Source organism: Rhinolophus sinicus, chromosome 8, assembly GCF_057876585.1.
Source record: "Rhinolophus sinicus isolate RSI-liver-muscle chromosome 8, RSI-T2T, whole genome shotgun sequence".
Taxonomy (NCBI): Eukaryota; Metazoa; Chordata; class Mammalia; order Chiroptera; family Rhinolophidae; genus Rhinolophus; species Rhinolophus sinicus.
Genome location: NC_142508.1, coordinates 64750436 through 65591358, shown reverse-complemented (window position 1 = coordinate 65591358; position 840923 = coordinate 64750436). Strand labels below are relative to the sequence as shown.

Here is an 840923-nt window from a genome sequence, read left to right as displayed (position 1 = left end):
CTTTGAGTGTTCATATCTCAAAACCTTATGTAACCTGACACAATTATCTGAAAAGGCTTGGAATCCAAAAGAACAGTGTTCTGAACTAGGAATGGAGGTTGGAGCTGGGAAAGAAGTGCTCTCCCCTGCCTGGGGACTGGGTCATACTTCACTTTGACAATGCCCAATTCATGGTCCAAAGAAAAATGCTAAACCCCTGGCACGGTGACCAGTGGGTACACTTGCTTCATCTCTATGAACAATGACTCACTTAATGAGGTGCTCGAGGGGCATTACAAAGCCCTCAATCTGACTGGCGGTTAAAAATATTTCCATAACCACCTTGAACAACTGGTCTTCCCAGGATGGAAACAAGAGTGGCTTGGGCCCCTTTTGGGAGATAACCCCCTCCACTGACTCAAAAATCAACCAATCTTTAGAGTTGGGGGTCTCCTGCCAGCTGTTAATGCTGCAAATGGGGTATATGTGGGGGGTCTAGAATCCATATTTTCATCGAGTGGTTGGTCCAGGTGATTCTGACTCAAGCCCCAGCCCAGGATACAAACTGTAAATACAGACCTAAAATCAGGGCTTCACCAGGAGATAACACCCCCATTTCCGAGAGCCCCTGGGCCTAGAAACTTCTTTTTCCTCTCCTTTTGTTTTCACTTTTAGAAATCCCAACCCTGCTCACTATTTGCATATCAGCAGCAAGGGACCTCCAAGGAGAATAGGAACCACTCATAGGTGGTTGGCTTTTCAAGGAATTCACTGGAGAAAATTTTAGGCCAGGCTGTGAATAAAACCCCCTTCCATCTGGTTTCAATTTATTTTAAAAAAACAACACACATAGGCCTCCCTACCAGCAATCAGAAAACAGCCGCAGCTTCCCCAGGCTGGGTATTAGCCACCAGGGGTGGGGCTGAATTATGTATATACAAATAAATTAAACCAGCCAGCCAACAGCAACTAATTTTTGTATCTTTTGCAGTTGTTCTGCCAAGAAAAGGCCTGAATCAGGGGTAATGAAAGCTGTAAGGAAGCAAGTTTTGGAATTAGATTTAACAATTTGCCTTAATTCTACCGTTGGGAGACCTGTTTCTAATTCAGAAGCAAATTTTAAAAGGTTGATGGTCTTTTGCCCGGGTATTGCCCAATGCACAATGCCAACATCCCAGGCCGAAGGTCAAGGGTCAGTGTAGCCTGATGGTTAGGAGTGTAGTGTCTGCACTGCTGTGTGACTTAGGGCATGTCACTTAACCTCTCTGAGTCTGTTTTTCTGTATACAAAGGGGATAAAGATAGTATCTGCTTCATAGCGATGGTGTGAGGACAGTAAATAAAGTAAAAGCCAGCTGAACACAAGGACTGACATACAGCAAACACAGCAACTGTAACAGGATTCGGAATAACAAAGCCACATGGCAGGATCCAAGAAGGCCAGTTTCACCTGGCATCAGCCAACCTCTCCCTGCAAGTGTTCCCAGCTGGTGCTTGCCTTTCCCCTGAGGCTGGTCCAGAAAACCCTTCACAGCACATTATCTTAGTGTTTCCCAAACTAGAGGGCCCTAATCTCCAAACGTCTGCCCTCAATCCTGGAGGCAAAAATATAAGTCGGAGGAGGGTGCCAGACACTGTTTGAAAACACAAGGGATGCTCGTGTCTCATTTTCCCCTCTCCCCAGTAACTGAAAGGCCTGATTTCCAGATGCACAGCCTAGATGAGGCACCTTGGAAAATGGGGAGGGGAGTTCACATCCTGCCCAGGGCACGAGGAGATGAACTGGCAATCTCCTGAACTCCCAGGCCACTTGAGTGATGTGTTGGGGACCACAAGCGTCCTTGTATGGTTCCACCCTTGCATGTCCACAAGCACCGTGGGCTGAGTTTGTCCAAAATAGACCTCTGCTTCTGTCCCTCGTCTGGATGCCACAGCAGGACTCCAGCCTCCACTCTTCCTCTGGTCCCAAATTCATTTCCTGGCCAACCAGGACAGGGGTCTCATGTGCTCAAAACCATCTCTTTTCCCTCAGAATGAAGTTTAAGAGGCGATATGTGGCAAACGTGGCCCTGCATTAACACAGTTCTCAAGAGCCCAGACTTTGGACTCAGGGACACCTAAGTTTGAATCTTGGGGCTGGTCCGAGATTCAAACTCAAGTGTACCTCAGTTCAAGACTTTGAACAATTTTCTTCACCTCTGGAAGCCTCAGTTTCTTTGAATGTAAAATAGTAATAATGCTACCTACTACCAAGGGCTAGTGTGAGGCCTCTGTACCCAACCCAGGGCTGACAGAGCAAGAGGTTTGGAGGCCAGTGCATGGAATGAAGAATTAGGGTGAAGTGGGAGAGGGTGGTTTTCAGAACTAGGAGAGATAAGACCAGCTTTGGACATGCTGAGTGTAAGGGGCCTATGGGTGTCCAAGGAAGGCATCCCAGGCCAGCTGGACATGTGGGCCTGGAGTCAAGAGCAAGGCTTTGGCTGGAAAGAAGCATGGGAGTCACCAGCTTGTAAGTAGGAAGATGAGCTCATGTTAAGGGAGGGATTCCCACAGCCAGAGTTCACCCAAAGGAAGAGAAGCTCCAGAAGGGGTGTCAGAAGGGTAGGGGGTTACCCACAGTGGTGGCTTCACAGGTGCCCAAGGGAGAAAGGGGCTAGCGCATGAGGAGTGGCCACAGGGCAGAGGCTTCAAGTTAACTGAAAGCAGAGATGTGTCTGTGGCATTTGGGGACTAAGATGTCATTCACTGGTGACCTTTGGTGAGGTCCGGAGGGGGAGCTGACTCCAAGCTAAACTGGGGGAGGGGAGACTGGCGATGGTGATTGTAGACAACTTTAGAGAAATACGGCTGAGAATGGGGGAGGAGAGCCTGAGAACAATGCTTGAGGAAAGGCATAGAGGACTGAGGTGAAATAATTGTTGTTACAGTGAGAGAGGCCAGAGCCGGTGTGCATAACTGCTGGAAGGGGCCAGCGATTAGTGTTTATATCTACAGTGCCCAGCGAGGGCCTACCTAGCATGCAGTAGGAACTCAATAAAAGTTTGCTATCTTTGAGAATGGGGAGGGATGGGGTCTGGAGCTAGGGTGGAGGGACTGGTCATTGGCAGGAAGAGGGGCCCCTCTGTCTAGGGTTCTAAGGGTGAGCAGAGTACAGGGCTGGGCCTCCCTGGAACTCTGCTGTCCCTGAGATGGACCAGAGTGGGAGGAAGAGGTGATACGGGAGTGCTTAGCTCCAGGAACTCTGGTGTGGTCAGGGGACAGAGCCTGAGCTCTTGGAGACTGCCACTTGACACCCCCTACCCTGGACATTTTTCCCCCATCCTCAAATCCAGCAGTCACCTTCATTTTATCCCCTTGAGTCACACCCTCCCTCAAAGGCCAGCAGATGGTGCCAGTGAGCTGCTGGACTCAGCTGGAGCAGACCAGAGCCAGCCTGCCAGCCCCCCAACCCATTCATGGCCCTTCAGAACTTGGGGCATGCTAAGGGTTTGGTTCAGTAGGCTTCTGACCAAGGGGGGAAGGGGATAGGATTAAGAACTAAGGGAGATTAAGGGCTGAGGATTTAGGGGTGGAGTGGCTCAGGGGTTCTGCTCCTTCTGGTTGCCCTTCATTCCTTTGCCCCTGCCAGGCCCTGCCTTATCTGCTGGGGCTCCTGCTCCCCTTCCTTTCTTTTCCCTGGAGGCCCCTGGCAGCCCAGACTCCTGGGTCTGGCAGAGGCTGGTTCTCTGCCCCTGGGCAGGCACGATCTGGCACCAAGCCTCAGACAAGGCTAGGCCAGCCACTCCCAGCTATGACTGCCCGAACCACCTTCTTCCTACTTCCAGAACATCTCTCTGTGATGAGGGGTAAGGAGTCAGCTACTGTGAAGGCCCCAGGGAGCTGGACTGTAGATCTGGGAAGGAGGCCTGGCCCCCTGGCTTAGGAAGTGGGATGAGTTGTGTCAGGGGGCATTTATATAAAAATGTGGCAGATCATCTAGTCCCGCAAGACCCAACCACACAAGACTAATAGTTCTGTCCAAGGTGGCAGTGTCCCAGGAGCTGAGCTGGAAACACCCTGTCCCCATCCTAGCTATCCTATGTTCTACAGCCAGACAATTCTCTACACTCCACCTCAGCAGGTCTTTCTCGCCATCACAGGCTTCCCAAAGAGTCAGGATCCTTCATGGTTCCTTCCCAGGATGGTGTAGGACCCTGTTTCTCAGTCTCTGTTCTCACCTTGCTTTCCTGCTTCGCTTCCAAACCCCTACCCTTCAACTCCTGCTCTGGCCACTGCTGGTACTACTTATATGGCCTTGACCTTGAAGGCTGCCTGGGACCCCCTCCTCCTCAGCCCCAGAGGGAAGCCTTTAACGGGCTGAAGCTGGAGACACTACAGCCAGACTCTCAGTAGGGTGACTAGAGCTAGGGCAGGGTCCCCCCAATCCAGGGTCTACAGCTCAGATCAGGAAGCCAGACCAAGGGTACTGTGCTTACCTTTGGGTCTGGGCCATAGATTCAGGGTAACAGGAATCAGAAGGTTTTTTTGGGGAAAAATCTTTCCCTGAGTTTCCAAAGAATTACCCAGACCAAGGAAGAGTCTCCAGAAACACTCACAACACACATGAATGTACTCACAGGCACATACAGAGTCATGGCACAGGGACAAGCCACAGAGCCCATGGACATGAGCGTATACAAATAAAGGCACACACAGGCACACAAGGTCATATACCCAAGGTCAGGCACCCCAAGCCAGTCCTGCCTCCCAGGGCCAGGGCTGGCCTGTCATTTGTACGTACAGGAGGAATAGGTGGGGGCACAGGAGTGGCTCCGGGCAGGATATGGCTCCTCCACACAGAGCTGTCCCCTTAGGTGGGTCTGGCTCCCAGGCCCCTCATTGAGACACATGGGACCATGCCTGGGTGGCAAAGAAGTCTTTGCAGGAGGCACTGCTTTGAAGTGCTGGCACAGCCTGGGCATCTGAAAATAGAGAATGGGCAACAGAGCTGGGACCTTCCAGGGCCTAGTATGGCAATGGATGAGGGAGACACTGGGCAAGGCAAGAGGCCCACAGGAAGCAAGGAGCCCCTCTGCCATGGGCTCCATCTACTGCCCTCAGCATAGGGCCTGGCAAACAGGTACTGGCACCAACCGCTAGTGCCTGCCAGAGCCCTGGCATGGATGCCAAGCATAAGGTGCCAGACACGGGGGTGGGGGGCCTCCAGGCCACACACAAACACAAACCTTCATACACACAGGCAGGGAAATGCACCCACATTCACATCACTTATTTTATCCCCTGGGGAACACATGGGAATAGAGCAGGCATCACCCAGTCCAAGAGGCTGCCCTCACTGACTCCTCAGGTGTCTCCATTGGCCTGACTCTTGGAGTCCCTGGGGTTGGAGGGTGGGCTGAAGGTAACGGGAGGCCTAGGCGCTTCCTGTGACCCCATTCTTTCCCCTCCCACGCATCCCCCCCACGCCCCTACACACACACACATAAACTTGTGTGGCAGGAGGAGGTGGCACTGGTGCATCCCCAGGGCTGGGAAGTGGGAGGTAGGGCAGAGACTCCCAAATAACCGACCCAAGAACCGGGGCGGTCAACCTGCTGCCCCCAGCCCCGCCCCAAGCTGATTTTGTGGCCGCGGGCAGCTTAGGTGTGAGGGTGCATCACGGTGTGCGTGCTAGGGCCCTGCGGCCGCGCAGGGCGTGGGTGTACGGCGCGTGTGCTGGCCGCCGCGGCCGGGTGAGGGCGGGCTGGTTTCCCGCGGTGTTCCTGCAGGCGCGGCGATAGCGGCGTGCTGTCAATGTGGGGCGCTTGGAGGGAGGATGTGCGTGTCCTCAGGTGTCCCGAGCAAGTGTAAGCTGGCTGTGTTCACCTGGGAGCGGCGGCTCAGCAGCCGGAGCGCGCGTGTGGGAGGCGCCGGGGTGAGTGGATGCGGCCCACGAGGGCTAGACCCACCGGCCCTCACCTCAGCGCGGCCCGCGGCGAGGAGGCTCCTCCTCAAGTAACTTTGGGACTTTGTTCCGGCTTCTTCGAAAGCGGATCTGGCCGCGGGGGCGGGGAGGAGGCGGGGGCACCTGCCCCGCAAGGGGTGCCAGGAGAGAAGTGGAGGAAAGCCCCACCCCCTCCCCGCCTCCGCTCCGCCCTCTCCCCGCCCCCCGGGCTCTTTATAGGCTCGGCCCGAGGGCGAACCGTAAAGGCGAGTATTTCTCCTACCCCTGGCCGTTGTCTGCTGCACCCGGCGCCCCTCATCCAGGCCCCGAGTTCCTATTCCTGCCCTCCAGCCCGGCCACCACCCCAGCCCGTCCCAGCCCCGCTGCCATGGAGCGCTGGCCTTGGCCGTCGGGCGGCGCCTGGCTGCTAGTGGCTGCCCGTGCGCTGTTGCAGCTGCTGCGCGCAGACCTGCGCCTGGGCCGCCCGCTGTTGGCGGCACTGGCACTGCTGGCCGCGCTCGACTGGCTGTGCCAGCGCCTGCTGCCCCCGCTGGCCGCACTCGCCGTGCTGGCCGCCGCCGGCTGGATCGCGTTGTCCTGCCTGGCACGCCCGCCGCGCCTGCCTGTGGCCACTCGCGCGGTGCTCATCACCGGTGAGTGCGCGGGGCGCGGAGCCGCGGGGACTCCAGGCTCAAGGGCGGGACCGGACACCCAGAGGGCTCCCATGGGCACAGTAAGGCAAGGCGGGACCCCCAGCGCAGGAGTAGGAGTCCCCCTCCTCTAGGTGCAAGGAGCGAACCAAGTAGGAAGCAAGGCACCTCCCCAAGTCCTGGTTAACTGCCTGCCGCTGTAGGGAGTGTTGGAGGGAAGAAGAGGCAGGAGTGGGCAGGTGGGCAGGGGAAAGTGGTGGCTGAGAAAGACGGAGTCTCCTGGAGTTTGGGGTTTATGCTAATACCCCTCCCCAAGAGAGCGAACTACCTGAGGAACTTCAGAGGATCGTCACCCCTTGAGCTCTGCTAAACGTCTGCATGTGGGATGCCTCATCTCTTCCCTGGGGCCAGAGGAAGGCACTTAGACAGGCAGTTGGGACGCCTACCCCTCCATCCCCCCCACGCCCCCGCAATGGGCTGGGATCCTGAGGTCACAGCTGAGCATTCAGCTGCCTCACAGATCCCTCCTCCCACCCCCAAACTGCGAGGTAGCCTCCAGATCCTGCACCCAGCACCCCACCCACAGTTCTCCTGGTCCTCTATGCCTAGGAAGGAGATCTTGGAGACCTGGGCTCAGGTGCCTCTGGCCGCCTGGCTGAGCTCCCTTTGTCTGGAGCAGGAAATAAATCTGTCAGCAGATCAAGGGAAGGGGAAGGGGGGCTGAGGCCCAGTCGGAAGTGAGGAGGGGGAGTAAGGCTGGGGGCAGTGGCTCCATTGTATGGGGGAAGGGCAGCCTAGTCTGTCCCCCAGTCACCATGGCTTTGGACAGGTGCTCTTGGCTCTGCCTTTGAATTGGGCTCGGGCTGGGGGCAGCCCCCAGACTGGCTTCTCAGAGACCTCAGTCCAGAGGGGGGCCCTACATGATCAGATGGAGCTGGGAGAATTTCCCCGAGGAGACTATCCTTGAGCTGGACCTCAGAGGATGAGTGGAGATAGGTGGAGTATGGAAGGTGTTTTGTATCAGACAGAGGGTGCAGAACAAAGACTTGAGGTAGGAATGAGCATGGCCTGGATAAGGGACAGTCAGTAACCAGTCTGGCTGCTGGGATGTGGTGGGATGTGAGGTTGTTTCCTCAGACGGGGCCTTGAATGCTGGGCATGAAGCCAGACTGTACTGAGGCGGGGTGGCACAAAGGCTTTGCGCTTCAAGCAAAGAGAGTGGAGATAGAACAGGGCTCAGACTGGATGGGAGAGACTTGAGTTCAGGGTACAGTGTGAAGCCTCAGGGGACCCCAGTTTCAGGCATTTGAGGGAGATGACAGACCCTCCTGGTATGAAGCAGGGACTAGATTGTGATCTGCCCCCAGGGATGTGGCAGCTCCCCTCTTGCCTTCTAATTTGTGAGCTGCCTCAACAGGACCCAGGACATGTGCAGGTACTCGTGTTCCCTGAGATCTCACTTCAGGCCTCGGTGCCGCTGCTTTGCTTCTCCTAGCCTTGAGCCTGAGAGGGAAGTGAGAGGAGCCTTCTGTGACTTGAGCTCTCCATCTCTGGTTCCAAAGCCCCACAATGGAGGTGGAGGGAGGCGAAGAGGACTGCCAAGCCCACCCCATCTAAGCATCAGATGTAGGCCTTCAAGTTTCTCAATGCCCCCAAACTCTGGGGGTTTCATCACCTGACTGCTAGGCAAGTAGGTGACCAGGCCCTGCCTCACCTGCCAGAACTGCCACCCACCCCTCTCTGAGAATGCCCCTGAGAACTACTGGCCAAGGCTATTCCTGGAGCTCAGCCCTGGCAGGGTTTGGGCTGAGTAGCTGGGTGCCTTGTGTGCATATCTGTGCACTGATGGGTAGCAGGGGTCTCATGGGAGTGAGCCCATGTGTTACTCACTTCTCACTGCAGGTAAGTTGGAAGTATATACGGGTATTGAGTGTGTGCAGGTGAACAAGAGGGTGTGCAAGGTGTGGGTAACTGTGCTGGGATAGCAGAAGTAAGGCTCCTGGAAGCCTCAGTTACCCTGTCTGCTCTGGGGGATAGCTTAGACAAGGGGTTCACTCCCCTCGACCAGCCAGACTTGCCCAGGAAGAACCTCTCAGACTGGACTGGCTGGCAGGCCCCCAGCCACACAAAGCCAAGCTCACAGGCCCCTGCCCAGCTTGGTCGTCTGAGCTGGGGCAGTGGGGGTGTGGGGGTGGGCGGGGAGCCATCCAGGAATGGGGAGGCGGGAGGGGGGGAGGCTAGTGAGGGAGGAGCCTCCATCCACAAAACTAGGATCAAATGGATCAAGAAAGTGGGGATTTATTAGACTCTCACTCTGGCTCTGCCTAGTGGTTCCTCTCTCTACATACCAAAGACAGGAAGTTAAGCCTTCAAGAATGGTAATTGACCTCAGGTCACACTTCCGTGAGTGTGGGAAGGGATTCAAATGCAGGTCTGTTCTCCATCCATCATTGTCCTTGTTCTGGAGGCAAGTGGTCTTGGGGCTCAGAGAATGCCCCACTGTTGCCACTGATTGGAATTCCAAGGGTGTGGGGTCACGGGGGAGGCCAGGATGGGCCTCCAGCTTGCCTAGAGCCTGGAACAACAGTAGGGGGTATTGAGGCTAGGAAGGGAAGCTGGGCTCAGGTTGGGCAGGGCCTAGAGAATGAGAGTAGAGGGCTTGGCCTTCATTCTCGAAGCTGTGGCGGGTTTGGAAAGGTTTTCAGCAGCAGAGTGATAGTCATTTTTGGAACGATCCCTCTGGCTACTTAGGTAGAAAATAGGTTCTAGGGGCGAGATGGGACAGGACTAAAGAGGGGACTGCTTCGGTGATCAGGTAAGAAGAAGAAGCCTGGGCAAGGGCAGCGAGAAAAGGGAGGCTGTGCAGTTAATACTGAACATTCCAGCTGAGGCCTGATATCATAGGCAGAAACACATCGGGGCTGGATCTGAGTCTCCCGCAGACCTGGGATACAGTCCCGACCTTACTCTTTGCTGGCTGAGTGACTTGGGAAGCCACTTAACAATACTAAGTCTCAGTTTCCTCACCTGTAAGCCATCTTTGATGGGGTCACTATGGGGAGTCAGGGAGATCACAGCTGTGAGAGTTGACACTCAGGTGCTTAGCCAGAGGAGCAAAGCCTGCCAGAGATGGGCCCAGGAAAGGAGTGAGGGCTGCTGACTGCTGGTAGGTTGGGTGTCCAGGGGCCTGGATCCAATCCGGACCCTGGTGATCTTGGGGTTGTCTCAGGCTGGATTGGGCCACAGTGGAAGTTCACTGGCTGCCCTGCCCTGGCCAGGCTGTGACTCTGGTTTTGGCAAGGAGGCGGCCAAGAAGCTAGATGCCATGGGCTTCACGGTGCTGGCCACTGTGTTGGACTTGGAGAGCCCCGGTGCCCTGGAGCTACGTGCCTGCTGCTCCCCTAACCTAAGGCTGCTGCAGATGGACCTGACCAAGCCAGCTGACATTAGCCATGCACTGGAGTTCACCAAAGCCCATACCACCAGCACGGGTCAGTAGGCACGGCTCCCCCAGGAGAGAGGTGGCTGGGTGGGTGTGGAGGGGCAGGGATTAGAGGGTTGCTGTCGGGCTGACCCCCGTTTCCCTCCTTGTTCCATGCCCTCAGGTTTGTGGGGCCTGGTCAACAATGCAGGCTTCAATGATGTGGTGGCTGACGCAGAGCTGTCCCCAGTGGCCACGTTCCGCAGCTGCATGGAGGTGAATTTCTTCGGCGCACTGCAGCTGACCAAGGGCCTCTTGCCACTTTTGCGCCGTTCGAGGGGTCGCATAGTGACTGTGGGCAGCCCAGCAGGTGAGTGTACCCGCACACTGCAGCGGAAAAGGAGCTGCTCGGGATGCTGGAGCCTGTGGCCCAGGCTCAGCTGCCCACCCTCAATCCACCCCCAGGAGACATGCCATATCCCTGCTTGGGTGCCTACGGGACCTCCAAAGCGGCCCTGGTGCTGCTCATGGACACATTCAACTGTGAACTTCTGCCCTGGGGGGTCAAGGTCAGCGTCATCCAGCCTGGCTGTTTCAAGACAGGTGAAGGTCAGGGTTTGGGGTAAAAGCCTGGGGCTGGGAAGAGGGGTGTGGTGGTGGTCTTATCTGGGGCGGGCACCAGTCTGAAGAATGGGCATGACTTTGGCAGAAGGCAGGTCTCTGGTGGGATAGGTAGGCCTGAGTCTGGCTTTGGCTGACCTTTCCACTCCTTCCCCAGAGTCAGTACGAAAACTGGACCACTGGGAGCGGCGCAAGCAACTGCTACTCGCTAACCTGCCCCAAGAGTTGCTGCAGGCCTATGGCGAGGACTACATTGAGCATTTGTATGGACAGTTCCTGCATTCGCTGCGCCTGGCGATGCCCGACCTCAGCCCGGTTGTAGATGCCATCATTGATGCGCTGTTGGCAGCTCAGCCCCGCCGTCGCTATTACCCCGGCCGTGGCCTGGGGCTCATGTACTTCATCCACTACTACCTGCCCGAGAGCCTGCGGCGCCGCTTCCTGCAAGCCTTCTTCATCAGTCCTTGTCTGCCAAGAGCTCTGCAGCCTGGCCAGCCCAGCCCTACCCAGGGTGCAGTCCAGGGCCCAGACTCAAACCTGGGCCTTTCCCCCACGGGAGCCCACTGAGCAGTGTACACATATGGCCTAGCTGCTCCAGCAGAGGCGGTCCCATGAACCCTTGACCCTCCCCTGGGCATTGTGACCCCCAAGTCTGCCCTAGAGCCTACCCACTGCCAATGCCCCAGGCCAGGCCTGGTGAGGCTGAGGCTTCTCTACTGCTTCAAGAGCCTAAACAGACCCTCTGGGGCACAAGGCTCCACCCTGCACCTTGGAAAACCCAGGTGGATGGGGAGTTTAGTGCAAGACGTAGTTGTAGCATTTGACAGCATCCCGCAGACAGTGCCTCTGCAAACTAAGGAGTGATGGGGTAGGTTGGGGACCCCCCTCAGAATTACTTCTCAGCACAGTACCTCAGTGCTGCAATTCAAAGGATGACTCCCAACTGTTTCTTGACTGGATCAAGAATTAGGGCCCCAATCACCCACTCCAAGCCCCACAAGCCACAGGGAGGCTGCACATCCTACTTGCCTGATTGCCATTTTTTAAATAAAGATATATTTTTATTTCTCCTAGAATGGGGGAGATACTCTTTGGAGGGGGTGACAGACTGTGGCTGTATGACATTGGGAACTGCATGGGGAACCCCTGGAGCTCAGTCTGGGCACAGACTGTGGTTCCCACCTACACCCTTCATTGACCTTGGGCAGGTCATTTATCCCTAGGTTGGTGTTTCCTCCTAGTGGAAGGGGGTGATGACCCTGGCCACGGGGGTGGTGGGGCTCAGTGAAGCAAACAGGGAGGCCGGGTCTCTCCAGGGCCAGGACCCAAGCCTCTAGCAGAGGCTCCAGTGACTCCCCGGCCCTGGGGAATCTGGCGGCACAGGAGCAGGTCAGGGTCAGCCTGGGGCCGCCAACTGAGACTGACCAAAGAGGTAGAAGGCTGAGGCACGGTGGGAATGAGCCCAGTAAGGGTGCACCGAGCGAAGCTGGGGGTCTGGGACAGGAACTAGGGAGGGCCCAAAGCAGACAGCAGACAGCTGGGCTTAGAGAGGGCAGTTTATTGTTTAGACAGGCAGAGCTGAAGGAGGGGGACGCACAGCTCCTTCCCCCATGCCCCGACGACACACACACTATCCTTCCCCTGGGCCATGGCTCTGGGGGTGACCCACAGGGGAGAGGAGGCTCATATTGCCCCAGGGGTTCTCAAGTTAGGGAAGGGCACAGAAGTGAACACATGCTTCTCAGACATGTCAACGGCTGTAAACAGGGCTGAGGGGGACTTCCTTGATCTGGAGGGGGGCCTTGGTCCATCCTTGGTGGGGGGAGCATGTACCCAGTCCCTTTGTAAGCCCAAGAACAGAGGGTCAGGGAAGCTGGGCAGCCGCTAGGACAATGTGCTCCCCGCAGGGGAGGCAGGGGAGCTGTGGTCTTGGTCACAGCACACAAAGACACACACACACTTGTCGGGAGCCGGGGCCAGGCCACTAGAAGATGGGGATATAATTGTCAATCTTGGCGCGGTGGCGCTGGGCGATGCACTCGGCGATCCACACGATGTTGCGACACTCCTGCTCCTTGAGCTTCACAAAGGCGTAGAAGACACCAAAGTGGAACTGGTTCAGGAAGGCCAACTTGTTCAGTTTCACCTGTGGACAGAGGCAGGCATGGTGTGCAGCTGGCTGTGACTGCAGTCGGGCCTGAGCCACCAACCCCAACCTGGGACGGGAAGGCCCGCACGCACCTCATGCTCGAAGAATCGGTCCTCCAGGGTCTTGTCTCCAGGGTTGCTCCCTGCACCCTCGAAGAGCAGCTTGTACTCCTGGCCCAGGGGAGTAGCGGGAAGCATGAGGGCACTGTTGGGTGTGGGCTTGCGGGTACCTATATGCCCACCCCCCGCCTGTAGGCAGGGCACTCACCGGGTAGTAGTCAGCCACGTTCTTGACCTGTTCGTAGTCATCAGCCCGAGCCAGCTGGGCCAGGCCCTCTGGGTAAAGCCGCCCGCAGTGCGGAAAGAGCTTAGCACGGTCCTCCTTGGACAGCTCTGTGCCAAAGGAGTTGATGGTGATGATGAAGGCGCGGCGGTCTGCTTCAAACTGTGGGGCCAGTGCACATGCAAGGAGAGAGGGTGCAAGGAAGGCAGTAGCCAGTCAGTTGGCAGGGCTTCCCCCGGGGACCAGCCGGCAGGAGGGTGGGCAGGTACTCACCTCTAGGATGGGGCACATGGCATCAGCCGTTGTCCCGCCCAGTAGGGTACAGAACTTGTAGAAGGACTCCAGGTAGGCCTGTGCAGAGCATGGGGATTGTTCAGCCCAGGCAGGGAGCCTGGCGGGCCTGCCAGGCCTCCTACTCACCGTCCCCACCCTCCCACCCCAGCCCTTTCATGGGGAGTCCAAACATCACACCCATGCACTGGCCAGGGTAGCCCCATGTCAGAGCTTCTGAAACAGCCACAAACTCCAGCTATTAAACAGCCAAGCATCAGTAGCTTGCTGCCCTTTCCCTCACCCAGAAACAATTTCTGGCCAACTGTCTGCTGCATGGTGCAGTGCCCCCCACACCCTCATCCCATGGAAGGCCAGACTCAGAGAGGGTCTCTGTCTTCCCCATGCTGCTCTGCCTGCCTTTCCCCCCAGATCTCACCTCTTCAACCTCCGAAAACCACATGTCGATGGGCTAGTGAGGGAAGGTTACTCCTGAGAGTTCATGGAGATGGTCTGGTCTGGGTGCCCTGGTCCCTCTCGGCACCCCACCTTCCAGAACACCTCCTCCTCCCCCCATCCCCCAGGCACTATGCAGCAGGAACCAAATTGTCAGCCCAGTTCCTGCTGAAGGATGGTTATTGACTACACGGACGGAGGTCAGCCCATGTAGAGCAACGGCCGGACATACGGGCTGCCGACAGGAATGAACACTTCCTGCCCAAATTGGATCTGCTGGGCATGAGGAGAAGACACGTCAGCCCAGGCCCCAGGTCCTTCCCAGACCTAATAAAACCAGCCAGACACAAGCTTCCTTCCTTGCACCTCTCCATGTCAACGAAGGGGGGATTGTCTTATGGCCTCCCTGGGCAGCTCCCTTTACTCAGACCCTCCTGGGTCCCATCTGGTGGCATGGTCACAGGGACTCTGGCTTCACAGGCTAGATATAGGGACTATTCTTCTGAGTTGGGGGTAAGAGCTGGGAGGCATGGAAAGCCTTCTGTGCCACAATCTGCCCTCCAAGGTGTAGATCCAAGGTGTACCCACTACCCGCTGACTTGGGCCACTCGCTCTGCTGCCCCAACGGAGGAGGTGAGATGAGACCTAGTTGTCAACAAGCCCAGGCCCAGCCCGGCCAGCAGCACTGGGCAAGCTGGTCTCAGAGGAAGGCCTGAGGTGACCACTGGGCTCACAGGAAAGAAAAATCTAGGACAGGTCGGGGAGTAAGAAGCCTGGAGGGGAGAGTGGACCACGGCACAGAGGATCCCCAGGAATCAGAGGGCTTGGGTGGCAGAAACTGCTGCCAACCCTACCATAGCTTGGGGATACTGTTTAATCCTTCTGGTACTACCCCTAGCGCCCTCCTTCCCTGTGGCCAGCCAAGCTGGCGATGCCCAAATCCCTAGGCCTGCCCCTGTGGGGTCTGCAGTTCCTATGGGGAAGCCACCAGCCTTTGCCGAGAGGCTGACCCCAGGGTGGGGAGGCTAATGGGACAGGCCCAGAATCTCTTCTGGACGCTAGGGCAGCTGAAGAAACTGGCAAGACCCCAAAGGCCCAGGTACCAAGGTCACCTCCCCACCCCCACTCTGTGCCCTGGAGGAGTCTGCCAGCCCATGGCTGTGGCGCCAGCTGCCTACAGTTCCCACCCAGCAGGCGGCTGAGGGTCCGCCTAATCTCCCATCTGTGGCCACTGGGCTGGTACATCGCCTACTGGGCGGGTGGTCCTGGCACAGTGCCTACAGCATTAGATCGGTGTTTATGAGCTGGTGCCCCAGCAGCCCTCACCAGTGACTCCAGCTAGAACCAGTTAGGCCCGGTGTGTGGGTGAGGCTGGGGGGACAGCCGCACCCCTCACCCTGTCTCAGGGCAGGGAACCCGGCAACAGGCCAGCTGGGCAGGAGGGAACACACACACACACACACACACCCGCTGACTGGCTAGCCTGCCTCCCTACTAGCGAAGTGGAGGAGAAGACTTGCTCTGCAAACAGGCTGAGCCAGGTGTGATCCCCTGGGCGGCCAGTGTCTCACAAGTGGCTTCAGGCAACCTACCCTACTTCTCTGAGTCCTGTTTCCTCACCTTACACATGGGAATTCTGACACCTACCCAGCTCCTAGGGCAGTGCTAAGGATTGAAGGAGTTGATAGTCTCCCTCCCTCTGGCCTCCTCCCCTCTACCTGTCTCCCACATTGCAGCCAGGGGGCTTCCTGATGATACTCTGACCTTTTGGAAATCTTTGTTTGCTGGCCCTCTCCACAGGACAAAGTTCTAACTCCTGGTCTGGCATTCAAGGCCCTGGGTGACGTGATCCTATGCCTGCTTCTTTCTCTAGCCCTATCTCTTACTGTCCTTCTGGAACATGCCCTTCCACAGCAAACCGCCTGCCACTTGGCCCATGCTCCATGCTTGCTTCTGCATGTGCTGTTCCACTGCCTACACCACTGCTACCTCCAGGCAGGCCTTTTACCACCACCACACCCTCCCTGCTCTCTGGCCCAGAACTCTGCAGGGAGATGGGAGGGCCTGGGGCCTGGGCCCAGGCTGCAGCCGAGAATCAGCCCCCTACCACCAACTGGGGCAGGGGACCCTCACTGTAAAGCTCCACTAGACAGATGTTCTCAGGGTTAGGTCAGCAGGGCCCTGGGCCAGGGCTCTCCTCAGCCCTCCTTCGGGGCCTGCCCCCTGTTGACCCATGTTCCTGGCGGCAGTCCATCGGGGTCCTAGCACCAAAGCTCAGTACCCCACCACAACTAGAGCTCAGCCTATCCCAAATGTCCCTCACGGATGGGTCCCTGGCCAGCCCCCTTTCTCGGCTCCCAGCTCTGCTCCTAACTTCTAGGCCAGGGCAGTGCTGATAAAGCCCACTCTGTCTCCAGGGGTCACCGGCATGTGCCACAGCCTGGTGGGAAGCAGAAGGTAGGGGGGCTAAGAATGGTGGGACATGGCACTGGCTCTAGGTCTTGGAACCTGAGAGGGACACAGGGACCTGACTCCACCTGGCTGAGTCCCTCCCCTCACCATAGCTAAGCACACTGTTGTCTCTGCTCAATGCCTGTTCTTGCTGGCAACAGTCCAGGAGGGGTGAGCCTGAGAGCTATGGCCTGGGTGGTGGCCCATGACCCACCGGGATGCAGGGAGAGCAGCCATCCAGGAGCCAGCTCTGACAAGCCAAGCTGTGGAGCACCCGCCACTCCTGCTGATCTTATCTGGGCCCCCCGCGGGCACCACGGGATGGAGAACCTGTTCTATGCAGCCTTGTGTCCGTCACGGGAGCCAGAAAGCGAGTGGGAAAGCCCCTGGGGCTGGAGCCTGGTGCAGCTGCACCCTGCCCCGGCACCCCACGTCAGTCCCAGGCCCACCCACCTGCAGGCCAGCCCCCCACTGCTACCTTGTAGAGCGTGTTCCGGATGATCTCAATATTCATCTCATCGAGGTCCTGCTCTGAGATGCAGTCCTGGAAAAAAGCCGCTGGGATGGGGAGGAAAGGCTGGGCGTGAGGGTGGGTGAGTGCACTTAGCTTAGGTAAGAAGCCTGCTAATGTTCACCTGCCCCTGCTGGCACACAGGGCCCCTGCCACATGACCAGTCTGGCTGGGTATTGGGGGACCCCCACCCAATCTGGGCTATTGCCTTGGAAGTGGCAGGAGCAATACTCTGGGCTACGTGCACTGACCTGAGCTTCTCTTGCCTTCTTGCTCCTAAAACTGATTTATAAAGGAGGCAGCCAGCCACAACATGATCTAATCACCACTGGGGCAGACCCAAGCTCGGACTATGCCAGAGACAGCCTTGCAGGAGAGGCCATGACATCCTCGCTTCTGGAGGGGCAGCTGTGGATTTGGGGTCTGACGCCTACTTCTCTGCACCCCCACCCCCAAGAAAGCCTGAGGCCCACGTTTGGAAAAGCAGCCTTTTTCTCCTTAGGACAAGGAACGAGTTCGACAGCTGGGTGGGCATGGGCGAGAGACCCAAGGGGTCACTGTCTGGCCGGATGTAGAGGCCAGAGCAGGATACAGCCCCTCACCTCCAGGGGAGCCTGTGGACTCATTCATCTGTCTCGTTTTTCAAAGATGGAAACACTGAAGAAGCCCCCAACACCCCACAATTAGCTCAGTTACTGGGAGATTCTATGACAGATAAGGTCAGCAGGTAGGGCTCAGGCCTCTTTGTGTTGGATGAAGTGCAGCGTAGAGCCCAGTGATTCAACCCCGGTGGCTTCCTGGAGGTGATGCCGTGAGGACTAGGACACTGGCTATGAGGGCACTAGCTGATGATGGCCTCAGTGCCTTCTCCCCAGCCTCCACAGCAGGCAGGGGCCAGCACTGCCTAGGCGGAGTCCTGCAGGAAGCTCCCAGTTCCCCTTCCTTGGCCTCTAACATGAACCCTACATCCTGCCAGACACTGCCTGACCTGGCCCCTGGGACCTGCTTCATAGATGCAAATGAAGCTATTTGCTTCCCTCCTCTGCTCACGGGCAACCAACCACTCCCACCCTGCTTGGGGCCCCAGTGTGTAAGTGCTCCCAAGACTCTGAGGGAAACAGGTCTCTCTCCACTCTCCTTGAACTCAGCCCTCCTGTGCATTCTGAGAAATCATCCATTTCACAAAGATAGATGGTCTGAGTCAAGCCCTGAGGGTAGCCTGCCTGGCCCAGCAAAAGCAACAGCAAAGGAGAAGGCAGAGTGAGGAGGAGGCAATAGGAGGGGAAGTTGAGGTGAACACAGTGGTAAGCAGCAGCGGGCAGGGCTTGTACTCAGCTCAGGGTCATCCCTGGGGTTCCACACACCACACACTGAGGTGCTGGCACTGATGCCCACCTCCTCCCTCCTCCACCACAGCGGCTCACCCAGGGGCGTGTCCACCAGAATGGCATTGTAGAGCTCGGCAGGTGTCTGTGCAATGTTCACGGCCTCCATCTGCTCAAAGCTGCCCAGTGGGTGGCACTTGGGCACAAGCTCGGCGATCGAGCGCTGGTGCAGCGTGCCCGTGATGAGGAGGATCACGTTGTCAATCATGTAGCTGTAACTACAGGAGGCAGACAACAGCAGGCAGCCCGTTGGCGGGGCTGGAAGTCCGGACACCACGCCCCTGCCCGCACCCTGCACAGGCCACCAGCCCCTTGACAATGAATGCTACCTCGAGGCTGCTGCAGGTAAATGCCACTAGCTCATCTCCCTGCCCAAGAGTGCCCCCTACTCAAGTACCAGGAGCACAGGGCAGTCATGGCCCTTCCCTTGGTTGGCAGGAGGGAGTGGAATTCATGCCTCCCGAGTGATTGGGAAACAGATAACTACCCCACAGTGTGAGCGGTGTTCTGGACGGACATAGGAACCATGAGCATATGGAGGTGAGGCGCACTGGCCAGCCTGGGGGGTGCAAGAACTGGGAACAGGGAACAATGTGTGCAAAGGCCTGGAGGCGTTCACTAAGTGGTGGCCGCATTCGAGGAACTGAGCACAGTCAGCGTTGGCAGAGGGAAAGGAACCAGGGCAGTGCTGCCAGGAGGCTGGGGCCTGGTCCTGCAGGCTGGGCTGAGGGTCCTGCCTTCATTTTGAGCACAAGGGATCCGTGAGCAGGATGTAAGCAGGGAGTATCCAGTCCAGTTAGGGTCATTCAGAGGAGGAGGGGAAGATGGCAAAGGGAGGAAAGGCTGAGGGGTGGGGTGGAGACAAACTTCTCTAGGGAAGGCCAGAGGGGAGCCAGTGGGAGGGCCCGTCTGGAGTAAGGCCCCAGGTTAGGCAGAGACGGAGCAGGCAGACAGCTGCCCTGTGCAGCCCACTCAAAAGACAGAGCACCGCCTCCATCTTTATGGACTAAGGCCAGGGCCAGGCATCCACCCAGGACAGCCTGGAGGAGAACCAGAGACCTGGACAGGAGGCTGGTCAGTCCAGGCGGAGGCTCCCCCAGGCTCTGTGCTCTGGACAGTGCATGGGCAGCAGTGGGGGCTGTGGAGCTGGGGAGGGGTCGGGATGCCAATTCAGACTTGGCAAGGAGCATGTTCTGCCTCCAGCCATTGAGACAATGCCACAAAGGGACTAGAGTAATGAGGTCTGTGCAGTCACCTATGTGGGGATGGGGTGAAAAGGCCCCAGGCCACAGGCAGGCTGTGTAGCCACAACATTCCTCCAGCTTGTCACCAGTGATGAATTCAGGGCACAAAGGAGTTGGGTAAGGCCTGGGGGGAGGACATCCTCCAAGACCAGAGTAGGGCTCCCACTGAAGGGTGAGAGCTGGGGTGGAGGCTGCTGCCCTGAATCGGGCACTGAGCACAGGCCCTACCCAGCCAGGCCCCTGTGCTGTGACAGGGTCTTGAGCACCAGTGCTGAGGCTGTCCAAGGAAGACCCCTGGGAGGAGTGGCCCCCTTACCAAGGAAAGAAGGGAAGGTGGTTGATGCCCAGGCTGCAGCTCAGAGAGCTGGCCACTGGGGGAGCTCCCACAGGGTCCTCCAGGAAGGCGGCAGGAGGAAGAAACCACAGCTCCTGGCCCGGCCTGACCTCTACTCCCCCTGTTTGCTGCTCTCCCAGCTCCCACCCAGCCCAGCACCCTGCTACGACCTCTGCTCTCCTGGGCTTGGGGCCAGGCAGCTGCCCTCCCTCCACCCCTAGTATGGCTGGGTCAGTCAGCTACAGGATGTGTGCTAAGAAGACATAGCTCCCCCCCCCAACCCCCTTCTCAAACTGAGGGCTTCAGGCAGGGCCCACTGGCAGCTGTAAGCCAAGAAGCCCACAGGGCGAGCCTTCTGACCTTGACCTGACAGAGCTGGCAGAGTATAGAGACCTCAGAGAGGTCCGGAGATTTGTGCCTTAGTCTCTGGCCCCAGCCTGCATCTTCTCTGCCCTGGACAGCACATTCCTCCTGCCCCTGATGCCTCCAGAATCCCATGTTCCCCAGGACCATGGTTCATACCACTTCCTGCACCCCATCCAGCCCTACTCTAGCCATCATGTTCCCTGAGACAGCCACAAAGACCTCACCCCCGAGCCTAAGGATGCTTTTTTACACTCACAACCCTCTGTACAGAGAGGGAGAGAACAGGGTACCTCTTAGACCTGTACTATCCAACTGATCCCACAACCACCTGCACCAGCAGCCAGCAGCGGAAATAAGGCACAGAGAGGTCAGGCACCAGGTCATACATACCATAAGGGAGAGCTCTCTGTCCCCATGGCCAGTGTCTACACACCTCTACCCATGTCCGAGGTTCCCATGCCCTGGGGCTCCATACTCTCCCCATTTAGCCTTGTCTTCTTAGAGGGATCCCCACAAGCCAGTCTCCCTTTTCTAAACCTACCCACTCCTTATGCCTGCAACTCAGGGTGTCAGTTTATGTTGGGAGTGGGGCTGGGGTCAGGGCCCACGGGATGTGCCTCAGGGTACTGGCCCCGCCTCAGAGGAGAGCCCTGTGGGAAGACTCCACCGTTTGGCTTTGCTGCTGTCCTTCCAGTGATGCGGAACAGGCCAGCTATGACTCACTTTTCAGCCCTGCCAGCAGATGTGGGGGCCAGTAGTTGTAGCCCCTGGCTGCTCCCTGCCTCTCCTGCTAGAAGTCCTATGTGGGCAGCAAGGAAAAGGCTGAACCGAGTAATGGTCACTTGCGATCACGCGCCCTGAGCCCCTTCCAAGGCCCTCTTCTAACCCAGGCTAGGCCAGGCTTGGATGACCCTGCGCCAGGCCCAGCACTTCCCTTCCCCCAGGTCAACTACAAGTTTGCTGCAGCAGCAGCCCCTGCTTTCTCCCCTGGCCAATGAGAGCCAGAATCCTCTTTTCTGGAAGAAAGGAGGTAGGGCAGACCTGGCAGAGATGACGCTGGACCAGCTGTCTGCTTGCTTCTCTCCCAAGGCCAAGGCCTTCAACAGGCAGGGAAATCCTCCTCCTCCTTGTCTGGCTGCAGCAGCTGCCTCCCGGCGCCCAGAAAGCCACTCCACCAGTCCTCCCCTCATTTGGCCTCAACAGGAGAGAATGAGGTTCCAGCTGGTCAGCGTCTCCCTCCAGAGTAAGACAGCTGGGGAGTGGACAGGCGGCTGTCCGCCAGACCAAAGAGGCCCTCATGGGGTGGGAGTGGGGCAGTGTGTATTCTTCTGCCCAGAGGCCCTCCCTCGCCCTGTGTCTTGAAGATTTAACTTGGGTTGGAGTTTAGGAAGTCATTTCCTCCTCCAAGAAGTTTTCAGAGTCCCTTGTCAACCCTGTCCCTCTGTTATGCCCTTTGGCGCCACCTGCTGGAGCAGCATGGCCTACCTTCCATCTTCTCACCATCCCAGCCCTGGAGGCCAGCCTGGCGCTGGTGAGGAGGCCATGATAACCAGGTACCCCTGCCAGTCTATCCATCTACAGCTCCCAGCAGGGGCTGCTAGTAACAGTATCTGTGCTCTGTCACATCTGAGTCCTTCAGAGCCCTGCCCAGGGTGGAAAGTGAAGAGATATTAACCTACGGTCTCAGCATACCAGCTGTCAAGCCTGTTTCCCTTCTGCAATCAGGATGACTGAAGTGTGGCCCATAGAAGAACTACTGAGGCCCTGACCTCCTCATTAAAGTCCTGTCCCACCCCAGAGGCCCAGTTAGATCCTCCCACTTGATCTGAGCCTTCCGGGCCTTGAGAGCCCCTGTGTGCTCTCCCCCACGCTCAGGAGAACAGTGTGGGGACCAGTTCTCCCTCCAGGCAGGAGCCAGGTCTAGCCCAGGACTCAAACCACAGCAGGTCTAGAGTCCTAGCCTGTGGAGATCCAGAAACACTAGTTGTGAACAGCGAGGGCTGGAGAGCCAGGATAGGGAGGCCTAAGGAAACCCGATCCAGGGCCTACGTAAGGTTGGAGCGATATGTCCTGGGGAGAACGGCAAGTATGCTAACAGGCCCACTGGGCACCTGAGGCCATTGTCCTTGGACAAAGCCTCCTTCTAGCTGCCCACTCCGGGTTGCTAGCACTGAAGCCGCTGGTACAGGAGACAGTTGGGACCTTACCTCTCCCAGGTGGTGTAGTTTACCCTGCCCAGGCTCTACCAATGGGCACCTGAGCTGCAGGCAGGTGCTGAGCACTGGGGATGGCCCCCTTCAAGGAGGCTCACTCATCAAAGGACAAAGGTCTTTGGGGCCCATCTGGAAATCCCCAGAGAATAGACACTTCTCCCACAAACAGCTCTCCCAGCTTCCCTTCCGGGTCCATGAAGGGAAACCATCAAGGAATGGGCCAGACCAAGACACCCTCCAAAGCCAAAAAACGCTAAGAGACTCTATCACAAGTCACATAGCAAGTTAACAGCTGGGCTAGGAAGGAGCCCTTGGTACAGTGACACATTACATGTTACTCACGAGATTGAGCTGAATCATCTCAAGACCATATGACTAACGACAGTCTACTTCAAGGGGACCTCTCTCACTCAAGGTCTGTCTGCCCTACGCCAGGCAGCTGCCTCTGCTCTGGCCACTCACTCTCCCACGTGGTCTCTCTAACCCCATCTGATCCTGCAGCCCTCTTAATGCTGGGACTCCTGTGACCCCTGGCTCCATTTGTGGCAGCTGCTCGCAGGCCTCTCCAGGGTCTGCCTACACCACCACTGGCACCCATCCCTTTGCATCCATACATCTCCCTCCCTCCTGGCACTGGGCCTGGCCCAGAGCTGATACTGGTAATGTGTGTTGGCTGAAGGCTGGCTGGGATCTACAAAACCACTGGGCACTGTCTTTCACCATGGGAGGGCACAGGAGGTCTTAATCAGCTTTTCCTTGCATACTTTCAGTGACAAGGCACTCATGCAAAAGCCCGTTCCAGCCACACTGGGGCAGCTCTGAAGGCAACTAAGATTCTGAGAGATGCAGCTAAGATGAGCTCTGTGGTAGCCCCAACCTCTGCCCTGGCTGGGCCAGCTTTGTCTGTGGGCAATGATGACATTATTCCCTCAAGTCTTCACACCCAGGATGGAATCTCTAGCTGACACTTCCACCACTTGGGGGACTGCAGTCTTCTTTGGACATCTCCAGGGTATGGGGCTCCATGCTTCATCTGCTCAGGACATGTACGGCCCCTCAGTCTAGAGTCCCCCACCCCCAACTTTTCCTTTAAACACCCTTCCCCTCAGTCAAATAGCCACGTCCTCAGGGCAGTCAGTTCTGAGTCCCCAGCCTGGGGAGGTCCCCTAGACAAGCACCTCTTCGTAACACCACTCCTCACTCCTGGGACGAGCCAGAGCAGAGGCGGTGGAAGAGGTGGAGTGGAGGAAGAAGAGCAGCCAGGCACAATGAGAGGAAGGAGACTGACTGCTGGAGCGCGCTGAGAGACGTGTGGCTTCTGATTAGGCCTGGAGACCTTGGCCACATGAAGGTTAGCGGTCACCACTAGCCAGGGCCTTGTGGTGGAGTGACGGGACTGCTGGAGGCTGATGGGAGGCTCGAAGGGTGAGGGGACGTGAAAGAACTGACAGTGAATGCACACGTTTTTAATGGTGTGAGAGATTTCAGTTTTTTTAGATGCTGCTGGGAAGAATCTGAAGAGAAGGTGGCTGCACAGACAGAAATGCAGATGAGTGGCCACTCAGGGTCCACAGGACATTGGCAGAAGGACCCAAGGAAAGAGGAGGGTGCCTCTGCCACTGGATCGGGGTTGAGGGGTACAGATGCAGTGCTGGGATGATTGGCCTTTATTGTCTTTGTGGAGAAGGTGGTGGGTCATCAGCCCAGAGAGAAGATTTGGGGGTGGGAGAGGGATAGTGTTTAAGATGGAGAGGTGATCTTTCCACCTTTGGGGGCGGGGGGCTGCAGGGTGCTGAGCAGGGAAAGCAAGTGTCCGGCTGGGCAGGGACAAGCCAAGGCCAGCTGAGCTGGTCTGCATGCGCGTCTGGCAGCAGGGATCACCCAATGCCGGCTTTCCCAGCTTTGCTCCCAGCAGTGGAGGTGGGGGAGGGTGCCTCCAGGCTGGAGGCTGCTGGAATTCCTCCAGGGCTGGGGGGCTGCCAGCTGGGCGGAACCACGAGATGGGCAGCCAAGAGAGCTGTGGATGTTGGCAGAAGAGCGCTCGAATGATGGACCAGGGAACCTCAGCTGGAGAGGGAGGAAAATGAAGACAGAAGGGGCAGCAAGGGAGGAAGCAACTCCCAGTGTCCTGCCGAGCCCGGAACCCACTTCCCACAAGGGACTGAGAGGGGGCTGGAGGGCCTGAAGGCTGAGGGTAGAGAAGGAGTGCCTGACTCAGATGTCAAAGGTGGAGCAGTTCCAGCGTGACATGGCCTTAGGTAGCCATGGGTGGGGGTGGCTGGAGCGGAGAGCAGAGGAGCAGGTCACTGGAAATGACGAGGTCATGGACTGAGCAACCACAGTTTCAGAAAGGCTGACGTGTGGCTGCTGAGCTCTTCCTGAGTGAGACCAGGAGTAAGGCGATGGGAAGACTATAAGCCACAATCACCCGTGAATGGAAGGGGCAGGAAGTGACCGCCTGCCAGTGACAGCCTGCCACAGGATAGCACTTGGCTGCTTTAAGCATACTTGGTGCTTGAAGCCAATCTCCAGCAAAGAGCTGGCAGCTGTGCGGCCTCAGTCACTCTCAGAGCTCTCTCAGGTTTCATGGCCTGGCAGACTGAGACCAAGCCTCTGAGGGCACAAAGACAGGCCAGGGGCTAGCTACACAGGCAGGTAGCCAAGCAGGCAGAAGGATGGAGGACATCTGCTCTCTGACCACTGGCATGGGGTTGGGTCAGGCCTCCTGGCTGGCAAGACCAGAACATTCACCAGGAAACCAAAGGAACCTTGTGCAAACAAGATGAGGCTGGGCTCTGGCAATAAATGCATTGTTTCCTTGTATGTCCTCAGCTCTGGCCTTGGAGCAAGGGACACACAGACCCAGAGTGGGGGTTGATTGACAGATGGGGTGCTATGGTGTGATCCGCAATGCAGCAGCACAAGACACACCCCATCTCTGGCCTCCTGTTCCAGTAGGACCATGTCAGCTGTACCTTGACCGGGGTTAGGGCAGTGATTACAGGCCCAGCCGGGACAGTAGGGAGGCCCCTGGGAAGGCAGCCTGTGGCCAGGAGAGAGCCTGCTTCCCAGCCCGCGCAGGTTCCCTGAGCCCTTCATGTGTCCCAGACTGTGGCCCTTGCCCGAGGATGGAGCCCTTCTGGCTGCAGTGGATCTTGAGTAAGAGGCTGTTCTTGGTGGGAAAGTGATGGGGGGATCAGGCCAGTTAGCAGGAATGTTGCCCTGTCTGTCCAGGGACAAGCAGGGCAGGTATGCCAGGTGCTGAGGAGGAGGGTGGGCACACCGCAATCAGGAAATGAGAAAGGCTACATGGTACCCAGGAGAGTGCCTGGGACACTTCCCCACAACACACACGCACACTCCACCGACTCAGAGCACACTCTCAAGCCAGCTACCGACCATACCTCTGCTCACCGCTGTGTGAGGCAGCCACCTGCACAGGCCCTAGCTCATGGCTCCTGGGCCATACTGCAGAGGGGGCCTCCTACCTCCTTTTCCACAGGTATACCTGGCAAGCAGTGAAGTGGCTGGTGACCCCACTCTATGGGTGGTGGCTTGGAGGGCCAGGGTTGTTGAATGACCTGTGCAGCCATACAGCCCAGGAGGACTCTACAGGCAGCTGGCCTAAGCCCATGCTGGGCCAGGTCCATCATGTACAGCTGTTCTGCCCTGTGTGTGTGAGTGTGTGTGTGTGTGAGTGTGTGTGTGTGAGTGTGTGTGTGTGCGCGCGCGTGCACGTGTGTTGAGGGTGGGGCACTACAGGGCGCACTCACGTAATGAAGTCCAAGAAGCTGGCGAGTGGCTCATAGGCATGGTTCCTCATGTGGCGGAACTCAACCACCATCTTTTCCTTGAGCCGATCATCGATGACTGACACTGTCAGTGGTGACGCCTCATTGGCCAGGAAGTTACCATAGTCAGTGCTCTGCAGGTGCAGCTTGAGGTCTGAAACAAGGATGGAGGTGAGGACTGGCCGTGCTGAGCCTCCCGGGGGTCCCAAGTCCCACACCTACCCCAATTCTGGGCCTCAGCCTCTTCCCGGGAGTTGTGTCCCGCTGCTACCCCACCTCCCCCTCCCTGTTGGCTCAGTGTCCACTCCAAAGTGGTCAGCCAAGGCCCTGGGGATGCCCCAGACCCTCGGGCCATATCCAGTGTACGGTCCAAGCACAGGCAGAACTATTGTTCCTCCAAATGATAAGAAGGTCTGGGAAACTCCAACCCAACGTGCCACTCACAAGCCTTGGAGGCCCTTCTGCACGGTGGGCTCTAGAATGGCCCAAACCTAGAGCAGAATAAGACCTGGGCCCTGCTTTCCAGGGTCTCAGGGCTAGCAGAGCCAGCCAACATACCCCTAGGCAGAAATGATGCATATGAGAACGAGGAGATACCATAGCCCTGGGAGTAGAGCGGAGAGGACACAAAATGGGACTGAGAGGATCAGAGGGCATGCGAGGCTGGGCCGTCACAGAGGGCAGGGACAGAAAAATACAAGGTAAACAGCCAAGAGGATGGCAAAAATGAGAAGTGGTCTAGAGGGCAAATGAACAGTGTGATGGGGCGAAAACAGGCAGGCCAAGCCTACAGGCTCGTAGGGACAGGGTGAGGGAGACGGGAGGAGAAGACAGAGCGGAAGGCCCTGGAGAGGCAGGACAGGAAAGACTCGGTGGGATCACGGCAACCACCTGCCAGTCTCCCAGCTTTGCACTTGCCTCCCATGCCCATCCATTTCCACACTCAGCCAGTGATCTTAAAACACAAAGCAGACCACGTCACTCGTCTGTGCATCTTCAGCTCAGGGTCTTTCCCTGTCCCCTTGCCTGGAAAGTGATGATCTTGCCTCAAACGCTGCCTCTTCAGAGGCCTCTCCAAAGCCCCGTCACCCTGTCCTTTCACTTGAGCTCCTTTTCTTTGTAACATATATCCCACCTGGCACAGGATATGTAAGCTCTGTTACTGGGACTTTTGGTCACTCTGGTATCCTGGAGTCTGGAACAGAGTACGTTCTGGTGTGTTTTCATACTCAGTAAATAACTGTGGACTGAATGAAAGACTAGGGAGAGGATGGATGAAGACAGCAGGAGGGTCTCCTCCTGGATTTTGAAACGGGGAACACCTTGTTAGTGATGGCATGCCAAGGACAGTGGCTGAGAAGGGACCATGGGTGCATGTGTGTATGAAGGCCCAACAGCCAGGGTTGGCTTCTGCTGTAGGGGACTGCATTCTTTCCGTCTCCTGGGGAAGTGACCCGGAGGATGACAGGAAAGGTCACACTTGTGAGCATTTCCACAAGCCTCCCTGTGTGTCTGTGGGCCGACAAGGCCACGCTATCCTGTGCTGCTCAAAGAGGAAGAGAGAATGGGGCCCATAATCCTTCTACAGGTTTAGGGGATCCCTGTAATACGCCTTCTCCTGTCCTCCATCAAGAGAAGAATGCTCCCAGCTTGCAGTCAGGTGTGCTACAGGAGAGATGGAAGAGTTTGTGGGGGCAACAGAGGGGACGGAGGCAGGACTGTGCGGGCTGCACGCTGGAGCCGACGCCTTCCAGCTGCATCTCTAGGTGGCAACTAGGTGGCAGGCAGCATTCATGTCCTCTGTGGCTCCTGGGCACTCACAGAGTGGACTGGAACCTCCTGAGGCCTGCAAGAGGCCTTACCATCTGTTACCTTCACCAAAACTCGACCATTCACACCGACTTTTCTACCATGGCCACCCAAAAGGGGGACGGAACTAAGGGTAAGGCAGATCAGGGAGAAGCCACCAGCTCCCTGCTCTACCACAGGGACACTGTTGTCTTTTTGCCCAAAAGATGAACACACTTTATGTCCTCACCCTAGGCCATATGCCATGAGCCCCTGCCCTGGGCAATATTTTTTCCCCATCCTCACCACAATCTGGCCAAGGCCCACTTATACCTTGAGTGGCAGAAGGCGCTTTGCTCAGTAATACTGGAGTGGTTGCAATATTTGATTACCATTCTTAACTATAACTGATGGTCATTGAGGTAATAGAGTATGGCCTGTATTTCTACCTCTACTAATGGGCTTTAGGTGGTAGATGTTAATATCCTTGACCCTGGGCAAGGCACAAATCTTTTTGAAAGAAACATGGTTTCCTTGCATAAAACTAATCAGTTTTGAGAGATCGTTAATGCCCTTGAAGTGGTTTTTGTGGATATGAAAAAAATGGTGAGAAAATGAATTGTTGCCTCTTATTGCAGCACTGAAATTAAATCTACTTATCAAGTCATATTCATGCCCTGATTTCATATATTTTTATCTATCAATAAACATTGTGATACTTGAAACAAAAAGGTGGGCAGGGGGTTCTGGTCTAGGGAATAACAGGTGCGCAGATCCCTACGAGGGGAAGCTGTGGCTGGACAGCCCCTGGAAGCCGGGCTGGAATGTGGTGCTCTGGGTCAGACCATCTGGTGCAGTAGCTGCCAACCTAAACCTGTCCATTTATCCACCCATACCCTCAGCCAGCCGAGAGCCCTTCTCAGGCCATGAGACTCCTTCCTCTCGGGCTCAAGTTGGACCTGGAGGTCAGGCCAGAGGTTCCGGGCAAAACCCAGGGCAAAGGCCTCTCGGCAAGGTGCTCATATCAATGGCCCCACTACTCTCTGCAACGGCGAGTCCAGGCCCGGCCTCCTGATTCCTACTCTCCGAAGGATCCAGGGTCTGGGCCTCTCCCAGGCATCCTTGCACACGCAGGCAGGCTTCCTGAGTGCCGTCATTGTCACCCCCCACTAGCCTGCCTAGCTCTCCAGCAGTGTGCCTCAGCCTCTGCCTTTGCTCCACATGGCTTCTCTCCCCAGGAAGGTTTGCTCAATAACTTCCCCACTGCCAAGTACCCTCTCCCCTTCTCCAGCCCCCCCCCCCCCCAACGACTCCATCCAATACCTGGCACTGGTCAGGTGGGAGTCAGCACCCCAGTGTAAGGGGGGAACCAAGAGCCACTCTAACTGGAAACAGATGTGCCCTTGCTGAGTACTCCGCTCCCTGCCAGGAGCAACCTGCGTGCTGGACCTACTAGGCACGCCCATTTCACAGACTCAAAAAAGGAAAATCAGAGGGAACATGAAACTTGTCCAGAGCCCCACAGTTAGGTGTAGAGGGGCCAGGATGTGGATCAGGCCTGGTAGATTCTGTCCATCCCCAAGTCTGGTCTCCTCTCCTCCCCTACCCTTCACATCCTTGACCACGTTCTCCCATAACCCCTGGCCTAGGACAGGCCTTTCAAATCCATTACTAGATCTAGCTGCGCAGACAGACTTTAGTCCCAGCAGAGCTGGCAGGTGGCAGGGCCCGCTCCCTCCATGACCTTGGACGCAGCCTGGACACCCAGAAGTCTTAGGCTGCCATGACTCATGCATGAGCCCCTCTGGCATCACTTGTGGCATCAGCCATTCCTTGAGAAGCTAGGAATGTGTGCATTTGAACAAGAGGGGCAAAGCTGTGGTGTGGGCTCTCTTTTGCATACCCCCTGCCCCTGGGACTTAGCACAGGCTTTAAAGCAAACATCCCTGTGCTTTGGCTGCTGCTTTCTGCTGACGCTGCATCTGGGGAAGCCACGGGCTCCCGGCACCGCTGGAACACAGACAGCCGGGTGGTTTCTGCTGGCGTTTGTCAGATCAGAGCAAACCCAAGAGACTCTACCGAGAATCCTGCCCAAGGCCGGAGAGTCTTCCTTACCAGGAAACTCATTTTTAAAAGCCCCCAGGGACGATCTCAAAGGGCCATTCCAGACCACTTTCCCTGGCCAAGCCCATTTCTCCCTGTGACCCAGGGAGAGGGGACAGCCTGCCAGCCAGGAAGGCGACTTGAATCCCTCAGGTCGGCCCACACAGGGCTTCTGAACCAGCTTTGACCCTGTTTGAGAAACCTGGCGCCCAGGCCCAGTGGCTGGCAGCAGCAAGCCCTTTAGACAGTCCTCAGGGCTGGGACAAGGCCCATTAGAAACCCCTCTGCCCCCCCCCCCCCAGCTTCCTCCTCTCTCTGAGGGATGCAAGGAGGAGGGGGTGTGACTGGGGGTAGGATCTGAGCACAGGAGGAGAGGCCTGGAACTTGTTGAGAGCTTTGTGGGAGACCTGGCCACCCAGTCCTGGCCCAACACCCGAGGGCAGCCGAGGACGCCAGAGGTTCTGGAAGGTAGGGGCTAGTTCTGCTCTGTGCTCTGAGCTCAGCAGCTTGACAGTCTCGGTGACAGCCCCAGACGTGCCTGGGCTGAGGCATGAGCAGTGTTCTGGTTAGCACAGACTCGGGGGACTGCTCTGGTCTACCCACAAGCCCAGCTGTCTACCCCGAATCCTCCCGCCCGTGGCCCGGCACCAGGAATGTCTGATCAGCTTGGGCTCTCTCACAGCAGCAGACTTCCTCAGAGGCTGATTGCTCATGTCCAAGAAGATGCCGCTGCTCTCAGGAAGTTTGCTCTGCAGTCTGACTTACATCCCTCCACAAAGGAAGCCAACCGACAGCTTCTCAGCGCTTCCCGCCTCCCCTGGGGGTCCCGGGCCTGCTCCTCAGCAGCCTCACCCTACCCAAGACCTTCCTGTACCTCTTCTGACCGGGTTGCCTGTCCGGATGTTCTGGGGGCTCTCCCCACAACTCCCATCTCCAGTGCCACCCAGGTCTCCTCACCACAGTGCTCTTTTGCTGGCCTCCTGCCCCACATCGTGGCTCCCTGCTCCGAAGTCCACTCTCCAAAGCATCACCAGAGTAAAGTTCTCCAACATGTCACTGTCACCTTTCCCCAGCGGTCCCTGGGGTCCCAGAGCTCGAGCCCTGCCTCCTCCCCACAGCCTGTGAGGTCCCATGCCCTCCAGCTTAGCACTGCCTCAGCCTCAGCCCTTGGCTCTTGGGCCCAGCAGTGCTAGTCTTCACCTAGGATGACCTGCCTGTGACCTACCCCAAGCACGTGTCCCAGGGAAGTCCACAGGATGCGTGCCCTAAAGAGAAGCCCTTGAAGTGCAGGAAACAGGGCTGTTTCCTCAGGCCCAGCCAGAGGGACAGAGTTGGAGGGCACACCCCCAGCCTGGAAAGGGAGAGAGCCCCAGCCCTCCTTCCTCTACAAAGCCCACTGTCCACCTTAAGGTTGCTGTGTAGAGATCATTGCCCTGGTTCCAGCAGGATCAAGCTGAGCTCTCTGAAGGAGCCTGGGTAGGCTGCAGCCCAACACCCACCTGGCATGGCTGTTCCTCCCAGGGCTCGTAGGTAGGGCCACACCAGACTCAAGCTGGCCTCAGAGCTTCCATCTGTCCCTTCATCTCCTGCTTGCTCCTTAACCCAGGTCTTCTAGGCCAAGACCCCTCAGCAGCAGAGCCCGGGCCCCAGCTGGCATGTCTGATTACCATCCCAGCCCCTGATTAGCAGGAGGGCATGGGCACCCCCTAGCCTGATCTGCCCTCTCTGCAGGACAAAGTGTGGGCTTGGCAGCCAGCCCCAGCCAGGCCTTAAGAGGTGGCAGTTGGGCAGCCCTGCCTCTCATCCGAGACCTTTCTCAGATCCTGCCAGCACTGAAAGTGATCTTTCAGCCCCTCCAGGGAACCTAAGGGCAGGAGGCACGTGGCCTCCCTAGCCCCCAAGCTTCTGCAGTCCCCCGCAAGCGCCCCAGGGAGGCAGGAAGGGAGGGTCTTGGCCCCAAGCCACCCAGGGGCCCAACAGGCATAGAGGCAGCCCCTGGCACAGTACACTAGGCGGGGCAGCCCCCTTCTCTAGACTCACCCATGGCCTCATGGCCCATGGAGGGGTCCTGCGGGCCAGCTGGCCACGGCAGAGCGTGAGAGGACAGTGTGTTCCCAGATTTCACTTCTGCTTTTCCAGAGGTCATTCAACGACACTCTCCTGGGGAGCTCAGGGGTTTTCAGGAATTAAGGCCTGCTGAGTGAAACCAGATGTGCAAACATGCTCCCTGGAGTTCGTGTGCCCATCCTGCCACTCTCGGAGGTTGGCAGGGCCTTGGAGCCTGTTATATCTCTCCCCCGGACCTAGGTGAGGGGTCTGCTTTGCAGGGACTGGGCCTGGGCTCTAGCTCTAGTACTCAATCTGCCCCAGAGGCTCTCTGATGCTGCAGCTTCCAGGGACTCAAGCAGGGAAACAAACAGATGGACAGATGTGGACAGATGGCCAGGCTGGTGGCCCAATGGAGCCAGAGTGACCCCTCAGTGAATGTGCTGTGCCTGAGTCTCCTCCCCAGGCTTTGGGGGTGGGTGAGACCTCTTTTTCATATCATCTCCAAAGCAGATGTGTACACTGGCTGCCTGGCTCTGCAGGGTCAGTGTCACATCTGGAACGCCGTGTGGAAGCCACAGAATGGAAATCACTAACCCTGGGTTTACCTGGGGGCTGCTGCACAGACTAAGCATCCTCGTTGCCTCTAGCCTCTGCCAGGGCCCATCACGGGCTTCCTGCAAACCTCATGCAACACCAACTAACCCTGGATTCCAACTCTTCCTATCAATTGTCAGTTCTTCCTCTCCTCTCTCAGGTGCCAATGTGCCATTCCCCATCCAGAGTCCTGGCACTGCCTCTGCCCCCCAACTGAGGTGGCCATGGCCTCTTGGCCCGGCCAGTGCGGCTGCTCCACGCCACAGCCCCAAGACCCTATTCAGCCCCATTTTGCTGGATCACTGGTTTCAGGACATTGATCCTTAAGTGGCTGAGTGGGGCAGGGGAGAGCTTTGTGTTCTGTCCCACAGCTTGGCCCTGGGCAGCTTGTGAAATCTCGCTAGACCCAGGCTCATGGCCAGTCATCTATTGAAAGTCTCTCTAGTGCCAGCCTCCCAGGGCACCCACCATAGACCCTGAACAGAGGCAGTGTTATGTAGAGAAAACTGAGCACGACCCTCAACCGTCCATTTCTTCTGGCAGAGAGGATCCCACCCAGAACGTCCCAACTAACACCCTTAGGCCCAGTCAGGTGGTTTCTGTTCTTGACTCCAGGCTGTCGCTCAGGATGTCCCACTGGAGGCTCCACAGAATGCACTTGCCCTTCCTTCCCATATTCTGTCCTCACCCTTCCCCTGGGGCTCGGGCATGTTCTCCTCCCTGTCATAAAGCCTGTAGGGGGCCTAGTGCAGCTGGGGCATGCAAACACTCAGGCCCCACTCTGCTAGCTCCTAGTGAAGGAGGAACAGAGCTGGCTCAAAATTTGGGACTCCTGTCCCCAAGCCCACATCTCCCTTCATCGACCAGCAAGATCATACAGAGCTTTGTGCAACCCCAGGAACCTGGGCAGAGGCTGGGACACAACTTTGCACCACCTGCCACACCCTGAGCTACTACCCGGGGGGCCTCAGGAGCAGGCAGAGGTGGTGCAGCCAAGGGCAGCTCTTGCTCCATGGGAAGCCCCGAGGCCGGCGGCCCAGAAGTCTTGGGAAGAACCTGGAGTCTGCTGCTGGCATGGCCACATGCAAGTTCCTGGGTTTCAGCTGGTGCGAGGCAGCGCTCCTACAGGGAAAGGACAGCAAGTTCTCCTTTCTCCGTCCCTGAACCAGCATCCTGTTTCACGCTGGAAGTCTTTCAGTGAGGTGAGGCATTCAGAGAGGGGATGGGACTGACTCACAGAGGTGGCTCAGCGACCACCCACCAGCGTATCAGACGCAGGGATCAAATGGGAGCATCACTCCCCACATCCAGGAGGCAGCAGGATGTCTGACCCAGGTTCACCACCCTTCTCCCTGCTCTGAGACAGGTGGCAGGTGGTGGCAGAGCAACATTTAATTACTGTCATGCTCTCAAGAACACCTCGTCCCTGCAGCTGGAAGAATTAAAGCATCTTGTACATCCCATGAGGAAGTCAACCCATCCAACAGTCAAGAGAGTGCCAGGCAGGCGATGGTCACATGTGCCAAAGGGAGGGGCAGAACTAGTTACTGCTGCACCCAGGGCAAGTTCCAAGAAGCTCTCTCTGACTGAGCAGAGATCTCCCTGGATAGCCCCTCACCAGAACACCCCACCCAGGCCCTAGAGCGCCATGGGACTGACACGGGGCTTGGAGGGCAGCTTCCCTATGTGTTTGTTACTGCACCACAGCCCAGTCTGGGAATCAAGCGACCCAGCCTCACCCTGGGAGGCAGGGGCCACACCTCTGCTGCAGTCTTGCACTTTGACCTTAAACAAGCTCTTTCTTCTCCAGCTTGCCACTGCAGTTACAGAACCTGAAGGTTGGAGTGGATCTGGGGCTTCAAGGAAGGGCTTCTTTTCAAATTCCCAGAGATGTAAGTTTGCCTGGGTGTGAGTAAGAGAGGTAAAACGGTCAAGTGGTCCAGAGTGGTCCAGTATGGCCAGGTGCCAGGCAGTCCAGGGAAGGCTAACTATGGCAGCCCGTGCCATATCTGGCTCCTGGGTCTGCTGGCCCCCACTGCCTGAGCGATTCTGTCAGCCCTTGATGCTGGGCTTCTGTTCTAATGCACAGACCTCTGGAGGAAGGAACTAAGGAAAGCTGGAGCTCACTTGGATGGGGGGAGGGCAGTTTTAAGGCCCCGAGGCTGCTGTTCACAGTGAGATTACCCTGGGTCAGGCTAGGGCATCCTGTCAGCACACGGTGCCTAGAACCAAAGTTACAGAAATACAAATTTTGCTTAGACTTGGGCCTTAGGGATGGGCTCTCAAGCTCAAGCCTCATTTGGGGCTGTGAGCCATGCTGCTCTCAGCACAAAGCCTCACAGAAACTTGTCTGAGCAGCTCAGGCCAGGAGCAGAGTTGACCCAGTCCATACCCACGCCCAGCAGAGCCAAGAGACTTGAGCCCTGGAGGAAGTGGCAGGAGCTGTAAGCGTCCAGGCTGGTCCTGTATAGCACCCCAGACCCCCTCACCCACCCTGTTCAGGGCCTGGCAGAACGTGTGCAGGGGAAGCAGCAACATGCCAGACTGAGCACGATCAGCACCGTGGACCTGAACCAGCCCCTGGGAGAGAGGTGGTCACCGGCTCCGGGAACCCCATAGAAGCCAGGTCTAAACGATGGAAGCAATGGAGGAATGGCAGTGAATGGGGTCTGGACCAGGCCTGAAGGGAAATACTTCAGGACCTCCATTTCCCCCAGGCTTAAAGGGTTGAGGGCAGGGAAACCTGGTGAGCCACAACCCAGGACCTGGCAGCCTTAGGGCCCTGTGTGCTGGGTCATAAGTGGTGGTTCTCACCCATATTCCTCAACTCCCCACCCTTTAATCTCCAACCTAGGGGAACAGCGAGGTCCCCAGAAGCAGAGCCTCTTTCACCTGACCACCCTTTTCTGAGTTGGGGGCCAGGTACACAGAGGCATAGTCCAGGCATCCTTCAGTGAACAAACGAAGGAATAAATTAGAAAATGGAGAGTGATTGCACAGGAGGAGTCAAGACAGGTACCAGAAGACCGTAAGCAAGCCCCTAGGCCTCAGCTGGACCCAATTTCACAAGTAAAAGAGGGTTGCACAAGGTTACCTGCAGGAGCCTGGCCTGCTCTGACACTCTCTACCTGGTCACGCCTGGGACACACTGACTCTCTGCAACCCTCAGGGGCTTGAGGTGAGCCCAGAGGCCTGGACACCCGTGGGGGCAGCCCTGGAAAAACTGCCTGGGGCTCGGGAGCTGCTGAGCAGCCATCAGAGCATCAAGGGCAGGGAAGAAAGGCCGAAACGCAGCAGCAACGACAGCACAGATGACTCCTCAGAGGGAAAAGCCCCATCTGTCAGCCAAACACAAAGCCTCAGCTGAGGTCAAGGCCTGAAACCACTGCCTGCATGGACAAGGTCTGGGCAAGTGCCCAGGGCCAGGTCAGAGGTGGCCAGGAAAGCAGTGCCCAGCACCCAGTCGGGGCTGTTCCTCCATACACCCCTTTCCCCTGCCACTCCTCAGGCCCACCCACACTCACAAGGGGGCAGCCCCGGCCCAGCCCCTCGAGGCGCAGGCTGAGCTGCATGGTACTGGACGCAGACAAAGTAGGCGTCAGGCTCTGCGACAGTAGCCGCCTACTAAGCGGTCCTTCCGGGCCTTGATTTTCATGCATCTAAAAGAGGAAGAAGGACAATATTTCAGTGCAGGACAGACTTTTTTTCTAAAAAAAAAAAAAGCAGCCAAGCATTAAGTGTTGGATGAGGTAGAAGCCAGGGAAGACAACAGACAGGCCCCCCCCCAAATTGGGGTGCAGAAGAGTCATCAATTACCTGCTAACAACCTCATTCCCAGCATGACCGTGTATACCTACAGTGCTTATGAAGAATTTGGGGTGCCTAGTTTGGACCTCTTCCAGAGTCACCTACACGCACGTACCACATACACTCCTACATGTCCCCAAAGTGCTGAAGGAGGTTGGAGAGGAGTCTGTCCTGAGGATGAATTTTCCCTCTCCTGCAGGGACGAGGGAGGCAGGACAAGAGAGGCCACTTGGGGAATAGTGGCGCTTCTGGGAGCCTGGGAAGCATGGCCCTGACCTCTGGGCAGCCTCAAGCTCCGATTTGGAAGCCCCAAGACCTCTGGTTCGTGGCTAGAACATTGTGCTGAAGCTCCTGCTCTGACTTTGAGAGCTGCCAGCATGACCCAGGTGGAGGTAATGACAGCTTGATGGTTGAGGCTGGAGCAGCCTGCACTGGACACCAAGGCACAAAGCATCAGGGAACCATCCCTTGGCCTTCTCTTTCCCAACCCAGAAAGCTGGGGCCAGGGAAATGAGGGCAGGAAGAGATGGACAGACAGAAGACACCAAGCCATGAGCCCTACTTAATCTGAGAAGGTTAACTGGAATTTGGGTGAGGCAAGTAGGGCCCAGGGAAGAGACCCAGGGGACAGCAGCCATAGGCAGGTGCTGTCCAGAAAAGCAGAGGAGACCCAGCTTGGCTGATTTACGGGTCCAGCCATACCCCTTTCCCCAGCTCTCTGGCAGCCGAGTGGTCTTGCTGTGCCCCCTTGTGGCCAAAGTGAGGATGGCATTGTCAACAGCGTGGGGCTCAGTTCCCACTCCCTCAAGACACCCCTCCAATTTAATCACTGCCGTAGACTCCCAGCCATCAATCCCTGGGAGAGTAGGCTGCAAGCACCCACAGAGTCACACAGGGACGTGTCATAAAGTACAAGGACTAGGCCTGAGGTGGACATGAGTTTGGGAAAGCCCGGATGCAGACTAATCACGAGGGCCTGCTCTGTCTCGCATTGGGGAGGACAGAGTCTTCTGGGGGATGAGACTGAAGAGGAGGTAGGAGAAGCGTGGCATCCTCAGCCTTCTACACTCTTGTGCTCCAGCTCAGCCAGACCCTCCCAACTGTGCAAGTCCCTTTATTTGACTCTCTACCTCATCTCTACTGTCCAATGCTGCGTCTAAAAAAAGCAGGTGCTTAATAACCCAGAAACAGGACAATCGAGGATTGCCCCTCTAGGATGGGGGCTTCAGCTTCTCATTCTCCGTACCCCAAAGCCTAGTATCCTACCAGTGCCAATAAAGAGTTGTCACTATGGCGGCCAGGTGGCTCAGGCGGTTGGAGCTCCATGCTCCTAACTCCGAAGGCTGCCGGTTCGATTCCCACATGGGCCAGTGGGCTCTCAACCACAACGTTGCCAGTTCAATTCCTTGAGTCCCACAAGGGATGGTGGGCTCTGCCCCCTGCTACTAAGATTGAATATGGCACCTTTAGCTGAGCTGCCGCTGAGCTCCCGATGGCTCAGTTGGTTGGAGCGCGTCCTCTCAACCACAAGGTTGCCAGTTCGATTCCTCAACTCCCGCAAGGGATGGTAGGCAGCGCCTCCTGCAACTAAGATTGAACATGGCACCTTGAGCCGAGCTGCTGCTGAGCTCCCAGATGGCTCAGTTGGTTGGAGTGCATCCTCTCAACCACAAGGTTGCTGGTTTGACTCCCGCAAGGGATGGTGGGCTGCGCCCCCTGCAACTAGCAACGGCAACTGGCCCTGGAGCTGAGCTGCGCCCTCCACAACTAAGATTGAAAGGACAACAACTTGACTTGGAAAAAAAAAAGTCCTGGAAGTATACACTGTTCCCCAATAAAGTCCTGTTCCCCTTACCCAACAAAATCTTAAAAAAAAAAAAAAGAGTTGTCACTCATCCAATCATACAAATACCTCCTGAGCATTCACTCTGGGTAGGCAGTGTGCTGTTGAATCCTAACAACCTGTGAGTGATTTCTGTTTCATTTTACAGGTGGGCAAATAAGCTTCAATGTGTTAAATCATATTTAATGTGCTTATCATCACAATGCTGGTCAGAAAGGGAGCCATGGTCTGCCCGATGCCTGGCTTCACACAGAACTCAAGAAAGGTGACCCAGAGATTCTCATATGGTGTCCTCACATCTGTTCGTTCTTGATATGGATCCTCCAAACAAGTGTGTCTGGCAGCTAAGCCCAAGCATGAGAACAGCTACAAGTTAGAAAAGAGGTCTGGGGTTCTGCAGCAGGCACTCTGCCCACAGAGGGAAAGGGGAGTGGGTACCCTGCAGGGGAGCAGGTGTAAAACTATTGCAGGCAAACCTGGGCCCTCAGGAACAGCAGTTCTGTTCCATCTCAAGTCTAATAAGCCTAATACGGGAGGCGTTCTGCTATGTTCAGTGTGGGCCACTAAGAAAGTGGGAAAGTGATACTCATACATTTTAGAAGGGTTTTAAGCGAAGTGTTTAAAATGAGGTATTGGGGCCTTCCCCTCTCTGCCTTCCAGAAACCCTGGTTATCCAGAAAGCATTACCTTCCAAGGTCCCACATGGCTGACATTTGCCTATGCTGAGGCCACCCCAACCATGGGTCAGACACTGGCTCTCCCTAAGAAACTAGGCCCAAGAAATCACTGAGTAAATCCAACAAAAAAGTATGTTGTAACCCACCAGAGCAAGTTCTGACACAACCTCCTGGGGCACGACTTATGAAATGGGGGTTATCAGCTCCTCTGTGGACTGTTATTGTCTTGACCATAAATAGCTTCCCAGATAACATCAGGCTAAATTACACACCAGTGCAAGATGTCATCAGTAAAGGGAATGCAAGAGGTGGGGGCTGGGGAGGAGGAGACAAAGGAAAGAGAAAAATCGCCAGGTGAGAGGTGAGAAAGGGAGCTGCACCTGGACAAGGGCCCTGGGGCTCTGGCCTGGACGACAAAGTATCACCCAGCCCTGGCCTGGGCCATCAAGTACCACCTCCAGGGCTCTGAGTCTTAGAGTGTCAAGAGAAGGGGCTTGATGGGGGTTCCCGAAGACTCAGACCAGCCCTACAATGCTCCCAACCCAAATATGGAAGTCAAATGCCCAGGGTCACCAGCAGGGGTCTCAGCTTGGATAGCTGTTTGCTACGAATACCTTCTCTTTGCTTACCTGTATGTTCTAATTTTCCTTATTTTAGATATCTGTATCCGATGTTTTTAATTATAAAGTAGTTGTCCACTGCAATACATTCAAACAATGGAAGGGTACATAAAATAGAAATTGAAATGTTCCCCCTTCAGCCTCCCCAGAAGCTGCCACTCTAAACAACTTGGTATCTATGCTTCCAAACACTTTTCATGTGCATTTACCTGGTATTCTACTAAGATGGAAACATATTATACATAACGCTTTGCAACTTCTCACTTGACAATATATTTCTAAATCAGTCCTTATGGAACTTCTTGCTTTTGAGTACTTACATATTTCATCGTAAGCATAGACATGGTTTATTTCACCACACCCTTGTCAACGGATATGCTATTGGTTCTACAAGGTTGCTGGTACCAACAAAGCTGGCATGAACACCTCTGTACATGCCATCCAGTGCTAATCTAGGGGATACAACTCTATCAGTGGGGCTAGAGTCACACAGTATATATATATATATATATATATATATATATATATATATGCAAAGTTTTATTTAACAAGATGGTGAAAATTTGTCCCCCAAAGGGTCCACACTGACTCACCTTTCCACCAACTTAACATTTGGAACTAAACAAAAAGTTATGTTCTGTTAACGAAAAACAAAACCACCACGCCCAGTCATGCAGGAGGAGGCATGGCAGGAATCGGGAGGGGAAACCCCTGGTTTGTTTCTCTTCCTGCTCTGCCTGCCAAATTAGGCTCCATGCCAGGTGTCCTCATCAGGCACTCTTGTGTCACTTGGCCCACCGTTAAGGCTGCTCTCCAGCCTCTCTGGCAGGACTCGCAGGCCTGACTAGGTTTCTAAGGGAGGCTTGCCCTGGCTGCAAGCCAACAGATGGCCCGGCATGGGTGGAACTGTCACCAGCCAGCATAATGACTTCCAGATTGGTATCTTGAGCGCTACTTCCCCTGAGCTCCAGACCAAACAGCCACTGCCCTCCTATACTCCAACTCGGCACATCTGAGACAGAACACCTCTTCTACCAGCCCGTCCACATCCCAGAACTTCTCCTCCTCTGGTGGTCCCCATCTCAGAAACAGCTCCAGTACCCACCCAGGCATTTATGAGTCAGAAGCCTGACTTCTAACCCTCACACCCTCATATTTAATAAAAACTTGCCTAATCCTGTGGGTTTCATCCCTTAAGCTGGGCCGTGACCCAGTCCTTCAGCTCCCCTCATGGCACTCCTGCCCTGGTTCAGCTCCCATTCTCTCACCTGGAGACCTGGAATAGCTGTCTGCTTCTAGCCTGGCTCCTTCTAAATGCAGCCTCCAGAGTAAATGTCTAATTGCATCACATCACCAACCTCCACCCCCGTCACAATTTTCCCCTTCTTCATCCACTGAGGATCAAGCCCCAGCTGGCTCATGGCAGCAAGCCCTCCGTCCTGCCTGGCCCTAGCCTCTACCCCCGCTCTGGGGCCACGTCCTCTTACAGCGACAAGCTGGAGGGGAACAGACAAGGCAGCAGGCTGCCACGGTCACCACCAATGATCCAGGCCAGACCACGGGGACATCGGGCATCTCTTCGTGCAGTGACGCCACGGCCCAGGGCAGTTGAGACCACGTGGATCCTCAAACACCGAGGGAAAAGCTTCATGTATGCGTGGGGCGCAGGCTCTCACCGCTCGGAGACTCGGTGTGCTCGTTCCCTTCGTTGCACGGTGCCCCCCTTTCGCACATCCTTCTCCCCGTGCTCCCTGAGCTCCTCCCTCTTGCTTGTGGTCACTGCTTTGTCAGGAGTGTGTTAGCCTTCCTTTGGATCAGACCTGATTCTGAGGGATTCTAGATTGAGCTAAATTCGTTGCTGTCCAAGCTGCCATCACCTAATTTCACTAATTCAATATAGTCTCCCTTGACAAACAAAACAGAATATGCAAAATGTTTCCAGGCAAGACCATAACAGAAACTCTTAAGCAAAACATTTCCCACACATTAACCTTAACCTAACAGGAATCTGTCTCTCTTTGTTTAAATCGTAACACTCACCCCTCCTGAGCAGTGTATCTTTCCAAGACACCCACGCCCTTCCATGAACCAGCCCAAGGCACCTATCCACCCTCAGCCCTGATATGTGCTCCACTCTCTCTTTGCAGTTTCCGAAGATCCTCTGACACTTTATGCGGTTCCATGTTTCTGAGAGTACCAATGCCATTCCCTCTTCCCACCTCCTTGGCCTGGCTAATTTTTTTGGTAACAGTTTTGCTGAGGTGTAATTCATATACCATAAAAGTTGCCCATTTTAGTGTACAATTCAATGGTTTTTAGTATGTTTACGGAGTTGTGCAAATATCACGACAAGCAATTTTAGAACATTTCATCACCCCCAAAAGAAACCATGTACCCTTTAACTGTCACTCCTCACAGGCTCTCACTGCCCCAAAATGTACCCTGTGCCTACTGTACAGTCCATGCTCTTCTGATGCCCACTAATCAAGGCCTGTGTGACATGTTTTCAGTATCCACTCCAGGCCTAGCATGGCACCTGCCTCCAAGGAGTGACAGGAAACAATGACCACAGTGGGAGCAGCTGGCTTCTCTGCTCACTCAGCACCAGGCCCTGTGTTTACACTTCACTAACATCTCAGAGAGAGCCTATTAACATTCCCATTGCACAGCTAAGGATAAACGACTTGCCCAAGGTCACAAAACCAGTAAGTGGCTGAGGTGGGATTAGTTTATCAGTGAGCTCGGCTTTAACTGTCTTCACTTCGTCTCTGCCCATCCATGCACAGCCATCAGCTTCTACCCCTCTCTCCTCTGTTCTCATTAAGGTCACCAATGACCTCTGAATGGCAAAACCAAATGGAAGGCTATCTGACTTTATTTCAATCTCTTGGCCACGTTTGGCATTCACCACCCCCTTCTTTTTCAGGCTGTCCCCAGGGGCTCCTCTCAGGGAATGCCTATCTTTTTCCCCATCTTTGCTTAACTGAAGCCCTTCCTGGGGGAGGGGCTCATCTTGGGCCTCTGCTCTTCTGACTCTCTGCTGTCTCTTGGGGTCAGTGGCCACACTTCTACCCCAAGTCCTCCAGCTCAAAACTCACACGGGAGCCCCAAAAATCGCCTCCCTAGCTCCACTCAGATGACTCATGGATCCCTCATTCCATCTTTCTCCAACCTGTTCCTTCTACATTCCACCATAGTTTCACTCTGCCACCTACAGTTACCTAAGCCAAAGATGAGGACACGAGCCTTGATTCATTCTCCCTTAGCCTCCTTATCCAACCGTCAAGTCCTATCCATTCCTTTTCCAAAAATCCCCCCCCAGCCCCCCAGGGCTCCCTGCCCAGGCCTAAGGACAGGTGTCATCATCTCTGGCCCAGATAACTATCAGATCCTGCAATCTTCTCACCTCCAGTGTGGCCCTTACCTCCAATCCACTTTCCCACTTTCTCTCCTTCCCTTTTTAAGTAGACAAGCTTCCATATGTTTATTGCCAAGACCTTCTGCTTAGAGTGAAAATAAAATCCAAACAAATGCCATGTTCCTCTCCCACATCTGCCATCTCGACCGGAAGTCTCTCTCCGATCCACTTTCCAAATGGCAGATATATTCTAAAGTACAAGTCCAATAGTTTTATGCCCCCCACCCTTGCCGGCTCTCAGAACAAAGCACTTCCTATGGCTTTTGCAATCCTTCGAGGCCTGCTCGCTGGGACTGCCCAGTCACACTCCCAGCCACACCACTCCTGCAAGGCTCCAACGGCCTTTGCATCTGCAGTTTCATGTGACTGGTGACTGCGAGCCCGCCTGGAGTCTCCCTTTCTTCTTCCCATATGAGACTGTCTCTTGTGAAATAATATTGACATGCAGGAGATGTTGTAATGAACAGAAGACAAGTGACTCAGAACAGAGAGGGATAAACAGGGTTCTGAACGACAGCATATCACACATGTGAGCTCTTCAACCACGGTCCCTAAACATCAAACTCACTGGCTGCACTCCTCCTGTTAATTCTATTTTTTTACATCAGGAAGGTGATGTCCTGACTGGCCCAAATGTCAGGCAGAGCCTCCATTCCAAATCAGGAAACTGGCATCTGATACCATCCACGGAATTGTGGCGGCATAATCCAGCAAGCCGTATGTTTTTGTGTATTTCCCAAATTTCTGAGTAATATGGGAACTAATTCACAGAAAGCCCTAGAAACAATGACCAACCCAACAGCTATGAGAACCTCTTGGACTCGGATTATGGTTTCTAAATATCATTTTTCAATAAAAAGAACCAGGTCCCCTAATAGAAATGAAGAGTAGGTCTGGGTCAGGAAATGTACAAAATAAGATTAAAAAATATTGTGACCCCAGAAGTAAAGGTGCTCTCAAAATCTACAGAGTTCTTGGCAGTCGATTTAATAAGCTCTCACTGGCCAAGGGACAATATGAACATCAATAAAGTTAAAAGACTGAAGCACAACAAATATATTAAAATCCATATGTGCGTTATGACACTAAACAAACAAAAAGAAGAACAAACCTCATTAGTCATCTTTGGAGGATGTTAGAAAACCAACTCGTTATTCTGAAAGCTGGTAAATATGTGAAAGAATCAAGCATCTATCCTGCCTCTCCTAGAGAGACTGTATTTCAGGGTAACCAAGTAGTTGATTACTGGAAGTTTCCAGATATACAAGTATTTGAGCTAGCAACTGCAAAAGGAAACACAGAATTAGAATATCACCATTTGGCAACCCCTATTGAAATAATGATTCTAGGCAATAAATATCAATGATTCCTTAAATCACATAAAGAGAAACAACTAGATATTCATGACTCCCAATGGAAGTACAAATACCACCTTAAATATTCTTTTTAAAAAATCTAATCTACTCAAGCCTCTAGATCTAACTACAAATTTACAGGAAAAACAAGAGACACCTTCTAGGTGCAGCTCCCCTGCTTACCTCTCACCTGGCCATTTTTCTTTCCTTTGTCTCCTCCTCCCCAGCCCCCACCTCTTGCATTCCCTTTACTGATGACATCTTGCACTGGTGTGTAATTTAGCCTGATGTTATCTGGGAAGCTATTTATGGTCAAGACAATAACAGTCCACAGAGGAGCTGATAACCCCCATTTCACAAGTCGTGCCCCAGGAGGTTGTGTCAGAACTTGCTCTGGTGGGTTACAAAATGCTTTTTGTTGGATTTACTCAGTGATTTCTTGGGCCTAGTTTCTGAGGCAGAGCCAGTGTCTGAACCCATGGAAGCATATACCGTGCTCATGGATAGGAAGAATTAACATCATTAAAATGTATATATCACCCAAAGCAATCTATAGATTCAGTGCAATCCCCATCAAAATACCAATGGCATTTTTCACAGAACTAGAATAAATAATCCTAAAATTTATATGGAACCACAAAAGACCCTGAATAGCCAAAGCAATCTTGAGATAGAAGAACAAAGTTGGAGGTGTCACACTGCCTGGTCTCTAACTATACTACAAGGCTATAGTAATCAAAACTGGACAGATACATGAGAAAAAAAAATGAAACCAGACCACTTTCTTACACCATATGGAAGAATAAACTCAAAATGGATTAAACACTTAAATGTAAGACCTGAAACTATAAAACTCCTAGAAGAAAACAAAGGCAGTAAACTCTTTGTAATAGCTCTTAGTAATATACATATATACATATACATATGTTTTATTTGACATGTCTCCTCGGCAAGAGAAACAAAAGAAAAAATAAACAAATGAGACTACATCAAACTAAAAAGTTTTTTGCACAGCAAAAGAAACCAACAACAAAACGAAAAGACAACCTACTGAGTGGGAGAAGATATCGCCTATGATACGTCTGATAAGGGGTTAATGTCCAAAATATATAAGGAACTCATACAGCTTAACACCAAAAAGAAAAAACATTTGATTAAAAAATTGGCAGAGGACCTGAATAGACATTTCTCCAAAGAGGACATACAGATCGCCAATAGACATATGAAACATCATTAATCATCAGAGAAATACAAATTAAAACCACAATGAGATATCACCTCACACCTGTCAGAATGACTATCATCAATAAATCATCAAACAAGTGTTGGCAAGGATGTGGCAAAAAGGAAACCCTCGTGCACTACTGGTGGGATTGCAAATTGGTGCAGCCACTGTGAAAAAAGGTATGGAGGTTCCTCAAAAAATTAAAAATAGAATTACTAGGGGCAGCCAGATGGCTCAGTTAGTTAGAGTGCAAGCTCTTAACAGCGAGGTTGCCGGTTCAATTCCCACATGGGCCAGTGAGCTGCACCCTCCACAACTAGAATGAAGTCAATGAGCTGCCACTCAGCTCCCGGGTGCTCAGATGGTTTGTAGCGCGTCCTCTCAACCACAAGGATGCCGGTTCGACTCCTCGACTCCCACAAGGGATGGTGGGCTGCGCTCCTGGCAACTAGCAACGGCAACTGGACCTAGAGCTGAGCTGCGCCCTCCACAACTAAGACTGAAAGGACAACTTGAAGCTGAACAGCACCCTCCACAACCAAGTTTGAAAGGACAACAACTTGACTTGGAAAAGTCCTGGAAGTGCACACTGTTCCCCAATAAAGTCCTGTTCCCCTTCCCCAGTAAAATCTTAAAAAAAACAAAACAAAACGAATTACTAGATGACCCAGCTAGAATTACTAGAATACCCATTTCTGCGTATTTATCCGAAGAAATCCAAAACACTAATTTGCAAAAATATATGCATCCCTATGTTCATTGCAGCATATTTACATTAGCCAATGTGGAATCAACCTAAATGTCCTCAATAGATGACTGAATAAAGAAGACGTGGTATACGTATTCAATGGAATACTACTTGGCCATAAGAAAGAATGAAATTTTACCATTTGTGACAACATGGATGGACCTAGAGGATATTATGCTAAGTGAAATAATCAGACAGAGAAATACAAATATCATATGATTTAACTTATATTTGGAATCTAAAAAAAATATATAAAAACAAAACAAATCCAAACTCGTAGCTACAGAGAACAAACTGACAGTTACCAGGTGGGAGAGAGGTTCGGGGCTGGGTGAAAAAGGTGAAGGGATTAAGAAGTACAAATTAGTAGTTATAAAACAGTCATGGGGATATAAAGTACAGCATAGGGAAGATAGTCAATAATGTAATAACTATGTGTGGTGCCAGGTGGGTACCAGACCTACGGGGAGGGCGGTGGGGGATCACTTTGTAAATTACATAAATGTCTAATCACTATGCTGTACATCTGAAACCAATATAATACTGAATGTCAACTACAATTGAAAAAAAATTATACGTCTTTTATCTATATTTTGTTTCTTTACATAGCAAACAGCATTTTACGTGCTAATAAAAAACTAAAATAATATTTTAATTACTGTACTAATTATATGGCTTCACCATAATCTACTTAATCGATTTTTTACCACTATGCATTATTTAGATCGTTTCTAATATTTAGTTGTATAAATAGCTTTTTACCTTAAAAAAAGAGAATATCATTCAACAAATTATCTCGGCTTTTATGGCATACAATAGGTGCTCTGTAAGTTTATGTTGGATGAATGAAAACATTCAAAGTAAGTAATACTGTATGTTTTCTCTTTGTGCATCTCTGACCCACCTCTTCTTCCCCACAAGTCCCTAACACAGGGCCCAGCTTCCAGAAGGTAATCAACGCATCCAGAAATACTCAGAGCTGCAAAGAACTTTTGTGACCATCCAGTTTTTCTGTCCCTGCAGCTCACAAAAGGGGGTAGGACGTCTCCAGGTTCTTTCTCCTATCTCTGAGAAGAGACAATCCAGCAAGACAGACAATGGAAGGCACATGGGCTTCAGAGGTGCTAAGAGACCAAGTTCTAGCAGAAGAGGTCAGTAGCACTTGCCCTTTGGGAGTGGAATCCAGGGGGGAAGGCTAGGGTGTGGTGGAGGGTCTATACTTGCCCGACCTCACAGAACAAATAAACACCCCTCTGACCAAGACGATGCACCTTCTGAGAAATGTCACAACACCTGAAACATATTCTTTCAGGTGAAACCTCATCACCTCGGGACACATCTACAGATCTCACTAGGCACCACAGGCTTCCTTGGTGTCCCCTTCCCCCCCGGGGAAGGGGGAGGCAAAAACATTCAGCAACAAAGGCCTGGAGAGTAGGCCTCTGGTGTCACCTTTAGAAGCAGAGAAAGCCTTTCTGTAGAGGACAAATGGGGTTTCTGATCACTTATGTGACCTGACAATTAAATGTGCAAACTTGCCACCGTGCGCTTACATGGGCACCACGGTACAAACAGCTCGGTAAGGTTTCATAACCTCGGTATATCAGTGTCTCACAGCTGTGTTCGTGTTGATGTGCAGTGCTGTCTTGCTGAGTGGCGTTCATTATTGTTGTTGCTTGTTTTTATGTGCTGTCAAGAGAATGTCTGAGCTTGAACCAGAGCAACGAACAAACATTAAATTTCTTGTTAAACTTGGCAAGAGTGGAAGTGAAATCAGGGACATGTTAGTCCAAGTTTATGGAGATAATGCCATGAAGAAAATGGCAGTTTACAAATGGATTAAACATTTTTCTGAGTGGAGAGAACGTGTCACTGATGAAGAGAGGTCAGGATGGCCAGTAGCAAGCAGAACTGACGAAAACATTGCAAAAATTCGTCGAATTGTGCGTCAAAATTGTTGGCTGACTGTGAGAAGCATAGCAGACCAAGTAAACATCAACAGAGAAACAGTTAGGAAAAGCTTAACTGAAAATCTTGGCATGAGAAAGGTGGTTGCAAAAATGGTCCTGAAGGAGCTCACCGATGAACAAAAGCAAAGGAGAGTCGAAGTTTGCCAAGACCGTTTGGAGAGGCAAGACGATGTTTTGAGCGGTGCTATCACTGGTTATGAAACGTGGGTATACCAATACGACCCTGAAACAAAGCGTCAAAGCGTGCAATGGAAGTCAGACAGTTCTCGACAAACAAGTTCTGTCAGTCCAAATCAAGAGTCAAAACGATGGTGCTAACCTTTTTAGATATCAAAGGGATTATTCATTATGAATTTGTACCAACTGGACAGTTAACCAAGTTTACTATTTGGAAGTGATGAAAAGGCTGCCTGAAAAAGTTAGACGAAAATGACCTGAACTTTTTGCCAACAATTCACGGCTCTTGCATCATGACAATACACCAGCTCACATGGCACTGTCTGTGAGGGATTTTTTAGCCACTAAACAAATAACTATTGTAACACCCTCCTTACTCACCTGATCTGGCACCCAATGACCTCTTTCTTTACCCGAAGATAAAGGAAATATTGAAAGGAAGACATTTTGATGACATTCAGGACATCAAGGATAATACAATGACAGCTCTGATGGACATTCCAGAAAAAGAGTTGCAAAATTGCTTTGAAGGGTGGACTATGTGCTAGTATCAGTGCATAGCTTCCCAAGGGGAGTACTTCGAAGGTGAACGTACTGATATTCAGCAATGAGGTGTGCAGCACTTTTTCTAGGATGAGTTTGCAAACTTAATTGTTAGACATCATACTTCCTCCTGCTTCTGGTTATCCCCAGGCCCTGGAAGTCCTGAGCATCTCTGGCATATAGAGTCCCCAAAATCCAAAACCCTATGTCAAGAAACTTCTAGGAAAGCAGCACAAACAAACACTATAAGAGTTGTAACTGGATAGAGGGGACAACATTCTAGCCTAGTATGGCCACAAAAAGGTTCTAAGATGGGGTGCTCCTGGGGCTGGGCCTTGAAGGGTATAAATCACTGGGCTTTATGAGAAGAAAGAAGCAGAGGGAATGGCAGGGTCAAAAAATATTAAAAAGAAGAGCTAAGGGGCCAGCCCGGTGGCTCAGGCGGTTGGAGCTCTGTGCTCTTAACTCCAAAGGCTGCTGGTTCGATTCCCACGTGGGCCAGTGGGCTCTCAACCACAAGGTTGCCGGTTCGACTCCCGCAAGGGATGGTGGGCTGTGCCCCCTGCAACTAGCAATGGCAACTGGACCAGGAGCTGAGCTGTGCCCTCCACAACTAAGACTGAAAGGACAACAACCTGAAGCTGAATGACACCCTCCACAACTAAGATTGAAAAGACAACAACTAGACTTGGAAAAAAGTCCTGGAAGTACACACTGTTCCCCGATAAAGTCCTGTTCCCCTTCCCCAATAAAATCTTTTGTTTAAAAAAAAAAAGCTAACATTTACTCAGTGCTTACTCGGTGCTTGGTGCTGGGCTAAGTGTCTTACACATAATATAGCTTGCTAACATCTCACAACATTCTGAGATAGGTACTGTTAATATACTAGATGAACGACCCAAGGTTCAAAGGTATTAAATAATTTGTCTGAGGTAATCTAGTAATTGGCAGGGCTGGGATTTAAACCCAGATTTGTCTAGCTCTGAAGTCCTATGTGCACCAGAGGTGGGGGGCGTGGCCTGTGTGAGGGAAAGGAATATGTATGAAAGAGCAAGGGAATCCCTGAATGTCATGCTAACGGTCTGCATGGTGATGTACAAGGGGGCCATGTCCCCAGCAGTGTTGTAGGAAGAGTGGCCTAACCTATTTATGGAGGATGATGGAGGGTCGACTAGGAAGATGAGAACCCTGTGGCCCCAGAAGCTCAGTTTGGGGGAGGAGGGTGATGAGGAGGAGGCAGCAGCAGGAATAAGGCAAGCCTAGAAGAGAAACAAGTTCACCAAATGCCAGTTGGTAATAATGAAATTCACCTTCAGATTTAAGCAAACAAAGCTCTTTCTCCAGTCCCAGTCAGTCCACAAAACTCATACTAAATTGCCAAATGTTTGCCAGGCCCTGCCTCAGACAGCCTCCCTGTTTCTCCTCCCTTTCCCACAGTCAGTGAGGATACTTAGGTTACTGGTAGGCTCCTACAACCCAGACCCTAAGTGCTCTCCATTCTTTCCACACCTCCACTTCCATAAAGGAGGTGAACCTTTTTTGCGTGTTTATGTTAAAACCATAAAGTCCACAATTGTATTTTAACTTCAGTAAGTTTTAAAATGAAAAGGTATGTATTTTTAAGACCTTATTGGTTTAGTGTGCAAGGTAAACAACAATTAATTTTTTAAATTGAGCTCTTAACCTCAATAAATTTTTGATTTGAAACATTTCTCCAGGTGAATCACCTGGTCATCTTCCCCCTCTAGCTACCAACCATGAGGTTAGCTCAAGAGTATCACTGGGGGGTCAGGACTCAGGTACCAGCCACTTAGCCCTTTGCTATCACCTGGGGTGGGGGGGTGAGGCTAAGACTGGAATCAGGGACATCTCTAATTCAGCAAAAATTGATGTGAATGTGTCTCAAGGGGGTCCATCCCATTTTGAAGCTGTGTGTGCTTGAGAAGAAAGGGGGAACTCAGCTGCTCACAATTCTTGTTCTAAGTTAAGACTCCCTGTCCCAACAGACATCCTTCTTGCTGAGGGGGTGGGACTTATTGGCCAAATACATGTGTATGAACATCCAGACTTGTAGGGCCACACCTTGCTCCCCCAAACACTGCCTTCATAAGACTCTGCTGGGCCAGTGGTCCTGCGATGGGAGAAAATTCTAAAAAGCAGGCTCAGCAATTCCCCAGGAAGGCTCACCCCGCGGCCAACGCGAAGACACAATGATCCCGAATGCCTTGGTGTATGTGTTAGGAAGGAAGTGGGGGACTCTTCCTCTTAGTTTCCCTAAGTGTTGCCACCGGACAGCTTCCTCTGGCGACGTCAGGGTAAAGAAACTTGTATGGGCACATGTCACAACAACCAACCATTCCCGAGAGACCCTCTCTTCCAAACTACACGGCAGATACAATGAAGGAAGAGGCGGCCCCAGCAGAGGCGAAACCACTGCGGTTCTTAAAGCCTTGTTTGCGTTTGGGCCTGAGCTGAGCCGTGGCTGGAAGTAGATCACCTTCCCACGCACACGCCATCATCCCCAGATTCCCCGTGAGGTCTCTCAGGCCCTTCGAGAACCCCGCCTTCGGCTTCCCAGCCCAGACCTCGGAACCCTCAGGCCCGGGCCAGCCTCCTTTCCGGCCTTTCAAGGCCCGGCATCCCGGCCCCTGGGCTCACCCTCGAGCGTCTCGCACTGCACCAGGTTGAGGTAGTCGGCCTGGCTGAGCACCCCAGCCTTCAGGCCGCGAACCAGTCCCTCCAAGTAGCCATTGTCCACGTTGAAATAAAGCTCCGGGAAGAACGACATGGCTGCGCAGGGGGCGGCAGAACCGGAGAACCCGGACCCGCAGGCAAGCAGCGCAACTCCAAGATCAGCTGACTCCGCGCCCGCTGAGGCCTGTCAAGTGCGTCAGATGACGCGCAAGCGCATCACGTGTTACAACGGGAAGCGGCTCTGAGTCGCGCCCGGCTGCGGGGTGGTTTCGAACAGAAGCGCTGCGCAGGTGTGGGCTAGGACCGCCCTCTGGCGCCGGCGCGCTGAGGGAGGGAGGGCCTCCGGCTCCCCGGCAGGAGCGGCTTGAAGTGTCCGAGGCCGGCCGCGTGGTGGCGCCCGTGGCCGCCGGAATTGGATTGGGCCACCTGGCTTTCCCGGGTGGTGCATCTGGCACTGTGCGAGCGTGCGGAGTAAAGATGAGAGCGGGCAGTGCTATTTCTGCTTGGAAATACTCCAGACTGTTGAGTCAGCCTTCCCCCGAGGGCAACTGAGGTACGGTAAGGGGCGGGCTTCGCTGGGGGTCACACGTCGAGTTAGCTGCAGGCAGGCCCCGGAGCCTAATGCTTGTTTGCCAGCCAGGAGTTACAGCCCGGATAACCGCGCTGTGTCCCCCTTCCCCACATTTACTGCACATGATACTCGAGGGCTGGAGTGCAGCTCTCCTTTGCTTCCTCCAACGGTGCCTGGCGCCCTAAGAACTTGCGTGTAACTCAAATGATGGGATAACACAGGCCCTGAGGTAGAGGTGTGTGTGGTTTCTAGGCTTGGAGACATCCCCATCCCTGCCTTGACCCCCATCCCCACCCCCCACCCCGATCCGACGTCCAAGTTCGAAATAATGCCACAGCCTTGGGGTTGGTCCCAGACTTTATTCATGCCCCCCATCCCAGCCCTGGCTCAGACTTCGGCCAACTAGGTGCGGCTGCAGGGGTTCATGGTAGTACCCAGCTTGCGGCAGTAGCAGAAGGCGTTGAAGAATCGGCAGTAGCACGTGGCGCATGGGTCACAGCATGGTACCTGGTGTCCCAGACAGGACTCGTGCAGCCGTACACATCGACGAGGGGAGCGTGGTTCACGTTCTTCAGGATCTAGCACCTGCAGGGATGCAGAAGCGTGGGCCTCCGAAGACAGGTCCAGGGACCTTACCTGCCCTGATCCAAGTGGGATGGCAGTGGAGAAGGGGGAGGGATGGTCTGCAGTGTGGCCCCAGGTGAGGGGGTCACTAAGTGGAGGGTGGGGATGATGTCTGATGTCCCCTCCCAAGGCCTGTGGCCTCACCCCTTTCCCTGAGCAGTTACCTCTGCTACGTCCTTGGCCTCTTGCAGCAGAGCCTCTTCCGCCTGTTCTGCAGGTGTCTTCTTCAGCCCAGGCCTCAGGCCCAGGCCTGGGACAGATGATATGAGGGCAGAACCCTCCATGGCCAAAACACCCACCTCCCAGGTCTGGGATTGGGAAAGGGGAAGGAGAGTGCAAACCAGGCAGAATCGTTTGTGGCCAGAGGGTGTCTAGACCCCACCCAGACCAACCCCTGCCCACACTGACCTTGCAGCTCTGGGAACAAGCCCTGGTCAGGCCTTCCGATGCCCTCCAGGGGGGCCAAGCCCATCTGGGCCCCCTGCAGGGCAGGCAGCGCCAGCAGCAGGGCACCACTCAGCAGCACTGCAGTCAGCATGGCCTGGCCCAATAGGAAGACCTACTAATTAGTCCCTCCTCATCCTTGGAGTAACCTCGAGGTGCCTTACCCCAGAGAGAGGCCCCCCTCCCCCCACAGAGAGTAGGAGTCTCTGCCCAACCTGAGGACTAACCTCTGCTTGCTGGATCCTTGCCCCGAGAGTTCCTGGCCACCCCGTGCCCTCAGCTTATATGGCAGGGTCTAATGAAGGGCCCACACGTGACTGCTCCCTGCAGCCAGGACATGAGGGGCCCACCCCGGAGGAGTGAGTGTTGCCATTCAGGCCTTTCCCTGGAACCTCAGCTTTTGGGTGCTCTACAAGAGGGTGCCCATCTCCAATTGTGGGTGAGGTCTCCAGGAGTCAATCACAGTTTAGGAACAAGAGAGGGTGCCCAAGACCCCCAAATTTCTGTAGGACAGGGACCTGGTTGGGGGGGTGGACAGGCTGGAGCCATTAGCAGTAATAAGGTAGGCAGCCCTGAGAGCTTAATTTAATTTGTGGCCCCGGAGATGCTCACTTAGACACTATGTGGCTTGTTGTTTGCTTTGCTTCCAGGAACTTGGGTCAAGGGCATTGAAGGGGGTGATGGGCCAGTGGCCAGAGTGGGGTGGGGGTGAGGTGTAGATCCAGACTCTGAGTGTTTTGGGGGGGAAAGGGAAGGGAGAAGGCTAATCGAGCCCAAACCAGGCCCTCTTGCTTCCATCCCTGGCCCTAACTCCCTTCCCCCTTCTCCCTCCAGGCTTCATTAAGACCCCCACCCCTTCTCCTGCCCCCAAACCCCTTTCTGCCTGGGGTTCCTGGAAGCCAAGGAAGCAGAACAGACTGTTCCCTGGGTGGGCAAACAGCCTCAAAGTAAAAAGCTTTCAGGCCGCCTGCCTCATTAGTGCTAATGGCTGCTCCCTTCCTCCCTGTGTTGTCCGGACTCTGCCCACGCTTGGTCTCATCAGCAGAAGGCTGGGATGAAGACTGCCATTTTGTGGAGATGCTGGGACACACAGGATCCCTGCCTTCCCTCACCACTCTGAAGGGCAATTTATCTATCACATTTGCCCATCAGGAAAAGGGATGCAGGCGGAATCAGCTTCAAGGCGTCTGTGTACAAACTAGGCTGGCCCAAGGCAGCAGGAGGAGGAAGGGGCTATTTGCAGCCTAGGTTCACACAGGCTATTCTGGAGAAGTCCTCCCAGCAGTGGGTGGAAGCCATAGGTTGTCATCTGGCAGCCTTTGACCTGGTGTCAGCACCAACAATTGGTGTTGGGGTGCAGGTTGCATGGGGAGGAAGCACTCTGCAGAGGGTGAGCCCTATGGCAGCTTCTTCCACAGATGGGCACTGATATCTGTTCTGGGATCAGGCTGGCGTTGGATTCAGGCACTTGTGGTTGGCTCAGGGAAACAGTCCTAGGAGCTCAGAGGTCACGTGCTATTGCTGGGAGGAGGAGGCCAGGGAATCAGGGAAAGCCTCTCTGAGGAGGTGGTTCCTGAATAATCCAGTAAAGACCCAGTCCCCATTTCTCCCCCAAGAGTGGTGCTGGCTGTTTTGGTGACTCTGTTAACAAAGCCAACCTGGTGTCAAGGCCTTCCTCACAGCTGACATTGTCCTTTCTCTTCTAAAGGCTATAGCTGGGCCTAGTGGCCCACACAGGACTTCCTCTTCTCAGAGTGAAGGTATCAGGCACCGAGGTGCGCCGCCATCCTGGGGAGGGCAATAGATAGGGCAATACATCAAATACGCCTGAGACACATTCCCCAAATCCTCATACCCTGGCCACATCCTTGGAGATTCTGGCTGAAGCGATGGTGATGGGGAGCAGGGACTGCGTGTGGCTTTGGCAAGAGTCCATTGAGGTGGGGCTCTGGGTACCTGGCAGGGCCTGGTCAGCACCCATGCTAAGGACAGCTCTTCCTATTCTGGGGCGGAGCCTCCTCCCAGCAGGCACTCAGTGTCTTTGCTCACCTACAGCATAGTGGCTGTCTTCACCTGCGTGTGTATACACAGGTGTATCAGCCCCATGAACAGTGATGGACAGGAGCTGGGCACTCATGGGCAGCCCAGGTCCCTGGTCAGGTCTAATGGGGGAGACAGTTAAGAACACCAACCATCAAAACACGGTGAGGTGATCAGAGAAATATAAACATTACATATTTGATGACACTAAGGAATAATTGTTAATCTTTTAGTGGTGATAATGGTGATGCTTTTTTTTAAACGGACTCCTCTTTTAGAGAAACATAATGAAGTATTTACTGATAAAATGATAGGAAGTCTTGGATTTGCTTCAAAATAATCTGAGGTGGGGGGAGTAGTGGGAGGTGATATAGATGAAACAAAATTGTTCATGAGTTGGTAATTGTTGAAACTGGGTGGTGGGTATGTGGGATTCATTATCTTATTACTGCTACTTTTGTGTATGTTAGAAATGTTGAAAACTTAAAACAAAAGAAATTTTTTAAAACGCGGTGAGATGAGTGCTTTGGTAAAAGAATGCCCGAGGGCCATGTGGGACCAGGATGGACACCTACCCCAGCTGAGGGAAGGGGCAGGAAGTTGGCTAGGGAAGGCTTCATCGGGGAGGGTTTGTCCTGAAGCTTGAGTAAGAGTTGCAGAGATGCCAGGCAGGGGACAGGGTAAGTTTCCTGGTCCCATAACCGGCACACGGTTTATCAAACTGCCTAATTATACAGCTTAACACTGGCACAGGCTCTGCCCCAAGCCTGACGGGCCCCAGCCTGGTAAACAGTCAGTAGACTCTTTTCTGTCATCTGGGATTGGGGAGTCAGCTACCTCCAGAGTTGATTCAGTCCATGAGTCAGTCAGCAAACATCTGTAGCTACCTTCACATTGCCCAGCCTCTATGAGTGTACATAAGCTCAGACCTCATAGCAGCACTCATGCAACCCATAAACCTAAGTGGAGTCCAGAAGAGGAAATCAACATTTGTTTATGCCCTTTCCCACTCCACCCTCCTTCTGCCCTCCAGCAGGTGTCACCCACCTCCCACTCCACTGAACTCACCCAAAACATGGCCCACGGATTTCTTGTTATAGCTCTCTATATATCTATTTATATCTAGACATGTACATGAATTTTCCATTGGCTTATCAAATTGTATTAGATTTTGCAAATAACCAATTGTTGGCTTAATTTATCAAATTTTGTTACAATTTTCTTTCATTTTCCATTTTCCGTGGGTTTGTCTATCCTTACATTTGTCTTTCCTCCTGATGAACACAGTTGCCTACCTCCACTCATCTGTACAAGGCCCCTCCTCTTTTAGAGCCCATTTCATCTGCTAGTGAGTACAAACACTGTGTGGGTGATTTCACTGGTCCGGAACTGGCCTGATGTTTCTAGGGCAACGCTGTTAGCAAAAGGACCATCGGAAATATGTGGTATGTTCTGGGTGGAGAATTCAGGAGACCTGGGGGGATGCAGAGCCTGCTTCATGAGGCTGGGGACCCCAAACATTGGGGACCCTGGCTTCAGGGAAGAGAAAGGGGAGAGTGTGGATGCTCTGTGCCAGAGCCAAAGTGTGAGGCCAAGGAGGGGTGCTTGAACCCCATCCCTTCTGCTCTTTTTCTTCCTGCAAAGTAAGTCCTCACCCCAAGGGCGCTCTTCCTGATTTGTCTGGGGGCAGGCAGCAGAGCCACAAGCACCCACTAGCTCTCCCAATCCAGCTTCCTTCTGAAACCCAGGTCCCCACCCAGCACATTGTCCCTGCCCCTGTGGTTCATCTGTAGGACTTCCGAAAGACAGAGGTTACCTGGAGCGGTGCGGCCCCCTCAGTCATGGGGGAGAGGAGCAGGATGGGTGCGGGTTACTTCAGGCTGGTGTCTTGAGCCCTCAGCTGGAAGGGGTCCCCCTGTGATCAAGAGCTCCTAGATGGAGAGTCATGTTTGTTGCATGAATGACTGCAAATGTCAGCACTTGCCATTCTCCCATTCATTCAAGAACCATTTATTGAGCATGCCTCATGACTGCACTATGCCAAGGCATCTCGACTGAGGCTAGGTCAGAGGCCATGGTGACCTGAAACTCCTGATTCTGGGGCTAGCCAGACATGGCGGGCTGGCCTCTTGCCAACGAAAGTGCAGGCTGGAATGAAGTCAGGAAGAGTGGGGCAAGGTGCAGGGCCAGCTAGTGGCAGACACCCCTTCCCCAGACTCTAAGGAGGCTCAGGCCCAGAGACATCCCTTGCCTTGGGCCTTGCTCTAATTCCCTCTCCCTCTCCCCCTTCAGTGCTGGAAATGGGCCCGTTATGGGGATCCCCAGAACAGCTGAGCTGTGGCTGGAGTGCTCAGGTGAAACTTCACAAAAGGCCATGATGACAAAGAAAAATAGGCCCAGTCAATCCAACTCATAAGCTGTGGCTTGCAGTCTGGAAGCAAACTGGGAAAAGAACACTGCAATATGTATACTCAAAAAGAGGACTCATGCAGAATATATAAAGAATTCCATAATCATTAAGGAAAAAGGACTTGAATGGGCCCTTCACAAAAGAGGATTTCTAAGTGGCCAATGAGCATGTGGAAAGGTGTACAGTATCACTAGAGAAATTTAATCCATAGAGAAATGTGAATTAAAACCATAACTATAGTTACTACTATACGCTGACTAGATTGGCTAAAATTAAAAAGGTTGACAATATTAAGAGTGGGTGAGGATATGAACTAACTAGAACTGGTAAGAGGTAAATTGGAAAACGGTAGTTATTTACTGTAACTACTACACTTGGCCTTTCACTGTTTGGTACAAACCCAAGAAAAATCAGTGCAGTGTCTACTAAAAGGCACGTATAGAATGTTCTCATCAACTTTATTCATAGAAACTAATAACTAGAAGCAATTCAACTATCCATCAAATGGATAAATAATGGTATATTCATACAATTGGAAAATAAAAATAAAAGAATTCTGTGTAACTTTACTAACAATTGTCACCCCAATGAATTTTAATTAAAACATTTAAAAAAAGATAAATGAACAACATGAATGAATCTCACAGACATAATATTAAATGGAAGATTCTAGCCACAACTATTGAAATATAGTATGATTTCATTGATATAACGTTCCAAACCAGGCAAAAGTATGATAAATAGTAATAGAACTCTGAGTAGTGCTGAGTTCTGGGGCATCATTCACTGAGAGAGGGGAATGCGGGGGACTTCTGCAGTGCTGGACATATTTTATGCAGTAGTTGCCCCTTCTCCAAGGTTTCACTTTCTAAGGTTTCCATTACCTGCAGTCAGCCGTGCTCCAAAAATATTACATGGGAAAGTCCAGAAAGAAACAAATCATAAGTTTAAAATTGCCTGCTGTTCTGAGTAGCGTGATGAAATTTTGAGCCATCCCACTTCATTCTGCCCAGGATATGAATCATCCCTTTGTCCCAGGCAGCCATGCTCGTGCTGTAGAGCTCCTGCCCATTAGTTACTTAGTAGCCAGTTTAGTGTGGCAGTGGTTGTGTTCAGGTTAACCCTTACTTTACTTAATAATGGCCCCAAAGCTCAAGAGTAGTGATGTTGGAAATTTGGAGAAGCTATAAAGTGCTTCCTTTAAATGAAAACATGAGAAAGTGCAATATTTTGAGAGAGCCAGCAAAAGAGACCATATTCACATAACTTTTACTACAGTTATAATTATTCTATTTTATTATTAGTTATTGTTGTTAAACTTAATGTGCCTAATTTATAAATTAAACTTCATCATAGGTATGTATGTATAGGAAAAAAACAGTCTGTATAGGATTTGGTACTATGCATGGTTTCAGAAATCTATTGGGGGTCTTAGAACATACCCCTCACAAATAAGGAATAACTAACTATTGTATATTGATGTGGGTGGTGGTTACATGAGTTTCCTTTCCATTGTGGGTTCTTCCATAACTTTGGACTTTGGCATGACTCTTACTTATACTTGAACCTCTCTTGTTGCACCTCTCCTCAAAACAACCCTTGTACCATTTCCAAAGAGTTCTTCAGACCATAGACCAAAAATTACCCCTTTGAGGTGCTTGCAGTGGGTGCCAGGAGAAAAAGGATACCTACTGTCTGGGTCTGTGGCTTTGAAAACATTCATTTCCCCAGCTTGCTGTCTTTATATGTACTTGTCTGTCTCTTGTGACACTTGTTTTTCTTCTGTGTCCCTGGGGGTTGTCTTCAAGCTGTTGACTTCCGGGATTTGCAGATTTTGCAATTTTTTTGTCTGTAGGCCATTTCTCCAGGGGAAAAGGCAATAATTTCTTAAAATCTATATGAATGTGAAGAAAAGCAGTGTTATTGGTTGTTTTTTATAATGCATAATAAAAATAGTAAAAGGAAAAACAAAACAGAAGGTACCAGTGAGATGATGTCAGAGCTGTAGCACCCAACTTGTGACCATGAGGGAACAGCCTCGAGGATAGACTAACTTGCTAAGGATGGCAGGCAAAGAAAGTACAATGCCTTCATGGTATTGTAAAGTAGTTGCACCAACCCCTGTCTGCCCACCTCCTGATGTATTGCCTAAGACAAATATGAAACAAATATTTGTTTAAGCTACAGTTAGGTTTTCTTTTACTTGCAGCTAAATACATTCTCAACTGCTCTCTTCAGTTTCTTTACATCTCTTGTCCACATTTTTTGTGTGTGGTAAATGCTTCCTTCTGTCTTATTGCCCTTGTGGACCCAATTGGCTTCCAGCATCCTCACTCACATCCTACAGGAAGGAGTCACCTTTGTTCCAGAATTCCCTGGTCCTGGTTCTGGAAATCCTGCTGGCATCTACTGCTGAAGGCTGTGGCTAGAGAACTCATGGCGGGTTCCTTTGATCTGGGTGGGGCCTGGTGGTCGTCCCTTGACCTTAGCTGAGCCCTACAGGCCCTGAGTATCCCCAAGGTCAGCCTGCGACTTCCACAAAAGCGGTGACCTCCGCCTTGCCCCTACTGTGGCCTTGGGGGTAGAGTGGGTCACCTTCTGCCAAAGTCAGGGCCAAAAGTTTGCCCTTGGGAGCTAAGTTTAGCTTTTGTGTTGTGCAGGTGTTGACTTTGGGCAAATTTCCAGCCCAGAAAAAATGATTTTGGGTCTTGGATCTCATTCTTCCTCCAGCCTTGAATGTTACATGCTCAGGTATTTTGCTGCTAGGCTAGCAGTCGGGCTGTATTTCAGCAGTTGAGAGAGTTTACACTTCAGAGGCATCTGGGTATTGTCACAGTCTTGTCTGAAGTCACATAGCTTGTAAGTGGTGAAGCCCAGAGAGTCCACCTGAGGAGTCTGACACTCCAGTGACCCCCTCGCACCCCCACACAATAATAAGACACAATGACACTGGGGGTTATAAATATATTCTTTAAACACAGATTCACTTTGATTGTATTATAAGCATGCAGGAATAGTCTTCAATTTCACAAACGAATATGCCTTCTCCCATTTTCCTTGAAGCACATAGCCCTTTGACCTCTCTTTTATTGTCACGTTTGTTTCAGAGAAACAGGTACAGAAAATTAGTTGTCTACTTCAACATTGACAGTGGTGTAGGAGTAACACTAAAAGCCACAGACTCAGTGTTGGCGAGGTGTTAAGAGGGTGTGCTTGGTTTGAAAAGGGGAAGCCATTGACACCACGTAGAGATGTAGGTTCAGTGTTGCTAGAGCTTCCAATTTTTCAAGAAAAGCCAGAAAACTGACTTTTTATATGCTTTAAATTTTGGTTCAAAAAAAGTTCTGTGCAGGTTGTCAGGTTCCTACTTCCAGTGTAATGGGATAGAATTTCTGTCTTTGAAGTGGTTCTAGCCTGAAGTGCTTTGAGAACAGAAGTGATTTATTTTTTTCCTGCAGTCTTGGTAGGCTTCCTGGAAGAGGAGGTATTTAAGAGGGGGGTGGTTCCTAAAGGTGGAGGGAGCTTTCCAAAAAGAGAAAGGTAGGGAATTACTTTCAGTAAAGCTTTTGCACAGTTGTCCACCACAGGAATGCTAATGAGCCCTGCAGTTTCCAGCCTCACAACCCCCTAACTCCCAGTGACCCACACCCTCATCTTCCTATTTCTAGGCTCCACGGACTCAGCCCACTTCTGCCCTCGAATATCCTTCTTCCTGGGAATAAAAGAACAGCGGAAGAAGTCTCAGGAGTCCTCCCAAGTCCTCCTAGCCAACCTGGGATAGCAAAGGGTACCCCTAGCTCTTGGGGCCTTTCCTTGGTCCTTGAAGTTGAGGCAGCAAAGAGGAGAGAGGAGGCCCCGAGGATTCCCCCTGGGTCAGAGTCATTCTCTCCAGGCTACCCCTAGTTTTCAGAAAGGCTAAACCAATCAGGGCCGCTGCCTGGATGCCACACGTGGGTGGGCAGGGTGTGGGAGGCTACACCTTGCCCCTGTCTTCTGAATTACATTATCATCCAATTTCAGCATCATAAATAGCACAGCAACCTCATATTACTGTCTTCCTGATATGATGCAATAATCACCAATGTAGTATTCTTGCCAAAAATGTTTAACATGAATCTAATCTTGAGGAAGTAATCAGATAAATCCAGAATCTGATGCTATAAAACTGGCCTGAACTCAAAAAAAAAAAAAAAAAAAAAAAAAGACACAACCAAAAAGGCTAAGTGTGAGGCAGAGAATACTCTTCTATGTCAAAAGAGACTAAAGAGACATAACCAAATGCAATACATGAAACTTGCCTCCTGAATTAAAATTTAAATGCTAAAAAGACATGCTTGGGACAAGTGGGAATGATACTACTGTGTTTTCCTGGAAATAAGACTTAGCCGGACCATCAGCTCTAATGTATCTTCTGGAGCAAAAATTAATATAAGACCCAGTCTTATTTTAATATAATATAAGCCTGGGTATAATATATTACCAGCTCATATATAAGATGGGGGTCTTATATTAATTTTCGCTCCAAAAGACGCATTAGAGTTGATGGTCCAGCTAGTTCTTATTTTCGGGGAAACACGATACTGAATTCCTGTTGATTTCCTTAAATGTGATAATGGTGCTATAATTATGTAAAGCAGAGTTTGTCAACCTCAGTACTTGACATTTGGGGCCAGATAATTCTGCAATTTTAGTAGCATTTCTGGCCTCTGCCCACTAGATGTCAGGAGCACTGCACCCTTTCCATTGCAACAAGCAAAAAATGAGAAAATGTTTTAGAATTAGATAGTAATGATGGTTGCATCATGTCGTGAACATTCTAAAAAACAAAGCAAAACAAAACATTGGACTATACACTTTAAAATGGTGAATTTTATGTTATGTGAACTTTTTGTCAGTAAAAAATGTAATTAGAAAATGTCTTCATTTGACATTGTCAAATGTGCCCTGGAGGACAAAATCACCTGCAACTGAGAAACACTGGTACAGAGTACACTGCTTCTGGGGGGTGCAGGCTGAAGGATTTGGGAGGGAAATGTCTTGTTTGTAACTTACTTTCAAAGAACAAATGTGGCAAAATATTAACCATTGGTGAAACTAGGTGTCAGATGTGTGAGTTGTTTATTTTACTATTATGTCAGCTTTCAATAAATTTAATTATTTTCAAAACCAAAAGAAAAGACTTCAATTTCAAAATTTCTGTTTACAACATCTCAAGGGACCCAAGACAGGTGCCAATTGTGCAGCCTTCTTTCAGATGCTGTTATCTGAAGTGACTATATTGGTTGAGTTGCTTGGATCCTTCAGCCTTCAAGGGAGGTCTCTCTCTCCCTCCCTCCCTCCCTCCCTCCCTCCCTCCCTCCCTCCCTCCCTCCCTCCCTCCCTCTCTCCTGTCCTGTCTCACTCCAAGAATGCCCTGAACATAGGCAGTCCCATGCTACCCCCTGACCTATGGAGAGAGGCATCCTCTAGACCATCATCCACCCAGACTGGGTGCAGATGGTGAGCTATCTCAATTCCTTTGTGGTGAGTATTGTCCCCTGTGGTGGCTTTAAAACATGGTCACAAAATTCTTTAGCACTTGTCCCATTAAGAGCTGGGGTCTACATCCCCTCTCCTTGAATATGGACTCTGCAACTGCTTAACCAATAGAATGTGGTGGAAGTGACACTACCAGTTTCTGGATCCAGGCCTTAAAAAACTAGCATCTGCCATTTCCTGTCTCTTTTAAGATACTTGCCCCTGAGACCCAGCCACCATACTGTGAGGAAGCCCAAGTCACCTATGGAGGGCACCGTGGAGAGAAGCAGCACAGAGCACCAACTTGAAAGCCATGTGAGTGAGTCATCTTGGAAGTAGGTCCTCCAGCCCCAGCTCATGCTGCGTGGAGCAGAGATGGATGAGCTGTCCCCGCTGAGCTATGCCTATTTTGCAGCTTCATGAGCAAACTACATGATTGCTGTTGTCTTAAGTCACTACCTTTTGGAGTGATTTGTTTGTTGTGATAGATAACTGATGCATGCACCCCCCACCAAACTGGGGGCCCCAGCCTTGGAAGGCAGAAAGTGGGCCAGCTCTTTAACTCTGGATCTAGGACCTAGGTCAGCACTTATTCCTTCAACAAGTATTTACTGAGTAGCCACCGAGTACTAGACACTATACCGGAGGCTGAGGAGTTAGCAGTGAATGAGATAGACCCACCCTGCCTGGCAGGCACAACTCAGGCACGGAAATAGGACCGTAGCCTCAGCGTGAGAAAGCGGGAGGGAGAAGTGTCTTCCTGGGGGAGGTTATTTCTAAGCTGAGACCTGACTCAGGAAAAGGAGTTGGCCATGCAAAGAAGCAGGGAATTGACGGATGGAACACCATGTGCTAGTTCCGTGTAAGGTTGCCAGATTTGGCAAATAAAAAATGAAAATTTAACACCCAGTTAAATTTGAACTTCAGCTAAACAGTGAATACTTTTTAAATATATACATCTGTCCCATGCAATATTGGAGACATACTAAAAAGTTATTCATTATTTATCTGAAATTCAAGTTTAATCGAGAGTCCTGCATTTTTTCTGGCAACCCTAGTTCTAGGACAAAAAAGAGAAAGAGAGATTCATGATTTCAAGGGACAGTTCAGGAAGCTGGATGTAGCACAGTGGCGAATGGGGCATGGCATGAGAGGTAAAGGTGAACAGGAGCAAGGTCATAAAAGGCCAGCTTGCCAAGGTCCGTTTTGAACTTCACTTTGAAGCAGTGGGGAGCAATGGGAGGGTTTAGAGCAGGGGAGTGACACAGTCAGATTTGTGTTTCTGAATAATATTCTGGGCTACCATGTGGGGGGAGGTAGAGAGCCTGTAGGCAGGGGAACCAAGGGAAGGAGCCCCTTGCCCTGCAATGCTCACACTGCACTGTAACCACAAGGCCATGAGAATGTTGGTGGACTTAAAATTTTTCTTTTCTACAATATAAGTGTTTTATTGCATAAGCTTATATTGTAGCTCTAACCACTGCTTCCCTCTAACCACTGCTTCCCTCTAACCACTGCTTCAGTATATCCCACAAGTTTTGATGTTTGGTTTTTATTGTCATTCCATTCAGAATAGTTTCTAATTTCCCTTGAAATGTCTCCTTTGACCTATGGATTCTTTAGATGTGTGTTACATAATTTCCAAATACATGAGATTTTTCTGTAAATCTCATTGTTATTTATTGTAATTCCCTTCCATTGTGGTCAGAGAATATACTCTGCTCCTTCTTTAAATCTCATTAATATTGTTTGATGGGTGAACGTATGGTCTATCGTGGTGAAGGTGCCATGTTTGCTGGAAAAGAAGGCGAGTGCTACAGCTGTTGAGTTTAGTGTTTTGTAAATGTCAGTTACATCAGGGTACTTGACAGTGTTCTGCTGAGCAATGTATTTCCTCATGATCTATCCACTCATGGGAGTGGGATGTAAATATCTTCAGTGATTATTATAGTTAGTCTAGTGCTTCCCTTTTTTGCCAGTCCTTTTCTTCAACTATTTTGAAGCTCCATTACTAGACATTATTATGAGTTCTCCACAAATGGATCCTTTATCCGTGTGGATTTTCCTCTTTAGGTTGGGTAACACCCATTCTTCTTAAAATCTACCTTCTCTGATATTAATGAAGCTACTGTAGCTTTCTGACGCTCCCTCTTAGCTTGGTGTATCTTTATCCATCCATTTACTTGTCATTTCATTTATGTCTTTATATTTAAAGTGAGTGTAATTAGAGATAGCATAAATTGGGTCTTCCATTTTTATTCATTTGAGAATCTCTGCCCTTTACCTGGCAAGCTTAGTACATTTACATCTGATTATTACACAAATTATTGATGGTTGGTTTCGTTCTGTGATTTTACTATTTGCTTTCTGTTTTTCCCCGGTTTTGGTGCCTCTGTTCTTGTTTGGGTTTTGAAGGAAGAACATAGCATTATGGTATACTGTTCTGATCCATTTATCAGGTATATGGAACACTGCTGATTTTGATTTCTAGAACAAGAATAAACCCTGTTGCAGTTCGAGGCGGCAGCATGAGTGGTCCTGCCACTTGAGCCAAGTGATTAGGCAGATCCCCTCACAGAGAAAGACGCTCTGGGGCGCCTTGGGCAAGACCAACAGGATAGTCATAGGGAAGCCCACTAGGTCTAGGGAAGGCCCGGCCATCTGTATGAAAAAAGTCTACAGCATTAGAAGAGTAATTCCTGACCTTGGTATTGATTGAGTTCATGATCATGGGTTATCGTGGCCATGTGGCTAGAGCTGCCCATCACGAAGTGGGTACTAGCAGATCCGCAAAATCATTAGCTTGGCCAGGCCAAACTGCAAATTCATCATTACTGAGATGTTGCATATCCCAGATCAAGCTTGTAGACAGGTACAAATCGTATAAGAAACCTGTATAAACAGGTGGTTCAAACAGCAGTGTCACTACTGCTGCTGCACAGATGCCTGTCATTCAGTTCACACCTATGCATTATGGGAGGTGCCCGCGAGCTAATGGAAGGGGAGAAAGCCCAGGCTTGGTTTAAGGATGCTTTGTCTTGGTGTGAAGAAGACAAAGGAACTGCTCTTTGCTATTCCCTCAGCTATGCGGGAATCTTCCCAATTGACAAAAGTTGGAGCAATGAACCTAGTTATTCAGAGGTGAAAGCAGGGCGTGCTTCACGGGACCGAGAGCTGTGTAGTTACGTAGAGCTCCCTGTTCAAAAGTGCCCCATAAGTTGTTTAGTGACCTGCTTTCTCCATCTTTAAATTCATAATAACTTTGAACAAGGAGCTCTGCATTTTTATTTTGCACTGAGTCCCACAAGTGTCCTGGGTAAAAAGTTCCAAAAACAAGTTTAAAAACTAGAGCAGAGTAGAGGACCTACAGGAGATAAAACTGCTTTGACTTGTATTTACCACGATAGCCGTGTGTGTGTGTGTGTGTGTGTGTGTGTGTGTGTGTGTGTGTTGTGTACATCTATGGTGCATATTAAGTCCTCAAAATTGATGGCTATTGTCACTATATGTTATTGATGATGATGATGATGATGACGAGTTACTGGACTCCTCCAGCATGGTTTTTCAAACTTCATTTAAAAGGCTAGTTAATTCACTATCCACAAGCCATCCTTCTGCTTTGTTTCACTGACCCATTTGCAGAGCATTTTTAATTACCAGTGCCTGTGACAATCCTGAGGAACTTAACACAAATACACAGCTAGCCTTTCAAACACCCACTGAGATGTCACACACCATGATTCAGATGTTACCCCCATTCACACAGATGCATCAACAGTCCCTAAAACCCCCAACCCAGTTGTCACAGGTGCTCTCAAAGTTCACATGGACACACACACTCAGCTCATCTGACTGAGTGCGGGTGAGGTCTGCACAATTACCCTCCTGTTCAATGTGAAAACTTCCTGCCAGGGACAGCTGATATGAAGTCTGCTTATGTTCAGGCTGCAGACTCTATAATTTGCATTTGAAAATTTAAAAAGTTATTACAGATTAAAAAGTATAATTTCTGGGGGCTAGGAAGGATGAGAAGGCTTGGCATCTTAAAAGTGCATTAGATATACTCCCATATTTTCTAGATTTCCAGGGAGAGCCAGAGGCTGTCATTTTGTGGAAGCTTAGCAAGGAGACAAAGGTGATTTTATGTCCTTGTGTAGTCTAGGAATTGGAGATCCTGGAAACTCTGTAAACGCCCTGGGGTGAGCACGTGGGTGTACAAGCGTCCAGGTTGAATTAGGGTTGCCTGTGTCAAGGGGAAAACCAGCAATGCCCGGGCATCTCATGATACAACAAATCTGGGTTTTAGATAAGAAAAGCCAGGACCGAGAGGGAGTGGGGATGAAAGATGATGTCACCTGCTCCTCTCACGTTTCCTGCAAGCAATCACTGCGGAAAGGAGACTCCTGGCTCAGTACATGAGTCACTGGCTTTATAAGCCAAGAGAGATGGAAAGCAGATTCCAGGAAATAAGCAAGAAGGAATCTTGGGGAAAGTTCTCAGCTTTAGTGTGAAACTGTCAAGCCTCTTTGCTCTTGGGGGAACTGGAGGAGAAAAACAACAGTGAGAAAGACTAGAGAAATAGCAAAGAACCAGACAGAGCTCAAGTGAGAACCTGTGCCTTTGGGCAATGTGGGGTAACCAACTGAGATGGCACCGACTCTGAAAATTATCCAGGTTCCTTCAGAAAGGCAGAAAATATCCCAGTATTCCCAGGTCTGCAGCCATTCATAATCCCGATATTTAGATATTTATTGAGCATCCCTCGAGTTCCTGTGGGGGGCTCTGGGCATGGAGTAGTGAGTGAGGTACCACAGTCCCTGGCCCTACAGAGCTCACAGCCATTGAGCATGTCATCACACTTTGCTAAGTGATAAAGAAGAAGGTGGGGGTGTTTGGGGGAAGAGGGTGAGGCCACTGTGGGGATCCCAAAGGGCTTCTTGACACCTAAGGTAGGATTGTCCAGACACAAAGAAAGACAGGCTAAATCTTAGGCAGAGATCTGGCACAGAGAGAGCAAGGCTATTTGGAAGAAGTGAAAGGCGAGCAGTTTGGGGAACAGAGGCACAAGAAGACTGGATGGGTCCTTTCTTGTCTCCCATTTTGGGTTATTTGTTTGCTTAGCAAATTTGGAGAAGCACACCTAAGTGTCAGGCAGCCTGCTTGGCATTTTCTGTTTATTTACAGAGCAATTCAATTCACCAGTGTTTACCGAGCTCCCTGAGCAAATGACCTGGGCCCAGCCATGGAGTAGGCTGAGAGCACAAGCTAGAGCAAAGGCCCAGAGATGGGATCCCACATAGCAGTCTCAGGGGAGAGCCAGGAGTCCCTTGGGGCTGGAGTAGAGTGAGGGAGCTGAGGCCTGAAGGAACACCGAGCTGATCTTCAGACTTCAGTCTAGTGGGGAGCAGGATGAGTCCCGGAGAGATCCATGCCCTAAGAAGCTGAGGTTTGGCGGGGGAGGTCCCACCTCAGCACATTCTCTTCTATGTGACGTTGGAGATAATTAACCCAGAGACCCTAACAGCTGCCACCACCACCTTTCAGGAATTCGGGCCCTCCCTGCATGACATCTACGCCACACTCCCACTGCACAGCTCTGTGGGAGAAGGGAATCTCATTAAAACCTTTCATCAGAGTGCTGGCCTGGGCCCCTGCACACCAGTCCCCTTCCTGAGACAGCTTCTACCAGTACCCTGGGCTCTCAAGAGCCTGGACTGATGGCTGCCTTCCCCCCATGCCAAGAGCCTGCCAAGTCTCTGCCAGTCAAGCTCCTTCAGACTCTCCAGGATCCTGACTCAGCTCACAATGGCATCCGGGGGAGCAGGTGAACGCTTGCAGGGAAGGTAAGCGTGTTGGATCCCATCCCAGCCTGGTCACTGGTTCACTATGGTGACCCGCAGGCATGACCTTGCTCTCTCTGCACTCAATAACTTTTGAGATCCAGGACCTCTGAGGCTGGGAATCAGGCACAAGTGACTCAGCCTGGGTCTGGCCTTGGTGTGTGGAGCCCTGGACAGGAGCAGGTAGCTCCTTCCGAAGGGGATGCAGACAAGGGCTGTGAGGGGAGAAGCATAGGGCATTGTGAGAGTGAAGAGGTTCCTTACCTAGCTTGGGGTCCGGGGAAGGTATCCCAGAGGAAGTGGTGTCTGAGCTGAGACCTAAACAGTGGGCAGAAGTTAGCCAAGTAAAGGAAAGAGGAAAAAGATGCACAGAACAGCCTGTGCAAAGACGTGGAGGCTTGGGAAAGCAGGGTGTACTCAGGGAACTAAGAAGTTCAGTTTGGCTGGAGCTAGGACCTCTTGGGAAGGAACTGGCCAGAGATGAAGGGCCGGGGGGCGGGGGGGGGCACTGAGAAGGGACAGAGTGTGATACACAGAGGCCACCCAGCTGCCTGTGGAGAATGAGCCAGGCTGAGTGAAACTGAGGACACTGAGGCCAGACAGAAGGTGCGGATGGTCCCCTGGCCAAGGTGAGGTGGTGGGGCTGGGGAAGACGGGAAGACCTGGTGGCTACTGAGGTTTCAGGGGAAAGGCCACCCGGACTAACATGAGGACTTGGGCAGGCGGGGAGCAGAGCCGTTCTTAGGAGAGGAGAGACGAGTTTAGGGTGCACAAGCGTCATCTTAAGCAGGGGGGAATGGAGTGAGAGACGGGGGGTTGAGACTCAGGCATCACTTTGGGGACACAAACAAGGACCTGGAAGTTGTCAGGATGGACTGGAGAAAAGTATCGAGGATGAGGGAAGGCGCCTACCAAGGGGGATGAAGAGAGAGAGCTAGAGAAGCAGCTAGAATCCAAGAGGAACGATCAGAGAAGCCAGAGGGAGTTTCAGAAGAGGAGGAGGATCACTTCCCTTCCAAAATTCCTGGAACAAGTTAGAAGGAGGGAAGGACTGAGAAGTGGAGAGTCAGGGAGCATTTAGGAAGAGGCTTCGGACTGTGGAGGAGGTTTTAATGGTGGTGGTGTGCTTCCCAGGGACCGTGATCTGCCACCAGGTCTGTGTGAGCAGGGCCGCTGCATAGGGCTGAACAGGGTGTGCACTGCACACTTCTGTGGCCATCCATTAAGGGAAACAGGGCTTGGGGCCAGGGCTCACCCCCTGGAGTTGGGGCTATTTTGGGAAGCCTATAACGGCAGTGTGAACACTTCCCACACGGTGGCGCCAAAGACCAACGCTGTGCATCTTGGACTTGGATGGGGCAGCGCGGGGCTCAGTTTGGGGATCTTCTTCCCCAGGGTCATTGTCGGATGGGTGGAGGGTATTGCCAAATGCCCGTGACTAGGACCCTCCCCACCACAACACCTTCCAAATTTCTATCAGAACAGTTCTCTTAGCGATAGGAACTCAGAAATAAACGACACACCACACACTGCAGCTTTTGTCAGCCCTCTCCCTAAAGGGTCCCAGGGGAGCATCTCATCCCATGATCTGGGAGAGGCACGGACGTCCCTCCCACTTGTCCCTTAGGAGAAGGGAGTCAGGAAGGAAGGAAGGATGCCTAGCCCAGCCCTCAGGACATAGTCACCCCACTCCAGCACCGCCCTACTCACAGGCCCCCTGGAGGCCAAAGCTGGATCAGCGGGGCCAATGACACACACTGCCCAGCCTGGGGCAGAGTCCCCAGGGAAGTCACCTGTGGGGCCTGGCGACCCTGGACTAGAAACTTACACCTACCAGGTGCAGGGGCGGCCCTGGAAATGCCTCAATCAGTAATGGCCATGTTGTCTTTGAAAATGATGACATGTTCATTGCAAACTATCGTGTAAATAAATACAAAGAAAATAAAACCAGGTGAAATTACAAGCCCAGAGATGGTGGCCGCTACTGGCACCAGCATGAGCCTCCTGACAGCTCTCAGGACCAATGGATACAGATTTGAGCTGAGGAGACCCGCTACAGGAGAACAGGCGGCTGCTCTGGTGCTTTCCCCACTCTTCCGTGTCTTCTGTGATGCGCACCTTTCCCTCCTCAGAGATCTAAAACCCTCACTCCCTACCCTACCTGACCTGAGCCTGCAGCCTCTCAGACCCCCTCTCTCTACTCCAGCTCACATGACTGAACCACAGCAAGTTCACCTCCGAGCCATTGCCCCTGCTCTTCCCTTTACGCCTGCTGTCCTGTCTTTCTCTGGATCATTCGATAACTATTTCCTTCTTGTCATTCAGGTCTCGGCTCCAATGTCACTGTCTCAAAGATGCCTTCCCTGACCACCCTGACTAAAGTAGCCCGCAGTCCCATCACTCCACATCACATCACCCTGATGTGTTCTCTCCACGTCTCCTCCTCTCTGAAGTCATCTTACTAACAACTTGATTAGTATCTGTCTCCGTGGGCTGGAGTATAAACTCCTGAAGAGCAGAGACCCTGCCTGTCTTGCCTGCCTCTTTGTCGCCAGCATTCAGAACGATGCCATGCCCCTGGCAGATGCTCAGGTCATGCCTGGCATCCCTTTTAGCGGCCACAGAGCCTCTCCGGCATGTACAAGCCTCCTTCAGCCCTCGATCGCCCACTGATGGTCACAAGGAATGTGTCATCCCTGTATCCCTGATTAAACAAGCCAGTTATCCAGAGGCACACATCTTTTCTTACCTGTACCACTCTTTCTTTGGGATAAATTTCTTGAAGTGGAACTTCAGGGTGAAAGGGGAGTTTGCACTTGACATCCTGAAAAAACTACTCTGCCTGCCTAGGGAGCCCCAACAATGGCCATGCTAAGGGCTCTTTCCCTACAAAGCCCTACCCAGCATACACACACACATGTGCACACACAGACACTGGCATAATCACGCACACTCAGGTGACACAGGAGGTGCAGAGACTCAGGGATGTCCCTGCCCTGATTAACAGTGAGCCCCCACGAGTAGGGTCTGGGTGGCTGCACCTCTGTCCCCCCACTTCCGTTCCCCCCAGGGCTGAGCATACAGCAGGTTCCATGAATGCTTGCTGAATATCTGGTGAATGAATGAATACTGTACATTCTGTCTGACGCATGTGGCCATAGGCACAGGAAGGGGCAGGCTTTATTCTGTTCCCTCAGGAGGCTGGGGGGTGGGGGTGAAACTGCATACCAGAGAGTCGTAGCCACAGGGCCTGTGGGGTGGGGGTGAGGGAAACCTCCATTTTTCTGGGGCTTGAGACTTGAACTGCATTACTTCCGAAAATAGAACTAGCTGTGCCATATGTAAGGACCCATGGTTCACTATGGTTCTCACCACCCTCTGCCATCTAATAGAGAAATTTTTCTCAGGCCAGAGCCCATCCTTTCAGGAATGTGAACTGCTCGAGTTCAGAAATGGCAATGATTAGAACTCTGCCCCAGCTCCCAGCCCAGCACCAGGCAGAGCACATGCTCACAGAATGATGCCTGTCTCAGCCCAGCTGATTAGGGCTCAGTGAGCTGAGTGGGAGCTCAGATTCTACCCACAACACCATGGAAAGGCCCTGCCTTTCCTGAGCCTCAAGTGGCTCTTCTGTAAAATGGGTTTCAGCTGTGTCCTTCCTTGCCTGGCTCACTGGTTGTTGGAGAGAGGCCTGCAGCACCCTGTGGCTCTCAGATGCTGTCCCTTCCTCAAGGCCCCTGAGCAGGGGGAGTAGGCCAAGTGAAGCCTCAGGTGTCCCATTGCTCACGGCAGCCCTATCCATGCCTGGCCCTGCTGGTCACAGGATGGGGAGCCAGGCCTGGTCACAGACAAGGACAATAAGATAGTAATGGGTGCTCAGAAAGAGAGTGGGGAGCCAAAAGACACAGGTTTCTTGGAGGAGGTGACATTTGAGCTGTTTTCCATGTGAATAAGGGGGAGGACGATCCCAGGCAAAAGGGAGGCTGGGAGAAGAGGCAGAGGCCAGAGAGTGGGGACCATGCTTAAGGAGCCACAGGTAGGTTGGGGTAGTGGTACCAGAGCAGCAATGGCTGACAGGATGGGTCAGAAATGAGGAGAGGTCATCACAGGCCAAGTCTCCTGGCTCTTGCAGGCCCCACTACAGAGTCTGGACTTATCCTGAGGACACTGGACAGCCAACATGAACTGATTTATGATTTAAAAGATCACTTCAGCTGTCAGATGGAGAACAACTGTAGGGGACAACGGAGGAGGCAGAGAGCCCAGAGAAGATGATGGCCGAGGCCCCAGTACCAGTTAGGACAATACAAATACATGGCCAGACACAGGACACAGTGACTAATTGATTATGAAGAGCAAAGGAATCATCCATGAAAAGTGGGAATTTTCTGGAAGTGGGATTCCAGAATTCCAGACTGAAAATGAGTCCCTGGGACAGTGCCTTGGTGCACCACCACATCAGCTCTGACTCATCAGAGCCCTGAGCAATGGCACTGGGACAGCTCTAGGCCACTGCCACCCAGGGGCCAGCATGCTGCCCAGCCCTGAGTGCTCAGTAGGTGTTTGGGAAATGAATTAATAAACAATAGAGTACTGGTAGTGGAAGGTGAGGGGTGGGAAGGGAATGCATTTGAAACGTATTAAGGAAGCAGAATCAACAGGATTAGGAAACTGAGGGAAGGGAAGGTGGGGGGGTCGGAGAGGGGACGTTAAGGATTCATGCATTTATTTATTCAACTCACTTATTCAACAAATATTTCTTGAACTCCCCACTATGAGCCAGGGACAGTGGTGATGAGGACGTCCATGGCCCTTGCCCCCACAGAGCTTAGAGACCCAGAGTGAGGTAGATTTAGGCACGTGAACACACATGGGCATGCGTGCTGCCTGGTGGTGATGAGTGACACAAAGGCATGAGTCCACAGGATATGGGGACAGAGAGTAAGAAGGAGTGGCTATGTTCAGAAAAGGTGGTCAGAGGATGCCTTGTTGAGAAGGTGACATTAGTGATGGGCAGGGACCAACGGGTACTAGTTTTGAGAGCTCTGGAGAGGCCCAGCCTCTGACTTAGGTGGGAGCCTAGGTGAACCATGGTGCTTTGCAGAGATAAGGACAAAGGAAGAAGACTCCCTCTGGGGAAGGTCAGGGGCTCTGGAACAGGAGAGGGCTCTGGGCACACAGGAGGGCTTGGGATGGTCAGCAGTGGATGGATGGAAGCCTTGGGCCTGGATGATATCTTAGGATGGGGTGAATAAAGAGAAGAACCCAGCCCCTGTGAGCAGTCCCCGGGCTGAAGGACTACAGAGAAACGAGTGCTGCCAAGGGAGGCAAAGAGGAGAGGCTGGAGAGATAAGAGCTGGGAGACAGGTGTGTGCTGGTAAGAACTGGTGAGGGAGAGAATGTCAGTGCCCTGAGGGCCTCTGCGCTCCCTCCACCAACCTCTTGGTTGTCATAACCAACCCTCAGGAGTATATTCAGGAAAGTCCCTCCAACCACTCCTGGGTATGTCTGTGCTACCTCTAAAGGTAAAGGACAACAGAAGTGAAACCTGAAGGATAAGGGCCGAGACTCGCAGGGGTGTCCAAACTTTTTTCAACGTTTTTTACCAAGGGCCATATGCCATAAAATACACAAACAGCCGGGCCACTCACTTGAGGTGAAGTACGTATTGCCTCACCTGGTTTATTTATGTAAACTAAATATATTTTTGGAATTTGCTGCGGGCCAATTAACAATGGATTGCGGACCGCAGTTGGCCCGCAGGCCGCAGTTTTGACACCCCTGGCCTAGAGCATTAATGGGAGGGGTGGGGTAGTGCAGCTATTCCTTTGACACCAGCTCTCAGCCACACCGCAACCCACTCTAAGGGAGAATCAGTGTTCCAGACCCCTCATTGGAAAGTACTGGGTTCTGACCCCCTTAGCCAATATGTGCCCCAAACCCAGGTCACTCACCCATGCTTTGAAAAACAAGACCTGAGACTCCCCAGGAGTTGTATCCAATAAGTGGTAACTGCATGACCTGGCTAAGAGCCCAGATGGTGGCAGGAAGGGCAGCCTGCCCCCACAGCAGAGAATCTGAGGCTGGCAGAGAAGGCTGGGCTGAGAGGCAGTGTCTGGACCCAGAAGAGTTCCGATGGCTAGGATTCAGGCCTCCCTCTCGGAAAATGGCCCCATCCCTTCCTCCAACCAACCCAACCCAGCAGTGGCTGCTCCAGGACCTGTTTCAGGCAGTCACAGGTAGGGAGGTCTAAAAGGTCTCTAGAGGCCACGGAATCTGAGGAGCGGGGCAAGAGGGGCTCTCCCACTAACTGGGTTTTGGGGTCTGCGTGGGAAGGAATGGGACTGCCTTTGCGAGCCGTTCCAGGAAAGCCGCCCTGTTCCCGCAGATCCCTAGCGTTGTCGCCGCCGTCGCGTCCTCCAGGGTCCCGCCTACCCGCAAGCTGGTGTGCTCGGCCGGCCACCCGCCGCCCCGTTACCCAAGAGGGCGGAGCGAGCCTTGGGCGCCTACAGGGGTGCCTGAGCTGCGGGAGCGCAAGGGGTGGGGCTCAGCGGGCCAGGGGAGGAGCGGGGCGGCAGGGTGCAGGGAGGGGCGGGCGCGGGCGGCGGAGACAGCGGCAGCTGCGGCGCGACGGACCAGGCCGGGCAGCGACGAGCGCACCGAGAGCGCGAGGTCCGCGTAGCCCAGCGCAGCCATGTGAGTGTCCCGGGGCCGCTGGCCGGGCGGGGGACTGGAGCGTCGGTTCCAGTGCCTCCCCTGCCAGCGCCGGCCCGTAGGTCGCGGATCTGTTACCCCGGCTGCGGCCCTGTCCCACATCACCCCATCCCCGGGACCCCCGCCTCGCGGTGCCCTTTCTCCCCTCCCCCTGTGCGCGGAGGACGCAGCTTCGCCCCACAAAAGCCGCCGCCTCCGGGCCTGCCGCGCCCGGCGCTGCCTCCTTCCCACAGCAAGGCCCAAGCGGCCGGTGCCCTGAGGCTCTGGAGTGGACCAGGCCTGAGGGCGGGCCCTCGGCGGCAGACTGAGCCCTGGCACGATCGCTCTGCTGGAGCCCCCGCTGCCTTCGCCATGGGGGAGGCTGAGCTGGGAATGGGGAGGGGGCGATGAGGGGTGCCAGTCGGCCTCCAAGATGAGCTAATCTTCTCGGCCCCACTGGCTGACCTAAGCCGATTTGGGGCCCGGCCCCAGGTGGCTGAGCCTGGCCGGGGGTCGGGCTTTTCGCCCAAACCTGGCTCTGCTGAATCCCAAGAGGATCGCCCCGGCGCGGTGGGGAACAGATCCTGTCCCTGGAAATGAGAGGCTGGTGTGGTATCTCTATAAACAGCCAGGCCTGGGCACCCTGCAGAACTGATTTGAGGAAGGGGCTACTCGCCACAGCTAAGTCCGGCCTCAGCACCCTCTGTCTTTCTCTCCCGAGTGAGGCCTGAATCCAGCCTCTGGGATGGACCTTTCCCAGCCAGTTGTACTTTGTGGCCCCTAACTTGTGTCCAGGATGGGTGGCTGAGTACCTACTGTGTGCAGTCTACTATAACAATAACAGTGCCCTGGGCCTTGCCCTAGCTAGGCCTGCAGCGTTCAGCCCCGGCACAGCCTTCTTAGAAGGGTTATGACAATCTGGCAGATGCAGGCCCAGGAAGGTTAAGTAATATTCTCAAGGTCACACAGCTGGTTTGGGGAGAGGTGCAAATTAGACCCAGATCTGAATTCTTGCCACTGCACTATCCACCTCCATGGCATGGTGGGTGGAGATGAGAATTAGAGAGTGAGGTACAAAGTACTCCAGCAAGACTAGGAGGCCTGGCTTAGTTACCTCCCACTTCAACCCTTGCTCTGCGTCCTGGGTCCTGTAGGAGCAGCTGTCAGAGAGAGGGGCCTGGATTTGAGTGGGGGTAGAGGGAACACGCAGGGCTCCAGCCTGAGTCCTCCCTGGGTGGACAAGCAGGCGAGAAGGGTGCAGCTGAGTCAGGGCAACCCATTGCTGCGGCTGGAACTCATGCCCCTGCCAGGCCTGGCCCAGGGGAGGCTACCAGGCTTGGGAATGTGACCACCTGACTAGGGAGGGGACCGGCAGGAAGTGAGGCTACCTGGCTGCCTCTGCCTGGTTCGGGGGGTGGGGGGGGGGTGGGGGGGGTCTGAGGCAGCTCTGCACCTCCTCCCTCCCTGCTCTGCAGTTGCAGCATGATGTCAGCAGTCAGGTTTGGGGCAGTTGCCATGGAGACAGGAGCAGGCTCAGGAGAGACCCCACTCTTCCTTGTAACCACCCCTTGCCTGAGGTTATTTTTAGCATCTGTTTACCTCAGTCTGGGGCTGCAGGGCAGTGGGGTAGAGCTGGACCTGCGGACTCCTGGTGAGGTGACCACTGAGCTGGGATGTGCAAGTGGCGGGACTTCCTGCCTCACACAAGTAGTCTTGGCATATTGAGGGTACTGGGGGCCACAGGATCTGGAGCCATGCAGGTGGCCAGAATTACATGCCGGCTGCCCCATCACCTTTGGAACCTGGGTTCATTCCCATGTCCAGAACAGATTTCAGGGCTGCCGTGAGTCCAGAGAGGCTCTTATCAGCTAACCCCCACCAGTTCAGGTGGACCCTCTCCCTTAACTCAAGAGGTTCAGTTCTTTCTCTCCCCTACAGCAGGGGAGATCCTGCCTATCCACCCCCTGAAATGGTCACTCAGATGGTCATTTGGGAGGAGTCTGGACCAACAGTTATACATCCTGGTTTCCTGTGGGACTAGGGGGTTGGTGGCAGCAAAGCCCCAGTCAGAGAAAGAAAATTGATGGGACAGTCAGCCTGCTCTGGGTCTAGCCAACCCACTCAGTTCTAGAAGCTTAGAAGCTCAGGGGATCCCTACCTTGCCCCATCCCCAGGGAGCAGAACCCCACTTGCTGATATAATCAGAAAGTAGGGAAAAGACAGGGAAACTTATATGTGGGGTAGGGGAGTTAGGGTGGGCCAGACTTGAAATCTACCCCCCTACAGCTCAGGATCTGCTGTTTCTGGGTCTGGGCAGCCCAGTTCACTCAGCACCCCCACTCATACTCAGCTCCCCCTTCTTTGTTGCCCTGGTGCAGGCCCAGAGGGTTGAGCAGTGAGCCAAGCAAACAGGCCCTAGTCCTCAGAGTTCACAGTCTGCTTGGAAGACAGACACTAAAGGAGAACTGACAACCTAGTTATGTGGCCTCAATGATCAGAAGGAGGAAGCCATGAGACGCCTAAAAGGGGGAACCAACCCCAGACAGGCTTCCTGGAGGAAGAAGTCATAGGGTAAGACTTGAAAAAGGAGAGGGAACTGGTCAGGGTGAGAGTAGTGTCGGAAGAGTGTGTCCATCCAACTTCCCTACCCCACATACAATTCGCCCTTCCCCAAACATTCCGTATAGGGAGGGAAGTATCTCATTTCATTCCCCCAACAGACCTGCGAGATAATTGTTGGTATTATTATTATGGTTGTTGTTATTATTATTTGCATTTAACAGATGGGTATCTGAAGCCCAAAAGGGTAAAGAAATGTCTTGCCCAAGGTCACATAACCAATTAGCCTCAGGTTTCTCTGTGAAATGGGGCCAATAGGACTCACCCCATAGGGTTGTTGCCAGAATTAAATGTTTGTTAATTAAGCACAGTGTCTGATATATAGAAAGCACATGATAAAGCAGTTTTTGGCATTGTCACATGACTAGAATTTTAAGAGCAATGTTGTTATTGAATAAAGAATGGATCATTGTAGGTTAGAGACAGGGACTGTCCATTAGGAAGCTGCTGTAGGGTACTAGGTTAAGAGTTGGTGACAGCTTGGACCTGAATTCTAGCTGTGGGGGATGGAGGTGAGGGGACAGGATCTACAGATGGCAGGAGTGGGTGGCTGAGTGGATGTGGAGGATAACAGACTGGGGCATCCAGGATGGCTCCTACTTTGTCTTGAAAACCTCGGTAAATAGATGGTGGGACTGTCGTGGGGAGGTAAAGACTGCGGAGAGTCAGGTCTGAGGAGGAAAATGGTGAATTCAGTTTGGGGACTACAAACTCAGCACATCCCTAATAGCCCACTCTGCACTGTCGTTCAGCTTCTGGGGAGGCAGCAGGAAGTTAGATACACAGGCCTGGTGCTCAGAAGAACAGTTTGGGCAAGGGAGAGATAAGGAAGCTGGCAGCATTTAGATGGCATTGAACTGTGGGAGGTGTACAAAGCCCAAGGGCAAGGAGAATGAGGCCCACTCGGGGATGGAAAGAAAGACAGATCTTCTGTGGGAAAATAAGATGTGCAGCCAGAGAGATAGGTGGAAAAGCAGGGGCATGGTGCCTTTTGAAATTCAAGGGAAAGAAGGGCTCAAGGAAGAGGTAGAGAGCGACAAAGTGAAAAGCTTTACTGAGATCAAGCAGGATAAGACTCTGGATTCAGCAACAGGGAGACAGTGGTGGGTGACCTCTTCCCAACCAGTCAGGGGAGTGATGGGTGTGAAAGGTGGTCCAGGATGGGAAGAGGAGTGGGTGGGTGTGGAGAGAAAACGGAGGTAGACATCTCTTCTAGAAAGTTGGCTCTGAAAGGGCCAAATGGAGTGAAGGCCAAACGGGTACCCCAGAGGGGTCATTTCTTTTTGTAGTTATTTAAAATCAACTTTATATTGAAATATACATACAGGAAGGGTACATGTCCTCATTGATACAGCTCAATACATTTTCACAAGGGAACACATGAACTAGAACCCAGATTAGGAAATAGAACATTACCAGCACTCTGGAAGCCCCCTTATCCCCCTTCCAGTCACTATTCCCAAGGGTAACCACTCTTCTGACTTCTATCACCACAGATGTGTTTTGCCTGTTTTTGAACTTCCTATTAAGGGAATCATAAATATGTCCTCTATTGTGGTCTTGCTTCTTTCATTCAACATCATGTCTTTAAGATTCATCCATATTGTTGCCCGTAGTTATATGTTGTTCATTCTTTTTGCTATAGAGCATTCCATTATGAACTGATGGGCATTTGGGTAGTTTCCAGGGTTGTTTTCATTTTTTATGGGGGCTCGTGGAGAAAGTCTGAAACACTCATCACTTTCTATGAGAAGGGAGAGATGACTAGGGCACACATAAGGATTTCCCCCGTGGGAAATGAGAGCCTGGCTGGGGTTGAGAATTGCTCTGTCGTTCTAGCCCAGCTGCTGAGCCAAGACCTCTGGCATCTCCCGCCAGCCGATGTGCATGTGCAGAGAAGGCAGAGAGTTGGGTTGCCCAGGGCTGGTTTTTGCCAGGTATGAGACAGGTGCAGAGTGCTAGGGATATTAGCAGCAGGCAAGTGATGGAGTCATGGCTGTAGAGCCAAGCTAGGGAGAAGGCTGTGCAGGGAAGGTGGGGAAGAGAAGGTAGGAGGGAGCTGGCAGAGAGAAAGGAAGCAGAGGCGGATTGTGAGCTCTATGCAGGGTGGTGTCTGCAATTCTGGGCTGTATCTCCAGTGACTGGCACATGCTTGGCACAGGATTGTCATTCAGTGGATAGTTGAATAAATGAGCTGAGAGCCCAGGAGGTCTGAGGTAGAAAGCAGGTGAGGTGGGGGTGATGGAGACAGCCTGAGGGTTGTGGTCCATGTGGTTGTGATTTAGGGAAGGGGCATTCCAGAGCCAAGTGATAAGGCTGGGGTGTTCCCATGGGGGGTAGCTAAATGATGCAATCAGCCAATGTTGGGCAGGTGATCTACTGAATGCATAGTTGCCACTGTAGGGTGCATAGCACCCAGTTTTCAAGGAGGGAGGAGAGGATAGCATTTCTCAAACTGGGGTCCTTGGAAATCTGGCATCTAAACTGAAGGGGGCTGGTGGGCTTGTTGGAAATGCACACCGTGGGCCCACCCCAGTCTCTTGGGAAGAAAGTAAGCCCAGTGCAACAGAATTGAACATCAAGGAGCAGGAGTATTTATGGGGTCGGGGGAGCACCAAGCCCCTCTGAAGGGATGGGATGCCCAGCGGTCCCTAGATATCGTGGCCTCTATCCTGGCTGGAGGTGGACAAGGGATATTCAATGAAGAGACTGGGGGTGGGAAAGGGCTGACACCAAGGAGATTCAGCCCGTGTGAGCTGGGGACCAGAAGGATGGGCCTCCACTCTAGGATACAGCTTCTGATAGAGAGGAGGCCCTGGCTGGATAGTGAGTCTTTTTTCCCCGGGGTCTGAGGCCGGAGGGGGAATGCTGAGACCGAGCACCCTATCTGTGGGGGTAATGCATGGGGCTGTGGGACTCGGCATCCAGTTCCTTCTCTGCTTCCTTCCCTGGGCAACAACACATAATATGGGATCGATCCAATCCCACACCTTTGGACCCTTTCTCTTGATGACCTCCATCCCTCATGCTTAACACCTGACTCTGTGCCCTTCATTGGCACAGTTCCTCTACTCAGCACCCCAGCCCTTTCTTGTACTGTCTCAGGCCCCACTGTCTAGCCTTCACACTCAGAACCCCAACTCTCAGCCCTCCGTGAGTTTAGCCCTCTCTCAGCACCCTTCAACAGCCACTCCATGAGCCCCCTATGATAAGTGCACCCAATCCAGCCACCACGCGGTGACCTCATGCTATTTATCTTTCCATATTCACCGCTGCACTCAACTCCTGATCCCAGCCGAGAAGATCCCCGTCAGTCCTCTCCCCACGGGGCAACCTCAGTCACCCCTCGCAGAGGCCGGGCAGGCCGAGGCCCGGGTGCCCCCCTGGTCCGGTGGGTCCCGCCCCATCCCGGCGGGCTGAGTCAGGCGGCAGGAACTGGGCGGGGGGCGGCGCCTGGAGGAGCTGAAGCTGGAGCCACAGTCGCTAGGAGTGAGCGGGGAGCCCAGCCAGGCCGGCACCGAGTGGCCCTAGGCCGGCGGGCACACGGGGTCAAGCTCGGAGGGTGGGGGGGCTGTCCCAGACCTACCATGAGCGCCAAGAAGAAAGGTAGGACCCGGTCTGGGGCTGCGAAGGCTCCGGGACTGGCTCCAGAGGGTGCGGGCCGGATTCTGGGGGCCAGGGGAGCGTGTTTCGCGGGAGCGGGGTGGGGGTCTGCGGAGGATCTCTTCCCGCTAAGGGCACGGGCGAAGGCGTCTGTCTATGACTCAGTTTCCAGGTCCGAGCTACAGGAAAGTGGAGGGGGCGGGGCATTTCTCGCCACTGCCCCCCACTCTGGGAATCCCCCGGCTCCGGGCGCCGAGAGGACTCTGGCGTCTGGGCGCCTGGGAGCCAGTGGGGGCTGGAGGGGAGCAGCTTACCCGCGGCGGGCGGATCGCGGGAGCCTAACCCGCGCCGGCCAGGCCTGTCGGGCAGCTCCGCTGAGCTCAAAACCTGCACCCCGCCCCACCAGGTGACCTCCAGCGGCCTCGCTGGGTGCGGGCGCGGAGCTCCTGGTCCACTTTGGGGGGAAGTCAGGGGCAGGGCTAGGGAGCCCGCCCCGCCCCTGGTAAACAGGCGCTTCCGCACATTCTTCGCGCGCCCCGCCCCTTTCCTGCCCCTTCCCAGCCTGGGGAGGGTCCCTGCGCGACCCCCCCTTCCTGCCCCTTGCGGCAGGCGGAGCCTGCACCTCTGCAGGAAGTGGGGGCCGAGCTGAGGCCACGCTGAGTCCGAGGCCGAGTCACCCGCGGCCTCCCTGTCATTAGTGCCTGGGCTGGCGGGATTGTTGGACTCCCAGCGTCAGGCCGTGTCCGGCAGGACTAGATACAGAGGCCGGGCCGCGGGGAGGGGGCTTCAAGGGCCCGACTGGCGCTGGACACCCGCCCTCGCCACCCCCAGGGAGCCCCGCGCGGACTCATTCCATGATGTCCCTGTCGGTGCGGCCGCAGCGTCGCCTGCTCAGCGCCCGGGTCAATAGGAGCCAGTCCTTCGCAGGCGCCCTCTGCAGCCACGAGCGGGGGCCCAGGTACGCAGAAGAGGGGGGCTGACGGGGAAGAGATTCTGACCCAGTTGGAGCTGGGTGTGCAGTGAGAGTTTGGGGGACTCCTTCTTGCCCCTTTCTGAGTGCAGCCTCTTCTTCAGGAGCTTCCCGGCCTTCAGCCCTCCGGGACCCCCACGGAAGCCCCCAACGCTCTCCCTAGTGTCCAGGATGTTTTCTGTGGCACACCCTGCCCCCAAAGTCCCACAGCCTGAGCGGCTGGACCTTGTGTACGCTGCGCTCAAGCGGGGCCTGACGTAAGCAACTCCCTCCCAATGCCTTGTCCCAGGATCCTTCCCCAGCTCCCATCCCCTTTCTGCCAGTGGGAACCTTCCCAAGCCTCACACCCTCTCTCCTCTGTCTGTATCTCCGGCAGCTTGGAGTCTGCAGAGGTAAGTTAATTCTTGTTGTCATCCCAGGGCCTATTTGGAGGTACACCAGCAGGAGCAGGAGAAACTCCAGGGTCAGATAAGGGAATCCAAGAGGAATTCCCGCCTGGTGAGTGAAGGGTTGGCAAGGATGCCCTGGACTAATGCTCTTTACCCCTGTGGTGTGTGGGACTGGGTAGGGACAGAGGTGGGTGACATCAGGGCTGTTTTCTGGGGTGACTTAGTCCAGGTATAACTAGAAAAGAGGATATCAGGAAAGGCTGGGAGGTTTCTATCTCCACATTCCCCAGCCTGTGCGCACTCTCTGCCTGGGACCCAATACCTGCCCATGGGAGCTTCCAGTGGGGTGGGTCAGACCCCCACAGACATGAACAACAAGAAATTATATTGTACTGGTACTGAGGGAAGAGCCATGGTTCTTCCTGGGTAACAGCTCCGGGTTTCCCAGAGGAGGAAACACTTCTGCTGGGTCTTAAAGGGTGAATAGGAGTTCCCTAGTAGAGGGAACCATGCATGAAGAGGCACAGAGCTCACTTCTTGGGGTTGCTGGAAAGGAAGTGGGCCACGGGAGGGACCCCAGGGAAGAGATACAGGGAGGGATACTGGAGGGGTCTTGGGGACCAGATCTATATCACCTGCACCCACCAGAGGCCAGGCATATGGGGTGGGTCAATCCCTGCTTTGACTGGAGTGGCTGTGGACTGTGCTATGAAGGGGAGGAGCTAGATGGATCTGGATGGGCAAGTGCCCTGCTGGAATACTTCCCATAACTGCTAAGTGCCCCCTCTCATCTCCCCATGCAGGGCTTCCTGTATGACTTGGACAAGGTGAGTGTATAGAGAATGGTGTTGGAAGAGGTTGGCTCATGGGGAGGGTAAAGGGCCCTGGACCTCAGGCTTCTCCTGACACACCTCTCTCCCAGCAAGTCAAGTCCATTGAACGCTTCCTGCGACGGCTGGAGTTCCATGCCAGCAAGGTACATATGTAGAATGCATACGTGCATGTGATATGGGGTGGGAGATTGGGTATCTTAGGGGGGTGAGGGGATGCTAGACCCTGCGTGAGTCTCCCCCCACTGTCACTTCACTCACCTGCCAGATTGACGAGCTGTATGAGGCATACTGTGTCCAGCGGCGTCTCCGGGATGGTGCCTACAACATGGTCCGTGCTTACAGTACCGGGTCCCCAGGGAGCCGCGAGGCTCGGGACAGCCTGGCTGAGGCCACTCGGGGGCATCGAGAGTACACAGAGGTGAGGGATGGGTGCCCATGAGGCAGGGACACAGGGTATGGCAGAGTTGGTGAGAAGGGACTGGTTGTTGACCCCTTTCTGTCCCTGCCCATCCCTCCTAGAGCATGTGTCTGCTGGAGAGTGAGCTGGAGGCACAGCTGGGCGAGTTCCATCTCCGGATGAAAGGTACTGAGTGGTGGGGGCAGACTGATGTTGGGGAGAGGGAAGTGTGTGCTTGAGACCCCTACCTCAACATGGCTCATCTCCTTCTCCCCCATCCCCAGGGCTCGCTGGCTTCGCCAGGCTGTGTGTGGGCGATCAGTATGAGGTATGAGGATGTACAGGTAAGGGCTGGGATGTCAGGGCCATAACATCAAAAGCTGCCTCATCCTGCCTGTTCCCCTAGATCTGCATGAAATACGGTCGTCAGCGCTGGAAACTGCGGGGCCGCATTGAGGGTAGTGGAAAACAGGTGTGGGACAGTGAAGAAACCATCTTTCTTCCTCTGCTCACGGAATTCCTGTCCATCAAGGTGATGCCTCTGCCCAGGACCACAGGACACATGATCCTGTGACTCCATGACCCTAAGGACCCCTTATGACCCTGAGACCCTTACCTCTATGACCCTCGTCTGACTCCATGGCTCTGTGAATATGTGACCCCATTACCTGATGACTATTTGACCCCCTGAATTCCCAAAAGTCTGTGACCTTCACAACCTCAGTGACTCTACAAACTCAGACCTCTGTGATTCCCATGCTCCCAGGGTGCTTCAGATTTCCAATCCTTGCACCCTCCTCATGGCCCTGTGACCATCATTTAACCTCTATGCAAATTCAGACCTCTGATCTCCCATAATTCATGACCCCCACACCCTTGTGACCCCACCATGCATTCTTGACTACAGGTGACAGAGCTGAAGGGCCTGGCCAACCATGTGGTTGTTGGCAGTGTCTCCTGTGAGACCAAGGACCTATTCGCCGCCCTACCCCAGGTCGTGGCTGTGGACATCAACGACCTTGGCACCATCAAGCTCAGCCTGGAAGTCACCTGGAGGTTGGTGGGGCTGAGGGGCTTAGGGACAGGTCCTGGGGCCTGTGGCACCTGCTAACAGCATCTTCCCTCCCCAGCCCCTTCGACAAGGATGACCAGCCCTCAGCTGCTTCTACTGTCAACAAGGCCTCCACAGTCACCAAGCGCTTCTCCACCTATAGCCAGAGCCCACCAGACACACCCTCACTTCGGGAGCAGGCCTTCTATGTGAGTCACAACCCAGGCTCAGGCCATCCCATCCCTTAGGGGCTCCTTGGGGATGGTCCTGAAATGCCCTTTCCTCTCTCCCAGAATATGCTGAGGCGGCAGGAGGAGCTAGAGAATGGGACGGCATGGTCCCTGTCATCCGAATCTTCAGACGATTCATCCAGCCCACAGCTCTCGGGCACTGCCCGCCACTCCTCAGCCCCCAAGCCCCTGGTGCAGCAGCCTGAGCCTTTGCCCATCCAAGTTGCCTTTCGTAGGCCTGAGACCCTCACCTCTGGGCCCACGGATAAGGAGGGAGCCATGGGCCCAGCCCTGGCCAATGGGCATGCCCTCTGCAGCCGGACTCTGAGCCATATCAGTGAGGCCAGTGTGGATGCTGCCTTGGCTGAGGCTTCAGTAGAGGCTAAGGACCTAGAAAGCCAGGGACCTAGCCTATCTACACACCCAAGTCCCACGCATGGGGAGCACCCTGGTCCTGTCCCTCCTGCCCTGGATCTTGGCCACTCTGCCACAAACCCCACTCTCAGTACAACAGGCCCTGCCCACACATCTACAGACCCCACGCCACCTGTACATCTAGACTCACTTCACAAGGCCACAGACTCTAGCTCTCCTGAACTGCCAGGCCCCACCGACACCACTATAAGCTCCACCTGTAGTGCCATAAGCCCTACCAGCAGTGCTCCAAGCCTCACTCACACTGCCACAGGCCCTACTCACAAGCCCAAGCCCTCTACCCTCACTGCTACAGGCCCTACCCCTAGTGCCATGGGCCCAGGCGAGACTACCACAAGTCCCACCCATGAGCCAATGCTTTCAACCCTTACTACTGAAGGTCCTACCCCCAACACTACAAGCCGAGTCGAGACTACCACAAGCCCCAGCCACACTGTCACAAATCTGACAAGTACTGTCACAAGCCCCACCATCAAGCCCACGCTCTCAACCCTCACTACTACAGGCCCTACCCACAGTGCCACAGCCCCAGCCCAGCCCTCAAGCCTCACCCATACCACAAGCCCCATCCACACTACTACAAGCCCCACCCACACTACTGCAAGCCCCACCCACACTACTGCAAGCCCTGCTCACAAAGTGAGGCTGTCAACTCCTGCCACTACTAGTCCTACCCCCAGTGCTAAGGGCCCAGTCCAGACCACCAGGAGCCCCACCCATTCTGTCACAAGCCCCACCCTTATAAGTGTAAGCCCTTCCACTTCTCTAGACCTTGCTATGCTCCCCAGCTCCTCCGCACACACGGGCCCCACCCTCCCAGACACTGACACCCTGTCCTGTAGCCACCCAACTTCCACTCCCAACACTCAGGCAGACCCCATAGCCCCAAGCACGTCCTACCCAAGTTCTGCCAGTACCAGTTGGGAACCCCTCAAAAGCCCTTCCCCAGAGCCCCCAGAGCCTATCCGTCAGAGCCCAAGCCCCACTGCCTCACCCCCAGCCCCTAGGCCCCAGCAGTCAGACCTTAGCTTGGTCATGGCTGCCCAGGCCCCAGTTCTAGGGGCAGCTGGAGGGGCTGGAGACAGGAGGTTGGAGGAGGCACTGGGGGCCCTAATGGCTGCCCTAGATGATTATCGTGGCCAGTTTCCTGAGCTGCAGGGCCTGGAGCAGGAGGTGACCCGGCTGGAGAGTCTGCTCATGGTAAGGAGGGCTGGGCTGTGGCAGCACAGGGAGGGCAGCCAGGCAGCGGCAGCAGCTGACTCCCTTCGCACCCCCAGCAGAGACAAGGTCTTACCCGCAGCCGGGCCTCCAGTCTTAGCATCACTGTGGAGCATGCCCTGGAGAGCTTCAGCTTCCTCAACGAGAATGAAGACGAAGACAGTGATGGTCCTGGGGACAGGTGAGATGGGGCTGAGCGAGGCGGAAGAGGTGAGGTGAAGGCCAGGTGAAGGAGTGAGATGAGAAAGGGAAACACGTAGGGTGGGGTCAGGCTGAGCACCGAGGAAAGCAGCGAGACTGGAAGTGGACAGGAGGGGGTGGGCTTGCTTGCAGATGCGTCTGTGTTCTCCCCTCCCATGGACTTCTCTTGATGCCCATGTTTCCAAGCTCATCTGTGTCCCCAGTGCTTCTGGCCACGCTCCTCCTCCTAGTTCCAGCAATGTCTGCTTCCCCTGCCAGTCCCCATCAGCTCACAAGCCTCCAGTTCCTCCTCTCTTCCTTTGCCTCACCTTGGTCCTACCCTATGAACGAGCTCCTTCAAGGGCTTCCCCATGCACCCTGGGTGCCCCAGCATCAACCCTTTTTGTCTCGCCCCTGGCTGTCCCAGAGCCCGGCCCCTCAGCTGGCTCAGAGCAGCCTTTGCCAATTCCCAGGAGAGGGTCATGCCTGGCTCCTCCTCCCTCTACTACTACCCAGGTTATGGCCCTGTGCCCTGCTCCCCTTGGGCCACAACCCCTTGCACTCCACACACCGTAGACCATCCCACTTGCAACCCTACTCTTCCACCCATCCCAGCCCCGGAAGCCCCGGAAGCCCCAGTCCTAGCCAGACGTGGCACAGGGCAGACAGACTCTGGAGACCCCTGCTAACACCTGCTCATCTCAGCACCTTCCTCCTACTGGAAGACCTCTGTGAACTTTCCCATTGTCTGTTGTATATCCATCGTCTGTTCTGTCTGTTCTCTGCTGGGATGGGGGGACTGAATAAAAATACACTGGTGACCAGATGGTGATGCGTGCCTCTGGGGTGACTGACCCCATTTTTCTCTCAGGCCCCCAAGCAGCCTGGAGCCTGGGGCTGAGGACAACCTTGACTCCCCCATTGCTCGCCCCCTCAGCACAGAGTGTCCAGCTCTGGACACTGCCTTGGTCCAGCACCTATACCACTGCAGCCACCTCCTGCTGGTGAGGCTACTGGTATTCCCCCCACCCGCCCCTTATAGCCCCTTACCCCAGGGAGCCCTCCACGCCTCCTCTGCATTCCACTCCCCAATGCCCCAGGTCCCTAGCATCTGGCTCATACTGAATGGAACACCTCCCACAGCCTGGCTTTCCCCCAACCTCTCCTAATGCATGCTGTAGCTCCTGGGCTCCAACCTCCCCAAGCTCTACCATGAGGTCTGAGCTACTTGGCCCCCCCATTCTCCAGAAACTGGGCACATTTGGGCCCCTGCGCTGTCAGGAGGCATGGGCCCTGGAGCGACTGCTGCGAGAGGCCCGAGTGCTTGAGGCGGTATGCAAGCTTAGCAGGCGATGGGAAACCCCTGCTACTTCCGCCCAGGAAGGTAAAGGCCCTGTGGGCTGTGGCTCAGTGTCGCCCTGAAGCTCGTTCCTTGCCCCACCTGTCTGCCCACTTGTCTGCTCTGTTGCTAACAGCTTCTTACACCTCCTCACAGTGGTGCAGTTCTCAGCCTCTCGGCCCGGCTTCCTGACCTTCTGGGACCACTGCACAGAGGGACTCAGCCCCTTCATCTGCCCCGTGGAGCAGGTGCTCCTGACCTTCTGCAATCAGTATGGTGCCCGTCTCTCCCTGCGCCAGCCAGGCTTAGCTAAGGCCGGTGAGTGGGCTGCCTACCTGCCCTCCTTTCTCAGATCCCCAGTGATGGGACTGCAGGGTAAGGCAGTTCAGCCCACACAGACATACTGAGCTGAGCAAAGGGAAGAAATAGCAAAGGTTTGTGCAAGAGGACCCAGATGGGTAGGGTTTGGACAGGGGGCCCCTGGACCTGAGCTTGGGGTGGGGGAACTCTTCCCTTAAAGGGCCTGGGTCCATTTAAACCCTGAGGTCTGTGACACTGCCTCCCACAGTGTGTGTCAAGTTCCTGGAGGATGCCCTGGGGCAGAAGCTGCCCAGGAGGCCCCAGCCAGGCCCTGGAGAACAGCTAACCGTCTTCCAGTTCTGGAGTCATGTGGAAACCTTGGACAGCCCCTCGATGGAGGCCTATGTGAATGAGACTGCTGAGGAGGGTAAGGCAGTGACTCTGATCACAAAGTGGCCTGACCCTATTGGGGGGCTTGAGGGGTGCATGGGGACATGAGTGGACGACAGATCCCATCCCAGGAGGCTCCTTGCCCTGCTACCTTGTTCTAAACCCTCCTTCCTTTGTTCAGTGTTACTGGTGCGGAATCTGAACTCAGATGATCAGGCTGTTGTGCTCAAGGCTCTGAGGTTGGCACCTGAGGGGCGGCTGCGAAGGGATGGGCTTCGGGCCCTCAGCTCCCTGCTCGTCCATGGCAACAACAAGGTCATGGCTGCTGTCAGCACCCAGCTCCGGAGCCTGTCACTGGGCCCTGCCTTCCGGGAAAGGGTGAGAGTTGGGCAGGGCTCCCTTGCAGGCAAAGGCTGGGGTACCAAGCTCCCAATGTCTGGCTAAGTCTGCCTCCCACCCTTACCCAGGCCCTACTGTGCTTCCTGGACCAACTGGAGGATGACGATGTGCAGACGAGAGTAGCTGGCTGCCTGGCCCTGGGCTGCATCAAGGTGACACCTGCCAACCCACCCACCCTTTCTGTCCCCCAGCCCTGGGCCTTGGGCTATTCTCACCTGCTCCGCTGGGCCCACCTCAATGCTTCCTCCCCCCGGTAGGCTCCTGAGGGCATTGAGCCCCTGGTGTACCTGTGCCAAACAGACACAGAAGTCGTGAGGGAAGCTGCTCGGCAGAGCCTGCAGCAGTGCGGTGAGACTTTGGATGGGACAGAGGGCCAAGTAGAGTTCAGGGACATTTGGGAAGTTGGGAGTAGGGGTGAGATGGGGTCAAGGGTGGGAGGGCTGGGTGGGACTCGGGCCACTCCTTACCCCATCCTTACCCCTTACAGGGGAAGAGGGACAGTCTGCCCATCGACGGCTAGAGGAGTCACTGGATGCCCTGCCCCGAATCTTTGGGCCCGGCAGCATGGCCAGCACAGCATTCTGAACTTCCCACCCCTGGCTTCCAGTGCACCTTCCCCCCACTTTCAGGGCTCACCAGGCACTGGCAGGGAGGGTGAGGGCTGGCTCCAGACACCCCTCCCCCACAGATTCCTATCAATGAAAATCTAATATATTCTTCTGTTGCCCTTGGGGTTGGTCGTCAGTGCCTGCAGTCAAGTGCCTCCCAGCCTCAGTTCCGCACACTTGCCACACATCAGTGTCCCGGGCCTGGCCATCCTGCCTCTGCCCCACCACCTCCCTTGGTTTTGTATTTTATTTACAGAGTTTTACAGAAAATAAAAAAGCAAAAATGCCTTTCCTATGTGGCCTGATCTTGCGCACTCCTGCCCCTCGGGCTCCAGCACCCTTTGCCTGTGGCCCTTCCTGACACTCGTGGGTCCACAATCCCACTGTGACAAGGGCATGTGCTTCTGTCCTGGAAATCCAGGTGGGAGAGAGCCCAAAGGCCGGAAGTGGGCTTGGAGGGCAGAGGAAAAGGGTGGTGGGGTGTTCCTGAGGAGGCTCAGCCTGCAGGCTCGGCATCCCTGGGCCTGGAAGCTAGGGACCCGGGTGGAGTTGACCTAGAGAAGGACCAACGGTGCCAGTCCTGGGAATGGCTCCCCAGCAGCTAGCTCTCTGCTACCAGGAGGCAAAGAGAAGGAATCAGGCAGGAAAAAAAGGCGTGGTGGTGGCTGGAGCTCCTGGCCACCAGGAGGCAGCAGAACCCCATAAGAATGCCAGGCTCCTACGGTAGGTCTGCCCCTCGGCTTTGGCAGCCTCCTACACAGGGGGCGGAGTGCTAGGAGCTCCTTGAGGGCTGGGTAATAAGAGAGATCCTCGCAGAGGGTAAGAGCTAGGACCTGGGAGGCAGGAGACCTGGATGGCTGCCCTGTGACCTTAAACAGCAAGTCCCTTCTCTCTCAGAGCCGCCTCCTCTCTGTAATAACAAACCTGACTGAACTCCGTGGCCCCCCACAGCTGACTGACCTGTTCTGCTTTGGGAAGCAGGACTCCAGGGAGAGGGTTCACCTCCCCCCAGAGCTGTGTGGCATGTGAGTATGTTAACCCCAGAAAGCTAAGCATTCTATGGAAGGAACTTGAGGGTGGGGTAGATTTCAGGATGGCAGGCCTGTTCCAAGGAGGGCCTGAGGGAGGCCCACATCCAAGGATGGAGAAACAGGCCCCCCACCCTTCTCCTCTCCCTCCAGAGCTTTCATTATCCAGGGGCAAGGGAGATGGCACAGCAGGGCCTTCCCCACTCCCTCAGCCCACTCTCTGTGCCTGTGGTGGCAGCATAGCGATGTGATACATTGGGGAAAGTGTGTGTGCCTGCACTCAGGAAAAGCCAATGAGGTACCAACAGTCCCCCCGGGGGAGGGGGTGTGACCCAGATCCCCAGGGAGCCCTGCCCCCAAGTGTTTTAGAACTGTATGTGAAGACGTTTGGCTGGGCCCTTACCCACCTGCTGGGGAAGCCAAGCTGAGCAGAAAAAAAAAAAAAAAAAGAAAAAAAAAAACGGCAACAGGAAGGAGCACAGGAAACACCTGTGTGTGGATGCAGGTGGCTCATTCCAGATGGGTGGGGGTGGGGCAGGCAGACAGCCCTTAACACACAGCTCTGTGCTCCCTCTGACAGTGAAAGGCGTCATGGGAGTGATGGTGTGCAGTTCAGCTTTTGGGGTGGTAGGCGGCAGTGGCAGAGGGTGGAGAAGGCAAACGAGACAGAGACCAAGGCAGCACCCAAAGCTGGCCACAACTTGGGCTTGCCTCAAGGGCCCCTCCTGCAGGAGGGTTGCAGTCCCAGAACCAGCCCTGGGGGCCCCACAAGAGGCCCACTAGTAGGGCAGGACTGTTGTCTTGCATCCAAAGTGTAGCCTGTGGTGAGGAAAGAGGAAGTAAACACTAGCTGACCAGGTCCTGGGAAAGTGCAGACAGGGGTGTGACTGGGCCAGCACGAGCTTCTAGTTCAATCCACAGGAGACGACAGCCTGGGCAAGAAATGTAGGCTGGAAAAATATCATCCCAGCTGGGGGATCAACTGGGACTGTCACTGAAAATCTGAGTGACAGACATCCCTGCTCTCCAATGCTGGAAAGGGACAGGGACCCTAACTTTCTGTCCTCTATAAGGAGGGTCCTAGGGCCATAGCCCAGTATTCAGCCCTAGCCAAGGGTGTGTGTGGGGATCAAGGAGGACGCTGTGAGCACAGCCCGGTACAGGTGAAGGACTATCAAAGCCAAGACAAAAAGAGCCTTAGTCTTTGTCCCATCATGCCTACCTAGCTCAGAGCACTAAACGGTCACACCCCCTCGCCATCAATGACTTGAAGTCAGGTCCATGCTCAGGTCTGTGAGATGGCAGAGGGCAGGAAGAGCCCTTGTCCCTCCTCCTGTAAACCCTCCCCTCCCACAACACACACAGCCTCCTAGGTGCTTCCCACAAATTTTCCCACAGGGCAAAGCCGCTCCCAGCACCCCCCTACTTCCTATCCTGCTGTCACACAGGTTCAGGGAGACACCCATTCCTGCTGCCCTGGACTCGACAGTCAGGAGCCTGCCATCCAAGGTGATGGGAGGTTGATCATCTCAAGAGTCAAAGACAGCAGGGCAGGAAAAGCCTGTACCCAGCTGTCCTGTGTAGCCTGTGCAAGCCTCTGAGGGGACAGAAGGACGGGCCCCCAAGGCCTCTGACACTGAGGAGCGCTCCGTCAGTCAGGGCCACACCAAGCCTTGGCGATCATTGTCGGGGCTCTTCCCAAGGGGAAACTGATACGCACGTGCTAGAAAAGAGGGACCAGGCGGAGGTCGTCCAGGGCCTGATTTATTGTATTGTGTTGATGTCACTAGAGGCTCCCGACTTCCCTCTTTCCTCTTGCCTTCTTCCAACCTTACCTTGCCTCCTGTCTCCCAGTCTTCTTCGTCATGTAGTCAAAGCTGCAGAGAACCAAAAAAACAAAGAAAAAAAAGCATGTTGTAAAGGCAAAGAAGCAGATGGGGTGGCACGTGGGAGGACTGTTTCTTTGTCTCGCCCACAGAGCGGAGGTGCTTTCTTGTTTCTGTGCCTGCTGTGGGTACAATTTGCTGAACCCTAGGCATATGACATGTTCCCTCCTTTCCCTCCGTACCCCACTTGCTCCAGACAGCCCTGGAGTGTCTTATTCAGGCCCCCATCCCCCATGGACAGAAGGCCTGACTGCTGGCCCTGGGCAGTACAGGAGGGTGAGCTTGGGGAGGACTCCAGGACCTATACAAACTGCTGAGGAAGAACAATGTACCTTAGGAAATAAGACTGTTATTGGCCGGCACGCAAGGGGCCTCTGGTTTCAGAAGGTTGCATGGGGTGATGGCCACAATTGGAGTTTGATGTTAACCGTCAAGTCTCACTTGTCTCTGAATCTACCCAGGGCATGTGAACCTTCACTAAATGCTGACTTACCGCAGCTTAATAAGCAGATGAATTGCTCTGGCTTACACCTACGTTTCTCGCTATTTCCTCTGAATTGCCTTACAATCTCCTCCTCCACCTCCTCTTCAAGCATCCTCTTACAAACATCACACCACAGGATTCCATTCTAGGCCCTTTTCTCCTCGTTCTTGAAACATATTCACTGAACCACCTCATCCGTTCCTCTGGCTTCCATCTGTATGCTGAAGCGGTATGCCAGTGACTAATATCGCTCTCTCTTCACCGCCGACACCCATATTCAACTGCTGACTGACTGGACACCTCCTTTTGAAGAGCATGCTCAAAAAGCAAACACAACATCTCAGTCGGTTTCTCCTCCAGGGCTTTGGGGGTTACCAGCTACCCAGGTACCCAAGCCACTCAACTGAGTCTCATACTTGACTTTTTCCTCCGTCCCCTCATGCCAGCCATCAGAATCTCTCAATTAAATGCCCTAAATATTTCTAAATCCTGTCCACCTCTCTTTATCCCCATTGACACCAACGCAGGTTCAGGACACATTGACCAGAACCTAGACACTAAAATTGCCCCCTCACAGGCTTCCTGGCCCTGGTATTGCCCCTCTTCCACCCATTCTCCACAGTGCAGTCAGAGTGATTTCTAAAATACAAACAGGCTTTCTGTTTAATTCCAGCCCCCTCAACCTGGCTCACAAAGCCCTTGAGTCTGTTCCCCTCTCCAGCCTCACTTCTGCCACCTAACTTCTTTCTCTGCACCGGTGCCTTGCCAAGCCGCGTGCAGGGCTTGCTTGCCCCATCGTGGTACACTCTTCCCACCCCTCATCTTGCCTTGCTAATTAATGCCTGTTCTCCTGTCAGGCTTCAACCTAAACATCACAGATCACTTCAGGAAGCTGCCCCTCCATTACTCTCCTATCACAGGAGCCTGCACTTCCCCCAGTATATTACACCCCATTGCAATTGCTCATTTACTTCGTACTCTCCAACATATATGTCCATAAGTATTTGCTGACTATTCTACTGGGTAACAGGCACCACTCAAGTCTGGGGAAGATGACTTATGGAGTTTGGTCCAAAGGCTTTTTTTTGTTTGTTTGTTTACTTGTTTTTAAACAGCTTTATTGAGATTTAGTCCACATACCATGCAGGTCACCCATTTAAAGCATACTGTTCTATGGCTTTTAGTATATTCAGAGTTGTGCCATCATCACCACAATCAATTTTAGAGCGTTTTCATCAACCCAAAAGAAACTGCACCCCTTAGCTATCAGCCCTGGGCCTTCACATCCCCCGGTCTTACCCCCACCCTGAGGCAACCACTAATCTGTCTCTATGGGTTTGCCAATTCTGAATTATTTCTTATGAATGAAATCAGGTTAAGCCTTTCCAACTTACCCAGTTCTAAGATTCACCTGAGAACTTCCCTAGAGATTCAAATTCAGAGGTCTGGGGTGGGACCAAGGAATCTGCATTTTTATCACATGTTCCAGGGCAATTCTTTATTTTAATCAGGTTGCATCTGCCTTTACTATCCCCAGGTCAAATACACAGTAGGTGATCAAGATTAGCTTTGGATGAATACCTCTAACACTTGTATCCAGCTCTTGGCTCCCTATATCCAACACCCTAAGTCACGTCTTGGTCTTACCTCAAAGACAACCTGAAAACATTTTGAGTATGAAAGCACGGTATGTTCAATGCAGAAAAAGCCTGGACACTCAAAACATTCCCCATAGTCCTGTCATGCAGGGACTCTGGTCCTGCTCCCTGCACCAGAACACAGGATATGGTGAGGCCAAAAAGGAACACCAACGGAGCCATGGATAGGGGGCCCACACCACTATATTCTCGCTGGCAGCTGGGTTGGAGATACAGGAAGCAAGCTCCACACGATGCGCAATCCTCTGTCCGCTTCTCTGCCAACCAACCTACCCTCACTTGCTAGCTGCAATCCATCATCGGTTTCTCTGCCAATCAACCAACCAAATCCCTAGCGTAGCCACGGCAGTTATATTAGTGGCTAATGGCTAACCAGTAACAGCTGATGGCCAACTAGTCACGGTTGATGGCCACCTACTATCCGAGCCAGACCTTCCCACATGAGGTCGAGAGCATAGAAACTGCTCTCCTGGCTCTGTTCCCACACTCCACCCCTCCAGGGTCTCGCCTCACAATCCATGCGACAAGCATCTTCTGCAAGGGGCCCAGCGCCAGGAACCCAGCCCACAAGAAAAGATTCCAGTCCAGTTCAAACAATGTCCCAGAGGATGTACCTCGACGTCCACCTACCCTCTGGGCATAGCGAGGGTTTCTCAGGGTACCACGCTGGAACAATAGTGGCTTACAGCCAAGGTGCTTACATATTCTTCATGGTGGCCAGTTGCAAACATCCTCCTGCACCCTAAGAAGGGGTCTTTCTGCACCACAGTCTCGCTGGCAGCCAGGCAAGACACTGGAAGTAAACATCCGCCAGTTCCCTACATGGTGGTATGTTCCCAAGCAAACAGTCAAGCGCTCCATGAAATCAGGGATGGAAGGCAATTCCCCATAGTCCATAGTCATTCTCCAGGGCTGTGCGTTGCCCTCAAAATGTGTGCCCTCTTCGCAGGGTGAGGGTTCCAAGTTCTCCCCAACCTGGGGGTAAGGGACGACCTTGACCTCACCCACATCTCCCACCAAAGACTCAGCAAGCGTTTCCTCCTGGGACTACAAGTCCTGCATCTGGGCCATCCCAGCAAGCACCACCCAGCCCACACGGCCGCAGTGACCTTCGCTTTCTCTGGCCTATGCTGGTTGGAGAACCATCCACGTCTTGCCACCCTTCCATGGGGGTCCAGCTCTCCGGCAGCTGCATGGCTTTTCCCATGCTGGTCGGAATCCTGCCCACCATGCCAGGCATCCGAGTGGGCGGTGGCCCAGGCGCAAGGTGTCCACAACTCTAGGAGCCCATGGCAGCAGCAGACCACCAAAAGGTGACACCCGCCACAGCCAACAGGATGGCATGCCATCTGGAGGCTTCAGACGCCCACCACTTCACCGAGGTGTCACTTTTCCCCCAAGCAGATCGCTCCTCCTGTTCCTGGCACCGCTCCTCACGGGCTTCCCAAGACTGAGCGCTCATACGCACAAACTGCTCCGCCGCTCTTCAGAGAATTCTGGCCAACGCCATACCCTGCTGGCAAAACTGAGCTTTCAAACGTACAAATTGCTGCATTACCCCTTTGAAAATTCTGGCCGGCACCATACCCTGCTCACTGCACCATGTGTCATGCGGGGTCTCTGGTCCCGCTCCCCGCATAAGAACGTAGGCTATGGCGAGGCCACGGCAGTTATATCAGTGGCTAATGGCTAACCGGTAACAGCTGATGGCCAACTAGTTACAGCTGATGGCCATCTACTACCTGAGCCAGCACCTTTCCACGTGAGGTCAAGAGCCTGGAAACTGCTCTCCTGGCTCTGTCCCCACAGCCCCCCATGATCACCACCAGGATCCCAATTAACAAATGGACCAGAAGCCTGAGCAGGGGACGATATAGGGACAGAGAACAGTCAGACTGGTCGAGGAGGTAAGCAAGTTGAACCCACAGGAGCCAGAGGGAGCTGTTAGAAACAAGGTTGAAGAGGTGATTGAGGGGTTGGTCACAGAGGCCTTCTGCAGAGGAGTTGGAATTTACCCTCAGGGCACTGGGGAGCCATCCTTGGGCATGAAGCAGGGGAATTTTGTGATCACATCTATGCTTTAAAAAGGTCACTCGGCAGTTGTGTGGAGAGAGGAGGCAAGAAGCAGTGATAAGTCTATGATAGGGGCCTGGGCCAGGGTGGGGGCAGTGAGGATGGAGAGGTGGTTCAAGTGAAGAGATGTCCCGAAGGCAGAATAGACAGGATTTGGTGACTGATAGTATGTGGGAGATGAAAAAATGAAGCCCACCACCCTTCTGGCCTGGGTTATGGATGGATGGTGGTATCTTTCATTGAAATGGGAAAGCCCTAGAGAAGCGGGTTGGGAGAAGTGACAAGGCCCACAAGGGTGGCCTGGGAGTCATCCTGAAGGAAGTATCCAGAAAAAAGCTGGATATGGAGCTCTAGGCCAAGAAGAGAAGGCTATAAGCTGGAGGCAAAAACTTGGTAGTCATCCTTGCTTTACTGTGAAGTCTCATGACTGCTGTGATGTCCAGTGACCAATCTGTTCCCCTACACTTGCAGCCCATACCTTTTAATTGCCTCTCCACCCCTGACTTTTACCTAACGTTCATGAAGTTTAGTCTGATATAAGACTAATATAAGATATAAGGCACTGGAGAACGAGGGCCATCACCTGTCTCCAGTATTACCTAGCCTCAAGCATGGACCTAGGTCTCGAGCAGATTTTCAGGACATAATTATAGATTGTTAAGTCATCATTCCAAATACCTCTGCTATCTGCCTTCCAAAAGCCTGAAATTTCCATCATTAAAGCCCTTCCTTTGAATGAAAGCAGTAGTGTCCAACTTGTTTTAGGGGCAGAAACCATTTTTCCCTCAGAACAAATCACAATTTGGAGAAGTGGGGGAAGGTGGGGGAGCAGAGGCCCAGAGCCTGCCTGACAGACCTCTCTTCTCCTCCCCTTCCAAAGCAGCCTGAGGGGAAGACTCATCTCCAGAGGACTGCTAGAAAAATGAAAATGCATCTGGCAGTGTGAGGTCCTCTGAGCAGCCAGTGAAAGAAGAGCGAGAGAGAGGGAAGAGGCTAGGGCTGGAAGATCTGAGAGCTCATTCTGGGTTTGCCAACAAGTTAGTGGATGACTCTGAGTAAGTGTTCGTTTCTTGAGTTGGGACAAAACTATGCCTGGCTCTTCAAATAGAGCTGTGAACATCAATTAAAAGGGCAGACATGAAAAGGTCTTTTGCAAAATGAGATGGATTATTAAAGGAGGATCATGTCTGAAAAAATGCAGGTAAGACCAGAGACAACAAAAGTAACCTACTTCCCAAATGTGGGATGTAGGTCTAGGTAAAGTACTTTACATTGTAGAAAGCAGTAATTTGAGCTGAGAAGCAAAAAATAATTATGGCTTTTACAGGGGTCGGAAGAAAGCAGATATCAATTCCTGTGGTCTGGGTAGAGGTGGAAGGGCAGGTCTTTAAAATGTTAGGAGAAAGTGGTTGGCCTTAGCAGTTGACATTGAAAGCTTTCCAAAATAAGGTTTAGCATCACTAGTCTACACCCTAATCCAATGGTGTGGGATGTCTTGCACCCCCCTAATACTTCTGTGCCCTTTTCTGCCCTTGATTACGATTCTTCACCTTAATGCCTGTGCCTTGCTTGTTAACATCGAGCTGAAAAGAGATACTCCTGGGGAATGATTTGCTCTGTTATCTCTGAGTCTATTTTTCCCCATTATAACAACTATGGCATGAATTGTTTTTTGTTATTGTTGATTTCTAATCAGCCTGACCAGTTAAACTTTAAATTCAAGGACAGGAAACACATCTTGTGTCATCTTTGTATCCGCAGTGGCTAGAACAGGGCGTTGAACACAGCAGGTGCTTAGTAAATGTTTACTGAATTGGATTATATCTTACACGTATCTCCAATAAATACAGAGACAACAGGAGTGTTCAAGTGTAACTTTAGGTCTTATCCCCAAAGTGGGCAGGAAGAGTCTTGCCCACTGTTATTCAGAAAATCAACACATCTCTTCTTCATTTGTTGATTCTCTTGCTTAAAGAGTTCTAAAAAAAAACAAAACACATAAATGATCATGATTGTTGCAAGCTTCATGGGGCAACATGTGGGAGCCAAGGAAGATCTTGAAAATAGAACTGTTCTCCTGAGAATTATAGCACAAAGTACACCTTTCTCAGAAAGAATGGCTCTCAAGCCAAGGAAAGCCTAGTCAGTCTATGAATGAATCTAAAACATTTCTATCAGAAGGTGGATTTGGGAGTGAGGGTAGGTAGTAAGAAGCATAACAAATAATAATTGTTTATATTTATTGCATGATTACTGGTGCCTAGGGCTACATCAAAAGCTTTACTTGCATTTTCTCATTTAATTCTTACCACTATGTGAAGTACAATTATCATCCTATTTTTCATTGAGAAGAAACCTGCAGTTGAGTTGTTACTAATTCACTCAAGATCACACAGCTAATAAGGAGCCAATACAAAACTCAAATGCTGGACCATCTGACTCCAGCATCCAGAGAGGGCGATATTAAACATTTAAGTTATATGACTGACATCTCTTAATCTAATTAACTGCTCGCCAAAGCGTTTTAGTAATTTGGCTTCCCAAGAGGCTGTCTAGTAGGGAGAGAACATGCCTTTTGCCAACATATGCGTTAAGAGCACTGGTCCACTTGCTACTTAGTAAAACAGCACTCTACTCACCCATTAAGTTCTTGTGAACCTGACCATTCTTTAAGAAAGGAATCCACTCGCAGAATACAGACTACATTTCTATTCCTACCTGTGAGGCTGAGGTCCAGATCCTGGCACCCACGTGGTGACTTCACCAATGGCATGTGGTAAGCTGACAGCTTTCTGCTGATAATGCCCTGAACGCCTGTGGACTACAAACCTAAGAGACAGTCCATGGGAAGAACACTTCCTTAAATCACTGAGTGGTTTTAAATCACCCACGTTCTCATTGGTGAGGTAGTCTGGTGTAGTACTGCAGGGAACAAACCCGTCCTTTTTTTTATCATCCTGTTTGTCGGGCTCTTATCATGTTACTTTTCCTTCTAGCTTGTTTCTGTCCAGCCTGAAGCAGCCTATCCTTTTGGTTTGGCTTTCTATTCCTTGGTCTTTGGAGCTGATTCCATGAAGCAGAACACATCACAATTTCCTACAAGGTGGAGGAAACATTTCCTTTTGTTGCTTCCTAGTAGTGAATCTTAGCATTTTCTCAGCTGTGTCAGAGCAGCACATGGGATCTTTGCCTTCAGAAAGCAGCTTCCAAGGCCACTTGGACCCCATTCCTGGCTTCAAAGTGATGACTCAGGTCATATAGTTGTAATTATACTGGATATAGTATAAATATAGTTGTTGTTTTAGTTGCTGTAACAAAATACCACTGGGTGCCCTATAAACAGAAGACATTTATTCCTCACAGTTCTGGAGGCTGGGAAGACCCAAGTCAAGGCACCAATATGGTCACATTCTTAAAGTCCTCTCCCTGGTTCATACCCAGTACCTTCTCACTGTGCCCTCACATGGTAGAAGGGGTTAGGGATCTCTATGAAGCCTCTTTTAAAAGGCACTACTCACATTTATGAGGGTCCCACTCTCATGACTTAAGCACCTCCCAAAGGTCCCACCTGCTAGCATCATCACATCTGGCATTAGGATTTCAACATGAACTATGGAGGGAATACAAATATTCTGACCATAGCAGTTATAAATATAATTGTAAGTATAGTTGAGGTTTTTTTCCATCTCAATACATTGCTTTATATTTGCCCATGTTAAAGCCTTATAAAATGTTCTTGCACCTTACTCTTAAAGGAAGATGGTTTGAGGTAAAATCTTTGAGAAAGTGAATTAATCAGATTATTAAAAGTACTAGAAAAAGAAGCTAATGACTTAAGTGAAAGTCAGCTTTGTTGTTTCTTGTAAATAGTTCCTAAGACTACCAGGAGCTGTTTGGGGTAGAGGGCTGAGAAAATGCAAACACTCCAGAGGTATCTGTTTGGTAATTTTCCTCTAAGTTCGCCTTTTCTTTATGCTTGAGTCTTACGGTGTACTACATAAGAGACACATGGGATCATTTGGTTTCTAGAAAAGGGGTCACATGTAAAATTTCCAAATACTTCACACATTTCTAGAATAGTAGCTAATCACAAGGCAAGTGCCTGAGATGAGGAATCAGAAAATTTTGAGTCCTGGTGTTGAGAAACCAAATGATCCCTTTTCTTCATATCTGTATTCTAGCAGCTGAATGTTGCTGAAGAGAAACCACACAATGGACCAATTGGTTTAACTGTAAACTCATGATCATGAACTTCAAATGGGTACCCAATGCTGCCACGGCAGTCCTACTAGGAAAGCTGAGCTTGCTTTCCATCTCCCCTGAATCTACATCCATCTTCACCTTTGTTACCCTGTTTATCACAGTGGAAGCATCCTCTTCCTATCCAAGGTCAATCCTTTCCATTTCCTTATATCCTCCCATGGATTTCACTCCTATACAGGTCAAGTAAACCTTCTCTCTCCCATATCACTCCCAATGGCACATAAACATATTCTAGAACCCTACTATCTTTTAAAAATCTCCTCTTGACCCCATATCCTTATACAGCCATTCCTGAATTTCTTTGCTCCCTTCACAGCAAAACTTCTCATGTTGTCTATGTGTGCTGTCTCTTTCCTCACGTTCCCATTCACTCTTCAACCCATTCTGGTCATGTCCACATCTCTGATTCACCAACACGAATCAAGCCAAGGCTACTAATGATATTTTCTAGTGACCTCCAAGCCATGTTTCTGGCCCACGTATACCCCTCAGCAGCACTAGACAATTGACCACTCCCCTCCTATCTGAAATCTTCTCAGCCCTTAGATTTCACAACTCAACACTGTGGATTTCCTCTGCCTTCCTGGCTGCTCCATCTCAGTCTCCTTCTGCATTACCCTATCTCTAAATGCTGGAGTCCTAGTATTTGGCACAGGAACTTCTCGTCACTCTTTCCTCCAAGTCAGAGGTCATGACAGCCCACACGTGTGATTTAGTCAACTCATGCAGTTTAAAACATGATTTAGTTGCCAACGTCTAAATATGTGGGGATTTTACATTTTAACAAGTCCGGATTTCTGATTCCCTTTAAAAAACAAACAAACAAACAAAAAAAAAAACACAAGAAACAGACGACCTGTCAATATTGGGGCATTATCATAATGGAACAAATGGAACGCTGGATCCGTTTGTTGTCAGTGATATCTAAGGGAGTTGAGAATACAATCCTGAGTCAAATTCCCAAAAGTACCAAAGCTCTCCTCCCAGAGCCCCCAGAACATCCAGTAAGACCTCGGTCAACTTTATTGCTGGTTGGGTTGAGTCCGCAGGTGCATCCTGGGGAGGGGGAGGGGTTACCGCTCGCGGAAGGGAAACCGCACAGTGAGGGGCTGAACGACTCCGCCCACAAAAAATTTAACAGCTCTCAGGGCAAAGACAAGAAATGAACGTTTTAAAATATAGAATTACACCGCACCGAATATAGAAACTTCTTTCGGCGAAAGACGACTGCTATGGTCGTGTAAGAGCTTCTAGTCTGATCTTCCGCGGGCCATTCCGTGCTGAGGTGGCCTGGATACACCAAAAGGAAGCCCTTGTCTAGGGCAGAGAGATCCCCAAAAGCCGATGGGCAAAGACAGGTCTTCTCGCTACCGCTCGCAGGCGCTGGATTGTTTCTAAGATCAGAATGCGCGGGGACCGGACGGGTCCTACTCCGTGGCGGGCTGCGGTGCGGCGCGGCGCTCGGAGGGCGGGTCGGGCCAGGCTAGGGCGGAGACTGGGGCGGGGCCTGGCCCAAGAACCGCTTCAGCCGCACCACCTAGCCCCTCGCCTGCTTCCTCCAAACACTCTCCACCCCCTGTACGAGTTCAAGGCGGGAGACTGCGACTAGGGAACCAGGTCAAACAGGCCGGGATCCTGCACCGCCCAGAGGCGGGAGCCTCCGCCCAGGAAGCCCCACCCAGCGGGAGCCCGGACATCTCGGCGCCCGCAGAGCCCACGCGCGACGGGGCGAGAGCGCGGGAGGGCGCGTGCGGCGTGACGTGACTCGTGGCGCGTCCCGTGACGCCATCGCGCCCGCTTTTGAAAGTTGGCGCCCGGGGCCGCCTCCCATGTTGCCCTGCGCCAACCCCTCCCCTCACCTTTCCTCCCCCGCCCTCCACTCTTCGCCCGGCCAGCCCCCCCACCCGTCCCTTCCCTTATCAGCACCCGCGGCCCCGGCAGCGCCGACGCAGGCGCACTGCACCGCGCCGCCGCCATTTTGTGTCCGAGCCTGTGGAGCGATTAAACCGTGCGCGGAGCTGCTTCTTTGGCGGCAGCGGCGGCGGCGGTAGCCGGTGCGGGTGCGCGGAGCTGGCCGGGGACGCCGGGTGGCCGGAGCGGTGGAGCGGCGGCGGAGCGGGCGCTGCGGGGGGTGTGGCGCGGAGGTAAGGGGGCCCCGGGTGGAGGAGGTTTCGCGGGCCGCCTCTAGGTGTCACGATGGGGCCGCTCCGGTCGGCGCTGGCTGCAGCCCGGCGCCAGCGCCGCCGCCGGGGGGTGTTTGTCTCCCTCTACCGTCCCTGCTGCGGCGCGGCCGCCGCCATTGCCCTTCCCCGCCAGGGCCCGGCCAGCCCCCCCAACACACACCCGCCCGCTAGGCCTCCCTCTTGGCGGCGCGCTAGGCCTCCGGCAGCGACAGAGGCCCGCGCGCCGGCGACTCCATTTTCCTTCCTTTGTCTCTGCCCTCGAGGCCGGCTCTTGGCCCGACCGATCACCCTGCCACGGCCCGCCCTCTGCCCTCCGCCCCTCCCGAGGCGGGTGGCCTCAGCCGAGAAGCAATCTCCGCGGCTCGGCTTCCGCGCCCGCTTCGCTCACGAGTTCCGACCAGAGCTGCCGCCGCGCGCGCAGCCGGGCCTCCGTACAGTATGGGTATCGGGCCCTGGCCAACGCCTCTCGGGCTGCCCATCCTCCAGCTCGCCCGGTCCCCGGAACCTACCTGGCCGCCCTGCGATCTTTCTCGGCTACTCGGTGGTCGCTCCCAGTCCGCGCGTCGCCGCCGCTGGTCTCCGTCTCCACCGAGTGGCGCAGGCGGCGCTGCTGCGGCTGCGAGCAGAGGGACCCCAGAGCTGCCGAGAGCTCCCTCTGCAAGGCTGGCTGAGCTGCTCGCGCCTCGACGCCGCCTGAGCGGGCGGGGGGACGCGCGCTCGCCGCCCCCGCCGGGCCCTGCTGCGCCCCCAAACTCGCGCCCGGGCTGCTTGCTGGACTCGACCTTTGCGGCCCCCCACGGTGGGCGGAAAAGACACGAGTTCGACACCAAGTAGTTTTTCTGGAGCCAGAGTCGCACTCCCCTTGCAGTGATAGCCTGACTTTGTGCGCTAAGAGATCTCAAAGGGATCAAAACTTAATTTCACTCTGATCTCAAGTGACGTGACAAATTCCTGAATTCGGGATTATGGGCTGGCTGAGTTGGGTAGGCGACCCTTGAGTTTTCCTCGCGTTTTAAAATGTCCTTACTCTAACTTAGTACAGTACTTAGTACCTGATGCTTAGGGCTAGGCGAAGGCAGTTCTCCGGATTCTGCAACCCGATCTAAAGCGCCAGTAGGGCAGAATAAATTTATTCCTGACTCCACTGGTAATTTGCCCATACGCTGAAATCTGAGGGTTGATGTTGTAATTGAATCCTGGGTCACTAGCTGCAATTGGTTATAAATATCTTCGCCTAATGTAACTACTCTTTAGTAGCTGACTTCCTGTAGCCCTAAGTTCAGCATTAAGTAAACATTCGCATACTTAAGTCTTCATACTTTCTTTGAGTTTAGATCGACTTGTAAAATTAAAATTCCATGTAGCCTATAGGCGGCAAAAGAAGTTAAACGGCATGTATATTAAATTTACTCTGTCCTTAAGTCTTCTTGCATCACTAAAAAACTTTCTGTTGAATTGCCAGTTTTCTCTTTTAGCTCTTCCTCAGATAGTCTCGTACATTAATATACTATCGTGCACGAAGTTGATGTAACAACTCCAGTTGCTTTGGAGAGAAGAAAGTCTTGATTAACATTTTTTTGGGAAAAATGTTAAGCTTATGAGGAAATTAAACAGCCTGGTGCTAAGCAAAATTGTACAGTCCCTTGTTGTAATCTTAATCTGTAGGATTTTGCAGCAATCAGCCTCCATAGGAGGGTCTTGCAACATCTTTTTTGAAAACCCTACAAAATGTTCCTTCTCCCCCTGGACAATAAAGTTGCACTTAGTAACTAAATGCAGTAACTTGGTAGAGTGCCAGGTTTGAGAATGGAACCACACTTAATTGTCTAATATATCAGTCCATTTGTGTAATATTTTGCATTCTTGTGATTTTCAGTTTTGTTTTCCTTTTGAAATTGTGGGTGACAGGTGGCATGTTTTATTAAAATAAGCTCCACAAGGGTTAAAAATTAAAATCCAGCAGGTCTGTGAGTGAGCCAGGAGTAAAGCCTGTTTTCCCAGGTTAGCTTTGTGCTCCACAGACCATATTTTGCTGCTCGATTCAGTTGTGCCATATGCAGTCATCAACTTCCTGGTCTTATACATCATTTATGCTGTTTTAATGGTATAGACCTTGTCCACAGAGTTGCTATCCTTTGAGATTTCCTGTATGCCAGGATTCATTCTTTGTTTTTATTGGAGAACTAAATTTACAGAGAGAATAAACTGTGGCTATAAGTTTACCCAGAGGAACTTATTACTTAAATGAGTAGTATGAGGAAGATTACAACAGAAGTTTGTCCACGTAGGAAAATACTGCTTATTTAAGAGTAGTTGTAAAAGTTGTCTTAGGGATCTGTTCAACCAACAAGAAAATTTAGAACCTATAAAAGTTATCCTTAAGATGCATTCTGTTTTTAAGATCTTTAGGATTTTGCTTTAAAGAACAAATGAAAATGAAGACACCCACCTAAGACTTCTGGGTGGCTTGGGGACCTTGGGAGTGGTGGAGGCCACCTGTGGCTGACGAGGACCCTGCGGAGTCCTGCACCACAGTGTCTGCTGGCAGAAAATCACCTCTAGAAACTGGGTTTTTGCGTCAGGGCTGCTGCTGGTCTTAAATTCACTCCACATCTTAGGCTGTTTCATTTTTTTAAACCAGAAACCAGTTGACTATCTTAGTTCCAAATGACCTCAGGCCCTTTTGCCAAAAATTAGGCTCCTCTTCAAACAACAAAGATTTGTCATAATTTAGTACTTTGAGAATGAGCATACAGGTTTAGAAAGAGCAATAATGGCAAAAATGTGTAACTTCGAAGACCGTGGTTCACAATTAGATTGTGTAGATTTGACATACTGTATTTCTTTTTTTAGACATCTCTAAACTTTATTTAGTCATTATTTTCAGGTATTCCCTGGCAGTATCTTTATGTATTTTCTCAGTGATTAGTATTTGAGTGTAAAGATGTGACATTGTGTATATACTGCTGACATATACCCCAAGAATAGTGATTTCTCCACACTTGATCCTCCTTTTTAGTTACCCTTAGATTTTTCCGGGTTATAAAATCTTATTTCCTTTGAGGCATGCTAGTGATAGTATATTGAGTCCAATACAAAAGTGTTTTTTGGACTAAGTAGTCTAAGTTATAAATTGCCTCTCAACAGAGAAGACTTTTCTTCAGCTTCATCTAGAGAAGTAGTATATCAGCTTAGTTTTGTGGGCTTTAGTTAACTATGAGATGGATTTTCTCTTAGTTATACCTCATATGCCAAATTCTTTGGAAACTTAATTCAAATTTAGCTCTTTCATTTCACTTGGGAGTTATCACCCTCCCCCTCCCCACCCTCCACCCTCCCCACCCTCCCCCCAGGTAAGCTCCACTCTGCCATTGCCTGAAGCTTGGCAGTTCATTCATTTGTAATTTAGGGAGAAAATTAGTATTTTTACTGAAAAAAAGGTATTTCATTATTTGACTAAAAAAAGTATTTCAGTGCTGTGCTTCTAGGATTTTCAAATGTCACTGAAAACTCCCCCCATAGTTACCTTATTAAACTGAAAAATAATCTTTACTCGTGATGTAACTAACTTAATCAATAAAACCACTACTAGTTGAAGATAATGAAATAAATTGTTAAAGGACTGTTATACTGAATCTATTAGACTTAATTTTTTGGTAGTTTGAATATGCGAGTATATACATGAGCTGTTATATTGGTTACAAGATCGCAATGGGGTGCTATTTTGATAATCACAAATCTTTAGTCCTTTATAGAGTCCCCTTTAGACATTTAGCGCGTCTAAAAAAATAAGTGAATGTTTTATTGGCTCTAGACATTTATGGAATGGCTCAATTAGTAAGGTGACATATTAACAGGTATGTTATTTCTTTCCCAATTTTAGCAATCTAAATCTTGCCCTCAGTTTATTTTTCATACTGTATGTGCTCTTGTATGTATTTAGCGTTCATAAAATGATTTGTACTTCTATTGTAGAATGATCACAGACCTGGGGCCAAAGAACAAGATGCACTAGTGGACAGATTGCTGACCAGGGGCTTGAGAGCCAGGTTCTGTTCTCCCTCCTCAAACTGACTGCAGCCACGGAGAGGTAAATACTATTTCCATGTCTTGGTCTTGAAAATAGAAGTAATAAAACCCTCCTGGGGTTGAAGGAATCACTGGATCATTCTTGGGTATAGGAGATGCAGGAGGGTGGGTGATCGAGGGCATACAGGCTTTATAGCCAGAGTCCTGTTTGAAACTTTGCACTGCTGGGTGACACTGAGCTAGTTACTTAACCTTTCTACTCCTACAGTCCTCATTTGTGAGAGAATAACATCGATTACAGAGGCTGTTCTCAGAGTTGAGAGTGTGTGTAAAAGCATTAAGTACCAGTCTGAGCCTGTACGCAGAAAATCCCCAGGAAATGGTGGCTACCTTTCTGTAGAAACCTCTGGAACGTACATTTTGACTCTTGGCAAATGACCTCAAAAGTCCATGACCTATGGCAATTTATAATTTTGATGAGGAATAGATGGAATCCTGTTCTTGGAGAATATGGTATCTTATTAAAATTGTCTTAATTTAAGTTAGCCTCGCTGATGACCCATGTTTACATCAGAGTGTTACAGTTATCAAAAATTTAAAAACATTTGAAAAGGTCACTTAAAATTTACTTTAGCCTACGGTTTCTGCTACAAAATGAATGGACATCACAGGGAACTTGAAACCGGCCTCTCATAAATGTCAGGGTTTACTAGGCTTTGGGATCTCACAAACAACAAAGTAGGGTTCTGGGTATGAGAATTGTATCTTCTCAGGCTAACAGAAAGCACATCTCTTTTATCTCTTAGAAAATGTGAAAATCGTTTAATTGCACTTGCGTACTGGCAAAAAAGGAGTGTGTAGAGGTGGGAATTACAAATGCTTAGATAAGTTTATATGTATGAATCATCTAAATGACTACTAAGATTTTTCTTACAAGCAAATAGAGAAGGAGGAAGGGAACAGGAATGAAAGCTTTACTAATTCTTCAAATTTCTATTTTCCAAATGAGCATCTTGGTACTTCAGTAGATGAGACGGACAGGGTCTTTGTGCTGGTTTTCTGTCATTCCAGAAATAACTTGTATCTTACAGGTTCTTTTAGAAGTGTTGACATACTAATGAACTGCTGAAAAGAGAAACAATACCGATTTGAAAAGCTATTGAGAAAATTAGCATTTTAAGAGCTTAGGGAATGGGGTTGTAGGAACATGTAGGAACTTTTAAGTGTTGTGGCTAGTTTAATCCCTGTTTCTCAAACTGGGATATGAATACCCTTAGGGTACAAAGTGATATGATTCCGGGGTACTTGAAGCCACAAGATAAACATGATCCATCTTCTTGGAGCTTCAATTGTGCTCATTGAGGGGGCGGTGAGTTAAATAATTTAACTGGTAAGTAAATTTTTTTTACATTAAAACATTAATATTTTAGGAGCAGAATGTGCACTCTGTATGACTAAGATTACACAGGTCTTCAACACAATGGGGCGTGAGTGCCTGGGATTGCGAACTGTTCTTTGGATAGGTACTACAGTGGAAACACTGGAGAAGCAGTTATTTTTGAGCTACCAAACAGCTCTGTTAGCCAGCTCCTTGTTTTGTTCCCTGTAGTATCTTACTAAGGAATATAGAAGTTAAATTGTATTAAATAGTGCTTGTTTGCTTGCACATGTTCCTACACATGTCCGATGTGTGCAAAAGCTCTGCATAGATTGGTAGACAGTTCTAGATGGCTGGACCAAGTCTGAAATATTATCAAGACCATTCCAATGATACAAGAATAGTCATTTAAACGAAAAGAGGAAGCAATGAGCAAAATCACGTTTAAAACCATGAATTCTGTAAATCAAATTTGAAAACAAATGTCACATTAGTTCAAGCATAATTAGCAATTTATACTGATTTTTGTTATGCCCTGTTTGTTAAGTAGTCAGTCGTAATAAAATGGCTAAATCTGAGCTATGGCCTTGTGACTCCTAAAGATAACTATTTAAAAGCATCTGTTAACTGTTTTGTGTGTTTTACAATTAGTAAGTATTATTACTAACATGTTCCTCTTAATGTGAGTGGTACTTCAGAACAACATTTTCTATATTGATAATGTCTGCTCATTGAATACAGGTTTTATATTTGAACCTAATTGCTTTTAGATATACGGAAATGTGACTTTCTCTGAAACGATGTGAATTGGATCAGCCAAGATGTTTTAGCTCTAAATTTCTGCAGTATTTATTGAACACTCGTAATGTGCTTATTTCATCCTTTGAACACTTGCCTTTCTACTTTGCGTCAAGCACTGCATTAGATACTGGGGATTCAAAGATGAATGAGAAAAGGATCTTTTTCCTCAGGGTCTTAAATAGAGTATGGGGCAAGATATCTGTAAATAGTGTTGTTGATACTATGATAAAAGTGTGTTCATAGTGCAGGGAGGGATGGTCAGTTACAAGAGTTGGTGAAAGACGTTGGGAAGGGCTTTCTGGAGGAGAAACCCTCATCTAGGTGTATCAGGCAATACAAAAGAAGCATACATTTTTATTTTAATCTTATAAGAGCATCAAATCTGAGCTTTGTGGCCTAATAGCTATATGGCTTTGGGCAAGTCCATTAGGGGTAACTTCTTTGTACCTTCCTTTTCCTCGTTTGTAAAATGACATCTCTACCATGTTATGTAGGCTTATGGCACATAAATTTGTAACTGTAACTGTAATGTGCTATATAGAGGTAAAGCGATAATCTTTAAACTTTAGCAGTAGTTGGCCATTAAACTGAACAGTGATGACCACCAGACAATACAAAAGTTAAGTGAACTAAGTTGGGGTTATATGGATGAGGAAATTCGATTAATCGGAAAAATCTATTGGGTAGAGAAATCGGTAAGTAAACAAGATCACATCCCATGTGAGGAGTGATGTCCGACAACCACTTAGAAAAGCTGATTGGGAAGCTTAACCAGCAAAATGCTTATGGGGGCTTTTTAAAAATATAGTACAGAAATTGTTATGGAATAAAAGTAAAAAGCCTAAGCAAAAACCTGGCATGTAGCAAGAGCTCAGTAAGTAATTATACGAATGAATGAGTGCCTAGTGGAAAAAACTAAATGGATATACATCGAAACACTAGTCAAAACAAAATTAAAAACTAGTATTGATAGGTTGGTTAGGTTTGGGGTGACTTTTCTTACTTTTTTATAGTTCGTATAACTATAATGCAAAGAGACCTTCTCCTCCCCTTTTTTAATTAAAGCAGAATTACCAAAAACTGGGAATAATATTCAACAGTAAGGGACTGGTTAAATTGATACGTCTATATAATAGAATGTCATGCAACCAATATATTATGCATAGGATATTGAAATGGAGAGATATTTGAGGCATTCTTCATAAAGAAAGCAGGTTATCAAATAGTGCACACCATATGATCTCTCGTGTGAGAGTAAATACATGTGTACATATTGGGAGGAGACTATGGGTATAAACCAGAATGTTTATATAAAACCTATAGGTCTACCTATATTCTTGCTTATCTGAGTTTGTTCCTATTACCTGTATTGTATAATTTTTTCCCTTTGTTTTGGGGAGGACGATTATAGCTGAGAACCAAGAATACATTGCTACCGTACCTGAATTGATCTATAAACTTGCAGCCGAAGCAATATTATTGAAAGCCTGGATTTTAATTGGAAGAGCCAAGCTTTTGGGTTTTGTAGTTGTTGTTTTAAGGGGGGAGTACAAATTCAGGAGATTAAGTAGGAAATACTATCTGCAGAGAGAGAAGATCAAGTACAAAAACAAAAAAGTTTAGCAGAATGTGACCATATGGAAAGCTAGACCTTGTGTCCTCTTTTGTCTTTGGCACATCACTTTTTTTTTTTTTTAATTGTAACTCTTTTGCCACTGTTCATCATCTATTTGTTCTTTGCTCACTCCCAGTATACATGTATAGAGGTGTAAGGATTATTAACCGACAGTCCCACAGGAAACAACTTTATTACCTGCAGTACAGTGCTATGTACTCACATAGTTCCTTTAGTCTTACGGTCTCTTCATTTCCTAAGTTGCTTAGGTAAATTTCTCCCCACTCCCTTCAGTTAAGTCGTCACACCTGCACCAGGTAGACTTTTTTTTTCTTTAAATAAATTTATTCCCCCCTTCACCTACCTTTCCCACCCTCCACCTCTGGCAACTACCAATTTTTTCTTTTTATACAATCTATACTGTATAATTTTTAAAGGGAAAAAGGAATCCAGTACAATTGGAAGCAGTACTGAAGCTTTCTGATAAATATAATGAAGTAAAAGGAGTTTCTGCCTATACTCGGGCAGTAAAGTCTAGACTTCTTGAGTGGATTCGAGAGCCTTGCTAGAACACTGTTGCAGAAGTGCAGACATGAGGAGAACAGGAGGAGGGTACTGGCAGCCATGTGTCTCCCCAAGTGTTAGAGGGAATTGAAGTTGCAGAGGCAAGTCTTACAACTTTCCTCCACTTAAAATTTGTCTCAAGCATTTTTGTATCATCTGATTAGTTTCATTCTTTGGAAGAGTAGTAATTGTAAAATTATACTAGAACCTAAAGAACGCTTTTACTTTGTTTTCCCAGAGGTAAACACTATTAACAGTTTGGTGTTCCCTTTAGGGGTTTTTCCTGTGCTTTTATAAATGGGCATGTACATATAATACAGTTTTTAAAATAAAATGGGATTGTGCTGTACCAGTATTCCATAACTACCACGTTCAGTACAAGCTCATGGGGGGAAATATTTCAAACAGTACAAAATGGTGATGGTGAAAGAAATAACTTCCCACCTCTGATCCCTCAGTTTTCTTCCCCAGAGGCAATATGCAGAAGGTGCCAAAAAAATGTATACACATTTTAAGAAAGGAAAACTATTAAAATTGTAATACTCAATATATACCGATAACAAAAGATAAATACAAGTCACGTTTGACTGCTGCAATTACAAGAGGTGCTCAAAGTGGTTACCATCAGCGTCCAGACTCTTCTGATTATGGTGAATTACTGTTTGAGCAACGTTGACCAAAGTGTCCACATGTATACATTTGTTTGGCATCCCTGGTGTATTACCAGTTTTTCATATACCCTTCCAAAGAAAATTCTATGTATGTATAAACATGTGTTTATGTATCTTTAAAAACCACAAATGATATACTGATACACATTGTTCTGGACATTTGAGTTGTTTGCAATCTTTTGCTGTTAGAGAAAGATGGTTTAATAGATACCATTCTTGCATATAGCTCGTTGGGCACATGTACTAGTGTATCTGTAGGATAAATTTGTAGGAGTTGAATTGCTAGTGTATTCCTAGAAGAGGGAATAGCATGTACAAAGGCAGAGAAGCCTAGAATGTTCTGGCAGTTCAGTATGATTAGAACAGAGTGTAGGATGTATGAGGCTGGATGCAGATCTGCTGATAGCACCCTGTCAGCAGGGTTGAAGAACCCTGTAGACCAGGTGAAACGGTTTAGACTTCAGCCTGAGTTTTGCATGGGAAGTTTCAGAAGGGAAGTCTCCTTTCTGATCATAAATTTACATTTTAGAAATCTATGGCTACTTTGTGAAAAATGGGTGATGAAGGAGCAAGAGAGGAAGCAGGGAAACTAGTTAGGAGGCCATTACACTGGTCTAGGCAAGATGTAACGCTGGCCTGGCTTAAGGGAACTTCACCAGAATTGCTGTTTGTCTTGTTTTGTTTTGTTTTGTTAAATTAAGTTGGAATCCTATCCTACATCTTCTTTTGTAACATTTCTTCATGTTATATGTTATGAAGATATTCACTGTTAGATACCCTATTTTACTTCAAATTACTAGGAGAATTTTTGCTCCACTGTTACGTACAGCTTCACTATATGTATTTGTTAAAATTTTCTCCTTTTTTTTTTAAAGCTGGAAAGTGGTGGTACTTGTTCCCTTCTTACCTATAGAGATGAATCTAATTGATAATCTAAAAAAATGTGTAGGATGTTAAAGCCAGGAGAAATTTTCTTACTGCTGGATGTTAAGTTTTCTAACCTGTTCTTTTGAGGACAGCAGTCCCTTGTTGGCCCTAGTTTTTTGCCTCTAACACTTCACCTTTCCTCCTATTCCCCTTTGTTTGAATTATTTCTAAGAGTAAATTGACTTTTGAGAGCCAAGTTAATTTTAAATTTGAGAGCATATATTTTGAAATGTCTGTTTTATCTATTCAGAATCCTTTTTTAATCCTATTCTTGACTGTTCTCAGTAGTAGAAATTTGTTGATTTAGTGACTTCTAGATAAGTGTGCATCTTAGCTAATAGCTAAGTAGATTGTCTTATCAACTATATAGCTATAGCTCTAAGCATTTTTTACACTGAAATTAAATCTTTTGTTTTTTATTTTTAAAGAGGTAGGTGATACGCACTAGCTTTCCCAACAAGGATGGAGGAAACAGTCCTAAAATGTCCTAGATTAGTAAGGGCTTTTGAAGAAAAGAACAGATATCTTGACGTTCCTCGTGCAGTGGGGATTGAGGAGGTTTATACAAACAGTGATTATACGCTGACTTTGAGCAGCCTTTGTAGTTTAAAGCATATCCTAATGGAGAGGAAAAGAGCCCGTCTGGTAAATTGTATCTTATGTTTGTAGCATCTTTGCCTGACCCAGGGATTCCTCTTTACATTTCTTGGACTACAGAGGTAAATGCCACTCAATAGAATGCTGTGCTTTGGCCATCTTCATCTAAATATTTAGCCATCTTCGTCTAAATAGGTTTCAGGGATTTCTGCCTGATTTCTGGGTTACAGACAAGGGGACTGCACAGCTAGAGAACCACATTTTGCTCCTCTCTTATGTACAGTTTCACTATATGCATTTGTTAAAATTTTCTTTTTTTAAAAAAAAGCTGGAAAGTGGTGGTACTTGTTCCCTTCTTATCTATAGAGATGAATGTAATTGATAATCTAAAAAATGTGTAGGATGTTAAAGCCAGGAGAAATTTTTAATCATCTGGCAATCCCCTCATTTTACAGATACGACAGCTAAGCGGCAAAGTGATTTAGCCAAGGTCATGGATGTAGGACAAGTGCACCTACTGTTTTTTGTTCTTCCCCAGACTGGCTCTGATAGTCTCTGGGTTTCATAGAATATCCTGCATTTGGTTTTGTAGCTAATTTTTTTATATACGTTCGATTTTTTTTTTAGATCTTTAGACAGAGAAACATAACATCATTGTGTATCTCTAGAAAAATAATGTGGAGAATGTACATTATTGCTCTCAAGTATAGTACACCAGTGCACTGGTGTACGTAAGGTTTTCAGTATGTGTTTGTCAGAATTCTTTTTAATAGTGTCACCAAATTTAAATAAAGTTTATTCATGTGTACGATGCATTACTAGGTTCTGGCTGTCGCCAGTATTAAAGCTTGGTATATAATAACAAGGCTGTTAGGATTTTCAGCTTACTCATCTTTTTCTGGATAACTCAGGACTGTTTCAGAATCCTTCAGTAATTTCTCTGTGATAAGAACAGACCATCGTTGGAGGTCAGTGTTGGTTAGCCGCTCTATTTTTAGTATAGTTCAGTTGGAGCACTGAAATTTTTAAATTATTTCAGTCCACTACTCTTCATTTATTCAGATCAACTTGGGTATAACAAGACCCTGGCATAGCATAGTCACTGTTATTTATCGTAAAGCAGATACAAGGAGTTTTACTGTCACAGGGAAATGATACAGAACTATTCTATAATAATAAAGGATACTTGAGTTGTTTTTAGTATTTCTTGTGTTTCTGTTTTATTTGTATCGTGTAACTCTTCCTATTTAAAAATTTTGTTGTAAGTATATGTTGAGACTATAAAATAATAGTGTCTTGGTATCCTTCTGGGAACAAATTTTATGATTTTTTTTTCTTTCTGGTCCCTTGTTAGACACGGTCTTTGTTCCTTCTCTCCTTGTTATGTCTTTTGGGTAGTTACAAATACATATATAATTTCCCCACCATTTTCTTGGTTAAGCTGTTGCCTGTATTTCCTTTTTTCCTATATTTCTAAGGAGTAACCAAATTGACAGATTACTTGTTTTCATAATCTAATATTAGTTCAAAGTAACATGTTTCTTTTATTTCAACTTCTATATGTCTGTGTTCCTATACATGTGTATATATATCCTTTTTCTGTTTTTCAGATTTCTTTTGTTCTATCTGTTGAATAACGCTTTATTGTCCATATTTTATGCTACTATACTATTTACTAAGGATATCTTTTCTTAATATAACTATTTCTGAATCTTTGTTCAAAGAATATATTGCCATTTATTATTACCATTATTATGCCTTTGGTACAAGTGTGCATTGTTGAATTTAAGCTGTTAGCTTCTAATTTAACATTGACCTTATAGGGGACCCCATTTACCAAGTAAAAAAGGTCTGGTTCTGCCAAGTAGTCTTCATGAGTGAGTACAAGGTTATAGAGACACTAGGGCAGTGGTCACGTGGTCACTGATACACATTACAAACCATGAGTTCACTCTGTTGTTATGTATGTCTTGTTTTGTATGTTTCCTTTCTTCCTTCTGTCATGTGTTGAGTTTATCCCGTACCATCTAGAGAGATCTTTTAATGTTGATGGTATCCATGATAGAAGTTAAACCTTAGGATTTCCTTCTTGAATTATGCATTCCATTATTGCTTATGGGAAACATTAGTTTTGAAGTAGGCTTGGTAGATTTTTAATCTAAATAAAAACAATTCTTCGTTTTAAAGAACAAACCGAAAAAAAAGGAATGAACCAAACATTCTCATAGTCGAAACGGGGGGGGTATTTGAGCAGCTTGGATTTGTGTAGACCTGTATTTAGGATGAATATTTACTGTATTCTATGTCAGTCACTTCCAAGCCATAGTCAGCAGAAATTCTATATCAGAATCATCTGGAGACCTTTTGAAATAAGGGCTCTCCCATCCCAGACCACTGAATCAGAATCTCTGGGATGTATGTTTGTGTTTGTTTGTTTTTCAAGATTTTATTGGGGAAGAGAAACAGGACTTTATTGGGGAACAGTGTGTTTTCCCAGGGCTTTTTCCAGGTCAAGTTGTTGTCCTTTCAATCTTAGTTGTGGAGGGCACAGCTCAGCTCCAGGTCCAGTTGCCGTTGTTAGTTGCAGGGGCACAGCCCACCAAGGGATATGTGTATTTTAAAGCTTACCAGATGATTTTCATACCAGCCAGGTTTGGGAACCGCTGCTCAGGTAGAATGTGCCCCCAGATCCATAGATGTGCCTGTTAGATGTTCTGTAAATTCTACACTGTGTGTATGTGTAATTGATTCCTTTTTATAACATATTCAAGGTGATAGACTTGCCACAGATTCCCACCCTTTCTGTATTCCCAGTGATGAAAGACGGTAGGACTGCTCCAAAGACAGTGCACCTCTGAGCTGCTTTTAGGGATATGGGCAAGGAGGTATCTGGTGGTCACCCTTGGGAGAACAAAAAGAAGCAAGGCATTAGGTTGCTGTATGCCAGCAAAAGTGTCATTCAGCCTGTAGAAAACAGGGGGACAGCATGTGCTTGGGAGGCAGCTTCCAATCGGTTCTGTGGCACTAGCATGTTGACTCCCAGACAAGCTTTGTCTTCTGTTCCGTGTATAAATGTTCAATAAGTGAAATAAACAGGCTACCCTTAATGAGGGGCTAGAACATGGCCGCTGAAACCAGATTACAATATAAATTTGAGATGGTTTAGCATATCTGCACTCGGTTATGTTGAATATTTTTGCATAAAATTTATCTAATTTCTTAACATATTTAAGTTTTTCCCATGTACTGTTGTCTTTGCTAAAATGCTCCTCTCTACTGTAGTTTGCCTGGCAGGGTCCACCTCACCCTTGAAGATCCAGCTTTAGCAATTCCTCACTTAAACTATCCTTGTGTCAGGATAGTAGGAAGTATGTTAATCCCTGTTACAATGCTCATCACACTGTCTGGCTGCACTTTGTTCTGTCTGCCTCCCCGCCAGATTAGGAGCTTCCTGAGAATGCAGCCCTGTGCAGTTAGGACTTCCCCCTCCCCCTGCCCCCCTAAGTAATTAAAAAGGAAATTCATCTCTGTACCCAGCATCAAGCATCTTTTGGTGAAAGAATTATTGTTTTCTCGTTTATTATTCTTTGTAGCAAAAATAAACCTCTTTTACCTCCTTCTGGGGTAGTTGCACTGTTGCCATTACAAATATTTTATTAGTGTGTATTTCCTAGATTCAAAGCTCATTAAATATATTTTTTCAATGAATTTTTTCAAGGTGTTAGAATAATTATTTTGTTTTAACTACCTTTTAATATTAACAAATAGGGAAAGAGGTTAAAAACTGGAATGCTCTTAACATTTTTTAACTTAAAAGATAACTTTATTTCCCTTTTAATTCTTTTTTTTTTTTTTTTATGCCCCAACTGTTCTTTTTAAAGTTAATGGCACAGAACAGGGAAGAGAGAGATGTACGTGTGACTGTATAGGTGAGTGCTACTTCAGATAAAGACTGCTTCCATTTCTCATCACCCTAAAATAAATGGTCACCAATATTTTCTGCTTCTCAGACTCAGTCATCCTTTCCACCCAGCTCCTCCCTATTCTTTACCGTAGTCTGCAACTTTCCTGGTTCTCGATCACAGCTATTATTGGTCATGATACTTTGCTTTGATGTCTCTTAAGCTCTTAGATAAGATGAGGTGTATGTATTTTCAAAAATGGCAGCGTAAAGTGGTTATTTCATTACTTTTTAAACCTAACTTTTGTTCCCGAAGGGTGAATAATTTTTACTGTTTTTGACTAGTGCCTGCATTTAATAAGTCACTTAGCTTTTCCTTTCATTCTCAGAAGAAACTGATTATCTTTTGATTTCTTTTTTTCCCTTGTCGTAATGGTACTTAATGTTCTCTACAGTCATTACTGAACTAGGTTTTTCAGTCTCCTGGGTAAAAGCATTCTTCTAATTTAAAAGTCTAGAAAAGGGCTGGCCCGGTGGCTCAGGTAGTTGGGCGCTGTGCTCCTAACGCCGAGGTCGCGGGTTCGAGTACCACAGGGGCCAGTAAGCTGCGCCCTCTACAGCTAATATTGTGAATTGTGAACAACAGCTCTCCCTGGAGCTGGGCTGCCGTGTGCTGCCATGAGTGGCCGGTGGCCAACGTGAGTGGGCTGCCGTGAGCTGCTGTGAGCAGCAGACCAAGGACGGTGACCCACTGCTTCAGCCAGGTGGAACGCAAGACTCATAATACCATGGGCTAGGAAGTTGTGTCCTACACAACTAGACTGAGAAACAATGGCTGGGAAACAGTGGCTTGAACCGGAGGGGGTGGGGGGACAGAAGAAGGGGAAGAAAAAAAAAGTCTAGAAAAGAGAAAGCTATAAGGTATCTCTTCTCTGCCTTCTGATGATGTCTGATGGTTTATATTGAGCAGTCTGAATCAGGCGAGTTGTTAGGTGACCTTCATATTAGACTGTTTCAGAATGGCTGTGGCTTATGGTAGCTCCTAGGGACTTGGTGCTACTGTTTCTTGCCAAGAGTGTAGACAGATTTCTGATACGCTCCACTTGGGGTTTTTAGTAGGATATTAAACAAAAAGTTGTGGTTTTATTTATAAAATCGACTCCTGGAAATTGTCTTCCTCTACTGTCTCATTCTTGGTAGACATGTATTATTCTTAGTACATGTATATTTTATAATAATCAGTAACTATTAAAGGTTATTTTGGTTGTTTTCCTTTGGGAAATACCAGATACATTTGCTATACAGCCAAATAATGGTGATAAATTACTAAGTCTTAATATCTTCAAAAATTAGTATATTCACAATTAGCTTTAATTTTACGTGGCAGGATTTTTAAAACTCTGACATATAATTGTGTTAGGACTTTTTATTTTTGTGTTTAAGAAATGACACAAATAGCAATAAAGGAATAAACTCATATAGTTAAGCTTCCACTTAGCATATGAACAGTGTCTTGTTTTTCCAGGTTCCCTTCCTGCCCTTGTCCTGTGCAGGAACCATTTGTACATTTTCCATATGACAAATGACACTGATATTGAGTGTCTGTCGTTTACCTAACACTGTTTTATGTTCATTGCTGTAGAGGATACAGAAGTAAAAGGCATAGTTCCTGCCCTTATTTTTAAGATAATAGTCATTTTGGGGGAAAGACACAGGCATAGAACAATATACTACAGTGAAAATAAAACAAACAAACTTGAGGTGGGTCTGCACTGGTCAAGGATGAAAAGACTTGATTTAGGGGATGACTTGAGCTGGCAGAGATAAGATAGTAGGCATTTGTGGAAGATGCCCCAAAGGTGAGGTTGGATGGCTGGAAAGAAGGCGAACAAATTGTACAGAGCTCTGGGAGGGAAGCCAAAGAGTTTGGAGTTGTTTCCATAAGCCTCAACCATCATCGTTTTTTTATGCCTCGTTTCAGGAAGATTTAGTTGGGCAGCAATATGCTGGACAGACTAGTGAGAGAGACCAGCCTAGGAAGCTGTTCTGTTACTTTTTGGCTCTTATTTTTCTCTTTCATTCCTGGCTTTGGTCAGTCACCTGGTTCTGTCAACTGGTTGTTACCTTCGTCCCACAGAAATTCAGTAGTTTATCAGATAAGTCGTTTTTGTGGGGAAAATTTATTTAGGACTTGTGATTAGAGTTCTAGGAAACTGAAAGGTCGTATGTTTTTTAGCTAACATATATTCGTTGCCTTCTGAGGTGGCCTCTGGGGATTCGGAGGAACACAGGTAGCCAGGCTCTGTGCATGCATTGTTATATTTAATCTTTATGACAGCCTGCAAAGTGGATGCCACTATTATCCTTTTTTGTAGAAATATCTCACTCCAGGTCACACTAGTAGTAATTAGAAGAACCAGAATTGTAATGCAGGTGTCTGGCTGGAGAGCCTAAGCTCTTAATGTTTCCAGTCTGCTTTTCTGCCCTCCCCGCCCCTTTTTTTTACTATGTTTTTTATTCTTTGTTTTTTAAATGTGGAACAAGCATTTTTCTCATGTTAAGTATTAAAACAAAAATTTTAATGTCTGCATAATACTACATTTTGTGGCTGTATCATCATTTACCAGGTTTAGCTATTCTGCTTATGGTTATAACTTTTGGGTTGTTTATCATTATTTACTTTGATTAATAATGTTCCTATAATCTTGGTGTTCATCTCTGACTATTTCTGGGCATAAAGTCTGAAGTGGAATTACTGGATCACAATTTGAATATTTTAAAATTCTCGATTCATATCACTGCTGATTTCACTGCACCATGACCAACATTGAGGATTATTCTTTAAAACAGCTTTAGCACTTTAATAGAGGCAAAGTGCTGTCACATTATTTTAATTTGGACTTCTTTTAGTTTTGAGATTCACTTGTGTTTTTTTCTTTTAATTTATCTGCCATTTGTATTTCTTGAGTCATCTATTTTTGTCCTTTGCCCAACGTTCTCTTTTTCTTTTTAATACCAATGTTTGTTAACTTTTTTTTTATTTTTTTTTATTGGGGAATACTAGGGGACAGTGTGTTTCTCCAGGGCCCATCAGCTCCAAGTAGTTGTCCTTCAATCTGCTTGTGGAGGGCGCAGCTCAGCTCCAAGTCCAGTCGCTGTTTTCAATCTTTAGTTGCAGGGGGCACAGCCCACCATCCCAGGTGGGAATTGAACTGGCAACCTTGCTGTTGAGAACGTGCGCTCTGAGCCATCCAGCCACCCCTCCGGAAGCTCAGTGGCAGCTCGTTGTCTTCAATCTAGTGGTGGAGGGCACAGCTCACTGGCCCATGTGAGCATCGGCCACCCTGTTATTCAGAGCTCACGCTCTAACCAACTAAGCCGTCCGGCCGTGCCCCAATGTTTTCTTTTGGTGTTCACATTTTTCTTATAAATTTTTAAATTATAAAGATGTTACTCCTTATAGTCTACAAATATTTTTTTCTTGTTGACAATTTTCTTTTTAATTTTGTTCAGTATGTTTTTATAATATACCGGCGTGCCAAAAAAATGTAAACAAGTGGACACTTTGGTCAGCGTTGCTCAAGCAGTAGTTCACTGTAATCAGAAGTGTCTGAATGCTGATGGTAACCACTTTGAGTACCTCTTGTAATTGCAGAAGTCAAATGTGACTTGTATTCATTTTTTGTTATCGGTATAAAGTATTACAGTTTTCCTTTCTTAAAATGTGTGTATATATGTTTTTTGTCACCCTCTATATAAAGTTTTTGAGGGGGAGATGGGTTTTTTGCTTTTTACTTTAAAGTGATCAAAATTTCAATAATTTCCTCTGTTTTTTTCTATAATCTATGCATCTAAGCACAAAGCCTGCCTCATTCTGAGATTAGAAGGCTATTTACCTATATCTGTAAGGTTGTGTTCCTTTTTTTTTTTTTGGCTGGTTGGTAGTGTCTCTATCTCATAGACAACAAAATATATTCTTGATAGATTAAAGGTATAACTCAGTATTTTCCAAAGAGTTTTTTTGGCACCTTTTATGAAATAATCCTATTTTCCCCACTAATTTTAAAAAGACAATTTTTTATATGCTAAGGAGTTGTTTCTGGATTCTCACTTCTGTTTAAATTGTCTGTCTGATAGTGACAGCACTACACTATATTATTGTGGCTTTATAATATGTTAACATTTGAAAGTAGAAGTTTGCCTTCCTTTCTCAGAAATTTTATTGCTATCCTCAATATCTTGTTTATTTTTCAGACAGATTTTGAAAATGACTTAAATAAAGTAGAATTAACATCCTTACAATGTTTGACCTTTCTGATCATGGATATGGGTAGTAGTATTCCTATTTAATGAGGTCTTTTGTGCCTCCTGGAAGAGTTTTGTAATCTTCATACAGGTCTGCAGATTTTTGCATTGAGGTTATTTTTATTTTTTTAAAGAGTTGTATATTTCTGGGGGGTTTTGTTTGTTTGTTTTGTATTTTCTATTTATTGGATGTGTGTGTGTGTGTATAATACAATTTCATGTTTGTTTATGGCCCATCTTGTTTGAAAGAGAATTTGAAGAAATGTTTAGAAAATACAAATAGTAAATGATATAAAGTCAAAACTTCAAAAAATACCAATTAAAATAGAAAGTTATTACTACATAGTTTGAGAGGAAAAAAATTGATCGATGTGTGGCCAAGTAAAAAAATAGTAACATGAGCCTATTACATAGATCTTAACAATGAACGGAAAAAATTCTTTAGTTGAAGAAAAGCTTTCCAAGCATAGAACTCCAAATGAAATTTCTCCCACGTATCTTTTAGTGTAAGCCAAGGGCATAATGCCAAAACAAAACTTGGTGAAAGCAGTTCTATAGGGGAGATAATAAGACCATGTGACCCAAATATACCATTTTCTGATGGTCTGGCATAATTCTGGGGTAAAGCCTAGAATAGAATGCTGAATTCCACAGAAAGGTCAAGTCAGATAAGGACTGAAAAGTCTCTTGGATTTACCAGTTAAGAGCCATTGCTGGCTTCAGAGCAATTCAGTAGAGTATTGAGGAACAGAAACCAGACTGGTGAACCAAGAGATAAAGGAGTGGAGACAGCTAGTTGGTGAGTGAGCATAGAGGGGATGCAGAGATGGCAGGTGCTAAGTTAATTGTCAGGTGTAGTTAAGGGGAGTTTTAAGATGAGCAAGAGTTGAGCAACATAGAGCTGGCAGAGAAGAAGCTGAGGCAAGAGGAGAGGGCTGATCCTGCAGCCTCCCCAAGGGTGCAGGCCAGGCTAATGTCCTAGGAGCGGGAGCAACTTCAGGGTCCTTTGTGTTCGAGGCTAGGCCTCTGCATCCTCCCACCTGGCCAGTCATCACGGGGCAGGGAAGTGCTCCGGTGCCAGTTTTCCTTGCTTCCAGCCCCATTACCCCCAGGTGCCAGGATCACCCTGCCTCAGTCTGAGGGAATCTCCTTCTGCCCACCCTCTATCCAAAAGGTGATTCAAATTATTATAAAAGAAAATGTGCCTAAGCTTTACTTTTTCACCAAGATGACAGAGAATCCAGGAAGGATCTGGTCTTCAGAGTTCCATTGGATGTGTGATACCGTGGCCCAGAGGACGACCCTGCTTTGGCAAGCTGGTTTAGTTGCTTAGTGATGGATTAGGAGCTAGAGTCCAGCTTTCTTTATTCCTTATTCAGTGCCATGGAGTTGAAGGTGACAGCCAAACTCCACATAGAGAGACATCCTTTAGACGGTGCAACTGGGATTGCACATGTGGATTTGAAATGGAGTGGCTACAAAGAAAGGGACAGCATTGATGTGCTCAGAGGGAGGAGCTCTCAGAGCCAAGGAAAAGAGACCTCGGAAAGGCAGGGCCAAGGAAGAACAGAGGCTAATGACGGAGAAATACGAGTTTCATACTGTCAGATGCCAGAGAAACTGAGGTTGAGGTTGAGGATGAGGAGAAGGCCTTTGGACTGACTGGTGTGGTTCTCAGTGAGTGGTGCTTGTGGACCAAGCAGAAGGACCAGAGGTTAAGGCGGGAGTAGAGTCCTTTTTAGCAAGGACAGGTTCTTACGATAGGAGAGCAAAGCCATGTACAAGAGTTTGCAAATTGTGTGTATAGTATGATGTTACCTACATAAAACACATCCACAAGGGAGAAAAACTGAGAAGACAACACCAAAGTGCTAGGGGATTATCTCTAGGTACAGAAATTAATGAGCAACTTTAAAAAATGTTAGCTTATTTTACAGAAATCTGAAAAGTGAAACACATATTAGGTTGTTGCAAAAGTAATTGCGGTTTTTGCAATTATTTCTAACCTTTTAAACCACAATTACTTTTGCACCAACCTAATAAGTGCTTCATTTTCCAGATTTCTATAAAATAAGCTAACATACTTTGATAATCTGAAAAAAAAAGTTGTCTCAGAAGTGAATGTAGATCCCCTTTTAGTGGTCTTGATTCACAAAAAGATTTTACAAAACCTTAGAAAGTGTGGCTGACCAAGCAAGGAGAGAAACAGAATATTGAGTCAGTCTCTCTCTCTCTCTCTCTCCCCCCCTCCCTCCCTCTCCCTCTCCCTCTCCCTCTCCCTCTCCCTCTCCCTCTCCCTCCCCCCCCCCTCTCTCTCTCTCTCTCTCTCCCCCCAGGGAGTGGGGAGAGCAACCTCTTCCAGCCTATTCGATTAAGTTACTGGTTTAGAGGAGCCTGGAGGAAGGAAGGTAAAGGGATCCATCCACTGCTTGAGAGGGGTGCACTGAGATTTCTAAGCAGTATATGGGAGAGGCTGGTGACTTGCTACTTTGTGTCTGATTTTTTTCTGTAAAAATAGAACCTATTGCTTTAAGGCCCTGAGTAGATGTAGATGTTCATAGACCCTTTTTATGCCTTGTGTTTTATCCAGTGAGAGAATAATGTCAACTCAACACCCTAGCAACACTACTGGTTTCAGTTTGTACTCCTTTGTACCAATTCTTTTTCTACCTGGTTTATAATTCCCTGACCTCTTTTCAGTTGGATTTGGTTACTTACAAGCAGTTTGTAACATTTAAGTTCTTAAGCTAGAGGAGATGGATTTTTCTGTGTTCCTCAAATTGTTGTATGCTATATGCTATGCAACCCCACAGAGCTCAGAGACTACGTTTTTTCCCCACCACTTTTATTACAGAGGATATCTAAACAGTCTGGGATTATGTGATTTTTCTGGCAAGGCCAGCGTTAGCATTTATAACTTGTGAATTTTTGTTCTTGGTCCTTTGTTACTTTTCCCAAGAAGGTTGCAGAGGTTGATGAGGCTTTTTCTCTGTTCCCTAACTCCAACATTTGGAGTTACCATCTTTTCTGGGGTACTAATTTTGAGACCTTCGTGGCCTGGAAAACTCTTTTGAAAAAATATGTGAAGAGTAATAGTATAAAGTAGTACTTCTTAAACTTGAATATATGAAACCACTTGGGAATCTGTTAAATGGCAAATTCTGATTCTGCGGGTTAAGGGTGGGGCCTGAAGTTGTGTTTCTAACAAGTTCCAACGTTATGCCACTGCTGCAGGTTCTCTGAGTAATAAAGGTATAAAGCTTTCATGTCCACACCAGTAGCCCCTAGCCACATATGGCTGAGGGTCTACAGTGTGACTAATTTGAATTAAGACATACTATAAATGTAAAATACATACCAGATTTCAAAGGCTTATTATGAGAAAAGAATATAAAATGTCTAAATAATTTTTTGGATTGGTTGCATCTTGAAATAATATTATGGGCATATTGGGTTAAGTAAAAGATTACTAAAAGTAATTTTACCTGTTTCTTTTTACTTTTTCAATATGGTTACTAGAAAATTTAAAAGTAAATATGTATGTGACGCACAATAGTGGCTTCCATTATATTTCTATTGGTTAGTACAGAGCATTTCTATCCCAAGAATAATCCATCTGAACAATATTGGTTATATAAAAATAATTATAGTAGGGTCATGTTTAAAATAGTCTTTCATGATCGGAAATATAAATGAGATCTTGTAGTAAAGATACTAGCACATGGATGCTCAGACATTTTTTATTTATAGGCAAATTATAAAGCACTCTGCAATGTCCCTTGACCCTCACCTTCTGCAGTAACATTTTGTTACATTTGTCCCCACTGTTAATGGAACAGCTAGTAAGAGGCTTTTGCATTGAGCATTTTTACCTCTCCATGGTTGAGAACAAGGGACTAATGAAAGAAGGTAATGGCAGAACAAATCGGACTGACAGCTCAGCAACCCACAAGGTTTTCCATCAGCCTTGGTTTTGTTCCATGCAGATAGTCGGGTTTGCTGAATCTGTCCAAAAATGTAGGTTGCTTCAAACTGGCTTTTGCCCTAAAGAAATTTCACAAGCCAGCTGGGGAAATAGATCATTTTGAGAAAAATTTAAGTGCAAAATAGTGTGGTTATTTTATCAGCAGGCAGATTCAGAGAAAAGTAATGGCTAAAGAGCAACAAGTCATAAATCTGATTAGATTATCTGGGGTTAGATAATGAGGGGCCTTGAAAGCCAGAGGGGTCTTATATGTATCATTTTACAGATAAAGAGACACACTTTGTTGTGGAAATCAAACACTGTTCTTTGTGAACCCAGTAAATCTTAACTTCCCCTGCCCAGAAAGCATATGTGGTTTCCCAGTGCCAACCCATATGGTATATCACCTTTGTATTTTGTCACGCAAGACCATCCAATGACCACAACCAACACATCTTTCTCCTGTCTCTTTCTACCCTTTCCTCTGTCCTATGCTTTAAGCCAAATTTTATTCTTTCTTATAACCAGTTCCCTGATACATTTATTCTATGTAAGGATACAACCCCTTCCCTTGCAAAACACAGACACACCACTCTGCCTCTAAATATCCCATCCAGGTTTCAGGGTTCCATTCAAATTCTACCTTTATAAAGCATCTTTTTTTGTTTTTTTTTTTATGTTTAAAAGATATATTTAATAACTACTAAATTTAAATTTAGTACATTACACAAAGACTATTATCAAAATTTCAGTAACATAAAGTAACTCCTCCCATATAACATCAGATGCCATATCTTTATCTTTGTTTTTTGTAGAATGGACTATACTAAGAAAGACATTGGCTATTTACCATTCTGGTAAATGGTCAAAATATAAAGCATCTTGCTCTCACACCTGATTAGGTAGGGTTCCCTAAGTCTACCTACTTTTACTGTGAACCATTGTACCTATTCTGTTCCTTATGTTAGACGGTAACTCCTAGTAACTCCTTGCTCGTCGCTGTGTAGTCTTTGTACTGCCTTGTAGTTGGTCCTGTCATAAGAGCCTTCTCTGACTGTTAGCATGGATACAGTGTTAAGGTGCCCCAAACAGAGAATTAGAGAAACGTGAGTCTGATAGAAATAGCCAAAGCTTTGTTTAAGACTAGGGTAAGAATACGAAACACTTTAAATTTTAATTTTGAATTTGCCTTGTAGTCTGGATTTCACTGATTTCATCCTGCAGGTTTTAAGTCATATTATTGCTATCAATTAGATGATTTTTCAGACCCATCTTTACTCTTCAGTGTTTGGGTACTCTCGGTACTCATCAAGACCTAAGAGCCAGAAACTGAATTGGCGGATTTTTGGGGGTTTTTTTGTTTGTTTTCTGTTATATATTCAGTTAGCATTTATCGAGTACGACCAACCTGGGCAAAGTGCCGAAGAGTAAAAACTATTTATTATACGTGGTCCCAGTCCTCAAAGAGGAGAGATACACGAATATCAAGTTCATGATATGACACAGGAGATAGTGTTGTGCAGTAGCTACAAGCAGGGCCGTTGGAGTCTGGATCCAAGTTCTGATTCTGGCTCCAGAAAAACAAGGTGGGGGAAAAAAACACTGTGACAGGGCATGTTTTCTAAGGTACAGTTTAGCTAAAAACAACAAGGCCCTCTCTCGGGGTGTTTTTATAAATAGTTATAGGAAATGTATAAGATTTAAACTGGCTTTGTTAATAATTCTTTAATATTATCAAATATCCAGAGTTGATCTGTCTCCTGTCGTATTTTTTTTTAACCATTTGTTGGTTTGAATCAGGATCCAAAGAAGATCCATATGTTATGATTGATTGCTGCATCTTTTAAGTCTCTCTTGTCTGTATCAGGGTTTCTCAGCCTCGGCACTGTGGACATTTGGGACCCAACAATACTTTGTAGTGGGGGACTGACCTGTGCATAGCAGGATGTTCAGTGGCCTCTGCCACTGGCTGCCAGCTAGGAGCACGCCTGCCGCAGCTTGAGAACCCCTGATCTGTAGGTTCTCCCTCTGTCCTTGCGGTTTGTTTCTCCTGGTGATTTATTTGTTGAAGAAACTAGATAGTTAATCCTGCAGTTTCCTTCAGTCTGAATTTCACTAATTTCATCCCTGTGGTGTAGTTTAACATCCTCTGTCACCAACTTCCTGTTAATTGGTAGTGGACCTAGAGACTATATTCATTTCAGATATTTTTGTTTTTGACAAGACTGCTTTCGAAGTATTTTGTTCTTCTGTCAGGAGGTACATAATATCTGTTGTGTTTTTTTGTAATATTAGCAACCATTGATGCTTCATGCAGTCATTCATCAGGAGTCTTTTTTGTTTTAAAATGTGTTGTATATATTTTTGTTTAGACAAACTTTATTTTAAATAACAATCTTTGTTCTCCCTAAATAAAGGAAGGGGAAATGGAAGGTGAGGCAGTTGAAGCCATTGTGGAGGAGTCTGAAACTTTCATTAAAGGAAAGGAGAGAAAGACTTACCAGAGACGCCGGGAAGGAGGCCAGGAAGAGGACGCTTGTCACCTACCCCAGAACCAGACCGATGGGGGTGAGGTGGTCCAGGATGTCAATAGCAGTGTACAGATGGTAATGATGGAACAGCTGGATCCTACCCTTCTTCAGATGAAGACTGAAGTAATGGAGGGTACAGTCGCTCCAGAAGCAGAGGCTGCTGTGGACGATACCCAGATCATAACCTTACAGGTTGTAAATATGGAGGAACAGCCCATAAACATAGGAGAGCTTCAGCTTGTTCAAGTACCTGTTCCCGTGACTGTACCTGTTGCTACCACTTCGGTAGATGAACTTCAGGGGGCTTATGAGAATGAAGTATCTAAAGAGGGCCTTGCAGAAAGCGAACCCATGATATGTCACACCTTACCTTTGCCTGAAGGGTTTCAAGTGGTGAAAGTGGGGGCCAATGGAGAGGTGGAGACACTAGAGCAAGGGGAACTTCCGCCTCAGGAAGATCCTAGTTGGCAAAAAGACCCAGACTATCAGCCACCAGCCAAAAAAACAAAGAAAACCAAAAAGAGCAAACTGCGTTACACAGAGGAGGGCAAAGATGTGGATGTGTCTGTCTACGATTTTGAGGAAGAGCAGCAGGAGGGTCTGCTGTCGGAGGTGAATGCAGAGAAAGTGGTTGGTAACATGAAGCCTCCAAAACCAACAAAAATTAAAAAGAAAGGTAAAATTATTTTATTCATTGTACTCTTATAGAACCAGTATGGAATAAAGCACATAACACATTGCATACGCAGGTTATTTACATTAAATGGATTTTTTTTTTTTTAAAGATGATGTAAGTACTAGCCTTTTTAGCTAATCTAAAAGAAGGTTTTCCAGATTGAGTACTTTTTAAGTCCTGAAGATAAATAAATCTATTACTGGCATGAAATAATTATGACTTAACATGACTTCAGTTGGGTTTAGTTGTAAAAGGCTAATAAAATGTATTTGTAGAAATTTAAGATTAGGATTAATCCTAACACTTTTTAACCCTACAACAAGTATAAGTGTTTTATTTTACATATAGGTGTAAAGAAGACATTCCAGTGTGAGCTTTGCAGTTACACGTGTCCACGGCGTTCAAATTTGGATCGTCATATGAAAAGTCACACTGATGAGAGACCACACAAGTGCCATCTCTGTGGCAGGGCATTCAGAACAGTCACGCTCCTGAGGAATCACCTTAACACACACACAGGTGCTTGATAAGAATGTTGTGGACTATAGCATAGCAAAGGTTAAAACGGGTTTTGGGGGTGGCCGGTTAGCACAGTTGCTTAGAGGGTGGTGCTGATAACACCAAGGTTGCTGGTTCGATCCCCGCATGGGCCACTGTGAGCTATGCCCTCCTTGGAAGAAAAAAAAAACTTGGATTTTAAGTTTCATCCCAATTAGTTCAAGCGCAGAGTTAAGAAAGAGTTTTGTTCTTTCTTACAGTACCCTTTTTGTAGTCTTGATGTTTTAATAGGCAAGATGGACTTACTTATAGGCAAATGTAAAGAAAATTTAGGAAAAATAATCCAAATTACATAAGGATGGTGATCCAGGGAAATATTTTCATGGTAGTTAACCTGTCATATTTCCTAAAGACATCACCATTATGTTGCTAAGGTTTTAACAACAATGACAAAAAATGCCCATGCGCCCCCCCCTCCCCCAATTACCAGGGATGAGGAACATTAGAAATAGAAGTAAAATCCTATCTTTGTAAAAACCATGGTTTCTGATTGTTTCACCTCAAGGAAGATAAGTAATTCATAATCTCAGAATGGAAAGTTTAAGGCACCATTCTAGCAATTCATTTATTCATTGCCCTCCATACGTATTTTAATATTCCAGTATTAGGTTCACATTGGCTGTGGTCAGGTCTCAGGTCACACAAGTAGAAGGACTGCATTGGAGCTCTATTTAGGCTCTCTTCTGGGCTCTTTCCGCTTTCAATGTCGGCACTTGGCTCTAAATGCTAATGAAACTTTTTGCACCTGGTTCTTCATGCAGACAAGCTTTCCTTTATCCAGATTCTTCCTCATTTTAAAAGATTTGATGTTCTGATTGTCCAATGAGCATGATCGAGTGGGGCTTGACCTCTAAGCAGTATGCTGTGCACTAGTGTGTTCTTTGCTGCTGTGACTTACTAGTTACTATTCAACATCTAGTTTCTACTCAGACGCTTGGTGATATGTTTTATTTGGTAGTTTGAAGACACTATCAAAGTGGCATATGATTAGATATAAGCAGCTAGCCCCATGACAGGACTTTCCAAGATGGGAGTGTGTTGATGTGGGCACTGTGTCATCGTCTAATCCTCACCTTTGAAAATAAGTTCATCTGTCTGGTTACTCAGAGCTGATTTGGCAGGACTAATTCATGCTAACCAAACCATCAGGGGTCAGGTGCATGTCAGAAAATCAGTTTATGATGAGGAATATACTCTTTCATTTCTAGATCTAGTTGTATTGCGTTCTAGGGAATAGCCTTGCCTATGTTGAGATGCTGTAACAATTGAAGGATGACTTGTGAGAGCATGGACCTCGAGCAGAGGGACATAGGTTGTCACGTGATGCCACCCATTGAAAAGATGTGTTCCACAGCATTGTCCACTTCTTCCCTAATTGCCATGCTATGTCTAGCAGAGGCCAGCCACTTTCTCTCCCCTAGACAGTACTAGGTAAACATTGGAGATTCTTGGTTTTCAGCTTGCCTTGTCCTAAGAGAAATGGATGCTGCTTTTCTTCTCTTGTTAACTGTTGTTTCACTTATCTTTCTATACTGATAGACTATATGTTTTTCCTAGACAAGAACTCTGTCCTTCACTCCTACATCCTCAGTAGTACTAAAGAAGCAAATTGAACAAATGAACATTCCTTGGAACTTCTTAGTTATGATCAGACTCCAATCACCTTCCTTCTCCATGGTTCTCTCAGTCTATGGGAGAATCATTTCTGTATGTGGCTGCTCCCATTCAGTACATTGTAACTCTAATTCTATTCTCAGATAGCCTTTCTTTGGTTTTGATGTTTGGGATTACCTTGCTGTCACCTCTTTTGCTGCAGCCCACAATTACAGATGGTCCCTAGTTTCTGAATAATACTTTGTAAAAACAGCACTGTGTCCTGCTGTCAGCTTTATCTACTTATTATCATTACCTGGGCATGATATTTCCAGTGCAGTGTTCAAAATATAGAGTGGCTAAAAGTAATCGGTTACGGACTGTTATGTGAAGACATTAAAAACAGTAAGATTCTGTCAAAGGGGAAAAAAAAACAAGAAATATAGAGGGTTATATATATTATTAGTTCGTAAAAGTGTTCAAATATTCCATGACTTGACATTCATAGCACAGAATATTAGACATGGCTGTATGAAAATGATCTGTTTAAATCACATAAAGGCGATACTACTTTGTAAAGCCTTTGGTGAATCTCTAGAATTCTTTATCAAAACAAATTTATATAGAATTCCAGCTGTTATGTTTGTATTTTTTTAAAAAGAAAAAGCCTGTCAGAATATAGACAGCCCAGTGGCCCTGTGTGTACAGTCATAATACAGTAAGATGCAGAGGCATCTCGTGTCAAATCGCTGTGCTGTGACCCCTACTAGACACAACATTGGGGTTTAAAAGATGGTGTGTATTTTTTAGCAAGGGTTGAAAAAGAAGGATGTTTCTATTGACTTCTAATCCACGTTGACCAGAATATCCACAAAATAGGGGTAAAAAGGACTTTTTATTCAAAGGCAGGCTCAAATGGGTAATTAAGAGAAAGTAAGTATTTAGTGCATGTTTCTAATATGCTAGGGTTAGTGTTGTAAAGTGAGCCAGGCCCTCTCATAGCTTTCAGAGCAAGTGTCATGCTACTGCACAGTCAGTGAGGTGACCAGGGTTTATCTTTATTCAGCAGTTGAATTCTGTCGTTAACTGTGCCCTTGATCTTGTCTTCCTGTTACACCCCCCTTTCTTTTAGGTACACGTCCTCACAAGTGCCCAGATTGTGACATGGCCTTTGTGACGAGTGGAGAATTGGTGCGGCATCGTCGTTACAAACACACCCATGAGAAGCCATTTAAGTGTTCCATGTGCGACTATGCCAGTGTAGAAGTGAGTGTTCAGCTCCTTATTGGTTCCTCTCTTAAGAAGACCATGATTCCAGTATGAGGATATAAACTACCCAAACAGACTTAAGAGATAGAAAATCTTAAAACTAGATTGTTAACACTCCCACCCCCCCTCCCTGCCACCAAAAGAAACTGTAGTGAGTGTGAAAGATTTACCTGTTAAAAAAGAGCACTAGTTCCAAAGTGTTATTACAGGTAAGTTCTACCAGATTTCACAGAATCAAAGAGCTGTACCCAGAACATTTAAAAATGAAAGATTTTATCACCTTTGTTATTTGAGGCTACCTGTTATTAGAACCAGGTAAGGATTCTACCAAAAAGAAAACTGTATCTTATTCTCACAGAAAATAAAAAATTCTAAATACAATTCTTTTTAAAACCAAATCTAGTAATATATTTTTTTAATGGTGATTACTAAATATAGTATATCTAAAATGCAAGGATAGTTCGACATTAGGAAATTATTGGTGTGTACTACATTGAGAGATTAAAAGAAAAACCATATGATCACTTCTATAGATTATTGAAAAACTATAAAATTCAATACTCAGTTATTGTTTAAAGTCCTAACAAGTTAAGAGTAGAAGAAAATGTCTTTACTGTAAGGAGTATATACCGGAAACCAGTAGTAAACCCGTCCTAATTAACTGTACATTGGAAGTATTCCCAGTAAAATTTGGAACAAGACATCAGTCTTACTGTTGTTATTTCAGCATTGTATTAGAAATCCTAGCTAGTAGAATAAAATAATAAATAAATTATAAATAGAAAAAACAAAACTGTTATTTCTTGCAGATATATTTGCTTACGTAGAAAATCCAAGAGTATAAGCTAAAAAACTTAGAGCAGTAAGAATTCAGCTGGGTAGCCAGATACAAGGTAAATATACAGAGATCGGTGACTTATAGTAGGAAACAGGTTAAAATTCTAACAGCAGTAAAATGATTTAGAGATAAACTGAACAACAGAAAACACTGGATAACTTATGTGAAGAAAGCTTCACAAACATTTCCAAAGGCCATTAATAAATGAAGAGACGTAAAAATAAATAAGGGTGGCCGGATGACTCAGTTGGTTAGAGTGTGAGCTCTGAACAACAGGGTTGCTGTTTCGATTCCCACATGGGCCAGTGAGTGCGCTCTCCACAACTAGATTAAAGACACTGAGCTGCCGGTGGGCGGACAGATGGCTCAGTTGGTTAGAGCACGAGCTCTCAACAACAAGGTTGCCGGTTCAATTCCCACATGGAATGGTGGGCTGCGCCCGCTGCGACAAAGATTGAAAACGGCGACTGGACTTGGAGCTGAGCTGTGCCCTCCACAACTAGATTGAAGGATAACGACTGATGGGTCCTGGAAAAACGCTGTTCCCCAATATTCCCCAATTAAAAAAAAAAAAAAAATCAGAGCTCAACTGATGGCTTCGAAATAGGATTCCATTTATTAAAAAAAAAAAAATTACATTTAATAAATAAATACATAAAGAGACGTTACAAGTTGATTTTAAATTTCAGCTGGAAGAGAAAATCTGAATGTCTGTTAGCTAAGAAAAATTTGAAAAAAGAATGAATGGGCTGTGCTATTGGATGTTATAAAACCATATAGTAAAGTGAAGACAGTGTGATACTGGAGCAGGAATAAACAGATAGCTTGTTGGGACAGAAGAGATCCTTATAGGACTATAACGTGTGAGGCAAATCTTAGAGAATTCAGTAATATTTTGGAACCATTGTTTGAGCACTTAGACAGTGTGAAAATTTGCTATGTACTCCTTAAGAGTACAAGGGGTTTTTTTATTGTTGAAATTGGAATGCTTTTTAAAATTTTCAAATCGAACATTAGTGTTCAAAGCCCTTCCTAGAACCAAGTTTGAAAGTCACCATTTTGTAGGAAAGGTACCCACAGAGACGAAAAGCATAGTCAATAGTAAGGAAGGTAAATGAGAGGCTGCTCACGTCTGGCCTGTCTGGGAAATGCTGATGATGGGAAGAGGGGAATTGAAATGCGTGCTTATTTATTCAGATTCAAAATTTGGATGAAAATTATCCATAAATAAGCACCATTATTATAAACTATTACAGAAAAATTCAAACATATAGAAGTAGATGAATAGTATAATACACCCCCATGTACCTATCATCCAGCTTAAACAGTTGTTAATGACCAGTCTTGACTCATATCCCCCTATCCATTTACCCTTTTCCCTTGGATTATGACATGGATTTGAGAAAGATTACAAATAACGAAGAGGAAGAAATAACAATCATTTTGACTTTTTCTGTGTTTAGACCTTCAGTGCCCAAAAGGTAAATCGCTTGACCCACAGCACTTACATTACGTCTGTGTTAATGGAAGTGTAAGAGATGTGGTTGCTTTCGTGTTTCAGGTCAGCAAATTAAAACGTCACATTCGCTCTCATACTGGAGAGCGTCCGTTCCAGTGCAGCTTGTGCAGTTATGCCAGCAGGGACACATATAAGCTGAAAAGGCACATGAGAACCCATTCAGGTAGGACTTCTCCCCTTCTTGTCGTATCAGTGAACTGCTTTTCAGTGTATCCCATGGGACCCTGTAAACCTCCACATGTCCCTATTGCTTACCTGAATGGAAGCTGACATGAAAGTATGCAATTGATGAATACTTTTCTAGCATATCTTCTGAATTGATTGTTCTGAATTTATTGTTTTGAATATGCAATGGAGAATGGAAAGTTTTTAGTGTTAGAAGTCTGGGTATACTACTTAACCCAGCTTGTTCAGTTTTCCTAAGTACTGTCTTTTCTTAAAAGAAAAACCTATAGATTCTCCTGTCGTCCCATCTCCTCTCTCCCCCAGAGGTAAACATTGCTGTAGGAACTATTCTTTCTAATGTGTACGACTCCTTGGCAGAGCAGAGGTGGCAGTAGCCGATTGGAACATGTTTGCCATCTCTGAAGATAGGCATGAGCCAGGCAGTGGGCCTGCGCCTCGAACTTCCTGAGTAAGACTTGTAGAGCTTTGCATATCTGCCACCTGAATTACCCTCCAATTAAATGATAGTATTTAGTTATTTCCTCTAATTTATTCATTCTGTATTTACTTTTAAGGGGAAAAACCTTATGAATGTTATATTTGTCATGCTCGGTTTACCCAAAGTGGTACCATGAAGATGCACATTTTACAGAAGCACACAGAAAATGTGGCCAAATTTCACTGTCCCCACTGTGACACTGTCATAGCCCGAAAAAGTGATTTGGGTAAGTAAATTAACTAGTGGCAAATAAGAAAAATATTTTGAAGGATTTATGAAAGTATGAAGATCATAAGTAACTTTTTCTAGCTTTTATAAGTTTTGTGTATGTGAATGGCATGCCACTTAAAGGCCATTGCTTAGCTGCTATTTTTTTCTATCTCTTCTTTCTCTTACTGCAGTCAGGCCACAAGATTTTTTCCCGAATATAGCTCATCTGTAAATTAACGGGAGCTGTAATGAGAGGAAACTATACCTTTAATTAGTAGCCAGAATGTTAAAGTCCCCAAATAGGGAACTGACATAGTATGATTCAAACTAAGGTCAGTCCACTTCAGATTTTTCAGAACATTTGTACTTTCTCTAGGTAATTAGGCTGTTTTATTGGTTTAGTGATAACTACATTTCTGTGCATAATTAAGCTAGAATTTATATAGAGTCAGAGTTTAGCAGTAGAAATTTTAGTGTGACCCATACCTAAAGATTTGGTCACCTGGATTCTCCCTTGGTTTTTCTTACTTAAAAGAATATTTTTAAAAAAATATTGCTCTGATCTGTTCTCTGTCCAAAATGCATTACTCCCTGGAGATTATTCTTATAAACATTTTGACATTTAGATAAATTGCTGTACTTTACAAATTACCTTTTACTTTACAAATTGCCTAGGAGCTGTCAAATAGTAGTTTTTTACTAATTTGATCTTCACAACAACTATATGAAGTCATCAAGGCATATGTATTCTAGCTTTATAGGTGATGAACCTGGCTCAGGCAGGTGTCCTGACCAAAGCTGCACAACAACTTATGAGTAGCAAAGCTGGGCTGGAGTTCTCTTGAGTTGCTTCTCACATGGGGAATATATAAGTACAGCTCATAACAGGAATATACCAAGCCATGGCATAAATATTGCCTATCTTTCTTCAGCATTGGTTTTATTCAAAAGGTTTAAAGTTATACAATTTAGCTAGTGTCTTATAAAACTATTTTTATATTAGTATGACTATTGAGCAAAATGTAGACTGATATTTTTTTTAAGATGAAACAGTTTGATGCAGAGGACTTTCGGCTCCATATGAGACCTATTGGTCACGTGTTCATCCTACTCTGCTGCTAAGAGGCTTTTGTTAGAAAGATTTAAGAAATTCTGTCTTCTGATAAGTGAAAGGGTTTTACTGTTCTTACCGTGTAGAAACTAAAATCTAAACCAGCAATACCTCATGGCAATGTGTATGAGCTATTAGGCCACTGTCTGGATTATTCAGTTTTCTAAAAGTTAATACATTTTTCTGATGCAAATGAACACTTTGGGTGTTTTATATTTGCACGCTACGTCTTAGCCCCTACATAATGAGCTCTTTATGAGGCCTATTAATTGCCTAGGAGCTGGCAAATAATCTTCCAAAACCAATCCCAAAGAAGTTTGTGTTCCCTTTTTAAAGCACGCCAGATTTCAGTCTAATATGCAGTAATTAAAATTCGTCACTTTGTGATACAGGAAAGCATGGGCTTTGGAGACACCTACTAGAGTCAAGGTTGACCTCCAAATACTTCACTGTTCTCAGCCTCCTTTTTCTCCTTCAGCCGATACATAGGAATTATACCTACCTACCTTACAGGAATATGACAAGTACTTAATAACATGAAAGAAAGTCTTTTACTGTTAATTAGGACTCTGGCAGAGGACCAGAAGGAGAAAGTTGAGGCCTAAGAATTTGAAATATACATATGTATATGAAAGGCCTTCATATAATGAACATGTATAGTGAGTGAAAGGTGAGCCATCCCTTCCCTCATTTTTGTTCCCCAGAATTGGCCTATAAGCTTGATGAGATATCACTGTGGTCGAATCAGATTGGTAGCATCATAAATTCATAATCCCAGAGGCAACTGGGCTCTCATTGCTCCTGAGCAGTCCAACTATTTGCCCTTGTCAGGTGTGCACCCGTTCTCCTCAGAGAGTTTGCTCATTCACTGATTCCACAAATGCTGGGGTTTCTGGTATGTGGGAGGCACCATGACAGTTAGGTAAATCACTCTTCTTTTAATCCTCTACCTCCCCTTTTCTCTTTGCCTTCCTGTTCTCAGTAAGTGGCCTCTTTTCCTACTTAACAAGAAAATAAAGGCAGCAGGTTGAAACTCTAAATATCCTGTTATCGTGCCTACAAACTTAACCTGTGTCTGACTCTTGCTAACATTACTAATGACCCCACAGTGCTGGATGTAGGGAACATTCTACTTCCCATCTTCCTTGATCTCTTAGCACCATTCCTTGTAGTGGACTGGGCCCTCCTCCTTGAAACGCTTTCTTCCCTTGGCTTTTGTGGTACTACATTCTGTTGGCTTTCTTATTTCTCTGACTGTTCCTTCTCAAGCTCTTCTTGTTTAAACCCTTTTCCCTCTCATTGGCCTTAACTGTTAGATTTCTTAAAGCATGACCCATACTCTTTTCCATTCTTTACTTTTTGGTTAGTGATTTCATCAGCTCCGATGGTCTCACTCAGATTCCAACAACTCCGAAATTTATGTCTCTACTCCAAAACTTTCCTTTGAGTTAGGCTTATATAACCATCTATCCCTTGCCATTCATATACCTACTTTGATGTCATTGAAATTTCAAATTCAGCATGTCCAAACTGAAACTCTTAAAACCCCTTTGACCCCTCTCTCCCCAAAAACAATTACATAGCTTGGGCTTCCACTATTGCTTGTCTTATTAAGTGGCCCTACCATCTACTTGTTTTTCTAAGCCAGAAACCAGGAGTTTGTCCCTGACACCCACCTTCCTGCTCTTATTCTATATTCAGTCACTGAATCTTGCTGATTCAACTTCCTAGATCTCTCATCAATTTTCCCCCTTCCTTCCATATCCATCACCATCACGCTTGTCCAAACCATCTTCTGTCACCTATCCTGTTTCAACATCTTAACTGGTCTTCGCACATCTGTTGTTATTCCTCCCCTTAATTCATTTTCTGTATAGCAGCCAGAGTAATTATTTTAAGAAGCAGATGGAAATGTATTATTGTTGAAATGCTTATTTGTGTTTTCACGAGTTAGACTGAGCTTTGTATTTTACTTTCAGGTGTTCACTTGCGAAAGCAGCATTCCTATATTGAGCAAGGCAAGAAATGCCGATACTGCGATGCTGTGTTTCATGAGCGCTATGCCCTCATCCAGCATCAGAAGTCACACAAGAATGAGAAGCGCTTTAAGTGTGACCAGTGTGATTACGCATGCAGACAGGTAGAGACCTTCATAGTTGGGAAGCAGTTGATGCCTCATTGGTGGCAGGTTTCATTAGAGAGTTCTGACGTACATACTTTGTATGGTGGCTATTTTTAAGGTTAATATTTCAAACTGATTTATGAGGAACGCCACCAAAGGTCCTGTTGACTGTATCTCAGTCTCCAGCTGATGTTTTATTCAGTCACAGCTTACGCACGCCCACCCTCACCCCACCCCCTACCTCAGGCAGACTGCTGATTTCTTTCTCAGAATTGTGGCAGTTAAGTGTAGCACTTGAGAAAGGGAAGAATGGTCGTGGGGCCTGATGCTTGGGAATGATCTAGAGAAGCAGCCCAGTACGAGTAAGCATATCTGCCCTGGGATTTATAGCAGCAGTTTTGTGCCCCAGTAAAGACCAGTTGATCCTCTCGATGAGTCTTGGGAGACAAAAGCCTGTCGGCCACATGTACGGGGTGGTGGCGAGGATAGGAGCCCTGTGGCGGCTCTGAGGCCTGTTCCCACGCCCCGCTCTTCCAGGAGAGGCACATGATCATGCACAAGCGCACTCACACGGGGGAGAAGCCGTACGCGTGCAGCCACTGCGACAAGACCTTCCGCCAGAAACAGCTCCTTGACATGCACTTCAAACGCTATCATGACCCCAACTTTGTCCCTGCGGCCTTCGTGTGTTCTAAGTGTGGGAAAACATTCACACGCCGGGTAAGAGTCAGTGCTGTTCTTCCTCTCTTACGGGTCTTAATAGTGTGTTTTTGATCTTCCACTGTAAAGCAGAGCGTTGTATGCCACTGAGGTTATCAACATAGGGACACTCTGCGTTTGGGAAGGGCCAGTCATTCCCCCTCGAGGTGGTGTATCCACGTGTGAACCCCTCCATTGATGGGGCACTCCCTGTCTTTGAGAAAGTCTGTCCTGGACCCTCCTTGGGGACTGTTAGGTCTGCACAGGACCGGGGGCTGATCTAATCCTCCCTTGCTCCTGCCGACTGGGACCAACCTCCTCACCTGAGCGACTCTCTCTCTCCCTCCCCCTCCTTCCTCCGCCTCACTACCCGCTCCAGATGGAGACTGTTTCCCCTGTATGAGGAGAGCTTGTTTAGGACATGCTTTACAGACTTTAACATTCAGATTTAATATGGGTACCCCATATTTTTGTTTTATTAAACTAAAAGAGAACTTCCAATTCTGATCTTAACATTTTTAGTAACGTGAAAGAGGATTTGTCCTTTTGTTAGAATACCATGGCAAGACATGCTGATAATTGTGCTGGTCCAGATGGTGTAGAAGGGGAAAATGGAGGAGAAACGAAGAAGAGTAAACGTGGAAGAAAAAGAAAGATGCGCTCTAAAAAAGAAGACTCCTCTGACAGTGGTAAGTGACTTATTTCTTGATTTAGTGGCAGATTTTGGTGCCCAGTTTCCAGTATGTTTATATATGGATGTGCTGGGATATAGAATTAGGCCAATCACTCTTCCATTAAAACTTGTAATCTTCCTAATGTGTATAGATATTTACAACAGCAATTTGTTTGTTCCTGGGGCAATTTGTTTTTTCTCATGGCATTCCATTGCTTAATAATACCTTGTATGTTATGTTCAATTAAAGCCAAAGCAAAATGACTATCTTTACTCAGTTTACTCAGAGTAGTGATATTCTAAGGCCAGCAGAGTTTCTTTTCTATGTTCATAACTTTTACATTTAGGAAGCTGGTCTAGATTTGAGCAATGAATCTAATGGACATGAAGAAGGTTGCTTAAGCATCTTGACCAACTTCTGGTTTGACTGCCTGTCTGTGTCAGCCTAGCCTTGCGATGTGTTGATCAAATCCGTGAAGGTCAGCCTTTCTCTTCCTTAATATCCATTTATCATTTAAAGCTTTGCCTATTTTCCTACTATTGGGGTATTTTTGCCTTTCTTGTCATGAAATCCAGGCAGCAGGTATGCTTTGAGGTGTTAGACTCATGAGGAGGGAGGGAGAAGAGTGTTGGTAAGGTAGGAGTCCTGGAGTGTTAGGTTCTGTAATGCAGGACTTGGGCTACTGGCGCCCAGTTGAGAAGATAAATCTGTCACTGCAGGACTTAAGCTGTTGATGGGAAAGAATGTGGAGGGGTTTTGTTGTGGGGAATGCCTTCCCCAGCAGCTCCGTCAGACTGCCCAGGTTACAGGTGGTGCCTAGTGTTTTTCTAAGGATTCCTCGTTGAACACATTCAAGAACTTCAGTCACTTTATTGGTTTTATTGTAAAATGTGCTCATGAAAGCACTAGATTTTTTATATTTAGATCTGTAAAAAGGTCCCCTTTGGACCTTCTTGGTTTATTTTAACAAAACTTTTCGCTTTTATATTCAGAACTTTAACTTTTTCTGGGAGAATATTCATCCAGTAAGCATAAGAGTAATTCATAAGTGTAATTTATTTTTTGCCGCCTTTTTTAGTGGAAAATGTATTTTAAGCAGTATCTTCTTCAGTCTCTAGGTTTTAAGTGAATGCCTCCTTTAAAATGTCAGTGTGCCTAATTTTTATAAAAGCACACCACTCTACTAAGAATCTATCTTTGTGGGTCCCCTTTGTTTCGCTAAGAAAATGTGTGGACTGTTGGTAGGGCATGTCGGAAGGCCCCAAATATCACCAGAGATCCCCAGATTACCTTGAAGTTGAGAATCTGTAGTTGCTCTTAGTTGCGGACGCTCGTTCTGCCACAGACGTTGTCTCCATGCCCTTCTTTCTCATGGTACTGCCCTGGTCACTTCTGTGGTTCGTCCCCCAATGACACGAGCTTCACTCCCTCGTTGTACTTCCCCAGAAGCATCTTGCAGCTGAAGAGTTCCTAGTGCATTTCTGCAATTCCTCCTCCTGTCTTCTACGCTGCTAGTTGGTAGAGCACAGTTGGTTCTGGTGCTCATACTTAGTGTTTCTCCCCTCCCCGCCAGAAGCCTGGGTTCTCCATCCCACTGCTTACAAAGGCCAAGCAGTCCTTTTTGTCCCCTCTCAGAAGTTCTGCCTATTGGCCATCTGCAGAGATTGACAAGCAGAGCCGACTGCTATTTTCAAGGCTTTTTGCCAAAATCACGCCAAGTCAATAAGCCTTTGACCCTAGTAACCTTCTTTGTGTGCTTTTTCCCCTCAATTCTGACCGAATATATTTAGTTGTCTAGGCTTTGGGCCAACTCAGGCAGTAGGGGATTTGAATAAGTTCAACAGGGAGGCATCTCATTCTTGACACAGTGCCACATACCAGTATGTCCCCCACGTTTTCACTTAGGATTTCAGTCACTTGACAAATAAGCCATTTTGTCCTGAAGATCAGGCATTTACCCACAGAATTCAAAATTGAAATATTTGGTTCCAGAGAAAGAGAATGTGCTTGTAACCTGTGCTTCTTGGAGGAAGTCAGGCAGGGTACATTGTGCGCCACTGCGGTGGGGGAGGGTCACGAGCTCCTTGGCTGCCCGCAGGGTGGGCAGCAGGACAGCCCGACCTGAGGTCCAAGTTTTGTTTTCCACCTGCTGTGGCTTAGCTGTGCCTTACATACCACTTGGCTTCTCTCGTTTTTTCTGTAAAATGAGGGTAATACCTCTTATTAAATGAAGTAATGAAGCCTAAATTAAATAATGGGAAAATTATAAATTGCGATGTATAGTGTCAATACAGCTGTGTTTGCATAGTATAGTGTAAGTGGTTACATGCATTATCTCAACCCTTTTGATCCTCAGTAAGTAGGTTTGGAGCTTTAGAGATTACACAGGAAATTGAGGTCCAGTGTGGTCATTGTCTTAGGTCTCATACCTAATAAGAGATCTTGGGGCTCAAAGCCACATTATCAGGCTCCTCATCAGTATTCTTTCTACAATGGTCCCCTCTCCTTATATGTGGTTATGGCATTAGGGAGAAAGTAAAGGAGTTAAGAAGGACCCATTGGGTCTGGGACAGCTGGGAAATAAATTAGTCCAAAAACTTGGCCTTAAAAAAAAAAACACCCATCGGGGCCGGCCCGGTGGCTCAGGCGGTTAGCGCTCCATGCTCTTAACTCTGAAAGCTCCTGGTTCGATTCCCACATTGGTTGGCGCGTGTCCTCTCAACCACAAGGTTGCCAGTTTCGACTCCCAAAAGGGAAGGTGGGCTGTGCCCCCTGCAACTAGAAACGGCAACTGGACCTGGAGCTGAGCTGCGCCCTCCGCAACTAAGACTGAAAGGACAACAACTTGACTTGGAAAAAAGTCCTGGAAATACACACTGTTCCCCAATAAAGTCCTGTTCCCCTTCCCCAATAAAATCTTTTTTAAAAAAACCCATCAATAATAATCCTAAAAGAATTCTTGCTGCTTATCCTAGTAAAGAGAACCTCACAGTGCATCACGAACGTCAGTCTTGCTCCCTGACACACACACACACCCCACCCCCTCTCCCACCCACTCAGAGACGAGCAGGATCACATCTTCAAGGGTCCATCTCAGGCTTAATGTCCTGCCTTATCCTTATATAATAGGTAGAGGGAATATTTGTTTTATTTTCAATTGAAACACTTTGTTATAACTGGCATAAGGTAGAGTTACCTATGAGAATACAATCCACATAAAATATGAATAGTAGTAGTCAAGTTCATTTGCTTGTTAATTCTGCCACAATACCAGTTTACTCTGTTAAGCTGATAGCAAAAATTCCAGCAAAAGCATTTTTAAAATAGGCTTTTAACAGTGAAAATAAACACATAACTAGACTTCACAGAGTATGTGATTATTTGTGTTATTTTTCTTCCACCACTTTTCTCCTTGCCCCACACCACCTGTTCTCCCTGATTTCATGAGAAGAAAATGCTGAGCCAGACCTGGATGACAATGAAGATGAAGAGGAGCCTGCAGTGGAAATTGAACCCGAGCCAGAGCCTCAGCCTGTGACCCCAGCCCCACCCCCCGCCAAGAAGCGGAGAGGACGGCCCCCCGGCAGAACCAATCAACCCAAACAGACCCAGCGTAAGTTACTTGTCTCAGCTCAATTACTGGCTGGCATCCTCTCCCGGCATGTGGGGAGCCAGGCGGGTCCTTCTTTGAGGAGATAGGAACTAAGCCATGAGAACAAGTTAAGATCATGCCAGGAACAAACTCTTATGAAGTGATTTTTTTAGTTCTTACTGGGGAAACATCTGAGACCTTTCGTTTCAGCGAATAAAAGTCCAGCGTAGAAGGGTACTTAAGTTCTACTGTTAACATGGGAGAGTTTTATAAAACAATCAGAGTCACGGTGAGCTGGTAGAATTGGTGTGGTAATAAATGTAAAAGAGTCAAATTTTAAAATATGGAGAAGAGATAAAGCAATGTCTGTGCTGAAATTGTCCCTCCTGAGAAACCCAGGCCTGTGGATTCAGTTGTTGGCCTTCTGATTTATGAGAGGACACAGGAGGGGTTCCCATCCACCTCACACCACACAGGACAGTGGGCAGCAGTCCTGTAGTAGACAGCAGGCTCTGGGAACTCGGGTCGCTATTCGTGTGTTGCTCTAGATCTCCGGAAAGCTGGTGGTTTTTCTTTTTCTTTAACAAATGTAGGGCTTAATCCACCTTTTAGATGTTCGCCAAGCCTCATGTATAGATATCTATCACAGAGGGGTGGTTAACCTATAGATCCTAGGAATCATTTCACCTACACACACTTGAATGAACAAACTGGTGGGAGGACCCTGGGTGTCAGAGAGCTTCAGAATCAGAAATACCAGTTCTTGCATATAGTTAGGTCACCTCTAAAACAGATGGACAATACACTTTCTGGGAAGGCGTCCTAGTCACATGCTGTCTGCATCTTTGGCCTGTCTCAGACTATTATAAAGGCCAGCTTTATGATGTAAAGGAAAACAAAGGCTTTTAATATATGATTTGGGAGTCATATATGAAGATGAATGCTAGTATTTTATTCTTTGATAGTTTTATAGAGTATTGGGGCTTTATGTATGGCCACATTTTAGATCATTATGTCTTTTTTTTATTGACTTTCTCTGTATCACTACTAAGACTTTCCTATATTGCTGGTACCCATTTAGGGTAAAGTCTGAAAGGACTCTTGCAATCCTTGGGGGCTTTAATGGAGCATTTGTTTTGTTCGTGCTCTTTTTTGCCAGCAACAACTATCATTCAGGTTGAAGACCAGAATACAGGTGCAATTGAGAACATTATAGTTGAAGTCAAAAAAGAGCCAGACGCAGAGCCCATGGAGGGGGAGGAAGAGGAGGCCCAGCCAGCTGCCACAGATGCCCCCAACGGAGACCTCACCCCCGAGATGATCCTCAGCATGATGGACCGGTGATGGCAGGGCCTCGCGCTTTGCCAGGACTGCTCTGGGCTGTGTTTAAACGGCCTGCATCTTAATTTTTCTCCCTCTTTCTTCTTTTGGCTTTGGGAAAAGCATCATTTTACACCATTTTACCAAACATACTGAGAACTAAAACTTCAAGGATGATGTTAGAAAAATGTGATTTAACTAGAACTTGCTGTTTGATGTTAGCAAATCATGGAATGTTCTGAGTCCCTGAGGGTTTACTGTGAAGTGCTGAGGACAGTGTTGACGCCTCCCTGGTTTTCATAGATGGAAACAGAGACATTGAACCCTCTCTCTTGCTATGGTAAACCACTCCAGAATGGCCACCGGGTTTCCCAGAGTTCTATGGTCTTCTCCCCAGGAGAGTTTTTAATTGTAAATGCAGACTTGGGAAGGACTTAGACTTTTAAACTGGTTTTTGCTTTTGCTTTTTCCCTGACTCCCTTTGCTTGGAGTCGGCTGCACACCAATAATACGGCATGCTACGATCAGTTTTTGTCCTCAAGGCTTTGCCTCTTTCTTGGCAAAGTTTCTGGTATGGTCAAGCTTGTAAATAACTTTTTTTACATTTTAATCTTTTCCATTAATTAAGAGTTGAAAAGAAGTGCAGTGTAAGAAAACCCAGCATTTTAATTACTTGCAAATTATGTTACCACAGACTGTGTAGTGTGTAAATGTTGACCAGGAATTGGAGCCCAATCATGTAGCAGAACAGCACCCAGTCTGCTGCCCCCTAGAGGTGGACACCAACGTGGAAGGGCCTGACTTCAGCCGCGGAGCCAGCATTCACACCTCGTACAATTAACTTTCAGTTATGATTTCCCATCCATATTTTCTTTGCGCTGTTTGTAGCCGAAATTTGTGTTTTATAAATCCTCTGTTAAAGCAGAAGGGTGATTGATTATGAATGGGTCACAGCAGCCTTTAAAAGCTGGGCCGGAAAATTTCACTAGGTCAGTAATTTAAACTTCGGGTGTTCAAAAAAATAATGTGAAGCAAAACCAACAACTAAAAGTGATTCTTGCACATGAACTGTCACATGTTTAAGATGTGTTTTTTAGAGAGCCTCAGTCTTGCTGATTTCAAACACTTTTTTCTTCTGTGTATTGCTTTTGAGAGAGCCATCAGTTAGCTATCAGACTCTAGGTTGATGCATTTTGTATTTAGCTGTACTGTGTGATATTTTTCATTATTTTAGGACACCAACATGAGACCTGTAATAAAATATGTAATGGGGTTGAGAGCTGGGGAGGAGGATCTACTGCTGTACAGCTAATAAATCATAACGGATTAACAAGCGCTCTAAACACTCTGTCTTGTGTGATTCCTGCCTCGTGGTACAGGCCTCCTTGCCTTTCAGAGGCAAGCTCTGTGGACACTTCCTCTCTAGCAGATGGGAGAGGATCTTGGCAGATGATGGGATACTAAGTGCATCCTGCTGTAAGTTTTAACTCCCCGAAAGTGTGTGAGTGAGGAGGTGGACAGTTGCCAGCCTCCCGATCGACCTTCGGGAGTGGGCTCCCCTTGCAGGTGAGGTGGGCCACAGAGCTTAGAGTAGAAGGGGCTGATGGGAAGCTCTGCCCTCAGGCTCTCCGTTCAAAAAGGGCTGGGATCTGTACCTTGAGCTCTGCCACGTGCGGGGAAACAGAGAAACTGGGCCTAGTCTGCCCTAGAGAAGTTGATTTGAGAGGGGAGATACACAATCACCAGGAGAAGCATAGCTGCTTGTTAACACCACAGGATGTCGGATGGAAAGTGAGTTGTGTTAGGAAGTCTCCACATTAGTGAAATAACTCCATCTTGCTACTGCTGGCCGTTTCTGGGCAGATTGCTTTGGCAAACCCATTTTAGGTGAAAGCTTCAGCCACTAATTACAAGGTTTTTTAACCAGTTTTCAGTGAGAGTTAACAAAGGACAAGATGTATGTAGCCTTTGGCTGGCTTGCGCTGTCCATGCAGTCCAATTTCGAGGAAAACATACCATCTGGAGCCTCAAGACTAAACCAGGCAGTTCGCTCTTTGGACTGAATGTCAGTGGCCTGAGGCTGTCAGCATTCGGTCTTCCTCCCATCCTTGGGCTAGCAACACACACACACCTCACACACACACATACACACACCTCTGCAGAACACTAAGACGTTTATCTTCAGCAGAGATTTACATTTCTCATTGTGTACACTCAAATTGTAAGTTTAACAATGGATTTGTTTTGAAAAGGGAGAGGGCAAGAAAAGTCACATTCTCATGGGAGTTAAGGCCGAAAAGGGATCTCCCATTGCATAGTCCATGATATGTCCTGTGAGACTCCATTAAAAATAAAATCTTCAGGGCCGGCCCAGTGGCTCAGGCGGTTAGAGCTCCATGCTCCTAATACCGAAGGCTGCAGTTCGTTCCCACATGGGCCAGCGGGCTCAAGCACAAGGTTGCCAGTTCAATTCCTCAAGTCCCGCAAGGGATGGTGGGCTCCGCTCCCTGCAACTAAGATTGAACACGGCACCTTGAGCTGAGCTGCCTCCCAGATGGCTCAGTTGGTTGGAGCACGCGGGCTCTCAACCACAAGGTTGCCAGTTCGATTCCTCGACTCCCACAAGGGATGGTGGGCAGTGCCCCCTGCAACTAGCAACAGCAACTGAACCTGGAGCTGAGCTGCGCCCTCCACAACTAAGATTGAAAGAACAACAACTTGACTTGGAAAAAGTCCTGGAAGTACACACTTCCCCGATAAAGCCCTGTTGCCCTTCCCCAATAAAACCTTTTAAAAAATAAAATCTTCATCAGAAACCAGTTCTCACTATAACCACACCTGAGAGCTGACGGGGAAGTTCCCTGGCCTGTCTGCAGCCCTCTTCCCCAGTGTTACACCTTCCCCACTGTTAATGCAGTGAGTACTGGAGTAAAGAAATAGTCAACTCCGTTGCCACACCTAACTCATGTCGCCCAGACACTGCTGCCCAGCTTAGCAAGCACCCATCCCTCTTGCTTTTGATCAGGATCTTATCTTTTAAACCATCGCTTGGAGTGTCGATCCTGCTATTGTTGTGAGGCAATATTGAGAGAAAATGGATATCCCAGTTAAATTGTTTGGAATGAGTGTCAAATGATTTTACCATTGCAGACCCAGATGATAGAGGCATGCTGGATATGTGTGGCTTTGATACAGGAGCTCTGGATGTAATTAGAAATTTCACAAATTTAATTTTTTTTTTTTAAGATTTTATTGGGGAAGGGGAACAGGACTTTATTGGGGAACAGTGTGTACTTCCAGGCTTTTTTTCCAAATCAAGTTATTGTCCTTTCAATCTTAGTTGTGGAGGGTGCCGTTCAGCTTCACGTTGTTGTCGTTTCAGTCTTAGTTGTGGAGGGCGCAGCTCAGCTCCAGGTTCAGTTGCTGTTGCTAGTTGCAGGGGGCGCAGTCCACCATCCCTTGCAGGAGTGGAACCGGCAACCTGGTGGTTGAGAGGACGTGCTCCAACCAACTGAGCAATCCGGGAGCTCAGCGGCAGCTCAGCTCAAGGTGCCATGTTCAATTTTAGTTGCGGGGGGGCAGAGCCCACCATCCCATGAGGGAGTCGAGGAGTCAAACAGGCAACCTTGTGGTTGAGAGCCCAAGCTCCAACCAACTGAGCCATCGGCCTCCCAGGAGCTGACTTCATTCTAGTTGCAGAGGGCACAGCTCGCTGGCCCATGTGGGAATCGAACTGGCAGCCCCATTGCCCAGAGCTCGCACTCTAACCAACTGAGCCACCCGTCTGCCCCCTAGATGTGATTTAAACACAAGCACCACCATGATCTAAGAGGTCCCTCGCCGTTAGTGATCTCATTAAAAACCGGCAGCTACTTCCCAGTTAAGCTTAATCCAATGAAAGATGATAAAATGGTGGCATAGTATGTACATAGTGGAAAGTTTACCTTACAAAAAACAAAACCAAAGCTCTTTCTGTCTACTATCCTAGCTCCTGGGAAATAGCTTTATGTAGCTCCATGTAATAGGGAACTTCCTGTTGATAGACAATGTAAACTAGTCTAACAGTTTTGCTTTGGTGAATAATCATATTTGTACTTAAAAGAAGAACCAAAAGTGTAATTCCATAGCATGTCACTGATAAGTTCTTCCAGTTTCCTGAAATATTTTCCTTGCGAAGACAGCCTCCATGACGTCCATATACTCTGAAATGTACTGGACCATGTAACTGTGATGTGATAGAATATGAAACTCATCTGTAAACTTTTATATCGGCAGGTGGAAGGCGGGAGTGGGGGGTAAAACAAAAAAGACATTTCCTTTAAATGTCTTGCTTTAAATATCTAAGGGAGCCTTGTGGCAGCGCTGGCAGGTGTGGCCTGGCCCGTCTTCAGCCTATGCTACTGGAGCAGGCGGGGCTTATTCCTCATGAGCGCCCCCTGCTCCTTTTAGCATTTCCTGAGCACCCATAGGGTCTCTTGCTGTCTGGAACACAGAGACAGGCTTCAACAAGCTGAAGGTCTCTCCCCCTTTTAACTGAGTCACTGTCACTACTTGTAGACGCTGCATCCCATGTGTTCACTTAGTCTCTGCAGGCAGTTCTGTTTGTTTTGTAACTGCCACCCTGACCCCCAGCAGTCATGGGGTTGGTGTCTAGCCCAGCGCCCCTGTCCTGCTCTCCATGCTGATCCTGGTTTCCTTATCCGCAGCCCCCTGTCTGCCCTCTCAGCACTCACTGGACACAGGGACTGATGGCACTGTGGCATCAGTGGCCCCGAGAGTCCCTCCACCTGGGGAACATCGTGAGCCCTTTGACAGTCATTCCCTCTTGTATTTCTCATCTTTGTCATTCTAACAGAAAAATCCCATGGAGGTGAGTTTTTTTATGGGTCTGTTTTGGAGTCCTAGGGTTGCCATGGTAGATTTGGCAAATGAGAGTGTTCACGGAGGGCCAGGCACTGTTGTGAGCACTTCTCTTAATATTTCATCCTTATAGCAACACGATGAGTTAATAGCTCCAGCTTACAAAATGAGAACTGAAAGCTCAGAAAGGTTAAGTAACTTATTCAGTGTCAAACAGCTGGTAAGAGGTGGAGTCAGGACTTGAATTCAGCCAGTCTGCCTTCAGAATCTGCATTCTTGACCACTTGGCCATAGTTGATGAGAACTATTAGGTTCTCACCCTAAAAAGCAGTTTGTGGGTTCTACATGGTCTTAGAGTCTTACATCTTAACCCAATTTAATTCCTTTTAAATTGGGAGGCAGCAGAGCAGGACCTCCTCTTGCCTCTTGGTGGGAACCCGTAGCTCCCTCTCCGCTGAGTCCTCCCGTCAGCCCTCGGCAAATGACCATGGGCCTGTTGCTTGAAAGTAGGTGGCTGCCCCCAACTTGTTAATACTCAGTTTTTACTTTCCACTTTGTCCTGGTCCTTGGTGGACCTCAGCAAAAGGAGATGAGATTTTGTTGGGGTCTGGGGAGTGGTAGTCAGATGACTGGCGGGTATTCCCACTGTCTCTAAGCCCCAAGGTGGGGAGGGTTAGCTAGGAAGGTGAGATGGGAAAGAAACCAAGGGACCCTGTCTAGTACTTCTCACCTACTCTCATGGTTATTTCACCTCTGCCTGGCTGAGCTGTGGACTGTTCTTTAGCTCATAAGTGGAGTTTAATTAGATTGTAATGGAAAAAAAAATACCTTTTTGTTTAAATTTATTTCTTGTAACTTGGCTCTGTTTTGGTCATGTCATTTTTGCACAGTTATGAGAACAATCTTTAAAGGATGGTGGATTATTGGCTACCTTAATGGATGGAACAGGAAAATGGAAAATTTCAGGAAACATACAAGTACATTCAGAGCTAGATAAATTTGTTCATCTCAGCAAAACACGAAGATTCTACTGATACACAGGGTTCCTCATTCAAATGAAAGTAGATAGACCAACTAACATAGAAGCTAGTGGAAATACAAAGAACTCCCAATTAGAATACCCCTGTTTCAAGATAAAATGTGAATTCACATTCACTGGAATGTGGTCCATCTAGCTGAAAGTTGGCACAAGAGGGAAGGAGAAAAAAAAAGTAATCCCCACCTGAAAACCCTCTAGACGCTAGGTCCCGTGGTCTTTTTTCAGTGTGCTTCTGGCTGGCGGGCCCCCAACCGATGACCTTCTGACCCCTCCTGAGGACAGTATCTTCCCTTTCTCCTAGTGGTTTCCCCCTCACCAAACTCTCCAGGTCGGGGAGAATGCATACTCAAGGGAGGATCTTGGGGTTCAGGCTTTAGCTAGAGGCTGCCCCCTGAGGGTCCACACCCACCTTCTGACCCTGACCCAGCCTAAACCTGATTTGAAAGCTGAGGAACGTCTTCTGCAGAGAAGGGCCTTTGTGTTCATTTGGTGTTTTTCCCACCTCTTTAAGGTCACGAAGTCCAGGTTAGAAGCAACATATTAGGTCCTCCACGTTAGGACCTGGGTATTGGGAGATATCCGACGCTCTGTCCTTTTAGTCCCGGTGTCCACCTCCCCAACTGGGCTTTAGAGGGGACGAACACGGTGGGCCCTGTAGGGAATTCCCGGGCGGGTAGTGCCCCCTGGTGCTTGCGGCAGGGACTGCGGTGTGGGGTGGAAGTAGGGGGCTAGGAACCACAAGAGGCACACGACACACGAGACCCTCCTGGCCACACCACTCCCACCTCGAATCTGGCCTGACCGAGTAGTTCCTGCGCGACTGGGCGACTGTAGCTGGGACTCTGCGCCCCTCCTACACCCCGGTACGCGGGCTACACCTCCCGGCCCGCGGAGGCCGGGGCGGGGAGGAGCCGGGTGGGGGGCGGCCTGGCAGGAAGCAGCGCGTACCTTCCGCTGCAGGAGGAGCAGGTGGCTGCTGTGCGGGCCGGGGCCCCAGGCTTCCTGTGCGCGCCCGCCCGCTACTGTTTCTCGTCGGAGCCCTTTGGGTCACTTCGGCCGCCTGGCCCGGCCCCATGGCCCAGACCCCCGACGGCATATCCTGTGAGCTACGAGGTAAGCGCTGGCCCTTGCCTACTTGGCTGGAAGGAGGCAGTGCGGCCCCCAAGCCAGAGGCCGACCCAGCGCCCCCGGGAGTGCCAGGCAAGCATTACTCTCTGCTCCTCCAGAGGGCTTGGCTCCCCGCGGTCCACTCCACCCCTTCCTTGCGAGCCCATAGATGAGTCCAGGCCCCTAGCCTGGTACAGACAGTGGCACGAATTGACCTCCATGGGAGGATTAAAGTCATCCAGCAGGCCGCCCTTCTACAGGCGAGATCACCCGGTTCCTGTGGCCCAAGGAGGCAGAGCTGTTGCTGAAAACCTGGCTACCAGAGCGGGTGGCTGCTGAGCAAGGTCACGTCCTGGTATGGCAAGGGGCAGAGCCTGGGAGGGCCACTGGGGCCCAAGCAGAAAGAGCCTCTTTCCCTGTCCAGGGTGTCAGATACTCTCTCCCCCCAGGCATTGCTACGATGGAGAGCCTACCTGCTCCATACCTGCCTCCCCCTGAGGGTGAGTCCCACCACCACCACCCCTTGCTCTCCAGCAGCTTCCTTGATGAGGGTGCATCTGCAGTGCTCGCTTGTCTTTGTGGGCTCTGCCCTTCCAACAGCACTGGGCTCCCGGCAGCAGACAGGACTAGAGTGCAGGCGGCTCTAGCTCTGAGCTCCAGGCTGCAAAGGACTGGGCTCCCAGAAGGGTGGGGCTTGGGGTTTGGTTCAGGCTGATCCAGGCACTCCACAGGTGGACTGTACGTTCAGCTACCTGGAAGTTCAGGCCATGGCACTGCAGGAGACACCCCCTCAGGTGAGAACCTTACTACCCCACCAGGGCCTGCAGCCTGGCCTTCACCGTCCCCTCCACCTGCCCCCACCAATGGAGGCCAGCACAGCCCACCCACCTGCCCTCCCCAGGTCACCTTTGAGCTGGAGTCCTTGCCTGAGCTGGTCCTGGAGCTTCCTGGCGTGGCTGCCCTGGAACAGCTGGCCCAGCACATCACTGCAGCCATCAAGAAGGTCTTCCCTCGTTCGACCCTTGGGTGAGGCCCAGCAACTGCAAGGGGCTGGCAGGGAAGGAGGGCAAAGGTGGGATGCTCTTGAGACATAAGTGGGCTGCCTCACATCTCAGGGGCTAGAAGTCCCTTTCCCCTTCTTTATCCTCCTCCCCAGGAAGCTATTCCGGAGGCCCACGCCCCCCTCCATGCTGGCTCGTCTGGAGAGAAGCAGCCCCTCAGAGGCCACTTCACCCAGTAGCCCCTGTGGTAAGAGCCAAGGTGGAGCCACACGGGGCTTCAGGCAGGAAGGGGCTACCCCTTCCTGCAGCTCCAGACCCCTGGATTTGGAGGTCTCCCCAACTTAACAGAGCCACTCGAGGCACAGCTACCACCCAGCTTGGGTCTGATCTATCTCTGTCCTTTTGTCTCTCTCCTCCCCCCACTCCACCTCTTGGTACCCCCTGGCACCTCCCCAGGTGGCTTCCTGGAGACATATGAGGCTCTGTGTGACTACAATGGCTTCCCTTTCCAAGAGGAGATTCAGTGGGTAAGGGTAGAACCCCCCTCTGGAGGGTTCTGGAAACATCTGATCCCCATGTGCATTATTAAGTCCCTCCCTGCTCCTTGTGGCCCCAAGCCAGTTGGAGACATTTTCTTCCCGTCTAGGATGTGGACACCATCTACCATCGTCAGGGCTGCCGCCATTTCAGCCTAGGAGATTTCAGCCATCTGGGCAGTCGGTATGTGTCCTGCCAGGACTGAGAAGGGAGGAAGATTCCATGACCCACATTCCTGGGCCTCAGCCTCTCCATGGAGGGGGATGCTGAGCCTGGGATCTAGCTAAAGGACGCTGAGCTCTGCCCCTGCCCCTTCTCCCACCCAGGGACCTGGCCTTGAGTGTGGCTGCCCTGTCCTACAACCTGTGGTTCCGGTGCCTCTCCTGTGTGGACATGAAGCTGGTGAGAGTGTAGGGGCAGGGAGGTGCCAAGGATGTGGGGACCAGGGTGCAGCCCACTGAGCCCCCATTCTGGTTCTCAGAGTCTTGAAGTCTTGGAACAGATTCTGCACATGATGAGTCAGTCGTCCCACCTGGAGGAGCTGGTGCTAGAGACCTGTGGCCTGAAGGGGTAAGGGGGACAGGAAGGGCTTGAGGAGAGGAGTCCAGGGGTTTGGGAATGGGAGGCTAGTGGCCTGGAAGGAGACCAGAGTCTCACGCCTGGGGTCTGGTCCCCAGAGACTTTGTGCGAAGACTGGCCCAAGCGCTGTCAGGGCACTCAAGCTCCGGGCTGCGGGAGCTCAGTCTGGCAGGGAACCTACTGGATGACCGAGGTATGGCTGAGCCTGGGGAAGCCCTGAGGGCTGGCACTAGAGGAGGTGAGACCCACACGGTTGCCTCCATGTCCCAGGCGTGGCTGCACTCAGCAGACACCTAGAGCATCGTCCTGGAGCCCTGAGAAGACTCAGCCTAGCACAGACAGGGTTGACGCCTCGAGGTAGGCAGAGCCCAGGATAAGGTTGGGTAGGTGGAGCGGGAACGTGTTGTCCCCCTGATTGCTGAGCCACCCCCTCCTCCACCACCAGGAATGAGGGCTCTGGGCCGGGCACTGGCTTCCAATGCAGCCTTTGACTCTGCCCTGACCCACTTGGACCTTTCGGGGAACCAGGGGGCGCTGGGGGCCTCAGAGGACAATGGGGTGAGTGGATGTCTTTAGGGACAGGGATTGGGGGCGCTGCAGGCAGTGGGGTGTCAGGAAGCTCTGGGTGAAGCCATCCCTGACTCCCTCCCCACCTCCCTCCAGGGCCTCTATAGTTTCCTGAGCCGTCCTAACGCTCTGACGTTCCTGAATGTCGCCGGCACCGACACCGCCCTGGACACTGTGAGGGGGGTGGTCATTGGGGGGGATGATCGGTAGGGCTGCTGGTGGGGCCTGAGGCTGGAGGGTAGACTGGAGGGCAAGGCGGGCGGGGAGGGCTCTGTCCTCTGGCCCACACCCTTCTCCTGCAGCTCTTTGCGGCGCTATCCCGCGGCTGCTGCGCCAGCCTCACGCACCTGGACGCTTCGAGGAACGTCTTCTCCCGCACGTAAGGGGGCGCAGGCCGGGTCCGGGCGGGGGGTAGTGGACTGCCGGGAGCCGCCTTCCTGCACCGGGAAGCCCACGCCTCTCGCTCCTCCACCCCAGGAAGTCTCGGGCTGCGCCCGCCGCGTTGCAACTCTTCCTCAGCCGCGCGGGGACGCTTCGGCACCTGGGCCTGGCGGGCTGCAAGCTGCCCCCGGACGCGCTTAGGTCAGTGTCGCTGCCCACGGCCACGCCCCTCGCCTATGCAACCACCACCCGGCAGAGCCTCCAGCGCCTCTCCCCGTTCCTATCGTACCCACAATCTCCCCAGCATCCTGGTCCTTCCTAGTGTTCGGTTCGCGCCCTGAGCCCCCTTTCCTAGCTCCTGCTCCCCTTTTACATCCCCTTCCAGGGCCGTTTTAGAAGGTCTCGCGCTCAACACGCACTTGGCAGACCTGCACCTGGACCTCAGCGCTTGTGAGGTGAGCATCAGGTTCCCCGACGTGAGCAGGCAGTGGGCGCACACACTGGCGATGGGACTGTCGCGTGGGAGCGCGGGGCTGTTGGCTGCCTGATCCTCCCCAGCTGTGGCCTGTTGGCCTAAGCATGCTTCACCTTCCACCTTCAGCTGCGCTCAGCGGGCGCCCAGGTGATACAGGATTTAGTGTGTGACGCTGGAGCAGTGAGCTCCCTGGATCTGTCGGATAACGGTGAGGCCGCCTGAAAGCCAGTTCTCCCCATGCACCCAATTCCCACACGACCCACCTCACCGCAGCCTCGCCTGTGCTTGACCCCAACCACCCTCAGGCTTTGGCTCAGACATGGTGACTCTAGTGTTGGCCATCGAGAGAAGCAGGTCCCTGCGACATGTGGCGCTTGGAAGGAACTTCAATGTCCGGTGCAAGTGAGCCCCCATCCCACTCCTGGGCCTCCTAAACAGTACCCCATCACCCGGGTCCCTCCCCTCAACCGTGGTCCCTGCCCACAGGGAGACCCTGGACGACGTTCTGCACCGGATTGTCCAACTTATGCAGGATGACGACTGTGTGAGTTCACGGGACCATCCAGGATCCTCAATTGATGGACCCTGTAACCTCTCTGACTCCTGCTTCCTCGGACCCTGTGATCTCCCCTCCTTGCTGACCCCTGACTCCAACCATGACTGTCTCTTAACCCCAGCCCCTGCAGTCTCTGTCTGTGGCTGAGTCGAGGCTGAAGCTGGGCGCCAGCGTCCTGCTCCGGGCCCTGGCCACTAATCCTAACCTGACAGCGCTGGATATCAGTGGCAACGCCATAGGAGACGCGGGTGCCAAGATGCTGGCCAAGGCGCTTCGGGTTAACACCAGGCTCCGGTGTGCAGGGTCAAAGGGGTGGGACCAATGGGGAGGGGGGCGTGACATGGAGGGACTTACTGGGCTAAGGGGCGGGGCTGAATGAGGGCGAATGAACAAGGCCCGCGGGTTGGGTGGGGCCTTGCTGAGCTCGGTCCCCGGCTGAAGCCCCACCTGGCCTAGGTCTGTAGTCTGGGACCGGAACCAAACGTCTGCTTTGGGCCTGCTGGACGTGGCTCAGGCTCTGGAGCAGAACCGAAGCCTGAAGGCCATGCCTCTGCCACTGACCGACGTGGCTCAGGCGCAGCGCAGCCGCCCAGAACTGACAGCACGTGCAGTGAATCAGGTGGGGGCCCTTTCACCGCTGCTCTGCTGTGTTGTGGCCCAGCCCCTCACCACTTATCAATGTCCCTTGTTCCCAGATCCAAGCCTGTCTCTTGAGAAACAACCGCACGGATCACGCCTCTTCTGCTTGCACTTCCTGCCAGCAGCCACTAGGTCTGGTCTCGAACCCCTCTGAGCAGGTCAGTGGCCTCTCCCTCAACCTTAAGTACACACAGAAGTTAGGGAGATGGGGAGAGCTGTGGCACCTGGGAGCCTCCATGAATCTGAAGGTCTGACTTTCCTGGAGCCAGGGTGCCTAAATCCTGCTGTCCCAGACAATTCCCTCTCCTTGGTCTGGAGAGGAGCCTGCTCCTGAAATTGTTCTCCCAAATAACACCCCTGGCTGCCTTTTTAAAGCATTTAAATCGGCTTTCCTATTAAAGATAGGAAGTACTTTAAAATCTTCCCTCAACCCTCCCCCGCATTGTAGCCCCATCTGTGACTTCCCATTCACAGGGTTTCCCTCCCCTCTCCACTGACCTCTGTGTGGCCAACTCAGTGACCCTTTTTCTGCCTTCATCTCCCTCCTCTACCTTGCCTTTGTGAGAGATGTTTCCACTTCTCCATTCCCAAATCCCACTTTTCTCCCAAGCTCGAGAGCCCGGGTATCTTGACCCAGACATCCTGCAGGGGGTTCACATTCTATACATCTCCAAGTGATCTCTTCGTCTCCCACAGAGTCTTCTCTCTACCCTGGAGCCCAATCTTACTGGTGTCCACACCCACCAAGCGCTGTGGACAGAGATGTGGACCAGGTCTCTGCTGTCTACAACGGCGCCTGCAAGGGACAGACCTCCTTGGTCCCGTTCCTCACCCTCACCTAAACTCTCCCTTGCTCCCCCTGCTTCTTCCATGGTGCCTAACTCCCATTCCCCACCCCCACTTTCCAGGCTATCCTCTAGGTGGATGGTGAACAAACTGAGCTTCTAAAACACAGACATAACTAACAACTTCTTCCTATTCTGTACACTTAAGTATATATTAAGTCCCTACAATGAACCAAAGGAAACACGTCTCTCCATTCTTAAACAAATAAGGTTCCTAAGTGGGTGGCCTGATGGTACTGCGTTCAGGACCACATACCCTGTTGGAGACCCTGGGGAGGAGGCAGTCAGGTATTGGGGGACTGGGAGGGACCAGGCTGGGACTGATTCCTGATGCCCCTTAGGAAGTGAACGAACTGTGTCAGTCGGTGCAGGAGCATGTGGAGCTTCTGGGCTGTGGAGCTGGGCCCCAGGGTGAAGCCGCTGTGCATCAGGCCGAGGATGCCATCCAAAATGCCAATTTCTTTCTCAGCGTAAGCACCCCTCCTGCTACCAGGACCCTCCCCCTCTTAGTCAGGTGTCACTTTGCAACTCCTTTTTCTCCTTGGTCTCCAGATTCTCCCCATTCTATATGAGGCAGGAAGCTCCCCAAGTTATCAATGGCAGCTGCGGCAGAAGCTGGAGGGCCTCCTGGGACAGGTGGGCGAGGTCTGCCGCCAGGACATTCAGGTGAGATGGTACCCTTGCCTCAATCCCACTTCCATATGCAAGCTTGACCCTCATCCCAAAGGCTTCACTGTGACATCCCCTGAGTCAATATTCTGTGGGGGTCGGAGCCTCAAGACAATTGGTCTAACCACACCCTCACCATGCTCTGACCTTTGCCCAGGACTTCACTCAGGCCACACTGGACACAACAAGGAGCCTCTGCCCACAGATGCTTCAGGGACCCAGGTGGAGGGAGCAGCTAGAGGGGGTCCTGATGGGCTCCAGGGGCCTCCCAGAGCTGCTCCCAGAGCACCTGTTGCAAGATGCCTTTACTAGGCTCAGGTAGGCTGGATGGGACTGGGCTGGGCTAGGCAGAGACAGCACACTAACACTTGCCCTCTCTTTGCCCTCAGAGATATGCGGCTGTCAGTCACAGGGTCCTTGGCAGAGAGCATTGTGTCTCAAGCTCTGGCGGGTTTGAGTGCAGCCCGGGATCGGCTGGTGAGGGGAAACTGCGCTTGGGCATACATGCGCGCGCACACACACACACAGTGACCTGGCTACTGCCTTGCAAGGGTTCTGTAATGTCTTTGGGGTCATAAAGCCCAGGGATATTTCAGGGTTCCCTTAGCACTGATGGGACTATGGCTGAGGCCCTACTTCCCCATCTTTGGGGTGCCTGGTATTGCAGGTGGACAGTCTAGCTCAGCAGGCAACAGTGGCAATGCCCCCTGCCATACCAGTACTGGATGGAGGTCAGTTCAGCTCCTTTGGGCCTAGCGAATTGGAAGGCCTTTTCTTCCCTGAGGAGAAGGAAAAGGAGGCAGAAGACGAGCAGAAGGTAGGTGGTCCCAGAACTCTGGGCCTCGAAGCCTAGATCTTCCCATCTTCTTCTGAAACGTGGAAGGTGGGGAGTTATCTCCCCTGCCCCATGCCGAGTTTGTGCCCTTCAATCCAGGATGACAGTCCTTCCCAGAAATGGCCTCAATCCAACCACTGTCTTCACCTGGTACCCTCCACTCACGGTAAGTCAACTCCTGGAAGGGAGTTACTGAGTTGGGCTGAAGCTCCATTAGACCTTGGCCACATTCATTCAGTCCTGTTGTCCCGAGAACTCCCTGACACTTGCCTGGACCAGGCCAGGACTCCCTGCAGCCTGCAAGGTTGGGATCTGCTGTTGTTAGTCAGCACAGAGCAGGACCTGAGCAAACCAGGGCCCGGACACTGTCTCCACTCGCCCACCCCACCCCGCCCCTTTCCCTATCCACAGGACGCGCATGCTTGGCGGCGGTGCGGATGCACGCCGCTCGGGGCCGCGCTCAGCACCACGGACAGTGGCAGCAGGGGAGGGGCTGGTGGGGGGGAGCGGGCGGCGTAACTGGGGCCCCTCCCCGCGCCCTGGGCGGGTCCCCCGCCGCCCTAGCGCCGCCACTGCCACCACCCTGGGCTCCACGCTCTGTGCTCTTCTGGTGCTCTCCCCTCAGGTGCTGCTGAGGAACCGGAGTCCGAGCTGGCGGCTCCTGGGGAGGATGCGGAGCCGCAGGCGGGCCCATCCGCACGCGGGTCTCCGAGCCCCGCTGCTCCTGGCCCCCCGGCCGGCCCTTTGCCTCGCATGGAACTGCCACCCGCCGGGCATCCCCTGCGCCATCCGACCAGGGCAAGGCCCAGGCCACGGCGCCAGCACCACCACCGCCCGCCGCCTGGGGGCCCCCAGGTGAGCGCCCTCCCCCCACTCCAGAGCTCGTGGAATTGGGTGACCCAGGCGGCCCCTTTGCTCCTTACGGGTGATGGTGGGTAGGGAGGTGGATTATGGGTGCCGCATCCTGGCTTCTTCCTTGTCAAAGCCCTCCACCCCAGGCCATACCCATGCGGGGTCATGGGTTTGTGGGCTTCGTTGGGGGTGCACCTGGGTGTAGGACGCTGCCTCAGGTCGGCTGCTTAGTGCGTGGATGTGCAGGAGAGGGAGGCTCTTAGCTTCCACCCCTAGGGTTGCTGAAAGATACTGGGCTCCCCGTCTACTGCACATCCGGCTGGTGTGTATGTTGGGAGATGTATGTGTGGACCCGGTGGGGGGGGGCAGTGGTCACAGGATGGAAGGGGAGGAGGAGCCTACTTCAGGCCCCCCAGAGGGTCTGACGCAGCAGCCAGTACTGCTGAGCGGCAGCAGGCCGGGTGGGGTGGGGGTGGGGGATACTGCAGGGAAGTGTTTGGAGCAGAAGGGGTGGCAGGTGAAAACGTGTGACCGGGTGGTTCAGGACATGTAGGATATTCTATGGGACAAGAATAGGTGTGGGCCGAGTGTGTGTTCTGGGCCAACTACAGGTGAGGGGTATGTGAAATCAGCATCTCTGTTCACCAGCTGGATTAGGGGGGAGCTTGTGTGTCAGCAGCCCCCTAGGGTCAGCTCAGCTTCCAGGGTCCGGAGTTGCCCTGGGCAGGCTGTTGGACAAGGGAGGTGGGGAGAAGTCACACTTGCACTCAGCCCTGACCCCTGACTGTGTGGTGTCCCCCAGGTGCCCCCAGCCCTGCCGCAGGAAGGGAATGGGCTCAGTGCCCGCGTGGACGAGGGCGTGGAGGAATTCTTCTCTAAAAGGCTGATCCAGCAGGACCGCCTGTGAGTGAGGGGCAGTTGCAGGGGGTGGGAGAGGGTGGACTTCTCCATGGGCCTTCCTGCTTACTGCTGGCTGTTCCCACAGCTGGGCCCCGGAGGAGGACCCAGCCACTGAGGGAGGTACCACCCCTGTACCCCGCACACTACGAAAGAAGCTGGGCACCCTCTTTGCCTTCAAGAAGCCTCGTTCAACGCGGGGGCCACGGCCTGATCTAGAGACCAGTCCTGGGGCAGCTTCCCGCACTCGAAAAACCACACTTGGGGACCTTCTGAGGCCACCAGCCCGTCCTGGCCGTGGTGAGGAGCCTGGTGGGGCTGAGGGGGGCACCAGCAGCCCGGACCCTGCCCGCAGGAGCCGGCCTCGCTACACTCGGGAAAGCAAGGCCTACTCGATGATACTGCTGCCTGCTGAGGAGGAGGAGGCAACACTGGGTGCTAGACCTGATAAGGTGAGGTCTGGCGATGGGTGAGGGCTCTGCGGGAGCTGAGGGCAGCAGGCTCTCCCCTCACTCAGGCACGTCTGTCCCCAGCGGCGGCCCCTGGAACGGGGAGACACCGAGCTGGCCCCATCCTTTGAACAGCGGGTACAAGTAATGCTGCAGAGGATCGGCGTGAGCAGAGGCAGCGGGAGCGCAGAAAGCAAGAGGAAGCAAGTGAGTTGGGAGGGACGCAAGTGTGAAGTGAGGGGGCAGGTGACATGTGGCTTGTGGCAGTCGGTGGGTGACATGTGACCAGGAGACTCATGACACACAGGTCTGTCAGTTCCACCACCACCCCCTCAAAATAGTCATCAGATTCAACCATTCTTCCTTCTTCGCTTCTGCCCTGGCCCAGGCCACTGATATCTCCTCCTAGGAGCTGGGATGGGCCTTTCTCTGCAGATCTAACAGAAATCGACCTCGTCATCTGCATTTGAAACAGCAAGTCATCCAGGGGGCTTTCCTCTCAAGCCACTGCTCTAACTCCTAACCCAACTGCCCAAGGCCCTAGTGGCTGCTTTCCTCTCACTGCTCTCTCCCTGGTTGCATATTCCGAGCCTCTGCACACGTTCCTGTTTGGAGTGCCTCTCTGGCCCACTTCCAGCCCCTCATCAACACCCGTGGGCTGAGCAGGTTTCTCTTCATCCATCCCTGCACTTCCCTGTGGGCCTTCCCTCTCTTCCTGCTAATGCCACTGTCTGATCCCAGTCCCTAATAAGAGCCGCAGCCCTTTTACTATCTAGTTTATAATCTCTCATGAAAATAAACACATATGAAGTGAGCCTCAGCTTGAATTTAGAAACAAAGTATAGAAAGTGAATCAGATACTTAAGAAATCACATTATCTGTGTGTCTGTGCATGTTCCTGTGTGTCTATGGATGTTTCTATGTTAACTGTCCACCATCCCAGACTTGAGCCCTAAGGCCGAGACTGGGTTTGCCATGTTCTTGCCCAGCCCACAGGGGGCATTTGGTGGCAGTTATAAGAACAAGAATGAAAAAAAAGGGCAAGGCTAGGGTGAGGGCAGCACAGGACTGAGCTTGAGTTCCCTGTTTCCTACAGAGCAAAGATGGAGAGATCAAGAAGGCTGGCTCAGATGGTAAGTGGGACCCTGGGCTAGGGCAGTACATTTTCAGAGAGGGGGCTGTCCTCAAAGATACTCCCCAAGGCACTTGCTTTCCTGGGGAGAGGCCAGGTTTTTCTTCCCCTCACCCCCAAGGTCTGGTGCCTGATCCCCCAACCCTGCCTTGCAGGTGACATTATGGACAGTTCATCGGAGGCCCCTCCCATCTCGATCAAGTCCCGCACCCACTCTGTGTCTGCTGGTAAATGAGGGCCACTGTGTGTTGGGGGACGTGAAGGGATAGGCAGGAGGGGGTCTGACCATTGGTTAGGCTCACCTCCAATGCCTGGCCCAAGTCTTGGCTGATACTATTCTCCTTGCAGACCCCTCATGCAGACCTGGGCCAGGGGGTCAGGGGCCTGAGTCTGCCACCTGGAAGACGCTGGGGCAGCAGCTGAATGCAGAGCTTAGAAGCCGTGGTTGGGGCCAACAGGATGGTCCGGGCCCCCCTTCTCCTTGTCCCAGCCCCCGAAAAGCCAGCCCCTCCCCAGACAGCCTGGGCCTCCCGGAGGATCCTTGCTTGGGCCCCAGGAATGAAGGTAAGCAGGCACCCTCGCCTCCACAACACTGGGCTGGGGACTGGAGGAGTCTCTGCTGGGAACTCAGCTCCTCTGCGGACCCTGAAGGTGGGAGGCAAGGGCTGGAGTGGGGGCAGTTGCTGGGACCACACCCTGATACCCTGGCCTCCCCCAGATGGCCAGCTGAGGCCGAGGCCTCTCTCGGCAGGGCGACGAGCAGTGTCTGTGCATGAGGACCAGCTCCAGGCCCCCGTTGGTGAGGGGAGACACCTCCATGTGTGTTTGAGTGCAGGAGGAGATGGGCGAGGGTGGGCTCCAGGGCTCCCTTCATGGCTCTGGTCCTTGGAGGGGGCCAGTGGTGGTGTGAAGGGTTGAGAAATGAGAGCCAGAAGGCCAGGAGCAAGGGGCTGACAAGCCCTTCCTAGCCCTGGCTCCACCTCCAAAAGAGCAACCTCTGCCAGGGGTGGGAGGACGTAAGGAAAGGGGGAGGCTCTGAAGGCAATAGTGTGTGCATGTGTCCGGTGTGCGCATGCACACACTGGAGTTGGCAGGGTTTGGGGCAGGCAGCAATCCAACCCATGCCTTTCCTGTCCCCCAGAAAGGCCCCTGAGGCTGCAGCGCTCCCCTGTCCTCAAGCGCAGGCCAAAGCTTGAGGCACCCCCGTCTCCAAGCCTAGGTAAGAGGGGGCTGACCTGGCTGGGCAGGTGGAAGGACTGCTCAGTCCAATTCTAATCTTCCTCTCTCCCCCTCTCCCTTTGCAGGATCTGGCCTTAGAGCCGAGCCTCCACCCTCACAGCCTACAGAGCCCTCCAGCCCTGAGTGGAGTCCACCCTCCCCAGCCACAGACCAAAGAGGCGGCGGCCCCAACCCCTGACTCTCTCCTTTCTTGCCGCATGAGATTATTTTATTAAAAAACTCAAAGGAAGCAGAGTATGGAGCACTGTTTGTCCACCCTCAGGATCTGTATGCACGTATCCTCCCACGTGGTCACATGACCCCTCACAGCTGGGTTTGCTCAGATTCCAGCTGTGGCTCCATCAGAAAGTGCAAGGCCCAGACCAGGAGCTGGGGAGGGAGCCTGGGAAGAGAACCATGGCTGTAGATCAATGAAGACGGGGACTGCTGACCAAGAGAGTGGGGACAGCCCCAGGCACTCACCTGGCATTTTGGACCTGGGCACAGAGGGAAGTGCAGGGTGGCTCATACTCATATTGGAAGGCGGAACCATCACGATGCCTCTTTGGGGGCTCCTGAAGGAGATGTGTTATCTGGAGAGGGGCCAACAAGGACCCCCTAGCCCCATCCAAGGCTACCCCAACCGCACTCCCAGCGCTACCCAAGGCCTACCGAATTTTACCCTCCAGTTGTAGGGGGGCTGTGCTCACCCAGACAGGACTGGATTCCAGGACTCCCTCAGTGCTTCTTATCCTTGGAAAATGCAGCCAGTTCTTGGGGGGCAACCCTAACTCCTTGAACTCCAGGCTAGATTTCTGGGGCCTGGTCACATGGGCCTGGTGTGGACTGGGAATGTGACCAAGGGGTGACAGACTTGGGGTGCCCTTCAGGAATGCGGAGCTGGATACATGGCTGGGGTGTGAGGAACTGGAGGACAGAGGGCCAAGGGCTGAGCAGATGGCTGGTAAGGGCTGGGAGCTGCCGTTCTGCACTGGGTCTGGAGCAGCCGGGGACAGGGCAGGCAGAAGGCTGACACTGGTAGCACTTTCCTCTGACGACACATGGCTAGGTAAGGTAGGGGTTCCTGGGGAGAAAGAGACTCGCTGTGGGCACAGCCCTCTCAGCTCAGACCAGCTGAGTGGCCTGTGTGCTTAGGCTGAAGGGACTGTGTTCAGCCCCAACCCAGCTGTGTACCCTTTCATAGCATCTTGCGTGGTGCCCGCACCTGATGATAATAGTGAGTGTGGCCTCAGCACCACCTTACCTGAGGAACTGAGTAAGGAAGGAGACATTAGGCTCAGCGATAGTTCCTCAAGAGCCAGGTCTGGTGGGGGCAAGTCAGGGCCTAGGGGTCAGGAAAGGCTTATCAGCACTGTGGGCGCCAGGTCTCCAGACACTCCCCTCTGGACTGCTCCTGTCCTCCTTACCCTGTGCCCTCCGACCTCGGCCCAGAGAGTTCAGGATTTGTTGGTCATTCTCAGAGATGTGCAGCCATAGACTGGGGAGAGTATACACAGCTTCTTCCTGTGGAAGTGAACTATCATCCTGGCCCTTACCTGACTCCTTACCCTGACATTTCCCAAGGGAAGCCCCAGACTGACCAAGGCCCTGCTGCGCGAGACGGCCCAGCGGGTGAGCAGAGGTGCTGTGCAAGGGCCTGACAGCATCAGACAGCTCTCAGCCCTGCAAACCAGCGCCCCCTGATGCTCCTGTTCCTCCTGCACTTCATCCAGAAGTTGGGACAGCGACAGGCCTGAGGGCGGGGGATGGGCTGAAGCTCAGAGAGGAGGAAGGGGAGGGTGGGTGAGGAGGAGGGCTTATTAAAGAAGCAGGAGGTGATGGCTGGGAAGTCACTCTACAGGGAGTTAGGGTCACTGGTCAACGCCTGTAAGTACCTGCATTGGGAGAGGTGGACTCCGAAAGGTGCTTCCTGCAGAAACAGAGAGGACAGGCCTGAGGAACAATCCCGAGGCCTTCAACACATCTGCCATCCTCTGCCCAAGTCACACCAGGCCCTTTAGCCCAGCCCCAGACTCACTCCAGGCAGTCATTGAGCTTTCTCTGCACATCCGGGTCCTGGTTGCTAGGAAAGAGCGGGTGACAAGCAGTTAATGTTATTAGGGGCCCAGGCCCTCCGACCCAAAAGGCCTAGGCTAACGGGAGCCAGGCCTGGGTTAGAACAGCTGCAAAGTGCAGGCATCACTTACCAACCAGTCACCCAGTCTCGGGGCTGCTCCGTGGGCAGCAGGCTGAAGCGGTTCACCTGGAGGTAGAACTCCGAGGGCTAGAGGGGTGAGTTCAGGGATGCGTCTTAGGGCCTGTCACCAAGAGTCAGGCCCAGTAACCCACCCAAACCAGCCTTCCCACTCACCAGGCCACCTTCGCCCTCGGGGACGTGGACTCGGACTCCACAGTCCTGCAGCAGCAGCAGTCGGCCTTCAGTCCCTTGGAAGCCAAACTCCTTCTCTTCCCTGCAAGTGAGTGCGATCCTCACTGCCAAGCCCACGGGAGCACAGCACTACCAGCCTGGGGCCCGCCCGCCTGGAACACCCCCACCTTGGGCACATAGCCCCTCCCTCTTGGGTCCGCCCATCTCGGACTCAAGTCTAGCGCTCGCCTCTGGGCTCAAAGCACCCCGGGCCCCGCAGCGCCTTTCTCACCAGTCCGAGGCGTTCAGGGCCTCCCGCGTCACCAGGCATCGAATACTGTGGGTCCCGTCAGACACTAGCAGCGCTGCCGCGACTTCAGACTTGTCAGGGGCGCGGGACGTGCCCGGGGTTTCAGCCTCCTGCAGTACCTGACGGCGGCGACCGGCGTCAATCCCACCTCCTTCGGGCCCTGCCCTGGTCTCTGGGCCCTGAGAGGGATGGGGGGCTCACCTGGAGCAGCTGCCCCGCCCGCGGACTTGAGAGTGTCTCTGACTCCAGGACCAGTTCTCGAATCCAAGGCTGCAGGACCAAGGTCCTCGTGCCTGCCATTCCCACAGCTGCATTAGCGGAATACCGCTCACCCAGGTTTCCCGCTGGAGTCGCGGCCCCGCCTTTGGTCGGAAGAGGAAACGCACAACTGCTGGGCGGGATCTGAGGTCGAGGCCCCGCCCATGGGCATGCTCGCGCGTGCGCAGAAGCGAGTCCTGTTGGGGAAGTTGTGTACAGATGTCTTCTGGGTCCACTGGATGCTGGTCTTCTTAGTCTTATCTCTCTGAGCAGCGGCTCGGCTTTTGGGGCGTTCGTCAAGACTCCCGTGGCACCGTGCAGGAAGGAGCCAAGGGCTAGCTCGGGTGGAGAAGGAGGGATCTGGGGCCTGAGGCTGCGTTCTACGGTTGTGGGAGCGAGTTGGCTCAAAGCTCCTTCAACACTGTGACCCCAAAGGGTTCAGAAAAATCTTGACTCGGTTTCCTCATCTACTAAATGTGCAGTTTTATAAGGCCTGTGGAACTACCGTGTTTCCCTGAAAATAAGACCAGGTCTTATATTAATTTTTGCTCAAAAAGATGCATTTGGGCTTATGTTCAGGGGATGTTATCTTGAAAAATCATGATAGGGCTAATTTTCCGATGAGGTCTTATTTTCGGGGAAACACGGTAGTACACAAACAGCGCTCAATAGATAGCACATTCATGACTCTCCACTCGGATTGGTCAAACCCCTCCCCAGGCCTCGGAATGCGCAGACCATAGCGTAATGACGTAAGAACACACGAAGACGCATCCATCCCCATCACGTTTCCTAGGAAACGTGGACTCCTCGCTCCACTCTCCATAGCTGCCCCCCTGACGTCAAGGTCTGGATGGGAGGGCGGGGCGAATGCTACCGTCAGGGGCGGGGAGGCGCGGGCCGGCCCGCCGGGCTGTGCACCTGCGCCTCGGCGGGCTGCCTGGGGCACTGACCCCGGCCCGCCCGGCCCCGCCATGGCCAGGCCACAGAGGACCCCGGCGCGCAGTCCCGACAGCATCGTGGAGGTGAAGAGCAAAGTAAGGGCCTCTCCGGTTCCGGCTCCGGCTCCGGCCCTAGGAGCTTCCAATTCCCTCATTCTCCCCTTCCTGGCTTCTTGATCCCACCACCTTTTCCCCTCCTCCATCCTCCACGCCCCATTCTCCGGCTTTTCTTTTCACTGTCCCTCACCCATTCTCTTTCCTTTCACTGTTGGCCTCCAGAGTCCCTCTGTGGCCAGGGTTACCTGGAGGGCGGGGAGAAGACCTTGGACAGCGTCCCTTGTACCTGAGCTGAAGTCTGGGCTCAAGGCTACAGCGTTGCGGCAGGCCTCTTTCCCACCCTTGACACCCTCGGACTTGTGGTGAGAAAGGACTCGGGCTCCGTCCTGACCCCTCCTTTCTCCCCACTCCCTGCCTCCAGTTTGACGCCGAGTTCCGACGCTTTGCCCTGCCCCGCGCTTCGGTGAGCGACTTCCAAGAGTTCTTGAGGTTACTGCGTGCGGTGCACCAGATCCCGGGCCTGGACGTGCTGCTTGGCTATACCGATGCTCACGGCGACCTACTGCCCCTCAGCAACGACGACAGCCTGCACCGGGCCCTGGCCAGCGGGCCCCCACCGCTGCGCCTGCTAGTGCAGAAGCGGGGTGAGGAGAATGGGGTACAGTGGGCAGCCTCTGTGGGGTAGGGTGGCAGGGCAGGTCTATAGGGGTTAGTCCATGCCCAGGATGCCCAGGCTTCACCCTCTGCAGTCCCTGCCCTTGGCCTGACCTCCAAGTGGTAGATAATAGCTAGTGTCTCCTTTCCCAGGCCTGGGCCTGATGGAAAAGGGCCCAAATGGGAGGAGGGTCTCTGATCTCAGCTCCCCCCTCTCATACAGCAGAAGCTGACTCCAGCAGCCTGTCCTTTGCCTCCAACTCTCTGCAACGGCGCAAGAAAGGGCTCCTACTTCGGCCAGTGGCACCCCTGCGCACCCGGCCACCCCTGCTAATCAGCCTACCCCAAGATTTCCGCCAGGTTTCTTCAGTCATAGATGTGGACCTACTGCCTGAGACCCACCGACGGGTGCGGCTGCACAAGCATGGTTCCGACCGTCCCCTGGGTTTCTACATCCGAGATGGCATAAGCGTGCGTGTAGCTCCCCAGGGCCTGGAACGGGTCCCAGGCATCTTCATCTCCCGCCTGGTGCGAGGGGGCCTGGCTGAGAGTACAGGGCTGCTGGCAGTCAGTGATGAGATCCTCGAAGTCAATGGCATTGAGGTGGCTGGGAAGACCTTGGACCAAGTGACAGACATGATGGTCGCCAACAGCCACAACCTCATTGTCACTGTCAAACCAGCCAATCAGCGCAATAATGTGGTGCGTGGGGCATCTGGGCGTCTGACAGGGCCTCGCTCTGCTGGGCCTGGTGAGCCCGACAGTGATGATGACAGTAGTGATCTGGGTATTGAGGACCGCCAGCCTCCCTGCTCCAATGGGCTGTCTCAGAGGCCTCCATGCTGGGACCTGCACCCAGGCCGCCTAGTTCCCAGTGCCCGCAGCTCTCTGCCCTCCCTGAATGATCAGGAGCAGATCAGCTCTGGCTGGGGGAGTAGCATGCGAGGAGATGGTAGTGGTTTCAGCCTCTGACATGCAAGGAAGCAGCCCCTCGCCACTCCAGGTCCCTGCTGGAACATGGCAGGACTTTCCCAGTGGGGGTTTTAGCTTGCTCACAGGACCTTCTCAGTCTGGGGAACATTAAAGGTTTTCTACAAATGCAGTTATGGTCCTTCTGTGTCCCATCCCCAGCTGCTCCCTGATGCCACAATCTTGTTTCTGCCCTGGACATGAGGCAGGATTGATAAGGCAATAGGGAGACCTTCCTGTAGTCATGCAGCAGGAGAGCCACCAGGCTTGGCATTTCTCAGGTAAGAAAAACTCTTATGGAAACAAACCCTACTGTGCACAAAAGGTTTAATTTTGACAAAAGGGTTAAGAGGCTGGGATAGCCCTTCCGCAGCTACCAGTGGCTAGGAAGAATGCTCTGGGGATACATACAGCCCCTCTACTGCTCCTGTCTTCAGACTCTATAATGGGACCTGATCCTGTCCTTTGCAACCATGCAGCGATCCTCAGCAAGACCCCTGTCACTAACCCTATAAAAGGGCTCAAGCATCCATCTTCACGAAGACCTTGGGGCGGGAAAAGATCTTGATGGCTTCCTCCACCTGCACCAGCTTCCGGTCCAGCTCAGCACGGTGGCCCTGCGCCCTCAGTGAGTCTGCCCCAGCAGGCAGCAGTACCAGCTCACGCAGCAGCTGTCTCTGGCCTACAGTGGGCCCAGGTGGTTAGTGTTGGGCAGGGGTGCATGGTACCCAGTGAGTTCCCCATCCAGCTCACATACTCACTCTGTAGCAGATTGCTCAGTGTTTCCAGCCGCTGGTTCTCAGGCATGCGAGTATGGCCAGGCGGCATGGCAGGGTCTGGCTGGCTATGTTTGCGGGCCTCAGCCTCCTGCCGCCACAGATCCCTGCGCTCCAACAAGCTGTGGATGCACAGGCTCAGGGTTGATGATTCCAGGGCAGATGTTGGCTCCCACCTGCCACAGGTACCCCTCACCCTGGGTGTTCGGCAGTGGGACCTACTAGTGGGGCACGTGGCCCTTCTGTGTGGCATTGTAGTGCTCCTGGGCTTGCTGTTGTTGCTCCAGCACCTGTGTCAGGACCTGCAGCGAGCGGGAATGCCGCCGGGGGGCCCTCTTGGCAGTGCGGGCATTGTGGCTAATGAAGTCCACACCCAGGCCTTGCCCCTGCAGGACATGGCAGCATGATGGACAGACAGCACTGTGTTGTGCCCTTGAACCCCCGCCCCACTTTCCAGCCCCCACACATTCTCTCACCTTGGCATTGGGACCTAGTGGGGTTAGCTGGGGGCTGGGGACACGGGGTGGTGGGAGCCCAGGGCCACAGCGGGAGTGCGCCCGCAGGAAGTGGGCAGGCTCTGTTCCAGAGGCAGGGCTGGGCTCCTGGAGGGCAGAGCATAGAAGAGGGATCAGTCAGGCTGCAGTCACGGTCTCAAGACCGACCGAGCCTCTATCCCTAGGGCTATGGCCTCCTTCTTTTTGAAGGAGCACTTATCATCATCATCATCATATAAACATGAGTATCTCTCACATCCTTAAGAAAACAACAAACCGCCCATCCTACCTTAATCCTGGCTCCAGCTACCATTCTCTTTTTCTCACCTTCCTAGTCAAGCTTCCTGGCTCTGTCCCCAAGGTCATTAACAGCTAGCCTCCAAGCCCTCAAATCCAGGGTCAGTTCCCTGGTCTCATCGTCCTTAGTCTGATCCTTAATAACTCCTGATTCTCACTCCTGAGATCCAGACCTGACTCTCCATCTGGTTCCTGGACACACTTCCACCCCCTGGGAGTCCCACAAATGCTTCAGCTTCAACACATCCACAGATGACCTTATTCTTTACTCTCAATCCTGTGCCTCCTTCTGAGACCTCTGGATGGAGAAATGGTGCCACTATCTACCCAGGACAGAATCTCACCACCATACCCCTGCCCTTCGAAAAAAAAGTTGAAAAGGGGGTTATGTGGCCCTTTATGATGTGGGTCCAGCTGACTTCTTAGCCTAACCCTGTGCTCTTCTCCCCTCACAGTAAACTGTACACAGCACCCCCACTGCCCACACTGCCTCTAGTCTTAGGACTTCTATCTGTGAGGTTTCATCTTTATAGAATGTTCTTTTCCATTCTCTCCTTGCCTAATTCCTACTTGCCTCTCAGGTTCACCCGACCATCACCACTTCTGAGGACCCCCAGAGCCACCTTGCAGCAGAACCAGCTCTTTCTTAAGTCTCCTGTTACCTTAGTCCCCTGTGATTTTCCTCCCTCCCCATAACTCAGATCAGTATAACTGCCTCTTGGCCAACAAGATGGACAATACTTCTGGCTCCCTGAGGCAGGTACCTGCAGCTGGGCCTTGACCCGGGATTCCACTTTGTCATACTTGGGTGAGCGCCACAGAGCCTTCAGGGGCCTGGACTGGCCCTGTTCCCGGCTGCGCTCCTGCTCGCGAAAGCGCTTCTGGATTTCCTTGATCCGCCTCAGGTTCTCCTTCTCATGGTCTTTAGGGTCCTTCCCTGGGGAAAAGATGTTGCCAGACTCGCCCTGCATACAGCCCATGAAACCCAACTTATACAAGTTCACACACAGGCCCACACCCTGCCTCCTACAGAAAGATCTCCCTGACTTCTCCATCTAAGTTAGATACTATACAGATACTCCATCTTACCACCTTGTTTCCTTCCTGACATGGTAATTGTCTTCTATCCTTGATTATTTTATACATTTTTATTGTGAGGTACACCCTTAATCATCTTATATATAATCATCCCTTCACTTGTTCATTGTCTCCCACCTTGACTCTGTGATGGCCTGTGCTTGTCTTAAACCTTGTTGTTTTCCTAGCACCTGTTGGACCTGGCACAGAGCAAGCACTCAAGTTTCACTGATGAATGAATTCATAAAGCTGATCTATGGTTTCCTGGGGACTACCTCAGTCAGTCCTCTCCTGCAAGGAGGTAGTGTATTCTCCCCTCCTTTTATAGCTGGGGAAACACATTCAGAAAGGCAAAGCCTGAGCCGAGGTCAGGGCAGCAGCTTTTGATCTCTTTTTAACCTCGACTTGCCTTGCTGCTCCTTCTGCCCAGAACTTACTCTTGGGAGCGGCCTCTGGGCCTAGGGAGATACCCCCAAGTTGCAGCAGCATTGCCCCCACGCCGCGCCGACCACGCTCCAGAATCTCTACAGCTACAGGACGGATGCGGGGGCCGCGGGGCGGGGTGACGTCCAGGTCCGGGTCCGAGGTCAGCAGGTCCAGCTTCGGCGTGTTTCCCTCAAGGCGCCCTTGGGCTGAGGGGCCGGACAAGTCAGAGTGCCGCGTTCAGTGATGGAGAGAGATCCGAGGTTCGCTTGGGCCTCGCTCGGCCGCCGCACCCTCTACTTACCCGAGGCCGGCCGTCGGTAGTAGTCAGGACAAAGCGTAGGGTCTGGGGGGATGGGCCCCGAGATGCGGGACAGGCCCTCGCACATGCCGCCGCCGTCGCCCTGCAATGTTGCACCGAGGCCTGCCGGGCTAAACATCTCGGGCCCCCGACCACCTCTCTGGACCTGGACCTTGACCCAGGCCTTGCCTCCATTCCCGGTCCCCGGCCTGCAACTAGCCGCCTCTGCTCCTAGCCCACTTCCCTGCCCCGTTCGTGGCCCCTCCCTCTGAACACCCGGGCTGGGGGCTCACCAGAACAGCTTTAGACCGCCCGCAGCTGCCACCCGACGAGTTTGCTGTTGCCAGGCAACAGTGATTTCCGTCTGAGGTCAGGGGCTAATACCCCGACGCAAAGGTTTCTGGGGTTTGTAGTTCCAGCTGAGGGTAGGGGCTAGAGTAGTCTCCAGTCGCCCTTCCCACCCCGGCTCTCCCCTCCCGGTCGATCTCCCGCGTCAGCGAAGGGTGAACCTGTCCGGCCCCTCGGGGCCCGTCCACCCCTTCCCATCAGCAGCCGTCGAGGATGCGCTGACTGCACAGCTATGGCCTCGGCAGGGGCCGAGAGGCGACCAGAGGCCCAAAAGGGGACGACCGAGGGGCCCGCACAGCTTGCGGAGGCGCCCGGTGGCGGTGCTCAGACCTCTGAGGTGACCTACAGGCTGTCTAGCCTTCAAACTCTTGGTCGCGGCGCTCTAGGAGGCCGAACTCTGTGCATCGACCCCCTAACGGCCAAGACAGGCTCCATAGGCGGGCAGGGGCAGGGGCTGGTGCCCTTTATTCACGTTTGGTGTCTAATGTCGGGTGTCTAATGACTGATCCCTGTATCTTTTGCTTGGCCATGGTGACCAGTTACCTATGTGTCACCTCTAGTGTCCAGTGATGGAAAACCAGTGCTTGGCGCCAGTCCATGAGGCAAGTGGGACCCTCGGTGAAGACAAATGTCCAACAGGACCAGTCGCAGAGCCAGAGCTCCAGGAGGAACCATTCAAGCTGGAGGAAGAGAGGCTCAAGCCAGAGGTGGAGGCACTAGAGGAGAGAAGCCCCAGGCCTACGGCCTCCATTGTGAAGTCCAGTCATAGTCTGAAGAGGAAGCCAGTCAAGTGAGGGGTCTTTCAGAGGGAAGAAGTTGCAGGGCTGAGGGGGGTTGCGGGACTCACACCCCAGTAGGACTCCTAAATCCTGCAGTCCTGCAGTGTGCATCTTTATTCTCTGCCACCACCATCACTCCTCACTCCTTCTGTCCCTCGAGTCCTGGTGTAGGGGGCATTCAGAGTCTCAAGACCTTGCAGGGGTCTGCGCTCCTCAGCCCTGGTCCAGGCTGGGGCCTCACTGACCAGGAAAGGGACACAAATCTGGGTCCAGGGTGTGGGGAGGCAGGGCTATTCCGCAGGCTCAGGACTCAGGAGCCAAGGCTGGAATGGAGGCAGCCTCCTCAAGCCTCCTGTCCCCCAGCCTCCCAGGGCCTAGCCACCAAGCCCATCCTAGGGCTGAAGCTGAGCTGCCCCAGGGGCTGCCGCAGCAGAGGGAGGACCCGGAGGGTGGCCGAAGTGAGCCCTCACCGACTGCCAAACAGCACAAAAAAGCCAAGAAGCGCAAGAGTCCGGGGGCCTCAGTGCTCCCAGCTGTGGCCAGCATAGTATCTGCACCCTCAGAGACCTTGGGGCTAGAGCGTGAGTGGCAGTCCCTGGGCCTTCCTTTTTTCCCCTGCCTGCTGGACTCCTGACATGGCACAGCTTGGCACTCCAGCCCCTGTTCTGCCCTGGATCCTTGCAGGAAAGGTCCAGCGCCTACGGCCTCTGTACCAGTATATCAACTATTGCAATCCTGAGCTGAACCAGGCAGGGGAGGAGGACAGGAAGGCTGAAGCCAAGGTGGAACCTGAGTGGGAGCTGACCCCAGTCCCCGAGGAGGCAGGTGTGGAGCAACTGCCAGCCTTGCTGCCTGTGGCAGGTGAGCTTGGCTCAGGCCTCACTGTGCCCTGCCCCAATATGTTCGTGCCCCCTACCCATGCTATGGTTCCCCTGGGGGAGGAGGCTGGAGAGGAGCCTAGGAGTTTGCCCAGCTTGGGGGTTAGCAGCCGCCTCAAGGCTGAGGTGGATAAGTCAACTCAGGTGGACATCGACAAGATGCTAAGTGTCTGTGCAGCCCCACTTGTACCCCCCCTTTCTCCTCAGTACAAGTGACTGTCCTACCCCACTGGTGGCTCCCCTCCTAAGCCTGAACCAGAGCAGCAGCCTATGGGCTCAAGCCCTCGGAGGGAGGGGGGAATACAGCCCCTGCCCTACTTGGCACCTTGGACTTGCTGAAAATAAATGTTTTTCCTTTTCTCAGACTTTGACTCCCTAAATAAGGTGTCTGAAGAGGGACAGGCTGGGAAGAGGGGTGGAGGATTCCCCAATGCAGGGTTTGAAACTTGACAGGTCATTTGGATCGCCTAGGAACTCGATAAAAATGTAGATTCCTGGGTACTGCCTCAGACCTAACTGAATCAATCTGTGGGGGTAGGGACTTGTCCTGTGCATTTCAAGTCTTCGATGAACCTGAAGTTCGGACAGGATAATGGTGGGGATGGAGAGGGAGGTGATGAGGAACGTGGGCAAAGAAAGGAAAGGAACTGGCAGGTCATGGGAAGCCGGTGCATGGCCTTGCTGTCTGCCGGGGAAGGGTCTGCATTCGGTCGGCCCTTCAGGGTGCCAACACTTGGGATTCTCCCCTCTGAGGTGGCAGAGTTCATTCGCCTGCCCAAGAGTGGAAGCTTTGGGCTGCTTTCCACTTATTGTTAGATCACAGCTGGACCACACTTTGCCCCCAGAGTGGCCCCTGGTGCCTATTTCCTGGCAGGCAGAGAGTGGTGGTGGTGGAGAATGGTCTCCCTGGAGCCCTGAGGCCAAGCCACCAGATGACTGCTGCTTCTCACCCTGAGGGGTCTCTGGAAGAGGTGGCCAGTGCCGGCCATTTGGAAACCCTAATACCCTGCTGCCTCCTCGTCCTACTGCATGGCCCTCAGACACCTTAAAAACAGAATTTCAAATTAAACGAGTAATTCCTCCTCCCCGCAACCTGCTTTTCCTCCTGTATCTCACCTGCACAATCATTCAAGCCAAAATCCTGGTGTCACCCCAGACCCCATCCTGTTCTTTGCTTGTTGACTCCTACAAGCTAATCAAGCATCAAGGCCGGTGACCCTGCTACACACACATCCAAACCCCTGATGGTGTTGCTCCCCGTCTAGTACCCTCTCATCTTACCCCAGCTGCTTGTAACTTTTCAGTGGTTTCCTATCATTCCCTGACCAGCCACACCTTTTCTTACCTTCAGTCTCTGCGCTTGGGGCTTCCCCTGTCTAAAATGCCTTTATTCCCTCACCCCTCCACTTGGCTAGTGCGCATGGACCCGTGAAGATTCAGGACACCTTGCTTCCTGCGGAGCTGGGCAACTCCCAGTGTTGCCCTGCGTTAAAGTAGCCACATACTACTGTCCTTGTGGGTCACAGCTGTCTTCAGGATGAGACTGAACTCCCCAAGGGTCCGTGTCATTGCATCACATCCACCTAGCAGAGGACCCCCATAAAAAGCATAAAAAGATAAGGAGACCAGGTGGGGACCTGAGGAAGCTACAGAGGGATAGGTCAGGATCTGAAAAGCGGAGGCCATCCAACGTCCAGAGCCATGTGTGGTACCTGGAATAATGGCCTGGCAAGGTCATTGGAAGAGAGAAAATGGGTATCAGCACGGGATGCTCCCTCCTTTAGGGGTCGCTTGGATGCTCACCGGCGCCTTGGCAAGGCCACAGGGCAAGCTGTGTGTTCTGGACATATTTCTTCTTCCTGTTGACACTTTTCCCTGGTTAGTGATTTGACCACCCCAGGAAATACTGTCCACAGAGACCATGCAGACTGAATATTGTCCACAGGGATGAGCATGGATTCTCAGGGATTTTTCAGAGGTAGAGGGTCCTTCAAGATAACTGAGCTTGACCTCCTCTCTTTATGGCTGAGGAAGCAAGGGCCTGGAGAGAAGTGGCCTTGCATGAGGCCACACCCTGGGTGCCAGGGAGGCCCCGCCCCTTCCTGAGCCCTGCAGATCTGTGGACCTGGGGGGGGGGGGGGGGGCCCTGGTGAAGACCTGACCCAAAAAGGCCGAGCGTCTGCTTTCTCTGTGTGGTCTCCAGGGCTAGAGGTGTGGACCAGGCCAGCACTGATAAGGAAGCTCTGTCCCTACCTTCCCCAGGTGACGTAGGAAACACTCAGTAACTATAGAAGAACAAGGCTACATTTCCTGACAGAAAGGAACAAGTCACCGCTACTGCTCCTAGACACTCACTCTAAGGGAAAAATGCCGAAGCAGCATGGTGCAGAGACATGTGCCATGGAAGAGCTGAGGAGCAAGACTGTGGAACCACAGGTGGCGGAGGTGACTTGTCACTATGTCTAGGGAAGCAGTGAAGAGGCAGCCCTCTAGCTGACTCCTGAAGGAGAGCTGGGTGGTCGTCCAGGCAGAGGATATGCCAGGGACGAAGCCTTGCTAGTGTGGAAGATGGCAGCTCCATGCAGGAGGACCACTTAGCATGGCGGAAGCAGGCCATCAGGAGACCAGGTTGGGTGAATCTGGGAGTGATGGGGGAGGGGTGTAAGTAAGGAGAGACCTTGGCCTGACATTTTGGAGACGTCGCTTGGGCAGCAGTGTGCAGGACAGAGTGAGAAAGGGAGACTGGGGACAAGGAGGTGAGGAGACTGCTGCTATTGTCTGGATATGAGGCCTAGATTTGGAAAAGGGTTTCCAAAATAAGCAACAGGTATTTTGGAAGTTCTCTTCTGGTTGATATAATACAGAAGAAAAGTTAACTGCATTTTCTCTGGCTTGGAAAAACTTTATTTACTTTGACCCAAGGAAGATCCTGAGATTTGGGAAATCAGGTCCTGGGAGGTGATGCTGTCTTCCTCCAGGAGAGGGCGCTGCAGGACAAACCTGGAACCAGTTGTAGGCTCAGTCACCCCTGGGGTTCAAAACCCTGCTGGCTTCCTTGGTTACAAGCATCTGGACCCAAGAGATATATGATGGTAACAATGGCTGACAGATGGCTGTGGACCTGGACTCTGGGGTGTGCCAACAGAGGGCCATGGGTCCTAATAGCTCTGTACTAAGCCTACTGCAGGCTGCCCCAGGACTTTGGGGCAGTAAACAAGTGGTTCGCTGCAGAGCCCTATAAAACCTAAGTATGCCACTGTGGGTCAGCAACATGGCCCTTTCTTCAGTAGGAGCATGAGTCAGGCAGAATGGATGGATGTGCTTTCTTGGTCGGTTCCCAAATCTAGGAGGGATCTCAACATCCTTGGAACACATAAGGACTGACCTGGAGCTGAACTGATGGTCCCCAAGAGGAAGGAAACAGCCTCTTCAACTCTACCAGAGCCCTGCCTGGTGGGGTTCTCTCTGCAGTCCACCTCCTAGTTCAGGACAGGCTGAAATTCCTGTTGCAGGGAGGAGGCAGTAACCTGGAAGAGGGACAAGGCTTGGGCATTCAGAATCTGAGGAGCCACAAGTGCTGGCCAGAATAGTTCAGGGTTAGGCTGCATAGTCAGATGACCAGGTTCCTGACTCCATCACTTATAACTTAGAGGAGGCAAGTAACTTTGTTCCTCTCTACCTCAGTTTTCTGATCTGACTAATGGGAATATTAGTACCTCATAGAGTGGTTTGGATAGTAAATGATATGCATGAAGTGTCTACCTCAGGGGGCCCAGCATGCAAAAAGCACACTTCAACACTAGCCATTGTTATTTTATCTCACAAAGACAAGGTACAAAACCAGGACAACACTGGGAAACAGGCCTTGTGACTTCTACAAAGGGTGCCAAGAGGAAGACGGAGCCTTCCCTGAGCCTTTCTCTTTGTGGCAAGGAGCCCAGGGCAGGGCAGGGAGGGAAGGTTAGAGAAGGGAAGTTTGGACCACGCTTAATCTTGGCAGGCTGGCAGAGGAAACAAAGGGGTGCATGTGTCCTTCCTCCCCACCCCACCTCTGATTGACATGGTTAAAAGGCTATCCCTGTGTAGAACACATGCATGGCTAGTGACTGGCTGGCTGGGCCAGGCAGTGTTCAGCCACACACACTCTAAGGGGCAGTGTGTGGAGCTTTCCTCCTCAAATTCATTTTGTCCAGCCTCTCTGGGACCATTCCTCATCTCCCCTCTCCCAGGGCTCCCTTGGAGCCAACTTCATGGTTTTAAGAACAGAACCCCTCCTGACCTTCAGTTCAGGGAGGCCTCAAACTCTCCCATTACCTCCCTGAAATGGCAGCGCAACAGGTCCCCCTTAGGAAATCTTGAGTCCTTTTCTTTGGAGGGCTCCTGGCATTCAGGGACGAGGGAATAAGCTGGGAGATGGGGGCGAACAGTGACAGGAGCCTACGTGGCCCCCTAGACAGTGATGGATCTGAAGGTCAAAGTTGCTGTGGAGCCAGACACAAGGAAACAGGAAAATATCAACAATCTACAGCAATAACCAAGCCTTTCATTATTAAAAAAACCTAACCTACCAAACAGTCAATAACCACATGCTGTAGTGTTAGACTTTCTGATTTATTAACATTTATCAGATGTTCCAGAGCTCTCCCGTGTCTCTTCTGCCAAATCAGGGGACCTCTGCCCTAGGTCAACAGCTCTTGAGAACTCACCTAATGAAGAACCCCTCCTCCCTGCCAGGGATTGGAGAGCCTGGAGGCTGGAAGGGCCTGATCACATGGGGATGGGTGGCAGGTGTGGATCCCTGAGCGGATGACTTGGTGTCCTCACCATTCCTGAGATGCCCTAAGCCCAGGAAGGACACGGAAACAAGGCTTTGTGTCATTTCTCCTCAGGCCTGAGCAATCAGCCAAGCTGGCTCCATGCTCTGCTTTCTCACCCAGTTAGGACCACAAATAGACCGAAGAAGCCCCCAAATCAAGCTTTTGCTGGCCCTACTCACCAGCATTAACTACAGAGACTTGGAGGCAGCCCTGCCCCGCGCACACTGTGCTAGGCCTCTTGGCCATGGCAACAGGAACGTCACCGCCCTGCGAGTCTGAAGAGTAAACGAGTGCTAGAGGAACTGTTTTCCCGGGGCCACCTTGGCCTTCACCTGGACCCTGCCCAAGTTGACTTGTTAAATGAAAGACACTGTCTGTGCTCTAGCCAAGCCCTCCCATCATGGCTCCTGGTCCCTCCCTGGCCCCTTTGCCCCGTGACAGGAAGCCCACGTGCAGGCTCACAAGTTATTCCGCTGAAGTGCCTCGCACAGGTTCTGGTTGGCATCAGGTTCCTCTGTCAGCACCTCCACAGACTCCCACTCCCCGGATCGGCTCGACCTTTTGATGGCGTCCACCACGCTCTGCATGTACAGCCCATCCTCGAATGAGGCGGCCATGGATACAGGGGTGTGGTCCCATGTGCGACGGTCCCCCTGCCCCTGGAAGGACTGGCGCAGGGCCTGCACCATGTACACCATGCCCTTGAGGTAGAGCAGTGGCACGTCCTGGGGCCCCTGCTCGGGCAGCCCTGCACCCACAGCCAGCGAGTCCCTTAGTAGCAACTCCTCTTGTGTGGCAGAGTTCTTCTGCCCATAGAGGTCAGCTCCCCGGGCAACAAGGCGTCCCGCAGAGCCAACCACCATGACCTCGTGCACAAAGGCGCCTGGCATGTTGAAATTGAGTGTCACTGTGCTGCACACCCCCCCACCCATGAGCATCTGGAAGAAACAGAAGTCGTCGCTGGTGACGTGCCGAATACCACGGATGGCCGCATTCTGCCTCACAAAGGTCTTGAGGAGCCCATGGACCTTCTCGGCTCTCCGGCCAGTCAGGTGGGTCAGCAGGTCCACGATGTAGGTGCCCATGGTGTGCAGGCCCCCGCCGCCCATGAGCTCGTCGCAGATCCAGCCGTAGTTGGGGCTGAGCAGGCTGCCCGAGTAGATGCGGGCATCGCAGACCATCACCGCGCCCACATAGTGCTCAGCAATCAGCTGCTTCATGCGCACGAAGGCAGGCAAGAAGCGCAGCACGTTCCCCACCAGACTCATCAGCTGTGGGTAGTAGCGTGAGGCAGTCACCATGCGGAAGGCATCCACTGAGGTTGCTGCCTTCTCACAAACCACATTCTTCCCGATACCTGAAGATAAACACGAAAGGAAACCTCAGAGTTCCAAGGGGTTTACAATGGGGAAAAGACTTATTTCTTGAAGACAGATGGACTCAGGAACGTCTCCCATGAGACGAGATGGTGGCCTGGGACGAGGAATGATGACTGGGCTTGGATGACTGAGACTGGAGAGAGTTATGGGCTGGAGAAAGAGGAGTAAGTTCTTGAGGGAAAAATAAAAGGAGTAGATGCAGAAGGCACAGGAGTGGGAAGTATAGGTGGTGCTTTGGTAATTTTGTGTGTCAACTTGGCTAGGCTATAGTGCCCATCAAATATCAGTCTAAACATTACTGGGAAGGTATTTTTTACATGTGATTGACATTTAAGCAGACTTTGAGTAGAGTAGGTTACCCCATATGTGGGTGGGCCTCACCTAATTAGTTGAAGGGCCTAAGAAAAAAGACTGAGTTTCCCTGAAGAGGAAAGAATTCTGCCTCCAGACTCAAGTCTGTAACATCAACTCTTGTTGGGATTTCCATACTGTTGTTCTGCCCTGAAGATTCCAGATTTGTCAGCTCCTACAATCTTATGAGCCAATTCCTTAAAATAAATCTCTCTCTCTCTCTCTCTCTCTCTCTCTCATACAAGTGGGCTGGAGAGGTAGACATGCTTCTTGGACATGCCTATGTACTTTTTTTTTGTGTAATACATTTTATTGGGGAATATTGGGGAACAGTGTGCTTCTCCAGGGCCCATCAGTTCCAAGTCGCTGTCCTTCAATCTAGTTGTGGAGGGTGCAGCTCAGCTCCAAGTCTGGTTGCGTTTTCAATCTTTAGTTGCAGGGGGCGCAGCCCACCATCCCATGCGGGAATTGAATGGGCAACCCTGTTGTTCAGAGCTTGTGCCCTAACCACCTGAGCCATCCGGCCGCCCACCCATGCACTTTTATGCATTTATTAGATCGCCAGCTTGGGGCAAGAGAATCTATACTCCAGAAGATGGGCTTTGCACTCTCAGGTGTAACCGCAGAAAGAGCTCTAAGATTCCCTGCAGATTGCTCTCTGGAAACACTGGTCCAGTAAGTTAGTGTAGTCAAAAGGCCAGAAAATGCTTAGCTCTAAGAGGAGGGGAAAGGAGTGAAAACATCCTTCCTGCCCTCACACTTGTTCTGAGTGCACTGCAGCTAGAATGTACTCAGAGAGCAAAACAAAGCTAGGTAAAACCTGAAGAGAGAGCTCGAGGACTGAGCAGCTTCTTTCCGTGTGAGGAAACAGAAAGGATCAACATTCTTCCATATTTTAAGATGAAAGTCCATGAGGGCATGAACAGTCATAAGATACCAATACCTAGTACTCTGTGAACCTGGGGTCGTTCAAGTAGAAGGAAGTCTGATGCCAATACCTTTCAATAATAAAAACATTACAATGCCCAAGAAGTGGTATGGACAACACATACACAGGAATGAGGGCAAGCTGGGGAAGAGTGAAGACAACCAGTTATTCCATTATTCATTCTACAGAATATTGTCCCAGGTGGGTGACTCAAACCCCACTATCCCAATTCTCCCAAGAAGTCATAGGCTTCTTGAGGGAACAAGCTCAAGGTCTGGTGGGAACACAGAGCAATTCCCCACTGCAGATGGTAGGATCAGGAAAGACTTCACGGGGAGTAACACTGGGGTTATTTTAAAGGGAACAGATGTTCCAGGAAGTATAAAGGGGAGTGGGGGAAGGTATCCAGACAAAGGGAAATGCATGTGCAAAGGCACTGAGGTAGGAAAAGGCCAAGAGCTGGGATTCCTAAAGACCTGGGCGCACACCAGGAAACCGGCTGGAGGAGTTACACAGTGCCTAATAACAATGCAGGAAACCACTCACAAAGACATTCAAGGTGGAAGGGCAAGTTTGGGGATGAAATCCAAAACTGAGCTCTTGATTCTCCCCTCCCCAACTCTTCCCCATCTCAGTCAATGGCAACTCCATTCTCCCAGTTTCTCAAGCCAAAATCACTGCAGTCATTTCTTACATCCCACTCTCAATGAGTAAATTCTGTTGGCTCAGCCTTCAATCTATGTCCAGAATCTAACCAGTTCTCACTACCACCACTGCGATCTTACTCATCCAAGTCACCACTGTTTTTTGCCTGGATTACGCATATTTTAATGGTAACTTAACTGGTCTCCATCAATTTCTTCTCAACACAGCAGCCAAGGTAATTCAGTTGAAACTTAAGATGGATCAGATCATATCTCTGGTCTGCATAAAATCCTGATAGCCTCTCATCTCATTTAGAACAAAAAGCCAAAGTCCTTACAGTGGCCAACCCACAAGGCCATACGTGGTCTGTTCACCCCTTCAAATTTTCCTTTTTGATCTCTTTGCCTCCTATGGTCCCTCCCCTGCTCATTCTGCTCCGGCCACTGAATGGAAGATGGGGACTGACGTGCACAAAGGGCTGGTGGACAGGGAGAGGCAATGATCATTAAACAGAGGACAGGCAGGGCAAGGCCTTGTCAGTGTGGTTAGGTCACAGCATCTTAGGACGGACTACTCTGTATGTTTTTTCTTCTGGTTGAAGACAATCTTGAACAATGTGCACATTTAGGCTTCTACTCCAAGGCCATCCAGGCTCCACTCTCACCCTCCACGGGCACTTCATGGATGGAGGAGCAGCCACCAAGCCTGCATGCATATCTAAGGGCAACCAGGTCAAGACTGTGCCTTCTCTGGGTCTGTGTATCTCCAATAACCCCGGTGTTCATTGCCTTGGTCCCTTGAATGTTTTCTGAGTGTTTTCAGATGGGGCAATGATTGGGACACAGATCATTTGTGGTGGCCACTGCAGGGTGCCGCTTCCTGACTCTATTCATAAAGGCTCAGGAGGGGAACCCATCTGGCCACTTTGCAGCAGAAACAATGGTAATCATAGGCAATAAACCTTGCAATAAAAAATAAGAAAACTTTATACAAATGACGGCTGTCCCACACGGACAGCTGTACCCCCAGAAAGAGCCATTTATTGGTGCTGAACTTGAGCTTTGGGGTCAGACATTTCCGTTGAAATCCTGGTTCTTTCACTTCACTGCTGAATGACCCAGGGCATTTCTAAACCTCTCTGGGCTTTGGTTTACTACACTACCAAATGGAAGTCTATCTACCTCGCAGAGTAGAAGAGAAGACTAAGTCAAACGAGGTGCATATATAAAATGGCCGGCCCAGCACAGTTCTGCCAGTGGTACATTTCACTACCACCTCCATGGGAGAGACCCAGCAGATGTCCTAAATACGGAAAAAAGGGCCCACTGTGACTTAGATTTTAAGACTCACATAGAAGCTACATTTTCTAGGTCAATAATTTCGACGTTCAGTATTTTGAAAATTTGATTTTTAAAAAAGAAATTTAAAAACTCAATATGAACCTATATGAGTTTTCCTGTTATATGTACTGTTTATCAGGCTCAGCCCTTTGGAAGCTCACATCCTGAAACAGGAGATAATTTGGTGTCTTTGGCTAATCCTTCCAAGCTCCCCTTACTTCCTATCCCCCTCTCCTGCCACCCTGATCCTCAAGAGCCCCACAGAGCATGTGCCATTTGCACATATGGGATTCTCAGGCATGAACTCCCAGCATTACGAGTACCAATTGCTGTAGCTTCCTCCGGTGGAATATATGGAGATCAGTAGCCTATGACATAATTCAATCTCTTCCCTTGAAAAAACTCTTGAATCTCCCACTCTTCTCTAAATAATAACAAAAAATACAACAGGTGCATGGCTAGCCAAGTGTCACATGTCCAGGGAGCCAAGGCAAGGGGAGAGATCCTTGCACTGGGGCCTGGCAGGAGGGGGCCCTGCAGGGAGTGTAGCCTGGTTGCTATCACCATCTGCTCTTGGAAGGTCTCCAATGCTTCCCCACACTTGTGGGATTTTAGGATTAGGGACAGGAGAATCACAGTATTGGGTGAGAATGTGGGCATTTGGCTGCAGAACATACATGGCTGACCAGGAAAGTAATGAGGAACTTAGGTTCTTAGATACAAACACCCCATCTGAGAGCTGCAGTTCTGGCCAAACCAAAGGCTTCCTGCTGTAACTACTCACTGCAGGGAGTGGGGTGGACACTGCAGTGTGGGCTGGGAGGAAGAGGACTTTTGTGGCTGCTGGGAGTTAGTTGGTGATAAAACTAGGTTTAGCAATCTCCAATTCATGCCAGGATAAGTCAGGGAAGGAGGAGAGACCTCCCTTCTTGAGCCCAAACAATAAGAGAGCTTTTGAACTTAGGACCCAGCATCGCTATCAGTGTGGGAGCAAAAGGCCATATTGAGTTAAACAGGCTCCGGCCAGGCCAGCTACTCGGGGTCTTTACCTTTAGGAAGACTTGTGTTGCCTTAAAAGACATGTTTATTTAAGTTTATCTAGCTTTCCTGCTAGGAAGTCAAAGGAGAGATTAGAGAAGCTGAAAACTGCTTTTTGTCTCCAGGGAATGGGGAAAGCATGGATGCTGAGTGCTTACCAGCTCAGATCTTCTGTGGGGTAAACAAGCTTCAAGCTGCAAGCCTCGCTCCAGCTCATACTCCCCAGACTACTTAGGTGTGAAGTGCCCTTGAGCACCAGAGGCCCAGACAAGCTGCCTCTTTGTTCCACAGGTTCACAGCTCTGGGACCACGACACCCGTTTCCCTATCTAGGTTTCCCTATCTAGAGGCATGAGACTGGATAAATCATTTCAAACAGCAGGGTAGAGAAGCAGCCCAAGAAAAGCACCACTTTTGTGTTTTACGAAACTCAGGGAATATATACCTATTTAAACAAAAAGGATTCTGCTACTAGAAAAATAAGTTTGAAAGTATCAGACTGAGTCCCTCTTGCTCACAGTCCCCTTTCCTGGGTCACAGGCCCATGTTGGCTCCCTGGATCACACCAGCAGACTAGGCTTGCATGGGTAGAATTTGTGAATGCCTACATTCATCCAGTATGCCAGGCCCTGTGCCAAGCGCTGGGGATATAACATGGGGCATGATCTCTACCTTCAGACAACTTACATTTAGTGGGAGAGATAGCCATAAATCAAATTATTGTATAAATACATGCAGAACCGCACCTGTGATAAATGCAATGCAGATGATATAAATGGTAATATGAGAGGATACAGCAGAGGCCTGACCTGGACGGGGGTCAGGGAAGGCATCCCAAGGGACTGGAGTTCTTGGGATTAAATTATCTGGGTCAGGCTGCTTAAGGAATGATCTCTTGTTATCTCAAGAGCCCACGGGAAAAGGGTTGGCAAACTCAGTGTTTTTCTAACGAAGCACATAAGTGCCAAGAAATGGGCAGAAAAACTTACCTTCTCGTGACAGATTTAAGAAAACATTCAACTGTGGCAAGGATGTTAGGGCACTTTGTACATTAAAATACATATTTTTCTGAACGACTTCTGAGCTGAGAAATAAAAGATATTAGGATTCCTCCCTCTCCTTTCAGGAATTAATGGGAAATCTTTAAGGATGAAGAAAATGAAGGGGGGAAAAAAGAAAGTCAAACAAAGGCTGAAAATAAGATGTCACAGAAAGAGTTGTGATATGAAAAGCATACCTTTGGAGGATAAGTCCGAGAATTAATTTTAGGAAAAACTAATAAAAATGAGGACAAGAAATAATCTTTATGGCCTCAAAAGTGAAGTAAAAATATAATGATCCAACAAGTGGAGGAAAGCGCAATTTTGCCTATAGCATTACGGACTCAGTGAGAAGCAACCTTAATGTTCCTGGGCCTCGGTTTCTGTAACTGAAAATGAAGACACTGGATTAGATCAGTGACTCTCCATCTTAGTGTACATCAGAATTACCTGGAAGGCTTGTTCAAACACAGATGGTTACGTAGGTCTTACCCCGAGATTTAAAAGGTCTGGGAGGGGGCCTAAGAATCTGGATTTATGACAAGTTCCCAGGTGATGCTGATGCTGTTGGTTCAGGGACCACATTCTTAAGCACCACTCGTCTAGACACAGCCCCAGCAGGCTCGACATTCCTCTGATTTTATGCCCGTGAATGCTAGAAGAAAATACAGTTTTATGACTGATACGAAAAGTTTTAGAAGCACCGTCTATGCCATATCCATCCTTATAGCTGCAAATATGTCTCAGTGCTTTAGGACTCACAATACTCCTCCTTCTCAGTGTCCACAACTTCAATAACGCTTAGCACAGCACGATGCCAGAGGGGGCCCTTAACTAACTAGAGGCCATAGATGACAGATAAATTTTTCACAGGTTCAAGATCTGGAAGAGCTGATCTAGAATTAGAGTACTTCAACAACTACTGCCCTAATTGTGTTTTTGTTTTTTTTCCCCAGCTCTAAAAAAACTGAGGATCTGAAGCTTATATCCTTAATAAAAAACAAAGGGCACAGCCCCAATAACAGGAAAAAACAACTATGTGGGAAAAACGTAGAAAAATATACCCTCTGATATAATTGTACACTTGAAACCTATATAATTTTACTAGCCCATGTCATCCCAATAAATTTAATAAAAATTAAAAAAAGGAAAAAATATACTTTCATGCATATATAGATTCATACATGGGAATACATAGTTAGGTGGAATGGCAGAGAGGTCTTTTGGGATACTGACTCAGGACTTTCAAATACCTTGTACAGGAAAGCCTGGCTTTCCCGTGTAATGTTACACCAGTGTCTTTCTTGGTCAGGACTTAGAGGCAGTCATATATCATGCTGGAAAGGCTAAATAATATCCATAGTTCACCCCCATTTCACAGGGGCCCAGAGAAGTTCAGAAATAGGACCAGAAGTGCGGTCTGATGTCAAGGTCAGTTTGGTGTTCTGCATACAGCAATTCATACACTTACACCCAGTTCTCTGGGAAAACTGGAGTTCTCATGGCTTCTCCCATATATGTTAAAGTCAAGTCAGAATTCTCACTAAAAAAAAAGGAAAGTACACAGGGAGAGAACTTCACGGTCACGAGTCTCAGTGACTCCTTTGGGGCCTGAACGGGCAGTGCCTAATGATGGCAGGTCTAGCTGACATGGGCTCTCCTAGCTCCACCAACTCCTGGGATCATATGCTTCCAAGGACCCTCATTCACATCCTCCTCCTCCTGACAACAGAGATGTGGAGAGAAGGCTGATGGCCCTGCTTCACCAAAGGCTGTGACATGGGCTCTCAGAAGCCTCTGCCTATCCCTGTCCATATTAAATGGCCCGAAGTCCAGCATCTTCCCATACCAGGAACCTGAAAACAGCAGACTTGCAACCAAATAATCCTGGGGATTCCTCTTCCTACACAGCCTAGAAATGGTTTTTGTGAGGACCCTAAATTTCAGGAAGATTGAAAGCCTCTAGAACTCTGCTTCTGGACATACCTCGCCTCACCAACATGGATTCATGTCACAAGGGATGGCAAAAAGCCAAGTGACCATGGTAGCTTGATTCCCCTTGAACCACCCCTCTGTTAAAGTGTTGGCTTAGGTCTACCTCTAGACCCACTCTGGGAGCCCTTATCTGCCCTCCCAGGAATCTAGGGCCAATGAACAGCTCCAGTGTCACACATCCTCAGAGCTCTCTGGAAAAGACAAACCACCTTAATTTTTGCCCCAAACTTACATGCCCAAATCAACAACCAACCAGACTCATGTTCTGGCTCACTTCAATGAAAACTTATTTTTCCTAACCCATTGGGCCAGAGCTGACAGACACCCTCTTTCCCTGAGAACAAGGAAGGCACAAAGAGCAGAGCTGTGAACCCTCTATCATGGTAGTGGCTTGGAGGCCTGGTGGTCACCCTCACAGCATACCAGATCCTGGGCCCAGAAACCTCCAACTGCATCGGGGGGTACTCAGGTCCTATCAACTTACATGAAACAATTATTCTGTAAATCAATTATATGCTACCTGAATTGTTACTTAAGTCTTTTCTCATTACCTTATAAATGTGTGTTTATTTCTAGGCTCTTCAGTTGGACTGTGAAATCTGAAGACAGGGAGAGCTGTGATCCAACACTGCTTTGACTGTCCAGAATAACATTAGCACACAGGTGGCATTACAAAAACAAATTGCTGGATGAGTGTTTACTGGTTTGCTTTCCTATTAAATTAGATTCCGGTTTATGTAAGACAAAGAGAAGAATTTGTCTACATTTGATAAGAAAGAGAAGCCTAACAGGAACTGTAGGAAAACAGCTCAGCAAGCTAGCCCAGCCAGGAGCCGGAGGCCGCTAAGCCGACTGCTTCCCGAGGGAACAGAGATGTGAGCAGGCTGTCCCGTGGATCCTGCCAGGGAAGCCCAGCGCTGTCAGAGAGTCTTCCTGCCCTCTGGCATACAAGATCTCCAAGTCTGGCAGGAAGGGTGTGTACTCAAACTAGTGCAGGCCTGACAAAACATGGGAAATGGTAGCCTTGCTACACACCCTCCTCTCCTTTCTGTGGTGATGCATGCCACAGAAATGAAAGAACAAACGTATCAGTCACGACCAGTTTCCCAGTGCCCAGGTCTTTGAACGCTGACTCCACAGTAGCCAACACTTCACATTGCCTGAAATGTAATAATCTCTAGCCCCTATGACAGGCCAATTCTTAAGGCATTTGCTTAATTTTTGCTTGGGGATTTATGAGTACTTACAGGAGTCACTGGACATCTTCCCCAGTCACTGGAGCATTTCCTCTCACAGCTGTAAGACTCCCCAACCTGCGCTCCCCCAGGACTGCCCCAGGGGTGAGTGCTGTCCCAGAGTAATAATACGTGCACACTCAAGCCCAAGAAGGACCACCCAGAGGGAGACACAACCTGCCCTTGCTATGGCCTGACCATCCATACCTAGAGCCTTCACAGATATTTGCCGGGTGAGTGGAGGGGGAATATTGATGCACACCAGATCCACGTCTTGATGCAGCAAGACGTCATCGGTCCGGCTGGTGTAGAAGGTGATGTTCATCTCCTCAGCAAGTTGTTTCGCCTCCTCCTCAGTCTTCCCCCAGAGGGCCTCCACGGTGAACCCTTCTGCCCTCAGCAGTGGGACCAGAACGCGGGCAGAGCTGCCGGTCCCAAACACACCTACTCCTGGGAGCATCTTCATGCCAGCTTCTCTGTTCACCAACTCATCTCCTCACAAGAGCCTCCAGCATGAATACGACCATCCCACAGTCCTGGTCAAACATGGCTCCTGGAACAGCAAGCAGCACACTGGCTATTAGTGGAGGGCACACTCAGTTGAGGCTACTTTCTGGCTTACTCGGAAGCAACAAGTTCTCTGCCACAAAAGTACAAATGAAATACTGCTCCGAAATGAAAAGCTGCAGAAGCTTCTCCCACGGAGACTTAAGGATATTAGCAATATCCATCTCCCAGGAGGAAAAATGAAAAACGAATAAAGCTGGGTTCAAATCTCTGTTGTCACTTGATTTTCTGTGTGACTCTGGTTAACCCATTCAACCTTCACTGCCTTAACTGTAAAAGTTCATGATTCTATGACACATTACGGAAAGAAAAAGAAGAGCAGGAAACAAAAAACCAGTAAAAGATGAAAGAGAACTGCGTAGGTGCCATACAGATTATAATTTAAAAGTTTATGGTAGCCAGTGTAGGAAACTGCTCACTAGAAACAAAAAAGACTAAATTTTTTCAACCACCAAATTGGCAAAACAAAAACAAGTTATGTTTAAAATGGTACTTTTTTGTATAAAGATATTCACGCCAACATTGACTATGGTCGTGAAAAACTGGGAAACAATCTAGGTGTTCAATAAAAGTAATGGGTTTGATAAATAACTGCAGAGCCACTGAAAACCACGAGGTAGAAGGCCCTCGCTGACCTGAAAGACATCACTATATGTTCACTGGAAAGGGGGAAAACAAAACAATATGTGAAGCATGACATCAATTTTGTTTGAAAAAGCATGAAACACACATATACTTATGAGAACATACAAGGGTATCTATAATATACCTACAAATATATTCCACACATAGCAGAAGGCTCTTCACCTGAATACACCTGAGTTTCATACAGATTACTCAGGTTGAAGGGGGTTATAGATTTTTGGTTTTTAAACTTTGCCAAATTTTCTACAATGAATGTCTTTTTTTTTTAAGAAAATCTATATATCTTGAATATATCTTGAATAAAATCTATATATCTTTGATATATCTTGGATATCTTTGGTGAAATGTATTTATTTCAAAGATAAAGCTTTTTATTTTTATTTTTTTTTATTGGGGAATATTGGGGAACAGTGTGTTTCTCCAGGGCCCATCAGCTCCAAGTCGTTGTCCTTTAATCTAGTTGTGGAGGGCACAGCTCCGCTCCAAGTCCGTCGCCATTCTCAATCTTTAGTTGCAAGGGGCGCAGCCTACCATCCCATGTGGGAACTGAACCAGCAACCTTGTGAGAGCTCACGCTCTAACCAACTGAGCCATCAGGCCACTCAGAGGCAGCTCGTTGTCTTCAATCTAGTTGTGGAGGGCGCAGCTCACTGGCCCATGTGGGAATCAAACCGAAAACCCTGTGGTTCAGAGCTTGTGCTCTAACCAACTGAGCCAACCGGCTGCCCGTCTTATTTTTTACTTCTGATAACAAAGGTTATAAAAGTGAAATAAAGAACAAAGCCAAACAAAAGTCTGCTTGGAAACCAAGATGAGATTTAGGTGTGCTCAGGGTATCAGGTTTCCCTATATGGCACCCTCCACCCTAGCTAAACCAGTAGTACCCACTCTGGCTGTGTATTAAGGTCGCTGGTGACCCCAGTCCCACTGAATTAAACTATGGGGATGAGGCTGTCACCATCATTTTTTTGGTGGTAAAATATACGTGAAACTTACCGTCTTAATCCAGAAGTGGAACTGCTGGATCATATGGTAATTCTATTTTTAATTTTTTGAGGAACTGCCGTATTTTCCACAGGGTCTATACAATTTTAAATAATATGTATTTTAAACGCTTTACAGTCCTGTTGTTTACTTGATTATCTTTAAAACAATCTGACTACTTATGATCTCGGTCACTGCAAATCCAATTTTAAAAAAGTTTTACTCAAATGTGTGATTTTGCTGTTCTATTTTTATCCACATAACATTACTTCACTTGCATCTCCTCACAGATGAGTCAATATACGAGGTCAGACAATTAAGTTCGCGAACTCATCATAGAAAGAGTGCTACATACCTCATTGCTGAATATCACTAGGGTCACCTTCGAAATACTCCCCTTGGGAAGCTATGCACCAACCCCAGTGCCTACTCCACCCTTCAAAGTAATTTTGGAACTCTTTTTCTGGAATGGCCATCAGAGCTGTCATCGTATTACCCTTGATATCCTGAATGTCATAAAAATGTCTTCCTTTCAATATTTCCTTTATCTTTGCGTAAAGAAAGAAGTCACTGGGGGCCAGATCTGGTGAGTAGGGAGGGTGTTCCAATTCAGTTATTTGTTTAGAGGCTAAAAACTCCCTCAGAGACAGTGCCGTGTGAGCTGGTGCATTGTTGTGATGCAAGAGCCATGAATTGTTGGTGAAAAGTTCAAGTTGTTTTCGTCTAACTTTTTCACGCAGCCTTTTCAGCACTTCTAAATAGTAAACTTGGCTGTTTGTCCAGTTGGTACAAATTCATAATGAATAATCCCTCTGATACCAGAAAAGATGAGCAACATCATTGCAACAAGTTCACGAACTTAATTGTCACACCTCGTAGCTATGTGCAGAGCCACTTTCAAGGGTTATTTCCAAGAGATGAGTTTCAAAACACATAGATAATGCTCTGTGAAATTATTAGCTATAAACCAGTTGGGGGGGAACAGTTACTCAAAATTACAACAATGGCTTCAGAGTAATTGATGATGGGTGTGTTTTTCTTCCTGAGCAATTAAATCTCCGAAAAACTTGTACATGAATGTTCATAGGAGAATTATACATAATATTCAAAAAGTAGAAACAGCCCAAATGTCCATCAACTGATTAATGGATAAACAAAATGTGGTATATCGATACAATGTAGTATCATTCAGCCACAAAAAGTAATGGAAGCACCCAATACAAGCTACAACATGGATGAACCTTGAAAATATTATGTCAAGTGAAAGAAGCCAGCACAGAAGGCCATATATTGTGATTCAATTTATACAAAATGTTCAGAATAGGCAAGTCCATGGAGACAGTAAATTAGTGGCAGGTGATGGGAGAGAGAAGAATTGGGAGATATAGGGGTCCAACTTTATTCTTTTGCATGTGGTTATTCAGTAATTTCAGCACTGTTTGTTAAAGAAACTATTCTTTCCCCCAGAATGACCTCGGCCCCTTTGCTGAAAGTCAGTTAACCATAAACATATAGGTTTATTTTTGGACTCTCAATTTTACTCCATTGATCTATGTTTACTCTCATGCCAGTACCACCCTACCACCCTTACTTTAGCTTCACAGTAAGTTCTGAAATTGTAAGTGTGAATCTTCCAACTTTGTTATTTTTCAATATTCTTTTGGCTTTTCTGGGTCCCTTTGCATTCTCCTGTGAATTTTAGGATCTGGGATTTTGATAGAGATGGCTTTGAATCTGTAGATCAATTTGGGGAACACTGTCATCTTAACAATATTAAGCTTTCTGATCCATGAACATAGGATGTCTTTCCATTTATTTACGTCTTAATTTCTTTCATCAATGTGTTGGAGCTTTCAGAGTATAAGTTATACACTTGTTTTGTTAAAATTATAGTCTAAGTATTTTATTTTGTTTGATGCTATTGCAAATAGGAAATTTTTTCTTAATTTCATTTCCAGATCCAGCATCTCTTTTGCTTTTACTGTAGCTACAAGTGTACTATGCAAAGTACATGTCTATGTGAGGGGTTGGTTTGCCAGCATAGTCCTCTACAGTGTCCTGTACAGCTAGATCCTACCTGAAAGACACCTGTGCTTTTGTGAAATAAGCATGACTTGGGCTGCCTCTAACTCCAGACCCCTGTCAGCTTCCTGCCTCCTCTCTCTCTGGGGCTGTGGAGCTTGCTTGCCTCCTGCACTTTATCATTGGGTTTTATCATAACCATCTTTCTTTCTTTCTGGTGGTGAATAATGTCTGTGGCCTCTCAGCCACCCCTTTCCTCTTTACTGATAATGCTCATGCCCTTACAGGCTTCCTTTCTAATTAAGAAACAGGTCAGTCACATAGTATCTTCTATAATTTTCATGTCCTGGACTCCCTTCAGCTATTTTGGTCACTTTCTGCATTTATAGGTTCTTTTTGGTTACTTACAGGTCATGGATATGCTGAGAACTGAAGAGCATCAAATTTGTTGCTTTGGTTAGAACATATCTGTATATGCTCTAGATAAGTAAGATTCTGCTTACATTTTGTGGGTCATTAATTACCAACAGCTATAAAGGGCAGGGGAATGAGACACAGCCACAAGCAAGGATGTCCACATCCTCTAAATTCATGGCCAGGGAGCACTTCCTCTTCTCTAGCATCTCATTCCTTCATGCTCTAGTGAATTTGGGTGTATGTTTGCATTACTGGCTTAAACAACAAAATGGATTAGAAGAAATTTTAATAACCTGTCTTTTACTGACACTGACTCAAAGAGCAGCTTCATCAACACCTATAAAGGGGGTATCAGCTGCCCTCTGAGGATGCCAGATGGCATGAAGCTAGGCAGACTTGATGACTAGGTATTTCCTGCTCACGCAGGCAGAGCTGGTTTTCCTCATTTATTTCAGTGACTACTATTTCTCACCCCTAACATTCCCTACTGCATGGCCCTAATATTTTTGTACACACCTCTCACATGCCTCCAAAGATCTCCATACACCCAGGCCTAGCTCACATGTCTTCCAATCACATGCTGGTCAATAATAAAGTACCTTGACAGGACTTACTACACACCCTTTGACAAAGCTACCAATTATGGGGAAGGCAGCAGAGGTTAGAGGCATGGAATCTGCAGCCAGCCTAGCGTGGGCTCAAATCCACCACTTACTAGCCAGATATGTCAGGTATGTTTCTTAATCATTCTGTGCCTCTCTATCTTGATTTGTAAAATAGGGGAGTTAAGAATTAAAAGTGTTAATAATTTGTAAAGTATTTATAACAGGGTCTGGGCCCCAGTAAGTCACTACATAGGTCTTCTAAAAAAAGATTATCGGGCCGGCCCGGTGGCTCAGGCGGTTAGAGCTCCATGCTCCTAACTCCGAAGGCTGCCAGTTCGATTCCCACATGGTCCAGTGGGCTCTCAACCACAAGGTTGCCAGTTCAATTCCTCGAGTCCCGTAAGGGATGGTGGGCAGCGCCCCCTGCAACTAAGGTTGAACACGGCACCTTGAGCTGAGCTGCCTCCCAGATGGCTTAGTTGGTTGGAGCGCATCGTCTCAACCACAAGGTTGCCAGTTCGACTCTCGCAAGGGATGGTGGGCTGTGCCCCCTGCAACTAGAAAACGGCAACTGGACCTGGAGCTGAGCTGCGTCCTCCACAACTAAGACTGAAAGGACAACTTGACTTGGAAAAAAGGCCTAGAAGTACACACTATTCCCCGATAAAGTCCTGTTCCCCTTCACCCCCCCCAAAAAAAAGTTTAAAAAAAAAGAAAAAAAGATTATGTATGACTGACTCAGATATCTCCTCTTCAAAAGCTGTATAGGAATATGAAGATAATATTCAGAGCTAATGTACAGTGAGTGCAATAGGCCAGGCAGTGTTTAATGTAATATACAGTACATCTCTTTAAATCTGTATAACCCTGTGGTACAGATGAGAAAACAGAAGCTCCGTAAGGCTAGGTAACTTTTCCAGGGTTCCACAGCTGACTGTGTGCATGAAAAGGGGTTCTACCGAAAGTAACCCCACAGGGTGATCTGATCATAACGTCCTAACTGGGCAGGTTATGGTGGGTAGTCAGGCCCCACGCATATTAACTTATTTTGCAAAAGATTTATCTTTACCTTAAGCAAGCGCCCTATTTTATCTATGCATCTAGGTTAACACACCTTTAAAACACTTCTTTTTCAAAGTAACCACCTTCACCTCCCCCCCTGCCAAATTCCAAATACATAAAAGAGCTGCAAACTGCCATTCTCCAAAACATTTTTCTAGTCTGTTAAGAACTCGTTTCCAGGTGTATCCTGTTTGGCTCAAATAAATTTTTATAAAAATTCTCTATAGGTCTGGGCATTCTTACCTCGACAGCTGTGTATGACAGACCTGCAACAACGAGCTGTGAAACCTTGGGCAGGTAAGTTAGTTTTCTGAATCTTTGTAAAAACAGAGGCTTGTACGAAGGTCGGACAATGAAGTTCGCAAACTCATCCTAGAAAAAGTGCTGCGTACCTCACTGATGAATATCATTATGGCCACCTTCGAAGTGCTCCCCTTGGGAAGCAATGCACTGACGCCAGCACCTAGTTCACCCTTCAAAGCAATTTTGGAACTCTTTTTCTGGCGTGGCAATCAGAACTGTCATCATATTACCCTTGATGTCCTGAATGTCATCAAAATGTCTTCCTTTCCATATTTCCTTTATCTTCAGGTAAAGAAAGAAGTTATTGGGGGCCAGATCAGGTGAGTAGGGGAGGGTGTTCCAATACAGTTATTTGTTTACTGGCTACAAACTCCCTCACAGACAGGGCTGTGTGAGCTGGTGCATTGTTATGATGCAAGAGCCATGAATTGTTGGCGAAAAGTTCAGGTCGTCTCACTTTATCATGCAGCCTTTTCAGCACTTCCAAATAGTAAACTTGGTTAACTGTTTGTCCAGTTGGTACAAATTCATAATGAATAATCCCTCTGATATCAAGAAAGGTTAGCAACATCATTACAACAAGTTTGTGAACTTAATTGTCAGACTTCCTGTGTGTGGAACAACTCTTCTCTCATTCTTAATGATGAGTTTGAGCCGGAGGAGTTCATTCTGCTGTTTGGCTTGGCAACAGCTGGCTTCAGCTCCACCACACAAACCAGTACTGTTATGCTCATACATCAATCCTTTATTGGGGGCCTAACAGGGAGGTTTGGGAGATAAAAAGATGAAAAGACATAGTCCTAATTTGGGGAGCAAGAGGTCAGAAGAAAGGGAGTAGGAGCCAGAGCTGGTTCCTAATCGAAGGAGCGTGGACTTTGACAGATGGGTGTACTCTGGACTCTTGCTCTGCCCCTCAATCCTCTCTCTGCCGGGCTCTGTCTGCTCAGGAGTCAGAAGGCCAGTCTCTAAGGGCTAAATCACCCGGGCTCCAGGCCCTCTGGCTACCATTTGGATCCAGTCCATGGGAAGCACCAGGAAGAGATCAAAGAGCAGGAAGAAAAGTCAAGGTATTTATTCTCTGTCTCCCGACCAGGATGCAGTTCTGACAGGGGATGTGTTCCTTGACCAAGGTCACCATCACAGCATCCCTCCCTTCCCCCGTTGCACCTGGGGTGGTAACACAACCAGCTGTAGCCACTCCCTGGGTGATCCACCAGCACCATTCCTCTTGGGTTTCCTTTACAGCTCACAGCACTGTAAATAATCCCTTCATTAAAGGTTTTTCAATTACCCTTTCAATGTGCTGGTTGTTTCCTGCCTGGACTTTAATATGAGAGCCACTGTATTTTTTTTTATTTGATGTAGGTGGAATAGAGTTTAGAAGACACTAAACAGAGAACCAGTCAGGATATTAAGTACCATGCTTCCCCGAAAATAAGACCTAACTGCAAAATAAGCCCTAGCATGATTTTTCAGGAGGACATTCCCTGAATATAAGCCTTAATGCATCTTTTGGAGCAAAAATTAATATCAGACCCGGTCTTATTTCTGGGGAAACATGGTAAGAGATAAAGAGAGTTTGTTGGAGGGAATGAAACAGAGCAGACAGCTATCAATAGGACTTGGGATTATGAGGGGAGAGGGAAGAACCAAAAATGACACTGAACCTATAGACCAACATCCCTCACCAACATAGGCACATAATCCTCCAACAAAATACTAGCAAACTAAATAAAGCAATGTGTTCAAAGGACATGACTAAGAGGTTTTAATCCCAGGAATGTAAGGCTAGTTCAACATTCTAAAATCAATTACTATAATTCACCATATCAAGTCATTAGATTAGTTATTAGGTTGAATTAAAAATGCAAATTAAAACTTATTTATTATAACTACACACCTATTAGAACGTCAAAAATTCAGAAATTTAGAAAATCTGATGATCAAATACTGGCAAGGATATAAAGCAACTGCTCATTGTTGGTGAAAATGAAAAATAGTGCAGCCACTTTGGAAAACAGTTTGTCATCTTATAAAGTTAAATATACACTTATCATATAACCTAGCAGTCCCACTTCTAGGTATTTACCAAGAGAAATGAAAATTTATGTTCACACAGAAACCTCCATGTAAATGTCTACTTTCTAACATCTAATGTTTGCTTTACTCATAATTGTGAAAACTTGGAACCAACACAAATGTCCTTCAACTGGTGAATGGATAAACAGTAGTGTATCAACGGCAATGGAATACTACTCAGCAATAAAAAAGGCCTATCAATGCATATAATGACATGGACGCTCAAATGCGTTATGCTAAGTGAAAGACGCCAGACTTAAAAGGCTCCACAGTGTGATTCCATTTACAGGATATAATTAAAAAGGCAAACTATAGGGACAGAAAAGAGATCAGTGGATGCCAAGGGTTGGGAATGGGGGCAGGACTCGACTACAAAGGGCCACAAGAGAATTTGTGGGTGGTGGGGGTGAAGAACTATTCTATACCTTGACTACAGTGGTGGTTACATGACTACATGCATTTGTCAAAACTCACAGAACTGTACTTAAAAAGGGTAAATTTTACTAGTATGTAAATTATATTTCAGTAAATGTGACCCCCTAAAAATATGATATTGAAGTTCTCAGCTTAAGTGACTGGGAAGCTGTAATGTCATGAAGAGAAATGAGGAACCCAAAAGGCTTGACTGTTGAGACGACGGGGGAAGCTGGCATTTGTGGATTCTGTTCTTCCCAGACTGGATGAATATCATCTCACCTTCTGCATGTCTAGTCCATGGAGCTACAACTTCTGCAAAACCACAGAGACCCACTTCCCACCACAGAGGTAAGCCAAAGCCAACGTGACACCCGTTTTTGTAGGTCAAGTTTTACCGGCACACGGCCCCCATTCCGTCATCTATGGCTGCTTTTGTGCTACGACAGCAAAGTAGGTGTAACAGAGACCCTATAGCCCAGAAAGCCTAAAGTATTTACCATCTGGTCCCTTAACGAAAAGGTGTGCTGACCCCTGCCCATCTCATGGGTTACAAGGCCAGGAGCGCCAAGTGACAGAGTATAGTCATGAAGGTAACCAGGATTGTGATAAAAAGAACACCTTCCCTCCATGTGTGTGTGGAGTCGCATTTCTGGAATTCTGATGTTAGTATATAACCTCAGAGAGGCCATTCCTTCACTGGACAGCTCAAGCAGGGGTCTGACCCCGGGCAGAAGGTGCCTATGAATCCTTTCCTACCAACAGTCCCTTTATAATGTTGGGGGTACAATGCTACAGATATTGGCACTGAGCTGGTGAATCAGCTGTTATTCATGCTGTCAAGGAATTCCACTCCATCAGCAAGACTGGCAGGTAAACAATCTGTTACATGGTATGGCATGTGGAGCAACAGGGAAGGGCACCCTTAGCTACCTGGCTCACAGGTGTGTGCAAGCAGGAGGAGATGGAGGAGATGACGTTCAGGTCCAAGTTGCTCAGAAAGACAAGAGTCACACAGCGTCTCCGACAAGACCCTCCCTCACTTATTCGTGGCCAGTTTTTGCTCCTGGGGCCATTTTAGTCAGAAAGTTTTACTTTACATTGACTTGAAATCCATGTTCATTTAACTTCCCTCCTATTGTTCTTAATTCTACACTGTGGAACTACCTGTGATGTTTCTTCATGTTTCCCCTACATCTCCTGGGTTGTGGTAGGTTGTTTGCAAAATGGCCGTCATAATTCCCTTCCTTGTTTTCATGCCATTGGTAGTCAATTGCCTCCCACAATGACTCTGGTCTTAGCCATGGCACTTGCTCTAGACAATGGGATATTAGCAACATGACACAGGAGGTTTGAAAAGTACTTGTCATTAAGGCTTGCTCGCTTGTTATTCTTGGGACCATCACCCTGTGAACGAACCCAGGCCATCTTACTGGACCAAGACACCTCCAGTGCTCCAGCTGACTGACAATGAGTCAATCGCCACTATGTGAGTGAGCTCATCTCCAGCCACCCAGTTCCAGTTGAGCGGACCCACACCAGAACAACCACCCAGGGCACCCTAAGAAGCATGAGAAATAATGTATGTTTTAAGTTACTGAATTTTGAGGTTGTTGTACAGCAAAAGGTAACTGATGAAGACTCCTTTACAGAATGAATTCCCTTAATTCCCTCAGGTCTTCCTCATACTCTCACCCCACAGCCAAGGCTGCTCTGGTCTGTCTACTCTCTGGTTTGTCAACATTCCCCTGAAATGGGGCCCCGAGAACTGAACACCATATCCTGAATATAGTCTGGTCTCTTTTCTCTGTATATCACATTCCTATTAAACAGCTTACATTCATTTTAGAATTTAGACAGCTATATCTTCCTGACATAGGATTTTTCACATCCTAATAAATATACTGTACTTGTATTAGGTTTTACAAAAAGATTAATTGTGGTAAAATACACATAACATAAATTTACCATCTTAACCACTTTTAAATGTATGGTTAAGTACGTTCACATTGTTCTGCAACTGTCACCATCACCCATCTATATAACTCTTTTCACCTTGCAAAACAGAAACTCTATATCAGGGGTGTCCAAACTTTTTTCAACATTTTTCACCAAGGGCCATATGCGGTAAAATATACAAACAGCCAGGCCACTCACTCGAGGTGAAGTACGTATTGCCTCACCTAGTTTATTTAAGTAAACTAAATATATTTTTGGAATTTGCTGCGGGCCAATTAACAATGGATCATGGGCTGCAGTTGGCCCGCGGGCTGCAGTTTGGACACCCCTGCTCTATATCCAATAAACAATTAACTCCCTACTCCCACTCCCCGCAGCCCCTGGCAACCACCATTCTACTTTCTGTCTCATAGGAGTTTGATGACTCTACGTATCTCATATTAGTGGAATCACATAATACTTGTACTACTGTAACTGGCTTATATCACTTAGCATAATACCCTTAAGGCTCACCCACGTTGTAGTATGTGTCAGAATTTCCTTCCTTTTCAAAGCTGAATAATATTCTACTGTATGTATACACCACACTTTGCTTATCCATTCATCTGTTCATGGACACTGGGGTCGCTTCCACATTTTAGCTACTGTGAATAATTACTACATTTTAGCTTCTATGAACATGGGTATATAAATTATAGTTTTTTGAACCAAAGTTCAGTACTTTAATTTTTCCTCTAATAAATTTAATTTAATTTGGGCAGTTGTTCACCAGTCAAGATAGTTTTAGATATTCATTTCACTATGCCTACCAGCATTGTATCAGTTGCAAATTTCATCAGCAGGCTATGTCTTCAATTCAAGCTGATAATAACTTAGTAATTAACATTTTTTTGAGTATATACTATATGCCAAGTGCTTTACAGGCATCATTTTATTTAAGTATTAAAATATCCTGAGGCAGGTACTATTATTATTGTCCTTTACAGATAAGGAAACTAAGGGCTCCATCAGTTTTTTGGATTAAGTTATTTTAAGCAATTACAATTTCATAGAACTGTACTAGCTCTCATTTCTCCTTTTGCCCAATGGGACGAGAGACTACATAAAATGCACAGCTGATATCAAGTAAATGATATTTATATCTGGCACTCCCCTGGATCAACCAATTCAGTAAATGTATTAAAAAGATTATATTGTTGCCAAACATACACACACACAGTCAGAATTGACCAGGATCTCAAGGCCAGCAGCCAGATGTTTGTAGCTTAGGCACCTGGCATAGAGGTAGCCCTTAATAAAGGTTTGTTAGATGACACTGTCCTTTATAAACCCATATACTATTCGTGTTCACCAGGTCTCTTTCCAGGTGTTCAGAGGTTGTTTGATAAGATGTTTTAGTGTGGTCCTAAGGAATAACCAGCATCAGGCTCAAACATCTACATCTGGTATTTCTTTTCCCACCTTTTGAAAACTGGGACAAATACTGTATTGTCATCTGTTATCTGGCATCTCCCTCTGTTCCACAGCCTCACAGTTTATTGACAGGATCTGGGAGTATAGCATGGTAACCTGCTCATTTTCTTAGAACCCTTTTTCACCCTAAATACCTCTAGTATATCTTTACGAATACTTCTGATTGACTGCAGGCTTTTTTTCAAGTATCACTACTTGTTCTGGGATTGTGTCTTTCTGATCCAATTAGAAGCTTCAAGCTCTTCAGACGCTTGCAGATGGAGGGAGCCTGGGTGATTCCATCCAAGCTATTTAAAAAATGCATCTATAGTAGTTTGTCCTATAACGATACTTTTTAAAATTACAAATATGCTTTCTATTTTTCAGTGCCAGGCTTCAAAAATGAGCCATTAGGGATTTCTATCGACAAAGTTACTGCTTCGTAATACTATCTTTACCCTGCATGTCACACAACTGAGGTCAATTGATTTTTCAGCCAAAGCATTAATTCAATAGGGAGAGGAAACTCTTAAAGAAATGGTGTTGAAACAACTGGATGTCCATATGGCAAACAAAGGATCTTGACCCCTTTTCTCTCACTGCATATACAAAAATTAATTTGAGATGGATCAAAGACCTAAATGTAAAAGCCAGAAACACTAAGCTTCTAGAAAAACATATCAGAGAATATTTTCCAGATAAAGGTGAGGATTTCTTGGCCAGGACACAAAAAACACTAACCCGTTGATAAACTGGATTTCAAAATCTAAAATAATTTCTGGCTCATTAAAAGGCACCATTAAAAAAATTAATAGGAGAGCCACAGACCAAGAAAAACTATTCATCAAACATCTATGTAATAAAGGATTTATATGCAGAAAAACTCCTACCAATCAACAATAAAAAAATGAACCCGATTTTTAAAAATATCAAGACTTAGTCACTTTATACCAAAGACACAGGAATGGCCAAAAGGCACATGAGAAAAGGTGCTCCATATCATTAGTCCTCAGGGACATGTAAATTAAAACCACACTGAGATACCCACTAGAATGGCAAAAATAAAATAAAAGACTGACAATCCCAAAGTTTGGAGAGGATATGGAGCAAATGGAACTCTCATACTGTTGGTGGGAGTGTAAAACAGTACAATCACTTTGGAAAACTAACATGTTCTTATAAAGTTAAACATACATCCAACGACACAGCAACTCCACTCATAAAATGTTCATAAGCAGCCTTATCCATCATAGCCCAAAACTGCAACAAACCCAAATGTTCATGAATAGGAGATTGGATAAACAAATTATGGTGCAGTCATATAATGGAATATAGTGAAGAAGTACAAATGAGTGAACTATTAATACAGGCAATGTGTGAATCTTAAAAACATTACACTGAGTGAACGATACGAGGTGCACATACCAAAACCCCCCAAACTGTAGGATTCCATTTATTTGAAGATAGTGGCAGTCGTCAGAAGGCGGTTAAGGGTGGTGGTTGAGATGGGGTCGGGATGGGCGAGGGACTGACTAGGAAGGGACACAAGGAAACATTCTAGAGTGACAGGAATATGTTCTATATCTTGTGTTGCATTGTGGTTATGTGGTGATACAACTGTCACAACTCATCAAATGGAATAGTTCAGGTCTGTGCATTTAATTGCATATAAATTATACCTCAATTTTCAATCACCATAAGTTGTTGTGTCTAAGGGTACAGAACAACCTATTCACACCTCGAAGAGTCAGGTCTATAATCAAACTAAACGGGTACCTGGGAATTAAAAGTCTCTTTCCTTTCAAACAAACCCTAACCCTTGGAAGCTTACTTCTGGGATCACCAATGCAGAGACTGAAGCCAAGAGAACAGATTTTCTGAGGAAGTATAACAACTTCAGGCTAAGGCCCAATGATGCAGACAGTCTCGGCACTGGCTGAGGGGACCTAGGATGGCACTTTACCCTAGCCAACATCGTACTGGGCAAGCTGCAGAGACAACTCCCACTAAGGAAGGGAGGGTTCAAAAAGGAGTTTTTCTCCTGTAGAGCTACAGGCAAGCAAAGTTAATGATGCTGTAAGTGAGAAATGGTGTGCAGTGTGTGGTTGTAGCTGGACAGGTTGGGCAATGAGGCGTGGCATACCACAGGGGGGGAAGTCATTATCCACGCCCACCCCCACCCCCCGCTGCACCCCAGAACCAGCCCACAACTGGAGTGCTCCATTTAGGGGCATTCTTCAAGAGCTGTGCATCCTTAGGGCGTGACTCCCTCTCTGAGGTGCCTCCACAGACTTTGCCATGGATCTCTGTCCCCTCGGACACATTCCAAAGGGCCACTGCCAAGGGGCTTGTTTGGGAGTTAGATTTTTCTGTGGGTGAATTTAAAAAAAAGGTTTTTTTCCAGTAATTGTATCTTAATGTAAAATATGCTAAAATAAAGCACTATGGCCAGAGATATGGCCATGACCCTTGTTATTAAGTGAGATGGGCCTTCAATCTAATTTTAAAACAGATTGTGACATTAGCTGTGTTTCATAGTCTATGTTTCAGGGGCTTATGTATAAAATGACACCTTAATTTCTGAAATTAATTCATTAGTAAATACTTATTAAGTATCTGCTATGGGCCAGGCCTAGGCAAAGCACAGGATACACTGGTGAGCAAAACAGATAGAGCTTCTACCTGCATGGAGTTTATAGTCTAGCAGGAGAGATACGACAATTGAATCATTACTTAAACATGTCATTACAATTTAAGATAAGTACTATAAAGAAAAAGAACAGGGTGCTATGGGAGCATTCAGCAGGATACAAATGAACTTCTTTAAGGAAGTGTTAACTGATGTGTCTGTACTGCACTTCACGTTCCACGTGGAAAAGGCACTACCCACATTCAAGAACTGAATTATGATAAAAACACTGACATATTGGTAGTTCGGTAAAGAAAACAGCAAAAGCCAGTTTGTGAGAGGCAGACAGTCCCTTCCCCTAGAGCAGTGTTCAAGCCTCTACTCATCAGCATTTCTTTGTATAAAATGGGTCCAAAGGAAGTAGGAGGAAAGAGCAAAATGTTCAGAGCTTTAAAGCACAATTACACAATCATCTTACGATGCTCGGTGTTCAGGCATCATGGCTGACCACCCTAGAGTACTGGCATCAGTGCTTCAGTTACCTTATAAATATAATTACTTGACAAGCTTCAGCTACCTGACATCTGCCAAATACAATGAAAATGTTGCTAAATCTAACGGTCAATTCTCATCCTCATACCACTTTGATGCTGATAGCAGCAGCATCTGATATAGTAGGTTCACCCTCCTTAAAACACTCTTATCTGCCTTCCAGAACACAACTTTGTTCTGGTTTCCTCCTACCTCTCTGGCCACTTCTCAGTGCCAGCTCCTAGTTTATCCTGATGATGGCTGTGTTAACCACGGTTCCTATTCAGTCTCATGGCTTAAATACCATCTATTCTCTGACAATTCCCAAGGTCATCAGCACGTCCTCCTCCCTGTGCTCCAGACTAGTATAAACTGTCTCTGCTTGGATACTTAATAGGTGTCCCAAACTTAAAATGTTCAGAACTAAACTCCTGATGTTTCTCCGCACCAAACTTACCCTCCTTCCCACAATGGCTTCATCTCAGAAACTGGTAACACAAGTTTTCCAGCTGCTCAAATCAAAACCTTGGAGTAATCCTTGATTCTTCTTTCTCTCTCACACTTCATGCTCACCTGATCCATAAACAGGTCTTGCGAGCTCTCTACCTTCAAAATACGTCCTGAATCCAAGTACTTCCTAGGGCCACCACCTCAGTTAAAGCTACCATCATCTCTCTCCTACATTATTGCAATGGCCCCACTGGTCTCCCAGATTTTACCCTGCCCCTCCCATGCTGCACCCCCAATCTATTCTCAACGGAGCACTGAGAGCGACAGTTCAAATTAAGTCAGATCACGCCACTCTTCTACCCAAACTGTGCACAGCTCTCTTGGAATAAAAGCCAAGGTTCTTCCACTGACCTACGTGGCCCTACGTGGTCAGTCGGCACCCCCTTCCTCTTGCTGACCATATATCCTCTTTCTCTTCCCCTCACTCACTCTGCTCCAGTCACTGTGGTTTACTACTGTATGTATCTCAAACATACCAGGTATGTTCCTGTCTCAGGGCCTTTGCACTTGCAGTTCCCTCTACTGTACAGATATCCATCCACTTGGCTTACTCACTCCTTCACCTCCTTCACGTCAAAGTGTTGTCTTATCAGAAACAGGTTTATTTTCCCATTGTTTGTCTCCCCCACCACTCCTGTTAGAAGGTATGCTTTGAGAACAAAGGAATTTTTTTAATCTATTGTGTTCATTGCTGTAACCTAGAGTGCCTAGAACAATGCCTATTATATAGTGGGTGCCTGATAAATATTTGCTGAAAAGTGAAAGATTTCAGACCTTGTTCCTGTATAGTTAGCTAAATCAATAAACCAAGACATATGCTGAACTCATCAAAACTGTATCTAATTCAGTAGGGCCTGAGGCCATGCTCTCAAATTTAAGAGAGATTACTTATGTCACTAATCTAAGTAGTTTGGGGCACAATCTGGTTTAATGGTTCAGGAAAGACAACAAGCATCTATGATAACAGAATAGCTCTACCTGCCACTTGGGATTAGGAAAATGAGCTGCTGTTCTCAGTCTTAAACTACAACTTGACCTGCCGAGAGGGTGCCCTCACTCAGAAGTGTCTCTCCAACTACCGCTCCTCCTCCACATGACATGACTCATGCTTATCAGTGACTTCAGTCCCCTTGGAGTCAAGTTTCCTCCCTCTTGACAGAAACAGACTGCATGTCAAGCCTCGCAGGACCACACGATCCAGCAGCGCTCAGGGGCTATGTTAAGTCAAATGCCAGCAGACAATTGTGAAGGGAAGGCAAGTGTCGTGATTCAAACCGAACCAGTTCATAAGGAACCATTGTGGCTGCAGTGAAATCTTCCTGCTTCCACAGCCAGTCTGTCCCTACATCCCAACACCTGGACGTCGTAATGCCCCTTGAATTCATCCACTGCTCTGGTTTCCCCGACAGACACCCACGGTTCGCCTAGTTCTAACCATTTCCTTCCCCAGCCATTAAGTGTCCCTAGGATGAATCCCAAATTCTGATGGGGTTCACAAAGCATCTCCCCAGTTGACCCTTCCCCACCTTTCCAGCTCACCACTTCCCCCTTACACTGCGCTCGACATCCAGCAGCTACCAAATCTAATTCCTTCAGTCCTGTTCTGAGATGTTGGTCCAAGCCGTTACTCTGCCTGGAACAATCTCTTCTTCTCACTTCCTGAGGTTAAATGCTGGGGAGATCTGCTAGGTCTCCACTTAACAGCACTTCCTCAGAAAGGCTGAGCCTAGGCTGGGGTAAGTGCTTCTGCTCCCAGGTCCCAAGCAGCCTGGGCTTTGGCTTTCACAGTGCCATCCTACTTCACTGGGAGCACCTATTTAGCGTCTGTCACGAGGGCAGGACCTTGCCTATCCCACATCTGCTGTCACCAGGACAGAGCACGTGTGCCTGGCACCTGGTATGCACTGAGTAATAACTGAGGAATGACCATTCAGGTGAGTAAGTCCGAGAATGAATGACTCAAGAAGTCAGGTCAAAGCCCGCGCGGATGCTGCGCCGACTACAAGGCAACACCTTTTCCTGCCTAAGTCCTTCTTGCCTTTCTGATTTTAAATAAATGATATTTCCAAATCTTAAGAACATAAGCTACTCTGAATGCTGCTCCAGCACTGATACTGTGGAACATCCCCCGGGGGGCAGGGGGCTGGTCATGACTTAACATCTGGCTGCAAAGGCATCCGTAATGTGAGAGCCTAGTCTTAAGCATGGTAAAGAAGATAAAATAAAAATGTGAAGATCAATTTTAAGTCTAATCTTTATTTTGCAAAACCAGTTGGTGAACTAAGCAGGAATCCCTTCCATGTATCCTTCGCCATCAATCATGTACCAAGAATTAATTAGGAAGGCGTGTCTAATTGTCCTCCAGCCCTCCTTTTGGCCCTCCAACATCTAGAATGAAGCGAGGGTGGCAGAATTAGGATAGGCTGTCAATGCCTGGATAGCAGAGCTGGACCCAAAGAGGAAAGACAGCCACACTGCATCAACAGAGCCTGAGCAGGAGCTGGGACAAAGCATGCAGCTTGAGTTTTGAACTGCATGTTCATAGCAGAGCGACTACCTAGCGTAGTACGGTTACAGCTCCCCACTAACCAACTTAAGAGTCTGAAACAATAACATGAATGCTTTTAGCAGGACTGCTTTCAGATAGACGTGAAAGTGTTCCTTTACCTGCACTTATGTTCCCATTGAAAAATAAAAGCCAAAGTGAAGAAACAGGTGTTGAGTTTTACAAATTATTAACAATAAATGCTTTGGTCTCTGGGTTTCAAAGATCCCGAGGCTCTATGGAGGTTTAGTTTTCCTATGACTTGTTTAAGTGCCTACACTGACTCAATGCCATGGTCACAGACAGTTTGCCTTCTCACTGACAGCAGAAACACAAACAGAACAAAGGAAAGAAATGCTATTCTCCTGAATCCACAAGTTAACACAGCGGGTAAACTGTTAGGCAGCCACCACAGAAGGAGAGCATACTAGCCCTGGATAAAGACGCCAGCTCCCCATCCTCCTGTTCCCTCCACACCGTGTCCTAGGAGGGACACTAATGAAAGGCCTAATGACCTGTCCAATGAGGTGTGACCACCCAATGTACAAAAGGGTCAGCTAAATTAGGTCATAAAGGAGAAGTAAACACCCACAGAGGTATTTGGATCGCTACTCGGTCTAAAAGTTAGCTTCAGCTGATGACTACAGTGGGAAAAAGTACGTCCTCATCTACCAGCTATATTAATTATTTATTGTTTTTTAAAATATGGCAATAACCAGAAGATCTTTTTTTCTAAGGTTGCTTTAACAATGACCTCCAGATTGACAGCGACCTGAAAATGTCACCCTCAGCCCCACTCTCTCCCAGAGTCATTTTACCCTTCAACTCCACTACGACCTCCCTGCAAACATCTATAACTTACTATTTCCAGCCTTGGCCCCTTGCTGGGGCTCTGGTTCTATACTTCTAAGTGTCTACTGGATATCCCCACCCAGGTGACCTACGAGCTTTTCCCAACCTGAATTCATCTCCCCCCGCAAACATGAATCTCATCCTGTGCTCCCCCACCCCTTTTAATGGCACAATACCCAGTCACCAGAGTACTTCCTTCACTCATTCTCCAGTATTTTTAAACACTACAATGAGTTAGGCGTTATGCCAGGAGTTGGGGGACATAGCAGTTTTCAGACAAGCCAGGTCCCTGAAGGTTAGTTTCCATCTCTTGATACACTCATAGCTGAATACAAAGGACTGCTTGGACCCAGGAACATAATGAGTGTTCCAAGATCTTTCCTTGCCTTTGCATTTAAATCACTGAGGTAAAGCACATTTGGCCATGATGTATGGGAAATAGCCAATTCTAGACAGAGGTATATTACATACTTTGGTTTTATCTGTGCTCCCAAGAGGATGAGTTTTTAATTATCATGACAAACATTTTTCAATGTGCAAACCTAATTTACTTGTTTTCTTAGTGTTTTCCACCTCCTACATGGTCACAAGTATTCTCTATTCCTGTGAACACTGCTATTTCTAATGCAGCAAGAGACACTCTAGAGTCACCTGTCTGCTTTCCTTCTCGATTTCAGGTGTAGGCCATTCTTAGGGCACCCCAGAGCACAGCAACCCTGACCAGCGTTCTCTAACTGTGTTACATGACCTCAGGTCACCAGTAAGATTAAGTAGTTCTCCAGTAACTGCCCAGTGTTTTCACAAATACCTCCTACTTGTATGCAGAAAACTACTTACCAATTGGCCACAACCAGGCTCAAGTGTAATTTAACAACATTCTGGCTATTAGATGTAAAAGTCTAAGCTCAGGACAGTCTTTGCCATACCACCCCCCCTTTCTTTCTTTCTTTTTTCCTTTTCGGTTAATGTGTAATGAAGGAAGCTGGTTATAAAATACAAGATATATATGGGATACGCCCACCTGAAAATAGGCATTCATTTTAGTGTTTTAGAATTTTCTAATATTGTTTAAATGACGCACAATGCCTTATCTCACTATTGAGACTCAGCTCTTTCAGGACCAAGAATGGGTTTTATTTGGTTATGGAGTTAACAGGTCCCTGAAACTTAACACTCCTAGGTATTTTGGTAACATTCCTATAGTGATTTGGAAATTATTTAAAGGCATTTAAATATTCTCTGGACAACAATCTTAGTAATGTCAGGGACATTAAACATTGAAGTAAGGTGAAACAAAGACAATAATTTTAAAAGAATAACCAGGAGCAAGCCCAGGGCTGGGGGAACCAAAACAGCTATTTAAACACAATGATTTAATTTTGAAAATAACATCAGATAAATACCCCCATTGTTCCAAAATGCAAGCTGTGTCCCCTGAGACCCTGTCACAGGAATATGAATTCAAAAGGCTGAAAAGTAACAGAAGGGGGGGAAAAAAGGAAAGTAAGGGAGGTGCAGCTGATCTCCCTACCATTCCCCATCTCCTGGACCATCAGATGCCTGGCATGACAAACACCCAGAGCCACCCCTAGAGTCTCCTCCCAGATGATAACCATTTCCTAGTGGGAACCACCACTGGGCTACAGAAACCTATAATGTGCTTTGGGACACTGTGCTACAAAACCACCCATCAATAAGCACCCGAGAGACCCTCTGGGTCAAAACTATCCACCAACAAGCACCAAAGAAATATGAGTCTTAGGAAGCAGCACAAGGTCTGAGCAGCCACCTTGCAATGATATGCATGTAAGTCCATTATCTAGATAACTGCATTACTGTTTGGTTCACTGACACCTAAGACAGGAAATGTCACTGCTGCCCAGCCCCCGCCACTGTTCGCCCCCCCACCACTTTTAATACAGTCATAAAGTGAGATGGGGCAATGCCCGCAGACAGAAAATAAGTTCAATATCGTCCTTTACACTTGTAAAAGAAAGAAGAAACTTTTAGGAGGGATGTTTGTTTGTTTGTTTTGGAAGGTGGAAAATATACTTTGTAAAAAATTTATTGTAATTTTTTTATTGAGGTAAAAACTGATATATATTAGTTTCAGGTGTATAACATACTGCACCAATATTTGCATTTATTGCAAAATGATCGCCACAATAAACTGAGCTACCATCCCATTTTAAAAATAAATATATTTACTATAGAAAGTTACTGTTATTTATTTATTTATTTTTGTTAAAGATTTTACTGGGGAAGGGGAACAGGACTTTATTGGGGAACAGTGTGTTTTTCCCAGGACCCATCAGCTCCAAGTCAAATTGTTGTCCTTCAATCTCAGTTGTGGAGGGCGCAGCTCAGCTCCAAGTCCAGTCGCCGTTTTCAATCTAGTTGCGGCAGGGGCGCAGTCCACCATCCCTTGCAGGAGCTGAACCAGCAACCTTGTTGAGAGCATGCGCTCTAACCAACTGAGCCATCTGTTATGTTCTTTTATTTTGCTAAGTTTTTATATTTGTTCAATGTACTTGTGATCAAACTATGTATTCATGACTTTGTATCCTGATTTCTTTCATTTACTATTTAGACAGAAGAATTTTTCATGGTATCACAGTTCTTAAGGGTTACACGATATTCCACCGACTACATGAACTAGGTTTTCATTTCTCTGGTGATAGACACTTATGTCAGTTCAATTTGTTTTGTTAAAAATATAGAGGTTAAAAGCTTATGGTCCTGAAGTTATATGATTTGCCTAACATCCTAAGCACAAAATAATTGTGAAAGTAAATAATAAAGACTTTGAGGTTGTAAAGTGATATGGTAACTCTCAATGCCAAGTAGGAGTGTTCCTGATTCTATTTTGGGGCTATCTAGTCTCATGAGAAATTGAGAGCTGACAGTTTCAGAGCAGCACGGTTATCACAGGCCTGAGAGGAAGACTGTGCTCAGTACTCAGGTCCCATTCCTCACAGCCTTCATTCCTAAGCCTTCATGATAGAGGGCGGATAGAAACCCTTACAGAATAAGCTTTTGGGAATGGCTTGGAGAGGTGAGGAGAGTGAGCTATCCCCTCAGGAATTCCTGGCTATTCTGGGTCCCAAAGAGTGTGGCATTTTGTTACCGGTCACCTTGAGAAGACAGTACCTAGGAAAAAAGGACTACTTGGCCACTCCCCTTCTAAAGAGAGCAGGAAGTTGTATTTAACAAGTATTTAAGTATTTAACTTAAACCTGTCCTACTTTAGGCACATTATGAGAAGGCAGCGTTCTCTGGAAAAGACAATAATGCTGGGAAAAATAGAAGGCAATAGGGAAAGAGGAAGGCCAACTATGAGATGGGTTGACTCCACAGAAGCATGAGTTTATAGGAGTGGAGCAGGGCTGCTGACTGGGCATGGTGGGCATCACTCATTCATAGGCTTGCCAGGCGTCAGAGCCAACTCAATGGCATGTAACACACACACACACACACACACACTCTCTCTCATTCTGACTTTCATGAGTCCAAGCCTATTTCAAGTATCTTTCATTCCCCACTTTTTAAAACACCCGATACCTAAATTTTCAAGTAATTTGGACTTTTATACTCTCTTAAAGTTTTCCAATACAAAGCTGCTACTTTTGTATGTAAAAAAGTTTCCCATTAGGGGCGGCCGGATGGCTCAGTTGGTTAGAGCGTGAGCTCTTAACAAGGTTGCCAGTTCAATTCCCGCCTGGGATGGTGGGCTGTGCCCCCAGCAAATAAAGAGTGAAAACTGTGACTGGACTTGGAACTGAGCTGCGCCCTCCACAACTAGATTGAAGAATGACGACTTGGAGCTGATGGGCCCTGGAGAAACAGTTCCCCAATATTCCCCCCGCCTCCAAAAAAAAGTGTCCCATTACTATATACTGTATACAAATTCTCAAAAACAGTTAAGTCTCCAATTTCTTCCTAGATGCTGTCCAGTTCCGATGGTGTATTTATTCTAGATTTGGACCTTCTAATATAAATATGCATAAGTGACTTGTTAGACATCAAAAGGCTCTTCCACTTCTGAGTCAGTGTGGTCTCTCTGATTCCTCTATTTTCTGAACACCGGCCTGTGTATTACAACTTCTTAATCAGATGGCACTGCATTCCCATTTCATTTCTCCTCTTACTGTATAACTAGACAATCAGTTCAGTGAAAGTAAATCCTGTTAGCATTACTGGTTTATCTGGTAAGTTGGCCTATTAAATACTATTGAGTACTTTATTACAGGCCAGGTTTGATAACTGCCCTCAGCTGCCCCAGAAAATGGAGTGGTGGTTAATTATTCGTCAAAGGTTTCATTGCCACAGCAAGGAAGAAACACTTTGAGAGTCTGTAAGTCCATCTTTCTCTTCTGAAAACAAGTGTCTTTCTGATTATAGGAGCTCAAAAATGCACACAAATCCAGCGGGCACACTCACCACCATATACGCAGTATCTTCTACAACTGCTCATTCAAGGAAGTATTTACACTTAACATTCAAAGCACTCTCCCACACCCCACCCAGCTCCATAGATAGTAACTGCGCCCGTCCATCTTACCTTGATTTTGGCCTACTTGTCTTCTATCTGAGCTAATGCTAAACTAAGGAGTGTTTTCTACAAAGAATACAAGGATTTTCATAAACTTTTCTGATAGGATTTGGTTAACAGTGCCAATTTCCCGCACAGAGTACATACCCTTCTGATAATACCCCCATAATATCTCTTGAGGTTTTTATACAAAATAGTTCCACAGATGCAAGAAAAGTCAATGAAATGCAGAGCTATGTAATGTTGAATGTTATTCAACATTCAACAAATATAATATTGCATATTAACTATGTTTAATTTAAAAAGTTCACAGCCACAATATCCATTACCTGTATTCTGGCACTGATTTGCGAACCTAAAGTATTCTTCCTTAAACTAATATGACCTATTAACATTATCATACTTTCCATGTATCTTCTCTTATCACTCTGGGAAAGAAAAAAAATTGCTGCAAAGTTGAATATATATTGAAAATTAGTTTTATCAAGCTAGCAATAAATTGATTTTGATGGTTAGAATCAGTGACCATCTTTTAAAAATTGGACTTCTTTCCCCCACATTTCAAATCTTTAAATCTTTTTTTTGAGGGGAAGGGCTTTTTCCCTCCATTGCTAATACTACTACTAGTGGGTTCTGGTATTATACACCTTATATCTGATTTTCCTAGCAAATAAAAATAACTGATCAGACCCAGACCAATCATTCTACAGGAAAAATAGGGCAACCACGTGGTAAGAGAAAGCCTTTCAAAACAGAATCTTTATCTGTAAAATGGGGAGTCCATCAACAGAACCATCTGCTGAAATTTTTCACCTCTTGGCTCAGACTCTCTACACTCCTAGTCCAAAGGCAGTAATTTTTCACATTTTCTGTAAAATGGATGGCCTTAAAACTCTTGCTTTACAGAAGGAAATGAGTTTCCTTATCAAGAATGAATCTAGCTTCCCCCGACTCTTAAAGACAACCATCTTCCATATTTCTTCATATCACAATAACATGTTAAGAGTCTTTTTTAATTTAACAGTTGTTCCCTTCAACTGAAAGGTCATATACTGAGGGCTCTTCCTTCTGAGACCTTTGTGCCATTGCTTACAAAGGTCCTCTGGGCGGTGCCTGGCCCTGGCTCTGGACACTCAAAGGGCACCACTCGCTTTCTTCATTTGTCTTACCCTCAGCGTGACACTGTGGGGACAGTGAACATAAATAAGATGGTTTACAACCTTACTTAGTGTCCATCCAACGCAGCTTTAAACTTTTCTATTCCTATCCAGTTCTTCGGATTCTGCAGTAGTTTGGAAGGTAAACTCTGCGCAGGTCCACTCCCAAGCACAGATCTCCCCACCCCCCCTTCCTTCCTCACCATTCATGTGATAATATCTCCTCGATTGGAACACCTTACCACACCTTTGTCTCCGCGGGTCCATCTGCTTCCTTCCTGAGCTTCAAAGGTAGGCCAGGGCCCTCGAGACGTGGCCAGTGGGCAATCGGGGGCTGCCAGAGCCACCTGCACTCCTGGGGTGTCCCTTCTCCCACCTGCCACCTGAACACTCTTTCTTTACGTATTTACCCCTAAAAGTCCATCTCATGACTGAAAGAGGATGGACCAGCTATTCCACGAGCTCTTTGTCTGAAGCTTCCATACCGCACATTCTTATCCACAAAGCGTTGGTCATCACACAGGTGGGGGTCAGCTCTGCACAGGGAAGGGGATCCTAGGTTTCCGCGTCCCGTAAAGGGATGGGTTAGGTCCTTCTAGGAGCCAAATTTCTACAATTTTACGACCCAACTTGCAGGTACTATTTCTGAGGTGGGGAGGGCGAACTCTGGGGCGACCCCCGAACTCCGCGCTGGTGCTGGCAGTTAGAACCGCCCCCTCCAGCCCAAGTTGTGTGTATCCCCGCCTCCGACCTCGGGAGCCGGCCGTGAAGGAGGCCCGGCCGACGCCCGCTCGCAGCCACGCCATGCCCTCCTCCATCCTCACCCGCCGCCGCGGGCCGCCTCTCACCTGGTACGCTGGCATTGCCTGCCCTGCTCCGCACCGGAGACCATAAGGTCCGGACGGGTCTCGGCGGCCTCCAGCCCCCCGTGAGGGTGGCTAGCAGAGCCCCAGAGTCTAACGCGCCGCCACCGGGAACGCGCCGCCTGGTTTCTAAGGAACCGGGGTCTCTGGAAAGGGAGGGGCGGGACGGCAGAAGGTCTGCGCATGCTCCCTGATGGGGGTGGACCCCGCGCTGGGAGGGGCCGTGACCCAGAGGTGCGCATGCTCGCTCGTTGTAGGGGCGAGGTTAAGTAGCCAGGCTGGAGGCCCTGGCCATTCATTTCCGGCGGTGGAGGCGACCAAGTGAGTGGTCTTCCATCCTAGGTTTCCTTCTGGTTCGCTGCCCGGCGTCAAGAGCAAGAAGGTTCTGGGAACTGTGGTGGTTCTTGGTTGTCCTGGAATGGAGGGAGGTCTGCCAGTTCTCTCAACTCGCCAGACTTCACGGCTTTCTGAATCCTAATGACTGTCGCTTTTCTGTTCTCTGACTAGTCTGGGCTCCTCTCCCTCTCGATGTTCTTTAGTTGTTCCTTAGATGTCAGTGCTCTTCAGAACTGTGACCTCCGTCTCCCTGATCTCTTTACTGGAGCCTACCCCCCCGCCCCATATCGTTTTATAACAAGACTACCCTTTTGGTCGTCAGACTGTCCCCTAGGGTAGTGAAACCTGTAAACCTTAGTGTAAAACACTCTGTGTTGGAAGTGTGGGATTAGGGGTTATTTCTGCACGGGGAGACCCCACCCTGCTTTGCTGAGTCTCCTGGTGAATCTGGACCCCTGCTCAGCTGGCTTTAGGAGGGTGTCCCAGCCATCTTTCCAGAGCAGCCTGTAATAACAGAATGTGCCATTTGAGCTGAAGCAGTTGTTTCCACTGAGACCTGCTGACAAGCAGGACTATCTCTGCTTTGGCAGAATTTCCCGCCACTGTTGCCACCTTTGTGAGCATGGAAGGCTTCGAGAATGATTGAGAATTTGTCACCTCTAACCCCTCTTCTGATGGGGTTTTATCCCCTTACTCCCTTCCCCTGAATTGTGAATGGCCAGGCACAAAGGCAGAATCAAAGTGTGCTTATGTCTGATCTGTTTCTGTCTTAGTCCTTGTTCTGTTTCACTCTAGAGCAGGGTTTCTCAGCACTGTTGACCTTTTGGGCCTGAGAATTGTTATGGCACGCTGTCTGCATTGTAGGATGTTTAGCAGCATCCCTAGTCTCTACCCCCTCAATGCCAGTGGCACCCCAACCCCAGCTTTGACTACCAAAAATATCTCCAGACATTGCCAAATGTCCTCTTGGGGGCAAAAGTTAGTCCCAGTTGAACCACTAATCTAGTGGGAAATTAATCTACTTTAGCTTTACGTACGGAACCTAGACATTTGTGCTTATCTAATACTTCACTCTTCTCTCTACACTAGCTTTTCCCTAAGAGAATTCGGTAGAGTAATAGTCCTACACAATGCCGGAGTGAAGCATGCTATCGTAATGTAAGTTTGGAAAGTACTGGGTGAAGCTGCACATCTTAACAGGATTTAATTAGCTGGTAATGTTCACTAAGAGCATCGGTTAAGTTTTCCTTTTTTAAAAACTGGGCCACAGAACCCTTTTCCAGTTCCAGGAACCGTGTCTCTCTGAGATACGGATCCACATGTTCTCCAGCAAACCTCCCCACTTCAGTGACTTTTAGCCACCACCTGTTCCTTTTTGTTCCCTATACTATCTTGTGGCACCATTACCCATCCTCACCGCAGCCAAAAACCTACATTTGCCTTGTCTCTTGTTTCTTTCATTTCCCTCACATCCAGTTACTCATCCTGTTGTGCTCATTTATCTCCTAAATATTTCTCAAATCCTGCCCTCGTGTATCTGGCCTACTGCAGTGGCCTCCTAGCTGGTTTGCCTCCAATCTGTTTCCAGTCCCATCTTCAGGTAGACACCAGCATAAGCTACTGTATCCCTCCTCTGCATAAAACCCTGGTCCCTTGGGAACAGGGGAGGCAGGAGGAGGCAGGAGCAGGCCAGTCACATCAAAGAGCATCCTCAAGGAGGCAGGGCAGTCACATGTACTGCATCCCTATGTGCCAAGCACTACCCTATGCATGCTAGAATCTTCTACCACCACGATAGGATTGACCACATTTTAAGGATGGGAAAAACTGAAGCTGAGAAAGGTTAATTTTCCAGGGTAACCCAGTTAATAAGTAGCAGAACTAGGATTTTCAGCACAAGCTTTTTCTCAGACTGATAGGAAGCTAACCTCAATACCCCTCAGAAGAGCTTTTTACTGTCCAGTGTTTGTGGTGAATGTATTTGAAATGTATTAAAATCTTATTTTGAGGGGAGGAGGTCCTGTGGCCTATCTTTTTGAAGCTGAATTTGCTACTTTGTCATAGATGAAAGCTATTTTGGGGGAGAGGATGGAAGCTTAGGTACCTATCTTCTTTGGGATCTTGACCCAAAGTCTTGAGGGTCACTGCGGAGGCACCGGGGCCTAGGCACTGGAGAGGTGGGCTGAGAAGCGGCCAAACCTGCCCGGTATGCCACACAGGGGGTGCCAGCCCCGGTAAGACGCAAAACAGACAAGACACTCGAACTGCTCATGGATGTGTATTTTAATAAAAATAATTCTGTCAAAATACAACAGGAGTTTTTTCATCTCTCAAGTACAATTTAATAGGATGTTTTGTGTTAGAATTCTCTCTAAACCCTCCCACACCCACAAGTTTCATGCTAATGCCAAGTATCAACTTGCGAGTACAAAGGCAGAGCCAGTGTGCACAATTTGGAGGAAGTCTGTGTCAGCTGTAGTCACTGATGGAGGAAAACCCTATGCAAAGAGGCGGCACCGCAGGCAGCCAGAGTCCATACTCTGGCCACAGGTCCGGGTGCACAGGACTGGTGGTCAAGTCAGGCTCTGCCGCCCAGCTGCCACGCAGAGTGCATACCTGAGTTGTGAGCAACCATAGAACTTGCAGCTCTGACAGTTCTCTGCCTCATCTTTGTGCTTGCTTAAGGGGTAGGAAGGTGCTGGGGGGCCGGCCGGACAGTCTCCACTTTTCCATCTCTTGGTGTCCCCGTTCTGATGGCCTGCACCCAGCAACAGACCCATGTGGGTGAGGATTAGGGTTCTGGCTTTCTTTCTGTGGTCTGCCAATTTCCATCCACTCTGGAAGGAGCCATGATTTGGTGGCACAAGGGGAAAGAGTCAGGAGGCTGCTCCCCTAGGGCTGGACAACCCCACAGGGCTAGGTCTTCCTCCTGACCCCTTGAGTCAAGGCCAGCTCTCCACCAGCGCTCCTCCCAGGTGCCTTCCCCACTCTCAGCTTCCAGAAGCAGGCTGGTAGGACTGGGTGTGCATACGGGGCTCCTCTGGCTGGCAGGCCTGCCTGGACTATCAGCAAGACAGTGGGCTCAAGCAGCTTGGTTTTGGTCCTCTTCATGGCTTGTGGGGCAAAGGCTTATTTATGTCCAGAAGGTCAGCTGTCCAACTGGGACAGAGAGCCCCTCTGAAGAGGAACAGAGTAAACAACTTGGACTCAGCTGAAACAGTGAGATAAGGCACAGAAAATGGGGAGATGGCCATGGGTACTGAGTGTGAGCCAGGCGGACACCCAACCCCAAGCAGTACACAGCTGTCCTGAGCCCTCTTGGGCCCTCTCAGATGCTCCACAACCCAAACCCAGGCACCCATCCCCATCCCTGACACACCCCTGAAAGTACCAGCTGCTCAGACACTGCTAGCGGCCTCCCTAACACTGTTGAGCCTCACCCCTCACCCTCCATTCAGGTTTAGGACTAAACCCACAGGGATGAAGTTAGTCCCAGCTCTGCCATTAATCTGCTGTATGACTTTAGCCAAGTCACTTAACCTCCTGGGCCTGTTTCCTTATCTGTAAAAGGAGAGGATTGCTGGAGTGGATGTTCTCTGAACCCCATTCCAGCTGCCAAAACCTCTGGTTTTAATTCTCAATCTTGTTGGCTCCTGACCATTTTAACAGCCTGATGTTTCCAACCTCTGGGTTTGGGAGCTAGGCATCTCCAGCCTTGCACAGGATGAGTTTCCTTTACAGGACAACACCTCCCCCGACGAGCCGTGGTCTGTGGGCTGCCAGCTGGGGCCCTGGTGGGGACCAAGAAAAAGCAGCAGCCTATAGGATCATGTCTGAAGGCCGAACTCTTAAAGAGCACAGGGCCAGGGCCCTGACTCCATCACCAGCAGCTGATCCAATTCAATAATTTCTCTTGTCCAGTTGTGTGCCCAGCAAGGCCTGGTGGGCACTGAATAACATCTCAGGCCATCCCAACGATTCCTGTGTCCACTGACAGAGAGCAGGAGTTTCCCCGGGACAGATCCAGGCAGGGACTAGAAGTTCCACTTCTGACCTTGTGTGCCCTTTGCAGGAGCTGCTTGCTTATGTGCTCCCTCCCACTGTGAAGCAGTTGGGGAACCCCAGCCCGTCCTGGTGCCCCTCTGGGTAGGCCTCCCGCCTTCCCTCCTCCTGAGCAGTCAGTCCTCTCCACAGATGGCCCAACCAAGTCCTGGCAGCCATCGTGGTTCCTCCTCTCCTGATTCCCTGATGGCAGTACTGGGACAGTTTTCGTGGGGATCCATCTGACAGGGTTGGTGGGACATTTACAAAGCCCATGAGGTCCTTCCTCTGGCCAGCAAATATTCATAACAGTCTTTCCTAAGAGTGGCTAGAGCCAAGTTGCAGAGAGCTGCCTGGCACAGCTGCAGTGAGGCCTGGCCTAGGGGGTCAAGGGTTCCCTCCACTCCAGCGACCAGCAGCCCAAGAATCTGACTCCACCAGGTCCTGGCTTCTCACAGAAAGCATCGATTCCATCTGAGCTGTGCAGAGACGGTGAGGATCCAGGCAGGAAGAAGGCAGGCCTGTGTTCAGGGCCTCCGTCCTGGGAATGGAGACTTTCTCCCCACAGCCTGATACACAGCAGCTTTCGGACCAAAGGCAGGTAGTTTCCAGGCAATTAGTTTAGAGTAAATGAATTATTTGGCCATCTTAACAACAAAGGAAGGCAGGACGTTGAAAAGGGGAGAGAAAGGGGCAAGGCAGTGAGAGGAAGGGCAGAATGGTAGATCGCGTGCTGGCCAAGGACCCTCCACTCCCTTGCTTTGCTGTGTAGCACCGGGCCAGCTCCTCTCTCCTCTGGACCCATGGCCCTGCAGTTCTCTGCTCAGTCCAGCTCTCACAGGCCTAGGGACCCACACCTCTTGGATGCGGCAAACCAGCTTGGCCTGACGTACCCACTAAGTGCCCCCACACTCCCAAAGCCTACTGGGCTTCCCTAGGCTGCAGATAGGCCTGTGGCTCAACAAAGGGGAAGCCTGAAATAAAAAAATCACTTGGCTGAGGTTAGAGATGATTCTTTTTTAATGAGTTGGACTCAAATAAAAACGTACGGTGTCTGGACAGCCTCACCCAAGAGGTGCTGGACCACTAACACTACGATAAATACTGTGCCTTTTTTTAATATATATATTTATATATATAATCTCTTTTTTTTTTTTTTTTTACTTATGAAAATAATAAGCTATCACCAACTTGGATAGGCTTCATCACTAAATTAGCAGAAACCAGCTCAGCACAAACTCTCCAGAGATAAATACTGGTGGCTCAGTCCGGAGGAAAAAAAAAGATTAAAAAACCCCAACCCCTCCTCAAAACAAAACTCCCCGTTCAAAGTAAAAGGCGCTACATGAGAGTAACCAGCCAATACTGTGTCATAGGCCGCTGCACGTGAAGGGGGAGGAGAGAAAGAATGAGGGTGGGGAAAGGAAGGAAGGAAGGAAGGAAGGGAAGGGAAGGAAGGAAAGGAGGGAGGGAGGGAGAGAGGGAGGCCGGCCAGGCAGGAGGAGTAGACTCTGCCCAAGGCTTCCAGGTCCCTGTGCCAGGTGCCTATGCAGGGCCAGGCTGCTCTAGCCCTAGGGCTGAGGGAGGGCCAGGCAGGGCCAGCCAGCGTGGTCAGCTAGTGCAAGTAGTCGTCGACTCTGGCAAAGGAGCAAGATCCCAGGCCCGCTCGGGCCATTAGCCGTAGACATTCAGATGCCTGGCCCAGGGCAAGCATCAGAGGGGGCTGCTTTGGCAGGTTCTGAGACTCTGTGGAGGAGAGACAAGGCCTGGTCACTGCCCTGCCCCAGGGCTTGGGCCCAGGTCAAAGTTCCCTTGGGTGAAGAAGGTGGGGTAGTAAACAGAATCTCTTGGAAACAGAGTGTTTATGTGTCCCAGCCACCAGGCCATGGCCCTGCAGCCGTGCCAGGAACCTGAGGCCCTTGGCTTTCTTCAGAGCAGTGGGTGGGCCTGGGTCCACAGTGACAGGCTAGGGCCCATCCCGATCTCGCCAGACCACTCAGGTGGGCAGAGGGATTTAAGTTCAGCCTGTGGGCCACCAGAGAGCTCCTGGGCAGAGCTCACAGCCCTGATTTGGATAAACATCAGACATTTCTAGGGAGAGAAGGGAGGGGGGGCACCCCAGGCACTCACGGGCCAGCTTCTATTTTTGTTAGATCCACTTACCTAAAATGGCGCTGTTGAGGGCCGCGCACACAGGCTCCCTCTGGATGGGGTCAAGCTGCTGGCCAACTGGGCAGCTCCAGGGGTCTGAGTATGCCAGCAGGCTAAAGGCATCCTAAGGAACAGGGCACTCTTGAGAGGATTACGGCACACACCACGCATACTTCCATGGCTCCCAGGGGATACAGGGCCCTGTGGTGCCCAGTGAGGGTCCAACATACTCTGCAGTAGGGTCAGGCAGCGTTGTGCCCTCCCCGAGCTGAGAGAGGGTGGGGTACACGCCAGAGGTCCCGCTTCCCATTGCAGACTTGACTGGAGCCCACTCTGCCCCATTGCTGCTGTCCTGCCCCCACTACCAAACGGAGGCGCACTCTATGAGGGCCTGGCTTGTTCTGTACCTGTAGCATCTCCGTATGGGCCAAATTTTTGCCGTACTCCCGGCCCAGCTGCTCACTCAGTGCTTGCAACTCGCGGCCAAATAGGATTATCCTTTCTGTGGCAGCCTGGTTGCCCCCGCAGAGCTGTCGCCGAGGATGCCCATCATCTGCACCCAGAGACCAGCAGAGAACAACACATCAGGAGGAATGAGGAGAGAAAGACAGGGTTCAGGAGGACCCCGAAGAGAATATGGCAAGAAGGATGTGGGGTGGGGGCTCCATAACTTCTGCTAGAGATAAGTGAGGGCTGGGGGGAGCAGGACAATCTATAGCTGAGGGGCTTAGTCCACCTAGCACATGCTCTTGGAGTCGAACAGGACTCAGAAGCTTTCCTTCTTCCCACCCAGAGCATGCGTGATCATCAGTGCCCACTTTCACCAACTCCCTCTAGCTTCAAACGTAGCGGCCCTGGTCTTGGCAGCAGGCTGGGGCCTTCCCTCCTTAAGCACCTATTCATGATTAGCTGAGGAGGCAGTGGACCAGGTCTGGCTAGAGGCTCTTAAGCTGGCAAAGCCTGCCCGTCCCAACCCCCTCCTGGGGGAAGGGGCATTTGGACTGAGCGTTGCTGCTGATGGAACGCCATGCTGGGGCACGGCCCTTACCCATGCTGGACTCATCTGTCTGCAGGTCCTCGGGCTTGTAGGCTCCATTGACGATGCGTGTGGACATGCTCTCCAGCACACCATTGGGGTAATGCTCCGCATCCATCTCCATCTCACTGTCGCTGTGGAGAAGGGTTGAGGTGGGAGTTGGCCAAGGGGATATGGTTAGAGCAGCCTGGTTGGGCCTCCATTCAGGCTTTAGCCACAGGTTGCTATGGGTAAAACAAGGGCCCTTAGGCGCATGAAAGGACAGCTCAGGCTTCCCCGACTCTAACATCTGACCCCTACTGTGACACCAGCTATCCCGAAGGCCCGTCACCTGATTCCCACTTTTGTCCCAATGCTGCTTCTGGGCCCTTCCTCTCCTTGGGCCTCCTCCGAGTTGACACACTCCTAGACACCCCCCAACCCCAAATGACCAGGGTCTGTGAGCCCCAGTACACACCTCTGGGAGTCAAGCCCAGGTCAGCCCTGAGGCCTGCCTGGGGGCTGCTGAAAGCCACCTGTAGTTTATAGCCTAAAACCTCTGCCTGCCCAACCTGGCTGACCACAAGCCATGATCAGGAAAAGCACTTCGGTATAGGCCTTGGGGGTTTCTAAGGCCTGGTCTCCTTGGAAGAGACCACATTCTCGGCCTGGCAGAATCAGCGCCTCTGGAGAAAGACAGGGCTGAGGAAAGTGGCAACTGAATCATGGATAGGGCCAGAAACTGGAGCCAATGCCTGGCAGGTCTGTAGCTACTACTCTAGGCACAGACCTGGGAGGGAGGTGGGGCGGTGAAGGGCAGAGGGCAGCACTCAACAGACAGGCTACAGTGGGCCCAGCTGGTGCAGAGAAGACAGGAAGAAGCAGACCAAGACAGGCACCTGGTCTCCTGGTTACTCGTGCTGCTGTGGGGCTGGGACTTGGTGGAATCTGTTGAGTTGGACTCGGAGTAATTGACGGAGGATGGGGACGAGGAGGACGATGAGGAAGAGGAGGAGGAGGAAGAGGAGCTGGGTGCAGGGTATTTACTGTGGTTCTGTTTGCTCTTGGTGGATGCGACGCCATTGCTGCAGCTGGGACTATCTGTACCTGGAAGCCAGGGGACAGTCAGAAGAGGAAGGGAAGCTTGCCATCAAGTGGGGCCCTGGGAATGACCACAGTCATCCCATTTCCCTTCCCCCAAATTCAGCAGTGAGCCCTGAGCCCAGCCCAGGGAAGCGTATGTGGGCTGCCTTTCTTCTCCACACCAGTTCTTCCCAGAGCCCTCTGGAGAGTGGCTGACCTGTGTTGTGCATGTGGGAACTACTGGGGCCGTGTCGGGGGCTGAGGCTGGGGGAGCCAGGGTAGCTGTCCTGGGACTTGGGGCTTCGGGAGCTCAAGCTGCGGACCTCACTGTCTGTCCCATTCACCATCTCCACAAATTGTCGGCACCTGCAGAGGGAGCGGAGCGGCACTGCACTGGGCTTGGTCTTGGTTGTATGTTCCCACCACCAGCTGAGAAGGGCTGGGCTATGGGGGAGCTGGTGGGGCCCAAAACTTACTTGAGCATGAAGAGCAGGTTGGGGTTGTGCTCCAGCAGCCCTGGGTAGAAGTGCTGTGTGGTCTCAATGGCCTCACCCACACGGCCCTCCAGCACCAGCTTCTGGATCTCTGCAGAGAGCAAGAACACGGCAGTGAGTCAGGGGCAACAGACCTTCCTCATAGCTGCATGCCTTCCTCATAGCTGCATGCCTTCCTCACAGCTTCATGCCTGCACACTGCCAGACCCGGGCATGGACCAGCTGACAGTGAGGTGGGCTGGTTCAGAGTGGCATGCACAGTTGAGATGCTCACAGAAAAAGAGGCTGAAGAAAAAATCTGGCAGCCCAGCCCTACAATAGACCGTGGTTTCTGCTAAGTGTCGGGGAGTCCTCAAAGAATAAGAGGGGAAAACAGAGCAGGGACTCTCAGATCAGAGGCAGGAGGGTGAGTTTGGAGGCCTGTTCCTATGGAATACAGATTGCCACGGACCTGGGCAGGAGAAGGGGCCCTGGACGTGGGAGCATGATCTGAAGATGGGCACCCGGGCAGCTTGGTGGCCCTAGGGGCTCCTCTCTCATCAGACTTCTCTCCTTTCAAGTCTCACAGGGGAGTGGCAAAGGGAGCGCACTGTTTCTGGGCCAGAGCCCACGTCTTGGCAGTCTTCAGGGGCTGCAGTGGGCTCCCTGCCGGGAGAGGAGGTCATCCTCCTCACTGACATCTCTCACGTTGACACCTCTCAGGCCATCAGCATCTTGCTCTTGCTCTGGGGCCTGGTGCGTCTTGCTGGGAGCGACTTCTGAGTCTGAGGCTCTCTCATTCATAGATCCCAAATCTGGGATCCCTTTCCGTCTGTCTGGCTGTGTGTAGCTTCTCTGGGAGACACAGACACATGCACATACACAGAGACAACAGGCTCAGAGAGACGCAAGCAGGCACACATAGCACACACGTCCATACACACTCAGTCTCCCTCACTCCTCTCTCCTCTTCCTATCTCTTTTCTGGGCTCTGTTTCCCCTTTTCCAACACCCTCTTTCCATGAATGAGCCCCACACACAATACACAGGTCAGTATGAACACCAGGAAAGCTTCCTTTGGCTCTTTCCTTTGCTTATCTACAAAGGGCAGGAGCAGAGAGAGGTGCTACCACAGCAGCCACTGAGCATCAGCCTTCGCCCTGTCTGATGAGTCCTCTCTCTGGCCAGGAGCAGGCAAAACTACTAAAGGGGAGTGAGTGGCGTGAAAGGCAGGACAGTGGTCTAAGATGCAAACACACTCTTTGCAGAAGACCATGAACAAGAAGCGGAGTAGAATCCAGGATTCAGGGGGAAGGAAAGAAGCGCGGATGGGAGGCAGCCATTACCAGGCCCCAGCCTGTGCCGGGCCAGCAGAGTGTGCGTTAGGGAGGCTGCAGCGAGACATTCTCAGGCTGCCACACTACCCATCTGGGCAGTGTTGTCCTGAAGGAGAACAGAGCAGGGCATGGGGCGGGGGCTGGGCTGGGGCTCTGGGCTGATCTCCTGGTGTTGAAGACCAGAGCTGAAGGGACTCCTGACAGTACCCAAGCTGGTATAAACCAGAGAGCAGAGTTAGGGACAGGTGAGCGACAGGGAGAGAGGGGAGAGGAGTATCAACCTTACTTTGTCTGTTCTTTATGGACGCTTGTTCTTCCTGAATCGGGGTTTCAGTCATTCGGGCAAAAGCCGTGGCCGTGGCACAGTACCCATGATGTACCAGGTAAGATGAGACCATGCTAGAAGAAAGGAAATGCTCAAGGTGACACTCAAGAACTGTATTTCTCACTAACCACCTGATGGGACAAACTATCTCCCTTTTAGGTCTTAAACAAACACGTCTTAGAGGTGCAGCCTCCACAGAATGAGAATAAAGGGGCTATAACAAAATAAAAATTTCCCCCAGTGCTCGTGCAGTCAGGCTGGAGAGGGGCTGGTCAACACATCTGTCCTCACAGCTTGGAGGAGTGGCTGCAGTTTCTCTGGGATATGCTGCCCACAAGTGGGCAAGTATGATAACAAAAGTACACACACAGGCACATACCATCTCCTTACAGAAGCAGCTGCCTCCTGTGAACTGCAGCAAGTCCAGAGATGGCCAATAGTCTCTCTGACGGCTTCCTGGAAAGGCAGCCAGCCAAGCAGTCTGGCAGCTGCCCAGACAGAGATAATACATGCCACGTGCGTACCTTCTCCAGGCACAGGAGTTCCTCTGCAGGCTGCCCCATGTGCCTGGCAGGAGCATTGTAGCTCACCAGGCGAAACTGGCCCTCAGGAGTCCTGGCTCTAGAGGGTCATGGGGAACTAACGCGCGAACCAAGTTACTCCCGATACACCACACATCAGGGGCCCAAGAAGCCATCAGGCAACAAGTGGCCATTTAATCCACCCAAACTTGGCTGAGCGGTAGCACACACATGCAGAGCAGAAGGACGAGCTGTATAGGAGTGAGTACTTTGGTGTGTACATGTGTCTGATGTCATAGTTATAATTGCAAAACACAAATGTCTGAAGAGCTGTCATGTGGAAGGCACAGAAATTCAGCTGTGTGTCCCCTCGTGTTATAGGGAGTGAGATAATACACATAAAGTGCCTAGCACAAAGAAGGCAATAAATAAAACTCTTATGAAATTATGTATTTGTAATATTATACTCAAAGTAATCATTCTTATATTAATTATATTACTATTATAAACACAAGGGAAAACATTTTAACAACACATGGTTCAGATGAGTCTCTGTACACATACTCATAAGATGCCACTAAAATGTACAGTCTCTTTGATTCAATAATTCCACTTATTGAAAGGACACCAAGAAAATAATCTTAAATAAGAAAAACTCAGCATACAAAAGGATTACTTATACAACCAAAAGAGAAGAAACAGCCGGAAACTTCTACTATGGGAAGCCAGCCCAGGGGCTTATGGCAAATTTGTCTCTGAGGTAATAGAACAATGTTCAAAGTTATATGAAATCATAGGACACAAGTTATATGCAGTTCTTGGCAAATACTACATCTGAACACACACAGGCACACAGATACACACGTGTAAACAAATACAAACACGTGCTGAGCCCGGACCCTGTGAGTTGAGAGCGTCTGTCCCTCCCGCACAGTTGGGATAGCTCCAGCTCTCCCCTGACTGCCCCAGAAAGCCTGCTGCAGGGACTGGCACTGTGCTGGTCCCCAGAGGACAAGCTTGTCATTAGCTCTGAGGGCTGGGAAGACATAGCAGTGCTGCTCTTCCTGAGAAGGGTCCGGCCACCTTGCTTTGCCTCAGGGCTCCCTGGGGCCTGGCTCAATATCAAGTCCTCAAGAAAGGAAAGCTGCACGAGGAACTCAGGGTGCACACCAACCACACCCAAGGGACCAGGGCTAGTGGAAGCCCAGCCCTTCTCTGCCCACCCTCGGGAGCCAAGCTAGCAAGCTAATCCACCTCCTGGCAGAGTGGGTACTGGTCATTGCCTCACTCAAGCCTGCAGCTGGTAAGTGGAAGAGAGACCCAAACCTGGCCTCCCTTGGGATTTTCAACAAGACTGGCCTCCGGGACAATCAGAATTAATCAGCAAAGAGCCAACTAGGCTGGTCCTCTTCCTGCCACCACTGCCATGGATACGTGGGACTTAGCTAGATGCTAAGCTAAGAGTGACCTCAGGCCCGAGTTATGGCAAGATGGATACTTCCTATGGTAGAAAAAGTCTAGAGGAAGAGACCAGATGGCATCCTAGTATTCTTTCTGCAAAATGACCTGGAGAGGGAAAACAGCCCTGTTGGTGATATTACATACAGAGCTGTCGGATCCAGTGGGGGGGTTGGGAGTGGGGAGGAAGCAAAGGTTTAATTAGGAGCAGATCTGGAGAACTGAGCGGGAGCTGTCCATCAGATAAGAGGGAAGCAGGAGAGGAGCAGGCAGAGTCACCCTGGGAGTGCTTTCCAGAAGGAACGCCATCCACCGGAGTTCCTAAGAGCAGCTTGCAGCAGTATAGGGGCCTACAGAAGAGTGAGGCCCCTGGGATGGGGCAGGGCTGGGTAAGGGCGGGAGCAGGGCACTCACTTCTGCAGCACCGCCTGCCACTCGCCAAGCTGGGCACTGATGGGGAAGCAATGGACAGTGCCCTGGACCTTGGCACGCCACTCCCGCATGTAGTCCTCAATGTCAAACAGGAAGGGCTGCTGCCCAAAGTTGGCGTCCACAATCTCCCCGGGTGTCTGCAGGCCTACGGTGGGGTAGAGGTTGGCCTGAGGAGGAGGAGGAGAATGAAATGTCAGTCGGGCCCTGAGGGCGGTGGGGCAGCACGCCTCACCTCGCCTCCGGTGTAGAGGGGGAAGGTGCTGGCTCCTGCAGGCCATGGTTCCAGCTTTGGAAGAACTGCAGCAAGGCTGAAGGAGGCAGGGCTAAGCCACAGTCTGCCCACCTCCCTACCAGACACTATTCCCCAAAGCTTGAGGGGAGAAAGCAAAAGAAAAGCAAGCCAGGCTCAACATGGAGTCTCTTGCCCTGCAACAGAGGCTATGGTGTCCCCAAAGCCCAAGGTCCCCTTTTGGGACTCGGCCAGGGCACAGGCAGGCAGGCCAGTGCCCATGAAGATCTGCTGCAGTGGTGGGTAATGGCTCCTCTCAGAAAGATCCAGGACCAAGGAGCCCTTTGCCATAAAAAAAGAGGCATGTGGGGGGGAGGGGAGAAAGGATGGGAGGAGGCAGGAAAGGACGGGAGGAGGAAGAGAGCATGGCAAAAAGGGTAGGTGGTTTAGGCCCCCTGACGCTGGCAGAGGGTGGAAGGGGGCTGCTGCCTGTCCTGTCAGAGGCTCACTAGGAGGATCTTCCAGCCAGGAAGGTCTGGGCATGTCCCTCTGGATGTGGGACTCCGCTTTCCATCCATTCCCTGCCATGGTGAGCTTTGGCCAGGTCACTCCCTCACTCGGTGCCCCCTGGGGCTCGCCACTGCTACTGCCCTGGGCCCCCAGTCCTCTCTTCGGCCTTCCATCCTCAGGCCAGGTGTCATCCCTGAGTGTCATGTGCCTTTACTCCACCATGAGCTCTGAACCCACAAAACCTCGTTTCCTTCCTTTCCCCTCCCATCTTCCATGCCACAGGCAAAGCTCACCTCCTCCAGGAAGACTTCTCTGACCTTCACTGCATTCACTCACTTTCTAGCACTTGTTGACATACTGCCCACGTTCATGTCTGGCTGTTTCGTGTGGCATCTCTACAACTAGACTCTTCCACAGCCAGGGTCAGAATTCTCCTGTGTCTGTTCGATTTACCTAGGACCACAGCCCCTCTCTGGGGCCTGCAGGGACGGATTCTGATCCATAAACAAGAGGTTCTAACAAGATTCTGGGTGCTACAGTCTGGGCTTCAGAAGGCTCCGCAGACCACAAGGACATTTCTTTGGGCATGACAGAAGAGCCCAGGATCGCAAAGCAGCCACCAGAGTCAGCAAACCCTTCCTCCTTCCAGAACCCGGCCAGTGCACATAGCGCAGGGCCAGGCTCCCAGAATGCTGGGTGGAGGCCCTGCATATGACGAGGCCCGTGATGACTATTAATAAAGCAGGATTGGGGTGCAGGAGGTGGGGATGAGCCCTGAACTAAGCCAGCAGGAAACCGCACCCTTTTCCAAGAAGAGAAAACCCCACGAAGCTCACTTCTCCAGCCCAGAGGTACACTGCATGGTAGCAGACTCAGTCCCCTAGGGTACTGGCTTTCCTTCGGGATCTTTGATGGAGATGCACAGCGACCTAATAGTTCAGGAACAACTCTCTACACTGCATCTTGGTCCACTGGCTGTAAGCCACACATAACTGTCTCAGACCAGCTGAGCCATGGAGCTACCCTCATCTCCCCCTACACCACCCTCTCAACTGCCTTTGGAAATGCCACCAATCACTACTTGCTATGAGTCATAGAGCAAGACCGGGCCTTGCTATTGGAGAGAAAAAGACCAGTAGGTACCCCGTACTGGTACTCTCAAGCTGACAGCACAGCACATAGCCCTGGGTGGGAAAGGGCCCGACTCCACACCCTGCACTTGCAGGTACCACCCCGGTCAGTCCCCAAGAGCCCGGAATGGAGAGTCCCCATAGTAGTACTTACCGGTAGGTCTGTGAAAGCTATACCTGTAGAGGGAAAGAGACAGTCATCAGCCCACAGAGGGTCCGTCACAATAGCTGGGGAAAGGCTGGTCACCACATCTACCCTATGGCGAAGGCCAAGCACGTGTAGGGTCTGGTAGGTATAGACTCTGGCCTTCCTTAGCTAGGTGGCCTGGTCGGAAGTAAAGCTGGATCCTGAGTATTCGCCCACAGCTCTTCCACCCGTTCAGCAGGAAAAGCCTGCTAGGAAGGACTGAAACCCAAATGACCTGCCCCCGAGGCCTCTCCAGGCCAGATCCTTCTCTTGATCCAACACATATTTATGGAGACCTACTATATATGCCAGGCCCCGTTCCATTTATTACCTCACACCAACTCTGGGGAGCAGGCTTTCTTACCCCCACTTTATACATGAGGAAAGTAAATCTCAGAGGTTAAATGATTTGCCCATAATCATAAAACTAGCAGAAGTGGCGGGGCTGGACTCATTCCTAGCCTGACACTCGAGTATCATCTCCAAGCTGACAGAGCAGTGGAGACAGGAAAGGTGGCAGCTGCTCACCTCCAGCTCATACCCGTCCAGAGTCCCTAGAGATTACAAGTTGACAAAGCCCAGGTTAACACTGGCCTGTGTACCCTCTGAAGCCTCCTGCCAAGAGAAGAGGCTGTGTTTCCAGGGACCTCAGTCTGAAGTGAGGGGACAGGGGAGTGAGACTAAGTAGGAGAAAGGCCTTGGAACATCCACCAGAGCACTCATGTTCTATAGATTGAGAAACAACTCAGGGCCAAAGACGACTCTCCCAAGGATTCACAGCCTTCCCATTTTTAAGATAAATTCTTATATTTTCTAGAAACTCCTGAGCTTTTGGCCTGAAAGTTTTACAAACCACTGACTTCTAAGAGGTCCCAGTCTGCTCTCCCAACCCCACCCAGGAAAGAAACTGAAACCCCACAAGACAGAATAACAGGTGAGGGTCTAACCATAGGTCTCCCAGTAAATCTGGGGCCCAAATCCTGCCAGGCAGCCAGTGCATACCATGTGCTTCCTCCACGCTGGGCTCTGTGCTCAGTGTTTCACAAGGAATAATTTAACCCTCAGAATAACCATGGAAGGTGTCCACTGTCTCTGAAACTGTTTACAGATGAAAAAACCAAGAAGCAGAGAGACTGTTGACATTCTTTGCCAGGCTACTTTGCTCCACAGTGAGGGATGCTCAGAAACCTCATGATCTGCCTGCCTGAGGCCACTTCTGAGCCCCACATGCAGTCAGTCAGTAGTCAGAGCTGGCAGGATGGAATATGGAAGCTTCTCTGCACTCATGCGGAGACCTCAGTGTGCACCCTCCAGGACTGCGTGGGAGCTGCCCTCATGGATCTCAGTATAGCAGGCTGCTATTGCTGTACCCCCAGCTCATGGAAGAGGCCCGGAGAACCCTGGAAGAAGGGGGCGTCCAGGCTCCATCAGTTATCTGCAATGTTACCTTTGACAAGTTATACAACCTTGCTGAGCCCATCTGAAAAACTAATTCTGACACCTCAAGAGAGAAACTGAGATACTTTGTGAAAGTGGCTTTATAAACTGTGAGGTCTGGGTACAAGCTGACTGCAGTTGTGCCACAGGGTGAGGCAACGGCAACACTTCTGGGCAGGGGATGACCTACTCGGGCTTGCCCAGCTCTACCTCACCACGGCAGAAAGGATAAGACCTTGAGGTGCTTCTAGGAAGATGAGGAAAGAGGCTACTCCGCCCCCTATTGCACTGAACAAGGGTAACACTGCCCCCCACCCCCACCCCAAGCCCTGCAGGTCTCTGGGAGCCTCTGTAAGGCCACTACAAGGGCAAGATCTGGGCTGGCCCATGGGAAGAAGGTCCTGGCACAGATCCAGGATGCAAACAGGACATTCAAACTTGCTGATAAGAAGTGCTCCGAGCCAAACAGACATAGGTCAGGAGTTGCTGAGGGTACAAAGAGCCTGTGGGAGAGCACAGAGCTGGGAAAAAACGACTCTGCAAGTAATGGACCACTTGTAGATGAGCCATCAGTCTCCTGTCTAGTCACTCGCTCATTCATCTTTCCATCAAGTTATCTACTGAGACCTCCCAGGAGGAACCAACTCCAAGCCTGCCCCTCAAAGTGCTGCCAACTCCAGCAAGAGAGAGGGCATGCATCAAATAATTACACAGACAAATGACCAATGACACATAGGGTGAGTGCTGTGACAGAGGATGATGGAGTACATGAAAGGAGTGGGGAGGCCAGGAAACATCATTCTTCCATAAAGGGGGAAAGGTTCTGAGGTTAGAGAGCGGTGATTGGCTCATTGATCCTGCGTGAGACTCTGAAGCACATTATTGATAAGCTGGCTTGTGAAAAGGAAACAAGGTCATTAGAAGATTCACCAAATAGTTTATCACTCCAAGTTCACTGCCTCTCCATTAAATTTCATAATCTAGAAAATGCAGGGCACAGGTGGTATACAATTTTTAGTAAGGACTCAGCGGTATCCTTGTGGATAAAACAGAAAAACATGAGTTTCAAACTAATATAACGAAGTGATTCGTAAATGGCTAGTGTCTACCCAGATAAGCTATAGGCTAAAGGCTCAAATCTCAGCCTCATATTCTTCCAATACTTTTTTCATCAATATTTTGATGAAAACACACAAAATATGTTTATCAAATTTTAGGTTAATACAATGCTGAAAAGAACACCAAATAGTTGAGCTATAACAAACAAAATGATAGAAGATCTTGACAGGCTGGAAAAACAGGCAACATACTCCTAAATGAAGGTTAATTACAAGATGTGTGAGGTCTTGCATGGGGTCGATACAAGGCATGCTCTAGGAAGGTGAGTTTTTACAAACAGCGTGAGGGTTTGGGTTGACATTAAGGCGGCCAGGAGCTCTATGGACCAAGGGAGCCGACTGACAAAGAGCTCATGGCCCTTGGCACACAGTGAGGGCCGAGAGGGAGGTACAGATACAGAGGGGATAGCAGGGTGTGCCCTAAACTGTGGCTCCCACAGCAGGTGCCATGCTCTGAGCAAGGTGTGGGCAAGCTGGAGGGATGTGAAGGGCAGAATCCAGAGCAGAGGGGACTGGGGCTGGCTGCTGAGGGGCAGGTGAAGAGGGGCTCAGGTAAAGAGAACCCACAGCAATGACTGGCCCCTGGAATTCTGACAGCAGAAAAACCAAGAGCCAGGCAATAGGCTGGAGTCAGAGAACAAAGTGGAAAGTCATGTTGAGATGTTGGCCTTGCCCTCCAGCAACTCGCTCCTCACCAGCTGGATACCAGTAACTGCAGCCAGATGGCCATGGATTTCAGAGGAGAGTTTCTCCCATGTGCACATGGGTCAGCCCTGCAGTGTCTGTGCTATGCTCTCGCTGCCCACTCTGGACTGTTGAGGAATGAGGGCTCTTGATCATTCCACCAAGCCACCAGAAAACCTGATTTCCACTCAGGTCCCTACTTCTGCCCAGGTTCATCTCCTGGAGAAGCCACAAAGGGGCTGTGGGGAGTGGCAGCCCCCTTTTAACTGTCCCTCAAGCCGGGGGAAGTGGGTCTCCTAGGAGTTGAGTTCCAGGTAAAATGTCCAACTTCCTTTCTGGGCAAGGCTTGTGGGCAGCCTGGCTGGTAGGGTCTGCCAGATCAAAGACGTCTGCAAACACACGCAGGAAGGCCCAGTGGTTAGGTACCACATCACGACCACTCTGTCCAAGGGCTCCTCTCACTCGAGGGCCAAATATGAGGCAGTCCTAGTAGGGCCACCCATCAGAATAGCCCAAGTCTCCCTCTGTGTGAAGTTCCAGTCTTACATTTCTACCCTTGCACAGAATTGCTCTTCCAAGGGCTCCTCCAGGACCACCATCACCCTCCACAGATTGCTGCTTGTCCTGGGTCCCTGATTTCAGTTGATAGTATCACTAATCTAGCCACTCACTTCCCCTTCTTGCTAGTGCTCTCCATTTGTCACATAGCCATACTTGGCCACCCTGGGTCTTTGTCAGACCTGTTCCCCACTTCCTGTACCCATCCCCATCACCACTGTCTTGCCTTAGGCCTCCTGCCTTTTCCCTTGGCCCTTTCTCCAGTCAGTCCACTCTTTGCAGTTTCACCAAAGGGACCTTTTTAAATATAAGTCTGTCGAGGTTGCTGTCTGTTAACCACGAACAGGCCAGAGGAGACCTGGCCCCATCTGATTCCAGCCTGTCAGTTTACCTTGTACTAAAACAGTCCTCACTGTTGCTCCATAGCAACGAGCACACTGAGTGCCAGAAGCGCTGGCCAAAGCCTGGGCCCAGGCCACACGCAGGCAAACCACTACTACTCAAGTATGTACTCAGGAGCCTTAAAACTTTTCACCAACCCCAAACCCTGTTCCCACAAGTACCACACAGGCCAGGGGGCATGACCATGACAATGCTGCTCTCTCAACACTGACCCTGGGCTCAATGAATGATCCTGAAGAGATGGATTAACAAAGGCAGTGCCCCTGCTACCCTCCCTTAACCTTGCAGGGCTCCAATGTCTAGAAATGGCTGCAGTTCCCCAGAGTTCAGCGAGGCTCTGTGACAATGTTTTGGCTTCAAAGCCTGCCCTTGGGACTCTCATCAACCAAAGTGGCTTTACGGGACAGACACTCCAAGGTCCCCTATGCACCCACCAAGGCTGTGGCCATTCTTGGTGTAGAAGCAGGTGCCGTTGATGAGGTTGACGCAGCAGCCAATCACGTCTCCTGTGGTGAATGTGGGACCATAGGGCTGGCCAGTCCCCGAGGAGCAGAAGGAATGCCCATCATCGCCATGGTAACCATAGGAATGTTTATCCCAACCTGTGGGAAAGAGAGCAGCCACAGCTGAGTAGAGGTACTTGAAAGAGAAACAAAACAGCCAGCCATAGACGCTCACCCAGGTCTGAATTCTGCCCAACCTGTCACCACCTCAGTCAGCACTTCTGGCCTCTCACAGAGCCAGCTGTGGACAGGGTCTGGCTGTGCCCAAGTGAGTAGTGAGTCCAGCAGCCCAATGAATGAAGAAGGAGCCGAAGTTCTGTGTCATGGTGGGTTTAAAAAAATGTTTTTAAATTGAAGTATAATTTATATGTAATGAGCTTCTCCCTTTTTAACTGACAATTCAATGAGTTTTAACAAATTTTAACATGTTACCACCACCCCAATCAAGATAGAGAACATTTCCATCACTCCGAAAAGTTTCCTCGTGCCTGTCTGCAGCGAGCCCCCTCCATCCATCTCCAGTCCCTGGCAACACTGCTCTGATTGTTTCCGATGGTCTTGTCTTTTCCAGAATGTCAGATAAATGGCATCACAGAGTGATTGTTCTGTGTAGGGCTTCTCTCACTTCACACAATGTACCTGAGATTCATCCGTATTGTCAGGTGTCCCAGTATTTCATACCTTTTTACTGCTGAGTAAAAAGAATTACATGGATATACCACAGTTTGTCTATCTATTCACTAGTTGATGCCATTTGAGTCACTTATAATTTTGGGCCATTATGAATAAAGTCAATAAATATTTGCATACAGGTCTTTGCACACATGTTTTCATTTCTCTTGGGTAAATACTTAGAAGTGGTATTGCTGTGTTATAAAATAAGTATATGTTTAACTTGATAACAAACAGCCAAACTTTTCCAAAGTGGCTGTACTGTTTTGCATTCCCATCAGCAATGTATGAATTCCACATTCTTACCAGCACTTGGTATTATCAGTTGTCTTTGTTTTTTTCTTTTTCTTTTAGCCATTTTAGTAGGGATGTAGTAGAAGTTTTAATACTACTTTGGTTTCAATTTGCATTTCTCCAATGACCAAGTACGTTGGGCATCTTTTCATATATTTATGTACCACTGGTTTACTAGAAAATGATTGAATTGTCTGTTCAAATCTTTAACCCATTTTTTACTTGGGTTGTGTACCTTATTGAGCTATATGGGTTCTAGATATATCTTGGATATAAATTATTTTATGTGTTTTGCAAATAGTTTCTTCTAGTCTGTGGCCTGTCTTTTCACTTTCTTAACAGTATCTTTCAAAGGCCTGCTGGGATTTTGATTGGGATTGTGTTGAATCTCTACGTCAATTTGGGGAGAATAGATAGCTTAATAATATTATTTCAATCCATGAACGTAGCATATCTCTCCATTTATTTAGATCTTTAATTTCTCTTAACAATGTTTTGACAAATTTATCTCTAAGTATTTAATTTTTGATGCTATTATAAATGTTATTTTTAAATTTTATAATCGTTTCTTGCTAGTATAACAAAATATAACTGATTTGGGGGGTGGAGGAATGAGGTCAAGGTTTCTTTCTGGAGTGATGAAAATGTTCTAAAATTAGATCATGATAATAGTTGCACAACTCCATAAACATACTAAAAAACCATTGAATTGTACGCTTTAAATGGGTGCCTTTTATGGTACGTAAATTTTATCTCAATAACACTATTAAACACACACAGATATCTGATTTTTTTATATAGTCACCTGGTATCCTGCAACCATGTTAAACTCATCAATTAGTTCTGTTAGCTTTTGTGAAGATTCTTCAGAATATTTTAATATATTGTCTGAGAATAAAGACAGTTGTTATTTCTTCCTTTCTACTCTGCATGCCTTTTATTTCTTTTTCCTGCCTTACTGCACTGACGAGGACCTTCAATACAACGATGAACAGAAATGGTGAGAGCAGAAATGAGACCTCTGACGTGTTCACGGTTTTATACAGGGGAGAAAGTGAAGAAGGTCATTCCGGGAGGCAGAGTACAGATAAAGGAGGCTGTGCGCTCTGGAGGGTCTGCCTGCTTCCTTGGCTAAGGAACAGAAACGGAGCCCACAGGACCACGGCAAGCCCAGGACCCACACAAGGGAGGAGAGCTGAGGGGCTGGCAGGCAGGTCTACTCCCCAAAGCAGCCCCTCCAAGTCGCTCTCCCAGTCTCTGCTGCCTCCTTGGGGTCTGAGCAGCATGCTTATGCAATAAGCATGGGTAGGAGAAGCTCTCCCCTGGGAGGGAAAGGGCAGTGAGGCCGGGTGCGTGAGGATCTGAGCGGCTCAGAAAGGAAGGCAGGGCTCAAACATTCAGAGACAGAGAGAGGACACGCACAGTGAGCGCAGGGGGCATGGGCAGGCTCAGCAAAGGTGTGGGGGTGAGAACAGATGAATGACAAGGCTAGGGACTGGCAAGGGAGACAGAGGGCACGACTGGAGAGGTGGAGCTGACCAGACCCTAGAGCCCAAACTGTCCTGCATTGAAACCAGTGGGCTCAAGGGTAAGTTGCCCTTCATAACCAGAGCATCCAGCCCAAGCCATGTGTACCCTAAGCCTTCATGTCTTCTCAGCCCGGAACCCTCTAGTTAAACATTCCCCCCAGAACTCATAGTGGGGAACAGGCCACAGCTGAATGGCTTTCACTAATGGGTGCAGGGCCCGAAGCCCTGCTGCTCCCCTCCCATCACCACACAAGGAAACGATCATGAGACTTGCTGAGGATTGGCTTTAGAAAGGCCCAAGGCAGGACCTGGAGGCCCGGCCTGTTCTCACTTCCCAATTCCCCAGAGACACTGGGACTGCCTAGCTCAGAGGACAAGGGGCTGCTCTGGGCATCGACCCAACTTCTAAGCCCCCCATGCCCAGGAGTGGGAAGGGCCTTTCTGTAGCTGGTGGGTACACAAATAATTTGACCTCAGGAAATGGCTCTCTGGAGCACAGCGATACCCATTCCTGCATCAAGAGGCAGGCTGATGAGACCATGGCAGGCAAGGTCTCTCCTCAGGCTTCAATACAGAAGGCCCTGTGGCTCCTGGCAGCAGCAGCTGCAGTAACGGCGGCTCCCCTGGTCTACAGAAGCCCATAGATGAAAAACGGCCAGCTGCAGACGTGAGGACCAACGTCACAATCATCCTCCCAGGTTTGGCTCACACTGAGCCTGCTGGACCCCAGGCATGCCCATTCGTTTCCTGACTCAGGATCCACAGCCACGTGCCACACCTGTCACAGCAGTCCTCCCCGCCCTCCCCCCCTGAATCCCTCAGATGGAGCATGGGGACTTCTCACATGGGACACAGTAACTGACTACAATGGGGCAACCTGTTAGAAGAGCACCCCAATACCCCCCCGCGTGTCTGGCACAACAGGTACTGTCACCTCCACCTCACCAAGAGACTGGGGGACTTGCTTACCAGATCCACACAGCTGAGAGGTGCCTGAGCTGGGATTTGAACCCAAATCTTCAAGTTCCCAAACTCATAACCTTCCTGCCATAGGTCCTGTCTCATTTGGGGTAGTAACCACCCTGGCAGTGAAACCACCCCTGAGCCCCTGTGCCATCACCAGACGAGGGTGGTCAGATGTACTGATTTTAGGGCGCTGTGGCCCTGGGATCTCTGTCTGGCAGTGAGTCAGGGGGCATGCAGGACAGCAGTGAGGGAAGGCCCAGCTCCAAGCCCTAAAGGAAGACAGGCACTGGCGCTTCCTGTCTGAAGGCCACAGCTGTCCGTCTCTGCTTCCCAGGGCATACCCACCCTGCTGCCTCACCAGGCAGCCACGGCCAGCTGACCAGAACACACATGCCACCCAGGCCCAGCCTATGTCTTTCTCCCACAAAGACGATCCTGCATGACAAATCTTTTATGCAGATTTTACTGGCTAGAACCTGGAAGACATGAGTTGGCAGCTTTTCTTTTTTTAACCTTCTCAGATTGAAGCAGTAGGTACTCTAGAAAACCTAATAATAATGTGGCCATTTGATTTATCAAACTTAGTGAAATAACCTGGAAGAATCATTTCCTATTTACGCAGTGACTCAAGGATATTTGGGAGATATTTTTGTCTTACTGTATGGGAGCTCAATAACTTCTACCAAAACAACAGATGCTTACATTTTCAAAAACCTAAAATAAGAATTTAAGTATTTTGAATACTTTTCTTCAAAAATAAACTATATAATTATTTTGACAGAACTACCATAGAATTTTGAGTTTAACTCAAGCTATAAATATGGATATAAAAATTTTAAAAACTGAAAATCTTGCTCAATAAAAAAACCAAAATATTTATGTGGAGTCAATTCAGGATTCACCATCACTTCAGTTTGGCTGGAAAATAGAAACATTTTCGTTTTGTTTTGTTTTGTTCAATTCCCAAATAATTGATCAGTTATATAAGTTTGCCCAAAGGAAGAAAATTCAGTCCCTGTGGTATGCTGAATAAGGCCTCCCAAAGATGTCCACATTCCCAGAACCTACGAATATGCTACTTTACATGATAAAAAAGATTCTGCATAAGTGAGTAAATTCAAATGGGGAGATTATCCTGGATTACGTGGGGGGGGGGGGGCACAATGCCACCATAAGGTTCCTTGTGAGAAGGCGGCAAGAAGCTCAAGTCAGGAAAGGCAAGGTGATGACAGAAGCAGACAGATTGCAAGCTGGCTTTGAAGGTGGATGATGGGACCACAAGTCAAGGAATGTAGGTGGAGTCCAGAAGCTAGAAAAGGCAAGGCGACAGATTCTTCCCGAGACTTCAGAAAGACCACCACACTTTGCTGACACCGTGATTTTAGGACTTCTGTCTTCCAGAACTGTAAGATGATTGTTTGAAGCCACTACTGGTGTTACAGCAGCAATAGGATAATAACACCGTCCCCTATGGCTATAGAAATTATTGAGCACCTGGAGAGATTAGTGCAGAGAAACACCTCAGCTCCTTGTCTCCTCACAGTGACGTTAAAAGCTTTTCCAAGAAAATCAGAGCTATAATGTACCCTCAACTGAAGCTATCATTTTATAGCCAGTATTTGTCCAAACACAATTAAGAGCCTGTGTGTATATATACAGTGTATGTGTATGTGTGTGAAAGGCAGGTTGGGGTAAACAGAATGCCATCATATACCTCGTTTAGTAACAGTGGCTGTGGCAACAGCTTAGTTTAGGGTCACGGTGCTACCTTCCCATCCTCTGGAAAGGACAAGCATCATCCACTTGCCACCAATTAGTTAATAAAGACCTACTCCAGGGAGTTGACAGAAGTGGGTGGAGAGTGGTGTGAAGGGAGCAGAGAAGACACACAAGAAAACCAATAAGCAAACAAGAAAACAACTGGTAGATAAAATGTGCTTGGAAGAAAACAGAGCCAGATGATGGGATAGAAATGGGAGTGGGGAGATGGGGACTGACGGGGAGAGAGTAGTCAAGTTAGTCTTCGCTGAGTGGTGACCCCTGAGCAGAGAGGTCTGTCTGATGAAAGAATCAGAAAGAACTTTTGGAGTCAAGGAAAACAGCTCAGCATGTCTGAGGCGGCCCGTGGGGCCAGAAGTGAGTGACACTCAGGAAAAACTCGGAGCAGAGTTGACAGGACTCGCTGGATGTGGGTGCTAATGGTATGAGAGGAACAAGGATGCCTCGCAGGTTTTTGTCCTGGGCAAACAGGTGGATGGTGGTACCATTTCCGGAGAGACAGGGAAGACAGGCAGGAGGAGCGGGTCTTTTGAACAAGTTAAGATTGAGATGTCTTAGACAGCCAAGCTGGCACCCATAGGCTATCCAAGGCATGTGAGATGACTGTGGCTCATCACCACATGCACCAAGGCTGTGATGGAGAACACTCACTAAACCAACAGTGGCGTGGACAGAAAACCCGAAGTCACTGGAGGATTTTCCTACTGTGTTGTCCTGATAAATGGCTTTCTTTTTCCTCTGGGAGTAAAATTCAGGCTAGTCAAAAACTAGAAAGGGCAGAACAAACACAAGAAGTCCAAAATAGATGAGATGTTAAGGGGAATGAAGTTACTCTAAATGGATTCAGCCATCCCACCGTCGACGAACCTCCCTAGGCCGTCGGAAGCTGGTCCTACCACTGCCATTCTTAGGAATTGGGCAGGCAGGAGAAAAGCCGGAAGGCCAAGACCCAGCCTCCTTTGTACGTTTTGTAGCCAGTCTGTCATTGTTAGTCTCAGGCCAGCCTCCTACAGAGGATGGCCTCTGTTAGAAAGAGACACTATAGCCCGAGTGCCCGGGCAGCCAGTGTGGCCTGAAGGGCCGCTGCAGTCTGAGCCTGGCCACAGCACTGTCCCTCCACGATGGCAGGCCCTGGGTAGTCACTCAGCTCTTCAGAACTTGGTTCCTTTCTCTACAAAATGAGGGGGTAGCAATCAGACATCGCTGTCAAAGGGCCCAGGGTGTCTACTTGTGAGAAACATTCTGAGTCTCGGAAACAATCAGCAGGTATTGTAATCCTCATCAGAGGGGCGAGGAAACTGAGGCACTGAGAAGCTGCATGAAGCCTGTGGTCTTACAGAGAACACTATTCAGAAGCTCAGTTCTCCTTCCTTTGAGGGACACTCAGGTGAGCGCCAAGCAGGTAACCTCGGGAGTGAAGCCACCACCTCCTCCTACCTGAGGCAGACCCCAATCCAATCATAGGGAAGAAGTTGCTCTAAAAGTAGAACAGCACGAATTCCTCAAGACTGGGCTCCATCAGAGGGAACGTCAGGGACCCCTACAAGGTTTCTGGACCCCAGGCTGGGCTGACCTGAGCACTACTCCCTGTCAGGGTCTGGCTGGGTTCTGTTGACTTTGAGAAGGGACTGGGCGCAAAGCCTCCTGGTGCCCGTCCCCCAAGGCCACAAACAGCAGGACAGGGGAACGAGGAGTGCCAAGAGTGGTCTGCCAGCCCTTCTTCTTTGGGAGATAGCATTCACCTTCTCTGAAGAAGAAGTTTCTCCGGTGCCAACATTGTGGCTCCAGCAGGGAAGAGAGGCGGGGTCTCAAAGCTCTGTGCTGCCACCATTCCAACCTCATGTAGGAAGCTAGTTTAACAGACTAAAGCTAACAAGCAGAAAGCAGAGGCAAGCAACAGAGACAGAGAGAGACCTGGCTCCTCTGTTTGCCCTGCTTGAGGTCTGGCAAACCAAGCTGATTAGAGATGGGTTTCTTTCCCTTGAAGCAACGAACATTCTCTGACTCAAGGGAACACATCTAAGCATTTTTCTGTTCACCTTGTATAACACCTGGCCCCCAGTAGGTGCTCATGAAATGTTTGTTGAAATGAAAAGGGAAATGTGGCCAAGGACTGGCAGGAAACCTGAAGTACAAGATTGTCAATGGGTCAGACCACGTTGTGACACACAGTCTGTGGGCAATCCTGGGCTTGACTGTAAGTTTTGTCATCATTTTTTTTTAAAGAGAAAATAAAGAAAATTAGAGCTGTCTGCCTGCATCATTCCCCTACTTATACAGACTAATGGTGAAGCTACTTCTGGGCCCTGGAAAGAGGCCTGCAGTCAGGCTCCAGACCTGGCTCTACCCCTGGGTAAGTCGTTTAACTTCTCTGGGTCTCAGTTTCCTCATCTATGAAACAGGACAAGTGATGCAAATCTACTTGCCAGCTCTAGAAGAATCCATATTCTAAGTCCCCCATCCCGTTAAGAGGGTCCAGCAACTATGGTGACTCCCACACCTCTGCCTGGGCAAGGCTCTGCTGCAGCCCCACGACCCTCTGCTTCAGAACAGGGCCTCCCTTCTTACCTCCCACTCCTGCCCTAGAGCGAAAGCCAGCAACTTTCTAAGCATGGGTCCTGGCAGCATAAGTGCTTACCCCTCTCTGGATGGGCTTCATGTGAGGCTGGAGTGAGAATTGTCACCCTCACCACAGGGCCAGAGGCAGCTATCTCAGGGGACAGTAGGATGTGAGGTCCAGAAGAAAACAAGGGAACACAGCTGCCTGGGCCAGGCGCTGTAGGGAGTCAGGTCCAAGTGGCTCTGGCTCAGAGGATGCCTGGGGCTGCACAATGGGACAACACTGACAGACAGTGCCACCCAGCTAACCATTCTTCCCTCTCCAAAGAGACCAGAGAAGTAGCCAGCCCGGTGCCCACACAGAAAAGCCTACCCCCTGCCACACCAGGCACCTCTCAGATGCCAGGGATGCAAGGAAAAGCCACGCCACTATCAAGCCAGGAGGCAAGAGGCCCCAGGTGCCCAGTTCAGATGCTCTGGCATGACCCACTTCCCCTTCCATCATCACTCACAGGGGAACTCCCAGTCACAGAAGTGCAGGGGTGGCTGAGGAAATGGGTCATCATCTTGGCACTCCCAGATGCCATCCCCTGGTTACAGTGTCCTACAGGTGGGAGTCCCAGGGGAGTGCTAAGGACGGGTATGATGGCTCCAGGAGCCCACCCCATGCCACTCCCATCTGCCAGGGTACATCAAAGGCTTCAGTCCCAGAGCCAGGAATGAAGAGGGTTCCTGCTGCCCCGAGGAAAGATTTCTGCACCATCAGCACATTAGCACAGAACCCTGGGAGGGGGCTGGGGCTGTGTCTGACCACCGGGTTCTGGTCCCGGCCCAGGGCCGACCCAGATAGAGTCCAGCCCATGCTTTGTTCACAAAGCTGGCCTAAGCACTGACTCCCATGCCACCAAACCAGCCATCTCTTCCCAGTAAATGGGTCCCAGTCATCACTGGACTTTGAGGTCAGAGAGGCTTGGGTTTGAATCCCAATTCTGTCACTTCTGAGCCCCTCTAAGTTCACCTGGCTGAACCTCCCACAGGAGGTCCTCGCATGCGAGTTTTCTATCCCTCTCCGTCTCTAACACTAGCTCGGTGATCAAGCCGGGTGCCTCAGACTTCCTGTTCCCTTTTCACCTGAAGGAGCAGGCAGGGCTGGAGCTAGTCACCATCTACCTCTCCTAAGAGCCCATCAACAGCAGCCCCAGGCCTGTTCCACTCGTTTGTTCCCAATTTCCTGGGGAGGCCACCTGATCACCAGAGTACTTGGTAGAGCTCAAAAGCCGTGCCCAGTGGCTCTCAGATTGTCACTCTTGAGGCTGCCTATGCAGGAATGGAGCTGGGCTGGCTTGCCGAGGGTCCTTCCTGGGCCGAGAGTTGCAGTGGAGAGAGTACACGTGCCATGGAGGACCTCATGGCAGGGCTGCTTCTCAAGGGTGGTCTCAGAGCTATCCCTACCCGGAAATCCATCAGATGTCTTTGCCATAAACCCCAAGTGTCTTAAAAAATTAAAAAATCTGACAGGAGCACTCCCTGGAGCAGCTCAACAACAGATAATGGGAAAGCAAAAGTGAGTGTTTTATTCAGCAAATGCTGTGGTACGGCATCGGAGAAGGCCCATCACAGTACTCAGTGGCTATTACCGCAAATCACGGGACCAAGGAACCCAATCAACACAACCCTAAGGCAACGCTTCTGGCAGCTCTAGGCCAGAGGGGCCAGAGGTTCCCTGGGCTCATCGCTTCATGGCGCTCAGCACGGAAGCCAAAGTGAAAAGGGCAGGAGAAAAAGTCCGTCTCTGCAGGTAGCTGCTGACACCAGGTGGAGCCGGCCCCCGCAGGGGCAGCCAGGCCCTACTGAGACACAGCCAGGTATCAACTTGAAGCCTGGGCAGGGCAAGGGACTATAGAGCCAGCACCTGCATATAAAGGGACCTTCCATAAGTCATACTCCTCCGCCCCAACCCAAAAGAAACAGATGCCTGATGGACAGGAAAAGCCCAGGGGGCAGCCAGACGAGTCTAGCTGGGTCTGGCTAGGACATGGCTCATATGGCATCTGGCACATCTGGCAGCTACCCACCTACACCTCAGGCTCCCATAGGACAGGCTGGGTCTGTCATCTCTGCTGAATCAGGCTAAGGAAAAGGGTGGCGCTGTCCTGCAAAACTGAGGTGCAACCTCAGTTCCTAGACTTTGGTATGTCTTTTTTGGGGTTGGGTTTGGCTTTTCCTTGTTTATACTGAACTCCTTTTGAAAGTCTGGGGAAAATCAGTGGACGAATGACCCTTGGTAATAATGTAGGAGCCTGAGGGATGAGCATAGCAAAACCCTCCCCAAACAAGTCTCAGGTGTAGTGCCCCAGTGTTTCTGAGGCCCCTAGATACAGCTTCCCTCTGCCCAGCACTAGGGAGACAAGAGGTTGAGCAGTAACTTGTCCCTGCTCAGCTCCAGTCTGATGTGGCTCCAGCCTCAGCCACACCAGAGGACACTTGAGAAGCTGTTTTCAGAGACTGGCAAACTTGGGTTTCAGAACTGGCCCTTCTGCTGTCGATGAAACATCTTATCTCAAAAGACTTAACTTGCCCGGAAAAATACAGTCTAAAATCCCGAATTTTTACCTCTGTGCTACAGAGATGGGAGATGGTACGTACTTGGAAAAAAGCAGCATACCATAGACAAGGAATTCCCAAGTCCAGGAATAGTAATTTCCAGGTCTGACTGAATTGCCTCATTTCAAAAGGTTACCGAGCAGCCCTGTATGCTGTGCTAATACTGGTCTTCCTCCAGGCCCACGGAAAAGGAACACGGGCTCAGCTGGCCATCAGGCCAAGGGTGCTGCTGGCCCATGGAGGAGCAGCAGGGAAGCAGAGACATGAAACAAGTTCTGTAGCAGGGGCGATGACGGCTCCTGCAGCACCGGCACTGCTAACCACCATGTGAACCACCAAAGGCTCTGACCAGTTCCCTGGCCCTTGGGCCCAACTGCCAAACCACCCTCCATTCTGGACTTCCAGAGCTACAAGGCCCCTGGGTATCAACTCCCATCAGGTCTCTTCCTGTAGATATCTCAAACAGAGAAACAATGGAGTGAGAAAGGCAGCAAGGGGCTGGACAGCACCAGGCACACAAACCCCAATCTATTCTATCTTCCCACAGCCCTGGTCTTGGGCAACTACCCAGTAGCTACGGAGAATTTCCTGGCTGCTCCCTTTTCCAGGCAGGGCTGCCTCGAGGTCCCTGTAGGCTTGAACGGCAGGGCCATCACCAGTTGGCTGCGTCTCTTTGCAGTCTCAGCTGGCACTCACTTGGTAGGCTTACATGGCACCTACAGTCATGCCAAGGAAGCTGAGGCCTGTTCCCAGGTGCTCTGCCAGGGTCAGGAGGAAGTACATGCAGATGCTCGGGGGCCATCACGTCTCAACCCCCCGCCCCACACAGCTGGAGAGAAGCATGGCTTCCCTCATAGAAAGCAGGACTGAGCATCCCCATGGCAGACCCCTGCCAAGTACTGCAGATTCGGGGAAGAAAGGTGCTCCAAGAGGCAGTGGTTAATGGCAGAGTGGGGAAACAGCAGCTGTGAGCAACAAGGGTCCCCAGCCTCCACGGAGTAGGGAAGAAGCAGCACCTATTTGGCAGGTACAGACAAAAACAGCATTTCGAGACTACAGGAAACCCATTGACTGCTAGTAAGCCCTAAGACATGCACTCTGCAAAGCCACCTGCTACTGAGACCCGACACTGCATGTGCTGTATGTACTCTGACGATAGGGAGGAAGGCCGCGCAGCATAACCCTACTATTTGTCAGTGCCGGCCACACCGACAGGAGCCAGCCTCTGCCCTCCTGAACTGGGCACGGACCCCGCTGTTCTGCCCTGATCTCCACTATCTGCTGCTGCTCCCCTCTGGCACGTGCAGATGTAAAATATCAGCTGTTTGCAGAATGTGTCCCACCCAGGAGAAGCAGGGCCCAGCCAGAGCACTCCCCAGGGCATGCTCTTAACAGCCCACTCAGAGCAGGCGCAGTGAGGAAAGCTCTAGGGAGAGGAAAAGATCCTCACTTGAACATGGCCATACTGTGGAAAGAAGGCAGACAGTCCTTCTGCCCTCCCACCCCTCACCCCAAGGCGTGTTTGCCCGGTGCCATCTGCTTCAGGAGATATACTCCTCACCCCTAACCCCAAGCTGTGGTTCTTCCAGCTGCTTCTTTTCCAACAGTTCAAGGGAAGTATGCCTCAATGGACCTGGGTTCTCCTTTGAGGGGTTACCGTCAAGGTAACATATGCCACACCAAGGGAACAGCTGCCTCCTCCACAGAAACGGTGAGGAGGAGCTGATCAGCTGCCCAGCTCTGATGCTGATGGGGCCACATATCAGCCCAGCCTGAGTCTCTCTCGCTCTATCTGAGGTACAAGACCAGAAGGAAGGTCTGTCCTGCCCTCACCCCCTCAAAGCCCCCTAGCTTGGGAGAAGCTCAAACCCTACTGTCTAGCCACACCCCTGACGTTTCCTCCCTGCTTCCCCAATCCGAGGACCCCGTCGCTGCCGTTCATTGCCAGCTCACGGGTAGGTGGGTGGGGCGACTGGTGCACTCACCTGCCTGCAGAGGCTGCTGCCCTGCTTCCAAGCTGTTTAGCCAAGGGTTCTGACATTCTTACTGTGAGCCACACCTGTTCCTTGGTTTCAGGCTTAAGGAAGCCAAAAACACCTTACGAAAGGTAAACATTACAATTTCTACATCTTTCAACAGAAACCTCTGACGGTACAAGCTACCACACGCCCATATACTCCCAGGAAAGTCTGAACACCATAGCCTAATATGAGAGGTACTCTCTGTTATCATCTGCCCCGGGGCCAAGCGAGACCCCCAGAACAGCAGCCCTCTAGAGGCCCCTGCCAGCCCTAGAGGGCTCTTACTGAGCCAGTACAAGAAAACAACTTGAAACATCACCATCCTGACTTTGGCTGCTGTGCCATCCTCTTCCTCCATAATTCAACTCCAGCCAACACGTCTACTCAAATACAGAAAACATAAACCCTGGAGAGAAAAACGTAGCTTTGATTACAGCTAACTCCACTCTGATATACACACATTCATAAAAGAACCTAAGGCATATAGGTAATTCCTTCCTTAGGTAGAAAAATAGCTAACTTCCACTTTGATATACAAACATTCGTAAAAGAACCTTAAATGTACAGGTACTTCCTTCCTCACGTAGGGAAGAAATACCATTCTCAGTAACACACTAGCTAACATTTATGTACCCCTTTTTTGTGTCAGGCACTATTATAAACACTTTACAGGAATTAATTCACTTAACGCTCTTACCCATTCCATATATGCATATGAGTTAGGTCAGACTAGAGTGACTTCCATTTTACAAATGGGGAAACTGAGGTGCAAAGAAGTTAAATAACTTGCTCCAGGTCACACAGCTGCCAGGATGCCAATGCAGCGTGGCTGCAGTGTCCATGTTTTTAACGACTGAGCAATACTGCTCCACCACAGCCCTACAGGTCTGTTGACTCCCATGACCAGTCAACCAGAAGCTGGTTCATGGACAATGAGCCTAGACCTACAGAAGGTGGGGAGGGGTGGTACGGTCATTCCTCCTACAGGTAGAAAGTGGTGGCAGAGCCCTCCCACAGAATCAGCACCACAATCGTTTGGGGTGGGAGGGTGGAAGGGGAGGAGCCTGAGCTCCAAATGAAGGCTTCTAGCCAAAGGCAGGCTGCAGGCCAGTGGGGACCTGACTCAAGACTGGTTCGACCACACTTGGCTTGCTGAAGCCACTGTGTTAAGCACAGCAAAATGCATGAATGGCCTCCTCCCACAACCCAAGTGCATCTGTGCTCATTCTGGGAGAATGGTGATAAAAAAGATGTGATCCGAGACCCAAGGAGCTCACAACCCAGCGAGGACACGGCTGGGTAAATGTAAAAAAGTCACACGAGGCAGGTGACAAGTGTCATCCTAGAGATGTGATCAGAGCTAAAGGGATCAGGCAAGGTTGCACAGGGGGTCACAAGCAGGAAGGATACCCCCAGGACAAGAAGGGCATCTGCCAAGGGGAACATTTGCAGCATATTTGGGGACCCACACAGACATGCTGTTGAGTGGCACGTGGCATGTGTGGAAGGCAGAGGAGGCAGAAGAGGCTGAGCAGGGTTCACAGGGCAGAGGGATCAGAGGCCCAGAGCAGGCAAGGGGCTCAGTGTACACAGAGTGGAGAGCAGAGGCCTGAGGAAAAGCAATCAGGAGGCCGTGGAGACAGCCCAGTGGAGAGACAATGACAGTAGAGACAGAGAAGGAGGACAGATGAAAGAGACGTCTGGGGGAAAAGCAGTACCCTGGGATGAGGGACAGGGAGGGCATGAAGATTATTCTGAGGAGTCCCAGCTGGGGGCCAGGGCAGAAAGTGATTTTAGCAGAGACAGGGAACTCTTGAGGCTCTGATATTTGCAGGAAGATAACCTCATTGTGGGGCAAGCAGGTTCACTGTCTGCTGGACCTTAAGGAAAGCACTGAGGTTTCTGGAGGTATGATCTGTTCAAAGACAGAGTGGAGACAGAGGAGTGAGTTGTATGCTCTTGCCTGCAGGGCCCACCGGCTGCCCTTTAACTGACTTGCAGGGCCGGGCCATTCATAGGCCAAGCCAGAGTCCTCTGGATTCCTCAAAGAAGGTGAGAACTGCCTCCACCTCCTCCACACCCACTTCACTCAGCTACTATGAGTCCTAATCAGGAACAAGACCCAAAAAGAAACCAGAGAAACAAGTTGCCTGGAGTAGAGAAGGAAGGGGGCGGGGAGAGAAAGGTTATCTGTCCCCTATAGTTAAGAAGCACTTCAGAGAGAAAAGGGTAGAGACTCTCTCTCGGGTCAGCCCATCACCTGTTCGTATTGGTTTCACTCAACTAGATCAAGAACTGTAAGAAAAGTGGCTTCAGTTCTACACTTGGGCCTCTGCTTCCTCATAAATTTCTCTTCCGAGGACTCATAAAAGGTAGAACTAAGAGCCAAAGGCCAGGTATTCCTTGACAGTGTCAGGTGAGTAGGCCAACACTAGACTTCCTAAGTTAACCCCTTTTCTTGGACTGATTCAGACAAGGGCTGCTCAATTCAGGCTCTCCCACTTGCTCCTAATGACACTGAGACTTGGCTTCGAAAATGGTCATTACTGGGCCATTTTATTCATAAAAGCATTTTGAAACAAATTTGTCAGCAAAACTCTGGCAACACACCACCAGTATCTTGCAGTCAATCACCCACTACTGTGAAGGTCCCAAGCCCAGGGAATCACTTCCCACAGGACTCAATCCTGTCCTCTCCTCCCCATCATCCTACTCCACTGAGACAGTCTCCTTGCGAGCCTCCTTGCACCTGCTGCTGCCCCTCTTTCCTCGGCAGGTCACACCCCTGCTTAAACCCCTCCGTGGCTCCCCATAACACCCCACCGACTCCCCACCCAGCACCAGCCATGGGGCCCACAGCTGCTCATATCCTCCAACCCAAAGCCCCTGGCCCAGTACATCATTTCCAAATTCTTTTTGCCTCCCTGGTAACAAATTTATAACATATATAGATAGGTAAAGGAATAAGAAAAAAAACAAGTGTATAGAAAACTATATGATAGATCAAGAACAAACTCAATCTACATATTTCACAAAACCTGATTGTGCTAGAGTATAAACCAGTACTAAGTACCTTTTTTAAAAGGCAGCCCACATTATATTCCTGATCACGATGGAATAAAGCCAGGCTCAGCCAAATAAACATATAATTAAATAGTGCCCAATCATGGAAAAATTACAGAGCACTCTACTCTCTTGAATATAACCTGGGTCTGGAAGAAAATTAAGAATAAAGAATGTAATAAATACTTTAAAATTAAAAACTAAAACAGCATATAAAAATTTGTGAGTAGTACTTAGAAAAGAATGTCTAACAATACCTACCTTTATTAGTAAGAAAATTAAAATACAATGACATAACTATACCTAGAGTATGGAGGGAAATGAAGTAAGAAACCAAAGGAAAGAAGGACAAAGAAAATAAAAGGAGAAGCAAAAATCCTTAACAAAATACTAGCAAACTGAATCATGCAACATTCAGAAAAGATTATAATACAAGATTAATATACAAAAATCAATTATATTTTCTACACTAGCAACAAACCTAAAAACGAAATTAAGAAAACAACTCCATTCACAGTAGCATCAAAAAGAATCAAATACTTAGGAATGAATTTGACAAAAGAAATGCAAAACTTACGCTCTGAAAACTACAAAATATTGCTGAAAGAAATTAAAGAAGATTTAAACAAAGGGAAAAACATTCCATGCTTGTGGATCATTAGATTTAATATCATCAAGATGGCAACACTGGGGCGGCCAGATGGCTCAGTCGGTTAGAGAGCAAGCTCTTAACAAGGTTGCCGGTTCAATTCCCACATGGGATAGTGAGCTGCGCCTCCTGCAACTAAAGATTGAAAACAGTGACTGGACTTGGAGCTGAGCTGCACCCTCCACAACTAGACTGAAGGACAACGACCTCGATCTGATGAGCCCTGGAGAAGCACACTGTTCCCCAATATTCCCCAATAAAATTTATTTAAAAAAAAAAAAAAAAAAAAAGATGGCAATACTTCCCAAACTGATGTACAGATTCAATGCAATCCCTATGAAACTCCCAGCTGACTTCTTTATAGGAATTGACAAGCTAATTTTAAAATTCATATGGAATTGCAAGGGATCCAGAATAGCCAGAACATTCCTAAAAAAGAAGAAAAAATGTTGAAAAACTCATGCTTCCCGATTTCAAAACTTAACTACAAAATAACACCTCCCCATGCAAGTAGTTTCAGGTCCCAAGTGTTTATGAGTCATGAGACTTTCAGTTTTGGAGAATGAATGACCCTCATCAACAGCAACAAAAAAAAAAAGTGAGTCCAGAAAACAGAAAGCTTCCAAATCCAGCACTGGGATGAATAGTGGTAGGCCCACCCTCATTCCTGAGAGGGGTGCCTCCCTTCTATCCCTACATCTGTCCTGTGCTAGGTCTGTCCAGCCACTCAGCCAGCCGTGTACCCTGGGAAAGCCATAGGCAGCCATCCTTCCTAGGGAGAATCACTATCTAGATGCAATCTGACTCATGCTTTCCACCTTAAGGAATAATCGGAGAGATGATCAGATATGGCAGGAAGGAAAACCCTCAGGAACTGGCCTGCAGATTGAAAATGAAGACAAGTGCAACATCCACAGAACACCGAGGCCCCTTTCTCTTGCCAAAAAAGAGCTGCACCATTGGGGAAGTAAACAAGGTGCCAACTCTCCTGATGTGCCAGTGTGGGAACTAATGCCTCATCCACTGTCCCTTCTTCCTATGGGCAACCCTCCTCACCCCCCCGTACCTGGGCCAGATCTGACTTCCCCAGGGCCAAGTGGATTGCCCTACAATGGTACATTAACAATGCCAAAAGCACATGAGCAGCAGCAGGCCGCTAACCATCCCAGAGGGGTCAAAAGCTCCATCTTATAAATAAGACGACTAGGTTGAGTCCACATGGCTCTGTCTCAAAGAGATTCAGGTCACCCTGAATCTTGAACCACCCCCACCTCGTCTGCTTCACTCCATGGATCCCAAAGCCAATGGGTCACGCAAAAACAGTTCTCACTAAAGAATGAGCATGTGGAACTCAGAATACCAAGCTTAGCACGTGGTAAAGTCTGCGTTCCAAGACCACCTGAAAGACAGGTGTGAGGGCTTCTTGATGCAGGGGCATTTGATTGTCTATTTTGTCTTAATTTTATTTATATTTTTAAAGCAGATAATATATTCACAAGGAAAAAAATCTGAAAGCTTCATAAGAGAAAATATTTTCACTTTCCAGTCCTGTCTCCAGCTACCCTGTCCCTTCCTCAGAGACAGCTAACATTACAAATTTTCTGTAGCTTTACAAAGATATTCTATCTATGTACAAGCAGATACATATGTTTATTTTCCCTCTTTTGTTTTTTTGCACATTTGGTAGCATAGTATATACTGTTCTATGCTTTACATTTTTCACTTAACACACCCTAGGGATTACTCCAAGTCAGTATCTAAAGAACATCCTCATTTTTATGGCTGCATATATTCCTTTATGAAAATTAACAAAAATTTATTTAACTCATGTTCATGGTTGCTTAAAGTGCCACCCAATAACAGATGATTGCTATTTTTGTATAAGCCTTTAAAAGCCTCTTTCCTCCCTCACCAAAGCATGCAAAAGTTCAAAGAGCACATTTACAGCAAGAGAAAGATTAAGAATCAGTTTACCCTTGATGGGAAATTACTTTTTCAAGCTCTTTATTCACTAAGCAGCAGAGCTATGGATGCTGTAGACACATCTAGTTAGCCAAGTTCCGGGACTTGTATAACAAAGATCATAGCCACATGCTACACAGAAGCCAGACATGCCACACACACATTCTTATTAATAACAAAAAGCCAGTTTTCACTCAGATCAAAGTTTAAAAAAAAAAAAAAAAAAAAAGCTAAGTTCCTGACAATTAGTTGAATCCTGAGCAAGTAGATTTCAAGTGTTTGAAATCAGTCTATCAGAAAAAAATCTACAATTAACATGAAACAGACTGGAAAAGATGCAAGTTTTAAGAGCTGCTTCTGACAATGACAAAAACCTAGGGACTTTTCTGCCTCCATGATGGTGTCAGGGCAGCTTACACCATGTCACTTCTGCCACTCATGGGACAAATGGATTTAGGACCATCTTCTGGGACCCACCAGTTTGTGGTGGGGGCTTCTGTCCCCTCAGCTATGCTCTGTCCAGGGATGGGCATGAACCACTGGACAGAAAACGGCTGAAAGGGTGCCTGGGTGGTAGAGGTGGCCCATCTCATCTGCAGGGCCCAGAGCACTCCACAAACCTGCGGCTGCTGTCAACCCAATTCTCATGCACATCCTCCCATTTCTTAATAAATTGCCTCAATCATGTTCTCTTGGGAGGCCACATAAAGACTGCGACCTTTAACATGGTGAAGTAACAAAGGAGCCAGGGTTAGCAGCAGCCTTCCTGCCCGTATATGCCTGAGTCCCAAGCTGGTCAAACAAAGGCCAATGGGAGTGAAGGCTACTGAGGTGTGTCCCCACTGGGAGCAAGCTCAGGTCACTTGGTTTTCACTGCAAACAGTTCAAATTCCACGAATGACAATCACTTGCCAATTAACTGTTGGAATGGAAGCCCATATCGTGCCAGCCTGATGGCCACCTTTCAAGATACTCTACCCAATGGCCTGCCTTGCAGACAAAGTCCTTTCCAGCCTCCTGGCTGCCGCCATGACTCTCATCACAGAATGGATCAGGGGAGTAGAGCAAATGCTTTCTTAACCAGTCACTCACCAGGAAGTCTGTTCATGTTGACTCCTTGAGCTGAGAGTCCTATTCCCATGTACCTTCAAAAAAGCACACACACAAAAATTTTGGTTAGCAAATGATTATGCATTTCCCTTCTCAAATATTTCTTGGTAAAAGACAAAAAAACAAAAACAGGAAAAACAATGACTGGAGAGACTCTCTTAAATACTAGTAGTTCTTGGAGAAGCTTTACATTTGGATTTTCTAATGGAAATCATCTCAATGCCTTAGGCAGGCAGCGGAAGAAACCGTGGTATCTGTAATCAGGAACCACTGGCTTCAGTTTCAAAGGAAAGTTTCCTGAAAAACACTGCTTCCAGTTCCTTGATTTCTGGCTCCAGCTAAGGCAGCAGAATCCATTCCCAAGAAGTGCCCAATGTAAGGAGCTCAGTCCTAGGAAGTGCTTGGCAGAGCAAGGCACGATGAATCCACCGGACAAACTGCTCTGCAGCAAGGACCAGGACAGGGGAAAAGGACAGCCAGGTTGGAGCTACCGGATCGCAAGGCCCCTCACTCAGAGCTTCTTCTCTGGGGGTCTCAAAACTCATTACCCTCGCCCTATACATCACCACTGGACTTCCCAACACTCCAACGCTCCAGGCAGATGGTGGGGTGTGAGGCCCCTGAGACCCACCTCCTCACTCCTTCCGCCCAGGTGCCTCAACAACTAAGCCGCCCACAGCAAGGTGGGGCCCACGCTGGGCAAGTCTGCCAAAGACGTCTCAGTGTCACTCAGGAGAGGGCAGACCAAAAAGGAAATGAACAGTTTTTTTCAGTCTAAATGTTTGTAGTGCATAAAGAAATTGTGAGGTATTTCCCCAAGAACTTAGAAATAAGAGAAACAAGTCATTATCTCCTATGAGTGAAATAGTAGAAACCCACACGATGCCTGACGTTAACCACATGTGTGTGTCAACAGGTAGTTGAGGAGTTCAGAATACTGAAAACACCAACCAAACAAGGGCTGAAGCACAACTCTATGGCTGCAAGCAACGTGAATGTACTTAATACCACTGACCTATACACTTAAACATGGTTATCATGGTAAATTGTTATGTACATTTTACCACAATAAAACATGTTTTTTAAAGCAATGACACAAGGTTGCCTTATTTTGACCATTTCCAAGTGGCTGTACATTTACATTTTGACTATTTTGTGTCATAAGTAATTCTGCCAGGAACACTTCCATATACCTTTTCCCACCCCGGACTATTTCTTGCCTCTGCTGGCATACTCCATGCACCTACGTACCTGTTTCCTACCACTACCAGAGTCCCCACAACATGGCACTCCTGTCCTGGCAAGTCCCTCACCTGCAGTAAATGCCCCTTTGCCCCTCTCTGGCTGGCTGTGCCACTGGGTCTTAGGAGAGTAGCGTCTACCATCCAACTAAAGATTCAGGCTGGGATGGCAGGCGCTGACCCAAGCGCCTTCCTCTGAAACTAGCTGTCCCCATCATGGTAGGCAAGAACCAGGTAAAGGCAGACCAATACATGGCCCTGGTGACTTGGCCTGCAGGGGTTCAAGGAAAGGGCAGAGAAGGAAAAGGAACAGACTCCCATGGTGCAAAGGGCCTGGAGACTCACAAACTGCCTGCTACCTCCTGCCAGAAGGGGACAGCAGGAGCAGAAGCTGTGTAAGCCTGCTAGCCGGATTCCCATTCAATTAAAACCTGCACGTTTTCCCAGAAAAACAGCAGCCCAAATAATTACCTTCCTTACTGTTCATGGTAGAGGCTGCCAAAAGCTGGTCTCCATTCCCTCAATGCTTTGGCTGACCAAGCAGCGAACGATCCCACCTGCCCTACAGCCATCGAGCCAACATATACAAGTGCAAAAAAGCCCGGGGTTTACCTGACTTGGGTGCCAGCCCACCATCTTGCCCTGTTCAGAGGGGCCTGGGCCGCCGCCCAACACCACGTGACACCATCCCTAGCATACAGGTTTCCTGATGCTAAGGTGAGGGCTTGTGTTTGGAGCATATGTGCTCCTGGGTAACCCTTGACCACTTAAGGCTACTGCAAACAGAGGAGGTCAAGGCTCATCCAGAAAGTGTATGCTGAGCCACCAGCAACAGGGCTCTGATTCTACAACCTTCCATGGAAATGGGGAACTACTAAGGCACGAGTGCTCAAAACACAAGTTGCTTAGGCCACCCCATAGGGGAAGCTTCTTCCACCACTGGCAGCTAGCCATCAACACCTTCCTAGAGACTCTCTGCCCCATAGGTAGGACAGTATTTACTAGTGGATGGCCTGGGAGCTATACAAACCCCCGACTTAACTTGAGGATCCGAGTGCAGGAGCTAAGAGCAAAGCAGCCAGAGGATGCCGGTACCCACATTTGGGTACCATGCCACCTCCAGGTGTCAATGGCATAGGGAGCAGGCCCACAGGAGCCTCGGTTGCTTACTCATATGAGGTTAGAGCTGAGTCAATGTTCAGGTCCCAACTCTTCAAACACCAGGCTACATTATGTCTTTTCCAAAAATATGATGTTCGACAACTACAAAAAGATGCAGCCTTCTACCGTCCAGCAAGTCTTCATGACCTTGAAAACTATTATCCAACCAGACTGGGATAAGCAAAGAGGGTAAAGTAGCTGTAAGAACCCTGCGATTACACTAAAAAAACATTAGATTGTATACTTTAAATGGGTAAACTATACAGAATGTTAAATTACATCTCAATAACACTAAACACACTAGAAATAAAAGGAAACTATCTCAGTAAAAGCCATATATAAAAAACCCACAGCTAACATCATACCTAATGGTGAAAGACGGAAAGCTTTTCTTCTAAGATCAAGAACAAGACAAGGACACCTGCTTTTGCCATTTCTGTTCAACAGAGTATTGGAAGTTCTAGCCAAAGCAACTAGACAAAGAAAAAAAGGCATCCAAATCGGAAAGGAAGAAGTAAAAATATCTCTGTTCACAGATGACATGAACCTATATGTGGAAAAGATTCCACAAAAAAACTGTTGTGGAGTTTCCAGCCAAGTTGCAGGATACAAAATCAACACACAAAAAGTAGTTGTGTTTCTATACACTAACACTGAACAATCTAAAAAGAAAACAATTCCAATTAAGTAGCATCAAAACAAATAAAATACCTAGGGATAAACTTAACCAAAAAGGTGAAACACTTGTACACTGAGAACTATAAAACACTGAAAGAAATTTAAAAAGACACAAATACATGGGAAGACACCCATGTTCATGGATTGGAAAACTTAATACTGTTAAGTTGTCAGTATTACCCAAGGCAATATACAGATTCAGTGCCATTCACATGGACTCTCAAGGGACACTGAATAGCCAACAATATTGAAGAAGAAGAAAAAAGTTGGAGGACTCACAAAATGTACTACAAAGCTACAATGATCAAAACAGTGTTGGTACTGGCATAGAGATAAACATATACACCAACGTAATAGAACTGAGAGCCCTGAAATAAACCCTCTGATTTGTGGTCAACTGATTCCAAAACCATTCAATTGGAAAATGACAATCTTTTCAACAAATGGTACTGAGCAAACTGCATATCCACAAGCAAAAGAATGAAGTTGGGCCCTTACCTTACACCAAATGCAAAATTAACTCAAAATAGGCCAAAGACCTAAATGTAAAACCTATAACTATAAAACTCTTGGAAGTGTTGGTGAGGATGCATCACTTGTGCACTGCATCCCTTGTGCACTGATGGTGGAAATATAAAATGGTGTAACTGCTGTGGAAAATGGTATGGTAATTAATTATATGGTAATTCTAAGTTTTATAGCTCAAACATAGAATTACCATATGATCCAGCAATCCTACTTCTGGGCATATACCCAAAAGAATTAAAAGCAGGGACTCGAACAGATGTTTGTACACCCTACTCGTAGCAGCATTATTAATTGCCAAAAGATGGAAGCAACCCAAGTGTCCACTGGCTGAATTGATAAACAGAACATGGTCTATACACACAATGGAATATTATTCAGCCTCAAAAAGGAAGGAAATTCTGACACATGCTACAACATGGATGAATCTTGAGGGCATTACACTAAGTGAAATAAGCCAATCACAAAAAGACAAATACTGTATGATTCCATTTATAGGTTCCTAGAGCAGTCAAATTCATAGAGACAGAAGGAAAATGGTGGTTGCCAGAGATTTGGGGGAGGGGACAATAGAGAGTTAATGCTTAATGGGTACAGAGTTTCAGCTTGGGAAGATGAAGAATGTTCTGGAGATGGATGATGGTGATGGTTGCACAACAATATGAATGTTCTTAAATACCACTGAACTGTACACTGAAGAATGGTTAAAAGGATAAATTTTATGTTACATATATTTTACCACAATAAAATAAATACATATCAATACTACTGCTTTTAGAAAACAGTTTAAGTTCACTATCACCAGCTGTAACACTTATTACACACCTGCCCTGCAGCCATGCATGACACAAGGTTGGACTTATTTTGACCAAAGTCTTTTCTTCAAGCTTGGAAATTTAGGATCCAGAGACAATACCTTGACCTGCCCTGTCTTTCAAATGTGTCATCTCTGGCCAAAACCAATTGGAGCCCAGCACCTAGATATGTGCTTATTCAGTTCTTATATCCCCCAAAGATCAATCCCCAAACCTACACATCCAAGCACAAGAGACGGAACCTAAGTTTACCAGATCTAACTCTATGTCTCAGGCCACAGTGGACAGAACAGATGCAATGCCTGCCACCCCCATCAGGATGCAGAGGCTATAGGAAGGAGCCCCCGGCCCTCAGAGGAAAAGCACAGAGCCACAACAGCCCTGGGCACATAATGGACATTCAACAAACCCCTGGGGTTCATCCACTCCTGAGCTGGTGAAGAACTTTATCACCAAAGCCACAGGCTCTCCCAGACACATTTCAATGAGTTTCTAGCTGGTATGAGGTTATATCAGAGCTATGTGACAGTTAAGTGAGCCCTGAACTCAGCCACAATAGCCCCAGTACTATTCTCTCGATGCTACTGGAATCCAGGACCATGAGATCAAATGATTTACAACCACAAAGCTAGTTACACAACAGGCACAGAGAAGTTCACTTCTCCATCACTCAAGAAAAATTTCAGCAGACTGAGGTTCCCTCTCAATCACCAGTGAGTGATATATGTGGTGCTTTGCCAAGTTCAGGACTGATGTGGTGCCAGCTGTCCATCAGGCTGCCAAGAATAAGGCAAAACAAGAAAGAGAGGGCACAAAAAACCCAAGTCTATTCTTCTGGACACATACAGTAGTACCTTTGCATCTAAGGAACAGGAAGAAGGATGCTAGGAAGCCACCCTGACACCATGTCCCATCTGTTGATCACCGTGAAAATGAATGAGTTGGCAGAAGTTACTGGGTCCTTGTGAAAGTTGAGTAATTCAGTAAAAACAGGTGTGATAACTTTCTCTTTATAGAGACCCTTGCAGTCATTTACCCATTTCACCCTGTGCCTAGTATAGTGCTGGGAAGACATGGTTGGGGGGCCTAGATTCAGTCCCTGCCTTCCGACAGCTTCCAGTGTGAAGACAGGGGCGGCCAGAGAATCAGGGTGCAGTGACCCAGGGATTCCCAGAGGAAGTGACGGCTGAGCCGAGACATGGTAAAGAAGATGAGAGGAAAAAGAGAAGTGTAGCAGCAGAATATGAAGCACAGAAGCAAGAAAGCAGCCCCATAGTCAAGGAACTGAGAAAAGTTCAGTGTGGCTGGGTCACAGCTTGGGAAGACCTAAAAAAGAGCCAAAGATGGAGCAGGAAACGGGCTAGTCACAGACCGCCTACATGCTAGCTTAAGGAATTTGAACTTCATGGGAGGTCAATGGGAAGCTAAAGAAATGGCTTAGAAAGGGTGCAGCTGATCAAATAGTTGATATTTGGAAAAGGGATCGAAGAGGCAAAACTGGAGGCTACCAAAGTCATCCAGTGGAAGACGACACGACCGGACAAGGATGGGAGCAATGGGGTTGGAGAGTCATGGAGCGAGCCACGTGCTCTTTAGAACATGGTGAACTTACCAGGTGGGGGAGACGCTGCCCAGGACACTGCCAACACAACCCGTCACCAAAGAAAGGGCAATTCTCTGAGAATTTCCAGTAGGAAATTCTAGAGCCCCAGTGCTTAGCCAGTCACTACGTAGCAGTCTTTCTCCAGCTCTGCTCCAGCCCTGGCATGTACACTGCGCACAAATATCTGAACAGGAAACACACCTGCATCACAGCAAATATATCAGACAAACCCAGATTCAAACCTAACCTCTGCCTCTGAGTTCGCCATGACCCCAAGGGCACAACACATGGCTTAGCCCGAGAGCCCTCAGTGCAGCCACTGAACAGAATCAGGCCAAGGAGCAGCTGGGTGCAGAGCCGGGAGGGCTGCCGGTACATGACTGGACAACCTCACGGTCCATCGGGGCGTGCACGGGAGGTGCTACTACATAGTATTGTAATCTGGTCCAAGAGAGGAGGCCATTCTCAAAGACCTGGATCTGGGGACATCTAAAAACAAAGGCTTGTTTACTTGGGATTGCTGAGCAGAAAGGAGGTAAACATTTGCTTCCTTCTTGGTAATAGGTCAGGTAGTGCCAGGAACACTGACAGATGCCTTGGTCATCTGGGAAGGAGGCAACAAGAACCCGCACTCCCCGAGGAAGTGACTAGAATAGACAGCTTAGCTCCCCCACCCTTTACATCGCAGCCAGGGCTCTCTTTTCAAGAAGCAGGATATATCTGAGGGCTTCGAGAGAAAATCATTTACTCCCTCACAAAATGCAGCAAAATGGAGAAGAAATCCCATGTGGCGGACAGGTGAGATAGCCAGTAAGGGTAAAGAAACAGCAGACGAGCTCCTCATAGCAGTGAGACCATGAGTCGGCCTCCAACTTCTCAATTTCTGCCCTTCACTGCCAAAACCACAATACACGCTGGAGCTAGAAAAGCGACTCTGCCTTTCCTGGGCCCCAGAGAGCAGAGGGCAGCAAGTGGGTGCTGCTCGGCCACGTTCGTCTGAAATCCGCCCGACAGAGCGGGACGGAGGAGGAGCCGCAGTGGCAGCAAAGGCCCTTGGCTGAGCCAACACCCAGGCTCTCCCTACCCACTGCAGGCAGTGGGCGCCGACTGGGGCCTGGAGAAGGCCCTGCCTTAAGAATGAACTGGTGGCTTCTGGGGCCCATGCTCCCTTCCGTCTCCCTCTGCTGACTCTCCCACAAAAGCAACTACCTGTGAAAACCACTGCAGTCGCGTGGAGATGCAAGCACACGTGTCAGCTCAGATTCTTCTTTTGTTCTTTTTGTTTTTTCCAGATTTTCTACAATTAACACAAATTATTGATAGTCATAGAAAAATCACTTCAAGAGCCAGCTAATGGCCGCATACAGAGGTTAGGTTGGTGGCTCTCACCCACTTCAGAACCAAAGGGGCACACTGGGGGACTTGGCCTTCATGGTCAGCTCCTCAATGTACCAAGTCCCCGAAGCTTTGACAGGAGGATAGAAGAGCACAGCTTCAGAAGCAGCAGGAAATAGTCAAAACCCTTGCTCAGCAGAGGAGTGGGGGCTCCAGTTCACATGGTACCTGGTGTGTCCCAAGCATGACCCAAAACACACACTCAAGAGACCCTGCTACAGGGACACAGAATCAGCACAGCTCCAACTAGGGATTTTTCCATGACCCAGGCAGGCCTAGTGGTGGACGGAGGACAGGACCTCAGAAATCAGACCTTTGAACTCTTACCCCCACCACAGAGATCTACAACAGGCCTGAGGGGGGGAGACGACGCCTTCGCTTTATCCCGCTCAGTCCTGAGAGACGGCTTAGCGCACTCCACCAGGCCAACCTCTCTGGCAACAGGCTGACATTCCCCCCCTGCCTCCTGAAGAGAAGCATCTGAGGAGTTTGAAAGTGACAAGAACACTTTGCAGCAGGAGGCCAGAAACAACACCCCAGACTCTGAAGGCTGGTCTTAGGCACTGCAGCCTAATTCAGTACTGCGGGTCTTGGATTTCACGCCATCTCTCAGGTTCCCTATTAGAAGAGGGAAGATTGGACTAAAGAGCTCCTAAGCAACTTCCCAGCTCTGACATAGAGACTTCAATTCTTGGCAGAATGGTGGCTGTGTAATGTTGCAAATGTGCCATATCCTGGTGCTAGCCCAAGATGGGGTAGACCCTGCAACAGTATACAAAAAGTCACCACAAAGACTGCAAAAGAAAAGGAAATTAAAGACCAACATACCTTATGAATATAGAGGCAAAAATCCTCAACAAAATAGTAGCAAACAAAATCCAACAACATATTAAAAGGGTTAAACATCATGACCAAGTGGAATTTATCTCAGGGAGGCAAGGGTGGTTCAACATAAGAAAATCAATCAACATAACAAACCACATTAACAGAATGAGTGGACGAAATCCACATGGTCACCTCAATGGACACAGAAAAAGCACTTGACAAAATCCCACACCCCTTCGTAATAAAAACTCAGAAAACTAGGAACAAAAGGGAACTTCCTCAACATGATAAAGGGCATTTATGAAAAACCCACAGCTAACAATTTCTTTTCTTTTCTTTTTCAATTAAAGTTTATTGGGGTGACAACTGTTAGTAAAGTTACATATTTTCAGGTGTACAATTCTGTAATACATCATCTATAAATCATATTGTGTGTTCACCACCCAGAGTCAGTTCTCCTTCCATCACCATGTATTTGAAACAATTTCAATGGTGAAAGACTAAAAGCTTTCCACCTAGGATCAGGAACAAACAAAGGATGTCTACCTTTCACCACTGCTATTCAACACTGTACTGGAAGTTCTAGCCAGAGCAATCAGACAGGAAAAGAAATAAAAGGCATCCAAATTGGGAAGGAATAAGTAAAACTATCTCTATTTGCAGATGACATGATCCCATACGTAGAAAATCCCAAAGAATACACAGAAAGCTTATGAGAACTAATAAATGAATTCAGCAAAGTCACAAGATACAAAATCAACCACAAAAAGCAGTTGTGTTTCAATACACTAATACTACACACTAATCTAAAAGGGAAATTAAGAAAACAATTCCATTTACAATAGCATAAAAAATACTTAGGAATAAATTTAACCAAGGAGGCAAAAGACTTGTACACTAAAAACTATCAAACATTGCTAAAAGAAATTAAAGACACAAATAAATGGAAAGATATCCCATGTACATGGATTGGAAAACTTATATTGTTAAGATGGAGAGTATTATTAATAGTCTCCAAATTGATCTACAGCTTCAACACAAACCCTACCAAAATTCCAAAAGTCTAGTTTGCAGAAATAGAAAACTCGATTCTCAAAATCATATGGATTTGTCAAGGGACTCCCAAGTAACTAAAATAATCTTGAAAAAAAGAACAAAGTTGAAGGATTCACACTTCCTGATTTCAGAACTTACTATAAATCTACAGTAATCAAAACAGTACGATACTAGCATAGACATACAGACCAATGGAATAGAATAAAAATCCATAAATAAACCCATACATCTATAGCCAAATTACTTTTTACAAGGGTACCAAGTCCATTCAATGGAGAAAGAATAGTCTCTTCAATAACTGGTGCTGGGACAACTGGATTTCCACATGCAAAAGAATGAAGTTGGACCCCTACTTTCTACCCTATATAAAAATTAACTCAAAATGGATCAATGATCTAAACATAAAAGCTAAAAGCAAAAAACTCTTAGAAGAATACATAGAGGAAAAGCTTCATGACCTCGGATTTGGCAATGGATTCTTAGGTACGACACCAAAAACATGAACAACAAAAGAAAAAATAGATAAACTGGACTTCATAAAATTAAAATGTTTATGCATCAAAGGATATTATCAAGAAAGTGAAAACACAATCTATGAATGGGAGAAAATATGTGCAATTCATACATCTGATTAGGGTTTAATATCCAAAATATATAAAGAATCCCTACAACTCAACAAAAGATAAACAAGCCAATTATAAAATAGGCAAGGGACTCCCCCAAAAAGATACATAAATAGCCAATAAGTACATAAAAATATACTCAACATCACTAATCTTTAGGAACTGAAAACCAAAACCACAATGAGATACTACTTCACGCCCAGGATGGCTATACTAAAAACGAGAGAGAGAGACAGAGAGAGAGAGAGAGGGAGAAAGGGAAAGAGAAAGAGAGAAATGTGTTGGTGAGGATGTGGAGAAATTGGAATCTTCGTACATTGCTGGTGGGGATGTGAAACGGTACAGCTGTTAGGGAAAAGTTAGGTAGTTTCTCAAAAAGTTAAATACAGAATGACCCAGAAATTCCACTCTTAAGTGGAATTCCACTCTTAAGTGTGTACCCAAAAGAATTGAAAAGAGGGTTTCAAACAGATACTTGTATGCCAATGTTCATCAATCCATCATTCACAAGAGCCAAAAGATAGCAAAAAAAAACAAGTGTTCATCAACAGATAAATGGGTAAACAAAATGTGGTATATACATACAGCCATAAAAAGGAATGAAATTCTGTTACAGGCCACAACATAGATAAACCCTGAAAATATTAACCTAAGTGAAATAAGAAGCCAGACAAATGAAAGGACAAATATTGTATGATTCCACTTATATGAATTAGCTAGGCAAATTCATAGAGACAAAGTAGATAAGAGGTTATCAGGAGCTGAGAGGAGGGGGGAATGGGGAGTTATTGCTTAACGGGTACAGAGTTTCTGTTTGGGGTGATGGAAAAGTTTTGGAATTAGATAGTGGTGATGGTTGCACAACATGGTGAGTGTAATGAACACCACTAAATGAACCACTGAAAAATGGTTAAAATGGCGTATTTTATGTTATGTGTATTCTACCACACACACACACACACACACACACTCACCAAGAACACCCCTATGGCTCTGCACGCCAGCATGAACTTCATCTGGCTTCCCTGGACGAGACAAGTAGACCTTGACATAGCACAGTGGAAAGCATCAGAGTATTCCGACCTCCCACCACGGCCAGAAGAAAGAAGTCCCTCACTGCAAGCGTGAAGAACACAGACCTAGCTCTTTTCATTTTCTATCAATTTCTTCTTAGAGGGAAGGTGAATTTCATGAGCTGGCAAGTTCATAGCCACTTCTTTTTTTTTCTTTTTTCTTTTTTTACTTTTATTGGGGAATATTGGGGAACAGAGTGTTATTCCAGGACCCATCAGCTCCACGTCAAGTCGTTGCTTTCAATCTAGTTGTGGAGGGCGCAGCTCAGTGGCCCATGTGGGAATCGAACCAGTGACCTTGGTGTTACGAGCACTGCACTCTAACCAACTGAGCCAACCGGCCACCCCATAGCCACTTTTAATAAATGTTGCATAAGATATATGAACCAATGACGATGGGACCTGATCATTTTTAATTTAAACTCTATCAACCCGATGTGTCTAGGCCCACAGAGCTCTGGTCAGAAGTGATGAAGAGAAGAGAGGTAAGAGACAAGCTCCTTAGCCTCAGGGCTGGTGGCTTTTGGGGGCTCCAGGTAGGTACCAGCTCTACTGCCATTCTCTGGTGAAAGGGACAGTCACCACTACTCCTGCCCCCTACCCCAGACTCTGGAGGAGTTACTGGAACCTGACAGTTCATCTTGACATCTAACACCTTAGCCACAGCTCAGCAGGCTGGCAATCTTGTTCCTATCAGAACCTGCCCCAGATAAAGAAATCAACAGCCTCCACAATGGAGGCGATCTCAGGGACCATGGTTACAAAATGGTCCCTGGGAGACATCTCAGGGAAAACACCAACTGACAGTTAGATCTGAAATGAGGGCTAATATTTGGTGCTGGCGATTTTATTTCATAGTCTGATGGGCCTGGTTAAAGCCACAGTCCATAACACTGGCTACTGTGTGCAAGCTGCAACTCCAGCAACCACACCCCCACTCTAACCCTCTGCCAGGAGCCGAACTCTGTGCAGGCCCCCCAAGAGAGGAGGGGGCCTTACAGATGAATGAACCCAACATCTGCACCATTCAAGGAAGAACAGGCCTGAAGGCAAAGGGGCTTTGAGTCCGGATGTGCTTGCAGTGAGGAAGGTCATTCTGAACGTGGGTCAGAAGACCCTCAGGCATCCACTGTCACCAGCACCATCAAAACACCCACAGAGCCCACAAGACAGGAAGAGGCAGAAAAGCCCCCTTGGGTGGTGCCAGGCAAGTTACTCTCACACTCTGGGTTCTGGCTCCTTCCTCAAAGGGCAGACAGAATCTCAAGTACTAAGCCTTGACTTTCCAGACTCTTGCACATTCAAAAACCAAATATACTGCCCTTAACCAGCGGGTGTAGCCAGCTGTGCCTCAGCTTAATGTGAAAAGGTTCCCATCAGACCCTACGTCTGGCAGGCTCTGGGCCCTAACCTCTACCTCTCTGGCTCTGTGTAATCACAGAGCTGGAACACAGCTGAGTGTGGACATGGCAAATGCCCTTAGGTAATCAGACATTACCCTTATCTGTCTAGTTACAGGTGTTCATCCAAAACTGGCCTTGAGTTTGCTGGTGTGTAACTTACCATCTTTCATTATTTTCGGCAGGGGGACTTATTCAAGTAACCTATCCCACTTACATGGAAATTCTAAGTTCCAATGATTATGACAGCATCAAATTCCATGTATTAAAACCACTTTCTGCATAAAATATCTGGAATAATTTCTGTGTTTTGCACTCACCTCAAATGATACAACATTCATAATGGCGAGAACCTGTATTTGTTTAAACCTGCATCTCTCCATTCCCTGTCAGGTGTTGAAAGATCCTATGTATTCTTTCATAGTTAAAAAAAATGTATCTATAGGTAAAATAAAAACATACTTGGATTTTTTAAAAAGCAAATGTAACTACTAATAAACTCTTGGCACAACAGTTACTAAGAGAGCATTCTATTAATACAAAATAGCCCATGCCAATTTCAGACACAGGCTTTGTAAACTGGGTTATAACCAGTTCTATTCAGCAAACCATCCCCTTTGCTTCTTTTGGTTCGGCTCCGCCTCAGCCATTTCCTCAAGAAGACATGAGCTGGGCCCTCAGACCATCTGGGCACAACTGCCCTTCTCCTCGCTCCACCTCTTCTCATCTTCCAACTGCCTCCACCCTGAGGGCCAGTTGGTTTTGTCTCATGATGAAACTCTGACCAAAAAATAGCTGCTGCCTGGTGCACTGTAGTGAGAAAACTTCTGGGGCTCTGTCTGAACATGAACGTGTGCTATTATCAATCAGTAACATTTGCCATGGAAGCTGAGAGGGGCAGTAGGTGTATTTGAGCCTTATTTGCCATCCAGAACCTAAAGTAACTTTCCCCAGCATCCCAGGGCATCTCTAAGGTTGAAGAGGTAGGAGAGGAAGAGAGCCTCAGGAGGACGCAGGATACGTATCAGCCCCTCCCCCACTTCCCTACCAGTTCCGAGCATCTTTTTCTGGCTCCTTTATGACGAATGGGCTACTAGCCTCATTTCCAGCAATACAGCCACCACCTCCCATTTCAATCACAACAAAACGCTGAAGATGCTGGAGCTACAGTGATGTTTTATGTGAATTTTGAACAGGCTTTCTGGAGAGGCAGAGGGACGTCCTTGCATTTAGACACGATGTTCTCCAACTCTTCCCCAGTGACCAGTCCCTTCTTGCCAACTTGACCCCTAACCATAGAGAACCATGCTGGGCCCCTTGAGTCATTTCCAATGGCCCCGGAGTAGGATGGCACAGGGTGCTGTGCCATGCAGAGCTGCTGAGGTCATCCTCCTGTGATCCAGTCCAATTAGCACCCACTTCCCTTCTAATAGGGAATCTCCCTTACTGGTGACTCATCTAAGGAAAAGATCAAACATCCCAGAAAACAAAAAACAATGGGGGCAGAAGCGGGTGTGTGAAGTGAATTTTAGGAATTTCTCTAGAGGCTGGTCCTTGACCAAGAAGTCCCTAGTTATAAAGAAAAAAGCTACATTCCCCACTCTCTGCGTGCAGTTGGAGCCTAGGTGGTGACACACATAGAGCAGGGAGGTCCCCAGGAAGCCCACATGTGCTCAGAGCAGCAACAGGTCCTATCAAAAGAGCGGACACCACGTGGGTTCCAGACCGTTCATCCGACGCCGGAGCTACACCTCAGTAGCCCAAGGAGACCTGAGCTCTAACCCCTAACACAGGTGAGAAATACAACACTCCAAGATATTCCAGAGCCCAAATACTACATGTCTCCAGAAATAGTGCAATGTGTTACTAGGGAGAGATGGAACCCAAAGCTCAGCATCTGCCCACGAGGCCAACAGCATTGGGGGGCAGTCAGGGAGAACAGGGCACAAATGCCATCTGTACCAGCCTTGGGCAAGGAAGCACCTACTTCTCAGGGCAGGCAGAACAAGGCCTTCCCCAGGTCCACAAATGAGCGCCAAACTTCTCAATGGCACTATACAATGCATAGGAACTAACGTGGGAGGACGCAGGGAGAGGAGCCAGATACAGGCTCTCTGGGTTGGGGGGCCTGAGCTCAAGTGGCTCTCCAGACCAGAAACATGGCAGGGGAGATCTTAAATGAGTGGCTCTGGGTCACCATGGAAAATCATGGCCAGAGTCGTCTTTCACTGTTGTCTTGGCAAAACCGAAACACCAGAACACACCAGCACACACAGAGCCCTTCCACCTCCGAGAAGCCTATCTGGTACCAGTCTTCAGCAGCTCACCAGGCAGGACCAAGGCGAGCCGAGAGAGACAAGACAACTATTATGGCAAAACCGGCCCAGAGTCAAGGACCTAAAGCCACTGGCCCACACTGAGGCCAGAGGGGCCTGGCTGAACCAGACCAGCAGAGTCTCTTCTCCCCCATCCGCTCTCAAAAGCGTGGACAGATCCAAAGTCCTTACACCCAGCTACTGCCCTCAGGCTAAAGCCCAGGCTCCTCTGATCTGGCCCCGCCTACCTCATGCTCTGTGTCCACATCTTTTTATGCACTGTCCCTTCTGCCTGGAGCATCTGCTTCTCACTTTGTCCACCTGGAACCTTCTAACTCATCCTTCCAGATTCAGTGTCATCATTGCTTGTATGAAGCTTTGCCCAAACGCTCAAGTAGAGGAGGCGACCCGGGATACAGCACACACCATAACTGGACTTTTCTACACCACTCTGTGAGATCCAGTGCACAGGCATCCCTGCCTCCTCTCCAGACGGGCCTCACGCCTGCTCCCTGGGCCCAGGCTGAGGACTGAGGCTGAGCCCCCACAATGGGTGCATCATCATGGGGTGCAGAACTCATGGGTGAGCACACTGCTGCCTTGCCAAAGGAAGTCAGCTGCAAGTGCCAGCAAGGGCAGCAGGCCGGCTGTGGCCAGAGGCCCCCGCTCAGGGCCTGGGCACCAGCTGCAGAGGCGAGCCCCCCCCCACCAGCACCATGCAGTGCTCCAGTCCAGGCTTGCTGTTCTTGGGTAGAGCCACCCATCACATGTCAGGAGGCTGCCGCTGCTGGGATGATGTTACAGTCTATTTTGAGGGTCACACTGGAGCATCTGTCAGCCTGGTCAGCCACACCCTCCATGTGTCATCACGAAGTGCCGGGGACACCCACAGGTCCACGAACTCTGACTGAGAGTCATTCCCCACAGGGACCCTCAGCTTCCCCGCCTCCTTGGCTTCCTAACATCAACCCGACGCCCTTATCTCCTGGCACCACTGGCAGGGCTCTGATGTCTCCTCACCCCACCAGACTTGCTCCTGGGGTTCCTAGCTCCGGTGACTCGGCAAAATGCAGCTGAATCCCATCAGTCTGTGCCAAGCTATTAGCTCAAACATTGTCCCTCCTTCTCCAGCTCTCTCTCATATTTGAGGAGTGCCCAGACAGCCTGACAACAAGCTGGTTACTGACTAGACTCATGTTAGGTCCAACAGGTCTCACCTGCTAGGAAACTCCTACTCATTCCTCAAAACCATGCCCAGGCTCTGCTTCCTCTTACAGAGAGCCTCTCAGTCCACTCTCTACTGAGTAGGCCACAGGCTGCATGAAGACCAGGCTGGTCGGTGCTGCCTTAACCTTTGTTCTCCCTGTACCTAGTAGGGGCCTCGCACATAATAGGTATGAATGAATACTCTATGAACCCTTGAAATGAAACCTTTCTAATTCGATGAGCTTAGTGTGTTTTTCTACAAAAGACATCATCAGAACAAAGGCTTTTCTGGAAAACAATGACACTGACAACTGGGTTCATAAATACCTTTTACAAAGGAGGCTCATATTCAAATCTATAGAAAAACAAGCTTACAGATTCAATGGGATGGTAAGGCAATCCAGCCCAGTCCAGAGTATGCCACACTTCTCCTGCCCCACTCAACAGCAAGCACTTTTCAACTCTGTCCCCTAAGAACACCGTGATCCCCTAAGAATTTAACTGGACATTCCATCATTCTACCCATGAAAGGCATGCAATGAGGAAAGGCAGCAGCAGCGTGGACACACATATCTGGGATCAGGCTAGGACATGTAACAACTTAGGCTACTCTATTGCTACGCTACCCTAAGCCCTGCAGCCAGGGAAAGTCACCAAACATCCCAAGGGGCTCAGAGCTCACTCACAAAACAAGGACATCATCATCTGCTCTAGCCACTTCCAGAGATGCTGTGAGGATCAACCAGATAATATAGAAAAACTACGCAACCAGCTAACACCTGATCATGGACCAAACCCAGGTCAGAAACACACTTCCAACACCGACAAGAAACAGGAAACGAGCTGATCACTGTCTGCCCTGTAACTGCCCTTGGTCTCCTCAAAACCACACCTGGCCCACACCAACGCTTCCTAGCCACAAAAAGGCTTCCAGGGATTCCGTATAGAGGCCATGAGGGGACATTCAAACATTGGCCATCTGACAATAATCAACTGAAGCAGGCCACCAAGGTATACACGACCCGTGACCTTTTTAAAACTGACATTTCCAGGTCAGCTTGGTGGCTATATTTACCACATGTAAAAATGGTGGGAACAGAGGCTGCAAGAAGATGCCCAACTTTCTTTAGATTTGCAGGGAACACCTACAGTAAGGCAATCTAACAAGACACGGGCCTTTCCAGCAAGATCCACTTACAACTGAAATGTTAAAAGCCAGTTGAAAGAATCCAGGAGTCTACATTTAAACACTCCCTTCTGAAAAATTGTTCTCTTCTCTCACTAGCTCAACTGTTTTCTATAAGAACTATAGAAAAAAACAATCCATTTTCCTCCCTACAAGTTTAAGAAACGCCCCTCACTTTCTTTGGCAATATGAGACTCTAGCACCAACATTTCAGTCTATACTGTAACTGTTTTTGCCATGTTTGTTTTGTTTAAGAGGCCATTCTCATTCACACTAGTTCAATCACATTAAATACATGTGCTTCTATCAGAGGGTGGAAAGGGAAAATAGAAGCTTTAAAGCCCTCCAATAATATGTTTCCCATATGTAAATGCACTAGATGGAGACAAAAGTGAAAGATACAATAGCTTGCCATGATCCGAATTTCAGAATCACAGAATTCTGTGGTTAGAAGCAGCTTAGACGCTGGCCTAGCTCCCCACAGGGCAGATGAGGAGACTGAAGCCCCCCACTCTACCCACGATCACATAACACTCCCCGGCAGGGATGTTACAATGTCACTAACGAAGCCGGTAAAACTCTAACTCTGGCAGTTCTGCCTCCAGGATAGCTCCATGGCAGAGCATTCTGCATGCACCACAGGCGGACAGTTCCTAGGAGGAAGGAAGTATTCTGAATGTTCAAGAACTCATTCGCAAAGTTGGCACGGAGGTCACTGGGGGGGGCTGGCAAACTTCCCACACCTGACCTAAGGTCTGATGAGGAAAGCATTTCTAAGACAACTGCAATCATTTTATTTCATAACTTAAACACCTGGTTTGTCACAATTACTGGAAAAAGGGGAAACTGGAATAAGAAGGCAGAAGGAAAGGGAAAAAAATCTCCCTTTGATTTCCTGTGTCTGCTTAGATCACCCTAAAATAGGGATCCTCCATAACGCTGACTTTAATGAGGACCTTCCTAAAGCTGGTCCAACTGGTGTTCAACTCCCAGGACTGAAAAACAAGTTTATGAGCAGCAAGGTCACCTGATTCTGACCATGTGCATGTTGTTTACCCTGAGATGACAGGCCAGTGGCTGCCACAGCTTTGATGAATGCTGGGAAGACTCTGCTACCCCTTTGAAGGCTACTGGGGCCTCTTTATGACTAAATGCCATAAAAAGGAACCTTGAACGCAGCAAGAATGTGAAAGGAGGGAAGTCACAAATACCATTCATCAGTGGGGGAAACCCCATTCTGGGCACTGAATTGTTAATGTAAACTTGTTGTTTGTTTCCCTGACCTGCGAGGTATCTCATTATAATATCACAAAAGAGAAGTCCCCTCCTCTACCCGCAATGCACCTACTTATCATCAAGGTCTGCTGCTTAGACCAGGCCATGCTCACAGTCAGGTAACAGAGGCAGCCCACTATTCAACCCTCTGCAGTCCAGACCCATATGGCTCAGTACCTCACATCAGTCACAAGTGTCAGCCAGGAGACCTCGAACTCTGACCACAGGGAATAGCTTAGTGTTGAGGGAAAGGTGGTAAGGAAGGGCTTACCCATCTCTTCCTTTGCTGACAATCTTCACCTCAAAGTAATAAATGCCACAGGCAGCAGGTATGGGGTGGGTGGCACGCACTGAGGCCGCATCTTTGTGATTTTTGCCATGACCTAATTGGAGAGGGCAAGGAAGATATTTCAGCACAAGGAAATGCAAATGAAGGTCTCATTCTTCTCTGCTCCATGGCAACTTCACCCCTCCATAGCCAGAGGAAGCCCTTACATAGTCTAAGGCATAATCTGACAACAGCTAAGCAAAAACATAAACCTCCCACCTCTGTCTCACCTTCTAAGAATAGCAGCCCTGCCTGAGACTCTGTCTCCCATACAAACCCAATGAGGGTACAGGCAATGTGGGTGCATGTGACAGATTCCCCAGTGCTGCTAGTCTCTCCAAAATACAGGCAGCTTACCTGGGAGACCAGGGGAGGAGGAAGCCCTGGAAGACACCTGCCCCCCAACTTTAGCACAGAACCCCAGGCCCAGTCTGGCAGGAGAGCAGACCCATGGGTCTCTGGCTAATGGAGAAAATGTGATCACCCCTTTCTTCAGACACTGCTGAAACTAAGCAGTAGTGAAGAAGAGCCCAGTTGGAGTTGGAGCTATCCCAGGACGAGCAGAAAGGCCCTCGGGTGAAAGGTCCAACCCACACTGGGTCTGGACACCTGTTGCAGTTCTCTTGACATCGGGTGTCTCAGAGCAGAGCAGACCAGGCAGTCGATTCTCGGCCTGGTCAGCCCCACCACCCTGAACACCCGCAGGGGCTAAGGCCTAACTCGGAGTACACGGGCTGGGGAAGGCACGTAAAGAGGCAGGGGCTGGGCAACACAGCCACCCCGCAGACGCTCTGGCCTTTTTGCACCCGCGGCCAAACAGGCCAATACCTTTGTAGTGGACGCGGAGGTTGCCCTGGGAGAGGCCGATGTAGTTGTACTTGTCCTTGGGGCTCCAGGAGCGCGGCAGCGGCGTCTCATGCTGGTTGACTGCGGGGTACAGACGCTGCAGGCGCCGACTCAGCTCCTGCTCCCCCGGGGACGGCAGCCCGCCCCCAGCACCCCCGCCGGAGGAGTCTCCAGCCTGCGGGTTCCCAGCTCCCGGGTCTGCCGTCGCCGCCGCCATCTTGGAGGGAGCTGCTATTGTGTCACTGGGGGCGGGGAGGAGCGGGACCAGATCCGCCCGGCTCAGCCAATGACCCGCGAGCCTACCGGGACCGCAGGGAAACCGAGTCCTAGTACGGCACCACTCTTTGGACACGGCCACGCCTCGCCACATTTCGAACTCCATATCCCACTATGCAGAGCTCTCCAGAGGCGGGCCAACTCGGGGTGGCAAGGAACTTTGGGAGATGTAGTATAAACCTCCTCATCCCTAAGCCTTGCTCGGCCGAGACTTTAGAACACTGAAAACTACAATTCCCGCTGGCAACGCGACTTCGGCGTCTCAGTTCACCTCCCTCCCTTTGGCCTGTTTATCCCCCTGCCTCAGTTCTGGTAGCTAGAGTCAAATCCTCTGTAGTGACTGATTCTGAGAGGACCCCGTTATGGGGTCCGAGTCCACTTTTGCTACTTGGCTTTCCTCCCAGCTCGCGAGAGCGGGGCTCGGGGGCGTGGCAAACCCTAACCCCGCCCTCGCCTCTGGGATGCTGGGGCCTGGTCGCCATGGCGATGGGCTGTACACTATCACAGCTTTCCGGGCGGCGGGTGCTGGCTGCCCGGCTGCCAGAGGGTCATGGCCTCCCCTCAGCTGCGGTGCTCCAGATTCGCGACTACGTCGAGGTAGGCGCTGGCCGGGCTGAGGGCGGAGAAGAGGGCTTGAATACTACCAGAAAAAAAAAAAAAAAAAAAAGGTATTTGATCCGGACCTCTGCACCTCCCGTCTGTGTCCATTGGCCTGGGGCCTACAGCCCCACAGGATCGGTGGTACAAAAACAGTTTGAATCTTGAATGACTTGTCGGCCTAGCGAGGGCTTTACGTGCTAGCAAAAGGACAGACGCACTTTATCATTAGTAACAGCCAGTTTGTTTGTGTATTATGTGACAAGTGCTTTATAAACCACATTTAATCCTCACAGCAACTCTATGAGGTAGTATATCACCATTTTACAAATGAAGAAACAGAAGCCTGGAGAGATCATGTATTTTACACGTTCGTAAGTGGTGGAGCCAGGATTTAAAACCAGCCATGTGAGACTCCTGAACCTGAGCTCTTGGATAAACCGCCTCTTCACCCACTGGCTTATGACAAAAATGCTTGTCAAATTGCTGGCTGATTCTAAGCAGACCAGGCACATTCCACAGCCTCAGGGTAGCTCCTGCCTGTATTCAGAGGTGTAGCCTCTAGGCACTGCAAAATAAGCTCTGTTAGCCAGGAAAGCCACAAAATATACAGATTAAAACAAAAATTTTGGCAAATACTTTTCTAGCTTTGGCACCTCAGAGAAGGCCTTTAAAAGCTACTGCCCCTATATCTCAAACATGGGATGATACGATACAGCCCACATCACAAACATTGTTGGGAACATTTAGGCAAATATATCATGTTCACATCATAATTCTTGCATATAATAGGCATTCGGTAAATGTTGAATGAATGTACTTTCTCCCTACTACTCCTTCCCAATGCAAAAAACCTGATCTCACCCCCACTCTAACCCTTCAAGTTTTGCTGCCTTGACAGAGAAAGCCTACAAAAGCCAGGAAATTAAATTGGATTATTTGATCCAGAATTAAAATGTATCTACAAGAACCAGACAGCAGGCTTGAGAGAGTGTCGCTACCCAGCACAGGACTTATTTAGGAAATTGCAGCCATGTTTGAAAGGTACATGAAACAGACTCAGAAAGAGAATCCCCATCCATTTTAAGGAGGAAACATAATGTAATCGCTGAGGCTGAATTTGGTGGCAGCACAAAACATCATGCAACATCATTCATTCCAGTACCTATTCTTCATTCACCAGTATTTAGTGATGTACATTGGGCCAGGTTTACTGTTTGCCTTAGAGGCACATTGTGCGGAGTCCTCTTGCAGCTCTCCTTAGAGCAGTCAGGATAATGAAAGATAGGCCAGACCTTAGCACTATAGATATGTCAGCAGGACCCTCTAAAAGGGACCTTTGAATTGTGCATTTCCCTGGGACAGGTTTCTCTTCCCCATTGGCTTTCTCCTTTGACCCTCACATCCTGGGCACAGTGCCTAGATGGAATTCAAAAGCTTGAGTTCACTCATAATTACCCCCACAAACCCACTGCCTGCCATCAGTTAAACAACTCAATTTTCTCTATCCTTGAAGTAGAAATACAGGTGTCTGTCTCCTGTTCTCCCTGAGAATTGGTATAAAATATTTACTATAATACAAAGGAATATCCTAAGCTTTTTGGATAAGTCCATAGTCTCTATCAGGTATTTTTAAAATTATTATTATTTGCAAGTCTGTTTTTGACTATTGTCTCCTTTGACATTCAAAACTAACATCTGTTACCTACGGAGCTTTTCCACTTGGCAACTTCTCAGGATTTGTAGAGTTCCCCATATTTTTCTTGCTTACCTTGCCTTATGTGGTAGCTCCAATAGGAGCAAGAAAAACTGAGTTTGGAAAATTGATTAGTCTTGACAGAGAGGTATTTTTAACCTAGTGAGCAGAGAGGTTGATCTGCTGTTTCCTGTCTCAAACCCATGGGCAAAAACCCTTCCTTTTCCACATTGGCTGCTTATTCGACATGGTTTGCTCACACTTGTTCAGCTTAGAGACAATAGAGGACTGGAGTTTGGGGTCACTGGGGTCACTGCTCCATGGAGTAGGACAGAGAAACCCTGCAGGGCAGGGTTTCCCAACTGGGTTCATGTTACTGCTCTCGACTTCCCTGGAGTTTGAGTATTCTTAGTCTCACTTTCATGGACAAAGACACTGAGGTTGGAACTCAGTGGAACTGGATGGAACAGCATCCAGCTAAGGTTAAACAGCATGCCCAAGCTGACCACCTAGTAAGGATGGGAGATGTAGTATAAACCATCTAGTAAGGGTGGTGAGCTTGGGCATGCTGTTTAAGAAGATATAAGTCTATCTGGCAGCATAAATCACCCTCCCCCACCATAGATTGCTGGAATGACTTCTTTTGTTCCACCTGTATCTCCTTCCCACATGCAGCCCTCCCTGTTGACCCCCAAATGCCTTCCTCGCTTGAGCAAGGATGGCTGTCCAAGAGATCTAGATGTTAAAGACTTCCTTAGGATCCATTTTTCTCCCATTTTGCTGTAATAATTAACATCTCTGCAGCAACTTGCTGTCTACAGGCTACTTTTGCATATTTCTTTTGCTCTTATTTAAACTTCACAGCAACTTTGTGAGATAGGAAAAGCAAAAATTGTCTCCACTTCGTTTTGAGGAAAGGAGGCTTAGAGAGGTTAAATGACTTGCCTAAGGGGGTTCCTTTCGTACCTACAGATGTCAGCCTCCCGGGCTGTATAAGCCAGTAAGTGGAGGACTGAGACTCCAACTGGCTCTTTGACCCCAGACCTTGTGCTTCTTGGCCTATAGCACCTGCCCAGAGTGTGCCAGTCACGTATATGAAACTGTCTTCTCAGCCACAGCTGAAAACTGAATGGGAATGTAGGCCTGCCGGGTTCTCAGGGTGCCTGATGAGGGTGTCCTGCCACTGCAGGAGTCGGTGAGACTCTGGTGGTGAGAAAGTTTCTGGGAATGTAGGAAAATGGTTTGGGCCCAGGGCCAGGAGATTGTTGGCTGCATCTCTGGGAATCTGGAGGCAGCACTGGGAAGACACAGAGCCTAGCTCTGAAGTCAGAGGAGGCCATCATGTCTTGTGGCTCTGGGAAGGGTGGAAGTGTTCTCCCCACACAGGGCTCTGTCACCTACCACTTTCTTCCCTTCTCTGTACAGAGCATACCCGCGGCCTTCGGTAGTGACCATAGATGACCCCTTCATCACAGAAACCAATGATACCAAGAAATACAAGCTTTATCAGAAACGGAAGAGACTGGTTAGTGGCAATGTCCTGTTGGAACTCCAAATGTCAGCCCCCAGATCCTATCTGCTTCCTCTCTGCAACCCAAAGCACTACCCACTTGAAATATGCCCCACTAAATGGCTTCTCCTGTCAGGAGAGTGTGGCCAGGTCCACGAGCCTGTGGGGTGGGAATGGGCACACTTGCTACACCTCACCTGAAAAGCCTTCCCAAATTCCCTAACAGAGACTCAGCCCACGCCCCTGGACACCCTTCCCCTGCAACACAGATCTGGAGGATCTGGAATGGACCTCATTTCTTCATGGAGCCTGCCCTATGCCAGGCACTGTGCTAAGTGCTGGGATGGGCCCACCAGATCTGCCAAGGTCCTTCATGGCTGTGACTTTTTGTTTTTAAGATCTCAGTGCCTGATGGGGCACTTGAGTGGCTGGCATATGTGCTCCATCAATGCTTCCAGTAGTTATGTGAAGGCAGGAGTAAAGGGATGTGCCTCCATTGCGTTGTTGGCTCTGGGTTGGAAGTAGAGACTTTTTACCAGCCTCAGGAATGTTCCTTCCTCCATTCTTGTTCTTGAAAGTTTTTACATAACAATGAATGTTGTCTTGTTAAGTACTTTAGGATTTTTGTTGATATGATCATAAGATTGTTATTATTTAATCAGTAAATAGCCATTGTCCAAATCTCACAGATAAAAAAAAATATTTGAGATAACTCCAGCTCACAGTGGAGCACTGTGGGCTGTGTGGTGCTTTTTCTTGTTTGAGTGTGTTTTGTGTGGACAATTTGGGGACACATGGACCACATACTTTGTGAGGTTGGGGACTCCCAACATGGGGACCCTGACTCCAGGGAGGTAAAGGGGGGTAGTGTGGGCTCTGCGTACAACAAGTACAGCCATGGCTCCGCAAGACCCGATGACTTGGGGCGCCCACTCCCAATCCCCCTCACCTGCCACCTACGCGGTAGACCTGGGGTGGGTCTTTTCCCCTCTCTTCCTCCTGCGTGGCGACAGCTAAGCTGTTCTTAACCACCAGGGGGCGTTGTTCCCTCCCGCCATCCCCGCACCCCGGGCCGCCCTTCCCATTTTCACCTGTAGAGGGAAGCAGAGAGCATGAAGCACCGTGGAACGCCTCCTTCCAGCCCGCGCTTGCGGAGGCCTTCCCAGCTGTTGATAACCAGACTAAGACACCCAGGAATCAAAGCAGGGTACCCACGTTTTCTCCCAGCAGAAATAGCACACAGAGCACGAGGACTGGCCTCTGGAAGTGTGAAAAACTTATTAGCTCACTATGGTTAAGTGCTTCTTTGAGAAATGTGCCCAGGTGTCTTCCTGGGTCACTTTGCACTTTTATAAAAATCACATCAATTTTGATAGTCTTTCAAAAAAACTTTTTGACTTGATTTTTAAGTTTGGCTTCTCTTATTTTTCCAGTTTGTCTATTTCTACTTTTATTTCGTATTATTTAAAAAATTATTATTTATAGTTCTTTTCCTCTTCATGCAACCAGAGGCTTAAGGCTTTCTTTCTTAATAGAAAAAAGATTTTAAGCAATTAAAATAAATACCTGTGAGTGTTTCTCTGGTCATGTCCCAAACATTTTGAACATGTAATTTTAACATTTCTATAATATGTTGTAGTTTCATTTTAAGTAATGAATAGGTCAGGAGTTTATTTTTAGATTTTAAAATTTCTAAGTGGCCACGTTTTTTAGAGGTATATGTATATTGTCAGTTCCTATTTTCACTGCATTATATCAGCAAATGCAAGGTACAGTTGACCCTTGAACAACACGGGTTTAAACTGTACAGGTCCACTTATATGTATATAGATTTTTTTTTTAATTGGGGAATATTGGGGAACAGTGTGTTTTTCCAGGACCATCAGCTCCAAGTCAAGTCATTGTTTTCAATCTAGTTGTGGAGGGTATAGCTCACTGGTCCGTGTGGAAATCGAACTGACGACCTTGGTATTATGAGCACTGAGCTCTAACCAACTGAGCCAATCTGCCGCTCCTAGATTTTTCTCAGTAAAAATATTGGGAAATTTTTTGGAGATTTGTGACAGTTTTAAAAACCTTGCACACAAACCGTTGATTTTCTTAACATTTTCTTTCCTCTAGCTTACTTTATTGTAAGAATACAGTATATAATGTATATGACATATAGAATATGTGTTAATCGACTGTTATAGGTAAGGCTTCCAATCAACAATGGGCTATTAGTAGTTAAGTTTTTGGAGAGTCAAAAGTTATATGCGGATTTTTAACTATGTGGGGTTTGGTGCTTTTAAGCCCCACATTGCTCAAAGGTCAACTGTATGTAGTTTCTGGTTTTAAAATGTGTTCAGACCTTATCTGTGGCCTATGATTAGTTTTTTGTATATGTTAAAAGATTGTTCTTTATTTCCATTTAATGCATATTATAAATCTGTTCATCAGTCATTATCAATTATATTACTTTCAGCATTAGTGCCTTTTACCTTTTTCTATTTGATGTAGCTTATTCTGATAGGAGGGCTTTAAACTCCTACTACAATTCTGTTTCATCTCCTTTATCCCCCCATTTTCATTTATTCAACAAATGTCTGTTGATTCCCACTATGTTTCAGTCACTGGGGATATAGTGGTAAAGAAGACAGACATAGTCTCTGTTTCTGTAATGATGGGAAAGTGTGGACCCTGGGAAGAGTATTATGGAGATCTTAAGGATGAGTAGTTAAGATAAGCATTCTTGACCCAAGGAGAGCACGTGTAAAAATATACACCCAGTTAGTAATGTTTTTGTTTTATTTTGCCTTTCATCCGTGCTAAATTATTGTGCTCCCTTATGTATTTATTCCACGATATTTGTTGAGTGCTACTCAAGACTATGTAGTGTGAAGTATGATACCATCAATTCTGGAGATCCAGATGATGTATCAACCCAGACCCCATAAGAGGCTCAAGTCCTCCCTCGAACCTAGCAACAAGGGTTACTAAATACTTTCCAAAAATATTTAGGGAAAGAATGAATGATCCCAAGATTAAGATAAAACATGTAGAACTAACAGAATGCAAGGAAGAGCCCAAGGAGACAGTGGCGTCTCCACACTTAGGTGAGTCAGGAACCAGTTACCATTAGCCTGGAAGGACTCCTAGGACCTGGATACGTGGGGCATGAGAGGTAGGCCTGGCCTCTCCATCCCAGAAGAACCTAGATGCTGGGCTCAGGGCCACAGAGGGGGCTTTAATAGTAAATTCAGTATTAAATTCAATAATTCAATTTTCTTTTAAATTTGAAAGTAATTGGTGTACTTTTTAGAACATTTTGAAAAATGCATAATTATAGATGAATAAGGACGCATGGGCCTATCATTAGAGAATAATAATTGCTGATAACCTTTTGGGCTATTTGCTCCATCTTTTCTGATCTTTCGTTTTACCTGGTTGTACTTTTCCCCCAATTTCAGGCCTTACATAACCTTGAGAGCCATAGCATTAGTGTGTGGATACTAATTTCATGGCTACGTAACAATTTTATATTTTTAGGTACTTAGGAGTTTTCTAATTTTGTCACAGTCATAAGTAAGGCTTTGAGAACTGCCCTTGTACATAAAGCTGCTGCTCCATCTCTGTCCTGCTCTGCACTGGCTGCTCCAGGCCTCAGCCTCAGCCTCAGCCTCAGCCAGCCTGCCCTCCTTGGGCACTGGCCTCTGTTCGTCGCTCTTCGAAACTCCCGTGGTTTCCCTGAGGTGTTGGCACTACCCAGGCAGTTTGTGTGTCTCTTAACCCCCCCTCACCCCCACCCACACACACCCTCTGCCAGAGGGACTGCAGCTCCTCACATGCCCTCATTTACTGATCGTCACTGACACCAGCACCTCCTCTTCGAAAATGACCTGCACCCTTGGCCCCCTCCACTCAGGGCCCCCCTCCCTCCTGTAACTTGTACTGGCTTCAGTCACTACCTGCTGACTTGTGCTCATCAGTTCACTTGTCACCCTAGTCCCATCATACCCCGGTTTCCCTCATCTTCCTAGAAGCCAGCAGAGGCTGGCCTGTACTGTGGACCCAGAAATGTTTGATGAATAAATGAATGACTGAATGGATGAACTCTAGAAGTGAGCTTCACTCGTCAGAGGTCAGTTTTTTCTCCTATGTTTTGAATATTTCATGAAAAGTTTAAAAAACAAGCCCATACACACTACAGCTTCCACCCCTTACTCAAGGTTCAAAATGAGATCCCACTGCTTCAGGGCACCCTCCCCACTGCCTCTCAAACTCTCCCAGGGAGTGCAGCCCAGTCTCCTCCCAGGGTTCACAGCTCACCCTGCTGCACCTCTGCAGTCCTGTCTGTGTCAGTCCAGGCTTGAGGCTGGTCCTACCCTCCTGTCACTGTCTCTTTAGCTGGACTGTGTTGTGGGAGCAAGGGCTGGTCTGTTTTCATAGCACAGGTGTCCAGTACTCACTGACATACCTACAGAAGGGAATAGCTCACCTTTACTGAGTTCCTGGGAGGTGGCCTGACTCTGTGTGAACCCCCCTTTCTGCTTTCCCATTGCATCCTCATGTCAATATAGTGCGATGGGGATTACAGCCATTTTACAGACAGAGACTGAGGCTCAGAGAAGTTAAGCCTGTGGTCACGCAGTTAATAAGGGAGATCTGGGTCTTAACCTAAGCCCTCTCTAACTCTAGGGCCCACAGTCATAGTTATGAAATATATTAAGAGTTGGTGGTGGGGGGAAGCATGAATGAAAGGAGCAGCAGGAAGTGGAGCAATGTTGCTATGCTAACCCCATCTGTTCCTTCCTGTCAGTCCTCCATGAGCAGCCATCTTTCCCCATGGCCCACATATACCAGTGGCCAGACCATTCTACATAACCGAAAGCCCTGTTCAGATGACCACCGGAAGCAAGCAGGGTAAGCCAGGGTCAGCCTGATGGTGGATGGACTGGTATAGACCCCACACTGGGCAGCACAGGGGTGTGTCCTGCCCCAGTCCGAGGGTGCAAGGGCCCGATGGGGTGCCCATCACAACTGAGCCCACCACCCTCTGCAGTAGCTGGCAGCAGCAGCCCCCGGGCACTACCAAGCCAAGGTATCTGGAGCAGCTAGAGAACTATCTACGCAAGGAGCTCCTCCTGCTGGACCTTTGCACGGATTCGGCCCAGGAGCTGAGGCTTCAGGTAGAGCCACAGAATTTCTGTAGGGAGGGCAGAGGGAGGGGTGGAAGGAAGCCTTACTCACCAGGACTGAGCACTTCAGACCTTCAGGAGAGACCAGGCTCTCCCAGGTCTTTTGGTTTCCCCTTCCTAGTAAGAGAAACGTGTTCTATGACAAAGCCAATGAACAGGAAAGGCTGCCAGTATGGAACCAAAACTCTCCTATGCTTGAGTTTCCTCACCGGAGTCAGGGGGACTGGATGCTGTCTCCAGTCCCTTCAGCTCTGTGATCCCCGGTGCCCAGCTTGGGTCACTGGATATCGGTGAATGGAACCTGAATCCTGGCAGTTGGGCAAACAGGGGTCCTACAGTGTCCACTAGCTCAGTGACAACGGCCCCAAGTTTCAGGGACTTACCCTAGACACATAGAGAGAGAAATCTAGATTCTGGTACATATTAGGGAGGGAATCACTAAATCCCTTCTCAAACGGGGATGATGATGGAGATTCCAGCCTGGGCTCACTTCTGACTTAGTCACTGACGAAAGTCATTTGCTGACTTGAGCACTGAGTGTTAGGCCCTGCATGGGGCCTTAGACATGATCTCACAAGCTGAAGGTACCTCACCAAGGAAGAAGCTCAGAGAAGGCATACAGATATGAAGTGCTGGGGCTAGGACTCAAACTCAGGGCTGAGTCGGGAGCCAGTGCGCACTCCAGTATACAATGCTGACTCCAAAACCTTCATGTGTGTCCAAGTGTGACAGGAAACCACACCTCTACTTGAAGGTCAGAATGTAAGGCTAGAGCCTTTGATCTCCTCCTGCTCCCACAGGGCTGTAAGATGGGGGAGGGTGGGTGCTAGTAGGAGACAAACTGAAGCACAGTGCACAGAGGAGACTGGCTGCCTAGAGAGACAGAGGGGGTTGGGGTACAGAGGGGGAGGTCCTGACCTGGGTCGTCTGCCAGGCCTCAGAGACAGCACCAGGAGAGGCCTCCGGGGAGCAGTTGAGACGAAGAGTTGCCCCTCAGCTCCCTGGCATTGTGAGACCCTGGTGGTGCCTGGAGCATTTATTTGAATGTGGGTCACCTGGAAGCTCCATGCTAGAATACTCCTAAACCAAGCAAAGAGAAACTCAGGTTCCACGGAGGGTGGCAGCTAAAGGTCAGGAGGTAACAAGTTCCCTTTTCTTGCCAGCCTTATAGAGAGATCTTTGAGTTCTTCATAGAGGACTTCAAAACATACAAGCCATTGCTATCCTCCATCAAGAATGCGTATGAGGTGATGTTGGGTAAGCCCGCAGCCGCCCTGCCTGAGCCCAGAGGATTCTACTTTGACCTTCTGGTGCTCTGAAGCGGGGCTGAAACAGCTGCCAGCCTTCAAGTCACCAAGCCCTGCTTAGCTTTTGCTCACACTGTCCTATGATAGAGCACCCCGGGCACTTGACCACCTTCTGTCCTTGGGGAGCATAGTGGGGCAGTATCTGTAGGAAATAGAGCACCTTTTCTAGTGAGAGTGAGCCCAGAAGGGAGCGGGTCCTCTGGAAAGTGAGGAGCCTCCCTTCACCCAGGCTCAGGAGGTGCCTGGCATGGCAGGTACAGCTACAGGACTAAAAGATGTAGGGGGAAAGGGCCTAGGCGAGACCCAAGTTCTCATCAAGACTCTGCCCTTGGTTTAAAAGCAAGTGGAGGAAGGCCTGAAGCTGGGGCCATGCTTTGAACAAGGCATGAGTAGACTCCTGGAGTTTGCAAGGGATGTAGCCACTCCCTGTGACCTTAGGATCAACGTCTCCTAGCTGTTCCCCATGGCCCCAAAGGGACTCTCCCACCTCTCCCTGCTTAGCCCACCAGAAGGAGAAGATTCGGGCTCTGGAGCCCCTGAAGGCCAAGCTTGTCACTGTGAGTGATGACTGCAACAAGAGGATCCTGGCCATGAGGGCTGAGGAGAAAACCGAAATCTCTATGCTAAAGAAAGAGAAGATGAATTTGCTAAAGCTCATTGACAAAAAGAATGAGGAGAAGATTTCATTGCAGAGTGAGGTGAATGGGAGTAACACGGTGACCAACTCCCTGAACCCCTGCCATCCCCACCTCAGGGATGACCTGAGGCCTTGGGTACTGAGGTGACCCCCCTAACTCCCTCCACCTTTCTGCCTGGAAGGACATACGGAGCCACCACCTTCCCAGAGTCCCTGCTGCCTCCACACTCTGCCCTCTTCCTTGGCTCAGCACTGGCTCGGTGTGGCCCCAAATGCCAGCAGAGTCCTGCTCTTGACTGCCAGACTTTCTCCACAGGACACACTGGCACTTTGCTGGATTCTCAGGAATAGCCCGTCTCCTTCTTCCTCTATCTTTCTAGTTCTCAGGCCCTGATGGGGCCACCCAGCACACATCCCATCCCCTGTGGTGACTAGCTACATACAAGGATCCAAAGGCAGCCCCTGACCACGCAGCCACCTTCCCAACAGGTGACCAAGCTGAGGAAGAACTTGGCTGAGGAGTACCTGCGCTATCTCAGTGAGCGAGATGCCCGCAAGATCCTCATCGCAGACCTGAATGAGCTACGGTACCAGCGGGAAGACATGTCACTAGCCCAGTCCCCAGGTAAGCCTGAGGTGCTTTTCTCTCCCAAGGAGACGCTCTCACTACTCACCCACATTCATTCAACTCCCCTCATATCTGCTGTGCCCATTCATGATGGGAGATGTCCCTGCTGCCACCTGGGTCTATGGATCTTCTGAGCTATGGATTGACTGAGAATCAGACTCATTGTTGCTGGCAGCTGAGGCAGCCTGGACTCCCTAAGGGGCAGGACAGGTCTGGTACCCCTTGTCCTGGGCTTCTCGTAGGCTGGTAGCATTATGGGAAAGACCCAGGGGTTCCCAAGTAGGGAGAGCAGGACTTGGGACATGCCCTGAGGGACACTCTAACCCTGCCCTGGGCTACAGGCACCAGAGCCAGGGTGACGCAAGCTGATGGGGCCCCTGGCAGGCATCTGGGGGGAGGACCCCGTGAAGTTAACAGTGGCTCTGAAGATGACCCGCCAAGACCTGACCCGCACGCAGATGGAACTCAACACCATGAAGGCCAACTTTGGAGACGTGGTGCCCAGGAGGGACTTTGAAATGCAGGAGAAGACCAACAAGGGCCTGCAGGAGCAGGTGCTGGAGGGCAGGCCGGCCGGGCAGGGTAGGGCAGGGGCACGCGTGGGCAGCATGGACCAATCACCTTGCCCACAGCTGGACAGCCTGAGAGATGACTACAAAGAGGTCCGCAAGGAGCACGAGATACTGCTGCAGTTGCACATGAGCACGCTGAAAGAGCGGGACCAGTTTTATTCTGAGCTGCAGGAGATCCAGCGCACCTCCACACCACGGCCTGACTGGACCAAGTGCGAAGGTAATGATGGCCATTGGGGCCCCCGAACTGCTCAGGTGTGTGGTCCAGACTCCAGCTCCCTCTCTCCACTTGCAGATGTGGTGGCTGGGGGTCCAGGTCGTTGGCAAATACTGGCCGAGGGCAAGAACAGCGACCAGCTGGTGGATGTGCTCCTGGAGGAGATTGGCGAGGGGCTGCTCCGGGAGAAAGACTTCTTCTCTGGTCTGGTAAGGGAGTCCCTGGGCTCAGGTTTGGGGCCAGTCAGAATGGCCAGGCCTTGCTGCTGAGACTTGAGGTTCTGGGGAAATCACATGGGGCTCTGCCCTACTTGAGGGTGGGGCCACAGATGAGCCCAGCGATGAGCTGACACTCTCCCTTCCAGGGCTATGAGGAATCTGTCCCCCCTTTTCTTCGGTTTGATGGCGTTGTGGAGAATAAGAAGCCAACCAAGAAGGATGTGGTAAAGCTCCTCAGGGATGCCTGGAAAGAACGTCTCGCTGAGGAGCAGGTCAGATATCACCAGCCATTTTAGCCTGGCGTGGCCTCCAGAATCCTCCATGGGGTTTCCTCAAAGTGCTAGAGAACAGGGAGGAGGGCCAACCAACCGTGGGGTGGCTGACCAAGTAGTCTTCCCTCACCCTACAGAAAGAGAAGTTCCCAGATTTCTTCTTCAATTTCCTGGAGCGTCGCTTTGGGCCTGCTGAAGCCATGGCCTGGGCTTACACCATTTTTGAAAATATGAAGCTCTTCCGCTCCAATGAGATTATGAGTCAGTTCTATGCAATCTTGATGGGAGAGGTGAGGTTGGGTCTGGCCCTCCAAATCTTTGTCCCCAGCATAGATCAGCTCTGTCCCTACCCCTTTAAGAAGCAGCAAATTAGCCAGTGCTTCCCTCCCTGCAGAGGAGTGAAAGTGTGTACATCAAGCAGAAGGAGACAACAACAGAGCTGCTGAAGGAGATGACAAGTGTTGACAGTCAGAATGAGGGGCTACTAACCATGGAGCAGTTAAGGTGAGAGGCCAGCCAGGCCACCGCAAACTCCTGCCCGACATCTCCTCTGGCCGGGCTCCCAGGTGTTCAGGGAAAAGGAGAGCCTGGCGGGAAAGGCCACAGCCTCAGCCCTGGCTGCCCTTTTGAGCACTAGTGGGCCTGGCAAGGGTGTGCAGGAAGATGGGTGGGCAGGCCTCAGCCAGGTCCCTGTTGGCCCTTGTGTCTCCTCACAGGACTGTCCTCAAGGGCACCTTCCCCTTCAAGAAGGAAGAGAAAATCCAGGAGCTGATGGAGGCAGGGGGCTGGCATGCCAACAGCAGCAATGCAGACTTGCTCAACTACCACTCGTTGTTTATAGAGGTGTGTGTGGGGGTAGGAGGTCCAGAAACTTGCCAACCCCTGCCCTAGCCTCTGCTAGACACTAGACCTCACCCTGTCTTCTGGCCTGTCCCAGGATGAGGAGGGCCAGAGTGTGCCCTTTGTGCAAAAGCTGTGGGAACAGTACCTGGATGAAAAGGATAAGTACTTACAGGAGCTAAAGCAGCTGCTGGGCCTGGAACTGTGAGTGACCGTGGGGCCCTCAGACCCACTTCGCCATAGGCGAGTCCCACAGGCTGGGCCACAGGGTGGCATCTCAAACCCTTGGGTCTCCCTGTGTACTGAGCTTGCTGCTGGGCACTATATACTGCTCAAGTCTGGGAGAAGGCATGTTGGGGTCTGGGGTGCGGTGGAGGGGGCACGGTCAAGGCCTCTCTCTTTTCTTGTGGGGCAGCCGTGATGAGGTGACCCTACCCAAGGTTCGTGAGGCCCTGATGACCATCGATCCCAAACTGGACAAACAAACCCTGAACAGCTATTTGAGCCAGGCCTTCCAGCTCCCTGTGACAAAACTGCCAGAGGCGGGTGAACCCAAGGAAGAGGGCATTGTGACATTGCTCCAGACTGCCCTGCAACGACTTCAGGTGGCTGACATCCGGCGCGTGGGGCCTCGAGAGCAGGAGCCGGCAAGCTAGGGTCACTGTGGGCAGCTAACACTTGACTTTCAATATAAAATTATTTGTCTGAACCTGGGCTATTCTCCCAGTCATGCTGGGGAGTCAAGGGGAGGGGGCTGGTCTCTGCCTGGCTGGCCCCAGGACATGTACCAAGACACAGCATATTCTGTTTGTGACACTTTATTGATGGGGGATGGGGAGGAGACCTGGAAGAGTATGTGGGACCAAGGGCGCTCAGGTGGGGGCAGGGCAGGTGTCAAGGCCTGAGCACTACTGGGCAGGGAAGACAGAGTTGCCACTGAATGCACAAGGGATGAGCAGCTGTCGGTACTCCAGGGGCAGGTGCCGCTCCACGAGCACATGCAGGGATACTTTGTCGGTGACCAGCCCCTGCCTGCAGCAGAAGACAGAGACAGACAGAATTAGCCCAGCATTCCCGCACCCAGGACCTCCCTGCTTCCGCCCACTTACCGTCGCATCAGCAGCTCTAGGTCCTCTGGCATCACAGTCTTGCGGCCGGCATGAGCAGCAAATACCTCCAGGTCATCACAAAGATGTTGGAAATACTTGTCCAGGCTGCCAAGAATGTTGCAATAGAACAGACTAAACAGACAGTTCATGAGCTAAGGGGCTCCTTTCCCACCCATGGGTCCAGGACTCACCACTTCTCCACCATCTCCAGAGCCTTCTTCTCCATGGGCATCTTAGCATAGAAGCTGAAGAGCTTAGCATAGTGGCTCAGTCCAGTCTTGTAGGGATCTCGACGTTGTCTGGGGCCAGCAGTGCGGGCCTTGGGAGGAAGCCTGGCTGACAGAGGCTCCAGAGGCTTGGAAGATAAGCTGGGGGCAGGAATGGGCAGTTAGCTAAACCACGGCCTAAAGAGGCCCCTAATCAAAGATCAGTCTTGTTGGCTCCTGCCAAGACTGAAGCCCTTGTGCTCCTTTGCCAGCACAGACCAAGAGCTCCAGCCATCTGCTGGGGAAAATGGGGACAAGGCCATGTAGAGGCCCTAATCCTCCACAGTCTGGACCCAGTGTCCTAGTCTAGCCTCATCATACAAACTAGTATTTGCTCAGGCCCATAACCCTTAGGCCTCGGCATGGACATTCCTTCCCCTTAGCCCACTGCTGCCTGTCTGATTCTGCCAGTCCTCTTCCAGGCAGTCTTCTCTGACTACATGCTGACCTAGTCAATTCCCCCTACACAGGCTCTAAGCTCCTGGAAGCCGGCACCAGAATGACAGATGTGCTCTCAGTGAGCCCCACCCAGCCCACCTAAGGGCGCTATGCTGGGTAATGATCTGCATACCTGTAGGAAGAGGGCACCCCCTGGTGCCCAATGCCAACCTCAGTGCCTGCCCCCTTCCCAAGAAGCTCCCGTGGAACAGGGTCATGGGATCTTACACTGCTGTGCTTGCCGGTGGGGCTGGCTCAAGAGACTGAAGTTGCCTGGCCTGATGAAACTCTGGGGTGCTGGAGTCCAGCTTGGAACTTGCTGTAGAGAAAGGGCAGGATTATAGGGGGCTCAAGCCTAACCATCTCATAGAACCCTGAAGGCCTACAGCCTCCTTGTCCTGTTCACTGAGGGCCCCATCTAGCTCCAGCCAGCCAAGCAAGGGGCCCCTCAGCGTCTCCGTGGCCCAACATTACCTGTGCTGAGAAACACAACTCAGGCAAGGCCGTCCTCCAATGTCACGGACTAAACAGCGATCATTGGCCCCTCAGCTCCTGATCCCTGCAGTGGGCCCTTTACCTGTCCTACCAGAGGTGTCCTTATCCCCCGAAGATCCTTCTGGCTCCTTGGCCTCAACAGCCCTCCAGGATCCCTTTGCTTCTATCACTTCTGTGTGTGTCTCAAGCTCTTCTGCTCTGGCAGATCCCTCTGTTCCTGTGGCCTCCTTCACTTTGCTCATGCACGAGCTTTCTTCCATCATTTCCTCTACCTCCTCAGCAACTTCATCCTGTAAGGGTTCTAGTCCACCTTCTCCAGAGATACTACTGTTGTTGTTTGGGGAACCCATACCAAGGGCATCAACTTCCTCTGCCTTTCCTGCCAGATGTTGGGCTGGTTTCCTAGGACCTGAATCAAGGGGAGACAATATAGGCTAGAGAAGCAGTAGGCCAAGGCTGTAGTTCTGAGAATGGGTAAAGACAGAGGAGTAAAACCCAGCCTAGCCCATTGAGGATAGAAGGCCAGAGGCAGCTGCAGGGTACTGGTTTGGAGTCCCCTGGCTCAACACTAACTCTGCTCTTAAATGGAGGAGGGACCATCAGCCAGGGCAAGCTGGTGGGCACACATATGGACCTGGGGAAGGAAAACCACCAGTGCCAACTCTTGCCCAAGCTTGGGTTGGCTCTAGGGTCACCTGCCCCACATACTCACTGTTGTTCTGCAGCCTAGGCCCACTGCTCCGTGTCCTGAAGCTGACAGCCCTCTCAGCAGAGACAGAGGGGCAGGGCAGGGAGTGGTGCATACTGGGGGAGCGGCCAGGCAAAGGCTGGGCAAAGGGCTGGGTGTCCTCCAACACAGTGTCCACTGGCAGGGTGGCAGCAGGGGTATTGAGGCTGTCACCTGGAGATTAAGAGCCCGATGGCACTCAGTGTACTCCAGGCCTATGTGCTGCTACCCAGTCACCAGGCCCTAGCCATAGGGCCTCCTGAGTTTGCCCGGAGTGGTCCTCAGAGAGAGGAAACCACCTAGCACTCTAAGCTTCATCTCCCTCCCACAGCTCTCCTTGCTCACCCTCCGGCCCCTCAGCCTGGCATTCCCAGGCTCCACAGCTTGCCTCACCCTAACTTCTCACTTATGCCTCCTTCCTCTACTTCTCACTCTGTTCCCTCTGCCTGGAACCCTCTTCTTACCCTGGTGAACTTGACTTGTCTTCTGGAATCAGGTTCCAAGGTCAGCTTTGACTGGCCTGCTGATCCTAACACTTGGCCTCTTTGTACCTCCCAATAAGCTCCAGCTACCCCTTTCCTACCCTCAGCCTTGTAGCTCCTCAAGGACATGGGCTCCTGGAAGACCCTGAGGGACTAAGACTGGGTCCCACCAAGATAAGGGAACCTTATGGAAAGAAAGCAGGAACTCTTTATAGACTTACTGACCAAGCTTGCTCACTGTCCTTGACCCAATGGAGAGGGGAGAAACCCTGGACTCAATAGCACCTCCTATCTTTCATGGAGGAACAACTTTCTCCAGACTAGAAGACAGAAATCTCAACCTTACCTGATGGAGCCAAGGCCACAGAAGTATTTTGCAGATCCCGCAAAAATGCACCCACATCTACAGCTCGGCGTGTAGGAGGTCTGCGGGCCAAACCAGGCCTCTGCACTGATTCTGGCTGGAAAGGTGTGGCAAAGGTCAGGGTGGGGGTGCTGGTGGGAGGGAGGAGGCACAAAGGAAAGTCAGCTACTTGAAGCCCAGTCCTCCTCCCCCCACCCCCCAATTTCTCCATCTGCCTTGGTGCTCTCATTTCTTAAAACAAAGCCACCATGCTATGAGGCTAAAACTGGCAGGGAGCAGTATGCCATTCTGGTCAGCACCTCTTTCCCCAAGCCTCTCCTCCAACCCCCAGAACAGACAACAGCACCTGGAGAGGAAGGAGGCATCAGTATTCCCATGAGGCTCTGCAAGAGGACATGAAAAGAAGAAACCATGATAAGTTCCCCAGGCTCATGATAACCCTCTCTCAGGCCTCAGCCTCCACACAGGACACAAGAGAGTGGCCACAGGCATTGGCCAGGGCCTCACCTTGGGAGAGAGGCAGCCCCTGGTCCATTCCTTGCTGGAACACTGACAATCGCAGCCTCTGCTTCCTCCTGCCAGGAGCCTGCAAACCTGGAGCCAGGATTGTAGGGGGTTCGAGCTCAGGAAGTTGCAGCTCCAGGCTACAAGGATGGAGCTTATCTCAGGCCAGGAAGCCCAAATCTGGGCTTTGGGCCCCCCAAAAAGCTGCCTGACCAGAGCTGTCTAACCGCCTAGCCCCAGGGAGGAATTCACTGGTACCTGCCCCGACTGCTTTCCGGGCTGGAGGGCTGCACCACCTGCGGTGCCGGCACTGGCTTCACCACGGACGCTGGCATGACCATGGAAGATTCTGGGGCTGTAGAAATAGCAAGAGGAGGGTGGGGCTGGCAGGGCAGGCTGCTCTGAATGAGGGATACCATGGGACTGGTGGCCTAACTCTGACCAGCAGGCCAGTGCTCACTCACCAGTTAGTAGGATGTTCTCCAGCAGAGTCCGGGGTGTCTGTTCTTTCAGGCGTTCACTGGTTTGAATGTGGGCCAATCTGTCAATAGACTTTGGGCGAAAGCACTAAGCAAACAGTCTGTTCCTTTGCCTTGAGAATCCCTCAAGGTGGGCTCCAGAACAGAGCTAGACCTCAGGGACCCCTGAAGGCAACCAGAGCCCTGTAGTGTAGTCAGTGGGCTGGACACTTACCCTGGCTCTATGGGAACGCCACTTGGCTGCTGTCTTTGTTTGGCTCCTCAGCCTCATAGAGAAAGGAGTTTCAAGCAGGGCTCTCTGGGCACTGTATAAAGACCAGCACTCTGAGAATTACGGAGGGAGGGGGAAACTAGCGGATGCAGAGACACGCCTTCATCAGGATCTTGGCCTGAAGTCTTTTTCCCTCAGGGCCAACAATCCAGAAACCACTTGTCCCCACATAGCCCCCATTCCTAGCTCTATGTCACTAGGGTTGTGGATGAAAAGGAGCCCAAGAAGTATAGGAAGAGAGAGAAACTGAAGACCCAGTCAGAGAGACGGCTGAGGAAGACTTTACAAAGGTGACTTTGGCAGAAGTAGGGGTTCACTACGAGGACAAGAGGAGCAATTGTAGGAGTATCCATCCAGCCATTAAAATAACAATCCAAGAAAGACATTTAAATATTTTTAAACACTTAAGTACTTGTCAGGGTCTGACAGCAACCTCCACATGGATCACTCTAGCCCTAGTCTCTCCAGTCCAATCCTTCTCAGGTTCCAGAACCACATAAATGTTCCCGGGGTACAGCTCCCGTTTCAACAGCACAGGTCTAAAACCTGTAATGAATGGCTTCCCATTGCCTATAACGGAAGTGCACTGCCCGTCTGGCAGATGCCAATGCCCACACCCTCTGCACCATCGCTCACCACAGCCCTCATGCGCTGACACTCCCACCAAGTCAGACCAAATTCCTGATCCCTAGCAAAGCTTCTTTCCAGTTCCTGTCTCCTGACTTCCGCCCAGACTGTACTCTCCAGGTCCTTTCCCATCTTCCGGCTAGGAGCTGCAGGGACGGTAGGACAATGTGCAGGGAAAGGTGGGACCACCTGGGAGGTAGTTCAGGGCAGACGCCTTAATACGCTCTGCGCTGGTTTGGGGGAAAGTGGCCTAAAGAACAGGGCAGAAGACAGTATTCTGAGCGCCTATCCTTCACCAGAGGTGGATCCCCCAAAACGCGGGCACTGTTGAACTCGGTGGTCCCGAGACTTGGCTGCCTGGAGTCTCAGGGGTGGGGGCAAATAGCTGACCCGAGCCCAGCTTGGGGAGTGGAGCCAGTTCTCAGAGTCCTGGGCACGGCACCTCTTTGACACTGTTTTCTTCCCAAACAAGGTCAGCGCTGGATCGCAGACACCCCATGCCCCAGTCCCTCCGGTTGCTCAAGTGCTGGGGCAGCGCCCTCACATACCCAGCTGGAGTACTTCGCGGTCGCCGCGGCGTGCGCGGGTACTCTGTATCCAGCACGCGCCTTAGCAGCGTGCGCGTCGTAGGCTCGTTGTCAGGGCTGTAGCTGTCAGCCATGGCCTCAGCGATCCGCCTCCCAACTGCTGGGATAACCGCTGCAGCCGGTTTCCCGCCGCCACATTTAAGCCAAGTCTCGCGACGCTGCCGCACTGCCCCACGGGAATTGCAGTTTCAGCCCTTTCGCCCAGGGGGGGGGGGAGCCTGTACAATGGTACTGTTTCCTCGAAAATAAGACAGGGTCTTTTACTGTATTTCCCCAAAAAGAAGGCCGGGTCCCATATTAAGTTTTGCTCCAAGAGATGCATTAGGGCGTATTTTCAGGGGATGTCTTATTTTTTCATGTACAACAATCTATTTATTTAAATACAGTCATGCCATCTTCTGGAACATCGTCATAACATACAAAATGTGTCTGTCTGGCTGACGATCTTAACTGGGGCTGATTTTTGGGGTAGGTTTTATTCTCAGGGAAACACAGCAGTTGCAAACTCTGAATTTGGAGGCAGTTTTACCTGGCAGTGAGCCTAGGCAAATGTGTGCAACCAGTCAAAACTTGGTTTTCTCACCTGTAAGTTGAGGATGATAGCCACCTAATAATGGGCTTGTAATGAGTCAATGAGAAAATGTTTAACTCAGGGTCTGACACATGGTCTAAGTCAGGCCATCAATAAATAGTGGTCACTATTATTAGAATGTCTCTCATTCCTATCTCCCTCTCTCAAGACATTGTGGGCCAGGAAAAAATAATTTTACCCTCAGTGTGTTTCGGTCAAATTTGCATTTGCAAAGACCACTCTGAAGGCAATATCTAATGAGACCAGTTTGCAGGCTCAGAGGTGAGTGGAGTGGGCTGTTTGTGACCCAGCAGAGATGTTATGATCTCCAAGTATGTGCAATTTTGAGGTGAGTTCCTGGCTCTCAAAAGTTCTGTTAACGCTGGAGACTCTGTTACCAAATTTTTCACCTATGAGAGCCCTCCCCCTTTCTTAAGTTTTCATGGGAACTGAATTGGAACTTGAGTTCTGAGTCTCCCACGTTGTTCTCTTTTTTGCTCCTAGATCAGGTGTAAAGTATCAGATACTCAAACAGGCATGTGTTTGTGTTAAAAAATAAAGCAAAGAAAAAAATTAGATATTTGCTGCTTAAGAGAAATGAGGAGGAAAAGTATATCAATATTCCTCATCATGTAGCTCTGACCTCTATGTTATCTGACTGAATTTGCTAGCCCTTTGCAGGCACATTTCCATGATCACCTAAAGGAAATATTTATTTATCTATTATTTAATTTATTTATTTATTATAAAGCCTTGAACTGGATATGGAAAAAAACACAAAAATCTCTTCAAACAGTTTGAGACATGAGCTTACTTTTGCATCGTATTATTCTATGTATTTATATAATTCATTAAACTGCATATTTACTACTCGTTTAAAAAACACTAGGCTCATGAAGTTAGGGGAAGAATAAGAGATTGTCCAGGGCCAGATCCTGTGAGGGCTCGTAGGCTCTGGAAAGGAGTTTGGATATAATTCTAAATGCAATAGTCCACTGGAGGGATTTAAACAGAGGTATTACATAATCATGTTTTCTTTGGCAGCCATGTGAAGAGCAAGAATAGGGGAGGCAAGATTGGAAGTAGGGAGACGTGTGATAGGTTCTTGCCTTTTTCCAAAGGTGACAAGATAGAGGGTGGGCAGGGCAGTGGGGTGGGGAGAAAGCCATGCATTCCAGATGTTTTGAGTGTAGAAGATTTAATGTAGACGAGAAGTGATTTTATGTACTAGAGGTAGAATTTTACAAGCATAATCTTCAATGTTCTGTGCATAAGGATGTATCAGTATGACCTCTCACCAACATTTTTTGAGTAAGGTAGGTATTGAGACAGGTAGGAGTAAAACTGTATCAGTAATTGTGTGACAATGAAAATACATTAACATATATAATGATTTTTTGCTGAATTTTATTTCTACTGCACATACTTTATAAATATTTAATCATAACAAAGTATGTATTCATATTTTACCGTGGTATAAATGATTCACCCAAATGAATGTACATCTTTCACTATGAGCTATACATACCAGAGAATGCATTTCTGAATTTGAAGGGATTCAACTTGTGGACATCACTGCATGGGCCAGGAGGAGTGGGACTTTCTCCTGTTATGGGTCTGTGAAATCCACACAAATAACTAAGTATCACACTGGTTGTAAACAGAAATGCAATGGTAATATTTGGGTAATGGGACACGAAAAATAGTTGTTTTTCGCCCATTGTCCTGTATTTTTCTAAAACATTTTAAGTGTAGAGTCGTTTTATAATAAAGAACAACAAACTGAAAAAAAAGGAAGTTAACTTGGAATGTTACTTTTTTTCTTTTGCAAGGTTTTAAATAGCCCAATCTATTTTGTTTTTGTATCAAATAATTATATATAATATGTACTAGGCTTCAATTTCACACCCGTGGTTTGTAATTGGGAGAAGAAAAGGAGAAGGAAAAATCAGAAGGTGAAGAAGAGCAAGAAGCAGAAGAAAGGAGGAACTCAGCAAAGGAGTACTAGCTTTCAGGTAATTCCCCTGGACGACTGCCTGGCCTCCGTTCTCCTTTTCCACAGGCTCTCTTGCCCTTCAGAACATTCTCCCCATAGAAGTAGGGGGGATTCAGGAGGTGTCATTACGATACAAATCCTATCCATTCTCTTAACACCCTTCAACAGCTCTCAGTCGCCTGCAAAATATAATCCCAAATCTTTTAATTTGACCCAGTTTGGCCTCTTTTGCCGCTTCTGCTACTCTGGACGCCCCCTTCCAAGCTCTTTAAAGCGGAACCTAGCTCTTTCCTGCCTCAGGGCCTTACAGGTTAGTACTCGGGCAAGAACCAGCTACTCCTCCCCATGCAAGCTTTTCCTCATTTTTTCTTCCTGGGCCTCCACCTCCCATTTCCTCCTCTGACCAGTTCATTTCTGTTGAACGTTTATTTCTGTGATTACAGATACCCATTCGCGTGAATTCACATTATCCAAATGTCGGGCCCTCCTCCCTCTGGTAGTCCGGGTCGGTCTGGCTCCTGAAAAGTTCCCAACTCCCTGCAATGTGCCCAGCACATAGTAGGCGCCTATTGGTGATTATGTTTAGGTTAAAAAGTGAGTCAACGCAAGCAGCAGCTGAGTCGAGGGAGAGTCCCCATCGCAAGACAAAGGGGATCCTAAGGTCTTTAAATGATCTGAGGCCCAGGTCCTCAACCCTAGCACCGCTTGAATGCCTTCGACTCAGTCGCGGAGATTGGGGAACCACTAGCCGAAGGCAGGACAACCTCGCCCAAATCCTGGTCCCCCGTAATCCGACCTCTCCCTTAGGCGGCGCTCCAAGCCGCAGTCGCTGAGTTCAGCGCAAGGCATTGTGGGACTTGTAGTTTCCATGGGCATATGCCCATGGCGCTTGCGCAGTGGCGAAGCGCGCGCCTCCCAATCTCCATTAGGATTCCGGGTCTTTGTAAAGGGCAGTCCGGGCGACAGCGTTCCAACCAAATAGTTTTCTCTAGTCCACCCGGGATGAGCCGGATCGGGGAAAGAATCTACTCTGAGTAGGCCGTGGCGGTGCCCTGGAAAGCGGCCGGAATAAGCACGCCCCCGCCCCGGAAGTCAGCTGCCTCTGGCGCGGTGTATTGTGGGGGGCGTAGTCCCACTTCCCAGGCGGTCCTTCGCGGCGTCCCCGGGGCCGACTCCCGAGCGCAGGCAGGCGGCCTGGCGGGCGGCGCGGCGCGGGCCGGCGAGAAGCGTATTCTGGGCACGGGGCGCCGGGCCAGGCCGGCTGCGCCGGGCGGCAGTAGTGAGAGGCCGCCCAGGCCCTTGCGCGACGCCGCCCGTCGAGGGGCGGGCGGCGGTAGACCGACCGGGCCGTCGAAGGGCTCAGGAGGCCGGTGGGCCGGGGAGGGCCGCGCGTCGTAGCCATGCCTGGCTTTACGTGCTGCGTGCCGGGCTGCTACAACAACTCGCACCGGGACAAGGCACTGCACTTCTACACGTTTCCCAAGGACGCTGAGCTGCGGCGCCTCTGGCTCAAGAACGTGTCCCGTGCCGGCGTCAGTGGATGCTTCTCCACCTTCCAGCCCACTACGGGTCACCGTCTCTGCAGCGTCCACTTCCAGGGCGGCCGCAAGACCTACACCGTACGCGTCCCCACCATCTTCCCGCTGCGCGGCGTGAACGAACGCAAAGTAGCACGCAGACCCGCGGGGGCGGCAGCCGCCCGCCGCAGGCAGCAGCAGCAACAGCAGCAGCAGCAGCAGCAACAACAGCAGCAGCAGCAACAACAGCAGCAGCCGCCGCCGCCCCCGTCGCCGTCAGCCTCCACTGCCCAGACCACTCAGCTGCAGCCGAACCTGGTATCTGCCTCTGCGGCTGTGCTACTCACCCTTCAGGCCGCTGTAGACGGCAGCCAGGCTCCGGGATCAGTGCCACCGGCCCCCACCACTCCCACCGGAGAAGATGTGAAGCCCATCGATCTGACAGTGCAAGTGGAGTTCGCGGCCGCAGAGGGCGCAGCCGCCGCAGCTGCCGCGTCGGAGCTAGAGGCTGCTACCGCAGGGCTGGAGGCCGCTGAGTGTCCAGTGGGCCCCCAGTTGGTGGTAGTAGGGGAAGAGGGCTTCCCTGATACTGGCTCAGACCACTCGTACTCGTTGTCGTCAGGCACCACGGAGGAGGAGCTCCTGCGCAAGCTGAACGAGCAGCGGGACATCTTGGCGCTGATGGAGGTGAAGATGAAGGAGATGAAGGGCAGCATCCGCCACTTGCGTCTCACTGAAGCCAAGCTGCGCGAAGAACTCCGTGAGAAGGATCGGCTGCTGGCCATGGCTGTCATTCGCAAGAAGCATGGAATGTAAACCGGTCCCCCGTGGACTGCAGGATTCCCGGATGGACCCCTGCCAGCTTAGGAGGACAGCAGGCTGCTGCTGTCGAACTCCGCTGTACTCCTGGGGCACTGGTTGACACCTGGACCCCCTCTTGTTTCCTCCTGAAGTCTGGGACCTAAGACTCTGCACTGGTGACACCACCAATTATGACTTTGTCTACCCCCTCCCCCAGTTTATGTTGCAGGTTCTGGTTAAGCAGAGGCTTAAGAACTACTGAACTTGATACTTATACTCTAGGGATGCAGGTGGGATGCCCAAGGATTGTGGGTTTGGGAAGACACCACGTTGAGGTTGGCCAGCAGTCAGAGACAACTCTTCCGTGTGTAGTGATAAGAGAGCCAAGTAACATCATTTCTCTTTTTCATGCTTTTCCTTCCCAGGTGCAGCCTGTGATTCTGATGGGGACTGGCAGATCTGTGCCTCTGCCTCCTAGGACCTCCTTCACCAGGAGGCCATCTACAAGGGGATCTAGGTGACCTGCTGATGGAGAGCCAGCTTGCCAGGGACTTAGGTTTACCTTGTTATGTTTGCTACTGGTTACAAATTCTATTTTCTGTACAATTAGTCAGACTAAAGTTTTCACTGTGTTTGTTTGGCAAAACGAATTAAACAAAGTAAGGTTTTTATTTGGGTTTCGCCATTTTATTTTTATGAGGACTCAACTAAGTCCCCCGGAAACATGGGGAAATAGTTCCCCTGGTAGGCCTTGACCTTAGGTCTCAACAAGGCTGACCCTGGGAGCAGAGATGGTTTCTCCATGAAAGGGTCCTAAGCACATGGACCCTGGCCTCATAAGGTCCTCACAGATTTCCTGGCCCAGGTCGTCCCAGTTTGGAAACTACCAAATGGTCCCAGTTAGTCCAGGGGTCAGCTTCTTATGTCCTTTCAAGACAGAGAAGGAGCAACTGAAAACTAAATGGAATTGTGACAGCCCACTTCTATGAGGGTTTTGAATTCCTCATGAATTTTCAGCTGGGGTTGAATTTTGCTCACCATTATAGCCCTTTGGCCTAGTACAGGGTCTGGCACCTATGGGCATGCAGTTACTTAAGTCAGTGAAGACCAGAGCTGGAACCAGTCATGGCTCGTGCAGGCACAAGGATTGTTGTACAAATACCTTTGGTCTTGGTACTCCTTTGTTATGAAGGAGCTGGATCCATAGGAGGCTTTAAGGAGTAGGAGTTGGGATTTGTAATCCCTTGACAATACTTTTGGGTGTTTCCAGATTTCTTAAGATTGGATATTGTAGGGCTGAGATGACATTTCTATAGCTTGATATAATTTTGCTCAAATCCAATAGGGAAAGGCAAATGCCTTAAAAGCTAGCCCTGTTTATTATGGGTGTTGGGCACAAATGGACACTTCTTAGGCCCCATAAAACATCATTCCCTTGTTACTTATGGAAAAAGTCACTTACCTGGAGACTTTCCCATGGCTGCGAACTAGAATGACTCCAAAATGTTTCTCTAGTCTCTGCTCTTTTTGGCACTGACTTGAGAAACAAGTCTTTGGTGGGGAAGTGGGGTAAAGCATAGGTTGTGCAAGTGCCTGGTTGGGGAAGGGACGGGATCTCTGCCTTTCTAGGATTCTGGCTAGTCATAAGGTGGTGGAAGCACAGCAGTGCCCTTCCAGGCCAGCTGGGATTGAAACCCTTTGCCAGCAGCTATTGGGCTAGTCTCCCACATGTCCCCACTCTTCTTCACTAGGAATGAGGGCTTTCCCAGGCTCAGGCCTTACTCTTTAGTGTATTCTTTCGCTCAGGTTTGTTGAAGAGATGTAACACTGTTTCTACTTTGGCTCACTTGAACTTCTAAGCAGTGCTCCCAGAAAGTGTGAGAGCCAGGCTCTGGCCAGGACTCATGTCTGGAGGTTATGGGTGTTCAGTGTTTTTGCTTCTTGCGGGAAGGACAGCTCAGATCAAGGGAGGTCCCAGATGCACCACAAGCCGGCATTATAGAGTTCTTACTGGCTGAGTAATAAGAGGAAACATCTAGTCAGGCAAAGTAGAAGGCACAAACCTGGGATTTAATAAGCTTGGGCTGGTCTTACCAGCCATCCCTAGGAGGAATGGAGGGGAGCAGGTGTCAGTAAAGGTGCAACACTTCTGGAAGAACAGGATTACTGAGATTTCTGGCCAGGAGGGAAGCCTTGTACCTATTTCCTTTATCTGTGCCCCACGCCCCCAGAGCTGTGGGGCATTTCCCTCAACATGCCTGACCTAGAGGCAGACTTCCCTTCAAATGTTTGCGTTGCCCGGGAAACGACTAAAATGGGCGTTGAAAGGAAAGGGCAATCTGGTCATTTAAATCACAGGGAAACTTTGGGTGAGCTGGTTACTTCTCTTTCCTCGCCGATAAAAATGAAACTTAGCTCTTGTTGCAAAAAACCTTAGGACAGTTTTGGAGAATCCAACGGTAAGAGAACTCATCTCCATTGATCCTCACTTGAGGGACATTTGAATCTGCAACCCAAGGAAAGCCTCACCCGCTGGAAACCAGCTTTGGGCTCTACTGGCGGTGGGCAGGGCACATGAATGTTGGGACAGTAGAAGCCATGGGTTCCGCCCAGGCCGGTCTTTGAGCACCTCTCGGAAGAGCCGAAGGGGCGGCCCGAGCACCAAGGGGAAGGGGGTTCGCCAGCGGAAACGGCCCAGGGGCCCAGCAAGGGGCGGCTGGGCCAGCCTGAGGCTAGGCTGGGCTCTCACGGAGGCGGGGCCAACTCCAAACGGCTGTGTAGCCTGGGTGGGGCCGGACCAGCTGGGACCTGGCGACAACACAGTCCTGACCCTTGCCTGGCGCCAAACTCGGGTGTTCCAGAGGCTTCCGCTAGACCACAATTCTCAGGGGCTCGCCCCGGCGGCCTCCCTAGCTAGCTTAGCCTCACCTCCCGCGCTGCGGGCCGCGTCTGGGCCTCGGCGCATAGCACGCCGGGAACTGTAGTTTTATCTTAGAGCACCTATGCCAGAAGGGAACGAGGGGGGGACTGCGTTTCCCAGAGTGCAGCGGGGTGGCGAGGGAAGGCAGGGGGGAAGGGACAGTCGGTCGCAGACCGCGCTGGTTTGCCGTCGCCGCTGCCGCCATCGTGCCAGCCCCTCGGGTGAGTGTCGGGGGTAGCGCGCCGGGGCGGGGGCTGGGACGCAGGAGCCGCGCTCCGGGCCGCCTGGAGCCTCCGCTGCGAGTCCCTGGGCGGCCCCTCCCCTCCCCCCCCCCCCCCCCGGCGGCCCGAAGCCGTGCGGGGCCGGGGCCATGTGTCGTGCGCGGCTCCGCCTCCCGCCGGTCCTCTGAGGCGGCGGCCGGGGGGAAAACGGAGAGACAGCCAGGCGTCTTTCCAGGCTATACCGTGCACATGGCGGGTGCAGCGGACTGCGCTGGGGTCGGGCCTTTTTTTCCTGGTCCGGACCACCCAGATCGGGCTCTCCGGGCCCCGCCCCGTCTGGCCTACTTGGGCCTGCCGGGAGTCTCGCAAGCTCTGCAGGCGGGCTAGTGGGCCGACCCCATTCCCACGTCCTGCCACCTGCCTGCGAAGGATCCGGGAATGGGCAAGCGCCACCCGGCCCGCTCCGGAGTCAGCAATGGGTAAGGGCGCCCGCCTGTAGCAGCCCGAGCTTAGGCCCCTCACCCGGTTCCCGACCATAACCTGGCTGGGATGTAGGTGAATGCTCCCCTGCTTGTCTGCCCACTGGGAGTGCACGAAACCTACCCCTCAACTCTGGAACTCATGCGTAAATTCTGTGTGGAGGGGAGGGTCAAGTAATCTAGGGCGGGAGGGGATCCCACGTGGAACATCACCCCCGACCAGCCTTGGAGGATCTGGTCTGATGGTAATGAGACAGCTCCAGGCTAGTAGGCTCAGCTCCCGCTCTTTTCTCGCTCAGTGACCAGGCCCCAGCTGTGGGTGGGTTGGCCGGCCGTGTTAGTGGAGGAAGGGAGGAAGCCAAGGAGATTAGATTGAATGTGTGAGACTTCAACACATTATTAGACCTCTCCCCGCACAGCCTAATCCTCACATCAGCCCCTCCCAGAGCCATCTGCCCTTCTCACACAGGAAGATGATTCCATAAGAATAGTGGTGATGGGTGGGATTCAGCGGAGGGGGAAGTAGAATCCAGGCCTGAGATCCATGAGTCCTGTGACAAACAAGAGGCTGGGCTGGAAGTGACATTGGGGGGTGAAGTACATCTGGGCTGTGGGGCCCTTCTGAATTCCAGGTGGCAGAACAGGGGCCAAAAAGTGCAGAAAGTCAGGCTTCCCTCACTTGCTTGCTCACTTCCCAATATCTGGAATGATCTATGAACAGGCAGTAAGCTGGTTGAACCTTGGGAAATTGCTCTTAATGATGGACCCAGGGACCCCATTGAGTTCTGGGAGGAGGAGAGTATCTAGCTATAGAGTAGTCTCCTGACAGGCTTTGTTAAAGCACTTCTGATTGAGTGATGATAAATTAAGGGACCAGTCCTGAGAAGACCATGGAATTCTGGGAAGAGGCAGCTTGTCAAGCCTTGATTCCTCTCACCCAGTGTGGCTTCTGAGCCACAGTTCTTGCATGGACTAAAAAGGCAGCTAAGTCTCTGCAGTCCTGACCTCAGCAGCAAGCATGTCTCTTAAAAGAGTTGAGTTAGTTAGGCGCGTGATGCAAAAAGCCTCCACCTCTGGACTTTTTCCCCCCCTTGAGTATGTTTTTTGCGATCATTGGGCTTTAGCCTTGGGTGTTTTCCCTCAGTTGAATTGTTCTGTATAGTCATTTCTCCCTGGTTAAGGAGGACAGGCAAGGATCTGTGCAGGTCTCATCAGGGCTAGCCTTCTCTCTGAACTCAAGCCTTGTAATCCGCATCCCGGCCCATGAGCACATGGAAGTCAGGTTCATTCAGCAGGCTCAGGAGAGGCCTGATTTGCCAGTGGAGTTGGGCAACAAGGAGAGACTACTCACAGGACACACATACTGTGTTTCCCCGAAAATAAGACCTAGCCGGACCATCAGCTCTAAAGTGTCTTTTGGAGCAAAATGTAATATAAGACCTGGTCTTATTTTAATATAATGTAAGACCAGGTATGATGCAATATAATAATAATATAATATGACAATACTGGGTATAATATAATACCAGGTTTTATATTAATTTTTGTTCCAAAAGATGCATTAGAGCTGATAGTCTGGGTAGGTCTTATTTTCAGGGAAACACGGTAGGATCAGTGTGGTGGAATCTCTTAGTGCTAGCTAGAAGCAGTTGTTTCAAGACCCTCTAATTATCTGCATTGGTTTTTTTCTAAGACACAGGTTTTAGGTGAGCTAGGTTTACTTAAGGCTCTGGATTAACTTGCACATTCCAAGGCTCTGGATGGCTTGATCACAAGGTCAAAAAGATACTGTTCCTTCTCCAAGGTTACGCAGGAGTAGGAGGAATTCAGGTCCCTCCCTCTCATTCCAGTCCTAGAAATTCCTTATAACTTCTGTCTGGAGTCAGCTAGCCATTGCTAGGCATCCTGATCCCCCAGTACCTCCAATCCTTGACCTTTCTGGAACTTGGCAGGCCATCTGGATCTCAGATAAGAAAAGAACCCTGAGGTTCTCCCGAATATGTCTGTATCTTATATTTGTGAAAGGCTAACTTGGAAAGTGGGACCTGACACAGGGCATTTGGGATGTGTCTGCATAAGCATGGGGGCAGGGTGGGAGGATGAGTGGGTTCTCAACCAGCTCAAAACTAGATCCCTTAGTGACATAGAGCCCAGCTCTTCTCTCTGAGCCATAGCTCACTTTATCGTGCTATCTTTGCAGTTGGTGGGTTGGAATGGGATGAATGGTTTAAGAGATGCAGAATTTTCAAATTTTAGAATGGGAGGCATCGACTTATCAAAAAATTCTAGGATTCCCTTACTGAGGCAGTAGTATTTTAAAATTATTTTTTCTCCTTTCTCACCAATGATCAGCTTATTCAGGAACCACTCTTAGGGCCCTTTCCATTTGTCAGTCTCTGGGCTGAGGCTGGAGGTAGAAAAATGAATTATATCCAGTCCTGGTGCTGGGGAAAGGAGGTCACAGTAGTGGGGGAGACGGGTAATATTGTTCTTATATGCTGAGGGCTAAGTTGAAGGGATCTACAGGGGCTCTTGGTCCTGCACAGAAGAGGGGACTTCTGAATGGTGAGAGCACCAAAGAGGAAAGGCTGTTGGTGAGCCTACTCTCCTCTTCAGTACACAGATCAAGGGAATACTTCCAGATGATGGGCCCAGGAAGGTCTGGGGTCCCTTGAGTGAGGCTGTTACCCCCTTTAAATTGCTGTGGCTGTTGAATCTAGCTTCTGTTTCTACAGCCTGCTCACAGGTCTGCTGGATGTCTCCCAATGCCTGGGAATCACCAGCGTTTTATGGTCTGTGGCCTTCCTATTCCCTGCCTGGAGCCTGGGTCGGTGACTTCTGCCCCTTTCACTGAGACCCTCTCAGTTCGCTTTTATTCAAGTGCCCAGTGCTCCTGGAGTGGTACCTATCAAGGCACCTTCCCAGAGTGAAACACAGGCACCTTCCCCAAGATGAAGTGAGAAAGGGGTGGATCCAAAAAGATTTCCCCAGGATAGACATTGAAAGTTGGGCTGGATTTCTGTGGGTTGGGGTTGAGCTGAACTTTCTGATGAGCTTTTTGTTTTCTTTCTTTTTTTCCCCCCTAGTTTGGCCATTTGAGGATGTTTGTGTGTTTGTTGAATTTGAGTTGGCTACCCCTTCTCCAGCTTTTGAGATTCTGTAATTCTCTTTGACCGTAGTGTGGCAGGAATTCTTGACTCCCTCTGAGGGAAGTGGCAGCATGTGGGTTATCCCTGGAATGATTTCCAGGCCTGTGTGATATTCTGGTCATCACCCTGACCAGCAGCAGATCTGTGACTCCTTCCCCCTTCTCATCCTATCAGCTGTGTCTTCCTGGAGTGAATCCGTTGTTCAGGTCTGGCTGTGACTGGGGAAGTGTCTTAGTGGCCAGGGAAGAGGGACATAAGAGGGCCGGGGGTGGCCCTGCTAACTGGCCCCCGGGCTCCCATCACCTGCTGACTGAGAACTTCCTCTCGCTGCCCTGGGCTTTACTCCTTATTTGTTACTGGTACCTGTACTGTGCCAACTCCCTACTCCCCAGGCTGGAGAGGGGGGCTACTTGGAGAAGGAGAACCGCCGTCAGGAGAGGGGGGTGTCCAAGGTGCCTGGGAACTGAGGGCTGTTTGCCTCAGGAAACTGGGGGAATTCAGGAATGTTTGTTTCTTAAAGCCTCATGTAGTCTGTCGGAGCCACTGGGTCTCACCAGGGCAGAAACTGCTGCCCTTTGGAAGGATGCTTGTGTGTAGAGACATTGGTTTCCCTTGTAGAGGTGGTGTCAGGCCAAGGATGATGCAAGTTTTCAGTTGTCCCTGTGGTGTAAACCTGCTTTGACCAGCTGAGCATGCACTCAGGGGCTTTCTGTCCTGAGGGGCATGGAGCTTGCTGATTTCCAAGAAGAAAAGCCCTGGACTCCGATTCTCACCACCTCATTGTGCCACCTGTATGGTTTCTGGTACTTGACATGGGCTCTCATCTGTTCCAGTCCAGGCCGTTTTTGTGGCCCTTTTGATGCTGGCTGTCCCAGGGGCCTTGTGTAGTCTTGGATTTTTTAACCTCTTGGTGTCTTGGCTTCCTCATCTACAAAGTGATGGTAATCATACCAGCTCTACGGGGCCGTGAGGCTCAAACATGAGAGCACACACGACTGGCTCCTAGGAGACACTCCCTCCACCACCCTAGGAACTCCGCATCCATCCCTTTGTTTACTATTCTGCTCATCTAGGTCTCAGAGTGGCCCAGAGGCATGGGCCAGGCATGGTGGTAGCAGACAGTGGGGGTGGTCACTGAGGCGCTTCAGGGCCCAATGGGGGAGCCACATCCATGTGTACCTAACCAGCAAGTTCATAGATGAGAGCTGGCTAGGACAGGGGCCCCAGAGATCTCTGAGCCACCTGGGAGAGGGGAGCTACTCAGGGATTGAGTAAGTACAAAGCAGAGACCAGAATAGAAGTCGCTGGATTCAGCTTCTGGGTCAGCCAGGGCAGCCCAAAGGCTCTGGACCCCTCCCCCCTGGCAGAAGAGGAAAAGGCCCTCAGGGTGCTGGGGAAACCTAGACCTCAGGGGTCTGCCCCAGGAAAGGGTTCTGTCCTGTCCAGCCATCGGGCACCAGACCTTATCTGATTTCTCTCCAGACTTCAGGCAGGGGAGTGGTGGACTAGGCAGTTACTGGTCCCTGGTTGAGGATACTAAGGTGTGGTGTCCCTGCAGGACGCTGCGGTCCCCACTTTCTTCCTAGCTCTGGTGTTTACCTAGGACCTGACAATGACTCCTTACGGCCGCGTCCTGCTTTATACTTTTTGTTTTTTGTTGACTATATTCTCCATGCTGTACTTTACATTCCCATGACTATTTCTTTTTAACTAGGCAAAGAACTTTATTAACCTTTGTTTCAAACTATTCCCAAGCTTCTTCACCTTAATTAGCTGTAAAGAATGATTTGTGTATAAGCAGAAACTGAAAAGAGCTGCAGTGTCCAAGGGGCTTGGGCTTAAAAATGTTAGAGATTGAGAATTTATCAGATCCATGAACAAAATTTTAAAAAGCAGTCATAATATAAAATAGCAGCTCCCAGTAACTTCTTCAAGCTTTATCTTCTTCAGAAGTTGACTCAGTTCAGTTTGCTTCACTCTTGGAAGCCTCATCAACATTCTCCGCAAGATCTGGAACTTCATCCTCCTCCTCTCCAGCAGCCAGTGGTGCTTTTCCATCCCCAGGTGGTTTGGGCAGAGCTTCAGCCAGTCTCCTTGAACTAGTCAGACTGTGTGTACCAAGCTGGTATTAGATGCTGGGTAGCGTTTCCGTCAGCTGCTTAGTCTCAGCGTGGCCTGTGAGGGTGAACATGTTTGTTGCCAGACAGGCCCGAACGTTAGGGTTGTGAAAGTGGATCGCTTTCCTTGGTTTGTGAATATATGCACCTCTTCAGTGCCTGAGATAGTGTCTATCCCTAACTTCTTTAAGGAGAACTGAAGTTTTTTATCATCTGCTGTAGCTGTTCTGTGAACCACCTTCTGTCTACAAGCAGTTCCTCTCCCACCAATGCGCACTTGTGCCTGCAGTTTGGCGAGTTTCTTCGGGTTCATGATAGTTTCTTTCATCTGGAAATGGGGACGTATGGGGGACTAGGGCTGGTGCTCAGGAGGTCTTGGGCAGACCAGCTGAGAATAAACACACACACGTGGGGACGCAAGATGGCAGGAGAAAGCCCCTGTGTCTATTTTGTAACTATCAATTTGTATTTCCTAATCCCTTCACCTTTCTCACTCAGCCCCCCAATGCCCTCCTGTCTAGTAGCCATCTGCCTTCTGCCCACATTGAAATTATAGAGGACCATATACCATCCGTCTGTATGGGAGTCTCGGTTCTTCTTGCCAATGCAGTGAAGAATCAAAGGTCAGCAAGCTGATTAATGTGAAAGCAGGGTTTGTTAGTGATAGATTCTCAGGGAAGAGAACAGGCCTAGCCGAGGCGGGAGAGAGAAAGAGAGGGAGAGAAGCCTAGACCCCTGGTGTTAGTGATACATTCTCAGGGAAGCGAACGGGCCTAGCCAAGGTGGGAGAGAGAGAAAGGGGGAGATGAATGGGGAGAGAATGAGGGCAAGAGATCTCGAGGGCCCTGCTTTATACTTTCAGTTGATTACCTCTGACATCCGCACAATTACGCACAATTACTGATGAGGAGACACCAAGCGGGAGAGACGGGCAGGCTTGAGGTCATGCCTTTGAGGGTGCAGTTGTATGCCTGCTGTCCCTCGGGTGACCAACCAAGACCGTAGGAGGGGGAGAGGGATTTGGGGGCCAAGCCCCGCTTGCGACAGGCCTTGGACAGACCGATGGCTGGGTGAATGACAAAGGATTGTTTCCTGACAACTTGGACAGAACATATAGGTGGAGAGGAAGTGGGTCACTTAGCTACTTACACTGAGCAGGATTTGCTCAGAACTCACTCCTCCAGAGAAGGGCTAGCCTCTCAGCCCCAGCTCCTATGCACTCATGGGCTTTGTCAACAAATAGTTATTGGGGACCCAGCCAGACACCATGGGAACAGAGGTGCCATGGTCAGGGAGATAGACCACAAACAAATATTTAAGAGTGACAATCTCATGTAGTGACAAGTTTTGAGAAAATAATGCAGGATGGTGAAATGAGTAACTAGGCAGCCAGCTACTTTAGACTGAGTGATCAGGGAAAGGTATCTATGAGGTGACATTTGAGCTGACACACACAAGTGACAAAGAACCAGACAGTGAAGATTTAGGGAGAAGAGTGATCCAGGTAGAAGGATCGACAGTTGCAAAGCCCTGCGGTGAGACAGACTTAGCATGTTCCAGAAACAAGAAAATACCTAATGGCTGCAGAAGAAGAAGGATGTGGTGGCAGGAGATGAGGTTGGGACATCCGAGAGGGCAGGGCACCCTTGAAGGCAGGGTAAGTGGTTCAGACTTTGTTAGTGGAGAATGGGGACGCAAGTCATTGGAGGGCCAGAAGACAGGATACACAGCACCCCTGAGACCATGAAATCCCAGGGGCAGTTTGTTCCTGAGGAACAGGCACTGTGGTGTCTTCCTATCTGGTGGCCGGCAGTAGACTGCATTTTACCTCTCCCTGCAATACACGCCTGTGCCCAGAGCATAGGTGTGTATCACCGGGAGAGAGGTTTAAGCCAAGGCTGACAGTTAATCCCACCTCTTCGAGGAGTCCTTCCCAGCCTGTATACTTCAGGGCTGTTGGGGGCTTGGCAAAAAGTAGGTGTGAGAGTAACGCCATCATTGGACCCGATTTCAAGGACCCTGCTATGAGCTCAGCACATGTGCTGGCATCTGCTGGCTCAGCGTGGTGGTGGGCCCTCACATATGTGACCATTTTTCTGTGTATCAGTTTGGGGTTGGTACGTCGTTTTCCCCATCACTGTTCTGCCCCAGGTCCATCTCGCTCTGCTGAGTGGGTAGAGCAGCGTCGTGACTTCGAAGGTTTGGGAAAGCTGTGAGATCATCCCCCGTGAAAACGCCTATTGTTTGGTGCGGAGATCTGCCTGGTGCCTTTGTTTGGAGGCAGAAGTCCTGGTTCAGGCCTGTCTGAGAAGGCCAAGGTCAGAGAGTGCTGTTCGTTTTTATCTCCAGACCAATTGTCTCTGAGAGTCCTGGCTCTGGAGTCCACTGAACCTGGTTCCATCCGATTCCACCATCTATTAGGTTATTGACCTTGAGCAGCTTAGCTAACCTCCCTGAGCCTCATTTTGCTCATCTGTAACATGGGTGTTGACTTGGGGTGTTAGGAACAATGCATATAAAGCCCTTAACATATTTTTATACCTAATACACATTAGTGAAAAGGAGATGTTATCAGCCAGATGCTCCTATTTCAAGTTTTGTCCATGGAAACACTGACCCAGAATTTGAGAATAAAAATGAAGTTTTCTTCTATTGCCTAATGGGATCGCTGGGCCAGAGGTTTTAACCTGAGGTCTGTGACTGAAGCTCAGGGAGTGTAAACAACCTGAAATTCTTCACAAGGCTGGGGCATCTGCCTCTGTGCAAATTTATTGGGAGAGGGCCACAGTTTTTGAGACATTCTTAGAGGGTCTTTGCACCCACAGAGACCTAAGGGTCAGTGAAGGCTGATGCTCAGTGGGCAAGAGGTCATCGAGGTCATTTCTGCTCCTCGAGGAGCCTGGCCTCAATCAGCCTGCGGACTGTTGGGGTGAAGCAGGAGATGGCGTGGTCAGCGGCCCTTTCGGAAGAGCTGTAGGAGAAGCCGTCATGAAGGTCAGTCCCCAATCTGATGTGAGGCTGCCTCTGAGCCTTGGCATTTTGTTTCTTTCCAGGCTGTTCTTTTTCACAGTAACTATATTAGAAACAAGGTTAGGGCTTGCTGGCCATCCTGGGGAATGTTCTCCTAGCCTGACCCAGACCCCTCCTCTGTGTTGCATGGGGAAAGGACGGGGGCTCTATATCCTGCTTTTTCCCCCCTGGACTCAGGAACGCTGCCTCCCATGAGTTGAAAGTTTTGTGGAAGATTTCAAGTCAGAAACTGTAAGTCTTGTAGTTGACTGGGCCTTGCTCTGGGCTGCGAGATGGGGAGTGTGGCAGAACACACCAGAACCCTCACGGTCCAGAGCTACAGTTTAGGTGGAGGAGTGGGCCTGGGTGGGTTGATGGGTTGGAGGTCAGTGTTTGAGTCTGGGAAGGAGTCTGTCCCTGAACAGGTGGGGTCTGAACGGTGACTTGGAGGAAGAGCAGGGACTGAGCAGGCGGAGGAAGGGAGAAAGGAGAAAACGGTGGGCACGCACTTGGTGAGTTCTGGTGTGTTTGTGTGTGCAGCTGAATTGAGGTAGGAGAGAACGGCTGGGCACACAGGGACAGGAGCAGATGCCCACTGGGGGAGTTTAGGGGGTTTGGCCTTTAACCCAAAGGCAAGGGGGCTGTCAGGGAAGGACATAGCCAGCTCTGTGGTTTAGAGCCTTGGATGCTAAGGTAGCAGAAAGAAAGCACTGGCCTCAACCTGAGGACCCAGTGTCAGCACTGACGTACTAGATGAGCTTGGAGCAGGACTCCCCACATTGCTGAACCTCAGTTTTCCCGCCTGTTAAGTGGGATGACAGTGGAATCTGACCATATGGCTATTGTGATCATTACATGGAAGTAACACAAATCAAGGTCAAGCAGACCTCTAATGAGGTTGGTGTTGCCTTCAGGGGCCTCGCTTGGCATTTTGAAAGCAAAGGCCTGAATCCTCAGAGTTTGGAAAGTTCCTTCTCACTTTCTGGGATGCCTTGAGCTGTCCTATTCCTCAAGAGAGTTCCCTCTGCCCTGCCTCTCCCCATTGGACTAAAATGCTCTTCTGTCTCTTTATCCCTCTACCCTCTTCACTCTGACACTACTTCTGCCGAGTAGGTTTTGTATTAGCAACTTATCACACGACTAAGAATAATATTTAAAAAATGAAAAAACCACCCCACATTTCTTCTGCCTCACTGACCCACCACATGTCTGCACTTTTCTTTGGATCAGCGTCTAACCTTAGTTCCCCTCACCCTCCGTCTCAGGCTTCCCCGTTTCCTGCCCCTATCGCTACTCTTTTCCCCCAGACACTTGTCTTCGGATAAGCATACTCTTTCTCCGAGACCTTCCCTGAGCTGCCCAGCCTTGCTGAGAGCAGAGGGAGAGATAGCCCTCTTCTATTCCTTCAGCGCCCCCTCCCTGCCTCCGAGCTCTTGAGGATTGGGCAGGGCATCTTATCTTGCTGGTGGGGTCGGGCTGCAGTGAGTGAGCTAAGCATAGTGAATACCAGCGTGGAAGAGGCAGAGATATGCCAGGCTGTGCCCTGCCTCAAGTAAGCCAAGTTTGTGTGTAGGTACAACCACAGTCTGACCCCTTAGAAATGTGACCAAGACAGCGCAGCTGAGACTAGGTGTTGAGCCTATGCCTTTCCCGCTTGTTGATTTGTGTCTTGGCAGAGTGTGAACTGGGACATACCTTGTGTTTCTCTGTAACAGGCATGGCCCTGTCCAAGTTTTCTCCTCTGCTTATTTTAGACTTTCCTGGACATTTCTTAGTCATCCCAGCACTGAGCTGCTATTTTTAGTGCCACCACCTCCTAGGGGACCTAAAATAAAGCTGGCTAAGCTTCTTGGCTCTTCATTGGCTGAAATGTTGATCACGGGCTGGGAGATGGGCTAGGCTGAGGATAAGCCACTGTTCCCCTACACTGTCCCCCCCCCACACACACACACACTGGCTTCTCTGGCCTTGGGTGAGGCCACAGGATATGGAGTGAATTATCACTTACCTTGTTGAGCTGAGGGCTTTACTACATTCCCTTAGTGAGGCTTCACAACCACTGGCAACAGCAGGGTTTCACCTCCATTTTACGCAGGAGGAGGCGGTTGACCCTAAGAAAGGCAGTGACTTGTGTCACCTCCCACATTGCTAATGGTTGTCTGCCAGGGTCGGACCCACCTCCTCACTATTGGTTCAAAGTCCTGTTATCATGAGTGAGGGGCTGGGTTCCTCTGCAGTCAGACAACTACAGAACAACGCATGGGTCTGCTCTCATTGGATCCTGCAATGAGGTGTGGACTTCCCTACCTGGAGGGGCCTGGCAGAGCCACAGTGATTGAACTAGCACCCTTGGGGCCTTGATCTATGGGGGGGGTGTCCTCTTCCCCTCAGAGATTGGTGAGGGGCAGCTCCTCCCGGGGGAGGCAGTGCTAAGGTATGGGGGATGTGAAGAGATGAAGTGTTTCCCCCTCACAGCTTCCCTTTCCCCTCCCCACATCCCTCATCTATTATTCTGTTGTCCCCTGGACTTGTCCCTAGCTCTGAAGTAGGTAGGGGTCACCCCCATCAATAAAGAAATGCCCCAGTAAGGACCAGGCATCACCTAGCCCCAGAAATGTAAACTGCATCCTTAAGGCTGAGGGAAGTCACGTACTGTTTTTGTAGCAAGTGGCGCCTTGAGGAGCCATCCCTCCACTCTCACTGGGTCTTCCTCCACCTTCCAGTAAGGTGCTGAGGCAGTGTTGAAGCACTGAGGGCTATAGTAGAAGCCAACTCCACACACACAGACATCAGTAGTTCCTGGTCTGCAAGGTGGGAAGAATAGCAATAACTGGCCTTGCAGCTTGTTGTTGAAAAGATACAGGGATAGTGCTTAGTTCCTCCTTAAAGGTCCATCTCATTGGGCATTGAAGGGCCTGCTCTGACCTTCCTTTGTCCAGGCTCCACCCTCGGTACTCATCCTACGTGCTCCTCGAGGAGCTGAGTCTGGTCTACCTCGGCTCCTTGCTCTGGTCTATATGGGGAGAGGTCTCCTACCAGTTCTCTGGGGCTTCTTCCTGTTCCCTGTGTGAACAGACCTCAGCAAAGGACTCCCTGCTTGAAGCTAGGGAGGGGTGGGGGTCAATGAAAGGACAGCAGCTGGTGAGGTACCAACGCTTCCCTCCCTGTGTCTCTGGTCTTGCAGGTCTCAACGAGGCCAGGTGACGCTCCAGAATGGGAGACAAGCCAATTTGGGAGCAGATTGGATCCAGCTTCATTCAACATTACTACCAGTTATTTGATAATGACAGAACTCAACTAGGCGCAATTTACGTAAGTCTCCAGCTCTGGGCAGACAGGACCCCAGGCAATCAGTTCAGATGTTGGGCCACTTCTTCCCAGTTCACACATTCTGGCAGCCCTCACTGCCCTGGCTGCACCTTTCTTTCTGAGATGTCTATGGGACAGGGGGCCTGAGGCCTGGCCCAACTACCTGGTCTATATGTTCCACAAGAATGGGGATCCTGGTACCCTGGGCAGGTGTCCTGGGCTGGCCATTTCATGGTTCTGGAAAGGGCTTCTATTGCAGATTAGGCGGCAGGAGAGGCTAGGTTTCATAGTACCCTCTGGAGGCAGCAGCCATGAGCATCATTGCAAAGCTGAGCTCTCCTGGAGGCCCCAGGTCCGGCTTCCTTTTGGGGCCAAAAGCCCCGGAATGCTCATGGGAAACAAATGGGGTTAGCCTAGAGAGGCTAGTGTGTCCTTTGCGAAACCCTTCTATGTGGGCCTGTTTGCTGTATTGTAATGGTGTTCATATACACCAAGAGCTGCTTGTATTTGACCCTGCCCGAGACTCAGTCACGGAAATAGAGGGTGCCAAAAAAATGTATATACATTTTAAGAGGAAAAAACTCTTATTAAAATTGTAGCACTCCATATATACCGATAACAAAAGATGAATACAAGTCCTGTGTATACATTTTTTTGGCACCCCTGGTGTGATTGATCAGGCCGTGCCTGGCAGGGCTGCCGGGGATGAGAGTGATAGGAGTCATCCGGCATAGCCTCAGGGCCTGACCCGATTATGGGCAGACAGCTGTCTCCTTCCAGAGTGTCCGTGCCTTCAGAAATGTTGGATAAAAGGGCTATTACCAGTGGAGGGCCAAATCCAGCACAGGCACTATTAGTCATTATCATAGATTAGAGAATTCTTAAAAACTTGAACTGATCTGACTCTGGGATCCTGGTACTTCATTCCTTCTTCTTTTTTTTTTTTTATTAAGAGTTTATTTGAGCCAAACGGACAACCTGTGCTGGGGAGCAAGATCTCAAATGCTGCCTTCATTGCTTCTTAATATCAATTAAATAGGCCTGACCCAGAGGAGAGAGTTAGCAAAGTTGTTATTTCATGTAATTCTCAGCCCATGTCCCCTTTGAACATTAGGAAATTGAGACTCAGATAAATAAGTAACTTGCCTAATGTCACAGGTGATAAGTAGCAGAGGCACTTTGGAGTTCTGTGCCTGAAGGCTGTGGTAAGGAAGATCTGGGGGGAGGGGGCGAAGCTGGTGGGTTGCCTTGGGAGTCCTTGTTAGCCTGCATCTCTGCGTGACCCCAGGAATACCGCTTGGGAGCCCCCATGGAAAGGGTCTCCGTGGAACTCAGGTTGGGCTCTAGAGATGGTGATGAGCATAGAATGTTGCCAAGTTATTTCTCACAGCTTCTCTGGGACTGATACTGATTGACTACACAGCAGAATGGCTTTTGGCTGATCCTTGGCCCCATATGGCCAGTCTGGGGCTCATACGTATCAGAGGTCATATGGCTTCTTGCATAAAAACTGGGAAGTAGACTTATTTAATAAGTTTGTACTTTGTTGTTAGTATAGTCTTTCAGAGCCTGGGCTCTAAGACAATGGGGTATAATTAAAGAAGTGGTTAATAGTGTAAAGTTTGGAAGCTATCCTCAGTTCCTTTCTCTACAGACAGGGAAACTGAGGCATGAACTCATTTCCCCAAGAAAGATTCTTTTTAGGGCCTCAGTGATACTCTTTGTGCTCTGAGGCCCTGATGGTGGGTTTCCTGGTTTTCAGATTGATGCATCATGCCTTACGTGGGAAGGACAGCAATTCCAGGGGAAAGCTGCCATTGTGGAGAAGTTGTCTGTAAGTAAGGGCGAGGGCCGGGCGGCAAGTGGCTCCTTCCCTGCTCTGCCGGCCCCCGCCCACCAGCCACTCTTGCTTTTGCAGAGTCTTCCGTTCCAGAAAATCCAGCACAGCATCACGGCACAGGACCATCAGCCCACACCAGACAGCTGCATCATCAGTATGGTTGTGGGCCAGCTTAAGGTAACAGTGCTGCGAGGGAGAAGCCGGCAGGCAGAGGAGAGCCTTGCACCCCTGACTGCTTGTGATGTGACCTGCTTATCAAAGGACGCACAGACAAAGTGACTATTTAGAGCTGTGTAGCTCAATACAATAGCCACCAGCCACCTGTGGCGATTTTTAAATTACATTCATTAAAGTGAAATAAGATGTAGTTCCTCGGTTAACTCTAGCCATATTTCAAGTGCTCAGTCACTTGCGGCTGCCTACTGGACAGCACAGACACAGAACATTTCTGTTACTGCAAAAGTGTTATTGGAGAGCACTGGTCTAGAGGCTTTTTGGAAAAAGGACAAGAGGTGTAGGAGCAGATGGAGCTGTGGTGCCAAGCCACTGGGCCATCATACTGCTCCAAGGTGTGGGTGGGCCTTCTGTAAGCAGTTGGCCTTGGATGGGCAAGCTGGATGGTGAGTAGTAGTCAGTCCCCTGCTGGAGTCCATGCTACCACTCCCTTAGTTGGCTGCTGACTCCTCCACTGCTGAGCAAAGCAGATTCCTAGAACTCCTACTTCTCTGCGTTTTCCCTTCCCCTTCTCAAGACCTGTCATCTTTAAAACCTTCCTGCAGCCCCTCAACCCTCTCCACGAACTCGCCCAGGATCTCCTACCTGTTGTGCTTCAGCAGACTGAAGCCAGATTCTTGGTTTTCAAAATCCTCTCCTTCCCAAAGCAGAACAAATTCTCTGCCCCTTGACCAGGTCCCACCCTCCTGGATCTGTGTCATGGTGGGAATCAGAATAATATGCCTTCTCCATTGGCTAGGCAGCGTGGAGGGAGCGACCCCCTAGGCTCTGCAGTGGATTCAGAGGGACCTGACTTCTGGCCTGGACTTTTCCTGTCAGTTTCTCCTGCCTGTCCAAGATGGTCTGCCCAGAGTTTGTGCTCAAATAGGCCCTTTGGTTTGAGGAGGTCTTCAAGGGGCTCGGTGCCCACTTTCCCAGCCTGGGGTCAGTAAGCAGTGCCCCTTCCAACATGGCTTCAGGTTCTTTCTTGTGTTTCTGTCCAACTCTGAACCCTCAAAACACTTATTTGCCTCCTTGCTAACAATTCTCGGAAAAACTGGTGATGGTAGAGGCTGCACTGATTAGCTAGTCTTCTGCAGTTTGGCTGGAGGTCTCTTTTTCTTGTTTTTTTCAATTACAGTAGACTTTTGATATGTTAGTTTCAGGTGTACAGTATGATAGTTATACATTTATATGATTTACGAAGTGATCCCGCTGATTAGTCTAGTATCCACCTGGCGCAATATTATTGACTATATTCCTTATGCTGTACTTCACATCCCCATGACTATTTTGTAACTACCAATTTGTACTTAATCCTTTCACATTTTTCACCCAGCCCCTCCCATTGGCTGAAGGTCGCTTTCTGTTTTCAACAGATCACCTGATGGCTATGCTTTATTTTTAACTCCTGTGTAGCTATGATCACAGTGTGAACTTGGTTTTGAGCCTTTTCTCACATATTTGGCTGCAGTCAATATTAGCAGTAACTTCTGATTGGACTGTCTGGCGTAATCAGACACTTAAGTGTTTAGTTTTTAGATCCTGGTTGATCATCTGTGCCCAGAGACATGGGCTTAGAGGTAGGTGCGTTCTCTGCCCGTTAGCTGTAGTTAACTGGTGAATAGTTGTGCGGTTTAAGTGTACATAGCAGTGTGTGCTGCCCTCTATAGGCCCCTGTTTGCCCAGTGCAGTGTTTCATACATTATGTCAATTCACATTCACAAGTGTCCTTTGGCTGTAGTGGGATTTGAGTCCAAGATAGTACGGCCTGATCCCAAAGTCAGCATTTTTTGCCCTGTTTCTTACCACTGAACTCCCTTGCTGTTCCCTGGTTTCCTTACTGAATCATTTTTCTCTCCTTACAGGCTGATGAAGACCCCATCATGGGGTTCCACCAGATGTTTCTATTAAAGAACATCAACGATGCTTGGGTTTGCACCAATGACATGTTCAGGCTTGCCCTGCACAACTTCGGCTGACCTCCTCCCAGCCAGGCACTCATGCTGTTTCCTCCTCCCTCCTCTTCCTGATACTATTCACACTCCTCCAGATGCTCCAAATATCATACACAAATGAGCAGGGCCCCGGTGGGAGTGGGCGCAGTGCGCTGCTGCTACCGAGCTATTGTGCATGATGTTTGGATGCTAGACTAGTTGCATCTGACAGGAGAAGTTTGTGTTGTACCAGCGCATGCCTTGGAAAGACTTAAGTAATGCAAAAGGTTGTCTTTTTTTTTTTTTTTTAATCTACTGACAAGTTGCTCTAGTAACCCAAAGAAGTGAAGGAGAAAGCAGCTGCCTCACCGTCCAGATGTTGATTTGTTCAGATGTTTCAATGCCTCATGATACAATAAAACCAGAAAAATTTTCTTAACAGTTTAAATTGTTTTAATTAGTTTACTAGTTGGCTGGGCATCAATAACTACCTTGCCCCGTTGGTTCTCTCATGTCTCACCATCCCATTTCTACCCCAACTCAGCAATATCTATTTCAAGGAGAAAACTGCTGAAGCAGCACTCCTAGCTAGCTTCTTTCAGAAGCCCTGTAGGGTAGTGTTCCAATCCCCAGCCCACCTGGTTTTGGAAACGTGAGCTGCAGACAGGGAGAGCTCAGGTCTGGTTATGAAGCTTCCCTTGCACTGAAACCTCTGCAGTCAGTCCTGACAATTCCTGTGACCTCTACACTGGATAGGGTCAGGACCCATAGTAACAGGAGAGATGACCCAGAATCCCACTGTAGATGGCGAGGCCTTGGCAAAAATGGTCCATCAGGCCCTCTGTACTGAGGGCCCAGCAAGACCAAGATTGAAGAAAGATTTGAGGGAGAGGGGCCTATTCTATCCCCAGAAGGGTCTGGATGACATCCAGGGTACCCCACAAACCCCAACCAAGAAGACAGCAGCTCAGATCCTGTACCACCTGCTTTAGATTGCTCAAAGGCAAGTGCCCAGACCAGCCAGCTTCCAGTGCCTACAGATCCAGGCCTGGCTGGGTTGGAGTACAGATTTAGAGCTATGAAAGAAGGCCATCTGAATCTGAGGGATTCATGCTCTCGGATTTCTCACTGTTCAGACCTCTCTGCAAGGAGTCTTTAGGCCTCCTTCTATTCCGTCCCTTACCACACACCTCACTGTCTTCAAATTCCAGGAAGTCTTAGCTATCGGGGCAGTTTGTGCTCCTCAGTTCAGGGGACAGGTTGCCCAGGGCAAATCTAGCCCTTTAGCCCTGAGACCTGGTGGCAGGGTAGCAACCACAGGCTGGAACCAAACCCAGGACTTGGGATGGTGCCCCGTTAGGGTTTTAGGATTGGTTAGGGCACCACAGCTATGCTTGACCTGTACCCACTCCCTTCTCTCCTGTACTATGGATGGAGGCCAAGGACTTTCTCAGACCCCCAGAGGTTGCCTGGCTATACTGGTCGTGGGACTGGATGATGTGCATTTGAAAGGACAGCATACTCAGGACATTTCAGTGGGGCTTATTTCTAGGCTTCTGTGTATTTAGGGGGGTGGGGTAGGGGAGAGAGGTACCTGCTGCCTCTTAAACCACCCTGTGTAAAATCTGCAATGCAGCTTCTTCCATGTACCTGTGCCTGAAATGTCTGCAATAAAGAGGTGTTTGTAAACTGGTTTCTTTCTTCCTGCCTGAGGGTGCCAGGTTGGGCAAGGGGATGTTTGTGGGGGGACTATCTGTCTCTCCTGCCCTTGGAATTCCTGGGGCTTCTGACATCACTGGTCCCCTCAGGCATTGGGTTACACTGACCCATTTACTAAAGGGAAACCTAAGTTCCTGCCAATTCAGCTTGTTCCTTGGGGGGCGTGGCGGGGTGGGGTCTGACAACAGCTGGGTGGCCGAGTTGACCCAGTCCTAGGCCAATCATGAATCCATGACCTGGGAGTGGGCATGGACCAGTCGGGATAATCCTGATGCTAGCAGGGCTTTAGGAGGACCAGTACATGGACATTTGCTCTGCCTCAGTTGCACTCTCCGGACCCCGCTGGCACGGGAAAGGGAATGGAGGGAGACAGGCTCCTGAAGGGACAAGGCGTCCGCCCCCATCCCGGAACCTTTCTTCTCCAGTCCGCACAGGTTCCGGGAGCAGAGGAGCCGGCGGGCCGGAAGTGGAGGTGGTTGGTGGGGTTGGAGGGGCTCAGGGACGCGGTGCGGGCGGCGGTTTGTGGGCTGCGTGTGGACGGAGTGTAGTGACCGGTCTCCCGCTGTCTGGCCCCGGCGCGGGTGTGCTCTGCTGGACTGTGCGCGGCAGCAGCGAAAGGAACGCGGCGCGAACAGGGCGCCCGCGGCTGGGCCCATGGCCTCCTCCTGCGCGAGCATCGACATCGAGGACGCCACGCAGCACCTACGGGACATCCTCAAGCTGGACCGTCCCGCGGGGGGTGAGCCGGGACAGTGTGGGTGGGCCCTCGCAGAGCGGGCAGAGGAGCGGTTCTGGCCAGGGTCGCCCTCAGGGCCCACAGGTCCCTCAGACCGGCTCTGCATTCTCCCGGCTGGCTGGTGAGGGCAGATGAGGGTCAGAGCGGTAAAACCCTGAGATTGACGCGGAAGGGCGCAGACCCCCGGGTGCGATCCCTACCCATCCCTGCCCGGGCCGTTTTGCCTCGTCCTTCAGCGTCTCAGCTGAAGGTGAAGCCCCTTCTCTGAATCCGCAGGGCTCCCCTGGTGTCCTGGCCCCAAGGTCTGTAGTGTTCCTGGGACTGGCCTGGGTTCCCTACCCTTTTGCCATACTTCAGAGGCCTAGTCGGTGCTCCGTAGCTGAGTTCTGTGTCTAGATCTAGGTGCTGTGCTGAGGAGCCACTGATCCCCCTCTGCAACTTGTACCTCCTATAATACAGACCCCAGGCATGCTGTCCTGAAACTGATATTCAGGAGGAAAGTGGCCACTCCCAATTCCGTGTCCTTTCTGGGATTAAGGCAAATATCAGATTGGGTGGCCCTGATTGGATTAGCTTATAAACATCTGCAAGCCCTAGTTTATTTACATTCATTTAGACTTTATTTGGAATTTCAGTGATACCTCAGAACTTCTCTTGCCCTCAAAAGCCCCCAGAACACAGAGCTAAAGGAGGTTGTAATATAATTCTGTTGTTATTGAAGGAGAGAAATGTTTTGGTATTTTGATGGGGATAGGATAGGTGGGGTGGGGGCTGGAGAATGCCTGACAACGGGTCTGAGAGAGGAGACAACATTTATGCTACGTCTCGTGATATGAACAGGAGCTTGGGTGTCAGGAAAGGCATTCACAAAGAAAGAGCACGTGTGAAGGTACCAAAGTTTTCTCGCTGGTTTGGGGACCTGTGAAAAGTTGTGGTTGAAAGACTGGCTGGTAATGGTGGTGTAGGTGTGTAGTGGCAGGAGCTGAGAATTGGTGTTTCCTCAGACGCTGTTCTTAAACCTGCTGGGAGGCGCAAACTGGCTGCTATTGGAAGCAGGCACTGGTGCTCACTCTGGGTCGTTTTAACTGCCCCGTTCCCTGAGCAAATCCATCTGCCTGAAACCACTGAGCCCTTTGTCCCAGGCCCGGAGCGTTCTCCCTTTACTCATGAGCTCTGCTTGGGACTTTCATCCTCGTTAGCTGCGGTGTAGACTAGACTCCACAACGGTTTGGTGGCACCTGGCATGGCCAACCTTATGCAGCTTGTTTGTCCTCATGGTAGCCTGCCTAGGAAGGAGAGTGGTCAGCTTACCCCTGAGCAGCTAAGGTGGCTCTGATCCAACTTAAGTGGCCTGGAAGCTTTCCACTGAACTCCTTGTTTATTGATTGGTACTTGATTCTCCTGTTTGTCAAGTAGCTCTGGCTTGTCTCCTCTCACTGGAGGACCATGTCAGACCCCAGACTGTTTTGCGACTAGAAACATGCTGTGATCCCGAATGTGGAACCCTAGTCTCCTTGCCCCCTGGGACTTTTGGAGTAGTGTCACAGCCTGTGAGGGTGCTTGACACTCAGCTGATGGCAAACAACTGAAATGCTGTCTTTCCTGACTCCACACGCTACCCCATAGTTTTCCTCCCCGTTGCCCAGCTCCTTCATGTCCGTTCATCCTGAGTTTGTTTACCTGCTCAAGGTAGCTTTTTCTGAGCAATCTGGGGCAGGCCTTCTTCCTTTCTTACTCCCACATTTTATCAATGTCCCTCCATGCCCTAGGAGCCCATCCTCTCTCCTCCAATCCCTGCCACTACCTTGGTGTAGGCCCTGGTACCTCTCACCCAGCTTCTCAACTGTCCAGCATGCTACCCTAGAGCAATCAGCCCTCTGGCCAGTGCTGACCATGTCACCTTCCCTTGTAAACCCCTTTTGTGACTCTCATTGCCACAGAGAGAATCTAAGCACCCAGCCGCATACCTGAGATCTCTGCAGCCTTGTTTTCCCTCCATCCTTCCCATGTTTGTGTTCCAGCCACACTCGCTCTGACGGTGCCTCTTCTCTGAAGTCTGTCCTGACCCTTGCCCGTGCCCTCCCTCCAGTATACAGAGTCCCTGAGTTTAATTGGCTTCAGAGGATCCTTGATAGCTTGCAGCCCACTCCCAGGTAGAAGAGCCTCATGCTCATCCTTGGTCTTGGCATATATTGGCTTCACCATCAGTGTTATGGAATGAGAGATGAGCAAAGGGCCCGCCTCTCCGTGGACATGCCTCAGTTGAGTGTCCCTAGAGCACCTCACGGTTCTGAAAGGAAGCTCTGCAGGAGGAAAGGCCAATATGCAGGTGGAACAAACTCCTAATAGTGGCTCTCTCTGTCTCCAGGCTCCAGTGCAGAGAATCAGCGGCCATCTAACACCTACAATGGAGACCTCAATGGGCTCCTGGTCCCAGACCCCCTCTGCTCAGGTGATGGTACTTCAGCGAACAAGCCTGGTCTCCGGGCCATGCCACCTATTAACCTGCAGGAGAAGCAGGTCATGTGAGTGCCTGGGAGATGGTAGTGGTAATGGGGCCCTTGGGGGCATCTGCTAGCTGAAGGCATGAGATGGGGGAGAGAAGGGCCAGCAGCTTCTGCTGCTCCCGGACTAGACGCTCTGGGATGGAACATTTAACCACACTGAGCTTGTACTAGGATGAGGGGTGAGGACAAGCTCAAGAGTTGGCCTGGATCTGAAGGTTAGGCTCCTGGTTTAGCATTCCCAAGGATGGAGCAGGGCAAGAAGAGCTGTGGGTCTGGGGACTAGTGGACCAGGCAGAGCTGTACATCTGGGATTGGATACCTTCTCCACGGTGGCTATATCCTTTCCCTATCCCAACCCTACCCATTGAGACTTGGGGCGAACAGGAATAAAGCTTGTGCACCCTTCCCCCCAGCTGCCTCTCGGGAGACGACAGCTCCACCTGCATTGGGATTTTGGCCAAGGAGGTAGAGATTGTGGCCAGCAGTGACTCAAGCATCTCGAGCAAAGCACGGGGGAGCAACAAGGTGAGTACCAGGATGTTGTGGCATATATGGTGAATGGGGACACATTCAGCCTGTCCCTCTCCCCTCATGGTGCCAGTTTCTATGGGGACCACCTTAACAGACAGGTAGCATGTCTCAGTCTCAGGAAGCCAGGGTTGTTTACCAAGTGTCTGTGGGAATCTGGTTCCAGGAGTTGTGATTGGGTGACTGGGCTTGCACATGTGGCCTCTGCTGTCCCCAGGGTTGCTGGGGGCCACCTAAGCTCTGGGAAAGCTGCTCCAGCCCTCAGCTTCTACGACCTGCCTCACCCTTGGTTCTCAGGTGAAAATCCAGCCTGTTGCCAAGTATGACTGGGAGCAGAAATACTACTATGGCAACCTGATTGCTGTGTCCAACTCCTTTTTGGCCTATGCTATTCGGGGTGAGTAGGGGCAGGGGAGCGGAGGGAGGTGTTCTGCTAGAAGTCCCAGAGATGCAGATTCAGTATCAGGCCGTTCAGCCCACTCAGACCTTAGGGATACAATGGAAAGCTTGTCTGTGCTTCCCCCACCTCTGCCAGGCTTTGGGGAACCAAGTGGGAAAACCAAGCCTGAGACGGGTGGCGGCAGTGAGGCAGGCAAGGGCAGGGCTTCTCTGCCGCTGCCTAGGCCTCCATACTCCTGGCCAACTACTCTCCTGCTTCCAGCTGCCAACAATGGCTCGGCGATGGTGCGGGTGATCAGTGTCAGCACTTCGGAGCGGACCCTACTCAAGGGCTTCACAGGCAGTGTGGCCGACCTGACCTTCGCACACCTCAACTCCTCACAGCTGGCCTGCCTGGACGAGGCAGGCAACCTGTTCGTGTGGCGCTTGGCTCTGGTTAATGGCAAAATTCAGTATCCTTTCCCTGTGGTGGGATGGGGACTGAAGAAAGGTGGGTGGAGCTAGGGCTGCCAGACACATCTCATCATCCACCTGTCTTGCCCTTAACGCCCTGTTCAGAGAAGAGATTTTGGTCCATATCCGGCAGCCAGAGGGCACGCCACTGAACCACTTCCGTAGGATCATCTGGTGTCCCTTCATCCCCGAGGAGAGTGAGGACTGCTGTGAGGAGGGCAGCCCAACAGTGGCCTTGTTGCATGAGGACCGGGTGAGGGGGCTGGGAATGGGGGCCGGGGAGGGGATGGAGCAGCTATGGTGTGGGCACGGGCTGAACACTCACCTCTTTGTACCCTCCAGGCTGAGGTGTGGGACCTGGACATGCTCCGCTCCCACCACAGCACCTGGCCTGTGGATATCGGCCAAATCAAGCAGGGCTTCATCGTAGTAAGAGGCCACAGCACAGTAAGACTACAACTGACTGTCTCCCCTGCCCTCCCTCCGTATGTCCCTCATCTATTCCCGTACCCACAGCTGCCCAGACATCTTTATAGCATTCTGCCCATGGGGCCTCTGAGCACAGAGACCCTTACCTGTGGAGCTCATGCCTAACATGGCTGCACCCCGTGGGTCTGATCTTCTTTACGGCCCCCCATTCATTCAGTCTTTCACACAAATGTGCAAATTCACTGTGGGTCAATCTAGCTCGCTATCATTCTCACCTGAGACAGGCTGCTCCCACCTCTAGTCAGGTGGCAAACCAAAGCTCTTTGGGTTCTTCCCAGTACCTGAGTGAAGGGGCCCTCTCACCTGATGGGACCGTGCTGGCTACTGCAAGCCACGATGGCTTTATCAAGTTCTGGCAGATCTACATTGAGGGGCAGGATGAACCAAGGTAAAGCAGGACCTGAGGGGTTGGGAACCCCCGCGTAGGGGACCAGATCACCCACTCAGGCCCCTTATCTGCCTGCTTGCAGGTGTTTGCATGAGTGGAAGCCTCATGACGGTCGGCCCCTCTCTTGCCTCTTGTTCTGTGACAACCATAAGAAACAGGATCCTGAGTGAGTGAGTGGGCAGGAAGGTGGGTGGTGGGCTGGAGCTTGGGCTCCCAGCAGGGGGACCAGCCAGTCACTCAGTGCCTTGTTGCTTTGCAGGGTCCCTTTCTGGAGGTTCCTCATTACTGGTGCTGACCAGAATCGGGAGTTAAAGATGTGGTGCACGGTGTCCTGGACCTGCCTACAGACCATTCGGTAAGCATGGGAGGCCAGGGCTAGCAGGGCTGGGGATGTGGCTTCTTCCCATTTTCTCAGTCTCATTCATCCTGCCTCGCGGCACCTCAGCTTCTCCCCAGATATCTTCAGCTCAGTGAGTGTGCTCCCCAGCCTCAAAGTTTGCTTGGACCTCTCCGCAGAATACCTGATTCTCAGTGATGTGCAGCGGAAGGTAGACTGCAGTGGGGGCACCCTTGGGCAGGGCTGGTATCATCAGGGAGGGCAGGGGTGTATGTTACATCCACAGGCCTCACAGCCTCTGAGGTCAGCTGTGAACGCACTGCCTGTACAGGTCCTGTACGTGATGGAGCTGCTGCAGAACCAAGAGGAGGGCCGTGCCTGCTTCAGCTCCATCTCTGAGTTCCTGCTCACGCACCCTGTGCTGAGCTTTGGTATCCAGGTTGTGAGCCGCTGCCGGCTGAGGCACACTGAGGTGCTGCCTGCTGAGGAGGAGAGTGACAGCCTGGGGGCTGGTGAGCTGCTCGGGGTCAGGGGTGGGTGTGTTGGTATGTAGGGAACGCCAGGAACAGAGGGCCAGGGGCTAGTGGTCCACACTGTCCTTGCAGATGGGCCCCACGGAGCTGGTACCATGGAGTCTGCAGCCGGTGTGCTCATCAAGCTCTTTTGTGTGCATACTAAGTGAGTATGTCGGGGTCGCCGCCCTGTGCCCTCGCTGTGCCCCTCCTCACCCTACTGGCTGGCCCCTCGAGCCCGCTCCTATTCTCCTTCTCCTCCTGTAGGGCATTGCAAGACGTGCAGATCCGCTTCCAGCCACAGCTGAACCCTGATGTGGTGGCCCCGCTCCCTATCCACACTGCCCACGAGGACTTTGGTGAGTGAGGGATGAGAGGGGATCAGATTTGACTGGCCGAGGTCTGAGATCTGACTCAAGTGACAGCTTTCCTCACAGCATTTGGAGAGTCTCAGCCGGAATTGGGTTCCGAGGGCCTGGAGTCCGCTGCTCACGGCTCCCAGCCTGATCTCCGACGCATTGTGGAACTGCCTGCACCCGCTGACTTCCTCAGTCTAAGCAGTGAGACCAAGCCCAAGTTGATGACACCTGACGCTTTCATGACACCGAGTACCTCCCTGCAGCAGGTATGCTGGGGGAGGGGCTTGATGCTCAGGGCAGGGAGACCTAGGAATCCCCACCCACAGGCCACAGCGTTTCCTCTCTCATCTCCTCAGATCGCTGCATCCCCTAGTAACAGCAGCAGCAGCAGCAGCAGCGGTGGCAGCAGCAGCAGCAGCAGCAGCTCCTCTCTGACAGCTGTGTCCGCCTTGAGCAGTACCTCCGCTGTAGACCCCTCCTTGCCTAGGTGAAGTGAGGGTCAGAGTTGGGGGATGGCAGGAGATGGTACCAGGTGACGTCAAGCTCTGGTTGCTTATGCCTCAGCCTTCCTGCCACCAGGTCCCCTGAGGAACTGACCTTGAGCCACAAGCTGCAGCTGGATGGCAGTCTGACACTGAGCAGCAGCAGCAGCCTGCAGGCAAGCCCACGCGGCCTCCTGCCTGGCCTGCTCCCAGGTCCAGCCGACAAATTGACTCCCAAAGGGCCCGGACAGGTGTGTGAGTGTGCGCTTGTATGTGAAGTGTTGGGTAGTGGGTGTATAGCAGCGGGAAGGTGCTCTTCCCATTTCACCCTCTCTGCTTGTCTTATTCTGCCTCAGGTGGTCCATGTTTCCCCGAGGTCATCTTAGCCTCCCCTGTTCCCTGGAGGGCAACTCCTGAGCCTCTTCATCCCTACCACCTCTCCTCCTGGGCTGTGGCTGTTTTTGACTGCATTCCCCCTTCCCCACTGTCCCATCTCTCATTGCTACAAACACCAGTGCCTCATCTCTGCCTCTCCCCACCCCTATTTCCCACCACCTATGTCCCCTTTTTGGTTCACCTCAGGTGCCTACTGCTGCCTCTGGACTCTCCCTGGAGCTGCAGGAAGTAGAGCCTCTGGGGCTACCCCAGGCTTCCCCCAGCCGTACCCGCTCCCCGGATGTTATCTCTTCGGCTTCCACTGCCCTGTCCCAAGACATCCCTGAGATCGCCTCCGAGGCCCTGTCCCGGGGCTTTGGCTCCTCTGCTCCTGAGGGCCTTGAGCCAGACAGTATGGCCTCAGCTGCCTCAGCGCTACACCTGCTGTCCCCACGGCCCCGGCCGGGGCCCGAGCTTGGGCCCCAGGTTGGCCTGGATGGAGGCCCTGGGGACGGGGATCGGCATAGTACCCCTTCTCTCCTGGAGGTGGCCTTGACCCAAGAGGCCACAGCCCCTGACAGTCAGGTCTGGCCGACAGCACCAGACATTACTCGGGAGACCTGTAGCAGTCTGGCCGAAAGGTGAGGAGCTTGGGAGGGGAACAGTGTGCTGATGGTAGGAGCTTCAGATAGAGTCGTCCACTGATGAGTCCGGCTGTCCCCACAGCCCCCGGAATGGCCTCCAGGAAAAGCACAAGAGCCTGGCCTTTCACCGACCTCCTTATCACCTGCTGCAGCAACATGACAGCCAGGACACCAGCGCGGAACAAAGGTAGGTGGCACCCCATACCCTTCCTCTCACGAGGGAGGGTCAGCAAGTGGTAGGCGTTTATCCCTCTCTCTCCCTTTCCCATAGTGACCATGATGACGAGGTGGCCAGCCTTGCCTCTGCTGCAGGGAGCTTTGGCACCAAAGTTCCCACTCCACGGCTGCCTGCCAAGGACTGGAAGACCAAGGGATCCCCTCGGGCCTCACCCAAGCTCAAGAGGAAGGGCAAAAAGGATGACGGGTAGGAGGGGTCCTGGGTCGAGGGAGAGGGGTGGTCCCCAGGCTGTCTAGGCCTGAGGTGCTTCTCGCCTATGGCAGGGATTCAGCGGTGGGATCTCGGCTCATGGAGCACCAGGTGAGTGAGAAAACAGCCTTTCTACTTCTAAGACTCCTTGAGGGTAGGGAAGGGTTCGGGGCCATTCCCTGGTCTGGTGTGTGGTGATGGGTGGGACAGCATCATGTGACTGTCAGTGGTACTGGCAGGTGGCAGAGCCCCCTGAGGACTGGCCAGCAATAATTTGGCAACAGCAGAGAGAACTGGCGGAGCTGCAGCACAGTCAAGAAGAGCTACTGCAGCGTCTGTGCACCCAACTCGAAGGCCTGCAGAGCACTGTCGCAGGCCACGTAGAACGTGCCCTCGAGTCCCGACACGAACAGGAGCGTATCCTTGTGGGCAGTGGCCCAGCATCAAGAGGGGTTGGGGCAGCTGTAGCATTCTTGGACCAGGCCTGTTCCTTAGCTGTAACGCAGAGCGGCGGCTGGAGCGCGCACTGGCAGAAGGGCAGCAACGGGGTGGGCAGCTGCAAGAGCAGCTGACGCAACAGCTGTCCCAGGCGCTGTCTTCAGCTGTGGCTGGGCGGCTGGAGCGCAGCCTACGGGACGAGATCAAGAAGACAGTGCCTCCATGTGAGTTTTGCATAGAGATTTCTTCTGGGTGGGCCTGGTGGGAGTGGGGCCCCTACCTATCAAGCTTCCTCTCATGGCTCTACCTGTGCCTCCTCACCCTGCCCCAGGTGTGTCTAGGAGCCTGGAGCCCGTGGCAAGCCAACTGAGCAACTCAGTGGCCACCAAGCTCACGGCCGTGGAGGGTAGTATGAAAGAGAATATCTCCAAGCTGCTGAAGTCCAAGGTGCGATAGGGCCCAAGAGAGGGAGGCTGGTGCTTGGTGGGCCTGGTCAGGCCAACTTGGGCTCAGGCTTTCAACTCAGCCAAGCCCTTCCCTCTGTCCCAGAACTTGACGGATGCCATCGCCCGGGCCGCTGCAGACACCTTGCAGGGGCCAATGCAGGCCGCGTACCGTGAAGCCTTCCAGAGTGTGGTGCTGCCCGCCTTCGAGAAGAGCTGCCAGGCCATGTTCCAACAGATCAATGACAGCTTCCGACTGGGCACACAGGAATGTGAGTGGAACCATGTGCCCCACGGTGGGAGAGGCTGTCGCCTTCTGCCCTACCTTTCCTCTCACTGCCCCCACGGTCACCTCTCAGACTTGCAGCAGCTAGAGAGCCACATGAAGAGCCGGAAGGCGCGAGAGCAGGAGGCACGGGAGCCTGTGTTGGCCCAGCTGCGGGGCCTGGTCAGCACCCTGCAGGGTGCCACTGAGCAGATGGCAGCCACTGTGTCCAGCAGTGTTCGGGCTGAGGTGCAGCACCAGCTGCATGTGGCTGTGGGCAGGTGTGTGGGCAGGGCACTGGGAAAGGTGGTGGGTTTGAAAAGAGCCAGACCGGACTTCCCGTCTACCTAGTTTTTCTCCCTCCCTTTTGCAGCCTGCAGGAATCCATTTTAGCACAGGTGCAGCGCATTGTTAAGGGTGAGGTGAGTGTGGCACTCAAGGAGCAGCAGGCCGCCGTCACCTCTAGCATCATGCAGGCCATGCGCTCAGCTGCTGGCACACCTGTCCCCACTGCCCTCCTCGACTGCCAGGCCCAACAAGCCCATATCCTACAGCTGCTGCAGCAGGGCCACCTCAATCAGGCCTTCCAGCAGGTATGCCAGGCTTCATGTCCAGTAAGGGTCAGATGTCTCCTTCGGCTCTCCAAGGCCCGTCCACCATACATTCCCCTCTATCCATCAGGCTCTGGGTGTTTTGGTTCTCTTTGGCCTCCAGACCATTTCTCCCTGCTTTTCCCTCTACCTAAACCCTGGATCCCGTTCTTCCTACCTCATCCCACCTTGCTTCATGACCACACTTCTCAGGAAGTCTTTCCTGACCCCCTAGAGTAACGCAGTGTTCTCTCTGGGCCCCTGGACATCCCTTTCTGGAGCCCTCAGTGTCCCACTCTGGTCATCCTGGCTACACAGGCAGACAAGCGGGATTCCATCCTGACATTAGCTATAAACACTATTTTCTACCTAGGCCCTGACAGCTGCTGACCTGAACCTGGTGCTGTATGTGTGTGAAACTGTGGACCCAGGCCAGGTTTTTGGGCAGCCACCCTGCCCACTCTCCCAGCCCGTGCTCCTTTCCCTCATCCAGCAGCTGGCCTCTGACCTTGGCACTCGAACTGACCTCAAGCTCAGGTGAGCCGACATGGTAGGACCAGGGGATGGGCTGGGGTAGAGGTGGGGCAGAGTTCAAAGCAGAGACTCCCACTCCAGCCTCACTCCCCTCTCTATTTCTCCATCTGTCTCCCTTGCCCCCTCCCATCTCAGGCTTGGAGGCCTCCCTTGTCAGGAGTCCCTCTGGGCCTCTGGGCCACCAGGGGGCGCTCCCATCTGCGGGAGCCCACCTGTAGCCTGTCCTTTTCCTTCACTCCCAGCTACCTGGAAGAGGCTGTGATGCACCTGGACCACAGTGACCCCATCACTCGGGACCACATGGGCTCTGTCATGGCCCAGGTGCGCCAGAAGCTCTTCCAGTTCCTGCAGGTCGAGCCACACAACTCCCTTGGCAAAGTGGCCCGGCGTCTCAGCCTCATGCTTCATGGCCTTGTGACCCCCAGCCTCCCTTAGCTAAACCTGCCTTGCCCAGGGCTGGGATGGCACGGAAGGCCAGCAGACAAGACTAGGCCGAAGCAGGATCATGTCTGCCCTTGACCTGTTCAGGCTCCCACCTCTGCGGTGGTTGAGGGGGAAGTGTTTTACAAGTTATGAACACTTGGCTGTGTTCTACAAGTTATGCTAGCCAGCAGGTTTAGGCTGGGCCCAGGGTCGGTATTGTGCCTTCTTGGGTTCTGCCATGCCTGGAGCATGACCTCCCGAGATTGTAATACCACTTTTCTCTTTACCTCTGCTTTGGATCTTTTGTTGTTTTTGAGAAATTCGATTAAATGCTTTTGGAATAAAATGGAGTATGTATGTGCTTTTGGTGTGTTTTTGGTGTGCCTCTGATAACTGCCCTCTGTTCCCTGGCCCCTCTCTTCTACCTTTGTGGAGCTCTGTGGAGGCCAACCCCCTCCAGTGGTCAGTACACCTATCTTCATCAGCACAACTGCCTTCCCAGATCTCCTCTCTTGATCTCTGAAGCGAGGGTCCTGTGCCACTGGGCTATTTTCTCCCGCGTACCTCTATCCTTTGACAGTCTGTGTACTGGAGGCGGGGCCGCCTGCTGGCCTTCAAGTCCCGCCCCCGGCTGTCATCCAATCACAGTCCCTCCTTCCGGGGGTTGGGCTGAAGGGCTGCACTCCAAGCTGCTAGCTCTTGACACTAGGTTCCTAGCCCGGAATCATGCGCTGCTGCTGCTGCCGCCGCCGCCTCCACCGCCAGCAACCACCCCGTGCACTGGGGCTGTTGCTGCTGCTGCTATTACCACCACTTGGTGAGTGCAGGCATACTGGACAGGCCTGGGCTGCACACACCCTCTCACCAGACTGGGTTTAGGGTGTGTGGGAGCTAGGGCACAGCCTTTCTGAGAGCTAGGAGCCAGGGTGGTAAGTAGGCGCCAGGCTCCAGGGAGGGGATGTGTACTAGTGGCTTCAGTACCAAAAGTAAGGGATGTGAACTGAGCCCTAGTTGTGGGGGAAGGACCCAAAATTTCTCAGCCCCTATTCTGGTAAAGGGATACATGGCCTTTGGGGGAATTCCTAGGCCAGACTTGGGATCCCTGAGGTCCTCTGTTAAAGTCTGGCCTGGATCCTGACCCCCTCTATCCTGCAACCCATCCAAAAATACTTGTCTTTGGGAATAGGGTGGAAAGGTCAAGGAAAGCTTGTCTAGGTTGCAGAGAAACTGGGTGGTGTGGGAATAGGTCTGTGTGGCTCCGGACTGTGCCCCCCTTCACCATGTCCTGACTCCTTTACTTGGACCATCATTACCTGACTTGAGGCTGAAGAAGCCCAAGAAGCTCAGAGGAACAGCCGACTCCTGGGACGCAGGCACATTTACTCTGCCTCCCTTGCTTCCCCTGCATGTATCCTGCCTGGTCCCCTCTAGAAGGGAGACAAAGCAGATGATCCCCAGATATGCCCCACATTTCCCTAGGGCACCCCTTTCATGCTGAGTCACGTCCCCAGAACATACCAAGGTAAACAAGCCCCTGGGGGTTGGGAGGGGCTGGCTCATCCTATCAACCATTTTCCACCCCACCGCCAGTCCTTGTATCTCCCTTGGCAGCAGCAGCTGAGGGCCCAGGCGACTGTCACACCATATTCCGGGGCTTCGCTGAGTGTCTCATCCGCTTGGAGGGTATCATGGGCCATGGAGGCGAGCTGGAGACTATCTGCAGGTACCAGGGCAGCAGCCTGACTCCCACCAACCTGAGTGACCTCATCCCAAAGCCTCCTTGCCCTCCTAATTCCCTTCACCCCTTAACAGGTTTTGGAATGACTTTCACACCTGTGTCTCGCGAGTCCTGTTGGGCTGCCCGGAGGTAGCTGCTGTGTGGGAGTCTCAACAGCAAGAAGCTCGCCGGGCCCCACACCCGGATAACTTGCACACACTGTGCGGTGCCCCTGTGCACGTCCGGGAGCATGGTGCGGGCCCTGAGACCAACCAGGTGACACTGCGGGCGATAGCACCTGCCCCCACCCTGGCCCTCACACCCCTGCTGCTAGTGGCCACTGTTCTGGTGCTCGCTTGCCTCCTGGGGCCTCTGGCCTAGCCATTGGGGTCGGATAGCAGTGCCCTTGCTGCCACCCCTGCTCTGGTGGCTGCCCTCAAGGCTCTGCAGAGTGCACTCAGCTTTCATTAAAGGTATTAATATTTGTAGTAATCTACTTCCTTTCTTCTGGCTACACCTGGCTGCGGTTGAGGCCTCCTGAAGCTGAGATCCAAGATGGTTTGGGTGGGGTGAAGGGCGCCACAGGAGACTCAAGCTTTATCTTTACAAACACTCATTTCCCAGGGGCAGCTTAGAGCTTTCCATTGCATGCAGGTTCCAAGAGCTCTGGGGGCTCGTCCTCCCAAGTTGGCATTCCTAGCCCTGCCCAGCCCCTAGGGGCCCTGTGAGGTGGTAGAGTGTCCCGCCCCACCCCCAGTGCGTACCCCTACTCCCCAGGTTAATTCCTGCCTCCAGGCTCCTGACCATCTCACCTCCTCCTCTGCTGAACTACTACCTAGCCTTTAAGACAGCTCAGACTAAGTGCTCTGTCTTCTCCCTATCTGGGATCCTGGTATCATCAGAGAAGCCTGTTCCAGAAGGTGGGGGGCCCCTGTTGGAGTCTACATTCAGGTCCCCAAAGTGACCTGAAGCTACAGAGACTGGGGTCACATTGAGGGTTCCCCTGACCTCTGTTCTCCACAAACTTGCACTTTGAGAAGAGGTGTGCAGCGTGAAGTCAAAACAATCCCAATTCTGGAAGCATAGAATTGGTATGAGGCGCCCCTGTTCATCCTGGAAGAGAGGAAGAGCAAGAATCAGCATGGGCAGATCCTGAGGGAAGGAGGAGTCTCAGACAGGGCGAGACCCTCTCTTGATCAGTCTCTACCACCAGCACCAGGACCCTATTTCAAGCCACCACCCCAAGGTGGGCACTGCCATAACCTCCTCACTGGCTTCTACTCTCACTCCCTCCCCTTTACTCTCCATTTTCTATATTGAAAAACTGATCCTGCTGTTAAGCTCCTTCTCATTGTCTAGAATGCCCTACATAAGCCAGCTCTGCCCACAGTTTATTCAGTCCACTCCTGCAACTCCCCTCTGTAGCAGCACAGAGTGAGCTACCTGCCCAGCCCTTGGGGTAAGGGGAGGCTTCAGAGAAGAAGCATGATAGGGGCAACAGAGGTAAGATGGACTTACAAGTGGTGGCGGAGAGGTGGGGCTGAGTTGGAGAGGGCTTTACAAGGGGCCCAAAGGAATCAGTTGGGAGGGAAGGAGAAAGGGGTGGGAGCCCAGAGCTAGGCAGGCTAGATTTACACTAAAACCAATGCTGGGGGGCTGGCCCCCAGGACAGAATCAGGCCTGATAGGACCCTTGTTTAGGCTGCAGGGTGACAGGTGTCTCTAGAGACTTCCACGCACGTGTGTGGGAGCCCCACTTCATCCATGCTTCCTGAACACCCATTCCACTTAGCTCAGATGCCTCCATTAACTCCCTCTCGTCCCTGTCTTTGCTCCTGTCCTTCAGTCACCTGTTCTTTTATCCCCACTTCTCTTCACAACCAGTCATTACCTATCTTCTCACATCACCCAAAGGAGAAAGTTCAGGAAAACAGCCCTCCCAGATCTGCCCCCTTTGACCACCAGAATTTTCCAGAAGAAAAGTCCAGGCTTTTATTCTTATAGGTCTTTGTACATCTATCCTCTGTGCTCAGAATACCCTTCCCCATTTTCTCCTGGTGAACTCCTACTTCTTTTTCAGTGTCATCTCCTCCAGGAAGTATTCCCTAACCCTGACTCCAAGCTGAATCAGCAGCCTCCTGCAAATCCACACAGCTCCTGGGCTCTCTCTTCTGTCTCAGTACTGATAACACTGGGTTGTTATTGTCTGGGTCTAGGTCAGAATTCCTGTCTGTGGGCTCCCCAAGGGTCCTCTTTGTGTCTCTAGCATCTGATCTAGGGCTGGGTATAACGAGTGCACTTGTGGGACTGTGTAGAATGAAAGATAGAATCTCTAAGGCCAGCATAGGCAGTTTATAATTAGCAAGAGTTTAGACTGAGAATGACCCCTGTGTGGAGGATGTGTTATCTTGCAGCAGCTCCCTCAGTCTGGGCGTACTCTTAGGAGGGATGGTGCTGGACCTCCAAACCCCCAAATTCTTCCCAGAGCCATACTTGGTAGGTGGACAAGAGCATCCTGCTTCTAGGAGCTAGGGACTGACTGCTCTGGCCAGCCATCAGGGGGATTACCATCCTCCTGCTGTGACCTACTTTACCCTGATTTTTGCTTCCTAAATCCTTTCTCTTCCCTGGAATTGAATGACCTGGAGTATGTGCATTGAGGTGGGGGTGGGGACAGAATCTGCTCTCTGGCCAGGGGCTTAAGAGCTTTATCTATGTTATCTATGTATGTTATCCTAGAGCTGGAGGAGAGGGGTGGGTTGATAGCCAAACGGAATGGGCCCTGGACACAGCTGCCCAAGCCAGGCATCATGAGGATGGTGTGGCTCACATTTGCAGCTCTGCAGACATGGAATAGCATATTGTTCAGGGGAGAGCCTAGGGGGCCGGATGTCCTAAGCCCATTCCCCTCTGCATCAACACAGGCCTTCACCTCAGGGTCTTGTGTCTTCACCAAAGCCAAGGCCAGCACCTTCCCATAGCAAGGGAAATATCTGTTGAATTAATTTGCTGAATGTCTATAAAATGGAAGTGTCGTGTGGATTTCTAAGTCCCATTAACCCTGGAATTCTACACTGCTTTTAACCCTCAAAACAACTCTGTGGAGTTAGGATTATGATCCCCATTATACAGATTAAGAAAACTGAGGCTTAATGAGGGCAAATGTCTTGCCTAAGGTCACATAGCTGTGGAGGTATGAGAGCTGGTATATGATCCCAGGTTTGTTCAGCCCCAAAGTCCATGCCTCTAATCACACTAGACTTGGAAGCAATTTTTAAAGTTTTTCATTTTTAAATAAAATCTCTTATGATTCCCTACTAAATAAAACACATAAAATGATGTTCATTGTTAATTTATTTTTAGGTTTCAAGTATAACATTAGCTTATACAGTCAATTAAAGACAGGTCCATGTGTGAAGTAAGTGTTCAATAAAGACTTTTTGAATAAATGAACAGACTGAAATGAGGAATATAGATAGAAGGTACAATTTCTTTATTACCTGCAGTATTTATTCCCCCCTCCCCCTCCCTGCAATTTGGGTTGACTGTAAAGTAGTGAAACGATTCTGATCGTATAGAGAAGTCATTGTGAATGGTAACATTTTTTTTTTAATTTACCTGCTTTGCTGTCTTAGGATACACTCAAATTCAATAACGACAAAAATTAAAACAAACAAAACTCTGTTACTCCGAAGTTGGCCCAAGACTGACTTCACCAATCTTCAAGTTAACCATTTTTAACGCCTCTGTGATGGAGGCCAAATTTAACATATCCGAGTGCCTGAATTATTTTAACTGCAGTTTTCAAAAATGGATTTGTTAATGAAATTTAAATCATTAATCCTTCGCGGAGTTCCAGAGATACTTCCAGAAACCTCTGTTGAAACGCACAATGTCCCAAACTTCGTACGACAGAGCGCCTTCTCTCCTCATTAGAAACTTAAAACTTTCTCCCTACTTCCCGCGGTCCCTCCTTTTTCTACAACACGTTCCTCCCCCAGTTTATAAACTACTTTGAGCGACAGATAAACTTACCCTCCTCCCCCGAGAAGATTCCCGTCCCTGCCCCGAAGCCGTTGATTGGCAGGCCAAGCTCGGAGCGCCGCCAACTGCGTAGCCGGCCCTTCCGAGGGTCCACCCCGCTCCGCCCCGTAGGCGGCCCGTGTTTGTTTTGGCGTCAAGCGCGCCCTGTGATGACGCCACGACGCTAACGCCTGAGGATGGCGGCGGCGGCTGCGGCCGTGGCCTCGACCCGGAGAGGGTCAGTACAGCCGCCTAGACACCGAAGAGCCCGCCGCCCCCGTGAGGTGAGGCGGCCCTGCCCAGGGCGACGGCCCGATGGGCGGGAGGGGCTGACGAAATGTGGCCATAGTCGCTTTCTGGCACACCGGGCCTGTCCTTACCCAGCCCGGAGTCCTCGCCCCGTGCCCGGGGTGCCGGGGCCTACGGGGCAGAGAAACAGGCCAGGCGATGGCTGCTCGGGGTTCCCGGTGTCCGAGGCTGGGCTGGCTTCGAAACATGCGGCTGCGCTGGGTAGCCCGGCTCTGGGGCCGCGTGGGCCTGGTGGACGTGGTCAGCTGCCCTGCCTGCTGTTCAGCCAGCTGGCGTCGTCATGGTGAACTAACTCGGTTGTCCTCACTGCTTTCTGGAGTCCGGCACCTACTCCACACCCCTCCTTTGCGACTTAACCACAGGGGCTGGCGGGGAACTGATTGCTTCCTTGTTCAGTCTGGGTTGAAAAAGCAGGCCTGAGTACAGCCGGGTCACCTTCCCTGCAAGCCAGTCATGTCTCTGCTTGTAAGGGGTAGCCCAGCCCCTCCCCCGCCCATGCTCACTCCCCCTAAATGAAGCTGCTGAAGGAGTAATTCCCACTGAAAATCTGTATAAGTCCTTCACTGCCTAAAACTGGCTCCTTGGTGCCTACATGATAAAGGCCAGGGGAAGGCATTCAGGGCTCTTCATTATCTGGTGGAGGCCTATACCCTGAAGTCAACACCTGGCCACTTCTGCCTTCTGTTTACATATTTCGTCGTTGGGGCTTGTGAGCCTTCTGTTAGCTTTGTGGTTTAATACCTGTATGCTTTAGATATGCAGTTTTCTCATTATGTAATACTCCTTTCCGCCTTCCACTCACCAGTATGGAACATTTACATCAGTTCTTTAAAATTCACTTAGATTTAATTTCCTTGGAAAAGCCTCCCTTGCTTCATATGTAACCATTGATTCCTTTGTACTATTATTCATGAGACTGCTGTTGAGTAGATCATGTGTCACATGATGGTGGATTTGGAGATTGTATCTTATTTATTTTTATTATTATTTTTTTAAATTGGGGAATATTGGGGTATGGTGTGTTTTTCCAGGACCCAACAGCTCCAAGGCAAGTCGTTGTTTTCAATCTAGTTGTGGAGGGCGCAGCTCGCTGGCCCATGTGGGAATCAAACCAGTGACCTTGGTGATATGAGCATTGCTCTCTAACCACCTGAGCCAACCGGCTGCACGTATTGTGTCATACTTCTGTCTGCCTCTGCGTGTCTGGCTCTGTGGCTGGCATAAAGTAGAAGCTAAATCCGCTGGGATAGGTTGCTGGTTTAAGAATGGATACTGATTCAGCTGCAGTGAGTGCTTCTCAGGGCCCAGGATCTGAGATGAGCACAACACATGTGTATCTTGTGTTTGCACATGCATGTGTATGCACGTGGTATGTAGTGCAGCCTTGTCAACCTTGATGGACTAAAATCTCTTGGAGTAATTTTTCTGGATACAAATTCAAGAGTCTCGCTTGGTTCAGAAGATCTGGAATCTGGATCAATGTTTAGGAAAAACTCCAGGTGACTTTACTGTGCTCCCTGGTTGAAGATCTTTCTCACTGCCCCCAGGAGACTGTTGTGTCTTTGTTTAGTGGGAAGGGCTAGCTGTGCTTTGTGGCTTGCTGTTGCAGTCTTACACCCATCCCCTGGGGAGGTAGTACATTTGGTGGTTAGAAGTATGGATTTTGGAGTCAAAAAGACTGGGAGTCAGTTCTTGGTTTTTATGAGATCTTGAGGCTCTTTGAATCCTAGTTTGGTCATTCCAAAATAGGAATAATCATGTCTACTTTATGTGGTTGTAGAGAGAAGTGAGAGTGCCTATAAGACACTTAGCACAGTTGGAACTCAGCAGATGGAAGCCACCAATGGTTGTTCTTCCCAGAGTGTGTCCCTTGTAAAAGTAGATCTCATCTTAGCCTGTTTTCTCTTCAGACCAAGCCTCATTTAGGAAGCTGCCTTGTGCTATGTGATTTCCTCAATAGTCATTTCTGCTCATCAGGAAAACCTCTGACAAAACTGCTTCTACTCAGGGCAGTTGTAGTTGGCCATTCCCCTAGAAGAGATTCAGAATGCTGACTCACTAGTGGGTGGGTTTGCTAAATACGATAAGCAAAGTGTCCAGGTCTAATTCCCTGTTTCCCCGAAAATAAGACCTAGCCGGACAATCAGCTCTAATGTGTCCTTTGGAGCAAAAATTAATATAAGACCCGGTCTTATTATAATATAAGACCAGGTATAATATTATATTATATTATATTATATTATATTATATTATATAATTATATAATATATAATTATAATATATAATATAATATAATAATATATAATATAATAATACCAGGTCTTATATTAATTTTTGCTCCAGAAGATGCATTAGAGCCGATTGTCCAGCTAGGTCTTGTTTTCGGGCAAACACGGTTGTAGTTCCTGCACTTAAGTTATATTAATGAACTAGAGAAAGTGCAGTTTTCAGGAAACCTGTTTGCCTGTGACACTGAGCTAGAGTTGCTCCTCACCTGGAAGGTATACCACTGCGTATCTTAGTGTCTGTGGAATCTGAACTAGGCACTGGGGTTCTCTGTCAGTCACATAGTTAAATGTTCACAATTAAATGGGTGAGACTTTGGTTTGGCCTTCTGTTTTACTTTATAAAGGTAAGCATGTTATGTGGGCAACTTTGATCCCCTTCAGAGCTTCGCAACTGTATGACATGAATGGGCCATAGGTGCCATAGCATCGACCCTTAAGCCCGGAGATAGCTGAGAGCAGCTGTCTCCCTTGACCACAGGGTACATAGAAAATTTTGTGAAGTACAGCCCTGGAAGAAGGGACGCAATTCTGTTTGTTGAGAGCTGGAGAGAGACTTATTTATTTGAACTCTCTTTCCTTCCAAGAATCTTACTCAGTGAGTATTAAGCTGATTTGTGTTGTCTAGGTCATCACTGAACTAATTCTTGATACAGCCCTCTGTTGCCATGGTGCTCAAGTAGAAAAACGTGTTTTCATTTGCTGGGGGAAAATGATCTCAGAGGGACCCCTTCTAGGCTGCCAGCCTTGAAGGGCTCACAGGGCATCAAATGAGTAGTGGATTAAGGGACTCTTGGTGTGGAACCATCTGGGCTGTAAGTTTCTCGAGAGCAGAGACTATGGCTATCTTCTTTTTGTCTGTCACAATCCCTGGTAGAGTTCCCGGCCCACAGCAGGAGCTCAGTAAATGTTTGTGGGTTGAACTTCGGGATTTGAGAAGGCGAACCCCAGGTACATTGCCAGAATCTGTATTTCTGATGATGGGATAGGCAGTCAGTGGGCTATCTTAGATGGAGTTGAGGTCACAATAAAATGAGGAGGAGGAAACTTTTAAAGTTCTCTCCCTCTCTCAGCCCTAAGGCAGGAGTCTCTGCCCACCAATTATTACCATAGAGAGGAGTGGTGCCTAGCTGGAGTCCTTGCAAAGTGGGCTACCAAGTTACTATATTCTAAAAAGTCAGAATAATTTTTATTGTGAAATAATACTAAAAATTACAAGAGTGAATAATGCAGTGTCTCTAGACACAAGCACCAACAATAGGGTGTGTATTTCTCTAGCTTTTTTCCCCCCTTATGCATATACTAGTCTATCCATTTCTACAGTATATATTTTTTGTTAACTTTAAAAATGTAATATGTGGGGATGATTTAAAAATATAGCAACAGCTATATAAAGTATATAAAATGAGAAGTAAAAGTCCCTCTTCCTTCCTTCTGCCTGTTCCCCTCACATTCCCAGACCACAGCCTAGAATCAGCCAACTGTAAACAGTTTCTCTTCTACCCTTCCAGGATATTTTTTTCCATATATATGTCTATAACTTTTTTTTATCCCTCGTTGGACTTACGCTTTACATACTATTTTAAACTACTTAATACATCACAGACATGGATTCTGGCACAAAGCCACTCAATAAAATTAAGTAACTGGTATCTTTCTTTGTCACTATATTTCCATTTTTTTCATTGTTATAAAGAATGCTGCCATGAATTTTCTTGCACAAATATATCTTTGCATACTTGTGAAAATGGTTGCAAAGTATTATTTCTGAAAATGACATTGCTGGGCCTATGTCAGTTTCCTTGTTTCAGAAAGCAGAATCATATAGTTCCCCCTAAGACTGATCAGGGGTTTTCGTTTAAAGTGACAGACTTCTTTGCCTCGTAGCTCTTCTTGCGTCATGATAATTAGACAAGCAGTTTAGCAGTTACTTATTTTTGGGAGTACTGAGAGGTTACTGCCTACTTAATTTTGATAGACAGTCTTTCAAAACGTGGTAGCAGAATATAGAAATCTTTGCAGGCGAAAGGTTGTAAAGCTTTGCTGTGAAGAACAGTCTTAAGGGGGGTTATTCAAGAGGGCCGGGTGCCTGTGGGCCCTTGTCTGGGAGACACCCAATGTCCTGGCTTCCGTGTTTAGGAAATTGTTTCAGGATCTATCCTTGCTCCTAGGCCGCTGGCCTCCCACACAGGTGGGGTCAGGGCTGGCAGCTTGTGGACAAACTGCTTTGGGGTTCAGGTAACAATCTGTAAGCCCCAAACAGACGTGAGAGTTCTGGCTTCCTTTGTTGTTGAGGACATTTACACAGACACACAGAGAGCATGGCTCTGGTTTAACCACCAATGTAGCCTCTTTCTGCCACTTGAAAATGTCTGAGGTTCTGGGACTGTTGCCTTACAGCAAAGAGGAATCCAAGAGCCAGACCACCTTTCATTCATTGTTAACAAACATGCCTGCTCTGATATCAGCGCTTGGCTGGGTGCCAGAGAGTTCTAGAAGTGGCCCCTTCCCTCAAGGGGCTGAGAACTAATGATCAAAGGCAATCAAGAGTCCAGCAATGAGCAGTGTGACCTAGATTGTACTTGGAATGGAGGTTTCAGAAGGTAGGCCCTTCAGAAAAGGTTTGCTGATTCACCAGCTGAGTGGTAGGAAGGATTGAGGCCTTGACCTGGTGAGGCCCAACCGGGTACTTCTAGAGTCTCTCCTACTAGTGGAAGGAGCTCTGGATGGAGAAGCAGGGGATTTGGGTCCATGCTCAGCCATCACTATCTGAGTGGCGTGGGACAAGTTTCTACCTTTCTTAGCCTGTCATTTCTGTAGAGTGTTGCTGAGGACAGTTGTGCTGAATACTCACTTAACGCCCACTGCCACACTCTGTCCAACACGGTTGCCTTTCTTGAGGAGTACTTGGATCAGGCTAGTCGACTAGAGAGTTCAGTACTTTCTGCAGATGTGTTTGCATTGATGGTGTGAAGGGAATAGGGACTTGTGATGGCCAGCATGGTACGCCCCTCCTGGGAGGTCTCTCCTGGGGCTTTTCTCAGCCTTACCCCCCCACCCTGGTCACTGCTGGGGGCGTACACAGGAGAGCTGGGGCCGGAAAACACTTTGCCCTCCTTCCCAGAAGGAGTTTTGTCAGCCGCCGCCCCTGTCCTTTCGTCTGCCTTTTCATTTGACAACTGTGGAAAGAGAATTGAACAGATGTGACTGGGACATGGAGCAGCTGTGATCACCTGGAGGCTCTCGGGCCGTTCTCCCCTCCCAGAGCTGCCACTTCTCTCCTCCACTCTTGATGTGCAGTTGGGAAGGTGGGTCACCAGTGTCAGCCTTTCTGTGAAGAGTTTCTCATTGGAACAAATGTGAGAGCAACTATGTCCCAGGAAGGAGGAAGGAAGGTCAGGGAGGGGTGGCTAATCCTTGGCTGTCTCACTGCTGACTTGAGATTCTTGCGCAGGCTTTGTTTAAAGTGAAAAGTCAGGCCTTTTCTTTTGTAAACTTTCGTTTTTCTCATCAGGACCAAACTAGGTATGCACATTTAAACAGAAAGAGCCAGTGTTTATGCCTGGAGATGGTTATTTATTTTGTGGATCTAGGGTTCTGCCTCCTCACCAGGCAGAAGTGACATCTGAGTGGCTGTGCTGGGTCACCCGTGCAGTTTGTCTTCTCTCTGAATTGTGGTAGATGTTGCTTACCATGTAGTCTCTTGGGGACCCGGGGCCTGTATTCTGCCTCAGGAATCCTGGCCCAACAGGTAGGTGTCCTTTTCCTGAGCTGTAGCCCTTTACTACATTGAGGTCTTGAGTTTTCCCTGAAGGAAGAGATGAGTGTGTAAAATTCCATAGTCCATAGTCCTAATCTTTGGCTTTGAAAAGGAACCTTGTTTCTAAATGTCTGTGTTTAAACATTATTTCCTAAGCTGCGGTGTGGGATCTCCTGGGCATTTGGGTGAGAATTGTAGCATATCCTGAAGAGCCTCGTGTTGGTGGAGAAATCTTTTCCTCTCATTTGAGGAAAGATAAACCTCATTTGGCTGGGCTGAGAGTCATATTGATTAAAATATACTGATCTAGCATGCTGATTAAAACCGGAGCCCGCAATCTGTGGTCTCCACATTCCGCCTTTTTATCTGATGGATTGGTGATCAAGGTCTTGGGTATGTTTCAGAGATAAGCTTATTCCTGGAAAGAGTTGGCTACACTGGTCACTGTCACCATCTTGAGTTCAGGCCCTCAACTCACCGGAATCTGACGGCCTCTGTGGGTTCCCTGTGATCCTCCAAGGTGCTGCAGCAAAACCTGCCTGGGTCTGTCTCTGCTGCCTTTGATGGGATCTTTGCTGGCTTCGGAAGGGGGCGGGTGGGGTGGGTGTAGGTGTTGCCTCTTGGCCCCAAGAACTACTCTTGGGCAGCCATGGAATCTCTGATCCTGCCCAGCTCTTTTCAAACGTTAGATTCCACATCTAGTGACCTGCAGTAAACATGTGGACGTTCCACATGCACCGCAACACATCAAAACTGAACTCTTCCCGCCGCTTTCTGACCCGTCCCTCTTACCGCACTCCTGACCCTTTTGCCCAGGAGCCCAAGTGAGGTGCTGAAGGGCTGCCCTCACTCCTCTCGGTCACCCCTTATGTTCAGCTTCAGTCCCTGTCAGGTCTGCCGACATTTCTCCATTCCCCCCCACTGTCTGCGCCACTGCCCCCCTCACCGGCCCTTTTAGTCCATTTTGACTCTTCTCCAGTTTAGCCTCACACTTCTTTCTAAACACTTGAATCGCCCCTCTTTCTTTGTAAACCCTTTGGTAGCTTCTCATCACCTCCCAGGTAAGTCCTGGCTTCTAGCTGTAACCTGTGCTCCTCTCCACAGCCTGGTTCCTGCCTGCCTTCCAAAACTTCAGTGCTGTCTTCACACTACCAAACTGCTGTCGCCAGGCACGGGTGTTATTCTGGGCCTCTGGGCCTTTCAAGGTGTTATTCTCAAAGCCTGAAACACCATTTCCACCTTTCCTCACATGACTCATTCTTACTTTAAATTCAGTGTGGGGGTCACCTCCTCCAGGAAGCTTTCCCTAACCACTGCATCATTCCGCATGTATCTACCATTGTTTTCTCAAGCGGAACACTTGCCGTGCTGTATTGAAGTTACCTGTTTTTATGTTTTTCTCTTGATTTAGACTATGAGTTTATTGACCATGTTTTGTTTGTGTATTAAAAGATAACCAACATTGGATATCTTATTCATTCCCTAGTAGATGTTCAATAAATGCTTGCTCTGAACTGATCATTTTACCCCCAATTCTGTATGTCATAATTAACAGGAAATTCTCACCCTCTTCTTTCCCCCATGGGGCCCTCAGGTACTTAGCGAAGGGTGGCCGGGTAGAAGTAACCTCTGGAAAGCAGTCCTTCCGCACTTCCCCCTGTCCAGGGCCCCACCAACACGGGGTATTCAGGGTCTGAACATCTCTGGGAAGCAGAGCATCCTGATCCGCAGCCTGAGTCCATCTGCATGGAGCTGCTGGTGTCCTTGCTGAGCTTAAGCCTCCCTCTACCTCTTCAGTGATACCCGTTGGGTGGCAGCCTGGTGCCAGTGTGCTAAGGCTTATGTTCCCAAGTTCACTGGGATTGATTTCAGCCAGCTCAGGACTTGTGTGGCCTTTTAGCCATCCGAACGGTGTCTAGGGAGGTGAGAGACCGTGAAACAACATGTCAAACTGCCACGACGAAGATGGTGCATTAGCAAAGCAGAGGGAGCCGTCCAGGAAAGAGTGAGGTTAGGCAGGGTCGTGACGGTGGTGGTTGCAGGGGATCAAAGCCTGCAGGAGGCTTGAGGCCGGGAAAGCTCCACGGGGGAGGCCTTGGAGAAGCGGCTTTCGGCTTTCGGAGCCATGGTGGGTGATGGTGTTGCAGAGCAGGCCTCCAACACTTCACACCCCCATTTCAGGAAAGATGAGTCAGAGTAATAAGAGGAATGATTTTAACATTTGAAAAACAGAGGACTTCAGCTAGGAGAAGGGACCCAGGCAGAGTGGAGAGGAGGTGGGGGCAGTGACAGCTAAGCCTGGTGCATATTCTTGGCCCTCGCTTGGGTGGAAGAGCAGCATGGAAATCAGACCCAGGAAGATGGAGGTCAAGACCATGGAGTTCAGATCTAGACTTTCATCTAGACCCTCCATTAAACCTGGGCTCCGAGCACTCAGGGGCCAGAGCCACCCTTCCAGGGAACCATCTTAGTCAGGTCGTCAGGCTAGGTTTAGCAAGGGGCAAGGGGGGAGGGGGACAAGGATGGCGGGCATCCCTTCAGAGGTGTCCCCAGCTATGTTGAGTTGACCTCTCTTCTGTCTGTAGGTGTAGACGGGGCGCTGCCTGCAGAGCAGGTCCTGCCAGCCTCGCTGGAGAGGATGCCCCCGTGTCCGTGATGGGCTGTGGGACAAGCAAGGTGCTTCCCGAGCCGCCCAAGGATGTGCAGCTGGATCTGGTGAAGAAGGTGGAGCCCTTCAGCGGCACTAAGAGCGATGTGTACAAGCACTTCATCACGGAGGTGGACAGTGTCGGCCCCCTCAAAGCTGGGCTCCCGGCAGCCAGTCAGTGTGCCAACCCCTGCCCTGGTGCCCCCACTACCGGCCACACACAGCCTCCCTCAGAACCACCGCGCAGGGCCAGGGTGGCTAAGTACAGGGCCAAGTTCGACCCACGTGTGACGGCCAAGTACGACATCAAAGCCCTGATTGGCCGCGGCAGCTTCAGCCGAGTGGTACGTGTGGAGCACCGGACAACCCGGCAGCCCTATGCCATCAAGATGATCGAGACCAAGTACCGGGAGGGGCGGGAGGTGTGTGAGTCGGAGCTGCGCGTGCTGCGCCGCGTGCGCCACGCCAACATCATCCAGCTGGTCGAGGTGTTTGAGACTCAGGAGCGTGTGTACATGGTGATGGAACTGGCCACCGGCGGAGAGCTCTTCGACCGTATCATTGCCAAGGGTTCTTTCACGGAGCGGGACGCCACGCGGGTGCTGCAGATGGTACTGGATGGCGTCCGGTACCTGCACGCACTGGGCATCACGCACCGAGACCTGAAGCCGGAGAACCTGCTCTACTACCACCCAGGCACTGACTCCAAGATCATCATCACTGACTTCGGCCTGGCCAGTGCGCGCAAGAAGGGCGACGACTGCCTGATGAAGACCACCTGCGGCACGCCCGAGTACATCGCCCCCGAGGTCCTGGTCCGGAAGCCTTACACCAACTCCGTGGACATGTGGGCACTGGGCGTCATCGCCTACATCCTGCTCAGTGGCACCATGCCCTTCGAGGATGACAATCGCACCCGGCTGTACCGGCAGATCCTCAGGGGCAAGTACAGTTACTCGGGGGAGGTGAGTGCTCTGTCCCAGGGGTGTTGGGAGGCCCGGGTGTGTGTGGTGGGGTGTCCTGCAGCTTTCCATAGGAGAGGGGTGCTCTTGTGGCTGTGCTGGTGGGGCCCGGCCTGTGATGTAAAAATGCTGAAGTGACACTCATAGGGTGTCTTAGTGTGGGTTTTCCCCAAAGGGAGCCCTGCGACAAGGACGTGGGAGCAGCTCGTTTAATGGCGATGTGGTTCCAGGAAGCACAAGTGAAGGTGGAGAAAGTGAGGCCAAAAGGCAAAAAGCCAGTAAAGGGTACATTAAGGAGTGGGCTGCCACTGTGGGCCACTGGAACTCAGTCGCACTGGGGACGCTGTGAGTAATCACGTGGATTGTGTACCACTGAGGGGCAGGGAAGTGGGTGGTTTTTAATCCACTGACTCGTGTATGAGTCAGGAAGTTCTTTGGGGGCGTTAAATCCCTGGCACTTCTGGGCTGTCCTGAATGCCATCCAGTGCCGGAGAAAGTCCTCAGGCAAAGAAGCAGAGAAACGTAGGCACTGGTCGTGGGAAGCTGTCAGCATGCATTGAGCATCACAGCTGTAGGTGAGCTCAGGTGGGCTGAGAAGAGGTGGGCCAGTGTCTCCACAGTATCTGCTCTGCGGGGACTGGGGCAAGCTATAGTGACCATGCCCTGTCTAAAGGAGCAGCTGCGCCTCATCTCTGCCCAGCTTTGTCACACAGCAGTGAGGTCCCTATGTATCTAAACATTCCAATTTTTGAAAGGGAACCAGAAAAATGTTGAACTCTAATTCACATACGTATTTAAGCAGTACCTTGTGTGCCAACAAACGCTAACCTGCAGGCCAGCTTCAGTCAGCTGGCCATCAGTTTGTGTCTTTTGATCCACTGATAATTCTGATAGCTGAAAAAAATCCATTAAATACAGCAGTGCTGGGAGCTAAGGGAAGGTGCAGAAAAAGTGAAGAGCTGGTTGGTCATTAGGCAGGATGCTGGCTGGGTAGGAAACAAGGATGACCGCAGGGAACGCTGCAAGCTCGAGCGTAATGGTGCGCTCAGGGAGGCTGTGAAGAAAATGTGTTTTAGGGTTTTATGTGGGAGGTCAGGTGGGCTTTGTAGGATGACAGGATTCTGCCAAGGCAGTGACGGCCTGTCCGCAAGTCCCCTACAGAGTGCTCCCCAGAGTGTCCCTCTCAGGCCTGGACTTGCTGAGAAGGTGTCCATGCCTCAAACAACCCACATGAAGGGGAGGGAGCTTTGGGCTGAGCTCCCTTCTGCGGCTCAGGGATTTTGGATGGGACCCTCTCTGGCCCCAGCCAATTGACCGTGTGCAGCGTTTTCTGCAGGAGTCACCCAAAAGCCTCACTCCACTTTGCCTTCCGTGCTTGAGGCCCTGTGTTCCATCATCCCCCCTCAGCTTCCAGATGTAGTCTTAGGGTCAGTCCTGGACTTCTCTGCCGTGGCGAGGGGGACTGGCATTGTCTAGGGGGATGCCCAGGGCCTGTGTCTCACGGTGGTGTGAGGAAGGGAGGCGGAAGCCTTCCTCTTCAGGCCAGCTTGGTGCTGGCCACAGGTGAAGGAGAAACTGGATGTTCCCCAGCTCACCTCTAAAGTTTCCCACATTTTATTCCTTGCTCCAAACGGATTCAACAAACAAGCGCTGACCGACTGGGAAGCCCAGGTGCGGTGGTCACAGAAGACATCGCCCTACTCACCCTCTGGGTGGGTTTCATTGCGGGGCAGAGGACCCCTAATGTACCTCACAGAGGTGCTCTTGTTCCCAAGCCCTGCCTGGCTTGCTGTGCTCTGCCAGCTTCAGCCCCTGGAGCTCTGTGGGGGGCCAGGCTGTTGAAGATCCGGCTGGCAGAAGGAGTAGCAAGCTTATGGGAGAGAGGGAAGTTTCCGAAGACATGCTGACAAAGGAGAGACTAGTTAGAAACGTCTGTCATTTTGCACAAGAGTTCCTGATTCTGGTGGTCGTTGCTCAGGCAGTTTATCTAATTGGAGCTTGCAGAGTCTTGCTACCTGGCTATTGATTATCTAAGGGGGGGATGACAAATGAGTAGGGGAGGGAATGAACTCAGGCTTCCTGCTCCTGCTGTAGCCACAAACTGGGTCCTGAGGTTGTACTTCCTGCTCTGCTGGAATCACATGGCATGAGTCTGGGGCTTCCATTGTTTGGGGGGACGCTGCCCAGCCTTTGTCCCCACTACCCTTCATCAGTTCCTAGTTCCAGAGTCAAATCCCTGGCCAGCCATGACAGCAACTGTCTGTTAGCAGGAGTTTGGCTGACCTCAAAAAGATTCCACTACCTTCTACAGAGAACTCTGGATTGGGATGGATTTTATCTGGGCTTTTCCTGGGTGAGGCGTCCTCATCATTGCTAGATCAGGCGCTCTGAGCTGGAGACCAGACATCTGTCTTTCTGTTTCGCTGGTCATTGTCTACCCATAATTGCACCGGGGAAGATACAGAGAGATAAGGTGGTCTGTTTTCTATCCCTTTGGGGCTTGACATCGCTTGGGAAGAAAGACTAGAAAAAGGAATTGGCCACAGAATGAACTCTTGTTTCAGGCATATGCCAACGCAGGCCTTGCAGTAGAGCCACTGGGCCTGGGAGTCTGCAATATGGGCTGTGGGACTTGGGTCAGGTGGCGGGGCTGGGCCCTGCCCCTTTCCCTCCATCCAGCCAGCCGTCTTACACTGTGCGCCAGTCATTTGCTCTTGTGAAGCCCGTCTAAGTGAGTAAGGCCCTGCCCGGAAACCCGTGTGAGAGGCTGCCATGTTGAGGGGAACTTTCCAGGCTCACTCCTTGTATAAGTACAGGGGTGCCTGTTGTGAGCTCAGCAAGGTTTAGAGCTGTGTGTTCCTCACCTGACAGTAAGTCCCATGGGACGTGGTACCTTTCTAGGGACACTTCCTGTCCCCTTATAGTGGTCTCTAGTGTATACCATGTCCTGTCCAGTGGGCTTGTTCCTCGATGGCTCTGTCCATGCAGCCCCCTGTCAGGCTCAGGGGTTTCTGTGGACTTGAATAGAGGACTTCCTGCAGGAGGTGGGCTTTGAGCAGGCGGAGGCTCAGAGAAGGGGACTGTGCTTCAGCATGAACAGGAGGTTGTTTGGGAGTATGGAGCAGAGGTTGACAAGGGTGGGTAGGCCTGGTGTTTGGTGTCGGGAGCTTTGTAGTGCCAGCTGCTGCTCGGGGTTGGGAAGCGTTAGGTGGGAGGGAGCTCTCTGGGTTCTTGATAGGAAAGGGGGATGCAGCAGAAAGTGTTATGAGAAATTAGCAGGAGGAAGACTAACTGGGGGCCGTTGGAATAATCCCAGTGTGGGATGGGGTAGCCTGGCCCCCTGTGGATGTTTGGGGCAGACCAGGGATCCCAGAGAGTGGGTTCCATGTGGTACATGTGAGCAGTGGATTAGGAAGAGAAGAGGGCAGAGCAGGGAGCAGAACCCTCCTGCAGCTTGTGAGGGCAGATGGAGAGAGGACTCAGGCTGCCTTCTGGCCTGGAGAGTGTGCATGGTCCTGCCTTGACATCCGCAGTAGCAGAAGGAAGCACACCGAGTGGGTCCTCCTTCAGTGCCCTGCCCCACGTGATCTTGACAGTCTACGTACTTTAGCCCCAGCCCATTCCCCACACACCAGAGACCCAGGACATTTGTTTGCTCCACTCACACACTCCCACACTAAGCTTTTGCTCAGGCTTTCCCCTCTGCTCCAATGCTGGCCTTAGAAATTTGACCAGCTCTAAGAGGTCCAATTCAAACATTACTTCCTTTCGGAATACTGCTGACCACTGCCGTCACGTAGTACCTGCTGAGTACCAGGCACGGGGCTGAGGGTCCTGTACCCAACATCTCTAATCTCCACAACAGCCCATTTTACAGATGAGGAAATTGAGGACAGTGAGACTAAGTAACTTGTCTAGCTGTTACTTGACTAAGTAACAGCTAGAAGGTGGCAGGCCTGGGATTTGAATCCAGGCCATGTCAACTTCAGAGGTGCTGGCCTTCCCATCCTGCAGTCTGCTCTCCCTGACACGTGCCTCAGCATGTTGTTTCTGCACTTTTTGCGGCTGTTATCTGGGGACCTCTCTCTCCTCCCTGGACTGTGAGCTCCTTGAGGACAGTGTGTGTATCAGTACATACGCTCTCAATACTTTCGCCTGGCTTCTCCTGAGGGAAGTACCCGTGGCTGTTGGTGATACCCTCAGAAGGGACCCAAAAGTTTCTGGCTGGCAGGCAGACCGGGCTGCCCCTGCTGGCTGGAGTGCTGTCTTCTGGGGGTGGGACTCACAGGAAGACGTGAGGAGCTCGCTGGCAGTGTGCTTGGGGTGCTGCTGGCCAGCCCTGCTTAGGAGCAAACACAGGAATCTCGGAAGAGGAAGGAGGGGTGGGAAGGCACAGGCTGTGACAGATGATTTTGAGAGAAGTGTGAGTTTTCACCCGATGACTGGAGGTGCTGGAGTGGAGAAGGGCCATGCTAGGGTCACAGCAGAAGTGATGGGGAGACACAGTGGATGTGAGGATGGCCTGTGTGAGTGTGAGTGCTGCTGGAGACACAAAGAGCTACCTTGAGAGAGCGCGCTTCCTGTCGTGCAAGGCCCCGGGAGGGCAGGAGCAGCTGTTTCTAAAGGAACGACACGAGGTGAGTCATCATCTGTAGACCCACACGAGGAGACCGTGAAGGTTCCACTGGGAGATTCTGTGATTCACTTGACATGAAATATGACGTCGCTGGCCTAGTGCCGTTGCTTTTGTCAAGAGTTCTATTCCTAGAGACAGGGCAGATGAAGAGGCTCTTGAAGGATTGATGGGAGAGATATGCCATCAGCAGCTTTGCTGCCTTCCATGTTTAGCAACCTTTAATTGTCACCCTCCTCTGCTTGGGCAATCTGAGCTGTGGGTGAGCCCAGGTGACTACCCCAGAAACAGATGGGCTCGGGCGAACCTCATTCAGGAGAGTGCTGCTGGGCAGAAGACCATCCTAGTGGGAGAGGAAGCCCACGTTGTAGGGCCATCTGCCATTGACTGGGGGATAAGTGTTGGTGGGAAGTGGCTTCTCAGGAGTGGGTTTCTGGACTACGGGCTGACCATCGATCTACTGGGGGCCCAAGGGTAATGAGTTGGGCCGTCTCCTAATTCTGATAGCCCTGCAGTAGGATGAGTTCCCAGAGCGAGATAACATTTATATTCCCCTCTCAGCTCTTCCCCACTTATCAAAGTGACTCTAACACTTGCCATCTGGCCCTGAGATATTGAAAATAAAATGAAGAAGACAGGATGTGGCATGTGTGGGGCTCTGTATGTGAAGGGGTTCAGTGCGTGTGGGGGCTGGGCCACATGCTCTAACAGAGCGGTGGGTGAGCAGGTATAGGACCTTGCTCCAGAGCCATGGGGAGGACTGCCCCATGGGGGGACGTGGGAGAGCTGGAGACTGGATGTGTGTTTAGGCAGCAGACGGAATGCAGGGAGGCAGGTGGCATGTTGCCTGGCTCGTGCTTGGATTCTGCCAGATGCCTTTAATTGCCTCATGTTCCCACCTCCAGTGTGGATGGGGGCTGTGGTGGACGGACCATCGTCAGCACCCCCTTCTCCTCTCACTGCCCCCTGCTCCCAGAGTCAGAGGATTGGCTTTCCTTTGTCTGTTTCAGTAGCTGAACACACACACACACACACACACACACACACACACACACACACACAATGATTTAGAATTCTTTGCTCAGAGGCATCCCTGAGCCCTTATTCCTTGCCTGCCTGCTGGTGGCTGCTGGGTGTCAAGTGCTGGATGACGATGCTGGCTCTATTCGAGGAGCCCAAAAGGAGAAGCAGGTGCTCCTATACCTGTCCAGGAAGAACCCTCAGGAAGGGCCATCCTACCGCACCAAAGCTCCCGGTACATAGTAGCGACTGAACAGATAACTCTCCCTCCTTGACTGCAGGAGTAGATGCCTCAGTCCAGGTCCCTGGGAGGTAGCATGGTTTGGTCCCTCACTGGTCACTGTGGTTGGAGACCTCCCCCTTGGGTGCAGACCTCTCGGAAAAAGGCAGAAGTGGCCCCCTTCTTGTGGCAGCAGGAGGCAGGCTCTGAGCAGAGAGGGGAAGCATCCCCCTCATGGGCCACCCCTTGGCTCCCTGGAGCCCTGTCCTCTGGGCATCCCTCTGTCGCTGCTGCCCTGGGTGCACACTCCCCAGAGAGCAGTACATGCCTCTGGTGGCAGAAACAGGCGCCTGTCTCCCCACATCGCACATTCAGCCATTGCTACCAAAACGCCTTACTCTGACTGCCTACAGCATCTCATTAACCTCGGATCAGCCGCTTTTCAATCACGGCTGTTTCCCACCCCCGACCCTCACCAAGGCCTCTCTAACAAAGGGGTGTATCGGAGGCTGTGTTCAGAGCTGTTCCTGGTGCACCATCTGTCCCCTCCCTCTCCTGCTCTTATTGTCTGTCTCCACCTGGATAGCTCTGCCCTCTCACAGGCCCTGTCATTTCTAGGCCCTTGAGTTTCTCTGGGAACTGCTGGGACTGTTGTCTCTCCCACAGTCTGACCTTTTTAAATCTGCTGATGGCCTCCCACACTCATCCCCCTCCTGGTCCCACCCAGGCGGAAGCCACTGGTTCAGCCGCCCCCCACTGGCCGTGCTTCTTCAGGCTCTTTGTCCTTGGTCAGTTCTCCCATCACACAGAGTCACCCTTCCTGTGCGTACCTGCCTGGCCGGCTTGGACAGAAAGCTGTCACCTCCACTTCTTCATTCCTCTTGTCACCCCATGTTGACGAAGCGCCTGCTTTGAGCTGAGTCCAGTGTACCCATGGTTGAGGGACACAGACCTCTGGGGGCAGAGGCCACAGTGTGGGTGATATGTTCATAGCCATCAGGTTTCCTAACTGTTTCAATAATTAGAATTCTAAGTAAATTAGAATTAAAAAGAAAAGAAAAGCCTGGTTGGGTCCTGGCTTCAACAGAACCCATGAGTGGAGATAGAAAAAACCACTATGCAGCAGGCTCTGAAATCCAGAACCTTCCACGGCTGCTCCAGGACATTGTTAAAAGCACACATTACTGGGTTGCTGGCACAGGTTATCAACATCCCCCCGATTTCTAACTGAACACACGGCATATTCCTTGACTCTTGAGTTGTATCCTGTCCCCGTCCTTCACTTTGTAGACTATGGGCAGGGATGGCGGGGGTGGGGGGTGGGGGGGGCGCACAAGATTTCATATTCTTCTCACATTCCAAATACAGCTTTACTAACCTTGAAGTTGTCATGCCTTTTCTCATTTTATTTGTATCTTCTTGCTCTGCCTCTTTTTAAAACTCTATTATCTTCCTTCTTTTTTTCCCCTCAGGCTCTCTTCTTCAACGTCCTTCTTTTTTCTGCTGCTCGGCCCCCACCCACCCCCTGCCTGGTCCCAGGGTGGTGGATTCTGTCTGGTCTGGAAGCCCAGGCACCAGGATGGTGAGTGTCTTGACCAGAGGAGGGGATGCTGTCTCCACTGCCACAGTGTCGCATTCTGCTAGTTTTCAAAACCCTTCCTTGGGGGCAACATCAGTGTGTGCTATTCTTGTCATACTAATAGTTAGTTCTGCTCTCCTGAGTAAACCTGAAGCTTCAGTCCCCAGAATTTCCTCTGTGCCCTTTTCTCTGCTCTCATTCAGGCCCACGTTAAGTACAGGAAGGAGGCCTTTGGAATGCTGGGTCTGAAATACATCTTGAGACAAAGCTGAGGGAAGAACTGAGTCATGGGAGCAAAGCCCAGGCTTCTTGCCTCCCTTCCGTCCCCTAGCAGCTCTTGGTGGGGCTGCCTTCTCTGCCAGGGCCTTCCCCAACGTCATCATGGGCTGGGAAAGAACCCATACAAGTCAAGAGGTCAAATGAGCTTAAGTGTTAGATGCTGTGTTTCTGTTCCGTACACACGGCCAAATGAGGACAAAAGACGGGGAGCCGTCTTCTTAAAATCCAGGAGTTTAGAAACTGGAAAAGACTTAGAATTCATTGGATTCAGCTCTTCCATATTAAAAGTGAGGAGGCTGTGATTTCTCTAAGGTCACACAGAGAAGGTAGAACTAGAACTCAGGTTGCTAGGCTTGCAGCCTAACACTTTAATCTGCCACCCAGATGCCATCTAGAAGAGACACCAGACCTCTCTCTCCCTTCACTTCAGAGTAGTCAGACCTGCCTCCCAGAGGGTGTCTAGGGCAAGCCCTGTGAGCTAGGTTTGCTGCTGGAAAGAAGCAGCTTCCTCCTCTCTCTGCAGCCGAGGCCAGAGAGCTGACTCCATCCTTTATTCCTGTAGCCCTTGGGCTCTGGGTGAGATTGGTTGTGGCTTGGGTAATATTCTTGCCAGGCCCCATTAGCATTAAAGGTAGCAAGTTATGGCGCTGGGCACGGGGAGGTGCATCCCTGCGCTGGAGTGGAAAGCCCTTTGGGATTCGGTGCTTCCCTCTGAAGGAAGGTTGGACTCTGCTACTGAGGAGTGACTCGTCCCTCAGGAGCAGGAGGGTGAGGAGGGTGAGGAGGGTGAAGTTGGTAAGGAAGTGCCCACGGAGAGGTCCCTCCTCTACCCACTATTGGCTTCTCTGCTGTGACATCAGGCGCAGGTACCCTCACGACAAGGGACAAGGAGTCTGGGGGCAACGGACGAGGGAGAAGGGCAGCCAGCTTAGGTCGGAGGCCGGGTGGAGGTGAGGCCTCCTCCCATCGCCTCTCCTTGTCTTGTCTCGGAGCAGAGCCCATGCCGACCTACACAGCTCGCAAGAGACTTGTGGAAAGCAGGGCGTAGCCTGTCATCCTGGGTATTGCAGCCATCCTCTGATCCCACAGCAGGGGAGACCGGAGAGTCTGGAGATGAGGCAGCCTGACATTTTAATTTTGCTTCCATGCCCTGTGCTCCGTGTCAGCCCAGACACAGGTGGGAGCCCCGGGAGACTGGCCAGGTGGTAGCTGGGGCCTCCCCCTTGCGTCAGCCCCTGTGGCCCATGTGTGTCCCTGCTCTGGGCCCAAGTATACTGAGGGGAGAGTTCTGTTCTTTACCCAGAGCCAGTAGTTAGAGCTGTAGAAACCCAAGGGCATGGCTAGTCATCATTTTTCTTTTTTCATGCCCAGGATACTTCCTGGCGGTCAGTCATAGGCTGACACACGTGCTCATGCGGTTCCAGAGGCCCGGGTATGTTGGGCAAGGAGGTGGGCTGGTCTGCAGGTACTGACCGCTTTCTTGGGAGGTGCTGAATTGGACGTGGGGCGTGAAGTGTGGCCATGGGAGTATGTAAAGCTTTGGTTTTCCTTTCTGAGCCCGGTTGGAAGCCTCAGCAGGGCTCCTACGGGCCCTGATTCTGGAAGTCAACCTGAGCCCTGCCCCACTGTCAGGCGGCTGGGTGACGACCACCTTCGCTGTGTTTGGCTTGTCTGACTTCCTGCTTCTAGTTCCTCAGGGTGTGATGTTAGGCTGGGTGCCATTGGCACCGCCTGCTTCTCAGCCACACGGCTTGAGTCACATTGGCTTGGGGACCCACCTGGCCCAGCTGCTCACAGCTCTTCAGAGATGGGGAGCGCTAGGATCTGCCAGAGAGGGCTGAGCCGGCCCGCAGACAAATGAGTCCATTGGCATTCTGTACACATCCACACGTACACAAATAATTAGAGAGGCGAGCGTTTGGGGAGCAGGGGGGTGGATCAATCTGACTTGCTTTGGCACTAACAGGCTGGCCGCTCGACAAGCAGCAGGGGTCGATGCCTGGTGTGTGCCTGTCACTCTGGAGACGGAGATGCTTCAGCCCACAGGGTGGGTCTTGTAAAAGGCCCAGCTAAGACTGCATTGGACTAGTTTGGAACTTCAGGGGGCCTTGGTTTGTCTGGGTGTGGATGTAAAGAGGCCTCCATTTCATCCATGTTCAAGTTCCTGGCTTGTGAGTCCGGCTTTGCTATTATTTATTCTCATGGCAGAGGAGTTGCCCCTCTTCTGTCTTAGCCAGACCAAGAAACGGGCAACATCCTGTTTGGCTAGCCCAGGCTGCCAGCTTTGTCTTGGGGCTGTCGCCCCAACAAGCCAGGCTGAGCAGCAATGTGTTCCCCAGTGATTTCTCCTTTCCTTAGAGACCATAAAAGCTGCATCCCCATGACCCAACCTGTCCAGCTATGGATTTGCTGCGTCCACCAGCCGTCCCACTTTCTTCCGTATTTTAAATGAGTGATGTGGGCAGCCGTGAGTGTCTGTGGTCCAGATTGGCTGGCCCCTCACTTTGGCTCCTTGTGCTCAGGTGGCAGCAGCAAGCCATGGGCTTTCTTGAATTGTGAGCCAAAGCTGTGGCCACAACTGTCCAGGCCAGTCCGCCTGAATGTTGGCTTCTGTACTGTAGGCCCGAGCTGCACAGGCCTGCAGGGAAACATGGACCAGGCTGTCTGTGGGGGACGGCCATTGCTCCCCGCACCCCCTCACGGCTCTCCGACAGCAAGGTATTTGTGGGCCTCTCTGGGCCCTGACTGCCCGCCCTCCTCCTGAGGGCCAGTATTTGCCCAGGAAACTCAGGGAGCTGACCCACTGGTGAGGAAAACCCTGTTAGGTGTCTGTTTGGAAATGCGGTCTCTGTCACTTTCTTCCAGCTCAGCTCAGTACAAGTTGAGCTTTGCCTTCCAAAGGGCAGTTAGGGGTAGCAACTGCAGAGAGCCCTGTGCCTTCTGTAGGACTCTGGGTGAGTGTTCTCTCTGCCCCAGCCCTGCACGTTGGTGGGGAAGGGAATGGCAGTGGAGCTGGAGGTCAGGGAGTCTGATTGGGGACAGCGACAGTCACTGTGTAAGTGTGTCTCATGCATGGGCACGCAGCTGCCCCGAATGTGGGCTCTCAGCCCCCTGGAGAGTGCCTTCAGGGGTTCCCTGGGGTGAAGGGCACTGTGCAGTGGAACAGGCAGACCTCACTTGGCAGGAAAGAGGGTGATCGTCATCTGCCACAGGCTCCGCAAAGGTCCTAGCCAGCCACCCTCTGGGGAGCATCCGCGCCCAAGCCGGAGTGCCCCTGGGGCGTCCCGGGACTCGGAGCAGTGCTGTGTCTGCCCTCCTCCAGCAGAGGGGCTTCAGGGCCAAGGGCATCTGGACCCTCCCTGCTTGAGCCCCACAGCCTGGAAGCAGCTCCAGGGAAGGGCACCCATCAGGTGCCCTCCATGGGTATTTACTCACTGAGTCTGATGAGCACCAGGCACTGGCGCTCATCCCGCTTGCTCTGCTCTAACGGGAACAAACTTTAAATCGCTGAAATAATTGCTTAGCACTGGGGGCTAAGAAGGAATCTGAGCAAGTGTCCTTTACCCTGAGAACCTAAGAATTCAGCCAGGTGAAGACAGGCTGTGCAGGTTGAGGTCCTGAAATGGACAGCTGCCTGGTGTGCGGCTGAGATGCGGTAGCCATGGGAGTATGTGGCAGAGCAGGCTTTGTGCGGTTCCTCCCTGGGAACAGAATGTACTAAAATGAGGCTGGTATAGAGCATTGCCAGAGTGCTTGCGTGGCTTCGAGAGGCCATGCAGACTGGAGTGTGCCCCTGAGAAGGGTCCTGGTTCCCGTCTGGCCCGCAAGAACCTCTCTCCTCTCAGCAGATGGTGAAATCTAGTTGCCTTGAATTGTTTCCTTTTCTCTCCATGGCTGGGAGGCCAGGCTAATGCTGGGCCTGCAGTGGTTGCCCACCACCACTTGGTCAACTGAAGGAGGGTGGGCCCTCTCTTTAAGGACTAGACAGTTTACTTCTAATTGGCCTGGTGTGAACCTCCAGGGATTGGAGCTTAAGTCTGGCTTAGGATATGGTGGAAGGTTTGGGTCATTGTCTTTAAATGCCCCTGAGGTATAGTGGTCCTGGTGTAAGTTGGAGGGTCTTGACAGGGGCCACCTCCTTGGGCCAGGCTTTGAGCCCAGGCACCTTAGAAGTTTGCTTCTTGCGGGAATGGGGGGTGCCGTTTCTTCTTGTCAGACCCCTTGTCACCCAGAGAGCAGCCTCTGTTCTATGGCCTAGGCCAGTATTAGGCGGGGAAGAGAGGCCCTGAGTGCTTTACCTGGGAGGAGCCAGGCAGTGCCTTTCCCTAGGGGGAGAGTGCAGGGACGCTGGACAGGTCTGAGTGCTGTGGCGGTGGCATCGGGATGGGGAGGGCAGTGTCGAATGCTCTCGCTCTAATGCTTGTCCTTGACTTCTAGCCCTGGCCCAGCGTGTCCAACCTGGCCAAGGACTTCATTGACCGCCTGCTGACAGTGGACCCCAGTGCCCGTATGACTGCACTGCAGGCCCTGAGGCACCCGTGGGTGGTGAGCATGGCAGCTTCTTCGTCCATGAAGAATCTGCACCGCTCCATTTCCCAGAACCTCCTCAAACGTGCCTCCTCTCGCTGCCAGAGCACCAAATCTGCCCAGTCTACACGTTCCAGCCGCTCTACACGCTCCAACAAGTCACGCCGTGTGCGGGAGCGGGAGCTGCGGGAGCTCAACCTGCGTTACCAGCAGCAGTACAATGGCTGAGCTGCCTGGCAATGGTGGAGACATGGTGTGGTCCCAGCCTGGTCACACACTGCTGTGCCATCTGGGCCCAATGCCCTCTCTGGAGATAGGCCTGTATGGCCAGTGGTAGGTGAATGGCCCCAGCCCCTTCTGTGTGCCTTCAGCAGCCCCTGTCCTCACCCTGGGCCTGGGTCTAGGCCTGGTGTGACAGTGGAGGGAGCCCAGGGGGCTGGAAGCCTGGCCCGGAACTGATGCTCTTTTTGGTGAGCATGTGTTCTGGTATAAGTTGGGGAAAGGGCAGGACCTGGCCTTCAGTCTCCCTTACCTCTTGTCCTTGGTTCTTTCCCAGACCAAAGGGAAAGAACCTGCAGTGCCAGGTAGAGGGTGTCTTGTGGTTCCAGGACTCTCTGGGACAGTTACTTCTGGAGCCCCCCCCCTTCCTCCACCAACCCTTCCTCCCCGGCCCCCCACATTCCATGGCATCCTGATCCTCATGATTATGCTCCAGTGAGAGGCCCACGTAGGCACAAGGCTTGTGCCTCGCTAGACTCAGCCCCTGGCTAAGTCTAAACAGCCCCCACCTTCCAGTCAAGATCTGTCTTCCTTCATGGAGAGCACAAGGACCACTCCTGGCCCCAGGATTTGCCAGGACCTTCTGGACTGTGTGGCCACGTTGGTAACAGTCTTGCTCCAGGCTCCAACCTCTCCTCACTACCAGCCCACCACTTTCAGTGCCTCCTTTGCAGAGCCTACCATCACCTCCCTCTCCCCTTTGGATGCCCACTCTATTCCCCAGGTGCCTCCTTCCCAACTGTGGGGGATTAAAGGGGAGCCCCACTGCTGCTACCTGGGGGTTAGGGGCACCTGGGTCAAGGCAGAGGGCAGGGGCTTCCCTGGGAGAGCCCCGTCAGGATTCCGGGGTCAGTCTTGGTTCTACCCTTGGTACTCCCCATTGCCCTGCCCTTCAGGCTCTGCTGGTCCCTCCTCTGCAGCTGTATGAAGGCGCCATCTAGTGTCTGGCATGAGTATAGGCAGCCTAGTAATGACCACCGTGCCCACCTTTCATCCTCCAAGAGGAAGTGGGAAGGAAGGAGCTGCTGCATTGAGGGAGGGTCCCTGGGCTGTTCAACTCTCCCTTTCTGCTGAGCTTCTGTGCATCTCCCCCTGGAACTTAGCCATACTGTGTGATCTGCCTCTGAACCCTGAGTGCCTGGGGCACTGGCCTCCTCAAAGCTGGCCTTGCCCTGTCCAGCCTGTCCCCGCTTCCTTTCACAGCATTACCCTTCCAGTCTGAGTCCCCCTGAATCTCAGGCTAGAGGGAGCCCCTGCAGGAGGTGAGTGGAATTAGGTGGCTACTTTCCCAGATGCCTGAGCCAGACCATCCATGTCAGTTATGGTGCCTCCCCCATCACAAACTGGGCTGAAACCTAAGCCCCCTCCCTCCAGAGCTGCTTTCAGTGGAAGGAGCCAGGGCCCAGCTTTAGCCTTAGGTAGATTGCAGGGCCCCTCCAGCGGGGAGGGTTTGGCCCTCACTTCCTCCCAGTGGGTAGCCTTGGGCCAGACCCTCTTTCCCATCTCCAGTGGGAAACCAAGCCAAAGAGACCACTCTGGGCCAAGTCAGTTGTGCCTTATATACCCCTTTCTGTCCCCAGGGCCCCTGGCACAAGGCAGTGGAGAGCCCAAGCCCCATGGCTTCAGAACTCCCCCAATTTTCCCAAGTGCCTCTGGGGGCCTGAAGCTGTGCGGGGTTATTTCCTCTTGCCCAGGATAGGCCTGGTCCTGAAGGTAGGACAGAGGGAATTTGGAGACTCGGGCCTTTATGCCATGGACTGTGGGTGGAGAATGTGCAGTTATTTATTTTGTGTACTCAGTTTGTACTTGTATCCTCTGTACTCAATAAACAGGCTGCCCTCCCCAGGGAAGGCTGCCCATTCATTCCGACAGCCCGGGCTCCTTGCTGTGGACCAAGGGGTTACCCAGGAAGAGGAGGGATGGGGGCCTGGCCTGGGCATGGCTACTTTAGGAAGATCCTGGCTCCTCAACACCTGCCATGGCAGAAGACCAAATCCAAGTGGGGATCGGCCCCCCTGAGCCAGGACAGACCAGATGACACAAGAAGACAGAGCCTGGGGTCTTTATTGGACTGGGATGGGAGGGGTCTGTGGTGGGCTCAGTTGTAGGCCGTGACCTGGTTGATCCACGTGCTGTACTTGCTAACGCGAGTGTACATGGCAGGTGTGTATACATTGCAGTTGCTGTTGCCCCAGGAGACGATGCCGATAAGCACCCACACGTTCCCCTTCTGGCAGACAAGAGGGCCTCCGGAGTCACCCTGAGGGAAGAAGAGGGGAGAAGTCAGTGTGGGGGGTGCCGGAGGACAGTGCAAAGAACAGGACAGGGTGCCAGAGCTTACCTGACACGAGGAGGCCCCCGAGCCACCGGCACAGATCATGGAGTCAGTGATACGTGAGCCCCAGTACTTCTGGCATTGGCTCACAGTGACCAGGGGCAAGGCCACCTGCTGAAGGCGTGCTGGGGTCACATTGTCTGTGGGCCGAGAAGGGGTGTTTAGGCCTCAGATGACTTGTCTCCACCCCAGCCCTCCCATCGGGATCTTTGGCCCAAGTTCCTACTTGAGCCACTGATGCGGCCCCAGCCAGTGGTGACACACTTGAGGCCGGTAGGCAGCACCTCATTTGGGGTAGCCAGGCAAACTGGTGAGATTCGTGTCGTGAACCGGGCTGGGGACGCAAGCTTCAGTAGTGTCACGTCGTTGTTGAAAGTGGTGGGGTTCCAGTTCGGGTGTGTGACGGCCTGTGGAGCAAGCAAGGGGCCATGTAAGATGGGGCAAGCACAGGCCCCCAGGGTTGATGGGCGCTGAGGGGGCCAGGCCAGGGCGTGCCCTGAATTCTTCATCCCCAGAGCCCACTCTGCGCTGCCCTCTGTTCCCGTGTCTGCAACCCAGGTACTCACCCGCGAGATGGACAGAACCTGCAAAGGCTCAGAGTTGGATGATCGGTCATACTCGCCCAGGACGACAAAGTGACGGCCAGGTCTGCAGTGAGAGTGGGGTTGGGCAGCCACAGGGAGGGCAGAGCAATGAGAGGGGCATTCAGGGGAAGGAGGAGGGGAGAGGTGGGCTGGGGTGGGGCAGGTGGAATGAAAGCACTCACATGACATTGCAATGGGCAGCAGTGACCACCCAGGACTGGCTGATGAGGGAACCACCACAGAAATGGAAGCCGCTGCTGTCCTGAGGTCAGGGGTCAGAAATGGGAGGGGGATTCAGGCTATACCTAGGCATGAAGCACTTGGGACCCTGCCCTACACCCCCAGAGTGCATGTACCTGCAGGGACACCTGCCAGGGCCAGGAGCCCGGCACTGCGTTCTCCCCGTTGACAATTCTCTGGTTGAAGCTCAGCGCCGGTTTGATGGCAGGAATACCGCAGCCTGGCCATTGGGCTAGTGAGGACCTGCTTCCCGTACCCCAGCCCACCTCTCCACACCTCTCCCCAGGTGCCCCCAAGAGGGTGCAGATTGAGAGGGCTCATCGCTACTCCATTTCACTCTGAACGCCGTCTAGCCCCCTGCATATTCTCGGTCATTCCCACCCAACCAGCCCCCAAGTGTTGTCCACAGCTCTCTCCAGCCTACTTCCCGCCGTTCCCCAACTCCATCCACCCTCCAGCCCAGGCTGCTTGTCTCCCTGACCCGTGGGAGAGCCTCCTCCTGGCTTCTGTACCCCGTCCATGGCCCTTTGTGCAGCCATAGGGCTCTCCCTAAACTACACGTCTAACCTTCACTTAGCTTCCTAAACCCTCCCCGGCTCCTGGGCCTGGTCCAAGCTCCTGTCCACCACTTGCCTCCTTCCAGCCTTGGCACATCCTTTTTCCTTTACCCACTCTATCCACCTGCTTCCCTTCCAGCCCAGCCTGGCCCCCTCCTGAGCCCCTAGGCAAGAAGCCTGGGCCGGTCCTGGCCCACTCACCCCAGGAGGAGCCGAGTAGGACCAGGCTAAGGGTCAGGCTGTGCAGCAGCATTGTGGCAGGCGTGAAGCCGAGAACTGGGCTGGGCCTGGCTTTATGGGTCTCCTTGTCCTTGGGCTAAAGTCCCAGGCATGCGGCCAGGCCAGCTGTATGGGTACAGCTCCCCTCCCACGCTCGTCATGAGGGTCTCATTAGGCCAAGGTCCTCAGTCCAGGCCTGGGCTTATCAGACAGAACCCAGGTGTGAGGTTCTCACCTCCACCCCCAAAGCCTGGCTTCTGATTGACTATTTGAACCCCTTCACATTCCAAGTGCTGAGCACTGGGTCCCACAGAGTTACAGTTAAATTAGGTCTATGATGGCCACCTGGTGGCTGGGATCCGGGAAATCTCCCAGGACAATCAGGGGCACCAGACTCCCAGAGAAGCGAGCTCAGCACTCAGGGACGTTCCTGACTGGTGGAGGGAATGTCCAGCTGGACCAGCTCTGCTGTGGAGGGCCAGGGCCATGTGGCAGGACAGGGGTTCTAGCAGGTTGTGAATCCTAACAGATACTGTCTCAGTGATTCCTCAACTTTGAACAGGAGTCAGTTTGCTCAGAGATGCCAACTCTCCCACAAGCACATGGTGTGGCTGGACCCAAACCTTCATCTGTCTGGCTCCAAAGCCCACACTCTTAATGATGAGATGATGCTTGGGAAGGACCTGGCACACAGGGAGGGCAAGGTGTGAGCCCTTGGTGACTGGCTGACCCTTGATGGAGGTTGCAGGTAGAAGGATGACAGCCATCAAATCTCTGACAACCTCCAGGCCTTAGGGCTCCTGTGGGCAAGCTTCTGGTGTCTGCAGCCTGTTTGTTGCTGAGCTCCAGGCTGAGCTTGAACCGAGGGAGAGAAGAGGCCTGTGTGCAAAGTTGCAATGGGTAAGTTGCCTGGCCGTCTAGGGGTGTGAGGGTTTCGACTAATTTCAAGAACCTATCAGTCAAAAAAGTAAGATGAGTTAATGGTTGAATAGATGGATGGATAGATATGTGGTAAAGCAAATAAAATACTAATTGTAACGTTTGTGGTGGGTATGTAGGGGTTCAGTGTGTACTTCTTTCCAGTTTTATGTTTAAAACTATTCATAATTAAACGTTTAGGGGAAAAGCACAATCGGGCTCAGGGATGTCCAGCCTAGTGTAGACCCTCCCCAGAGGTTGGGCGGACTCTCAAACAGTCCCAAGGCTCCAGAGGAGCTCAGGCATTCTGAGGGCAGGACGCACCTGCCAGCACGCAGGACCTTGGCCTAGCATTCAGTGGGTGCTCAGGAAAGGTTTGTTGGATAATTGTGTCACGTCATCTGTCCCCACATAAGCATTGTGACCCGTCATCCCAGAAAACTCAGAGTCAGTCCCCCTACTCGCAACCCAGTTTTGTGTTAGCACCTCAGCCTGGTCATCAGGAGGGTTTCACGGATAAAGGTGTAGCAGGGGTGAGTAGTGCTCTGTAAGAACCTACACTTGGAAATGGGCAGCTCCTCTGTCAGCACTTTAGCCCTCAATGGGACCGATGGGGTGGGGGGGCTTGACTGAGCGGTGTGGGGTTTGTCCTGGGTCACTGATGAGCCAGGCAAAGGAACTAAGTGGGGCCTTTTGGGTTTTACAACAGTCCCCAGTGGACTACAGGGCAAGATCAAGGCGTGGCAGTGGTAGGGGGAACCTCTATGGTGTAGAGACAGGAGGTGGCTTTCCACCTTGAGCCTGCAATGCTTGCCAGGACTGAAGTTCTGGAAGGGAGTAGATGCCTAAGGTGATGGGTGAAGGGCACCTTTAAAGCCAGATACTGGAGCTGTGGGAGGGAGTAGTTGCTGCAGGGATACCTTAGCCATAGAGCCCTGCTGGCTGCTTGCCCCCTCCACCCAAGAACAACACAGCCATCTCTTCAGGTATTTTTTTTCTGCATTTATTCCCCCTTGTTCCAAGCTCTAAGGCTCAGCCTATTTCACTCCACCTCCATGGTCTGCACAGTTTCCTCCACCAGCTCCAGGGGCAGTGGCACCACTGTCTTGGACAGGACAGCTGTGGTTCCAGGGGCAAAGCGGTACTGGCCGGGCCTAGGAGGGAGGATGGATGGTATCTCAACATGGAACCAACATGTGGCCCGTCTTCTAGCAGCCCCCTAGCTCCCCTGCTACCACCCATCTTCCCATGTAGTCCCACATCTCCCTTGCTCTCACCTTTCTATCGGTTTTGTGGGTGAGCTCAGGGTTCGCAGCAGCTTGGCACCGGTCTCTGTGATCACACATGCATCCACACTGCCCCCGGAGCCCAGGTCACCCAGGATTCCTGCAGTGATGGCTTCCACCAGCAGCCTCTGTGCGGCCTCCAGCTGTGGAGATGTGTGTGTGAGGCCCAGTGGACCCTCTGGTATCACCCTTAGGCAACAGCCTGGACTGTTCATCGTGAAGCCCAGACTTACCATTTGCTCACACCTAAACTCCTCTCACCCCCTACACCCCCATCTCCACCGCAAACTCCCCTCCCCATCTCTCTGCCTCCCTCTCTCCAGAGACCCCCTGTTCCACTGCCCCCATCTTCACAAATTTCTGAGTCACTTTCACTTGAGCCTCTGCTTTCAGTGGCCTATCCACCCAACCAATATGGTCTTGGTCCCCAATTCACCGGCTCATTGTCTCTCTTTCTGGGCCTTAGGCACCTTGGAAGCAACACTTCTGTCCCACCCCAAACAAAATCCAGACTCAGACCCCACCTGCTGTTTCCTCCTCCCTCAACTCCAAACGGTCCTGAGCTTTGACTTCTTGGAGCAGTCCAAAGCTTTGGCACCGTTAGTGATCTGTTGGAACAGCATCCCTCTACCCTCACTTCACTGGCCCCTCGGTCTCCACCTAGTCGTCATCTGCTCTGAGAAGCCTTCCGCGACTTCCCGACTAGGCCACGGTCCCTCTGGGCTCCCCAACTCCGAGTGCACTTCCCACCAACAACCACGTAGGTGGTGTCGCTCACCGTCATGCTCGGCTGGAACCGGTCCTCCAGCACCGCCAGGGCCGCATCCTGGCCGGAGCCTGCAGGCAGGAGGGACACGTGAGGTCAGCTGAGGCCGTTCCAACACAAGACAAACGTGAGGCCGGGGTCGCAGGTGCGGGGTTTGTGGGGACGGGACAGAAGCGCTCACCTAGGGCCGTGAAGGGCAGGCGGCTGTAGGAGCCGTGGGGGTGCACGCTGTAGAGCTGCGGTCCTGTCACGTCTACGCCGCCCACGACCAGAGACGCACCCACGTGGCCCTGGTACCTTTACGTGGAGTGACCGTGTTCAGCTGCGAGCTCGGGACCAAGACCCCACCCCTGGCTCCGGGCCCCGCCCCTTCCAGCGGTCTGGCGCTTCAGGACTGTTGCCCGGCTCCTCTCAGGCCGGCCTCTTCCGGTCTACCCGGACCTCGCAGCCCCGCCCCCCCGTCCCACCTCCTCAGCTCCGCCCTCCCCGCAACGACCCCTCCCCAGGGTCGTTTAGCTCGGCCCCAGCACCGGAAGAGCGTCTGGCGCAGCATGCGGGTGACGGTAGCTACGCGGGGCTCGCGGCCGGTGGACAGTGCGTGTAGCTCCATGTTGGATGCCACCATCCGCGTGGTCATCTCGGCGTCTGCGGCTACTCCAGCCCCACAACAGCTGAGGGCGAAGGAAGGGTCGGTGTAGGCGGGGCTAGGATGTGTGGGGACAGGGAATGTGCACGAGGGAGCGGTTCTTGCGTGGGGGAACGGGGCTGGGGAATTCTCACTAGATTTTAGGCGCGATGAAGTGGATCTTCTCGCAGTTCTTGTCCGCAACAACCGAATCGTTAGTGGCCCGCGTATCCGCCCCCAGGATGACCCCGTCCTGGGGAGGGGGGAAAAGAGGCCGTTAGCTCAGTGCCCGCCAGATCCCCGGCCGCTCCTCTAAGCCTCCCCGTCCGAACCCCCTACTCACTCGGAACACAAGACCTGCGATGGTGGTTCCGGTCTTGAGCGCATGAGGGACCCGGAGCCCCGGGAGCGCCCGTTCCAAGGATGAGTTTCTGGAAACGAAAGGGAGTGGCCTATGTTTCGGTTCTTCTGGGACCCCCCATCACATTGCCCAACTCCATCCCGGTCTCCCTCACCTCCCAGAGTAAGTCTGGGAACCCAAATCTCCCCACACATGCTACCCCCCCCCCCCCCCCCCCAGCCCTTCGCCACCAGGAATAAAGGCCCTGCACTTCCGGAAGACCTCACCGAGATCATAGGCAGCTCGGGACCAACCATCCGCCACCTCACCTCTGGCAGTTCTCGAAGGAGAATCCCCCTTGGGTCTGTAGAGCTGTCTTCAGCATCTTGGGGTGAGCAGGGCAGTCCAGGAATTGGGGGTCGATGGTTAGAGGAGTGAGACCAGCGGGGAGCCCGAAGGGCCAAAGCCTTGTTCCCTGTGGGGCTCCACTGACGCTTCCTGCTTTCGCTTTCACTCAGGACGCTGGCGTGTTTTGCTTCTCTTTCGCTTTCACCTTCACTTCTGGTCTTAAGGAGGTTTGGTAGGGGGTGATGTCCCTTGCCTGGCTCTCCATGCTGCTCCCAGGTCCTCTGTCTGAACCGAAGGACATTCCTCTCTTCTGGCCATTGTTCAGCTCCTCCTCCCACTTCCAGTCTGAGCCCCTAGTTGTGCCACTGACACCAACTCTAACCTTAAGTACCAACATTCTAAGGCTGTCAGACCTTTTGCCAGGTCTCCGCATTATTACAGGTCTCCCAGCATTAGGCCCTTGTCACCCTCCTTTACCCAATTCCTGCCTGTCTCCTGTTGCTTTTGCCTTTTGCCAGAAACCTCAAACACAGAGGCTTAATCCTCAGCAATGTTGATGCTGGTCCTTTCATAGTCCCTATCTCAGGTGCTGTCTTCCCTCTCTCAAGAGGGGCCCCATGGCTTTCCATCTAGTGGCCTAGAGGCATGCTGGGCTCTACCCATGGCCAAGTCTTATTTCACCTCCCAAGTGACCCTTATCTATCCACGTTTTCCTCCTAACTATTGCCTTCGTCTCAGCCAGCCTCCTCTGTCCTCTGGCTACTGCACTGGCCTCACTGGCTTCCCTACACTTCCTGCCCCCCCCCCCCCCAGCTCTACCCTGCAGAGAAGGGTCTCTTTCTAGATGGGAAATATGGTCACACTCTTTCCCTGGTTAAACCCTTCAGCAGCTGCACACTGCTCTTAGGCTCAAACTCAAGTCCTTACTGTGGCCCATGTTACCCTTCTCATCTGTCTGATCTCAACGGAGGCAGCACCTCCTCTGGGAAATCTTCCCTGACCCAGTACTCAACCCCTTGTTGCTCCCTAAACTTTTTTCTCAGACTACGTAGCTCTAGTAATAATTAACCATTAGTGAAATGAATGATCTCATTAGTGGCTGTCACACCACCAGATTCTAAACTCTTGTGCTTTTGTCACTCACCTAGCACTCAACAGGCCCTGTCTAGAGGTGGCGTCTTGACTGCCCTTTTGGAGCAGGGAGAGAGCGCTCAGATCTCCCCCATCCCAAACCTTTGACTCATGTGCCCCATCCCACAGCTGTCCCCAGACCCCACGCCCAGAGCAGAGGCAGACACAAGTCAGGCTGCTTTCCCAGCTCAACTAGAGAGTGGGAAGTTGTGTATCTCAGGGTGCCCAGTTCAATCCTAGGCTTGAGCAAAGCCCATGTTGCCTATGCTCCACAAAGCACTAGGCCTGCGGCTGCTGCTGAATGAATCCTGGTGTGCAGACCCTAGTGACCCCCCTCAACCCACAATACATGTGTCAAGGCTTACAGCAGCAAAGGATGAGCTTTATTCAGGGGGGAGGGGCTCTGGGCTGGCAGCTGGGGGTGTGGAGTTGTTGCGGTAGATACCCAGCAGGATGGCATTGATGTGCTCCAGTGTCTGGTTGCTAAAGACTAGGTTGAGGTGCTCTGTCCCATGCAGAGGCAGCAGGTGCACGGGCTGTGGCTGGAGGCCCTTCCAGTGGCCACAGAGTTTACTGCTGCGCGTGGCCACAGTGTCATCACCATCCTCATAGAGAATATCCACAGGATCTGTGTAGGGGAAGCCATGGTCAAAGATGTAGGTGCGGGGCGTGGGCAGGCCCTCGCCATACAGACAGTACACTTCCACGCCTGGTGCTGGCAGTCCTTCCAGCAGGCTGCGTGACTGGAGCCACATGTACCAGCCTTCCTCAAAGTGCAGGTCTGCAAAGAAGCGCTGGAAGTCATGGCCTGTGTAGTTGAAGGTGGGTGTGGACATGAACACATGGTCCTCAGGCCACACGTGGTTGGCGGGCATCATCCAGGGCGATGTCGTCGTCATGCGTTGCTTTCCTTTCAGCCTAATGCTGGACATGATTGGGATGCCCTGGTTGTCACCTGTGGACATGGAGCAAGGTGGGCAGGGAGCCAGGCCTGGCTGCCCCTGACCCACAACTTGCTGCCCAGCCCATGCTCAGCTGCAGGCTCAGTTTTGTCCCAACTTAATCCAAACATTGGCTCCAAGCCAGACTAGAACAGGCCTAGCATTTAGTAGGTGCTCAATGTATGCTTATTAAATGAGAAGCCCTGAGGGCACCTCTGTGAGGCAGAGCTGTAGGGCCTCAAAAAGAGGGCAGGGAGGGGTTTCCTGAGGATGGATGTGTATGTGCGAAAGGTGGGGGGATGGTGCTGGCAGTTCTCCCTGAGGCAAGTGTGTGTTGGCCCTGTGATCTGTGCTGCACCGCGGTCAGAGCTGTGTTCTGGGAAGGGTGAAATGAGACCGTGTTTGTGTTTGACACTAACTGATGTAATCTGAGGGTTTCCCTCACCAGACTGTGAGCTACTAGAGGGGAGGCCGAGTCTGGCTGGGCCCAGCATCCACAGTGGGTTCTCAACAGGTAGTAACTGTGGCTCCTAGGGTCTGGTCCTGGCTTTGGCAGATCTGTCTCCAGTAGGGGAGATCCCCAGGCAAAGGAGTTCCTGGGAGCAGAAGGCAGCTGAAAGCTGGGTGGGCAGGACCTGAGGCCACAGGAACAAACCTGGGGCAGTGAGTCAGATTGCTGGAGTTCACTTCTCTCTGTTAAACTTCCCTTGTCATCACTGAGACAGACTCTGGCAGGTGCCACTCTAATGGTCCAGGCAAGGCTTACTACTCTTAGGGGGCCAACGACAGAGGCCATGCCCCAGGGGTGGTAGACAACACCCACCGTAGGGCATTGTGTGCAGAAGCAGGAGCGAGGGCAGGCCCTTGGTCAGCTTCATTCCACCCCTCAACCTCACCACAGGATGCCAGTAATCAGAGCCCGTCTCACCTGAAGCCACGACCAGCAAGGGCTTGATGGAGCCACCCCAGGGAGCCCCAAGAGAGATGAAGCCATCGATGAAGCGATCCTTCCAAGACTGGGGCTGGCGCAGCAAGAAATAGAGCAGGTGCAGGCAGCCAAGGCTGTGCCCGATGAGGAAGATGGGTTTTCCATAAGTAGCATGCATCTCCTCCACCAGCCCAGCGAGCTTCTGGTAGTATTCCTCTTGCTGGTCTGCAGGGGGTGGGAGTGGATGGGGTCAGGGCAATGGGGTTTAGGGGCCACCTGCCCTGCCCCAAGCCCGCCATCCTCAAAGACACTCACTGGGTCCCAGCCGCCAGTCATAGGGGGCAGCCCGCACCGTCTCATCCCGCACATACCCGTTGTTGACCAGATTCTGCACCAGGGTGTTCATGTAACCTGTCGGGGACGCAGCAGCATTGGGGCTCTGGGCATGGCTCCTGCAGCCCAGCACAAGCAGAGCCCTGCACTTCCCCAGTACACACACCTGCCAGCTTGTTGCTGTCCAAGTACTCAACAGAGTAGGTCTTGCCAAAGCCGGGGACACGGATCTGTACACCAGGGGCATTGGACGCACGCCCAGAGCTGCGGTTGTAGACAACCCTGGGAACAGGGGGACATTCAGCAGGCCAGCGACCAAGGGACCGGGTGAGGGAACTGGGACAGAGGGGATGGCGCATACCTGGTGTTATCGATCCAGCAGTCTACCCCAACGGGTAGGAACATATTGAGGTCCAGCCAGATGGTGAAGAAGTCCTCCGTTTTGCGGTAGCACATCCAATTCACCACATCTGGTTTATCCAGCTTGGCTTCCAGCTGATTCCCCAGGCAGCCAGGCACTGCGGGCACTAGCCTTCACTCTGGAGTCCTCGGACTTCTCACCGCCCCCACCATGGTCCCCACCCCAGCTCCACTCCCCCCCTGCAGTGACCAGCCCCACCCCTTCATCTCCCACACCTTCGACCCCCAGGGATGAAGCTCAAGATCCTCTTTCTGATCACCCCCCCAACTCCCCACCCCATCCCTCCAGCAGCACAAAGCCCAGGCTCCCACTCAGGCAAGGAAAGTCCAGAGGCCAAGGCTCTGACCTCTGCCCCCCAAAAGTAAACACCTCGTCTGTCTCCATTACTGCCAAAGTCCAAGGTGAGAATAAGCAGGTATGGGGCAGTGGGGACTGAGCCTAGGAGTAGGGGCAGGCCTTGAGGGGCCTCTCCTGCTCTCCTGGGTTGGGCATCCTATCCTTGCTGGGGTGGGGGCTGAGGAAGGAGTAGTGGGGCTTGGCCGAGGTTTCAGTGGCTGCAGCTGACCCACAGCTTGTATTGCCCTGGCCATGCTCTCAGGCACACCCGCCCCCCACTCCACCCACCTGGGGTAGATAACTCAGACACAGGAAAGTGAGGTGGGGGGAAGGGGTTAATTTCTCTGCAGGACAAGCCTTTGGCCCCACCAAACACTGAAGCAGGGATCAGGGCTAATGCAGGGGCAGAGGGCCTTGGCAGGGTCAACTACCAGGGGCTGGGGCCCAGGCTCCCCAAGGACTGGCCCGCTGCATCAGGGGCCTGGTGGGGGCTTACCGAGGATGACGGGCCTTGTGTGGTTACTGAGCTCAGCCTTGGGCGTGGTTTGCGGGGGAAACAGCACATTGAGGAGCCAGAAGGGGGCGGCAGGGGGGAGCAGCAGCCCCAGCAGCAGCAGCACCCACTGCCATGGGGAGCCGGGCAGCCCCATTCCAGCCCCACTGCCTACTGCCCAGTGAAGCGGTCTTAGGCTGGCCTTATCTGGAGTGGGGGTAGGAGGGGCCCTGGGGCCAGTGGGAGGGAAAGCCTGGCCAATGGCGGTGGCCAGGGATTGCCGGAAAGGGGCACAGCCTCAGGGAGCCGGCTCTGGGCCTAGGTTCAGGTCCGCCTTCTTCCTGTGGCGCCAGGGGAAACAGAGCCTGGGCAGCAGGAGGCCCAGAAGTACACAATGTTTTATTGAAAAAAGTCAGGCCTCAGCTGGCTGGCTCCATTAGGCTTGGCTTGGTGGGGTCCCTGCCCACAGTAGCCTGAGCCAGGTCTTCCAGCAGGCGGGCTGGGTCAGACTCCCTCCCCTCCCTAGTTGCCCTTCCCCTTCTCTCTGATGGTGACATCCAAACAATAAATATTCAATAAATAGCGTTTCTGGGCTGGCTGCCTCCAAACCCCATGTCAGCCCTGACCAGTCTTCTCCAGCCAGAGCAGGCCTCCTGGGGTGCTGGACGGGAAAGTCCCCAAACTTCTCAGGGTCCTGCAGGACCTCAGATCCATCTTCACTGCCAGGCCCAGACCCAGTCTCCAAAGAGACCTAGCAAAGCTGGGTCCAGGCATGGGCAAAGCAAGGCTGGCAGGTGGGTGCTGGGAGGGGGTGTTACCCTGAACACCTCCACTCTAGACCACAAGTCTGCATCGGCTCAGGAATAGATGGTGATGACTTCACGGCCACCCCCACGCACCAGGAGAACCCGCTCGAGGCCTTCGGTCAGCACCTCCAGGAACTCCATGTCTGAGGCACCAGGTCAAGGAGGCGGCACCAGCACCACGGGGCACTCGGGGAAGTGGGCCTGGCCTGTCAGTCAGACGTGGGGTAACCTGCCAACCCCAGGGGCATCAAGACTGACCACACGCTGTCCCCCTCCCTACTGCCTGCCTCTCCACAGAAGGATACAGTTCTCGTCACCCTCACTGTTCTTGGGTGGGCCGGGCATGTTCAGTAGAACCAGTCGGGCATCGTGGGAGCGTGTCACAATGACTTCATTGAGCTTCACGGCAGTGTGCATGCGCCGCACATTGGATTGGTCCCTGCAGGGAATGCAGCTGACCATGGGCCCCACCCCGGCCCACCCACAGAGCTGCTCTGCCCCCATCCCACCTCCACCCCCAGGCCCCAAAGTGGCTGGGTCTGCTTTCGCTGCACTCACGGCTTAATATGCACCAGTTCTCGGAAGTTGTCAGGGGCGTGGCTGGGGTCCCAGGGCTCAGCTGCCATATACTTGTCCCGTGTCCACGTCATCTGGATCTTATCAGCCCCCGCTGCAGACTCATCCTCCTCGTCCGAATACAGGCTTTCCAGCCGCAGGGATGAATGCCGGTCTTTGACCAGCTGGGCCTGCGGGAAATCAGAGGTAGCCTCAGTGTCATGAGCAAAGGGGGCCTGGCTGACCCACCATGATCACCCAACCTCAGGGACATGAGCACTGCCAGCGGGGTTGGGGTGAGTCATTCTGATGCCTGCACCTTATGGTGTCTCACAAGGCCTCAGCTAGCCACCCACCCCAGCCCTAAACCAAGGCCACTGACTTCTCGCTCCCGCTCGGTCTTGGTCAGCCTCATCTGCCGCAGCATCTGGGACCGTTGCTCCATCATCAGCGTCCGCTCGTAGGTATATGCTGAGATGTCGCTGTTGTGCTGGGGAGAGAGTGGGCCATGAGGACTGCACTGTGGGGCAGGGTATCCACAGGGCCACATGGGGCAGATGGCTCACCATCTCCACCACCTCCACCTCCGCCTCAAGGCGTAGGTGGTACAGGAAGACGGCCAGGTCCTTCTTCATCTGGATGCTGTTGTCATCCATCTGGGCCACCGTGAAGATGCGCATCCGGCACTTCCTCCAAACCTGTGGCAACAGAGCAGGTGGGTGGTTCAGTCACACCCCACCCCTCCAAGGGTCCAGCCCCTCTCCCCGGGGCCCACCCCCTGACCCACCTTGTGCTGGCGCAGCAGGAAGGGCAAAAGCATAAGCATGCCACCGTCATGCACAATCCACCACACGTCGATGTGGCCCTCCAGGTAGCGCTCATGGTTGCTGGGGTAGAAGGCGATGTTCTTGGGCACAAGCAGTGCCAGGTGGGCCGCCGTAGTGCAACGAACAGTGTCTGGGGAGGAGGGACGCTGCTGACCGCCAGCCTGCAGCCCTCCAGCTTCTGTCCTCACTTGAACCCCAGCCTGTTCCCCGTGGCTGAGCCCAGGCCCTGGCCTCTCACGCACCAATGAAGGTCTTCCAGGCACGTGGGTCCTCGCTCTGTCGCCAGCCATAGGGCCAGCCCAGCACCACCGAGTTGTGCCTCATGCCGCCCAGGCCACAAGACTGGATGAGGTGGGCCAGTCCCTCACGCACCTTGTTGGCTACCACCACCTGGCAGAAGCCCTTCACTTTCTCAATCTCCATCATGTTCTTGATGGTCTGTCGGGGACACACCAGGCTCAGAAGGCAAGACGCACACACAGAGGCCATGTTTTCAAGTTGGGACAGCCATACCCACCCTTGCTCCAGCTCTCAGGTGGCAGCAGTGCTGTCAACCTGGCTGGTCAGAATTGGGCCCCTCCCCTACATGCCAGCTGCAGACCGCAGCCTCTGGTCCAGCTCAGGTCCCCACCCCCCGCAGCAGGCACCTGCTCAGCAGCCTGGGCCTCGCCGTAGCTCTCCAAGAAGTTTCCCTGGATGACAGAACCAACTATGGTCAGGCCCTTGCCGGCCTTCAGCTGGGAGGCAAAGGTGAGGAGCCGTGGGTACTTCACGTGAAGGTCCTCATCTAGCTTTAGCAGTACCAGCAGCTGAGGCCTGCGGTGGCCAGATGGGGAGGCAGCCTGAGACCAGGGCCAAAGGTTTCCAGGGAGCCCCTCTTTTTCCCTTCTCAGCTCATAGGCCCCCACAGGTTTGGGTAGCAGAGATTCAAGGGCTCAATAAGCAGGATGGCACCCTTGGTACCCCGAGGACAGGGAACATGGACCAGGGAGGGAGAGCCAGCACCTCTTGACCCTCCCACCCTCACAGCGCCCCAAGAACCTAGAGTGGCCTTTGCCAGTCTGGGTGTGAACTCACCGCCAGTTCTTGGTGTGAGGAGGCCCCTCCTCTAGTCGCAACAGTGCATAGCGGGCAGCACTCAGAGACAGGCCTCGGATCCCATCACCCCATTCCTTCTCAGCCCTATAGAGGCCACCATAAATTGGTGAACCCCTGGTCCCTCCCAGGGAATTCCGTCCAGATGTATGTGAGATAGAGGGGGGCCAGGCCCTGCACCATAGCCCTCCAGCTCCAGCTCCTATGGTGGCTAGCCAAGGATGGCTCAGTTCTCCCCAACCCAACATACAGACCACCCAATTTTCCCCAATCAGGTGGTAGCCCCTCACTCACCCTTGGTATTCAATGTACTTGTAGATCATGCCCGCAATGAGCATGGCAACCAGGGCATAGTACCAGGAGGAGACAAACATAAGGGCCAGGCAGAGGCTCATGCCCAGGAAGGACAGCGCCCTAGGCCAGAGAGTAGCGAAGAGCCAGAATCAGGGAAAGAGCAGTAGGGCCCCAGGCCAAGCCCTCCCAGCCCCCTAACCTCTCACCAATAGCAACTGTAACCCAGGAAACGCAAACCCCATCCAGAATAGGGCTCTTGGCTATTGAGGAATAGCTCTTGTGTCAGAGGACTTGGCTCAGGGGTCCAGCTGGCGCTCACCAGTGATAGTACTTGAACCGGGGCCGCCAGTTGGGAGTCCTCAGGAGTGTCTGCACAGCACAGGCCAGGTTCACAAACAGGTAACACATCAGAAAGAACCTGCATCACAGGGGCTGGTTGGTACCGAGGAGCCTCCTTGGCAGCCAGGCACCGGATGTCCCTGCCCTGCACGGACTCAGCCAGGTCTTCCCAGCCTCACAGCAACCACTTCTAAGCCTAAGGCAGATGTGACTACTGCACAGGTGTCCTCAGAGCTAGGGCTTCGAGGATGGGCAAGTGTTTACAGGCAGAGCAAGGTGGGAAGGGGACAGCAGGCAGGGAGAACAGCGAGTGTACAGCTGTGAAAAAAGGTGGTGCTGAGGAGTGCTCAGGGTCTGGAGATGGCAGACTACATTCAGGCTCCTGGACTGGAAACCAGTTGGATTAGGGGCTGTCGTGAATGTGGCGAGGAGCAGGTAGGGAGAAGACGACAAGGCCATTTTGAATACACTGAATTAGAAAAACTTGAGGGATACTGTGTGTATATAGAAGACTGGGACACTGTGAAGCCTGCTGTGTGAACCCTCCAGGAAGGCCGCTGAGGAGCAGAGGGCTGAGGGGAGAGGCACCAACTTCTACCCTGAGCTGGCCGGAGGAAAAAGGCAGACAAGAAGGCAAGAGGACTTACCAGAGACAGAATGCCAAGGGGCAGGGGCTCCCATGGGGGTGAGTGGTCAGTCCCATCAGGGCTGCCAGGAAGAGCCAATGATAAAGGTTGAGATATACTGTCTGGCTTGGGCAGTGAGGGGTCACCACGCAAGACCACTGTGGCAAGAATAGTTTCAGGTGTGCACTATGTGTGGGTGGAGCTGGGCAACAGGAGGCGGAGGTATGTCGTGGGGAACGAGAGATTACTGTGGCCTGACTGTGGCTGGGGGCACTGCTTTAGGGGGAAAGGGAGTCTGTCAGGGCTACAGGCTGAGTGGGGCAGTGAAGGGTAGTCCTTCCATAATAAACAAGCAAGACAGAGCATCGGCAGTGCAGCAAAACGTGTGTGGCGATGGAGCGGGCCCCAACACTGGCAAAAGAGAACACAGCACCCATAGAGCTCTGCCTCAGAGACCCCCAGAAATTGCCATGTGCTGACCACTTCCTGCAAGGCACTGGTAGACTCAAATGCCAGTTGATCCTAGAACTTTAAAAGCAAACAACTTTGAAAACGGATGGGGCAGTGGTGGCTTCTTTAAGGCGCTAGGGACTGGGTACTTGCCCTGTCCGGGAGCAGAGGGCTGTTGCCTGCCTGCTCTGGGAGGCTGGACCTGTTGGCCTGTTTAACGCTTCTGCATAAGTGTCAGGCTCGCTCCTGAGTGCAGAGGTAGGATGAGCTCTGCCAGGTAAACATCTTCCCATACAGCCTGATATGTCTCCCGGCTGTACCCTCAACACCAAACAGGGTTACAGGCAGGTGCTGGGGCCCCTGGCTGAGGGGTGCTGAGAGTGCACGGAGCCTTTCCCAAGACCACCCCTCTGCCTTGCCCTGGCCTCCAGCTCACATGGATAGGATGGGGGCCACCATGTCAAGAGAGGCAATGAGGATGCCCAGCTCAGCGATGAGTGCCGTGAGGAGGAGTGCCCATGTTGGTTCACCATTTGCCTTCCCGTGGCCAAATACCTGCATGTACAAGGGTCAGTGTGGTCAGCAAGGGAAGACGCTAGTCCCATCACCCCCATTCCACACCTTGAACTCTAAGCCACATCCTGGCCTCCATCATCCCCAACTCCCTCCTCTGGGGATTAGACCGCACCCATGCCTATGCCAGTAGGTTCCACAAGTTTCTCTGCCCTCTACCTCTCCAGGTGTCTCTGCTCTGAATGAGCCATAAATAAGCCATGAGGATTCTGGGCCCAAGCAGCTCTGCCAACAGCACGGCAGGGGCAGGGCCAGGACAGCTCTCAGCAATTCCCCATGATGGCTATGTGGCCCTACGGTCACTATGGGCCCCGGCAGGATGTAATGCATCCATGTGCCCTTCTGTTCTCCCCCAGGGTGAGGGGACAGAAGCACCCAGCCTTGTGGGAACACAGAACGGCTCACCCGGAGAAAGGGGATGATGTTGTCCTTGGCGATGGCCTGCAACAGGCGTGGTGCCCCTGTGAGGCTCTGCAGACCGGCGCCACAAGTTGAGAAGAAGGAGCCGATGACAATGACCCAGGGCGAAGGCCAGGCCAGTGTGCCCACCACCAGGTTCCTGCTCACACCATCACCGTACCTGCAGGGGCCAGGTTCAGACCACATTCCGTGCAAGGAGCCCCCCAACCCCTGGATGTGAGGAGTCAGGTCGGACACTGTGGTGGGCAGAGCTCTGGCTCCTCAGCAGAGAAGGCCAGTCCGCCAGCCCTCATCCTTTCCCCTCATCCCAGCCCTGATCCTGATGTCGTCCTTCTCTCAGAAGTAAAAGTCCTGGTGGGGCCTGACCCACCTGATGGTACAGACTACCAGTGGCAAGCAGCAGCCTGAGGACATGTGGGACCACGTGAGTGAGAGGGGCTGGTGTTAGAATGGCAAACGCGGAGTCTACTGCCACAGGAAGGGGCCCAGCTCACTCACTTGTCCCGGAGCACCACACCCTCGATGCAGGCGCCAAAGAGAACCACACTGCTGAAGTCTGTGGCTGTGTCAAGGAAAGCAAGGCCTCCACTGCCACTCCATTCAGTCCCCGCACAGGACCTGCGTGCCCCTCGATCTACCCTTAACCAGAAGACTCAGCAAGGGCATCTACAGCTGAGAGTTTCACGTTGTGCACACTCCTTGAGTGTGACGTGAGTGAGGGGAAAGATATATATGAGCGGATGCACACATGCACATGTGGTATGTCTGTACATGCCTGGTGGTGACCTATGTAGGCCTGAAACAAGAGACAGATAAAGAAGGTGTGTCTGTACATGCCAGGTGGTGACCTATATATAGGCAAGTGCATCCTGCAACCTTCCCCCCCGCCCCAGGCCAGGGAAAGGATACACACGAGGGAGGTGGTAACAATGGCCAGAATGGTCCCCACTGGGATTGACTTCTGGGCGTCGCGAAGGTCTCCGGAGCGATTTGAGCCAGCCATAATGCCTCCAAAAACAACAAGACTCCCTCAGGGGGTCCCCAGGAAAGGAGGCATGACTGAGTGGCTGGGCAAGAGGGGCTCACCTGTCACAGAGGGGAAGAAGATGCCGACGAGCACAGTGAAGGATGTGGCAATGTCAGCCACCACGTACAGGGGCAGGCTCTCCTTCAGGCCAACGGCATCTGTGGAGGGCAGCCCATGCTTCTCCACAACCTCGCTCTTCTCCAGGTAGGCACTCCATAGGTTCTCTGCGGGGGCAGCAGCATCACCACTGTAGCCCCACCTACTTCCCAGGGGCAGTTTGGGCCAGCGAAGCCAGAGGCTGCAGATGGTGAGGGGCTCTAGGGAATTTCAGCCGGATGGCTGCTCTGGCCACAGGGAAGGAGCTGTCTGGCTAGAAGTCTGACAGGCAAAGGGGGCTGAAGCCAGAGCCCTGCCACTGCCTGCCTCCTATACAGAGGCCCTTTATGGCTCCTGGGAGAACAACCCCAGGCAGCATCAGGGGCTGGTGGCTGGGGAGAGAGGGGCTGCCAGAACTTTCTGGGGGCTGCTGTAGGCATGGGACAGTGGCCAAATAGGCTCTGTTCACCCGAAACCTAGCTGCCAGGAGCCAGGCTGAGAGGACACTGCTGGGCTGGGAAGGCAGCCAGCCTGCCCCCCATTCCTGAGATGGCCACACAAGGATGGCTCTGTGCTCTACTCTCCTTCCAGGCCCACTCCCTGCCTCCGGCTCAGCTCATGGGTCAGGAGCGGGAGGACAGGAGGGAGGACGCACCCTGGAGCACACCAGCAGCTGCCCCAGGGATGCCAGGGATCTCGGTCACATTGTTGAGCAGGAAGTAGGGGTCACAGGAGTCAGTGGTAAGGTTGGAGCTGTGGCAGAAGAGGCTCCATAGCTGGGTGGCCACTGTCTCATTATCCACCATGGCTGTCTTGGCACAGATGTCAAACTGGTCCCGGGACAGGGTCCTGTTGCCCAGCATGCACACTCTGTGGAGGGGCGTGGCAGTCTCAGCACCTGCTTAGCTGGAGGCCCTCACCTGTTTCCACCCTGCAGCCTCTGGGACTCAGAGACCATCTCCCTGGGAGGGATGTCAGTGCAATGCCTGGATGTATTCCCAGGTTACTTACGGAAATATGGGAGGATCAAAAATAGACTTGATGCCCCCAGCATAGATGGACAGGATGGAGATGATCACACAGGCCAGGAAGAGCGAGGCAAATTTATTCACATACTTGACACCAACAAACACCACCAGGGTCATGAAGGTCAGAAAAATGGTCCCATACACTCGCATGTTGTTCAAGGTAGCACTCGATGTGTCGTGAGCGCCTGTTGGGTAAAAAATGGCGGCTGGCGGGGCAATGTAGGTCTGAAACAAGAGACAGATAAAGAAGGTTCGATTTTCCCATTTGAGAGTAAATTCTATCATTTTAGTTTTCTTTTTAAAACTGTATCCAGAAAAAGCCAGTCACAAAAGACCACATGTTGTATGATTCCATCTATATGAAATGTCCAGAAGAGGTAAATCTGATTAAAGACAGAAAGCAGGTTATTGGTTTCCTAGGGCTGGGAGGAATAGAGTGACTACTAATGAGTATGGGTTTCTTCTTGGAGTGAGGAAAATGTTCTAAAATTGATTGTGGTGATTGTTGCACAATTCTGTGAACATACTAAATACCATTACATTTTATGCTTTAAATTGGTAGTGAATTGTATAGTAAGTGCATTACCATGTTTCCCCGAAAATAAGACCCAGCCGGACAATCAGCTCTAATGTGTCTTTTGGAGCAAAAATTAATATAAGACCCGGTATTATATATTCTATTCTATTCTATTACATTACATTATATTATATAAGACCCGGTCTTATATTATAATAAAATAAGACCGGGTCTTATATTAATTTTTGCTCCAAAAGACGCATTAGAGTCGATTGTCCAGCTAGGTCTTATTTTCAGTGAAACACGGTATATCTTAATAATGCTGTTATTTAACACGTTGCGTACGGATCACGAGAATCTTCACGAGGGATTTAAACCCCGCCGTTCGCAACATGTTAAAAAGGATTCAGACACAGGAGTCAACCTGAATAGCTAAATAGCCAAAGTAGAACAGTTTGAGCAACAAAATAAATAATGATAGTACTGGCTTATGAGCCAAGAATAAAATAAATATCCAAGAGTCCATACTTATATAAATACATGATTGAATAAATAAATAAATGGGAAAAGGACAAATTTTCCTTACAGAAGAAATCCAATAATAAATGTAGAAATGTGGGCAATATAAAAATAAAAACAACAACAAAAAACTCCCAGAAGGTCTAGGAGCTGGGTGCACGCTCCAGGCAGAGGACCTGGAGGTGGGACTAACCAGGCAGTTCCTCTGAACATCTATTGTCTGGATCCCCAGGGGTGGGCACTTGTTACCCTGTGCTCCCCATGGGCCCTCCACCTCTTCTCCCACCAGCTGGGGCAGTTCAGTGGGGAGAGGGAAGCTGAGTCAGAGCCCACATGGGGTACCCATAGGCGGCACTGACCTCCAGACAGGGTATTGCAGCTGCTCCCCGATTTCGGGACAAGGATGAGGTAGATCTGAAGGGCCTCGGATCAGAGGCCTGGGGAGACAGACCTGGCCAGAGCCCACACATGCCCAGGAAGCAGGCTCTGTGTCACCACCAAGATCTGTCACTGAGTTAGATGCAATAGTTCACAGATCACCTGCCATGGCTGACATGGATTGGGTGGATGGAACATCTAGGGCCAAGGTAAAGGCAGCCAGGCCCTTCCTTGCCTGGCCCAAACTGGCAAGGGATTGAAGGGGAGACTGGCTTGAGCAGAGATCTTTCTCTCTAGAGGAGGCCTCCCACATTATAAGCCCAAGACCCTGGCCGGAGGTGAGGGCAGCATGAGTAGTACCCTGGGCCTATGGGAAAGGGACTGTTTGGACAAGACCAGAGCTGGCCAGGGCTCAGCCTGACTCACCAGCAAGATCTCAATGGCCCCCAGGATGTACATGGCCGCTGCAAATGTTGTTCCCAGGTAGAAGCATAGGCCCACAGCACCTCCAAATTCTGGCCCCAGTGAGCGGGAGATCATGAAATAGGAGCCCCCAGCTAAAACAGAGAAAGAGTATACAGGTCAAGGCTGATTCTTCTTCAAGGGGGTCTCCTCCATGACAATCCCTCACAATGACCCAGAGGGACAAGGACAGATTTTTCTATTTACAGATGAGCAGGGTTGGGAGATTTGCCTAAGCCTGTATGGTTAATAAGTGGCCAGACTGGGGTCAGACCCCACTCCCATCTGACTCCAATGCCCAGCACAGGCCAGTGAAATTACTACTTTGCTAGAGCAGTTTTAGGGCCGCAGCAGGGCCTAAGTGGCCCACTGCCCACCAACTCCCTGCACTTAGGCTGGTCCCCACAGCCTCCTCCGGCTGGGTGCATCTGATCTCAGCACACCTCACCCCTTCCAAGGGCTGTGTCTGTTAGTCTGACTCCTCTAGACCAGGGCAGGGACTGTGTCTGGCCCAGTGTTTTTCCCTAGGGCCCAGCACAGGGCCTGACAGGTGAGTCTCCATGGCTGACCCTCCTGCCCTGAGTCTGCTTCCATCAAAGTCTAATACTCCTGGCAAGATTGACAGTCAACACTGGGCTTCAGGGCCAGCGAGGTGCAAGAGATAAGCGTGATCCCATGTTGCTGGTTGAATCTGCTCCTGATTAAACTTCTCTGATGAAAAATCTGGGACTAGGGGTTAAGAAACTTTAAAAAGGTTAATCCGTTTCATACTGTAATCCACCTCCTAACGGACCTGTCAAGGGTATGAACAGAGATCTGTGTGCAAGGCTGTTTACGACAGTAATATTTACAATAGTGAAAAAGTAGAACCCAAGAGTAGGAAAATAATGACATAAATTAGGTAATACTCTATCAATCCTGCTAAAAACATCAAATAAACTTTTTCCGACATTTGGGAAATAGACACACACACACACACACACACACAGTTTGGGAAAAACAATTATATCAATGCTTTACAAGACCATGTACCAGAAGGCTAATAGTTATGAATTCAGGATTATGGGCACTTTCAAAACCTCTTAATTTTCTTTTTAAAACCATATCCAGCTGCAGGAAGAGGATCACCCCGAAGATATTCTGTAGGCAGGGCAGATACACCCCCATGAGGGTGCCCATGCTGGGTAAGCATATGCCTCCCCGCCCCCATTACTTTTATACTAATACTAATAACACTGTTATTTAAAAAGAAAAGAAAACAAGCATCCAGATCCAGACACAGGAGCCAACCTGTAGTTAAACATCCAAAGTAGAATAGTTTGAGCGACAAAATCAATAATAAAGTACTGGATTATGATCCAAAGAATAGCATAAAGAAGTCCATACTGATATAAATACAAGGTTGAATAAATAAATAAACAGGATCTCTGAAAACCAAGTCCAATCTAATCATCCCTGATGAAAACCCTATGATAATCCATTGGGGGGGGCCCAGACTCCTTGTCTTGGGCCATGAGGTGTGTCCCATCACCTTCTTTGTCAGCCCCACACCCCTATTTAAAAACAAACACAGAAAAATAACCCAACAGCAATCTCAAACTCTGTCCAGCAAGGATATTTCTAAGTGATGGCGACTAGCATGGATTCAGGGACTACACTCTCACCAAAGAACTGCTTTGGGGAGGGGCGTGGCAACAATAGTTCCAAGGTATGTCAAGGTGGATTCTGAGCCCATCACCCCTATCAGGCCCGGGGTGATCCTCACCCACCTGGAACCACTCCATTGGTGGCGATGGCACTCATGGAGATGGCCGTCAGCAAGGTCTGTGGGAAGGCGGTCTAGGTGAGTAGCGCAGCTGGGGGGGCAGCCACGGCCCCTCCCCCAGCCAGGATACTCACACAGCAGCAGCAGATGAGTACAATGAGCAGTGCCTGCAGCACCCCGGCCGTACCCACCATCCAGGTCAGCCGCAGGAAGAGGATCACCCCGAAGATATTCTGTAGGCAGGGCAGATACACCCCCATGAGGGTGCCCATGCTGGGTGCCTATAGAGCAGGAGGGATGGGGGAAGCACAGAGCATCAGAGGGGTCCAGATGCACCATGGAAAGCCAGCTCCAGTCACTTAGCAGTCCCTAGGATTCCTACAGAGATCAGGTTGGAGAGGGGCATCCTGAGTGGAGCAGTCCAGGGAGTGCAGGGGTGGGGTGACAATTGGATTCTATGTTGACTTTCATATATGAAGACAGTTTGGGATTGGGAAGGTATACAACCTGATTCTTTTCAAAATGCCATGTGTGAGCTTTAGAGTCTCACCTCCCCCTCAAAGCACTGCCCCCTTCCCTTTCTCTCTTCTGTTAAAATTCTGGAAAGAGAGGTCTATCTTGGATCCCCACCTTCTCATCTAGCAGGCCTCACGTCACCCAAGCCAGAATCTAAGACGTTTTCCCTGGCCTCCAATCCCCGACTTCAGTACAGGTGGACACCAAGTCCTGCCCAGTCTGCCTCTCAAGCTGCCCTTAGATCAGCCTGCCTTGTCTCAGCCTTAGTCCCTTGAACCTGGGGCACTACACCTGGGGCAACTGGATGGTGCCCTCCTGTGCCTGTCAAGCTCTCCACACTCCATCCCACTCAGCTGCCCAAGCAGGTCTCTGAAAACCAAGTCTAGTCTCACCATCCCTGCTGAAAACCCTCTGCACCATCTATCCTGTAATCCCCAGTGTAGGCCGGACTTTTAGGCTTGGGCCATCAGGGGTGCCCCATCACCTTCATTATCAGCTTCATCTCTTGATGACATCCCTAAGAACCTCTGAACCAGGGCATGTGCTGGATCCTGCCTGGGAAGGTCAGCCCTGCCTCACCACTTGGCATATTGCTCTTCAGTTAAACAGGCAGGAGGCTTAACTGTGTAGCCTCTTCCAGGAAGTTCCTCTGGGTTGCCTTAGGTGGAGTTGGCACTTCCTCTTGCATCCCCTCAGTGTCTGATATACCCTTTCATCAGTGGTCACTAGAGGTCATAGTAACTGTTAACTCGAGTGTCTCATGTTCATATTGGGATTGACATGGCTTGTTCACTGTTGTATCACCATCAGGCCCTGCAGGTACCCAAAAGGTGTGCCTGAACCCAGTGATTGGTGCCTTGGAAGACCCCTAGGATAATCTGTTGGGAATATCCTCCATAGAGAATAGAGACTCAAGGTTGAAAGGAAGGTGAGGAAGGTCTAATGGGCATATCCAGGCAGGATTTTTCAACTATCTCAGGGCAGAGTAGGAGCCAGCTAGAGGCCAGGGCAGAAGCTGAAACACAGAGGCAGGGCAGGTGCCTTCCTGAAGAACTGAGGCCCTACAAGTGCAGTCCACCAGAGCTACAGCAAAACCTGCTGTCCTGGAGATGGGGTGGGAGAGAGAACTTTGTGGACAGGAATTCTTCTGAAGGCTCCAGGCCTGGGGCAGGATCTGTGTGCAGCCTAAAGGACCTCAGAAGAGCCGAAGAAAAAACGAATGGTCCCTCAAACTGTCCTGCATGGTATAAGTGACAGATATACCTCATCTGGGCTCTGTCTGAGCCATTTTCAGAGGTCGTGGACCACCCACTGGATAGTGGCAGCTCCAAGCTCCACCTCAATTCTAAGCTGAGTCACTCTGGAAAAAGGGCAGTGTGGGAAAGGGCAGGGCCGGAAATGCTTTCTGCATCTCCAAATAACCTCTGGCAGCCTCAGAAGGTCACCAGGCCAGAGCCGGAGTGGCTGCTATGGAGAGGCTGCGTTGGGCCTTGGCATGGTCTGCCTGGAGGCCCACCCTTCCTGCGTTAAGCCTTACTTTTCTGAGGCCCCACTCAGACCCGCCCTATGTGAGGACCATAGCTTAGTGGCCCCAGTTCCCTAGCTTCCTATTGACTGTGGACTTGACCAGGCACCTCCTTGTTTGATGGAAAAGCCACTGGAGCTGGGACACTCCCATATTCTTACTCTCAGGCCAGGTAAGCTGAACAGGTAAGCTAAGGCTGGACCCCAGCATCCTCACAGCCTCCTCGGAAAGCTAAGGCAACATGGCCCTTCACCAGCCCAGGCTTCCTTCCAACACTTGTTGAGATGTACACTAGCCTTTCTTAGGGACCTTTTTACTCCCAGCCACCAGCAACTTGGATTTGGCCTGAAGAGACAGGGAAGAGGCACCTACCCAAGGTTCCTAACATCCACTGCGGACAACACTCAGAGGCCGAGACTCCCTCTGCAGGGCTGAACAGCCTGGGGGACTGGGAAGCCTGAGAGAGTCAGGGTTCTCTGCTATCTGTCCAGAAAATGCCAACAAAACCACAACTAGCAGGATAGGGGGTATGTCAGGTCTGTGTGACCTCAAGATCTCAGCTGGCCCTTCTGGGCTGATTTGCCTCCCTGAGCGGCAAGGTGAGGAATGCACATCAGCCTGGTCTACCCTCTTTCCCTGGCCCACCCAGGAAGGCCCCAAACTCACGAGCAGGTCTGAGGCGGGGGACCCAGCTTATTCCAACCAACAGCTCTTTCTGCCTGTGCTGACATCCAGTAAGAATTCTATAGCCAGTGCCAGACCCAAGTACCCTCCAAATCACAGCTGCTTCCCAAAACTCAAGGAGTCAGGAGGAGGAGAGGGAGGGCTCCTCGGCCCCAGCCCTCAGTTAAACTGAGCCCCCTCACACCAGGGAGCTAAGCAGAGATGTGCACAGTCATCCTGAAGAGAGAGGAGGGCCGAAAGGCCAGAGGCCTGGACTGCGACCAGAGAGGGGACCAGGACGGCCCCCGGGGCAGTATGATGGTCCTATCACCTCCCTACCCAGGCGCTCAAGGAACCCAAGGGCTACTGGAGGGGTCTGCCAGTGGAGCCAACACAGTGAAGGGTAGAAGAGTTTGGTTACTTGCACTAGGTCACACAGCCCCAAGGGACAACCACGTTCCTGGTTCCAACGGCAACTCCCTTATTCCTCTTAATGGGATGCCGGGGATCTGGCCTTCTACGTCGTCGTATCTCACAGCAAATCCACAAACCCATCTCCAAGTGTTACGTATTGATCTTGTCTAGCTGAGTCATCACAGGCAAGTTACTTATCACCCTTGACACTCAGTTTCCTCATCTGAAAATGGGGATGATAATAGAAGCTGCCTCACAGCTTTGTTGTGAGATAACCTGCAAGAACCCAGGCTCACTGCTTAGCACTATGTCTCACACACAGAGAGGACTGAGTAAAGGCAGATGTTGCTCTCCCTGTCATGTCTGAGGGTCTCCCTCGCCCTCTGCCCCCTCTAGCCCTCTGCCCCTGAGGAAGCCTCCTTGAAGCCAAGGCAATGAGTGTCCATCCTCCATGCTCACTACACCTGGCACCCATTTCCCCTGGGATGCTCATAACCATGAGGAGAAATTGCCAATTCCATGGTGTTGAGTCTGTCTTCCCAGGGAGGGGCCCCTCTGCTGCCCTTGACTAGCTTACCTTGGCTGCTCTCCGGCGGGTGCCGTCCCCATTTTCAGCCTCCTCGTGCTCCTTGGCACCCTGTGTGAGGTTGGTGTAGCTGACGAGCTTGCCCAGAAGAGAAGATACCTTTGGGCGGATGTCCAGCTCTTCCTGTAAACAGAGCCACAAGGCAGTCTGGCAACGGGCCCAGCCAGCACCTATGTGTAGCCATTGGCCTGGCCTCTGGCCCCTTGCCAAGCCCTGAGGCAGGCCTGGGCCTGATCCCAGCTCTTGCCTGGGGAAGCCCAAGCCAGCCATCTGGGCAGGTATGGGCGCCACACCCCAGCATGCAGCACTCAAAGGCGAAGCTCCGTGACTGCTCTTCTCTCTGCCCCACCTTAGGTACAGTCATGACCAGCCCATTTGTGAAAACTACCTGCCTCAAGGGAGAGGGCAAGGCAGGGCATAGCTGGCAGACAGGCGAATGGCACACTTCACCTGTTTGTTCTGTGTGGCCACCTCCCAGCTAAGAGTGGGCCTCTGGGACTCACATCTTCCCTCAACTCTCCCACAAAAAAGCTACCGCTAGTCACCTCAGGGAACCAAGGAAGTCAAAAGAGGGTTGTCTGGGACAAGTCTCTCTTATTTGCTCAAACTCTGATCTTCCTGGATGATCTCCCGGGCCCCTTTGAATAACCCACCTCAATCCCCAAGGTGGGATCCTGGCTCTCTAGCCCATCCTCAGGTAGGGCCAGGACAAGGCTTTTGCTGCAGAAATGTGCTGCTTTTCTAAGTCAGGAGGCCTCCCAGGGTCCCAGGGCTCAGGCGCCCCCACCCCTACCGGGGTCTAGGATTTCCCTGCTCCGGTGGCTTCCCTAGCACCAGGCCTCCACCTGCGTGTTGCCCTTCTAATCCCACACGCAAGGAGAATCTGGTTTGGAGTGAGAAGTGAAGATGCGGGTCTTTGGGGGGCACATGGAGATTGAGGAACCTATGAGACTTGCATGGGGCAGCTGAATGTGTGGGGTCAGAGTTTTGGGGCCTAAACTGTGCTCTAAATCCAAATCCAACTTCTGAGCCTGAGTCTGAGAAGACTGAAATTCAAGTTCAGAGGCACAAAATTAGGAATGTTTCCAGAGGAGTGTCCACTGAGGTGCAGATGTGGAGAAAGGGGGCGTATGCAGGGAGAAGGACCAGGCCTCAGTGAACTTGAGATGGGCAGGGTTGGAAGAACCAGTCAGGAAGGACAAGGAAGAGTTCACCGGAGAGGAAAGAATAATAACGGACTGTGAGAAATCCTAGGAGTGAAGGGAAGAAAGGAAAGCCTGAGAGGTGGTCACTTTGCTGAGGATCTGCGTGGAAGTCAAAGGCAAATAACCCTAAAGGTGGTAATGGGGTGGGGTTGTGAGCGGCCTCTGGGAAAGCAGTTTTAGTTCAAACGGCCAAGGGAACCACAGCCTGACTGCCAGCGGGCCAAGACAGACAAGGGGAGACTGGAGGAGGAGCCGAGACATAAGGAGGCACAATTGTCCAGCCTGCCTGCTTAGCTAAGGCTTGGATCCTGACAGGCCCCTGCCTGCCTGCCACACCTGCAGCCCAGAACTGCGCATCAGCTACCTCAAACAGTGCCAGGTTCCGGTCATAGTATTCACTTCCTCTGGAAGCTTCCAAGGGACAAAGGAAAGGGCTGCTCTCTTTGTGGTTGCCATGTCCTGTGGAGAGAAAGGGACAGAATCCCAGTCAGGGGCTGCCTCCTGAGCCCCCAACCTGCACTGCTCCCCAGCAGGCCAGCCCACAGAACTTCATCTCTGTCGAGAACTGTGGAGGTCAGTGTTACCAGGCTGGGCCAGTCTCCCTGAAGGGTCAGAATTGGCAGAGTGGCCAATAACCAAAACCCAGCACCTCATTTAGCAGAGGGCCACAGAAACGCTAGCTCACACACGTGTTAACACCAAGGGGCGGAGCCTGCTAGGAGGGCGTGGCCCGAAGTTGGCCCGGCCTCTAACCCCCAATCCTATTTCCTGGCCCATCTGGAATACCCAGTGTGTCAGGCACCGAGGCCTCTGTGTCCTCAGGGCCTGCCCGGGTGCTGCCCTCCAGGTAGATGAAGCCACACAGGGCACCTTTTGCCGCCATCGTCACAGGCCGCCTGCAAGCTGTCCCACCATGCACCGCGCGGGGGCATCCTGGAGGGCAGCTCGAGGCATGCTGGGAGGAGCCATAAGCTGGAAGTTGCCCAAAGAGCGGAAGTGGGTGCAAGAGCTGTCTAGGGTCATCTATGAAAGCCGGGCCAGGTAGGTGTTGAACTGAGCAGGAACTGCTGGCAGGAGCTGCTTACTGGCCTCCCTGTCCCCATATCCCGGCCACTTGCCCAAATTAGGTGCGTGGCCCATACCAGTGTTAACCTACCCCAGGATGGCGAGATAGTGCCTCAGCTCCAAGGAAATCTCGCAAGATGAACTTTTTTCCTTTCTTTCTTTTTTTTTTTTTTTTTAATGCCTGCCTCACTTCTCAAAGCCTGGCTGTTTTTTCTGGCTGCCCAGCATTCACACTCTTCCCTGTTTTCCAAACTTTATCCCTTGTGAGTTTCGGTGGGCGACACTCCCATCTTTTCATCAAGCAGACAGAAAACACCAAGTACTCCTTTTCTAGTCACTAAGTGTTTTTGTTTGTTGTTTGTTTTTCCTGTGCCGACAGTCTGGCAGCTGTCAGTGGCTAGAGGCCTCGCAGCAAATGGGAAGCTGACATCTTGGTTCAAAGAAGCCAGATTGGTGTTGGATGGAATGACTGTGGCAGCAATGCTGGACTGCCTGGTGTCTGGTGATGGAGGTGGCAACAGAAGTATCATCATGGACTCAGACTAGTGAGGGTATGCACTGGCTTTGTAAGAGCTACCTGCCAACCTTCTCTGTTTAAATAGCCCATAGTTTCATTTCTCTTGTTTGTAGGTAAGGATGCTGAATGATGCATTCAACACCATCTGATACATCCTCTTGCCATCAGTATGAGACTTCACTTGCCTTCTCTGGAGCCAAGAATCACTCAGTAGATGCTGCACTGTGGATTCTTTATTACCCAAGGAGATTGACAGGTAAAGTGTGCTGATGACAATTTCTGGGGCAAAGTACGGTCTTCCTTCGTACAGCATGTGAAAGTGGTACATCACCTCAACTAGGAACCTGGACTAGCTAAGCGAGCCAAGCAGCTCACTCCCGTGTAGGTCAATGCCAGCAGCACAGTTGACAAGGGGAACAGGAGGTCAAGCCAGCCCACTGAGCCATGATAAAGCCTCGTGGGGTCACATAGCTCCTCAGACACCCTGTGACATCTGCTATGTACTTGATGCTTGTTTGGGATCAGGATAAGGAGCCATAAGAAAAGTCTGAAAACCCAGTAACACCACCCATTACAGTGACAGCCCTTCAGTGAGAAGCCCCTGAAAAGTACTCTTGGATTTTTATGAAAAAAAAGTGTCTCCCCTGAATAAATCAGATGCTTCATTTTGTCAGAAAATGGCAGCTACGGAGCTCGTATTATTTCCCTTTCTGCCTTGGCTGTCAGGAATCTTCAAGTCAAATTTTTCCTTAGATGCAGTCACCATCTACCTCATCTCAGAGTCCCTGCCCCATTCCTTTGTATGGTTCTGGTCTTTCTGATAGTAACAATCCTTGGGGGAAGTACCAAGGGGTGGAACCTGCCAGGAGGTGTGGGGCATATCTCTTCAGATCTTTTTATGAAGTAAATTGGAAATAAATTATTCTAACCTCATGCATTGCAGCCTGCCCCACCATTGCTGCCATGTCTCTCTGAGGAGACTGCACTGGTATCCAGAAAATGCAGAGCTGGGCACAGAGCAGTTCTCCCAAACTGGCTGTGGATGGTCCTCCAAGACTTAGTGGGTCCCTTGTCCCTTCAGCCATGACTCCAGAAGAGCTCAAAGCCCTTCCAAGCGTTGCCTCTAGTCCTCAGAGCAACCTTGCAGTAGATATCATTTCCCACCTTTTTGTAACAAGGAAAAGAAGGCTCAGAGAGATTCAGAGGCAAGGTTACCCAGTGAGAAGGGCAAAACCTGGGTCCCAGAATCCATTAGAGCCAGAGCCAGGCAGGAGCTGAGCTGCAGGTTCCCTACTCCTATTCTAGGTCCCAGTGCATCCCAGGTGCACCCTAGGCTGCAGTACAAACCTTTAACTAGAGAAGAGTGTCTGGGGTTTGCAATTTAGCCAGGGTGCACATACCCAAGGCTCTTGGTGCTCTGATGGTTGGCAGCCTGGCTTGGATTCCTGACCCTCCCTCTCTATGACCCAGGGCAACTTTCTTACCCTCTCTGTGCTGCCTTGATTTCCTCTTCTGTGAAGTAGAGATAGTAATATAATACCTACTCTTCTAACTGCCCAGATGCATCAGAAAAGGGACAATCTGGTGCCAGACACCCAGTAGGTATAAGGTCAGCTACCATGGGATTGTGCGAATATGGGGCTCTAAGCAGTGTCTGGGTGTACTGCCCTCAGCTATTCCAAAAATTCCAGTGCAGGTCTGGGCATGCCTGCCAGGCTGAAGCTGCTCAGATACCACCTGAAACCCCCGGTGAACCAGAGCATGGCCTGGGCCTGGGGCACTGCCTGTGAAATGCACATATATGTGTGTTCCTGGCTCCAGCTGCAGGTGGCTATCCAGGTGACACTCCTGCCTGATTCCTGTGCTCACAGGCATCTGCCAGGGGTACCCCTCTGGAACCTCTACACCCCTTAGAGCAGAGGTGGGGCCTTGAGAGATGCAGGTACCAGGCTGGAGGTATCCCATGAGGTGGACCTGAGGTCACTGATTTTGTGCCCCCAACCCTTTGCAATTCCAACCAAGAAGGATCATAATCACTCACCAGGATGCAGAGTGTCCCCCATACCGCAGACACAACCAAGGTCTAGCTGAGAAGGAGTAAGAGGAGGAGCGGAGGATAGTGGGAGGAGCTGGCCCAGGCTGGAGAGACCTGGCAAGACTCAGCCAGTGTGACTCCAGGTCCCTCCAATCACCCTGTGAGAGGCCAAGGCGTGGCCAGAGGCTAGGCTCAACTCTGCCTGCCCACTGGTCCAGGCTGCTCCTAGGGACGCAGTCCAGCCCAGACTTTGGGAGAGAAAGCCTCCCAGGGCTAATGGGAGTAGGGATGTTGGCTCCTGCTCTGACCATTGGAACAAGGCTAGGAGCAGGTCAGGGCACCAGAGGTGAGGGCTGAGGAGCACGCGTGAACATGGCTGTCAAGCCTGTAAAATCTCCATGATGTCCAGTAGCCTATGCCACTGGCCTGTGCCAACTCCCCACACAGCAGTCAGGTGACACACATACAGGCATCACCCATCAGGTATGGATCACCTCAGTCATGTCACCATCACAGACAGATCAGAACTAGGTCAAGAGGGCATCAGTTGACACATGCCACCAACACACATGTTCCCTGCATATCTCCATTATGGTCAGACACAGACACAGGCATTTGTCATCAGTTATACTACCATCCTTATCACTGACACCCCTACAGGAAAGTGGCTATGAGAATGTGCTACTCTGACCCCACCTTCACCTTGTGATACCCTAGTTACACACTTGCACAGGCACAATTACACATGCACGTGCCACTACACATACAGACGCATGTTTTCAGCAATGTTCACACTCGCAAGAGTGGGCCCTGGCAAGGACAGCGACCTGAGGGCCTCCTGGGGTAGAAGATGGAGAAAGGGGTGTGGGAAGAAGCAGGCACCTGAGAGAAGGGAAGAGGAGCTTACTTCTAGACCCAGTTCTAACACCTAGGCTAACAGTCAGGGCACTGGAGTCTCCAATCCTGGGTTTGAATCCCCTGGGCAAATTATACAACAGCTTCCTGTCTCAGTTCACTCCTTCCTAAGTGTGAGTAATAGGACCTATCTCATGGGGGAAATTAGGAGGATTAAGCAAGTTAATTCACATAAAGCCCTTAGACAAGCCTGGTTCTGTGGTAGTGCTCCCTAGATGCCCATGGTACCTAAACAGATCTCAGCAGAGATCCACACAAGTGCACTCATAGACCCCTTCAGGCAGGCACACCCTTCTCTCCTGCCAGGCAGTTACCCATAGACCTCCTCAGGCACGCACATCCTTCTCTCCTGCCAGCCCGAGTGCAGGGAGGCACAAGGATGGGGGAAGGGAGGGGATTTTCAGGGGCAGAGGCACAAATGGGTCGGCGAGACGAGAAGAGGCTGGAGGCGGTTCACAGAAGGTGAAGGGGCTGGGGATCTGGGATGCGGCTGTGCTCCCAGCCGGGAAGCGCCAGAGATGGGAGCTTGCTGCTATTCATGCGTCCGGCGGCCCCACTGGCCTGGCCTCCTTCGTCCGCCACGTCTGCAGCCCCCGCCTGTGGCCCGCAAGGGAGGAGCTGGGGCTGGGAGGGCGGCCCGACTACGGGCGCCGGGGCCCGGAAAGATCGTGTCTGCGCACGCGGGGCGAGGGAGTGGTGGCGGCGGCTCAGGCTAAGAAAAGTTGGGCCCGCATCGACGTGTGCATGCCCGGGCCAGGTGTCTGTGAGAGTGGACCCCGCGTGGCCGGCTCCCCTGTCCCCGCCAAGGCCCCCTCCAGGCGCGCCCTCACCGTCTGAGTCTTCCCGCTCGGCGCGCTCCCCGTAGTCCACCCAACTGAGCCCCTCGAGGTTGTCATAGTCGCCGCGCCGCGGTCCGTCCACCGGTACCACGGTGAAGTGAGGCATCGCACGCACCGCTGCCCCAGCCTCTGGCCCGGCTGTCTCCGCTGTCCCGGGCCGGCGCGCCCCGCCCGCCCGCATTCCTCCCCGCTGCGCTCACTTCCTCCGTTCGTCCCCCGGGCCGCCCCTCGGAGGCGGGGAGCAGGAGGGACTCGGGCCGGCTCCTCCCCGAGGGGGCTTCGGAGTGAAGCCCCTCTGGAGGGAGTACCACTAGCGACTCCAAACCCTGGGGAGGGCCAGATTCCTGTGTGACTTTGGGTGAGGGGCCACCCTCTGTGCCCCAGATGCGGTACTTGTATAATGAGGAAATGCGCTTCCACCTCTTGGGGCTGCCTGACGACTCCGTGAGGTTGGGCGTGGGGTGCACTGGCTCTGCGCCTAATAAATGCGACATTTGGGACGGAGAAGGGTCAGCAGGGCCCGGGCCAGGACCGCAGAGGCCCTCCCACTCCTGCCCAGGGCCTCCCTCTATTCCTTGGTATCCTCTCGTTCCCATCATCTGTGTCGCCCACCTCTCCCCTGCGTTTCTGGAAACCCAGTCCCAGTGAAGGTCCCTCCTTTCCCCTCGCTGCAGTCTGTCCCTGGTGGAGGTGCTGTGGATTCTGGCCTCTCCCCAGAGGCTGTTGCCTCCTGGGTGGGAAGGACATACGTCCCTCTCGTCCCGCCCCGTTGCCACTTTGGTTACACTGGATTCTTTAACCAACTTCTTTCTTCTTAATTTTATCTTTTACTGTCTCACCTCCTGGGGTTCCTTTACCTAAATCGTTTTTAGTTGTTTGCTCTTTACATTGCTTTCACTTTCTGCTTCAGTGCTTCAGATAACTTAGCCAGTTGGCTTTATTTTAACATCTTAATCTTTCTAGACTGTCTTTTCAGCTGTTTGTTTACCAGGAAACCCAAGAGCCCATTTACTTGTCTGTCTCCATTTTTCTCCCTTTTGTGGCTCACAGGGCTTTAGAATATCGGAATCAGTGGTATCTTCCCAAACAACCCAGACAGTACCTTCTCCCAGCCTCCAGCTCTGCAGTGGAATCAGGAATCAGAGTCATTGGGCCTTGCAGGAGGACGTCTGAGCTGACCAGCATTCTGGCCTCTACTCCAGTCATCCCATCCAAGGCCTGTCCACTTGACTTCCTGTCCTTCACACCGCCATTAGCTGCCCACAGTAGCAGCCTTCCAAATGCACTCCTTGCTCTCTCCCCCTGCTCATGGTAGGGCCACCTCTTTTGAAGAGAAAGCCCAAGTTCTTCTTTTGGCGCACAAGGCCCTGCTCCATCTGGCACCTCCAACCTCTCCAGCTGCGCCTCTCGCCATCCTCTTCCCAGCCTCAACCCTTTTGGCCTCTTTCACTTCCTCAAACTCCGGAATTTCTGCAAATCACCTGCTGTTCACTCTGACAGAATGCCTTTTGACCTTCTACCCCCACCCTTACTTACCAGTCTCCTCTGTATGGAGAAAGTCTCAGCCTGGAGCACCACCTCCTCTCCAGAAGACTTCTCTGACACACACCCTGCCACCCTACCTTACCCTCCCCTGGATTGGGTTCCCCTGGGGCCCTTTCCCGGCATAGTACCCACTGCAGGGAGAAATGCATTGATGAGATCTTTTACTAATGTTTTTTTGTGCCCACTAGATTGTGGACTTTACAAGGACAAAACCCTTTTTGTCTTGTCACCTTGGCATCCTTAGTCTCTGGCCCCAGGATGCACACCACGGTGCAGCACAAGCCTTTAAGTGGAGAAGTGTCTGGGTTTTGCAATTTGGCCAGACACATGTTCTCAGCAGTGTTCACACCCCTCCCACCCTGCCAACACATGTGGCTGCTCTCCGCAGGGGTGGGGTGAGGTGCTGTGTGGGGGAGATAGGCCACTACAGTCCAACGGACAACCTTAGACGCTGAGGGACTCTGTGGCTAGGATACAATGTCCCCCGTGCCATTCATTGACCGAGTAGTCGGCACCATCAGGGTACTCACAGGTGAAAATAACCTTGTAGGCAAAAAGACATTTAGGAGCATAGACATTTCAAAAGAAAACATCTATCAGGAAAATTATTAGAACACATTGATCAAAAATTCAAAATTAGCCTAATAAACATATTACAAAAGATAAGGGAGAATATTAGCAATATGAAACAAGAAAATATAAAATAAAAATCAGCAGAAACATAAAGTATGAAAAATATGATTGTTTCAGTGATCTATTGCTACATAACAAATTACCTCAAAACATAGTGGCTTAAAACAACAATCAACAAAAACATTTATTAGCTCACAAATCTGCAAGTTAAATAAAGCTTGTGTCTACTCCATATAGCATCAGTTGGGGCTGGAGCCCTTACTTCCAAGATGACTCACTCACATGACTAGCAAGTTGTTACTGGCTATAAGCAAAGAGCTAGCTCAGTGGAGATGTGGACCAGAGCACTGGGTCTTCTGCATGTGGACCTGTCCGTGGGCTGTGTAGCTTCCTCGTGGTATAGTGGCTATAGTCCGTAGGTAAACAGCCCAATAAGCAGGGAGTAGAAGCTCACAGTTTCTCTAGGCCTAGGCCTGGAAATGGGCACAGCAGCACTTCTGCTGTACTTGACTGGTCAAGCAGTTACAAAGCCCAGATTCAAGAGGGGGTGGGAAGGCATAGGACCCATCTCTGGATAGGAGAATTATGAAAGAAATATGGGACCAGGTATTAAAATGACTGTAATAATGTTTGAAACAAAGAACGTAATAGGTGATCTAATAGCAGAAAGTTATAATTGAGAATGAATTAGTAAGTTAGAAAGACCAAATTAAGGAATCCTTCCAAAAGAAGAAAGAAAAAAACAAAGAAAAGCAACAGAAAAGAGATATAGAGGATAAAAAAAGAAATTCTAATATCTGCGCAATAGGAGTCCCAGAAAAAAGAGTACAATAAAAATGGAGAAAAAGTACAACATGAATGATGAACCTTGAAAACATTATGCTAAATGTAAGAGGCCAGACACAAAAGGTTACATATTGTACGATACCATTTGTAAGAAATACCCAGAATACGTAAATCCACAGAGATAGAAAGTGGTTAGGGGCAACGAAGGGATGGGGAGCAATTGCTTAATGGATATAGAGTTTCCTTTTGGGGTGATTAATATGTTTTGGAGCTAGATAAAGGTGGTGGTTGCACAACACTGTGAATGTACTAAATGCCATTGAATTATTCACTTTAAAACAGTTAATTTTATGGTATATAAATTTCATTTCAATAAAAAGAAATTGCTAGAATTATAGGGAGAAACTGATACATACACCATAATAGTAGAAGATTTCAACACAACTGTCATGGTTACAAATAGGTCAAGAAAAAAAACAGAAGGATATAACAAATTTTAGCACAATGAATGAACTTGACCTAATGGACATGTATGCAGTATATAGTTCTATAGCCAGCAATTGGAAAATTCCACATTTTTGTCAAGTATACCTGGAACACTTACAAAAAGTGTCACTGGTTGTGAGGAATAATACCTCAACACAGCTTCTGTTTCCAGTCATAATGGCATAACGGCCCAAATTTACCTTTCTGTGTAAATTAAATAGAACTGTTGACCAACTGTATAAAACAATGGTTTTCAGACATTAGACAATATATGATACAGGACCGTGATCCCAGATGAAAGAGAAATAAATGATGTGAGCCCTACGATTGTACCAGCTTATTCCCTAGAGATATTTTCCAAGTCACGGTGTGGGAGTAGAGGAGGGTGGGGAACCTCACCTCAGAACCCAGTGGGGTTGCTGAGTTGAGGAGAAAAAGAAAAATCATCATTTGGGAAGGCCAAAACAGCTAGATTTTGCAGGGCAGAATACTATAGAGGAGAAAGCTACACAGAGAGACACTTGGAGATGTGTAGAGGGTCCCTGGGAATAAGCCAGAGGATTGATGTGCACACACATTAGAGAAAGCTATACAAGACCAGAAAAAGACCCACTGGAAAGAAGTAGGCTGAATAATTCTTGGAGCTCATGTGGTTTGTGTTCCCACCAGCTACAGTGAAAGACCTTTTAATATATGGCACATTAGCTAGACTCCTCAGAAGGGCATTGCCTTAGTAGTCAGGCTAAATTAGCTCTAGATGAAATAACAGTTATCCTGACAAAGCATTGAAATCACCCTGTAGAGGTGGGATAGACCCACCCTTCCCAAAATTTGATTCATACATCAAGACTAATAAGGCTACCTGTACACCAAGAGAGTATAGAAATGTTTATTACTCACATAAAGAGGCTTTCTGGGGAGAACAGGATGACCTCCCAAGTCAGTCTGAAAATGGCTTCAGAGAACTGGGAAAGGACACTGACTTAGAGCTTATGGATATTCAAATAAATAGCCAATAAGCACAGGAAAAGATGCTCAACATTATTAGTCATTAGATAAATGCAAGTCAAAACCACAATGTAAGCTTAGTGGGTGAGATACCATTTCACATCCTTTAGGTTAGCTATTTTTAAAAAAATAGAATATAAGTGCTGGGGCGGATGTGGAGAAATTGAAACCTTTGTACATTGCTGGGGTGGGGATGTAAAATGGTACAGCTGCTATTGAAAACAGTTTGGCGGTTTTGCAAAAAGCTAAACCTAGAATTAGCATGTGATCCAGCAATTCTATCCTAGGCATAAACTCAAAGAAATTGAAAGCAGGGACTCAAACATACCTGTATGCTAATGTTCATTGCGTAGCCAACAGGTGGCAACAACCCAAATCTTCATCAATAGGTGAATGGATAACCAATTGTGATCTATACGTACAGGGGAATATTATTCAGCCATAAAAAGGAATGAAGTCTGATATATGCTACAACATGGATGAATCTTGGAGACGTTACATTAAATGCAATAAGCTAGATGCAGAAGGGCAAATGTTGTATAATTCCCCTTATATAAGTTAGCTAGCATAGATAAATTCACAGAATTTGAAAATAGAATACAGGTTACAGGGGCCTGAGGCAAGGGGAAATGGGGAGTTACTGCTTAATGATGACAGAGTTTGTGATTGGTGTAATGAAAAACTTTGGAAACGGTAGAGATGTTTGCACATTTGTAAATGAAATTAATGCCACTGATTTGTACACTTAAAAATGGTTAAAATGGCAATTTGTTATATAGTCTTACCACAGTTTTTAAAAAATGTAATATACAATAACCATTGAACTGTATGTACACTTTGAATGGGTGAATTGTATGGTATATGAATTATATCTCCATAAAGCTGTTTAAAAACAAACAAAACACCCATTATATAATTAACCAAATAATTCTAATATTTAGAGGATGGTAGAAGGAGAAGGGATTAGCTAGAAAGTCTAAATTTTCAAATTTCTGAGTCAATAAATAATATCCAAAATTTATGACTAAAGAGCTGGCAGTTATATGTATTATTTAGAAATATAGAGGATAATGCCAGTAAATGCTAACAGTTAAAAGTGTTTAAAGTGGTTGCTGGGAGAACAGAACTGGGGAGTGGGGAGTGTGAGGATGGTGGGGGTAGGGGGTTATTCAAACTATTTGACAGTTCAATGTATTATCATAAAGTAAACATCTAAATAACCACCACCCAAGTCAAGGTATTGACATTGCCAGAACCCCAAAAGCTCCTTCATGCCTGATCCAACTGCCACCCTAAAACAACCTGAGTTTGATGATAATCACTTTCTTGTCTTCCTCTATAAAAGCACGACTGGAGCATGCATCCCTAAACATTAAGTGTAGCCTTTTCTGTTATTTTTTTTTTAAAAACTTTTTATCAAAGAAAAATATTCATACAGAAAGCTTTACATATGATAAGTGTATATAGCTTGCTGAATGTTCACAAAATGAATGCACCCAGATCAAGATACACCCCTTTACCAGCAACTGGAAGCCCTTCCTCGTGCTCTCCTTTTATTCATTACCTCCCCCAAGGATAACCCTAAACTGATTTTAACAGCAGTGATTAGTTTTGCCTGTTTTTGTACTTTTATAAATGGAATAATATGGTGTGTATTATTTTATGTCTGGTTTATTTTGCTTGATATTATTTTGTGAGATTCCTGCAAGTTGTGTGTAACCGTAGTTTGTTCTTTTTCATAGCTATGTACTATTCCATGGAGTTAATACAGCACAGTTGATTTCTCTATTGTCAGGTTATTTTCAGTTTGGAATTATTAAAAATAGTCCTTCTCTGAAAATAGTTGTTCATATCGCTTCTTGCAGGCATTTATTTCTGCTGGGTCTTTAGGGAAAAAATTTCTAAGTCCTTGGATATATCTGTCTTCAACTTTAGTAAATAATGTCAAACTGTTTTCCAAAGTAGTTTTTCTGTTTATACTGCCACCAGCCAGGTGTGAGAATGCCTGTTGCTCCACCTCCTTGGATAGTGTTCATCTGTTGAACTTTAGTTATCTTCATTATGAGTTTTATTTTGCATTTCCTTACTGATTAATAAGGTTTACTGCCTTTTCATATTCTTATTGGCCATTTGTACATCCTGTCTTGTAAGTTTCTATTCAAATGTCTCGCCCACTTTTATAGTAGGTTGTCTGTCTCTGGATAGAAGCCCTTTGTTAATTGCACATGTTAAAAGTTTTTCCCATGCTGTGGCTTGCTTTTTCACTCTTTTTAGTGGTATTTTATGATAAGCATGTTATTAACTTTAATGTAATCCAATTTATCAATCTTTTCTTTTGTCGTTAAAGCTTTTTATGTCCAGCATCCCTATGTTGAGGTCACAAATATATTTTCCTACACTACCTCCCAGGGGTTTTATTCTTTTGCCTTTTGCATTTGGATCAATAAGATATTCAGTTTAATTTAATTTTCTATGTTGTTTTCTGTGTGGTGTGACCTAGGGGTCAATAGTCTTCTTTTAAGATTTTTTAATTACAGTTCACAGTCAGTATTATTTTATATTCGTTTCAGGTGTACAGTATAGTGGTTAGCCATTTATATAATTTACAAAGTGATCCCCTGATTAGTCTAGTACCCACCTATTAATTTTTTTCCCAAATGGATATCCAGTTGTCCCACTTGGTCCTTATGGGTTCATCCTTGTTCTCCTCCATCTCACATCCAGCTCTCCTTCCTAACTTCTGGACCAGTTTACCGTACTGACTTAAGGCCCAACCCCAGATGACCACATAACAAACAGCGTTGCATAGATTTTTCCCTTGGTTCCTACTATGCACAAAGTCTAATCACTATAATAAATTTATCATTTTATATCATTTATAATGGATCTACTTATCTGATCAAACACTGACTGATACAACATTCTTACTGTGGGAAGACTCACTCTACTAGATATCAAGACTTGTTTTAAAGTTGCTGTAATTAAGACATTGCGGTATTGTTAGTACAAGAAACAATTAGCCCAAATAAATGGGACAGAATTCAAAAATAGACCCACCCATATATGGACACGATTTATAACAGAGGTGGCACTGTAGTCTCTCTCCTAATTTCAAGTTCCCACGGAAGGTACTTACATTTGGCTCTGGCCCACCTTGTAGATTGAGAGAGGAAAGTGGCCAAAGATGGAGGGTCTGTAATAAGCCAAGCAGTTAGCACTAATTTCCTGTTTTTTTCTTTTAAGATTTTTTTTTTTTGCTTTTTAAGACTTGATTTTCCTCTTCTATTAAGCAATCAGCTTAACAACAACAACAAAAATCAGAGGACCTTATCTGGAAAACCTAAAATTCTTACAAACTTTCTCTTGATATTGCTAAACAAGGTACTGTTTATTCTATAAGTGGTATCAGCTTCTTGAAAAACTAAATTTAAACCTACCAGAGAGAGACTGGGAACACACCCACTGTCAAACTCCATGATGGGGTCAGCTCTGTAACTCTATTCTTTTCTGTTTGTGGACTCAGGCTTTTAAAGGGAATATAGAGATTTTAGTAGAGACTATGTCTCTGCCTTCCTGAGATGAGACAAAGCTGGAGGCCAATGGGAAGCACTCACCTTGATCTGCTAGAGTTAGACAAGATCCTTCACCACCCAAGCGCCTACTGGGCCCCAACCCCCACTCCCCATGTGAAAAAGGAAGGACACTCACACCTAGTTCCATGCCGAAAATGTTTATTCTTAGCATATGCTGTACCTAGAGGACCAGGAGGGGGACTTTATGAGACTTTGTTAAGGTGATCTTTGGGGAACTAGCCAGGTCATCAGAGCCACTGGATGAGGATTGGGAAGGTGGCAATAGCCATGCGGCCTAGAACAAGGTATGGGGAGACTTTTGAGGTCCTCTGGAGAACATCATTGGTTGGCCACTTGGTCACCTCCAGGTATGTGGCCACGTGTTCACTCTGAGGCTGAGACACGAGGTGGGAGTGGCAGGACTTGCCCACCTGCCTGTCTAGAAATTCATCCTCCACAGGGCTATGACCACTGTTTTCATCTCTCACCTGGGAGTGGGAGTGAGCAGTCAATGGCTCCCCCAGCAACCCCTCACCTGCTCAAACCACTGAACCATCCTTTTGCCCAACCCAGCATAATACCTGTTCCACTTGTCCGAAGACCCGCAGCAGATTTCCACGAAGGACACCCTGAAGCTCTTCCTCATTCCAGCCACGCCTCAACAACTCTTCTATCAGTACCGGGTATGTAGATACATTCTCCAGCTCCTGAGGGAACCTGTGTAGCCACCAGCCAGCCAGCTGTGGGACCTCAGCGCACTGATCCTAATCTAAGGCCATTGTCCCATCAGCCCTAATCACAAATGGGAAATTGAAGGCCATGTTCTTTAGGCTACTGAATGCAACTTTGGAAACTCTTTGAAGATTGGGTTTCTACAGCATCCACCCACCGAGCAGAGAGTAGACGATTAGCCCACAACACATCTGCTGGGCTGGGAGTTGAGCTTAGGCTGGGCATATGAGCTCTCCCTGGGGGAGGGGAGCATTTAATGAGGGTGATGCCTTAAGAGTAGCAGTGCGTCCAGTGGCTTTAGAAGGGACAGGGAGAGCCAAGGAAACAGGCACTGGGAGTGGGGAGATACCAGGTGGGCTGGAAGACAAAACCCTGTGGTTGAGGTTTGAAAGATGGGAGGATCGTGGGATGGGGAACTAGAACTCCCCGCTGTACCCCAGTCCAAGAAAACACTTACCGGCCAGACCCATCATAATTTCCGCCAATCCCGATGAACTCAGATCCAATGACTGCCCTGATGTGGTCAAAATGATCTAGAGGGTGGAGGTAGGTGGTGGGCAGCACTGGGCTGAGTTAGACCCTGGCACTACCCTGGTCTGGGGAAACTCAGCCCTGGCCCATTCCCCTGCCCACAGCACTCCAGGCCATGGAGCTGACTCCACAGAGCTCCTGGCCAGTTGTGAGTTCTGAAGTGGCTCCAGGCTGGATACTGGACACAGAATGGACCTCAGAGCCTCCCCGTTGGACCTTTTTCACCCCAGGAACCACCCTGCCTCTGAATTCCTTGATAGCCTTGTCAGGGCTCTGCCTGTCCTGTCCAGAGATGTGGGAGGAAAAGTGAGACTCGAAGGCAGAGGCAGTTTCCTCCTCAGACCCATCAGAATTGACTGTGGGCTCAGATGGGTGGCAGTAAAGAGCTGCGTCTACTCCCCTGGATTGTGGGAGGTCTGCCGCTTGCCCAACAGGTGTGTTAGACTGTCCTGAAGGCACCGGCAGCCACTGGCCCAAGCCAGAACTGCGCAAGGAGTTAAAGTGGGGCTCACCTGCCACGGTGGACACATTCGCAAACAGGTTGCACTGCAATACCCCCATGGACAGCGTCACCATCACAATGCCACCATTCTGCTTCTACAGGGATAAACAAGTGGGTACTCAGTTTGGCCTTCTGGACTGATAGTCTGCCATCTGTGCCCTGGGGATGCACCCTGGTAGGACAGTGCTCAGTCCTGGCTCCAGGGGTTGGAAGATGCTTCACCTCTCTGGGTTTGTGGGTCCCTGGGTGGAACTGATTTGGCCTTGAGTTTCAGAGATGGGGGAGGGTTAATCAGCCTTGGGTCCTAGGGTAAGTGAGGCCTGGACCGGCAGCTTTGTTCAGGGTCCAGAATCTTTGTATGAAGAATGCTTAGCCCTGGGTTTGAGGGCTCGGGTGGCAGCTCACCAGAAGTTGCAGGATGTCATCGGGAACATTCAGCACATTGTCACATACAGCTCTGGCCGCTGAGTGGGAGAAGATCACAGGAGCCCTTGACACCTTCAGGGCTTGCCGCACCAAGGCATCCGATGCATGGGACAAGTCCACCATCATGCCCAGGCGGTTCATTTCCTCTACCACCTTCTACAGAGACAGGTATTTTTTGGGGGTGAGTGGGGGTGGGGGAGGTTGTCAGGGACACATGCGTGTGCACGTATCTGTAGGGAACAGGTGGGTTAGGGTAGGGAACAGGAGTCCTCACCTCACCAAAGCCTGTTAACCCGCTGACGTTGGTGTAGAAGTGGTGTTCATACTTGGTGGAACTCTCTGCCCTGCAGGACAGCCAGGGGAGTGCAGTCTAGTGGGCCATACCTTGGCCATCAGAGCCTGGAGGCTCTGTCATCCCTTTGTTTGTCCATCCATCCCACCTCCAGAACAGGGTAAGGACCTGGGCCAGCTGCTTTCTGGGAGTGTGAGGACCTGCTGGCAGTCCAGCCTCCCTCTGTGGACCCCTCTGTCCTCAGCTCTCTGGAAGTTTTCCCGCCATGCCATCTACCAGTCTACCCTGATCAGGGACTATGCTCACCAGGGTGTGCTGCAGGTGAAGGTGAGTGTCAGGTAGCGTACTCCCAGGAGGTAGAAACTGCGCAGCACAGAGAGGCTGCTGTCTAGTGAGTGGCCACCTTCCACACCAATGAGGCAGGCTAGCTTTTGAGTGCTGTTCAGACCTAGAAGAGGGTGGATAATCAAGTGATCAGGGCCCATGGCCAGAACCACCAGAGTGTGCTCCTGACTATCCCCCCATTCGCCAGCCTACCTTTGGCTGAGGTCACAAGTTCCAGTTCAGAGTAGGAGGCACACATCCGATGAATGAGGTCAATCTGCTCCAGTGTGAGGCGCACGGCATCCTGGTCCTGGCTCTGGCATGGGGTGTGGGCTGACCAAAACTAGGGGTAGACCCGGGCATCCAGGATGAGACAGGGTGGTCACCAAAGCCCTTCGCCTGCCACTCATCCTCAGCCCCGAAGGTACTCATTTGGGTCAATGGCCATGATGACTATTCAGCTTGTTGCCAGCAGCCAAACTGGACTCATAAGACATCATCATTGCCTGCTGTTTGTCCATGTGCTGTGTGAATGCCCCAAGGCCAATCCACCATGTCCTTTGTGGTTCCCGCACCTCCCACACTCACCAGGGATTGTTGTGTCACTTTCTGTGTGTCCCCGCAGAACCTAGGCACCCATGTGGTTGGCCTGTCTTGGCCTCCAACAAACCCCCCACTCCACAGCAGCCAAATGATGACAGATTCCATTTCCAATGATACCTAGTCACCCAGGGGACTGCCTACCCAGGTTTCTGTGGCGCCCCCACTCCCCAGCAGCCATGCTGTGGCACCCTGGTATATCCATGTGGTACCTGGGCACCCACAAAGCCATCCCTAAGCTTGTCCAGGCTGGTCTGGCCACGACTGAAGTTGTGCAGGTTAACATCTTGCAGCCTGTTCCGGTACAGCTGTCTCAGGAGCATGGGCAGGTGGTTGTGGCTGAGGGAGTCAAGACAAGATTAGAGTGGGAACACAGCCTCAAGTTCAGACAGGACATGTCAACGTGCCTGGGCCTGTCCTGTTCCACCCCACCTCCCCACCTCACATAGACAATAGATAGATTTCCTGATAATCACCTTGGGGGGGGGGGGGTGGTTCCACCAGGAACGGGGTAATGGAGGTAAGGGGGCCCATGGTGATGGTGGAGAGAGTGTATCTAGGGGTAGTGTGAGGGAGCCTCCTGACTAGCCCTGCATGCTCTGGACCCTCTCCCCTGCCTAGGGGTGAGCTCAGCGCCCGCTGACCCCCACACGGAACCTACGCACCCATCCACAAGTGGGAAGTTCCGCATCAGGGCCTGCACCCGCTCCGACAGACTTAGCGCGCTGGAAGCGCCTGGCGTGATCGGGGCACTAGGGATGCCCGACGTGGTCGGGGCACTGGTGGTTTCTAGTACTGTCGGTGCGCTGGGGTCGCCCGGCATGGTCTGAGCGCGGGTTACTGGCCACGGCAGCAGCGAGAGCAGAAGCAGCAAACGAAACAGAGGCCGACGGTGGCGGAGCACGCGGGGACCCTCAAGGCCTGAGGGCTGCATGCTGCGCAGAGCCAGCGGGTAGAGGCTGATCTCGAGAGCCTGAGAGGTGCGGACGAGGGGCAGAGGGAAAGAATGAGGTCCCGACCGTCGATTTAGGTGACTCAGCGGCGCGGCCTAGTCAAGACGGGATTCAGGACACTGAGACCGACGTCCGGAGATCCGCAACGCAGCCGCACTGCGTGGCCGCCAGGGGGCTGTACGGCACTCCCTCCCCCACTAGGAGTGCACACCAATGGGCCAGGCCGGCGTCTTCCGCGAGCGCCCTCTAGCGACACATCGCGGGCTACCTCCGCCCTTGCTTCTGGCCTTGCACCTACTGCCCTTCCGGCTATCTGGAAAGAACAAAGTAGGAGAGGAGGCCGGTCGGGCAACTGGGAGGGGTCCAGGAATAGTCCTAATCTCACCCCTACTTGCAGTTCCATGTGGAGTTTTAGTTGCAGGGATGTGCCCCACCCTCCAATAGGTCAACTATTTTGTGATGTTCTAGGCCCCAACTCAGAAGAGTGAATTAGATCTGTCTGTTTTGACTGAGAGAAAAAAAGGTTTCCTATATTTGTAATAAAAATGTAATTTAAGAACAACATTTATGGGAAACCATTTTGTTTTAGCATCTAGTGTTGAAATTTGTGTCTGCACATACAGTTAATATACGAAGTGTGATAAAAAATATGGTGCATTTTTAAATAAAAAAATGTATTACAGTAAAAGACACATTGCCATTAATCCCCCTCAAAATTCTTACCCTTTGCTTCAAACACATCCCATCTTTCTTGCCACTTTCTGAAGCAGTTCTGGAAGTCCTCCTTCATGAGTGTCTTTAGTTGCACTGTCGTGGCTGCCTCAATGTCCTAAATTGATTCAAAACATTTACCTTTCAGGGTCATTTTGACTTTGGGGAAGAGGCAGAAGTCGCACGGTGCCAGATCCGGTGAATAAGGTGGATGAGGACATACCGTAATGTTTTTATCTGACAGAAATTGCTGTATCAGAAGTGGTGTGTGACATGGAGCATTCTCATGATAGAGGATGAAACCGTTTGCCCATTTCTCAGGCTGTTTTCTACACACATCATTTCTTAAATACTCGTAAAGACATTCACGAAAGAGGACTTCCAGAACTGCTTCAGAAAGTGGCACGAACGATGGGATAAGTGTGTTCAAAGTGAGGGGGGTATTTTGAGGGGGATCGATGGCAATGTGTCTTTTACTGTAATAAATTTTTAAAAATTTAAACATTCATCGTATTTTTTGATCATATCTTATATGCACGAAAAAGACTCTAGAGAAGTATATACACTAAACATTAGTTAATAGTAGCCTTCTTAGGAAGGGGGTTACCTACTCCCCTATCAATTTATGTACTATCTTTTTCTGTAATATTGAGGGAATCTGTGCGCAGTGCTGGTGCAAGCTGGCCAGAGTGGTGGTAAGAGGTTAGTGGAGGCACAAGAGCACTGGCTGAGCCTTAAAAGGGTGGAGCCTAGATCAGGTTGGCTAGTAGCGCAGGCAAAGGTTTGGTTTGGGCAGGATGACTGTGCTGTGGGAGAGGAGCTGGAAGGTCCTGGAAGGCATAGAGAAGGGGTACAAGGTCAGTTTAGAGCCCTTGGTGTCAAGAGCATGGGGGGCTTGGTGTGATACATGACTTCATCTGGAGCAGTGTGGGGACAGAGCCAGGAGTGCAGTTTCCATGCTCTTGGCCTCATGTGGAAAGGTTCTGACTCGGGTAATGAATGGCCATCAACTGTGATTAGATGACCATCAGCTGTGGCTAGTTGGCCATCAGCTGTAACCAGTGAGCCATTGGCCACTAATATAACTGTTGTGGCTACGCTAGCAGAAAAATGGGGGCTAGCAAGAAGATGGTTGCTGAGCTAGCAAGAGCGGATTGCAGCTAGCAAGTGAGGTTGGATTCCAGACAGAAGTGGATGGCAGTTTGCGGATTGTGTGGCTCCTGCTTCCTGTGTCTCCAACCCAGCCTCCAGCGAGACTATAGTGGTATGACTCCCCTACCTATGGCTCCATGGGTGTTCTTTTTTGTCCTCACCATGTCCTGTGTTCTTATGTGGGGAGTGGGACCAGAGACCCCGCATGACACCCAGCATGACACCTGGGCTCCCTGATAAGTGGGCCTTCCCTCTGGGTGCCAGGAGAGGGGCCTTGGCCTCGGGAGACTACTGCCCCCATCCATCGCTGCCCCCTCCTCATGCCTTGGTACTAAGGATCAAGTTTGACCCAGTTACCTCCAACAACTTTGGCTCTCACAGGAAGTGGTTGGGGGAGAGAGAGAGAGAAAGAGAGAGAGTGAGAATGTATTTATTCTGGTCTCTTATATACCTTAGCTGATCTGCCATGGAGGTCTTCATTTAAGTAACATTAAACAACACAGCAAATAAACTTTGCTGCTAGTTTATCAAAAGTGCAAAGCATTACACATACAGCTGTTTCCTATATTAGGCTTAGGTGAAAGGAGAGGGCATAATGTTTATAGTAAACTTTAAAAATGTTATCAAATTAATACATAAAAGTTTTCAAATAGGGCACTGGTTGGCTCAGTGGTTAAGAGCACGGTGTTCATAACACCAAGGTCGCCGGTTCGAGTCTCACGTGGGCCAGTGAGCTGCATCCTCCACAACTAGACTGAAAACAACGACTTAACTTGAAGCTAATGGGTCCTGGAAAAACACACTATTCCCCAATATTCCCCAGTTTTAAAAAAAAGTTTTCAAATGTCTGGTTTTGATTGATTAACTAAATCAAAGTTACACTCCTCTTGACAACAGAATTTGGGCAAAATAGAAAGGATCTTCCCAAAGGCATCAGGGAGTTCACGAGACACTGAAAAATTACTTGTCCAGGATCCAGGGAGAGTGGAAACCCAGAGACGGACCCCGCCTTTGGGATGTTTCTTTCACCAGGGCGGGGCGTTGTGGGGCTAAGGAGAGAGATTAGTGTCCAGGGTCCACCAAGGTAAAGAAAACCCTGATGGACACTTAGTTTTGAGTTGGAACACAAAAGAATACACCCTAGGAGAAAGAGTGAATCAGGCCTGCAGCAATTCTGGTTATTAAGCAATTGTCTCTCAGCTCCAGATCCAGCCTTCTATTCTCTGCTCTGGGGCTCAAGGGAAACTGAAAAGCAGAAAGAGAAAAATGTTTTTCCTGTTCCCGTCAGTGCTGCTCCCGCAGTGGCAGTTGGCTGTAGCCTCCAACTTCTGGCTGTCACAGAGCAGCCTTGTCGTGCCCATTTCGAACACCTGCACCAGCTGAGTAAAGCCTCATCTCAGAAGTCTGAGCCCCAACAATACAGGGCCCTCCTCTAAGCCTCTATCTTCTAACTCCCACCTCTTCCCATTTTTTTCTAAATGGACCCTGAGTTGGATCAGCTCAGCCTGGAAGGATCTGAAATAGGATTAAAGTGATCTCAGAGTGCTACTCAATTGATCCAAAAGGAATCAAGAAAAGAGAGAACAGGTGAAATGAATGGAAAGCACTATTACGATTTTCTGAATTGGAGTACAGAACCCAACCAACTTGGAGCCTGAGGCAAGAAGAAAAATGTGTGCTCTGATGTACATTTTAATGTATTTTTTTTTTGACCACAAGAATTACAAATATATTTAAATCTCAGACCTGGGAAATGGACTATACACAGCCTTCTAGGGGAGAAGAGAAATGCCTTATATGTTCTGACAGCACTGCACCTTTGGCTTGTTTTCAGTGGTTGGTGGAACATGAATAGGAACCATATTGTTGCTTGGAGACATGTCATTTTCATGTCTGTCTGACATTTGCTTCTGGGAAACAATGCAGTATATCTCTGTCAGAATTGTCTGAAAAGCAGCTTCTACATTTGTAGAATCTAAAGCAGATGTCTCAATGAATGACAAACCATTCTTTTCTGCAAAAGCTCTTGCTTCATCTGTAGGAACTGCCCTGAGATGACGCAAATCACTCTTATTGCCCACAAGCATTATAACAATGTTACTATCAGCATGATCTCCCAGTTCTTTCAGCCATCGCTCTACATTTTCATGTGTGAGATGTTTAGCAATGTCATAAACCAGTAAGGCACCTACAGCGCCACGATAGTATGCTGATGTTACAGCTCGGTATCGTTCTTGCCCCGCTGTGTCCCATATCTGTGCCTTTATTGTTTTCCCATCAACCTGGATGCTTCTTGTTGCAAACTCTACTCCAATGGTGCTCTTGCTTTCGAGATTAAACTCATTTCGAGTAAATCGAGACAGGAGATTACTCTTTCCAACACCAGAATCTCCGATAAGGACAACTTTGAAGAGGTAGTCGTACTCGTCGTCGCGGGTGCCCACTGCACGGCCGAGGAGCGAAGGGGCGGGAGCAGCAGTGGTATCGGTGGGACTACGGGTCGCTCTTAATGTATTTTTTTTAAATGTATTTTTCAATGGTTAACCTTTCCAGAACATTAAAATAGTTAAAAAATAATAAAGGACTGAAAAGTAGGTGTACTAAAATTCACAACATTAATTTATGTTTCCATAGCTTTATTTATATCCAAACTAGAATTATAATTTTACTTTCCTGGCTTTAACGGAAGCAAACTCAGGAATAATATTTTCAAAACCTACTTTGTTGCTTAGCTCATTTTCTGTTGAGAGGTTGCCTATTTGACAATTTCTGTTGACCAAATAATTTTTAAATAACTGCAGCTCATTGAACCTTCTTTTACGAGATGCTACTGTGACTGGTTAAAATTTTTTTCAAAGCTAATTCCAAATTTGGATAAAATTCCACTAAACAAAATTTGTGAATCAATTTAAGAAGATCCAAACAGAGTGTTGATTTTATATTACCAGCATCAATATTGCATGTGTGGGAACAGAGCCAGGAGTGCAGTTTCCAGGCTCTCGGCTTCACATGGAAAGGTGTTGGCTCAGGTAGTAAATGGCCATCAACTGTGATTGGATGGCCATCAGATGTGGCTAGTTGGCCGTCAGCTGTAACCAGTGAGCCACTGGCCACTAATACAACTGCTGTGGCTACGCTAGCAGAAAAATGGGGGCTAGCAAGAAGATGGTGGCTGAGCTAACAAGAGTGGATTGCAGTTAGCACGGCGGATTGCAGCTAGCAAGTGAGGTTGGTTGGCAGAGAGAAGTGGACGGCAGGTTGCGGATAGTGTGGCTCCTGCTTCCTGTGTCTCCAACCCAGCCGCCAGCGAGAATATAGTGGTATGACTCCCCTATCCATGGCTCCATGGGTGTTCCTTTTTTGGCCTCACCATGTAATGCGTTCTTATGTGGGGAGCGGGACTAGAGACCCCGCATGACACCCTGCATGACACGTTTCTTAAAATAATTTCAGATGGAATTTCTACAGAACTTAAAATTTCAGAGTAAGAGCCAAATCTGTGCCTGCTTTAGCCAAATCAGGTGTATTCATAGAACATAACTTTTTTCCAGTTAAAAAAAATCTGAAGACATTTGGTTTAAATGTTCATACCTCCATTTCAAATGTAAAATTAGGGCACCTATAATCTCCTTAATTTGTTTAATATGCACTTTTTCCATAATAACTGATATTCTCATTAGATGATTTGCATATTTCCAATTTCTCTCTCTGTTTTTGTTAGTCTGAAAAATGTATTTCCCTTCATTTTTGAAGAATACTTTCATTGTGCACAAAATTCAACATTTGGTAGTTTTCATTCATCAAGTTAAAGATATTCCACTGTGTGTGGATTTTCATTATTTCTGTTGAAAATTTAGTTGTCAGTTTTATTGTTGTTCCTCAAGTTAATGTGATTTTTAAAAATATGACTCCTTTTACGATAATAGTTTTTTTTGGCTCCTTGAAGTTTGACTTTGAAATGCATAGTTTGGAGTTATTATGAACAGTGCTGCTATAAATATTATTTCATATGCCTCTTGGGGAATGTATGCATGCATTCCTCTTGGATATATACCTGGGGTGAAATTGCTCAGTCATGAGATATGCACAGACTATTAGCATTATTATTTTTATTAGCCATTATCTATTATTATCATGTTATTTATTAGCTGTCATTATTAACTCTTTATTAACTTTTAATTTTGGCTATTAGTGCAGTTGCTATTACCATTAATGGCCTGGGGTTAAGATGGAGTAGTTGTCTAAGTAGCCTGTGCCTCTCAGGAAATCGCTGTGGGCCCACATCCAGGGCAGTCCAGCATTGGAGGCCCATGGCCAATTATGTGGCCTGACATTCTGAGCTCTGTCCAAATAGGAACAAAGATATTTGTGATCCAGGCAGGTTCCCTACTTGGGAATCTGAACCATAATTCCCTGAAAGATCCCCAGGTGGTGGTCAGGGGGTCAGGATGGGGACTGAGGCGAGCTACTCAGAAGGAACTCAGAATAGGGTCCCCCTTCTTGCAGCCAGAGCCCCCCACTGTCTTCTTCCAGTGCTGAGTCCAATCATCTGAGGTTCTTCAGGCCACTGCCAACAGGTCTTTGAGTAACTGGTGGTTGAACTGCAGGATGCCTCACCAACCCCCAGCCCTGGGGAGCCTGTGCCACCAGACCACCCCACAGAGAAGGACACTCATGCCTGGTTCCAGTCTGAAATATTTATTTTCAGGAAATGTTTGTGCCTGCACAACAGGGGAACTTGGTGGGATGTCCACGGTTGCCAAAATGACATCTGGCAGGATTAACTGGGTCACAAGAGCCACAGAACGAGAACTGGGAAGGCAGCAATAACTGTGAAGCCTGGGGCTGTGTGGGGGGAGGATTTTGAGAATGGCACCTTAAGTGACAACTTGGGTGTCCAATGCATTGGAGTCTCAGTTAGTTTCTGGTCTGGAGCCATATTCTGTCTCTGATGTAGCGGCGGTAGGACAGAGCGGCAAAAGCTACTCAGCTGCTCATCCGGGAACTCGTCCTCCAAGGGCCTTTGCCCCTTGTTTTCTTCCCGTACCTGGAGGCAGCAGTTGATGGTTAGCAGCCCCCACAGCTTCCCCCAACACACCTGCTCAGACTCCTGAGTACTCCTTTGCCCTGCCCAGCATACCTGTTCAACCTGTTTGAAGACCCGCAGCAGATTTCCGCGAAGGACTCCCTGGAGCTCTTCCTCACTCCAATGACGATTCAGCAACTCCTCTATCAGGGCCGGGTATGTGGACACGTCTTCCAGCCCCTGTGGGAATCTGTGTGGCAACCAGGCAACCAGCTGTTGGGTCCCAGAACAGTTCCCTGGTCCTGACTCAGACCCACAGCCATATGTGTCCACTGAACCCCAACCCTGGTCAGATATGGGAAATGGAGACTTGGAGAGAGTAAATGATTCACCCCTATTCTTCGTCCTTCAGGAGACCCCAAAACCTCCTTGAATATTCATCAAAACTCATTTGAACTATACTATTAAGAACTATGCCTTTCACTGAATGCAAAATTTCTCTCCATACATAAAAAGAAGAAAAACTTTTTAAGAACAGGGTTGAATCCCTGCATGCACAGACCCAGCTGCAAGCAGAGAAGATGGTCAGCCCATACCAAACCTTGTTAAGAGTCTGCTCAGAGGCAGTGGGTCTGTGGCACTGGGAGTGGGTGCACATGCTGGGCAGATGAACTCTGGAGGCTTAGCCAAATATGATGACCCAGAGTGGGGCCAACGGGCCATAGATAGACAGAACAGCCCTGGAAAGAGACCCTGGGTGAGGGGACATGCCAGGTGGGGCAGCAGAACTGTGCTCAAGGCCTAAAGACCATGAAGACCATGCTGTGGTGGGCATGGTGATTGCGAAGGCCCCGCTGCTGCACAGCTAGCCCCAGACAAGCCGCAGGGAAGCACTCACCGGCTGGTCCCATCATAATCTCCGCCAATCCCGATGAATTTGGATCCAATGACAGCCTTGATGTGGTCGAAGTGATCTGGGGGATGGAGAGTGAGCAGTGTGGGGCTTCCAGGGCAGGGAGAGGGGTGGGGGAATCTGTTGATTCCCTTTCCTGCAGTCTGTAGGCCATACAGGCCAATTCCTTCAAGGCCCGGCACCGTGTGCCAACTTGAGGGCTCTGAAGTTTGACCTGAAGTGATCCCTGCTGGCTCTAGACTGGACTTCAGATTTGAAATGGACCCCAGAGCCACAAGTTTGGGTGGTTTCACATCAGGATTCACCCTGCCTCGAGTCTCCCTGAGAACCTACCAGGACTTCTTTCAATGTGTGTGGAAGATGAGAGAGGGACAAAGAATACAACTGACAAAACCCCCCAGAGACCTAAGGGGCTGCCCAGGTCCTTGGCCAGAGGCAGGGGGAGGGTGCTTTGGGAGCCCCTGCAGAGGCCAGATGGTCAGCAGCCAGGCTTTATGTCTCACTGCCTCTCTTATACCCAACAGTATTGCACTACGCACTCTGTGGGTCCAGTTCCATGTGGCACCAAAGTGCTGTGTACTGTTCATTTTTGGGTTTGGGGGAGCTGTGCCTACTGCTAAAGGGTGGGTCAAACTCCTGGGGCTGTTCTGAGGTCCAACCCCCCCCCCCCCGCCCCAAAGACTCAGGTCCAAATCAGAACTGTTCAGACAGCCCAGGCTGGGCCTTACCTGCCACAGTGGACACATTGGCTAACAGGTTGCACTCCATCACCCCCACGGACAAGGACACCATCACGATGCCACCATTCTTCTTCTGCAGGGGTGGACAAATGGACACTCAGCTTGCCCACCTCCCCACCTGCCTGTTAACCTGCTGGACCCCTGTGAGGAAGGTGTTCAGCCCTGGCTTTGAGGTCACAGACTTCACCTCTCTGGTTTGTATGAATGGAGGAGACTCAGCCCTGGTTTGGGTGGTGTCTTGGCCCTGGGTTTGAGGGTTTGGAGGAGTGTTTCCCACCTAGAACGCCACCTTGAGTTCAAGGTTCAGGGGCTGTGGCTTTTAGGGTGGGGGGAAATGTTCAGCCTGGGGTTTGAGAAAGCTGAGGGAACTGGGGCTCAGGTTCAAGGGCTCCTGGTTCAAACCTCTTGCTTTAGGTTCAAGGGCCAGGGCAGTTTCTTACCAGAAGTTGCAGGATATCATCAGGAACATTCCGTGCATTCTTGCACACCCCCCGGGCAGCTGAGTGAGAGAAGATCACAGGTGCCTGTGACACTTCCAGGGCCTGCCGTGCCACAGTGTCTGAGACATGGGACAAGTCTACCATCATTCCCAGGCGGTTCATTTCCACCACCACCTTCTGTAGGGACAGGTTGGGGAGAGGACATCAGGGGTGCACATGTATTTGCATTTATTCTTAGGGAACAGGTGGGGTGTATACATACATGTGGGGCAGGGTAATGGAATCAGGGTCCTCACCTCACCAAAGCTGGTCAGCCCACTGACATTGTTGTAGAAGGTGTGGATGTCTTTAGCTGAGCTTTCTGCCCTGCAGGATGGCCAGGAGGCAGTCAGACTGGTGGCCAAGATATGGCCACAGAGTCTAGAAGCCCTACCGAACCCTCTAACCCTACCAACCCCCTACAGCAAGAGCAGGAACCCAAGCTGGGCTGTGCCTGGGGATCCAGTCTTGCTCTGTGAACCCAGCTCCCCTCCCCACTCCAGGGTCAGTGCCACATCCCAGGGGTAAAGCATGGTCTGGGCCCCAGATCCCTGCCTCAGTGAGCCCATACCATCTGCACTGTGCTCACCAGGGCGTGTTGCAGTTGTGGGTGAGGGTCAAGTAGCGCACACCCAGCATATAGAAGGTACGCAAGACAGAGAGGCTACTGTCCAGTGAGTGGCCGCCCTCCACACCAATGAGGCAAGCCAACTTCCGGGTACTGTTCAGAGCTGGGGGCAAGTAGATCAGGTGATCACTTTCAGGACCTGGGGTACCTCAATCAAATCCCTAACACCTCCCACCAACCTACCTACCTTTAACTGAGGTCACAAGCTCCAGCTCAGAATAGGAGGCACACATACGGCGGATGAGGTCAATTTGCTCCAGGGTCAGGCGCACAGCATCCCGTTCCTGGGTCTGGCATGGGACGTAGGCTGACCAGAACTGGGGGAAGACCAGGGGTTGGTTTGGGCGGGGGCTGCTTTGAAGCTCGTCTTTTCAGTCTCCACAGTCCGCACAGCACCCAGTGGGCCCAGAGGTCACAAGTAATGCACTACTTGTTCTGTGGTACCTGGTGCCCATCAAGCTGTCTTACCGTGGCCCCTGTAGCCCCCAGTAAACATGCCATGGCACTTTTTGGGTCACTATGGTAAGAGTTCCCATGTGACTAACTTGTGGTCTCTAGAGCCCCCAGATGTCTCGACATTCCCCAGCAGCGAGTGGCACTTTGTGGATCCCTCTGATACCTGGGCACCGACGAGACCGTCTCTAAGCCTGTCCAGGCTGGTCTGGCCGTCGCTGAAATTGCGCAGATTCACATCCTGTAGCTGGTTCCGGTAATACTGCCTCAGGACCAGGGGCATGTCATTATGGCTGGAAGGTCAAGGCAGGGTTAGGTCGGGGCAAACGGGTGGACTCCTTTAGGCCTGGATCAGGCAGGACACGTTGCCAGTCCTGGGCCAGCCCCAGGAGCCCCCCACCCCACGCTGTCAGACTACACTAGGACCCTCTAGGCCTGGGCTAGGACCTGTTCCCATCAAGGAGGGGATGAAAGAGGAGGGGAAAGGGTACCCATACATGATGGGAAAGGACATCAGGGGTGGTGTGAAGGAACCTCCTTCATTAGTCCTGCATGCTCAGAACCCGCTCCCCAGCCCAGGGGTGAGCTCCGCCCCCACTGCCCTCACCCCTCAGCCCCCAGCACCTACTAACCCGTCCACGAGCGGGAAGGCCCGCATCAGGGCCTGTGCAAGCTCCCGCAGACTTGGGGTGCTGGGGACGCTGGGTATGGTCTGGGCGCGGGTTATCGGCCGCGGCAGCAACGTCAGCAGGAGGAGTAGATGCACCAGAGGCCTCCAGCAGAGCACGCTGAGACCCTGGAGGCCCACGGGCTGCATGCTGCGCAGGGCCGGACAGGCGGGCAGGATCTCGAGAGCCTGAGAGGGGCGGGCAAAGGGCAGAGGGCGACGATGGGGTCCCAACCGTCGATTCAGGAGATTTGGCTGCGGGGCCTCGCGAGAAGGGAATGGCGTCTCAGGACCTTGCGACGGGTGAACAAGGAGCTGCGACGCCGCGCAACGCGGCCGCCAGGGGGCGGCCGCCCCCTCACAGCTTCCAGGGCGCCCCCCTGGGCTGCGCTGGTCGCCACAGCATGCGCCCACTGGCCTCCCATCTCAGGCTTCCCCGCTCCTGACCGTCTCCGCACACCCACTGCTCCGAGGGGCTGACCCAGGTTGTTCTCCCCCTGTCCCTAGCCTTGCTCTCTGAGAGAGGACCTGGAGTGCTTATCCCAGAGAGTGGCACTCGGCTCTGTGACCTTTTCCCATTGCCTGCAGTCTGGCCCAGGTACCCCCAGGGCCACATACAAGCGTCTTTGTGGTCACAGTGCTCTAGGCTCCGAGTTCATCTGTGCTGGGGCTCGTGGGGTGAGTGTGGGGGAAGAGGTAGTCTCTGGAAATGAGAGGTTAACTTTATGGACTCTGGTTTCAGGAAGGGGCCCTCCTCTGCCCCTGATCTTCTCTCTCCCCACCTTATTCCCTAGTCTGCATGTCCATTCCCCCCAGGACTCCAGCGAGTAAGTGGGAACTGTCAGGAGCACCCTTCTCCCATCTTCCCCAGTTTGCTTCAGGAAAGAGCTCCATCTTCAGGAGATGCTATACCTCTCCAGGGCCTGAGTTGAGGGGCTTTGGGAATGCCAACTGAGCAACTATCTGGGGAGGGTCAGGGAATGTTTACTCAACAGAGTAGGAACCCAGATACTAGTCTATTTGAGTGGAAGGAAATGAGTCATGTCTAGGGCAGCAGAGCCCCCAATCCCAGCAACATTTCTCTCAGAGATGCTGACTGACCTGCTGGCCAGGATCCCTCCTACCTCAGTGTGGAAGCCTCGGCCTTGTTGAGGTCAGAAGTATGGATCCTAAGAAACAGGCTGGCACCTGGTTTTGTGGTTACACCCGCCTTATCTTGTGGCTCTTCTGGCTATAGCTTTCCCAGAAACCTCAAGGGCTAAGTTCTGTCTGTGCTCAGCAGGCCCCACCCTATTCCCAGCCTCAGGCCTTCAGCCTAGTTGCCTCCCTTAAGAACCCCCACCCACACACCCACACCCACAAACACGCACTTAGGGGATGTGCCTTATCACAGAAGCTGAGAGGCTTCTGGGTCTCTGCCCAGACTCCTCATTCCCAGCCTCTTAAGTTTCTACTTTGAACATTGGTACCCACTGGAGCTCCTCCACCTTTGGAACCTTTTCCAGGTGATAGGAGTGACCAGTGTAGTGACCTAATTCTGAGGACTGGAAACCCTAGAAACCTCCCCCAAAATTAAATGAGCAAAAAAACTCTTCCAGAAGGACTAGAGGTCCTAGGTTATCCAGGAGTGGAAGGGTTCCTAGCTTTGGTATATTTGAGGGATTGTGCACTTGCTGTTGCCCAGTGCCTGCTGACCAGGAGGAAGGGCCAACCAAAGGCCCTGTACTGGAGGTGGGGCTGCTCCCTGCCTCCTGTAGCTGGAGCGTTCTCTACGCAGCCCCACTACAAAGCATGAGTCCTCCAGAGCCCTGCTTCAGAGAACAGCAGGTGTGTCCCTGCCCTGAGTGTCTTGTATGCACAAACTCAGACCTCGCTCCCTTCCTGCCACTGTCCCCTACTGCTGGCCAGCAGCCCCCACACCCACTTTTGCAGCTGAGTGGGAAGAGGGAGGACAAACTCTTGGATCTGCTGTTCTCCAAACCAAAAATGTGCATTTGGGGGATAAATAGCTTGTCTCTTCCACTCTTAATAATCCCGTAAGGAACTGGGGGCTATAAAAAATGAGGAAGAGAAGGGCAGGAAGTCCAACAAATAAATAGCAACTGCTGACAGAGGAATGAGAAAGGAGAATTTAGCTTTTTGAGTTTTTTTTTTAGTTTTCCTCCAGGCCCCATGTGGGGACAGAGCCAGGAGAGCAGTTTCCAGGCTCTCGGCCTCACGTGGAAAGGTGCTGGCTTGGTTATTAGATGGCCATCTGCTGTGGCTGGGTGGCCATCAGCTGTTGCCGGTTAGCCATTAGCCACTAATATAACTGCTGTGGCTACCGTGGGTGTTCCTTTTTGGCCTCACCATGTCCTGCGTTCTTGTGCGGGGAGAGAGAGCTGAGACCCTGCATTACAATTAGCCATGCAGTAAATTTTCTGTAACATTCAACTTCAGTCCTTAAATAGGCCGGCACTGCTGGCCATGGCCTTGAGGTTACTATACAAAGCCATCACAGAAAAACAGACACATCCAGATTCTTAGACACTCAGGGGCATGTGAGTACTCACACCCAAGTAGCAAGCAGATTTTAGCCAACAGGGTTGCATATCCTCCCCTTTACCTCCCCTGACACCGTCTCTGTGCCCTGCCCTGTACAGGGGGAAACAAGCACACACTAGTTAAACCTTATCTTCTAGGAGCCTGCAGTATGAGTGAACAGACCAGGATCCAGGGACAATTTGGGGGTAGAAGCTATGCCAAAAGTTATCCAGGTGCTGGCAGTGGGCAGAAGTGGCTGGGAAGCCCAGGGCTGGCTCCAGAGCTGACCTGAAGGTGTGATGCCTCCTCCCCACTGCCCAGCCCTCCCCTTTCAGGGCCTCTCCATATCCTGCTGATTCGGCCTTCAAACATCTCCCCGGTGTGTCCTCACTCTGTTCCCACTGCCTCTTCCCCAGTGCAGACCACCTTCATCTCTCACCTCTTCCTGGTCTCCTCATCTCCAGTGCATTTTCTGCAGAGCAACCGCACCTATACTTTTTTTTTTTTTAAATCTAATGTCATCTTTCTGCCTTAAGTTCTTTTGTGGTTTCCCATTGCTCTGAGGATATACCAAATTCCTTTATTTGGCTCTGAAGTCCTGAGGAGTCTGTTCCCATTGACCTCTCCAGTCTTAGCAAATAGCACAAACCCTCTCACCCTCTGAATTCTGGCCACACCAGATATGCTGCCAACTGCCATAGGGCCTTGGCATGTGCTATCCCCTCATAGCCTCCAACTGGTGGGGCTGTTGAAGCAGGGCCAGCGCAGAAAATCTTGCTACCAGGGAGGAGTATGTGAGCAAGCAGCTTCTCTTCTAATTCTTCACCTGTGCAGTATTTACATAAATCAAGACCTACAGAGGAGGCATAGGTAGAAATAGGCTTCTCCAGGGACCACGCTGATTCCGGTGGCGGAGTCAACTCAACCCCCACTGATCTCCAGTGTATTGTAAGAATATGCAGGGAAGAAAGAAGTCAGACTGAGATAGCCACACAAGATACCTCACATGCTCAGAGTGCAAGGGTGGGGTGGAGGTGGAGGCTGCCTCAGCATCCAATGTTGTCCAGGTGATGGAGACTCATGCTGCCCCTGCTTCTTTCTGGCTGCTGCTCTGGTTCTGTTCCCATGATGACCAACATAGTTAAATTATCAAGAAGCAATAGTCTCCTCATCCAGAAGACACCCACAGACATACATCCTCCAATCACAAAGCTGATGCTATCCTTCCTGAAGTAGCAAACAGTTTACTCATTTTCCTTCCTCAAAAGGCAGCCATCGTTGATCTTGACAGAAGTGTAGTAACCACTAAGGCATCTCACTTCCGCTCAGCCTTCTCCCTAATCCTCACCTTTCTCTTTAGCATCTGTGGGGACAGAGACCCAGAAAGCAATTTCCAGGCTCTCGGCCTCACATAGAAAGGTGCTGGCTCAGGTAGTGGATGGTCATCAGCTATGACTATGACTAGTTGGCCATCAGCTGTTACTGGTTAGCCGTTAGCTACTAATATACCTGCCGTGGCTAAGGTAGCAAAGTGTGTGGCATGGTGGTGTGGCGTCCTGCCCTGGCGTGGTGTGGCGAAGTGTGGATTACGGATTGCAGAGAGGCAGATTGCAGCTAGCAAGTGAGGTTGGTTGGCAGAGACACGTGGACGGCAGGTTTTAGATAGTGTGGCTCCTGCCTCCTGTCTCTCCAGCCCAGCTGCCAGTGAGACTATATTGCCGCCAGCGAGACTATAGTGGTATGACTCCCCTATCTATGGCTCTGTGGGTGTTTCTTTTTGGCCTCACCATGTCCTGCGTTCTTATGTGGGGAGCGGGAGCTGAGAGCCCGCGTGACACCGGGCATGACAGCATCCTTGCCAGCATCTCTGTCCAACCTTCCTAGGGCTGCTTTTTGATGGAGATGAATGATGACTCAGGTCCTCTTGCAGCCAGGCTCTGCCTGATTCCAGGCAGTACAGAGGATCTAGAACACAAGGTCCCCAGAGCAGTCACAGGTGGTGTCTGACAGGTTTGACGTGTCTGACTGGGCTGCTTCTGGGGGCCAGATATTTTGGTGACTTAGGTGTGAAGTCCACAGGGCTTGGGGCTCTCGTCCTGAGGTTGTTTTGCAGGCTGTCCTACATCCTGGAGGTAGTGCCATCAATTGGGAGGAAGCTAGAAGAGTATGAGGTACAGGAGCTTGACCCAGGAAGGCCCTCCATAGAGTTCCTGAGATTCAGATGGCAACTCCTAAATTGTGATATTCAGTTTCCTGGAGGTGATGTGATGAAAGCCAAACCTCTTTGGTGACTTACCGTCTCTAAAAACATAGGTGAGCCTTCTGAATTGTTCAGGTTCAGATTTTGCTGGGACCTCTCCTTCCTCCTCCTTCTTTCCCTCCTCTTGACAGCAGTCTGTAGTGGTTGCCCTGCTGAAGTTGGCCAGTAAACTCAGTGAGGCCACGACCACCATTTTCCGGCACATGGCATCACAACTGCACACAGCAAGCACTCAACCAATATTCGTTAAAGAGAGTCAACTTGGAACTCAGGAAGCTGCCTTCCTTTTCTTCATAGAATAAGGGCATGCGACAACAGTGACAACGTACCAGAGCAGCCAACATTACCGTGTTCGGAGGTGTGATACAGGTTTGATGTGCTTTCATCTATTAAATTCTCACAATAGCCAGTTTTTTACCAGCCTCGTTTTCTAGGTGAGAAAATTGAGGCTCAGTTAGATGAACTTAACTTTCTCAACCAAGAGCTGGCAGGTGGGTCTGTAATCTGATACCAAAATTCCCTTATACCCAGATTTTTCAAACTTTGATCCCTCTAATTCTATTCTCTCTCTGTGACCACTGTAGGTACAGAGCAGTTACCTCAACTGATGGATGCCCTTTCCTGACCTCTGAACCCCTTTGTCTGCAGAACTCCCTGAATGCAAATCTGGAATGCTGGGCAGGGGAATTCCTGAATTTGGGGGCAGCTTGTGAGGACAATGGGACTTAGAGTTTGTGGAAGAGGAATGTATTTAGACTTCTGTTGTCTGGGGCTCTCTGGGATCCCACTCCAGACCCACCTAGAGTTTTTGTCTCTTTTGGTTCCTCCTCTGTGGGTGCTTCAGGCCCTGAGGGGACAGAGCATTGGAGAATGACTCCTAGCCACTTGAAAGGGCTGCTTTGCCTGCTTCTGCAAATGCTGCTTCACCACTTGTTCACCACTACTGCCAGGTTCACCAGGGTTGGGCTGGACCGAACCTGTCTTTAGTGAAGGTTCATGGGACATAAGAAAGCCAGCAGTGGTAGGGAGAGTAGCCCACTGGCCCTGGGGCATAACCCTCCTTGTACCTAGCTGACGCGGAGGACAGGTGTGGGGAGACCAGCTTCTGGATAGGCAATCATGCCCATCTGGCTAAGTCAGGCGGGGATTCCTTGGACTTCTCAACTGCTAGTTTCTGCCTCTCTCACCAGGAGAAACCTCAAATCCCTTACATTCGTTTGTCCAGATATCCTTAGTTGAGCACTCACTGGTGCTGGCCCTTTGCTGGGGTGCGGACAAGTCTTCAGTTATCTATCACACATGCTAGCATAAGCACACAGGAAGGTGGGCTGTGAGCGCACCAGCTGCCAGGAGGCAGCCATGACCAAACATTTACTCCAGGGCATACATAATTTCTCAGTTAGCCTCTAGTTCAGACTTGCTATCTCTTTGCTCACCAGAGCCTGCTCATCTCTGAGGCCTGTCAGACTTGTGTTCCACAACATGTTGTGCACAGGACACCGTGTTCTGGAGCCCTCTGAGCTTCCTGTTTTTATGCCAGAAGTGTGCTCCTCTGCCTGGCTTCTATGGCACTCACAAGTTAGTTTACCCTGTAAAGCTGACCACCTGAGCCCTCACTGAATCCAAATCTGGCTGAACATTAGGCTGCACCTGAGAAGCTTTTATTTTTATTTCTTTTAACTAATTAGGGAAACTTTCAAACATATAAAAGAGTAGAGAGAAGAGTATATTGAACTATGTACCCATCACTCAGCTTCAACAATTATCAACTAATGGCTCATCTTACTTCATTTATACCTTTCCTATCTCCTTCTACAGAATATTTTAAAGCAAATAAGACATTTATTTCATCCATATTTAAGTCTGCATCTCTAAAAGATAAGGGCTCTTTTTAAAAGTTCAATCATGGCAGGGGATCTGAATAGACATTTTCCCAAAGAAGACATACAGATGGCCAACAGGCCCATGAAAAGATGCTCAACATCACTGATCATCAGGGAAATGCAAATCAAAACCACAGAGATACCACCTCACACCTCTTAGAATATTAGATATCACCTCATATGTATTATAAAAAAAAAGAAAAAAAGAAATTAGTGTTGGCGGGGATGTGAAAAAAAGGGAACCCTTGTGCCCTGTTGGTGGGATTGTAAATTGGTGCAGCCACTGTAGAAAACAGAATGAAGGTTCCTCAAAAATTAAAAAGAGAACTACCTTATGACCCAGCAATTCCACTTCTGGGTATTTATCTGAAGAAACAAAAAAGCTAACTCGAAAAGATATACACACCCCTGTGTTCCATGCAGCATTATTTATAATAGCCAAGATACGGAAACAACCTAAGTGCCCATCGATGGATGAATGGATAAAGAAAATGTGGTACACACAATAGCATATTATTCAGCCATAAAAATAAGGAAATCTTGCCATTTGTAACAACATTAAGGAATCTTGAGGGCATTATGCTGATCTAAGTCAGGCAGAGAAAGACAAATACCACATGATACCACTTATATATGGACTCTAAAAAAGAAAAACCAAAAATGAGCTCATAGGTACAGAGAACAGATTGGTGATTGCCAGAAGGGTGGGGGTGGGTGAAATGGATGAAGGGGGTCAAAAGGTACAAGGTAAATAAGTCATGGGGATGTGATGTACAGCATGGTGACTATGTTTAATAATACCGTATTGCATAGTTGAAAGTTGCTAAAAGTAAATCCTAAAAGTTCTTATTACAAGAAAAAACTGTAACTATATATGGTGACAGATGTTAACTAGACTTATTGTGGTGATCATTTCACAATATATAAAAATAGTGAATCATTATGTTGTACACCTGAAAGTTATAGTCCATTATACCTAAATAAAATAAAAATAAATATATACACACCAGTCACTTTACTACCATTCTATTACAGCACCTAAAAAAGTCAACTATACTTAATTAATATCATAAATTATCACGTTCAAATTTCCCCGATTGCCTGATTTTTAAGTAATTGATTTGCATTATAATGTACGAATAGATAAGAACCACCAACATTGTATTTGGTTGTTATATTTCTTAATCCATGGGTTGCTCTTCCTTTTATCTTCCTCGCAACTTATTTGTTGAAAAAATCATGCCCTTTGTTCTTTAGAGTTTGTTGATTGCATCCCATGGTGTCATTTCACATGCTCCTCTGTCGCTTGTGTTTCCTGTAAATCAATTGTTATGGGAAGCTTTTAAAACTGCACATTTCCGGTCTCCACCCTAAAAATGTATTTGGTAGGACTGGTGTTCTCTAATTTTCCTAAGATCCCCAGCTGAATCTGCCTCATGTTTGGTAATTGCCAACCCATCTGATTCTGCCAGTAACCACAAATCAACCTTAGTCACACCAGATATCAGACATAAGATACCAAGGTTCTAATCTCCAGTGGTGGGCAGTGGGGGTGGGGGTGGGGGTCATTGCAGGATGAGGCAATAGCTGTCTTTTGTGAGTTAACTGAGATTCACAGTGGGAAATTTCTGGGAGCCCCAGGGCCTGTGCCTCCTTCCTCTAACCCACGTTAGGGAAACTTCTTAAATTATCAGGACCTTCCCTGATCTTGAGGGTTTGTCTCTGGGAGGCATAACAGTCTTGCTGCTGTGGCCCCCTGAGGACACACAGGGTAGGTGGCTTCCCCTGGGTCTGAGGGCTATGAGATGCTGACAATACCCCCTTCTGTTCTGGGCTGCTGAGGCAGGTGGGGCTGGGACACAGGCTCAAACCCTGTCCTCTTTCTTTTCTGCTGATATTTCCCCACCTCACTCCCCAGGACCAATTGTCCCCTTAACTGCTGAGACTTTCTAGTGGTAACAGCCAACACCGCACTGCCATGACACATAGCAGTCAGAGTGATGTATCAGCTACATCAGATCACTTCTCTACCCTAGTCTAATCCCTCCCATGACTTCCCATCACACTTAAGAGCCACACTCTTCACCATGACTGACAAGGCCCACTATGGTCAGGGCCATGCCTGCCTACTTCCATCACATCTTTCATTATTTTCTCTTTCCTCTCCAGCCACACCAGCCTTTCTGCTGGTCCTAGAACAGGTCAGCCTCATTCCTACTTCAAGGTCTTTGCACTTGCCATTTCCTGCTCCAGGAATACTTTTCTTCCAGCTCCTCACCTGACTCCCTCACATCTCCACTGAAGTGTCACCTCCTCAAAGCTTTCTCTGACTGCCTTGTATAACCTAACACGCCCCCATCACTCTAGCCTTTTATCCTATTTTCTTTATAGTAATTATAATTACTTGAAATGATATTGTTTACTTATGTATCTCTTCCTTTAGTTTGCGGGTGACTTGAGGAGAGGGGCTTTGATGATCTCATTCACCAAAATATCCCAAGCAACCAAAACATCCCAATTTATTGAGCATAGGTGCTCAATAAGTATTTGTTGAATAAATGGATAGACGGATGGGTTGATTGATAGTTGGAATGGCATCTTCTCAGTCCTGTCTCTCTTACACACACATACACACACACACACCACAGGGAAGTACTCATCAGTCTCTGCATTTCTTAAAGAACCTGACTGTGTCTTGCCCCAATTTGCACAGGTGTCATTGCAGGAGCCACATAGAAGTTGCACCCAAGGGTCCTTTTTGGAGCAGGTCTTACAGGACCAGGTACCTCATTTGGGAATGTACTTGAAGGAAACAGAAAGGTTTGGGGCCTGGCCTTGGACAACTGGATTTCAAGTCAGACAGTTACAGAAAATCATTTTATTGAGCAGTCAAGGACCCCACTAGGGTCAGAAAGGCTGGGAGTAAAGGAACATGTGAGACTCAGAAGGGGTGCTGCTCGACTCTATCCATCTTCTTCCTACTCCAGGGAGCAAGTCTTCCTGGGTCTCTCTATTCTATTTCCTGAGACCCCAGGTGGGAGGCTCCTGGGTAGCCAGGGATTGCTTCATTTAGTTTTAAGAATCCCAGCTCTTCATGGTTTGTGTTGGTGGTCGCTGGCAATGACTCCAGGCAGGAGCCCATCTGGTACACTAGGCCTTGCTAAGGCCACTCTGCACCCTCTCACTACTCCTGGGTCCTACTTGGCTCATAGAGTGCAGACTTTTCTTTCTTCTGCCCAAGAAGGGACTCCTGAGGATTGAGTAGAGGAACGTCAGGTTTTCTTCCAGGCCAGCGTCAGTCCTGGGATGTTCAGAGTAGCCTCTCATTTCAAACGTCAGTTTCTGAGGCTCCTTGACCATGGGCGTTTAGCATGGAAGGAGGCTGCTAGCTGAGGAAGGCTCAGCCAGAACAGCACAGATTGTGCCCAGTGGTGGACAGCAGGATTCACTGCCGGAAGAGGCATTAGCTGTCTTAGGCAACTAAACGTTTGCCCTCTCTACAGAGTGCGTTAGCCAGCAAGCTTCTGCGGGGTCAGCCTCCCGACACCGTGCTGCAATTTCCGAATTTTGGGGCTGGAACAACCTAAGTCTTTGTCTGCCTCTGCCAGGACTCGGCGTCTCTTGGGGGTCCGACTGGGGACTGGCTTCTTTGCTTCCACCTTTGCTGGGGTGGCCACAGGAGCATCCCCATAGACCCGGTAGCCACCAACCAGGCAGTATGTCTCCCCATGCCAGCCCATCTGGGTTTCGCCATATCCTTGGTAGAGGACATGGTAGTGACCAGGTGTAGGAGGAAAAATGGGAGCCACTGCTGCTGGAAAGAAAATCAGAACAGATGAGTCACTTCTGCTGTACACTGTCCTGCAAGGACATCCCCTCTCTCATCTTTCTCCCAGTTTCTGGCTGAAGAATTCTAATTTGCTTGGCATCCAAAACACAGCCTTGCCCTATCACCCCTCAGAGTCCCCTAGAGAAGGGATGTTGGCTGCAAAAGCAATTCTGTGGGGCCTATGGCCACAGCAGGAGACCAGAAACTCTGTTCCCCATTCCCAGAGAAAACCGAACCCGAATATAATTGCAACCAGGATCCCCTTCATCTTTCCCACAACAGAGAAAAGTTTTCTTAAGTTCTGTCACTTCTGAGGCTTTAATGGAAATGCTTTTCAAGAGTTGGAAAAAAATAATCTAATATAAATCAGTTAAGAACTATTTCTACCTTGGCAACTCTTCTTGGGCCCCATTCATATTGCCTACTTCAACCACACTGAACTCTGGCCCTCTGATACTTTTATCTAGATTAGAAAAAGGCCAAATACTGAGGCAGACTGACCAGGAGGTTAAGAGGCAGATTCTGGGTGCCAAGTCTAGGCTCACATCAACCCAACCTCCTGGGACACCATTTCCTCAGCCCTCCAGTCTCAGTATCACTTCATCACTCCCCTGGGCTCTTTTCTTCTTCCCATCGATATGACACCACCCTTTTCTCCAGTACTCAGCAGCTCAGTCTGGGATGTGTTTGAGAGGACCCAGGTGGATGTCTACGTGACAGTGCAGAGAAGGTGCCTGGGTTTGAAGGTGAGGTTCATGAGCGGCCATCAGCAGCTCTTCCTCAAACTGCTCCATTTATCATTTGCCAACAAAAATGCACTTGACTTTTGTTAAAAGGCCAATCAGTAAAGGGTCTGAATGGAAGCATCTTATAGTCTGATGGAGAAAACTACATTTATAAAGATTAGAACCTTTATGAACATTTGCCAAGGGGAATACATTGCAATGTCCTCAGCAGTAAGCAGGAACACTGTAGATCCCTGAGGGGGTCCCAGGCCACTCATATTACTTACAGCTAGGCAAGTTCTGAGGTGTGGGCAAGCCCAAAAGCAACATGTCGCAGCCAGGTGAGGTTGTCTATATACCAATGCCTCTTGTACAGATGCCTGGCTTAGGCCTACCTGCTGTGCTGTACTCCCAGGGGACAGAGGACAAGTTAGAGTGAATATAGAAGATCCGGTCAGACATCTCTCTTTCAGGCAACCAAACAGATTGGTATCTGGTAAAGAACTGGTAGGGAAGTTCCCCCTAGAGCACCATGTTTGCTTAGTTACACTGCCATGGAAACTGTGAGAAGGCCTGTGCGGTCATCACTACCAGGTGAGGTCACAGAAGGGATCTGTGACTTGAAGGATGGCTTCAGGCTCTGTGGAGAGCAGGGTGGAGGTAGAGGCACCTTGCCTGGGCCATCACACCTGGCACACCCCATCCATGCCCTAGTCAAGTAGCTACTCCCTGTGGAGCATACCTGTGGGCTGGCATAGCCCCAGGGACCATAGGAGGGCAAGAGAAACCCACATTCTGAGATTAGCGTTAGAGGCAAGATTAACCTGAGACACAGCTAGGTTGTATGGCATTGACCCTAAGAATTCAACAATTGGAGAGGCAGAGATGTATGTGGACTGGGGAATCACGGACGGCTCCTTGGTGGTGAGCCTGAAGGACAAGGGAGATTTGGACGTGTGGAGAAGAGAGGGAAGACATTTCAGCTGGGAAGAATAAAAGCAAAGTCAAGCTCTTCTCGACCTTGTCCTACCTCAAATGTAAATTCATAGAACCCTCATGTTTTTAGAACTGAGAGCTCAAAAAAACTAAGAGGTTAAGGGGCCTACCCAAGACTACGTAGGTAGTGGAGAGATATTCTGCTAAACGGTAGTAAGGACAAGCTCATCACTTTTCAAAGTCACACTGGGAGAGATGCTAAAGGTGCTCCAAGGCAAAATGAGGGTCATGAATGTTCACAAACTGGGAGTGACGGGCCCATTTTAATATGAAATTCAAAACAACTTCCTGACAAAATGATATAATACAAAATGACAACCCAACCATTATACTCCTCTCTCCTTCCAAAAGGCAAATAATGACAATCACGTGGCCACCATGAAAGGATGAGATGTGGGCGCAGCAGCAGCAGCCCAGGTGAAAAACACGGTCAATACTGTGAAGAGGTGCTACTAAAAGACGATTTGGTCCTACTCAGGGGAGGAAATAGACAACTCTGCCCTTAGCATGATCAGACCCATAGCAAGAAACCATATTTGGGGCACCCTTTGATACAGTGTGGCCAAGAACTTACTAGCAATGAGAGAGAACCTCCCTTAAGAGGGGGCTCCCTATCACTGAACTTTAATAAGCAAAGGTGGGACATTTGTTTACTGGGGCTGTTGCAGAGGGGATGCGATCAGGAGGTAGATTGCCTAGGTTACTGTTTTAGAGTTGGGCAACTCTGGTTGAGAACCACAGGACCTACTCCTAAGTTGCTTGAATTAGCATAGTGCATGTTAGGACAGATGAAACCAGGCCTAATTAGAGCCGACTACCTTTGGGAAGTGGCAGGAGATAAAATGTGAAGAAGGCTCTGGAGGAGGTTCGTACTGGCAGGTGGGCCAGCATGAGGCCACTCAGATTTCCCAAGATGCCAGAGAGATTGTCTGGGAGCATCACTCTGATCTGGGGAGGCTACTGGTATCTCCTGTAAGGAGCTGGCTGGGCCTCTGGGGAAGGCAGAATAGCATAGACAAATGGTTTATCAACTTAAGAGAGCTTGAGACCCACCTAGGAATTCCACAGAACAATTTAAAAATACTTATATGAGAATTATTGGGCCAACAAACCCTAAGAAAACATCCAGATCTGGAGTGGGGCTCAAGAATCTGCACTTTTAACAAGTTTCCTGGGCAGTTCTGCCACAGGGGCTCGTGGATAGTGACCAAATTATTGTCTAAACTGAGTCACTTTTGAGAATCAAAGTGGGCAATATTAAAAACTGTGTTAGGCATAGATGTAAATACAGAATAGTCAAGAAAAACAGAGATGTAGTTATTCTATGCATGAATCACATTTGAGAAAAGCTAACATGGTGAAGAATAAATACAACCCTTGGTGCAGACAGACCAGATTCTGTACTTACTGTGTGATTCTGAGCAAAGTTCTTTTATCCTTCGGCGCCTCAGTTTCTTCATATGGAAAAGAGCTGATTTTACATTTAGTGCAATATTCTCTTTTGGCAAAGGTTGCCTTGACCCCTTTGTTCTCGGCAACCTTATCTTTTTCAGTGTGCAAGTATTTTTAAGTTGTTTTATGGAGTATTCTATTTGACTCTCAATTATTATTTTAGGCCAAGATTATGTAATGTTGCAGAGACTGGAACCTAGGCTATAGAGAGATGCTATATGCATCTGGGAAAGAAGGCAGAGACTGGAAAACCAGCCAATACTTCTGTCAGTCTGCCTTTTATTCTTCTGCCAGTATTTCCCAGAGTGATTTCACCGAGTGCCCAAGGTTGCCCTGGGCCTTGTTGGTTGGTGAAGAAAATTTCTCTACCTTTAGTCACATCCCCTTTTCCATCTCGTGAGGGTGCTTAATTGATGTTTTAGGGGCAGGAAATAAAATCTAAATGTTTACGAATTGAAACATCAATTGAAAGAGCCTCTGTCCTAGGTGTGGTAGCTTGGAGTGTGAGATTTCTCAGAATCCGATGAGTTCTGCCCCAGTAGTAACTATTATTAGCAGAGACCCATAAAAACATTGTTAGAAATCATGACATAATACAAAGTCAAAAAATCTACTTTATTTTTCACAAGGGATGAGAAAGACTACAGAGCCATGCTCAGTAGCTCATCCTCCAATGCTGGACAGCAGCTTCCCAGACGTTCAGGGGTGACTGGGCAGTGTTCTACTGACAAGTGTGCTCACCCACCCAGCACACAGGCAAAAATCCATTAGGGCACATTTAAGCCAGCTGGGGCAAAGGCTCTCTTACTGAGGACTCTAGTCCTGGAAGGCTTCTCTTCCGGCGAGCTGCCAGCTCAATCTTCTGAACCAGGCTCACATCCCAGGGATGAGTAACAAAGCTGATGACAGTTCCTGGCACCTTACTCCCCACACGGCCCACCCTCCCTGCTCTGTGGATGTAATCTTGTAGGGTGAGGGGGAAATCATAATTGACAACTAGCTCCACATTGGTACTGTCCAGACCCCGAGAGGCTATGTCTGTGCAGAGAAGTATGTCTCGGGAGCCCTTCTGGAAGGACTGGAAGATACCTGCCCTCATTGAGGCTGGCATTTGTCCCTGCAGCCTTAGGTGCTGGATTTTGTGGTCATCCAGAATATATCCTAGCCAGTTCACAGTGCTGGAGCTATTACAGAACACCAGAACAGTTCCGGAGGGGCCAGTCCGACGTGCTCTGTCATGCTGCTTGAGGATCTGCACCAACTCAGCCACCTTCTCTGCTCCCTTCAGCCTCATAAATGTCTGTTTGACATGAGGCATGATACAGTGGAGCTTGGAGCTCGTGATGGTGGTTAGAGAGTCTGAGCTGGCAACTTTACTCAGCAGCTGGCCTACACCTTCGGGAAATGTGGCCCCCACCAGCACCAACTGAGCTTTGGGATTGAAGGGGTCTTTTAAGTCATCTGGGCCTTCTGCTATATGGCTCTTCTCCAAGATGTAGTCCACGAGTTCCAGGAAACTTGCATCCAACAGTGTGTCTGCCTCATCCAACACCAAGTAGGACAGCTGCTCCAGGCTGACCAGTTGACGTTTCAGGGCTTTCCACAGAGCCCCCGGAGTAGCCACTAGCACATCTGCTGGAGGTTGTTTGGACAGTTGCAGCCTGATCCTACTCATGCCATGGGCTCCCCCTAACTTCCGCACCTGGAATCCCAAGGAGAAGCCTAAGGGCTGGGCCACGGCCTGCACCTGTTCAGCTAATTCTCGCGAAGGCACAAGGACCAGGCCTCGGGGAGCAGGGATAGTGAAGGAGTCCAGGTGTGGCCGGCCTAAGAGCCGTTGAAGCAGAGGTAGTAGGTAGCTGAGGGTCTTGCCACTGCCTGTTTCCGCGGCGCAAAGGATGTGGCGGCCGCGAAGCAGTGGTGGGATGGTACTCGACTGCACGGTGGTAGGCCGAACGACTTCGGGAGCAACCTCCCGTAGTGCTCGCAGCACGGGGGACTCCAGACCCAGATCGGCAAAGCTGCCCTCAGACGAGAGGTTCCGTAGCGCTGGCGCCTCGTGTTGTGCGCGCTCGATGGAGAAGTGGTCCCAGCGGGCACGCCGATTCTTCCAGCCCCGCGAAGCGAGTGGCGCGGTCTCCCAACGAGCCAGCGTGAGGCGCGCCGGCTGGTTTAACTCCGGCCGCCGCGCGGAGATCAGCAGCCGGCCAGGTCGCACCAGCACCGGCCGCGGGGGGCTCCGCCGCCCGCTATGCCGTTGTTCCTGCCGCCGCAGTAGAGTCCGTGGGATGCGCACCACGGGCAGGGGATCGTCGGGACCGCTAACTGCCAGGTCCCGTCGAGGCGACAGAAGCAAACGAACCGTGAGTAATGAAAGCCGCGGCGGCAGTGCTAGAGCCATAGTCTCCTGCGTGCCGAGGCGCACGGCAGTGACGTCACGGGCGCGCCAAGCCTTGCAGATGGTGGCTGGCGCGGCTCAGTAGGGCACGCACGCGGAATTGGCGAACCGGGAGGAAGGTGCGATATCTGTAGAGTTTGGCAGCGGCGAGGTCTGTAGGTCCGAATAGGGGTTGGCGACAACCAGACCCGGGCCATCCTTGGGGAAGGTCGCGCAAAGGAGGCAGGACCGGGGTCTGGCGGTACGCGGCGACGGGGCCCTGGCCTTAGGGACCAGGAGGGCGGAGGGCTTCTGGCCATTGGGTGTCGCATCCCTGCGATTCTCCTTTATCGCCCTCACCGCCCCTGTGATGGCTGGTCCAGTGCTGGTCTCACTCTGTAAACTCCGAGGGTCCGGCGATGTTTTCCCAGATGTGTACCCCGCGCAAAGTCTGCTAATAAATGTTTATTGAGAGTGAATGAATGAGCAGGCCTGGTGGCCGAGATAAGCAAGGGCCAGATGTGGTAGATCTAGACTCACCCATCCCACCCCTCACCCCCACCCAGCTGAGATCTCAGAGGGCAAGCTGGTAGCCTTCGCTTATTCTCTCTGAAGATCTTCAAGCTTTGTTTCAAGTGGACTCATCTCCTCATGCGCTTTTCCTTTTCAGCTGAGGTTCACTCTCCACTCCATTGTCACTCGACCCAACTTCTCATCCAGAACCCACCACTTTGCTCACCTCCACTGGCTTCCCAGTCAGATACCTAAATTCCTTGAATAGTGAGGAAGGCCTTGCTACCCTACGGAGTGATCAGGTATGTGGCTTGTCTCATATAGCCCTGGTCAGGAAGGATATTGTACTTGAATTCAGAGGTTCAGGTTGCAAAAAACCCCTACACTATTCATACTTCTTGAACAGATCTGGAAAGTGAGTGTCAGATCTTTTCTGTAGTTCCAGTGCCTGGGCCCAGAGACAAAGTACATGCAGATTAACCATCTAGGAGGGTCGTAACATATGGAGAAAGTGTTTAGTTTTATCAAATACCATTAAAAAGAACTTTTAAAATTTCAGATACCATTTTGATACATGAGTAGACTTTCTGAGGAGTTACCTGTTAAACCAGCAGAGGAGAGAGTTTTGAGTAATGACAGTGAAGTCATTCATTTGGACCCCACCTTCCGCCCTGGGACATTTGACAATGGCTGGAGACATTTTTAGTTGTCACATCTAGGCAGGTGTTACTGGCATCAAGTGGGTAGAGGCCAGGGATGCTGTTTGTTAAACATCGTACAATGCACAGGGTGGCACCCCACAAAAAAGAACTATCTGGCCCAAAATGTCAGTAGTTTGCTGTTGAGAAACTCTGGATAGAGGATGAGGACTGAAGAGAGGCTGAGGTTATTACATGTATTCTCACTTCAGATAGGCTCATTTACAAAACTCTTGTTCTAGCCCTGCCCCATTGCCAGAATCTGTCACAGGCACACTGATACCATGTTTGTCATGCCCTTGGGATCAGGAACCTTGGGGACCCCTGAAAATCATATACGTAGGAAAGAGTGATTCAAGAAGGTACAGCTGCAGAACAGAAGTTTAGGGAGAACAAAACTGTTCTCATGTATTTGGGGAATGTGCCAGATGGAAAAGAGAAGGCAGAACTGGGAAAATGTGAAAGCCTGATAATGAGAGCAATTAACATTGACTAAGTCCTTAACTGTGCGCCAAGAATCATTGTGCATCGTGGCATTTACTCTTCACAGTATCCCACCCGACATAGATTCTGGTGGAGCCTCATATTCTAGAAGGAGAAGCTGAGCCTTGACTAGGTTAATTAATCCCAGTTTCGGGCAGAGTTGGGATTCCAGTGCAGGTTTGTCTGATTCCAGAGTTCAGAATCTTAACAATGATATGCTATATCACCTCTTCTTCTTACAAATATAATGGATCATTTTAGTTTTTCCCTTATTTACACATGTTTTGAGTGGGAAATAGGATAATTCTCTAAATAGTTAACCCGAATTGACTTGCATTTTCACTCTTTGTATTTTAAAGAAATTGCTTGTTAAGCGAGGTCAGTTTCTGGGAAAATTGACGTGGAGGGGACTAGTCAAGTTTTTTCCATTCATTGCTCTCCCTGAATAGTGTATATTCAATCTGAAGGCCTTATAATTAATGGGATGTTATTTTTTTTTTTTTGCCTTGTAAACACATTTATATTTAAAATTAAGATTTCTGAAACAATTATACTAAAAGTGGTATTATAGGTCTTTAGCTAAATAAGACATAGCATTAAAATAATTATGTTCATTTTAATTTTGGGGGGTTCTTTTAAAAGCACCACTTAAAACTTACATAGTCAAAAAGAATTAAGTATAGAAAAATTGTTCTAACTGAGGAATACGTCTGAGATTGCACAAGGAACAACAGAATCATTTTCAAGCTCTGCTCATTGACACAGAGCACTAACTTCCAAGCCATTTTGACAATTTCCCATATTGTTCACTGAAAGGAAAACAAAGGCAGAGTTATGAAAGAGTTCCTTGGTAGATTTCTAGCCCTTGGAAGGCTACAACTTTTCTGAAATATGATTACTGGCCAGGTGATTTCTAAATTTTAAGTTTGTCACCCAAAAAGGTAAAGTATAGGCTTTATAAGTATTTCATTTTTGGAGAAATTTTGAGAAATGACCACATGTGCAGCACATCAAAAAAATTGCAACTAGTTTTTACAATCTCTGAAAACCTTTACATTCTAGACGTATTTTGAAACCAACTTCTAAACAAGACAGAATAGAAACAATACATATGTATACCACTGCTGAAGTAGCTTAAACCTGCCAACACATCTTCAGAGCAAGTCTCTCTATACTAATTTCCCTGGAGAGTTTCTAGGTCATTTTCTGCGTGTTTCACAACAAAGGACCTACTATAAAAAAATCACTCTTAGATGTTTGCTTTGCCAACTCAAGGTCTGTCCCTGATAACCCTTTCTGCAGAGCCTCAGTCCCAGAAATAACAGCACTCGTGGCTGGGGACAGTCGTGCTCACTTTCCGTCCTGCCTCATCGCTTGTTTGACCGCTTTTCGTACTTGTCCTGGCTGCTCTGCTCCCTTGGTGGAGAATGACGGGCTGTGCTTCGGGCTCAGAAGCTGTGTTTGTAAGGGTGGGCTCTGTGCTTCTTCCGGTTTTCTTCTTTCTGGTTCTGGCTTTCCTCAGGTTCCTTATCGCCCTCTTTTTGTTCAGGGTCTTGCTCTTTATGGGAGGGCAGTATGTTCTTAATTGTGTTAATTAGAAATCTTTTATTTGTGCCAGCAAGAGGACACTTCATCCAACCCATAGCTCCCATTGTTTCTGCTCTCGTTTTCCCACGTTTTGCCTCTTTAAGCAGTTCATCTATTGCTTTCCTCTCCAGTTCCTGGTCCTCTTCCGTCTCTGGGGCAGCTTCCGGGATCCTCAGGTGGTGCTGGCGGACGAGAGGCTCTGCCCCATACCGCGAAACGTGTGAGTGAAGCAGGAAGGAAGGCTAATGGGATGTTATATCCACCTAATTGAAGTTAAGGTTACTGAGAAAAAAATTGGGAGTAATCAAAATGTCACAGAGGAAGGCGGCTGGTTAGCTCAGTTGGTTAGAGTGTGGTGCTCTTACCAACAAGGTTGCAGGTTCGATTCCCCATGGGCCCCTGTGAGCTGCACCCTCCACAACTAGATTGCAACAACTACTTGACTTGGAGCTGATGGGTTCTGGAAAAACATACTTAAGTAAATAAAAACTTAAAAAATGTCACAGAGGAGACCAGCTCTTAAAAGAATAGTATAAGAGATTAATAGTGTGCAACTAAAATGGTGACCTGGGTGTGACCTCAGGGAAGGATGAGTGGTTGTGACAGTCCCTGGGAAAGGGTGGGGGTTGCCTAGCTTCTCTGAGAGGAGCCTTCTGGGAGGCAGGGCCTGTCAGGCACTGCTGCCAGTGTGTCAGAGGGAGTTCCTAGTACAAGCACCCTATGTGAGGGTGTCCTCCCAGCCACCACACAGGTGTTCAGTCACACTTTATGAAGCAGCTGCTAAGGGCCAGGTATTGGGCTTAGCGTTAGAAACCTGGTGGTGAGCTAAGGAACCACGTTCTTATCCTTGTGGAATTTGTAGTCCTGGTGGTCTATAGTAGGAACTGGGGGTTGAAGAAGAGACCACACGAGTAAGTGTGGATACATGGATTGTAACTGAGTTTATAGGAAACACAAGGTCTTTCCCTGGTCACAGAGTGTGTGACCAGGGACCTGAAGTTAGATTGTCCTGTAGGGAAGCATATACAAAGAGGGGGCATTCAAGGTCAAGAGGATCTTAGGAAGAGCATTCCAGACAGAGGGAACTGCAAGTGTGTGGGCCCTAGGGCAGCAGAGAGCTTGTTATGGGAGACTTTAAAAGAAGGCCAGGGTGGCCAGAGCAGAGAGTGAGGGGGAGAGAGGCTCAAGGTAAGGCTGGCGAGGTGGGCAGGGACAGGTCATGCAGGGCTTCATGGGCCATTAGAAGAGTTTGGGATTTATTCTGAACTCAGAGGGAAGCCACTGAAGGGTATAAAGAGGGAGTGACATTGTCAGAATTGCCTTTTAAGATGCCATTCTGGGGGCAGCCAGATGGCTCAGTTGGTTAGAGCGTGAGCTCTGAACAGCAGGGTTGCCGGTTTGATTCCCACATGGGCTAGTGAGCTGCGCCCTCCACAACAATGAGCTGCCGCTGATCGGCTGGTGGGGCGGCCAGATGGCTCAGTTGGTTAGAGCACAAGCTCTTAACAACAAGGTTCCTGGTTCAATTCCCGCATGGGACGGTGGACTGTGCCCCCTGCAACTAAAGATTGAAAATGGCAGCTGGACTTGGAGCTGAGCTGCACCCTCCACAACTAGATTGAAGGGCAACGACTTGGAGCTAATAGGCCCTGGAGAAACACACTGTTCCCCAATGCTCCCCAATAATAATAATAATAATAATAATAATAATAATAATAAAAGATGCCATTCTGGCTATTGTGAAGAAAATGGATAGGAGCAAGAGTAGACTTGGGAAACCCATTTGGAGGCTGGCTTGGTGTGCAATGGTGGCAATGGAATGGAGCAAAGCAGATGAATGGAATTATATTTTGAAGGTTACTTCAACAGGAATTAGTCATGGATTGGATGTGGGAGATTGGTTCCAGGACCCTCCGCACCTGCATACCAAAATCTGCTGATACTCAAGTCCCTTATGTAAAATGATGTAGTATTTATATGTAACCTATATTTTCATATAGGCAGGGCATGTCTACACATCATTCTTGTAGATTTAGTGTAGTGCTCATTATGTGGCAAATTCAAGTTTTGCTTTTGAGAACTTTCTGGGATTTTTTTTCTGAATATTTTTGATCTGCAGTTGGTTTAATCCATAGATGTGAAACCCATGGATACGGAGGGCCTACTGTACCAATTTTCCAACATACTATCTAATTTATCTATTTGTTAGGCTTATTGTGTTTTGCCTGCGTTCCTCAACCAGAAGGAAAGCTCTACCAGAGCAGGAATTTGTCTCTAATGTATCCCAAAAGACTAGGACAGTAACTCACAGACTAGGCACTTAGTAAATATTTGTTGGATGAATGAATGAGCATGTGTTTTTTTTATGATCAGAGGTAAGGAAAACAAGGTGCTATGTGTTGGGAGGAGGAAGGAAAGCCTGTTGTGGGTAACAGAAGAGATTTTCTCCACTTGAATTTCTGACTCTTGTTTTCCCTTTCTTCAGGCTGTAGCAGAAGAGGAATGATTGTGAACAGCCTCTCACTGTGTTACCACAACAAACTCATCTTAGCCCCTATGGTTCGGGTCGGGACTCTTCCAATGCGGCTGCTGGCCCTGGACTATGGAGCGGACATTGTATACTGTGAGGTAAGGGGCTTCTGATTTTCCTGGAAAGCTTTTCCGTAAGCACAGTCTCCCCATCTGTGGGTGGAAGTGGTCAGGAGTGGAGGAGTGGCAGAATGGGCCCTGACTTCACAGGTGCTCACGGAAGGCAGCAGGAGACAAAGACGCATGACACTTAGGAGTTCTGTGAGCCCAGCTGAGGGCCAGGAGCTGGGGTAGTGTGGAGGCATTGTGGGATACCTGGGCCAGGTGGCTAGATGAGCCTTGTGTCAGGTCACTGCCCTGGCCTTTATAGGATTTAATACACATTCAGCACATGCGTGAATGAACTCAAAGTTAGGAAGAGAAGAAAGCGGACCAAATTCAGGCCGGGGAAGCTGGATGAGTTTGGTTTGGGGAGCCATGGGATTTTTCTGGTGGCAGTAGCTAGTGGGCCAGTTATTTGCTGACTGCTCTGGAGAATATTAGAACTTCAGACCCAGATTTAGAAAGCATGTACAAGGAAAAACAGAATTACAGGAGTAGCTGATACTAGCTAGTGAGGGAGTGTGACCAATGGTTCTCAATAGGGCATGTATCAGCATTACCTGGATAGCGTCCCCTCAACCCCCCATCTTGATATGTCCTCCTAGTGGGTGTGAGAAGTTTAAGAAAAGCTACCCAAGTGCTTTTGACATTTCCATCTTTTAAAGCCACTGGGGGTAGGGTGGGGACTGTGGCTCTAGAGGGCAATAAAAGGAATCCTTATGATGAAACTATTCTGTGTCTTAACTTGTATCAACGTCAATATCCTTGTTGTGACAATTGTACTATAGTTTTGTACGACATTACCACTGGGGGAAATTGGGCAAAGCATTCATAGCGTCTCAAATTCTTACAACTGTTCATGAACCTCTAAACATCTCAAAATAAAAAGTTTATTTAAAAAGAAAGGCACTGGTGCAGAGAGAAGGAAAGGCTAAAGAGGGGATTTGGAGAGAATATACCCTTATGCACTGGATGTGTGTTCACGTGGGGGGATAGCAATTAATGATAGAAAAGTAAAAGAGTGAGAGAAATAGGCAAATTAACAAGAGTTTAGTGTCAGGGAAGGCAAAAGTCAAGTCTATCAACTATGTCAGATGATGCAGAGAAATCCAATTGCAAAAAGACCAAGAAGGCATTTGATTTTAAAATTAGGTGATTTGAAGACGGTTGTGAAACATAGACATGAACACTTACAGGGTTAATGCGTTGAGGACTGAGCAGCAAATGAGGAAATAGAAGTCGGGTTGTTGACTATCCCCACAGGTGTTCAAGAGGTGAAGGCAGATATCTGGAAGCTGGGTGGATGGGAATCATGTTTTTTTTGTTTTGCTTTTTTGTGTGTGTTTTTTTTTTTAGGTGATTTGTATGTTTATAGCATAAGAGGAAGGAGTTAGCAGTGAGGGCAGGCATGAAGATTTGGGGGATGGGTAGGGCCAGGTCTTGAAGAGGACAGGATTCTTGATGAGGGGGTGGGACCTGCCTTCCTCCAAGACTGGTCAAGGAGGAGATGGGGAAGATGATGGTAGGGACGGAAGCTGAAGGGTTTTTCCTGAGAGACCTGTTTTATGTAGAAAGCCAGTCTTCCATTGGAAATGAGGGTGGCAGGAGTGGGGTAGGGACTTGAGGAAAGAAAGTGAAGCTGTTTTGGTTCTGTTCCCCTAGGGAAGGGTTTGCAGCTTTCTGGGAGGAGAGCTGAGAAGCCTAGCAGGGGGATGCCCATCGCTGGTGATTGGCGTGCCAGTATCTAAGCAGGGCAGGGAGGGGCAGAGGCATCCAAGGTGCTGGCAAGGGGAAATGGGAGGGAGGGAGTATGTGTTGTGCAAAGGTGGGAGTCAGAAAGGGAGGTCCCAGGGTCCAGGGTCACAGAGGCCCAAGACTTGACTCTTAAGTGGTTTGTCGATGTGGAGGCAAGGAGGTCCAAGAAATGTGAGCTGGACTGTTAGGGTACATCCAGAAGCCTTCCACGTTGCCAGTGTGCGCCCAGGGCAGGGAAGAACCTGTTCCCAGAGGCCAGTCCCGGGGGAATGTGCTAGCACACTGAGCATTATTCATCTGCTCACTCCTCCTTGAGCCAACACTCAGGCCCTTGGTCAGCCATGGATTAGGTAAAACGATTCCTGGTTAGCACCCTCTTTGCGCTCCATAAAAGCCTCTTGGGTTTGGAAGGGGATTGGGGGCAGGGACTGTAAAGAATCATGGACTCAGAGCCTGACGATTGGGGACCAAAAAGACCAGATCCCAGAAACTGAGATAGCTGTTAACTTTCTTTGCTTGTGATAACCCCCCTCCCCCCGACCCCCAGGATGATAGCAGAGGGACATGCTATCTCTTCATCCACTTAGTTCATATTTACCAGGAAGGTCCTGCAGGATGACTCAGGCTCCGGGGGAAGCCCCCTGCTCCTTCCTTGCTGCCCCAACTCTCTCTGTCCTGCTGTACCCTTCCCGTGATCACTTCCAGGCCCAGGGTGTATGGTGTCCCTCTCCTTTCTGCCTGTGCTTTGCATACAGTCTCCATCGATTATTTGCAGGCAGGTAGGCTGACCGGCAGGCTGGCTGGCCCGCCACCCTCTGGCGGGAGTAGGTGGCTGGGCCCTAAGTCCTGGACAAGGCACAGTGTGGTGCCTGGTGCCCCCTGGTGTGTCCAGAGGGGCTCTGCAAGCCAGCGTTATTGTGTTAGCTGCCTTGATGATCTTAACTGGGCTCACAGGAGATGCCTGGTTGGTAGGATTAGATAGTCAAACGACCCCACCCGCCTCAGAGGACAGACGATAGGTCCTAGGTATGCCAGGCAGGCAGGCACCTCCTTAAAGGCCCTGCAAATCCCATAGCAGCTGGAGGTGAAGAAAGCGTGAAGCAGCAAAAGTCAGGGAAGCAGTAGTCTGATTCCCTTCCAAAGTCTGCCCTATTGACAGGAGTTTTCCAGGAGTTCCTCACCTGTCACATTTCTATTCCTTTTTATAAGACCAATGAGACTTCAGTGACCCAGGCTGTGAGGGGACACTGTACCTTTTAATAAGCAGGATCAAGGGAGAAGGCACTGTTCTTAAGAGGCCCAGATTACCAGAATGAGGACTTACAATTTTTTCTTTTATTGTGGTAAAAAACACATAACATAAAGTTTAGCATGGTAACTAATTTTAAGCATACAGTTCAGTAGTGTTAAGTACATTCACATTGTTGTAAAATAAATATCCAGAATTTTTTCATCCTGCAAACTATACCAAACAACATCCCACTCCCCCTTCCTCCCACCCCTGGTAACCACCATTCTACTTTTTGTTTCTGTGCATTTGATTCCTTTAGTACCTCATATAAATGGAAATATGCAATATTTGTCTTTTTGTGACTGGCTGTTTCCTTAGCATAATGTCCTTAAGGTTCATCCATGTTGTAGTATGTGACAGGATTTCCTTCCATTTGTAGGCTGAATAATATTCTATCATATGTATATGCTACATTTTGTTTATCTGTTCATCTGTTCTTGGATCTTTGGATCGCTTCCACCTCTTAGCGATTGTGAATAGTGCTGCTGTGAACATGGGTGTACAAATATCTCTTCGAGACCCCATTTTCAATTCTTTTGGATATATACCCAGAAGTGGGATTGCTAGATCATATGGTAATTCTATTTTTAATTGTTAAAGGAACCCTATACTGTTTTACACATCCCATCAACAGTGCACAATTTCTCCACATCTTTGCTAACACTCGTTATTATTATTTTTTTTGATAGTGGCCGTCCTAATGGGTGTGAGATGATGGTTCATAGTGGTTTTGATTTACATTTCTCTGATGATTAGTGATTTTGAGCATATTTTCATATGCTTGTTGTCCATTGGTATATCACCTTGGGAGAAATTTCTGTTCAACTCCTTTGCCCAGATGGGTAATTATTATTATTATTATTATTATTATTATTAAGATTTTTATTGGGGAAGGGGAACACGACTTTTATTGGGGAACAGTGTGTATTTCCAGGACTTTTTCCAAGTCAAGTTGTTGTCCTTTCAATCTTAGTTGTGGAGAGTGCAGCTTAGCTCTAGGTCCAGTTGCCATTAGTTGCAGGGGGCATAGCCCACCATCCTCTGTGGGATTCGAACCGGCCACCTTGTGGTTGAGAGGACACGTTCCAACCAACTGAGCCATCCTGGAGCTCAGCGGCAACTCAACTCAAGGTGCCATATTCAATCTTAGTCGCAGGGGGCAGAGCCCACCATCTCTTGCGGAAGTCGAGAAACAGAACTGGCAACCTTGTGGTTGAGAGCCCACTGGCCCATGTGGGAATCGAATTGGCAGCCTTCGGAGTTAGGAACATGGAGCTCTAACCGCCTGAGCCATGGGGCTGGCCTAATTTTTTTTTTTTTTCACTTAAAAGAAAAATTCAAATTTATAGAAAAGTTGCCCGACTAGACAAATAACATCCATAAGAACATCCATATAGACTTTACTAGATTAATTGTCAATATTTTGCTTGATATGTTTTATAACTTGTGCTCTCTCTCTCTCTCTTTTTCTCTTTCTGTTTTTTTTTCCTTAACTATTTGAGAGTTTCATACCCTATGATGTCTTCCCAAATACTTCATTGATATTTCCTAAGAATAAGGTCATTCTCCTACACAACTATTATACTGGCTTTTATACTAGACCTTTATCAGATATGTTTTGCAAATATTGTCTCCCATTCTGTGGGTTGTCTTTTCACTTTATTGAACAGTATCCTTTGATGCAGAAAGTTTTTAATTTTGATGAAGTCCAATTTATTTGTTTCTTTTGTTGTTTGTGCTTTTGGTCTCACCTCTAAGAAACTATTACCTAATCCAAGTTCACAAAGGTTTATACCTCTATTTTCTTTTGTGAGTTATATAGTTTTACTCTTACAGTTAGGTCTTTGATACATTTTGAGTTAATTTTTGTACGTGATGTGAGGTAGGGATTGAATTTTTTTTTTATTTTTTTTTTGCATGTGGATATCCAATTGTCTCAGCACCATATGTTAAAAAAGACTGTTCTTAAAAAAAAAAAAAAAAAAAAAAAAAAAAAAAAAAAAGACTGTTCTTTCTCCAATAAATTGTCTTGGTGCCCTTGTCAAAACTCGATTGATCATTGATGTTTTGGTTCGTCTCTGGATTCTCAATTCTTTTCCATTGGTCTATACGTCTGTCTTTATGTCAGTACCACACAATCTTGATTATTGTAACTTGGTAGTAGGTTTTGAGATTAGGAAGTATGAATCCTCTAGCTTTGTTCTTCTGCTTCAAGATTGTTTTGGCAAATCTGGGTTCCTCATATTTCCATATGAATTTGAGGATTGGCTTGTCAATTTCTGCAAAAAAAAACACCCAAAAATGCAGGTAGGAGTTTTATAAGGTTTGTGTTGAATCTGTAAATCAGTTTGAGGAGTATTTCCATCTTAGCAATATTGACTATTTAAATCCATGAACCTGAGATGCGTTCCATTTAGTTAGGTCTTCTGTGATTTCTTTCAACACCATTTTACAATTTTCGTTGTACAACTCTTTTACCTCCTTGGTTTCTGACCTCGGGTTTCTCATGAGTTAATCTTTTTGAGGATCCTTTGCACATGGTACGTTGCTACTTCCTTGCTGCTTTCAAGATTCATTCTTTTTCTGTGACTTTCAACAGTTTGATTATGATGTGTCTAGGTGTGACTCTCTTGCAGTTTTCTGCTTGAAGTTTGTTGAACTTCTTGGCTATATAGATTAATGTGCTTTTTTTTTTTAAATCAAATTTAGGAAATTTTGTGCCATTATTTCTTCAAATGTTCTTTTTATCCCTTTGGGACTATCATTATTCATTTTGTCGGTGACATTTTTTTTTTTTTTTTAGGGGGGAATTTAGTTTCTCCATCTGGGTACGTTTGTTTTTCTGAAATCAAGGATATACCAAAGATCCTTTAACCAAACTAGAGACTAAATGAGTACCTGCATAACCAGAGGTGGGGGGTAAAAAGGTGGCATGGAGAGACACTGGTGATAAACTGTTATGATCAGCTCAGACAGAGAAAGGAAGCCAAGTGGAATGGAGGAGATGAAGGTAACAGGACATATTTCAGATACAGGAAGTAACTCATGACAGATAAGGAAGAATAAGCTCATACGTGATAAGGCGCTTTAGAATTAAATGCCATTCAGAACACTGGATAGACATATGAAGAAAAAGTGACTTATAAATGACCTTATTTTTAAATTAAAAAGCTAAATTAGTTTTAAAAAGAAGAAAAAAAACAATTAAAATTATATTCTTAACTACCTATATAATGCAGATACATTTAGGAACTACAAGGCATTGTTTGTGGCAAAGTTGGGTTGGTCTCTTCTCTAAAAATAAAATGTTATGTTTGATAAAAATTAAGGAAGTGATATTGATATAGGAAAAATACTTACAATAATTGAGACAGAAAAATTCAATATCCAATTTGACAATGAATAGGTTTTTTTTTTGGTTTTTTTTTGGTACAACTTGTATAGATATAAAAGGCAGTTTGCTGAAGATGCATGGATGGTAAACTCCACCACATGGAAAAACAATGTTTATTTTCACTAATTAAGGAAGTACAGTGGAAAAACAAAACAAAACTATGAGGTTTCATTCTATGCCTAGAGCGAACTACAATGAATAGAATTGATAAACAATAGTGTCGAGGATGTGTGGGTGAGCAGTCACACTTGTGGTTTTATTGGTGACAGTTCAAATTAATTCCTCCACTCGAACAGTTTAACCTCTGTGACGTGTGAGTATTGCAGCAGGCTTCAGCAGATGTTTAGTGAGCACTTGCAAAGTGACAGATTCTAGTGATTCAAAGATGAGTCAGTGTCCAAGCCCCAAAAGCTCTTTGGTGTAGTGGGGAGACAGAGAAGAAAATAAGATTTCAGTGGCTACTTTGCCTCAGCTCCTCCTCTGTGGGCTCTGGCTACCTGGCCAGGGTCGTCAAAGTCCACCTTTGTGTGGACACAGGACCCTCCTCAAGGTGTTCATGGTCTAATGGTAAGAGTATTACAGGTGCATCTGCAACGAGCATACAGAGAAGTGGTAAGGACTGTGAAATTGGATGTGGCAGGGGCTTTTGGGAATCCCAAGGAGGACAGATGGCAGGGCTGGGGCCCCAGCAAGGCTTGCCTTGCTTTGCCCTGCTCGTTCCCGGCCAAAGCTTAGCCTAGCAGCAGAGCTTCTTTTTATAAGCACAGCCACTCAATACTACCCACTTGGCCACTTGCCTTCTTGCCTACCCCTGCAACTGGGATCACTGGTTACAGGGGCTCTGTCTGTCCTTTGGGACACCACACTGATTCTTGGGGCTTGGATGCCAATTGTGTATCCAGACTGCTTGGTGGTGGTGATTTGTTTGTTCAGGCCTGGTGGGCATTAGATACTTGATGACCTGAATGCAACATGGAGAGAATAGCCACAGAAACACCCAGAGCATGTAGTAACCTGGATGAGGAGTGTGCTGGGGGGAGCGCCATAGATGCCATAGGGGCCTTTTGGTGTCTTGAGCCCTACATGCTCCCATGAAGGACAAAGGCCAGCATGCCCACCAGGCTAGGGTTATGACTTGCTGAGGCTCATATGATGCCAGTACGGGGATGAGTACCAGGGATGAGAGTTTCTTCATATCTTCTTCTAGACTCTTAAGACCCCTGGGCATGAGCTTCTGGGCAGTGTGAAAGGTGCCTGGCTATTCTGATTTGTCTTCCACATCTGTTGAAATGATCACTGAACAAAGCAGTACAGTCTCCCACCAAGAAGTAGAGAATCTCAATCCTTCAGGAGACATGAGCTTGCCCTTCTTTTTTATGATCCTGACTTCGAAGAAACCCCTTTTCCTTTCTTTTGTGAGTTTGAATATCTCCAGAGCTGAGGATCTCATTCCTTTCACTTCCACACAGCATGACCCATGTTGGATAGGGTTTTTAGACTTTTCTTTCGTGTGTCGATCTCAAATTTTCCTCCCTGTGCTTCGATTCACGGGTCCCACTTTATTCCTTGGACATTTCCTGGGATGAGGCGGGACGTTCTTTGAGGCGACAGACTGGAGCTGAGACTAGTAGGTGAGGAAAGTGTCCAGGTGTGCACATCCTGGGCTGTTGTCTTCTCTTTGTCTCCCTGAGTGGTTCACCCTTTCTAGACCCCAAACATCTCCAAAGTCCTTGGGAAGAGCAGCTGATGGAGGGTCGCTCGCTCAGGCCCCTGCTTGCCATGTTTGGGCAGGGAGGACAGCATTACATGTCTCAAAAACCATGATTTGTTGTTGGAACTAGGGTGACAGGCCAAGCAGCCCCCACCAGGTGCAGTGAAGGTATCCCCCCCAGCCCTGTGCCCAGGTCCTGCACTGACAAGTGCTCTCTGATTCCTCTGCAGGAGCTGATTGACCTCAAGATGCTTCAGTGCAAGAGAGTTGTCAATGGTGAGTGCAGCTCTGGTCCCAGGATTGTGCGTGTGCCGGGTCTGTACTACCATCTCACTTGCCTGGGGTGACAGTGTCCTTCCAGGGTTCTTCTAGCCTGGCTATGTCATTTGTGGATCATGTGTTCCCTTGAGAACGGTCACGGCTCTCCAGGGACCCTGACAAGAGCCAGATGTGAAACAGGCAAAGAATGTCTTCCACCCATAGGCTTGCTGGCTTAGAAATCACCAGGTTTCATAGTACAGGAAGAACCCTGGAAGCCTTGGGGTCAGGATGGCTTTGGCGCTGGTCCTGGCTCTGCCACTCGCTGGCTGTGTGACCTTGGGCAAGTCAAATGACCTCTCTGCCTCAGTTTCTTTAGCTGTAAAATGAAAATCATAATTCCCGTTTTACTTAAATCATAGGTTTGGAGTGAGGATCAAATAAGATGAGGTACATGTAAGTACTTTGCAAATGGAAGTGCTTGTGCTGAATTGTGGTTTTGCTTATATTTTATTGATGAGGCTGATTCTGCTTTGATCAGAGTTGTGGTATTTGAGGTTTTTGAAATGTATACGTGTTTGTGAAACCTTTATAAGTTCACTAGAAGTTATGACTCAATTTTGTCTTTAATTGTTTTAGATTTATATTGTCTTTGTTATGAAAAATTCAATATTACAGCCCTATATAACCGCGCGAATGAAAATCCCCTGTAATCCCTTACTTAAAGAGAGAATCACAAAGAGGAATAATGTATATTTTTTAACACATTTAGTAAAGCGTGTGTATAAAAATAGAACGTGTTTGTATATCTTCCTTCCTGCCCCCGTGGGATCAAGCTACACTTGTTTTGCCACTTTTCTGCTAGGACATTTTCCCACGTCATTACTTACAGATCACTATGTCAGAATTGATTTCACCAGTGCTTTAATATGTGTTTTAGTATTTTGCTATTATAAACAGAGCTGTGGTATAAACACACACTGTTTTGTGGTTCTTCTGAGACTTCTTGCTGCCAGTCATGAGCTGTCTCTGCTGTTGGAGATTGCTTCGATTACCTCTCCCAACATGTCACTGCCTTTACCCCAACTTTTAAATCTTCTGGTCTGTTCAGGGCTGGGATGATAATAATAGCTTCTATTTATGGAAGCGCTTTACTTGCAATAAAGATCTCATTTATTTCTCAAAAGAAATGCATGAGGTAGACATATTTTCCCATCTGCCATGTTGGATCTCTTCCATGTGCTAGTCATCTTTGAAAACTAATAATGGCAGTACCTATTGTAGAGTTTTGTTATGAAGAACATATGAGATTCTTGCTATTTGCAATTGTTAGATTCTATAAAACTGCTGTGAACACCAAATTAGTGAATACTGAACCATTGCTCCTAGAGGAAATAAAGACATACCTTGTTTTATTGCCCTTTGCAGATAATGTGTTTTTTGTAAATTGAGGGTTTGTGGCAACCCTGGTCGAGCGTCTATTGGTGCTGTTTTTCCAGGCTCAGATGATGGTTAGCATTGTTTCAGCAGCAAAGTATTTTTTAATTAAGGTGTCTACATTGTTTTTTCATACACAATGCTATTGTGCACTTAATAGACTATAGTGTAAACATAACTTTTATATACGCTGGAAAACCAAAAAATTTGTTTGACTCACATTATTGTGATATTTTCTTTTTTGTGGTGGTTTGGAACCAAACCTGCAGTATCTCTGAGGTGTGCCTGTATAGGTTTAGGTTCCTTCAAACCTCTGATTCGCATTTTCATTAACAGATCAATACATAATCTTGTTATATATGTGTTTCTGTATAAAGACATGCAATTTAATGTATTCTGTTGATTCGTTAACACTGAACTTACAACCAAGAGCACTCTAATTTCATGTCTGAACAAAGCTTGTCTAACACATGTATTTTCTCCTTCAGACACTTCACAGCCTTCCTGTGCTTAGGAACACTAGACACCGCTTCTCTGGGCTTGGGGCTTTTTAAACCAATGAGATTACCAACAAAGAGCACAAAAATGCAGAACTGTGGCATTAAGTATACCCCCATAAGGACACTTGTTTACAGTATGCGAGCTGAAACAAGAAGGCAGAGTGTTGTCTTGTTTGACCTCAGCTGGGAATGTGGTCATTGGGTGACTAAAATTTTCTGTAGTTCTGCGCATGCCCCAGAATGACAACGAAAACAGCATGAGTATTGATTCCAGGGTTATAAATAAAATTTAGTGAGCAGGCAAGTTTGCAAATACATGAGGCAAATCATGAGCATGGACTGTAAATCTCTGCTCACAGAACCTGGCACATGATAAGTCATTAAGAAATGTCACCTTTGCTGAACTTCAGAGTGACATCTGGGAAAATCTGTCAAAATCTGAAGCACAAAATTCTCTACATGCACACTTGTTTCAGTGTTTTAAAATTTGCGACATGTAACATCCATATACAGAAAGTACATAAAACACAAACATGCAGTTTAGCAAATAACTGAAACAAACAACCATGTAACTAACCATCACCCAGATCAGGAAATAGACTATCAGCAGCCCCGCAGAAGTCTTCCTTCCATGTGCACACTGATTTAAGAATACTATGCTTCTTGCGTTCCCCCTTTAAGGTGATACTTTTGCTGTGTTTTCTTGCAGGGATTAGGCTAGGTTGAACTTGCTTCTTCAGTGGGTGGGCCTGTGTGTTTGTGTTTTTTTGCAGAGGTGCTCAGCACAGTGGATTTTGTCGCCCCCGATGACCGCGTTGTCTTCCGCACCTGCAAAAGAGAACAGAGCAGAGTCGTCTTCCAGATGGTACGCGATCCCAGGGCTCACCTGTCGCCCAGATTTACCATCTCATCCCCTGTACCGGGCCATTGTTGAATGCCTGGGCTTCAGTGCACAGCGGTGGCTTCCTGAACACTCTGCTTTAACGTTTTTCAAAGATCTACTCATGAGTGATTACCCTTTCGGAGATAGTTTATGGAAATTAAGCTCTACCAGTCTGTTTCATGTCTCCAGTCTCAAGTTTAATTTCTTGAATTATAGGAATTATCTGTTTGGTGTGACTTATATAGTTTTAATCTCTAGCATTAGTTATTCAGATCATGGTCTTTGTTTTTGTGTAGTCTGTATGTATTTCCCATAGAAAGAAATTAGGTTTCCTCAAGAGTAGTTAAGATTTATGTTAGGGTTGTCATGACTCTGTACTTACTTCTCTTACTTTGGGCATTTCTTGGTGCTTTTTCAGAAATAGCTCCTGAATGTTTAGGTTTTTTAAAAATTTATAACAATGAGTAGACATATGCTAAAGCAAGTGTAGCAACATGTCAGTTACAGAATCCAAGTGGTGGGTATATGAATGTTCACTATAAACATTTAAAAAAAATTTTTGTATATTTGAAAGTAATCATATCACTGATGACATTTTCTAGGCCCTCTGGGTCCACTTTTGGCCTCTGACAGTGAGCTAGTCTAGTGGGCTGGCTGTTGAAGAGACACCAGCTGGACTCCACTCGCTGAACTCCACTCGCTGATGTGTGGTTGTGCATGGCATGTCTCGTGTGTGTGTCTGTGCCTGGGTAACTGGGTTGCAGGTGGTTGATGCAGCCTCTTGTGTTCCCAGGGGACTTCAGACGCAGAGCGAGCCCTCGCTGTGGCCAGACTTGTGTAAGTCCTTCCCTCTTTGGAACTGTCTTTGCCTCTCCTCTGGGCTGTGAGGCTTTATTGTTCCCGGTGACCTTGGAAGTGACTACCCTTCCGCCTCCTGGTCCACTACCTTCTGTTTTCAAGTTCAGAATGTCTGGTTTCCTTCTCTGTTTGTGGTGTCTGAGGGCTGTCCTGGGACTCATGTACCTACTGTGCCCAAATCCCAGATGACTTCTGTGTGGGCACCTGTTTTTCAGTGTTTATTCATGAGGCTCCCTTTCCAGGGACTCTTATGACTATAAGCCCTGAGGACTTAAATCTCATGAAGTGCTTCCTAAATGCACGAAGGCAGGAGAGTACTGTGGTTAAGGAGCTGGGCTTTGGAGTTAGACGGACCTGGGTTGGAATTCTAGCTTTGTTACTTGCTAACTGTGTGACCTTAGGTAAGTGACTTATCCTCACCGAGAACTTAGTTTCCTCATCTACAAAATGAGACCAATAGTACTACCTACCACTGGCATTATAGGGAAAGGTAAATGAAATAATGCATGTAAATATCTTTGTGGTGTATGGCACACGGTGTGTGCTTAGTCGGTGTTAGTTATTGTTACTAATTGCAGTAGGGTGAGAAGGAACTCACCATAGTTGCTGCTGCTCACAGCCTGTTAACTATGTCCATATCAGAAGATGCAGTAAGGTTCCTTTCGACGTCTGAGAACTGTTTGGAGTAAGCCAGCTGTGCAGTCCTGCCAACCAAGACAGTACTGTAACTTCTACCAGATCCGGTGCTCTGGGCAAGGGCTCTTATGCTCATGTCAGTTTTGTGCATTGACAACGGAGTAGCCATGGCTTTCGCTACCCCAGTCAGAACTGGAATTCTGGAATCGAGTTCAGTGTGGCTGTCGCTTGGTACTTGAGTTATCTGATAGAACTCCAAAATAGGAAAGCCCTCTACAACTAGCCCTCTGTAAAGGTGTGAGCACATTATGTTCTTCCTCCGAGCTCTGCTCAAGGGAGGCAGTCGCTTATTTTAGAGAGTTTTTTTTTCAGCTTCTGACACAGAGGTTTGGTGTGTTTCAGGGCTAGGGACATGGTGTGGGGCTCATGTGCAGAGACCCATGCCTTTGACTCTACCTTCTTTCCTCGAGTTGAATATTTACTACCTTTTCTACTTTATGTTTTTTCAGAGAAAATGATGTGGCTGGTATTGACGTCAACATGGGCTGTCCGAAAGAGTATTCCACCAAGGTAAACTGAGTTCTTTATACTTTTTACAAATGTAGTGTGCAGATTAAAGAGGACTAGTGAGGCAGGACACCTACATACAGTACCTGACTCTGCACTGCATCTTACGGTAAGTACAGGAAACGCTCAAGAGGATAGTATTAGATCAATTGGCAAACTTGGAATATGGACCATCGTAGATTTACTAAAAATACTGTACCAATGTCAATTTATAAAGTTGACAACTCTTCTGTGGTTTTGTAAGAATATCCCTATTAGAAATACACACCAAAATATTTAGGGGTCAAGGACTATCATATATGTAACTTTACCCTCAAATGGTTCAGGGGAAATTTTTTATACACCACATATACATATATACACTCATAAACACACACATACGTACACAGAGAGCCCTTATGCCCAAGTAATAAAACAAATGATGTAAATGTTAAAAGAAAAAATAATGTGAACAGGGCTTGCTTTGTCATTTCATGAATAAAACCAAAACATACATTTTTTAAAAAAATAGAGGGTTCAATACATGTGTCCCTATTGTCATGTCAGAAGATCAGAACAGAGTACTGGGATAGCTCAGAAAGGAGCAGAAAGGCAACCCTTAAACTTGGGATCTTATAGGGAAATGTGGTCCTTGATGAAGAGGTTTGGGACTCTGCAGGCAGAAAGTGGTGCAAGCAGGAGCCTGGAGGCCAACATGAGCTGGATCAGAGAACCTTGATTTAATCGATGGTTGGAGAGTGGGAGACGAAGAGGAAGCAGAAGAGCACAGGATCAAAAATCTTGGTTTGGACCAGAGTAGCTGGACTTGGACTTTTGATATCTCTGGCATTTTCTGAACAGAAAAGGCATGTGATCAGAAACTTAAGTTTCCTTCCCCAGGGGAAACCAGTGTTACTAGTTTCTTGTGTGACTTTCTAAATATATTCTGTGAGTAGAAATACTTAGAAATACTAATCTGGGAGCTATGTGTCTTATGGATTCAAATGGAAAGAGGCTAGAGGTGGGGACGTAGATATAGGAGATGAGTGTCCTGGGTCCACAGGAGAGACCGGGGATGGAGAGAGGAGAAGTCCAATTGCAGCAGAATTGGACAGGACTTGGCTGCCAAATGACTGGACGGGGTGTGGGGAAGTGGGATGAGTGGCGGGGGGGTAGAGGGAGGAAAGACTCGCAGTCAGGAGGATCGTTGGTCTTCAACATCATTGGGGCTGCTAGAGGAAAATCATGTTTGGAGCAGATTACAAAGACAGCTGGGTGCATGTGAGGCACCAGAGGGGCTGCCCCTGGGAACCTTGTTGCGGGGTAGGCGGTCAGGGTCTGGAGTATAGACATAGCCCACTGCCCAGAGCCAACCACTCTGCTCGCAGGAGTTGCGTGGTCTGGGGATCTTTGCTTTAGGCCAGGAGGCTGAAGACTGCCTGGGCGAAAGGCTCTTGGGATGCTTGAAACCCAGATGGCTTTGTAGACAGCTGCTTCAATGAATTACGGAGGTTTGAAATCATCTTTGATGGATTGAAAACTTCAGACTCTGTTTTGCTGTCTTCAAATTACTTTTTTGTGCTCCTGAGTTATATAAGGAGCAGAGTCGAAATTATTGGAATAATCTCCTTGAGATCGTGGAGAGAGAAAAGCAAGGAGCAGAATTGTCGTGGTGTACCACCATTTTTATATGGGGGATGGGAAGGAATATTTATATATATTTATTTTTCTCTTCATAGAATATATTTGGAAAGACACATGAGAAACTAATAACATTGGTTTCTCCAGGGAAGGAAACTAAATTTTTATTTGGTTTTGCACAGGGATTAAATTCCCATTGCAGTGGTGCTATTCAAAATAATTAACAACTGGCATGGCACTGGCACTGACCAGTGAGAACAGATACCTAGCAATATGCCATACCAGCATATACCACCTGCATATCCACTCTCTTCTCATAAACATATACATATATACACTCATAAACACACACATACGTACACAGAGAGTATATGGTTCAAAATTGAAGCCATATAAAAAGTATAAATTGAGACGTTTTCCATTCCTCAGTGAGGGAGAGTTCTTACTTTTCACCCTTTTGAACCTTTAAAAATTTTAATGTGTTACCTATTCCAAAAAGCAAATAAGTAAGTTAAATATGAAGGAAGGAAGGAAATACCAACGGAGAAAGCCATTGTTGTGGAAGGGGCAGTGCATTTTAGAATCTGATTCCACAAAGAAGGGCCAGATTGTGTGTGATCAGAAAGACAGTGGAGCCAGAGGGTGTGGCCAGGGCTTCCTTAAAACCTCTGAGGTTTGTCTCTGTGGTCAAGGGAGGCCAGGGCTCGTACTCTTCTGCCTTTCCCAGTTTTCTCTGACATGCAGGCTGGCCAAGTCTGTGATGGGTCAGTGTTCTCTATGATTCTAATCTGTCATCCTTTAAAACATGAAATTCAACTGTAATCACTGAATGTAACCCGTCTAAGCACAGACTGTGAGCTTTCATTAGTATGCAGTCTGTATACTGACAGCACATATTTATTGGATTTGTTTTTCTTCCCTTTACCTCATTCTTAATTGATTCAGATTTTCAACATTCCCCCCCTCCCCATTAAAGTAATTCACACCAGTTTCCGGAACCTAGATTATATAGATGAAAAGTACAAAAAAGAGCAGGAAAGTCACCAGTAATCCCACCATCAAGAGACAACCAGTGCTGTTAATGTCAAGATGCCCATGGCTCCACGGTTGTTAGTTTCCATTAGCTGGGGCTTTTGTTAGGGTTCGATATTGTTCTGGGTGCTCAGGACTGGGCCATTGTTACTGGCAGGGGAGAAGGGCCTGGACAAGGTTTGCAGGTTGCATGTCTCTGAGTGGCTTTGCTGGTGGTGGTGGTGGTACCAAAGCAAGTGATGGTAGGATAGGAAGAAGATGCATCTGCTCTCATTTCAAAGGAAGAATGATTCATTGTTTTTTTTGAGGGTTTGGCAAATGGTGGGGTTTAGTTTATTAAGACTGCCTGGGGTAGAATGGGCAGTTCTGAAAAAATGATTTCTGTAGAACCCACTTCTGGATAGATTTGTGCCTTTTGCTAAGGGGATCAGAGTGATGACTATTAGAACGCACCAGACTCTGATCCCTGATATTGTAGGCACAGATACTGCTGCTTTCCTACTTGCTTACCATAGAAGTCCTGATTGCCAGTGGACCTTGGTCCCTTGGAGGCAAGTGCTGGGGTGCTGCCGGGTTGCTGCACCATGTTGCTGGACCATGGGGAGGGGCCACCCTCCTCCAGCTGTAAGAAACCCCTCTGTGTGCTTTTCCTTAGGGAGGAATGGGAGCTGCTCTGCTATCAGATCCTGACAAGATTGAGAAGGTAAGTCCTGCGTGAGTGAAAGCAGAGGTGCTTAGACATGAATTAGAGTTACCTGGAACTTCTCCTACCTCTTCCCCCCAGATTTAATGAATCATTCACTCCACCTGGGGTCTGGAAAGTTTTTTAGAGGCTTTCTAGTGATTTTGATGGGTATCCAGGTTCAGGAACCCCTGAGCCAGCCTATAACAGCATGGAAGTTCATTCAAAAGCCTAGGGCTAGGGACATGTCAACTGAGAGCCGGGAATGCCTGAGGACTCGTTTAGAGTATCCTCTGTATTGCCTTTCCTCCTTCTGAGAAGATTATGAGGGCATAGGCCAGACTACCTGTGGGTTGTGGACAGGCTCAGTGGCTTTGGTTGTGGGTGGGGGAGGATTGGTATCTCCCAGGGGGCTTGATGAACACAGCAGGGGTCCCCTGCATATTGATAGAGTCCATTACCAGCCTTTGAGAGTAGGCCAGGCCTGGGTCATATGAGGGAAGCTGAAATTAGTCTTCTCTGGTCCACTTCCCTCAGTGATTCTGGTGGCTACGTTTATGAGGCCCTTGGACCAGGTTGGCATTTGCCACCCAGTCTTGTGAGCTGTCCAGGCATGTGGGCGTGACATTTTCTGCCACGCCATATACATCTTTTACTTTCCTCTCTCAGTTCATCAGCTTTCTCTTTGCTGCTCCTCTAAGCTCCTTTGACTTCCCTTTCATTCTCCATCCCTACTTCCCTGTCTGGGCTTTAAGCTTCCTAGTGCCTCCCACGGGCAACTTGGGATAAGGCACCACCAATAAGAGCTGTCACGATTTGTTCCGGCTGCTGTCTCAGCAGCTCAACCCCGTGTATTCCTCCAGCCCCCCCTTTCTCTGGGATATAGGAAGGCTAGCGTGTGTATGGGCTAGGTGCCTTCTCCTTTTCCCCATGTGCAAATAGGTGCAACGTGCCTATAATGTATTCTTACTGTTTGTAATTTTCTTTCCAAAGTATATTCCAGCATTTATTCCATTTGTTCCCCAAACTTCTTGAAGCAGAGCAGGCATTTATCTCCATTTGATTAAGAATAATAAAACTAAAGCACAAAGAGAGAAAAATAATTTGCTCAAGATCATGTAGTGAATAAGTAGCAGGCAGAGCTGAGTCTAGAGCCATGGTCTTGTGACCTCTACCCCAGCATTAGTGCCCCTTTTCTGTCATCCCAGGTTAAAGGTGCCAAGTGGAGTTTGTAAGTGTCTAGTCACAGGTCAGTAGATACCTGGACTTAGGAGCCTCCGGTCAGACATCTCTGTGCAGGATGGAGTGGATGTGGACAACTGTGATGTCAAACTCATTGCCATTCTTAGTGGAGGGTCCCTTGAGGGGGTGTTTGTTTCACAACATGTGCACACAGGCATTTTGGTCATCCTCTGGCCTTCTGGCTTCTCCCACTCATGCTGTTCGCTCTGTCCTCTCCCCTGCCCCTCTTTGGGTACATTTCATGTGTGAGGCAGCAGAGTTACACCCCACCTTAGAAGCTCAGTTGATTCTGCTCCTCTGTTTGGTGGGGTAGTCTGAGGGGCCACGGCAGACTAGTGGATGGGTTTGCCTCATGAGGGGAGGTTCCAGACTTCCCCAGTAAAGCCAGATGGGCTGGAATAGGTTTAGGCTCAAACTGTGCTGGCAAACTGAGAGACCTGGGTGAGAGACAACTTTGTGGATCCTTCTAGGCTTGATGTTTTAGGTCCATGGTCCCATCTGTGGGAATATCTCAGGACCACTGGTAGAAATTTTTTCAAAATAAGGGTGCTTTGAAGTGATGAAAAATTTTGGAAATAGTGGTGCTGATTACACAACATTGTCAATTCATGTCATTGAATTATACACTTAAAAATGGTTAAAATGTACAGTTTTATGTTATGTATATTTTACCACTCACACACAAAAATATGCTATCTGTTGAGAATTCTGTCTTCCCTTGGGGTGGATAGGGGCAGGGTAGGATATCAGTCCTTTTTTTTTTTTTTTTTTTTTTAAAGATTTTATTGGGGAAGGGGAATAGGACTTTATTGGGGAACAGTGTGTACTTCCAGGACTTTTTTCCAAGTCAAGTTGTTGTCCTTTCAATCTTAGTTGTGGAGGGCGCATCTCCAGGTCCAGTTGCCGTTGCTAGTTGCACGGAGCACAGCCCACCATCCCTTGCAGGAGTCGAACTGGCAACCTTGTGGTTGAGAGGATGCGCTCCAACCAACTGAGCCATCTGGGAGCTCAGCAGCAGCTCAGCTCAAGGTGCCGTGTTCAATCTTAGTTGCAGGGGGCGCTGCCCACCATCCCTTGCAGCACTCAAGGAATTGAACTGGCAACCTTGTGGTTGAGAGCCCACTGGTCCATGTGGGAATCGAACCGGCAGCCTTTGGAGTTAGGAGCATGGAGCTCTAACTGCCTGAGCCACTGGGCTGGTCCCAGATATTAGTCTTTTGGTAAAGCTTCCCAGGTAACTTTAGTGTACCCTCCCTGGATTAAGAACCTCAGTTTTAGACTCAATGATATCCTCTCTTTCACCCCTGCCCAGGATTCCTACCCCCTACCTCCCCTCGGCTGCCCAGGGCGACCCTCTTGTGCGTACTGCACTTGGGCCGTGGCTAACAATTGACAGGGCCAGAACTTGAACTCAGTTCTCACAATTCCCAAGCTTATGTTCTCCCAACTTCTTTCTCACTCCCTATCCAACAACCAGGGGAGCTAACCAGGTTCTGCTTTTCCTGAGTCAGCCAGCGGATCTGCTGAGAGCAGCCTGCCTGTGGGTCGAGTGCTCTTCCCTGCTCAGATATGGGCCTGTCTCAGGTCCTTTTTCTCAGCGACATTCACATCACAGAGACAGGTGCTGTGGCTTGGCTCTGGAGAGCTGGGTTCAGGATAGTTTATGCGACAGCCTGGCCAGAAGACATACTCTAGTTGCCCTTTCCCCTCAATGTGATCCTTGCAAGTAGCTAGGGTTTTTGTTTACTAATTTCCTTCTTGGTCCTGAATATGCACATGAAATAAACAAATACTGAAGAAGATGCTTAGAGCTACTTGGATAAAATACACCAAAATGAAGTTCTGCAAAATAGAGAATTGGATCGAACTAGCTGATGTTGCTTAAATCACCAAACATCAGAGGATTCTAAGTCAGCACTTGCAAAGGAACCGTCCAGAGATGGTGCTGTCAACCTGAGAGAAAGGACTAGCATGAGAATTTTTATTATGTATCTCAGTGGGTCTGGTCGTCCTCCCTTAAAGGGTAGGTGCTCCTTTAAAGCCTGCCAGAACCACTCTAGGACCTCAGCCCCAGTCAGCCTCCTGGGGCAGCACTTGGGGCCTCTTCCTTCCTGGCAGTCCTTGGCAGTTGTGCCTGGACCAGCAGGCCTTGGCTTGCCCATTATCTGTCTACCTGCTTGTCCCCCCAGCCTCTTGATCTGATGTCATCTGAGGGGCCTGCCTCAGCTTGTCCCTGATGGAAAAGCCTTCCCTACCTGTTCTTGCAGTCTGGCTCTCTGCTGCCCCCACCTGTCTAGAGCCAAGACTGGCAGCAGCTGCCAGCGTGTCTCCTCTGCTCTGCTGGGCAGCCACCCAGTTCTTGGAAGAGGGATCACCTTCCTTGCAGCTTGCCTGGCCCGATAGTTTTGATGAGGGAAGAAGATAGCAGGGCCACAGACATGCAGTGTCATCTATACTTCTCTTGATCTCTGACCCTTAGGGGTCTGGTCATCCTACCTCCCTGACACTTTTCTGTATGACTTCCTTGATCTTTCTTTGAAGTCCTTTACAATTACTATGCAAAAGAAACACTTTTAAATATGTTGACTATGTTGTCTTTTCCTTTGCCAGTTTTATTCCTGTATATCTGACTCCCCTAAAGAGAGGGATGGGTCCTTGAGGACAGGGCCCAGGACCTGTAAAGCCTTCTTGCTCCCTTGCTCTGCAGATCCTGGAACAGCACTCAGGGAGCATTGCCTTCAAGTAGGAAAGAGGCTGTGAGCCATGTGTTTTCAACCAGGGCCAGGCCTCAGAATCATATTGAGAAGGGAGTGTGTTGGGCAGAGCATTTTGAAAACATACACATATTCCTAAGCTCTGCCCCTAGAGACTCATTCAGGAAATAGAAAGTGGGATCTAAGATTCTGTATTTCTTAAGCTCTCCAGGTGATTCTGATGTTTGCTTTGGCAAAGGATCACGGTGTTCTACCCAGGCATGCGCACAGATCCATTCACGCATTCATTCATTTACCAAGTATATGTACACCCCTGTGTGCCAGGCAAGGGGCTGCTGGTGCTGGCACTCTAGCGTAGAGAAAAGGTCGACTCCTTCCCTCTGGGGCTTCCGTGTATATGTGCACAGTAGACACATTCATGTGGACATACACTTGCACACAGACCTGTCCGTGCCGCTGGGATGCACTGGTCTGTAGCAGAAGGAATTGGTACAAGCCGCTGTGCTTGTTTGTTCCCGAAGAGGCATGTATGCTTGTGTTCTCGTCTCTGCAGATCCTCAGCGCTCTTGTCAGAGGGACACACAGACCTGTGACCTGCAAGATTCGCCTCCTGCCATCGGTAAGGGTGGCGTATTACTTTTTCTTCTTAAACTTTTATTTACTTAAGTGTGTTTTTCCAGGACCCATCAGCTGCAAGTCAAGTAGTTGTTTCAGTCTAGTTGTGGAGGGCGCAGCTCACAGTGGCCCATGTGGGGATGGCACCGGCAACCTTGTTGTTAAGAGCACCGCGCTCTAACCAGCTGAGCTAACCAGCCACCCCCAGTGTATTACATTTGAAGGTCCATTTTCTCTGGGGATGTTTATTTGGGGTGCCAGTGACTTTTGAGGAGCTGAATTAGGTTTGGAGGAGGGTATAGAGCTGAGCCTACTTTAGGAGTTGGCAGCTGCTCCCTCTGTGGCTTCAATAACTACCCTGTGTGGTCCTTTCTCAGCTGGAAGATACCCTGAGCCTTGTGAAGCGGATAGAGAGGACTGGCATTGCCGCCATCACCATTCATGGGAGGTGAGTGGTCACCTTTCTAGTGACTGACTTGCAGGGAGGTCCTCAGCCATCTTAATGATCCTTCACCAGACACCAGGTGACAACCACCTTCTCTTCTACGTATGCAGCCTTCTGCGTAGCTCTTTGACATCCTGAGGGCAGCGGTCAAACCCTTCCATTTTTCTTTGTTTCATTCATTGAGTACCTACTGGTGGTAGGCACCGCACTGAGCTTTGAAGGCACAGAGAGAAGGAAAAAAAGAAGGAGAAATGCCCCTACTTTTAGGATGTATAAGTGGTGGTAGAGATGGAGTGATTTGCTCAAAATTGCATCATGCAGCCAGGAAGTAGTGGGATGAGAACTCTGACTCTGAATCTCATTTTATTTCCACTGCTTTGAGCAATGGCTTCTCCCTCGAATAACCTGAGGCAGATTGCTCACCACGGCATGCCTCTTTTGTCTGACCCCGTTGGACTGCCAGCTGTCACAGTGACTGCTTCAAACAGTTCTTGTATCTCTATCTGACATGTGTGTTCTCTGCTAAGAGCTGAGGCGTTGCTGAAGGCTACCCTGGCTTTCCCAGTCACGTGTCCAGGATGTGCTTTTGTACAGAACCGCAGGTCAGCAGACTTTGGCCAGAGTGAAGTCTCTTCTCTGAATGATGTTCCTTTTGGGTTCGGGGTCTTGTAGTAACAGCCCATTTTTTGCTGGTTGTGTCCATTATAGCATTTTTCAGAGAAGGGAACCCAGGACTCCAACATGTAAAACAGAAAAGTGGAGCTGTGTGGGTAGAAGCCAGTAGGTGGAGGTGAAAGACCACATGCATTACACACCCTGAGGCAGCAGGCTCTGGGCTCAGACTGCCTGGTTTCAAATCCCATCTCTGCTGCTTGTTGGCTGTGTATCCTTGGACAAATCATTTAACCTCTCTGAGCACCACATTCCTCGTTTGGAAATTAAGATGATTTCTGCTTTATAAGGTTGTTGTGGGGCTTTTGTGAGAATATATAGCCTTGACAGAGCACCTAGCATATCATATTCTCTGAATAGATACAGGTATTCCTTTTACCAGTAGTTGGAAAAACCAGGAAGACAGATTTCTGTGACTTTAAGGAGGGAGTTTCTGGCCATCAAAGCTGTTGAGGATGGGGTAGAACTGGCTGCTGGTGGTATGGGGAGGGGGAGGTGGAGGCTGCATTGACAGGGTCTTCTGGGGCACTGTGTTCCCTGACCCTTTTGTTGTGGAGTGTAGCGGGGGGACACACCCAGACAAGACCTGGGCAAGGGCTATCTGGTCAACGACCTCTCTTGCTTATTCCTGAGCACAGCTCAGGTCAGGGCTCACCTCAGCATCCTTAAGACTCACTTATTCACAAGAACTTCGTACAATTGACCTTGGAAGGAGGGGTCCCAGGTTGTGGTCCTGCCTCCCCTGTGGCTTGTTGTGACAGCTATGGTCTGGCCTGCCAGGTGCCTCTCCCCAGGATCAGCTGCCCAACTTGACCTCAGCGTAGGCAGCTGTGTGGGAGTGGCCAGTCAGCAGCGGCAGCTGTTCCCAGTCCTTTAGGGAGGGCAGGACCGGGACAGTAGGGGCAGCACTCTTGTGGTACTGTCCCTTATCTCTGGCAGAGGCCGTGTGACCTTGGGAGCCAGGCCACCCTCATCGGCCTCCTGCAGCCACGCGTCACCTGCAGGCCTCCAAGAGCTGGACTGCCTTCTTAGCACGGACCTCTGCTGCTCCTGCCCCTTACGACAGAGGTCACGGAGAGCCATCCACTGTACCCATACCTCTGTTCTTGATGGCCACATTACTTTTCTGAGGTCCAATAGGGAGGACAGTAGGGTTTGGCTGAGGTAACTCTGTGAATTGTGACATGGCCTTTGGCACTCAGCCCTCAGCCCCATCTTTTTTGTTTATCTCTAAGGAAGCGGGAGGAGCGACCTCAACACCCTGTCAGCTGTGAAGCCATCAAAGCCATTGCTGAAACCCTCTCCATTCCTGTCATAGCCAAGTAAGCCTCCCTTCCTCATCATTTACTTTATATGCCCCACGTCACTCAGAAGGGATTTGAGCTGACATATAAAAATGGAACGAGATAGCATAAAAAATGAAAGGAAAAAAGAAAAAGGGTGGGATGAGAAACGAAGCTGGGAATGAGGCTGACAAGCGCCTCTTGTGACTGTTGGCCTCTGCTGAGTGGCTGATGTAGGTATGCAGTAGGCAGGGGCCCAGGATGGTTGGAAGATGGGGGTGTTCAGGGGACAGGGAGAGCAAGAAGGTGGCCACTGAAGCAGGCCCTGGGAAGGTGATGTCACACCAGAGTTAGGTTTGCAGGGAGTAGGGTGAGGAGGCCCAAGCCAGAGCACAGAGCTGTGGCCCAGGGATCGTAAGGCTGCTCGGAGTCCCAAGCCCAGACAGGCGTTCTGGGCGGCCACAGGACCAGGACCGGCAGGCTCAGTATGACCATTCCAAAGGCTCAGTGGTAAGACAGTGTACAGTTGCCTCCGGGGAGCTGGCCTGTGTAGGCCAGTGGGGAGTCTAGCTCAGCCCTGCACCTTGGGATGGCACAGAGCCTGATGGCAGGATGGGAACAGGGAAGTTCCAAAGCCCTGAATCCCTGACAAAAGGCATGTATGACTGGTGGGAGGGAGGGAGCTAATGTGGGTGGGGGTTAGCCAGACCCAGCCTTCCCCAGGCCAAGGAATTTTAAGGGTGGTTTGGAGAGGGTAGGGCTACTCGAGACTCTGGATCCTCTTGCTGCTGCTGCCATCTGAGGATTCTTCCATCTCCCATCCACCCTCCCCCGCCATGCTGTCTGGACTGAGGCTGCCAGCTGGCTCCAAATGAAACAGATGAAGACAGTTTACAAGGGGGCCCTTGGGGCCACAGGGTGGCAGGAAGGGAAATTGCAACCAAACTGGGCCTCCTTCCTTCCTCTCATGATCACCACTGCGCCTGCTCCCTCTCTAGTGTTTTGACCCAGCGCTTAGTGGGCATATATGTGCCCCAACTTGGGGGGTTTCCTGTACCTCCAGAATGCACTTACAGACCCATGTCTTCAGATGTGCGCTGGCTTTAGCCACTGTTTAGGATGAGGTGTAAGGAAGGCAAAGTCTTAGGGACACCGATTAAATGCCAGGTGTAATTCAGGCTGCTTTCCTGCATCATCTCACTTGCTGCTCCTGACCCCATAGTGGGCTGTGTGTAAGAATCTCCAGTCCCCTGAAGTGCTCACAGCTGAAGGACATGGCCAAAGCCACACAGTTAAGGAGAGGCCGACCTGCCTTTTTCTGAAAATGCTGGGACAAGGTTGGTGACACCCCTCACCCACTGTTGCCTTTCAGTGGAGGATCTCACGACCACATCCAAGAGTATTTGGACATTGAGGATTTTCGACAAGCCACAGCAGCCTCTTCAGTGATGGTGGCCCGAGCAGCCATGTGGAACCCATCCATCTTCCTCAAGGAGGGTCTGCGGCCCCTGGATGAGGTCATGCAGAAGTACATCCAATACGTACGTCTCAGCACTTTTTCGAAATAAACATTTCTCCCTGTCTGCCACATTCCTGCACCAAACTCTGGGTGAGCCCCCAGCCACCAGCTACCAGCAAGCAGCCCTCGTTCCTCTCCTTTTCTTTTCAGTTCTGGTCATGTAGTATTGGGTCTCCCCAGCTGCGATGTGAAGAGAGGGTGCTGTGGAGATGTACCCTTAATGACCTCCTTCTAAAGCTTCCAAGGTTTGGGGTCATAGCAAGGGCCTCTGGATCCAGGATGGTGTTGCGGCCCCAAACACATGCCCTTCTTTCTCATCCCCCACACATACATCACATGCACGGTCACAATGGGGTCTGTGTCACTGAAGAAACCCATGCCAATAGGTTGGAGCAAGCCACAGCCATGAGCAGCCATTGTAGCTGTTGTTGAGGCCAAATTATCTCCATAGAGACTCACCTGGTCATCAGTCAATATCACTCAAAACTCTCTTCTCTTGCTAATTCCTAGGATGCTTTAACCCCTGACTTAGGGAATAGCTTTTCCTTCTTATTGGGAGCTTGATGGTAGTGCTAGGGGAATTTCCCTGTAAGGAATTTTTTTGACAAGTTCACCTGCCCTGTCCCTCTGGCACAGCCCTGGAGCTCTGTGAGACTCTGGCCAGCCAGGCAGGTCTGCAGGTAGAGACAGTGAGTGGTCCTCAGATTCTTCAGTGGCTTGGGCCTGAGCCCTTGTCCAGAGCATACTTCTACCCTCCTCTTCAATCCTGGGGCTCACACCCTCCTGGGAGGGTTGGGAGCTTCTCAGATGGCTCTTCAAGCCATGGCCATGCCTGGGCAGTTGTGGCTGCCATGGCTTGTGGGTGTCCTGAGGGCTGTGTAAGATAGGGACAGTAGGAGGCCCTGCAACTTGTGCCCAGAAGCGGGCAGCCTCTGTCCTCGAGTCTCCCTTGCTCGATGCTGCAGTCCTCATCCCTTGATTTTGGGTGTCCTGTTGGGCAGGTTGGTAGCTGCCAGGCTCTCTAGTGGCCTGGGTCAGCCAGAGGCAAGGGGGCTTGCTTCAGCCCAGGTCAGCTGTCCAGCTCTTCTGGCCAGCTGGCAAGTCTGTGGCAGAGAAGACACGTTCAATTGTGCTGAGCGTGCTCACTGGGTGAAAGGTGATGTATTCATTCCTGCTCAGCCTTGGCAGCTCCTCGAGAGTGTGTGTTGTCCTGGAGAAAGGGAGCGGTTTTCAAGCATAGGCAGGGTTGTTTCTGGTCCAGCCAGGTGCCTTCTATTCCAAATAAATTGAATGAAGGTGTTACCACCGGTCAGGGCTTACCCACATATTCCTGCTTCATCCTGAGTGTGCCATGGCACCTTCCCAGGCACTGAAGACATCGGCCTAGTGGTGATATTAGAAGAGTGTAGGGGGCAAGAGGTTGGAGCAGGTTCTAGAGGGCTGGGGCCTTTCATCCGCACTCTCCGACCTGTGCCAAGCCAGGTGGACTTCTACTGGGTACCTCAAGCAGTCAGCTGCCTTGGTTCCCTCAGCCTGTACTTCCCAGTCTGGGAAGTAGTGGGAACAGTTGCACCTCACGCTTGTATAGCTCAGTGAAGTGACAAGTAACACATGTGAACATGCTTAGTAGATGGTGCTCTGCTTTACCCAGGTAGGGGAATTTGGAAAAAGGCCATTTAAGATGTGGCAAGGGAAGGTACCCACTGTAGTAATAAGGAATAGAAGAATCTTACTCCTGTCCTGGTCTGGTTCTGCCGCACCAGTATTTGGCTTGTTCCCTCTCCCTGCCCTGGAAGATACTTAACCGCAGGTCCTCTCTGATCGCCTATGGTGGCTGAAGCAGGAGAGGCTCCCAGGTGGATATCAGGTGGGTTCATGTTGGTTCTTCTCTCAGGCTGTGCAGTATGACAACCACTACACCAACACCAAGTACTGCTTGTGCCAGATGCTACGAGAACAGCTGGAGTCGCCCCAGGGAAAGTTGCTCCACGCTGCCCAGTCTTCCCAGGAAATTTGGTGAGAGGGGCAGTAGGCTATCCATTTGTCCTTGCAGACCCTGAGCCCTAAGCTGACTCTACCAGGGGACCAGTGACACAGCTTCTGGAGATTGATGTGCAGGAGTGTGGTGGTGCTACGGCTTTGCCTCACCTCACAGAAGGGGATAGTTTCAAAGCTTTGGAACTTTCTATACCTGGAGTGAGCTCAGCAGCAGTTTCAGTAACTAGGGCACGAGTAGGATGGAAGAACGCGCGCCGGCTGGGCTTGGGAATTAATTCCTGGGGAGGAATGAGCTTTCCCAGTAACAGATCTATCACACTCTATGCCACCAAGACCCAATGTCCAGAGAGTTAGGGTTGTAGAATGGAGCCCTTGGCCTGATCCTGCACCTACACCCCATGACTGTACAGTCTGAAAGGCCTCTACTTGTTCCTCTAGACCAGGGGTGTTCAAATTGCGGCCCACGTGCCAACTGCGGCCCGCAATCCATTTTTAATTGACCCGCAGCAAATTCCAAAAATATATTTAGCTTACTTAAATAAACCAGGTGAGGCAATACGTACTTCACCTCGAGTGAGTGGCCCGGCTGTTTGTGTATTTTACCGCGTATGGCCCTTGGTGAAAAACGTTGAAAAAAGTTTGGACACCCCTGCTCTAGAGCATCTATGGCTTCAACTCAAGTGGTTGACATTTGGGGCCCCTCACAACCTGACCTAGTGCGTGCTCTCACAGGTCCCTATTTACTCTTTTTTCCTCCTCCACACCTGTGCTCATACTGGGTCTTCTCTCTAAAGGCTCTCTCCCCCTCATGTTGGTTGTCTGTATCCTCCCTCCTCCAAAGAAGCCTTTCTGAACCACTCACCCCCAGACATCCATCTTCATGAATGTCCTCCAGCCCTCAAGATGCTTCATAGAAGAGAAAGGCCTTGCCAGAACCTTCCTCCTCGTCCTGGGCTTGTGGTGTTGGTTCTATCCCTACTCCACCTAGCTTACCCAGTGTAACCCAGGTGTCTTGTGAGTTCAAGAGTATAATTCTGTAGCTCTGGGTGGTACCTCAATTTAGGTGAGGCCTAACTGCTTGTGGCCGGGGCAGGAAGTGGGGAACCACTCAGTGGTCTGGCCTCTGTCTCTTCCTCCCATGGGCCCACATGAGGATGAGGCTATGCGTACCTCCAGTGCTTGCTCAGTGTAGGTCAGCTCACTCACTGCTGGCTGGGGACACTTGCCTGTGTGCTCTTCCTTGGAAGAGAGGCTGTGCTCATGTGGTGGAGGTGACCTTTAGAACCTTTTCCACCTCGCCCTACCTGCCCTGTAGTATCCACCCTCAGGGGCCCACATTCACTGTCCATCTGCCAGTCCAGGCTGATCCCAGAGGTGGGTAGAAGTTACCTTCTGATGGCCAGGTCCCGGTGGTGTTTTGGTGTATGTATGGGGGGTGCATTTCTCAGTGGTGGGGCTCTGGGTTCCTGCAGTCGTTCCCTGGATGCTGGCTCCACTAATGGGCTTGCCCTACTCTACTTGTCTCTCCATAGTGAGGCCTTTGGCCTTGGTGCCTTCTATGAGGAGACCACACGAGAACTGGATGCCCGGCGGGCTGAGCTCTTAGCCAGAACCCCAGAGGAGGCGGGGGAGCCAGCTCAAGACACTTCTGGTGTTATTAAGATGGCTGTCAAGTTTGACCGGTAGGTCTCTGACTTGGCCTCAGCTTGGGTCAGGGCCAGTGCCCTTGGGCTGCATGGGCCAGGAGGCTGGCTGCTGTATATATTTAATGACAAGCTTAGTGACCACAAGTGTCTTTGGTTTGGACACTTGTATTCAATTTTTAGCAATCCAAAAAAGGCACTTTGGAGAAGACAGGCCCTGAAAGCCTAGGCAGTGCTGTCAGGGTTGTGCATGTTTTCCCAAGGGTAATTGAACTCTACCTTTTCCCTGACCCACCCCCTCCCACAACTCAGGTTGCAAGGATTTGTCTCCTTCTGTTCCTGAAAGTCTGTGCTTTTTTTCCCTGGCCCTGAGGAACTAGCTGCCCGCAAAGAGCTCACCCGGTCGCAGCAGGACCCTAGCCCTCACCTGACTGTGCAACCCCTGCCCACACCCACTGCCCTCACCAGCCCTGTCGTGTCCTTTCTAGCCTGAGTGGCCTCAGGCTAATTATTGCTTCAGACTGTGACACAGCTTTGATTGGGGCCTTATCCTTGTCCTCTGCAATCTGGCATCTGAGCTCTTCTCAGGTCCCCAGGCCCAGACCAGGAGCCAGACTTGTCTGGCAAGGGCTTGGAAAGAGGGGTGTGGGAACAGCTGTTGGGAAGCCATATCCAGGGAGAGCTCCTGTTGGGAAGCTGGAACACGGTGCAGACTGACTCTGAAACCAGAGTTCACTGTGTCTAATGTAGCAGTGAATCATCCTGACCCTTGGAAGACATAATTAGGGTGGGCACCGAGCTAGATCCCTGAGACGTTGTATGGCCACCTGTATTCCCCACCCTCACCCACTCCTTCCTGGTCTTGTCTTGAGAGGTAAACCAGACCTTCCTTTTGGCTGATGATGGCTGTTTTCCAGGCTGGAGCTCACAGAGCTGGGAGTTCACTTCCCACCCTAATCCCCCAAGCATGCTGAAGCCCATTTTCCCTTTGGGGAGAATGCAGGTCCTTGGTGGGATAGAAATGGGAGGTCAGGGGAATAGTACAAGAGTCTTAAGGCAGTAGCCTGATATCTCAGTCTCTGCAACTCCTGTCAGGAACTGAGTGGGGGCTCTGTTGAGGAATGGAGTGGTTATGGTGGGTGGGCCCTGACTCCTTCCCCTTCTTTCCCCAGGAGAGCATACTCACCTCAGATCACCCCCAAGATGTGCCTGCTGGAATGGTGCCGGAGGGAGAAGTTGGCACAACCCGTATATGAAACAGTGAGTTCCTGGCTGTGGCCTGCCCTGCATCTAGCCCGACAGCATTCCCACAGCTGGTGCCATCACCCCCAACATACCCACAGCTCGTACCCTGGACTCCAGGCTGCTTGGCTGGAGCCTGGCTTTGACCTCTGTGGACACACAGCAGTTACTGGCGGCTGGGCCAGTTGCTGATAGCGCCTTTCCTTTGATAGTGGGCCTGTTGTCTAATTCTGGCCACTTTCATAAAACTGAACTACAGACCTAAGGGGCAGCTTGGGTCAGTGCCTGCCAGTGGTGTTGCTTAGGCAGTGGAGATGTCTCTGGAAATAGCCAATTGGCTTAGGAAGGATGCTCAAACCTAAATGTTAGACACATTTTTGGACCAGACTTTAGCCAGTGGGGCCCCTCGTTGGAAACTTTGAGATAGTATTGCTTCACCTCCTCTGGTCTCCATGGCCATGCCTCGTTTAGGTTGCTCTGTCTCTTCCGAACGGGCCTTCTGACCTCTAAGCTTGTACCTTCTGGGCCTTGTGTCCTCCTCTGCCAGAAGGATATTTGTAAAGCGAAGCTCTCCTCTGTCTTCCTTGCTCACGTCCTCATCAGCTCTCCAGTGCCTTTGGGATCAAGTCCTAGTGCCTCATCAGCACAGAACACGAGCCCCCAACCTGCCTTTATGCTTCAGGTCTCATCCACTCAGCTCTCTGTCCTGCCACATCACCTGGTCTCACTGCCAGATGTACCTTCTTTGCCCCAGTCCTGTCCCCTCTCACCCCGTTGCCATCTGGTGAACTCCTCCTGATTTTGGGGACCTGGTCCATCCAGATGTCAGTAGGAGAAGACTCCATAGTCACACACAGACAAGGGCCCTGACGGCCCTTTGCTTAGGACCATAACAGAATGCCTGACACGCTGTTGTGTCATTGTGTATCCACCTTTCTTCCCTGGAAGGTGCACCAGACACTTCTGCTGGGGAGGAACATGTGGTATAGGTGGCCTTCCTTTGATTTTGGTGGGAAGGACTTCCTTTTCTCTGCCTTTGATGGGATCCTGGCAGGTGGGCCTCTGGGGTTTGTTCCTCTTGCCCTCATGCAGCCATCCCTGTTTCCTTCGCAATCTCTGCACCAGGTTCAACGCCCCCTGGATCGCCTCTTCTGTTCTGTTGTCACTGTTGCTGAGCAAAAGTTCCAGTCCACCTTGTGGTGAGTTTCCTGGTGGGCATGACGCTTGGGGTGGGGGGGGTCTGATCCTAGCATTGGCCTGGGAGGGTTGGGGGGGATGGTGTACTTTGGTAGTGGCATCCCTGGGCGATGACCCCTCCCTCAGTTTTGTCAGAATCTGTGCCAAGGGTGTTGTAGAGTCAGGCCTCCCAGCCTCTAGTCTTGCAACCAGTCTGCCTCCCACCTGCCTTATTGCTGCATGCCTCATCTGCCCAGGGACAAGTCCAAGAAACTGGCGGAGCAGGCTGCGGCCATCGTCTGTCTGCGGAGCCAGGGCCTCCCTGAGGGTCGGCTGGGTGAGGAGAGCCCCTCCTTGCACAAGCGCAAGCGGGAGGCTCCTGACCAAGACCCTGGGGGCCCCAGAGCTCAGGAGCCAGCAGTGTCCGGGGAGCTGTGCAAGAAGCCCTTGGTAGCCTTGGGAAGTGGTAAAGAGAGCCCCATGGAAGGCTGGTGACCACTGTCCCTACCTTGTTCACTTCTTCCATGGGCCTGGCCCTAAGGTGACTGTGGGGACAGAGCATGAACCAGATTGGACAATTTGCTGCCCTTGCCTGACAGGAGTTAAGAGGTTCTGGCCTGGGCCATCAGCCAGGAATGGGACAAGGGGTACCCAGGCTGCCCATCTCCCTTGGTAGGTCTGAGTAGCAGGGCCAAGTTCCCAGTGACCTCAGTATTTTCTTTGAAAACAGAGGCTTTTCAGGTGGCACCTCCCCAACCTGACATTGGTACAGTGCAATAAAGACATCCTCTCTACCCTTCGCCACGGCTGGCTGCTTCAGCCTTGGGCGTCACACATGGACTGATGGCCTGGCGTCATTATTCTACTCCCACCCTGTGTGTACACTGGAGCTTCCTGAAGCTTATCTCCTACCCATCCTTGTGAGGCTGGGTGGAGGTGGCGGACAGGGTATCACCTTTAATGCTCACAGGACTTGAGCTGAGCCAGCAAGGCCAAGAAGCCCATCCTTCTACTGATGGTAAACCTGAGGCAATGGCCATCAGTTGGCTTTCCTGATGAGAGGCAATGTGGTATCTGGGGGATGATTAGGGTATCTGGTACCGCAGTAAGGGACCAGCTCAGGTGAGTGGGGTGCCTGCTCTGGGCAGAAGACGCTGGAGATTGCTGATGGCAACAATTTGGGGCCCTAGCGATTGCCCGCCCACGCCACTGCCCCCCCTCCGCCCCCACCATCCCGTTTGGGCCGGAAGGAAGTGGCAGATTCTCTTTAATTTCCTCCTGGCAGTGAGAAGCAAACAAACGGCTACCACAACTTGTGGGGCCACCCCCGCTTACTGGGAGGGGCCTTCTGACCAAAGGTCCCTGCCCAGTGCCGCCCCTGCTTCCTCAGCTGTAAACATGCTGCTTCTCCTCCCCTTTTCCAAGCTCTGTGGGGAGGGGGGGATTCACCCTCTGGGCCAAGGCCATTTTCCTCCCATCTCCCCAGGGTTAGGCCCCTGTGCCAGCCAGCAGCCAGCCAGCAGCCCCTGAGCCTGCTGGCCTGTCAAGGTTTGGGTGGGTGAGGCGTGTGTCTCAGTTCTGGAGCCACTCCTTCCAGCACCCATATTGCTCTTCTGTATATATAGATAAGGATACTGCACTACCAGTGGCCTTCCAGAACCCATTGCTCTCTGACCTTGGGCAAGTCACTTCTAGTCCTCTCTGGGCCTAAGGGCCCCCCTCTGGACAGTGGGAGCACCTGTTCTCTGCCTGCTGGAGGTTGGCTGGAGGATAAAGAGGCAAGCCCTGTGATAGAGCCCTGTATGGCTAATGGGGTCACTCCATGCTGAGGCTACCTAACAAACTGCCCAAACCAGTGCTCCCAGAGAAGGGGCCCCATCCAGGAGAGGACTGAGGCTTTGTCCAATCTCAGCCATCAAGCTTTAGGCACATTTATTTCTGATTTTTCTTATAAAAAAACTGTCTCAGTGAAAATGTCCCCTTTGCCTTTTCTTATACCCTGACTGGAACAGGGCAGACAGGGAGGCCCCAGTAGACTCCCCAGGCATACTGAGTCAGTCAGAGCTTGTGGGAGAACCCTGTGTGGGCCAGGCATCCAGTCTTAAGATCCACTTCCAGGGTGGGATTGGGCTTTGTCATCTGATCTCTTTGCCCATCATTGTGGTTTCCAAAGGACACCACTTTTCTGGCAGTCAGGTTCATTTCTGGGCTATGGAGGAGAGGCAGGGGTAGAGGTCAGCTGCTAAGATAGAGGCTGGAATGTGGGGACTGAGGGCCCAGGAAAAGCATTGGGGAGAGGGTCACTCACAGGAGAGCAGGTAAGGGAGGGCTAGTGCATGTTCCATGACTAAGACCCTGGTTGAATATGTTGGTCCACAAATGGTCTTGCTTTAGCAAACCTCAGTGATGCCTGCCCTGGTCTCAGAGTGACCTGCTGAAGACCTGGCACCAACTAGGGGAGCCCAGTCAGGTCTGAAAGCTCCACCCACTGTTCTCACCATGCCTACCTTAAACTAAGGCCACTTAGACACCCAAACCCCTCTCTGGACTAGTGGCCACAGCACTTACCTTCCATTCCAACCACCTGGATTAAGGACTTCCTCTTAGCTCATCACATGTTGGGGATAAATGGTTTTGATATGAACACGAGAGGGAGGTATGAGTAACGCTAGAGAGCGTGGCAGTTCTGAAGACCACAGCAAGCAGACTGAACTTGTGCAGATAAGTGGGGGACCTCTTACCCATGCAGTCCTGCACTCTTAGTTCCTTCCAGGTGTCACTCCTGTTCAGAACTTTTCCATCGCTCTCCACTGCCCTCTGGATCAAGTCCAAACTCCTCAGCTTAGCATTTGAGGACAAAATGCTGACCCTGTCTTCTCAGCACTGTGCTGACTTCAGCAACTATTTTATTTGATTGTAGGTGGCTGGTCCCATCGCCTCTGCCAAGATTGGGAGTTGCTCAAGGGCAGCCCTGTGTTCCCTATAGGCAGTCTTGGCATGGGGGTGGGGAGTCAGCACAGAAGAAGAAACAAACAAGAGCTTGGACATGAGGGAAGTAGGGGTGTGTGTGGCATGGAGAGGAATAAGTTCTCTAAACTCTTGACTTTCCTCCAAGGCTCCTGTTTCTTCTAATGTGGAACAAAGAGGGCTGGACTGGGCTAAACTACAATCCCATGGCCCAGGCCACAGAAGAGCCTTCAACAATGGGGGCTCAGAGCCAGACTAGTGGCAGCTGATGAAATAGATGGCTTTCCCTAAATCTCAGGCCTAACTGGCATTCACACAGGAGGGAGAGGGGGTGTACAGGGACCCACACAGTTTTTTCTTTCTCTCCCACCAGCCAGCCCAGTCTGGGGTTCTATCTACTGCACAGATTCCCTGAGCTTCATGATTTCACAGGGATCTCAGAAGGCTGGAGGCGAGTCAGATGGCCTCCTGCCATCTAAAAGAGCTTTGGAGGTGTCTTGAGGATGAGCTCATCGGGGAGGTCCTGGCCCTAGCTGAGGAAAAGGACTGGAGAGAGTTCATGTGTTGGTGTGTGTGTGTGTGTATGTGTGTGTGTGTGCAGAGCTCCCAGCCATTTCTGTCTTTCTTACAAAGTTTGGGCCCACCCCTGCCCCAGCCTGCATCACTCCATGTTTGAATTCTCAGTTTTCTCCAGACCATAAACTTTCCCCAAGACCTGACCCCTTCTAAGTTTTCTCCACGTGCACAGTTGCTGGGAATACAGCTGCATCACTGAGCATTTGAAAAATAGGTGAATTTTTCAAGCCATCTTACAGCTTCTGTGGTCCCTTCCTGGCAGTGGGGCTGACAAGCCCAGGATCTCCCACTTGCCTTCCTCCTGGCCTGGCTAGTTGACCCCCTGGTTCAGGTAAAGTCATGTCCAGAGAGCAGAGAGGCTAGATAAAGGTACCTTTTCTCATCCAGTTGATAACCTGGGAGGTATGTATGTGTGGGGCCAGGGGGTCACATCCTGAAATTGCATTAAGTTTTATGGGGAGGGGGAGGTGAGCTGGCCAACCTTCTGGGACCTTTTACTCTACCAGGGTAATGTTACATGTACTAATTGGCAGACCAAGCATCTGCCTGGGGCAGAAGTCTGCAAAGTCAGTGTGGCTTTTGGCTTCTTAAGTTCCACATTCATCCCCTCAAGGTTGGAGATTCTTTGAAGGCAGGACAGCTTATTGGGAGGATGTTACACCCACTTAATGCCATTTGCTCCCTCCTCTACCACTGTTATTTTCTCTTGCCTCTAACCCCCCAGTCCAATCCAGTGATTCATCCAGAATTCTGAACATGGAAGTCCCCTGCTCTAAAGCCCTCTGTGGCTCCTTACTGCCCTCAGGATAAAGTCCGGATACCTTCCAGTGGCTTGCAGCACTGTCCATTCGTCCAGCCTTACCTTTGGCTTCTGCTCACTGCAGGTACTATCTTGGTCTCCAAATCTTTAGAAATCTGTTCTCTATCTGGAACCATCTTCCTCACCTCTTGTCCATCTCTCCAATTTGTACTTAGCCCTGTGGAGGACCTGTAGCCAGAGGGATTATGAACCTTCTCAGCTCCTGGCACAGCCCTAATCTCTGCATGGTCATTGTAGATATACTGGCCTCTTCCGCACCCCTGAAGGGAGCCTAATTTACCTCTGTGTCCCCAGGTCTAGTACAGGTATGGGTACAGAGCAACAGCTAAGAGAAATTTTCTGACCTCAGGGATGAACCAATAAAAGATAAACGTTTCACCTGCTCTGGACATTCCCTGTCCTCCTGACCTAAGGCCTAAGGCTCCTTGGTAGCTCTGGTATCATTTTTTGAGATGTCTCTGCAAGGCCCTCCATCTTGCTCCTCTTCTCCCAAGGGCTTTTTGTGGGCAGTGTGGGATGTGCCTGGGCCCTTGCACTTGCACCTAAGCCTCTGAGAAAGACAGCGTCATGGGTTCCTCCACAATGTGCTAGAAGGGATGCTGGAGCTAGAGGAGTGGGTCACTTTTGCCTCTCCCAGCTCGCAATCCACACAGCCTTGGAGCAGCCCTAAGTAAACAAGCCAGGCTCAGCGTTCCTGGGCACTGGCCTCCACCCCAAGTCCCAGGAGGAGGCGTTTTAGGTCGTCTGGTGGTGGTGGTGGGGGGGGGGGGGGGAGTACACAGGCTTGCTGAGAAGGGGCCAAGACCGAAAACGGTTCTTTAGACACTGTCACTTCCTCTCCACGAACAGCCACTCGGTTTGGGTAGCACGATCCCTCCTACTTTCATGGATGTGCACTGGGGTGCAGAGACCAGAGACCGAAAGTGGCGCGATTTCTTGACGGGCATTTCCGTTCAGTCTTCCCAACTTCTTGCAGGGGACAGACCCTGCCCGTCAGGTTTTGCTGAAGCCTTGATTCGCCGGTTGTCCTCGAGGGAGCAGCTGCTAGGCCGGCTCGTCGGAACAATGGCTCAGCCAGCGAAGTGCGGGACCCGCCCCGTAGGGGTGGGTATACAGAGGCGGGGAGCTCAGATTCCGGACTTGTAGCGCAGCCCAGGTCTTCTCTGGCTGAGCGCCATCCTAGCTGGAGGCTCGGCCCGGTCCCCACCTTATTGTGACCCCGCCATTAGGGTTGGAGTTGGGGGTGAGGATGTGAGTGTTATCCACATAACCCTTCGGGGCCCTGGTACCTTCCCTAAACCCAGCCAACCGAAGTAACACTGCAGCAGCTCGTCACCGAACCTACAACCTCAGGGCACCCGCTCCCCTTCCTCGACGTGAGCTCCTCCCAATAAGGAAAGGGACCTTCTTTGATTGGCCGGTGGTGGGCGCCTCAATCCAATTGGAAAGGGCTATCGACCCCATACCTGGGTGCGGGAGTCTGTTTTAGAAGGAGTTGAGGAGGGCATTAGAGGCCAAACTACAACTCCCAAGAAGTAGCGGGGCTATCCAGCTCTGCATATTTACGTGACTTCCTTCTCCGGGAGAGGGAGTCACGCGGTAGGCCTGTGAGAGGGCGGGGCCATCGGGCTAGTCCGCGGCGACAGTGGCCTATGGGTGGCTGGGTCCGATGGGCGCGCGGTAGGGGGCGGGGTCGGGCGCGCGGCGCGGCGCGGGAGCGCGCCGGCGGCGGCGGCGGCGGCGGCGGCGTCTGTAGCGGGGTGGGGAATGTTGGCTACATCCACTGTGGCGGCTTAGGCACCAGCGACTGGCAGTGGCGGCCGCTCCTGGTGCGGTTCGGCGCGCATCCAGCTCTTGAGTTCGGAACGGTATATTCGGCGTCGCGGTTCCCCGCCCGGAAAGTTTGTCGCGGAGCTGCGACCTCCTGGCCGGCGCGGCCCGGCATGAAGCGGCGCTGAGGAGCCGCCGCCGCCGCCGCCGCCGCCTGAGGAGGAGCCGCACCACCCTGGGCCACGCCGATGACTACTGCAAACTGTGGCGCCCACGACGAGCTCGACTTCAAACTCGTCTTTGGCGAGGACGGGGCGCTGGCGCCGCCGCCCCCGGGCTCGCGGCCTGCAGGTGGGTGCCGGGCCGGGCGGAACGAGGAGGGGCGTCCGCTCGCACGAGCTCGCCCTTTCCCTGGTCCCTTGATTGTCTGGGTTCTGGTAACACCCTGTGTGCGTGTGTGTGGTGAGTGAAGAGCGAATTTAAATAGCTGAGGAGGCGTGTGGGTCGCAGCGACGTGGAAGTGGCCGCGGGCTTGGCTGGAAGCGAACTAGTGGGGAATTCGACTCCGGGACGCCTGTGGCCAGTGGTCGCTTGGGGTTTGGAGGCCGAGGATCAGTGCCGCTGCCCAAGTGGCGTCTGTTTGTCGCTGCTCTGCCGGCGTGGTGCGGAGAAAATGTCCCTGTGAAGTGTAAGCACATTTGGTTTTTCATCTATTCTTGGTTTTTAAAAATATTTGAAAGATGTGCATTCTTGAAGTGTAGGAGCTCTCTAAGATTCGTGCACATGTCTGTTAAGTCTGCGTTGCTGGGAGAGTAATGCTATCGTATTAAGTTCCACTTGTGTAAGTTTATGGCCCACATTTAATTCGAAGTGTAACTCATAACGGGACTTTCTGAAAATTAGGTTTCTTTTCTTGAGCAAAGTGTTTGGAAAGAGTAAAAGAAAGTGGGTTGCCTTGTTCATAATTCTCCTAGAAAGTTCTGGAAATCAATTTTGATTTTAAGCAAAAGCTCACCTCGGAAGATGTTTTAAAGGAGATTGTGAATTGGGAAGCCTGGGCACCATAATGCTTGGAGGTCAGACCAATCAGGAAATAGAAACAGGATGGCTGGGGACTTAGAGCTCTCCTGTGACCTGGTTTGGAATACTGTGGTTCATTAAGTTCACTTTCCCTATTACACATGCAGGCGAACTTCAAAAGGGAGATGGATAAGACTAATCTCTGTTTATTCTTTCCGGGTATTAGGTGAATTAGTTCATGTTCATATTGATACTCAACAGACAGTTCTGTAGAGTTGCGTTGAAAAATCTGAACGTGAGGCATAAGATTCTTTGGGCAGTATTTAGTATTTGTCTTATCAATCCTTTTAGTCTTTGTTAGATGTCTTTTTCAACATAAATAATTTATAAGTTATTTGTTGGTTGTGTTTATTTCAATTCCACTGACATCATTTGAACACCTATTATGTTGAAGGTACTGTTAGGTACTTCATAGTGTTATGATAGATGCAAAAAGGGCTGAGGTCCCTCAAGAAGGTAGGAAATGGGGGGGAGGGACACATAACCCAAATAACTATGCTACTAGGCAGAGGAGTATCATATCATCAGGTAAATAGAGATTTTATATACATCCAAAACATTGAATAACATTTAAAACCTATGAAAACATCTTTTTAAGAAATGATTTTTGCCTCAAAAGCCCCCCCAAAACATTTTGCTGTTAAAATTGGTCTAGACGGAGTTAAGGTTTGAAATTTGATTTACAACTGATATTCCCAAAGTTAAACTTGGGCATTTTATTTGTGACGAAAAGTTCACTTTAAAATATTCTAGTAGCTATTTTTTTTAAGTGTTTTTTTTTTAAATTAAGGTGAACTACACATGACATGAACCATTTTAAAGTGAATGACTCAGTGGCATTTAGTGCATTCACAATGTTGTGCAACCACTGCTATATCTAGTTCCAAACCATTTTCATCACCCAAAAAAGGAAACCCCGCACCCATTAAGCAGTTGCTCCTCGTTCTCCCTGGTCCCTTCCCAGTCCCTGGCAGCCCAGTCCCCAATCTGGGATCTGTCTCTATGGATTTATTTATTCTGAATATTTCATATAAATGGAATCATATACATGTGTGACCTTTGTGTCTGGCTTCTTTCATTTAGCATAGTTTTTTTGTGTGTGGTTCAACCATATTGTAGAACATATCAGTACTTCATTACTTTTTATGGCTGAATAATATTCTATTGTCTATATTTCCCAATTTGTTTATCCATTCATCCATTGATGGACATTTGAGCTGTTTCTACCTTTTGGCTATTGTGAATAGTGCTGCTGTGAACACCTAATAGCAGCTAATTTTTAAATTCAGTTGAGAAGGATATGTTAATATATTCAAAGCCAAGGTTTCACAATTATTGGTTTACAAAACTAGTTTTCCACTTTAATAAGCATAATTATGTTTGTAGTTTGAAGGAACTAAGTGGATTAACTGACATGGTTTTAGGATAATAAGATGCAATAAAGTGGGCCATGAGAATAAAACTGCTTGGTAGAATTCAGGTCAGTATTGGGTTATATCAATGTTTTTACATGTTTTTGGCTTTTTTCCCTTATTGGAATGGAAGTTCTGTAAGAGCAGGGGTAATAGCATCTACATCTTGTTTGTACTTGTGCCTAGCACAGTACCTTTAACATAGGCACCCAATATTTGTTGAATTAATGAATAAATTCTGCTTAAGTTTTGAGTCACTGTTCACTTTTTTAAGGGTGGTAGAGGAAGTTGATGAGACTTGTTTCAGTTCTTTGGTTTTTATTGGTCAGATCCATAAGGCAACAGATCTTGGTAATTTTGGGCTGCAGTTTTTCCATCTCTAAAGATTTGAGAGTACTTGTATCACATCTAATTTCCATACAGAAGATTTTTGAAATATATTTGGGGCAGAGGGGGTTAGAGGATGGAGACCGAGGATAAGCCAAGGGGCTGATTAGTGAATGTCTTAAACAGGCTTGTTAAAGTACAGATTAGATGATTTGATGATTTGACACTTGTTAATGTCAGATATTGTGACTGACTTTTTAAAGTTATTGCTTACTGAGGTATTTTGAAATTTTTCCTACTGAGGAAAATTTAAGACCCTAGAGTCTTTACCTTTTTTATTTTTTTACTATGAGGACAATGCTAGCTTTGATTTTTCCATTTAATAATGAATCAAACTATTTTGTTTAAACTTTGTTTTACTACCTAGCTTCAAAATGAGGATATACCTGAATAGTAAATAGAGAATTTAAAATTGGCAGTTATTTAATGTAGTGTATTAACATAATTTGCCATTATAAAGGGCAAGTTCTGGTGCTCTATTTTAGTGTACTGATTGTGTATCTCTAGTAGTTTGATGTTATAATAATCTTTACTTTTCAAATTCAAAGTTTCATTCTCAGGGTTTGCTCATTACTAAATATTGACTTTTTAGTCCTGAATGAGAGTCCCTGGGAGGAGTGTGTGGTATACTGTGTGTAGTATCTTATCTACTGGCACTTTTTAAAAAGGAAGAAATAAGTTACGTACAATATGTATTTTTGTAATAAATTTACTTTATGATAAAATGTGTGTAATTTTGTCAATATCACTTTAATACCCAATTTTTTTCATACGTGAAGTTGAGGAACTTTTCCTAGATCATTGTCTAATCTTTAATTTGTAGGTTTTTACTTTGTTTAGTGCTTGGAGATCTGATTCATGTCTATTGACTGACTTAGATAATTTTATTTTCTCACTTTTCAGTTTTTATTGGTAATTTTTACTCAACATTTTTGTTTTATCTTATATTAAATGAGATAATGTATCTAAAACTCTTGGCACAGTCATTGGTCCAGTGGTGCTCGTTAGTGGTGGTAGTTTACATTTCTTAAAAAAAACCAAAAAACCGAAAAACTGATGATAGATTATTTTTCACTTCCTCCACTTTCCTAGACCCTTTCCCTATACTAAACTAAAACATACTAACGATCCAGTCATTTAAACCTTGCTTAATGATTTGGAATGTGTGTCTTCGACATTTTTATTTTATCCTCTTAATTCTATTTTTCTTTTCAATTTTACCTCATATCTTACTAAATGTAAGTACTGAAGGTCATTCACTTTTAATTGTTTTTCTGCTTTCTTGAATTAAGTTGTTACTGACTGAGAATGGTGTGAAAGATGGTTGATTTGCTAACCATATTAAGTATAATTAGATATTTAAGTCAGTATGAAAAAAGGGAAGTTGTATGGTTTTCTGTAGAAATTTAATGGTGTGCTTGTATGGCACATTAGATTAGGTACCGTAAAGGAGGATTTGGTTATTGCTGAGCCTTATTTTCATGCCACAGGTCAGCTTTTCCTTTAGACTTGAATGCAGTGAGAATATGTATTAGGTGACTGAGTCAGTGATAAACATTTCACTATTTAACTTGGAAGAATAATTTAATATTCTGTTTCTTTGACACTTTTCCAGATAGGGTAGGGAGAGGATGGTCCTACAGGTATTAGCAGAATTTTGTGATGGAGATTAATGAATAAATGTGTTTTAGTGAGTATGGGAAAAATTGAGGAAAAAAATTCCATGTTATATTGTTCTGTTAAAACTTATCGTTTTAAGAGTATTTGCTATGCCTGCATTTTCTTAGGTTTTCCCATTTGCCAATACAGAAGGGATATTATGGCATATATTCTAAACTAATAGCAGAGGTAATAGTGTAGTAGTTTTATTAGATGATATAAAAATTAAAATTTGGGTATTATGCACATGACCAAGAAATCGTGGGGGCCCAGTACTGTATCTTAAGCATTTAAAGGCATTTAAAATAGTAGTTTAGGGGACGTTGTAGAATCAATTTATTATGACTTGCTTTTTTGTGGCATCCAATGAACTTTGCCTAAAATTATACAGGTATGTATTTTTATTGAAGGCATACCTCCAAGCTCTGCATATGAGTTTTTGCTCTATATTTATTTTTTCAATGAAGTGTGATCATAAGGACATTTTTGTAGAATTTGTTTTTCTGCAGAGAAAGTGATAAATAAAATACTGATATATAAAATGGAAACCTTTTAAAAGCAGACAATGAGTTGTGATACTGATTGTGAAGTTTAATATGTCCTTTACTTTCCTTCTTAGTATTGAGTAGTTGATGATTCAATATAGTGAAGTTTTATTTTAAATAAGAGGTGGGGTTGAGGAAGCCATAATACAGTGAAGTCAATTGCAATACTCTTAAGAGATAGGAAACCTGAGTAGATTGAGCCTCATTTGATAGTAAGTGGTAGTTTGCTCACAGCAGTAACATAAATAAGGGAGGTGTTGTCTAAAGCTGTCCTGGTGGGTCAGGGGAGTAGACACAGCCGACTTGGCAGTAAGCCTGGCTTCTAAAACAAAATCCAAGTCATCAAATTTGCCCAGGCATGCCATATGAGGTTCAAGTAACAGTGGAATTTAAGAGGAGTGAGTTTGTTCAGGGAGGCTTAGGAGAGTCACAAGCAGGAGCAAGCTTTTTTAACAGCCATAATTTTAACTCAAACATAACATGGGTCTGCATATATTTCAGCATTTCTGATAATGTTTATATAATTATACTGTGTGACTCTCACCTGTTTGCCTGAATTCGGTAAACTTTAGAAGAGAGGAACAGTTGGACCTCTTCAGATTTGTAGTATGGTCTATGAATTGTCTTTGAATTAGCTGAAATTGAATCATTGGGACAGTTCTAGTTAACATACTGGTATTCCTGGGTATAAGGGAACTACGTGTCTGAAAGCCTGAAAACCCCAGGTACACTGGAGAAATAACTTGAAGGCTTCCTTTTCCTACAAAATGTACAGTTTCAATATGTCTTATATTACAGAAGCAGGTGAGAGTTTTAATATTTTAAAGTACGCTTTCAGTGTCTTAAAATAAATTTTTATGTTTCCTAATTTTGTGTTACATTTTCATCAGCTTTGGTGTTTATTTTAATGAAAAAATCGGTAGGATTATGTCAGCTTTGAAATTACAACTTTTTTTCAGTAATGTTGATTTGTGTCATATTAAAAATATTTTTAAAAGCATTTTTTTTTCCCATCAAGGTAGTCATTGGCCAGAACACTTAAATGGACAGTTTATGAGTTGTACTTAAATGTAAATATTTTTCAATATTGCTTTAAAATAAAAAAGGTTGTTAAACAAAAATGGCATTCAGAATAAAATGACATTCAAAATTGCTGAAGCTAGATAATGGGTATGTGGGAATTCATTATAGTAGTCTCTGTGCTTTTGTGTATGTTTTAAAATTTCCATAATAAAGTTTTTAAAAATGACATTCAAAAATTCGTCAAGCTCTTAAAGGTGCTGCATTAGGACAGGAAAAACGCTCACTTTAAAAAATAGCATTGTGAAGTTAATAGGATTTGCTGTTGCATATAATTTTAAACTGCTTTAACAAATAAAATAAAAATTAGTTGTGGTATGTCTGGTTTAGAAAACCGATTTCTCTTCGGGTAGGATTAGCAATAGAGTGGTGAGGTGAGTTAGCGGTGCACATAAATAGGAAGTAGACTAAACTTAATGATGTTTAGGTATTTTTTAATTTTTAAAATATTTCTAAGCAGTAATTATATAGGGTCAGAAAAATTCACTTATTGTTTAGCAATTTAAAGACTTGAAATTATTTTTAAAAATTTAAATGTTTGGTCATGTTACTTGTCTTCATCAGTCTAATATTTATTGAGAATTGTCAATTCACTTGAACTTTTAAATTTATGATGAAATGAAAGTGGAGAATCTAGTCTTAATTTTAAGACTAGATTTTTAATCTTACTATATAAGTGGTAGATATTAACTCACAAAAAAGAATAAACTCTTGATTTGTGAACGTTTCAGAGCAAACAAGTTCTGAAATTTGTATTTTATATTTTGCCATTTGTGAGATCATGTTGAATACTAAAGGCATACAAGTTTTAACTTGTCCTTTATTTAAGGAAAGTCTTTGGGGAAAATAAAGCATTTAGAAAGTTTTATCTAAATGTTACTTTTAATTTTTTATTGCAACATAAGAAATTAAGGAAACTTGATATTTCCTCTGCTAGCCACACTTATTTATAGTTTTCCTTCCAGTGAAATTTCTTCAATTAAAAATGACATTCAGAAATTATTGAAGTTAGATGATAATATATGGGGACTCATTATACTATACTTTCTGATTTTGAAAACTTTCATAATACAAAGTTTTGAAACCTTTTTACCAAGTTACAGGGCAAGAGCTAACTTAACATTTCAACCTAGCACAAGCATACATGTTTATACACATAGAACTGAGATAGAAATTTCAGATAAAACAGCATTTACCTTTACTCTATGACATTACTCTCACATTTTCTTTTTCATGATATTGAAAAATTGGTCATGACTCACTAATAGATCACTACCACCAGTTTGAAAAACAGCTCTAAGAGATGGTTTCATAGTTCTGATTATATTAAAACTGGTCATTGAGATGTTCTTGTTATTCAAACCATATTTCCCATATCTGCAGTTCTTTAATACATTTTTTAAAAAATATTTTTTTATTGAATTAGCTTATTGCTGACTTTTATTGGGTTAGGTGATTGCTACATTTTGCTGCTTCCTGAAAATGTGTTGTATCTCCGTTGCCAAAGTCCAGTCTTGGTCTCCTCCTGTTTGGATTTGTGTAATTTTCTATTCATATTTTATTCCCCCAAATTCAGTTTTGAAAGTCATAGGTAAGGTTATCTTCTGTTTCTGCTCATTTGCATCTGTAACCTGCTTCCTCATTGGTCTTCCTCATTGTACTGCACCTATTTTATACCCCTCACTCTGTACGTTAGTGTCAAGTTCATCATCTTTAATTTTATTCATTTTTTTTTTAAGTCCCAATATAAAACCGTCCCCTGCAACCATTTGTCTGGACTGCCTCTGTGATCCACATGTTGTTTCGTCGTCTTTCTCTATTGTGAGGCAATCTTGAAACGTGATTTTGAGGTAGTAATGAACTCTAGGTCTGGGTTCTAGATTTGTGTCTATTGCTGATAGTGATATTGCTAAGAAGCACGGAGGAATATTTTCAGGCTAATTCAGTCCTTTCGTTTTATCAGAGGAAATTGAGGTTCAAGTTGACTGTCCCAGGGTCATTTAACTAGTTAGTTGCAAAACAGACACCCAGGACCTCTGACTCCCCGGCCTTTGTTCTTCTCCACTAAATTGCTGAATTTATGCTTGAAAATCCTAGTTTTTCACAGCCTATAATTTCGACCATTTTTGTAGCTGTTTCTTTTTCGTTTGTATTCTGTTAGTTAAGTATTTAATTCAGTGTTACTGAGTACCTATTATGTGCAGGTATTTTAATATACATTATCTCCAAGTCTCATGATAAACTGAAGAGGTAGGTATTTCTATTTTATATCTGAGGGAACATAAATGCAGAGAGAATTGACCATCTAGAAAGTAGAAGAGTTGGTATTTGAACCTTGGTTTTCAGACTTGGGGCTCTTTCTACTAAGCCTTTTGCCTCTCTACTCACAGTAAGAGTTTAGTACAGAAATATTCAATTTTTCCTTTGGTGAAACCAATACTTACGTGTATGGCAAACACATGGAATCAAACATATCTGAGCCAGGGCTTACAAGTTACACATGCGTTCCTGTGACTAGATTTTCTGCTTTTGGCTCAAAATGGCTGTTTGAGGGATGCCTCTTACCCCTTGCCTGCTATAGAAAAATTTAAATGATAACAGTGATACAGCCAGGCCAGTGGAAGATACTGTACATCTAACTGTTTTAGGCCCACATTAGGCTCTTTGGGGCCTCTTCTCTGCTTCCTTGTGGATATGGAGGTAAAGCGGTTATGTAGTTTGAGGTTTTAAGAACTAAGGAGTTGGCCTTTCTCATTGGCAACTCCCTCCCAAGTTGTGCTGTGTAGAGTCTGATTTGTGACCTTTGCAGGTTATTTTGCACTTTAGATTTAAAATTTAAAGCATTTTTTTTAGATTTGTCATCAAAATTGCCCTAAGCCTAAATGAGGGGAAAGTTCAGAATTTTAAAAATGCTAAATTACTTGTTAGGGCAGGGTTTTTTTGTGTGTGTGTGTTTTTTTAACATTTTGCTTTCACATGCTCCAAAAGATATATGAGTACTGTTTATTTCTTGGTTGAGTTTGGAACCCAAGTAAAACTGCTCTCTACCTTCTGTAGCCACTAACACTGACACACATTTTTTTTCCTTGATATTTTGATCAATTTGCCATGAGCCACTTATTTTTATCTCCCAAGATCAGTATTACTTGTTGGGCTTCTCTTTGTCTACTACCTATTTCTTTTTACACACACCCAGTTGTCTCTGAGCTTTACCAAAACTCTCCTTTTCAGAGCAAAGGCAAGAAGTCTCTTTTGGTATGCTACTTAGTAAATGTTGACTGATCACTGTTTTGAAACTTTTGTTGATTTTTTTATCATCTGATCACTATTAGAAAGAAATAGTAATACGTACTTTAAGTTTTCTGGTTTAAATATATGCAAACAGTTACATTTGGGGTTGACATTTGGTAGGAGAAGGGAAAGAGACACAAACACTGGCTTCACGTGGCTCTTTAAAAGTGAGGAAGGATTTTTCCAGAAGCCTATAGCAAACTTAACCTCTCATTTCATTTACCAAAATTGGGTTACTTTCCCTTTCCTAAATTAGTCACTGGTAAAGACTGATGGAATTATTCTTAGCCACCCAGGCCCATCCCTTGGCTTGAGATGTGGTTGGCTTACCCTGAAGCATATGGCTACGTGGAAAAGGAGTGGATACATGGAAGAAAATCTGTTAGGGAAGAAGGAGAAAATAGATGCTGGGAGGGTGCGGTGGTGTGTGTGTGTGTAATCAGCCAACAGAATCCTTGGCACTTACCGTATTTCCCCAAAAATAAGACCTAGCCGGACAATCGGCTCTAATGTGTCTTTTGGAGCAAAAATTAAAATAAGACCCGGTCTTATTTTACTATAATATAATACCAAGTATAATATAATGTAATGTAATGTATAACATAATATAATATAATAACATCTTACATACTATAAGACCGGGTCTTATGTTAATTTTTGCTCCAAAAGACGCATTAGAGCCGATTGTCCGGCTAGGTCTCATTTTCGGGGAAACACAGTACTATCCACAGTATGCTGCCAATTGAGAGACTTTAAAATGTAAATGCTACTTATACTATGCAATTACTTTTTCTGGCACTGGCTTTTTCTCTTGCTGTGTAAAAGTTCTTGGGGGTGGAAATGGGAGTCCAAGTGCAGAGAAAGTCAGAGGATGAGGTGTGGCTAGTAGATTTCTATGAATAGTGAGCTTGCTGTCTGGTGACTGGGATGTATGGGACACCAGATTTGTGTTCCTTGTACGGTTCAAGTGGGGATCAGATGGTCATGCAGACATACAGAAGCATATAGAGTCAGCTAGTAAAGCCAATCCTGATTTTTCAAAATAGAAATAATAAAGTATTTTTAAAGTGCTTTTTAAAGTGTTTTATTTTACTCTTTCCCTTTAAGGCTAGTCCAAAAAGAACTAGTATTTGTTAAATGATAAAATAGAAAGATATGCACTGGGAGACCAGGCAGGAACATTGTATAAAATCTTAGACTAACTGAGAAGGAAGTGACCTCAAGACTGTTAGCTGAGTGAACATACTAAGCCATTCAATCTTTTAATAAAATTTATTGTGTCAGTTTATTGGAGATGACATGTAAATAATACAGGTACAGAGAAGGCACAAATGAATAAGGGCATAAATGAAAAAGAGCTTAACTTTGAGAAATCAGAAAAGAGGTCACAATTGAACTGAATCCAGTAGAATGAGTTTCCTAGGTAGACAAGGTAGGAAATAACATTTCCGATCCATTGATGACCACAACCAAAGACACAACTTACTACAGTCCTTTAATTGGAAAGGTTATAAAAATCAAATTATAGTATCCAGATGTGGCTGGAGATGGAGAGCCTATTATGCTGTAGTGAGGAGTTTGGATTTTAGACTGAAGACAGCAGGGAGCCATTGAAGGATTCCAAACTGGGCAGGAATGTCAGATTTGTGGATTAGATCACTGCTACACTGTTGATAATGGATTGAGTAAGGCAGAAATGGAGATGGGGGCAAATGTATCTGAGAAATAATAAATAAAGGCAGAGGAGTAGAGATGACAAGGTGGGAATAAAGCTGAGATAGATTTAGAGGAAAGAAATCAGTAGGACCTGGTATTGGTTGAGTAAGGAGAGGAAGGAGGCTAGGATTATCTCTATTTTTCTGGTTTGGGTCAATTGTGGCAGGAGAAGCAAGTTTGGAGGTGAGGAGAGGGAGAAGATTGAATTTAATCAAGTGCGTGTCAGGCACTATGAAAAGTCTGGGAGATGTGTATATCATTTTACTAGAATGATAAAGTATGTAGAGGAGTAGACAAAGTAAAAGGGAGGGTTTGGGCTTCTGAGGGGTGTAAATTGTGGAAAGGTGACTAGGACGTGTGTGATAAATAAGGGTTGTTTAGTAAGATTTGTTATGCAGATAAGTGTGGTTCTCCTTTTCCTAGTTCTAGAGAGGGAACACCTTTATAAATGGAAATTTATATCACCTTTATAGAGGGAAATGTATGCCCTGCTTTTAAGCAGAAAGGGAGAGAGAACAGAGTTCTTCTGTGTCTGCTATTTTTCAGTTGCCTTCAACTCAAATAATCCTTATGCCAAAGTGGCATGTTTTGATGTGGCATATTCTGATCACCTTCAAAAATAAGCTGTACTTATTTAAAGTGTACATTTTGATAAGTTTTGACACACGTATGTCTATGAAGCTTTCACCACATTCAAGATAGTGAACATATCCATCACTCCCCAAAGTTTCCATGTGATCATTCCCTCCCACTCACCTTTCCCCTTTACCCAATCACTGAAGTCACTATAGAAAACATCCAAATGGAATCATGAAGTATATACTCTTTTTTTGTCGGGCTTCTTTCATTTGGCATTATTTTGAGACTCATCCAGTAATGAGGTTATTCATTTTTATTGGAGAGTTGTTTCCATTGTATGCATATACCACAATTTGTTTATCCATTCACCTCTTGGTGGATTTTTAGATTGTTTCCAGGTTTTCACTATTACAAATAAGGCTGCTATGAGCATTCATCCATAAACGGCTGTGTGTGGACACATTTCTTTTACCCTTGGATAAGTACCTAGGAATGAAATGATTGGATTATATGGTAAGTGTAAGTTTACCTTTTTGAGAAAGGGGCAGAATTTTCCAAAGTGGATGTATCATTTTACATTCCTACTAGCAGTGGAAATATACATTTCCACATCCTCACCATTTTGTGTGGTCAGTCTTTTTAATTTTAGGCATTCTAATAGGTATGTAGTAGTATATCCTTATGGATTTATTTTATATTTCCCTAATGACTAATGCTGTTGAGCATCTTTTTTGCCATCTGTATATCTTTTTTGGCGAAGTGTCTGTTTAAATCTTTTGCCTATTTAAAAAAGCTTTCTATTTTGAAATAATTATATAGTAACAGAAAGTTAAAAAAATATATAGAAGGGAGGTTTTGGGTATCATCTTGCATAACTGTAGTATAATATACCAAGACTAGGAAAATGACATTGGTACAGTCTACCAAACTTATTCAGATGTCACACACTCGTGTGTGTGTGTGTGTGTGTGTGTAGTTCTGTGCAATTTTATTATGTGTCGATTCCTGTAACCATCGCCACAGTCATGATACAGAACTGTTCCATTACCAAAAAGTTCCATCTCACTAACCCCTTTATGGTCACATCCACTTCCCTCCCTCCTCCCTGCCCCAATCTCTAATTCCTGGCAACCACTAATCTGTTCTCCATCTCCATAATTTATTTCAAGAAACTGTCATATAAATTGAGTCACATAATATTTAACCTTTTAAGGTTGGCTTTTATCACTCAGTATAATTCCCTGGCGAGCTTTCCAAGTTGGTGCGTATAGTGAGTTTATTCCTTTTAATTACTGAATAATATTCCATGATATGGATGTATTACAATTTTGTTTAACCTTTTGCCCATTGAAGGACATTTGGTTATTTCCAAATGAATAAAGTTGCTATGAACATTTGTGTATAAGTTTTTATGTGAAGAAGTTTATTTCTTTGGTTATAAATTCCCAAAAGTGCAGTTGCCTTCCAACCTCCAATAGGTGAGTTTAGTTCTATAAGAAACTGTCAAACTTTTACATTCCCACCAGCAGTGCATAGATTGCCCAGTTTCTCCGCATCTTAGACTTATTTGATATTATCACTATTTCTTATTTTAGCCATTCTGATGGTGTTTAGTGGTATCACATTATGGTTTTAATTTAATTTCCCTAATGACTAATATTAAGCGTTTTTTAAACCACCTGTATATCAGTTTTAGTTAAGTGTTTGTTCAAGTCTTTACCTCTTTTAAATTTGGATTGTTTTCTTATTGTCGAATTTTGAGAGTTCTTTCCTTTTTTAGACACAAGTCCTTTATCAGATACATGCTTTGCATAGAGTTTCTCTCAATCTATGGCTTGTTTTTTTAGTAACAATGTCTTTTGCAGAAGTTTTTAGTTTTGATGAAGTTTGATTTATCAAATTGCTCTTTCATGGATTGTGCTTTTGATGTTGTATCTAAGAAATCTTTGCCTAAACTTAAGTTCACAAAGATTTTCTCCTCAGTTTTCTTTTGGAGATTTTAAAGTTTTCAGTTTTACATTTAGGTTTATAGTCTGTTTTGAGTTAACTTTTTTGTAAATGGTATAAGGTACGGACCCAAGTACATTGTTTTTACATGTGGATATCCAGTTCTTCCAACTAAGTTTAAAAGGCTATCCTTTCTCAACTGCATTGCCTTTGCACCTTTGTCAAAAACCAGTTGACTATATATGTGAATGTGAGTTTACTTTTGGACTCTGTTCTATTTTGAGCTATGTTTGTCCTTTACTGATACTACAGTATCATGATTACTGTACCTTTATAGTAACTCTTAAAATCAGATAGTGTCACTTTTTCAACTGTGTTCTTTATCAAATTGTTTTGGCTATTCTAAATCCTTGGATTTTTTAAATATAAATTTTAGAATCAGCTTGCCAATTTCTACAAAAAAGCCTACTGGAATTTTGATTAGGATTGTAGTGAATCTGTATACCAGTTTTGGGAGAACTGGTATCTTACCAGTATTGAGTCTTCTATGAATAAAATGTCTCTCTCCATTTACTTTATTATTCTATTATAGATCACTATTATTATTTAATTTCAGCAATATTTTGTAGTTTTCAGTGTACAGGTCTTTTAAACATCCATGTACAAAGTTTTGTATGTGGACATGTTTTCATTTCTCTTGGGTATCTAAGAGTAGAATTGTTGGATCATATGTTAATTCCATGTTTAACTTTTTGAAGAGCTGCCAAACTGTTTTCCACACTAGCTGCAGCATTTTTACATTCCCATTAGCAATGTATGAAAGTTCCAGTTTCTCCACATCCTTGCTAATGCTTGTTATTTTTCATTTTCAGTCTTTCACTGTGGTTTTGATTTGCTTTTCCCTAATGACTAATGATGTTGAGTATCTTTTCATGTGTTTACTGGCTATTTGTATATCTTCTTGGGAGAAATGTGTATTCAAGTCCTAAAAATAGTCCCATTTTAAAATTAGATTGTTTTCTTTTTGTTGTTGAGTTGTAAGATTTCTTATATATTTTGAATACTTTTTTGAGGTTATGCCATCTGCTTGTAATACAGTACATTCTTTTCACATTGTGTGCATTCCAAACTTCTGGTTGATTTTTAAAAATTTGCATACATTAAAGTTCATTTTTTGTGATGTACACTTCTGCAGGTTTTGACAAATGCAGAGTTATGTGTTCTTTACGCCAGTACCATACAGAACAGTTCCATCATTTAAAAAATTCTGCCAGGGGCTCCCTTTGTAGTCACCCATTCCTTGTTCCTTTTGTGTCCGGTTGCTTTGTTTTGGGGGTCTGAGTTGTTCATTGTAGGATGTTTAGCAGCCTCCGGGCCCCTACTTGCTGTATGCCAGCAGTACCCCTCCAGATGTGACAACCAGAAACTCCTCCAGACATTGTCAAATGTTCCCTGAGAGCAAAATTGCCCCCCTAAATTGAGAACCAGTGTTTTAGAGGAAGAAGGAGAGAGAAGACCCTAACGAAGAACTCAGATCTCAGGGAAGCTTTTTAAAGGAAGTGACAGATTGAAGGAAGTAGCCAGTGGAGAGAAGAGGAATGTTGAAGTGATTAAAGAGAAGATAACTGATGGAACTAGGGAATGGAATTTAGATGGAGTGATTAGCTTTATATGGGAGACAGGTCACTTTTTTTTTCCTGAGAAAGGAAGACATGCAAAGGATAAATGTAGATATTTATAGAGCTACATATATTTTTGAGGATGGTATAGGAGATAGTAGCTCTCTGCTTCTTTGTCAAGTGAGATCAAGATCCCTTGCTAAATGGAGTGTCACTACAGTTACTGCCAGAAAAGTAGTATCCTTAAGGGAACCAGCATTAAATTAGAGAGATAAGAATGGAGGGAGTCTCCTGTTAAGAGATTGAGAGCTAACAGGAGTTGGTGGGAGGTGTCATCCTGGTTAATACCTTAATCCCAGGGGGAAAGTGCAGAGTAGTAAGGGATTAAGCGAAGAAACTGTCTAAAAGAGAGTGCTACGTAAATTTGGGAGACATGGAGGGACTATATTATATGACATTTGTTTCTAGAAACCATGGTTCTGGTATGTGTACTCATTGGAAATATGAAGATTAGTATTCACATCACTGTGGTAAAGGACTTACTGAGGCGGTTTATTAGGGGACTACTTTAACATTTTTCAGATTATGCTTTTACTATCTGATAATATGCTGTTAGTTTTTTAAGTAATAAAACTCTGTTGTTTCATTATAGTCAGTATGCATATTATTGAGGCCCAGATTTGTTTCTGTTCTATTAAATGTTATATATAATAAACCTAACATTTATTTGATGTTTATTCCAAATATGATGCTAGGTGTTGATACAGATTATGTAGAATCCTCACAACCTTTCAGTGTAGATACAAGGTTATTGAAACTCAGATTAATTAACTTGATGAACGTAAGGCAGCTAGTAAGTGTTGTTTTTGACTCCAGAGTCAGTGTTCTCCTAGGAAGTATTGTATTTGACTCCAAAGTCAGTGTTTTTCTCCACTCGATTTTTCTCCTTTGATCCCCCCACCACTTGTATTATTCCACACTACCTTCTGAATATGACGTGTAATCTAATTTTTGTATAGTGTGATGTGACTGTATTCTGTGTTTGTGTTAGAATCATAATTAGACCACTTTGTTATTTTCTCTGCTTTTACCCTTTTTTCCCAGCTTCCCATGGCCGTTCTGAATTTTGTCTTCTATATTACCTGCCATTATATATAATTAATACAAATACAATATTTGGAAACATAAATATATGTTTGATATCCTTATATTGTTTATTCATAAGTAACTTGAAAAGGACAGGTTCTAAATGCTGATATCTATGCTTCACTTTTTTCAAAACAACAATTTACCTACCTAATTGTTACTGCAATTTCTTGCCCTGTTGGTGAGAATGTCACATAGGATGGACTCAAAGGCTTATTATAGTCTAGGTATATTTTCTCCTAATTGTTTTCTCCTTGTAGACCACTCTAATGGCTATCTAGGAGAAAATGAAGTTTTCTGGCATAGTTTTGGTTTTATAAAAGCATACTAGTACATATTCTATGTTCTCTTAGTTGACTATAAATTGACCCTTTTAATTTTTTTCCTACATGTGGTGATTGCAGCACCATTTCTGTGCTATTGACTTTGTCCCTACAATCACACATAGTGCAAAGTGCTATAAATGGCTGCCAAATGATTCTACTGTCTTTTTTTTTGTTGCTGTGAGAATTCCTTTGATCAACTAACTGTTCATTGTTATTATTTTTCAGCAATGATAAAACCTAAAAATAGTGGAATCCTTTGCTTTCTAAAACTCTTCTCAGGAAGTATTTCCCTTTTGCTTTGGTGGGCTATAGTGGAATTGAGTACCTGTGTGAAATTCTACATTCATTCCAGCACACTGCTTCTTAATACGTTCTTGAATAACGTAGATTCCCTTTGCTTAATGAACTTGGGGTATAAATTAGTTCACTTTCTTTTGCTTCATTGTTGCATTATTTTTTCCAACTCTAGCTGTGTTAATATAATCTAATTTTCAACATTTTCTTTTTTAAAATTACTCATTATTTTATTCTAATTTCCTTTATAATGTTCTAATTTTCATTTCCAGGTTTCTGAATCGTTTTGAATTTAGCCAAGCTTGTTAACTTTCATTTTTCTTGCAAAATTCTATCTCTTTTTTTCGTTATTACAAGTATTTTTGAAGTTATACATGCCCTGTTTAAAGAATCAAATTGTTCATTAAAACTTATTCTGGAACGAGTAGTTCCTTGACTCTGCCTCTACCTCACTTTCCTTTTTCCCCTGCTAGAGGCATTCATTCTTTTAGCAGTTTCTTTTGGTATTTACTTTCAAATTTCTAGATAAAATGCTCATACTGCTGTTTCTTGATTTTTCAGTTTTTGCCACGATCTGTTGACTTCCATTGTAGAAAATGAAGTTTAGCGCATTGGTCACTCCCAGTTACACACGGGCACATTTCTCATTCCCCAATATGGTTATATCATAATTTTGGTTAGATTAATATTGCTTATACTGGGGGTCCCAAAAAAATGTGTACAAGTGTACACTGCTTGACGCTGCTCAAGCAGTAGTTTGCCGTAATCAGAAGTGCCTGGACGCTGATGGTAACCACTTTGAGCACCTCTTGTCATTGCAGAAGTCAAACATGACTTGTATTCATCTTTTGTTATCAGTATATGTTATTACAATTTTAATAGTTTTTTTCTTTCTTAAAATGTGTATACATTTTTTTAGCACCCTCTGTATTATTATGACTATATATTGTGCTATTCATAGCTAAGTCATATAGTAGTACCGCCTTGTACAATTTGTTGTTGTTTCTAGAGTTAATGATTGTTGTTGTTAGTGTTCTATGTACTTACGATGATTCATTCCTAAATCTCCAGGAGCCTAAATTTCATCTCAACACTTTCAAACACATAAAGTTAGTCTGTCAGTTTTATTTTCTTACAGACTTCTCTCAGAGCCTTCTAAATTTCTGTAATCTGGATTAGGTTTGTACATCTGTCATTGTGAGATCTGCCTTCACTATCATTTTGAGGAATCCCGTTGCCTTTCTATTGTGTTGAATCATCTCTTTCTTGGATACATGTCCTCCTTTTGCTTGATTACTTTACACTCATTTTGGTGGAGTAATTCCTCTAGTAGCTGAAGGTAATGGGAGGTAAATTTTTGAGACCATACATATTTAAAAATGTCTTTATTCTTCCCTCACACTCAGTTATGCCTGGTGTAGAATTCTAGATTAGATACAAATTTTTCTCAGATTTTTGAAAGTATTGCTCTCCAGTTTCTTCTGGCTTCCAGTTTTGCTCGAGAAGTCTGGTAACATTCTAATTATCTGTTCTTCATGGGTAAACTGTTCCTTTCCTCCCAAGCTTTTAGGTTCTTCTCTGTCCTTTATGTTCTGAAGTTTCATGATGTGTGTTAGTATGGGGTATCTGTTTTCATCCATTGTGCTGGATCCTTAGTGATCTTTTATTTCTTTCTCTTCATTTTCTATTCTCTTCTTCTGGAACTTGACATTTCAACTGTGGGACTCCTGGACAAATTCTAGTATTCTCTCCCACTTCCTATTTGTCTCTTTGCTTAACTCTGGAAAATTTCTTCAACTTGATCTTTCAATTTTTCCTTTGAGCCTTCCATTTGTTATTTTTAATTTCTAGGGTCTCATATTTTATCTTTTTTAATAAGCATATGTTCTTGTTTCAGTGTTACAATATCTTTTTTCTCTGAGGTTGTTGAGAATAGGCTTTGTTTTTATTTTTGAGGTTTCCATCTTACTGCAGAGTCTTTTTCTTCCATTTTTCTTTTTGCCTCTGTCTTTAATGTTGAAGCTTTCTTAGATGTTTGATGAGCTTTGGTTCTCTGCTTATTTTTTTTAAATGGGGCACCAAAACCTTAATGCCAGTTCTGTGATCACAAGTGACATTTGCTAACTACAGCCCTCATTATAGGAGTTTTACCAGGTTACCTGTGATGTCATTAACTGTATGTCTTTTTTCTTAGGTTAGTCAGATTCCCAAGAGGAGAATTCTCCAGTCTATTACCTGCAAGGGAGGGAAAAGTGTTAGGGGTTTCGATATACAAGTTTTAGAGAGACTTTTATTCACCATTGTTTTGAGTGTGGCTCTCAGTTGTTGCTCTTCTGTTTTACCTCTTCAGAAAATCTTCAGTCTAGTAGTGCCTAGAGGAACATTCATCCAATAGTGAGTGAGGAGGTATGGGAAATTGGGAGGATTAGTGACTCATTAAACAAGCTTTATGCTCGTCTTGTTTTCAGCTTTGTCTTCACCTCCACTTCCAAAGGTACCTGGTAGTGCATTTCCTGAGTGTTTCCAGTTCTTGATTGGAAATCAGTCTTCTTTTCACTGCTGGCTTAAGTTTTAGCTTTTTCAGGTGTTAAATTAGTTACCACGCATACTGCATTCCAGCTTCTAAAAGTGTTTTTGCCATGGTTTCATCTCCTGTTCTTTTTCTTTTTATGAACTTAGACCCTTAAAATAAATCAATCCTTTTACTAGTGGAGTTTCGCATGGGAAGGGGCAAATGTATGTCTTCAGTCCACTGTCTAGAAGTTCTTTCAATTTGTTTTTGTTTTTTATTGAGGTGAAAATTACATAACATACAATTAACTATTTAAAGGTATACATTAAGTGGTATTTAATGTATTTACAATGTTGTGCAACCACAAGCTCTCTCTAGTTTCAAAACTTTTTCATCATCCCTTAAAAACACCCCACAACCATTAAGTAATTTCTCCCCATTTCCTCTTCCCTCCATCCTCTGATAACCTCTAATCTTTCTTTTTTTTCTTTTTTCCCCTTCTTCTGCCTCTCCGGCCCCCTCCGGTTCAGGCCGTTGTTTCTCAGTCTAGTTGTGTAGGACACAGCTCCCTGGCCCTGCTGGTATTAGGAGCCTTGCCCCCAGCCCCCCAGTCAGTCGGTTGTCTGTCGGCTGCTCACAGCAGCTCATGGTAGCCCCGTGGCAGCCCACAGCAGCTCCCGCCAACCTCCCGCTGCTCAGGGCCGCCCAGCTCCAGGGAGAGCTGTTGTTCACAATCTTAGCTGTAGAGGGCGCAGCTTTCTGGCCCATGTGGGAATTGAACCGGCCACCTGGGCATTAGGAGCATGGCGTTCTAACCACCTGAGCCACTGGGCCAACCCTAATCTGCTTTCTATGTCTATAATTTTGACTATTTTAGATATATCATATAAATGGCATCATACAATATGTGACTTTTTCTGTTTGGCTTCTTTCTCTTAGCATGTTTTCCAGGTTCGTCCAGGTTGTAGCATCTGTCAATATTTTGCTCCTTTTTGTGGATGAATAATATTTCATTGTATGTATGCACCATAATTTACTTCCCCATTCATCCACTGATGGACATTTGGATTGTTTCTACCTTTTAGCTATTATGAATAATGTTGCTATAAACATTTGTGTACAATTTTCTGTGAAGACGTATGTTTGTATTCTGTCTATACCTAGAGATGGAATTGCTGGGTCCTATGGTAATTCTGTGTCTAACTTTTTGAGGCACTGTCGAACTGTTTTCCATAGTGGCTGCACCATTTTACTTTGCCACTGCTAGTGTACGAGGGTTGCTCTTTCTCCACATCCTTACCAACACTTGCTATTGTGTGTGTGTGTGTGTGTGAATTAAAGCCATCCTAGTAGGTGTGAAGTGGTTATCTTTGTGGTTTTGATTTGCATTTCCTTAATGACCAGTGATTTTGAACATTATCTCATATGCTTCCTGGCAATTTATTTATGTTCTTTGGCGAATGTCTATGTAAGTCCTTTGCCCATTTTTTAAATTGGGTTGTCTTTTTGTTGTTAAGTTGTAAGAGTTCTTTATATATTCTGGATACTGCATCCTTATCAGATACATGATTTGCAAATATTTTCTCCCATTCACTTTCTTGAATAGTACCTTTCAATTCACAAAAGTTTTTCATTTTTATGAAGTCATTTTCATCCAGTTTTTCTTTCATTGCTCATGCTTTTAGTATCAAATCTAAGAATCCCATTGCCAAATCTGAGGCCATGAAGGTATGTGACTTTCATAGGTATATGACCTATGTTTTCTTCTAAGAGTTTTATGTTTTTAGCTTTTATATTTAGGATATCGGTCCATTTTGAGTTAATATTTTTTCTTTTTTTAATATTTTTTAAAAAATAAAATTACATAGATTTCAGGTGTACAATTCTGTATTACATCATCTATAAATCCCATTGTGTATTCACTACCCAGAGTCAGTTCTCCTTCCATCACCATATATTTGAATTCTTTTTCTTCTTTTTTTCCCCATCAGCTCCAAGTCGTTGTCCTTCAATCTAGTTGCGGAGGGCGCAGCTCAGCTACAAGTCCAGTAGCTGTTTTCAATCTTAGTTGCAGGGGGCACAGCCCACCACCCCATGCCAGAATTGAACCGGCAACCTTGTTGTTAAGAGCCCGTGCTCTAACCGACTGAGCCATCTGGCTGTCACTTGAGTTAATTTTTATATCTGGTGTGAGGTGGGGTTCAACTTCATTCTTTTGTATGAGGTTATCCAGTTGTCACAGCATTTTTTGTGGAAGGGATTATTCTTTCCCCATTGAATCATCTTAGCACTGTTGTCAAAAATCAGTTGGTCATAGGTGTTTTGGGTTTATTTCTGGACTCTCAGTTCTGTTCCATTAGTGTACATATCTATCCTTATGTCAGTACCGCACTGTTTTGATTACTGTTGCTTTGTAGTAAGTTTTAAATCGTGAAGTGCGAGTTGTCCTGCTTTGTTGTTTTCAATGTTATGTTGGCTGTTCCAAGCCCCTTTCAGTTCCATAAAATTTGAGAATTGGTCTTCCCATTTCTGCAGAAAAAGACATTGAAATTTTAGTAGAGATTGCATTGACTCTGTAGATTACTTTGTGGAGTGTTGCAGTGTTAACAATATTGACTTCCAATCCATGAACAGGGGAAATCTTATTAGGTCTGTGCAAAAGTAATTGCGGTTCTTGCAATTATTTTCAACCTTTTAAAATGCAGTTACTTTTGCACCAACCAAATACCATTTTTTTAGGTCTTCTTTAATTTATTTCAGCAATATTTTACAGTTTTTGGTGTACAAGGTTTTTTTGTTTGTTTGTTTTTACTTCCTTGGTTAAATTTATTCCTAAGTATTGTATTCTTTTGGAGGCTATTGTGAATAGAATTGTTTTCTTTATTTCCTTTTTGGATTGTTCATTGCTGGTGTGTAGAAGCACAACTGAATTTTATGTGTTGCTCTTCTACCCTGCAACTTTCCTGAATTCATTGATCAGCTGTGGTTGTGTTTTGTGGATTCTGACATTTTCTATATATAGAATCTTGTATCTGCAAATAGAGATAGTTTTATTTCTTCCTTAACAATTTAGGTGCTGTTTGTTTGTTTATTGTATTGCCTAATTGCTCTAGTTAGGACTTTGCAGTACAGAGTTGAATAGCAGCGATGAAAGCAGGCATCTTTGTCTTGTTCTTGATCTTAGAGGGGAAAGCTTTCAGTTTTTCATCAGTAAGTGTGATGTTCATTGTGGGTTTTTTTGTAAATGCCTTTGATCATTTTAAGAAAGTTCCCTTCTATTCCTTGTTTGCTGAGTTTCTTTTTTTTTTTTTTTTAAATCATGAAAGGGTGTTGAGTTCTGTCAGATATTTTTTCTGTGTCAATTCAGATGATCATATATATTTTTTCTTTCATTCTGGTAATTAATTTTCATATGTTGAACCATCCTTGCATTCCTGGGATAAATTCAATTTGGTCTTTTTAATGTGCTGTTGTATTTGGTTTGCTAGCATTTTGTTGAGGATTTTTGTGTCTATATTCATAAGGGATATTAGTCTGTGATTTTCTTGTGTAATCTTTGTCTTGCTTTGGTAACGGTAATAGTGGCCTCATAGAATGTGTTAGGAAGTGTTGCTTACTCTTCAATTTTTTGGGAGAATTTGAGAAGAATTGCTGTTAATTCTTCTCTAAATGTAGAATTCACCAGTGAAGCCGATCTTTCCTGGACTTATTTTGTTGGGCGATGTTTTGGCTACTGATTCAATCTCTTTACTTTGTATAGGTCTGTTAAGATTTTCTGTTTCTTGAGTCAGTTTTGGCAATTTATGTTTTTATAAGAATGCCCCTTTCTTCTAGATTGTCTAATTTGGTAGTGTACAAGTGATGGTATTCTTATTATGATAGTATTCTCATAACATTTTTATCAATATCAATTATAACACATCCTAACAGAGTCCACTTACATTGTACTAAACTTGTTTTCTCACTTCTTTGAAAATATTCATGGCTGAAGTTGTTCATGCAGACTATTCATAGAGGCTAATTTTTCAGTCTCTTTAAAGTCTGCATTGACTCTTCAAATAAATAATAATTGAGCAGAATGGGTAACATCTGGTTACACACCAGGAGCCAAGGAAAACCACTTGCCTTGTTTTGTAATTGCCTATTGACGTTGCTACCAATGTCCTCAGTTTTTCAACCACCCATTGTTGCTGCAAGGCTAAGTCTTATATAAATTTATTTTCTGTGAACAAGTTTCTTCAGTTGCTGCAATCAAACACTATTTAAATAAATCACCATTAGTAAATGGCTTTCTTTGATTGCCTAACCTATGAACCATTCAGAAACTTTCTATGGTAGCAGCCTTTTCTTTCTTTCTTTTTGAAGAAATCCTATTGTGATGAGGTATTCTGCTTTTTCTAATTTTTTCTGTGAGTTGGGAGTATTGTGATGAGTGTTTACTGTGGTAATGCTGATATATAAGGTATTCTTATAGCATAGCCATGCCATTGCACAATAAATAATGCTTTGCCATCTAATTTGATAATAAAATAAGCCACACTCCATTGTGCCTTAAAAGCGTGACATTCAGTTAGAAGTCCACTTTTCTCTTTCCTGTTTTGAATAAGAGGTATACACTAGTAAGTTAAAAAAAATGTTGCAATACCTTGATTGCACTCAGAATGCTGTCAGGTTAGAACTGTGTCACTGCAATTTGTTAGTGTACCAAGTAGCAGTGGGAAGCAGTATCTCTCACAGCTACTCAGCTCTACACTTCTGTGAAAATAACCATAGACTGTACATAAACAAATGAACACGGCTATGTGCCAATAAAACTTTATTTGTGGACACCAGAATTTGAACTTCTTATCATTTTGTGTCATGGAACAGTATTGTTTTGATCTTTTTTTCAGCTGTTTGAACCATTGTTCGCTGTGCGAAACAGGTGGTAAGCCAGGTTTGGTCCATGGGCTCTACTTGGCTATTCCTGCTTTATAGTGTAAATAAAGACATTTCCAGGCAACCCGTTGTTCAGATTACTGCATACTTGCATGGGGACCCCTGGTGGCTGAAGGAACACAGAGCAAATAATTCTTGAGATGGTCAAATTTCTGAAGCACCATGAATTTGAGATTTCTAAAGCTGGAAATCTGGATCTAGGACTGTTTATCCTAGTGAGACTGTAGTAGCCACTAATACCATTTCCAGAGGTTGAGTGTTGGTGACACTTGGGGAAAAGATAAAAAAGCAGCACTCTCCCAGATTTTGTATTAAGATCTCTGCAATGCTTTAAGACATCATTCTACTATAGAATATGTTTGCTTTATCTACAGTTTATTTGTGGGAAGGGTGTAGATTTCAGCATCAATCAAACACTAAAATGGCATTAGCACAGTAATTGTATCTGAATGAAACTATAGTCTTCCAAGGGTGACTTTCCTTCCCCCCCCCCACTTTTTCTTTGCTCAGTGTGTTGAGTTTTAATAAGTTAATAATTTTGCTACTTTATCAAATGCATTCTTAAGTAAAACTTTTTATTTTCCAACTACGAGTGTATAGCGGTGAAGAATTCAGTGACCACTAGTACGGTTGGGCACTGCTGTACTGCTTTGAACTGAGGTGCCAGCATTTTGTTTATGTTTTTTAGATTGTGATAAAATATACATAACATAAAATTTACCATCTTAACCATTTTAAGTGTACAGTGTAGTGGCATTAAGTACAGTCTCATTGTGCAGCTATAGCGGTGAGTTTTTTGTAGTCTACCATTTTCAATTCTTATTTTGTGAGTGGGATCCAGGAAATGAAACCACTTGCTCTGGCCAATCCCAGATTTATTGTCATATTTGTGAAATAATTAACCTGGACTAAATTTATAACATTTTTTAAGGAAAATTTTAATTTGTAAAGAAGTAATACAATTAGATGGAATTCTTAAAAAACAAGTTGTTCTGGATCATTCTAAGATACTATACTCTTTGGACTGTTTGCCTGTTTTTTCCTGTCTCTTTCCATTTCTTTGCAACCATCCAATATATGGATGAGATGAGTGTGTGGATCTACACTCACTCCCTAGTCATCTCTTCTGGTCTTATGGCTTAAAATATTCTCTATACATTAATGACTTCCAAATTTACATATCCTACCTGAGACTTTATATACAGCTATCTACTTGGTATCTCTACTTGAAAAGCATATTAGCGGGGTGGCCGGTTAGCTCAGTTGATTAGAGCGTGGTGCTGATAACACCAAGGTTGCCTGTTCGATCCCTGCAAAGGCTACTGTGAGGTGCGCCCTCCTTAAAAAAAAAAAGAAAAGAAAAGTGTATTAGCATCTCACATTTAATATGTTCAAAGTAGAATTTTTGATTTCATATCTCCGGACTCTTTCTCACTTTCTTCTTCGTTTCAATAATTAGAAACACTGTTCTTTTAATAGTTCAGGCCCAAACCCTTGGTGTCATCCTTGACTTCCCTTTCTCACATCCAGTCCATCAGCGAGTTGTCACCTACCTTAAAAAAAAAGCTCACTGCTTACTGCTGCTCTCCTTTTACAAACCACCACCACCCATGTGCTGTGCTCCATTATTTTGTATCTGGATTATTACAGTAGTCTTTTAAATATATCAGATTATGTATATTAGATCACAACAATCCTTTGCTTAGAACCCGCCAGTGGGTTCTCATCTTGTAATACAAACCAGGCAGTCATTCTACTAGTTTATGAGGCTTTACTTGACTAGCCATTCTCCACCCCCATCCCCATCATTTTAACCTCCTCAGTTCTATCCCCACTAGCCTTTTGGCTTTTTCTCATAAACTCCAAATATAATCCATCTTTAGGCCTTTGCACTCAACAATCTTTCCTCTCCCAGCAGTGTTCTTCCCCTAGATTCTTATAGCTCAGTTCCTTATATCCTCTTTGCTATCTCCTCAGATGTCAGAGAAAGAACCCTGTCCAGACCTCCCTATCTAAATTAATTTCCTCTCATCCTCTCACTCTGTTCTCCTTACTCTATTTTATTTTTCCTCATAACAAACATCATCACCTGCCATATGTTACTAGAATGTAAGTTCTGTGAGGATGAGGAATTTGTTTTGTATACTACTGTGTTTTCAGTGTCTAGAACTTTCCTACTATATAGTAGTGGCTACTCAAAAATATTTGTTAGGGGCGGCCAGTTAGCTCAGTTGGTTAGAGCGCAGTTGGTTAGAGCGCGGTGCTCTTAACAACAAGGTTGCCGGTTCCATCCCCCGATGGACCACTGTGAGCTGCGCCCTCCACAACTAGACTGAAACAACTACTTGACTTGGAACTGATGGGTCCTGGAAAACCACACTTAAAAAAAAACCATATGTGTGTGTGTGTGTGTGTGTGTGTGTGTGTGTGTATAATTTGTTAAATGATCACATTGCTTCTGGTTTAGGATAAAATACATATGTATGGTTGAAAAGTGAACAGCACAAAGTACCCCCAAAAATGGGAATATAGAAAGAAACTGATTTCTTCATGACCTTGTTGAACTGATGAAGTAACCAATTCTGGAGGTGTCCTACCTTTGGGCCTCTTGTTCCATTGGATAGTAAGTACCCTCCCTCCCTTTGTAGCTACTTTGAGTTGGGTTTTCTGTTCTTTGCAGCCTAGAAACATCATATTTCATACAGAGCCATTTTTTACTCCTAAATTAGGCTAAACTTAAAAATAACATCCTGGCTGGAAAGACTGAAGTGAAACTGATACTCATGTTGTTCCAATGTTACAAATTAAAACAAGTCTTTTGAAACAAATGTCTGTATAGTAAGAGTGCTAAAAATGTGTGTGCCCCATGATTTAGTGACCCCACCCTTAGGAATTTGCCCTTGGAGGCTAATTCAAGGGAAGACTAAAAGCTATGGGTATAGAGATGGTCAATGCTACATTATTTATAAAAGTAAAAGGTAGGAAATAGCTATGATAATTGACTCTTGACATTTTACATGGCCTTGAAAATTGTTTAGAAACTTTTTATAAAGCTCAATAAAATATAAAAACATTGAAAGACAAAGTTGTATGTTATACAGGCAAAACAAATCTAGGCTGTTAGAAGTCAGTATAGTGTTGTTCTTCATGGAGAGGTAATGACTTGGAAGAGAGCCAAAGGGGGGCTTTTGAGATCTTCATGTTCGTTTTTTCTTTTTTTAAGGGTGCTGTAACAGGGCATGTTTGTTGTGAAAATTTATCAAACTACATGCTTATGATATGTACACGTTTATACTTCAATAAAAGATTAGAAAAAAACCCCAAAGCAATGTTATAATCACAACTGTATAAAAATATATACTCATTTAGACTAAGACATATGAAAATGTTAACTGTTAGGTGGTAGCCTTTGTTTACAATTTTCTTTAATGATTTTATTAGTCAGATAAGAAACACTTTTTAAATTAAAAAAATTTTTTAAATTGTGATAAAATATACATAATACTGTGTTCTCTATATAACAGCTTTATTGACAAATAATTCACATACCATACACTTCATCCATTTAAACTCTACAACTCAGTGGTGTGTAGTATATTCATGGAATAGTGCAACCATTATCAAAATGAGTGTTAGAACATTTTTGTCACTCCAAAAAGAAACCCAATATCCATTAGCAATGACTGCCTATCTTCCCCAAAACCTCTTCTTTTGATTTTTTAGTAGCTTTTTACCCCCAGTCAAATATGGGTTTTCTACTTTGGAGCTTTAACTTCCTATTTCTCTTGATTTTCAGTAAGTGGAGTCACGGAGTAGAGTGGTATACTTTAAAGGCATTTCAATTTATTAGGATATATTTCAGTTAAAAAAAATAAAATATGGGCCGGCCGGGTTGCTCAGGCGGTTGGAGGTCTATGCTCCTAGCTCTGAAGGCTGCTGGTTCGATTCCCGCATGGGCCGGTGGGCTCTCAGCCGCAAGGTTGTTAGTTCAACTCCTCGAGTCCCGCAGGGGATGGTGGGCAGCACCCCTTGCGGCTGGTAGCGGCGACTAGACCTGGAGCTCCACAACTAAGACTGAAAGGACAACAATTTGAAGCTGAATGGCACCCTCCACGGCTGGGACTGAGGGGACAACAACTTGACTTGGGAGGGGTCCTGGAATTACACACTGTTCCCCAGTAAAGTCCTGTTCCCCTTCCCCAATTAAAAAAAATCTTTAAAAAATAAATTAAAAAATAAAAAATAAAATAAAATAAAATATAACACACATACCCCTCTTAAAGTTTAAAAAGGGTAAGACAAAGTAATTGACATGTATTGAGGCCTTGCTAACTATTATTTATTTTGTTGTGTTGCTTGTCTTAAAAATGGTCCTGTCTGTTTCAGGTGATACTCGACTCACATCCGGCCAGTTTTATAGAAGGAAACTGCCTCAGGAAACTGAGGTTCAAGCAGGTTAAACAACTTGTCCAATTTACACAGCTATGGAATGGCAGAGCCAAGGTTTAAACCTAGGGGATTTTGTTTTGCTGTTTAAAAATTCTTTGCTGAATATGTTCACTAACCACAGAACGCAACAGCAAGAGTCTAAAGATGTGTGTTTTAGGGGGCTGGCCCAGTGGATGAGGTGATTGGAGCGCCGTCCTCCTAAAGCCGAGGTCGCCAGGTCCGTGTGGGCTGCTGTAACTTACACAACCAGACTGAGAAACAGAGGCTTGAACTGGGGGGGGCGGGGGGGGGCGTGTGTTTTTTCTGGGGTACTAATGTAGTGAAACAAGGTAATCTTGAGTACTGTTGAGAACAGGCTAAAGGTTTGTGCTTCTCTCTGTTGTAGCTATGAACAATTTTGTCTTTGGTTTTCCCAATGATTTGGCAGAACTTGTTTAGTATTAAATACTCCGGCAAGGAGTACATTTAAAAGTTCTGTCCTTATGAGGATTACTTTAACCATCATAAGTTAAAGCCCCAATGGATTCTTTTCTAGTTGAGGTAAATCATCCAGTGGCATCGCGGGGCTTTCATAACATGGTCTGCTATGACCAAAGATAGGAATTCTTGATGATGTGACTGTGCAGGAAAAAGCTGTTACTGTTAATCATAAAAATTTCCTTAACAAAAAGAAAAGTTCTAAATTTTACTGCAAGGAAACTAAAGCCTTGGAGAAATTAAATGATATGACTAAGAGCTCACAGTTAATGGCAGGGGTAGACTAGAGTCTCGGTCTCGTGAGTTGAGTCTATAATCTCTTTCATTAATAAACTTAGCGTGTATACTTAAACTAAAAATCTTTCAAAGACTTTTGCTCACTTTTAACTTACAGACCCCAGATGAGGCTGAATTTGTATGATTATATCATTCTATAATTCTCTGAATGCTTTTTAGAACTATGGATATGATTATTTCAATAAAAGCACTTACTGTTTTCAGATAATGTTTTCTGTTTCTTATTTTAGAAAATGTGGAAATAAAAAGAGAAAAAATTACATACATAATTACATATATGTGTAATAATTGCGTGTATCTGCAGCAATAACCAGATAAATTTTGTAAAAAACATACCACTCTTTAGTGGAGCTAATGATGGACCTTTTATGTCCCACTTTTTTCTTTCAAGATTATTATTATTTACTTTTTCATCTAGTAATTTATACATTTAATTTTCTAATTTCTTGTTTGTTGATTTTTTTTTGACCCACCCCCCCAGATCTTGAGCCAGATGATTGTGCATCCATTTACATCTTTAATGTAGATCCACCTCCATCTACTTTAAACTCACCACTTTGCTTACCACATCATGGATTACCGTCTCACTCTTCTGTTTTGTCACCATCGTTTCAACTACAAGGTCACAAAAACTATGAAGGAACTTCTGAGATTCCAGAATCTAAATACAGCCCATTAGGTGGTCCCAAACCCTTTGAATGCCCAAGTATTCAAATTACATCCATCTCTCCTAACTGTCATCAAGAAATAGATGCTCATGAAGATGACCTACATATAAATGATCCAGAAAGGGAATATTTGGAAAGGCCTTCTAGAGATCATCTCTATCTTCCTCTTGAGCCGTCTTACCGGGAGTCTTCCCTTAGTCCTAGTCCTGCCAGCAGCATCTCTTCTAGGAGCTGGTTCTCAGATGCATCTTCTTGTGAATCTCTTTCACATATTTATGATGATGTGGATTCAGAATTGAATGAAGCTGCTGCCCGATTTACTCTTGGATCCCCTCTAACTTCTCCTGGTGGCTCTCCAGGAGGCTGCCCTGGAGAAGAGTCCTGGCATCAACAGTATGGACTTGGACACTCCTTGTCACCCAGGCAATCTCCTTGCCACTCTCCTAGATCTAGTGTCACTGATGAGAACTGGCTGAGCCCCAGGCCAGCCTCAGGACCCTCATCGAGGCCTACTTCCCCCTGTGGGAAACGGCGGCACTCTAGTGCTGAGGTTTGTTATGCTGGGTCCCTTTCACCCCATCACTCACCTGTTCCTTCTCCTGGTCACTCCCCCAGGGGAAGTGTAACAGAAGATACATGGCTCAATGCTTCTGTCCAGGGTGGATCAGGCCTTGGCCCTGCACTTTTTCCATTTCAGTACTATGTCGAGACTGATATCCCTTTGAAAACAAGGAAGACTTCTGAGGATCAAGCTACTGTCCTACCAGGAAAATTAGAGCTCTGTTCAGACGACCAAGGGAGTTTATCACCATCCCGGGAGACTTCAATAGATGATGGCCTTGGAGCTCAGTATTCTTTAAAGAAAGATTCATCTGGTGACCAATTTCTTTCAGTTCCTTCACCCTTTACCTGGAGCAAACCCAAGCCTGGCCACACCCCTATATTTCGGTGAGTTGATGAAATGGCTGCCAGTAATTTTTCGTGCTTATGGGTTATTGGTGGCGTGTAACAACTACATTATGTATGTAGAATGGTTTGACCATTTTTTCTCCTCCTCTATTTTTTTTTCAGTTTCTTCCAGACAACTTAAAGTCTACATTTGTTTTCCTGTGAGTCCTAAACGTATCTTTAGATAGGAAGTTCTGCTTTGAAAAGTGTATAGATAATGAATTGTAGATAACAAATTACATTTAAGAATCCCTAGAAGGAATATCATTATTTTAAAAAAGCTTCTTGTAAAAGATGGATTATAGTATGAATTAAATTGTTAATAAAACTAATTGGGAATAAGCTTTTTATAGTTTTAAGAGTTCAGGATATAAATGAAATTTACCTTTTCATATTTGTGGCGAGTTTTTTTTGTAATTTTTTGTGTTTATAAGTTTGTGATTTTTTTTTTATTGTTGTAGAGGGATTTTTAAATTTTTCTATTGTGTCTTTTATGGCTTTTGAGTTTTGTGTTACATTTGAAAGCCTTATCCCACTCTAAAATAATTTTTAAAAATAAATGAAAGTCTAACTTTCCCATGTTTCTAATAAGGTTTTTTATATATTATTTTTATAATACGTGTAACATAATATATAGTATTTGTATTTATAGTATAGATATTTATAGTGATATATATATATATATATATAAAATATGTATTTGTAAAATGTATGTGTATTTGAGTCTTGAGTCCAGCTAAGGACTGGAGTGAAGAATACTGTAATGACTTTATTTTCCAAATGGCTTATCAGTCATCACAATACTATTTATAGACTCAATCTAGTCTATAATTGATTAGAAAAGACTACTTTTATCATGTATTAAATCCCCACATGGAGTTGGGTCTGTTTACTTTTTCTTTGGTATGAATGTTTATTTACGGATCCAGATCTTTAGAAAAATACAATGTGGAATTATAGTATTGAAGATAACTTTGAGCCTATCACTCTGCTTCTGAAAATAATCTTTTTAGGGGTTTGCTTAAGTCTGCAGAACAAGTTCAGAAACTAGCTGAGAACTGATGAAGTTGAGTTGTTTCAGACTAATAAAAATTAATGCCATTGAGTATCACAGTAGCTAGTAAAGCTAGGATGAGAACATTCAAGGAATCAGTGAAATTATTTAGAAATTTACGATAGGAATGATAGCATTTTGGAAAGTGAAAGAGATCTTAAAACTCCCATTTCATCAATCATTAAGAAAATACTACTTTTTAGTATAAATCATTCTAGCTTTGGGTCCATTAATATTTGACCTATAAACATATAAGTAGTTTCTTTTCTAATTCCATATTTTCAATCTTAATATATCTAAATGAACCTGTAGCTCTTTAAACCATTTAAATTATTTATTGATCACTTAACATTTACCTGTAAAATTAGCATTTAGAGATGCTGCAGTGATAGTCCTTATGTTTTTTCAGCCAAGTATGTACTGAAATCAAAATTTTACCTCAAATTGCAATATATTACTAACTATAAGCATCATTTCAGAGAGACAGGGGAAAGAGCTACAGGGAGGAACCGGGATATGGGGGAGCAACATGTACAATAGACTAACTTCTATCGTCTCACACCATGGAGGAAGACATATATGCTGAGACACAGGTGTTTAGATCCTTGGAGAGATACTGGTGTATATACACAGAGATGTGCGTCTTTGCTTTAAAAAATCAAATTATTTCGATTGTTTTTGCAATTATGTACACATAGTTGAGAAACAGTTACACTTTTACAAATGTTGGAATTTATCCTTTCTTAAAAAATACAGAACACCAAAAAGTCAATAAATGGATTTTATTCTTCAGGTTATAGAATTATTTCTTAAGCACCCACCATATACAGTGTTATAACTTATTAAGTCAAGTTTTGTTTTGGAATGATTTGTTTCCAAGATCACAGGAAGAAGTGTTGGTGCTGGCAAAGAAGTGATTTGGATCACTGCTTGGCAATACTAGCATGGTGAATTCGTCTTTGTGTGTTTTGTTTATAGCACATCTTCATTACCTCCACTAGACTGGCCTTTACCAACTCATTTTGGACAATGTGAACTGAAAATAGAAGTGCAACCTAAAACTCATCATCGAGCCCATTATGAAACTGAAGGTAGCCGAGGAGCAGTAAAAGCATCTACCGGGGGACATCCTGTTGTGAAGGTATGAGATTTTGGGGGCGTGTTTTGCAGATACCAATCTGTTAATGATGGAGTCTGTTCGGTTAGGTACTACTGAGTCCATATAGAGAAAATTCAAAACTAGAAAGCCTCTGTTGAGGTTTTGTATCCTGTTGATAAGACAGCACTTCCATATTGAGTTATTTTTGCTAGGCTAAAAGATATTCTTCCTGGACTGACTGCAGCTGGGGAAGCTCTGGGGAAAGAGTATAGTGGTCAAACAGTTGTTTTCTGATTAAAAATAAAAATGGCTGTATTATGTTTCTAAATATGATATATGCTTGTTTAAAATCTAAGTAATACAGAAAAGTAGAAAAAAATAAAGCAATAAATCACCCCAAATCTAAACCACTCAGAAACAAGCAATTGTTAACATTTGATTAACATTCTAAATAGTTCTCTGTGTGTGTATTTAGTGGAAGACTGGATGGATGGAAAAATGAATGAAATTTTTTAAGGATAGATTATACTGAACATCTTTATAGTTAAATTTTTAACTTATTTTTATTTGACTTTATTAAAAGAAAATAAAACTAAAGTGAAATTGTAAAAATTATATTAACATTTGAGTATGTGAAATTATTTAATATGTTTTGAATCGTAACAGTTGAATATTAACTTTAATTTTACTTTAAATGAACATTTGAAAAATGAAACAAAAGTAAAACTAAGAACTACTGAATCTTAGATATTGTTCCTCACTCTTAGCGGTCTTAAAAGATCAAAAGGTCAAATAAATTATTGAGAGAGTTTGAATCATTGTTTTAGATTTAGATGGTATGAAATGGCTCCCTGCTCTGAAAAATGAGGTAACTGTCTTTCTTAAACTTTTCCCCCTTGCTTTACTTTTTGAATTTCGTTGCATTATCTTTCCTTTCAGATCTACAGCTATTCCCTGCCTTGCACCCTCTCCCATTGTTTAGCCTGAGCCCTATATCTAGTTGGATTCAGTGGTGGTTACTGCTAATTCTTTTATTTTAATTTCATTAAGTGTTTTTGTTTGTTTATTTTTTGTTTGTTTGAGGAGGGCTTTGGATTCTATATTCTTTGGGTTCTTTCATGTTTGAGAAGGTTTGTTGCCTTTATATATAACTCAAACATCAGAATGGCTATATAGTATAACCTTGAGTCACCCATTTTTTCTCTCTCAGAACTTGTCTTATAGCGTTGTGTATTGTAGTGGAGAAATTAATTATATCTGAAGTGAATTTGAACAGGTACAACTTATGAACTATCATTTCCTATACCACCCATGCTTTATGATTTATCATTATTATTTACACATGTGTCATAGTTCTTGATAAACAAAGCTTTACATTTTAGGTAGGCTTCAAAATGATTTGTGGCAAAAAATGTAAATCAGAAAAAGAGATCAGATTTGTGGTTACAGAGGCAGGAGTGGGGATGGAGTGGGTAGGAGAATTGGATAAAGGTGGTCCTAAAAGGTATAAACTTCCGTAAGATAAATAAGTACTGGGGAAGTATGGTACAACATGATGGCTGTAGTTCACACTGCTATGTAGTATATTTGAACGTTGCTAAGAGTAGATGCTGAAAGTTCTCATCACAAGGAAAAATCTCTCTCTCTCTCTCTCTCTCTCTCTCTCTCTCTCTCTCTCTCTCTCTCTCTCTCTGTTTCTCTGTCTATAACTGTATGAGTTGATAGATGTTACCTGACTTTATCATGGTAATCAATTTGCAAGATTTGTAAATCAAGGCATCATGCTGTATACCTTGTACTTTAAAACTTATACAGTACTATATGTCAGTTATATCTCAATAAAGCTGAAAGAAAAAAAGAAATATCAGGAAAATTCAACATAGGAATTCTGCCATTTATTGTTAGAGTTGTATTTTGCTTTAAATGAGAGCTTATTTCAGTTTAATTAAGGAGGAAGGATCTTTGTTTCCTGTATCTTTGAATTTTTTCACCAGGAAAGAAATCATTTACAAATTCTTCAATGAAGAAAATTCTTTTGGTAGTCCCAAGTGATTTGTTTCCACATTATTTTTTAAATTAAAAACTGATTCACTGCTTAAGAGGATACTAACACTTCTGATATCATCAGTGTTTTATATTCTCCTTGTGAATGACTTATTTTTTTCTAACTTGTTGCTTGAAGAATTATATCATCATACCTGAAATTATTGATTTAACCAGAGTATGTCTGGATGTTGATGGTTCTGTATCAGCCTTTCTCAGTACCTATGATGCTCCCTTTCAATCTGATATTCTTTCTTCCTTTGTGCAAGAATAATTTTCTGTTATATATCTACATACTTTTCCTGTTTCATTTGTTTTGTCTTTTACTTTCAGATGTTCTCAATATACTTATACATTGAGAGCTAAAAGGTTTCTGAAGTATATATTTCTTGAAATTATGAAAGAACTCAAACTATGAAGCTGTTGAAAAATACCACCGACTTTCTAGCTAATTTTTTTATTTTATTCAAAGTAAATAATCTTATTCATTAAGGTCCACAGATGGGGTGGCCAGTTAGCTCAGTTGGTTAGAGTGTGGTGCTAATAACACCAAGGTTGCTGGTTCGATCCCTGCATGGGCCACTGTGAGCTGCGCCCTCCTTAAAAATATATATATATGTATTGTCTGCAGACATTTATACTACATTCAAGGTAGTCTGTTACTGTAGGTCGTAATTCAGCAGAGGAAAAAAATTGACGTTTCCTACTCCCATTAAGTTCATAGTTTAGTGAGGTTTGCAAATGAGATAATAAAATAAAGTATGATAAAAGTTTAACGGAGGAAATTCAGATCTCTATGAGAGCAAATAGGGACCTGAAACCCATACACAGGGGTTGAATCAGGCACTATTTATTTGAAGAGAGTTCCTAGCTAATTAATAGGAACATTAGCCAGGGAAAGGGTGGATATTAAGGAAGGAAAAGTATTGAGCAGAAGGAAGGGTTTAGAGCTGCACTGTCCAATCCAGTACCCACTAAGCCACATTAAAATTAAAATTAAAGTTAAAAATTTAGTTCTTCAGTTGTTATTAATGACACTTCAAGGCTTGGTCGCCACATGTGGCTAATGGCTACATTATCTTTTCAACAAATGATGCTGGAGCAATTGGACATCCATAGGCAAGAAAATCTTAACCTAAACCTCATATTTTTCATAAGAATTGATACAACATGGATCATGGATTTTTTAAAATGGCAGATATAGAATATTTTCATCATTGAAGAAAGTTCTGTTGGGCAGTGCTCGTTTAGAAGCCTGTAAGACCAGGTATATTAATGAATTACAAGAAATATACAGCAATAGATTTTGATTTCATTTGTCCACAAAGTAGTAGCATTTTAGGAGTTATCTGAAACATTTTATTCTTCTTTTTCAAAACATAAAAATCATTTGAAATTATGTCAATTTTTAATTTAACATAAGTAATGGCAACTGTATTTACAGAAGAATATGCTGTTTATAGACCAAGATATATTCTTTAAGAGCTTTTACATTGTCTTTTTAACAAATGCTGTTGAACTAATTGGACATCTGTAAGCAAAAAAATAAATTTCACATCTTATATAAAAATTAATTCAAGATGGGTCGTAAATTTAAATGTGAATTGTAAAACTATAAAACTTTTAGGAGAAAATCTTCAGGACTTCAAGCTAAGAGAAGAGTTCTAGGACATGATACCAAAAGCACGATACCTAGAAGAAAAAAATGATAAATTAGACTTCATCAAAATTAAAAACTTTAACTATGAAAGATCCTATTAAAATCATGAAAAAGACAAGCTATAGGTAGAGAGAAAACATTTGCAAACCATGTATCTGACAAAGATCTTGTATGTAGAATATATAAAGAACTCTCAAAACCCAACATTAAAAAGCAATTAAGTTTGGGGCAGCCAGATGGCTCAGTTAGTTAGAGGGCGAGCTCTCAACAACAAGGTTGCCGGTTCAATTCCCACCTGGGATGGTGGGCTGTGCCCCCTGCAACTAAAGATTGAAAATGGCGACTAGACTTGGAACTGAGCTGCTGCCTCCACATCTAGATTGAAGGACAATGCCTTGGAGTTGATCGGTCCTGGAGAAACACACTGTTCGCCAATATTCCCCAATAAAATTTAAAAAAAAAAGCAAAAAAGATTGTTTAAAAAAAAAGCAATTAAGTTAGAAAATGGGATATAGACATGAATAGATATTTTGCCAGGGAAGAGATAAGATGGCCAATAAGCATGTGAAAAAATTTCCCACATCATTAGTCATTAGAAAAATGCAAATTAAAATCCCAATGATATATCACTACATACTTAGTAGAACAGTTAAAATAAAAAGTAGTGATAACACTAAATACTGGCAAGGATGCCAAGAGAGTGGATCCCTTGTAAACTGTTGGGAATGTAAAATGGTATAGCCACTCTGGAAAATAGTTTGTCAGGTTCTTTAAAAAGCTAAATTTGTGCCTGACCACTGCACTGTACACGTGAAGCTGAAGCTGAATAACAGTACATGTCAACTATAATTTGATATATAGTCGCAGGATGTGGAGCACAGCATAGGGAATAGAGTCATGGAATTGTAACAGCTATATATGATGTCAGAGTGGTAGTAGATTGGAGTTCTCACTTTGTGAGGGGTGTAATGTCTAACTATTACATTGTTTTGTACACCAATAAAAAAAATTAAAATATGTCAAAAGGAGGCTTAAAATAATGGATCTTGGAAAGTTAGAAATAAATTTGTAATGTCACTTCAATGAGTAGACCTATAAAAAAGCAAAAGAGGATGCAGATAATCATTTAATAAAATGTAAAAAAAAAGGAAAGAAAAAAAAGCCAAACTTGCACTGACCACAAGACCCAGCAGTCACACTCTTGGGTATTTATTACAGAAAAATAAAAACTTATGTTCATACAATAACCTTTATAGTAATACTCATAGTGGCTACAATTTTCATGGGTTAAAAACAACAACCCAAATGGATGAATAGTTAAACCAACTCCAGTATATCCATATAATCAATGCACTACCACTCAGCAATGAAAAGGAACAAACTATTGGTGCTTACAAGTTGGATGGTTGTCCATGGAATTATGCTGAGTGGGAAAAAAAGCCAATCTCAAATGGTTACATACTATATGATTCCATTTACATATATAAAACATTCTCAAAATGGCAAAGCTGTAGCAATGGAGACTAGATTAGCAGTTGCCAGGGAACAGGGACAGGTTGAAGATTGTGAATGTAAAAGGGTAGCACAAGAGAGCTCCTTTGTGGTGATGGAAGAATTCTGTAGCTTGACTGTTATGGTGATTCCTTGAATCTATGGTGTGATAAAGTTGCATAAAACTGCACACTCACAAGTGCTTTATTATACAGTGATGTTTTATTAAGGCATAAATATTTGAGTCTCATCCCAAAAGTTAATGAAATTTTTAAAATGGGTATTGTAATATTTTTTCAGCTTTAGGCTTTATTTTTCGTCGTGCACCAAGATCCATTTCCAGGTGATGGTTTTTTATGTGATGTTGTATGTACATTTTCAGTGTGAAGCAATTTATATTGTGGAAATTTAATTTCGTATTTTTAATATGTCTATAATGTGCTGTCATGTTTCTGATTTATTCAGATCCCCTATTCCCAAGTAATTTAGCAGAACTGCTCTTATTGAAGCTGCTCTATTCTGTCCTATAGTGACCTTCAGGCTTTAACCCTCCAGCTTTAGTTAAATTAAGCAGGCACAGACCTTTGCTATGGAAACGATACAGAAACATAACAAACAACTTGGCTTACTTTCTTCTACAAAGCAGAAGGTGGCCAGAAGAGAAGTATGCTGATACTAGATGAATGTTTTTATATAGTGTTAACAGTAGCAATAATTTGTTTATTGCCTGCGACATAATGCTCCTCTGGAAATGGAATGGGGTGATAGTCTAATTAATTAATTTGATGTTCCTTTAAAAATCCCCAAGATGCAAAGGAGAAACCCTGTTTTTCTATGCTATAGTATATCCGCTTGGAGCAGAAGTTGGCCGAAATATGTATTATGAAATATATTCCTTTTGAAATCTTATATGCGTGATTACCTTCCCCCATTACTGGTTCATTTTACTATCGAAGTATAAAGGACAGGTGGCTTATATCTTTGCCAAGCTGGTATTAATGTGAGTCATCTAGTGACTAGGATACTTTGGTATATAGTACTTACTGGTATGTTATATGATATTTAGGTAACTTAATAGATAGCAATAAAATTGTTTATTTGTATTTTCTATTTTAGATTTAACTACTTTATTTTGAACAGCTACTTCAGCGGCTGTAAGTCTTATTTAAATCTATTGGCTAACCTCGTTAATTATTTTGCTCCATCAAATTGTACCCTCTTGTTCTAAAATGCATTAGTTCAAAATGATTGAAAGTCTGTAACATACTAGGTACTATACTAGGCTCTGGAGATTGCAAAATGGACACTGTCCTCTTCACAGTACTTAGAGGCGAGTGGTAAAATTATTGGTATTTCTTTCTCCACTAGATGAACAGTTGCTTTCATAGAATAATTTGTTCTATTTAGGATTATACACAAAAGAGCAAAAGGTATAGCCAAAAGGAGTGACTAATCACTTATTAGCTATGAGTTTGAGATAGTTCGCTAATCTTTCTTAGATTCAGATAATTCATCTGTAAACTGGAAAAAGTGACATGTATTCCACAGGAGTTTTTGGATTAAACAAACTAATTTAGTTAAAGCAAAGTATATCACCACGCTCTACCTTCATTTTTCCACCTGTGTGCAAATATGGATGAATATCATTTTACTTTATCACTTACCCTATGTAGCTCCATACAAACCAAAAGAGGAAAATGGCTGAACTTAATTTGTATGCATATGCACACATAATGCCCATACTCTTGCCATTTTTTCTTTAGTTATTTATTTATGCTTTATTTTTTTATTGTAATCATGTTGGCATTTTATTTATGGAATATTTTCCATTTAATTAAAGTTTTAGAATTTATTAACTTGTGTATGCCAAAACATGTAAAAAGAAATCACAACTGAAAATATTGATAGATTTCTTGACTGCGTAAATATTTATGTAGTAAATACGGTAGTACTGGTAATACTCATGGCACTTGAAACACTACTGAATTTAACTTCCAGTTAAATATAGTAGATTAGACACATGTGTTTATCTTCATTAGACATTAGACAGCTGCATCTTAGGCTTATTGGGTGGAAAGAAAGAACCAATAAGGAGCACAAATCATTTTACACCAAGGAACCCGAGAAAGGCCTAGGGATTTGAGGCACTGGTGTCTCTGAAAGTGGAATATGAGGTGGGGTTGAAAACAGAAGGATTGGTTGAAAGTCTACAAAAGAAGCAGACTTCCCAGATTTTTCTCTTTTATATGGTATAGCCAGGTGATTACCATTGTCTTACCCTGGGAGAAGAGTGGAGATTTACTCTTTAGAGGGAATGGAATAGAGGTTCTAGGTTCTTAGAATAAATAACTGAAGGCAGGGCTTGAGGATCTGTACAGAAATTGGGGTGGGGGTGGAAGTGGAGTCATAATGAAAGTCTGTACTGAATAAGAAGACCTCTGATCCTCCTTTCTTAACTCCCAGAATGCTTGCAGTAGGTTTATGCTCCCTATAGATAGGGGACTAGACGGTTTGCTTTTAGGCAAAGTGGGCCAAGAGGAAATACCTATGTGCCTCTTTAACTTGGAGATCTTCTAGACTAGTCATCTCAACTCTGTTAGACCCAACCCTGCTTTCCTTTTTTTTTTCCAAACTAGTTTTTGCAATACTACTTGATTAACCTGAAATGGAAATACATATATAATGTAACTACCATATGCGTATAATTTTGAGGATATCAATATAATGCTGTAATATTAAGAGAAAATAAATTTAGAAAGCTAAATTATAACAAAATAGTTATGTTTCAAAATGGAAAGTTTGGTAATCACTGTGGAAGACGCAGTTGACAAGTAAAGTAGTTAGATACTTGTAACTGCAGTGTCACTGCAAGTGCTGCAGGTACAAAGCAAGTCTATTGATCAACAACCTAAATTCTGTGACTGAATGGCATTACTGGGCCAAGACATGAGTTTTTGAAATGATGAAACCTTGCTAAAGTTCTCCTTAATTTACATGGTAGTTGCATTTATGAAAAATTCATATGAGTTAAAACTGCACTTTGGGGGGTATTTATATATACTAAGGAGTTGGGTTCTAAGTTCATAAACTTCTCTAGATACATGAATATAAGATGGGACATTCTAAAGTTCTGTGCAGCATAGGCTAGTTCTGAACCTGAAGAACTCTGATTACCCCAGGCCTTGATAGGAATGGAAATCTCTGGCCCCTTTTCATTAAATGCCTATAGTGCACCTCACTCATCATGTTGCCATGCTTATTCATTTGTATATTGGACTTGGCTGTTTTTGTGTAATGCTGGCAGAGTAGTTAAGATAGAGAACGTATATGGCACTCTCATCACTTCACACTGCTGCTCAGGGCACTACAGATGACAGTGAGGCAGTTAAAATTTAGTAGAGTTTCAAGTGCCATGAGTATTGCTGTACTGAAACTTGTATAGCACATAATCATCATGTCAAAACAAGAAGAGGAAAGTGGATTTCAAATGTCATTCTTTCAAGGCACAGTGGACTGTATATTATTTTATTAGATAGCAAAGCATTGTATTTATTGTGCAATAATGCTATGGCGGGGCTAAAAGAATGTACGTGTTATATAGCCTCACATTTCCACTTAAATGACTTTCTCTTACCTTAAATACAGCACCACTAACATTGAAAACATTTCTTTCTCTCCCACCAAACCTATTCTAAGTCAGTGACTTCTTCACTTTCTTTATTTGCTAATGATACCACCATTCTCCTGGGTATTGAAGCTCAGAACTTCTAACTTGTTTTCTCTTCTATATGTAGTCAGTTACAAAGATCTCTTTAGGGTCTTATAGAAAAGATTTATTGCATTCATCCGTCTTCATTCCTATTTTCTATTTATGTTCTCACTTCCACCCTCGTTTAAACTTTCAATACACATGATTTTAGTGCTTCAGCCTCTTAGCTGATTTCTGTGATTCTTTTCTCTCCTTCTTAGAGCCTTGATTGCTTTTTATCATGTGCTTCCCTACAACATATATTATTAATAATAAATTTCTGCCTTTCAGGGTCTTCAGTAACTTCTTAAAGTTACTACATATCACTTTAGTGTCACCTATATAATACTGGCTGAAGCAATGACATTCAGAATAGATCTTTCCATAATCAATCCTGAATAAAAAATAAAGGGGATAGATTAGTGACCAAGACAGAGTTTCTGCCTTTTTAGAACTTACATGGTACTGAGAAAAACAGATGATCTGCAACATACTTTTGTTAGCGATCAGTACTGTAAAAAATAGTAAAATAGGATAAGGGGACAGAAATGTGGTATTTTAAATAGGGTAGTCTTCTCTGAGGAGTTGACCTTTGAGTGTAGAGCTGAAGGAGTGAGGTAATGTGAAGATCAGAGGGAAGAATATTCTCGAGGAATAAAATATTGAATGTGAAGGCCCTTAGGTTAGGAATGAGCTTGGGTTGTTCATGCAGTAAGGCCAGGATGGCCAGAGCAGAATGTAGAAGGGATAGTCGGGAGAAGGAGGGTAAGGTAACAAGTTAGCCTGGGCCTAGATCACAAGGCCTTGTAAATCATCATAGGACATTTGAATTTAGTTCTGAGTGTGGAAGGAAGCCATTAGGGAGTTTTGAGCAGGGGATTGAAATTTTCTGCTTAATGTTATGAGTTTGTTTTGGCTCTTGGACAGAGAATAGGCTATAAGGGAGCAAGAGTGAAAACAGGGAGAGCAGTTATAAGGCTATTGCAATGGCCCAGGCATTAATTGCTTCTCTATAAATGTTATAGGACTGAAACCCATCCTGGGTAAATTATATTATTTGATAATAGGCAAAAGTCTTCATGTCTTTTCCTGGGTAAAGGAAGATAATCAATAAAGTATGATGTTGCTTGGTTACAAACTCCACTGTAAAGCTAGGGATGGGCCAGCGGGGAGTGGTGGTGGGGATTGGGTGGGGACTAAAGCATTCACCTGAGGGACCACATAATAGAATAAAATTCCTTCTACACACTTGAGACTCTGACAAGATACCATACTTAGAATCGTGAATGCAGACTAATAGATAGCATCTGTTTATCACTAACTACATGCCAGACATTGCACTAAGCCCTCTATATTTGATATCACATGTCAGGATACTTTATAAACCATAGTACAAAAACAGAAAAAATTTTAAAGGTTATTGGGTAGCTCATAAAATCTCAGGCTTGGAAACTAGATGGCCTGGAACAGTGTCCAGCCACCATACCCAGTACTGCTGTAGTGAAAACATCACTGACACTGGGACTCATGACCACAGCTTGTACTGAGAGTACTTGGGGCTGGGCGTCAGAAACTCCACCAGTACTGCCTTGAAGAGCTAGATATGTCCTCCACTATGCTTACTGAAAAATGGACTTTATGCAACCTACATTATCGTGTTGTTTCCTTGCTGGTTTAGTGGATTAAAGCAGCCACAGAGCTAATCTTTCTCTCAGACGCACTTGGGGCCAAAAGTTGGAGTGGAGATTGCTGAGAGAGATCTCTCTGAGCTTCTAAGACCTCCACCAAGTGCAAGGAAGTCACGATCTCCAAGCAGAGGAATCAGACTAAAGCTGCAATAAATCCCAGCAGTTGATTTAGTCTGTGACCTTACAAAAGAAATACCACTAGCATGCCTCTTCTTGGAAGTAAATATTTTCTACCCCAGTCTTTAGAGTTCTTCTATACAAAATGTCTTGTATATGTTAAACAGTACACACAATAAAGAGAAAACAATCAACAGAAGCAGACCCAGAGATGGCCTAGATCTAACTCTACATCTATGTTGGAGCTATGAGAAAGAGACTTTACTATAACCATGATGAAAGTGCTAAATTATCTAGCAGAAAAGGTGGAATGCATATGGAGGAATTTTAGTAGAGACATGGAAATTTTTTTTTAAGTCAAAAGGATAATGAGGACAAAAATACAAAAAGAGAAAACTACAGAACAATATCCCTAATGAATATAAACAGAAAAATTCTCAACAAAAACTAGGAAACCAAACCAAATCCAATAGCATATTAAAAGGAATATACGGGGCAGCCAGTTGGCTCATTTGGTTAGAGCGCAGTGGACATAACACCAACGTCACCGATTCGATTCCCACATGGGCCAGGGAGCTGCGCCCTCCGCAACTAGATTGAAAACAGTGACTTGACTTGGAGCTGATGGGTCCTGGAAAATCATACTGTTCCCCAGTATTCCCCAATAGAAAAAAAAAGGATTATACAACATGGTAGAATGAAGGAATAGAAACTGCATAATCATCTCAATTGACACAGAAAAGGCTTTTGACAAAATTTAATAGTCTTTCATTTAAAAAAAAATTCAGCAAACTAGGATAAAGGGAAATTTCTTAACATGAGCAAAGTTATTTATGAAAAGTCCACAGCTAACATCATACTTAATGGTTAAAGACTGAAAGCTTTCTCCCTAAGATCAGGACCACTTGTGCCACAACTATTCAACATTTGTACTGGGAGTTCTAGCCAGAGCTATCAGGTAATTAAAAAAAATAAGACATCCAGATTGGAAAGGAAGAGGTAAACTTTCTATTCACAGATGACATGTTTTTATACAAAGAAAATTCCAAATAATCCACAAGAAAGCTACTAGAGCTAATAAACGAGTTCAGCAAAGTTTCAGGATTTTGAAGATCAACATATACTTATCAGTTGTATTTATATATTTCGGTGATGAACAACCCGAAGAGGAAATTAAGAAAGCAGTTTCATTTGCAGTAGCATCTAAAGTTAAATACTTAGAAATAAATTCAACCAAGGAGGTTTAAGAGTTGTATGCTGAAAATTATAAAATATTGCTAAAAGAAATAAAAATAAATGGAAATAAATAAAATAAACATATATGATCTAAATATACATAAAAATAGAAAGACATCCCATGTTCATGGTTATGAAAATTTAACATTGTTAAAATATCAATAATCTCCAAAGCAATTTGCAGATTCAATGCAGTACTACCAAATTTCTGGCATCCTTTTTTGCAGAATTCAAAAACATATCCTCAAGTTCATATGGGGATGTGGCATAGCTGAAATAATCCTGAGAAAGAAAAAATAAAGTTGGAGGACTCATTTGTTCTGACTTGTAACTTATTACAAAGCTGCAATATTTAAAACTGTATGGTACTGGCATAAAGACAGACCAGTGGAATAAAATAGAAAGTCAGCAAATAAGCCCTCACATTTATGGCCAATTCACTTTCGACAAGGAGCCAAGACCATTTAGTGAGGAAACGGACAGTCTTTTCAACAAATGGTGCTGGAAAAATTGGATATCCACATGCAAAATAACGTTGGACCTTTACCTTCCATCATATATAAAAATTAACTCAAAATGGATCAAAGACATAAATGCAAGACCTAAAACAATAAAACTCTTAGAAGAAAACATTGAGGAAAATCTTTTTGACATTGAATTTGGCAGTTTTTTAAACTATGACACCAAAAGCACAGGAAACAAAAGAAAATATATATAAATTGGACTTCATCAAAATTAAAAACTTTTGTGTATCAAAGGACACTACCTAGAAAGTGAAAAGACAGCCTACAGAATGGGAGATAATATTTGCAAATCATATATCAGCAAGGGATTAATATTCAGAATATATAAAGAACTACAATCCAACTATATCAAAACAAATATACACACACACCCATATGTACTCCCAAAGAATGTTGAATTTTTTTTGTTTAGGCAAGCACTTGGTTGAAGTCAACCTTCAAAACCTGTCTTCCTGCGGGAGGTGGCCAGTTAACTCAGTTGGTTAGAGTGTGGTGCTGATAACAACAAGGTTGCCGGTTCGATCCCTGCATGGGCCACTGTGAGCTGCGCCCTCCTTAAAAAACAAACAAACAAACAGAAAAACCTGTCTTCCGGTTGGTGGCAGCTCATAATCTCATTTCAGTTATTTTAGCCTTAGGCTGCTTGGAATCTGCCTTGTTCATAAATGGTGTACAGGTCAGCCAAAGAATTGGGCAGAGTTTATATGTATAATTTGGAACTCCTCATCTTTGGCTGTCTTCTTCCTACGGTTTCTGTTACTTTCTAGGAGCTGTGGTTGTCCCGGACTTTGTCCTTAGTTCTTCAAGCCCTTCAGGTTATAGATTTTCTATGGGACTTTCAGCCACTCTTAAGTCATGGACTGTGGCTTTCCCTCATTAAAAGCCTTAAAAACAGGAAACACACCTTTTGTTACTCTCTTTTTACATGTATCTGTTTGCTTCCAGTATCTGCTTGCTTTTGTTGCTCTCCATGCTTTCAGGTCATTCTTTATATTTGTTCCAGTTTATAGTTATCTTCATGATGATGGGTCAAATGGGTGTTACTCATCAGCTATCACGTTGGACATAGGAATCTCCCGAAGTTCTATTTGTATACTTCTTCAGGCTCTATTTTTCTTTAATTTCCTCCTTTTTTGTGGTGTGTATTTTTACCTCTAGGAAGTACCTGGTCATCCTGATTATCAATCCTGTATAGCCGTCTTAACCTCAGCAAAAGTGAAGGTTACTAAAGAAAGTCAAGGAGCTGAACTTGTTAAGTCAGTTGAAATTCTAAGTTGGTAACATATGGAATAGTCTTTTTAAGACTCTTTCTAGTAAAACAAAGGGTCTATGATTTTAATAGCCTGTTAGAGGACCATCCCACACACTCAAGTATTTAGGTCCGGTCTGGATGGTCAGTGTTGCCTGGCGTACAGAATCAGCATTTCTTTTGTATTCTCCGCAGCACTCTGAGAAAACTTTGCAAATTTTTTGTTGATCTAAATATTAATCAAAAAATAAAAAAGCGGGGTGGCTGGTTAGTTCAGTTGGTTAGAGCATGGTGCTGGTAGCACCATGGTTGCCGGTTCGATCCCTGCATGGGCCTCAGTGAGCTGCGCCCTCCTTAAAAAAAAAAAAAAAGAAGAAAAAGTTCTGTGGAAAAAAGAAAAAAGCAACACAAAAAACCTTCATCTTTTGTAATATATTCCAGCATTTTATAATTTTTAAATTACTTCCGAAATTTGAAAGGCTGTTATTCACTTACTACGTGTTTAAATTATCTTTTTTGAAATACCATTTTATATATCAATAATTTATGACACAGATATAAAGACACTGTTATAAACTTATTGTAAAATACGTGGATAATGAATTGTATTTTTCTGTGTTTATTCTTCCTAATTAGCTCCTGGGCTATAGTGAAAAGCCAATAAATCTACAGATGTTTATTGGAACAGCAGACGATCGATATTTACGACCTCATGCATTTTACCAGGTGCATCGAATCACTGGGAAGACAGTTGCTACTGCAAGCCAAGAGATAATAATTGCCAGCACAAAGGTTCTGGAAATACCACTTCTTCCTGAAAACAATATGTCAGCCAGGTATCTTGAAACATACCCCAAAATGGATAGTTCTTTCTTTTCTTAAAACAACTTTTGGAAAAAACATACATTTATTTTTATAGTACAAAAATGTTTGTTGTTCTAAATTAACTGAATAACATTATATAACTAATCACAGTTCATTTGCTAAGGTTGGTAGCATATTTTCAGAAAGAAAATTCAATTCCGCAAAAGTTTATGAACCATGTAGTACCAGCCAAGCAGTGTGCTAGGCGATAGAGATAAAAATATATGGACCTTTTTCAAGTAGCTCACAGTCTTAATAGGGTAGACAATAAATAAACAATTGCAGTACAATTACGATTGTTATGTTTCTTTAAGGAAAACTTTGACTGATTTCCAAATAAATGAGGTGGCCAACTTCTGACTGAGAATGCAATAGAGTTTTGTTCAAGTGTATTAGTTAGGGTTATATATAGTTGTCTTTTATAGAAACCTAAAATATAGTGGCTTAAACAGAGGTTTAGTTTTGTATTCCACAATAGAAATATAGAAATATATTTTCTATATATATCTGTATATAGTCATTTTAGGGCTGGCACAGTGACTCCATAATCATTGGGTTCCCAAGCTCCTTCTGTTTTTCCTTCCCTGCAATTTTTAGTAAGTGGTTTCCATCGTCAAGATTGCCTCATAATTTAAAATGGCTTCTGGAGCTCTAGCTATCGCAATCATAATCCCAGAAGGAATAAGGAAGAAGCAACGGGATGAAAGTTAAAAGAGAACTTCCATCTGAGTCAGGCCTCTTTAAAGAGCTTGTCCCAGAAACCTACCCAAACACATCTCATTCATCATTCTTGTATGTAAGGAAGACCGGGTAAATTTTTTTTTTTTTATCTGAATACATTGCTACCTCTAATAGTATGGGGCCCTGTTAGTAAGGAAAAAGGGAAGAAAGGATATTTAGTAGGCAGCTATTAATCTGCCACAACCAGGTATGTGAAATTTATAGTGAAGTTTGTTACTGCAGTTACTTCAAACTACAATGTAGACCTTTCTTAAAATGGCAGTAACATCTATCTCAGGCTATTGCAGAAACAGTCAGATGTCAGTCTCTAGCTCTCTTCTTTTAAATTTATATTTAAGGGGTGACTGGTTAGCTCAGTTGATTGGAGTGGTGCTAATAACACCAAGGTTGCCAGTTCGATCCCCACATGGACCACTGAGAGCTGCACCTTCCCTAAATTTGTATGTATGTAACTTTTTAGGTAAGCTGAATATATCCCTGAGGACAATTTATGATACAATTCTATTATTAAAAAGAGGATTATCTCAGGAAATAACTTATCCAGTTATGTAGTTATTGCCAGAAAAGACCAGTTAATGTAAATTTCAATAAAATCTTATTTTTGCCTGTTTTGTTCAAATGGACGGCACTGGAGAACCCAACCCAATAAGTCATTACACAAGGACTATGACAGAATTTTTATAATCTCAACTCTTAAAATTCCTGTGTTTTACGATTTAGAAATAACTTTGGAGTCTCAGCCAATGTTTATTTAGGCACTTGAGCAAAACTCTTAAGGACAACGTTGAGTCTGTCTCCAGGCATCCTAATTGACCCATTTTCAAATAAGGTGAGGTAGCCAACCTCTGAATGAGTATGCAAGTCAGCTTATTCCCTTTTACTCTAGGATCTTACTTTTTCATCTAGCATCAAAAGCATATAAATATACAATTAGCTGCAGAGGGGAATTTAAAACTCAGTTTTGGACCATCTTGTAAGAACTCATAAAATTGATTCCTAGGAGATACCTTGCAGGCCATGTTTCCATTTATTCCTCTGGATGTTCAAAACACTATATTTGAATCAAGTTAAATAGAAAATCACAAGAAGCTTATTATGCTTCTTAACTTTGTTTGAAAGACAGTATAAGAAATAGCCATATGAGTGAATACCTCTTCATAATTTGAAAAAACACTGTTTCGTAGGTTGGTCATTATTATACACGTGCGCAGAATCCTTTCAAATTAAATGGAAAAAGTTGGTATTTCCTGAGGACATGGTAGATTTTGCTTTACCAGAGAAGGAGAAACCTATAAAAACTTTATCACATTTATTTTTTGCTTTGGTTTCTAGAAAGTTCATGATTAAGTCAGTTTTAGTAATTATAGTAATTTGTATAATCGTAGATTTAAAATATATTTATTTTATATTCCTTCTATTTAAAATTTTTTTCTATTTCTTTTTCCTTGACCTTATTTGTATTTATGTTATAGAATGACTCATCCTTTCTAAAAATAATGTATACATTAATAAATTAAAGAAAATAGAGTACATGAGTTTTTAAGACAGATGATCAAGAAATTGGAAAAGCCTCACACACTGAGTAGTGTGGAAAAATTGAGAACAGTAGTATTTGAACATATATTACCTCCTCCGTTTCTTACCTACTAGCACATAGAACAGAGGTGGTAGTCATGGTTCATGTCCCTTCCCCAACCAGACCTGACATATACTGCCTGCCTGGATCATACCAGAAGGACAAAGCTCATAGAAATACAACTGTTACTAGTAATAAACAGCTAGCCCCTTCACGCCACTCTGCAAAAGACATACCAGAAACTTCTCTGACCATTTTATCTATTCTGGACTGTTAGATTGAGAAACAGGAATTGTATAGAAACCCAGGCTTGTGGCAACATTGTACAGGAAAGGGTTGAGTAAGGAGCAACTAGGAAGTTACCTAAACCTAAGAAACTTATTCTATGTACCTTAGATAACCGGGCAGCTAATGCTGAATGAGCTTGTTTTACCCAGGAACTAATTACTAGGATAAGCTACAGTGATTGAGTGTAATATAGTTTCAGATAGTGGTAGATAAAAATTTGTGAATGATAGATAAGACCATTCATTGTTCAAAATAATTGTGCATAAGTGAGTTGTAGGTGTATATTAAATTGCTCTACTGGTTCCTGAAAGCAATAAGGAGGGGAAAGATTGGTAGATATTCCTCTTGTTTTGCCTACTATCCCACAGGCTTGGCCATTTCAATCCTAATCTATCTTCAATCCTAAATAAAACTCTTTATTTAAAATCAGTGTACTAACTCAAAAGCCATAGAGCCACACTACAAGATACTTTAAATATAGGACACCAGTATTCATTGTCTTACCATACTCAACTCCTTCCTGTTTTAAACCTAGGTAAATATGGATGTGGCAGTGTTACATTCTGATCTAAACTACAATTTTAATTGTAAGCAGATTTAATAGTAATTTTCATTCCTAAATATGTAGTGTTTTGTTGGGGTTTTTTTGTTTTCTTTTCTTGTTTTGCATTTCTTAGCCAGAGTTTAAAGATAGTCAATTCTGATACTCTTATTCCAAATCTTCTATAAGAAACTTAGCTGTCTGCTAAAATACCTTTCCTTAAAACTCAATAAAATGTATACTCGCTGGTGTTTTCCAACCTAAAGACTCATGTTGGCATGTTAACGTGAATAATGACTACTCGATACAATTTGATCAATACTGCTTTCAGCTAAAGTGCAGTTGTTTGATATTAAATATTTATTTTCATAAGTATTTCTTTTTTAGAAACTTCTTCTCTTGTGTGTTTCTGAAGATGAAAATATTTATCCTTTTGGGATTTTTTCTTGTGCTTTACTGGTTTCTTATCTTGACAACGTAGTTCTGTAATATACTATATTGTCCTTCAAAACAACTTCTATAGCCTTTGGGCTGTGAACATTAGAATTGGAACTACTGGTAGATAAAGTAAAAGGATGGGTAACAAGGAATGCCCTGAGAGAGAGTAAACTTTAAATTAACTAGAGTGTTTGATCATTAATTACCCAAAGATTATTGTAGATACTGTTGTTCCCTATCATGATTATATGTTAAACAACCATACTGCAAAATAAATTTTGAAAATAGTGAAATGTGAGACCTTAAATGCCAAAACTTGAATCTTATAGGTGCATTCTTTAGAAATATATAATACAGTTTAGAGACTATAGAAACTTACAGTTTAGAAACTTTAGAAATATGTAATATAGTTAGAAATGCAAGAATCTTGGCCTGATGGATTTTTTTTATTAATAAGCATATTATTATAAAAATCTACATATGCTATTAATGTCTTATTTGTAGTCCTACAAATGAATCTCTTCTGGCTAGTAACATGTATAGAATTAAACAGTCTTTTTACTTTATGTTTCACTTACCTAGTTCTGTAAAGCAAACACCCCCCCCAAATTTAGTGGCTTTAAGTAGTAACTGTTTTTTCCCCCCCCATGATTGTTTGGGTTGGCTGGACTCAGCCAGTCTATTCATGTGGTATCGGCTAGGATCATTCATGCACCTGAATTCAGCTGGGAGCTCAGCTGGATTTGAAACATCCAAGATGGCTGGGGTGGCAGAAGTAGTTAAAGACTGTCTGGGCCTTTCTCTCCAGCGTGCTAACTGTACTTCTTCATGGTGGCCCAGGGCTCCAAGAGGAAGTTATGAGGCTATTGAAGTGTTAGACTCATAACTTATACAGCATCACTTGGCTACATTCAATAAGGCCAGCTCTCAAGGAGAGGGGACATAGGAGCTCTACCTCTTAATGGAAGAAGGCATTCAAGTACAGGAATGGGAAGGAATTAATCACAGCCATCTTTGCAGACAATCTACCATACTTACTATTACACTTTTGTCGTACAAAAACATTTTTAATCCCAAAATTGAAATAGCAGAAAATAATAATCAATCATGCGTATCTTTCTTTTTTGACCTGATTTTACATAGTGATAGTTTTTCTGTTCCAAATTAACAATGGCTATTTAGCTGAGTTGTTTAGAACCATTAATTATCAGTAAGCAAATAACATTTTTACATTTTTCTCCCTAGTATTGACTGTGCAGGTATTTTGAAACTCCGCAATTCAGACATAGAACTTCGAAAAGGAGAAACTGATATTGGCAGAAAGAATACTAGAGTACGACTTGTGTTTCGTGTACACATCCCACAGCCCAATGGAAAAGTCCTTTCTCTGCAGACAGCTTCTATCCCTGTTGAGTGCTGTAAGTGAGTTTGTGATGATGTTTTAAAATTATGTTTATGATAGGTCATTTTCTGTTTTGCTTATCATGTAATGTTTGGATGAAAAGTATAAACTGAGGCACAAGAGTGGCTAGCTGGTGTGATTTTCCTATATGGAAATAAAGCTACATGGTTAGGAGGGAGGAGGAATGCTGATTTTAAAGTTAGAAAATAGTTTCCCATTATATTTTGACTGTAGGTAGCTGTGTGACTAGACAAAAATTCTCTTGACCACAGTTTTCTTGTATGTAAATGAGGAAGGTGGGCTTGACACTTGAGGATCAAATCATGAAGCTATCATTCTTATACTGTCACGTGTTCACCTCTGTTTAAAAGATCAGCCTTCATGTTGGAAGATGCCTGTCTCTATAAGCTGATACCTTAGCTAAATAAGGACTTACAGGATTTTTAAAAAAAATTATATTGGGGAACAGTATGTTTCTCCAGGGCCCATCAGCTCCAAGTTGTTGTCCTTCAATATAGTTGTGGAGGGTACAGTGTAGCTCCAAGTCCAGTCGCTGTTTTCAATCTTTAGTTGCAGGAGGCGCAGTCCACCATCCTATGTGGGAATTGAACCAGCAACCTTGTTGAGAGCTCGCGCTCTAACCAACTGAGCCATCTGGCCCCTGTGTTTTGTTTTTTGACCATAAATTTAAGTGCATCATCAGATTGAGAAAAAAATGTTTTTCCCCCTGATTTACAAAGGCGAGGAATGAAAAAAGGCCTTAGACCCTGATATTTACTCAAGCCCTGAAGAACTGTGGTAGCAGGTTAGCTGGTAGGACTGAAATATTGAGACTGCTATTTGGATCTTTAGCGCATAGACTTAGAAGTCTTTTAATTCCATGTCTTAATTTTGTATAGGAGGAAACTCAGGCACAAGTATCTCAAATACTCATCTAAGGTTATTTGCTTGTAGGTGACAGAGCTGTGCCTAGAGCACAGGTTTTCATAGTACTCTTTCGGTTATATTACACCATTTTATTTCTGTTAACTACCTGCATTCTTAATTTGGAATCACACCTACTTAATTACCTTTCTGTGCCTCCTTTTGCTGTTCGCTGAATTGGAGTAATACTTTATAATTTTCCAATAGACTGTGGTAATCACTGAGTAGTAGAATTCATGTAGAAGTAATTTTTGTGTTAATTTTTAATAGATAACACAGGTACATGGTACAGAGTTCAAAAAGAATAAAAATATAGAGTGAAAGCAAATTTCCAAGTTAACTAGTTCTCTTTCTTAAAAGCAGCTGTCATTGCCAGTGTCTTTATTATTCTGCCAGAGTATTCTATGCCTCTATAAGCATATATATATATATATATATATATATATATATATATATATATATATATATATATACACACACACACACACACACACACACACACATATATATCTTATTTAGCAAAGTAATTTAAATAATTTAAGTTCGTAGAGTAGTTTGAGTTTTTGAGATGAAGTTCCTCTGAAGTGACTTCCTATTTTTTCTTTTAGTTTATTAAATTAATATGTGATTGTTGTAGAGAATATAAAAAATGCAGAATAGTAAAAGAGTAGTATCAAAATCTTTTGTAATGTCATTTCCCCAAGATAGTCATTGTTAACCATTTTTTGGATTTTCTTTTTTTTTTTTTTCTGTCTACACATATATACAATATTTTCTAGTTGGGCTTACCTGATACAGTTTTATATCTTTTTTTTGGTATTTTTGCTTAAAATGGGCATTTTCTCATATTGTTAAATATTCATCAAAAATACTGTTTTTTAATTTATACATAATTTTTTATTATGACTAATACCATTTGTTGAACACATTTTTGCTGTTATCTTGTACCTCTGATGGCTAATTTCCACCATAAATGTCGAAAATTTGAATTAGTCTACTCCCTAGGCCAGTCAGTACTTGTTTCCTGGCTTCTTCTCTGGGAGCTATTTGGGACTTAATTAAGGATATAAGTATATTTTCTGAGATCTAGATTGGTGCTCAGTACTTCCCAAGTGGTAGTTGATACTAAATCATGGGCCATCCCCGATGAAAGAATCTATTTTAACATTCTCTTTGAGGGGCAGGGATCCCAATTCACATACCTTTTGTGGCTTCGCATTAAATAGTTGGGAGAGACAAGAGTCCTAGTGAACTGGGAGTGTATGCTTCCTAAAGGCAAGTTTACATTTCTTTAAAATATTATTCTAGCCAAACAAAACACAGTTGACTTCAAAACCACCAATTTTTCCTTCCAAGTAGTAGGACTAAAAGTAGACCTGTTTTCTAAGTGTGAAGAAGAATATAATCCGCTTTTTTTTGTTTGTTTTAATCCAGAGAGAAACCTAGTTATTTTAGGCATTAGAGAACCTAAACAATCAAAAGAAGTATAATCTATAGCTTGAAGGTCAAGCAGTTAGGAAAAAAGAAAGAAAAGTGAGAAATAGGATCTCCAGAAACTTAGCAACTTGGAATCAGTCAATATCAGAGAAAGGTGGCATCAAGGTCACTGTTTATAATAAATTCGTTAATTTAAATAATTCTAAGGCATTAAGAAAAACTTGTTCATGTACCCTGGGAATGAAGAGTGCAGTGCATATAGAAACATTTATATCTATTTTTAAAAATTCATTATTGAAATGTGTACTTTATGTATGCTTCAGTTATTTATTTAGAAAATTGTCCAAAATGGAATCCTGATGTCTTAATGATAATGTAAATATTTTCTTGATGAAAGGTCAACTTGGTGTTTGTCCTTTAGAAACTTTTCTTCTTTTAATTGTATGCAACATAATTACATATCTTTGGATTTAATTTGCTTTTTATCATTACATTACATTTATCAATTTTAACACAGTTGTAGGGAAGAAATATATTAAAGACTTAAGCTAAAAAGAGAAAAGTTGGATGATGTGAATGTGTTGGAGTCAATATGAAGTTGCAGGCATTAATTAATTTCGCTTTATTAATTGGTTTCTTTACAGTTGTAGTCAAAGAAAATAATTTAGAAATCATATAAGTTGAAGAAATATTTTGTTTTCTAAATAGTGGAGTTATTTTTGTGGATATTGTTACCATTGTCTTAAATTGTAAAAGTCCAGTTTGCTTCTCTGTATTTTCATTTTCCAGCTTGAATTTGTCATTTATGTATGAAAAATTGTAAACTAATATTTTGTCTCTTCTCACCTTGTAACAAAAACAAAAACAGCCCAGCGTTCTGCTCAAGAACTTCCTCATATTGAGAAGTACAGTATCAACAGTTGTTCTGTAAATGGAGGTCATGAAATGGTTGTGACTGGATCTAATTTTCTTCCAGAATCGAAAATCATTTTTCTTGAAAAAGGACAAGGTAAATAATATGAGATTTGAGTTGATTGACCTCAATCTAAGGCACAAAAGGGTGAAATGAATTATTCAGATGTTTCACTGACATTAATCACAAAATAGATTTTCTAAAAGGTGCAGTGATTATTTATGCAGATTTTATTGTAAGCCAAACATTTATTAAGTTTTCATATAAATGTTAAGTTTTCATTAAGGATGTCTCAAAAGTAGAAGAATCCCCCAGTAGTTTTACTCCAAGAGAATTGAAAACATATGTCACACAGAAACTTGGACACAAGTGCTTACAGCAGCATTACTCCTAATAGTCAAAAAATGGAAACGACCCAGGTGCTCATCAGCTGATAAATGGATAAACAAAATGTGGTCTATCCATACAATGATGGGATATTATTTATCTATAAAAAAAGAATAAAGTACTGATTTATGCTACAACATGGATGAACCTTGAAAACATTGTGCTTAGTGAAAGAATCCAGCACAGAATATCCAGAATCAGCAATTTATAGAGACAAAGTGGATTAGTGGTTATAAGAGATTGGAGGAAGGTGTCAGTGGGGAATGACTACTAATGGCATAGGGTTTCTGGAATTAGATAGTGGTGATGGTTGTAGAGCTCTGTGAAGATGCTAAAAACCTCTGAATTGTATACTTTTAAAGGGTGAATTTTATGTATAATTATACGAATTACTTCTTAATTTTTAGAAAAGTAGAAGAAGCCTATGTCTATCAGAGTATTTTAGCCCTTCTTGAGCATATTTAAAACATTTCCCTGCCAATTATTCCCTCTCTCATATCTTTTTAAGCATTTAAAAAATGTGAAATGAAATTCTATCCTTATAAGAATAATATAACAAATACTCATATCTGCTACTCAGTTTAAGAAATAGGATATTTACCTTTGAAGGCTTCTTGGTGCCCCTTCCCAAATGGATACCTTTCCTGAATCAGTCCTTTATTTTTCTTTATAGTTTTATTTTATATATTTTCCTGTTTTTGGACTTATTATATAATATTGCATGTATTTTTCTGAAAATGGTATTTTCAGAGGTCAACATTAGTGTTTTAAGATTGATCCATGTGACTGAAGATCTTTCACTGTATGTAATTTCACTGTATGAATGTGCTACAATTTATTATCCAGTCTCTCACTGGATATTTGGGCCATGTTTTGTTTTTGGCACTGCCAAACGATAATAGCTAACAATGCTGCTATGAGCATTCTAGTTCTTAGCACCTGGTGGGCTAGGCAAGAATGTCAGTAGGTATAAAATGTTATCTTGAATTTTGGGTTTGAATTTCCCTGTTACCTATTGAGGTTGTCATGGGCCATTTACATTTCTTTTTTATGTAATACCTGTTCATGTCTTTGCCCATTTTTTTCCCATCGATTCAGTTTTTATTTATTAACTTGTAGGATTGTTTATATAGTCTGGATATCAAAATGAGCTGGGGAAGTGCCCCATTCCACTTTCCAAATGTGTTTATGTCATGTAGTCTCAACTTCCTTTGAACACACATGTCAGAGCTCACCTCTGAAACCTTCTGGGCTGGGAGCTGTCTTTGTGGGGAGCTATTAATTTCTGACATAAGTCTATTTGTGGTTATAGGACCATTTAAGTTTATTTCTTCTTGAATTAGTTTTAGTGGTTTATATTTTCCAGGTGAATAGAAAAATATTCCTCCTGTGTTTCTCCTTTACTCTTGTAATACTACCACATTCACAATACTTCTGATACCAGATGTGTGAGTTTCCCATACATCAAGCAATTCTTCAACACCAACTGGGTGTCCTCAATTCACTTCAATTCAATTCAGTTCTGAAACTAACTGGAGTTAGTGCAGACTCCACAGGTTAAGGACTTAGTCCCATAAGACTACCCCCCACTTCAGATGCCAATCTTAAGTAGTAGGTCCCCAGGTTACCCGTAACTTCTATCTGACTTGGTTCCCAAGACCCCCCTTTCCTGGATTTGATCATTTGGTAGAACAGCTCTCAGAACTCAGGGAAACTTATTTATGTTCACCACTTTATTATATAATAAAAGCTATCATAAAGAGTACAGATGAACATTTAGATGGAAGAGATACATAGAGCAAGGCATGTGGGGAGGACCAGGAGCTCTATGCCCTCTACCAGCACACCACTCTTCCAGCTCCTCCATGTGTTCAGCAACACAGAAGCTCCCTGAACCCCACAGTGTTGGAATTTTTATGGAGGCTTCATTGTATAGGCATGATGGATTATTCCATTTCCAGTCCCTCTCCCCTCTCTGGAGAATGGCCGTGGTCCTGAAAGTTCCAGGCTTCTAATTATGGCTTGGTTTTTCCAGTGACCAGCCTCCATCTAGGAGGCCACCAAGAGTCACCTCCTTAGAACAAAGACACTCCTGTTACCCAGGAAATTCCAAGGGACTTAGGACCTGTGTCAGGAACCAGGGTCAAAGACCAAATATTAGAACAAAAGATGCACCTAGTGCTCTTATTAGGAAATTACAAAGGTTTTAGGAGCTCTATGCCAGGAATTGGAGGCAGAGAGCAATATATATATTTTTCTATTATTTCACACCAGTATTTTATGTATTTTGCCTAAGTTTTTTCAAATTTATTGACATTAATTTGCTCGTAATACTCTCTTTCTGCTTCTGGAATTATATGCCTTGTAAAAAATTATCCCGGCTGTTATTTATTTGTGTAATCTCTGTTTTTTTAATCAGTATTTCCAGAGTACTTGGCTTTGTTGATCCTTTCAGTTGTGTCTTTGATTTCTGTTTCTCTAATTTCTGTATTTTTCCTTTTCACCTTTTTTGGGGCTTAATATATTATTTTTTTAAATTTAAATACTTATTCATTTTTCATCCTTTCATCCTTTTTTACTTAAGTGCTTGAGACTATACGTCACCCCATTGTCTATCTCTTGTAATTTCAGCACCTCTTTTTCCACTGAATCCTTTTTCTCGGAGTTTAAATATGTTCAAATCTTCTCATCCTAAACATTCCCTTTCCCTTGACTCTGTCATCCTCATAACTGTCATTTCATTTCTCTTTCATTTATCATCCAACCTCTCAAAAAAGTAATCTGTCATCTACCTTCATTGCCTTACCTGCTACTTTTAATCTTCTGTCGTTTACTATATTGAAATTGTAACCTGTAAATTAGATAGCTGTCTACTCTCCTTCTTAGCACACTTTTACTTCTTGGCTTTGTGTAATTGTACTTATCTGGTTCTCAGCACATCTTTAACTATTCCCACTTTTTCTGGCCCTTAAATATAGATGTTTCCCAAGGTTCTTTATTCAGTTTTCTTTTCATTATATTCCTTCGTTCTAGGAAATTTCATCAGCTACCAAATCTCTATCCATAGCCACGTTCTTTCTCCTGGACTTGTAACCTGTGCTTCAAAGTACCCACTTAATATTTCTCCAGTTAATGTCCATGGATACTTAAAATATGAAAACATGTCAGACTTCACAAAACAGTTTCGCTCACTGGGTTCCCCAACCTCATTAATAATGTCAGGGCCTTCTTCTTCTCGGGCTGGAAACCATGTTAACACCTATCTTCTCCTTAAACTCACTTCCTTGCAACCCCTTCCGCCCTGACCAATACTGCCTGTCTTAAAGAAATATCAGTTCTGTTTCACAGTTTATTAATTCATCATATATATATGAAGCAACTGCTATGTGAAAGACAGAGTGTAGGTATTAGGGCTATGATGGTGAGGAAAACCTCCAGGTTGCCTGCTTTGATGAAGCCTACATTCTACTAAGGGAGCAGACAATAAACATATAAACAAATAAGTGAACAAGGTAATTCCAGATAAAAGGGCTGTGAAGTGAGAAGGTAAAGTGATAGTGATGGAATAGTGAACTATTTATATCAGGTGGTCAAGGATTCGCTTTCTGTTGAGGTCATATTTTAAGCAAAATAGGAATTATGAGGAAGAGATAGTACCTCAAAGCTATGCCTTTCCACTGTAAAAATTCATTTATGTCTGAATATAATAAATATGTGTGTATAAGGCAGTTTCATTGTAGAATTCATTTTATTAACCTAGAGCTTCACTTTTAAGAGCTTTTGAATCCTGGTGGCAGTTTATTGGCTTCAGATGAGATTGCAGTTTTGATCACGTAATTCCCATTCTGAAAGCACTTTCAGTGATCCCTTCATTTTTTTTAAGCTGTTTAATGTGGCATTTAGGCCACAATCTGTTGCCTGTCTTTCCAGCCTCATTTCTTACTGCTCCCTGCCTCATACTTTACACTCTACCATCATGGCTGCGTGTGGTCCTTATATCATGTGGTTTCTTCTCATCTTCCCTTTGCTCATGCTATCTCTTCTGCCTAGATTACTCTTACCCCCATTGCCCACCAACATCATCTGAGTTCCCCCTTATATTTAAGCCTTAACTTCCGGAGCTCCTTGAGAAGCTTTTCTTGTCTTACATCCCCACCCCAAGACTATGTTAAGGACCCTGACCTCTGTGCTCTTGGTACTTCCAGAGTACAATTTTATTAGTTAGTGTAACTACCATACTTCTTTGTAATGAACTGTTTGTGTTTGCCTTTGATCCACAGAGTGAAGGCAGGGTATCCTGTCTCCATTATCTGAGTAACCAAAGTGCCTGGTACGTCAGGACCCAGCAAATGATTGCTGAACTGAGCTGTAATTATAAGTAGCCATCATAGGGTTTGTCTGTATCGTCTCTTGTGCATAAGGATGACCAGGAAATGATAGTCCCAATCTGGAAAGCATTTGATTGAGTCTCTCCTGATATCTTCACAGACCAGATGAAGAAATCATGCTAGCTGTGAAGATACTTGTATGGGTTAATCACTGGGTGAATGCCCATAACATAAAAAGAATGCTTCAGAATAGCTGCTCATCAGACTGGAACGAGAGCTTTAGTAGCCAGGCGGGGCTCTCCCCAGGTCAATAATTCACTTGGAATGAAGAGACAGAAAATGTGTGGGCCAGATCTTTACACAAATCTGTAAAGCCTAGAAGCCTATTTTAGAAGACTGTCATGGTATCTAAAAAGATCTTCACGAGCCAAGTGATCCAAGAAAATGAAGTCTAGTGGGGATAAATTAACGTAACAAGGGTTGGGGGTGGGGGAACCAAGCTGCATAAGTGTACAGTGTGGGAGCTTGAGCTGGGCAGTAGGAAATATGGCAGACTGAGGAACACTTGCTAGCCACACAGTAAGTGTAAGAAAGAATATGGTGCGGCTGCCCCAGAAAACTTTTAACAGAGACACAGCATCTCCATATAGGGTGGCAAGAGCCTCAGTCAGTCTCTGCCATGCTGCATCATTTCTCACCTGGACTACAGTCCTGGACCTGGAGCATTTATTTGGAGGGAGGTGGTCACACTGGAGGAGTGAAAGAAAAGTGATCAGGAAGGCTGAAATATTATGTAAGGAATAGATGCAAACTGGGATGCTAGCCAGCAGAAGAAGAGACACAGGCAGGTATAACTGCTTTTAAATACCTGAAATCTTGTCTCACAGAGAAGCACTCAAGATTTGGTTTTGGTGACTTCAAGGAGTAGTAATTAGACCAATGGTTGGATACTATAAGGATACAGTTTTCATTTATCATAAAGAGCTTTCCAGCAGCAGTTACTGTCCAAAGATGAAATGGGTTACTTGGTGAGGGAGTGTATTTCCCATTATGAAGGCATACAAGCCACAATTTGGTGGAAGGTGCTCTCAGATTTTCAAATATCACTGGGCAGAAGAAACTCTATGGGGCCTGCTAATTTAGACAGGCCATTTTTTTCTCTCCATTTTTTCCCCATAGGTACACATTTTATTGTCATAATGGAAGTCAGTGAGAAAAAGATTCCCTTTGCCAATAAATTTGTAATACTAAATACATTAGATTTTGTTTATATGCTTCATGGCTTGAATTACTTTAAATTGTCAATTGTTTCTTTCAACAGATGGACGACCTCAGTGGGAGGTAGAAGGGAAAATAATCAGGGAAAAATGTCAAGGGGTAAGAAATTTGCCTTATTTCTTTAGAAATAACTAAGAAGTTTAATGAGCAAATTGGGTAATGCTGATTATGGTGCAGAAGAGGAGCCTTTTATCTGTTGAGTAATAGAAAAATAAATTAAAATTTTTAGAAATTTGGATGTGAGATATTTTCCTGATATTAAAATTAATTGGTGTTTTCGGCCCCTCTTGTGTATAACAAAGAATAAATCAGAAATGAAAGATTTTAGAAGTTTCTTAGTGAAGTTATTGATTTATTTCTCTGAATTCAGTGAAGAAATCAAACAAATTCAATAAAGACCATATATAATAGGCAAAAAATAGGAGGAGGATTCCCAACTCCTCAGCAGTAAGCCTTCCAGGATTCAACACTGAAAGCTGTGGTCCCTTCCTGGTTGGAATAGAGACAGAATCTTCTTCTTTGGGGTAGAGAATACCACTTCCCACAGTGCTCTCCAAAGACTTTGGAGAAATTAGGTGAAGGGTTGCCGTAGGTTTGGAGCTAAAGGTTTTTACCCTGCTTTGTAAAATTATTTTTTTATATGGATACAAATTTTGTGTATTGTCAGTTTAGAACATTTTGAATATAAAATTTAAGATGAGGAATCTAAACTATAACATAACTTGGGAAATATTAAATTTGATTAGAAACCAGAATAGACTTCCAGTTAAGATGTATAGTAATGTGGTAGTCAATGGAACAGAGTATCTCACTATATGTATTTTACTCACCCAATTGGGTAACAGCAGTTTTTCCTTTAATGGTTTACTTTAAAGAACTCATCTCTGTTAAGACTAGAGTATCCATAGACGAAATCTGCAGGTGATTTACATGATCAGTTGGTGTGCATAATGATCTATGGTGGGAGGGTCTGGGGAGATAAGACTGGTGAATAGTGCTGAGTTTAGCAGGTGCATTTCATTTTTAGTTCTGAGTGTAACACAATCTTCCTTTCCATGCCTCTTAGGCTCACATTGTCCTTGAAGTTCCTCCATATCATAACCCAGCAGTTACAGCTGCAGTGCAGGTGCACTTTTATCTTTGCAATGGCAAGAGGAAAAAAAGCCAGTCTCAACGTTTTACTTACACACCAGGTACGAGAAATTGTGATGGTTTGCTACAGAGCTTTCTTTCATAATGAAAAAAAAGTTATTCAATGGATCCTATATTAGAATGTTCACGGTAGGATGCTTTATAATCAATAAAAATTCCAATATATGCCTAATCTATAAAGTTTGTGTTGACTTTAAATATTAGATGTGATATCAATTGTTATTTTGTCATTTATTATAATGAAATTAGAAAATGGAATGTAGATTTGAAGTGTGTTTTTCAGGAGCTACCAAAAATCACTAGCACTACAGGAAGGGCAAGTGTTTCTGAATGTGTGTAAACTCCCCTTGTGCCCTTAGCATTGCAAGAAGTGAGTTTTAGCAGGGAAATGACATGATCAAAAATGTATTTCAAAAATCATATTTCCTACAACATATAAATGTATCAAATTAACATGTTGTGCACCTTAAATTTATACAATGTTCTATGTCAGATATACTCAGTAAATTCAAAAGTTAAAAATAACATTACTTTCCCTATATTTCTTCTGTTTCTGTAAGATGTCAATGACCAGTTTAGTCTTTTCTCAGATTACTAACTGGAAAGTGAGATTTATATGGGAAAAAACAAAAAAGGTTAAAAAGGTGATTCAAATCACGAGGGTGTTTGGGATGTGCGGAGGGGAGAGCACAAATGAAAAAAAAATACAAGGTTTCTTAGAAAGTTGGGGGGATAGGATTTAAAATAAAGAAGTTGGAATCGGCCTTAGATGGGAGAAGGAACAGGAGGGAAGGTAAAGAAGATGAACAAGATGGATGTGCATTAAGAAGGTTTGTAGATTCGGTATTGGGGAGTTGAGCAAGTTTCGATATGATAGTGTCATTTTTTTCTGTGAAGAATGATGTGAAGTCTCCTGTTTTGAGCAGAGGAGAGTGTGGTGATTTGGCAGTTTGAAGAGTATGGAGAAGCTTGATATAATTGGAAAGACAGCTAAAGACATATAGTGCAAAAGTGTTATCAAATGCTGCTGAGATGGAAGACTGTAAAGTCTAACCTGAATAATGAGGGAGAGGGTTTCTGGGATGGGGGGAAAAGCAATAGTGTATGCAGATTAGAGGTTTTGATTACTACCCTCATAGTGGTAGTAATTGAACAGGTAAACAGAAAGGAAAAAGTATAATGCCTTTACATTATCAGCTTGTGAATTGGGAAGACAATATAAAGGCAGAATCCTAGAGGGCATTATATAGGAGAATGGAAGTCAGTGGGGCCCCAGCGCACAGAGAGAATATTGGCCTTATGGTTGTCATTACTGGCCTTATGGTTGACAGAATACAAATCAGGTGGCACAAACTAACAGAAGGAAGAGTGGACACATAGGAGTGTTTGGATAATCCTTGTTCTGGTTGATTACTGTCTTTTCTCTGCAGCATTTGGCTTTTTTTGTTTTTTTCTAAAATGAAATTTTGAACAAAATTTTTACAAAAACAAATGCATACTGTGAATTATAAAAAATCACAAGTTGAAAAATATTTTAAAACACCCAAATTCTCTTCCACTTTAAAACTGTCATTCTATCCTTGTAGATCATTTTGATCCACACATAGACACAACTTTTAAAAAATACAGATGGAACCTTACCACATATACTAATTTTAGAACATGAACATTTTTATTTTTCCTCATCAGTGGATAGTTTTATAGAATTTTTATAGCTTCTTAGTATTCTAGTGTATAACCCTATCTTTGTTATGTTAGAGTTACTTTGTTTTCCTTATTAATTTGTATGAATTCTTTTTTTTGGTATGGATTCTTTATATTAAAGATATTAGCCATTTGTTTATGTTTGTGGCAAATAATTCCTTTTAAAATCTTACTTGTAAAAATTTTAGATATTCTTAAGTTGCTTGTTTTTTATTAAAGGATTTGTCAATTTGTTACCCCTTTGGCAACCCCCTAACAATAGGGATCTGCAATGGAGAAATAATCATTAATTGCAAATGGATGATTCTTTTAAGTTTTTTAAAATTAGAAATGGTATTTAGCATTATTTGTCCCACATCAGTTTACTTTATCAAATGAAGACCATTAATAGAGCACAGAGCTCTTCCTCAGTGGTGCTGCCTGAACTTATTCTCAGCCTCTAGCTTTAGAACTTCTGATGTGAGAGCCCCCATCCCATCCCCACCCCCACCCCAGCATCCCTGAAGCTGTGGAGGGACGATACCTTCCTCTGAGGCCCAGCAGAAGTTATTTGTGCTGGAGGTACCATATGAGCTCTGGTTTTGGAATAATGTGGCTTTTAGAGATAGCTTTAGAGCCAGACTCTTGTGTGTATTATTTTGCCTGTGGGAAAATATTTGCTGTGTGCTAAGTAATTGACTGGACAGACCCAACTTTTGGATTGTGGTTGTTTCAGTTGGGAGAGAAAACTGCCTTACACTCAGGAGAGCAGGTCTCAGTTCTGCCACAGACTATACCCCACTGATTAACTAATGTCTCTATAAAACAAGGATGTAAGACCAAAGGAGTGGTTTTCAAATTGTTTAAATTCTGTTATTCTTCAAATAAAGCCTTATACAAAAAGGCTTATGCAAAAAGGACGAAAGCAAGCTTGCATGCTGTTTATACTGGAAGAAGAAACCCAGAGAGCTCCCACTTTTTGCATCCTGCTCTCCCACATCCATCACTTGGAGATGAGTGTGAGGCTTCTCATGGTTTGAAAACCACAAGACCAGTTGATTTATTTTTTTCTAGATCCTTCCGTCCATCAACATTCTAAATTTGAAAATGAGCATATATAACACAAAAGGTAGAGTTAATCTTTTTTAAACCAAATTATTCTAGGTATTGTAAGGTCTCTAAATGGTATTTCCCTTCAAACAAGAATGAATTACCCTAGGCCAACAATGAGGACTTCCTTTTGGTCAGGGTGGAGTCGGAATCCCTTATAGACCAAAGAGCGAATACTTGCTTTGGCAGAGTGGAAATACACTTGATTTAGCAAAGCAGAACTCGCAATCTAAGTACCCAGATGAGGATTAGTAACATAGAAGTAAGGACTGGATTGTGCAAAAAAGATGGATGTTATGCTGTAGTTTTCAATCCCTCTATCTCCTTTTTAGTGCATGATAACCAACCACTTACTTAACCAAGGGCCTCACCTCGTCCATTCAGAATTAAGTAATGAGAGTGGGCTTTCTTAGATATTCTCCGTCCTTACGTAGAAATGTAGCTCTGGATATAGAATTTACTGTAGCTTTTCTGGGACCAGAGTAGGAGCTAAAGTAGAAGAGGGAAAAAGAGAATCCACTGGTCCAGGGAGAAAGTTCTCGTTCTGCCAAAGTTAGAAAAAAAATAAGTACATAAACACATGAGAGAGGTCAGGAGCCAGTAGACCCATACTTGGAACACCTGAGCAAGAATCAGAAACTGGATGGAGCCCTGGGTCGGCAACATGAGCATGTGGCAGAAACAAGAAGAGTGTGGATAATACCTTTCTCTCTGTCCTTGGGGTGGTTAGCTCACTAGTTGCCAGATTTAGAGGCTAAAGTGGATGAATGATGAGCCCATTCTGTTCTTGCTAGGAAGCCAGAGTGATGTGTACAACTCAAATACATCACCAAACAAGTTCATTAATTACCACTTCTATAGTAAAATATACTATCAGGACTGTCTTAATTCATTTCCTCAGACTGAGATCATGCTTATGTGAGGAGGTTTGTTCTTGGCAAGGGTGTAGTGAATGGTCAGGTGAGATTTGACCTTGCTTTGGGTCTCATAGTTATTTTCTTTTGACATAAAATGACATACATTCGGCTCTCTGCATCGCGGACTCCCAACTACAGATTGAAAACAGTACAGGTTTATTGAAAGAAGCTCCATGTATAAGTGGACCTGCACAATTAAATCTGTGTTATTCAAGGATCAACTGTACTATTTTGTGAAGATCATGAAATATTTAATTATCTTAATAAGTAGTACGAAGGAAGAAACAATGAGATGTGAATTCAAGAAAATTATTTTTAAATAAGTTATATTATAATAGCACTTCAGTAGGAGACTAAGTAGATAATTTCTAGAAAAGTGGACTGAAATGCTTGCCAAGAGAAACAATGAAATCAGTTGTTTTGACACTTGATAAATTAACTGATCGTTCTTTTCTGTTTTGATACACATTAAACAAAATAAGTCAAATGCATTGATTCCTACTATAGGTAGTCCTTGTATCAGGTAGACTCATCCTAAATCATGAATCTGCTACTTTTTTGATGTAATAAAGGATAATGGCTGGTATTCATAGCCTCTGCTTTGCTTGATGGAATGGTGAAGTATAATCTTCCTTGGTAATATAATGTACTGCAGGCTTAAAAGCATGGACTTTGTTGTTTGTGTGGTTTTTTTTTTAACTTGAATACTTTTAGAGCAAGGAACACTCCCTGTTGTCTTACGCTTACTGACTTCCCATATTTTATATTATCTGCCTTCCCTGAAAGCATTTGAGTTTTCAACCCCCTGGCTTGGATTTGTGCTGCAGTTTTATAGCCTAGAATGAAGGCCCTTTGTAATTATTGTTTGTATTATGTAATAACATTTGCTTTAATCATTTTCTTTTCAGTTTTGATGAAGCAAGAACACAGAGAAGAAATTGACTTGTCTTCGGTTCCATCACTGTCTGTGCCTCATCCTGCCCAGACCCAGAGGCCTTCCTCAGATAAAGGACACCCACGTGACAGTGTGCTGTCAGCACAGAGAAGCTTGGTTTGTCCCATCCAGCAAACATATGCATCCATGGTAACCTCAACCCATCTGCCACAGTTGCAGTGTAGGGATGAGAGTGCTGGTAAAGAACAGCATATGCTACCTTCTTCAGTCATGCACCAGCCTTTTCAAGTCACACCAACACCTCCTGTGGGGTCTTCCTATCAGCCTATGCAAAGTAATGTTGTGTACAATGGACCAACTTGTCTTCCTATTAATGCTGCCTCTAGTCAAGAATTTGATCCAGTTTTGTTCCAGCAGGATGCAGCTCTTCCTAATTTAATGAATCTTGGCTGCCAACCACCGACATCCCTTCCTTTTCATTCTTCAAATTCAGGCTCACCCGGACATCTCTTAGCCCACACACCTCATTCTGTGCAGACCCTGCCTCATCTGCAGTCAATGGGATATCATTGTTCAAACACAGGACAAAGATCTCTTTCTTCTCCAGTGGCTGACCAGATCACAGGTCAGCCTTCCCCTCAGTTACAGTCCATTACATATGGTCCTTCACAATCGGGGTCTGCTACAGCAGTTTCCCCAGCAGCTTCTCATCCCCTGGCCAGTTCACCACTTTCTGGACCACCATCTCCTCAGCTACAGCCTATGCCTTACCAATCTCCTAGCTCAGGAACTGCCTCATCACCAACTCTAGCCACCAGAATGCATTCTGGACAGCATTCAACTCAAGCACAAAGTACAGGCCAGGGAGGTCTTTCTGCACCTTCATCCTTAATATGTCACAATTTGTGTGATCCAGCTTCATTTCCATCTGATGAGGCAACTGTGAACATTAAACCTGAACCTGAAGAGCAGGAACCTAACTTTTCAACAATTGGTCTACAGGACATCACTTTAGATGATGGTAAGTTCATCTTTATGTTCTTGAAGCAGTGAAGATTCAGGAACTTCCTTCTCTAAGAATCATAAAAAAGCTACTGTGGATAGCTTATTGGCATATGCTTGGGATTTTTAGTAAGTTGTTGTTACTAGAAATAAGCTAATATATGATTTTGAGAATAGACATGAAAATCTATGCTTTAAAATCTGTTTTACCACTAATATCTGTTGCAAAGTCTGAGACCTCAGGTGATAACCTACCACCCGATTATAATGGAACTGAACACATGAGATTTATTGGGCATCTTTTTTTTCCCCACTGAAATTGATATATTTTAATTTCTTCTTTTTTGTGTGTGCTGATTTATTTATTTATTTATTTATTTATTTATTTAAAGTTTATTGAGGTGACAATTATTAGTAAAGTTACATAGATTTCAGGTGTACAGTTCTGTAATACATCATCTATATATCACATTGTGTGTTCACGGGCATCTTTTCTTCTAAAATGTATAGTGAGGTCACTGTCTAGAAAATGGAACTCAGGGGCATTAATTCAGTAAACATTGCTGAATGCCAGCCATTTGCAGGGCACAGAGTTAGATGCTGGGAATACTAGGAATGTATTAAGATAGAGTTCCTGCCCTTGAGGAGACTCACACGAGTGAAGAACCGAGTGCTCCTCTGTGGCTCGCCATCTTGTGGAGTCAGGTAGTGGTGATAGTATGAGACCAGACTGGGTTGCTGCTGTTGGTACAGCTGTTGGCACCAGGATAAAAAGAAGCTATTTATATAAATGTAGCAAATTGGTATGTAGACCTCAGTCTTTATGAAATCAATAAATGGAGGAACAAACTCTGGACAATTAGCTATTTAAATAATTGAAAATTCCCCAAGATAGGATTTTCAGGTAATAAATAATATTAGGGCTTATTCTTGGCTTTATCATTTATATGGTAGTGAAATTTTGTCTAAATAGGGATTCAGTTAAAGCTATCTGTAAGTATTGTCCAATATGAAAATTCTAAAGATTCTGATACATGGATATAGAATATTAGTTCTTGCTCTGATTCTGTATTAGTCTATAGAAAAGTATTAGGTGGTACAAAAGTAATTGCGGTTTTTGCAATTATTTTAACCTTTTAAACCGCAATTTCTTTTGCACCAACTTAATAATTCTAGCTCAGCCATCTTCTTTACACTTCTAGGGAGGCTGAGTTTACTACTTAGTTGTAAAACTGGTATTAAATCTCAAAAGATTCAGCTGGTCTTCCTTGAGGAGATGACCTTTGAGCCCAGTCTTAGAGGATGAGTATAAGTTTTCAGTAAATGATGATCAGAGGGCAAATTAGGCGACAAAAGCAGAAGCATAGAGCTGTGTCTGGGAAAGCATGATTGTCTGTGACTGGAGGGTGAATGGTAGTAGACGATGACTTTCAAAGACACAAGGGGATGTGCCCCATCATTTGTATGCTGATAGAAGGTATTTGTATGAACTGAAGCAACACGTACAATTTACAGAACATTTTCCTGTACCTTCTCTAATTTAAACCTTACTAATCCTCTGTCTCTGAGGTGGATAGTGACATTTAAAGAATTGGACTTTCTGAAGGTCACACAACTGGTAAGTAGCAGAGCTGAGAATGGAATCAGATCTTTTCAGTCTAGTCTTTCTATTTCAGCACTACGGCTGCCTCCCAGCAACAGCAGGCTGTGGTGGTTAGAACTCTGTGCCAAAGGGGATCCCTCAAGCTTTTGAATTGCTAGAGAATAGCGGAACGTTCTCCATGAATGTGTGCAGAATTTCACTGCATGAACACATGTGCACAACTGCATCCGATCTGTTACACTTATATATTGAGGGCTCTGGCATTAAGTGATTTTTTAATGCACAGCGGGCATGTGTCACACTCCCTACTTAATAATGATGAATACCAGGTAGAGAGGGAGACTATTTGATGCAAAATGGATTTTAAGTAAATAAAGGCTTTTTCAAATATACACAGGCTTTTAAAATGTTACCTATTCATTCTTTTGGCAGTTTTAGACTAACTATTCATAATACTTTCAAGGTTTGTATGTAGAACTTTAATCCCTGAAACAAAGGGTGAGCCCTTGAGTGATAATCTACCTCCCATTTGTGATGAAACTGAAGAGATGAGATTTATTGAGCAGGCCTCAAAGGGTATCCCAGCTCATTTTCTTTCCAGATGAGGACATTTCTTTGTCTAAAAAGACACCAAAGCTGGAACCTACTCTTTCTAACTTATCACAGATTGAGAGATTTTTTGGAGTGGGGGGCAAATTGGAACTAATAGAAAGGGTTGTGAAAATTTTATTTCTGGGCTGGCCTGGTGGCTCAGGCGGTTACAGCTCCGTGTTCCTAACTCCGAAGGCTGCCTGTTCAATTCCCACATGGGCCAGTGGGCTCTCAACCACAAGGTTGCCAGTTCAATTCCTCGAGTCCTGCAAGGGATGGTGGGCAGTGCCCCCTGCAACTAAGATTGAACACGGCACCTTGAACTGAGCTGCCTCCTGGATGGCTCAGTTGGTTGGAGCGCGGGCTCTCAACCACAAGGTTGCCAGTTAATTCCTCGACTCCCGCAAGGGATGGTGGGCTGCGCCCCCTGCAACTAGCAACGGCAACTGGACCTGGAGCTGAGCTGCGCCCTCCACAACTAAGACTGAAAGGACAACAACTTGACTTGGAAAAAAGTCCTGGAAGTACACACTGTTCCCCAATAAAGTCCTGTTCCCCTTCCCCAATTAAAAAAAAAATTATTTCACCATTTGAATATGTGAAGATGTATAACAAAAACAGAGAATCTGGAAAAATGAGGTCTGTGAGAGCAAGTATAAAAGTGATTTCATTTTTGCTCCATTCATTGTATAGGGCACATGACCAAGAAAAGTTCCCATATTGTATGTAGCCCCACACAAGGATTAGCTATTGAATTTCCTCATTGCCATCTGTCAGGAGACTTGACAGAAGCTCAGTGGTGTTAGAGGTAATTAGAGGGGGGAAAAAACTAAACTGTACTCCTGAGCACCTTGGATTATTGGATGTATAATTTTTACAAATTGCATTTTTTTAAGTCTTTTTTATTTTTTTTATTGGGGAACAGTGTGTTTCTCCAGGGCCTTTCTGCTCCAAGTCGTTGTCCTTCAGTCTAGTTGTGGAGGGTGCAGCTCAGCTCCAAGTCCAGTCACCGTTTTCAATCTTCAGTTGCAGGGGGCGCAACCCACCATCCCATGTGGGCATTGAACCTGCAACCTTGTTGTTGAGAGCTCTCATTCTAACCAACTGAGCCATCCAGCGCCCCTACAAATTGCATTTTTGATACTTGGACTCTAAAATGAATTTTGGTATTTGCCAACTGACTCATTGACTATATTATTGGGTTTGCCTTTGAAGGTAAAATTCTAGATACTTAGAAAAATCCTATAGTTCTGTAAAGTTTTAATATAAATTCATCAAAAAACAATAACAACATATCTCACAGTTCTTGAACTCCATAGTACTTGAATGTCTCTTTTCTGGCTAGCTTGAAAAGCCATAAAACATGCCAAAAAAGGATTAGAAGCACTTTCAAAGTAAGAAACGCCCAAACCTGTAGAGAATTTTTATGAGTTTGTTTGAGCCAAACGGACACCATGTGCCAAGAAGCAAGATCTCAAATGCTCCCAGAGATAACAGTTTTGCAGCAGCTTTTATGCATTTGAAATTAAGGAGGGAACATACATGGAAGATTGGAGAAAACAAGGCAGGGATTGGATTACAGGATAGTTAACAAGATTATGCGCTCTCTTGAAGGTTAATACACCCTTCAAGGGGTATTAGTTTTGGTATTTCAAAGATGTGTTAACCCAGATGCACAAGAACAATGAATAGGGCTGGTTTAAAACCTTTCACTAAAGAAGTTACAGACCCGAGGCGTGGCTACCCACCATGACCTGCCCAGTTAGCAGTTTATGATCAGGTCACCCTGTGAGGTTACTTTCATAGAACCCCCTTTGTTTTCATCTACAGCACTTAAAGTGAACTCTGCAGTTAGCCTGAGCTCAAGTTTTAACTTTATTGTATTAAGTACAAAGTAGTTTCTACTCTATAACCAGAGGACACAATTTTAAAAAAATTGTGCTATACTAGTTAAATATACTTATCATCTAATACTAATAACTTTTATTAGTCCTCTTTATTTGTTTACCCACTCTTTTTAAAATTAAGATAAAGATTAAAACAAAAATAAAATATCCTTTTTATTTTTGAAGTTTTTAAGTAGGGTGGAGTTTGTCAGAAATCACTCAAGTATTACTTACGTGTTAGTTTTAGAAATGAGGACATTAACACCTTAAATTTTTATTATAAAATCAGTGAGGTTTAATAGAAAAGGTACTAGTGTACCTCAGCTCAGAAATTCAAGACTTACAGAGCTGGAAATACCCTAATGCAGCTCCCTCATTTTATAGATTAAAGAATCTGAGTTTTACCGAGCCTAAGGTATTCATCCAGGGGTAACACATGGAGTTAATAGCATAAAGACTAAAACCCAAGTCTTCTTACTCCTAATTCAGTACCCTGGGAGTTTTTCCAATATCTACAATCATGTTTCTCATCAGTTTGTATGTTGATACTGCAGGTGTAGAGCAAGTAGAATAGATGGAAAAAATGCCATTTTCTCCATAGAGCCTTGGTGTGTGAGAGGGGTCAGGGCAATGTTAAGGTGATAGATTCTCAGTATAGATGACGTTTTAAAGTCTCTATTCCTACACTTTTACACTGGGGTTCGTACTTGGGTATCCCTAGTGACGTTATATTCCTGTGTATGTCTTTCTCACCAGCGTCTTTGGAACATCCCAAGGCCTTTTAAGTTCCAGCTACCCATGTTTTGTGTGGGCTATGATGCCTCTGGATTCATGTAGAGCAAATCTAATCCTTCTTCTGTAATAGCCTTTCACGTGTGTGAAATCTTGAACTCTTGCCCAGTCTTAAAAACACTGCAACAACTGCACCCTTCTCTCACCCTCACCAGCATGGTACTTCCCCTCTGCTTAACCTTGATGTTTTGTTTTAGTTCCTTTTTATAGCGCAGTGTCCAGAAGGGAACACACTCCAGCCAGCTCAGAGTCTATTGGGACTGTCACCTTTCTTGTTCTGAAGATTTTATCAGTATGGCCTGAAGTCAGGGGATGTTCTTAGCTCAATCTTACTGTTGATTTAGTGAGTCATAAATGCTGCTAAATCACACCCTTTCTCCCCCTGCACACTCCCGTGGCTTTTTGCATATGTTGTTTTTGGAACCCAAGATTAAACTTTGCAGTTATCCTTGTTCAGTTTTGTTGAGGTGATTTTGGCCTCTCATATCAACCTCCCAAGCTTAGAAGAGTCCCAGAAATATTTTTGTGTTTCACAGTAGTGTGGCTCCCTCCTTAGGGGCATTCCGCAGAGTAATAACAACAGCAGAATACCAATCTTTATCAAGCCACGTTCTCTCTCAGGCAGTCTCCTTAGAAAGCTCTAATACACAGGGTGCCAAAAAAAATGTATACAAATATTAAGAAAGGAAAAAAACTATTGAAATTGTAACACTCAGTATATACCGATAACAAAAGATGAATACAAGTCACGTTTGACTTCTGCAATTATAAGAGGTGCTCAAAGTGGTGACCATCAGCAACCAGACACTTCTGATTACGGCGAACTACTGCTTCAGCAACGCTGACCAAAAAGTCCACTTGTATACGAAGTCGGACAGTTCATGAACTCATCCTAGAAAAAGCGCTACACACCTCATTGATGAATATCACTATGGTCACCTTTGAAGTGCTCCCCTTGGGAAGCTATGCACTGATGCCAGCGCCTACTCCACCCCTCAAAGCAATTTTGGAACTCTTGAATGGCCATGAGAGCTGTCGTCGTATTACCCTTGATGTCCTGAATGTCATCAAAATGTCTTCCTTTCCATGTTTCCTTTATCTTTGGGTAAAGAAAAAAGTCATTGGAGGCCAGATAGGTGAGTAGGGAGGGTGTTACAATACAGTTATTTGTTTACTGGCTAAAAACTCCCTCACAGACAGTGCCATGTGAGCTGGTGCATCGTCGTGATGCGAGAGCCATGAATTGTTGGCGAAAAGTTCAGGTCGTCTAACTTTATCATGCAGCCTTTTCAGCGCTTCCAAATAGTAAACTGGTTAACTATTTGTCCGGTTGGTATAAATTCATAATGAATAATCGCTCTGATAATCAAAAAAGGTTAGCAACAGCATTGAAACAAGTTCATGAACTTAATTGTCACACCTTGTGCATTTTTTTGGCACCCCCCCGTATGTACTTTTTCAATCAATGAGGGCATTATTCAAAACTATTTTGCTATTTTCTTTGCTACTTAGATGTACCATTGCCCCTGCTTGAAAAGTGTGTTCTACAGCTATAAAATTATCCATGAGTTTTTACTCATGTTACAGTTTGTATACCCGGAGCTGTAATTTTTCCTGAACATTTCTGTGCATTATAGTGTGTATGTCTCAGTTTTTGGATCAAATGATACACATTAAAACAGTACAGAAATAGAGAAATTGTCACAGCTGTGTTTTAAGCATTTTAATTAAGATTATAGTATTGGTAAACTAGACTGTCTTAGACCTTTAAATATGGGCCCATTTAATTTGTGACTGAGCTAACTGAATCCAGTTACAACTTTCCATTAGAGTCCCTCGTTTCCCACTTGTCTTCCTTTGTTCACAAACTAACAGAGCCGCAGCTGCAGCTCTTCAGCAGAGAAGAGGGTACATGTTAAATATAGCCTGACCTGCTGCTGTGGTGAAAACTGACACTGCCGCTTGCAGGCTCTGTGCAGTAACACGCGGATCCTGAATGTAGGGCAATTGCTAATTCAACTGTAAACAGGGACTCTAGATGTGACCTCAGCTGCTGCAGTTCTGTATATAGGTAACAAGCAGAAGAGCCTGCTTTCAAGTAGCAAGGGCGTAAAAAAATAAGATTTCAGGTCATTATCTTGGGGGATGCAGAAGGCTGTTACGGAGGAGGAGGAGAGAGGTAAATAATGTCGGTGTTCTAGTCCACGTGTTGAATACTCATTTCACTGGTGTTTATTGTATTTAAAAAAATAAAAACAAGAAAGCCATGTACAGCCAATGGTGAGAGTGTGTCACAAATGAGGTATAATTAATCACTTAGGGGCTCTGGGGTGGAGAGAGGTAGATAATACTGAACTTTCTCCTTTAAATGGGACTCTGGGTAACTCAAGAGTCCTCTTCTAGGAAGCATATATGTGCATCTAGCCTCAAACATATTTATGATGAATAATTCCAGACGCAGAAAAGCTCCCTGAATAATGTCATGTAGGCTTTGGATTGTGGCCCACGCAGAATGGACAGTGGTGGGGATTCAGGACCTTAGACACAACCACTCTTGGACATATTATAGTAAGAAAATTTAATTTTCAGACCCAGTCACGCAATGGCAAACATTTGAGAAGATCTTTTATTTCATATATCACGTGTGCCTGTGTATCTTCATAACACAAATAGTACCCCATTTGAACAAAAATTTTTCTTTGAATCAACTTGACATTAAAATTTATACACAAGCTGTGAAAATTCCAAGAGAGGCTACCACTACCTGGTATCACAGCATATGAAAAGTCTTCCAAACAAGTTCCCTTCAAAAGTGTATTTAAAAGTAATTAATGAATTATGGTTACTCTTGATAATAAAACTTTTTTTTTTAAGCACTGTGCTAGGTACTTTGCTAGCAGCTTACTAGTTTTTCCCTACAATCTGTGAAAAGTGAATTATTAGCCTTATTTTTAGAGCTGTGTCTCAGAGACTTTCCTAGTGTTAATATAGCCACAAACACTGGAACTGGCATTTGAATCCAGGTCTGTCTGAAATTTAGATTGTCTCACATGTGTTTAGTGGTTTCTGAAATAATTATAAGTGATTTATATAATCTTCTATAAACACAAACATGGTGTTTATGTTTGTCTGTCATGTGTAAGATACAAAGCCAGTGTCTAAAGATATATTCTATATTAAAGTTCATACCCTTTTTTTGAGTCCCTTTGAAGATGGGTCATTAAAGGGACAAAGTATTTTAAATGAGAGATAAATAATTTTAGTCTCACCACTTCAGCTTTTGTGGGGGTGGCAATTCTCTAGCTTTGCGGTATAAGCTTATATCTTGCCAGGGATCTTAGCTTTTGTAAGAACGTAAATATACTCAAACAGCTCTTCTCTGTTTGAAGATATCTGACTTTTTTTTCCTTTCTATTTCTGAAGCCTATCATTAGACTGTCTATCTGTGCAGGAGGAAAAGTATGAAACTTAATTCTGGTGAAAGATAGGGAAGGGTTGAGAGTGATGGTTACAGACATTCTAGCTTTACATCTATAAGAATGTGGAACAAATTAAGTCCTTTATAATCATCTTGTGTATTTAAAAGCATCTGTAGATGATTTTATGTAGAATGGGATTTTTTTTAAACTTTATTTTTTTTGGATTTCCTAAGATAATCATTAGTTTTTGAAAACGTCATGCATTAATATATTAAAAATACAAAGGTACAATAAAGTACACAGTGAAAAGTCTCTGTCTTAGGTACCCAGTTGTCCTCAGTATGGGCAATTTGAGTTACCAGTTTTTTGGCTGTCACTCCAGAACTATTTTATTCGTTTATATCAATTGCGTATATTTTCCTCCATTTTACTAGTATATTATGTATACTATTATGCATTTTGCTTTTTCCATATTTTGAATCTTGGTAATTTTCTGTACTATAACATAAAAGAGTTTCATGAAAGATGTTTTAATAGACTATTCCTTAAATTAGTTTATCAAATATTCCATTATATAGCTATACCTTTATTTAACAAGTAGAGGGAATATGACTTAGAGCTGATGGGTCCTGGAAAAAAACACTTAAACTAAATAAAAGTTTAAACAAATTATAAAATATGTTACGAGGTAATGAGTACTATGAAAAAAGAAAAAGCAAGGTGAAAGATACTTGGATTGTTGTGAAAGGTAACAAATGTTGTGGGGAGCAAATTGCAATTTTAAAGAGTAATCTGAATAAGCCTCATTTGATGAGGTAATACTTGATCAGAAACTTGAAGATGAGGAAATGACCAATGTGAATACCTGTGGGAGGAGTATCCAGGCAAACGCACAGCCAGAGGAACAGCATAAGCTGAGAGCATGTCTGCTTTACTGAGGAGCAGCAATGAGGCTAGTGTGGCTGAACAAGATGGAGTAAGGAGGGAGTAGGAGACGAGGTCGAGGAGGTGCTAGGGAGCCAGACATGGAGGGCAACAGGTCTCACACGTTTTGGTCTTGGGACGCCTTTATAATCTTAAAAATTATTGAGGAGCTCCAGAAACATTTATTTATGTGTCTTGTGTCTATCAGTATTTATTCTATTAGAAGTTAAAACTAAGAACTTTTAAAAATAAGAATGTCCAGGCACACATCCGTTACCTATTACAGCAGTAAAGTCATCACATACGATAGAGCTCCATTGAAAAGCTCCCTTGTAAATTCATGAGAGAATGATAGTGAAAAGGCCAAAAAAAAAAAAAATCTTGTTATTATTATAAAAATAGTTTTGGTCTCGCAGACACCCTTAAAAATTCTCAGGGTAGGGTGGCCGGTTAGCTCAGTTGGTTAGAGTGTGGTGCTGATAACACCAAAGATTGCCGGTTTGATCCCCACATGGGCCACTGTGAGCTGTGCCCTCCTTTAAAAAAAAAAAAAAATTCTCAGGGAACCCTACGTGCCCCTGTTCATACTTTAAGAACTGCTATGTAGGGTCTTGTAGGGCATTGTTACAAGGTTTTGAACAGATGAGTCATGATCTGATTTAGGTTTTAACAGGTTGCTCTGGTTGCTGGGTAGAGAAAAGACTAGAGAGGCATGGGCAAAAACAGGGAAACTAGTTAAGATGCTGTTGTAGTAATCCAAGCCAGAAATGATGGTTGGGACTAGATAGTAAGTAGTGGAGGGGCTAAGAAATGGTCTGGTTTGGGATGTATTTTAAAGGTACAGCCAGTAGCACTTCCTGACAGATTTCAGTAAGGTATGAAAAAGAAAGAAGTTAAAGATGACACCAAGGTTTTCTTGCCTGAGCAACTAGAAAGATGGAGTTGCCATCAGCTAAGATGGGGAAGGCTGTGGATGCAGCAGGTTTTGAAGAAAGAGCTAGTGTTCAGTTTCGGATCTGTTGCATTTGAGATATCTAATTGAACATTCTAGTAGAGATAATCAGTTAAATGAATGAGTCTTGAGTCTGGAAATGAGTTATAGACTGAAGATAGAAATTTGAGAATTGTTGGCATGCAGATGGTATTTAAAGCCATGAGACTAGATGAGGTCACTAAGTGATAAATTAATTGTCCTGCCTTTATCAATTTAAGTAATAATAATTGAATTTATATAAAACGTTATAGAGTGCCTACACATACATCTCAGGAGTCACTGTTCTCTTTGAGAAATAAGTAAACAGATTCACAGGGTTAAATGACTTTCCTTAGGTTACCAATCCAATAAGTGATAAAACTAGGATTCCAAAGCTTTATTTTAATATCCCCTTAGGTCATTGCCTTGTTTGTATAAAACAGAAACATCTATATATTGGTAAAGTGACATCTATATTTTGATAAAGAAAGCAGCTTGGAGAAGTAGGGAAATTTTACTCATCTTCCACAAACATACTTCAGGATTTGTAAATGTTTAACTAATTTTTTTTTTTTAACTTTCAGATAAAAGGAACAGTTTGTGTATCCCAGATTTATAAATTTTAAGAGGGATTTACAAAATTCCTCCAGGTCTTTGATTTGATTTAATGCTTAGAGCTGTGAAAACCCAATTCAGTCATTTTATACAATGTTCTTTCATGAGAAAACCCAAAGTTAGTTTGTTATTGAACTTTTTTTAAAGTAGTAAAATATATGTAACAATATCATTTTAAGTGTACAGTTCAGTGACATTAAGTACATGCACAATATTGTGTAACCTTCACCACTATCTATTTCGAGAACTTTTTCATCACTCCAAACAACTCTATACACATTAAGCAATAACTCCTCATTCTCTTCCCCCAACACTCAGCCTGTGGTAACCTCCATTCTACTTTCGGTCTCTGTGATTTTCCCTACTCAAGATACCTCATATAAGTGGAATCATACATTTGTCCTTTTGTTTCTGGCTTATTTCACTTAGCTTAATGTTTCCAAGCATGTATCAGAATTTCGTTACTTTTTATGGTTGAGCAATATTCTGTTGTAGTGTAGACCACATTTTGTTTATCCATTCATCTGTTGAAAAACATTTGGTTTATTTCCACCGTTTGGCTGTTATGAATAATGCTGCTACTTGTATGAACATTGGCCTACAAGTATCTGTTTTGAGTCTCCGTTTTCAATTCTTTTGGGTATCTTAGAAGTGGAATTGCTGGATCACATGGAAATTCTTTGTTTAGCTTTTTGAAGAATTGCAAGACTGGTGTTTTTCCCATGGTGGCAGCACTATTTTACATTTACAGTGCATAAGTGTTCCAATTTCTCCACATCCTTGCCAACACTTAATTTTCCATTTTTAAAAAATAATAGCCATTTTAAATGGGTATGAAGTGGTATCTTATTGTGGTTTTGATTTTCATTTCCCTAATGACTAATGTTAGGCATCTTTTCATGAGTTTATTGGTCATTAATATATCGTCTTTGGAGAAATGTCTAATCAGATCTTTTGTGCATTTTTTGGTTGAGTTGTTTTTGTAATTAAGTTGTAGGAGTTCTTTATATATTCTGGATAATAATCTCTTATTAGATATATTATTTGCAAGTATTTGCTCTCATTTTGTGAGTTGTCTTTTCACTCACTTGGATAGTGTCCTTTGATGTTTCTATTTTTATTTTTTTAAAGATTTTATTGGGGAAGGGGAACAGGACTTTATTGGGGAACAGTGTATACTTCCAGGACTTTTTTCCAAGTCAAGTTGTTGTCCTTTCAATCTTAGTTGTGGAGGGTGCTGTTCAGCTTCAAGTTGTTGTCCTTTCAGTCTTAGTTGTGGAGGGCGCAGCTCAGCTCCAGGTCCAGTTGGTTGCTACTTGCAGGGGGCGCAGCCCACCATCCCCTGCGGGAGTTGAACCGGCAACTTTATGGTTGAGAGGACACGCTCCAACCAACTGAGCCATCTGGGAGCTCAGCGGCAGCTCAGCTCATGGCGCCGTGTTCAATCTTAGTTGCAGGGGGCACAGCCCACCATCCCTTGCGGGAGTTGAGGAATCGAACTGGCAACCTTGTGGTTGAGAACTCGGGCTCCAACTCCAACCAACTGAGCAATTCGGGAGTCAGCTCAGCTCAAGGTGCCGCGTTCAATCTTAGTTGCAAGGGGCGCTGCCCACCATCCCTTGCAGGACTCGAGGAATTGAACTGGCAACCTTGTGGTTGAGAGCCCACTGGCCCATGTGGGAATCGAACTGGCAGCCTTCGGAGTCAGGAGCATGGAGCTCTAACCGCCTGAGCCACCGGGCCGGCCCGATGTTTTTAATTTTTATTAAATCCAGTTTGTCTGTTTTTTTTCTTTTGTTGCCTGTGCTTTTAGTGTCATACTTAAGAAATCATTGTCTAATCCAAGGTCATGAAGATTTGCCCCATGTTTTCTTCTTCTAAGAGTTTTATAATGTTAGCTCTTATGTTTAGGTCTTTGATTCATTTTGAGTTAACTTTGGTGTGAAACAGGAGTCCAACTTCCAACTTTGATGTGAGGTAGAGTCCAGCTTCCATTCTTTTGCATGTGGATATCCAGTTTTTTCCTCTACCATTTGTTGAAAAGACTGTCTTTCCCCCCACTGAATGGACTTAGAACCCTTGTTTGAAAATGAATTGACCATATATTGTGAGAGTTTGTTTCTGGGCTCTGTTTGGTCTGTTCTATTCTATGGTCTGTATGTGTGTCCTTATGCCAGTACCACACTGTTTTGATTCCTGTAGCTTTGTAGAAAGTTTTGAAATCAGAAAGTATGAGTCCTTCATCCTTGTTCTTCTTTTTCAAGACTGTTTTGGCTCTTTGAGATCCTTTAAGATTCCATGTGAATTGCAAGATTGGTTTTTCTATTTCTGCAAAAACACTGTTGGCATTGAATCTCTACATTGCTTTGGATAGTAATGTCATCTTAACAATATTAAGTCTTCCGATCCATGAACATGGAATGTTTTCCATTTATTTAGTGCTTTAATTTCTTTCAGTAATGTGTAGTTTTCAGTGTGCAAATTTTTCACCTCCTTGGTTAATTCCCCTTTTGTTGATGCTGTTATAAATGGAAATGATTTAAAATTATTTTTGGATTGTTCGTTGAAAGTATATAAAATACAACTTTATTTTGTGTGTTGATTTTATATCTTATAACTGCTGAATTAATTTATTAGCACTAATATTTTTTGTATGTGGATTCTGTAGAGCTTTCTATGTATGAGATCATGTCATTTGTGAATAAAAATCATTTCACCTCTTCCTTTCCAATTTGGATGCCTTTTATTTGTTTAGCCTAATTGCTGTGGCTAGAACTTCCAGTACTATGTTGAATACAAGAGGCAAAGTGGACATCCTTGTCATGTTCTTGATCTTAGGGCGAAAGCTTTCAGTCTTTCACCATTTGGGTTTTTCATATATGGTCTTTATCATGTTGAGGAAATTTCCCTTCTATTCCTAATTTATTGGGTGTTTTTATCTTGGTAGGGCATTGGATTTTGTCAAATGCTTCTGCATCAGTTGAGATGAACATGTGGGGTTTTTCCCCTTCATTGTAGTAATGTATAATCTATTCGTAGATTTTTCATATATTGAACCATCTTTTCATTCTGGGAATAAATCTTGCTTGGTTATGATGTGCAGTCCTTTTAATACTCGTATGTTGCTGAATTCAGTTTGTTAGTATTTTGTTGAGGATTTTTGCATCTATATTCACAGGAGATATTCTGTAGATTTCTTTTCTTGAAGTATCTTCATCTGGCTTTGTTACCAGGGTGATGCTGGCCTTAGAATTAGTTAGGAAGTATTCCCTCCTCTTTAATGTTTTGGAAGAGTTTATGCATTGGTGTTAATTCTTCTTCAGATGTTTGGTCAAAGTTTTTGTGATGGGAAAAATGAATTAGGTAGTTTTTGGAGCTGTCAATAATGTTTCAAGGAATTAAATTAGAAAGCTGTCTCAAGGACTGCAGGTTTCCTTCCATCAGCACAATCTGAAATGACTGCTGCTTCAGCCAACACGCAAAAGCCCCCAGTATCTGTTGGCCTCTTAGTGTTGTTACTGAGCTTCTTGTAATTGATGTGCTGATTTACTTGGAATCACATGTTCTGTCTGTAACACCTCAAGTCTGTTTTGGAGGATTCAGCTGTGGAGATTGGACACCCTCAGAAGAGAGACCTGACAATATATCTTTAGTCTTTAAAATGCTTCACACATACTGGAATCTTAAAATGACTCCTGAAGACTAGATGAGTGATCTCAAATTTAGTAATAAAAAAGCTTAAGGCAGAAAAATTTTGCCTCAGCACAAAGGATTTTTGGGTTTTGGGTTTTGGTTTTTGTTTGTTTGTTTACCCCTTTAATGAAGCTGCATTTTGCCCAGAATGGCTCCTCCTCTGTTTCCCTCCTTTATCTGCCTAAGACAGGGTATTAATTACTGTTGACAGAGACTACATCCAGATTCTTCTCTTCCAAGATGACAGAAAGCATTCTTCTAGAATTTATGGTTAGGGTCTTTTGTTTGAAGTTGTACAGCAAAGGCCAAAAATAATTCCTTATAGACCAAAGGAAGAGCTTTGCCTCATTGTATTTGGACTCTAACTGGGCATCTGAATGTGTCAGCCAGTATCACAAAACTGATCAACAGTGACTCTTCCTGAGTATAATGACTTCCAAACATTTGTTATGTATTATGTCATGCTATAAAACTTACAGGAAGCTACGATAAGTTTTATAACATGAAACAATCCATAAGAAAAACATATAACATTAAAATCTCACAAACCAATTCTTAACCTTTATTAAAGAAAATGCAGCCTGCTATCTTCTATTTTGTTCTTTTTTTAAATACTGATTTCAGCTTGCAGTATTGATTTTATAACCTGCTAATGGATGTGAACTATAGTTTAAAAAATATTCCTCCATGACCCAAGTTTACCTGTGCGTATAGTTTTCTAGGCTCCCACCCTTAGACATTTTGATTCTGTAGTCTGAAGTAGAGTCCAGGAGTTCATATTTTTATTAAGTGCCCAGATAATTCTGATGTAGCCATAGACAAGTATTTGGTAACTACTAATACACCTAATATAGTAAAAACTAGTTTATTTAAAACTATCCCTTAAACCGCTGAAAACCATCATTATAACTTTTCCAATTATTGCCCTTTTAACTTTAGAAAATAAATCAGTTATTACCTAAATTTTCTGGACTCCAATATTCATATTATCTTATAAAATGTGGGGATCCATTTTATGCAGTGATTGACAGATAAAGGACAATTACATTCCTCTTGATTATAGAAAAGAACAGCCAGGGCATGTAGTAGATTAAGTTACCCTCTGGTTTGTTCCATGCAGTAGTGATGTTGTCTTCTTTGACACAGACCAGTTTATGTCTGACTTGGAACACCAGCCATCAGGTTCAGCAGAGAAATGGCCTAACCACAGTGAGCTCTCATGTCCAGTTCCTTTCTGGAGACTCTAGAGGGTGAGTGTTGTTTGAAATGTGTCATTGTCTTTGTGCCCAAGTCTGATCTTTGCATGCAGTGGCCGGATTTGCATGTGCTACAGAGGAGGGGGTACACATGGGCACCTTCTTGGTAGGCCCACTCATTATCTTTGGAGCTACACTTTGACTACAAGACTCTGCTTTTACAATCTAACCATATTCAGGCTCTCACACTTGTGCTTACCATTTTAGCCTGGGTTTGAGTAAAAGGCAAGTGTTTAATTGGATTTATGAAACCAAAGCAGAGAGAGGCCATCTATATGAATTCTGTGGCTTCGGTGCTGAGTAAATGTGGTTTGTGATCAGGTGTGTAAGCTTACTCATTTCTGGTCAAGTATTCTGTTTTGATGTGAGGAATATGGAATGAAAATTAAATCAGGACATTTTATCCATTTGCTAGAAGCAACTTGGATCATCTACCCTTGAGCCTGCCCTGTAGGCAATGTTTGCACTCCTAGTAGTTTATCTGGGGCTGCATTTGGAAGGAATCCTGAGAAGTGGAGTCTGTTTGTGAGGGAGGGGGCCATGCCTCTCTACCTCAGCAGCCAACCAGGAACCACAGTCTGGACCCCCCACACACACAGTCACACAGCTCCGTTCTTCAAAGACTCAAACAACTTAAAGTATATGGTAGAAATTATAAATATACAAATTATAATTCTCAAAATGCCATTTGAATGAATTTAGATTTGGAGGGTACTTAGAAATCACATTCACTACCCCAAATCTTTATATTTAGGATACCACAGCTTTCTGACCAGAAGCTGGTCATACCCTGGCCTCACATCATGGTCTTTAATCACGAGAGAAATAAAAGTGGCAACTAATTTCCTGCATATCTGTAAAACCCTTAGGAGAGTTATAACCAGAAAGGTTTAAATGAATGTCTTCATATTATGTTTGAGAAAAGAAGTTGACAAAAAATTAATTGCCCTAGTTACATCACAGCTGAACCAAGATCAAAGCTTATTTCTTCCATTGTTTACCCCATTGCTCTTCCCGTGTGTGAAGCAACAACTTGGTCACTAGCAATCTTGGTAAGAAGTGTTTATGTGGAGTGAAGGGATCAATGGGTGACTATGAATGAACAGGAGGCAAGAAATGGAGAAACAGCAGGCAGTATACATAACTGCTTTAAGATGTTAAGCAATGGAAGAAAAAACTAGATGTAGAGGTTGACGTGGGGTCTAGAGTGGTTTTTTGTTTGCCTGCTTGCTTGCTTGCTTGCTTGAGATAGAGAGACTTACGTATATTTAAGCAATGACGAGGATCCAGGAGAGAAGGTTGGTGGATTCATTTAAGAGATGGAAGAGTGAAGAAAATTGATGGAGCAAGGTCTTGAGAGGCAAGCATATGGGATCCATAGCACAAGTAGTAAAATGAGTCATGTGGATTTATGGCTCTGGAGTTCGATATAATAGTATATCGAAATGGACAAGATTATACAGAGAAAATGTACAAAGTGGAAAAAAACAGAGAAAAATGACAGAATTTTCTGATAATCCTAATTCTTCTGGATCCCACATCTTAACCCAAACTGAAAAGTTTTTTTTTTCTTTCATATTTCAGTTTTTTCCTGATACAAAAGGGTACAGACTGATACTTGAATATACTTTCAAGTACCTGTGTACTGTTTACTCAGCTGGAGATTTAATGTTTGTCTTTGTAGAATATTGTGAGTTACAACTTTTCCTAGAAGAAAGATGTGTATGACACATGTGTATCACACAGTTTCTTAAGAAAAAGAAAGGGACCCTTAATAACAGGACTGATCTCCCCCACAGTCAATTGTGGTGAAAAAAAAAGTCATAATTTTCCTTTACTAATATTAAAGCTAATGTTAAAAGTGAAGGAGATCTTCTGATCATTGTGCATGTATTTTCAATCTGTCCTGTGGTTGGAAGCTGTCTAGAGTTCAGTGTGAAATTTAAAATAACTTTAAAAAACTTGGCATGATGGAACTCAAGCTGGATTTCTTGGTTCTTGCTTAAAATAGACAAATATTTTTTCTGTGTTACCTTTATGGTGGTGAGTTCTATTTTTGTCAATAATATAAGCTAGGTTACTATAATGGCGGTCCCAAAATATAATCACTTAACCACATTGGAAGTTTCTCTCACACATCATGGTAATTCAGAGATCAAGTTTCCTTTCACTTCTTAGGTATTGTCAAAGCAGAGAAATTGCTTTGCTATTGTAAAAGCAAGGAGTGGGGAAGGAAGGGAAAAGGCTATCAAGCCAGTGATGAAGAAGATACACATCACTTGCACTTATATTTCATTGGAGAAAACAAATTACGTGGACATGCGTAGCTACAAAGGGAAAGCCGGGAAATGTAGTCTGTGGCTCAGTGGCCATGCGACTAGCTTAACTCAATTACCACAGAAGGATGAATTAGGATAGTGAGCAGTATACCCTAGACACCTTCTAAATTTTCAGGAACTTTTTTTCTGTCTTTGGCTTACGCGGGCAAATTAATCAGATTTTGATGAATGCAAATTAATTCTTCAGCTCATGCCATAAATACTACATTTCTCATCTGTTTAAAATAATTTCTATTCCTTCCAGTTTTTTCGTTTCTTCATTTCGAGTGAAATTTAAAAAATGATTGCACCTACATACAGTCTTCATTTTATAAAATACAACATCTCCATAAAATTGTTCGCCCAGAGAATGAATTATACCTTTAATCTTAGGATGTAGGAAAGGGAAAAAAAGATGAATTTGCCAACTTTGATGAATGTTCATTGCAACTTCAAGATGAAATAACATGTATAAATGGAGTCTAATTATACCCCAAAATCCTTTATAAAAATGCTCAAGATGCTCAGATGCTAGTTATAAAGTCCCTTTGGACTTTTGTGTGTATGACTGTGTGCATCCATCTGGGTTACCCTGCTCCACTCCACCTGATGGTGACACTTCATACCATAACACACTTGGCAGCTCGTAAGTCTGAATCCTTAAGCATTGGAAATAGCTCTAAATAAGAGGCCTGTTATTACTCAGACACCTCATTCTTCTGTCTAGCAATAGCATTCCAGTGGATTGCTTATTTGAACATATCTTGGATTTTGAAAGTTGTTATTCTTACAGCAAATATTGTCGATGGCTCAGACTACTTCTGTTGTGATGGCACAAGCAATCCAGGTGTTGGGGTTAGTGGGAGTCAAGGATGGTGGCTGCCACAAGTGGGCCAATTGCCGTGACCTACATAACTTGTTAGCACGGGTGTTGAGGGCTGTTGACTCTTGTTCTAGGCATTTAATTCAGTTTGCTCTTTAAAGGGAGGTACTGTAGGGGCATAAACAACTCTTTATACTCTTATCTTAAATTGGTTTAAAAAAATAATGCCACCTCACATACTTTGTAGACTAGGGTCTAAATAAATCAATAAATTCATGCACACACACATTCAAAAGGAAGTGAAAAATGAAATTGCAAGCATTAGTATTTTTAAGAAATAAGTAATGTTTATCAAGATTGCTAATCATTTACAGTATAAATTACATCGAAAATTTGTTTTATCGGTACTAATTTTGACTGGCTTAAGTTGACACTCAAATTTTGGCCAGTCACAATAGAAAGGTGTCTCAGGAACCCAGAAGTGGTAGCCTGAGCCCGGAGACCCCAGCCTAGGGGAAAGGTGAGGGACGAAGGAGAGCAGTGGACTTGTACACCACACTGTGTTCACGTTATTGCTAAAGGACAGTGAGGGAAAGGAATGCTTTGCTGCAGTTCTGACTCCCTGTCCTGAAATTCATAGTCAGTATTCACTTGTAGTGATTATTTGAGCATAATTTTTATTATTGTTTTTCCATGTCCCCAAATTATATTGAAGATTCAATTGGCAAATAATTTTATTCAGCACTTGTTATGTGCCAAGCACTAAGGATTCAGTGGAGAAAAAAGGTAGACAGGGTCCCTTCCCTATAGGAACTTAAATCTATTAGTTATTATGTATTAATATTAAGATATATTGAGGTGTATTTGAGTATAATCAACTTGAGTGTTTCTTTGTGGGAAATCTTGGCTTTAAGATAGTCTTAAAATCCTAAACTGTTAAGAACCTCCCAGGTGTCTTCAGCTAAGTGAGGTTAGGCTCACCAGGCCAAAAGAACAACAGAACTTGGTAAGAGGGAGCAGAAACAGCTTCAATCAGGCTTTTTTTAAAATGGCACCAACTGGCTACTTCAGAAAACGATGGGTTCATCCTTATCATCAAAGAACTTGGTAAGTGGTTGGATAATGCTTGATATAGACCCTCATCCTAGAGAAAATGTAAGCATTGACTTCCTCATAGACACAGGAAAACAGTACAGCCTGTGGTTTTTGATGACGATGAAGCACCATTTTTAATCACTTTGTAGTTTTAAAACTTGAACAATGAGATAAGAATTGAAAAAGGTACGTTGCATGGCTGCCTGGAAACATCTCTGAAATTACCATCTTTGGGGAGGGATAAGTGATAGGAAAAGATGACTTGAATGTGAGCTGGGTACTTGCTTCTATATTTGGCTTTTTGCCACTGCTGTGAGACCTGTCTAAAACAGACACTGTCAAAATCAAAATCAGATGTCCTGTGTTAGTCTCACTAACACTCTCGTCCCCTTCTTACCCAACACCTAATGAACTTTCAGTATACTAGTTCCAAGTAGCTTCCAAGTGATTGTATCAAATTAGGATCCATTTATTTGGTCATCAGAAATTGCTATTTTTCTCAGCAGTAAGGTCCTTGCCCTTCAGGAGCTCACAACCTATTTGAGAGACAGCATGTTGGCTACTGATAACCTAATATGATGAGTAATGTTAGAGGCCGTGCACAGAGATCATGGACCATCTTGTGCTCCCTCTTAGCCACGAGACTAGCCCATAGACCCACACAGAGAATTCATACAGAAAACACTGTTCCCTACTTGTCATGTGTTTTGGAATAACAGGTGCCAAGCGTGCCTTATCAATTTATGTTCTCACTTTATATACTACATGAAATGCACTTTTAAAAAATCTTCATTATACTTAGAAACTGAAGAGAAAATGTCATGCAAACTATTCTCATAACTTTTCATTTACATAGAAACTATTCTATGTATAACTCCTAGTTATTTCTAGCAGTCAGAAATACGTTTAGATTAATTCCATCCTTATTTGCAAACCATCATGAATGGTCAATAAATCCTAGCCTGGAAAATTTACTTTAAAAGTATTCTCTTTCTGACAACGACCTTTATAGGCCTGTACCAATGACCTTCCGAAATTGGTCCCAATTAGTGATTATTAGCTCACCAGCACTAAACGGTCATCACCCTTTTGTAATTAGATTCCTGTAGCTTCTAGTCCCTCTTTCTTTACTGATCTACATTAAATACCACAGTCAAGCCAAATCTTTACCCTTCATTTCTTTGCCCTTCTGAGTGCTGCCCCTTAAAAATTGTCTGTTGACAAAACCACAGACTTCTACACTTGAAAGAGATTTTATTAGTTTAACACCATAATTGTATAAAGAAATGGAGTCTTAAGTATGTGAAGTAACTTGTCTAAGGATACCCATGGAGTTAGTGGAAGAACATGTATTCAAATCAATCCTAATTTCTAGGCCACTCTTCTGCTTACAAATGTGTTTTTCCAGGTCTACCTTCTCATGAGAGCACAGTGTTATTCCCACTCCTTATTTTCAGACTTCTGCTCTTCGGTGGAACTGTAAAACTTCTCCCATTCTTCCAGGTCTCTGGTATGAAGATGCCTAAATCTCTCCTTGCTCTGACCATTCACTATAGTCCCTTGCCCACAGGCTTTTTCCATTTGGATGTTCTAATTTCCATTTCCAGTTCCAGATCTAACCTACCTGCCACCTTCCTCCCCTAAATTCTTCCTCAGCTTATTTCCAACAGTGACAGCACCATTCTTTCTAGACTCACAACCTTGGTTGGTGGTGAAATCAGTCCTGTTTTTCCTCTCTCTCTTCTTACTATCACCACACTACACTAGTATCACGTTTTGTTCAGGTCCTGTGCATTTTGTCTAAATGATTTCCCTGTTTCTCTATTCTTTTGACTTTCAAAAAGTGACAGGTGTTTTGAAGCTGATTCCACCATTTACTAAGCAAATTATGTGAATTGTCAAAACTTCAGTTAACCTATCCATAAAGTGGGGTAGTAGTGATCTTAAAATGTTGTGAAGATTAATTGAAAGAAGATACAAAATTTCAGTTGTAAAGTCTAACCCATAGATGCTCAATAAATATTTGTGGAATGAATAATTAGTTCCCTTCTCTTTATAGCTATAATGAGTATGAATCTGAAGATTTTTTTTCAACTACCTAAATGATAAAAAGATTAGCTGTTAATACTTGAAGATTTTAAAAAATGATTGTGTCTCCTTTGTTCTATGATCACATCAAATTCTAAATATAGAATTTTTTTTGTCTTAGTCTATTTTTGTTTATAACAGCCCTGAAAGTATACAATTCAGTGGTTTTTAATATATTCACAAGTTGTACAACCATCACCACTATCTAATCTTAGGACATTTTCATTATTCCAAAAAGAAATGTCATACACATTAGTAGTCACGCCCCATAACTCCTGGCAACCAACTACCTATTTTCTGTCTGTATGGATTGGCCTGTTGTGGCCATTTTATACAAATGGAATCAAACAATATATAGCCTTTTGTGTGTGGCCTTTTTTACTTAGCATGTTTTCAAGGTTCATCTATGTTGTAGCATGTGTTAGAATTTCATTCCTTTTATGGCTGAATAATATTCCATTGTATGGATAGACCACACATGGTTTATCCATTCATCATTTTGTACACATTTGGGTTGTTTCCACTTTGGGGCTATTATGAACAATGCTGCTATGAACATTTGAGTACAAGTTTTTATGTGGATATGTTTTCAGTTCTCAAGTTATATGCCTATGAATGGAATTAGTATAGACTCTAGTTGATAAAGCAAACAATTTTCATTTCAAAGCAAAGTTCTCATGAACTAAAGGTTCTTATTTGGGGTGTTCCTTCCTATGTTGGTTCCTTAAGATTGAAATTCTTTGCACTGGACCTCACCGAGCACTGTGCTCCCTGAGGTGCTCGACACATCATGGAAGCCAATAGAAAAGCAAGAGCCTGCAATCAGAAACCATACAAATGCCCCCACATAATAAAGGATGCTTTCATTAGCACAGAGTAAGAAAATAACCCCTAAATCTCCATGGTTTACTCTCACCAAAGCATTCATTTCATTTATTCCCCACCCCCACCCTCCCATTTCATTTACTTTATATATGAGGTGCACTTCAGGAATCAAAGGAAAACCTCTCCTAAAGGGATGCAAATTAAGTTAGATTAAGGCGAAAGTGTCCTATCCTCTGCTCTAGAGCATGAGCCTTTAGAGTGAGGTTAAGAACGTTTCCCGTTCTCTCAGCCAACCCCCTTTCCAACCCAAACTGAACGGAAAGGGAGAGAGGAAGGCACCTAGAACAGCTTATGGAATGCTGTTTCCATTCAGCTCAGAAACAGGCTTCAAGCACTGCCTTTAGTGTTATAGAAAGCCATGGCAAGGGAAAAAGTGTCTTTGAAGTAAAGCTTGTTGTTGAGCTTCATATGATCTGTCACGCAGAGGTCACTAATCACTCTTTTCTTGTTTTGCAGTGAATGAGATAATTGGGAGAGACATGTCTCAGATTTCTGTTTCCCAAGGAACAGGGGTAAGCAGGCAGTCTCCCCTCCCCGGTCCCGATTCGCTGGACTTAGGAAGATCCGACGGGCTCTGACAGTCTTGCTGCCACCTCGCACCTACCACGTACTTCTCAGCATGTTTCTCTCCTTGGACCTTGGGATTCCAACTCTGCGGCCTTCAGGACTGGTGCCAGGAGTTGGGATCACTGTGGGGAAAGCAGCATTCCTCCACCCCAGGCCTTGGGTATATTTTGTAAAAGAACAGGAGCAGCATAGGCTGTTTGAGCTTTGGGGACACGAGCTTTGCTTTTAATTTTTCAATAGGATTCTTGTATATGATGGGTGCTTTCAGTGTGAATGCAGCAGGCTCTTCGTTAGAGGTGCTGCTTTTCCGGTGACCTGGTTGTTTAGTTAGAATTGGTGATTTGTATTGCTTTATGGTCATTTGAAGGACCTTTAGCTTTGATATTTTTAAAATAGGAACTTTTGATAAAAACCTTCCAGAGGCAAACAGAAAACTAATTCTCCCAAGCCTAGCCCTATGCCTCAGAAACTCAGCATGTGTCCTGAAGTTTTTCATAGATTCATAGGAAATAAAGCCAAATGTAGCTCATACCTCTTTATAAAACTGTTAGATAATAAGAGACCATTCCAATCATTGAAGTGTTGGAATACAAAATGACATTCCAGAGCATAGCCTTTTTGTAACTTTCTAAGTAATCTTCCTGCAATCTCTCCATACTGACTCCATGTTGAAATTGCTTTTTTTCCCTCAGGACCTTGGGTAAGATAGCTACATATAAGGTGACTTTGAAAGGTAAGGTTTTAGCTTGGTAGCTTTAATTTCCTGCCATCCTACAAACAAGTAGGCTTTGGAGTGCTCTTCCCTTTTGTGTCCTTTAGTCCCAGACCTTTTCCACATGGGATCATTTACATTTGCCTACTGTAACCTTTGAAGCCAGTCTCATCATGATGGTTTAGGCAACTTTGGTGGTTTTAACTCATCTCTAGGGGCCAGGCTGTGTCAGGAACTAAGCACAAATGAGATATGTATGCTTCAGGACAGGAGCAGAGATGCCAGACTGCAGATGGAAATCTTTGACGATTCAAAGTGGCATGGAAGGCTTATTCCTCATTCTGTTTACAGCCTAAAACGATTCTGGCCTACCCTGTTCTATCTGCATGGCCTAAAAACCAGCCTTTTCCCAAAAAGGCTTTGAGGCAAATCCAAAAATGAGGTAGCATCATAGACCTGACCCTCCAGACCAAAGATGCCCTGGTGCTGCTGTGGGTGAGGCTGGTGCCCAAGGCAGGGGCCAGCAAGAAACTCCAGCCTGCTGTCTACCAAAGGAGGTGCCCAACTTGGGTGCTTTTTTCAAGCCCTGCCCTTAACCTTCGTGTTAATGGGATGTTACTTGGCGAAGGCCTGGGCCTATTTCAAAGCCTCTGAAATTTGCAGTATGTTTTCATATGAAATGATGTACTTTCATTTATTCAGGAAGCAAATTTTTTGAGTGCCTATATGTGAGACAGTGTGCTGGGCTGGTCAAAGGCTTGATGCTGTTATCCCAGGGGAATGTGGGACTAGGCGCCAGGATTCTCTACTGAGGCCGAGTTCTGCAGAGGAAGCCAGCTCATTGCCCACCACCTGTAGTCAGCCAGGTAGGAGCTGTTGACCCAGGATGAGGAAGTGGTTTGTTTTTTTCTTTTAACCATGTTTTAGATTCCTCCCCTAAAACTAGTTAAGAAAAATGTTTTTCCTTTAACAAATCACTCTGGTCCCTCTTAGAGCTGGGTGTTTTCATATTTTCTTTGAAAGTGAGTTTTGTGTCAGTGTGGATAGTGAAATTTTTCAGTGCCTGTCGTTGGGATCCCTCAGCTTCCTTTGGAGGTTGGCCCCCGAGATGAAGTTCCAGAGAGCTAGCCAGACTTGCCTCTACCCTCTTGCCCCTGGTGTAGCTGCCTCATATGGGATTCTTGCATGAGTTCTTGCAAGATCCACAGGAAGTTGTTCTGCTGTCCTCAAGAATAAAAGCCTCTATGATCCAGAGTTGCTATGCACCAAATTTTGATGCCTTTTAAATACCTTGATGCCTGTAGCACTAGAAATGCTTTCCTATTTAAAATAAAAGTTAAATTTTAAAATAGAGCTTTGTATACTACATAAGCAGTTTTGTATCAGCTTTGTAAAAGCTTTGGTGTTAAGAGTCAATATTTTTTTGGCTTTGTAGATAAAGACTTAAATTTTTGTGCAACATAGTGGTGTTAAAGCACACATCCACTGGACTATGCAAATTGAGTTCTAGTAGCAGCACTGAGCAGCTGGGCATATGCTAGCACCCACCCCTTCTCCTTCCAGCCCATGCGAGATCTTGGGTTGAGGAATGGGATGAGTAGCCTTCTGCTTACTGGAGATGCAGAGAAATATGGCTGAAAACGGCTTTAAAAGGAACAGATGTTTCCAGGATCATGTGTGGTGCTGCCTGGGGTGCAGCCCACCCCTGCCCAGGGCTAGTCACTATCACCAGAGCTCTGCTGGGTCTGGCTGTGAAGCCCAGTTTTGATATTCAGAACAGATGGTCATCTTTAAGGCTCAGATGGGCTCAAGTTGAAACCTTGTATTTTATAAAATGAACGATGTTAAGTTAAGGAACTGGTTCTCAGTTATGTTTACAGCACTCGGGATTGTGTTTTCTTGTATGTTTTGTATTTTAAAATCTTTTATAGGAGTACAGTGCTCCTTACACAGATACAAAGGGAAGAGCCAGCAATTCAGGCTCCTCGGTTATAGTGCTGAAATAATAAATGGTGACAGGTCAACAGTCTCCTTGAAATCTGCCTGAGTTTTCCTCCGTCTGGGGCTGGTGTGGAGCCCCTCACTTTGGGGGCCAAGGCTAAGGGCACTTCGGCTTTTAAAAAGTCCACGTGGTTAGGAACCTTTGTTTATTTTATGGAGGAGAGGGTAGAGTTCCAAATTCTTTCCGAAGCTTCACTTCTGCACCCTCTAATGGATGCAAAGGACATTCCACGGTGTCTGCTGAGTTCAGGACAACTGGCCTGCCCACGGTGTGCAGGAAAAGTAGGCAGCAAGTCCCCTTTAAAAGTCAAGCCTGAGTTTTTGTGTGAGGGCCTCCTGCCCCCTAGTGTCTTCTGGGGATACTGCAGTACAGTCCATCAAAACAGCCTGTTGTTTTGCCATCTGATGTTCCGTAAGCCAAGCTGGAGGGGCTAGCACCCTTAGATGGGACCCCCCTGACATGAGGTGGCCACTGAGGTCCAAGTACCCTGGGGGCTGAGATCAGTGCTCTCTGTTCCTCTGCCCCCCACCACTGGGATCTCTCCTGAGAAGCTCCCAGGAGTCATGCATTGAAGGCCCCAGGGCTTCCATTTAAGGCAAGCCTACTGTGGACGTCAGCCCCATGGAAGCTGTGGGCATGGGCCAAAGCCAGAACAGACCAAAGGCGCTCTGGGTACTACTCAAGAGGCCTAGATCGGACCATTGGGAACAAGGTAGCACCATTGCATCCCCAGCCCTGCACGCAGGGTCCAGCCATCATCTTTGGGGTGAACAGCAGAGCAATAAGTAGGGGATGGAGCTGGGGCTTGAGCTCCTCTGGGTGCCTTCTGAGAGCTTGGACAAGCCAGAAAGAAGCCACTGGTTCTCTGGATGCAGGAGAGACATGTTAGCTGAGGATATCAGCCAGCTCTTACCTTCTGGCTCCCTCACCTATAAACACACCCACTCTTTGGGGGCCTGTACCACAGTGCGAGGTGGTTCACCAACAGGCATCAGGCTGGTGTAGTCATCAGGAGCTAGCTGCAGAAGGGACAGAGATTTAGGGCAGGGAACTCCAGGCTCAGCCAGGTCCCCAAGCCCTGCAGCCACACCTCACCTGGTAGGCCTGGAAGACGCTGAGCAGATCCTTCATACCAGCTGTGTATGGGACACCCTGCATACGAACCAGGGCTCCCGGCTGGGACAACACTGAGGTGGGAGCGGAGGCCAGGGCAGCAGGGGGCGTGGTGAGGTAGCCCACAGTGGTGGGAGAGACTGGGGGGCTAGAGTGGGAGAGGCAGGGTTTTAGTAGTACAGACCCACATATAGTCTAGACTAAGACCTGCCTCTCTCTTCTCCTGCCTCTGCCTTGCTTAGTTCAGTTCCTCCTCCCTAAAACCCCTGCCTCTACAGTCATCATCATCCTAGTTTGTAGATGGCATCAGCCAGCCACACCTGTCACTCCCTTGTCTCACAGACCTTGGGTTATTTGGCCCAGGCAGGGGATCATGTCCCTCCCCCAAACCAGGATGGGGCAGGACTGTGGAATTTGCTTAACAGCAAGATACCTGGGGTAGTAGGCTGTGTAGTTCATGTAGAGTTGAGTGGCTGGCCCTGGATAGTAGGCAACGGGGGTGTGGGAAGCAGGTACCCTAGCAGCTGGGAGCAGTGCTGAAGAGGGATAGAGAGCTGCTGTCTCAGTGGGAATGAGTGTTGGGGTGGCCTGGAAGGTGGCGTAGGTGGGTGGCGAGAGGCCTAAAAGAAATAATAAGAGCATGTCTGCAGGGAGCCCAGCACTGCCCTGGGTGGGACAGCCAGAAAGGAATCCCTTCTGTAGAAAGTGAAAGTTATAACAGCCTGGTCCCCACATGCCTCCTCCTTTCCCAGCCCTGGAACACTCACAGGGCAGCTTGCAGGGTGGAGGGGACATGCCACTGCGGCCCAAAGTGCCCCCCATCAGCACACGGCTCATCTCCTCTGTGGAGCAGGGGACCACCTCCACGTAACGTTCCTTCATCACTTTCTTATGGCAACGTTGAGCAGCAGCTAAGGCCCGCTCTGCTGATGTCATCTGGATGAAGGCATCGCCCGATGGCCGGCCCTGTGTACACTTTCTTGTAAGCAATCTATCCTGTTACGAGTGCTTTACTCCCAACCGCATACCCCTCCCTCCCTAACTATGGGTGCCCCCTCACACACACATACACACACACACTGGCAGCAGCCTCACCTGCTGGTTGAGCACCATGTGCACACCATGGGGCCGAATGTCAGCCGCTGCCTCCCCTAAAAAGCTCAGGATGTCTTCGATGGTGGCTGTGTAGGGCAGGCCTCGAAGGCGTACACAGTCTCTCCCAGTCCCAGCTGCCAGTGGGAAGGGGATGGGCAGCAGTGGAGCAGTCAGTGTGGGAAGGAGTGGACTGGATGCATAGCGGTTCAGGACCTGGTGAGGCAGGCAACAGGCTGGTCATGCCAAGTAGGGCAGGGACACGGGGGATGGAAGGGGCACCCTGGAGAAACACATAGCGCGTGGGGAAGCCCTGGGTGCTCACCTGCTGCACCTCGGCTGCAGTGCTCCGGAAGAGTTCAATGTATCGCTTACCCAGCATGCCCTTGTGCCTGCGCAGTGCAGCCTGTGCCAGCTCCTCGCAGGCAAAGAGTGCAAAGGCATCACCAGTGGGCCGGCCGTCAGGGTGGCGTACAAAGAGCAGCCCATCAGCACCCCCGGTCACTGGGCACTCTGGCCCCAGGAAGCTGAGCACATCTGCTGGCCCAGCTGAGAAGGGCAGTCCCCGCAGCCTCAGGATCACTTGGTCTTCCCGTGACAGGAAACGTGCCACCTCTAGTGATGTGCCTTGGGGGGGGGGGGGGGACATGGGAGTCACCTACTAACTTCATGCCCTTCCAAATACCCACCCACATCTGGCACACAGGGGAGCAGAAAGGCAAGGGGTGTCAGGGAAGTGGGACATGGGTTAAGAATCAGGGGGAGCTATGCACTGCTGAGGTCACACTCACCCCCTGCAATCTTTACAAATTCCTCTCCCGTTGCTTTGTATACCTGTGGGTACAGTGGGGACAGCCCGTGGGTCTTAGGCCTGGCTGGCCGCAGCTCTGCTCTGCTCCACCCCCAGCCCAAAGCCCCACCTCGATATAGCGGACACCCATGTGGTGCTTGTGTCTCTGCAGCGCTAGGTCCCGCTGCTCGCTGTCCACAAAACGGATGAGGGCCTCGCCATTTCTGCGGCCCTGGGCGTTGAGGCAGAGCGCTACACCACCCCTGTGGAGCCAGTGCTGCGTTAGTGCCTCCTGGGTAGGCCTGCCCTCCTGGGCCCACCCATCCTGCTGCACTCACCTGGCAATGTTGAGCCCTTTGAAGAAACGAGCCACGTCCTGATCTGATGACTGCCAGGGCAGCCCACGGGCCCGAACTACTGTCTCGCTGTCCACCACGTCGGCCTTGCTGCTGTGTGGGCAAGGCACAGGGTCAGAGCTGGCCAGCTGTTGTCAGCCCCACCCCTGCCCCACACTTACCAAGGTCCTGTCTCATATTTCTGCTTTATCACCTCAGGCTTCGAAAACAATTGACCTGAGAGGAGATGGCATGGGGGTCAGCAGGGTCTGGTGGAGGGGCCCTCCCCACCAAGCTCTGCAAAAAGAGGACAGTTGAGGGGGATGAGGAGGTGGCAAAGGGGCTTCCATTTCATGGTCTCAGGGAAAGTAACAAATGGAGAGAGGGACTTCGAGGAATTAATTAGGCAGACGTTCACCAGGCCCTGAGAGAGAGCAGGTGACAGGTGGTGAGGGGAACCTTACCACTAGGCCCTTCAAGCAGGTGGAGGATGACAGCTACCATTGTCTTCACTTCCCAGACCCCAAAGTCGTCCTCTGTGGCATCTGTCTCCAGCCCCAAGTCTATGAGCAGAGACATAACTAAGAAAAAAATCCAAGCACAAGAGGAGCACTAATTGTGGTCCCACCTACGCCCAAGTCTACATAGACACATGCAGAATCCCAGTAAACACACTTGTTTTGGCCCAGCTCATGTATGCCCTTAGAGGTCCCCAGCCTAGACATATGTAGACATATGCCCACTTTCCAAATACACCCCAGCAGACACAGACATGTGCATTCACGGACTCAGCAGGTAATGTCAATTTGCACGTATTCATATAACCCCCCAGCATGCACATACTCAGACACTTAGAGCCTACAGCCACTCCTCCACTTTAACCCTGCTGGGTCACAGATACCCTGTGCCATGGTGGCCACCGTGAGGTCCCTGGCAAGGCGGGTGCTCGGGTGCTGCACATGGAACTCTCTGCGGAGGTCGTAGAAGGAGAAGAAGGTGTCGGGGAGCACCAGGTTCTGGGGGTACATGTGAGTGGGGATGAATGGGGGGAACGGAGCTGCCCTGCCCACCCCGACAATGGGGGTCCTAGAACCCTACCCCCTGTTGTGCCCTCAGTGGCATACCTTCCTGGAGGCCTCGGGGTGCAGGACCTGTCGCAGCAGCTGCTGCCCATCAGTGCAGAGCACGTAGGGGGCCCCGCCCAGGAGAGCCACATCCCCGCTCACCAGCTGTGAGAACTGGGGATAGGGAGTGGGGAGAGAAGACAGACTCATAGCTGGGCAGGCAGGAAGAAAGGGTGCAGGCTGCAAAGCTGGTTCAGCCAGATGTTCAGCCCTACCCTGCTTGGGGAGTAGGTGGCCACGCCTGTTGGGCCTGGCTCCATGTCCGTGTCCCCATTCTCCCCCAGTCCACTGTCACCTTCTCCAGGCCGAATGGGGGCAGTGACATATCACCCAAGCCCCCATTGAACACACCACAGGAGTCTGGAGTGGGGCCAGAGCAAACACCTGGTGGAGTGGGACAAGCAGGTGGGAAGGGGCGGGGCAGAGCAGGTTAAACCTGTCCCTGACCAGGCACCACCCTCAGACAGGTGGGGGAGGCCCAGTCCTGCCTGAGGCTCATCCGGCTCATGGTCAATGGCAGCCACGCCTCTAGGTCTGACCAACCGAGGGGCAGAGAAACTCCAAGGACAGAGCTCCACACCTGGACAGCAGGAGCAGCGTGAGCTTTGACCCACACCCCATCGACCGGCTGGCACTGAGCTGTTTGCTCACAGAGGGGGTGGCACTCCTGAAGTTGCCCAGCCCCTCCCCCAGCCTCCATCCCTGCTGGAGAATAGGTATAAGCACTAAGAACAGGCCCAAGAACCTCCCCCACGCCAGTTTTACAATCTGAGGCAGGCAGAGCAAGGCAACCCAGCTCTCCTTCAGCACACTCCCCAAGTTGGGGCTAGTCGGGAAGCCCTTCTGGAATAGACTAGGTTCAACATCTCTGTGCTTCCATTTCCTCAGGAACCACCAGAGTTGTTGGAAGATTAAAGAATTTGTGCGTGTGAAGCACTTAACTCATTACATTCAAGAGTCGGGCAGGAGGTGAGCACAGTAATGAAGATAAAAAAGAAAAGAACAGTGGGAACCGTCTCCCACTTCACCTGGGGCCGGGAGTCACCCTAGGCCTTTGCACTCAGGAGGCAGGTAGCCTCCAGGCGGGGTCCGGACAGCGCCCACGCCTGGCCAGCCGGCTGGGACAGGCCTAGACGAGCAGCTTACACCTGGCGGCGTCTGCCTCTGGGGCAGACACCGCCCTACGCCCCCGCTCCAGAGTCTCCCAGGCGGGTGGGTGGGCCCAGGACGCAGGCAGCAGGGACCGTGACCTATGACCAAGCCCAGGACACTCAGCCCTTTCGGTTTCCGGCTGCTGTTCTGGGAGACCTTGCCCGGCTGGTTCCCGGAGGCGTCTCGGTCTCAGCCTCGCTCCCCCCACCCCCGGCTAGGGACTCTGGGGCCTCCATCCCCACCCCCTCAGTAAGGTGGATCTGGAAAGGCTGAAAAGCAAGACCCCAAAGGAATGGCCCGCACACGCGGACACACGCATACGCGGGAGCTGCTGAAAGTTTCAAACAACAGGCACCCGTCCTACCGCCCCGGCCAGTTAATCGCGGTGCGCCAGGCCTCGCCTCCTGCCGCCTCTCCCGCCGAGAAATGTCCCCGCGGCCCAGCAGTGTCTCCACTCACCCCGGCCCCGGCGCTCACCTGCTGCAGCACCTTGTCCAGCGGCTCCGCCCGCGCCAGGCTGTCGGCGCTCAGGCCACTCGCCTCGCGGCATTGCGGGCTCAGTGCGGCCGCCTCGGCGCGAATCAGTGATTTGTGCAGCGTCCCCACCTGCGAGTCGCGGAGGAAACCGATCAGCCACTACGCCCCTCGGATCCTGAAGCTCCCTGGGGACTTCACCGTCGCCTTTCCACCCTACCTGGCGGCTCCTCGGCTCCACCACTTGCCACACTAAGAGTATTAAGTCGGTCTCATCGGAGCCCAGGTCTGGCCCCAGCGCACCCGCCGTGGCCCCGAACAGTACGACCAAGGGCCCAGGCTCTGGGCGGGGGTCCGCGGTGGAGTTTGCGGCGGGGTTCGGACCCGGGGGCGGTGGCTGGGGTGGCGGCGGAGTCATGGCCGCAGAGGAAGGGGGCGCTCGGCCACACACACGCGGACCGACGAGGCGCACGCACGCACCGACCGACGGCAGACGCGGATCAGCTTGGGCGGGACACCGTGTGTTGGGGGCGGCACCTACCGCAGGGCTGGCGCAGTGGGCGCTGCTGAGACCCCCCCGCGGGGCCCCGCGAGGCGGGGCAGCTACCGGCCCCCGCCCTCTTTGGGCGAGTTACCTGTCCGCCCCGCGGGCCACGTGACCGAGGGCGGCTCCGGGAGCCTGGGGGGTAGGGCTGCTAGAACCTAACCCAGGACAGGCGTGCTCAGACGCCTGGCCTGGGCGCGAGCTTAGGGCTCGGATTCCCATTCCCTCAGCCAGCTGACTTCTGGGACGACCCCATCCCCATCCTCCTCCTTCCCGCTCCATGAGGCCTCCGCCAAGGAAAGGGCAAAACCAGAGCCCTCTAGTCCTAAGGATCACATTGGACTTGTGAAAATCACCAGGAAGCAGTCTAGGATTGGTGGGGGTCACGACGACCGGTCTGGGGGTGACAGAAGTAAGTCACCAAGTGTCAAAGGAGGCGATCAGAGTTACCAGGTATCACCCAGAGGCTTGTGGGGGAATCACCAGAGGTCGATTGGGGGTGGGGGGATGGGGATCACCAGAGGTCATTAGAGCGGGGCGGGGTGGGGGGGAGGCTAGAGGACACAGGGCAGGACTTGTCCATACAGGTGCGAAGACCGGACCTTAGCTTGGCTCCAGGAAGTGCCCGCAGTGCCAAAGCGCAGTCGGAGGTGCGAAAGCGTCGGTGCTGGGGAAGGAGGGAGCAACCCCCCAACTCCCGAGAGAGGCACTCAAGACGAGGCTAAACCAGATGGTCCGGGCCTGGGGCCTCACCCCTACCCTACGTGGGGACTCCTGCCTGTTTTTGTCGCCTATCCCCTTGACGACGGGCCTGTTGCCTGGAGATGTAAGCGCGCTGGCGGGTGGGGACTAGCGGCAAATGTGTCAAGGGTGCGTGCGGGAGTCGCTGATCCTCTTCTCCAACCCGGACCAACATCCCAACTGGGACAGTCCCGCGTGCAGGGCTTCCAGTACTTTTTCGACCCGTCGATCTTGGTGAGGCTCCTTTGAGGCGCGTTTCCAGGCCTCCCCGAACTTCCCCAAATTTTTTCATTTATGTGACTGAGAAACTGAATGAGAATCCGGCGGGAAGATGGCACTCCAGCCTATCAAGAACAAAGACATGGAGTTGCCAAGACCGATGTGAAACAGGCAGGAGCCGCACCTCGCGGTTTCGCAAAAGCCGGGCGCTGTTTCCGGAGCTTCGGACAATGGGGAGAGCGGAAGACTGGGGCGTGGAGGGGGCCTCCAAGGCTTTGCCCACTGAACCCACACTGCAGTGAGTCCCCACTTGACCGATAAAGAGACTGAGGCGCCCGGGACGGAAGTGACTCGCGCCCGGACACGGCGGCCTGGAGAGAGTGGGAAGTAGACAGTTCTAGTGGATTCAGGTGACCAACATTTCCCCTTGGGGTGTAGATAGGTGTCCGCGGGCGGCTGCGGGTCTCTGGACGGCGGACCCGGGCCTGCCCGCTTGTCCCCACCCCTGAAAGCGCTAAGCCAATCAGGCTCGAGGGAGGAGGAAACGTCGCTCTCGGGCCCCGCCCCCTCTAGATAAACCAGGAATGTCAAATATTTGTTCGCGGGGCGGGGCGCGGCGCAACAGCAAGGTAAGGCCCCTCCCCCCACCCACCCTAGACCGCGCGTGCGCCAGGCGTAGTCGGGCCCTCCTCCCGGCCAAGCTTTTGCTGCCAACTAGCCTTCATCCCAGCAGTGCCTCAGCCCTGGGGCCTCTACTAAAACTTCCCTGGCGTACATCGCTCCTGTCGGGCTCTTGTCGGGGCTGCTCCTACAGGACAGAGCCCCGGCATCCCTCGTGGGCCATCAGGGCTCTGCTTAATGTCTGTCTCACCCATCCTAGCGCCTCCATGCGGTCAACCTGTAGACCTTTGCTCTAGGCCTTTCCCTATTCTTCTTTCAGGGTGGGTCTCGAAGCCCGGTCCTCCTGGAAGCCTCCCTCTCAAGGTGACTGACCTCTCCAGTGTGGTACCTCTGGCCGTACTGAGCGCATTCCCATGGGAGCGCATTCCCATTCATGCGTGTCCAGGTCCCTGCTCCGTAGTGAACCTGAGGCTAGGGGCTGGCAGCGTGGGGAGGCTCCCCAAAACCCCTGTGCGTCCCACCTCCCGCCCCTACCCCCATGAGACTTGGACTCAACTTGAAAACCTAAGTTCATTAAAGTAACCTTAGAGCCCTGCTTTGTTGAGCTCTCTTACACATCTTCAGATGGGTGCTTCCACATCACCCCATTAATATTAAACATCCGTGCTCCTGTCCCCCAATCAGCTTTCGTATCTCCTTTCCCCCAGCACTAAACCAACATCTAACACAAATCACTTGTCTCCCTGCCCCAGCCACAAGAACACCAGATCCTTAGGGACAGGCTCATCCCCTGCGCCTATCTCTGGACCTAGTATGTAGTACATACAATTGGCCCTCCCAACTCGCGGTTCCACATCTGTGGATTCAACCAACAGTGGATCAATTTTTTTTTTTAATTCCACAAAGTCGATCCCTAAATACAGTATAACAACTATTTACATAGCATTTACATTAGATATTATAAGTAATCTAGAGGTGATTTAAAGCATAGGGCAGAAAGTGCCTAGGTTATATGCAAATACTACACCATTTTATATCAGAGACTTAAGCATGTGGAGAATTTTGGTATGGGGGGCTGGGAGGAGTGGGGGTCTGGAACCAATCCCCCCAAGATACTTAGGAAGCACTACAATTGCTCAAGACTTACTGAATGAATTATTGGCTTGCTTTGTCTGCCTCTGGATATTCCAAGGATAGTAACCTTCCCTGGGGCCACGGGGCCTTTGCATAGTCAGTCTGCTTTCTTTCCTTCCCTCCCAAGCCACCCTTGCCCTAGTTAACTAACCCTGCTCTTCCTCCAGATTTTCCCCCCTCAGGGCACCTCATTCTGTAACAGAGGTCCCTACTGTAGGTTGAAACGTCAGTTTTTCACTGATAAATATCCTCTGCCCCATCTGCTAGGATTCACAATCATGAATGAATAAATCAGAGATAAGGTAAATGAGAGGTGTGAGCGAGTCTCCAATGGCCCTGCCAGATGCCTTTCCCAAACCGTACTCCAGGTATTTGGGAGAAAGTAACTTGGTCCCGCCAGCAGGGGCTCGCAGAATCTCATCCGGAATCTCATCCTCACCTCTTCGCCTTGCTTCTTCGTGGCAGGACTCGCCTCATGAGTCCTGTCACAAAGGCAGCGGTCGCTCCAGCCGCCGGTACATGAAGGCCAGAGCGGATATAGGGTGGGGATCTTCCCGTGGGGAGGGGAATGTGGCCGTTCTTATGAACCTCCGGGGAGTCTAGGAGTGGTGTAAAAGCCCTCCCTCCCAGGCCATAAAATATCCCGCTGTGGGAGAGGATTCGAGGCTCGGTGCCTGCTGGGGTCCCCCCACCCCACCCCCGACGATCCACACTCCCTAGCCCAGGCCCATCCCCACCCTCAGCTGGGGATGCTGTCCCCCTTCCTTATCTCCCGGGACTCCAGAGTAGCAAGAACGCTGGGCTCCACCAAGGCTCCTATCACCGCGCCTTTGAGGAATCGCCGCTGAGTTCCCACCAGAGGGCGCACTGACTCTGTCTCTTGACCCAGGTATTGCGGTCAGAGGAGCGGAGCGTGCACTGAAGTGAAAGGGGAAGGCCCTAATACTACCCACTGGCCTCCTCCCTTAGGTTTGAGAATCTTCGTGGCTTCTGGCTCGCTGGACATAGGCCACGTTTTTAAACTTGCTTTTCAGGGCCCTCAACCATTCTGTTCCAGTCTCACCCACTATGTGCTCCAGACACACTGCTGGGATTGTTCAGGTCTGGAGGCTGTTGTATTATACTGGCTAAGCTCACTGCCTGGAGCATCCACCTACGAACGCATCCCTTTGTTTTCCTGGCAAACTCCTACTTTGAAGACCCATCTCTAATTCTTCCACCAGGCAGCCCTCCTTGATGCCTAAGCCAGGTTAGATACCCTGTTCTGGGCCCCTTTCCCCCAAGGTTCAGTCATGATTGGGTCAGTATTTGGCCTCTCATGACTCCAGGGAGGCTCTGGCAGCAGAGGAATAGAAGCGTGATGAGCCATTAGCTTTAGGAGACTCACTTGGCTTCCAAATAGGCTCAGCTATGGCTACCAAACCAGCTCAGAAGCCCTGGTCTTGGTTGGTTGCCCCAAGCCCATCCACCCACCTGGTCCAGGTAGAGGAGCTCGCAGCTTGGGCAAAGGAGAGGGAATGCAAAGAGCCCAGTAACACAGGAGGGGTAAAGGCTGTTAGCTGGATTTTCACCTGAGGAAGATACCACAACTGGCTTGGCTCTTCAGTCTCTGGATTTATTTTCTACCTCTGGTCTTTGCTCAAAATGTTCCCCTCCACAGGAACACCCTCCCTCTTTCCCAGTCTTTTCCAGAACTCACATCCAGCCCTGTGGACCTCTCAGTCCCTTATCTTCTTCTCCAGGTCTGACAGACACCAGGACCCTATCCTGGAAGGTAGAGAATGGGTGTATCAATCATTCATGCAACATATGTTAAGCACTTGCTGTGTGCCAAATACTGTGCTGGTGGTAACTAGTAACCCAGGAGACGACAGTAATAGGACATGTGAAGGATTTGCTCTTCCAGTGATTGCATTTTAATGGGAGCCAGGCAGGGGCTGCTTCAAAGCCAATGGTCATGTTGGACTGAGGCCTAAATGCAGAGCTCAGTTGAGTTCCCAAAAGTTGGGGTGGCAGAGTGATCCTAGTGGAATAAGTACAGAAGTCCTGAGGGAGAATGAGGTTGTCTTGCTCTAGGCAGCAAGGAAGCCATTGAGGCTGGAAATTAGAGAGCTGGAGAAAGGGGGGAGTAGAAATCGCGGGAGATGGTCAGAGTACCCTGCAGGGTCCTCACTCACTATCAGTGAAATGCATATGATGAATGCAATGGGAGGGTCACGAGTGGGGTTAGAGAGACAGTGATAGGGCCTGGCTTAATGTTTAATGATTTCAACCTGGTATGTGGAGAACAACCCACAAGAATAAGGGACAAATTGGGACATCAGTGAGGAGGCTACTGTGGGGATTAGGGTAGTCTGGTTTGGGGAGGGTAGAGCTGGCAAGACTTGGTGACCATCTGATTGTGGGACCGAAAGTCAGGGAGGTATTTAGAGTCCAGGGTGACCCCAGGTCTGCAGCCATCATGTGGATAGTGGGATCATGTGAAATGGGGGACCCTCACCTTCTGACCCTTCTTCACAATGCCAGCATGGAACATTACTGACCAAGCCTTGGAAACCCCTCCCCTAATGGCCATGGTTTCTATTACCTGCAGGGCTGTGGGAGTGAGCACCTCAGGAACTGCTCCTGAGGACAGGGCCACCCTGTGATGGCCCTCAGCGTCACCTGAGGCTGTTGGGCTGACAAGACATTCAGACTGTGCCAGAGTGCAGAGTGCAAAGCATTGTCTTGTTCCCTACCCTCTCCCCACTTAACCCTTGGCTCTGGTCTCCTGCCTGTCCCTGCTAGATTGGTCCTCAGTAACCCCCTGCTGGGGCCTGGGATGGAGGCAAGGGAGGTAGGTGTGCTAATTTTTTTTGGTGGGGAGGAGTGTCACTGGGCCAGGGCCTGAGGTGGGACATAGTTGGACCTCAAAAGAGGAGGCTACCTCCTCCACCAGTGTGTTTCAGTATAAGGACACAGGAGAGGCAGGCCAAGATAGTGAGCAGATTCATTGAGGGGCACTCTGAGAGTCTGGAAAGGGTCAATTACTGAGTGAGAGGAAGAAAGGAAGGAAGGGGAAGAATAGCGGTCTTGAGACCAGCTGACCAGGGTGTGACTGGCCGTCGGGAGGGAGTGTGGGATCAAGACTTTCAGTCTCCAAACCTATGGCCCCCCCTCTCCCAGAGCGATGCATGATGCTGGCATAATTACCGGCTGTCAAGTCTCTATCCCCTCTGTTCACCCCCAATTCCTCACTCAAGGAGTCTGTATCCTCTCTGGATCCCCAGGTTTGCTTGGGGGTGGGAGTAGTGGGGGGACCACGAGGTCCCAACATCCCTCCCGCTCTGCGGGGGAACTTACCGATGGGTCATGGCGCAGGGTCGAGGCTCAAGCCTCGAGTACTCAACACTGCGTGCGAACTGCTTGATTGGGCAGGGTAAATCCACACTCCGGGCCCCTAAAAAGGGCGGACATACATCTCACTCAAAAAACGAAACATTCTAACCTGGCCTCTCCTATCCGCATTCCTAACCCCCCGCCGGTGGCGGGAGCGGGAGGCAGGCGGCAGGGGGTTGCCTGGGCCGGGATTGTCTGAACAACCCAGGCGCTCTGGGGTCGGGTGCGAAGCACCAGTATGGGGACTGCGCAAAGGTCCTGGTCAGCTCTGGTCCCCTAAGGCCCTAGAACTGCCTGGGACTCACTTCTTCCCTCCTTCCCCTTGCTTTGACCCGGGTCGCTCAGCCGCGGCGAGCACTGAATCGCCGCTCAGCCCGACCTGTTCCAGATCCCAGGTCACGGAGGCGCTGCGGAGCGTAAACTTCCACTACGGAGGACTGGGTTGGGTACCCAGCAGTGGTTGGCGGGGTGTGCCCGGTAGGTGGCGGAGAGCATAGAAACCCAGCTGGGCCTCGATCGATCGATGAGCTCGGCGCGCAGCATGGGCAAGAGAGCTGGCCCGGGATGAGCAGGGGCGGGGCGGCAATCTAGCCTGGGAGGGACGCGCCTGGCGGTGAGTCCCTATTGGCAGACCGTTTGTTAGAGGTGTATCGTGATTGGCCGGATCGCTGTGGGTGGTGGCGGGCGGCGGGGTTAAGCGCGTCGCCGCGCCCCGGCCTAGGCGCGAGCCCGGAGCACTGAATCCGTACCTCGGACCTGGACCCACCAGCTCCCGCCATGGGTCTCTGCCTCTGCCCCTACGGCGCAGCCCTGCTCCCTGGTGGCCTCCTGTTTCTCCTGCTGCTCGCAGACCCGGCGTTCCCCGCCGGACGTCCCCCTCCGGTGGTCCTGGGTGAGGCTCGCGTCCAATCGTGGGTCTGTTCGCTCGTGCGTCGGGCAGGACAGGGGGCAAGAGGGAGGGCTGTCTTCCCAGTTTGCATCTGTTCTAAGCACGGAGTTGGGGAGCGTATGACTGTCGTGTCACCTGGGTCGGTCCGTCCACCTCCCGCCATACTGGGCGCGGGTGTGGTCAACCTCTCTGTCACATTCCCTGTAGAATATGGGGGTAAGTGGGAAGGTTATCGTGCAGTTTTCCATCGGTTCTCCTATCCACAAAAGGCCCAAATCTTGCCTCGCCTTATCCCCATTTTTCAGTTGCAAAGAACAGGTCCTTTTGCCCCACTCCTGAGGGCCAGTGCTGGGGAAAGGTGGCCTCCGAGTTGGCCCCCAGGAGACAGCTTTAACTTGGGCTTGGCTAGGAGGCTGCCTCCCTCAACCCTTTCAGCCTCACACAGAGGGCATTGCTGGAAGGAAGCTCTTTGGGGAAGGATTGCTCTCCTTTGAGGAGAGAGGGCTCCCCTCAAACTTATAAAATGGGTGACATTGTGCCTGAGGGAGAAGGCCCTAGGGAATCTGAGGATGACTAAAGACAGGTAAGAGTTGGGACAATGGCTATGAACAGATGTCAGGAAGCATGCCAGTACTTTTACCCTTCCAGCCCTGCTTGAACTAAGCTATGTTGGGATTAGGAGACCTCTCCTGCTTACCTGCCCCTTGATCCTGGCCCCGGTAACTGTACAGGAGCCACAGCGTTTCCTTGTGGTGGTGGGCAGAGATGAGATCTCTGTCTTGAGGGCCTTGAATGCCTAATGCAGGCTGTCCTCACCCAAAGGTAGTGTATCGGTGAGCAACCAGGACTCCTGAAGGCAGAGGCATGCTGAGGTATATGTTACATACTGAGTCTGCTGCAGTATGACCCCTATGTTCTTTCCGCTGGGAGTATTTTAAAGGGGATGATGCAGATCACAGAAGGGTAGGATTGGCAGGCAGTTTGGTCCTAAGGAATCCCCCACCATGAGCTTGGGGCCAGGAAATGCTCCAGGAGGCTGCTGGGCCCAGGTTCACTATGGGAATTAGGCAGACTTGGCCCTGCCTTCCCTAAACTTGCAGGATAATCCCCAGAGATGAGGTCTGTGCTGGTTAAGCACAGAGAATCCACTGACCCAGTCAGGGAAGGCTTCCTGGAGTAAGCAGCTGGAGCTGTGGCCAGGAGAGAGTTCCTGGCAGAGGGAACTACATATCAGAGGGAGGGAGGCAGTCCAGGCTCTCTAGAGGGGAGTTGTGCGGGGAGGAGTGGTTTATGTAAGCTCGTGACTGGTTGGGTCATCTGGACTTTATCCTGGGGGCCCTCAGGGAGCCATGGGTGGGCCTAAGGAGTTCTGGGTATAAAGGGTGTGGCATTGGGAAGTTTGTGGTCCTTGAAAGACATGCAGCCTTTTCTCCTGGATTGGTGTTAACTGCACTCATTAGTGTACTGAGTTCTTGGTTATCCTAGGTCACAGCAGAGGAGCTTCAGGCCCAACCCAGAGTCACAGAGCAACTGAAATCCTGCCCTGCCCAGCTTCTCAGAGAGTGAGGCTGTTGGCATTAATCCTAGGAAAATCCATGGTGGGCAGTGGACAAGCTATTCCTGGGCACAGAGCAGGGACCTGCCCTTGGCCACCAAAGAATCAGCACCCATGGGTGACCAGCCTCTATAGGTGGGATTCAAGTTGGTGGTAGAGGAAGTAGAGGCCAGAAAAGTGACATAGAAGAAGACCGTGGGCAGGGGGAAGGGGCTACAGTAAGCCATCTCTACCTCTCCCAGCCTTAGTCTCTTCATCTGTAAAGTGAGCATAATGACATTCTCTTTCAGTGTTATTTGAGGTGAAAGGCACATGGATGGCTCTTGTCCTAGTTCTAGGCACAAGGGGGTTCAGGAAGTGACCATACAATTTTTAGAGGTCACACAGCCTGACCAGGGTAAAAGACATCCAGGCAAAGCAGATCTGGTGACTTCCTCTTTCAGCCATTTCCTTTGGTGGAGATAATGACCAAGGTCTCTGCACTCCCCTGCCCAGTCCACAGGCATGTCATCCAGAGCCTGTCATGTTGGGGACTCCCCACTTCTGTACCTAAATCATGAAAGGAGGTGAAGGCAATTGCTATGCCTGTCTCCCGTGGTTGACCTGAGGACACTGAAATGGTGCGCAGGATGGGCGTGCCCTCTGCTGGGCTGGGTTCACAGTCTGAGCCCAGTGAATGCCTAGGAGAGCCAAGCTCTGGTTGTTCACTCTGTGGTCATGGATCCTAAATGGGAATGAATTTGGGAGGTGTCGGGAGCATGGCATGTGGGAGCAGGTGAAGCCTGAAAGGTCACTGAGAGTAAATAGACCCTAAAGTGCCTTGAATGTTGGGCAGTGAAGCAACGGGTATAGGTTTGAGTGTCACAAGGCCACCCAGGGCTCTGTGTAGACTCGATAGGCCAGCTTGGGTAGAGAGAAGTCATCCTTGAGGCCTGTTCATCCCCACCCACCACTGGGCTATGGCCAGAATGGTGTGTTGGTTCAGGTTAGCCATCTCCAACACTTGGTCCAAGGGTGCTGAGATGCTAGGGCCCTCTAGATGATCTGCCCTGTGAAACCTTACTGTACTGTGGCCTTTAGCAAGTCCTGGGGACCTTGGTAGGTCAGCAGGTGCCAGTATGAGCTTCTTTCAACTGTGTTTCTGTTCATGGGCTCCTTCCACAAGCCTGTCTTGGAGTGCTTTGTCTGGTTCAATTTTGATGGGTTAAGTAGCCCAGTGTTCTGTCCTGTTTCTCATTCCTTCGGTCAGAGTGAACAAGGCCCTGCCAACTCTGTTGCGTGGGGTGGCTGTGGGTGGAAGGCCTTTGGGTTCAAGCCTTGAAGGTGCCAGCCTGTCGGACCCAGGGTCTCATGAATGCTCTGTGCCCTGCTACAGTGCCTGGTGATTTGGGCAACCAGCTGGAGGCAAAGCTGGACAAGCCGAAGGTTGTGCACTACCTCTGCTCCAAAAAAACGGACAGCTACTTCACACTCTGGCTGAACCTCGAACTGCTGCTGCCTGTCATCATTGACTGCTGGATCGACAATATCAGGTGGGAGCTGGGGCGCAGACGGGGTGCTGCTCAACAGCTCAACCTAAGGAGGTCTCCAGACTCCATTTTCACCTCACCCCCACCTCAAGAGACCGCAAGGTCACTGACCTTTTTCCCTTCCCATTTCCTCGCTCTGGTAGGCACCACCTTTTGCAATCTCAGACAGAACTTTCTTCCCTCTCCCACTGCTCTTGACCGTACCGTCTCTTTTCCATGCCTTGTGCCTCAAGTCCTAACCCTGGTTTCTACGCTTTAGCCCCTGTTCATAGCCTCAATGTGGCCCCAACCCCTTCCCTTGCCTCTGGCTTGGCCACACTTGCCCCTTCAGCTTCTTGTTCTTCCTGGGACATGCCATGTTTCCATGCCTTTGCAGATGCTGTTCTTTCAACCTGGAATCTACTTCTACACCCTTTGCCTGATAAATTCCCTCCCATTCACCCTTTAAAACCTAAGCTAGGTCCCTGCCTCTCCCAAGCTGTTAACCTCTCCTTCCCCCATGCCACCTGCCTGTTTCCTCTAATCCTCGGCAAACTTTGTTTCCAAGGATGTTTCCATATAATAAGAATTACTGTTTATTGAATATATACACTGTGCATTTTACATACTTTCTTTCATTTAGTCTTATGGCAACCCTATGAAACAGGTGCTGTTTTCAAACCTGTTTTGCAGTGGAGGAAATCTGGAAGCTCAAATCCGTTACAAAATTGCCTAGGGTCACTCAGCTCATAAGGGGCAGAACCAAGATTCAAACCTAGAATTGTGTGACCCTGAGCTATTTCCCTCCCAGACTGAGCTCCCTGAAGGCAGGGACTATACATCCTTTATCTTTGTAGCAATAGAACCTAGGACACAACTGGTGCTCAATAAAGGTGTGAGCTGAATGTAATCTTAACAAATTAAAATTTTTTCCTGGAACTTTACTTTCCCAGTTGTAATCTTAAAAGAGGCCCGCATTGTTGACTCTTCCTCCTCTGTGTGTGATCAGAGTTATTTCTGGGCTGTTGATCTGCATTTCTATTTTTGTACCAGAGACATGGTCTCAGGTACTGCCAATTGGAGGTGTGGGCTGATACCAAGAGGGGCTCGTCTACCTTCATTGCTCCTGTGACCTATTTAGACTTTCATCCAATATAGAGCTGCATTGCTTTCCAGAACTATTTTCTGCACTTTGCTGAGTGGCCATTCGGATAATCTACAGATTGCCCTAGAGATAGTAGGCCCCCAGGACATATTATTTGGGTCAATGTGGGGGAGCTTATCAGCTTTCTGTGGCTGATCTTTAAGTGGGGGTGGAACCCAGGCCCACCAGGTCGAGCCTATGTTCTCTCAGGCACAGTTGCCTCCTTGGTATCAGGGGAGGCCAGAGCAGGTTCCAGGCCTGGCATAAGGCTTTCCTCCTGCTCCCACTACCCCGGCCTTGCCTGTCCACCCACGTAGCAGCCAAGGAGCTGGCTGTCTCTTGGTCTGGTTCTGTCGTGTGCTGCTCTCACTGTCTCCTTTGCCCTGTGATATGTTGCAGTAGTGACAGGACCTGGGTCTGTAGGGATGAGCGGTAGGAGCCTGTGAGGTTAGCCTCCCTGCCTTTTGGGGTCAAGTGTGAGGTTCATGGCAGAGCTAGGCCTGCACTTCCCTCTCAGCCAGAACCAAGACCTACATTCGGGGTGAGTGACATTGAGAAGAAGGGAATACTGTCTCAGTGGGAGTCCTGGGGTCGATTTTTGGAGTGAGCCTTGGTGGGAGTCCTCACTCTGATCTGTGCTTTATAAACTTGCCTTGTTATGTGGGGCAGGAACAAACTTTCGTTGACCCTCAAGGTTCTTTTGGCTGGTCTAATAATCAAATAGATGTGAGATAGATTAGCAAGAGAAGATAACCAAACTTATTATACATGTGTGGAAATCCCACGTACATGAGAGAATCAGAGACCCCACATGCACAAGAGGTTTAGAGACAGAAAGGGATGCGGTAAGATGCCCTGGGGGCTTCAAAGGGTCACTGCAGAATGATAAGAAGAGCAGATGTTTAATAAATAGAAGTTTGACCTGCTCATATAGGTGGGCCAAAAAGAGATCGCTGATAATCTCTTATTATGGGCAAGGCTCCTAAGTCAAGTTCTTCTAGGTAGTTAAAGGGAGAGGAAGAAGTTTCTCTTGAGCCTGACTCAAGCAAAAATTGCCCTTAGCTCAAAATAATCTGTACACCATGGAAGCACATCTCCGGTGACTGGCTCTGAACCCCCACAGTTACTTTCTGGTCTCCCCTATACACCTGACCAAATCTGAGGTTGGGAAGGGAGTACAGCTCAGGACACAGGGCAGTACTGAGAGACACCCAAGTTCAGTGCCACCTCTGTGTCACCAGCTCAATATCACCTCCTGATAGGCTCGTGTATAACAGAACGTCCCGGGCCACCCAGTTTCCTGATGGTGTGGATGTGCACGTGCCCGGCTTTGGGCAGACCTTCTCACTGGAGTTCCTGGACCCCAGCAAAAGCAGTGTCGGTATGTAGCCCTTCTCATGCTTTCCAGGAACGGGGCCAGATGGAGGTTTTGCTGGACTCCTAGAGTAGGAGGAACCCTGTTTTTTTGAAGGGGTAACCTGTGACCTATCTCTGATCGATGTGGGCACAGAGCACTCCTTCAGGGACCTTCCTGCAGTAGATGTCACAGTCTCCTTGGCAAGGGTGGTATAGGTGGTGACACTGGCTGCAGCCTCTGTAATCCTATGCAGTTCTGTCTACAGGTTCCTATTTTCACACCATGGTGGAAAGCCTTGTGGGCTGGGGCTACACACGGGGTGAGGATGTCCGGGGAGCCCCCTATGATTGGCGCCGAGCCCCAAGTAAGTGGTCACCCTTGTTTCCTACCTGAGGTCTTAGGAGGTGGGGACAGGGAGGTCACAGCCACCACAGGCCCTGGGCTCTCCCCTACACCTGGACCTCTGGTGCCTTGCCCAGTGGTGACAGCTACCACCCCTGGTCAATCTGTCCTGTCCTTCCCCACCCCTCTCCCCAGGCTTTCTGGGCCTCTGAGCCCTGGGGAAAGATAGTGAGTCTGAGGAGGGGAAAAGAGCCCCTTTGTCTCCTACCTTCACGGCACCTGAGGGAAAACCCGCCCATTCCCACTGGGATTTTAGCACTCTCCCTACTAGTCCTGGGTCTGGCCTGAGAAACAGTCAATGGTTCAGGTGCCAGGACCCTTCTTGCCTGACTCCTGCCTGGCTCTGGCCTGCAGATGAAAACGGGCCCTACTTCCTGGCCCTCCAGGAGATGATCGAGGCGATGCACCAGCTGTATGGGGGCCCTGTGGTGCTGGTTGCCCACAGTATGGGCAATATGTACACGCTCTACTTTCTGCAGCGGCAGCCACAGGCGTGGAAGGACAAGTATATTCGTGCCTTCGTGGCATTGGGTGCACCCTGGGGGGGCGTGGCCAAAACCCTGCGCGTCCTGGCCTCAGGTAAGCCCCTGCCTGGCCCAGCATGGGGGGATGTGTTGGGGGTGGTATTTTCTCGTTTCCTCTACAGCATCCTCCTGGGCCATCCTCACGTCTCTTCTCTTGGGTCTGAACCCTTCTTTCTCCAGAATGGTATTCTTTTCAAAATACCTCTTTTTGCTAAAGAGAATCCAACACTGCTCCTAATGTTGTCTCTCCAGTTGACCCTTATTGTCTGTGTAACTATCTTACTGTATGTACATGGAGTGGCAGACCTGTTGGTCATACAGCTGCTGGTGCACATGTGTACACACACTGTGCTCAGGCCTGGGGGGCCTAATTTGCTTTGACCCAGAGTTCTTTGGGGAGTCTCCTCCCTCTCTCTTACCCGCATCCTCACTTGATTCCACCTTTGCCCCAGAGAAGGAAGACTATACTACAGTTTCCTGTTTATGAGTTACAACTCCATGTGCAGCAGCGGGGAACCCCTGTGGGCAACACAGGGAGGAAGCAGGTGCAGACCTGTTGGGGCCTGCTTGCTAGGCAGTTGGGAAAGCCATCTCCTTCCCCATTCTTCCCCAGTCCACCTGCCTTTGCACAACTGTCAGAACCTGCCAGCTGCAGCCACAGGACTTTCCTCCCTCTGCTAGCATTGGGTGTAAGTCCCATGGCCCCTCACTTTAGGAGCCGTGAGGCAGAGCTGTGCCAAGCATCTGATGAGCTTTCTTCCTCAAGTCACTGGCACTGCCTGACCTGCTTGTTGGTGAACTGATTGTTGTGATCAGTTCAGACCAGTACTCGTCCCAGTAGTGATCCTGGATTGGCTGGGCAGCTTCCCTGTGAGTCCTCTTAGAGCTTTGCCTCAGATGCTGGGAAGTTGTTCTCCCAGGCCCTGGCAGTCCAGGCGCAGGGGTGGGGCAGGGGTGGTAGTCCTGGACCCCTAGCTAAGGGGTTCTCTTTCTTTGGAGGTCCTAGAGCCAGGCCCCACCAGGCAGAGCTGTTTTCCTACGGTCAGTCAGAGAGGTAGAGTGATGATGGGTGGCCATGGGTCCTGAACAGGATCAGAGGTTCCTGTTCCCAAGTTCCAGCTCAACCTCTGGAGGTCTCACCGGCTGGTGGGTGTGTTTGTGTTATTGGTGTTCCTATGTGAGAAGGACTCACTTTGTCTGCAGCCTCCTCTCCTGCCTTGTCCAGGTCAGTGACAGGTAGGTGACTGGTATGAGACCAGGGCTGGCTGGCAGCAGGCCTAACCCTAGGAAGAATGTTTACATAGCTCAATGTAATAAAAAATAAATAAAAAAGAAAGAGGAAGTGCCTGTGAGCTGACCACTTGCTGATTCACCTTCCATAAAGTCAGTGGCCCAGTGATAAGTCACATACCATGTGAGTGTGTGTTGCCTAAATCCCAGGTGACAAAATGCAAAAGGAAAGAAACAAATCTTGGTTGGGTGCTTCCCGGATGTAGCAAAACTAAAGGGAAACAGTAAAAGCCAGTGCAGGCATGGGAGTTATAATGGTAACAGTGGAGAGATATTGGTACGCTGACTGGGCCACTGGCTGGGGTCCAGCAGGGTCCTTGGTGGTGAACATGGTGCCCCACCAGCTTGCATTCCTGAGCACACTCACTGGAGCCCTCTCCCTGCAGGGGACAACAACCGGATCCCAGTCATTAGTCTCCTGAAGATCCGGGAGCAGCAGCGGTCTGCCGTCTCTACCAGCTGGCTGCTGCCCTACAACTATACCTGGTCCCCTGAGAAGGTGTTTGTGCGCACACCCACAACCAACTACACACTGCGCGACTATCACCGCTTCTTCCAGGACATTGGCTTTGAAGATGGCTGGCTCATGCGGCAGGACACGGAGGGGCTGGTTGAAGCCATGGTGCCACCTGGCGTGCAGCTGCACTGCCTCTATGGCACTGGTGTCCCCACGCCAGACTCCTTCTACTATGAGAACTTCCCAGACAGCGACCCTAAAATCTACTTTGGTGATGGCGATGGCACTGTGAACTTGCAGAGTGCCCTGCAGTGCCAGACCTGGCGCAACCGCCAGGAGCACCAAGTATCATTGCAGGCACTGCCAGGCAGTGAGCACATTGAGATGTTAGCCAATGCCACTACCCTGGCCTATTTGAAACGCGTGCTCCTTGAGCCCTGATTCTTGGGCTAGGCAGGGCTGTGCGATAGCTCAGCCACAGCTGCTTCTCTTGGCCTCCAGGGCTGCCATAGCCCATGAGTTTAGTAGTTTGTGACTGACCATCCGTGGCCCTGGGACTTGGAGTGTGAAACGTCTGCCATGGGGATTACTGTTTCTTATCCTTTCTCTAAGAATGAGGAAGGAAGAAATAGTCTGGACTCATTCAAGGGACCCTTAATGGAAAGACTGCTGCTGATGATGGAATTGTGACCTCAGGACTGGCTCCACGGGTGGATTGGCTGGCACCTGGATCCAATCCCCAACTCAGGGGCCATGTGTTCTTCCTACCCCTGTGGCCTTTTCACATTCACGCACCAGGCCCTGGCCCCTTAGCCTTCCATGAGGGATATGGCTGAACTGTGGTCCCAATTCCCAAAAGTCCCAGGGATGGGCTCCTGGTCCCTGAGGTGATCCTTCCCACACGCTGGCCACAGGTAGACCTTCTACTGGCCATGGGTGGCTGGAGCTGCGGGCTTCTCTGTGGCCTAGCTGCTCCACAGTCTGACTGGTTTTTGTGGGGCAGCCCAGTTCCCCCTGCGGGCAGGGGTGGGTTGTGTCCTCTGTGGTTCCCAGGCCCTGGGTATTCACTCCTACCTCCCTCACCTCCAAAAACAGCCTAGCTCAGGATTGGACAGCAGATGCCGCCCTCACCCTCGAGCCAGTTCTGGGGGCTGTGTCCCAGGAGCTCTGATCCCCTTGGTTGGGCTGTTTCCCACAGTATTGATGCTGGCTCCCTTTGCCCTGGGACTGTGGTTCAAGGAAGAGCAAGGCCCCGTGCTCTGGCCTTTTAGATCGTCATGAAAAAAGAATTCAAGGAAGCAGCCAAGGTGACTCAGAGCTTCCCTGAACTGCCCTCTTGCTAACCCCATGTTGCCACCCTGCCCTAGGGTTTCTCTAGCACCCAAGTGGGCTGGCACAGGGCTCAAAGGAGACAGGGCTGCTGCCTACCCTGCCCAGCACCTACCTCCACCAGGCAGCTCAGTGGTGTTTAGTGTGCAGGGATTAGCTCAGACACTTGAGTGGGCCCCTGTGAGAGCCAGGTGCCTTGGAGCCCCCTTGGGGGTTTTCTGTCTGTCTCAGAGGTGCTGCATGGATCTCCCTTTGATAGCAGGGCTGGAGAATCTGGACCTGCTGTGGTGGGCTTGGTTTCCAAGTCGGCAACAACCAAAGGCCAAGACATGGGTCTAGCCTCTAGGGCGGGGCCCCAAAGCCACGGTGAGACTAGACTGTGCTGCTCTCCCACAAGGTTTCTGTGGAGCCAGATTTTCTCTGTTGTGTACGTACCCAGCATCTTTCTCTCCCTTCGTTCCTGAGTGGTGGGTCCTGCATGGGACTCGGAGCAGGCTGTACCTCGATTCTGGCAATAAAAGTATTCTGGATGCTGTAAAGTACCCTGGCCTAGGCTCTGCTCTGAGCATGAGAGGAGGGAGGTAATGGAGGGGTAAGGGGGCTAGAGAGGTAGGTAATCTGGGGTTAGACTTCCTGGGGCCTTGATGGGCGCTCAGCACCAAAGCGTAGCTCCTGTGCACCTCTTTAGGCTTCATCCTCCTGCCCCCTCCTCTGGAATCTGTTTCCCCTCCTGGGACCTGAAACATCCCTGTTGGAATGTAGCTCCTGTTTTTGTCTATTCAGCAGGCCCCACATGCCACCTCAGATCTGGGTACCAAGGACAATCCTGCAGGTCACCCTGGCTGGACTCCCCAGTCTTTTCTCTCAGCACGCCGGTCTCAGCATCCTTTGAACCTAGAGCTCCAGACACCACCCCTCTATTTTGTTTCCCCTCATCTGCCCACCATCTGTCCTGCTTTGGGGACAGAATACGACTGAGGGAGGAAGAGACACTAGACTGGGACCAGTATGGACAGAGGCCAGGAGGGGCAGAGACAAGGACTAAGAGACTGGGGACCAAGTAGAGATGGATAAAAACAGAAACAGAGAGTCTGAGAGAGGGAAACATGCATAGGAATGGGACCCAGGCCTGAAATCTGTGGTGCAGAGCCACGAGCCTGGGCCAGTTGAGGTGGTAGCCCTGGTTCCTGCCTCCATAGGGCAGGACCAGCCTGGGCTTCAGGCTTTGATGCATTCTGGGCCACTAGAGGGCACGCTGAACCCTCTCACCACACCAATTACTATTGGCCAAACCTGGGAGAAGGGGTGGGCCAGAGAGGGTGAGGATGCCTAGGGATACGCAGGTCCAGCTGCATCACCGGCCTTGGTAAAAGGATGACAACACAAAAGGGAGCAAACCCTTACCCCAGGCCCTGCACAGCCTGACTCCCAACTCTGCAGACACGCACACACCCATATGGTGGCCTTGCAGCCACTCGTTCACCCTTGACCCATTTCAGCTGAAATGTCACCCTTGGTTTCATAGCTGCAGAGAGGACATGGAGTCAGAGCAGCCTTCAGGACAGCAGACCGGGTTTCAAATCTGAGTTCTATGAGCTCGTCAAATAGCCTGTGGAGTCTCCTGACCTCCCTGAGCCTCAGTTTGCTCATTTGAAGAATGGGGATGAATAACTATACCCTGCAGGGTAGTCCTGAGGAACACCGGTGGTGTTGGAGAACATCCAATTAAGTGCTTGGTGCATACTGGGCTTTCAGCTGGCGGGCTGCTGTAACTGGGTTTGAGACAGCAAAGCCAACGGTCTGGGAGCTGGAAGGTTGTATGTGTAGCTGTTGCAAGGACAAGTGAGCTGGCTGCCACTGTGTGACACAAGTGTCCTGAGCCTCCAGGGAGCCAGGAGGAACTGATCCAGGGGGCAAAGGGTCAGACTAATGACTCCAAATATATACAAACTGTCATCGATACCTAAAGAAGGTATTTGAAGCAGAGAGCACAAGGGCTTTTCATCTCAGGTCTACAGGGAGGAAGATGGAAGGGTTTTAGGCAGAGGAGTTATGAAGTTATTCCAATCTGTATTTTTGGAGCACCCCCTACCCTGTGGGGATGGGTTGGAGGAAGCAGGATAGGGATTGGGAGGCTATTAAGGCTGGGGAGAAGAAAACCATGAGATGCAGCGTCTAAGGGGCGGAAGGAGGAGGAGTCAGGGTGCTGTCCATCTCTGGCTGGGTCACTGTTTGGCGGGGAGCAAGTGTTTGGGTATGGTCAGTCTGGAAGCAGAGGATATAGTTTGTGAACATATATCCGGGGGAAATGAGTCCATGGCTCAGGAAAGTCATGCTGGAAGTATGAACAGGAAGCTATGGCTCAGCTGCCGGTGAAGTCGTAAAGCCCTAGATAGCGCCCCATAGCCACCAGAGGAACAGCCCTAGGACATGGAAGAGGAACAACCAGAGGGACATAAAGAGGTAGGAGGGTGCAGCCCCCTGAGGGGTGTCAGCCAGGTCAGGCAAAAAGAGGACTGAAAAGTGTCCTCCAGCCTGAGCCTCAGGAAGGCTCAGGATTGGCTATGGAAGCCCAGCAGTGCCCATGTGTCTGTGGGGGCCTCAATGGATGTGTGGTGGTCTGGAGGACAAGTCCTGCGTCTGTGTCTCCCTAGGGTCCCTAGGCAGTTGGCTGTGAACCGAGGCTGTGTAGAACTCCCGGTGTGAGCTGTATGGGGTTCCCCTGGGAGTGGGGCGTGGGGGCCGGTTAGAGCTCCCAGTGGCAGCGTCCCGTATTGAGTACTGAGTACCTCGGAGGCCAGAGTACCTCCGTGCAGGGTCAGGGAGTGTCACTCCAGTTGGCGAAGGTGGCTGGTCCCAGGTCACAGCCCTCGTGGGCCCCGGCGCAGCCGGCCTTGGGGCTGGCCGCCAAGTGCACGCAGAGATCTGGACGGCACACAAGGGTGTGTCAGCGCGGCGCCAAATAGCTGGGACCGAAAAGAGCCTCTGCCAGGCCTGCCGCCGAACGCGGAGCAGGAGGCCCTGTCCCGACGTGGCGCGCGCTATCCCGATCCGGCGGCGGGTGACGTGTCGGGGGCGGGGCCCGAGCAGGCGCGCGGAGAGGAGCTGCGGCGAGACCCGGCATCGTGGCAGCGCCTGACCCCCGCGAGGTAACGGGCCTCGCGCGCGCGTGGGGTTAGCGGGCAGGGCCGCGTTCTGTGGGCCGAACTCTCCACACGGCCCCCGCCAGCGCCGCAGCGTGCGGGGTGGGCCCGGGAAAGGGCGCGGGGTGGACCAGCATGAGACGCTGCTGCTGAGAGCGTCCCACAGCATGACGCTGTGCGCGTTAAGAGGGACCTCAAGCGGAAGGGTGGCTCCTGGACTGGGAGAGCATGTGAGAAACGCTCCGTGTGTGTGTGTGTGTGTGTGTGTGTGTGAGAGAGAGAGAGAGAGAGAGAGAGAGAGAGAGAGAGAGAGAGAGAGAGATAGAGATCCTGGACTGGAAGACTGTGAAACTGAGTCTGAGGGTGACTCTGTGAGTGTGTAAGACCCTGAGTGTGAACTAGATGCTGTTCGTAGGAAGGAGACTCGGTGTGAGGGTCACTGAGTGTGTGAGACCCCGAGTGTGAGGGTGACTCCATGAGTGAGAGAGAGACTGACTGTGTGAGAGACCATGAGGTACTTAAGTGTGAGTCTGATGGTAAGAGGACCTGTGCTGTGTGTGACTCAGAGAAATATTGGGGTGCAAGACTCTGAGGATGGGAAGGCAGGACCAGAGCTTCTTGGGGGTGATGTGGGATTGCCTAGTGTTGGGCCTGGAGTGCTGACCTATTGGAGCTAGGGAAGGGGTGCTCCTGTTATTAGGGCTTTTTCTAGTGTTTCCACATCCTGTCGTCTTGTTTGATCATCTCATGTCATAAATGGAAGGAGATGTTTGTGAAACTCTGAGAATTCTTCACTAAGCACTAAGCAAACAGTCTGGGAACCACACTATGTAATGGTCAGTATGAGTAGGAATCAATGTTTAATTTAACAGATGTTTTTGAGTACCTGTTGTGTGCACTGGGCTGTTTTTGCTTGGTGACACAGTTAAAATATTTGGTCTCTGCCCTGGATGGGGCGGGGTGGGGGGGAAGTACTGCTAGCGACTACTGTGTTTCCGGAAAAGAAGACCTAGCCAGACAATCAGCTCTAATGCGTCTTTTGGAGCAAAAATTAATATAAGACCCAGTATTATTTTACTATAAGACCGGGTCTTATATAATATAATGTAATGTAATGTAATGGAGCAAAAATTAATATAAGACCCAGTATTATTTTACTATAAGACCGGGTCTTATATAATATAATGTAATGTAATGTAATATAATATAATATAATATATAATACCGGGTCCTATATTACTTTTTGCTCCAAAAGGTGCATTAGAGCTGATTGTCCGGCTAGGTCTTATTTTCGGGGAAATACGGTAGCAGGGAGCAAATCTTGCACCCGCGATAGCAGACTGCTGAAAGTGGCTCCCTGATTTGAAAATCTGGGAGGAGCAAACTTTTGAAAGCCTACCAGTGCTTTCTGAGATCATTTTCACATCTGTTTGCTTGCTGTGAAGCCCTTTAGGAAACTGCCCAGACAGCCCACATTACTCAGGGCCGATGATGTGATGATGCCTAAACTTCCTGACTTTGGTCTCATATTGTCATTCATGTTCTTAAATTTGATTTTCCTTTTCTGACAAATATTTGAAAAACCACAAGTGTCGTTTTTTCCTGTCTTCCTCCTTCCCTCTTTGGCTGTGGACATATTTTTTTATTGCAGACCAAAAATAAATACCAGTGTTTATGACTGCCCTCCCTGGCACTTCTTGATATAGGAAATTTCCCGACCTCTGTCCTCTGTGCTTCGTGATACAGCCTCTCCAGGATGTGGATATGTTTCTATGAAAGTGGTGCAAACGGTGTTGTGGTGACCTGGGACTCAGGGAGTAGCATCTGTCTAGACATGAATGTTTGAGATGACCGGCTAGTTCTCTGACACATGTTTGGGCTGGTTGCTTCAGTTACACACCCCTGCTGTGGGTGTGATGGAACTTCCACTAATCGAGTGCTGCCTCTGCTGGGCATGCAAAACTTAGATTTTTTTTTTTTTTTCACAAAGTGAAATATTGTCCTGTTGCTTACTAGATTTGTTTTTTGATAAGTTGCCTCTTAATCTTTGTTGCAGAGATTAAATGGCCAAAACAGACAAGTGCAATTAAGCCTTGCTGTGGAGACTTCATTTTCTTCTCAGTCCCTGGCCATTTATGACGAGGCGGCTAATGAAACTGTGATGTTTGCATATTTCCTCCCAGGTGAGTATTACTTCTCTTTTCTCTGTTAGCTTTTTTGGATCTTTGTAAAGAGTTTTAGTTATTTGTGTACAATATGAACATAATACTAGTAAAAGGACTGCTTATTAAAGTATTTATTATATCATATCTCTTTCTAAATAGTAATTGTGGTGGTTTATAATGCAAGATGCAGTGAGGTTGTTAAAAAGAAATAGAAATCCAAAGTTATTGAAAAGACTAGATAGCAAGTAACTCTGAAAAGTGAGGGTATTTATTCAGAGATTGGGAGCTGAATTTGATCTTGAGTTTCCTGGTATCTCATAAAAAGACCAACGTAACGAGTCACATAATTGTTGTTATTTGATTCAAGTACTATATATATATATATATATATATATTTTAAACTTTAAGCATTAAAAAAATCAATGCATATTCATTGTGGAAAACTTATAAGACACAGAAAAGTGTAAAAAAGAAAAAGTTCTCTGTGTTTTCACCACAGTTAAGATTTTGGAGTATTTCTTAACAGAATTTTTTTTTTCCATAGTCATCAATTATAAGAGTTTTTAACTGCAGCTTGTAAAATCGTCTTTGTAATTGAACTATGAAACCTCCTTTTTTCCCCCAAAAAAATTACATGTAATAGTATCATGGTTAAATTTTCATAAGGAAATTTTAGTGGTCTTCTGAATTCCTTTAATATGTGCTGCAGGAGCTTGGAAACTAGGATGAAAACCTGTTAGAAAGCTGCGTTGTGTTCTTACAAGCAGGGTTTAATACTAATTTTTTAAGACAGGAATTTATAGGGTACTGACTGATTTAATGGAAATTTTCTTCAACAGTGATTTCAAAGACTGTGTGTTAGAGAAAGACAGACTGAGAGACTGATCAAACTGTGTGTGCTCTTCACATATCATTTCTTTTATCAATTGAATAAAAATTGAAGGCAAAAGGATAGCCAATTCAAAGAGAGTACTCTGGTAGAATTTTGTTGCATCCTCCCTCCCCACAAATATCAGACTACCTAGCTGGAGACAGTAGGTTAATGATGAACTCTTTGTATCAGTGATTTTCATCCCATTATTATAGAAGGTCTGCAAATCTACTCTATGGGGACAGTATAAAGAATGCATCTCACACAGAATCCACTGCTTTTTATTGAGAATGTGTGTAGGTACTGTTGTGACTAATTAAAGGCAAATGAATTAAAAACCATTATTATAGTCATAGTAGCTTTTTGTCATTTTTTTCTCCTTTATCACCTGTTACCTAAAGAACAAATGCTGTGACAAAATGATGGAAACCAATGTCTCAGACTGCCTTCTCTCTTTTTTTTGATCACGCTCTTTTTTTTTTCAGGTATAGTAAAATTTATTTTAATTCACAAATTTCTATTGGCCATACTCACATTATTTGGCCAATCTTTTCACAAACATAGGCATTCCTGTTTTCTTTTTTTAAAATTAAAGTTTATTGGGGTGACAATTGTTAGTAAAGTTACATAGATTTCAGGTGTACAATTCTGTATTACATCAGCTATGAATCCCATTGTGTGTTCACCACCCAGAGTCAGTTCTCCTTCCATCACCAAATATTTGATCCCCCTTACCCTCATCTCCCACCCTCCTCCTTACCCTCTGGTAACCACTAAACTATTGTCTGTGTCTATAAGTTTTGGTTTCTCATTTGTTTCTTGTTCTTTTGTTGTTTTTGGTTTATATACCACATATCAGTGAAATCATATGTTTCTCTGCTTTTTCTGTCTGACTTATTTCGCTTAGCATTATAATCTCAAGATCCATCCATGTTGTCACAAATGTTCCTATATCATCTTTTCTTACTGCCAAGTTTCATGTGTACCACAACTTCTTTATCCATTGATCTATGGAAGGACATTTTGGTTGTTTCCATGTCTTGGCCACCGTAAATAAAGCTGCAATGAACATTGGAGCGCACTTGTCTTTATGTGTAAATGTTTTCAGATTTTTTGGGTAGATACCCAGGAGTGGGATCGCTGGGTCATATGGTAATTCTCTTTGTAATTTTTTGAGGAACCTCCACACTGCCTTCCATAACGGCTGCACTAGTCTGCATTCCCCCCAACAGTGTATGAGGGTTCCTTTTTCTCCACAGCCTCTCCAACACTTGTTACTATTTGTCTTGTTGATGGTAGCCATTCTAACTGGGGTGAGGTGATATCTCATTGTGGTTTTTATTTGCATTTCTCTGATGATTAGTGATGTTGAGCATTTTTCATATGTCTGTTTGCCATTTTTATGTCCTTTTTGGAGAAATGTCTCTTCAGGTCCTCTGCCCATTTTTCAATTGGGTTGTTTGTTTTTTTGTTGTTGAGTTGCATGAGTTCCTTGTATATTTTAGATATTAGCTCCTTACTATTTACAAAAATCTTCTCTCATTCAGTTGGTTCCCTCTTTATTTTGTCAATGGTATTTTTTGCTGTGCAGAAGCTTTCAAGTTTGATAATGATTACTTCTCTTTAGTGAACCCTTTTCTGCTGTTGGTCTAGGAAGCAGGTGGCTCAAAGGATTAGACTTTCATAGGGTTTATTGTGTATTTTCTGTTCTAGGTATTTTCTGTCCGTATATATTTTTTCAACGATCATGGACTGAATACAGATTCTGTCCTAGGCCTCGTACGCGGAACAGCTAAAACAGACAAGGACCTCACAAACTTGTTGGGACAGACTGAAGGTAAGTAAGTGCAACAGAGTGAGGTGGCTGCTAAGGCAGAAGTATGTATTGGAAACCTTAGTGGCGCAAGGAGAGAAAGATGGCAGCCAAGAATTTGGGAGAGGGGTGTTAGAAACAGAGGGCTCAGCATGAGCAAAGGTGTGTTTTTCTGATAGGCTCAAGGGTTTAGGCAACTGCAAGTAATTCATTGTGACTGGACAGTGGGTGGGACTGTATGCAGAGTGGGATCTAGCTGCTAAGGAGGTTGGAATTGGTCCTAAAGGCCTCAGGCAGCACCTGAGGGAGGGTTCCTAACTGAGCTCTGATACTGACAGTAGATATTAGGGCTGATACAGTCTTGTGAAACTTGAGGAGCCAAAGCTTTTTTTCCCCTGTTGGAAGTCTGCCTTCCCCGTCCTTCTCCCCTCTCCTGCCTGGGGAGGTACGTCTTATTGCAGGTGCCAATTTTCTTTTCTCAGAATTCACATATTTACTTAGACAAGAACTATGTTGGGAAATTCCCTTTTCAGGTCTTCTAGAGCCTTGCTGATTTTATGTCTGTCTACTTGTTCTATTGATGACTGAGAGAGATGTGTTAACGTCTCCAACTGTAATTGTGGATTTGTCTAGTTCTCCTTTCAGCTATATCAGTTTTTGCTTCATGTATTTGAAGCTATATTGTTGGAGGAAATATACACTTAAAATTGTCTTTTGGTGAATTGACCTCTTTATCATTAGGTAATGTCTCTCTATCCCTAGCAATATTTCTTATTCTGAAGCCTATTTTGTCTCATGTTAATATAGCTAGTCCAGCTTTCTTTTGGTAAGTGGTTACACGGTTTATTTTTCCCCATTATTGATCTATAACTTATTTATCTTTATCTTTAAAGTGGGTTTCTTGTAGACTGCATATTGGGTTTTACATTTTTAGGTAACCTGTCAATGTCTGTCTCTTAATTGGTATGTTTAGACCATTTACATTTCATGTTGTTGTTGATATTGTTGGATTAAAATCTGCCCTCTTGCCAGTTGTTTTCTGTTTTCTATTTGTTCCATATGTTCTTTGCTTGTTTTTTCTGCCTGCTTTGGATTGAGTATGTTTTATGATCTGTTTTATCTCCACTGTTGGCTTATTATTTATACCTCTTCTTTTATTTTTTTAGTGATTGCCCTCGTTTTACATTGTACATCTTTAATCACAGTCTAAGTAATAGCACATCATTTCACATGTAATAACCTTACAACAGTGTAACTCCCAATTCTTCCTTTCTATCTTTGTGCTATTGTTGTCATACATTTTACTTTTATACACGCTATAAATCCACAATGCATTGCTACTATTTTTGCTTTAGGCAATCAATTATATTCTAAAGCAATTAAAAATAAGCAGAACACTCCCATATTTTAAAATATATTTATCTCAGACCATTTGATATTGTCCTACAACTCTTGGAGGCTCTATTCTGTTTTTATTTTTTTACTTTTTCCCATTTTGATGCTTACAGTTTTCATTTCTCTGCTAAAATTCCATATCTGTTCCTGCCTGCTGCCCAACTTTCCCATTAGAACATTTAATACTTAACCTAAAAATAAAAGGCAACAAGCATTTGAGATCCAAAAGAATAGCACTGATTCAGGTGGAGACCCAGATAGTGTTCCAATTAGGAGGTGATGACAAGGGGTATTTGTAAGAAAGGGAAGAGCAATAATTGCTTAAATAGAAGAAAGGAATTTCTGTGAGTGTTAATAAGCTAAGGAAGGAATTTCTATAGGTGCAGATAAGCTAACATAGTGGTGCTAATTCTAAAGAAGATCTTTAAATTTCATCTGCTCTCCTGTTATCTTTGCAAACAGTTGTTTGGAATACAATGCTGCTTTAGGCCCAGTCCAAAGGTTATTTTGCCCAGTTTTAACATTCCAAAGGTTTGAGGAGTAAGACTTGGAAGGCGCTTCCTCTGGGATGGCAGCTCCTACTCCACGTTAAAGTGGATCCGTTTATATCATTTTTCACATAATCATAATTATTTTAAATTCCCTGTCTGCTAATTTAAATATCTGGGCCATCTGAAGTCTTGTCTTATTGATTACTTTGCCTATTGATAGTGGGTTGCTTTTCATGCTTTTTTGTGTTGCTTGTGATTTGTTATTGATTGCCAGATGTATATCGAACAGTAGAGGCTGAGGTACATAGCATTTATTCTGGAAAAAGTATACACCTCTTCTTTTGCTAGGCTGTTAATGTGGGAATTTGAGTCAGTTAGGTGGTGATTAGTGTTGTTATGGTTACCTTAGGCATACCACGGGCTTCAAATTCCTCTGGCGTTGCTTTCCAGCTTAGGGTTAGTTTGCTGGGAGGACAGTATTTCCTCAGTGTTTATGCTCCTCCCTCAGCTTCTTTCTGCACCTATGCCTCAAGGCATATTCTACCACAATAGTCTAGTTGCTGCGAATTTGCTAATCTGGTGGTGGGGAGCAGAGCCGTTCTCTACCATCTTGGTTCAGCCTCAGTCTTAAGCAGGCCGTTTCCCTGGGTCTGAGGGTGTGTGGATCTTTCTAGATGATCCTCGCCCTCCCCCACACTAAAAGGGTGGTTTTATTTTTCTTTCACCCTGTCCCAAATGCCCTGGGAGTGACCTGCATTTGCTGCCCTTTCCCCAGGGGGTTAAGATTTTTTATTTTTTAGAGAGGCAACCAGGTAGACCTTTTTTTCCCAGAGTAGTGACTGCTTTCTCCAGGCTAGCAGAACTGAGAGGCTTTCTCTAGTCTCCTGCCTAGTATTTCTTCTGAGCATTCACTGAGGTCCGTGGAGAAAAACCTTTGAGTGTATATGGCTCTTGCGAACCCACACTTGACCTTTAGTAATTCATTAAAAACTGTACCTGACTTCTTCTTTTCTTCCTTGATGTTGGTCCCATCATTTTCCCTCTGCCACAGATGAGCCAGAACTTGTATGTCTCCAGGAGGTGCCTGTTTTCCCTTAAATTTCAGTCCGATTGGTTGTCCTGTAACCTCAGTTCTCTGATGGCTTTAAGAAAAGTTATGGTTTGGTAGATTATCTGACTTTTTCATGTTATAGGAGTAGGAGTAATGCTTTCCCCAGCTTTCTATGTCCTAAACGGAAGTTTGAAGTTTTATATGAGATTTTATTTTCCAGCTAAAGAAGCTTATGTCTCTTTTTCCCTTCTCTGTGATGCTGTGATTAAACATATGTATTTGGTCTTCGTCCACTGTTTCTGGCATACAGCTCCTGTAATTTCCTATATAAAAGCCATGGGTTATTTTTTTGTTATAAATTTAGTTTTGTTCCTGAAATAGCTCCAGAGCAATAAAGATGAAATGGATGTCTTTTGTTATTTATATTATAATACGAACCCTTTCAACACACCCAAGTTTATGTTAATCTGGTGATTTTTGGAAAGCATCTATATCCTCTAAGGATGGGAGCTAGTTGCCAACCTGTGAACTTTCAGACCAGTCTCGACCTTTGGGGAGGAGAGAGGAGCTGGAGGTTAAATCAACCACCAGTGATCAACGATTCAATCCGTCATGCCTTTGTCATGAAGCCTTCATAGAAATTCCAAAAGAGTGGGGTTAGGAGAGCATCCAGGTTGGTGAATATGTGAAGGTGCTGGGAGAGAGGTGCCCCCAGAGAGAGCATGGAAACTCCACACCTTCTCATGTACTTTGCCTTAAGCATCTCTTCCATCTGGCTGTTCTGGGGTTATATCCTTTTATAATAAACTGGTAATCTGGGAAGTTTTCCTGAATTCCGGGAGCTGATCTAACAAATGAATTGAAGCCAAGGAGGGCAGTGGGAACCTCTGATTTATAGCCAGTCAGTCAGAAACACTGGTAACAGCCTGGACTTGCGCTTAGCATCAGAAGTGGGGGTCGGGGGCAGTTTGGTAGGGCTGAGCCCTTATCCTGTGGGACCTGATGCCATCTCCGGGTAGGTAGTGTCAGATTGAGTTAAATTGTAGGACACAGCTGGTGTCATAGAATTGCCTGATGTGTAGAAAACCCACATATCTGGTGTCAGAAGTCCAAAACAAAATATCTGGTTGCTTCCCTCTCTCACCCCCACCTCATCCTCCAATTAGGTCTGATGGAATAGGGGAGTAGGGGGAGGCTGGAGTGGTCACAGGGGCCAGTTTTTCTGCTTGCCTCTGTGTTCAGTTGGGTGAAAAAGGTCAGCCTAGGTCTCTTTGCACCTGACTCTTATGTGAATATGTAGGCTCTTCAGCCTGTTTACTGATTTTGTTTTCATGAATGCCTGGGCTCACCCGACAGACATGTGGAAACAAATAAGTTCCCATGTGGCTACATAATGAAACCTGGTTGGCTTGGTGCCAGGAGTGAAAGGAAAAGTGGTGCCACCTTAAAGCCAGGCCTCATCTAAGCAGAGGTAGGTTGGCTCAACTCTGGGAGTGAAGGAAGGCGTACTAGTACCCCAGAGGAGCTTTTACACTTGGGTTCAGGTCTAGACTCTGGGAAGGGACCTGGACAGGTAAGGTAGGAGTTGTGGGTGGGGCTTGGGGAGATTGGCATTTCCCCTGAGAACTACTGTTGAGTGGCCGTGGTTCCTTTGCTCTGAGCTCAGTGAGGCAAAGTTCTGGCACATCCATGCATCTTTGTTGAATCGATGAGAGGCTTCTGGGAAGACGATGTACTAAGCCCATTCTTATCCATGGAAGTTATCTCTATGACCTTAAAGGACTAACTCCTGTTAGTTCCCATTTGAGCCCTACACCCAATCTGGGAATCAAATGGCCCACCAGATTCCTTTCTCCAGAGATGAGTTAGGAGTAGGGGATCTGAATATCTGACTCCTGGGGCACAGGAATGAGGGAGGAAGAAGGCCATGCTGAGTGGGAGGTCACGAAGGTACTTGTCTTCCTTTGACAGGTTCTGGGTCCTTCGTAGGTAGGTTGGTGTGGAGTCCAAGTTCTTTGTGGTTTTTGGACTGAAGCGACTCTGATCCAAAGATAGGAGAGAGAGAGACAGAAAGAGAGAGAGAGAGAGAGAGAGAGAGAGAGAGAGAGAGAGAGAGAGAGAGACTGTGTATGCACATCCGTCTCCCTACAGGATGTCTTCCAATGCCAGTGTGGAGAAGAGAAGCCTTATAGCTTTGACTGGGTGTCAAGACGCCTGGGTCCTGTTCTGGGAGAATCTTTTTGCAACCCCAGATGGTAGTGAGGGGCATGTCACGGAGGAAAGCAAATAAGCCAATAACAGATGAGCCCCACGTCAGAGTGCCCTCTGGATGTTCTTTCTATTTCTGGTCTTACGTTATTCCTCTCTCCTGGGCACTTTGGAAAAAGAAAGGTGTTGAATGGGCAAGCAGCAATGTAGGAAGGAAGGTGGGTGTTGTGGACACAGCAACATGTGGGCATGATTTTCCTGAAGTTCCTGGGCTTGGTCCCATCTCTGCAGTAGCGATCTGCCCGCGTCTTAGCATCTTCCTAGCCCTTCCCACTACCTGCTCACGCTCTTTGCCGGCCCGAGAGTAGCTGCAGACCTCTCCGCACGTGGCTGCGCACTGCAGAAATCCCCGGTTATGTCTGAATGGAGATGAGTGGGCAGGATTACCTGGGTATGGACAGTGAGCATCTTGTCTGCCTGGCGAGGGCGGTGAACCCGGTGCTGGGACTCTGGTCTTCACTGCAGGATAGGTTTGCAGGTTTTAAGATGCTAATCATAAAGCAAAAATTACATCTCAGGGAGAATCCATGCTATGGATAAAACTAATGCCAGCCTGCTCTGGGCATCAAGCCAGATACCTCTTGGAAGTCGCCGTCATCTCGTGCCTGACCTTTCCCGGTATCTTTCTTGGAAACAGTAGAGGTTTGCTTACCTCCATTTCCCTGATCCTGTGGCGGAACCTGAGCCAGGCTCAGAGTATTTAAGGTCTGTGTATGAGGCCTGTTGTTCCTGCACAGAAGGAGGGCAGGGAAAGCTGCCTGCCTCACCAGCTCCTGCCCTCGACTGACATACTTATATTCTTTGCCAGGCCGGAGGAAACACCGGTGTGAAAGAACCATTTGCCATGGAAGCCAAGGAGCTGGAGAGCCCTACGCCCACATATCATTTCATTCCTGAGGCTGGCCAGCCCAGGGAGGTCGATGGCAATGTGTCCCCTCACAGGACCACAGAATCTATGCAGCTGAAGAAGGAGATCTCCCTGCTGAATGGAGTCAGCCTGGTGGTGGGCAATATGATTGGTTCAGGAATCTTCGTTTCTCCCAAGGGCGTGCTGGTGTACACGGCCTCCTATGGGTTGTCACTGGTCGTCTGGGTCATTGGCGGGCTTTTCTCTGTCGTGGGTGCCCTTTGCTACGCGGAACTGGGGACCACCATCACCAAGTCTGGGGCCAGCTACGCCTATATTCTAGAGGCCTTTGGGGGCTTCATTGCCTTCATCCGTTTGTGGGCCTCCCTGCTCATCGTAGAGCCCACCAGTCAGGCCATCATTGCCATCACCTTCGCCAACTACATCATCCAGCCCTCTTTCCCCACGTGCGATCCCCCGTACATGGCCTGCCGTCTCATCGCTGCTGCTTGCATATGTAAGTCTGGGGGCTCAGTTGGGGGTGGGTAGGAGTGGGGGTGTGGGTTGCTTTAATAATGCTAATGTTACCTTACATAAATGAACAGCATCTTCGCTTTTTTGGAGGGAAGAGAGGTATCACACCTTTTGAAGAAGTACTTTCACCAGTCATTCGGTCCTGAGATAAGTAAGGGTAAAAGATAGGGGCGGGAGAAGTGGGAATCTGTTTGTGGCTTTTGGTGCCTCACGTTCCTTCCACTCTTGACTGTCCCTGAGTTCTGGTCCCCAGTGTATGTGACAGGTTGGTGCATGTCTTATATTTGTCTTGTCAGGTGTTTTGATTGGGGTCAACATCACTAGTTGTAACAACCCAGAAAGAAACCCTAAGTGCTTAGGCCTTTATTCTGCTACTCAAAAGAAAAAAAAAGATAAAAAGAAAAAAAGTTATTTTGTTTCCTAGCTTTTTATCTTAAACCAGTTTAAAGGTGTCAGGAGGAAATCGGCTTCTCTAGATTGTGGGGGTCCCAAGGCATTATTTGCCAGGCTCACAGGCCCAAGGGCCACTTCTTCCCGCCACTGCCAGTTCTGAGCAGCAGGCACCACACCAAAACGGCTTTTTCCTATTGGTGTTTCAGATTTCTTTACACTGACTTTGTAAACAAGATCTGCCTAGGGCCAGCGAGAGGCAAGTGGGTGGCTTCTACCCCATATTCAGGTTTCTGAGAACAGAACCTAAGAGGTCACAGTGGATCTCTCTTTATTTTGTGTTTTTCTCTCACGAGGTGGTAAGGAGGGATTCTGTGTGAAGTCACTGAAAGGGAGAGAAGATTGCTGTGAACTTACTGAGTGCAGAGCTAGTGTTTTAGCCGAGAAGTGGCCCAGAATCCCCTGTTCCTTAGCACTGTGCTGCCGGAGGCATTTAATTATACCCTGTTCTTTCCATATCTCTGCTTGCAAAATCATTGGCAGTATATGTAGTTTATCTACAGTGTTAAAAATAGACTGAGAGCGCTGGGGAGTTAGCAGAAAAGGATTATCCAGTACATTGTGCCTCCGAACTGTAAGGAATTTATTCAAGACAAATGTCCAAGCGACCCCCTCCTGACAGAGCGAAGGGGGCTGCTCAGCTGTGTATCTGATAGCGTTTGGCCTGGGGTCTCTGGCCTGACTGAGCTCTCCAAAAAAGGGAATCATTTTCTGATTATAAAACATGTTTATTAAGGAGAAAATAAACAGCCTCATGTCACCTTTAATCTACCACCGAGAGACGAGCACTTTTAATAGTTCAATCATGTCTTCATTTCTTTCTTTTGTAGAATTGGCATCATACTTTGTATATAACTTTATAGTCTGCTTTTTAAACTTAGTGTATCATGGGGTTTTTTTCCCCTTTTTGTAGAATGTTCTTCAAAAGAAACATTAAAAAAAAATAATGTCTTTTTTTTTAAATTAAAAAGTAATACATAGACTTGACAATTTGAAAAATGCAAAATGATAGAAAAAAGAAAATTAAGATCACCCATGGTTTTACCTTCCAGAGAACTATTGTTCTATTTATGTAAAATACCTTCCAGTATTTTTTTCTGTGCATATGTATCATTTAAAAAAAGTACTCTTGAGAGCATACTTTTTGTGTTCGTATACTGCTTTTTAAAAAATTTAATATTCAATCCCTTTCATCAGATATCCTTAGAAAACATGATTTGGGGACACATAAGTAGTTCCCGACAGTGTGGTATAGTGTTTAAGGTCACAGGCTCCCATGCCAGACTGGGTTTGATTTCGGCTTTACCACTGAGTAGCTGCTGACCTTGGAGGAGCTAGTTGACTATTGCCTCGGTTTTCTCACATATGAAATGGGCTTATTGGTTGTACCTGTCTGAAGAGATTGTTGTGAGGGATAAATGAATCGATACATGCATAGCACGTCTCAGCTGGGCGTATAGTGAGTGCTCTATAATACTATAAATAATGCTGCTGTGCGGGTTGTTGTGTGTAAATCATTTTCACAGTTGCTGCATATTGTCTTAGGATAGAATTATTTAAGAGAAATCCCTGTGTCTAAAGAAATAAACTATTTTAAAGTTTTTCATGTGTTACCCAGTTGCTTTCTGGAAGGTTTTGTGAGTTGGTACTCTTTTTCTGAGCACCCCAGTGGCTGTGCATTGGTGAATTCCAAGAGTAACCAAGTCAAAGGGCACCTCCGTCTATAATTTTTCGTATACAGAAGGTTTTTCTTAAATGTTTTTTCCTTTATGATTTTTCTCATTGTTTTTGTGTTTAGGAAGCCCACCCCCACACCAGGAACTCATCTTTTGATTGGAGGACAGATCTCACCTCTTAGAAATCCAAACTCATGGTATTTCATAGCTTCTTTCACTTAAATGTACTTATACCCAGATTTCTCAGGCTCTGAATTCCTGCAAGGCCCCTGTCCCAGAAGCCCAGGCTTTTCCATAATGCATGCCTGAGGGCAGGAACTTGTCAGAGGTGGGACCAAATCATAAAACCATGTCCCATCCTAACCGACTAGGCTTTAGGGTTCAGCTTATTTCTCTTCTTGGAACTTATGGTGTAGAATCAGGCTGATAGATCATCCAGCAAAACTGTGATGTGCTGGAGGGAGTCTCCTTGGGTAGAAATGTCAGTGAGAGCAGCCTGGGCTCGAGAGACACAAACTGGAAGAAACCAATTAGGTAATAATTAGGGGCAAACCAAAGGTTGGCACTGAATCCAGGGGCTTGGGTAGGATAGGAGAATTAAATTAGTCTTGAAACTCAGACATGAGCAGGGGCCAGGTTGTTGGTTGGGAGACTGCCTAAAGAAGTTATAACCATGACAGGCTATGCAATTCATGTTCCATTCTAGAAGAAAGGGCCCAGGCGGTCTCCATAGTACCAACTCCAGGCAGAGCTGCAAGCTAGTGGCCCATGGGCCAGACTTGGCCCAACAGATATATTTGTTGGGCCTACACAGTGTTCTAAATTACTTGCCAACATTTGAAAATGAGGACTTGCCCCTTCTCTTGAAAAGTCAACATTTCTGGCAGCTTCGGGCCCAAATTCCTGCCTGACATAGTCGGCTGCATGTGAGTAGTGGTGGCTCCCTTTAAATGGAGTGTATGGTTTCCAGTCCGTTATAGTCCTCCGCTCCCTCCTGTTTTACACCCAAACATTCTTGCCATTGCTCATTTGTATTACCTTCTTGACCCCTGAAGGCATTGCTGTTTCAGATGCTGACTTTCCAGCAGCCCTCCCGCACCCCAATCCTAGGTTACACTTGGCGGGGAGATCCAAACAGCTTGTTTTGGATTTTAGGCTGTCTCAGCTACACGTTATCCTAGAGTAGTGGTTCTCAGCTGGAGTTACGTTGGTTTGGCAAGGTCTGGAGTCATTTTTGGTTGTCACAACTGCTGGGAGGGGGCGCTCCTGGCATCTAATGAGTAGAGGCCAGGGGTGCGTTGAACATCCTGTAATGCACAGGACAGCCCTGCACGACAAAGGCTTCCCTGGCTCAAAATGTCACAGTGTTGAAGTTGAGCAACTATCCTAAAGGTGCATTCTGCTCATAATGTGCTCTGGGGTCTTGGACTCTCCTGATGATTGGGCCTCAGGCTACTGGCTGAACTCCGTCTGCTTAGGGGCCCTTCCTCGCTGATGGGACTGTAGAGGGAAAGGGCAGTTCTTAAGGCCCATAGGTTCCCATCTCTAGCCAGGTGCCCAGCGCTATAACAGTGCTCGATGTGATTGCAGAAGTGTGTGCTTCTGGCTTAGGTATTGTCAGTCCATTTATCTTTGTGGGACCCTATTTGTTATATAGCCTCACACACAGCAATGGTGAGTATTTGCTGTGAAGGTTTCAACATGGAAGTCAGATCAGCACTGACAGGGAGGCATCAAAGTGGAGGCCTGCTCGCAGCTGAGACGCCAGTGCCCCTGAGGGTTTGTTTGGCAAGGCCAACAGTGAGGAGGAGGAGGAGGAAGAAAAAGAGGAGGAAGGGGGAGAATACTGCGAAGGGTGAGACTGGAGTGATGAAACACTGTGTGGTGCCTGAATAGCTTTCTGTTGTTTCCTGGTGTATTGAACGATGGCCTGCGCAGGGTTCTGGGTAGGAAGTCTTCTTCCCTCTTCCCTGTTTTGGTTAGTCATTGATCTGGATAGATGGCTTTCCTGTTCTGATAGTGACAAGCCAAAGGAGGACTTTTTCCTTTTTTTAAAAAAATTAGTCTCAAGTGTACAAAACAATACAATAGTTAGACATTAACACCCCTCACAAAGTGATAATCCCGCTCCCCCAGGAGGACTGTTTCTTGACCATAGTTGCTCAAAAACCCTGGACTCTAACCCTATATGTATTTTGAGTATCTTGATACTAAGATTAAATGTGTATATTTGTGTAATTAACAGCCAGGAGGCTTTTTTAAAAGGCATGTACATTACATATCCATACACATGCCAACAGGTAGCTCCTGATTCCGAGATCTCCTTTCGGAAGGGTTTGCCTCTCCTGGACTGTTGTAGAACATTTCTCTCCTAATAGATTTGCAGATGGTTTTTTTCCCCATGATTTTTTCTTTCCCCACCTGTAATTGTTGTTAAGGATTACAATTCTCTGTCCTCGGATGTCCCTTAGTAACGCCCAGCCTGTTTGTGGCAGGAACTGGGAGGGTTCCTACTCCTCCCTGTTGCCTGTGGGAAAAGGGAGCTGTGACTGTCAGCGGAACTAGGACGATGGCTTCAGATTGCCAGGCCAGCTCCTCAGCAGAGAGTATGAGGCGCAGGTCTGTCTGAGGGAACATGTATTATTCAGGGTTACCCTGAATTCACCCTACTCCTGGCCTTGCTCCCTTTTATTTTTATTGAGAAAGAAGCCCAAGTGCATGGTAAATAAGTCCGTGTATAAAAGGGAAAGCCCCTCCCTCTCCAAGCTGTAGTCTTCCTCCCCGAGGGCAGCTCCTGTGCCCAGGCTCTTCTGTACGCTGCCAGCTGGTCTTTCAGAAGGCGCTCTGCAGGGACGTCCGGGAGGTGCTGCCTTCACTCATTTCTTCAGCACGAGGCATTGAGTTCCCACTGTGCGCAGAGAGGACATTTGTAACAGGGTGGAGGGAAGGAGGAGCAGAAGCCAGAGGAAGTGGCTCTTGGAGGCGCCGAGCAGGATGTCAGCTTCTCTCCTGTCTCGTAGCCACATCTTGATGCTACAAACCAGGCGCACAGTGAGCACAGCCACAGTGTTGGGAGACCGTCTCTTTCTCTGTGTGTATGTCCATCTTTTCTCTCTTTTTCTTCCCTTCTCTTTGTCTCATCCTCCTTGTCTTTGCCTCCTGTCTTTCTCCTCTGTCTCTGTCTTCTGTGTATTTCTGTGTCTTTCTCTGTCAGTCTTTCCCTCACAGGCTGTACACTCCTCACTTCTTTCTGTAATATGCCTTCCTTCCTCTGCTTTCTTGAGTTTGTTGTTGTCGTTGTTCTTCTATTACAAGGATTTGTATATGACCTTGACTTGCTGTGGCCCTGACTGCTGCTATTAGATTCAGTCTCTCGGTATCCCAACTCTGTGTTCCTGGGAGAGACAATCCCGTCGGCTCAGCTTGGGTCCAGTGTCTGGCTTGATCAGCCACGATAGAGGAGGGAGAGCAATTAATTCCCAAGAAGGGCCCGGCAGGTAGGCAGGTACCTCAAAATATGTTTACTGTATTGCACAGGGGTCTGTGGCTTACTGGTGGCTATTAACTAGAGAACCCTTTTGTTAGCTGATCTAGGATTAGCCCCACATAGATTACTTTGATTAGCAGGGCAGGTCCCTGGGAAGATCTGTCAGCAGCATGCATTCCCTTGGTCTTCCCCCTTCCACTGACCATTGCCCCCCAGCCCCCCCCCCCAACCCCCACCTTATAGGACTTACTAGCACCTGTGTCACTTTCCAGAGTACTGACTGAAAGCTCCTAAAGAATCTTCGAGGCTGTTCAGTCACCCATGTTTATGTCCACATGCTGGTCCTAGGCGTTCCTCTCCATTTGAGTTGGGGAATGTCCAACTTTCTGACAGGTGCCTTGCTCCAGGGAATTGGTGGTTAGGTGAAAATCATCACCACCTTGATTCTAACCAGGGTTCATTAGTTCCTGTCTTTGCTTGACATTAAGCCTAAGAAAATAATTTGCTTTTGTTTCCCCCTAAGAGTTATCCCCTTGGGGAAACACCACCCAAATACCTGAGGGAGACAGCTTCACATGACCAAAGCATGAGACCTGAGCTGCACTGGGAAGTAGGAGTGCCGTGCAGTTAAGTGGGGAGAGCGCTCAGTGAGTGGTGGCTGGTATATTTGGGGAAAGTCTTACAGAGGAAGTAGGGGTAGAGCTAAACCTTGAAAGTGAGAGTTCCTGTTGTTTATGGCAGGAGGAGGAGGGGAGGCCATTTCCTTTCTGTGTAATGTGGCACCAGTAAAGAGAGTCTGGCTGAAGGAGAGCGTGCAAAACGGGTAGGAGTAGGTAGAGGTGGTCTGGAGGATGAGCCCAAAATATTTTGTAGTAAAATTTGAGGTTCACATAAATACTCCTGTTGGAAGCTAGGGGCAGTAATTAGAGGTGTTGCTTGGAACCCCTTGTATCTTCCCGATGGATCAGAGCAGTCCCTATTCAGCTGGGGTAAGGTGCTGGGATTCCCAACACAGGGCCCAGAATCACTGACGTGTGAAGACCTGGAATGGAAATCCTGCAGTGCTGACGGGAGCCTAGGGAACACACAAGTGAGCTCAGGACCCCACGGACCCCACAGAGAATTGGGAGGTTTGGATAGAAATGGGGGTGGGGAAGATCAGTGGGGTCCATGTGAGCTTAGGTTAGCCTCTCTCAGTCTCAGTTTTGTCATCTGTAAAATGGAAGTAAGAATGTCTATATTTTGGGGTTGTGACAATTAATTGAGAAGATGTATGTGAAATTGTCAGGCACATGTCAGGCTTTTTATTTTTTATTTTTTGAACACTTACATGCAAAACATTGTTCTTCTAATTCCTAGGTGACCTGCCACCTCCATTCAAATTCACCTCACTTATTAATGGGCCTCTTGTCCCCACTCTCTAATGTGGCCATGGAGCGGTTTTGTGCCTTGGGTGGCTTGGAATCTTGGGAGTCTGAGTGGGGAAGAGTGAGTGAAGTCTACCCTTCCCGGGCCTGGGAGGGATTTCCAAAAATGGTTCTGGTTGTCAGAATTTATGAAGATGTGTTCATGCATGCCCCTGTGTCTTGGCAACAGTGATGAGACCTTCATGGGCGCTCTCAGCTGGGGCACATGGGGCATGCCCCTCCATTTGCCTGTTCTGGTTCTGACTTGGCCCCTTTGCCTTCAGCAAATCGGGCAGAAGTGATACACTTTAAAGAAAGGCTGGGCTTCTGTGCCCTCAGCTCAAGCCTGCCAGTGACGTGATGGTTTTCCTTCTAGGTCTGCTGACGTTTGTGAACTGTGCCTATGTCAAGTGGGGCACATGTGTGCAGGACGTGTTCACTTACGCCAAAGTCCTCGCGCTCATTGCCATCATTGTCATGGGTCTCATTCAACTGTGCCAGGGTAAGAAGGGCCCGAGGGGGGAAGGAGGGTGGCTGACTCCAGGAGTTCCCTGAGGAGGACGCGGGAATCTGTTAGCTTCGCTGCTCAGCTCTTTCATGTACATGCTAAACTGCGTCAGTGAGAGCAAGAGATCTGTTCCTGGGCCCCTTGGGCCAGGCTGACTTGGCCAGATGAACATGAGTCAGCCCTTCCCTCAGAGCTGCTTTCCCTTGGTCGAGGCTGGGAGCACTGTGATAAGCCAGCCAAGGACCTAGAGCTTTTGAAACGTGGGTCATAATTAGGTCATAAAAAGAATCAGCAGGGATAGAGTGAGCCCTGCTCTGCCTCCTGTTTTGGTCTGTGATTGCCAGGCAGTGAGTAGGATGACGTAACCCTCCTTGAGAGGGTGGGAGGGTGTGTGGGGGGAGGAGATGGGGTGTGGAAAGGAGCTGTTGTTTTCAGCCTTTACTTTTCATCTGCACTTGCTCTTATTCAGCATTCCCTCCCAAAGTCAGCCCTCAGAAAAATATTAAAATACTGTGAGGTTGGCACTGTCTTTTCTGCAGTTTGACTTTAGGAAGCTTTTTTTATTCCTGGATTGGAGCAAATTGGCTGTGAGGATAACAGGCCTCCCAAGATCTCCTGAGCCCTTAGAGAAATCCTGAGGTGTCCTCAGGGCGCTGAGATCCCCATCTCAGACCTATTGGATCAGACTGGTTGGTTTGGAGTTGAAAAAGGCATGTTTTTAAGAAGTACCCTGGGTGGGGTGGCCAGTTAGCTCAGTTGGTTGGAGCGTGGTGCTGATAACACCAAGGTGGCTGGTTCGATCCCCGCATGGGCCACTGAGCTGTGCCCTCCTTAAAAAAAAACCAGAAGTACCCTGGGTGATTCTTAGGCAGCTGGTCTAGCACCTTTGAGCACATGTCTCAAGTTAGCGCAGCTAGCCGCCTGGATATCCCTTGGAGCCTCAGAAAATCTTGGGATCAAATTGGGTAGTTGAGTAATTCTGTCCCCCAAATCTGTGCCTTAGGGACCCACTTCTGTGTGTGATGACTGACACCCCTGGGGCATGGGCATTTCTATTCTCCCTTCTCTTGCTGTATACCCAGCTCTTTTTGCACATTGGGGGATGGGTCTAGGCTTTCTGCAGGGAGTGACAGCAGGCTTCCTTAGAAGTTTGGGTCTTGTTAGACACCCGCAGTGTGTCCAACAGTTCTCTCTCCTGGCGGCTGGGTGCTGCTTCCTCAGCTTTCAGGTCTAGTCTCTGGAAGAATAACAAGGAGAAAAACAAGTTCCTAGGCTGGCTCTGCAAGAGTGTGGCTGACCCAGATCTACCCCAGCCCCAGTGAGCGATGAGAGCCCAGTTCCTGAATAGCCTGTGATCTCCTGGCCCACTCAACCACAGCACTGCAAGCAGAGCAGAGTTCTCTCCGTGAGACTGAGGAACCCATTTGACCAGAGTACAAATAGTGTGGTCTGGGCCAGGAGAAGTAATTCCACAGGAAGTGGAAATGTGACTCCTTTATGATAAACAGGATTCTTTCTAAAAGTAGAAAGAGCTGTGACCTGCTGTCAGGTCCTTTCAGGAACTGGAAATTCACTAGGGCTTTGGAAAAGGTGTCTCATCAGGAGTCACATCAGAGGGTAAACAGGAATGCCCCTGCTTTTCTGAGATTTTCTAGTTTTACTAAAGGTATATGAACTTTCCGGAGGAAGTGGGGGTGGTGGTAAAATGCAGGGAGCTGGTGGTTGCTGTTCTTTTGGTGTTAAATTATGTGTTTTTCTCCCCCGCCCCTCTTTCCTCTTGCTTTTCCCTTCTTTTCTTGACCCTCCTCCTTTCTCCTTTTTTTCCATCGTCTCTTCCTCACTTCTCCTCCCCATCCGCCCCTTCTCACACCTTCTGTCTCTCCTTCCCTGTTCTCCTTTTTTCTCTTCCTTCTCCCTGAACCCTCACCTACTTTTGCCCCCACAGGACACACTGAGCACTTTCAGGACGCCTTTGAGGGTTCCTCCTGGGATGCGGGAAACCTCTCTCTCGCTCTCTACTCTGCCCTCTTCTCTTACTCAGGTTGGGACACCCTTAATTTTGTAACAGAAGAAATCAAAAACCCAGAAAGGTAAAGGTGGGCTCACCCCCTCACTCCCCAGCTCTCACTCCTGCCGGTAGAGGGCATGCTTGCCCTCTTCCCTCCCCTCTCCCTCCATCTCTCATCCTTCCCTACTCCCTCTGCAACTCAGAGGGATTAGGGGTTAGGATGGGAATGAGTGAAGGTGGGAAAGCCCCTGCCTCCTGGCCCTCCTATTCACACTGGAGGCTCCCAGGGCCCTTCCTCAAGGAGAAGCCCTTCAGTGGGCAGCAGCAGACCCAGCTGGGCTAAGGTGTGAGGACCTCGCCCTCTGGTACTGACCCTGAGGCCTGGGGAGCCAGAAGTTTATTCTGGGCAACCAGTTCCCCACCCTGGCCTCTAGTCCTGGAGGATACTGTTCCTTCTTCAGTGGGACCCATTGGTCCTAGTGTGGGGAGCATCAAATACTGATCGTGAGTTGTCTTCACAGAGAAGGGTTTCTCTCTCTCAATCTCTCCCCCCAACCCCCAGGGGCATGGGATACAGACCCACCCTAGGCCACATGGGGAAGAGGTGCCTCAAAGACTCAGAGGCCAGGGAACTAGTAAATGTCAGAAAAATCCCTGGGTGAACTTTGACCCCAAGGAGAGGTTGGTACGAGGTAGTCCTGTCTCACTTGTCCTGACAGAAATTTGCCCCTGGCCATTGGGATTTCTATGCCAATTGTGACGCTCATCTACATTCTGACCAACGTGGCCTATTACACAGTGCTGAGCATGTCAGATGTCCTTGGCAGTGATGCCGTGGCTGTGGTGAGTCTCCTGGGATCCCTATTTGTTTATCATTTTATGATACTGAATGGTCCAGTCTCTTTCTGCAGCCAGTCCAGCTGCAGGGCGAGGTGGTGGGGCTAGGCCAGAGGGTGGACGGACTGCTCAGCAGTGACTGTTTGTCCCGACAGCCTAGATGCAGGAGGCTTATGAAACCCTGTCCTATGCTGAGTGCCCCTCTGTGCTCTGCCCCCAGACATTTGCTGACCAGACGTTTGGCATGTTCAGCTGGACCATTCCCATTGCGGTTGCCCTATCCTGCTTTGGGGGCCTCAACGCATCCATCTTTGCCTCATCGAGGTACTGTGTCTCTGCTTCACTGATAACAGACTCCACTGTTTAATTCTCTGAGGCCTTAGGTGAGCCCGTAAGAGCTCTTCTTTCCCCTTCTTCCTCTCGGAAATACAGGGGGTGTATGTGTGTGTGTGTGTGTGTGTGTGTGTGTGCACTCGCACGGGCGCATATGCTTGCCTTTATGCAGACGTTTGTGTGCTGGTAGCTCATGTTTCCACCTGAGACGAAGACAGATTGGTAGGAGGTAGAAGGGAGGAAGGCAGTAGCTTGGAGCAGGGACCCTGTCACTCACGGACCAGACTCTAGGCTCCCTGTGGGTTATGAGCCAGCCCCAGGATTCATTCCTTCAGTAAATGATTAGTGAGCACTTTGTGTACTAGGTACTGGTACAGAATGACTCTGCCCCTCACCTCACACTGAGGCCTACAGGTAGGCTCCTGCTCTCCTCTCGGTGCAGACTTACCTGTAAGAGCACCAGCCTTCCTGTTGTTTCAGAGAAAGGAGCGGTTCTGCCTTGCCAGGCTGATGCTGCTACCTGGGTGCAAGGTTCCACACTTCCCTTCTTCTTCAGCACTTTGCTTCCTCAGTTGGCCCTTTTATTTGGTGGGTGTTTGGTTGGAGCCATCGCTACATAAGCTTCTCTCATCTCCACTTATAGAAGTCACAAAACAGCTTTTGCCATCTCTTCCTTTTGCCCCTCTTCCTTAGTGGACACATTTCTTGAGGGAGTAGTTTGCATTTCAGCTGTCATTCATTTAGTTACCTATTACACTTTGGCTTCTACTACCTAAAAAATAGTCTTATTAAGGATATCAGTGACCTCCTTCTTAGTCAGCTTTCCGTCCTTATCCTGCTGGACCCACGAAGCAAGTGATGCTGACAGCCTTCCACACTGCTTCTAAAACGATTCCTGTGGCTCTGTGACATTCTGGTAGCGTAGAAGATGGCTTCTTTCCTGATTTGTCTTCCACTCACCCTATAAATGTTGCTATTCCCAAGGCCAGGAGTGTAATAGGCATTCAATAACTATTTGCCACATGAACAGATAGGAGGATGAATCAACAAAAGAAAGTTTTGCCCTACTCATTCTTCTGACTAGTTTTAACACTCCAGTCCATGTACCTGGGGCCTCCCTGGGACACCCAGAGTAACAGAGAGACCAAAGTCTTCTAAAAGAATCTGGTGTCCTCTTCCCTCACCTCAGCCTGCTGTGGCCAAGATTGCACCTAATGGCTCTTTACAAGCTGCCCCACCCAAACAAGGTGTTTCCCATAGCCTCGCCCTTATTGATGCCCAAGCATCCCAACTGGCCTTGCCAGTCGTCTTCAAATACCTGGGTGGCAGGTGCCTTCTAACCTCACTTAGCTATCTGTGCCATTGCCTGGATGGGGGTGGAGAGGACTCAAGAGAGTAAGAATCTTGACCTGCACATAAAGGGAACTGTGGTGATGGCAAGATAATGCACAGGTGCTTCTGCCTGTGTTACATTCTTAGGTTTTTCTTTATTACCTGTGTAGCTTAGCTGTTTTTGGCTTTGTGTTAGACACCTTTGCCTCACCTACACATCGTTCCCTTCTAGAATCCCCTCTATCACATTTCTTCTCTCCCTAGTATAAATTATGAACTTCTTGAGCCAACTCCAACATCTTGCCCTATGATACCTTTCCAGGTGATATCCTCAACTCCTGGGCTCTACCTGGATGGCCTCCAAGTGTCTCAGACTGAATCGGCACCCCACATGCGCTTCGTGTCCAGTGGGATGTTGTGGACTGTCAGTCTTCCTTGCTTGGCCTCTTGGTTTTATCCTTGTAGTCCACCCTCTTCTCCCACTGTGTACACACACACACACACACACACACACACACACACACACCAGATTTGACTGAGGGTATCACATCCGTCCTGGTCTCTCCTCAGCCCGGGCGTCTGTCCTCATTCAGGCCTCCTCTCCTAGGGGACAGTTGTCATGGAGGCTCTTGTCAGGTCTTGTCCTCTACCCTGGCTCTCCCAGTTCTGGTTGGCCTCCATGATGCTACAAAGGTCTCTGGGTGAAATCCTGTCAGGCCCTTACTTCAGAGCCACAGCTGGCTCTCGTGCTTGTTCACACTCCACAGCGTCGCCTCGTATGCAGTTTGTTCCCAGCACTCTCCTCACACATCTCACCCTTGGACTGTAAGCATTCTAGCACCAGCCTTCAAAGAGGCTACACTCTCCTGCCTCTCTTTAGCCTTTGCCTGTGCTGTTTCCTCACCACCCACTCACCTCTGACAAACTCCAGCTCTTCTTCCCAGCCCAGATATGGTCATCTCTTGTGAAGCTCTTTGTTCCCTCCACCCACCCCCAAGCCTGGTGAGTGCTGTGTGCTCCATGATGATGCTGACCACCCTACGTGGCATGCATTTGTCTGCTGCTCTGTTTCCGTCAGTAGGGCTCTTTAGGTACAGAGAGGACACCTGGGTTGTCTCTCTGAGCTCCAGGCTCATCCTGGCCTATCACACATCGAGAGCTCAGGGAAGATGTATGGACGACACGACAGAAATCTGGCTGCCCTTCTTTAAAAAGCCATTGTGTTAATATGAAATTTGTGGGGTGGCCCCCTGGTGGGATGGATTGGGTGCCAGTGGCTGATGGCAGGCTAATTGAGAGAACTGGAGTATCTGTGGGTGATGGTGGGTTCCATAGCTAAGGGCTGGGAGTGTCAGTGGGTAACAGGGGGTTGGCCATTCATAGATAATGGTGAGGTGCCCCTGGTTGAAGAGGGTGGATACATCTGTGGGTAGAGGGGGTAGGTTGGGCTGGACGTGCACAAACATAGGGTGCTCCTGAAAGACTCCTGTCTGCGTTTTCCTGGGGCTCTGAGCCTACGTTGTCGGAGTGAGGAGTATGGCTGCATGGCTGAGGATCTTGCTGACACATTTGTTATCCCTCCAGGCTGTTTTTCGTGGGCTCCCGTGAGGGCCACCTCCCAGACCTTCTGTCCATGATCCACATTGAGCGTTTTACACCCATCCCTGCTTTATTGTTCAACGTAAGTTCCACTGGGGGACAGTGGGGATGTATGTGTGTAGCACTCCTTCTCCTGATTTTACGAGAAGACTGTTGGCTGGGAGGCATGCTAGCTTCTTGGGATACTTCCTGAACCTCTGTTTCTTCCTTTTTCTTAAAATTATTTGAAAATACAAAAGTAAAACATAGTCATATGAGACAAGGCAACTGCTACAAAAGAATATAAAAATGAATTTGTTGGGCCGGCCCTGTGGCTCAGGCAGTTGGAGCTCTGTGCTCCTAACTCCGAAGGCTGCTGGTTCAATTCCCACATGGGCCAGTGGGCTCTCAACCACAAGGTTGCCGGTTCGGCTCCTCGACTCCCGCAAGGAATGGTGGGCTGCACCCCCTGCAACTAACAACAGCAACTGGACCTGTAGTTGAGCTGTGCCTTCCACAACTAAGATTGAAAAGACAACAACTTGACTTGGAAAAAGACCTGGAAGTACACACTGTTCCCCAATAAAGTCCTGTGCCCCTTCCCCAATAAAATCTTTAAAAAAAAAAAAAAGAAAAAAGAATCTGTAAGATTTTTCTATCTTTTCTTTGAAGTCAATGGCTTCTTGTCCTTCTCGCTCTTCATTTTTTAAAAATTATTAAATCATATTTAGAAAAGAAGCCAGACGACTTGTACAACAACTATCCTAGGGGCCTCTGTTCATATCATAGACATCATAGATTTATATATAGTAGATGGCAGTAGAGTGTTTCATTCCAACAAAATCAGTAAATTATGAAAGTATTCTGACAGATGAAAGAGGACCACCATTTTCTAATTTGCAATATAAGGTGTTATATATATATACACACACATGCTAACAGAGACCCTGAGAAAGGGCTTACTCCAAGATTTGAAAAACAGTTCATTTTTCTTGTCATTAGGTCTTACATGATTTCATTAACTAAGTTTAAATTTTGGATTTATCTGAAATTTCTATTTTGGTGTGTGGAGTGAGGTGGGGGTTCACTTAATTTTTTTCTCAGATGGCTAGCCAGCTTATACCAATATAATTTATTGAATAATCCATTTTTCCACAGTTTTCAAATTTTTATCATATAAAAAACATTAGCTAATTTTTTAGGATACTTCATATGTGCCAAGTATAATGATATACCCCTTAAATGTGTCATCATCTCAACTAATGCTCCCCACCAGCACCAAACTTTATTATTTGGCTTTATATTGAATATCTGAAAACAATGAGGATACTTTAGTTTTTTTCTCCCTCTGGAGTTTTCTTCGCAATTTTGTATGTTCATTTGTCTTGATGAATTTTGGTATTGTTTTGTCAAAATAACAAAAAAACCCTCAATATTTTGATTGGGATAGCATTGAATATATACATTTAGGGGAGATCTGACATCTTGTCTTTTTTTTTTTTTTTTTTTTTTTTAAAGATTTTTATTGGGGAAGGGGAACAGGACTTTATTGGGGAACAATGGTCAAATTGTTGTCCTTTCAATCTTAGTTGTGGGGGGTTCTGTTCAGCTTCAAGTTGTTGTTCTTTCTGTCTTAGTTGTGGAGGGCGCAGCTCAGCTCCAGGTCCAGTTGCCGTTGCTAGTTGCAGGGGGCACAGCCCACCATCCCTTGCGGGAGTCGAACCGGCAACCATGTGGTTGAGAGGACAGGCTCCAACCAACTGAGCCATCTGGGAGCTCAGCGGCAGCTCAGCTCAAGGTGCCGTGTTCAATCTTAGTTGCAGGGGGCAGAGCCCACCATCCCTTGCGGGACTCGAGGAATTGAACTGGCAACCTTGTGGTTGAGAGCCCACTGGTCCATGTGGGAATCGAACCGGCAGCCTTCGGAGTTAGGAGCACGGAGCTCTAACCGCCTGAGCCACCGGGCCGGCCCTGACATCTTGTCTTTTAAAGTAATCACATTCCACTCCACTTTTCTCCTCTCAGTACAGGGTCCCACTTCTCTCCCCCAAATGGGCTCTTTTTGTTTTAAATCCTTTGTTGGTAATCTGGGGTGATAAGATAGATAGGGGGAACTCCATATTCTTGAAGTCTAAGCCAATCTGACCTTGTCCCAGGACTCGGGCCCCTGTCTTCCAGGGCTCTTTTGTTCCAGAGGGCAATCTCTGTTATACCTCTCTCCCCAGGGGCATGCATCCATTTTGCTAATCTACATTTCTAAGACCCCAGGATAAGTGAGGTGGTTCTGGAGGAATTTGCCCATTTGTATGCCAGGTAGTTGGGACCTAGTGTAAAGGTCTGGAGGGCACGGTGTTACACATGTTGAGGTTGGTGCATTGAAGTGAGGAGGGCCTCACTGTCTGCCATCAGAAGGGGAAAGGAATCTGGCTTGTGACTGAAGCAATTGCAAAAAGAAGGGAGGCATTGAGTGGAGGAAAGGGCCCAACAGAAGAGGGAGAGATGCCACCTTGAATGTTAAGGTGGAGAATGGAGCTTTCTGATACCAAGGGGTAGCTGAAGAGAACCGGAGGTGATCCGGTGAAGCTGAGTCAACAGTCGGCAGACTGGTGCTGATGGCTGGATGGTGGAGTCTCCTGGGGTCCCTGGTGGTGGTGACACTGCTCACTCCTGCTTCCCCCTCCCCCTCCAGTGCACCATGGCGCTCATCTACCTCACTGTGGAGGATGTTTTCCTGCTCATCAACTACTTCAGCTTCAGTTACTGGTTCTTTGTGGGCCTGTCTGTTGCTGGACAGCTCTACCTTCGCTGGAAGGAGCCCAAGCGGCCGCGGCCTCTCAAGGTCAGTGGCTCTGGGCAGACTAGGAGGGGTGGGCCATCCCCACAAGGTACCTTCTTCCCCATACCCTGTTCCCCATCCACTATCCGCTTTACCTAATATCTCACCTCCCTCCATTTCAGCTGAGCCTGGTTTTTCCCATCGTGTTCTGCATATGCTCCTTGTTTTTGGTGATTGTGCCCCTCTTCGGTGACACCATCAATTCCCTCATTGGCATTGGGATCGCCTTTTCCGGGGTCCCCATCTACTTCCTGTGTGTTTATTTGCCAGAGTCCCGCAGGCCACCCTTTGTTCGGAATGTCCTTGGTAAGCTTCTCTTTGTCCATCACTCACTGGCTGTGTGTGTGTGTGTGTGTGTGTGTGTCACTGGCTGTGTGTGTGACTGGCTGTGTGTGTGTCACTCACTCTGTGTATGTCACTGGCTGTGTGTGTGTCACTGGCTGTGTGTGTGTGTCACTGTGTGTGTGTGTCACTGGCTGTGTCTGTGTGTCACTCACTGTGTGTCACTCGCTGTGTGTGTGTGTGTGTGTGTGTGTGTGTGTGTGTGATGAGGAGGTGGGGGTGGTGGCTAACAGCTTCCCCCATACTAATGATATGCTGGAGGCATTAGACCTGGCTGCCCCACATGACTTCTTCCCGTTTGATCTTGACATGATCACTTTAGTTCTATCTTCAGAGGCCTATTTTGGGATTAAAACACTAGCTCTTGAAAGTGCAATCCACATAGGAAGGAGTCATGCATCAGACTCTCTGGTTGCGCATGGGACTGGGGACATTGAGGTTTGTTAGGGGTGAAGGGCAAAGCCTGGCACAGGGTACCCGAGGGAGGGAGCCACAAATATGCTTTAAACCTTGTATTCAGGTTGAGGCTGTAGCTGAATGTCAGTTTGCTAAATTCTCTTCTCTATTTTCGTTTAGCTGCTATCACCAAAGTCACCCAGCAGATTTGCTTTTGTGTCCTGACTGAGCTAGATGTAGCTGAAGAGAGAAATGTTGAGAGGAAAACTGACTAGAAGCCAGAGATGAAGTCTCCTGAGGCCTGGAAGTCTGGCTCCCTGTGGCCACAGCCACCAAAGTCTAGATGACAAGACTGTATGGGCCCAGCCCTGTTCTAAAGGAGCTTGTGGGTCCACATTGTGTAAGGGGGTTCAGGGCTGATGGCCTGCTCGGTGGTCACTCTCATTGGTAAGCTGTAAGAGGAGACTCAGGGTCCCGGGCTAGCCTAAAGGTGGGGACATCAGAGGGTGGTGGTAATGGTGGGGCTTGGGGAACGGGAATGGTTATTGAGTTTTGTTCCTGGTCGATGGGTACAGTCCTTACACTTTCTTGGTGTTGCACTGGGGGAAGAGGGAGTGTTAGATAGGTTAATAGCTTTGGCTGGTGGTTTCTAAATATTTGGTATTTGAGGTTTGAACCAGGAGTCTCTATAAAGGAGCTCTTTAGGGGAAGTTTTCCTCTGACCAGGTCCAACCACCTGGCTTTAGAGGACTGAAATGCTGCCATTTTTTCTTCTGTTTCAAAATCCTTCCCTGAGGAGAGGGTTACAGTCCGTTACTTATTGATATTATTTAATCCAGAACACCAATTCTAGCAAAGCATTGATATTCATTCATCTATAGGATGCAATTGGCTGTTTAAAAAATTCAAAGTACCCATAGCCAAGTCACTTTGTCCTTAGAGGTGTCTCTGTGTGGCTGTGGGTCAGACTCCAACCAGATTTTTTGCTTGGTTTTACCACAATCTTCTGTTAAGTCTTACATACAAAGATGAACTTTAGAGATTTTTTTATTCGTGTACATGTTACACTTTAGGACAGATGAACAAATTTGAGTCAGAAGTCTGGCAATACTGCTATTTTGAAGGATAATCCTTTATTTTACTTGAGACCTTAGGTCTTTGTTCTGGTTGATAGAAAGTAAATCTCTGGGTTTCTGGTATGAACTTTAAGAGGACAGAAACTTCTCAAGTTTGGATGGATCACTTGAATTCTTTCCGCTGGCAGTGACTCATGGACCCAAGCCACCAAATAGCTTGCTCCTCTCTGTAAGGGTTGGTGTGAGGGAGTGTTACGCAGCCCCACACAAGCCCTCCTTGGTGCTAGAAGTGGTCATTTTCTTTTTCTGAAAACCTCACACCAGGCTGCATCCTCCTTGCTCCCCGACACCAGGCTTTGTTTACACTGAGCCGCCTTGGTGTGGATTATCAGGATAGCGCACACCTCTCCCACCTGCCTCCTTGTCCAAGGTCTGGTGGGGCTGCAGTCTCAGGAAGAGCATGGTACTTGTGGGGACTTCTCTTTTCTCCCTGTGGAGATCAGGGAAGACTCTGGGAAAAAGCTGTTTCAACCTCAACGTGGCTCGTCAGCAGACTGTATGATTGGAAGTAACTAATTCCGGTGCTCAGGCTGCTCTTCAGCACCGGGTCAGTCCGGAGCAGTAGGTTTGGCCTAGTGGGTGTTCCTGCATGGGTAGCATGGCTGCACTGGATTATACAACTGTCCTATGATGCCCTGAGACCCTGTCATTCTGGGCCCAGGAGAACCTGCTGGCTAGGTACGCTCCATGGGGCTTCTTGTCCTTCGGTTTCAGAATTGATCAATGGTCAAGACAATCTGCTTTTATGACTTTTTCTCTCCACCAAACTGGCCCAGTCTCAGACAAGAGAGTAACCTTGGTCATACTTGCTCAATAAAGATAATTCAGGGGAGCATGCTCATTTGCTTTGGATTCAGGGCATCCATCTGGGAGAACATGGGGGGACAGTCCTACTATCATGGGCTAAAGATTTACACAGAAATTCCTGGCAAAGGAGTCTTGTGCGAAGGTTGACTTGCCTGGACTATGTAAACGTGCCTCCTGTCTGAGCCAAGCTGGCATCTGTCTCAGGGATCGAGAGCTAATCCCTTCAGCAGAGTGCACTTGTCTTGAGGATCCCTGAGCAAGGCTTTAGCTTTCTTCACTCAAGTAAATGACCAGCTAATCCCAGGAACTTGCTGTTTCCCAGTGGCTCCTGGGGGAAGCAAGGGCCTCACACGCCAGGTACCCTAATACTTGCTTAGTGAGCCATGTCATCCACCTCTCATGACTCGATGGTGACTGCATTTTCCCCCTCTGCTGGATGCAGACTATCCCCAGGAAGCCTTCTGTGGGAGGGAAGCCAGAGACTCCTTACAGCACTCAAGCTTTGCTGTGGAATTAATTTCTGACGTTTTTGTTGTCTCCTTCAATCCTACTCCCAGTGTGCTAATCCCTTTTGTAGTGGGTACAGTTCATGAAGTTGTCAGCTCTTTAATGTCGGCAAACCTTAATGCGTACATAAACAACAGTGAGTGCATTACAACGGTACCAAGTGGTTTTTAACCCTTCGTTTCTACGCCCACAGGAGACTAAGATGACTGGTATTGGACACTTAAGTGCTGCCTGTGACTTGCAACGCTGAATTATACTCTTGTGGATAGTTAGGATGGGAAACCAACAGTGTTGGTTTTATAGCCACAAGAGGGCCTGAGTAAATGTACACATAGAATCATTCTGGCAGGTTTATTCCATGTAGATAAGAATTAATGTAGGTAAAGACTTACAGAATGAACATACAGTGAAAGAAAGAGTGAAGGCAGGATGGAAAAGTAGAGATGCGTATGAAATCTTAGAAGTGGGAAGAAGACATATCCCTGTGTAATTCACCTTCCCACGTGATAGTGAGTCTGTGCCACAGGGCAAGAGGGCACATCTTGAACAGAAGGTTCTGTGTATTATTTTCCTAGACCTGCTCTGTCTGTTACAGTAGCTGCTAGCCACATGTAGCTAGTTGTTAAAACTAAATTAAAAATTCAGTTCCTCAGTTGCACTAATCACATTTCAAGTCCTCAGTCACATGTGGCTAGGGGCTACTATTGCATAGCACAGACATAGAACATATTCATCTTTGCAGAAAGTTCTACTGGACAATGTTACACAAAAGCATAAATGGCCAACTCAGTCAGACAAGGCATCTGTGGTTTGGAAAGGGGTAGGGACAAAGAGGTTGATTACAAGATACAAATTCTGGTAACAAAATCAGTCCTGTTGGTAATAGTTTTTATTGATAGTAGTTTTTTGGTGAGTGCTGTGAATAAACATTCCTCACTTGCCTCAGTCCTTAGTGTTTAAGGTCAATTCTGAAACTTCTGTCTTGCTAACTTCCCATTTTTGGTGGGAAGTGGGGAAGGGAAAGAAAGAGGGAGCACAGTGGGAAAACACGTAACATATTCAGATTTAAAAAGTTTTAAAGGAATTACTTGCTCCAATATTTAAAGTTAGTTTTAACTAAACGCAGAATGTCACAGCCACATGGACCCTGTTCCTTGGCACAATGCCAAAGGAAGACAGCAATCCTGATAAACCGTCATCAGTCAGGAAGCAGGGAAGTAGAGACAGCTGTTAATTAAAACCCCTCACAGCTCAGGCAGATTCCACTTCCTACCCTAAGGGCCATTACTGTCCAGTTTGTGCTGCTACAAGGGACCCACTATAGCCCTTCTAGATTCCCTCTATCAAAAGAAACAGGCTTTTACTGGAGGCAGGTGGCCTGATGGTACGGGAAAGCTGAATCTTAGTGGTGACAAAATAGGAGACTCTCCACTTACTGGCTTCAATGTAGAACAGGAAAATGCCTGGACCAGGAAGCTTCATTTTTACGGCATTTTTCCCTCTCAGACTGTAGGGTCACTTTTGATTGAGGCAAAGGGGCCCTACTATTAGTGGAAAAGACACACTCCTTCAGCACAAGTTTTCACTGGCAGGGTGGTGCTGTTGGACATGCCTTTCCTTCCATGTGTTAAGGTAGGAAACCCATTACCAGGACAGCTGATGCTGCAGTCAGAGCCCTCAAGGGCCTGTTAGAGAATCTCATGGGTATCACAGGGTCATCAGTCTGAGTCCAGGTCATGGGGGCTGTCATAGCCAAACTCCTTCTGCACATCCGAAGGGTATTTGCTCCACACCTGTGGTCTGCTGCTGCCTCTTTCCTCGTCACTGAGGCTGTTGTATTCATCAGAGCCTAGAATGAGATAACAGGAATATATTATCATATTACATAACATATTATAGACATTTCCCCAATAGGATATTCCGTAGTTTAATTGTTCCTCCATTAACAAACACCAAAAAATTCTTTTTGTTTTGGCACTTGGAACCTCGCCAATACTCTTAGACTGAAGCCGGGAAAGGGACACTGAGCTAGATGTTTTGAACCCACACCTGAATGACATTACACCTCTACTAGCTTCCCTGGAAAAACTGGTCCACGGGTCTCTTACAACTCCAACAGCTTGTGGTTGAGCTGATGAAGCTCAATGGCAGAGGAAGAGAGACAGTTAAGATGGGCCTGTCAACTGTGCCTGTCTTAGATTCTACCAGTACTTCTCCATCCAAGGCTGCCGTCCACTTACCTCTGGAATCTTCCTCCCCATCACTGCTCTCCTCCTCTGGGTACTCATTGCGCCAGTTATTCTCACTGTTCTCATCATCTTCATCTTCATAAATGTCCTCTGGTTGCTGGTCGTCATTCACCTGCACATCTCGACACAAACGCGAGTATAAGTCAAAACGTCTAAGGTTATGGTCTGGGGGAAGCTATCAGCAGACCGACCACCTTGGAGATGTCATTGAAGGTGCCAGGTGAAACGGAGGCAGCCTGGTGGTTAGACTCACTGCATAAGAGGCTGCACTTAGGACACACAAGAGGGAGATACTGGCCCGACTCCACTCACAAGTCCAGCTCTGGGCACCACATCCCTGATGGGACAGACAACTCCACCAGAGGGGCCTGCACCAGAGTGGGAAGGAGAAACGGCTCTGATGGCAGTGACCTTCAAACTCTCGAAGGGCAGCCCGGTACGAGAGAGATTATACAGATTATGTGTGATGCCAAAGATCAGAACCAAAATCCAATTGTAAGGGTCCAGGTAAGGCAGGAGGAGGGGCTATGCAATGGGCCAGGGTGCCTGAGCTTACTGTCGTGCAGGTGTGGACGAAGACGCTTCTCTCGTAAGAGTGACAGTTACCACCTTCTCTCATGAATCATTTTAGAATTTGCTTTAAGAATAATGATGTTAGGAAGTTAGCTTTCTTATTCAAGGTTTTCTCTCTTATAAGTTACAATTTTAAAAAGGTTTTGTTCTCATTCATGTTAATTCCAGGTTTTATGTCTTTATTTTGTTATAAGCCCCATCAGTGTTTTGTCCCCTGAGAGTGGGTAGGTATAAACAAGAAAGATGATGTTGCAAACCTTGTAAAGGATTCATTAAGAGCAAAAATTATCAATCTAGACCCTTTTTCCCAGAATTCCCTGAACTAAACCCAGGTTCCTAGAAGCCATTTAGAATAAATTTTTCCTTTTAAGAAGGACAAGACGAACTAAGAATAATGCTGATATCAGGATTGGAACCCCAGGACGGCAAAGTAGCCTGACTAGAGAATCACTTAGGCTCCCTTCTGCCCCTCAGCCTCGTGGGTCCCCTTACCAGCTCCCACTCCTGGCTGTAGGGCTGCACAGAGAGGATGTTCTCAATCCATCCTGGAGTGGCCATCTCCAAGTAGTAAATGTCATACACGTAGTCATCCTGCTGTTCCTCCCAGCGCTCGACTCTTGCTCCATCCTCAGATATAGTCAACCGCTCACGGATCAACTCCACAGAATTGCAGAGGATCACATCGGGGTCAGATGCCTATAAAGAAAACAGCAGATGATAACATGCATGAGATAAAACTTGGATGTTCCAAGAAAAGGCAAAAGTATCTCTATTAAAAAGGGAATGTATAGTTCTTCCTTTGAGATAGAAAAAGATAGCCTCCTACTCTTTTGTGCTTGGCTGATGCAAGACCACGTGTGAAGACTGGCCTGAGGAGAGGGGAGGGCCAGCAGAGCTGGTGAGTCTTCTCCTAGGTCCTCCTGAGCTCCTCTGGTATGATGTTCTCCCCATGGGGATCTGCATTTTGTGAGGCCTCCTATAGGGAGATCATTATTATTCAGCTTCAGCCTCAGGTGTACAGCGCAGTGGTCAGGCATCTACACTGTCCCTGAAGGGGTCTCCCTAATAAGACAAGTGCCCATCTGAACACCCTACAAAATCTTTCAACATTATTACATTCCCCAAACTGTCTTTCGTATCCCTGTGGCAATCTTGTAGTTATCAATTTGTGCTTTCTAATCCCTTCACCTTCTCCCTCATCCCCACCCCCTCCCATCTGGCAACACTCAGTTTTCCTCTTATTTCTGAGACTGTTTCTGATTAGTTTGTTCATTTATTCTACTCTTTCGATTCCAGTTACATACCATTTTAATCACAGCCTTGCCAGCAATGTTATCAACACCCTTTCCCCTGCTAGTCTTAGTAGGCATAAAACCTCAAGTTTGCTTTCAGCTTAAGGTCATGTTTTTAAAATAATTATTCTGTAAACATTTTTGATGTTTATAATTTGTATTGCGTTGTTGGGAAAATCTGTGTTAGTTTATTTACTAGTTTTCTTATAAAATTGAGCTGTTTAATTAGATTCAATTCCACTGAACACTGGTTTATTTTTTTAAAAATTATTTGGTAACTCATGAATCAGTCTCGAATTAGTTTTGGTAAACGATGTGGCTGTAGACATCATACTCAAATTGCTATCCAGGTGTACTGGCACTATGATTAAATATGTTTTGCCTGATGTATTTTGAATTAAAACTTCTTTTTTTTAATTTAAAAAACCATTATAAGGAGTGAAAAAATTTTTAATGTTTCTCAGGCCTTAGGCTCAGAATTTTCTATTTTTATGACCTTACTGCATGCAGACTTTGTTTTTCGGAACTGAGGTACAAAACAAACTTATTAAATGTAGTGTAGTGGGAAGAACACTGGATTAAGCGTGCATTCTGACCTAAATCTGCCTCAAACTTGATATGCTACCCAGGATTACACCTTTAAACTCCTTTTAAGGAGTTTTCCCATCTGCTCTATCTTTACCTTGGTCAAAATCCTCCAGTAATTCCCCATCTCAGGATGAAAAGGCAGTGTGTCTGTAGAAGTACCTACAGGGTCTAACAGACATCCTTGCCCCAAATTCCGTTACTATTGTCACCCAGCTCACTGGGTTCCAGGCACAGTGACCTTAAAAAACACCAAACAGCTTGACAGCCTTTGCGCTGGCAGGTCCTCCGATTGGAATGCCTCTACCCAAGATATCCACAATGCCCTGCCATTCACCTCCTTCAGGTCTTCATTTATTGTTTCAGTGAGACCTATGAAATGGAACCACTCTTCCTGCTTTGTTTTTCCCTCCTTACAGTTCATATCACCACCTGACACTGAGTTTACTTGTTTACTGTTTATCTCCTCTACCTGAATGTTAGGTCCTCACTGTTATATCCACAGAATTTAAGCACAATGCCTGGCACACAGTGGGAGCTCAGTAACTACCTGTTGAATGGATAACCTAATCTGTAAAAATGAGGCTATCAAGCAGGCTGGATCATCCATCAATAAAAGGGGATGCCCTGTGCATCTTCTTAACTGTGTACTGACTTAGGGCCCACACTCCTAATCTGTCCGGAGAAGTACAGCTCTACTAGGGCTTGTACTCACTTTGCAGGAGCCAGCGGCAGCGGCCTCTGGGTCTCCTTCTTCGTGAACCAGGTCGAACAGCTGGAAGCCTGCGTCGGCGGCGGCTTCTGGGTTTCCCTGCGCGTCCTCGGACTCTAGGGCACCCGAAGGAATCCCCGAGGATCGGCGGCTAGAGACAACCCTGTAGCGGCCCTCCTGCCGGATCTCCCGAGCCGACGCGCGGAGATCGCGGCGTATACGCTGCTGGCTGCCCCGGGACGGGCGCAAGGCGGCCCGCACGAGCGGCTGGACTGGCTCCTCCTGGAGGGCAGTAGGGAAAGGATGCCGGCGTAAGCAAGGGTTCGTGTGGGGTCAGGGATACAGTTTCATGTCGGCTGCGCCCTAAGATCCCCTCCAGACCGGCTCCATTCCCGCCCAATACCTGGGAGCGCACGGTGGCCACCAACTGGAAGACATTATTCTCTGCTGCTCTCTCCGGACCCTCGGGGGGCGTCTTTTGGGCCACCGATTCGACTGTGTCGTTTCGGAGGCGTTTACAAGCGAGGACAAGAGCTTCAGCAGGCTCAGCACTGCGCTTCCGCTTCACGCGGAGAACAGCTGCCCTACCGGCCTCCATAGTAGTCGCGGAGCACTGTGGGAGACGCGTGGGGGGCCATGGGAGAGCCTTTAAGTTCCGCTTCCGGGCCCCGCCCCCGGCACGCTCAGCCGGCGCAGCGAGGTCCGGCCCCTTCACGCCAGCCGCGGCAATGTGGCGGTGGCGGCAGAAGTGAACAGAGCGGTTCCCGCGGCGGGTGAGGCTCCGGGCGAGTTGGAAAGGTGGGGTCGCGGTTGGAGTCCCGTGTGCAGCGAGCTTCCTGTCATCCCCAGGGCTCCGGCAGCGTGGCCGGGCGTGGGTGTACTCGGGCTCCAGGGTACGCATCTCTTCGGGACTCTCGCCGACCTTTTTGGAGTACACTTGGGGCGGCTAGGAGCGCCTGGGCCGGCCGGAGAACCGGGGTTCCAGGCGGGCCCCGGTCTGCCGTCCTGTCAGGGGATTGCCGATTGCTGGGCCGGTGGTGGAACACCTCCGCGGTTAGGTGGGTCATAGGGCGTACCTGGAGCCTCCCCTCAGCTACAGAGACCTACACCCAGTCATTAGGAGCTCCAAATATCGCACCCCTAATTTAGCCACCGTTCTCTGATTGAGGGAGCTGCTGATGGGCTCGCCTTTCCCAGCCACTGTGGTCTGAATGCGTAGTTGGAAACCAGTTTATTCACCACACACTAGCTAGAGCGGCCCTGTCAAAGGGTAACCTGACCTGGAGATTCTTCCGTTTAAAACCCTTCGGTGCCTCCCAGTGCATTTAGAACAAAATCCAAACTCCTTTCCAAAGCCATCATAGCCCAGTGTGAGTTGCAGTAGCCGACCCTTATTCTCCTGTCATTTCTTTTGCTCAAACTGCTTCAGTCACTCAGGCTTTTGTCAAAGTTTATTTTGTTTCTGCAGCTAGTTGTTTCCACTTTTTCTTGGAATAGTTGGCGTAAGGATTCCTGAAGTACAAGTATTACTCTTCCCCAACTTTTAACCTGACTTATCTTGCAGGTCTCAATTTAAATGTCGTCTTCCTCAGAGTCTTTCATTAACCTTGTTATTCTCTTTCATAGTCATCTTACGTATTTCCTTTCTTGCACTATAATCTGTAGTTGTTTATATTTGGACTCTCTCCCTCATTAGACACTAATATCTAGGAGGCCAAGGACTTCCTCTGTCTTGTTTATGGTTGTCCTCCAGCCAGTAACACAGTACCTGGCATATAGAAGGTATTTAGTAAATTTTGAATGAAACACTGTCCTTGTAATCTGACTACTAATGCAGTTAGAGCTTGGCGTGGTGGTTTCCATTCTGGAGACCAATTTCTTAGCTCTTGGACCATGAGGAAAAAGTCAGAATATCTCCTGATTCTGGAGTGTGGGCTCCTTCTGGGAAAGGACAAGTTAGAATAATAGATGAAGGGATTTATCCATAGAGCCTGTAGTGCTCATCAAGAGAGGTTACAGGACGTGGTTCCCATCCTCAAGCATTCATTTAGCTTGGTAGGAAACCAATGACTTCTCTACAGTTCTGAAAAGTCACTGATCCTAAAGCCTCAGCAACGTCACAGACAAAAGAAATTCCACAGATGAAAGTTCTTTATTACATTCTTAACCTTTAAATGACTTCAGAATTGATTCCACATAGACCACAAGGTAAGAGTTTCAGGACCCTCCACGATACGGACCCTACCAACATGTTTGACTTCTTCAGTCTCCCTTCAGCTAAACTGATTTATTCACTGTGCATGACTGTCTAAACCTTTGTAATCTGATGAAGTGCCTTCTCCCCATGCCCACCTAAATCCTACCCATTTTTAGGCCTTCTCTGAATGTTCAGCAAGATGCGGTCATTTCTTTCTACTACAGCATTTGTGAGACACAGTTTTCTAAAGCACATTACAGATTCTGGTAGTTCTAGATACTCTGTTTTTTAGAAGAAATATTAGCATATGAGATGCACAGAGCTGATTCTAGCAATGCTTTTCAAAGTAGGTTGCAACCCAGTGGTGAGTTACAACATCAATTTAGTGGGTCATGATCAGCAATTAAAAAATAAAATTGAAATAGAATAAAATATATTAGAGGGCCTTGCCCATAGGAATGCTTAATAAGTATTGTTTTATAAAACTTGAAATTATTAACGTGTGTGTGTGTGTGTGTGTGTGTGTGTGTGTATTGTGTCTCTGTGTGAAGTGTATTTCTTACTGGGGTTGTCAGAAAGATTGAGAACCACTCGATTGGAGGATAGATATGCTGGGATTTTAGAAATAGTGTTTTACCAAAAGACAAATTGACTGCTTTGAACAAGGCCAGGGATGCTTGAGTCTTTTCAGAAAAGATTGTTTCCCATCCTCTTATATAAGAATTCAGTGTTTACTTAGTCTAGATAATTTCAAAAGAAGGTCAATAACTCTGGTCAGTAAAATGCCTCAGGAATGTTTAGGGGACCTCCACAAAAAATATGCAGGTTTCCTGAAGATGGATCAGTGTTTAATAAGAAATGAAGAAGAGTTGAGACCCTTGCTCTTTTCTCAATGGTAAGAGGGAGGGCATTGGGACAGCCCATACCTGCTGAGACATGCCTTCCAACTTTGAGCTGTGGTTTTCCTCTGTCTCTCAGAAATAGATTTCTTTGGGAGGAAAGCCCATACAAGACATTTTATCTATCTGGTGATATTTATTTGAAGCAAATTTTTTTAGATGAAGAAAGGTTTAAAAAACTTACTTTTAAAATCAAGTATCGAGTAGATAAGAAGTAATCATAAAGAATACTGAGGCATAAAGAATGACAATATCATGAACACCTGTATTCCCACCACCCAGTTTTAGAAAAAGAACAGTATCACTTTCGGAGTCCCCGGTGTGGCCCTTTTCAATCCCATCCTTTTCCCTTCCCTCTTAGGGGTAACCACTATCCTTATTCCCTGGCTGTGCTTTTTAGTATGATCCCTGACGCCTATGTATGTTCTGCTTTGCATAATTATAAATTTTATATAAATGTAAACATATGTATTCTGTGATTTGCTTTTTTCAGCTCAACATATTTCTGAGATTGTCCATGTTTGGTATAGGTATGACTTATTTGTGTAGATAGAGGTTTTCCTAATTTGAATTGCTCTATCTTTGTATTTTTCCTTAAACTAAGTGTTTAGTATCCTGAGGCAGTATTGGTTTACCACCATCTCAATCTCTCTTTGTCCTCCTTTCCTACGAGCCCTTTCCTCTGCTTTATTTCCTTTCTCACTTGCCCTTAGCTGAGGCTGCACCCAGATGGACCTGTGAGGCTCATTTGACCCTGTTGGAATCACCGAGGACTGCTGAAGTTTCCAGAGGACTATAAAACCAAATAACTCTTGCTGGAAAGATTAAAATACTGATTAACTAACTATTTTCAGTGGCTTTGACATTTTTGTTAATTGTGTTTTTCCTTTTAACATTTTTTCCCTTTACATTCTTGGGCATTATGATGTGAATAGATTTCTGACCTGTCCACAAGAAGTGAGCTGACAAGGCTGCTTTTCTCTGCTAAAACTAAGGAGCTGGTTGACAACATGAAGGTCTTCTGTGGACGGGCCAATCCGGTCACAGGATCTGTGGAGTGGCAGGAGGAGGACGAGCAGTATGATTACCACCAGGAGATCGCCAGGTAACAAGGGTTGGTTCACAGGCAGCTGGAGCTGGCTGGGGCAGCTCTCATCTCAAAGCTGATGCCTTGGAATCCAGTCGGAATGGAATAGGCCATCACGCAGTGCATCTGATCAGGGCAGGTGTTGGTCACAAGCAAATGTGCTCAGTTAGGGGGGTTTGTGTGGGAGTGACGCGGAGTGAGGCCTGTGTGAAGAGTCAGACATCGAGTAGCAGCCTTACCAGACGATCTGTCTAGTGGAGCAAAGAGGACCCAAGGTTCAGCAGTAGTAGTAGAGTTTATGAAACTTAATCATTTACTTGTGTCATTGAAATGGTGACCATTCCTCAATATGGTTAAATTCTCTTAAAAAATGAAAAACGCATTTGCTTTCGTTTTTTTTCTATAAAGGGATGTTTAACAGTGTGTGAGTTACTGTTATTTAGCGCCCATTACGTGCATGCAACATGCCAACACGATGCTAGGGCTGTGAATACCAAAATGAAGAAGACAGAGTTCTCATCCTTAAAGAGAAGGCAGTTTTGTGGAAAAGACAGACACATAAAAAGTTACAGCACAGTGTGGCCTGTTAGCTCGGTTAGAACACGGTGCTCTTAACAGTGTCGCCAGTTCGATCCCCACATGGGCCATTGTGAACTGCACCCTCCACAACTAGATTGAAACAACTACTTGACTTGGAGCTGATGGGTCCTGGAAAAACACACTTAAAATAAATAAAAGTTAAAAAGAAAAAAACTTTACAGTACAGTGATACAAAGGGCCAATGGAAATGGGCACAAAAGTTCACGGAAGCAGCAAGTACCAGCTGTGCTGAGGGGTGATATTTGAGTGATTTCCCAAATCTGAATGGAGGGAAATTGCTTTCTGAGCAGGATGGATACATGTAAACTTCCCGATGAGCTAATCTGAGGAGTGGCTGGAAGTTGGATGTGCTGGAGTAGGCTACAAAAGTGGGGCTATGGTGAGAGAGGATGCTGAAAAGGTAGGCAGAGGTCAGGTTGTAAAGGGTGGTAGCAAAATACAGGAAGAGGAATGTGAGTAGATGTCCAGGCTCTGCCACTTCTTCACTCTGTGACATTGGCCAACATACTTCTCTGAGCCTCATTATAATAATCCTGAATATAATATCCATCTCATCCTAACACCCTTATTTTAGGATTGTTTGATGATTGAATGAAATACAATGTCTGGTACAGATTAAGGGCTCAAAAATACTACTTTCTTTCTAAAAATTCTGGACATTCTTTTCGGAGTGTCCAGCAGGGTCGGAGAAGTCCTGGCTGTTAACAATTGGAGTGAGCTGGTGGTGTTTAGGGAGCGTGATGGGGAGTGAGTGGGTGGTGAGGCAGGGAACATGGAGAGGGAAAAAGCCTCTTCAAAAAATGGAGGAAGATAAAAAGGACCAAATTTCAACTAAACATTCATAGGTGGGTTCAGCTGTAAAAACTGCTGTGCCATGAAAGACCCCTATTTTAGTGCAGTGCTCCTCTAAGTGTAGAGGACGATGGATCGTCTGTGTCACAGTTGCTTGGAGCACCAGTTAAAGTGCAGGTTTCTAGACTTCCAGCCAGATACCTGGATCAGAATCTCTGTGTGTATCCTGGGAATCTGCATTTAAAATAAGTTCTGCAGTGATTCTGGTGTTAATTCAAAGCTGGAAGTCTATTTAGAGTGCTTGGAACTCTCAGAAATCATCTTTGGGCTGAGTTCTGTGGGCTCATCCTGATCCTGCCAAAGGTTTTCAAATTTGTAAATTTCTGTGGTAGAAAATACGCATAAACAACTCTCTTCCGTTTAACATTGTAATTTGGTGAACTTTTAGTTTTCCTGATGACGTGAGGGAAAGTGCAGGGCATGAAACCCCTCACGTATACAGCAGGTATATACTTTCCCGTTCCCTGCTTCCTCTCCCTGGTATTACATCTGTGATTATCCCAAGGTACAAATGTATGCAAGATTATGTAAAGTATTAGACAAATTGAGTCTGAGTGGTTCTAAGGGAAAAACTGTATGATGTATAACATGGTCAGTGTGCTAGTGGCTTTGGAATTACTGTGACAGGGCTAACAGCATTCTTGAGTCTGAGGTACTTTGCTGAAAGTAAACATCTATCTGAGATTTTTTCTGCAGTACTGGAGAATGACTGCATATAACTCTTAAAATAGTTTAAAATTGGCCTGCATATTTGTTCCATCTGATTTAAGAATGCGCTCGTGTGTTGATGTATGTTATTATAGCAGAGGTTTCTGACCTGGTTTTTTTTGTTGTTTTTGTTTTTTTTAGATCTTCTTATGCTGATATGCTACATGACAAAGACAGAGTAAGTGTAAAAGGAAACCGTTATCTTTGATGTGGGGTTTTGAAACCTTGGATTATAAGAAGGTTAAAAACGCCCCCTGGAGGCATGATATTAGAATGATGCTGAGGGCCAATTGGCATAGTGGTTGGGAAATTAGCCAGCAGGTTGGGTCCTACTTCTGGCTCTGCTCTTGACCTGAGTGTGACCTTGGAGAAAACATGGGACCTCTGTGGTTCTCTTTTATTAGGATTTAAAATGAGCAGTATGTACTAGCTGATCTCCATGATCTCTTTAGATAAAAATTCTCTAATTACGTGATGTTTCATATTGTATAGTCAGTTTGTAATTTAAAACTCTCTAGAGGTCACTGCAGACTGTATTTGGCAAAGCAGGTTTGGCTTTCATTGCAGAATTACATTTCAGCTTTCCTCTTTGAATTTTCTTTTATCTGAGTTATGGACCAGTGCAGTTCTGGTCTCATGATGTTGGCAACCCAGAGCTTCCTGGTCTACCAGAGTGCTTGACCATCTCAGCCAGATGGTTTGTAAGCTAGAGGCTTGAAGGAAAAGATGTAGGACCAAGCTTAAAAACTGAGCAGTGCAGGGCAGGAGAGGGAGCAGGGTTGGTCGTGAGGCTGTGTTGTTGTCTCCTTCACCCAGCCCTGGTTAACTGCTCAGCTTACCTACTTCTTGGAAACACCATGATAGAATGAACTTCTTCAGTATCATTTGTGTGTAGGCTACACTGAAGGCACTACGTGCCTCCCGAGTTTTCATCAAATGTCTGAGGACCTTTGATGAACTGTTGGGCAATCACAGAATGTGGAATGACTACTCCTCTCTAGCTTACTGGTCTTGGCTCCTTATTGGACTCTTGGGGCTGTGAGCCTCTCTGATTTTAGAGTCATCTATAAAGAGGGTCCTTTTTGCTCTAGCTTCCAGGGGATTTGGACAAATGGCATTGCCACCCATCCAGGCAACCAAGCCAGAAAGATGGCACGTTTTCCTTCAACTGAACCTACAACCTGTCATCAAATTCTGTGGGTCTTTCAACCCCACTGCTTCCTCAGCCCTCGTTTACTGGTGTCAGCCCCTCTTTGCCTCCTCTGCGTAGCCGCCCAAGGGATCTTTCTGAAATGCTAATCTGACCATGTTAGTCTTCTGCTTAAAACCCTTCAGTGCCTCTCCCTGCTTTCAAGGAAAAATCTAAGCTCTCTGGCAGAACATTCATAACTTTTCATTATTTAACCCTTTAATTTCTCCTCCCCCGTTCTACACATGAGGAAATGGGATCAGAACTTGCTGGTTAATGGCAAAACCAAGGTAAACATATTTCTCTATACTTCTGCGTGGTGCCTTACATTTTGTTGTGATTTAGAACACTTCCGTTATTCCATTAAATGACCTCATGCTTGCTTGAAGTCAATCCTGGTGCCACCCCAGCCCCAGGCAGCCACTGATCTGCTTTCTGTCTCTATAGTTTTGCCTGTTCTATAAGTTTCATATAAATGAAATCATACTATATATACCTTATATGTTTGTTTTTCTTCCTTCATCATGTATTTGAGGTTCATTCATGTTGAGTATGTATGAGTATTCATTCTTTTTTATTGCTGAGTAATATTCTATTATATAGATATACTATATACTATATTTTGTTTACCCATTTACCAGTTGATGGACATTTGGATTGTTTTCAGTTTTTGGCTATTTTGAATTTTGAATAGTACTTTGAATAGAATGTTGTAAACATTCACATACAAGTCTTTGAACACATTTTTCTTTCTTTCTGGTAAATATATGAAAGTAGAAGTGCTGGGCCCGTGCGTTAAGTGTAGGTTTAACTTAGTTTTAATTTTAATTTTTCTAATGACTAATGATTTCAAACATCTTGTGCTTATTTGCCATCTGTATGTCTTCTTTGCTGTTGTCTAGAATTATGGACATAGGTGTGATCCTTGAGAGACACTACCACTGCCAAAGTGCCTTTTAAGAGGGCTCTGATTTCACTGTAGTGTCTTCAAAATTGAGTAATTAAAAAGTATAGCTAATTTAATGTGCGGGTGTCATTAATTTGAAGGGTATGCCAACCTCGGTTTACTGTTCCAGAAGCTGGTTATCAGGGTTCTCAGATGATCAGCTCATGGCTGGACGGAAACTCCCAGGCCAGTTCCCAATCCTACTTTTGTTACCTCACAGCCACAGCTGCTCGGAAAAAACAGTGCCCGCCTGCTTTGGGGAGATATAATGTATTTGATGGTCATTTTCCTAGTTCCACAAACAATTGCCATACAGTGTTTTTTTTAAAGCTGTGTGTGTGTGTGTGTGTGTGTGTGTGTGTGTGTGTGTGTGTGTTAGAAAGCACATAACATAAAATGCCATACTGACTTTATCCAAGACATAAATGCACTTATTTTAAGGATCAAATAGTTCTATAAGGTTTATTGTGAAAAATAGAGGTCCATTGGGATGTCATTTCCCCCAGACAAAACCTTTTCTTGCTTCACCTCAGAGACAACCTCATTTCTTTTCCTTGAGCTGTTTGTTTCGTGTTTACGTCCATATCTAAATAGCTATCGTCTGTTGAATCCCCACTGTGAGAGCTGAGAATTTGGTTTTCATTCACTTCCGTCCAGTTTGTTCCCCTTTCCTCCCAATACTTTTATAATTTTTGCTAAATCAGTATTCAGTGTTTCAGGAGGCAAGTCACTTAAATTCTTTGTGCCTCTGTTTTCTTACCTGTAAAATAGAGATAACGATAGTACCTCCTTTTCAAGGGTTGTTATGAGGCAAGCACTATACAAGCGTGTTAGTTAAAATCGTGTTTACTTTATTAGGACTATACAAACACTATTCACAGTTGAACTATGTGAGATATTCTGATTACTTTTCCTTTCTTGCATAACGCTTTGTTAATAATTATCTTATTTTGGCCTTGTTTCTATTTACACATCATTCTTTTATGCCCAAACTTTCCCCCAATTGTCTAAATGACCTTGCAAAAGAAAAGGTCAAACGATCAGCTAGTTCTGTCAGTTTATCTTCTTGGCAAATGTCTCTGGGATCATTTTGACCTGCTCCAGTCTGGACCCGGTGCTCTCTAGATCTGCTGTGTGTCTTGTCAGCCTGGGATTCTTATTTATTGTCCTGGTGCAGATTTCCTTCACTTCTCTTTTTATAGTGGGCCCTCCATTTCCTGGATCCCATGTCTTCCTGTGCAGTTAACTCTCTTTTTGGTGAAGCACATCCTTCCTCTTGCTTCCTGTGAGTGTGCGTGGGAGGTAAGGTTTTTTTCAGACTTTGCTTATCTAAAAACTTCTTTTTTCTACTCTTACACTTGCGACTTAGGCTGAGTATGGATTCTAGTTTGGAAATCACTTCTCTTTAGAATTTTGACATTATCACTCCATTTTCTTACAGAGTTTGGTGTTGCTATTTTGAGGTCTGGTACCATTCTTATTCTTTACAAAACATTTTAAATATATAATTCAGAAGAGTATAAATACAAAAGAGTGTAAGATACATATGTACAATTTGAAGAATAATAATAAAATTAATGCTCATAGACTCACCACTCAGCTTAGGAGATAGAACATTACCCGTACTCAGAATTTCCCCGTGTGCTTCTTGATTACGTTTCTGTCCCTGCCTCCAGAATTTTCCACTGTCTTGTATTCTGTATCAGCCAGTCCCTGGATTTTCTTTAGTTTTATGACCTAATATGTATCCTTGAAAAATAAACTCTTGGCCTTTTGAGCCTTGTGTTTGCTCGGGGCCTGCTCCAAACTCTTTGGAGTGTACTTTTTCTCCTAATAGTGCCACCTCGAGCCTTGAACCTTGAGCCTTGAAACCTTGAGCTGCTTTTCTTTGTGCTCGGCCCCCTCCTAATTCTTTGGAGTGTATCATCTTTTCTAATAAACTACTCTCTTACCATTCTTAAAAAATAAAAAAATAAACTTCATTATGCTGTTTTTGAACTTTATATAATGGAGCCATATTGTGTTTATTCTTTATGACCTGTCTTTTTGCTTGGCATTGTTTTTGAGATTTATCCATTTTGCATGTAGCTGTAGTCAGTTTATTCATTTTCACTGCTGTATGGATTCCATTGTATGAATGTCTCATTACTTACCCTTTCTTCTATTGATAGACTTGGGGGTGTTTCCAACTTCTTGCTGTTTTAAGTAGTTCTGCTGGAACATTCCAGTACATGTTCTCTGGTGCACATGCACGTTTTTCTATAGATTGTGTATACTTAGGATTGGAATTGCTGGCCATTGGGTGTGTTCAGCTCTACCAGGTAATGCCAAATTCTTTTCCAAAAGGATCATACATTCTCACTGCATGTTTATGATAGTTCTTGTTGGTCCACATCCTTACCTGTATTAGGTATTAACCAATTTTTGCATATTTGACAATCTGGTAGATTTGAACTAATCTCTCATTATAGTTTTAACTTGCATTCCCCTGATTACTACTGAGTATGAGCTCTTTTTATTTGTTTGTTGGCTATTCATATTTCCTCTTTTATCACTTAGTAATTTATTACTATAAATTTCTTTATGTATTCTGGGTACTAAACTTGTCAGTTATATATTAACATATTGCAAGTGTCTTCTCTTAGTTTGTGCGTTGATTTTTTATCCAATAAACACAAGTTCTTAAATTTAATGTCAAATTTATCTTAAATTTCCTTTATCAGTTGGTGCTTTTTGTCTCTTCTTTAAGAAATCCTTCCTTTTGCCAAGGATTTAAAGGCTGTTGCTGATACATAAAATTTCAATCGATTTTTATTTATTGATTTGGAATCTTATAATCTTTCTAAGTTCTCTTAATTCTAATAATTAACTGTAGGTATTTTGGGTTTTTTAAAATAGGCATTCATCCCATCTGTGAAAAATGATAATTTTATTTTTTTTCTAGACCTTATTTCATTTCTTCTTGCTCTGGTGGATTGGGTAGAATCTCCAATATAATGTCCACATCATCTGATTTAAAAATAAATATATTTGCTAAAAGTTGTTTATGGTATCCTTTACACTCTTTAATATCTGTAGCACATGTGCTGTCACCCTCCCTCACCACCCCTGCTGCCCTTAGTCCCGTTTTTGCTTACTCATACTTCTTTCTCGCCCTCTACCTTTTTTGGGGGATTAATCTCACCAGAGGTTAATTGATTTTATTAGTCTTTTGAAATAACCAACTTTTATCCTTGTTGATCTCTATATTTGTTTCCTAGGTCGTTAATTTTTGTTCTTTATTCTTATCCATCCACTTATTTGGTGTTGCTATTAGCAGTCCTCTTTCTAATTTTTTGAGGTACATGCTTACCTTATCTTTTGTCTTTTTAAATACATTTCTCTCCTAATACTGCTTTAAGCATCCCATGAGTTTTGATATGTAATTTTTTAATTCAGTTCTAAATAGTTTCTAATTCCATTTTATTTAGTCTTTTACCTGTGAATTTTGAACTTAATGCTCAAAAATCTTTTTTTCTTTATGTTTTTGTTATTGAGATTTCTAACTTGATTGCACTGTAGTCAGAGAATATGGCCCTTTTGAGACCATACCTCCCTCCAGATTTGGATTTAATTATTCTGGGATGTGGCATGGGCGTTGAGATTTTTGAATGTGCACCAAGGTTGAGATCCCCTACTTTAAATGTTCCTACAGAGCCAGCCATCTTGCTACGTTTACCAATAGTCTGACAATCTGCCATTTCTTTCCTGTAGTAAAACATTAAACATATGTTGTATTAGTTATCTATTGCTGTATAACAAATTCTCCCAAAGTTTATTATCTCACCATTTCTGTGGGCCCACTTAGCTAGGTCCCCTGGCTCTGGGTCTCTTGTAGGCTGTGATCAAGGTGTCAGCTGGTAGGATAGTCTTCTTAAGGCTCACTTGAGGGTGGATCCACTTCCAATTGTTTGACCTCCTGATATTCCTTACTAACTTGCCAGGTCATCAGTATATTTAAAAGATTTACAAATGTCTTCCCATGATTATTAGTTATTTTCAACAGAAGTGTCAGGGTATTTACTCAGCCAAAGTCTAAAAGATGGAAAATATATCTAAGTTACTAAAAACTTGAACTAAAACCCTTCATGTTACAAAGAAATCATCTCCTGAGGGGGAAAATACGTTTTAGACAAGTATAAAATAGAGTCCAGTAAGGAAACCAAAAGCCAAATTACGTATTTCAACAGAGGGAATTGGTTATACAGGTGTGGGAGGACTGGGAGGCAAATGAGAGCACTGAGCTAAACTAGTGGGCGGAAGAGCAGGGAGCAGTTCCCTTCCTAGGGCTGGGGAAACAAGGGAGAAGAGTGGGGTTTTCTGAACCTAGAAGCTCAGAGGAGAGATCCTGTGGACTGGTGCTCAGATCTCCAAGGGGATCTCTGCTGAGTGCTGCTGCTACCTCAGAGGGGTCCGGGGAGGCTGGTTAGAGGATTCCTGGCAGGATCTGTCATCTGGAACCAGCCACCGCTCCTTGGTGGACACTGGTGATAGCAACAGCCATACAGGAAGGAACAAGCTTTCTCCCTCCTCCTACCTTCCATCACCCTCTAGTTTCCCCTGGGTCTGTACCTAGCAGCTGGAAAAAGAAGGTGTTTCCAGAGCCCTGGCGGCAGCATCACCAAGCAGAGTATAGAAGAGTGGGTGTAGAGGGGCGAGAGATTGGTCTAATAAAGGGCAAGAGGTGGACCTCGTGCTCTTGCCGTCCTGCATCGCCCACCCAACTCAGCTAGTCAGTGCCGAGGGGCCACGAAGGCCTCGAGGTCGTGACTTTCATTGCTGTTGCCAATGGTGAATCCAGAATCTCACAAAGCTCCTTTCTACTTGTTTATGATAACTGGTCTAAAGTGACAGCTATTTCTCCCTTTCTCTTAGAATATAAAATACTACCAGGGTATCCGGGCTGCTGTGAGCAGGGTGAAGGACAGAGGACAGAAGGCCTTGGTTCTCGACATAGGCACTGGCACAGGGCTCTTGTCGATGATGGCGGTCACGGCAGGCGCCGACTTCTGCTATGCCGTCGAGGTGAGCCGCGCTCTGCAGGCGTGTCCTGCTGCGTGGGTGGGAAGTCCCACGTGCCCCTTGATCTTGGCCCATGCGTTTGTCCACAGACATTCATGGAGTGCTCACCCTGTGCCAACCAAGCACAGGGCTAAGTTCTGAGGCTACAGAGCTGAATCAGACACAATTTCTTCCTCTAGGAGCATGTTTTCTCCTCTGAAAACAGTGATTCTCAGTGTTGGCTGCATGTCAGGATCACGGTGGAGCTTTAAAAAATACCGCTGCCTAGCCCCCCCATATCTCCTGCCAAATTTTGATTTCATTATTCTGGGGTATGGCGGGGTGTTGAGATTTTTGAATGTGCACCAAGGTTGAGATCCACTACTTTAAACATCCCAACAGAGCCAGCCATCTTACTACGTTTACCAGGAGTCTGGCAATCTGGCATTTTTTTCCTGTAAATAAAAAACATTAAACACATGTTGTTTTTCCGATAATGTAAGTAATACATATCTTTATAGGAAATTTGGTAAATATAAAATAAAAAGAGTGTGTTAACTCAAAGTTAACCATTGTTAGCATTTTGGTGCTGCCCTGGAGAGTTGGGTTTGCTTTGGTAGATGGGGCGAGGGCAGGAAGGCTGAGGTTTGCCTCAGAACAGTGAATGTGGCTGGAGCATCAGTTGGGGGAATGGGGATGGAAGGAATAGCAGTTGGGGAAGCAAGGTGGTCCTTATTATGGAAGGCCTCGAATACCGTAAGAAAATATAGGCGGTGTTCTGCCAGCAGTGGGCATTTGGGACAGTTTTGAGCAGTAGGGTGACCTGCTCACACTTAAGTCTAGCACAATAACAGTCTCATATAAAGAGCACTGGACACATCCTGTCCCAGGTCACAGATCATAGTTTTGTGAGACAACGCTTCTTCCTGGTTCCCTTTAGTGTGGCACTGACACCTGCTGTCATTAGGCGGTAGTGCAACCGCCTTGGGCTCCCCTGAATCCCACTGTGCCTGGTGTATGTAATGGGAACTCCTAGCTGCAAGTTAAAGCCAGTGGAATCTCATCCCTGCGTATTCATTTTCATGACACATATGTGGAGAATAAAGTTATTTGTTACACAATGAAGGCTTGTTTATTTAGATTAAATCAGCCCAAAGAAATATTTCCTATGTCTCGAATGGTAACAGGTACATTTTATATATTCAGGAGGAAGTTCTGTAGTGGAGGCCTCTTTTACTTCAAATCTTAGGACCAGAATCAAGGAACATCTTGCTAATCTTGGGTGTCAGGGTGTTATTACATCGATTGCTAATTTTTCTTGGGTTTTGGCTCTAATTTCTAGGTTTTCAAGCCTATGGCTGATGCTGCTGTGAAGATTGTAGAGAAAAATGGCTTCAGTGATAAGATTAAGGTTATTAACAAGCATTCCACAGAAGTGACCGTAGGGCTAGGTAAGATGAACACATCCTTTGAAAGCTTTACTTGCTTTCGTAAGAGAGGAAAAGGCTTATTTAAGTTACCTGGTATAAATGTGTCCAGGTAATTGCAGAGATACGGGGCCTCTCCATATGGTGGTCTGAAGATAAGCACTTTCTTCTCTTCTAGTTTATTTCTCTCCTAGCTAAAACAAATCAGCAGTGAGTAAACCAGAGCTAATCAAGAGTAACAGCTGTGATGCAAACAAAACCTCCTTTTGCTTTGAGTAAGTTGGAATTCTTATGTGGCTCAGCTCTCTGAGTTTCGAGTTTTATCAGACAGAAGTGAAACTAAGTAGACAGCAGAAAGAGTTTTGCTTGGTTCCCACATCCTACTTCAGCATTCAGCATGAGAGAGTTGCTTGAGTAGCACAATCTCTCCACATTTCCAGAATATTTTTATAGTCTAAGAGTTTGAACCAGACTTCTAAAATTTCACATACCACTGATATCTGGAGAGCACAATGGAAAGATTTGGAAAAGAAGCTTCTAGGGTGAAGTTATGAATATCACCCCATTTTTTTTTTTTAATTGGTGAAGGGGAACAGGACTTTATTTGGGAACAGTGTGTACTTCCAGGACTTTTTTCCAAGTCAAATTGTTGTCCTTTCAATCTTAGTTGTGGAGGGTGCCGTTCAGCTTCAAGTTGTTATCCTTTCAGTCTTAGTTGTGGAGGGCACAGCTCAGCTCCAGGTCCAGTTGCCGTTGCTAGTTGCAGGGGGCGCAGCCCACCATCCCTTGGCGGAGTCAAACCGGCAACCTTCAGAGTTAGGAGCACAGAGCTCTAACCACCTGAGCCACCGGGCCGGCCGCTCATTATCCCATTTTTAATCAACATTATTGAGGTATCATTTACATAAAATGAATGCACCCATTTTAAGTATATGGTTTGATGAGTTTGGACAATTTAAACACACTTGGAACCACCACCAAAATCAAGATAATAGAATATCTCCTTCATGCCCAAAGAGATACTTTACAGTCATTTACATCAATCCCTCCCATAGCCGTGGCCCTAGTCACCCACTGAATCTTTCCTCAATGTAGATTAGCTCTGCCTTTTCTAGAATTTTGAGTAAGTGGGATCGTACAGTGTGTACTCTTTGTGCCTGCTTCCTTTTCCGTAGCATATTGCTTTTGAGATTCGTCCACATTGTTCTGTATATCAAGAGTTTATTCTGTTCTGTTGCTGAGCAGCACTCCATGTGTGGACATACCATAATTTGTTTATCCCTTCACCTATTGATGGGCACTGATGGTTTCTCAGATAGGTTTTAGGTTCACTGATCTTTTACAGTGTCTAATCTGTTAAGTACATCTAGTGACCTTTTCATTTCTGGTATTACATTTTTCATCTCTAAAGTTTCATTTGATTCTTTTTATAACTCAGTTTTCTCCTCATTTTGTTCATATTTACATGAACTGTTTTAACATCCTTATCTGTTTTTTCCATCATCTGTCTGTTCGGGGTTTGTTCTATTAACTAATTCTTAATCCTTGGTTTGGGTTGCATTTTCCTTCTTGGCATGTCTAGTAATTTTTATTTAGATGCTTGTGTATATTGGGAATTTTGCATTGCTGACTGCTGGACTTTGTTGTCTTCCTTTAACAGCTTTGTCTGGCATGCAGTTGGGTTACTTGCAAATCAGTTTGCTCCTTTCAAGGCTTATTTTTAAGCTTTGTTGAAACAGGGTTAGAGTATCTTTAAGTCAGGGTTTCTTAACAGCAGCACTGTCGACGTTTTGGGCCTAATAATTCTTTGTTGGGGGAAGAAGCTACCCTGTTCATTGTAGGATGTTTACCCCTGGCTTCTAACTGATAGAACCCAGTAGCGTCTCCCTCCCCCTCACTATTAGTGCCAACCCAAAATGTTTCCAGACATTGCCAAATGCCCTAGGGTAAAGGATGGGGGCAGCATCGCCCCCTGTTGAGAACCACTGCTCTAAGGCTACTTTAGCCATACTAGTAGTAGGACGTGACCTTTCTGGGGTCTCTGCTGAGTGAGTGCCTGCGTGCTGGCTGATCAGATCTGGAATGTTACCCAGTCCTCTGTGAGCTCTGGAAATTGTTCAGTTTGTCGCTACATGGTCATCCTTTGCCTGGTCTTCTAGAGTCTTATGTGTGTGAATACAAGGTGTGATCAAAAGATACAGTGAATGTTTAAATAATAAAAAAATATTACAGTAAAAGACACATTGCCGTTAATCCCCCTCCAAATATTCCCCCTCCGAACGCACTTATCCCATTGTTCCTTACCACTTTCTGAAGCAGTTCTGGAAGTCCTCTTTCATGAGGGTCTTTACTTCTTCCTCCATCATGACAATGTTCCGTGTCACACATCGCTTCTGGTATGGCAGTTTCTGTCTAATAAAAACATTATGGTGTGTCCTCATCTACCTTAATCATCGGATCTGATACTGTGTGACTCAGACTTTTCGCCAAAGTCGAAATAACCATGAAAGGTAAACGTTTTGAATCGATTCAGGACATCGAGGCAGCCATGAGAGCGCAACTAAAGACACTCATGAAAGAGGACTTCCAGAACTGCTTCAGAAAGTGGCAAGAATGATGGGATAAGTGTGTTGGAAGCGAGGGGGAGTATTTTGAGGGGGATTAATGCCAATATGTCTTTTACTGTAATAATTTTTTTAAAAATGTAAACACATCATATTTTTTGATCACACCTCGTATACTCAATGAGAGACCTAAGGGGAGCCCCGTGCAAACTTCTGAAGCCCTTTTTCCATTCTGTGTAACTTCTTCTCTGGTTCTCTCTCCTGCAAGTCCCAATTGTTTCCACTTCCCTGAACTCTAATGCTGTCTCCTTAACTCAGTCAGATTGCTGTGTTCTCATTTCTCACTACCTGTATTGCGGTCTGGAAAGTGCCTGCTGGCTGAAAGCCAGAGGAGGAGTAGAAGGGGTCACTTAGTTTCCCTTCTTGGGGAACAAACTAGGTTGTCTCTTGTTCAGTATCTGAAAACACGTGTTTTATGTATTTTGTCTGGTTTTCTAATTGATTACAATGGGTGGATAAGTCTGATCCTAGTTACTTCATTTTGGCCAGAGGTGGAGATCATTTATTTTTGAAAGTTTGTCCTTCATAACAGCAAAGAGACTGACCCACCTGCAGCCTTTACCATGTCACACTCTCTGTGACTCTGCCTTGGGCCTTCCTCCAGGCTGTGTGTTGTTCAAACACACCCTGCATTAGGCCAGACCCCTTATATGCTTTTTTAATACTTTTCCTTTGTAGTGCTCATCACTGCAATAATGAAATAATTACGTAATTATGGTCTATGTCCCCACACAGCTGAAGCAGCCTGAGGTCATGAACTGTATGGTCTTATTAATTATTCCATTCCATAGTTTGCTCATGCCTGGCATAAAAGAATTCAGTAATATTTATTTAGTGGGTAGATTTTCAACTTTGCTTGGTCCTTAACGCTTGTAAATGGGACTTTGTTTCCATACCCCCAACTCAACAGGTGGCTTTCTCATTGCCAAGGCTGATGGTCTTCCCTCTGGTTTTCCTCTCAAACACTGCAGCTTTGGTACTTCATTTTTTTTCCCCCTTCTTCCGCCTCGCCTCCCACTCTGGTTCAAGCCGTTGTTTCTCAGTCTAATTGTGTAGGACACAGCTTCCTGGCCCATGCTGGTATTAGGAGCCTTGCCCCCCCCCCCCCCCCCCGGCAGTTGGTTGCCAGTCGTCCGTCTGCTGGTCACTCATGCTGGCCACCAGCCACTCACGGTAGCCCATGGCAGCACATGGCTGCTCATGACAACTGCTAGCCACTTACGCTGGCCACCAGCTGCCCATGGCAGTGCCGGCAGCACACAGCCGCACTCGGCAGCTCACGGCAGCTCAGCTCCAGGGACAGCTGTTGTTCACAGTCTTAGCTGTAGAGGGCGCAGTCACTGGCCCATGTGGGAATTGAACCGGCGACCTCGGCGTTAGGAGCACGTTGCTCCAACCACCTGAGCCACCGGGCAGGCCCCAGCTTTGGTACTTCTACCATTCATTCTTTCTGGCAACTCTCATCCCAGGTCTCAGTGACATCTCCCAGCATTGGTTCTCCTTTGCAGCTTTCTTTCTCTCCCAAATGCATGCTTTCCGAGGTTCTCTTCTCTGCCCTTTTTTAAAAATGGCACCTAAATTTGTTGCCCATTTCTCAGAGATGGATGGATTGCATCCTGAAGCATGTGCAGCAGTGACTAGGGGCAGGATTTGTTCATCCATCCAGTCATTTGGTGAAGACCAATGAGGCACGTGGGGTAGGTAGCTGCCCCTCCTCAGGCTCTTGCTGCACCCTCCACCTGCATTAGCACTCACATTCTAGACACCAGGCTCTCAAGAGTGTTGAAATTCACTGGGTCATAAAGATTTATTAGAAGCAAATTTGAACAATAACTCATTTTAAGTTACATAATTGGCTTAAAAGTTATTCAGTAGCTAGAATTGGCAGGGCTTGGTGATTGATGTAGGGTGGCAGAGAAGGAGGAATCAAGAATTCAGCTAATGTTTGCTGACTATTATTGGATGATAAGCATTGTTCTTGGCACTGGGGTACAATGGTGAACAGACCAATCAGTGTCCCTCCTCTTCGGGAGCTAGGAAATGATGCCTACGTCTCTGGACTGTGTGACTGGTGGTGCTATTCATTGAGGCGGAAACATCAGAGGGAGAAGCAAGTACGTGGGGGTGGGGTGTGGTTGGCTCAGTTTGGGAGGGTATATTTCAGTGGGAGCTTGGCATGATATGAGAGTGGATGGACAGGGCCACTTGGGAGGGTCGTCTCTGTGCTGGAAGACAAGTTTCTTCTCAGCCTTCTTTTGCATCATACTGCCAGGGAGCACAAGTGTACTTCATAGGAAGTGGACAGTTTTTACCTTTGCTATCCTAACCACCACCTCATGGAGCAGATCTCGTTATCCCCATTTTACAGACGAGGTGACTGATGGTCAGCCCTAAGGGTTCAAGGCTAGAAAGCAGGCTCAGGACCCACGTCTCCATGACTCAAGATTCAGGCTCCTTCTGCTACACCCTTCTTTAAACCACTTTAATGCTTCTCTTTTCTTGCATGAGACTTGTCTTCTCTGTAGGGAAGATGAGTGGGCTTTGTCAAATTGTAATTCATGAGCCATTAGGAATGTTTAGTTAATTTTTCATGATGAATGGATGCTTCCAAAGTCTATTTTATCTCTTGGCTCATTAAAAGACATAACAGTAGAAGCAACATTGTATTACAGAGGTTTAGAAAATGGGGTTAACAAAAAGATCATAACATTCTATCCCAAAACAACTGTTATTTGGGGGATTGTTTGGTAGCAAGAAATACTTAATTCAGAGGGATTTAGTGTAAAAAATGGGATTCTGACCCTGGGTGTCAGTGGAATCAATCAGCCTCTCTTTCTTGCTTTGATTTTATTGCCCTCTCTGTAGCCTAGAAGTATTTAAAGTACCAGCATTCAATGTTTTTAGCAAATAATTATTAGCAAATAATTTTTGCTAATTTAATAATTAGTAGTTTGTTAATTTGTATACAGAAGAGTTGAAAGAGTAGTACAGTGAACACCTATATTCTCTTAAACAAGACTTACCAATTGTTAGCATTTTGAGATACACAGTGGGTGCCAAAAAAGTGTATACACATTTTAAGAAAGGAAAAACTATTGAAATTACACTGACGGTAACCACTTTGGGTACCTCTTGTCATTGCAGAAGTCAAACGTGACTTGCATTCATCTTTTGTTAGCGCTATATATTTAGTATAACAATTTTAATAGTTTTTTCCTTTCTTAAAAATGTGTATACATTTTTTTGGCACCCTCTAGATACATATAGATTTTTTTGTTTTGTTGCTGAAACTTTGGAAAGTCAGTCAAAGACATGACATGACACTTTAAATACTTCAGCATCTACATGTACTTTCAATTTAATGACTTAGTAATCTTTTATCTTGCACCTATTTGCTGTAAATATTTTTCCTAGTCTGTTGCTTGCTTTTGACTCTGTTTCCTTGTGTTTCTCAGATGGTGACATGCCATGCCGTGCCAACATCCTGATTACGGAGCTGTTTGACACAGAACTGATTGGGGAGGGAGCGCTGCCCTCCTATGAGCACGCGCACAGGCATCTCGTGCAGGTAGGGGACCGAGGGCCTTCCTTAGGCATGTGGCTGTGACCTGCGCTATCTCACACGGCTCTCCCTGCTCTTCACAGCCCGAGCCCTCAGTACCGCTCCATGTACGCTAGGGCACCCCTTTATTCCTGCAGGATTCCAGTTCTTAATTATCACTTCTGTGCCTCAAATGCCAAGTCTTGGTAGGTTAGAGTCAAAAGGCAAGAAACTATCTTCAAATTCAGTTCAATTCAGCAAACATTCTTTGAGTGTCACCTGTGTGGAAGGTATTCTAGCATCCATGGAGAAGTATAAGATATCCTATTGCTTCTAACCCACACTCGTCAGCAATGGTGAGGACTGGGTAGGCTGAATGCAGAGGCAGACAGAAGCACCACAGACATTTGACGTAGGACAGATAGAAAAGGTCAGGGGTGAGCAAGGAGATGAGGGCACGTGGAGAAGTTGGAATTTGGAAGGCACTAAGGAGACGGAGAGGTGTTCCAGGTAGAGGACCTGTTTGGGACGTCACTGAGGACTCAGCCTGGGGCGCTTGTAAGCTAATGGCAGGTAATGGGGGAGAGGGTAGAAGGCCTTGAAGGCCAGACCATTCCAGGTGAAAGAGTTTGGGTGGTGGCGATCTGCGACAGTTTTTTTGAAAAGAGATATGCTATAAATACTACCTTGGAGACATTGATCTTGCTTTTGTGTGGACATAAACTGGAGGTGGAGACCCAGAGACAGAGGCCAGCTGGGGAGGTGTGAGTGTCTGCTGCTTCTGCCGGCACCTGCCCTGTGGGCACCATGCAGGTGAGCCTGCAGCTTTCCCAGCCAGGAACCCTCTTTGGGGGTGCTCGGTGCCCCGGAGTGAGGACAGGGCTCCTTCCAAGGCAGGCAGGACCAGCGTCCACTTCACTCACACAGTCAGCATGTGATGGGGACTGACGCTTTCTGAGATGTCTCACCTTTGCCAAAGTGTAAAATCCTTTTCTAGAAACTTCAGTAGGAAGAATTTCTATTTCTCCACGTTAAAACCACCAACTAGATGTATCTTTGCAAGAGAGAACAAGGATATTTAGAATTATGTTCATGTTGCCCCATTTATATTTCTCTAATTCATCTTGTCAAAGAGGTGGGCAGATAGCTGTCCTCAGTTTCCTCTCAGCTGGCGTATAGCAGCCAGGTATGCATTGTCCACTCTAATCACTGTCCCCATCTGCCCACCCTGTGTCTGAGCTTGAAGGAATTAGGGCTGGCATACAAAGCCTTCCCACTGCCCTGTCCCTCTTCCTGCCTTATTGGAGGTCATGGAGCTGGGATGCTAGTGTGTCTGACAGAGAGTCCACGTGGTGGGGACCCAGGGATTGATCTCAGAAGACACATTTATTGAGTGCCTTCATTTTGCCAGGCCCTTTTTTGGGTACCAAGAATATGAAAGTGAGCTGGGGAGGCAGGTAGGTGAGCAGGTCATCTTAGGACAGTTTGAGGTATGCACTGATGGTGGGCAGTGGGTGAGATTCTGCCCACTCTGGTTGGGGGAAGGTGGAGGAAGGAAGATGGAGCTCGAGCTGAGTCAGTCTTGAGTGATCAGGTGCTGGCCTGATCATTACCCGGGGGTCTTCGTGGCCGAGGCAAAGACATGGCAGTGAATGGGTGTGGTGGCTCCCAGGCCCTGCACGGTGTTCAGTTGATGGGTGTGTGGGAGGGAGGTTAGAGCTAAGATAAGGTTGCTGGGCAGGGCTAGACTGAGGAGGGCTGCCATGCTCCAGAAGGCAGGGCGGCACCACAGAAGAGTTTTAATCAGGGGATTGCTTTATGTAGCCAGGCATGTGGAGAGCAGTTGGGGAGAACAACTGGAGGCAGAGAGTGGTGAGAAGGTGGTTGGAGTCATCCAGGTGCTCGGCTAAGGTGGGTCTCAGGCAAGGCTGTAGAAATGGGCCCGGAGAGGTAGACTCGGGGAGGAGGAAGGTGGGCAAGGACTTGCGGATGACTTAGATGTGGAGGGACTGACGATGCTAGGGTTTGGGGCATGGGCTACTGGACTGGACACCAGTGCTTGCTGTCCACTGGGAGGATGGAAAGAGGAGCGGGTCAGGTGGGGAGGGGTGAAGGCGATTTGTCTAGTTTAGACAGAGAGAGGTTGGGTCGTCAAACTCTTGGCTGACCTTGGAGGGTCAGCCAAGGAGAGAGGACCTAGAGGCCTTTGGACACATGGTCTTTGGTAAATGAAGAGGGAATGGTTGAGGTCACTCTCATGTGGAGGGAGAAAGAAGGTGATCCAGACCAGGTCTCTGGCGAGTCCCCTCTCTGAGGGGTGGGCAGGGGAGTGAGAGTCCTACTACGGCAGTGCTTCTCATCCTGAGCTGTGTCTGGAGACATTTTTTGTGTTGTACCTGAGAGGGGGTGCTACTGTCATCTTGTAGGTAGAGGCCAGCGATGTTGCTAAACATCCTACAATGCACAGAACAGCCACCGCAACAAAGATCTTCTGAGGTAGAGAAACCCTGTGCTTGTCATTCTCCGTGGTAGCAGCTGTGTGTCCTCTTCACAGCTCGGCCCCCAGTGCCTGGTGTATAGAAGGTGTCAATGAATGAATGAGATAGGAGGAACACTGGGTAAGGGACTACTGCCAACGCCAAGGGAGCAGTGGTTGGCAGTGCCGGTGAGGCCAGGAGGTGAGGTCCGTTGAGGGTGGACACTTGTCTTTTGGGCCGTAAGAAGGTTCTGGTGTCCGGGCAAGAGCTGCACTGAAGGGAAGCTCTGAGCCCAGTGCCAGAATTAGTACTTAGCAGGAGGACTTGGACTCTTTCTTCAAAATCAGTGTGGGAGTAACTCATCATGATGACAGTTAAGGTGTATTTTTGCAGTATTTAAGAGTGTCAGGTAGCTAGGAACTTAATCTGATGTAAATCATTTTAGACATAATGTGTATTCCTTTTTCAAATCAAGTTCCTTTTTTCTTTCCCAAGGGCCTTGGGCCAAAAACAGTTGACTATACGAATAGTGGTAAGGTGTTCCATGTTACTAAACTGGCCTAATATTAAGGAATAAACCTCATTTGAGCAATTGGAATTACTGTGGGTCCAGGTACCTGGTTGTTCGTTTATTTATTTATTTATTTGTTTTTAATGTAAATTTAGGAAAATTGTGAGGCGGTGCCTCACAGAGCAACTGTCTATGCCCAGCTGGTGGAGTCCAAAAAGATGTGGTCATGGAACAAGCTGTTTCCTATTCGTGTTCAGACCAGATGTGGAGAGCAGGTCATCGTCCCCCCCTCGGAACTAGAGAGGTGTCCTGGTGCACCCTCTGTCTGTGACATTCAGCTGAACCAGGTCTCACCCACTGACTTCACTGTGCTGAGCAACGTGCTGCCTATGTTCAGGTACCAAGGAGCAAGCTGGGTGACGGCGCTTTGAGACATTTGGTGGCATTGGGGTCTTTGGAAGTTCTTTTTGAGTGGAAAGGAAGCCAGCTGATGTCACCTGCCACTGAAGGCAGGAGTCCATTGCAAACAAATCTCACTGCTGGTGAGATCACCATAAAAGCTTAAAAATGGAGTGTGTGAGCTTAAAATATACTTAAGTTCCTGAATATTCTTCCACAGTGTGGACTTCAGCAAGCAAGTCAGTAGCTCAGCAGCCTGCCATAGCAGGCAGTTTGACCCTCTGGCATCTGGTCAAGCTCAGGTGGTTCTCTCCTGGTGGGACATTGAAATGGACCCTGAGGGGAAGATCAAGTGCACCATGGCCCCCTTCTGGGCACACACAGACCCACAGGAGCTCCAGGTAAGAGGCAGGAGCTGAGCACATTCTCATGTAAATCAAGAAACTTGTCATCCACTTTTTGTTGTGGGAAAGTAGCATATTGAAGAATTTAGAGCCAGAAGGGACTATGTTAGAATCAACATCAAAGAAGAGTTAAAAAAACAACAACAACAACACTGGAAACTAATAATAAAAAAACGAAGGCTAGCTATAATAAGATGTAAGATAGACCTCTCAGGCCAAGTTCATGGTCACTGCCAGTGGACGCAGTGAGCTATAGGGAAGTTTTGGTATGCTGGCTCTCCTGTTCCTGGCATAGCCATTGTTAGATTTCACACCCCTGTCCTCCCCGAGTAATCCCAGGGGGCCTCAGATCAGCTTGAAATAGAGAACTGCAGCCTATCTACAGCCTCATTTTCTGTGGTGTCAAAAATCTACCTTCCCTGGCCAGCTCAATTGAAAGTGGGCAGAGGATATGAACTATGAAAAGAAAATACAGAATCCTCCTTAACATGTGAAAAGTTGTTCAGCCTCATTCATAAGAGCAATGCAGATTTAAACTGTAGTGAGGTACCATTTTTCACATACGCATATTAATGAATAAAGTTCAGGAAGTTAGGTAATGCGCTGTTGGTGGAGCTGTGGGGAAGAGCCGGAAGTGATCTCAGAGCATCTGTGGAGCTCAGCAAAGCCTAATGTGTCATGATGGGAAATGATACCACTTTTAGACAGTTAGGCTCTGGAGAGATTTGCATATGTGTAGAATGACGTGTGCCAGGATATTCATTACATCCTTGACTTAATAGAAAAGACTAGAACACCCTACAGGCACCACTAGGCTAAGTCCATTAACCTACCTTCAGTGAAGGAGTCAGCTCCTTGCACTGATGGTGGAACAATGTCCAGGATGTGTCATTAAATGAAACAAAAATAGAGGTGCAGAACAGTATGTGGTACGCCAACGTTGGTGTTACTAAATCAGAACACATGTGGATGAGTGTATATATATGTGTGGTGTGTGTGTAAGGGTATCTTTGGAAGAATTCACAGAAAAACAGTTGCTTCTGGGAAGGGGGCTGAAGGTTAGGGGTGGAAAAGAAACTTTTTTTTTCACTTATGACTCATCTTGAATTTTCTCTCATGTGTATGTGTTAACCCCTCTACACACACACTCAGGGAAAAAGTGGGGAAGGTGCTTCAGGGCTGAGAAATCAAACCTTTCCTCTACCTGGGAGGTCTTGGGCACCTGCCTCTGTGTCCTGTCATCTTGTTACCACTCGCTAGGCTCTGGCTTTGTTTTGATTGGTTCTAGGTGTACACAGGTGACTTTCAGAAGGCCCTGGCAGCTCCCCTACTCCCTGAGTTATTGCTTAGGCCAAAGAATCGTGACTACTGCAGGATTGTGGTCAGTTCCCCTGGGACTGTGAGCACCCCCATCTCCACTTTACCTTCCAGTCCGCTGGCCCAGGCGGGAGAGCATACATTCAAGCAGTGGGTGTGAACTCCCTCTGTGCAGCCTTGGTCCTCCACAGGCTGAAGGGTTGTGTGTGGGTGGGTGGTGGTGTCAGAGTTCTTCTCCAGAGTTCAGGTTGACACTGGTCTGCTCTGTTCTTCTCCAGGAGTGTGATGGTTGCAAAATTAGCAGAAGTATATCATAAAAATGTTAATACTTTATATTTGCCTGGCTTCATAGTGCCACCATGTGTATTTTCTCCTTGGATCCTCATGGAAGACATGTTGGGTAACCACGTAATGCCCAAACTGAGACTTGGCCTGGCCCAGTGCTTGTCTAGGCAGCAGTGGTGGGAGCTCCTCCCCAGGTCTCCTGACTGGGGGACTTGTGTCTGTCCTTCCTCTACCAGCAGTGACTTTTAGACTGTTAGGAATTTGAAATGCTGCTAATGAATCTCCCTCATGACTTCACTAAAATTCTCTTAATCTGAAATCTCTTCAGCCTGTCTCACCTCACACAGTGGGTTTTGCTAGCAGCTCTTTAGCATTAGGACCTGGGTCGCTGTTGTGTGGGAAGGACATGATGACAGGGAAGCCCCAGGGAGCACCGAAGGGTCATGGGAAAGGCTTCCCTTAGGATCAGTTTGTATAGTAAAGAATAAACAACAGGTTTTAGGGAACCTATTATTTCCTTTTTGTTACTGTTTATTTTTTCCAGAATTTATCTGGTTGATTTTAATTTCCTAGCTTTCATGTTCACATAGACATTTTACATCCAGGGAATGTCATTCACCCACCTTTTAGTTAAATTGAAGACTGGGTAGGATAGGATATGCCCTTTATTTAAATCTACCAATTTTTAACACTTCACATTTGCTTTCTCTCTCTCCTTTCCCCTCTGCCTCCTTCCTTCCATTCCCCACACCCACTCCCTGCCCCACACACATTGGGCAAGGGCTGGAGTACCCTCCCCCGAGCCCCTCTTGAAGACTGCTGTCCTGGGCCAAATTGTATCTTCCTAAAGCCAGCAGTGTTCCAGCAAGCTTTCAAGCAAGCTATCAGCCTCTCTGACTTGACAATTTTCTTCTTTATCTCTTTGGCCACAGTAGCTGTCTGTAGTCCACACCATGGTCTCCCTGCAAACTGATTTTTGACTTGGGTTTTTAGCTTCTGGATTAGAAGCATTCCTGTTGTAGCTTGGGGACTGCTGATTCTCTGTTTCCCACTTCAGTGGCGGGACCACTGGATGCAGTGTGTGTACTTCCTGCCACAAGAGGAGCCCGTCACCCAAGGCTCAGCCGTCTGCCTGGTAGCCCACCATGATGACTACTGTGTGTGGTACAGCCTCCAGCGGACCAGGTGGGCACTGGGCCTGTGACACTGTGCACTTAGAGAAATTCCCCATTTATGTAGCATTCATAAATTTATAAATAGAGGCATGAGTGGGCACATTTGTATTTGAACAGAATAAAATAGGAGCAAAAGTTTGTGACTGGATGTGTCAGCGCCTCTTGTGTGTTCTCAGAAGAGGCCGCTCCAGTTGTGGGGCCCCCATCTGTAACAGACATATATGAGAATCTGGAATTGGAGGGCCTCCAATGTCTTATTCCCACTGAAGAGCCAATGCCTAGACTCACACTCTGTGGAGGACTATGGGGTTGTCCCTGGGAGCCCATCTCGATTTCACTGGGTAGGTCCGGTCCCGGTGCCATGTTTTCATGCTCGCCTGAGTCTAGCAGGTCACACTCATCACCCTGTTTGTTCATTTTCTGGCCCAGCCCTGAAAAGAATGGGAGAGTCCACGCACTGCGCCCTGTGTGCGACTGCCAGGCTCACCTGCTCTGGAACCGGCCTCGGTTTGGAGAAATCAATGATCAGGAAAGAACTGATCAGTATGTCCAGGCACTGAGGACGGTAAGTGTCCAGCCCGTGGATGCTTGTAGGTAAGAAGGAGATTGTCCCCCGAACCCCAGCTCATTGCTCACTTTGATATGCTTTTGTTTTCTACGCTCCCTGGTCAGTGTGAGTGGCTTTAGCCAACTCCTGACTGGATGCTCAGGCGGCGTCTGGGAGCCTGTTACTGGACTTCCTGGGGGCTCATTCTCTGCTCGCCCGTGAGATCCTCCAGCTGGAAGCCTCCCCGCGGCCCCTTCCTTTGTCCTGCTGGACACTTTGCCTTTGTGACCCCCAGCAATTCCTGTGGGTGATCCCAGTGGATCCAGCCACCCCATTCTTCCTTTCATCTGCTGCCTCCTTTCTAAAATTTTCTAGAATGTAAATCTGGTCATGTAACTTTCCTGCTTGAAAATGTTTGCTCCCTGCTGCCTATAGCAGGGGTCTCAGCCTGGGGACCACACACAGGGTTTGAAGCGGGGGGTCTCTTGAACCACTTGGAGTTGTATGCAGACATATGTGTGCACATCATGCGTTTTGGGGGGAGGGAGGATCCCAAGCATCCTCAGTTTCTCTCAGAGAGATCTGTGCCCCATAAAGACATCCCTGCTTTTGGTGAGTCACTCAGCAGGCCCACTGCTGTCTGCATGGACTGTGAGGTGGCCAGTGGCAAATGGGACAGGCCATCAGCTGGGCCTTCTAGGACAGCTTGAGAAGGGGCTTTCCTGACAGTGGTGTCTGAGTGGGTGGGCATGTTGGCGGATGGGGGCTGGCTACCGTCTGGGCCTGGGGGCAACATGACCGGTGCGGGAGGATGGGGTGAGGAGGAGATCAGACTGAATGATCACGGAGTAGGGTCAGGAGAAGGGAAGCAATTCTGTCCATTTGCCAACAAGAATTTCTTGATACACTGGAAGAAAACTTGTGCTGAACTTGCTTTTTTCTGGCAGGTGCTGAAGCCAGACAGTGTGTGCCTATGTGTCAGTGACGGCAGTCTGCTCTGCATGCTGGTTCATCACCTTGGGGCAGAGCAGGTATTGGACACGTGCCCTTCTGCCAGCTTCCTGAGGGCAGCTCTTGAGCTAGGGTGTCATGTGGTCCGGGTACCCAGTTCTGTCACTAAAGCTCTTTGCAAGTGTGGCTGCCATGTATGTGATGTGCTTGGTTTAGAGATTTAGGGGTTTATTGCTTGTGTGTGCAAGCAGGAGTCAGGCTGTAGCATTGCCCTGGAGCTGCAGCTCTGGTGTCTGAGCCGGCCACCTTGCTGGGGTCTGTGCAGAGTGTGGGTGCTGTCCCGGTGGGTAGTAAGTAGGGGTGGAGGTGGTTAGGTGGTGCCCTCTGCCTTGGAGTGATCTAGTTGTATTTCACCCTTTAATTTCTTTCTTTGGTAAGTGAGTGTTCTACAACTAATAGCATGCTATTCTCTCTAGGTATTTACAATAGAGAGTTCAGCAGCTTCTCACAGACTGATGAAAAAAGTAAGTGGTAATTGTTGTTACTGAAATAATGAGAGAATCTGGGGGGCCTGCCTTCCGGAGTCTAGGACTTAGCGCTTTGAAGCAGTGTCAGTACCAAGGGGACTGGGACAAGTAGCAGCTGCTAGTGAGAGCTCTCACCTTGAGAGCTGGCCTGGAGGTCTTCTAGGGCTGTCACTGAATAAAATCAGGTTTTGTTTAGACTCCACTTTGTTTTTTGGCTTAAGAAGTATAGGCTTTTCTTTTCACTTCACACGAAACTAAAAAAATTTTTTGCAGTGATACATCTGAGTGTATGATTTGTTTTCTGGGCCCAAGGAGTCATTATTCACAGGTTGGCCTGCCTGGTGGGTTCTGTGACGGTATCTCTTCCTGGCCAGTGATTCATTTTGGTTTCCTCTCTGAAGGATGACCCCCTGCCCCCAGAACTACAAGCCTGTCGATGTGCCTATGTCATGCAGAGTCTCAGCTCCCACTCCCCACACAAGAACGCAGGATATGTTGAGGCCAAAAAGGAACACCCATGGAGCCATGGATAGGGGGTTCATACCACTATATTCTCGCTGGCGGCTGGTCGAGACACAAAAGCAAACATCTGCCAGTACCCCAATGCAGGGTCTTCCTGCACCCGTCTCTCTGGAGGCTGGGTGAGTGTGGGGACAGAGCCCCAGAGAGTAGTTTACAGGCTCTCAGCCTCACGTGAAGGGGTACTGGCTCGGGTGGTGAATGGCCGTCGGCTGTGGCCGGTTAGCCAATTGGCCGCTGGTATAACTGCTGCAACTACGGAGGGCCGAGGAGAGCGGAAGAGGAGAGCCGAGAGAGAGGAACAGAGGAGAGAGTGGAGGAGAGTCATCAGTCGGTCGGTTGGCGGAAAGGCGGACGGCAGGTCACGCGTCCGGTGGGCCCAGCCTCCAGTGAGACCGTGGTGGTATGGCTCCCCTACCTATGGCTCCGTGGGTGTTCCTTTTCGGCTTCACCATATCCTGCGTTCTTGTGTGGGGAGCGGGAGCAGAGACCCCGCAGGCTGCCCCGCCTGAAAGATGGCGCGGCGAGAAGGCCTCTGCGCACGACAAATGGCGCAGCGAGCAGGGTCTCCCGCACGACAAATGGCGCAGCGAGCAGGGTCTCCCGCACGACAGTGAGACACAGGAAGCAGGATCAACATGATCCGCAATCCACAATCCGCACTTGCTAGCCGCACTTGCTAGCCACAATCCGCTGTCCGCTTCTCTGCCAACCAACCAACCAACCCCCTTGCCAGCATAACCATGGCATTTATGTCAGTGGCCAATAGCTAACTGGTTACAGCTGATGGCCATCCACCTGAGCAGCACCTTTCTACATGAAGTCGAAAGCCTGGAAACTGCTCTCCTGGCTCTGTCTCCACAGCCTACAAGAGAAGTTTCTGTTACAACATTTTGCTAGTGATCTCACCCTTGGTGTATCGGATGCCCCTGGAGTGGAGAATTTCCACAAAGCAAATAAAAGTGGTGCTCTAGAACTATTTGGCCAATGTGGGGACTGAGTCCCAGAGAGCAGTTTCCAGGCTTTCACCTCACGTGGAAAGGTGCTGGCTCGGTTATTAGATGGCCATCAGCTGTCATCAGATGGCCATCAGCTGTGGCTGGGTGGCCATCAGCTGTTACCGGTTAGCCATTAGCCACTAATATAACTGCCATGGCTATGCGAGGGCGTTGGTTGGTTGATTGGCAGAGAAACGGACGGCAGATTGCGGCTAGCAAGTGGGTTTAGCAAGTGTGGATGGCGGATTGCAGATCATGTGGATTCTACTTCCTGTGTCTCGCCCAGCCACCAGTGAGATGGGGGTGCAGGAAGACCCTGCATTGGGGTACTGGCAGATGTTTGCTTTTGTGTCTCGACCAGCCGCCAGCGAGAGTATAGTGGTATGAACCCCGATCCATGGCTCCATGGGTGTTCCTTTTTGGCCTCACCATGTCCTGCGTTCTTGTGCGGGGAGCGGGAGCTGAGACCCTGCAGGACAGCCAGAAAGCTACAGACAGATAAAGCAACTTTGAGATGTTTTTTTCTTGACAAAAGTAATACTTACTGTGTCTCTCTAAGATTTTCAAGGCTAACCACTTGGAAGATAAAATTAAGGTAATAGAGAAACGGCCTGAATTGTTAACATCTGCAGACTTGGAGGGTAAAAAGGTGAGTAGCATGAGCTCTGTATTTGCACTGCGCAGTACAGCACGGAGATGGCGGAGCTCCCCCTCTCTTCTCTGGGTGTCACTGCGGGTCCCATTCGGAGCTCACCAGCTGAGAACTCGCCTGGGGTGAGGGTTTGCAGAGATGCGTGATGAGCACATACTTGCATGACTCTGAACTCGGGCGAATCTCTGCTCCTTCAAGTGAAGGCAGGACAGCTCTGCTGACATTAGCAGCATATTGTGTCCCGTCTCCCCTTCAAGCACTCCTGTCTTCGCTTCACCTTCCTGTCCACTTCCTCCTGCCTCAGTTGGTCTCAGTCCCCAGTGCTCGCCTTGGCAACTGCCCCACCTCTTAGTAATCTCGTGGTTACTCACTACAGCCTCCCTGCAGGCTTCGTCTCAGCTGCCCTGAGGCCCTTATGACCCAGGGGCCCCCTCTCTCCTTAGCTTCTTTTTAGGTTTTTAAGAGACTGCCTTTTCTAGGTTTCCTCTTTTCTGGCTGCTCCTCCTCGGTCCTTCATGGGTTCTTCTTCACTTGGTCCCTAGGGGTGTTTCTTGGAGCCACCTCCTCGTCCATCCTCTCCTCTCCCGTTGTGTCTCCTCTCCAGTGGTCACATCCCTTCTCATACGGGAATCCATGCCCAACAAAGCTGTGTCTGCAAATCGCATGTGTCCAACTGCCAATTGGACATCTTTCCTCACATATCCATCACATAGGCCCTTCAAGCTCCAACCTGTCATCTTGTCAACTTTTTAAAAGTTTTATTGAAATGTAATCGATGTTCCATAAAATTAACCCATTTTAAGCATACAATTCAATTATTTTTTTTAGTAAATTTATAGAGTTGTACAACCATCACACAATCTAGTTTTGTAACATTTCCATCACCAAGGTCCCCATCACTAGGTCCCCATCACTGATCTGGTTTCTGTCTATAAATTTGTCTTTTCTGGCATTTCATATAAGTGGACTATTACAGTGTATGGTCTTTTGGGTGCGGCTTCTTTCAGTGGGCATGTCTTTGAGGTTCATCCATGTTGTAGAATGTATCAGTATTTTGTTCCTTTTTAATGCTGACTGGTATTTCATTGTACGACTATGTTATAATTTGTGTATCCACCGTTGGTGAGTATTTGGATTGTTTCCAGTTTGGGGCTTTTATGAATAACGCTGCTGTGAACACTGTGTCTCAGTCTTTGTGAGAATGTTTTCAGTCTCTGAGGTACCTGCTTAGGCTCACAATTGCTGGGTTGTGTGGTATTTTTGTTTAACTCTTTAAGAAACTGCTAAACTTGTCCGAAGTGGCTGTACTATTTTATACTCCACAGACATCTCTGTGTCTTTACCAATACTGGTTATTGTCTGTCCTTTTATTATAGCCATTAGCAGGTGTGTAGTGATGTCTCCTAATTTTGATTTGTATTTGCCTACCGACTAATGATGTTGAACACCTTTTCAGGTGCTCATTAGCTATTCTGTGTCTTATTTAGTGAAATATTATTCAAGTCTTTTGCCCGTTCCCCACCCCATGCCTTTTTTTAAGAACAGATTTTTTGAGAGTTAATTTACATTCCATATAATTCACCCATTCAAAATGTACAATTCAGTGATTTATTTTATTCATAAGGTTGTACAACCTTCACGCCAGTCAATTTTAGGACGTTTTCATCCCCTGAAAAGAAACCCCATACCCATTCGCAGTTATTCCCCATTTGCTGCCAATCCTTCCAGCCCTCGGCAACCACTGATCTACTTTTTGTCTGTATGGATTTGCCAATTCCGGACATTTCATATAAATGGAATCATGCAATCTGTGGTCCCTGTAGCATAAATCGATACTTCATTTCTTTTTACTGCTGAATCATCTGCTGTGTGGTATGGGAAATACCACATTGTATTTAGTTCTTTATCAGTTGATGGACATTTGTGTTATTTCTATTTTTCAGCTACTATGAATGATACTGCTGTGAGCATTCACGTACAAATTGCTCTTTTTTGCCCTCTTAAATGAGGATTAAAAAGATACTTAAATTCTGTAAACCATTGATAAGGGGCACTGGCTAGACTCCAGATGTCTGGGTAGTGAATAGAAGTGGTGAGAGTGGGCATTCTTGGCCTTGTTTCCGATGTTGAGGGGTGGGGAATACGCAAGACCAACTCTTTTCTGTCTTCAGTGTCTTCCTCCTGTGTCTCTGTCACTTCAGCCAGAAACCTAGGTGTCATCTCACACTGGACCCTTTGTGATGCCCATCTGCTTGCGTCTGGCCCTGGGAGCTGTCTGCTCAGCATCTGCCATGTCTTGGTCTCCTCCCTTTTGCACACTCCCTGCTCCTTTTAGTACCCAACCAGTCACCTCCTGTCCCTGCTCCACCTGCAGGTGGTGTCCTCACATACTTCAAGGTCATCAGAGGGCTCGTTCTAAAACACATGTGTCTCTAATTAAAGCTTTTAGTGACCCCACTTGCCTCCAGGCAGAGTCCAGTCCCCTTAGGCTGGCATCAGTTGCCTTTGGGTAACCTGGCTCCTCTCCTCCTCTCTGGCCTCACCCTTTACCATCCTGCCCTGCGTGCTCATCTGCCGAGCTCCTGAGAGAGCCTTGCTGTCCCACCCACGCTCGTGCCTCTGCCCATCCCTTTGTCTGGAATCCCCTCTCTTCTGCTTTTCGGACTCCTATTCACGTATCTGTTCATTGACTCAGCACACGTTTACTGACCATCTGCTCTGGGCCAGGCGCTTTGCTGGCTGCTGGGGATACTGTGCTGCCAGCGTCCCCACTTCTGTGGTGCTCAGAGCCTCGTGAGGGAGACAGTTAGATGAGCATGAGAATCACTTGTGACGAGAAGCTTTGAGGGGGGATTTACAGGGCCATCCTGGAAGCCCTTCCTGGTGCTGTTCCCTCCGGGGTCTTCCACAGGCCCCTCCTTGCTTCTGTCAAAGTTCATTGCTCTCTGCAAGGACAGCCCCCAGCCTCGTCTGCTCCCTCTTTCACTTTGTACTCCTGAGGGCAGGACTGGTGTCTTTTTCTCATCTTTATATCTTCGCACAGGTGCAGACCTGGCACTCTTGTTTGTTGACCGACTGAGTGAGTGCGTGAGTGGCCTCCTAACTTCCTTGTACCCGTGAAACTTGTGACTTGTCCTTTACTCTTCAGACAAATTCTTCTGATGCCTTGGTTCTGCTTCTTGCTCTGATCGCCAGGTCTCTGTCCTCCTGGGTGAACCATTCTTCGCCACCAGCCTGTTGCCATGGCACAACTTGTACTTCTGGTATGTGCGGACTGCCGTGGACCAGCACCTCGCGCCTGGCGCCGTGGTGATGCCCCAGGCGGCCTCACTGCACGCTGTGGTCGTGGAGTTCAGGGTAGGCCACCCAGAGGTTTTCACAGAAGGGGCGGGGGGCGGACTTTGTTTTCTTGCAGAAACCTTGGGTACAGATGGAGCAAATCAGGTCTTTGTGATTTGGGTTTCTGGTTTTATGTATTAGCACACCACAGGGTTGAATAGAAGAGGCTTATCTTTTAAATTTGACACATGAAATGGAATTGGCTATGTGTTGTCACTTTACAATATGGCTTATCAGAATAATTAAAATATATAAATTAAGAGTTTCAGAAGACATGCTGTGCAGCTTGCTCTGCTCTCATTAAGAGCCACGGCTCCAGTTAAAAGCGTTTTGAGATGGGAGAGTCAGCTTCTTTATGCAAGAAAAAATTGAAAAGCTTCATTTTCATTTTCTCATCAAAGCAGAACCACAGTCACAAAGTCATTTTGAGAAAGGCAGTTTTTCATTAAAAGGATTTTGAAATGCTTCACCCTGAAATGTAGAGTGAACCTCATTTGATATTATTTTGATCTGACTGGCCCTGTCCATTGGTACCGTAGCGGCCCCATCACTTATTTTCTGGCCATTTCTTCTGCTGTTTATTTACCTGATGAGATTTCCACATTTATTCCGGTTTTCGTGGCCAAAGAGGGACCGTGGAGAAGCACACTTGTTTCCAGGCACATGTCCAGGAGGCAGGATGCCAAGTTGACTGGCCTGCGTGCTTCTGGTCCCCTCCCTGCCATCACCCTACTCTCTGTTTATAGGCGCAGCATTGAGAACTGGGTTATAGATTCTTCCTAAAGAAAATGGGGTTAGGTTGGACAGGAAGTGAGAACCCCAGCCTGGTAGCTTTTGTCCCTTTATAGGAGAAGACGTGGGGGTCATGTGTGACTTGCAAGAGTCACACAACTGTCCTGAATTTTTGGTATCTCTGAGTCCCTTCAACCTTGGGGGTCTCTTCTAGGCATGTGGGATCAGTGAGCTGGTCCTCAGATCTGGGGCTGGGACCACTCCAGCTCGACCCCACTAACCCTTCTTGATCTTGTTGTCATACTTCCCTGTGGCCCGGGTGGGTGTGGACATCAGTGTGCCCTGGTGGGTGGGTGTGGACGGGGTCTGTGTCTTCCTCACAGGACCTGTGGCGGGTCCGGAGCCCCTGTGGTGACTGCGAAGGCTTTGACGTACACATCATGGATGACATGATCAAGGTAGGTGGGGCCACAGTTCCCACCCATGGTGTCCCACCCACCTTCTCCACATGGCCACAGACCTGTGACAGGGACCTCTGGCTTCCATGGAGAGACCTGGGTTGGGTTGTGCGAGCAGCATGCGGAGAGCTCTTCTGTTGGGGGCAGCAAGAGCTGGTGTATCTGTTCTACTTGGTTCACCATGAGCATGAGTTTGAGAACCATTGTGTCTCAAATTCCTGTTCTTGGCCCTGACCTGTAACCCCTGAAATCAGAATCTCAGAATGGGGCCTGTCTGTCACCACGCCACTGAAACTACTCCTGCCAGTGTCAGCAGCCTTTTTAGAAGGCAGTTTGGTAACCTTCTGAGGCAGCCATTTTCATTTTGGAGACTCCTGGAGAGGGAGTCCCCATGCTAGAGCACGGGGAGGGATGTGCAAGGAGGGTCCTGCAGGGCTGTTTGTACGTCAGTAGAGGATGGAGTCAGCTGTGAGGGTCTGCATTCCCCAGAACCAAGGGATGTCATGAAAGTGCCAGTGATGTTTGGGTCTGTGAGGATTGCAGTAGAGTCATGATACATCCCTGTGAGAGGGCCGGGCAAGGAACAGGACCCCATCCTCTGTGTTAAGAAAATTCACATAGACGCACAGGGAAAAGGGGTGGAATAGTGGTCACCAGAATGTTGTATGATTAGGAAGCAGTTAACTTTTTCTCCTTTTGCTTATCTTTCTGTTCACATTTTTCTACAGTGATTGTGGATTGCCTGTGTAAACATTTTTTAAAGTAAATAAATCCAATGGATATTTTCAGTTCTCATCTTACCTGCCCTGCACAGCTGACCGCTGACTATTCCATGCTTCTCGAAATCTCCTTTTTGCTGAGTCACCACACTAGCTCCCTCTGGCCACTCCCTAGGCTCCTTCTTGGACTCTCCCATCCTTCCCATCCCCTAAGGTGTCATGTGTTCTAGGTCTCCCACAGGCCCCTGCCCTTACTGTCCCCTCTCTGTTGCTGGCCAATGTCTACATCTGTCCTGAGCTCAAACAAACCAAATAATAAGAGTGGTGGACACTCCACTGAGATGTCCCAGGCGCTCTGACCTTGATGCTTCCAAATCTATGTGCTCTTCCCTCACCCCAGCCTGGCTTCTTCCAGTGTTCCTGTCCTAGGCCTGCCACCATGTCATCCCCAAATGCTCAGGGCCTGGGTGTCCCCCCAGGCAAGTCCTCACCTTCACTTGCAGTTGGTCGTCAGGTTCCATAACCATCATGTCATCAGTTTTCTTCCCCTGCTGCTGCTCTTCCGGTCTGGGTCTCTTCGTCTCTTGCCTGTGACCATCCAGCCTCCTGCCTCCTGCTTGGCCATCCTCCACATGGAGCCCAAGTAAACCTGCAGATTCTGAGTCTAGCTCTCTGTTGCCTTCAGGAAAACCCTGTGAGGCTTCCTGCCCACCTCCCCCTGCCGAGCCGCCCCTGCAGTCACTGGCCCCTGCCACTCAGCCATCTCTGGGCTGCTTTCTGTGCCCTCTCTCTGCTCAGCTTTGTCCATTGTCCTTGCTGCTGACTCCTGTGAGACCTTCAGGGGGCAGCCCAGAGGTTACCCCTCCAGACAGCTTTCTCGCCCAGCCCCATGCCTGCAGGAGATCCGTGCTCCCGGGGCACCAAGATTGCTCGTCTCTGCATTGTCTCCCTCTAGACTGGGAGCCTTGTGTGGTGGTGATCTGGCAGCGATAGTGCTCAGCAAGGATCACCCAACGGGCAAGTCTCCAAGCACCAGGTGTCCTCACAGTAGTTCGTGAGATGGGCAGTGTCATCTCATTTTAGAAAGGGAGGAAATGAGGCTTAGAGAGGTGAAGTGACTTGCCGGGGATATGGCTTGTAAGTGGCAGCAGAAAACAGAGATGTCAGCTGCTCAAGGACCCACTGCCCCTTGTAACTGTGGCAGTTACCCTGAGGGACCTGGGCAGTGGAGATGAGGGGCCACTGGCATAGACCCTGGAGATGGGGACATGAGCCCCTGTCCCCTGGGCCTCCCAGTTCTGTCTGTGCAGACCCCTGAATCCCCTTCCTTTCTCAGCATGCCCTGGACTTCAGGGAGAGCAAGGAAGCCGAGCCCCACCCGCTATGGGAGTACCCATGCCGCAGCCTCTCTGAACCCCAACAGATCCTGACCTTTGATTTTCAGCAGCCAGTTCCCCCACAGGTTCTCCATGCTGAGGGCTCAATTAAGCTTAGGAGGTGAGTGGTGCCTCCTGGCGGGGGTGGGTGGGCAGGGCCATGGAGGAAGGAAGTGGTCGGGGACCCTGCTTTCTGTCTAGTTGTTACTGCCCAAGTGGCTAGCCACTTACTTTGGCCACTTTCACATGGGTAGGATGGCCCGCCTTGTCTCAACTTTGCCCTTCCTGGTCTGAAGTGGTCGTGACTGTATAGTGGGTCCCCACAGCCTCTGGGTGTGTGTCGGTGGGGGGCAGAGCCAGAGTGGGCTTTGCTCTTCCCCCCACAGCTGAGGCTCCCTTTGAGCTAAGCAGCATGTTGGATCACAGCTGCAGAGAAATGTGAATTTGGTTGCTATAGTTACCCATTGGACCATTTTCTTGAGCTCTTGGGAATTAAAGCAGGCTAGGAATTAGCGAGGCAAGGTCAGGCTCATCCAGCTCCAACTCCCTTCATGGGGAAGAGCTGCTACTTCCCGAAGAAAGAGTGCCTTCTAACTGGGTGGCGGCCCTGAGCCCAGAGCTCCTCCTTTGACAAGGGGGAGGCAGGGCAGATACCCGTCTGCCTGCCAGCCAAAGTATCTGGGAGGGGTCTTCCAGCCTTTGGAGCCAGGGCTATGCTCTGAGCCTCCTGGACCAAGCCTTCTGCTACTTTAGGCCGAGGAGGCAGGTCCTATGGCTGAGTTGGTGCTGCCCCGCGGTTACTCTTGAGTGCTTGGCCAGGCTGTGAGGAGCCAGTGGGGCTTTGGGTTGTGGCTCTTCTTGCTCTGCATTTTATTAGGTTGGTACCAAAGTAATTGTGGTTTTTACAATTATTTTTGACCTTTTAAGCTGCAATTACTTTTGCACCAATCTAATACCAAGTGGCCTTTAATCAGGTGGAGTGTTAGGAAGGTCCTGACTGGGCAGAATGGAAGTGGGGAAGACCAGAATTTTCTGGAGAGTGGAAGGGGAGCCATGGCTGTGCCTGCCCATGTCTCATGATGTTGTTGGCCCAACATCCCCTCACACACACTTTCACAGGCCAGGGAGGAGCCACGGGGCCGTCCTGTGGATGGAATACCACCTGACCCCAGATAGCACGGTCAGCACCGGCCTCCTGAAGCCTGCAGACGACAAGGTAGTGCTGTGCGCATGGCCCCCCGGGCTGCTTGGCCCTGAGCAGGTGCTGCTGGGGGAGGCCATGTTACCCGATGTGCTCTGGCTGTTCTCGGCGTGCGTTCAGCCAGATGGTAACCCCTTAGTGGCCATGGGAACCTGGCCCTGAGCAGCGGCTTCCCGCTTCGAGATGCCTAGGAGGGAGGCTGACCAGGAGGGGTCTTGGCTTCCAGGAGCCCTCACTGCTTTCTGCTGCTCCTCCTGCAGGAGGACTGTTGCTGGAACCCACACTGCAAGCAGGCCGTGTACTTCTTCAGCACCACGCTGGACCCCAGAGCGTCACTGGGCAGCCCTCAGACAGTCAGCTATGTCGTGGAGTTCCATCCCCGCACTGGAGATGTCACCATGGATTTCACGCTCTCAGATGCCCTGGGCAATGGGCACTGACCCTCACTTGTTGAGAAATAAAGTGGCCCGAAAGGCTCCAGGCTCTGAATGGTGTGACTTTCTGGGAAGGAAGGTGAAGGCACCTCTCTTTTCAGGGCTGGGCTTGGCCTCTGGATGCAGAGACCTCTTCCTTTGCATTTTTGCACTGTCGGCTCCTTACTCCTGGTGTGGTGGGCAACATGGGCTGCTGGATGAATTTGGAGCCTAGGAGGGGCCAGGGAGCAGGGGTTCTGAAGTGCTCAGAAAGCCCTAAAGCTTCAGAACCACTGCTCAGGGCTGCATGGTGCCAGGCCATTGTGGTTGCTGGCCCGGCTTGTGCACTGGGAACTTCTGCCTGGCTCCAGCTAGGGGGGCTTTAAGGGGTAGAGATGCTGACTCAAGGGTGGGCCTGGGCCTTAAAAACCAGAGGAGGTTCAGGCTGAGGATGGGGTTCTTGCCCTTTCACTCGCTGGGTAATGTCACCAAGCCACATTCATAAGTATCTGGCCTCTGCATCACCAGCAGGTGACCAAGACCAGACAACCAGACACCAGGCTGCTGTTCAGAGGGCAGGGAGGAAGCCATCCCGAGGCAGTTCCTGAGATGCAGACCCAGGAAACCAGCCATCAAGAGAGGGAGCCAGGAGGTACAGCCTTTTCCCACGTGCCCCCTGCTAGCTGAGGGACCTCCCACCACCTCAGAAGTCGGGGGCAGATGGGGACAGTGCAGCTTCCCCAGCCCTGGCCTTGCCAGGGAAGCCAGAGTCCCGAGAAGGTCCTAGCCTTGTTCCCCCAAAGCCCCGCCTGGCTGTCCAGCCCTGGAGTTGGAGTTGGAGTAGGGCCTGGCCCCATCTGGTTGCTCAAATAAGAGGAGAACACCAGCCTTGAGCCTCACAGTTTTATTTTCTCCTCATGATCCATCCTTTCTCTCAGCACCAGTAAAGGAGAAAAACCTCTCTCTTCAAAGTATTTTATCAGGTGAAAGATTGTTTTTCTTCTCGGGAAGAATCGTCTTGACATATATTGGATAACGTTTTACCAAAACCTTGGGTGTGCTTACCATAGAAAACCCCTGATGTCCCGTGAGGATATAATACAGAAAAAATACAGAAATTAAAAAAGTTTTGTTTTTTTTAAAACAGTATTTCTAAATCTCAGCAAGTTAATACAATAGTTAAAAAGCATTAAGATTAATATTCATACTTAAAACTCAAGGTGGTTTGGACAAATGAAAATGACCACTTCCTTCTGAAGCTGACCTGGCCTCCTGGCTTCTCTGAAGGAGGCCCGGCGCAGGGCAGGTATGGGACCTTGGTTGGGGATTTGGGTGACCCCTGTGTTCGCCCCTCTCAGGCCAAACACCCCAGAATCTGAGATCCTGGCAGTTTCTTTTCATTCTTTTTTTAAAATTAAAGTGGAAAAGTCTGGCTTGTGCATGGCCCCGGGAGTCCCAGGCTTCATGAAACGTGGTTGGGCGATAGCGGCCTCGGTGCTGAGGCTGTGCCGGAGGGAGGGCAAGGGGGGCTCGGAGGTGGTGCTCCAGGGCCAGGCTGGGCAGAGGCTACCTTGGTAGGACAGGAAGTGACCGAGGCACAGGGAGGTAGGACTTGCCTAAGGCCACCCTGTGAGTAAGGAGAGAAGCACATGCCCCTGTGCCCTGGCTCCCACCCAGCTGCCCTGGGAGGGGGGGAAGCCCCTTGGAGGGCTGAAAGCTGTGTGGTTTCTCTGCTTTAGGAGCCCTGGCCTGTGTCTCCACTGCTCTCCTGGGCACACAGCCCACCTGCAGCCTGGGGTCCTTAGCTCAGGCCTGGCTATCTAGGCATTGCGCCTGCCCAGCTGGGCCCTGCCTGTTTGAGCAGAGATTCCTGGCTGTTCCTGGGAGTGGGGGCCTGCTGACTCCACAAAGCCTCACTAAGACCCTGAAGGCCAGGCCCTTGAAGGAGGGGCACAGCAGAGAGCCCAGGTGGGACTGCCCTCATCGGTGAGTGGTCCCTCCTGGATCGGCCTGAGGGGCGGGGCTGGGGCCTGGCCAGGGAGGTGCTCCTGGCAGTGAAGCCCTCAGCTCTGCCACTGACTGCCCAGGCCAGGTGGGTTCAGACAAACTAGTGCCACTGTGGATATGACTCAGGAGTGTCCTCTCCCAGCACAGGGCCTGGCCTCTGGCTGGCTGCTTGGCCAGCCCCCTCTTGGTCCTTCTTGCAGCTCAGTTGGTGACAAGGCACAGTGTCAGTGCACCGGCACCAGAAGCGTCCTGGTATGCTTCCCAGTCTCACTGGGCGAAGCTGGCTCCAAGGCGGGCACAAGTTAGGGTGCTGCGAGGAGGGGAGATCAGTGGGGGTTGTCAAGAACAGTCCCCCAAGTCGGGGGAGCCTCGCACCTGGAAACAGACACACCCTCCCTGTGTGACTGTGGGGAGCATCCCCAGGTGTTTTTTAAAAGGCAGGTGGGCAGAGGCAGTCCTGCCATGGGGTGGGGAGCTGTAGGCCTCACCTGCAGGCTGCTACTCTGTGCCTGGGTGCCCGGGACTGGCCCTGGTCACATGGTGGCAGAGCAGGTGTCTTTGCGCCTGGATGCTAATCAGTATCACACCCTGCCCTGTGCAAGCGGTGGCCCTTGGCCTTGCCACCCCAGCTTGTATGCACACCGGTGAGGGTGAGGGGATAGGCTGCTCTCTGCGCTTTGGCCTCCTGCTCCTTCCTCCAGCCACAACCTGCCCCTTCACCTCCTATCACTTTTGAAGATGGAACTGGGAGGACAGAGCTGCAACTCCACCCGAAGGCAGGCAGATAGTTCCTGAGCTCAGCCAGCATGTGGATGGGGACAGTCCCCAAGGAAAGATTGGTCCGGAACCAGAAAGGTGTCTGAAGGGGAGTTAGGACCAGGCAGAAAGAGGGGGTTGGTTTTGACAGAAGAAAAGGTACATACAAATCTATCATTTTCAAAACCAGCAGTACCCCTTCTCCCGTGTGTTGTGAGTTCCCCTCTTCCTATAGAAAGCTGGTGCTCTCTCAGCTTCCTGGTTCTGGCGCCACAACCCACTTAGGAGTCTCTGGGGCCCTGGGTGCCTGGAAGGGAGCCTGCCTCAGGAGCAGCAGCGTTGTTCCTCGCCGCTTGCAGATCCTCTAAAGTGAAGGGTTGTTTCTGTTCTTAAAATGGAATCGCCCTTTAACGCAAGACCCTGGGAAGAGCCCGGGCTCGCGGTGACTGGACACAGTCCTCCGGCCCCTGCTCGTGAGCCGTCCCGTGGGAGGCGGTGAGCTGGCAGCCCTGTGCCCAGGAATGCTTCTTTGGCTGGTTCTGATTGTGTTTGGAGTGTGGCCTTGGGTGAGGCCCGAGCAAGGGGGTCTGTGTGGCTACAGCGTGGCACGTGGCATGCGGGCGGTGTGCATGCGAGGGTGCAGGCGTGCGAGACAACATGGCAGCAGACAGAAATGAACCCTGGATGAAGCTTGAGAAGAGATACAAAGAGTACAGAAACCCGGTTCTCATACTAACCCACGGGTTACAAACTAGGTTGTGCTGTAGATTTGTAGAAAATCACGGTTTGAAAGAATGGCACTGGTTGGGCAGCTGGGGCTCCCCGGACTGGCCTCACTCCTCTGTCCGTGGTGAGTGCCCAGAGGTACAGGGCAGTGTTGGTTCCAGCTTACCCAGGGATGGCCTTGGCTCCCCCTCGGCTCCTGCCCTCCTCCCTGGCATTGCTACAGGAGGGGACATGGCCAAGGAGGCTCAAAGGGCTAGCAGAGGCCCGGCTGCTGTGGTGACGGCTGGTCTATGCCTCTTCCTCCCCGGTGGACACCAGCAGCCGCATGGCCACTGGGAGGTGGTCGGTCAGACCGGACAGCTGGGTGATAAAACTGAATTCTTCCACCTCCTGAGTATGGGGAAGAGAAGCATCCTGATTAGAGCCAAAGGGCACTCTGCAGAGGGGGGGCCTGGAGGGCCGGGGTGACCTAGTCTTCCTGAGGGCAGAGGGCTTGGGAGGATCCTGAGGGCCCCCAAGGTTCCTTGGAGTGGCAGGTCTCATTTTCAGAGGCGAGCTCGTTGCTGCTGAGGGGGACAGGGTGCAGGGTCCCCTCCCGATAGGCAGAGCCTGGCTGCCCTCCCCAGCCCCAGACTCACGGCCTTCCAGTCTGGGCACAGCCCCTCCTCTCCGTACAGCATGTAGTCGAGGCGCCTGCCGTTGCCCTTTAGTGCATCCTTGCGTCCCTTCTGGTATGCCCCTGGGCTCTTGCTGGTGGGGAAGGCGAGGTACTCCCTGCGGCCTTCCTCGCTCTCCAAGACCCTGCTCACACAGACAGGAAGGCACAGGAAGGCAAGGTGAGCCCCTGCCCCAGCCCCCAGGTCCCAGGTCCTGAGGGTGGAGCCGTGTTCTCATCCCCGAGTGAGAGAAGCATGTTAGACCAAAGCCTTGCGTTTAACACAGATCTTCCCTGGGGGCTCAAAAAGGGACTGGGATGGAGAGAAACTGAGTCTGAGGCTGCCGGGTCCTGGCTGAACTGGGCCACACCAGAGTCTGTCCAGGAATGTCCCATGTCCACCTTGGGCTGGCCAGCGCTTGCTTTTCCTTTGAACTAGGTTGTTGGCTGTGGCTACAGCTTGGATCCAGTGCTGCCCAGGATTTGTGGCCAAATCGGGACAGAACTGCCCACTCCCTCGGCTGAATGGGTTTTTGCTCTGAGCCAGTAGGGGCCTGTTCAGAGGAAACTTGGTTTTTGCAGTGAACCTCAGAGACCCTTCTCTTCTGGAAGCCCAGAACCCCGTGACTCTTGTTTCAGGTCTGCAGGGGTTGGAGGAGCTAGGAGAGCACCCAGGTCCCATCCCAGGACTGGACTCTTATCAGTCTGTCCTTGAGCAGCTATGTTACCAAACCTGTGAGACTCCATTTCTTCCTTTGATGGACCCTAGGACATTTTAGGGACCAGGCACTCCAAGAAAGGAACAATGTGGGATGTGGCTGTTGTCTTATTTCTCAGAGGAAGAAAATGGACCTGCTTGCGTAAGTCCTGGCCAGGGTTCTGTAGGAGGGCAGGATGTTCATTCAGATGGGCTGTTACACCCTGAATCTGGCTCTTCTAACTCCCTATCTGCCGTCTCCTTCCTGCCAGGCTTCCCCGGCGTCCAAGCACTGTGGGAGACTGTCGCAGAGGGCAGGTGCAGGCCGAAGTCAAGGGCAGAGTAGCAGCCACCGAGAGACACTACACACGCCTGCCAGGCCGGCTAATGCCTGGCTAGATAGATGGAAGGGGCACTGGACAGGCACCACCAGCAAACATGGGTTTCTACAAGGTCTTTAACTGCCTTGAGATAAATATACTAAGACATGCAGAACATCAGTACATCTCAGAAATCGAATCCATTACTGTCCTTTGCCTTTGATAATTAATTCCAGCATCAGTGATCTGAGAGTTACTGATAGTCATTTTTTAATCATCTCATAAAAAGATAATTTTCTCAGCATAGGATGATGTTTCAAATTTAGTCTGTAATCTAATTAATTGGCTCAAATTAGCTGCAAGGAGCCATTGCCGTGACTCTGCAGTCTCGGGCTATGAATTATAAATTGGTTCTGCTGCTGGCCACTTAAATGTGTCCTTTATGGAAGTGTCATCACGTTCAAGAATGAAGTTTGGTTGGGATGGAGCTGTCTCTACTTTGAAAATGGCCAGCTTACGTTAGTTCTGCTGTTATTTTTATTTGCATAGTTGGTGGCCACCAATCGACAGGCTCCCTGGAGCAAATGCCGTCCCCAGGGCTCTTTGACAAGGATCTCAACAGCCCTCAGCCTTGCCCTAGGAGATTCTGGTCCCTTTTCCTGTGCCCAGGCAGGCTCTGGTAAAGTGAGCCAGGACTCCAGGTGCTGGTGTGGGAAACACCACCTCAGGACACCAGCCCTTCTTGGGGGCTTCTCAGTAAGGCCAGTCCCTGGGGCAAGAGGGCCACCACAACCTCTACGTGCCCCCAGCTTCTGTCCCCAGGCTCTCACAGGCTTCCTTCTCACGGAGCCCTGCTCTCTCCTCTGCCCCACACATCCATCTCCCTATAGCCGAGTCGGGGCTGGGAGCTCAGCCCAGATCCAGGAGCTGCCGCCCCACTGCAGCTAGCTGGGTGCTTACTTTTGCAGATTGTCAGGGGTGCTCACGTCCTCATCGTTGAGGCCATCCTGGTCCAGCATGGTACCTGGGGACAGGGAGTGAGAGTGGTCACTACAGGTAGGGCACAGCCAGCCTCGAGGAGGGCCACGTCCCTGGGGCAGGAGGGGCAGGTGAGGGCATCTTCTGGCATGGGTGTCCCAACCCACCCAGAAGTGGGGTCTTGGGGGCAGGTCTTGGAGGCCTCTCTGGGAAGCTGTGGGGAGCCCAGCCTTGGTGCAGTGTCAGGTCTCAGCATGGTGGGCTCAGAAATTGGCAGTGCCCCTCCCTTGCCCCAGGTCCCCTCAGCACCCCGCAGCCCTATCCCCAGCTCACCGATTGCCCATGGCTTCTCCTCCCCGGGCCCCAGGCGGCAGGGGTCCTTGAAGCGTGTAAACAGGGAGTGCTGCTGCTCCAGCTTGTCGTCTGTGCAGGGAGGGAGGGAGGAAATGCTGTGGGTCTCAGGGTGTCTGCCCTGTGCTGCAGGGCCATCTCCCTCTGGTCCTGGTTCAGGGCCCTGTCCCTCAGGTATCCCTTTGTGGTTCATCTGTCACTGGTTTTCTGTGTCCTTGAGAAGCCCCCCTGTAGTGTTCAGCTTTCCTTTGTTCTGAGGACAGTACTGTCCCTCTTGGGCTGCAGGGGACAGTCATCTCAAGGCCTTCCTCGATCCTGTGACAAACCCTGTGGAGGGCTGGCTGACGCTGCCCCAGTGGGACTCCTGCCCTGCACAGACCAGGGTGTCTAGGCTGAGTGAGGAATGACCCAGGCTCAGAGACAGAGGTGACCTGTCCTGGGTTACAGTTTGTCCTGCCAACTCAGGAAGCCAGAAGGGCCTTTCTGAGACCCCAGGGAGGAAGAACAGGGCACTGAGTGGGGCCTGAGTGGGTGGAGCCCCCCTGACAGCCTCTTCCTATATGTGCTGGGTCCCCACCCTAACTCAGGAAGATCCTATGAGCACCCAGCATCTGCATCTAGCATCAGACACATAACAGGTCCACAGTGCTGCAGTGCAGAGGCTGTGTGTCCCATGGTGGGCACCTCCTCGCCACTCACCCTTGAGTCGCCACTGTTGTCAAGGGATGCCTCTCTGGGCACAAACAGAAAGAGCTGCTGCCAGATGAGGGCACCACCCTGAACTCCGGGTGGGACCTTCGGGTTCCTGCCTTCCCTGAGGGGTAGGGCTCAAGCTCACAGACCCCATGTTGCCCACCCATCCTCAGTTTCTCCTTGGGCTCTGGCCAGAGTAGAAAAAGCCCGGGAGCCATGGGCTGGGGGGTTTTCCTCGAGCCCAGCTCCTCGAACCAGGGGAGGCTCAGAGCAGCCCAAACTCCCAGGAGGTCCGTGGGGTGAGTGTGGTCACCTGATTCACAGATCAGATACTTAAGTCAGTTATTTGAAATTTCACCCATGATGAACTTGCAGCCTTTTAGTCTAGTGGTTTAAGGCATGATTTGCTGGGTTCAAATCCCAGTGCTACCACTTCTGGCTATGTGACCTTGGACTAGTTACTCCACCTCTCTGGGTCTCAGCTTCCCCTTCCACACCATGTGGATAAATACAGTGTCCACTCAGGGTTATTATAAGACTAATGACACAGTTGGCCCGTGAACAGCCATTGGAGTTGCGCCTGGTGCAAAGTAAGAGCTGAATAAAGGCTTGGTGAGTGACATTGGCTGACTTGCCCTTACTCTGAGTTTCAGAGGCTCCAAGTCTTCTCTGTCAGAGGTTCATTTTTAGGGCACCTCTTTGTCTCCAGCAAGGAGGCCTCTGAGCTTTCTAGGCAGAGCGTGGGCGCTTCTCAGTTTAGAATTTCCAGGGGGCAGAGAAATCAGTCTGCTAATATCCCACCCACATGCTCACAAGACGCAGGAAGTTCTTTAAGCTGCCTAACTCAAGTCTTGCCAGCTGTGACTGGAGCCCCCACCCTTTCCCAGTAGCTGACCCGAATAGGCAGGAACCAGCCTCACCAGAGGAGCAGTTGTCAAAGTTCAAATCTCCACAGACAATGTCAAACGCCACCAGCTCCTCGGGGTTGGCTGTGCTGGACGAGGAGGTAGATTTTCGGAAATCAGCCAGCCAGTCCAGAAGCATGTCCAGCTGCTCACAGCGGATGGCACTGTCGTCTGTGGGGCAGAACCACAGATTGCCGATGATGAAACCAGCCAGACCTCACCAGGCCCCGGCAGATCCCAACCCGCTTGCAGAAGATTCCCCACCCTGGGAAAAGCTCAGGCTGCCGGACCCTACCTTCCAGGGCGTGCAGGTGTGTGCAGGTGATGTACCCGACAATTCTTTGGTCCTGAAGTGTGCTTCCCACCTGCACCTGTGGGGTAGGTAGGAGGTGAGGTGTTGGTGATAAAGCCTGTGCTGAGTACAAAGGGACACTGGTGACGCCCACCCCACGCCAGGTCAAACCCTCACAAGTCCAGCTCTGTCAGCTCCTGGCTAAACTCGGGCCCCAGTAGGAACAGCACGTGTCCAGCTTCTAGGAGCTTCTGGTCCAGTGCAGGAGGCAGATGCATAAAGGAATTCCAACCTATAGCATGGTGAGTGCCACCTGGTTTTATAGGAGGACAAATGCAGAAATCATCTTACATTTCTGCCCCAAACCCCTGCCATCGCCTGGTGACCAGAGTGTGCCAGCCCCTCAGTTCCCTGTCCTCTCCTGTCTGGTGGCTCTTTCCTCCGTCCCTCAGTCACACCTTAGACCTGGTCGCACCCCAGAGCCCATCCCTCTGAAGTCTAAGCTGGGCTTTCTTGGGGATTTGGCCCAGCTGCACACTCGCCACCCTCTCTTCACTGTGAGAGGCCGGGGACCCTGCCCTCTGCTCCCCCCCTCCCCCCCAGTCTCTGCCCCTCTGGCCTCATGAGAAGTCACATCAGCTGCTTTTGGCCATTGTCCGTTAGTCCCCTGATTTAGGATAACAGTGTGGCTGTGTCTCTGTGGTACCTGTGGCATGGACTGGCCCCAGGTGTCCCACGGCCTCCATCCCAAACCCAGTCCTCCTTCCTCCAGTGGCCTCTCCACTCTCCCCAGACGTCAGTCCTTTCCTCCTGCTCACCCGTGCCCTGGAGACAGAGTACCCAGGGGGTAGAGTGGAGCTGAGGGCACTTGCCCAACTCCTTGGCCAACTCCAGATGACCCGGACAGGCTGTCTCAACAGGTTAGTGTCGTGAAAACAAGCAGCTCAATCGTACATCACAGACAACTCGGAACAGCCTGATGCAAGCCTGAGCCCTTGTCAGGCTTGTGGATGGGGAGGCGAGGGATGGCCACCCAGCCTGCTGTCTCTCCCAGGCCCTCTGGCCACAGCACAGCTGCTGGAGGCCAAGATAGGAGAGTCCCTCCCGGGCATGCTCCCTGGGACCGTCTGTGGGCACCTTTCCCCAGAGGCTCCTGGTTGGCTCCTCATCCTCTTCCTCTCTGGGCTTTCCTGCCGCCTGAGCCTCAGCTGTCTTCCCCAAAGTTAGTTAATCCATTCCAGACTGGGTTTCTATGGTAACGACGCCCTGGGCCCTGGGAACTACCCGAGGAAGGTGACTGTAGAGGCCAGGTCTACAGGTCATGCAACAGTAGGGTGGGTGTACCTGGCATCTGAGCATGACCCTTCTTGTCCTCCAGCTAAGGGTGGTCTGGACTTGCTGCCGCTGTGTCATGGGCCCTCCACTCTGAAGGCCATGGAGGCTTCCATCTTTCTTTCTGCTGCCGAAGTCAGGTTGGCATTGCCCTCCCCCATTTGAACTTCCGTGTTATTAAACGCTCTTATCTCCTTTGTAGCTGGATGTTTGCAGGTCTCTCCTTGGGGTGCGGGGTGGTGACGCATGTCTGGTTACTTGATAATGGGCTCTATAGCCTGGATTTGGGGCTGTTTATAACTCACATGTTCACCTTTCACTTCTTACTCATATTCCAGATTCAAACCTTGAATACTGCCCCCGCCCCTGGCACAGCTCTGGGAATCACATACCATTGGTGGACCCTGTTGCAAACACAACAGTTTTAAAGCCACCATGCCCCCAAGGCCACACGATGGTGCTGCTGCCCCACGTGCCTCAGGCAATGAATGGCTCTTCCCTCCTCCATAATGATCTTGCTTAGTACTTCACACATGCGGCCTTGCTAGAGCCTTTCAACAACTGTGAGGGTTATGCTAAAATTATCCCAGAATTGGCCAGGGTCATGAGTCTCCGATGGCTGAGGCTGGTTCAGGTTAGATGTTTGCTGCCTCCCGCGTTTCCAATGATGACTTAGTGAGGCTTTTCACAGGCTGCCCCTTTGATGGTCTTATGGCATCAGCCCCCCACTCCCTCAACACCTAGGGTCACCTGCCTGTGCCGAGTCCTGGACAGGTGCAGTGAGGCACCACTCGGCCCTGCTGCTGCTGAGAACCCATCCGGAGGGGACACAGGGCAGGGCTACCTGCCTCCCTTCAGCTTTTCAACCCAATGTCTCAGCCCCTCACCCACTTCCCTGCTCAGTCAGCCTGTGAACTCGCTGAGATCCACTTGATTATGTGCTGGGACTTATTGATTCCTGGCTCGAGTCCTCAAATCCTCGGGAGCTGCAGAGGCTTGTGTTTCTCTTGCAAAAACAAACAATCACACTGAGGTTGGGCCTCTTAGTCCTGGTAGGCAAAGACTGTCAATAAAGAGGGGCCCAGAGGCAGGCTCTCTCATACGTGAGGCGGGAGAGACTCCAGGCCCTGGCACGGTAGCAGGAAAGCACATTTTCCTTGAGGGCTGGAAGTGCCACAGGGTGAATTGGAGGGCAGGGCTGGACAGGGAGCCCTGCCAATGAAGGGAGCACTGGCTTCCATGTGCAGCCAGGGCAGCCTCTTTCCAGCCCCGGACCCTTCCTGGGCCGGCCTGGCTCCTGAAACCCCATTTGTTTCACTCCTCCATGCAGGAGAAATAGGCTCACTCTTGCCAGCAAAGTCCAGCTGACTCTGCTGTGTGCCGGGCACAACCGGCTCCGTTCTTGAGTTCTGACAGGAGGGACAGGTGACAAGACACCGGGAACAAGGGCTGAGAGTCCACAAGGGGAAAGCTGGCTTGTGCGGATGGCAACCGAGGAAAGTGCCACAGAGATGGTGAGATCCGTCTGGGGCAGGGCTGTGACAAGGGGAGCCGGGCACATGGAGGGGGAGCGGTGCAGCCGGAGCAGAGCCAGGGGAGAGTGGAAGGGCCCAGTGAAGCCTGAGCTTCTCCCCGAGGCCACGGGAAGTGGGTAACAGGAGTCAGACCTGGGATGGGAAGAAAGTGGGTTGGAAGAGAGAGGACATCGAAAAACACAGTGGGGTAGATGCAGAGGACAGCGGCCATGGTAGTGCAGCTGGAGACATGGGGTGCGAGGGGCACCCAGAGGTATTTGGGGAGTGAAATTAGGAGTCTGGATGGATTGGATGGGCTCAGGGCACGGAGAGGAGTCAAGGTGGGCCCTTCTGGCTGAGGGATGGTGGAACCTGGGGGAGGAGCGGGACCAGGGAAGACGATAAGTGCTGTTCAGGAATTACTATGTCCAGGGGGCAGCCAGACACACAGCTGGGGGCACAGAGGAGAGATTGGGGCTGGGACAAACCTGAGACCCCTCAGCAAGTGAGCAAATGGAGGCTGTGGAGTCATTTCCTGTGTGAGTCCAGCCATGATAACTACTTGGAAATGAAGAGGACTAGCCAAGTGGGGTCACCCTGCTGTGGGGGCGGCCAGCCCTCATCTTGGGCTGAGAGCTGGGCAGAATGCAGCAGGCCTGGTGCTGCCAGATCTGCCGAGGTGGGGAGAGAAGTTGCAAACTGGCTTTTATGTGAAATAGGTTGATTTTTAAATGTTGGCAAACACAAGATATTTTTTAATGGTGTGAACCAAATTAAGCATCTGCAGGTAAGTTTTAAACCCAAGTAGCAGAGGGAGCATCAGCATTAAAGGATGGGCAGGCAGCCAGGGGCCCGGAAAGTATGGACAGAGAGCGGGGAGGAAAGCTCTCAGTGGAGTAGCTGTCTCAAGGAGCCTGTGTGATCCTGGTGGGAATGGTGGTAGGGGTGCTAGACCAAGAATGGAGATGAAAAGGGGATGTCTGGGCTAGGGGCAGGGTTGAGGGGAGTCCCTGTCCTCTGAGCCATCTAGTAGGGCAGGCAGGAGGGAGAGAGTGTGCTTTCCTCTTCCCCTGAGCCTGACATGTCCTTTCCTTCCCCAGAAAGTCGCTCCAGCTGCTGAGATGAAAATACGTCCGTGGAACAGAACACTGACGAATCATATGCCCAAATGGGGAGGTTGGCTCTCCTGTAAGAAGAGTGCATACAATCTCAGCCTCTCAGGCTGTGAATGGAGAGTGGAGACTCCAACTCTGGGCCTGCTGAGCCCCACGAGAGCCACTGAACAGCTGGAGTGGGGAGCCGGCTCCTGGGGTGCAGGCCTGGCTCCAGCAGCCTCCATGCAATCAGCCCAGGCCCTCACTTCTGACAGGTGCTTGGCTGACACATAGCACTTTCCTGGATAGGCTAAGCCAGTCAGAGCTGAGCCCTGGGGAACAAGAGCCTCGCCAGGCTGGGCTTCCGCATTCAGCCCCACTAGATACCACTGTCTCCGTTCCATGAACCCCCATCTAGGGGGAACTGAGAAGTCTTGAGGGAAATATGGAGCAAACTCACACCCACAGCAGCTGCTGCCTCTGGGGGCAGAAAGCCTTGTTCTGTATCAGCTGGCCAAACGACGCTTCAGAGAACTCTGGAAGCACCAAGAGCAGCTTTTGGATAGAGAACAAAAAGTCGGCACTTGAGCACGTCAGGCTTAGTAGAAGATAATGTGTAATGACCAAATTACCATGGTCTAAAAATTCCTCCAATTGCATCCAAATTAGCAGAAATAATTATGATTCACTTTAATTAGTGACTATGGAAGCGAAGCCTTGGGCTGGTGGGCAGATTGCCTGGCATGGCAGCTGCATGACAGCCAGGAGGGAGAGGGCATCCCGGCCAGTGAGCCTGGTGGCCTGAGCGAGCAAGTGTGGTAATGGGCCCAGGACCTGCCACCGTTGGTCTTCCCTCTTGTGAATGTCTGCTCAGTTACAGACAGTTGGCCCTGGCACCTTCCTCCCCACTTATCACCACTGTGCCTTCATGGCCTGGCTACCTTCCCCACCAGCACCAGCATAACCTCCTGCCCACTCATGGTCATTCCCACCCTGTGAGGAGGCTCCACGTTGCCCGCTTCACAGATGGGGAAATGGTGGCTGAGATCTGAAACTTGCCGAAGATCACCCAGCCAGGTCTGTCTGACCCCAGCGCCTCAGCTCTTCTTCCTGAATTCTTATCCCCCTTGTCCTTGAGCTGGGGGCCTTCCTTTTCAGCTCCACGGAAGGCCCCATCTGTCTCCAGCCCTCCCAGAGAGTGAGGTCCAGAGAGTGAGGACCCCCAGGCTGAAGCCCAGCTCCCCCACGGCTGTGGGACCAGCTGGTGTGTGTGCCCTCAGGTGGGACCCAGGCCTCCTACCTTGAGAAACAGCGCTCCCTTCGAGGCCAGACTGTCGGAGCCCTTCCCGTTGGTGTAACAGTGATAGGCCACGTCCATGATGGGGTAGCGGCTGGCAAAGAAGAGGCCGCTGTTGAAACATTTGAAGCAGCAGCAGCCTTGGCAGCCATAGACCCCGACATCATACAGGATGTACTCGAAGTAGCCATGCAGCTGATCTTTCAACTTGGTGGCTGCCCGCTTGTCAAACACCTCCTGCAGACACAGGAAGTCCAGATTGGCAGGGAAGAAGGCTGAGATCTCGTGGTCAAAGGCCTCGTCTGGGTGCCGCCTCTTGCGCGCAGCTGGCTTCTTCACCACCGAGGCCTTGTGCGGGGCCTTGCCGTAGGCGGCACCTGGCTCCCCGCCGCTGCCGTCCAGCCCGGCTTTGGCCTTCACCAGGGACTCCCTGGAGGCAGAGGGGCTGCCCAGGCTTCCTGAGTCCCCATCCCGCTGACTGTGGTTGGGCATCTGGCCACGTGGACCCCCACCAGCCCCATTCCTGGCCTGGCCCCCAGCGGCAGAGTCATCAGCTTCAGGGAGCCGGCCCCCCTCATCGCCACTGATACGCACGATGCAGGCATTCTCCAGGCTACCACAGTCGGCCGGGTCCCCAGAGGCCGGGCCGTTGGCTGCCTCGTCACTGGGGTGACGCCCACCGTTGCCCTTGTATTCCACAGAGGCTGTCCTCTTAATGCTCCCCGGGATGGCCCGGGCCATGCCATCGCTGCCCTGCGGTGACACCAGGCTGCTGAAGCTGGCTGCGCTGATGGAGGTATTGGTGGGTGAATCGATGTAGATTTTGATCTGAGGCCGGCTGGCCCCGTTGCGGATTCTGTGCCCGATCTCTTTGGCCCGTGCTTGGGTGTTAAAAACGTTGTTGTGCCTGGCCAATGAGTCTGGGAGGAGGCAGACGTTGGCGGAGGCGAAGCAGAAGCTTTTGCCAGGACCCGTACCTTTCCATTCACTCAGCAGGGCTGCCCCACCAGCCAGGCTCTTGTCCTCCCGCCGGGAGTAGCTGTAGGGCCTGCGAACAGACTGCAGGGGGGACCAGAGAAGGAACCCAAGGAACGCGAAGGGCAGTGAGGTGACGAGGAAGCCCAGGTAGATGGGCGTGAAGAGCACGATGCAGAGCAGCTGGTACTTCTGGCAGGGGTCGGGTATGAACAAGGCCAAAAGCCGGTCCAGCAGCCAGTAGCATGGGAAGATGAGGGCCCAGGACACGGCGTGCAGGCCGGACAGACAGCTATTGGGAAAGGGGGTCGTGTACAAAACCATTGCAGCTCACTGGGCGCCGCAGCCGGCCCTACTACATGGTGTCGTGGCAGCCCGGGCACTTTCCTGGCGGGTGAGCGAGTGGTGGGCGGCTGCAGGAGGGGTCACCTCCTGGTGAGATGTGACTCTGGATGGTCAGTGGTGAGTGTTGGCCTGCCAGTCATGGTTCACCTCAGTGGGCCATGCTGGGCCACCAAGGCCTGCTGGAAAACCTGCGAGACAGAAGGCAAGGGGGCTTTTATTCATCTTTAGGGGAGCAAGTTGGATGCTGGGGCTGTTGTCCCCACTCACCCCAGTCCTGCTTCCTCTGACATGAGAAGGACTCTCCAAGGACCAGGCCGGAGCTAGCAGGCCAGGAGCTGCTCCCAGCACACTCCATTGGCCTGTGTGGATTTGGTTCTCTTGGAGTAAACAGCTTGGAGCTGCTTAGTATCTGGGTCCCACAAGCAGGCTGGGACTCCATTCGGACCGTGTCTGTGCGTGGCTGAGCCCAGGGTGTGGGCCTGGCAGAGTGCGTGGAGGGAGAGAACAAATGAAGAAACGACTGATGGGGGAATGAAGGGGCCCTGCTTGCCTCAAGGGTGAGAAGCTGGGAAGGTGGCACAGGCCGGTGTGTCTGCCCTGAGAGGCACTGTCCCACTGTGTCAGACCCAGGCTTGGCTGAGCTCTGGTTGTGAGTACAGAAAGAATTTGGGAGGAGAGGCTCTGCTCTGTCCACCCTGTGCTGCCCTCCGAGCAGATCTGGCCTGCGGCCTTTGGGATGGCCAGAGCGCCGTTATGGGTCAGAGGTGAATGCTTCAGAAAAGGCTTCCTGAGAGAAAGTCCCTAACCTGTCCTCCTGTGTGGCTCGTCCCCAACACTGGCCGATTCGGGCTGGGGTCTGCTGTTAGCTGGGACCAGACTGGAGGGGGCAGCTCCCTATTCAGCTGCCCTGTGTCCTCCTCACTCCTGTTATGGCCCCAGAAACCATTCTGGTCGAGTTCCCTCCCCAGCCCTGCCTGCAATGGTGGTGAGTGGCCAGGCCTGATCTTTATGCCTCCCCTGGACTGGTCATGGGAATGTTTCTGTTCCCCATTCAGGCAATGGGGTTTGAGGTGGCCCAGGGGGCCAACAGGCAGCGGTAGGCACCACGACAGTCCTCTAAGGTGTGGCAGATCCGAGCATCCAGCCCTTCCTGCCTGCCATCCTAGGCCTCCGCAGCTGCCCTGGGTCCCCCTGTCCACTGCCCCCCCTTCCCCCCCTTCGGCAGTTGCCCCGGCCAGAAGCAGCCTCCAGGTGCTGCCCACCTGCCCCAGTCCCACCTGCAGTCCCTGTATCTGTGCACAGGAGCTGCTGATGCAGTTGACACAAAAGGAACTGCCACCAATGGGGCCGGTTTCTAAAGCTCTGTGGTTAATTATTTTGTCTCAGTGAAATGAAAGGAGGGTAAACAAACAACACATTAATTAGTCTGATCTATACTTTCCCCATGAAAGAGAACGAGAGTTAAACATTGGAGGGTGGCAACTCCTCTAAACATTGGAGGAGCCCCAGAGGCTTGTCAGAGATGGTGGGGCAGGATGCAGGCCATTTGGGCCTGTCCGCTTGCTGCACCTCTTGGCCTGGTGGGACCTTGTGGGTGGCCTGGCCCAGACTCCGCCTTCCTCTCCTTCCTGCCCCAGGTCTCTGCTTCCCTGTCCTGGGTCTGGCACCTTTTCCGGGAAGTCCTCCATGGTGTCCGATGGGGCGGACAGGTCCTTTGAAGGCCATGTGTGCTGAGCTGTCGCCTCTCACCCCCGCAGGTGGGGTTGCTCTTTCAGGTTGCTGTTTTAAAGCCGACAATGGCCCTTGGGTTTATTCCTTGTGAATCCTGGCATGTGGCTCCCAGGATTGCCTGGGAGGCCCTCGGCCCCAACACCATGGTCTCCAAAGCTGGGCTGGAGTCCCAGATGCCCTCAGCTCCTCATGGTCACTCCTGAGCCCTGGAGTCAATTTGGGAGGCTACACAGTTCCCCAAGGGAGGGCAGCTTCTCTGTCCTAAAAGTGGAGACCCCGGACTCGGCCCCTGACCCCCGCCACATTGCTCCACGCTCAGCTTGGGCTGGGGGCTCAGGCTCACCTGAATGAACCTGCTGGGGGTTAGGGTCGCCTGGCACTGGAGTCTGGCCCGTTGAGCATCTGTTTCGTCATCTGTGACACAGGGGTGGCAATCCCAGTCTCCCAGGGCTGTCATGCTACCATGAGGATTAAAGGGAGTGAAGCTACTAACATGGCTGGCCCTGTTTCCTCCCCTACCTCCCCACTCCTCGTGGGACCTCCCTGACCTCTCTTCCCTTGAGGTTGGCCCCTACATACCCCACTTGCTCTCCTAGCCTGTGGATTCAATGGAGTTTGAAAATGGGACAAGCTGGTCTATGCACTGTTCTGGGGGCAGCCTGAGCCCACTGGCTGAACCTCCAGGCCCCTGACTAACCCAAAGGATGAGATGCTGTTATCTGTTTAGGTTGGAGCCCTGGCCCTTCACTCACTTGTTCCTCTCTCTGCAGCAGAGACTGACTGGGTCTGATTGTGACCAGGAGGCTGGGCCATGGGGCCAGGACAGACAGACGGGGCAGAGAATGTTGCAGGTCGACCCAGGTAGGAGTGCAACTTGCCCGGGAAGGTTGGGAGCCCAGTGATTCTAAGTCTAGATGGGAGAGGTGCTCGGTCAGGTGCTGGGCAGGACCCACTCTTGGGCAGGCTTGGGACGTTGACAGCAAGCAGCTCCGCACAGCAGTTGCTCCCCCAGATTACTGCTGACCTGCAGTGACCTGTCAGCACCGAGACACCTAATTGCTATTCTGTGGCCTGCCACCACCAAACATGGGAAGGGGGGACTTGGATTGCTCAGAGACCTCAACCAAAGTCCCCACCCCACCCCATGCACTGTCCTGAGGGCTCTGAGGCCAGTTGATCTGCCGTCCTCTGGGGATGGCCTCCTCAGGAATGGGGCCTGGCCAGGCCTAGTCCTGTTTGGGTGTTGAAAATGGAGGGTAGGGTGGGTCCCCAACACCTTTCATGGGCCACCTGTAGTGGACAGCACATCTGCTACTGTGTGCCGAATAATACTGCCACCAAGACAGCCATTCCATTGCCCGTCTCCCTGGGAATGGACCTGGTACATGTGCTGGTACACATGACCTGCTGGTACACAAGACCTGCTGCACAGAGGCTCAAAGGGTCCCAGGTGGGTGACGACTTTGAATTTCTCCTACAGTAAGAAAGTGAGCAAGCCAGGTCAGTTCTGCAGGCAGAGGCAAGCCCTGGCCCCTCTGAGGAAGCCTCCAGCGTCTTTTGGGATCTCTGAGCCAGCCTTGGGGAACCTCTGGGACATTGATGAGGGTCAGGAGTTGCCCCAGGTGAGGCGAGGATGGGTCCTGTCCCTCCTTCATGGCCCTTCTGTCTGGTCCTCATGCCTGCTGAGCCTTCCGTCCAGCAGCAGGGCTGCAAGTGCAGAAGGAGCGGACCTCCTCCCATCCTCTGTGTCCACAGGCTCATGTCTAGCAGGAGCTGGGCCAAGCCCCAGGTTTCCGCAGGAAAGGCCGAGAGGATTGTTCCAATCCAATTACCAGAATGTGCTTGCATCCGCCCGCAGCCCCGAGATCGGGCCAGCCCATTTCTGCCTGGATGCCTGCCGGGGAGGGGTTGGCATGGCAACGTGAGCTCTGAGTGCTGAAACTTGGAGTCAACTCGTAGCTGGGAGGACAGAACGAATGACTGAAGAGAATGCCTTTCTGAATGAGGCAGGTCAGACAAATCCAGACTAACCCTGAAAGCCACATCCCAGAGGCAGAATGGGGCATGGGGTCTGGGGCCTGGCCTGAACAGGGTGCCATAGGGGCAACTCTTACCAATATAGCTGTACCAGGAAATGTCTACTCAGCCTTCTAGACCCAAAGCACCTGCCTCCCCGTCCTTGACGCCCTCTCCAGCCTCCCTACCCCTCCTTTGCTCTCCCTGCCCTGCACAGCCCCACTGTCCTAATCAGGACATGTCTGTTTGCACATCAGGCAACCCTAACCGCCAGCAGCCTGGGAGCTCTCTAGGGAGTCTCAGGCACCAACGCAGGCCCGAGTCCTAGCCTGCTTCACCTCTCTGGCGGTGGCAGACCCACTTGTGTCTGCCCTGCTCCAATCCCAGGGGAGGGCAGTGAGCCACACCAGGCCAATCGGCACCACAGCCCCTTGACCCCAAGCTGAATGGTCACATGACCCAAGCTCTCCTTGGAGCTCTTACTGGACCCCTCAGCAAAGAGGCATGCATGTTCTCTGAGATGGAAGCATGAAGAGCCTGAAGCTTCTGGAGCCTTGGATTTCCTCTGAATCCAATTCAGAGGAAAACACTCTAGGGCCGGAAGGAGAGAGGCCAAGTCATGGCGACATCTTTGAGCTCCACTTTCCCTGTGCCTGGGATCTGGGGCCTGGCATGAGCACAGCTCCTAGACTTTCTAGCTAATGAGTCAGCAAATTCCCTTTTTCTTTGCTCTAGTCACTGAGTTGGGTTTCTGTCACTTGCTACCAAAAGGATCCTGTCTACTATTTACCAGCTACACGATCTTTCTAAAACTCAATTCTTATCAGTTCCTCTGCTGTGAAAACCTCCTTGGCACCCCTTGGCCTCAGTGTTGCCTTCCTCCTGGTGCCTATGATTTGTGCCCAGTGAGCATGTTTCAGGAGACAGCAGTGTAGGTGCTATGAGCACAAACTCTAGTGTCACACCTGCCAGGTTCACGGCCTCCTGCTGGATATCGGATAAGCTGCATCACTGACTCTCTGACCGGTAGTCTCCTCATCTGTTAAACATGCATAATGACACTGTCTCAGGGTCGTTGAAGGTGATACATGGGCAGCACTTAACACGGTGCCTGCCACATCTCCAGCAATATTTGTGTTACTACTACTGCTGTTAGTTTCCTGCTGCAAAGACCCTCAAGATACAGCCGGAGCCTTCCAAAGTCTCCTTCTCGTGTAGTTGGTTGCTTGACAAAGGGGGCGCCCTGCTATCCCAGTTGGGGGGTAAGGATGGTACAAGGGGTGTTGAGGCCTCCATCTCTTGACAGACTGTGTTGTGGGCTATTTGTGCAAGTCCAAGTTACAGGATTCTACAGAATCCAGGTGCAGGCAAAGGGGCCATAAAATTTTCAAAGAACCTTTCCACGGGAGCTATTAGTGCATCATGTGGTTTCTGAGAATAGGAACAGGCTGCAAGCAGCTCTGGGGCACTCTTCAGTCAGCAGCCTTGGCAGTTCCGTGTTCGAACTGAGAAAGCCCAGATTAAGCTGGTGCTTGCGAGACTGAAAAGCAAATCTCAAGCCTGGTTAGAGGTGTAAGTGCCAGCGGTGCCCGGACAAACCTAATGTTTAAAATAACAGCACCATGGGCTCCATCCCAGGAAGGAACTGAGTTTGACGATCTGGTCACTCTATTGCCTGCCATTCTAGAATCATCTATTGGTGACTGAAAAGGGGAGCCATTACAGAGCAGGCTGGATGATGGCTGGCACCTATGTCCACACCTGAGCCATCCTGAGCAGCATCTCATTCCCACGGACCCTTGTGTTATACTCCGGACCTGCCTGCAGCCAGACCTGTTAGCCTCAAGCCTGCTGGAAGCTGAAGCCCACAGGGCTGCCCCCACTCCTGTGCCCTCAGGGAAGCTGTGCCCGTGGGGAGGGCGGGAGGCTGAGGGGGGAGGGCTTCCTCCATGAAGGAAATCCAGTCTGAGCACACTCTGTTCACAGGGTCTTCTCCATATGGGCACTGACAGGGCGGCTCCAGGGCAGGACTGTAGCAGGTGGTGGTGACTACAGGAGCGGAGGCTGCGACTCCCGCAAGGGTGGCCCAAATCCAGAGGCCACGTGCCAGCAGCCAGGCATCTAGATGGGCGTGGGCCTTTTACCTCAAGTGCTCTGTGCCTGCCCAGGCGCTGGGGCCTTGTAGACAGCCATAAGCGGGGGCCCTGGAGCTCCCCAGCAGGTCACGTCACCTCCCTCAGGTGAGCTCTGTGGTATCTCTGCACGACCGACAGAATGCCGGCCCTAGCACCCTCCCAGCTGGCCAGTGCCACCGCCACCCCAGGAGAGTCCCTCCTCGGCTGGAGACCGGGAAGGGAGGGATCTCGCTTCTCTCAGGCTCTGCGGTTGCGGCTTCTGTCCCAGCAGAGTTCTTGCTTCCCTGAACTAAGGGCTGAGGTAATGGTTCACGAGCCGAGCAAGGCCGGGAATGTACTTTGCTTAAGAAGAAATGACAGCGTACTTTCTGTGGGAGTAGAACTTTAAATACAAGTCCACACAAATGTAGGATGCATGCAAACCCAGCGTTCAGCTGCATTTCAAGTACAGCATTTTCTCCTGGAACGGAAGGGCCGACTGAGCACTGGGTAGGCATTTCAAGGCACCAGAGAACACAGACGAAGACAGTCAACCCTCCTAAAACAGAACAGACCTGCTCACATTCTTCTGAAGGGAATCATTTCACATTCAGCCTCAAGTTTTCTGTGCAAAGAACATTTAACAAACAGTCCTAGAGGAGAATTTGTGCAGATTTAAAAAGCCAATCAGTGTGAATGAGTAAGTAAAATCAGGCGTCAGCATCTCAGCAACCTTCCCAGCAGCCTTGGGAAGCCGGGCCCGAAGCCTGGATTTCTGGACCAAGGCTGGATCTTACTCACCACTGAGGGCTGAGGCCCTATTCCTGGGAGCTTTCAGAGACCTTGGACCCTGGGCCACTGCTATACTCAGGTCCCCTCTCCCTCCCTCTGCACACGGTACCACAGGAGCCCTTGGCTCTGAGAGAACCAACCAGAAGACCACTGCCCCTGAGAGAGGATGGCCCAGCTCAGGCCAAACCATGGGCTGCTTGCTTGGGGAGGCCTCCCCACCTGCCTGTGGGGCTGTCCAGGGCCTGCTCCAGAATGCATAACTGGGAGGGGACTGGAGGCTGCTGGAGTCTGCTGCCCAGTGGGGTGAGACTTAGAGCTTCATTTGCATAAGACTGTGAATTAGTCATTTGTCCACATCAAAGACCAGCGGGGAAGAGATCATGGGGGTCTGTGGCCCCCCAAGTTCTCTCTAATTGCTGCCATTAAACCTGCCTTCCAAGGTTCTTCTGTGGCTCTGGGTTTTAATTCACGCAGGCCCCTCTGGTAGTGATAGCCCTGTCTATACCTGCATACCTGCTCTTGGCTGTTGAATCTTATACTTCTGAAAAGGGTGACAAGAACTCCTGGCTCTGGCCATGGAGGCTGTGTGTCCCCAAATTGCTGGTGTAGACACCCTGGTGGAGACAGTGACACATCTTCATTCAGGACTGAGTAACCTAAAAAGATAAGCACGCTTTGCCTTTGTGAAGATCCTGGTAGACTTTTCCCTTTTTGTTCACCTCTGCCTCCACTTCTCGGACGGGGACTCTTGCCTCACTTTCTCTGGTCCCTAGAGCAACTGGAGCCTGCTTTCCAGGCAGGAGGCAGGACTGACTGCACTTTCCGGTCCCCTTGTGGTTGGGTGGATCATGTGACCGGTGAGCTGTGAGTAAAAGTGATTTGTGTCACTGCTGGGCCGGGGTAAGTAACAGCAGGTGTGAGACCGCCCAGAGTTCTCTCTCTGCCACATCAACCTGCAGAGTTTGAAATGGTGGCTACTTGGTCAGCCTGGGCCACAGGGTGAGGAGACATGGAGGAGAGCCCCAGCTAACCCGTGTGTAGTTGTAGTGAGAAGAAAACCTTTGGTTATAAGTCACAGCATAACCTGTCCGATCCCGACCAATAGAGGAAGGCTTCTGATTTGGTATTTAATCAGCCCATTTACCAAAAATAAGCCTTATTGATCAACAGCCCTTGGTTTCCCAGGAATATAGATGGAACTACCCTCCAGACCTGACTCTCTTCAAGAAAGATCTTCATTTTACATGGTAAGAATGATGTTCCTCTGCTCTGAATCCAGACCAGGTGGGAGGCTCCCTCATCCTGCCCTGTTAGTGTGTTGGCTGTAAAGTCAATTCCTGCTTTGTGTCCATGGTCCTTGGGGCCATGAGGCGTCAGGGGAGCTGAACCTTCATCTTTTAATTTTTAGTGGAAACTGTTTCTGCTCAGAGAAGAGGCTATGGCTGGTGATATAGGTAGCAAAGTAAATCTGTAGACATGGGGAAGTAAATCCACGAGAAACTTCTGCCAGGGATCAGAATACGGGATTGGTCCCAGGGGCCACTGAAGTGGACAGCGACTTGAGATGGAGCCAACAGACTATGCTCGATGCTTGGGGGTCGGAGCCGAGAGGCCAGGCATGGTCAGACACTGCCAGGTTGTGCTGGTGGACAAGTGCCTGCCGGGGCTGGTGACGGGCCGGGCAGGGCAGCAGCTGTGAAGCTGGTAGTCTGGGGGCGTCAGGATGCACTTCCTATGAGTCAGATGCAGCAGTGTGACTGCTTGGGGTATTTCACAGCAAGGGCCCCCAAATCTCTGGGGGCAGAATCTTTGCTTTCTAGGTGAATATATTTGCGTGTGGGGGTGTCCTCCTAGAGGGTATGGAGACAGGAGAGTGGTGGGTGGTGGGTGGAGCCAATAGTGAGCGAAGGAGGGAGATCAGAGAGCTGAGAGCAGGCACGAAGGAGGTGGAGTCACTCAGGAAGTCCTGCCAGGCTGGCCACAGTGACTGCCAGGTCCCAGACTGCAGGCCAGGAGAGGGTTGGTGTGTGGTGGGGGGTGAGCTGTGGCAATGGGCCTGAGAGGAAGCGCTGAAGCACTTATAGTTCACGCCTAGTTGGGCTTCTTCAACTTAAGTGATTAGATGTCTGGGTAACGTCCCACCTGCACTGCACTGACCCAGCGAGCCTTCAGCCGTCCTTCGGCTCAGAGCCGTGAGGACCTGGTGCGCTGTCTGGGTCTGTCCCGTGCTCTTGGAGGGCCGTGTGACCCTCTGGCTGGCCGGGGGTCTGGGCAGCCACCCAGCTGGAGGCTACCTGCCCCACCCCCACTGCTAGACAGGAGGCTGTCTTACCAGGCTTTCTGGTAAAGTTTTGGAAAGACAATGGTGAACAGAGGTCAGCACCAAGGAGAAAACAGTGTGCGGTTTCTGCCAGATTTGCTTTAAGAAATAGGCTCAAGAGGCGGCTTCAGCTGCTTGATCCTCACCTGTCGCTCCACTCTCTGTCCCTTGGTCTGGGGCCATCCTCCTTTTTGTTCCCCTCCTGCACTTGGGACTGCTTCTCAGAGCCCTTTGTTGTCCCTTCCTCCCCTGCCCACCCCATAGGAGCTGGGCCTTCCCTGGCTCTTCTTTCTTCTCTTGGTTGATACCTTGCTGGTCCCCTGTTCCCAGGTGACAGCTAACCCAGCTGTCTCCCTGATCTCTGACCCCATGAATTTGATTGACAGCTCTCCATCTTCCCCTAAAAGCTCATCATTCCTCTTCCTCCACTTCTTCCCCAAAGCCAGCTCTGTCTCCCAAGTTTCCCTGTTAAACTCTTCCATGGCCCCAGTGCCCCCCGAAAGATACACCTGGCAGGGAAAGGCAGGCAAGGCCCAGCAGCCTGATGGCTCTGTCCCCCCATTCTGGAGTCCTAAGGGCCCTGACCCACACAATTCCCCACCGTACCCTTCTAGACCCTGTGCCTTTGCTGGGGCTGTTCCCTTGTAGCCCTTATCTGTGCGAAGGGATGAAGCCTCAGCAGAGGGGCTTGGGGTTTGGAAGTCACAGTAATGTTTTCTTCACCAAACCCCAGCCAGTCCCTACTCTGTGGCCCCAGGAATGACTAGAGACCTTTGGCTTAAACAGGCTATTCCTCGCTCGACACCTGCCAATTTCTGTGCCTTTACTTACTGTATGTTTGCAGTCTGCACACTAGAAAGATGGCCAGACCCTCATACCTTCAGATCTGCCCAGTTGGGAACAGGACTGAGGAGAGGAGGCTCAAGCAATGTCTGCAAATTCCTTCTCTCAAAACGAAAGGAGGGAGAACCTTGTGTGTGTGGCCCTATGGGGTCTCTGCGTGACCAGCGACCCTGCCCACATGGCAGACACCAGCAGCCTTGGAACTCGGGGGTGGGGGATGAGGTGCTCACCCACCCACTTCAACTTCCAGTCTTGGGGAATGTGAGTTCTGAGTTCTAACTCTGAGGCCTGTGTCCCTTTGCAGACCCGCAGTATTTTATCCCATCACCTGAGCCTAGCTGTGTGTTGGGCACGTAGTAGGCAGATCATAGGAACCCCTGATGACTGACTGAGCAGTGTCAGCCCTGCCCCCGCAGACCTGGTGTCCAGCCAGGGTGGCTTCACAGTCCAGCTTGTCTGGGGCCCCCAGCAGCCTGCTCAGGCCCTCAGACTCATTCCCTTCCTCCTTTCCTTTCTCTCCCTGTAAGGTGGGGCCACAGCCACAAGTGAGTCTGTGGCAAAGACATGGGGGAGACTAGAAATGAGCATCAGACAAGCAGAGCTAACGGAACTGCTTCTTGGGGATATCTGAGCAGATGTCGCACAGACAGCTCCCACCATGTGCTCTTCACACTGATGGTGCTTCTATACTGTACAACCACCCCAAGTGGGTGCTACTGGTCCCATTTACCGATGAGAAAACTGAGACTCAGAGAAGTAAATGACAGTCCCTGAGAGGTGCAGCCAGGTTATCTGACTCCAATTTCTCTTTCCTCTCTACCTTTCTCACCAAGGCTGAATACAAATGACATGCAAACATATTCAAAATCCAGAAATGAGCGCTGTCCTAGACCGCCCCCCCCACCTCCAGGACAAGTTCCTGGGAAGAGTAACAAAGTCCCCATGCTTTCCCCCCATCCTACTTGTTCTTCCTCTTCAACTCCCACAAGATCCTCATCCCTTTTTTCTAATCCCCTGAAGGTTACATTTGTCACCCACCCCAATAAGTTTCCTCCTGTGGATTGCCAGCCTTATCCACCTTCTCTTTTGTTCTTCTACCCAGTAACCATTACCTTGGACCTCTAAATCTCCTACCTCCAGCCTGGTGATCTCCCTGGCAACCCTGAAAACATTTATTTGCCAATCTTTGGGAGGGAGTGGGTTCTTATAATGGTCCCGCTGAGGTTCCTGACTGTAGGGGTTCACCGTATTGCTAGTTTCTGCTTTTATTCCTGAGAATGGCCTAGTAGTTTGAACTATTTCTTTAGGATGTACTCAAAAGTAGAATTACTAGGTAAACTTTAAAGCTTCTGATATATATTGTCAAACAGCTTTCTGCCCAAGTTGTTTGCGAGCCTATTTCATGGCATCCTTACCAGCTCTGGGCTTTAGCATGAAAGTTTTTTAAACAAGTTTGTTGGGTAATGATATCTGGTTCCGGTTTCCAGGATATTTAATTGTATTCCCTCATTTTTTTGTGAAGTGCTGCCTCAGTCTTTTCCTACATATCAAAGGAGTTTGTATTTTCTCCTTTGATTTGGGTGTATCAGACATACCCCTCCACGGGAAGACTGGCTGCTTACCCCACACCTGTGTTTTCAAACTTTTTAACCAAGCAGCAGAAACTTTTCTTAATCTCCACAGAGCCTCTTTATATATAATAAAACATTAATAGCCTATGAAGGGAGGCCTGGAGCACCACCCCCACTTCCAGAAGCCCCTGTCTTACCTGAGGAGGAGCCGTTGGGACTTTCTTCTCCTTCTGTCTCAAGAGGGGGGTGTCACTGTGGCGTCAAGGGCCTGAAAGGAGATGATGAGCGGTTCACAGAGGTGCCTGGAACTCAACCCCCAGCAGAACAGCTCAGCACAGGTGAGCCAGGTTCAATGACCCAGGGGCCCCACCCGCGCTGGTCAGGTTGGAGGCACTGCCGCACCCTTATTGTCGCCAAGGGGAGGGTGTGGGCCCGGCTGTCCCTGAGGACGAAGTGCAGTCAGGGGGGGTAGGGGTGAAGGTTTGTGTGACAGACTTGGACAGGCTGGGGTGGGCAGGGTGGGGGAGGACAGACGGGGAGGACTCCACGGGTGAGAGGGATAAGACCTCCACCAGAACAGCTGGACCCAGACAGGACTGGAATGTTCGGGCTGGGGGACGGGGAGAGGCAAATTCAGAGCTCCAGCCATGGGCCTGGGTTTGATCTGATAGGGGAATCTAGAACAATCAGAGCTCTCCCCAGGAGCTTTCTGTAATCTCTGTCTTGCAAAGATACCTTGGGTTAGGGGAACCCAGGCCCAGGAAGACGCACAGTGGCCAACAAGCTGGGTGGCATGGAGCAGGAAGCCGAGGAGAGGAAGAACTACAGGGGTTCGCAGCAGATAAGGAGGGGACAGGTAGACAAGGCAGTGGAGAAGAGACCCAGCAGGGACACTTCGTGAACCCAGTGGGGTCTCTGGAGGGGACGGTAGGGTGGGCACTCGGGTGAGCGGAGGCCTTTGGACACGATGCCACCGGCTTCCCGCGTCCCTCGCAGACCCAGTGCAGGATCTCTGCCCAAGACACTGGTGCCCCAGTCGGGGGGTTCTTAGGAGGGATTCTGTTCTCTTTGGCCCCGCCCTTCTAGCTCCGCCCCTGACCTCAGGTGCAGGCCACATCCCCGGATTTCTGATCCCGCTCCAATTCCTGGCCCCAGGTAGCTCTCTGAGCTCGCCCTCCAGCCTCAGGCGCAGTCCTGGCTTTTTTGTCCTGCTTTCCAGTCCCAAGTCCCGCCGCGACTTTCCAGCCAAATCCTAGGCTCCTGGCCCCGCCCCCTGGACTCAGGCCCAGGAAGTTCAGCCCCGCCCCGGGCCCCGTCCCAAGCAGCGCTCCTTTGGCCCTCCACTTTCTCGAGCCAGTTCTTTTGCCCAAAGACCTCTTACCATCCCCACATCCTGAGCGGGGCAACTGTTACTCCCCAGGGCCCCACTGGACCAGCTCCCATCCTTTATATACACTTATTTTGCCAATCAGCCAAACGGTTTCAGAAGAATCTGAAATTTGAGTCCCAGTCCCTCTGCCCCCAAACTAAAGCTGTTTCCAGAAGGGCTTGCAGGAGTGTCTCCTCATTTGACACACAGTTGGTGCCCTCCTGATTAGGAATCCACATAGAAAAGCTCCAGTAATTCATGAGTTCTAGTCAGCTAAATGGTCTTGGGCAGGTCATTTAACCTGTGAGTCTCCGATGCCCCCTCCTCTGCAATGCAGGGTCTGGAATGGTCATGGCCAGGACCAAGTAGGCATGGGTACTGGATGTTGCCAGACCAGGGTGGGAAGAACGAAGCCAAAGCTCCTAGGTCCTTACTCTACATGAGGTAACCCGCGATCCCCTAAAGGCCCTTGTTTCTATGTGGGCACCTTGGCTTATTTCCTCTGAGTTAAACACCTGGCAGGCATCTCTCCCCATCCATAGCCTGGGGAGTCCAACCTGATGAGAGGTCAGAGGGTGGCCTTCTGGCCTGGCCTCCAGGGGAGGCTCTGTCTCCTATACCTGAGACACCTGCCAGGGTGACCACCTACATGAATCTCTGTCCTAAACCCTCTTACTGGGCTGACCTAACCCTAGACCACAGGCTGACAAGCATCTGGAAGTGGACATGAAAGAGGCAGGCCTCTCCTGAGCCTTCCCGCGTGTGCAACTCTCAGCCTCACCTCCCTCTCTCCGAGAGCGGAAGAGCTCACTCTCATCTCTCAATGAGAAATTTTCAGTCAGGAAGAGTCTTTGTTCTCAGATGTTTCCTAAACTGTCCCCTACAAGCTGCACATCGTCTCTCCCCAACCACACTCTTCTGAAAAAATCTCCTGTGTACTTTTTTTCAAAATAGAATTAAATGACAGGAACTAACTATTTAGGGAGGGGTTCCTGAGGGGAAATGGAATCTCTACAATGTTGAAATTAAAGGACCTTTTCTTTTCTCAAAAGAAAAGAAAAACATGTCAGATCGTTGATATTCTGAGCCAGACCTTGTTTTGACATATGGTCTCCTCTGTCCTTTCACAAACTGCAGCTTTTTTCCCATTTCGAAAATAAGATCACATCAAGTCAAGGATTAAAAACGGGAAAAATTCAATCAGAGCCTCCCTCTGCCAGCTACACATCTCAATACACTCCCAGGCAAGTAGAATCCGCGCCCACTACAACCCAGCTCAGCAGCATCATTCAAAACGCACCGGTAGGAAATGGTGAAACAGAAGGACCTTTCATCCTGAATGAGTGAGGGCTGCAACGCTGCTCTCCTAGCTCCGGAAGCCGGTGGTGCCTGGGCCCAGTGGAGTCAGGGCCTCTTGCTTAAATAGGCATTTGGAGTGGGCAGGGCAGGTCTGGGGGGCGGGCACGGAAAGTGGGACAGTTACCCAGTACAGCAAGGCAGTGTCCGTGGAGCCAGCCATGGTCCTAAGCACATGCCTGCCTGCTTGTCCACCAGGAACCTCAAGCCCACAGGGCCCTAGACCACAGACCAGCACCTGGGGTGACCCCTGATGGACATGCAGCTCCAAGTGAGACCATGTCTCTGGATGCACGGAGCTTGGTCAAGGTTCCTGGATGCTTCTGCCTCTCCTGAGACACAGCCTGGGCAGCTGAATCGTTGTGGAGTTGGACGGACCTCCCTCGACCAGTAAGTAGTGGCTTCAGGCCAGGAATCTCTCCAAGCCTCAGTTTCTACTTTCTGGAAATGAGGATAATAACACTGACTTTATGGGTCAGTGTTTGCAAAGGGCCTGGCACCTAGGAGGTTGATTTGTTTATCCACATGGTGATACTGGCTTGGGCCAGGTACCTTCCACATAGTTCAAGCCCAGAGAGGTTCAGTAACACGCACAAAGTCACACAGCTCTCTAGCTAAGTGTCAGGGTCAGACTTCATGCAGACCTGAAACGAGGTTGGGGTGGCAGAAGCTCCTTGAGTACAGGGTGTGGAGCAGCTTTTGGCCTTGGGGAAAGGTCATGACTGAACTCTGGTGAAAGAGTAATCCCTAGACCCCTAACACCAAGGCAAATTTAGAGGCGTGACTGGACAGGCATGTGCAGATGGCCTGTCTGTGCATTTGGTTGCCACCTTAGGGAGGGTGCAGAAGTACCCCAGAGTAACTTCTAGGGATGGTTGGTGAGAGGAGCTGCCCCGCCTCTGATTCATATGTTGAAGCCCTAACCTCCAATGTGGCTGTATCTGGAGATGGGGCCCTAAAAGAAGTAAGTAACGTTAAATGGAGTCATAAGGTTGGGTCCCTGATCCAATAGGATTAGTGTCCTTATAAGAAAGACCTCAGAGAGCTCCCACGTCCTCGCACTTGCATAAATGGAAGGGTACGCGAAGACTGCAAGCTAGGAGGAAAGATCTCACCAGAAACCGAATCAGCCAGAACCTTGAGCTTGGACTTCTAGCCTCCAGAAGTGAGAAAATAAAATTTTTTTAAACTTGTTTTGTTTTGTTTAAGTGTGTTTTTCCAGGACCTATCAGCTCCAAGTCAAGTAGTTGTTTCAATCTAGTTGTGGAGGGTGCAGCTCACAGTGGCCCATGTGGGGATCGAACTGGCAACCTTGTTGTTAAGAGCACCGCGCTCTAACCAGCTGAGCCAACTGGCCACCCCCGAAAATAAATTTCTTTTGTTTAAGGCATCCAGTCTGTGACATTTTGTTATGGCAGCCCTAGCTGACTAATACAAATGGACGGGTTGAAGGGTGGTTGAGGATCATGGAGAGGACCAGGAATGAATTCAGAAGTTTCCAACTCAAGCAACTGTACAGGCATTGAGGTCACTCCCTGGCTAGGGATGAGGTAAGTGAAGGCAGGGTTGTGGTGTTGAGGGGTATTTGCATGGATGTGACCATGTCGCAGTGGGATATTCAGGCCTAGAACTCAGAGGAGAGGCCTGGGCTGGATCGGAATTTGGGAATTATGAGAGTGTAGGTGAGTCTTAGGAGTGATTACATTTCAGATCACTTATTCTTTCTTTTTCAATTGGTCCATTTTCATTCCATTGTCTTGTTATATCAGCTTTTGTCTTTTACATTTTTATAAAAAGTCAGACATTCTCCTTTGCTTTTAAAAACTATAATTGTGCACAAATTCTCCCCAGTTTTTAAATGACTTTGTTTTCTCCTACAAGTCTTGTTTAGGAGTATAACTGATATGTGGTTAGAAGATACATGTGTGGTGAGAATTGAACATTTTTTCCAGAGGTTTATTTTATCTTCATTATTTGTGATGTCAGTTCTCTTGTCATCTTATCCAATTTCAAAAGAACATATCTCCCTTCTCTTCAGCTTGCCAGATAATTTATCATTCAAAATTGTTGCTAGCAAATGCTTATTTCTTTCCCTTAGAGTTAAATTTGAAAGGTACAGTGTGTTTACTTTCATTCTAGGCCGAGCTGCTTTTAATCTCGTGAAATTTTTCTTGTGTTTTTTTTTTTTTTTTCTGAATTTTCCCTCATCAAATGCCTCATCTCATTAATCTCTCTCTCCTATTTTAGAGCTATGATACCATTTCCCATTTTCCAAGTCAGTTATTTGTACCTCTGTTTGTTTTGTTTTCTTTGTCTACATTTCTGGTTTGATGTTTTATTTTATCCTCGACATCATTGATTTGTTTGTTCTATTGTTTTAGTTATGCCAACTACTACTTCCAGATGTTTTTCAATTCTTTTATAATTTTCACCATGGAATTACAGCCATTGGTTGTTCTGATCTGTTCCTGTTAGTAATATTTTGGTCATGTATTTCTTTCAAAGTCGTAGTTATTACCCAGTTCATCTTTTTTGTTCCTGAGGCTTTTCAGATTCCATCATTAAAAAAGTTAATTGACATTTATTGAGCACCTACTGTGTGCAGACACTGCTGTACAAGTATTTAGCACTTATTGCAACCTGCTTCCCTTCTAAGTTTAGTGTGGCAGAATTCTTCAGTTAGAGATGCTTTGAGGAAGGTTCTGAGTAACTGAAATCTAGTCCGTCTTGTTCCAAAAAAGATTTGAGATGACTGATTGTATTCTATGTACAATATAATGAGACTTTTTTTTTTTTTAAGCAATGAGAGAATTAAGGGTAAAGGAAGTAAAGGCACTGGAGCAGATCTGAAGATAAAGTGAGTGAGGGGAGAGCCACTTTATGCTGACAGTGGCCTCAGGTGGTATTTTATGACCCAGGCTCCTCCTTTTGATTTTTGTTGGTGGTGTCCAAATGACCCTTTGTTTCAAGTTATTACTTGAATGGCTGCAGCACAGAAGAAGCCCCCATGGTATGACTTTTTCTGAAAGGCTGAAAGGCGCCTGTGTGGGAAACACTTATTTTTTTTCTCCCAATAGGGATGGAATTGAAAAGAAACAGAGGCCAGAGAAACACGTGATGACAGTAGGTGTGGGCCAGCAGCATGTAAACAGTGCAATAGTTACCACCTGCTTATCTTCCAAAAATGAGTATTGATTGAGAAACGAATCAGCTGGGTATTTCCTGTGCTCTGAATCAGATAGTTTCCCTGTTTTGTGGTGGCAAGTGTAATGTGGGTGAGAGGAAGCCTTCTCGGGGCTCTCTGTTCCCACAGAACTCCAGAGCGGCCTCATTTCACACCTCTCATGAAGCAGTTTTGCGAGTGACAGATTGATTGCTGTATGGGTGGTTACCAAAAAAGAATCTATTTTATTAGCTGTTTGTCTTGCAAAGTGAAATCATCTTTTGAAACTTTATTAAAATGTCATCGTCCCAGGGTTTAAGAACACGTTCTCTGGCTTTGCAGAAGATCTGCAGATCCCACAGGTAAGAGCTGTCATGTCAGGGTCTCATCCCCGCCCTTGGATTATAATGAGACCGGGATGGGTCTGCCCAGCCTTAGGCTCCCTCGGTGTCAGGGGGAGGCCACTGAGGGGCAGCAGGGCACCAAAGAGGTGTCACCAAACATAATCCTGGGGTCTGAATTGGCTTTTTTTTTTAAATACATCAAGGAAAAATAAAAATCTAGACATTCCTACCGTGTATGGGTAACTTTGCTTTTCTGTTTGAGGAGGAAATAGAAAACATTCCAGTTACTCATTCTTTAAGTATTAAAAAGTGTTTGGTCTCCTATTGGTGGCAGTTAAAGAAGAGTGAAAGACAGGGAGACAGCAAGCAGTGCCAGGAAGGCAGGAGGCGGAGTCCTGTGCCCTGGGCCCCTGAGCTGACCAGCCTGGTCCGGCCCTGGGCTCTCAGCCTCCTTCTCAGCTGCCACAGAGGCTCTGTCTTTGGCCCCTCCCTCACCCTCAGAGTTAAGGCCAATCATTCTCAGCTCTGCAGTCTGTTGCCAGCCCCTGCTCCCCCTCTTCTCTGGCCAGCACCTCCCCTCAGGCGTCATTTCTTGCCTGAATGGTTGCACGGTCACCAAGCCTGCATTTGAGCCCTTCCACCGTGCTCCACCTCCAAGCCTGTGACTCCCACCCGAGCAGCCCTGAGTTCATTCTGCCTTTGTCCAGATCTCCCTCTGCACACAGAACCAACCCCTCTGTCTAACCTGACATGGGGGCCCTTGGAGTTGGGGCCCCGGCCTCCTTGGCCTCACTTCTGCCTTCCCCTCCTCCCACTCATTTGTTCTCATGGCCGTGACCTCTGGCTCTCATCTTTCCTGGAACATGCCATGCTCTTTCATGCTTCCATGCCTTTGCACATATCCCCTGAGTCTGGAACACCCTCCCTGCTCGGTCCACCTGGCCCCCATCCTCTAAGGCTCAGTTCTCCAGCTATCACCACCTCCCCTCGATCGCATACCCACCGGGCTTTGTACTTGCAGCTCAGAGCCCCTGCACACCAAGCACAGAGCCCCGTCCCTGAGAGGTACTTAGGAACCTTGGTTGAATTAATATAATGCTTTCTAGCCAGGTCAGAATGTCCATCACCAAAAGGTTCAATTCCTTCTGTACACACCAGGCAAGAGCTATGAAAAAATTGCTCCCAGTCGTTTGAACTAGTGCATCAATTAGGCTGCCTGTGTAAAGGGAAATACGCAAAAATGTAGACTTAAGGGTTAAAAGACTTGTGTAGACTCACATTGTGGCATTAGCACCCATAGCTTGCTGAGATCACCATCATTTCCTTCAACGTTTTTGGGGGACCCACTGTGTAGGCACTGTGCTAAGAGTGTCACATCATAGTCTCTTATTTAATCCTCTGGCACCCATTTAATCCTCTCATAGGAACAGCCTGGGCAGGTTAGGTTCTATTATTCTGATACTCAGAGAAGAAAGCTGCAGCTCAGGGCGGTTAAGTGACTTCTCCACAGTCACACAGCTAGAGACTCTGGGTGAGACTTATCCATGGCTCCATTCTGGCTCGGGTTTCCATCCCACAGGGTAACCTACTGCTCAGGAGGCACCCACAGGCAAGGGAGGAACACCCCACCCCCCACCCCCTTTGCTGCCCAGAGGGATCTGAGGTGGATGCTGCCACTGTTTGTGAATTACAATCACCCGAGTGTGAATTGTGTGAATTGGTCCACAGCTGCTGTCTTGGACAGAGAGCTGGTGAGGCTTGGGAGATATGAGCCAGCAGGAGCCAGGGAGAGCTATTGTTGGAGGGCCAGGGGTTTGGGAGACACCATAGTTGAGCCCCATTGTCTCTCACTGGGTCCTTCAGCCTTGCCCCCAACCATCCATTCTCCACACCGAAGCCAGGGTTATCTTTCTACCTGCAAATCTGAGCACCTTCCCAGCTTAAAACATTTTCATTGTTCCCAGCATGAAAATCCATCCCTGAGTTCACCATCTTGTCTCATTCTGTGCCAATCTTATCCTCCCCGGCTCATGCCTCCAGAGCCCCCGTGTTTCCCCCGTGGTCCCCAGTCTCTCCCAGGGTGGGCCTTTCCTCACGCTGTCCTCCTTCCCACTGGAACCCCCACCACCGCCACCTGGCCTGACCGGCTGCTCCTCACCTTCAGTCCTCAGCTGAAAAGTCTTTCTCTGGGAAGCGTTCCTGATCTCTCCTTCCATTTAGTATTAGGGCCTCCTTCAGTGAGCACCCATTGTTCCCAGCCCTGCCTCAGAGGTGAGCTTGGAGGGGCTGGGACCAGGGTCACATGTCAAACAGTCCTGGCCACCAGCATACAGATGCGGTTATGCGGAATGACAAGTGGGGGAAGGAATATGCCCCAGATGTGACCCCTTCAAAGGGAGATGCTGAATCTGATTGTGGGATGTTGGGGACCTCCTAGGGGGAGGGGCCTGTCCAGAGGTGGGCAGGTACCTGGAACCTGCCCGGGCTGTGGCCATGTGGACCCCGTGCTGAAGCCACAGTTGTAGATGCCCGTTGTCAAGGAGGGCAGGCGGAGGAAAATAGGGGGCCAAGGACAGAACCTTGGGACTCATCCCATTTTTGGTGAGGAAAGAGAAAATGAAAAGAGCACTTGGGAGAATGTGGAAGAATGCAGAAAAATGGCTAAAATATAGCGCTGTTTTTATTTGTTCTCAGACAATCTTACTTTTTTTCTTTTTCACTTCGAATAGCTGGAAAAGGAAGGACCCTACATGGCAGTCCCTGGGATGAGAAAACCATGTGTCAAAGCGGTTGCTGAATCCCTCACTCTATTTTTACCTTCCTGACACTACCTCTTTGAGCCCCGAGGAGGGACTCTGGCCTGAGGTGGCCTGAGGTGGCCTGAGCTGGCGTCTCTGAGGCAGATGGAGCCAGCCCTCACCTCGTTCTCCAGAAACCACCAAAAAGCTGGTTATTCACTTCTCTTGACCAGAAATAAATGCATTAGATAAATGTTCTCAGGCAGTCTTGAGGGATGTGAACACAAAATTACCCCATAAATTACTCCTGTTTCCTTTCCTCAGTTCAAAGTTGGTTTTTTTGTTCACATTAGTTACATTAAAATTGGACAGTAATTAATGTTCTTAAAATAGAATGTCCATATTCCCAAGTTTAGAAAGAAAAACCACCTAGGAATGAAAAAATGTGGACACATGTGAAATGCCATTCCATTAGCCACAGAATCTTTTATGAGCCTCAGTGGGGAGCGCCTGTCAAGTGGGATTTGTGGCAGAGCACACCATGGCAGCCCGTGTTTGCGGTCGCTTTCCATTCCGTTCCCTGCTCCAGGTCAAGGAAGCCTTTGACATCCGTGGCCAGGAGCTCTGCTGGTTTACCAACCTCTAATTACATTTCTTTTTTTAAATATTGATAAACAGTCCCTCTGTTGATTCAAACGTTTTTAAACACTGAGCCTGTAGTTATTGGCTATGAACAAAGAGAGCAGACCCTCCGGCTCCTCAGGCCCGCAGAGCTGCTCCCTGTACCTCAAACACGAAGGAATAAACTCTGGGTGGGGGTGGGGGAGGTCATTTCAGGATTCAAAATCAGGCCTGGCTAGGCTGCAGGGTGAGGCCCTGCTCTCCCCAGAAGGGACATCTGGCCTCTCCTGCTACCTGGCCTCCTACGCTGGGTTTAGGGTGGAGGTTTGGGGGTTAGGCGGGAGGGACCACTGCCCCACGGCCTGAAGCCCCACTGCACATGCGGTCACCACCTTGCTCATTTGTGAATGTCAGTCCCTTGTCCCCCAGGCTTTGGATGTAAACAGGACAACACTGGTGTCTTCCTGACTACTCCCCAATACAGCAGCTGCCTGGGATGGAGGGGAGTGGGACTGGAGGGGATCCCTTCTAATCCCATGGGGTCCAGAGAAGTATCATCCATCCTATCTTGGGGACACCAACACAGAAGGACCTTCCAGGCCCAGGTGCCCCCAGAGGCAGCTGACGGCAATTTGGGGGAAGGTGATGGTCCCCATTCCTTCTGGAGGGCTCTGGAGCCCAATCAGCCGCTGCTTGTCAAGACTGCCAGGTTCCCTGTCCTCACTGATTGGAAGACTCAGCCAGTGGCCAGGTATGGATATGACATCTGCAGTGATCATGTCCAGAGGGGTGCGCATTGTTATAAATGGGGCGTGTCAGTGACATCCATGATGCCCCAGAGCCCCTGGGTCCACATGGCTGGGGCCAAGTTCTTGATGTCATCACACTGTACCACAGCAGGGCAGCTACTAGTCACCATTTTACAGCTGAGGAAACTGAGGCCCAGAGAAATAAAGCGTGGAGCCCAAGATCACAGTGTAAGAGCTGGGATTTGCACACAGGTCCATGTGACTCTGAAACTAGAGGTCTTCTCAATCCTCCCTCCCACAGAGACTCCTGGTGCTACTTCCTGCCTTTGGCAAGTGGCATCTGGAAGGGGCCACCCTCAGATACATGCGTCTGGGGTGATGTGTCCCTGGGTAAGGGTCAAGGTTCAAGGGCTCTGGAGAGGTACCAGCTGCATGGTGCTTCTTACTGAGTCCTGCATAGCTCTGCTGGGGTGGCCCCCTAGTTGTGGGGCCTCGCTGGCATGACCATTTGGGCTCCAGTTTAAGAGGTAATTAGGGGTCAGCCTGGTGGCCATCAGGCCCTTCTGCTGCATCCCAGGAAATGGATGTAAGCCTGTTACATGGTCAATCAGATATAATCAGTTCCTAATGCAATAGGGTGTCTCTGAGCAACATTCGTCAAGATGTAGAAACTGGTCCAATGAGTTAGACAACAGTGGGGGTCAGATTAGACTCTGACAAGAATCAACGTGCACTTCCTGCTAGTTTAAAAAAAAAAAAAGAGTGGAAGGGGCAAACTGTTTCCGTACCATCCACTGTCGGTACGCACACTCTTGTGTTTCAAACACAGATGAGGGCTGAGTGCCCACCTGCAGCCTCATCCTGCCGTGGTCACATCCTTCAAACCCTGACAAAGGTGCCAGGACACCTGGAACACTGCTCTGTGCAATCTGCACCTGAGAGATTCAGAGCTGGCCATTCCTGCCCCTTCTGTGCCTGAGGATGGTAATTCTCAGCTACTAAGCTCCTGTACATGACCAACTCCCAGTGGGAAAGAACTTCTCTTCTGACTGGTGGTTTGGGCGTCACATAGGCCAAATGATAATCCGATTATTGGGTCATTGTGATTGGCTCTGTTACTTTTGGATTAGATTGAACTTTCTGTCCCCACCTCCTTCCCACTGCCAGCCCACTTCACCCATAGTGATCCCAGACCCACACCAGACACTTCTCTGCAAACTCACCAAGGCAGTGGCCACAGGAGCCAACAACATTCCACAGATTCCTACCACTCGCCTGGCTGCAGGGCCTGCCTTCCAGACCTCCCTGCAAGTTTTGATGTCCCTTCACTCAAAACAGGGCTGGCTAGTGACCTTCTTCTGACCCATCAAGTCCCCCTTTGGACCCTTGCTCCCCCCAGCACCTCTCCCAATTGGTAAGGTCTAATTCCTATAACAGATTCCATATTCCATCTTTATGCCTCCCCGATTGAATCCTGCGTGACACAGTACCCCACCTCTCCAAGCCTCAGTTTCTCTCCCCTATGAAATGGTGATGGTGTGAACGTACTAGCCCCAGAAAGGGGGCTGTATCCAGGTGCTAAGATGTTTCTGGCATGCACATTTGTCATAATCTGAGGACAAGCTTTAGGCCAGAATCATGACTCATTCAGGCTTTTCATCTTGGCACCAGCTGTAGGAGCCCCACAGGGCAAGGCCTACATGAAGTCAGTGAACGTGTGTTTGCTGATGGTGGAAGGTGTGGGGCGTCCTTCCGGTGGCCTGACTGGTTATATAGTCCTGTGGGTGCTGTGACTGTGTTTAAGGCAATGGCTGGTCAGAGCCTTTCCTGATTGGATGCTGCTATCTCTGTCAGGAATGCAACCCCCAGCTGGAACGGAATTCCCCTGGGAAGCCCGTGTGTGCTGAATTAGGAGGCTTCCGGGAAGATGCTGAGAAGGGCGAGAAGGGCTCAGCAGGACTGGGACAAACTCTGCTGACTTGCTGGTGAGGAGGTTTGTTCCTGTAATGATGATGAGTTAGTCTTGCCTCCTGAGGCTGGAGAGGGGTTTGGGTGCAGCACCCCAAGCTCCACGCCCCTCCAGCCCCAAGGCCTTGCTTCTGTTGTAACACTCTGCCCTCGGAGGTCCACAGGGCTCACTTCTTCACTGTATTCAGGTCCCCACTCCAGTGTCACCTCCTCGGAATAGCCTACACCACCGGGTACAAAATAACACCCCCTTCCATCACCCTCTCCCCTTAACCTGCGCCATTTTTCTTTCTAAAATGTCACCACTGAACACATTATGCATTTCTGTATTGTCTTTCTGCCTCTACTAGAGAGCAAAGCCCCACCAAGGCAGGGATTATGTCTGTTTTGTTCACTGTGGGATCCGTGATGCCCAGAATAGCACCTGGCAGACGCCACTAGAAATCTGTTGTAGGTCGGAACTGACCTCTGTGTAAAGAAAAGTGCCCTGGCCTCACCACTACCTGTGTCTTCATTCACGCCTGAAAATACCGAAGACAGCGCCCCTAGCCTGGAGGAGAGCTGCTTCTTGGTGTCGGGGAGACTGGTTTGATCAGCTAAGTATCAAACATGAGTTCTCAACATCCAGGGTTTTTTAGTCTTTTCTTCTAATCATTATTTGTAATCATGAGTTCTGTAACCATTTTGGAAGTGGATTTGGTGTGATTAATTTCTTTCCTAGCCTAATCCTTTATGGAAAACAAGTGTTCTAAATGAACGGATTTGCTGATGTTTGATTGCTTGCATGACAATTCACCTTTCAAAACCAGGGCTGGGCATTATGCGCTGAAGAATGCTCCACCAGGTGGGTTGTCCTGTAATGGAGGAGAGAAGGTCCCCATTCTCTCGTGACAGCACTTCCTGAGTGCCTGTGACTAGAGGAGTGACACAGGAGTCAGAGGGGCCACGGCTCTTGAGAAGAGCTGTTGGAAGCCCACCCCCTTTATCCTACAGGGAGCGCCAATCCTTCCTGGGGAGCCCACAGCGTGGCCGGCATGTTGGGCAGCATACAACCCCCGGCTGGTTGCTCAGTTTAATCCCGGAATCCCCATGACCACAGCTTAGCAAACACAAGGGTGAACGTGCAGGGGTGGGGCACAATACGTGTCTGCCAAGGAACCTGTAGTAGCAGGACTGCAGGGACAAGTCGGGGTCCCTCAGGGAAAAGGTGGGGAGTCACCTGTGTCCCAGCCCTCCTGCCACTGAGGCACTAGCTCCCAGAGGCTGTTGTGTTTGCAGCTCAGCCAGTACAGAATCTGGGGTGTCACGACAGCCTGAAATGCTGTTTCAAAGAATATAACATAGAAAAGCAAGCTTTCCACAGGAGTTAGCAATGAAAAGGTCCTAGAGCTTGATGGGGCCACTCCAGTGACTTGGAACTCTGTGGGAGACGTCGTTCTTGGCAACACCAGAAGTGGGGCAGCTCTGCGTTTCCTGTTACCCCGGTCACGTGTCCGGACTTGCTGGGCCCCGTGGGCCAAGCTGGGGTAGAAGCTGTCTCTTATCCTGACAGTTGATGACTCTCAGAGAGTGGGATTTTCCTCTTCTGTTGATTTGATTTTTAACTTTGGGGGTTTATTCTTTGTGGAATGTGTAGCATTTGGGTGGAGACCTATTTCTAAGGCACTATGAGGGGGTGGTGGCAGCAGGGTTTCTTCCCCCACTGCAGGTGTTTGGATGAGGTTTGGGGTCACACACGGCTGCCCTGCATCTTCTGTCCTGCTGGCCGGGACCGTGTGTTTGGTTCCCAAGACCCTGCTGGCTGCCTGGCCGGACATCAGGAAAGGCGGTGCACAGAATCATGCTGTCTGGAGGCTTTCCATTCCTCTCGCATCGTGAACCTAGCTACACTCACGTGGAAATGGTGAGTTGGAGTAAAACGTGTGGTCTGAAAGCCTTTCTCCTCTTTCAGAAATGTAAGTAAACATGGCATGGCCCCTGGAGAAATGCCAGCTCAGCTACACAATGGCAGCCCCGGGCCTGGCCCGTTCACAGTAAAACCCTGCATCTCTTCCTCACCTGCTTCTAGGGGGACAGTGCAGAGGCTGATGTGGACACCTCCCCTCTGCCAGCTGGGCCTCACCCCCTCAGAGTGGCAATCTAGTCGTCCGCTGCCCGCAACCCAGGACTTAACAACAACTACCACGGGGGAGCACACCCTTTATGCCAGATGCAGTGCCTACTGCTTTGCCTCACTTACTCCTCAACCCTGCCCCATCTGAGACGCCCCCAACGGTCACAGCTGTTGCCCTTGGTCAGCAGCAGGCTGGGATTTGAAGCCCCATGGATCTGACGCTCAAGTCTATGCTCTCAGCCAGCCTGCCATTCTTCCATGGGGCCTCTTGGATGATTCATTTCTTATTCTCTACCCAGAGACAATGAGGCGTAAACCAGAATAAAAGGGGGCTATTATGATATCACTATTTGCCATTTATCTAAATTAGATAATAAATCACGGAGCTGCTTGAAACAATATACATGTCAACCTCCTGAATATCTAGTTATCACTGAGTGCCTTTTGATGGTGCCTCTGGTATAATTAACACTTTCGTCTAGAAAATATGATATTTCTGTGAAATGGAAAAGCGAATGAGAAAATAAATCTAACCCGCCCTCTTCTTCCTTGGGGACAGGGCAACAGACCCGCGGTGGCAGTCGGCTGCGATGGCTTGGGCTGGTGGGTAGATGAGCAAACCTTGCCCAGCCCTCTCCCAGCCAGGGCTGTCCCCCAGGGAGGAGGAAGCCTGTCACCACCATAGCCCAGGCCCAGCTGAGAGATGCTCACCAGCCCCAAATAATCTGTGCTCATTCACCAGTTTCAGCATAATTGGGCATCTGCCACCAGCATCTCCAGATGTTTGCCTGTGTCGACATTGATGTGGTTCAGTGTTTTCATTGAGAGCCTCGTAAAAAGCTCTAGCTGGTTGGGGATGCTTATTGTTCATTTTATTTGAGTTCCTTATCATGTGCAAAATGTTCCAGGCACCATTAGGGGACACAAAAGACTGAGAAAACACAGTTCCAGGGGGCGGAAACTCACCGGAGCGTGGAGGAGACATGTCCACCGACATTTACAAACGTTTGCTGAACACAATCAGCTGGTAAGAATGGAGGCCCTCACAGCAGCACAGCGGGGCAGTGGGTGGGGGTGGAGTGGAGACTGAGGGTTTAATGCTCGCCTGAGGAAAGCTTCTATAAAATCAGATGGGTGTTCCAGGCGGTTTGCTCATTAATGTGGTCTTCAGATTAATTCTCAGTGACATTGGGGTATGGGGGCCAGACAGGGATCAGGAAAGATTAAACGGGACACATATCTTGCTTGAGGTGAACATTTGAGGTGCAGGTCCAGGCACATTATAATTATTGCTTCGCCATAAATGTAACTTGGCAAGATGCATTGATTCACACACAGGTTGCTAAGTGCATTTAAGGGAAAATAAAACATCGGCAATGAAAACTGTCCCCATCAATTTACCAAATTCGTGTCTGACTCAGCATCATGGAAGTGTGGAAAACCCTGCTCGCAGGCATAAATTAAAGCGCTCTTCCTTGGGAAAGGGTAACTTAAATGACCAATAATCTCTTTTGAAAACATACTCTAAGAGTATTCTGTTTTTAAATTGACTTCATTTATTCTCCTCCTCTTATCGAAAAAAGATTTGTGAAGGTTTATAACAAAAGATACGACAGTGAGGTTGTTAAAATAGAAATGAGAAATTAGAACCCAGTCCGAAAAGAGAATACAAATTTTCTAATTACAATGGCAAACGTTACTCCTGTGAACAAGCTCTAAACTAGTTGTGAGCTTACTGTAATCCAAGGTGAAAATGAAAACCTAATTACACCTGTTCAGCTACTAAAATTGACAAAGTATATCAATTTTTGAGCATTTAATTTTGTGTGAATTTATAAAAGCAAGGGAGGCAGAGGAAACTCCTGGGGAAATGGGGGAGGGATTTAAAAAACATTAAGAAAGGAAAAAATGGATTTTGAAATTTTTGTGTGCGTTTGAGAGGCAGAGTTTGTTTGGGTAACAACAACAGGCACATCCTCTAAGATCTGGGAGACCCTGGGGTCACTCCAGTTCCCTCAGATTATTGCTGAATGAATCTCTTCTTGTGGTGAGCAAGGCCAGGGCCCAGGACCCCAGTGTTCTATTTCTCTGCTCTGCCCGACGGTGCCGTACATTTTGCACATAAAGAACTCAACCATGGCCCTGTCTCGCCTGGTTGAGAACTCAGGAGGATAAAGGACACATCATCCCCAGCTGTCTACCTGCTCCTAGTAGCCACTCAGTTAGGGTTGGATGACAATGGCTCACAAACTAACAATGGAAAGAGTATCCATAAAATGACATACCATTTGCAACTTAGTGGGAGCATTTTCAGAGCTCTTGGTGACAACAATCACACCTGCCAGCTTTTGCATGGAGACCTGGATGGACCTGCCCAGGGGCAGTGGGCGGTAATGAAGCGTTGGATGGGTGAGTACAGTTGTGATGTTGGACTTCTTTGTAGAAGGACCTGTCATGGCCCTTTGGAGGGAGCGCTTATCCAGAGGCTCTGCTTAGGTATCATAGGGCCCTGTGGGTGCTAGGTGGTACTGGCAGGGTGGCAGGGGAGAGATGGCAGCAGGGGAAGGACCCTTAATGAGAAGGCTGGCTTGTCTCTAGCTGTCCTCCCAGAATGCCTTAGGGTGGGGTCTGGGCAGCCACTGCGTTTTCCCAGCTGGTTTGCAGTTGCCTTTTATCCTCAATTACTCAGTGCAGGTTCCTGTGCTGCTCTAAAGATCCTTTGTGTTTCATTCACCATTTTTTTTGAACTCTCCCTAGAGGGCTCATTTTGGCAGTGGCAGAGAATGCCTTTCCTGAGAAACAGAGCCCTGGGCTCAGGTGGTCAGGGTCTCCTGGAGGCACCTGAGGTCCGGGGCTGGACATCAAGCCCCCAGCAGGAGGGAGGCATCTGCAAACAAAACATCACCTGTGGCGAGGCAGGGCCTCATGTCTGACCCATGCTGGGTCTGTTGCGGGGGGGGGGCGGGGGGGGCAGTTGTTTGAAGTGAGGAGCACAGAGCAGAGTCTGCCTCAGCGCATGGCAGCAGCTGGCAATAGGTCTAATGCCTGATGGGAGGCTTTGCGTAAGTCTGGTTTCCTCTCTGGGCCTCAGTTTTTTCACCTGTGAAGTGGGGGTTTGAATAGCTCCTTAGTAACACGGGACCAAGGTGTCCTAAGGGTAAAATGCACACAGTCGTGTCACAGAGCCTGGCTCAGAGCTGAGTCTGCTGTGGTCCTGAGGACTGTGGTTAACATTGTGCCCCGGAGGCTGACCGGCCCACCACATCCCTTCCCCGCCTTGACATAGGTTTTACATCCACCAGAGAGGAGGCTGAGCTCAGTCACCCACTTAAGCAAGCCTCATGCTCCAACCCATGTGAGAACTGGGGCGTCCACAGAAGTCCTGCCTGTCCCCTGAGGTCAATGAGACTCAAGTGCTATGAAGACCCTGAAGAGGCCCCTGGCCCCCTAACTTTGCTTCCCAAGGACTGAAGGCTTCGTACTCAGAGGACCCCTAGCGCAGCTTCCACACACACCAATGCTCAGTGAGTGCTGGTGTTAGTATTACAAACTGGTTACTGTGTGGGAGTCAGGAAGCCCAGGGCTCAAAGCAGATGCTGCGGGGGAGGGGAAGGCAGGGCTGCGGGGTGGGCCTGGGACGGCCCCACCAACCTGAACACTGCTGGTGTTATCACCACAGATGCCACGCTGAGGTTCAGGCACACACGACACATCAAGTCCCTCCACTGCTCCACCCCACGCCCCATGCCCTGCCCCTGCCCCTGTGGGCCTCGCCACTGCCACCCCCAGCCTGAGGGATAGGATTGTCCTATGGTTTTATATGCTAAATCTGGCAACCCTAAGCGAAGGGGTTAAGAATAAACAGCTACTGGATTTAAATCACCCTGACTTTGGACCCTAAGACTCATGAAAAGCTTTGAGTACATAAGCATTCTGACTACTAATCCTCACTTTGCCGTGGGGCTTGCCTGAGAGTCCTCTTGTTTCTACACCACTCTGCATGGAAATACTGAAGTAGAGCCTGGGTTTTTGGTTTGTTTTTTGCTTCTTAATTCAAAAGTTTCCCAGACACAGAGAAGGACTTATAAGCCAGCTGAAGAGCCTTACACTCTTTTACCTAAAGTATCTAAAGTACTTAGGGTAAAATAAAGAGTAATAGAGATACCTGCGATATTGACAGGCCCTGATCCTCTGATCAATGGAGAAAGTTGGGCAGAATGAGGATTCCTAAGGGCAGGACTATGGCATCTGAAGAGTCAGGTCAGGAATCGCTCAGACTTTGCAGCAGATGCCAGCGAGTTCTGCCCCAGTGGGGAATCGGCTGGGCGTCACCGGCTGCCACTATGGGAGGGTGGGGGTGGCTGCTGGTCAGCATTCAGGTGGGGAGAGAGAATGAAGCAAGTTTAAGACCAGCGAGAAGAGACCATGTTGTTGTACTGCTCTACAGCCAGAATGCCCCTGTGGGCATGGAGGAGGGCAGTATCCAGGCAAAGCAGGCCGGTGTGTAGCCCTTAGGGGGTCAGACCTGCAGGGAAGGTCAACACAGCGCCCCTCCCCACCCGACCCCAAAGCCCAGGCCTGTCTTCCTGCCAGGACCACCTCAGTCCAGTTATCAGAGATGGGCACAAACTCCTTACGCTCCTGATACTTCTGCTGTGGGGTTGGAGTAGGGTGCTCTAGTTATGGGGATCATGCTGCCTGGCCAGATAGGAGCCCAGCGCTGGGGTCTGAGCACTCCCTGACACCCTCCACTATCCCCTGTCAAAGTGACCACTAGGTTAGGCTGGAGGCCTGGCTTGTGTGGCCCAGACCAGCCCTTGTCTGGATTCCCTGCTTAGGGCCCCTCTTCTCCTCCCCTTATAGGCACGGGTGGAGAGATGGGAAGTGAGGCGTGGGAGGGGACGGGAGAGGGAAGGGAGCTGCTGGCCAGCTAGGCTGCCCACAGGAATCGAGGCTGGGCCGGTAGGTAGAAGTGATGATGAGTAATCAGAGAAGGTGAAGCCCATGCCCAGCAATGAGGAACTCACAGCCGACATGTACAGCATCCTTATAAAACTAGCCGGGCCACTAAAGCAAGCCCCATGCTTTACCTCGGTTTTTAACTCTGGAAAATGGAGCTTCTAATGCCTTCTCTGCTTTGCCCTGGTGCCACCCAGGGGAAGTGACTGTGGTCGCCTGGGGAACCCAGGGCAGTGGGACGGCCATCAAGAAATGCTGAGGGCTAGAAGGAGGGTGGGAGTTGGGGGCTAGGAATGGAAATGATAGACATGAAAAATTCCTAGGCTTGGGTCTGGCTCATCAGGTTTTGAGACAGGGTGGCTGGGAGGCCAGTGTGCCTTGAGCAGAAATGATGGTGTTTTGTGACCAATGAGTTTGAGCAGCCAAGGGACATTTGCTGAGAAGAGAAATGAGCCAAAGATGGCACTGTGGGGAGGGTCTGCATGTGGAACCAGTGAGGAGATGAGACAGGGAAAGAGGAGGTAGGAAGACGCTGGGAAAGTGCACTGCACTGGAGGCCAGGCAGGCAGGGGCAGTTGCTGGTCAGAGCTGGGCCCAGCCAGATGAGACTGGAGGAGACCTGGGGCACCTTTCTGGGAAAGGAATAAGGAGGAGGGGAGGGTGTCAGCTGCACATTACAAGGGATGAATGGATGATGAGGACATGGAAGAAAATTTTGCTAACTGTCCAGGTACCCTCACAGCAGCCCATTAAGAACCATGAGTTCCCTTGGCCCAGTGCCCAGAGCCAAGATATATTGCCATTCCTGACTGCCAGAGTGGGCAGGGAGGAAGCCAGGATGACAGCTGCCAAGTCCTACACGTGATCAAACCACCTAACACCAAACATGCATAAAAGGTCAAGATCAGAAAATTCAACAGATTTCCAGCCACATCTACCTCCCAAAATGTAGCTGGAATCCAGAAGTAAACAAAATGCACCTCTGAACAAAATAACTGCCACAGCACCTCCAATAGTAGCGTGCTTTGCTTTGTAAGGAGAGACCCTAAAGCCCTCACTCAGAGCCAACCTGCTTTTATTTAACACACAGTTCTGACAAACATTGTAACTTGGTTTCAATTTTTAAAAAAATCACACCCAAAAGATAAAGAACAAGGTAAGTAGCTCTGCAAATCTCAAATGTGTAAAATCATCACAGTGAGGAATTGGCCTAGGAAGGCTCCCAATTCCCACTCAAGACTAATATTCTGCGATTCCCATATTTTTGTAAATAGGGTCCCCCAGTTATAAGACCTGGAAAAATAATATTCCATCTCCGTTGCTTAAGAAGGCAGGGCCATGGGCCGGCCCGGTGGCTCAGATGGTTGGAGCTCTGTGCTCCTAAAGCTGAGGTCACGGGTTCGATTCCCACATGGGCCAGGGAGCTGCACCCTCTACAGCTAAGTTGTGAACAATGGCTTTCCTTGGAGCTGGGCTGCCGTCAGCAGCAGGAGGTTGGCGTGGGCGTGTGCTGCTGTGGGCTGCCATGTGCTGCCAGGAGCAGCAGGTGGCCAGTGTGAGTGGCCGGCAGCCTGCGAGAGCTGCCGTGAGCTACTGTGAGCCGACAACCTGTGAGCAACTGCCTCAGCCAAGGGGACGGGGGCGGGGGGGAGCACAAGGCTCATACTAGCAGCATGGGCCAGGGGAGCAGTGTCTTACACAACTAGACTGAGAAAAAGCGGCTTGAAAGGGGGGGTGGGGGGGACGAGGCGGAAGAAGGGGGGGAAAAAGAAGGCAGGGCCATGTATGGTACCTGCCAGGAAGTTGCGCTTTGAAAAGTTTTGGCTGTTGAAGAGGGAATGGAACCACATTTATTGAGCACCCTATGTACTCACCATCGTAGGTACATAAACCTCCTAATAATCTTACAAGTAACTATTATCTTTACCATTTATGGAAAACAATACAGACTTCAAGAGCTGAAGTGATTTGTCCCAGCTCACACTGTGAATGCTTTTTCCCTGTCATCCTCTGCTTCCCTCCGGTTCTCGGCAGAGTGCTGGTGTGCAATGCCTGTTCTGACATCAAATGGACCTACTGGGCCTGCGCTCAGGGGATGGGTGGTGGTGATGCTCTCACTGTCTCATCAGCTCACTCATGATTTTGCCTCGGCCTTCACAGTTTTGGCCATGCTGCAGGCCGGGGAGGTTGGGGGAGTACCAGCCCCACTCCTGCCTCTGAATCCAGGACGAAGCTCCCTCCCCTTGTGGGTAGACCTCAAGTGGTAGAGTCCTTGCAGCTGGAAGATAAACAGATAGCTGCGAGAGCCCCATCACAAGGGGTAGTTTTGTGAACCCCATCTTCCAGGGGAAATTACTCCTGAAGGACTTTGATGGTGACAGGCTCTGTTTTTTCATTCTTTAATCATTAAGAAAAATACACCCATTTCAGTTTATTCAAAACAGTGGAAAATCATTGAGATTTTTCCTGTGTAAAGGTCAAACTATAAAAAGATAAGTGGATTCAGAGAAATCCAGGCTAGTCATGAAAATGTGGCAGTGTATTAAACTGGATCCCAAAATAAGGATTTATTCCTCTTTTTGGAAACAGCTCATAATAATCCCCTCACTACTCTCTCCCCAGTGTGTGTCAAACTCCAGATTTTAGGTTCAAGGACATGAAGTAAGCAAGTTTTCAATGGGTAGAGTGTGGGCTGTACAGACTGGGGTCCTGGATCAGAATCTCTGAGCAGCTGCTACACACCAAGAGTGAACCCCAGAGCAAGTATCCTCACTGTCCTGAGCCTCAGTTCCCTCGTCTGCGAAACGGGGAAGAACCCCGGCCTCCCACGCTGAGAACCTTCCCCTCCATTCCGTCCGTGACTTCCCCCTGAGAGGCGCACAGATGAGGCCTGGCGTGGCCTGCTGGCAATATGGACTCTGACCTCGGCCCAGAGACAGGCCCCTGCTCTGGCCACTTTCCCGCCTCTGGCTACCGGACATCCTCGGACTGATAGGCTGTGCTGTGTGTGGACGTAGGTGAGCTGTGCAGTCCTGGCAGCTGGAAGATAAACAAGGAGCTGCGAGAGCCCCATCACGAGGGTGTTTAAAGGGGGCACTTGGTCATTGAACTGCTTTTGTGAAGCCAAGCAAGTGATGGGGGAATGATAGAGTATTTTGAAAACACAGCCTGGACAGTAAAATCCTCGCTTTCCTCTTTATTGTTTAAGAACTTGGAGAAAATCTTTAAGAGTGTCCTTGGGGAGATAAGGAACAGCTGTGTCCCCTCTTTATCAAATCAAGTCTCCATCGCTCAATTTTGTGCAGCCCTGCCTGTGGTGTAGGCCCAGCCTATCTCTCTCGCCGCAGCCTGCCCACTGGTGGGAAGAGGAGGGGATTTGGGATTTGGGAGTCAGGTTTCGTGGTGGCAGTCCCTGGCCTGGGAGCCAAGCCCCACAAATGGGAGCTGACTTTTGTTTCCTGATTTGTGTTAGGAAATCAAGTAGGAACAGAATGGCATATGCAAAAATCTGTAGGGGAGAGCGTTGGCTTTTGGGTCTGGTCAACAGAGAGGATATGAGGGAGGCTGCAGCAGCCTGAGACTGCAGATATCAGATGGAGAGTGCCAGGTCTCATTTGTGTCCCAGAAGGTCACACTGGCTGCAGGTGGGGAAGGCTCAGAGGCAGCAAGGCCAGGCAGAAGGTTGCCTTGGTCACCCAGGGGATGCAGGAGACAATGAATCTGGGGGATGATGCACTAGTGAGTGGGCACCATGGAGGGTAAGGGAGACGCTGGCCTGGAGGAAGGCTCAGGCCCCTGGCCTGGGCACTGGGTGGGTGGGGAGACCTCCAGATGAGACGAGATGGGAGGACTGCTATGCATTTGGGCATCTCTGGTGGGTCAGGGTGAGGCAGGTACCAACTGAGGTGCCTGAGGGGCTTCTAGCTGGACGTGCCCATGAGAGCAGGGGACACAAAAGTGCACAGTTAGGGAGAGAATCAAGTCAGAGATAGAACAGTGAACGAGGCGGGCACACAGGTGGCTGGTAGGCCAAAGAGTGAACAAGCTGCCCCGGGGGAGAGTGCACAGTGAGACCCAAAGAGGGCCGGGAAGAAGCTCCAGAAATCACTGACATTCGAGTTCGAGGAAACACTCTGCGGAGAAGCCTAAGGAGCTGGTTGAGAGGTGGCTGGAAAAGCATGGGGTGAGCGGGGACCCCAAGATGAAGTCTGCGGGGGTGGGGGCAGCAGGTTGCCTTAGAGGCTGGGCTCACAGCTGGGCTAACCTGGGGGTGATCAAGAAGAATTCCACCCGATCAGCGATGCTGACGTTTGTGCTGTGGTTTCAGCCGACCGTCTTTCTGGTAGAAGTTTCAACGGGGCTTCTGGGGGGTTCCAGGAAATCTGTCTATGAAAACTATCTTGCATCTTAAATTTTCTCTCTGCTAGGACTTTTTAAATTTAGGTAATCTGAAAAGCGTAACCACGGCTACTGTGTTTATATTATTTTAATCTTGACTTTAAAAAATATTTATAACAGATGCTTATTTTTAAACAGTAACATGAAATTCTACTTTACTATCTTTTTTATACTCTTCGGATGAAGAGCCTAATTTAAAAGCTCTATAAATTAGATATGTAATTTGTAGACTCTTGGAGAGTGTACCTCTTCAGTATTTTTTCTCTTTTAGGTCACAGAGATCTGTCTTAGACCATTACGTGTTTAATGTGACATGCTCTGCTTTGCAAAGTAGGAGAGAAAGGGGAGCTTTGGGCTCAGATATAGCAGCTTTGCCCCCAAATGTGTTCAACAGCCTGATTTAGCTCTGAAATGATTGATTATTCATTGGGCAGCTATTTAGAGTTCATCGCATCAGACTCAAACTGACAATCTATGCAGGGCAAGGGCTGCTAGGCGAGCCCAGGCAGAACCAAATGGAACCTGAATGGAGCTGTGGATTCTGCCTTGGGGTGGCCCCGAGACCAGACCTGCATTTAGAGAAGTAACAAGGATGCGTCCCCACTGTGCCTGGTGATCAGGCATGTGCCAGTTACTTCCTGCTGGGCCGGTCAGAGGGGACACCTTGCTGTGAGTGAAAGCTCTCATGGGGCAGGGCTCAAAGCCAGGCCCTTTTCCCTGCTAGGTGCCTCCCTTCTTATCTGCCCTTGACCCCTGCAGTCCCTCCCCATCTCCCCCTCCCCAGGGCCTCAGATCCTAGCTGTCCCAGGCCTACGCTCCTCATCCCCTCTTCCCTCCACAGGTCATTGCAGCTGCCCCAGCAAGGTTTGCCCCCAAGCCTGGCTGAGCTCATCCAGCATATCACTGACAAACTGCAAAGTCTAAGCCTAAACCCACTGTCACCTTCTCCTAACCCTGGCAGGTTTCCTCTGAATGGCACCACCCATCTCATCCCCTCATTCTGCCTCCTCTTTGTATGCTTAGCAAACAGTTTACCTTGGCAGGTTCAACAGGAAGCAATAACACTGCTAAAGCCAGGCGCTTGATGGACCTTTTATTTCTGAAGCTGTGTGTGTGTAGGTAGGTGTGTCTCAGGTGGGTGTTTAAGTTTCCAGGCTGAAGTTATTGCGTCCCGTGCTAAAAGGAGCAGCCCGTGGGGCTTCAGGCCCTGTCGACCAGTGTGTCAGAGCACTGGCAATACTATATTCCGGGGGCACCTTGGCTGCTCCTAGGGTCTGCCTTGTCCAAGCCCAGGTGGGAGGCCTGTGTCCTGGGAAGATGCCTCGGTCCCCACAAGAGCTCCGTGGCTGGGAAGCTTCCCATGGATTGCGGGGGACACTCATTCACAGACCCTGTACCCAAAGGCTCTTTGTTGTGGCTGCTGTCGTTTCTGCCCAGACCCCAGTTCGGGGCTGGCACACCCATCTGCTAGATGCTGGGCCTGTCTCACAGCTGCGTCCTTCCCTGGGAATTGCCCTCAGCAGAGGTGAACTGTGTCGCTCAAGGTTAAGGCCCCTCCTGGAGTTGGGCCTGTGGCCAAAGACTGGCTGATGGGGAGGGGCAATAGGGCCAGGCCCCTTAGCCTCCACTTGGGACAACTCTGAGGGGCCATCTCAGCCCCTGAGTTCCCTCCAGAACACTAAGGCCTCAGGAGCAGTCACATTCTGGGTCAGTTTCTTCCTCTGCCTGATCCTGTCTTCTTCACTTCCATGCACTCACCATCAAATCTGCACACAACCCGCGGAACCCAGTCTAAGACAGCTGCCATGGCTTAGCTAAGAAGGACGCTGGGCTGACGCTCAGCCCCTCATCTCCTCCAGTCCCACGCTGGCCATGTGCGCTGGGGCTGCTGATGTGCTGCAATTGTTCTGTTACGTTCAGGACTCCCTAAGAGGTCACTTGGGAAACAGTTGTTTTTGGACTTGAACTTAGGAAAAACTGTGCTTCTTTGGGCCTTTGGTCTGTGTTTGATTTGTGTTTATGTTACTAACACCAGCAGTTGGGGAAGAGCTTGGGTTTTCTCTGCTTTGGCTGCTTAGGAATCTCGGAGCCCAGCCTGAGGCCCATGTGTTGCAAGGCAGCCTGGCGTCTTCTGAGTTCCCTTAACACACCTTCCTCACGATTATTGTTTGTGTTGTTTTGCTGTATCACACAGCTCTCTCTGAGCTGCCTCAAAGTCAGGAGGTGGGGTATAAACAACTAAACACATACAGACAGCCATAGGGTTGTCTTGTCAGACGGACCTGGATGCTGGGTCCCAGCTCTGGGATATTTGCTAAGTCACAGTTCCTCTACACCATAGTTTCTTCAGCCAAGGAGTAGGACTGATGCCTGCATCACAGAATTAGTTTGAAGATACGTACAATAAGCACATGCCTGGTCCGTATCAAGTGCTCACTAAATCGTAGGCCTTAATGACACTTTTTTATGAATTCATGTTGCTCTCAAGGACCTGCCCTTCCATGGGTTCGGATCTTTCTCCCTCTTTCCGGTCGTGTTGGCTGTCGGCCAAGATGCATTTCTAGCCTGTGGGGTTTTGCTTTGTTGTGGGAGAAAGATGCCCAGCCAGGCACCCACAGCTCTCAGCAGACTGTGTGGACCAGCAGAAGAGACAGTGCAGAGGTTCACTGATTGTGTAATCCAGGCAGGTGGGTACACAATTAAAACACCCACGATATAAACGAGCACCTACTTGGCTGGAGAAACACTAAAAATAAAACTCTCTATGTAAACTGAGCCTTCGTAAAATGAAAAAAGGGTTGTAGATGAGAGACTGGTGATGAGTAATTTAACCAAGACGATGTAAATGTAGGCCTTTGAATACTTTAAATATAGCCATCTGATATAAAAAGAATTGCACTAAATATTTTAAAGCTGAGATCTTTCCTAGGGTGAGAGACTCACTTTCCTGATGGGGACATGTTCCCCAAAAGGCAAGTGGGGAAGGCAACAATAACGTCCATGTTGGCACCACACCCCACTCCAGGCAGCTGAGGAGGATTCTATGCATTTGTCGTCTACCCTAGCACCCCATATGCCACATGTTACTGTGCAAACCCAGTTGGAACCCATATTGGAACAGAAAAGCTCATTTCAAAGGGGAGGTGGCTTGGGAAAGAAAGTCTTCCTTTTGCTCATTACTAAAGTCACCTGCGGCGCCTGGCTCTGTCTCCTCAGAAATGCCACATGGGCCTGCACCGTAGTCTGGAGCTCATCAGAGGTGAGTGTGAAAATGGAGTTCCTTGTCTTTCTTGGAAATGAGGAGTCTGAAGCAGGGAACCATCCCTGAGCCAGATCTAGGACAGGCCTCCTGGGTGCATCTTCCTTGGGAAGACAAGGTGACGGTGGAAGGCAGGATGCTGAGGAGGGGCTCAAGGGCAGGATGGAGAGCGGGTGGCATGAGGGCAAAGCTGGGCACAGAGCAGGCCCTGGATGACCTATTTGTAGGAGTGGGCCTCAGGAAAGGGGGAGTGGGGAGGAAGTAGGGGCAGGCTGGGGGCAGAGCAAGTGTCTGGGTGGGCCGTTGAGTCCTGGAGGTGTGAGGGATGCTGGCCAGCACCCCTGGCTGCTGTAGGAGGGGCCAGGTGGGTCTCGCAGGAAGTTGCCTCGGAGCTGGTGTGATCACCACTGAGACAGGGAGAAGCCCTGGAGCCTGTGCCCTGCCGGGACTGACTGCAGCTCTGAGACATGGACCGAGCATATTAACCAGCCTCAGGAGTTGGGCTCAGACTTCAGGAACCTTTCTGTGCGGCATCAGTCAGTGTAAGACGGACAGTCGATGTCTGGGGGACCAGGGACCCCCTGCTCTCTCATCCACAAGTAGCCCCTTGTCTACCACATATGGGGACAGTGTCCCCCTCAATGCACAGCCTGAAGAAGGAGGAAGCATGGGGCTGCATTTTCAGTCTCTTTCAGCATCTAATGACTTTTTAAAAACCTGTTACCTACACATTTCCTTGCACCTCCAGAGTTTTGATGAGTGAGAAAACCCATGTACGTGACCTTCCTCTCTATAACAAGAAGCTTCTTCCCTTCCTATGGAAGACAGAGGGTCAGAGAAGACTAAGGACCCCTCCCCCTGCCCAACATCACATGGAAGCCTCCGGGTCCAGTTCTGAGCAGTGGCTGGTACACTTCCCCACGTGACGATGGTGATGGTGAAGCACACAGCCTTATTCCTAAAATGAGTATAAGGACAATCATGATAAAGACAGCACCAGGGAGTGGAGGAGAGAACGGACTCGGGAGCCAGACTACCTGCGCCCACAGTGCTGCACGTCTCTCACTAGCTGTGGGAATCTGGAGGCCACTTGCCTTCTTCATGCCGTGCTCCCTCACCTGTGAAATGGGACTCCATGTAGCTAATGATGGAACATGCTTAGAAGGGTACCTGGCATGTGGTCATGTCCTTACCTTTTATCATCACTGTTCTCACTAGTGATACCGTTACTGTAGGTGTGAGGCCTTTTCATGTACTGTGCCATTTCAATCTCACACTCCTTAAGGGAGAAGGTAGGATTATTATTATCTCACTCTTCAGACGAGGAAACTGAGACTCAGAGACTTGCTCAAAGACACCCAGCCTGATATGGAGCCTGTATGCTTGCCCGCCAGCTAAACCTGGCGAGGCTGAACAGCCTGGTTACACAGGGTGAACAGGAAAGCTTCACCACTACCTGACAGACCTCCCATTATCCTTGCCCAGTGGGATGGGAGGTTTTATCACCTCTACTTAATGCAGGTAGATAATGGCCAAGCGAGTTAAGTGGCTCCTGCACAGGCTTGCCTCCAGCTAAGCTGCTTTTGAGCCAGCTGAACAGGACCGCTCTTCAAAATCACATTTTAACTACTCGGCTGCCTCCATTGTTGTGTGCACGGAGGCAGCTGCCCCACACGCCACCCCACTTGGCGCGTGGCAATGATTAATGAGGATATTCTGTGCTCACGTGAGGCCTCTCAGAACATTTTGCAAGCACTAATTAAGCTTCACGGTGGTGGCTCAGGTAGGTGGGGGCCCTGGATCCACCTTACAGTCTTCAGCTAATGCAGAAAGAGACCAGATCACTCCCCCAGCAAGCCATGGCCTTTAGCTGGCCAGGCCCCAGTGGGCATTCCCTGTCCCTGGAATTTGGCCAAAATCATTTGCAGAGAAAAGACTCCCTCACTGTCCTTCCAGACTTCAAAATAATAACTAGCATGCAGAGGCCGTCTCCCATTTGAGCGAGGCCCAGGCCAACAGCTCCATGGCTGGATCCTACCTGGTGCCCACCCACTGGCCCACCTACGTTACCTAGGGCCTAATGTAGCTCACGGCCTGCACCTGCCAGCTTATCATAGCCTACCACACCTGTACCTGGGGTCTTAGGGGCAGGCCTGTCCCTGCAACACTATCTGCACAGTAACCCCACCCTCTGTCCCTCACCTGTTTCACCCTTATCCCCAACTCTGCCCTCACACATCTGCCACCTGCTTGCTGCAGCTGTGACATCTGGAGCTTGTGGAGAGGCAGGCAGAGACTGCATCACTCGGTAAAGAGCTTGGGCTTCCACCCAAGGATAAGGGGGAACCACAAAAGGGAGGGACACGATCAGATTTGTGCTTTGGGGAGACATGTCTGTGGTGAGGGGTCGGGAGGCCAGGGGAGCAGACGGGACTCCTGTTGGCTGTGTCAGTGGATGGAGAGAAGGGGTTTGAGGGGCATTTAGAAAAGGGATCGACAGGATTTGGTGACTACCTAGAGGCAGGCAAGAGGGAGACGGAGGAGCCCTACATGGACCTCCTGGCCACTAGACAGAGCCCCTCCACTGGGCATTTGTGCCCTGTATGTGCGGTACGAGGCTTCGTAAATGTGTAACACACTTGGCCATGTTAGTGCAAACCAGCTCGGAGAAGCCATGTCAGGTAGAGCTGCCGGGTCCAAACCCCACTCCCGTGACTGCCGTCTCCCAGGCAGCACCATCCTTCCGGCTGGGCCAGGGAATGAGACCCGACACTCAGAGCTCAGCCTCCATCCCTGGGTGGTGGACATTCTCGGGCACCACGGAGTTTGACCCACACACAAGTCTGGGGGTGGACATTTGCTCTCCATTTAATGGACAAAACCCAGGCTCAAGGGTTACGTGACCTGCCTGTTGTAGGCTAAATAGTAGCCCCTGAGAGATATCCATCCCTGGAACCTGTGACAATGTTACCTCATATGGCAAAAGGAACTCTGCAGGTGTGATTACGTTAATGCTCTTGAGCGGAGGTCATCCAGGTGGGCCCAGTGTAATTACAGGGGTCCTTATAAGAGGGAGGCCAGAACAGCGAAGGTGGGAAAAGGTGATGGTAATAGAAGCAATGTGCTTTGAAGATGGAGGAAGGAGCCACAAGCTGAGGAATACAGGCAGCCTCTAGAAGCTACAAAAAGCAGGAAAATGGATTCTCCCCTGAAGCTCCCAGGAGAAACACCAGCCTGCTGACACTTCAATTTTAAGCCAGTGAAATTAATTTTGGACTTCTAACCTCCCAAACTGTAAGATAATAAATTCCTCAGCATGATCCAGCTACAACAGAAACCCTCCGTAGGAGCTGCGATTTATTCTGGGTGAGGGAAAAGGTTTGTTTTGATTCTGCAGAGGCTCTCACAAAATCTCTCCCTGCCCAGAACTAGGACAGCATAGTCGCTGGGCCTGGCCCTCATTTGCACTATGACCTGGGGCAGGGGCTTGGGTAAGACAGAGATAAACCCCTGAAAAGGGGCTGGAAGAGTGTGTGGGGGACAGAGGGTAGGAGTATGTTCAGAGGAGAAAAACAAGCACTTAGCTGTTGTCACAAAGGCATGGGCTCCAGCCGGAGGCCCCCCGTGAGGGAAGAACTGGTGGTAAGGCATTCTGCCCGCTCCTGAGGGTTTCTGTTGTAGTCTGATGATTCCAGGGTTTGGGGGAGAAGGGAAAGGAACTTTCTCCTTAGCCACACGCCTGAAATGACTCCTTTTAACCTCCAGGGAACAGAGAGGAATCTCTGCCTCCCGTGACGGTAACTGCCATGGAGAGGTGAGCTGGGAGAGCCTGGGCGGGGCTGTTCTGGTCCCCTCATTAAACTGAAGGAGTTCAAGTTAGGATCTCTGAGGCCCCTTTCAGCTCAAAACGTTGGCTTCTCCTTGAAAAGAAACAGTTTCGGTAACCATTGTACATGTATGCAGTCCGTCCCCGGTTTATAGGATTTTATATGATCATTAACATTCATACACTCTGTGGGGCTTTGCAGTCATTTTCAAAAATATTAGGTCATTGATCTTCACAACGACCCATGAGAGGCGTACTGGTATCATCTCATTTTTTAGTTGAGGAAACTGAGGCTCGCAGAGGTGATGTGATTTGTTCAGGTTGGGTGTCAGAGCTAGGATTTCTGGCCTCCTTGCCTCCTTTATGGCACAGAAGGGCGTCCCATTCACCCCTCACCTGTGATGTGCTCTGTGACTTTTCCTGGGGTTCCACAGGGAGTTACCAGCAAACTGGGTTGGGTCTTTCTTCCTAGGGGTCTTATTCCTGCACCCTAGACCTTTGCTTCCGGGCCAGACAAGGGGCTTCGGCCCACCCCATTGTTGCCCCACTAACAAGTAAACTTGGCACTATTGCAGGCTCCGTGGGGAGCTCTGAGCATGGAGGAACAGACTGACACAGAAGAAGCAAGACGTGGAGTCTGATAGGGGTGGCTCTGGAGCCCAGCAGTGCCTGAGGGAATGCTGCAGAAGCCATTGGGGTGCTGTCATCCAGCAGAGCAGCGCTAGGGAGAGGGGGCCTCTAGAGGCCTCAGTAGGGGTTAGTCAGCCCACACTGAAGGTTGACATAACCCAAAGTAAGAGGGTAAGAAGTGGAGGTGACCCCCGGCTTGGGCTAGAGAGGTCTCTTGCTCAGGCCAGGCTCTTCCTGCACAAAGCCAGAGAAGCTGGTTCTGCATTTTATGGGTGTGGTCTTCCTCAGTAGCCCTTCTCTTTGCGTCATCATTAGACACCAGCTGAGCCTTTCAGCGTTCTGGCTGTGGGGGTGCTGGGCCACAGATACAGGAGCAAAGCATGTTGGTGCCGAGGGGTGACGATAGCCCTCCCTGTCCTGGCCATTGGGACCATTGTCTCTTCTGATTCCTCTTTGGCCTGGAGTACTGCCATGTCCTTACGTCACTAGAGTCCCTGTGTGTACATGACAGAATGTAATTACCCTGCAGATGCTACCTCAGGGCTTTGAATCCTGAGGCCTCCTCTGGGTCATTAACTCTGCTCTTCTGCCCGCTGCACTCATCCCTCCACATGGCGTCACAGGGGCCTCAGGAGGATAAGCATCTCCAGAGACCCTTGTGATTCCTGTAGAGCATTGGTGCTGTGTGCCAGGGGCATTTGGCATCCTGGTTAAACCATCAGACTCTTAAGTCAAGTTGAGCCCAACTCTACCATGATCTGGACAAAGTAACTTCACTTCTGAGCCCCAATTCTTCATCTGGAAAATGGAAGTAATCACAGTAGCCACATCATAAGATGGTTGAGAGGAAGAAATGAGAAAACCCACACAGAAAGTTCCAGCGCTGTGCTGGGCACCAGAATGCTCAATGGATGCTATGTTGTTCTTCAAAGCTATGATCCTGGTGACTATTATAAACCAGAAGAACATTCTTCAGGAAATGGTCCCCAGCAAAATATGTGGAACCCTGATAGGAAGGTGTGGAAGAGAAGCCTGGGCCTCACTGATGGGACGGCGCCCACCCCACTCATCATGAGGCAGTGGGGCTTACAAGGGCCAGAATCAGAACCTCTGGCTTTGGACCTTTAGTTGTTAACTCTTAGCACATGAGGAATAAAAAGTGAACCTCGTGGACATTGCTGGAGATGCCCTGTAATTAGGGCTGGAGCTGATGAGGGAGGACAGTCCCTGTTCAAAAGAAATAGGCTGTCTGGGGTGGAGGTCGTGTGGCAGGAGCCCTGCATACCAAGAGGGTCTTCTCCAGTTGGAAGGTTCAAAGATTCCATGTGAAGAGTCAGCAGCTGGGTTTACCCCAGGGGCCCAGCTACCTCATCTCTTCAAGAGAGTGCTTGGTTCCCGGGACACATGGCAGGAGAGAGGGGCAAACTCCATTGGATACCACGAGGACAAGGAGAGGCCGCTAAGGACACGGAGTGGTGCCACTGACCATTGGAGCAGATCCAGGATGGGAAGAAGGAACAATACAAACCATGAGGCTGTGAGGACAGAGGTAGGAAGGTGGAGGCCCCAGGGGAAACAACAAATCCTAAGCCCTTTGGAGTGTTGTTAGAGCTGCGACGAGATGAGGATGGGGAACCTACAGATTGGGAGGCTGGTGGATACTCAATAAGCTGTTACACTGAGCCCAGGCTGGTGTGAGTGGTGGGGACCCGGAGAACAAGCTGTCCTGCTGAGCGAGACAGACAGACGTACACTACCCAGCAGGGATGGCACCTGGGTTTGCCTACCTTCCTGTCGTGCTATGCTTCCAGGACGTCAATGACACGCATTTCCCTGAGGTCGATGACGCCCTCAGCATAGCCTGCCTTTGAAGGGCGTTCAGAGGGGCACTGAGTAAGGGGGTTTGACCAAAAAGGGACTCCTGATACTGACCATGAGCCACATTTTCCTCAAGAAAAATAAACTTCAGACTTCAGAGAGTAGAAAGAAGGTGGAAATAAAATGGAGGCTCCATTTGAGACTGTCTTGTACACTATTAATAACCCTGCCCCACTTTTCCAAAGTGCATAGCATAGTTCTAAGCAGGGTCTGTATATAATCAGCCATGCAGTCAACATGTTTGCCAAGCATCCACGAAGGTTTAATGCAGAGCCAGGCCCCATGGGTGCCAGACACAAGTGTACATACAAGGAAACGAATGTTGAGTCAATAACCTCTTTTGATCTTTGACAGCCCCATTCATTATGTCATTACTGGGGCTGGGCACTGGAAGAAGAGGAAACAAAGAGTAGTGAGCTGGCTGGCCAAAGGCACACTGATAACCAGTTCACGACCATACCAAGAAGTTCCTGTGGGTCTCCCTATGTGACCTTGAGCTGACCCCAGCTGGCCCAGGAGCTCTCTTCTGCTTGGCTCCTATAGAAGTGACCTATTGATGTGAGTTTCCAGGGGTAACTCCTGAAGACCAGAGGGAGAGACATGCTGCAGAAAACTGTGAAACAATGAAAAGCTCTTAACAATTGATTTAAAATCAATAGGGTGAGGAAATAGCACCCAAAATAGAAATATCCCCGAGAGGCCAACGTAAAGATCTACACTCGTCACTGCTGTTTCTGTCACTGCACTCGTTTTCCAATCCCGACCACACGCTTGCATTGAGATCCTCATACAGACTCAGGCCTCAACCCTGAGCTGTTGGACAGTTTATCAATAACAAATCCTAACTACATTTCTGGGCTGCTTCTCTCTGCCAGATACGTTACACTTGCTCATTTAATCCTCCCATCAATCCACTTAGGTCAATATGATCACTCTCATTTTACCGATGAGGAGGGTGACGCTTCCTGGGGTCACTCAGCTCCCAAGCTTGAATCAGATTTCAATTCATCTATCAGATTCACACAAAGATGGTCTTCCTGCTTCCCTGTGATCATAAAACTTGCAGCTGTCAGGGAAGAACTGGGAAGAATAGTGAATGCATTCAGTGAAAGGAGCAGGACCCTACAATATCTGAGGCCCTGAGTAGCACTGCCAGATAGAACTTTCTGCAGCGATGGAAGTGTTCCGTATCTGTGCTGTCCAGTATGGTAGCTCCTAGCCACACATCACTGGAGAGAACTTGAAATGTGACCAGTGTGACTGAGAAACTGAAATTTTAATTTTAATTTAAAAAGCCACATATGGCTACGGGCTACTGTCCTAGTACTACAGGCAGAAACCAACAGGCTGATTCTGGGTCAGGATCTGTGTAACTCTTGCATTTGGGTCAGAAGAACAGGACAGGGCATTGAAAATGACTGGGGCAGGGGTCCTTGACGCACTGTGAGCTCAGGCCTCAGTGGGTGAGGCCTCCGCAGTTATCTCTGGATGTGGGAGCTGCGACATTAATTCAGAGAAAAGGAGGGAGGAGGCAGGGCAGAGAGGAGAGGGGGGTTAGAAAGCAGGGGCAGGTACGAAACAGGTTCACCTGAGGACCTAGTCCCTTGTTCCCTGTGCTAAAGCCCCAGAAATGCAAAAGAAAGAAGTTTTCAGAGAGAGAGGAGGGCTCAATGCCAGTTAACAGGTCTGCCTCACAGGAAAGCACCTTCCTGTTCCTCTGCCAGGTGCCCTAGACTTCCTGTGAGCTTGTGTGTGTCCACCTCTGTCTGCTTCCCATTTCTTTGTTTGCTTTGGAGCATCTGAGCAGCCTGTGCCTCATCCTGGGAAATAAACATCACCGTGGAGACAAACTCACTTGACTCCACTTACAGTGACTATCGGCCCATGATTTTCCAGCTCAAAGGCCCTTTCGCTTCTGTGAGCATCTCCCGAGAAGATCTGGCCATGGAAAAAGACATGATCTGGAAGCTGAGGGCAATAAACTGTCTATGGTTGGAAAGATGAAAGACAAATCCCTGACCGGGGCTTTGGCGGCAACAGGATAGCTACACAGGCTGCCTCAGCCACTCTGCCCCTGGTTTGTAATTGAATGCGCTCCTCAGCCCACTCCCCACCCCACCCTGCAGATTTGGGGGGAGCAAGTGCAGCAGCAGAAGGGCCTAGACCACTTGCTCCAGAGGAGATCCTTGCGTTGGCAGCAGTGGGTTTACCCTCTTATCCTCATACGGTCTTGAGTCTGGACTAAAAGGGAGCAGGCCAATAGCAGAACTGGCCCAGGGCCTTCTCAGGAAGTCGTGCTGGGAAGTGGAATATCTGACCCTTTTGTTCTGATTATGGAAGGAGAAGAAAGAGTGAACTTGCGAGGTTTGAAGACAGTCTCTGAGGTCGCTATAGCATAGAGACCTTCATCTGTGCCTGAGCCTGGACTAGGGGTCGGAGGGGGTCAGATTGGGTTCCTGCCTGGAGGAGAGGCAGACATGGGCAAGGGTCTAGGTCACTGCAGGGTTATGACCTGGAGTTGGTCCTGGCCTACCAGGTACCCCGAGGTAGGGTGTATGGAAACCCCAGGGCTGTGTTACTGGTGATGGGCTCCAACATGGACAAAGCCAAGGCCTGTCTGCTTTCCTGCTGGATAGAGTGGGCTGAGTCCAGTCAATCCACCTGCCAGACCCTGCATTTGGGGTAAGGGTCCGTGTAACAGGCTGCCAGAGCCAGGCACCAGTCACGGCTGCATGAAGGCTGGTTAATGCTCTGTGCTCGAGCAGGGTTGTTCTGAAAAACTCAGCAAGCCTTTGTTTCTGGTGACCAGGGAAATCTGACTGCCCTGGCAACCCCGGTGCTGAGCTGGATTTCCTGAGAAGGATCTGGTGGGTTGGGGGGCAGTGGGCCTCAAGCTCTACAACACTGATTCCAGGAGAACTATTGTTTCCCCTCTCAGCAAGAGCTTGGGTTAGGAAAGAGGAGCTTGGGGCATATGTGATGGGCATCACGAGCCTTTCCTCGTTGGCCTGCACTGGAGCATGATGACTTGGAGCCTGGCTGGGGTGGAGCGGGGCTGTGGAGCCCAGGGCTGACGCTGGCCTGTCCTACTTATCCTGGTCAGCAATGCGTCTCTATGGGCCCTTTGGGCTGTCCTTCCCGGTTCTTTTCCAAATGAAAGACTTGAGGACCAAGGGAGAAAACTGTCCCCAGCACCAAGCAGTGGGTCCACTCTTAGGAAAGGGGAGTGAAGTCTGGGTCTGCAGCGAGGAAAGGAACTTAAAGTGGGGCCAGGCTTCCAGCATGAATGTAGAGGAGGTGACACTTGAGGTCAGCTTTGTCCTGACAGCAGCAGAAGCTGCCCTCCCTTCCTCCCCGGCTCCCCACCTGTCCCTTTCCCTCTTCCCTCTCTGTCCCTCTCTCTTTCTTTCTAGGAATGCATAGGAGCATTTTTCTAGAGGTAACACCTGGGCCTCAGCCAAGCCCACCATGGTGTCCCTCTGTGAATATTTGTTGCAGATGCTTTCTGCTTCCTCCCCCGTCACACTATTTATCAACTGCAATGCCTGGGCCATGGGTTGGGATTCTGTGGCGAGAATCAATTTCATAGATGTCAATAAACTAAAAAGAGGATTAATTTAGACTCTGAGCATGATAGCCATTTTGGGTCAAGTCCACATTTCATTCCTGAATGGACTCTGGCTTACCCATCCTTTCCCTGGTCCAGCTCCTCAGTCTTCATTTGGAGCTCAGCGCACTGAGTTTGGCCACATGTCTATGCAGAAACCTTGGGTTAATTTCCAATCCTGGGGTCTTTTCCCTTCAATTACCCCACTGCTCATTGTAAAAACCAAACAATATAGAAGAGAATTTGGAAACACATCAGGCAGAATCACGCCCCTCTTGTAGCAACAAATTCTATTTGGTTTTCCCCTTTGGTCTGGGGCCATATGTGTGACAGCTGGACCAGGACATTCTATTTATTTATTCAATTAATGTTAGATGCGTCTCCGTGTGGCCTTTGAGTCTTCGAGAGCATCATTTCCAGTGGCTGCAGAATGTCGTGTCAAGTGGCTAGATGTACATTATTTAATCATTTGCCTTCTGTGCACATTATTGCTGGAAGCCGGGTCACCTGACCTGATTTTGGCTCATAATGCACATTTGCCAGTCCCAGTGCAGAGACGAGCAGAATTGGAGCCAGAATTCAGATGCGTTTATTCATGAAACATTTATTAACTGTCAGCTAAAGGCAAGAAACCGCACCAGGGAGAGGATGGGATCTGGGGGAATGAGAAAATGTGGCCGAGATCCCCAGTTGCTGAGAGTCTGATTGGGGCCAAGAGACAGGCCCCCTGGTCTCACATAATGTGAGAGGATGTTAGGACTTCTGACACCGGAACTTATGCCTGGTTCTGCGAAACTAGGTTCTCAAATAATTGGGACTTGTCATTTATTTATTTGTTTGTTTGTTTGTTTGTTTATTTTAAGGAGGGCGCAGCTCACAGTGGCCCATGCGGGGATCGAACCAGCAACCTTAGTGTTAAAAGCACCACGCTCTAACCAACTGAGCTAACTGGCCACCCGGGACTTGTCTTTTAGACGTTGGTGCATCCCCATTTATTTGTTACTGATGATAAATAATCAAGTTGGGGACTCATTCACCTAAAAAACAGATTCCAGGGGCTTTTCCTATAATCACTTCAATTTCAGTCATCTATCTTCTGATGTTTCTTGAGTGGGAGAAGAAAAGACATGGAGTTAGAACTGTACTGCTGGGAATTGTGGAAAACTGGGAGTATTTCCCACATGGACTCTCCTCCATCATGGGCCTGGGCAGGGGCAGGGAGGCCAAAAACCACGGTTTGATCTGAGAATAATAATAACTGTTCACTGAGCTCCTGCTGCGTGACAGACACTGTAGTAGGCGCTTCATGTAAGAAAACAATTTTCTTTGCAACACTGTTTTATGGCAGGTGTTATTGTCTTCACTGATAAGAAAAGGAGGTTGTGAGTGAGAAAAGTTAAGTGACCTGCTGGAGGTTACTTAGCAATACCTTTTCTCCAAAACCAGATAGCTGCATAGTATTTCATGAAACACTTTTACCAGAGTGCTCTCATACATGTTTGCCTTTCAAAATAAAACAGTAACTGGATAGCAATCCGTACCCAGAAATGCAAGAGAAATTATATGCAATAATTTTAGAAAGCTCTCTTACAGTAATTTACTTTCAAATGAGAGTATTACTTAGAGCTGAAATTGATAAGAATATATGCTTAGAATTAGTACTTAAGTTTATTTTTGTCATTTTCATAAGAAACTGTACCTTTAAATTAACATACCACATCAGTGGGCTAAAACCTGAACTCATCCTTACTCTTTTTGCTGGTAGATTAAAGACTTCAGGGTATTTACAGACTTTCTGCTCTGCCCTGAAAAGTCAGGAGGCCAGACCCGAAACCACTGACCGGCAAGTCTCGGCAGTAGAGCAGGGTCTGTCCACTGAACTGGTGGCTGGATGTGTGTGGTAGGCAGAGGAGGCTTTGAAGGACCCAGGGTGAGCGTTCCAAGGGCCAGGGCAGCCTGGGCCTGGATTTTAAATTTAACTTTGTTGTTTTTCTTGATTACTGCCACAACCATAATTCATAGTCCCGTAAGTCAGACCATAGGTTTTGTTTTCAAATAGAGAGCCATGTTCAAGGTGCTGATTTATTCTGAGTCTGTCATGGGAACCTTCTTCTACATCAGGGATTGCCTCACTGGTCTCATCACCACCCTCTGGGGCACTCAACCCCTGTGCCCCACCATCCAGTGCTAAGAGGGGCTTCACTGACGGTCTCCTCTGCAGGCATGTCCACCATGCCTGTCCCACATCTGTGAGGTGACAGCTAGTCTGCAGGCTGATGTATACCCTTGAAACTCTGTGATGAGTTTGGAGCTAGAGTTGAATTCGGAAGTCCTTGCCATATAGAGGGGAACTATGTCCCTTTACAAGAGTAGGTGAGGTCACCAAGGGCGTGGCAGCGGGGGAAAGCAAGGGGCCTGGAGTCTGTCATGAGGCAACCACATTTGAGCTGCCAGTGGAGGATGGAAGGGTCCAGAAGGCACAGCAGAAGAGATGGGAGCTGAGTTGGGAAAAACAGTGCCCAGGAAGGGGGCGGAGGGGCTGCAGAGGGCTTCTAGGAGGAAATGGCCGGGAGGGCCTGCAAGGATTCCTGTCTGCCGGTCCTGTTCGTTAAATTTTACCCAAATCTTGAAAATAATAAATCCGATGCTATGAGGATGAGTTTTACTCAGTTTTTAAAAAATTCATTTCTTTAAAGTCCTTAGAATAATATATGATCATTAAAGAACATTTGAAAGAAAAAATTTAAATACTTAAATTCCAACCTTTTTAAACACACCAAATGTTCACTTTTTGGTCTGTTTTCTTTCAGTGGCTTTCCGTGGGTTTTTAGTGGTTTAGGGTTTAAAAATTATAATTATACTGTATATATAAATTTGTGCTCAATTTAACATTTATATCACAAGCACCAGTTTATGATGGTCTTTTAAATGATGGCAGACATCGTTCAGACTGGTACAAAGTTCAGCATCCACCTTCTAATTCCATCTTCATTGTATTACTCATTTCTGCTATATTTGTTCTGGCTACTTGATGTCAGGTTCTGAGAGTAGTATGCGCATTTATTGTCTTCATCTTGTATTTCTAAGGTAACAGGTTTTGCCTCAAGTATTTTGAGGCTGAAATACTGAGTGTACAAATGTTCAGAACAGTTATGCTTTCACAATTGCTCCTATGAATATAAAATTACGCTTATTATCCTGTTCATTGCCTTAAATTGGGCTTTGTCTGATGTAGCCACTCACGCTTTTTCTTTTGTTTGCATTTACCTGGTATAGTTTTGCCTTCCCTCCAGTTGTTTTATTTTAGGTGAGCCTCTAGTATTAGTTTAATCTGGGAAACTGTCTTCTGACAAGGGAATGTGAAGTGCTTACATGTATTGTCATAACCATTTCGGGTGGCTTCCTACCCCCTTGTTTTATGTTTTCTGCATTTGCTTTCTTTCCTGACTTTTGAGCCATAGCTGATGATTTCTTTTATCTTCTTCAGTGAGTTGGAAGGGAGACATCTTGTTTCTCAGTCCACTGATCTGCATTCTATTGCCTCCAATGCATGTTTTGTCTCTGTGTTCGGTTTCTAAGCAGCTCTGCTTATCTCAGCTCAGCCCTTCTCATCTCCTTTGGTGGAGGCAACATCCTCTGCGGAAGATTTTAAAGGCCCTATGTTGATTTTTCTTTGTTTGCTCATCTGGGGAGTCCTACATAGCTGGAGCAGGAGAGCTGAGGGCTACTCCCAGGGGGTACTGCTTCCTGTGAGATTAAAGGGACCATCCAGGCCCGAGCCACAGTGGGTGTGTGTTTGGCAATGGTGAGGGGACAACGCAGGAGGTGTCATCACCACCGCCTGTGGAAGCTCCAGGGAGAGGTGCCTGCTGGCCCTGGCTGAGAAAAGCAGCCTGAGCAGACTGGTCCCAGCTGGCAGGGATGAGCTCTCTGCAGAGAGAGCATCCCAGGGCTGAGGAGCCAGAGTGAGGGGGGTGGGAGGTGATAGACCCGAGTTGGCCAAGTCCTAGCTCTCACCTAGACAGGTGGTTCAGGGCCTGTCAGTCCCAGGTGTGAAAATTCTGGGTGCATGAATTATTTTAAAATATGCTTTATAAGACTTGGAAATGAAATTTCAGGGAAGGCTAATTTAGTACTTCCATTTGTCTACTCTCTTAACCAGGTATTGCTCTAATGCATTGTATATTAAAACTCTCTCTATGGGGCAATTAAAAGCCTTAAATGACTTGCTGAAATCTAAACACTGGCTTTTTTTTTTTTTTTCATTTATGCAAGACAGTTGCTCCATTGTATCCGCTAACACAGAGGTGCCAGTTCTTGGGAGGGCACTGCCACCCTCACAGACAGACAGGGGAGGGCTGGAAAGGCCAGGTGTGGCTAGGACCTGGGGAGGACAGCTGGTGAGGGCCCAAGAAGGTCTCTAGAGAGCCACAGGCCAGGCAGGCCTTTCCTTTTCAGTGTGTGCTGTCACATGAATCATAAGCGGGGGCAGTGGCCAGACGAGCCCTTAACATTCCGTTAGGACTATTTGTCATTTCTCATTAATGGTAGATTTATGATCACTAGGAACTTATTGCGGGACAACTTGTCAAAACCTGTGTTTCCTTGCCAACCTGTACGTTTATCCTTCCAAAGCTGTGGAGGGTATCTGGAACTTTCCAGAGAAAACAGGGTGGTGCCATGCTCTCTTTCATCTTCTATCATCTTGTACATCAAAACTCCTCCTTTATTTGTCAAGGGACTGTCTCATATCTGTGAAAGTTACCTCCTGTCTGCCTCACATTTTGCACAGAACTGCAGGTGCCTCTTGGTGCCACCTCTGTCTTCCTCTCCTTCCTGCCTTTGTTTTCTATTGTTATGAGAAGTGTAGCTACGGAGAGAAATCTGGAGGTCAGCAGCGACTGCAGCCATTAGAAAAGGTAGCTTTTCCTTCTAACCAGCCTAAGTAGAACGGAGTTTGGTTTCCAGTCCCTACAGTAGGCTGAGAAAAAAGCAGGATGAATTCAAGATGGCAAGTCCAGAAAAATCTCCTTTTGTGAAACAAGCTCTGCACGGAAGGGGGCACTGACTGACAGGGGCTGCATACGGAAAGGTCTGTGGCATTTGCGATGATTCCAGCTCAGACCCTCACAGCAACCAGCCTGGGCGGCAGGCACTCAGGAGTGTCACTGGGGAATCATGAACCAAAGGATAAGAGTGCCTGACTCCTGAAGCACAGCGAAAAGGCCTCAACCTAGCGGGCAAGCCTTCGCCTCCTCCCTTACAGTAAGAGCCCTCCTAAGCTGTTTGCCTGGATTCGGGCACTGCAGCTGTGCTTGGCATCTGTACTCCGGCCACCCCATGCTGCCTGCCACTTGACATAGATAGCAATCCTTGTAGCAGACCTCCCGCCCTTCTACTGCCTGGGATGTTTGTGAAGCCCAAATGAAAGGAAAGGCCATGCACATTCTTTGAAAAGTGAAGAGCACTGGTAGGAACGCTGGACTGTGGTGCTGTACGGCCATGCCCTCCACAAGCTTGGGCTTTGGGCATGCTCGGTGAGTGCGTTCCACACTGCAACAAGATGCCCAAATTTAGTGAGACGCCTTAAACTGGTGGTTTCCAATTTCACATCCCTTCCTTTGCCTATGAACGTTTTTGTTTCTCTAACACTTATTAGCCTGACAATCAAGGCTTTCCAAACCCTTCTTTCCAAACATTTATTCCTTACTGATATCCTCTTTTCCATTTCAGGCTCCCCAGAACCCACCATTGGCATTCCCAGCCCTGTTCATTTGATCAGTGTTTCCCTTCCGTCCCCACCCGACTCACCCCTCAGAGCCTCTTCATTTTGGACCCACCCTTGAAGACTAAGCAGAAGACCACTATTCAAGCTGACCCACAAATCACCTCACCTTTCTTCAAAATAACAATTGTGGGGCTCCTGCTGACCTTGAACCAGGGAGGCAGTGATCACAGTGGTTCAGAGCAGCTTCTGTAGTCAGGGCTAGGGTCCTGGTCCCACTTCTTACTGCCTGTGTGACCTTGGGCAAGTTTCTTAAAGATCCTGTGCATTGCTCTCCTCAGCTATAGAATAGGGGTAATAATGGTAGCTCTGTTATGCATATAACGTTCTGAGCACAAAGCCTGATGCACTGTAAGCACTCGATAAACAAGGACTCGTATTATCCTAACATTTTCCTATATGTTGCCATGTAATGGCCATAAGAGTCCAGGAAAAGCAGAAGTCATCGCTCCAGATGAGAAAAATGAGGCATATTTTCACAGATGAGGAACATTTGCCCACAGCCACACATTTGATGGTGAAAATGAGATTCAGACTCAGGTCTATCTTGGGGGAGCCACAGCTTTCCCTCTGCCATAGCCACCCACCTTAACCAGTTTCCTGTGGTTGCTTCAGCCCTTGTTCCTTGGTTCACTCAGCACATGGGCATCTCTACTCTCCCCAGCCAGACCCTGGGATGGTCCAGAACAAGGTTTCTCAACCCCACTGCACACCCCAGCTATGCACCATTCAGCATTTGTTGAGTGAACAAGAGAGGGAAAATGAGAAAAATGCATTTCAAGACCAAACCCCATCCTAAAAGAACTTAGTACTGGTACTTAGGTCCTCAGAAGTCAGGGACCTCCCAACAGAACCAGGAGTAAGCCCACCTCCAGGCGCTTCCCCACCTCAAACCACCCACCTCACTTTGACCCAGGACATCTATGCTCCTCTCCTGCCAAAACACTTCCAGGGCCCCCACACTTCCTGTGAGACTAGTCTGAGTGTTTTCTCTAGAGTCCACATGCTCTGCTAACAGAAGTCTTCACTGAGCTTTATATACATACATGTTTTTTGTGGGGTTTTTGGGCCCAGAAGGCAAACTTTGAGGGGAGGAAAAGAAGGTCAAGGACAGAGACAACATGTGCCCTCAGGTCTGTGCAGTGAATGGACGCATGTCCTGCTCTAGGAGGCAGGAGAACCTGGTTCTCCTGGGGGTATGATTTTCAGACGTATGCCCTGTATTTTTAAAGCAAAGCTGCATGTAAAGTGCTCTAAACACCAAGATCAGAATGTCAGAAGTTCAGGATAAATATGATGTAGAACAATGCCTATTTTGTTGCTTGCCTCATCATCCCAGGAAAAGAACCTCATGGGTGTGAGTGGGACAGAGAGAAGAACGTGACAGATCGTGTAGTGCGCCCAGAGTTACTGAGATCCTAGATTTTGGTGTAGACACACTTCATCTGATGAAACTGTCTTTTCATTCTCCTCAGAGACTAAGCAAGGATGGGAAATGAAGCAGCGGAAGTATAGAAAAGACAATGGAGATTCTGGACAGAAAATTCTCTTTTAAAGAAAGAGTGTTCTCTGTTAAAGAACACCCGAAATCCATTTAGTGAAAACTACTATTTTTTTAGTGCCTACTATGGATTTTATTTGCATTACCGAATTTAGTCTTCAGCGCAACCTTCAAGAAAGGTGGTATTATCTCAATTTTACAGAAAAGGAGACTGAGACTCAGTGTCTTAATCAAGGCCAACAGGTAGCAGAGTGACTTTGACCTCGTGTGTTCGACTCCTGTCAGATCCTGGCAGAATCTTTCTCCTGGAGCACAAGGCTCACATTTCCCTGAGGAATCTTAAAGTCCAAGAGACTCAGAGCTCTTGGGTCATCTGTTACAAGCACTTTCTAGTCATTCTCTTCCTCAACTCATTTAGCAGAGGTCAAGACCTGTGCATAATGCAGTTAGCTAACAAAGAAACAAATTTATTGTATGCTAATGTAAAGGGCTTGTAATCTTTCCTCAGTATCTTTATCTGTCAGAAAATTGGGGCCACATCAAGGAAATTCAGACACTTAAACTTAGCAAGTCGTTTCAATCACGTTTTAACTGGTAGTAAATCTTTGGCTTTATTTATCTGAAAATTGTCTGCTTGTTCTCCTTCCTGTTGCTCCTGTCTTCTAAGATTCTGTAAGTCCCTTCTGATAATAAAAACAACTAAAATTAATTGAGCACTTATTATGTACTAGTCACTGTCCTAAGTGATTTAACCCATAACTGAGCAGGTAGGCTCTGTTATCATCCTCACCTCACTTGCAGCTGAGGAAACAGAAGCACAGAGAGACTCATCAATTTGCCCAATGTCACACAGCCCAAACAACAGAGCCAGGATTCATCTCAGGCTGACTGATTATAGAACTTATTTTGCTAAATGCCTCAGTTTGGAAAGAAAATTTCCTCCTAAATAGTAGTACTCTAGAATACCACTGCCCAGTAGAAATACAGTGTGAGTTATAAATGAAAACTATATGTATAATTATAAATTTTCTTTTTTTACCTTTATTGAAGTATAATTGACAAGTATATAGTTGTCTTAAATAAATTTTCTAGTAGATACATTAAACAAGTAAAAATAAACAAGTGAAATTAATTTTAATAATGTTTAATTTGACCCAATATATCCAAAATATGATTTCAAACTGTAATCAAGATTAATATTATTAATGAGGTATTTTATATTCTTTTTTCAGACTAATTTGTCAAAATCTGCTGTATATTTTATACTGACAGCACATCTCAATTCAGCATAGCCACATTATAGTTGCTCAATAGCCACATGTAGCTACTATATTGGGTAACATGGATATAAATGGGCATTCTCCTTTTTCTATTTCATCTATTATTTGTTTCTATTTCAACTTTAAGTTTGGGTTTTGCATTAGTATTGTATCAAAGAAGTCTTTGTTAATGGAAATGTGCCCTTTGGATAATTTAATGAACAGAGAAGCACTTGAGGACAGTGCAAAGAACAGGCTTTAGTATAAAACCTGGGTTCTAATGCCCATCTTTGCCACTAACTGGGGCAGTGGCCAGTGGAAACACTCAGCTTCCTGCAGTCTCTTTCTTCACGTTAAAAAAAGAGATGATGGTTTATTATTATTAAGGTGCTTTCCATTTCTGAAAAACTCAGCTTGCAGCACACACCCTCTTCGGAGCTTCAGCATCCATTTCCACTTTCCATTTAAGATTTCTATATGACAGGGCATGGGGTTGTTTCCTGGGCCCAGCTCTGTGCCTGACGCATTGCAGGCACTAGAAGAAACGGAAATCCAGTTATCCGAGGGACCCCTGGGCCTCCCAGTTTTTGCCAGAATAACTATAGCAGCCTTAGCAATTAATTATAGTTTTATTTCCTTTCTCATATTGGCCTAAAATCTTGACAATCTGAGCTTTCTGAAGGGTTATAGCCAGGATGAAAAACCATTTCCTGATCCTGTTAGCAAAGGAGAGGAGATGGTGCTCAGCTGTAGGCAGGGCTGCCTGGAGACCCCCACAAATGGCTCCCTCTTATTACATGCTGTTCTGATGCAGAAGAGAGCTAATTAATGGCTCTAAATAAGAAAACAATCAAATCTCTCTGCGGTCATATGAGTCAGAGCAGACCCAGATGGGGAGCTGGGCCCTTGGCCTCCAACTGCCCTCGAGAAAAGCAACAACAGCTTTTGCTCCATGCGTCAGAGCGCTGCAAATCCCCAACCTAGAAGGGGAAGGAATTATTCAAAATGGATTGGAGACCCAGCTTGATGTAAGGCATTTTCTTAAAAGGCCAGGCCCCCTATCTGCTTTGGGCAGATTGAGATCTAGGCAGAGAAGAAAAAAGCATGAGTCTTTTCCTCTCTTTTCTCTTTAGACACCCAAACCTACAGCTACTGAATGGGGAGTTCTCGGTCACAGGGCCTTTGTGTGTGCTGCAAGATTGGTGCAGTTGGCACTGCCACCCGGGAGGACTAGAGGACATGTGGCTTGAAGCCCATTGAGCCCCAAACCTGCCCGCGTTCAGGAGCCTGCAGTCACATATGAAGGCAGAACATTGACTGATGACCTGAGGGCAGGAATGGGATGCTTCCCTGAGATTAGTTGAGGCTCCACACAGTGAAAAGTTTTATTTTGGTGTTAGAGGCTTTGTGGTGAAAATCTGAGAGTGGAAATAGGTGGAAGAAGCCTCTTCACAATAGCCAAGTATGTCCTCAGAATTACAGCAGGATGCTAGCAAACAAAGAGAAGCCATCCTTCTTTGGCTCTATCTGTACTCTGTCAAATAACAGCCTCCTCATGGTTTGTTTTTTGTTTTGTTTTTTCCATTCTTGCAGATTATTAAAATATGTTTTGTTGTCATCATGGCTTGGCTCCCAGTGAAATTGTTCCACTCTGGAAAAAAACCCTGGGCTACTGGCCACGAAGGTCATTATACTATTCTGTCCCCTCCTTTGGTAATCAAGTTCAGGTAACAAGCCTTTTGTCAGGATATAAGCAAAGTATGTGGTAAAAAATCCTTGATGAATTTGAAAGGATTTTTTGTGTTTAAGTCTGAATTTCAGTTGGTCCCCAATTCCATCCCTCTAAAATTTGGTTAAAATGTCATATAGAACAGTCCAATACTTCAATTTTGCTTCTACAATATCGATAGAAAAAAAATAGTGGTAAGGGGGAGCCTCTGGAATGAAAGAAATCCAGACTGGAACTTAAACTCTGTCTCTTCTGACCTGTGTGACCATGGGCAAGCCCCTTTCCTCTCAATGCTTCATTTCCTTATCTTGAGAGTGGGAATAACACTATCTACCTCATAGGTCTGTGAAGATTAAATACAGTCTTACATGTGAAGAGCCTGACTCAGAAATGGTGTTTTTTTTTATTATTAGCTCATAATTCTTTAAATAGGGATTGCCAATGGGTTCATTCAAAGTGATGCAGTAAAAGCCTCTACAGCTCTGTTTCCTCTTATTCCATTCTGTGAGGAGCTTTGGGGAAATCCTCACAGAGGCTGTAGTCCTCAGAGCCTTTCTGAAAGCTCCACGCCCTAAAATCCTCCCTTCTCCCTGGGCCGAGGCTGGCGCTGCAGGACCTTGGACAGCTCCACGCCTTCGAGCCTGTGGCTGCCTGGGCGAGCAGGAGGGTCTTGGGGGGATTTTCCCAGAAAGGCTGCGTTAGTATGGGGGTTTAGGAATCACAAGGGCTGCCATCTCTCTCCCAGCATGCATGCCACTTTCGCATGCATGCTTAGATTCTTCAATATGACCAGCCTTCCTGGAAAATTCTGAAGAACCTCTCCTCAGAAACTGGTTAGGTCCACCGATAAGATTAACTGCATCTTCAGGCCCTTTCCTTCTCCCTTATGAACTCGAAGGATTTTTTTATTTTTTTTTTTTGAGCCTACGAAGAACAGAAACACCACCCACGTCTTCCTGTATCTGCTGATATTTAATTTGTTTGGCTTTGGTACAAGGATTAAACTTTTTTTTTTTTTTTTTTGGATTCAACATTCTTGATTAACTTCAAGTGAAAGTAATAATGTATGAGCATGAAGAAAGATTTTACAAGACAAAGAGATTCAGGTATGAATTAAAAGAAACATAAAATAATGTTACTGCCAGTAGGTGATGTTGAACGCAATTCTGTAATCAGAATAAGCAGTTGGTTCAATCTATGAGACAATTTAGCTTTTCACTCTCCAATACAGAACACAGCATACATATGTAGTCACCTTCTAAAGAGGCAGGGAAGATATTAAGTCCTATTTTTACTTTATGATACTGAGTCATGTAGTTCAATGCAAATCACATGGATGCCAAAGTAAGAACAATACCAGGTATTTAAATACCTCATTTTCTTTGAGGAGCTTGAGAGATTTTGTGGCTGCATGAAATCCCTTCACAACAACTCCAGAAAAGACACATGTCACCAGGTAGGCATTTAAGACTGAGCTCATCTCATCCATCTCCCTTACCCCCATCATTAGGCCTGGAAGAGCCAGTGTTTGCCAGCTCTTTGTACTTAGTAATAGCCTTCTGATAGCTGCATTTTATGGGCCACATTGTCAACTGGCAAAAAGGCTTATGTTTGAAAAATTACATTACATTACATTACAAGGCTTATGTTTGAAAAATACATTATTGACTAATTATAAAGAAGAGAAGAGGAATAGGGAAAAGAAGTGGAATACGGAAAAAAGGAGAAAGAAATTATAGAGGGAGAGGAAGAAACAGGAAAGATGCTTAAAGCTCCCTGATCTTGATAAATGTTTTCCCTGCATTTTCCTCATAAAATGCCCGCCTCCAACTAGGTGGAAACTTGAACAAAGGCCTTTAGGCTCTCTTTAAACATTTCCGTATGGATGAGAACAGTGGCAATCCCACTGCTTCAACTAGCTTGAAGGAATTGCAGACAAGCACATCAACTCAAGACTCCAAAAGCAGACAGGGAGCCCCCAAATAGAAGGGTTTGTGGTTTTCACCTAAAAATGCCCACACCCACCCTGAGCCTCCACACCATGCAGGAATCTTAGTGGCCAAATTTCAGCTTGGTTTGACTTATGCCCAGCAGAGGTCGCTGTGGATACTGGCAGTGGGTACTTGTGTAGACTGGACCAGGCAGGTTTGGGCTGGGTGGTGGCTCCACTGTCTGGTAACTGTTTTTCCTGTGGTTCCACTGGGAAGGAGGTCTCAGGTCAGTTATCTCAAAGCCACATAGCACCTTTGCCATAAAAGTGCTATGAAATTGAGGTCATTTGCTGGGAGTAGGCAGGTCTGGGAGGGCGGTTCTCATCCGATAGGGGTGTCTACCCATAGTGGTATCCCTGCATGACACTCTTTCCTTCTCTGTGAGTGTACCTGGTATTACTGAGAGGCCACCTGTCACTAACCAGCAACCCCAGCTCCAAGACATGAGGGCCAAAGTGACAAAAGTTGCCACACGATCTTACACTCGCATCATAAGGGACTAGGCTGATGGGGCCCCCCGCCAACTCCCACTTGGCAGCCTGTGGTGGTAGTGGTGAGGGGTACAGAATTCTGGTCCTCAGGGCAGCCAGAATATTCTGAGAGATGGGAAGGACAAGGCCCTGGTGAGGATGTTAGGCTCAGACCCAAGACGCCAGAAGGGCTGAAGAAGGCTCCATGTAGTTGTGAGGTCCCATTTTCTGGGTCACACCCAGACATGCAGGCTAGGCCCAAAGTGGCCTGAAGTTACGTCCACCCTGAGGACATCTACTTGGACCCTAAATCATTACTGTGGCTTGAGAGTAGAAGGGGCAACTACCCTGCCCCCATGCCCCACCCCCAATATCCAAGCCCAGCAGTAAATAGTTCCTCTTCATACACACACACACACACACACACACACACACACACACACTCACACACAGCCAAGCCCACCGTGACACACACATGAACACTGGAGCACACACTGGCACATTCACTCACTCATATACATTCACACTCACACTCTGATCTGTGCAAACACTATCACCTATACAAACACTTACATTGTGACACATACAAACACACTCAAAGCTGGGTCCAGTCAGGATGCCCCTCCAGATACCACCCCACTCAGGCCTCCTGAACCCTGGATCCCTCCCCGCCAGGCAGTTCCCCCCCCCATCCACGTCCTCGTGGTCACAGGTCTTGAACACCCCCCGGAAGGAACCCTAGTTACCATCACACACACGGTGTCCTGGGTGCTGGGCTGTCAGCGAGGGTGGAGGTGGGGGGTTGTGCGGGGAAGAGTGTGGGGCTTAGTGCCCTGCCTGGGTGCAGCCACCGCCTCTCTTGGGATTTTCCATCCCGGCTTGCGCGGGCCCGAGAGGAGGGAGCACGCTTTGTCTCCCGCCCCGCATCTGGCACGTTTCCGCCGAAGCTCCCGGAGCCGCGCCCGAAGCCCCCCCCCTCCTGGCCGCGCCCCCCGCTCAGTCCCTGGCGCAGGCCCGCCAGTGCGGCGACCGCCGCTTTGTCTTCCCGCGGATGCCGGGGCGGAGCGCGAAAGCCCCACGCTTGGAGCTGCCGCCGCTTGCCCCGGACGCAGGTCTCGGTGGCCCGGTCTGGGGCGCACCCCGCGTGGAGTGGAGCAGCCCCAAGGGTCTGTGGGCGCCGGCGGCGACTGCTCAGAGCCCCGGGGTGCTTGAGGAAGGACCCGCCCCGCTCGTGCCCACCCAGGTGCCTCCCTTCTGCGGTGCAGGATCCCAGGTGCCCCGGGCGGGGCGGGGCAGGTAGGGTCGTCTCGACTTCTGGCCCCCCTCCTGGATCCAGGTAAAGCAGGCCTAGTAGACAAGGACTGGATGGGGAGAGGTCGGGAGGGGTTCCTCAATCCCTCTTACTTTCCTCCACCGCATACCCCCACCCCCAGGCCACTAAGACAGGAGCGGGGCTCATGAGCGCAGAGGACCCCAATAATCCATCAGTGCTTTCCTGTACCGGTGACTCCAAGCAGGGTGGGAATGGCTCTCACAGCCTTTGCCTCTCACATCCCAATCCCCACAATAACCTAGGCGGGTCCAAATGGGAGGGGAGAGAGTCCCCTGTTCCATCTGCATTCTGTCCCCCCACTTCACAAAACCCTAAGCTTCGGGAGGAGGGTGGGCACTGGGAAGGGTCATCCTGGAATCCCAAACAGCCCTTGCTCAATAACCCCAGGAGGATGTGAGCAGAGGAGTCCCGCGGTCTCACCCATCACATTCAGATCCCCTTTGGAACCACCAGCAGCGGAGATATTGTGGAGGACCCTGCCTCCGACCCTTTCATCCCAGAACACTCCCTCCGATCCTCAATAATCCAAGCAGCCTCGACTTCAGGCACGGAGGAGGGAGGCTCCAAGCTCTCAACGCCTTCTCAGGAGAGACGGGGCGGTGGGGGGAGGGTCCCCCAGCCCTCGCCCCTCACACTCAAGCGCCCCCTGTACCATAAAACCAAAATTAACCCAAACTGCTCCAACCTCAGGCGCCTGGCCCCAGGGAAGCCCGCGAGGAGTCGTCAGCAGTTCTCCGGGACAGATGGTCTTGAGGGCGGTGAGGACAGTGCCCATCATCTCCCCAGGCCCCCTCAGCATTCAGATCATCCCCTCCCCAATAAAACAAAAGCGAAATTCAGAAGCACCGACCTCAGAGAGGCGGGATGGCAGTCAGCGCTGGGCAGCACACTCAGCTCCTTCGTGCTCCTCACGACCCCGGCTCTCTCGGTGGCGACGGCGGCGGCAGCGGCGGCGACCGCGGCTCCCGCGTCCGGAGCCTTCCTCGGACTCAGCACCTGGAGCGGCGAACAGCTCCGCGCCTCATTCCGCTGACCCCGCCTCCTCTGCGCTGCCGTGTCCAATGGCGACCCGGGGCCCGCCCAGGAGGCCGCCCATTGGGGGGTGCCTTCCCCTCACCCTTCGAGCCCCGCCCGCGGGTCCCTGGGTCTCTCTGTCAAGACCATATCCCCCAGAGACCGTCGGCGTTAACGCACAGCCTTCTGGAACTTGTAGTCCCTTGAGGACATGGATTAGGCTCATTCCGGAAGGTAACCAGAGATGGACTGCATTTTCCAGGGTGCATTGAAGAAACGGAGGCGCTGAGGAGGGCGGGAGGACTGTTTCCATAGTAAAGGCGGCTGGTTGGGGATGGCTGACGGAGAAAGGGGCAGGCCGCCGGACCCTCGAAGGATCGTGCGTGACTTCGGGCGGCCTCTTGAAAGGTTGTTTCGATGTTTTTTTCCTCCTGGGTCCCCACCTCTGGACTCTGGGCCTCGGTTTTCCTATCAGAGAAGAGGGCGTGGAGCCTTCCCCCGCCCACACTCCGCAGTGATGGGGCAAACCGAGGGCGAGCCGCTTTGGTTTGCCCAACAAAGGTGAGAGAGGACGGAGGTGACAGTGCCACCGCATTCTGCAGTTTATCCCTTTATTTTTGTCTCGATGTTGTCATAAAAGGGCACTTTACTTTTGATCATAACCTTTGGGCCATGAGGGCCTTCCTATCCCGTTTTTCCCCCGGGTTCTGGCCTCCACGCTACCCTTGGATACCGTAGCATCTCCCCCAGCGTAGCTAGAGGGCGCTTCTCCTGCTTAAAACCCTTTACAGGCTTCCCATTGCGCCAGGAATTAAACCCACACTCCTCAACATCGTTTGAGAAGCCCTTCAGGATCTGAACTCCACCTTCTTCTTGCAACACTCAACTTCTGTGAAAGCTGAGAAGCTTAAGCACCCGTTTTCTCTCACTCCTGTGGGTCCCTCTACCCTTCATTCAGCTAACTCCTCACTCTCTTCACGCCCCAACCTAGATACTACCTCGTGCGTGAAGCCTTCCTAGATGCCTAGTTTTGTATTAGGTACCCCACCTTCTGTTTGAGCAGCACCTTCTACTTCCCCTATTCTACTTGCGTGTTTATGTATCCATCTTCCACATTAGATGATAAGATCCATAGAGCAGGGACCATGCCTATATTATTCATACTTACAGTCTGGCGCACCAGACACTAGGGCGTACTCAATAGATATTTGTTGAATTGAACTTTAATTGAATTTCACTCACACCTCCTAAGGTCGGGCGTTTCCCAATGCTGGAAGTGTTCAACTAGAGGTATGCTACCCCTGTAAAGAAATGTTTATGTTATTCATATAGTGGATTGGAATTTTGCCCGAATGCTTTAAAGGCCCTTCCAATTCTATGACTCTAGAGATTTCTAGACTTATGCCTGTTATTCTTTGGAAGTCTTACAAATGCTCCCCTGTCATCAGTTCTTCATGTTCCTCTATTTCCAGCTTTTGGCCCTTCTCCTTTCTGTGCTTAAAGGCCCTACCTCCCACTCCCTTGCTGGGAAAGATCTTCTGCTCCTGAAATAAAGACAGTTTGAGATTCCTGCCCTTTTGGCCCTCTGCTCCGCTTCCTAGAGCCCTGGTGGTAATGTCCCATCTTGCTAGGTAGCATCTTTTCTGAAACGTTCCCCACTCAGGGCCCTGGTGTTGGCCAGATGGTCCAAGTAATCCCACACATGCTTCACATGTCACCCTATCCAGACATTTTGGGTGTAGTCAGCTAAAGCATTCTTGGGAGAATGCCTTAATATATGGGAATAATTAATTCATGGCAAAGGAAGTAACCAGGGAAACAATTACCCTGAACCTGATTCAAACCAAACAGACAGTCTGAGCAAAAGCAACCTCATCATCCTTGAGTTGATGACATCCAGGAAGGGAAGCCTAGGATGGAGGAGTGAGTACAATGGGTTGCATTTAGGGAAGAACTAATGACTTCAAAGAGGCCGGGCAAAGGGGCCTTGGTACTGGCTGGACCAGGAGGGAAGACCATTGGAGCTGGGTGAACAGATGGGGCCTCATTACTGAAGATGAGAAACCTGTAAAGAGGGAAGAAAGAATGGGATTTGTGCTGAAGCGGAGTGCTTAATTCTTTGGATGCATTGAGAGCATAGGCTGTTGGAAAAGAGTGTAGGGGAAGGACTATGATACAGGGTGGGCATCAGCAGAGCATAGGCAGAGAGCGTGGAAACACAGCTGAAACTCCTGGCGGTCCTTTAGGAGTAATGCTAGTTTTCAGAGACTTTTCCAATTAGGGAAATGGTCAGAGTTCCATGATTCTCCCAGAAAGCAGGACCTAAACAGCATCTGCTCAGCCAAGTAGAGTCAGGAAACCTGGGTTCTAATTCTCATTTTCCTCTGTTTAGATGTGTGATTCTGGACTGGTCCTGTTTCTTCAGATGTGCAATGCTATTTGTTGGTATTAGGGAGCAGCTAATAAGGTAGAGGTAGGGGAATTTAAAGCTATTTGAGTTGCCTTGCACAAACAACCTTCTTGGATCTGCAATTTATTTGAAAATATAATGGATAAATGAGATGCCTTATGTAAAACACTACATAAACATCAAGCACTTAACAGATATTACTCTGTTTCCACATTTTTCATCTTGGATTATCAGAAATTGCTTTCTGAAAAAACAGGCAGGAGGTAATGTCCTGGGTAATCTGGGTTCAAGTTACCATTCTCTTATAAATCCTATGATTATGGTCAATATATTTGTTTTTTCATCTTTTAGGGGTGCTTTACAGCAGAGAACCCTAAGAGAATGGAATTCTAGATGCTTAGAAGCTAGAGTTGGGAAGGATTCCAGGGGAACATTGAGGTAGCCTCCTATCTTGCTAGAGAAGGGAAGAGGTCTCTGAAATTCCGTAGGTCTTCTAATTAAATAATGAAGGGATTAACTAGAATGCTGAATCTTGTACATGGGGTTACAGTGATTAACCAGGGCTGGGTCCCAAAGAGCCTAGTATACCAGGCTGAGGAATATAATGTTATGCTAAAGATTACCAAGTTTTTAAAGGAGATGTAGATTTTGAAAAGATCTAGGGCCTGTGTGGAGAATGACAAGATGAGGCTGGGATGTAGGTCAGAAGCTGCACAGTGATCTAGCACAGCATCTATGAAGATGGAAAAGAGGGGGTGGATCTGAGATGTATTAAGGAGGTAAATATTCAGAGGACTTTGTGAGTAATGAGCTGAGGGGGTGGAGGAGTGCTGAGTCAAGGATGATGCCCAGGTATCCTCTTTAGGATACTGGATGGATGGACGGTGGTGCTTTCCTCTGAGGTGTGGAATAATAAAGGAGCAGTTTTAGGCAGGGAGAGAATGAAGAGGTGAGTTTGAGGTGAGTGGGAGAGAGCCAGGTGAGAGGTCCACTAGGTGATTTGGAGCTTATCTTGGGAGAATGCCTTAATATATGGGAATAATTAATTCATGGCCAAAGAAGAAGTAACTAGGGGGACTATTACCCTGAACCTAATTGAAATCAAAAAGGCCAGGCCTGAGAGCCTATCCTTGAGCGATCTGATGTGGAGAAAGTCTTAAGTTATCAGGTTTTCAAAATATACATCATAATTGAAGCCATAGGAGTGGATAAAATCCTTCAGTAGAGAGGGTCGGAGAAAGGACGACACTCCCCTGGAAAATACCAGCATTTATGGGACAAGTAGAGAAAGAGCAGCCCAAAGGAAAGGTGAGAAAAACACTCAGAGATAGGAGGAAAACCAAAGAGTGGTATGCCACAGAAGCCAAATGGAGGAAGCGAGGTGACATGGTGCAGAATGGTCAAGTAAGCCAACGTCTGAACAAGTGAACACCAAATTTGGCCACAAAGAGTTTATTGACAACGTTGGAGAGTAGGTTCGGTGGAGTAGCAAGGGCAGAAGTCTCAGTGCATGGGAAGTGCATGTAGATAACTCTTGGGGGTGGTTTTGAAGGGGAGGAGGGAGAAACCAGAAAGGATGTAGTGGAGTTGAGAGAAAATTTTGTTTTAAGTTGGGAGAAGTAAGGACATTTAAAAATGCTGATGGGGAAAAGTTAGTAGAGGGACAGTTGAGGATACAGGAATGGGAGGGATTGAAGGATGGAGAGAGACCAGCAAGAGGATGAGGGGGTAGTGGGGTTCAGACTGAGCCTCAGGCAAGAGGAGGGCCCACTTTTCCTCTAAGATGGGGAGGGGGGAAGGAAGGAGGAGTTGGAGATGCAGGTAGGTCAGTAGGTTGGTAGGTCGGTGGGAAGCTTGGAGAGAGAGGAAAATGTTCAAGATGGCTGCTGGAAAAAAAGGAGGGAAAGCTAATAGCAACCCACAAAGACTGAAGGGTAGTGGTGTGAGAGCCTGCTGAGGTTGGAGGCCATGGATTTGTGGGGGCACATATATTAATGCCTTCTCCCAAGGTAATCTGTGTGGTTGTGGGCTTTTCTCAGCATCTCATCAGACCTGAGATAGGCATGGAGAAGGCTACTGGTGAGGCTGATCCAAGGCTGGGCTGTGTTGGACGGGAGACAAGAAAGCAAGGAAGATGCTGATGCAGACAGGAGAGGTGGAAGTAGTGGTGCAGGAGAGGAAGGAGGTGAAGCTAGGATGGAGTGCACAGGTGGGAGGGTGGGGTTCTCAGTGGAGTGGGAGGGTAGATGTGATGGGTGGGAGAGAAGAGACGGGAGGCCAGGCAGAGCTGGTCAGAGGTGTAGCAGCTCTGGTCAGGGGCACAGGCAGGGGGCTGCAGTGGACAGAGGAGGTCATGGGATTAAAAGGCACATTTGTTGGATGGGTCATTGGCAAGTCTCCCAGAAAGATGGCTGCTTTAAAGGAGAGAAGGAATCCTAGGATCCCTGTGCCGAACTGTACAGGGAGTGGGAAGTTAACAGATGATGGCAAGGAAGAAGGATCGGGTGCAGAGCCCTCTGACACACGAGTGTCACAGAAATCAAGGCGTTGGGGAGCTGAGAAGAAGCCCTCTGACCCAAGGCACGAAGGTTAAGGAGAAAGAGAACCAATGAGCTTTCTCATACATTTTCACAGAAGTATTGTCTCAACATCATCTACACATGGTCAGTTTTATACACGCCTAAAAGGCAGAATGTCTAGAAATAAAATGAACAAAAACGAAAACACACAACAATGTCAGCTTTCATGGTGCAGTTGTATCAACCAAGTTCAAGGGTAGTGATTTTTGCAATTTATATTTTGGTATCGTTTATAGATTTAAGAATGTGCACATCAACTAGAAAATGTGTTTAAGAATTTTGCAAATTTCATTTCTTAGCAACGATTTGTTTTCTCAGTTTAGGACGTAAATTAGGAAATTGTGTTGATTTTTTTTTTCCAATGGAGAGCTTAGAGCTTAATTCATGCCTTTGAAATGCCATGAATTTGAAATGCAGCCATTTTCCTTTCTGCATCCTTGGAAAAGATGACAAGGATTTCATTATGTTTTCAGGTTATCTTGCCAGCACGTATAGACTTTCCACAAGCGTCTCCTATCATTAATGTTGGCTTGTGAGTGATGCTGCAGAAGTGTTGTACGTGAGATATTTAAGACACGTCACATCAACAGCCAACTTTAGTATTTCCCAAACAGCAGCTCAGTTTATAATTATGGGACTTGATATAGGATATGAAATGTGCCTCTAAATGTTAATTGAGGAAAATGATCCCCATAATTTCTAAAGAAAAGACGGGTAAAATCAGTTAATTGCTTTGAGCAATCTCTGTCTTTAAAAAAAGGTCAGTGTTGTTTAAAAATATTTTTGTGTAGTTGATAAGTCTTTGTAATCTTGAAATAGTCCTGCTCTTCCAGCCCCTTGAAACAGTGGGTGCTCAGAAAATATTTTGTGAATCAATTCATGAATGTGATGATAATCTATCCGTGTTTAAAATTCTTCCTTTCATCTTAAACTTTCATAAGATACTCTTATAAAAGGAGTGGCTCTTTTTCAGCATACGTCAGATCATTTTATACCTCTGCTCAGACCTCTCCGGTGGCTTCTTTGTCTCATTGAGAGCAAAGCCTGAAGTCCTTATGATGGCCTATAGGGCCATATACACTCTCTCTTATAGCGTCTCTGCCTCATCCCCTAGGTCCCCTCTGCTTCAGCACATTGACCTCCATGCTGTTCCTTGATTGCAGCAAGGACACTCTGGCCTCAAGGCCTTTGCTCTTGCTGTTCCCTCTGCTTGGAAGCTCTTTCCCTAGGTATCCTCATGGACATTCCATATAAAATGGCAGCCTTTCCTCTCCTGGCCCTCTTTAGCCCCCATCCTGCTTTCTTTTTTCCATAGCACTTATTACCATCTGACATATTATACACTCTCTTACTTATCTGTTTAGTCTGTCTCTCCCCCACTTGCACTCCTCCAGTAATCCACTAGAATAAACTCTCCATTAGGGTAGGGACTTTGTCTATTTTGTTTACTGCTGTACTCACAGAGCATGGTATAGCACCTGATACATAACGAGTACTCAGTAAAACGTGTTGAATGAATAAGAATAACCATCGTCCCTAGTCTGTGACCCTGACATCTATCTTTTATTTGTTCACATTACAGTCCTCATGTAGGACATGTGTATATAATCTTTCGCATTCTGGAAATCATAGTTTGATATCATTTTGAGTTCTGCTTTTTTTTCTAACATGTAATGAGCATTTTCCTTTGCTGAGATTGAATTCATCTGTTCAGTTGTTCATTCACTCATTCATTCAATGAATATTTAATGGGGCATTTCTATGTTCAGACAGTGCTGGGTCTATAGTGGTAAACAGGATACAGGACTTGCCCTCGAGGAATAGAGATTCTTTATAAACACCGTCTATAGTGATTGCCTAATATCCCGTTAGATTCCATACTATATGTAACCTCTCCCCTATTTCAGACTTTCTGTTTGTTATTAAAATTGATGTAATGAACACTCCGAAGTTTATAGCAATGACCCTTTACGAATTATTCATTAAGGTAAATTCCCAAATGAACAGTGTATCGGGTTGAAGGATTAAATGTGATTCTGGTTTTTTTAATACCATCTGCCACATTGATTTCAAAAAGGGTGGTACCCATTTTACCCAATTGCCAGCGTGAATGTTCCCGCTTCAACACAGCCTTTCCAGCATTGGATATTACTCTCAGTTTTGGCTAATGTAAAGTATAAAATGATCCTTCCTTTTATTTTTACATATAGTTTGTGTCTAGTAGGAGTGCACATTTTTGGTTTTCTTCTTTTGTCATTGGTTAGCTCACTAGGTCCCAAGAGGCTTTTGAAGGGCCATTATCCTACTTTGTATATCATGCCCAATGTTGAGCACACATTGGAGGCTTAGAGCATCTTAGAGTTCAAAGGGATTGCATTCATCATCTAGTTCAATGAAGATTTCTGATAGATGGCTTTCTCGCTTCTGCTTGCGTACCTCTGGCAACAGGAACCTCACCACCTCACGGAAGCCTGTCTTGTTTTTGCCCTGCTCTATAGGTGTTGAACAAGCTTCTGGTTCCTGTGGCTTCCATGTGGCCCCAGTTCTGCCCTCTGAAGCAGCAGAGTCGTACCAGATGTTATAGCACCCCACCACTTTGGCTGCCCAGCTCTGCAAATATGTGGCCAGACTAGAAATGGTCAACCCCAGGTAAGTCTGGAAAGACACTGTCCCACCTACAGGTCTCTGCAGTGGCCATGTCAGCAGCCTCTTCAGCTGGATTCGGATGAAGCTTCAGGTCAGCTGAAATTCTAAGACCTTTCTGTGGACCTGCAGCCAAACCGAGTTCCTCTCATCCCACACTTCTGCAGTTGATCTTTTTAAACCTGAAAGCAAGACTTTGCTTTCCTCTCTATTTTATTTTAATGTGTTAGTGGAGAAACTGCCCTGGTCCCACTCCTGCTATCTAAGATGGGGATAAAAAGAGTCATTCTGACAACTTTACATGTTGGTATGATGATCAAATAAGATGAAGAGTTGGACATTTGTCACTCATTGGTTGCCTGCCAGCTGAGCCTCCTTCCTGTGCTTGAGGAATTCCATGCCTCATGAGGTGGAACCATCTTCCTTTGCAGCTAGGGGTGTGGGCATGGGCCTGAGGCTCAGGCTCCTCCAATCAGACAAGCCCCCCACCCCCACGCCGCTCCTCACCATTTTTTATTTTATTTTATTGGGGAATATTGGGGAGCAGTGTGTTTCTCCAGGGCCCATCCGCTCCAAGTCGTTGTCCTTCAATCTAGCTGTGGAGGGTGCAGCTCAGCTCCGAGTCCAGTCGCCGATTTCAATCTTTAGTTGCAGGGGGCGCAGCCCACCATCCCATGTGGGAATTGAACTGGCAACCTTGTTGGTGAGAGCTCACCAATCTAACAAATCGGCCGCCCCACTCCTCAGCATTTTTCAATTGGAAGCCAGTGACAGCAAAGGAGCAGAGTCTGCTTTGCAGCCCTTTTAGTGCTTTGATAGGGCCAGTCTCGGCTTGCAGTGACAGCAATTTTATGTGCAGCGTCCCCCATGAGTGTGTCCATGGTGTAGGTGGCAGGGATGGCATGCCATGCTCAGTGGTCACAGTGATATCTTCTTAGATCACCGCCGAGTTGAGGTTTGGGGCACGGTTGTTGACTGTGTGCTTCTAAGCCTGATTTTCTACCTTTCTGGAGGTTTTATGAGCTACTCACTATCTTTCAATTCATGTCCTCTGCTGTGCACATCAGCCACAGTTAGTTACTTTTGCTTACAACTGAAAATTCTAAGGAATGCACGCAAGATAAGAAAAGTGAATCGAAAAGTGCTAAGTGCCACACACGTATATTATTGTTTGGGATTTTGATTCTTAAGACGTGGGCGTGAGAGGAGTAGGGGCAGATAGGCCTGATCTCTGTACATGCTAAGAGTTCAGACAGATCAGATCGAGGCTGGCCTGGAAAGCTGGCTGGTGGGAGAGTATGATGGCAGGAACTTGTGCACTTGCCATTGGCTTGACAGTTAAAGGCTGACCACTGACCCTAAGGCAGTTGGTGTGGGAATGGCAGCTGCCAGAGGACCTGCTGGGCACACAAATGGATCGGCAGCTTGCCCTCCCTCCCCTTTGACCATTACCAACAGCCAGGGCCAGGAGGTGAGGCTAAGCTGTACAGCAGTTCACCTGAGGCTGTGCAGCTGCCCCTGGGGTGTCCTCACTGGGGTGGAAGAGGAAACCTGTCTGGATTTGCACCGCCCCCCACCTCCCGCCTCCGGAACCACCAGAGGGATTATGAGTAGGTTGGGATTCCATCCTGTGCTACCTTCAGGCTGCCCTTTATCCCACTGAGCTATGGCTTGGCTCTCTAGCCCAGCCTGGCTGTTTCTCCAGAGCCCTGTCTCACAGGCTGCCTTCCGAGCCTATGAGCCCTGGCTGTGCCGGAGTAGGGCTGAGACTGGAGCTGCTGCCTGGTCAGTAATGGGCCTTTGAGAGCCTAGTGACGTTGAGCACAGCCTCTCGGGGGACTTCCTATCTTGAACCCCAGATCGCCCTCAGAGTAGCCCTGCTGGGTATGTGTATGGGGGGGGTGCTCTTGCCTTAGAGATCCCCTAATCCAAGTGTACACTGAACACTGGTGCTGGCCTGCTCCCTGCCTTTGCACAGTATCCTGGTGCGCCTCCCAGGGGACCAAGATCACAATCTGTCCACATAACCACGGGCATATATTGGGCCTGGACCACAGTCACGTCAGAAATGTGGTAGCATCGTTCAGAGGTTCTTCACACGGAACTACAGGTCCTTGCCTTGTCATAGCCACGGATTTGGGGGATGTTAAGATCACAACTACCAGTTTTAATCCTCTTGCCAAATATAACTGTTTTGATATCAAATCAAATCCACTATAAAAAAGCATAGATTATAAATTCTTAAACTTGATCATCTGATCTAAGTAGCCTTTCAATGTCTAAGTTACTCTGTGTCAGGTAGTACCTTGACACTTTATATGCTTTCTCTTATTTAATATTCACCACAATTCCATGAACTAGGTACCATTATACTTCCCATTTTATAGGCAGGGAAACTGAGGCTCATAGAGGTTACGGGACTAGCCAAGGTCACACAGCCAGTAAATGGCATCCACACCCAGAGCCTGAGAACTGTTTTTCCCTCAGCCCATTCCACTGTGGGGCAGCACTGGCTGTTGAAATGTTTTCCCTCATGTGGAGCTAAAATCTCTGTCTCCCTAAGTCAGTCGCATTGCTGTTTCTGCTTATCCCCACAGCCCACCGTGGCAGTTCCCGATCTCCCAGTCTTCCAGCTCAGTTCTCTACTCCATTCATGCTTCTTCCCCACGGAACATCTGAACTGTTTTGTATCAGCTACGTCCTGAGGATCGTCACTGTAGGGAGGTCACGGCGGGTTAGCCCGCCAGTTCTCTAAGTCCCTTCTCCAAAGTTACTGGCTCCCAGGCTGTCCCACTGCTGGTAGGGTTATGATGAGAAATAGTCGACCTGGTCATTAGCTTTAGAAGGAACTTGGCAGAAAGTTCTCCTTCTCTAAGAAAAATGACAGGGAAGCAGTCAAAACAGTGGAAACAGTATTAATATTATGCTAAGGATTATATGGGAATATTCTGTCTCCCCAACTGGAATACAGGCTTCATGAGGGCAGGAACTTCTGCTAGTTTCATTTACTGTTGTACTCCAGTGCTTAGAATGGTGCCTGGAACAGTAAATATTCAAATATCTGTTGAATGAATTACTAGTACAGTTTCACATCTGGTGTCACTTCCTCGGGTTACTAAGGTGTTTTGGAGAATAAGGTGATCTTCCAAAGCCATGGCTTTGAACTTTGTTTTCTATTACCCCACCACCAGTTTTTCTAGTTTTATTGTGATTTTGATTCATAAAAGATAACCTTACCATATGCCAAGTACATTGGACAAATAACTATGCCTCAAAAGCAATTTCATTTCGTCTTGTAAACCTAAGTATAAACTGGGATTTGGTTCAGCTTGATAAAGGAATTATTGGATTTCTAGTCTTCTGTGGAAAAACATTCTGTGACTTTCTGCTTTGAATTCTGAGCTTTAGTTCAAAATATAAAATCATCAGGAAACAGCTAAATGAGAGGAATGTTAGTCTTCACACTTTTTTTCATGTTCTATACACAATACATGCTCATTGTTGAAAATACAGGTAAGCACAATGATGAAAACAGAAACCACTTATATTCCCACCACTCAGAGATGGTCACCACTACCATTTTTCTGTTTATATCAAATACTGAAATTAGCTAACATGGTCATTTCAGGGAAGGAACTACATTTTTTTCTGATGAGAAAGTGAATATGGGAGCCCTCGTTTCCAGCCCAGGTCGATCTGTGCTAAGAGGAGCCCACAGATCTGAGTCCAGTAAGGCACAGGTAGCGAAGGTAAGTGGGTGGGGTCACCTCCAGTTTGCAGCTCAGAATCTGACCTTGGAGAGTGACTCCAGAAATGGCAGGAGGCTAGAATGGGAAGTGAGTAAGGAAAACAACTTGGACCTGGCTAACCATCCTAGATTTGATATGCAAAATATTTCCTAGAAATAGGAGTGTCTTTTCCTGAGAAATGAAGGCGAGATCATCTTGGAAGGGTCTCCCCCAGGATGACTCACACGTCAACAACACAGAATGTGCAAGCAGTGCTCTGGGGACAGCCCTCGTGCTCACTGTGTAATTGGCTGGTTTGTCCTGGACCAGTCCTCTTCCACCCTGATTTCCTAGGAAGGGGCCATGTCACTTCTGGTTCTTGACTCACTGCAGAAAAAGGTGGAAATCTGTGCGAATTGGACCTGAGATCATGTCCTTGGGCAGCTTAGCATCTTCAAGCTGCCCTGTATGGGATCCCTGAGAAGTCTGGGTCATGGGCAAAAGACTCATAGTTTTCTTTAAAGTTAATGAAAATTTTGTATTCTTCTCTGTAATACTTGTCTTACTGTTAAAATAATGTCTCTAGAAACCTTTAGGTTGATGTTCCAGGGTGCTAGGTGTATAAGAACTATTTGCAAATGTCGGTTGAATGAATGAATGTTGTTCACCCCAGTCTTCAGGATGCTCTTGTTCAGCTTGTGGAAGGTCTGAAAGGGCACGATGAGACCACTGGGCTGGGAGGTAAAGAAATTAATGCTCTCTGGGCACCACCTATATTCTAGGTAAGGTGCCAGGTGTTTTACCTACGTAGCCTCAGTTTAATCCTCATAACCCTACAAGGATTCAGATTTTATAGGCCAGTAATTGGAGAATTACAGAAATTAGGTAACTTTCTCAAGGTCTGGAATGGGGCAGAACCAAGATGGAAATCCTGATCTGCATGGGCTTCTGTTCATTCTCTCCATTCACCTGGGGCCCTCTGAGGCCAGTTTACCCATCAATTTCTTGGCGACTACATGGGGAATGCAGCTCACTGCTGTGTCCTGGGGGGCATGAAAGAAACTCCTCATGTTTTTTCTCCCTGTACTGAAGGCTGAAATTGCAGGGTCACAGGACTTGACTGTGGGCAGAGAAAGGCAGCACCTCTGCTGGGCTGGAGCACATGCCCTCGTTCCTGAATGGGCCAAGTGGGGGCTCACAGGGACGTTCCATGAGGAAAAGGTCCCACTTGCTGTGTTATTTCAGGGTCACAACCATTCAGGATGTTTTTCGGCATTTTAGGCTTGTTTAATCTTTTGGACTGTGTTCCTAGTATGTTATGGCTCAAGTTTTACTGGCTCTATTCAGCTATGAGCTGAGTGTCCCCAGTGGAGGGACCCACCATGGCTTTGCGGCGCTCTTCAAAAGGACATAGTACAAGGTTCCACATTATTCACAGATGTCTGGGCGTGGTTGTTAACATAATTATTCAGTGACAGCATTACAGTCCCTGAAGCAGATGTGGCCATTTCTCCTTCTGAGGGGAGCGCCTGGCCTCTCTCGTCCTCCATAGGTGAGCCCCATAGGTGAGCCTCACAGCACTGGCGAATCTTGCTTCCAAAACTCCTTCCCTGGGGCACAGGGCTGGCGCATGTGTGCGAGGTGGATAAGGGATAAAGCTGAATTCCTTCAGGAAATTATAAGTAGTTGGTAAAAGTAACTATGGTGTGAATCCACTGTATGTAGGCTTAGAGAAGGAGCTAGAAGACATGGTCGTGGGTGTTACCTAGCAGTGGTGGCTGTGCAGGGAGTACACACATCGTCAGTTCTCCTTTGACCTATCTGCAGTTTTAATTTTTATGTCATGAACATGCGTTGTTTTTCTAATAAGAAAAAAGAGAACTATCAAGAAATCCTATGGTTGGGTATTTAGGTAATTCTGAATTTTTACGAGTACAAGCAGTGAATGGCAGCTATCATTGGCTGGAAATTAGTTAAAAATTATAAAGCACAAAAATGTAGACCCCACATCTAAATTCTGAGAAACTGACCACTTCCTAACGATGTGTAAGAGGGCTATAAACGGCTGCAGGGTTGGGCAGCATGGTCTCTTTCCAAAAAGCAACGACTGGACCGAAGAGTTTTCAACCTAGCCATCTTTTCAATAATAGTCATCAGACTGACCACGATACTGCATTTTGGAAACTTGTCAACTGCTATTTTTAAGCACCTGTGGCACCAGTCATCTGCCCGGGAGAGAGAAGTAAAGACAAGAATATCATCCCGTTGTTACCTTTGAGTTTGTGGGAGGGACATGAGGCTGAGAGACCTAGGCTGGCAAGGTCACGTGCCCACAGAAGGTACTTGACCTTGGTCAGTGACCTAGAAGCAAGGTGGAGGTGCAGGTAGCTACTTCAATGTTGAAAACATCAACTCCAGTCATTCAAGTGGCTTTTTAATTTAATATCTTTTAAGTTACAAAAGACTATTATCTCTTATAAAAAAAGAGTAGTGGAAGAAGTGTCTTTTGTTCCCAGAGCTGCTGCCATCTAACCAGCAGCCCACTTGGTAGCCTGAAGCCCCATATCCAGCTGTACCCTCTCTGTCTACCCCAGCCTGGAATAATCCAGCCTTTCCGCTGGTCTCTGGGGCTTCAGAGCTGTTAAGATCCACTGGGACAAAAGAAAATTAGCACCACCACAGAGCTGTAGTTTCCAGCTCAGCCAGCAATTTGGCAGTCGTTTCATTCCCACCTGGCCAGACACTGCTCCCATTCCCCAGGTGGCTGTTTCCTGCTTGTCCAACTCTCCTCAAATTATCCAGCTTCCACTATCTCTGCCTGCAATGACCTTAGCTTCTGCTGCCCTAGGAGACTGAAGCTTGTCAGGTTCTCCGCTCCTCTCTTCCTTGCTTCTAACAGGATCCACGTGGCATTTCTAAGACCAGCCTTCCTCCTAGGATCTCCCTCCTCCTAAGATCTCACCTCTTCCAGGACCCAGTTCAATAAATCATCCTCTTTCTTTGATCCTCTAATCCTTCCCTGTGTCTGGTTCCTTTCCTACACCCTGCAAGCACGGTGCTTTCCCATTCTAGAAAACCTTGCCTTCATTTTCTCTTCCCTGGCAGCTCCCATTCTGCCCTTTCTAAACAAACTTCTTGAAATTAGCCCACATTTTGTGTCTCCATTTCCTCAGCTTCTTTTACTCCCCACCAAGTCTGAATTCCACCCCTATCATTGCACAAAAACTGCCCTTGCTAAGGTCACTAGTGGCTTTTTAACTGTCAAACTATTAAGTGACATCTTTTCAACTGAACTCACCTATCTTTGTGATATGTGATCAGTTTCTGTAACAGTTTCTGTAACTCCTCCTTGAAACTCTTGTGATTTTGTTGGCATTTCTTGTCTCCTGATGCTTTTCAGCTGCCTCCTCTGACCTCTTTTTATCTGACCAGTTCTTAAATACTGGTCTGCCCCCAGATTTTTTCCTGGACTCTGCTGCTCAGCCTTCCTGCCTTGGCTTCCTTCTGTGCGCTTTTCAGTGAGAAGGGCTTTGGACCGTGACCAGTAGCTGCGCAGAGGAGAACTGTAGAACTGGAAACCATTGGGTCTCTTTCATTTTCAACACAGCACATATCCTTGACCCAGAGGAGTACACTTCTAATGATGGAAATGTGGGCATTGGGCCTTTGGTGGATTGGATGCATGTGAGTCTTGAATGTAACTCATGTTCTCCCACAGGAGGCCATCCCCTTCCCTGTTCACGGACTCAGCCAACTTGCGGGACATAGAGCTGTGGGTTAGGAAGGCCCTGTGGCCACAGGGCTGCTCCATGTTACATTCCAGAGTCTTCCAGGCTGACCCATGTAATTCTAATTCATTTGTCTTCATTGCTGTATAGTATTCTACTGCATGGATATACTGCCATGTCCACTCTCTTGATGAACATTAAGATTGTTCCCAGTTTTTTGATGTTTCCCACAATGCTGCTGTGACGCTGTCATACTTGTCTCCTTGTGAATTCATGCAGAATTTCTCTAGGTTGTGTGTGCAGTTTGAACTTTACTAGTAAATGTGAAAGGTTGTACCCAGGTGCGCTCCCATCAGCATGCATCACCATCCTCAGCATTTTAAACCAAAGGTAAAGATGAAAGCCCCACCTGCCTCAATCCAGCCATCCACATCCTTTGCTTTGCTCCCAGGCGGCTCCCTGCTGCTGAAACACTCCATGTGGCTGTGAGGCTACTGTAGGAGACCCCAGGGTCTGTCCCAGCCTCATCTGGGCCCTCATGCTGTTTGGCAGTCCTCTTGCTTAAGCCCTGCTGGGGGAAGTCTTCATCTCCATAGTGAGGCTATTTCCCCCTTTTTCAGGATTGGAACTTTCTTCTCTGAGTGACTGCTGCCCGGGCCAGCTACATCATTGTAGGAAGTGGGGTCCCTTGTGCAAAAAGCAGGGACAAACTTTTTCCTTTTTTCTGAAGTTTCTCTCTCAACCTGTAACAATATTTTTAATTTGTTATTTAATATCTGTAATATGCTTCTTCCTGTCCAAGGGTTACTCACAGCTCAGATGCAGCCCCTCACAATGCTGGGGGCCCTGGGCTCACAACATGGCACACTCACCCAACCTTGACCCTCTCTGTGCCTGTGCCCAGACCCTTTCCAGGGTAGATGCAACTACTGGGTAGAGGCGGTGGGTTGGCAGCAGAGAGCCTGTCTCAGGGAGGCATGACCACTAGTGAATCGCGGCGCCCAGCTTTTGGTACATGCTCTGTTGTCCCATCAGACTCACTTACAAAACACAAAGTCAAAGGGAGAATTATTAAGGATTTTGAGATGGTGACCATAGAGCATTAAATCCAGAGTGCAGGGCCCAGTGCAGCTGTGCAGTCCCTCACCGTGAAGCCAGCCTGCATGTCACAGCTCTCAGACCCAGCGGCCCATGAGCCGGTCGCCTGCCACACTCTGGGTTAGCGGAGGAACCAGTGTGAGTGTGTTGAATGTTATTGGCACAGATGTCATGGTTTCTGCGAAAAGATCCCGGATTGTCAAATCTGTGTCTGTTTGGAGTTTGCACTCCTCCCTTCGTCCCTCAATGGCTTCAGCCACTTAACCTAATTATTCTCTTGTTTCTCTGTTTTTGTAGTGTACCAGGATTTTTTGTTCACTACAGTTATAGTCATGTCACTAAAGCTTCAGGTACCAGATAATGTTTAAAACTGTTCAGTGGAAAAGTATGGAAACTCCCTGTGGAGACTAAGCCAGCAGCAGCTCTTCTTGGCAAACCCAACGTGTATTTCTTTTGTCTAATCTAGTGAAATACAAAATCAATGTGATAATCACCACTAAACGTGGTGATTTGACTAATGCAACTATACTCCAACCAAAATATTGATAAGGCATGATAAGAAGTCATCTGAACAAATTTGAATTTGTTTTAAAAATTGTAAGAATATTTTCTCAACAAATATTGAGAATAGAAAAATTAATTTCATACTCTGTTCAATGTGAGTAGAAAGCACTCTCAAAGTGAACTGAAATTGGATTTAGATCAGAATGGAAAATTTGAAGAGTTCTGGAATTTCCCAAGATTAAGTAGCTAAAGATTTTGTAGGGAAAATCCTATTCTTGTGTTTTAAAATAAATATCTGCCCCCCGCCCCAACAGGCATTTCTAAAAATAAGCTTGGTTTTAGTTTTGTTTCTCCTTCTTCTTCTTTAAAATTATTTGGGCTGACGTAATTTTTTGATATTCCTATCCACCAAAACTTTCCAAAATACTGGGTTCTGTTAGTAGTAGGATTTGCTAGAGAAAAAATAATAGATTGTAAAGGAAACAACAGTGAAAATCCACATTTTTGTTTACTCATAATGTAGCTACACATTTTTACAGTTGGTCATTAATCATTTTATCCAAAGCGTGGGGGTCAGACTCCAAATTGTCTTACGATAAACTGAGAACAACTGAGCGGCTTCTTGGAGTTGAGGTGATGGCATGGTTAGAAGGAGAGTAAGGAGGGAAGTTACATTTCTGAGGTGTTTATTATGTGATACTTATTTAGTTGACATATCCTTATTTAACCCTCACTGGAGCCACTTGACAGTTGGGGAAACTGAGGCACAGAGCAGGACAGTCACTCAGGCAAGGCCGCAGAGTGGAGAAGCCACAGAAGCTGTCCAGCTTGAATCCCTCTGCCCCTCTCAGGACAGCAGTGAGGCCGGTGGTGCTGAGCCCTGTGGTCTGGGGGAGGAAGCGGAGTGCCCTCTGAGGGCATGCACGCCTCTGGTCTGCTTCTCCTTTCTCTGTTCTCCTTTCCGCTTCCTTTGTCACTCAAGGCCACACGGAGAGAATCGGTTGCTTTCAGAGGCAGGCCCCTGGGTGCTTTGTGCTGGCTGAGCGGTCCACGAGCCACAGAGGTTTAGAGGAAGTTCAGTTTCTCTGACAGGGGAAAATAAATGGCCCAGACAAGTGTTTACCCAGAGGTAGGCCTAGGTAGAGTCAGCTGTGCTCAGCAGGTGAGGCTCCCCCATGCAGCCTGACACAGGCAGGGAGTGTTTTACAGACCAGGAACCTGAGGCCAGGAGAGAAGTTATCTGCCCAGGAACCTACAGCAAACTGAGTCAGTACCTGGCTCAGTGTGGGCTTCTTGCTGCCGTTGCCCTGGTCAGCATGGGCCACGCAGCTGCAGGTGTTTGTAGACGTAGGACTGCGGGGTTTTGGCATCTCAGCGTCATTCCCATTTATTAGGAGACTTGGAGCCGCATTCTTCTCAGGAGATGATTATATGTTTCAAAAACTGAATAAACTCTTTGATGTTTGAGATCCCGGGATCTTGGATTGTTATATGTGTCTCATGTCTCACCCCAGCTCCACTCCAGATTTTGGATGATGAACAGAGAAGGTTAACTGCTCCTTTTACTGAACCTGGCTAGGATGCACGCACACACACACACACACACACACACACACCCCACCACACCACACACCACACACCCCTGTTTGCTTTTGGCCAGGGTATCGACTGCTTTCTGGAGTTCTATCTGGGCTGCTTTTGGCACCCAATCTAGCCAGCCCTGTTCTTGCCTCATGACCTCTCCGGGCTAATGTTGCAGGGCTGAGACTATGAAAACTGTGGGGCCAGGGACCTTGTCCATTTTGTTTACCACTGAATCCTCAGTGCCAGCACATAGTAGGTACCCAAGAAATATGTGTACAGGGGCCTGAGTTGCCAGTAGGAGGTGGGTGGTCTCAGGGTCAGGGCCCTGATCCTACCCCATGCTGCTTAGATGTCCATGTGTGAGTGGCACTTATTAAACACCAGGTGTGTCTGGGGCACTGAGCTCGGTCTTGGATTGCAGAACCCTGCGTCCTTCGCCATCTGACTCTGCAGCTGGCTTCAGTGCTCTGCTTGTTCGTGCCCTCGTTTCCCCATATGCCAGCAGGGACAAGAGCTCTCCAGGAAAGACTGTTAAAACACAAGAGCTTTTGGGAAATATGGGCTATGCCAGTGTGAGCCTGGTGCAGGTGTTGGGTCAGGAGAGAGGTCACTCAGTTTTGCCTTGCTGGGTGGCCATTCTGGGAACATGATTTCAATTCAAATTCATCAGGAGGATTTGCTGGGCTACATGGCCAGGTAGTGAGTTGTCACCTGGTGTCTTCTGGGTGAGAGATCTAGAAAGCAGGCCTTTCCCACCATTTGGGGGACTGAGCTCAGTTAGGGGCGTCTGGGAGGATGGGGAGTGCTCCCACGCTCTGAGCCTAAAGAGACTGGGCCACGCGGAGAATATAGGTGCTGGCCAGAGAGCAGAGAAAGGTCTGTGGTGTCCACAGAGGTCAGTGGGGCATTCGTAGTGGCCGAGAGAGGAAGCTCAGACTCTGTGATGCACCCCCTACCTCCCACTGCAGCCTGGCCTTTCTCAAAATCAAGGTGAACTTCCTGAGGAAATGGAGCCACAAAAGAACCCAGAGAAGAGGACAGCTCTTACTAGAACTGTCACCCTGCTTCTCAGGCACACCTAAAAATCCACCCACAGGCAGTTTTCTGTGAACCACACTATTTTGTGGATGCCCATGAGAGAGTTTGTGATTTTAAGGAACACCCAGGATACTTGTCCATCAGGGGACTGCTTAATTTCTGGTCATTGTGATGTTGTGATACAATGAGAAATATGTATTTGGTCTTTGTCCCAAGTTTTTGGCACAGAGCTTCTAAAACTCTTGTATCTTCCCGATTGATAGCATTCCTGAGTGAGAGGAGCATCTTGGGTTACTCGTATAACCCCCTTCCAATCGTACATGAGTTTGTGCTGATGAGATGACTTTTGGAGGATGGGGGGTGGTTGCCAGAGGAAATGTCCATGTGTGATCAGATGGTTGGAACTTTCAGTCCCTCCCACCCCAACTCCAGGGAGAGGAAAGGGGCTGGGCATTGAGCTAACCACCCATGGTCAATGCTTCAATCAGTGTAAGGGAACTTCCATATAAAACCCTAAATGAAGGGATTCAGAGAGCTTCCAGTTGGTGAACACACTGGGGTGCTGGGAGGGTGGTGCGCCCGGAGAGGGCCTGGGATCTCTGTGCCCCTTTCCCATGCCTTGCTCTATGCATCTCTTCCATTTGACTGTTCCCGAGTTGTAGCCTTTATAATGAAACAGTAATGGTAAGTAAAGTGTTTCCCTGAGTTCTGTGAGCCATATAGAAAATTATGGAACCTGAAGAGGGGGTCTTGGGAACCCCAGTTTGTAGCCAAGTCAGACAGAAGTGTAGGTAACCTGGGGACCCACTACTTGCAGTTGGTGTCTGAAGGTGGGCAGTCTTGTGAGACTTAGCCCCTAACCTTTGGGTAGGTTAACTACCTTAATTCCAGGTAGTTAATGTCAGAATTGTTTAATGTGAGGGAAAACCCCACATTGGTGTCAGAAGTGTTGGGAGTAGAGGAAATCATTTTTCCTTTAGTCATGTAAGTAGTAACCCCAACACATATGTCCATTTTGAGGTTGCATTTTTGAATCAAGCTTTCCTTTAGTGAGGTTAATGCTATTAAGGAAAATTCCTAGTGGGTGAGGGTGGCTTGTAGAGGTTGGCAGGGCTGACAATGGTTGGAGAATTACATCCTCAGCCAAGCCCGTACTTTGGCTTACACCAATCTATGGGAACCATCACCACTGAAGGCTCGTGTGGTACTTGAATGCAATGGAAATCAACTCCTTCATGTAGAGTTGAGTGTCTGGCCCCCAGAAAGTCAAGACCTGCTGACATGAAAGATTGCTGGCCTGGCTTTAGACGGGAGGGCACTACGAACTTGGCTTAGCAAGGTCAGGAGCCTCTGGGTGCCTCAGCCAGAATGACAGTTTGACCACAGGACCATAGAGACTTCAGTCAGGTCAGTGTGGTAAAGGTTGGAATTTGAGTTCAGCCAATTGCTGGAGAAGCATCTCGCACATAGCATTGGCTTCCTGGCTCCAGAATTTCATGACTCCCTGTAGGTTACATAATGACCATCTTGTCTGACAGCCCCGACCTGAAGGGTAAGCCCTGGCGGTTCAGTTCCTTCAGGAGCCAAGCGAGGCTCGGCATCTCAGCTCTGCCTTACCCAGTTCAACAGCAATATGGGGAATAGTCCCGGAGTGAGTTGCTGCACATTCCACAAACAAGGCAGGAATGACAGTGGTCCACGTGCCCCACGGTGGGTGGAACTCCTCCAGGATTTTGGTGTGACCACCGCTGGTCCCAGTGAGTGACCAGCCCCACTTAGAAAATGGGCAATGGATTTGAAGAGACACTTCACCAAAGAGAATATGTGGCTGACAAGTAAACACATGAAAAGATTTAAGTTGAGTTGTTTATATTAATATCATATATAGTATATATAAATATTTGTAAACTATACATGTCCAACAAAAGGCTTGTATTTCATATGTATATTCAAATATATTATATTCCCCCTTGGAATTTATTGACAACAATTTCTTTTGTGAAGTGGCACAAGGTAACACCTACGTTGAAATACTAAGGAGGAGACTAAAAAAAAAAAAAAAAAAAAATATATATATATATATATACAGTCATGCATAGCTTAACAATAGGGATACATTCTGAGAAATGCATTATTAGGCCATTTCATCACGCAAATATCATAGAGTGTATTTACGTAAACCTAGATGGTATAGCCTGCTACACATTTAGGCTATATGGTAGAGCATACTACTCCTAGGCTATAAGCCTGTGCAGCATGTTACTGTATAAAACAACACCAGATTAAATTCATCCTAAGAGAACTGATGCAATCAGAGCTGCAGTAAACACACGGCGTGTGAGGGCTGCTGCATAACATGACATACTGTTTTACCGCAAACTGTTTTTATAAGCAGAAAGAGTACACTCTAAAATGATAAAAAGTATAGTACATGTATAGTAAATACATAAGCCAGGAACATAGTTTATCCTTATCAAGTACTATGTACTGTACATAATGGTATGTGCTCTGCTTTGATCCGACTGTCAGCGGGTAGGTTTGTTTACACCTGCCTCACCACGAACAATGAGTAAAGTGCTGCACTCTGACATTGTTATGACAGCTGTGATGTCACTGGGTGATAGGAATTTTTCAGCTCCATTACCATCTTTGGGGTCACTGTTGTTGATGTGGTCCATCATTGACCAAAATACGAGGTGTGATCAAAAGATATGGTGAATGTTCACATAAAAAAATTATTAGGGGGGAGGGGGTGGTAGATGAGGGTAAAGGGGATCAAATATATGTGATGGAAGGAGAACTGACTCTGGGTGGTGAACACACAATGGGATTTATAGAGGATGTATTACAGAATTGTACACCTGAAATCTATGTAACTTTACTAACAATTGTCACTCCAATAAAATTTAATAAAAAAAAAATTATTACAGTGAAAGACACATTGCCGTTAATCCCCCTCAAAATACTCTCCCTTGCTTCAAACACACTTATCCCATCGTTCTTGCCACTTTCTGAAGCAGTTCTAGAAGTCCTCTTTTGTGAGTGTCTTTACTTTAGCCTCCATCATGACAACACTCAGTGTCACACATCGCTTGTGGTACGGCAATTTCTGTCAAATAAAAACATTAGGGTGTGTCCTCATCCACCTTATTCACCAGATCTGGCACCATGCGACTTCTGGCTCTTCCCCAAAGTCAAAATGACCATGAAAGGAAAACATTTTGAATCGATTCAGGACATTGAGGCAGCCATGACAGTGCAACTAAAGACACTCACAAAAGAGGACTTCCAGAACTGCTTCAGAAAATGGCAAGAATGATGGAATAAGTGTGTTGGAAGCGAGGGGGAGTATTTTGAGGGGGATTAATGGCAATGTGTCTTATACTGTAATAAATTTTTTTTATTTAAAATATTCACTGTATTTTTTTCCACACCTTATATTAGTGTACAGCACATGATTGTAAGTGTGTGCGTGTGTGCGTGTGTGTGTGCACATGTGCGTTCACACCTTTTGGTGTATATATAGTTTGCAAATATTTTCTCCTAGTCGTAACTTACCTTTTCATTTTTGTAGCAGTGTATTTTAAAGCACAAAAGTTTTAAATCTTGAAGATATTTGGGCAATACATTGATTTTTATCTTTTAGAGCTTGTAGTTTTTGTGTACAATTTAGGAAATCTTTGCCAAATCCAAGGCCACAAAAAATTTCTCCTGTATTTTCTTCTAGTCATTTTATAGTTTTAGTTCTTACATTTAGGTCAATGATCCATTTTAATTTTTGAATATGGTGTGAGGTAAGGGTCTAGGTTCAGCCTTTTTTTTTTTTTAATTGGTGCTCTGGGTCTGTATTCTGTCTTCTCCCCACTATACCTCCATCTCCACCTCTTCATGGAGCCACTGTCCTGTTCTGGTCTCTGATGTCTTCTAAGCTATTCAGCCTCTGACACTGCTGCACACTCAAGCAGTTGATGGGGACAAAGGACTCCCCAGACCCTTCTCTGGGTGCTCTGGAGCACCATCTGGCATTGATCGTGAAGGCAAAGACCAGACAGCATCCCTCTGAGGTCATTCCACTCTTGATGGCTATTTAGTTCTGGTGACAGTTTGCCTTCCAAGACATTCATCTCCTGCGGTAACAGCCAAAGGGTCTGGAATTCCCCATTGGGAGAGAGAAACAGACTCTTAGAGTTCTGAAAACCAACTGGAGCCTCAACTAGCCTGACATTCTTATTGGCACTTGCAGAAACCCATGTGTGTGGAAGGTAGGCTGCCTTCCTGAGTGAGGCCAGGCGTTGTTGTCTTCATATCAGGAGTGAGCAAACTGAGGTTTTATAAGATTCGATGACCTGGCCAGGGTCACCCAACTGGCTCATCACAGAAAGCCTTAACCCCTGGGTCCAGAAAGGACCCAGGCTGGGACCTCCTACTCCCAAGTCAGTGGTTCCCACCCTGTAAACGCTGCAAGTTGCATGTGGAATTTTCCTGCCAATAAGACAAACTGCATCCCCACATTCTTTTATGGTTTCAAAAAAAAGCAACTTCAATGGATGAAAGGTTTCAAAGGATATATTTAAGGTCTTGCGTGCAAGTCATAGAACTAGATTTGGGAGAGGCTGGTTTTCCCCTTTTCAAATGGATCTAAGCTTTATTTGTTTCTTTTGCCTTTTCTTGGGTCCAGAAAGGGAGTGCTCCTGTAGGGTTCAGGGGTTAGCTCACAGCACTGAGTCTGTAGAGGAAAGAAGGCAGGGGTGGTCTGATGTACCTTCCTCAGTCCTGCGTGCAGCAGACCCTCTACCATGCCTCACTGACCCCATCAAGACCCAGCTTTCTCAGCCTGGTGTCTTCAGCCTGGCCCGTTTCCAGCCTCAGCCTCTTCTCCCTGTCCCTTTCATCAACCCTCTGTCCACCCAGCCAGGCTGGTCGCCTCAGGGACACCCTGTACCTGATGGATACCCTTCTCCCTGTCCTCAGCTTTGCGTGCATAAGTGCCCCTACACTCGGTCCCCCACAGAGGGTCTCAGTTTCTCTCAGTGGGACAGGCCTGCCCCTGCCCTGGCACCCTCAGGCCGGGTGGCCCTCACACATACTAAGCCTGTCTCTGAGGCTCAGTCTTGCAAAACCTCTTCCTCTATGGCTTGAAACTAGTAATTAGGCCTCATCCCATTTCCCTCTGTGCATAGCTTTCCCATGTGTCTTATCTCCACACCTAGACTGTAAGCTCCTTGTGGGCGCAGACAGGTGTGATCCTTCCTCGTTCCATCGTCTCTCCTCATTGTCCACGCAGTACCGAATCTATATGGATCGCTTCAATTGGATTTGCCTGGGTCTGGGTCTGTGCAGGAAAGTTTGAGGTTTCTCAGCTGCAGTTTATAGTTTTCCTATGAATTCTGGAAAGAAAACACGCAATGGTGGCACAGAGGTGCGTGCTGCTATCTGGGCTGGAGGCCTGGGGTTAATAGAAGCTGGTGTTCACCTCTGAAAGTGAAAGAAATGAGGATCCGTGGAAAAGAAGTAAGTCCTGAGCTCAGAATGAGCCCATATACCCAGGAGTGCCCCTGCCCACAGAAACTTCTCCATTGCTTCACACACAGGGAGGGCGTGGGGCTGTGATAATTACACAGCACGCAAGCGAATGCTCCATGTGCCAAACTCCAGGAGCACATGCCCTGTCCTCCAAGCTGTGCTGCCTGGGAAAGACCTGCTTGTGTGTATCTTCTACCCATCTGCTTGAAGAGCATTTAAAGAAATGAGAAAACATGCGTGCCACACACCACAGTGTACCTCTTGGGAGCGAGCTGAAGGAGGAAGCAGGCAGAGCCAATGCTCTCAGGAAACTCGCTGCCTAGCAGGGCAGGTGGTGCATGAGCATTCTCGAGCGTGATGCAAGCCCTTGACAGTCACTACGGGCAGGAGCTCTTTCCTGGGGAGGAGACATTGTGGAGGAGACTTCCAGAAGGGTAGGGGCTGAAGGAGGAGATTTCAGGAGGAGGGATCTGTGTAAGCAAGAGCGAGGAGCTAGCCTCCTGCAGCCGTGCTCAGAGGGCAGAACAGTGAGCATGGCTGGGGTGTAGGCTGAGCCCGGAGCTTGGGACCCGTCTGTACAAAGCCTTGAAAGCCAAGAGACAAAGTAGAATGGTGGTTGCCAGGAACCTGAGGGAGGGGGACAGGGAGTTGTTTAATGGGTACAGAGTCTCAGCTTTGTAAGATGAAAAGAGTTTTGGAGGGGGCTATCGTGGTGGTGGTTCCACAGGAATGTGATTGTTCTTAATACCACTGAACTGGACACTTAACACGGGTTCAGACGGTAAATTTTATATTATGTATGCCATTTTTTAAAATCCTTGAAAGGCAGCTTAATGATTAAGGGCAGGACTTCTCAATCAGATAAGCAGACCCGGGTTTGTTGCTTCATAATTGGGCAACTTTGGGCAAGTGAGTTCATTTCTCAAAGCCTCAGTTTCCTCAGCAGTAAAACTGGGGTGATGTTAAAACCAACTCGTGGAGTAGCTGTGAGGAGTAAAGGGCGGTCTGTCTGCGGTATGCACAGGTGTGCCTGCACACCGTAAGCTTCAACAGGTGACCAGTGCTAAGGCCATATGCGGAGTCTCTCACCTCAGGGAGCCCAGCATTGATGAGGGGGTGGGGTGTGAAGCCTGGTAGTGCTCAGACAGGTGCAGTAGACAGTGGTGCCAGGAGCTGTGTCAGGACGCAGTGGGGGTGCTCTGGGGGTGGAAGATGACTTTCCAGAGCCGCTTGGAGCCAGGATGAGGCCCAGCTCTATCACACACACACTAGGTGACCTTGAATCCACTATCCTATTTTATGCTTTCTATTTTCCTCCTCTTTTTCATGTTTTTTTTTTCCTCTTCTGGCTTGATTATTTTTATTATTGTCCTTTTTCTCCTCTACTAATTGGAAGTTACACACTTTATTTCTTTCTCTTTTTTTTCATTTTAGTGGTTACCCTAGAAATTGCCACATGCATACTTATCAAGGTCTAAAGTTAGTCAATTACTTTACCTTCCTCTTCAGTAACGCAAAATCTTAGAACATCTAAGCTCTGTTTATCCCTCCTGACTATTGCATTATTGTTATGTACTTTAATTCTTTCTTGTTCTGTTGTAACCTCACAGGACCTTATGGTGATTGCTGTATTATACAGCTTTACCCACATACTTGCCTTTTTTTGGATTTTTATGCCTTCTTGCCTCACAGATCTTCCATCTGGGATCATTTTCTTTCTGCCTAACATCTATCCTTTACAGTAGCCTTTTAATGAGACTTCTCTGGTTACACATTCTCTATTTTCGTTTGTCTGAAAATGTGTTTGTTTTGTGCTCAGTCATGGAAGATATTTTTACCTGATAAAGAATTCTGGGTTGTCAGGTCCCTTCTTCTCCCAGTTCCTATTGTTGCCATTGATAAATTGGCTGTTAATCTAAGGTACTAAGGACTTTTTCTTTGGTTTCTTTTGCACACGTGCGTGTGTGTGTGTGTTCTGCAATTTCTATACATGTTTAAGCATGCATTTCTCTCTTTTCCTCCTCTTTTTACAAATCCTGCTTGGAATTCCTTGGGATTCTTATGAATAGTGTTTTTTATCAGTTCTGGAAAATTCTCAGCCAGTATCTCTTCAAGTATTGCCTCTCTCCATTCTCTCTCCTAGAACTCCTACTAATAGTCACAGGCTACTCTTTTCCATGTCTCTTAACCTTTGTTCCATAGTTTCTATCTTTTGGTCTCTCTCTGCTGTTTTCTGTTGCTTTTTTTCCTGGTCCATCTGCCAATTCACAAATTGTCTCTGTAGCTAAGTCTAATCTTCCACTGCATTTTAAAATTTCAGTTATGGTATTTTTCACTTCTGGAAGTTCTGTTCACTTCTTTCTCAAATCTGTCAGGTCGATCTTTATAGTTTTCTATTTCCTGCACATATTCTCAAGCTTATCTTTTATTTCATTAAATAGAGTAAGCGTGATTGTTTCATAATCTGTATCAATCATCCTATTATCTGAAGCTGTAGGTCTGTGTCTATTGTCTGTTGTCTCTGCTGGTTCTTGTTCATTGCTTCCTTGTATGCTTGGTTATTTTGGGCTGTGTACCTGCCCAACATACTTGCATATTTATTGATGGGTATTTGTTGAGGCCTAGGATGAAGATGCCCTCCCCCAGTGAGGATGTTCACATCCTTCTGCCGTGTGCCTCAGGGTATTAGCAGTCCAGGCGTACTTTGAACTAAATTCATGACTTGAGAGTTTTTGAACCACCCAAATCATGGGAACTTGAGCTGCTACTCTGTGTGAAGGTTGGCTTGTGGTTACTTCTCAGACACAGCCCCCCCCCCTTCTTTTGCATTCTCCTGAGGGGGAGGCCTTTTAGGGTGCCAGCTTAATCTAGAAGGGTCTTCTGGTAGATTCCCCACTTGGGACAGGCCCTGAGTTTTGACACTTGTTCATGTTACCCCTCACGGCCATTAAAACTGAGGTTCAGATATACTTGTATCAACAAACACCCACAGAGCCAAGAGGACTTCAGTACTCCCTACTTCTCTAGGTTCTGCCCTCTCCTTCTATTTTGACCTTATTCCTTTCTCTCTTGCCAGGTCTTTGATGCTTTTAAGAAAGTGTTTTTCATATTTCTTTCAGCACTTTTAGTTGTTCTCAGCAACTATATTCCCTAAGACAGAAGTTGACAGATCTCATGCTGTGTAAATGTGAATAAATCCCTTTCCGTCCCTGGGTCTCAGCCTCACTGACTTCTTAGGGTAATTGGAAGGATTAAATGAGGAAACGAAGGTAAAGGGCCTAGCTCAGCGCTTTGTACACAGCGTTGTGCTTGGCACACGAAGGCCCTGGGGGCTGATGCCCAGAGTTCCCCACCCTCCTCAGCCCCTGAGGTACCAGCTAAGTAAAGTTTGACCCCACAGACTGAAGTCTGTAACCCAACCAAGCTGGGCTGAGTGCCAGTGACAGGAGAGGCACCTGAGCACCATCTCCAGGGCTGGGGAGCATGAAGGGCCCCTGGGGGAGTCTGGACCCATGGCCTCAGCAGCATTCCCAGAAGTGGCACCATCAGGCCTGCAAAGGTGTTTGACTGCAGGCAGTTTGGGTGACTTGGCTTGTGAGCTGAGTCCATTCTGACCCCTCCTCTGCCTTCCATGACAGTCCTCCCACATGGCCACCCCTGCCAGCCCGAGACCCCACAACTCTCCCTGACACCAGACTTTTCATAAACACTGCTTTCTGTGGATAGCATTTTCTCCCCAAGGAGGGTTCCCGAAACTCAGGGTCAGGTGACACTGCAGTATCCTGTTCCCTAAGCCTCACTTGGGTGTTGGTTGGGGAACCTCCTGTCCTTCTCTGAGCTTAACTTCAGTCATTTCTGTCCCCATGGTGCTTATGTCAGCTCCCTAGGAGGTTAGGTCTGGCCAGGGAGGCTGGACATGTCATTCCGTGTGCATTGCAGGATCCCAGCCCAGAGAGACCTAGATTTCAGGCAGGTGGGATGGGGAGCAGGTTGGAAATCATTGCACTAGCTAGAGAGCAGCCCAGGTCTGGAAGAATGAAAAGCCCTATGATCCTAAATTGTTATAGAACACATTCTAGAATGAAGCCAATTTCTTATCACATGCAGCACTTTTTGCCATTTGACCTGTGTACCTGCGCACAGGTATAAAAATAGACATCTTTTTAAATAAGCTCATCCAGCTTTAAAAAAAAAAAAAAGTGGACTCCATTATAGAATGGAAAATGAGATTCAAATGCTGATTAAATATATCAATTAAAGAGCCCTAGTCCCTGGGCTTCTGCAGTTTATCCCCTTTAGAGAAAGCAGCCATTCTCAGAAGGTGCAGCTACATCCTAATTATCCAGGGGGGAATCGGTGTGTCTTCTGAGGAAAACATTACCCAGGGCTTTTAGCAAGAGCCGTCTCCAAGAAATCCCCACAGAGGTGGAGGGAGGAGAAGAAGGCCAGCGCCAGAGTCAGGCACACATTCTTGTATCAAGAGGCAAACATCACTGCATTTTTTTAATTTTATTTTTTTAATTTGGGAATTTCTCAGGAATTCTTTAAACTCCCATAGCAAACTTTGCACTTCTTTCAAGGCACTTCTTATCTCACATCATATGATGTTTTTCTGAGATTTGCTCATGTTGTTTTCTTGGCCGGGACTGCCCTTCCACCCTTTATCTGCTTGGCAAACTTCTGTTTATTACTCAGAGAGTATTCAAGCAGCCCCTCCCCACAAAGCCGGCCCTGACCCTGACACTCCCAATAGAAACCCCAGCTCATCCAATTCTGCGGGAGAGTGAGGTATGAATGAGAATGACATAAAACAGGTGCTGTTTTCACCTTCCTCCTAGTATACCTGTGCTGGAACATTCTTTGATCTGTTCACAGAGGACTCTAAATTGCGTTGGCCTCTCGGTGCCCCCACTGAGTTGTGAGCCCCTTGAGAACAGGACTGAATACCCCCCCATCACTCCCACACTCCACGTCCCAGGGACCCTTTCTGGACCCGGCTTTGAAGGTTGTTGGGATCCCAACCACCTTCAGTGAGTGTGTCTCCAGACTCCCTCTGGTAAGGTATTCAGCTGTCTTCCCGGAGGCGTTCAGTACCACCGCAGAGCCTGCCACCCATTCTACCCCTCTGGAGCTGCTAGCTGCAGATGGAGTCTCTCCTGCTGTTTTCTACCAGACCTGCGGAATGCAGAGGAACAAACGCTAGAACCTCTCAGTGAACCCTGGGCCGAGGCCGTGGCCCCCACCCTCTCTGGAGGGGAGGCAGAGCCAGTCCTTCTCCTCTACCCAGGCTCCTTGTGTTCCCCCTGTAATGGGGAGGAAGGGGGAGCACCCTACACAACCCCTACCCCCCTGAGGCCCTGGCTAACCCTGATCGGTGCAGTCTTCCTTCCTCCAGGGAAGCCGCCTGCCTCTGCTTGGAGGCTGTGCCTTCTGCTCTTCCCAGCTCTTCCTACCTCTTAGCTCCCGTTCTTCCGAACCTTTTGTACCCCACCCCATGCTTGGGCATATGGAATCCACTAAGTAAAGCTTCATGGATTTCCATGTTCCCAGCACTGGCAAGACGAGGGTGGACATAATCTGTCCCTGGCCTCAAGGTGGTCCACAGCCTGAGGGGACAGACAGGCGCTAACTGCAAATGGTGCACCAGAAGGAGGGAGCTGTTCACAGAGACCTGCCAGGACTAGGAAGGCTTCCCTGCGGAGGGCACAACTTAGCAGGGCCTTGATGATGGAGTAGGAGTTCTCTGGGTAGATGAGGCAGGAGACAGCGCTGGCGGGAGGGCATAGTGTGCACAAGTCATGAAGGTATAAAATAGTATGGCACATTCAGAAAGCCACAACTGATTGATTGCCATGCAAGAGAGAAATGAGAGAAGAGACTGGAGAGGGTGGCCAGTCTGCTAGAAAGGTCTTGCAGACCAAGCTGAGTGGTAACTGTATCCTGAAGGTGAAGGAAAAAGACTGCAGTGAGGGTCCAAGAAGACTTTGTCTTTTCTTCTTTTATAAAAAAGAGCTTTATTAATTGCTCACTTCAGCAGCACGTATACTAAAAACAAAAAACCAGAGCTTTATTAAGGTACAATTGACATATACAAACCGAACATACTTAAATGTACAATCTGATGAGTTTTAACATATGTATACACCTGTGAAACCATCGCTACAATCAAGATGGTGAACACATCCGTCTCCCCCAAAAGATCCTTCCCCACTGTCTCCAGACTATCTGCTACTCTCTGTCACTACAGATTAGATTGTATTTTCTGAATTTTATATAAGTGAAATCATCTAGTATTTATTTTTTTGTTTGGTGTTCTTATTTCTCAGCGTAAATGTTTTGAGATTCACCCATGTCACTGTGTTATTAATAGTTAATTCCTTTTCATTGCTAAGTAGTATTCCATTGTATGGATCATACCACAATTTGTTTATCTCTCTGCCTGTTGATACACATTTGGATTGTGTCTAGTTTGGGGCTACTACAAATAAGGTGCTATGAATAGCCTCTTGCAATTGTTTGTGTGAATATACACTTTTATTTTTCTTGGTTAAATATCTAGGAATGGAGTGACTGGGTCGTATGATAGATATATGTTTAACTTTTAAAGGAATTGCCAAACTGTTTTCCAAGTGGTTCATTTTCCATTCCTATCAACAATGTATGATTTTTCCATACACCCTTTCTTGACTGGCTACAAACTGTAGGGTGAACCTTCAGAACTCAGTCTCCATTGGATTTGCCCAGCTGGTGACTGCAGCTGAATCCTTCCTTTGGTCCAGTACAGAGAGGGCGGGAGACCCTGGAAGTGCTTTCTGAAGATTGTGTCAGACTTGGTATCATCTGGGGAGACTTGTTTGTCATTGATAGGGCCCCAAGGCTGGAGAAACTGAACAGGACCCGAGGATAATAAGCTAAGGGCTTCTCTAGCTCAGCCCTTGAGAAAATCCTGCTGGACCTGAAGAGGCCACAGTCCAACAGATGATAGCCCAATTTCCACAGAAACCCATTTTTGCGTAAATAAATGATTTCATCTGGTGTTGGGGCCTCAACCAGTTGAGGGACTGGCCCTGTTCCCTGGCTCAGAGTTCTGTTCTAGGGAGGTGGCCCTGTGGCCAGACTGCTCCTGGAAGGGCCACAGTACAGAGGTCTCCAGAGCCCTTGGGACATCCTAAGTGAAGGCTGCTGCTTCAAGCCCGTTCCCCGCAGGCAGGAGCTCTGGAGAGCGTCCAGGACTAGAGGACAAGGCCAATGTCCATGTCCCTCTGGCCGCTGCTCGGGCCGGGCCTTTCTGGGTCCTGATGTCTGTGGAGTGTGAGCCAGCCAGAGTGTGAAGTATGCTGTTCGTTCATTCATTCATTCATCAACGTTCATCAGTGCCTCTTTGGAACCAGAGAGGATTCAGGCAAGTTGGAGTCAGGTTGTGAAACCCTCCAGTCCCTGCCCCAGGATTTGGATGGTATTTATAGGAAGGGCACAAATGGTGATTAGATCAGGTGTGTGTTTTAGAAAGGGATTCTGGCAGCCAACATGGAGGATGGAGTCAAGAATGGACAGATCATGGGCAGGAAGAAGCAAGGGAGGATCTGAGCAGGTGGTGGCAGTGGGAGGACCAGGGAGGGAGGGATGTTGGGGTGAGGGAGAAAGGCGTTAGTACCACCCACAGCCGCCGGCTTCAGTGACACTGCTGTCTCCTGGCTCCCACCGAATGCTGAATGCATAAATAAGAAATGAGGGATGCAGGGATGGTTGGAGGGATAGAGGGATGGCTGTTTGGCTCAGGAGTGAGCCAAGCGACGCATCTCCCTGCTCACATCCGTCACTTCCTGCGTGAGCAGCCATCCTTCACTGAGGTGAAGGGGGCACTGCAGGTCCAGCAGGATATCATTGACTCACACGTGACGTCTCTCCGTGTGGACTGACTCCTGGAGGCTCAGTTAGTCACCTGTAAATGAGAGCACTGCGATCCCTTCTTGTTCGAATGCCTAAGGCAGTGAAGGACTCCCTGGGGCCACAACTTTGAACTTGTAGGAAGGAAAGGCCTCAGTTTCCCACGGAGACCCCATCCTCAGGGGCCAGACGAGAGGGAAGGAGACTCCAGAATCTGGTGGGGAAGTCAAAGGTCTCAGCTTGATGGCTGCCAAGGAGCTGGGTCTCAGCTGTGATCACTGAGCACTGACGTCATGTGACCGTTTTCTGGTTACACACGGTGAGAACAGCACGGTACAGGCACGTTTCTGTCGTTTAGACTGACCTACTGAGCTCTCCATCCACAGGTGACCTCAGAATGGCATCCAGCATAACCAGAGTTCACCTTCAAAATAATATGTGGGGTGGGGGGAGGGGAGGAGAGATGAGGAGGGCTGTGGGCAGAGGCTGCTGAATGTGTGTGTGTGGAGGAAAGAGCAGTGGTGCCAGGCAGAAGAAACTTGGAGTCCTGGGTTCCCATCCCCTGTGCCACCTCCACGGGAGAGAATCACTTCACTTCTCTGATCACAGTGGCTGCACGTTGGTGTTTGCGTATGTGTCCCCTCTACCCAGTCTGGGCCCTGTGAGTGGGAAGGGCTGGGCACAGACCCTCGGAACTGGGTCTGAGAAGGCAGAGAAACAATGTTCGCTCCTGCTTCTGCTCAGGCTGCGACTCGTCAACCAGTTGATTCCGAGTTTATAGTGAGTAAATCTTAGTGTTTCAGAGCTGGGAGGACACACAGAGATCCACTCAACCCTTCATTTAATGTGAGATGAAACTGAGGCCCAAAGAGGTAGGAAGGGCAGCTGAGGCTCTGGCCAGAAATGACCGAGCTTGTCCACATGGGCTCCCAGGGACCTCAGTGCGTGGCACCTGGGCTGCAGTATGGGGGCACTCAGGGGCCACGGACTCAAAACCACCTTGGCCCTGTTCCCTGCCCCAGGCCACCACCAGCAGGGCCCTCCTGCCCTTGTCCATTGACCCACTGAGAGAAGACAGCCTGCGTTGTCAGACCTAGTGGGCGAATGTGGCTTTCTTGTCCACCAGGCTGTCACAGCGGTAGCAGCAGCAAGAGTGGGGAGAGCGGTGCAGGTGCAGACAATTTATTGTCTCACCTTCGGGTGAGGAACCCAAGGGCAGGGTGGAGGTGGGAGAGGCCCAGGGCCAGGAGACAAGGCTTGTGATGAGCTGGGTGGTGCCTGGCACATGAAGCAGGAGCCTGGCATTTTATTCTCAGTCCAGGGCATTGCCCTGGGTTTGAGGGTAAAGGACAGAGCCAGGTCCTGAATGGTGGTACCAGCCTGAGAAACCCTGCGAAGGAGGCCTAGCAATGAGGTGTTTGGTCCCAGACCAGGTGGTACAGCTGGGCATCCCTGGACCCAGGGCATGAATTTCTGCCAGCCACTCAGGAACTTTGGAGCAAAAGGGTGCCCTATGAATCTGGGCAACTCTGCCAGGAGGCCTACCTGGGGTGGCTGCCAACCTGTCTCAGGTGAGTGAGGAGGAATGCGGAAGAACTGGGTAGGGCGTGCCCCTGGGGAGGGAGGCTGTAACCTTTGTGCTGCATTTGTGCAGCAAACACTCCCCTAGGCCTCCTGATGCCACTTGGTAGCTGCAGATATGGAGTGCACAGTCCAGGGTGGCATAGCCCTGGGCTTTTCTCTTTGTCCTCCATGCCCCGCCTGCTCAGAGATGTCCCTGGCTGCTTGCTGAATGAGTGATGGAAGGGGAGGAGCAAATGGCCAGACAGATGGCACCTCAGCCCCCTGGCTTCCCAGCATGGGAAGGAGGGTGGCCTGGGGCTCAAGCATGTCTGGGTGGGGGGAGGGTGGGGGGAAATCAAACCACTGACCTTGGCCTTCTTGATGGTCACTAAGCACTTCCAGAGTCAAACATCGAGTTCTTCAGATGTGGGCAGACACTGCTCCCACCTTCCCCTCTCGAGCACCCCCAGCAGCACTCCTGCTCCCCTTGACTGTCCCTTCCTCCCTCTGCCAAAGCTCAGCCCAGCTCAGTTCCTCCACCTCCTGCAGGGATCTTTCCCTGCTTCACCAGCCTCTGCAGATCTTCTATCTTTATCTGCTCCTATCTCTACACCAGTCTCAGGCAGGCTAGGGAGCTGGGGTAGGAGACCCCAGAAAAGGAAGGTAGGAGGAGCGTGAGGCCCTGGGTAACAATCTGCAGTTGAGCAGGAGCCTGGAATGGAGGCTGGAGGCCGCCAGGACTCTCAAGAAAGGAGGACTGAGGGCGTGGTCACCTGTCTGGAACCTGTACCAGCACAGCCAGACACAGGGATGGGTGAACAATGGGAGCCCTGCTGGGGACAGGTGGGTGCTTCACGGGTGGGGGGGGGTACCGGTTAGGGCTGGGGTCAGTGGAAGAGACAGGAAAATGGGGGAAGGGCCAGAGACCTGGGTCTGGGTGTCTGGATGGTGAGGCAAAGGTTGCAGCCCTACCCGCTGCAGCCTCCCTTGGGACGGTAGGCAGCAGGAGCAAGGAGGAGGGGCAGGCGACAGGACCTGATCAGGAGTCACTGCAGAGCGCATTTTGGGTGCAGGAGCGGACACCTCCATTTGTGGAACTCGACCCATTAGGTGGGGCAGCACCTCCTTCCTGACAAGTTTGCAGTGAAGATCCTGGGAGGAAACTGTGGGGCCTTGACATGGGCTTTTGACATGGGCAGCTCCACTCTGTCTTCTGGTCCCACAAGCACATTTGTGCCCCAAGTGGGGCCACCGTGGGTGGATGGAAGTATGCTCAGCACCAACTGTCACAGCCTAGCCCATCACTCCAGCCAGCCAGACATCGTGACAGCAGGCACCCATTCATTTTGAGCAAAGTGTGACTCCTGCCACAGCCCTGAGCTGCCTCCTGTCCATGCACAGGCCTCATGGTGGCATGGGTGCTCCCAGCGCTCCAGGCGAGCGGTGTCTGGACCCGGAGGCCTGGCCAGCCACACACCGCACACCACAGGATTGACTGGTGATAAAATATATCGGTTCAGCATCATCAGTCGTTAGGGATATGCAGATTAAAAGCCACAAGGAGATACCACCACACAGCTATTAAAATGGTCGAAAGAAAAACATTGACAATACCAAGTATTGGTCAGGATTTAAAGCAGCTGGGACTCTTAGACATGGCTGGAGGGAATGCAAAATGGCACAGCCGCCTTAGCAAACACTTTGGCATCTTACTTTACGACCCAGGAATTCCATTCCTAGATATTTACTCAAGAGAAATGAACTAAGGTTCACACAAAAACCTGCGTGCCATGTTTATAGTGGACTTTTATTCATAATCGTCCCCAAATGGACACAGTCCAAATGTCCTTCAACTGGCAAATGGATAAACAAACTGGTACATCCATACGGTGGGGATACGGAATCAGCTACTGGTATGAGCCACGATAGGGATGAATCTCAAATGTATTATGCTAAGCGAAAGAAACAGACTCAAAAGCCTCCATACTGTTGATTCCATTTACATTTTGGAAAAAGCAAAGCTATAGGGACAGAAAATAAATAAGCCGTTTCCAGGGCCTACGGGTGGGGTTTGGGGGTGGGAGAATTGACTACAAAAGGGCACAAGGGAACTTTTTGGGATGATGGAACTATTTTATATATTGGCTGTGGCACAATTGCATGACTATGCATTTATTAAAACTCATAGAACTTTATAGTACAAAGGGTGGATTTACTGTGTATACAAGTAAATACTTCCTTAAACCTGACTTTATAAAAACACACATTAACCACAGACACTGTTTCTGAGCACCTGCTAGGCACTGTGCCAGGGCCCTGTGTGTTTTCTCCTCCATCTACTCATTTGATCGCTCATTCAGAACCATTCACTGATGCTCCCACCAGCTGCAGCACCGTGTCCAGTTAATCCCCCTAATATCTCCAAGCCACATGGCTCCCTGAGTTGTGTAGAGAAACCTACAGGAAGGTGTAGCCAGAGCCCAACCTTGGGAGCCTGAAGGTGAGGTGAAGGGTCTCTGTGGCTGCATGTCTGTGGGGAAAGGAATTTCTAGCTTTGTCAGCCTGTCAAGGGAGTTTGCAACCCAGAAAAAGAGACCATGGTAACGGAACAAGGAATGATACCCTTGCTCCGAGCCTCTCTAAGGTGCTGGCCCTGGACCGGGGGGCAGGCCATGCCCTCACAGCTCTGAGCACAGGGCCAGGGCTCGGGTGGAGGGTCGAGGCTCTGGGCCCATTTTGTTCAGTTTTCTTGCTGCGTGGCTGGTCCTCTGCTTGGGAACATGTGTGTGTGTCTGCTCAGCTCAGACAGGAGTGGTCCTGGCTTCTCTGGTGAGAATCCAAATGTGGTAACCCTCTGGATAAACCCAGTGGGGTACACATGCACAGGAAAACTGAGCAAACCAGAGCTCCATGTACCAACATGAATCTCAAACATACAACATGGAGCGGAGAACAAATGACAAGGTGGATAATATATGACTCCATTTAAATATTTTTTATACTATGTGTAGTTATAGTACACATAGTATTCATATGCGTAGATTCATCAAAAAAGATCAAATTAGGGGTGGCCGGTTAGCTCAGTTGGTTAGAGTGCGGTGCTGGCAGCACCAAGTTTGCTGGTTCAATCCCTGCATGGGCCTCTGTGAGCTGCGCCTCCCTTAAAAAAAAAATTAGTTAATAATAATAATAATAATAATAAAATCTAAAAAAAGTCAAATTACATTTAAAAACACTTTAGTTTTTTTTGTTGTTTTTTTTTAAGATTTTATTGGGGAAGGGGAATAGGACTTTATTGGGGAACAGTGTGTACTTCCTGGACTTTTTTCCAAGTCAAGTTGTTCTTTCAATCTTAGTTGTGGAGGGTGCCGTTCAGCTTCAAGTTGTTGTCCTTTCAGTCTTAGTTGTGGAGGGTGCAGCTCAGCTCCAGGTCCAGTTGCCGTTGCTAGTTGCAGGGGGCACAGCCCACCATCCCTTGTGGGAGTCTAACTGGCAACCTTGTGGTTGAGAGGACGCGCTCCAACCAACTGAGCCATCCGGGAGCTCAGTGGCAGCTCAGCTCAAGGTGCCGTGTTCAATCTTAGTTGCAGGGGGTGCTGCCCACCATCCCTTGCGGGACTCGAGGAATTGAACTGGCAACCTTGTGTTTGAGAGCCCACTGGCCCATGTGGGAATCGAACCGGCAGCCTTTGGAGTTAGGAGCATGGAGCTCTAACTGCCTGAGCCACCGGGCTGGCCAGTTTTTCTTTTTTTATAGAGATATAATTGACACAGCATTATATAAGATTAAGGTGTACAGCATAATGACTTATATATTGTGAAATAATTACCACAATAAGTTTAGTTAACATCATCTGGTACAGATACAAAAAAAAAAGAAAGAAAGAAAAAATGTTTTTTTTCCTTGTGATGAGAACTTTTAGGAACTATTCTCTCAGCAAGTTTCACATACACCAACCGTACAGCAATGTTAATTATAGTCATCATGTTGTACACTAAATGTTCTAAAGACACAAACTAATACCATACATTGTTACGGTTATAAATTTAAAAATACTAAACCATAAACAAGAAAGATGCATTCTAACTTCAGAACTGAATTAGCTCTGGGGAGGACATAAGCAAAAAGAGCAAAACAAAGCAAACATAGCAAAAGGCTAACAAACAGATTGAACAAATCTGAGATGTATATGGGCTAAATCAAGGGGTTGTGTTGCATATTGTTTCCTGTACTTTCGGTTGAAATATTTCGTAATTAAAAACAAGCCAGAATGAACCTGAAAACATCACACTAAGTGAAATAAGCCAGATAGAAAAGGACAATATTGTGTGGTTCCACTTATATGAGGTCTGTAGAGTAGAAATTCAGAGACAAAAAGTAGAATGGTGGTTGCCAGGGGCTGGGGGAAGGAGGACGGGGAGTTATTGTCTAATGAATAGAGATTCAGTTTGGGAAGATGAAAAAGTTCTGGAGCTGGATGGTAGTGATGGTTGTACCGCAATGCAATTATACTTAATGCCACTGAACTGGATTGTTAAAATGGTAAATTTTATGTTATGTCAACCACAATAAAAATAAGTAAAAACAACCCAGAATAGGCAAATCTATAGAGACAGAAAATAGATCAGTGGTTGCCTATGACTGAGGAAGATGCCAGGAAAATTGGGGGTCAGGGCCGAAGGGGGCAGGGTTTCTTTTTGTGGCAACAGAAATGTGGTGATGAAAATGTTCTAAAGTTGATTGTGGTCATGGATGCACAACTCTGTGAATATACTAGAAGCCATTGAATTGAACGCTTGCAGTGAAGTGTATGTTATGTGACTTATATCTCAATAATGCTAGTTTTTAAAAAAACATGCTACAAGGCAGGAAATCCTTTCCATGTCAGCTACTCTAGTGGAAGCCGTGGTCTGTCTGGTCTGAACGCAGCTCTGTCTTAAGAGTCACAGAGTCATCAGGAGCCCCAAAGCTTCCCCACCCTGCCACCCTGTGACATGGGAGGCAGCCCTGCCAGCCTGGCTCCCAGGGCTGGATCCATTGCCACATCCACAGTCTGGGAGGGAAGCAGAATCGTAGCCTCTGTAGAATGAGGTTAACGAGAATCTGCTCCAGGCTCCAGGGGTTTTGAGCCTTAATTAATACTTGCAAGGCCCTCGGTGATTGTGAAATCAGAGGTTCTGTAAACCTGCACAGCAGTGGCCTTATTAGTACCAGCGCATTACGCAGGAGAAAGAAGCCCGCCTTCTGATCACTGACTTAGCGCCCCAGAGAGGCTGGTCCCAGGGAGTCCAGGCCAGGCTGAAGCTGTCTCTTGCGTCCCCTTCTCTTTCCTGGCCACTCCTAGGGTCTGAGTGGTCTGGATCAGTGTGGGAATCCAGGGAAGCCGCCCTGAGTACTGTGGCCAGGCTCCTGATGGACAGTCAGAGACCTTCACTTTGGGAGTCCATGGGGAGCAACAGACAGACCCCACCCCCCAGCAGTCTTGGTGATTTTCCCTCCAGGCCTAAAGAAGGTGGAGTGTTTCCTTTTCTACAAACCTCAGCACTCCAATGAGAGCACCCGCTGCTTTCCCAGGTGGCCATCCTTTCTGTGTTTGGTGCGCCTCCTAGGTTTGAGCCCCGAGGGGAGAACTGACTCTGCCCCCTGCCCAGGGCAGCCTGGGGGCACGGAACCATCCATTTTGCCTTAGCTTGGGTCTTTCCTGCCTGGTGGCTCCTTCCTGGCCCCCCCAAGCACCTCCTAGCAAGACCCTGGGTTCTGCCAAGACCAAGTGGCACAGCCTCTCTCCTCCTTTGTTCTGGCACTGTCCTCGGGGATAATGCCTCAGACCACGTCATTCTTTGGGTCGCCCACCCAAGAGCACCTCGCACCAGCCTCAGGGGCCCCTGTTCATGCCAGGTGTCTTGATGCCATGCAGACCCGTCCCACGTGGCAGAGCCTTGTTGCTCTTGGTCACTGTGGCCACACACCCACCCCTTTCTAACCACTGGGATAGTTCTCTGGCCAGGGCGTTGGGAGGCAGAGGGAGGTACCCGCCAGGAGCCGGGATCTGTGGCCTATGTGCCCTCAGTTCTGGGGCTGGTGACTCTTGAACTTAGGGACTTGAGGGTCTGCAACCCAGAGAACTTATTTTAAGCTGGGTGGCCCTGGGTGACCTCAATCCAGGGGACCCATAGCCTCCAGTGCCTGCTGACCCTGGGGCCTGTGACCCTCAGCCAGCTTCTGGTATGTGGACCTCTAACCAACAACTTTGATGAGTATCTGTTAAGACAAGGTACAGCCTTCCCCCCACATCGGATCCTGCTTCTGGCAGCTAATCCCAGCTCCCCACATTTCCCTTCGGTATGTTACCTTGTAATGTGTACAACTTGTCACTCCTGCCAAGTAGCTCTGAGGCTCCCAAACATCATTCTCCACATCCTCTCTCCCTCTTGGCTTCCCAACATCCCCAAACTGCCAGCATATTATTTATCTCTTTGCTTATCCAGGGACTGTCAAACCAGATGGGGCTGAGGCCAGAGCCCAATGGCCCCCTGCCAGAGACCCCATCAGGGCTGATGTAAGTCTCTTCCACAGACTTCTCAGGGAAGCAGTGCAGTATCATGGTTAGACCTATAGTCATTGGAGACAATTTCCTGGGTTCAAAACTTGTATCCACCTCTTGCCTGCTGTGTGACCCTGGGCAAATTGCTTAACTTCTCTGTGTATCATCTGTAAAATAAGGGCAATCATAATGTTACTGCACAGGGTTGTTGTAAGGATTAAATGAGATCATTTGTGGGAAGTGCTGGGCCTGGCATACAGTAAATACCTAAGGAGCGTCAGCTGTCAATGGCACTGAACCAGCTGTTTCTGAATCTCCTTGAACATCCATTGTCCATGTCTAAGAATGTGTCCTGAGAGGGTGGACAGGCATCTTGTCCCAGCCAATGAGACCCCCGTGTACAGCCTACCCCCAGGCCTGCTCCCAGCCTCCCGCCCCAACAGAGGAAATGCTGCCCACAAGAGATGGATGCCAAAACTCCCTCCCCAAAAGTTTGTGTAGCATGCCCAGTAAGCACCCCCCCAAGCCCCACTGATGACCCCACACCCCTCCCACCTGCCTCCCAGGGCCCAAGGTGGGATGGTTAGGCTGCTTAATAAGAGGGTGCAGGCCTCTGCCTAATCAGACCATCCCACGGGCAGTTTAGAAGGGCTGGCTTGCTTCTATTTATAGTTAAACTGCTCTGCCATTATGGCCCAGCTCTAATTTGGGAGCTCTTTTATTATGTTTTCTTTATGTTCCCTTCATGTGGATGAGTGGAAAAATAAATGAAAGGGAAAATCACAGTGTTGTGGTTAGGGAAAACTGCCCGGGGGAATGGCAGGCTTCGTGTTCACTGTCTTAGTGGCATGTCTGGGTGTCCTGGGCCATCAGAACAAGACATGGCCTTTCCCAGGCGTGGTTATGGTTGTTCATGGGGCAGGGTGCCCCATTCCGACTGTAGGAACAGATTGGAACTTGAATCCTGGCTTTACCATTCACTTCCTGGCTGTCCTTGGGTGGGTCCTACCTCTCCTGCCTCATCTGTCTTACCTTTCAAAAGGATTAATAGGCCAGCTCAGCTTCCTGGTCAGCTGGAATGCACAGTCCCCTTGGAGATGACGAAGGCTAGCTTAGCAGCTAGAGCAGGAGAGGCCCAGCTCTGGCCTGCCCTAGGAGCCCTCTAACCCCATGCCTGTGGAGCCCAGGGAACCACTGCCCCTTTCCCCCCTTTTACAGTGACCACTCCCCTGGGAGGTGGGGGAACCTAGCGCGACAAGGCCAAGATGAGGAGAGCAATCTTTTCTGAAATGGGGACTGCACTGAAGCCCCCGTGGAGAGACAGGAATTAGCATGGTCACGTGGGGCACTGTGAGCCACAGTGGTCTCCTTGTGCATGAGTCCATTTTAGGAGGGTGGCCTGGAAATTCTCCTGTGGAGCAAGGCCTGAGTTATTTTAAGCTGGGCAGTAAAAGGGCTGCATGTCGCTGTGGTCTGTGGTCTGTGCACGTGGTGAGGCTGTGTGGGTGGGCTCAGCTCTCAGGCCTCGTCCGAATGCCTCTGGGTGAGCTTGCCTGCAGGGGTGCCCAGTCTCTACATCAGAGGTCTGGCTTGACTCCCATCAGGCCAAGTGGACAGGGCAGGCCCATCCATAGACCCGAGGCACCTGGGCAGGGCAGAGCAGACGCTAGGGGTCAGCAGGGCAGCCAAGATCATGGCCAGATGCTGTGGGGGGGTCAAGGTCACTCACCCCTGGCCAGTACCCAGGTCCTCAGGCAGCGGGTGTGGGAGCGTGGTAAAGCTGGGGAGGGGTCATGGGCCGGGGAGGGCTGAGGAGGAACACATAGGAGGAATGGGTTGGGTGTAGGTGCACAGCTGGTAGACTTGAACCAGACTTCCTGTGTTCAAGCCCCAGCTTGGCCAGTTACCAGGTATTGTGTGACCTTGGTCAAGTTACAGAACCTCTCTGTTCTTCCATTTACTCATCTGTAAAATGGGGATAATAATTGTGACTTATACCAAGGAACATTGAGAAGCTTAAAGGAGTTACGCGTGAAACAATTAGAACTGTGCCTGACACTTTGTAGTTTCCTTGTGGTCCAGCCCTGCCTGGTCCCTCTGAGTAGATGACAGGACATTCAGTCACCTGTGATGTGCCTTCCCAGCCCCCGCCATAAGGGACAAGGAAGAAAGGATCCCTGTCTCGGGTCTGGCAGTGAGGCCAAGGCAGGCTGCCAGCTGCGTCAGCGTCTCCTGGTTAGGGTGGTGGGCACGTGGAGGATTCAAGACCCCCTCTCTCCCGATTTCTCTGCCCACTTTCCTTTGCTCAGGAAGGGGCCTCAGCCAAGTCCTCAGCTCTCTCCCATGACCCCTGGCCTCAGGGTCTGTGTCAGTGTGTGTGTGGCACCCTGTCTGGCACCCTCCCATGTCAGTCAGGACTCTCCGTGACCCTCTGGCACTTTGGCTTTTCCCCTCCATGGCCCTGGTGAAGATATACCTGGCTGCCAGTGGAGACATACCTGGTCTCCTCCATATGAGGTGCTGCCCCAGCTGCCAGCAGGTATGTCTGACAGCAGACTGAGCAGCCCAGTGCCCTGGCCCCAGGACAGACTTGGATTCCAGTTCCAGCTGCTTAAGCACCCAGATGTGTGGCCTTCAGCAAGTCCCGGGGCTCCTCTGCGCCAGTCTCCTCACTGGCTGTGTGGAGGTGAGATTCCACCTCAAGGGTCATTTGAGGAGTGGGTGGGAGAACAAATGGGAAGACCCCGTTGGGGACGTGGTGTGACCTAGTTGCTCAGCTCCTCCCACAAGGCCTCAGTGACTCACTGGGGTAGCAGGGACCCTAGGACAAACAGACGTGGCCTCCCAGTTTCATGTCCTTAATTTCTTACCAGTCCACCCCCTCCTTGCCTGTCCCACATCCTTTGTCCTTGTTCAGACCTTTCTAGACCTCTTTTCTGACCCTTCCAGTTCATTTTCCACACTCGGAATGAACTTTAGAACACAGGAATCAGAGCATGACGCTTCCTGCCTACAACCACCTATGGCTCCCGCTGTCCTCAGGGTCAAGTTCAGGGTACTTGACTTGACCCATCACATTAGACCAATGTTATCTGCCCGTGCCTGCTACTCATCACCGCTCCCACAACTGCCCCAGCATATTCTATGCCAGAGCTGCACAGAGTGGTTGTTCCCTGGACATGCCCTGCCCTTTCTATCTCCAACTTTATGCACTTTGTGGAATGAGCTGGATTTGGCCTCTGCAAACCTCCTCTCCTTCCTACTCCCACCTCCACCTCTTGGAAAAACTCTCAGGCAGGCTCCAAACCTTTTCCAGCCACCATCATGTTAATCAAATACCCACCCTATGTAAACCATGTCCTACCTCCACATGGAAGCCTGCAGTAGGGACAGGAGGTTGTGGGTTGCCTGTTTGGTTTTTTCTTTTTCTTGCTCCAGCTCATCCTCCATTTGCTAGCCACTATATTGTCCATCTCTTTGGGGGTGGACTAGGGCTGGGGAGCAAGATGGAGAGAGAAGCATGAGGCCCAAGAAGCGCTTTCTTGACAGTGGAGCTGGGACCTGACATCCTGGCCTTCTCCAGGGCAGAAGTATAACTTCTGGATCTTTCTAAACTGGGTACTTTCATGGTTTCCTCAGAGATCCTCCTCATCCTCTCCCCACTAGAAACCTCCAAATGCAGTTCTCTAGCATGGGGTTCACCTCCTCAAGTGGCTGCTTGTGACCCACCCCAGGCTTCTGTCACTGCTCCCTCACCTGGGCGGAAGTTCTCTTACACGGGATCCCTTTATGGTGGCCTCAGGCCAGCTCCCTTCTGTTGGGGTTTGGGGTGAGTGTGAAGCGCACCCTCTGTAGGCATCTGTAAGCCACTAAGAGAAGTTTGGATGTTCACATTATAAGAATGTGGGAACCCCCTGGAGGGTTAGAAGCAGGGGAATGACGTGTAGCTGTCTACTGCGGCAAAAGATGATGGTGGTTTTTCCTCGGATGGGAGCTATGGAGGATAGGGAAGCTGGCCCAGCTCCAGGTGAGCTGATGGACTTGCTGCCCGTGATGTGAAGGGCAATGAAAGGAGGAGTCCAGTGTTTTGGGCTCGAGTAACTAGGTGAATGGAGGTGCCAATCACTGAGGTGGCGTCCAGGCTAGAGCAGTTGTGGGGCAGGAAGCAAGGCTCCGTCTCGGTCATGCAACGTTTGAGATGCCTGTCAGATACCAAGCAGAACATTCCAGGAAGCAGATAGATAAATCCAAGGCTTCCATTGGCCCATATGGAGCCTTGTGCAAATGAAAGAGAAGGGCTTCCTTTCCTTCAGGCAAATGTAGCCTCCTACCAGGAGCAGAGCACAGCTGTACTTCATCCCCGTGAGTCCCTTTGGCCATGACCCTTGTGCAGCAAACGAACTGTTGTGTATAACTGCGTGGTAGCCCTGGATGTGCAAGTCTGGAGCTCAGGGGAGCACTGGGGGCTGGGGAAAAGCCACTAGCTTACATTTGGATGCTGTGTGGGATGGCAACTCCCCCAGCCAAAGTTAGGAGGGAGGGCCAGAGGTGACCTAGGTGGGCTGAGAGCCCTTCCTTTCCAGGGCTAGAGCTTCCCTTCCCTGCCCATAGGCAAAGCCCTCCTGCTTCTCTGCAGGGCTGAGTAGCTGTGGACCCCTCAGGCTTGTCTTCTCTAGGTCTGTCCTGGGGAGCGGCACATGGGGAAGGAGTGAGGAGGCCTTTTCTCTTTCTCTCTTCTCTCACTTGCCATTTTTACCGCGGGGATGTTAACCCCTGTCACCATGCTGATGGTCATAGTGGTCCCAGAGTGGCCTCGAAGCCAGGGTACCGCCAAGCAGGGGTAAGGACCTTGCGACCTGACAGGGGAGGAGCAGGAATAGTCAACCAAGCCACGGAGACCATAATGGCTGAAGAAGCAAGCAGACAAGTGCTTGATAGAGGGGTTGTTGGCATCAGACTGCCTGGCTTCAAAAAGCCCAGGGGCTGTTCGTACCAGCTGGGTGACCTCGGCAAGTCCATTAGCAGCTTTAAGCTTCAGTTTATCCTGTAACACAGGGCTGATAATAGTATCTACCTCATAAGACTATGGTGAGAAATGAAATGAGTTCTTTCACGTAAAGCACGTTGCACAGTACTTCAAACTGTAAACATGCACACAGTCAATATTAGCTTATAGGGTGCATTTTAGAAAAGCCCATCCCACTGGAACCCCAAAGCTCCCTGTTAGTTGCTGACTAAAGCGGACAGGAGAGGAAGTGGTCTTGCTGAGCTGGCAAAGCTCAGAAGCTGCTTCCTGCCTCCCCAAATTGGGATCCTCAAGGGGTCACATCCCCAGAACCTCGTGGAGGTCAAGCTTGAGTCACTGCAGCTACATGAGGGACGCTCCCCTTTGCAAACACTTCCAGGGAAGGCGATTTCACAAGCCCTCAGGACCCGGTCCAGCAGTGCACACTGCTCACCCTCTGTATGTGTTCCTGGCCTTGGGCCCCAGTCCTGACCTTACACTTGAGCATGTTCCTAGCTTCAGAGTAAAGGGATGTGAGCTCAGACTGGGAGCTTTTGTGGTGCCACCACGAGACCGTCTCTTCAGTCTCTATGGGGTCCTGGGCCCTTTAAAAAATCTGGTGAGTGACTTTGGACTCTTTTTTTTTCCCAGGAAAAAAAAAATCACCCAAATACACATTCCCACAAGCCAAATTTTGCAAGATTCCTCATCTTTTAGGAAAGTTGGTACGTAGCTCCCTTAATTTTATTCCACCTGACTGGTAAATGCAGAGTGAGGTCCACTTAAAGAAATCAGAGCAGCTGCCATTTCAAAGTAGGAAAGATGTGCGTAGGTAGGTGGGGAGGAGGCGGGTAATTATGCAGGGAAAGTAGTTTTCTTGATATTTTTCTGGAAATGTTCATGGAGCAGAGGGAGCAGCAGGAGAGACAACAGGAGAGGGAAAATGTATTAATAGAGGGTGTGCACTGTACCTGTCCAAAGAGGCATGAGATAGTGTGCAGTGCTTTGCATACTTACTGGACCTCAGCGCCCTTTTTCAGGGAGCGTCTGAGACTCCATGGGACCCCCGGACTTGGGACTTCATCCATGGGTGACTAAGGATTTGTTGGGAATGATTGAATCCTCCGTGTGTGTGCGTGTGTGAGTGTGATTGTACAACACACTGGCTCTTCCTCATGACCAGTGGGGCTGGGCACCATTTGTGTTTCACGTCTGGACTTTAATGCTCTAGGGAAGGTGAAGGGAAGTCTCGCCTAGCAGGGGAGGGGGCTGCAGTGTGCTAGGGAGAGCTGAGAGCTCTACGGTCCATCTCTTTGGCCCATTAGGGATCTGCCCACAGATTCCATGTACCCGGCATGCCTTGAGTGGCAGAGGGACGCCACTGAACTTTGAGAAGCAGCCCTGAGGTTGTGAACGTTGGATGCCGATAATTATCCAGCTGTGAGTAAGCTGAACATTTCTTAGGGCTTTTTCTGCGTAATTATAAATATTTGAGGATATTAAACTCCCAGGTTACGCACTGAGGGTATTATTTGAGCAATGGTTGGCTGCAGATCTTGGAAATGCAAACATCTTTTCATTCCTCCCTCCTGGAGCACTTAGAATATTTTATGGGATTCAAAAGAAGAAGTTTCAGTTGAGAAAAAACAACAACCCTGGAAGCAAAGTCAGTTGCTAATATTTCTAAATAGCTCTAAATCAAAAGAGGAATGTGACCATTTTACTTAATTGTGGTGGGTTTGTGATGCATTTTCTCTATGGGTTAGGAAAGCAATTACCATCAAACAACCTACTTGTGCCTCCGTTGTGATAAAATGTTCCCTCTAATGGGGCTGACATGCCAAGCAGTGGGCCTTTTAAAGCACTTAATGCTTCTGGAAGTGTTCTCATGTGTGGGGCTCCTCCACATGCACTAGAGCCCCAACTGGCCCCCTGTGAGGACCTGTCCTGGTGCAGGGGTTTCTTAATAGGAGATGGGTCCTTCAAAGGAACAGCAAAGGTCTGGGGCACTAGTGAGCTCGCTGCTGCCCTGGCTGTATCCAAGAGGCCCACGTGATATGCCTTGGGGCCTGTGCAGCCTCCCGCCCTCATAACCTTGGTCATTCCATCTTGTCCTTCTGTCTGTTGAAGTCACATAGCCCCGCCCCCTTCTGCAGCCCTCCTCCGTCTTCCTTCCATAGATACACCCTAGGCCTCTCCTTCCATCTCCTGCTGTGAGCCTGTCCCCCCCTACCACAGCTTCCTCAGACTCCCCACCACAGCTCCTGTGCCCCGAACATCCTCCCCCAGCCTTTGAGGCTTCTGCATGCTGTTCCACCGTTTCCAGGCCTTGCTCTGGGCCCTGGCTCACCCTTTCTCACCTCAAAGACCTCCCTTTATCTAGGGTAACTTTACCAGGGTGTGAACGACCCATCCCACTGTCCAGGTCACAAGCTTTCTTGATGCTTCTTCCACAACCTGCCATGTCCAAACTTGACCCCTGCACAGTGATACCTCAGCCCAAACCTGAGCACTCTGTATCTCCCTCACCCTCTCCCCCATAGTGGCCTCAGGTCCAAAGACCCAAGGATTTTGTGCTCCCCTCATTTCCATCTGGGACCCTGTGGCCATCCCTCTGCCTCCCTCCCTCTAGGGGCCCTGAACCCCATCATCTCCATCCCTCACCCCCGGTGCTGCCATCAAAGGCCTCTCCCTGTGCGGGGAACTGCTGCCTGGTGACCCTACTAGCCAGTCCTGGCAGGAATGTCGACCCTACAGCCTCCCTCTCCTACCACCCAAACTGAACTGTCCCCAGTTCCCGGGGTCACAGCGAAATGCTGGTGAAAATGTGTTAATATGCAAAGTTCTTCCGAGTACAATAAATAACCGGGACTTCATTCCCCCTTCCGAGTTGCGGGCAGCCAGCTCGGGGCGGCCTCGGAGACCCTCCAGCGAGCTGCCCCGCTTGCTTCCGCAGGGTCGCCTTGGGCGCGGCAGGCAGTGACACCATCTCACATCTATTAGGAAGCTCGAGGTCTCACCCAAGGGTGGGAGGGAGAAAGCAGAGACCGATGGGGTGGCTGCGCTCCCCAGATGATGCGTCCAGTCTGCCGCGCCGGACCCCTCTCCCGCTCACCATCCTTGGATGGGGGAGTGGGGAGACGATCTGAGACCAGGGGGACAAACCCAGGTGGGCTACGGCTGGAGTTCTCTGTCTCAACGCCCGCCGGCCGCTTAGTCTGGGCAGCGCAGGCCCAGGGCGCCCCCTGGAGGCTCTACGGGCTGAGGTCGCGCAGCGCAGGGCTCCCGTGAACAACTTCCTGCCCATAACTAGAAAAATAACCCCTATAAAAATGGACAAAGGACAGGAACAGACATTCGAAATGAAACACAAATGCCCAATAAAACATTAAGCTGATGTTTATATAGGCAAGATCTGTTGCAAGCCCATAAACTTTTAATCTCTTGACAACACTACTGGGGAGGGGCCAAGTATTCCCATTCTACATATGAGTAAACAGGAGGCTAAGTGACTTGCTCAAGCACACACAGTAAGTGTCAGGGCAATAGCCTGACTCACTACACTAGGCTGATTCTCAACATATGCAAAATGGACACTTTTGGCTAAAAACCAAAATGTAAATTAAAACAGTTCATTCAATAATTTATTCCACAAGTATTTATCAGATGCCTACTATGAGCCAGGCCCTTCCTAGTCAAGGTGTGGGGAATGGATACCAGAACACACAAAGCGGGAAGCTTACATTTCAGTGGGGAGAGGCAAGACGATAAACAAACACGTAGCCATGTTCTGTGGCAGGTGGGATAAGTGCTTTGAGAAGGGGACATTTAAGGAGGGACCTAAAGGAAGAGGGATGGAGCCTTTTGGTGACCTGTGAGAAGAGCATTCCAGGCAAAGGGCAAAGTTCTTGAGACCAGTACAGGATGTGGTGGTCCTTTGCCTGTGCCCAGGGCCATGCCAGATGTTCAGGGAGGACAGACTTGCCTGCTGACCATTAAATGGGGATAACACCTACCTTTGCCCTGGGCATTCACTCACTTCTCTGCAACTGGCCCCATGTGACAACTGCCCCTGCGAGTCTCAGGAGAGGATGGGATGATCTGGGGAAGTGGAAAGGAAAGCCCCAATAAGATTTGGATTAGGATAACTGATCCAGATGCCAGGCCTCTGGGCTGGGACAGCAGCAAAATTCAGGCCTGTTAAATGCATTGAGAGAGCTTTGATTATGGGAGGGGGTATCAAACCCATGCCCCAGGCCCCAGCCTGCACAGGGGCCCATGGGAATTCCAGATGAGTGCGTCTGCACCTACCGATGGGTCCAGCGGGTTCCTGGGTGCCTGGGGCTTTGTGGTCTGTCTGCATCACTAGATCTTTGAGGCACCAAAAATTCACAGTGAACTTCCCTTCAGGGAGCTCCCTGTCTGCTGGCCTGGGGTAGGAGGGCCAGGCCATGGCTGTGGTCTGCATGGCCTCCTTTCCTCCAGAGACAGAAGCCCAGAGTAGGGTCAGAGGGATATCGGGTAATCATGGAGGAGGCGAACCCATTCCTTTCCAGTGCCTACCACCTCCTTGCTGTGGCCAAAAAGCCATTCCCTTCTCTGCTGTTTTGATCTCATCACATCTCTTTGAAATTAGATGAATCACTTCCTCTCATGTTTCATATGGTGAATTGTGCTGTTGTTCGGTGCTGAAAAACTTTTGTTGACTCTTGTATCCACCTGGGATCATTTGAGTCTGCTTAGACCCCCTTAAGAAGAGGTGAACTTGTTTTCAAGATGAGCAGAAACTGGGACAGCACCTGGAACCGAAGGCACCTGAGAGTAAGGGCCATTCTGGGGGCCAGCTGTTTCTCGCACTCTCTCCCAGGGTCACAGGGTCACTCTCTGAGCTTGCTCTCATCTCTCTCCTGACCAGCCGCCCCTTTGTTTCCCCTTCACTCTCGAGTTTCCTTTCCCCGCCTCCTACCTTCCGTTTTCTGACAATTTCTGCTTTCTCACGTCTGAAGCTACGCCAATCGGAACATCTCCTGACTTCTCCCTTCCCTCCTTTCAGTGTCTGCACCACCCGCTAACCGTCTCATCACTGCAGTTCTTTATTCATGTTCCCAAGCCAGCTCATCTGTTTTACGTCAGGGCACATCTTATGTCTCTGGATTGGCTGTTCTGGGTCATGGTCCCCTCGTGGTCCAATCAGCAGGGCCAAGAAGGAAGGGCACTAAGGCGGTGGCCAGTGCAAGGCTGCCCCTTCCCCTAGTGCCTGAGTCATGTGGGTACTACTGCTAGGCTGTCTGCTACACTCCCAGATTAATGTTTTTTTCTGTTTACTCATCTTGAGTTTCATTTGTTGACCTTTATTATTGTTGCCTAGAGGTCTTTTAAGGGTCCATAAATATTCCTCAGGCGTCCAACCTGTTTCACTGTGGAGGCTCCTACCCAGATGCCTGGCAGAGGGGGTGCCATTCACAGTTAAACAAACAGTCATTTCCTCTTCCCTCTGTAGTCTCACCTTTCTTTCATCAGATAAGGGAGGGGCGACCATATTTAATAAACACCATCCATTAGATTAGATCAATGGTCTCTGAATATTGCTTTTCTTCCTGAAACAGTATCTCTCCTGCCTTCACAGAACATGTGGTCAAGAGGAAATTGAGTAAAGTCCTTTAATCAGCCACAGTAGTGTTGGAATCATTTAATTTAGGATCTGACAACCACAAATTACTTTATTTTTCAAGCCAATTTTAGCCGACTAGGAGAGCTGGCCCAGTTGGAGTCATGCTTAATAAATCACCCCCTTGCCTGATTGTGGAAAGTTTGGGGAAGAGATTTTGCTGGGGCTTTTCAAACATAATCGGAAACAATCTCCCACACTCTGTGTGTCTGACATGAATCCTTGGGCAATCTCCCTTTACCTGACTTTCTGACTGTAGAGTGAACCCTTGAGTTGGAGGGAGTCGGGGACATGAGGCAGGGAGCTGTTGTCCTCCACAGCCTGTGCTTTTTATTCCTGGCTCCAAATTCTCATGGCCAGGAAAATAAGTCAGATTCAATTAGATGCCAAACACACACTGCTTATTGCGGCTAACCCTCTGCTGCCTTAGATTTTTAAACACCTGCTGAAACCCCCTCACTGGAAAAAATAAAAGAGGATCTTCTGATTCAAAATAACACCTACTGGACACTCCTGATGTGGCCTCTTCCAGAGTCACGTTAAATCACCTGTGAGATCACAGTAAAAGGCAATGCAACCACCCTTTAGAACCAGTCTGCCATCAGCTGTGTCTGAGCCGTTGGCAGACATTTTCTTTGACCGCTGGGCAGATGCTTATACGATGAGAAAAACCCTGGGGCTTCATTCTATCCCTATTGCAAGTGACAGCTATATGTCTGCATAAGGAGTTGCTTTTAGGCCAGTCTGCACGTTTTCTCCATCTATTCCAAGGAAACAAAATGGCAGGAAGGAGGCCTACAGGACAAGGTAGGGCCCATGGCCTTTTTGGGGGCATGTTGCCTTCTTGGAGGTATAGTATCAACAGGTAAGTGGCATTAAGACAGGAAGAATCTGGTTGTGAGCCAGTGAATGCAGGGAATTGTAAATTTTTCATGAAATCCAGTTATTTAGTTTCTATCATAGTCAGGGATGTGAGAACAGAACCATCCACAGCCAAGGTTCTAAGGGGGCACATGTCCCTGCAGGGACTCAGGAAATACTGAGACAGAGCTAAATGTGAGAGCCCCAGTCCTCCTGGAAACTGTCCAGTCTCAGGCAGCACCTCCCTGGTACTGGGCCTGGACTTCTCACCTGTCTCCTGGCTCTGGGCACCACCCTCCCTGCAGATGGGCCCTTGGTTCCTACTCCCCTCAAAAATTAAACTCATACAAGTATGGCTTTGGGTTCATCTGGTCATGACACTGTACCCAGTAGTTCAAGAGCCACCATCAATGAAGGAGATTCCCCTGTGGCCCCTTCATGAAGGTCTCCAGGGTACAGAGTTACTCATGCACCCCTGTCAAAGTCCTGGGCAGCTTCAGGGCCATGTCCTGTAGGCCTTTGTCCAGAGAACCCATCTGGAACCTGTCTAAACAACAGCTGCCAATACTAAAGAATGAGAGTGGGGATGGAGATTTGGAGAAGGCTGCTGAAACCCATCATCCCCCACCACTGGCACCACCATTGCTTGCACCCCGACCCCAACTCCAGGCCTGACTTTTTCAATTAAGCCTGACTCTGCCACTTACTCCTGTGTACTCTCAAGCCCCTTTCTCAATTTCTCATCCTCAGAAGTGGAACAGGGATGACGAGTCCTTCCTTCCTTTCCAGGGTTATTGTGAAAATTAAATAACATAAGAGTCTGAGACCATAAACTATTTGGGAAATAATAAAAATAAATTTATTTGACCTCAGTGCAACTGGAGATCATCGAAAATGTAGATGAGTATAGGATGGAGATATGATCTTGTTCTAGAAATATAAATGTTTTGAATTAACACAAGAATGAAGTACATTTCATTGAAGAAAAGAAAATAAGATAATTTATGTATAGTCCTAAAAATATTTAATATATGTGCTGCCGAAGCGAGCACTAGTCCTACAAATATGACTCATAAAATAGAACTATAAAACAATTTCTTTTTGTCTCCCTTTGTCCTTTAAATGTATGCTACAGAACTAATTTTTTTCTTGCTCCAGGATGAAATTTAAGCTAAATACCCATATGACCCTTTCTTCACCCCTTGGCCTGGCAGTAACTTTTGGCTCTTTCTTCCTCTAGGAGACTTTCTTTTTTTTAAAAGATTTTATTGGGGAAGGGGAACAGGACTTTATTGGGGAACAGTGTGTACTTCCAGGCCTTTTTTCCAAGTCAAGTTGTCCTTTCAATCTTAGTTGTGGGGGGTGCCATTCAGCTTCAAGTTGTCCTTTCAGTCTTAGTTGTGGAGGGCGCAGCTCAGCTCAAGGTGCCGTGTTCAATCTTAGTTGCAGGGGGCGCTACCCACCATCCCTTGCGAGACTCGCGGAGTTGAACCGGCAACCTTGTGGTTGAGAACCCACTGGCCCATGTGGGAATCGAACCAGCAACCTTCGGAGTTAGGAGCACGGAGCTGTAACCACCTGAGCCACCGGGCCGGCCCTCCAGGAGACTTTCTTGATCAGGCTATCAGAGGACAAGACTCTGGCTCTCTCATTTCGGCAGCCACCTCTCATCCACTGGAAACATTCACTCAGCCTTCGAGCTCATGAACTCTGAGCATGCAGGTTAGTCCCAACATGGCTATTCTCCTAGCTGCCTGGCGAAGCCATCTGGCCAGCCTCTCTCCTGCCCTTGAGATTTCTCCAACTTGAATCGCCCCATTTCTCTGTGTTCCTAAAGCTCCAAAGGACATGCATTGCGCTTTCTGAGTGTCTTACAGTAAGAAGCCCTTTTCCCCAAGCTTGAGGTGAGGAGCAAGCATCCTTCACTATCACCCTGGCGATAGGAGAGTCACAGCCCCAACTCTCCAAATATGCCCACGAGCCCACCATGCTACAAATGCCCAATACGTGGCCGCCATCCTAGGCTCTGATCCTCCTTCCCACTGGGACCACTGGGCTTTGACTGCCCCTGTCCTGAGTAGGCCCAAGCCCTAAGTCCCAAGGCAATCCTTAAGTGACAGTTATTGAGAGCCAAACTGGGGTTCCACTCCAAGCTAAAATGTGCCTGTCTGGTCTTTGCCAACTGTCTCCAGAGAGAAGAATTATGTCCACCCTGCATTATAAGGAAGGTGAGCAGATAAAACGTAGAAAGGTGTTCCAGCAAGCCACAGAAATGTGGTAGAGGTGGCAGTGTCCCAAGCAAGTGCCAAACAACCCCCACATTGGCTACTCTGCTGGATACTTTGTCCTGTTAAGGACTTACTCAGGGAACCCACTGAGAGAAGAATTATGAGGCCCCTTGCTCAGCATAACCAAAGGGGTTTTCAGAAGTGCCAGGCCTGGAGGCAGACTGGAAATCATACCCCAGGAGACAGAAGAGGAGAAGGCTAAAGAGAGGAAGGCAATGGGTATGGGGAGGGAGGGCCCTAATCAGAGTTGCCTTGGGAGGAAACCTGGGATCTGAGGGTCAGCCCAGTAGCCCTGGGGAAGGGTTGGGTCTTGTTCTCAGAGTGGCCCAGGAAGAGACAGATGGCCTGGAAGGCCAGGCAGTGCCCTAGGAATGTCCACACTGGCATGCCTATTTCAGATGACTAAATGGCAGCAGATTAATTTAACTAAATGTGAGTAATGGGAACACAAAGGGGAAGTGAAGAGAAATAGAATATTTTAGCAACATAAGGAAATGAGAAGAAAATGACTTCACAATGAAATGTCAAACTTCTGTGCTGGAGGAGATGTAATCTGGTCATTACAGGCAAGGAAGCGGGGGAGTGTGTGGTTATTTCAAGCAAATTTTAATTCCCTTTAATTTAATAACATATGGCCAAATTCTTTTGGGACAGTGTTAGGGGGCAGAAATGGGAGTCAGAGAGTGCCAGCCCTGTTAACTTGGATGTTACTTGTTTGTTGTTTTACAAGGAGAGGCTCTATTTATATTCATTCATTCATTCATTCATTCATTCATCCATCTATCCATTCATTCAGGAAGTGAATGTTAAAGGCTGAGGATTAAGAAAAGACACTGCCCTGCCTGCCCCTACCCCCTGAAGATCCTAGTCATTGGGGAGATAATCACGTGAACAGAAGTTACAAGGTAGGACCACATTCTGGACTAACATTTGGTGCTCAATAGAAATCTGTGGCGTGAAAATACATGATTGAAAGGGTAGTTCTGGGAAGGCACCAGAAAGGAGTTAATGAACATCAAGCTGGGTTTTGAAGGATGAATAAGAATTCATGGTAGATGTGGCAAGTAAGTCAAAAGCAGTCCAGGTAGAAGGAACTGCATGTGACATGGTAGAATGGATCACATGTAGCAAAGGGCTGTTGGTTACAACCATGGGGCGAGAGGAGATTCCACAGGAAAAGGGGGCAAGATGAGAAGAGGAAAAGGGCAAGGAAAAGACACAGGATCAGTGGACCCCTGATGAGGAATGACAGCCTCAGGAAGGCAGACTCTGAAGACCAGAGCTCTCAGCGCACCTAACTCTTACCATCACTGACATCTCTGCTCCAGCCCAGATGTCCACTCATCCTTGGAGCCTCGATGCAGCATCACTTCCCTCAAGGAGCCTTTCTTTCTGGCTCAGGCTGTGGTGGGTCCCCCTTCCCCATGCATACTCCCAGACGCCCTGTGTCACCAGCCTTGTCACTGCCCATCCCCACCCCCAAGAGTTAGTTTGTCTGGATGCTTGCTCATCTCCCTACTGAGGCTGCCATGCCCAGCTCCGGTGATGCCCCCCACCACCACCACCACAACCACCACCACCACCACACTCGTGCCTCCCATGATCCTGGCCAGGCTATCCTGTCTATGAGCTCCCGTCCTGAGGGTGGACACGGTCCATCTGGAGAAGTGGAGCCAGGAGCTGAGGTCTGAATCAAGGGGTGATGGGGGCCGGGGGTGGGGGGTGGCCAAGGGAAGTGTGTTTTAGTTCACATCACATTGAACTTTTGCAGTCTCTACAGGGACTGTGGAAATGCCCTGGGTAGGAGCCTGGCTAGAAGGGGTGGGTGGTTAGGGTCTGGGCTACAAAGCCAGAGAAGCCTGGTCCCAGGGCAGAGAAGCCGGAATGGTTGGAGAGGCGGAGCGGGGCACCGGCCGCTGAAGCAAAGGCTCAGGACAAGGTGTCCCAGTAGAGGGATCCGTTGATGAGCCACCTCCATGGACAGAGCTGGCAAGAGGAAATGTCAGGCTGCAGTATCCGGGATGTCCGCTAGGGGACAACAGAGGCTAAGCCAGAGGGCGGATCGCACGGTAACCGTGGAGCCTGAAGCTGCGTTATCCTTAGACCATAGCAGGCTCGTAGGTGCGGACGACGCCCCAAGCGCGGCGTCGTGGATGCTGGTGGGTCTGTGGCCATTAGCTCCAGGCAAAGGCCCAGGCAGGGACTAAGGAGCCAGCTGACTTTCACCTTCATGTTTTCTCACCTCCCCTCAGGTCACACCTTCGCAGGTTAAGCCAGGCATAGCACTTGTAGAGAAAAATAAAATGGGGTTTTGGATCAGCCAAACCAGATCCTTCATTTTACAGATGAAATAGAAACCCAGAGAGACAAAGACAAACTTGCTGAAAACCACACAACAGCAGTCCTGGAAACAGAGCTGAAAATGGAAAAAAAAGGAAGAAAACGATGCAAATGACCGAAGACTAATATTGCAATGTGTTCTGTTTTTTAATTTAAATTGTTGTAAAACCCAGTTTTCACCTGATGAGTTAAAAAAAAAAAAAAAAGTATAATGCTGCAATGTAACGTAAGAGTCTCCTTCAGCTGATCACAAATTCATCTTTTTCTTCCCATACCATTTTCTTCCTTATCCAATTAGTATCTTTACCTCTCCTGGGCTTCTATTTCATTAATAAATGAAGAAGCTGGCCTAGATGATCTCAAAGCCCATTACTCTCTACAATAAAGCGTAGCCTTCATTTAATAAACTCAGCCCAGTTAACTGGACACATTTAGTGGGCATCCAAGTGGGTAAGGTCCCCTTGGGGCTCGAGCCTGCTTGGCAGTCAGAGAGCTCTATAACTGGACCAATAAGGGCAACCTAGTCCTGGTCCCTCGGGTTCATGTATCTGGTTGCAATGTTGGAGAACATTAGCCAGGAACAAAAACCAGAGAATATTTGCAAGTTACTTAACTTGGAAGTTTATTTAAAAACTCAAATACATTAAGAAATAGCCTCTAGACATTCATCATTAAAACAATGATGGGGGGAAAATCCTCAAATACAAACATAGTTAATTCAATAAATATAAAGTGAGAATGATCTTGTTTAGTTTCTAGTCCCTCACCCTTTCTCTGCCCTCTTTCCCTAGCCTATCCTTGGCTCATTTTGTCCACTTTTGGTCTCCAAGCAGAGTTCCTTGTTTGGCTGCAAAAGCCCTCAGATGCCTCTTGCATCTTGGAGGGGCTAGTGGGATGAATCTCCCTATACAACTCACCATGTCCCAGGGTCATTGAATGCCCTTGTCTGGGGGCACAGAGGTGTCTGGTGAAAGCCTTCCATGAGTAGACATTTTCTGTGACTGCATGAGGAGAGCCTGGGTCAGGGCAAAGATGGGATGCTAGGCTGCTCCTGGGGCCCATCCCATCATCTGACAAATGAGGAGACTTGATAAACAAGGGGACAAGTGACTGGCCTGGGGAGGGCCTGTTTGGGAGAGACAGGAGGCTGAACCAGAGCCAAAGTGAGGTCTCCTGACGCTTAGCCCTTGTTACCTGTGCAGAGTACATTGCCCCTAAGGTGATACCACTTGGCTCTGGCCTGAGTCACTATAGCTGGGATGGAGCGGGAGTCTGTGAGTCCCTTCAGCTTGGCCCAGGGTGGCAGACCACCACTAGGGAGGTTTTGCGATGAAACCCAGAGCAGGGGCTCAGAAAGCTTGGGCTACATAGATGCTCTGTGAACTTTTATTTAATTGAGAAACATTTTGAGGGGTTTGTGGAGGCTTCAGGTGCTTGGCTTGAGGGTGGGCTGGTGGGGCCGGTAGTGATCAGAAAACTGACCAAGGTCAAACCTTATCAAATGTCACCACAGGGTGTCTGTGATAAGGTCCCAGATGCTCACCCCTCAATGTGTGGGTCACCTGAATATCTGAGTAAAGAACTTTCATTAGACTGAACTATGACAAACTGGTATATCCGTACAATAAAATAGTACTCAGCAATAAAAAGGAATCAACTATTAATGCACACAATGACTTAGATGGACTTCAAGGGCATTATTCTGAGTTTTTTAAAGAAAGCCAATCTCAAAAGGTCATACACTCTATGATTCCATTCATATAACAGTATAGAAATGGCAAAAGTATAGAAGTGGAGAACAGACCAGTGGTTGTCATGGATAAGAGAAGGGGCAGAAGGGTATCACTATGACACGTGAGGGATATAAGGACCTGACCCATAGGCAGATAAGCTAGCGGCAGTCAAGGTCTCCTGGTTCCATGGGAATGCTGCTTATCAGACAGCCAGTTCTGTATGCTGGTCAAGGTCTCCTGGCTTCTTGGGATGCTGTGTGCATGAGAGCCAGCCTGCCAAATGATTTTTCCCCCGGAATGCTCTTTGTTTTGCTGTACCTCCCGAACCTTCTTCTCTGCCCGGGTATAGATCACTACCCCTCTGGCCAGCCGCCACTGGAGACTCTCCCTAGTCAGTAATTCTCAATAAACCTATGTCTCTCACTCAGCCACCTGGTGTGTTCTTTGGGCTTGCAGCTTCTCAGGCACAGATCTTGGAACAGCTCGGACCTAGTCCGAACATAGGAGTTTTGTGTCTTGAATGTGGTGATGGTCATATATATCTATACGTGTGATAAAGTGCCATAGATTTGTACACAGGAAATGTTTTTAAGTATATGCAAAATAGGGAAAATCCAAATAAGGTCCATAGACTAGTTAACTGTATTGTACCAATATCAATTTCCTGGTTTTTATGATGTATCATAGTTATGGAAGCTGTGTGATGGGTACATAGGACCTTTCTGTACTACTTTTAACTTAAAATAAACCGTACTAGTGAGCTGGCTTTGTTCTGTTTTGATTTTTTTTAAATCTTTCTTTCGTTCTTTCTTTCTTCCTTTTTACAGGGGAATATTGGGGAACAGTGTGTTTTTCCAGGACCCATCAGCTCCATGTCAAGTCGTTGTTTTCAATCTAGCTGTGGCAGGTACAGCTCACTGGCCCATGTGGGAATCGAACTGGCGACCCTCGTGTTACGAGCACTGTGCTCCAACCACTGACCCAACCGGCCGCCCTGTTTTGAATATTTTTTTAGTTTGGAGGTGGTTAGTGTAACATGAGTATTATCTAGGACTCTGGTTGAAAGGGTCAGAGAAGCCATTTTAAACTGGCATGAAACTAAAAGGGGGAAATTATTGGTGCATGTAGTCAAACTATGGAACAGCAGGGCTAGAGCTACACACAGGGCCAACTAACCCAGGTCTGACACAGACAAGCCTCTCTCTCTTTTTCCTCTCTCATCCCTCTTTTCCATGTCCTCCAATCCCCCATCTTCTATCCCTTCTCCCAGTCCTTATTTCCTCCTCTTCTCCCTCTCCCCCAGTCTGAGCTCCTGTCTGTGTGTTGGCCTCAAACTCTCACAGCTGTTCTACAATCCAGGGGAAAGGGCTTTCTTCTCTCAGCAGCTGCAGGAAACACCCAGGGGAATATACCGGAGGTTCCAAAAAAATGTATACAAGTGGACACTTTGGTCAGTGTTGCTCAAGCAGTAGTTCGCCGTAATTAGAAGTGTCTAGATGCCGATGGTAACCACTTTGAGCACCGCTTGTAATTGCAGAAGTCAAACATGACTTGTATTCATCTTTTATTATTGGTATATATTGGGTATTACAATTTTAATACAGTTTTCCTTTGTTAAAATGGCTATACTTTTTTTTTTGGCACCCTCTGTATTTGTCCTGATTTGGGTCACGTAGGGAGTTGTGATTGTTCGCTTCACCAGAACTTCATAGAGGAGGGAGAAGGCCTTCTCCCAAGAAAGTGGGTACTGTTACTGAGAGATAAGGAATAGGATGTTGGGTGGAGGGGGGGAAAAGGTGCGCATTACAACATGTAAAATGGTAAACATATATATTCATTAATGGAAAAATTAACCCCTGAATCTATTGGAAATAAGGAAACAAGTTGGTGGTACCCTTCAGGTGCTGGTGTGGTAGCCTGTGTGCACAATGTTGGTCTCGGTGCCGTCCAGGCTCTGGCCTGAAGCCCAGTGGGGTGGGTGACCCACAGCAGGCACAAGGGCTGTGGGGAAAAACTGTGCTAAGCCTACAAGGTCAGAGACAGGGTGTGAGGGCCCACTGGACGGCTCTCTGTGACAGGATCACCAGGGACTCAACTACAACTTGCAAGAGCAGTGTGCACAGGGGTCAAGAGCATGCCTGAGACTTGAATCCAAGATCTGACACATGGTAGCTGAGTGACTTGGGCAAGTTTCCATTCTCTGAACCTGTTTACTCACATGTAAAATTGGGATAAGAATATTTACCTCATAGATTGTAAAATTCAGTTGATATAATGTGTGTTTGTAAAATAAAGCATGTATGTAAAGTGCCTAGGCTGGTCCAGTCAGGTAGAAGAAAGAAACTGAAGTTTCCTTTATTGTTATGCGGATGACTTTACAGCGGCAGAAAATCGTAGTGGTCGGCAGGTGGCGCTCGATCCCAGTGCTTTGTGGATTGACACCCACCCGGGAAGTTCCAAACTGAAGCACGTGCTTGGTTTTATTTGAGCAAGAGGACCATGGCGCTGACACTCGCTTCCCCCGGGTCCGGTCCCACTCGAAGCTTGGCCTCAGATCTACGAACTGGAGGGCTGAAGCTACGCAGCCTGCACTCAGCGCCCCAGTCATGTTCTCCCGGCCAGAGGGTGCACTGAAGACAGGTGACTTATTTCCTTGTTGCTCCTGGAATTACTAGTTCTCCGGCTTAACTGTTGGATCTGGACGAGTTCCCTTCGCCGGGTCCCATCTCCTCTAACAAGTTTTTGTGGAAACCGGAGGATGGAACATTTTTAATGAACATTTTAAGTGACTGGAACTTGGATATTCTTGTATTGCAGGGGAGGCCCCAGCTTAACCCATGGCAGGCCAAGTGAGGTAAAGCAGGCGACATGGAAGGCATTTAGCGTTAATGAAAGTCCCTTTGCCTCTGCCATGGCTAGGATAAGGTCCCGCTGAGTCCCACATTATTTGCTCTTCTAGCAGAAGGTCAGCCTCCTGCCCACCAGGTCCCAGTGTGTGAAGAGGCTTTAGGGAACCACTTAGGCAGTGGGCCCCACCCCCCACTCCCACTCCTCGCCAGTCTTCCTGGTGCCCGGAGCCTCAACTGGACCTGGAAGCCGTCTTTTCAAATGCAGAACTCTGAATCCTGAGCAGAGCAGATGCTGAGGCAGTTGTTATGAAGACAGGAAGCTGTGGAGAAGAATGTGGCTGTTGATTGGCTGGGAGGCTTGTTTGTGCCCCGCCCCGCACCACCAGTTCGTAAACACAAAAGTGTGAACCCGCCTGGAGGAAACGGCGCCATGCTGCTGGACCACAACGGCAGACACTGACGCCTGACCAAAGACTTTCTTTGCAGAAATCCGAGTAAACCACTAGAGCACTGTGAATGGAGGGGCTTCCCCTCCCAAACTCCAGTTGGTCCCCTCTCCCATTGCAACCCCATTAAAACCCTAGGTTTTAGAACTATTCCTTGAAATGGACAATTGAAACTTTTTAAATCTTATGTTAAAAATAAATGAAAGTGTCTTTGCACCATTTTGCTAGTCTATTGCTCTTGAGTTCTAACGGTTTGTGCACATATAGCTCTAGAGCCCAATTTTAGTCTCCCTCCTGTCTCTCCATAGCCCTCTGAGTCCTGGACCTTATGATGAGTGACATATCTATACACACCTCTTTCTTTCAATGGTATTCTGTCTTTTTTTCTCTGACTACTTTTAAGATCTTCGGTGTTTATCACTTTCATTATGATGTGTTTCAGTGTAAATTTCTTTTTATTTTTCTGGCTTGGTATGTTGGTACTCCAGGTTCGGTTAAGTTTGTATCTTTTTTCAGTTCTGAAAATTCTCAGCTTTTATCTTTTCAAATATGCCTCAGTCCACTTCTCTACTTCTGGAACCCAGTTATATACATTATAGCTCTCTGCTTTTTTTTGTTGTTTCCATCTCTTTGTCCTTTTATGGATAAATTCCTCAGGTCTACCTTTTGTTCACTGATTTTCTCTCCAGCTGTGTCTAATCTGCTGTTAGCTGTGTGTGAAGTTAATTTACTATAATTTTTCATTTGTTAAGGTTCTACTTGGTTCTTATTCAATTCTGTTTGATAATATTTTTATACTCTTGCTTTCTACTAATATACTCTACCCCTACTTGAGTTTATTAAAATAACTTTTGAAACATATGAGACATAATTATTGTAAATTCTGGATCTGAGAACTCGCTATACTTGAGGTTGTTATGAATCTGATTATGCTATTTTTTCCTACTGTCTGTGATTCATGGGTCCTTGTTTTCTGTGTGTTTTGTAATTCAAGACTGAACTCGTATTTCTTGGGATCATATTTGGGGAAGCCTGGGCTGAAGGCCATTTCCTCCAGGCAGGATTTGTGTTTGCTTCTGCCAGATTCCTGGAAGCACTGTTAGCCTGGGACTAATATATAAACTAAATTCTCAGCTTGCAGTTTTTTAAAGGATCTACGGACTGTGAATTCTGGCTTCAAATCCGCATAGGGACAAACTTGTGGTTATCAATTCTCGGGGGAGATTTTTTTCTCCCTCTTCTTCTCATTGCCAAGGTTTGAAACAGGCAATTTACTTTGCAGTTTCCACCAGTAGGGAATCCCAATTTGCATTGGGTTGTGTGTGTGTGTGTGTGTGTGTGTGTGTGTGTGTGTGTGTGTCTTGAGTCTAGGATGGCACTTGAGTTTCATTACCTGGCCTCTATGCTTATAGGACCATGAAAAACAAAGCTCTTTGGCAAATGACTTACAAGTGAAAGCTAGCTTTCAGTGTTTTATCTATCACACTGCTATCAACTTTGCTTTATTTTTTTGCCTCTGTGCATTCTTTATGATTTTTCCAGCTCACCAATGCATTTTAAAATATTTTTAAAATATTTCATCTACCACGAAAGTTGTTTAGCCACACTGGCAGAAACAGAAGTGTGTTTTGGGGTTCCATAGAGGAAACCCACGGATACCTGACTTGGGAGATCTGGCTTGCCTTCAACCTCTTCCAACCTCCTCAGCTCCTTCTCACCCCCAGCTAATTTTACAACCTCTTACTGTTCTTAGTTGCAGCCATTCCACTCTGGAGGGCAGGGATGAGGGCAAGGGTGGGGGGGATGCTGTAGCCCAACTGTTTTCCAGTGCATCCACTTTACTACACAAGCAGTGGAAACTCAGGTTGCTCTCCTTACACTCATCCTGTTCTCTAATTCCCCTTCCCCTTGCCTGGGGAGGCATTGGGATCGTTATAAATCCTCCCCTTCTCCTGGGTGCTGTCAATGTTTGAGTGCTTTTCTTTCTCACATTCATTCTTGGGGGTGGGCTGTAGAAATCACATTCCCCACCAGGTGGAGGTCTTGCTATTCTGAGGAATTCTTCCTTTTCTTTCCTGTCCTAATCTCTATATAGCCTGGGGGAAAGGGTGGGGGTAAGGCAATGATTAATAGTAGCAGGGCAAATTCAGCACCCAGCCCCTCTTTGTAAGATCTGAGGGGATCTAGCCCCAAATGTTTTGTCTGTCTTTAGAATGCAGAATAATTTAATCTCCGCTCTTGGTCCTCGTTGCCAATTTAGTGACAATCAAAAAAATTTCTCTTATCCCCTTATAGTAATATGTGACCCTGTTGCTGCTCCTAATCCAGTGGCTCCCATCACACTCAAAGTAAAGCCCACACTACTTATCACAGCCTCCAGAACCTTGCATTCTAACCACCCCAGCCTGTCCGTCCTGCCTCTACTCTTCTCACTCTCCTCTCCCTATAGCTGCATTGGGCATGTTCCTAAAACACATCAAATTTATTTCCACCTCAGGGCTTTTGCACCCTCAGTTCCTTCAGCCTGGAATTCTTTTCTCCCTCGTGTTCCTGCAGTTGCCTCTTTAAGTCTCAGCTATTAAGTCACTGCCTCAGAGAGGCCTCCTTAAGCCACTCATTCATATTTCTGATTTACACTTTCTGCTTGTTCCAGAGCATTACATTTATGCAGCAATGGTAGAAAGCATTAATTTTTTTTTAAACATCCATCCTCTTGATAAAGCAGTGTAACAAAAGGAACATTTACTTGCAATCATTTTCTGCCAGGTGAATATGTGATACTCTAATGTTAAGAAATTAAGTCTAAGTCTAGGAAATGTAGACTGATTATTTATTATATATAAAACATAATTATATAAATCTAATCGTTGTACCCTAGACAGGCTTTCACCTATGTAGGTGTTGAAATGTTCCATCATTTATAGCTTGTCCCAAGCACAAAATTCTGAGCAATGGGATACCAAGGAATGAAATAACATGGTAGAATGATTTGCTTCTGCACACTGTTCAGGAGGCCAGGGATTTATCTGAAGTTTATTTTTTTCTCTCCTGTATTACCATTAAACATTTTATCAAATGTCTTAGTTGTAGCAGGTGTGATTTGAGGAGTCAGTGTCCAAACTTTCGGTAAGGTGGCATAACGTGGGGGAAGGTGACATAGAAGAGGCGAAGGACATAGCATTTTGCGATGAAGATGCAACGTCGTCCCAACTCTCTTCACCTTCTTATTCCTATAGCTGAAGTCAGTACTTGAAATTATTTTGTTGATCTGTTTACATTTTTATTGTTGCCCTCCTCCACAGGAGTGTAAGCTCGCTCCCCCCAAACTGGGTCTTTTCCGGTCTGATCAGCTGTATCCTGTCCCTAGCAACACTCCTCAGGCACAAGAGGAGACGCTCGGTAACTATTATTGGAATAAGTGGACGTAAGAGTAATCAAGCCAGGCTCTCGGACTCTCTAGGCTTTCACAGCGCACCCTACGGCTGCGCCGGGAAGGATGGGCTGCGTCCTCCCAGGCCTGCTCTGAGGGCCCACGCGCGGGGGCCTCTGGGAAGTGTAGTCCGCACGCTCGCCGCGACCCCAGGGTTGCGGGCGCCAGGCTCCACGTGCGCAGGCGCACTTCCGGCTCTCCCCCGCCGCTGCGGCCATTGTCCGGCCCCGGTGCGTCTAAGGCCGCTTGGGCCGCCCCTCTGTTCCTCAGAATTGGAGAGGACTGAGCCTGCAGCAGGGGCGGGAGGAGCAGGCCAGACCCCTGGGTGGGCCTGAGGTCGCAAAATCCGGAGACCCCAGGAGGCGGTGATTCCGAGTGCGCGGGTCCGGGCAGCACCTCCCACGGGTTTGGCTGGTGTCCGTGGGGCCGCGCCCATCATCCTGCGGGTGGGACTAGGCGTGGCCAGAGGACTGTGTCCTGGACGCGGTGAACCTTTAATATGGGGAGTGAGGAGCGGCAGACCCACGCGGGGCTCAGGCACCTCTCCACTCCTTTCCCCAGGAGAAGTGTCTGAGGGGCGGAGGCGGGCCCGGCGAGACGGGGTGGGGTCGGCGGTTGCAACCGGGTAAGTGGGCCCTCTCTTCTTTCCCCAGTCCCTATCTGAGATCCGGGCCCCGGCGAGGCAGGAATGGCCCCGAGGCCTCCGACGGCCGCGCCCCAGGTGAGCAGCGTGGTCCTTACTACGGGGCATGTTTGGAGCAGTCATTGTTCTCTTCCTGGCGACTCCCCTTCCTGGCTCAGTCGCCCCCTCAGCCTCCTGGCCGTGTGAAACCCAAGGTGTCCTGAGCTGGGGGAGCAGGCTTCCCAAAATGGGGGCCGCACTGGTGGGAGGAGAGGATGGGGTTTTGTGGTGATCTGGGAGGAATTAAGAGTGGATGTGTTGGGAAGTGTCAGTGTTGAGAATCCTAAGTGCCAAGTCAGTTCCTTGAACTCTGTAAATAAGGAATGGGGAGGGTGGTGTGACAGGACAGAAAACTACAAGAGGAAGTGATTGTCAGTAAGTGAAGGAGAGAGGAGCCAAGCTTCTGATCCAGGGGCCATGGAGGGACTTTAAGGGACCGAAGAAGTCGGGTTTGGATTTGCCTGGGAAGAGGCTAGAGATGGGCTCATGGGCTCTCTTGGGCAAGGAGGAAAAAAAAAAAAAACCCAAGGAGGGCTTGTGGTGTAGCTTTTCATCTTTTTCTGCTTTAACAAAGTTATAATAGTGCACATCCCCCGATGTCCATCCTTCAATGTAATTAATATGAAGCTGATTTATGAACCCATTTGTTCTCATGAGGGAGGAGGCGTTTTCTAGAAGCATCACAACTCAAGTTATCCACTGATTTTGCATAAAGTGTATTGGTGAAAGTGCAACACGGTCCAGATGGTATTTTAATCCACACTCTCTTTAGAATTAAGGAAAAATCAGATTTCAGTTGCTATGTGTGTGGGACAAGATCAACCAAGATAAAAATACCGACTAGTAATGCTCTGTAAAAGCAGTTTAGAGTAAATTAAACACAATATAACATGATATGCCTTTATCTTTTATTTCTTGAGTGTTGTTTTTTTTTTACAGGGGTGAGCCTTAAGGAGTAAGACAAGTAACAGTACTAGAACAAGACATTTATTTGGTTTGAGGAGAGACAGCAAACCGCTGTCATGAGCACTTTTCTATAGGAAGTGTAGCTTCAATAGGCTGTGAGAATTAGGATGTCTTGACACCTCATGGCGGGGGTGATCCTTTCCATAGGGGTGGTGGGTTGCCTTTTTAACGGTGAAAGTGGATTCATGTTCTGAACAGTGAATTTTATGGACAGCTTTAAGCTTCACTTTTAAAGTTATGTCCCCCAAGCATTCTGCTTCAATTATGCTGTTATGGAACGGACTGATAGTCCACTTGAATCACCTAACGGGCTGAAGGGCAAAATAGAATAGTGGCCCTACAATGGGGGCTTTTTTTATTTTTTTTTTATTTTTTTATTGTTTTTGAGGTGGGCATATTGGGGAACTGTGTTTTTCCAGGACCCATCAGGACCTGGAAAAGTCGTTTTTTTCAATCTAGTTGTGTGGGGCGCAGCTCACTGGCCCATATGGGAATCAAACCGGTGACCTTGGTGTTATGAGCACTGCACTCTAACCATTGAGCAAACCAGCCATCCTAATGGGGATTATTTTAGGATTATTTATTATATGTCCTGTGGAAGTTGGTTTAGTGGAGGAAGACAGTCTCATGCAGAAGTATAGCCCAAAAAGGTGTTAAGTGTTGTTGCAGAGGTTGAGAGGCTGCTGTGAGTACAGAGAGCGGAGAGGAAATTCTGCCTGTGGGAAAGTCAGAGTCTAAGCAGGTAAACTTGAAGGGGATGGGAGTACAGGGGAGTTCGGAGGCAAGAAGATGAGGGACATTTTCCTGAAACTGTTGTCCTGTAGGCTGAAGACATTGGGTAGATGAGAATAGAAGGGAGTTTGGACTTTTTTCTTTGGGTCTTGGTAACCTGTTCATTCATTCATGTATTCATTCAGCAGAGTCACTATACGCCTATGATGTGTTAAGACACTTTTCTAGGTGGTGGGGATACATTAGTGAACAAAATTTATAAAGGTCTCTGCTTTTGTGGAGCTTACATCCTAGAAAGAGAAGACAGAAAAATTTAGTAAATAAGTAAAGTATATGATATCCCAGAAGGTGACAGTACCTCAAAAAAAAATTTAGAGAAAGGTAAAGGGGATTGAGGGGGGGAGTTAGGGGCTTGTGGTGGGAGTGCAGTTTTAAATAGAGTGGCCAGGGTAAGCCTTCCGAAGCTAAGTGGTGATATCTGAGAGACTTGAAGGAGGTCTGGGAAAGAATTCTTTGGAAACAGCAGGATGTGTGTTTGGTGTGTTCAAGGAACAGCAAGGAGCCCAGTACAGCTTGAGCCAGTGATTTTGAGCAGGGAACTAGTACAGTTTCTTCTTAGTTTTTAAAGAGTGTTGTGAATAACACGAAGTATAGGAGCAAGAGTTTCAAAGTTGGGAATACATCACTTTCACTTTCCTGGGGGGAAAAGTTTCAAAGTCGGGGCTCTGAGGTGTTTTGGTGGGTGGGACAAATACCCGGAAGTGGCCCACCGCAGGAGGCAAATGGGAGCAGAGATGGGTGAAAGGGGAATACCCTGAAAATCCTTAGACTCTATAGAATTGTTAGTAGTTATTTCTATGTAAACACTATGTGTATTACATTTTTAGTTAGGAGTAAAACAAAGTGTTTGCCATTGTTAAAGCTGAAGCCACCAGAACAGTAAGAAATTGGGAAAGTTTTAAGAGAAAAGCTGCATATGGAGACCAGGTTTCTTGGTTTTCTACATGGAACTGGAGGAAATTGGGAGGGAATGGGCCTGGTCTCTTGACTCCAGATCCCAAGAGCTCTGTAGTTAGATCATCAGGATGAGTAGACCCAGCAAAAGCTGCCTCAGGTCACCCAAACTCAGACAGGAGGCTCCTGGGCCCCGGGGAAGCCCCTAGGTTCAGCCAAGCACTCGCTGAACCTAGATCAGGGTATCTGCAGTCAGGGACGTTCGAGCTCTCTGTCTGGGAGTCCCCTTTCTCAGCCTCTTCCTCCGCTGACGAGCTGGTCTTCAAGCCTTAGCTCAGACACTCCTTGCCTTGGGTAAGATCAGGTGCCCCTCTTGAGCGTTCCCGTAGCAGTTGTGCACTCCTGTTATAGTACTGTTCTTACGTCCTGTGGAGTGGTTTGTTTCCCATCCTTCTCTATGCTTGCAGTTCGTTTTGGGCAGGGCCACGTAACTCCTTTCATCCCTTGCTCCAAAGTACACATGTGGTAAGTGGGTGTCACATGTGCAAACATTCATAACCACTTAACCCCAAGCATCCATTTTATACTTGCTGCTAAATAATACTTGGATAAAATCCATTGGTTACAGTAGATTTTTTGAAAGTACAATTAAAAGAAATTCTTTACATCTCTATTAAGTGAAATAGCCCTCAGAGAAAGATTTTTGACAACTTTTGACGTCATGCTTATCCTTAATTTGTAGCCACTCAGATTGCTTTTCATCTTTTTCTGTCTTTTGAAACAATTTACCTGTAAAACATTTAGACCCAGGATTTTTATAGAGAGGATGATTTGGGAACAATTTTCTCTATTTCCAACATAATTACTAAGGTTTCTATTTTTTTGTGTCAACATTGGTCATTTAGAATTTAAATTTATTTACTGCATTAAGATTTTTCACATTTCTTAACACACTACTGCGTATTTTACTTACGTTTAAATTCATTTATTTTTATGTTTTTACTGGATTTGTCAGGTTTCTCTGGCTGGTGTTTAAGAGGAAACTGCTCTTATATTTGGCTATTAATGTCATCATTTTTTCTGTTTAGCACTTTTTATCATCCAAGAATTTAATTCACTGACCTGTAAATTTTCTTAATACTCAAAATGACCCCTCGTTTTCCTTAAGTAAGAATTACCTGGACTCTGTTCACTCAGCAAACATTATTGGAGTGTGCCAGGCAGCAGTTCTTAACCAGGGTCACACTTCAGAACCAGTCAGGGGAGCAGGGTTTGGAAAGCGCCTGCTCCCCTTGGGGTGGCGGTAAGGCTTCAATGAGAAAATTTAGTGAGAGGGTTCACACACATGACTGAGCTCAGCATTGGCCGGTGGTGTTTAATACATGGTAGCTGTGGTTCGATTCTCCTGAATCACTGAGGAGGTTTTAAAAGCTGTTTAGCAGGGCCCTCCATGGATGGGCAAATTTTGGGTTTTTTTGCCCATGTGATTGCCCACAGTTTCCACATGCTTGGCTTTGGAGGTATTAAAATGAAAAAGAGTTTGAAAAATTGTTAGGGTAGAAAAACATGAATAAACAGCTACAGTTCTGAAATGGAGATGTGGAGGAAATGCTGAAGGGGGTGGGGGAAAATAAGAGCTCTGGAAAAGCTTCAGAAGGGAAGGGCCATTGAATTGGTTGTAGAAGGATGACTAGAATTTCCTCTGTAGAACTGAGGGAAGACAGTAATGATGCTCAGTACGTACAAAGGCAAGGAGACAAAACAATGATGTAATCAGGACAGAGGCCATGTGGTAGAAGCACGGGGTGTATGGCAGGAGGCAAAGTTTGAGAGAAAGATGATACAGTAGGTGAGAGAATGGCCTAAGGTGGAAAGCTAGAATGTTGCTGTCTAAAACAATATAAGCTACATGTGTAATTTAAAATTTTCTAGTAGTCACAATGGAAAGAAACAGGTAAAATTAATTTTTGTAATATTACTTAACCCAATACAGCCAAAGTATTATCAATTTCTATCTACATAAATCAATATTTTAAAATTATGAATGAGGTATTATATTTTACTTTTTTGGGAGGCAGGGGTACTAAGTCTTTGAAATCCAGTGTGTATTTTACACTTATCACACATCCAATTTGGACTAGCCGCATTGCAAGTGCTCAGTAGCTATATGTGGCTAGTGGTTTACCATATTAGACAGTGTAGATCTAGAATATTATTGCCTGGCCTAATGCCATTTTTTGGCAAGGGAGGATTTGAGCTGGATTTGACAGGTGAAGGGGAGAGACTGAATATAGGAGACATTTTTGAGGCTCTTGGTGATTCCAGGGCATAAAGGAAAATTGAAGAGTCATGGATGAGGTCCAGGTTTCCCATTGGGATACTATAGATGGTGATGTCATTAGCCTAAGTAGGGCATTTGTGTATATGTATAAAGGCTGTCAGTCATAATGGTTCTTCTGTCTGATCCCCATTGTTAGGTATGCTATTGACTCTCAGCTCACCAAACTATTACTGGTCTGGTATCAGAGAGCACTGAGTATTTGAGTGAAAACACCATATTGTATGCCAGGAAATTTAATGTGTTCTAATTGGGCAAACTAAGTTGGTCGCGATGGGGGGTAGTTTTTATAAATTGGATTGTTTTTACACATTAGCTGCCAGTCTGTGGTTTTTAGCTTTGCAGAGTTTCAAAATGACTGAGTTATAATTTGAGCAGATGCCTCCTCCAGAATTGGTATATATTAGAGTTGGAGGACTGTGTCTCTTTATATTTGCACACGTCCTTTCTGGAAGTGCCTTTTCCGCCCTTCTGCTCTTAAAACTCTTACTTCTTTAGTTCAGGGAACCCATGTTATAGATGAGAAAATTGGATCTCTAGGAAGTCTGCCATGTACCAAGAATATTACACATTTACTAGTTGTGGGGCTATTTAGGGACCCATGAAATTGAGTCTTCTGAACTTAGTATATGCTATTTCCAGTTCTTTGATTTGGGCTCCAGTATTTGGGCAAAGTTCTTGTATGTCAGCATGAAGAAGGGGAACATTGATACTTGTTAATTTTTAAAGGGAGTTTATGTTGAGGTCCAGTTGTATCTGGAAGAAGGGTAAGCAGTGTCTACAAGATGTTACTGGATCATTTTACTACAGTCCAGGGTGTGACCTGTAGCACGAGGGATGCCCAGAAGTTGCCCTGATTCAGAGCGGCTGACTCACAGCGAGGATCGCAGAGTACATTTTACTTACTTAATCTTGCGCACTCTTGATTGTCTAAGGACCAAAATGGTTATGCCCTCTGGAGAGCTGAAGGTGCCTGTGACAAGGTCTCGACCCTCTAGAACACAGTGAACAATAGGTAACAGAAACTATAATGCAGTGTGAAAGAGGCCCAGGGAGGGGAGCCGTGGGGGGGTGAGACGGCACTTAGTCCAGACCTGGGGGTAGGAAAGGAGCCCCCAAGGAGAGAACGTGATCGAGTCTTAGTGAGAGAATCAGCGTTAGATTGGCAGAGGAGGGAAGCCCGAGCATTTTGAAGCAAGACTTGCAGAGACAAAAGAGATCGTTTGGTTTCAAGGAGCTCTAACTCTTCTGCATGTTGAATTATGGTGTATGAGGAGGAGAAGCGAGAGCTGAGGCTGTGGATGTGAGGTGGGGCTAGGTTATGACGGGCTCTGAAGCTCACACTAAGGAATCTAATTTTGATCTTAAGAAACATATATATTAAACATTTATGGAGCACCCACTATGTGCCAGGCCTGTTCTAGGCAATGGAGATTCAATCATAAAGAAAATAGATAATATTCCTGCTCTCTTGGAATTGACATTCTGCTGTGGGAGACAGACTGTAAACAAAAATATATGTCAGATGGTAAGGACTATGAAAAGGGAAAAGAAAAAACAGTGACAGTGTAGGGTGGGGGTGCTATTTTATGTAGGCTTGTCAGGGAAGGTTGCTGAAGTGACTTTTGAGCAAAGGGCTAAAGGCAGTGAGTGGGGAGCCTCTATATCTGCAGAAAGAGGCTTCCACGTCAAGGAAGAGTCAGAGCAAAGACTCCAAGACAGAAGCAGGGGTAACTTATTCTGGGAATTACAGGGAGGGCATGGTGAGTGAAGGGGAGAGAGCAGTAGGTCAGGGATGAGGTTCAAGGTGAAGTCAGGGAGATAGTGGGGGCCAGATTGTGAAGGGCCATGTGGGCCACGATAAAGACTTGGGATTTTCCTTGGGATGAATTGGGATGCCATCAGAGGATTTAAAGCAAAGAAGTGACTTGCTCGGACAGTTTTAACAAGATCACTCTAGTTATATGGAAAGCAGACTTGGGGGTGGGGAGGGCATCAGTGGAAAAGAAGAGAAAATTAGGAGGTTGTAACAGTGGTCCAGGTAAGAAATGATGGTGGCATGAAGTAGGGTGAGGATGGTAGGAATGGGGGAAAGTGGGAAGAAAAAGGTTTATCAGCCTGATCAAAATTTGTGTGTTAGAGAAGTGACGCTGATAGTGCATAAGAAAAAGAGTTGGTGGGACCAAGAGTAGAAGAACAGAAGCTAGTTGTTGCCCCGCCAAAGCAAGAAATGGTGAGTGGCTTAGAGTAGACATGTGTTTACTGGTCAGCACATTCTTTACCATTAGTGCAACCTATTTGGGGACGCAGAATAAAGTTGGGAGACCTTGTGTTAAGTATGCGGAACCAGTTAAGCGACGGAATCCAGGTTGCTCACCCACTATCTGTTACTAAACCAAAGGGCTGTATGCTTGAGGGACAGAGTAGGCAATGGGGAGAGGGTGTCATTTCTCACAGCCTAACTTAAAATGTCTGCCTTGGTCCAATCCCGTTTACCCTGCTGGCCAGGTGCATCCTGAGTCTAGCTTTCCTTCTCAAACTTCTCAGTCCCGGGATTGGATTCCCACTTTTTCTTCTCCCATCCAGAGGCCTAGTGCATAGCCTACTCTGAGGCTGCTCTGTCTCCCGGTCTTCTCTACACACTTACAGCAGCTTACTTTATGCATTGTCTCATATCGTGCTCTAATAAAATTTTCATTTTAAAATAAACTGAAACCTATTCAAGGACTGCAGTGCTTTTTCATTGGCATTTTTATTCTGCCATAGTGCATATGGTAAAGCCAGGCACCTAGTAAATATCTAGTGTCATCTACTTGGCACAGACCCCTGACCTCGGTCAGAAAAATCTACCATCTTCATCCCTTCCCTGTTCCTGTGGGGTATGAGCAGGGGTGTGATGTGGAGGAATCAGCGTTGTGTATGAATGCAGTCACGCGCCTCACTCAGTAGGTTGGGCCCCACCTGTCTTCTCTAAAATTCAGATCTCAGTCATCTTAAGTGTCAACTCAGTCAGGAAACAGATATTTAGTGTGGGTCAGGTACTTGCTGAACACTGGTGTTTTCAAGTTAAAAAAAGGTATAGTCACTGCCTTCATAATGCTCACATCTAACTAGGAAAACAAGCATTAAATAAGGTATTAGGTCTATTTGAATAATTGTGGGTGTGCCAAGTGGCTGGAAGCATGTAATACAAGGATTGACCCCCCAGTGGGGGATCAGAAGACTTCACTGAAAATCTGCTAACCAACACCGAAGTATGAAATGGAATTAGCAAGGGAAAGACAGGTGGGAGGGTGGGGAGAGGATACTTACCAGGAAACTAAAAGAAGTCCAGTTCAGCTCTAGCCAAGCTCATTGGGAGAAGGGCACGAAATAAGGCAGAAGCCCCCAAGTAACCTTCCCTTACTGCTCCAGCAAACTCATGGCTCTGCTTTCAATGTCTTTTTATACTAACTGTCTTTACCATACTTGATTGTATCCTTCTTGAGGTAGAAATCTAACCAGGATAAAGGAGATTCTTCAAATAGGGCGTGGTGACAGGTATTTCATGGCTTAACAGGGCCTAGTGAGGCAAGAAAAAAAACCCCACGAGCATCAGAACTCATGAGAGACACTGGGGGCCTCAGCCAGCCTAGTTTCAGTGGGTTGATGAGGGAGAAGTGATTGGAGTGGGGTAAGAAACGTGAAAAGACCTTTGACCTAACAATTCCAATTCTAACTAGCTATCCTTGAGAAATTCTTCATAATTGCACGAACAATATTTGTGGCCATAATGTTTGTAGTAGCAAAATATTGGGAATAATCCAAATGTCTATTAATGGAGCCTGCTCCGTTTATTCACTCACTGGGTATTTGTGCTGGGCATCCGCCTAGGCGTATATTAATAGCTATGATGAAGAGGATAAAGTCCCCATTCTCATGGAGCTCCCGGTAGGGGACACAGACAAGCTCACAAGTAAGCAATCTCAGATACTGGTTATAAGTACAACTGTTCTTTTCTTCTGAATCTATTTGGTTCCTGAGTTCAGGTGGTGGGAATTTGGACAGTGAGAGATACCTGTGCTAGGAGGGAAAACATGGTAATACCGTGTTTCCCCGAAAATAAGACCTAGCCGGACAATCAGCTCTAATGCGTCTTTTGGAGCAAAAGTTAATATAAGACCCGGTCTTATATTATAAATAAAATAAGACCGGGTCTTATATTTTTGCTCCAAAAGACGCATTAGAGCTGATTGTCCGGCTAGGTCTTATTTTCGGGGAAACACGGTATGAAGGAGAGTGAATTAGAGGAAGGTGCTAAGACAGCTCTTCTGAGGAGGCAATGCTGGAGATGAACCCTAAATAAGGAGTAACTAGTTGTCAACCATATGGAGATCCTAGGGGGAGAGGGAGTAGCAAGCATAAAAACCCAGGCTGGGAACAGTGTGAGGTGTTCAGGGATCAGCAAGGTCAGCACGACTAGAGCCCAGTGAGTGATGGGGAGTTGGAATCTTTTTTTTTTTTTCAATGTTTTTTAGATTTTTTTTTAATTGGGAAAGGGGAACAGGACTTTTTTGGGGAACAGTGTGTACTTCCAGGACTTTTTTCCAAGTCAAGTTGTCCTTTCAATCTTAGTTGTGGAGGGCGCAGCTCAGCTCCAGGTCCAGTTGCCGTTGCTAGTTGCAGGGGGCACAGCCCACCATCCCTTGCAGGAGTCGAACCGACAACCTTGTGGTTGAGAGGATGCGCTCCAACCAACTGAGCCATCTGGGAGGCAGCTCAGCTCAAGGTGCCATGTTCAATCTTAGTTGCAGGGGGCGCTGTCCACCATCCCTTGCGGGACTCGAGGAGTTGAACCGGCAACCTTGTGGTTGAGAGCCCACTGGCCCATGTGGGAATCAAACCAGCAGCCTTCGGAGTAAGGAGCGTGGAGCTCCAACTGCCTGGAGCCACCGGGCCAGCCCCTTTAATTTTTTTTATTGGGGAACTGTGTGTTTCTCCAGGTCCCATCCGCTCCAAGTCGTTGTCCTTCAGTCTAGTTGTGGAAGGCGCAGCTCCGCTCCAAGTCCAGTCGCCATTTTCAATTTTAGTTTTAGTGGGACAGCCCACCATCCCATGTGGGAATTGAACTGGCAGTCTTGTTAAGAGCTTATGCTCTAACCAACTGAGCCATCCAGCCGCCCTTCTGGCAGCTCAGCTGCAGCTCATTGTCTTCAATGTAGTTGTGGAGGGCGCAGCTCACTGGCCCATGTGGGAATCAAACTGGCAACTCGTGTTCAGAACTCGCGCTCTAACCAACTGAGCCATCTGGCCACCCCCTGGAATCTTATTCTTAGTACAGTGAGTACTGTTGGTATTAGGTAATGGGTATGTTATGATACAGCTATAGTATGGAGTGCTATGAAGCAATTCCAAGGAATAAGGTGAAATAATATCGACTGCTGTGGGAAGATCTCTAAGATACATAGTTAAATATCAAAATACATCAAAATATAATGAGTTGTAAAACAATATTTCACAAAACAAGACACTGTGTGTGTGTGTGTGTGTGTGTGTGTGTGTGTGTGTGTGTGTGTGTGAAACATGGAAAAGGAACTCTTTAAGTGTATGCACCAAACAGTGGTTATTTCTAGGGAGTAAAGCGGAATTGGTGATGGGGGTGAAAGAGGACTGCCACTTTTTACTTCCCACCGTGTTTGGATTTTGGAACAAAGGAAGTGCAAGGGCAGGGAGGCATTGGGTGTTTGTATAAATGGCTTGGCTTTGAAGGGAAACAAGATGAAAGCTATGTAGGGACATATTGCCCCTCATTACTTCTCTGCCTGGATATTAGATTATTTATAAAATTATGTGAACAACTAGTATATTTAACCCAGCATTGCTCCCTCAGCTTATCAAATGTGTGATCATTACTTTTGATAGGCCCTACAGTGTGTCCCCAGTATTGCCATGGGAACATTTGTGGGGTTGGTCCTACTTGAGCAGGAATGTGATCCTACAGGAATCAGTGACATTCAAGGATGTGGCTGTGGACTTCACCCAGGAAGAGTGGCGCCACGTGGACCCTGCTCAGAGGCGCTTGTACAGGGATGTGATGCTGGAGAACTACAGCAACCTGGTTTCTCTTGGTAAGGACTAGGTCTCAGTGTCTTTCTTTACTAAGTTGCTAAGGTTATGGGGCTCTGACTATATCTTGGGTGACTGAGCAGTACATTCAGGGTCAGAGCTTGTTCATCTTTTGGGGACCCAGCCATACAGGTTTCTGAGCCTGCTCTTTAAGTAAAAGTTCTTTTCTTTTGCAGACCTGGAAATAAGCCATTTGATTGCCTGACTCCTCAAGTTGCACCTTTTTTTTCCCTTCAGAGGTCCTGAGGTTCAAGGACTAGTATGGACTTGTACGAGGATTCTTTTGTCCACTTGTACAATCAAATCTTGTGTTTTTACCTATGAGCAGGATATCAAGTTTCCAAGCCAGAGGTGATCTTCAAATTGGAACAAGGACAAGAGCCGTGGCTCTCAGAGGGAGAAATCCAAAGACCTTTTTGTCCAGGTAAATAAATGAGTGAGAATCAAGCATGTAGGTATCAGTCCAGACAATGGCACAGCTGAGGGAGGGGGAAGCACCTTCAAATTCTGTTCTGGCAGCAGCTAGACTGGCAGAGGAGGCTGCACCATCTCCTGGATGACACTTCTGGATGTCTCCCCTCTCCTGTAGGGTAGGTCTCAGAGGAGAAGATGCCTCTTTGTACTATACTCAAAATCCCATCTCTCTCTATCCTGGAACCCTGATTGCTGGATTATTTTCTCCTCTGGTGTCCTCAGTCTCCGGCCATTATTTATAGCGATCCCTTTTCTTACTCATTGAGATGTAATTGAACTTCCATTTCTCCTCCTTTTGTCTTACTGCTTTCACTGTCACATGCCCCAGTCTTGTAGGAAATACCCACAGCTTTGATTGTCCCTCCCTTCGTAACTTGTTTTCAGACTTCGTTCCCTGACTACACTCCTCTAACACCTGTCTGGGGAGCACATGATCTTCCTTTCATCCTGCGTTCGTGCTGATTTGATTCATTGCCTCCCTCCGCAGTTTCTGGAGTATCATCCCCTCCTGGTCTTCCTGCTTGTTAAGTGCTTTTCGGCTTTAGGTCTTTGGCTTTTCCTGCTTTCCTCCTAAGCAGATCTGCCAGGGAGTCTGCCCTCCAGCCTCCTCCCCATTCTTTCTCTATTACCTCCCTTAAAGGGTGCCTCCGTTCTGGTAGTTGCAGCTCTTTATTTATGCTGTAGACTCAGAAATCATCCTTACTTGTACCCTGGTCACTTTTTTTTTGTTCTCATAGGACTCCTCCACTTGGAAGACCCATGCAGATCTTATTAAAGATGTAAAATCTAAATTAACCAGTTTTCATTTCCAGCCAGCACATTTTGCTACCTTGCCCATTACCCATTTCTCCCCTTGCCTATTATAAACCACTGGATTTCTAATCTCTCAAGCCAGACACCATAGGTAGTTTCATCTTTTTCTTTCAACCCAGGTTACTTTCCTCCTTTGAGAAGTATCTTAGATTTTCCTGCCTTTTAACTTCCACTGGTGATATCTTAAACCAAGCCCTAGGCTTAATTTACTATGATTCCTAGTTGAAACTGCTCACTCTACCTTTTCTTTTTATAATTCATATTGGATTTTTTTAAATCATAGCTTTGCTGAGATATAATTCACAAAATATAAAATTCACCCTTTTAAAGTGTAAAATTCAGTGATTTTTCAGATACATACAGAGTTGTGCAAACATCACCATTGTCTAATTGCAAAAGTACCCCCCCAAAAAAAAAAAACCCATATCCAGTAACAGTCACTTTTTATTCCCCATTACCCCCCTTTTCCGGCAACCATTAATCTACTTTTATCTCTATGGATTTGCCTATTTTAGATATTTTCTATAAATGGAATCATATGATATGTAGCCCTTTGTGACTGGCATCTTTCACTCAGCGTAATGTTTTCTAGGCTCATTTATGTTGTAGCTTATATTACTTCATTCCTTTGTATTTCTGAGTAATATTCCATTACATGCGTGTACCACATTTTGTTGATTCATCACTTAATGGACCATATTGGATTTAACACTTTATCTTCATAAACCACCCACCTATGACAAAACCTTGCCATTACTACCTGTATCTCATCATAGGAAACAGAAACTCCCTTAATTTAAGTCGCCATCATACCTTCCAGTATTATCTTTCTATTCGTGCTAAAGCAAGCACCATTGAGGCTGAACTTCTTTTTTATGTTTTCTGTAAGTAGCATATACTTTCCTTCATTAGATAATACTTTCTCCCTATCCAAAGCCATCTATTCTTTAACTTCAAGGTCTGTCTAATTCATGAAACCTAATATATACTAATATATTTACTATTTCCTACCCTGATCACAAATACCATTTATATCATCTCTACCACACAAATTCATATTTAACAATATACCATCTGATGAGCTTTTTTTTTTTAAGTTGTCAAAAGATTGAGTCTTGTTTCTATTTTTAGATTTCAAGCACCTGGAGAATATTTTATTTCTATATATTCTATTGGTGTTGCAAAGCATGTAAAAGGCAGTCAGAAATGACTTGATTGATTGTTATGGAGTCTGGCTGGGGAGAGCACTTTATCATGCATTTATTTCAACAAACATTTTTTGAATGTCCCACTGAGAAGTATTCTTTTTTTTTTCCCCTTTCTTCCGCCTCTTCCCCCCCACGCCCCCCACTCCGGTTCAAGCTGTTGTTTGACAGTCTAGTTGTGTAGGACACAGCTCCCTGGCCCATGCTGGTATTATGAGCCTTGCGCTCCCCCAGCTGAAGCAGTCAGTCACCAGTCGCTGGTCGGCTGCTCACAGCAGCTCATGGCAGCTCTCACTGGCTACCAGCCACTCATGCTGGCTGCTGGCCACTCATGGCAGTACTCTGTAGACCACGGCAGCACACAGCAGCCCACGGCAGCTCACAATGGTTGCCGGCCACTCATGCTGACCGCCGGCCGCTCATGGCAGCACACAGCAGCCCGCGGCAGCACTTGGCAGCTCACGGCAGCTTACGCCAACCTCCAGCTGCTTGCGGCAGCCCAGCTCCAGGGAGAGCTATTGTTCACAGTCTTAGCTTTAGAGGGTGCAGCTCACTGGCCCATGTGGGAATCAAACTGGCGACCTTGGTGTTAGGAGCACAGCGCTCCAACCACCTGAGCCACCAGGCCAGCTGGAGAAGTAGTCTAAAAGAAATACAAAGCATTCTCTGTTCTCAGGAACTTAGAATTGAGTCTTGTTCCAGGATAAGGAATTTTGGGATTTAAAGCCCTATAGTTGCTGTTTTATTCCTTCCTAACATTTTATTTTGAAAATTTTCAAATATAAGTTGAAAAAATTACACAGTGAGCACCATATACCTACCACCCAAAATTTATAGTTGTTAATGTTTTATTATATTTGCTTTATCACATATTTCTTCATCTATCCATCACTCAATTTATCTTTTTGATACATTTCCAAGTAAGTTGCAGAATGAGTATATTTTACCGCTACATTCTTCCAGGTGTATATGATTAACTAAGCTCAATATTTGTTTATTTTTAAAGAAAGAATTACATAAAATGAAATATATAACTCTTATATGTACCATCCAGTTGATTTTGACAAGTGCATTTACTCATCTAAACCAAAGTCCTATCAATATGGAACATTTCCATCACTCCAGAAACCTTCCTCTCAGTTTTTAAAGGTTACCATTCTTAGAACCTAGAAATTAGTAATTCTGTGCCCTTAGTATTCTGAGGTCAAACAAAAGTTTAGAGATCAGTTCATCCTTTTTGGTTAAGAGAGATGATTAATATAGAACCAGAACTCAAATAGACTAAAACCACAGCCCCAGTTGTAAGGGCAGGATGATTTGCCTACTTTTTCTCTTGTGAAGTATAGCTCTTGATTTCTAAGTATATCAAAGAATCATTTCTATTATATCACTGGCTGCAGATTTTCTCTGCCGGGTTTGAAGATCTGGAGCCTCAGAGGTGACTTTAACGAAATTATAAAATGGATGTATTAGGAAGATAAATTCTGTGGTGGTTTGTAAAATGGACTGGAGTCATGGAGAGCAGATAGTCCTGCAAGGTGGACTGTAATCCTATTCCACTTGTATCTGGGCCTAACACTCTCATACTCACTTATTGCCTTACTCCCTAAACAGCCCTCCTAGATGGGCTTCCTCATTCTGCACTTACTATTCACTCTGGAGCTGCAATCCACACTATCACTTCTCTTCACTCTTCCTTTCCTCTATCTTGGGTCTTCTCCCCCAGCTACAGGACTAATTTAATACAGAGTCATGTATAATTTGTATTTCTTCCATTTCCTCATTACTACTATAGCAGTTTGTTTCAACAAGAGGGAATGAATAGGGGTCTTTTGCACTTTGGATTTCTTTCAGACTGGAAGACTAGGCCTGAAGCCAAATCATCAAATCTGCAGCAGAACATATCTGAAGTATCCCTTAGCACAGATGATCTCTCACATGCCACATCAGAAGATGCTTGGGATACGAGTAGTCAGTTAGAGAGGCACCAGGAAAACTGGAAGAGATATCTGGGGCCTGATGTATCCACCCAGAAGAAAATAATCACACCAGAGGAAAGGTTTGAGCAAAATAAATTTGGTGAAAACTCTAGATTGAACACAGACCTGGTTGCACAACTGAACATTCCTTCAAGGTCTAGTGAATGTGATACACTTGGAATCAATTTGGGACATAATTCAGATTTACTCAATGAGAATAATATCCTTGCAAAAAAGAAACCTTATAAATGTAATAAATGTAGAAAAGCTTTTATTCATAGATCATCACTTACTAAACATGAGAAAACTCATAAAGGAGAGGGAGCTTTCTCCAACGGTACAGATCAGGGAATTTATCCTGGAAAGAAACATCATGAATGTACTGACTGTGGAAAAACCTTCCTCTGGAAGACACAACTTACTGAGCATCAGAGAATCCACACAGGGGAGAAACCCTTTGAATGTAATGTGTGTGGGAAGGCCTTCAGGCATAGCTCATCCCTTGGGCAGCATGAGAATGCTCATACCGGAGAGAAACCGTATCAGTGCAGTCTCTGTGGGAAAGCCTTCCAGCGCAGCTCCTCCCTCGTCCAGCACCAGAGAATTCACACTGGAGAGAAACCCTATCGATGTAACTTATGTGGAAGGTCTTTTAGGCATGGTACGTCCCTTACTCAACATGAGGTCACACATAGTGGAGAGAAACCCTTCCAATGTAAGGAATGTGGGAAAGCCTTTAGTCGATGTTCTTCCCTTGTCCAGCATGAGAGGACTCATACGGGAGAAAAACCTTTTGAATGTAGCATTTGTGGAAGGGCTTTTGGTCAGAGCCCATCCCTTTATAAACATATGAGGATTCATAAGAGAGGCAAACCTTACCAAAGCAATAACTACAGCATAGATTTCAAGCACAGCTCATCTCTTAGTCAAGATGAAAACACTCTGACTGAAGTGAATTCCTATCATTGTAATGACTGTGGGGAAGACTTCAATCACATTACAGACTTTTCTGACCATCAGAGGATCCATACTGGAGAGAACACCTATGATTGTGAGCAGGCCTTCAGTCAACAACCTATTTCTCATCCTGGAGAGAAACCCTATCAATGTAATGTATGTGGAAAAGCTTTCAAAAGGAGTACAAGTTTCATAGAGCATCACAGAATTCATACTGGAGAAAAACCCTATGAATGTAATGAATGTGGAGAAGCCTTCAGTCGACGTTCATCACTTACTCAACATGAGAGAACCCACACGGGAGAGAAACCCTATGAATGTATTGACTGTGGGAAAGCCTTCAGTCAGAGTTCATCCCTCATTCAGCATGAGAGAACTCATACTGGAGAAAAACCCTATGAATGTAATGAATGTGGGCGAGCCTTCCGAAAGAAAACCAATCTGCATGATCATCAGAGAATTCATACTGGAGAAAAACCCTATACTTGTAAGGAATGTGGGAAAAACTTCAGTCGCAGCTCAGCTCTCACTAAACACCAGAGAATTCATATGCGCAATAAACTCTAGGAACCCTGAAATTAAAGAATGTACAGAAGCTTTAGCTAAAATATTATTCTTACTCAATATCAGAGGATTCTTACTGGAGAGAAAGCTTGAGAATGTAATGAGTTGTGTGTGTGTGTGTATGTTATGTGCAGAGAAAACTGTGTGCTAATAGACACTTTTTAAAATAAAAGCTACATTCTCAGATCTGAATGCAGACTTTTGTAAAAACAATACAAGTATATATAACCTGTTGGAAATGATATGCCTATATATTGGACTTTATAAAGCTTTTTAACATATATGCAGGAGATCACCAACTTTCAACAGTTTGACTTGTAACTCTCACTGTTTACAGCCTTTTTCTATAAATAAAATTCCTGCAGTAATGACCAAAACTCATTTTTTAAAATTGCTTGACAACTGCATCCAATTTCAGCTCTTACGTTGAATTCACCATGGAAACCAATTCCACCTGCAGGAATTCACCATTCAAAGAATTATATCAACTGGTCCAACCACTTTGTTGCACAGATGAAGAAACTGAAAACCAAAGATGTGAAGTGGTTTGCACATGGTGATACAGCTTATAATGGCAAAGCTGGGTGGAGGATGCAGGTCTCCTGGATTTTTGGCCCCAGGGTCTTGCCACTGAAAAGGTATTTTGAAATTCATAGGGCTTTAAAATAAATTTTAAATCAGATGCACAAACATTTAATGAGCACTCATGAGTTGGATATGTTGGGACATAAAAGCATGAAGGCAGCAAGACATGCAAGTTTGTCACAAACTTATTTGAAGCAACTTCTTGAAAGTTTACAAACCAAAATGTTAAACAGAAACTGTAAGTGGTTGAATTACTACTGGTGATTTTTTTTCCTTTTCCCAATTATAATTATACTTTCAGATCACGTATGCCAGTTTCATAGAACTATTAAGTCCTCTTACTGTGCTTTTTATGACACTTCCATGAAAAAGCACTTCCCCAAAGCTTGGATCAATGGGAAAACAAAACTAAGAAGTATTTTCCCCAGATTAATTTTACTGTAGAGAAGTATAAACCCAATTACCTATTGACATAAAATTTGTCTTTAAATCAATTTAGAGAATCAGCATATGTGCTGAGGAAATATTTCACCATAAAAAAAATTAACTTTTTTAAATTTAATCTCTGTGGTGCTTTTCCATCAGTAAAGCCTGAGCTAAGCTTCAGTAACCCACTCTAATCCTTAAGGCCCCCTAATGCCTCTGAGAGGCTATCCTGAAGGAATTTCAAGAACCTTTGTTGGTTCATTGGCACCAGGAGTGCAGATAAATTTGGAAGCAACTGTAGACATTGACCCCTTTCGTGCAAGAGCATCTCCTCCCTGAGATAAGCAAATGTCCCACCATAACGATGAATCATGGGGAGGAGTGATATGGGTGGTGCTGATGATAAACCTTTCCTACTGGCTTTCTTCTGTGCTAGGTAGAAGGATCCATCTGCCTGTCTCATCCTGGACAAAATGAGGCAGCTCCCAAACATTCTTTGTAATTCTTTGCAGGAAAAATGTGCCTGGGGGCTAAAATACTGGGATGTCTAGCCCAATGAGTCTATCACATGTAGAGCAAGATGAGCTACTCCCTAGCAGGTCTGCCTTTGCAAGACATTAACATTCCCAAAAATACTTTGTTTATGATGTCCCATGCTTAGCATACACACAATGCTAAGGCCATGCTTGTGTTGTCTGATACATAGTGTGACAATGGATAATTCTACTCAGACCCTCTTCTACTGCTTGGCTAGGATGTCTGTCAGGAACTCATTTTGCTGCTGATTGTGTGGAGAATCCCCATAGTGGACTCTTTGTAAGAATGGCATGAATTGTAACCAACTGAGCACTACCCTACTGTTATGGAAGTTTATTAAGACTTAGTTCCTGAAGACCCAAAGGAGACCACTTATTTGTGTGTGGAGCCTGGCCTAGATTCGGTCAATCTCTGAATCTCACATCTCCATTGACAGGGAGGGAGCCCAGTATATGTGTACCCGATGGAGCAGAGGATTCTGTAGTCCCAGTAACCACGCACCATGCATTTATGAACACCCAGCTTTCTAGGCCACATGAGATGCATCCTTGTAATATCATTGTATTATTTCAATAAATAGCCTTAGTTGAATAAGAGTCAGTTTGTCATTTTCAGTTTTCAGGACTGGCTAAAATTAAAGAGTGGGTATCGAGGAGGGATTAACTGCTAAACTCATCAGCCACATGAGTTTAATAATAGCTACCATTTATTGAATACTTACTACTTTTGAGACATTGTGCTAAGTATTTTATAGCCATCATTTCAGTTAATCCTTACAACTCCCCATTCTAGGTATTGTGGTAGCTAATGTCTTTGCCCAGTTATATATATATTTTTTTGTTTTGAAATACCCAGAAGGATATAAAATATCCAAAATGGAATTACTAGGTCA

The 840923-nt window shown here is 48.1% G+C and overlaps 36 protein-coding genes, 6 long non-coding RNA genes, 1 other non-coding gene and 3 pseudogenes across 133 annotated transcripts; 21 read left to right on the top strand and 25 right to left on the bottom strand.

Moving 5' to 3' along the window:
• Window positions 1-6154: 6154 nt before the first annotated feature.
• HSD11B2 (hydroxysteroid 11-beta dehydrogenase 2) lies at window positions 6155-11689 on the top strand. Of its 2 annotated transcripts, none has more exons than XM_019755841.2 (5): window positions 6155-6554; window positions 9830-10042; window positions 10157-10342; window positions 10438-10575; window positions 10751-11689. In XM_019755841.2, exons 1-5 carry the CDS (start codon window positions 6290-6292, stop codon window positions 11158-11160), a joined length of 1212 nt encoding a protein of 403 aa, XP_019611400.2. In that variant the 5' UTR covers window positions 6155-6289; the 3' UTR covers window positions 11161-11689. The 2 variants fall into 2 exon arrangements, with proteins under 2 accessions (XP_019611400.2, XP_019611393.2); XM_019755834.2 differs by having other exon boundaries at window positions 10438-10581.
• Window positions 11690-12136: 447 nt separating this feature from the next.
• On the bottom strand, window positions 12137-51866 carry ATP6V0D1 (ATPase H+ transporting V0 subunit d1). Its single transcript, XM_019755855.3, has 8 exons — window positions 51621-51866; window positions 26028-26199; window positions 18137-18315; window positions 16680-16759; window positions 13298-13375; window positions 13010-13186; window positions 12835-12912; window positions 12137-12739 (listed from the first exon to the last, which is right to left on the bottom strand). Exons 1-8 carry the CDS (start codon window positions 51748-51750, stop codon window positions 12578-12580), a joined length of 1056 nt encoding a protein of 351 aa, XP_019611414.1. The 5' UTR covers window positions 51751-51866; the 3' UTR covers window positions 12137-12577.
• A 147-nt stretch (window positions 51867-52013) lies between these two features.
• On the top strand, window positions 52014-91044 carry RIPOR1 (RHO family interacting cell polarization regulator 1). Of its 6 annotated transcripts, XM_074314720.2 has the most exons (24): window positions 52014-52209; window positions 63475-63577; window positions 68807-69105; window positions 82849-82975; window positions 83092-83244; window positions 83407-83485; window positions 84180-84203; window positions 84299-84352; window positions 84475-84627; window positions 84729-84792; window positions 84891-84934; window positions 85013-85138; window positions 85514-85662; window positions 85737-85866; window positions 85951-87522; window positions 87600-87721; window positions 88592-88724; window positions 88969-89104; window positions 89216-89377; window positions 89628-89786; window positions 89931-90127; window positions 90217-90300; window positions 90406-90496; window positions 90636-91044. In XM_074314720.2, the coding sequence occupies exons 4-24, from the start codon at window positions 82872-82874 to the stop codon at window positions 90731-90733; spliced, it is 3834 nt and encodes a 1277-aa protein (XP_074170821.2). In that variant the 5' UTR covers window positions 52014-52209; window positions 63475-63577; window positions 68807-69105; window positions 82849-82871; the 3' UTR covers window positions 90734-91044. The 6 variants fall into 6 exon arrangements, with proteins under 6 accessions (XP_074170821.2, XP_074170819.2, XP_019611387.3 ...); XM_074314722.2 differs by lacking the exons at window positions 52014-52209; window positions 63475-63577; window positions 68807-69105 and adding exons at window positions 75713-75798; window positions 78174-78366; XM_074314718.2 differs by lacking the exons at window positions 52014-52209; window positions 63475-63577; window positions 68807-69105 and adding an exon at window positions 75642-75798 and having other exon boundaries at window positions 87603-87721.
• AGRP (agouti related neuropeptide) lies at window positions 52567-82478 on the bottom strand. Of its 4 annotated transcripts, XM_074314730.2 has the most exons (7): window positions 82332-82478; window positions 82001-82196; window positions 59438-59639; window positions 57152-57266; window positions 53260-53392; window positions 53016-53101; window positions 52567-52812 (listed from the first exon to the last, which is right to left on the bottom strand). In XM_074314730.2, exons 4-7 carry the CDS (start codon window positions 57176-57178, stop codon window positions 52630-52632), a joined length of 429 nt encoding a protein of 142 aa, XP_074170831.1. In that variant the 5' UTR covers window positions 57179-57266; window positions 59438-59639; window positions 82001-82196; window positions 82332-82478; the 3' UTR covers window positions 52567-52629. The 4 variants fall into 4 exon arrangements, with proteins under 4 accessions (XP_074170831.1, XP_088656441.1, XP_074170833.1 ...); XM_088800315.1 differs by having other exon boundaries at window positions 82001-82478; XM_074314732.2 differs by lacking the exon at window positions 57152-57266 and adding an exon at window positions 56173-56294 and having other exon boundaries at window positions 82001-82478.
• Window positions 91045-93532: 2488 nt separating the features above from the next.
• LOC148757597 (uncharacterized) lies at window positions 93533-105143 on the bottom strand. The gene is made up of 2 exons (XR_016022060.1): window positions 104841-105143; window positions 93533-93661 (listed from the first exon to the last, which is right to left on the bottom strand). It is a non-coding gene; the product is annotated as an uncharacterized LOC148757597 (long non-coding RNA).
• On the top strand, window positions 104079-147802 carry CTCF (CCCTC-binding factor). 5 transcript variants are annotated; one of them, XM_074314725.2, is made up of 14 exons: window positions 104079-104292; window positions 108307-108421; window positions 109638-109750; window positions 118795-118842; window positions 129501-130290; window positions 130639-130809; window positions 133574-133707; window positions 136110-136230; window positions 136808-136957; window positions 140032-140192; window positions 140712-140894; window positions 141427-141562; window positions 144999-145160; window positions 146299-147802. In XM_074314725.2, exons 5-14 carry the CDS (start codon window positions 129510-129512, stop codon window positions 146481-146483), a joined length of 2184 nt encoding a protein of 727 aa, XP_074170826.1. In that variant the 5' UTR covers window positions 104079-104292; window positions 108307-108421; window positions 109638-109750; window positions 118795-118842; window positions 129501-129509; the 3' UTR covers window positions 146484-147802. The 5 variants fall into 5 exon arrangements, with proteins under 5 accessions (XP_074170826.1, XP_074170825.1, XP_074170827.1 ...); XM_074314724.2 differs by lacking the exon at window positions 118795-118842; XM_074314728.2 differs by lacking the exons at window positions 104079-104292; window positions 118795-118842 and adding an exon at window positions 105291-105314.
• A 2148-nt stretch (window positions 147803-149950) lies between these two features.
• LOC109460556 (uncharacterized) lies at window positions 149951-156717 on the bottom strand. The gene is made up of 3 exons (XR_002139514.3): window positions 156497-156717; window positions 154372-154515; window positions 149951-154238 (listed from the first exon to the last, which is right to left on the bottom strand). It is a non-coding gene; the product is annotated as an uncharacterized LOC109460556 (long non-coding RNA).
• On the top strand, window positions 153091-165347 carry CARMIL2 (capping protein regulator and myosin 1 linker 2). Of its 3 annotated transcripts, none has more exons than XM_019755955.3 (40): window positions 153091-153221; window positions 153319-153471; window positions 153726-153820; window positions 153915-153965; window positions 154197-154259; window positions 154367-154491; window positions 154622-154713; window positions 154923-154993; window positions 155113-155186; window positions 155330-155405; window positions 155485-155573; window positions 155681-155775; window positions 155853-155939; window positions 156028-156140; window positions 156246-156323; window positions 156452-156528; window positions 156627-156731; window positions 156916-156985; window positions 157132-157213; window positions 157311-157407; window positions 157492-157549; window positions 157683-157855; window positions 158018-158180; window positions 158257-158358; window positions 159387-159515; window positions 159598-159711; window positions 159872-160032; window positions 160104-160191; window positions 160382-160531; window positions 160649-160715; window positions 161175-161404; window positions 162204-162304; window positions 162387-162750; window positions 162832-162954; window positions 163844-163880; window positions 164035-164106; window positions 164228-164443; window positions 164631-164678; window positions 165021-165098; window positions 165184-165347. In XM_019755955.3, the coding sequence occupies exons 2-40, from the start codon at window positions 153432-153434 to the stop codon at window positions 165294-165296; spliced, it is 4167 nt and encodes a 1388-aa protein (XP_019611514.2). In that variant the 5' UTR covers window positions 153091-153221; window positions 153319-153431; the 3' UTR covers window positions 165297-165347. The 3 variants fall into 3 exon arrangements, with proteins under 3 accessions (XP_019611514.2, XP_019611504.2, XP_019611522.2); XM_019755945.3 differs by having other exon boundaries at window positions 153092-153221; window positions 164598-164678; XM_019755963.3 differs by lacking the exon at window positions 164631-164678 and having other exon boundaries at window positions 153092-153221.
• ACD (ACD shelterin complex subunit and telomerase recruitment factor) lies at window positions 165305-168595 on the bottom strand. Its single transcript, XM_019756005.3, has 12 exons — window positions 167977-168595; window positions 167758-167894; window positions 167469-167568; window positions 167305-167381; window positions 167136-167180; window positions 166993-167027; window positions 166699-166850; window positions 166525-166621; window positions 166362-166442; window positions 165808-166181; window positions 165581-165672; window positions 165305-165500 (listed from the first exon to the last, which is right to left on the bottom strand). The coding sequence occupies exons 1-12, from the start codon at window positions 168073-168075 to the stop codon at window positions 165422-165424; spliced, it is 1368 nt and encodes a 455-aa protein (XP_019611564.2). The 5' UTR covers window positions 168076-168595; the 3' UTR covers window positions 165305-165421.
• Window positions 168596-168853: 258 nt separating this feature from the next.
• On the top strand, window positions 168854-170787 carry PARD6A (par-6 family cell polarity regulator alpha). Of its 2 annotated transcripts, none has more exons than XM_019756040.3 (3): window positions 168854-169070; window positions 169453-169675; window positions 169912-170787. In XM_019756040.3, the coding sequence occupies exons 1-3, from the start codon at window positions 169008-169010 to the stop codon at window positions 170655-170657; spliced, it is 1032 nt and encodes a 343-aa protein (XP_019611599.1). In that variant the 5' UTR covers window positions 168854-169007; the 3' UTR covers window positions 170658-170787. The 2 variants fall into 2 exon arrangements, with proteins under 2 accessions (XP_019611599.1, XP_019611588.1); XM_019756029.3 differs by having other exon boundaries at window positions 169909-170787.
• Window positions 170788-170964: 177 nt separating this feature from the next.
• ENKD1 (enkurin domain containing 1) lies at window positions 170965-174396 on the bottom strand. 6 transcript variants are annotated; one of them, XM_019756020.3, is made up of 8 exons: window positions 174316-174396; window positions 174026-174125; window positions 173736-173930; window positions 172986-173158; window positions 171907-172032; window positions 171653-171816; window positions 171416-171552; window positions 170965-171336 (listed from the first exon to the last, which is right to left on the bottom strand). In XM_019756020.3, the coding sequence occupies exons 2-8, from the start codon at window positions 174108-174110 to the stop codon at window positions 171176-171178; spliced, it is 1041 nt and encodes a 346-aa protein (XP_019611579.2). In that variant the 5' UTR covers window positions 174111-174125; window positions 174316-174396; the 3' UTR covers window positions 170965-171175. The 6 variants fall into 6 exon arrangements, with proteins under 6 accessions (XP_019611579.2, XP_088656437.1, XP_074170816.1 ...); XM_088800311.1 differs by having other exon boundaries at window positions 171416-171567; window positions 171653-172032; XM_074314715.2 differs by having other exon boundaries at window positions 171416-171567; window positions 174026-174343.
• A 178-nt stretch (window positions 174397-174574) lies between these two features.
• C8H16orf86 (chromosome 8 C16orf86 homolog) lies at window positions 174575-176243 on the top strand. Of its 2 annotated transcripts, none has more exons than XM_019756055.3 (4): window positions 174575-174707; window positions 174931-175160; window positions 175498-175730; window positions 175834-176243. In XM_019756055.3, exons 1-4 carry the CDS (start codon window positions 174603-174605, stop codon window positions 176241-176243), a joined length of 978 nt encoding a protein of 325 aa, XP_019611614.2. In that variant the 5' UTR covers window positions 174575-174602. The 2 variants fall into 2 exon arrangements, with proteins under 2 accessions (XP_019611614.2, XP_088656438.1); XM_088800312.1 differs by having other exon boundaries at window positions 174575-174766; window positions 174930-175160; window positions 175513-175730.
• A 4376-nt stretch (window positions 176244-180619) lies between these two features.
• On the bottom strand, window positions 180620-217122 carry GFOD2 (Gfo/Idh/MocA-like oxidoreductase domain containing 2). Of its 3 annotated transcripts, none has more exons than XM_019755989.3 (3): window positions 216928-217122; window positions 191057-191347; window positions 180620-182201 (listed from the first exon to the last, which is right to left on the bottom strand). In XM_019755989.3, the coding sequence occupies exon 3, from the start codon at window positions 182143-182145 to the stop codon at window positions 181303-181305; it is 843 nt and encodes a 280-aa protein (XP_019611548.1). In that variant the 5' UTR covers window positions 182146-182201; window positions 191057-191347; window positions 216928-217122; the 3' UTR covers window positions 180620-181302. The 3 variants fall into 3 exon arrangements, with proteins under 3 accessions (XP_019611548.1, XP_019611538.1, XP_074170815.1); XM_019755979.3 differs by having other exon boundaries at window positions 191002-191347; window positions 216928-217121; XM_074314714.2 differs by lacking the exon at window positions 191057-191347.
• A 2421-nt stretch (window positions 217123-219543) lies between these two features.
• RANBP10 (RAN binding protein 10) lies at window positions 219544-276001 on the bottom strand. 3 transcript variants are annotated; one of them, XM_019756077.3, is made up of 14 exons: window positions 275614-276001; window positions 274729-274840; window positions 256063-256115; window positions 236804-236971; window positions 232138-232160; window positions 230097-230281; window positions 227665-227777; window positions 226045-226153; window positions 225786-225934; window positions 225385-225592; window positions 224519-224640; window positions 223878-224023; window positions 223483-223594; window positions 219544-223065 (listed from the first exon to the last, which is right to left on the bottom strand). In XM_019756077.3, exons 1-14 carry the CDS (start codon window positions 275999-276001, stop codon window positions 222935-222937), a joined length of 2019 nt encoding a protein of 672 aa, XP_019611636.2. In that variant the 3' UTR covers window positions 219544-222934. The 3 variants fall into 3 exon arrangements, with proteins under 3 accessions (XP_019611636.2, XP_019611645.1, XP_074170813.1); XM_019756086.3 differs by lacking the exons at window positions 225385-225592; window positions 225786-225934 and having other exon boundaries at window positions 275614-275889; XM_074314712.2 differs by lacking the exons at window positions 256063-256115; window positions 274729-274840; window positions 275614-276001 and adding an exon at window positions 252370-252609.
• A 180-nt stretch (window positions 276002-276181) lies between these two features.
• On the top strand, window positions 276182-290292 carry TSNAXIP1 (translin associated factor X interacting protein 1). 6 transcript variants are annotated; one of them, XM_019756099.3, is made up of 16 exons: window positions 276183-276504; window positions 279626-279725; window positions 284509-284612; window positions 284752-284878; window positions 286051-286144; window positions 286696-286892; window positions 287321-287456; window positions 287844-288013; window positions 288092-288251; window positions 288327-288457; window positions 288613-288738; window positions 288876-289028; window positions 289133-289242; window positions 289455-289581; window positions 289676-289782; window positions 289994-290292. In XM_019756099.3, exons 1-16 carry the CDS (start codon window positions 276458-276460, stop codon window positions 290232-290234), a joined length of 2130 nt encoding a protein of 709 aa, XP_019611658.3. In that variant the 5' UTR covers window positions 276183-276457; the 3' UTR covers window positions 290235-290292. The 6 variants fall into 6 exon arrangements, with proteins under 6 accessions (XP_088656430.1, XP_019611658.3, XP_074170810.2 ...); XM_088800304.1 differs by lacking the exon at window positions 288876-289028 and having other exon boundaries at window positions 276182-276504; XM_074314709.2 differs by lacking the exon at window positions 279626-279725.
• Window positions 290293-290380: 88 nt separating this feature from the next.
• CENPT (centromere protein T) lies at window positions 290381-296334 on the bottom strand. 3 transcript variants are annotated; one of them, XM_019756148.3, is made up of 13 exons: window positions 295889-296334; window positions 294657-294747; window positions 294428-294515; window positions 294222-294318; window positions 293967-294103; window positions 293806-293842; window positions 293442-293590; window positions 292599-292787; window positions 291969-292295; window positions 291620-291710; window positions 290879-291055; window positions 290688-290819; window positions 290381-290610 (listed from the first exon to the last, which is right to left on the bottom strand). In XM_019756148.3, the coding sequence occupies exons 1-13, from the start codon at window positions 295999-296001 to the stop codon at window positions 290487-290489; spliced, it is 1752 nt and encodes a 583-aa protein (XP_019611707.3). In that variant the 5' UTR covers window positions 296002-296334; the 3' UTR covers window positions 290381-290486. The 3 variants fall into 3 exon arrangements, with proteins under 3 accessions (XP_019611707.3, XP_019611715.3, XP_074170811.2); XM_019756156.3 differs by having other exon boundaries at window positions 290688-290792; window positions 295889-296332; XM_074314710.2 differs by having other exon boundaries at window positions 294657-294766; window positions 295889-296017.
• Window positions 296335-299474: 3140 nt separating this feature from the next.
• THAP11 (THAP domain containing 11) lies at window positions 299475-301483 on the top strand. The gene has a single exon (XM_019756169.3). It carries the CDS (start codon window positions 299895-299897, stop codon window positions 300825-300827), a length of 933 nt encoding a protein of 310 aa, XP_019611728.3. The 5' UTR covers window positions 299475-299894; the 3' UTR covers window positions 300828-301483.
• A 1681-nt stretch (window positions 301484-303164) lies between these two features.
• Window positions 303165-320447, top strand: NUTF2 (nuclear transport factor 2). 4 transcript variants are annotated; one of them, XM_088800306.1, is made up of 6 exons: window positions 303818-303953; window positions 312524-312692; window positions 315892-316019; window positions 317779-317850; window positions 317935-318033; window positions 319938-320447. In XM_088800306.1, the coding sequence occupies exons 3-6, from the start codon at window positions 315921-315923 to the stop codon at window positions 320049-320051; spliced, it is 384 nt and encodes a 127-aa protein (XP_088656432.1). In that variant the 5' UTR covers window positions 303818-303953; window positions 312524-312692; window positions 315892-315920; the 3' UTR covers window positions 320052-320447. The 4 variants fall into 4 exon arrangements, with proteins under 4 accessions (XP_088656434.1, XP_074170809.2, XP_088656432.1 ...); XM_088800308.1 differs by lacking the exons at window positions 303818-303953; window positions 312524-312692 and adding an exon at window positions 303165-303271; XM_074314708.2 differs by lacking the exon at window positions 312524-312692 and having other exon boundaries at window positions 303799-303953.
• On the bottom strand, window positions 309545-310026 carry LOC141567500 (transcription factor BTF3 pseudogene; annotated as a pseudogene).
• A 1729-nt stretch (window positions 320448-322176) lies between the features above and the next one.
• EDC4 (enhancer of mRNA decapping 4) lies at window positions 322177-333404 on the top strand. 2 transcript variants are annotated; one of them, XM_019756231.3, is made up of 29 exons: window positions 322177-322464; window positions 324830-324986; window positions 325382-325493; window positions 325794-325893; window positions 326158-326347; window positions 326454-326601; window positions 326691-326795; window positions 327116-327225; window positions 327308-327391; window positions 327485-327580; window positions 327671-327773; window positions 327894-328074; window positions 328168-328240; window positions 328342-328433; window positions 328500-328699; window positions 328790-328920; window positions 329013-329166; window positions 329498-329931; window positions 330017-330121; window positions 330206-330358; window positions 330436-330472; window positions 330601-330778; window positions 330868-331023; window positions 331131-331246; window positions 331349-331514; window positions 331602-331788; window positions 331881-332100; window positions 332471-332634; window positions 332874-333404. In XM_019756231.3, the coding sequence occupies exons 1-29, from the start codon at window positions 322380-322382 to the stop codon at window positions 333064-333066; spliced, it is 4230 nt and encodes a 1409-aa protein (XP_019611790.3). In that variant the 5' UTR covers window positions 322177-322379; the 3' UTR covers window positions 333067-333404. The 2 variants fall into 2 exon arrangements, with proteins under 2 accessions (XP_019611790.3, XP_019611797.3); XM_019756238.3 differs by having other exon boundaries at window positions 322189-322464; window positions 328512-328699.
• Window positions 333405-333712: 308 nt separating this feature from the next.
• Window positions 333713-335259, top strand: NRN1L (neuritin 1 like). 4 transcript variants are annotated; one of them, XM_088800302.1, is made up of 4 exons: window positions 333776-333871; window positions 334534-334576; window positions 334666-334777; window positions 334867-335259. In XM_088800302.1, exons 2-4 carry the CDS (start codon window positions 334546-334548, stop codon window positions 335150-335152), a joined length of 429 nt encoding a protein of 142 aa, XP_088656428.1. In that variant the 5' UTR covers window positions 333776-333871; window positions 334534-334545; the 3' UTR covers window positions 335153-335259. The 4 variants fall into 4 exon arrangements, with proteins under 4 accessions (XP_019611810.2, XP_019611819.2, XP_019611827.2 ...); XM_019756251.2 differs by lacking the exon at window positions 334534-334576 and having other exon boundaries at window positions 333713-333871; window positions 334645-334777; XM_019756260.2 differs by lacking the exon at window positions 334534-334576 and having other exon boundaries at window positions 333715-333871.
• A 3685-nt stretch (window positions 335260-338944) lies between these two features.
• On the top strand, window positions 338945-363164 carry PSKH1 (protein serine kinase H1). Of its 2 annotated transcripts, XM_088800301.1 has the most exons (4): window positions 338945-339077; window positions 347733-348759; window positions 356102-356211; window positions 360925-363164. In XM_088800301.1, exons 2-4 carry the CDS (start codon window positions 347803-347805, stop codon window positions 360974-360976), a joined length of 1119 nt encoding a protein of 372 aa, XP_088656427.1. In that variant the 5' UTR covers window positions 338945-339077; window positions 347733-347802; the 3' UTR covers window positions 360977-363164. The 2 variants fall into 2 exon arrangements, with proteins under 2 accessions (XP_088656427.1, XP_019611841.1); XM_019756282.3 differs by lacking the exon at window positions 356102-356211.
• Window positions 363165-363339: 175 nt separating this feature from the next.
• On the bottom strand, window positions 363340-365354 carry CTRL (chymotrypsin like). The gene is made up of 7 exons (XM_019756317.3): window positions 365211-365354; window positions 364569-364672; window positions 364395-364474; window positions 364195-364276; window positions 363855-364035; window positions 363635-363768; window positions 363340-363553 (listed from the first exon to the last, which is right to left on the bottom strand). Exons 1-7 carry the CDS (start codon window positions 365260-365262, stop codon window positions 363392-363394), a joined length of 795 nt encoding a protein of 264 aa, XP_019611876.2. The 5' UTR covers window positions 365263-365354; the 3' UTR covers window positions 363340-363391.
• A 1779-nt stretch (window positions 365355-367133) lies between these two features.
• PSMB10 (proteasome 20S subunit beta 10) lies at window positions 367134-369678 on the bottom strand. Its single transcript, XM_019756303.3, has 8 exons — window positions 369493-369678; window positions 369167-369254; window positions 368979-369076; window positions 368729-368869; window positions 368380-368495; window positions 368211-368269; window positions 367424-367575; window positions 367134-367300 (listed from the first exon to the last, which is right to left on the bottom strand). Exons 1-8 carry the CDS (start codon window positions 369546-369548, stop codon window positions 367189-367191), a joined length of 822 nt encoding a protein of 273 aa, XP_019611862.3. The 5' UTR covers window positions 369549-369678; the 3' UTR covers window positions 367134-367188.
• A 1325-nt stretch (window positions 369679-371003) lies between these two features.
• On the bottom strand, window positions 371004-374372 carry LCAT (lecithin-cholesterol acyltransferase). 2 transcript variants are annotated; one of them, XM_074314705.2, is made up of 6 exons: window positions 374098-374372; window positions 373206-373362; window positions 373011-373126; window positions 372883-372922; window positions 372512-372736; window positions 371004-371566 (listed from the first exon to the last, which is right to left on the bottom strand). In XM_074314705.2, exons 1-6 carry the CDS (start codon window positions 374249-374251, stop codon window positions 371026-371028), a joined length of 1233 nt encoding a protein of 410 aa, XP_074170806.1. In that variant the 5' UTR covers window positions 374252-374372; the 3' UTR covers window positions 371004-371025. The 2 variants fall into 2 exon arrangements, with proteins under 2 accessions (XP_074170806.1, XP_019611918.1); XM_019756359.3 differs by having other exon boundaries at window positions 371004-371597; window positions 372827-372922; window positions 374098-374359.
• A 100-nt stretch (window positions 374373-374472) lies between these two features.
• SLC12A4 (solute carrier family 12 member 4) lies at window positions 374473-396338 on the bottom strand. The gene is made up of 24 exons (XM_019756326.3): window positions 396143-396338; window positions 391145-391239; window positions 389567-389698; window positions 386006-386152; window positions 385876-385930; window positions 384071-384201; window positions 382214-382455; window positions 381858-382072; window positions 381166-381330; window positions 380989-381087; window positions 380578-380635; window positions 380065-380239; window positions 379523-379641; window positions 377991-378089; window positions 377672-377791; window positions 377360-377464; window positions 376930-377098; window positions 376525-376720; window positions 376243-376412; window positions 376022-376153; window positions 375838-375945; window positions 375459-375646; window positions 375206-375339; window positions 374473-375043 (listed from the first exon to the last, which is right to left on the bottom strand). The coding sequence occupies exons 1-24, from the start codon at window positions 396330-396332 to the stop codon at window positions 374952-374954; spliced, it is 3336 nt and encodes a 1111-aa protein (XP_019611885.1). The 5' UTR covers window positions 396333-396338; the 3' UTR covers window positions 374473-374951.
• An 8010-nt stretch (window positions 396339-404348) lies between these two features.
• Window positions 404349-408709, bottom strand: LOC109460695 (dipeptidase 3-like). The gene is made up of 10 exons (XM_019756348.3): window positions 408254-408709; window positions 407801-407927; window positions 407202-407331; window positions 406971-407112; window positions 406647-406716; window positions 406352-406528; window positions 405957-406041; window positions 405371-405446; window positions 404763-404898; window positions 404349-404669 (listed from the first exon to the last, which is right to left on the bottom strand). Exons 1-10 carry the CDS (start codon window positions 408520-408522, stop codon window positions 404430-404432), a joined length of 1452 nt encoding a protein of 483 aa, XP_019611907.2. The 5' UTR covers window positions 408523-408709; the 3' UTR covers window positions 404349-404429.
• A 3408-nt stretch (window positions 408710-412117) lies between these two features.
• On the bottom strand, window positions 412118-414811 carry LOC109459218 (ras-related protein Rab-11A pseudogene; annotated as a pseudogene).
• A 270-nt stretch (window positions 414812-415081) lies between these two features.
• DPEP2 (dipeptidase 2) lies at window positions 415082-422986 on the bottom strand. 3 transcript variants are annotated; one of them, XM_019753763.3, is made up of 11 exons: window positions 422840-422986; window positions 419276-419499; window positions 418810-418936; window positions 418378-418507; window positions 418152-418293; window positions 417820-417889; window positions 417524-417700; window positions 417072-417156; window positions 416329-416404; window positions 415545-415680; window positions 415082-415451 (listed from the first exon to the last, which is right to left on the bottom strand). In XM_019753763.3, exons 2-11 carry the CDS (start codon window positions 419458-419460, stop codon window positions 415194-415196), a joined length of 1386 nt encoding a protein of 461 aa, XP_019609322.3. In that variant the 5' UTR covers window positions 419461-419499; window positions 422840-422986; the 3' UTR covers window positions 415082-415193. The 3 variants fall into 3 exon arrangements, with proteins under 3 accessions (XP_019609322.3, XP_019609304.3, XP_019609313.3); XM_019753745.3 differs by having other exon boundaries at window positions 422835-422978; XM_019753754.3 differs by lacking the exon at window positions 422840-422986 and adding an exon at window positions 420435-420592.
• A 5866-nt stretch (window positions 422987-428852) lies between these two features.
• Window positions 428853-433457, bottom strand: DPEP2NB (DPEP2 neighbor). Of its 2 annotated transcripts, none has more exons than XM_088800299.1 (2): window positions 430926-433457; window positions 428853-429790 (listed from the first exon to the last, which is right to left on the bottom strand). In XM_088800299.1, the coding sequence occupies exons 1-2, from the start codon at window positions 430990-430992 to the stop codon at window positions 429486-429488; spliced, it is 372 nt and encodes a 123-aa protein (XP_088656425.1). In that variant the 5' UTR covers window positions 430993-433457; the 3' UTR covers window positions 428853-429485. The 2 variants fall into 2 exon arrangements, with proteins under 2 accessions (XP_088656425.1, XP_074170804.1); XM_074314703.2 differs by having other exon boundaries at window positions 432935-433457.
• A 117-nt stretch (window positions 433458-433574) lies between these two features.
• Window positions 433575-435439, bottom strand: DDX28 (DEAD-box helicase 28). The gene has a single exon (XM_074314685.2). The coding sequence runs from the start codon at window positions 435377-435379 to the stop codon at window positions 433757-433759; it is 1623 nt and encodes a 540-aa protein (XP_074170786.2). The 5' UTR covers window positions 435380-435439; the 3' UTR covers window positions 433575-433756.
• On the top strand, window positions 435414-473280 carry DUS2 (dihydrouridine synthase 2). Of its 5 annotated transcripts, none has more exons than XM_088800296.1 (18): window positions 435414-435495; window positions 436026-436170; window positions 438768-438856; window positions 441122-441264; window positions 449649-449694; window positions 452387-452478; window positions 453290-453333; window positions 454500-454560; window positions 457865-457912; window positions 462401-462466; window positions 462840-462910; window positions 464815-464901; window positions 466235-466403; window positions 468276-468397; window positions 469912-470061; window positions 471195-471282; window positions 472390-472463; window positions 472698-473280. In XM_088800296.1, exons 4-18 carry the CDS (start codon window positions 441139-441141, stop codon window positions 472933-472935), a joined length of 1482 nt encoding a protein of 493 aa, XP_088656422.1. In that variant the 5' UTR covers window positions 435414-435495; window positions 436026-436170; window positions 438768-438856; window positions 441122-441138; the 3' UTR covers window positions 472936-473280. The 5 variants fall into 5 exon arrangements, with proteins under 5 accessions (XP_088656422.1, XP_074170790.1, XP_074170791.1 ...); XM_088800297.1 differs by having other exon boundaries at window positions 435479-435617; XM_088800298.1 differs by lacking the exon at window positions 435414-435495 and adding an exon at window positions 435508-435527.
• Window positions 438402-438773, bottom strand: LOC141567496 (protein POLR1D pseudogene; annotated as a pseudogene).
• A 5236-nt stretch (window positions 473281-478516) lies between the features above and the next one.
• Window positions 478517-573997, top strand: NFATC3 (nuclear factor of activated T cells 3). 2 transcript variants are annotated; one of them, XM_019756378.3, is made up of 11 exons: window positions 478517-478924; window positions 508809-509943; window positions 511976-512138; window positions 526489-526688; window positions 531546-531718; window positions 534932-535072; window positions 541013-541068; window positions 542036-542162; window positions 546740-547747; window positions 563371-563474; window positions 571146-573997. In XM_019756378.3, the coding sequence occupies exons 1-10, from the start codon at window positions 478822-478824 to the stop codon at window positions 563469-563471; spliced, it is 3207 nt and encodes a 1068-aa protein (XP_019611937.1). In that variant the 5' UTR covers window positions 478517-478821; the 3' UTR covers window positions 563472-563474; window positions 571146-573997. The 2 variants fall into 2 exon arrangements, with proteins under 2 accessions (XP_019611937.1, XP_019611928.1); XM_019756369.3 differs by lacking the exon at window positions 563371-563474 and having other exon boundaries at window positions 478518-478924.
• On the bottom strand, window positions 573858-580603 carry ESRP2 (epithelial splicing regulatory protein 2). 6 transcript variants are annotated; one of them, XM_019756392.3, is made up of 16 exons: window positions 580271-580603; window positions 580054-580182; window positions 578425-578538; window positions 578202-578316; window positions 577765-577863; window positions 577483-577537; window positions 577304-577441; window positions 577096-577228; window positions 576967-577009; window positions 576501-576802; window positions 576179-576391; window positions 575851-576049; window positions 575517-575703; window positions 575066-575231; window positions 574933-574989; window positions 573858-574835 (listed from the first exon to the last, which is right to left on the bottom strand). In XM_019756392.3, the coding sequence occupies exons 1-16, from the start codon at window positions 580466-580468 to the stop codon at window positions 574659-574661; spliced, it is 2325 nt and encodes a 774-aa protein (XP_019611951.2). In that variant the 5' UTR covers window positions 580469-580603; the 3' UTR covers window positions 573858-574658. The 6 variants fall into 6 exon arrangements, with proteins under 6 accessions (XP_019611951.2, XP_019611967.2, XP_019611958.2 ...); XM_019756408.3 differs by having other exon boundaries at window positions 577304-577411; XM_019756399.3 differs by having other exon boundaries at window positions 577304-577414; window positions 580271-580602.
• Window positions 580604-580621: 18 nt separating this feature from the next.
• Window positions 580622-582771, top strand: LOC141567497 (uncharacterized). 2 transcript variants are annotated; one of them, XR_012490147.2, is made up of 3 exons: window positions 580622-581047; window positions 581182-581964; window positions 582495-582771. It is a non-coding gene; the product is annotated as an uncharacterized LOC141567497 (long non-coding RNA). The 2 variants fall into 2 exon arrangements; XR_012490146.2 differs by having other exon boundaries at window positions 581182-582183.
• A 1618-nt stretch (window positions 582772-584389) lies between these two features.
• Window positions 584390-587234, bottom strand: LOC109460845 (uncharacterized). Its single transcript, XR_002139578.3, has 3 exons — window positions 587067-587234; window positions 586652-586748; window positions 584390-585076 (listed from the first exon to the last, which is right to left on the bottom strand). It is a non-coding gene; the product is annotated as an uncharacterized LOC109460845 (long non-coding RNA).
• A 134-nt stretch (window positions 587235-587368) lies between these two features.
• On the top strand, window positions 587369-597684 carry PLA2G15 (phospholipase A2 group XV). Of its 4 annotated transcripts, none has more exons than XM_019756576.3 (6): window positions 587370-587579; window positions 590507-590663; window positions 593046-593164; window positions 593394-593504; window positions 593897-594121; window positions 595743-597684. In XM_019756576.3, the coding sequence occupies exons 1-6, from the start codon at window positions 587465-587467 to the stop codon at window positions 596252-596254; spliced, it is 1239 nt and encodes a 412-aa protein (XP_019612135.1). In that variant the 5' UTR covers window positions 587370-587464; the 3' UTR covers window positions 596255-597684. The 4 variants fall into 4 exon arrangements, with proteins under 4 accessions (XP_074170800.1, XP_019612135.1, XP_074170801.1 ...); XM_019756583.3 differs by having other exon boundaries at window positions 587371-587579; window positions 593406-593504; XM_074314699.2 differs by lacking the exon at window positions 593897-594121 and having other exon boundaries at window positions 587369-587579.
• A 1770-nt stretch (window positions 597685-599454) lies between these two features.
• Window positions 599455-630877, top strand: SLC7A6 (solute carrier family 7 member 6). 6 transcript variants are annotated; one of them, XM_019756569.3, is made up of 12 exons: window positions 599455-599605; window positions 602342-602468; window positions 605035-605158; window positions 611148-611703; window positions 619116-619241; window positions 621193-621337; window positions 621975-622098; window positions 622313-622416; window positions 625342-625438; window positions 628025-628174; window positions 628294-628477; window positions 629090-630877. In XM_019756569.3, exons 4-12 carry the CDS (start codon window positions 611184-611186, stop codon window positions 629182-629184), a joined length of 1545 nt encoding a protein of 514 aa, XP_019612128.2. In that variant the 5' UTR covers window positions 599455-599605; window positions 602342-602468; window positions 605035-605158; window positions 611148-611183; the 3' UTR covers window positions 629185-630877. The 6 variants fall into 6 exon arrangements, with proteins under 6 accessions (XP_019612128.2, XP_019612107.2, XP_088656421.1 ...); XM_019756548.3 differs by lacking the exon at window positions 599455-599605 and adding an exon at window positions 599931-600291; XM_074314686.2 differs by lacking the exon at window positions 599455-599605 and adding an exon at window positions 600365-600515.
• A 1353-nt stretch (window positions 630878-632230) lies between these two features.
• SLC7A6OS (solute carrier family 7 member 6 opposite strand) lies at window positions 632231-637411 on the bottom strand. Its single transcript, XM_019756620.3, has 5 exons — window positions 637174-637411; window positions 636774-637052; window positions 634674-634877; window positions 633600-633720; window positions 632231-633208 (listed from the first exon to the last, which is right to left on the bottom strand). The coding sequence occupies exons 1-5, from the start codon at window positions 637366-637368 to the stop codon at window positions 633078-633080; spliced, it is 930 nt and encodes a 309-aa protein (XP_019612179.2). The 5' UTR covers window positions 637369-637411; the 3' UTR covers window positions 632231-633077.
• Window positions 637412-637422: 11 nt separating this feature from the next.
• On the top strand, window positions 637423-677714 carry PRMT7 (protein arginine methyltransferase 7). Of its 16 annotated transcripts, none has more exons than XM_088800289.1 (18): window positions 637423-637543; window positions 640862-640971; window positions 643255-643291; window positions 650163-650312; window positions 651631-651739; window positions 657795-657907; window positions 661024-661265; window positions 661488-661668; window positions 664331-664458; window positions 664878-665013; window positions 665943-666026; window positions 666423-666470; window positions 668550-668639; window positions 671838-671999; window positions 673097-673171; window positions 675227-675387; window positions 676728-676980; window positions 677409-677714. In XM_088800289.1, exons 2-18 carry the CDS (start codon window positions 640877-640879, stop codon window positions 677565-677567), a joined length of 2223 nt encoding a protein of 740 aa, XP_088656415.1. In that variant the 5' UTR covers window positions 637423-637543; window positions 640862-640876; the 3' UTR covers window positions 677568-677714. The 16 variants fall into 16 exon arrangements, with proteins under 16 accessions (XP_088656415.1, XP_019612049.3, XP_088656412.1 ...); XM_019756490.3 differs by lacking the exon at window positions 677409-677714 and adding an exon at window positions 676386-676482 and having other exon boundaries at window positions 676728-676943; XM_088800286.1 differs by having other exon boundaries at window positions 637431-637543; window positions 640802-640971.
• Window positions 677715-677769: 55 nt separating this feature from the next.
• SMPD3 (sphingomyelin phosphodiesterase 3) lies at window positions 677770-755291 on the bottom strand. 2 transcript variants are annotated; one of them, XM_019756530.3, is made up of 9 exons: window positions 755101-755291; window positions 703402-703472; window positions 690501-692005; window positions 685264-685339; window positions 684984-685139; window positions 683353-683442; window positions 683002-683065; window positions 681008-681170; window positions 677770-680759 (listed from the first exon to the last, which is right to left on the bottom strand). In XM_019756530.3, the coding sequence occupies exons 3-9, from the start codon at window positions 691794-691796 to the stop codon at window positions 680658-680660; spliced, it is 1947 nt and encodes a 648-aa protein (XP_019612089.2). In that variant the 5' UTR covers window positions 691797-692005; window positions 703402-703472; window positions 755101-755291; the 3' UTR covers window positions 677770-680657. The 2 variants fall into 2 exon arrangements, with proteins under 2 accessions (XP_019612089.2, XP_019612098.2); XM_019756539.3 differs by lacking the exon at window positions 755101-755291 and adding an exon at window positions 705874-705947.
• Window positions 715338-725811, top strand: LOC109460851 (uncharacterized). The gene is made up of 3 exons (XR_016022052.1): window positions 715338-717415; window positions 718534-718652; window positions 725207-725811. It is a non-coding gene; the product is annotated as an uncharacterized LOC109460851 (long non-coding RNA).
• Window positions 741063-741136, bottom strand: TRNAK-UUU (transfer RNA lysine (anticodon UUU)). Its single transcript has one exon. It is a non-coding gene; the product is annotated as a tRNA-Lys (tRNA).
• Window positions 755292-755425: 134 nt separating the features above from the next.
• On the top strand, window positions 755426-817503 carry LOC148757596 (uncharacterized). Of its 5 annotated transcripts, none has more exons than XR_016022054.1 (5): window positions 755426-755825; window positions 762752-762902; window positions 809072-809350; window positions 810713-810821; window positions 814817-817503. It is a non-coding gene; the product is annotated as an uncharacterized LOC148757596 (long non-coding RNA). The 5 variants fall into 5 exon arrangements; XR_016022057.1 differs by lacking the exon at window positions 814817-817503 and adding an exon at window positions 812262-814768; XR_016022053.1 differs by having other exon boundaries at window positions 809072-810821.
• A 3365-nt stretch (window positions 817504-820868) lies between these two features.
• ZFP90 (ZFP90 zinc finger protein) lies at window positions 820869-840627 on the top strand. Of its 7 annotated transcripts, none has more exons than XM_019756660.3 (5): window positions 820869-820944; window positions 821368-821435; window positions 832367-832493; window positions 832820-832915; window positions 836838-839175. In XM_019756660.3, exons 2-5 carry the CDS (start codon window positions 821403-821405, stop codon window positions 838484-838486), a joined length of 1905 nt encoding a protein of 634 aa, XP_019612219.2. In that variant the 5' UTR covers window positions 820869-820944; window positions 821368-821402; the 3' UTR covers window positions 838487-839175. The 7 variants fall into 7 exon arrangements, with proteins under 7 accessions (XP_019612219.2, XP_088656420.1, XP_074170777.1 ...); XM_074314676.2 differs by having other exon boundaries at window positions 820906-821079; XM_019756649.3 differs by having other exon boundaries at window positions 820906-821089.
• The last annotated feature ends 296 nt before the right edge of the window (window positions 840628-840923 follow it).

What these genes read in the sequence shown, in the direction of transcription:
- HSD11B2 (XM_019755834.2), top strand. Translation starts at nt 6,290, where the DNA reads ATGGAGCGCTGGCCTTGGCCGTCGGGCGGCGCCTGGCTGCTAGTGGCT. An exon ending in AGCCCATACCACCAGCACGG is followed by an intron (nt 10,043 to 10,156) that starts GTCAGTAGGCAC and finishes CCATGCCCTCAG; the next exon opens with GTTTGTGGGGCCTGGTCAAC. An exon ending in CTGTTTCAAGACAGGTGAAG is followed by an intron (nt 10,582 to 10,750) that starts GTCAGGGTTTGG and finishes CTCCTTCCCCAG; the next exon opens with AGTCAGTACGAAAACTGGAC.
- ATP6V0D1 (XM_019755855.3), bottom strand. Translation starts at nt 51,750, where the DNA reads ATGTCGTTCTTCCCGGAGCTTTATTTCAACGTGGACAATGGCTACTTG. An exon ending in TCCGGAACACGCTCTACAAG is followed by an intron (nt 13,376 to 16,679) that starts GTAGCAGTGGGG and finishes TGCTCTGCACAG; the next exon opens with GCCTACCTGGAGTCCTTCTA. An exon ending in ACGTGGCTGACTACTACCCG is followed by an intron (nt 12,913 to 13,009) that starts GTGAGTGCCCTG and finishes CCCCTGGGCCAG; the next exon opens with GAGTACAAGCTGCTCTTCGA.
- AGRP (XM_088800315.1), bottom strand. Translation starts at nt 57,178, where the DNA reads ATGACTGAGGGGGCCGCACCGCTCCAG. An exon ending in AGGGGGCCGCACCGCTCCAG is followed by an intron (nt 53,393 to 57,151) that starts GTAACCTCTGTC and finishes CTATTGGGCCAG; the next exon opens with GCCATGCTGACTGCAGTGCT. An exon ending in AGGCCAAGGACGTAGCAGAG is followed by an intron (nt 52,813 to 53,015) that starts GTAACTGCTCAG and finishes GCATCCCTGCAG; the next exon opens with GTGCTAGATCCTGAAGAACG.
- RIPOR1 (XM_019755815.3), top strand. Translation starts at nt 81,660, where the DNA reads ATGCTATTTATCTTTCCATATTCACCGCTGCACTCAACTCCTGATCCC. An exon ending in TGCTACTTCCGCCCAGGAAG is followed by an intron (nt 89,105 to 89,215) that starts GTAAAGGCCCTG and finishes ACCTCCTCACAG; the next exon opens with TGGTGCAGTTCTCAGCCTCT. An exon ending in GAATGAGACTGCTGAGGAGG is followed by an intron (nt 89,787 to 89,930) that starts GTAAGGCAGTGA and finishes TCCTTTGTTCAG; the next exon opens with TGTTACTGGTGCGGAATCTG.
- CTCF (XM_074314724.2), top strand. Translation starts at nt 129,510, where the DNA reads ATGGAAGGTGAGGCAGTTGAAGCCATTGTGGAGGAGTCTGAAACTTTC. An exon ending in GCACATGAGAACCCATTCAG is followed by an intron (nt 136,231 to 136,807) that starts GTAGGACTTCTC and finishes TTTACTTTTAAG; the next exon opens with GGGAAAAACCTTATGAATGT. An exon ending in GGAAAACATTCACACGCCGG is followed by an intron (nt 140,895 to 141,426) that starts GTAAGAGTCAGT and finishes TCCTTTTGTTAG; the next exon opens with AATACCATGGCAAGACATGC.
- CARMIL2 (XM_019755945.3), top strand. Translation starts at nt 153,432, where the DNA reads ATGGCCCAGACCCCCGACGGCATATCCTGTGAGCTACGAG. An exon ending in TGGACCTCAGCGCTTGTGAG is followed by an intron (nt 156,986 to 157,131) that starts GTGAGCATCAGG and finishes TTCCACCTTCAG; the next exon opens with CTGCGCTCAGCGGGCGCCCA. An exon ending in TCTCGAACCCCTCTGAGCAG is followed by an intron (nt 158,359 to 159,386) that starts GTCAGTGGCCTC and finishes GATGCCCCTTAG; the next exon opens with GAAGTGAACGAACTGTGTCA.
- ACD (XM_019756005.3), bottom strand. Translation starts at nt 168,075, where the DNA reads ATGGCAGGCACGAGGACCTTGGTCCTGCAGCCTTGGATTCGAGAACTG. An exon ending in CCGAGGTCGGAGGGCACAGG is followed by an intron (nt 166,443 to 166,524) that starts GTAAGGAGGACA and finishes CCTGACCCCTAG; the next exon opens with GCCCTGACTTGCCCCCACCA. An exon ending in TGGAATCCAGTCCTGTCTGG is followed by an intron (nt 165,673 to 165,807) that starts GTGAGCACAGCC and finishes CATCTCCTTCAG; the next exon opens with GAGCCCCCAAAGAGGCATCG.
- PARD6A (XM_019756029.3), top strand. Translation starts at nt 169,008, where the DNA reads ATGGCCAGGCCACAGAGGACCCCGGCGCGCAGTCCCGACAGCATCGTG. An exon ending in TCGTGGAGGTGAAGAGCAAA is followed by an intron (nt 169,071 to 169,452) that starts GTAAGGGCCTCT and finishes CCCTGCCTCCAG; the next exon opens with TTTGACGCCGAGTTCCGACG. An exon ending in CCTGCTAGTGCAGAAGCGGG is followed by an intron (nt 169,676 to 169,908) that starts GTGAGGAGAATG and finishes CCTCTCATACAG; the next exon opens with CAGAAGCTGACTCCAGCAGC.
- ENKD1 (XM_088800309.1), bottom strand. Translation starts at nt 174,161, where the DNA reads ATGTTTAGCCCGGCAGGCCTCGGTGCAACATTGCAGGGCGACGGCGGC. An exon ending in CTACCGACGGCCGGCCTCGG is followed by an intron (nt 173,931 to 174,025) that starts GTAAGTAGAGGG and finishes CCGGCCCCTCAG; the next exon opens with CCCAAGGGCGCCTTGAGGGA. An exon ending in GGGTCAAGGCCCAGCTGCAG is followed by an intron (nt 172,033 to 172,985) that starts GTACCTGCCTCA and finishes TCTGCCCTCCAG; the next exon opens with GAGCCCAGCCCTGCCTCTGG.
- C8H16orf86 (XM_088800312.1), top strand. Translation starts at nt 174,603, where the DNA reads ATGGCCTCGGCAGGGGCCGAGAGGCGACCAGAGGCCCAAAAGGGGACG. An exon ending in GGCGCTCTAGGAGGCCGAAC is followed by an intron (nt 174,767 to 174,929) that starts TCTGTGCATCGA and finishes GTGTCACCTCTA; the next exon opens with GTGTCCAGTGATGGAAAACC. An exon ending in AGAGACCTTGGGGCTAGAGC is followed by an intron (nt 175,731 to 175,833) that starts GTGAGTGGCAGT and finishes GGATCCTTGCAG; the next exon opens with GAAAGGTCCAGCGCCTACGG.
- GFOD2 (XM_019755979.3), bottom strand. Translation starts at nt 191,260, where the DNA reads ATGAAGATGCTCCCAGGAGTAGGTGTGTTTGGGACCGGCAGCTCTGCC. An exon ending in AATATCTGTGAAGGCTCTAG is followed by an intron (nt 182,202 to 191,001) that starts GTATGGATGGTC and finishes GTTTATCTTCAG; the next exon opens with GTATCGGGAAGAATGTGGTT.
- RANBP10 (XM_019756077.3), bottom strand. Translation starts at nt 276,001, where the DNA reads ATGTGGCGAGGCGTGGCCGTGTCCAAAGAGTGGTGCCGTACTAGGACT. An exon ending in GTCAGCAAAGGAAGAGATGG is followed by an intron (nt 256,116 to 274,728) that starts GTAAGCCCTTCC and finishes GCTTTTTTGAAG; the next exon opens with GTACATGGGAATAGGACTCT. An exon ending in TTCCCACATGCACAACACAG is followed by an intron (nt 225,593 to 225,785) that starts GTCAGCCACTCT and finishes CCTGGCTTCCAG; the next exon opens with GTACAGATAGTCCCAGCTGC.
- TSNAXIP1 (XM_019756099.3), top strand. Translation starts at nt 276,458, where the DNA reads ATGGCCTCCCCTCAGCTGCGGTGCTCCAGATTCGCGACTACGTCGAG. An exon ending in ACAAGGGCCTGCAGGAGCAG is followed by an intron (nt 288,014 to 288,091) that starts GTGCTGGAGGGC and finishes CCTTGCCCACAG; the next exon opens with CTGGACAGCCTGAGAGATGA. An exon ending in AACGTCTCGCTGAGGAGCAG is followed by an intron (nt 288,739 to 288,875) that starts GTCAGATATCAC and finishes CTCACCCTACAG; the next exon opens with AAAGAGAAGTTCCCAGATTT.
- CENPT (XM_019756148.3), bottom strand. Translation starts at nt 296,001, where the DNA reads ATGGCTGACAGCTACAGCCCTGACAACGAGCCTACGACGCGCACGCTG. An exon ending in GGCGTTCCCATAGAGCCAGG is followed by an intron (nt 294,516 to 294,656) that starts GTAAGTGTCCAG and finishes TTTCGCCCAAAG; the next exon opens with TCTATTGACAGATTGGCCCA. An exon ending in CCGGAAAGCAGTCGGGGCAG is followed by an intron (nt 294,104 to 294,221) that starts GTACCAGTGAAT and finishes CCATCCTTGTAG; the next exon opens with CCTGGAGCTGCAACTTCCTG.
- THAP11 (XM_019756169.3), top strand. Translation starts at nt 299,895, where the DNA reads ATGCCTGGCTTTACGTGCTGCGTGCCGGGCTGCTACAACAACTCGCAC.
- NUTF2 (XM_088800308.1), top strand. Translation starts at nt 315,921, where the DNA reads ATGGGAGACAAGCCAATTTGGGAGCAGATTGGATCCAGCTTCATTCAA. An exon ending in CCATTGTGGAGAAGTTGTCT is followed by an intron (nt 317,851 to 317,934) that starts GTAAGTAAGGGC and finishes TTGCTTTTGCAG; the next exon opens with AGTCTTCCGTTCCAGAAAAT. An exon ending in TGGTTGTGGGCCAGCTTAAG is followed by an intron (nt 318,034 to 319,937) that starts GTAACAGTGCTG and finishes CTCTCCTTACAG; the next exon opens with GCTGATGAAGACCCCATCAT.
- EDC4 (XM_019756231.3), top strand. Translation starts at nt 322,380, where the DNA reads ATGGCCTCCTCCTGCGCGAGCATCGACATCGAGGACGCCACGCAGCAC. An exon ending in CTGGTTAATGGCAAAATTCA is followed by an intron (nt 326,348 to 326,453) that starts GTATCCTTTCCC and finishes CGCCCTGTTCAG; the next exon opens with AGAAGAGATTTTGGTCCATA. An exon ending in CCGACTGGGCACACAGGAAT is followed by an intron (nt 331,515 to 331,601) that starts GTGAGTGGAACC and finishes GTCACCTCTCAG; the next exon opens with ACTTGCAGCAGCTAGAGAGC.
- NRN1L (XM_019756251.2), top strand. Translation starts at nt 333,781, where the DNA reads ATGCGCTGCTGCTGCTGCCGCCGCCGCCTCCACCGCCAGCAACCACCC. An exon ending in GCTGCTATTACCACCACTTG is followed by an intron (nt 333,872 to 334,644) that starts GTGAGTGCAGGC and finishes CCCCACCGCCAG; the next exon opens with TCCTTGTATCTCCCTTGGCA. An exon ending in GAGCTGGAGACTATCTGCAG is followed by an intron (nt 334,778 to 334,866) that starts GTACCAGGGCAG and finishes ACCCCTTAACAG; the next exon opens with GTTTTGGAATGACTTTCACA.
- PSKH1 (XM_019756282.3), top strand. Translation starts at nt 347,803, where the DNA reads ATGGGCTGTGGGACAAGCAAGGTGCTTCCCGAGCCGCCCAAGGATGTG. An exon ending in AGTACAGTTACTCGGGGGAG is followed by an intron (nt 348,760 to 360,924) that starts GTGAGTGCTCTG and finishes CTTGACTTCTAG; the next exon opens with CCCTGGCCCAGCGTGTCCAA.
- CTRL (XM_019756317.3), bottom strand. Translation starts at nt 365,262, where the DNA reads ATGCTGCTGCACAGCCTGACCCTTAGCCTGGTCCTACTCGGCTCCTCC. An exon ending in CCTACTCGGCTCCTCCTGGG is followed by an intron (nt 364,673 to 365,210) that starts GTGAGTGGGCCA and finishes CCCAATGGCCAG; the next exon opens with GCTGCGGTATTCCTGCCATC. An exon ending in AGGTTCTGTCCATCTCGCGG is followed by an intron (nt 364,036 to 364,194) that starts GTGAGTACCTGG and finishes CTTGCTCCACAG; the next exon opens with GCCGTCACACACCCGAACTG.
- PSMB10 (XM_019756303.3), bottom strand. Translation starts at nt 369,548, where the DNA reads ATGCTGAAGACAGCTCTACAGACCCAAGGGGGATTCTCCTTCGAGAAC. An exon ending in TCCTTCGAGAACTGCCAGAG is followed by an intron (nt 369,255 to 369,492) that starts GTGAGGTGGCGG and finishes TTTCGTTTCCAG; the next exon opens with AAACTCATCCTTGGAACGGG. An exon ending in CCTGCCCTTCACGGCCCTAG is followed by an intron (nt 368,270 to 368,379) that starts GTGAGCGCTTCT and finishes TCCTGCCTGCAG; the next exon opens with GCTCCGGCCAGGATGCGGCC.
- LCAT (XM_019756359.3), bottom strand. Translation starts at nt 374,251, where the DNA reads ATGGGGCTGCCCGGCTCCCCATGGCAGTGGGTGCTGCTGCTGCTGGGG. An exon ending in TGCTGGATCGATAACACCAG is followed by an intron (nt 373,127 to 373,205) that starts GTATGCGCCATC and finishes CCCTGTTCCCAG; the next exon opens with GGTTGTCTACAACCGCAGCT. An exon ending in GGACAGCAACAAGCTGGCAG is followed by an intron (nt 372,923 to 373,010) that starts GTGTGTGTACTG and finishes CGTCCCCGACAG; the next exon opens with GTTACATGAACACCCTGGTG.
- SLC12A4 (XM_019756326.3), bottom strand. Translation starts at nt 396,332, where the DNA reads ATGCGGGCGGGCGGGGCGCGCCGGCCCGGGACAGCGGAGACAGCCGGG. An exon ending in GGGCCATTGAGATCTTGCTG is followed by an intron (nt 382,456 to 384,070) that starts GTGAGTCAGGCT and finishes CTCTTGTTTCAG; the next exon opens with ACCTACATTGCCCCGCCAGC. An exon ending in GAACTGGTGCATATTAAGCC is followed by an intron (nt 375,340 to 375,458) that starts GTGAGTGCAGCG and finishes CATTCCCTGCAG; the next exon opens with GGACCAATCCAATGTGCGGC.
- LOC109460695 (XM_019756348.3), bottom strand. Translation starts at nt 408,522, where the DNA reads ATGCAGCCCTCAGGCCTTGAGGGTCCCCGCGTGCTCCGCCACCGTCGG. An exon ending in ACTTGTGACCTCAGCCAAAG is followed by an intron (nt 407,113 to 407,201) that starts GTAGGCTGGCGA and finishes ACCCTCTTCTAG; the next exon opens with GTCTGAACAGCACTCAAAAG. An exon ending in ATGACATCCTGCAACTTCTG is followed by an intron (nt 406,042 to 406,351) that starts GTGAGCTGCCAC and finishes TTATCCCTGTAG; the next exon opens with AAGCAGAATGGTGGCATTGT.
- DPEP2 (XM_019753763.3), bottom strand. Translation starts at nt 419,460, where the DNA reads ATGCAGCCCGTGGGCCTCCAGGGTCTCAGCGTGCTCTGCTGGAGGCCT. An exon ending in GCCTTCCCGCTCGTGGACGG is followed by an intron (nt 418,937 to 419,275) that starts GTTAGTAGGTGC and finishes TTGACCTTCCAG; the next exon opens with CCATAATGACATGCCCCTGG. An exon ending in GGCTGACCAGCTTTGGTGAG is followed by an intron (nt 417,701 to 417,819) that starts GTGAGGACCCTG and finishes CTGTCCCTACAG; the next exon opens with AAGGTGGTGGTGGAAATGAA.
- DPEP2NB (XM_088800299.1), bottom strand. Translation starts at nt 430,992, where the DNA reads ATGTCTGACCGGATCTTCTATATTCACTCTAACTTGTCCTCTGTCCCC. An exon ending in CTGGGAGTACAGCACAGCAG is followed by an intron (nt 429,791 to 430,925) that starts GTAGGCCTAAGC and finishes TTTTCTTTCCAG; the next exon opens with CAGCAGTGGCTCCCATTTTT.
- DDX28 (XM_074314685.2), bottom strand. Translation starts at nt 435,379, where the DNA reads ATGGCTCTAGCACTGCCGCCGCGGCTTTCATTACTCACGGTTCGTTTG.
- DUS2 (XM_074314689.2), top strand. Translation starts at nt 441,139, where the DNA reads ATGATTGTGAACAGCCTCTCACTGTGTTACCACAACAAACTCATCTTA. An exon ending in GTGCAAGAGAGTTGTCAATG is followed by an intron (nt 449,695 to 452,386) that starts GTGAGTGCAGCT and finishes GTTTTTTTGCAG; the next exon opens with AGGTGCTCAGCACAGTGGAT. An exon ending in ATCCTGACAAGATTGAGAAG is followed by an intron (nt 457,913 to 462,400) that starts GTAAGTCCTGCG and finishes TCGTCTCTGCAG; the next exon opens with ATCCTCAGCGCTCTTGTCAG.
- NFATC3 (XM_019756369.3), top strand. Translation starts at nt 478,822, where the DNA reads ATGACTACTGCAAACTGTGGCGCCCACGACGAGCTCGACTTCAAACTC. An exon ending in GGCCACACCCCTATATTTCG is followed by an intron (nt 509,944 to 511,975) that starts GTGAGTTGATGA and finishes TTTTGTTTATAG; the next exon opens with CACATCTTCATTACCTCCAC. An exon ending in TTTTCTTGAAAAAGGACAAG is followed by an intron (nt 535,073 to 541,012) that starts GTAAATAATATG and finishes TTCTTTCAACAG; the next exon opens with ATGGACGACCTCAGTGGGAG.
- ESRP2 (XM_019756392.3), bottom strand. Translation starts at nt 580,468, where the DNA reads ATGACTCCGCCGCCACCCCAGCCACCGCCCCCGGGTCCGAACCCCGCC. An exon ending in CCTGCTTGAAGGGCCTAGTG is followed by an intron (nt 577,538 to 577,764) that starts GTAAGGTTCCCC and finishes ATCTCCTCTCAG; the next exon opens with GTCAATTGTTTTCGAAGCCT. An exon ending in CTGCAGCCGAGGTGCAGCAG is followed by an intron (nt 576,392 to 576,500) that starts GTGAGCACCCAG and finishes CTGCCTCACCAG; the next exon opens with GTCCTGAACCGCTATGCATC.
- PLA2G15 (XM_019756576.3), top strand. Translation starts at nt 587,465, where the DNA reads ATGGGTCTCTGCCTCTGCCCCTACGGCGCAGCCCTGCTCCCTGGTGGC. An exon ending in TCCCCCTCCGGTGGTCCTGG is followed by an intron (nt 587,580 to 590,506) that starts GTGAGGCTCGCG and finishes GCCCTGCTACAG; the next exon opens with TGCCTGGTGATTTGGGCAAC. An exon ending in CCTGCGCGTCCTGGCCTCAG is followed by an intron (nt 594,122 to 595,742) that starts GTAAGCCCCTGC and finishes CTCTCCCTGCAG; the next exon opens with GGGACAACAACCGGATCCCA.
- SLC7A6 (XM_019756569.3), top strand. Translation starts at nt 611,184, where the DNA reads ATGGAAGCCAAGGAGCTGGAGAGCCCTACGCCCACATATCATTTCATT. An exon ending in CATCGCTGCTGCTTGCATAT is followed by an intron (nt 611,704 to 619,115) that starts GTAAGTCTGGGG and finishes TTTTCCTTCTAG; the next exon opens with GTCTGCTGACGTTTGTGAAC. An exon ending in TCCCTGCTTTATTGTTCAAC is followed by an intron (nt 625,439 to 628,024) that starts GTAAGTTCCACT and finishes CTCCCCCTCCAG; the next exon opens with TGCACCATGGCGCTCATCTA.
- SLC7A6OS (XM_019756620.3), bottom strand. Translation starts at nt 637,368, where the DNA reads ATGGAGGCCGGTAGGGCAGCTGTTCTCCGCGTGAAGCGGAAGCGCAGT. An exon ending in ACAGCCAGGAGTGGGAGCTG is followed by an intron (nt 633,721 to 634,673) that starts GTAAGGGGACCC and finishes CGAGATGTGCAG; the next exon opens with GTGAATGACGACCAGCAACC. An exon ending in TGGGGAGGAAGATTCCAGAG is followed by an intron (nt 633,209 to 633,599) that starts GTAAGTGGACGG and finishes ATCTCATTCTAG; the next exon opens with GCTCTGATGAATACAACAGC.
- PRMT7 (XM_088800289.1), top strand. Translation starts at nt 640,877, where the DNA reads ATGAAGGTCTTCTGTGGACGGGCCAATCCGGTCACAGGATCTGTGGAG. An exon ending in CGCACAGGCATCTCGTGCAG is followed by an intron (nt 657,908 to 661,023) that starts GTAGGGGACCGA and finishes ATGTAAATTTAG; the next exon opens with GAAAATTGTGAGGCGGTGCC. An exon ending in GTGACTTTCTGGGAAGGAAG is followed by an intron (nt 676,981 to 677,408) that starts GTGAAGGCACCT and finishes CTGCATCACCAG; the next exon opens with CAGGTGACCAAGACCAGACA.
- SMPD3 (XM_019756530.3), bottom strand. Translation starts at nt 691,796, where the DNA reads ATGGTTTTGTACACGACCCCCTTTCCCAATAGCTGTCTGTCCGGCCTG. An exon ending in ACACCTGCACGCCCTGGAAG is followed by an intron (nt 685,140 to 685,263) that starts GTAGGGTCCGGC and finishes TCTGCCCCACAG; the next exon opens with ACGACAGTGCCATCCGCTGT. An exon ending in GGAGAAGCCATGGGCAATCG is followed by an intron (nt 683,066 to 683,352) that starts GTGAGCTGGGGA and finishes CCCTGTCCCCAG; the next exon opens with GTACCATGCTGGACCAGGAT.
- ZFP90 (XM_019756660.3), top strand. Translation starts at nt 821,403, where the DNA reads ATGGCCCCGAGGCCTCCGACGGCCGCGCCCCAG. An exon ending in CTCCGACGGCCGCGCCCCAG is followed by an intron (nt 821,436 to 832,366) that starts GTGAGCAGCGTG and finishes GTGATCCTACAG; the next exon opens with GAATCAGTGACATTCAAGGA. An exon ending in CAGCAACCTGGTTTCTCTTG is followed by an intron (nt 832,494 to 832,819) that starts GTAAGGACTAGG and finishes ACCTATGAGCAG; the next exon opens with GATATCAAGTTTCCAAGCCA.